The sequence below is a fragment of the Nomia melanderi genome, chromosome 11 (assembly GCF_051020985.1).
Source record: "Nomia melanderi isolate GNS246 chromosome 11, iyNomMela1, whole genome shotgun sequence".
Lineage (NCBI taxonomy): Eukaryota > Metazoa > Arthropoda > Insecta > Hymenoptera > Halictidae > Nomia > Nomia melanderi.
The window spans coordinates 7818736-8769130 of record NC_135009.1 but is presented as its reverse complement, the minus strand read 5'-3'; the positions used below and the strand labels follow the sequence as shown (position 1 = coordinate 8769130).

General features: G+C 40.4%; 24 protein-coding genes, 4 long non-coding RNA genes and 3 other non-coding genes across 86 annotated transcripts; 14 read left to right on the top strand and 17 right to left on the bottom strand.

Moving 5' to 3' along the window:
• Window positions 1-4857: 4857 nt before the first annotated feature.
• Window positions 4858-7927, bottom strand: LOC116430579 (uncharacterized). The gene is made up of 3 exons (XR_004235741.2): window positions 7447-7927; window positions 6079-6286; window positions 4858-5960 (listed from the first exon to the last, which is right to left on the bottom strand). It is a non-coding gene; the product is annotated as an uncharacterized LOC116430579 (long non-coding RNA).
• Window positions 7928-13853: 5926 nt separating this feature from the next.
• Window positions 13854-25264, top strand: LOC116430578 (nose resistant to fluoxetine protein 6). The gene is made up of 14 exons (XM_031984912.2): window positions 13854-14486; window positions 16994-17238; window positions 18382-18575; window positions 19218-19339; window positions 20122-20364; window positions 21413-21623; window positions 21704-21869; window positions 22122-22201; window positions 22295-22390; window positions 22493-22622; window positions 23396-23570; window positions 23724-23866; window positions 23952-24077; window positions 24191-25264. The coding sequence occupies exons 1-13, from the start codon at window positions 14270-14272 to the stop codon at window positions 24075-24077; spliced, it is 2148 nt and encodes a 715-aa protein (XP_031840772.1). The 5' UTR covers window positions 13854-14269; the 3' UTR covers window positions 24191-25264.
• Window positions 24280-28567, bottom strand: mtm (phosphatidylinositol-3-phosphate phosphatase). Of its 4 annotated transcripts, XM_076371808.1 has the most exons (11): window positions 28475-28567; window positions 27857-28295; window positions 27275-27477; window positions 27079-27186; window positions 26345-26797; window positions 25814-26261; window positions 25474-25649; window positions 25289-25396; window positions 25014-25198; window positions 24726-24930; window positions 24280-24602 (listed from the first exon to the last, which is right to left on the bottom strand). In XM_076371808.1, exons 3-11 carry the CDS (start codon window positions 27398-27400, stop codon window positions 24450-24452), a joined length of 1962 nt encoding a protein of 653 aa, XP_076227923.1. In that variant the 5' UTR covers window positions 27401-27477; window positions 27857-28295; window positions 28475-28567; the 3' UTR covers window positions 24280-24449. The 4 variants fall into 4 exon arrangements, with proteins under 4 accessions (XP_076227923.1, XP_076227922.1, XP_031840676.2 ...); XM_076371807.1 differs by lacking the exons at window positions 24280-24602; window positions 24726-24930 and having other exon boundaries at window positions 25010-25198; window positions 27275-27432; XM_031984816.2 differs by lacking the exons at window positions 24280-24602; window positions 24726-24930 and having other exon boundaries at window positions 25010-25198; window positions 27857-28042; window positions 28475-28549.
• Window positions 28568-31594: 3027 nt separating this feature from the next.
• On the top strand, window positions 31595-45837 carry IA-2 (tyrosine phosphatase IA-2). 2 transcript variants are annotated; one of them, XM_031984859.2, is made up of 17 exons: window positions 31596-31811; window positions 33209-33304; window positions 38529-38582; window positions 38677-38737; window positions 39248-39379; window positions 39456-39537; window positions 39614-40394; window positions 40456-40611; window positions 40735-40781; window positions 40839-40997; window positions 41073-41199; window positions 41265-41332; window positions 41477-41860; window positions 41970-42191; window positions 42911-43275; window positions 43340-43393; window positions 43541-45837. In XM_031984859.2, the coding sequence occupies exons 2-17, from the start codon at window positions 33217-33219 to the stop codon at window positions 43803-43805; spliced, it is 3045 nt and encodes a 1014-aa protein (XP_031840719.2). In that variant the 5' UTR covers window positions 31596-31811; window positions 33209-33216; the 3' UTR covers window positions 43806-45837. The 2 variants fall into 2 exon arrangements, with proteins under 2 accessions (XP_076228388.1, XP_031840719.2); XM_076372273.1 differs by lacking the exons at window positions 43340-43393; window positions 43541-45837 and having other exon boundaries at window positions 31595-31811; window positions 41970-42308; window positions 42911-43049.
• On the bottom strand, window positions 45652-48461 carry LOC116430556 (uncharacterized). 2 transcript variants are annotated; one of them, XM_031984862.2, is made up of 6 exons: window positions 48318-48461; window positions 48013-48109; window positions 46640-47926; window positions 46439-46532; window positions 46139-46241; window positions 45652-46070 (listed from the first exon to the last, which is right to left on the bottom strand). In XM_031984862.2, the coding sequence occupies exons 1-6, from the start codon at window positions 48427-48429 to the stop codon at window positions 46012-46014; spliced, it is 1752 nt and encodes a 583-aa protein (XP_031840722.2). In that variant the 5' UTR covers window positions 48430-48461; the 3' UTR covers window positions 45652-46011. The 2 variants fall into 2 exon arrangements, 1 of the variants encoding a protein (XP_031840722.2); XR_012999736.1 differs by lacking the exon at window positions 45652-46070 and having other exon boundaries at window positions 46335-46532.
• On the bottom strand, window positions 48454-60409 carry Cdk12 (Cyclin-dependent kinase 12). Of its 10 annotated transcripts, none has more exons than XR_012999735.1 (13): window positions 59651-59998; window positions 57988-59311; window positions 56771-57897; window positions 56260-56687; window positions 55987-56183; window positions 55712-55916; window positions 55378-55646; window positions 55029-55202; window positions 50441-50747; window positions 50172-50292; window positions 49920-50102; window positions 48959-49084; window positions 48454-48780 (listed from the first exon to the last, which is right to left on the bottom strand). XR_012999735.1 is itself a non-coding variant. In XM_076372270.1 (13 exons), the coding sequence occupies exons 1-12, from the start codon at window positions 59832-59834 to the stop codon at window positions 49719-49721; spliced, it is 4554 nt and encodes a 1517-aa protein (XP_076228385.1). In that variant the 5' UTR covers window positions 59835-59998; the 3' UTR covers window positions 48454-48780; window positions 49697-49718. The 10 variants fall into 10 exon arrangements, 7 of the variants coding, with proteins under 7 accessions (XP_076228385.1, XP_076228386.1, XP_076228387.1 ...); XM_076372270.1 differs by lacking the exon at window positions 48959-49084 and adding an exon at window positions 49697-49753; XR_012999734.1 differs by lacking the exon at window positions 48959-49084 and having other exon boundaries at window positions 49697-50102.
• A 537-nt stretch (window positions 60410-60946) lies between these two features.
• Window positions 60947-61769, top strand: Sf3b5 (splicing factor 3B subunit 5). The gene has a single exon (XM_031985027.2). It carries the CDS (start codon window positions 61106-61108, stop codon window positions 61361-61363), a length of 258 nt encoding a protein of 85 aa, XP_031840887.1. The 5' UTR covers window positions 60947-61105; the 3' UTR covers window positions 61364-61769.
• Ctu1 (Cytosolic thiouridylase subunit 1) lies at window positions 61618-63156 on the top strand. The gene is made up of 6 exons (XM_031985021.2): window positions 61618-61769; window positions 61848-62079; window positions 62154-62272; window positions 62344-62532; window positions 62611-62815; window positions 62894-63156. Exons 1-6 carry the CDS (start codon window positions 61722-61724, stop codon window positions 63154-63156), a joined length of 1056 nt encoding a protein of 351 aa, XP_031840881.1. The 5' UTR covers window positions 61618-61721.
• Window positions 63157-63204: 48 nt separating this feature from the next.
• Mul1 (mitochondrial E3 ubiquitin protein ligase 1) lies at window positions 63205-64986 on the bottom strand. Of its 2 annotated transcripts, none has more exons than XM_031985022.2 (5): window positions 64673-64986; window positions 64283-64499; window positions 64026-64210; window positions 63747-63945; window positions 63205-63682 (listed from the first exon to the last, which is right to left on the bottom strand). In XM_031985022.2, the coding sequence occupies exons 1-5, from the start codon at window positions 64719-64721 to the stop codon at window positions 63355-63357; spliced, it is 978 nt and encodes a 325-aa protein (XP_031840882.1). In that variant the 5' UTR covers window positions 64722-64986; the 3' UTR covers window positions 63205-63354. The 2 variants fall into 2 exon arrangements, with proteins under 2 accessions (XP_031840882.1, XP_031840883.1); XM_031985023.2 differs by having other exon boundaries at window positions 64283-64488; window positions 64673-64790.
• Window positions 64987-65130: 144 nt separating this feature from the next.
• Window positions 65131-89624, bottom strand: LOC116430613 (uncharacterized). Of its 3 annotated transcripts, none has more exons than XM_076372274.1 (4): window positions 88523-88611; window positions 71175-71538; window positions 70078-70293; window positions 65131-68732 (listed from the first exon to the last, which is right to left on the bottom strand). In XM_076372274.1, exons 2-4 carry the CDS (start codon window positions 71251-71253, stop codon window positions 68392-68394), a joined length of 636 nt encoding a protein of 211 aa, XP_076228389.1. In that variant the 5' UTR covers window positions 71254-71538; window positions 88523-88611; the 3' UTR covers window positions 65131-68391. The 3 variants fall into 3 exon arrangements, with proteins under 3 accessions (XP_076228389.1, XP_031840885.1, XP_031840884.1); XM_031985025.2 differs by having other exon boundaries at window positions 71175-71397; window positions 88523-88582; XM_031985024.2 differs by lacking the exons at window positions 71175-71538; window positions 88523-88611 and adding an exon at window positions 89010-89624 and having other exon boundaries at window positions 65132-68732.
• LOC116430615 (uncharacterized) lies at window positions 88017-89152 on the top strand. The gene is made up of 3 exons (XR_004235748.2): window positions 88017-88099; window positions 88576-88939; window positions 89007-89152. It is a non-coding gene; the product is annotated as an uncharacterized LOC116430615 (long non-coding RNA).
• Window positions 89625-105692: 16068 nt separating the features above from the next.
• Sf3b1 (splicing factor 3B subunit 1) lies at window positions 105693-113900 on the top strand. 3 transcript variants are annotated; one of them, XM_031984908.2, is made up of 18 exons: window positions 105693-106021; window positions 106226-106404; window positions 106487-106573; window positions 106655-106781; window positions 108796-108875; window positions 108952-109119; window positions 109193-109409; window positions 109697-110565; window positions 110666-111023; window positions 111096-111388; window positions 111460-111585; window positions 111656-111877; window positions 111954-112136; window positions 112239-112427; window positions 112516-112691; window positions 112757-113029; window positions 113116-113332; window positions 113450-113900. In XM_031984908.2, exons 1-18 carry the CDS (start codon window positions 105994-105996, stop codon window positions 113606-113608), a joined length of 3951 nt encoding a protein of 1316 aa, XP_031840768.1. In that variant the 5' UTR covers window positions 105693-105993; the 3' UTR covers window positions 113609-113900. The 3 variants fall into 3 exon arrangements, with proteins under 3 accessions (XP_031840768.1, XP_031840771.1, XP_031840769.1); XM_031984911.2 differs by lacking the exons at window positions 105693-106021; window positions 106226-106404; window positions 106487-106573 and adding an exon at window positions 108401-108469 and having other exon boundaries at window positions 106763-106781; XM_031984909.2 differs by lacking the exons at window positions 105693-106021; window positions 106226-106404; window positions 106487-106573; window positions 106655-106781 and adding an exon at window positions 106830-108469.
• A 248-nt stretch (window positions 113901-114148) lies between these two features.
• Window positions 114149-119987, bottom strand: LOC116430600 (actin-binding protein IPP). Of its 4 annotated transcripts, none has more exons than XM_031984986.2 (8): window positions 119673-119987; window positions 119404-119600; window positions 118583-119111; window positions 118351-118516; window positions 117903-118249; window positions 117177-117523; window positions 116872-117092; window positions 114149-116803 (listed from the first exon to the last, which is right to left on the bottom strand). In XM_031984986.2, exons 2-8 carry the CDS (start codon window positions 119471-119473, stop codon window positions 116567-116569), a joined length of 1917 nt encoding a protein of 638 aa, XP_031840846.1. In that variant the 5' UTR covers window positions 119474-119600; window positions 119673-119987; the 3' UTR covers window positions 114149-116566. The 4 variants fall into 4 exon arrangements, with proteins under 4 accessions (XP_031840846.1, XP_031840847.1, XP_031840845.1 ...); XM_031984987.2 differs by having other exon boundaries at window positions 119404-119581; XM_031984985.2 differs by having other exon boundaries at window positions 119404-119621; window positions 119742-119987.
• Window positions 119988-122085: 2098 nt separating this feature from the next.
• On the bottom strand, window positions 122086-134005 carry O-fut1 (O-fucosyltransferase 1). 5 transcript variants are annotated; one of them, XM_076372303.1, is made up of 6 exons: window positions 133788-134004; window positions 123415-123530; window positions 123214-123337; window positions 122790-123154; window positions 122464-122700; window positions 122086-122399 (listed from the first exon to the last, which is right to left on the bottom strand). In XM_076372303.1, the coding sequence occupies exons 1-6, from the start codon at window positions 133987-133989 to the stop codon at window positions 122199-122201; spliced, it is 1245 nt and encodes a 414-aa protein (XP_076228418.1). In that variant the 5' UTR covers window positions 133990-134004; the 3' UTR covers window positions 122086-122198. The 5 variants fall into 5 exon arrangements, with proteins under 5 accessions (XP_076228418.1, XP_076228419.1, XP_076228420.1 ...); XM_076372304.1 differs by having other exon boundaries at window positions 122087-122399; window positions 133848-134005; XM_076372305.1 differs by lacking the exon at window positions 133788-134004 and adding an exon at window positions 123607-124122 and having other exon boundaries at window positions 122088-122399; window positions 123415-123526.
• On the top strand, window positions 124100-128877 carry LOC116430598 (ATP-dependent DNA/RNA helicase DHX36). Of its 3 annotated transcripts, none has more exons than XM_076372299.1 (15): window positions 124100-124266; window positions 124343-124466; window positions 124775-125341; window positions 125471-125660; window positions 125725-125899; window positions 125977-126125; window positions 126198-126330; window positions 126403-126598; window positions 126672-126936; window positions 127009-127301; window positions 127393-127819; window positions 127896-128104; window positions 128175-128257; window positions 128333-128424; window positions 128503-128877. In XM_076372299.1, exons 1-15 carry the CDS (start codon window positions 124264-124266, stop codon window positions 128597-128599), a joined length of 3003 nt encoding a protein of 1000 aa, XP_076228414.1. In that variant the 5' UTR covers window positions 124100-124263; the 3' UTR covers window positions 128600-128877. The 3 variants fall into 3 exon arrangements, with proteins under 3 accessions (XP_076228414.1, XP_076228413.1, XP_076228415.1); XM_076372298.1 differs by having other exon boundaries at window positions 124772-125341; XM_076372300.1 differs by having other exon boundaries at window positions 124122-124266; window positions 124349-124466; window positions 124772-125341.
• On the top strand, window positions 129836-325375 carry E23 (ABC transporter G family member E23). 4 transcript variants are annotated; one of them, XM_031984980.2, is made up of 14 exons: window positions 129836-130194; window positions 130480-130961; window positions 136747-137378; window positions 297557-297717; window positions 299125-299294; window positions 304026-304131; window positions 305467-305567; window positions 306492-306747; window positions 307517-307687; window positions 308574-308695; window positions 313998-314205; window positions 317986-318200; window positions 320831-321039; window positions 323358-325375. In XM_031984980.2, the coding sequence occupies exons 3-14, from the start codon at window positions 137266-137268 to the stop codon at window positions 323548-323550; spliced, it is 2025 nt and encodes a 674-aa protein (XP_031840840.1). In that variant the 5' UTR covers window positions 129836-130194; window positions 130480-130961; window positions 136747-137265; the 3' UTR covers window positions 323551-325375. The 4 variants fall into 4 exon arrangements, with proteins under 4 accessions (XP_031840840.1, XP_031840844.1, XP_031840843.1 ...); XM_031984984.2 differs by lacking the exons at window positions 129836-130194; window positions 130480-130961 and adding an exon at window positions 132020-132329; XM_031984983.2 differs by lacking the exons at window positions 129836-130194; window positions 130480-130961 and adding an exon at window positions 133831-133963.
• Window positions 325376-339276: 13901 nt separating this feature from the next.
• Window positions 339277-341704, top strand: Elp3 (elongator complex protein 3). Its single transcript, XM_031984877.2, has 9 exons — window positions 339277-339449; window positions 339518-339759; window positions 339863-340066; window positions 340133-340386; window positions 340460-340649; window positions 340724-340941; window positions 341014-341274; window positions 341331-341512; window positions 341591-341704. Exons 1-9 carry the CDS (start codon window positions 339431-339433, stop codon window positions 341674-341676), a joined length of 1656 nt encoding a protein of 551 aa, XP_031840737.1. The 5' UTR covers window positions 339277-339430; the 3' UTR covers window positions 341677-341704.
• A 228-nt stretch (window positions 341705-341932) lies between these two features.
• plx (PTB_TBC1D1_like and TBC domain-containing protein plx) lies at window positions 341933-382327 on the top strand. Of its 4 annotated transcripts, XM_031984809.2 has the most exons (16): window positions 360822-361616; window positions 361695-362078; window positions 374430-374576; window positions 375483-375665; window positions 375753-376058; window positions 376178-376385; window positions 376500-376616; window positions 376705-376921; window positions 377080-377400; window positions 377491-377774; window positions 377851-378012; window positions 378089-378405; window positions 378498-378750; window positions 378826-378944; window positions 379017-379241; window positions 379327-382327. In XM_031984809.2, the coding sequence occupies exons 2-16, from the start codon at window positions 361992-361994 to the stop codon at window positions 380242-380244; spliced, it is 3864 nt and encodes a 1287-aa protein (XP_031840669.1). In that variant the 5' UTR covers window positions 360822-361616; window positions 361695-361991; the 3' UTR covers window positions 380245-382327. The 4 variants fall into 4 exon arrangements, with proteins under 4 accessions (XP_031840670.1, XP_031840671.1, XP_031840669.1 ...); XM_031984810.2 differs by lacking the exons at window positions 360822-361616; window positions 361695-362078 and adding an exon at window positions 341933-342221; XM_031984811.2 differs by lacking the exons at window positions 360822-361616; window positions 361695-362078 and adding an exon at window positions 343584-343729.
• Window positions 342879-344776, bottom strand: LOC143175114 (uncharacterized). Its single transcript, XR_012999762.1, has 3 exons — window positions 344629-344776; window positions 343240-344512; window positions 342879-343155 (listed from the first exon to the last, which is right to left on the bottom strand). It is a non-coding gene; the product is annotated as an uncharacterized LOC143175114 (long non-coding RNA).
• Window positions 364200-364272, bottom strand: TRNAV-AAC (transfer RNA valine (anticodon AAC)). The gene has a single exon. It is a non-coding gene; the product is annotated as a tRNA-Val (tRNA).
• Window positions 382140-386627, bottom strand: LOC116430536 (U4/U6.U5 tri-snRNP-associated protein 1). 2 transcript variants are annotated; one of them, XM_031984813.2, is made up of 11 exons: window positions 386319-386627; window positions 385530-385978; window positions 385318-385446; window positions 384829-385245; window positions 384618-384759; window positions 384257-384531; window positions 384059-384146; window positions 383741-383939; window positions 382672-382858; window positions 382427-382581; window positions 382140-382351 (listed from the first exon to the last, which is right to left on the bottom strand). In XM_031984813.2, the coding sequence occupies exons 1-11, from the start codon at window positions 386479-386481 to the stop codon at window positions 382324-382326; spliced, it is 2232 nt and encodes a 743-aa protein (XP_031840673.1). In that variant the 5' UTR covers window positions 386482-386627; the 3' UTR covers window positions 382140-382323. The 2 variants fall into 2 exon arrangements, 1 of the variants encoding a protein (XP_031840673.1); XR_004235732.2 differs by lacking the exons at window positions 382140-382351; window positions 382427-382581 and adding an exon at window positions 383464-383582 and having other exon boundaries at window positions 382713-382858.
• Window positions 386628-387416: 789 nt separating this feature from the next.
• On the top strand, window positions 387417-389854 carry LOC116430560 (tax1-binding protein 3 homolog). Its single transcript, XM_031984876.2, has 3 exons — window positions 387417-387754; window positions 388041-388169; window positions 388260-389854. Exons 1-3 carry the CDS (start codon window positions 387698-387700, stop codon window positions 388446-388448), a joined length of 375 nt encoding a protein of 124 aa, XP_031840736.1. The 5' UTR covers window positions 387417-387697; the 3' UTR covers window positions 388449-389854.
• Window positions 389855-390142: 288 nt separating this feature from the next.
• S6KL (ribosomal protein S6 kinase like) lies at window positions 390143-456599 on the top strand. Of its 8 annotated transcripts, XR_004235738.2 has the most exons (11): window positions 390935-391004; window positions 391376-391437; window positions 391568-391662; window positions 391731-391998; window positions 392075-392159; window positions 392229-392336; window positions 392408-392566; window positions 392636-392724; window positions 455278-455502; window positions 456104-456407; window positions 456487-456599. XR_004235738.2 is itself a non-coding variant. In XM_031984872.2 (10 exons), exons 2-10 carry the CDS (start codon window positions 391381-391383, stop codon window positions 456221-456223), a joined length of 1206 nt encoding a protein of 401 aa, XP_031840732.1. In that variant the 5' UTR covers window positions 390143-390483; window positions 391376-391380; the 3' UTR covers window positions 456224-456594. The 8 variants fall into 8 exon arrangements, 7 of the variants coding, with proteins under 7 accessions (XP_031840732.1, XP_031840733.1, XP_031840729.1 ...); XM_031984872.2 differs by lacking the exon at window positions 390935-391004 and adding an exon at window positions 390143-390483 and having other exon boundaries at window positions 456104-456594; XM_031984873.2 differs by lacking the exon at window positions 390935-391004 and adding an exon at window positions 390508-390692 and having other exon boundaries at window positions 456104-456594.
• Window positions 392974-393045, top strand: TRNAW-CCA (transfer RNA tryptophan (anticodon CCA)). Its single transcript has one exon. It is a non-coding gene; the product is annotated as a tRNA-Trp (tRNA).
• Window positions 393470-393543, bottom strand: TRNAN-GUU (transfer RNA asparagine (anticodon GUU)). The gene has a single exon. It is a non-coding gene; the product is annotated as a tRNA-Asn (tRNA).
• Window positions 394994-402086, bottom strand: bnb (bangles and beads). Its single transcript, XM_076372346.1, has 3 exons — window positions 401706-402086; window positions 397272-397768; window positions 394994-397174 (listed from the first exon to the last, which is right to left on the bottom strand). The coding sequence occupies exons 2-3, from the start codon at window positions 397758-397760 to the stop codon at window positions 396143-396145; spliced, it is 1521 nt and encodes a 506-aa protein (XP_076228461.1). The 5' UTR covers window positions 397761-397768; window positions 401706-402086; the 3' UTR covers window positions 394994-396142.
• On the bottom strand, window positions 420604-423612 carry LOC143175110 (uncharacterized). Of its 3 annotated transcripts, XR_012999753.1 has the most exons (4): window positions 422741-423612; window positions 422312-422601; window positions 420922-422237; window positions 420604-420852 (listed from the first exon to the last, which is right to left on the bottom strand). It is a non-coding gene; the product is annotated as an uncharacterized LOC143175110 (long non-coding RNA). The 3 variants fall into 3 exon arrangements; XR_012999752.1 differs by having other exon boundaries at window positions 422312-423612; XR_012999754.1 differs by having other exon boundaries at window positions 420604-420831; window positions 422312-423612.
• A 420-nt stretch (window positions 456600-457019) lies between the features above and the next one.
• LOC116430585 (phosphatase and actin regulator 2) lies at window positions 457020-790754 on the bottom strand. 11 transcript variants are annotated; one of them, XM_076372286.1, is made up of 16 exons: window positions 745509-746439; window positions 742922-743911; window positions 673609-673773; window positions 673412-673510; window positions 669228-669692; window positions 490311-490511; window positions 483139-483372; window positions 480056-480305; window positions 478553-478585; window positions 475208-475353; window positions 473422-473578; window positions 470696-470751; window positions 470200-470303; window positions 469552-469724; window positions 469056-469113; window positions 457020-466807 (listed from the first exon to the last, which is right to left on the bottom strand). In XM_076372286.1, the coding sequence occupies exons 2-15, from the start codon at window positions 743226-743228 to the stop codon at window positions 469104-469106; spliced, it is 2400 nt and encodes a 799-aa protein (XP_076228401.1). In that variant the 5' UTR covers window positions 743229-743911; window positions 745509-746439; the 3' UTR covers window positions 457020-466807; window positions 469056-469103. The 11 variants fall into 11 exon arrangements, with proteins under 11 accessions (XP_076228401.1, XP_076228399.1, XP_076228400.1 ...); XM_076372284.1 differs by lacking the exon at window positions 469056-469113 and having other exon boundaries at window positions 745509-745699; window positions 745826-746436; XM_076372285.1 differs by lacking the exon at window positions 469056-469113 and having other exon boundaries at window positions 745509-745699; window positions 745846-746436.
• On the top strand, window positions 771284-773300 carry LOC116430587 (uncharacterized). Its single transcript, XM_031984949.2, has 3 exons — window positions 771284-771591; window positions 772107-772263; window positions 772735-773300. Exons 1-3 carry the CDS (start codon window positions 771507-771509, stop codon window positions 772751-772753), a joined length of 261 nt encoding a protein of 86 aa, XP_031840809.1. The 5' UTR covers window positions 771284-771506; the 3' UTR covers window positions 772754-773300.
• Window positions 787356-788846, bottom strand: LOC116430586 (F-box only protein 7). 2 transcript variants are annotated; one of them, XR_004235742.2, is made up of 4 exons: window positions 788570-788846; window positions 788223-788489; window positions 787845-788151; window positions 787356-787753 (listed from the first exon to the last, which is right to left on the bottom strand). XR_004235742.2 is itself a non-coding variant. In XM_031984945.2 (3 exons), the coding sequence occupies exons 1-3, from the start codon at window positions 788815-788817 to the stop codon at window positions 787944-787946; spliced, it is 723 nt and encodes a 240-aa protein (XP_031840805.1). In that variant the 5' UTR covers window positions 788818-788846; the 3' UTR covers window positions 787356-787943. The 2 variants fall into 2 exon arrangements, 1 of the variants encoding a protein (XP_031840805.1); XM_031984945.2 differs by having other exon boundaries at window positions 787356-788151.
• Window positions 790755-791328: 574 nt separating the features above from the next.
• On the bottom strand, window positions 791329-808646 carry LOC116430545 (uncharacterized). The gene is made up of 29 exons (XM_076372225.1): window positions 808642-808646; window positions 808018-808163; window positions 807693-807781; window positions 807150-807226; window positions 807006-807064; window positions 805897-806065; window positions 804679-805053; window positions 804179-804192; window positions 803777-803970; window positions 803092-803277; window positions 802656-802810; window positions 802000-802101; window positions 801787-801904; window positions 799118-799250; window positions 797730-797961; window positions 797438-797647; window positions 797268-797379; window positions 797030-797201; window positions 796670-796859; window positions 796153-796210; window positions 795474-795611; window positions 795134-795379; window positions 794424-794630; window positions 793791-794143; window positions 793256-793518; window positions 792765-792951; window positions 792312-792503; window positions 791972-792183; window positions 791329-791667 (listed from the first exon to the last, which is right to left on the bottom strand). The coding sequence occupies exons 1-29, from the start codon at window positions 808644-808646 to the stop codon at window positions 791489-791491; spliced, it is 4773 nt and encodes a 1590-aa protein (XP_076228340.1). The 3' UTR covers window positions 791329-791488.
• Between the last annotated feature and the right edge of the window lie 141749 nt (window positions 808647-950395).

Genomic DNA, 950395 nt, shown 5'->3' with positions numbered 1-950395 from the left:
TGTTTAACGAGAAAAGATTCTACACGATACGTTTTGAAACGTTCGCCGTCTGCTTTGTTGTAAGTTCCAAAATTTTAACATTTAAAATTATCCAATTTTAAATTTTAACCCTTTGCACTCGAGAGGTGAATCTCACTCACCACTTGATTTCAGTAAAACTATAAAATTAAATATTCAATATTATACTACGTATAATGCATCAATTTGAGAAATGTTGAAATAAAATAGTTTTGTTGCTCGATGTACGTGTGATTTCTCTTCGAGTTAATTTCACAAAATATCGTTTTTATTTCATCATCAGATGTTAAAATATTTCTAGTGAAAAACTGCCGAGTGCAAAAGGTTAATTTCAACAATTTCAAATCTGCAGAACGATAAGTAAATGTCGCTTGACCCAACAAAATTACAAATCTCTTGGAATATTCTAATTTAACATTCTCAAGAAACCAAGGTGACTAGGAAAGTTTTATGCTCTTAATTTATGCATCGTGCCTAGGCTTGTGCTGACCCTCACCCCCTTGTTTACGTAACTCCAAATTCGTTAATTATTCGCGGTTGCTTTTATGAAATAAACGAACACGGCTAGATTGAATTATATTGTCGAAGATAACAATCACGAAGGTGTTGCGTGAATATCGTGAAGCTAGTTCGGTAAGATTTTACAGCCGTGAAGGTCTCGACGGGAATTAACTCCAATCAATTACAAGGGTCGTTAACATTTTTATAGAACATTCCTAGAACGATTCCACCCGATGACACTCGTGATTAGGATAAACGAAGGTTCATTGACTCTTCAGATAAATTCGATACACGAAGTTCTTCGGAAAGTTTCTAGCCGTGTTTGTGTTTATTCGCCCTTCCCTTGAAACACATGAAAGATGGGCGATCCCTGGATCATTGGATCATGTGGCAATTTGATCGTTGAAATAAGATACACGAGAAAATCATTTCAAAACAGAAACTCTCTTAATTTTGCTTATCTTTCTCATGGATCAAACAAAAATCAATTCGTCGTGTCAACTTATCAATGTCAGTGTCCAACTATTCAAACATTTCGATATTAATAAAATACTAAACATTTAGATATTCTTCCAAAATTTCCATCGCCCATATTCAAGTGATAGCAATCAAAGTTCTAATATCGTATACCGAATAGTTCTCTAAAATAAAATTTTAACACGTTGAGCGCCGCACGATTTTGCCGAGACAAATGTAGAAAATGAAAATAATGTAATGTCAACTTATGTAATTGAATTACGTTGTTATGATTGCAGGTTTGAATTGTTGAATATCAGTTCATTAAATGGTATTACTTATAATATAGAAAAGTTTTCAAGCAATCATCGTTTAATCGAATGAATTATAGTAATTCGATTCAGTTGAGATCACCGGTGACTCCCATGGCATCCAACGTATTAACATTGACCATCGAGGATGCTACTGTAAGAAATACTACAAGGTGAATACTCGGGGAACACCACTGAATGATGCTTTCAATAACGTATATTTCAATACTGTTTTATACAAGACTTCCTGTTTTACGTGTTCTATACGAGGACTCGCGCGAGTCCTCTTCGTCACCCTTTTTGAGGAGGATCGATCCTTCCCGTATCAAACCTCACCCTCGCAAAATCGCTAGCTTTTCCTAGGAACGTCGACAGGAAAAGCATCCTTGTCCTCATCTGCCTATCCCTTGATGCAACTCCAAGTCTGCACAGTGTCGGCCATAGTATTGTACATTCCCGGCCCTCAAAATGTTGTCTATTGCCCGGGATCTTGTCGACGCCTAGACAGATTTTCAACGTTTCGTACACTGCTTGATCGATCGACATTGACATGATTGATTCAGGTATGTATCTCACATCGTACTGCACGACCTCACACACCGCCGGAAACCATAGGACACGCGACACCGCGGCCGTTCTCTGATTCATCGGTGGATGTGTCGCGAGGAAAATCGATCTCCGAGAACCAGGAAGAGGAAACCGCTTACTTTCTCTGCCGCGGACGAGTCCGCTGCTCTCTGACTTAACATCCGTCTGTCCGTCCGTACGGGACCGATACCGATACACGCGTTTCACGAATGAGTGTTATGCGAGCGCTTTCACGGTTGCAATTCGCCGCCGTCACGTTCGAACGAAAACAAACGAACTCGTAACCAGAAATTAAAAGGGTCTAGAAAATATCTGTTTGAAATTTATTTATCGATACTGTATTGCGATTCTGCATTTCTTTCAAAATCGAAAAATAACAGTTACAGAATCGTTATAGTACTGGATCTAAAGGACTAGAATCGAAACCGATTTATCTGATAACAGTTGACTGTACTTCGGTTCTCCATAACTGTTTCAAGAACTGGAACCGATATCATAATTGTTTTCAACCCTTCCTAGTAACATTCTTATAACGCACCAGTAACGTAATACGAAGGATCTCGAGGAAACTAATTGTTCGCGAAAAGTCGCGACTGTGATAACGGTACTTTGTACCAATATATCAATAATATTGCTTTCTTTTATGTTAACTTCTAATGTAAAAAATGAATAGTTTCATTTCTTTTAATCACCGATGTAGCTTTTTTCAGTTACAGTTAACTTTTTAATGCCCTTTCCGGAAAACCATTACAAAATATATTATTAAGTAAAATGAAAAACGGTGTTACTTAAAGGATGACTTAATACTTTAACGTTAAGACTACTGGATTACATAAAAATGCACATGAAGAAGTCATTAAAGTTGGAATTATATATATATGAAATGTTATTCTAACGCTGACACAAAAAAACGTTTGAACTTTAGAATTAATCACTTACTTATTGACCGTAATCCATTAGACATAATCAATAATACAGATGATGGAATTTTTTGAAAATACATTAAAAAGATCCATTCGGTCAAAATTATTTTACTTGTTGTGTAACTCTAGCACTGCAACGTGCTAGTCTATCTTTTATCCGCCATTATCGTTTTTTCGATCGGCTCTAACTCAGCAATTATCCCTTTGCCTGCACCGGAAAAGATGTCCTTTTGCCATCGAACATAGTTGTCCAGACATTTCCAAAGCCTCGCCGGTGTACAGATTATTAACATTCAGCCATAAATCTCGTCGACCTCTGACATCATCGGATCAATTTAGATTCTGAGCCGACTGACAGTAAAACGATTTTAGTGCTGGATTTGCATGTCACCGGCGACACGAACGTATTCTCGCAAGAACATTAGAGAAACCATAAATCCGAATTGTTTTCCGTGGATACATCTCGATTGCGAAAATTCGGACGGCCGTGCGGCGTGCGGGTCAAAACAAAATGGCGGCCGCTGCGTACAGCCCGCTCGATCCACCGAGCGTTGAAAATTCGTCGCGGAGAAAAAAGTTTGCGATTTGTTTATACCAAAATAATTCATGTTAATTGCTACCCTCATAAATATGGTGATCGTTCGTCCATATCGAAATGTTATTGACTAAGAAACTTCTTTTTGTAGATCAAGCATTAGCGATCCTAATCTGATAATGTCACCAATTACACGATAAAACAGTCGTCGATCTTTTTTCTACGATTTTCTTCTTTTGTACTTTTTTCTTTCCTGTATGTTATTTTGTTCTTTCTGTATATATTCTTTCCTTGATTTTCCATGTCAATCTTCTTTCTATGAATGGTGGTATGCATAATCGAAGGAATCGAATTATGGAGATTGCACAATAAAAGAATGACATGAAGAAATGTCAACGAGGGCAAAAAAAGGAACTAACGTCACTTTAGCGGGGCATCAATAAACCATTATCCAGTATTAGCAATGGAAGCATATCAATTAGTGGCCGTGATAATATCAAAGCTCTAGCAAAGATGATGCTGAATTGTATGCGTCAATCGAATGTTCTTCTCCCGCTTTATTATTTATATAAGCGTTAAAATCGTAGTGATTCATACGGTAATGTTCGAATACAAAACGTACATATTTTTGCTAACGTCATCTCGGTATTATACCGCTTTTTTCATGCGGTAATGACTTGTAAATGGTCTATCATGTATTTCTCTCAACAGAAGAAACAAACTTGTATGCGTAGACTAATCATGACTGTTTTATTTCACGCATGAATCTTACGAACTAGTTTTCTAGAAAAAAATCCTACTCGGAATTCTAGTTCAGGAGGATAAAAGCGATGAAATCTTCCGAGAGACATTTACTCTTTTCGACGTTTCGTGAAACGATCTTCTATCCAGAATTCCGAAAACACCAGGAAATAATTTATTGCCCGTGCGTTTTCGATAAATACGCTCCCGAGACGGATCGAAAAAAACTCGACGCAAACGTCATTATGGGGCAGCAATTAACGTCACCCGCGAATTTGCGTAAATTTCGACGGAGTCGTCGGTTTCCTGACTGAAATCTCATTTGAGAGTCGCGTGTCTTTTATTATTATTCGAAGTATTGGTTAACGCTTTGCACTCGGAAGGCAACTAAGAATTGGCTCTCTGATACCGCAAAATTCTAATGTTTAGTATTCAATATTATAGTATTATAATATTAAATTTTGTGCGATGTAATAGATGATACATGAGATATTGAAAAAAGATGGTTCATAGTAAAATTATATTTTGAATTTGACTATTGAAAAACGTCACCGCTGTTTCGTCAGAAATTGAAGAATGCATATAGCAATAGAGCTTTCGAGTGTAAAGAGTTACTTTAAGATCGATGACGTAATGGAAGAAATAAATGTATCAATGAGTGTTACGTTAAATATGTAGATTGCATCAGCATTTTAACTATTTGCACTCGAAAATCTTTCACAACATTCTGTCATATTAACCAATCAAAAAGCATTTATAAATTAAGAAACAAAGCTATTTTATTTCAATACTTAATAATAGATTATACAAAGCTTAATATTACGTATAAGACTTTACAATCTTGCTACATCGAATCAAGTGGTAACCGAGTCACCTTTCGGGAGCAAACGATTAATGCAGCAGCTCCTGACAATTTTCCTTTACTTTTAGAGCAAGTAAAAGAAAAAGAAACCTCCCGAATGTTTCATAACCGGGTCCATCTTGGAATGACCTGTGTTCAGATGACTCGAGGTGTTCGGTGTATGTGCAATATCGCGATAGAAAGCTTTTGCCAAGAATTTCATTCTTCTAGGAGCGACTGTCGTGCATCGATCAGCAGCCGGCAGTGGAAAGAAGGGGAAAGCGAATAAAAAGACGAAGAGGTGAAAACCTCTTGCATAAGGGAGAGGCGCGGGACACGCCGGGCCATCTGGGAAAATGGGATTGTACGCGATGCCGTTGCGCGCGGGTTATCAGTGTACATCTTATCTCCGTTCGTCACACGCGATTGATCGTAATCTGTTTCGTCACACCGATTGATCAATGTTTTCGAACCATTTATCGCTCTTGGCATTGCATTCGGAAATGTTCCATCATTAACACTGAATCTACCGTGCAATTAGAATAACTTGTTTCAAATCTCTTATATAACACAATTTTATTTTGCTTACAACATTAATTCGTTACTATCACATTCGTGAATAAATTTCGAAGCCATGCAATTCTCAGTTGTGTTTTATTTGTAAAATATCTCCAGTGAACGGATTAACTTATCCGTTTCGTATCAGAAGTTCTCGGCAAACCTCACAACGCGCTGGAACCTTAAAGCAACCTTCGAGCAACCTTCAAACTTCAACTCGTTCTCCAAACCTCCTCGTTCTCTGTCTCTTTTCGTTCCTTTTCTTCTTTCGGTATCAAAGCGTCGAATAAGTTTAGCAACCAGTGACTACATAATTTCGTCAATGAAGAGAAGAAAAGGAAAAAAAAAACGTGGACACGTTGCATACACATCGCTCGCTTTCACGGTTTCCGCGAAACGATAAGTCAAAAATTGCCGAAGCAAAAACGACCGTGGCGCGGCGCGTCGGCTCGCCAGGGAATTTTCGCATGCCTTCTCTTAGGTGTTCGCTAGAAAAAGTGGTCCATAGAAAGTTCACGCGTCCATTGCTCGCGGTTCCGCGAGCGGGATCGTTACTCGCCGTTGAGACGGCAAACCTTTTCACTGATATCGTTTTTCTGTACTCACCGCGGCGTAGCTCGCTAGTGGGCCTTTGACGCACTTGGAACTGATGAAAACTAGTTCCCAATGTCATCGAGTCACAGTCTCTTACTATAGTTCTCTTCACTATAATTTGTAAAGCGATACTGTAGATTCCAAAGAGATATGATAGCTTCCAGAACAATATTGCAGTTTCCATGGCGATACTGTAGTTTCCGAAGCAATTCTGTAGATTCTAAAGCAACACGATAAATTCTAAAGCGATACTTCAGGTCTCTAAACGATACTATACTTGTCAAGGCAATATTTGAATTCCCAAAACAATATTCTAAATTTGAAAGCAATACTGTAGCTCCCAGAACGATATGATAGGTTTCAAAGTGATACTCCAGATTTCTAAAAGATTCTGTATCAATACGTCAGGTTCGAAGCTAATTCTTGTAATTTCTAAGACGATACTGCAATTTCTGAATTAACCACAGGATTCGCCCGTAGAAACTACACTTCCCATCCCTCTCAGACATATTAATTTAGAACGAACCATTGACGATCACGCGTGCCGTTTCGCCAGAAATTTCAAAGATAAAGGAGAGCCAGTCATTAAACGCAGCGCAAAAAAATGCTGGTTGATCCACGCCTAAAAACAGAGAGAGGCAATCCGCGGTGCAAACTCTTCGTCTAGTTTGTTATTCAACTGAAATTTTCGAGTGTATTTCTTTCTCCTTCTCGTTTTGCTTTTGAAACAAAAGTCCGTCCTTTCGTCTTTCGTTTTCCTACTCCTCCCAGGTCTCTCGGATTCGATATTTTCGCTGAATCTCGGCGCGCCCGTGCGCTGTGACCTCTCCTTTTCGCGTGTTTTGCGGAAACATACCATTTACGTAGCCGCGTGAGAAGGAGAACAGCGAGAGAGAGACGCGTCCGATTTAATTTGCATTTTTGCCGGCGACGAGACGGTACACGCTCAGCTCGCGTGTCTTTCCCGCCGCCGCCATTTTGTTCGCCGGGTTGGCCGGGCCGGCATCAGCCTCGAAATTCATCGTTGTTCCGCGTGCTTGTCGGCACAAACGTAATCGAAAGCTTCTTGCACAATGAGAGAGATACAGACCCATAACATCGATGAATCACAATCGCGGCGAAATCACGTTGTAATTCACCAATATTACGGGTCCGTAGTTTATTGTGCAAGACACTCCAAGCCGGCCGGTCGCTAGACCGCGGAAATGTTGCAATTATGCAAATTTACATTTCCGCGGGCAAGCCCGACGAAACTTGCGGAGATAAGGTGAAATTCTATTTTCGTCGGAGGTGATTTCGATGGATTAAACATAGAATCACGTCATAAAGAACTTGAGATTTTTTATTTTGCAATCACTGACATCTCGAAAGCGACCTTACCCAAAAACGTTGCAGAAATTCCTCTATTCGGGCCCATAGAGCGAGCAAAATCGCGCAACATTCAAACAAATACGCTCAACGTCTTGTTACAACAACTTAAGTACAGTTTACATCGTTGAAAGTTGTAATCTTACAGAGTAATTTCAGGATTTATCGATTATGTACCGCGAACGCGTGTACATACCACAATGTAACTGATAACTCAGTTACAAACTACCTCCGTGCGCGGACAGTGCCGATTTCAATTACAAATCCGTATAAGTTCATGATGGCCTAAAAAACCTCTCGTCGAATTACCTATTAAATTTTTTCCCGTGTCCGTTGCGTAATCACATTACGAACGTTCTCCAATCGGAACAGACACGTGAGGTAGCTGAAATTCGTTCGATTGGTGCGCAGGTCGTTACATTGTAAACAACCACGAAGCGAAGTTAGCCCGCATTCGAGTAATTACGTTATTTTATGCTCATTGTATACTTATTTCACCGCGGCCGGTGTTACGCGAACGAACAGATGAACCCGGAACGCGTTTCCAACCGTTTCGAGGTTAAGTTACGTTTACAACGGAGCCGTGATTACAGCTGAGAGAGTATGGGCGTCGGATAGAGCGGCGATAAAGTATCTATCTTCGATGCGTTTATGGTACTTAAATAGTATCGTGGTGTTCTATAAAAGTAACGATAAGCGCGGAGCGTAGAAGTAAATGCTTCTGTTTTATAGTGGAAACATTTGTGTTGAACCGACGCGTAAACCTACGTTTAGTAAATTGCTTATAGTTACGTTTAGTAGTTGAATTATTGCTACGATTCGTAATTGTGTACAGTTACGTTTATTAATCACTGTCACTTCTCGAATCTTGAAAATAATGACAATTCTGCTTCAGCTTCAGCAACTATCAGTAATTTCACTACTGTAACTCTGTTGTAAATGTATCTTTAAAAAACGCCACGTGCCGTGCTATTCCGTTTTTTGCATTGTCGGCCTTTCCGGGTCATTTTTTGGCTGTGTTTTTCTTTTCCTTTTAATCACAGGAAATTGAAATTAGAGTTCTGAGTATATTATTATTATCTAAGAAATGGAGCTTATAGTGATGGTATATACCATCAGACGTCGGTCAGTTGTTTTTCTTGGCAACAAGTCGCGGAATAAGTCATCAACCAGCGTAATAATTACGTTTGGACGACAACCGTAACTCTCGGCGCGAGCACGAGGCATCCTTCCATGTTTTTACACCTGAACAGGCGGAACGGTTCGCCTTTTTTGCGTTCCTTGAACCACCGTTAAGGAGCTGGCTCGTTCTGATCTAATTTTTAGTCTGTATAAATATGGAACAAAACAGTGCGCTAAATAATTCGAATCTAAATGCACGGTTGGATCTCTTGAGCGTTAACTCGTTGAACACCGCACGATCTCAGAACAAAATACACAAAATGGAAAAAACTATAATGCTAAATCCTTTGATTGAATTGTGTTATTCTTATTGCACGTTTGTGTAGCAGAATGTCAGCGCATTAGATAGCATTATTTGTAATATAGTAATGTTTCCAATTAATCATCGTTTAATTGAGTGAACTATAATAGTGCAATTTAGTTGGGGATCATCTGTAACCTCTATGATTTTACACATTATGAATGTAACACATTCAATGTGTTACAAAACTAGTTCGTGCTAATCTAATCTTTGACCTGTGTAGAGATGGCACGAAACAGTCTGCTAAATTGAATCTAAACGCATAGTTTTGAATGCTTGATACTTATTTAAAGTACTTATATTATAAAGTAGACGATTCAAGGGATTTAGAAAATCAACTTCAGCCTTAAAAAATTGATTACTTGGAAGTGAACTATATTTCAACGTTTCGAAGCTATTCACAATCAACTATTCAACCTCATATTTGAAGGCTGCTTCTACTACTTCTATTATTTCCTACGAGAGTAATAACATTCGTCCCATATGAGTTGTATAACGCGGTTCATGTATTTCTGCCCGATAACCCCAGATGATCCCTTGCCCATTCAGCCGCGAATCAAATCAAGAACAAGTCCCGCAACCCACGTGTTGAATCGTGATAAGCTTCCCGAAGGAGCAACTTTTAGGCTCCTCGCCTAGCGACGATTTCCCAACGTCACGTGTCCTCTAAGCGAACATTATGCAAAGGATTGCGAAACGGTCGCTCTCGTTTTCACCGGACCGGGCGGACGGCGCCAAAGAGGGCCCGTGCCAGATGATCAATAGACATGAATTCGAAAAATCGCGATTGAAATCTAGTAGCTCGCCTTGCGGTTCGTCCTTGCCCGGCCGCGGTAACATCTTCCATCCTCATCAAGAACTTTCACTGGCGGCGCGGTCACGCGCACGCGGGCGCGCTGTAATGCCTCTATTCGCGGCCAATTTTACCTTCTTTCTCGCGTTCCGCCGCTCGCGCAATTAGCGGTCTCATTTTATTGACGGGATATTAGGCCGAGCACAAGGCGCTCACTCACGGCTTTATGAAACTCCGCTAACACGTAATCGCTACGTAATACACGCTCCCGGAATAGAAGAAACGAAATTACTGGAGCGACAAGATGGCGGACCGATCTTCGGCGTCTATCGCTGGAGCTGTTGGTTCGGTCGAAGTGATTCGCTCTTGATTTCTTTCGGAATTGCTGCATCAAGCAAGGCTTTTTTTAGAAGTTAGTAAATTGTTTCTTTTTATTTCGAAACTGCATTTTGGAAATGCCATATGTAGATCTATTGCACGCATGTGAAAAAACACTGAATAGCGTACTCAACTGATTTCATTCTTTATTGTTTCCAAGTTAGTATTATTGAGTTTAGAATGATCTAGCTAAAATATCAATCGAAATAATGATAAGTGTATTCTTATAGTTTCTATAACGAAATGAGAAATCAGATCGACTGCTTGATAGTTTTAGGAATATATTTCATATGTATGATTTTGCTGTTGCTTGCATTGGAATTCTGCGAGACGAAAATAATGTGTCATGTCAATAATCAATAATGATAATATCGTTTTAGACTCGGTCTCTCTGTATGGAATTACTTTGTTCGTGGAAGATATTTTTGGAGACTAAAGCCGGTGTAGATAAATTAAATTGGCGTTAATAAATCGCAGCGCTCTGTTATCCGCTTTTTGCATTTGAACTAAAATTCAATAAATAACAAGCCCATTCAGCCACTTTGTAGAAGCTACACTCCGAGGCAAAAAGCTATCGCAGCTTTTAAAAATTTTTTCTCATCTGTTCGATCATCCCGTTGCATTATCATCGACATTTCCACTACAATTTTCCCAAACTTCTCTCAAATTCAGAAATACATCCTCCAAAAAAAACGACAATTCGACTGAATCAAAGAAGCCCGGACAAACGTGGCGGCGTTGAAAGAGCTGAACAACAGGGTTAACGCGTCGAACGTTATATACCAAATCTGACGAAACAATATTGTATAAATCGTATGGTATCAAAACATTTGTTGTCTTTTGCGATAAGTTTCATTGCACCATCGTAAACGAAGAAAGATTTTGTTTCATTTCAATTTTCTCACTTGCGCGCCGCTTGAACGGAAAGCAACCCGAAAAGAGCTTCGCCTTCAACGCGTAAAACAAAGAACAGCGTTCGTCTCGAAGGCTCTCGCTGTCCAAAAATTAGTATGCGGTACGGGAAACGGTTTCGAAATTGAACAACGTTGGATCCTTTTGCCGCGGAGTATACGACTCCGCGGTTGTGATTTAGGGTTGGTCCAGGGTCGCAGATTCGCAGAAGAAAGAGAATAGCCGTGCCTCGAGCCGCAAACCATTTCGAAGATTTGCATTTTTCGAGACTACTACAGGTTCAGAGGTCCTAGCTGAAAGTCGAAAACGTCGGAATTAGTCACGGGGCCACGTCTATTTGCTTAACAAACCGCATTGTCTCCGAAGGTGTCAAGTACGTTCGCCAACCGTTGCGCGAGTCATCCTCGCGCCTCATCTTATGTTTGCGTATCTACAGCGCTATCAGCGCGATTGTCTATTCATTGCCACATATTTGTGACCGCTCGGTGTCAACGATGATTTATAAATATTAGATCGTTCATCATTGAATCGTATAATTAAGATTAATTCTTTTTATATTTGTGTTTGTGGTAATTTATATTTTATTTTGTGATTTGTACACGAAGAAAGCTTTACAGAGAATGAAACTTTATTTTCTTTAACTCTGTAATACAAAAACTAGTTTTCCCATACTTCAAAATTAATCATGGAAAATATATTTCCGTGTGACGAAGGTTTTGTTCGTCTTATCTATGGATTATCTATGTATAGATTACAGTTGGATTAAGAAATCTTTTGTTTACCTGAATCTTTTAGTATGAAAGGAATACAAAAAACCGTATTATTTAACAGGTGATCAATATATGTCGACCTTGCGCTCGCGAACCTTCGTTTCCTTCTCTGGACAGGAATCCATCATATTCTGCGTCCATTTGTAGGATGAACGTTCTCGACAGTGACATTTGACTTGCCCGGCGTTTTCGCGATCGCAAGAGCAAAGCGTGCCGTAGGCTCGTTATGCTGCAACAATGACGTAATCAAAAAAATGACTGTATCGAGAACTCGGGGAAACGAGTTTCAAACGTTTCTGGATAGTTACAGCTTTACGAGAGTGTCGTAATGAAATATCGAATTCGTAACTAGACGTATAGAAAGTATCGTCGAACATCGTAATCCAGCTCTGTGGATCGAGCCATTCATTTGGCGAACTGATTAGCTGTGCAACATGAAAAGAGGAAAAAGAAGAGTTCGATAAGATTTTATGGGGAAAGGATTGATCTAAAGTTTTAGAGTTGGCGTTTAATATTAGATTTACGGATACTTAGCGTACAATTTGTTCTATTGCTCCTAGAAAAATTTATGTTCGTTCATTCAGCTCTCGGAAATTAGAAGTTTAGAAATAGACAATTGGGAGACACATTCTTGCAACTGCCTCAATCGGAATCGACGTAAACGTTTGCTAGATAATATTTACATTTTGGCTCGAGAAGGAGCTGAGATTCATTGACGTCTTGAAAACTGCTAATTCGAAGATGTGTCACGGTCGACAGCTTCTCATTGTTCGCGAAGGAAGCAATGAACGTGTATCGCAATCTGTTCATCCCTAAATATATTTCTCGATATATTGAAATAATCGTTGTTTTTCAATATAATCAGCTTGTTGGAAAGAACTGTGCTTAACTTATTGTAGCTTCAAATATCAGTTGCACAAAGGGCACGATTCTCTTGAAATTATCAAACTTTCCTAATATTCTTCTCGTTCGTCATTTTTATTCTTCTATTTCAGTTCTTCCAACGAAGAAAAAATTCAAATCCTATCCCTAGATTAACGAAACTGGTCCCAAAATCTTCCAAAAGAATCTAGACACCGCATCAGAAAAACTAAACTGCCTCTAGAATAAAAAAGTACAAAATATGGACGTATCACCTAACCTGTTCGCCAAAAGAACCAGTCCACACTCACCCTCGCAAGCGGAATCAAAAGACGCAAAAAACACGAAAGATTAACGGCGCCGGTTGACGTCAAAGTATTCCGTAAAATAAGAGAAAAAAGGGTGCAACGAAAGAACGCTTCGAAAAAATAGAAGATCAGTTCGGGGTACACCGTGCGACAATTTAAATGTGCAAAAAGTAAAGATTAACGGCGCTATTTATCATAAAAATATTACATAAAACGAATGAACAGACAAGTGATTCGGAATATAGTTGAGTACCAATTATCTGGTATCCTCAAGGCTAACTTCAACAAGAAAATGAACATAATTTAACAATTTCTAATGGGCAATGTAATGTACGAGCGATGAAGTGAGAAAATCAATTGCTACGTTTACAACAAAATATTCTTTACGACCTTGAGAACATTAACATTTCGTTATTAGTACTCAGCATATGAATATCATCTACCTTAGAAGTAACGAACACCTTTTCCCCATCACCATGTACAAGTTAACTTCTACCGTCCGTCATATCATGACAATCCGAACTTCATTGTAACAGAAGATTCCTCAACTACATCAAGACAATAGATCCACAGAATAGCACAGAACGATACAGAAAACTACAAGAAATACTGAAAATGTGATGCTTCTTATAACATTTCTTAAGAAACAAGCAATTTCCCATTCCAACTCTGTGGAACATTTGCAATCTAAAGTTCCGTAAACATCCATTATCTAACGGTCAGCATTGTATCGGAACGCAATGATAACTCAGCTAAAGTGTAACATCGTACCACTAAGATTAGCAATCCACCAATTGCAAGAGGTAGGGGCACGCGCCAGTGGTGGGGTCCAGCTGTCAGACATCAAAGCCGCGGTCCGGCGATGATGACGCGAGGCGTCTACGAGGACAGCTCGCTTTCCATTCGGATTCTATGATTACTTCTCCTGCACGGCAGTCCTTTCTCGGTCGTCGCGCCTCCTCGGTCGTCACGGTGCTCATGCAAATAAATCGCGGGCCGACCCCCTCCCCACCCGCGGCTCCACGGGCTACTGTCTCCTGGGGAATCGCGTCCGTCGAGTGCCGGGGGGCCGAACACCACCGTCACGTCGCGGTGCACGGTTTTCAACCCCGAGCGGGCACAGGGAACCGGCAGTATAGCTCGGCACGCGAAACCGTGAGCTCGTTCGCCGGAAAATCTCGACCGGTTTCACGCTTAGACCAAACGCGTGCGTCGCTAGACAGGTCCGCAGAGCCAACGACACATTTGTTGTTCGACGGTGAATCGGTTTACCATCGATGATCGTTGAGAACGGATCAGCTTTCAGCTGCTAAATCAGAGGAAGACAACGATGATGAAAATGGAACTGCAATGGAAGATACTGTTGTTGCTGGCTTCCTGCTTAGCACTGGCAAGCGGAGAGGCGCCGCATCACGAAACGATGCTGGAGACCCTGCCCCTGTACACCGTGATCAGCAACAACGACCTGCTGAACGAGACTCAGTGCAAAACGGAAATGCAGACTTTGCTCGAAGCTGTGGATACCAAGAAACTGTGGGGCATAAGAAGTTAGTACTGGACGATGAATTTGCTTCCTTTCTTTGGCCTTTTCGCAGGTGTCGTTTGATTTTATTACGTGGGGAACCGATGAGGCTAAGTCTTGGTTCACGTCGATGTACACGCTTCGATCGTGGAGTATAAATAGGAGAATGCGGCGGGGAAATTCGAAGGAAACGAAACGAAGCGCGCCGCTTGTTTCGTAACAAGCTCGTTTCCGCTCGCGTGTGCATACAAACAGTTACGCCGGCGAACGGATAATTCGGCTCGATAACGACTGCTCTAAAGAAGAACGTTTATCGCGAGTGCATACCGCGTTTAGAGTGGCTATCGGGAATTCATTTGCTCCGAGACTTCGCTTTTTATGAGATACTATTAACGACAGTTCATACTTAACACGTTGAATGCCGCACGATTTTAACCTGCGGAATATGCGAAATGAAAAAGATACGATATTAAATTATTTCATTGAATTGCGTTGTTATTATCGCAGGTTCGTTTTGCTGAATGTCACCGCATTAAGTAGCATTATTTACAATGTAGAAATGTTTCAAATAATCGTTGTTTAATTGAGGAAATTGCAGCAATTGAATTTGGCCGGGGGTCACCGGTGACTCCCATGGCATTCAACGTGTTAATGAAACATTTGCGAAACAGTAACACGCAATTACCGTCACGTGTCACAAACTTATCTTACGATACATTCAAGTTTTATATATTATTGTTCGTCTCTTTTCAAGCCGGTCGTATTGCCACGGATTCGTTGTAGAAGCTTACACGAAAACGACTTTCGTTGTTTGTTGTATGTCCCACTGTATGCATTTGCTACGCGACAATAATATTAATATTATGCGTAAGAAGTGCTTCTGACAGCAAATCGCCACAGTTTCATTCCGAAACGAACAACCGGCTGCAGTTCGCGCTTGCGCAACCCGGAATCTCTCTAAACGTACGATTACGCGACGATTGTCCCTGTACCGGGGCCGAGACTCCTCTCGCGACACGGGCAACCCCGACATCGACCATCGGAGACTTTCTTCCGTGTTACACAAGAAAGTATAGTTTCATCGGTGACCACGGAAAAGCGGGTACTCCGTTGATTCGGCTCTGATGTCGAACACGATACGGGTACCGCGGGATGCGCATCTTATCTACCCGTGAGATCGATTGGTCACGATCGAGTCCGTTCGAGCTTGGTGTATACGTTACAGTAAATTTAACTAATCCGGCAATTATACATAACTCCCTCGAAATTATGCATAATCACCGATAACGTTGGAGAATGATTATACATAATCACCGAGGGATTATGTATAATCTCTGCTTTATCATATTGCCCGGAACATATATATACCTGACCTTCGATTTTTCGCGATAATCCGTTCCACGTGGGTTTGTTTTACGCGAACGAAAATCGCGTAAAACGAACCTGTCGGTACAAGAGAAAACAAAGTATTGAAGAGAAAAGCTGGTATAAGTTTTAGAAATGTATATTTATTTCACATAGCTTAACAAAAGAAATAATAACAATGACATTCTAGAAAACAAAAGTATATTTTGTTCGCTGTTACTAAATTAAGATCGCGTAAATTGACATCGCGCGTAAAAACTACCGTGTAAAAAAGAGTCAGGTATACTCGCAAACCGGTTTAATTGAGCTACTAATTTGCTAAAGTGTTTAACAGTCTATACAATCAGAAGACTTGCGATAAAAAATGTTCGTCCTAATGAACACTGTAGAAACCACTACGCTTTGGATATTTCATATATTCTTCCCCATTGTACGCACCTCGGGCAATTCTGGACTTGCAAATTTCCCATACATTCATAAAGACTGAATAGAACCGCTCATTGGCTGAATGAGTTACATCCATTCTGTGAGATTCTGGAATTTTCGTCATCGAAGCGTCTATTTTCAACTGTTTACGTTTCAAATAAGATTCTCTACTATTTTTATTGTAAATAGTGCAATGTTCGTGAAGATTACTTCGAAGATATGCTGTTTCATGCATTTCTCGGGTTAGATAGTTCAAGCTACATCTGTGATGATTAACTTAACCACTTGCGCTGGAAATGAATTTAGAGATTCGACAAAGTCTCGCGCGGTGAATTTTGTTTTTACCTATTTTACGCAGATGTGGACATTAATTTCGTTTGTTAATCATTTTGTATAGAGTGATACATTTCGAAACAGTCTAATATGATTGATGCAACAAGATTATTAATGTGTAAAAGACATCGTTGATTATTTTGAAACAGAAACGTCTCGACGTGCGTGGCACATCTTTCCAGCGCAAGAGGTTGAAATAAATGTTGGGTTTAAATTGAACGGTTTTCCTCGTATCGATTGTTATGCTGCAAAGTAAACGTGGATACAGATGAACCGGGCATTCTTCCTTGCTTTGGGGTGAATTATTAACGGACTAGGTTATCTTAGCGAGTGCAATAATGAAAAAAATCATGAGACAAGTGATTAACCGATCCGACTAACGGTTGGCTCAATTGTTTCTTCCCGAAGTGTTGGACGTTAGCGGCCAACCCGGCCCCGGGTTCACCGTCGGAAACAACTTTTGGTCGGGTAGCCGTGTAGGTTGTACCTACATCAACGAGAAAAGGGAAATGCCGCTGTCGATGAGAGCGCTCCGGAACGCGTCGCAGTACCGCGACCCGAAATACGAGTACCCGCCGTACCAGGTGCAATACTACGTCGCACGGTTCATTCATAACAGCACGCAGCAGTATCACATGAGTGTGAAGGGTGAGGTAAGTGGTTGACATTCATGATCGTTCGTCACCGCATTCCGGGGATTCCCGTCAGAGTACTGGTAATTGCGTCGCTTTCCGCGTGGAATAATTGGAAAGACGGATTCGGGAGTCGAATGGTAGATAGTGCTAGGCGACTAGAGATAGAAAGTTCTGATAACCGTGTGTTCAAAGATAGAGGCTTTCAATGTTGTAGGGTTTTCCGGTTTAGACGAATGGATTAATCGGTACGGTCGACTTTTCTAGAGCACTTTTCCTTCGTTAGTTATCGAGTATTATTTATCATTGGAGTCTTGAATTAGTTTTTCACCTTTGTGGATGATCGACCGAAAATGGTTAATACGAAAGTGCTGCTAATAAGACTTTTGGAAAGTGGTTTTGTGAGCTGGGCTTGAATCCAGTTCCTCACCCAAAAATCATAATTTGCCTTCAGAAGTAATAGGAACTTCGAAAGACTAACTATATTCCTCGGAACGTTGACAAGATCTAAGCGCCTTGACAAGTCGTTGACATCGAAACCTCGATTGCGGTAACTTCAACCCTGTGCACTGTTAATACTTCGATAAACAGCGGATAAACGGCGATGAAACCGATGGCAAGAAGCTATCGTGCATGACTCGACAAAGTGGTTAACCTTTTCGCAGCTAATATTACCTCAAAACACTCAAACCGCGGTACTTTCTATTCGTAATTCATTCATTAATTCGCTGACAATGTTTTGGTTACTTTCATCTTTCGTTTATCGAGAAACACGTGTTCCTGTTGTTCGAGCGACCCTCTTTACTGCGAAACTGTTTAGCAACGTCGGCTATGGAGATTTCTCGATGGTTTTCATTCAGTTTCTAACGATGTTCGTACAGTAGGACCTCGATTATCCGAACTGACCGGGTCCGAGATAGTTGAGATGTATACACAGCTTAGATAATCGAACAATAAAACAAAAGGCGATCATCAAATAATCGATTTATATTCGAAATTTAAGGACAACGTGTCAAACGATCCAGAGTTCGGATAATTAAGGTTCTGTCAATCGAGGATCTACCGTAATATTTGTTCATCCATTGATGAACCCATCCGTTCTTTCAACCCATGCCGAAACGATTGATCGAAACGAGACTGATCGAGTCTCCCCGAATGTTTCAGGACCGAGTAATATTGGGACTTTGCCTGCCATCGTCTTGTACGGAGAACGAGATCAGCGTAATCATGGAGAAAATCTTCCACGATAGAACTCTGTTAAGCAACTATCTCTATTCGGCGGACTATAAGTTGTACGCCGTCTCCAATCTGACGGACGACTATAAGTGGCTGCTGGACGGGCCGAAGATTATAATCTTGTACGTAATTCGTACATAATTCGTCTACGAAATCTGGTATTCCAGTTTCCAAGTGATTCGCAGAAGAAGAAATAAAGAAACAATCAACTGCGTTGCCCATAAAATTTTCAATTAATGGAAAAGTCGAGTTAATCACTTTGACCTGTGAAGCAGCAACTGTTCAAGGTTCTTCAATGTTCTTAGCATGGATAACTCCTATACAAAGTCCATGTTTACATCTGCATGTTTTACGTATTCTAGTTTTTGCATTGTTAATATAAGTCAAAATGAAAAGTAATGGGCTTAAAGAACAGTTCGATGGAAATGAAATTTGGAAAATTTAGATGGTTGCGAATATATTACATATACCTATATACGTGTCCGCGTCGGTGCGATGATCATTTAGATTTTTCCGTATGTCGTCGATGAGGACGGTTATCTTAGAATCAATCTGTACTTTGATCCTCGTACTTTTTCGTGTGTTGATATTTATATGTTTTCCACTAAAAAAAAAAACTATATATTGCGTTGTGTTATTCGCGCGCGCGTCCGTGTGCACGGCATCGCCCGTGACGGATGCAAGAAAGGCATTTTCCTCCTGCATAATTGACCGAGACGCTCTTAAAATAATGACACTCGTTTCCCGATTTTGTTTATCTACAGGCTGATATTGTTCATAACGGTCAACCTGACGCTGATCGGCACGGTGTACGACGTGATGATCTTCCAAAGGCGGTTTAAGAAGAAGAGAGACTTCCTCGCATTCGAGAACAACAACACTGCCGGTGAGCGAAATACGTTGACCGCAGCTCAATTCGATGGAACGTGGAAAAACGAGAAATCTTCGAATATTTGCATTTCATTTGCGGAGAAGCATTTCAATGTGGGAATCTGTGGGCCCAACGAAGAGACAACATTCGTCGAGAAAATTCGATGGCATGGAGAACAAAAGGATTTGTACAAACGTGTCCTTAACCCATTTTGTTAATTCCCACAAGCAATTTGTCCCTGAAAAATTCGAAGAACATTGTCTTTTTCTTATCGAAAATATCAAAGGATAAACTACTCGAGTTCATTGGAAGTATTGCTAAATATTTATTTAATAAATATATGCACTTATACGAGTGTAACAAAAACACACGTTGAAGAAGGTACTACTAGTAAAATAGAGCAAAATGGGTTAATCTCGAATTTAAAACTCTGTCCCCAGTCTTCCATCAATTGATTTGCTTAAACGGTTGCATTGCGAACTCTTCGATTCGATGAACATAACTTCCATTTTCGTTTCTCATACCAGTCAATTGTCATTTCCCAACAATAGAACTATTCACTAATTAGCCTTTCGAAATTTTTCTATAGAAACTCCAGAAGTTTCGATTCAGTTTGCATATTATTAAATCAGTTTTTTCAGTATTTTCTTAAAGAAGCATCAGTTATCTTTTCAATAATTGGAAAAAGAAGACATAAGGAATGGGTCATTTTTGACTGGTCTGATAGTTCCACTGTCAACGTTCAATTATTTTTACCTTGTAACGGCGCAACTCGATCAACAATGACCTCTGTGCAGAAATGAAGAACGATGTGGAAGCAAAGCACGAGCCTGATCCAGAAACAACTCCGTTGGAGTCTTACAAGCCGAAAACTGCCACACAAAAAGTGCTATTATGCTTTTCCGCGTATACGAACGCCAAATCGATTTTCAATTTCGATAGTGGAGCGGAGACAGTGAGCGCGATTCATGGTATGAAGTTCCTCAGCATGGCGTGGATCATCGTTGGGCACAGCGCGTACTACAGCAACAATTACATAGGTAAGAGAATCGATCTCGTTCCGTGGACCACGCGTGTACGTATTGAAAGGATCCAGTACATTAACACGTTGACTGCCACGAGAATTTCGAGCGTTTTGTTTATAGTCAGATTTAACCATTTATAATAAAGACTGATAGTATTTGAAATAATTATTAACCCTTTGCACTCGAGAGGCGCCTTTCAGTCACCGCTCGATTCAACCCAACAAAATGATAAAATTTAAAGTTCAATATTAAATTTTATATAGTGTATCAACACATAGAACGTCGAAATAAAATAGTTCTGTCACTTAATTTATGCAAGGTATTCCTTTATGTCAGTTGGAAAAAGTATCATTGATATTTCATCAGAAAGAAATGAATATTTGTTGAGAAAAATGTTTTCGAGTGTAAAGGGTTATTGTTTTGGTACTACAGTACTCATATCACACTATTATCTAGCTTTTTGTGTCACTAAACATTTTGATTGAATATCCATTTTCTTATTGGAATTGTCTTCAAGCAATTCGGAAGCTCCGGTCACTGGTGACCACCGTGGCAATCAACGTGTTAACACCTTCATGACCAACGTTTCTTTCTTCGTGATTACGATATTTTATTAACGCGTTCACACAGCATCACATATTTCTGACAGTCGTAATCCTATATTTTACACAATGAAAACGAAATTAATCCTATGGATATTGTTATTAGAAATTATAAACTACGACGTTATACTTAGGAACTCAATGACTTGTTTCAGTTTCGTTTTTCTAATATTTTGTTTAGAAGATTTATTAGATTGAAGAAAATATTATAATTTAAGTGTTAACACGTTTACGACCGTTTCTTTCTTCGTGATTACAATATTTTATTAAACGAAAAGAAATTGTCTTCGTAAAATGCAAATGAAATTCAAAGAAAAACGAACCTCTCACGACTTACACTGTGCGGTTACGATTTTTCATACAAACATATGGAAATAATTTCATTTTTAGTGCAGAAAAAGAGATTTGTAGGCACAACGTTCGTGGAAACAATATAATAAAACGTTTTGTTTATTCCGCAGCCAACGTGGCGTTGGGCATCGCCTTTACGAACGCGAGTCTGGTCCAGATAATCAGCAACGCGACTTACTCCGTGGACACGTTCTTCTGCGTGAGCGGCTTCCTGTTAGGCTACTTGTACTTCAAACTGACGCGAAAGGAGAAGAAGCCGGTGTTCAATATGAGGCTGTGCGTCAAAACTATAATCTTGCCGATCATCAACCGATACATCAGGTACTTATCTGTTTCCTTTGAGGAAGAACTATCCGCGAAACAAAAAGGAAAGATAACTTCTAAACGATCGACATTTTAAGACTCACGCCTGCATACCTGATCGTGATACTGCTCGCGATACTGAACTTCACCTGGTACGACAAAGTCGCGATGCACACGGATCATGAGAATCCGAGCTACTACTGTTCGAAGTATTGGTGGAGAAATCTGCTCTACATCAACAACCTCTTCGAGTGGGAAGAATTGGTATTAAGATAACATTTAACATTAAAACTTAACACTAGAATTATTGGCAGACTCAAAATGACTCATTCGGAAATCTTTATTTCACAATTATTCAAATTCTAAAGATGCTTCTGTGAGGACTCCTCAGATCTCAGAAAGTCCACACTGCTAATTGTTTATAAGAAATTATGAATAACCGAAATGCTCGGTAGATCTAGTGTTAAACGATAAGAATTCACGAATCCAGTTGTTTGTACGGTGTTCTTGTTGCAGTGCCTCAGTTGGAGCTGGTACGTGTCCAACGACATGCAGTTCTTCCTGTTCGGCACCATTCTACTGTTGCTGTTCACCTGGTAAACAATCGTTGCTTTTAGTTCATGCTTAGTTGGCCGATTTAAGTACTTCAAACTATCCATTAGTCATTTATCCTCGGCGAATGATTTCAGGTGGGCTTACGTCGCCATTGGCGTGGCTTGTATCTCGCTGTTGTTGACATTTATAATAACCGGTTACACAGTGTACACCAACGAGTACGTTCCCGCGTGAGTATCGAAAAATATTCCTTCAACGGAACAATGACCCTCTTTTGACGCCCAATATGCAACTCGATTTTCTGTATCAATCTCTCTCCCTCGCTCTCTTAGGATAGACGACGCGCACAGGACACTATCGTTCCTATACATGCGACCGTGGATAAGATCCGGGCCATACCTGATAGGATTAGGTACGGCGGTCCTCCTTGAAAAATGGAACTACAATTTAAATTTATCGACGGTAAGAACTGGTTCACACCGCTCTAAATATTTCCTTAATAGTCGAATCGGCACGTAATCGGCGTGACTAATTCGTTATTTTTTCTAACGAGTTACGAGGGCACATTATTTCACTTTCATCGGAAAATGATCACGAGACTGCTTTCGTCGTCCTATCGGTTTTCGAGAATTTTCGAATTTAGTTTGAAAATTATTTTTACGTCAACTGCAAGAGGTACGCAAAAGTTCCTTAGAAAAGTGGTTCTACAAACTCTCCAAAATAATTTACGTAACACCGTAACATTGCTTCTCTTGGAAAGAATGCGGGGTGCTCAACGACGCGAAGGATCGCCAACGGTACCTCAGCTTGCGAAATCGCTTTGTATTCTGCATTGAACGTTCGACGATTCTTCTCCTTTTCTAAACAAAATTTCTCGCGAACTGAAAGTGTACTATTTTAACATGTAGGTCTACTATTGATAGCAGTCTAGAAAAAAGGATATAACTCATCAAGGTCAAATATCGCAAGGTTTAACCCTTTGCGGACGAAGATTCTTCGAAACATACAAAACCTTCAACATACGAAGCTAAATTACATATCAATTGCTTAATTAATAGAGGAAAAAGGAAACTACGTTCTAATCTCTTGCTGTTCGACTAATAAACATCATTTGTTCGCGAGTTAATCTTCCAAATACGAACGTTTCATCTTACCGAAACGCCGACATCCGTCCGCAAAAGGTTTATATTGGCATTGTTAAAAACATGTCTCTATTAATGTGATTTACGTTTCAGAAAGCCAAGATGGTTGGATGGGCGTTCGGTATCCTGTGCAACGGCTCGATTTTGTTCGGTGTCGTGGATAAAAACTTAACACCGGAATTTAGTATTCTTTACACCTCCTTAACCAGAACGTGTTGGGGTTTAGGCATATCGTGGGTAATACTCGCGTGTTCCACGAACAACGGAGGTAATTGAACATTTTTCGCTACTCTATGCAATACGTCGCATAGGACAAAGCGAACACTAACGCGTGCGTTCGAAGAAGAAAAAAAAAGAACGAGAAAACGTATCCAATACTTGCATGATTCATTTTTCACTTCCTCTTCTTTTTTACTTCTAGGTATCGTGAACAAAATCTTATCGTTCCCAATTTGGATACCCTTGAGCAGGCTAACTTTGGGCGCTTATCTCTTAAACCCGTTCCTCATTCATTCGCTCAACTTGTTCAACAATTATCCGCACTTCTTTGAAATCTTAAATACAGTAAGTTCTAACGGTGTCTTAACTTCGACGCTGAAAGTCCTCGTCGGAATAACACAGTCTACAAACGCTTCGTTTTCTTCCACAGGGTTGCCTGGCACTGGGAATGTTGGTGGTTACTTACATTTGCAGTATTGGACTCTCGTTGGTCGCGGAAGCGCCGGCGATACGACTTCTACGGCTAGTGTTCAACCGGCGCAAAGAAATGAAATGAGTATATACACATGCAGATCTTTACAATTTATCGATTGACGGGCCAGAAATGAAACGAACGCGACCGCCGTTGCTTCAGTCCGATTAACACGATCGATTTCTTTCTGTTTTCAGAAGTCGCTGCGTTTCCTAGATTCCATGTTGCGCAGAAATGAGAACAAACCTATAGAGTCAATTGTGCAATACTTCGTGAACATTTCACACGTTTCCTTTTCTTTTTTTTTTTTAATCAACGATGCATTTGTACATAGCGATTGCGAGTTTCTTTTTAGTCAATGGTGCCTGCTGTCCCCGACAAGAGGAGGACGCACGGAGAGGCACATTTTACAGTAACTACAGATCGTTAGAGGACGGGCGAAAAATCGTAGTCGGGCTATGAGTGTACCGGGGAATGTATCCTGGGCGGTGCCGGCGACGTTAAGGACCGATTAGCTCGGGAAGCTTGTTCGCGTCGACACTCTTCGAGTTGTTTCTCGAGTTGCTCGTTCAAGACTATAAGTTCTCTTATTCGTTGATAAACGGGATCCTGAAAAGAGGAAAAGAGACACCGGTGTAACGAAAAATTTAGAGAAGACTTCTAGATCCTAGAACAAAATTTGGCACAATCGCACGTTGTAAATAAACGAAGATTCTTTATAGTTTTACAAACCTGCCGGCGCATACTGGGATTCCATCTGCAGTAGAGACTTTTCCATGGCTTTATATACCTCATGCTAGCGACCGGCATCAATACGAGCTGACAGTTTGGTGCTGCCCAGTACAGGGGATTCTGATAAAGGGATAATTGACTGTTGGTGTACGACCACAGAGATACAGTTTTCTGTTTGACTTGTGCCTGTACCCTTTCGCGTTCACTGTAGAAATTAAGACAACGATCAGGACTGGTATCGATAGCCGTGTATACGATTTATAATGTGTAAGCAATATGCGGACCTACCTGTTATATAAAAATGTGCCAAATCTGCACGAGTACAGGTGATCTAGAATAGTAATAAGAAAGTGTTCGTTGAACTCAAATGCGTTGGGGAATTGACAACTGATCTGCCACACGCAGTTTATGAACTGCAAAAATACCGGAGACCTATCCGCGTCACTGTGATGTTCGTCGCCGTGTCCAATTCTCTGGAGACAAGAATGTCCTTGTGATTAGAATATATTCCGAGTTGAAATAAATATTTGTTAAACCAACTGATTGTTCATTTCATTTCACACCTGCTGGAATTTGTGGCCGAAACTGAGCCATTCCTTTTCAATGAGAACCTCAAAACCTTTGATCGTTCTGTAATACGGATCTAACATTAACATGGCAAGAGCTGTGAGCTGCAAACATTTTTACAAACATTAAAATGTACATTTTTTTACGCCCGTGAAATGTATTCAATGTGTGTCGTAACTACCTGTGCTGTTCTGTCCCAACCGTCTGAACAGTGCACCAATACCGATGTCTTATGATTCTCCACTTTATCCACAATTTTTAACGCTCCTGCGAGCACGTACTTTATATGTTTCAACCAGACGGTGGAATCTATTCCCGATAACCACCTTGGTTCGTCGATCTTTGGAAAGCATAATTCTGAAATATAATTAATATCGATGGTAGACATCGTTGTTACACGTATTTTAGCTGAGTAATATGTGGTTCATTAAAGTTCATACGGTTTAAAAATTTTGCACTATCTATACCGAACCATAATTTAGAACACAATCAAAAAAACCGGTCCACAATGATCTATATACCTTTCACTTTCCGAAGACTTTCCCTCATCACGTGTATATTAGGAATGTCTAAGAACACTAGCTCAGCGTTCTGGTAAGCGTCTTCGTTCTCGTAACCACCACCCTTCACTTTATTTGCCACTGCGTTTGGCATTGGCCGGGCGTCCATAATAAATAGTTTGTGACTTTGCGCGTTAGCATCCATGATCAATTGAACGTATCTTTCATCTTCGCGGCTCCGTTTACCACCAACACCTACTAACGGTTGGGCACAACGAGTAATCGTTGCTTGACTCTCCGGATGAATCCACGAAAGTACCGGAAGTCTTCCCTTGCTCCTAAAAGCTGCGGATGCTTGTAAATCTTCGTCGGTAGCCGCCGCGGGCACTGCCCATACTGCTGGGTAACTATCGCATACAGAATATGTATCGTTGATCTTTGATATTTTCCACATATCATTATTTACCCCCTAGAAATAATTACAGTTTTGATTAGCCACTAATATTCGCGAGTGAATCTCTAAATATTCATTTAATGATGAACAGTCAATACCATTCTCTTTAACTCCGCAATGGGCTCGTACACATTCCAACCGTTCTCAGGAAACGTTTCAGAGTATTCAAAGGCAAATAATGGTAATTTATGAGATAATGGAAATGAATACTGTTGCAGCTTCTCAAAAACATCCCGCCTAGAGTGATTTTCTTGTTTGTGGGCAAATCTAAGATTCCGCAAGTCTTTGCAGAATGCTTCAATTCCATAGGAATTTTCCCTTCTACTAGACGCTCCACCAACTTTCTCAATTCTGCTCACAACACCCAGAGGCACTTCAATAACATATGGTGTTTCGCGGTCAACACTTCGAAAATGAAGCTTGTAATTTGTAACACTAAGAATTCCCCTAGCTGGTCCTGAATAGGGGCACAGATAAGTTACATCATGGGCAATACCCTGCATCCTTTCTCCATTCAAAAGTGATGGACCTGATTCTCCACTGGACAGGTTCTGAAACGAAAGGTATACATGCTTATTTCCAATGATTCAATTTTAAAAACTATTCACAGATATATGAATATTCACCTATTACTTTAGTTAACTACATTTAGATTATATAATTGTCTATAAAGTAAAAGTGAAAAAATAGAATTATCCAAAAAAGGATAAAACATATGAAAAGAACAAAAGAAAAGCTATGAATACTATCTGATAAATTAAAATCTGGCAATAGATCACAATTGAAATAAAATGAAAACTACATTGACTCTACTCATTCGAGAATAACTCACTTTTACTTGATTCTCTTTTCTAGCCTCTAAAGCAGAAACAATATTGTTATCTGTTGAAGTAGAGCTTGAGGAAAAACTTTTGGAATGAGATGCTTTTTCCCAGCTTTCCTAAAGAAGTTAAATGCTTGCATACAATTAGATATATGCATGGGTATGTTAGTAAGAAACCTAGTTTGATTAAATCACTTTTTGTTACCGATTCTTGTCCCATTTTGGAATTGAGTGAGCTGCTCTTGCTGTCCGAGTTAAGAGAATCTGAGCTAGCATTTTTAGAATTGTTTTGTTCCACGCTCAGAAGTTCTGCGCTACCTCTTTTCTCCATAGTTGCAGTTCCAGTAGTTCCTTATTTACTTGCTTATAATGGAACAACACAATTGTACACAATTCTAATTGCTACATCTACAAACATAGAATACTCCTTAAAAACAAGATACTGCAAACTGTCAAACATTGAAACGACGCCATTTTTTGGCAGCACAAACTAAACATATAATGTAAATACTATACACTTTCGTTTAAGTCACTTAACCTCAAAGCTGTATAATTATTGTACGTTAAGCTTACTTTAAATAACAAACTTTTTGAGGCCGTTAACAGAAATATCATTAAGATGTTTAAAAGTTTCTATAAAACACATAATTTAGCATCTTGATTGTGTAAATAAAATCTTTTCAGAATACATTTTGCCACACCCAGTAATATTATAAGCAACACATTACTTTGTCAGAAAACAAATAAACTTTAATACTATTTACATATAATGACTCAATACACTAACCTCGCATATGTACGATTATATAAAATACCCGAGCATGTTAGACCTGTCAATGTAACTTTTGTTTGACAGCCATACTCTCCGGCATGAATGTATTTAGTGAAGGCTCAACAAACTCTTAAAAGTTCAAGTTTGAACTACGTTCACCTGTAGCGCTGATAAAGTGTAGAATAGATATTTAGACTGCACCTGTTGCCACAACGCAGTTTTTTTAATATTATGATTGAATTTTGTGTAAATTTATCTACTTATTTAAATAATATTACATTGCTGATCAAAATAATTGTTCAAACCCTCTATTAAGATTAGGGTTCTTAAACCGTATTAAGGAACACCACCAACCAAAATGAAACTCTCACTACCATCAAAATTCTAATATTATAACATTCAGTGTATTTAACATTTGTTAACCATCACTGTAAAAAAATTTATCAACGAATACCTGTAAACAGAAATATAGAAAACCGAAAGTTATAGTTTTATATAGCACAAACAAGAATGTAATCTATTCTACCATTCCGCTTATAAAGTTGCGATTGATATCAAAATGATAATGAAAATTGAACTTTAAAGATAATTTATTCTAAGTATAGGTCAATTGCACAGACTTAAGATACGTACAGACGTTGTAAATATATTATGAGAATTTCTGTCGAGGGCTTCAGGGGTCCTCAGGATCACCATACCATTTTAGTGTCACGCCCGATGTTATCGACAATCTAAGACCTTAGGCTTGTTAGTAGGAATCGAATTTACATATTTCATTTCTGCTACGAGTGTGGTATATGATTATGTAGTCTACAACAAATGAATAAGGCGCGTGCATTTAAACGATGGTAGTACAGTTTGCCACTTCACACTGGAAATCACTCAATCGGATATCAGGGTTGGGGGTCAAGGAGAAATCATATTCCTTTCCTAGTGTACTATAAATTTTAGCCTCGTTTTGATAAACTGAAAGCAAAACAAAGGTAAGTGTCACCGAGTGTCACGCTGTGACATGTTTCCTGATATCAAGTAGTATTTCTAGTATGGTTTTCCGTTAAGAAAATTTGCATAAATTTGAACCATTGACCATAGCATGCTGACCAATGTCATTGTCTTTAACTCCGCAATGGGCTCATACACATTGCGACTGTTTTCAGGATGTCTCACAGAATATAAAGGCAAATAATGGTAATTTATGAGATAATGGAAATTAATACTGGTGTAATTTCACAAAAATATCCCGTCTAGAGCGATCTTCCCTTTTGTGGGTGAATCTAAAATTCTGCAAGTCTTTGCAGAACGCTTCAATTCCATAGGAATTTTTCCTTCTACTAGACACTCCACCAACTTTCTCAATTCTGTTTACAGCGTCCAGTTTTTATTGATTCACGAACGTAAATATTTTTATAGATACATTTATTATATAAATTATAGCTATAAAATTTATATAAATAATTATATTGATTAATTATGCAGTTGCAGAAAATTCTTGAAGTTCAGATTGGAGATAGTGACAGCAACAGTCGGACTACAACCATTTCAGGTTTGCCTCCATAATTTCTCGCTTTTCTTTAGTGTGAAATTATGGAAGCTGAAAAATTAAATACAAAAGAGATATAAAAGAGGTAGACATGAAATGAAATAGAGGAGGCAGCAATGAAATGGAATAAAGAGGAAAGAATAGAATAAGCATAAATCAAGTGAAGAAGAAATGAAATAAAAATAGAAACTGCGATAACATGAAAAGCTGTTTTTTAGGGTTCAAAATTTGTTAATCTTCCCGCAAAGTCAGCGCCATCTTCAATAGAACTCGGAAACTGTTAGCACAGACTTAAGCTTAAGTCTAAGTTACCAGTAGAGATATTCTAAATTATTATTAAGATACACGATTATTAATAAACTTAAGTAATTAGATTATTATGCATTAAGAGTCTGTCAATTATCGATTTAATAAAGTATGTTTCAACCTGATTTCATAAGTATGTATATATAAAATGACCATTGCATTGTAAATAATTAGAACAATGTGCATGTAATCCGTTTAGTTTAGTTTACCATAAAATATTATAACGGATTTCTATAAAAATTAAAGTTCTGAAAACCATTAACGAAAGAACACCGTCTGTAGGAATCATGTAATCGTCTGACCCATTACTGACTATACTACTGCCGTCTGTTTGCTACAGTTGAAGGGAAGGGGAAGGCAGTATGACAATACTTCTTCGGATACTGTTCCCGCAACAAGTGTTCCTAATCGATACTTCAACAAAATTATGAGAAACCACTCCTGTTCTTTACAAATAGGGAAACGTGTCTCCACTAAACAGTACAACGTCTTTGCATAGTTGCATGAAGCTCGCATAGTCATTGCATTCTGGAATAGATTACTAATATTAAACTACAATTAATTACTTGAAAGAACATAATGTCAATGCAATAATTATATACATAATTTACTACATGCATACACTATATAATACTGTATAACATATAAACATTAAAATAATAAATTTCTGAATACAATTTGCATCCTTGCAACTGTTAAACAATAAATCCGAAATAGCGTTGACGACGAATCAGTATGATTTTAATTAGCGCATTCCTGTTCAAGTTTCAAGCATTATCAGATTATGTAACAGGCACCGTGATCCTTTCAAAAGGAAAGCGTAGTTCACGAACAACAGGTGCTTAACGCAGGAGACGCACCGACGCGAGGATGTGAAGAAGAACGCGCAGGCGCTTGCTGCCATACGAACCACCCGACATAAATAGCCGTTTATCTTAAAAATATCATCAGAAATCGGAACTCAGACATGGAACTTCTTAAATGTCCTCGAGACAAATGTACAGCAATAATACCGGCCTGTTGATCGCGAGGGCGGGAGCAGGCGGCTCCGGGTATTTCTCTATTATTCTAATCGGTATTATTCCTTTCCCTCTCCGTCTCTTTCACAAATCCGCTTCAGTGATGGGATCGATCCTATACCGGTGTACTTTGATACCACGAATTTTAGTGTTTGACTGTTCAAAAACTCTCTTCGATGAAGCATATCCTCATCGATGAATTCTACATAAATATTAACAATCATTTTATCGCTTCTTTCGAAATTAATGAGAACTATATTTGACTCAATAATGACAATTGATTACTGTACCATGTTATCCTTATACTCCAGGGAGACTATAATTACATATCATAAAATAGAGCGTCTGCATTACCATACTGGAACTGCAACCTTTGGTAGTAATTATAATCCATATTTGAAGACTACCGCCAGTTCTAGATAAAATATGATTTCGAATAGTAGATACCAAGAGTAGCTTTAGCCTCTATCTCGAAACTTTCCTCTTCAGCTCTGCTGAATTGGTATTGCATCCGCAAAGATAAACCTTATGCCAAAAATTAATTTTCTTTCCCGAATGCCATAATACCTCGTTGCAACGCCGTTCCTTGTCTCAATCCTCATTCAAATTACTGTCACGGGTAAAAAGTATATCGTTTTATACTTCAATTACTAAAGAAAATCTATTTCATTCGTCAAGATTTAATCTCAACCGTACTGGCACCGAATGTCAAACCTACACTGAAAGCGACTTGTCTAAATTCTATTTCTATCGGCGCCGTTCAAAACAGCCGTTTTCAAGGTCCTGATATCACGAGGGTATTGGTCCCATCACTATCCACGTCCCTCGTCGCCTGGCACCCGGCATGTGCGCGTTGCAATCGATTCCGCCCGAAGTCAACGCATGCTCTCCGCCTCGTTCGCCGCTGGAAGTGTATTCAGTCAGTGGCACTGCTGCGGCACAACAGGACGTGCACGCAGGGAAATGGTCTAAGGTGTTAACATACGTGGCGAACGGTAAACAACCCTGACGAAGAGACGCATCGCTGCCGCTCTCCCGAATCGGGCTACGCCGGGGCCAAGACATGTATTAAGATCAACGGGGATCGCGACCTGTCACGCCCAAGGTACGCCTCGAGAAGGTCCGCGTCATTCAGCGGCGCTGCGAAACCGTCACGCAGGTTTAGCGATAAAGAGAGGGGTGGGTGGTGGGTGACCGAGAGAGACGGGTAACGTGACTACAACCTGATGCTTCGGGACTGTACAACTAACCGTCCCATGCGTTTCTTCCCGGAATTACCGCGATTTGTTACAAACGCAATTATTGAGTATCTCAGTAAACTTCATATATCCATTGCCAAGAAGTCAGGTTCCGTGAAACTGATCGCAGAAGACGAGAAGGGGAAAACAGACAAAAATAATGAAGCAGTACTTTTCCGCTGTAGATGGTAGATCTGTTCAAGGTAGAAATGTTTCAGTAGACAGGCTGATGAAAGCGGAATCAGATCTTAGATTGTCACAGTAATTTTCCATGAAGTCGCGTGTTCCTGGAATATCCGTGAATATATCTGGCTTATGTAAATCACCGCGCCCTTTGGAGCACCGCTTTTGTTCCTTACACTCCACCTGCGAAGTTAATTGAATTACTATATTAGTCAATCCGGGTATATCGCTGGGCCTCGTTCCTCCACCGTGTGCCTGAGAATTTTGCGCACTGAGCTGATTTAATCATTGTTGCACGATGCTCAATAGAAAGGGGGGATGTCGGAAACAGATTGTGGATACTCGTGCATACCGATTTGCATCGGACAGTCTCGGGATCTTGATAAAACGTCAAGCGGAATACTTGAGACAGCTTGTGAACTTTTAATTGGAAAACAGTTTTATGGGAATAGTTGGACTTTTAAAGGGGGCTGACGAGAATATTTCTTTCTTGAGTTGAACCACTGATTTAAGAACAGCGGAATAATAGAACGTTATAGATTTCCGATGTCACTAGATTATTTGAGGAACATATTGAGACTTTTGTAGTAGCGAACTACTTTTAGTCCCCAAAGTTACTTGATTGGATACTTTGGCCGACTATATTCAACAAGTTATCTCAGTCCGTTTGAACGAAAGAAACAATATTCGACATCGCTTTAGTTAGCAATGTTTCAACTTTCAAATAGTGAAATATACGTTAGTCAGCGAAACAATTTTGATATACTTTCATCTAGACTTATCTCATTCGCGACCCGACTGAATTCTTGATAAGTGCACGCAAGTACTTATTAAATTTACAAACGAAGAATTATTACATACATTACAGAATTATTAACAATAAACTAAAAAATTTGCGGAAGCATCCACAGTCTAATTACAAGTTTAAACGCGACACTGTCGCGTGAAATTTACGTTACGACTTTTACTCCTCCGCGCTCCGAAATTCGCAGTGAAACAGGGAGTTAGCAGACCGAGGGGTAGATTGGCATTATCTTTTTTGCTTATCGACGTGAAACGTAAATTAGATGCACACTTCTAGGAACATCTATGGGCCGTAAACGGTGGTGGCGAGGGGGCTCGGAGCTGCTGGTGCTCTTTATCCTCCATCACGTTATTCTGGGCGATGGTGATGTCGGTGAGTACGATTCGCTATTATACCACTAACGGGAATAAAGAACCTCTCCGTTCGGATCGAGAAGCACCCTCGGAATCGTTTTACGGATCCTCGAACGTTCCCTGAATCAGCAGTAAAGCGACGAAAGATCTTACGGTTGTTTCCCTATCGAACAGCGAACATGCAAAGACTGAAAAAAAATATTTTTATTTCATTTCTGAGTAACCAAAGTAAAGATACATTTGCAGCAGAAATATCATTTATTTTCATAAACAAAGCAGAACTTTTTAAAGCCTAATATACCTCATTCCTGGCACAATTATTAAAATTATATTATTGAATATAATAGTGTTAGTTGGAGAGCAAGCAATGGTACCTATATTGTTCAAGTATTTTTATCCTGAAGAATTTGTAGGCAAAAACTCAAAAACCGTTCTGCAGTACGATTGTAATGCAAGATATGAAATGCCCGTTGCAAAGGTCAGTCAGTATTCGGGTGAGTAGGCAACGGGAACCGGATAAATGAAATTCCTCCCCATTCGTCGTTGATTCCATGCCTCTAGGATCCGTTTTATGGAGATGTGCTCTATCTGTGAGCGTTTCCTTCGTGAAGCTCCCTTTTTCCGGTCAATACGTGCTCCTCCTTAATCAACAGACGGTGAAAAAACGTTTCCGCTGATCGGAGTTCTCGCGGAACGACTGAACACCCCGAAAATAACGCATCAGGAACAGAATGATCGATATCGCCGGGGAATTGGTAAATACCATTGCCATGATCATTGCAAAAACTCCTATTTAAGAGACTTCGATAAAAATTGCACCGATTTCGTAGCTATTTCTTTTTTATTTCTCATTTTTACCGTTTTATCTTTTATGTATATCATTGTACATCATTTTTACCATTCCACGCAAAAACCACTCGTGCGAATCAATAAAAATCCAGTTAAAGAATTTGCAGTTGAAAGCTTTAGAACAGAGAACTTCGATTCGATTAATCTCGTTTCATAAAGTTCAACTCCGAGCAATGTTCTTCGCGGAACGATATTTTTAAGCGAATCAAAAGAAGCTCTTTCCATAGAGTGGCCATTAAAAGAATTCCCAGTTAAAAATGGATAGCATGTTCGACTTCGATGTAGCGTGGGCGTTCTGAACTTTACCATTTCCCGGTCCGCGGAGGATAACTATAAAAGTAAGCGGGTGCGTTTCCGTCGTTTCGCGGGAAACTGTCGTGAATTAGTCGCGAGTTCGCCGATCCGACGTGCGTGAGACACGTAATTATCGATTAACACATCCGAAAAAGGGGCAGGAGGCACGGTAAAAGGTAAACTCCGCCGGTTCTGGAGAGTTTTCTCGAAAAGGATCGATCTAACGCAATTAACTGAGGCGTACATACAATATTTATCTGATCCCTGATAATTTAAAAGGTTCTATGTTTTGCCTTGTTACACAGGAGAAGCGATTAAAATGGAAACCCTGTGCGAGCTTCGAACTTTCCCCAATACATAATAAGTTAGCATATAATAATTCTTGATCTAAGTAAAAAACAAAGTTGGTCGCAAAATATGAAAAGTTCTTTTACTTAAACAAAGAAAGTAATAGCAAATTTCTTTATTTCACAATCATCCGACTCAAACGTACACCCGCTACGTGTAAATAGGGTCTTCGAGTCTTTTCCGATCCAATTATATTTTCAGTTTTTCTAGCACTACTTCGTTCGTTTAATGTTTTCATGCTGTCATTTAGTTAAGAACATTTCAGATTTGAAAATGGTACGAGAAAACTGTTACCAGACTATGTGTCAATATTTGTTTTTTCATCGTATTTCAAATACATAGATAACTTGAGGAATAGAGTTGACCCTTCGGAGGCGTCTTTCAGTAGCCATTCGATTTGATTCATCAAAATTGTATAATATGAAATTCAATATTTAGTACAACGTATTAAGTGTAATGTGCCAACGTATGGAACATCGAAATGAAATAGTTATGTCCCTTAATTTATGCAGTATATTTCTTTACATTAGTTGCAAAAAAATATCATTGATATTTCATCAGAGAATGGTGCATATTTGTTGAGAAAAATATTCTCAAATGTAAAGAGTTAATAGAAATAGATCCCGGATATTCATGATCATTTTGATAAATGAATTTTACGCTTTGATAAGTTTCCTTGTATTTAATGTCTTTCCGTACGGAGACCGAGAGTTATATTTAATAAATGAGCAAAAGAAGTAAAGCGGATTCCGCGTTAAGCTCCATTAATCTTTCTATTTTATCGTACTTCGTTCGGACGCATCTGCTATAAATGAAATTGATGAATCGCAGCACACCTTTTGTACAGCTATGTATGTATGTGTGTGCGTGTTCCATGTTCGAAGATGAAAAAGATTACTACCGTGAACGCTCTTCGAAGAACAATTGCCGCGCCGATATCCGTTTTTTTCCACTGAAACCTCTCATTCAAAATTTAATAGTTGCTTTCGATTTACACTCAGTCTATTGTTTCCCAACGCACGCAATACAAAAACGCTTTTCCGTTTCACCGATCTTGTCTTCGTTATTCAGGATTTTCCAGATACGCTTTCCTCCGTCGTGGAAATTAACAATCTAAAAATTCGAAAATCCTATTACTTTTCAATGATCTCTATTTATTTATTTATGATTCTACGTTAACACTAAAACTACCTAGCAATAAAACTAACTATCTTGCATCTTCCTGTAAATGTTATAAAAATACATTTATTGAGATTTCAGTTTGCTTATGAGACAATTTACTTAGTAACTTCTAAGAAAATCATCTGTCCAATAATTGTGAAAGAAGAAATTCAAAATAAGTCGCTTCGACCCATTTGGTAGTTCTAGTGTCAAACAATCTCTCCATCTAAATTCTTGTATCTTATTAATAAAAATTCCATGTTGAAGTATCCGAGATCTTAGATTTCAAACGTCTTAACACTAGAACTACCGCACCCGTCAAAACAGTGGGTTACAGTTTTCTTATCACGCAAGCATTAATATCTAGGAAATATTGAATATCCGAAACGATTTTAAACTTGTATTGTAATGAACATACAAAGAAATCAAAGAAAATCTATTGTTACGATTTTTATAAGAATTGCACATTAATCGTATTAAACGCTCGGTAGTTCTAGTGTTAACCCCTTCAAACCTGATTTTTGTACAAAATTATCTTCACATATCTAACAACAATGGACCGCCATTCAACGCATCATCGGTAATTACATTATTTCGCATAAAATAGTGGTAGTATAGTACTTTTCTGATAGAAATAGACTCTAAGCAGAGGTGTACATATAGTTGCCTATCAGAGTTTTGATATTTCTTTCAGGTATTGAAGTAGTAAAACAGTGTATATTATAATGTGCACCTGGCCTGAAGGGGTTAAAGTGAAAATCAGAATCGTGTTCTTCGTTGTCCCAGCGGCACTCAAAATTTGTGGGTCCTCGGAGGAAAACGAGGCAGCACACAATTCGTTTGATCGCCACCCACGGGTTTCATCGAGCTGTGCATCCCACGCGACCGCCACCGCCTTTGCAAACCCGGGTTTCTCCCGTTCTGGCCTGGATCCCTGTATACACCTACCCGGTTTACCTTTTCGAAGCTCCCCTGTCGTCGATTCTCCCCTCAATCCCACTTTCCTTCAATCCAAGCTTTCACGTTCCAGCACTCCCGCGACTCTTAAAATCGTCTGTAAATCATGAATATACTGTAGGATCGTATTAGAACGTCATGATGCATTATACATGCTCATTCATAGTTAACGATGATAAACCACCACCTTCGACCGTTATTAATAATAGAAATAACTGTGTCACTTAACAGCTGTGTTCTACAGCAGAATCACTTTTCGTTAGAGAAGGTATTTTTTCCAATTGTGCACGTGTGTAAACTTATGTATCTTAAAAATTCTATTTGTTACAAATAGCAAACTTTTGAAGATGAAAAACGATAAAGGTCATGGAAGAAGAGGAGAAATATTCTCTTAGTGATTTCCTTTATTCGCTCCTCTCTCGAATATTACTTTATAAAGCGTCGGAGTCTTGCTCTTTGTCGAAATACAATCCTTTGAGGTCGATTTGGTGTGACATTGTACCTTTCCAAGTGTAAAAATCTCAAAAATTTAGAAGGATAAGAAAGCGGATATATCTGTGGAATGTATGGGAAAAATTGTGAATTATAACATGAATGAAGGCAGCAAACTTGAAAAAGAAAAGGAGTCTAATAGTTGCATTTCGTTTAAATATAAAAATGTCACACCAAGTTCGCATGACATTTTCAGAAATGTTCAATTCTGTAACGGAGATTAAGGAAATAGAACACCGTCTCCGCCTATTAAGTATCTCAAGGGTAATGAGATTTTATCAGAAAAGGAAATTACAAGTTCATTTCCTAGCAAACTGATTTGTGCAGTTCTGTGAAATATAAATATCAAGATAACGTTCAATATAAAACCAAAAATCTCTTCCAGACTAGTTTTAAAAATTATTATGTAAATTAAAAATAAAATTATTAAACTATTAAGAGCAACAAAAGTATTGTTCTAGCAGAACGTATAATGCAATAAAAAAATATTCTTAATACATGTTAGTATTCCTTGAATTATATTGCATGATACAGCATGCGATATGCTTCCAGTAGTATTGTCAGAGTTTCATCAGACAAGCGCGTTCTCATTTTTTATATACTAAAAAGGACGTTGTTAGTATGCGTATCTCTGATTTTTTAATAATATTTTAAATGTCTATATAAATCGGGGACCAGCGGGTTTAAAATTTTCCTTTTCCAGGATTTCTTTTTATTGTTAAACTCCTTGGCAAAGATGAAACATCACTGCGAAATAAAGGTAGCGAACACGAACCACTCTAATTAGCAAGATGTATCGCAGAGCCGCGCGGCAAGCGTTGTGCATCGTACCTGGCCGGATGATTATGACGCAAGAGTTTGCGTCAATCCGTTAAGAATAAAAGAAACGACCAGACGTCCTGATCAGAATTATTTCCTATCCAATCGAATAGGACAGCGCAAGGATTGATTTATAGTTCGCCTTGATTAAGCGCGTGCCGGGATCCCAGAAAATTCCAATATTCTCTTATTAAAGGGGTTCAGAATTATTTATTGCGTCCGGTGGGTCGATAATAGACTCTCAACGATCCAAAGAATTTCGAATTACCTCGGTCGGTGATATTCGATGAGCCCATTTATTTAATACAAGAAATATGTTTCAGGGTGCCTATTCAACAAAAGCCTCTGCAACCCCCGGACGGAAACTTGTTACAATGGTGACGTGTTCATTTGCTTTCTAATTAACGCAAGCTCTTGAAAATGGAAGAACCGTAATTGATTTTCCTCCCTTTTCTTTCCTTCTTGTTTCAGATTTGGCATTCGGAAAATGTTTATCGTTGTACACTGACTTGAGCGAGGAGGACTATTACCAGTAGGTATTCCTCTTCTGAAACAATGGTTTTAGAAAAATTGATTAATATGGTTTATAATGTACGAAAAGAAATTAATATAATTTTATTTTATTTATTTTATTGACTTCAACAGAGATTATAACTTCTTCAAATATTTCTCAAGGATTTCATTGAATTTCAAATGGACTTATTGAACTTTCTCTTATTTCTCGTGAAGTTCGCTACTTAACTGAAATTATTGTAATCTCATAATTATTCTTAATCTCGCTCACGCGATGAACGCGAAATGCACAACCTCACGCGCGTCAGTTCAAAAAAGTTCATAATAAACGTTATTCCTTACGGCTAGCACTCGGTTAGTTTTACGGCCTGACCATAAAGCGGTCTTACCACTGTGGCTTTTACGTTCAAAGAAAAATATAAAATTTCTTCGCTAGAAAGACGTCACTTTATACGTACTCCATTCTGAAATAGATCTACTCACACCGGCTGCTTCACCATTAGTACTGTTCATCCTTATTTTGAAACAGGTATGACTTCAATATCGACGAACTGGAACTGCTAAGGCTACAGCTGGAGAGGCTTCAAATCGACGGTTACAAATGGTCGCATCCCTACACGCAATGCATCATGCAAACATCTTTGTATAACTTGCGTCACGGGTACGATAAAATCCTAATACGTCAGAATAACGATAACAACATTAATATACTTACATATACGGATTACGTATTTCAGAGAAAATTATGATCTTCGACTGTGTCAACATCTGAAGCAACGCATGCGTTTCGAGGATGATGATATGCTCGATCAGACCAGAGTGAGTTACCCATAATTTTTAATTAAAAAGACAGTAATATCGACAGCAACGATAACAACTAAATTTTCTTTATAAGGTACCCACAATAGCCATAGTAAAATTCACGCCCAATAACGGTAATACCGTAACCCAGTACGCAAATGAGATATACTATCCCCCTGGAACACGGGAAGAGTATATTACAGGAACGTCCTACAATGACGAATTTCCGAGATCATCGTACAAAGAAGAAAATAGAGAATTCCCTCGCTTTTACGAGCCAAGATACGCTTCGAATCCTTACAAGAAATACGAGACCCCAAATAACGAGGAAAATTACGATGATCGTCAAGACACGATCGGCAACAAACCTTTGGTCTACGATGGGATCAACGAAAGATTGTACCGGACCAGGCGGCAACCGTACAATTTACGAGATTACAATGAAAACGCGATCGAATCAATAAAATATGCTTTGGACAGAGAGGTGAAGCCAAAATTCGATGAACAACCGGATCCGAGCACCGTGGACACTTTACCCGTCGCAGAACTAGAATTTTTGATAAACGACAAATCTCCTGACGACTACTTCAATAAGAAGCAAGCGAAAAACGATGCGGACGTTATGTATGAGAAAACGTTCTCTAGAAAATATAAGCATCCCAGGAAATTTTCACGGTTTTCGAATAATGATGAATTCTTCCTGGAAAATGTGAAACGTAACTCAAAAAACAATGACTATAACAGCGACGATTATGATGATATTAACGAAGAGATTGAGTTACCTCAGAAAGACACCGCTTCATTGGATAATGCTGTGTACACAGAGGGTGGCCCTATCCAAACTGCAAATGATAAATCGGATTCAGATACAAATGGTAAAATTTTGAATAATTTGATGAATATAATATTTAGGGTTGACTTTAAATTGTTTTGTAGAAAACGCTTATGATAATCTGTTGAACAACGATTTCAAGGAGTTCCTTTTAAGGCGGGAGTTAGCCGGCTTCAAAAGGCGAGAACGTTTGGACGTGAAGAAACCAGGACCACCCTTCTCGACGAATAATTATGCACTTAAAAATCAGTCGCCCTCAAGTAAATATTCTCAATAGTATTCGAATCTTACAAATCGTAAAAATATTTAAGTTCGCATGAAGTTCAAATTCATTAAGAAAACCTACAGGTAATTCTTAAATTTAACTTTGTACGTACTTACAGATGAGGTGAAAGAAAGTGACTTTGACTCGAGCGAAGCGGAAGAAAATGTAAGTAATTATTTAAGGTGACAGAACGGATAAGAATCTATGTATTCATTATTCTAGAATGATGTATTGCTTGCACCCTTTGTGAAAAAAGAAGTGGGGACTGAACACTTGGAAGGTTCTTCAAAATCTTATCATAATGTTGATCTAGATCACGTATACGTAGAAGTCCAACAACCCTTTCATAGATGGTCAGAAGGCGAACACGTTGTCAAGGAGGTACTACTCGTATTTTTCAACTTTGTAAATACCATTTACATGAAAATACAGGTGACACAATTGATTAATTTATAGGTAGGCAAACTGTTGGAATTGACACCGGGAACTTTAAAAGATATTCGAGTCGGTCGCGCAGAAGTCACATTCAGGGTAGTGAAGAACAATAAAAATTACAATGCTACAGATGTCGCTAACAAAATAGGTAATTTCTCTATAAACTAACGGAATAAATTCCGAAGAATTGAGTAAATTACATTTTACTTGCAGATGATATACGCGGCAAGTTAAAAGACACTCTGGGTGTTGAGGTGATACGTGCAGGCATAGGTGACAAGGTTCATCTTGAAAAAATATTTAAAACATAAGAATCTAAGGCATTGCTGGAGAATTATAATTTAAATTAATTAATCCTCCGACAATATGATCCTCTAACTGAGCCATCCATTTCGCTAGAAATAATAAACATGTTTTGTTTGCAGACCAAACTCCCTGCGACATTAGAAGTATCCCAGGTACCTGGAATGAACTCAAATGTCTTTGGTGCCCTAGTGGCTGCAGGAGTTGCAGCTGCCGGTGCGGCCGCAATAGTAACACTGCTAATTGCACGTCGGCATGCTAAATCTCGTGCTAAGTTAGCAGGATTAGCTACTCCTGATCCAGAAGCATCAAAGGACTATCAGGATTTGTGTAGAGCACGGATGCAGGCTAAGCAACCATCCGAAAAACCGGAGTCACCTCGTATAACTAACTTGAGTCGTGAGAGCGAATCAAATAATGTACCATCGAATCGCTCAAGTACATCTTCATGGGGTGACGAACCAGCACCTTCTAATATGGATATATCAACTGGACAGATGGTTCTTGTAAGCTGATACTCATGCTAACAGAAACTAGTAGTAAATTCCGGTTGCTAGTGTTCCTAAAAAAGTAACAGTAAAAAAAGAACGGCTTTTATTTAATGTACCTTTCCAGAGTTACATGGAAGACCATCTAAAAAATAAAGACCGTTTAGATCAAGAATGGACAGCGTTATGCGCGTACGAAGCTGATCCTTGCTCGACTGAAGTCGCTGAAAGCGAGGCAAATGCTAACCGCAATCGTCCCGGCGCGCCCCTGCCTTATGATCACTCCAGGGTGATATTAAATGATCTTGCTAACGCCAATAACTCTGACTATATAAACGCTTCCACCATTGTAAGTATCCTTCTTATTCTTTGTTTAGAACTTCTTCAAAAGACACTAACTTGGAATACAGTACATATAATATTTTATACGTCATGTTTACTATAACGGAACTGAAAATAGAAATCGGTAAGTCACGCGAGAAGCATGTAGTTTGATGATGCGGCAATGCTTCCCTTGAAAACGCTTTTGGTAGATTTTTCTGCATTGCTGCAACATTGGTAATAAACTTAGGCATGACGATTAAGGTGCACAACGCTTTGATGATTCTTGCTGGTCTATCAATAGACCACTTTAGTATGAAAGGCAAAAATCAATGTGTACTCACAGAAAATGTATAACAAAAAATATAGATTTAAATTTACTAGGTGTACAGTGTTTGTCAAGACAAGTTTCCTGGTATATTAATGAATGTCTATTATACAATTCGACAACAATTTCGGTACACTAAGGACACTCGTGAATTTAAATCTACATTTTATTCAAGACAATTTAACGTATATATGAAACATGGCACTATTGTATGCACTACAAAAGAGTTTCTCAATACAGAAGAGTTTTAATTCACTATGCAAATATTAGACTACCCGCATAATGAAAAGATTCCCAGGCAGTGCACAAGAGTTTCCAAGTTGGCGAATGTGCTTTCATATGAACCGTGTGACTTGCTTTCCAATAATTAATAATATTAAAAAATAACCATTTGAATGTAAGTGTCATTACATTTCCAGACGGATCATGATCCACGAAACCCAGCTTACATTGCCACCCAAGGTCCTCTGCCCCATACAACAGCCGACTTTTGGCAATTAATTTGGGAACAAGGCAGTGTGGTGATAGTAATGTTAACTAGGCTAACCGAAGAAGGTGTTGCTATGTGTCATCGCTATTGGCCCGAGGAAGGATCTGAACTGTATCACATATATGAAGTACACCTTGTATCCGAGCATTTCTGGTGCGATGATTACTTGGTGCGCTCTTTCTATTTAAAGAATTTACGCACCGGCGAGACTAGAACCGTAACCCAGTTCCATTTCTTGTCCTGGCCTGAAAATGGCGTCCCATACTCTACTAAGGCTCTCCTGGAATTTCGTCGGTAAGTATTTAAAATGTAGAAAATGTAACAATAGATGTCATTAATACTATTATGTACATTATAGAAAAATCAACAAATCGTACAAAGGCAGATCATGTCCCATAATTGTACACTGCAGGTAAGTGACCTCATTAAGTAGTATTTTCAGTACTTTAAATGCATTGCATTATATAGAATTCATCTACAGAGATATTAAAACGAAATTGATATTAAAGAAAAAACTATACATAAAAAGATATTTATATTATAAACTGTTTATTCACAGTGATGGTGTTGGTCGTACTGGTACATACTGTTTGATCGATATGGTTTTAAACCGCATGATGAAAGGAGCCAAAGAAATTGATATTGCAGCTACCCTAGAACATATTAGAGATCAAAGGGCCGACATGGTTGCAACGAAACCACAGTTTAAGTTTGTGCTCATGGCGGTGGCAGAAGAAGTACATGCTATTCTAAAGGCTTTACCGGCACTTCCTGCAGAGAAATCTCTTGCAGGAAACAACTCTTCTACAAAAGAGAGCCAGTGAGATTTGAACCCGATTCCACAATTGCAGTTCCGGCGAGCAAAGGCAAAGTATTAATTACAGTCTATATCAAAGAAAGAAAATGGCCAAATGTTTCTAGTCAATCATCTACAAGTCTAGAATCACTGTTAATCTTTCATTTCTGTAAGATACTTCTTAAAGATGCTCCTGACATTTTGCAGAACCACACTGATCTGACGATAAGTTCCCGAGAAAGATTTTTTTTTTAAATTATTAAGTGTTAGTAATTATACATTTAATTGAAAAGTTTTGCTGATCACAGAAGGCGATGAAAATAATGTGTACAAACCATATTGTCAAACGAATATTTCAGAGAGCAGTGTCAATCTGTAAAATTTATTATGAGTCTCATTTTACTACGGCCTACTTGAATACTTAGGTACAAGCATATGGATTCGAAAGACTGAGCTATGCAGCTGTTGGAATTCTAAATATTGGCTAATAATGGAATCATTTGTACTATGTATGCTTGTAAAATTCGTGTAATCAAGTTCTAAAACAAATTCTGAAATAACTTTCTTACGAAAATGAACGCTTATCATACATTATGTAGCTCAGTCTTTAGATAGTTTCTTTTATTTTTTTTCAATGAAATTTCAATGAGAGTACTGTTTAAGTGAAATTAAAGTTGTGTTGCTTCCTCTTATAGATAACTTCACTAACGTGCTTTACAGTAGCTTTAAACAGAGTATTAAAATATATTGCAAAACAATTAACATATCTAGTTCTATCTGCTGAGTCAATTCTATCCAGCATACAGGGCGTGAAAGTTCACATTTATTAAGTTGAATGTTTTACATTGAGCGTCTTTTTAAAGTTCGGTATTTTGTTTCTTGAAAAGCTTCATTCTTTATACGGGTCTTAACAACTTTGTTAAAAATATTGATCTACAATTTTTATGTTAAAAAAAGCGAATACTGAGATCAAAGTTTTAGAGATTGAAGTCAAAATTTTTATACTATTGTTAAATATTCTAATATTTACCGTTATAATACCGTTATATGTAAAGAAAAACAAACATTACATATGTAGAAGGTTTTACGAAACACTTCAATCTTTTTTCTATGCATACGGGAAAGAACGATCGAGCTGCACAATATTCACGGAAGTTTATAATTAAGCGCTTATCATGTCAAAAATTATAAGAATATTTTATGAGTGTAAAATATGAATAAATGTACGACCACATAAAATAACATTAATGTTCCAAATATCATATGGAAGTGTTGAACAGATTCATCGAATGAAATGTTTAATGATTACGTCGTGATGATAATATTTAAGTGGTATTTAAAACAAAATATAAGCATATGTGTTTGCACGAATTGTCGTGTCGATATGATGGGTTGTAAATGATAACGCTATACTTGCTTTAAAATTGTAGTCCTGTTAATCCTGTAACTCCAGCCTCCCGTAGGATGGACAGGCTACGTAGAAGGTTCCTTCCTTCGCATTGTGCAGTACGATTACTGTCAATTAATATTTTCTTCTTCATGTTTTATGTTATCTCATTATTCTCCTTTCTCATGTAACAAAGATTCATAAAATAGTAACGGTTTCATTTGAGTGATAAATATTGTATTCAATTAAAAAAAAAAGTACTCGGCTACAATAAAAAAAATCATTTCCAATGTTGCTTCCAATTTTAACAATTACGTATTCGAAACATTGAGTACAGGGAAATTTACAATAATAATTATCAATGTCTTTTTTACTTCGAAATGTTTCTTATTTTGTATACGTATTTATATATTTTTGATGAACTTCGAATTAACTCGATACACTGTGAACATAATGTGAAAGTTTGCTTGACCAAAAACGAAATAAGTTTTCATTAGCCTTTTTTAGCACAGATTCATATAACAGATTCTATATTTTTATGCAAAGGGATAAGTCTATATAAAACGAAATAATATAGTTATATAAATCTATACTATGTTACTCAATATGTAATACTATATGTGTTATAATATAATAAATCATTCTATGTTCAAATCAATTTAAAGCATAACAAGTGTATTCATTCCTTCAAGTTTATATTTCTTTATATGTACATCTTACACATCTATAACCTTCCATAGATCTATAACATTTAATACACTTTATGTAGTATAGAATAATATTAACAATTATGAAGTAAAAATATAAAAATACTGTATATACTTTAAATTATTTATGGTGTGGTAATTTAGAAGTCACCTTCAAAAGAGGATGAAAATGTATCGGGAAACAAAGGATCCCAAAACCCTGAAAGAAATTAATATTTATGAAAGCACACTATATTTAACGACATTAACAAAACTTAATGATATTACCATCAGGTGTACTTTGTTTTTCTTTATGTTTAATTCTGTGTCGAGAGCACTGGTTCTGTCTTGCTTTTATTTCTTTCTCTGAGAGGCCAAGATTTGCATAATACTAAAATTTAAACTTAAAAATATAAATTCAATGTTCTTAAGTATAATTTACACAATTACAATAAATAAAAGTTACAAAATCGCATTAACTTACTGTTCAATGCTTCAATGCAATATTAACAGAAAAATGATTACTTTCAGCATTATTTGCAATAATCATATATTATTTTTCCAATAAAAACTAAAGATAATTGTTACCTTCTTACATTCCCAACAAGAAATACCAGACATCTTTGCTCTTTCTGCTTTATTTTTTGTCTTCTCAATAAAGACATCTTCTTTCTCAGGTACCCTGTAGAAAATAACTGTGTTAATTACTTTTATTAATAAAGATTTATACATATTTAAATTGTATACTATTATTTTATGAAAATTTATATGAATACAAGAAACACTTACATATCAAAACTATGCATAAGACTCTTTTTCGCAGGTGGAGAATTATCTGATATACTTTCAGAAAGGTCATATTTACTACCTTTTATGTTACCTATACTAGTAGTAGATTTTTCTATAAGTCTTTCACCTAATAGACAAAATGTTTCGTCATCACATTCTGAAGAATTGTAATTACTTGATTCATTAAGTAATTTTGATAATTTTCTTTTCTGTAACTGATTTCCTTTTCCAATAATATCTACATTCTCAATCTCTTCTTCTGATATTTTACTGGACAATTTGTTCAAGTGATCATTATTAATGAATATTAAAGATAAAGGAGAAGATGAAGGACCACTTCCACTCCCAACATTTTCACTATCTGGTGTATTAAATGTTTCTAATCTTTTTATTGAACAAGACTCACTGTTTTGCGTAGATGTATGTACATTTGATAAAAACAATTTTGCAGCATCAGTTTTATTATTATTAAACTTACTAACCATATCACTACCTTTTTTATTACTTTTTTCTAGGAGTCTTGTGGGACTTTTTTTCTTTAACTTCAAATTCTTTATTTTCAATCTCGATTCTTTACGTTTAGTGGGACTATCTTCAATTATTTCTTCATCTAGTGGTTTAATGGAACCAAAATCTCTTGTATTTTGTTCTGTGTTTCTTTCAGATGCAGGCGATGTACATAGTTTTAATGGAGTTAACTTTACCTGTTTTTTATGATCTATATTTTCTTTATCCGGTTCAGTTGGAAAAAATACAAGCCTTGATTGTTTTAGTTTTTTGCCACTTTGCAGAAATGTGGTATCAACATTGTATAGTTTACTGATCCCCAACTTTTTTGGTAATTTACATAATGGTGTACATTCTACTTCATCATCATTTTTCTCAACATATGAACACTCGTTCTCTTTAAATTCCACAAGTGCTTCAGAAGTATCTTCTTGAGAACTATTTAACAAAATTGTAATATTTTCTTTTACTGGTACAAATGCATTGCTTTCCTTAGAATCATCTAAAATGGAATGACCAGGTGTAACAGCACTTTTTTTAAGCTTAACACGTTCTCTTATAAGGACTGGACTATGCAATAACTTATTTTTATCTATTTCCTTTTGAATAAACCTATCATCACTTAAAACAGTTTCATTTGGATTCAATGTGTTATCCGAACTATATACAGTTGGTATACTTTCATATACAGATGAAGATACTTTTGGATTTTCAGACGTTTGACTTATAAGCATGGTAGGGACTTCTTTACAATTTTTAGAGGCTTGTGACTGTGTCATACTAAAATATGAATTAATGAAATTATGTTATGTTACAAATATATAAATACATTTAACAATTTTTAAATAACAAAGATAAAAACTTACATATCATTGACACTTTCCGGTTCAAACAACTGAAATGGAAGTTTTACATTTGCACCTTCACAATAGTTTCGCAATTTTAAATACTCCATCCATAATTCTGGAAGTATATAAGAATAATTCATGATTCAAAATAAACAATTCACTACAGATTTCTTATATATTTTCATATATAACGAAACAGTAAATAAACAGAAACAAAATGTAACTGACCGTTAATTAATTTATGAAAATAATTCGTTATAATCGATAAAAAAGTATAGGTCAAATACATGTTAAAAAAAAGAAGAAAAGTTAAATATACTTACTTTTGTATTGCTCGAATGTTTCTCCCAGCATTCCAGCAAAATTCTTGAGGGCATTTTGTGCCACTTTATTTTCTATGCAATAATTAAATTGTAGAACATCCGAAGTAGCCATCGGTAAAGTAGACGAGGTTAGGTGTTTGTTTTTTTTTTCGAACAACTCAATACCCCGTCCGTATTTTCACTTGTCATTAATTAATATGCTGCATATTTTTATTGTGTATATCAGTATCACACTGAACATAGAAACGAACAAATTCAATAAAGGAAAAAATTTATTATTCATTCCCACAATGTCGTACTCTTGATCACTTCACCGAAGGAACCATGGTCGCGTTGCCTCCTTTTGAATCATACGGCAATCCGCCATAATACCGTCACAGATTGTATACATCTCGCCGGTAGAGAAGCACACGTCCTAACCTCACTTTCACAGTGTACACATTTTCTTGGGAACCACATCAATCTGCAATGTTTGTGAAAATCGTGTTAAGTTTTTCTTTTAACTGAATTTAATTTTCTTCGAGTGATTGTTATACGAATCATTTCTATGTAGTTTCTCTCAACATGTAAAAAGAGCTTCTAATATACGTAATTTTGTTAATACCTAACCAAAAAGATTCAATTCACATAATGTTACGAACATTTAGACCTCAGTGATTTAAAAAATTTCGTTTACTAAAAACGTTATCCCGATCTGAAAGAATTCTCCTATATTCTTGTACTTTTGTTTCTTTATTATATCTCGATCATGTTATGTACATTACATCCTGTAAATATTTGCATAATAAATAGACTTGTAACATCTTGTATTAAAAAAAAAAGATGAAGAAATCTTATGCAATAAATGAATGTTCAGAATGCATTCGACCTTTGAATTTCTATGAAGTATTTCCATTCCCTTTTTGTCTTTTAATCATGAACTCATTCAGTGCAAATTTATTGCATAACATAAATCTCTATGTGTAATAGCTAATCCATTAAAAGAAATTATATTTAAAAATGAAAAAAAAGAGATAAACATATCTGCACAGGCAAATATTTTAACTTTTTTTTTTCAAATGCACATACATTTTACATGTGCTTTCATGTATGTACATCAATATATTTATGTATATGTATGTATATATATATAATATTTATATATTTATAAATATATTATATAAATATATAAATATTAAATATTTCTTAATGGAAAAAAATAAATCTACATTTGAAAAAACAAGAAAGAATGATTAAAATTTTAAAGCTCTTATTTCATTTGTCGCATGAATGTGCACTATAAAGAGCATTTATATTATTAAAGATACAAGTACCGTATTAAGTAACTGGTTTGATAATATATCAATTATATACAAGTTATACACCGAATGTGCACTTACAGTTATGTATAGGTAGTAGAGTCTATAAACAACTTGGATGCAGTTGTACTTCCTTGCCTAGTCAATTTAAAAAATAGCAATTTAGACCTTTTCCAACTTTATACAAAACATAGTTTAAAACGCTGCAATGAGTCCATATATACAAATCATTATGAGCTGAATGCTGACTGAGAGGAAGTCGAGGGCAGGAAAAGGTTCTGCATCAGACTGGATGCCGGTTTACCTGGGGGTCGGGTGATAGCAGGGGAAGGATTGTATGTTTCCAAACCATAGCGCGACATAAGCGCCAATAATGCACTGCGAACACCAGCTGTAGCCAAATGTGACCACCTTCCAGAACTCATAGCATCGTCACCAGCATAAACTGCATGTGCATCAAAATTTCCTGACTGAGAAGTATTTGTATCTGAAAATTCATATTTGTAATTATAACATGTTATGAAAGCAGAAGTAAAATGAAGACAATGAAATTTACCTAAAGACGGTGGATTTAGTACAGGAAGATGAGATTCTAGTTGTCCACTTGGTCTTGAATTTGCTGCAAGTCGTAGTTCGGTATGCAATTCTCCTAATAATTGTACTACTTTAGGGTCACTCTGTAAACACAGTTTAGAACACTAATTACATTCTGAAATTAACAATTCTTCTTCCTTTTAATATTGTAAATTGAAACATAAGTATTTTTTTTATAAAAGATTGTAAGAGAGTAATAAAATAGGTATAAAAATGACAATAATTATTTACCTCATTGTCTGATCGAAGTGACATAAGATCATCAACACGAATTGGTTTTCCCTGATTTAAGGCATTTGTGAGAATACTTAATTTTCGAGCAAGACTATCTTCAGCACATAGTTCTGTTAAATGAGAACTAGCGTCTCCCTTAAGTCGAGGTTTAACAGGTGGAGGACTGGCATAATAATAGGATGAGGGTGAGACCATAAATGGCCCGCCTTGATTAAACAAATTATCTCCGCCGTAATGAGATTCCGCACCAAGTCGATTTGGATGGGAATTGTAGCCTGCTTCCATTTTTAAACGTTTGGAAGACCTGAAATCAAGTCGAAAAACATTACAGTATTTATTAAAATAAATCTGAATATATTAAAAAGTTTTATTATTATATTAAATAAAATTTATTGAAAACAGAACATATATCCTTTATGTTGAAACACGGATAGTTAATATTTATACTTTATAACAACTATAAACATGAATTTGTCATTGCAAAGGTTATAAACTTTTAACAAACATTTTTAAAATGTCATGAATTTTTACAATCACTGACTTATTCTATGTTAAAGTAGAATAAACATCTTCAAAAATACTAATATAAGATTAAACATACTTTGAAATCATGCTATTATATTTGAAATTAAAATAATAAACATGTAATATTGATTTAAATATTACAATTAATCGAGTATCACATGAAATACACTTAATACAAATGGTGATGCACAAATACCCCAATAATAACTATTATTTGATAATCAACGAAGGTCATGCAAATGATAATGTGTTTTGAAAATGTGCATGTTCAAAAAGCAAGACTAATAAACCAGTATTTTCACATGGATCTGCATGCAATTTAATGGTATATTAACTTTTATTTATAGTTTGTAATTTTATTTTTCACAATTTGTTGCATATACTTATCATTTATACCTCAACGAGCGAAACAGTATAACAAATAATTTCATAAGGGATCACAAATATTAAGGGCTCGATATAATTATTGAATTCAGTACATCTTCAACCCTTCCATACAAAATGGACAAGCACTTTATTTTAGTCAGAAAGCCCAAGCAAATGAATTTGTTATATGATACACAAAACCAACTCTGATGTAAATTATTAAACTGGATACCCTGGGTATAAACATGTATTAAACAGATTTTAAACATTCATTACCTATTTATATTCTTATAAGTGTTATAAAATTTGCCCTCTATCATTCAGCCACAATAACATTATTTCCTGAAACATAATGTTTTTTTAATTAGATATTTTCCCAATTTGTATTTACCTATAATTACTTTTGCCTTGCCTTTACAGCTTTATGTTATTTTCTTCAAATTCCACAATACAATTTATGAATATTTTTGTATCTAGTTGTGTACATAACCAACTACTGTTATAGTATTTACATACTAATTATAGACAGTATAAATGATATACATAAATAAAATAAATGGTTATGTATCATTACACTTTTTATGTTTATAATGCTAATTAAATTGATACATTTTCAATTACACATAAAAAATATAAAATACATTTGCACACTTGAAATTTACTAGGAAATTACATGATTTTATAAGACTCGTAATATGTTACATGGACAATGATATTTAAAATCTATGATGCGATTTCATCTTATCATTGTCATGAAGTACTACTTTTCTCTAACAATTAAAGCAACAAACAGTTATTATACATTACATTGTAATAATTTTTAAATTCCTTATACCTTTCTCATATTGAAACCAGAGAATACTTACTACCACTTTAATTTCTGTATAAATTATCAGACACATAAAATAAGTTTTACTATTAGTTTTAAAAATATGTCATAACAATGTACTGAAACGTGTAGAATTTTTATTTCATAATATCTGAAGTTTATATTGCTTGTAAATTGCACTCTTCATTTAATTTAACTTAGCATAAAACTTGTATTAAATACAGAAAAACGAAATTCATGTAACTTATAATCAAATTATATCTAAATGCACTAAGTAAATTTGTTCAATTGTCCTGTTATCATTATTTCATGTAACAGATTCAATTGAAAGGAGCAGTACACATTTCAACTTATCTATTTTACTGTGTGTGGAATAGAGCGATACTAAACATCAACATGTTATTTATTTCGACACATTCTTCACAAAAGTAACAAATATATATATACATATATACATATATGTATATATATTAAATATTCATTAAGCTTATCGTGGAATAAGCAGAAAAATAACATGTACTTCATTGCAAATTTTGGAAAAAACACACTATCGTGTGCCTGTTATTTTAATTAATTCCCCAAGGTCCCAGTGTTCATAGTCAGATATGATTCTCCTAAGGATTATCGGTACTTAATTCATAAATTAAAGTGTAAACACATTGACAGGGGCTAAACAAATTAAACGATAAAATATTTTAATAACATTGGAAATTCATTGTCCACAAAAATGTTTAGGCGGCTGCCTCTGGACATTTCGGTAAATATTTTATATTACAGTAATTCAATATTTTTTTTACATTAAAACGATAGTACATTATGTTTGTCTAAATTCCGAATTTCATTATAAGAATGGCGCTGATATAAAATACATGCAAAAAAACATGAAAAATATTAAACGGATATCAAAAACTGCCATTCGTATATTGAAATTTACGTTAAACTATCTACATACAGAAATAACGAGCTATAACACAGTTTGCGGAACCAATTAAACATACACCTAATCTAGAAATGTGAATGTTTAAATAAACTGAATTAACGTAAATAAAATTAATTATCGATGGTAAGATGGCCATGATGTTACTATTTGCGTAACACATTCACATTTTAGTCTTGGCTCCTTGTATTCCATGTCTTCATCCTCCAACAGCTTCTTCTTTGTATCCCATTCCGACCTATTTACACTCCAAGACTTTAAACATTATATAGATAGTCTAAATATTCACATTGTTTCCCTCAATCATTTTATCTATCATTTCATGCGCTTCAAGACAGCACTTTAATATGATAGCTTAATACAAAAATTTACAGTATGATATTCTAGTAACTCTGATCTCTTTTTACTTTCAACCGTACAACCTATTATTTCTTATTTCCTTCTTTTTTAATAACTCGTCATTCGAGAATATTCTAGATATATGTACACTACCGTTCGAAAGTTACTGGACATTTGCTTGATGGAAAGAAAAAGCAAATTGTAATAAAACTAAAATTATTTTTAAAAATCAGTAAAAACTTGAATAAGTTAATTAACTTTGATATTGGAATTGAGTTACTCTTTCCATCGTGAATAGAGCTTAACAGAGTTAAAGAGTAGTGCTACTAATCAAATAAGAAATTGTAAAGACATATCGAAAATTAAAGAAGATATCCTAGGGAAGATTATAATTTTAAGTAGAATTATAGCATTCAAAGAAAAATTTAGGACTGTTTTAATACACGATAAAATTTATATTTTCCTTTAACAGTGTAACAGATTAATGAATATTTAAAAATTGCATTATTTGGGCAATTTCCAGAGATCAATTTGATATTATTCCACATTCACTGACAGAAGTGTCCGATAACTTATCAACGGGAGCGTATACCATTCATACAGTTATGGAACATCGTTAACTGTGCATAATATGTGAATCACGTAAATGCATATATAATTTTAAAGTAAAATTGTACACATGTGCATTCTTGTCTTTATATACACAAATACATTTCAATATATGCATATGTATATTCATATACTCACGAAGTAATGAATATGAACATGCATATTTAGGATCAATATGTTTGGTCATGAAAATATCATGACGTAAAAAATATGTTATAATTTTTAAGCTCATACTATCAGTTTCTAAGGCAATTAATATTTGGATCGCAAGTGCATTTTACGTAAATGTCTACACACAGTACCCATCCAATCAAACAATCTTCAATATTAATTTAAAAAAAAACTGGTAATATAGTGTTGTGATGGTTAGTATCATATAACTTTTTTCAATCATTGATATAGATATATATATATGTATATATCTATATAAATATATATATATATATACATACATACATACATACATACATACATATACATATATCATTGTGTTTGAATATGTAATCACGTAAGATGTAAAGTGTCGTATAATATTTGTTGGTGTCACAAAACATATCGCCGTGAATTTTCTGTTTCACTAGTACATTCATAGCGTTTTCTTGTGTTTGAAAGATATGAATCATGACAAAACTTATTAAGAGAACGATGTTGTACATTTTTTCTGTATTTATAATAATCCACTGTTCTGCACTATTGCCATCGTCGTGTTTGAACGACTGCAAATCAAACTAAAATTAACTTAATTTTATCCATTATTGAAAGTCACATGCAAACGGACGATGGGAAATAAGATTACTACAACGGTTACGTTTCCATTCTTTTAAATAATATTCCAAAAACAACGCACTCTGCTAAGAAAAAAAAATAAATGCTAAGCACAACTGCAGTACACAGCCATCTACGTGTGTAAGCAATTAGTATCTGGTCAGTACTGGATCGCGTCCCAGTTTGTGCGAATATGTCTCTCTACGGCTACTCACCCCCCGACATCTGATAGATCTTCAATAGCCTTATGGGGACCTCCTTTATTTGGAAGAGGTAGCAAAGGTATCTTTCCTGCAGAGCTCTCTTGTTGTTCTCGCAACTGACGTCTTCGTTTTTTACTCCAAAGCTCATGACAATCTTGCCAAGTAGGTAGTTGTGGCGCCGGCATCCTAATTTGTTATATGATAAATGTATATTTTACAAACAGACGAATCGAAGACCTTAATAAACTATGACGAAAGTACAGTCTTATAAGTTAGAATTCTATCTCTGTACTTTAATTTGCAACCGAATAAATGAAATATTCTCTTCAGAAATATAGTGAAACGTAAAAAGAAAACATACTGCTCAGGTTGAACATTTTTTAGCCAAGCACTTTTAAGTGCATCAGCAGCCGTTATTCGCTTTTCAGGATCTAATTCTAACATTTTATCTAGTAGATCCAAAGCTGGAGCCGGCATGAACGAGAAATCTTCTCGTAAGCGTCTTCTATGTGATTTTTTTGGCTTGAGTGTGTGCCACAATGGCAATTTTATCACAGAAGGCCAAACGGCTGGAGTCGGTGTGCCGCAAACTCTGGAGATCATTTCCAATTGCATCATCTCTACGTTCGCCTGGCAAAAAAATGATCCCAAGGATAATTATTCTATACTTTTTGCTCAATATTTCATTTTCATACCTGGAATAGCGGCTTTTTAGAAAACAGTTCTCCTAAAATACAACCACAACTCCAAACATCTATCGCAGGTCCATAACGTTCTTCACCTAATAACAGTTCAGGTGGTCTATACCATAAAGTAATAACTTTATTTGTGTAAGGGCGCTGCCTATCTTCGGCATTATAAAGTCTTGCAAGTCCAAAGTCTGCTAACTTTACTTCTCCTCTATAAAAGTCAAACCGTAAAATAATAAAGGCAAAATTATGTATCATGTCCGTAATTACACGTTACGTACTTATTGTTCATCAATATGTTTGAACACTTTATATCCCTGTGTAAAAAGTTTTTACTGTGGCAGTAATTTAAACCGTCTAATAATTGCTTCATAATGCTTGCATTATTCATTTCATTGAAATCGACCATCCCAGATTCTAAAAGACCCATTAAATCGTGATCCATGTACTCGAACACAAGATAGAACGATCCTTTGTCCTATAAAAAGCAGATATACAAAGTGATTTATATTTAATGTGTCTGACCATAGTACATACGCATTTTAATGAAGTACCTTTCTGAAGTCTAAGGCATCTTGTTTGTCAGTGACTATTTCTCTTAAATTGACAATATTTTTGTGATTCAACTGTCGCAAAATTTTTATTTCACGTACTGCCGTAATCGGAAATCCTTCTTTCTCGTTTTCCAAACGGACTTTCTTCAGTGCAACAAGTACATTAGCCCGTTTATCTTGAGCTTTGTAAACTTGGCCGTAAGTACCTTCTCCTATCTGGGCGATAACTTCGAATACGTCAACGCAGCGTTCTCCCCAGTCTTTACCACCCGAAGCTGACATAGGTGTGTGACAATTTCTGGAGCTTCGGCGTTTAAGGATTTTTGGTCTCTTCAACTTCGGTTTCGGTGGAACACGTTCGACCTTTGTACGCGGCGGTGTTGCATTGGGATCATCTTCTCCACTTAAGTCTTCTGACCCTGGAACTACTATAGATTAACAATACACATTATTACAAACAGCCTCAAAATTATTCATAATCATATAGTACCATAAAAATATATCGATATACCTGGAGGCATAGGCAAATCTTTAATACTCTTCTTCTGCGGTGGTTTCGGAGTTGATGCAGGGAACTTCATTTGCGCCTTGCTAGGTGGGCTTGGAGATCTACTCGGCGGCGAGTCTATACTCTCCAAATCATTTTGATTAATTCCAGGTGGTAATGGTAACCGTGACAAACTTTTTGTCTTGAATGCCACGATAGGGGGTTTAGGGGGATCTACAGACTTAAGAGGAACTAAGTTATTAGGAGGATTGAATTTAGACATGGCCGTATTAGGTGCTGGAACTGGAATTGGTATTGGTGGCGGTGGAACAGATAAGTTGGGTAGAACAGGTACTGGTACAGGGATAGGCACTGGCATAGAGGCTTGTGATAAACATGACGCGTTCGCAGGATCAGATTGTGGCAATGGGGGTGCTTGTACATTGGTAACAGCTGGAAAACTTGGACTACTTGTAACAGTCACTGGACAATTATTAGACGTAGTGGTCGTAGGTGAAGTATATACAACAGATGGAGGCTGATTACCTCCAGGCATTAAGTTCGATGCACTGAAACATTGTGTCATGGGCAATGGAGGTGTCTTTCCCGCAATTCCATTATCGTCTGAGACTGGAACAGGAATATCCACAACATCAACAGATTTCATGTTTTCGCTTGTTCCCTTCACTTGGTCTTTATGATTTATGTATTTATCTTTATTATCAGTGGAAGCTTTATTTTCAGAGGATGTATTGCTGGCATCTTTATCGTCGGTGCCCTCTATGATTTGAACTTCGTCCTGATTAACAGCTTTTTCTTTAGCTGCCTGTAATTTCTTATATGCCAACTCTCTCATATTTCTGTCTTTTACTAACTCAGCAAATAAACTAGTTTCACTAATTTTTGCTTGTAAACTGAGATTTCTCGCTGTTGGACTCCTTGGTCTGGGTCTATGAGGAGAAGGGGAAGGTATTCTAGAAGGACGAGGGCTTTTTGACTTGTGTTTCCTGGTCGACTTGTGAGACTTGCTAGGAGAACGAGATTTCTTTGGAGTACGACTTCGTCTGCGCGAACGTGACCTTGAACGTGACTGAATCTTTCGCCATCTTCCAGGACTTCGAGATCGTGAACGAGAAAGAGGTAAATGTAACCTGGAAAATAATTTATCTTACTTATAATAAAAAGTAAATAATTTTTTAACTTTTAATATATAACTATTTTAACTTCTAAATATAACATACCTGCTTCCAGTAGGACTTCTAGTTGATCTAGATTTTCTTTTATCTCTTCTATCTTTTTCATGATGTCTGTGTCGTCGGTCGGATTCGTCTCGTCTTCGGCGTTTACTCGATGGTGGAGAGCTAACAGGATCTCCCCTACGTCGATGACTGACAGGACTCGGACTAAATTCTCGTCTCCTCGAAGGACTAGGGCTGTGCCTAAGTCTATGTACCATTGGACTTGGACTGAAATCTCTTCTTCTTGCTGGACTGTGGTCTCTTCGTCTTGATGGTGGGCTTGGGCTATGAGGTCTTCTACGACTAGAACTCATTGCTGGCCCCGGACTAATGCTGCTACGTCGAGTGTGAATACTAGGACTATGTTTCTGTCTTTCAGGAGTATGTTTTATTATAGATAAATTTACTTTATTACTTTCTGGCGTTGTTGTTCTTGGCGGTAACAAAGGGGTATGAGGGGATTCTGTTGGTCTTGGAGGAAGAGGTGGAGGTGTTACATTTCGGGGTTGCCTGGATATTTCAAGTTCAACATCACTTAAACATCTTTGCTCTTGGGGTGTTGCAGGTGAGATTGGTGAAGTACTATCTTTCAGTGGTAAAGGTGGAGACTCTGACCAATTTCCAACTGGTTTTTCATGCTCCGGACTTATGATAATTTCATCCGGAATACGATGAGGACTCATACTATGAGAATGTCTTTTAGACTTCCGTTTTTTCTTTTTTCCAGAGCTGGATGAAGGACTAAGACTTCTTTTCTTTTTCTTTTCTCGTTTATGTTTCTTCTCTTTTCTCCTTGCATAGCGTCTAGACTCTTCTTCATACTCAGGTGTACCTCCATGCATCGTTGAAGGCTGTTGTTCATTTGGTGAAAAATGTCTGCCAGAATGCCTATGCTGAACTGGTGGAGATGGTGAAAGACTAATGGGTGATGCTCCAAGAGCACGCACCGGACTCCCGCCATAATAACGTCTCTGTAAAACTGTTTCAGGTACTTCTCCGTCTGTATAACTATTACCCCTACTATCTTCTGACTGAATCTCCCCTGCTTCTGGTTCCGACAGATCTTCACTACTCACATCTGAGTATTCAACCAAAGGCTTAACAATGGAAGAAGCTACAGTTGGTACATTTTCTATAGATTTATCTCTAGATCTCTTTTTCTTCTTCTTTCCAGAACTCTTACTTTTTCCATGTCTCCTGTGTTTCTTATCAGTACTTTCAAAGTTATGTCTATTTATATCGCTACCTGTGCTGTCCCGTCTACGTGATCGAAATCTTCCATTACGTTCAGCTCGTTCGATATCACGACTGCTAGGCATGTCACCTACTAAAAATGAACAAATATTTTAATATTTAAAAATAACAGATATTACATATAGATTAATATCATATTATTTCATAAAATTATATAGAAACTCCAAATATTGTTAGTATCTTTCTCAAGTTTACAAATTTCACAAAATATATTCCTAACAGAACTAAAAAAGTATAATATTAAAAGTACATAAAAATAAGAATTATTATTATTATTATTATACATATTATTTACATAGATAATATGCAAAACTCCATAACTAATGAAATTACATCTTCAAATATTTCTAGTTGAAAAATAAGTACAGAAATATGTGACTGTTACTTAAAAACAATCAAGTATTTTTAATACCTAGTGTTATATTAAATAATGAAAAAAGTTTCGAAGCATTATAATTATTTCTGCACTCTTCAATACTTTGATACTGATCGTCATGGATAAAACACACATACATAACAATCACACATGAACATGCACATGTATAGTTTAGTCGACATAACAATACTTTCGAATAACATGATCCGTTAAAAAGCATAAAAGACAGCGTAAAATTTGAGTAAACCACAATATTTTAGAAGTAAATGTGAAAGAATTTATTCGATATAAATCTATGACTCGTTCCTTTAAGGAACATTTTGTCGAAAATAATTTTTTGGTCGACCTAGCACAGCCGCCATTATTAAAGACTGGGTGGCAAGGGAGTTGCCCAGTTTTTGCAAAAGAAAGTTATTTACCGTTTTCGAGAAATTTTTTAATCAATGACGAATATTACTACTTACGTGCAATATAAATCTTGTGAAATCACGCTGAATGTTGGGTTCCTTTGCATCGGACTGGGTCCAACGTAGCGATAAGTGTAATGGTTACGTTCGTTGCTCCGTTAAAGGTTTCAACACATATTTCGTAGGCCACGAGAAAAATTTAATAAAAATTAATAGGTATCGTAACAATTAAATGTTCAGGCAATCATATTTTTATAATTTTACTAGCCGATGCATCATATCTCATGAATTTTCTTTGGATTGTATTTGGCTTTCTCATAAAGGTAGCTCAGTAAGTAGAAGCCATTAACCATTAGCACGTCATTATTGTCTGACGTAACATGCGACATGTGCTGCACTCTTTCGATATGATGGAGAACAACCAAAATTGTGGATAATCCTAAATACTTGTTTCACTCAATACAATTGGCCACGTTAAATTTACACGTTATAACTATTTATAAATACAAATATATTTGTAATTATATATTTAAAAGTAAATGTTACAAGAATAAACCAGGCATTTTATACTTGCAGGTATAGACTTAAACTTTTGTTGTAGAAAGACAATCTTAAAATTTTATTTTTCGTATTACGTTTTAAACATATTTTAACAATATTTTAATATTGTAAAAGTAATATTTTACGTAATATTACGTATACAGTTACTATAAAAAAATGTATTGTTCCAAAATTTTACTACGTAACACAAGTTACACCATTCGAACGTTTGTGCGAATAAAATATTTATTTAGTTTGTATTCAATGTATTGTAAAAACTTGCTTTTTCACTCACGAAATACTTCGTATTACGCTTTTCAAATATTTTATTTTCCATTACATTTTGGGTACATGCGAATTCAGCATTATGCATTTGATGTGAAGCATTCTACTCTGATTATTTGATAAATTCAGGTCAAAACGTTACTGTTTGATCTGTGATTGACTTGGAGGGCAAAAAATAAGTCTGAAAATATTAAAGATATTAAAAGACTATATGGAATAAGTTCTTTGCGCAGTGTTTTCACGTTTGTTATAAAAAAATATGGGGGAACGTTATAACATTCACAGTCAGTTAGAACATTTACAGTCAAAGTATATTGGTACAGGCCATGCTGACACAACAAAGTTCGAATGGCTTGTAAATCAGCATCGTGATTCTTGCAGTTCTTACATGGGACATTATGATTTATTAAATTTCTTTGCCATTGCTGAAAACGAAGCAAAAGCACGCGTTCGATTTAATCTTATGGAAAAAATGTTACAACCTTGTGGTCCGCCTCCAGAAAAGCCAGAAGATTAAATTCTATAAAAGCTTATTACACATAAGCTACAAATACATTCAAATAATTAAAAATATCTTGTAGTTTTTTGTATAAATTAATTAAACTTTATGATTCTGATATGTGTCATAATATAAAAAGCGTATTTGATTTAAATAAAATTAAAACTTAATAGAGTACTAGCAATGAAATGGACTATTCTTATTATTAAAATTCATAACCTATGTGAGGATTTAGTCACGTGTTTAAACTGAAATATTAAAAGAATGTAAGAGTGTTTAAGTTACTAAATAAGGTATTATTATAAACATTTTGTCGTGTATGTGTGATATGGACAAAGTATAGAAAATACAGTGAAGTTATAAGTTTTTAATCAAAATGCCAATTCCATGTTCAAGAAAGTGTGGCAAAGATGCTGTTCTCAAAGTAAGATAAATAATTATTTCAAGTATTTGTAGGATTAATTAAAAATGTTTTAAATTCATATAATTCATTTAATTGCAGAGACCAAAAACTGGACATGCTCTATGTAAAGAATGTTTTTTCTTAGCTTTTGAATCTGAAATTCATTACACTATTACAGCGGGTAAATTGTTCAAACCTGGAGATAAAGTTGCTATTGGAGCGTCAGGAGGAAAAGACTCAACGGTACTTGCATATGTATTAAAAACCTTAAATGAGAAATATAAATATGGCATTGAATTATTTCTTTTGTCCATCGATGAAGGAATTACTGGTATGATGTAATAAAAACAATGTTATAATATCATAAAGTTGACACAATTTTGTAAAAGATTTGTCTCATTCCAGGATATAGGGATGATAGTTTAAAAACAGTTGAACAAAATAAAAATGACTATGGGTTACCATTAAAAATATTATCTTACAAAGAATTATATGGGTGGAGTATGGATGAAATTGTAGCAGAAGTACTTTCTTTTTTTTTATTATACTTATATATTATTATACTTATACTTGTCTAATATTCATTTTATTTTAGATAGGTAAAAAAAATAATTGTACTTTTTGTGGTGTTTTTCGAAGACAAGCATTGGATAGGGGAGCTGCTCTCTTAGGTGTGGACTGCATTGCAACAGGTCATAATGCTGATGATATAGCAGAAACAGTTCTCATGAATATTCTACGAGGGGATATTGCAAGGCTACAGAGATGTACTTCAATCATTACTGTAAAAGTCACTTTTAGAGAATGTAAATTTATGTAAGTATCTCATTCTAATAATAATAATGTATCTTTTACAATATAGGCAGGAGCAGATTGTATAAAACGATGTAAGCCACTTAAGTATGCCTATGAGAAAGAGATTGTAATGTATGCATATTTCAAACATTTGGTATATTTCTCAACTGAATGTGTATTTGCACCAAATGCATATAGAGGTCATGCAAGAACCTTCCTCAAAGATTTGGAAAGAATTAGACCTTCATCCATATTAGATATAATACATTCTGGTAAATGAAATTATAGCATAATTGTTATGTCAAAATTATTATTGGTAATTAATATGTAACCAATGTATTCTGTTTCAGGGGAAACATTACAAGTGAAAGATACCGTTAAAATGCCAGAACGAAGGAATTGCACTCGTTGTGGATTTGTTTCAAGTCAAGAGATATGTAAAGCTTGCATCATGTTAGAAGGTTTGAACAGGGGATTACCAAAACTTGGTATTGGGAAGAGCAATAAAGTTAAGCGGATGATGGACTCATTTAACTCGGTTGCAAGTAGTGCAAGTGAAAAGGATGAAAATGAAGATACTAAAAAAGATAAACTCAAAGCTTTAGAATTTTGACATTTTTATATATATTCAAATGAATAATAAATCAAAATATATCTTGTATATTCTAATTTTTCTTTATACTCCTCACATAATTAAATAAAAGCTTATTAAAAACATATAAGCTCTTAGATCCATTTTGATACTAATGATCATTCTTTATGACTTGTGGATCTACAAATAGAAGTTAAAAATTTTACTGTCACACTGATCTTAAATTATATAGGCGGCAGCTTTTTGTGTAATTCGCGTTCTACAAACAGGACAATCATTTGTAATGTCGTCCGAACAATCTTCGCATAAGCAAACATGTCCACAAGGAAGAAGAATAATTTCACGAGGATTTATGCGGCAAACAACGCATATCTGATCCTCCCTAAGATCAGTATCCCTTACTCTTTGCCTTCTTTCTCTTCGGGATTCAGACAGAGATTGTCTCAATTCTTCTGTTAATCTTTGTTCTGTTCTATCTTTCCAATAACGCCGAAGTACTATTCCACCGATTAATAATCCGATCGCACCAAACATCAAACTTAAAAATCTGAAATAAAATGTAATAACATAAGGAACACTAATACATTACAAAGGCTAAACACTGAGTTTACCTGTATGTTCTTTTACGATGATCTAATTTTTTAAGTAATGAACTAATTGACATGGTTGTTAAATAAAATGGCATTCCATTCTTTGGTGGTTGTAACGTAAGTGTTTTAGATGTACTTCTTGATAATTCACCTACACCTGTGATAAGGGCACCTTCACGGAGTAATTCTTCTGTGGATTGTAAACCACGTTGGCGTATACCTAAAATGAATAAAAAGTTCTAATGTCAAGAAATATTCAGTAAAACCATAATTTACAATAACACATTATATGTTTTTAACCTGTGACAAAACCCCACAAGTGATCTGCAAAAGATGGAACAGTAGGTTCAAAAGTATTGGACACTACATCCATATCTAAAATATCTGCTGATAATGGTTCTAATACTTCTACAGAGTGAGACCCATGTTGTAAAGCAAATGGTACAGTATTATATACTTTATGAACGGTATGTTCTTGATCTGACCTAGAAGTAAGAAAATCAATAATTTCTAATTTTAAAAGAATATGTTTTATCGTATTACATATTTAAACGCACCAGAAACCAGCAGTAGTCCTAGCTACTACATGTTCCTTAATTTTCAGCTTTTGAACAACGCCAGTTATCTTTTTATTGTTAATACTAGTTAATGGTTCTCCTAAAGGTTTAACAATACCTCTGATAGCTACATAATCTATTTTGTTATCAGGACATTTATTGAGAAGACTTTCCAGCTTTGAACCGACTTCGTGAAACTCTGCATCCTGTGGAGAAACTGACCGTTTTGAGGCACTTTTAAACATTACACGCATTATTCTATACACTGTTAAAATTCTGTACAACGATTATTGTATTGTATTAATCATGTAATAAGGTTAGGTTCCAAAAAGTAGTAAATTTATACAAGATTGCGTAAAGGACAACAACAATAACAAAAGTTGTGTTTACCTTGACTGCTAAGATTGTGTTTTTGCAATGGAAAAATTGCTTTAAACATATACCAAAAATGACACTGTCAATTCCGAGGGCTATTACCTCACCTATATAATCCATGATTAGGTTATATTTTTAAATGTCACAAAACAATTAACATTTAATATTATTTTCAATGATTCCTCCACAATTTAATTGATTCCACTTTCTCATATTAATTTGAAATTGAAAACACGTGATTTTTAATAAGTGGAGAAAAAGAAATGACAATTGTGACGGTTATACTGTGAAATCATAAGACCCAACTGTAAACGCGTTAGGTTGTCGAAACTGTTAAATTATATTGTAATTATTTTCGAAGGTATACTTACACATGTATTTTTGTTTTCTTAGTTGGTAACTTTACTTTTGTCATTTTTTGGGGAGATTTTCAAATATTTTTTCTAAGAGGTAGTAAATGATTATTCAAGAATCTCTACAAATTAAAATAGTCTTTGTGAGAAAAGAAATTTTATTGATAACGTAGAGACGATTTGAATACGTATAAACAGTATGTATAAAAGTATAAAAAATAAATAGCAACGACGCTGCGATTCTGCAAGTCTTAATGAGAGCGAATCCATCGTAACGTATCCCCATTATCGCCGGGAACGCGATCACGAATTCGATAATAATAACTTCACTAGTGACAAACGATGACAATAACAGTAATCATAATAAGAATAATTGACATTGTACTTAATCTTACAATAAATTTCTCTATCATTCGACATACAATTTATTCTCTCACCCATACGAATTCGTTTCTCTCGTTTATCTGAACACTAATCATTTATTAAAACTAAATGGTGGAGATCAATGCGATAATATAAATAAACTAGATTCGCAGGTATCTTTCATTCACGATCACGTAATACCGCAACTTGTCTTAAACATTTCTCACATTCTTTTCTTTTCTGTGGTTGTTAATATTCTTTACAAATATTTAAAGTATTTTGTTCAATCAAGTATTTTTAACCTTTTACATAAATAAAAGCGAACGCTGAAATATTTCAAGTTTCAGAATGAAGCATCGTTTCCTCCTTCCGTGAATTTTAATTTCTAACGTATCTCGATACAAATACGAAGTGTTCCAGAATTCAAGATAAAAATCGCGCAGTGATCATCGATTATTTGAAGATAGATAAAATAGAAAAATAAGACATAAATGTTTTTCGCTTGAGGCGTCGTTTCCGAAAACAATCGCGTTTAAAAATTCCGCGTCTGGTTAAATTGGGACTCGAGTTAAACGCGCGCGCATCCAACGAATCTTCGAATTCTCAAACATTATTGTCGCGATACTCGAAGCCTTGCGCGAAAAACAAATGCATTCATTGGTTTCCAATAAAGAATACGTCTTCGATCATATAATTTCGAATTACTACCGTACAGAAATGATTTTCTATTCCTAGAGTACACCGACGTATATTCAACCAATCTCCCGTTTACTTACATAACCCAGACAATTGCAATGCCGCATCTTAAATACGCTAGCGACATGATGTTCATGATTCGGTTAGGTCGCGTGGAACGTGCCCAGAATGCAAAACGCTATTTATGTAAAAATACTTTGCGTTTTATTTCCTTGCGCAAATCACTCAAAATACACGTTTCTTTGAAACATTCATGTTAACATTGTATTTAGAGATGCCGACAAAAACAGAATAATATCTTGTATGTTTTCCGCATATAACAATGACAAATAAAAGGTACAACCTCGCTTATTCTTCATCACAGAAATATTTCAAGTGCGAATATAAAACAAAACAACATTGCATCTCGTGACAAACATTTTTACGTCAGTCGATCTGTGGCATTCTTGGGACACGCGTTGATGATCCGGTTATTCTTGCAACCCGTTTTGGTTAAATTCCTTTTCACAGCGTTCGACTCGTGCCACTATGTATAGCCGCTAGCAATTGCCGGGCTGGGAACGGTCGTGATTGAGGTTAATCGCGTGCTGCAATATAGGCGATTATTCGAACTTCTCGCACACGTGCCCGGTCGAGTAAAACGAATTACGGAATCGTTAAACGAATACAGTATTCATTGCGGCAGTTCGAAGGATATGCCTGAATGACGCTGTTGCCGTCGCGGCCAGTGACTTATAGGAATTCGGTATTTTCTCGATGCTTTGATCTTCCGTTATGGTCAATTTGTACGTTGCTTTGTTGTTTCTTGTGTTAAATTAGAGGCTAGAGAAGAATGTATGAGAATATGATAGAATTATCGAAATCCACGTGGCAGGGCAGTGATAGGACGATTAATTCGTTAAAAAGAAATCCATGGCTTCTATATCTCGTGGATGATCCTAGTCTTCGAAGCTTCACGTTGGTACATGACAACGTGGAAAACGAATACGCCAGATCTTCCATGGTTCCGAAAGCTTGCTAGTCGAAAGCTCCCCTACTTGGTAACGTCTTTACGACAAAGTAGTACTCAGCCTGGCACGCACTAGATAACATTACTTCTTTACAACGTACTGCAATATCATGTCTACTTAATATCCCCGCCAAAATATATTCCGCGTGAACACATTGAGGCGCTAAATACAATATCCTCTGGTTATATGTTACCAACTCGTACCTGCCGAGGTATATATATATATATATACATACATATATATACATGCATATACATATACATATACATATACATATACATATACATGTATACATATATATACTTGTAACGAGGGAGACTTAAATTTTCGTTTCTGGAGAGAAAGACGAGGGACACGTGTCCATCTAACGTATAACGGGATCAATATTGATCTGTGCGACCGTTAACGAGGGAATACTGTGTAACGAATTTATACATACGCCTAGCAGCATATGTTTTTGGTTTTCATCGAAAAACGAAAAACATATAGTTACTTCGTACTGGTACCATTACTCGAAACATTTGAATTTTGAATTCATTTCATTTCGCAACGGTATCATATCATGTCTCCCTCGCTTTCTAACCGGAACCCTCGAAGTGCGTACCAGCCTTTTGAAATGCATGCTAATCGCTCGATCGATTCTCATACCCACGCAATCACAGACATCATGATTCCAGCTGAATTGATTAGAGTACAATGAGATTTCCTCACTATTCCTCGCCTCCACACTATCGTCAGCATTTGCGGAAAACGTTCTATCGTTTCCCATCGCTTTCCCGGGTACACCTTTCGTCTTTCGAATCACATGTTCCTGATCTCCCCGAAATCATCCCAAAATCTTCGAGATTCGAAGCTTTTTGTCGTTCTCCAAGCGCTCGGTCCGCGCCGGGGAAATATTAAACAGCTCCGTTTGCTTGTACCATCAAGAACCCCGTTCATTCTCTCGTTAAAACCCGCCTAAAATCGGTCAGGCACCGAAATCCGGCGTCTCCTCTGCGTTTAAAAAGAAAAACATCACGGTTGCTCGTCTTACGCTCTCCCGAATCCGTGATACAATGATGATCCTCATCCAGACCGGGACAGACGATTGTCAAAAACGGTGTCTCAACCTCGACCCAGTTTCCAGGGAACATCCGGGGAGGGATTCTCTTCGGGTCGGGGACAGTACGTATCGGTCACTCCCGTTCTCATTTTGAAGTCGTTCACCCGCGGATCAGTGAACGACCGTCAACGGATTCCGACACAGTCGGTGTCGTATTCGATAAGCGACTCGTCCGAGTCCTCATCTCGAGGACGTTTCCGTGGCGGTCTTCTAGGCTGGAACTTGAACGACCGGCCTGTGAATCGGCACCGAGATTACGTAGATGTCCAGCTTCTCACCGGAAGCCTTGTCAACGATCTCTCCGTAATTGACGGAGTCGTAGGGCGGCGGTGCGAACAAATGATACGGCGGCGGCGGTGTCTCGGTGACCACTTGGCTGCCGTTGATCGGGTCTGTCCGTTGGGCGTATGGCACCGTCAACGGACGTCCACCCCGACGGCAACACCACTCCGAGCAACTCACGATGAGGAAGAACGCTACCAGACCTCCGAACGAACCGATGTACCAAACAATTGACCATGGGTCCAGCGGGTTCTGATCATCATCGTTAACTAAAATAGACAGAAATCGGTTTATAAAGGATGAAACGTCGTCAATAAAGTTCAGAGGAATATATTGTATAAGAACTGAATTTCCATGTATAATGGTGTAAAGAAATTCAATCCTTTGATACCCAGCTCATAGAGATCAGCGTGAACGATAAATATAAATTGTTGTCTACGTTCACCGCAAGAAGCTGACTGTGGAGGATGACGTGTTTCATTAACTCCCGGTCATAAATTCCCCGTTAATTCGCACCGAATCAATGCCGGAATTGATTTAGCTCAATCAGGAGCCAGCTGTACGTGGGCTCTCATGTAAATTACACTCGGCGATGTATGATCGAAGACCGAATGCCGTTAATGAGCTCAATGAGAGTTAATCAACCACTCCGCTACTATAAATAACGAGCAATAAGCGATTGTCCGGGTATCGTGATGGGGGATGTTCCTCTTCGTTATCATATCTAACTTTTATTCTCAGTCTTGTAACTATATATAAATAAAACTTCATGGAAAAGTCACTGTTTAGCTTATGATCTTTTCCTTTATATGAACGCACGGTTGAACTTTTTTGGTCAAATGTATCTTCTTCTCAATTCCTTATTTCAGAGTCACTCTGTAGGTCTGATATGGTAATGGTTGCATAATGTTTAATATAATTGGAGGATTATTGAAGGATCATCTATCCGAGTAATTGCATTACGAAGGTATACGACAGAGTGATCGTTCAGCGACGGAAATTTTCCTGTTATATAGAGCGGTCTGTAATAAAGCATTTTAAAGTTTCATAACTCCATTACAGCGGAGTTCATCAAACTATCAACTAGACTCTAATTCGTGTATCTCAATTCAATAGCACGGTTTCTGTAATTATACTAATAGTAACTGTTAAGATTAACTCTTGATTGAAATCATTATCATATTGGTAATACCGACAAGAATATGCTCATTTTTTAATTAATCCTCCAGTGGGTTCAATGAAACCCACAACGAATTCCGAAAAGATAACCTAACATGCTGCGTATCATGGCTGGAAGCGTTTATCGAAACGTTAAAAAGAAACGCTAACGATTACACAAATTCGAATGTTCCCATGCGGAAAATTTCTGCGTTAACACAGTTGCCAATAACTCGAATCGTTTCAACCCTCGGATAGTGGCCGGATCCATTTTGACCCAGTTTTACAAACACTTCATCCCCATTTTTTCAGCTTCTGACGGTTAACTTAAGTCGGTGTTCATTCAGGTATAAGCGAGGATTTTAATGGACCTAGATATGTAACATAGTTTACTGAATCGACAAAAAAGTTATTTTACATGAGTTATTCGACGATGCAAAACGAATTTCTGCTTACCGGTATGTCCGTCCTTCCCTTTGTTTTGTAGGCTATTCTCTTTCTCGTTAGACTCCGACTCGAACTCGATCAAGTAAACGGTTCGCTCGTCCTCCGACTGATCGTCGGTCGTCGGTTCGTCTGGACGACGATTGCCGTTCTCAGCCTTATGAATCATCTCGTTGGTCTCCACTCGACGTCGAGCACCAGTCACGTCGTAACTCGACACATCGTGAACTGTAACGGGAGAACACACGGCATGAGTGTGACGAACAGGTGTGAGACGGAAGTGTAATTGGACAGTGAAACTGTTTCCACAGACACGGAGAGAGTCAATGACTTCGCTGACAATGAGTCAACTTTTCGTGACTTTGTACTCGGCTTGTAAACTGATATGAGTTGATTTATAATTAGCTTTTAATTGTTCCTGACGATTGTAATAAATAATACATAAATTTATAATTCTTATTATTTTTCATAATCGATTAAGTACTGAATAGTAAACAGTACATATGGGCCCGGCCTCTTTGCATCCGCCATTTTGATACACTGTATGAGATTCATATTATACAAAGAATATATTAAAAATGTTGTATCGAATACTATTATTTTTCGTAGATTTTTCTTGGCAAAGTACACCTTTTTGTATTGTAAATATTATTACTGATAAGTTTATAAATGCTACTGTTTGTTTGTCAAAACGATAGTCCACGTATAATAAATTTTCTAGGACGTGTAAAGAAATTAAAACTGTTTTGCAAGTCTTGAACGTATCAGATGAAAACAACAAAGATTTATTGCCTATGCTGTATCCGATTGATCGTGGAATGAACAAGAAAAAAAGAATAAGTACAATTAATCAAAATCGTTATCTTGAAGGAATGAAAAATTAACCTCCAAGGTTCTTTCGAACGAGAAATATGCTTGAGATTTAATCCGTGATAACGGAACATTGAAATTTTCTTGATGGAATGACACCGAATTCGCACTGGTGGATAAACAGAATTACACAACGTCACGAGTTAGAGGACCGATACGTGTTTCAGATTAAGACGCTTTGTACTTTGAAGAGCGAATCTATCACGCGGATCATAGATACTGATTGCCCGATATCTTACCACTAAAAGATTCATATGTTGTTTGCCGGCAACGTGGGAGGGTAATATATCGTTCACATTTAAAATCCGACTGTCTCATCGGCGCCAGTTCTGTCCTAATTTGCCAACGAATATGTTCCCATTATCTTGTCGTATGCAAACATTCAGAGCCTGACAACTTGAGCCACTGACAGCAACAAGTCTACGAGCTGTGTTTATGTTTCCAGTCTATTTACGTGCTTACCTAGTTTAAGCCACATTACTTTCTTTAATTAAAATTGTGGCTACTTCCGAAATTTTTTATTTAATAATTCCACACTCAATAATGCTTTCAATGAAGTACGATACTTGAGGTAATTGCGCAACATAAAGGTTTAGACACAGTCTTTTAAATAATATAATGAAAAGAAGTTACAAAATATTGATAAAATTGCTTTCTTTTACTACCACAATATTAATATATACTTAGACAAAATGTAAATCAGATCAATAAAGGTAGAATCGGTTCGTCGATCCATTTGCGCGGAAATTAATAGTCCAAAATATGCAAGAACCGACGGATAGTTAAAAATACGCAGAAACAAACAGACAGAAATGAAAAAGAAATTACGTTACACTGACAAAGGAAAAAGAGAAATCATTTCAATAGGAAATAACAGTATCAATAGTTCACGCGTGATTTTATTGACGCGTGAATCCAGCCTAAGAGATCTTTTACGTTTGATTACAGGTCGACCCCTGGGAATACGATTACATTGGAGATTGGAGATATTATGGAGAACGACAAATTGGCCTGGATTCCTGATATTACCCGATATCTTAGATGCTAATTGGAAGTTTCCATCCCGTTTCGTGATCTAATTACAGGGTTATCTTCGACGTTTCCCTTTTCTTTCAATAATTGATTAAGGTAAAGTAGATGGTGATCATCATGATCAGACATTTACGTGTCGCCACTAGTATACAGAATGTCTAAAACTTATAATAAGTTATAGCTTGCAAACATTATTCTTGATTCTTGACAGCATATTTGCGGACAAATGTGCGTCGATTATCAATGACCAATAATTTGCTGCAGCTGCATTACTGTTTATAGCGACCAAACCGCTAAAGGATGCAATTTGCTGTATCTGCGCGTGGAAATATGCGTTTCTACGACCGAACACCGTGTTTATAAGCACATTATGTTGCCACAAATAAGCATCCCGTTTATGGACAGATTATGATGTACATTGAATATTTTCGTAAGACATATTAACCGTAGGAGGCTCAATTTGTCCCGACTTCTGCGAGGATCGTTCCACTTGACGGTTGTGGTTTGCGACTCGAGTAGATGGTAACGAGCAATTTATCGTGGCACGGGTAACTTGTAATTTCATTATTGTTCGTCGGAATAATAATAACGGCACGCCGTGTTCGTTTGTTCCAGGGTACACACGGTGTCCTAATAATCGCGGCTCACACGAGAAAATCGAATTTCGCTGTAAAAGCGTACTGTTAATTGAATTTTGCCAACGTTAGGTTGTACTTTGCCATTTCTATTTACGACAGTCTCTACTATTGTATACATGCACTTACATTATCTTTTAATGTACACAAAAGCATCGACGACGTTTAAAGAAATTTGTCGTTTCCGTTTGAATCGGTTGAACATTTTTAACGATGAAAAACATTCTCCAAAGTAGTTCTATTTATTCGGAAGGAAACACCTTGCATTACGAGGCCGAGGGAGTTATTTACGCGGTATAACGATACGGTGTTTCCCTATAGCATTAAAAAACGCATAACCTACTTCTTAATGCATTTGTTTCACAGTTGTTAAGAAATACCGGGCGCCCCTTGTATTACCCGGCCTCTATCTCCTTGATAAACTTATTCCGCCTTCCGAAAGTTCGCAACTCTGCAACGGAAGTGTGTTTAAAAGTCTTCTCGTTCCGGCGTGCTCGGGAAATAGATAGCGGCGTCCGACTACGGTCCTTGTTTTCAAAGTTTTTCACCGACCCTCCGTCTACTTTTCTCCCCGGGAAATATTAAATACGCTCTTAACGGGCTGATCAAACTCTTCATGTGTCGGTATTCAATGAGAACACTGAGGGAAAAAATAACACGAGGCTGCGGCGATGTACAAGGCGCGTCAAAACTTGTGGCCACCATTTTCTATGGACCTTCGTTTTCTATAAATGATCGTTTGCCTTTTTCAGGTGTACCCCTGGACAGACGATTATAAAATGTCGCCAAAATGGGAACAGATGTTAGTAATATTAGTAGAAACCCAGCGTTGCTCCTCAAGTTGAGCGTGCCCAACAAGCAACTGCGCGTGCAACAAACAATTTCCATTCGACGTCGCTAACGAAACCATCAAATTGCCAATCAAGATTTCTTCGCAATCTCCTCCGTTCCCTCTCAATGGAAGTTCACACGATTGTTACAAAGATCATTACGCAAAACCGTCCGAACGAAGAAGACCTCTTATGTAAACCGTCCGAGGAGACAATAGATGACAGTGAGCAACAGTTCGACGTGTTTTCCATGCGCTTACTGGCTATGTTAATTGTCCCGATGAAGATGCCGGGCGTCGGCGGTCTTGCCGATGGCTCGATCCTCTATTCTTCTCCTTGCGGATGAATCGATCCTCGCAAATAACCAAACAGTTGCGCAACCAATCGTTGACTAATCGCGAGGCGTCCCGGACGATTCCGTTGAAAAATTGTTTTCCATCCTGACCATTCCTGGACGGCGCACGAATCATCCGTGCGCTCGCTACTCATCATCTTCGATCATCCTGGGTCTTAATGCACGGCTAACGAAGGAGGAAAAGATGAGCATGCCGATTGCCTCTCACGAATCGGTCATCGTCAATTATTTGTTTCATGCGCGGTCCTGTTGCAGCGATCGACTTTAACTCGTCGCATACCAAGGATGTTTTTTTAAAAAATAGTCTGCAGCAGACGAAAGCTTTTGTTCGATCTATATTGAATATTTAAAAGATCCTTGGAGTCTTAAATTAAAACTCATTTTGAGATCTTAGTTTAATACTAGCAGTACCGGGGACCGGTCAAATGATCAGATTGTATCAGTTGTTCAATTTTTGTCTTTCCTCTGTTTCTGTTTTCACTAAAAAAGATTATTATCTAACTTGTTTACTTTTATCTTGTAGTTAGTTATTTCACTGGTTACGGTAGGAAAAGTGTCGGTACGATTAGTCTTCAAACCAAGTTTGAATTTTCTACTTCATTCGTGTGCAATTGAACTCGAATGTACATAAGAAAGAGATTAACTACAATTATCTGGACGAACGTTATCAATGGCGCTTAGCGTAATGATATCTTGATATTGTTTCCTTTGTTAGACAAGTCACACCGCTGTTACAATGTAACACACGGTAACGTCGCGATCATTTATCATGGCGGGTAATAAAATCTTCGGCGTCCGGTATTTCCAAATCGAGGAAGAGAGAGAGAGAGAGAGAGTTCCTCGATAATGCGAAATCGTTTCGGAAGGGGCCGGAGGAAGATAATGGCGATGTATCTGTCTGATTTTATCGTGCAACGGTTTATCAGCTCGAAATTAAAGATAATACGTTCTCGACGGATGAATGCAGGAGTGAAGGATATCGGCCGGGAGCCCCGAATCTTCGATTAACAATGAAACTAAAGAAGGGAACTGAATATAACGTGAGATGAAATGCGATTAACACTAACCGTATCGGCATTTTTTCTATCGTAATCAGTGAAATAACCGGCTAGAAAATAAAGGTAAACAAGTTAGATGATATATGTCTTTTAATGGAAACAGTAACAAAAGGAAAGATGAATATTGAAAAACTGATGAATCGGAAAGTATAGAAATTGATGTAAAGTCAAATAAACGAAAGAAAATGTAACATTTCAAATCCTGCAATTTGACCGGTTCACGGTAAGGTTAGTGTGAAATACAACCAATTAATTATAATACAGTTATAGTACAATTGTAGTACAATTAATTATAGTATTCTGTTATTCAGCTTCGAATTGGTAACCGAAATCTTATTCGGTCGTCGATAACGGTATTCCTAGAAACCGGTAGAATGTGAAATTTGCTTTCCTGACTTTCTTACGTAAATATAAGGCGTTCTGTAACAAAATTCTCGGCAGCCAGCCAACGCGCCCTGGGGTCTCCCGCATTCAGCGTCGCGGATGCGATTAAAATTTCACGCTGGGACCGTGAATGATACCGCGTTCCGTCGAAGATAGTCAATCGAGTGCGTAACCAATGCAATTATACTCTATGTATGTTCCTATAGTGTGTTGTTTAAAACAGTCTGATCATCTGTTGCACGTTACATAACTGTTCTCGTGCGCTTTCGGCAATCGATGCAGATTCCTGCACGATACTCGGTACGTCAGCAAAATTACTGGAAACAGTAAACTATAAACTATAGAACGAAACCGTGTAGTAATATCCTCCGTTTCTGGGACAATCGAGTTTAAAGGTTCATCCAATGTGCCTGACGTTGAATAAGAATCTTCTATTTCTTGATTATCAGGAAAATAATATCTACACTTGTATTCTATTGTGCAAATCTCCAGCCACGTGAATTTCAATTTACTATCTCGTCTGAGTTTGCATTCTTTAGTTTTTTCGATTGACTCGAATATAATCAACGATATGCTCGTCAGATTATTTGCCTAGCAAGGATTGAGGAAATTTAACACTGGAACTACCGTCGAATTGACAAGCTTCAGTTTTATAATTTCGAATATTGATACCTAAAAAGCGTCAAGTATTCGAAATTATTTTCAAAATACATAGTTTCACTTGAATACTATAACGAATATACAGAGAAACCGAACAAAATCGTTACACATTTTGTAATTTAACATGTTAATTAATATTAAACGCTTGTCAGCTTCAGTGTCAATGGTAATACACAGCCAGCAACAAATGTATTCGAACGTTACGCAGGTTTACGCACAACGAATGTTCCATAATTTATTTACATATTACTAAATGCTCTTTAAATTCTTACGGTACGTATATGCGTACCATGAATGCAACTTGTTTCAATAGATAATAACATACGGCGTACAATTTGTTGAATGATACTCCGTTTCTTACCATGCTGTTCAAATACTGTCGTCGCTGACTGTAAATGTAAGGCCAGATAAGAATTAACGCGACATTAAGCTACAAAGAGAATTCGAAAGGTGTTCGTCGCTTTCGCCAGCGACGCGGCGCAACGACAAGACCTTCGAACAAACTCTTTTGTTCTTGAGGCCGAGTTCAGCCCGCGAAGAACTTGGCTGCGGCCCAACTCTCACGATCGTCGTGTATTATTATCGGAAGTATTGTTACCTGGCTCGAGAGTGCGCCGGCCATTGTTCGAGCGCGGACACGGGCGGACGAGTGTCTCGTTCGGGCCGCGGTTATCCGAAGAAGAAGAAGAAGGGCTTCCGTTTCTAAGTCAAGCGCGTGTCGGTAGCGGTTCGATTCACCGCATGCGACCACGTATCGAACCATACAATATCGTTTCTATTTTAAGAGAAACCGTTGACGTACTCCGAAATTACGCGCGCGTGTTGATACGAGCCGATTGCTTAACACTAACTGTACCGGCACTTTGTATATAGTTATTCATATCGTAATTATTAATCAATCGACTGACTACGAAAAAAAGGAGAATAAGTTAGACGATATATTTTTCTTATTGGAAATAGAAACAAAAGGAGAGACGATAATTGAAAAAGTGATTAATCGGATTATATAGGATTTGATATAGAGTTAAATGAACAAAAGATACAGTAGAATTTTTAATCGAATTTTAAAATCATTTGACCGGTCCGCGGTACGGTTGGTCTTAACTCATTCGCGTTATATTTCATTCTTTCAAGCTGAATATTTTCGTTTCGGAGATAGCAAACTTTTACATTTCGAATACAGAATTGTACGCGAATAATGTGATTATTCAAATAGCTAGAGATTTGTATATAGTTTCTTGTTATTTTTCCAGTATTTATTAACTCGATTCATAATTCAGCTCCTTCTGTTGAAAGTTTGAAATGTCTTAACACTAAAACTACCGGGAAGGTCAAACGTGACCCACTTTAAAATCGTTATTTTGCAAATATTTAAATTATCAAGGCGTTTTTGCGCCCGATTTTAAATGTGTTTTGTGTATTTATACAGATACGAGACTAGCAGATCCTTCGAATCTTAAAAACCGTATTTTATTTTTTTATAAAAAATTGCAAACAAGTCACTACAATTGCTCGGTAGTTAACACTTCGACGCAGATGTCATACGAATTTGGATGACGTAAAATTAAAGTATAGGAGCTTGTTGGATTTGTGAGGCGCAGAAAGATTCAGAGAGCGAGTTCTATAAAAAATCTGAACTTTCCAATTCCTAATTCGTTAGGAAAATTGTTTCGGTCGTAGAAGTATGTACCTTGATCACTGCTAATTAACGGTCAACGCGTTGCAAAATCTTCGTTCGCAAAGGGTTGAAACTGGACAGCCGGTTGCTAACGCAAGGATTAAGAGCGAACCGTCTTCGAATGTCTGAATAGCAGAAAGAGCCGATTTCGTATTCGTCGAGCCGATCGTCGCAGAAACGGGTGCCTTGCGAATTGTAACCGGTACGTCAACGATCGTAACGGTTTCTTTATACGGTTATATAGAAGCGGCCTGTGCGGCATATAAACCGTCCACACGTTCTCAGTGGTGCACACTAACCAGCCTATCCTATCCCATTTAACTATTTGTGTTTCACTCAATTCAAATAAATACTAATTAACATTTGCACTCCATTACTCAATATCCATTCTTTCTTTCATTCCTCCTGTAGATTAAATTCTTTTTTGAAAATTTTCTACTTCTTTGCTAATCTAAAATATTAACCCACTCGCCTCATTAGCATGTATAAACGTCGTTAAACTAAATTGTTAATGCATAGTGAATCAGTATCATCGTATTATTTATTCATTGGTTATTATCACTACTAATATTACTATTATCGTTATTGCTATTGTTACTATCTACTAATTACTAATAACAGTAATTCTATTATTACTATGTAGTAGTATATTAATATTAATAGTAATAATACCTTTATTATCAATCATTTAACTAATAACAGAATATTTTTAATTCTACCATACTAAGCACATTACTTAATTAACGACAAGTTCAGGCTGAATTAGTAAATTAGCCATGTCAACGGGCACTGCAGAAAGTAAGACAATAAACAGAAAAAAAATATAAATCGTCCATACGTTCTGTGCATCCGCTATGGAAAGTCAGAGAGACTGCCTCCCGGCCGGCCGGGTTACTGAACCGGTCGAGTAGAAATTTAGCGAACGGATTAGGATAACGGGCGGACCCGTTCCCGAACTGGGTCACCAATTAAATCTGCCGATTTGAAGGTGGACATGGAGGGAGGGGAAACGCAAATGGGCAATATCTTTTGAATAATTGCGCGCGACTTGAATTGCGCACCGTGAAAGCGCGTTGCTTCGTTACTTATGCATTCGTGATTATCAGACACTCTGGACACATGTTTATATTATATATAGAGTGTTGATTTTAACTCGAGCATCAAAATTATTTCCGCTATTATTGAAAGTAAGAAGAAAAAGACTAACTAGAATGACCTTTACAGGATGTTCTTTATCGCCATCAGATGCACGCCTTAAAACCATGTACATCCTATGTAGTCATTTTTTTCTTACTTTCAATAATACCGGAAATAATTTAGCTGCTCGAGTTAAAATTAACATCCTGTATATGTATTATATATTTATGGAGATTTGTATTTCTTTACAGGCTTGATTTGTAGGAGTCCCAGATATCCGGAAGTTCTGTTCCGCAAGATAAAGCGACTTTCTGTTCGTTGTTCATTGCGTCGGAAGGAAAATGTGTTTTGATTAAATCAAGGGAACGCTCGCGCGAATTTTGATCTTGATCCTTGATTTTCGCGTTAACGTGGGATGTAGCGGAGCGGAATTAATTTGAGACTATGTAGTTCGAGTGAACGATACCTGAATAATAATGATTTTTAAATGATTTCAGCGCAACAGAAGTACAATCGATAACTTTTCGCCTATTTCAAATGGTTTTGCATATCCGAGAACGCTATGGATTCATACATAAATCATTAGCCATCTCGTTAATATACATGGACTAATTATTCGGTCCGTTGACTGCCTTCTGTATAATTAAAAAATGTATTTTAACGGTGCCCCGTGCTCCGCGAATGTTTAATATACCGAAATAATGCGTTCCGTTCGTCGTGAACCGTTGCGCCGCGAAGGTGCGCCCGTTCCTCGTTACGAAGTATATTTTAAACAGCATTTTTTTATTTGTGTAATTACTTGCTCGCGGAATACAATTTTCGTTCCCCTTAATTATTTTGCGTTCCAAGCGGCGAGCTCGGGAAGAATGACCCCTTGTAAACGAGGCTTCGCGATTTTAAATGATATTCGATTTCTTCAATTTTACTTATTAAACGCATCCGCGTATTGTAATAAATAGATTGCAATAGTAAATATTCATATGCATTTATAAGAAATTTGAAATTGGAAAATTCTACAGAAGTATCACTACTTGAGAAAATATCTGACGTATATTTCTTATAATATTTGTTAGGAAAATCCATCTTCCATTATAATTTCATGCTTCTAATTATTATCATTAAGCAAACTTTAATTTGCACGGAGATCTATAGATTTAGTAAATAATAAGGGTCCCAGCGACGAGTTTCGCGGTGCAAATGGATCCGTCGGCGTTCCACGGCCGAGCAGTTCGGACGGACGTGAATGCGTCTCGCAATTTATCCAGCTGTTGCAGCTGTCTCTGAATCAGCGGAACAACAGCGATGCGCCGCGAACACGCGGAGAATTTCGCTGGAACGGTCAGCTAGCCGCGGTGAGACAGGAACGAGCGAAACGCAAGTGCGCTTTGCGCGGTCCTTTGTGCGGAAAACTTGTTACGCGGGGCAGGAATTGTCGATTCTATCAGCTCGTTGACGGTTTTCCAACTGAACGCCGGCTAGACAGTGGATTAAAAGTGTCCGGCAAGTTTGCCGACGACGCAAATTCGGTTATCGTCGGGATTCCTGTTTCGTTTAACACGTTGACTGCCAAATAAACACTCATTGAAACTTCTATGCAGTCGAAACAGTTTTGTTAATAAAGCAGAAATTAATAAGTCATTAAACGAATAAAAAATTTAAGGAAATTTAAAGAAATTTAAAATCAAGAGATTTATAAGAAATTAATAATAAATTAAGAAGTCAAGATTCTTTATAACGGTTGCTCTAGTGTCTTTCTTATATCTTATACATCCAACAATTCGGTTCGTTCGATAGGCTACCAAGAAAATTAATGTTTAAGTTTATTGGTCACACGAATTCGGGTCATGTGCCAGTTAAGGTGTTGACGTATTGTATGGTGAATCGTTCGAATGAACACCGTTGAAAAGCGTGCGAGTTGTTTGCAACGATAAATGTTTTAACGCTTTAGCTTCGATTCTTTAGTTTATGGAAGCTGATTACGAGTAATTCCAGTTGGAGATTAGGTTAGGTTGATCGAACGGTGAAAGGGAAAGCGAATAAAAAAGAGAACGCGTCGACAAGAGAAATGGGAAATCTCATCCGTCGCTTGGTAATGCGTCAACGTGAACGCGGTGATATTCGAATTTCACTTTCTGTAGATGTAACCCGATCTTTGATGTAATTTCTCGAACTTCTTCGAGCGACGATTCGAAATATTTGTCTACCTCGTGTTATTTTCCGTTACCGCACTCCATCGAATGGCTGAGCTTCGAAAATATTACTTCCTCCTATCCTCTTTCTATTCTTAGCATAGAAAAAGAAGGAAATCGTTCTTCAGTCAAGTTCACCAAAGCAGCGCTAATCTGTTCGACGAAGATTCCGCACGTTCTTTCAATAATTGAATAAAGTCTAGGTAAGAAATAAGAACGTGGCCGTAATTGGAAGCCGCGGCGACGAAGGATACGTGCGCAATCGCACACATTGTACCCCAGTTTTTCCGTCCCCCTTCTTTTTCCTTCGTTGGGACGGTTCATTACGCGTCGGTTTATGATCGATGATCCGGGATCAGTATCGGCGCCGATTATCGTCCGGCGTTTCTGGCTTAATTGACGTTTCCAGAATGCAGTGCGCGGCCGTCGAGACAAAAATACGGGAGAAAAAGACGGAGAAAGGGAAAGGAGAAAGCGAAAAGGAGAAAAAGAGATCGAGCGAACGGGAAGTTCTACCGGAAATTCTTTCGAAAACGAATCGTTACGCAAAACGATTTCCTTCCTCGATTCGCTCGTTTTTAGAAATCACGCCCTTGATGTCGCATCGAAATAATTTCAAAATTTCATCGGCTTATTTTCAATTTTCCTTTTTCAACGATAACAGTTCTTTCATTATCGCTTAGATAAGAATTAAGAATTCTTTTATTCTCTTCCTTTCGAACAGTTTCGAAGGGGAATGTTGAATCTCGAGAAATAAATGAAACTCGAGATCTCCGAATTTTCTCGAATCTCTAGAAAACAAACAGTTTAAGAGAACGTGATTACTATACCTATTTCATGCGAATTGTAGAGAACGTTTAAAAGAAAACGAATTTCAGGGTTCAACGTATCCCGAACGACGTTACACTCGATTACCCCCGAAAAACAAAGGAAGAATTAAAGAGGACGGGGCGGAAGAGGGGGAACTAAGAAAGAGAGGGAAAAAATGAAGAGAAGAAGCGGAAAAAAACGAGCCGAACGAGGGAAACAAAGAGAAAAATGAACGCGGCAGAAACGGAACGAGGACGCAATGAATTTGATTTCGCCCGTTAATTACACCAGCGCCACTTCGGCTTGACCGAAGTTAAATACCCGGGGCGCGATCGATTCGTTTGCCTTAATTGTCGCCGGTTATCCGTTAACGAGCCTGTCGTTTTCTGTCAGCCCTATTGGCAGGCTGCCAGTGGCCCTTTTTTTTGCCCACCGGGTAGGCCTCATCGACTCCGGTGATTCTGGGTGAGCGGCCGCCCGCCATTTGCCGCAGAAAATCGTTTGCATGTGCATCCCTGACCGTGCGCCGTCTACATCGGTAGAACAGAAACAATAAATATCCAAGTTTCCGAGCTAGCGCAGCCGAATACGAGGCCTCGGATTATTATCGGCTTGTCCTGGAAACTCTCGTTGCTTAGGAAGGGTATAAGGTGTATTATTTTGTGGCCGCCATATTTTTTCCGTTCCCGCCAACTCGGTGGTAATGTTCACTTCTGTTTTCATCCGTAGTGACACAACGGTCGAATTTAAAGGGAAACATTGAAAAGACAGGTGGTTAGAATGATCGAAGTTTGGATTAGTTTATTGAAAAGTTTCAAAACTCTTTATTGCGATGAAAAGAATCCTATCGATTGTCTTTGATAGATTGCTGTGGTGCCTTGTGGTTTCCCGCCATGTTGGTTTCATTTACGCTACCTCGGAGAAAATAGCAATAGTTGAATTTAAAGAGTAAAATTGAACTTTGGATTAGTTTCTTAAAAATTTTCGAAATTCTTTTTTACGAGAACTTTATAGATTGTCCTTGATAGATTGTGCGGTGCCTTGTGGCCGCCATATTGTTTCCACTGACGCCATCTCGTATGTGATATTAACAGTTGAATCAGAAAAAAAATCAAAGCAAAGGATCTGTTGTTTGAATAATTAAACTTTGAATCAATATATTTCGAAATTCTGTGTTGTCTCCGACGAAACGAAGACCGCTCTATCGGCTGCCTTTGATATGCCGTAGCGGCAAGGCAATAACTCAATTGAAAGATAAATCGGCATTATCTGTAGTATTTCGTCGATCGAAGGAGCAGAGATTCATGGCTCGATCGTTTTCGCCGCCGGAACACGGAACAAAGAGGCTCACCAAAAAAGTAATCGGCCATCTTAAATCTACCACGAGAAAACACTCGTAAAGCATGTGCACGCACTCGTAAGCGATCGTAATCGGATTTGAAGCGAAATCCACAAAATTAGCCCGTATTTTTCGTGACTCGTACAGGCCAATCGGATCGCGGACCAATCAAAATGATTCTCCGTTCCGTATCGAGCACGATCACGTATCGAAAGTACGATCACGTAATCTTGATCCGACCTACGTGGACGTGCGTTTCGCAGTGTTAGATTAAGATGATCATTTTTAACGGGATTCTCTATCCAGTTAGCTGTACCGTTTCCAGCGCGAATCTGAAGCGAGACGATCACCGGATTCGCTAGATCCTACGCTTCGCTCCGATCTTTGAAATCCAGTGAATGGAACCTACGTATTCTTGTATCCAAGTACAACACCATGTTTATCTTTTCATGGATGCTAATTGATTAATCTGCGAAACCACTTTATCGAGGTAAAAATATAATGAAATTATTATTACATTCTATTATCTTGCCGAATGATTACAGATTATGAAATCTATTTTCGTATTTGGTAATCCCTGTTTAAGGATATTTTTCTCTTTAACAATAAAACTGTCAGAAGGCTAAACAATTTGTATCTTCCACATCAGAATTTGATTTCGTAGTTATTAAAATTATGAAGATGCTTCGGTAGGAAATTGTAAAATTGTATTTATACCAACGAGTCACTTCAAATCTCAAGAAACTCGTTTAATTTTTATAAGCAATTGTTCCTTATACTTCATAACAATTTTTAGAACTGTACATAAGTTACTCCAGTTTTTTTTATGGTTCTAATGTTAACGAATCAAGTTAATTTTATAAATCCAATGAATCAATCCACGATAAACAGTTCATCGTGATCTTCGAAGGAGACGGTTTAGCGATGCTGGGGAGTTGAATTGACGTCCCAATAAGGGAGGAATAGCATTAAATCACGCGACCAGGGAGAATGTCCTATTCTATGTTCCATGGGAAAGGCCAAGGGACGACATTTCGGGTCTGGATCACCGAAAGATTTACGTGAATCGCCGACAGGCCGCGCTCGATCCAACGGGACACGTTGATTCGACGTAGCTCGAACCCCGTTGACTTATCGATTCCACACGAAAGAAAACCGAGTCCACGGTCAGAGCCATCCCGTTAATTAGTTTTTGATTGTGTCGGTTAAAAATAAATGGGAGAGGCGAAGGAAGCTTTCAAAACACGATAAAATCGTTCTGACGCTTATTCAAAGGAAAGGAAAAAGAGGAGAGAACCGAGTGCAAGGAGAATCTAATCTGTTCAATTTTTAAGACGTCTAATCCTTCGCAGATAAAACGTCGTGATTACCTGTAGGAACAGCGAGATACCATTCATTATCGCCGCGGTTAATTAAATCTCGATGTATTAATTCGAAAGTCGAGTATCGTGAGTAAATACGTGAGTACTGAGACGATTATTCTATTTGCTACAAATTCGTCCATAGCACTTGAGCACCCAGCAATTATGGATTATAGAATACTTCAATCATTTAAACTTTATTTTGTTTGACTTCGCAGAACGACAAGCACGAGTTAAATGTTAAAGGCGTTAATCGGTGAAACCATTTTTCGAAAGGACGAGAGAATCGTGTTTTCCGACTTAACGTGTTGAATGTCATAATAAATTACTATAATTCATTTAATTAAACAATAATTCTATAGTGTAAGCAATGCTATCCACTGTGTTCACACGTTCAGCAAGATAAATGAGCAATAAGAATAATGCGATTCGATGAAATAATTTGATACTGTATTTTGTTCATATTTCATATCTTCAATGAGGCAACTTTCGTTTGTTTTGAAGCCGATTTTTGCGTGTATCGCCGTTTGTCACAGCTTTCGTGGCAGCGAGTCAAGCAGAATTCATGGTCCACTGGTGGCCACTGGCAGCGCGCGCTGGCAGAAGTTAAATCTATCCGTGAAATGAGCCCGCACAAGCGGCGGTGAAGTGCCGTTTCAGAATGAACACGTTGCTTGATCCGTGCCTCGTCTCGTGCCACTCTATTTCTGTCTCAACTTTTATGAAAGAGCACACAGCAGCTTAAATCCGCCGGCAATGAAACGCTTTCTCACCTCCGAGGGGCCGATCGCAGATGTAAAACAAGCATGCCAAGCTTATTTTCCGAAAAGGATCGATCTATCGTTAAACAAGCATATAATTTAACATTGGAATCATTAGAGAGGGCCATTTTAAAATTTCTGATTTACAATTAGTTATAGTTTATTATAGAGCGAAGCTTATTTCCGTCAAAAAAGTCGATCCATCATCAAAGAAGCAAATCGATAGCAAAGAATAATCGGAAATCGCAAAATAAGTAATTCGAAAATGTCTAATTTCCAGTTATTGAAATTGTGACGATAATCTTATAAAAAGTTGTCAAATAAAAATTGGAGTATTTATAAAGCTACTACTCTTCTAATTTTTATAAGAAACCATAGGATCTTATAACTGTTCAAATTATAAAGATGATTTTGTACAAAGTTGCCAAATAATTGGTGTAGAAATAGATTTACGCACTTATATGATCACGATAACACAATGCCTTTAATATCTAAAGAAACGTGTTCCAATTCCCATAAGAAACTCCAGAACTCGGTTTCATAAAATTACAACTATTCATTCAAAAAATTTAATAGGTCACTCTAATTGTCAGCTAGTCCCAGCGTTAAACTGAATAATCGCCGTTAAACAGTTCACCGATCAAGTATTTCTGGTTAACCTTCACAGGCGAGGGTTTTATAAAATATTAGGAACCTGCAGCAGAGATAAGTAAATTACGTTATCGAACTCCTAAATACTAAAGGAAGCGAGAATCGTGTATTGATCTGTCATTTGAATAATTCAACCATATGTTGGTAACTTTCTCGGACATGAAAGTTTGAAGTCTCTAAAATGCCGACGTTCGTTCTAAAAGATTTAATTGTTGTTCAGTGAATTCTTCAACGTGCCCGGGCGCAATCATTTATGACTGGGCCGGGAACACGCGACCCGGAAAGTTTCAACTTCGACCCGTCGCTTTTATTCCCGTCGCCGATTTGATTTGCGGTCGAACGCGTTTTAACGTCAGTCCGGGGCGTGTAACGGCTATAGTAGTCAGCTACGATCGTATTTCACGTTCCCCGACAGTCCGTTAATGCCTTCTGCATAAGAAATTCCCCATCTTGTCATTGAAACGTTCACGGAAAAGCAGAAGTTCACGGCGAAGCTATTATAAGCTGGCGGCTCGACGACTGCGCTTTTCAAGTGGGTTGGCATGATTTCGCGGAGCACAATGCTCGGATCGAATCGAAGTTTTGCAATTACACGCCCGGAGCGTTAATTTTTGGTGCACAGCACCGGCGATACAATCTTCGGAACTTGTTTACCTTAACACTCGACCGACTCGCGTCGATCTTTTTCAACTTGATAAACACCGATTTCCAACGTAATAATCATAATTTATTTGCGTTGCAAAAGATCCTCGATAATCGTGAGTAGCTTGAGACAAGCGGTTCCTCGATAGAAACAACAAATTTACATACTTTGTTGCAAAAGAATAAGTGATACGAAATCAACGTATTATTTATGTTGTTAATCAATTTATCTTCACGTGTTGACTTCTACGAGAATCTCGATCGTTTTATGTATTAGTTATTTTTTTGCAACAAAGATGAATGGAAATCATTATTCCGTATCACAATTCTTACATTACACTGTTACCTCGCATGGAATATTAAATATTTGTGTTCGTCATTAATCTTATTACAATATTGTAATTGTTTCCAAGTAGTTGGAAATTGTCAGATGAATTTTGTTCGTCGTTTGTTGGGGAACATCGTCGATGAACGTGGTCGTACGTGCGAAAAACACACCACTAGTAATCGCTAAATATTTACCAGACTTTTTTCGAGTGGCACTACGCGGACAGTTTTTCGCGGGTCAATGACAAAGTCCTCGAAGCACTCGATCTTTCAATTATTCTAAGCGGCGGCGCGGCGCGTCGCCGATCAAATTGCCCGGCGCGATTACACGATCGCAGAGAGCAAAGTATAATTGCCCGTTTCGAGAGAGATGCGATCGTGGCTGGCGATTTGTCACCGTTTATGTCCATCAGGTTTCATTCAACGATAACGTCTCGATTTTTGGGAGCGCACCGCTCAAGCGTCTCGAAGGCCGCGACAATTCCGTCCGGCTGTTTCATTGCTCGAATAAAGCATGATGCTTTAAAAAGGAGCTGCCGAGCTATAAACCATTCCATTACGGTAACTGGGAGGTTACGACTTTTTAGATTTTCTTGGTAACGGGAATGTCGTCAGGATAAATGAAATATGCTGGTTGACAATTAGATATACTCCCGGTTAAAGTTTCCGTTCGCATGCACTTGGAAGATTTGGTTGTTTATGCAAATTCGAATTTTTGAGGATGTAATGGTATATAATATAGTTACATGTGATATACGATACGAATATATAATATAATATGTAATAGTAACCATTAGTAACGGCGAAAACCACTGCAGAAAACGCTGCACTTTGGATATGTTATTGTGTGGTTTCATATTGTGTGCAAATTCTGCACTTTCAAATTTCCTCTAAGAGCATAAAAATTCGTCTAATATGAACAGTCTAATCATAGGAAGATTGGAGTAAAAAGATATTAGAGGAGCCTAAATATCACTGAGAATTGAAAAGTTCAATGAAATTATAAGAGAAATGAGAGGTAATGATTTTTGTATTTACAAACTACTTATATTAGCGAGACTTAAGAATTAATAATGCATTGTTACTGTTTTTTCCTAGTGGATTTGATTTCTGTTCTTACAATCTGCCGTCTATTTTTACGCCGACGAATAGCAACTATTCATCTGTGCGTTCATCTGCGTTGCTAGACACTTAGGTAACTTCTTAATTAACTAGTCAAGCAAATTGCCAGTGTGCGTGTAATTGTCGTGCGCGCAACAACTTATCAAACCGACGACGATATTCTCGGGGGGAGGTTCGAGAGAAGGAAACGTGTGTACGTAAAACAGAAATAACCAAGAAATTCGAAGCTGCGTGCGCCGTCACGTGAAAGCACGCCGGCAATCCATCGACCCGCGATCGACTCCACGCCACTTTCGAAAACCTTCTCTAAATATTCGAGCGAGCCGACAGGAAAGTTTTACAATCGGCACTGTTGAATCGCAAGCAAATCTGTCCCGTTCGATTTTCATTTATGCGATGCCAAATGCTCGTGTTTATATCGCATAGCAACTATGCAACTACAAGCGAAAAGTTTCAATGTATACTATGTACTTAGTACTAAACGACAGGCAATTTCGTTGAGCAACGTCCACAATAAACACCAGACACGTTCGGTCTACTGTTAGGTGTTTATATTTAAATTCAAAATAATCCACGGGTCGATGATAATACGCTTCTTCGGATTTAGCTGGGTCACCTTCGATTTCTTAAATAGAATCTTGAAACTTTGTCTCGAATATTTCCCAACAGATTCAACATGATTGTTTGAATCCACTAGACACTGTGTATAAATCAACGTAAGTACGCCGTCATCGAGTTAAGACACTCCGATCAGTCAACACAGGGGAAGGACGAGTCAATATTATGGAATTACGTAAAATTGCTATTATCCGAACGTCGATCACACTCCGATTTTCAATATTCCTTTTCCCATTCGCATCCTCTATCACAATTCCTGTCTCGTCGATCCCACGAAAACCCTCGAAAAACACCGCACGGACCAGAAACAAGAACAACCATAGACTTCAAGCGCCAGCGTACGATCACCCGCGTCCGACCTTCTACGACTGACCCATTGATCGCGAACATTCCGGTCAACGGTTCCCGATCAACGGTATACAAACAAAATCTTCAAAGACCAATAGAAAAGAAAAAAAGAAGAAATAATCATTTTTTCAAAGTACCTGGTAGAGGAGCGGTGACGAACGCCTGGGCAGTAGTAACTAGCAACGACAGCACTATGAACAAGGACCACGCGAGGATGATCATCCTGGATCGTATCGATCACTCAGCGACAACGATACCGATTCGATCAGCTTGCTGGGGATTGCTTCGACGACTTCTACCACGATTCGGAGCACTTCTCCTCAAGTCCGCTTCGATTTTGACTATCGACCGTTCACGGTGTCTTCGCTGGGAACAGGTGCAACGAAGAAAATAGGGATACGTCACGGCGCGAGCACGTGTGTAACGTTTGACGTCGGTCGCAACTGAACTCTCCAGGTAAACCGAACTCCGGCACACTCGCGAACACGTTTCTCCCGATAGATCGCGGGTGGGGGATCGTTGGAGGGCCGCCAGGCTCAGGACTCGGCTTCGCCGACTTCTCCGACCAGTTAGCCAGCAGTGAACTGCTCGTGTTCCTGCCTTGGGCATCGTAATATACATAAAGTCGCCAGATAAGCCGTGGCTGACAACCCCACCATCGAGCCGACCGTCGCGGGACGGCCCGTTCTCTCGTGGCTCGATCGCCCCGCTCGCTCGCTCGCTCTTTCCCGCGACGGAAACGGTGCCGCGGGAGAGCGAGGAGCGTACCCCTCGTCTGGCGGCTCGAGGCCGACGCGCAACGACGATGCCGCGACGCAACGCGACGCGTCACGACGCATCACGCACGTGCTTACCGGAACGCAACGCTTTTGGAGCGATCTAGGATCGATCGCTGGTTGAAGCCCGGGGGATGATTGGGTTTCTGGCGTTAAAAAAGAAGTGCATAAATGAAATTTTAGTAATGCGTTTGACTTTTGGTTTTTTTATAGTGAAATTATTGGGTAGACTTTTTGGAGTCATTTAGGATCGATCGCCGGTTGAAGCTTGGGGGATGATTGGATTTTTGGCGTTAAAAAAAAGGGTGTATAAATGAAATTTTAGTAATGCATTTGACTTTTGGTTTTTTGACAGAGAAATTATTGAATAGACTTCTTGGAGCCATTTAGGATCGATCGCTGACTGAAGCGGAGGATGGTTTAATTTTTAGGGATGATTGGATCTTTGATGCTAGATAGAAGAGAGGTCATACATAAATTTTAGTATTAGTTATGGCTTAATACTATATAGTCATTAGTTTGATGTTTGGTTTCTTGGCAGTGAAATTATTGAACAGACATTTTGAAGCAATCTAGGATCGATTGTTGGTTCAACGTTGAAATAATGATATTTTGATTTTTTGGGGATGATTGAATACGTAATGTTAGGTTTATGCAGAAGGAGAAAAGGCAAATGAAATTGTAGTAACGTGCTTGATTTCTTAACACTAGTATCATCGAGCAGATATATCGAAGACAAAAACTGACACATTGGAAATAAGAAACCATGGTGATTTTGATTCATTTACTGGTTCCAGTGTTGATATTTTATTCATTGAATTCTTTACTTTATGATTTCCTCCTGTTTTGCATATATTTGCCACTTAACTTCTTCAGGTGTGCTACTTCAATGATTACTATGTCTATTTAAACTCACACATCTGTAAGTTATGTAATTCTTAATAAGAAATTCGTGTAATATTGTGTCTTTGTTCAATCCACTATCACCGAGAGTGACAGATTCCACGGAAACCTAATACCGCACTCGTGCAAGCGAAAAACACGGGAACTTCTCTTCACGAGAGTCTCCTTTTCGGCGCAAATTAAGTTTGAGGGTCGCTCGAGCCCGTGCTCGACCATGCCTCGACTAACTTCGCCACTCTATAATTCATTATCTCTGCGGTGCACTCGTGTTGGTAAACATTCACACTGACATAATTTACATTCCAGCGGTACCGCTATCTTATTTAATTCTCGCTTTCCATCGAGCCTGATACCGCGATCCCTCCGGCGATCATTACGCTGCGAGGATTAAAGATCCGATTCATCAAACGTGAACCAGTTTTATGCCGAAGGTCGGTCGACGATCGATCCCGCCGTAAAACATGGGCCAATTAAATCGTCAACGTTTTGCAATCCCATTGACTCAACACCACGGAATTATAATAATATAAACCACGTGTAATCTCTGTCAGGCATTACTGTATTACACGTTGTTCAAACTTCGATCCCATACATAAATTACATCCTGTCTTATTTTATAGTTTGACGTAAGAAAATCTGATTGGAAGAATAAGAATTACCAAGAAATTGCGAAGGGGAACCGCAGAATGTATAGATTATATTTCGAATTACGTTCTATCACCTACAACTTTGCTACCCTTTAACCCCTTGCCTTATCATATCGAGTCGGACATGCGATGAAGATTTCAAACAGAATTGAACAAACATAAATATTGCTCAATACTTTTGAATTCAAGTTAAACATTATTCTTCTGTAATCAGTTATACTTTAAATATAGAATATTCATAGAATTTTTTCTCCTTTTTCCAAGTAGTTGTATCGATCATTCAGGAATAAATCACAGTGCAAGGAGTTAAGCGTTTTTCAGTCACCTGTTCTGACGCAGAAACACAATTCCACGTTCCAAATACCAAGAACAATAAGTACGATTCCATTGACAAATACTTCGTCACTGTGACGAAAAGTCGGTTCATCTTAATCTACGTGATTCACTTCGTTAAGAAACCTTAAAATACAGTGACGCAATATTCGCGTCAACGTGGACGAGAGCCGCGTGTCATCTCGGATAATCGGGGTCCGATCAGCTCATGATAATTACCCGGGCGCCATTGATTACTTATTCGCGGAAATAACTTGCCCAGACAATACATGTATACACCTAACAATGTTAACTCGCCGTGCCAGTGACTCATCTAGCATAGACGTATCGCCAGCATGCGGTGTTGGTAACGGCAGAATACATCATACGAAATGTGAGATGCTCGTTAGTCTCGTTCCAGGTGGCTCGTTATCGCTGGTAGCAGTGTGTCAAGTGTCACATAAGTTAGCCCCAACGCGTGACGCTCGTGTAATGCCTAGTAAAGGAAGAATTATGAAAGAAGCGCATCATTCAGGAGGAGAAAGAGTCATCTAGATTGCGGCTCGAGACGGCGATGACGGCCAGTCCGCCAACCAATGGGGAATAATCGACGTTTTCGATCATTGTAGACTGTTTCTACTTTAGTAGTTTGACCCTAGTGTTATACTATAAAAACCTAGATGAAATAAATGATACTATAAAGATGTCATTTAAAAATTTAATAATTCAACCCTTTGCGCTCAGCAGGTGACTCACAGTTGCCATTTCATTTGATACAGGGAAATTATAAAATTCAATATCAAATTTCATGTAATATAATTACACATGGAATATTGACATTAAATTGTATCCCGTGATTCATATATTATTTATATTCGATACAGTTGAAAATTTCATCGATGTTTCATTAGAAAGTTATGAGAATGCTAACTTGGGTAAATCAGGGGACTATTGAGCCTTCTGTAAACACGGTGACCCTACTCCTTTGCGAAGTGAGACGTCGAGATCATAATTCAGAGATTTCTCGAGATCGCAATGAAGGGATAGGCCGACTTACCGAGTGACCGTTCCAGCACTTATGATATCACGAGTGACAGGTATCCAGGTAAGTAAATATATACCTATGTTTAGCAAAAAACTTTCGAGTGCAAAGGTTCAACTGCCTTGTCACCAACGAGCTAAGGATTGCTTGAAAAGATTGATGTCAAATAAAACTAGATGATTACTAATTAGTTATTATTTCTGACACCATTTGTCATTATTATGACAGAATGATATTGTATAAAACTTTGAAGATCCTCGTAACAGTGACCGTAATGAAAGAAGTTGGTAACGAAAGTCTTCGTGCAGGTTGCGAAGGTTGATATTTAACATTATCACAAACTAACAGTTGCCCAACGTTTCGCTGCGCTTCCTCGTGAAGCGACGATCGTCAGTTGATCAGAATGTCGGATCGCGCGTCTTCGTCGTATTAATTTGCAAACAGGTTCCCGACGGTTGCATTATATTTCGCGTCGTTGCCTTCCGCCGCCCGTTTCTCGATATTTTTCAAAACAACACGGGTTAAATATAGCGGCCGATGAAAAGAGAAGAGAATGCAAACATTTTGTTGCCGCGTTACAATGGCCGGCTTCATTAATTCGCTGCTCGGCCGCCTATCGGATATTCAACGCCAGCCTCCGCGCCGGCGAGCAAGAAACGCGTGTTTTGCTAAACAAGTGAAACCTCTTTGTTCCTGCTTCGCGGCCGAATCGACGAAATTTCCTTTTTAAAACTGCTAATAAGCGGCCGGCCCTTTTGTTTCCGTCCCGTCCATCGATCGGGCTATCGCTAGGCTCTGGAATCGAGGACGACCAGGGTTTTCTTCCGACTAATTTATTTCATTGAACCTATTAACACTAAGCGTACAAATGACGGTTTTAAAATTTGATTTAAAATTCTACATTTCCTTTCATCCATTTAGCTTTATATCAATTCCAATCATTTCATCAATTTCAATCCTTTTGTTTCAGCTTTCAATGAGAGAAATTGATCGCATAATTTGTTTATCTTTATTTTATGATTAATTATTTAGTAGGTTATGGGAGGAATATAGTTATGTACAAAGTATAAATATATTTAGTGTTAAATCTTTGTTATGACGTTTGTTTCCCGCCATTTCGCTCGCTCGTAGGTAAAGCAACTTCTTTTCGTGAATGCGCGTTTGCTCTAGAAATCTAAGATAAATAACGGCGAAATAGTGTTTTGTTTTGAGCACAGATTTTTCGTTTATCGTTAATGTAATTGTATAGTTTATAGAGATTGTTTCAACGTTTTGTGAAATCACGAAAGATTTCGAAGATCGCTTCGCTTGTCGCAATTTCTTTTAACCGTTTTCGTGAAAACAATATGGCGCCACGATTCTAGATGCTCGCGCGCCAAGCAAGATACGCAATCAGCGTGCGGATAGACTGCTAAATGTTTACCGCGCTTTTAAGACGCACCTTGTAAGCAAATATGCACCGAAGGCCGCATCTAACAGAGGCCTGATGAATCTATTTTTATTTCGCGTGTGCGGTGCATTTGTGCGTGCCGTGAAACGTAATAATAACATTAAAGAGACGTAATGGCGCGGAAGAGCCGCGGTGACTTCTGCTTCGAGGCAGCAATTACCCCCAACAAAATATTTGAATTTCCAATCAAAGAAACTCTCTACTGATTACTTTCTTTAAAATCCCATTTCGCTCATCCGCTTCACTTTGTCGTAATAGCAATAGTCATAAGTCAACAATACTTCAATTAACCCCTTAATCCTTTCGTTCCGAATGTCACACATAGGTACCATGAACATTTTAAATTATTGGAGAACTAGAAAACGCTTGGATAAAGAAAAATTGTACCACATGAGGTCTTTGCTTATGGCTAACAGCTTAAGTACTAATCAGCTGTCAGTTCTCACGTGTACTCACTATGTTTACAAAATTCATATTAAAAAGAATACATATTCAGAGACGAAAAGGTTAATCTACGATATCTTTCATAACTGCGCCCGCAATAATTACTTTGACATTAATCATTTACTAGAAACAATGGATTATTCCACATTCATCTATATCTACTTTGAAGTGCAACGATTCAGAACAGAAATATAATATTTCATTTGACCTCTAGAGAATTGAGATCCAATTATTTTCGTCAATTTCAGTTTGAGATCTTCACCACGAGTCTGATACGATATCGTATGGCAACGTGTTACTTGATTCGATATAACAAAATTACACAGTCTTATTATATAATATTAAGCTCGATATATACTTTTGTTTTTTCGTTTATCCATGTTTTGTCACTAGTTACAAAAAATGTCATTTATATCTCGCCGAAAAATGTTGAACATTTGCGACGAAAAACTTTCGAGTGCGTTCGGTTAATATTAGTTAACCTCAAGTTAAATCATAATAGGCCACTTTTTATCAGTAGCGAGTATATAATTGATATGCAGATGTGTGTTTAATCGGTAACAATGAAATGACAGATGCACCGGTTATTGTTGATAGCCGGAGGAAACGGAGATGGTTCGCGAGACGTACCGCAAACAACTGATTTAGACAGCGTACGTGAGCATTGTGCGCGATGAAAACGTGCAGGCTCGGAATTAGCATGATAAAACGTTCTGAAGCGGATTGAAGTGCACGGTTCAACGAGCATAAGTCACTGTGACAAGGAGGACCGGTGTTGAGGCTCCGGAGAGGCGTCTTCCTGTAGTAATTCTGTCGATGCTTGATAGTGAGCCTCATCGAAAGGTTTCGCTGCAAAAAAGAGGCCCGTAACCGAGTCATCACACCAATGCCGTTCAGTTCATCGAAATTAAAATAAGAACATAAGGATTCATAAGAAATATATTAAAAAATTAGAATTTATTTACAACCAACGATTGTAACATCCCACAATTAACATAATACTATGGAAAATTAAAGTTTGATAATCTCTTTATAAGTTTAATTTGGATTAATATTACAACACGTTATTAATGTTTTATTATTATTATTATTATTATTAATAATAATATTTTATTTCTTAACAACAAGGACAGTTCGTAAAATATGTAGGTACTACATATACACTTATATTTTTGCTTGAAACGAGGTTCAGTTGAATGGACGACCCGCCTAGAATCATTTTAGGACATCTAAGATCTCCATACGAAATGAGAACACGTGGACCGACTTAATGGCGTTTCTTGAATGGACATTAACGTCAAGGCACCTGAGGCGAGCAGATATCCCTGCAGCTATGTATTATATGATGCACCTCGCAAGTTGACGACTGGTAATGCATATTCGACGACCAGCTTGCAATCATTCTACTTTATTTAAAATACGTTTATGTCGATATTGTACAATATTATGGGAAATGATGATGAAGATGTTTTCGAACCGTTAGAAATCTTAAACTTCTTAGAAAATCGCGTGGAATTTCCCAAAAATACTTCGAATCATACAAATTCTTTAAACGGGTCTCGAAACTCCCTCGATCAAATCTCAAGAAGTCAGTTCCTGAAAGTTTATCAGAAAGTAAAATCTTTGGGAATACTTTAAAGGTCACGAATATGACGCAAATGTAACGGTGAACGTCTTGAAAGCCTTGAAATATTTGGAAGTCTTGAACGATGCGAAAGTCGTGAAAGTCTCCGGAACCTTGGCATCCCGAGGAAATCCGAAAAATCTCGATTGTCCTTGAAGTCCTCGAAACCCCAGGAAATCTTGAAATTCCCAGCTGTCGTCGGAGTTCCGACAGTCTTGGAACGCATCGCTAACAAGATTCTCGAGCGGTAACTGTTGGTCTGCGGTTTTTCCTGCGTCCATGGTAAACTCGAAAGTGTAACAGTGCACAAATTGCATGTTACACGAAAAAACATGTAAAATACCCAGAATGTAATTCTGTAGCACCTGTTGTGAAAGACTAAAATTGTACTTAAATTATTATGAAAACAACGTGATACAGAAACGTTTCTTCAGAATATTCCACGAAATGCATATTTCATAATTAATGTCTAAAATCGCTGTAACCGATTGAAACGCATTACAAATATTTTGCAAATGATTGAAAATGATTTTCCATTATACTTCCATTTGTCTAACTACATGTGTTCTCAAATGTCTGAATCTGCGCCAAGATCGGCGGTTTCTGCGATTATGGATCGAGCAACGCAATCGCCGCAGCGAAAATAATCGCGATACAGTGTATATCAGGTGCATGTCGCTGCCTGTCGCGGAAGAACAGTTTGATGCCACGTAATCGTACATTATGAGATACTGATTGCACACCTCGGGACACGAGTGTACGCGAGACCGGTTTCCTAAGAACTGTCGAACTGTTCTGGCTAACAGAACACACGCGAATCAATGATTCATATTAGGAAGAAGAATAAAAGAAAGAACAAAACGCTACGGCAGATTCGGGGAACGGACGACTGACGAAATCGGCGTCTTATTATATACTCGTCGCGAGGCAAATTGCACGCACCGCTCGGTCATCGTTAAATTCCTATCGTAAACAGACCCATTATCTGTCAATTAAAAGCCTCTGACCGGTGGTGCAATAAATCCAATACGCTTCTAGAACCCATGGTCTTGTCGAATGCTATTATTATTTGTTTAACGCTTTCGTCCCTGAATATGTATTGTTTCCCCAAAATCAAAGAGAGGGCCAAGAACAACTACATTCAAGTGAAACTGAAGCTTTTTTAGTGAAAGAAATAATCACTAACAATAATGTTAATCTCTTACCCTACAATATCAGACGCGTGATGAAGATTTCAAATAGAATTTAACAAATATAAATATCACTTAATTCTTCCAAATTCGAATTGAATATGATTTTTCTATTACTAATCAGAATGCTTCTGAGTTAACGTAGACATAGAATAAGTGTAGAATTTTTCTTTTTCTAATGAATTACGAATAATAAAATATTTTTATTGAGCACCATTAGAGAAGAAATCATAGGGCAAGGGGTTAATTAGCGCTTAAGTTATGAGCCATAAACAAAGATCTCCGTGTAGTACAGTTTTCTTTTACTTTTAAGGCATTTTCTAGCATTTTCGGTAATTTAAAATGTTTGGTACCTATGTGTACTATTCAGGACGAGAGGGTTAATGACAAATTATTTTCAGCAGGCGTGTATTAGCTGTTTCGTTTGCTTTACATTCTAAAAGGTTTGCCAATGTTCTATTGTGTATAAAGAAAATATGGAATAAAAAGGTTGGCGGAAAAAGGAGCGCCTTCTAATTTTTAATTGGTGCGTTAAGGGGTTAACCGCATAGTTGCCCGCGGTAGATGGAAACCGCAGAGAAATCTGCGCGCGTATAGCCAAGCGTACTTACTTATTGTTTCCCGGCTCTTTTACCTGTGTGGCGGGTAAATCTGACTGTCAGCGCACGTCGCCAGGCACGAGCGGGCCGTATTATCGTAATCTCGCCGGCCGGCGCAGATTATAGCCGCGTTATACGTTCCGCTAATTCCGCTTTAAATATTTCACGCCATTAAACGCGGCCTTCCTACCTTTTAATCCCACGTGCGCCCCGTGACACCTCGAATAACACGTTCCTTCCTATTTGCTTAGCCACCGACGAACTCCGCTTGCCGATCATTTCATCCGGTATTATAGAAGACATTGGAAATTCCTTATCTCAGCGCACATTCGCCGGAATTGTTTATACAGACCCATTATCTTCTATGGTCAGATGTTTGGTTTTGTTTGCCCTTTGTCTTTGCTTTCTCTCACCCTTCTTTATTCAATGCTTAGTTTCTGGCGAGTTGTGTCACGCTCGATGATTACCATTAACGTACGAATACTTACAAAAAATTACAGCACTCATTCATATGTTACTTAGTTCCCCACGTGTTATGTATATTTTACGCGCACGTTTATGTGTATTTGCCAACGCAAGATTTGGTTCCTTCGGTTAGGCGCAAGTAACTTATGAAAGTGCAAACAGTTTGGTTTGCAAATAATGTTAATTATTGACACTCTTATTGCGTGCGGCTCGAACGTGCATATATCAACATAGGTAAATACTTACGTCTTCCGCGTACTCCATCGAGTTAATAATGACGCAGAAAGAAGGATACTAAAAATAACAAACCGCTCAAAATAAATCCGGCGATCCATCAAAGTCTGACACGCGTGCTCTTATATTCGGCCAATTTATCATCTGCGGCTGTATAAAAAAAGATTAATACTTCTCGTCAAACTCGTGTCGATAACAATTACCTTCAAATCGATATAATGCCGCACGAAAATCGCTATACTGGCTTGTTTACCATATCTTTATTCGGTGAATCAATAATATACGATTTTCGACGACGATATAGATCGCGGATTTTACCCGCTCATTTTCAGTTTTTTTTATCGAAACGCGTGACAAAAACATTTTCAAACGTAACGGTACCGAAAAATCGAATCGATAATCTGACTGTTTTGTTTATTAACACAATTTTTTATGAATCGAAGCGGATTAACCATTATTGACGATATTCGCGAACGATCCTGTAATGCTGCGCAACGTTCGCCCTCGAGGACGCGGACGTGAGTCGAGCGTGCAACAAAATGGCGGTCGAAAACAATTTTACTCGAAGGTTTGCCTTGTTTCTAACACCCCGATGGTTTTTTTTATGAAACATTTTATAATCTATTTTTTTTCCACATAATGCGGACGTTTAAGTAGCAATATCAACGTATTAAACACATTTTATCTATAACTAACCTCAAGAGACCAACCTCGGTGCCATTATCACTATCTTGAATTTTTCTGTATTAATAGCTACCACATCGATGATCATTGTTAAATGACAATTCCATTGGAAACAAAAATTTGCTCACGCTATCCGGGGTATATTACGATACTTTTCCAGATAACATTACTATCGCAAACAGGAACTGATTAGACGAGATCTGTAGTTATGTATTGCCATCGGTGCGTGACGCAAGGATCATCTTCGATTTCATTTGCGTCAAAATTTCACCAAGTCGAATTTTCACGTTAACGAACGCTGGACGAGTAGTTTCGATCCACGAAAGTTAGATTAACAGTGATAACGATCTGACAAAAGTTATTTTTAGAGAAATATGGTGTATCGCATTATGTAACGTCGTCCGATATCACCGGCGAAAATTGTGCAGATCTTTTATCTCGACCTATTATTAGTCGTCGTGATTATAACACGTTATCGCTCCTTAATCCCTGTCCGAATTTTATTTTCGAGCGTTTCGAGGATCGGATAAACCCAGTCTTTCTTCCATCATGTAGACAGCAGTTTTAACGTTAATTCCAATTGTGCGATAAAAGCCGTATTGCCTGGCAAAGTAAAGTAATTTTTCTCTTCTACTGACCACTCCCTAAAGCCATCTATTCTGCTTCGTGCACACAGCGAATTCAGCAAAACCGTAAAGACACATTTAGATTTGATGGTTAACAAACAGACTGGTGTTGGTAGAAAACTGACTTCTTTCTCATTACCGTGCCAAGCAAACTCCTTTTCATCTGTGAAACGCGGAAGGTTATCCTGATTCCAAGGAATCTGACTTGCTCAGACTATTTTGCCTTCCAAATGCTATAGTTTTCTTAATCCTTCTTTTAACTTCCATTTATCCTAGCTTAGACGCCAGTTACACTCGCATGGATTAACAGTCTTCTCGGTTTTCATGTTTCAGGTAGCTACGACACCTGATCCATATCCTAATTTACAGCCCAGAAATGGACAAGTAAACCTCCAAAGCTCGAAACTGACATGTTCATTAACATTCAAAATTGATTGGAACTTTTGGAAGTCGCTTCTGTTTTTCTAACGCCAAGTTGTTGGTCGCATTACCCTCCTCCTCTTCCTTGCCCACCATACATATTTGCCAACTAATATCTGTCGATGATCTCGGTCTCGCTGAGTAGATGATATCGCGGCATCTACCCGAGGAAATCCATTGTATACGTTACGAGTAAACGTGTCTTCTATTTTTAACCCCGTCCAATGGTCTACTGATAAGCCGCTCCCACGGAAGTGGACAGTCGATAACAGGCTGAAGTTGATGCTCCCGCTCTCTGTATAGAGACCCGTAAAACGATCGTAAACGTGACCAGTTTAATGATCGACGGTGACAACGGAAATCTCTCGTCTGATCCGTTTCTAATTACACGCGTGAAGTCCGAGGCGAGGGAAACTGCGAGCAAAGAATTCCTAGAATTCTGGGAAGGTTTCGACGAATCGTGGAACCGAGAATCCCGTGACACGTTAACTCGTGGTCGCTATTCGCGTAGATGCGATCGCTTCGGACGAATCGTTGACATTCGTCTCACAAAAATATTTAATCGGTTGATTATCATCGGATAATTGATCCGCCTATCTATAGACCATGGATTTCACGTATGCGACACGCAAGTGCAAATGTAATAAAAACGTTTCCTACGAACGTGTAAGTATATATAGTGTATATACAGTCGGTTACAAAAATATTGTACCGCCAGTATATAATTTTAACTTGTAATGGTTGTACTTCGAGTGAATATGCAATTGTACATAAAAATAAGTTGCATTATGTTGAAGTACAATATAAAGAATGTATTCATAAAAAATGGCTGGTTTATTACTTGTGGTTACGTTAATATAGAAGAAATAAAAAAAAAAATGTCAAATATGTCACAAAAATACCTCACTCTTAGTTATGAAACAAAAATAATCTTTGATATAATCTTTTAATATTTTGTTGGATATGTTTTATTTTTAATGACATGTCTTAGTCGATTTGACATATTACAAATTATTTTTTGTAAATATTCTGTGCCTTTGTTCCATTCTTCTTTTATTCGACTGTTTAATTCTTCTTTATTATTAATTATCATTTTATGAACTCAATGGTAATTAATTATTAAAAAGGAGCCTGTGTGGTTGAACAACGTTATTTTTGCAGACGAAAGTAAGTTTAATATTCATACCAGTGACGGAAGAGTTTGAAAAAAAAAGAGAGGAGTATTGACACCAAAGTATTTGCAACCAACGATGAAACACGGTGGCTGATCAATAATAGTGTGAGGGTGTATATCCACTCATGGTGTGGCTGAAATTATATTCAGTGAAGAAATTTGAGATAAGAACAGGTATTTAAATATTCTGAAAGAGAATTTGAAAAAACAGTGCCACGGATATGGGGATTGGTCAGGGGTTGAAATTTTATCAAGACAATGGCCCCAAGCATAAAGCCCGAATTGTGCAAGATATTTTGTTATATAATTGTGCTGAAGTATTGCAGCCGCCTCCCCAATCCCCAGGCTTAAGCCCCATTGAAAATTTGTGGCATGAATTGGACCGCAGAGTTCATAAAACTACAATTAATAATAAAGAAGAATTAAACAACAGAATAAAATAAGAATGGCACAAATTTGGCACAGAATATTTACAAAAATTAATTCATAATGTGCCAAATGGATTAAGACATGTTACTAATAATAAAGTACATCCAACAAAATATTAAAAAATTATACCAAATGTATTATTTTTATTTTATGACTAACAGTGAGATAAAATGTCCCAATATTTTTGTGACGTGAAATTTGACATTTTTCAGGTTCCAGTTGTATACTAATACAACCATAGGTAAGACAGTAGTTGAATCTATTATGAATATATTCTTTATAATGTATTGTAACATATATCAATTCATTTTTGTATATATTTATTTATTTATTTGTTCCAATTCCAATTCAGAAGTCAAAATTGTACTGGTGTCCCAATATGTTTGTGACCGATTGTACCTGGATACGAAATTTTTTCAGTAACCGTGGAATCATAAAGCCGTCGGTCGTGAAATGTCACTCCAAAAATTTGAAAGTATTTATAAAGTCCACGGTTTAGTCATCCTTCCTTTGACGTCACCAGCGACCCGCCGTTTACCTTTAATATTAACAGGATCCGCGTCTCGTGTTGCTATTACAACGCGCATTGTTTGCCATTGCTTGCGAATCGACTAGTAGGTGGACACGGTGCAACGCCTTTGGGAAGGGAAGCAGTATAAACATACATATATAACTTTGACTAACGTTAAATGGAAATAGAATACTATAGAATACTATACAATGGAGTATTTGAAGTATCATGCGACAACGTGCAGCACATATCGTTACAAAGTAAAATAGTATAAATAGAGATAAGAATAAGATAGAAGAAGAAAGAAAGGATATAGATAAAGTACGATAGCACAGAGTGTAATAAGATAGAGTAAGAAATTATAAGATCACACAATAAAGTGAAATAAACTATAGCAGAATAAAATATATAGGTATCAGTATAGTGGATCAACACAATAATAAAGTACATAAAGTAAATGCATAACGTCAAAAAGATCCGAAAGTAAAGTACAATTAAAGAAACAGCAGATAAAAATGATGTAGAACTTTTTTTTCAAACCCATCATCACGCGGCTTCAGAGTTGGAATGAACGATTCTTTAACGACGCAACAGGGACTCGTTAATTTAATTATGCAACATGGTCCGCCGTGCTCGTAATCGGAAATAGGCACAATGGAGTATTTCATGTGGACGTCGTTGAAAGAAATCAAGCCCTATCGCGAACAAGAAGACTTATAAGCTTTTGTTATTATTGTTTCCTGCACGACGTTATCGTTACCATCGATCTTAACGCTGCGCGTTGTATTTGCAGATGTTAAATCAAGCGTTCATTCTTTTTCCTCGTTCTTTTTCCTTTCTTTGGTTTACGACCACCTAAAATTTATATAATGACTAATAAAAGATACACGAAGAATATATATTGATTGGTAGATAATTTATCAGTGACCCGATTGTGTGCGATGTAGACACCGCTTTTATTGATTGAGCGCCACACCTCTGAAAAAAGGATCAAAGTTCTTTGCCCGATGAATCTAAACATAACTGTGTCCTTTTTGTTAGTAACAATTAACATATAAAGTTGTTTATCTATAAATATAAGTATTATATTTGTTATTATAATACTAATTATTATTGTAATATTATAATACTAATTATTATTGTAATATTATAATAATGATCATTATTATAATTGTTGTTGTAGTTGTTATTTTTATATTTAATCGTTTTTATCGAAGGAAATACCATGTGTTTTCCTTGAAGAAACTCGTACTGCAAGTGTTCCCCGAATTTGAATGATTAACTCGAAATAATCAATGAAACTCCGGATAAAGGAACGGCTAACAGACAAACAAACGATAACCCTGAACGTGGCTGTTGGAAACAATAATCACTGTGATTAACAAGCCTCTTAATGACCAACGTAGTCTCCTGCTACGTTTGAACTTTCACGTAGGCCCCCGTTCCACGGAAACTGTATATCCAAGAACTTATTAAATAATCCAACAACTTGATTTTCCTAAGAATGGGAATAAATTAATTTTGAAATGTATATGAAATCGTCTCGTCGTGAACACCGTCGGAACACGTGGAATTAAATTTGTAGAAAAGCAGGTAATAAATTATTGAAATTATATTACATATAATTATGGAATTATAAGTAACTAATTACATCAGTTGTTGTGTCATACCGTTCGATGAGATACGAGAGTTAGATCGCAACCGGATTACAGGTACAACGAAATTAACAGAAAGTATTGAACTCGGGAGAATCGTCTCGTTTATTGTAAATTATAAAAATGTTTTTATAAAAGTACTTTCACGTTTTTATGAAAATATAAAAAAACGTTCTAGTATAGCCTCGGTTGCTCTTGGTGAAGTTAGTATTTAACTCCTTGCCGTATCATTTACTTTCGCTACTAAGTTCGTGCAAAATGTTTCTATCAGTAGTTTAGAAGAAACGCAAAGAAATTGTCCACTCTACTTTAAGTACAAATTTACTTTAAAAATAATATACATTGGTAATAGCAGAATAGTTTTTTGCTTTGACCCATGCGCATTGAACGACATTGATGTTTATTAAACTAAGTCCGAAATCTTTATCACGAGTCGTACTCGTCATTGTATGGCAAGGGGTTAATCGGATGTTGAAACGGTTCCATCTGTAATTTGTCGCGGAGATGCTTAAAGATAATTCGGTTGTAGGTGTAGTTTAAAAAAGTGGACTATTATTGGTTGTAAGGTGTGTCTGGAGAATGGTGGAAATAGAAAGAAAATTTTCTGGAGTGGGAATTGGGTGGATACGCATGGTTCGGAAGAAACAGAATTTACAATCCAACAGGAAGTAGCGGATTTAAAAGTTTCCAAAAATAAATCCATCAACGATGGATTTCGAAGATAAAAGATTAAAGCTTCTGTAGGCTTCCGTAGATACTGTACACGATCCGTCGTTTAATCCATAATAATCCATCACCTACCTGAAGTAGGTACTTAGGTAGCTATACCTTCTAACTTTAGGGTTTTAGGACGGAACATCAGTTAACATTTTTGTTTCATTTTATTCATTTGAAATATTTGAACTTTTATGAAAGTATTCCTATAAGCTGAAAATTCTGGTGAATTTCAATATTTTTAATATAAGAATTTTTGCATTAATTTTAGGAACGTTTTAATGTAACCTGTAGTAGAAGGTGGATAAAGATATTCTCATTTAAATTTTACCGCGTGTTAGTGATTGGCAACAGAGTTTGCGTACTTGTGACACTTTAAGTAACTAGTTCTAGTTATTTTTTCATGGTAACTAAGTTCTAGTAGCTGGCAACAGAGTTTGTGCATTCGTGACACTTTAATCCTTTGCACTCTAGAGGTGACTCTTACCTCTTGATTTCACGCGGTAAAACTATAAAATTTGATATTTAATATTATACCTCGTATAATGCATCAATTTGAGAAATATTGAAATAAAATAGAATTGTTCTCCAATATACGTGTGATTTCTCTTCGAGTTAGTTTCACGAAATCTCATTAGGAAGTGTTAAAATATTTCTAGTGAAAAACATCCGAATGCAAAGGGTTAAGTAATTAGTTTTAGGTACCTTTTCATGGTAACCAAGTATTTAGTACAGTGTGTTACTGACGTAAACTGCCGGCCTGCGGCCCAAAAGAGTCGAGGGAGGGGCAAGGAAAAATGTCCACTCACGGCGCTCGGCTCGATGGTAATGGCAGAATTAGTTTCGGCATATCTTTAGTATTGGTCGAGCTGCGAGCTGTGGTAGAGCGTGTACTCGAATCACTTTGCCTCTTTTCAGTTTCCAGGTTCAGTTTCAGTAACTAGAATTCTGTTCATTGTAACACATGTGAACGCACCTTTACATTTTAGAACTGTTTCGGAGTGTGCCATCTTATGGCATTATCAATGTAAGAATTGGTAGGAAACGAAATTCGGTCCTCTGCTATTATCTTTACATTTGATCGAAAGTCTGTGCATATATTATACTTATGTGATGATATAAAACCAAAGTTATTCATCAAATATTTTAAATAGTGCAACGTGAATATTCTGGTGGAGTTCTCGAGAATAACCTACTATTTGCTAGGTTTCAACGCTACACGATGGATTCCATTCCCAGAACTCACGAAGGTTTGTTTGTTGTGAATTAACAGTTTTCAGCAGTTGAACATTGCTGTTGTACATTCTCACCCATCATTACGTACAATAATAAATACTTGTACAACGCGTTTACCGTATTGTGTGACCTGTTACACGAATTTGTTGTTTTATTAGTCTTTAGTTATACACTTCTAATGTTATGATCATTTACTGATGTACATTAATAATCTGTAGATATCGAAGCACAAATAAGAGAAATACAATCGAAGAAGAAAGAAATACAAAATGCTGCAGCAGAGAAAGATCAAGTAGGTCTAGGGAAAACTGGTTTCTATGATCAGGATATTTATGATGGAAGCAATAATAAATATGAAGGCTATGTTACATCTATTGCAGCCAACGATGAAATTGAGGTAATTTAATTTTCTTCGTAATATTTATTTGATCGGAAATAGAAAGTTTGGATACTGAAGATGTTACTTTTAATTTGTTAAGGATGAAGACTATGAACCAACTACATTTAGCACGAATAAAAGACCAGGCTATAATGCTCCAGCAGCATTACTTAATGATGTTGCACAGGTAAGAAATTGAAGAAAAAATATGTTACTAATGTTAATGAAATTTTAATGGCATTGACAATGTTAATTAATTATTATACAGAGTGAGAAAGATTACGATCCATTTGCGGATAGACGACGACCCACCATAGCAGATAGAGAAGATGAATATAGACAAAAGCGGCGAAGAATGATTATATCTCCAGAACGTGTTGATCCTTTTGCAGAAGGTTGGTATCTTTTTTCCTTTTAAGTTACAAATTATAAAAATCAAACAGGTAATTAAATATTAAGTGTGTTTGCATATCATTATCTTTGTTGATATTTTGAAGCAATGTAATGTACTGCAATAATTATTTCTTGAAGTTTTTACACAAATACAAGAAAGTGCAATATTCTAGAAATTTTATATTAAAATTATCCAGTGTTGTATTTAATTGTATATTGATTACATTGCATCAAAATGTATGCACATTGAAGCTTATATCACTTCAGTTCATAAGTGAATAAATTCATATTATTCATAATGAATATACTCTAGTGTACTCAGAAAAAAGTCAACTTGAGTTTGAAACAACAAAACTTAATTTTGTTTATGTATAAATATAATATATTTTCTTAAGTAATCTACAGTATGAAAACAACATACTGTATCCAGAATAAATTAGGTTGACTTTTTCACGTTAAATCATAATATAACATACATAATTAAGAACAGAGTATTACATAAAAACTTCGTTACTCCAATATCAAATAATTTAGTTTCTCATAATGCATTATTCTTTTTAATCATTTGATCCTTACAACATAGAACTCAGTTTTACCAAAAAAAAGATGTAAGATTATAAATACTTACAAAAAGTATATTTAATTTTATTTGTTCGCTGAGATCATATTATTTTAGTTTCCCTTACAAATTTTTAAAACACTAATGATTTAATTTTAAATTATTACTAATATATTTCAATCCATATAGTATACATTTATTTCTTTGACATTTTTAATTATTTGAATGTTTTTATAACATTAAAGTCTATACACAAATCCACATAAAATTGTATGTTACTTAAGTAAGCTAGTGTATATATTAAACGAAGATATTAAATATGTTAATACTACAGCAAATACAAAATACATGTAATACAAGAAAATATTTTATTGAATAATCTATAAATTGTTTACATCAATATCTCATGTCCTTTTGAATACTTACTTCATTGGCACATTATATATTGCTGTAGTATTGTTAGCCATAATAACTGAGGAATAAGAAGAATAATTACATTACTTTATTAACCCTAATTCTAATCAGTCTTTATGATTTCTGAAAAGTGTTCTCTGTCAAAAGATAAGAAGAAAGAATTATCTCAAATGTTGCCTCAGTTGTTACTAGTTAACTATAGATTTAAGATTTCTTTGTACTCAGATTGTGGAAGCAATGTGAAGTAGAAAAAACTGGCGTGAGTGAAGAGAATGAATGTGATTCTTTCAAATACATACTAATGTATACATTTTTTTCCAATCTTAGTGACGGTCTGCACATTTGGAATCATCTGCTTACCGAGGATACTATGTCGAAGGTTAAGCGAGATTGAATTGTCACGACATTACAGTCATGTCCTATACATGATACAATGAGACTTTTCCCACTATCCTTTGATTCTTCTTTTTATATTTTCACCCATCTCTTTCATCACGGATTTCTTTTATTCGATACTTTGATTCAAACCAACATCTTTAAACTCTCATTGTATCATTAGTTTTTTTTTGCGAGAACGTAAATATTGAAAATTAGTATGAATGGTTGGTGTGCAAATATTATTAATAACGAGAATGAGTTGATTTTTAGATGGCTAAAGTATTTTTCGATGTGGAAGACTTGAGCAGGACAGTGCTCCCTATGGCACCAAAGTTTCACGTACGTATGCTATATGCCATCTACTGTTGCAGCTCTCTCAAACCCATTGTGTGGTTAATTGAAATTAATACCTAAAACTGATTCCTTCAATGAAATATTTATTAAAATACATTTATTACCATTTAATTTAATGATATGTGCAACATGGAAATGAGAGTGAATTCAGTAGTTTACTTAGAATATACCAAAATATTCTAAGGGCATTTTAATAATAAATATTACAATAAAATGACTAGGTATGTTCAGAAGTTTTTGAAAGCTTGAGCATTTTTTTGAACAATGATCTAATGGTTACGCTTTGCGTGACTTCTGATTCTTGATTACAGGTGGCAAAACTCCAGACATCGGTTCTCGAACATACACAGAAATTATGCGGGAACAGTTACTCAAAGGAGAGGAAACAGAGGTACATTTCAATAATAGTTATATTTTCTTGTTACTACTTATATCAACCATACTATTAATTTTACATATACTTTCAGTTAAGAAAGAAACTAGCTGAAAAAGCCAAAGAGGGAACTTTAAAAGCAAATGGTGAACCTAAGCCAGCACCTAAAAAAAGAGGTCGGTGGGATCAAACAGATGATGCTCCAACCCCTAAAAAGCCAAGTGGTACTACAGCAACACCAACATCTTGGGATAATGCAGATGTAAATAATTGAATAATTGTTAACGTTATTTTTGTATCATAAGAATTATTTATTTGTTTATGCTTGCTGTTAGGTAACACCAGCTGCTATCAGATGGGATGAAACACCTGGCCATGGTAAAGGTGGAGAAACTCCTGGTGCGACACCAGGTGTAAGTACAAGGATGTGGGATGCTACTCCCGGACATGCTACACCTGGTGCAGCTACTCCTGGCAGGGAAACTCCTTCACATGAAAAAACTGTTTCAAGTCGTAGAAATCGTTGGGATGAAACGCCAAAAACTGAACGCGGTGAGTGTGTATTACGATTTAGATATTAATGCATTCGTGACCAGCAAATTTTTTAATTTTCTAATACTTATTGCTGGCGAAAATGAAGAAAATCTTGAGCTAATTGCCGTAAATTTCTGACGTTAAAAGAGAGATAAAAATTAAAAAATGTGTTTTGAATTATTAATCTCGTAACGATCTGTTGTTTGAAAATTACATTTGAAAAGACGTGAATTCACGTCAGCGGTCGCGAATGAGTTAACAACAAATTGTAGTTCATACAAATAACTCTACATTATCAAATACAGAAACACCTGGACACAGTAGCGGTTGGGCTGAAACACCGAGGACTGATCGTGTCGCGGGAGATTTAATTCAAGAAACACCAACACCGTCTGCTAGTAAACGTCGTAGCCGATGGGATGAAACGCCTTCAAATCAAACACCTGGTTCTATGACACCGCAAACTCCAGCAACTCCGTTAACGACACCCCATCAAACTTCAATTTTAACTCCCAGTGGAGTGACACCAACAGGTCCTAAGGCTATGGGATTGGCTACTCCAACACCTGGACATTTAATGTCGATGACACCGGAACAACTTCAAGCATATCGTTGGGAACGAGAAATTGATGAAAGAAATAGACCTCTTTCTGATGATGAATTGGATGCTCTGTTTCCACCTGGGTACAAAGTTCTACAGCCACCAGCAGGATACATTCCAATTCGCACGCCAGCAAGGAAACTCACTGCTACGCCGACCCCGATTGCCGGTACTCCGCAAGGTTTCTTCATTCAAACCGAGGACAAAACTGCAAAATTTGTGGATAATCAACCGAAAGGAAATTTACCTTTCATGAAGCCGGAAGATGCTCAATACTTCGACAAATTATTGGTTGACGTTGACGAGGAAACGCTTAGCCCCGAAGAGCAGAAGGAAAGAAAGATCATGAAATTACTTTTAAAAATTAAGAATGGCACACCGCCAATGAGAAAAGCGGCTCTCAGACAAATTACTGATAAAGCAAGGGAATTTGGCGCTGGCCCGTTATTTAATCAAATACTTCCGCTCCTTATGTCGCCTACATTAGAGGATCAAGAACGGCATCTTCTTGTAAAGGTCATCGACCGTATTCTGTATAAACTGGATGATTTGGTCAGACCTTACGTACACAAAGTAAGTACATACAGATATTATCTAAGTTTTAGATACAGGTGTTCAGCCAATTATATGTATATCTATCATGATATTATTAAATGTAAAACTTGTATTTCAGATTTTGGTTGTCATTGAACCTTTACTAATTGACGAAGATTATTATGCTCGTGTAGAGGGTAGAGAAATTATATCTAATTTAGCAAAAGCAGCCGGATTGGCGACGATGATCTCTACGATGAGACCGGATATTGATAACATCGATGAATACGTGCGCAACACAACAGCGAGAGCGTTCGCTGTTGTAGCTTCAGCGTTAGGAATTCCTTCTTTACTTCCGTTTCTTAAAGCCGTGTGTCGCAGTAAAAAATCGTGGCAAGCTCGTCACACGGGTATTAAAATAGTACAACAAATCGCTATTCTTATGGGATGCGCTATATTACCACATCTGAAGAGCTTAGTAGAAATTATAGAACACGGTAAATTGATTTCTATGAATCCTTACATTGTTATTATGTACATGTATTAAACGTACATTAATGATTTGTCAGGTTTGGTCGATGAGCAACAGAAAGTCCGTACTATTACTGCTTTGGCTATTGCTGCCTTGGCTGAAGCGGCAACACCATATGGTATTGAAAGCTTCGATTCTGTTTTGAAGCCACTTTGGAAAGGTATTCGTACTCACCGAGGAAAAGGTTTAGCTGCTTTCTTAAAAGCTATTGGTTATTTAATTCCTCTTATGGACGCCGAATATGCCAACTATTACACGCGTGAAGTAATGTTGATTCTTATACGTGAGTTTCAATCTCCCGATGAAGAAATGAAGAAGATTGTTTTAAAAGTAAGTGATTTTTATTCTATTTACAAATCTAATAGGTAATTTATCACGTTTTAATTTCATTGATTTAACAGGTAGTAAAACAATGTTGTGGAACGGATGGTGTGGAAGCACAGTATATCAAGGATGAAATCCTTCCACATTTCTTCAAGCATTTTTGGAATCACCGTATGGCTCTAGATCGCAGAAATTATAGACAGGTTTGTATTGTACATATAAGTAAATTTTTACGAAAAATTAAGATTCTACGTTACAAATTTAATTTTATAGCTCGTAGACACAACAGTGGAAATCGCAAATAAAGTTGGTGCATCAGAAATCATAAACCGTGTAGTGGATGATCTAAAAGATGAAAATGAACAGTATAGAAAGATGGTTATGGAAACTATTGAAAAAATAATGGGTAATTTGGGAGCTGCAGATGTCGATTCACGTTTGGAAGAACAGCTCATAGATGGTATATTATACGCATTTCAAGAACAGACGACAGAGGTTTGTAATTTTCATCATAATCAAAATTTAGGGATTCAACACGTGAATATCGTGCAATGATTTTGTTTTATTACAGGACGTTGTCATGCTTAATGGTTTTGGTACCATTGTGAATACATTGGGAAAGAGAGTAAAGGCGTATCTTCCACAAATATGTGGTACAATATTATGGAGGTTGAATAACAAATCAGCCAAAGTAAGACAACAAGCTGCTGACTTGATTTCACGCATTGCTGTTGTTATGAAAACCTGTCAGGAGGTAAAACTTCTTCTAATTTCACCATACAGTACATCTTAGAAATCCTTAACCTTTTTAATTTAATATCCCATTAAAAATGTTGTATTTTAATTTTGTTTACAGGAGAAATTGATGGGTCACTTAGGCGTTGTTCTTTATGAATATCTAGGAGAAGAATATCCGGAAGTGTTAGGTAGCATTTTAGGCGCGTTGAAAGCTATTGTTAATGTTATAGGAATGACAAAAATGACACCACCAATTAAAGATTTGTTACCGCGACTTACTCCTATTTTGAAAAACAGACACGAGAAGGTTAATATTATTACTGTTATATGAAATTAATGATAATGGTCTTACGCGTTGTGTGCATAATTCTTTAATGGAATATTTTATTTTTCAGGTACAAGAAAATTGTATCGATCTCGTTGGTAGAATTGCGGATAGAGGACCCGAATATGTATCTGCTAGGGAATGGATGAGAATATGTTTTGAACTTTTAGAATTGCTTAAAGCTCACAAAAAAGCAATTAGAAGAGCTACGGTGAACACTTTTGGTTATATTGCAAAAGCGATAGGGTAAGTGCGTAATTCTCTAAAAACAATTTCACCTTGGAATAATACTTTATTCATTCTTTCTACAGACCACACGATGTGTTAGCAACTCTATTGAACAATTTGAAAGTTCAAGAACGACAAAATCGTGTATGTACTACAGTTGCCATAGCTATTGTTGCTGAAACCTGTAGTCCGTTCACGGTACTACCGGCATTAATGAACGAGTACAGAGTACCAGAACTGAATGTACAGAACGGTGTACTAAAATCGTTATCCTTCTTGTTTGAATATATCGGGGAAATGGGAAAGGATTATATTTATGCGGTTAGTCCACTGTTAGAAGATGCATTGATGGATAGGTAAAAAAATGTTACTAAGAAAAACTACTTTTTTAATGATTAATTGTAACTGATTAAGTATCCTTTTATTATCATTTTTATTATAGAGATTTAGTGCACAGACAAACAGCTTGTGCTGCAATCAAACACATGGCACTAGGTGTTTATGGGTTCGGTTGTGAAGACGCGTTGATACATTTATTGAATCACGTATGGCCCAATGTTTTTGAAACGTCGCCACATTTAGTTCAAGCATTCATGGATGCCGTGGATGGCTTACGTGTCGCTCTTGGACCAATTAAAATATTGCAATACACCTTACAGGTAGATAATTGACGAAATTGTTTGAGTTATGAATAATATTAAATTTGAATTTGTCTCAAAATGTTACTGAAAGGAGATCGAAGTATTATAATATTAATATTATTTTAAAAATTACAGGGATTGTTCCATCCGGCAAGAAAAGTACGTGATGTATATTGGAAAATTTATAATTCTCTTTACATAGGTGGACAGGATGCCCTCGTAGCTGGATATCCTCGAATTATGAATGATCCAAAGAATCAGTATATTAGATATGAATTGGACTATGTTTTGTAATAATTTAAGTATATGTAAAAGACGTGTATCATACATTTATATAATCTTCATAAAGGTTAACATAAATTAGCTTATTATCGTTTACGAGAATTAGCTGAATAGACGTATGTCATGTGACACATAAGGTAGACACTAAAATGGATATTTGAAAGTATTTATTTCCTGGACTTCTTTAATCAAGTTACGCATCGATCTTCATTAAAAAATTAATTCTAATTACAGACTTGCTTAAGGAGAAATATGTCTCAGTCCTTATATGAATAAACTATTTCATATCGTAAGCAATATAGAATTTATTTCGCAACATTAATTTCTACGACGTGCAATTACGTATTCCGTTAACTATTATTTGTATTTTAATAGAAGGAAGATGTAATGGATAATAAAAATATCAATTTTTTAAATATTTTATTTTTAAAACAAATATTAAATAACTAAATGAGACTAGGTGACAATATATATAAGTATATATATAAATATATATTTATATATATATATATATTTTCCAAAAATTTATTTTTTTAATTACTTAAGACAGAGTTCAATATTTAATAGCATATATTGTGTAAAACGTCTGAACTTATGCATGTATATTACAATGGTTAAGTATTATTGGAGAATACAGTCATATTTGTTTTACATAATTATATCTCGATTTTCTATGAAACATTAATATACTTATATTGATCGCAATAATTGGTTGTATAAAAATTGTATGTGAAATGTCTGTATCTCCAAATAGACTTTGTTTAAAAAAACTGGCATAAAGCACATACGCGTAAATAGTATCGATAACGTTTCTCAATTGTGTACGAGTTCAATGCAATTCCTTCGGTTTCGGTCCTGACAAGTGAATGATACTACCATTTACACATACATTCGAATGAAAAGAAGTTAAAAACAAAGCAAAATTTGTTGCTTAAGCTCTTGATATCATTAAGAATATTTTACTTGTATGTAGAGGCCATTTACCTAATAGCACTTTTGATAACGTATACATACATATCCGTAAAACATTACAATAATAAGAAATATATCTGTTGTAGGTGTAATGAATTTTAGTTGAGTTTTCTGTGTAAAATTAATGGAAAGGCAACTACAAAGTTACATGATAATATATCATTAAAATAAAATAAACTATTTGTATATTCGTAACAAAATATTCTATAAATGAACAATTTATATTCTTTTGATATTAAAGCTAACAATAATTAAATTTTATATTCAAATATAATTCATACCAAAATTATACATTGTCATATTTTCGCAAAGCATTTAAATAATATTTCATGTTTATTCAAAGGACAATGTCTTATCTGAGTAGCCAAATTCAAAATATTTTTACTATTCTTCTAAAACTTATTTAACGTTTACACATATCCTTATGCAAACGATTCGTTACAAAAAAAAGAAAGAAAAAGAAAAAACTTTGGTATAAGAAGTACATAGAATTGTTAATTAATATAATATGTTATTAATTACTATTAAAACGTAAAGGGTAGCTGATCATAGAATCACATTGATATAATATATACATTTTGTAAAAATGATGGTCAAGCTAAGTACTTGTTATGACTGCACATGAATTTGCAAGAGAAATTTATGTACTGTGAGATAGAACATTAATCTGTTGAAAAACGTATTTCTTGCGTGTTGAAATTTCGTGGTTCATAGTCTTTGACTTCTAAAAATGAAATTTGGTCTTGAGCTACATAGGACGGTAAAATAATTTTGTAACTCCTATTCTGACATTAGCACCAGGCACAATCGTTAGGAAATAATATTAACTGTAACGGAACTTTTCAATAAAATCTATCAATATACGATTAGGTAACTTACACGGATTAAATGTGATTCCATAAAATTTTATGATTTTAGAAACACTTTTACTAAGTTTTAATGGAAACAAATAAAACTAAAACATCATTATGGTATTAAGTATTTGTTACTCCTTACACCAATAAAATGAATAAGTAATGTAAATATACGTATACCATAGATTCAAAGAAAAAAAACAAGAATGATAAATATCACAAGCACGCGTAATTGCAATATACAATACAATTCCTGAAGAGAACTAGGTACATCTCACTTGCGTTCTCGGCGCTACGAAACCTTCTTTATACACAGGCTACATGGAAATATTCTCTCCTTTTATCTCTCGTTGTAGTGTGATCAAATTTACAATAGAACATTGCATTTTGTATTTTCAATAACTTTGGTAAATGACTATAGAATGTGAAGGCTGTCAGTCATTTCTACAGCTAATAAAATCTTTTTACGCTAAGAAGATTTCTTTTAAAATATTTAAATGTCTTCATAGGCTATTTTCATTTGAAATATACATAACGATCATTTTGTCGAAATCAGTGTACACAATTTATCATCAAGAGCACAGAAAATAGCACTTTTATAATGAAACGTTTCTTTTCCTTTCTTCAAATCCTATTGCATTTTATATCCATTAAAAAAAAATGAAAATAACAATGCTACTGATATCTAAATACTTTACAATATCGTGATCTATAAAAAAATACATTTTAGATTGTATACAGTACTGCTCAAAAGCTCGGGATAAGTAATACTTAAGATATACCTAAAATGAAAAAAGAAATAGTAGATAATACAAACATAGTATTTTATGTTTTTAGTATTGCTATATATTTTTTGTAATTATACGCATTCATTTAAAAGATACGAAAAGTTTTGTATTCTCATTAATTAAAAAATAATCCCGAACTTTTGAGCGTCCATGTATGTTGAATGATGTCTATATATACCACGTAAAAGAGGATAGTCAAAAAACGTGTATGTTTCTTGTTTCATATCGTGTTCACGACTAAGCAAATATAACAGACGTTCGAGTATCATTCTGGAATGCGAAAAGAAACGCACACGAGTATAATTTGATATAAAATCCGTTCAACACATTGTGTTAATATCGAAATGAAATTTCAATCAAAAGGGTGCAACAATTGCTGCTGCTTCACCCCTGCTTGTTGGCAACGAAGCACACTCGTGCCATTTATTTGAATGTGGATCATAACATTCCACGGTGGATATTGTGATCTGTGTTCGATAAAAATTGATTTCCTGAGATTGATCACCTCCTATCACATACAATCGACTATCAGCTGCTGCAACAGCCGGATATGATCTGCCTATATTCATGGGTGCCACGGTACTCCATTTATTCTGAAATGTTAGATTTACCCTTGTGATTCTGTAATTACAGGAAAATCAAGGCGTGCTATTTGTACTACCTTTTCGAAAGAATATCGTTCAACAGATGTTAAAACTTCCTGATTCTTATTAGTACCACCAACAACATAAATATATCCGTCCAATATAGTGATCCCCATTTGTGAACGTGGTGTGAGCATTGGTGCCAAATAAGTCCATTCTCTAGTTACTGGATTATAACTCATCATATCTTGCCTATGTCTGCGATTGAGTGTGCAACCACCCACTATGTATATTAATCCTGAACAAGATATTAATAGGTTTATGTTATCTATTATTATACTTTCTAGATAATACAAAGCTATGTTAAATTAAACCATTCTACCTTCAAAAGCAACTACTCCCATGCTAAATCGAGGTTCCGGAAGTTGTCCGTCGAGTGTCCAAGTGTTAGTTATTGGATCGTATATTTCTATTGATCCGCCAATGTCAGTGCCAACCCAACCACCAAATGCATATAAGTTATTATCCAAGGCACAGAGTCCAAATTCACATCTGGGTTCTTCCATACAGGCAATCGAAGTCCAAACATTATCGCGTGGATCATAGCATTCGCAGTTAGCAATAATACATGATTCCAGTTCTCCGCCAACAACATACACTTTACCATCCAGTAATGCCACTCCCGGTAGAATTCGTCCTATACCTATTGGTGCCACTTCACTCCACTTTCTATAAAATCAATTTTACTCAGAAACTGAAGAAAAGTATGATAATATTTAATTTATATTATAGCCAGGACCGCGTCCACCCGAGGATGCAAGGAGTGCACCGCACCCAGGCGGCAAAAAACAAATATCTAACATTTATTCTATACACCTAATATCTAATTTTAATTATGCAATGCAGTATAATTATTAATAGTGTGGAGAGTGAGACGGTGTACTGCTTTACGGCGGAGCAAGGTTTTTGAAAGATCATAATGATGTTTTCCAGTTTTCTTTAAGAAAAAAGCAATAAAAGTTTGCACCCGGGTGGCAAATACCTTTGACGCGCCCCTGATTATAGCTATGATTAATATAAAGTACAGTAAAAAAAATAGTAGTAATACCCAGTGAATATATCGTATTTCTCAATCGTTTCGTAAGTACTCTCAGTAGCCCTGCCCCAACTATTCACCGAATGCTCCCGTCGCGAACCACCGATCACTAAAATGTTTTTCTTAGCGCAAAGTCTAGGCTGTGCATGAAGAGGCACAAGACATCCTTTGTTCGACACTAAATCTTTTTGAATAGATCTTAACGCCACAATGAGACTCGCGTCTTTGCATTCCAAGATAACGCGTTCCAATCTTGCTAATGAACACAGCCGCAAACGTATATGACTTAATATTTCAAATACATAACACCTTCTTGTTGGTATATTGTGGACAATCCAATTATATGCAGCTTGGAAGACCTATCCACAATAATTATTTAAACCATTCATTTTATGTCATTTAATTAAAATTACTGATTTTACTTATATTATACAGATGCTAAAAGAATATAAATATGAACCTGGAATTCAGTATCAATATGAATATAATCGCTACTGAGAAAATGAACAAGATTTTCTTTCGGCAAATCCAAAAATTCTTCCTCCTGCGATACTTGAGGAAAATTGACTTGTATAAAGCGTAGGGCAGTCTCCAAAAGATCTAATCTGTTATGCGCTTCCGCAAATCTATTTAAAACCAAACGTTTCGTTAACATTTCAATAATTTCAATAATTTATTTTTATTGAACTCACCTATAAATCCCAAGAGCATTTGATGGATGAAGCTGTTGTTCTAAATACGAAATGCAACCTGATACCACTTCATCTAATTCTAACATGTCAGCAGCTGCAAATAATTCTTGAACATTGTCCTGGGTAACATCAACATTCCCAGTATAAATGAAATCCACCAATATGGAAAGAATATCGGCTGACACCGAATGAATTTCTACTAACTCCTGTTGTTCCTCCACAAGACCACCAGTAAACATAGCATTGAAATATGCACTTCCGGCAGCCAAAACTGACCTATGTGCTCTAATGATACTACCACCAGCGACCAAACCCACATCACTAAATTGATTTTTTAGTCTTTGGGCATTTAAATTCCTCAATACCTTTGGAGCATACTGCCCCACTGCATAAACAATATTTGAGACATCAGATGTCTGTTTCACCACTTGTGTTGCAAAACCCATATTGTTACAATTATGACTATTCTTCATTGGTGGCACTGCACCATCCGCCATGAAACCATCAAGTTGTCCTTTATCTGCAGTTCCTAGAATGTGAAAAATAATAAATAATTTCTAATAGTAAACTGTAATATAAGAATTTTATCCTGAATGTAATATATGCTTTGAAATTGGTTTAATACGTGTATTTTCGAAAGTTAGTTATTAACATTTTCACGCCCAATGACTAATGAGCAAGTGCCTACAAATAGGCACCGTCGAGAACATGTTAATGATTCGAAAATTTGTATAAAATATTATTTAGATTTTTGCTAATGTTGTGAACAGCTATGTTGCTTGAAAATAATAAATAGATAGGCTCATTAATTAAACACTTACGACATATACGAGAAAGCACCTTATAGACGCTATGGAACGATTTTGTGTTGTTTTTCCCTTTTAAACGCATCACTACCACCGCATTTTCACGTGATTTGTTAGTACTTGATACCGCTTTCCATTCGGTTCATCCCTTTCCCGAATCTGTCAATTACTCACTAATTCGGTAATGAGAAATCTGACATATGTCAAATAACCTGTTTAGTGTATGAAAGTAGCTACAAGACAATCACTAATAAATGCCAATGTATTATCGGTACCACACTTACAGGATAATTCGTAAATTTCACGTAAAGAGTTCCGTGTCGTTAAGTTCACCAACTTAATCGCAGACTTACGTGTTCGACTCGAAACTTTAAAAAAAAGAAATCTTTCCGTATTTTTATGTATTTCAATTAAAGTCTTCTGTTCACTCACTCCACTCGTTCGATTTTGGTAATTCAATTATGAGTTCATTGCCTCACAGTCATACCAACAAAATGTTTCAACGAATTGTTACCAGAATTGATGAGCAACTCACTAACTGATATACTATTGAATATTACAACGTAAGTAGAGATTCTTACTACGATTGGTAAGTCTCAAATTAAAGGAGTGGGGTGGAGAAGTATTTTGATAGTGGTATTCGACACCTAGCCAACTAGCGAGGAATTTCTGTACTTATTTTCTCCCTCCTAACACAATGACACATTTTTCGCCAATCACAAGTCAAACATTAGAAAACTACATTTATGAGCTATGTGGGATAAACATTTAATGCCCGGCTTGGATACAACATTTATTAATTTATGACATGACGATTGCTATTAAGAATGGAGAAAAAAGATTATACTCCAAAAGTACATGGTCCATTGAAGACTAAAAATTTTCTGATTTTTAATTCTTCAGTTTTTGATTTGTAGTTTAATAGCAAACTTAAAAGTGCTAATACTTAACAGGTATTTCTAAAAGATCCTAAGTGATTCTTACACAAATAGAAATTTTTATAGAAGTAGTGTTATCACTTTTATGCCAGTAGCTGTTTAGAACAATGGAAAGTAACAACAAATTAAGAAGAGCACCACTTTCAATGAAACAGCGGCTTGAAATCGTCCAGCATTTGGAAAATGGTGTACCTATTAGTGCATTGGCTACAGAATACAATGTTACTCCTGTAACAGTTCGTCGCATTAGACGAAATGCGGTGACAGTTAGCCAATTTACTGATCAAGGTGTTGACAAAGGACATCGACGTACTCTGAGGAGGCCAGAAAATGAGGAATTGGATAATCGTTTATACACATGGTTTGTAGAACGCAAGACACTTGGCGAGCCAATCACGGATGTACGGATGGTAGAAAGAGCAGCAGAAGTAAATAGAGAAATTGGAGGACCTTCAAATTTTAAAGCTAGCAGGGGCTGGTTGTGGAGATTTAAAAACCGTCATGGTATTAGATTATTTGGACAAAATGTTGATGCCAATACAGCAGCTGCACAGCAATTTGTAGAAACTTTTGCTAGACAACTAGAGGAAGAAGATATTGACAAGGAAAATGTATATAATATGAATGCAACCAGTCTTTCATGGAAAACACTTTCCAAGAAGGTTTTTGCACATAGCGGGGAGAAAAGAATTGAAGAAAAGAATATGAATAAAGATCGGGTGACTATAGGCTTATGTACTAATGTAACTGGAAGCCATAAATTGGCTCCTTTGTTCATTAACAGATTTGAAAATCCAAGAGTATTAAAACATTGGAAGCATCGGTTACCTGTGGTTTACAAAGCTCAACAACAAGCTTTCATGGATCAAAGTGTATTTGCGGATTGGTATCAAAATTACTTTAAACCAGATGTGATGAAATATCAATTACATAATGGTACCTGTGGGAAAGTTGTCCTTATTTTAGATAAATCTCGTGGATACAATTTGGAATTCCTTGAAGAATTGCAGAAAGATGAACGTTTCCAAATTATATTTCTTCCTCCAAATACTAACCACTTACTTCAGCCCATAGACCAAGTACTTGAGAAAACAAAAAAGTCTTATCGTCATAAGATGTTAAATAGAGCGATGAGTTATCCTGATGGAATTCAAGAATTCTATTCTAATTATGATCTTAAAGATTGTATTCATTTGTTGTATGAAGCGTGGTTAGAAATGAGTACCTCGGATATTCAAAGTTCATGGAAAAATTTGATCAAGCAAGTCCCAGAAGTGTCAGGGATAGAAGATCCAGAGGATCTATTTGAAACCAACCTAAAAATTATGGACAGTGAGGAGCAAGAAGAAGGATCTGCTGATTTCCTATCAAGATGCATCAAAGCTAAAGACAATTCTTTTGAGAGAACTAAAAGTTTTTCTAATGTTGATATTAAATCGTCATTAGGTACATTACCGGAAAAAGATGAAGTAATAAAAGCTATTAAAACCTTGTTGGTCTGGTCTAAAAAGGAACCAAATTTTATACAAATGAATGTAAAATATTTAAAAGATTATTATAAACTAAGGTGATGTAATATAGCCTTAGAATAAGCAATATGTGTGGCTCTAAAGAGTGATTATGAAATATGTGATATCTATATAAAATCTAAATTGCATACTTTAATTATAATAGTAACCGTAAATATTTTGTATTTAATTTCATCCAATCAGAATAATTTTCATTTATATATTCATTTATTATATTTTTAAATTATAATAAGAACACTTATATGTTTAACTCAGTATAAACTTTGCTTTATTAATTGCTGTTAAATATATTTCCACAGAAAAAGATGGGTACATATAGAAAAAATAATTATAAGTCTTTTTGTTACAATTCTTCATGGGTCATGGAAGATGATCTTTCTGTGGGAAAACCCCAAAAAAATGTAGGGTATCCTTTCACTTCTCTTTCTCTTGCAACAAACGCTGAGAAAGAAGAAATACAGTTCCCTATGAAATAATTTGCTCTTCCAAGAATTGCTAAATCCAAATGAGGAGAAGCAGGTGAAGTTTGTTTAAAAACTGAAACCTATGAACAAACAACAAAACATTCTTACATATACCCTTAAAAAACATATTAATAAATTTCTTACCTCCATGCGTGCCAAAGCTTTAGTAAGTTCCTCAATCATGTAATTGTTGTCAGATGCCACAAATACTGATTTGATGTCTTTCCCATTGCGAATGACACGTTTGAGATGACGTACTATTAAATCAAATGATGGTAAACACATAGCAGAAGTTGCTTTTCCTCTTTCATTTCTATAACCAAGACATTGAGGTGCAGCAAAAAGATTTGGTGTACTGGATATAAATTCACAAGCACGAACCTATAGACAATGAAGTATTTTATGTCTATTTTTGCTCATTCTTCATTTTAATATCATAATAATATTATGGAGGTGACAAAAGTATGTACCCAATCAATTCCATTGCGTAAATGAATTCCTATAAAAGCTCCCCTTGGTAAAGTTTCTTTTATAAAAGCTTTTGCTTTATTAAGCATTTCTGTGTTCCATTCAAGATATTTTTGAAACTTTTTATTCTCTAGCTGAACAGGAAAACTGGCAGGTGCGCCTGTAAATGCTAACACTGGCCAATTTATTGCTGGATATTGTTTCTTCCATTGTATTGCTATGTCTGTGTGATAAACATCATAGTGGAGTGGACCATAAAATTCTGATTTTGTAAAATCTATATTGTATGTGTCCCAAAATGGGCCAAATGGATTTCCCTCTTTAGCATTACATGAATCTCCTTTGCCACGTGTGGAATAACAGAAAGCTGAAAGTAATATACCTTAGAAGGACATCTAATTTTTATATTTAATATTAAAAACTTACATACTCTTTCCTTAGGTTGCCATATTTTTGGTGCAATATCTTCCATAAATGTTTTCATTAACATCGCTTTGTGACAACTTTGTACTTGTGAAACATTAAAATATGTGTTAAAAGGAACTTGTATCTGAAGAATTAATTGAAAATATGTAATTATGAAATGAGTACTTTTTTGTGAAGTATTAAAAATGATTATATACTAACCGATCTAGTTTCTCCTGTTCTATATTCAACCCATGGCGGTAGAATCAAGGTACGATTTAATGCTTTTGCAAATCCTAAGGCACCTAAAAAGTGATCTGCTTGGTTTCCAAACCTTCCTGAATAAACAACAAAATAAAGTGTTTGGAAAGATTACCTTCTGTTGTAAGAAACATGATTTAATTAAAATCTTACCCATACATGGACAATAAACAATGTACCCATTTGTATCAATATCAAAATTTTCGCAATATGTACTGTAAAACTTGGTTAAAAATAAAATAAAGAAAATAATACTGAACATTCTGGTCGCAATTTCTTGAATTACCGGTTTTTTTTAATATTAACGATTGAACGTATCATATGTCTTCGTCTAAGAACCCATTTAAAGTAATCTAAAATCTAAATTATATCAACATCACTTTACACATTCCCTTTGTTGCTATGGTTACGTCCATTGATTACTGAATGCATTCACCCTAGCTGAAATGTGATCACATTTTGTCAGATCATCAACACTAGAACCACCAACTAGTTGAATTAACTGCTTTTTAATTCCTTATAAAAATTATAAGAGTTCATTTATTAAGATCTCGGGTTTTTAAATATTTTAATTTATATATTATTTTAAATTAATTTGTTTAATGGTTTTTCAGAAAAAACATCTGTATCTTTCTAAACTCGTAAACGAAGATATCCAACAGGAGTCATTTTGATCCACTTGGTAGTTCAATGTTGAAGAAGCTAACCATTGAAAATTAATTTAGTATTTGGAATAGAATTGTACAAAGCATGATAAATAAGAAAAAAAGAATTGTGTAATATAATTTAATATAGAAGAAGTTAAGATTCATGGTACCAATTTAAATTGATACTAGTTACAGTAAAATAGCGGAATTTTCAGTGAGTATTTACTGCACTATGTTTCTAGACGCAGCGCCGAAGTTATCAATATTTAAGTGTCGGAAAGATTTCGACAAAGATCAGAAAAAGTATGTCGCATCCTTACGGATCATTTTCGGGTCACGGAAATCATCAACGACGAAATAAAAATGGTCTGTTTAGATAATTTTAAATAATGTAACCAATGAATTTATATGTTTAAATTCTTTCGAACTTTTTTATACTTATTCTATAAGATTCTGTTTTACATCTCTGTGACTTGATTAACAAGATAATATGAGAATATTGAAACATGAAATTATTGTCAATAAATTCAATAAGAAGTTCAAAATTTGGGTAGGTTAGATTTTTAAAGTTAGTGGTCATGAAGTAAAACAAATAGGCACAGTAATTTCTTTTAAGTTTTTCTATGATTTTGTGTTTATATCATTTATTTTCTTACATGGTATATCTTCAGAAGATAGAACTGATAATTCCCAATCTGGAAGCTCACACTTCGAGCATCAGGGTCGTGGAAGAGGTGGAGGACAAGGCCATCCTCCATGGTTAAAGGGTAAAGAAATAGGTCTATATTATAGAGACAGAGGAAAGGCGAGGCGTATGCAAAAAGAAGCTCAAGTCATTAAATTGCCAGAAAATATTCAACATAAAATTGAAAGAATATTAGAGAACTCTAAAGGATTTTATGAGAAATTATATAATAATGAAGTGCAAGTGGAAAATACAAATAGTAGAATGGAGAACAAATACACTCATATTCATGATTCACAATTTAAAAGAATGTTTTTAAACATAGTATCTGGAAACATACAAGAAAATATTGCTAAAGCTGTGCTTGTAAAATCAAGGATAGAAAGGGATAGCGATTTAGATGATAAGTTACTAAATGAACAGAGATCAAAAGAATTCTCAGAAGAATATGAAAATATGATGAAATTTCGATTAAAACTGCCTGCATATCAGAAAAGATTGGAAATTATAGAGTTAGTAAATAAAAATCAAGTTGTAGTAATAAGTGGAGAAACTGGTAAGTCTATTAGCACCTAAAATGCTGTTTAAATAATACTTGAATTTGAAAAAAATGAAGTACTTAATGTATATTTACTTGATTGATTGATTCTTTGTTAAGATGATTTCTTATATAGATGTATTTCAGGTTGTGGAAAAACAACGCAAGTTGCTCAGTTCATATTGGATGACCAAATAAAGAAAGGTAATGGCAGTACTACTCGTATCATGTGTACCCAACCCAGAAGGATATCAGCAATATCTGTAGCTGAAAGAGTTGCTGTTGAAAGAGTAGAAAGACTTGGGATATCTGTTGGTTTCCACATTAGACTTGAACGGTATGGTTTTACTTTTCCATCTGTTCATTGTTTAATGGTAAACAATGTTTTTGTTCATTTGCAGAACACTGCCTAGAGATAGAGGAAGCATAACATTTTGTACTACTGGAATGCTACTGAAATTTATGCAAAGTGACCCGGCTTTAAAAAATTTTTCTCATATTATATTAGATGAGATTCATGAACGTTCTACTGAAAGTGATTTTATCATTGCTTTATTAAAACTAATTATTCCCAAAGTAAGTCATATCAAATTATGTATAAACATGAATTCGATTGAAATGTTCTATTGTACGAAAAAAGATCAATGTTTTAGAGACCAGATTTGAAAGTTCTTCTCATGAGTGCAACACTTAATTCTGAACGTTTCTCAAAATACTACAATGATTGTCCAATGATTCATATCCCAGGTTTTACTTATCCAGTAGAAGAATTTTATTTAGAAGATGTGTTAGTAGCTACCCAGTAAGTTTATTTAATGCAATTTCTGCTTTAGGCTGGAGAAGAGAAGGAATTGTAATAGAAATTAATTTCCAGATTTAAATTTAATGAACCACCTCCACTACCTCAAAATTACAAGAAACATTTGAAAAAGTTCAAGGAAGTTCAATCAAAAAGAAATGAATTCTCTGATATCATAGATCCATATGTTCGACAACTTGTAGCTCAGGTACATTTTATTTCCATTCCTTCATGCAGCTATTCTTTTTTTGCATTGAATGAATTATATGTATTAATTTAGAGAAAATATCCAAGATATGTTACCGATCAATTGAGGAATCCTAACAGTGAGGATCTGTCTCTTGATCTCATAGAACAATTAATTAGACACATTTCTGAAACAAAACCACCAGGGGCTATTTTAGTTTTTCTGCCTGGTATGATGGACATTGTAAAACTGCATAGAATAATGGTAGACGCTGGGCGATATCCACAAAGTAAATATACTTAATGTAACATGGTAAACATTGTTTTTTGGACTTAGAGTTAATAAGATTTCTCTGTATGTAGGTCAGTATATTATTTATCCATTGCACTCTCGTATGCCAACGGTAGATCAAAAATTAATATTTAAGGAACCACCTCAAGGTGTTCGAAAAATAATAATCGCAACTTCTATTGCGGAAACGTCCATAACTATTGAAGACGTGGTATACGTCATTGACTCCGGTAAAATGAAATATTTGAAGTTTGATTTGAGTAGGAATGTTGAAACTTTGAATCCCGAGTGGGTAACTTTGGCTAATTCTAAGCAAAGAAAAGGTAGAGCTGGCAGGTGAGGTGAAAATAATTACCACATTAATTGTTTTATATCTTGTTTTATATGTATGTATGCCTTCTCTTTCAGAGTGAAACCTGGCATTTGTTATCACTTGTATTCTAAAGCCAGAGAAATGACATTCGATGAATATCCATTGCCTGAAATGCTTAGAACACGTTTAGAACAGGTAATCTTACAAATAAAAATCCTACAGTTAGGGAAAGCTAGATCTTTTCTAGCCAGTGTTATGGATCCTCCCAATATGAAAGCTATAGATTTGTCTCTGGAATTACTTGGAACTTTGAATGCATTGGACAACGAGGAAACCTTAACTCCTTTAGGATATCATTTGGCACAATTGCCTCTTGATCCGCGAACAGGTGACAGCTTTATTTCGTAATACAATAACTTTGCTAATAAATTTTTGAAATATTTCTTCAAGTAATAATAATAAAATTTTATTTACCATAGGGAAAATGATTATATGGGCAGCGTTATTTTCTTGTGTAGAACCGGTCTTTGCAATTGCTGCAAGCCTGACATTCAAGGATGCATTCTACTGTCCGTTGGGAAAAGAGGAACAAGCAAAGCAAAAGAAACTCGAACTCAGTATGAATCAGTACAGCGATCACATTGCACTAGCTGAAGCTTTAAGAAGATTTGAGACTTCCTATAAAAGAGGAAACGCTGGTTATTTTTGTAGGGAGTATTTTCTTTCTTTCAACACCTTGAAACTTCTTTCTGAAATGAAAACTCAATTCGGTCAATACTTGTACGAAATGAAATTTTTGGAAACTGAGAATCCAAACGACAGGCATGCCAATAGAAATTCTGATAATATTGCATTGATAAAAGCAGTAGTATGTGCTGCATTGTACCCAAATGTTGCTGTGATAAGGTATGCACGATATTTAATTCATCGATAATTATTTAATTTCATGTTTGTTCAAAAAAAAAAAAAATTGAAATTTTAGGAGAGTAACGAAAAGTGGAACACTCGCTTGGACTCCCGAAGATGGTTCCGTTTCCATACATCCATCCAGCATAAATGATAAAATTAAAAACTACCCTAGTCCTTATATTACATACTTTACAAAACAGCGGTCTTCATCAACCTATTTGCATGATACAACATGCGTTACCGCTCCGATTTTATTATTTGCTGCTTCAAATATGTGCATAAGTAAGATTCTTTAATTCCTTTGTCATTTAAATTAATTGAAGCTTATTTAATAATTGTAATAATTTTTCAGAAAGGGAAAAAGGAAATTATTTTATTACTTTAACAAGTACTCAAAATTTTGCATGTGATCTACGAACCGCGCAACTTATTCAGGTATGAATAAACTAAAAGCGTTTACAAAACAGTATTTATTCCAAAGATATTTATCTACGTTTCTTTTAATTACAGAAATTGCAAGAAGAATTTAATAATATGCTAGGGTATAAAATAACGCATCCAGGAACAGTGACATGGAACGGTCATGAAGGTGACCTTTTAAAGTAAGTTTCGCATCTTCTAAGTATTTTTCATGCTGTACAGTTTTATTATGATATATTAATATTGTTTGTTTATTACAGTGTTATTATAGATTTAATTTGCCAGAAGGATGCGGATATGGGATTTTCGGATGCTAACGTCGAAGAGGGTGAAGATCATTTTTACGACGGCAACTAAACATAATTTAGTAATTCCGACTAATGTGATTACCTCAGTTGCTTTAGAATTTAATGAAATAGGTTCAGCTAGTTAGATTTTCAAACCATTTTTAATCGATTCAATAGAACGAATCGCTAATTATATATAATTAATCCAATTCATTGATTAGTTTTGACTATGTAACGAAAATAATAATAATAGCTTAGCCTGAAAATCGATAGAAATATGATCTTTGTAATATAAATAGATAATAAATTTTTAAAGAAAATCAGCTCACCGTTAGTAGTGGTAAAGAAGTAACGGCAAACCTTATTTTAAATTCAACATTTAATCCTGTTGTATCACGTTTTGTTAAAAAGACTATGACAAATATTTATAGAACATTGCTCACTTTATGACATAAGTCACCGATGAGACATCGCTTTGTCATATTAATATGTAAATTGTGGTTTATCAAAGGTCAATGATCCCAGAGGAAACGTTGTAATCGATACTTCAGACATTCTGTATTAAGTCTTATTTGTTCGCTATTTAAATAAAACTACTTTCTTCCGTAAGTATTTATTTTCCACAATGCTCATAGGTAAAACTCGAAACCCATTGTCATTCGATTTCAAATTCAACCTAGTTCCAAAAATATTTCTTTCCATTATAAATTGAAAAAATAATCTCAATCCATTTCCACCGATTAATACTTCATCGTCTAGCTCATAAATTAATTTAACCATCGTTAAATCCCTCTAACAAAAATAATTAAAAAAGATCATTAATCCATTAACAGTATTACACAAGAAAATCCGAGTCGACAAATTTTACGCGTCGTTCCGGCCCGAAAGGTGTTTCCACCTGTTACGAAACATCCCGAACGGAAATAACGTTTAAAACTCCCATTAGGCCAAGGGAATAGCCTAGCCGGGTCCAATTAAATAGTTTCGGTGATTCCCATAAAATGTTCGCAGGCTTGAGATCGCGGGTAAGGAAAAGCCCGGCGAGTTTCTCGGTGCGAGGCGATCCTCGCCAAACCCAGGCCACGAAAGAGAAAAAGCTTCCCCTCCGTGGTGCCCGAGAGCGTTCGCGCGTCGTCAGTAAAAATGAGCCTGGGGTCTGGCACGAGCTGATAGCCACCACCGCGGATAGAAGTAAATAGGGGGAAGAGAAAGAAAGGAACGAGAGAGAAAGAAGGGAGGAGGGTGGACAGGAGGGACGTTCCGGCAATACAGGAGCGGGGCACGTAGCGTCCGATTCAGTCTGCATCCGACCGCCGCGAGTGTCGTGTCGCGAAGCTGTGGTCGATTCATTCCGGGGGGGACACGAGACTCCAGTGTAACGAGTCCAGTCGTGTGCGTGCGAGCGAGTGCGCGCGAGATACAACACACAGCGCGCGCGCTTCCCTTATCCCGTGTCTAGCGTGCCACCCCTATATCCTTTGGTTATCGTCTTCTTTCGAGCGGTTCGTCGCATACTCGGTCGCGAGAAAGAAAAGCCGGTGAAAAATCACACTCGGCCGGGGATATATCGGTGTTAGAAACAGAGACAGAGACAGAGAAAGAGGGAGGGAGACAGAGAAACAGAAAGAAGAGAAAGAGAGCGGGTCACTGAACGACCGTACGAAGGTAGGAAGAGAGAGAGAAAGAAAAATAAAAGACAGAGAGGGATTCTCGTCGCGACGACGTATATACACGTGCGAAAGCAGAGGAGAGACGTGAACACGCGCGTGCGCACCCGCGTATCACTCTCTCGTATACACATATATACACGTTCACGTACACACGCACGCGTATATAAGTATATATATATAATATATATATACATATAGGTACACACACACACGCACACACACACACGCACACAAACACATATATTTATATGTACATGTGTATATATATATCTGTATACAGAGGGCGAGAGAGTGAAAAAGGGTGAAAGAGAGAAAGAGGGACGATACGGCGCACGAAGAGGCGAGAGAGCCAGTGACACCGGGAGGGTCGGGTGTTCCCCGTGCAAAACCGCCACCGGAATATATGTCGTGAGTGTGCGGCCGAAGATCCGCGGATAGAGGCCGGGCAATAGTGCGTGCGGGGCTTTAAGCAGGGAGGACGAAAAGAAAAAAAAAAAGACGCGGAGAGACTCCGGGTGAAAAGCAATGCGGGTTCATTGACTGCGCGCCGCGCAATGGCCGCATGTTCGTGGCCGGTGCACAGTGCATGTGTGACAGGAGCTACGAGGAGGAGAACGGCGAGGCCGAAGATACCGGCTAACATCGAACCCGAGACCCACTGAAATTTTCTTTGGGTTCCCGGCCGCGATTGAGGACGCGCCTCGATCGAACACCGCGATAAGGAACGCTGGGATCGTTTGGTCGACTTTTTTCCCTTCTTAGGTAAGCGAGAGCATTGCGTACGTACCTTTAAGAACCGTGATACATTTTTTTCGTTGTTAACCTCTTCCTTTTGGGTCCGATCCGTTCAAGACGATTTCTCGATGACGTCTCGATCCCGATGCGATACGGGAGAGATCGGCTCGAGATCTCAAAGATATTTTCGAGACACGAGAAAATCGAAAGTCCCGGGGATGCGTTGATGATTATCGCGGCGCGTATATATGTATATATACGTGTCTCTTTAAGCGTTCCGGCGAAGATCGCCGCGACACGTTATGGCCGTAGCATCGGGCCGACCTAATTTTTCATTTCCACGGCGTTTAACGAACCGTGCCGCTTGCCGTGAACCGCGCGTTCGCGATTTAAGTTTCAAATCGAAGGAGTGTGGTTTGGAGGGTATCAAGGGCGTAGGGTCGTTCACTGCGACCGGTGTTTTCTCGTTCGAAGGTTGTCCGTACATCACTGTCTTATTCTAAGAAAATATCTTGATTGTGATTCGAGGAGTATCGGCGTTGTTAAAGACGTAAGTCCGCTTGGACGTGTTCTTCTTGTTGGCATTCACGCTACTCTCCGCGGCGCAATGTACTCCTCCGGTTATATTGCTCACCGAAAATCGTGAACTCGTTGGAAAGATTTTACGCGCACGCGTGCGATGTTTTCGACGATCTTATCGGAGCCAGATATTCGACCATTAAAAATTTATTCCTTTACGGTCGAGGACAAGTAACCGAAGGACAGGTACGCCGTTCTTGTAATGACCTTATCATCGATACGCTGACCTTACCTACCGTAGATATAATGAACCGCGTTCTTTCGTAATCATATTTAATTGCGTGGTCGTCTCGGCACGATCAAGTTTTATTTTCGAAAATCGCGTGATCTTTTTGTTTGGAATTCTTCGAAGTCCTGGTAATTATAAAATGAAAGTGCCGAATATATATTAGTTCAAGGAAGATGTTCCTAAGAGACGTAATCGCCATATTGGTAGCACTGGGTGACACAGATTGTTGGCATTACCACTCGAAAAATAGATCCACTTTGGTACTTTGTTCGTGAAGTTTCTAATTCCATATCTAATCAAGGAACGTCAGACTTTGCTACGAGTCGACGACGGTTTATCGTCGTGGTCTTTCTCTATTTCTATGCCACGTTTCTCGAAATTTGGACAAACCGAGTAAAAAAGAGAAACGGACTGATACGAGGAAATTCGGATAAGAATTGTGTAAACATGGCGTCAGAGACGACCGTTCTACTTCTAATCATCCTTTTTTTTCTTTTCTTTTTTCGTCTTAACGTTGGCAGAAGTGGACTTAGAGTCCGCCGAGGAAAAAAGGGTTGCCATTCAAATCAGCAAGAAAAGGGAGACAGGTGAGTTTACCGGAAGCTAAAAAATTAATGCATTAACATCGTTGGAAAAAAAATAGACGTAGCTCGCGCGACGTTAAATACACCCGGTGATCGTTAATCGTGCGTGCACAGCGATTGACGTAATTGCGCGGCGCGTCTATTGGGCGGCAGGTTATTTCAATTAGGTGTATATTTGATTTCTGACGCTTGAAAACACCGATTACGACGTACGATGGTGTAGCGTTGAATGGAACAACCTCGCTTTGGAACAAATCCAACCGGCTGACTTGTATATTCTAATCAAGTAAATCAGGATAAGTACGTGTTTTTGCTACGCTCGCGCAGCCGATCGCAAGGTAATTAGTCGGCGAGGAAGTAGGAAAAAAAAAATTAAGTCACACAGCCGCTGTGCAGCCACACTGTCAAACGGTCGTTTGCATTGTTTATGTAACGTTTCCTTTGTCCGTGCCAAATTAGTTTCCCCCTGTGCATTGTCATTCGCTCGCTATCTCCCTCTCTTTCCTTCTCTTTCCTCGCGCGTTCAATTGCATGACAATTAGTTTATTCAAGAGAACGAACGAGAATCATTTCATTCGAGCGAAAACAAATCTCGTCGTTTTAATCAACCGAAGTTAGAAGTAAACAAATAATTGTTATTCCACTTAAAATATTATGTACGAGTGAAAAGTGTGACCTTGAAATGTCCTTGACATTTCCGTCGACGGGGTTTCTTACGAAATGTCCTAGAGACTTTTTTTTTCGTTCTTATGGTTCTCATTTTTTGAAGGTCCCGTCTTTTTATGGGGAAAAGTATTTGAAATTTTCCGTTGGAAAAATAATTCGATATGGCGATCGATGTATGCGATATTCGATACACCGCTCGATATTCGATTAGGGCGTTTATATCGTTCGGTCTTTCCGGTCAATGTAAATAATGATGACGACACCTGTTGACAGCGACCCTTGGGCGGTTTAGAAATCTAAAAGTGTTATTAGGAACGTGTAGGTATGTTTTGTTTGGGATACTCGTTCGGCCGAGGTGTCGAGAGATTCGTCGAAGCGTATTTATAAATACCAGATGCAAGTGTCGGGTAATCGTCGAGTGGACGATCCATCGAAATTCGAACTCGTAATCTCGTTTGTGGTTATCGAGTGTTCATTGATCTGACGGTTTAATGGACGAGATCGTTGCTCCCGCGATACGAGACGCTACTACACTCGATGAGATAATTGCTCTTAATTATCGTATATTGTCATTGATAAAATATACGTTGCCGAAGATATTTTTAGTATTATTGCAAATACGAATTCTTTTTCGACTACGTATAGCAATTTCCGCGCCTTAGAAACAGCAATTTCAAATTGTTACGCATGCGTAGCTCTCACGGGATAACCGTTAGAGGAACCGGATTTATAAGATATTCTTTTGCTAATTAATTCAAAAGCATTTAGATAAATGTTTTCAAAGTAGATAGATACCTAAAGTAGAACTTGTCGTCAACTCATTTTTCAAATCGGTCGGCTTCGATGTAAACAAACCTTGAGCTGTATGTGGTGGCAAAACAAGAATCCGTGAAGTTCGAGACAGGCGTCTCGGTTCGTTCGGCCGTTTTTCGTGATTACGTCTTCGGCCGGCGAGACGAGCGGAATTAACGGTACTATTTTCACAACTGTGTACCATTACCTTCCCCAATGTTCTCGATTTCGATCACAGCGCTACGACGAGAGCCGATACGAACGAGCACCAGCGTCCATTGGTACTAATTTCACGTTCGAAGGTTGACACGTTTGGCGAAATCGTCGCCGAGCGGAAATGGAAGGAGGCAACTCCACGGTGGTCCGAAACGCTACAAGTAACTTTAATTCCTTCGCAAATATTCTCCTCAAAATCTCATGAAATTCTAATCGACTCTAGTTAGGCGCTATCTTCACAATCATTAGACATTAAAATTCACTAGCTTAACCCTTTGCATTCCAGAAGCGACTCCCAGGCGCCAGATGATTTGATACAGTAAAATTATAAACATTTGTATTTACCATTTAGCTTTGTATACTGCATCAATACGTGAAATATTGAAAGAAAATAGCTTTGTTCCCTAATTTATGTGTGATTTCTTGATAAATTAATTTTAAAGAATCTTGTCTACATCTAATTGGAAGGTATTGAATATTTCAAGTGAAAAACTTTCGAGTGCAAACGGTTAAGTCATTCAAATTTCTCCTAACGTTGACGACGTTTTGGTTGGGTCAACGCTCCCATTCGAAACAAAAATCGATCTCAGCGTTCATAACTGTCTTCACGCGAAGATGCATCGGCAAGTAACTTTTCCCGATAACGACTCGCAGAAGTGCTCGTACTTCCATTTTATTTTATTACTGTCACAACTGAACCGAACCTGTCGCCAGCAATCTTGCACGCGTTTACACGCGCCGTTACAGTCGCTATCGCAAAAGGATCGTCGCGAGTTTCCTGCTGGCGTATCCACGCCTTGCGACGTATCTAGTTCACCGTAAACATCGACGTTATTTTCCCGCGACCGTGAAATTCGAATCTCGCGCCCAGATCTAATACGAAAATCAGCTAATTAGGGGCGCGCCGTTCGAAATCCTGCGCGGTGATGACCGGTGTCGTATACATGCCACTCATCCGTGACTAATGCTTAACAGTTGGCGGGTGAAAATTGGCGCGATGTAAATATGGGACGAGTTCTCATGAGTGCGGCGTATATCCGCTCGATTTACTTCGTCAGCTTCAAACGCAACGTGCACGACCATTGCACTCGGCTCTCCCCTTCACCCGCTGACACCTCCTCCTCGTTCTTCCTCCTCCTCCACCTCCTCCCTGGTCGCCATGTTTGTCTTCGTTCCCGATGCGCGCGAACCACGGTTAAACGGCTAACAAATCTCGCCGATAAATAACGGCCGTTTCTAACGGCTGATAGGAGCCGGTGATTCTAGTTATGTGAAGAATTCGGAAGCCGCTTCGCGACCGGTGGGTGGCAGGCGTGCAGCCTGCGCGGAAGGTTGTCGGACGAAAATAGGTGACCTATATATATACGTATTTTTGTTTCGCGAAATCGAACCGGATCTTTCGCTTCTTTTTTTCCCCCTTCCGCTCCCCCGTTCGTTGTCGTTGGAAACGGAACAGTTACTTCGAACCGTTCCCGACGCTTTTTATTTTCCTCGCGGGAACATTTGTTTGGGATATCGTGTCGGGTACAATAGGATGTTCCGAACATGCCTCGGCTTGCAGCGAATCGCGTTTTCTATCGGCACGATAACAGGCGTCCCTTCTTTTCAGAATGACGCAAAGCGGGAGGCACGGTGAAAATCCTAACGACAGTTGTCGTCAGTATTTGACTTTGTTTATTGAATCGCTTTATGTGTATTCGTTCTATGGAACCGATGGGGGTTTTAGGCCCATGAACAAAACCTGCAGCTTTGGAAGGGTCGTGGCGGCGACGTTTGAAAACACGCGGTGGACTGGCCATGATGGTAGCAAAGGGACTCTGGCTCGAGAAAATTTCTGTTTCGCAATGCATACGGAGTACTCTATAGCGTTTCTCAACCTTTTCATCGCGGGTTCGAACGGATTTTGAATACAGTTGAACAACGAATGGTATCGGTTAGCGATCCACAGATTGAGAGACCCTGGTACACGCGATCTTCACGGTATCTATACTTCAATGACTATTTACTATGGAACTGGTTCCGTCGTTGTAACGAATTACGGCTAACCTGTGTCGTTGATTTGCAGTTTAAAGGGTACGGAAAAGGAAGAATGCGCGTACTACGTTAAAAATAACACGGTGTTCGACGAGCGTGCGCCGTTGTCGCGCGTGGACAACCCGCCACGGAGGGGAAAAGTTTCGTTCTGTTTTTGCTGGCCTCGTCAACGGTAACGGATTACCCTACCAGACACGATTACCTTCGCCGGTAGCAATAGACGATCATGAATGAACGGCAATGCCGCTGCGGCCGCAGCCGCGTGTCCGCGGCATTCGTTGCGGGCTTGCATTCTACGCGAATATCAGATGCGAACGGCAGCAGCGGCGGCGGCAGCGGTGGGAACGAACCGCTCGTAATTCTAAACTTATAACACCGTACGCCGGCATTAAAATCGTTTCGTCGCGTCGCGCCGGTGAAACGTGCCGCGCGTTTACTCTATCGTGCACTAGGCACCGACCGACCGTTTGAAAATAGAGCCACACACTTGACATTGCGCCTCGAGACGCGTTCTTTCCTTCGTCGCCAGGATTCCGATCCTTGGTAATGCCTCGATGCATTCACCCTTCGTGCACCGATGACACTGTATCCATGTTATCACCAAGCACTTATAAGACTGAAGATCCGTTATACCGTTCTGTATTCTCATTGACTGGAGTATAACAGGTTAGCTCAAACGACTAAAATCCTTTTTCTCGCTCTTCTTTTCCAGACACCGGACGACGACGTCTTTATCGTCGCCCCTGATCCAACCCGATCCACCAATCACAGTGTCGAACTTGATTCCGCGCGATAAATCATCTGTACCAAAGAGACGAGGCGAGAGAACGGAACCGTCAAGATAGCTAGCACAGTTGGATCCTCGCGTATTTCGGACTTAATGCTCGCGACCAGGTGCGATTGGTTTGAATTACTTGCGTGCAGCAGCAGGAGCACCGACAGCAGCAGCAGTAGTAACAAAGTCGATCGGCGAAAATGTACCGTTGCTGACGAGAGGCGACGACGACGACAACGACAACGACGGCAGCAGATTTTGCGTCGCGTTGCATCGTATTGCTCGGTCGGGATCGGCTTGGACGTATTTAGGCGGCGGGACAGTGTGAATATTCAGTCCGCGTTTCCCTTCCTGCTCTCGTCACCGTCGTGCGTTGTTCAGCCAGTGGTGTAAAGGCAGTGAGCGAGAGATAAGCGGGAGAGGCGGGCAGCTATAACCGGCAACCACACGGTGGACATGATTATTTCAAAGGATCTGTTCCTCTTTGGCGACCAAGATTACCTGCGCCTTCCCAGTAACGAGAAGCGCCAGCCACGGGCAATGGGCCGACCAATCATCAATGCTCCCAGGTAAGTCCCTTTCGCCCGGTCTTTCTGTGTTCCACGGTGTATCCCTGGGCCTCCGACTTTTTCTTCTTTCGAACGATGAACCGCGCGGACGTTTCTCCTGACAAGTTATACGCGGATTGGCGGGCCTTTAAGCGAATACAAATTTTTATGAATTGTCTCGCAAGAACCGGGCTCGAACAGGAATTTATTCCTTTTATCGCGGACTTTACGATCGCCCCGGCGATACAGAAACTGTATTCGAGAATTTCAAGGAATTCGTTGATTTTAATTGTGCTCCATGCTGTTCTCTCGGATGAAGATCCAAGGAGAATTTTATATTGACGATGAACGGTGTAATTCACTTTTTGTCGCGATAGAATTGACGAGAAGGAAAAGCGTGGCATCGCGTTTATTCGATAACAATACTGCGATTTGTACATTGCCCTTACACTTTGACTGGTTTTGCGTTCGACGAGACGTCAAAAACCTTTCTTCACGGTTCGAATCTCATCGCGGCGTCGATATTCATTGTGTATCTGCGGTATCGATTATTCAAGTCGGCGCTATAATTATACTCGGTATTTCATTAGACTTTACTCCGCATTTCTATTACCGTGATTCTTTTCCCTTTTTTTTCTCTTCGAAGCAACTTACGGCCGCGTGTTCTACTTTTATCCGCGGAGCGACGCGTTCCTTCGGTTTCGAGCAACAATGCAAACGGGAGAGGAAAAATCGGCCACCATTGTCCAGAAATTCATAAAGTCCGCGGTTTATGTTTGATGGAGAAAATAAGCGTCCGGCGACATCCATATTTCACGCGTGAAAATGCAAATTTGCCGAAATTTACGAGTTCTCCCGATTCCAAAAATACTTGTCAGGTTAAAATGAAACGCGAAATCGATATCCTCGTCACCTGCGATGCATTTATCGCTAGAAATCGTCAACGATAACTCGCAATAAGATTAGTCGTGTTCTTTCATTGATTCTCCATTAATTTTCATCGGCTCTTCCGAAAGTGTCGAGATATTTTGTTTTCAACGAGAAGCACGTCAATGGGTCTGCGCAGGTTTCGTTGGTTCTCGAGTAAAACGGGCAACGAAGCACGAATCGAAATGCGGGAATTAGTCATTGATCATTATAAAAGTGGAACGAGTTTACCAGACATAAATATTGCCAGCTTGAATCGTTCCACTGTACGCTGCTTGGAAATAATTGATGTTACCTTGTATCGGCACGCAAGAGATGTTAAAGAAATCAAAAAGATCATTAGTCGTGTGCACGGTAATTCATTTTTTTTAGAAAACGATGTTCGTTCTTCAAGTATCTCTGAAATTTCCCTCGCCAGGCTTATCGAAGATCGCCAAACGCGTAGTAAACGAAGCCAGCGTACTCGAAACCTGGTTCGTTTTTACAATCCGTCGCTCGAAATCGCGTCTCGACCAATCTCCCGAGTTAAGAATGCAAAATAAGCTCTACCTCTCGCACCGGAGCCAGGAAACTCATTATTTTATTCGCGGAATTCTAAAATTAAACGTTCGAGTTGAAACTGAAGTTTTCCTTCCGTCGCGAATTCTCGAGCCGAAACATCACGAAACGCGTTTCCGGTTTTCTCGGCGAATTCTCCGGATACTTCGCAACAGTTCGAAGCTGCGAATCGGATAGATCGGGTGTTTTGAGAACTATTTTCATCCGTTGTTTCGTTTATTCTGTGATCATTGACTAGGAGAAGGCAGAGGCAGCTAGCGTAATTAGCGAGGCCATTCCTGCGCGTGACTGTTAAATCCCTTATCGCGACTGATAGTCGATGATCTCTTTCGAAAGAACCCCGAGGCGACGCTTACTTGGTTCCCTTATCGTCACAGTCGTAAAAAAATATATCATTGGCGCGCGGCGTCGGAAGAACGTCGACGTAAAAAGACACCGAGCAACTCGGAGCGTTTTTTCATTTATTCCGCGACGGATTTCGTAACGCGATCGCTTTGCGTCGTTACCACGATCGACGGAAGTCTTCGTTGAAAATTTGTGAAGCTCCAAGGAGTAAATAATCAAGAGAGCTAATTAAAGAAAGCAGAACGTAAATTTTTCATTTATTTCCCAACGTATCTTGTAATATAATTGCTTTGCATCATTTCGACGATCATTAGAAATTTTCTTTGCAAATTTTTGGGGTTCCAAACAATGAATAATCAAAATAACTAATTAGAGAGCGAGGAAAGCAAATTGTACATTTATTTCTCGATGAATTTCACGACGCAATCGCTTCGCATCATTTCAACGTTCGCCAGAAATTTTTTTTGATAATTTTTAAATCTTCAAATAATAGGCACCCAACGCAACTAGTTAGAAAACGAAGTTTCGTAAACAGTTCTTTACTGTCTTTTTATATTCCTACAGAAAAATTTGAAACTAGTCGCTCGAAAATTTTGAAAATGGTAGCATAGAAGCTCATCGTTAATTGTCGTCCGCCTTGAGCGTTGAAATTATCGGCGTTGGTTGGCCGTTGCTCCGTGTCGCCGCTTTATCGTACGTTCCTGTTCGACAAATTTATTTATACGGTTGTTTATCCCGTGGGCGAGATTTAACGAACGTCGACGCGCGTTGCACTCTCCTAGCTGTTTGCGCGCGAGATCCGCTGTTTGAACATTCCCCGTATTCTTTGTTCTGTCTACCGATCGACGGCCAAACAATGACGAGCGTATTTATTAAGCCCCCGTCACGAGGATCGCGGTTCTTGAAAAATATACGACCTTGCGGACCATTCTTTTTTCCATTTTTTTCTCATGACGCAAATCTCATTTTCGCAGTTAATTTTTTCGATTACGTGCCCAGAGTTTTTCTAGACTCGCTTAACGTCTTTGAGTCCAATTCTAATCATCGAGTCTGTTATCAACACTACTACCGACCAGTCTAAGCAACATTTTTGAATTCTCAAAACTATAAGAGTGTATTTATGGAGACCGACTTATATTTTTGTTTGTTAAATCAACTTGTATAGTAAACTTGTAAACACCTTTGTTGTTTTTCAATAATTGCGAAAGGGGAAATTTAGAAACGAATCATTTTGATCTATCTGCTACTTCCAGTATTAAATCAAATCTCGTCGTTTCATGTGATAATTCAAATTAGAATTCAAGTGTACTGTATTTATTAAAGGAACCGAAGCTATCAGTGACACCGTGTATTTCTCCGACTCCAGCCACTCTCAATTTGGTACCGTAAGGTTCTATCGAAGAAACCGGGTTTCGAAACCTGGAGGTACGGTAATCGATACCGGGAAACGCTTTCGAAACGAAGATCCACGGGCAGGGGGCTACGCGCGACACGGAATGCGCTCTCATCGAAACGCGATTTATCATTTCCGCGAACCGATATCTTTTCGTTTCCCCCGGGAAACCCGCGGTGATCCGATTTAACAGTAGTCGAGTTATCGGATAGTTTCGCCGATCCTCGAATTAATTGAACGTTTCGATCCACGGGGACGTTCGATCCTCGGACCGTATAAAATAATGATTGCCCTGCGTTTGGTTCAACGTTTTCTCTTTTGCATGCTGGAAGGCTTATTGTCTGCCTGTACGAATGAATTAAATTAGCTTGAATTCAATGAAATTAGATTAAACTCAATCGAATTCGATCCGATTAAGTTCGATGTACAGTTACAGTTGCCACGGTCCACGAAAAATTTGAGGCGACGTTCTCCGCGGCCGGGAGTGCACGCGTGATTAGCAGCCGATTCTTTATCAATGCCCGATAATGGGCTGTCTCCTCGCGAACTGTAAACAGAAGAAAGAAAGCGCGACGTTATCGTTGCCAGTGCTCTCGCGTCGCGGCCGTTTCGAGATTTTTCGAGGAAGGAGTCCGTAAATCACGGCCGCTTTTGTTTCCCCATAAACTCCACCGCCTGATAACTTTCCCCTTTATCTGGCCGTGCATTATCAAGCCCACACCGCCACCAGCCAATCAATATTCAAACCCGCCCCGACACCGACTGCTTTATTATTATTTTTCATTGAAGAAGCCTCCGCGCGATTGGCCTCTTCCCCCGTCGCGTTCTTTTCTCTCCTTCCTTCGTTCATTTTTTCTTTTTCTCTTTCTTCTCCTTCCCTCGTTGTTCGCGGTGTAATAAAACGAATAATAATCGCGAACTTTATTGCACGCCAGTTTCGGTACGTAAATAACAGATAGAACAGAATTAAATCGGTAATGTATCGGTTGTGTGCGGTGGAATCTCTTCGGCAATTAACAACAGCGAAGATTGGTCTTCGGTTTACTCCTTCATTTCGACACGCGTCGGATGTTTTCGTGGTGCAAATGGTTTGAATTGTGATGAAGTAGCGGTAGGTGTAAAACGCGTTGGGAATAGATCGTTGGTGTTGAGTTTGTGGATAGAAGTATTGATGTTCGGACATATAGATCTTGGAAATTGGAGATTTAAACATTTACTAAAATATACACTATCAACAAATAATGAAATTGTGAAATTTAATATGGATCGTATCGACGTGTGAACCTAGTGTTAAACATTACAATATTAGACTAATAAATGATATATACCAGATGAATCTAATTGAAACAAAAAGAATGAATATTCTCTCACCCAAAGAACCAAGCAACAAGTTGCCACCTACTTCCCACTGAATTAGATCCTAGAAACCGCAATTTGCATGGAGACTCATCTTCGCTCTATTTATTCCGATCTTTCCGTCAATCCGTTCACCGCGTTCTTCAACCTGACGACCAAAGAAACTGTGGGAAAAGTACGAAGAAGCGTGTCCAGCTGGCCAGGTTTTCCTTCTTCTCGAAACACACCTCGTCCGTTCACCACGCCCGGTGGCAAGAACGCATGAGAGTCGTGGAGGAGACACGCGGGCGGGTCGGGAACTGGTCCCGGCGCGATCCCACAGTGGGTCACGCATGGGAAACTGGAACGGTCTCATCGAGACCGAGGCGGAAGACTCGATTTTTCACCGGAGGAGAAACCACCGATTTTTCTTTCGATAGGCAGCAGTCCTGGGTTTCTAGGTTAGAGGTGTATCGGTCGGGAGATGTTAGAGATGGCCGGCGTCGATCGTTTAGAAATCCTTTCGCGTCGCGCGTGTTCGTTTTGTCCGTGGCCATTCGGATCACGGGAAACCCGGACGAGCTCTCGATCCTACGCGCCGCGCCAGGTCGGGTTTCGTTCCTTTTTCCTGTGCCAGTATTCACCGGGAAATTGGAGCGAGTTCCGCCGCGGCGCGGCTGATCGAGAGCGGATCATTAGCTGATTGATAGGGAAAAGGGCGGAGAACGCCGCGGTTTAATAGATATCAGACGCCCCAATGTTTCCGGGTTCGATGGAAAGTAGTCTATTAGACGCTCCCATGGAACTGGCAGAGGATTTTCTAATCAGTTCTTCGGATTAAGGGGCTCTATCTCGATCACTGCTAACTTTAGCTACCCGCCTTTAGCTACTCCAACGGGCAGTTACTGAAACACGTGTTTATATTGTTATCCGATGGTTGGCATGTATCTATTTACATCAAAGATCGATACGAGAATTAAGATAAAGCGTACCGTTCGATGAATTTAATTATATTTTTAATTGGACCGGTTGGTACGACCGAATCGTCGCAGGAACATTTTTGTTTGACTTCGGTCTTTCTAGCTTACGCGAAAGAAACTTTATTCTGCATAAAGGTTCCTCAAGTCTAATTAATATTCTTGCCGTTGATCTTTGGATTCGATAATCCGATCGTCGACTCTCGACCGAGTTTGTTCGATACAGCAGCGCGTCGACGTGCGGCTCGCAGTTCGATCGAGTTCGTTCGACGCAATGATTCACTGGACGGAATTAGTCAGAGCCTCGATCGATGGAGAACGTTGGTCGATCATCTTGCCGCGGTGTTTTGGATCGTTGAATTGCCGTGTCGATCGATCGATCGAGGCGGCACGTAGGAAATCGGGCGTTTTTCATTGCGCGTTGTACGTACACGATCGTGGAATTCACGCAAGTCGGAGAGAAACGTGGCCGTTTCGCCGGGAGCAGCCGTTGCTCGTCGACCTCTCCATAAAAGTCTCTCGATAACTGGGTTTCTCTCGGCGTTACTTCTTGCGGCGTCGCATTCAAAACACGATCTCCTTTCTTTTTCGCACGCCTGGCACACTGTGCGCCCGCGTTTTATGCAATTTCTTTGAAGCCGCACACCCGGCGCTGAATTTTCGGCGATGGGAGCGTCGTTTGCCTTTACACTTCGATTATTCAGTGTATGGTCTTTGGTCGCCGATAAGGTGAATCATTTCCTTTTCATCTTGTTGTTATATAACTTATTTAAAATTTATTTTAGAAATTTTTTAATACAATTGTTATATTAAGAGCTAGTAGTAAGTTTAGCATCTTCGGTTATAGATACGACAAAACTTTTTCATTTCACCGTGTCCTTAAATAGCCTATCTTAAATTCCTCATAAATATTATCGATAGCTCTATTTCAGCACGCATCTAAAATAATTTCTTATTTCAGAAATGAACAATCGTTTATATTGATGAGATATTAGTGATCTAAAGTTAAACCAAATAAATGACCCAGTTATTTTACTCAGACACATTAATTCGAAAGCAGCGAATCTTTAAACTGCCCGAATCCGACCAACAGAATTTCATACGCGTGCAACTTGCTGCTACTCCCATTTCCGGACAGCTGCACTTTAATCCTTCGATCGTAGAAAGTTCCCATAACGCCGGCTTCAGGTTTAACGATCGAATTAGAATAAATTCGATGGGAACGACAGAAGTTTCTAAATTCCTGGCGGGCATGTAAAAGCCGCTTAAATAAAAATGGATCACGCTCGGCGCTGGTAACGGAGATAAAATCGTTCCTCTAACGCGACCGACGGTTGTTGCTCTCGCCCGTACATACGGTCGGCGTATAAGTGCGCGTATATATTTCGCTTAGGCGCAGAAGTGGAACGAAAAAAAGAGGCGCGAAGGCCCGGTGTTCCAGCGTCGCGGGCCGACGACGACGGTGAGATGAAATCGAGGACGGTGCACGCAGGCAACCGTGCCATTAAGTAGATTGAATATTACCCTATATTCGGTAGACGCAATCAATAGCCTAGAAAAATGCGCTATTCTCCTTCGCGGCTACTCGCCGCTGGCCTTGAATCTCTCCTATCAGCTCCTCGCGTCCAATTTACTCGCACCGAGCGTGAAGCACGCGTGCGTGCATCGTTCGTTGATGAAAGTCGGAACCCCACAGGGGCAAGAGTAATTTATTTTTGTGTGTTCTTTGTTTATCTCGCGACAAACATGAGTGCGTAGAATAGAAAGTAGAGGAATGATCGCGAAAATTTAGGTACGACGTTATCTTATTTGTAATCTTTTGCTCTCTAGTGGCGTTCCTCAGTCCCCAATAGATTTGACACAGCAAAATTGTAAAGTTTGATATTTAATATTAAACTTTGTATAATGCATGAATATACGCAATATTGAAATAAAATAGTTCTATTCCTTGTCAATTTAGTTTTAGAAAATGTCGTCCGTATCTCGTTAAAAAATGTTGAGTGTTTCCAGTGAAATACTTCTGGAATATTTAGGGTTAAAATTAACGTATTGATAATTTGTACGTGTATATTCCTACCGTAACCAATTGATTAATTTGTTATGAAATAAAGGTGAACAAGTTAGACGACAAATATTTGTTAGTAGAGACACAAATAGGAGAGATAAGAATTGAAAGATTGATTGATTGGACGATATGGGAGTCGATATGAAGTTAAATGAACGAAAGGAAAGAGTTCTAAATCAAACTTTAAAACTGGTCATTTGACTGGTCACGGTACATTTAGTATTAAAGTAGCAAGATTTGTTGCTTATTAACAGCTAATTGTCACTATTATTATGTAGAAATATTTAAATAAGTAGAAACAAATAAATACAAAAAACCTCTTTATTAGCTATTAGCTAGCATCGATTTTTACTTTGAAAATAAGACACTTTCGCAAAACGTATTGCAACATTGAGGTTTGAACGAACGCAGATATTTTGGTTGCTGCAGCAAGGGTTAATGCGCGTGTAAAAGGAGGTGTGCCTTCGCTCGAACTAATTAGACTCGTTTCTCTTTCGAATATCTTTTTCCTATGAACGCGTAACACGTTCTTCTCCGTTGGTTTCGATCGCGTCGCCTTCCCGGGCTGTCGATCCATCGATGATTCCGTTTTCCAGCGGCATTATTCCTGTCCGCCTACACTGCGCCGCGCGCGTACGTCACGTACACGCTTAAACTCTAATTCCGGTCCGCCGTGTTACTTATTCATCCCTTCTCGTCCTTTTCCTCTCGCCGATCCGAGCGAAAAGGAAATTGGAACGTACGAATGTGGGACGAACGACTTAACTGTAAACACGTTAAATAATACATCGACCTGTTCTAGTGTATCGACAGATTTTAACGTGTTTATTTTGAAATTTTCCTCTATGCAATTTTCTCGTGGTTTCATAATAATTTGATAGAATTCTTTTCAATTTTCTTTCGCCGAACATTTTCACAGGGATTTCTGCTTCGAAAAAAGAATTTATTCAAAAGTATCGTGATGCTAAAATTTCGTTGAATGAGAGTTCAGTTGGCAACATAAGCGTTAATGATCTCGTGTATCCACCACGTCTTTGTTTAATATTCCTATATTCTATCTCTACTTAATATTTGTAACGTTTTTAGAAAAGGTTTCTCAACAATACAATACTATTTCCATTCGTCTACTTTGTTTCATCCTTATTTGAACTACAACTCACTAGTACCTAAAATGATTTTCGTTTTTAAAGGCTTGATCCTTGAGGAAACACCACTGAAATATATTCGAATTCCTTATCCACAAGATAATAAGGAAGTCCATAAGATTTCATCTCACGAACATTTCACCGAACGAATCGTTCGATTGCGATCATCAGGACCCAGCGAGGACAGCAACCGGGAGCTCCAACACAATCCACACTCGCGAAGCGTATAATAAAGTCCGGCTCTGGTTAATCAAATAACTAATAAAATAATTACTCGCGCCGTTCCCGTTGTAGACACTCCGAAGGCAGCACAAAAAAAAGAAAAAGTGGGTGGGTATCTCGACAGATCTAAACGGCGAGCAACGGTAGCTCACCGGAGCAGCTGTTCTCTAAGCCGGCGCTGATCAAAGATGCAAAACAGCGATGTTAATCGGGCTCGAATGGCAATCGGAAATATAATTGAATGATTTATGAATAATAAATGACAGCCAGAGCCTGTAATTTCTCAAGTTATAAATATTCCGCGGAACGAGCCGCCGCCGATCGCTGTTTCAGCGTCAACGTGCTGGCACGATCTGCTACGATCTCCCCGAAAAACTCCGTTGCCCGCGCCAACGGTGAAATCGGCTGAACTGAAACTTGATTCGATTTTTTTCTTCTCCGTGTACCCTGCAAAAAGGAAATAATTAATAGATCGACGGTGTTTCTCTCTCGTTCGCTGTTTACGTTCGTCTCTCTCTGTTCCGCGGGTTATGAAATCGGCACAGAAGCCATTTCTTTGCGGGTTTCATGGTTAACAGCCTGTTTCCGGATACGCTTGAACGACAAGAATTATTACGAGCGTGTTTGTGCCGCGGACGTCGGTGAACACAGAAAATCGTCGCGGCGTGAAATCTGGTAGATTCACGGGCTGAAACGTTGCGACAAACACCTGCAGCGGAACGAGAAATAATTGCGACCGCCGGTTGTATATCATACCGCCTAGCCATAATAAGTCCGCCGATGTATCTGCCGTCCCATGGCCACGCGTACTTGCGTCTCCTTTGGAAAACTGGTGAAACACACGCGAGCGTAACTCGGTGAAACGCTCGTACTTACGAGGTGCCGCGGTATTATGATCGTAAAAGTTTTTAGTTGCGTTTGAATGGGCGTGATGAAAATTGGCGGGGAATGTTTGGGAAATAATGGGATTTCGGAAGATTGGATCTTTGAATTTGATTAGTTTCCAGTGTAAATTCTGAAATATTAGTTAGATGAGATCTTTTGTGTTTGTACAATTATTGGATATTTGAGTATGAGGTTGGAAATGTTTGGAAAGTATTCGGACAATGTTAGTTTAGGGGATGAAGGATTTCGTGGTCTGTTGTTTCATTTAATATTTAGACTACAGTGAAATTAATGAAAGGCAAATTGATAATATTTTTGGTGGTAGTGTATTTGCCAACTTTTGGATTAGGAATTTGTACAATTGTTTACCGCGATTTACTTATTAACTTCGAGATAGGTAAATGATTCCTTTAAAAAACTCGAAACTTCAAACTTGAACAGCTTATTTGCGAAAGATGCAATTACTAGAAAAGGGAGCTTTACAATTTTCAATTTTGATTTACTTATTAACTTCGAGGTTAAAGAAATGCTTTAATAATAATTCGAGCAGCTTGCACAACGAAGTCCAATGTTTCGTTGACGCCACTTCGAAGGAGCATCGAGAGGAATTATCTCGATCAAAACTGGATCTTCGATAATAGTTCGCATGGGCAAGGTAAAGCCGGGGGTCCTTGAAAATAACGCCGTCGAGCGCCGCACTCGGGTTACATTGTACGAACGCGACCGGACTTCTGATTATAAGACTGGAAACGCGCCGCGAGTAAATAGAAACGGAGCCGTCGATGCAGGTTCAAGAGCGGTCCCGATACTATTGAATTTATATGCGTCGACTGGGCACTTGGATAGAGAGGGGTGTGTAAACAAAGCATTTTCGATCCCGCATTCGCGATTCGACGCGAGTCGCGCGATAAATTCTCGCCTGATCCTCGATCTACTATTTTCACCTTCGCCAGATTTTCTTTGAGTCCTCGCGATTTCTGCTCGATTTCTCGATCGAACCACGGATTTTTGATTTCACAATAAACTAATAAAGTAATGAGTGAGTATACAATATAATTATCAATAATATTGGAAATATTAAATAGTTTACAATGATAAATACTAAATAAAATACGATAAATATTATAGCAAAGAATGTAAAGATAAATCGATAAGTATAGAGAAATAAGAAGAATAGGGACCAACGTGGATTTAATATTTTTGTATATTGGAAATTATCGATGTATTAACGTGCTTGAACAATGAAGAATACCAGAAATTGTATTATTCAATATAAGGAAACATGGTTTCAGGATGCACATGAATGATTGTTCAACGCACTTGAACAATGAAGAATACTAGACACTTTGAACAAAAATGCTGTTTTTGACACTATAAACTAATAACGCATCTGTAGAATTTATTACTAAATACAAGAAAACGCGATTTCACGATAGACATTCGATTATCCAATCTCCAATTGGAGCATACGCAGAAACTTCACGTTGGAACCGCGTCTGAACCGGTTAAGTGTCGTCAAAGTTCAATCGGCGGGAAAATTGCAAATCTCCCTCTGCCCCTTTCGTTGATGGAAAAGTTCGTTTCAACGATGAAGTATCGGCCGTGGAAATGTCGTAGAAGGCCGCACCTTGGATTCGTTTCTCCGATGGTCAGCAGCGCGGATGACACTCCGTGATTACGCGGAATTTTAATAGTTTTGTGAAGCGTGGCGCGTGAAGTGAAGGGTACGGGGAATGATTTCTCCCGTGAGAGTGACACTGACCCGCTTCCCCGGCTAATTCGTTCCGTTAGAGAACGATTTTCTTCGCTGAAAATACCTCGGCGACAGATTATTCTGTTTAGAGGAAATGGGGTGTCGCGGGTCGCGCGATAAGCATTGCTGTCTTCATCGTTCGAACGTACATCTCGGTCTTTTCATCTTTTTCCAATGATGATTCGATCGAGCATACTTGCCTCGATCCGACTTGAATTTTATATTTATTATTGTGTATCAATATGACACTAAATCCTCGTTATACGTCTTTGTTGAGTATTTAAAATTTGTTTGGAAGAATTGGAGTATAAATAATATTCGATTTTACTTTGTTTCTAGTTAACGATTAATGTCAAAGTAATTATGGTGGGCGAAGTTATGAAAGAAATTGTAGGTTAAGGGTCTAATATTATAATATTATATATAATGTATATGTGTATTGAATATAACATTTGATTTCGAGTGGAAAGCGAAAGAATACAATAATACCATTCACACTGATTAAGTTTCAAAGAAATCAAATCGTATTATTTGTTAATATAAAAATATATATTACAGTTTATTCGATTGTTAACTTTATTGAAAATGGTACTCCAAAGTATCTCCGGGACACGAAAATGTGGATACCAAGGATAATTGAATTGTATTTATTACAGATTTATGAAATATATCATTCTCCTAGTTCCACGCGCGAGCAGTATAAATCAATGAAGAAATTCTCAATGAATCAAAAAGTTTTCTTGACCCTCTTCCTTCCTCATTTTCCGACGAATAAGGAAAGACGACGGTGGGTAGAGGAGGGGGGACTGTGAAGTGCCGGGCTCCCTCGGACACAATTCGCATGCGAATGTCCCGACGAAGCCCATTCCGAAAATGAATCATTCCTGCCTCAGACCGAGGACGCCTGACCTACCCCACGCGACTCGATATCCTTCAGCTCTCTCCAGAACCATCTCTATTGGGTGTGTGCGAAAGTTTTGATGGTTTTCACGTTCGCTAATCAATAGGCTTTTCCTTTTGCTTTTTCGATTAACACTAAAACCATCGGACGGGTCAAAACGACCCATTCCCGATTTCTTTTTTTTGCGATTATTAAAAAGATAACAGATATTTCTCTGAGAGATTATTAAAGAAATTGATTCAGCAATACGCAAACTGGATTGTAAATCAATTAACGTCTCGATGGATGTGCTCTTGGAGTGTCTATAGAGAAATTTCAACAAGTCAATTTGATTGCTCGGTAGTTCCAGAATTAATCAGTAATCATAATCAAATTATTAAGCAATTACTTCGTCAATCTCTATTTGACGCTTATTCTAAGAAATTCGATTATTCAATATCCTTATGTTATTTCAATCCCTTCTGTTCATTAATCTTAGTTCTCTTCAAATTTAATTTAACACTATCTTTCAATAAAGTTTGTTGGTAGCTTTCGATTGCGACGAGACATAATATTCTTGAATGTTTAAATTATTTACTGCACCACGCGACGGAGTAATGTTGAATAATTTTATAGAATAATTTTCGAGAAGAACTTTAATCTCTTAGAATTCCACACAAAAATTTGAGGGAAATTTCACAGAATAGTTTCTAAATTAAATCTAATCTATTAACAAGTTTTCTTAACTATTCCCATTGGTAAATATTCTCTTCTCCGCTCACCCGTTATATTCGGGAAAGCTGTCCCCGCCATGGAAACAGGAAAGAGAAAAGAAAAAGTTCCTATTCTGCGAGGCATATTCTCTTCCTTAAATCAGACTAGCTCTCGGTCAGGGCTAGGAATGCAAATGGCTCGTTTAAGACGAATCACGTCGAGACTGGGAGTAGCAGGAACCGGAGACAGAGAGGAAAAGTGGAAGACAGAAAGAGATAGGGTCGCCTGAAAATCACAAGGTGCAGGCCGAACAATGCGCAGAGAAGTTGTCTTTTGTTCGAGACGCTTCTTATTCACAGGGTGAAAGACTAGAGAGAGAGGGGGGGGGGGGAGAGAGAGAGAGAGAGAGAGATTCTTCCTCTCTCGCGGACGTGGAACAAATTTATGGTTAATAACTCGTCCGGACGAGACACGTAGCATAGATGAGAGAGCGCACCGCGAGAGAGGAATTCCAGCGAAATTCGCCTAACCGGGAAACCGTTTCGCGGAGATGGCAGTCGGCTGATGGTGGTTGGACAGACGGTACAGGACGTTTCATTTATCTCGAGCCCGGGGAGGAAACGAGGGAGAATATTCTAGAGTTAACACCTTCATTCCACGAGCTTCTCGATTCGAGATATTTTCTCGTGATGATCGAGTTATCGTGCCGATCCGAGATGTTCAGGTTTCTCCTTTGCTTGCTCGGAGTGACTGAACGGGGTTGCTTTCACGGAAATTGCTGCGGCATTTTTTTTATGGTAATTGTAATTGGCTGTTCTTTGTGTTGTTGTTTATTTCGCTGTTGCTGTTCTTATGGTTCGTTGTAGTTGAAAGTTGGATTGTAGGGGAAGGGACCCTGTGTTCATTGTTTATGTTTGTTGAGGAGGTTGATGAAACCTTGCGTCAGAATTGCATACTTAGTTGTTCTTGTTGTTCATGATTTGTTATCGAAATGGCGGAAAGAATTCTGTGTTCGTTATTTATTCTATGTTCTATATTTTATATTATACATTCTTTATTCTTTATTCTTTATTCTATACTTTACATTCTATACTCTATATTCTATATTCTATATTCTATATCCTATATCCTATATTCCGTGCTCTGTTTTCCAAGATAATTTTCGAAACAAGAATCTACACGATAAAATAACAGACCTTATACGAACAATTTTAGTTAGACCATAAACAGAACGAATAAATGGTGACCGAGTGCCAGTCACCGATTAAATTCAACAGGGTTGCGATTCCAAATTCGGCAATGGCGTGTCACTTCCGTTTTCCTTGGCGTGGCCGGGCCGCGTCCTTGCCGCACCGCGCGATCCTCTGTGTCCAGCGCAACGGTCCTGTAACAACCGCCGATAGATAACTATAATAAACCTGCTTTGAGAGTGGCAACGCGTGGTCAGGCGTTTTCGCGTGTGAGGCAGGTCAGCGTGCCTCGCTCGGCCGGAGGAATCTCTGCTACTCTCTCCTATACTTCTTTTTCCGGAATACCGCGCGCCGATCCTCTGACCACTGCCGATCTATTCGTCGTCCATTTGTTAAATAGAAAAGTGAAGCTATGATTATGAACAAACAGGACTAGAATTTTTTTTATTCGACATTCTATCGCAAAAACAGGAATAAATTCTTAAGTATCGTGTTTGCTTGATTATAGACGCTGCCTTATCATTTGTTTAGTTAGTTACTGCTCATTAGAGATTATTCGAGAGATTATTAAACTATTGAGTTTTCCAAATACACTCCTAAATTTCTGTTCATTGACTGAAAATTTGAAGTCTCTTTCGTTGCTAGAAACAGAATCTTCAATTTTCAAGAACATTCAGGCAATAGAATTCATCTAGAAAAATTCATTTTTTGAATATTAAATAGAAGTTCCTTTTCTAAGAAAATCTTCGACGTGGAACGCGAAAATTTCATAAAATGGAAAACTTAGAACCCTCGAGCTGGCTGACATTTGATTTTTCTGCGGCAGCAACGCCGGAACGGCTCGTAACGTTTCGCGGATTATCGCTGGCGAACCATGATTATATTATATTATATATCCTTGCATAAAATATGGTTGCACGCGCGTGTTACACTCGCTTCTTTGTTATCGCTGTTGTTGCCGTCCCAGTTTCTTCGGTCCGATACACGCGGCGCGTTTTCAATACGAGAACCGCGCGCGCGCGAGCGCGCCTCGCACAATGCTCGTCGCCCGTTTGAAACAATGACACGATTTGTTCGCCGATACACGCCCGGCCCCCGTCGCCATCGTCGTTGACTTCGTCGTTTCGTCGTCGTGAAACCGAACCGATCGGTTCGAGACTCTTTTTGTCAGCCGGTTTCATAACCGCGCGACGGCTGCCGACCCATTGACTGTCCACACTTTCCTCGTTCTTTTTGTTCACCGTGACTGGTAACCTGTCGCTTAACTCTGCTGAGAAACCAACGGAAATCTTGAGTTACGCGAACTACTATTGCAATCGAATTAACCCTTTGCGCTCGACGATATTTTTCATTACAAATATTCATTGTTTTCTGTTAAAGTACTAACAATACTGTGTGGTATTGAAAATTTTATTCAAATTGAGGGTTAAAATTATTTTATTTTTATGGTTGATACCTAATAAAAATGGAATATTAAATTTTAAAATTCTGATTTCTTTAGTACCTCGAATGTCGAACGACCTCTTCAAGCGAAGTACGTAAAATGGAGAAAATGTAATATCGTGTGTTATCGAGTGTCAATGGGTAGCATTAATTATAATACAGAAGAATTCTATATTTTACAAATATAAGAGAATTGTTTAATTCAGTGAATTATTAGATTAGTCCTTGTTAATTGGAAGTAGACAACTGCTTTTAGGATTTAGTTTTCTTATTCTGCTATTATTGATATTATCAAAGTGTTCAATATCCGGGATGATTTTGAAAATAAGTAATCTCACTCAAATATTATAACGAATGTCTGAAGAAATCGAAAAAAATGTATTGTTACAATCTTTATAAGGATCACACATCAGCTCCAATAAATGCTCGGTAGTTTTAGCGTTAAAGAGAAATTGTTCCAAAGGGACATGTCCCGCGTTTCAGAGGCCGAACGCTGTACACTTCAGTACTAGTTCTCGGTACTAGCGCCCCCGAGCACAGGGCCGCGAAAGGGGGTAGAAAGGAGAAGGAGAAAGGGAGGAACGATTCGCGAAGCGAGTCCTAATCCGCGGGCAAAGTTACGAGGCATAAAAGTCACTGGGAATATCCGTGGCTCGTATCCTCGGGGAAACGAGGCGGCGCCCGTATCTCGACCGTTCCCCGAGAACCTCGATGTTTTAGGAGAAATTTGTTATTTCTCCCTCCTTTTTTTTCCTCGGACAAAAAACAAACCGAGAAATACCTCGCTTCTCGAAAAAAATATCGTTCTTTATTTCTTGAAAAAGTCCTTATGAGCTTAACGTCGCGCGAACTTCTGATCAGCTTACCCCTTTAGGCTTGGCCTTCTTTCTACTTTGAGGGTGGACGAAGAAACATTGCTCGGGGAGGGTTAAAACGATTTACGACGCTAGATTTGTCAGATTTTTCGAGATTTCTCGGGGAAATTCGGTATTTTTCCTTGTTCCTCAGAGGAATACGAGTTACTCTTTCTCTGGAGATTCTTCGGAGATTCTTTGGACTTGGGCTTTTGGGGTTGCTAAATTTGTCTGTGAGTCTTGAGTAATTCAGGACTTGAGAATGAATAAGGAAAAATTGTATGGAGGGTTAAAATGACCAAGGAATTCGAATATGTCAAAACTCCGAGGTGTCTATAGGACACGGTCATGTGGTATACAGGGTGATACATTAATACGCAACCTACGCACCTTTTTGTAAATTGAAATGTTTTTTTAAATCATTTTCAATTGGTTACCATTTTCCTAGATCTACAAACTATTTACCAAGGTAACTACTACAGGACTCACAAACTTGAAGGTCAAACAAACACAATAAAAAATCTCGAATACATTCAAACTTCCCAGCAGACACTTACGAAGCCCACAAAAATGTCCAACTAATGAATTATTAAAAAGAAAGATACTCTTCCGAACATTCAATTCCAAAATCTTCTAAAGGGGTTGAAAGAAAATCAAGAAAAAACCGCAACAATGCTCCTTACCAGCGTCGTCAACCTCAAACACCCCACTCCAACAAGAGTTCCAACAGGACAAGGTGCACATGTTCCAGTTGCGAGCTGGCCACCCTGTATATCACGAACGAGGGAGAAAGTTTCCATTGCTCGTTTCGAGTGCCCCTCGCCTCGGACCGACTGCCGGAGCGACGAAGAAGAACGAGGGAAAGAAAGAGAGGCAAGGAGTAAGCGAAGGAGTGAGAGAGAGGAGGACGTCGGGAGACGAGCACGCGAAGAGAGACGAAACGAACTGATTGAAGCGTGAAGGAGGTGGGAAGGAGGATAAGAGCGACGAAGAGAGACTGATTGGGTGGGGAGGATGATGGAAAGAGAGGAAGAGAGAGAGAGAGAGAGAGAGGGAGAGAGAGGGAGAGGGAGAAAGGGATACGGCGCCGGTCATTGGCCCGTTGACGCAGGTATATACACCAACGCCTAACGGAGTGTACACGTCCGTGTTATGTACTTGCATTCGCCGAGTCAAGGATGCGATTTGCATACGGTCATCGGATGTCTCTACATTCGCACCGGAGCCACCACTCTCTGACGTCTGGTATTCGGTCTCTGTCGTTGGCCCGTTCATACGAATACGCACCGGGAATAAAAGAGAGGACCCCTTCGTTTCGTCTCTCTCTTTCATTCTCTGTCCGTCTCTCTTGGTTCAATACTCACGTTCCATCTTCCTCTGGTCACTCTTTCAGCGATACCGATCGTAAAGCTTGCAGATCACTTGATGCTTAGCTTGAGGAATGTAGAGAATTGGGTCTGATCGGTTGATTTTTATCTATTCTGATTCGTCTCTGGTGGCAATTTGATGGCAATTTGGTGTTTGTCGATATGGTTACACGTGATTAAGCGAGACTATGAATTGAACTTTTGGCGAATGACTCCTTTTAGTCTGGTACCGTTCTATTAGACGATAAGTCTTCTAATGGTAGGTCTCTGTTTGCGTTTGATGTAATCGAGAGGAGTCTCGACTATGTTATCTTTCGCACATCTCTGCTTCAATTGTTCTTGGGGATTGCTAAAGGTTTCTTGTTTCTCGAGGATTCTTATTTTCTGTTGTTTTAGGGTGACGGATCTAGCGGCTGCGTTCTACTGTACCGCTATAAGTTATTTGGGAATGTTGTGGATGAAGTTTCGTGGATTTTGGGTTTCTTTGGTGGAAGATAAGAGATACCTACCGTTGGGTCGTAGGAAGCTACTCTAATCTATGCTCCATTTTATCATACTCCAATAGAATTGTTCATTTTCAGCCTCCGTAACGTTGCACTTGTAAATTGCTACCTTCTTTCTACTTTAATCCTCTTCTGCGTGTAAATGTTTACTATCATTATTTAACTAAACAGAATACAATATAAACACCAAGAAACAATTTCTAGTAACCGAATTTCTAAAACTCTGCATACTGCATACCAACTCTTCATTGATAATCTTTTAAAAGACACAAAATCTTATACTCATTCTTCATATCATCTTATTCACTTATGGAGCTACCACATGCAAGAATTTCGCGTTTAAAATGTTCCCAAGATCCAAAATGAACCCTCTAATCGACGGTCAATAAATGATTTGCTTACGATGATCTGCGAATTAGTGTTCACCGTTTTTTCATGTCGCCCCGAACGCGTGCACCACGGTTCTTTCGAGCAGTGTAGACACTTGGCTGTCGTGCAGCTCTCTCTCTTTCTCTTTCTGTACCCTGTTTATATACCTATACGGAGGCTCTTACATGCCGGAGACCGCCTCGCGCCCGTACAGAAATAGCCTTAGAGCTCTCGATGCCGAGACGCGTTACGCGCTTTGTATCACCGGTGCCCTAGCACGCACGCCGCCCCCGAGCGAACCTCGCTTTTCCTCCGATCCTGCATCCCTAATTCCGCGATCGACACGTAACCAACCACCCACAAGGTTCCGCGAGATTCATGATCTCCATGGTTTGATAGGGATTCTTTGGGAGAAATCGTACTTTGCGTCTTAGACATTCGGTGTCTATGTAAGATATTCGTTTCTTAGAAATGTGGTATCTACGCAGGATATTTGTTTCTTAGGTATTTGCTATCTACGTAACATATTTGTTTCTTAGACATCTAGTGTTTATACAGCGAGATATTTGTTTCTTAGATAGTTGCTATCCACGCAAGATACTTGTTCCTCAGATATTCGATACCTATATAAGGGGTACATATGATGGCAATGCGTTTATGGAGTAGGTTTGAAGATTAGCAAAGAGAAGATTAGCAACATGAGGATTAGATAGCCTTGCATTGGACAATGTTTTTTTCTTTATCAGGATTTCGATAAGTTCTAATTGCTAAAACCCACTAGCTTCACATGCCAGGGTAAGTCTGGTAGTAATGGCCTACTTTCCTCAAAAGAAATATTACATATCATTGATACCCAACAAATAGAAACATATTTATAAAGGTGAATACATATAAGAATAATAGTTCAATAGCTATTTATGCAAGATTCAGTACACTACTAAAAATAATTGAAAACATAGACATTTGACACTTTAAACGAGATCAGGTCATAACACCCGGAATCACTCTAAAAGGAACTTGCAGCGCGATGGGTAAAAATGGAAGAACGCGGTGCACTCATTATCGGATACGAATAGGCCGAACTATCGGGAATATCGAACGCCGATCGATTTATCCGACAGAAATAAATCGTTCGCCGGCGAACGAGCTCTAGCGGAGTCGGGGCCGGGGCCGGCGCGGCTCTATCCGGCCTAATGAGCCCGGGATCGCGGGAACATCGCATCTCCGGTCTCGTAAACAAACGTTTTACGATCTCGCCGGGCGTATGCATCATCGACGGAACTTTTAATAGTCGGCCGTCGGCGTCGTCGCAATAATCGTGTCAGCGGGAACGTTTATTGCCTCCAGCTGGGCAGCTTTTGGAAACTGGTCAGGAGGTTCCCGTGCCACATGGAGACGTCCGTCACCGATCGCCACGTTTACGAGCGGCTTCGCGCGTCGAAAAAGCTCGCGACTCTCGGGAAACTTGGTCCACAACAAGCGCTTTCCGCGCTTCGAAGCAAATTTTCCCCGCTTCAAAGACCGTCACCGCGATCCCGAGCTCGCTTCTCCGCTTTGAAACACAGTTTCTCTTATCGCATTTCGGAGACGGACACGTTTTCGCGCTTCGTAAAAGCGTTTCGACGATTCGAACTCCATTTCCTCGTGGTTGCTAATGCTCTTTGGTCTCAAACGGACCTCCGGCTCTAGGAATATGTTTTCGGGAAAGCGTTTTGTCGAATAGGGACCGGATTGATGTGCTTCCAAACGCGTTTGCTTTATTTAGGGTATACAAAGTCTTCTGGGTCACGCGGGACGCGTTGAGGAAGGAGAAATGGTTTTACAGTTTGTAACAAGTGTTTCTATGATCTTTTGGTTTTTTCAATTGATTTTGCAATATTTGTATATAGAACTGTGACTGAATGGATAATATTGGGTGCGATAATGTTAAAGTTGTACATTTCTCGGAGACTATAAAATCTTCACGTTTTGCAGCGTATTTTCACTATGACGCGTGTTTTACTCGTTTCGGTTAAAGTTTGTGTCCTTTGGAGTTGGTTTTTTTAGGTTTTAAGAATGTTTCCTTGACTCCTGATAGCGTTTACCTGGCGCGGCAAGGATTTTCCTGGTAGGAAAACCGCAATCCAAGTGTAGTCGAGCGATCGTTTACTAGTGGGATCGGAAAGGCCGGATGGTCAGGCGGTAAAGAGCTGCTCGCTGAATGGGCCGACGGTTTTCCGAAAGTTCTGCGGAAACGCGTGGTCCGGGGCGAACGGTTTCGTTGAAAATACGCCAGCCGAGCTGAATGGGAAAGCTCGTTGCGCAACTCGGCCCGGTTTCCCGAATGATTTACGGATCGCCGAAGTTTTTCGTCCGGTTGAATGGACTCCCAGCAGTTACCGCGCGCATCGAGTTATTGAAAAATGATCCTTCACTCAGGGATAAGAGGAAAACGCAAGTCCGGGTTCGAGAAGTAAATTTTCCGGGGCTTCCGCGGAGATCGGGGAATATTTTCAACATGTGAATCAGGTTTTAGATAGGATGACGCGGGGATAGGGTGACGTAGAACGCGGATGACGCGGATTATCATCGGGATGGGCCCGAAGCGGCCCGATTCGGTCTGATTCGAGTGTCGAATGAAGTGGCATGAGGTTTTAGTCAAATGAATTCGAAACTAGGATGTATTTTGAGAATTTTTTCCTTAGATTTGTTTAAGGGAAAATATTCTTTTTAGAAAAAGTATGCTTCTTAGAAAAATCGAATACAGAACTAATAAATGTTCGGTTGGCGTTCTATTGTTCGGTGTTTAAAAGTACCGAGTAATTGAATAACAAACCGGCAATTTGTAATTACTATTGATAAGTTATCAGTTCTTAATTACTTTAGCAACTTCATAATTTAATAATTCATAATTGCTTTCACTAATTCACTAGTTTACAATTACTGTTGCTCGTTTACTTACTTATAGTTACTTTCACTAATTCCTTCATTTACAGTTACTTTCACTAGCTTCTCTATTCTATACAGGAAGAAATCTCGACAGCTTGATTATACAAAAATCCAATTACATTACTGTAGTTCTAATTCTTAATTATCAAGTTATTACTACTATTACTACTACTGTAGTAATAATTATTACCATTACTGTTCTCGCGATCATCATTATTATTCCTCTCGTTGTCTCGATAAATCAACCAGACCACACGGTCGGCCACATAATTCCCGCGGCTGTTTTCAATGAAAAGAGTCCGCGGGATTTACGACGCAATCGCTGGGGCCGCGAGATTTAGGGGATCCCTCGGTGGAGGATCAACGATCGAGGGACAGGGGGAGGGGGCGAGGTTGATCCAGCAGGATTTTTCATTCGGTTATCGCAGCCCGACGAGGCTTATCGCCTTAAAATTCTGCACACACGGCCACACCTTCGCGCAGCTTTCGGCGCGAGAACTGTCTGCGAAATTAAGTTCGCACGATTTTATTGGCTCGCGACGATGTACTGGGTGTCCCCTGTGTAAGAGACCCCGTGGAACCTTCGGAGGAATCCATTTAGACAGATTCGCAACTGGAATGCGAATTTTCACAGATTTTCACGGATTTTTACGTACAACATAGGAAAACAACGCGGAATTCTTCTTTGTTCCGGCATTTATAAAATAATCTATGTAAATGGGACTCCGCTTAATGATCCGTCTACTTATCACTGCTTCTAGTTAACCTAGGGCACGACGTTGTCACCTGGAAAAGGAAATTTGCTTGTCGTAATTAGACCGTGGAATTTTATGTAAATCCACTTGAAAACGGAAAAATGAAGAACCAAGAGTTTTGTTAAATCATTATTTCCTTCGTTACTAGTTCCAGTCGCTGGAGAATGATGTAATTTCTATTGTGTCCGGATGAAACGAAATGAAATCAAACGAAGCACCGTTTTCTTCGGTACTCTGAAAAGATTCTTCAGACTGTGTAATGTGCGTAATAGGCTAATATCTTATGGTCCGCAGACTTTAGCGGAGGCGTTCGTAGGAAGGAAGTCGTCGTTGACCATCACGATTTGCATTTGTTTAGCAGGTTTCGTTTCTTTCGTGAGTACATCTCAGCTGTATTATTTTCGCTACAGTTTTCTGCATTTGCAGCGTCCATCAAAACGAGAACGTGTGTTAATCGCTGTGACCGATTAAGTGTGTTGGATCAGATGCAGCAGTTTATATGATTGACAACTTTTTGGCTAACCGAATGAGCAGGAGCAAATGACTTTGCGGTAGACCAGACTTTGATCATTTAGCGATCGCTGTACGTCACTAGCGATATTTAATCATTGCAATACAATATATAACATTTACGTACATGGCGTATTGCGTTCGTGACGTATTACTTTGCGGAGGTTGAAGACAATTGTAATTAGACTACGGATTTTTAAACGTTTATGGAACATTTGGAAACCTAGAATTGAACAGAACGCATACAATTTAAGAAACTACATAAACCTCTTAGAACGTAGTGATTTCTATAGTGATTTCATTGCATAAAACAATTTTCAGTAGTAAAAGATGTTTGAATTTGCGTAAAAATCCGCAGCCTAACGATAATTCTTCAGCGTCGTCAGCTTGCAGTAACTCCATTCTAAACGTAGCGAAGATACTTCTTCGTGGCCCTGATCAACGCACAGATCTTTTAGCTTCTCGAATTTCTCTAATCGAATTGGCAATTGGTCGACAGCCCTAATTCGTCCTGACGGACGATTGAAAAGCAAACGCACGGTTCGTTCGAGGAACTGTCTCCCGCAAGTATATCTCGAACTGCTTCCTCGATAAGGGCGAGAGGCGAGAAGGCGAAAGACGGCCGGCCAAGTGGCTCGAGGGGCGGGGAGGGAAGGGTCGCGATAAAAATCCGAGTTCTCGAATATTACAAAAATGTGTATTTCACTGTTGACCGTTCAATTAGGGAAGGCCGGGTCCCCTCCGGTGCATCGAACTCGTAAAACTCCGTGTCCCCGTGTCCCCGCGTCCGCGTTTCGATGGAGAAGCTCATTTTCGGGGGCCCAGCTTTCGCTTCGATCCCCATCTTTTTACGACACCGTACCTCGGAAATGGGATATAAAACGATTTTTCGGGGGAAATAAAATTGTCTACCCACCCTACCGCGGAACTCATCGCGACGTATCCTCCTTCCTTTTATTAATTACCCGATAAAAGGTAATCACCGGACGAAACTTTTCGGCGTTCGTGTACGAGATTTCGTTCCGCTGCGGAACACACCTCTGAAGATGAAAGGGGTTCGTCTGTGGAGCGCGCAGATGCGGTGTGTGTGGGATTCGAAAATGTTGGGAAAAGAGTTATATAGGTTTTTCGCTTGTGGGATACTGATAACATTATGCTGTCCGCACATATAATCGTGATTCTTTTGTTTTCCGCCGGCAGGGCTCGTGCAGATCTTTACGAATCTTTTAAAACTCAAACATGAAAAATACTAAATTTACTGATATAATCGTATTGCAGCCTGTCACTGATTGATGTCTTGTGCAGAATACAGGCGATACTGGCGTGTATGCGATAGGTTTGTACACGACACCAGTTACATAGGAAGTTTTGGAAATTTGGAAAGCCTTGAAAGTCTTGAAGATGTTAAAGGTTTTGAAGGTCTTGTAAGCCTTGAAAGTCTTAAAAATCTTGGGAACCTCAAAAACCTTGAAAGTCATAACAGTCTTGAAGATCTTAAAAGTTATCAAACTCTTGAAACTCCCGATGTCCAACAAGAGAAGGCCAGATCACTATCAACCGTTCGAGATCCACCAAGACTCCCAACACTGTTCAATCCTAATCACTAAACACTCGAAACACCCCGATTCGACTACCATTAAATCAAATCATACTCAAACCGCTTGGAACATTCCCAGTATCGACAATCTTCAAACACCGAGATTCGATGGCTTATCATTACGTATCATCTTCGCACGAATTTTTCGCTGTCGATCCTATTCAGCACCCACCCCCGTCGTCATCGGCAGTGTTGAAACAGCTGTCGCACGTGTTATGAGACAGCGTGTACACGTTCGGGCCGCGGTGACGCGAGAAAAAGGAAGAGCGAAAGAGAAAAGATCCCCCCGGAGTTGTTGGCAGCGTTAGTCCGCGCTCGGCGAGGAGGCGAAACAGGCTGGGCTAGGCCGGGCCGGGTCGGGCCGGCGGGGGGGAAAGTGATAGAATTTAATGCCCACGACGCGCCGTTTGATAAGATGGGCAATATATGTGCAATCATGGTGGTTATCGAGTCGTTACCACCGCCGTCGAGCTGACCTTTAAGCGCGGGGGTCAATTCTGGCTGTGTTCCTCCCCCTCTTCCTCGTGTCTCCGTGTCCCTCCGACCTCCGCCCCCTCCCTCTTTCCGCCGACAGGCTCACCGTACGAACATAGTTATTTTCTCATAACCACGAGCACTCGAGCTCGCGCGCGCGCGCGCGCACTCTCGCAGCAATTGACGCGTCTCCCTGAATTCCATCACACTTTCGGCTGTCGCCGATTTTTGTATTGCAGTCTTCCTGAGGACTTGGAATGATCGAAGGAACCGTTGGTTGGTTTTAAGGATTGGGAAAAGATGATTGGGAAGAAAGCTTTGCGATCGAAAAGTTTAGGAAGTATTGAGCTGAGGACATTGGTTGTGGCTGGTTTAGACATGGATTTTTCAAGACTTCGTACTGAATTTGGAACTACTCATTTTTTTGTGATTAATGAAGATACCGGTTGATCTGCTATATTGGTCAGTTTTTTCTGTACCTAAGAAAATCTATTGTAGATGTTGTCAGAAGAAAGAGTTTGTACTGAGCTAATTGGTTGAAAATATGACGAAGATCCGCCTGTTTCCAAGTGTACAGCAGCCATAGTAAGCGAAGATGATCTCCTGGTTGTATTTTCGAGAGAGATAAGGGCCAACCGCGACTTATCTGTCCAAACGTCCTCATTCCGTGACATCAGCCACGTTCCATAGACGCCGTTATGCTAATCGTTTTAACGGCCAGTGAAATATTATTCGACGGAGACGGAACACAGGGATCGAACATGACGAGGCTCACGTCTCCTCATGTATTCCCGTTTTATCAACACGGATGCCTTCAAGAAGTTCTCGGGTTCTAATTCGTTCCCCTTGTCTTTCCCTCTCTAAAATACAAAAAAAAAAAATAGAATTCTATTTCCAACGCAAAACAAGACAAGACAAGGTAACTTATTAGTGTTATTATACTTAGGTAACACTTCACGTACCCACACAATTCGATCAAATTTTCTACGTTTTAACCTTCGAAAGTGGTTCTACAAATACTGAAATAAACCTCCATAAACACTTCTACAAATTGTCAAACAAAGCTTCATAATCAACTCTACAAACTATCAAACAAAGCTCTACAAATACCTCCGCAAATAAATTTAACGTCTACAAATCACATCAACAGTTGAACGAAATATTGTCCATGGTTGCCAAATTCATCGTCACACAATATCAAAAATACGGATGCTCACGCATCCGTCGCAGAGGACCCGCGGTTCTTCGATCCGCACGCGACGCGCGCGCGGTAAGAGCGGCATTGTGCGCGTGTGGTCGCTTGGAACACCGTCGAAAGTGAGAGTCACGCACACGTTCGGCCGCGTGTCCGCTCACGTACCGGCACGCGGTTCGCACACGAAGGAAACCGGCGGCGCTGCGTCTTCATCTTCGTCTGCCGCCTATTAGCGCGGCTGTTCCGTGTGTTTGCTCTCGCGCGAGAGCAAACGCTCGCGAGCAAGAGGGGGAGAGAGACGGAAAGACAGAAAAGGAGAAGCACGAAGGGAGACGTTGTACGGGACATGTGGGTGCACGCGTACGCAATCGACCGAGAACCGCATCCGCGAGAAGGATGCGGCCGATGCATCGACGCATCGATGCAGTTTCGTTCTGCGAATGACTGGAATGTCCGGTGCGCGGTGAGCTTTATCGGGCCAGCCGATCGTGTGTCCGATCCCGAACGGCGTGGGTGTCGGTATGCTAAACGGGCAACGGTGTCCTAGTAACGCGGTGAGCATCGGTACACCGGTTAGCGTGGCTTAGGGCTGAACAGCGTGGCTGATCTTAGTCGATAAGGGCAGTTAACCCTGCGCAGTCGACAGCTTTTCAATAGTAATGTTCAATATTTTCTGATAAGATGTGGGCTAGATGTAGGCTACATGTAGGCTAGATGTAGGTAGATGTAATGGACTGATGAGAATATATACGTAAATTAACCTCTTGCGCTGGAAATTGATTCAGAGATTTGGCAAAGTCTTGTGCGAAGCATTTGTAGCATTTGTGTCGGACGTTACACTTGTCGAATGTCGTGGAGAATGAAGAACCAAAGAAGAAGAGGGAAAGGAAAGAATAGTGGGGAATGATGAACTCGTATGCAAGGGGTGAAAGAACGAAGGAGACGTTAGACGCTTACAGCTCTATTTCATATTATTCCCATGCAGTGGCCTGTTGTAAAATAAGAATATTTAACTCTGTAGTAACTAAATAATACTGTAACGTAAGCATTGCGATACTAAACAATTAATAGTTGCTTTGAGATATCTTCGCTACGAAAGACTAAGCGACGTACAGAACCTCAAGATTCTCGTAGCAATCAACGCGTTTTAATTCACTAAAATATGCTCGATCATTTAACTTTCTCCTTTTCCAACAACACAAGCGATCTCCAAGGTACACTGGATTGTACACGAGATGAGCTCCGAGACACAAGGACAAGGTGGGTCTCTCTATGCGTCTTGTTTATAGTTCCGATTACTTACGTGTAACCATATCGACGAACAGCAAATGAGTATCGAAAACGAGATGAGAAAAGCTGATAGCTGACCAATTAGACTCGCATTCCTTTCAGAGCTTTCCTCGCGAACAACACGGAGCACACGTCCCAATGAAAAGAAAACGGGGACCGAAAGCGTCGCGAAAAGTCATGCGAGAGATAGAGCCGTGCTCGCTTTAGACGTAGAAAGACTGCGAGAGGGGGTCGGTTTTGCGTCGGTGGGGTGGGACGAGAGAGGGACGAGCCGATGGATCGTTGAACTCCGGCAGTGATCGCGGTCTGTGCTCAATGCGCGGCCGCGTGAAAGTGCATTGGTGTGTGCATGCACGCGAGCCCATACCGCGTGTGCCTTGGTATGAGTGTGCGCGCCTGCGTGTGTGCGCGCGTGTGTGTGTGTGTGCATGCACGCCGCTGCGAGCGAAGAAGAGGAAAAGATAGAAAGAGAGAGCTGTAGTGAGGGTAGAGGGGAGAGGAGAGCGAGCGAGAGGGCAGCATAAGGCCAGGCCAGTCAGTAACGATGTCATTAGTTTAGTCAGTCAGCGAGTCAGTCAACAACTATACGGCTCGCTTCGCGGCCGTTTTCGTGCGGGCCCCACCGTCCGTGGGTCCCCGGGCTCCTTGCCCCCCACTCCACCACCACGGCAACACCGTTCCAAGCCCAGCCCCCACCGGGGATTGTCCCGGGGACCGCAAATCCCTCGAAAACCGTGACGGGCATTGTCGCTGCGCGCGGAGCCCCAGTTTCGACGGCCTCGCCGGACACTCTCGCTTCGGCCGCGTCGACCGACGTCCTGGGACCGACTACAGTGGAACCCCCTATAACGCGATTAAAATATTCCGTGTTACAGGGTTTCACATTTACGAGTTTCGCCTGGAATTCCCGTTTTTGGATACTGGTTCAATTTGTATTAACGCTAGACTTACGGAATGAGTCAGTTTGACTCGTATTGAATTTTATAAACGTTATTTGGTTAATGCTTGGGTCGATTTTCATTGATGTTGTGATGCGATTATGTATCATAATTATGTACTTTTTTGAACGATAAAAGGTACTGTATAATACATATCCGTAAATCTAGTGTTAGGTTGGTCCTCTGATTGTACTTATCGGTTTTTTATGGAAAACTCTCACTTTTATAGTTGTTTCTCGATGATTCTTTTAATTGCGTCATAAGAGGTCTTATATGGTTGTAGATACAGGATTTTTATGGAAATTCGAATGTTTGGGCATGTAGATTGGTTGGGGAATAGGTGTGGAATGTTAGTTGAATGTTAGTAGAACTCCGTTTGCATGAATCAGAAATCGATAATGGCCGATTACGTGAACTCTAGCTGAGTTTATAAGAACTTGTATGAACAATTTTGTTGTATGAAGCGGATTGACTTTTATTAGTAGGATTTTTCGGAAGTTTTTCAGATAGTAACGATATTTTTGAATTTTTAGGAATATTTATGTGTTTTGTAGTCTAATCGTATTTGGTATAAATCCAGAACGTTTGTGGTTTGTTTATTCTATGTGAAGATGAATGATCGAAACGGAATTTTTGTTTGATTCCCAGTTACTATATGTAATTGTTAATTGAATTGTTCAGGGACCAATGCGATTGCCTCCACTATCTGAATGTTCTAACGTTCTAGTGATAGGATACCTAATTAATCTTTAATTTATGTAGGTTCGCTAAGCTTTACTGTTTCCTGTTTTGAACGTGCTTGTACCTCTAGCTTCTGACTATTCAGATGCATCGATCACAGTACGGTTTGTCCTGCCAGGTAGCTCGTAACGCGTGAATCGTTTTACTTTGAATTAAAAGTAATACAAAGCAGTATACGATTGCATGAAAAGTTTCTATCTTGAAACTGGAATGTAGATAATTGAATTTGCAAGTAAATAAGCCTGTCATTTATCGTAAAAGTGAAGTTGAGACGCATTGTCCTGTCACTCGTGGAAAGATTAAGGCAGGAACGACTGGTCTGACTATCACTGTCCGTTTCTACTTGTAGAAAGTTTCCTAGAGGTTTGCTCGTTCACTGTAAACCTTCGACTGTTGTATCGATCTCGGATCATGTATTTTATCAACTGAATATTTCAAACAATATTCGATATATCAAATTCTTAAGAAGTTTAATTATTAACTGTACAATTGTTTCTCTGCTGTCATTTTATAGTTTTCAACCACAACATTTCGACAGAGAAAGAAAGATTATATTAATATTTCAAATGACATTTGAAACGCCAGCTTGCCAATAAGTTTAATTATTAATTACAGAATTATGTCTTTGCTGCTATTCGATGGTCTTCCACCGAAACGTTTGAACACAGAAAGAAAGATAAACTTCGATCAGTGAACGGAGAGTCGTAACGTTGTTGTTGTTATTGGAGTCGGTCCGGTGGGATTCTGGCGCGCGATAGATATTGAAATAATAGAGTTAGAGCGCCACAGAAGCGTTACGTTCACCACCAATTAAAGCTGAGTCGCGGCGGTTAACCCCGTGCCGCGCAATTCCTTAATCGGCCATGTTTTCGCAAATGGGACACACGGTTCTCGCCGCGAGAATTCACGCCGAGCGGAGACGCGATGTTGCACCCGTCAACGATTCTTCCTTATCAATTAATTCAAAATATTAATACACGAAAACATGAAATAAAATAGATTCTCTTACCATTGAAATCGAATTAATTAAAAAATTTAAACCAGCTTTTCACGAATACGATTTCATTACAGTTTTACGATATCTCCTTAACAACGTAACGTCAAATTAAAGACACTAAAGAACTCCATAGCTTATACGCGAATTAAATCAATTGATTACTTATAAAATACAAAATCGATTCAGTAAAGGGGAATACAAATAAATACAAGTAAATACAATCAAGTAGCAAAAAATGATAACATTTTCTAATAAAGTTCATGAAAATCATTATTTTCACCGATCGGTCTTCGTGTTTCCCCTGGTACGAAGAGATTCAGAGAATCCCGGTTCATAATCATCGACGGTGGTTACGGCGACACGTTAAAAATAATTGTTCCGGCACGTAGCAACGGTGGCCAAGCTCGCGCGCGCGCCGGAGAGGGAGAAAAGGAGAGAGCGAGAGAGATAGAGAGCTGGTCGTAGCCGAGCGGAGTCGGCCGAATGAAATAATTCGATTCGAAGGTTAAAATATCGATCGGGTGGGGAGGGCGAAGAGACAACGGAGCCTGAAGTCGAAGACGAAGTCGGGCGATGAAGATGAAGAGAGATCAGAAGCAGAAACAGCGGTACAAAGAAGAACAAGAGAACGAAGAAGAGGAAGCTGAAGACGAAGACAAAGAAGAAGAGAGTTTGCAGACGAAAGCAGAAGCTGCAAGCACCGCAGAAGGAAGAACAAGAAGAAGGCTATGAAGTCAAAGTCAAAAGACGAAGAAGAGGACGAAGACAGTCCACAAACAGAAGCAGCGGCAGCAATCACCCAAGAAATAAGTCTATGAAGAGGACCATGAAGTTGAACACGAAGAGAGTTCACAAACAGAAGCACGATTTTCAAGTGTCGAAGAGTGGAACAAGAAGAATAAGTCTATGAAGACGAAGAAAGAGATGAAGGGAGTCCACGAACAAGAACAGCAACTACCGAAGAAATAAGAAGATGAAGGGGATCATGAAGTCGAAGACGAAGAGACTTTTTGAGCAGAATCACAATGGTATCACTCAAAGAAAAGCAAAAAGTCAATGCAGGGAAGGAAGAAGATGATCAGGAAAAGGTTAGAGGACCCTGTCTCTGGTCTGAAGATTCATTTTCAACCGAAGAGGTTTTCCAAGCGATCAGTCGTGCTTTTCGTCGTCATCTCCTCTTCCTTCTCCCCCCACTCTCTCTCTCGTTTCACGTAATAATAATAACCAGCGGGGAACACAATCCCCGCGGTACACACGATCCCGCGTTGTGCAATGCTGCAACTGCAGTGCACTGCACCGCCACCAGTCAGCCGAGCTGAGCTTCGCCAGCCCGCCAGCCTGCTAGCTAGCTGGCTAGCTAGCTAGCTAGCCAGCCAGTCAGCCAGCCAGCCAGCCAGTCAGCCAGCCAGCCAGCCAGCCAGCCAGCCAGCCAGCCAGCCAGCCAGCCAGCCAGCCGGCCGGCGGGCCGGAGGAGCAAAGCGGGCTGGCTCTGCTCGCTTGCGCGCGTTTCGACGATCCTCGTGTGTAGGTGCTAACACGTACGTGTGAGTGTTTTATACGCGGGTCAATGACTCGTCGAGTGCATAGTTTGCGCATGCGCCTCTCGGCTGTGTGCGTGCCTCTGTTGCCTCTTGCCTCCGTCTCTGTGTGCATATCGCCCGGTGCACACGTGCACGCGCGCGATAGCGACACTGCCTAGCACAACCGTTGTCAAAGAGGAAGGGGCAAGGGGTGGAGGGTGCACGAGACGCTCAATTGGCGAAGTGATTGACTCTTGAAATTTCGTAAAATTGTATCCCATTGATTCGATTGATGCTTGGTCCTTACTGTTTGGGGACTTTTGGACGGAGGTGGTTAGGTTGACCTATGAACCAGGCATGTTCGCTTAGACTCTGACTCAAGTGCGACTACCTAGTATAATTATTAACAAAAAAAGAGTCAGGCCTGCCTGGCAGAACACTAATAAATGAACAATTATCAAAGTGATCTACTCTACAGAACGAAGAATTGAAATTAATAAAATTCTACAGATGAAGGATCGAGTCATTTTTCTTATTCAGATTCAGAAATATTCGTAAAATAACCTTGACATGAAATCCATCTTCGTTGTTTGATCCGTTGTTGTGCCAGTTCTCTTCGAATGCCATTAAAAATGTTAACGTATAGTGGTACTAACTCAATACCAGAACCAATGTTCCATTGACGTGTCGGGGCAGCCTTACACACGCATATTTTTCGACACCTATTGCCCCGCCCCCTTCGCCTCCTTCCTCCTACGCCCCCGTCGGTGCACCTGCGAGAAAGATTACCTGCAGCGAGACCTGCAACGAGGGGCTCACGGGAAATCGAGATCCTGGTGCCATTTAGGGCACCGGCTGCCTGGCGATGGGCGGTTCGGTGCTCGGTGACTTCGCGAAATGTTTATCTGTCTGGATTACTCGATAGAGTTTTGATCGGGAATGTGTGTCTCGGTACGGAAAAAGTGAGAGTAGTCAGGATTGGGGTTAATTGGAGTAGTGATGGCGTTTTTGTATGGTTGATTGATGTTTTTGGGGATAGAATAGACTGAGTTGTTAGTACTTCTTTTTAGTGTTGGTTTTAAGAGGTTTTAGAGTTAGAGTTTGAAAACAATTAGTACATACGATTGAAAGTTTAAAAATGTTTGAATGATTAAAGATTAAAGAAAGATTAAAAATGTGAAGAGAATTAATGTAGCGTGATTGAATGTAGGGTAAATTATAATTATGACTAGAACATTAATGGTACTTGAAAGAAGCATATAAGGGTTCGAATAGAAAGTGTTTTTATTATAAAGATAAAGTTTTAAAAAAACTGGAATGTTGTGATTAAAAGTAAAGTAAAATTGGTATGGTTACGGATCATGTTTTAGAACATGAAATTGTTTCCATTTTAAGGTAGAGGTAAAGTTTTAAAGGAAGTAGAACAGTGTGATTGGAAGTAAAACTGTCTAGAATATTGATAGTATTTTGTGGAATAATGTTCGAAATGAAATTGTCCTTATTTTATAATATCAGTAAAGTTTGTACAAAATTAGCACAATGTGATTGGAAATATTGAATTAAAGTTAATTAGAGCATTGATTGCATTTGGAGGAATGGTACACGGGTTTGAGATGATCGAAAGAGGTTTGATATAGTTCAGTGTACGCCAAAGAATGGTAAAATAACAAAATGCACAGGCCACAGGTAAACTGCAACGGGAGAACTTGACATAGATGACTCCGTACAGAAGAGACAGTATATTTTCACAATTTTTCGAGTGAAAAACGCGAGACGACACGGCGGTTAAGAGGACGGCCGAGTCGCCGGTAGTTAGCCTGCCTCGAAATCGTGGTCGAGAGTCGTCGAAAGAACGAGGATCGCAATTGTCTCTTATGCAAAACGAGCCAGGATGAATTGCATGCATTTTGTAACGTAATCTTTTCTTTTCCTAACGACGTTGCGCTGCCGCCAGAAACGGGAATGAGTACCGGCGAGCTGCTCTCAACGCATCGAGATGTTTTTCAAATGATAATTCATCGGTCTCCGATACGAAAAACAGGCTCCGAAGAAAAGAAGCTTGAGTCAACCGGAGTTTCGCGTATTAACCGACTAATTTTCATAAGAATTTACTACTGACGCTCCTCCGTTTGAAATAATTGCAAGAGTAGCTCGTTTCTCGCAATAAATAGCAAGCTGTCAATTCGTTTTTTAAATCAATAACCTAACACAAATAGATAATGACGATCCAGTATTCGATATATTTTTCATCCAATTTTCTCATTTTCCTAGCACCATTTCGTTTCTTTAATATTTTTCAAATTAACCACATTCTCAATTTATAAAGTTAACCAGACTTTCAGTCAGTTGATTTAACACAACAAAATTATGAAGTCTTATTGTATAATTATAATCATAACTCTAAGTTTATAGAATTTATCAATTTAACGTCTATCAATTTCACAAACATCCGTTATTAAATATTTACACCCATTCTAATACACGTTACAAAAACACGTCCCACTGATCTACTTTCACACCTCCAATGTCCAAGATCTAAATAAACATCAAGTTCTTTCGTAACAATGAAACAAACTTACAATAAGCCTTCATAAGCCAAGCGTTAAACTGAAATTCCACTGTTAAAGTGTTAAACATTCATCGTACTCCAACGTTCAACGCGTCCGTGATTTTACAACATGCGAATTAACACGTTGTTAATGACCTTTATCCTACCGGGCAGTTTTTCGTGTTCGGTTTTCGGTACGAACCGGCGGTTTTCGTGCAATTAGCGCGTAACGCGTTATCTTGCGAATGATACCGTTAGGCGTAATCGAGGGCGGCGCTCGTCTAAAAAATCCGGCCGGCAGGCTCGGCTGAGAAGAAGAATTTTCCATCCGTCCGTCCGTCCGTTTCTCCGACGCATTAACGATACACACACGGGGTACACACTGCACTCGCCCCTCGCGGGCACGTGATACGTATCGTGCGGCCGAGCGACTCGTTCTCCACGGCGTGTACACGCGTGCACGCCTCTTATATCACGGTTCATTAACGTGGTTAATTAGTTTACTGGAACAACCGTAACGCGGACTGTACAACTCGATTCACGTCGCGGCACGTTTCATTGGGAATTTATAGCAGACGCTTGTAAATAATGTTCCGAGACGGGATTCCGCGGGTTTCGTTCGGTACCGTTTTCCGATTTTTTGTCTAGTTGCGGCGAAAGATCTTTCGCTGGTGAAATTGTGTCGGTTAATTAATCCGCGAGCGTTTATCGCGATACGTAGCGAGATTTGATGTCAGTTTCACGTTCCGATAGTTTTGTTTGAGACTTCTGGAATGATACTTGATTCTCGGGTTTCTCCGATGCTGCGGAATTTTTGTTTGTTAAGTGTGTATGGTTTGTTAGGGATTTAAGGGTTTCTGGTATTTTTTTGTGCCTGTGTTTGAGCAGAGGTAGAAAGATTTGACGGGGCATTAGGGGATACTGGAATCTTTGGCTTCAGTTTGAAATGAGATTGCATCTCAATTTTGAGGTTAACAATTTAAAATGTCAAATCTCAAACGTCAAATGTCAAGTGTCGAGTATCAAATATTAAATACTAATGTTAAATGTCAAATGTCAAATGTCAAATATGAAATTTCAGGATGTCAGAATGTCAGATATTAAACACTGAACTTCAAACTTCAAACGTTAAATCTCAAACATGAAGCCCAAAACTTCAAGCTCCAAACCTTGAACATCAAGTTCCAAACCTTAAACCCCAAATTTCCAATGCGAAACATAAATTAAACATCGCCTAAAGTCAGACAGCCAGCGTTTTTACCGAGACCCACCAGGGAACGTCCATCACCGTAATTCGAGGCTAACGTTAAGCTCGCTGGATGCAGGACACAGATTTACGGTTTCGAGCGTGCCCGCTGGTTACGCAATTTGGACAATGTTCGAATTTGACGAGGTAACAGTAACCTCGGCGTGACTGTTAGACGGAAGAAACTGTCGTGTCGCGGTCGCTCAGCTCTGCGGTGTCCAAGTATTATGGAGGTCAATCACCTTCCTCCGGAATATTCGAGCAAAAGGGTTCATTAGACCGCGCGCAACACACTCGCTTGCTGGCTCGCTCGAGCCATCGTCGCGCCTTACAATCTTTAAGGGCCTCTACACATTACGACGCGTGTTTATACATCGACAGCAGGTTTCATGAAATCTGCAACTGTTCAATTTGTTTCCATGCTTTCGATACTCCGCAATAAACCTTCTGATATATGTTTCGAAATGCCTTCCATCTCTACTGATAGCTTCAGTAATAGACTTTAAGGCCATTGGAAAAAGTCAAGATTAAAAATAGTATAGCAACACAAATGGCAAAAAATCTATTAACTCCTTTCCCTACGATTTCCTTCGTAGTTGTACTCTTGATAAACCTACTTCTTCGTTAACAATTAATTCGATAAACAAAGTTTGATATTTATTCCATATCTACATGTTAAACAACATTTAGATTCGTCGAATTTAGTTTAAAATTTTCACCACGAGTCTGACACGATGCCATAGGGCAATAGGGTTATAACAGAAAAATGAAAGAAACGTAAATTACATTTCTCTGAAACTTTTCGCGTCTCCTTTTGCACTTGCCCGCGCCTCCCAGTTTGGGAATCGCTGGTCTAAGAGGTGAACCGTCTGCGAACAGCAACATCTGTCACCGTTCTCTTCGCGTAGCGAGCAAGTAAGTACTAGCTCTGATGATCCCTTCCGGAGAGAGAGCGAGTATTTCGTTCGCCGCGGATTCGAACGGTACTAGTCCGCATAATCAGCCCGCTGATATCTCGCTGAATGAGCCGGCCGGTTCTAATTGGCCGGCCGGCCGTTAAATGCGAGCAGAAACCCCCTAAGACCGGGTGACAAGCGATCCCGCGTGGCAATTACACGGCCGGACGAACGATCATAATGCGTTTACAGTAATTTCGAGTAGTTTCTCAAAATACGACCGCGAACTCGTTAAACGCTCGCCGATAGTCCCCGAATTACGAGCATTTAACGGGACCCCCCTCCTGCCCTGTCTCGCCCGATCGATCTACCCGGTGGACACGTGTAATCGCGCGTCGTCATTGTCGTTGTTGTCGTCGCTGTCGTCGCGATTCGAAGAAACGATAATTGCCCGGCCGCGTGACGAGAAAACCGGCGTCGAAACGGAAGCAGTAAATCGGATCGAAAGTAAACGGTCGGCTATCCCCTCGTGGATCGATACGTTTCGCTCGCGGCGAAAATCGAGATCGAAAAAACGTTTAAGAGAGCGAGCGAACGAGGCGTGCGTGCGTGCGTGCGAGAGCGAGATAGTGGGACGAGGAACGAGCGGACAGAAGCTTGTCGTAATCCTTGTCCGACTGGTGTACGAGAGTGTCCGCGCGTATCCGTACGGCTGTGCGCGTATACAGGGTGAGTCGTTTAACAGTGTCATCTGTATTTACTTCTAAAGTATTTGATTTGTGGGAAACTCGTGGGGTTGCGGTTTAGTGGTTTCTTCGGGGTTTAGGTCTCTGTGGGCCTAGTTTTTGGGGTTTTATTTTTGAAGGTTTAGTTTGTTGGTTAGGTGAGAGGTCAGACGAGGTTTGGGTCAGTTAATTAGTTAGATTTGGTTACTTAGTCGCTTGATTAGATAGTTAGTTGCTTATATAGTTAATTACTTAGTTATTTAGTTGCGTAAATAATTAGTTAGATAGTTGGTTACTTAGTTAATTGGATTACTGAGCAACTAATTACTTAATCAAATAAAAATTACTAAAATCCAAATAACAAATCTACTAAAAAGACGTTTCAAACAAAAGTCATTCGATACCAAGCAACGATAATTCCTTTTTTGACCAAGACACGAATGTAACCTTGAATTTCTGGCTCACATTGTCATTCGACTGCCATTCGAAAGATCACCGAATTCTCGTTAGAAATCAATAAATTATTCTTTTGTACAACACATAATTCAAAAAGTGAATCTGTGTGTCACTCTGAAATAACTCACCCTGTATTCGAATATGTGTGTGGTAAGCTGGTGTTGTGTGTCTATGTGTGTATGTGTGTACCTAACGATAGGAGGAACGCTACTAACAAAACCTGCCGCGGAAGGTCAGTGACCCCTTCAAATACTTCAAGGCACCGCCTAATGACTGGAATCATCGCGACGGGATCAATTACGGGCTCCGGGCAATTAAATCACGACGAAGGGAAGCAGTAAAACAATTACCTCCCGTCTATTCCGCGGCTGCTACCCCCTCCGACGATAACGCTGACGTGCCGCAGGAATTGAAAGAAAAAAGGGAACACGAGTAAACGGGAAAAGGAAAAAACGAAGCGAACGTTTTATCGAGCGATACGGTCTGCATGTGTGCACATACGTGCTGCGTGCGTGCTCACGTGCGTACGTGTATGTGTGTGACACACTCTCTCTTTTTCTCTTTCTTTTACAATGAGCGTGTATGCGTGTTTATGTTTTTTAAATTGTTCTTCAAGCTACGGACACTCGATTAACTATCGGCGTTCGCCGCGCATTATCATACAATGGGGATACACTCGTTGTTTGTCCTGAAGGAAAATTTTGCGCGTGCCCTCTTTTCGTTTCGGTCTTTTGGATATTAGGGGTTGAAGTTCTTGAATAAATTTATTGGTGAATCAGTATTGTAAATTCTCTTGGGGAAATGAAAATTGGAAGGTCAACGTTCGGTCTTTTAAATTTGTTGTGTTTTGGTAATCTAGTAGAATTTGGTTTCCTCCATATGTCGACGAGAAAATTAAATTTTTTTTTAACGTAGGAAATTATATTAATTGAATTTTGATGTAGTTAAAATGTTAAATGGGTTTTTTTATGATTTCTTGTTTTCTTCATTGAATGGGGATGGAATGATGGAATGTCTTGTAGGGGTTACTACGAGGAAATGAACTCTTTGAATGGTTCGGTGACGCCGGACGGGAACCGTGTTTCTTAGAAAATTTTCTAACGGCGATGGTGTACGGTGATTCAATATTTGTTCGTGTAATCTTGAGAAACCTTCTAATGGTCTAGCGGATATTTTTCGTACGAGTATTTACATACAGAACGTTTCATAATAGGAGGCTGCGAGTCCAGTGACACTAGGCTTAAAGTTATTATTCTACCTAGTGTTCAATGAAAGTAACGGAGTTCTACGTTTCTCATTATTATTAAATTTGCAACATAGAAATTTATCTTCTAGTTAACAGAAACAAACGTTCCTTGATCCTAATTTCTTCTGAACTAATCTGGGACACTGGAAATTCGCATACAAATTCATAAGTGAATCATTATTCTCGGCCCTCGAATACATCAGCAAATTTCTCTAATTTTCCTTCCTACAAAAATAATCAAACATTATTGAGAAAGCGAATGAAAAGAAAAATTGAAATTTTAAATTTGTATAAAAGCTCATTATCTAATGGTGATCCTTTTCATCCGAGACTCTAAACAGACCAATGGGTTTTCTAGGCAGCCCGCGATCCGCGGTTTTTCGCGGCGCGGCGCAAAGAGCTTTCTTTCCGGAAAGTGTTGGCCACAATGACTCGAGAGTGAGAGCGCCGGCCGTCTTGTTCGTTCGAGTGTTAATACTAATTTCACTAAGTATCCGGCGCCTAATGAAATGAACGTCGCGGCTCGAAGTTGGCCGCGGCCGGGTCACTGACCCGTTAGAGTTTAGACCATACAATCGTCGTAGTCGCCGTCGCCGCCGCGGGCTCTGCACGCCGGTTCAATAGTCATTGGTGTTGTTCGGACACGGCCGTGCAGTTAGCTACCTCATTGTTACCACCGGTCACGCCGAATCAATCGGAATTTTCAGAATCGGGACTTAGTAATTTACTTTGCTCATTTGTCGATAATGGAAACTTGTGACGCGTTTCAGTGTTTTTGTACTTTGCGCCGGCAAAAGGGTTACGTTTTTCTTGCTGCAAGTGTCATCTATGTGTTTAATTATTTCTGTATTTATTTCTATACTTGTTTCTATATTTCTATATTTTCACATTTCTAGAAGCATTAAATTGATTTTTTCTTCCTTCGTGATAATAGAGAACTACCCCCTTGTAAACCACCTTCTTTGAACATTTCCTTTTCCATAGAATACCGACAGATGAAAAAGACTGATAATTTCTTTCGGAACACAATACTCGCAGTTTCACCCTCAAATTGAAAGATTCACCCTTCGAGGAATCACTAATTTATCTCGACCACTCACTCTCGGTTACCCACCAGAAGAAGAGAATTTTACTATGCAAATCGTCATCGAATTCGCGCGTAGAATATGTCGAAAACAGACTCGAATTTTCGAACCAGGTCGACCGTGTAATTGGCTGCGTTCCGGGAGGAGAAAAAACGATTCCCCTCCATTTCTCTCCCTTATTCGAGGGGAAAAGAAATTGGACCGAGGGATATTTCGATGCGATGTTACAGTAGGTTGAATCAATTTGAATTTCAGAAGCGTAGTGAACGCGTAATTTATTCTATTCTCGAGACAGGGAGTGGGAGAGCATCGTTCACCCCCTGTCCACAATGAAAAAGGGCGCCGCTTTACGACGGAAATTTTGATAATCGTCGTCATTCCGTTTGTTATTACACCGGGGACGAATATGTTCAGATTTCGAGGGAGAAATTTCGCTACCCTTCTCATCAGTTTCAATTCTCCGCTTCTACCCTTAAAATTCGAATTGTTTACAACTTGATCGTTCATTCGAGGAATTCATTTCATTTTACATTATCCAAGAGTTCCGTTTTATAACAAGAGACCGCATTTGATTTTGAATATCTTGGGTCAAGTGATGAATTAGAGAATTGTAGAATTCGATCGTTTATTCACGAGATTAATTTCATTTTACCTTATTCATGTTCGATCGTTCTCTAATTTCAATTTTAAAGTTTCGATTCGGTGACATAGTCATACGAAATGGTTCTCTATTTATATTCATTTGTAATCTTAATATACGATGTTCAATAATAATGCGACACCATTTGAGAATTGCGTTTAAAGGTCCTTAATCTTTGAACCATATGCTCTGATTTTTTATAGTAGAATCTTAGGCTCTTAATTTACAAATTATATTTCCTGTTAATGATTTTATCCTTGTGTTATCGTTCTTAACGAGTTGATGATTATTTAGAATACTATTACGAGAAAATTAACCCGTTGAATCCCACCGGATTTCACCCACCAAAATACAGAAAATGAAACAAATGCTACGGTATTATCATTGGGTCGTATTATTTATAATATAGAAATGTTTCCAAATAACCATCGTTTAATCGAGCGAATTAGAATTCGATTTAGTCACCGGTAACCCCCACGGCACTCAACGTGTTAATTGCCTAGTGGAAAATTCGATGCGTTGTTTTCGTTCCATTAGTGTAACACCAGTGGTTACCCGCGAGATACAAGCTCTTTTCATCATCCGTTTATCGTATATTTATAGAACACGTTGATAATGAGTGGTATCGGAGACAGAAGGAATAAGATTCGATAACACGGAACGAGCGTTTAATGTACGAACTTATGGGGCAGGTCAGCGACCTCGTTGGGCACTCGGAAGCCTGTTCTCCTGTCTAATGGTGACACCGCAAGCACCAGAGACACGAGCGATTTCCATTTCGTTTCTTTCCTTCGTCCATTTCTGTCTTCTCCATCTTCAAATAGAATACTGCATCGAAGCTAGTGAATCTTACCAACAATTTCCTCAACCCTCAAATAATTCTCCTTAATTTTGAAAATGGTCTAAGTCATGTCTAGCATCAAAAACCATATTTCGATATAAGTTACACACTACATGACACAACCATAATAAATCCTTATTTTTCAATACTAAATATTTTCTGAAATATTTTGTTATATAGTATAAAAATATTTCTTAATCTGTTCCAACACGAACCTTTAAATATCTTGAAACTAAAACTACAGAACTTTTAGTCCAATTTCAAAATTAACGACACAGTTGTCGTAGGAAAAGTTTAATTAGTCCTTTGTACTCGACAAGGGCTTTATAAAACTAGGATAAATATATTTTAAATTAGAACATTACCGTGTAAGGTTTCTTTCGTTGGAACTGTTATTAATAATTTTATATAATCTCTACACAACTAAATAGGAAAAATCGAAGGAGAAATATATATAATCCAGAAAGCAAGAAGAAATAAAAATACGGGGATATAGGAAAACCAGTAAATTGAGAATAGAGAAAAAAATGATTTCAAGCAGGTATTTATATTCGCCGTACTGATAAGCTCGATTCCAGTTTCGCGGATGATGTTTCTCCGCAAAATCCGCGGAGACGTCCGCGACTCGGCTTAACCTTTTGCGGACGAAGATTTTTTAAAATATTAAGAACCTCTCCCATAAGAAGCTAAATTACTCGTCAAACTTCTAAATAATTCGAAAGAAGAAAACTATATTATTATAAACACATTATTTACACAATTATGATATAAATAATTTTATATGATAAAATCTGGCATCGCCAATACATACGACATTCGTCCTCAAACGATTAACCCTTTGTACTAAACAATTCACTAGAAATATTCGCCATTTTCATATATAAAAATAAAAAAACAAAACTATTTAATTTCAATATTACACATATCGATAAATTATACAAATCTCAATATTACACAGGGTGAATCGACTAATCCCATCACGAAAATTTATTGAATAAAAAGTTCGAGGCAGAAGTTTGGCATTAAGAGCAGAAGTTACAGTTAATGAAGACATCGTCGATTTGATTTGATATCTGATAACTTTCGTTTAGAATATTTTTTTTCGTGACACATAAATGATTTACAAGTAAACTCCGATGGCACGGTTGAATGACACATCCTGTATAACGAGACTTCAGAATTTCGCTGCATCGAATCAAGTGGTGACTGAGAGTCACCTCTCGAGTGCGAAGGGTTAAATCGTTACAGCGTGTTCGAATCGAGCGTTTCCGTATTAGCGTGCCGCGGAAAAATCGGCGCGCGTTCAATGACCGAGTTCGAGCGATTAAAGAGCAACAGGTTTCGCCGCCGCTCTAAGAGCTCGCGAATCAAGAGACCCGTGACGCGTTGCCTACTCTCTATTACGGCCCCGTATATCTTTCTCTGTTCTTGAACGGCCGCGAAGGCGGATAAAGGCGAGAATAAAGTCGAAAGGCATTCACCCTTGGTGAAAGTAGTTCTCCGATCGATGTCGCTGCCACGTCGCACGCCGCGTCGTGACGCGTCGCGTGTGTGCGCGCTCGCGAACCGGGCATCACGAAGCTTTCACGCGACTTCGATCGCATTTTTCCGCGATTTTCAGCCTTTGCTCTTTGACCTCTCTTTCCTTAACACATTCGGGACGAATTACACATTAGACATGTAATCTGGTAGATAGCCAAAAAGATCAATGATTCACGAACAAAGCAGATAGATCTTGTATTGGTCGCAAGCTAAGACCTCAAAATAGGTTTGATAAGACAAATTATATTTCTAAATTTTCGATGTAAAGGTATGGGCTTTGGTGACTGTTTTTTTAAAGAATTCGTTGATCGCGACTGGGTTAAGGTGAGTGATATAGATTAAATCGATTTAGTATAGTTCACGTGTAATTAATATCTGTATATAATATAAATTTATATTATATATAATAATCCATAACAGCCCCACTGAATGAAATAATTTGAAAAGGTTACTACACACTTGCGAGAAAACTGAAAGGACAAAATGATTGTTTCGTCACGCAAATTCTACTTGACAGGAACAAAATCTGCGAAGGGGATGAAGCTGTTTTAATCTTGATCAAATATCCAGTTCATTAAATTCAAACCAAATCACTTCCATTTCAATTTCTCCAGATACTTTGTCAAGTATAGCTAGTACCATAATCCGCAGTTGGATCTAAGAATATATACGATGCAGATTTTATTCAACGGATTCAAATATCCGTTCGTCACAGCTAGAGGAAACAGTTGTCTAAACAGCCGCCACGTAAAAGTGAATTAGCCGATGGTCCGGCGTGAATAACAAGGAATCGGGGATAAGGGTACGCGCTGGTGTACGCAGCGGCACATGCATACGTGAGTTAGTGGCTGGCAGAGGTAACGGATATTTCTTACGTCGGCCTTCGGCGTCGTGTAGTGGGCAGCCGGCGTAGTTGGCCGAAAGAGATTAGTCGGTATCCCGTTTTGCCTGGAGGCATCGTTTTCTTCAACCTTCGCCTAGGTCGTTTCAATGTAAACGCGCGGCTGTATTATTTCATCTCTGCCGTTCCGCGTGCATCCCACTTGTTCAATCGAATAAAAAATTTTATTTCGTCCGATTCAACCACGGACTCCGCGCGTTCCTTCGGTGCACAAGGTCAGCTTTCGACCTGGTAACCTCTGAACTACTAGACGGGTTAGAAGTATCCATTAGAAAATTTCTACGTTGCGATCATTGAAATTGTGTAATGCTTTTTCGAAGAAATGATAAAATAAAGTGTGTCTGTAAGAATTATAGTTTTCTGGATTTTAGAAGTAACTTTAATGCTGAAGTAAAAATAACTGGTTTTAGTTTCTTTATCTTCCAGGTATTGTTGTTTTAAAGGAATTAGATATTTGAAATATTTTTGAAAATAAATAGTTTTACTTAAATAAAAAGATATACTGTAACAATTTTTATAAAAATTACTGATTGAACTTCAAATGTATGAAACGTACTGTTATACTGCAACTGTGTCAAAAATGAAATAAACGCGCTTAAAATTCAAATTGAATTAAAATTAAACTTCACGCCAAGTCGTTAAGAGTTGGTATCTCGAAATTGAGAAACACTGTGTTGAACAATAGGGGAAAAAAGGAGAGACACAATCGGGGATTTCACAGACGAACCGTGACAATGCAGAATATCGAGAGGCAGCGATCCGATCTACCGGTCAACGGGAAACACTTTTTTCCAGAGCGCGTGTTACGTAAACCGATCGGAAAGAACGGTCTTCCGTGCGGCCGGTTTTTTTCACCGCAAAACTCGGCTGCATCCGGAGTTTCACTCGGCCACCGCGGAAACGTTGGTCACCGTTTGCCCGCGATGAGTCATAATAATCGTAACCGTGGCCAGACGTAACCTAGATCGGTCCCGGATCGCGTACAGTCCACATCCAGCACGGGTCAGTTTCATCCTATAACTCCGGTCGAGCAAGGAGTACGCTAACTTGGATTAGAATGTAGATTGGTTGACACTGACCCGGGTCAAACACGTTGGAACCAGTAGCGACCGAGTTTGTCACGGACTCATACTGGATTACTTCTGAATTAGATCCGAATGGAACCGCGTTAGAGGCTAGATTGGGTAAGACTTAGATGGTGGCAGCTGAAGTGGGCCTGGACCAATTGAAGTCTAACGCGATGAGGATCGAATTCAGGCTAAAATTAGCTCCAACGAGTTCAGATGTTAGGTCCGAACTACAGCGATAATTAAACCTAATCGAAACCTGGATCTCCGTAATTATAATACAGTTCATCCCTTAACTTCAGCGAAGAGTCCTACAATGTATACACAAATGGACACTCGATCCTCTAAAGTCTCACATTTTCCATGCACCTCGACTACGATTTCTACGAAAAGCCTCGTCAATCTTCCCTTCGTCCCAACTTCCTCGAACAATCGTCCCCTTCATCGGCAGGTCGAATCGAAGCTCTAGGAAGGGTCGAAGATACATAGGCTGGCCCTTCCCCGCGGGGGTAGAAGGATAATTAAGGCGGCGGTGGAGCAGGTGCGTTGCAGCGGAGAGTTACACACCAGAGGATGATCATGGGGTCCTTTTATCTCGGTTCGCGGACGAGGAATAACGGAGAGGAAGAGAAAGAGAGAGAGAGAGAGAGAGATGGAGACGGGTGTGTGTATGGGTCCGTTCCGTCAGCTTTGCGGACGACGAAACGGGAGGAGGCCCGGTGCGTGCACACAGAGAAATTCGGAGGCTACCTGGATGTACCTGGACCCCAGTGGTCCGCATTCCAAGAGTCAAGGACTCTCTCGGACTAATCCGAACGTCGGAGGCGCCTCTCTTTTCGCCACGTGCCTCCGTCGCCTCTCACCTCCCTGCATCTTTCGGGTCTAGACGATTCTCGCGGCGGCGTTCTTCCAGAAAACGCTCGTAGATCATCGGTCGCTTGCCTGGTTAACCGTACAATCCTACGGAGTTCAAGTAAAGCTGATGCTTTCGTAGCGTGATGCCTTGGAAACATGGTTTTGATAGGACATGGTGATAAATGTCCTGTAAGACAGTGCTTTCTTTCTAATCCTTCTATGAAACGATTAGCTATATTACAGGGAAGTTGCCTGTAGTTTGGAAATATGATTTTGATAGCACATAGTGCGAATATTGCAACAGACGTTCTACAAGATGCTTTGTTTCTGCGTTCCTTTTCTAATCGTTTTATGCAATGATTAACCGTTACTTTCGGTTACTTTGAATTAATCCCAGGTGAAACCTTGTTAGAAGATTCAATGTTAGCTATCCAGATTGGCCCAGTTTCTAGCTTCTGCGTGGTCCCCAAAACTTATCAGATTACTTTATCATCGTAAAGATCCAAACTAGGCCAAGTTTCAAATTTAACTCAAGATCAAATGCCCTAACTCGAATCAACTTAAACTTATCTTAGTTTCAAGCACAAGATTAACTTTGAACTGACTCGATATCGAATCTAATCAAAACCCAGACCACTCCAGCTTCAGTTCAACTTCCTTCAACAAAGACCAGCGACTCAACAGCCAATTCTTCTCGCCACGTGCCTCTATCGTCTTTCGCATCTCACCTCTTGGATTCTTTGACTCTCAACTCTCTTCCAGAGAACGCTCATAGATCATCGGTTCTATCGACCAGATCGACCAGACGATCGAAGGAAATCCCGCGCGAAAGGATCGTTGTGTCGGCGACCGAGAAAGAAGGTTCGGACGAAACGTGACCGAGATGGATCTCCCCCTGTCCCCCACGTTGCTGGCCAGTCCGTGCAACCTTGTTCGCGAGGTCCTTGCCACGGAGATTCTTCTCCAGCCCGGTCCGAACACCCGTAGCGAGACTTGCATGTGTGTTTCGACGATTCGGTGTACGGTATACCTATAACACAGCCGCTCGGTTGAGCGAGTCGACGGGCTTCCATCGATTCTGGCTGAGAAGATCGGCTCGAGGAAACGATTGATCCTTCGGTTGTATTAATCTCTCGCACTCGAACGTTTTTCATTAGAAATATTTACCACTTCCCGATGAGATATAAACGAACTTTTCTAAATTGATGAGAAAATATGCATTAAATAAAAAACAAAGCTACTACAACGGAATTTAATATCATAAGATTTTATAATTTTGATTGAGAGTCACCTCCAGAATGCAAAAGGTTATAGGTTTCTCACATATCATTGAGGTTCGTTAGTTTGCTTATCTTATCTTTTGGTACTTACTGTATTTTATCTATGTTTAAGGAAGTGTTTAGAGTAGTTTCTTCTGAACTACTATCGATATTGCTGTTAGTAAATATGAAAGTAGCAGATTTTTTAGGAAACAAAATAATAAGGCAATTTTGGTTGCTAAAGGACTATTTTATTAATAATAATTTACAAAGACAAAGAAATTTTCAATTGTAATTGCAATATAAAACTTACATAGGTCTTTGTTTCAGTCTTTATGCAATGAGTACTTTTTATTGTCTTAAAACAGAATTAGAGCTATATCGTACAAGTATCACTCGTTATTGAACGATAAGACGTTGAATGTCATAACACTAGGATTATGATTAATGCACAATGATCAACGAAGCATAAAAATGTATATAAATAAGGAATATAATAGCGCATTTGACAAACCTTTAACTCGCTTTCGAAGGCGACTGTACACGTTCGAAGATCCCAACAGGTGAAAATCCTTGTCCGAAATTCAGCTTGAATCCTTTCAGCAACCATCGTGGCATTGTAACGCGATTTTGTAAGGAACCGACTCGACGGTTACTCAAAAGTGCTCAGCTTTACATAACCCGCGCAAAAAAAGCAGACGGAAACACGCTGTTTGTTCTGGGCGCAAAAAAAAGTGTACACTCGCTTTTCAGCTTTGCGCATCTATGCTTTTTTTCTATAATTTCTTGAATCGTTTTTGGAGAGTCTCTTTAACGAGCTTCTTTCTGTTGCAGGTAAGATCCGGCAAGCATTCACTTACGCGTCCTCGTCGCTGCTAAATGAGTAAGTCAACGGAAACCGTTGTCCTTTTTTTTCGAAACAGCGAATCGAAAATTCGCGAGAACGCGAAAAAATCACGGCGTCGGTCCCTTGATTCGTAGGATTTTGATGTTTAACCAGTTAACCGTGTTTGACGAGTATACGCGTCATCTCGGAACCCAAAATAATACTAATTTCTTCGACAATTAATTACTTATTTTTTCAAGCAAACATGTATTCCTTCTTCATTTTGCTTCAGCTTTATATGTTAGGTGCACCTGTACTGAGTTCGAAGTGTATGCTCGTCGTCGGCTGGTTTTATTACTAACTTCATGAGAGATTTTTAAAAGTAAATTTCACGATTAACTGGTTAGTGAGAGGTTTGACGAATCTGTTATCGGCATCTAGATCGATTTGTAGATCCGTTTGTAAATAATGTTGATTCGACTGGGATTTATTTTTATCCTGGATAAGCGGATAAAAATTTGTGAACACGATTGCCGATTTGCTGATTGATTTCGTTAATTAGGTAGAAGACTCTGTTGACCTAGGATCTATGTGTATTTTAGATTCTAACGGTCGATACTCCTACTTCGTGAATCAGCGCGTTGAATAATGCGATTGAATAATGAAAGTAACTCGCTCGTGATTGGACTTGAATAGATTGCTATCGCAAATGCGAGGAAGTTTATGGTTGTGTACTCTTATAAATCTTCGGAACTTCTCAACTGGAAATTCCACGGATTTCTGATTATTTTGAAGTTCTTTAAAAACTTAGGAAACATCTGATGTTTTGAGACCATTCAATCTTGTTTTTCTCAGGCTCTCCAACTGTTCAAACGTTCACTGTATCTCAAAATCCTTGAACAATTCCAATTTGAAATTCTTTTCAATAATTTAAGACTTCATCATTGATCTTCAAGACTATTGAGTCTTCTTCTTAATATCACAACGATGCTTAAAGGTATCAGCCAAGCAAAAAGCTTGAAACGGAATCTAATCGCACATTTTAGTTTTTTATTTTGCAATTATTGACGCTTTAGAAATATTAAATATCCGAAATGGTTTTGGAAATACATAGTCTCACTTAAATATTGTAACGAATATCCGAAGAAATCGAAAACATTGTTCTGTTACAATCTTTATAAGGATTGCATGTCAACCCTAATAAATCCTCGGTAGTTCTAGTGTTAATCGCTTCATTCGTTAGTGTCCATGATCTGTCTAATAAAAGTACATTGATCCCTGAAACGCCCGAGGGAACGAATCGAAGAATCGAGTTCGCGAGATCCCGCGCGAACGATAAATGAATGAAAATGCCAGATCGCCGTTCATAATGAATCAGCTATTCGTGAATCTAGTATGCAGAACGGGTCAATAAATACCGTTCAAGGTCAAGCACTTACAGCCGCAACTGTCTCTCCCTCTTCTAGCATCAGGTGTTCGCGGAAAGCTCCAGGTTTGTCAGTGCTTTTTTCAAACTTGAAAGTACCTTTTCTAAATTCTCTTTCTTTCTTCCCGTTAGTGTAATACACGTTGAAAAAAAGAACTAGAAAAATTCTTTGGTTGCACTCTCACGTAGTTACTTAGGCTTTATCCTTTGCATTTGAAAGACTACTCAGTCGCCACTTACTTCGACATATAAAACTCATAAAGTTCAATACTTAATACGAAGCTTCGTTTATAGAAATATCCATACCTCGTCAGAAAGTGTCGAATATTTTCAATGAAACACTTTCAGGGTGCAAAGAGTTAAACATTATTGTCTTTTAGCATTAGGTGCTAGCAGAAATCTTTCTCCTCGGTGCTTTCTCGTAGCAAAGTCTCTTCTAAATTCTTTCTTTTGTTTTTTATTCTTTCCATTGGTGTAATATCCGTTGAAAAGAAGAACGAGACGCGAGAAAGAAGAAAAGGCAAGCGAATCGTGGCCGCAGCTCGCATAAAAAGATTCCTCGCGCGAGGCATCGCGGGAGAGACTCGTCTTCGGCAGCCGGTGGCGGCTGCGAAATAAATTTTGATTTACGCCGGCCTTCGGCCGCATTTCCAGGCTTCGCCCGCGAACCGATCGGAAGAAATCCATTTTTGTCCCAGGACACAAGAATCCCAGGGTTGCCGCGGAGCCCGGAGAGTCTTTGCGGGATTAATGGTTCAAACAACTGGTTACGCGGTTCACTCGCCTCGCTTTGAAGCACAGTCGTTCGCTTGAACGGTCGCGAAAAACAACTGATTCAAGGGTAACGCGTAAAAAATCTCTGGCAGCGGATCTGTGTATAGCACAAGTCGAAAAAGTTGATAGGAGTTTCGTGAAATCTGACCAATCGGATTTCGAACAGTTCCATTATCGGTCGACGCTTATATTGATCGATTCTGAATAATTCAGTATCTCCGAGAGATTAAACATTGACCATAAATTATTGGTATCTCATTTTGATCCCAGTAAAATGGACTAATTTAGATATATACCACGTCCTCCCTGATATATTCAAACTCTATCCCTTAGTAAGAGACTATCTGTGATTACAATGTCACCCAAAAGTAGCTCGATCGATGGCTCATCAAAGATACAAATTTTCCATTTTCTGTTAATCTTGAACATGTATCTACTCGAAAAGCCTCATTAGAAGCTAACATAATTTGAAAAGAAAAAATACTTCAGTTAATCAGTTTTCATAGTTCCATCAATCCGGGCTTCGTGTCCCACAAGAAGAAACATAATTTAAAAAGAAAAACCCTCCAATCGATCAATTTCCATAGCTCCACTAATCCAAGTTCAGATCCCACTGAAAACGCATAATTTAAAAAGAAAACCCCTCTAATCGATCATTTTCCATAGCCCCATCAGTCCAATCCCCAAGTGTCCAACAACCAAGGTAGCCCTGGTAACAAGTAGCGATGGAAGGCAGGCGGTCCGAAGATCAGGACGCGAGAAAATCGCACCGCGGCCGGATATACGACGATAAAACCGAAAGTGGCGTGACGTGGGCCCGTCGTCCCCCGTTGCCGGGCCTCCTCTTCTCTCTCTTTCTTTCTCTCTCCGTCTTCCCCTTCCTCCATCCTGGATTCGTTCTCTCGCGATGCGTTCGTCCGTTTATGTTCTCGCCAAGGTTGTGTTCCGTGTGACCATGCCCAAAGCCATGTCGTATATATGCAAAGCAAATGCAAGGTCGGCCGCGCGTGTCTCTGTCGTGTCTGTCTGGTGGGCTCTCCGTGGCCCGTGTGCACACAGGCCTCTCTCGTTGCACGCGGACACAGGCACCGGCACTGTCCCTGTAACCCAGGCAATGACGTGGCCCGAAACGGTGCCGGGAACGTAAAAATTTGCCTGGCCCGCGGACTCATCCGAGAACGGACTCCGGGGAAACGATGGAACTGGTCCTTGGAGTGTCTCATCAGTCCCAACTACTCCCCACTCGTTTCTTCTCGTCGATCTCGACGTAGAGGGACGTTTTTTAGGGGTTTTAGAATAGGTTAACACTTAACAGATAGAACACGTAGATATGCCGACTTAACGTTTTGAAAAATAAGTGATTTCCAAAAATTGTATTAATAATGATATTAATTCAATAAAGCGGCAATGATTTAAAGACGTGCTTATAGGTTTATATAATGCCTTTAAAAATTCTCGGGACTGGAGAAAGACGGATGAAAATCCATTCGTCTGTTAAGTGTTAAGAGAAAGTTCTGGTTGTATTAAATAGTTATTCGGTCAGATCGTGTTGTTAGTTAAGTTCCAAACTGGGTTGTGTTGGCAATTCAAACGTATCGATATATTGAGAAACTAAAGCAATAGTTATTCGCATTTGTCATTCCTCTCCAATTTTAATGATCTTCTGTTATGTTGCCAAGGTCAAACTGATATTTCCTTGCAAACTTTATTAATTGTAAGTATGAAACTATTTTATTTCAATATTTCGCATATCGATGGATTATACAAAGCTTAGTATTATATATAACACTTTATAAGTTTGATATATGAAATCAAGTGGTATCTAAGAGTCACCTATCCACTGCGAAGGGTTAATACGACTGCAAATCGAAAATGTTCGTAAAGTATTGTGTTCAGTACACCCAATATCCAGCATTCATATTACTTTTTTATGCAAACACGGTTTAACTTGTATAAATTGTCGGGTTCCGGCACACTTGCAACACTTTCCCTCGAGGTGGTTATTTTCTAGGCATTGCCTTCCTTTGGATTTCTGTAGTTTCACGTCGGTCTGCGTCCAGTTCTTTTTTTTCGATTGTTTTGCGGTCATATGACGGCGTAGGATTCGCACTACCGTGGGCTGTTTTCGATACGTTAACCCGGCCGGGACCCGTATTAAAAGAGCGGCACCTAATCCTCTTGCAGCTCTCAGGTCCTTTCTCGAGGTGATAGCGATAGCGTCGGATTATCTCGTCCTTTTTCGAGCAGGCCTCTCTTCCTATGGTCGTCCGGTTGCTTGAAATTCCTGTCTCAATTGGCCGTTTTTAACGCGTTAACCGGCCGGGACTATATTCAACGGTGAACCTAATCCTCTAATATCGGTCTTCATCCTTCAATCTCTCTATCGTTGAGCGCGTTTATAAATGACCCGGCCGATTGAAAATAAGGGACTCGGACGCGTGAATGATTTTCTATGTTCGTTCCTTCGTTCCTTCGTTCCTTCGTTCGCTGAATGTTCCTCGCGACTTCGTCGAATGGTAATTAATACAAGCGTCGATTTTGGAATCACTATTTTTTTTTTCTAAAGGCATCGCGAGTTTCCTGGTAATCTTCGGTCTCGTCTGCCTTCAGGAATTTCCGTCGAAGTCATTTCGACCGTCGATGAAATGTTTTCTCAGTTTCTCGCGCGCGGCTTTTACGACTTTCAGATAACGATATTTTTCGTCGATCGGCTGAGGTTGCGATCTCCGATCTTTTTATCGCACCGAACAATGTTTTCACCGTTTTTCCTTTAACTGAAAGGAAGAAGGTTTAAGATTCGTTTAAAGATTAATCGGTATAATTATCTTCTCTTTCTGTAAATTAATCTTAGTAAGTCAATGATCTCTTTAACACTAAGTTCACGAATTTTTCTAGTGTTAAAAATTGATTCACGAAGAAGAAGAAGAGTAGTTGCGTTCGCTGCAGGTGTCGAAAATATTTGAAATACATTCGTTCGAAAATCTCGTGGTGTACCCTTTAAAAATTGCTGGTCTAAGTTCTCCTGCGAAGGTTAGATAAAGAGTTGGGACAAGAAACTGCGTTCCGTACTTGTGCGCACCTGATACGCTATCGGCGACGCAAAGGACTAGATAGCTCAATGTGAAGGCTGACGGTCGCGGTGGAGCACCACTCGCGGATCCAATTATTCTCTCTCGTCATAAATCAGACGGATCGAATTAAAACATTTTTTTAATTCTATTTTCGGTTAGAACGAACGTCCTTGATCGCGTTTCTACAACTTTTCAGTATCTTTGGAAGATACGAAGATAATAATGACCATTTAAGCATCATACTTCTCAGATACTTCCACTGTTTCTCAAGTAATTAGATTAACGCCCGATCAAGAAACTTCTTTAACTAACTAAATACTTCGAAGTAACTAACTACTTCTTTATTTCTCCCTTTTCGACTACGATACAAAGTGACACAAATGAAGAAAAAACGCAGAATTTTCAATCAAATTGTATTAGGTACCAAAAGAATTCCTCCTGCTTTCCTTATTAGTAACGAACTATTTCACTAGTTTCATGAAATTAGTATCAGCAGCAAGTTATATTTATTTAAATCACATTATTTTACACAAACGTTCTTTGAGTTTAAATTTCGATTTAAGAACCTGCACGAACTTTTTCTAATATCTAATTCCAATTATTTGCTCCGTTTGTTAATCCAAGATCCACAAAATTTGCCAATCTCTGCTAAAAGCTGCTTGAGCACTCTCGCGACACCCAGTATGTAATTATCGTAAATGAGAACACGATCTGGCGAAGACATTAGCAGAATTGCCGCGGATTATCAATGACCAGCCCCTGTATTGCAGTCTCCGTGGAAGGTCCGATCGGATCGTTGTGTATAGAGGCTGATTACTGCTAACTTTTCCAACGATACGAGCGTCGCGACATGAAAACCGTCGCGGGAATCCCCGGAATCCCGTTTTCCCGTCCACGGGCAGCGCGAAGATATCGCGCGCGCACAATTACCCGGGACACGATCTTGAATTATACCACCCCCGTAACTCGCCGCTTTAAATAGCTGCTTTTACACCGATTACCGCCTAACATTTGCTACCAGTTTACTTCGCCGCCGCCGTCCCCCTGCCAGACAGTTTATACGATGCTTACCGATACCTGCACAACAGATCGCAGAAACGCCGACCATCCTGGACGGAAGCGAGCTACAGGGTGGCGAGACTATTACTGCCAGAAGATTTTACTGTTGCGAAGAATGGGGATCGATGGATAGGGAAATCGGGTGGAGGAAGTTTGTTTGGGATGTTTGATGGGGAATTGATTGGTCTTGCTTTGGAGTCCCTTTGTGGTTGTGTTGGTCATGTAGTAGTTGCTTTCTTGTTACTGTTTGTGTGACAATTGAATTGTTGATAGTTTCCTTGTAGCTGTGTTAGTTATATAACAGTCGCTTTGTTCATTATTTTGTGATGCACGATTGAACTGTTGATAGGAGAAGTAAGAAGGAAAGTATAATACTGTTGTCATTTGGAGAAATTAGCTTCGCTGAAGTGAACTGTGTATTCTAGTATAATCTAGTATAATATTGTAGTGACAATTGGAGTATCCAAAGTGCTACTAGATATCTTAAGATTCCTCAATTTCTCTAACATCAAAGTAACCTACTCACAACGACGTTTCACAACTAAATTCCTTTCGAAACAATCGTACATTCACCAAAATAAAATTTTCTCATTTCTCACCTGCATGGCTGATGCAACGATGAGTTCCTCGGCAAAGGACCTACACCAAGTTACCTGCAATCCCGTTTCACGGAAGCTGCGAGCGTAGAAAGAGAGGAGGAAGAAGGGACGCATGACTCGGGGATGAAATCAGCGTACCCGGGGACCGAAATTCGGTGAATCAGTGGCCGGAATTTCGGGCGGTCGGGCAGCGGCAGCTCCGATCTCTCAACGAGACCGAAAGTGAGAATTTTAGCGCCTGCCAAGGCTGCAGCCGAAACTCCGTTGCTTCGGATAAACACAGACCTCTGCGTCGGCTGGGGCCGCCTCGTCATTGACATTCGAACACGTAACACGCAACGGGCGCGCGGAACACGGCGGAAACACCGCGTCGCGGAATGGTGATACGCGGGGATCGATAGCGGAGGTGGAGAGGAACAAAGGGAACGGTGGAAAGAAAGAGGGAAGCAAAGGTCGATTCTTCGGCTTGGTCGAGATGCGTCAGGGAGAGAGATGGAGATCTAAGATAAATGGATAGGTTGGGAAGCTGAGAGAGTGGTGTGTTCACAGTAGTGGCTAATGAAATTTTGAATCTTTGAGCTTTTGAATTTTGGAATTCTTTAATCGTTGAATCTTTCAATGTTTGCATCTTTAAACCTTGGAAACATTGACTTTTTTGAATTTTCGAGTCTTCGAATCTCTGATTTTTTGAATCTCTGAAACTCTGAAATTTTACAAGTTTGACAGCTTAAAATTTGGATAGCTTAGAACTTCAAACTTTTGAAACTTTGAAATTGCTCTGCTGTTTATATTCGCAAGTTACACCATTTGAGACTTCAGACTACTTTATTTACAATTTAACGATTCACACGGATAATCGCTGTTCACGTGAGAATTAAGCCAAAAACACTGATGTTTTCGAGGCGGTATAATTTCCACAGCCACATTGCTGTACATGTCGGTTGATTTTCGACCTTGAGAGGAAAAAAGTGGCAAACGAAGGATTCCACAGCGGGATCTCGCGGATTTTTTTTCGCGGAATGGCGAAGCAGATAAGATTCCCCATCTCCCTTTCCTCTTCTTCCTCGTTCTTTTTTTCGCAGTGGTGCACACACCGCCGTTGCTCGAGAATAAGCATCGTAAAGATCGAAATTGCTTCTCGGAACGTACCGGCCCAGCCAGATGAATCTCTTAAAATATACCCGAAAATTCCACGTCCGTCCAATATTTGCGCGGACGGCCGCAGGATACGCGAGATGCAGCGCTGAGACACGGATCGGTCCACACCGGGCGAGCCGGGCCATGTGGACTCGGCTTTCTATTGTTGGACGCGGAGACCAGTTCGATCTTCTCGCATATTGAGAAAAAGAATCGACTGGTCTTCTTTTGTACCTGATTTTCTGGGAAGACAGTCTTTCCGAGACGTTGCGAAGGGGTTGTTTTCACCTTTATTGAACCGTATCAGAATACAGGATAGATTTATTGAATTTCCTCTATGTATCGAATAAACGTTGCCATCTGTAGGGTGCATTTTTCTGTATGCAGTTAGTCCTGTTTATGCTATGGTTGCCGAAGGACATATTTTCTTCTGCCTGTAAATTTTAATTTCAAGTTAGAATTTTCCACTTAAAAAAGTTGATTTACTTTTGAAAATTAATTTCTATCGATTGCAATTCTTAATGAAACGAATGCAATCACTGTTATTTAGTCATCATACATAATTTAATGAAATTATAATTATAACTGTAATTCGATATTGTGCATGTTTTGGTGGAACTACAATTTTTAGCTGTAATTAAATCATGTAAATTCAAGCCAATGGAACCCGAAAACCTTCAAGTTCGCTGCATCGTCGTCCAGTGGTTTCGCATGAAATAAATATTTTCGGGTGCCTGGTTCCGCGGGATCGGCTGGCAAAATAATAAATGCGCGCACGTTCGAGCGGCGGCCGCGGCGCAATCGGACGCGTATGGATAATTTGTAGATAATTAGTGAGTCGCCGGTAACTACTTTAACAAACGTGTCAAAGGAACGGTCGACTTGATATCGGGACAAAGACGAATGAACTGTTATTGATGGCACTTAACGCGTTGAGTGCCGCATGTGCTACCTATGGTGCACGCCAATTTTTTGAAGGAAATATTTTTACGTGACAACGGATATCGACGCACGTTACAGAACAGCGAAAACGTAAAGAAACGTGACCGAAGTATATAAAAATCACTAATAACTTAAATATAATATAATACTTTATCAATGAAAGTGGCACAATTTATAAGCGAAGCATAATCGAAATTTCTGGCGACGCAGACAAAAATGTAACGTCAAATTATTTCAATTGAAGAAGTTATTATTAAGGCGCGTTTATTTCGCAGAATTATTTACAGTATATATATTAATATTAATATATAAATATCATTGTTTATAAGATCGAAAAGTTTCCAAATAATCATTCTTTAACTGAGTGAATCGCAGTAATTTGATTCGGTTGAGGGTCACAGGTGATGGCATTCAACGTGTCAACGCGCCGTTCCTTCGCGTTTAAATACCCTATCCGTGTAAAATTATCAATGCGTCACCGATACTTCACGGAATTCGTGAGTATCGTGATTCGTGCTACGCTTCGTTTGCCTTGCGCGAAAAAAAGTCCTCCTTTTTTATTTCCCGTCGTCTGGTTCTTCATTTTTCGTGTGAATTTCGCGAGACCGATCGATTCTCGGATGGCGGCGAACGATCTTTAGCGGTAGACTTCGATTCCTAGCGAATTTTCTCGTGAAAATAACGAAATCCTTCCATCTTGAAAATTTGTTAAACTTACCAATGACAATTAAGACACTTAGAAGATTTACTGTGTTTTGGTTGGCATTAATAATTTCTCGGATTTTAGATCGATTTTCGCCGAAAATATCGATGCATACGCGTACCTCAGCTAACCTTTAACACGTTGACTGGTAATTTCTTAACAAACAAATTCGTTATTAGAGACAATTATATTAATGATTCGGTATCACAGTTCTTACGTTGCTATAGAGATATTTGCATTGCAGAAATATTCAATTTTAAATAGTGAAAGTCTTTCCCTTTCGATTATATATTGACAAAAGAAATTAAAACACAGATTTCCGTGAATATTTATAATCTCTCCTTCCTAAACCGAAATTTTCGGTTTTCGAAAGTGTCACTACAAAAATGAGCCATTAACCAGTTAGCTGTTTTTAACGAGTATACTCGCCATAACACAAAACTTTGTCATTTCTTCATGACGAGTATACTCGTTTTATCACAGTATTTTTACTTACTGTAATATTTTTATATCACAATAATATTTTCACAGCGAGATTACTTTTCGCGATACATTTTGGCTACACACTTTTGAAAGAGGTCGCAACAGCTAACTGGTTAAGATACCGAAGGTTGTATCGGAGAATGTTCGGAGTGCAAAGGGTTGAATATTACCTTCGAGTGGTGTTCGGCATGCGTATTGAAACAAATGACGCCTTAAGAATTTAATTTGCAATAAATATAGCCGCACGATGATTCGTCCGAGGGATCCTATGGGGCCCCAGAGACCCCAGCTGTGAGAGATCTCCGCTCGGAGCCATCCGAAGCCACGCCAATATCGCCGATACTATTCTATTTCTGAAGCTCGAACAACGCAGGCATTTTAAAATAACAATGCCGCCGGCCCCGGCAACGCTCGCGAGATTTCGCGTCGCGAACGCCGCCGCACGCGGATCGCTGGATATCGGGGAACAAAGAGGCATCGCTGTAACTTCTTATCAGAAATCCGAACGGATCGTGATACAATTTCTTTTTGGTCCGTTTTAACACGTCCGCGAATGGCGTCACGGATCTGTGACGCTTAAGATTTTGTATCCTGCGCAAAGAAAATGAAATTACCTGTGTTTCTATTTAAAATTGTTACGCATGGTGTCAGCTGTTGGAAGTTGACGTGATTCTTGAAATTTCTTTCGTGAAATTTATTAGTTTTTTTAGGAAGACGATGCGTTGCATTTAGGAAGACAGTGTAACTATGAACGCAAATGTGTTAAAGAATATTAACGCTAAAACGACCAAACTATCGAAATTTTGGACTTTAAATTTCTTGTTTTACATTGCAAACATCAAAATGCTTTTAATGGAGTTGGCATTGATTGTAATGGAAATAAAAGAATTAGTATGTGTGTTAATGTATTTCTGTCTACAGAATTGTTATAATATTTTATATATATATATAATCATTATTTTAATGTTAATGCATGTTCTGCAAGTATCTATTCGGTCGGTGCATACACTTCTAATGGTTTAGTCCATTATATAACACGTTAATCATCGAACTAATATCCATTGAGATCCTCGAATAGTGAAGCAGCATATTAGTCAAAAACTCTAGTCACTCAGAATACTACAGGACTGTCCAGTCAACTTAATATTCAGTAGTGTAGCCCATTCAACAATAGAAAATTATAGAATGCGATTTGGTTACGATGTCAATAAGTTAATGTAATGCTAAAAAGTCCACAATTAATCGGCGATCGTGTCTTTAAAATGCGAAGAATCGTGTTACCGGCTCGTTTCCCTCGTTCCCTTTTCCACTTATCGGGAGCATTGTGTAATCGACAGATTCGCTTTATCGAAATTCACGGTAGCCGGGGTCTCGAGAGAGTGTCGCGGTGGTTGAGCAACATACTGGTCGGCCGGTGCTCTTCGGGTTCTTGTTTTTGCATCGGTTGCACCGAGTCAGGGCCCCGATTCGTGCATCGATTTAAAAATAGGCCTGTTTATTGTTGGACTTCTCGCTGGCTACTTGTTTCACGTCGCAGCGTTCGCTGGAATTGTTCTCTCTCACCGATCGGAACGGCAGAGAAGTTTCAAGAATCCACGCAGAACACTAGAGTCTTCCCTTAAATCAGTTACTCACCGTAGAACATCGAGATCTTTTAATTTCTCTCCAATAAAACCGGGAAATTGAAACCTGTTGCAACGTAGAAAATGATTAAGTACGTAATTGGATTTCTAAGGATTCGTAAAGAGAATACGAATAGAATAAATTATCTAGAATATAATTCTCTACGAGATTCTATTCCAACGATCGAAAATGTTTCGCTCGCTCGATTCTTGTCAACGGAGAAAGTTGAATTTTCAGGTAAGAGAAGATTTCTTCGAAAAGATTTTCCTCGTTGCACCGTCACCGACGATAGAAAGTCCTCGTCAGCCGGCAGACTTACGTCGCCCCTTATGGCAACCGGGGACCGATTAAACCCGAGACAATCAGCCTTCGTCCGCATCGAAAGCGACTGCTTACTAGTAATTATTTGATGACGACTCGCCTGCCGCCTGCCTCATTCCGATATAGCTGCATAATCATCGACTCGTCCTTAATTGCCTAATTGTCCGCCTGGTTGGTACCCTACCGATCGGCGGAAAGCCGTTTCTTCGATGTGAAACGAGCCTAGGATGTTCTGATCGTGTCATGGAGAAACTTATCCATTCAGTTGTTATTGATGTGAAATTGGATTGGTCGACATGACTAAGACGTGTCCTTTGAGAGAAAAATAACAGAAGGCTTAGCGTACAATTCAATTGTAAATGTCTAAGCATTCAGATATTTAAATATTTGAGCATCTAAGCACTGAAATATCTGAAAATTCCAAGTATCAAAATGTCCCAATTTTTGAAGAGTTAAACATCTAAATATCTAAATATCTAAATATCTAAATATCTAAATATCTAAATATCTAAATATCTAAATATCTAAATATCTAAATATCTAAATATCTAAATATCTAAATATCTAAATATCTAAATATCTAAATATCTAAATATCTAAATATCTAAATATCTAAATACCTAAATATATAAATATATAAATATATAAATATATAAATATATAAATATATAAATATATAAATATATAAATATATAAATATATAAATATATAAATATATAAATATCTAAATATCTAAATATCTAAATATCTAAATATCTAAATATCTAAATATTTAAATATTTAAGCATCCAAATACTCAAATACACAAACATTCAAATTCCACAATATCTAAATACCAAAATACCCAAAGACCAAAATATCCAAATTTCAAAATACTCAAATACCGTGACCCCTCAATACCCCAATATCCCGACATCACAGTATCCCAATACCCATACACCTTGCAATCGTCTCCAATTTCTCCAGAGACACCCCGACATATCCACCAAAAGCCCACCAACCGTTCCCCAAGATTATGAAAGCGCAGGCGGAGCGGCACAAGAACAGCGAACCAGAAGAAGCTCGATCGCGTCACGCGTCACCACCGAAATAGAACACGCCGGTAGGACGACGCGCGTCGATCCTCCCTCGTCCTTCCTGCGGTCTCCTTCGGCTCGTCCCGCGGCGGAATCACGGGGCGTGGTGTGATCAGCGGGAGCAAGACGAGGAGAAACCTCTCGCCCCTCTCGCCCCTCTGTTCAACTCACTCACCGCCGTAGTCGTCCCGACGCAGCCTCCTCCTCTCTCCGGGAGGGCGAAATTAACTGCATGCAAGTGCCCTAAACGAGCTATTACCATTGCCAGGACGTTTTACATGGGAGGTGGTGATTACACGGCCGCGAGTCAACGACGCCGTAGTCTCCCCCGAGTCTGACCGCGGTCCATGAACGCTGCACTCGCACATACGTACTGTTACACTATCTCCGCGCAGTCCGGCATTTACATATACGCGCGTATATAGGCACGTATGGGTAACAGACACACGGAACGAGCACTCAATTATGCTCGACCAGTTGTTCGACGTGTGCATGCACGTTCATTCGTCTCCAGGGGTCCGGATGTTCCGCTCTTCTCCTCCTTCTCGTCCCGTGGCAGCTCCTCGTCGCTCATTCACTCTACCGGCTACTCGATTTCCCTCTCTCCTTCTTTCTTTTATTCTTTCTTACTTCGTTTATTTCGTTTTCTCCGTTTACCTATTGCTAGGGAGAGAAGGAGAGAGAATGGGAATGGGAATGGGAATGGGCGAGGAAGGGAGAGGGGGAGTCAGTGACGAAGAATTAATTGCGCCGGAGTCCTTGGCGCTCCTCACGGACGCAACGTGGGCCGATCCTCTTTGTTCGCCTGGACGTGTGCTTCCCGTATCAGCATGCGTGCTGCGTAGAGACGCGTGTGGGTTAGGTCCAACGGGTGCAGGAATGCAGCCGACGATCGCGCGTCCGTTATCGACGGGATCGGGGTTCGTCCTGGCGCCGAGTGCGGTTTTAAGGGTGGCTGTTGGTTGGTCTTTGATGAAGGGTTAGGGGGCTTTAGCACTTTGCTGTTGGGAGATGACTTTCTTCGCTTGGTTTGATGTAGCAGAATTGCAGACTTATATGTGATATTAAGCTCTGTACGATGCATCGATGCGTTAAATATTGAAATAATGTAGCTCTGTTTCTTGATTTATATGTTTTCTCGTTAGTGATATTTCTTTATTTTTTCGTTCTCAAAGAAAAGGCAATCCAATTCACTTCCCAAACCCATTACTAATACAACCTCCCACAGAAAACACACGTTACAAAGTAAATACTCTTCAAATTTAACCATCCGTAGCACAAAATTGCCAAGCATTCAATTTCGAACGGTCGAAGAGACGTGCAGTCTGGCGTCCGCGAAGTCCGCGCGCTTAACAGCTAGTAAGGGAACGAAAATAACTTTCGGGACAGCCTGAAGCTGCCCGAACTCGTCTAGCGTTCTCGGACTCCACGACACCCGGTCCAACCATCCCTGAGGAGACCGGCGAAGGGAGAGGCTCGCGAGCGTAGGCCGAAATGGGAAACAATTCTGCAGGTCATTGAAGGAATCGAGACCGGGTTTAAATTTAAACGGCGTTCCGCAAAAGGCGCCGCAGACGAGCGAGAGCCGCGGCCAATTTCCAGGCTTTCCTGGCCACCGGCGGCTTGTCGCGAGCCTTAATCACCATTCCCCGGGTTTAATCTCCAGAGGAAGGAAAATCCTGTCTGGCCCGCCCTCCCCCGACCTCTTCTTACCCCTTTGACTCGGCGCAAGGACACTCGACGAATCCGCTCTGGCCGTCGGACGAACGAGTTACGAAACTCTGCTTCCGGGCAGCCGCTAAGAATAGCTTGGACGCTAATGAAAAAGCACCCTGAAAACGCTGAAGATCGCTGAATAAAATTCCGCCGTTCCGTTACGAAGAGACGCGAAGTGGTTCTCCACTTTCGATTCTAATTTGCTGAAGTTGAGTTTTCGAACTCGGTTTCCTTGGTTTTCCATGCGTTTCGAATTCGGTTTGTGTTGCTTCTTCAGTGCTAAGCACTTTGCGCCTTGAACTTTTGGTCGTGCGTTAAATGCATTTCGGTGCTATAGTTTTTAGAAAAGATGATCGAATAATCATAACGCGTTTGCGCACTTTCTGATAGTTTCCAGAGCAACATTTAATTCTATAAACTAGAAAAATGTAATTATTAAATACTAAAGGCAATGATTAGGATGCTCAGAAACATCTAGAAGTTGGCATCCAGCGCCAGCATCGTCCCTGAAGGGTTAATCCCTCCTTCAGCTGTTGATATCGTTTACTGCGTGGCGCGGGCCACCTCGGCTCGCTCCCTGAAGCGAATTTAAGAGAAAGACCGGGCGAAGATCGAGAAAAAAGAAGGAACGGCGGAGGAGAAATTGAATAAAAGGGCGGCATTCTTCGGCGAACGTTGCACGATGCCGCACAATGGCGGCCGAGATAGTCTGATGAGGTTATTTGTTACATTGTTCGGGTATAATGGAGCGGGGCCAGCTCCTCCCCCGATACGACGATGCTCCCGAGGATCTTGTACGGGCCCGATCCTCCTCCGGGTCTTTGATGATCGTTCCCGGGGCCCCTCGCGTCGATTTTTCGCTTTCGTAACGGAGCGAACGGGCCGAGGCGAATTCGTTTCACTTCGGGGATATAAATCGTACCGGGGAAAGTTTTCGGGTAGATGCCGGCCGAGCAGCCGAGACAACGATGATGAGACCGCGACGCGCAGGTAGCCTCTCGAAGGATCACTCGGGCCCTGGCCACGGGTGTGGCACGCTTAAGGCCCACGTTCGCCACAGGGAACCGATGGGACACGCGATTTTTGCTACTTTCTGCCTGGTTTCAACTCAAGTTCCTGGCTGATGACGCGTTTACGGGGCTCGCTGGTTCTCTGATCGAAGTGGTACAGGCTGATTAATAAACATGGAGTGAGGATGGTAGATATTGCAGTGGTTAGAATGTTTGCGAAGTTATGGTAGATGTCTATGCTTTTAGTAGAAAATACATAGAGTTTTCGCTTGTACATCCAGCACGGATGGAATAGGGCTTCCGCCCATAAGAATCCAGCACAAAGTAGTTAGGGCTTTCGCCTATAAATCTGGTAAGAAATAAATAGGGCTTTCGCCGACAATTTCAACGGAAAATCCTCTTTCCCAACTTCCCTCAACTTATCAATGCCAATTATAAATGCATCAATCGAATCTTGAAACGATCTAGCCAGCATGTCCCAGTCTTTGTTGACATCGGTGAGTGTTTAGGTCGCCGGTCACTCGGACATCGAGCGTGTCCGTTGTGCGGCAGGGAAGGAAGAGGTAGCCCGGGGTCAGATTTTTGGCTGCGATCCACGGGAACCGCTGCGCGGGTACGGCTAGCCAAGCGGACTAGTCCGCGTGATTCCACGAACGCCCACGCTCTCGGCTTGTAACCCGGCGCAAACTGTTATCTGAGTTAGCCTCGTCCTCCTCGCAACCGGCCGCCCTTTTTGTCAGTCAGCGCGCGGATGCAGCACGCCACCTTTCGCGCAGCTAGCCCCTCGGATCTCGAGTTTATCGGCCGAATCGGAAGTGCGAGAGAGTTCTCGCGGGGTGGCACCCGCCAACGAATATTCGTTTCCCCTTCTCTCTCCCGCTCTCCGGCTCTCTCTCCTTCGCCTCCCCGTTTTTCGTGTTTTTACGACGCTCATTATGCGTCCTCGTCGCCTATCCGATCGACTAACAGCGTTTTACAACCGTGTCCTCCTCTTTTTATGCTCCACCGGGACACGACGTTTAAGGCTGGCCAGCCTATCGGCTATCGAATAAAAGTCACTCCGAGGCGACGCGAATCATAGATACCTTCTTCTCCTTCTTCTCCTTCTCCTCCTCCTTCTTCTTCTTCTTCTTCTTCTTCTTCTTCTTCTTCTTCTTCTTCTTCTTCTTCATCTTCTTCTGCTCCTCCTTCCTCTTCTTCTGCTGCTGCTTTTTTTCTGTTTTTCGTTTTGTTCCTCTTTTTCTGCTGTGTTCCTCGTTCTTGGATGCGAGAGATTCTCTTTCTACGCGCTACTCCCCCGCGTTTTCATCGTTTCCTCTGGCCTCCGGGATCGTGTTACGCTAGAGAAGAGACAAGAGAGGTTCTTGGTCGTTTTTGTGAGCCGGAACGATCGGAATTGTCGGGTTTCGCGTTCTTTCGCTGGTGGGCCGGCGGTCCTGCGATCGAAGCGATAATCAACCCCCTTGGCTGCTGAGTTCTGATGCTGTTGCACATCTTGAGGTTGGGCTTTGTGCGTCATTGATCATTAAAGGGAAATGGGATTTCGTATCTTCTTGAAGTTTACGTTTGCTATTGAAAGATAGTTGTTGGTATTCAAGGAAAATTAACGTTTAAAAGTATATCAAGTACAATTATTAAATTCTCAGTCTTTGCAAGGAGAAAAATCTTTAACTCCTAATTTAACATTTGTTACTACAATTAAAATCTACAGAAATTGAACGAGACGAAGTAAGATATAAACATTGTCCAACATATTAGAAAATAATACTGTCTCGCCCAATTAAATAGAAACAACAGAAAAGCAGTGAAAAAGGGTCAAAGCAATTGCAATGCATTAATGAAAACATTGTCCACGCGTTAAACGTTCAGCTTCGATTACTGTTCTAAAATTAAAGTCCACGTGTGTCGGTGTCCTCGAGGATGTTCCATGGCAGCGTTTCTGAATCAGAATCATGCGCAGCTGGGAAGTACAGCGAGGAATCGGGACGCGTTCGCGGTTTTTTCAATGTAACACCGCCGCGACCGGTTGATGACAGTTGACTGTCGGGCCAGCTAGTCGCACACCTCGTCGTTCGCGGTTATGCAAATCACGCGTCGGTGTTTACGATAGCTCGCGGATTGTTTCCCGGGTCCCGTCGTTACGTGAAACGAATAAATTACCGCCAGGATCGATCCTCAAACGCGACTCTAAAATTAGCCGGCCTGGACACTTGATGACTTTGGCTTAGTTGCATGCGCGTGACGGATTTTCGGAAGTTAGTCATTTGGCCATATTCTGCGAAGATGTTCTAACAAGAGCTCGGAATTGCCAGTTATCCTCTATCTATAGGGTGCGAAGACGGAAATTGGCCAATTAATCTGCGTCACAATGGGCTCTTCATAATTCTCAAGTACAGGTTTACGAAATTGTTAGTTTGTGTGAATAGGGCGTGCACAAAAAAATAAGGAACATAAAGTTATGTATGTTATATTATTATTATTATTATTATTATTATTAACTCAGTTATTCATTTACCTTTTAAGAAAAGGAACTCAAAGTTATCTCCTAATTTCAATGTTTGATTCCATTGCAATTGAATTACCTGTCTACCTTAATTTATATATTCAATCTTTTTTTGAAAAAGTAAAATATTCTACTTATTTTCTTTTCACATATCAAATGATCAAGTTATTCACTTCGAAAAACAGTATTTTATTATTTTATTACCTAGTATCGAATTTTCTTCTTCGAAGAAGTTGAAGTGAAATGATGCAGTTGTTTTCACTTTACGTTGGAAATTTTTTTACTATTCTATTACGTACTTTCTACTGTGTTTTGCTGCTTTGTAGAATTATCTATTGAATAAATTTCTAAATTTGATTTCCCCTTGTCGCGTGAATTTCGGTGCAGCTTGTAAGCTGCTGCGGCCAGCGCAATCCGCGTCCTTTCATCAGGCCAGTCGCAGGGGGAGAGACGAATCCCTCACGCGTTTCGCAACACGGCATTAAAACCGATCCCAGTCCCCGCCATTAACACTTATCTCATCGAATCGGCGCGAAACAATGACGAAAAGGAAAACGAGCAGCGAGCAGGCAGTCCTAGCCGCTGGAACGTCGCGTCGCGTATTTCCATCGATGACGACAGCCGGCGCGCGTCGGTGGAAAGAAACACTTCCGCAGAGGATACGTTTACATCGATCCTTCTCCGTTGCTCAGGCTTAAATTTAGTAGCATTGTTAAATTTAGCGCGCGATGCCCTAATAAATGAAGTATCAGTTTCTGTATCGTAGGCACTATATTTATGACATACTTTCGTTCAGACTCTGGTGACTAGATTGCACAATTTTTCGCATCTACAGCGTGTATATGAATGTTTGCGAACAGTTTTATGAAAGTATGAAATACAAAATCGAGTTCTTTAATGTTCCATTTTATTAAAATTCTTACTATAAGCAGCGTAAAATTTAAAGCTGCTTTGGGTGTCTTGAAATTTGTTTATAAAGGTGGAAATTTACGTGGATTTTAGTTTGCTAACAGAGTACAATAATATTGATCAAGAATATATGATACAACACATATTATGAATATTTAACGATAGAATACGAATCATCTATCGGTGAATATTATTTCGAGTAGAATTAAGAAGCAATAGACAGGCATTCAGTGGCTAGGTATCGTTTCTCTCTAATGATTTATTTTCTTCCTCTGAAATACTATAAAATACTGATCTATTTGCTTTAATTTGCATACGTTATCGTGGTATAATTACTTTTCGATTCAAATGGGAATTTAATTATAAAGCCAATTTGAATGCGAACGAGTGCACGGGGCGAGTCGCTTTTTTACCCGGTGAACAGGTTGAGAGAAATTTCTCTGGCAGGAGGTGTAGATCATCGTTTCCTGGAACCAGGACCGCGAATAGCAGACCGCTGCCAGACAGTTGTTACCTGAAGGGCAGCAGTTTCTAATTACCTGGCGGATTCTTCAGGGCGCGTCGGTAGCCCGGGTTCACGTTACCGTTACCAAGGTACTTTTTGAAGTACCGTTTTTCGGGATCTACCTGGATCGACCGCGATGAAGAATGGCCGAAATGGTGGATCGATAACCTCGATCCGAGTCCTGTTTTAGGGCTGACGAAAGTACATCTTCAATAATTAATTCTTTCACTTCCAATTCGTGCAGTTTTTAATGGTACATCTAATAAATTCTCAGAAGAAACATTTCTACGAGAATTCTTCAAATAAGTAAATAGAAGCATATTAAATAGAATTCAAATAAATAGAAACTTATGAAATAGAACTCAAACAAATACAAACTTATTAAATAGAACTCAAATGAATAGAAGATTATTGTACACAGTAGGTAAATATAAAGCCTTATGCAAACTATAGAAAACTATAAATGATTGATTACTAAAAATCTCAATGAAATTTCATTGCACATCGTTGGTAACAAAAAAAAATGCAATAAATCCAATAAATGCAACGTCAAATTTCCTAAAAGGCCACAAAGAATATTATTCATTCCGTTTAGCCACAAGACACACTATATTACAAAATAAAACATTCTTTATCAAGCGATCGATCTCGCAGACTGCAAACACGATTTCCGAGAACAGATCCTCATTAATTCGGTTTCGACAAATTTCGTAGACACCTGAATAACGAACGATGAAGCTAGACGAGCCGTGTCACGGTAGCGTCTGAGGTATCGGCGGCGACATAAATTTTCGGCTGGAACCAGCCGAACCTCGGATACTCGGCAGCGCCAGCGCCAGCGGGAAAAAGTGGGTCAGACGTGTCCGTCGTCGGTGGAATGTCAAAAATCAGCATTCGCGATTCGAACGCGACCGTTACACACCGCTTCGATTCGTTAGATTACGCGCGCATCGCGCGTCGGGTGTCGTTTTGCAACCCTCTCGGTGCTGCTTCCGCGTTTTCGTCACAGGAAGTGGAGAACTGGAACAGCCGAACGTCGTCCGCTGTTTCCGCGATCGCACGCAAATTCCTTCTGTTCCGTGTTTCGACAGGTGTCGACGGTATCGAGTTTCTGCAAGCGTTCGTCGTTGTAAACACCCGGTGTGTTGACACCGTTCCGTTTCCAAATATTTTGGAATTTTTGTTGCGAGAACGGTAACGTCGGAAATATGAAGATGACGCTCGAGCCTTTGGCTCGCGACACGTCCCTTCGAATTTTGAACTTTAACCTTTTTACTGGGTGTGTTGTGAATGATTCAAGACAAATTCGATTGATACAGTACATTGGAGAATTGTATCTATCAATATTGCGTGCTTCGAATTATTTATCGAATAAACGAAAACGTGGAGCTATTGAGAAATGAAGCTAGACTTGGATTACGTGTCAACTCATCCCCAGTTAAAAGGTTAAAGTATTCATTCATTGGTTTCCACATTATAGCAATTCTAAAGATAAAAACAAGTTTTTTTCTCTAAGGACACTCTTTCCAAATGACAAGCAATTCTTCGATCCCCAACTAATACCAGCATCACTTCAGCCTCCTTAGCTAAGAGACAACGAAATTCCTAATACCCAACAGCCGCTGATCAGTAGTTCCAACAAACCAGTCCCATGGAAACAACGCACCGTCCTCTAAACGAGGCATTCAATTGGCACCGCTACGAGGAAAAATCATCTCGCAGACCGCGGTCACGCGGGGGTCAAAAGCCGGCCCGTAAATATCGGTCGCGGACCGTTCTCGCGCGGTGTCAGCCAACTGTCGGCGTTGCCTATCTATCCTCGCGTGGCCGATGATGTTTCCTCAATACGCTCCGACAGATTCGAATGAAAATAAACGAGTTCCCGCTCGGATATGACTGATAGACCTATGAAAGATGAACAAGGTGAACCGATCTTGCCTGGAAGAGGAAGGAGGAGGAAAGAACAGAGGGTTCGTGTCACCGCTGGCATTGTACGCACGAGCAGAGGCCGGTACCGGCCGGTCTCTGCCTCGCGGACGACGTTAAAAGACAATTAATCTGAATAACTCAGCCTAGACCCGAGCCGGTGTCCCACATTTCGCGATGCAACCGAGCGAGAGAACGCCTCCGTCCCGGACACCGGGAGGATCGCCGCGAGCCACGAATAACTGGCCGCCACGAGACTCGGCCACAACGAGACCGCGAACCCTCGCTGATAGAGGATACGCTGACAGCCACGATCAATGAAGATGGATTCCGCTGGCCCGCGGAAGTGTTTTCTTTCGACGCGTGCCTCGAATCTCTTGTCATCGATGGAAATAGAGATACATTCAGTGTGGCGTAGTCTTTCATGGAGACGTGTGGGATGTTCAAGGTCCTTTGATAGGTGGCTGCGGTGTGTTCGGTGGTTCGTTAGATGGATTATCGTTAGGTGAGAGTTTTTTCAAGGTTTTCAGATGTTATGGTTTGAATTTTGTAGAAAATAATAGTTTTTGAAAATTAGGGAAAGAGATAGTAGAGATATGCTGATATGGAGTTTGTAGAATGTAGAGCATAGAATTGCGGATGAAAGAGAAGAGGGAAAATTGGTTTACGTGGAATTTGATCGAAGTCTGGAGAAAATAATAGAATAGAAATAAAGTGAAATGGAATGTAATAGGTTTTAGAGTTACTTGTTGCTCGCTGATATTTGTGTTGCAATTGGAATGTTACTTGGGTGCAATTTCTTGCAATTTTTAAAGTTGATCTATCAAAAGAAGGCGATGAGCTTGATTAAGAATAGATGTATAAGAGTGATTATATTATCTATGAATATCTTTGAGTGGAAACGGCTTGTAACAGACAGACAATACTAATAAAGAGAATCTCCCAAAAGTTGGTGGGTTTTTGTTTTTTCTTCTTTTCTGGGAATTTAGTCTCACGTCACGGTGTATAGGGCGAGGCGTCGGTAAATATCACCTTTAATCAGATAATCTATTCCGAAGACCGCGCGATATATCCGGTAAAATGTAACCTGTTAGCCAGGCTGGGGCGTGATTTCGAGAAGTTTGCGAGAAGCGGTTCCACTTGAGTCCAGGAAAGATCTTCCGAAGAAAATAAAAGAGATTTCTTTCAAAATCCTTTGGAGATGCTTGGTTTCAAGGTTTCCCAAATTCCTTGGGCGCACCCACGTCGGGCCAGTTACGGGTCAACGTGATCCTGCGATCCCAGGATCGATATAGTTTTTGTGTAACTTAACAACATCCAATCTACCTTATCACCAGATTCAGCTTGTATACATTGCACCTTGTTAGAACTGATAGATAAAGTCATTAGAACAGAAAGATAATACGTTGACTGCTGACTCAGCATTCGTCAAAGCTCCTCTTGAAAGAATTTCCTTAATGAAGCAGAAACTAAAGAAACCCGATTTGTCGTAGTGATTACTCTTTTGACCCCTAGCCACCTGGACGACTATCAACTTATTATCATCAAAGCACGGAACCCAGAGCAATATCTCAATGATCCCAAAACTCTCCACAAACTTCTAATCATCTTCAAAATTCTTATCTACCAGGAAGACACAAAGCATCTCCATTAGAGTATTCAGAAACCCAAAACACTATCGTCAATAATACCAAAACTCTCTATAAACTTCCAATCACTTTGAAAGCACTTAGCTACCAAGAAGACACTGTCACACCATCATCATGAAAGCATCCGAAAACTCAAAACACAGTCTTCAATACCTCCTAATCACCCTCAAAGTCCTCAGTTACCAAGCAGTCATCCACAAATCATTCAAAGACCCCGAACAACAATTTCCAATAATCCCACACTCATCGCAAACTCTCAGCCGTTAGCTACCAGGACGATAACACGGAATAACCCAAATCAGTCGAGCCCGCGTAGGAGTGAAGCGATCGAATCCTACGCGTAACCGAGTCGTCCTTCCCGGTCACTGTAATATCATAACGCCAGTCTGGTAGGACTAGGAAGAGAAGTCCGGTCTGATATATTGCGGACACCACCACCATCGTCCAATGGAACGCGACGAGGTGAGAGAGACCGAGACTCGGATACTAGGGACGGGATGAACAGAGAGAACCGGAGGAAGTTCCGAGGAAAGAGGGAAGGAGAGAAAGAGAGAGAAGGGTTGGGAAGGATGGTCACGGGCGGTAGCAGTTAGAAAGATTTGTAGGGACAGGTTCCTGGCTACCTACGAGCAGCTGTTGCGTCCTCTCCTCTCCTAGCTCCGAGAGGAAGAGCTTGCAGTAGATCTTCTTCTCCCGGCCCCGGTCCTCTTCCTCCTCGTCCTCGCGCGGGCGCGCGTACCATCTTACCCGGCCACGGCGTTCACCGGTACATACACCTACACCCACGGCCGCCGGTCCCGGCTCGTTCTGCCTACCCGGCAACCTCCTGCCCACGTGATCCTGCCCGGCTAACACACTGCCACACTAACAACCGCCATTCTGCCTCGTAACGGTACATCAAGTCCGCTCCTCTATGCTCCTTTCGGTCCTTTCGGTTCCTGTCCTCGCGTTTCCGTCTGCCTCGAGTTTCGTCTGGCGTGCTCTTCGCTTTTGTCTCGCGGTGGAGTGATGGGATAGGTGTGTCGGTTCGAGGAAAGAGCGGATTTGGGAAATGATTTCTGGGCGATTCGAATCGATTGGAATCGATTGAAATTGGAGGAATTGAGTTTATGGGTTGGTAAAGGAATGGTAACTGTTGGTTGATTTTCTTTACGTAAACTTCGTTGTTGTCTTGCAGTGGTGGGAAAGATTTGTTGGTTTGAACGATGAAAGAGGGGATTTAGGAATGATATGTGAATGATTGAAATTAGGAATTCGGAGATTTGGATCTTCGGTTTGGTAAAGGGATGATAATTGTTGGTTAATTTTGATTGTGATGATGGAAGGATTCTTGGTGCTATTGATTATTGTTGGAGTGGTTGTAAATGTCTTTAAGAATTGAATAGTACTTCCAAGCGTGTTGGTTGATAGATTTATTTCCGAGTAAATACGAATGTGATTTTCGCTTCTAATTTGAATCGAGGCTTTATCATACTGTTTCTAATATTCTACTTGCAAAGTGAACGTACACTTGCGAACGAATATAAAATCCTTTCTTTCTTCTTCCAATAAATTATTACCTTACAAAGCAGCTGGATTGACCTCGGTTGCAAAAGAAACTTTAAGACACGCGATTATAAAATCCATTAGATATTTTTCTAATGACCTATCAAAGATAATACAACTCTGGCAAGGACAGTTGTGACATAATCAGCAAAACTACTGTCTACCTTTAAATAATTTTATAATTTCAAACCATAGCCTAGTTCACGTTTACATGTTTCTATTGTCAATGTCTAATTCACATGTCTGATCACATTATGCACGCCGAACAAGGGATTGAAAAAGACAATTCTGAATATCTGAAAAGGTTCACCGATACATTGAGTAATTATTGCAATAAACTGCATAAGAGCATCAACAATACATTGTGCCATTAATACTAGAATTACCGCAGTCCTCAAAATGACGGTTTTCTTATTTCACGATTATTGATACCCTAGTACCGGTCAGTAAATAGTTTCATTTGAATACTATAATTAATATATAAAAAAACCGACCAAAAATCCACTGTTACAATTTTCATGAGGATCACCTATCAGTCACATTAAACACTTGGCTATTAACACACAACAAATGAAAAAATGTCCATTTTACAAATTTTACGTCCGAGTCCTACTATGATTTTTCCCTTTCCCCTTCAATTTCTCAATGCTACACATTACGTACACCAATCAAGAGGTTCGAGGAGACAATTCCAAATATCAGAGAGATCGGTCAGGTCCATTGAGTAATTGTTGTACCGCGGTCCATAGAAACGTCCATAAAACGTTGTACCATTAACATACAATCGGTCTTTCATCCGGGTTTCCATCGACCGCAGACTATTGCTCCTTTCATAGAGCTTCGGCTCCTTTCACTGTTTTCTTTTCCCCGCTTTCTCCGTGAGCTCGCAGACCTTCCGCAAGCTGTTCCTCGTCTCCGTCGGTCGGGTTCTTGCTCTCCGTCTTCTCCTTCTTCTAGAGCGGCGAATACTCTCCCCGTTTTTCCACGCGTCGTCGACGGACTGTTGGCAAGCGAGACGCTACGAGGATCAACGTCCGCGCTGTGTGGGCAGCCGAGCGTCGCGCGCGGCGCGCGTCATAACGTGACACGAACACGTGCGCACCGCCGCGCGTAAAAAGACTGTCGCGCGAACTGCCAGCGATACGGGGACGCCGAAGAAACGAGATTAGAAAGATAGCGGAATGCTCGCTGGCTTTCTTTCTCTTTGCCATGCGAGAGCTCGGTGCAATCCGTGTATGCATTCGTGTTTGCGCACTTGGGATTTCATTGGTAGACCTGATTCGCGCGATATTGGCTCCTGCAAACCTGAAATCTAGATGAATCTTTGGCCTGGAGGGGGTTTGATCATCGAGATTAGGGTGTCTTGCGATTAATCCCTTGTTCGAGGTTTTCGTTATATCTGTTTATTCGAAATTTACATGAATCTTTGGTTTAGTGGAGATTTGATTATTGGCTTTGGTATGTTTTGCGATTAATCTCCCGTATGAGGTTCTTGTTAAATCTATCTACTTAAAATTTAGATGAATCTTTGCTCTAATAGACATTTGATCATTGAACCTGATCATCATGTTCACCAATCTGGAATTTAGATGAATCTTTGGTTTAACGATAAACATAAGTTTCCTCTGTTTTTCAATTTCCTATACCTTCGGCTACCAATCTACTGATATCACTTCCTACAGATACCAAGAAGACTGCACATAAATTCCTCTTATATCCAATCATGAACGTGTCTAGACTAAAGACACACCAATAAAAGATAACTACGTCAAACATCCAAACAATCCGACTAATTTGAAAGAACCTGAAGCATCAAATCAACATTCTGTGAATACTGTTCAATAAACTTCACATCGCGACTGTTTAGACTATCTCTTTTAAGCGGCAACTTAGCGACCAGCTGCGTCAACCCTTGCACCAAGAATCGAGCCTTTATCTCTCCTTCGAAAGAAACCGAAAAACGAAAAGGGGCAACGATTTTCGGAATGTCGATCGTTAATCCCCAGTAGTCCAGTCAAAATACTGGCAGCCAGTGTACGTGCCGGTCGCGCGAAAACAATTCAGAAAATCTGTTAAACGGAGTTCCCGGTAAAGCGCCGGCGACGCGACGCGTAGGGGCCACTCCGTCGACCAAACACGCGGTCCACGGTCCGTGTCATCGAATCGTCGAACGTCCAAAAATATTCGAGGGCCAGACGCAACGTCTATGTCGCGGGACCGACGGGTTTCTACCAACGCGACGATTCGCGCTTCGAAAGGACAACGTTAGGTCTACCGTCGATTTCTGTCACGGTTAGGTTAAACTTTATTCTATTACATTGTGACGTTGGTGGGTAGAAATTTATAGTTAACATTAATTTTTAACTAATTCAGAAATTAGAGAAATAGAATTTAAATTAGAAAATGGTTTTGCTTATTTTACATGTGTTTTGTCGTGTCTTGTGCATTTTGTGCAATTTTGCACTTTCCCTTGAAAGTATAGTATAACTAACAGAAGCTTTTTCTTCATTCTTCACAGTTACGAAGTTGATAATAGACTGCGGATCTTTAATGTATTTATAAGAAACTAAAAACTCCGAAATTACATAGAATACACATATTGTGGAACATATAAAGTGATTTCTACAACATTCGTTAATAAGAACAATTTCCTACCATAATTCCATTGTTCTAATTACGAAAATTAAAAACTTTGAATTTGCGTAGAGACCTGCAGTATAATAATAAACTACTCCCTCTCCGTTCCGTTATACATAAAAAATAACGATCCCCAGAAAATTCATTAATTAATTAACGATCCAATAAACTCGAAATCTTCGCGCATTAACTCTCGCGCGTATTACCGATGGAAATTTAGAACGTGTCCGTTCCATTTCCACGAGAAAGAATCCTCCGCTCGTCAAACACGATTTCCCCTTTATACCGATCACCGATTAAACGATTTATGAAATCTATGAAAACAGGAATTCCCGGTGCAGAGCCGCGCTACCTAAAAACGATCGTTAAATCTGCATAGTCCTATCCCAGCGGCGAATTACTTTCTGTTATTTCCCGATCGAGGCGCAATTACCGAACGACCCGCCGGTTATAGAAAGTAATTCGCATCCCGCGAGAGTCAACGCGTGACTTACTAACTTTGCACTTGAAACCACGCTGACCCACATACGAAACGGTGAAGCTGTTAATGCGCGCGGCCCGATTTTACGAGTCTTTCAATATTATTAAATATAAAATCGTACGGTTCCGCGGCGTAACCTTAATTTTCCTATGAAGAAGAGGAGTATTCGCAGAATGCTTATCGCCGCCAGTATTTAACCGTTTCAGTGCCACGGGTCTTCGCAGAAGTTCACTCGAAAAGTATCAGCCGAGATCGCGATCCTCTCGTTGCCCCTTGAAGACAAAGAATCTTAAAAAATGCTAAAAGCGATCGTTACATTTTTCTTTTTCTAATCAGGTAATAAAGGAAATAAGAATAAACGCGATTTGTCTCTAGGAATCAATAAGCTAGCAGTTTTACACGGTGCGGTTAACGAATTAACGGTTAACAATCGGTTAACCGTTTCGCTCCGAGGAACATGTAAGTATACACGTGCTGAAATGATTGTCGTTTGCGTAGAGTGTACTCTAATACATGAACAATTGTGTTTTTAATAACACAATGCATTGTTTCATGCATCATTGTTAAGATGAGCAAAAAGTCTCGTTGCACTTTTAAATGACGTTTAAAGGAACATTTCGCTATGCCGACTTAACCCTCTATAGGCTGAATTTTTGTTCGTGACAATAAAAAGAAATGTATGTAGTATGAAATTAACAAACATCCACCTGACCAATTAACAGTGTACTCAATAGTTTTAATAATCGTATTAAAACGAGTATACCTTGTAATTTCGTAATTACATTGACGAACTTTCACTCCTGAACGTATGAAAGTTCATGTTAATTAATTACTTAATTTTATTCGTTAAATCGTTATGCAGAATGAAATGAATCAGTAAAATGCCAATATATTGAAACGTGACTTCAAAGTTAAATTTCATAAACCGTGCGCCGCGTCATTTGACACAGGAAAATCACAAAATTCGATGTTCAATTAATGTAATGTACTTAATTAAACGTGAAATATAGAAATCAAATATTTCTGTCCCTTGATTTTATTATTTCTATTCGATACAGTCAAAAATCCAATTGCCGTTTCACTCGAAATTGATGAATTTGCAGCAAATAAAACTTCCGAGCATAAGGGTTAATATTTCGCGAACGGCGAAAAAATGGCGCGTGGACCGTTCGCAGAACGAGCGATCCGAGGCTCGTGCAGCGTGCATTGGTGTCTCCGGGCGTCGCGAGTGTGCGTGCAGCGAGTACTTTCACATGGAGGTGAACAACACGCCGCGGTATCCAGGCCAGGGGTGGCCAACCACTCCTGTTCCACCGAAGATACCAACACACTGTCGCGAACTGCGTCTCTCCTCTCTCGCGACACCGGCTCCGCGCCGAGAGAGAGAGAGAGAGAGGGGGAGAGAGAGAGAGATCTGACCGTGCGTCGCGCGTGCCTCTTTCTCTTCTTTTTCCATTTTTCCAACGATTTCTTTCTCCGTCCTTCGTTTTTATTTTCATCGGACGGAACCGAAGTTCGGTGACATTTATTTATTATTAATTTAACTCGATCACTGGGCTGAGGATTCGATTGCGTGCAGTGCGAGCGAGGGAACGTTGAGAACTTGATGTTATTGAAGTTCTTAATACTTTCTATTGTTGCTTTGATTTAATGCTTGATGTAGAACATTTCTTTGATTCGCTATGAATGTATACGATTTGGTTATTAATATTCTTCAAGGCTAGAGATTGGAAATTAATTTCGTTTGGGAAATTAGTTTCTACGTTTTTTATGAATTATGAGAGGGCTTTCGAGTGGATACGTTTCGATACATCAGCTCATATTTTGATAGACACGAGAAGTAAATTTCGATTAGCTTATTAGGAAATTGTCTTTCTCTTCTTAGTAATTATACAAAAGAAGCATATAAATGGTTCCTCTCAACATTAGAACTACCGTGGATACATTGAAGTTGATATGTGATCCTCACAACGACTGTAACAACTTTTCTTCCATTTCTTTTGATGCTTTTATAATATCTAAGTAAAACTATTTATGTTTAAAATCATTTTATATATTCAATACTTTTAAAATACCGATAATAGCAAAATGTGAAAACTCGTTATTCTGACGAGTAGTTTTGATGTTTAAACGTTTGCTACGACCAGTGTCTAATTCAGTTTGAAACGATCACGTGTCATTCCTACGTTTCAAGGCAACAGGTTAAAGCAGTGACGTTTCGTTGAACCGACACCGACGAGAATGCAGTTAGCCGACGTCAGTCGCGAAGTTGACGAAACTGGACGGTGTGCATCTCGGGAGGGATCGCTTGTAATCCGGGTAATTCCTCGGCTACCCTATCGATCCGAAATCCCAGCGGCCAGGTCCGATGTCCGGCGAAGATGATCCCTGGACGTGACGTTCCATACGTGGAACGTCGAATAGGTGGGCAGTCGGTCGTTGCTAAGGAAGGAAGGTTATCGTGCTCGATCCGAAGGATCTCTTGGATCGACATTGATGATCCAGGCGCGTCCCGTTTCAACGATGTCGAGAAACGACGACTTAGAATTTTTTATGGAAATCGGTAAAAGGCATTTTTCGAGATTTCTTTACGATTTTCGTTGTATCGATGATGTTAATTTTTCGCGAAGAGAATAAACTGATTATTTTACGAATTATCAAAGCGAGCCCGCGGCGTTTTGATACGGTTTGAACGCAGAGTAATCAGAAGAAGTTTGAAATTTTTTATAGAAGACATGTCTTGGGATTTTTCACGAATTCTATATCATCAAACGAATGAATATGTAATATTAATCTGCAGCGGTAGAGATTAATTGATAGTCACACGTGACGAGATCTCATTAAAATCATTCATAGCGCATTGATAATCTTTTAACGACCAACAATCAAATTAACAAGTTTGGAATTTCGCATAAAATTTACTGAAAGGCACTTTCTGAGATTCTCAATGACTTTTATCACGATCATAGCGAAATACATGATTTTAATCTCTTGTAAAGGAGATTGATTAATGAACGTATACGTGGTAAACTCTATCGTAATGATTCACAGTGTCCTGACACGCTTCAAAGCCATTTGTATAAATTATATGGGTCCTTGCTCGTTAATAGTTTTCGATGAGATCACTTTTAACATTAGCATAACGGAGTGTTTAACATGATTAACTTATAAAAACTGTAACGATAGATTTCTGTTCGGTTTCTTCATCTATTAGTTATAGCATTGAAGTGAACCTCTTCATTTTCGCTTTCAAGATATCGATAATTACGAAATAAGAAAACTAAAACCCGTCATTTTGACGAATGCGGTTGTCGTAGTGTCGATAAGCAATTATTAGGTAGAAGAGTACGTTCATGGTGTTCTTCCGACGCAAAACTTTTATGATGTCTTTATATATTAAAAATAGAATTGGCAGTGGCAGCCATCTATAGAGTCAACTGGATAAAAATATAATCAATTAAAAAGAAAAACGGATCTGAATCTCCAGGATAATATTCATAAAACAAGTTAATGTAGTTGCTAATTACGTCTCGATCTATTGTATCGAAGAAACGTTGTGTTTACTTATTGTCTTAGTCAAATGAAACTGATTCATTATTTCATTATAAAACCAATACTATATGAAGGGAAGTTTAAATATGGTGATTTTGGGTGTGTCGGTGGTAGCAGCAAGGCGACGTCGACGCGATAACGAGAGCCCACCGGTCCAGGTGAAAAGAGAGTGGAGTGTCACGTTCTTTATCATTGCGAAAGGTCGAGGCAGAACCGCGTCGAATGGCACGCGGGGAATGCAGCTACGTAAATCGCGAACCCGATGGGCTTCTGACGAGAATGGGAAACGTCTCCTAAAATATTCATCGTCCGGCGAGAGGTGTACGCCTGACGAGCGTTAGCCGCTGTTTCCAACGAGCCCTCGCCGAGTCCTGGCGGTCACTGTGTAGTAAATCTCGCTCAACGACGAATAATTAACAATTGAAACGAAGTCAGAATTTAATGTTGCTACGTGGCTCTTTAAATTACGAAGTTCAGCTTTGTATGCCTAGGGTACAAGAAAATTCAGTTCGAGAAGATATGTGGTTTGGACAACTGTAAGCCAAATGTTTCATTCAAGTTGGCGGTCATGTAAGAATTCAGTTTTGAAGACAAATTCGAGTGTTAAATGAAAATATTTGAATTCAGAGGAATGCGGTGATCTATCATTCAGAATGAAACACAATACTTTGAATTTTCATTGAAATTAAAAGAACGATCGTTAATTGAATTTTAAAACCAACACAATGGTGTTTCGTTCGAATTGAAAAACAGTGGAATGATCTATACAAGTTCAAAAACAATACAACTATCAATTCAGATTCGAAAATGCCGCGGTGGTCGTAAATTCAAACACAACAGAATGGTTTTTCATTTAAATTCGAAAACAGCACAATGATCCTGCATTCAACTTCAAAACCAACCCAACGATCATTAATTCAGATCTAGAAACACTACAACGGTCGTTAATTCAAACTGAAAAACGCCACAATGATTTTCTACGCGAATTAAAGTTGATAGATATTATGGTTCTATAGATAATCGATTAAAGGAGAGAGAAGGAGACGTCTCTCGTTAGAGTTTTCATCGTCGCGTCGGGTCCTTGCAGGCCCCCACGGCGGAAAGCCGATTCCGATGGCGTTATCGCGCGAAACCGGCGAGAGAGTGACATAAAGGGGCGCGCGCGGGTGTGGGTGTAGACGATTCTATCTAAGTACCGTGGGGGCAATGCACCGCGCCGTGCGCGACGAACGAGGAGAGGAGACTTGCATCACTTAGCTCGCTCCTTAAGGCTACCCCGGTCTTGTTCGGTATGCTGACGCCGTGCGCGGCGTCGTTAAATTGACGTCCGCACCTGCGCCGATCCGCGAGCGAGCGAGCGAGCCGGCGAGGCCTCGCGTCGCGCTGCGTCGCGTCTCCTGTTGGGAACGACACGGATCCGTTCCCACACTTTCCGCGAATCGATCGCCGCGGCTCGATTCGCTTCGATCTCGCGTCGCGTTACGATTCGGTCATTTGAGATTGGTAATCGATGAGCATTCGATGACAGTAGTTATTTTGCTGCAAACTTTATGCGTTGAAATATTATTTGTGTCTATGGATTATGGTTTGTTTGTTGTGATTTTGGTTTAAAGAATTCTTGATTTGTGGATTTGTAGATATATGAATTCATAGATCAATGGATATGTAAATTCAAAGATTCATAGATTCGTAGATCCTTAGATCCATGGATTCGTAGATTCTCAGATTCATAGATTCATAGATCCATAGATCCATACATTTATAGATTTATAGATTTATAGATACACACATACATAGGTACATAGATTCGTAGACCCACAGACCCACAGACCCATAGGTTTGTAGATTCAACGATTGATTATTGTTGCTCAAAATTTCATCATTCACGATACATCTTTCATAAATATTTATGTAGTAAAATGCTGATTTTGGCTGATTGAACTGTACCGCGAAATCGCAGCTGGCGGACTCGCGCGATTGGGAGCAACTTCCGCGTGAGTGGGACAGGTTATGCACCGGGGCGACATAAACTCGTTGCACCGGCAACTTTTATGGCAGGCTTTATGGGACTGCAACGGCTGCCAAAAACTTCGGCGTCGTTAACAGAGGCAACCTCGAAGGAAGCTCTCTCGCTGATCGATAACCGGATATTAATATTTCAGTGTCGATGGAGGGACAGGGAGAGTATGTTCAAGAGAAACTAAATGGGTTTCGGGTCAGATTGACTTCAGCTATGCAGATCGTCGTAGTACCCACTGTCCTTGCTTCACCAATTAGTAAATTTTCGCAATTAATTATTAACCCTTGAAGAGTGGACGTCTCTAATGACTATAAAGATACTAGAGGTTGTTCAAATTTGTATTCATCACTTCTTTTAGATACTTTTCAGACCATACATTTAAAAAGTTATAATTGTTCTTTTCATTCAAGTTTGTGTAATATACTGGAAACGTAAGGTAGCTATAAAAAGGGGATAAATTGGATGAAATCTCAGAAAATCTAAGTCGAAATAGACTAAAGCACCGTTGCACAAAGGTTAAGGGGTTAAATATGATATTTTCATGGGTCGTTATTCCCGACAACACCCATTCCAGAGGTCTTGAAATTTTTATATGCACTGATACAGTTACCCGCGATACGGAAACATACCAGAAACTTCGCCGGTATTGTAATTTCCGTGAACGAGTCAACGTTCTCGCGAAAGTTTCACCGTGAAACTGTCCAACTCCACGTAAAAATATGGACAGATAACTAGCTGGGTAGTTTGTTGAATAGATTGCTAGATTGCTCGTTACTTAGTTGGAAAAATAAATTGATAAATGAGTGGATAGATTGGTGGTTCGTTAGATAAATAGATAGTTAATTTTCTAACTAGCTAATTAGCTCGATAGGACGATAGATTAATATATAGATTAATGAATAGATAGGTAGATAAATTAATGAATAGATAAATTAATAAATAAATTGATAGACACACAGATAGATAGATAAATAGATACATTAATAAAGAAATACATGAACACATAGATTAATGAATAGCTAGGTAGCTAATTTCATTGATACATAGACAACTAAATAGACAACTAGACGAATAAACAACACAACAGCGAACAAACTACAACAAAAAACACTTTTCCTGTTCAAAGACAAGTTCATCAACCCTGCAAGTGTAATTTCAATCCATCACTGCGGCGGAACGTTCAATTTCACGCTCCCGTTTGATCCGCGACAGATCCTTATCCACCAGGTAGTTTCCAAACGAGAGTCATGTCCACGCGACGACGGTTCCCAAACGCGCGATCACGAAGTCCCTCGTCACGAAGCCTAGATCCAGATAGCCGATCAAAGCACCGACTCTCACCGTGAAACCATAGCGTCCAGAGGAAAAAAGTAATCGGCGACGTTCTCGCATAGTTCGCGAACGTTTGCCTCTGGACGCTTGGCTCCGCAGTCTGCAAAAGTCCTTATCGGCGCGCGGCCGAGCTCCAATATTTGCCGGCCGGGGAATAAGCCGTTCATTGTATTCCACGATAAAACGTCTCGGTTCACGGCGCGATCGCGAAAAAACTCCGATCGATCGTGACGTTCTTGTACGATCGTTGCAGCTTTCTACGATCGTTTACCAGTATTCAACCTTATAGCTCATCGTCGTTCGAGTAGCTATTTTTTCTCCAACTTTTCAAACATTTCAATATCTTCTTATTTTATGGTTTCTTGCATCGATCCTTCAATGCATCCTTTGACTTTTACTACTTCGATCTTGAACTCGTTATCATTTGAGTAACTATTGCTCTGATATTTAAAAATATTTTAATATCTTACCTTTTGGTTCTTTGCATCGATCCTTTAATAGTTCTTTTCGTATCAAATTTTAATACTTCGATTTTAAATTTTCATCTGAATTTGACTTCGTACACTGAGAGTTTCGATTATTTTAAACGATAACTGATAGAACCTTGACTCAACAGCTACCTTGACACAATAATTACACGGGTATTCATTCCTTAATGTTCTCCATTGTAAACTCAATTCTCTAAAATGATAAAGTTCAATTAATTCATAACAATCTATTCCAAATTCTGTTTTAAAATAAAAGTAGACGGCAAAGAACAGATAAAGATAAAGCAGATTTGTAGATTCGTGGATTCCACGGACTGGAACGTTACACTGAATAGAGGCTTTGTGTAAACCGTGTCCTGTAGGAAGTTTATCCCAACGTTTCGCTGTCGTTGCAGTTCGCTTCACCAAGAGTAGAAAACTCACTGATAAACTTTATCATTAACTCTTTGCCTCACGGTTTACTGCAACTCAAATGTTCCTACTTACGCTACCTAGTTTTGTTGGAATTTCGTGGGCGCAGTTATTACAAAGGAGACTATATTATTACAGGTTCAATGAAATTTACTCATGAAAATAGGAAAATTACTGTACTTACAATACGACAGATTTATAAAATAATGTTCAATCTCTTTTTCGAGCTGATGCGAACGAGACTCGTCATTTCCACTCAAAGGGTTAACTCTTTGCACTCGACAATATTTTCCATTATAAATATTCGCTACTTTCTGCCAAAATATTGGCAATACTATTTGCAACCATCACAAAGAAAAATGTTACATAAATAAACACTGACAACTATATTATTCCTATACTTCATACGTTGATACCTAATACAACATTCAAAATCGAATTTCAAAGTTTATAAGTTAGCTGTATCGAATCGAATGGTAACTCAGAGTCGCCTCCCGAATGCAAAGGGTTAATAATTATCCCATAAATAAATTGACGATATATCAATTTCTACAGGACACTTGCACCCGAAACCTTCTGCATTCAGTACAAAAGGAGACCCGGTTCACAAGACAGTTCGTAGAATATCGTTCTCAGAACGCGAGCCTTACAGAGGACAATGATCTCCGATCAGGTAAAATCACGAAGCAGCCGCGGCTATTGCGTAGCGACATAATACTCTCGCGCAGCGAACGACGTGCACGCACGGTGACGCACGCGGTTATTGAAAGATGCAAATGTGCAGTTTCTGCGACCGTTCGCCGGCCAGCACGGTCGTCCTACTTTTCGTTCGCGGTCGGAATTTTATTCGCGGCCTTTTGCCGAGCGAGCTCGTTCGTTCGTTCGTTCGTTCGTTCGTTCGTTCGTTCGTTCGTTCGTTCGTTCGTTCGTTCGTTCGTTCGTTCGTTCGTTCGTTCGTTCGTTCGTTCGTTCGCTAGAGGTGAGACACACCGGCCGCGACTTGGAGACGGTATGTCGCGTCCCCTTGATACGGTAAACCAAGTGAACTTTGCCGCACGCCGACACTATTTGCGGTGAAACGCGACACGCGACACTCGACGCCGGACAACGACGAACGTCCAGTTCGTCTAGAGCAACGTACGTGACGAACTCCTTTCGACAATGGACCCGTTTGTTCGTTTCGAAAATACTATACGCCTCTCACGTTAGCTGCATCGACCAACAAGCTAAAAATGCACAGGAGCAAGAGGACTCTTCCACTTGCGATGCTCGAGTCATCTCAGCTTTCTACGCATGGTCATTATTGGTACATTACCAAACAGGGCAATAACAGAGGACGGAAGCGAGACCGAATGTGACGGAGTGAGACGGAACTATAGAGATTTTTGTTTTTTATCTCATGTGTCACTTCATCGCACTTGGCCTCACTTCCGTTCTTCGTTATTGCCGCGCGTTAATAATGACTATGCGTCAGAAGCCGAGGCGACTTAAGCATTGTGAGTGGAAGAGTCTCCTTGCTTCTGTGCACTTTTAGCTTGGTGGTCGATGGAGCTGACGTGAAAACTGTAGTACTGTTCCGTCCGTTGCAACGAACCTGGCACTTCTGACGCCATAGGGGCGGATATAGCCACTCCGAGAAATCCAATTGCGCGTCCGAAAAAGGCTTTTTGCGCTCTTTGTCGCGCGACCCCATTAGTGTGCGTCAGCGCCTTAGGTAATCATGTATCAGAACTAAAAATTCGTGTGGGCAAAGCGTGCGTCTTCGAATCTGACCACTCAGACGAGAGTGCCAGGTTCGCTGCGACGGAAGGTAGGTGTTTCGGACTATCTCGAGTTATTGAATCGCGAAGTTCGAATGATTGAAAGTAAGATTTGCGGATACACAATTTATTATCGGTTGACTGCCGAGCCAGATTGATTGTCTCGACGGTTGGAGACCAAATGGTGACGACATTTTCCGAATTGAGGAAAATTTCTGGTTAGTTGGTTACAACTGTGGCAGGGATTTCCCTGACTGGTGGTATTTGACAGATGTAGAATGGTCTGGTAGATACTAATTCGAAACCTATCATTTGGACGAGCGCGGTAGTTCTAGTGTAAAATAATTTGAATCCGGTATTTTCCTTTTACACTTTCATCCTTGCTGCGAGGTCAGTTTAGTAATTCGTTATAGAAGTGTCTGTATCTTGAGTAATTGATAAGAATGGGTATAGGAAAGGTTTGTTTTAACAGGTAGACCGTTTGAGAGTTGTAGCGTTAAGGGCAGCGTTATTTACTAGCGTTCTTTATTAATTTTTTCGTTTCTACTAACCAAGAAGTTTAATTAAACATTACGCTCAAGTATATTCAGTAACCAAACAATGCTCAAATTTATAAAAATCAAAATCAAATTACTATTCTATAGTTCCATTATTCGTTCCAAGATTATACGATACATTATGAATTGTAGTTACAGAAAATACTAAAGTAATACTAAAGTAATTTTTCAATTGTAGGAAGTAATTTCCAAATGCAACGCTGAAACGCGACAATCGAACTCGGAACGAGATGCACGACCGGGTGCATCGACCTGACCCGCGAATTCCCAGACTTTCCAAAGCTGGAAATGTCAGCAGGCTGCGGCAACCTTTGTCGTGAAACGCGCGAACGCGCCAGTGACAGAAGATAATTGGCGGTTCGATCGTGCCCCGCTGCCGGTCCCCTCGCATTCGTTATTCCGAACCACGGATCGAACTCGCGGGAAGATGGAATCGGTCGAGCACCACCTTGGGCAACGTAACAGTCGATCCGCGATGTTTATGCACGATTCCAGCCTCGCGTTTATCGTTAACGTAATAACAATACACGCGATAGCGCTCGAAACTCTTGTATCAAACAGATTCCTCGCTTTATCCTCGGGAAACATGACACAATACTCCATCATTCAATACACAATATTCCATTATTCCAAATAAAAGAAAAATAGAAAGCAATGATCGTATGTATAAAAGCAAAAACACGTAAGAAAACATTTCCACGATACAAACCCAACTATCCGTCCTGCCATAAACATCTCTCCATACATTTATCGCTGGATCTGCACATCGAGACTACCTCATTAGATCATTCGATTCATTAAAAAAATAACAATTTCTCATAGAAATTCCTAAACGAATTGATTCAGCGATACCCAAACGAAATAAGTCAAGATCTGAACGAACTCTCGGCGGTTCTCACAGAAATTCGAAAAAACTCGAACCACCGCGATAATTCTGGTGTCAAGAAACAGAAGAAAAACAGGTGTCCTTGGCGGAGCAAATAAACAACGCGCGGAAGTGTAAAAGAACTGGAATCCCCGGGGAACAATGAGCGGAATCGAATAAAAGGATGAAGTAATTGATACATATCGAGGGGTTTCGCGATAATTATACAGGATTCAGTGTTGGGGAGGGAGAGGATACGTAGAGAGGCCGCCTCGAATGCCAATCCGCGGATAATTAGAAGCGAGAGAGGCGAACAATTCGATGCAGCGGCAGCTCACGGATCAATTGAAACCGAAGACGCGACGGCTGGGATCCGAGAAGTGTAACAGCGTGCAACGGTCGGCGTGGCTAGGCGGGGTGCGGCGGGGTGGATGCTCGGGCCGGATAATTAAAAACGCCAACGCCCTCGAACGAATCGATAATCCAGCATCGCCATAATGGACGTCGGACCGTCTCATTATACTGTCAGATTGGAAAGAGGAGCAACGGGACGTGCTGTAAATCGTTCCCGCGCGCAGAAATCTAATACCGATACGACCCGTGTGAGAACCGACTCCTTCCCTCTGTCGCCACGAATAGAAAAACTTAATTAAATCGCGGCGCGGGAAACTTCTGCACCCGGAGATCCTCGGTTCCCGTCTTTCTCGCTGATCGTTCGCTGGATTTTAGCGCAGGATAGGGGTGTGCGGTGAACGCTCCCACCGAACGGTGACCAATTAACCCTTTGCACTCGACGATATCTTTTATTACGTATATTCGTTATTTTCTGTTGAAATATTGATAATACTGTTTGCCACGAACTTAACTTTTCGTCCTATGATTTATTTCACAACTGTCTTGGTAGAACTACTGTATCGTTAATAATTTAGTAGAAAAAGAAACGAATTTGATGCTTATTGTGTGTCTACGTTTACTCTAAAGGTTAGAGGTTGATAATAAACGATAATATTTCGTTTATGTGAAGAATGAATATATAACATTTAGATTTACCTAATTCGATTGTAAACTTTCATCGCGAGCCTGAGTCGGTATTATAGGAGAAGAGGTTAAAGAAAAATCTTACATGAATTAAGTGGGAACCATTTTTTATTTCTATGGTTGTTACTTAACACAAGATTTAATATCGAATTTTTATTAGTTTAATTTGACTGTATTGAATTCATTTGTGACTGAAAGTCGTCTTTCGAATGCAAATAGTTAACACGTTGGAAGTTATGAAAATTTTCAGCAATTTGTGTAATAATATTTATTTTGTTGTGATAAGGACAGAAACAGTTTTCTTATTATAAATGTTTCTGAGGAATTTAGAAGTTTATCGGTGACCACTGTGGCAGTCAACGCGTTAATCACAGTCGTTTTTATTGTCGTTCAATTGAAGGTCCTTGAGATCTGTTGAGTGTTATTGTGTAATGAGATGGAAGGGGTTGTTTGGTGTTAATGATGCGGATAAGTAGGAGTGGTAGAAAGAATTGGAATAATAATACTAGAAACTGGAAATGATAGATTACAAGGGAAATTTTTTGGAAAGTTCAAACGTGATAGGTTGATTTTGTTAATGCAGACATTGATCGCTCATGGTTCTTCTGTTTTTCGTTGTTGATAAATTTGAATTGATGTTGACGAATTTTCATCAGGTATTGTATAAGAATCGTCTTCATTCGTTCGACATATCTGGCCTGTCTCGTAGCTGGTAGCGGGGTCAGCATAGAATGAAGAGAAAAAGAAGAACGGAGAGACAGAAAAAGAGAGAGAGAGAGAGAAAAAGGGGGAGAAAAGGATCAGTCGGATGGCATTCCATTTCGATTACCTTGGCACAGATCCTTTCTTCGGAATCGGTGGCCGGGCCGAGTCGAGTCGCATTAAAATTTCCCTCGTGCGCGAACTCGGTTATGCATAAATAAAAGGCCCGTGATGCATTCCTTGAGGTCAGTAACTTAGTCGATTCCTGTCTAACGCGACAAATCCATGAATTTTCCTCTCTATCGAGAGTAGCGAGAAGTCAGATCAAATGGAATATCAAGTGAAATATCAAGTTGGATACCAAGTTAATTATTAAGTTAAATATCAAGTTAAATATCAAGTTGAATCAAGTTGAGTCGACTTGAACAGGGTTGAATGCTCTAAACTAAGTTAAATCCAATTGAATTCCACTCAAAGGACTAACACATAGACCGCAAAGAAGCCGCCACCCCTGAAAACCATAAGCACCCCATCGGCCCCTGCCCTCGATTATATCCAACCCCAAACGATCAATCGAATTCATTCCATCCCTCGATCGTTCAAACGTCCGTCATCCTATTAAGTCATCCCCCGAATAACTGTCTACTCGAAAAACCATATACAATCATCCCGAAAGATCATCATACGGTGACAATAGTTTAATTAACCTTCACAGGATCAACACGTGTTTCAACTCAACAGATTGCAGGAATATTTTCAACGAGAAAAAAATAATTCGAATCGAAAGAAACTATGGAACTGCTTGTCATCTCTGAACTGGTAACACGTTTGCACATCCTTCATCCTTCCTTAGCAAACAGTGAACTAAAACCACTTGTCAATTATTTAGTATCACGATCCATACGTTTCACCATTATCTATTTACATACTCCATTAAATAGTTTCATTTAATACCAATAATCTCATACATTGTCACGTAAGCAATTGCAAGTAGCGATCATCAATGATCACCATGGCAACGTGTTAAAGACTAGTAAAACAAGGGTGGCGAAGGAAATCCAGAAACATACAGGATGTCGGAAGAGGGTAGACGCGAAGGGCGAGGTGGGCGTCGATAATTGGAAAATGCATGGCATAAGTTGCCACAGGATGAGGGAGCCGCCGTCGTCGCCGCCGCCGCCGCCGCCGCCGCCGCCGCCATGCTCCAGATCTAAATTTCTGGCTGCGCTGGGGTCGTTGCACCCGCGGGTCGAACCGATGAGCGAATTCGAGAGATCGAGGGGGGTTTCTCCCGGCGCGGCGTCCAGCGAGGTTGCGGAGAAGGGTGATGGGTGGTAGGCAGAGGTTGATGCCCGGGTTTACTTCCTAGTCTGGTTGCCTGTATCGACCGGATAGCGTCCCGACGTCTATAGCATCGCGCGCGCCTCTTCTGTCCGAGCGGATCCTCCGCTCTAGCGTCCCTGTCTCTCTTTTCCGCGCGATGCACCGCGATTTTTTTCGTTCTCCTGGTGGCGTTCTTAGTGTTCTATAGTACCAACCCCTCTTGATTAGGAATTGATTGTAGTTAACGCATTTGATGAACGGTTTTAGCATTGTTCTGTTCTGTGCCGTCGATGGTTATTTTAGTTTAATGATTGTAGCTGGACTGTTAGAGGTATTGATAGAGCGAAGATGATTGTAATATGGGAGCAAAGGAGAAATTAATTTGAAGTAATTGCAATTTGAATTCTCGGTGTCTTGGTATAGTTGATATTGAGTTGCATTCTATTGCTTTTAGTTTGTCGAGGTTTGCACTTGATGAAGTTATTAAGCTATATCGCAGTGGAAAGAATTGATTCCTCTGTTCTGGGTAGAAATTGCAAAGTAAGGGCTGGAGGAATGTTATTACGAATACGTTGGGAGAAAATTCGCTTGTCCACCGAGTGAATAACACTTTGTCCGTTCAATGACAATAGCCATTCACCCATCCATCTTCAAAATGGAAACATGAAATGATACGTTGCGCAATGAGACACAAGAGAGAGAGCCGAATCTATTATTCCATCAGGGTCTGCGTCACGGAAATTGCTTCCCGTAAAAGTTGACCCAAAAATCCACCGAAAAAAAACAGTTAGCCATCTGTCAGCCGGGACGTTTTCGCGGCTCGTTCCACCGGAGACGCCGTTTCCTCGTTCCCCGTGTAATTTCGGCGTCGCTTAATTCGCGGTCCGAAACGGAAACCGTTCATTGTACTCGCCGCAACGAGAATAATAACAAACAAAAAAAAAGGGATGAAAGGGAAGACAAATGTGTACGGAAAGAAGAAAAAGGAAATCGCGAACGCGAAACCGTCAATTACTACGCAATGCGACGCGCGAGGGATCAACGGTACGAAACTTTTCAGGAACCTCTGGCCGCAAGCTTTTTCGTAGTCCGAAAAACTCGGACACGTTGCGCGTCTTTCGATCACGAACCTCTGGGAGAGGGAGGCCAAGGGAACACGGCAACGTGACCGTGCGAGTGGTGGCATTTTCAAATGGTACTACCAGTGGTTCTTATCCTTTTCGAAATTACTGAATACTTCGTTATCAGAGAAAGATTTAGATCACTGACGAAGCTAAGCATGCACGTATCTTTTATTCAGAGTTATAGCTTATGGAACACCTGTTTACGCGTTGATTGTCGAATCACCACTCATCAAAGTCTCCTAATAGTCAACATAATCTTCTTAATAGAATAGGATGTAAAAACTTCAAATTCTTCGCAGCGATCGCTCTTTCTTGCATCTTATGGATCTAACAAGGAGGAACTTAATTTTCAAATCTAAAGGATTCTAAAAATTGATAAATTGAATTTATTTTCCATCGTCTGGACAATCGGAGTGTCAGAAGCCTAAAATCTAAAATTCTACTAAGTTTCAAATCCAGAAGGTTCCGCAAATCAAAAAATTGTGCTATCCAAAACTGAAAATCGTAAAAAGTAAAAGTATTAAATATTCAAAGCCTGAAATTCTAGAAATCCTACAAATGTTCGAATCTCGGAAATTCGAAAAATCGACAGACTGTGGCATCGAAAATCGAAATTTTAAACCTATAATCTAAAGTCCCACAAATCTTTGAAACTAGAAGATTTCATAAATTGAAGAATCATATTACCCGAACTCCAGTGACACAATCGAAGCGTCAAAAATCGGTGCGTTAAACGGTCGGCGACCGGTACACCTCCGCTCGAACTGAGAAGTCTGCAGTGTTTCGGGGCAACTTCTTCGCCCGGCTAACCACATTGTTGCGGTTGTCCGGTGTGTGTGGGGGCACATCCCGCGTCTCGCTAAATTACCGTATTTGCTAGTAATGTTGCACGGTTGCAGCCGTATCATTACGCCCTGTGGTGGAATGGGGGAAAAGGGACCAACGGATCGCTTTCGGATGCCGGTTCTCACGCGAACGAACACACCGCGGTAGATTATCCTGGGATCGAACGTAACCGACTGTCCGAAACGATCGAAAACGCCTTCGATCGGTGCCCGATGAAGAAAAGACACACCTGTGGCCACTGATCTCGACTGGTACATGCGGTCCACTTTCTATTTTCTTTTCTTAGCACTTTCCTCTGTTTCTGTATCAATGTTGCGAAACTTTTGAAGCGACACAATGGGTGTTATTAATTTTCTCCTGGATAGCGGATGCTCTTTGATGGAGGGTAACTGTTTGGTCGGTTTCTCTTTGGATACGATGTACACTGTTAACTGAGAATATATATCTGTCGTGTTTATTCTTTTTTATAACTCTTATGAGGTTAATTTTTTTGTGACTTCACTGTTTGATAATTTTGAAATGGTCCTTGAGAGCTTCGTCATAAATCCAATCCTTATGATCCTTCTGTTAGCTCTTAGTAATTACTTTAATCACCATGGTATAGAAAAAGTGACAATATATTTATCATAGAATGGCACTGACTGCAAAGACTACGTATTCTCAAATAAAAAATCATATTTTTCTTTATTTGTCCAAACTTCGCTGTCTTCAATTTAAAGGGGTTGATAGATCCCATTGCGCGACGATAAGAGATTCGTTCCAATAAAAATCGGCAATAACTTTAAAATATCTTAACGTTTAATTATCCAAGCAAATTGAACAATAACAGGACTGCTTAAAAAATAATTGCGCGGTCGTATCGTCGGAGAAATAAAATGGAGGATACCGGGAGCCGCGAAAGGGGCGACCACGCGCGGTGGAAGAACGCAGAGACCGGCAACCGATTATATTCCATTCATGAGATACAGCTGCTTACCGACTACTTTTTCCTGAATCACTTACCGACCCAACTAATGACAAAAGAGTCGATCGGAGGTGGTGCCGTTAAATGGTGCACCCTACATATTACACATGTAAATGTATGTAAATATGGGAGGCCAGTCGTTTTAAAGGCAAGAAGACGGGGGTTTGGCGATTTACGCTCTTTCCGTTCAGAAGCATTCAGGACCGTGAACGAACGGCTAGGAAATCTTAGTGTTCGTTTCAGCAAACCGCTAATTTTGTTTCGTAAATAAGAGTAACAGTCTTTCTGCTTGTCTAGAATCCAATGAAACCGCTTATGTTTATGTAGGCTGTGCGCCTAGCTGTGGCTAGTCAAGTAAAATTACCGTTGAGTTCATAGCAAGTAGAAAGTCCATAATTTTTAAATTTCAGAATTCTTGAAATTTTCAAATTCTTAAATATTTCAGCTTCCAAACTTTCAAACATTCGAAATTTTAAACGTTCAAAGCTTTCAAGCTTTCATGCTTTCAAACTTTCAAACTTTCAAACTTTCGACCTTCCAAATCTTCAAGCATTTGAACATCCAAACTTCCAAATTCTTAAATCTTGAAATCTCCAAATCTTCAGTTTTTCCTTAAAAATTTTTCAAAGATTCTACATGATAAATTTTTACATCCTACGCATAATATAGTAAAAAAATCCATAGTTTCTTCAAGATCTCCTTTCCTTCCCGAACAACATCGAGGTCCTTCGACATCACCCTCGCGCAGGTGGTCCAAAAAACCGCTCGCGTACGTCGGTTCGCTGGCGTGTTACGTAACCGCCGGTTGCACCGCAGGCCACGGCAAACGTGAGAAACATCGAGGCGTTTCGTAACGGGCTTAACCTCTAATAAGCCGCGAATTTCGCGCTCGCGATCCCCTCCACCCCCCTGCGCCGACTACGAAATCGCGTCGTGTCCCGTTCTCCCGTTCCGGCCGCGGCACGAGACTATCTCGTGCTTCGTTGCGAGATATTTTAATCGGCCATAGCGAGCAGCGAGAGGCAGAAAAACGATTCACGGGAGAATGTTTCTCGCCGGTGCTGACAACGCGCCGCAATCGTTGAAAATTGGCGGACTCCGCGATTACGATATCCTGGCCGGGGGCGATTCACGTTCAATGAAGAATCGAGATTCCATGGAATTCGAGTGTTTCGCCGTTGATTGGCGGAACCGAGTACACGCATGTCTAAAAAAAGTGGCGGGAACGGAGACGAGAAAGGCGGATAATGGCAAGTTAATAGGGATAATAGCGTACGTAAGAGGATAGGCAAGGAGGTATGAATAAGAAAAAAAGTATATGAAATAGATGGAGGTACTTACACGAGTAAACAATGGAAAGCGGACGAGAGAGAAAGGTATCCGAGTAGAAGTTGCTAGAGTGTTTCTGGAAAGGAAAGTTTAGATGGAGGATTATGGACCAGAGTATAAGAGGGTAGGTAAGTAGAAAATGTATTTGATAATGAGTAGTGAATACATAGAGAAGTAAAGGAAGAATAGAGGGTGCATAAGTATCTCGGTAAAAGGATAGAAGAGTAGGAGCTGCTAAGAGGAGCAAAAGTATCTAAATAGAGGATCAAACAATAGAATACACAAAAATGTCGAAAAACACCGAGTATAAAATGCAATGCTACCTAAACAGAAGTTACGAGGCATTCGAATAAAAGAAGACACGTATTCGAGTAAACAAAAATTATAGTACACAAGTATGGAAACTCAAAAAATGCTAAAGGATAGAAAAACACCAGTGAGAAGTAAGACTATCCGAAACAAGATGTCCCAACGAACAAAACCCTGCCATTCGGCAAGATCAACGATACCCTATTCAGGCGGGCAAGCCCAAGCTACACCTCATTCATTACACGGTGCCATTAACCCGACACACGGTTTCGCAATTCCTCCGACCAGCGAGGAGGAAAAAAAGAGCGTAATCGATAGCCGATTTCTCATCGGGCAGGTGGCCGCGGTGGATCGTAGTACGGTAGCGGACGAGGTCCGTTGCCGAACAGGCGGCCGCTAGGAAATTTATGAAATTTTCGATCGGCGCGTCGCGTCGCTCGGCGATCCGTTGCGCAACCGGTGTATCGTATAATTGAATCGGGCTTAATGCAGCCGTAATGAGAATGCGTGCGCGTTCCGCGGACAGTATCGCTAACTGATATCGTGTTTCGATTTACATGCGCTCGATAATATTACCCGGGCCGCCGGTACCGCCGCGCCGTCCGTTGTTTTAATTACCTTTCGGTGTATTGGTAACCCGGTCGTTCCTCCTCTTCCTCCACCTCCTCCCCCTCCTCCTCGTTCTTCGTTCTCCGTTTGCCTCGACCCCGCCCGCCCCCCTACCGCGAGTATTAAAGAACAATCGACGCGTGATCATCGATTGACCGACGAATGCCTTCGCGTTTCATTAACGAGAAAACGAAAAAATGGAATCGAAACGGGAGAAAAATGGGAATAGAGAGACAGAGAAGGAGAGAGAGGGAAAGGGAGAGATAGGGAAGCTAAAAAGAAAATCGAAGAGGGAGAGAGAAGAGGAGAGGGCACACTATTCGAGGAATCCTCGCGCGATTACGCTCGCCGGCGATTTTTAATTAAATTAAATTAAACGTTATTCAGCGGTCGTTACTCGTCGGACGGTGCCTGCCTTTCGAAATGATAAAGCCCGATTACCCCCCCCCCCCCCCCTCCCCCACCTCCCCACCTCGCCATTCTCGTCTGATCGTCGCAGGTTTAATTAAAGCGGTGCTACGGGAGAATTTTTGCGTTCGGACGATGGGACGCGCGATTAATAATTCTAATCCGAAACGCGGCGGCCGAGCGCCGCGGAATTCCGCGGTAATTGCGATCGCGCGAAGATAAACGCGTGCGGGGACGGAACGTGGTCGGGAACGGGCTGGAAAATGCCGCGGAACAATGACCACCCCCTTGGGTTGGTTTTTATCGTGCGCGCGGTTGATTATTGTCGGGTTGCGCGGCGTTGGGGAGGAGAAACACCTTGCGTATTAGAGAAAGTTTGCCGAGAATGAAGTTGTACGAATTTTAAATGACTCGAGTCATAATGGAAAGGTTAATGAGGTATTGGGAAATTTGAATGCTGTGGGATTGTTCTGAGCTGAAATGGAGTAGTATCTTTCTGCTATTGACTATCAAGGACTATTTCAAAATTACTAGCAATCGTAGGTTGTAGTGGTTTCGTTTAATACTGAATTAGTAACGATATTGTAGTTGTAACGAGTGAAACTGCGAACGAAATGGTAGGCCAGGGATTATTTATTTATTCATTTGCGAACAGATGTCCTTCCTGTGCAGAAGAGGAAGAGATGTAAATGAAGTGTAAAGAGTTTATAGAGCAAGAGGTTTACAATATAATACAGTACATAATAAAATAAGCAAAAAAGAATTGCATTTGAAATTTCACCCAGCAATTAGTTTTTTAATAGAGCTTTTAAGCTATTTAAATATTCGGGGAAAACATTTATTTAGCTAAATCTGATAGCTTCTATAAGAGTCTGTTATATTATCGTAATAATTAAAGATGATCACTATGAGTACTTATTCAAAGTACACTGTTACTACATACCCTTTACCCTTAACATTTATCTATTGTTTTTCAAGTAATTCATTGTGTTTATTACTACCAGACATTTCAGTTCCAATTAAACAAATCATACTTTTTATTTCAAGAACACCGGAAAGTTGATTTTCGGCCGCAGGAAGCCCCGATGTTTTCCCATTGCGCGGCGTTTGGCAAGTGCCCGGCGCCTCGGCCTCGTAAAACTTGATTGCGCGCGGAGTTTAAAAGACTCGCAGGTACCCGGTAAACGAAAGACACGCCCCGTAACAATTTCGCTTTTACGTTACGTTTTAGAAACGGCCGCCGGTGCCAGGCCGGCTATTAGCGCTTAAACGCGAGCTACATCGCGCGCGAGCCAGGGCCCTCCACCACACACTCCGCGAGGAACCGCCCTATCCTCTACGCCGGAGTGGCGAAACGGCCCGACCGCCTCGGGATTACCCGTGAAACCGACTCTTTAACGAATTCGGGGCAACCTGACCCAGTCCGTTGACGTCGGTGTACAGGACGACTTAAAAGAATCGGTCGAGGACACGATCTTCGCGTTCGAAATCTCTGTAGATCAGCGAATCTCGATGAATGCTCATTGAAACATTGATAGGAAAAGTTTTTATATAGAAGTCAATTTTAATGGTGTATTTTGAATGATTTTGGATTTAGGAATGCTTAGGATTGAGTTTCTTTCGTTACTGTTCTATCGTTGGTCATTGGTTCGATGAGACTCTAATGAAAGTTGGATTTAGTTGCGATGGAGGGTTTATATATTCAATACTGTTAAATGATTAATGATTGTTAAGTACACTTTAATGGTGTAGTTGAGAGATCTGAGATCTAAGAATGTTTAGAATTGAGTTTCGTTTGGCACTATTGCATCGTTGGTCATTGGTTCGATGAGATTCTAGTAGAAGTTGAATTTAGCAACGATGAAGAGTTTATAAATTGAATATTGATAAGTGATTAACGATCATCATCTGGTCCACGCTACGAAGAATTGCTAACGGCACAATATCGAAGTGAATTTCAAGGAACGAATCGCAGAGAATGTCCATTTTGGCGGAAAAACCAATAGAAACAGAGAAAATCGAAACCGTGTGCGTTAGAGAACCGAAGGATACCATAGGTTACACGTGTTCTAAAATTAATGCTTCCATTCGGCGTGATTCTGGAGGCTAATTTATTCCGAAAGATAACCTAGATTGTTAAGAAAACGCGCGGCGAGCGACGACCGATTTATTTAATCGGGCAGTAACGATATTTTCCGTCGGCTTTTTTCGACCGATTTCCAGCAACAGGAATTCCGATATCTGAATACTATATCTAATGCGTGGATCAATGACCACGGGCATTGCCGATTCGATCGTGCTCGCGCGGGTTTCCACATACCGCCGATGCGGCAGACCGGCGTGTTTTGAAACCCGTAATTAAATGCCGATCGTAGTATCATTCTCGTGAATTCTGTCGGCCCGTTTCTAGAGCGGTCGAAACTACGTGCGCGTTTCCAATGGAGAAAGGATTCGGCTTGGATTATCGGTGTTTCCATTAACGCGGCGGGCCACTGGACGGCTAATCTTCGAGACGGTCTTCAATGGAGCCGCTGCACGATCCACGCTACTATTGTTAGATAGTCGGCCTAACTGGAAAATATCTGGACCAGTTCGTTAGAATATGGAGTCGTTTGTATTTGGAATTTAATTTAGCTTATGAATTATGTAATTCACGAATCTATTATTATAGTTTATTATAGTTTATGGAACACACATGTTTGGGAAATATGTCTGTTCGCCTGAATGATTCTGGTTAATAATATAATTATTTATTTCGAATGATAGAATTTGTAATTATTACGTTAGAACTGTAAAATCTGGACGAAGGTGTTAATCTAGACTAAACGCTGAAACATTCGTTGAGAGAATTTAACGTTTTTTGGTGGACATTTTTATCTAGCTCTCGTAGGATACTGGAGAAATATTAGAGCTATTACACGTGAAGAGAAATGGCAGCCAGATAAACTAGGGTGAACTATAGATCTTACAGCAGTGAAGTTCCCCGAATATCCTCCGTTTCCATTCTTTCGATCGTTGAACCCGTGGCCTGGCGTGCACCGAAAAATTTCGTGGAAAGCCGTTTTATCTCCTTGATTAATTGCCCGCCGACTCGGGACAAACTCGTTTCTATTAGCCGCGATAAATAAATGAACGAAACGTATTCGTTCGGAACCGGTACCCCCGCTACGCGGCTTCGTATTATTCGATCGTGCGAAGTTTCTGCGATCTTGTGCGTTTCGGGTGTCATTATCTCGAAATGGAAGATCGATACGACCACATTGTCCCCGATCTGTGTCAAATATTGATAGTCCATCGATAAAAGTGGACGAACGGGGGATGAATACCGCGCCCTCCCCATCGATCTAACCAATTCCGATGCGGTAATCCGACATGATTCTTGCGTAATCCCAATGTAGTTTCACTTTAGCTTATCTGTGTGCGCAATAATCCCAACGGTCCATTTATCTGAAGAAAGAAAGAAATGGTGTAGTATCATTTGTATGAGGGATGCAATTGTAGTTCGAAAATGCACTCTTACATTCGAGAATGCAATGGTATCTGTGATGTAGAGTTCTTTCATTTTTACCAAACTTTCGCGAGCATCCCACATCCGCAATCTTCTCGTCAGTCTCTCTTAAATTCTCCAAAGGCAAATGGTCGCTAATATCCATTCCTGCCATCTCGCAGCAAGCTTAAACTCCCATCTTCAAAACAGACGACCAGCAAACATCCCATGTCTCCGATTCCTCCGTTTTCACCATCCAAAAGTCGTGAATCCTCGCATCCGCGATAATAACGGACAACGAATCGATGAAGGGTGGCGGCGGGGTTGAGGACATCTGGCAGGGTTGAGAGCTGCTGGCAGCCAGGCAGCCAGCCCAGGGTGGCGGCGAGAGCGAAAGAAGAAGAGGGAGGGCAGGGAGGATCGTCGCCGGGGGCCGGATAGAGCGGACGGGCGAGGGAGAAACCTGGCGAGGGAGCGACAGAGACGGTGAGGAACGGGGTAGGGGGAGGGCTGGATGACGAGGGGATGGCGAAAGGTTCAGGTGGAGGGGTCGAACGGTGGCGGAGAAAGGTCGGTGAACCCGGGGTCGATATCCCCGCTGCGACCGACCAACCTAACATCCACCCCAGACTCCCTGCCTCCGCCAGCTGATCTACCTGATCTCCCCGATTAAATTGCGCGGAGGTATACGCTTTTTCTTTCCGGCTACCGTGCGAGCGCGAGCGAGACGACAGGCTGGCGAGCTCTGGGCCGCGTCCTTGTCCACGGCTAAATCGAGCCACGTGTCTTCGGCTGACGTTTCGTTCCGCCGCTTTTTATTCATTATTTTCTAAGGATCCTCTTTTTTCTGGGGATGAGGGGTTGCGCACTTCGCTGCTGTTGGAGGGTTAGGTCTGGGTTGAACTTTGGGGAGCAATAGGACTCAGGTGGACGTGGTTCTTTGGAATCGATGTTTCGGGGTTTCGTTAAGTGGAGTTGGGTTATTATCGGTGATTTTGTGCAATGCTAATAATTCACGTCGAAGAAGCAGAAGGACCCAGTCGGTTTCAAAGAATATCGTACCTTGTTATGAAACGTTGAATATGGTAAAAAGCTTGTGAGTGTGGTAATGAGGAAACGTGTAGATCAAGGAACGTTGTTTTATTTCAGTACCTCACACATTGATGCGAAGTTTAATATTAAACATAAAAGTTGCATCTCTCGAGGGCGAAGGGTTAATACTGTGTTGTGGAGGTTTGCTAGAAAAATTGAGACTTGATGACAAAGTAAGTGTCTTATTTTCATTTTAGACGGAATACAGAATGTTTGAATTTAAACGTCCCGTTAAGTTTGATAATTTCGATATCCCGAGACAAAAAAGGAGAGAGTAATGCTAAACGTCTCATTGAATAATAAATTCATTTGATTAACGACGCAAATTCTACGAGTAGCAAATATTGCACGAGAAACACAAGATCCGGCGATCTCTCCGCCCCAGAATCTTAACTTCTACGGTCAACGTTCCTCCCCGGATCTCCGAAAGATCCGGAAAGGACCTGCGCGGAACTTTCTCCACAGGAAACTAAATCGCTTAGACAAACCGTAGGCAGTCGCGTATCACGCCCACGCGATCCGCCTTCCAGACAACTTTCCCAATCCCTCCGGTAACCGAAACCCCGTCGCAGGAGAGGTTGCAGATCTGCGTCGAATCGTTCCGTGGAGCCTCTCCTATAATCGAAAGAATAAATGGTCGCCACACCCCTTGTGTCCCGGTTAATTTGCTACATAAAGCGGGTGTAACCGCAACCTCCCCCTCGTGTCGCGTCTCGAATTCAGACGTTCCGGAGCGCCGCTAAAAATATCGATACACGCAAGGATGCGTTTAGCTGCCGCCACTCGGCTGAGAACCGTCTATCGTTTTAACCCTTTGGTTTACAATATTGTCTGTACAAATTGGGTTATAACATTGTGCGGTCTGGCAAACTATTATATAGACTTCTCTAAACAATTTCAGGCAGAATTTATACATTCGAATACAAATACAAATGTTATTTAATTCTTTTGAATTCAAATTAAATAATAGTAAATGTAGGCGTAGAGTTAGTTTGAAATTCCTTCCTTCTGCAATGAATCATAGAAAATGAAATGATTCTGTTGAACGTTGGTTGTGAAAAAAAATCGTGGAACAAGAGGTTCGTTTGAGTGATATCGAAGGAACACGAGGAATGAACGGACTACATCTGCTCGCGAAGGAATTCCTGCGATGCGGCCTTCCGTGCCCTCGATTATTAGAGCCCTATGAATTCGAATATATGAGGGTTGGGATTGGCTGTTCATCGAGGAACGTGGATCACGCATTGTACGCGCAATGGGCAGCAGCATTTTGTCAGGTGTTAGGTGTAGATATGAATTTATTGGATGCCTTTAGTACGAAGTATATAGAATCCATAAAACTTGGAATTCCTCACATTCGAAACCCACGGAATTTAGAATCCACAGAATCTAGAACTCACGTAACTTGGAATCCACAGAATTTGGAACTTACGAAATTCGGAATCCTTGGAAATCTGTATCTATAGAACTCATAAGCTAAACAATTTGGTACTCATAAATTTCAGCACCTATGGAACTTAAAATTCATAAAACTAGTAACTCATGAATTTTGGAATCCACGGAAACTGAAACTCATGGAACTTGAAACCTATGGAACTTGGAACCTACAAAACCTGGAATCCATAAAATTTGAAACTTACGAAATTTCGAGTCTTCGGAACTTTGTGTCCACGAAACTTAGAACTCGTGAGACTTGGAACTCGTGAAATATAGAATTCATGGAATCTTGCATTCGTCGACCCGATTCTTCGCGATTTCTCGCAAGAACCTGTAAATCCTTGCACGCTTGATTATCGGGCGCCGGAAGGGTTAAATTTCCCCGTTCCAAGTCCCCGTGGTTATCAGCCCCAGAAGGCAATTATAATGAACGCATTGTGTGACACACACACGCGCGCAAGCACGCAAGCACACTCCCCCCCTCTCTTTCTCCAGTAATGCACAGGCAGCCAGCCGGCTGCTGGCCACGCTCGAACGATCGACATTATTGACTGGTGATATAACTCCGCGGTGCCCCGCGAGTCGTCCGCGTGCCAGCTTATCACTCTGTGAATGTATTATATGAAGCGGTGGCGCAAGAAGTCGCAACGGGGTCTCTGAACTCCCCAGATACAATCTCTCCGCGCGCTATCTATCTATCTGGTGGCTGGCGAGAGAGCCAGCCGCGGTCACATACCTCTCTGACCGTCGTATATACATAAAAACGCGCCTCTACACCCGTACAGAAAATACACGGCTCGCTGGCTAACTGGCTGACTGACTCGCTGACTGCCCGCCTGGCTGGCCTCTATTCTCGACTGCCTTCGGATATCGATACCGAACGGACTACCGGCTGTCTACTGCGTACCAATGGCTTCTCGCGGTTTTTCGGCGGGAGCGTTGATCGGCTAAGGATTGTAGCGGTTTCGTTGAACTTTTTAGCTACGTTTTCTTGCCTGGTGTCAGTTGAAACTGAGCTAGATTTAATATAGATCGATCGTCTATATTTTGGATCTACTTCTTTCATTCTTTTCTGTTGGGAGTAACTTATGGTTGAGGGATCTTCGAACGATGGAACTTGAATTAGATCAATTGCTTCTTCAGTGCTAGCTGCTTTGTATCCTTATCTTTTAGTCACCGATGCTCTTAACTAGCTTCATTTTTTACATAGCATTCGAGACTACGTATATCATCGTTAAAGATAAATCTAGGCTTAATGTATACAATGGACTACAACTTCGATTTGAAAAATTAACATGCTCTAGCTCTCCGATCTTTCAGATCAAAGTTCCGTCCCCGTCTATCACCCAAGTTTATTCTACTTTGCCAATTGCAGGTTGTACAGTTCCACGATCTGAACTTTAGTTCCAATGTTCCCAAGTTTTTAATAATCCCGTAGATTAAGAACGAGTCGATTGTTCGCGAGAGTGGTTGCGCCGATGAATCATCCCGGGGTGAAAGGAAATAATAAAAAGATGCTGTTCCGCGGCCGGCACGCGGGAAAAGGATCCGCCTGTCCCGGATAGGAAGAAGATGTAGTTGAATTAACTATAAATCAGAGCGAATTCAGGCGGCGGGATTTATGACGGGGCCCCGATCGGGCCGCGCGCAGCCTTCTTTGAACTGTATTTCTCTTACGGTGCACCATAAATACGATAGCCGTGAAGAATAGGGACGGCCGTAAAATTCAAACGGTCTACGCGGCCACGATTCCGCCTCGTTATAGCTATAATATAGTATCTATTAGCGCAGAAAATCTCAAAGGGGGCTTTTGAGTCATTGACACCGGATACTCGGACACCAACACATCTGCCGTTTCAGCTGGCCTCGACCGTTTCTCGCGATTTCGAGCGGAGGGAATTCATCCGAGGCGTTTTCTCCGATTGGACACTTCGATATCACTTACTCTTTCGTGACGGAGGAAAATTGTATTAGAATTAATTATTCATCATTCGGTATCGTAGCTCTAAACATTCGACATCAGATTTCTTCTTGTAATCGTTTCGAAGCAATTTGACAGCTCCGACCATTGTTGACTACCGTGGTCATGGTTAGGTTAACGTGTCGATGATTTGTTGGACAAAAGCGAGAATTTGATACTTATATCCTACGTACGTTCACGTTTGTTGAAGAGGTTTATGTTTAACGGACCTTATTGCTTCATTGCTGAACGTTTTCAGTTCTTCTTTCTATTTTCGTTGAGCGGGGGTGGACATTTGTTTTATTCGTATTCACATAGATTCATGTGCTCACGTCACGAATGGGAAATTTATTCTAGGCGTTGATAGCCTTTTGATGTTTATACGAATTTTCGAATGAACCAGTTCACAGGAACAGCCGAATGGAAATTTATTTCTTCTGTTATAGGTGCTATTGTCACGGCGGTGATATACAAGCCATTTCGAATTTCAGCGCAATCGTTTATTTTATCGCTCGTTCCGCGAACGAACTGCGAATGCGTGAAATCGGTAGTGTGCGATCGAGAATGCACGATAACTGTGCGAAATTCAACGAAACGCAGATCCTTTTTTTTCGATCCGTTGTGCAAGAGGAAATTAGGAAATACGAGTTCATATTAGAACTATCGAGCGATCGAATCGACTGTGCTGTATTTTGTTATAGAAATAATGAGAGTGTATTCATTAAGATATCGATTCACTTATATTCCAGTTCACACATGACTGAATTAACTCGGTTAATAATTCCTCAGACAACCATTTGTTGCTGTAACTAGACATTACTTTTCTTCTAATATTTCCAAATGAACGTTACTTTTCTCTCCATAATTCCAAATAAACGTTACTTCACTTCCAACATGTTAAAGTCCTCAACACAAACAATTCAGTTTCGACGTAACCTGACTTTATTACTTGAATTACATTAAGTAATGTTCGTTTTTACTAAAAATCCACTACCCAATTACTCAAAAATAAATCTCACAAATGAATGAATTTGAAACGAGAAAATCCTGTAGTTTCGATCCATCCGGTTCCATTGTCGATTCAATTGACGCGCTCGATCGTTACAATTTGCGCGGGCAATGATCTGTCGAGGGGCGCGGTCACGCGAGTCTCGAATCCCCCGCGGGATTTATGGTTGCACAAGGTAGGTAGATACCTACAACGCGATCGCTAGGAATTTCGGTGTTGCGAGCCGGAGCCGTGGTTACGTAAGTTTCGGTCGCACGCGTGTTGCGATCACGCGAGTCCGGCCGCGAAAGAATTCCTATCGCGCCCGCGCTCGCGCGCACGTGTGCCATTCACGAGACTCCCCGAACCCTCGGACTGTTACGCGAACAATCGGTGTCTAGCTTCGAACGTCGAACGTAATTGCTGTCCTTTTACCGGCTGGGAACGAGTCCCAAACGCAGCTTTGGGCCTGGACTCAAGTTAAAAATCGAAATCGTTGCAACAGTAAATTGCATTCTATTGGATGAACTAGGGTAACAGTGGGAAATTTTGTATTTTTTTATCGTGAAGAGTTATTGAAGTTTTTGAGTTTGTTTTATACATTTCAATGCTGATCGTTGAATCGATAATTATTAAGGTCTTATGAGATAAGTTCTTTAATGAAATCGAAACCGGAAAATTAAGGTTCTTTATGGTGACCACGCTCATCTTGTTGCACCTCATAAATCTAATAATAAGAGAATTCATCTTCGAGTAGATGCAAACAGTAAAGTGGAAATATTATAATAGCATAGTAGGAGAAACAAAATTGCAAATATAAAAATAAGAATACATGTAATAGTGTAGGAGTACAAATAGCAAAGTAAAAGTGAAAGAAAAGGAATTGTGAAGTAGAAATGAAGTTGCTACCTTTTATTTGGCACAAAGCGAATGAAACATGATTTTGGAGAAGCAAGGAAAGAGATTCGATAACAGGATTCTGTTTAAAAACGGCAGTAACGGAACGTGCCACCCGGTATATAGATTTCGAGCGATGCACGGGCCAGCGACGAAGCGAACCACGCGAATACCAAGGACGAATCGCAGCACTGCCCCACATTTTAACCGGCCAATGCACATCCGACCCCTTGGCAATGTTCAGCGAGCCTGCGAGGAGGAACACACGAACCACGCTTGAATCGCGACCCGGTGATCGCTCGACCCGGCAGGGTCGGCTCTCTCGAACCGGCCGGAATAACAATTTCCGTGGTCCCTCCCTGGGCAAAGATCGATCAGTGTTCCTGCCGGTCGATTCAAAACAATCTGGAAGAATTCAATTTTATCGTTCGCACCGCATTCCGCCCATTAGTATTCCAATAACGGTGAAGAAATTTTTGTGGTAACGTTATTTTTACATCTGCTTTAAAATATACTGGCGATAACGGCGAAATTGAAATTATTCGTTCTACATATCGAATACAGAGACATAGATACTTCGGGAATTGTATTAGGGGTTAATTGCAACAATGCCCAATGATAAACGAATGAACTCACGAGAATTCAAGATATAACGAAGAAAATAATGCTGACGTTCTCGATAACGGTTGAAACATTTCCCTTACTTTGCTAAACAAATATCTTCTTTCGGTCCCTTTTTTAAGAAAACACCCTCTTCATATTCTTCAACAAAAAAGAAACTAGTTTCGTCTTGCTCCTCTGAAAATAATATTTTCTTTCTGCCCCTTACTTCCCTCAAGTTTCTTCAGTAAAAGTCCTTCCTTTCTGCAGAAACTTTTACCCTCTCAGATATTCATCCCCTAACTTCCTCTGACAGCCAATATTCTAATCGTACAGTCAAGCACAAAACTGTTCTTTTCATCTCTCAAGGAAATGTAACTTCTCTCTTTTGCTACTAATTCCTTCATCAAAATTCCTTTCTCTCTCATAAAACATTTGCCACCCTTTCAAAAACAGTCATCATTTAATTTCCTCTACAAGCTAATACAATACCATAGTAGAAGATAACCACCTAATCCTACAAAATTCCTCCCTTTCCCCAAAAATCTTTCTTCCCACTCTTTCAAAGACATTCATCCCCTAACTTCCTCCAAAAGCCAATCCTCTAATCACACAGTCAGTCTGTTCTTTTCATTCCGCAATAAAATCTACTTCCTTTTATCTATTACTACTAATATTCCCCTTTAGTGTTACAATGTACTTTCTAACTATCTAATTCATCAAAACTCCTTTCTCCAAAAACTACTCTCTCGAAAACACTTATCCAGTCACCGAATCGTAAAATCAAAACACAAGACACCGTGTAAGCTCGTTCCTAAGCCAGGCAATAAACCACGTCTCCTCGACCGTAAAGATCGACAGTCGATAGAGATCAGTTCGCAACCAATTCCTCTCTTGCAAATCGTCGCCGGAACGGTCACGCGTTCGACACGAATTACCCTGTACCCCGGCAGCGGAACGGAAACCGCGTTAACGTGGGTCCCTCCCCCTCGATTTCCCAATCCTGACGCCTAGCCCCGGGCACGCGCGTGCACCAAAGGCTATCGAGAGGCATAAGCCGTGTGACTCATTGCCGGTTATCACGAAACCGGCGGCGAGTCGCGCCGCTGCTGCTGGCTCGCTGCTTTGCCGCGCCAATCATCCGTCGGACGGGTTCAACGCACTCGCTCGTTGTTTTCGCGAGCCGGTAAACAGCTCGCGCGGCGGCGGCGCGGTTTCCGTTCCTTTCTCCTTGGTGCTGCTCCTTGGGAAAACGACGGATTGATCGATATACGGGATTCGATGCGGGGAAAAGGAAACTGTGATCGTCACTTGATTGATCAGGGGAATTTATGATTCAGACTTTCTTTTGGGAGTGATCAAAGTTTTGTGTTGATGATCTGCTTCTGGTATTGGAAGACTGAGCTGTAAGAGACTTGCATGCACGATGGCTTGTAATTTTGGGATTGAGATCTTCGAGAGTGGAACAATTGAGTTCATACTAGTTCAAGCTTCGTTCCTGAGAAGGGTTAATGTCGAGGAGAGCAGTTAAGATAGATCACAATCGTCTTCTCCTTAACAGCAAAGAAGTAAAAATGCTCAAACATTATTGATAAAAAATACAAAAGAATTGTAACATCTTCATTTTGCAAACATAAAATGCAATGTACCAAATATAGGCCGAATTCTTATTTAAATTGGATTTCAATAAGTAATACAATTAAATATTAATAATGATTCAAATGTGGCAGTAGTGGCTTCGATAATAAATTGGAAGTATCCTTTACCATCTCCATTGTAAAGTTGTCGCTAATTTACAATTGAAATCATGGTGAATCCTGATTAATAATTACAAGCAGTAACTCACAGTTGAATAAAAGCTGCATTTAAATTGTTAGTCTCGGTATCTAATCAGATTACGATTTTTTCTAAGAATCTCGTTTTGGCATTCCGATCGGTCGCTACCATGCCCCGACAGTGCACGGTCGATCCGGATATCTCGGATCAAACGATGAGATAGCGCGCAGAGATTTTCGATCGGGCGAGCAGATAGCGTGCGAGCCTTTTGGAAAAAAGTGGAAGATCGACAGCCGCTTTGTTGATAAGATTCAAGATTCTTCGAGAGTCCGTTGAGGGGATCGTGAGAAGTGGAGGGAAAAAGCTTGAAATCTGGATTATTTAAGAGCAGCCTGCGGGGGTGGGTCGATTCTTATCGGGAAAGCATTATAATATTTATCGAAGCCCTTTTTTCCAACATGGTCGCCATGGATTTCAATAAATTTGCTTACAACAGCTGCCAGAAGATACAAAAATGCAAGAAACGCGATATCATTTAAAAAACACGTTGAAATAATGAACATTTTATATAATTATTGATACCACAGTCGTATAAGTACTCTTCAACTAAAGTACTAACCATCTTTTAATTTTCTGCTTTCAGGTAAGCTGTTGGACTATCACGATCTAAGGACGCCACGAACCAAGAGTACAGTGTTAAAAATATCTTTTGCTGACTGGTAACTTTCGATCATATTTTTCATTATACAAACATACATTAAGTGTAGCAAAAAGGTTCTTTTCCTTTTTCCATAGCAATACTCATTTTGTTAAATTACCGTTCTAATTACTGTAAACTTAAACATTAATTTGTTTTGTGACGTATCGAACGAACCGAATTTTCTTGATTACAAAAGACGCAAGGAAGTTAGTAGAGCAATTGTTATTTTTAAGAATCTCGACCTTCAGCTTCTGCTTTTTTAAGAAAGTTACTTCGTTTGCATATAAGTTTACGAGTGTCTATTTGCCAGTCGAAGCGTTAACCCTTAACAGTCGTCAATTTTCTTCAATTTTCTAACTCTTTGCTGACGAGACTGTCTTAAACTTCAAGCATTTCTTTCATAAAAATCAGAATGATGCGTCGAAGCGTTAAACACTAAAACAAAAAGCAATCACACGTCAGCTCTTGAACAATTGAATTATTCATCTACAGTTTGCGATTTTAGATATCGAAACTCGAAGTCGCCAATACGACGACATTCGTCCGCAGAGGGTTAATATCCTTGCTACCGTGAAAAGTATGTAGTAATGGAGGTTCACACGCGAACACGGCGATCCTAGCAGGTTCGATATCAATGGGTAATTCCTGGCTGCAATCCCGGTGCATCGGAGTTCGCCGAACTCCGCCGATGAGTCTGCAGCTTGCAGAACCGGGGTTGCACGCGCGGTCTATGTAAGCTGGTCGCCGGCGATTAGCAGCGTGTCGTACCGAGAGGTTTCCTCGTAACGATGTCAAGGCCGTGACCCAATGCGAGGTCGTTGCCCCCGTCGCGTCTTTCTATCCTATTCCTCCTCTCTCCCCTTGCGCCGCGCTTTTTTCTCTTTTTCTTTCCGCGTACACTGTCGAGGATAATCGCGAAGCTCGCCGCGGGAAAATCTTCTCCCGGTTCCTCAGAGTTGAAGTTTTTCACTCGAAAACCCCGACAGGTCGTTTTCTTCGAAACGACATCGGTGATTTCGATGATCGAATCGCAAGGGAGTCGGCGAGGTACTCGAGTTATAGAGGTTTCGTCTTATAGGGTCTTCGGGTAAAGGAGATTTAACAAAGGAAAATTCGATTTGCAAAGGTTTCTCAATGGTTTCGAGTTATAATTAAGGTGAACTTTAACGTGTAGAGGTTGACGTTCTTGGTAGTTGCCGCGAATTCTTGTGAATTCTTGTGAATGCTCGTTGTTTTTCGTAAATTCTTCTGAATAGTCTTCGTCAATCGAGTTGAAGTCCTCATATTTCGAATTCTAAAGCGGAAGGGAACAAGGAAATGTTACAGATCACAGTCACTTGCAAGTTACGAGCTCAAAATTGGTAAAATCCTAACTGTATCGTCGTCGATCTACCAGAAGTCACTCGATCGAGGAAAAAGATCAAGCACTCTCGCTGCCCGGCGTGAATGAACGATCCACCGATTCACATTAAGGTCTCGTAGAAACCCTCCCCCTCCCGGCCATTCCCGCAACACGGCCCCGATAAAATATGCGACGCGCATGTCCGTGGAATCGTAGGAAGTTCTCGTCGCTTTCTTTCGCCGGTTGCATTCCGCCGGTCGGCCACGCACCGGCCGATTAGGATCGGTGTCGGTGACCCGTGCGCGCCGGTACGCGATCGAACGACACGCCGCCATAATTAAGTCGCATCGGAATCGGACACCGTCACGCCGCGCGTCAATCTGCATGATAAAAGCCCGGCCGTTATTAAACACCGATAATCATCGGTCAACCGACCGCCCATTATGCTCCCGTGCCCGAGCGATCCTTATCGATCATTGTCACCGGCGCTGAACGGTATACGCTGGGCGGAATACATTTCAGCCGTTCATTTTGAAAGTGGCTCGAGTTCATTTTTCCGAACGTACCAACCCCTTGATCTACAATATCGTGTCAGACTCGTGACGAAAATTTTTAACTGAAATTGACACACATAAGGGTTATTCGTATTTTCAAATTAAATATTACTTTTCTACTATCGGTCGTTAACCTTCGGAAAAAACGTGCACAGGATAAGCATCAACATTGTTTGCTTTTGTCATCAATTATTAACAATAAAGTAGTTGCATTGATCGTAGTTGAAGAATAAATTGTAAGGTAAAGGGTGAAGTATGTTACCATGGTTAAAATTCTACATTGTCTTTTGACTTTTTAACGTTTCCTGTGGTTTCTTAAATGTACTTCGGCTACTTTCGAAAAGAACGGCTCAGTTTTCGGCGATTTCGTATTTCAGGTTACTGCTTATTTATTTGTGCATTTGCGTCAGACAATCATATGCGAAGAACGTGTCAGATGTTATCTTCCTGTTTTCCTGAAAATGAAAATTGATTGAAGGGGAGTAATTTAATTGAATTAGGAATGCGACGAATATTCTAACACAGAGTAAATACTCTTGCTCAAAATCCACCGAGAAATTAAACTTGATAGGGCCTAAAATATCAGAAAAATTTACAAATAAACGAACAAATATTTTGCATTGAAAACGCATCAAGCATCCAACTTTATTATCAATCCCCATAACTAAATGGGCTAGTATTTACTACATAGGAATTGCCAATGGCAACCACCTCGTGGGTACACAATAAATCACAATAAATCAATTAAAGTGAAAACGGATCTCGAGGGCCACGAAGGTATCAAGATCCAAACGCATGATCATCCCTGTTTACGTCCCGAGAAAGCTTTAAATAATACTAATTTATTATTCGCTAACAAAACCAACGAGTAATGCAAGGTGCATGCCTCATCCTGCGCGCAGCGTGCAGGATCCGTCAGTTTTCGACGCGGCGAGATCGATAATCCTGAATTCTTCCGCTATGATGCCTCCCGACGAGGCTGCGCGCGTGTGTCGTTGCACCAGCGGTGGCAGGAGTAACGGGTTGCATACAGAGTAGAGGATGAAGGGGGCTAGGCACCCTCGTGCACGCATGCACAATGCTCGAGGAGGGTGCAACAACCTCCTCCACCTTGGACTAGGAAGAGGAGAACGGGTAGAAGGAGGAGAAAGGACAGTGGCCAGATGGAAAGAGGGAGAAAAGAGAGAGAGAGAGAGAGAGAGATAGAGATAGAGGGGAGAAAGAGAAGAAGGGAGAATAAGTCTACAGTCACATTTTCAAGCATGCATCCATCTGCAAGCAGGAAACGCGGGGGAACGAAATATCACGGACAGATGAATTGTTTTTTCCTTTTTCTTTTCTCTCCTTTCCCTCCGCCTTTCTTTCAACCGACAATGAGGAGGCATTAACGTCTGAGGAAGGCGTAGACGAGCGTCTGCGAGGTCTTCTCGTATCTACCAGACGTACCGGGTGATCCAGAAGTGTGGGGATGAAGGCACTTGAGTTCAGAACAGGTGGAGCTCGGGATCTCTCGATGATAGGCTGTACGACATTGAGGTTTGAATTTTGGAAGCAGTGCTAGTTGAACAATATTTGAATTATCTGAACTTGGAGATTGAATAATTTCTTGGATACTAGATGTATTACCAAATCGATCATCGTAGACTAATTTTGAGAAATTGTAGCTATCCAAGATTCTGTTTCTCAAAGAACATTTCCACTAAGACAATATCACCCCAAATGCCATATTCATCGAATACAACAGATACAATGATCCCCTAAATCTTCCAAATTCCTCGAAGCACCAGTCAAACCTCCAGTATTATTACACAAACTCGCTTCAGCCTTCTCTCTAAAAACGCATTCAGCAAAACCCAAAGAATCCAAGAGAAAGAACCAACAGAAGCTCTACGTGGCAAGTCAGTCCAACGAAATCCTCTGTTACAACTCAAACCCAACTCAGCCACTTCCGGCTCTAGCCTGTCATCCTCCGACATCCCCAACGCCGAGGCAAGACTTAGAAGGATCCTCAACAGGATCCCATGGAGATCTCGCGCTTGGTAATTTTCTAACGAACCGCGAACGCGATTCATTCCTCGACAAACGGTCTGATTTATAGCGGCTTCCTCGCGTTTATGGACAGCAGGAGAGGAGGAGGAAGACCTGGCTAGATGGCTAGAGGTGAGGAGAGCGGCTGGAACAGCGAAAGGGGTGCGCGGACGGAGCGGCGCGGTGGGGAGGAGGGGAACGGCCGGCTAGGAGAGGCCGAGAGAGAGCAGCGCGCGCGTTTTGCTCTCAATCGAGCGGGGCTAGATGGGCGCAAGGACCCCGGAGCCGGAGTCCTGCCGGCGAACAGAGGTTCGAGGACTCTCCGGGGGCTAAAGGCCTTAACACGAGTCAGCTCGCACGCCAGACAGACCCATAAAACGCTTTATATTCCTGCTCGCAGCCTGTACGAGAGGAGCCCGCCCGGCCAGGCTATATACGCGGACTTTTCTAAGCGCGCGAGCGCGAGCGCGCGAATGGGAATAATAAAAGCGCGCGGCGAGCCCGCGGGAGCGACGGAGAGAGGATATAGGGGTTGTCAGCGCGCGTTATTGCGAGCATAAGGGAAACACTCTGGCCATTGGCGATCGCTTTCTTTCGCGCGCAATTGGAGGCGATCGGGGGATGCAGACGTTACGTGATTACAGTGCTAGTCGTTTTTGAGTTTGGTAATACTTGTAACTTTCACGAGGAAGTGAATATTTTCACGTAGGAAATAGTACTTACGAATATTATACTTCTGGAGGAATAATTAATAGCGAAGCAAGTTACCAAAAGCGGCAAAAGTCGGAGAAGCAAATTAAAATTCCTCATTTCAGAAGTAAAAATTCCTAAACGTGGAGGGGTCTAAGCTAGTAGATAGAGGTTGTTTGCTCTCACTCAAGAATTCTTCAAAAAGTCGGGTACCAGTTTCATCATCAAATTCCCGAAGGGTCAAGCTGTTTACCCGCGCTGTTTGTCGTGCTGATGGGATTGATTGGAAGGGTGAACTCGCCGCTGGAGAGTTTGTCGAACAGGGGGGCGGGATCCGCTTCGATTCGACGTGGTTGGAGAAGGTCAGGGTCCTCGGAGGGGTCGAAGTCGCCAAGAGTATCGTGGAAATCGTAAGGGTGTTTTCGAGATACCAAGGGTTGCCGCGCGAAGGGTGGTTCTCTTCAAGTATAATTGGAAAAGGTCAGGACTCTCGCTCGGTGTCCTTTGAAGGGGTCCTTTCGATGTTTGCTGTAACGGCATCATTGCGAGCCCGCTCGAGAGTTTGAAGAAGACGGATGACGAACAAACGTGGACCTCTTCGGGGTTGGACAGAGGGTGGGTAGGTCCTTTGGGGACGTCACACTTGTCCGAAGAATGTGTTCGTGTTGTCGTTGTCTTTGAGAAACTTCAAACGCTGAGATTAACCCTGGAACAAGGGGGTTCATTTAGATTGTGGGTGATAGACTGCGAAACGTGCCAGTGGTTCGCAAACTTTTATTATTGAACAGTGTTATTGAACCAAATAATATAACAATATACATATGATTCTTCACAATAATACAAATATTCTTAAACAGTCATTTCTTGCCACTCATTCAGTTACAAAACTTAATACAATCAGAACCTAACTGCGACAAACATAAGACAATTGCACAATCCACAGTTCAGAAACCTTTGATTTATTTCTACATTTCACAAAAGCTACTCCTAACACTTTTCACCTACAACACCTCAAAATCTCCAACCTCTGAGCTCAAGGTTAAAACAATTTAGCCACCGACGAAAACCGTTGATCTACATTATTCCTGTCTCAAAATACCCTCTTGCCTTACAGTAACGTGTGAGACTCGTGGTGAACAATTTAAATAAGATCCAACAAACATAAGCATTACTCGATTCTTTTGAATTAAAATGAAATATTATTGTTCCGTTATGAATTATTATATTGTAGAGCAAACGTAGATATAGAAAACTTAGACTACCATAGAGTAGTCCTCTTTTTCTAATAAATTGTTACTGGCGAAGCTGTTGTATCTATCACAGGTGAAAAATAAATCATAGGGCAAGAGGTTAACCAACCACAAGATCGAACTTTTTCATTCTACTCCTATCGTCAGCATTCGTACAAATGAAAGCACTCCGCCAACTATAATTAATAATCAACGATCCGACATCGCTTTCCAAGTATTCGAATAATTAAAGCAAACATCTGGGCGAACTCTCCGTTTCCGTTTCACCCGATCGACGCCGCGGAACGCTTAGTTTCGCTGTCGCTTCCGACAGCGGCGGTCCGACTCGATCATTTCATCGGGGTAGAACGAGACGCGTGCGTCTAACGATATATCCCGGGTCGTGTTCCCTGACGTCGAACACGTGTCGACCGTTGGGCACTGCTCGCTCGGGCCCGGCCCCGGGAGTACATGTGCAGCCGCCGCGCGCGCACACAGGTGCAACGGGATGCATTTTTCCGAGACGTGCAGCGTGATGCCGCATCACGTGTCTAGAATGTTACTTTCACTTCGCGCTGCGTGCACCGGGGGCCGAGCGAGGATCGTTTCTCAGCCGCAATCCGTTTTGCAACTGCGCGCGTTGTAAATCCGTAGATCCCGCCGCTGGATCGGACCGAGAGATATCTCGTTTTGACGCCTGTGATCGCTGCTTTCTGATGATCTCCTTGGTGCAAGACTTTAACACGTTTTTTTATATTTCCTCTTTGGAACGTTTCTTTATACCTTGACAGGTTTCGTTTGAGAATGTTTTAATAGTATCTGTGTGATTAACTGTTTTCAAATGTGAAGAGAATCATTGGAAACGCGATTCAAACTTCATTGCTGATAGCTTCAAGTTTTGTTGTTTTAAAAAGTATTAGTGGTACTGGTAGATGATGAACGTATAAGATAGATACGTAGCTTCTAGGTTTCTTAACTTTAGTTTCTAACGTTGGATGTCAATGCTAGCTCATACATAGCCCGATCAAAGCTCGCATTCAAAGTACCTAACTCTACTTTCCAAATATGTTCAAACTCTACTGCCAAAACACTGCGTACATTCTTTAAATATACACTTTCACATATTACACAGCACATCGTATACAAACGTCACACAACATCAAACCTTTCCACTCTTCCTCATTCAAACTGAACCACTTCGACATATGAATTACTGCCAAAGCTACCAATCCCCAAGAAATTTCGAAATACATCGGCGCACGGTATCTCCTCTAACTCGAGAGGATTGTTCCCTCGACTGAACCGCAACGAGCGTCTGGTATGTGCTCACGATACTCGAGCGTATCGAAGCGAGTAGCACGCGGGGAATCGATTCGCGCCGCGGGATCGCGCCACCATGGAAATCGACCGTAGCGGGCCGCCCCCTGTCTCAGTCTCAACCGTTTCCCGGCAAATCCTCCACACCCTTAGAGACGAAACGTCCTCGAGAGTCCCGGTGGTGCGTCGATTGCCGGCGGCGGTGCGCTCGTTGCGCTCGGTGCACTTAAATGGCCGCCCTGCCCGACGAGAGGGGTTGCTTCCCGGGGCGGAGAGGACGGGGGTGGGCGACGGGGCCGGTGAATGAGACGAAGGGCGTCGGAGTCTGAAACCGAGGGGGCGGGGGTGGCGGGAATGCGAAGCGCGTCGTCCCGGCGAGAAGAAAGAAGGAAAAAGGAGGAGGAAAACGAGCGGGGCCGGAGGAAAGTGGCGGAAGAGCGACGAGAGGGTGACGAGAGGCTCCGGGGTCGATGCACCCGTGATCTTAGCGGAACGACGCTTTCCTTTTTCCTATAGTTCTTTTTTCTGTGGTGAATTACTTGCTCAGAGAAGGAACGGAATTGGTGGATTTGTTGGGTAGAGTTTGTTGTTGAGAATATTATTGGCGAAGTCATTTCGTGAGTCCTGCGTTGGTACAAATAGGGCTAGCTATATGTATAACAACTGGTTGGAATTTTTTTAATATTGACGAGTGTAAAATTTGTTTTGTCGATTTTGTTAATGGTGTAGCTTTAGCGGTGTTCGGAGTCATTTTGTGAGCCCATGTTGCTAGAGATAGGGCTAGCAGCGAACGAATGCCGAATGTGTTGGGAAAATTGTTGATAATGCACGAAATTTGTACTGTTAGCTTGTTGATGGCGCAGTATATTAGTTCATTCTGTGATCATTTCGAGAGTCTCATTTTACCAGAGACATGGCAGGCCTCGAACAATAGCTCCTTAACATCCAAGTCTCCACAGAAGATGCATTGTTCGAAGGCACAAAGATTTCCTAAAAGATTGGAGACTAAAAATGTCTGGGACGTGAGAAGATACCATTGATACCATGCAAGTTTCTAGATTTATCTCGCTTCAACAGGGTATCAACGATTTCGAAAGACAGTTTATCTCACTTCAACTACGCATTACATATTTCAAAACATACTGGAAAGAGAAGAATCTAAAGAATCCTTACACAACAAAGAACACAAAGCCCAACTAAAGAAAAGAACACAAAACATAGAAACAAACCTTGTCCACAAATATTTCAGCCGAAGTAAGAATTCTATATTTCAATGCAACTAAGTTTATAAGTGTGTACCGCTAGAAGATTACTTAATGGCTAAGCCGATACAAGTTTGATCGATCAGTTTTCATTTCTTCCTACTCAATTCTCTATTTGTTTTAGTTCCTAATTCCTAATACGTTCGATCACCAATTTGCTATTCGTCTATACAGCTGCACGTAACAAATCAAAACTACAAAACTGTAAACTAGAAAGACACTTCATTACCCTTCTGCCGTTCCGCTATGCATCGAGTCATCTCGCAACTGTAGCCAGTTGCATTGAAGCGCACAGTTCATAGCTCAGCGAAGAACACGCGATTTGTAAAACATTCATGCAGTCCTGGCCTAAAGCGGATCAAGGATCAACTGGTTCGCTCGCCAAGAACGAGGTGACGACCGGGACGAGTCAAAGTCCTCCGCGGTGCAAAGATCCCCGTAGCCCCTTGATCCCGCGCGATCCTTGCTCAGGTTTGGCTCCGCTCGCAGCGAGCTTTTCCCCCGTGAAATTAGAAAGTTCGCCGGGCCCCGAGAAAGGGGGCGGGGAGAAGAGAGATAGAGAGAGAGGGATGGATGCCGGTTCCCCGATATTAGAACCGGCAATTACCGTTGATCCGCGATCGGGCCGCAAGATTCACGATCGGTATCTCAGCTTGGTCGCGCATAAATTCTCCTATCCCGGATAGGCCGGTCCGAGATTTCTCGTTTCCACGCTCCTCCGCAGGAAAGTAGCTGGTCGCGTGTGCGTCCCACTGTTTTGTAACCTCACGCGATCAACAAACGACTCGTCCGCCAAATCGGTTAACTCCAAAAACGAAACATAGAGAAAATTGATACAGCAGCATGAATTGCGCTTTAACACTTTGACTGGTAAACAAGCACTCGTCGGAACTGCTACACAGACGAAACAGTTTTCTTAAGCTTTTGCACTTGAAAGATTTTTACTGGAAATATTCATTTTCCGATGAGACAGATGACACTCTTCAAAACTAACTAATCAGGAAATATACATACATTAATAAAGAAAGTTATTTTATTTTATAAGACTTTATAATTTTGTTGTATCAAATTAAGTGAAAATTCAGAGTCACCTCTCGAGTGCAGAGGGTTATTAAAGTAGATACTAGAAAGTCAAGATTATCTATCTTTCTTATATCTCGTGCATGCAAGAAAATTCGGTTCTCGCGATACGTCACTAAAAAAATCGAAGTCGCGAATTCCGAAAGAACACAAGTCCACTTTTCAACGTCATCAATATGAGTTATAGATGTAACCGTTTTCATGTTACTCAGACCTGTTTAATAAGATTAAAAATCTACACGTAACGAAGATGTATGGAAATGCTTGCTGGAAGAATCAACAAAACAGTAACGAATGAATGAACGACGATGAAAAGGAAGATTGATTTTCTCGAAATGTTGATGGATTGACTTGTGCTGTTTTGGACTCATGGCTTCAATGAATGATTTAGATTATGTAAAGAACGTTGTCACCCGAAGGTTAAAAGATGATCGAAGACACCGATAGGCGACGTTGCCTCTATGATAACTAGCGTCCCGCTAGTCGCTAGATCGAGTGATCTCCCAACGACAACGTTCACGGCGCACGTCCGTTTCGAACAACGACGTCCGCGAGTCTCTTCGTGGTCGTCGACACTCCCACCTGCAACCTAGTTCGCGTCGATATTTATAACGATCTCCGAGAGGCGAGACACCGCGACCAACCGAGCTTGCCGCGCACCTTCGTCGCTTCTCGGGGGTTGATTCGTCGGAAGATTCGGGAAACTTCGATTGGAATGATAATAGGAATGCTTCATTCTTGGGAAACAGATGGAGAAAGTTGAAGAATTGCGGATAAGAATTATTCTAAGAACCGTTATTGGGAGGTATTGTCCGAGATATTCGACGTTGTTTCAACCGAAGCGGGGTTCGTTAACCTTTTGCCTTGAAGTTCGTTTCGTGACTAAAGGCTCTTTTATCATTAATCGTTTTCTAGCTGTACTTCCCTGGAGTCCAATGTTTGAGGTAGCAATTTGATGTTCAAAGTTGATGTTTGAGTTTATTAATTCTGCATCACGTTCTCATTTACTTCGTTCGGTTTGTTTAACGTTCCATAACATTACGTAGACAAAAATAGCATAATGTATCGGTAACAAAGTAAAAATGAAGCATCGTCAATAACAGCCTTGCAGATTATTTCGACCACAATCAACCAAAAATAAGATACAGCGATCTACCCACGACAGTCAGCTAAATCCGCACTCAGTCACATAGAGCATCTGGTAGCTATCCTCTAGAATCAACGATAGCACGAGAAGAGTGAAATGTTAACAATCCAAGTCTTTAAAACTACACATGCCTCCAACCATATATATTTAAAATCCCACGACCTTGAACCTTAAACAGTTCAAACGCTTCAAACATTTCAAACGCGTGGATCTTTTCACAGGATCGTCTTCCCAAGGTGTCACTAATAGAACCATAAATTCTCAAACGCAACAATGTAGTCTCGCAGGCTGCAGCAGCGAGTTCCAGCGACCGCCATTATACGCCCGCAAATCCAATTAATTGTCTAGCCACGCCTTCCACGTACGAAGGCGATCAACCGATCGGAAAAAAGGTGGAAAAAAAGGGTCGGTAGCAATCTTGCTTGGCTATAAATTAATGTTAACGACGAATTAATACTCTCAAAAGAAAAGGCGAAGGAGAAGGAAATCTGTTTTCCACTTTGTTAGTAGATCACCGGCCGATAAGGTTTGCGAACCGATACGCCCGGCCCGTAATTGGGGCCCTATTATACGCCGTATACCTTTCAGCGGTTTTAATTGATGGTAATGGCGAGTACGGGTAATAGCGCCGCTGCGTAACGTGGCATTACCCCGTAATAACAACGGGTCCACCGGTAGTTCCGTTTTCCGTAGTGACATCCCACGATGCACGCGCCTCCCGGCCGCTTATCTCTAGCTGTTATCTCCCCGGGAGGAACGAGCAAAAAATTTGTGAGTATGGAGAAGGTGGAAGGTTAGAGAAGGATAGAGAAATTGAACGAGAGAGAGGGAATGAAGGGAAGAAGGGGCTGAAACTCGACCGACAGGATGGCTGATCGAAAAAGACCAGTCGGTATTCAATAAAGCGATCTTGTACCGGTCGACGATTAATTGCTGCTGATAATTTCTTATGCTTGACGTGTTTCTAAACAGCTTTGATGAAAGTCGGATACGTTAGAGATTATGGGGATGAGTGCTTGGGCGTTGAAGGGTAGTACAGTGTTTGATTGTTTATTTGGGAATTTTTTGGATTTATGTAGTTTAATGGTGGAATCAATGGATAAGTAGATAATTAGGATGTTAGGCAAGTAAAAATGAGATATTTGGATTGATTGTGATGTTTGATAAGATATAGGTGAAAAATAAATGAGAAAGTTATTCCAAGCTTGATATAATATAAGTAAATATAATTAACCGATGAAATACAAATTTACGTAAACAGTTGTTGGTAATAGTACCCCAGTGTACCATAGAGACTTTATAAAAGAAAATCGTTTGATTCTGTGCCGGGTGGTCCAAATAAAACAATTTACAAGGCATTCTTTTCGAAACGAAGAAATTACCGAGTGTGTAAATACCTGTGTAAGCGCTTCGATTTTCTCGCAAAATGGCGCCCAAAATGGCGGTTGACGTAAGCCAAGAATGGGTGGTGGCTTCCCGGGATAGTGAAACAGACGGAAAGAAGAGGGGAAAAAAAGGAAAGAAAAATACCTGAAGCACCGGGAAAACAGGTTCCCCGGTTGCGCATTTTCGTGTTGCCACGAGTGCTCATTCCGGCGCACGTGAGCAGGAAAGTGGTAAAAGCCGCGGCGGAATGCGCGGCAACCTTGAATGCGGTTGCATTGCTGCATCGGCGCGGCGCGGCGCGTTCGTCCCGCATTGCTGCTCGCGATAACAGCCCTTCGACGGTGCCTGTCGATCGTTGAGTACCACGTGTCCTCCGTTTCTCGAAGAGATCTATACTTATCGATCCACGATACGATATTAGAAACAAACGATCGCCTTTTGGACAATAAGAGAAAATCACGGTAAGTCTCAAGGTATGTTAAAGCATCGAAGTTACCTGCGGCGATAGAAAAATTGATTAGAGTTGGAAAAAGTAATGGGCGATTTGAAGACGGCAATAGAAACATTGACTAATGTTGGAAATAGAGATAAACGATTCAAAGATGGCAGTAGAGTAATTGTCGAGTTAGAAAAAGAGATAAATGATCCGAAGGTGTGAATAGACACATTAAATATAATTAAAAAGGAAATTGATTTAATTGAGGATGGTGATAGAAAAAGTGATTATAGTTGGAGAGAGAAATAAATGATCTCTACACTGCAATAAAAAAATTGACTGAAACACACGGAAATGCACGATCCACAGTTCCAATTTCAACAAGAGAGGATAAAATATAGCATAAGGATCATCAGTTGCCATGCAATCTTTGCAATATACAAGAATAATAATTATTAGCGACAAGAAAGCGTAACGTATAACAGACGTTGTAAAATCAAACCAGTACTTCCACGCACGGAACGTGTAATTAAAGAAAACACGTATCGTTTCCCCTCGCACAGGGAATTACCGAAACTGTCCGAGCGTGAAATTCAACATGGCCGATCGGTTCACGCGACACATGGAGCTCGCTAATGTATTCCAGTCGCAGCGACGCGTCCCGTCGCGTCGAGCGCAAGATTTTCCCATAAATTGGGTTACCTCGCGGAAATTCTCGGAAACTCCTCTTTCCCTTCGCTCATGATGCATGTACAGCAGAGTTGGACGAATCTGATTACAAGACTGCGGTACAATGTGAATTCGAAATTTTCAGAATATAATTAGGCAACTGGAATTACGGTAGAAAAAGACCTTAACAGGTACCATGAAAAATTTTCTAATTTAAATATTTTACATCCATTCCGCCATAAGTTTGCATTACCGAATTAACTATAAACACAGCTGTCGATTCAATCGTAACCTACTTCCCACAATAAGGAACTAGAACTCGCCATAATTACCTAGATCACGGTTACAAAGAACCAACAATCAACATCTGCAAGAAACAACTTCTAATCAATTCAACGATTACAGTTTAATCACTCTCGATACATCATCTAATTACATTTCCTTCACCCTGATACATAACAATCACCTCAAAGCCCTTCTAATTCCCCAATAACAAATCAACAGCTTCATCCGACACCTAAACCGGAATCTCCCCATTATTCCGGAGTGCCGTCATCGCGCCAATCGCGGCGTAAAAATCGGCGAACTAGTTTCCTGAGGAACTAGTGCCCCCCCCCCCCCCCCCGACGGCGCGACGGGGACTGCGGTTCGCTTTTCAAATCGAGGATCCAGGGGAAGCTCGGAGCGGGATGGTAATTATCGTCGCAGCGAATCGGATCGCCGCGCGCGCCGCCCGGTGAAAATCGGCGTGTCACCGATCCGGGGCCCAAGTGGAGCACGCGGACTTTCAACGGAAGATGGAAACGGCCAGCCGCGAATGCGGCCCGTCCGCTAATGAAGCCTGATAGCTAGAAAGTGCTCGGCTTTATCGGCGCGTTTCACGGTCGACGCTCGAGGAACGCGAAAGAAAAGGGAAAAATGGGAGAAAAGAGACGAGGGATCGATTACCTCGATCGCATCGGTTACGTCGCTGGCCGCTTGAAAAATAGAATGAACGTTCTATGTCGTGGGACGGTCCTCTTCCGATTTCTTTCTTCTTTCTTCCGTTTATAGAAATCTCTTGCGAAATTTATAATTTTTTGAGAGTTTTTTGAGAACTTTTTAAACATTTTTTCTAGCTTCCAAAAATTGTTTGAGAATTCTTTTATATAATAATGGAACTTGGACATAACTATGTATATCTCAGTCAAACATAAAAATTGAAATAGTATTCAGAATACGATATATCTTTCTGTTTACGAATTTATTGAAATTTATAAACTTCTGCTACATCGAGGCGCCAAATTTAACAGTAAAGAAATTTATTTCAAATATAAAAACTTCAGAAGCAATAAAATTATCAATTAAATTTTATACAATTCAAGAATTGGAGGTTGACCAACCGATTTGGCGGATGATCGTTTCCTATAGCTATGCAGGGTTCAATGGGAAAACACCATGAGACTATTACGCGCGTGCGCACGATTTCCTTGGCGGCACAGTTTCTCGTGATATCCGCGCGCTGCCGCGAGAAGAGAGAGGAACAGGAGGGAAAGGAGAGAAAAAAGGAAATTCCCGGGGAAAGAGGAAAAGACAGCGTGTCCGCGGCCGGTCGTAACGGCGAAGAAAGTTTCACCGGTGCAATTTCAACGTCTCTAATTAAGCCTCTTAAAGATCGGGACTCGGCTTGCGATCTCATCCGCTTTGGATAGACGGTCGGTAGCCAGTTACTACCGAACTGTTTCGGCAAGTTCGTGGATAAACGGGAGAGCGTGCCGAGAGCGACGCGATCTCGTGTGTCGGGGAAATACTTTGGCGAACGGGGATGGTGAGCCAAGGGCTACTGGGCTATTCGAACAGGTATTTCGAATCGTTTGAGGGTCGACGTGATTAACATCGAGTTTTGAGTGTCGGAACGAAATGAAAGCAAAGTGAAGCGATGAAGTTCGATTTTAATTGAGTTTTCTAGTTCTTGTAGTTTTGTGGAGCTGATTGGTTTGCTGAGTGAATGGATCGTCTGATGATCGACGAAAGTTTTGAATGTATTTTTCAGACAATGTGATAATACGTGTTATTTCTTTGTGCATTTGTGATGATTGGAAGCGTATGAATGTAAAACTGTGATGATTTTTAAAGAATATATTAGATTATTTATTACATTTATTGTTTCTGTTGTATTTATGGTATTCATTACATTAGAATTTTGGATTGAATAAGATATCTTTAAATCGCCTTAAAAATTTCTGATCTTCCGCAAAGATACGCAGCCTGCTTGTAACATTTGTTCATTCTAGCATACTTTGATTCATAATTATTAATATCTTTCCGTAAGCATCGTAGCGTTCTGATTTAATCTTCAGAAACTTTTCTTCGTATAGCAGTTCACTGCACAAAACATAGTTTCTTGTATATCTCTCAATCTACATCACGAGAAATAATTTCCTACAATTTCAAAAAACCATTATTCATTTCCTAATAACTAGAGCGACCCACCATTCTTTAATCGCGACTGTTACAAAAGAAATCCTAAAAGCAAACATGTTTTTACTTCCATCTTTTCAAGCTTGTTCGCAAAATCCCTTTCTCCATCAAACTGCAACATCGCCCCGTCCAGAACAATCTTTACAAAACACCGAAGCAAGAAAGTGAAGAATCAAGCCGCTAGCAACATTCACAAGCCTGGGTCCAACGAACCCCAGCCGATTCCTCTAATTTTTCAACCTCGATATCGTCCACAATCCATTCTCCTCTCATCCAAGAAGCAAAAACAACTGAACCTCCACAACCTTATTCACGAAACCAAGAAAGTGAGGCACCAAATCCCCGGCAGCATCGATAAACCTACGTCCAACGAACCCGCAGCCCATTCTTCTAATTTTTCGACCTTGATATCGCCTATAGTCCATTCTCACCTCCCCACTCTCCGAAAAACAAGGACATAGGTCCGCGTCTGCATCACGCGGCACTAACAGTGCAACGTCCCAGATCTCCGGCGTAGAAACAATATCCACCTAAATCTGCCTATAGATCTGCAGGCAGCTACCTACCTAGCTAGCTAGTCAGTCGGTCGGTCGGTATCATTGCCCGATATCCAGCGAAGCCTCTCTCTCTCTCCGTTTCGCAGCCGGCTCCCTTTCTCCCTGTTCTCTTCCCTCGACCATCCGTCCGTGTACCGTAGCGAGAAAGCGCTCGTTCACGGGTTACGAGAGTGCATCTAACAATCTCTCCGCCTCCGTCTCCATCCCGCGTTCGATCCAATACAAACCTGGGATCCCTGTGCACCGACGAAACGGAACGGGGATATCTCATCGGTTTGCTGCAGCTGCACAGCGAACGGCTTAGTTTACCTGTTGACGTGCCGGCCGCGAGAAGGTGACCGTGCCTCAGCCGCGGGAGTGCATCGAACGAGGTATCCAGGCTGACACCCACGCCGGAACGTTTTCTGGGCCGAAAAATCGCCGGAGAGCGCCGTTCACTTCCGCGTGGCCTGCAGAGCTCGCCGCCACCGCCGCCGCCGCCGCAGCCGCGGCTGCTGTTGCACTCTTGCCACGATCGCTGCAGCAGCCGAGCAGCGAGCAGAGCCAGGCCAGACCCAGGCCTGTTCCGGGTCGGTTTTTCGCCCTGAAAACGTCGCGATTGTCGAGAGGCCTGGCCGGCTGGCTCTGGCCTGGGCGAGCCGGGCGTGACCAGTTCCGAGATCTTTTTTCTCTCTCCTTCTGCCTTTTTCTTCGCCCCGCTATCTGCCGCTCCGTTCCCTCTCCGTCGAGATATCTCCGCGTTTTTTTCTTTCTCACTCTCGCTGCCGGCTCCTGGAGACGGTTGCTTGCCGTTGGTGGGAACGATGATCGGGGATGGACGGCGATGGGGACGATGTTTTAGATGATTGGAAATTGGTTGGCGTTCTGTAGCGTTGGAGGTGAAGCATTGTTGGTTTTGTTTTATGGAGGGATTTGATTGGTTAGTGTTCTAGGTGTACGATGTTAGCTTGACGACGTCAGAGAAGTCGAGGAAGGTATTTTTGAGAGAGACGTTGGCGGAGTAGATCCAGAGAATTTGTACTTGGATGCGAGGCGGGAAAAGTAGAACTAATTTAATTATGAAAGTTTGAATATAGTAGTAAATCATGAATTAATATTAGGTAAAATGGTGTAGGTTTCGTAACACTATTCCGAAGTTTACGTTCTTAAAGAAAAAAGTAAAAGAACTCGACAATATAATGGATTAAATTAGATTAAAATATTGGTACCTCATGAGCTATGAGGTAGTAGTGAAACTTCGAAGTAGAGTCTGTTGCTTCTCTAAGCTCGAAGCTTCTTCAGCTAAATGCAATAATTTCGATAAGATCCACAATAAAATCATACAGCCAAATCACCAAACAAATCAATTCAAACCACACTGAGTCCAAGCAATAGATACTCAAGCGATCAATCCAAACGATCCATTCCCCAAATACCAAGTACCGAATTCAACCAGCCCCACTTTCCCACGATTTCCTACACCATCAAATCCTCCGCTTGGTCGTTCACAAACTCACATCCTCAAATCCTCGCTCCACTAATCTCCATCCTCAACAAACCTCAATAACATAAGATCCAAGAAACGGGGTCTAGGAGAAAGACAGAAAACAAAGCAATGAGAGCCAGGAATAGGGAACAGAGAAAGGAGTGTCGCGGTTGTCGCAAAGGAGGAAGAAGATAAAAAAGAAGTGTACCGATCAGTCCCCAGCTGGCAAGGCGCGCCAGCAATCTCCCTGGGATCGGACCCAAGGAAAAATCGATTTGACTGGCGCGCTGGAAATCGCATAACACGGGGAATGCGCGCACACGAGAGCGGTGCATCGATCGGTTCATGGTCGACGATCGGAGAGATGCACGTGCGGTAGCCCCGGCGAGCGAGCAAGCAAGCGAGCGAGCGAGCGAGTGCGCGAGTGCGCGCGAGATCCGTGGCTGCCGGGACGCCTACAGGTTTTCCCGGTCCGCCGTGTGCGGTGCGCGCGTTCTGTTCTGTTGTGTTGTGTGTCGCGTGGGCAGCCGTCCGCCGCGTCGCCGCTCGTATTTACATCAATTCGGATAGAACGGAGCGGTTCCATCGCGACGCGACGCGAATCGGCGAGGCTCGGGTCTTGGATCGAATCGAACCTGGATCGGGGATCCATCGTCGTCTTTCTCCGCTACGATTAACTAGTCGCGGTTGTTCAATCCGATCGTTCGCGAAAAGAGGATCGACGCTCGTGGACCAGAACACTACCGGACACCGAGGGACTCAGTCATGGTGGCTGCCTGCCTCGACGAGAACTCGTATAAGATCCTACTTTTGGTTCAGAGGTACTTGGCTTTTGCTCCTTTTCCGCGTGATTGTTGGGATTGGTGGGACCGTTGGGTTACGCCGGGTTCTTGGTTAATGATCATTTGATTTTTCTTGCCTCGACGGTGGTTCTTTGAATGGTTGACGCGCGCTGAAGTGGTCGAGTCGGAGTGGCTGAGATTTCGTAATGAGTGTCGGTAGGAGTGTATTTAGATTGAGTTCGAGTTACGTATGTTCCTTATGCTGTTTCTTTCTTGGTTGAATGTATGGATATTGCATAACAATGCGGTGATCGATCCATATGTTTCATTGTAATTGTAACTGTAGGATACATGGTTATTTTACAAAACAATTAGTGAAATTCAGGAAGATTCCTGTGTCTTACTCGGAACCTAGAAGTCTTCACACAGCAAAGAAATTTGGGTTGCTTTCAATTGACTGTTTCATCAAAACCTCTGGCCAGTTTCTCGCAGCATTTCCAATAATAAACATCGGTAATAAACAAACGAAGCACAACTCGCCGGAAAACTCGCCTCAGAATTTGCCCCAAAAAGTCAACCGCAGGAAGACTTTCCCAGCGCGCGTACCGCGAGAAACCAGCAACGGAATCCTCACTGCGCCGCGTCATCGCCGCAACCATGACGAATCGATCGTCTCGAACGATCTTTCACTGAACGATCAAATCCGACCCAATTACCCTCGATCGTCCGTGAAGGGAGTAGTTACGAGAGAGCCGCGAGAAACGATTTTACGATCGTCAAGATGTCGGTTTTACGACGAAAGGAGGCGCGACGGAAACGCGGCGCGCGCGGTCACGGGACCGACCGTTCCGTTTTCTGGACCGTTGGTCCACATTTTCCGTCCGCCCGCGTTTCCTTCCCATCGACGAACAATCTCTTAAGAAATCGAATTCTTGGACAGTTCTGGGACGAAAGATCGATCGGTCGGAAAGAAGAAAGAAAATATTGCTCCTTTGTTCGCGTCGGAGGATGCGGTTAATTATTGGTAAGACAGGAAGCTCGGTCTGATTGCATTGTTCTACGGCATTCTAATGAGAGACGCGGATCGTGGCGTATGAAAGGGCGGTGAACTTTGTTAACAGGGATTAATTTATGAGCCTTTTGTGTTTCCATTTAGATAGAAAGATACCGGTCGAACCAACACGTCCGCGGATCGAGAAAGAGTTTCCGTGGTAGTATCTGTTATCCTCGATCGTAAAATTTTCTTCTCGGTGTTTCCTTTCGCGATCTTTTTAGAAGGTGCATTGAGCAAGCCTGTTTTAAGACGACGATAAACATTGGCGATTTGTGTAATACCTATAGTAGATTCTTGAACCTTACGGCGTATTGGAACGTGTCCTCGTCTCTTTCCCGAGTAGGATTGACTGGTTTTCCAGTCAAATCATGCGCATAAATCATAACCAGTCATAGTTCTTATGGTCTATTTTTAACGTCGATAAATATCGCTAGTGACAAATGTCAAACCGTCACGGCGTTAGATTAATTATGATCCCTTGATCGGTGGTCGCGTGATTAATTATAGGCACGAACGGCTTGTCGCGTGAAAAATATTGCAAGTTGTATTTGATCGGGGAAAGTGGAAAAATACTTCGTTCGGTTGGTTTGTTGGTTAACACACCGGAAAGAGATACAATAATGTCAGCAGAAGTTACATCATTTGAGAGACATCGATGGTTTCGATTTAATTTTCATGTGGACATTAATGATTGAAAGCTTGTTTTGTATTAAAGAAAATGTTAACCACTACGATGATTCTCTGTTCAAAATAAACTGAAACATCAAATAATATTATTGGCATTAATATTGTGTTAGTATGTACAACACTCCGAAATTTCAAAATTTCAATATTTTGGTATGGCAAATTGCAATATTTCAAGATTTCGAAACGTTGAAACTTCAAACCTTCGAAATTTTAATATGTCAATAGACCCAAAGCATTTCAAAACAGAAGCAAAATGACAATTTCAAATCAGTGAACGATGCACCCTTCAGACAAATTTATTTTCGAACCATATGTGCAATTTCACTGGCCGCTACCGCAAGTAAAAAATCGCACGCGAAGGATAGAATTACCACGGGCGAAAAGCGTTCCACACTGAGCCTACCCGCTCGCAATTAAGTCTTCAACGGCGATGCACCGTCAGGTTGCAGGTTGCATCGAGATAAGCGAAGCCGGCGCCTAATAAAACGCAATCGAACAGGCGGCGGCCGGAGTCTCGTGCTAGCTTGGGTGCGTGCGCGCGCGCGCGCGCACGTCTACGATGAAGTCATTTCGCGTCAATCCGAAAAATAAAAAAAGGAACCGCGACAACCCTCCCCTGCCCCCTTCGCTCGTCGGGAACAATTAATCCACGTCAGTTGCCGGTACACCCCGGGCGTAGGGTTCAACGACTGTCTCCCTCCTGACTCGCGAGAGCGCCTGCCCCGACCAACGGCCGCTGGCAACCGTGTTTCCAAACGGACGTCACGCCTCTTTTCGCACTTGTTGATGTCGCTTCGTTTATTTGTGACAGGAGATTCGGGGATTAAGAAGTTTGAAGTCTGAGGATAGTAGGCCCTGAGACTTTTGGGATGTGGAGGTTTGGAGACTGAGGATATTCGTGTTTCAGAATCTCGGATGCTGAGGATTTAGGGATGAGGAGGTTCGCGGAACTGAGAGTTTGAAATGCGAAGGGTTGATGGTCTGAGAGAATTGGGAACTGAGGATTTTAGAATCTCAGAATCTCAGGCGCTGAGAGTCTGAGAGCTTGGGATTTGAAATTTGAAGGTTCGGCTGGCTAAGTATTTGTCAATTTGGGGAAGGAAGGGTTTAATAATTTGTGGATTTGAAGGTACGAAAGTCTACGAGTCTTAAAGTCTAAGAGCTTCAAGACCTGAGCAGTTTAAACACTGAGAGTCCAAGGATCCGCGAATCTTTCGATTCTGTGAAAATTTTGAAATTTTACATCCTTAATTTTAGAAGTCGATTAATTGAATAGCTCAAGTATTCAGAGCAGCGAACAGAAGTTCTAAAAGGCAGATGTCAATTTCCGTTAACATTGTTGAATCGCGTATCGAATAAAGTTTTTATATGTGTTTAACAGTGGGTCATTACATAAAGTTCGAGCGATTTCGGTTGCATTTCAACATTGTGAAAGTGCATTGTGAAAGGTTCTTTTTCTCCGGTCGGTGGATTGCGTGTCTTCTTTGAATCGTGCTGGGAAGTAGTTACCTTGATTCTTACAAGTACAACGTGACCGCAAGTTCGAACCTCGTAAAAGAATTTTCAATAAAAGAAGTCTCGTTTCATATTTTATCGCGTGATAAATCAATCGTGGTAGGGAAATAATGATTATGTATGTTTCATTGATTCGCGGCGGGGTATAGCAAACGTGTGAACAGCGTGCAACAGGTGCAAACGAAGCGGAGACTGAATTCCAGGATTGATCGGTGGAACACTGGAAGTGCAGGTGAAGTGCAAGCTGCTTCGTGCATCTCCGGTACCTTGTTCGACCGAGAGAAATCGGTAGGAAATTGGGCCAGTCGGTCAATTGGAAGTAACGAACCCTTTGCCGTCGTATTATTTTCAAAATGACTCGCGAATGATGGCTGGGACAAGCCGTCGATTATAAAAATAATTGCTGCGTTGCGGTGATATAATCTCATTAGAAACTTCATACATACTTGCACTGACGCTCATCGAAGGCAATGGTTGTTTTGCTTGCAATTGAGAAATCGCTGTTTGAGCAACTCAGTTGTCATTTTCTAATAGTGATCTTTTAACGGTTTAGAAGACTATAGTGTGATCATTCAAGTATTTAGAGGTCTGGGAATTTGAGAAGTTGAACATCTGGAAGTTTAAAAATTTGAAAATTTAGAAATTTAAAATTCCGGAGGTTTCAGAATTCAGAAATCTGAATGTTTAAAAGTTACATATCGATTAATTATAATTAGTTACACGAGTTCAGGATAATTCGAGCTACTGAAGTTTGAAGTTTTGAATGTTCGAAAGTTCTCGCATTCGACTACGACTCAGACATCAGTCACATCTCCGTCTGGTTCTCGTTCGACATTCTAGAACGCGAGATATCGTTATCAAGCAAACTTAGTCACGAATACAGATTTTTTTTCGACAAAATCTAGAATTCCATTTAAGTAATTACGCAAGTACTCACCAACGAAATTGATATATTAATCTATGTTACATAAGATTGAACGAAAATTGATACGAAAATACGTGAAATATTACATAATTACTATTTTTAAATCTCCGACAAGCGTAACGATCCTCATACAAATTACGGTTTCGCCATTCTTGTAAACGGAATTGTGTCGCCGGATAATGAAGTCGATCATTTACTAAAGTGATTCATTTCACAAAATAAAAATATTAGAAATTCACTGAAACGACAAAGACAACGAATCGATTAATGTTTTGGCACGGAAATTCGAGTATTAGAATTTGAAAACATTACAAGGACGTTCGAAAAATGAAGTTGATCACTTTGTCCGGTGAACGACTCAATGGTTCAGGGAAGGGGAAAGGTTAAAAGTCCGTGGGATTCCGTTTTCCATCGTGGATTCACAGAGGTCTAAAAGGAAAACGGTAGAAAGCGCGCGGTATCATGCTTAAAAACCGCATCTCTGCGAGTGTCCGCGATTAGAAACAAACTTTCACGCGTCCAGATATTTTCTCCGCATTTCGCGAACGGCTGGTTGCCGACCTATCGGCAATCTTCCTCGATCCTCCTCGATATCGACCTTTTGACCATTAGAAGTCATTTAAATCAAGTCCCATTCACGGCGAAACTCTTTCTTCCCAATTAAGCCTGTCTATTAAACGAAAATTTATTCCTTTAACATTATTCCGCCGATAAGTTGAATCTTTAATTAAAAAAATTCATTCCTTCCACTTCAATCAAACTTAAACTGTGCTCACCTCTTCCATCCTTCCCTCTTTTCCAATTAAACTTTTCAGTACACTCGCTTCTCTTAGTTCAACATCACACATTTACCAAACGAACACACTGAAAAATAAATTATCTTTCATATCAAACACTTGTCTTCGAATAAACCACTTTATATCAGAAAAACCGATAAAAGAGAGAAATGTTTCCGAAAGTACTGTTAATTCATCTTGTTACCACTACAACCAATGCAAAAAAACCAATTATCCTTGGAAACATATTTCTGAACGTTTCAATAGAAACCAGCTCTAATTTTTTCCACACCGAACTCGGAACAAAGAAAAAAAACAACGTTCCCAAAAGTTCCATTATTATTTCATTTTGTTTCCACTGAAACCAACACACTAAAAAAATAAATTATCGTCCAAAACCTTTTTTTAACGCTTCAATCGAAAGCGGTTCCAATTTTTTCCGCGCCGAAACGCCCGAAAAGAATAGGAGAAAAAAAGCGTTTCCGAAAGTTCCGTCGAGACCAATCGAGAAAATTTGTAGCCCGGCGTTTTTCTAGTCCCTTCGCTCGTTAATTGTTCAAGAGGTTCTCCCGTGGTTTTCCTCGTTTCCCCTTCGGCGGGGATCTCGAACGGTCGGCGAGCGTTGTCGACGACTGCGTGGAACCGGTTTCGGTATTCGAGCCGACCGGATAGTCGATTTCCACCGCCGTTACCGGCTCGCCCCTCGAAAAATGCGAATTTCCCCGTAATTTATGCATTTCCACGAACGCTCGGAACGCGAACACGCTCGATCTTCGAGGCTCGCTTATACACCTCCGATCAAAAGTATCGGATCGCTCGCACGTCCAACGACACATGTTAAACACTATTTATCTATATACAGGGTATATCCAGTAACTGGGACAAACTATAATTTCGTTTTTGTTGAAGTTAAGGAGAATCTTAAAGAAAAGCATTATTCGACGGACTCTAATATAGTGAAGTGCCAGTTTCTTGTAATTGCATTGATGCAGTTGCACTTCTTCTTGAACTGAATTGAATGAATAAAATGAATGTTTTTTCTTACGCAGAGAAGATTTAAGATATTATCACGGAAGACTTGATAGTTTTCGAGGTGTTTTGATTTGAATATTCACTGCAAGTTATCGGTAAATGAGATAATTATAAATGTATATAATTAGTAAATATGATAATATATTCGTAGAATATTGAGTACCTTTGTGATTTGTACGTTGTGTACAAAAATTTTTTAGTATAGTTGCTTTCAGCAAATAGACATTTTTTTCTTAGTCGTCCCACACTTTTGACCGGTAGTGTACTCCGTCTAATATTATTTATACGGTTATCGATTAGAATGCGGTTGTGCCGATACGATCGTTATTAAATTTCATTTAATTCCCATGATTTTTTCCCCTCTTTCTCCGTCCGCTTCGTTTCTATTTTATCGGGGTCCCCCCGGCCTCCCCTCCCAACGATACATAATTATACGTCATATTTTATGCATTTCATATGCGATTGCGATCGAACGCGCGGCCGGCTCTTGTAAAAACGGGGATCATAATGGACTGTTGCCACGGACGGATTGCGCAAACCGGAGAAATCGAACTGAATATTGTAATTATGCACAAAGTGTGCACGCTGGTTTGATTTTCCAATTAGAATCGAAAGAGTTTCGTGAACTCGTGATATTTGAGAGTCAAAGTCGAGACTCGAGATCTTCGTTTCGGTTCGCAGGGCAAACCGATCGACAGTCATTTCAATCTTAATCGACAAGAATTTTTATTTTAAATTCGTCTTAACATTTAATTGATAATTTAAATATACAATTTTATCGACTTCCTTAGCCTTTGGTTTGCAGAATTGATCATTTTGGCAAATGAATTGCTCAAATATCATTTTCAATTCAATTACTAAAAGAATGAACATATTCACTGCCATTTATTTCAATAATAACTTTCGCAATGACAATAGTTTTCTACTTAAACGTTTGTTCTTCGAGAAATATTGAAAAAATGCATCGAACAAAAGTTATCAATGTTCGGGGTGCGACAGCATGCATTACAGCTTCAAATAAAGATCTCCGGATCATTAACTCGACTATTCTCATGCAAAATATGAGATCACGGCCGTCGCGAACATCTAACGCTGCTAGCGAACGTGTTACTGTCTGTAATTGTTAATTATAGTCCGCTAAGATTACGTCGATGAGAATTGTAGGTCGGTTACTATTAACGACCGTTGGAAGTAACTCGCGACCGAGCCGGGCCATTACACTTTAATCGCCGACTGCAGGCTGCGCAGATATCGGTGCATTTATGACACTTGTTAACGTGTAAAATATAGAGAAAACGTTACTGTCTGTAGGTAAATAGTACACTCGCATTTCCACTGTACCCTGATACCAGGAAGAATCCTCTAATCTTCGAAATAAATTTCTTCTTATTTCGATTCCCATCGAATAACCTATGAAATTAAGAATGCACATGATCGTGCGCAGTTTAATCTCGATAGATTTTATGCTCTTACAGCGTCGCCTTTTAAAATCCCCGTTTTTATGTCTTTTAGAATATGACTGAATCTTCAATATTTCCTTTAATTCATTTAATTCCTATGGATTAGTGTACAAAAACAAATAAAGTAAGCTAATAAGGTGTCAATAATAATGTAATGAGATTGGATTTTGCTGATATTTGACGTGAATAAACGGAGAATTGAATGAAATGTACATATTGTTTGGTCATATACGGAGTGTTAAAGGATTGAGGTACGATTAAAAATTAAAAATTTTATGTTGTATTATATGAAATAAATTTTCATTCGATTCGGTGCTTTTGAATTTTGTCTTGGTGCTCGTTTGTCAACGGGTTACTCGATTGGGGAGCAAGTTTATCAGCAGCGCGACACTCGCGGCGCGGCTGCGCGGCGCACGATAAGCCAGCGTCCTTAATTTCCAATTATCCTGGTTATTAAGGCCGTGGAGAAACTTCGCGGATGCTTCCTTTCACATTGTAAACGTCCGCGGACTTGTTTATCGTCGCTCGAATCAAACCGACGCAACTGCTCCGCGCGAGAGGGATTCAATTCTGGCGCGGATCTTCGAGCGGCGTGATTTGAAGGATGCGTTCCAGATCGGATTTATACGTGTGTGGACTTATTTGTGTGTGTATTCTCTCGCACTGGCGTTTCGCTTAATTAGGCTTTGATGATGTTACTCTTATAATATTGATTGGAATTTGTCAAATTGATAATGAGATTTGATTCGATTGATTCACTGGCGGTCGTTTTGAATTAGTTCGAGGGCTTGTAGGTTCTGTAAATTTGAAGGTCTGGAATTGTGGAAATTTGTAACTTTGGAGATCTTGAATTTGGAACATTTGGAACTTTGGAACCTTGGGCGTTTAAAGTTTAGAACTTTGGATCTTTAGGACTTTAGAACTTTAAAACTTTAAAACCTTAGATCTTTAGATCTTTAAGACTTTAGATCTTTAGAATTGTAGAACTTTGAAATTTTGAAATGTTGAAAACTGATGTTTTCAAATTTTCAAATTTTCAAATTCTCAAATTTCCGAATTTCCAAACTATCAATGTCTCAAAGTCTCGAAGTTCTAAAACTCTCAAACCCAAACATTTGATATTTTTCTCTGCACTACAAAAATATCTCCGTACCTTCCCTACAACAATCAGAACATTCCCACGGGGTAAGGAAAAAAAATCACGATGCCCCGAATGTGTCTCGCATTTCCCCGGTTTCCCGTGACAGCAAATCGCGTTGCACGTCGAGATTGCTCCACTCTCGATTGGTGCTCTCCGCCATTCCGTTTTCCCGATCGAGGAAGTAACCGTCGTTGTTTGCAAGCGGCAAACGGAGCGCTGGTTCGCTCGCTCGCTCGCCCGCTTGCTCGCTTGCTCGCGTGCACACAGACGCGTGAACGGATGCACGCGCGTCGCGAGGTCAACGGCACGTTGGAAAACAAGCGCGCGCGCGACGCGGTGCGGTATGGCGTTGTTGCACACTCGCGCGAGTCGCATTCTGCGCGATCGTGTGTCACGCGCTCTCCCGTCCAATATTATCGGTCCGATTTCGATCGCTTTCTTTTTTCAACCACCATCCACCCCCTTGTCGTTCGTTGATCAGAAAATGCGACCAGATAACGACCACCCTGTCTTCCGTCGAGATTCAACGCTTCATAGTTACGATTTTCTTCGTTCCTCTTCGCTTTTCATATTTGTTTTTATTCTGAATAATTTGCAAACGAAATTTAATATAGATTCTTCGATATTCTACACCCTTAGGATTTATTGTCACTTCGAATAGTTCGTGGAAAAGAATTTTCTACTGAAACATATTTCTACTTATCACAAACGTAAGTTTGCTTAAAAAGTAAAACATATTCGCGAAAATATCACCTTAAAGTTATTATTGAACTTACTCTCCTTTAAACGGAAATGCAACTTTGATCCATGCAAATCTGTCATTAATATTAAATTCCCAATACAAAATCCATTCTACTCCGCAAAATTAACACTACAACTACCATACGCTTAATATGATTTACGTGTAACCCTTATAAAACTTGTAACAATAGGTTTTTTCGGTTTCTTCCTGTATCCAACACAGTATGCAACTAAAATTATTTATTTTTCAAATCATTTCGTATATTTAACCCCTCTCCCTATGATACATTTCTTAATTATAATCGATACAACTACCTGATCATTAATAATTTATTAAGAAAAGAAGAAATTTTTATCCTTATCGTATGTCCACATTTACTCAGAATGTTAACGATTCATAATAGAAAACCAATACTTAATTCATATTTAAACAAAATAAACAACGCTTAAAATTTTCGTCACGAGCCTAACACGATGTTGTAGGTCAAAGAGTTAACGTCGTTAAGGTATCAATAATCGTGAAACAATAAAACCGAGACCCGTCATCGTGACGGGTGCGATAGATCTAGTATTAACAAATCATCCGCCGCTAACGTATTCATAAACAGACCACGAGTCAGAGAGTTGCGTCACTCGCGAGGGGATGAAATCGCGCGTCGGCGAGTCGTCCGAACACCACGTAATCGTGCGCATAATTGTATTTAAATCGTCGTCTATATTTGGCTCGCTCGCGATTCGAACCGGTATCTGGAGCGAAGATACCCGGTAAAAAATAAGGCAGCCGCGATTCAGGACGTTAAAGGGTTAAAAGAGAGGGAGATATTGCGGCTAATGGTGAAGTCGGTTTTTATTTTGTCGCGGTGTTTGCCCCCGAGCGCCACTACGTTGGAACGTTTTATCGGACGGACGGCTCGCTTGTTTTCCGCCGGTTATTCCCCCCCCTCGACCCGAAGATCGTCGGTTACTCGGAGCAAATGTTATTCCGAGAGTAAATTATTCGATGTGTACATAACAGGGAGATTGGAAAAATGTGATTCGAAGAGTAAACACGTATTTCTACACGCCGCGATGATTGTTCGATTGGAAAGCTCTCTTCTCACCGGGACCTCTACGATGATTATCTAAGAACGCGTAAAAACCAGCTAACATTTTCAACACGCGAGAGGAAAGAAGTTTTCCGAGGCGAGATTCCCTGATACGTTCGCTTGAATGTCATCTCTCTTAATGGAACGTCGCGCGTATTTAACGTATCATTATTACCTTTCAACGAGAAATCCGGATTTTTCGCGTCTCACCGGTACATCGAAAAACCAGGTGCGCGTCTGGGATTAATTTATTCTTTGCGAAATTGATAAAGGCGAGGAGGCGCGACGTCTCAGTTGAGCGCCCGCGGAATTCGCTTTCGACACAGCAATCTTGAAAATTTTGACTGGCTCCTATTTAATTTATCGTAGGTATCCGGTTCTGTATTTCTTACGCGATTCGATAAGGTCTCGCGGAAATTCGAGATAATCGCGTTCGATATTTATTTTGTGAACTTCTACCTTCATCTGTGCTTTGACAGTTTGCACAAAAAAATGTTCTGCGTAGTAGAAGATCAATTTATTGACAGTTTCAATAATATCAACAAATTTATACCGGGTTAACCCTTTGCCGGAATTAAGGGTTAACGGATTGTCAGATATTCGGGTTCCTTTGTTCGATCGTTTCCTGTTCCCTCGTTCGTGTTAAGCCTAGTTCTTCCAACCTAACCTCGCGAAATGAGCGTTAGACGAGAATGCCGGCTGATGAAAGGGGAAACCGAAGGGGGGCGAGAAGAGAGAGATTTCCACGGGAGAGGAGAATTTTTCCTGGACGGTGAAACTGTCCTGCGATCGACTTTCCGTGCGACGACCCGCGGTGCCAGCGACAGAGACGAGCGTCGCGCGAAACGGTATCGATATCTTGTTCTTTATCAGTCGTACTATCGATCTTAATGCGAAATAAATTAAATCTGATACTTGTGTATTATACGGACTATCTTTATTTTGAAGAAATAAAATATTAATAATAATAGTAACAATAATGACAATAATAATAATAAGACGTTAATAATATGTTATAATATTAAATAAATAGTAAGGCAGATCTAACTCAAACGACTGACCAGCGTGATCTTCAATTAGGAAACAAAGGTGATCGCTAAAATACGAATTCCTTGCAGATTAACATGCCCGACACTATTTATTGAATTGTAATAATTACTTTAATCATTAATAAAAGTTACTTTAACATTTCCACTTTTTCGTTGTAGCTAATCATTTTGGCATATGAATGGCGCATACTCTCTCAAAGAAAAACCGAAGTTTAATAGAATAATAATATATACTATATAACGGAATATAATATAATAATAATAGAATAAATCCCAATACTTCGCATCGCGAGATAAAAGCATCATTAAATTTGATTGTACTATTTAAAGGATGTATTCAATTCATATGTGTCGATGGTGTGAATCGACAGTGACCGGTATCTATGGTACCGTCAACTCGTGACAGTATCGTGAAATGCCTGTAATTTTCCCGAAGAATACTTTCAGATTGTGCTTTCCAATATATCTCACCAACCGGTAATCCAAGTCAAGGGACAAGAATTAAGAAAATTAAAGGATCCCCTGATTGACTATTGACGGTTCGTTAGTTGAACAAACGGAATGGGATTCGAGAAAACGGAAAATTGGAAACTGGGGTGAACGTCTTCGCGGCGGAATGATAATTGAAAATGAATAACCGGGAGAGTTGTAATTATCGAATTAAATATCTCTGCTCCAAAGGAATAATTATTCGGTTTGAGATTTCTCGTTTCTATTTGAACTTTCCGTTTGAATTTTTATTTCAACGAAGTAAAATCGTGCATGGGTTAATAGCACAGACGCTGTCGAGTATTTTTCTACTGGGAAGCTAGTAGAAAAGGTGCACGAAAACCGCGACGGTAGTGGGAAACGATACTATCTCTTCTACAGAATATTCCAAAATTAACATTGAAAATATTTTCTCTATTCTTACATCAGTCTTTATACACACAGTATACAATATTATCTAATAATAATTACAATGAATCCATAAGATACATTATCTATACGTATGATTTGAATTAATTAGAAAGAATATAATTAGCAACTGAACAAGTGATGGAATTTTTAAATTCTACTAAATAATATGTTTCTCCTATTCGAAAAAAATATTTTTACTCTAATACTATAACCATAGACATTCTTTACACCTTCTACGTTTCATATCTTTTACAATTTTAATGTCTTTCATTCGATTTTTTCCTTTTTTAATCCAACTTCGTAACAATAATTTTATCGTGGTGATAACTTCTTTGAATCTATTTAAACTGGTCAGAATAACCAGTCAATTTTCACCGTGATCGGTGCTCCAACTGCTATCCAGGATCTATCAAGATGACGATGATGAAGCTGCACGGAACACACGGCGATTTTAATGGCAGCCCGTTGCCGGGAGTAACTAATGCCTTTCGATTCGTGTTTTTCCCTGTTATATTCCGCGTTATGAATGTCCGTAGCCTGGATCGCCGCTGCCTCGACTTTCCCTTTTAATTTTCTCGCGCCGCGCCTCATTTTCTTCTCGGCGGAGCTACCGAAACGAGCAAAACGAACGCGCCGCGTTTGAATATATAGAATCGCTGACAATACCAATGGAACCTGTGCCTCGTGCAAAGGAAAAAGAAAATTATCGTCGCTTTTATCGTTGACAGTTGCCTTATTTTTAGATTTTATTGCAAATCTCGGAGAAATATTTTCGATTTTATAACATTGTATTTTCGTGATACTTTATTCTCGCGATATTTGGTACATATCCTTTGAAACTTTCCTTTTGAACTGGCTGAAAAGTTAATCTAATTTCGTGTTTCGTTTCTATCTAATTACAGGTAAGAATGACTAGCGAGGAGGAAACAGAAGAGGTGAATAATTCACGCCTCTGTTTCGCGCCACGGGGTTTTCACTGTTTCGCGCCACTGTCAGCAGGTACGGCTTCTCTGACATTTACTTTCCTCGTAAAAAAAAACGCGAGACGACAGCCGGATACCCTCGTAAAGTACCGTTAAACGTGCGGTTAAAAAAAGGTAATTCTTTGACGTTTTAACTTTTTCGACCGGATTCAGGGGAAACACGAAAATTCTTGGAATAGTGGTCACCCCTTCGAGAACAATTATTTTTCGTAGAAACAGTATGCCGTTTTGTTGCAGTTTGAAATGATTTAAAAAGTACACGAAGTTCTCTGTTCTTTATTTAGTATTAGTTAAGAATGTAATTAGTAGTAATTATTAATGGAAATTTCATTCAAAATTTCAAAGTCTCAAGGTCTCAAGATCTCAAAGTTTTAAAATCACAGAATTTCAAAATCTCAGAGTCTCAAAGTCTCAAAGTCTCAAAATCTCAAAGTCCCAAAATCCCAAAATCTCTAAGGCCTCAAATCTCGGAATCTCAATCTCAAAATTGCTCAATAGCCAGAAGAAAGTAAATCGCATCTATACGCTAATAAACACCTTCAGCCAACACTCCCAGAATTTCCCCCAATAGCGTCAAAATTTCATCCGACCGCGCGCTTAAACTTTCCCCGCAACGTCGCCGAAGAAACCCCGTATCACGCGGCGTAACAAGCGTTGCAAGTCGTCAAGCTTAATTCGATTCGTAATGAGGGGTCGCGAGGGGTTATCCTGAACGTTCTATCCGACCCCTAGACTCGTTTTACCGTTGTACGGGGACGAACAGCGTGGAAAAGGTGGGGGACGCGAGGAGAAAGTACGAAAAAAAAACGGGAGAAGTTCGGGCCGCAGACGCAACAATGTGGCGATAAAACGTCCTGGGAGCATATTTGCCGTCGGCGAGCGGGGTACCGGTCCCGCGGAGCCTCAAGGTCGTCTGTCGAACGACGAAGAAGAGGTTCCACCCGGCTCTCGGGGCTTTATGGCGGGAAAAAGCAATTCAGTTTGATAGCCGGCGAACCAATGATCCGCGTCGTAATCGTAATTGCGCCGTGAAATATTTTCGCCTAATTGCCGTTTCGATGAATCGCCTCGGACGTCCTCGGTGTTGCCCTTTCCCTCGCCCTCCTCACTCTTACGGTCGTCCGATACCTTTCTTCTCTCTTTCCTCCTTCATCTTCCCCCTCCGCCCTTCCTTTTTGCTCTTGTTCCTCCTTTACCCTTTCTACCAGTCTGTTTTCTTGCGTTTCTCGTCGATGAGTCACGCGTTTGTTCATTGAGAAGGATCGGGTGCGCTCGTTCCTCGGGGGCACGGTTTGATGGATCCATAAATCGAGTCGGCGGGTAATCCTCGGAGGGGTGGTTTCATCCCTTAAATGAAATTTCCACGGGATCGGCGCGATTCGCGGGGACTACAAGTGAAATGGAGTTGTGCGGTGAACGGTGTCGCATCTGATTTTAGCTCGGTGTTTTTGGTTTCTCGTGTAGGGTTTCAACTTATTTCGATTTGTTTATATATCTTTAGTATTACTGAATATGTGAAAACGCGTATACACCGATAACTTTCTTGTATCTTTCTAGAATTCAGAGATATCCCCGTAAGAACTGTATTAAACCGAAAGAGACTAAACGAACGAGATAGTTCGAAACAAATGAAACTATGATTGTCATGAAAAACGCCTGAATATTTTATCGAAATTCATATAAACATATATCCTAATATCCTACCATCAATATTCTACCAAAAATTCTTTTACGATTTCTCTAGATTCATAAAAAGCCTATACCTCCTTTTCGTTCCATGAATCTCCTATCCTCGCCATCTCCACTTCTCCTCTAACATCTCTAAAACATTCTCCCCTACTTCCCATCCCCAGTTCGATCAAATAAATTTCCTTTCCCTTAAATTTCTCAGATTAGATGAATTGGTATCGCGTTGCATCGTGGACGATGCAACCACCAGCGCAAGTGTACTCTCGCGCGTGCAAGTCGGACGTTGAGTGATGATATCAAGTATATATACGACTGTGTCACGGGTCATCGGCCCTCGGATATTCTTGGCAATTCTCTCTCTCTCTCTCCCATCCTCTCTCTCTTTCTCTCTATCTCTTTCTCCCCTTTCTCCGTCGCCGCTCGTTCACTCCATTTCTCCGTCTGCCCTCTCGCCGCCCCTTTTTCCTTCTCCGCCGCTCTTTCGATCTCTCGCCGTCTCTCTTTGGACCACTCTACCGAGAGACTTGTTCGTTCTGTCTCGTTGGATCGAGACTTCTTCTCTTCCGCTGATCTTTCCCGCCCTTATCTATGGTGTTTCGGGTCCTCGCGTGAAGATGCTCCAATGGAAAGAGCAATTACTTGCTACACGTAATTAACGTTTGAAAGATGGATACGATTGCCATACGATTTTCCTAGTTCTTTTCGACTATGCCTGTTAGATTTATATTATTATTGATCATTTACGGAATCGAACAGTTATGTGATGTTTATTCTTCAGTACCAATCTACTTTGACGGTGAAACTGATAATAACAGAGCAATCTTTGATTTCGATCTACATGCAACGAAGTAGAATTGATTTTTCTTAAGTATTATTAAATACTATTATATACCATTATATACTCAAATATTATTGTATGCCAAATTGTTAATTGACAGCGATATTTTGGATCATATAAACTGTTACTTATCCGTTTCTTTATATGTTTTCTTAAATGTCACAGATGGATAAAAATAATACTCCTGCTACGACGAATCTCGCAATCGATGAGAATTTCTATTTTACTTTGATTTTTATAAAGTAACAGAAAATTTAATACGAAAATCGGTCTGTTAATAATAATTTTATAATAGATAAAGAGAACGAGTTTCGAGAAGAAGGTAATGGATGATTAACGTTAGGCAACGATAAAAAGACATATAATTTTGCCAACGATCCTGTCAATATTCAATAATCGAAACAGGAACGAGGTTAATGTTCATACAAAAACCTTTATCTACTGCTCGATTATAATACATTAATATTGATATCAGTGTGTTATCTATTTCTATCGCGGAAAATTACGATTGAAAACGAAGCATTTGCAAATTGACCTGAATGGTAAAGGAGGATCACGCGATCGTCACTGTAAAACGACGCCGCGTTTATTTCACGCGGCAGCGTGAAGCGCGAAGTGCATGTTCATTTCATAAAAAAATAGGCATTTCGGTATTTAAACAAAATTTTCACGAGAATAATGGAATCGCTCGGAGATATAGGTTTTAATTCGGTTCTTTTCAGCTCCGGTTGCTCGTCTCTTTTGTCCTCCGTTCTTTTATATCTAACATAAAACAATGCAGCGGCCCCGTATCTCGCGAGCGTGCGTGATTCCTCCTCGCGAGAAAAGAAATCACGACGCGTCGAAAAAATACCGCTCTCACCGTTGCGATTTATTCGCGATGAGTCTCGTAACTTTGCACTCGCTGCAGTTTCCCGTTCCCTCTCTTGTTTATCGTGGCCACCGAGGATACTCGGCGTGCCTCTTTGTTAGATACACTTTACACAATTGTAGCAACATCATCTATTATTGTTGTTACTATTAATCCTCATCTTGCGCAGGATAAATTCCAGGTATAAATGGAAAACAAGATATTAGTATCTTAGGTGCATGTAAAATCTAAGTTTTGTTAAACGAAATTTAAACCCAGATGCTTCAAATATTAATATATCCGGCTAGCTAATCGCCTGTTCCTTATTTCCCGGGTCTACTTTCAGCAGAATATACTCGCAACGATTTCCCGAGTTCCAGTAACGATTTATTTGAGACTTTCAACGCTTCATTTGGAAATTTCAACGATGCATTTGAGAATTTCAATTCATTCGAGAACTTCAGCGATCCACTTGAAAAGTTCAACTATCAACTTGCAGATTTCAACGACTCGTTTGAAACTCTCGACAGTTCGTTTAGAACCATCAATAATCCATTTGAAAATAAATACCTTATCCACCCAAACATTCCTTATTATCCACATTCCATCAAAAGGAACTCTAAAAGTCCATTTTACAGCATCCATTCATACTCTCCCTTATCCTTCATCATATACAGTTCACAATTTAACACCTGACAAACTTCGATTTCATTTCTCGAGCTTTGAACAATCAAAAAATCGATGCTTCGCGGATTCTCTCTGGCAATAAACATAGGAAAAGCCGAGTTTCCCGACCAAGTCCACAGAGCTGTGGAACGAAACGTACTCTCTCGAGCGGCGGTATGGTAATTCCGTGTTGCGACAGCCGGCGGCGGGCGGCTACGTCAACCACGTCGAATGGGGCACCTGATTTGTCCATGGAGAACGACCGTCGAGCGGCGCAACGCGGCGCGGTGCCTTTTTCACCACCGGGAAAATTCGATTTTTGCATAAACACGTGGGCAACCGGGTGGGCGTGCCGCGAGTGGGCAGCTCAGCGGCTGGGCCACGGTGCTCGATGATGCGTCATCATCTTTTACCCACGTCCCGGACGTTTAACCCTTAGTATCGTGATTATTTTTTTTATCGCGCCTACAAAAATTCCTATCGACGCAGTTTCATTCGTACGTTACCTCAACCCTGTGGGACCCAAATAAAAACTTTTAGTATACCCTATATTAGCTGTCCGACATAAACAATGGTCGTGGAATGACGATCCAAATCAACTTTGTCAAATTTTCGTGGAGACAGAACGAAATTACGTAAAAGAGGATTACATAATTTTATTGTTATTGCTGTTAACAGTAGTCTTTGCTTGCCATTTCTACTTACTCTGACAGACAAGTATCTCAAGTAGATTTTCTTTGGTAAGAATATTCTCTTTATTTATATAACATTTCCAACACCTTCATTATTTTTCCATAGTATAGTATTGATGCTTAAATCAATGAATAAATCGATGAATGATTAATTGATAAGTGATAAGCAATTTTCTTGTTAATAAGGTAGAATAATCTCTTAAGACTTAGTCGTCTCTATCGTCAACCATCAATTCCTTCTACGATAAAATGAAAATCCATATTTCTCTAATGCTTCTCAATTCGAAAAAAATTCAAGTTCCAACGGAAACACCGTGTATATTTATTTGTGCACCCCTGCCCCGTTGCGCGAGCGTATTTTCCCATTGTTCGCGGCAACTCGTTAGCGCCTTGCGGATCCAGTTCACGGCCCGTGAACGCAAATCCCGGTCAGCTGTATTATTGGGTCATTATTCCGGGGTAAACCGTGTGGGGAAGCGAAAAAAAAATGAGGAAGAAGAAAAGTGGGGAAGGTTGCCCCTCGGGGGTTGGAAAACGCACGAGAGGAGCCAATTCACGCGAGGCTGATCCGCGTGCGTGCGCTCCGGACAACGAGCGACAAAAAGCTGCTTGAACAAAGAACTTTTAATGCTCCTTGCCCTCTTCAAAGAATAAATTAACGTATCCAGGGAAACGAGTCTTGACGTTCCCCTCTTTTTGAAATTTTCACAGTAGAACCAACTGGGCACTTTAACATTAGAAAGTCGAATTAACTTTTGTATGTCTTTCTATAGAAACTAGAAGGGTTAGGTCTGGAATAAGTTGAGATTTCGATTGACTTGTATTTTAGTTTATTTTAGTATCAACTTATCTAGTAATTTAATCATTTCTGAGCTTTCGCGTCTTGTCAATATTTGTAGCAGACAGGAATTAATTGTTTTGGATTAGCTGGTAGTTATATTGTTGAACAAAGTAGAATCTTTAATCAACATCCACCTGGGAATTAGTCATTTTGACTTGTTAGATAGTTCTAGCGTTGACAAATTAGAATCTTCAATCAACTTCAACTTGGGAATTCGTCATTTCGACCTGTATAGTAGTTCTATTCTTGAACGAAATAGAATCTTTGATCAACTTCCATTCCATTCAGGGAAAAGCAATTTAATTTCATTGTTCACACACTAAACATCGTTCTTCGACAAAAATTCTTCATCGAATAAAGAAACTCCGATGTTCCCGATCTTCAGAGAGGCCATTCACATTAATTCCCCTCAATGTCAGAATGCACTCGCTCGACATTTGAAGGGAACCACCGGCAGAAATTTATTGGACAACTGATTTCCATCAATTAGGGAACGAGAGACGTTCTCTCTAAATAGCGTGTCTCTTTCGACGTCCTTTAAAAAATGAATTTTAATATTCTCGGTGGATCCTAAACCAGTTACCGAAGATCGCAATCAATTACTAAGATAATTCGTCGGGGCGAGAGGAATCTCGGTTCGAGAACTCGAACGTCGCGCGCCTGGATTCCTTTTTTCTCCTATTCGCAGCACGGAAATAGAAAGAGTGGGAAAAAAAAGGAACGTTTCCATCAGACGTCGAATCGAGTGATCCTGCTGGCCTCGACCGATCCACCGGTTTCTTTCGGGAGACGATCCAGGCCCAATCGTTCCGAGGTCGTATCCTTAGGTCACTGAATTCCTTGCCAATTCGGCGAGGAGATAGCGTTGCGAACCGTTTTCCATAAAATTTTGTCTACTTCTTGTCATGGGAAAAAGAAAGAATGCGGGAGCCTAACTTGTTAGAAGACACATTAAAAATTAGCAGTGATCGCAGGGAACGATCCATTAGATGACCCTAATGAGCCTTTAACGTTCCGACTACCACTTATTTAACAGAAGAAGCTAAATCGTATGTCAAAGTTTTAAGTAGATACCAGAGAAAGGGAGAAATATGTATTATTTTGTTGTTTGAGTAATTAAATCGTTTTTCCTTGCAATTTTGTATTCTGAATGTGAAAGCCGTATATCTCTAGAATGACATTCGTTTTCAAACGTTGAAGAATGATGCGATCATGCATTAAGAGAATGAAATTGCAGTTAAACATTACAAGATTTAAGAAGGTTACGGAAATAAACCTTAGAATGAAACTTTGAGTATTCAATATTCCAATATTCGTAATTTACAACATTTGATATTCCCAATATTCGATTTACAATATTTACTACATTCAATATTCTCAATATTCAATATTCAATATTTACAGGTTACAATACTTACAAAACATGCAATATTTACACTATTCAATGTTCCAATATTCAATGCTTACAACATTCGATATTTACAATATTCAATACACAGAGCATTCCATATTTCAACGTTCAATACTCCAATATTCAATACCACAATCAACACGCTAATCAAAAAACAATTTTTGTTTCACCCTATTTCCTCCGCAGGGTGGTTTTAGGCGTGCAAGCTCCTCGAAACTCGTAGAGAAGAGCGCGCGCGTTCTGCGCGGATGAAAAGCTTTTCTCTTTTGTTGGTCAAGCACGTACGATCGCCGGGTCCCTTTTCCGCTGGGCGTTGGGGCTCAGCGTGGCGGAAAACCAACGGGGAAAACGAAAGGGAAAGGGTGGCCGTTTCCTAGGGGTTGACAGCGGGGCGATGGGTTCTCTTGCGCGGCAAGAAGTGAAAGGGAAACGACGTGGCCAGGGACGCACACGCACGCAGCCACCGTCCGATTGTTTTCACTTTTCGAGATGCAAGGGTGGCCGAACTGGGGCGCGAACGATTATCGATCCCCCGCGAGGATCACCCGTGGAAAATGTTAACGTCCTGGGCTCCTGAACCTGTGAATAATTCGAATAATTTGCGGCCAATCGAAAGGGGACCGAACTGCGGATTATCGAATGGATAGGGTGGTCTCGTGATCTGTTTGCGCCCCTATAATATGTTCACTGGAATTATTGTACGTGTATATATAATTGTCGAACATGGAAACGCGTATTTCAATTTTGAACGTAGTTTGTTGGATTTCCAATCGAAATCAATACGAATAATTATACATTTGGGGAAATGATCGTGAATTGAGTTAGATACAGTTACTGGAAAATCTGGGCCGAAAGAGGACAGTTGGGATTAAATGAAAAGATGTGGAAGAAGTGAGAAAGGATAATTGATTAAATAATACTAAGAGCTTAGGAATCTTTGCTCTGAATACTTTGTTATTGAATAATTTTCTCTAGAATCAGTTTAAGTAGATTGAAATTTATTATCACTCGAAGCTAATAAGAATAGTGATTGATCAGCGAAACAACGTTCAACCCCTAGCTTCGCGCTGCGTCCAATTAGAAAACTTCAGAATCTGAAAAATCGAAGATCAAAATTATTATCGTGACACACATAAATGTATAATATTATGGGTCGAAAGACTGCATAAAGTCAAGAAAATCTACGATCAAAGTGATCGAGGGTGAAACGACAGTTCCAATGTGAAAAAAAGAACGAAAGAAAGATTAGATAAACGAATGAAGAAGAAAGAAAATCAGTGGTAGATCGAAACGATCGAAGTTCAGAGTCGAAGGAACTGCATCGCCGATGGTAGCTGAGCGGTTTTAAGGGGACACCGTGTATATACGGTGCGGCAAGAAGCTGAGAACAGTCGAGCGGAGCCTCGTAGTCGTGGAACAGTGACCCCCTGGACCAGAGATACAGTTATTGCGTTTACTCTCCTCCGTGCCGGTGCACCTACCAGCACACGTACACGCGGCCGACACCGGGGATACACGGACACGCGCGCGTGCATTCGTTGCACTCGGCCGTCCTCCGTGCAATGCACCGCTGCTGCCAGCGATGGCCACGATCCTCTCGATCCGATGAGTCGCCGAGCAAATCGAATTTTTCGGGACGCCGGTCGACACGAAATTGTAGGTACACTTTAAAATTCCGTTCATCGATTTTGAACACTAGAACTTCCAGAGAGATAAAAATTACTCATCCCTGAATTCTTCTTTCTGGAATTATTGGAAAAGATAACACACGATTCTCTGGGAGATAAACCAAAGAAATTGATTTAGCGATAGAAACTGAATAGAAATCTCTTTGAGTTGGCACTTGGAGTTTCTATAGAAGATTTCCGGAAAGATGATTTGACTACTCGATAGTTTCAGTCTTCAAGTGCACAGTACACGTAATGAAGTAGAAGTGATTATTAGTGTAAAAGATTCTGAGTCCTTGTTAGCGAACAGGTTGGAGATGTTAGAAAGTATTTGGTTTGTGTTGAGTTGAGTGGAGAATCGAAGTATGGAGTGTAAATGTTTGAATCGATTGGTTGATAGTGGAGGGTATTAAAATTTTAATTGTTTTTGGAGAATGATTTATATTCGTTGGTCATGGTGCGAGCTTCTTGGTGGGTTTTTGGAATTTTTTGTTCAGAATACGATACTTAATTATATTAATTAAGGAAATGAATAAGGGACGGGGAAAAAACAGAGAAACCGGGAACGGCGAAAAAAGAGTGCACCGTATGCTCGAATAAAAAGGGAAGAACGGTACAGGAAAAAATATAGCTTCTGGCGGGGAGTGTGTGTAAGGAACAGGCACGCGAAAACAAAGCGTCGTAATTTTTGGGCAACGACACGTGAATACGGTCGAGCCGGCACGGTTTTCCTCGCGACGTCGGCGACGAACACCGATCGATCGCGATCGAGACGAAGCTGGATCGGCGATGGGATCGAGTCGCGTTAAAATATATTTGTTCAAATATATATAGAGATGGTATTCAATAAAAATAGTTTTTAATCATTTTATGTTCGTAATATATACTGCTTTATGCCGATCACTGTAAGGCCGGGGGAACATGTTTTGGAAATAAACGCCTTTCATTTCAACTGTATCTAGATCACTCCGAGCATTTCAGATTAACTTTCGATAATACATGAATCACTAAAAAATGTAGTGTCTTTGTATTTTCGTGAACTATGCCGTCTTAATTAAAGGACTTTATTTGTTTTACTTCGTTGAGATGACATCGATCACTTCAAATCAACCTTCCACGACACGTCGATCATTGAAAAATTTAGTGTCTTTTTATTTCTCTAATCTGCTCTGCAGTAATTACAAAATTAAATGCTTGCTCTACTTTATCGAGATCACGAGAATTTAGATCACTTTTCACGTCACACCGACTGTTGTCTTTTTATAGTTTTGCTTCATTCGGTAGCATATTCGGCGACTTGTTTCATCGACTTGAATCGCGATAGAAACATCGCGACGCTTACGATAGGCAAAACAAGAACGAAATTCAATAGGCAATAAATTGATTAAACATCCGAACGTCCCGTGTCGTTGATCAAGCCCGACGGACACCGTCCGTTTCCCGGGCATTAAAGGATTAATTCCACCAAGAGCAAATCGACGCTATTAAGAAACTGGGTTAAGACTATTATTTCCTGTTTCCACGAGACTGCATAAAATCCCCAGATTAGTTTTACCTATCTAATCGCCGCCCGAAGAAAGATTAAACGTTGGTTTCTTGCCAACCTTGGCAGAGGCAGCGCCTATCTCGCGGGTATGGAGGGAAAAAACGGTGGCGAACAATCTCCGTCTGATTTACCGTTAAACATCGGCTCCGGTGATCTCCATTATACTCGCGTTTTCGTGTTTCCTCCTCGCCCCTTTCGCGTGCAGATTTTCGAACGCTGTACTTACGGGGTGTGCGAACACAGTGAGACCTCGATTGACCTGTTTGCAACGTGTAGAAGAATTAAGAATATCCCATTATCGTTAAATTTCGGATATTTATTACGTTTGGTAAGTTACAGCTTGGAAACAAGTGCATAAATCGTAATAATATAATAAATTATAAAATATAAGAAATAATATTGTGTATAACAATATAGTGAATAACAATATAACATTGAATAACAGGAATAACATTTTTATTTATCAACTTTGAATTGACTATTCATTAACCCGAGTGTCACGGGTCTTTGCAAAAGCCGGGTCGAAAAGTACCAAGCAGCGGAATCGCGAACCTTTTGTTTCAGTTGAGAAACTGAAGGACGCTTTTCTATTTTTACGTTAAAAAATTGTAAACAACGTTTTCCCCTTTCTAAGTACGCAGTAACAAAAATAAAAATAAATAATTAGGAGGAAAACAAATAAATAAACTTCATTCGATCCTACGAACCGATAAAGCGGCACTTTTAGACAGTGTAACGGAGAACCTTGATCGCTTGGTACTCAAACGGTTATCTACTCTAAACAGCTTCACCAACTCCTTATTTCCCACAACTTTGATCGTCCAAACTCCCAACGACAAAAATTCTCATATCACACCTCCAAGCGTCTACAGCCCAATCTTACAAACCCGCTTCGAAGAGTTTCTCATAGAGTCTCCAAGTAGGTAAAGATTAGTCGCCCAATTAAATCGAATAACAGAGGTTCCAACCAAGTCGGAAGAGCGGCGTTTAAAGAGGCCAAGAGCCCAGATACGCAACAACGCCAGCCGCAAAAATGGCCTCGACGAAATTTGCGGCGACGTCGGCGTCACCCGTGCTCGTGAAAAGTGGTAGGGGCAAGGAGGGGGTCAACGGTAGAGACGCAAAAGCACCATAAAATGGCCACGTACGCGTACACCGGCCCCCGCTATCTGATCGTGAAAGCTAAAATACAACCACCAAATGCTCGTACTTTCTACTACGCTGCTTATTGCGAGCTACGCGCGATAGCAAAGTGATAAAACGTCGCTAGAGGGAAAGAGAAAGAGACAGAAAGAGAGGACGATAGGGGGAGAGCAGTGAGAAAGGCGGAGAGGAAGAGAGAAAGAGAGAAAGAGAGGTGGACGCAGCGGCGTCCCACTTTCCAGGCAAAAGATACCCGCGAAGATAGCTTGCACGGTCCCCCGACGCTTTCCAGCTAGGCGAAAAAATCGAAATGTGCTCGATAGCTCGATTTACAGGCCGATACCACTCGGTGCCACTGTTTGCCTACGGCCTCGCGTCGAAATTACCCTCGTTCCCTGGCCGACATCGATTCTCCCGCCGCGCGCCTTCTTCTTCGTTTCCAAGATGGCGAACGGTGAATGGTAAACGCGTAAGATTTTCTGGGAAGAGATTTATTTTTTGTTGAACTTCCTTTTCTAATGGTATCAGGTTTGAGTTGGTTTTATTGTTATGGTTTGTGAAAGATGTATGCTGTAATTACGGGTGTCTAACATGACAGTGGCGATAACAATATACCGTTAGAATACATGAACCTTATATTAGATCTTCAATTTGTTGGACATTTGTTTGTAACGTTTAATATTGGTAATATGTAATACTAAATATAATATCTATAGCTTCAACGTCTGCAGTGTATAATGCAAAAGACAATTCTCCTTAATTTCCAAGATGGCCGCGCAGAATGAATTCAAACGAAGCTTCTCCCGAAATTCCCAAAATCTCCTCGAATAATCCCCATTCCCTTGTAATCCTTATTCCTTTACTTCAACTATTCAAATTTACAGAAAGCCATTCTCGCAACCATATGCAGCTACGAGCAAAATCCCGGATCACGGGACCGCGGCGAAGTTCAACGACCAGATCGGAGCGTAACGTTCGTTCCGGCGGTCGCCAAAATGTTAACAGGGTTCAATCGTTCGGCCAGGTTCGCCAAGCGTGGTGTGTGCGGCGCGTTTTTGCGGTTCGCAGAATTCGGGCCGATGCGTAAGCGCCGGCGTCGTCGAAACGCGCTCCTTATCCTCGTCTTCTTTTTTCTTTTTTCTCTTTTCTTTTTTCTCCTCCTCCCTTTCTCCAGCCGAACCATTTTCGTAATTCATTGGGTCGAGGTTTCTACACGGGCCGGGGTTAGGTCTCGTTGAAGGAAGTTCTACGGGCCCCGGTCCGAATTGACCCCGCTCGGCGAAGTTCATTGAACCGGCTCCCGCATGCAAATGGGGGAGCCGGGCAATTTCGAGATGAATTCGGCTGTTCCCGCGCAGTGAACGCCCAAACCGCATCGAATTATTGCTTCCTTCGCTCCTTCGTTCGCTCGGTGACTCCGCAGAGTCCATGCATTGGAACCGTTCGATCGGGTTTACCCGGATTTCTGTGGCCGTCGACGGTCCCCCATGACCGACACGCGAATTTTGGGACCGTTTCTTGGTTTTCTGCAGGCTTTGTTGAATAGGATTCTTTCTAAAATATAGCGAACCTGGACAAGTTCGTTTGAAGGGCAAAAGTCTTGGCTGTAGAGGAGATAGATAGCTAACTTTCTATAAGTATCTACGCTTGAAACTAACTTTGGAGAACGTTTCCAAGCGGAATTGATAGATAGAGACAGTGACAGATCGCCAAATAGCAAGTGTGTTATCGAATAAAATTCGAATGGTTGAACTTTTAACTCTACCTCTATACCTACGTCTAATCTATAGTAGTTATGCAGCAATGTAGTTTTATCGTATTAACTTTAAAAATGTCGTAATTATATGGTAAAAGTAGCCAGAGATGTGTATCGAACAGTCAATGATCCGTTAAATTTGTCATTTAGAAAGTTGCAGATTGCAGCTCAACTTTACAAAATTATTGCTTTCATCTTTGTATCGAGCCAATTAAATTTTCTTCCGAATCTTAACATAGAAACGTACACATTGCGATTGGCTTATTTATACTTTCTTTTTCTTACTTTTACTCCATTCTTATTAGTGATATTATACTGTTATTCTTACCGAGATTTATCTACCCTTTCTATTCCAATGCAAGAAGGATACAATAGTAATAACAATAATAAAATTGAATTCTAAAAGCCGGTGGCCGGTCGCGTGTCTATATTTATCCGTAGCAACGCGGCCTCTTATCAGGTGAACGGACCAAAACGGCCGGCTCATGTGCTGCTCGCTCGTTTCTCGGGGAATCGGTTCAACGAACCCTGGTCGCGAGTCATCCCGTATCACCGAGGTTAATTGGGGTTGTAACTTTCTCCGATCTGATTTATGCTCGCGAAACATTGTCGCCCGATGGCGGCTTTCTTCTCCGGGAACTGACCGCCGCGCGATTTCCAACAGAAATCGCGACGAATCGCGGCGTTCCGCGGAAATTGGGACTGTGCTCGAACCAACCGAGAGATACCTTCTCGAATCTGTTGACAGATTTTCAATAAAAACTGAAAATCCAATTAAAATCACCCGACTTTATATAATTCGAAGATTTCTCGAATTATATTACGTATTGTAACGTGAATTCCTTTCTCCGAGCATACGAAGATTCTAATTGAGGATCCTAATTGGATGATCTTTGAACTTTAATGTCAGCGACGAAAATGTTTGAGTTTCTTTAAACTTCAGTTTTACTATATTTTAATAGAAATTGTTGATTTTTCAAAGCAGAGATTGATCTGAGAGTGTTTGAAGCATGAAGATCTGAAAGGATTTTGTTAATTTTACATAAAAGAGTAACAAGTTTTGACAGAAGGAAATATAAAACTGGGTATCAGATTGCTAACACAAGAGCCAACACGCAATCGACTCAATTGTGCTTCAAGGACCATGACACGTTTTGAATTCAGACAAATGATTAGGTAGGTGTCAACGAACAATAGATTCTTCTGTTTTCGCTTGTGTTCTAATTATGAGCCGATATAAGGATCGTGCCGTTCCTCCCGCGAAGATAAATAGATCAATCGAAGTTTGAAGTTCCAATTGGACCAATTGGCCGTCAAGGTTCCTGATAGCCAATTTTGAATCAATCAGCAAATTCGTGTGTTTTTTCTCCCAGTGGACGTTGACCTGGACCATTCATGGCCGACAAGATGGCCGCCATTCATTTACGCCTAAGAAAATTACAACATTATGAATCTCAATCTTTTATTACAATTAATTCATTTAACAATTTCAGTTCTCATTATTTTCTTAAATATTCAATTAACAACCTTCTCCAAATGTCATTTCTCTTCTGAATATCCAATTTACTTTAAAAGACGATTAATATTCAAAACTTTTCTACATTCAAATATTCTAATTCCCTTCAATCAAAATCTCTAAAAAATCATTTCATCGTGGATCCAAGCACTGGATCCTTTTATCTTGTAATTTTTCAAAGATTCTTTAACGATGTGAGTGTCCGGAGTCTCATGATTCACTCATAATAATCAATTATTCGGCTCCTTCGTGGAACCGATCGAGAAATTCGGCGAGTGCAGCGACACGAGGAATCGATGACTCAATGCAGCCGTCAATTACACGATTGCGATAGGGTAAGCGCGCGCGGAAACGGATAAGCGTGCAACAAGCCCGTCGCGTCGCGTCGACGCAGCACGCGCCCCTGTTCCGCACGCGCGTAACATTTGCATATCGCCGGTGGAAATTTACGATCTCGAGCCTTTCCTACGAGACTTCTGTAACCGCGGGCACCGTTTTCAAACCTAGCGGTTGGCGACATAATTAAGTTTGTCATTTTAAAGAGGAACGAACGCTGCGAATACAATAGAAACAGTTTTCATTGGAAAGAAACTTGGAACAACATTGCTTTCTATGTTATTAGTACAATTTGTTCATTTATTTCTTAGGAAAATATTTGCATCTTGTTAATATTTGTGAAGGAAGAAGTCTGAAATCTAGTAGTTTCAGTGTTAATTGCTGTAGGTAGTAATGCATTGTTTTTAGGTCTCCTAATTTTTGTGAAACATTATATTGTGACATCATAATATTTTAATATAATACTGTAATGTTGTAATATTGTGATACTCTAATATCGTAATGTTATAACATTCTAATATTTTAATATTACAATATTCTAATATTCTAATAATCTATTTCCAAACACATTCGATCATCTCTGTTTTTCTCTTCTTCCCTTCACCCGTTCTGTATTCTCTCTCTCCCTTCCCCAAAGTAAATGTCCATTCCTCCACTACATTCTAGCAACTCGCGATATGCATATCATTCCAGTAGAAAATTTATGAACTCCCTCGATAAATTGATCATCCAACGGTGGCGACATTGTTGCTCGCAAGCCACGTTATCTCTGCTAGACGAGAGCAAGATTTATTGGGGAGCAGCAGCTGGAAGAGACACGGCCTTTACACGTCGACCGCCGAATATGAATTAATCACCGATCCATCGAGCACAATTTCACACGTTGAATCAACCGACACAGTCAGCGCATCCTTCATTACCTCCTTTACACCAAAAAAAAAAAATAAGCAGAAAGATCAACATACCGAAATCACATATAAAAATCAATCCATCAAAGTCAAATCTCTTTTCGTTCCTCCAACATCTTCAAACATGAAACCATCGCTTCCCAATCCGACATCACCAACATAAAATAAATACTCCCCTATAATTCTAATAATCAAAATCCTCGCAATCGCCATTAAAATCTCGAAAAATTCGTTTCATCAGAAAATTCTGAATGCATCTTGCAAACAAACTTCTTTATATTGGTTTTGAAAATATTAGTATAATATTAATATTTGAGTCACATATAAATTAATGAACAGAATTCTTCTATTTCAACGTTTCGTGTATTAAATGCGTTGTATACTATTCGACATTGAATACCCAACGTTATAATTTTATTGCGTTCGGACAAATGGCGACCGAAGCTCGCCTCTGGTGTGCAAGGGGTTAATAATTTAAGGATCCTGAGCGAATGGGACCTCACGGCTCGTAATCCCGAGTGACCTGTCGTGGCTCCTCGTGGAACGCGCGTGTTACGTGATCGATCCTCCTCCCCCTCGTCCTCCCCTCTACCCCTTGCGACCCAGCTGTCCCTCCTCACTCGACGAAATCGGAGAGGATCTTCGGAGCGGATCGGTCGGTCGGTAGGTCGGCCGTAGTCGCGTAGCGATACACAAAAAGCGGGGGTCGTCGGACAACGGAGTCAGATAATAAATTCCTGACATGGCAGTATCACGTCATCCCGGGGTTCGTTGAACTCGCGACGTTGCGCACGACAGATCCGCTGACGGGGGAGGAAAGACGTTCAGAGAATTGTGTTTGTAGAGAGACACGAAAAGGGAACTTTTTTTGGAATCTGTTGGAGTAATTTGGAAGGTTTATAGTTCGATCCATGGGAAGGAAAGATGAACAATTTGAACACTGATTTATATTGAAACAATGTTGCTAGATGGAATGTAATGGTATTGGGGGAGGATTTCGTTGAGAAGTTGGACTATTGCAACTGGAAACTAAAAGTCGCACGCTTTCGTCGTTAGACTGTAAACTTCTGAGAGTTTTCTTTTCACTTTGAAGATGAAGTATTGATCGAAGGAAGGTTGAATAGATTAATGCAAAGGAATTTGTATAGTGACATTGATTTTGATCAAGTTGAGTTGTAGCTTTGAAGAAGCAGAGAAGAAGTAGAAGTGACATTTTGTTGTCATAATAATACGAATGGAAGGATTAATTGGTATTTGACCACAGTTACTCGGAATGATTAAAATATCAATGTTCGTGTAGAGACTGGTAGTTCAACAGCGAAGTTAACATTATTTTCGCCCGCGAAAGGGCTTCACGGAACCATCGGATCAAGTCCTGGAAGTGTTTACGACCGCGCAGCGGCGTTATCTGAAAAATCCGCGGGCTGACAAGTAATAGCGCCCTGTTATTTACTAGGAACTCGTATCGAACGGTCGTATTACGCGCGTACAGGCTTTTCTTTATCGCGGGTAGCGTTGCGTTTCGCGCGGTTAATTAGATACCGGACATTCATCCGCGCCTCGACGGCTGTACGAAGTGTCACGTATCCGGCAGGAGGGCAGGAATCCGATGGACTCGCAGAAAACGACCATTACTACCGCAACATTATTTCGGTAGCTACGAAGAATGATTAATCATTTCAGAAATTAGTCATTCCTGCTGCTATCATGCTTACTTTTAACTCTTTCGATCGCATTTAGCGATTCGAGACCTTATTTCACCCTTCGAACATGAACATCGTCATTCTAGGGGCATCGAACTTTCATATTTACAATACAGAATTACAACCAAATAATTTAATTATTCAAACAGTTAACAATGAACGTGTGATTTCCTTTCTTTCAATATTCAAGTGTTCCATATTCAAAATTCTTCCTCCAGAGGTTTCGAATGTAGCAGAATCTTATTTAACTCAGCAAGTAACGGTCAACATAAATATAGACTAGAGCAGAAATGTTTCGAAATATATTTGCAACAGTCGCATATGTTTCAAATTTCTTTACAAAACTTCCATTGAATTCTAATTCAATTAGCCAAATCTAAAAGTGTTTAATTGTCATATCATTGAAATATTCCTTGTTTATTATCAATCTTTAATCGTTAGACCAAACGTAGACACAGAAGAAACAGAAATTCTTATCTGTTTCTACTAATTTATTAACTAGAAAGTAGTTGTGTCAAGCAAAGTTGTTGAAGAAATCTTATATCAAGGGGTTAACAAATCCTCAATCCTCGAAAGTCTTACTACGCGTTACTATAGTATTCTTATACTCTTAAAAAACTCCAAAAGATTCAATACCATCAGCAGGTACAACGAGTTCTCTGTGCAAGTCGACCTTCGTCGATCTCCATCGTTTTCGAAACGAGTTTCGGTGTCGTCCGATTCACTTCCCTCTTTGCGAGATACGCTTTGCGGCTTTTCTATTCCCCTTGCAAACCCGCTGGAAAGTTCGCGGTGATCGATTCCGCTGTATACGGGCTCGCGCGAGTGAAGATGTTCCACGGATATCGCCTTAATCGTCGGATCGGGTTGTCTCCCCCGCCCCGGAGCCGGCCCGGCCCCGGTCAGGCTTTCGAACGGCCTTGCAGAAACCGTTTCCCCGTCCCTGATCGGCTCGCAAAACATCCAGCCGCGCGAGGACGGGTTCGCGACGGAACTCGTTGTTGTTCACCGCGATTTCGATCGAACCCGACGCGACCGAAAGGTGACGCGGTCAATCTAATCGCTGACGTTCCTCTTTATCCATCCTTTCCCTCGGATTTTCTACCAAAAACACGACAAATCGACGTTTTGTCTCTTGAAATCGAATGTAGGGCAGTGATTTCCAGATAGCTTAACTGAAATTGAATTTTCATAACATAACGTATATAAAGTATATGTACATGTAAACAAGCTTTTTGTATATTCTGTTCTTCAAAGCATTAATACGCTACGATTAAAGTTTCTTTAAAAGGAGAATGGTAATATGAAGTTTGGGAAACACTGATGGATAAATCTTGACGAATCAGATGGTTTTCTGCAACAGTAACGAAATAAGAACAATTGGACCTTAATAATGAAAACTGGAAAAGGATGTGTTAATTTTCGTTTTGCAATTGAGAGACAATGATTTTGAGAGAATGGATTTTTATTTTGATCCGATTCGTATTGGTTTGTTCTACTTTATTCTAGGGCTTAACGTTCTTATCGTTTACAGTATTTGTGTTCATTTGGGAGCAATGGTTTATGCATTAGGGTTAATGAAAAGTTTAGAGGATTAGATATTTGAATAAATTTTGTTTTTCTCGTGACTTGAAGGAGTAGAGTGAGCTGTTCTGTGTAGATTAAAAACGCAATCTTTCATGTAGGGATTTTTAAATATTTTGCAATATTCTATGAAAATTTATGTTAATAGTGTGTAGCTGGTTTAGAAATTTCGTTTGGAATCGAGCTAGATTCTCTCTGTCGCGGTCTGATTGGGAGCGCAGCGCACATGTCCCTCTTAATTGCCGTCATCAAATAGTTCCGATGAGACGTCATTGTTATTATGAAGGTGACTGTTAGCCGCTGGAACGCGGGTTTGGTATTTTTCTAGGGAAAATGTCCGATAATGCAACGTCAATAAAAATTAAGATCACTGGTTGTCCCTGTTATAATCGCGCAACAAATTGTATGTCTTCAATTGTGACCAATACTCTCTAGAAGCTGCATTTTCCACGATAGAATATAATAGATTGTTAACCTAAAAATAATTATCCATAAGCGAATAATATTCTCATAAAAATTTCTCAATTCACAATAACAATTCTTTTCTTTCCATCGTGTAAAACGCACCAAAGAAACGAAATTATTAAATTATAATGAATTCACCGTTCTTTTTCCTTCCTATGTTACAGAGTGGAAAGCTCAGCGTTGCAGTTGGTGTACCCGCTGGATTCTCGTCCGGTGCAGCTAATTTTCCGAGGGTTGCAGGTGGTCAAGGAGAAACGAGCACTCCTACGGGATGTCTCGGGCGTGGTCAAACCCGGCGAACTTTTGGCCGTCATGGGGCCTTCAGGTACAGTCGCCATTATTCATTAACGCAGAACATTAAATACTAACGCTAGAACTACCAACCATTTAATACTATTAATATAAAATCCTTATGAAAATTGTAACGATAGATTATTTTTCGGTGTCTTCGTATATTTATTATAATATTCTAGTGCAACTATTTATCTTTAAAACCATTTCACTTTTAACATATCAATAATTGCGAAATAAGGTAACAAAAATCCGTCATTTGAAAAATCCATTTCAAAATGTCTACTTCGCGATCATCAAAACCACAAATACAAGAACATTTCTGTCTCCAGCCCCTCGTAGGAAAAATCTCAATGAATTATTCTAAAACAATGATTAATACAATAGTTTCAATATAACAATACTTCTTAATGAAAGTCAATGTTATTCTAGATATTTTGAAAATCATTTCTCGTGGAAATGAAATCAAAATCAGTTAAATCAAGAATAAAATCAAATCAACAAACAAACTTCCTTTGTTCCCTACAAATTATTGACGATAAAATAAATCCTTCGAGAAAATTGTGCGACAAGGGGTTGAACCCTAACGAGCAGTCGCACGGTGTGTCCCCGAGGGCGATATTTATCGCGAGCGATCCTCTGCTCGCTCGTTTAACAAGCCCAGCAACCCCCGCGAGCGCGCGTTGCTGTACAAATCATCGGGCAACGCGCTTTACCCGCGTTCCACGGTTTGTCGTTAATGTCGCGGCCTCTGCCTCTTATATCTTCGCGGCCGGTGCATTGGCAAACGAAACGATTTCCACGTAGAAAACGTGCTATTCCAGCCGCGCGTATCGTCGGCTTGAAACATGGTCGGGCGGTGAATCAGTCTCTAGAAATTCTAGTGATGTTGCTCGGCTGACTTAGACCTTGACTATCATCCCTTTGACGACAATATGATGTCGGCTGCTTCTTCTTTTCGAGGATAGAAGGTAGCAATTGATTATGCAATGATGATGTATTTGTGGAGTTTGATGATGTCGGTTAGACAGGGTTTATTCGAGGTCTTATTTTATTTTCGATGTGCACAGGGACAAGATGCTATAAATAGGTGAATGAATATATTGAAATTTTCCTAGGAAGGTGTCAAATAAAATCTTATCTTAGTGAAATGAAAGTTGATTTTAAATACTTTTGATAAAGGTGTGTTAGAGATCTTTCAAAGAGGGTTTGATTTAATATGTAATTATTTGAATGTTATTAGTTTTGCGGGATTGTATTTAAATAAGTAGAAGATAGGGATAGATTTAAAGTTGGTTATGTGAAATTTATGTGAAGTATGGAGTGTAGTATTAATTAATTAATGATAATATTGTATTATCGTTCTTGAGGTACTTTATTATAGAATGAAATGTTATGTTCCTTTTTTATTCACGGTTTTTTTTTATAATTTTCTGTGAAGGTTGCGGCAAAACCACATTGCTGAACTGCCTGACCGGCCGCGTGGGCGTGGATGGGGGTGAAATCTGGCTGAATCGAGAGAGGCTGACGAAAAGATGGCGCCGAAGGATCTGCTACGTGCAACAGCAAGACGTTTTCTTCCCAGATCTCACATTACGACAGACTCTCGAGGTGAGCGTCTTAAAATTACAAATTTATTCAACGCTATTTAATTACTGTAACAGTATTTTCCGTTTCGTAACGAACGATAGAAAGAGACAAGGGAAAATAATAAAAATAAGAAGGACAAGAGAAATTAGGATAAAAAATAATAAGAGAAATTACTATAAAATCTCAGTATCACTCGTTCTATCTGTAACAACACATTCAAAAAATTCCTCCGGCATCGAAAATAAGGGAAAGAGAGAAGATATTACAATATCCATAAACCGATGTAACAACAATCGAAATGTGTTCTCGTCTATAGAATTCTATGGACCAATAAATTCCTACGATCGTTTCGTCGAATCGAATTTGCATAAGTAATCTGGACGGGCTGTTAATAAAAAAACAATATCCATCCCGAGCGTATAGGATCGTTGTCCGAAAACGCCGATAGATAAGAGGAAGGTCCCGATTCATCGAGTATAGTCGAACCCAAAAAAATAATCGAACGAAATCCGAGTTGATCTCTATATTGCGGAGCCCAATAAAATCTTTTTCTTCCATTTCATCCGTCGAATGGACTCATAAAAATTCGTCGAAAACCTTCCTATCGGAGTAATTAACTTGTTAACCTCTTAAGCCGAGTTAAATCGTCGTACCTGCTCCTTGAGAGCATCCCTAAACGCTTTATTATTCAGTTCGTTCTTTTAGAAATTTCTAAATTCGAATTGTCTTCAAGAATATTCGTATTTGTACAACTCTTGCGGATTAACTTAATTCTCGTTGAATTAAGATTAACCCTTTATCTTATACAAAATCTCCTTTGCAATGAAAATTTCTCATTGAATTTAATAAATATTTATTTTAAAGAGGTGTTGTCTTTTGCTTATGAATATTTAACATTTGTTGAAATTCTCTTCTCTACAAAACGAATAAACAAACAATTGTAACATTTGCAAGTAAAATTAGAAAGATGGCCACAAAGCAAGGGTTAGTCGGATTATTTTAATTTTAGTTTTAACGTGTGCCTGTCCATACAGAAGTTTATAAAGTTACTCAATTAACAGATAAACTACAACGAGAAAACAACACAAAACCAGGAACGTTTAGTAGAAACTAGAATAGACAGTTGCGCTAGTCCTCCAGCAAGTAGAAATAGTCGGGCATGGTCAGACGGCGCTAGACAATATCCACGCACGCTAGAATCAGGATAAAAAGAAATTGAAACATACAACAACTGCTGTACCATTATTACCGTGAAACATACTGTAATCATTATTTTATCTTACAACATAACCCTTTAAAAACAACGTCGAACTGTTCATTTACCAAAGTAACCAACTCCATGGAACAAGAAGATACAAAAAATTAACAAAATTAGATAGAAATTACGAACCAATCGATTTTAAACAAAATCGAAGCTAGTCAAGTTTGCAAAATTTCACGAACACATCGAAATTTGACAAAATTCAACAAATGAAAATAACAGAAAATCGGCCGAAGATATGAATCTTAATGCTTGTAGACTCGTTTACTGCTCCCAAGTAACATAATCATGATCCACGGGGAATAGAATAGAAAGAGGACCGGATCGACTATACGATCTCGCGGATCATTTCTCGTTTTCCGGGAAAATCGACTCCGGCAACCGTGCCAAGTTTATCGGGCGCGATTTACGAGGGTGGCGCCGGGCCGAAAATTAGGAGGACACATCCCCGCGGTCCGGGCGCGCGAAGAATTCGGGCCGGGAGCCAACTTACGCCTCCTCGAAGATTTTAAATCGCGTCGATCGCGAGTGGGATCATCGTCCCGTTCAGCTAAAAATCGAAGATTCGCTGTGCACACGTTTTCTTTTATGGAGAATAGAAACTTCAGAAGTACGCAAACGAGATGATTTTCTATCCTACAAAAGAGAAATCTTAGATCCTCAAATCATGAACATTACTGAATACTCCATAGGCCATTTGAAATCTTATCAATTTTTCTAAAATACTTTTCGAACGTATCTACCTTTAGTGTTTGCATTGCTATATACAAATGAATACTATAAACGATTAAGTTCACCAGAAAATCAAAAAGTAGGTTAGATAAAATATCATTTAAACCCTTATGAACTTCTTTATTGAACTGGCTTCGTTGTTAACACATTGACTGCTATGAGAATTTAGAGCGTTTCGTATAACATTACTTATCGTGTCATAACAAAGGCAATTAGAATTAGTTACTAATGGTTTGGTGTCATAATTTGTAAGTTACATTATTATTTAATTACTCAAGTTACTAAACATTTTAATTCGATATCAGTTTTCTTCTTGTAATCATCTCCAAGTAATTTGAACGCTCCGGTCACTGGTAACCACCGTGATGGTCAACGTGTTAACAGTATCTTTAGAATGAGAAAGAATTGTACATTCATTGTAGACAAAAATGAATCCGACTGTAATTAACCTGAGGGTGAATTACGAATTTGTGTCCCTAGCGAAAGAGTCGATTTTATTGAGAAAAAATAGCGAGGCGCGTGCAATTGTGCACGTAGCTTTAAAGGATCGAAGGGGCCGTGGTCGGCGCACGGACGCGCCATTTTCTCGGCAGCCGGAGTCCGTTACACAAGAGGATCCGTTATGCGGAGAGAGAAAGTGGTGGCCGATGATATTTCGCCGCGCGCGTTGTATAGCGGTCATCTCGCGGCTAGGGGGAAACTGGACTACTCGTAACGAGCAGCGTTCACCGGAACTCGTCAAATTTTTGGCCAGTTTCTCGGAATCCGCGCCTCCGTTCCATAAACGACGGACGCGAGGCGTGTTCAACGGAATTATACAAGGTGTTCCGGGAAAGACTGTGACGAATTCCGTAAAGAGAATAATGTTTACAAGTTTATCGTATTTAAAACGATAAAAATGAACTTCCAGAAGACATTTTACTTTCGTTAATGTGCTTTTTAGAATATCAGAATGCATTGATTTTGCTGTATTAATTTTGGGAACGGAAGATTCCATTTCGAGTCAGATCTGAATTCCATTATCTCGTATTTCCAAATGTTTTTCATTACATTATTGAGGTATACTATCTATAAATTCGTCGTTTATTATTAGCGTCTTCGAACATAACGATCGAAACATTTATTTATATAGATTTTTAAGCTTTCTATGTATATCTTATTGGATGAAATAGGATATACTATATTATATGGGCATTTAATGATAAAGTGGAACTACATATAATACGAAATTGCAATTACATTTAATACTAAATTAAAACTACATTTAGTACTAAATTAGAACTACATTTAGTACTACATTAGAATTATAATCTATGAGAAGATAAGAAGTTTCCAAAAGTGCTAAGGTTAACATAACCAAGCTCAATGAATAAAGAGCAACGACACGCGAGAATGCTGAAAAATATGGATCACCGAATGAAAGGGGCCCGCGATCGCAGTTGCAATTGGGAGAGCCACACCTTTGTCGTTCGAGCGAGCCACCATCGGCCGCGCGCGATTCCGCACGTAGCGCACGGACTTTCCTCGCGGAACGTGTTCGCGCGCACTCGATAATTCGGAAGGAACGTGAGCTCGGGATCGAAGGAAAACACGGCCTGCCTCGGGCGGCTCTTTAGAATTCCGTCACGAGCTTTGTCTCCGTTCGGCTCACGGGGAAGCACGGCCGTCACTGCAATGCAGTCGAACGGCTGTCATCTCTAGAAAATGTACGAGGTGTCTTGATAAATCGTAAAAAAGAACTACATCTTCGAACCATAATCCCCTAAATCCTAACGTTGGGTGTATTATTCAGTCGAGATAATCCATAAAAATCAGTGCTAGATCACGATAGTGCCTATCAATATCTCATACCCTGCCAACCAAAGAGAAATCATAATTTCAATAAACCCTGCTGACACCAAGATATAAACCTCGATATTACCAAAACCAGAAACTGAAACTCCAGCATAAGAAACTAAAATAATTTCTTCGGAAATTAAACTACGAACCATGTAACCATCACAAACGCTCACTTAACCAGTTAACTGCGTTTGACGAGCATACGCGTCATCTTAAAATTCGAAATAATACTAATCTTTTCAACGACGAATTAGTTATTTTGTCAGACACACATGTAATTCTTCTTTATTTTGCTTTAGTTTTTCATTAGAATATATTATAGATAGGTTTGCATTTGACGAGTACACTTACTTATACTTCACTGCTTGACTTTATTGCGCGCGCAGTAAGAGATTTTTCAAACTAAATTCCACACTCAACTGGTTAAACCATCGAAAGAGTGGAACCGATGCAAGAATCATTTGTACCAACCAACGCAAAAAGAAATCGTGCTTGGCAAAGGGGTCAAGCCAGCCAAAAGCAGATCCGGTCCTGGGAAAAAGGGTGTAATCGTGCGAGTCGGCGTTCACCAGGCTCGCCGCGTTATCGTAATTGATTTAACGATCGCGATTACGAGCGGCGGCCGGTGCATCCCCGGGGATACGTGTCAGATGGTAATAATAGACGCAAAGTGGGCTTCGGATGTTACGAAACGGAAATGCGCGCCGAGCGCCGCCGGCCTTTGCTTACGTTACTGTTTAATGCGTAAACGGGGCCGGGCCGGTTTAATGGCGGCCCGGTGCCCCGAAACGATGGCGTTCCGCGGGCCGGGCGCCATGTTGTTTCACCCCTGATCCAACGGTTACCCCCCTCCCTCTCTCTCTCTCTCTTTTTCTTTTACTGTCCATCTCATCGTTGTTTTCGTTTCACGTTGATTTCAGTACCAGGCGAGGCTCAGGCTTCCGGACACGTTCTCGCACTCCCAGAAGATGCAGTGCGTGGACCATATCATCGAGGTCCTCGACCTCGTCGGCTGCCAAGACACCAGTGAGTATGGAAATCCAGTATAGACGTATTATGAACGATCGATGGCACTTTGTGTGCTCCCATTTTTCTTAGTAATGCGACTTTACGATGTTCAGATGGAAACATTGGAGGCAGACGTTCTTTTTTCCGGTTTACTTTAGGAAGACACTTTGGGGTTGGCTGGATTCTTTCTGTTTAACTGTTTTTCGTTTGATTTGTGTGCTAAGGGTAGATCGAAATTATTTTTGTATTCGATGTTCTTTTTGTTAATATTTTATATACATTAATTTTGTGGGATTTATGTTATCATTTCATTGATTTCGGATTTGTTTGGAAAAAGGAGGTATTCAGTGGTAGTATTTCTTGTAGACTTTTATTGAAATGAATTCTAAACGAGAGTGTCGAAGTTATGGTATAGAAGAAATTCCTTTTTTTTTAAAAGAGTTCTTGGAAATATTATTTATTTCTCTGCGAACCCAACCAAATAACTTCTTTATTCATCACGATTTTCTAATCCCGTTCCATCGAAGATCAAAGAAACAGCGATCGAGACCAGTACACAAAATTGTCCTAGTTTCGTCTCTGCAGTCTACCCGTAAATTCGCCTGTAATTTGTTTATGCACGGGCCCCGTAACAATTTACGACTTCCACTGGTAAGAAACGGTCGTTTCGGCTTTTAGTCGTCGTGCACCGTTGATGCCCGCCTGCCATTCTGATCGGCGATTTCCGCGATCGTAATTTGTTCACCTTTCGCCTGTAAACATGGCTCTGGACAGTATCATCAACTGTCTATTCTATTTTCAATTAAACAAGGAAAATTGTATCGACAACTACGAATTAACCTCTTGCCTTATGATCCTTTTTCAAAAACATTGATTCGACAGAATAAGAAATTACATATTCATTGGTAGAATCAAATCCAAAGGTTGCATGTTTCATTATTACTCCAATTTAATAACTACATTTAATTATCTGATATTATTCTATTAATATTTACTAAGTCCAAGAAACCTTCAATAAGGTAAAAAATTAACACTACCACATTCTTCAGAATTTTTGCAATCAGCAATTTCATTATTCCAGCCCTAAAAATATCGTGTTGTTCACTCTTCTTCGATCTAACAATACTCCCGTATTTTCCAAAATATTTTTTCACTCCATAAATATTTAATAAAACTGTTAGCATTATTTTCAAAATCCTTACAAGCGTATGACAGAATCCTCTCTCAAAAGAGTCACATCGTCGAACGTCCGAAATCACGGAGCGATTAGCTTTAATTAATTACAAATAAGGGATAACGAGGACGTATGCTAGTCTGCTTGCTACCTAGACCGCGGTGATGTTTTGTTTGCAGTTATCGGGGATTACACGAAACGGGGTCTCTCTGGCGGCGAGAAGAAGAGGACAAGCATAGCCTGCGAGCTGCTCACCAATCCGTCGCTGATGTTGCTCGACGTAAGCTCTTTAATTGCAATCACCTTCCGCATCTCAACGTCGCTTCCCTGTCTCTTTCCCCAGGCAGATCCGCTTGTCAACCTCGGCACCGAATTCCCCTGAATTTTAAGTGAACGCGCGAGTGTTCGGTGAAAGCGCAGTGACAACCGAAACGCGGAAAATTCCTTCAGTTCCGAATCAGTTAAAAATATTCCCTTGAATTCCAACCTTTCTCAATCTAAATTAAGTTTTTTCAACTTGCTTGATTCCAGACTGTCCAATTAATATTCGCATTAACCCGAAAACGCTTCGTTTGCGTCAACGTTTTCATGGTAACGATGCTTCAAAACATTCACACGAAGAGAAATGCAAAGAGTTAATTAAATATTCTGCTGAATAACAGAAGTAGATCGGGAATATGAATTGTATTATGTTCGAAATAGTTCGCGCAATTTCGGTGAACGTTACGACTTTGATAAAGGCTACATTATAATCAGGACGCACAGTGTTCCTCCTGTGACAATTGAGTTAAAATCATTTCCTCAGATTAGAACTGAACAATTGAATTCGTAGGAAACATATGAAGACAAACATTTTTTTTACTGAAATTCCCTCGTTAAAGGGTTATCAAAATTTCAATGTTTATAGGAGAAGATAATTAATATTTTCTGATTTTGCCACAACGCATCGGCTCGTGACAATTTTCGCATAAGGACCGCGGGCCGATAGATCGTCCCGCTGGCACTAAAAGGGTTAAATATAAACTAAATATTACTCATCTATTATCAGTTGTTAACCTTCAAAGAAAACGTACACACAACGAATATCGAGTTTTGTCTTTTTTTAATCAATTATTAACGACAAAGTAGTTTTGCCAAGCACAGTTGCTAAAGGAACCATAAGGCATGGGTTTAAAAGGTTAATCTGTATTCCGTTGTCCCCCAGGAGCCGACCAGCGGGCTGGACTCGCATTCAGCACAGGCGTTGATTTCACGACTGAAGAAATACGCGGAGCAGGAGGGCAAGAGCATCGTGGTGACAGTACATCAGCCTAGTTCCAGGATGTTCCACAGCTTCAACAAACTGCTCCTGCTGAGCCGCGGCCAAGTAGCGTACTACGGACCAACCACGAACATTGGCAGGTTTTTCTCGACGATAGGGCTGACGTTGTTGCCACACTACAACCCGGCTGACTTTATACGTAAGCGGTTTTGTAATTGGAATAATTGTCCTTTGGAATTTAATTCGTTGATCGCTGAACCAGTGTTCATTAAAATTTCACAAAATCGAGACTATTCTCACAGTGAGAAAGCAACTAAAATATTAAGAATTTCAATTAGTATCGCGGCGATTCAGTTGTTAAAGTTTTGCAGTATTGTTATTTGGGTCTGCTAAATATTTTACCTGAACAATGACAATCTAAATGATTTGCGGAGAACCAAAAGTGGAACACAATTGATTATTAATTCGAGAGTGTTCAACTTTTTGCTGTGATATGACGAAACACGTAACAGTTACATATTTCAGTAACCTTTTAATCCTATTCTAATCTCAAAAATAATTCACCTGAACATCAAATCGAATTAGAGCGAAACTAAATATAACAACGTAAGTTTGACAGAAACCCCGAGAACCAAGAACTTCAAAGCGCAAGTCGCGACATAAAATTCCCCAAAAATGGGTCACGAGCACGTGACACCGCCCGTTAAAAGCCTATCGCCGTAAATTGTTTTTATCGCGACAGTAAAAAAAACACAGGAATAATTCAATGAAACGACCGAAATGTTTATCGCATTGACGATCCGCGTGACACGAGAAATTACGCGATTCCACGGGAGTCGTCCGCGAAATAGCAATAGCCGTTGACGAGGGCGGGAATGGTTGATTAAAAGAACCTCGCCGGCAAAGTCAAACGTTATTCTTTCTTTATTTTCCATTTTTTTGCGATTTAACCCAGACTGTTGTTTCAGTGGAGCAAATAAAGGGGCCGGAGGAGGTTCGGGAACGGATCGTGGCTGCAGCGAGGAACGCGAGACAGGGACCCGACTGCCCGCCGGAACTTCGCCCGGAATATAATCCCAGCCAGCATCCGCTCTGCGACCATCTCATCCATTATCACGAGCACCACATCAGCCACAATGGTATTAACTTTGCGCATACCTTGTAACCGGTCCGCCGCGCTTCATAATTCACGGTCCCCCCGCGGAAACGAATGTCCGTTGATATTTCTTTTGCATGTTTTTTATCTTCCTTCCTCTCTCTTCTTCTTCTCCTTTTTTAATATCTTTGTTAACGCGACATAACGGAAGAAGTTTGGAAAAAGACGAGATGAAAAGAATGAATGGAAAATGGGAAGAGGTGTTAAGTATTTTTTGGTGAACTTTATGTTTCCTTTTAGGTAGAGATTTTTTGGTATTTTTATCTATGATGGTATAATAAGGTGTTATTGCTTAATACATCTTGTCATAATATTTAAACTAAAGAATTTATAAGTCATGACAGCTGAAATTGAAAACGTTTGATCGCTATCACAAGATATGCAGTCATGTTCGTAAGGATTTTAACCGCATCAACCGCAATCATAAGATTTTCAATCGCGTGAATCACAGTCATAATGTTTATTCATCACGTCAACCGTAATCATAGGGTATTTAATCGCGTTAATCGCAATCCTAAGATTTTCAACGGCACCGGTTACGATCGTAAGATTTTCGTAATTGTAACGTTTTCAATCGCGTTAACCACAGTCGTAAGATTGTTAACTGCGTCAATCGGGACCGTAAGATTTTCAGTCGCGTCAACCGTGATCGTAAGACCTTTAATCGCGTTTATCGCAATCAGAAAATTTTCCTTCGCGCCAACTGCAGTCGTAAGGTTTTCACTAGCGTCAACCGCAATCGTGAGATTTTCAATCGCGTCAACTGCAATCATAGGATTTTTCGTCCGTGTTGATCGCCTCATAAAATAGTTAATTGCGTTAATCGCGGTCGCAGGACTTTTATAGATCGTCGCGTCTATAATTTTCAGTGAAAGAAGACGAGGGTCGCACCCTTTGGTTGGACACGCAAAGCCATACCAGCAGCAGCGCCAGCTCCGCGGACGAAGATTACGCTTGGCAGTGGCCCACCAGCTTCTGGTCACAATTCAAAGTGAGTAAACATCAGTTCACGCATCATTTGTAAACGCCAGATTTTGCAACAGACCGTTGACTCTGTTGTACTAGAAATGTAATAATAGTAAACAGGCAGTTCGTCCGTCAATCAACCAATCAACACGGAAAAAGCGGTAACACCGCTTTTGCGGATCAGTGATTCCGCGTGTAATAATCGAACCACACTTTTCTCTTTCTTAAGGTTACGGCGCGGTAATTGTACGTTAATGCGGATAGATGAATTAATTATAAATATGGAGCGAACGGATGTTAATGAGCGTGAGTCGCCATTACTACGCTCCCCGTCGCGATCTTTCTTATCCGACTTCACGCGTTACACCTATTAGGTACAGAAATTAATTCAGCACCTTTTCATTCGATTCGCTTCCAGTCCGCTTTAGAATTACACATTTTTACTGCCCTTTGGTATTTTCTGTTCTTACCTCGAGGATGATACAAAATCATCAAGGCTGGAAATATTTTATAGATCGAACGTTGTATGATTTATTTGTAAACGGATAGTAATTTTGTTTTAAAAAGGTACTACATTCGTTTCTACGCCAAATCAAGTTAAATGGATAATGATTTATTAATTTTAAAGACTCGAACACTCGTCTGTGCAGAATAAAAAGTTTTCTTTAAGAAAATTTTTTATGCACCCTCTTGCACGGACTTTAGACTCGAGAATGATCTACCACTTCTAACATGACGAATGTTCCAATAATATTTATCGTATAAACACTCGGACCCAGTTTATACAGCGGTAGTAATGTTGTTAGGGTTTCTATCCGCTAGCTGTCTACTCTGAAAGCACTCGATCAATTGGAAAAATAACACGAAGGAAGATGGCCGCGACGTTTCAGAGGGGTCTAAGGTAAAGGTACGCGTTGAAACAGACCGGTCCCGGGTCCGTTATTTCCCGTGAACAGGTGATGTCTGTTCGCACATCGAAAAATAGAATCCACCTCGATAAACCTTCCGATTTCATCGAGTTGCTGCTCGGAAAACACATTTCACTAAACGTTTTCTTAATTGTTGGTCTGAAAAACAGATTAGAACTGGATCTAGAGAACTACACGTAGAGAAGTTTTCATCTATCATCAATCAATATTTTTTATTTCTGCAGGAAATACATGGTATTATGAAATGGTCATTTGATATGTTAATTTCAAGCATCGCTCGCGTAACAGCACAGAAGAAAGAAACTCAATCGTTTCATTTTACATTTGATTTTCAAGAAACTTTTGCTCAATTTTGGTTCGCTGCATTCACAAGTGTGGATCGCTTTGAGATTCAAAGTTCTCTTCTTCGAGAATTTGATCGGAATAGATTAACTTCTACCGCAAGTTGAACCGAACAAAATTCGAAGTGTAATTCCAGTTAGCCGCCATCTTGTCGCCGCGAGAAATGCGCCAGAAACCTAAAACATCAATAATATTACCTAAAATACGAGTTCTTAACCTTCTAACGGGTCATTCACGACGAATATAAATCGATAAGTACGATAAAAATCAATAAAACTGAGAATCTATTGTAAATTCAGATAACTGGAACATTCTCGCGCTGATCCGCCATCTTGTCGGTCGCGAGAAGCGCGCGAAAAAACTTGCAGTCCTATAAGATCGGTTAAAATCATAATTTCGTGCTCTCTAATGGGCTATTCGCCTGGAATATTAATCGTTGAATATACAATAACAATGAAAATCAATGAAAATGAAGGTTTATCATAAATTCATTTGAAAATCTCATGTCTGCCATGTTAAATTTCCGTGGCGTGGCGGCAGTGGCCGCAGTCAAGGAACATTGGAAGCCGGCCGAAGGCGAGATCGAAAAGTTCGATTGCATACGCGATTAATAGAGCATGCAAACGGTAATATGCAAAATTTAGATGAGTGGTCTGGTATGCGAGCAGATAATACCGGGGAAAATGGAAATGACATCAGGATTCAAGTTTAATGCTCGCATTAAATTCGTATTAATGCTCGACGTTTATCTGACACACGGTAATGCATTCCAGATAAGTTTCAAGGCGGCGGCAGTCTCGCACCGGCACTCTCGTTCCGTCTGAGGTACTGCGGCTCTGTTTCGTGGCTCTCTTTGTAATAACGTAATTTCCGTACGGCCGCGGACAATCGGCCCTGGTGAGCAATCTCCGACGCGTTTGAAAATTTGATCAAGCAATCTCCTCCTCGCAAGCCCCGCTATAACGGCTTCTCCGTTAAGTATCAAGTCGAATCAAAAAATCGTAAAGGGAAGTCGAGTTTGCACGTTGAATTATTAACATTAACCGCATCGATCGGTAAAAATTTCCATTACCTTGCCTACATTTGCACTACGCCTTTATTTTATGCGAATTCTGTTATTACAAAATTCAAAACTTCTGTTTCTTTCCTTCCGATGAGATTAAAAGATTAAACTTAGAACACCTATTTTTGTTATTCTTTGAATCCTTTTTATTTCTATAGGAACATAGTACATTCAAGTTAATTTCATACATCTTCCATCTTTAATATAAACACTTTTAAAATTAGAAGTATTTACACTATTTCTTTCTTATTGAATTATTGCATATCGTATCTACACATTGAACCATGGCAACAATCATTTTTCGTATGAATCACAGAAGTGTACGGAAAACAATGAAACGCTTCCCTTGTTGACGGAGTTCAACCGCGATCGTACGAAAAACGGTTCCGTCGTGGAAAGGTGACGCAAGTGGTGTGGCTTATTCGTATTTCCAACGAACGGGCATAAAGGTGTCGCAGTAATTATCCGGATATGGCGAATCGTGTAAATGCGACCTAGTTCTCCTGTTTGCGCGATCGCGGCCCTCCTTCTCGGTGTGTTCGCGCCTGCGATTTTCTTTCTTCGATTTTGGGAGCCCTTCCTCGAGCAATCGACGCCCTGCTAGCCATTCACCTTGCATCATTGGAAACCAAGATGGTGCCAATGGAACACTTCAACGAGAAACGACTCTAAACATACAAATCTGAAATTTCTTCATAAATTCACTAAATATTCATTAGAAATATACATATGTACAATCAATGATTAAAAGTCAGTTGATTATACCGAAAGATCAAGAATTCAGGGACCACAAAGGAAATCAAAATGACGACAATGTAAATTCCTGTTAAACCGTTCAAAACTACATTAAATCAATTACAATTACCACAGTAGAAACGTGAAAGATTTTTGATTAAGAATAGGTTTCTCATAGAAAGATCATTTCTCTATGTGAAGTTCTTAAAAATCCAACGTAGCAATGAATGGAACCAAGTATCGCATGCTCCACTATCCTAAACAAAGTGAAGTTAATTTCAATGAAAATCGTTAAAGCACAACGGGATCTATCTCTTGTAAGACGTTTCTTGATTCTAATCGGAGATCAGTGGTACGGTGTCCCAAAGAAATCAATCAACCATCAATAGGCACGTCCGAGAGGCTCCCAAGCCCACAGATCGATGGATCCATCGGATCGTCGCCGGTAATTGAGTAATTAACGATGTCAAGTTCTTCCTCTCCGTTCTTCGCGGTTAAATGGCGGTGCGTATATAGTTGTAATTTAAAGAGGCCTTCGAAAGCCAGCATTGTGAAACTTTGCGTTCTATTTCCTCACGGCCGCCTGATATAATTGAGCTGCACCAAAGAGGTGTAGCGGACAACCTTGCAATTGTGACATTGTCGCGCGAGCACGGGGGCAGCATTTCTATCATTGTGCGACCGGCGTAATTAACGACACGCGCGAGCACGCGTTATGTGTCGCGGTGGATTCAGCTGCTTCTTAATATAGGCTCGTTTAATGGGATTAACACGTTCACCGTTATGGTGCTCGCTGATGACCGGATCTTCCGAATTGCTTGGAAATTATTCACCCCTTGCACTCGAACATTCTTCCGTTCGACGTGTTTAGCATTTTCCAATGAAACACTGACTGAATAATTGATTGTGCTAAACAAAATACTACAGGACTCGGTGGACAAAACTACATTATTTCAATATTTCAGTTGGATCAAGTTTGATATTAAATATCGTAATTTATAATTTTGCTAGATCGAAATGTGCGACGACTATGAGTTCCTTTGTAAACAGTTAAAACGAGACGATTCGTGTTGGAATGATATGTTTAATAAATGCTATGAATGAGTAATATGTGGTATAATTAAAAAAAATGGGTCAAATTAATTTCTGAATTCTTCTTTTAAAGTTGTCAAAAAGGTAATACATGCCTCTCTGAGAAATTAGTTGAGAAATTGGTTTAGCAGTACGTAAATTGAATCATAAGTCATTCGAAGTCTCAATAACTATACTCTAGAAACATTTGGAAATGTCAATTTGATTGCGCTGTAGTTCTAATAGTAAAATTCTTGTGACAATTAACTTATTAATTAATCGAAGTATCGATATTGTGTATCTCAGCAGCATTTGCTGTGCACCAATTCGTTCTTCTAATCCTAGAATCCATTGCAATTCGAAATATAAACTGATCATCAGTCTCTCCAATAGCAGTCTTCAGTAGATTTTAATAGTAGGTCGATTAATAATCGCGATTACAGTGAGATTATTCGCATATATTCCAGCTAAACAACAGCTCGACTCACGTACAGCTAATATTCCGTTCATCTGCGAATACGAAATCGCGCAGCGTTACGTCAGCGATAAACAGACGCGCAGCGCTGAGTTATAAAAAGTCGCATAATGTTACGTCACCGACAGCGAACGAGTTAATTGACTCTGGGCAGAGTATAATTAAATCTTTGTTTCGAACTTGAACAGAAATTGGATCTCGAACGATTCTGAATGTTGATATATTTCCATTCAAAAATTCAAATCTCTGATGAAACGTTCGCACGTACACTTTTTTAGAATCTACATTTTTATCTTTTCGACAGAGCCGATCACAGTTGCCAATCTTATGTTTAACCCCTGAACCGCGGAATTTTTTCACGCGAGTCAACACTGCAACGCGCAATTAATCTCCGAGATTTTTTGTAATTTAATGCGTTTTAATGGAATTCTTTTTTCCCTTTGAGTTTTTTGCTTTTTTTACAACGTGATTAGTTTTCTAACAGAAAAGGATGTTTATAATAATAAAGGAAATGATAAACAAATACTTAGATAGAAATTCTTGGGGTTAAGCGGTTAAGAATCGAGTGAACATTCGAAAATTCAAGTTTCTAATGAAACCTTCATTTATATTTTTCCTTTCTTTCGAACACGGGAAAATTTGTTTCGATGTTGTTTTCTGTGCAAGAAAATTGTCGAGCATTGTGTCAAGGTTTGTTGCATCGTGATTGCAGGTATTATCAGAACGAAACTTTCAAGAGGCCCGGCCACGGATGCTGTCTCGTCTGAATTGGCTGCAAACGATAGCTCTCGGTCTGCTCGCTGGCCTGCTCTGGCTGAGGCTTCCCAGAACCGAAGCGGCTCTCCACGACATCCAGGGCTGGATGTTCTTCAGCACCACGTACTGGATGCTGTTCGCGCACTTCGGTACACTCTCCAGTTGTAAGTTCCCATTTAATCATCACCAAGTTACGATACGATATAGCAATCCTAAACCATCATGAAGATCTAATCTAATATATAGAATATAATCTGAAAAATGCATACCTTTCGTTCATTGTAACAATTTTATTATTTATTTTCCTTTATTTTACAATGAAAATGGTAGCACTAATAGATGGTACATTTATTCTTCCTTCACTACGAAACTGACGGTGCTAATAGCTAATGAAATAGGTGGACTATAAGATTCACAGAATTCCTAAAGGTGTTTGACTTAACTTTGAAACTCCCACGTGTAGCTTAATATGGCTCTTTAATTGCTCATTTAAGAATATTTGGAAATCACTGAAACGGTACCTTTATATGAAACATTCAAATAAAATTGAATGTCGACTGTGACTCGACACAGGGCCACAAAGTTGTACGCTGTCGAAGCATCAGGTTACCATACTCCACAAACATCGTTCACTGAATTGCGAAAAAATGTCACGGAGATTCCCGCAATATCTATAATTAACGATATACGAATTAGAAGCCGGTGGTTAGCTGGCAGAGGTTCTCGTCCATCAGGTGGTGGCGGTGGCGACGCGCGTTGCGCAACAACCGAGAACCAGATGAAAGTAGATTGGTTGATTGAGCCACAAACGGCGTGACGCGCTGAATCGGCCCATTCAGCGATGCCCGTTTTTTTTTATTGCAAAGATTTGCAAAGGACCAAGGAGAGGAACGGTCAATCAAGAATGTTAGTATGTAGGTCGCGCCGTGACCCACTGCGACGACGATCGCGCTCGCGTCCCCAGTAATTGGGGGCCCTTTTGTCGACGACGGCCGTGCAAAACGAGCGTGACGGATTTTCTGACAGGGAATCAGACTGTGAAAACGACTTGGACGCGCCACGATGGATCAGGGACTGCGGGAATCTCGTCGACTTCCAGCGGAATCGCGCGGACTCAGCGATTCGAAGAAATTGGGTTGCAGTCTTTAACCCTTTTGTCTGGGTTCTTTGGACATTTTAATCGGTTTTTTATCTGTTTCCCTTTGCATATTGCGTTATATTGAATATGGGGATAATAGGAGATAATTGTTATTAGGTAGCTATTGTTTAGGGTTGGTAATGTTTTAATTGTAGTAGTTGCTTGCGTGGTTATAAATTGTAACAATGTTAATGTGAAGCAAATGGTTTTAGGTGATAATTCAGTCTATAGATTGGATAATGGTTTAGATAATAGTTTAGGTGATGATCTAGAATTGAGATTCTAATGATGGTTTAGATAATAGTTCGGGCGATGATCTAGATGATAATGCAGGTGGCGGTTTAGAGGATGGTTCAGATGGTACTTTAATGGTAGATTACGTGATAGTTTAAATGACAGAATTTCTAGTATGAAACGAATTCGAAAAGGTTGAGGTTAAAAGAAGTTTCTTTTCCCTTTGAAATGAAGCTATCAAATCCCGCATTAAATTCTACTTAGTCCCGCGTACTTAAGAGAAAACACATATAACGACGTTTATACGCTATAAACGCCTAAAGTTGCGCAGTCTGCTCGTCAAATTCTCAACGCTAGCCGGTGTTACGTTCGGTAAAACTCACTGCGGAACGAAAGATTTCTGGAATTAAAGTCGTAAATCCTAGGGAACGTTTTAACGCGTAGAAAATGGATGTAATAAAAGTTACATTTTATTCCCGTACTCATTCTAATGAAGCAATATCACGCGCGAGACACACCAATGCTACCTACAGTCTACTCTACGACTTCCTCCTTTTCACATAACCAAAGTACTCCTTTCCTTCTACTCTGCCTTCAAAATTGACAAAACTAAATGTCCCACGATCCCTTTAAATTCAAACAAAACATTATCTTCCTGTCATCGCTTGTTATACCTTAAAACACACATAAACAAGCCATTCTCTTCAACTTCTACCAAATTATTAAGGACAAAGTAATAATCCAGTTAATGCAGCTATTAACACTGAATTTACAAAAATCGATCTCCCACTTTATCATATCGTTCCTACAAAACCAGGTTCTCTCGCATAGACCTAGTAAGTTAATCCTTCGAAATCACAGAACCACCAAGCGACATTCTCAAAACGAAATACCCCTCAATTTAATAAGTTCCCTCAGTATCTACTTAACACTGCAACACATTATTAATATTTTATTATCATCATTACCATTATCATTTATATTACCATCGCATTAACATTAATATTTTATTCCTTAAAAAGAAGATAGTCCCCAGAACTCGCGAGCACCTTGAAAACTCACAAGGCAAGGAGCCATCGGCTCAGTTTCACCTAAAACTCAACACAAAACCCTTCGAGTTTCCATTCACTTGTCGATAGTCCGTGCGCAGAGTCGAAGGCAACAAAGAAAAAACAAGAGAGATAGAAGAAAAAGAAAAATCAGAAGGGGAAGAGAAAGGCTCTCGGAAGGGAGGACGCTAAAACTCTGTTTTACAACTGGACAAGAACTGGCCGGGTCTATTCGAGCTCTCTGGAGCCTGTTGTACCGTCGCGTCGTGTCTCGTTTTCTACGCGGATAAGTGACGGCCACTGTAAAACGTCGAAGGTAGCGCACACGGGGCGCACGGCTAGTCCGCCTAGTGGCGAACTTCTATGCCTAAGTTATGCGACTCCTAAAATAGTCGGGGTGGGGAACGGCCATTAACTTTTCCTGTTTTATCGTTTACTGCCCTTTGTTCGAGGCGATCTGTCACCTTTATCCGGCCCCGGGGCTCCCCGGCCGTATCTCTGCGTTCGGCTCGTCCGTAACCGCTCGCTCCCACCGCCGATACCGATCTTTATTGCGCCCCCTTACTCTCATTGTTCATATTATTACTTATTTATTGTACCGGATCCCCTTTCCTTCTCGCGAGGGGGATCGTTTTACCCCTTTTTTCCGTGTGTTTTGACTTCCCCCAGTCTTACGAAGATCGATATCTGGGTGACGACTGGGGAGGAATTCGAATATATGTTTGCGTCGAGGCGTGATTGAATTGACGCGAGTTGTGGAATTTGATGGGGATCGTTCGTAGGGGTAGAATATGGAGTGGCAGGGAAAGGGATCGTGTTGTTTGGAAGACTTTCAATTTGAGTATCGAGTATTATTGCTAGTAATAATAGAGATATTAGTAATACTATATAAGTCGTATTATACTTCGATTGTAGAAGCAATTAATGTTTGTTATAATTAAAGTATGTTTGATTGAATATAAAACCGGCTTGAGTTTTGTGCAAAAGTTGACGAGCACAAGATACTGTTTGATTCTTCAATTCCCGATGCTATCGCCTTGAAACCGCAGATTTCAGTATCAATAAAATAAAATCGATATAGTAATAACCACCTGTTTCTTCGACAGTTAGAATAGCATGTTTTTCAAAATTATCATTGTCGTTAAAAATGGTAAATTAGTTAACGTATATTGTGAAAATGAATGTATTTTTCTTAAAAGTTTCTATTTGGAACTGAAGGAACATAGAGTCTAGTGCTAAGGCTTAGTAAACCTTAAAGATTAATGCTAGATCTTCGAAATACAATTTTACAAAAGATTAATATCAATGAAAATTCCAGAATAATAATTTCAATTTTCAATAATTTTATTATCAGTAATTGAATCAGAGAAACAGGAACAAAAGTCAAATGAAATTAATCAAATGGAACAAGATAAAGCTAGGCGAAAGGATAGAAATTAAGGGTATCAACGAGGGATGTTATAAAACCTGACCAGGGTTGTGTTTCCATTTTAAAGTGACACGAGCTGACTTCTGGGTTTCAGTTCCTCCTGAACGCGAGGTAATCAACAAGGAGCGGCTGTCGGGATCGTATCGGCTCTCGGCCTATTACCTGGCGAAAATGGTCGGCGAGCTACCTCTTACGATCACCCTGCCCGCGGTCTACCATGTCATTAGTTACCCGATGTTGGGCTTCCACAGTCCGGCAGTTTTCGTCACCCTGCTGGCGTTCCTCTTGCTGAACACCGTTGTCGCGCAGGTAAGTCGCTACCATCGAGAAAAATTCGATATTCGATGTGACAAGGGTGGAAAAATACGTAACATTCAACGGTGAGAATTAAAACGTCTTCATCATTGTTAGGATTTTGATCGCAATATTATATTAACTATTTACGAAAGAAGTGACCAATTTTAATGGGTAGCATATAATTAACAGTATACATCTTTAGGGGTTGAAAAATCTGTAACATCCTGCGACGAGAATTTTGAAATATTTTCTTTCGCTATCAAGATTTTTATCGCAATATTATATTAATCATTTAAAAAGAATGATACTATAAATCAGATGTCCAATTTGAAAGAGTATATATTTAACGTAAAATATATTTAATTGTAATGGATGTCACTGGTTATCATCGATAGACCGCGAATCTTTTCCAAAGTTTACAATTTACGAAGATCCACCAAAGGAGAGTGAAATCCAGTTGTGAATGTAGAAAATAACATTCCATTGTATTCCTGTTCCTTACTAACCGATCCCAATCATTCTTTTGCTGGCAGTGGCAGAAAAAAGACCTTCGCAATCATCGAAATTAATAATTAGTCCGCGAGTCGAATAAAGAATAATGTTGATTCGATAGAGCGAATGGTTGATAAGATAAAAAAAAAGGAAAAACTTTCACTTCCGCCGCATCGGTCGAAAGCAGAGAAACCAGAGATATAAAACCGGGGTCTGTGTTCTCGCAGTGTGGCGCGTCGATTAACACGCACGGTCGTAAACCCCGGCCGGCCATGCTCACGCGAATCCATCTTATCCGAAACAAAGACGTTAGAAGACTATTATTGGCTGCGTTTCACCGACTAGAAGCGGTTTTACTTAATTTTATTGCGAGAGGAAGTCGTAAAGACAGCCAGCGTGCAGTTCCGCGCGAATAATCAGTGTTCTGGATCCGCGGGGAACGTTGACTCCCGTGGAACGGTCGTCGCCGATGCACTCACGCGGAAACGAAACACTTGTGCATAATTTTCGGATTTCACGCTGTTACTGAAGCCTTTGCGTTACAGTGCGTTAACCCTTTGGGAATGAATGTCGTTTGATCGACGACATCAAAGTTTCGTAGTTGAAACGCAAGGTTGCAGACGAATGATATTTGTTCAATTAGAAATAATTTATATTTCTATGATTTCTACGATTTCTTGATCATTAATTGTCTCTTACTCTGTCTTACTCTGTGGTAATTAATCTTTAAATTTTTATGATAGCTAATTTCCAAATTTCTACGATTTCTATGACAATTAAATTCCTAAGATTTTTATGACAATCAATTTCTAAATTTCTACGACAATTTATCTCCGTGATTTCCATAGTGATTAATTTTCAAATCTCTATGGTAACCAGTTTTCAAATTTTCATGATTAAAGTAAACGCTTAGATAATATTTCTATGACTGACACACGGTGAAAGAAAGAAAAATAAATTACCGGTAAGAGTCATTGAGAAATAAAATACCTAACCGACACACGGTGTATGAGTAAGGATCAAGAATTGCACGGTTTCCTTCTTTCTCTTTTCCTTTTTTCCAATCTTTCACCATTTTTCCCCTTCACCTTCTCTCTTCCGTTTCCAGCCCTCGACACTGTCCACCTACAGTCAACGCTAAGTCATTCCTGCATGAAAGGCGGTTGCGATTTACTTTCAAAACCACCTACCTGCCTATTGACGGGAATGAGTAACTCTCGCGTTTCACAAGACAACGCCGTCCGCTGTCGCCAAACGCGGCGGATACGCGTCGGGGTCCGAGATCAGATGTTGACGAACTCCGGCGATCACCGATGAACTTGTTAGCAGATCCTTATGAACGTTGGAACTCCGTAGAACTTCTCTATTAGCATCGTTTAACGCACGTGCTTCAATCCTGTGTTTGCAACTTTGGTATCATTAGCAGAACGATTGTAGAATCTTTCAATATCTTTTACACGCGAAGTATCTTTGAAAAGTGTAGCACTTCGTACAAGTATTTTGAGACAAAGGAATGCAAAAGATAGCAAAATGTAGTTTCCAACTGTAGAGTAATCAAAAGAAACATTGGTTCAAATACAACTTTAACAATGAATATCCCTGAAAACACAAAAACTTCAGTGCTTGTAGACAATTACTATCGCAAACCGAATAACAGCTCAAACATTCAAATCCCTATACCAATATCTATTTATTGTTCTAAATCCTAGGATAATAAAACGAAATTTATGGCCATTGGAAAATTCTAAAAATGAGAATTTGCGAAAAGATTCGCAGTCCAACCATCCATCTCGTAACGATCGAACATGAACAGGCATTAACATGTTGATGAAGATTTTAAGCGTTCCGTATAATGTTACTTATTCTCTCATAACAAAAGTAAATCGTGTTTGAACAGATTATTAACGATTTAGTATCGCAACACTTAAGTTACACTGTTATTTATTTACTTGTTTAAATATTTCGATTCGACATCAGTTTTCTTCTTATCAACGCGTTAACGCTCGATCGTTGGCTAGAGAGCTCACCAGCGAATGTTCCGTTCGTACAGGTAATTTATCGCGGAGGTCACGTGACGGGTCGCGGATCTCAGTTGACAAACACCTCGTCGTAATTGAGCACACGGCGAAATTCGAACCTTCTGTTCGCAGAGCGTGGGATTCTTCGTCGGCGCCTGCTGCCTGGACCTCCAGGTGAGCATTACGGCGTCAGCGCTGTACACGCTCGCCACGCAGCTGCTCGGCGGGTATTTGGCGACCGCGGTACCGCCGTGGCTCGCGTGGGCCAAATACGCGAGCATGGTGCACTACGCCTATCAGAACATGCAAATCCTGGAATTCGGCGTCGGCGAGCCGATCACGTAAGTAGACGAAAGAACCGGCGACGCGCGACGCGTCGATTCCAATCTCCTCGCATGCCGATTAGCCAGGAACGGTCTCGTTTGTAGACGAGCTTGGAATATAATCTGATTACGCATTAAGACTCGATTTACGGTGGTCTGTAATTGAATCTGAAGGTGATTGCAGTCAATTCCTCGTTAACTGTGGCTGAGTTTTCGACTTTTCGGTATGAAATGTGATGGCTAGTTTTATTCGTTGCGCAGGCGCGTTTTAAGAATTAGATAGAAACTAACTAATTAACGGGACTAATAAAATGAAGAGTCGATAACTGATAGTATGATGAAATACTCGAGAGAAGTTAACCTCTTGCTTTACGATTTATTTCTCAGCTATGATCGATACAACTGTTTTATTGTTAATAATTGATTAGAAAAGGGAGAAATGTTGATGCTTATTCTATGTATATGTTTACTCCATAACTATTGATAATAGAAAAATAAAATTTAATTTATGTTTGAGAAAAATGAATAACGCTTTATCAAATTTAATTTAAAGTTTACGCCACAAGACTGATACGATATTCTGGTAAAGGTGTTAAAGCTCAATTCAGCGGGAATATTTTAGAAAATACTTAGAAAGCCAATTCCACGTTGCCCACGATTAGAGGTTAATATCGAAGGAATTTGAAATTGAATCGGAAGACGACGCATAGTTCTTAATTTCTTTCGACTTTTCACAATTTTCATTGTATCTTACGATTGTTAGCGTAATGAGTTGTTTTTTTAGACTCTTTGGTACTTGTTGTAACTGATTTTAATATTAGAAGAAACAATAATGATTAATCCGATAAAAAGAAATATACCAGCAATAGTTGCTATGGGTATTTCTGAGCCAGTGTTTCCCAACGTGGGGTCGTCGCCCCATAGGGAGGCAATTTGATCTTTAAGGTGGGCAATTTGAAATTTGAAATGTTACTTCATATATATGTCACAATATTTACGCACGTAAACAAAATAGCAAAAATATTATAGAAATATTATAATATAATATTAAAAATTATATATATGTTACATAGAGGGGAATAAGAATTTTAGAAAGGCTTAGGTAGGACATGGCACAAGAAAGGTTGGGAAACACTGCTCTAAGCCATCACCGCAATTTCAATTGTAAATCGGTAGTAACGATTACAAAAAGTAGTTCCTAGCCGAAGCAACCATTTGAATGATCATCGGTAATGTGTAATCAGATTCGCTCGTTTAATTGAAATATCACAGGAAAATACGATTCATAATTATGGACCATATTCGAAATCCGTTTTCCCTTCCGTCCCGCATTTTTCTATGACGAACGAGAATTTAAACGCGACTTCGCACATAAACCATGCGGGACACACAGGTCAATCGGGATTCAATTCTCGAAGCCGATCGCGGTAATTGAATGAAAATGGCGGGTGGGAAATCCGCAAGCGTCCTCGACGTATCTACCGCTCGCGTCGCTAATTGCGCGAGAGGAGAACGACCCGTTTAAATACTGGATGAACCTGAACCGCGACGGGCACGATGCATTATTCAATTCCCGGCCTCTCGAAACCGTCCGACCGGAGATCGCGGGATTGACGAACCTCGTCTAATCACCCGCGACGACCGCGCGCTTATCGGGTTAGCCAAGGTTGATGCGTTTAATCGGACAAGCGACCGAGTCGAAAAAGAGGGGCACTTGCATTTTAACACGTTTCATACCACGGGAGATTTCGATTATCTCTTACTTATAAAACGTACGAATTGTATAAATGAATTATAAAATTATATTCGAATTACTGGTGATCTATATATATTTTGATATTGCTTATTTACTAACCGCGGCCACTCACAAAGAACATTTTAGAAAAATCGACGTGTACCGAAAATGGTACACGCGGCACTCAAGGTGTTAGTCAACGGTAACAGAAATAAATAAGTACCCTTAGAAAGATTCATATGTATTTTCGTGAAATCAACGGAAATTGGATGTAATGCGATAACTAATTCAGTGATCGCTTTTACTCAAAACGTCAGTCTTGATCCCTGCACGCGGTGACTGAATTAGAACACTAGGTTTTCCTTGGTTAAGAGGATAATCAGGAATATTAATTACTTAGAAGTTGGCTTCGAGAATCCTGAATTCAGTGATCTTGAATGGAGAAATTCTGTAGTCTGTTGGAGAATTCAATAGAAAATTTACCACGATTTTAGTGTCCATTTCAAGTTTCCAAATTAAATCGGTCGTTAGAATGTATAAGTCGGAAGAAATGAACGAAAGATCGTGTAACATTGATCGATTGTCCTTTTCCAAACGACAGATGCTCGCAGCCAAGCAAGTTCCCGGAGTGCAGGAACGCCACCACGATACCAGTGTCGGCCATCTTGGAGAACCAAGGGAGCAGGGGCTCCGGTCTTCCACTCTGGGCGAACACGGCCGTTCTGCTCGCGTTCCTGGTGATATTCCGCACCCTCGGCTACCTGGTCCTCCGCTACTACCGCGTGCCGAAGTGAGCCGGCGTGTCTGGGGAACCATGAAGACTACTCGCCACACCGTTCCACGATCGTTGACGGATCGACGGACGTCGCAGCGACGGTCCCCGCCGCGCCAACGGGAACAACGAATGAAACCGACGGCCATCACCCCTCGTTTCGCGTTGCGGGAAAATAAAAACGTAGCTCGCAGTATCCGAAGAGAACAGACACAGACAGCGAAAGTTTATTTTTACAGGAGAATAGGGTGTTGACTGTACGGGGAGCGTTGCTGATTGCCTCTGAGAAAACGATTCTCGCTTTGAAAGGGTCTTGTAGGTGTAAAATAGAGTACGTTGATCTGAAGCTGACGTAGAGGATTTGGAATGATTTTGTTCCATGATGGTACCTTTAGGTTGTTCGATTGTCTCGGAACATTCTGGAAGGTAGCTCGATTAATATCCATTTAGCAATTTTGATGGATGGTTGCTCTAAGAGCTATAGAAAATGTTGGGAAAAGATGCTATCGAGGATCTACTCTCGCCAGAAACGCGTGTCCATTGGTAATTCAAAATACTTTGAGTCGTTTCCTTGGGAGTAGAAGCTAGAATAGCTACTGAGCCCAGGTAATATTCTCATGAACGAAGCAGGAAGAGAATATTCTTGTTAGAGGATTCAAATAGTCTAATAATAGAGTATGCATCATCCATTGAATGCTGCTTTCGAAATCGAATGTTCTCGAGATCAAAGCCCATCGATTCTTCCGATCCCAGAGAAGGATCAGCTTCCAGAGGCAGACCAGCAAGTTCGTCGTAGCACTATTTTAATTACCGATTAGCGACTATTTTTCTTAACCGGTCACACACACCGCCAGAAAACAGTGAATACCTCTCGCCAGGCCATGTGATAGACGAAACGAGAAACGACGGGTGAAATGGAGTCAAATTTAGGGGACGAACCGTAGAAGGAATCGGAGGACGACGACGCGCGCGGGATCCTCGCAGCGGAGATGTCCGCGTTTCCGGTGGCGCGGCGGCCGAGACGCGCATATCGTCGAACGGATATACGAAATCGCACGCGTAGAGACTCTTTATATATCACGCTGAACGGAGAGGTTGGACGACTTTGGAGTGAATGGACGCGAGTGAACGGGGAGGCGGAGTGAATGGGTGACGCGCGACTGGTCGACTCAATTTCTTTCTACATTTTGTTTTCGTTTAATTTTCTTGCGGCAAGAAGGGTATAATAGATAGGGAACAGCGGGACAGGACCCGGGGAAACGAGATACGTGAGAGAAGTGTGTTTAAACAGAGAACGAAACCAGTGAGAACGTTACTGGAGAGGAGTGAGGGGGGCTGGCTGCGTTTCTGTTTTCTTTTTTTCTTTTTTTTGGGGGAAGAAAAATCGACGCGGCGTCGGGTCGCCGCATCACCGACTGAAAAATATGAAAAAGAAATCGCGTTTGTATACATAACATATATTACGAAGTACCATTTCTTACATTTGCGAACGGAATATAGAAATGCATATATACACGTATACACGCAAAGGGAGAATGGGTGGGAGAGAATGAGAAAATGTGTGCGAGGGAAGGAGAACACAATACACACACACGTAGAGGACCGATCAATTTTTAGGCTTAGCGGATACAAGGCAAGGGGTTGGACGTCCAACCCACCCCTAACCCTCGTTTTTTAGCGACTATCTAGATGTACACGCGTATACACAGAGAGGGAACGAGACAATACGTACCTACACACACGCGCGCGCGCGAAAATTACACAGAGTACACATTTCTTTTTACTTTTATTACTGCAGAAGAGTTGCTACATTTTAAAGATATTCGCCGTAGATGGTAAGATAAACTGCTACTATTCATTGCTGCTACTACTACTACCACTACTACTACTACTACTATCACTACTACTACTACTACTACTACTACTACTACTACTACTACTACTACTACTACTACTACTACTACTACTACTACTACTACTACTACTGCTACTACTACTACTACTACTACTACTACTACTACTACTACTACTACTATTACTACTGCAACTACTACTACTACTACTACTACTACTACTACTACTACTACTACTACTACTACTACTACTACTACTACTACTACTACTACTACTACTACTGCTACTACCACTACTACTACTACTACTACTACTATTATTATTACTACTACTACTACTACTACTACTACTACTACTACTACTACTACTACTACTACCACTACTACTACTACTACTACTACTACTACTACTACTACTACTACTACTACTACTACTACTACTACTACTACTACTACTACTACTACTACTACTACTACTACTATTATTACTACTACTACTATTACTATTACTATTACTATTACTCTTACTATTACTACCACTATTACTACTACTACTACTACTACTACTACTACTACTACTACTACTACTACTACTACTACTACTACTATTACTACGACTATGACTACGACTACTACTACTACTACTGTACAGCTCTCGCGCCCTGAGTGAATCTTAAGAGCTAAAAGTGCACAGGAGCAAAGAGAAGCGGCCGCACACTTCACCTCAGTCTTTTCAGGAAATATAGTAGCCGCACCTCGACGAAACGATCTGTTCCATCTATTTTGTTCGTCACGCGGATCGGCCAATAACATTAACTGTTCTTCTACAGCTATTGACACGAGCATCCTGAATGGAAAATTCCCCTTGCCGCTGTGTCTTCTTCACTTTTCGGATTGACTCGGAACGTGAGACTACTACTACTTCTACTACCACTACTACTATTACTACTGCTAATACTACTAGCACTACTACTACCACTACTACTACCACTACTACTATTACTACTGCTAATACTACTACCACTACTACTACTACTATTACTACTGCTAATAGTACTACCACTACTACTACTACTACTACCACTACTACTACTACTACTACTACCACTACTACTACTACTACTACCACTACTACTACTACTACTACTACCACTACTACTACTACTATTACTACTGCTAATAGTACTACCACTACTACTACTACTACTACTACCACTACTACTACTACTACTACCACTACTACTACTACTACTACTACTACTACTACTACTACTACTACTACTACTACTACTACTACTACTACTACTACTACTACTACTACTACTACTACTACTGCTACTACCACTTATAGTACTTTCTTATTATCGACGTATCGTCGCTGTAAAATAAGCAAGCGAGCGAAAGGGAGAGAAAAGTAGAATGTGTGCGCGAACGAGAGCGATTCTTCATTTCTCTTCTTTCTTTCTGTTCTTTTTTTATGGGCTGCCAATTTTCCTCGGAAGAGGAGCGTGTAATAGATCGATCTTAACGAGAACGGAGAGTGAATGGGAATGAATGCGAGAAAAATCGAATATTGCGGGTAAGACTCGGAGGATCGAGATAAAGTTGAAAGTGTCGCACACACATACACACACACACACACACACATACACACAATACACTCGAGTATCGACGGAACGAAACGTTTGTTCTAGGTAAAATCGTTTAGGCGTCGCCGCGAGCATGTAATTATTAATCGCCAATTGATTTAGCTCGCGGGACACGGGCAGGAAATGGAGGAATGAGGTCCAGGACCCACGAATCGACATTTTTAGGACATTTGTTGGTCTCTGGCGTATCTATGTGATGTTTTTTCTATGAGCTCGACACGTTATGAACGGGGATCCAAAAAAAAAGAAGAAAAAACGAGCCATTTGAAACTAGCAGTGTAATAATTCATTGGCTACCTTGTGTAAATAGAAATTATATATATATAAACAAATATATATATATAAACAAAATATTATATATATATAAAGTTACAATAATTATTATTATTATCATTATTATTTTTATTTTTATTTTTATTATACTATCGCATGTACATGTGAATCTACGGACTGAACGAGGAGGCACGCAACCGTTTCTTTCTTTTCTTTTTCTTTTCTCTTTCTTTTCTCTTTTTTCGTTCTTTTGCAATCTCGTGCCGAGATGATTTCAATAGCACACGTGTGATGCCATGTAATCGAGATTCGTTTGACCCGTCGCTCGAATTATACAAAAAGAGAGAGCAAGAACAAGAGAAGAATTGAGAGAGTAGCGCGGAAAGTGGGATGGGGAACAAAAGGGATGAGTTTGGGGGTAAACGGGGAGAGGATTGTGCGATTATTTTTCCTCTCCTGAGTCACGGGACTGTATATTCGTACAAGCAACACACGTACACGTGATACTACAGGAGATATCGTTACACGTGTATACACGCGCGCACACGCGTCGATATTTACCAAGAACGAAGAGCGGCGTCCTTGTTTGCGACAGAAAAATCGAGATTGGGAGGTATCGGTGAAAACGGATCGCTGTGCGTTGTCCGTTGTCCGTTTTCTGTTTTCTTTTTTTTCCTTTTTTTCCAAAAGCTGCGTGTACACTAAGCACGCGTGAGATACGCGTTAGATAACGGTGAAGCTTCTCCGATTCTGCGGACCACAAGATGGCGGATGGGGAGCGCTGACAAGATGGCGATTCAAAGGCCGCGCGCCGTCGTCGACCGTCCGCGAGTCGCTGGACGCGCTCGGACATTTTATTCTTAGAGAAAGAAGAAAAAGTAAGAAAACGATGCAATTGTGATAGAATTCTGAACGTTGTAAATAAGATAGGAAACGAAGATTATTGTAATATTCTTAAACGAAGCGGCTGATCGCCGCTTTGGCTTTGTTTTTACGCGAATTACGTAAGTAAGCGTCTTCTTCCTCTTTTCTTTCTTTTTTCTTTTTCCTTTCTTCTTTTTTTTTATTCGATGTACACCAAAACACGTTTCAGAAAGTATTTCGCAAAAGGCTAGAACGTGATAATCAGCTGCGAAGTTTACGCAATAATTTGATTAATCGACTGTAGAGGTACGCGTCGAGAGAACAGAAGCGAAAGTTTAACGACGAGAACGCGCTGAGTGCAATTAGTCGAAAACTATTTAAACGATTCACCGTCGGACAGCCATGATTAATTCTAGTAATAAATACCCTTAATTCTAGTAGTTACGTTTAGCAATAATGTCGTATTATTATTATTATTATTTTATTATTGTTTTATTATTATTTTAATATTATTACTATTATTATTTTAATATTATTACTACTACTATTATTATTATTATTATTATTATTATTATTATTATTATTATTATTATTATTATTAATATTATTATTATTATTATTATTATCAATTCGAATGATCATTTCCAAGCGAAGCGAAGAGAGAAATAAAAAGAATATTTATGATTGTTTGCAACACGCAATCTGGATTATATTTTCTCCGCGACACGATGAATTAACAAGAACTCGCTTTATCTCTTAATTTTAAGTGTGTTATACTAATTCCACACTAATTCATCTATAAGCTTCCAATGGCTTATGGACGTGATTGTAGCTCGGTGAAACAAACCGCTTTTCTGCAGCTGCGAATAGAACTAACCATATCTTCTAGATCACGAACGATTATTAACTGCATATATGATTTCTCAAGTCTGAATCTCACGAGAGGGGACAGATCTAACACTACCGACAATCCGCGCTAAATATTCCACGAAAATTTGTTCCTAGTGTACACGCAGCTTTAGTCAGCCAACGGGCAACAAGTTACGGTTCTGTGCGGCGAACCGGATGAACCGCGGAGCTCCACGCATTCGCGAAGCGTTCCGGGACGCTTTCGAAAATGAAAGCGTCGTCGCGCCGTTGGGAATCCCCTGCATATTCTCGTAAAGTCAATTCCTCTGTCGTGTCGCGTTCGAAATCGACCGACACATCTCAACAAAGTTGGATGGCAACGAGGAGCTGGGAAAAAGTTAGTCACCAACAAAATGGCGGCAATCAGGCGGCCAACAAGATGGCGCATACCGAGTTGCCAATTTTCGGAAACAATGGCGCGCAACGGGACTCGTCCGGTACACGCACAGAGCAAATTTTATCCACCAAGTGTTCAGTCAGGTTCGACGGGGAGAATGAAGGCGTGGACGGCGATTTAGTCGAATTATGTAAGCTACAGGCTCGTGAAAATGACGAATAGAAAATTCAACGTCTCGCCGCGAGAAAACTTGAGAGAATCGTTTAACGCTTTGATCGAAAGAAAACCTTTTTTATCGATGTTTTTAATTCAGATAAAAGAACAGATTTTTTGTGATACATTTTTTACGCCAGCTAGGTGTCAGTTTGATTCTGTAACAATTATTGAAAGTACCTTTATCAAAGACGATCAGAATCTACAAAAACTAATAAAAGTCTTAAGCTACTGTTTGAATTTTGCCCCCACGACCATTCGTTTTCTATCATAGTCCAAATTGCTTTCCACAACGGTAGGAAGTAACAATGAGATCGGTTCGATCGATGGACAAATGGGACGTGCGCGAAAATGGAAAACACGGGCCGAGGAGGACGTTTTAGAACAAAGATTTGGCTGTGTCGATGTCTGTATTTATTTGATCAATTTCTTTCTATTTTATTATTTTCCATTATGCGTTCGAGTCTCGAGGTGGATAGAAATAGTCAGAGAGAGAGGGGGGGTGGGGAAGGAATGAGAGAGATCGAGGGAAAGAGAAAACGAAGAAGAGGAGAGTGTCGGACGAGAGAGAATGAGAATGAAAAGGGAAAGAATGACAGAGAGGGAGAGAATGCAGGAAAGAAGTCGAGGACTGGGTTTCAGCGGAAAAGAGAGAGTGTGAGGCTGGAGAGGGAAAGGAGAGCAGCGGCACACCGGTTAGGAAGAGAGGAGAAGGAGAGGAATCCGCGATTGAAAGTCGTTCACCGTCGCCGTTCACCGAACGACCGTCTCCTTTTTCCACTGTCGCGAGTTTTCTTCTTTCCTGTCGGTCGCATACGGGGAAACTCCCTTGGCCGATCACGTGCGCCGATCAGCGACACGCCGACAGCAGCCTGAAAGAAGAAAACCCTGCGAAACTACCCCTATATCGGGCGGCGAAATTCTTAGAAAGGATGGTTTACAAAGTTTTCTTCTTCACGCTCGGAAAAGATTCTTCTAGGCAATTAACACGATTTTTCCGAGTTCGATAGATTAAGTAACGAATTCAACAATCCCTGAAGCAAGGGAACTGTGTAAACACGACGCTTTGTATCTCGAGATACGAATTCTCCGCGAGTTTTCTTCTTTCCTGTTGCATTCTCAAGTGATAACAAGATGTAGAGTAAACGAGGAAACATGTATCCGTTAGATAGAATAGGTAGATGAAAATGTGTATCTACTAGTAGGTAAGGAAACGTGAACGATTTTGTGACACGGAGGGAAGGAAACTCTGTACGTTGCCGCCGTGTCGCGGAACGGGAAGAATTTCAAGCATTCTGCGGCTAGAATACTCTGACCGATCTAGCGGTGGCGCGCAAGGACGGCTGCTACCGTTGGTTCCCCGTTTTCCCCGCGATTTTTCACCTCGGATCAAGAAGGGTGAACCCTCGAATTTCGTGTCCCACCCTTCTTTGTCCTCAATCGATCGATCGACCGTGGGACGACACCGTTTTCTCCGGCCGTCGGTTAGCGAAGCCACTCGAACAAATCTGCGTCGAAGGTGCCGATCGCGAGAGACCACTTTTCCGCTTCTGTTTTTCCATCACCTTCGACGCTAATCCTCGCGCGGGCTACCCCGCGATAGGTGTACTCCTACGATAACTGTCACTCGGACCGCAGCGACTTAACGTAGATGTCTTTTCAAAATTTTGATACTCGTATTTGTATACACCTGTACACCAGCGTTCCGACATTTGTATACCGTTTACAACGTACCATTTCCTTGCTGTAGCGAACGGCGAACATTGTCAATCGATTGGAAGCGAATCAAAAGCAACCCTTCACTGGTACAGTGTTTCTACGAATTCTCTTCTAGACGATGGAACTTTGGTACTTCATTTGCGTCAGAGTATCTTGATTAAATCGGTAACTAAGTAATAATTAAAACTAGTGTATCAGTACAACAGCGTTGTTCGTAAACAATGTTGATTCGAAGATTTTATAAAGAGTCATATCAGTTAAGGGTGAAATTGAATTTGATTTAAATAAAAGTAAACAAGACGATGCCAAGTTTTATTCAGGTCTAGAATTATTATTCTTTTGAAAAGTATTTGTGTAAAACTCGGGCCATTCGTTAATACGAATTCAATATGGCAGATCTTACGATTAAAAGGAAACGTGAGATTTCGAGTTTCTATAAATTGAATGTAATGCTGTAATATAATTGGGATTTTGAATTGAATCACGTAAAAAGGACTTTCAATCGATGATCAGCGTTCGCTATTCCTCAACGCGTCGAGTTCGTAACGAAATAATCGTGAATCTCGGTCGCGAATCCATCGCCCGGGAGCGCATTCGACCTCTACACACGCTTTTTGCACTAAAGATACAATAAGACTGACGATTTTTTATACATGTTCACGTTGTTTGTCAACGACCACGTGGGTGGCGACGTTGACCACGTCGTGATGGCTCGCGGCGCGATTCGCACAGCCAGACTCTCTCCACCGGCGTTGGTTTCCACGTTTTTCCAGCTCCGGCTTCTTCGCGGCCACGAGAGCAACGATCGTGTCACTTTCGAGAATTTTCGAGGAAGGAGAACGGTACCGACTTTCAGTTCGACGTGTACTGTCTTTCCTTTCGTGCAGGTCCGGCAGCTTGGAAAGGAAAGAAACGATTGGAAAGGAAAAGCGGAATGTTCAAGATCTGTGCTAAATCAACGATGATCGTTAGTCTGCGGATTCTTGTGAAAAATTCGATTTTCTGGTTAGATGAAATGAAAATACAATTTCATCGACTCACTGGATAGTCTCAGTTATGGTGAAAAGCATAAAGATTCGCAGAAAACCTTTGTCTAATTCGTCCCCAAGGACTTTGATAAGCTATAAACGCGTAAAAATTCGCAGTCTAACGGATCGTTGTTTCCAGTTTACATATAGAACATTCTAGGAAAGGGACAAAACGGTAGATTTGAATTATAGAATGTAAACATAATATAGATGGAAGTTTCTTCAGGAACTCGGAAGGGGAAAATTGCTAGATGGATCGTTAGACGATCCTTGATCTGCAGATCAACTCTTCTTCTGGCTACGTTCGACGAGCAAATAATAAAATCCATTAGTGCATTGTATCGTTCTTCTACACGTTCCAATAGAAAAAAGAAAGAACTCCAGTTGTCTGAAAGTTTGATCATCGATCCTCGGATCACTGAATTATCAAGATCGTCCCCTGCGATGCGCTCCACGGGAGAAGCATGCGAGATTCGAAGGATGAAACGTTAGTTTCCTGTTAAAAGAGGATGCAACTCATCTGAAAAATGTTCTTGCGAGGTAACTGGATCACTGATCCTTGGATGGATCACTAATCCTCCGAACGGCGATAGCACCAGGGATGATGAGACGTAATATAACGCGTGACTGTTTCGCTTTACAAAAATAGTGCCTTTTTTACAAAGACTCTGTTGTTTGTGCCAAGTCGAATTCACACGTATACACACGTACCACACGTACAAGACACACGAGTAGACTCGAAGGTGTATAAATACAGGGTGGCGAATGGGGAGCGACGCGGGGGAGGGAGAAATAGATTTAAAGAGAGCGCGAGTGTGAAATCAAGCTGAAGAGAATGGACCGAGTAAGAACGATACGAAATTGATCCTTCTTATTCGGGAAAAAAGTGGTCCAATGGGAGAACTTCTGTTTCGAAATGCGAAGCTTAACTGAAAATTGCTTCCCCGCTGTTCGTGTTACACGGGAAGAAAGAAAAATTAGGAGAACGTAATTAGAAACGTCGCGAAATGACGCTACAAGTGTGAAAATAATCAATAATTAAAACATATATGAAACTATATTGAATCCGATCTGTACAGGGTGATTTAGAAAATGGTATGTTGGATGATGGAGAGATTAGTCTGTAATTTCTATCTCTATTATCTCTGTTATCTCTATCTATTATCTCTATTAGAATAATAGAGATAAAATTCGAACTTCGAATTTTTCAATGGGATTTCCCTGTTTTTTTGAGTCACCCAGTAGCGATCGCGACGTTTTAGATTTCGGAGGGTTTCCCATTGTCCCTTCGGCGGCCGGAAAATGAGGGGGGGTGGAAGACAAAAAGAAACATTCGCGAGTGAATGATGTCGCGAGGGTGGGAATGAAACGCACGCACAAATACACGGCCATGCACGGTGTAAGGCCACGATATAAGGGTAGCGAGGAAAAGAGAGAGAGAGAGAGTGAGAGAGAGAGAGAGGGAGAGAGAGAGAGAGAGAGGGAGAGAGAGAGAGGAATAGGAAAAATAAAGGAGAGATAAGTGTCAAGGGTAGAAGGGAAGAACGACAAAATTTTGACGAAGAAACGGTAAATCTCGAGATCGAGGAAACGAATGTGCAATTGGAAGAGTGAGAATGAGAGTGAGAGAAAGGAAATGAAAGAGAAAAAGGAAGAAAGAGAGAGAAAGATAGTGAATATCGCGGGACTAACAAAAAAAAATGCCAAAAAGTGTTCCACTAATCAATGCCGCCGTGGATCCCCAATTAGTACCTACCATAAACCGAATGAAATTAACAAATAATAATCGACTTGTAGAATGCGCTAATGGAGATGAAGAAAAATAAAATGAAGAAGTTAATATATAACTCTAATTATGGTTATATATATAAATATATATATACATATATGTATGTATATGTATATTCACCTACAGTGAGCAACAAGAAGTTTCGTACCGGTAGAACATGGAGATAAACGACGCTCGTTTCTATATTGTTAACTAGATTCAAATGTGTATATTCGGGTTTTACCAGTTAACAATACCGAATATAACAAGTAATTCTTATCTCCATGTTCTTTCTATAACAATACTTTTCTTCCCTCGCTGTGTATATGTGTATATATATTTACATATATATACATTTATATATATACGTATGTGTGTAAGTATATGTATATTTGAGTGTATGTATGCGTGTATATGTACACACATACGTATGTATACACGTGTGTGATGTACGGGATAAAGTATGTACGCGCACATAGGGAAACGCGAGGTTGGAGAGCACACCGGATACGCAGCACGATCTATCATTTCCTTCATCGATCGCGATCGCACGCCACTCCTCCTATCGTCCAACGTTTTTTCTATCGATCGACAACCTCAGAATTCTCTACACCCTATCGCTGGACCGCCGATGTTCGTGCAGATCGGTGATTTCGTTAATTTAATAGTTTGTACAGGTTAACTTGGCGGTCTTGAAATCTTCTATGCGCATGCGCGAACAGAAAGTGGGCGGATCCGTGACGCCCCCCGCAATTTATAGCTCCGCCCATTCAGCCATGAAATTACGGTTCCAGTCTATTTTACGATTTTATATTTGTTGGAAGACCATGAACATCGGCGGTCCACTCATCACCATTGTACATATGAATCATACGACGTATATACACATACATACATATGCATATATAGGTATATATACATAAATATATATATACATATATTAAAACGGATAATAATACACTTAGCACTAACAGAATTACCCTATTATTACATGAGATGATATTAATTAACTCGATAGTATTATACCTGTTGCCCAGTAGCGTACTATTACCTACTACCCTCCTCCTTCCTCTCCCCCTTTTCCCACACCTTTAGGAAAAAACAGAAAATTTCGAAAAAGGAAAAAAATAAGTAATGAGAGATGGATCGTTATCTACCGTTATCGCACTTTGAGTTTAAATGGTTGAAGTAATATCGTCGTCGGTGTATCGATAAGGATTATTATGATGATTAACTATTATTAATTATTATTATTAATTATTCTATTCTATTATATTGTATTATTATTAATATTATTACCGTCAAGCATCGTCGTTGTCATCGTCGTTGTCATTGTCGACCTACATCGTTCATCAGTCGCGATACAACCCGCATTGTCTCAATACCCAATACTCTCTTCTGTTTGCCCCGCCCCTTTTACCGCTCCATCGTCATCCCTTTTTCGTTTCGCGGCTGTAGCAGCCGATTTCGCCTTCCATGATCGTCGCCATTTCTCTTCCTTCGATCGCTGCTTCTTCGTCGACGATTTCTTCTCGTCGCTGGATCGATCTCTGTTCAAACGGGATTCAAAAATTTTCTAACGTTCCCACCCAACCCGAGAATTCTTCTACGTGATCGCGGGACCTCGCACGCCAGAAACATTTGGTTCCTCAAGGTCGTCCTCCCACCACAATTCCTACTTTCACTTCAGGCCTAGGCTATCTCTTCTTCAGCCAAGTAGGCGGAGCATAGGGACTAGAAGGCGTGGTACATAGATACGCGAGGGGAGCTATAGGTGTGGCTATACGTCACAGTGGATGTAATCCTTCACTGACCTTGAGCAACCAAAGTTTCTCGGGTCAATCGAACCTCGAAGGTTGTAACCTTTGAACTTCCTAGCAGAAAAGTCGAAAGATTCGAGTGAGCTGGCTTTGTTTTGTATTGGACTATCCTGAAAATGGATCACCAATCGTACCGCGCGAATCGAGAACGTATATCGGTTCCTTCTACGCATTTTTCATTTTTCTAGAGACATTATACGAACCATACTGTCGTCGAAGGAACCCTTATACCAAGTCTGCTTCGAAAGAGGATGCAGAACCATTTCTTTTCGATTCGACCCGCGCTTCTTTTCCCTCGCGCGATTCGAAGGGGACGAGAACTCGTCTGTCGTGAAGTCGTCGAAGAATTCCTTCCATTAGACTGATTAGGAATACGAAGTATTGCAGGGAACGTTTTTCATGGCGATCGCTCCGAAACGAAGGGGAATCGATCGATCCGACCGACGCGGGAAGAAGCACGCGGGATCCTCTTCTCCACGTTGCATCGTCTCTCACGACCCGATTCCCGTTACCCTCGAAACGTGCACGTGCGTGTGTGCTTGACGAAAGAGGACTGCGTTTGAACCGAATCGAATCACCGATCTGATTTCCGCGCGCGACTTACGAGCGACGGGGGATCACCATCGGACGTGGCCGCATATCACGCGAAATGACGCTGCGCGAGCTGTTGCGAACCCCTGCCACCGGCTCACGGACGCCTTAGACTCACGGCCCCCTCGGTTTATTTAATTTGTAAATAAATCACGATTCACCCGAGACCACCAATGGAGTTTTGATTTTCGAGCGTCACGGCGTTTCTCGCAATATGCGCGCCCAACGGCGAGCGAAACTGCGTTGAGAACTTAGCCTCGATTATTACTGGTAGGAACGGACGCAATTGACTGGTTAAAGTTGCCTCCCTCGCTGCGGCTTCTTAATTATTCTTGCTGTAAATCTGTGTTAAAAAAAATAGAGACAGCGAAAACGCCAGAAATTACAAAGCAATTCCGATAGTGCTTCTTTGTAAGTAATTACGGATCACGTTTGTAACAATTTACTGCGTTGAAGATTTTTTTGGACTGAAATTATAATTAAGCACTGTCGAATATAATGAGAATAATATGGCAGAGCTGTTACGAGGGATTGCAGCATGGCCAGAACAATTGGGTTTCGAGTCGACATGGTCGAACGTGTCTTGCGATGAGACCGTTTCAGCTTGTGTAAGTCGGGACAATCGACTCTCCGATCTTGTCTGTAATCACTGCCATTTTACCGATACAGGGTCGATGAGCGACAACGATTCGGAATAGGAAGATTTGTTAAATGTTACCGTGAAGCGACGCGCTTCGTGACAGCGTTTAGGGCGAGCTAACTTCCGGGAGGACTGCCGCGGACCTCGTGCCGTGGACAACGTGTTTCGGTGCCGATGTTAAAAAAACAAAAAAGAAAAGAGTTGCTGGCAACTTAGGGAACCGACGAAGCCGCTGATATTCCCTTTTTTCGGTTTTTGTGAGTACGTCGCGCGGCGGGATGAGCACACCGGACTCTTGTCCACGGGACCGGTCCACTTGTTTTTCGTCTGTAGCCGATTTATACGGTGCATATCAAATTTGAGCGATTCGGGGGCATAAGGAACAGCTTTGTATTGAGGATGGTTCGCAGTCCGTTGATTTACAGTAAATCGAACTGACAAATTCTAGGGGTAACCATATGACTGTATACACAATACGACTAGATCTCCTTCGATTCGTCGGGAACAGTTACATTTGACGATCATGTTCCATATACACATGAAATGCTCGAATTTGGTGTGAGCGATCAGGACGTCATCGAAAGAAACAGACAGGCGTGTTCTGCGTTCGCGTTAAGCGAGATAACAAGAGCCTTATCGCGAGTAATCGCGAGACAGAGAAAAAAGTTTCGACCGATGGCGTTTACCCTTCACCAACTATACGCAATATGAAATTGAGTATACTGAGCAGAGCAGCGAGAACCATTTGTCCTAGTCCTAGTATTCAAAATCATCACCATAATTTATAACCGATTTCAATTTAAATCTAATAAAATGATGTTATAATACCAACGTGCAGTTTTGTTGTTATTTCAATGCTTAAAAATGATATAATTATAAGAGAAATTGAGAAATAACTTATGTATTAATTCTTTATTGAATTTTCGTTGGTTCCCGCCAATTTAAAGTTCATGGTGGCGACATCTTTCAGTAAATCCATGAAATTATTGAATGTCTGTGTAATCGGTAGATAAAAATGGCGTAGATAGGATTGTTAGCACAGTTAACGTCTTCCTTTTTCGTCTCAGCGTCTTCCTTTCGCGGCTCAGTTTCGGTACATCTTTGTTACTGGCAGAGCCGCGGGACGAAAAAGACAGACAGCCAATAACAAGAACGTGGCCAAACTGAACCGACATAAGGATCAGACCGAATGCGGCGAATGGACGTCTCCCCTTACCCCTGTGCACATTTAAACCAATAGTCAACGGCACTAACGTGAAACGCGAATAATAGATATATAGGAATCAGAACAAAGATAGTTGTAGCCAATATATCGGTAATATCGGTTTCTACTTGTAGATAAAGTCAATTTCTGTTTGTTATTAGAAATCGTTTAACTATACATTTTAAATTCTTTTGTTAATATCCGTGATATTCTTTTTGTAAATAGTTAGTTAGATACAAGACGTCATAGTTGGTTGATAAAATGTTTCGACATTATAATTTAGTGAACATTGTAAATAAATAATATACTGAATAAAGAAACACGCCACATAGTAGGTTTGGTAGCGTCATCCAACGGAAACAAACTTGTACTATTTGACTAGAAGCTTGAGCGGTCTTGCACTATGCGACGAAACTAATTCTACAAAAGGAAAGACAAGGATAGATACATGGTATTAAGTAGGATAGACATAGTTAATTTAATCGTACCACCTAGCGGAGATACTCTGGTACTATTTGGCTAGAAATTTGAGCAGTCTCGCAATATGTAGCGTCACCAATCCGGGATAAACAAATAGGATTTTTAAAAATTATTATTTTAACGGCTTCTTAATAGATTAGACACAACTATTCTATGTTATTAATGAAATGTTTATTCAATATCTGACAATGAAGAATTAATTATAACACTTAGATTTATTATACAAAGTAGTATAACTACAAAGTATAATAAATCATACATTACCATCAAGGTGGTTTCCAAATAGAAAAAAGCGAACTGTAACTTGAACTCGAATTAACTGATGATATAGTCGATAAAATAATCAGCTACATTTCTTATCGACTGTTGCTTCGTTTATATAGTTTACAAATTTAGTCGCTAGTGGATGTTATATATTTTATAAATGGATGCGTACATGTGACACTTAAGTTAACCTAAACTACTCTATTTGCGCATTTCTGTTTAAAGTTATATAAAATTAGATATATCTTAAAATACTATTGCTTGTGAAATTATTCCTGTAATACGTTACCATGGTTAGAAAAAAGAAAGGTAATTCATATCTATTATAATATTTATTTAAATCATTGTGCATTCAAATACAACAATCTTTTGTTTAGAATTCGATCAGAGTAAAGAGGAACGAATGATGATAACAATAGGTGAAATTATACAGGAATTGTTGAAAGCACATGAGGAAAATAGGGATGTGGATTTAAACAAATTAAAAACTCGAATATCCTCTAAATATGGTCTGGACTCTTCACCCAGATTAGTTGATATAATTGCTGCTGTACCCGTAGATGCAAGAAACATATTAGTGCCAAAGTTGAAGGCTAAACCAATTAGAACTGCTAGTGGAGTTAGTATCACAATATCTAATAATTTATATAGGGAATAAGAATTAAAATTATAAAGATATTATGAAACATTAAAACATGTATTTAATCATTTGGACTTTATAGATAGCTGTTGTGGCTGTAATGTGTAAACCACACAGATGTCCTCATATTAATATGACAGGAAACATTTGTGTATATTGTCCTGGTGGTCCTGATTCTGATTTTGAATACTCAACTCAATCATATACCGGTTATGAACCTACATCCATGAGAGCCATTAGGGCAAGATATAATCCATTCTTGCAAACAAGGCATCGCGTTGAACAGGTGAACATAAAATTCTACAAAATATTTCAACATTCCCAGAAATAGTAATGTGCAATGTTATTATAGCTAAAACAATTGGGACATAGTGTAGATAAAATTGAGTTCATTGTCATGGGAGGCACCTTTATGTCTCTACCAGAAGATTATAGAGATTACTTCATTCGAAATTTGCATGATGCATTGTCTGGGCATGTTAGCAGCAATGTTGATGAAGCAGTGAAATACTCTGAAAGAAGTAAAACAAAGTGCATTGGTATTACTATAGAAACGCGACCAGATTATTGCCTTAAGAAACATCTTTCTGATATGTTACATTACGGGTATGTGATACTTTGAACTGATCTGTACAAAGAATTAATTAAAAAACGCATTTTTTAAATATAACTATTACAGGTGTACTCGCTTAGAAATAGGTGTACAGTCAGTCTATGAAGATGTAGCCAGAGATACTAACAGAGGTCATACTGTACGTGCAGTGTGTGAGAGCTTTCACATGTCAAAAGATGCTGGTTTTAAAGTAATAGCACATATGATGCCAGATTTACCAAATGTGGATATCGAGAGAGATGTTGATCAGTTTATTGTTGGTCATAGTTTTTATTAATCACAAATTCTCTTCTCGTTAAAATTTCTTTCTAAGATATGTTATGTTTTTAGGAATTTTTTGAAAACCCAGCATTCAGAGCAGACGGTCTAAAAATTTATCCAACGTTAGTTATTCGTGGTACAGGCTTATACGAGCTGTGGAAAACGGGAAGGTACAAAAGCTACCCTCCTAGTGTGTTAGTCGATCTTATAGCTCGTATATTGGCTCTTATACCACCTTGGACTCGTGTTTACCGTGTGCAAAGAGATATACCTATGCCTTTAGTTAGGTATGCATCTATTAATTGCGATATTAATATTTTATTTCGTACAGTCATTTAACATGATTATTTAATACACAGTTCAGGAGTAGAACACGGAAATCTACGTGAATTGGCATTGGCAAGAATGAAAGATCTAGGAGTCGACTGTCGAGACGTAAGAACTCGAGAAGTAGGTATCCAAGAAATCCATCACAAAGTGCAACCGTATGAAGTAGAACTTATACGTCGTGATTATGTTGCTAATGGAGGTTGGGAAACATTCCTTTCGTATGAAGACCCGACGCAGGATATTTTAGTCGGTTTGCTAAGACTAAGGAAATGTTCCAGTGAAACTTTTAGGTAATACGCCAGTTCAAAACCGTTTAACAATCACACTAATCCTTCACACTTTACAGGCCAGAACTTAAAGACAAGTGTTCAATAGTAAGGGAACTACACGTATATGGCAGTGTAGTACCCGTAAACGCTCGAGACCCTACAAAATTCCAGCATCAAGGTTTCGGTATGTTACTAATGGAGGAAGCTGAGCGTATAGCAAAAGAAGAACACCAATCTCATAAAATTTCCGTTATATCAGGTATTAAAAAACATATTTTTGCAACGAAAATGATTTACTCTAACTAGGTACCAAATTAAGAAATATCGCACGTTTTAGGCGTTGGGACACGAAACTATTATAGAAAAATGGGTTACGAACTCGACGGCCCATACATGTCAAAAATGTTAATAGAGTGCAAATAAATTATGATTTATTTTCATACAGTAGAAACTCGCATATTTATTCAACCTTCGCACGTTCGTTTAATAATATTTTAAAAAATTACACTTGAAATGTCCTTTTATTTCAATAGAAAAAAAATTCAAAATCCAATGGTAACAGTTGCGATTTCTCGCACAGAGCGTTTCGATTCCTCGATCAGACAATGGAATAACCATGGGTTCCCCCACCTTTTCTTGCGCCACCTGCTGTCACGAGTCGGAGAGAGTAAACAAAAGCCACTCGCATTCGTGACGCTGCTGTCGATCGGTGAACGTTGTTGCTCGCGCTCGAACTCGTGTTTGTGATGTGTGTTGTATCAAATACGGCTCGATCACTACGGACGAGCAATTCGCGAAGAACGAATTATCGCGTGTGTGCTCCTGTATCTGGCCTCACCTCTACAACCGGAACGAGGATGTCGAACAAGGAATGGATCGGTGAACGCTAGAAGACATTTCGGACAAAATCAAGGCGGTTCCTTGACAGACAAAAGCAACGAAGTATCCTGGCGCCAAACCGTGTCAAGGTATGTGCATTTTTTCATTCATCACTGAATGCCGATTGAAATTTAAGGTTAGGTCCCTCGGACTGCGTTTCCCTACGCTCGAAATTGTATCATTGCGATATATATCGTTCCTCGATTGGGAACTCCTTGACCGGTGATTTTGAAGTTTGCTGTTGTTCATGTTGGACGAACGGTACGTTAGAGAACAGTTGAAATGCGATTTAAAAAAATCCTTTGTTTGCCGGTAATTGCATCCTGTATGATTTTCAAATTTACGCAGTGCACCAAGTTACTGTGTTATGTAAACAAAAAGAGAAACTCTTCCGACATTTACGATTGCGATACACGTAATCCTGCGCTGTAACTGGTTCTGGCGTGCTCCTTACAACGCCTTCTTATTCAAGTATTTCGAGTTGTAAACTTCAAAATTCGAAGTATTCGTCTAAACCGTTGAAAACAAAAATTAATTGAAGTGTAAAAATACAGTCAACCCATACGTTCAAAAACTTTAAGCGGAATGGATAAATCACTTGTGTGTAAACACGATTATGTTTCGTTGAGCCAGCGAAATTCTGTACTCGAGATTGTTTTTATCTCGTTGCACTTCGTCAGGTAGAAGTATTATATGAGATCATTGAAATCTGACATGGTGCAGATATAACAATGAAAGATTCGAAATAGCTCATGAAATTTTATTAAGCTTCTCGTTCATATCAACATCCTTTGTTATAAAAATAATAAAATAATTTATCAAACAATTACAAATAAACAATACATAAAATTCGAAAACATCTTTCACTAAACAACAGTAGTCCGGGATAAAAATCTATAGCTAAATCGTTGGTACGTTAAACTCATAACCTCCAAGGATCTCGTCCCCAATTCCGCCATGAAAATCACCTTCTGCACAATCTTCCGTGATCCTGCGTCGGTCGCGTGAAGAAATTAATCATGTCTAAGGGAAATCATGTTACATCACCGTTTAATTGAATCAAATTCAGAACAACAAATTATCGCCGAGTTATATAATTCTAATTACCGATCGAAAATTGCGATAAACCGTGCCCGTAGCGCACGATATTCATCGCCGAGTGTACACGTCACGTTTTCCCCCGTGTGTATTGGGTTAGCGGGTTTCGTGAGTCGCGCGCGGGTGCACGGACAAACTGTTTCGCGATGATGATTTTGGCTCGGCGCTCGCAATATATTCGCGAAGTGGCCGCGAATCATGAATTCGCCTCCGACCGGCCAATTGGATGACTCGCGATCTATAGTAAATATCCGGCTACTATTATTAAGTTTGTCCTTAACGATCGTTACGGGTATCGTCTCGCAACCATTAGCTGCCGTCGTACGAATGGCACCGGAGCCGTTCGCGGACTTCGCGAAGTTATCGGGTCGTGATCTCGTGACGGGTTGTGTGTGTTTGCGTCACTCGTGTTAAGTGCCCTCAGGACTCACGTGAAACCTCGTAGGAGATAACCGACATCGGCTATCCTGAATTAAATCCTGCATTAGAAACTGTCCTGGTAAGCTGCCATTCGACTTTATGAAGCATCAAAATATCAGACCATAATGAAGTTACTATCATATCAGTTATCTATCACTGTAAATAAGAAATTTTTGAAAAAAATCAGCGTCGGTCACTGGTGACCGGCAGTGATTCCGGTCATACCGAACTGCCGATTACTACACGGCAGATGAATTGAGCCGTTGATTTTGAAAGTGGCTTAAGTCCATTTTTCGAATAAATCAAGATAACCCTCTATGATCCGAATTTTTTTTCATGATTATAACAAAATCTATACAGTACAAAATTAATAAATATCTACATATGTAGTTAATAGTTTCAATAATTTCATCAAACGAATATATTTTATAACTGATTACTTTATTTTTGTTAACAGATAACTGATTACTTTATTTTATTCACCACTTTGAATGCAAAATGAAATAAATCAACAAGATGTCAATATACTGATGTATATGTGACTTCAATGTAACATGGCCCTATAGAGGATTAAACCTTACAATAGTTACAATTCTCCTTTATCCTTTAATAGTTTTCTCTTTTCCAAGTGGACTTAAGCCACTTCCAAAGTGAACAACGTGAAGCAACATTGTCACGATTTTGAACACGTTCAAGTAACAATGATAGCCATGTGTAGTTAGTGAATAGAGTAGTACGGCGTGTTTGTAGGCTTAGAGCTGCTTGGCTAAAGGTACAGCTGTATCTCTCCGTTTTCTGAATATCCTGCCAAATGAATCATCTTAAAGCGGTGTTGAGCATCTTGTATTCCTGAAAAGCAGACCTGTCACAAGCCCGCGGCGATTTGTTAGAACTTCGAATTATTATTAATTATACTTCTCGCGTTAGCACAGCTCGTGTATCGTTTTCATAAATAAGCAGCGGACCCTCGATATTTACATACGTGCCGCCGCGAACGTTCGCACTCGCATTTCCGCGCTGCTGTTTATCCAACTGACACGTTAGACCGCACGACGACCCGTACCGGGAACTCCCGATATCGGATTGTGCGCATACGTTCAGCTGGATAAAGGGATCGGTACATGCACCCGTACGGCGCTTTAAAAAGTGGAACATATCGTCGTAAGGTGATCAGGCTCGAACGTGTTTTGCATGCCTTCCCAAATAGTGACACTGTATTAGCTAATTGTATTGACACAAACGCGGGTGAAGAGGGAGGGAGATCGCTTTTCGTAATGTCCCAGAAAACCGAAAGATGGCGGTTACTTGGGTAACCGTCGTTTCGTGTATCCTTTCATAGCCGACATTAAACAAGGAAAACAACTCCTTTTCTTATGGCTCGTTTCTGTCTTATTTATTACAAGGGGTTCGAATACAAACCTATGTATACATTATCATAGAAATCACTGATAATACTTGAAATATTTAATTCATTAACACTAGAATTACCGTACCAGTCAAAATGACTGATTTCGATTTTCTTGTTTTGCAATTATCGATATCTTAAAAGCATTCAATATTTTAAATGATCTTGTAAATAAATAGTTTCATTTGAATACTATAATGAATGTCTGGAGAAACTGAAAATAATTGTTACAATTTTTATAGGGATTACATATTAATCATATTAAATACTCGGTAGTTCTAGTGTTAACATTAGAACAGTGAAATAGACTTTTTGAAATTTTTCTATGGGAACTCCAATAGTGCTACTATTGAGATTTCTATTGCTTTATAATTCAGTTTGCCTATTGCTGAATCAGTTGCTATAATAATTTCTCAGAGAATTATTTGTTATGTTTTTAATAATTATTAACGAAGCAATCAGGAATGGGCCATTTTGACCTCTGTGGTAGCTTTAGTATTAAGTAGGAGCAAACTTTTGTATCGTATTGTTGTAAGTTGTACTGGTTCTGTGCAAACAGTGTTTGGGTCTACTGAAGTAGCAGATGTAGTTTATTGTAAAATTATAATTAATAATATTGTCTGTCTTCTCGTGGTTTCGAAGTCGAGTAGGCTAGTTAGCCGCATCCATCTCGTTTTACCCCTCTTTTGGGTCGTCTCGTTGTTACATGCGACGCACTGGAATTTGCATCTTTGTTCAGCGAAGTAGCGCGTTACCGGGAATGCACGGTGCCATGCTTGTACGCCTACACACCGACCAGATAAGTCGTCGACATGTGCAACGAACATTGCCGGAAAGTGGGACACTCCTGGTTGACCATGAATTTCTTGCTAAGCTTCGCGAATTTATGCTTGAGCGTGGTATCGTGTTGCGCGGGATCTAGATGGAATTAATCTGATATTAATCCGAACTGACTCGCACGAGGCCCTGCAGCCGCCATTTTCAGTTCGTTTCGTGATTGATTAATCGACCGCCACCGATAATAATAGACTTTTAGATTCATTTCAACCGTAAAAAAGATATTAAATTGCACGGTTTCAAATTGAATGATTGAAAAAAAATATATTTTCTGGCTCGCATAAGAAACGGTTTGAGAACCCCTGTGCTAAGTAAATCCAAAGATCGATGGACGCTGTCCAATTGTTCGACACAGATCGATACGCATCGATACATCGGTGAAACTCAATTCCGTGATGAAATTGGAACGTCATGTTGATTGTTCGTTGTGCAAAGTTACCGGGACTTTGTCGTGTATATTGCGCATAGCGTCGTTGATGGGCGACAAAACTGATGTATTATCGTTACTTGACATTGGAATTCCTCGGGCTCATTTGCTATGCTTTGTTTTTGTGATCGACAAACTTCCCATTGCGTGTCACGGAACCAGAAAGCATGCATTTTGTCCGTCCGTTCATAAAATTCAAATGTACGGTATGAGTCAATTGTATTTTAAAATGTTTAAGACTTGAACTACCGAGCATTTAATACGATTCATATGTTCGCTACCAGCGTCACATATTTGTAACGGTCGTAATCCTATATTTTACATAATGAAAATGAAAGTAATCCTATAGATATTGTTATTAGAAATTATAAGCTATGACATTATACTTAAGAACTCAATGATTCGTTTCAGTTTCATTTTTCTAATATTTTGTTTAGAAGATTTATTCGATTGATATAAAAATTGTAACAGTAGATTATTTTCAGTTTCTTCAGAAATTCATTATAATATTCAAATGAAACTATTTATTTTTAAGATCATTTCAAATATTGAATGCTTTTAAAATATCAATAATTGCTGAACAAAAAACTCGGAACCAATAGTTTTCACTGGTTCGGTAGTTCTAGTGTTAATCTCAGCGGGAGGAAATTTAACCTATATAATGTTCGCCGGTAATGAGGTGTCACGTGACTTTCGGATTTATCGAAGCTTGAATCGTTGAATTTTTCATAAAATCTGCACTAAAAATATTACACGGGAAAGGAAAACTCATTACCCCTAAAAACGATTTAAGATGAACGTGACAAGACAAGAATATTTTCTGAGGGTGAGAATGCAGTGCAGACGGGGCACATAGCAGCATGTAATCTCGCGTGACACATTTTAATCGTTCTAAGTTACGTGTCGGGTGGTTGTGTACACTCCGGAAATAAATTGCGTTGCCCGTTGCGTTCCAGTATCACGTAAAAAATTATTTAATTAAAGTGAAACACGCTCCAGTATTTTTTCGAAATTTTGTATTTTAAAATTCACAAGAGAGGATAAAAGTATTTGTTACCTCCCCGGGCTGCTGCAAAGTCGCTTTTTTATGCTGACAAAGAGTTTATCGAGATATTTCAGGAAAAAACATTCGAAATATGTTCCACGAAACATATTTTTGTACTATGTTCAAGGTAAAATTTTAGGCATAGAATCGTTACTAAACATAAGCTGTAACTTAAGGGTATGCAATTCACTAGAAGTATCGTTCGCAGAAGGTCAGCTTTCTAAGATCTTTAGGTAACCAATGCACATAGTATATTTAGTAGAAACGTATACATATATTTCACGTTTGCAGAATGGAAAACCTAATCTCCCAATTATACGCTGTACTGGTTTCGTACGACTGCAAGGAAAATTTTAACAAGCTATTCCTATTCTTCGGCCGTGTTATGTTTTCCGTGACAAAGGACGCGTCAGATCATCTTGACCACATGTTGACATCACGGGCCGGCGAAATGTGGACATTCTCGGTGTTCCGAGAAATCGTTTTTAAGCGCGCTGTGCCAAAACGTTCCACGTGTGATTCGCCGCGCCGGAGCACACGATTGCTTCCTCGACCGATGAAATTTCTCCCGTATCGACATCCGCTGTACACGTGCACCGGTTACATAACGCGCACGATGCACTCACCTATGCGGGTACGTGATGCTATTTTCGCTGGGGGATGCGTCTCGTTGTCGAAAAGCTGACAGACGGGCGGCGCGTAAACCCTCCATTGGAGGGGAGCAATATTTATTCCCGCCTGAAACGCAGCCAATCGATCTATAAGCCTGGCGTGCTCTCGTCCTGTGTAGCAGGCGTCGCACGACGACTAGGGCACTCTTGCGTCTTGTCGTTGAACCTGGACGCTGCATACGAATCGCAGGCGTATTTTAACCCTTTGCATTCGTCAGTTTCTCACTAGAAATATTTTAACATTTTCTGATTAGATAAAGACGATATTTTGTAAAACTAACACGAAGAGAAATCACATGTACATTGAGGAACAAAGCTATGTTATTCCAATATTTCTCAAATTGATGCATTATACGAAGTATAATATTAAATATCAAATTTTATAGTCTTACTGTATGAAATCAAATGGTGAGTGGCAGTCACCTGTCGAGTGCAAACGGTTAATGTAGTTAGCAATAGAATTATTAATTAGGGCAAAATAACCCATTTCCGATATTTTCTTTATGAATTATTGAAAAGATGACAGATGCTTCTCTGGGGGATCACCAAAGTTGATTTAGCGAAACGTAACCTAAATTATGAGTCAAGGTTCCAATACACAAAGAAAGTCGGTTTGATTAATTGGTAACTTTAGTGTTGACTTTCGAGACGTTCTGTTAGATATTTTAGTAGAAATGGTCGAAGTCCAAGTATAAGAGACAAAATATTAGATGAGTAGCAACGTTAACTCGTAATCATCGGGAAGTCCTACCAATCCAAGAGTGATTAAAATAAACGCATGTTATTGTGGAGAATTATTTTCATAAAATTTCTACGTCGTTGTGTTTACACATCTTTTGTTTATCGGTGTAACATAAGGATTCCATTGGGCGAGGATTGGTAAACAACAATGGCGGCTTGGCTAAGAATTCCTGTAAACAACGACAAGCGCGTCGCTTGCTGAGACAGTCCATTTCAATCTGAGAACGTACCGCTGACATTTGTTCCATAACTCGAAGGACATTTCTCGGAAACGCACGTCTGCCTGGTCAATTGCACAGTTGACTCTTGGCCCTTGGCGTATTCTGTGCGACGCACGACCGGTTCGGAGAAGCGAGGCTAATAAGAGCAGGAGGAAGAGGAGGCAGCTGGAATTACCGATTACGTGGATGCGTCCTCGGTATCCGTTGTATTTCGAGATCGCGTTCAATCGGACTTCCGCTACCTCCGAACCCAGCCATCGATAAAGCTAAGGATCAGTCCACACTATTGGTCTGCTGACACTTCGCTAAGTACTCTTTCACTGTTTACTGTCTTCAATGGAGGAAAATAGGACTACATGGAATTGGCATTTATAATACGTCCATTTTAGGCAACTGAATAACATTCGTTACATATTGTTAACACTAGGTTTACGGACGTTCATCGTACAGATTATTCTAATGCTGATAAGGAAAGTTGATGTTCCTTAAGTTAGATCTTCGAAATTAGCGATTTTAAAATTGATAACACTGCGGAACACGTTTTTTGTTTTTGAATAGCCACTAGGTGGTCCTTATAGAGTTCCTTACCCTAAATACGAATCCGAAAACCAAATTGCTGGCTCACGTCCAGTTTTCGAAAAAATTGGGTTTTTGTAAAAACGGTCGAATTTTTCAGAAAACAAAGTGTTACGTGAAAACTAAAAACGATAGGCAGTTAAAATTTATCGCAGAAAATAAAGGAGACTTGCTCGAAGACGTAGCTATAAAAATTTTGAATTTTGCGTATCATTAAATGTTCGTAAATGATGATTAAAGTTTAAAAAAGGGTACATGCGCGTACTTTGTATGCACTTCTGTTACATTTCTACGAAAAGTGGGTTGGCTAGCACGACTTTGCTATGCGCCATTGGATTCTGCAGACACTTCTGAAGAGGAATCCCCCCGCGGGAAGCGTGAGATCGGTTTTTCTTTGGGACAGGGTAAGAAAACGTCCGCGAAGAGCGCGTGCACGGAACTTTTGCGCCACACGGCCATCGCTCGCCGGCCGCAGCTATGCAGGGCCGTGACTACGCGCTGTACAAACCTGGACCCCGGTCACTTCTTGTATGTATATATAATGTTTAATTGTTTTATAAATTTTTATAATACTTATGAGAAAGCTTTTGACGATATTCCTGTTTTAAATAATTTGATGTTTAGCTACAGATGATGTACAGCTACGTGTCCCGGCAAGTCTCCTTTATTTTTTGCGACAAACTTTAACTGCCTGTCGTTTTTAGTTTTCACGTAACATTTGGTTTTCTGAAAAATTCGACCGTTTTCAAAAAAACCCAGTTTTTTTTCGAAAACGACGTGATCCAGCAGTTTGGTTTTCGGATTCGTATTTAGGGTAAGGAACTCTATAAAAATCACCTAGTGGTTATTGTAAAAAGCACAAAAAGTTCATATTTGTTCCACAGTGTAATTAGGGTACATATTCGTACGTGGATCGATCCTAATGCAATTTGAGTGCAGGCTGGTACTCTGTCAGCTTGTCTTGCATTATAGACGATTGAATAATATTTATAGAGTATTGTTAATATTTGTTAACATCAGATCCAAAAGCTAATCAAGAGCTAACCGATATTGCGGATCGACCTTAACGCGATTCGAATGCAAGCCGGTACTCCGTTCGGTACTCTTGCACCCGAGGACATCGCGCAATCAGCGGTCCGCGGATTTTATGCGTTCTCGTGCTAATGCAAATGAGCAGAACGCGGCCAGCCGACGCTGTAATGACGGGTACGTGTTCCTAGATTCTTTCTTTTTCGTTCCTTTCTTCTCTTGTTTTTTTTCGTTAGGACTTGTCCCCGGGTGTTATGATACGCGAGTCCTCGAGTGCACGCCATTAGAAGACAGCACTCAACGGTACTTGGTCGGCTTCGAACGAGGACGCGGGAAAAAAGAGGGTTTCGCGGGCGGAGAAACGTAGCTCGCTGACTGGAGGAACCGCGATAAGGAGATTCAGGAAACAGAAAATTGTGGCTAACCGAAAACTCGTTGGTAACACGATCGAACTCCTGACTTCCTGTATATCTGACATACTCAAATTGTCTTCCTTTTATTATTTCATTTATTATTTATCTTTGAATCAGATCGTATTGGAAATTTAGCGCCACTGTACAGTCACGTTAATACGGGAAACGAATTTTCGTTTAACCGCTACTCCAGCGACTTCGGTCTATGAAATTTTCCATTCACACGAGCATTAGCGGATCCTGCGATAACCAATGAACAGACCGGACGTTCTTTCGTTTCATGAGAATCGGTTTTTCCCTGGATAACTAGATAATGTTTTCTTTCTGTTCGCGTCGTGTGGCAAACGAAAAAACAGAATAGGGTGATCTCGAAGCGAGGAACTGGGGACCCGTAGGACTGTGAGAAGCGTGAATTCTTCGTTATGGTTCAGCGCGAAGAAAATATGGCGGGCACCGCAGAAGGGAGCTAATTAGCGTACAAGGGCCGGCGATGTAGTGCGAAACAAGAAAACACGGCTGGCTCTTTATTTCGTATCCGCGGGCCGAGAAATTTAATGGGGGATGATTACCATAAAACTCGGTGGATTTGTACGGGATCCCACGGTCGGCTTATAATACACGCTGCTTAGGTTAACATGAGTTTTATAAGAATTCAATTAACACTGGATTCACGGGACCTGGCAATTTGCCGGAAATTCCATTTCATAAGCATTATTTAGTAAAAGTTTAACATTTTAACATTGGTACTACCGCACCCGTCAAAGTGACGGGATTCAGATTTCTTATTTCGCAATTATTGATATTTCGAATGTGTTGAATATTTAAAGTGATTTGGAAAATGTATAGTTTCTCGAATACTATAGTGAATATGCGAAGAAATCGACAAAGATCGGTTGTTACAATTCTTATAAGGATTGCATATTAATCATGTTAAATGCTCGGTTGTTCTAGTGTTATTAACCCTTTCTCTTACGATCTCTTTCACAACTGTGCTTGATAAAACTACTTTATCCGCAATAATTTAGTGGGAAAAGAACCGAATGTAATATGCATTCTCTCTATGTTTACTCTAAAGATTAAAGTTTGATTATAGACAAGCGATAATTAATTTATGTTAATCACAAATAAATAACATTCAGATTTACCGAATTAGGTTTAAAACTTTCATTCGAAGTCTGACACGATATCAGAAGAGAAGGGGTCAACGAACATCTATTTTTCTAAGAAGGATATAATAAGATATAATAAACGTCCATAAATCTAGCATTAAAGCGTGTGTCCGCTTTTCACTCGCCAGCGCAATTTTTTCTTGACCGGTTGCCTGTTCTTTGTCGGTTTCTTGCATGTCAGCGCGATGATTTGTAAGTAACCCGTCATAACTTGTAACATGGTGATTATTATTCGTGCCACTTTTTCTGCTGATAATTGCTAGACTTTGTGCGACACTGCGTAGTTCACAGTGAAGCAACTTGATCATTGGAACGCATAAAGATTCACCTTCGACTGCATATTCTCCGGTCAGAGAAAAAGAAGAAGAAAAAGACACAAGTTTGCATTTGATCGTCGTTTCCATAAATTAATCCGCGGGTGTTTAACTTCACATAAACACCTGTTTCGTTGATAATTGCATGTCTGTGGTCGGATTATTTAATGACGTCAGCGAAGGAAAAAGTGTAAAGGTTCGTAAGGGAAGATCGCTGCTATTAATGGCTCGAAGTGATGTAACGATGACGCTAATCGTGCCGACGCTTTATATATATATATACCTATTCCCATCATAACCAGTCAAATAAGTGGTTGCAGAATAAACGTGGAAGAGTTAAATGATAAATTGTTCGTAGTGAAAACTGAAGGAAAGGCAGAAATTGAGAAAATAAAGAAAACAATAAAATAATAAAAATTCAATTAATTTTCATGCCTAGAATAACAAGTTGTGAATAAACGATTGAGTTACTCGAACAACGAGAGATCAGTATATAGCTGCTTTCTTTTCGAATATTTTAAAGTTCAACATATAATTTAACGTTCTCTGACATGGTTGAATACTTCGAAAAATCTTCGTGCATAAAGAGTTACATCGACGAAAGGAAATGCAGAATTTTCAATCAAATTTTGGGACCGGTTATTTGACTGGTCGCGTTGCAATTAACGTTAACCCCTTGTCTTGCAACAACGTATCATACTCATGAAGATTTTAAACAAATTGTAATAAACATAAATACTACTTGACCCTTTTGGATTTAAATTAAATGTTATTCTTCTATTATCAATAAATTATACTTTAGAGCAAACGTAGAGTGAGAGAACATACATAAGTTAACAAAGTTATCATTTCAGTGCTTCACATAATTGTGGATGATACGAAGCTTAACATTGTGTGTAAGACTTTATAATTTTCATATATCAAATAAAATGATGACTAAGAGTGATCTCCATAGTGCAAAGGGTTATTATATAATAAATAATATATTACTTAATATCGTTAAATAACAATGTCAATACTGTCATTCAAAATTACATACAGCATTCTATTTAGGAACTCAATGACTCGTTCGGTTAGTAAAATAATAACACGATTGAACGAGCTATAGGAGGAGTGAAAAGTAAAGCGAAGGTAAATAACGAGCCTGAGTTTTGCACGCGCCTCGTCCCCAGGCCCTTATCAATCGAGCGACGGTTATTGCATTATTTAAGACTCCACGCCTCGTTAAAGCAGAAGGGATCGTCGAGATTATCAGCCGGCCGAAGCGGTGTCCTTGACTGATGCATTCCCGGGAGTGCAGAATTTTCATAGCCGAGATATAGCGGCAACAGTTTAATCACGTTCCTTTCATCGATTTCGCGCTACGTGACGCCGATAACAGTTGCCCGCCACTTTCTACCTTTATTCTGCGCACATCTCATTCTATACGCGGTAGAAGCTGCGGGTATAGAGGCCGACCGCTGATCGGTCATCAAATATGACGAACCACGAGAAATTTTAACCCTTTGCGGTCGAATGCCGTCATAATGGAGACTTCGAGCTTCTATATCTAAATTCAAAAGCGGCAAATGAATAATTTAACACTAAAACTACCGGACGGGTCAAAGTAACACATTCCTGATTTCTTCTTTTTACAATTATGAAGAAAATAATACATGTTTTTCGGAGAAATTATTAAAGAAATTGATTTAGCAATACACAAACTGAATTATAAACCAATTAAAGTCACACTAGATGCACTATTGGAGTTTCTATAGAGGAATTTCAAAAAGTCAATTTAACTGCTCGGTAGGTTTAGTGTTAATTATTCAAATAACGGGAGATTTATATGTACTTTTCTTTTTCTTAGTATTTAAGACTTCGGCGTGAAACTCAGTTTTTTATGGAAAACATTTACAAACAGCGAACCCTTTGATTTTATGCAGAAAAATGATGAATTCCGGTATTTAATATTAAGCTCTGTCTAGTGCATCGATACGTGAAATGTTGGAATAAAATCGTGTTGTTTCGTTTACTTGTGGTTCCTCGATAAGTCGGTTTTAAGAGATGTTGACTATATCTCATCGTAGCGTTATTGAATGTTTCTGATGAAAGAGGTTCGGGTTAATGTTCGTCGCGAAGGGTTAATGTTCTTCCGGGTAGAGAAACGTCGATCCTTCTTCCTGGCGAACTAATAGATAAAAGTGCACGTTCGATTGTGCAGGGGGAGGACGGATGCAATTTTGTGTCATTGTCTTCGAAAAACAAGATCCTGGTTGATGCAATTACGCGGGTTACGCAATCGCAATAGGGAAATCGAAATGAAAGGACCTTTCATGGTTCATTGGCACGCGCCGGTATTCTTGTTGCATTCCATGGCGGACTCCGGATATTGTTACTGCGGTGGCCACAGGCTAAACTATTCTACCTCGGTGTTGGTAAACCTTACACAATCCGGTATCTGATACCATTACGTTTTTCTTGTTACGTTCGCTATTACGCTAACCACGTTCGACTCGTTTGTATCCTCGAACATCTCTATCTTCGCTAAAAAGACGATAGAAATTGACCACTTGATTTAATAAAAGTCATATAATTTTATATTTAATATTAAGCTTTATCTGATGCATCGATGCGTGAAATATTGAAACAAGGAAGACTTTACTCCTTTATATAGATAAAGGAGCGTAGGTTAGTTTGCATAGGCACAATTTCTCGTTAAGTTGTTTTAAAAAAGTATCCTCTGAGTTTGACCAGAAAATGTTGAATACTTCTAATGATATACTTTTGAAGTGCACAGGGTTATACTGTATGGCTGTATATTGCTATTTCAACTGTTTATTTCGAAAGTGGCTAAAATCCATTTCTCAAAAAAATCAAGCTATCGGTTATAATAGTTACAATTCAACGTTATCTTTTTACTTTCAAACTATTTCTTCCTCTTTTTTAAAAAATCTTAAGTCACTTTAAAAATAAACGGTTCATATACGCATACGTTTTCCTGAAAAAGTTCGCGTGTTCAACACTCTACTTACAAATCATCGTGTTTATGCAAATGCGCATTTATCTCGATGGCATTATCAAAATCAGCATGAAATGCTTATAGAACATCAACTTCAGAGTTTCGGGCATGATTACGTACGAATTTAAATCAGCAGGAAAGAGGTCTCTTATGCAAATCGGGATTGTTGAAACGTTCCTTTGGGACGCCGGTGTTAATGAAAAATAATGGATTGTCCGTTTGGGAACCGGTTCGTGACGTTGCGTCACCCTTCGTGTCGCCCGGCGTAAGAGCGATTTTCATTCCGGATAATCGCGAACGGTAATTATCGCCGGTGCACCGTTGTACTTGCGCCAAGGTCCTCCTTCACATCTCCTGGCGGCATGGATGCAGCCGGAGACGTTTTTCACGGCCAACGGGGCCGCCCATTAAACTCCAATTAAGTGGAACTAAATGGAGAGAGCCACTGAGATCGTTTCCTGAATTGCCCTTAAAAAAAATGAAACGAACTCGTTTGTGCCTTTAATTCTCCTTGCCCTTACTCTTCGAAATTTTGCGTTTCAGGGCGTTCGGACTATACCAGTAGCTCATTCCATTCAGAATGGCGGGTTTTATGGGCTACAAGGGAATTGCAAAAGAAATATCACTTTAGTAACCTTTCTTCTTCGATCGTCCACTGTATAAGGTAACGAAAATTCAGGAGGAACTTAGGATTCTCTCATCCGCCATCTTGGAGGAGCTACTATTGCCTATGCAAATTTCTTTCATGATCGTCCAGGAAACATGATTATTGTTTCCGAGATGAAAGCTAAATTAAGGTTGACGATTGAAAATATCAATATTGAATTCTAGAACTAATACATTTATCGAGATTACATTTCGGTTATGTTCCACTTTGGATTTATCTGAATCAATTTATTTGGTAATTTCTAAGGAAATTGTCTATACCTTTTTATTAATTGTAAAAGAGACCTGAAACGGGTTATTTTCACTCGTATGATAGTTTACGATTAATATTGCGCATAATGTTCGTTTAATTGGGTTTCCAAGACATACTTTAATTAGTCACGTTGTGTTGTTACGAATTTTCGAATCTTCGAATTTCCGTTCTCCATAACGTCACACGAATCGCAAGAGAAATTGTCATTTTCTCTTTCATTTTGGAGTTTCTCCATAATTCTCCGCCCGCTTGGGATTCGAAGCCGGATAGGCTGCGGTGTTGCGCAAACGAGTTCGAAAGCGGGCGAGTGCATCGCGAAAATTTTCGCCTCGGGTCACTTAACGGTGCCGCGGATTTCGAATCGACGAGGAAGAAACGCTAGCCGTTACGTAAAAACGCGACCGGCACCAGTGCTCGTGAATATTTTCGATCATTCAAGGCTCCTGTCAATATATTCTCGCGGATCAGTTGATCTAGCCGGCTGCCATCTTGAAGAACGCCGTTCCGGCTCGGTGTCGGGATTGTTTGACGCCCGTTTCAACGAGAATTGATAAGCGCAGGGGGATATAAATAAGTCTAAACGGATCGGTTCGATCCTTGACACCCGCAGAGTCGCGGAATGCAACGGAACTCTATATTTGTCTCGATTGAATTGATGCGGCGCGGCACCTCTTACATCAATTCGTCGATAAAATCCAAGGCGTCGGAATTGTTCGTCGGGCAAACATGTCTAAAAATACGGGACGAGATCCATTCATCGACGTGTGGTGCCGTGTTTTTGCCAAATCCCACGTTCCCGTTGGTCAGGGAACGCAGCGAAATGATTTACAGGTGTCCCCCGCACACCTTGCCGCGTAAATCTTGTAATATTCAGCCCGAACGGTTTCGTCGAAGGTTCAGTTTAGAGGATGTTCATCTTTTTAACACTTCAACAGCCGACGCGTGGTTAACGCATTTGTTTTGTAAAGTCCAGCGATGTAAAGATTCCTGTTTCTGCAAGATTTCCTTAATTTACCTATGATATAAACTATATTTAATGTAGTCGCCGCAATATTGTACGTACTGTTTAAATCGACTTATTTTTAGCGTATCCGAACAGAATTTTTGCTGAATGATTCCGTAAAACGTTCGGCGTTTGGTTGGGTGCTTAAGTGTTTATCACTGATGCCCGTTCACATTGGCGGTTTGATCGATTCGAAAACGCATTTAACAGAGTTAGTTTATAAATCTTAAGGAATAGTGTTTGTATATTCGAGTAATTAATTGAAACTTATCGTTTTAGTACTTGGATAATAAACAAGATAGATGAACATCTATTAGAGCTAGTCCCTAGGAATTTAACTATTAGACCGGCGAAGAAAATCGAGAAAAATGGGGACTCTCCCTCGAGCACTTAACATCTGATCAAGTCAAATGGCTCTCTTGTGTCTATATAATCTTGCCCTTGAGTTTAACTTCAAACATTTCCCTGAGCCAGCTTGTACAAACAGTGTTCACTTGCAATAACAATCTCCTTCCGTCATCATCGGTCCTCAACCGACAGCCACTTTAATCAGCCTAAGATTCGCGATCGTTCGAGGGTTAATAATACTCGGGCGAGGCCAAACAATCGGAGACGAACGAAACTCGAAACAATATCGTCGTTGACGAAATGGTGGAAGAGTTTTGAGGATGAGCGGTGGGGCAGAAGGATTTTCCGGTTTCTTGGCACGACCGGTACCAAAAACGATTTTACGACACGTAATTTTCAATGTTTACGAAAACATACGGTAAACGATAAATCCGTACACCAAAGCCGACTTTGTTGTTCCACGCGATAAGTTGCGCAAGTTTTATTCGGGGAGGACCAGCGCAACGGATTTTCCGACGCCACCTAAGGCCTGGCGCCATTTGTGATCTATTCGTCGAATGATCGGAGTTTCCACAGAGAAAATAATCAGTACTTTATGCTGGACTTCTCGAATTCAGTTTTTAAATGTAGATACCTACGATGAAGATAGAACGACTTATGCAATTGAAATATGTTAAAATCCCATCGGTAGTTCTCTATAAATTTGACAGGAGTTGTCAAAGAGTGAAGGTAACTTAGAACTTGAAGAATCTTGATTTAAAGAAGACCTAGGGAAACTATTTATACGATCGAAACACACTGAAGCCCCATTGGTTGTGCCCATAAATTCAATAGAAGAAGTTGTCCAAGGTTCAAAGGTACCCAGAATTTAAAGAAAACTAGTATATCAGTTTCACAGACAGTGCAACCGAAAGCTGTCAGATCGAAAGACCTAATTTTACTTGCAGATGCCGGCGAGGTAGCAGTGCTGTAAAATGGGGAGTGTGTGCAGGCACGCGAGCTGTCCGTTTGACAATTGCCGGCGAAAACCGGCGGAGTCACGTATATGAGTTGCCCGCGTGTCAGAGTACGCGTTATCGTATGATAGTCGGGATCGGAATTGCCTCGCAGGAATGTTTATAATCATTCGACCGGCCTGTGATTGTTTATTGCGCTACGTGACCGAGATATTCGACGCATTTTATCGACGACTCCGCGAACACCGGTCGAGGTGCGCGAAAACAAACGGTCGGAGTTTTCTGATGGCCGTAAACCAAATATTATTGTTTTTCATTTTCCTTTCATTTTTATTTGGGTTTCATCTTATTGCAACTTTAGGTATCCATGGAAAAAGAAACTAAAAGATTCATGAATGATCAATCTATTACAACATGTAAATATTACAGTATTTCGATAATTGCCATGTTGTACACATGCGGAATTTAATTTTGAAACATGTTTGTTAGTTTGTAAATTCTGTATAAATGGTTGCTGCCGCTCAGTCTACTTCGATCGACAAACGGCAAGAACTAAATGATCAGCGTTTCGACTGCGGACGTTTATGCAGATTCGTGTTTTTATGGTCTGGTGTACAACGTTCCCCTCTGTTAGGAGTTTTATTAGTCATTAAAATAAAATAGAGATTTCATCGAAACTTATTGCTGTTTTTATTTTTGGGTGTACTGTAAATGATTAAGCATCCGTAGCCGGGAGATAACGGTCGGCAACTCGGACGTGTGTTTGGCTTGGCATTGGTTGCCGCGTGACCATTTATCGTGGAAATAGAAATATTATTTCCTGCGTGTAAAAATTTAACGGAGGAATTCCTCGGGGACCGAAAATAATAAATGAATCATTTCATTCAAGGATACATGCGATTGTATAAATACACTGATGACAATTTGAAATAATGAAGTGCCCGTAACTATTTAGCAACTACTTTGGAAATTATCTTTAAATTGGCGAATACTTCCTAGGACCATGAGCGCTATGGAAATGGATAAAGGAAACGCTTGCATAAATTTCTCGAGACGAAACCAGAAGCGAAAAGTTTTACCGCGACTTATTGTATGAAAATCGTGCTTATGCATATTTATTGCGTTGTACGAAATCGTAATTGTACCGTCGTTACTCACTGAATGAATAATTTTCACCACTCAAAGCGGATACGCCCATTGTTCGGCAAACAGAATTGTGTTTGTTTCACAAATCGTTAAACCACTGCCAGTATAAATTATTAAACAACTTTCGTATTCCGACTGCCTTCTCCGCTGCTTAACCTTCAGCTGGTATCGTTAATCCTTAAGCTGATGTTACGCATCGCCTTTTATTCAATTAGATTAAATCTCAAGATTAAAACTAATGCTCGAGTTATTCTTAAATTATCGCGCGTTGGATGGCTGCATAATAATCTACAATTAAATAAATGCTGCACGTTGTATTAAGTTTCGCGTTGGAATTGAAAATGAGGTTAGGTAATTGGCCTTTCAAAAATACCAACATGGCCGCCTTGTAAGAAAACCGTATCGTCTTTCGCGATTACGTGTTAAACGAAAGCGACTCTTCGAAGCGATCTTCCCGCCTAATTCGCCGTAACAATGGCTGTAACCTAATATTTGACTTCACGTGTTTTTGATGGCATAGAGATAATTGCGCGGTTCTCCATAAGCTCCCGGTAATTGACTCATCGATAATAAAAGAGGGATAAGAAATTAGTGTTGACGTCAATAGGTTAGCAAACGAACTCAGCCGTTAGTTCGATCAAATTATTTTAAGTATCCAGATAAAAAACCCTGTGCCTGTCTATCACCGCGGTATTGGAATTTTCAAATAGACTTTCAATTATTTTATATTCAAAACCGAATTACATATAGATCGGTGAGAAAAACAATGGAACGGGCAATAATCGGTGTTAGGCCGATACATCGATAAGAATACAGAATGTCTGGCGACAGAAGTCGCAGTTCGATAACACTTGGTTCGCCCTTCTACCGCAATTCCGATGCGAATAATCCGGCCGGACTAGCGTTACCTGGAAGCACGCGACAGCCAATCGAGAGAGGTCCATTCGTCTCCTCGACCGTCGAGGCGCACCACACGCTCGTCAGTCGATGTTTGTTCGTCCGTCGGTAAAGGTGTTGCGTTGCGGGCCTACGCCGCGTTGAAAACAACGCTTCTTTCCCAACTCCCGAAACAACGCACGTCTTGTACGGTGTATGCACATTATCGTTGTATTTCTCTGACAGAACAGATTGAAACTTTTGGTTAACGACAAGTGACATTCATAAAAGGCGTTCCATCGAGTGAAGGAATTGAAAATAATCGCTCTCATACGGAGACGATTATTCCCGTGAAATCGAAGCACGATTTTGAATCGTGGGAATGGACATACCGCGCGCCATTGGCTACGCAGCAGCAGTTTTGAAACCGAACCGTGATCAACGGTAAAAGAATCGATTTATGAAGAGTCAATCAGGAAAGTTGTCTGGATCATCGATACATAAGTCAGCCGAGCAATCGATGCTCTTGTATCTTCGTTGAATACTGAAGAGATTCGTTCTTGCTGCATAAGCGGAATAGGGTCAACTATTGTGGACAGCCTTGAAGGTAGTCCCAAGTTCGCTCGAAAATAAATTATTTCTGACTTGCTGTCAGGGTGTTGAGTAGCTCGCGGGACGTTTTCGTCCGTTACTCGGTACGACCTCGTCTGTGAAAGTTACTCGGTTTCCGGGTGTTGTTCTCGACAGAAATATATTTGACCAAGTCTTATCGTGATCTCGATAAAATTTGTTTGTATACCTTTTACGAGTACAATACATTATCATAGATACATACGAACAATGATAATTTCGAAACTGGATAGTAAAAGGTATAAACAATTATAGATAAATATTTCTTCGACTTGTTTGTATAATTTACAAGCACATATAAAGTTTCCGTTTACCAGATGTCAAACATTAGCTGGAAGCAATAGGGATCATTAAATAAGAAATCGAACATCGCGAGTGCATCTGGTGCATAGTGACGGTTAATTGTGAAACTTGAGAACTTGTCATTGAAGTGGCTTTCTCGTCATCTCGGAGGCCCATCTTCCTAGAAAAGTCGCGGCGACGGATGTGTCCATGAAAACTTGCCAGATCCCGATTGGCCGAGAGCAGAAGACCCCGCGAGAATCGTGTAGAGGTTGTGCATCCGATTTTCCTGGTGCCGATGGGAGAGAGAGGAAAATTCGAAGGGTGGAAAAATGATCACCGTGCCGATATCCGCTTCAAGTCCTTACATGAAGGTTACGTCCTACAGCGATGCGAGCGCCATTGGCAAAAAGCCTGCAGTAAGTAGATCGAGAAGTCGTTGGCATTATTTAGCGGTGGGCTAGCAGTCACTCCGGACACGAACGCATATAGGACACGGCGTAACAAACCGCATCAAATTTTAAATATGGTTTCAGTACTACATTTTTAAATTGTACAATCATCCAGCATAGAGAATTAAATAAATTATGATTCAAATTTAACACGTCACATTCAGCTAGATGAACACGCAATAATAATATTACAATTCAATCAAATGATTTAATATTATATTTTTTCCGTTTTAAGTAGTTTGCTCTATGAAATTGTACGGCATTCAACGTGTTAACCCTTTGCACTCAGGAGGTGACTCTCAGTCACCACTTGATTTGACGCAGTAAAACTATAAAATCTGATATTTAATGTTGAACTTTCTATAATGCCTCGATACGTGAAATATTGGAATAAATATCTTTGTCCCTCAATATACTTCTAATTTCCCTTCGAGTTAGCTTCAAAGAATGTCATTGTTATCTCGTCAAAAAATGTTAAATATTTCTAGTGAGAAACTTCCGAGTGCAAAGGATTAAACAATAACTTTGCAGTTTAGCAGCTTTCTCAGTTTCTGATATTCATCCGATCCAGACCTAATCTTGACCTACTCAAAACTTAACCCTGATTTTTGCGATAAACCGAGGCTTCACAAACGGAACTGTAAATAAATAATCAAAACTGGGAACAACCGGTAAACTACACGTATACCGAAACTACTTTCACTGTTGCCGCCGTTAAATCCGTCTGTAATTCCCATTCGAACGACGCAAATAAACTGTAAATAATGAACATCTTTCCCGCGCAGTTCCACGTGACGCGTAGTAAGCAATTTATTCCTCACGCAACGATTTCTTGCTATCATAGCCTGAAATGTAGAAAAAGTATTTCGCCACAAAACGATTTCGTTGATAATCGATCACGATTTTATCAGACCGTAGTGTGTATCAATCCTCGATGATATTTCATAACGAAAACTCGGTTCTATTGTCAACGATGGTCTCGGGCTTCATTATTCATCCTTATCTGTTTATCCGGGATTACATGTTTACTTTCCTCGTGCGACTGCTCTACCGGTCGTCAGGCAGCAGTTCGCTAGCCCCGGACTCGATTTTTCCCTTTCTTTTCCATTTCTGTCGCCGGAGGAGCATACTTTCGTGAAACCAGGCGTAATGGTAGCTAAATTTACTGCGACGGACGTGGAGTGTCCGACCGTCCCTCTGTCAGCGGCTGTTGATTGACCGTGTTCCGACCATTCCGTGAAAAATACTGACTTTGCCATGGGCACCTCGCTTGTCTGTGACATTTCTTGGACCGCGCTCGGTTTCCGAACGTCTAAGAATACTCGGCGCATTCTCACCTCTACCTTGCAGCCGGTGAAAGTTACGTAAAATACGAAACTCGTCTAAATCAAGTTCCAACGTGATCGCTAGAGATCCGGTCATATTGGTACGCCCCGTCAGCGTCGCGATGCGACATTTTCCCAGGTGCGAGGTACTTTCGAGTTGTTGTGATTCACTGAAGTATTTGTGTCGCGGGGATTATTTACTTCAAATGTTTAATGCCTTTTTACCAGGCGGGTTCTTTAACACGTTGAATGCTATGAGGGTCACCGATGACCACCAACCAAATCGAATTACTATAGTTCATTCAATTAAACAATGATTATTTAAAAATATTTCTATATTATAAATAATACTGCCTAATGCGGTGACATTCAGCTAGATGAACATGCAACAATAATAGTGCAATTCAATGAAATGATTTAATATTGTATTTTTTCCATTTTGTGTATTTTGTTCTATGAAATCGTGCGGCGTTCAACCTGTTAAATTCATTGAACATGAAATTGAAATTGCTTTTTATAGTATTTATAGTGGATGTAAAGTGTGATTAAATGAATCTGTTGTGAACAAACGAGAACTTTCCTTTAGAATCGTAAAGAAAGTAGAGATTCTAGAGTGAATACTTCAAGGTAATCGCGTATTTTTCTTGATAAATATATTTTTTTTTTTTTAGAATTATTTGATAATTTTAAATAAATGTAATGGAAGTAAAATATTATTGATGAAGGGAAAAATATTGTTTAATTATAAAGTGAATGCAAAAACTGTTTCCGCCCGGGATCGAACCGGGGGCCTTCCGCGTGTTAGGCGGATGTGATAACCACTACACTACGGAAACATTGTGTTGTACCACTTTCTTAAATAAGTAATTCCAATACAAATATCATATTATTATTTTAATATTCATTAATAAAGTTTTATCATAAATTCGTGATTGCGACATAATTTTTCCTGTATTACGTAACTTTATCTTCAATTATATAATTTTAATAATCCGAATTTGTATTGTATTTAATTCTCTAGCATTCTCTTATTAATTAATTTAGTATTTTCGTTTCAGCAGTTAAAACATATTGACATAAAAAATACGAATGCTATCGAGAATATTGGCAAAACATTTTACATTGTATAACATGCATATGCCATTACATTTGAAATTTAAAAAATGTATACAGTAAGACGAATTAAATTCATAATGTTTTTCCAATTTTGGAAATGTCTTACGACGTGGTAAACATTGATAATAAAAAATGCATTAAAACCTTTATATAATGCAAAATTAATTTATCTCGAAATATTCTTTAGGACATTCAACAGGAGAAATTCATTCTGAGGGTGCAATGAATAATGTCAACGGTTAAATTATTATTGAAAATATATTATGTAAATATTGTATTCCAATGAATTCATTAACAAGTTGAATGCCGTGGGTGTCACCGGTGACCCATAACCAAATCGAATCACTATAGTTCATTCAATTAAACGCTGATTATTTAGAAACATTTCTATATTACAAATAATGCAACTTAATGTGATGACATTCAGCTCAATGAATATGTAATAGTAAGAATGCAATTCAATCAAACGATTTAATATTACGTTTTTCTCATTTTGTATATTTTGCCCTATCAAATCGTGTGGCATTCAACGTGTTAATTAACCCCTTGCCGTACTTTAACGAGCTTGGCTCCTGATAAAAATTTTGGACCAGACATAAATATCACGAGTGTGACTCGAGGTGACAACACGAGTGAAATATCGGTCGCTATAATTATGGCACGGATTTTGCCCGGTTAAATGGTATGGCAAGGGGTTAACGGATATGATGTATTTTTAATACATACGTGTGACAAGTGATAGATCCACCAGTCTGCCTATTAGGTGTTCATTGATCGCAATGGCAAATTGTTTTGAACCGTTTTTTTTTCGTTACTAAAAATAATAACAGTCGACTCGTCAGCGACGTCTTTCGAGGATATGCGTTTCGCAGGAAAAGCGATTGAGATGGCTCATTCGACCCGGTAGATGTAAAATTATCGTTGATACAAAAAGAAAGGGGGCCATTACAAATCAAAGATTCTTGAGTGGAAAGCCAGTTGGTACGATTGACTTCGATGTATACTTAATCGGTTTCTGGGTGACAGTATTTCCGTTTGCCAGTAATATATTAACTTAAACTCGTTTAAAACACTTTTCTGCGAGCAGCAATACTAGTTTGGCTCGCGTGCACACGTAGCACGTATCTAAGGTATGTTTGTGTATATCAAAATAACATAATGCGAGCAAAAGAACGTGCTCTCTGAATGTCGAGGAAAACAGTTATTATGAACATGTTGTTGGAGAACTGCACAGCAAATATACTTATATTTACATTGGGGAGGAACTTTTCAAAGTTACTTGATAAATGTTTAAATATATTTCTAGATTTTTACTCGTAAAGCCAGTTTTCTACTTTCTCAACGTTCCATCGCTCAAGACCATCGTTCATGTTTTTTTTCCTTTTACTTTTGCTTTTTTTTTTTTTTTTAAATAGTGGCCATAAGAACGCAACTTGCGGAAAATTCTGCGATTGCGTAATAAACAGGAAGATAAATGTTATTTAGCGTTGTTAGTTGCGCGAAGGCTACGTTCCGAGCATCCACTCCTTCACATTCCACGTTCACGTATTACACTTCGTATTCTTCGATCCGCATTTCACGTTTCTAATTTCACGTTCTCCGTTTACGATCCAGACGTTGTTATCGCTCATTCCATATTCCCTATTTGACACTAGAACTACCAAGCATGTAACCCTAGTAGCACAAAAATATTGGTTTAAGATTTTTTTTAAATATTTGAAAAATATTTTTTGACACTAGAACTATCAAATGGATCAAATTCATTCATTCGTAAATTCTTCCTCCCCAGTTATTAAAAAGATAACAGATGCTTCTCTGCGAAATTACTAAAGAAATTGATTTCTTAATACGCAAATTGAATCGTAAGTCAATTGAAATGTCAATAGCTGCGTTCTTAGGGTGCCTATATAAAAATTTAAAAATATCAATTTGATTGTTCGGTAGTTCTAGTGTTAAACCACACTTTTTAATATAAAGAAAATATTAGATCTAAATATTGTACGTATGTACAAGAAATGGAAAGTGAATGTTCGGAAAATATCAACTAAATATTCGGAGAATATAAAATAGACATTTAAAAAATACAAAGTAGTATTTGAAAAATATGTATTTAATATTTAAATAATATTGAATAGTGTTTAATTTTAAAAAAGAATGTAAGAAAAATTAAAATGACCGAATTTTGTTATGCGCTATTTGAGAGGAGAGTATATTTATTTTCTTTCTCTCTTGTATTTAAACGGGCTATATTACACAATTGAAAATTTTTATGATGTGGCGGGATTCGAACTCAGGACGTGCGATTATTGGATAATACGTGCTTCCCCACTGATCTGTGTGAACCTGTTGTTACGAATACCATTTTTCAAGCTCATACAAGTTCAAATCATTACAAACATACATAATAAGAACAGATGATAAACTGAAGTACTTGAATCGTACGTATAGAGTATAAAAACACATGCGATATATTTTCTAAATAAACAAGAACATTTTATTGTTATAAATTTATGTAAATTATTTTAAACAAGTAAACAAGTAATCATTTGAAAGAAGTTTTAAGTTTTGATGGTGCTGCTGCTAAAAATAATGACACAGTTTGTTTCATTTTGATGTCAGTAATGGACACTTATCTTTTTCTTGTTGCTACCGTAAAATAATCAATTTTATATATAATGTAAAACAGAACGTAAAAATGATGAATATTTACCAGTTACAGCATCATAGAATTTTAAATTCATAAATGATTATTTACGTTTTCTCCCCTGTCCCAAATAAAATAGAGCTGCTAGAATAGAGAGCGAGCATCACGTCGAATTTTGTATTCTGGATAAATTTCCTTCAAACCATTTAATAAATTACCTAGTTGAATATGATTAACATTATTTTTTAAGAACCGTACTTTTAAAAGGTTGAGCAATTTTAAATTTGCAAGAGCAGTACGTTTGTTATCTGTAACAGCATTATATTCTTCTGTACTTCGTTTATCTCTAGTTTCAAAATTAAATGATTGATTAATGTTGAGATCGGGAACAGGATAAATTTTTTTTTGTTGTGAAATAATTAGCGTAATTCTCGATGCCTCAATTATGTCGACATGCCAATTCTGAATAGGCGAAACCATCTGTTTCTTTATAAATTTATACTTTTTGTAACGCTTGTCGGACATTTTTCAGTATAAATTTCGCTCAACATGTTTTCTGAGACTAAGCGTACTATCCTTTAATCAACTGTTCCGTGTCGCGACCATGTACGTTCATTTATTTGTTATCGACTCTTACTTTTTTGGTAACCATGCAGGTCAATGCCTCAAAGAGAAGAATAGGCCAGCTTTTGTCTCAATATGATGCAAGCTTCAGACGACATGACTCATAAAAAAAAACAAAAACAAAAATAATTTAAAAGTTGAAAAGAATATTTTATTTCCAATATTAAACTAATATCTATTTTATATCTTGGAAAATATATTTCTCCGGTATATAAAATAAATAGTTGATAAATATTTGAAAAAAGTATTTCATTCAAAATCTAAAATAAATATTTGATGTATATTTAAATATTAAAAAGAGATTCAATGCCTTTTTAATGTTAATATAATTATTGCCTTTTAAATTCAATATAATTCCTATTAATATTGTAACAATAGATTATTTTCAGTTTCTTGAAACATTCATTATAGTATTCAAGTGAAACTATTTATTTTCAAGATCATTTCGAACATTCAATTCTCTGAAACAAACAAATCGAAACTAGTCATTTTGACTGACACGGTAGTTCTAGTATTAAAATCGCTTGCCTGGAATTTTCATTTTATATTTGCCGCGCCGCGATTTGCGAATATTCGAAAATTCTAATACAGCTGAATACACTTCGATATTAACATTGCAAATGAACAATAAATGAAAGCTCAAGTGTATTCAAGCTCCATTGCGAATATTGCCGGGATCTGCGACTCTCACGGTCACGGATATAACATTTCGATCACGTACGGTGGCCGATGCATTCGCGATTCACGGTATTTCCACGAATTCTGGGACTGTATCGAGAATCGATAGAGAAAAAATTTCCGCGTCACTCCAGTGCCAGGCAAAAATTAATTACATCGACGATTAGCATTTCAACTGACGATTTTATCTCAAGTTGTAATCCAATCAGCAATTATTTTAATCACTAATTGTTAACTGTGGTTTAGCTATAACAGCTAACTGTTAATTGTTAATGCAATTGGTCTTACCTAATATTGTTGGATAGATTCGCGGAATTAACGATTACATTTTTACAGATTGACTGCAATTAACGATAGAAATTAGTCGCAACTGAATTTAAGTGCAATTAATTGGGACAGTTAATTTTATTTAATTTATCGTTCAATTGCCGCATGATTGGACCACGGTTGCCAACAGACGAACGAGTTCCATGCCCCTGCGTGATTGCCGCAAATAAGGTGGTCGGTAAACGCGTAATCGTATTACCAAGATTATAGAGTTTCAGCAACAAAGTGTCTTGTAATAAGGCGCTACGGTTTTTTGCTCGGGCGTCGTATTCTCTTCTACCGCGCTGCTATTTGTTTTGTGTTCGATTCTATTTCGGTCACGCGTAGATGTTTCGGATTCGACGACGCCGTTCCCCTTTTCTTTTCACGTCGTACGGACACGACTGTGTATCGCCCCGGTATTTTTCGCGATGTTTTGCTTCGAAATTTTTAGACGGCGCTCGCCTTAAATATAACGTATTTGCATGTAAATAAAATGCATCGGTTACTGCCAATAACACGGCCGGTGAACGTTGCGAGATCGTGATCTTCCAACGACGCAAGTGAAAGCTTAGGTATTCGGAGAAGGATTAGGAGCGACAAGCTGTCTGCATATAATTAGATGAGTTGGCTGCTGTGTACGTCCCCAGACGAATTCATCTAGAATGTTCGTACAGTGTTGCCACTACGATGTAAACTACCAATTGAAACTTCTACAGTGCGGTATACTATAAGGAATTAATTAATTCTAAAATCTTGTTTATATAGGATACATATGTACATAGTACATACCTACAAGCCTATGCATTTAACACTGCAACTGCCGCACCAGTCAAAATGACTGGTTTCGATTGTTTTGTTCCACAATTATTGATATTTTAAATTGATATTTGAAATGATCTTGAAACTAAATATTTTTACTTAACACGTTCCAGCGGTTATTTCGGTGTCGGTGTCCTCAATAATAATATTTTCTTCAATCGAATAAATCTTCTAAACAAAATATTAGAAAACTGAAACTGAAACGAGTCATTGAGTTCCTAAATATAATGTCGTAGTTTATAATTTCTAATAACAATATCTATAGGATTCATTTCATTTTCATTATGTAAAATATAGGATTACGACCGTCGCAAATATGTGACGCTGGTAACGAACGTGTTAAATACTATAATAAATGTCTGAAGAAATTGAAAATAGTCTATTGTCACAATTTTTATAGGGATTGCATATAAATACTTGGTAGTTCTACTTGGTAGTTAAGGATAGTGCAAATATTATCTTAGTAGCAAGTATACACAGCGAAAACATGCGAGCAAAGTATGTAAATTTTCGACACAACAGTCGGTCATATTTGCTCTGCGTTCGTTATTATAGGATACTCCATCGTATTTCTTTTATTTTGTTCCTGAATCGTTCACGATAAACGTAGAAACCGGTCACGCGAAGGCGCTGGAATAAATTTTACGTTGAAAGCAAATAAAATTCGTAGGAACTTATTTGTGGCATTCGTCGCCGGGGATCAATTATGCTAATCGGTAGAGGCGGCCGTAGGCACGCGCGACGCATTCCTGGAGATTTCAATGGAAACTGTGTCAGTCGGTATGAAAGACCTTATACGCATGGCAATCCGTTGGAGATCCGTGTGTTCTTTTTCTAGTGTGAAATGAAATCAAACGGCGCGCAGAAAGCCACCGCAGCCTGAGCAATTAGGGTTTAATTATGCTCGACACCTGGCTCGCATGGCAACGAGGTTCTCGTTTTTCATACAGAAGCTTCGCAAACGAACCTGGTGTCAAACACAGACGACATTTTTTCTCTGTAAATAGAACACCTCCGCTTAAAACGTCGACATTGGATTATTTACATGAACAGAAATTGTTTCAACGTTGATTATAATCAACAAGTGTTCTTACTTCACCGATGACCCTTATGTACTCATATGTGTTAACGTACGTGACGGTATTGAATGGCACAAGTGCATAAGTTATAAATTCAAAGTAACGTATTGTAATCTAGTTGTGCAGTACATTTGCTTGCGCTGTTCATTGGAAAGCGTATGCCGCAGAACTCTTGCAACTCTTAAAATACTTGCTCAATACTTTTTGCGCCGATCGTCGTCGGTTAACAATTGCAAGAAGAAAATGAATGGGCACGCGTCAATTGTTATGAAAGAATGCAACGTCGGTCACAACTGACACAGTTTCCATTAAATCTTCGTTCATCAATAATTAATACGTCGTTACCTGTCACGCGGTACATTTATGTGATTATACGTTCAGTCTGTGTTTACTAATGAAACATTGTAATTAAGCAGGGTGGAGCGGGCAGAGAAACAATTATCCCCACTCGCGTGTCCCACAATATTCTTTAAAATTCAGTCACGAAACATGACCTAAAAATAATTCCCAGCGCCTAACCGTCAACGAATAATTACATAAATTTTTTTTTAATCATTTTCAAACCTCAATGAACATTGAACACGAAATTCCACGATGAAACAAGGAAAAGATTGACGATACCGAACGAATTTTCATTTTCTTTTTATATACAAAATAATAATAAATCTTCTTATTATCGCGTGGATGATTTTGATTGAATACATTTTATAGTGACGTGATTTTCAGTGACGTGACAGGAATTTCATTGACGAAGCAGTGCGGCTTCACACCTTCAACGGTTCTCATTAATTCTTGGCCGTGAGGCGCGACGGAAAAGCAGACGGAAACGATTTCTCCGGATCCCGGCTTTTCTCACGATCGTCGATCACGCGAGCGTCCTTGGTTCTAGAACAGCAGTCGCTGCCGCTTGCGAAACGCCCGCCGCGGACCGTCCGTTTCCACTTAACGGTAGCCCGATGGAAACGGATCACGAGGTCGCCCCTAGAAGACGTTTAATTTAATTTCCCACGTGAATTCAATCTGATGATCACGCGTACCTTGGATCGTCAACGATCAATCGGGCGTGTGCGCTCGGCGCATCAACAAACTAAACGGGGAAACGCGAAGGAGACGAGGCGGCACGCGAACCAAGTATAATGGCTCCTGCGTTGGAAGACCTCGCGCGGATTTCGCGATTTCCTCCGGCCGATATTTATAGCCCGTGAACGGATACTATGTTCGCCGAAGATGAAAATTATTATTGTATCCGCTTTACGATGCATCGCCGTGATTTATAAACTAAACTGGTACGTGAAAAACGAACCTGACATCTGTTGGCAGTGATTGCCGCAGTTGACTAAATTATTCGGGTGATCATAATTTAGATCGTTAAGTATACCGACTGGTGGCTCACTAGATATTAAATTTAATATTTACTCAATAAAAATGCGGTTGCCACTAGGTTGAAGAGAATGGCTGGATGTTGATGAATTCATCAAGCGTAATTATGCACTGATGTAATATGTAATATTAACATATGCAATATATAAATTGAACAGTCAAACACGTTTCACGTTCGACGAATTGTTTTTCAGTACGGTGCAGCAATTGTATAAATTACTTAGCAATTTACTGAAGTGTAACAGTTATTAGGTGACAAAAAAGATATTGGCCTCTTTGAAATATGTAAAGTTGTAGTTTGCAATTCAAACGAGGCTCATTATCTGAAGCTATCGTGTCCAACAGTTTCTCCGTGTCTTCCTATTTTTTTGTTTTGTGAGGTCACCGAATGCTAAAAGGATATAGCAGACGTAACCTCTTTTGCGCGTACGTGACTGAGCTTTCATCGATTCGACACGTTAAAACACACGTATCGATGCCGCTGTGTTTGCGTATCAAGTGTCAGTTGTACATATTTTTCAGGGAAGTAGAAGGGCCGACCGGATAATAAAAGGAAAGCTCGTCTGGTAATTGGATAAGGTGAAGCCCCGCCGCTTTGTGCCGATCTGCTTTCTGTGTCAGCAGCTACCGGCGAGATTCCGTCCCAGCTGAAGACCTTACGGTCGTTGAGATCACTGGCGCGTCAAGATAACCCTTTTTCTCCGCGCTTTCATCGATATTAATCGTTTCCGGATCGATCACGTCAAACCATATCCGCCGCGATCATTCTCGATCGCAACAGATACCGCGTAATCGAGCTTCGCCGTGATTTGCATAATGAATTGTTTGATGTTATCGCTACTCCGGCGGCAGGAACGTTCGCGCGAAGATCGATCGCCCAGTTTTTCCCCTGTGCTACGAACTCGAATGTCCGTAAACCTCCTTAGAGGTGCCCTTCAACTGTCTTTCCAATTGTTTTCGTTTCCCACGTAATTTTTTGTTCAACCAGATGCCATACGCTAAGACGCGCGGTACCGTTAGGCGACGCGTAACTGATGTTCCCTGGGTGACATGATTTGTATTAAAATCAGCGTAACCCGATCTGTTGCTGGTCTCACGGTTTATGTTTAGCAAGACCTAACATAGAATTCACGTGGCAGCTGGTTTTAGCTTAAACTGTTCGCTGGGAACAGTAAAACCGTTATCCTCCCTTGTCTTAGCGCCGATGGTTCTGCACCTTACAATAACGATGCTCTACAACTTCCGGGAACCAAAGGATTCTTAATAGCTGACGAGTGTTTTCCGTTACGTTAACGTTCAAAATACTAATTTATTGTATCTCCATGAAACAACAATAAATTATGAATTTATACCAGTAAACTATTATTACAAGTCATTATTATTATTATTATTATTATATTCTTTTGTATATCGATTTATATACAACAAAGTATAAATTCGTTAGAGTTGATACTATAAGTCATCCATCTGAATGATACAGACGTTTATCTACGTTTGATGTAATGATTTTCGTAGGAAAAATATAACTCGCCGAAAGTAATAGTAACAATTATACTATGCATACTATTATGCAAATATGGAAATGGAAAGGGTCAAGAACCAGGAAAGTGTCTCCATTCGGAGGAATGAAAGTGAAGGCTGCAAACGACTCCGCGGGATAGATGGCGCCACTTGTCGGGATCGTCTGAACGAAACATTGTAAATCGCGAGGAGTAGACCGTTCGTGGATATTGAAAGTTGAAACATTTAAAATAATCCAGGTTGACGAAAAGGGAACGAGGAAGCGAAATGCGGTGGAAATGGGGGGGGAGGGAGCATGCGATCGCCGAGTGCTCCCGAAATCAGTTTATTTTGGTCCACGGCCATCGGCCACGTTAGGTGCACGTTTCCTTGCGAAATCGGTTTTGTATATTAATGGTACACTTACTGCTCAAGATGCCTGCCCGCTGGATTATTTCTGGGATTAGTTATTATCCTGAAAATATCGACTCCGTGTAACACATAGGTGGCGCCCTCCACGCACACCATGCGTTGAATAGCACCGCGCATTACATAAATGGAAAAACCGAAAGTTAATGATTTTCGTGAGGTTGTTGGACCAACAAGAATTAATAAACATTTTCATTCTACGATTACATATTCGTCATTCCAGTCAGAATCCACTATGTCATTAAACGAATTGCGCACAGTGACGAGCTGCAACGATTGCAATCACGAACGCGAAAATTGCACGCGTAATTATTGTTTCTCGTCGCGTGACAAGTAATAATTCTTTGCCACGTTAATGTCACGATGACCTGTTTTACACTGGCTTGCGGTTCAATGATCCTACGACTGTTTACAGGTTCAGCAGTACCTAAGAGACATGAAGGAACATTCAGCCTCGTCCCGATTTGAAGGCAGAGATGTACCCCAACGGTCGCAGAGCAGCGCGGCCAGCCTGATGTCCTTAGGTGCTGACATATCTCCTAGTTCTTCCCATTTCTTTGAGGTAATCCCTGTTTCCCTGTTCAGGCTGAATGAAAGCATAGGATACTCCATGTGTAGTTTTCTTGTAGTTCGTTATATTAAACATGGACAACCCTTATGTAGCACGAACAGTTTCATCGTACGTTTTGGTTGAAGTAAACGGTGAATCCGCGTGACCGATAATTGACGGTAGCCTGACAATACAATCCGATTGATTGCATTAACACTATTTCTACCGAAACTGTTAAAGGACACCTTTCGAATTTTGAACTTAAAATTATTTTCCGAGTTTAGGTGTATATTCTGAATTAACTTTCCGACTTCTTCAGTAACAATTATAAAATTAACTACAGGAAATGTCCAAAATTCAATTGAGGAAAAATGATTAAACTAAGAAAATCATTTTAAGTTAAACTTTCAAAAGGTGTCTATGGACACCTTCGGTAGAGATAGTGTTAACACGTTCGCTACCAGTGTTTATTTCGGTGAGGACCTCCTCAATTGTAATATTTTATTCAATCCAATAAATCTAAACAAAATATCGAAGAAATGAAACTAGAACAAGTTATTGAGTTCCTAAATATATTGCCGTAGCTTATAACTTTAAATAACAATATCTGTAAGATTAATTTCATTCGCTTTATGTGTTAATATTATCATTGACTTTGGGAAAATGAGTTATATTCGTTTTCGTGAAAATGGCGGGTAAAAGCTTGCCAAGTACGCTCGTACTCGATACTGTCGCGCTAGTACAAGTTGACTGGTCAAGGTCATCCTGCGTTTCCCCCACGAAAACTCTTCGCGCGCCATTTATCTCGTGTTGAAACTGTGATTAACATAAGATCTGTTTGATTATGTAACATCGGTTAAGATAAGATTATTTATGATTAAAATGTTGTGCTTTATACTAATCAACGTTCGTTTTCAGGTACTTTATCTTGGAAAAATTAAAGTGGCTGATGTGAAGGTATCGGAGACCTTTACCGACGACGCGATCGTACGGCTTCATGTTCACGGTCTCGAGAAATCGAGATCGACGGCGAGTAATCTTCTCGTCGAGTATCAGCGTCAATCAATTCTCACGTCTTCCAATAACAGGAGGAACAGCGTGGTGAGTTAATTGTCGGTTAACACTGGTCAAACGCGACTGTTAAACCGTTTCTACGTATGCAAATTGATTTTGAACGTTTGGCTACAGGAATCCAGCGCCAGCGAAACAGGAAGCATAGAGAATGTCTCAGGAAGCGGCATCATATCACAGGTTAATTCGCTGGGAGTACCGTCAACGCTCACCGGCTCCGTGGAGACCTTTCTAAAGCCGCAAAATGCGAGTCTCGCGGAGAAAGACGAATCCGAGGAAAATCGGGACGTTGTGAACAACAATTCCATGCAAGTGCCAGAAGTTATGCGCAACCGGGCGTCATCTACTGGCAGCGTGTTGAATTCTAGGAGAGGTTCCCTGGCGAAAGCCACTGACGAGCACAACCGTACAATGCTCTTTCAGGTGGAGAAATTGTTTAATGTAAAAGGGCAAAGAGTGTGAAGTTAGATGAAATAAATATTTTGCTTTGCACCCTGAAAAAATGTTTAAGAAGTTTCCTGATTGGGCTCGTTGAATTGTAGGTTGGTCGACATGATTTAAGATTGATCAGTCCAGACAGGAAGCAGGTGATTCTGTATAAACAATTGAGAGATGTGCAGGAGGCACGTTGCGTGAAGGGTATTAAGAATCCGGAACACTTTGGTTTTATTTGCAAGGAGAATAATATATACTTTACCGGCTATGTGTTCAAGTGCCAGTCGGAGTCAATTGCGGATGACCTTGTAGCTGGTACGTCAACCGCTGTAACATTCCATTAAAAAAAGAATATCTGGAAAAAATTAGGGGAATTTAAAAAGAAATATTTTTAACGAATATTATTAAAATTTTCATTCCCTTTTCCAGCCATTTCGCAAGCAATTGTTAGTACATGCGATGTTCCAAGAAAAAAAGGATACCCCGTGGTTTCGTGCGAACACTGCCCCATGTATTGGTACAACAAGTTGTGCCAGGAAATCGAAGGTAATTTACCGGCGCGCATTTTTACTTCCAAGGAAACTGCCAGTCGACCGGATCTAATGAGTTCGCGTGTCTCGTTCGGGTTTTCTAGGACAGAATGATAAAAGCACTCAGAGCATAATTTTCTCACGAATTGTACTGCTGCCTGAAGACGAACAGGAGATCGTAGTCAACGAGTATAAAAGTGCCGAGTCCGCTGGCGGCACCGGGACGACTTTGCGCGAGCAAAATCAGTTTTTAATGAGGCTGTTACGCGGTCACTGTCAGGCGAAACAAGCCAGACATGTTCACGATACGGCTGAGAACAGGTAAGATTCTTTTTTTGTTTATAAGACATTTTGTTTGTGGCATTTTCACTCTTCAGAAGTTTGAATAAAAAGTGAGATTATTCAGAGGATAAGATGTATAATGAAAAAGTAGGTTACATACAAATTAATAACTATATTCAATGTGGTGGGTGTTATAGGAGCGAGTTTCTAAGTCAGCACTTAAGTGTAGGCGTCGGAAGCACAATATTCATGAAAGCAAAGCGATCGCTTACTAATAGTTTTGATAATCTAATGAAGAGGAAGGGTTCGCGGGACGACCTTGGTCTTATTTCACATTTAAAGGACACAGGTCATCTTAACACTGTAATAAAAAGCGGTAGCCAAAGCCCAGATATATCGCGTCATCCATCCATAGTGGACATATCTCCGGACTCCTCCAGTAGACCAAGGTCATTGAGAGTTTCCCCTGAACAACAACTGACTGTGAATACTGGACCAAAGAGTTCGATGATGGACATGTATGTAAATTCCTCTAGAAGAATTTTAAATCCATAAAAAGAGTTTCTTTTTGAAACGTGAATAATATCATATTCTCTCTTTTTTTGTAGTTTCCTAAAGGTAGGTAATTCACCAAAAATGTCACCAACGGAAGCAGATGGTAACAACTCTGTAGCAAACAATTCTTGGAGGCAAGTGATATTGAACCGTATTGTAACTCCTAATAAAGAACACGAGAAAGAGAACGATAAGATAGTAAATATTAATATCACGAAGACACCTCAAGCACCTGCGAAACGTAGAACGAAACAAGAATTAAGAGATCTCTGGAAAAAAGCGATAAATGAACAATTGATACTGATTAGAATGGAAAAGGAGAACGCGAGGCTCAGGGGTACTTTTCACTACTATTTCCGTTGAAAGTAAATTGTTTCTTGTAGTCAAATATATAATTCGGTTATATATTTCAGTGCGTCAAGAAGAAACAATAGTTAAAAGAATTAAATTGGAATACGACGAACTCAGTAGTTGTGCTCGTGAATCAGTGGAAGTATGGGATCTTCTTGTTAGTAAAGAGTCCAGAATCTCTACGAAATGTGATAATCAAATGCTGTTACAAGCTATAAAACAAGGTACATAATCATGATCATGTGTTTAATGGAATGATTTTATTGATTCAGTTTATGATAAACATTTATTTTGGTGTAGGTGTACCAAAAGGAAAACGAGGAGACGTGTGGCAATTCCTAGCTGAACAATTTTGCTTGAAGCAGTCTCCAATAGATACGCGCGGTTTCCCTAATTACAATACTCCATACGATCGACTTCTCAAACAACTCACGTCTCAGCAGCATGCTATTCTTATTGATCTGGGTCGAACATTTCCAAATCACACGTATTTCAGTTCTGCCTTAGGACCTGGACAATTAGCATTGTTCAATTTGTTAAAGGCGTACTCTTTACTAGATCATGAAGTTGGCTATTGTCAAGGGCTCTCTTTTGTTGCTGGCGTTCTTTTACTACATGTAAGTAGTACTATAGAAAACAAACCAAATACACGTGCTAAAATTAAAATATAATTTTTGCTTATTTACGACTTGATATTATCTTTAAACAGATGTCCGAAGATCAAGCGTTTTTCTTATTACGCCATTTAATGTTCCGAAGGGGTCTAAGGAAATTATACCTGCCAGACATGGCGGCATTACAGTTATACCTGTACCAATTGTCTAGATTATTACACGATAAATTACCAGCGATTTATGATCATTTTGATAAGCACGAAGTCTCGCCTACATTGTATGCGGCACCGTGGTTGATGACTTTATTCGCAAGCCGATTTCCATTGGGTTTTGTGACCAGAGTTTTCGGTAATTAAAATTGTCATTTCATTATATATTTGTAGCAACTTAAATGCATTATATTTCATATATTTATGTTCACAGATTTACTTTTCCTCGAAAACATAGATGTACTTTTCCGAGTATCAATGGCATTGTTGGAGGAGCATCAAGATCAGTTATTGCAGTGTGAAAATTTCGAAGAAATTATGGAATACTTGAAAGTGAGAGACAATTTTAGCGAATAACGGACATACAAACAAAAAGGATAGTTTTTAATTATTTCGTAATTGTAGACGCAGGTACCAGCTGTAGATAAAGAAATTCTGGATCGCGTGATGAAACGTGTGTTTCAACCTGATCATGAGATCACGAAGCAACTGAACGAGTACAGAGTAGAGTATCAAGTATTACAGGAAGAAATGGTGTCGGTCAAGTCGCAAATTGAGAATATGGAGAAAATGGAGCATGTGAACAAACAATTGACACAAGAAATCACGCATCTGAATGAACAACTCGAAGTGGGTTATAAGAAATTATACTGGCTGCTCTTTAGTTTTATTTCGATTAAGGTCCCTTTGGAAACTAACGAAAGTATGTTTTCAGATGACAGTGAGCAATCTCCATCGCTTGGAAACAGCGCGCTCGATGCAACAATCAACTCTCCATAAATTGGAGGCTCAAAACCGCAGACTCGAAGTAACCGTCACGACACTGGGCGACTTTGTCCAGCAATTATCTGATACCCGTCCAGACATCGAATTTCCGGGTGAGATTCGTCGAATAATAGCACAGTTGAGTCTCGCAGAGAAACGAAGGAATGTACCAGGAAGGTCATACCCGCTGAAAGTAATCGAAGATAATAATAGATTTGGGATGATTAAGAGTAATTCAACAGGGAGAGAATCTCACAATTACTTGAAGAATAACAACGTAGTAGAAGCACCGTATCCTCTGAAGTCCACATTAAGCCAACCGAATTTAGCTACCAAGCTCGAAAAGGTATCTTCGTTCTTCTACAACTCGCACAATCACATACAAAAGCAACGAGCACAATTGGCCGCCCTAAGAAGCGAGTACCCAATCGAGCAACCAGTTCGAAACGACGAGAACGATCCAAAGACGGTTAATATAGATATCCAAATCACTGACACAGTGAACTCGAGCAATGAGCAAATTGCGCAGAACGATAACAATCTAAAGATTGAGGAAGCTAATCTCGAGAAGTCGATCTCGCTACCATTGAATTCTAAAATGAAGTTGAAATCGTCGAAGTCTGCATACGAATTAGGATCAGTTAAAAAAGTACCAACCACCAAGCTAGAAGATACAACAGACGTCGATGTGGTGAATTTAGCGGGAACGATGCATCCGTTGGACACGTGTAGCGACGTGAACTTTAAATATGGTGGAACGACCAAGCTGAAGTCCATTAAATCTACCAGACTTCCGAGTCCTAGCGGACAGGAAGACAGCGTTAACAAGAACGCTCAAAACCAAAATGTAGAAACATTGAACAGATAACAATTACTGATGATGTTTCGTTCAAGGAAGATACCTTGGAAGGTAACTACCTTGAGGAAAGTATACCCCACAAACTAATAATAAACTGTACAGTGTGTTTCGTCCTGTTATTCTATCATACAGAATGTTCCATTTATCTTCGTATGCGAGTATTTTGTGCTATTACATATAACACAGATATTTCAAATAATCAAGACAAATGAAACATTCTGTACGCATACATACACTTTTGATACAATGATCGATTTTCATTTTTTAACAAACGTTGCCTGGGTGGATTGTCGATCGAACTGCCTGGGATCCATATTTCCCCTTTTACGATACTTATACCAATGATTTTAATACCTTATTGCGAGTGGAAGATTAGAGAGAATGAGAGAAACAGAGTCAATTTATAATATATTAAAATACGACTAGATGAGGATATTAGTATATAAATATATATATAAAGAAATTAGGATGAAGCTGTGAGATAAGTTAATGTCTACTAAAAATATTTATGTATTTCACATAGCGAGTATTAATTCTGACTAGTAGGAGAGAATATAGGGAACATTTACATGAATATATAATATATATACGAATTTGCCGATTATAAGAAATTTGTTTAAAATGACAGTAACACAAAAAGTTCAATACAACTGCGTAGTACGATAGAATTTTTAGTGAGCTATAAACTATAACATGTGCCGGTATTTGTCCATGTGTTACTGGTGCAAATCAAATTTCTTAGAGTCTAGCAAACCAAATCGTATTCGTGAGCATCAAAGTGTACTGTAGGTTATTGCAAAAATAATAGGAATTCGTTTAATATTCATAATGGATCTTTCGTTGGTAGCGCTAAATTATTCAATATTTTCATGGTTGAATGTTTACACTGTTTTAACGGTAAAACATGAGTCAAACTTCTAACGCTAGAATAACTATAGAAATTATATTATTGTCTCGAAAAAGAAAGTTCCTATTACTTTTGCGTAAACCATCGCGAAAAGTGCCAAACTCAAAAAAAAAGTATCAAGTATTGTGAATAGCTGATAGAGAAAAGAAGTTGTTTTATTAAACATCGGAGAACGTGTAACTATACCGTGTATAATTGGGAGACGCATATTTATAAAATATAATTTATAGACTTATTGTGCACTGATTCGAGGAATCAAGTATTACTATTTTTGCACAAAGTGAAGCCTTGTGATATCAGGGATATAACTAATGCCATTCAGCATTAATAACAGATCGTGTTACCATTTTTTCGATTATAAAAGAAATGCACAGTCGATGACTGTAATAAGAACGTAAAATTGTAATAATACTTAGTAACGTTCGCGGCGAGTGTTATTAAACGTTTGATTGTCATGATACTTATTCATTTGACTCGAAGTAAAAATATATTCTCAATCTCAACACCATTTCATATTGAAGAAAAATATGAGATTGAGAAGTACGTTCAGCAAACATTTATATAATAATCGTTAGGAACAATAAAATATTTTGTAGCGTTCAAATTTGTATCTTCCAATTAGTGATTTGTACGAATAGATTTTAGATATTAATTATGCATTGTGATTGAAAATACAGAGGTAAAAATATAACCCCACTTTTCGAACATTTGTAGACTCAATGGACATGTTGTTATTATTAATGTAGATATAGTCACAGATATTGTAAGTTCCTCCACCTGTATATTTCACCCTTTTTGAGGAGTAGTATTGTAAATGACAGAAAAAAAATCAAATACGAATTTATATGCATTAAAAAAATTCATACAATTTTTTTGAGTGATAGTGTCGAAAGTTTTCTCCTTTGTCACCATATACAACTTAAAAATTGAATTAAGGTTACTTAAATTTCTATTGAAAACCCAAAAATATGGAACAGAAAAGCGTAAAAAGGTAAACTTCTGTAATAAATCCGCAAATTTTATTTTATTTCATTATACTGTAAGTGAATTAACAAATCAAAAAATGTGCAATTCACTTTTTGACAAGTAATGTTCTATTTTGTTTGCAAAATGTGCTGATAAGACATTCCTTTTTGTCTGTATATTATATACAATCCTCATAAAAGTTCACGTTAAAATTCTTAATGCTTTGACTTTGATATGCTAGTCCTGAAAAAAACAATCACATTTAAACGACAATAATTTGAAGTTGATATTTGATGCAAGAATGCGAAAGGTACTTACGTTTGCATTTGTTTACTGCCACTGAGAACTATATAGGGCGACTGAGTCTCTTTTTGTTTTGCTTGCAACAAATTGAGAGTACCCAGCGGCGTGTCTGTTGAGGACATCCGTTTCATTAGAACTTCTTGTTCTGCTTTCTTCATTCGTTTTTCAACCTAATAATTAAACAATTAAATTATTAATAAGCAACGCAGGTGAACTGTATATGTATACAGGTTAAAATTTTAACTTTTTTTCCATCTAACCTTATTCTTCCCTGGACCTTTTCCATGGAATTTATGAGAAAGATATCTGAATGCTTCCTTCGCGCTGAGGACATGTCCATCGTCATCGATATACTCCAGTTTAACATTCGGTTTGAAACCATCTTTCTCTTTAAATTCAGAGGTGGGACCGTTGAAACGATCTCTTCTGCCAAATTTTTCGTCATCTCTAAAATGACAAAGATAAAATGGATAAAATTATTTGAACATACAAGCACAGGATATAATAATAATATTTTTTAACAGTTTCCAATAGCCCAAACAATTCGGTGTTCGAAAATCTAGATTACGGCGAATATCGTTTAAACAATCTATATTATTTCAAGGCGAACTATTACCGTTTGAAGATACATTACATTATGCGATTAGGTCAACGTAAATCTAAACAAGTCAACGTAAATATAATTACTACAACCTTACTTACTAAACTGCTTTATTCTTTTTCTGAGAAATAAATATGTAAATAGTAATGTGAAAAATCCTTATCCTAATAGACTTTTCATAAAATACTCCACATGTTAAGACATGCAATATATAGGTTCATTAAAGACTGAGTATTTGTAAAAATTGTTCTTTAACTATATATAAACTCATAAGGATAATTTACATGTTCACATGTAATGTGATTACTGAAAGACACATTTTTTAATTTGTTCGATTATATTTTAATTCATTAATAATAATCGAATAAATGCGATTTCCACGCTGGACTTGTCTAGAACGTGAAGTGCAGGTTTTGCTCGACGACAGTAGAATCGCATAATATAAACATACCTCAATAAATCCTCTTTCTCGGGCCTTTGATCGTCTCCGACAAAGTAGTTAACTCTTGTAGCGGTAGCGGATCATCCATTTCCGAGCACCGAAATCCGGGCTCTATTTAAAACTGTTAACTAACAGTTTGAAATTCACTAGAGACTTGTCTAACAAGATTGTCGAATGTATTCAATAGAAGAATATTTCTTACGTCCCCGTATGAAAGGCTCGACTCTTGTCAACGTGTTTGTAAGAAAGCTTCTTATATTGAACAATAGTGATGTTTCATACATACCCGTAAGTTTTATCCTCTATGGAATAATTCTGTGCTTGCAAGTGAGCAAAACGAGATGCGGATGGTCGACTACTGTCTTCCTTTTGCAAATAACCTTTACTCATTGCAAGTTTTAAAGCTCCGCCGACGCCATGCCCAAGAGATGGTTCGGCATCCAAAATGGCGGCTTCCATTGCTACCGGTTCAGATGTACTTTCATCTATTCAGAAAAAATTGCAAGTTAAAATCGTATTAAAAAAAATAAATAAATTGCAAATTTAGATTCTGTAAAATATATGACATGTTTCAGAATTCTGTAATTGAAGCTGATACAAATACCTAGTTGTACAGTATTCCAAGCGCCACGACCATCATCTTCTTCTTCATTCATAGGCGGCTCTTCCTTGATTCCGTCCATTTCAAAGTCCTGACATTTTAATAAAATATGAATGCGTAAAACATAATTTAAATCACATTTACAATACAAAAGAATAGGCAAAAGACTTCTAATTTTAAAAACTGATGCATTTCTAATACCATAAGTTCTTGACCATTTTCTTCTCTGTTTCCAGCGAGACCATAAGTAGGAATATCTCCTAAGGTACGGCAAAACTCTGCGGTAGCATTCAGTACAATATTTCCGGATTGACTTTCTTCTGAATTTGTGGGTTCTTGTTTCATAGTTTCAACAACCTTTTCTATACTTGACAAATGCATTTCCTTCGAGAGCTGTGCTTTTTTTAATGTCAATTGTAGTTCAAGATCCTTATCATCGTCTTCCAGTTTTACTCCACTGAGATCTTCGGCAGGAGCTTAATTAAAGGATTAATACATTTTTATTTATAAAGTTAGTAGTAGCACGGTAAATAAAATTGTACGAGATACACGTTAACCGTACCTCCTAAATCATCTACATCTAAAGTGTCATTATCTTTTACTTCTTCTGGTCGTTTACTTCTTCTGCTTCCCAAGTCTCGAAGATAATCATTATCTTCAGGAATAAGGTCATCTGCTTTCAATTTTTTTCTCATTTTACGAATCTACAAAAGGATAATATATACAAATTATTTGTAATTTTTTCTCTTGGGTACCTAATTGTAAAGATTTACCTTTTTCTTTGGTTTCTTGAACTTTGCAAGTTCTTCATCATTGTAGTACTCACTAGCTAACTTTGGTTCTATTAATTGTAACGATTCTAATCGTTTGTTTGCCAAACGTTGCTTCACATAATCAAGCTTTGATTTGTTGATATCTTTGTGCTTCAGTCCCAGTACGAAATTATCTTTTTTTTCACCCTCAATCTCTTCGTCATATTTTTCCAAAATAGTCTTTTTTGGAAAACCATATTCATCAAAATTGTCATCATCATATGCATCATATCCGGGTTTCTTGGTCTTATTCAATATATTACGTTGGTAACGCTCTTCGTCAGTTATGTTGACATTGACAAGTACATCTTCTCCATCATTCAATACTTCTTGATCTTTTAAAGTTAAGATTATTGTTTTACCCTCTTCAAATTTTTCCTAGATGATTAAAAATTGTATTACATTCAATTATTATGTATAATAAAACAATATACATATGTAAATACTTACTATATTATGCTCTACTTTAAGACCCTTTAAATTTTTTTCAGTATAGGCTGTGTTACGTGCAGTGTGTATTTCCTCCTTCACTAGATTTCCAATTCCAAACTCTTCATCTAATTGATCCAACATTTTTGCCTTAAATGAAAAAATGGAACATTTAATATCTAAGCTGCTATCACTTTATCAAACATCAAACAATTCTCACAAAGGATACACACCCTTTCTTCAGCTTTTTTCTTTTCTTCCTCCAAACGTCTAGTCTTATCAATCCAAGCTTTAGTGTCATCATCAGACTCACATTCACCTAAACTTTTTACCTTAGATAAATTGGCTTCAATTTGTCTTTTCTGTTTCTGAGTACCAATTTTCTCCTTCAACTTCTGTGTCCTCAACTTTTCATTGACATCAGGAGCAGGTTTATGATAAAACTCTCCCAAATCATCTTTAATCTTATTTGGATCATCTTTAGGAGTGCTATCAACTTCTAATGGTTTTAAACCTAATTTTGCGCGTAACTTATTTGTCTCTTCAATAGACAAAGAAGTCTGTGTTGCACCTCCTTTAGTTGGTGAAGGACTGCGTTGTTTAGAAATTTCTGGTGGTGGAGGTGTGGATGGATGTGATGACTTAGAAATTTTTGGTGGGGGTGGAGCATTAACTATCTCGACTGAAACGAAACAAACGAAGCATTAACTGATACTAAATACGATATGCTCACCATAAAAAATGCTTATGTACCTATGGTAAGATATAAATATTATTCGCTTCAGTTCCCTCCGAATTATTTAATCTTCAGACTGCAAAATGCGTTTTTGTCGATGTGATACGAGATATTTTCGAAACCAGAGAGGACCGAGACGAACCGAATTGAAAGCGTATAGCTTAATGAAACTGCTCGTAAACAATTACATTAGGGGAATATATGTTGTACGATAGATTTGCAAGAACCGCGCGTCACCGTACAATGTATTTCTAATACTTTAAAAAGGAAAGAATCAGATAATAACCATCGCTATCATAATCCTTCCGCTCTTTCCTCCTATGCTTTTTGTGATGCCTGTGCTTTTCCGATTTCTCGCGTTCAGGCGTGTAACTTCGTGAGCGGCTACGGTGACGCTTCTTCTTCGCGTCCCGACTCTTCTCAGTTTTGTGCCGTTTATTCGAACCCATTTCTCAGTCTCCAATTCACAACTGGGAATATATAACCTCCTTTAATCTTAATTCTTTTTAAACACAAAATATCGAACAATTTCACTGAATCGGTTAATCCTGTTCCAGTCAGCCATATTATGCATCGTATAAGTAGCGGTCAAAAGTAAGTGCCAACTTTCTTTAATAATATCAAAATCCCTATAAAAGAAACCACCATTCACATTGTGACCATTTGAACTTGAAGATATTTGCATGATGTAAAATTAATTATTAGTATACTAATTTTTCAATTAATACGACTTAGTCATTAATCACTTTCAGTTTTAGTGATTTTAATAATTATTTAACTTCTTTAACGAATAAAGCTACCAGTTAAAGTTACCAGTTATTACCTACTTTAGAGGTGTCTACACTTACCATGTTGCAATCTTATACAGTTCAGTAGTTGATTGTTCAATTCAGGTAGAGTCCGCTAGTGCATTGGAGCATTTTTGACGGTGTCGGTATTTCAAAACAGTATACAGAAAAGTACATTGTATGCGCAGTCTGTACATATTTTAAATTTGGTATTGTATACTGGTTTATCATATTTATTGGTCAACTTCGATCATTTTCATATTCACCGTTTTTTAGGTGTAGAGATGAGAGCAAAACTTGTGATTTTTTACACAGTCGATAATTTAGAACATGTGCACTGAGTCCCATAAGCTTGCAATGTCTATCCTATACCTCGTCTGCGATAGCAACATCGCTCTTTAGCCATTTAAGATATTTTAGATTCTTTTTAGCGATGGAATTGATGAAGTTTTTGTTGGAATTAATTAAGTTCTAGAAATTCTTTGGTCTGGTTGTTAGCAATGACGAAAGTAAGTGCTATTCAAATTTTCGCGGTATTTTAACCCCTTAAGGGCTACTACATTTTCGCAGGTTAAGATAGGAACGGGAGTTTCTCATCTATGTTGATCAGTATGTATGGCTGTCAACGTGAAAATAAAATTGTCTTAACTGATTTCAACAACGCTGAGCTTGACCGTCGTTAATCAACTAATCGTGTATTCAAAAACAGAATAATCTTTTAAACATACTATAATTTGTTCCCTGTTACATTTTCGAAGTCACTTTGATTTTGTCATTGTTATTTCGAAGGATACAGTGTGTGAACGACTGGTGATTACACTGAGTTATTGAAAGCAATTGTCAATTTGAACATATCAGAAGCACAAGATTCGGCATTATGTGTGCGAAAATGGCTTTTCAGCACCAAGCTGGTACTGCTATGAAGTGCTTGAGCGTATGTATCATATTATTTAACTGCAATTTTTCGTATGCACGATAAGTGTTAATTCTTCATTTGTCATGTTTCTTTTGGGCGTTGTATTTCCCGTTGACTTAGTCATTACTTATATCTGTTAATAACAAGTAATCTGAAAATAATCTGTATTACAGATTACAGAATAATCTGTGTTATAGAAGGATATGATTCAGATAATTTGTTTTCAACTGATTTAGATATAACAATTGACATTGATATTGAATATTGTTTATTTAATACTTGATATAATATTTATTTTTTTCAGATACCAATAACATTACAGAAGGAGATGGAAGTGAATGAAAATGGAGAAAAAGTAATGAAATGTGGTTTTAAGATTGGTGGCGGAATTGATCAAGATTTTAGGAAAAGTCCGCAGGGTTACACAGATAATGTATGTAATACTATTAAATTATATAGTGTTATAACCTTGTTATATATTCTTAGTAAATAAATCTATATACTTGACATTACATTATTATAGGGCATATACGTAACTGAAGTACACGAAGGATCTCCAGCAGCAAAAAGTGGTCTTAGAATGCATGACAAAATATTACAATGCAATGGGTACGATTTTACCATGGTCACTCATAAAAAAGCAGTATCTTATATCAGGAAGCATCCAGTATTAAATTTATTAGTAGCTCGCAAGGGTGTGACCAGTACTTAAATACCAAATGAATTATTTACATGATATAAGAGAAGTATTTATTTCACTTAATACACATTAACAAAGTCAATTTATTTGAGCTACATGTCTGCCAAATATCAGATTAGTTTGTAGCCAATAGTAAGATTATTTTAATTATTGAAAATTAAAAGAATTAAATATTGGATATTTTATCATCATCAGAAATAAGTGTCTAATATTCTAATTAAAAATAAGAGAACAAAGTTAATTCAATCACATTAGGTGGTTATTAAAATGTTTAATTTGCAGGCATAATATCCATCTTTCATTGCAGTAGAATTAGAGTATTAGAACAATAGATTGATATATATGTATAAAAATCCTGTTATGGTTCGTTATTGTTGTTAAAAAGAATAATCTTATGGAAGTGTTTTCCTTATAACATCACATGACAGTTAGTGCTATTTATCATGTACAATTATGCTTGAAGAAAACATAATTTACATGTGCCTGCTTAAAAATTATACTGTATAATGTTTATTGTATATCAAAATTTACAATAATATTTCGTGTGCCAAACAGTAATTGCTATCACGGAATCCATATGAATATTTCTTAACGCCATGTATATATTTATACATAAAACGAGTTTCATAGGAGAAAGTTCAGTTGAACAAAAATATCTCTTGTTTGATTCAAACAAAAGAAATAATAGTATGGATAAGAGTCATAATATTTTAATTCTTTAAGTATTTCTATATTGTAAAATATAACAAAAATGCCAAAGCATAATGAAGTTACACTAGTTTAAATACACAGCAATACTTTTTACAAAATTTATATGTCAGTATATTATTGTAAGACAAGTACAGAATAACTTCGAATTTAATGCATTTAAAACGTTGCATTTAATAACTAAAACAATCATACAATAAACATTGTTTTTAATACTTTCAATAAGTACCACATTTACTGTACAAGTTATTTACGTGAATGAGTGAGGATACATACAGCTTCTGTATTTGTAAGCATTTGTAAAACATTTTCGTTACTTATTGGAATAATACAGAAAGTAATTGAGAGTGTACACCTTAAGATTAATAGAAGAATTAAATTTTCTATTTTGTACATCTTTTACTTTGACCGATACTGAATATTATGAATGCATTTTCGGGTGCGCTTTTTACACATAAGAGAAACAACATTGTATTTCACGTTTTTTAAATTGGCTTCAAATGTACAATAAGTGAAACAAAAGGAAAAGTTCCTGTGACACGTATGACTTTCTTTTGTATCCTGATATTTTTAATATAATTACAGTGCAAATGTCGGATCGTTTTATAAGAGATAATATAGTATGTTATCACGTTTTTATAACTAGTCTGCTAATATGAATGTTAAAAAGGAACAAGAAATCGTAGAATATAAATTATTATGTGTGCGACCACTATGCATGTATGTAGTCATTTAAGATTCTTTGTATAGAGCTCCAATTCGAAAAATTACATGCATTAGTTTAACCAATATACAGATCTACATTTATATGAAAAGTATATGTTATTTATTACCAAAAACATGATTAATATAGAAAAATGCGAAACGAATGTGTGTGTTATTTAATTTAAATATTTTATCTGCTCGAATAACATTGTATTACAGTGCATTATATATCATATGATTTAAATAGACTTTTTATCTGAATTAATATCATGGTTCATAAAAACGAAAAGTAAGGCTTATAAGTAAATTCGATAAATTTCTAATGAAGCATAAAATCGCTTCTCTCTCGACTTTTTATTCTCACTTCTATTCGTTAAGTTCGTAAATTAGAAACACGCAAATGTTACTTAATTTCTCAGTAGATGTCGCTCGTATGCCATTTCCCGCGGTGTTCGATATAAGCCTAGTTGATAATACCGTGATTGTCAGTTGGTACACTAAGTATTCACTGACAAATTTAAAAGTTTCGGCTTAGTGTTTTATTAATATAATTAAAAATAAACATTAAATTTACAAAATTGCGACAATTAAACAATCAGTATACAAAATTTGAAAGCAAGAAGAAATTTGGAAGGTAGTTCTAAATTTACTCGAAATTTATATTCGCTTACGACTGAAAGAAAAATCGATTGGTCTCGTCTCACCACGAAAACCTTCCAGAGCGTAAATCTGTAGAAATCACACTTTGAATTTTGTTGTTATTGAGCAGATTTATTGCGTGATACATTGTATTTTATTGTAATTTAAATATTTCACTTTCTTATATAACATAATTATCAATCGGTAAATTTTTTGTAAGCTTATTTACGTTGGTATGTTAGTTTTACGATGAAGAACATTTATCAATGAATAAGTTGATCCTTGGGCGTCATCTATGGTACACTGACGCACGTGACACCACATCCGTCATTTTAATTTGTAATAATTCAAATTGTGAGATACGATGTTTGAGTTAGTTTCTCCTTTGAGTATACGCAGAAAAACTACTTAGATACTATAGTATGTTTTCTTATCTTAAACCATATTGCAAAGGAGTATAGTGATGTTTGTATTTTGTTTTTTTAATGTTTTCTATTGTTTGGGAACAAGTTTATTGTATGATCTATACTCTATTTAATAATATCTAAAAACGATTTAAAAAAAACATTAATTTGCAATTATACAATTTAACATTTGAAAATGTATTAACTTATAATCATTTTGCATTACAAATACAATATTTTTCTTATGAATTCATATTGTACATTAAGAATGTAAATCTAATATATGTATTTAATAATTGACTTTTGTAATAAATCATTTTATTTATCATGCATTACTTGTAAATTATTGTAACAAAGTTTATGGATAAAATTACTGTAAAAAAGTATATTGAATCCATAATTAAATAAAAATGTGAATAAAAAGAATATTATGTATTATTATATGAAAATATCATAACATAAAGAATAATATAATTTTTACAGCTCGAATGGGTAATAATACCTCCAAAAACAAATACTACAATAATCAGAAGTATACCAGTCAGGTATATATATTTTAAAATTATTATAACCTCTGTAGCTTTAAACAGTATTGTCAATTTAATAAATATATAATATCTTATTATATACCTCTTAATGAAGAATAATAAATGTTTCAATTTTTTTTTTATATAGTATAGTCTTAGTGATCTAATTGGTGGAAGTTGTGTTGGAACAACACATTCCACAAGTAAAGAATCTAAGTCATGGTCCCGTACTTCGAATAAAAGGTAGTCTTATTAGGTTCCTAAATGCTGCATATCTTGTATTATCAATACATTGACTTTGTAATTTTTAGTTGGAGTGAAGGTACATTGTATGAATCATTTGGTACTTCAAAAACACATTGGCCAGTATCACGTTCTCAGGCCATGTTCCTTCCAGAATTTGAAATAAGACATGTACCTTTACAAAGTACTTATAAGCTTATATGTGTAATAGCAAAAGGAGCATATGGAAAAGTATATAAAATTCTGAAACAAGATACTGGGCAGATTTATGCTTTGAAAGTAATTAATAAAGCGAAAGTTGTTACAGAAAATGGCATAATACAGGCAAAACAAGAAGTACGTATGAAATTACTTATTAACTATATGCTTATTAAAAAATAACAGTATAATTTGAATGAACAAGTTCTTTTAGGTTGCCATTCAGAAGCTTGTTGGTCACCATCCATTTATATTAAGTTGCACGCATAAATGGCAAGGAAAGAAGACATTATATATATGTATGCTTACAGTTAATACATTACTATTAATTATTATCAAATATTATCTATAACACTCGTTTATTACAGTAACTGATTATGTTGGTGGAGGAGAATTATATTCACTAATTGAAGAATGTGGCTCTCTGCCTGAAAATGTAGTTAGAATATATGTAGCAGAAATTGCTCTAGCTATTGGTACGTGTATTTTATATGCAACTCATTTTATATAAAAAAATCTCTTAATTGTCTCTACATTTTATAAACAGATTTTTTGCATAATGCTGGTGTAGTACATAGAGATATAAAAGCAACAAATGTTCTTTTGGATGAAGAAGGTCATGCTGTAATTATTGATTTTGGTCTCGCTAAATGGCTAAATCATGCTGAAAGAACAAATACACTTTGTGGGACTCCTGAATATATGGGTAAACATTGAAATACTGTTTGAATGTTAAAATAATATTACAAACTATATATATTTTTATTAAATGCAGCACCAGAAATATTGAAGAGACAATATTATGGACAGGAGGTAGATTGGTGGTCACTAGGAGTCTTGACTTGTTTCATGCTGACAAATCAGGTATGTGATATGCTTGAATTTTTCTCTTAAAATAATTTAATGTAGGTATGGCTATAGCTATACTTCTTGAACTTATTATTTTACCAAAAAATATTGAAAAGATAAATATACAATTATTTGCAAAATATATATATATATAAGTGCAAATTTCAGTTGACTTTATTATAAATCAATCCTGTATACGTTTGATTATATCGAAATAGTGTTATTTTCTGTTCATGAACCTTTCGAAGAAGACGTACATCAACTGACTCCGTGGCGCAACGGTAGCGCGTCTGACTCCAGATCAGAAGGTTGCGTGTTCAAATCACGTCGGGGTCAATTTATCTTTTTTTCTTTGTGTAAATTTTTATTTTTCCGCGATTAAATTATTTCTAATTATTACATTTATTTCTTAATAATTGTAAATTATGTATACCTAAATATATATATATAATTATCAGCGGTAGAATTATGTTTAATAAAGACATATTAAGTTCATTAATTTATTAGTACAATTTTTTATTTGCAAAACTATAACTGTTTATTATAGCATGTCCTAAAATGTTATTTATTTGGGAATGCATTAGACATTATTAAATATAAAAAATTTTAAATAATTATTTTTAGTGTCCTTCAGATGAATGAGTATATAGTTAATAGAATTTTGTTTTATTTACATCTATGGAAATTCTTAAATTGTTATATTATTGAGAAAAGTTATGTTCATATATTAAAATATTGTTATCAATGTGAAAAAAAAATTCGCCCCCGGGTGGGCTCGAACCACCAACCTTTCGGTTAACAGCCGAACGCGCTAGCCGATTGCGCCACGGAGGCAATTGGTTCTGAGTTTTATTTTAGCCTTTCTTAAATTGATCTATTTTCTTCTAATACTTTATATTATTTATTATCACGATGTTACAATTTTTATGTCATGTATGTCATGTCAGTTTGACCAGTTATTAACAGCAAATGGTTTTTAATGCTTTGTATTAATCGAAATTTGAAATAAAGACCAGGTAAGTACTAACACAAATATGCAATGAAACGAAACAAATTAATAGAAATAATGACTCGTACCGATCATATTGCATAACTGTAGTATTCAACACATATGAATTATTTATATTTCTGCTCTTCTTCCTTTTTTGAATGGATATTACTTTTATTTGAAAATAAAATTTTTTTTTGCTTAATTAACAAAAACAATTTTTCGAGATAATTGACGATCTAAATAATCCTTCTTTCTTATTTGTTCTTCCGAAGTCATAGAATTTATAAACGTATGACTTCTAAATTATACTGAGATTATTAGAAAACTTAGAGTCTTTGTGTACAAAATCGCGTAAACCAGAAGACCAACGTATTGACTGTAAAAATATTCATTATTCGCCCTATTGCTACGAGTATTATTCTCATGTTTCTTCGTTAAAATGCTAAGTATTATTTTTATGTAGAAATCAAACATTTTTCTGTGTTTTTCGTCGCCGACCAACCGTGACCAAAATGGCGATCACGGTTTCATAGTAAATAGCGAACGTCCGAAAATGTACGTCACGTGACCATTCCACCGCGAACTTTCGTCGGTCGCGATATCGCGGCATGTCTCGTTCACCTCGATCTTGCGTAAAACTATGCGGAGACATGAATCGAAGAAACCAAAGAGCGTATCCCGTCCGTTGCAAAACCCTTCACGCCTTGACATTTCGCCGGGTCCACTCACCTCTGCTATACCCGACTGTTTACAAAAGCGTGTGCCCGAGACACGATAACTTTTCATTCGGCCTTTGATGGAATCGATGCATCGCGATGCATCGCGGAGAAATGTCGTGGTCGGCCAATCGCGCGAATCTTCTCGTGCATTGTGCAACCGCATTCCCCCCGTGGACAGGACGGTTCGTAACCATTTTCGCGATGCAAATGTTCACGTCAGGAAGAACGCCGTCTTAGAATCATGATCCGTTTTGTTAAAAGGAAAGAAAAACCGTTTCATCGAAGCTATGCGATTCGCGCTGTGTTTTCAACGAACTTCGACGCATACGAGAACGAATTTAAATTGCGAGACGCGTGTCGTCGCCGATTGTTATTTCTTTTTCGCGTTGCTGTGACGGTCACGACTGCGACGATCGGAATGCGCGCGGAATCGATATTAACGCCGCGCGTCGTGTTCCACCTCGATCTTCGGCTGTCCATCATGTTTCGTGCGACGAGTTACGATCGCGTGGAATTTTTGTTCCCATCGGCGAAGCGCGTAATTCTGGTGGAGATGTTAGATTGAACACCGGTCTTGACAGTAATAATAATGATTATTATTATAACGATGATAGCAATAATACAAATAATAATAATAATAATAGCGGTACTGGTACTAAATCGTAATAATAATAATATTAATAATAATAATGACACGTATCTCTAAAAAAAAAAGACAGGGTCGAGCTACACACTAATTTATTGGGATGAGGTGGTGGTTGTGGTCGTGTGTGGATTCAAGAAACAAAAAAAAAAATAAAAAGAGGTTGGGTGTATGGGGAGTCGGAAGGGAGGAGAAAAAGAAATTTAACGGATTTCGGGATGAGGATATTAATCAGGAAAAAAGGGGATTAGGGGCTGCGTTCGTCCCCGCGGACAAGTCGCGGTGTCCACCGGGACGAATTCTCGGACGATCCATGACGTTGCGGGCCATCGATCGTCTCCTGTAGGGTGGCCACGTGTTCCCGACGTGCGAGGTGTTTCGCTCGCGCGCGAGCGTTGTCATCTTGGTCGCCGTCGTAGCAGGGATCTTCGTCAACGACGCCTGTAAAGTCTATATCCCCCAGTCACAGCCAGGTAGCCACGTGGTCATCCCGCCCCGAATCGATTGAACAATCTTGTTGTTTGTTGTTGCTGCTGCTGTTGTTGTTGTTGTTGTTGTTGTTGTTTGTTGTTGTTGTTGTTGTTGCTGCTGCTGCTTTTTTTTTCTTGTGTTTTCCTTTTCAATCCTTTCAATCTCGGAATTTGTAGCGCGCCGGGGATGCTTGGACCCTGCTCGCGAGTGATCGAACAATCTCTCCCTCTCATTCACACCGATGGCTTTCACTCCGTGTCCCCTTTCTCTCCCGTTTGAACCGTTCACACGCTTCTTCGCGTGCACGCTAGAGGCTCGCCGCCTCTGACCGAGGGGAAGGATCCGCGCGCGCGTCCTGTCGCTGCTGATGGTGTGTCGACGCGTTGATAATATTTTTCATCGATATACTTCGAGCGGTCGCTCTTTCTCCCTCTCACTCACACGCATGCACACACACACACACACACACACATTCTCTCTCCCTTTCTCTTTTTCACTCGGCCTCTCTCTCACTCTCTCTCCCTTTCTCTCTTTCTCTCTCTTTCTCTCGTTGATGTTTGCTGCTTCCGGGGCTACCGTTGTGCGTCGTCCCGCCTCCCAACGCCCGCTTTACTCGGATTCCTGCCTAAGCTCCTGGGGCTTCGGCAAAAGCTCGGGCTTGGCTTCGGCAGATTTGGACTCGTTGTCCTCAGAGGACTTGTCTTCGTAGACGAGTCTCTTCTCCCATTTCTCTTCCGAGGATTTGTCCGACTTCTCATCTGCGGACTTCTCCGACTCCTGGGGCTTCGGCAAAAGCTCGGATTTAGCTTTGGCAGACTTAGCCTCGTTCTCCTCGGAGGACTTATCTGCAGACTCCGCGGTGGTCTCGGTCGACGCCTTCTCCGATTTCTCATTCGAGGACTTTTCCGACTTCACATCCGCGGACTTGTCCGACTTGTCATCCGAAGATTTTTCAGATTTCTCTTCCGCCGATTTGTCCGTCTCCTCCTCTGAGCATTCTTCCGATTTCCCCTCCTTCGCGGCGTCCTGCTTCAGGGGTTCCTCTTTCTTCTCTTCAGCCGGCGCAACTTTTGCTTGCAAATTAGATTCGGCTGTGACCTGCGACTCCTGGTTAGCTTCTTCGGGTTTATCTTGAACAGCGACCTGAGCACTCTTCGCCTCCTTCGCTGGTGGAGCAGCGGCTGCGGGCGCCTCCTCAGCGGATTTTTCGGAGCTGGCCGCGGGTTGTTGCGCAGCTGGTTCGTCCTTCTCGTTCTTTAGCGCGGGTTTCGCTTCCTCGACCGCCGGTTTCGCCTGTGGCTCACTCTTCTTGGTTTCAGCGGCCGCTGGGGACTGCTCGGCCGGTTCGTCGAGCTTCTTTACTGCTGGAACTGCCTCCTCGGCGTCGCGGGTCACGCGGTCCGGTTTCTCCTCGGCTTTCTTCTCCTCTTGCTCTTCGGGTTTGTCCAGGAGCTTCTTCTCTTCAGGCGCGAGGGCATACTTCTCTTCGGAGGATTCGGACGATTGGGCTTCGTCCTCCTTCAATTCGCTGGATTTCGCTTTCTCAGGTTTCTTCTCTTCTTTAGACTCCTCCTTTGACTCTGCGGACTTCTCAGCGGAGTCGGCCTGCTCGGAGCTCTTGCCTTCGAGAGGCACGACTTTCTGGAATGTTGAAGTGGAAACGCGGTCCCGTTAGAACTCTACTTTTCCCTGCGGTTGACAGTGCCCGGTTTTAGAGATCGATCGATCAAATACTCACGGTTTGCTCGGCGGAAGCTTCGGCGGGTTCCTGCTTGGGCTCTTGCGGCGCAGCTTGCACCGTCTCGTGGGTTTCGGACGCGGCCGGTTTCAAGCCCTCCTCCTCTTGAGGCTGTTCCAGTTTCGGCTCCTGAGCTGGTTGAGATTGCGCCTCCTGGCTCGGTTGCGGCTGCTCGGGCAGCTTCTTCTCTGGGATGATCAGGTCATCCTTCTTCTCTTCGGGTTTCGCAGCTGGTTCCTCCTTCTTCTCCTCGGGCTTCTCAGGCAGCGGGTCCGGTATCGGGTCGCTCTTCAGGTTGCGCTTGTCGGCGGACTCGGCCGACTGCGCCGGGGCCGGTTCCACTTTCACGGCTTTCTGTTTCGGATCGGGTGCGGTGCCCGGCATCGGCAAGACGTCCACGTGGGCCAGCCCGACCGATGCAGGCAACGGCAACGCGAACGACGCCTTTAACACTGCCAGGCACATCATCGTTGTCACGATCAGCTTCATCTTCGTACCTGTGGAACGAGAAGGAAGATTTTTGAGTCTCGTCTAGAATTTTATATACTTGTCCGTGCTCTCCTCTCTCTCTATCTTTCTCGCGACGACAGACAGTGTTCCGCAACGTTGTTTCATAATTTTAATTCAAGAGTAACCCGACAACGCGTACAACTGCGCGTATATCCACGGAAGAAGCTTCAGTTTCCTATGATTCTCGTTCGACGAGGTTAAAATTCGAATGTCCTCAGCGAAACAAAAGAATTGAAGCGGGACCGCGGCGGAAAAGAGCGAAACAACGCCAGAGGGAGAGGAAACGAGCTACCAGGGGACGTTTCCTCGCAATCTTCCAGTTAAGAGAGCGGACGTGAGCCACGCGGGACTCTCTGGCACTCGGCATGAATGGAGAACACGGCCGTATGAATGGGTCGCGAGACGAAAAGCTGCTCGTCGGTCGGAGAGAGACAGGGGAATCGGTCGAGGGAGAGGGCAAGGGGAGAAGAGAGAGAGAGGATGGACAAGGGGCTGCTTGGAGATCCGGCAGGAAGGAGAGGGACAGGTGACATTGAACCGAATGCATTGAATAAGGCGAGCGTTATGGAACTAATGACAGGATGCGTGCCCCTCGCGCTTGTTACGCGCCGCGTTCGCGCGGCGACTTCTCCGAAGTGACATCTTTCTTCGTCGCCCGTCTGCCCGCCGGAAGACGAAGATGATTAAACTCACGCGTACATCAATAGACGCTGGAGATATCTCGAGACGGATTTAATCGAACGGTGTCCCGGTGTCGTATGTTTAAACGAATTACTCGCGAACAAAGACGTCCGTTACGATTCCGAAGAGATTTTTCGTAACGGCGACTCGCGAGATCGTTGAGCGGCTGTATCAGAATTTCAATCGTTTTCCTTTTTTTTTTATTTATACGAACGAATATACAGAGTCGCGGGTCGTGGTCAATCGGAGCACGGTGGTTGCGTGATCCGCGAACGGAAAGTGATACATGGGTGGGTCTTCCGGTGCCCGTGGAAACGGAAGGAGAGACTGTCCGGTCCGCTTCGATGGTATCATCAGTGTCTATTGAGATTATAGAGATTCTATTTTGGAGAATCCTCTCGATGACACGGACTGTTGCCGAAAGGAATACGCTGTATCCGCTATTTATCAAGGAGGCAATGGAAAATTTCTATAAAACTGATATTACAAATCTATTAACAGAATATTTCTCGTTATGTCCAACAGAAGCTACAGACATCGAATTACACGTTTAATCGAATCCCCGTTGCCGATTCTCCGCTTCCAACAGGTATCGTCGAAGCGTAAATCGATTCCACCGCGCAAATCGCGCGCGATATTACATGCCCGTGGAAGCTTCGAGGGTCTGTCAGCGTACAGACGAAACCGGAGACAATCGGCGTCCACGCGACACCGCGAAGTGGCATCGAGCACGTCCAGGCGAGAGTGTTCGACGAGCGAAACGTTGCGCTGACGAAATCCGCTCGCGAGTTTAGACCGGCTCCACGGCTGGATAAAACCCCAGCGCTCCGATAGCATTCTCCCGTGCGCTTGGCGAGAGTACACCGTTGAACGACCTTCCGTTCTAGAGGTCCGAGTCCGCGGCCAATCAAGCGAGTAATTTATATCGAGAGGAAGCTTGTGGGTACTACGCTGTCTCCGAGAGTAAAGACGGCGCGCGTTCCCGAACGTTCCGCGCGGGCGCGGGGCTGCCCAACGAGATGACAGGGACGACCGCCTTATTTGTATATCTCTGGTGCCGAAAAATTGCGCAAAAGTGTCGCGACGGGGAGCGGGCGCCCGTGTATTCCGTTGTGCGTCCCAGGGACACGCCTTCTGCCCGGAGAACGCAACCGTGGCGGAATGCGCGGCGAACGGAGAGGGCAAATGCGGCGATAAAGAAAAACTGGCCGAGAGAGATCACCAGAGCTATTGGCGCACCAGCCAATACGACCAGTTTCAGTACTCGCAGGGGCCACGCGTGTTTCGGGATTAGAAACACCCCCGCTGAGACGACGATAGGCGATGGACGCGGCGCAAGGGATGGCCGCAGCTAGGATTTCGAAAACGAAAAGTACGAAGAGTCTATGATTTGATACGAAAATAGTCTGAACCATTGAAGTCTCAGATAAAGTTGATAGATATGCAACGTATATGCAAATTCGAGTAGATTAATTAATTAGAAATCGAGTAGATTAATCTTGAAAATTAGAAGGTCAAAGTCAAGTCCGGTGCTAATGGTAAAATAAGTTTTCTATGAAATAGAATTATTGTACCTTGCATAGAATCGATCGTTCGACGAACAAAATGATTTGCTTCTATCTGCGGACGAAGGGACTTCAGGTATTGAGAAACTAGTATTCGCCTATCGACCGTGTTGTGAACGGAGGCAACCGATAATTGCCGCCTCGCGCGGTGGTGACGTATCGAATGGACGTTTACATGACATTTTCCACGGACGTTTAATAGACGACCTCCGTCCGCGGAGTGCCGTTTGGAAGCCGAATAATTGGACCGGGAAGAAAAACAATGCGGCGATATCTCGCGACGCAGGGCGACGACGAGGAGAGAGGAGGGGGAATACGAGAAGGCGGCAGGCACGACTTGATGGGGAGGATACGCCTGTGAAAGATGATGGCCACCCATTACCTTATCAAGATCATCAGAGATACAATAATGACAGGCACGGTTACAAAGAAGTCGCGGTCCATCAAGTGGCTCGCCGCTTCACAATGCTTTCTGCTTCCCTTCTCTTTATCTCTCTCTTTCTTTGCCCCGTCCGCCTCCCCATTCTTCGCGAGCCCGCGGTCCATTGTACGCGCGCGTCTATACATTGCCGGTCTCTGTCCTTTTCGAAGCGATCGCGATTGTCGATCCAATCTGCGCACATTGAATCAATTGGTCAGGGAATGCGGCGCAGTTCGACGCGAACATGCTAGAACACCGGTCGCGTTCCAGCGATTATCAGTGGATCGATGACGATTCGAGCCCCGCCGATCGATCCCGCGCCGACACTCGATCGCGCTTTTTACTCCGCGCGATACCTCGACGCGTACACTTTCGATCTAAAAGAAACGCGGCTCGAGCATTGAAAAGTGGAATGTTCGAATGATTTTCACGATTACAATAAGCATGATCGTTGAGGCGTGTTTGACAACGGTTCGGTTTTAGCAGGGAATGTTCGCGAGAGTTATGAAACCTGTTAACATTCCTGAGAAATTGGAGCACTTCGATTCGGCGCGGTATACGAAAGAAAATTCCGTGGCACTTCGAGCGTTAAGTCGCGGGGGGAGCTCGCTTCGGATAGATCACGGGCTTCGTGCTATCACGTCGATACGCGCGTCCAATCGATTCATCCGATGGGGATGAGCGATTTCGTTCGGTCCCACGAGAAACAGACACCGTATCGGCGAGGATCCGAGAGCTGCTACTCGCGGCTGACTCTCAGATTAAGCTGATTAGACGGGGGCTAATTAACCGTGAGGAAACTCTCGCGACCCGCTATGGCGAGAGGGTTTTAGGGGGGGGGGGGGGGGAGTGGAAAAAGAGTTCGCGCGTTGCGAGAGGAAGCGAAGAATTACGCAAACGCGGGGTCGCCGCGAGTTGCGAAATCCACGCGAATTATATGTTCCGACCATTATTCCACTCGCCCGCACGTTTTTCTCCCTTCGTAATCACGGAGCCCGTGGAGAGAGCCATTCCACGGGACGCGAACGATGACATCCCGTTTGTCGATTGCGAAAAACATCCGAGGATCGACGGATCCGTCAAACGAATCGAAAGGTTAGAAAGCACGACAAAAAAAATCTCGCGACATTCTCACCAATCCTTCACGATAAGACTCTCCCCCGACCCTTAATGAAACTCCCTTACTGGCAAAAAACCACCGGTAGCTCGCGGCGAGAAGGGAAAAACCGAATCCGGCGTGTTCGAATTGGTACTCACGTCTTTCTCTCTCCTCTCCGTAAACCGAAACAGCAGCCGCTTACTCGTCGACACCAGTTGTAGCCTTCTCTTCCTGTTGCTCCTCGATGAGAGATAGTCTGTCCCTCTCTCCGCTCACCGATCAGTAAAACCGTGTGTGCCGGTCAAATAGAAGAAAAACCTTGGCGAACCGTGTTCTCCGACCGATCGAGCCCAGGGAACAAAAGAGGGTTGAAGAGATGGACGCGAGCTTTTACCCTTGTATTGCTACTCTTTCTTCTCTTTTTTTCGTCGCGCGCGTGCGATTACGCTCGTTTTACGAAGGAGGCAACCGTGCGATATGCCGGGTTGGTGTGCGGGATGAAGGTTGGGTCGTGTGTCGAGATGGAATCGGCCGGGCCCCGCTTATATACCCATCTACCCACCAGCGGCCGCTCGGCTCGGATCGCACAGGGGGCCCCGACACCTCCTCGCCCCTCCGACCCAGGGGCCCCTCTTTTACTCTTCTCTCTTCTCTTCTCTGTTCCGTTGCCCTTCCTTCGCTCTATCGCTGTCCTCCTTCTCCCCCCCGTCCTCCCTCTACCTGCTTCGCGGTCGGTACCAACACACACCCTCCCCTCCCACTCCTCTCTTTCTTCTAACCGCGGTCCTCCCTCTCGCACGCAGGTCTCTCGCCGCTTCCCTGAGTGTTTCGCTTTTTCCTTCTTCCTCCCTGGAGCCGCGAGATCTCCAACCGCCTGTCCGCCGGCTCGCGATTCCACTCTACCGCGGCCCACGCCGATCCAGGAGCAAAACGAGCCACCTCGGCCCAGCCGAAGATCCTTCGGGATTCAACCGTCGAGCCCGCGAACGCGGACCATGGCCTCGTGAATCGAACGGTTTCAGACTGTTAGATCTTAGGACCACTTGGTCACCCGAGCTAAGGGACCTGATGGAATTGCCGGTCGTATGTTCTTTGTCCCGATCGCGTTCGATTTCTGTTCTCGTCGGCCGGGTGTCAACGCAGTACCTGTTCACTCGGAGTGGCGGCCGGCTGGTTAGGACCCGCAATTCGCGAGAGATGGTCCAAGGTGTTGCTTTCAATGGAGCGGGATACGTCGATGTCAGTTCGTATGTGACGATTCCGTTTGTGAGAAACGCGCAGTGATACTGTTGCAGACATAGTGGAGTTTGGACACTCTGCCGGCTTCCTGCGGCGCCTTTGGTTTTGCTTTTGCTTCTGCTTCGTTGCGAGAATGTACGGGGTGTTTGAAGTCATTGTGATGAAGGTTTAGAATGTACTGGTCGGGAGGAATGAAGAGGTTTCGATGAGTGTGGATTGAGGGTTTTGATTTTGGAGGTGAGGGAAGCTTGGAGCGACTGGACTATGGATGTTGATGCAAGTGTGGGCTCTTTTTGTAGACGTTTGCGTAAGGAAATTCGTATCGAATGAATGTGTGGTTGGATGTGTTGTTAGGGTTTCTTCAAGGTCTGAATAAAATTAAAGTCTTATCGCATTTTATATTTGTTTATTTGCAATTTTGTGTTACTAGAGTCAGACGTATGGAATAATTACGGAGCCACTTCGCGCTTCGAGATTATTTCAGGCGCACCTGGAGATTGATTAATCTTCGACGATTTTATCAGATCAAGTGATCCGTGATTCAAACGTTCGGTTTCCATCAGGCGGACGTGTTTTAAAAACATTCGCTCGATGCGATTCAGTATCGACCGGAAGTGCAGCCGCAGTACGACGCGAGCTCGATAAACGTGAAAAGGACCTTGATGTTTGACCGCGATCTGAGTGGCGATGGTAGTATTAGGACACGCTGATTGGCTCGTAGAGCGGCGCTGTCATTTTTCGTGTCTATTCAGATCTTCCAAACCGTAAAGCTTCCTTTTCTATTTCATCTTTCCCTTTCGAGTTGTCAGAATGAAAAATTCCAAAATATTAGTTATTACAATGACACTCTCACAGAATATTTATAAAATTCAAAACAAATAAGTAATCATTAGTGAACAATAAATTTCAACATCTAAGTATAAAACACATTTCATGAAACACTTAATTTTCTGAATTATCTAAATCCACGGACATTTATTGTACGGTTTACACTGTTCCCAGAAAAATTGATGTTCGCTTAGATCTTGGAAATTAGGGATTTAAAAATAGACTATTGGGGCAGATATTCGTGTGATCACATCGTTCAAGACCGATGTAAGATGTTCGCCAAGTAATATTCATAAAATTTAATATGCATCAAATTGATGCGTTCCGTAAGGCTAGTGTCAGTTAACTTTCTTTCGTTACCATGATGGAAGATCAAGTTCTCCATTGTTCTCCAGAGAGAAAGAGAATTATACAACTCGATTGAAAGAATAGTATGACGGATTCACGTTTCCACGATCCATCGAAATGGAGGACGCAAGCACAAAACCTCTTCCCTTTTCCGGCGACCGGGTCGAGACGAGCGAACCACTCTCGTCATCGTGCACGGCCGTCTCTGATAGAATTATCACGTTCGTTACGTAAAGCAATTCTTCTTATTGTGTTGTCTTCATCCGACGAATTATCGTTGATGTGACCTCTTAACGCGTAAGGGCAGACACCGGCGTTACATCGACCGGCGAAATTTCGTCGGCCGGTACCGCTTACGTGTCTTTCTTTTCTTCACGGGGCGGATCATCCTCTCAATGAGCGTAAACGAATCGTCTGGCACGTGTTCGGCGTGTATAAGTAGCCCCGAGAGACTCGGCTTTTCTAAACTTTGGGCGGAAGCGTGAATCTTCCTACCGGCCTCGAATCATTGTAATTTCTCACTCTCGAGTGTAGTACGGAATTGTTAAGGGTTGTTGGAAATATTTAACGGGATAGTTACAGATTTTGTAAAATTAACGAAACTTTCGAAAGATTGTTTGGTTGACAGACGCGATGTTTTGGGAATGTTTTGTAATCGAATATTTAATAGTTTAGAGATATTCAGAGACTCCGAATAGGTTAGTAATTTTTTGTTTAACGTTTGACACAAGTATCTTAGGTGAAAGGTGAAAATCCTTTTATAAGGATATGGTAAGAGTTTATAAGAATAAGATTATTCCGTGAATACAGTGTGCGGGACAGACTTCCCAAAGCCGATCTCAGATACACAAAAGAAAAAATAAAAATTCTTCGAACATAGCAAAAAGTTGCACTGCTTCGAAACGCGAACATTTTTTCGTTAACACTAAACATACTGCAACCGGTAGAACGATTGGTCTCAAAATTTGATTGAAAATCCTAGATTTTATTTCGTCCATTTAACTTTGTATCAATTCCAGTATTATCCTATTAATCAGTTTCTCAATTTTTGTCTTCTAACTTATCTCCTATTACGTTGTAATCAGTTATTCGGCTCGTTAGTTTAGAAATAGATCTGCACAAAGTGTCGGTACGTTTAGTGTCAAACATGTACGGAAAACGTCAAAATTGTTGTATCAACCCAACAAACAAATAAATGAATGCATTAACCCCTTGCCCTATGATTTCTTTGTAAACTGTGATCGATCTAACTACCTTGTTCTTAATAAGTTATTGAAAATGGGAGAAAATTTCAGTCTTTCTCTATGTCAACGTGTCCTCTAAGGTATAATCATTGATAATGGAGGAATAATATATAATTTGCATTCAAACAAATAAAATAATACTTATGTTTGTTCAATGCCACTTGAAATCTTCACCACGAGTCTGACACGATGTTGTAGGACAAGGGGTTAAAAACTAAATAAAAGACCAGGGCATCGATCATTCGCGCCCGATTGCCGTGGATTTCCATAATGTTCGAGCCGATCGTGAGTCACCGTGGGCCGGAGCGTGTGCACGCGCGTATGACACGCGTGTCCGGGCGTTATGTAAACCGGTGGACGTATGGAAGACGAACGGGGACGCCGGTGTCTCGGCCCAGAATGATTTTCCCTCGCGGATCGGTTCGGATCGATCGCCCGCTCGCTCGCTCGTGGGCAGAGAGCGACGACGCGGCGCGACGCATCTCGACGCTCCGGGACCGGTTCTCTCTTCAGGGCGAAGGTCGTCGGCTGATGCGAGGTCGTCGATACCAGACGTGCTCCTCTCGGGCTGTTTGCTTGATTTTTATTGGCCTATGCTGCGCCTGAAGATGGATCGGCCCCATGGAACACAGGAAGGGGACGGTTCCAGCTAGATAATGGGATGCAGATGTATGCAGGGCCCTCTTTCCTCCTGGACCCATGTTTTCGGTGCTCCTCGTCGTTATTCGGCTGTTCACTTGTTCGTGATCGTGGCCGAGATTGTTCACCTCTTGATGGATGTAAACTTCGAGTCCGTTTTGCTCGTTTGTTACGGGTGTCAAGATGAAATTGGTGTCCTGTTTTGAGATTCTTGTTAGCGAACGTATAAGTAGAGAATAGTTTTATTTGAAAAATCTGTGACAATCTTATGTTGAAGGGGTTTTAACACTAGAACTACCAGGTAGTTCAAAATTACCGATTCTTAATTTCTCTCTTTGCAATTATTGAGAAGGTACAGATGCTTTTCTGAGAAATCATTGAAGCTGACTTGGTAAAACCTACACTGAAATATAAGCCAATTGAAATCTTAATAAATTCACGCTTATAGCTTTTATAAAGAAATGTTAAAAAGACGGTTTAAGTGCTCGGTAGTTCTAGTGTTAATATTGAAATGTTAGCAGTATTAGGACTTGTTATTTAAGTTTCGATAATTACAGTCGTGGTCAATGTGAGATACGGAACTAGGGAAATTCAATCAAACATGATCGAGAGTACATTAGGAAGATGATTATAGTAGGATCTCGATCAATCGAATTTTCATCGATCTCAATTGTTCGGGGTATTGTTTAAATGTATAATGTTATCTATTAATGTCTTCGCTAAATTTTAGCTAATGGAACTTGAAAACAGGAAGCTCTTCTAGTTTGAATCCCTTGCATTTAATTACACTTGATAAGTTCTATCAAAATACGTTTACATTGAACTAAGACAGAGAAATTTAAATTAGATGTGGCAATTTAAGAAATTGCTTAAAAGTTATTGGAATTTTTAGTACGAGTGACACATGATTTATTGAATATTTAGTGTCTGCGTTTCGGCATGGGATGGGCGTTACCAAAGTCTTCCATGTATTTACATATGACTAGTGAGTATCTACGCGTGTGCAAAATTTTAGTCAAATCAAGGTGTGTCAGACTTCAAGGTTCCCTTTGCAAAAGAAACGTCTACTACACCACGCTTTTGTGCACAAGTTTCCTCAACAGAAAGCATTCAATGTAAATGTTGAACGGTTTTAATGTCATGGTTAAAGAGACCGATATATTTTAGCAATAGTACAAGAGATAAACAGAAACAAACGTACTTGGATTACATTAAAATCGAGCCAGAGACACCGTGTTCTGAAAATCTGTCCTCGTTCGTATCGCCGGCCACCGAATTTACCGAGGACGCCGCATAATCGTAACGACAACGGTGATTTATCACGACGCGGACACCGTTCCAGCCGAGATCCACCTAAAGAGATTTTTATCCGCAGCCACCGAACCGTTCCGTCGCGTCTTGTTGTCGAAATCCTTGTGTTTCGTAAGAATAATCGTGCACAGGACTCTTAATTGGCTTTGCGAAATTTCGTGAACTGCACCGATTGGCCGTCGCATACCGTGCAATGTAATTATAATTAGATTCTGAATAGATTTCTACGATGTTGACTAACATATTATTGACCAAATATTATCACGAGATCGAAATCGAATAACGCTGATTATCACCCAATAAATCATTATCTAACAGATTATCCTTAATTAGCAATTAATATTAAATAACATACATATTTATTAATCTCTTGTCATATGATTTTCTTTGCTAAGCTCTACTAATTAATTGTATCACCAATAATTTACAAGTAGCGCGAAGAAATGTTTATTGTGAGTACACGTTAACCTCGAATGTGAACTATCGAAAACAGCAAAATAGTCTTTCTCTTCGATCCATGCTCAATGAACAACACTGAGGTTTGTTCGAAAATTTAGTTAACATCTAACTTCAGTACCGATGAAAGATTAGTGAACACCTGATCTCATCATCGAATCCCTCAGTATTTTATAAGTCCACATGTATCATATCAACAATCGATCAAGTCCCCACTCAAATTGCCTCCACGGATCCCTGAGCATCCTGAACGCATTAATTTTACTCGGACATCTGAAGTTATCACGCAGTGGTGTTGATTCGATAGAAGTTTATTAGGAAGCGACCACATGGTACGTAGACCATTAATCACACCGCGAGGAACACGGTAATGGCAACAATCGCTATCAGCGGCCTAGGAATTCGATTATCCCCCAAGAATAGCGGAGGCTCGGGAAAAACGGATAATGGGGTTCAATGTTGTACAACAGTCTTCTCGCCGACGGCGGTGTCTTCTATCCGCGGCTCTTCCTGGATCCCCGTGGCAGTTGCCGGGGAAACGACTGCTTTACAACCGGCGATTCCCGACCGTTACGTACCGTTAGGAGGCCGATCGTCTATATTGCTCCTGGCGAAAAAGAAGGATTTCGCGTGCATCGCGGAGCACCTGAAACGGTCCGGTAATTGTAGAGATCCGCGGCTCTTTAAAATAGACACGATTCCGCCCGGTGGAAAACCGTCGATTTTTTATTTTCCTCGGGTCGAGGACTCTTCCCGGTAACACGGCTTGGTTGCTACCTGATCGGGAATCCTGATTTAGCTGTTAGCCTCGCGATTCGCTTCTTTTGACAGTTTTCTGTCAGTTTATTCTGACAGTCTCTTCTATTTTCCTTGAATTAAGTTTCAAAAGATCGGCTGTCTTTGTTAACGGATGTAAGAAAAGAACAGAAAAAGTGTCTGGTTCTGAAGTATTTATTAAAATTCTAAGGATACTTTGTTGATCTTTCGTTTATTTCGTAACTTTTTGTCGAAGCGCGTTTGTGATTTCAGTAAATGGTAAAAGAAAGGCTGAAATAGGCCAGTTCGACGCGTCTAGGTTTATTTCAGGGTCTAGTGTTAAATGTACTAATTGAAAGCCCAATTATTGAGTTTGATTTGGTTGAAAATGACGCACGAACTTGGCAGAGAATAACAGGATCGAGTTCAGAAGTTCTTCAGCCTGTTTTCTTTCTATTAAACCTTAGCTTCTTTCCAAGGGTATGCGAATCAAGTTTCTAGGCTAGAAGGATCGCGAAGTAGATCGTGCTAGTTGTAAATAATTTCGTGCTCCGTAAAGGACGGGTGATTTCATCCATCAGTTTCCTTATTTCGTGCCATTAAAAACGAGAATCATGCTCTTCCCGCAAAAACGGCTATTGTTATTCAGATCAGCTCGCACATGCACAGCTCTTTAATATTACGATCCTAGGTGATATTTCTCTTCAGCGATATCCTTCCTCTGAACTGGAAGAAGGACAAAACCAATCTCGCGGCCACAGGAATACCTGATCCTGATTAAGGAGAATACGATTAACCTCGTTTCTTATTACTTTCCCGGGCATTCATTCGAACACGAAGAAACTGAAACGTTCCGCGACTAAACAATTTTCCTCTTAATCGATCGAAACTCTCGACGGAAGGTTCAAGTTCACGCATTATTTTCATTGTTCGAAGTCAGTCGCACGGGAATCTAAAATTGCACAAATATTTCCAAGGAAAAGGAGAAATCTGCCGGATAATGAATCTACTTATTAATGCAATCTACTTTACAGATATAAAACTACGCGTATTATAAGAAATTCAGACAATTTTCTTGCCCTGTCTATAAACAATTTTATCGACACGATTCTTCAATACAGTATTAGAAACCATTACTCGCTTCACGGTGCTCGTATATGTAATATATTTTCAATGAAGCTTCTTATGTATTTCGATGAATTATTTATGTTCGCTGGCTAGTGATTCATCATTTTTCCTGGCGAAACGAATATAGATGGACGTCAGAAAAATCCGCAGAAAATGTTCTAATTCTATCTATCAATTTTATTATAAAATACATGTATTCTTCAATACAAAGTATCCGTAACCTTTACTCGTTTCATGGTGCCATTGTATTTAATATATTTGAAGATATAATTGATATAATGAAGCTTCCTATTTATTTCCGCGAATTATTTACGCCTGCCAGTTAGTGATTCATTATTTTTCCTACCCAGTCAAATATAGACGTCCTCCGAGCAGCGATTCTGGTTATCAATAATACATGGAACATTTTAATTCTTTTCTTGCGGAGCTCTGTCGCGTGATGGGCTAACGTCCCGTTCTACTCCCTCCTCCCACTGGAATTCCGGTCGCGTCCCGAGATTTGAAATTCACCGTTCGTGCGCCGAAATCGCGAATTATCGCGTTCGAACGAGCGTCGTCCTTTGCCTGGACGTCCGTGCCACCAGCTTCCTGATGATAATAAGGAACGTGAGTCACAGCTCGCGGACAGCCTTTAAAAATCGGGCGTGCGCATTCTATTTTTCCTGCTTTTTTTCTTATCGTTACGCAACCTCGTGATGAGCCGAGAGCTCCGGTTCTCCGACGTTGCATCGTAGCTGCGTTTGTCTTTCCGTTATCGGGACCGGGATCGAGATTTTTTGCGCTCCCGCTCATTCATTTTTCAAACTTCGTTTATGAATGCGCCGAGAGATCGTTTCTATAGATCTTTTAATTCACAATTGGACTCAACAATGAAATACAGTATTGAAAGAATATCGAGAGAATACGCAAAGTAAAGAAAAATATAAAGTACTAGCATTTATCAAAGAAAATTTTGATACTTTAACACTGCTAATAATTACTATGTATTGGATGTGAAGTTCAATTAGCGAATAGAAAAAGGTGATGTGAAGAATAAATTGATATAGTTATTTTTCCTTTGATTCATCTCTTTTCACTGTTGATTTTATTTCGATCGTTGTTTCCGTGGATATACGGTTTGTATCAACAGTCAGATGTTTAAAAAATTTACTTGTAATTTTGCTTCTGAATTCGAAAGCATACATCGGTACCACATTTTCGTGCCAGAGATTGGAATTCCGTTATTATTTTTGGCGTCGGGGTCACGAATCCGAAGCGATACGACACGCAGACACTTTTATCGCGGAGGATATCCATCCTCGATTACTCTTTCAGTATAGTCGCGATTTTTCACAGTCGAGTACGTGCGCCAAGGACGTTGTCAGAGGCGCACTTAAATCTGGAGACATCGTTAGGCGGTCGGCAGCAGGAAAAAAAGTCGCGTCGCAGTTACTCGCAAATTCTTGGAAAATTATAGGTTCGTTAGTTTATGGAGGCCCGTAAAACTTCTGTCGAGCAAATAGCACCTGATTTATGCCCGTTGGATTTTATTTTTCGACTGGCGAACGACGAACTCTCGCCGATCCTCGATTTAAGGATCAGGATCCAGCGATCGGATCGACGGAGACCTTGCCGAACAATTTTCATTCGGAAATTAATCCGGGTATACGTAAGTTTCGACGATTTTTTCCGTCTCCCGCATAAAGCGCAGCACACGTCCTTCCTTTCTTAACAGTCATCGGTCGTGATAGATAATTACTTTAAAAAAGTGCACTGTTTCTGGAAAAATACGGCCATTTTCATCGTAACGAACGACTCATTTTCTCTCGCGTCGATTCCATTGTCAGTTCAATTTTTCTTCGAGAACCATCCACAACGAAACATCGAAGAATATATCTGCAATTTCTAATTCCGCTTTAGTTCATATATTTACGACTAAGTTTTTGAAAAATTCAAGTAAGAACTATATGGGAATTCATACTTTTCATCTTTTCAGGCAAATTCGATATAAACTTTCTTTTGGGGCAATAATAATTTTCGTAAATGAAAGCCTGCAATCTTACTGTTTTTAAAGAATATTTGTAAATTAATGAATAATTTAGACGAGTAACTCTACAGTATTTCATTTTACATCAGCACAGCTATTCAAGGAACATTCAAGAGTCGTATATGTGAGAGTCCTTTGATCTTTCGCAGAACTAAACGAGATGCTTTTTATTCAGTAGCTCGCGTCTCTAACAAAATTTGTCCGGCATCGCAGGCATGTGCAGACATTCATTGCCTCTGTTGCGAGATCTAGAGTTAACAATCTGTTTCTTGCCTGTGTTTCGTCTTCACGCGTCGTTAACTCTCATTACAATTTCGTCGATACAAGCTGATTATATGGTTTCGTCGTCCTAAAGAACACACGAGACCGATTAGTCGATTCACCGATTAATTGTTACGATGCGGTGTAATCGCGCGACGCTCGTTAACGCGAGTATCATTGATCCTGAATGTCATTCACGTATGCAACGTCGCGTAAAATGCAACGGACGAGCGTTCCAGCACCTCGTTTAGGGGTGATATTTATTTAAAATATCTTGCAGACTAATCAGTCCTCGACAATGAAAGTATTCACTTATAATTGAAAGAGAATTTCACGATAAAGCGAAATGGTGTAATTAATAAATGCACTTGTTTCATTGTACTTGCAAGAAACTTAATGTCCTACTAATGTAGTATTCCCTCGATCTATTTATTTTTCCCTTTAAAGCTTCGTTCCAATTGCTTCGATGAAAGAATCTTATATTAATTAAACACCATCCTGTGTATAAGGTGTTTCATAAGTTTCCATGACAAGTAGAAATTATAAAATTTCATTGAGCTTTCATATCAATCTTATCTTATATTTATTGTGAAATGAAACTGCATTATTGGTAAACGGTAACAAATTTCATTTGACATTTATAATCACGCATTATGATACTGCTGTCTATTCCATGAAAATTAGCCGCAATGTATGGATAGAATAATCGTTCATCAAAAATCGAGTATAATATTGAAAAACAATATTCATTGATCACAAAGCCTACGATTCATGATACACATAGCGCAGACCGAGGCGAATTAAATGAAAATAAGAATCCACTTTACATTTATTGAACCACAAGTTATGTGTTTCATTTATTGTTTCTTATTTGCAAAAGAGAAGTTCAAAAATTCTTTACTAATTTTTATTAGTACTGTTTCAATGTCTTTACACTTTGATTCGCCTCGATTTATACACATTATAGCATATATTTCTAGCATACATAATAATATTAAAGTCCATCGAACGGACATTTGCGTTATTTCCATATATTTTCCATAACCCGCTTCGTCCATCTTCGTATTGTTCACTTCGTGAATCAACACGAACGAAATAAACTACAGTCAAACGGAAACTAAAATCATCCTTGTTCTAAAACAAAAACATTCGGAGGAACTTAACCCTTTGCACTCGATTTATCTTCAATGTTATTTGCTGTAAACTTGCATTTATTAGTAATTTACCGCGTTAAAATTCAACGTTTCATATTTATCTTATTTATTATTACTATAACAAGATTCAATTTTTGTAATCTTCTAAAGTACTTCTTAAAGTGCCACATACAAAGTATAACAAATTTGTATTTTCATCTCCAGCGTGACATACGAGCGCAAAGGGTTAAGAAACAAAGATGGCCCGTATAATATGCAAGTACCGAAAATCATTCGTCGCGTTCAACGTTCGCCAATCCAAGGGGTAAATCTCCTCGGGACAATCTCGCGAGGAGTCATCGTTGCCGCGGCGAACGAAAGAATAGTCGCCGGCGTGTGGCGTTAAACGAAAGAACAATTACACCGGCGCGGGAGAGGCCGGGAAGAGACAGACCTTGGGCTCCTTGCGGGATAATCATAACGTTACACGATCCGCGCTATAATATCGTGTAATGCCTGGCGACACGGCTGCCGTGCATTGCACGGGCAGAGCCCGCGACGCCATTTACGCGGTCGCCGCTAAAACCGGGAGTCGCGCGCCCGATTTCTATTTCCCACGTGCCCTTCCCCCCTTTTCCTCCCCTGATAGGAAATTGGAGCGATACGGACAGCTCACGAGCAAATTGCCAACCCGACGGAGAGAAAGATCGAGGCGAGGAGCTAGTGGAGAAGGAAAGCCAGCCACCGGCCGTCAGGATGCGTCACGAAATCTGTCATTTACTGCGCATTCGTCACCGTAGTTTCGTAATTACGCTTCGCGCTCAACCGAACGCGAAGCTGGGGAAAGACATGGGTGGCCCGATTGCTTAATATATTTTTACTAATTTTCTGAATTTTTCTAATCCAGATTTAAAAAATTTTCAGTTGCGATGAATTTCATTTTCGAATTTAGTTTACGTTATTAAGCTTCATGTTTTAAGCTTCTGCGAAGGGTTGGTTTAGGAGTGGAATGTTTTATTTGAGATTTGGATTGTTAAATGATGTAACGTGATTAATAGTATTACCGGATTACCGGATTGTATCATCGTAGTATTATAGTATCAGGTCGTTACTTTAGCGTTACACAATATTGCAATTTGCGGACTCAGTTTTCAATGTCCACTGTTCTCCGGTTATTTGAAGATCAACTGTATATTTATTAAGAGGAAGATAAAAACGATTGTTCAAGTTTTATAATATAATTTCAATTATTGTCCTAACGAAAAATATCGTTGCCACGTCGGATATTCGTCAGCAGAACGAACACGCCTCTACCAGGTAGCAGCCGTCAAATTGTCAATTTACTATCTCCGTTAGATATATTTACGAGGTAAAGCTATCGGTACACTGGGAACAGAATCGTGACAGCGAACGGGATAGATGAAATTATTACCCCAGAAGCTGGCGCGTCGGTTTCCTATTAATTTCCCAGTGTTCTATTTTCGCGAGTGTATTCGGCGTTGCAATTTGCCTCCGCGAGCGTTTAGAACCGTACTCGCGCGTGCTGTTTTATTTAATCGCGTGACGAACGCCTGGGAGTGAATAAAAAGTCCCGAGTGTCATAAAGATTCCTCTCGTAAAAGGCATTCTATCCTTTCGTCATGGCGCGCTCTGTCTCTTTATACTGCGAATCCGAAGAACCCTTTCGGGTGGGGAGAAGCAGAAGTGGAGAAGGGAGGAAGGGAGGGAGATATAAATCGCGGACCGCCGTTCTCTTTGTTCATATTTCATTTTAAGTTACTATTAAGAAAAAGCGGCGAGAAAAACGAAGACGCGTCCGCCAGCGTCGACCGCCGCCTCGCGTTTATCCCTGCGATTAAAGCGCACTCTCTTCTTCGGTTTCGCCATTTCAATTTACAATTCCAGCCGCGTCGCTCCTGTCCCCTTATTAAACACGGCGAGTCGCCTTAATGTGAAAGAAACGCAAACCGTAGCTGCCATCGAAATCCTAAATCCGAAGAATAATTCCGATCCCTTGCTTCGGAGTCGAAGGCGCGATTCTCTGTGCAAAATTAGTAGACATTGCTTCCCATTCTCAGCGTACCAAGCGACAACTAACGATCCTCCAGTTGCCTATTCGCAACCGAGATTCAATATTTCAAGCTTTCCATTATGATTTCGCGAGAACGTAACAAATCATCAAAGGCAGCTTCTTTTTCTGTTTCCGTTCGACCGAACCCAAGCCGAAAAAACCCTCGAGGAAACGCGTAAATCATCGTCGGCCGCCCACGCAAGGATTAAAATCCGAAAGAAAAAAAGCGATGTTCGACTTAGGCGTGCATCAAAAATATAGTCGAGCGTTCGAGGCGATTAGAGTATTCGCATGATCTACGAATCCCTGGTACGCGGACAAGGTGCCTCCTCGGTGGAGAAGGTAAAAGGGACAGGGAAGGAGGGAGCTACGGGGTAAACACAGAGTGGCAGGTAAATAAAAGAGGACGGGAGAAGGGTGAGGAGGAAGAGGACGAAGTCAGCCGAGGGTGGGCTTCGAAAGTGGAGGGGCGCGGAAGGGTGTCGTGGCCGAGCCGAAGATGCATCGGCTAAGGCTAAGTTAGGATGAGGATAGCGACGATTATCTTAACGATCCCCTGCGGCAGAACCTGAATGGCAACTCCGCTCCGTCTCCTCACCCCGCCGGCGAGTTGTATCGGACTCGTACCACCATTGCTTTCCTGTTGCCGATGATGTTGCTGCCGGTGCGGCTGTTTCTGGCTCCCGCCGGCCGCTCGTTGCTGGTACCCAAAGAAATATGGCAGGGAGCCCGCGAAGGAGAGACACGCGGAGGGACGCTGAAAATAGCTCGGCGTTGCCTTTAATGACGCGACTGCCTGGAGGAATCCGTTGGAAAGCTTCTTCTTTCCTCATGATAAGGGGATCTCGGGGAACTCTGATAATGAAATCGGAATGCCTTCGGTGAGCAACAGGTGCGGAAGATAATGGAACAATGGTAGGAGCAGTTTAGTGTATAGGATCATTCCGGAGACTCTGGCGGGGATAGCCTCCGCTTATCGAATCTGAACATCGTTCAGTAACTCGGAAGCTAGTCGAACCTCCTTGCTTCCCCTCCCCCTAGGCGAAGTCAAGAGTAACCTTCGATTCGTTCACTGACTCCGAGACACGTTCGACCTGCACCGTCAGTCACCGTGATTCTCTCCCTCTTCGACGGAATCGCCGTGCTTATGCAACCTGTCACGTCGTACGGTCCTTTTGTCTCTGATTCTTTTTTAGTCTGTGGCAACACGTGACACTTGTTAAAAAATTTGGATCATTTCAATGTCGAAAACTCTCTTCTACTTCTCTCTTTCTAACATATTTCACGAAATCAATTCTCCACTTCAAACGTCTGGAGATGCTTCTACCCCATATAAACCCAAAGATAATCAGCTACAAATACTCATTTATCAGCTTTATCTCGAATATTTCTCGACGTATTCCGCATACATCTACCAACCTGCTTCAACAAAACAGCACGACTTTCCCCTTTTCACAGTCCCGCAAGATTTGCCCATCCATCCCTCAACTCATCTCCTCACAATCAACCAATCGAACTTGCTCCTAATTTCTTATTTCCAAAAATTCTCAACAGTTCTCACTTTCGAATAACAATACCTCCTGAGAGCAGCCAAACGACTCGTAATTCAACGCACCAGCAAGGCTGCGCCGCACCGTTCTACAAATCCATTAATCCCGGGAGCAGGGCCCACCCGTCCCATAGGCGTAGAACCAGCGCGGCGACAAGTTCCGAGGCATTCATAGCTCGCGCGCGTCGTCTATTCACGAAAGAAAGTCACCGGCCCGCAAGGACGAGAAGTTGAAGCACGACGGGTGGGGCAGAGGGAGGGAGTAGTAGTAGCAGAAGGAGGAGGAGGTAGAGGTGGCGACCGGTCGACGGGCCGCGGCGAGCCGGTCTACGCTGGTGTGTAATGCGTTACACAGGTATTACAGGTATTATCCGTATTACACGTATTACGAGTATTATACGGACGTACGTGCGACCTCGAGAGAGCAGAGGCCCTCGCTGAACGGCTTCTTCTTCTTCTTTCTCTGTGTCCCTGTCTTCCCTTGCCCCTCGCCACGCCTCTCTATCTCATCCCTCGCGTCCCTATCTCGTTCTCTTTTCCCCGCGTTCTCCTACCTTCGATCTGGGCCCCCTACCCTTCACCTATTCGCCTCGTTCTTATCTTTTTACCCTGCGGGCCCCTCTAGCGGGCGGTTTAACGTCCGCGACTTTTTCTTTCCACTCCTTCTCTACCTCTCTTTCTCTGTTTATTTCTCCGCAGCTCCGTCGTGGTCTTCTTCGTTGGCTTCTTCGTCTTCGCCGTTGTCCCCTTCCTTCGTCTTATCCTGGGCTAGCCTCTACCGCGGCCCCCAATCCCCTCTGCAGCTCCGCTGAACGTTTCGCTGCTGCCAAGCGTGCCCGGCCAGCAGGACTCTCGCGAGAACCTTTATCTCTCTCCGTCTCTCTATCTTCGGTCTTATCCATTTTGCCCGCAGCCAGATTCAGGGTTTTAGCCTCGATTTACAACTGGGATTCTTCTCTTTTGGACTTGGGGATGCGAGCTGCTCCTACTGGTGCAGGACGGTTTGGGAATGGTGAAGGAGGTCTTTGGACTTTTTTTTTGGCCGGTTGGGGGACAAGAGAAGAGCTTGGAGGATTCCTTGCGGGGGACGTAGCGATTTCGGTTACTTTTTAGGCTTTTCTGGAGGTTGTGTTACTTGTTAGATGAGAATTATGAGTATACTCGATGTATGAAAGAATGGAAAGTTTTTGTGTAATGATGAGCATTGTTGATTTAAAAATTAAAGAAGTATTATTTCTTTATAATTGAATTGATGAGTATAATCGCCGCGTCGTTCTAGCGGCACAATGTGGATGCACACGTTTAAAACAGTATTGCTGTAAAGAGGGTAAAGTTTGGGTTACTTGTGTTCGAGTTGTGAGTGTTAGATGTTTGACGGATCGAACGGTTTTCGATTAAGTGCAAACATTTCACTGCTAATTGAATGTTTCTTGTTGATCAATATCTGATTGCGAAGCTCTGTCGTCTTTTTTTACCAAAGGAGCTATTACTTCATGTAATTCATTAATTTCTGTATCCACGTTAGAAAATGTCTTATGCGACTGAGTATACAAGTGTTTCATTCATATAACTGTAGAAGTTGTAAGTGGATTCAGTCTTTCATAGCCAGACCGTTAACGCCTGAGAATGCCGAATATTTTAGACAGTTTGAATCACGTTGGTTAACACTGATATCATCTCGTGAATGAAGTTAATTATCAATTTTCAACGGACACAGAGCTTCAAAGAGGAAAAAGAAGACACGGCTTGAGTTCGTAGAATTTCTTGTTTACGTATTATCAAAATTATTGATCTGAATGGTAAGAACGTAATTAATTTTCCGCGCAGGCAATAATTATAGGTTTGCTCGATCCGCGACGCATAATCGCGTGTTTATTTCTCTACTCGCCGTCGATGCACAGTCCTGGAACTCGTCGCTTTATGGAAAACATGAATAACTTTGTAATGGAAACGGTTGTTCTTCACAGAATTCACGTGATTCAACGGTGTAATAAATTAAACGACTCTGCGATTATCGGGCGAGAATTCTGCGTTTTAGGATAGCTTTATATCTCCATTAACCTTTGCGATTTACACCCGCGCTGGCTCTGTACGCGCGCGTCCCGATGCGACGCGGCGATCAATCTTCTTCAATTTTATTGTTATTCATTACGTTACCGGACGACGATATCACGCTATCATATTTTATTGCTTCGAGTTACTATATTTACCGATGCTGTCAGAGGCACACGTATCTCATTCTGAAGAAAATGAACGCGAAGTAATAAGGATCCTTGTTATTCAAGAGGATACCTAATGCTCAACGTTTGGAAATATACTTCGCTGACAAGTCTGCGGCTATAAATTATCTCCAGTAAATAAACAGTTTCGATTGTAAGAAGAAAACCTTTCTATCTCTTCGTAAATTCATTTTTTATTATCGACAAGTGGGACGAATAAAAATAGAAGACATCGCTCACTGTTGAAATTAATATCTCTTCGGTTTGATTCAATTTTCAAATGAACATCGATTTTCACTTTGTCCTGCAATGTTTGTGATTTCTAATGAAATTAATTTCCTTGTTTGTCCTGTTTGAGAGTAATCCCACGCAGAAGTAAAATGTAGTGTAAATTCTATCGAAAGTTCTGCACCTTCTCGCGCAACAACTTTACAGTTTGTCATTCTTCTATCATAGAGCATCGTGGATCGAACCGTGTGTCTTGGATCGGAGAAAACGACCTCGGTATAATGTCCGACCTTTACGAACCGGTCCCCATCGGTGCATTTGCATCTCGGTACAGGTGCACATACGGTGCACGCTAATCCTGTGGTAGTAGAGTCACGCTAGAAACCCTCTTGGCGGTCGTAGAAACTGTTTCTACGTAAGTTCATAATGTTTGTGGCAAATGATAGACAATGGGATTGATCCTGTACCTATTCAAAATAATGCAGAGAATGAAAGAAACATATTTTTAAAAAGCAATTATCATTAAACATTACTATCATAGATGCTTTGTTTTTTCTCTATATTTTCTAAATTGTGAAAGTGTGATCGTTGAAATATTTTTAAATGATTTTCCTGATCTATTTCGAAGACAAAAATGGCAGACTATTTCTAAAGAATTCATATCACCGTTGAAAAGCATTCAATTACTTTTGCTATAGTCACAGTCGAGGAAGAATTCAATGATTCATGTATCACTGTTGTTCTGTGATTGTTTACAATTTTCTTTGGTTATGTGTAGTTATTTATTTCACGACTGTGCTCTTTCAAATTTGTTATGCTTAATAATTAATTACTATAAGGATTAAAAGCTCACAAGAGAAATACAGTATCTAAATTCATCTTGAATGGAAAAGATAATACTTATATTTGTTATTCTGTTTCGAAACATAATCACTATCGATATCACGTAGCATAATATATGACAGCATATTATGATATTATAAAGCAAGGGGTTAACTTGATCCACGTGAAAACTGTAGCTCCTTGTTGAAGGTAAGGGAAAATGTAATTGTTTGTCGGACAAACGATATGGAAACTGTCAGTTGAAAGACACAAAGTCGTGCACGGGTGCCGTGGTACCAGCAGCTACGGAATGGTCTCGTTACATAGAGCACGACCTTAACGAAACCGGTCGCAGAAATCGATTTGCATGGTCGACTCGTTTCGATGAATTACGTCGCGCAATTCGTTCGCTTCCTACGTCGCGACGGAATCGAGGAAATGCTCCCGGAGAAGCAAACACGCGCTGTTTGTTCCTGTTATTCTTCTGTACCAGACGAATCTGCCTTCAATGATTTCGCGTTTAAATTTTCAATTTAATCATTGAAATTATTCGCGTAAGTGCCTAATATGAATAGAAATAGCAGAGAAATCAGAGAATAACTTCCAAAGCGTGTATAAAAATCTTCTAATTATAAAAATTGTATTATAATTTATTGAAAATACACAGAACTATGATGAATTATAATCAATTTCTGGTTGATGTAAACTTGTTATTTCACTGCTACATGAAACTAATAACACAAAAATTTGTTCTACACATCTGAACGAACGTATGTTACAACCAACTACATTCGTCATTCGTTTTTTATATTATTTTCATTGTAGGTCAAAATGGAAACTTGAAAAATATTTTACATTGCAATGAATTAACAAACACAAATGATGAGGAGTAAGTGTTATAAAATATTACGGTCAGACAGTTTCATTTCTGCAACACTTAGGTAATCTCCAATCCGAATTTTTCTGTTTTACCCATTTTATTAGAATCACTGATGTAGATCAACGTCAGGGGAACAAGCGTTCCTGCTGGAACAGTTGATGTACCATCTAATTAAAACAATTAATAAAACTCCTTTCTTGTTATTAGAGAAACACTTTTACTTTCACGATAAATACCTTATCCATTTCTGTTTCGACCAGTGATCGATATTTCTTTGGATATCCATACAATACGGTTCGTAAGTGTTCAGTTTATAATGAGTATAATTCGATCGACCATTTTGTCTGGTTCACTCGCTACACTCGGTTATTCTAGCTTATAATCTATACCTTACACTAGTTCTATAGAATAAATTGCCTCTGTCTGTGTATTATCCGTATCTCGTACAAGATTCATCGACTCTCAATCCCACGCAAATAATTATAATACCAAATCTTTTGCAATTGTATACTGTAATTACACAGTGACTCAGGGATTCAGTCAATTAAACCTCTGCAGACTTGATTACTTCAATACCTGTCGGCGAATACTATTTTACACGATACTTTCACAACGTATCGTTCGGACAAATATATATGACAAATAAGTGTCAGTCAACTTAGGAATTACCGTAGATATCGCATACAAAGGTATTCATACCACAATAAATAGAATTACAATTTAATTTACATTCTTTATACATAATATAGTTTAATGCAAGAATCTCCGGGCGAATTTATTGAAAAATTAGAAACCAGTTGATATACGTCGGCTATGGTTAAGGGATTGATAAATTCAAACAACGATTGAGAAAAGTAATTAACACGTTGACTGCCACAGTGGTCACCGATGACCGGAGTTTCCGAATTGCTGAAGAACAATTACAATAAAAAACTTGATTTTAAATCAAAATATTTAGTAACACAAGTAGCTAGACCATAGCGTAATATGACTACTGTTATACTAAATCATTAATATTTTCAATATCATTTACCTTTGTTATTAAAGAATGAGTATTACTATTCAAAGCGCTAGAAATTCTCGTGGCAGTCAACGTGTTAAAGAATTATGAAGGAGGGGATCGATCTTATGAGAGGATTATCCAATTCGAGAAGGATTACCAAGCTCCGAGATAAAAAGTATACTCCAGCTGAAATTTGAGTCTAAAGCTGTACGAACTGATTCACTGAATGAAAGGAGGATCTCTCTCTGCTTAGAGCACACACTCCTTTCACTAATTCTTAACACAATACTGCCCTTTTCCACGCTGCGACAGCCACTATCCATTCGCTTTTCAGTGGCCCCACTCTCGTTGTCTTCCTCTCTCGTGTCTTTCTTGCCAGCAACCACCTGTTGAAATTTCCCAGAGCTGGATCAACCCATTCATCAAAGACTCTCTCTTGCCTAACTTAGTTGCCCCAAAGTACGCGTCGTCTGGCTAAAATTCTTGAGGCTGGAAAGTCGTTCCATGGATCATCGACTGCTACGAAAGTTTCTCATTTGCGTTGAGTTTCTATGTTATTAGAATAGTTTTTTTAGAATGTGTATTTCTATAAAATAATCTTAAAAGTGTATCAAATCTTTTACCCTTGTGTCAATTTGACATGTGAAGAACTTATTAATACTGCCAAAATGACTCTTATTTATTCAAACAGGGTCCATTTTTGTATTTTTCTTGTATATGTGTCGAATGCAATAATGAATTTTAATCTCATTTTCTAAAGCTAATGAAATATATTTAACTCTTTGACAAACAATCGTACAACATTCTGTCTTGATTCATTATCAGGTGCTGAGCTCCACATTTTTGTCTGGGTACGAAAATAATCACAAATTTTAATTTCTAGAGTCTTCTACTCGGTACTCAAAGTGCCAAGCTGCGAAAATGAGAGATGAGCGTTAAAATCGGAAACAATTGAAAATACAGAAAAACCTCGATTAACCGAGTGGCTAAATTAAAAAAGTTCTCAAACTGTAAATCAAAGTTAACCGAGAATAAATTGCGAAAGCACTTACAGTAGTATCTCAATTAGACAAACCATTATTTCCCATGATCTAAATTACACTAATCTACCTCCAATTACAGTAGAACCTCCGATTATCCGATTAGATTCGGTTTACCCAATGCTCCAAATAAATGGAACTCGAAAAGGAACATTGTAGAATATATAAATAAAGCTCGATAGCACATATCCCAAAGTATAATTTAAAAATCTTATTATGTTCCCACTTAACCAAGACGATGTACAGTTTATATCATAGGAAATAGCAACTCTATTAACACGTTCGCAACCAGCGCCTATTTCAGTGACGGTCTCCTCAATTATAATATTTCTTCAATCCAATAAATCTTCTACACAAAATATTAGAGAAATGAATCTGAAACGAGTCATTGAGTTCCTAAGTATAATGTCGTATTTTATAATTTCTAATAACAATATCTATAGGATTAATTTCATTTTTATTATGTAAAATATGGGGTTACGGTCGTCATAAATATGCGATGCCGGTAGCGAACGCGTTAATCGAGGTCCTACTACAATTATCCACAATATGTCCCCAATCAACCTCGACTTAATCTTTCTCGCTTTGATGATTCACACTTATATCGTTACTGAAAATTCAATCATTTTCTGCGGTGACAAAAAAAGTGGTAACAAACGGAGCCCGATGCTCGTCACGCGCGGACGGTACACGCGAGAAGCCGGCGCGACGGTGGCCCGATATGCTCATTCATACTCGCCGTCAGCTGACGTCCACCGATCGCCGATGAATTACAATGCGCGCATGTGCGTAATGGCCGGCGAACACCGTCCCGGTTCCTCTCTCGTTGCACACGCGCTCCGCGGGCCGCCACGGTCCATGAACGGGGCTGTTTGCCCGGCCGCGACACGGGTTTCGATTAACATTTGACGGCGGAGAGGCACAGGCGCGATGATCGTGTCGTAATCGGTGTCGTTCTCTTGCGCGATCACGAAATCCGAGCCGACCGCGAACTTGGCTGTCTCGTTTTGCATTCAGGGTCACGCGGATTCAATGACGTGGATAACACGCGATCGTTCTCACGGTTGCATCCTAATTTTCTGCTCCTGCGATCGTTAATCTCGCCAAACAACTAATAACGACTAGGAAATGCTTTCGTAGTGATATGTGGAATTGATTTGGAGAATAAACCATAAGATACGAATATATGATAGTTTGATGATTGCTACGTATCCGGGTACCATTCTTCTGTTACCGGTAATTCATTGCTTCCGGGGTAATTGATGATTTGCAAGGAAACTAGAATACTATTCTTCTTTAGTAGTGATTATTCTGGTGAACTGATTATTTCTGAAAGAGATTCGTAAGAGATCTGTTTATCTCAGAAGGAACTTACAAGTTCTCTAGCGAAAGTATATCTAAAGAACGTCTGAATGAGCATGAACGACGTTAAGTTCTAGCTTATTCGAATTCGAACACTAAATAGAATAGAGTCTATTGAACAGAACATTTAGAACTTACAATCGAGCGTCTAAATTGCATAGTTAATTCAGGACACCGTTGAAATCTATTCATCTTTTGGTTAGCAACCCTCTTCAGTTGATCAGGTACCTGAACAAGTGGTTTCGAGGATAAGTGTGCTTTGTTTGCTGGAGAAGAAAGCGGATCCTAGTATTTTTCCATCTTTCGTTTCCTAGCATTCCCCTGTTTCCTCTACGTGACGCAAGCTTCCTGAGCCCCATTGCCAGCCGAGTATTATTCTATTGATGGCATCATGGAACCTTAACGAAGTTAGGGTCTTCGACGATGATCTTCGCGCGGCTAATCAGCCCTGACACTCTCGGCATCCCATTCGCCGCTGAAGGACGACTGAGGAATCCTTTTAAAATTCTAATTGTAAGGGATGGCGATGAGGGTCGCGTTTAATTGGTGACCTCGGATCCAATTCGCGATTGATGCCGCGGTGAAGTTGAAAGGAAAAGAAAGCAGTCATCTAACAAATATGTATCTCCAAATTTTTTTCGTTATGGTTAATGACCAATTTGATAATTAATCGAATTTTCGTAGATCAAACTTTTGCACCCGAGAAGTGACTCAGTCACCAATTGATTTGGTATAGCAAAATTAGAAAGTCTTATATATAACATTAAATTTTTTGTAATGTATCAATAAATGAAATATTGAAATAGCTTTGTTTCTTAGTTTATGTATATTTTCTCATTAGTTACTTTCAACGAATGTTGTCTATATTTTATCGAAAAGTGTTGAATACTTCTATTGAAAAAGTTTCAAGTGCAAAGGGTTGATTGTATCTTTGTGCGAATTTTATTAGAATTATTTGTTCATTAGTAACGATTGAATTGATTAACTCGTGACGAGACTCGAGAAATGGGATTTTAAACATTTCTTTAAATAATCATAAATCTCAGTTGTTTGGATTATTGAAATCAACGAAAAGAGAATTCATCGAGAAAAATCGATCTACGTGTTTCACTTTTGTTCAGCCTTGAGCAGTGTCAATTAGAAACGGCACACTAATTGCGTAACGCGTTTGCAATACACCAGAGAAACTTAGCTTTAATAATATTCTCTGTTGGGAATAGCGAGGCGTTAATTTTGAGCCAAGGAAAGGCCAAATAATACGCCGAACGTGTGCCTCGTCAAAACAGACGTCGCTAGATAATGTTAGGAAACGTTGGGTACGTCTGTTTGCGGATGATGTTAGCAGGCATCGATCATCCGCGCTGAATTTTAATGCGGTAATACGCCTATCAACGCTGAACCTGTGTATGTCAAGATGAAACATTTGAATAACTGTAGAATAATCGAAGTCGTGAATTCTAAAATAGTGCAAGTTCACTTTCTAAAAATTGCTTCTCTCTTTAAGCACGGAAAATATGATAAAATTCAATTCGCCATTTTCATTCTAATAAAACTGATATTTGATTGATAATTCCAATGCTTATAATAACAACTTGTTTATCGTTGTGCAATGTTGTTAATAACCGTTCGAATAAAAAAACTCGCCTCCCATAAATATACGTAGGATCTAAAAAAGAGCAGTATTACAAATTCACTTTTTACTGTTAGCTGATATCTTTATAGTGTGTATAATTGCAAACTAACTAAATAGATTCATTTCCTCTGTTGAATATTCTCTCAAAACATGAATCTCCATTAGACCATGTTTAAAATTGTACTTTTTGTGCTTTGCCGACTTGCATATTTTAGATGTGCATAAATTACTCGAATCATTAATACATCGCGTTCAAGTTGGTTTGAACAACAATTTTTTCCACGCTTCCAGTTATAAAAACTGTAATCAATTTAAAAATAACAATCGTATCGTTAATTTGATGCAATAAATATGCCACTCTTATGCACTTTTTTATTCAATTACCATTGTTTTAAAGGGAAACGAAAAAACGCGGGAAGCATTTACTCAGAACACGAATTAAAGGTAATTTAGTAAAAAATGCAGGTTTCCGGAAAATATTTTTCCCCTGCACTCGTTCAGGAAGCGAATATTCACGGCGGTCAATTAGTGCAGTTTTTATTGCATCCTTTCCTGCATTCTCGGCCGACGTTGTTCTTCCAACGAAGCAAACGGCCTTTCAACTTGCATCACTCGTAACAACGCCGTTAGTCAATGCGTTCAAATTCAACCGATTCGCGGCCACTTAGGCGTGAAGCAATTCGCGAAGCGATTCGATCAGTATTTAATTCACTCGGCACTTCCTCGTCGCCTAATAAAATCGGCGCATTACTGTCATACCCCTTTCACCATTTTTATAACATTTCACGGAATAATTTTTCGCGAGATTGTCACTTAACCGATCAATGTTTCTTTCGAGTCGCTGTTATTATACATACAAATAATTTCATACATAGGAATGCTTTATTAGAATATTCGAATTCCTGTTAATTTCATTTCAACCTCTCTTGTCATTACCTATCATTTTGAACCATTGAATTAAAATGTTATATATATTATATATTTGAGTGATTATCTAGAAAAGAAAATTAACTTAATAAAATCTTCGAGCAATTAGTAAAATCTTGACGTCCTCTAAAAGCTATACTTGTGAAATCCACATTGATATACAACTTGCAAAGACTTTGTACTCGGAGCAAATAATTCTACAAACTTTCAAGAATCAATTTCTAAAAATTCCAAAGGTGCAACCGCAAGTGATTATACTCTACAAAAAAACATAGTTTCTCATCACCGGTCGTGGATACGTTAATAAATAGACGGTTAATAAAGAATCACGCGGTGTCGAGATCATCAACATCGCCGAACCTGTTCACGAATGTGCTTCCGCGTGGATACGTCGTGATCGGCCGACAACATTTCGCTAATACCGATACCGAGTGGTGTCCGGGGCTTGATCGATGGGCTTGACGATAAATCACCGCGCGGAGGAACGGTAGTTGTTTTTTCTTCGGCTGGCTTTGGATCATCCCGAATCACATTTGTCCCGTGGCCGGCCGTTATCCATCCGTGGTAACTGTAAATTCGATCTTTCTCTTTCGCCGCGGACTGATCTGTCGATCATCTTATTTCGGTCCTGTCTCTTCTTCTTTTTTCCTTTTTGCGCCGTTGGCTTCGCGCGCGTCCTCCTCGTTTTTACGCGTTGGCCCGGCCCCGAGCGTCGATCCCGATCCATCATTCCCCAAGGTGGATCGTAACGGCAGGAAGTTAACGATCAGTTGCCCGGCGTTCATCACTCTCGCCTACGACGCGTCCTTTGATCGACGATCCGTTCGAGTTTTCTGCGGAAATCGTGTACTGTTCCTCTGGATCATCATTGCGGTACCGAACCATGCGTGAAAATGGCGGTTAAGTCGGATCGCTATAAAGCCTTTAAAATTTTCAGCTTTCATCTTGTTTTCTTCGATTCTTTGTTGAATTTTATATGGTCGATCGAATGGATTTTTGTTTGTAATATTGATTATCTTCTTTTTACTGTGTGCTGGATATGGAAGAATGACGTGTCTCAATTGTACAAATGGGGGAAGAATAATCGATTATAATTACAGAATTCATTACATTCGGAGAAATTAAATCATTTAGGAATTTTTATGAAGGATAATTTTATTAGTGGAATACATTAAAATCGTGTTCTGGTTTATAGTTTTGACTGAATATTCGTATCTTCGTAAACGTATCAAATTTCACACTTAAAAGTTTGTCCTCTTCTGAGGCGAACCCGTACGAGAACGGTCATTTTACGATTAAATTCTTAAGACATCGTAAAGTAATCTACCTTACATCATATTAACTCCGTAACCGTGAGCAAGTTTTTAATTTTTCGTTTTTTTTTACGTAATCTAGTTTTATTTGTTACGCAGATGCGTCTTAAGAATTACATAAAAACTAACTAACGGAGCAGACGATAACTAACTAATCAAAACAATAACCACCAAGAACCTAATAAAATATTCAACGGAGGTTAACACTCAATTAAGCGTGAATATTTTACAAAATATTTACGAATTACACGCTGTCCTCATGTGGAGGGTTGAACATCTTACCACACGTGTTTCATCATTTCCATTATCTCCAAATAAAATCCACTTGCACCAAGTGTTTCGCTCTTTTGATAGCCAAATCGTGAACCTTCAATTTTGATCGAATCCGATACAACAAGGAAAAGCAAAGAGAGAAAAACAAGCTAGCGTATTACATAGCGCCGGGGAGTTCCAGTCTTAATTGTCTTGTTAATATGTATCGCGTTATTATTCCGACTGGACTCGTCATTGAACGCTGCCGGTCGGTGTTGTGATTCGCGGCGGCGGGCGGCGGATTCACGCGGCGTCGTTAATCCACGACGGCGTAATCGCGTCACGTACCATCGGCACGAAAGGCGGGAGGAAGGGGAGAGTGTATCAGCCGACCGGCGTCGATTCTTCTCCTTTTTTTCCCTTTTCCGGCCGGTGTGCTAGCTCGCGCTGACTACCGACATTCAGATCGTCGTGAAAACCAAGCATTGTGTCTTGCGCTTCGCACCCGGACTGCTAATACGATGCCGCCTAGACCGAGACGCCGATCCCCGTGGCCGTGATCACCTGCCCTCACCTGATGCGCGATTATTTTTCGCCGTTCGGGAATCGTACGCCGGCTTTCTTCAACGGCGACGATTAGATAGAGGATCCTCACGCGAGAACAAATTTTTAAGAATATTTTTGAAATCGAAGTAATCGGATTGCGACGGAAAAAGGTTTTATTTGGACAATTTCGTAAACAGTTTTACCATTTTGAATATTTGGTTTTATATACTTGTTTGTGTAGGATGTACTTCGTGGAATCTTTTAGTTTTACATGTTGAAGGTAATGATTTTAATCCTTTGCATCCCTTTTCTTTGATTTTGGTAAATTGTTAATGGCGAAGCAATTTCGACGTGTTAATAGATTGTCATTTTTTAATGAATTTGAGGGACCAATGGAATGATTACGGTTTTATATGGGAATGTATGATTTGTTCGGGTTATAAGGCGGACGGGGTTTCTGTTTTACTAGACAAGTTAGAGAAATATTTCAGGAAGTAGAATTCAAGTGAAAATCTGGAATTGGCCCTCTCATTTAATTGACTCATTTAATTGACATATCAATTCATCGTTATATGAATTCAAATTGTTAAGAACATAATCAGAAAAACAAAATTACGATAGGAAAATGTTTTTTCCAATAAATATTATAAAAAGCACTGCACTTTCGATATTTTGTATACCTTTTCGTGCATTTTGTACAACTACGTACTCTCAAATTTCCTAGAAATGCATAAAAATCCGCATTTCACTGATCAATTTTGAGATATTCAATCGTAGACATTGATTGATAGAGAGTGACCTCTTGTTATGAGAACATTCTAATCTTTTTGACACGCTATTGCGTGTTACGTACTAATACGCGTTCGTTGTGTATACTCGCGCCGCTGAAACAATAGGACGATTTAGCGCGTTATGGATCTCACTGGTTAGAGAAATGATTCACTGCGTAAGGTATAACGTGGCTAGGATGACTAACTCGCATGGCCATCAAAGCAGTCTTTTTTTCTGAACCGTTTAATAGCTGAAATCCTTCCTTCTCGTTGATCGATGTATTTTTTCGCGTAACATTTTTATCGAACGTTTCAACAGTTGCTACGGTATTATCCTTGAATCGCAAATTACTACGATTAAAATTTCCACACGGGTTTTAAGTGTTTCCATGAAAAAATGGGAAAAAACCTTTACATCTAATAAAGTCAAGATAAAAAGTAATCCTCGGAATATTTCTGTCGATACTGTTGCATATCTGTAACACACTGAATTATGGTCCCGTGTAGCATTGAGCTTCATTAAAATTGAAGGACGAAGAACTTCGCGTTCTATGCGCTAAAATAGATCCGAACTAGATCTTTTTCAATGTTGAAACAGAGATTTCAAAGCGCGGGACAGAAAACATGATCATAAATGTATTAAAAACATTGATATTTAAATAATGTCCAAGCAGTGCATTGAATCTTCCATATAATAGAAAAATTATAAATTATTCTTCTTAGTAAAAACTACTTTTCAAACACTACACAAGTATCTAATCGAATTATAAATTATTACCGTTTCCATTATCTTCCCAAACAACCAAAAATATGCGTTTCACTTCCTATATTTAATGTACGAGAATAATATTTAATTTAAAAGAATCGAATAATATTGACGTTTGTTAAATTCTGTTCAAAATGTTCATCACGAGTCTGACACGTTATAAGGCAAGGGGTTAAGTATGGATTTGATTTGATTTTTACATTACCATAATTTTTCTCATATACTCAAAAAAAATCTTCTGTACTGAAACTCAAACTAAAGTTAACACTAAAACTGCTGAGCAGTTGAATTGACTTTTCAAAATTCCCCTATAGAAAGTTCAAGGGTGCATCTATTGGGACTTTAACCCTTTGCACTCCGAACCATTCTGGACGTTGGCTCCCAGCTACTCAGCGCGCCTTTGCGGCAGAAACGTGCATTTACGAACCCGCATATTATTTAGTATAGTTTTGGAACCAAGTAACGTATTATAATGATATTGGACTTATATGAATTGGTTGACATCAAGGAATGTATATTTGCAAAAAAATCAATATTTTATTTTTTATAATTTTGTACAGTGTGATAAACCGTTCTTCCGTATCACTTTCATCGCTATCGCTATCTATCACTGCTATCGTTTGCTTCTACATTTAGTCTTTCTAACATATCTGCATAAACGTCTATCTGGAGCTCATCTTCACTACTACTTGTGTCATGAGACTCATTCGTGTTTGAACGCTTAGCCATTGTTCTAATAAAAAAAAATGAATAAATACATGGGTTTAAAACTTCTAATTGTTATTACTAACTCACAAAATGATATTTACCAAAAGAACTTTTACCAAAAGAACTTATTTACAAAGAGAAGAATCACTTTTCCGATTTTCTCACTCGTTAGATCTATCTATGCCGCTTGACGCTTCAAACCAGACTGAGCTCAGCTTTAAAAATCTTTTCCTCCAGTTTTAAATTTGTTTATTTATATTTACAAATATAAATATTCTACAAACTCTCCTTATCGCCCTTTTCAAGTGGCGCCGAGAAGTGCTCGGACCGTCGTGAACACGCTTCTCACGTTCTCTTCTGACACAAAACCCGCTGACATTTTTTTTATCTATCTCAGTAATTTTACTATATTTTGGTTTAATTTCTTGTGCCATTTCAAGAGAAAACTTCAGGGAAACATGCATGTCTCAAAAAGTTGCGCTGAAATAACTTAATTCCCCGTAATCACTAATAAACTTTAATGTCCCCTGAGAGGGGACATCCGAGTGGTATGCTAGAATTACGATGTCCCCTGAGAGGGGACAACGGAGTGCAAAGGGTTAATTAACTTACAAGTCAGTTTGCGTATCGCTAAGTCGATTTCATCTATAATTTCTCGGAGGAACGTCTGTTATCTTTTTAATCATTGCAAAAACAAGACATCAGGAACGGGTCATTTTAATCTGTCTAGTAGTTTTAGCGTTAATGCTATCAAGTTAATCGATTAACTATTTACGGAGCGGCGATGCGCAAGCGGCGACCAAGGATTTACCATAAGGATGGACGGCTCGGTTCCCTCTATGGAATCATCCTCGCTTAAATTGAAATTGTGACAACGAACGCGTCACTTTTCATTCAACCCTCGGGGAATGGCTGACACAGGTCGGTTCTCGTAGGGCTCACTGGACGACGGAAGTAAGCGTCTGTCCGACGAGACGGATGCCCGAAAGAAAGTTCTCGAAGTCAATTCCGTAATGGTCGGCGTAGCATTGAATTCAATTGAATAATGGGGCCCGACGTCGGTGGGGAGGGGGGAACGGGCGCGAAAGGCAGCCGCCCCGATCATTATCCATCATTCGGCCGATTATCGTGATATTCCCGCGGCATTCGCCTTTATCGCCGTTATTCAACGCGTCGGCCGGGAGTGTCGAGAGCGCAAAACACACACACACACACACTTTCGCGCGCGCGAAAGAAACTTCGAGACGACGAACTCGGGATCCACCTTCACCGTCATCGTCAACGGCGTCATCCTTTCTTTCTCCTTTTTTTCATTTTTATCCTTTAACCCCTTGTCCTACGATTTACTTCTCAACTATGATCAATATAACTACTTTGTCGTTAATATATATATATTAATATAATCTATATTAATCTATGCTCCAAAGTATGACAATTAATGATAGAAGAATAAAATTTAATTCTCAAAGAATCGAATAAGATTGACGTTTGTTAAATTCTGTTTAAAATGTTCATCACGAGTTTGACACGTTATAAGGCAAGGGGTTAAGTATGGATTTGATTTTATTTTTACATTACCATAAACGTGTAGTTTCACGGATCGCTATGTGAAATACCGTGAATTTTGAAACCAGTGAAATTTGATGTAGTTCATACTGTCGCTATGTAGAGATATTTAACACAGATATTAGAGTCGTTTATTTTGAAAGTGGCTTAAGACCATTTTCCAAAGAAATCAACTTAATGCTTATAACAATTCCAATTCTATATTATCCTCTTATTTTTTAACAGTTTATTGTCTTTTTTTTAATGGGATTACGTCACCTTCAAACTAAACGGCTCATTACACCATCGTTAACATCGCTAAAACTAGCTACAGAGAACGACAGCCTCGACAGAGGCGCGGGGGAGAGAGAAAACAGAGGCCGATACAATAGTACGGTCTGTCAGACCGCTATTGTCCGTTTATTACACGTTTCGCTGAAACGAACGTTGACGTGATTAGCTACGGAGACGAAAAATGTATGTTTGCGCTTGAACCTTACTACGCTCCTTCACTTATTTATACAGTTTGAAATATTATTTTAAGGAATTGGAGTATGTAGATTAATAGCAAATTTCGTATAATAGTTTTGAATTGATATTATCCTGGATAAAATGAGTTTGTGACCAACTCGGAAAGTATTGGCGAACGAAATGGTGTTAAAAATGAGAAAGTGAGATGGGGTCAATAAAACCCGAGCAGTACAACAGGATTAATTGCAAACGAAATGGTTAGTAACATTACAGTTTTAGTAGTAATCGTTAATTAAATTTTACCGAATGTTCTGTTCTGATGAGGGCAGTTGATGTTCCGAAATCCTTCGAGGAGGAAAATTGTATCAGTTATAAAAATTGTAACTGATATTCGTCCTTACACTTGAATATACATGCGTGAAGTGTGTTGATGTAAATTTCTAGATTTTTCCATGTAGAAGATACTCGTTACGGACATATTCAGCTAGTATAGTGGCAAAATGATTAATAGCGGAACAACACTATATAAGTTAACGTAATAAACGACATAATGCAGATTTAAGAGCTCGAGGCGCAACGATAGAGCACGAGAGAGGCAGAATATGGAATAATGACGTTGTAAAATAGCCTACGTATGTGTTCCATTCGAGCACCGGAGGGAAATAAATGGCGCGTGTGCGACGGTGTTAATAAATTCGATCTAGAAGAAAGGAACGATACTCTGCGATTATTATTAGGGTATCTATAGACTGATGCTTCTCTGTCTCTTGCTTAACAGGAAGTCGGTCATCTCTTACGGCCGCAGTTAACATCCCGGTATACGTTGTTACCGTTTTGTTTGATTGCGGGCGTTTCGATCACGCCGGCAACATACAATTACGATAAACCTACCTGCATAATAATAGATACGCAATACTGTTACTCAATAATACTATTCTACATTAAATTCAGTAAACGTACATATATATTTAGAAAATTACCATAGAAATGATTTTTCAGTATCAATTAATCACTGAATATCAACAAACTCCTTCTTAACTCATAGTAAAAATTACTAAATTATTATTTAAATTCTCATTTACAAATCACTTTCCTATTTTATTCACAATCCATTCCCCTTCTTTCCACTTCGATGCACTCAAGAAACAAAAATCCTCGTAGATTACAATGATCAGAAATCATCAACCATTTCGTCACTCCATTATTTAATCAATCAACTGTTTCGGCAAGTATACTCGTCATAAAGGAACGACAGGGTTTTGTATTATAACGAGTATACTCGACGAAACAACTATAACTTACCAGCGACACATTTTGGTACATATTTTTTGAAGCGGTCGCAGCAGCTACTTGGTTAATCAAGAATGATCTTACATTATAGACCGTGTAATAAGAAATATACCACTGTATACACGTCGAAAGATAAAAGGAAGTACACCCGAACCGAATAAGACAGTGTGAACAATCCCTCGGTCAGCGAAGTGCACACAATCTCAGCGTTCGTTCCACGATCTCCGATTCGCTCGAACGAGATCTCGGTGATCTCATCCGTGGAAAAATTCTCGAAGAAGGACAATCGGGGATCGAGATCGGGGGCTCCAGTATCTTGAGCGTCGATCGCCGGCCAGATCTACCGTTAACGATCGCCACGCTCCATTAAATACGCGGCTCAGCTAATTACCGATTCCCCGTGCCCGCTCCGTTTCGCGTGTAGCATTGGCTGCGCGAGCGCGCGTGCAATGCCTTCGCACCCCGGACACCGCCCCGATCCACCACGGTGTATCGATCTACCGGGGATCTAAATATAACCGGTGCGACATCAGTGGCCTGGATCCGATCGAAAGCAAACACGGAAGATTCGCGGCGTTCCGACCGCTTCTTGCGGGGTAATTGCACGGATCCATGGATCGGAGGCGGTTGCCCGGCAGCCACTGGCAGCCACCAGCCACGATCGATCGACTGGAATCGATTTACGAGTTGCTCTCGGCACGTCTTCCGATAACATCGGGTATTTTATTTGTTTATTTAGATGTTACGGGAAGCAGTACTCGTTAGAATACAAATCAGAAACAAAAATAGTTGATGGACGTAAATGCAAGTGAAGACAGGATAAAATAAGGTGTGAGATAGTTATTTCGATGCATTGTACATTTGTGTTATCAAAGAGTCGGTTTAATTATAGAAAACGTTCGACTTGTTACAATCCATGTTTCTAGACTGATTTGAATTTCTGTGAAATATATGGATGGAATACTCTATTTACTTTATTAATAGCGGTTCCCACGAGCCAAACATTTCTTTCAGTTTACGTTGAACATTTAATAATGATTTTTAAAAGTAACCGAGATATTAGCTTGAAACCGGTACAAGTTTTAATCCTTACACCCCTTTAACCCTTCGTACTCGAAAATTTTTCATTAGAAATATTCAACATTTTCTCATATTACATAGACGACATTCTTTGAAACTAACTAACGAGAAACCATAGGTAAACTAAAAAACAAAGCTATTTTATTTGAATATTTCACATATCGATGCATTACACGAAACTCAATATTACATAGAAACCTGTCTAATTTTTCCGTATGAAATCAAGCAGCGAGAGTCGTCTCTCGAATCTAAAGGGTTCATTTTTACTTTATTCGTGATTGATCTTTCGTCGAAGTACTATATTAATGTGTAATTGGTCCTGAATGGGTTAATGAAAGTTCGAGGAAGTTTTGAAGAGCTAAGCGTCTTCGCGAAGCAGTATAGTGCGAAGTGTATCGAGCCTTCCTTCTAAGATCGATCGGCCGCGGTGGAGAATGTTCTCCAGTCGAACTCGCAGGAATTGCGAGCAAACAGGAGGGAACTGGGCGTGCCGGCGCGTTTGCTTGATCGACAGAGGACACGGTAGTAAAAATAAGCAGTCGTGGGATTAACGGGTGTTCCCGCAGACGAGGAACCTGGCGCCAGCCACTAAATTAGCTACTTGGACGACGTGCCGCGATGTTTCATTCCTGACTCGTACTCCTACTCCTCCTTTTCCTTCTTCCACTTCTTCTTCTGCTTTCCGCTCCTCGGTCTCCAATCACGGTCTGTACGATCGTCGCTGAAAGCATGCAATGAGGGAGGTTAAGAGAGGAGCTGGACGAACAACTGGATACAGAAATCCTGTTACCCGGTGGATACGGTGGTGTATTCAATCTGCAGTTGCGCTACGTTTTTGATGAAAATGCGGCGAACAGTTTTCTCGAGCCTGGATTAAAGGATAAAGGCTTTTTATTGGACTCTGACTTCGATGTCAGTTGGCACCGATGCTCCTCGGGTCATCAAACTTTGCGTCTCGTTTAGATTCAGGTCATCAAACTTTTGACGTTCGACGTCAGATCCTAGCCGGTTTAAATCCGATCTCAATTCTGTTCTATCCTGATTTAAACACGAAGTTAGATTAGATCTTGAAAGGTTATGCCTGAAACTATTCCTAATCCCAATTTAGATTGTTTCTTCGGCTTGTTCGGGATTAAATCGGACCTGGCGATGTTTTGAGGATTAGGAACTGATTTTAATGCAGGAAGATGGAAGTTTCGCGAATGAATCTGTAAGTAATTAGTTTTATTAGATGATTTTTATTGAATATTCTTGTTTGATATTTTTCTTTGAAATTTTCCGTAGGATAAGGAAGTAGATATTGCGATATTAATAATTCTATAGTCCTTTTAATTGAATGGTTCAGGGTGTGACTTTCGAGTGTACAAGAACTTCGGTAATTATTCTCCCTTCGAGTTTCTTGCGATTATTAGCCGAGTGGTGGAAGAAACGCCTGCGGGTGCCAGTTGAAGAGAGATATGGCGTACGCGACGGAAATGATATAACCGATGAAAGTAAAATCGGACAATTTGGTCAGTTGGTCGGTGTCCCAGCGGTGTCTTGACCTGCGGCAACGTTGCGTAAGCGGAAACCTTCTTCCTCTGTGAGGCACACGACTGGAATTTTCAATTTCCCGATTCAAATTTTCACCGCTCTCCTGTAACCGTATTCTATTCAACCGTGAAAAGTTTACACACTTGGCAGTACCTAAACTCTGTCGTCTATCCGAAGAAGAATTCAAATTTAGATCACAACTGAACCGACCAAACCTCAATTTCCAAATTACAAAGAAACTCGTTACAAACAAACCAATCGAATCTCCATTCAATTCTCATCGCAAAGAGTCACCCGATAAAAGTGTTTACCTAGCCTCGATTCTCAAAAAACAACACACGAGAATAGAAACTAACACCATCAACAAGATCAATCTCCATTGAATAATCAATCCGTAGTTCCATTTCAATCATAACCTGCACTCGGCACTCATGTATACCAACATTCGTAAACACTAACAACCGCAAGATGGACGCGACTTCTACGGCGAAACGAGAAGGAAACGAAGAAAACGAAGGGGCATCGGTGATCGAATCACCGGTGTCGTCGGGGAAACGAGAGCAACGCATGAGCCGTTCGTCGCGGTTCCAAGATGGCGGGGGTAAGAAGAGGAACGGAGAGGGTGGAAAGCGGAGGGGAAAGCGAGCGAGAAACGCGCTCGCCGGAAAAAAGAGGAAAGGATGCGCGCGGAGTGGAGCAGGTTTAGCTTTTTGCTCGGCGTTCAGCAAACCGTATCGATGCTAAGCGAGTCCCCCGTATACGGCCGCTCGGACGGAGGAACCAGATGGAATGGGACTCGGCCAGCAGAGAAGAGAAGAGAAGAACCGTGGAACGAAGGGACAGGGGGGCGAAAAAGAGAGAATAAAAGGGACAGAAAGAAAAAAAGTCACCCTCCGTGGCGCCTGAAGGCGATGAGCAACCGGCGACCGGTCGCTAAGGGAGAGACTTCGGCCTTCGAGGTTTTGCTGAGCGTTCGCCAGGTTCACCAACCTTTTCACGGATCGTTCTGTCCATCATTCAGCAAATATCTCGCCACCGGCGCTCCCTTTCGGGGCTCTAATCAGCCCCCGTTTTATCTTCGCGGGTATAGTTCGCGCATCATCTGACGGCTAGGTTGAGGAACGTGGGTCCAGTTGGTTTGTTTTCGTCTCTTCTCATCTCATTTTCGATACTAAGTTGCCATTCGTCAGTATGGTTGCGTGTAATAAATTAAAACTATAAACAGAACTGCGAGTGATCTCTGCTGCACCCGTGTTACCTTGCTGCCTGTGAACTGTTACGTGGAAGGTATCATTATTGCACTTGTGATATGAAATTGGAGTTTGTGAGGAATAGATTGAGAATTTAGTTAATCTTGCGGTCCACTGTTGCAAGTTTCTAGCCTTCGGCTAAATTTGATGAAATAAATTGTTTATGAATGAATAGGGCGAATTAATGAGTTGTCTCCAAAGCAACTCGACGTTTCTTTGTTTGGTCAAGAAACGTAGTATACTGTAAAGTATATTTTATTCGAGATGGCTTAAAGAGTGGGTGCAGTGTGCATAAAAAATACTGCTTCTAAAATTCTGAGGTTGAATTTATTTGATAGTAGAATCAACTATAAAACGCAGCGTGGCTCGGTGATCGATGCGTCAGCTTAAACTTCTGAAAACGATTCGCCCGGGATTATTGAGCACGCGGTCGTACAAAAAAGTTCTCCAGCCATGTTAGGTGCATCCAGGCGCAGGAACAGGTTCCCAGCCATTCAGCAAAGTTTCCTGTTTTTCAGTGCCACTTTTTCGTTTTACTATGATATAAAAGTTGCGCCGCGATTAACGAGTTTTTCGGGCCCGGAATGGTCCGCGACCAACTCTAAAACCAGCAATAACTTCTAGCTGTCCGGTGGCCCCGTGATATATACCGACTAGGGCCCCGGGTTGCTGTCCGGCCCACGAAAAATACGATGCTGCACGCTCCGTCATGAGATCCTCTATGCAAGATTAAGCGTCCGCTCCGCGGCACCGGACCCCGGGCATGTAGATCTTAGATCCCGATCCACGATAGTTTTAATCGAATGGGACTCGAAACGGATTGCTGCGACGATAAGGTCCTGCGGCGCTAATAATCGTGTACGTTGAGAACGTTCCTGCCTTCCTACGGATTTTACGCGTCTGCAACGTTCAGGATGAAGTCAACGACTTTTACTCAGATTTTCGAGCGGTTTTTGTATTGCTGTTTTGATAACGAGACTCGTAACGGGGAGTACATGTTTCATTTGGTTGTTCTCATTATGTAGATTGTACGAATTTATAAAAATAAGCCTTCCCGATGTATCTCGAAATTTTTCAGAATTCAAAGTGATCTGTGAACTATTCTTTGTGATTTTCTTCGATAGTGTGTCCATTATGGAATGTTTTTGTTTGATATATAATAATTCTAATATTTATTCTAATATAAATAGTAATTATTATGTTTCGAGGTTAATTATATACTACGAACTTATTACAAGAGGCCAGAAGAGAAAGAAAGAAGCACGAGGAGGACGTACGTAAAGATACAATAATAAATGATCTTGAATTATAACGATTAGTACGTTCGCGAGTATTCATCGATTTGGCTCGGTTGATTTAAATAATCCCAATTGAATGGAAACCGCGTTGTGGATATTCCCGAGAGAGATTATTTATATCACACATCTTGCGATAATGGGATTACGATCTGTCTCTGTGTAACGTGTACCGAAGAGACCATTATGGTATCACGTTCGCAATCGTTATTCCACCATGTTTCCGCCATTAAACTCACCGAGGGGTGTCCTTACAGAGTACAAGGAAGGATGGAACGCTTTATTGCCATTGTATACTATCCTTACGATCCTGGCGTGTCCCCAGTGATCCTGTTATCCTTTAATAGTCACTCCTTACTCGAAACATTCGGAATTGATTCGCGCGCATCTACGGGAAGAGGACTGGCAGACACGCGTCGAAATGGACTGTTCCTGAATATTACTAGAATCTTATGAAATTTACAATATCTTATTTGATTCTGCAAAATTTGATGTAAATTACATTTCTACATGTAAAATAACGTTCATAAAATAAAATATGCTATAATGGCATGAACATCTATTATGGCAAACAGCCAAAACATTTTCCAATAATTTTACACTAATTATACAATAATTGGAAAACAGATTGAAATTTGAGAAACAATCATGATCATAACATACCTCGCTTCCTCTTTAGGAAAGGTAAAAATAGTAAGCAGAGCGAGAAAACTAAAAACAATAAAGCAATAAAATAAGAAGACTGAAAATCAATAATTACTGAACCCCAGATATATACCGATTACGATTAAACTTAGCACAAGTGTACGTTAGATCTAAGAGTATATCATTAACGAGTTCCCTTGTTGCCTAACAAAGCCCAAATTACCTATCACACATTGTTGTTTACATTTTACTGCCTCGTTTTACATTTTACTGCTGGAGAAGACTATAGCGCGACTCTACGGCACAGTTTCTTAAATTTTTAAATTCGTCCGACACGGACGTCCTCGCGTCCCGTGCAAAAACCGAACGGCTATACTCCTCGTCGAGCCGAGGGGTGTAGCGTCTTCTCCGGAACGTAAGAAAACCTTCGCAAGGTAAACCGGATTCGGTCTTGCCTTAATCACGGTTCTCGGGGCTCTGCAGGAGGCAAGCCCGCGGAAAAATTGCGGCCCGCGATTACCCGGCGCCCGCGGTACGTTCTTGGAGAACAATGTGCTCGACGGGGCAGCGTCTTTTATCCTCCACTTCGTTTCGCCGAGTTTTACGACACGATTTATGGCGGCGGGACCCGATTATGTTCCCTCTCTCTGTAGAAAGAGAGGGAGAGCCGCGGGACGATCTTCGGGATACGCGATACGCGATACGCGGGGATTAATGCCGCCGTGCTGTTCGTATTGAAGAGTCGAAGCCTTCAGCGGATGCAGAGCAATTCGCGGTCGGTTTACAAGGAGACTGCGTCGGAGTGATGTCTCACTTTCGGCCCGGGCATGCCTTGGTTAACCCATTTGCATCATTAGCGCGTATGTGCTCCCCATTTACTTGGCCGTTATCACGGGGACGAGTGTATTGGTAGGGACGTATCGGCGTTACGATTTCTGTTGGGCATATATTGTTGTTGCGTTTATCATATTGTTGCCTTATTGTGTTACGATGTTATAATATCGAGTAATAATATGATACTATGATATAATTATTGGTGTAATTCGGGCCGTATTATTTAGGAATTATTAGTAGGAGGCAGAGGAAGCTGATATGGAACTTTTACGTTGAAGTTTTACGTATCTGTTTAAACTAGATAATTTAAAGTATGAAGTTAGAATATTTCGGTTATCTTCGCTGATTTTTAAAAGGCTATTAAACGGTCGCCGGCAGGCAAACTCTTGCTCTTGTTCACCTGGTGCACCACCTAGTCGGCAAACCATGATACCTAACAGTGTAAATAAACGTCCAGCCTTGAGGTAGTTAAACGATCTGTTTATCCCGAAGCTTCTTAAGCCGAGCATACATAAAAATTGAAGAAGCAAGCGGTCGCAAACTATTTGCTTTAAACGGCGGGGCGAACGAAACTGAAATGTAATAGTCTAATTACTCTTGCATACCTGTAGGCAGCGCCAAGAATAATTGAATTCTGAATAAGTGTCTCAAGAAAGTAACTAAAGTTGAACTGCTGAACAAAATGCATTCGCGTTTCCTCTCATCGATTGAACACAATGATTCGAATTATAAACTAATACTTTACTTTTCATAACACAATCAGAGAATCATTTTTATCTTTATCAAATTCACGTTTCTTTAGTAAAATTTGAAACCAAGATCAATCGAAATTCCATTTCCTTCGCGACAAAGGTCTCAGTAAGTCACAAGTAAACAACTACAAGTATCTACATAATTCCATTAAATTTCAGTTTACCAAGTTTCCCACAACTTTCTCATTAAATTCGTCAAATCAACCAAGATCGAACGAAATCCCATTTCCTTTGCGACAAAGGTTCCAGTAAATCAGGAGTAAACGATTGCGCGTGTCTACATAATTTCCTTAAATCTTATTTTATTAGAGTTCCCATTTAATTTTATATAACGTGACGCATGAAACCTGATGAACGATCTATTTATTACTCCATTATATTCATGCGTCCCGCGATCGCCAAAGACGTGTTCCCGTGTGCGCTCTGCTTCAAGTAGAATGACAGCGCCGCTGACAGGACGAGCGTCGCGAGGGTAGCCGCAGGTCCAGGATCAGCGCACCCGTCGCAGGACGTAAGAAAACCTTCGCAAGGCAAACCAGATCTGTCCTGTCTTCATCCCCCTTCCCCAGCCCGCCCTTTTTCCTTTCCATGTCCCCCTTTTGCGGACAAAAATCGGCCGCGGTTACCAATCCAGGGATACCGGAGCGCATCAAAGATGCACCGCGGCCGGTGCATCTCGGCGCGATGCCGGGAACGCCATCTCGTTACGCTACTTCCTTTTTGGAGGCCGAGCGAACAGAAGCTAGCCTACCTGCATCGGAAGAGGGGCTCCCATGCATTGGCGTAACACCGGAGGTCGCGTTTCGACGCGTCAATTTCTTTTTTTTCAAGCCATTCGAGATAAGAATTGTTAAAAATGATACTTTAGAGTTGAGACTTTTTTTTAGGTTTTCATTATGGATTTGGAAAAAATATTTGTCGTCTTGTCAACTCGTTTTGAGTTCTTAGTTTGAAACTAACACAAGTTTCAATCTTTCATTTACAAGTCTGTTTTTTATTTTATTCATTTGTAATTGGACTTTTTCGAGTTTGAAACTAATGCAAGTTTTGATCTTTGATTTACTAGTATATTTTTTATTTCATTCGTTTGTAATTTGTCTTTTTGGATAAGTACTGGATACAGACTTGGTGTATAATTGGTTTTTGCGATGAGAATCCGTTGCTTTAACATTTTTACTACAATTATTTACCTAGTTGTTTCCGAATTTGATATGTTACAAAGAAATTGCTTGCAGTTATTTGAAGTTTGGATTTCTATCAGGAAAGCGATTGTTCACAATGTCATAAATAGTGTCACTCTAGAAATGACCTCATAGTGCAAGGGGTTAATAGTGGAAATTAGAAACAATTGTTTCACTGTTCAGTACTTCCGGCGTTAAAAAGTTTACGATTCGTGTTGTTGCTTAAGAGGACCACTGTGTCTTATTCATTGTTGCATTATTCTATTCGATTAGCCCATAACTCCGCGTAGACTGTCACGCGAAAGCGAGAAGGGTTTCATTTCTAACAAAAACAAATTTTGACAGCTAATATATTCGCTATCATTGCAATAAAAAATTTGTTAAATATTAAATTTATAATTGAAAGTTATATAGATAACTGTGATATCTTCAATATTTCATCAAGTTCCTTTAAAGAAATGCTGACATTTAAAATCCATTGAAATCAACTCCACAAAGGGTCTTCAAACTCCAAGTCCAACCATCAACTAAAACATTCTCCTGAACCAAACAAAGAGAAGCCAAACTATACACAAGAAAATCGTTTCGATGCAGTTTCTTCTTCAATGAGAAACGATTTTCCTATTTTCATCATCTAAAAACGATCGCTAAACTACCCCGTCGTTCCCGAACAAACGGGGGCTTCGTTTATTCCGTGATTACGTAGGAAATGAAGTTGTCCGTTGATCGGCTCGCGGTTGGCTGAGCATGTCTCCTTGCGCGCGCGCGACCAAAAAACCGCGGCTGATTCCAGGTTTACAATGTTCTGGCGCCTATGCCGCGCGGCGAAGGCATCCGAGCTGAACCAGTCGATCCTTTCCTCTCTTTTTACACCGGCCGGTCTCGGGAGGAAAAGACACCTCGCGTGCAGCGCGTGCACCTCCCCTTTCGAGATGCCTCCTGCACCCTCCGACGGGTCTATTTATAGATCTTGGGCATTACTCGAGGGGGCCTACGTGAGTCCCGGGGCCGCGTGCGTGCTGGTTCGCGCGATTGTAACGCCGGCCACGATGCACGCCTCGTTTCCCTGGCGAACGCGATGATACCTGGCCTCGCCGTCCTGGCTACGGGATTCTAAGTTCACCTCCATTTCCCACTTGCTCGATCAGATTATTCGAATTCTGCCTACTCGCTGTTTTTCTTGCCTCCTTTTAACTTTTTATTTTCACTTTGCCTCTCTACGTGCTCTTCGCTCGGCACCTTTTGGATGCAAATAGAGAGGTAGGCGATGAAGAATCTCTACGTTTCTAGTGAACAAACATGTTAATTCGTTCTGTTATCGAAGAAGTAGAGGTAACTGAGCTTTTAAGAATACATATCGATGGAAACGATCGCGAAGAAATTAAAAATCGCGAGTTGCTTTACGATATGCTACATGCTAACGATTGAGCAATGAAATATGGGTTCCAGTGAAACAATGAACAGTCCTGATTCAAGGTAAAATATTCTCAGAAGTCGTCATTTCTTTATCCGTTATCTTTTAATCGTCATAAAGTATCTAATACAAATCGAAGAACCCAACGCTATGAAAATCTAATTAAAACCAAACACAGGATCTCCTATCCTCTAACTCCAGCAACCTCCACCCAATGTATCCTTCACTCGTCAATCAAACAGAGAAAAGAAAAAAAATCAGGATCCTCCGATCATCGCCAGAGATATGGAAAATTAAACAGTCTTTGTCAGTGGCAACGATCGCGAGGATCGTCGCGTACGCCGTAGGAGGCTCGGTTAACCTTCAGCGAAGCGTCCGCGGAGTCCCTAATCGCGGCTCGGCTGACGGCGTCCTCCTCCTCCGAGGAAAGCCGGGGAGGCAAGGTGCATCCTTTCGGCTCGAGGCCGTCGAGGACAGTAATTTCGATGAAAATCGATAAGTCAAGGGGAGAGCGGTGAGGGGGAGGCGGGTGGCAATCAACTCGCGGATAGCCGCGATAATCCCCCCTCGGCTCGTTGGTGGCCAACATTCGCGTCGGCGATACCAGGACTCGCGTGTACCCGCGGATAACGATCTAAGATCTATAAATAGTGGCCGCCGGCGCTCGGGACCACTTTGTAGCCGAAGAGAACCTACCCGCGGGAACTGCCCGGGCAATTACGGTGAGAACGGACGAGGATAGGCGCACCCGGCCAGCATGGCACCGACTAGAAGAAATGGTAACGAATACCAGTCCACCAACACAGCTAAGCCTTAGCTAATATTTAGGTTCTATAAATAGCGGACGGGTGCCTAGGAGAAGAGGAATACTCCGAGTCGCTCCCACCGGACTGGTATACGCGGCAAACGCATCTCGCGGGACTGTCTCCGCGTTTCTTTTTCTTTTCTTTCCCCCGACGCGAATTATGCAATTATTCGAGCCGCGCTTCTTTCGCTGACACTTGGCTAGACGCTTCGTCTTTCTGCTGCGAGGGGATAGAAGGATGACGATGTTTGTATTGGGAGGATGCTTCTGGGCAAGTTCGAACCCTTGAATTATTCTTGGCTCTGCCGGTGCCTTTGTTTTCTGGAACACTTAGAGACTTCTTAAGTGATTGGGATGCTGTTTGTAGTCACGATTTTATATTGGACTTACTAGATACGAATGTTTTGTATTTTTATTTTCAGTCGAAACCTACGTTTGATCTTTAGACGAAACGTGGAGTTACCGATATTCCTTTTGTTACCAAGGAAGTGCTAACTTAAGGGGTTAACGGTGAAAATTTTTGAGTTTGCTGAAATAGATCTGCGAGTTGACCCTGAACAGATTGAATTCAAAAGGACAGGGGTTTCCATTGTCTTAGGGATGTTCTCTTTGTCAATTCTTGTATCCCTCAATGAAACAATAACTAATGGAGTTCTGTGTACCAAGAAGGAATCGAAGGGGGAGCAACCCGCACCCTTTATCGCGTCCACTGCTGAAAGGGGATTTTATTGCGGGTATAATCGCGCGAATTCCGCCTACAGCAGCGGAGCAAGGTTTATAAATAGCCCTTGGTGGAGTTTGCACGCGGATTGCAGCACGGGGCGCCTAGTGTCCGATGCAGATTACTCCTGGCGCCAGCGCAGCAGGCTTCTCCTTGCTCCTTTAATGGCCGCCGGTTAATGGGAAGTTAATGTCCGCCGTGTGCTAACTACCCGACCGGTCCTTCTTCCTCTTTCTGTGCTTCCCCCTCTCGCTGGCCAGCCCGTTTCCGTTCCTCATTTTTTTGTTCTTCATCCCGATGTTTGCACCCTTGCCTGCAGCTCTTTGTCTCCCCTGCCTTCGCGCACAAGAACCGCTCGGTGTTTAAACGAATTCTTGCTCGCCAAGGACAGTATTAAGTTTATCCTCTTAATAATAGAACTGCCAGATGCGTCAAAATTATCCATTCCTGGTTTTTCCTTTGCAGTTACTGAAAAGGTGCAGGTGTTTGTTTGAGAAATTATTAAAGAAGCTGAAATATGAATCGAATAAAATCTTAATGGGTAGACGTTTATACAATAGTTTCTATAAAGGAATTTTGAAAAATTTCAGTGCTCGGTAAAACTAGTGCTAAGCCTGGAAACAATACTTTAACATATTGTTAACCGGCCATGAGTATGCTAGAGTTTGTTTATGCGTCGGTTTAAATAATTGTTGTAGTATAAAATTGTGTAAATTTGTGATTACAGAATTATTTACTTATTATTTATGTTCGATAATTTATGTTCAAGTTGTTATATTAATAGCTTTTCTGTTACAATTTAATCATTGGAATTTCAGTCAAATGTTAATAGTTTAACAAAGACATTCAATACTTGGCAAACAATGTGTTAAGTTACTGTCCAAGTTTTTTTATAGGTCTTCTTAGTAAAACTTCTTGCTAAAATCACGCTTCGTTCATATTCTTCTTATTACTAACTCTTTATACGATTTTTTTTCATGACTAAGCAGAGGTTTCTTTATCGCTAATAAAATTTCTCATTAAATCTCATTTAATTCATTAATTTCAGTTGTGTTCATTACGATGCACATGTAAGTACGTCATTTATTCGTATTATTCACTTTTTGTTAGAAAAAGATAACTTAGTTAGCAATGATTTTATGTGCAATTATAGGAACGTTATTAGAGACCTTGAGCATGAGTCATAAATGATTTATAAAAAGTTCAATGATCGATCTATCACGCCGCAGCAGATGAATATGAGATGATATAATATACTTTTGTATGATTAATGAACGTCTACGCGAATGCTAAGTTTCATCTAAATCGAGATGAACCAGTTATGAGCCTCTCAGAAGTAGCTGTCGCGAGGACTCTGACACCGATGCTGATGATGGACACGTGATTACAGGTTTCTGTCGTGGGAACGTCGTTATCGTGGCATCGGGAATTGAAGTCTGGTCGTTGCACTTCTAGATGTTAGAAACGAGTTTGCACCGTAATGTTGATCGTATTTCGTGCTGGACTTTAACCTGTTCTAGCTTCCGATTCGCAAATTTTCTTGTTCCCTTGACCATTTCATCCGTGATCATTCTTCCCGTGATCATTTCATCAAAACTGATCTACGCGATTGGCCGTCATTGCATTCTATTCTTTTTTAAATAGAACAAATCTTCTCAAGTCCAAATTTTAAGGGAAGAATTTATTGTACCGACGACAAAAGTTTTTACTAATAAAACGATCACCTTTGCTGACAGTTAATTTAATTGGTTTAAATCAAATTTAATGTGAACATTGACGGTTTTAATGTACACCGATCCTATATCATTTCGGCCGCTAAATTACACAAATTAACAGCGGGTCTGGGTTAGGTTCTCATCTGAGTCTTGTAATTAAGGTTTTTTTAAAACCAATCGCGGGATGCAATTGTGCGTGTTCTTGACATCATTTGACCAAACCGGTTTTGCAATATTCATTTGCGAAGAAGTTCTATCACGGATTGGAATATCTTGAGACCTTTTCGCGAAGTGATTACCGATTAAATCAACTAAAAGATCCGTATTTCCATTATTCCTTTTACACACGGGAATTAGGCGTGATTGTGGGCTTGAAGGATGCACATTCTGGTCCTCGTAATCCTTTAGTTCTTTCGCGAACTTGAACGTTCCGTTTACGATTCGTTTCATAAAGAAACCTTTTATTTCCTCATCGTGGCACCGCTATAACAGTTTTTAATTATTTAATTAAAGTCGAAATACTTTTATATAGCTTACGAATGGCAAAAAGTTTAAATTAAATTACTACAGGAACTCAAGACATTGCTTTTTCATTGAATCAAGAGAAAGGATCTGGATTGTTTTATAAAACTATATACAACATGTTTATCTAGAAATATGGAAGAAAAGCAACAATGTATTAAGCTTTTCTAATTGTTTAGAAGAGAGTATAAATATCCTTATAAAATGATAATTTATTTATTCATAAGTTGTCTACCAAAATACTAGAAATTTAATAATTTACTTAATATTGTGGAAAACACGCAGCGATTTTGGTTAATTTTAGATGAAGAAGATTCGTTGTCGGATAGCATTGTCTCTTTGACGTCCTTCTTGCGCGCCGAACATCCACCAGCAGCCGGCTGATGGCTAATGGTAATGGAAATAAATGAGGAGAACAACACGCACGCGAAAATACGGCACCATCACGATTGCAGGCATACGACACGCGCTCAGTCTATCTTCGGGTTTCCTCTTCGTTCCGTGACATCCGCTCGTCGCGGATTCGATGCATCGTTACGCATCGCAAAATGGCCAATGCCGCAAATCGACGTTTATCAATTTAGATTTCATTGCGGCTGTCGCTATCCACCCTTCTTCAAAGCCAAACTTTCATTGAAATACAAGTATACGAGTAGACTTTTCCATTCGACGAAATTCCACCGTGAAATTCCGAATACACGCTACAACCATTTATACCTTACACAAATTCTATTTTTATAAATTATTCTATAAGAATCAGTATAACTAGGCTAAAAAGTTCCTTGCAGTAAGAATAAAGTGAAAACATTAATCTCTCTTGATTTAAGAGTACTTTATTTTACACAGTTATAAACATAAAGTACACGAAGATCCGCAAATCTAACACATATTTATCGAACAGTTTAAAAAATACTTAATACTAACTTCGAACCGGTCAAATGGTTTCAAAATTTCATTTAAAATGCGTTTTCTTTCGTTTATTTAACTTCGTATCAGTTCCTATATTGCCCGATTAATCAGTTTTACAATTTGTCTCTTTCCCCTTGTTTCTATTTCCACTAAGAAAAATTTCTCATCGAACTTGTGCGTCTTTATTCTGTAGCCAGTTATTTAACTGGTTACTGCAGGAATATGTATACACCGATACGATTACTGCTAATCATTCTTGCTCTAGTGGAAACGCTTCCCCACGTTATCTCCTACACAATCATTAACAACAACAATAATCGTGTACAACTTCGAAAACATTCATTCCCTGACCTTTAAGTCGGAACCCTTCTGCGTTATCACTCGACAGATTCCGAGACAACATTCTCCAGCCCTATAATTGCAGGAAAGACAAAAGAGGGAACATTCCGTATCAGCGGGAAGCGTTTCGTAATCGCGTTCGCCCCTCGCAGTTTCCAAGCGTTTCGCAGTCGCGAAAATTCTCACGGGAAATCAGCGTAGGTCTGCGAAAATGGCTGAGCGTTCGCCACAGTTTACTCGTTGCGAGAGCAGCCGCGTGGAAAATGGCCGGTGCTCCGTAAAGGACACCACTGTTTCACGCGAGACCCCGGGAAACGTTGTCGGGGAGGAGGCGCGTATATGGCAACCGACGAACTTGACTGGCGTCCGCGCAGGAAACGGCGTCATAGTTTCGCGCTCTCGGAGTCCAGAAATCGCGCGTTTCCTCCGCGCGCTGGAACGCGTTTCTCACCATTGTTTCGTCGGCTGTTGAACCACTCGTGACCGCAATACTCTTGTTTTCTATTTATATTAAGTAAATAAAAAGTGGCGATCGGTATCTTAACCCGTTTGCATTCCAAAGCGGATAAAACCGCAACAAAAGCCTGCCCCGTATGATCGAGCGCAGAATAATTTGCGGGCTGCGACTTGTATTGTTTCGAGTTTCATGAATATGTGGTATACTTTGCGTTTTGGAGTTCTATAATTAGTGATGAAGGGGAATAGCTAATAGTTGAAGCAGGGTAAGTTATAAATAACTCGGTGAATTAAATGTCTGTGTGTAATTGGTCGTAGATGTTCTGTTCCTTGTGATATGGGATTGGTGGAAGAATTAGAGCGCGGATGCAAATGCGTTCATCCTTTGTATTGTGAGGTTATATTTAGCGTGGAGGTACTGTTTCTTTTTTAAAATTCTTGGGTCACTTCTGATGTGGCATTCTATGCAGTTAGTAAATAAATTAGTAGGAAATTGTTTTATTCAAAACATGTGTAAAAGTCTTATATTTAACACCTTCCACTATTGAAATATTAATGAAAGTCTAAATTTTAAATGATTGCGAGCAATTCCTTCACATCCAACATGAGATATCAGAAAATTTAAATTCAAGACTATGAACGAACTAGGAAAACAATTATAGTGCAGTGGATTAATAATTTTTTACATCGTTTATTTATTACAATCACTGCAGTATGACAATATTCGTTCAGTTGTTCAAGAGTCGAGCGCAGTGGATCACTGAAGACACACCACGCATTGAAGTCTCCATTGTGAGACAGGTTTCCATATCCTAAGCGAAGCTTATGATACAATACAGTGCTCTCAGAAATATTTCGAATTTCTCATCAACAACTACTTTTTAATGAATCAGTCTTAAATTATAGTTACGAACATTACGAATTACTGAAAAATAATTATAATCGTTTGGTTTTATACTTATGGGTTGAACGACTGTTACAATCGATGCATCTCAGCCATTTACGTCGTAATACATGTTCAACAGACTTCAGTTGAACAAATCCAAGCAAAAGTGCAAGAGACACGAGAGCACGGTGCTAACGAACGCAACAGCGACGTCGAATTCATCCGGTGCTTCGGTTTGCTCAGCAATTAGCTGGCCTAGCCGTGAAGGATTCACGTGTTGCCGCGGCTCGCGCGTTAGACGCGGCCGGCCATCTTTTTCTTATTCGCGTTTTCGTGGCCAACCGGACACGGAAAAATTCCCCGTTTTGAGTAAACGGCGTCCGCGGGTTCAACGGCCAGGATTTTTCCCGTCTCGAGACGCCGTCGAAGATGAAGAGTGAAGTGGCCGTGACGACAGGCTTCGCGGAAACGGCGATCACCGTCGTGAATTTTCTTTATTTGCATGGCAGTCGGCGCCGGCTTTTCTCCCTTCGCTTCGACATTTTTCTTCATTTTTCATGGATCAAAAGATTTATTCATCATTTCATGATTTTTTGTAGTATTTCAAATATTTTTATTAGCTAGTAGTCGTTCGACAGCGGATGATCTTCGACGTACGAGGATTTGAATTGAATATTCGAAGCACGTGGGAAGTTTCAAAACCATTCGATCGATGTTTTTTTTTTATTGTTTGCCTGCTAGTATGATAAGATTGATAAACCATTCAGCGTAATTATACGATGATTATGGAATAAGTAATTGAACAACGAGAGCACTGGAGGTTTCCATTTTCTCCGCAAGTTATTTAGAATTTGCTGCACGAGTTTCAAAATGTTTATATCAGCAATGTCCGTGTGACTCTTCCGATTATACGGATTTCAGTTAAGTGGAACGGATCATTTCTGAATTATAATTTCCGTTCTAGGCTTTTGAGAAAAGTTTCTTGATTACAACTAATCGACCACGATCTCAGTCGATAATTTAATTCCCTCCGCTCGAGAAAGGTTAATCTCATGAAATATAGACAATTGCTGAGCAGACAAGGTTCGTTAAGGAGATCCTCGATCGCCTTGATTAACGCGTAACGTCGAAATCCGCAGGCAATAAATTAGCATCGCGATCCCCGATCTTTTATTCTCGGAGGCAGAGTGCCGCAATTAACATCCACGAGAGCCTCGCTCGATAATCACGACGCGGAGAGTTCCTAAATCATTGTTTACTGGCGCCGATCCAGAGAAAGAGATCGACGACGTTCCGACGTCTCGCACGAACGAGGAAGATATACTGAGTGTCTTAAAACTGTTGGTATAAACCGAAACAACTTGAATCCACTCAAAAAGATAAATTGAGGAAGATGAATCATATTTGTTTGCAAATCGTATTAAAAAATTGATAAATTTTATATTTTAGACAGATGCACGTGTTATTGAATATTAATCAATCTGCCTATTATTTATTTATTGCGTCTGTTTCGAACATGATTTTTTATTAATCGATTTATTTGGAAATACTGAGTAAGAAAAAAAATGTTATTCTGTACTTTTCAATTGGTTTTTTGATAGACTCTCCTGGTTCCAGATTTTACTGAGGGACACCCTGTATAATAGATGATCGAACGTCGCGGCAAACGAGATATTCCAATTCGATCTCGCCGGGAACCTTGACCGAGAATAACGGTACAGAACGATCATTACGAGATCGTAGATAAACGATCTTTTCAGCTTCTTAGGCAGCTGTTCTGCATAGCTGATCGAACGATTTGGAAGATGAAACGGTTGCACCAGAATCGGTTTGTTCCGCGGTCGTGATCTACGGGCCGATGATCTTACAATCTTTTGCTAACACATTATTCTTGAATATTAAATTACATAAAAAAACACCAGTATCAGTCTTCCAAGAACAAGGAAACAAGATAACGATCCATATTCTAAAGAATCCAACGCGTGGCAAGGAAATATTTATAAACCACTTAATAAATGTTTTCAACGGTAGAACTACAAAATAGACTAAGAAAGGAAGTAAGAATAAAATGAAATCAATCTACGTTGACAAATATACAAACCCAGGTAGTGTTACTCTTGTTTCATTTTGCTTCAAGTATTAAATAAAATAGTGATGGCTGACCCTTGTCTTTCTCATATCTAAACGCTTTTATTCGTCAGATTCTATAACGGAAGTTTTACTATAGAGTCAAACAAAAAATAGCAACCGATCGACTGGAAAATATCATTCGAGCAGAATTACAACGTTTGGAAGGAAGAATCGGCTAAAGTGTTTTTCAATCGGTTCCGAAAAAACTTTGCGCAAGCTGTAGCCATCATTCTGCGTCTTTGACGAGGATGCCAGTAAAAGAAACACAGGTCTAATTGATTGGTTTTCATCTGTCCTCATCTCATTTTCAACACCAGCGTACTGTTCGTCGATTAGGTTGAACATCAACCAAAACTATAAACAAAACACTCAGTGAGAAACTCACATTATCCCTGTGGCGTCTCGCATTTTCATCGGAGTTGCACAGTGGGTACACGATTCGAGCGTTACATTGTTGCCAGGCGAGTGGAACGCAAATTTTCTGGCAAAGAAACAGTAGCAAACGTCGCATTAACTAATTGTAATTTTATAAACTTAGGTTCAGTACACAACATACTATAGTCCGTGTACCACTTGATGGCTAAAGAAGGTTCAAGTGGTCGGTTTCATCTTGTCTCGTCTCATTTCCGATACTGATTTGCTATTTCAATACAGTTACACGAAACCAATCAAAACTATAAACAGAGCACATAGTCAGAGACCCTTCCAGTTTCTGTGCCGTCTCAGTGGCCATCAAGTGGTAGACCATGTCCACATTTGTCTTTATTTCTGTCTTAGCCGTCAGCTGATCAGTGAAATATTTCTCCTATTTTCGTTGGTCCGCGGAATATTTCTCCCAGTCTCGCCGGTGCGCAGGTGTAAAAAGATTTCAGAACGCTGTGCTAGACGAGGACAAAGAAATCCGCGCCTCGGCAGAAACGATCGCGCGCGAGGTCGCGGCACACGCTCGGGGGATACGAACGAGCGAATAGGTTGAGGGTCGCGAGTGGCCGTTGACCCTGGGTATATACCTGCGCGCGTACCGGAGTGGCGAGTGCCGGGCTGCACGACCACCTAGGACAGACTAGAATCCACATTGGTAATAGCTTCTCTAGTCCGCCGATCTTCCCACTCGTAAAAACAAATATTTATGGATGGAATACGTCGAGGAGACGCGACCTGTGAAGGGACCGAGTGGCGAGTTCGCGGATGAGCCCTTCGAGCCCTCTCCTGTTGGCCCCTCCTGCGTCCGCGGGTTGTTAACACATTATCAGCTAATAGGGGAGAACTCCTATTCCCCTTAGCAACCGGTTGTCTTTTGAGTTCTTTCATTTTTGTTCTACTTTACTGTTAGATTTTTTGTAAACAAGCTGTGGAAAATAAAGGATCATTGGTATTAAATCATTGTTGATTAAATGGGGTGATCTTCTATTTATCTTCAAAACGGGTTGTCTTTTAAGTTTCTTAATTTCTTTTCTATTTTATTGTTAGTTTCATGGACAAATTATGGAAAGCGGGGAATCATTGGTGTTAAATCATTGCTAATTAAATGGGGAGATCTTCTGTTTACCTTGGCAACGGGTTGTCTTTTGAGTTCTTTGATTTTTTTTTCTATTTTATTGTTAGTGTTTTTATAAGTATGTTATGGAAAATGAAGATTCACTAGTATTAAATAATTATTTATTGTTTATCACTTTGATTGCTATGTCATATGAATTCGGGTAACGAATAGTTTTTTATGTAGATCTAGACACGTATGTGTAAGATAATATATTGATTAATGAAAAATTTGATAGTATCTAGGAAATGCAAAAATATTACGAGGAGGATTTGCATAAAAAATCTTGAATTTTCAGTGTTCCGTTAAAAAGGTTGTTCCAACTGTATATGATTTAAATAAATTGTGTTTCAGCAGTCAGTGTGTTGAAACGTATACAGATACGTCTACAGATTATAAGGCATCATAGGCTTACTCCATAGTTCTTGCATTACCACTAAATTATTCGAACAAAGATTCACATTCTCCCATAAAACGAAGAATTAATTAATTAGTATTATCTCAAAGCACCTGTTTAGCTGTTAATAACCGCCAATAAATGCCATTTCGAATCCCCGAGATTTAAAACACGCCCGAGCCTCGTGGATTCAGGTTACTCACCTGCGCGCTTCGACCGATAAAGTAATAAACATTTCTCTTGTTACGCTCGATAACAGAAATTTCTCGGAAATCCGATAGAATTAACGATCACCACCGGCGGTAATTGTCGTTTAGCCGCCGGCGACATTGAGGCAGTCGGATAATTTAATCGGCGTTATAAAATTACCTAGGATCGCATGAAGAAGCGCGTTGGTAAGGAATCCTTGAGAGTCAGTCCTCATTCCCGGAGCGTAACGCTTTTTCTCGCCGGTCGATCGTCGAGAGACACGCGTTCTCGCGCGATCGAAACGCGGCCCGATGATCGATGGGCCGATCGAAGCCAGCCATTTCTCATGGGTTACGTCACTCGCGACTCGTTGCAGTACCCGGCCGGACCGAGCAGCGAACTTTTGCCGGAGGACAGAGGAAACGATTACGCACCCGCCGGGACACTTCCGGTGAACGCGGAAAAGATCTCCGCGCCGGCGAAGGACCTGCTCAAACGGTTACTGCGACCGGACCCCTGTCTCAGGCTGAGATCCATTCTGAGTCTCCAGAGGATCGCTTTCTTCATGGGCTATGATCTACAGAGTTACATGGCGAAAAAGGTAACTTTTTCTTTGTTGCATTATTATAAAATTTATAGAGTAATTTCATAGTGGGGTGCCGACATTTTACATATATTTTTACATTCATAGTTATAAATCATCGATTATGAAATATAGATGAACAAGTTAGATGTTTAACTTTTCTCAGTGGAAAAAGAATTAAATAGGAAAACAAAAATTGAGAAGCTGATTAATCAGGCAATGTTGGAATTGACATTAAGTTCAATTGAAGAAAGGAGAAGGCAATATTTTTAATTGAATTTTAAAACATTTATAGTATATGAGTTAGTATATGAGTTGAGTTTAATGATGTGAATTTTATAACTGTCTTGATTAGTAGAGTGAGTCATATATTGTTAGTGATTGTAAGAATGATATCAAACTAATATCAGACCTATTAAATTTCAATACTATTTCATTTCTTTTATAATAAAATACTTAACTAATACTGTTTTAAAGTAAATATAGACTCGTAATTGAGAAAATAGTTTATACATATCGTAATTGATTCACGAAAAATTTCCCTTTTTAATTGGATACTCATCTTTCACTTAATTTCAAATTTTCATTGATTCTAATAGTAGTCTTACCTTTCATATAGGATTCGCCCTTTCGACTACTAGGACGCAAGGTCCAGACTCACCAGGAAAAAATAACCAAGGAGTTTTCGAGTTTCGATACTTCGTTTGGCGACAGCATTTCTCGCGCTGACGATCGATGATGATATTCCGCGCAACTAGTCGTTCCATTTAACTATATGTCAGCTGCTGCGAGAACAATCTCAATTAAAGCAAAGAACGATTCGTTTTGAAACGTTCGCCAGACGTTGTTTGTAACTTTGTTGCCTACATCGAGCAACGCCGATGCCATCCGTTAGTTTTGTACGAAGATTCCTCATATTTTGCGTAAGATTTAGAGTTCTAATTTTGATAAGCCTCTAAACTTTTCATTAAGCCGCTCGAACTGTTTTTTTACTTCGATCAGGTGTACAGCGAATTTCAGCGGCTTTCGGTGTGCAAGACAAACTGTCCAGCTTATGTGTCGCAAGATGTGAGTCTGTAAAATGTATTCTATTATAGATAAAAATATATTCTGAGCATCATAAAGTATTATTAGTTTCGTGTTCTGTTGATCGTTTTCCCTTTTCATATTCAACTAAGGTTACGGTGAAAATTCTATCATAGAACGACTTTTTATGTTTTTCTATACTTTACATAAAGACAATGAAGTTAATCTTATAGATATTGTTATTAGAAATTGTAAACTACGACATTATATTTAGGAATACAACGACTCGTTTCAGTTCCGTTTTTCTAATATTTTGTTTAGAAGATTTATTGGATTAAAGAAAATATTATAATTGAACAGACCGTCACCGAAATAAGCGCTAATGTAAGCAAATGTGTTAATATCTAAGAATTCCTCATACACCCTAACAATCTGTGGGAAAACCGAATCACCTAGCAGTCACGTCAAGGACCAACAGGTAAAGGAACGTTCATAAACGACAACAGTGGTTTCTCAGTTTACAAAAGTTTTAATTTCTTTAAGAATAGTTAACAGTATTTTTGTTACAGTATTTCATCGATAATACAATAAATTGCGGTAAATCGTAGTGCGTACAAACTAACAACAAAAAAGAAAAATAGGAGAAAAGAAAAACAGAACGGATCTGTGGATCGAATAAACGCAGCGTATTTTTCGATTTTTTGTCTCACCATCTTTCTCTCCTTTCTATCTTTCTTCCTTTCTATCACACACACTCTCTTTCTCTCTCTCTCTCTCTCTCTCTCTCTCTCTCTCTCTCTCTCTCTCTCTCTCTCTCTCTCTCTCTCTCTCTCTCTCTCTCCCCCTCTCTCTCACTCACGTTCTCACTCCGTTTCTCTCTCTCGGTATCACCCTCGACAAACCCCGAACGCGATCCGCGCCGTTTTACCCGCGGATTTCCTCCCCGTAACCTCGCTCCCTTCCGTTCGAATCCCGCGCGCGTCTCCCTGATTCCCCCCTTTCTCTTTTCTCGCAATTTTCGAAATCACCGTCGCTCGCGCGCGAGGGTTGAGCTTGCCAGCCGGCCGCTCGCGCGAATTAATCGAAAGTTTTTATTTTCATCTCGTGGTATAATAATAATAATTATATATATATACATTATCATTCTTACACTTAAAGAGGGTTCCTCGATCTCTCGATAATATAATACAACGCATACACCTCCGAGTTCACGTAACCGAGCGACGCGTCCGCGATCGATCGCTGCTCGATCCCACCCACCCCCGCCCGCCCCTACGGAACCAATCAACGACGAAGAGTTTCTTCGAATGTCACTTCGTGAAAGCGAAACGAAAATTGTCAACGTTAAATCGAATCCGCGCGAACATCCCCTAACGAAGTGATACAATAAATACGGTGTCTCGTCGGGCCTCGAGGCTCGTCGATCGCGGCCGCGGCGTTATCCCCGGCGAGCAACATATGGCCACGAAATCGGACGCTAAAAAACGTGTTTCCTCGAGAAATATACACAACAGAGTCAGCTAGATAAATACAAGAACCGTGATCCGGGGTGAAATACGAGAAACGATCAAAGAAACACGTTCGATGCCAGCGATCGTCCGCGAAAACGCGTGCGCGTCCCCTAAATTCGCCATTTTATCCGTTCCCGGGCCGCGCTCGGCGAGCCAGCGAGCGAGCATGTCGGGTTTTTCGCCGGGCCCGGGCCTGCTTCGATTTCGTTTACAAAACAGAACGAAATTTTCGTTTTTATTTATTTACGTCTAATTTTTCACTGTGTCCGCCCCGCAGTCCGCGGGGCTGTTTTGGTAAAAATCGGTCGGGCTGGCCGCGGTCGTCGGTCTCGCGAGATTTTTCCTGTTTCCTGTCGCGTTTCCCTTCGATTTCTTTCATTCGTACTTAGCTTTCATCGGAAGGATTGAAGATACTTCGAGGAACCGTTGGCACCTTTGTAAAGAACGCGCGTCGAGTCTGAAAAATCGCGAGACCGACCGCCGAAAATCTCGACCAGCCGTTTTTAGTGACAAATAGATCACTAACTCGCGAGTTTCTCGCGTTTTATTCATCGTACACATCCTCTCGCTCGCTCTTTCTCTCTCTCCCTTTCGCTCTTTCGCTAGCATTCTCTCTCTCTCTCTCTCTCTCTCTCGCTCTCTCTCTTTCATGACTCTCATCCCTTAAATTACGTGTTTTTTTACCTTATTGTTTGTTACTGTCGTTATTGTTTATAATAGCGCTATCGTAAGATTATTATGATACAAGTAGAATCGTCCGTCCGCACGGCCAGCGACAATTTTCTTTTTACAGACTGACTTTTTTGTTTGCTTGGATACATGCCGCTTGGGTCCGCGCGTTCCGCGGAGTATTCGTTAATACGCGACTTATTAATTCCCCCGCCGGTAAATGTACTATGAATCTCGTGAACTTGTTCGTTTAGATTCGTACTTTGTAAACATATACAAATATTTGATACAGAGTCCTCCTTTACGTTCCACCGCGAAACTTTCTACAACTGAGGAAGCGGTTTTCGTTTGGGTTCTTTTCAAATTACTGTATAAAAATTCTCTATTTGCGTAAATGTTCGTTCTAGTTACGTGAATCTCCCAAGAGTACATTAAAATTCATCAAGGTTAGTACTGAATTACCCCCTTGCCTCGTAACTGTTTCATAATCAATGTACAATAGGAAAAGAAATTTTATGTTCAAGGTAGATGTACGTTTAATAATCGTGAAATGATACTTATCATCGGTCAATGTAAACTAAATCATTTAATTTAGAATTTAATTTTAAAGTCTCTTTAATTTTAGAAGCCATTACAAGGCAAGGGATTAATAATTCCACTTTACTTTTCGATAATAATTGTGTGACCCGTCCTGAATCAACAGAGAAATAAAAATGATACTATAACATTTATCAACAACGATACAATATTGGATACAAGGTCGATTGTAAATTGTCGCACAAGAAAATCAATTTTGACAAACGACAATAAATTTGAAAGAAAGAGAACGTGTCAGATGGATTACATTTGGTTAATTAATCCGGATACGTTTCTTCGTTTATTTAAATTACTAATGAATTTCCATTGCATCGATATACAAAACGTCAATATAGAAAACGGAGCGGAATAAATAATAAAATTGGCTAAATAAGTTTCCTTGCGAGTTAATTTCCAGTTAAACGCTGCGAATCCGACGACGCGCCCTCGCCGGGCATTGAAATCACTGGAGCGGCGCTGACACCAACGTTCCCTTCGCAATTTCGTTTCCCTGTATAACCAACTCCACGATTCGTCAAACCCTGTGCGCAAGACAATTCATCATATATTCACTCGCGAACGCTCGAATTTCCGGCTTTCCTTTCGAAATTGGCAGAAATACAAGTTTTCCTTCGAACCCTGATGCATTTCTCGCCACGTGACAGAACGCGTTGGACGTCGCCAGGCTCACGGAATCGATAAACGTTCGCTAATATTTTACCACGATCGGACACTGTTTTACCATAATTAAATCCTGGATGTTTTAAAAATGAATGTTACATGAAACAGGAATAACAATTTTGGAAGGTCCTAATAAAGTTCTTATTTTAATCAGTGAAAACTTTATCTCAGACGTTAAACTTTTATTACACAAGATAGTATGGAACCTTTTATTACCGTTACTTTAAAAAGATGTCAACTGAAATAAAAACTTTATTTAAAATGTTAATGAGCATCAATCTTGATGCTACCCTTCAAAGGTACAATACCTTTAATAAAAGAAGTTACATCGTACCCGGTTTAAAATCCTCAAATTTCAGTTCAATTTGAATCTTTGTAATATAAAATCAAATTGGAAACATAAACAGTATAATTATAACACTTCCGACGATAATCGGAAAATCTGTCCGACATGAAACTTCACGTAACGTCCATCGAGCCAGCACGACGCGAAACGGTTCAAACTCCGAGCGAATCGAAATTGCGTCAAATTAAAATCATTCAATTAGACCTAGCAACAAATTAAATCTTTTTCCTAAATCTTCGTAGACTGACTTGGAAACACTGAACTAACATAAACTTTCATTTCTTTGATCAATCATCCCAGTAGAAAATAAATGTTGCATTCAATTCTATCAAATTCTTTTTTCACTGAACACAATTCACAGTTTTCGTCGTGATAACATCTCAACAACAGAAATTTCGATTTGTTCGAAGAACGCGAGCGCGTGCACGTATCAGTGCTGCCAGTAATTTCATCGAGCCCGAGTCGCACGCGATCAGATAATGCGGGCTGTGCTCGGCGCGTCGAAAAAATCCAACAAATGGTTCTCTGGTTCGCGTGTCTCCACCTCCTCCACTCGTCTTCTTCAATTTGTACACAAAATACCAACTATCTGCGCTGGAAAACGCACATACTGCTTGTATGCCTCGATATAATAATAATAATAATATACATATACATATACATACACACATACAATGTGTGTATGTGTATATATACACGTATCTATGTATATATGTATAATATTATATATATACGATGTGTCGTTTGTTTCTTCCTTTTACTCTTGCGTTTGGGCGCCAGTATTTTTTTTTTTATTTCTTAATCTTCTTGTTACCTAGAGTTCAATATTTATAAGCAACCCTTCGTTCCGCCATGCGTAATATCGTGTAGCGTGTAGCGTGGATCGCGATTTCAGTGTCCTATAAATTACGCCTGGCCTCCAGAAATATTCCGTTTCCTCATTCGGTTTCAAGTTCCCCCATTTTCGAATCGCGCACGTGTCGCGATAAACCGCGAGACTAAAAATGGCGACTCGACATACGGGGTGAGTCGTCCAGCTTTACCATATTAAATTCGATTACTAGAAACTTTTCAGTTGTTTCATGGAGAAACGTTGTAGACCAAAATTGTACGGTATCGAGGGAAGTGTACAATTTAGTAATTAGTTTCTTTTTATTATTTGACTTTTTTACCAGAGCATGTACGGTAGCTTGAATTGTTTAAATGTAAATTTTGAGTATAACATTTGATACGTACTAAGCACTTTCGTACCCGATAAAGTATCAACATGAAAGAATACTAATTATTGCATCGCAAGTACCCTTGATATCGTACAAATTTACAAAGTAATTTAAGATGATAGGATTGGACAAGTCACCCTGTATAAAGTGATAAACGGAAAAACGATGGAAAAGGGAAACCGTTTTTTATCATTCCGTTTCTCTTGCTCTCCCTCTCTCTTTTCGTTTCGCGCTCTATTTCATCTTCGCCACCCTTAAAATATTTCTTCTTCGATCCACCGCTCTCACGCAATTTTTCTTCCCCAGAAAAAAGAAGAGAACAACACTCGCGTCACACTCGCACTCTCACACAGCGCACAGAGCACACAGTCCCGGAGAAAATGGATTACAAGTTCGTTCGACTACACGGTAGCCACGGCGCTCGACCAATGGAACGAGAGAGACGCTTCAACCCTCTACCACCACTGGATTGCGCAACTTTACACATCTGTGGAATACAAATATTCCCAAAAGTTTCGGAGTTACAAAAACAATTAAAACTTATTGTTACTTAATTCTTCACTTATCGTATTCATTAGTGAAGAGAATAATAATTTACAAGAAATGTTTATTTCACCGAAGAATACGAATCTTTGTTCACTGAATATTATTGAAACGTTCGTTTCGTTCGAATCGAACGCAAAAATGTAGAAATTCGACTGTATAATAATATTCGATGAATATTACTGAAATGTTCGTTTCGTTAAATTCGAACGGAAAAATGTGGAAATTCGAAATGTAGTCTCGCAGTCCAAGTGTGAAGCACTTCCGTAATTATTCGCGCCTCTCCGCTCGAAGGTCGTCGACTGCCTGCCTGCTTCGGCACCACCGACCAAACTGACGAATAAAGTTTAACACGGGCTTTCTGTATTTACAGTGTACACAATTGCTGCCTAGAACTCGGCGGAGTAAAAAGTTTAATAACGTTTAACGGGCAGACCGCAGATCCTTGTGAAATGTCACAGTTTTCTCAAGGGGTGATTTACGAGAACGAATGTCAGAAAGAAGTTTATTGCTCTCATTTTTCCAGGACTGACGTAACAGCACGCCGTAAAGATTTCACAAAAGCTGATAGGATCGTTGCTTCTAAAGAGAACCGTTAATTTACAGTCTCGTATTTTTGCAATACTTATTTCTCTTTTCAACGATGCCGAGACTTATTGGAATGTGTGCATTCGATATAAAGGATTACCGTGACAATATATCCCCTATTCACTGTGCGTGTTTTTAAAAGAAATCCATTCTATAAGGGTTCAGATTTTATTGCGTTTTTGTTGCAGATTTTGTTTCAATATATTTTATAAATCCATACAGTGACACACACATTCGCGACAATCTAATGTTTCTCTGTCGATTATACATAACACAGCTGAGTTTTGTATTAAAAAAAGACATGTACTAGAAAATAATAGTAAAAATATAAGTAAGGAGGACAAATAATTAAGAATTGTGTAACAATTTTTCTGTAAAGTTCCTATATTCTGAAAACAGGTGAACAATGGGCGTGTGTCACTACATGCGTGATAAATGCACAAAAAACGCTGTTCATTGAGAAGAATTTTTTATTTACAGATGAAACTGTTAATCGAATAAATGGATGTTCGTTTTGTTCTTATAAGTTAATGTACAGAAATCCGTGCTTGTACAAAGATCCACGGTCTACCGAGGAATCTTAAGTGTATGTTTCTTCTTTTCTGGTTGGCTTTTAGATATCGAACAGCTGAGTTCGCCGGCGAGTTGCGAGGGAGATCGACCGTACCGATTCTCTCGCAGCATTGGACGATCGTTAAAACTAGACACTATTTAGAAGGAGAACCGAAGGAGTTTTCTTTAAGGAAACCGGCTGCTTTCAGGTTTCCCGATAGAAAACTCGTCTCTGTTTCGGTTCCCAGTAATATTTCTCGCTTTTCTTTTGGTTCCGCTCGAAACGGAAGAGGTCAGCGAAGAAATTTTCCCTCTACATTTTTGTTATTTCCACGCGAAATCTCCGCGATCAATGATCTGGCGACCAAAACAGAAAGTATCGAGGCATGTTACGAAATTTCTCTTTATACACTTTAGAAATTGAAATCCGTCAAGATCGTCGTATCGAGGTTTCTTCATTTTTATAATTAATTTTTACTCGAAAACGTTAGTCGTTAATTGTTAAAAATCACCAAAAAGTATTGCACAAGTATTTCAAACGAGAACATTAATTAAACGAATTCTTTCTGAGAACAAGAAACTTTACACGATAATATAATTCAAAATGAAACAGGTAAAAAGAATGTGTTCGAAGCTAATAGTACCTTATTTAAGAAAATCACCGTTACGTAACAACCAAAAACAATCTCTTTCCTCAAATTGCATTTATCTAACTGCCTCTTGTAAATGATTCTTCATTGATTGGATTAATTATCGGATGATCGTTCGATGACTCCTCCCCGAAGCGAACAAGGGTCGCATACCGCCGCCATGGATTCATGATAACAATAATAATGTAATAATAATAATAATAATAATAATAATAATAATAATAATAATAATAATAATATAATAATAATCAATAATAATAATAATTAATAATAATAATAATAATGATGATCACTAAACGTACGCGCTATGTATACTCCTGTACAAAGTTGCGTGCAACTAGACGACGAGGTCGCGTTTTTCACCTCGTCACTTTCATCGTTCGCCGGTCAATCGAGCGTCTATTTCTCGTTAAATTTCACTCGCTTCCGTTTCCTTTTTTTCTCCTTCTTTTTACAATAGTCGGTGAGCGTCCGCTCCACAAGGCAGCTCCGCAAACGAGAGAGCGAGAGGGAGAGAAAGAGCGGTATACAGAGCGATCACCTGGCAGTAAAGGAAAAAACAAACTAATACCGTATATATTCTTGTCGAATCGAACAAGATTGTCATTGGATCCGCGCGCGGTGCACCCCAGTCAGCTTCCGGTCATCGTGAACAAATCGCGTACGTAACGCGTTAACGCGTTCACCGAACTGCGTCGGTTGATTCTTCAAAAGAAAGGACACGCTAGGCGAAAAATCACGAGGAAGCGTTTGCTTATCGCGCAAATCTCATGTATCTTTTATTTTTAATAAATTATTGAAACGAGGTATTCGTCGAAACGTCAACATATAAAAACATTCGATGATTCATCAATAATATTCTCAACCGTCACTGTTTTCACTCGTCGAGGAGAAGCAAAGGAATTCATTTGAAATGAAATTAGGAACCACGACTGGTACTACTTTTTAGGCAACCCTTAACAACGCCGTGCGTGCCCCGTGTGAATTTTAATACCTGCTACCCTCGGCTCGCTCTCTCTGTCCCTCTCTGAGTATTTCGCGAGATAATTTATTCACAAGACGTGTCACACGAACGGTAAAGGGTTAAAAGTTCGCGATAATCGTTTGACTTGTACACACGATGATGCCGGATGATACTGATGATGAGCTAGCTTCGATGGCGAAAACGAGACGGTGTTGTTTTTTCTTTCTTTTTTTTTTCTTATCTTTACATCTAGGGAAAGGCTCGTTCGCAGGCGTGCGCGCGCGCACGTCACGCGCCCGGGATTGCTCGTGATTCTCGTCTTTTCTCGATCTAATGCCACTATCGATCTAACTAACGTCCACCCCGCGCGAAGATATTTTCGGGTGAAGACGCGCAACAAGCTACTTTCGTTCTTAATTTTAACAAGAGTGAGCAGAACGCACCGAACGGAGTCCAAATCTTTTCTTCTACTTCCCTATCTTTTCTTTCTTGGTTTTTTTGATTCTTTCAGTCGTGACCCGTGGAATCAGACCCTAACGATCTGCGAGTCGCTCTGAGAATTGTTTGCGATTTTAAACTTTCGATTTGACGATCAAACGGGATCATTTTGCTACTGTTCAACCCCTTGCCTTGAAGTGTAGACTCGTGATAATGATTTTACATTAAATTCCGTTAATACGATTATTATTATGCTTACATTAATTAATTGGAAAAACTGTTTCATGTCTGTGGAAATCTAATCTTTATAGTAAATTTATTTTGTCAGCATACAGTTTCTTTATCATAGAGAATAATTCATAACAAAGTAACTGCGAGTCCGAATAGAAAGAAATCCTAAGGCGAAAGGTTAAACAACCCCATATTTTCGGGGTAATTCATCAAGCACTTCAATATCTCGCGATTACCAATGCCATGATGAAAATGAAAATCGCGACGCAACTCTCAGTTCCTCCAATCTGCTCGCAACACTCGCGCCGAGTAAATGCAACAACACTGAGAAACGAGTTCAGATGATCTCCCGTTTGGGAGGTCGGAACGTTGCCTCAATAAACTATTCACATAATAGTTATCTCAAAGCATAAAATACACAACAATTTACAATTGAACCGAGAGAATTGCCGAAACAAATTTAAGAACGACCAGTCCACCGATTCGCCCGGTGAGTCAATAAATTAATTCCAAAGTAGGAAGTAGTCACACAAATATTCGAGTTCATCGGACGAATCCCGAAATCCTCGTCCCTCGTTCCGAATTCCCAGCAAACTCCTCCGAAGAATCTCCGCTCGATTATTCCCAGACAATTTGGTGAGCCCGTGTTCTCCGGACAATTACCTACCCCTTTGGAAAGATTCGCTATCGAGCGGCGCGAGAGGCGGGAATGAAACGCCGCGACGCAGCGGTCAGCGTTTTTCGCCCGGTCGCCTCGCGACGCCTCTTGCATCGGGGAAATGCAACGGCTTAGAAAATATCCTAGAGTGTCGGCGGTGAGCGACGTGCACGCGCGAACGAACGAGCATCCGCGGTGGCGAAATCGTCGGGTGACCCGTGGGACGCGATCCAATCCGGCGCGGGTTCACCCTTATCACAATCTTGAAGCGCGACGTTCGTCGTCGGCGTGGTATTAAGAGGGTCGGATGACGGCCGCGCGACGGTGAATCGGCATGTGTGTTAAACGGTGAAACGATGGCGACGACGACGGCGTCGATGACAGCGACGTGAGAAGAAGGCGGAAAAGAAAGAAAGAAAAGAGGACGAACGAAAAGTAAAGGAAAAAAGCCACCGTGAATGTCGGTCCGAGTATGTACCGCGCGCCGTTCCTCAGCAGGCGTATGTCATCCCCCGGAAGCCACGTGATACCCGATTGCAAATTTTTAATTTATTTCCTTTCTTTCTCTTTTTATCCGGCCTCGACGCGAGGCCAACACACTGCACCTTCACCTATACCCGCACCACACTGTAGCACCTCAACACATTGCGATTGTCATGGCCTATGGAACCTGGAACCGACGAATCAACGGATATTAGTGGTCCCGTCCGCAGCGGGGGTTGGTTTTGGTTAACCCTCGGTCAGCGATCGCTCGATCATTTTTACCCGGTTAAGGATTATGCGTGATTTTCGTTTGATAGTTTGGAACTTTTGCGGAATGATTGTCAGAATTTATTTAATTTCTGGAGTACTCTGAGTTTTGCTTTGTTTTCTTTTCGATTGTAGTTCGAGGTTTTCTTTTTTCTCTCTGAGAGTGGTTTGTGTTTTTGCTTTATTTTCTTTTTGAGAATTATTCGAGCTTTTTAGTTTGTTTTCTTATTCTTTTTCCAGAATAATTTAATGATGCTACGAATTTTATTGGGCTGGTAGAAATAATAATATTACTGTTTTATAGAATATGAAGTAACGTACTGTTCAGCTGAACATGGGAATTATATTTAAAAAGTCCTTTTGATATTAATATTTTGGATACTGTTGCGTTTGTTTAATTTCTGTGGCTTGGTAACTTGTTCTGTTTAATCAAATGTTTTTTGTCAGATATGGTAAACGAACAAATGTTTTGTATGAAATTTCATTTGATTAATACGGATGCAGGTGGAAGTAAAAACGTTTGTACCGCAGGACTGGAAGCAAATATACGTAGCTGCGAAATATGAGGCATCCCTTGGAAATACAGATTTTTGTATTATACTATTTTCCGTAAAAATGTGTGCAATTTTCCTTGTTGATTGCGATGAAGTACACTTTCATTACTGTCGCACAGAAATGTTTTGAATGAAATATGTGCGTTATATTTCCTTCCAGCAGCAATACATTTTGCAAATAATTATTTTATCGTGAGTTTTATATATAATTACAAATGTTTAATACAAAGAGGCCAGCTACTGAATTCATCGGAATTTTAAAAATCTTTTGACAAATAACATCTCAGGTTTTCTAATTCTGATTTCCAAACATTAAAATTATTATACAAATTTGAACGATAATAGTCTAGTAATAATATAATATAATAATTTCATATATCTTACACGAAGAGGTCAAACATTGAATTGATTTAGAATTCAAAAAATCTTCTCACAGATTACATCTCACTTTTTCCTAATTCTAAGTTCCAAAGATTGGAATTTTTATATGAACTCTAATGATAATAGTTTAGTAATAACAGTTTGTATATCAATGGACGTATAAAGTTACATTAAGGAACCACCGAGCAGTTGTAATTAAATTATCACCGGTGTAATTTGCGGGCGGGTTAAAATGGCCACAGCGGTCGCTGATCCTAATACGCTGCCTGAGCATTCGACGATCGAGGGTTGAGGGTGCATGGGTGAACAGATTAGCTAGTCTTCGTGGGACGTGTGACATTCATCGAGCGGAACAGATTTAACCCTTTGGGGACGGTTCACAGACACTTTCATCGACACTGTTCCCGTTTGATTCTTTCAACGATTCGTTGTAATAAAAAAAGAAAAAGAAGAACACTGTCCCGGGAGTAGGGAAATTTACGAGATATAATTCGTCAGAGTGTACAAAACAGGTAAAGAGTGGAGTAAAACGTACAAAGAGGTAAGAAAAAATATAGAAGAAAAGATACAAATATATAGAGAAAAATAGAAGAAGAAGAATAGAATAATAGAAAGAGAAGAATAGAAAGAGAAAGGAATGTAGAAGCTGCAAATCCACAAAGAAACCACCAAATTAATTGAAGAATGTTCAGGATTAAAAACTATCGGAACAGAGAAACGTATATTTTGATTGACTTCGTTATCAAAAAGAAAATTTACTCTTATATCTAATGGAACACACGTTCACGCCAACTTGTTCCATTCTTCTCTTTAACATTTCGTAACAGTGTGCATTTCCACATACCGTTTCGTGCACGAATCTTCAAAAGAATGGTGTAGAAGAATAGTTCAGAGTTCAACAGTTTTGGACATAAGAAAGGGAGGTATGTACAATGAATATTTTGTAGGTACGTTAGAAAGAAGAAAACGATCGCAAACCAATATAAGATTTACGTTACATTTAAAGTCTGTGCACCGGTGAGCCAGCTAATCGGCTACTTTCGTGGTGTCTATCGTCTACTTCCGGTGGGTGGAGATAGGGGGTGGGTGGATTAGATGGTTCGACGTAAAATTACGTGTAACTCGGCAGAGGAAAGCAAAAAAAAAAAAGGAAGGACGAACGAGAAAGAAGAAACGTTCTTCTAATCGAAAAATTCTGCCGTGAAGACTGGCATCTAGTTGTCATTGCGATACCTGCAGACGGTAACCATGTCTTCGCATCGGTGTTCGAATGACACCGATTCATAGAAAACTGTAACATGGAATTTATTCGATAAAGTCACAGATCGTATCGATATTATTTACGAAAAAAAAAGAAAAGTAATTCAAACGAACTCTCTTCGACAAAATCGACCCTTCTGTGCAAACTAATCGAATTTCGAAGCGCTCCGTCCGCAGAGGGTTAATGAATGTTAATCAACATCCTTTCAAAATTGTATTGCGTCTTCGTTAACGGGCAAAGAAATTGTCTTACTAATTAATACGTTTAATAATTCTGTTTCGTTTGTCGTTGGCTTTATTGCAAGATTTTTTCCACGTTTTCAAGAATATTATTCAACCCCAATGTTTCGACAACTGTCGAAGATAGGAGACTTCGGTGTTAATTGAAGATTGTTGTCAATTGAATATCAGTTCGATCAGAATCAACGTGTACTTTAGAGATAAGAATTTCGAGAAATGGGACACATACCTGGTGAGGTGTCGGCTGTCTTCATGAACGGCCATCTCCGAACTCTTGAACTCGTTCAGCTCCTTCCTAATGGCTGCCTTGTCCTTGGGGGTCAACCTTGTCCACGGTTTGTCTGCCCTTCGGTCGTAGTCGTGGGCCTGCGTGACTTCGATATAGTCGTTGAACCTGATGATCTGTCGTCAACGAAACAAATATTCTATCTTCCATCTTTTAAACACGTTCCAAGTTGACGTCACCTGGACGAGGAATACGCTAACGAGCCCAGTTACTTTTTTTTAAACACTAGATCTACGAACATTCATTGTACAGTTTATTCTATTGTTTCTAGGAAAATTTATGTTCGTTCATTTAAATCTTGAAAATAAGATATTTAAAGATAAATAGTTGGGATTATATATCCATGCAATTACATGAATCAAAATCAATGACTAAATAACATTTATAAAATTCGGTATGTGTTAAATTAAGATGTTCTGTAAACCTAGCGTTAAGAACCAAGAAATTTGAAAAGTGAAACGTGGGCAATTTTGTTTAAAAAATCCCATAACGAACTTTATTGTATTCGTTTAATTTGCGCTCAATTTATTAATGTATATTGCAAGACGAAAGGTTACTCGAAGATCTGAATCTGTTGTCGCTCGAAATTACCTTCTTTTCCTTAAGTTCTTCGACAGTCGGTCGAAAGCTGAGCTTCCGCAGCAGGTATCGCTTCTTCTCTTCCTTCTGTTTCTTCTCTTCGGCGGGGCTTTGCTCTGAAAACATGCCGCGGATTCGTTTCACTCGTTCTCATTTTCATTCTACGATGGGATTGTCGTTTCTCGGAAGCCAGACTGATTCGCTTTTCTTATATCTTCGATAAAAGGGGTAGTCAATTTGAAAAGAACATCGGTGAATTCGAGTTATGCTTCAATGAGTGTTCCATATTCCAACAGTGAGGTTTCACGTGAGTTACGCTTCAATGAAATATTGAAAATACTGCACTTACAGAGAACCAATTGGAAACAAATTGAAAACCAATTAAAAGTCAATTCAATTTGTGAACCGTGACCTTTGTCCTTTCCCCAGTTTTTATTTAGCGATCAATCAGTTTGTATTTCGAGAGAGGTACGCGCGGAGAACGAATCCGATTCGACTGAGGGCTTACTTTTCAAGATATTCCGCTCCTCGAGTTCCTCTTGGGTTGGCCGCATGCTCAGCCGCCTGCAATGACAATGCCACAGGAGTCAGTGCAAGTCTACCAGTGTTAATCCGCTTTTCTCGAGAGTTTTCGAACGATCAAGAAGTTCACTGATACTTGTGAAAACAAACTAGCCGCTTCACGGTGGTCAACTGTTCTCGGGAATAATTGTAGTCTTCGAAGAAATTGGTTAGGACAATCGAGAACAAATATCTTCCGGATAAATAGCGATAGACGCGAACAGATCGACGAATAAGTAAACTAGAGTTATATTTTGAAAGATTAAAGAAAGGGTATTTTACAAGGAAATATTGTTTTATAAGGAAGGAAAGATTCTAACGAGATGAATCTAGTTACGCATAAATCAAAACTAGATCGATCAAAATGTAAATCGACCAGAAATAAATGCATCAAGGAGGTGGATAGATTAAAACCAGATGCATCGAGATATAGATAGACTAGACTCGAGTCTGTCTGGAAATAATTAATGTGAGTTTGGGAAAACCGATAAGTTAGATTATATTTTAATAGACAGGGGATTAGATAAATTCGGTTTAAAGAAATGAAAAGGAAAATAGATTAGATGTGTACGGGTAAGAAGAATTCGTTTATCGATGAACAGGTAGGTTACGCTTCGATTGAAGATTTCGGAAAGATATTAGTACGGAAATACTAGGAAATGCATAGATAAGAACCAGATAGTTCGAGATATAAATTACGAGGGTAGATGAAAATATGCCTGAGTTTCGTTCGACCTTCAAAGCAAATAAATCCGATCACAGGGTATAAAATGAGTGCATCTCCTTTTAATAATTTAAACAACGAATAGACTAAACGTCCGTCTTGGGTCGACCGTGAAACTAAATAAATCCGATCACAAGGTACAATTATAACAGTAAAGGAACCACAATCGACACGCTATAAGAGTATTACCTCAAATAACTTTAATCTATTTAACAAACAGAATCGACAGAATGAAACTCGATACATTCAACAATTCACAGGAAATTTTTTAAAATAAACAAATCGGCAAAATTGGAAATTGTTTCAAATGAATAAGTGATAGATTACATTTTAAATAACACGTTTACCGGTCAGTACAAAGTTGGAAATTATTTATAACGAATTAACAATTATAACAAAAATGTAAAATTATATCTCGACAAATTACCGGATAACTGAAAATTATTTATAATGAAAAATCGATAGGTCATATCTCGATGCGTTATCGATGACTACAAAACTAAAGGTCGTCTAAAATGAAACATCGATAGGCTACATCTCAAATAATACGTTCAACGACCAATAGAAAATTGAAAACTGTTTAAAATGAATAAATTCATTACATTTCAAACGATAATTTAGCAACCAGAGGAAAACCAAAAATCATTCCCAACAAAAAATCGGTAGATTACATCTCCAAACGTCGGCGATCAAAACTAAAAATCGTTCAGACTGAAGAATCGATAGGTCATATCCATCCATTATCGATTAGTATACAAAACTAAGAAACTTTTAAAACGAAAGACAGATAGACATCTCAAACCACACGTTCAACGTCTAGTAGAAAATAAAAAATTGATTTAAAACAAAAAAATCTCATAAAAGATGCGTCATTTTTAAACAACCAAACGATCGAAGGCGAGACAGATCAGGTTGTCTGGGACGTTTCGGGGTAAGATGTCGATTCGCAAACAGCTATTCGCGATCGCGTCGGAATTCGCAGATGCCTTGGGCCCCGTTTTCACCGCGGAAACAAATTCCCGTGTTCCCGGTAGATTCCTAAATTTAGGAATCGCGCTGCGCCCCGCGGTGTCGAGCCGATCCGCGTGAAATGGTAATTCCGGCGGCCGGCAATCGATATCTCGAGCGCTCGGACTGGCTCCGTTTTCTATGGGCAGCGCAGCGCCTATTCAGGGCCGCGCGAGATACACGCGGCGCGTTTCAATGGCCGCGATCAATAGCTACCGTTTGAATAATACCGCCACGATTTCCTCTTTACCCGCCATTTTTCCCCGATTTCATTTCGGGGCTGAGGACGGCCCGATTCAATAATACATGAACCACTTTTCCCATTCTTTCTCGGCGCGGGATGGGTTTCGCTTTTCCGGGTAGAATAAACCAAACCTTCGCTTTCTTTTTTGCCCGTTCCTATTTCGAGAGGCTTCAAATGTTTTGTTATTTAGCCGACGATGGATGTTGATTGGAACAAAGAGGATTATAGACTGTTCGAATAGTGGACAACGAATGGGGGCAACGAATAAATTCGATGAACAGAAGTGAGATGTCTGCTTTCTTTGGAACTATTCAGATTGTTTAGTTTATATCGTTGGAAGAAGCAAGATTAGACAAGTTGAGGGTAGATTGAAAATTTGAGCGAGTGAAGATATGGAAGAATTGTTTTTGTTAGGCAAACGTGAAGTTTTAAAGAGAAGAATGAATATGTTGTAAAGAAAAGGAGTTATATTCAAAGGTGTGATCGGTAATTAATTTTCAACTAGTTTTGGGAAAATTCTCGAATGAATTTTGGAAATGCTTTTCGAAACGAGCTTCGAAACCTTTCACTGGTAGGAATCAGTGCTTTCGAAAACTCTTCCTATCCCTTTTGTTCGATCGAAGAAACGCGGTCTCCGTCTTTCCAACGCGAAGGGGAAAAGAAGGAAACCCAAAGAAAGGACGAAGAATCTTTTCACCTGATGAGCTTGGCACCAATTGCCTCCTTCGTTTCCTGCCTCTCATTGTCCGTCTGCAGCTGAAGGATGTTTCTGTTGATGAGCTCCTGCCTGTCCGGCCTGAGGGCGAGTTTCAGCGACAGCGACTCCTTGCGCGCAATCTTTGCTGCCAGCCGGCCTGCAATTTGAAAAATGGTCAGCCATCTACATAATTACGACGACAACCTTGCACGAACCGCGTGCGAATAGAAATTTTTCTGTTTCTGACAGATCTGTAATCTGTTATTTCGCCAGGGATCCAGAGTCAGAATTAAACAAATAAAATAGACAGAATTTCTTAAACGGGGAATAGTTCTTTGATGAAACTCGAGGATGAATCGGGAGTTTCATCTCATTAATTTCACTTTACTAATTATGACATATTTTCGTTTGATTAAAACTGATAAAACTTTTTTAATTGAAAAAACACATTTTTCTATAATCATCACTACGAGTCAAATAGCACAAACATTTAGATAAGTTTAATTAAATTAAATTTCATTTTTCCTTTAAAAATCTCAAATCGATCACAATAGCCACAGAATCTTTCACTCCTCGATTCTCCATCAGATCTGGACTTGTCCAGACGATAAGTGAACAAGCCCCAAAGAGTTTCACGAAAAGCAACATTATCGTTGCAGTATTAACTGAATAACGACTTATTTCAAGGTGAAAATGAAGTAACAAACAAAGATTATAAACGTCCTCGCAGGTGGACATGCTTTCCTGGATCCACGCTCGATCGCAGCGGAACTGTGCGCGCCACCGGTGTGGAGCGACGTATACGCGTCGAACCATCGACTGGTCGAATACTAGAGGCTATTATCGATGCGGTGGCCACGCAATAATCTTTCGTCGAAACGTTTTATTCTATTTCGAGCGCGATTTACCGTCGCCGACTGAGGAGCGGCTGAGGCTGCGGTGCAATGGCGGCTCGAGTTTACGCGGCTCGATCGTGGCGCAGGCGATCGACAAAGTCGACGCGGTCCAGATCGACAGCATAGTGGCATCTCTCTGTGTTTTTTTCACTTAATCTTCACTCTTTCCAACTTCTCCTCCACACGCGAACTAACGACTTTCTCGTGAGCACACTTGGTAACTTCAAAAGTATCTTATCGCAGACTCAATCCTCTCGAACGAAGGAAGATAAACACTGAAGGGAGATCGTGGATTCATCGATTCGATTAAAAGGACACGGCGAATCAACCACTCCGAAAATAATTATAATGGAACCTATTGTTGTTTTACCGAATAGATAGATTATTGATCGGAAATTCGAATCGTTGATCCCATGGCGGATCGAGACGCGGTTCGCGGAAAACCGTGGCAAAACAACGGCCAGAAACACACTGAGCTACGCGCCAGCTATCTTCGAGGATTAATATAACCTTCGAGATGTTTGCGCGATCAGCCGTCTGTGTGCGCGGAGAACGATGTATCGCGGCGCGATTATAATTAGTACCCGCGAAAGCCGGGACTAAGGTCTTTGGCAAATCGGCCGGTGATTTGCCAAAGTTTCTTCGATGATCCCTTCCAATTGAGATTGCGGAGGGACTGCTCGATGATTCTTGCGTTCATCGATGCATTTGAACCGGAAGAACGATTATTAAACATCTATAGGCGATATCTTGTTCGGATTAAAGATTCCGTGAGCGATCGTTGAATTCAAATGAATTATTTTCTTCGTTTGGAAGTTTTAACAGAATTACAGTTCGTTCGATGACGATAAGAAAGCCAGGTAATACAGATACGAAAATCGAATACTCACTTTTCTCGTCGTCGTACTCTTCCCTATAAAGTACCTGTCCATCGCCAGGATCCCCGTCAACATCCTCCCGTATGACATACGGTCTCGCGTTCTCTTTGTTCTCCAGAGTGCAGGGCAGGGCGAGGCCGAACCTGACCGGTCGACTACTGAAATGATCGTCGAAGAAAAATGTTAGTACGTCCCCTCGCGTAAAATTGGATCGGTGAGAGAATCGACTCGGAGGACCACTCCGTCATCTTTCATAGAGAAATTCTTTGGCCATAAGAATTTTCACAAAAAGGTTCTTCGAATTTTCTTTCAACAAATTTGAGTTTATGAAGTATCAAGTATTACTTATTAATCAGTATGTACATTGTTAATACTTTTTCATCGTGACTGTAAAAGTGATCGACAAATCTACGATGTATAGAATCACTCTAATAAAAATGATTCAAATGCATTTTCTACAAATTTACAGAGCTACATATGGAGATTCCTTTAAACTTTCCATAAACTCGAGTGAAAAGTATTTGTCGAAAGGATTGCAAGTTCCAAACATCAAATTTTTCGAGTAGGAGGAAGGAAGTTAATTAACATTACGTTCAACGTGATATAATTTCGTCATTTTTCGATACTATCGGTATTACGAATAACTGCTATCATTAATGATTACTTAGAAAGGTGAATTAAATCGTATACTATAGAATAATAAATACAAAAAGGACATTTTTCAGTTTTGAAATTCAATGTTTTCCATAAAAATTCTTCAATTATTACATTGTCCTATTAACATTCTCCTACGCATTATTTACAGCAAGTTCAACGTTTGCGACGTAACAAGGGTGATATTCACCCTCGGAATCGATTCTCCCGGTCGATCCAACCGTCGACTCTACACGAATCAATGTTCTACTCTACGACGTTTCAAGTACGAGATGCATATGGAGGGGATGAAACAACGCCAGTAATAAAAGGTGGGGTGTGAGGCGTAGGGGGCCGGGCAGAATGGAGAATGCACGGTGTGACGTTGATGAAGATAACAGAAGCAACTTGCGGTGCTCTGAAACGGAGTCCGACGTCGTCCCGAATTGGGTTATCAACGACGTCGACGCAGATAACTGTTCCCTTCGCGACGCGAATCCTCTTCAACTCGTTTTTTCCTCGTTCCTCTGTTTCACCCCCGTGTTCACAGTTTGTCGGGAAATCGTTGGGACAATGCGCGGACAGAGAGAGAGAGAGAAAGAGAGAAAAACTGTTCCCGTTCCCCTTATTTGTTCCAATTTCCGTTTCTTCGTATGGAAATTAAAACCAACGTTTCACTGTTGCCATCCTCGGGATCCAAGATTTCAAAGACACAGTCAAGGGGGTGAATCAATGTACAGAGAGGGTACTCTTAGCTAAATCGGTTCGAACAGGAAACTTTGTACCGGGTGTTTTATAATTAAACGAGCGACCATTGTTGTTGTTACGTTTCTAAGAGCGAGAACTGTGAGATAGAAAAGAGTAGGAAATTGAAGAATAATTATTGAATATGACATGATGGAATATAGTATAATGGAACATTGAATGATTGCAATGAATATATGTATCGCGTGGAATGTTTAAAGTTTTGTTTAATTGTGAAACACCCTGTACTGTTGGAATCTCTTTTACAAATACGATGGCTCAAGGGGTGGAGAAGTATCGAGGGTAGGAGACACTTTCGATCAACTTCCCGTTCCTCGTATTGTCTCTACGATATATACGTAAATACTTAAGGGTGGTAACACACATAAGCGGATATTGAAAAAGAAATTGTAAAATATCAAGACACAATAATAGACACTTACGAAATACGTTACTATTATAAAAGTACGATAATAATGTACAAAAGGGCTTGTCGATGTTGCATTAATTAAAATGTTCAAAAACATCTCGTGCACAAGTGTAAGAAAAAAGAGAGAAGGATCATTGGAAGTATCGAGTATTTCGCAGTCTCGCGTTCCGGACAAAAGTATTTCAAATGGAAAATAAGTTTTTCAGTGTTTCAAGTTTTGCTGTTTCGATTCGGTTTCGGTTTGAACACGATCTCGCAGCGTTGAAACCGCTTTAGTCGAAATACAGGCTAAATGATCAAGAAAAAGGTATGTCGATCGGGAGAAAAACGATATAAATCGGGAGAGTGTGATTGTTCTTCGGTTCTGAGAGGCTCGAGACTTCCAGCTTCACCTCGGAAGCTCGTTTCGTCGTCGCGCCTCAACGTGTACCTGAGAATCCTCGTTTTCGTCGATCGATGGTTCGAGGTTCTCGCGCGTGAAAGATCAATGGCACGTGTGAAGCGTAGGCGACAGTATACAATGGGTTTCCCTACGGTTTTCTCATGCTTAAGGGCGCAACTTTACCATGCTCACGGCGCTCGTCACGCTGACACACAGAGAAAAAATAGTAACAAAGTGGAGAGACGGGTTTGGAGGGAGTGAGGATAGAGCAGCGGTCAAATCCAATATTTTCGAACAATTGATGCATCTCCTGACAGAACTTGCTATGTTTTTAATTAAACAGTATCTACTGTATTGAATAAAATGATCAGATAAGTGTTGGACACGTGTTAAGCATAAAGTTTCAATTAAAAATGTACTACATCGTCGAATAAAAGAATGAAGTTTGATTCAGGATATTCTTAATTCCCTCGATTAGAGGCATTTTTTTATCTAAACCAAAGAAATATTCATTATTTTAGGACAATATTTATCATACTTGCAACTAATGCGAAGAAAAATCTTGCATAAGTTAAGGAACAGAGTTATTTTATTTCAACGTTCCGCGCGTTGGTACGTTATACAAAATTTAATATTGAATTTTAAATGATATAATTCTGTTGTGTTATTTTACAATATTAAAAGACTATTAATTAATATTCAGTTCGTAGAAGCAAGTACTTCTGTTCAAATGAACAAATTCCACTGAATATTCGCAAATGAATAGTTTCTTTCTTTTTCTTCAACGAAACAGGCCAATTCTCGCGCTTTTAGCAGATAATGTAAGAGAGTAGCAAATGAGGTACAAATTCCCGTGAAACTTCGAACTTCTCGCGAGAGCTGGCAAGCTTTTACGAGTTCGAGCGTTTCTCGAAGTGATTCGAACTTTTCTTCGTGGAACTTCGAATATGTCCGGAGCTGATTGCCCGCTGAACTATCGGTGTAGCAGTGATGGTAATAAGGTAAAGAACGGATAGGAGGACAGAGAAGAGTAGAAAACGTGGTCTCGTTCTCTGCGATCAACCGCCGTGGATATAAGACAAATATTTATTGTATGCACGTATATTTATATACGTTTATATATACCGTGTCGGTTCGCGCATGCTTAGTTAGACCAATGCCCAATTACCATATTCTCATCCTAGGCCTCAACGCTGGCCTTCTGGTTAAGCATAAGAAAAATACGACACTTTACTCGTGACTGATATATGGCGATGATAATGTGCGCGGTTTACGTGGAGCATCGTTCTCGATCCCTTCGATGTACACGATCCGGATCGACAAATCTTGTCTTCGCGCCTCTGTTTCGGTTCGAGCGTGTGCAGTGTTTATTAATGAACTATAAATCAAACTTGAAGATACCAGGTGCCCCATACTGTTTGTGTAACAAAAAGTCTCGGTGTATTTCACGAATAAATGTTTTTTAACATTCTCATGTAAATATTGATTCGTTTATGTTTGACTATTTGTGCAGTATTTAGCAAATATATTTTATCTAACCCCATCTCTTTATCAATATCCTTGATACTATTTCCCCAATACTGTTCCCTATATTAAAATTATAAAGAAAATGCGAATATTTCTCAAAAGCGAGTCAAAATTGAACAGAATTTGATCCACCGCACTGTCAATTGCGACAAATAGAAAACACCACGATAGAACTGTATAAAATTCAACTGAATCTCATATTTCAAACATCCTCGAAAATCTCTGTTAGCTATTAATTCGTGAACATCCGCAGTCTGGTTATCACTTTCGAATAAACCATTCGCGATTCTACTTACACCTCCCTCTCCAATTTTTATTCATAAAAAGCCACATTCATAAATCCCACTTATTCTCTCGTGCGCATAATTCGTCTAAAAATCATTTCAATAAAATACACTGACTTCTATCCAGACAAAAGGAAAAGAATATTGATGGGGCAGCCTGTATTCCTTCGAATCCGATTCGTAACAAGGAGATCCGCTCGTCGAAGCGGGCTGCGTCGTACAAAGGACGCTCATCGAGACGAGAATCCCGAAACAAGCGCTGCGCCTCGGTTCCGTGGTGAACAAAAATGATCGGCGGAACTTGATAGAAGCGAGACAGAAAGAGAATGAGAGAGAGATAATGCGGTAGAGCACGGTGCATGCGCGCGTGAAAGAAAATGACGTGGCCAGAAGGTGGAAGAACGATGTTCCAGACGAGCCGAGTCGGCCTCTTCAGGACGGAGACGTTTCGAGACGTTTTCATTAAACTCCCGGCGGTAATTAAAGCCGGCTGCCGCCCGGGACTTCCCTTTTTATCGCGGCGCCATTTAAAAAACCGTCTAAGAGAGGGACGTTTAAATTGGAAACAGAATCGAATCGAGAATGGCGATTGTTTCGTTGCTCGAACGTCTTCGGATCTTGAAGAAGACGTGCAATCTTCGCGACGTATCTTTGTCGTTCGACGAATGGAAAGACTCGACGACTAATTGGTTGTAAGTTAATGATCTCTAGGAGAGGGGAGTTCAATCGACGATTCAAGGTTCGATATCGTCGGGTATTTCAAATTGGGATTGTTCTGCGAACGATCGTCGTCGAATCTTTCGATAATGAAGGAAATCTGTGGGGCCAAGGTTCGAGGAGTTGGTTGTGGTTCCACTAACTTGAAGGAGGCGTGCAGTTCCTGGCGGAGTGTCAACGTCCTGTTCTCTTGCGTCGGAGTGTTCTGCGGTGTGCCGGGCCCGCTGCCCGAGCCCCTCTTCTTTAGCACGCTCTTCAGGGGCACCGCGTGAAACTTAGGCTCCTTCGCCGGGATCTGTTCGACCCTCGACGTGTCGATGCCGGGATCCGGTTGGGTCATCCTGAACACGAACATGTTGTCCTCCTCCTCCACGTCGAAGTCCTCTTCGTCCTCTGCGAACGATACAAAGAATGTGATCGTTGAATACATGAAATAGTTAACTCTACTATTGTAACAGGATTAATTGAAAACTTTTTAAGAAAGATTGTAAATGACATCACATTCAGGAGAAAGAAAGTTTGAAAGTTTTAAAGGAATACTTAACATTACGTTGAATGTTATAATGATGTTATCTTTCGATATTATCAGTATTATAATTGCTATTATTGATAGCTGTTATAGGAAGTGAATGAGCACTGGAGTTGTATACTATACGGTAGGAATAGGAAAAAAGAATTTTTCAGTTTTGGACCTAGAGTGTTTTTTACAAGAATTCATTCGTTTATGTGACGTTATATCAAAACCGTGTTATAATATATGTTTTACATATTACTGCCAGAATGCAGTAAGGAGTTGTCTTTTGACTTCTTTACTTCCTTTTTTTGCTTTTAGTCTTATTCTTTTTATAGTCACATAGAAAATACAGAATCATTGCTATTAAATCATTATTTATTGTACAAAACATCTTCTATGCTTTATGAAAGTTTTAGTTAACTGTAGAAAAATGCACGGTTGACAGTGATAAGAGTACCGACAACTAAGCTGGTCACTGGAAACATTTTCAGTGTATGAGCTGTTGACTAAGTTTATTACATTGTATCATATGGAAAACGTTTTGTGAGGATATCGTGTTACAGAAACGCTGCCGCAATTTTTGTAAAAGTGTATGTGTTACAACGCTGTATGTGTTGTAAGAGGATTAACTGAATACATCGTGAAACGTATAGTAAGCCCGGTTTAACCACAGGACCCATACTGATATTTTGAAATATATTAAAATGTGAGAGGATTCTGCACCGCATTGCCAATAAAAGAAATTAATTAGTATGTTATACATCTCTCGTGAACCACTATTCGAAAAACGTAATTAAGTTATAAAGCTAATTTTAATCCAACTATCAAAAACTTACGCTAACAACGATTTCGAATTTTTCTTTCTATATTTCAAAATTCAATAATCGATTCTTGTAAATTCTATTATTTCATCGAGTAGTTCTTAAAAAATTCAATGTTAAAAGGAAACAATAAAGTCTTTCAGTTGAACATTAAAACTACCGAACAGTTACAGTAGCTAATTTATAATTTTCTATAAAAATTAGAACAATAATTTTCTCGAGATTCGAAGGGTTTATTTAATAAACAATTTTTTGCAAACGTGTCTTCATAATTTGAATATTTACAAAATAAAAACTTTGAAATGAGTCAATTTGACCCGTCCGGTAGTTTCAGTGTTAAAATTTCATTTTTCTCTGGCAAAGAAATTTCTTGAAAACAGTGCACGACGAAGAAATTTTAGTATTGTGTATATGTGGAGATACTGCAGGAATTTCCGATTGGTTATTGAAATACAAAGTATGTGTTGGACAGTGTAAATGGTTGGAATACAAAGAATATGTGTTGGACAGTGTAAATGGTTGGAATACGAAGAATATGTGTTGGGCAGTGTAAATGGTTGGAATACAAAGAATATATATCGTGGAATGGTAATGCAGAACGCGAGGATTATTTTAAAATAAGAGGAACATTTTGCAGGATTACGAGTGCGGAATACGAAAGAGCATGCTGCATAGTAGAATTGTAGAACATGGCGGGAATGCACGTATGGTATACTACTAGTAGTAAGTGTGGAACACGAAGATTACACGTAGTCTGCGAATATAGAATAAGGAGATTATTATTGCAATCTACGTTCGTGGAAACATGGAGATTACATGTTACAAGACTGTGAGAGACTATACGTGGGAGGAATATCCAATATTGTCGTTGAAAATGTGAATATTATATTGGTTTATGAATATTATCTTTTGAAGTTTCTTTATTTGTTAATGACTCTATTCTGAATTTGAATTGTAACATTTATAACTAATATTCTTCCCTTCAGTAACAATAACTATTTAAATTCATATTAAATTTAAGGGAATAATAATTTCAATTAATTTCGAATTACTCCCTTTGTGTCATGTAATTTCATTAATGACTGAATCATTTGAGTACTCCACGAATAAATGAAATTAATTAGGAATAAATTCAACAATTGAAGGGGAAAACTTTTAATTAAATGAGTTATATCAGATAAACACTGACAAGAGAATACGTAACCAAGAGATTAAACTTATGCATAAAGTCAGACAAGATTGCTGAATACTGATGAAAGGTATTAAAATGAGCGGTTAACTCATCTCTGCATAAAACCCTAACCAATGCTGTTTAACCCGCTTGATCGACGGGAACTGGTATCCCTTGATGTGGCTATGATACCTAACTCCATATGAATTATTAAGAATAGCATTTCTACTCAAGAGATAACATACATATACTTCAATTAATACTTAAAAAAAATAGAAAATTATCTCATAAACAAGAATTCGTTTTACTAAACAAGGAAGAAAATATAGTCAATATTATTTTTTATCTAGTAAAAGGAAAAAGGAACAAATTGTTCTAATATATTGAGAGTATTAAATATTACCGAACGCCGCACGATTTCACAAAGCAAAATCCACAAAACGGAAAGAATTTAATATTCAATCATTAGATTGAATTCCATTATTATTACTGCATATTCATCGAGCTGAATGTCACCGGGTTATATAGCATTATTTGTAATGTACAAATGTTTCCAGATAATCATCGTTTAATTCAATGAACTATAGTAATTCGATTTGGTTGAGGGTCACCGGTGACCACCATGGCATTCGTGTTAATACTTTGTCAGACGTAAAAAGTTATTTGCGGCATGTTTGGGAATTAAAATTATTTAAAGAATGAATAAGTATGTTCGCATACCTTCGTCCTCGTAATCCGACGACAAAGTGTTACGTATCTGTCGTTGCTTGGCCAACAATAGAGTAGGACTCGAAGAACTGAACATCGGCGGGGGCGGGATTGGCCCGATCTCGCTCAACGGTATCGGCGGTTCCGGCAGCTCCGACAGCATCAATGGGTTCTGAGGTGGCAGAGGGTAACACCTCTCGATCACCTGCTGGCTCTCGTTGCTTTGGTCTAGGACCCCCTTCTCCACTGCAAACAGATAGAAAATAACATGTTACTATCATCATAATTTGCGAAAACCCGATAATATTTTCAAAATACATCTCTTTTTGAAATAAAATATTAGTTTTAATAGAACTGGAGGCTTCTCTTCTGGATCCTATGTTCCTCAATATCTCGTTCCAAGAAATTCGTCTTTAATTATTTAAAACTTCTGACTAAGGCTTATAAGCGTAGCAAAAAGAAATAAATGCATCCCGATGCTTCTTAGAATGTACAGTTTATAGGTATACAATTACTACCCACACGAGAAAAATTGCTAGAAAATATAGTTCCACGAGTTGGACGTTCCGATGCCAATGCTTGTTGGCAAGTAGCCTGTTAAATCTTCCTTGAATGAAAATTAAAGAGACGCTGTCTCGCTACATAATTCTTCAGAGGCAAACAGATAATATAATACTAAACCAAAAGTCAATAAAATACAAACATCAAAACAGCACGAAAGAATCTTTATTTTATTCGAATTCCAATGGAATTCTTTATGGAACCATATTTCTCAATTTCAACTGTTTGAAGTTTTCTCCTTGAAATGTGCAATACACAAAATACAAATTCGAAAGAATCGATCAAAATTATTTCGCGCGAAATCCTGTAGTCCCTTACACTACAATTCCTTTCTCAACTGTAAACAACTACTTTTTCATTAACAATTTATTGAAAAAAGAGAACAATTCCAGGCACTTTCTACGTCTTCGTTTGTTCTAAAGTATAACAGTTAACAATAAGAGAATAATATTCAATATCAATTCCAAAGAATTTACCAACATTTATATTTCTCAAATTCTGTTCGAAACCTTCACCACGAGCCTGACACGATATTAACCCATTCCAAACCTGTAATGCAGTACTTCGTCGAAAAGACTCATCGCACACAAATAAATAAAAAATTAACGGCTTGTAAAGATTAAAACTTTAAGCTAAAACCTCGCAATATTTTCCCAAGACAACAAATATTCTTTCTAAACTGTCAATATAAACCGAAAAGAAGTTTCGACTCTTAGGGACCGTCTTCTAACCAGTTAGCTGTGTTTCACGAGTATACTCGTCATAAAGAAATATCAAGATTTCGTGTTACGACGAGTGTATTCGTCAAAAACAGCTACAACTTACTTGTCCCGGCACATGTTAGGTACACAATTTTCAAAGAAGTCGCAACAGTTACCTGGTTAAAAACAGTTTGATCCCGAATAGGTTAAGCTACGAAACAAGAAGTAACAGCAAACATTCCGAAATCTCAACTATCCTCCCTTAGCACTAAAACTACGCAACTGTCAAATTCACCCACTTCAGAACGTTTCTTTTGGACGTATTTAAACGACAAAGCGTTTTTGCGAAAGATTTTCAATTAAATTCGTACATTTGCATAGATACAAAACTAGGAGACCGATCGAATCTCAAGAAACATGTTCTAATTTGTAGAAAAACTTGGCAACAAGTCATTCTAATTGCTCGATAGGTTTTAGTGTTAGGATCGGCCCGAGCTTCTAGATCCTCCAGACGCGATTCCTGGAGGGTTATCTCTCGTGTCCACGCGTGAATGTCGTCGGCACGCTGTCAGAATCGGCGGACAGCGTTATTCATAGACACGCGCCGTCAGAGAAGAAGCGCGTGCCAATCCTTTCGCGAGACATGATTCACCGAGGACCATAGCCGGCCGGATGGCTTGGCAGCCGTGAGCCGGCATATCGTTTCCTCCCGACCGAGTCCGCGGTGACGAATCGCCGAAATTCCGTTCGGGAAGTTTCGCGCCCCGGCACGTCGTACATTTCCACTGAACGCGTATATTTCTTCTTCCCTTTTCTTCCGCGCCGCTCTGTATTGTTCCCGCCGCGGTTCATTTGTCACGTGACGAGCCGTGGCCTGTGTAAAGCATAATAAATGGAGGGCAACCGTGTCACCGTTACGCGCGAGATTCCCCCGGAAATTCGGGAGTTCGCTTTTAAATTGGAATTCTTGCTCGCCAGAGTTTAAAGGGTCGTTCTGGTTAAAGGTCGATTTATTTTATCTGTTTCGGTCCTCGGAGGCATGAACTTTTCAGAAGGCGTTGCGCAACTTTTACAATGAAATTCGACAAAGTTCGCCCGATGGGAACTACCGAAGGAGCGAGGGGCTGGTACTGGTTTCTCGTTTTGCTTGGCATGCGTTGCCACGAATGGCGTTATTGAAAACGGGGAGACTACTTGTTCGACGAATCTGACATTTTCTGAATTCTCCTGTGTAAGCAGTAAGTGGATGAAAAGAATTGAAACTATAATTTGTATTATTATATGTATTATTATATGTATCAATGTTGATAATTAATATGACGAAAAAAAAGAGATCTTTCTGTATATTCATTTGTTTCTGTATTCATTCTTTTTCTATATATTCGGAATATCTTTATATTCATCGCCAACGCAGTCGCTCGAGGAACACGTATCGCTAAATTCAAATTACATTTCATTTCCAGTCGACGAATTCATTTCCTTCGCCAAAGAAAATTGCGAATATCGCTTATTTTGCGGTCCGTGGGATCAGAATAATCCTCTCACTTTTTCGACTCCAATGAGTGACTCGTTCTGCGCGGTATACAATGATCTCCAGGTGTCACGTGCATCAACAAACAAGCCTTTAGGCGCCGCACGCAATCAAAGAGTTAATTAGAGAACCTGTCGTTTGAAGTCAGACAAGATACGTTGCATTCTCTCATCATCGTAATTGAATTTCCCGGTGGGGAACGGCAAGATACATAAAGTTTTATGCTGTCAACATCGAAACATCGGATCAGCGTTCATAAATCAGCGCTCGAGATTGCGAGAATCCTTTTCTGGCGATTGCGTATGAAGCATTCTCCTCTCTTGAATAATAAATTTTGGGAAACTTGTGATCCCGGGGGAAAGATATATTTTGATTTACAGATCGGAGAGAATAACAGCTCGTTTCAATGAAGCGTCAGTTAACGATAAGTGGCTCCGCGTTTGATATTGTTATTACTCAAAATAAACGGCTTCTAGGAAACACTGACTCCTAAGAGTTATAACAAATTCCCTACTGTCCCATTCTAAGTTGCAGATTATTCAGAAGTGTAACAACCTCTCTATTGTTCCTCTGCTACGCAAAACTAGTACAGTTTCCTTATTGTTCGACCGTAAACCACTGATTACGAAGCACTCTATCAATTCATATATACAGGTTGTATATGTGAATCTAAATATATAATAATTAAGGAAGGCTACAATTTTGTTCCTTAAAGTTAGAAGAAAAACGAAGAAGAACTTTGCACTATTTGATAGGTTTTATCATACTACAATACCAGTTTTTTCAGAAATGCAGTGATGCAGTTTTAAAGTGCAGCTGGACTTGTTTTACATAAAACTCTACGCTTTCTTTCATATATCCTTTCTTTGCGTCATGTTACGTAAAAAAAGTTTAAGATATTATCATTGAAAATGAAATATTCTTCGAGGTATTTTGCTATAAAAATTCAGTGTTTTACAAATACTTTGTCATATTGGACTTACTACCCTGCCATTTTCCTTGCTAACAGCGTTTTAGTGAACATTTTCATTTATTGTCATCAGTTACTGTTGACTCGTACGTCTAGTGTAAAACGCTAAACAACGTTAAATCGTGAAAACCAACAATTTCCGACCATTTAAAATGATCTTCTCCTACGCCGTAACAATATCAATGACCGCGATGAGTTACAAAATTCGTTCACAGGCCGAGTGGTGACCGTTCTACGCTGGAAACTCGCGGAATTCCAGCACGATCCTTCGAAACTATTCGCGGACCGGCGAAATTTCGTACGACGGATCTGCGGTCAGGTATTGTATCCTCTGCGCCAACTTCCTCGGAATTCCGCGGTGTTTGCGTTTCGTTTCGCTGTGGACACAGCACACCTTTAAAAACGGGAATGCCAGTGGATACAGAGAATTTGTTTAAATTTTGGCTACATCTTTCAAACGAAATTATTATTTGTTGGTACCTGATTAAAAGGAAGCGAGGTAAATTTCTAATTAAATGAGCGAAATTATTCTAACGTACTATCAATTATATCTTTGAAGTTAATTAGAAAATTCTGATTCCCCACAAAGGTCCAGATTATTAATTAAACTGCGAGAACATAACAAAGGTCCAGATTATTAATTAAATTGTAAAAACATAACAAATCTGACGCGTATCTTGTTGCAATATAATTATTTCCTCGCGTTAATAAACTAGATTTCATAATCCATGAAATTTCTGCAGCGTTCTATATTCTCATGAATGCCTCGAAGAAGGAATAGAAATAAATTAACACTACAATTACCGAGCATTTAAATCAACGTTTACAATTTTTTTCATAGAAATTATAATAATGCCATTAGTAAAATGTCTTTCAATATCTTGATCAAGCATCAATTTCTTCAGTAATCCTTCAAAGAAGCATCTACATCTTTCCAGTTATTGTAAAAGTACAAATCAGGAATGTAATTTCATCTATCCAGTTGTTCCAGTGTTCAAACTCGCCAGGAAGAAGGAAAAACCTCGGGAATCTTTTTATCCAGCCATCGGACGAAACGTTTTACAGCGTTTGGCAAGCGGTTAACGCATAAAATGTACAGTAGAATGTTTCCAGGGGTCGCGTAATGGCGGTGGGCGTATACGAGGGGAGAGGATTTCGTTGGTAAGTAAATTCGAGAGTCCCGCAGGAGAGGCAGGGACAAGTCGAAGATAAAAGGGAACTTTGAAGTTCGGAAGGCAAACGGGAGTTTTAAAGGCGATTCAAGATGGAACCGGCGGTACGTAAAAGTTTATCGTTCCGTTGCGAGCTTCGCGGGCAGCGTTTCACCAGCCCCGGAATCGATGCGAAACTTCTAGTTCCAGTTGAAGACGCGGACGTTGAACGTTTTTATCCCTAGCTTGTTCCGTTTGCGAACGGCTCTTTGAAGAGCCGACAGGCACGCCACGTTTGGCGAGCTACCATGATTTCGGATTTTCGATGAAAGCCACGCGCCGCGACAACTTTCCCGAGATTTCCTTTGACACTCGGCTAAAATTCGAACGCTTTATTGTACGTTTCTTATAGATCAACGTTTGATTGTCCCTTCCGTCAATTAAGGAACTCGGATTTTATCGAGGAAAAATGCTGGTGACTACGAGTCGATTTAATCGTTTCGTTAACACTAAACGTACCGACAATTTGTATATATCTATATCGTTTATAAAATAAAAGTAAACAAGTTAAACGATAATTAATTTTGATTGAAAACAGAAACAGAAATAATAAGGGGTTTGATTGAATGTTAAACGAATGAAGAAAGCGGAGAATTTTTAATGAAATTTTGAAACCGGTCATTTGACCGTTCGCGGTGCGTTTAGAGTTAAGTTTGGTTCTCGAGTGGAATAGAGGCTTTACTGAAATTTATAGAATTCTTCAATGAATTTTGAATAATATTAAATATAAGTGAATAGTTTATGAAGAAAGAATATATTTATTTAAATATCCGACCGCGAGGAGAGTGAGAGAAGGGGAAACTCGAGAATTACGAATACAAACGATGAAAATACGAAATTAACTTTTTAATGTATTGTGGAAAATCAATATCCATTGAAGGAAAACGGACTGCGGAATAATTTGGGTTTTAAAGAGACCGTTCAGTGGACGATTATTTTTATTTGGATTTTCGTTTCGTTGAAACGAGTACAGCGCGCGGTGCAACAAATTCCGAATATCGCAGACCGATACAAGGTACGGTGGCTGGAATTTAATAGCTCACAGGGAAAAAAGAAGTGAGCTATATTAAATTGGCTCAAAGTTTCCCGGGTTATAGTAATATCCCAGCTTCACCGTGGGTGCAATATCGACACGTACCTCCATATAATGTCCAGGTTATTCGGTTCGACTTCATTCCCTTCCGTTCTGGCTCGGCCAGTTTTTCCCGTTAATTCAAAAACCTATTATTTCAATCGCGAAACGGCCAACATAAGCAGGAAAGTCGATAATCCGTGCGAGCCGATCGAACTATTTTTATTTGTTTCGCGCGGCGACGTTCGAGGTATTACGAGCAGCCCGTTGTAATCCGGCACAGGAACAATATTAGAAAATACAGTTGATTAATCTTTGATTTTCGCTTTTATTAAACCTTCGCGACCCTATGTCCGAACGTCACGCGCTGTTCAATTTCATTTTGACGACCGATGGCGGAACCCTTGGACGTTTAATATTTCTTGAAGAATTATTTCCTACGAAAGTTGGACACCAGCGCTACAGACTAAGAACCTCCGAAGGTGTTTTCAGCGAGGAAACAACGAGATTTCTATTTTCAAGAATTCCTGAAAGTCTTCAAATCTTGTTGTACCTAATAGAAAAAGATCGACAACAAATATCTTTTCATCCTCTATAAACGAAAGATTACTGACGGAGCAGCCAGATGTCCAATGCTTACAATGATAAATACCATTTTCATAGAAAAGCTCAACAATCTTAAGCCTTGTTTTTCAGCCTCCAAGAAGAAACAACTGCCAACAAATCCGAACATCCGCTTTTCCTAGAATTTCCCAAAAGAACGAAGCCTACCATTAAAACCCAGAAACATCCAAGAACCTCCTCACCCCCGACAAAGGAAACATCGCAGAAGCAACCAGGTGTCCACTAAATTACCAACAAATCTCGCTTGCTCTGAAAATATCTTGGTACAAAAGCGTGGTAAGATTTCGTGCAGTTGGCCGTTCTCTAAAGAACGAGCCGCCGTGACCAACGAAGCGAGATACGTGTTTAGTAACGCGTCGAGATCTAAAGTTTCTACAAAGCCCATCCGTGACCGGTGCAATCAGGCGAACGAGTCGAGATCGTGAAAGCGTTAAGGCCCACCACCCCGTGTTTTGTTCTACGTGAAGGTGTTAAAGTGTAACACGTTTTCGTCTACAGAGCAAACAGTACTCACTGTCGAACAAGATCAGTCTCCTGGTTACCACCCTGGCTTCCAGGGTGTTTGGCCTACACGGCTTTTGCTGGTCCCCCGAATTCGGGGCCGCGGCCGTGACCGGCACGCTGCCGGTCGTGGCCGTGCCCTGATTCGATTGCGGCTCACCGCTCGGCGATACCGCGCCATTTGCACTCTGTTCAGTCTTTTCCTTCTTCGGCTCTGCAACAGAAAAAAAAAAAATGTTCCAGACCAAACCGTCAGACCGATCGGGACGCGGTTCCGTCGAACGAACGCGCTGCGAACCGTGTCCAATTAATCCTAAACCTCCGTCCGATTAATTCGTTGTTCTTCCCTTTTCGTCTCTCCGTTTTGTCTTGCCATTTTTTTCCGATTTTTCCGTGTGTATTTCGAAGAGGTGATCACTCGAGCGGGAAGCCGCAGACGTTTCATCCGTTATCGAAACGAGTCAGAGCGGATCGGTGGATCTCTGTCCATTCGTTTCTAATCGATTCGCGATGATCTCTTCTGAATCGATAATACAAACGTTTCGTGTGGAAGAAGATTGTGTGCGGAATATTTAAATTTTGGGAATGAATTTTTATCGTTGTATTCTTATTGTTTTACTGGGAAAGATTGCGAGAAGCCTGGCGCCGACAACATGGCGGCTTCACTCAGTTCGCCAAGGAACAGTTACTTCGAAGTATAAAGTCGATATTTAATTCATTGTTAACGTTCAATCAAAAGTCTTTGGGATACACCCTTTGTATATTGAAAGTATGTTCTTTTTTAATTACCCACTATGCTCGAAACTTTCTTAATTTAGTTCTTGATTGCAATCACTGCCACTCCTTATTTTACGCGGGACTGGGACAAAGAAAACAATTGCAATTTCGTTTAAAAGTTACTTTTGCATTCGTCCATTTGCTTCAATAAATATCCTTGCTTTAATTAGTTAATTAACAATTGTAACAATTGGTTAGTTAATCGCACTGTCAGCTGCGGCAAAAGTTCTATTTAATGGAAGAACGAACCTAGCGGAGCTCTCTGTTCATTTTCAACCGCGCGTGTATCCTACTTGTCAACGGGAAATTACATTGGTTAAACAACACCGCCCGAGGTCTTTCGGAACCGTTAAAAAAGTTGAACGTTTCTTCCAGCATGTTATTTCCCCCGTCGTTTCATTCATAACTGGGTTTTCACTGCGTGTCCACGGGTCACGTTCGCGAAACTGTTCTGCGGAATTGCGATCTCTCTCTCCACGAGGGGGCGGGATGGATAATAAACTCCTCGCGTTCAGGACTTTCGCGTAAATCATGATTTACGCTCGTTCGCGTCCTCGCGGCAAATTTTATTGGCCAGAGAAAAAAAGAAAGAAACACGCCGCGAATCGTGTTCACTGCGTTTGTTCTAATCAGCCTTGTCCTCGCTCCATTTGTCATCGTTTCCGGTTAAAAAATGTCCACAGGTCTTTCGTTCGTATTTTATACGTCGCAATTTGAAGTTATATTTATACGGCGTGAATACCGTAATTACGAGAAACCTTTCTATTACTTTTGTCCATCGTTTGCAGGTATACACATATTCAACAATAATGTATAAACGAGGTTATAAATCTTTTTTCTTTCTCACTATTTTAAATATTGAGTAATTTTCTTTTGTATAAACTGAGGAGTCTTTTCTAATAAATCTGCAATGTAACTTAATTATCTATCGTAACTTCCATATACAAATAATCAAACTATAGATCTTTATGCAAAATTATTAAGAACACAGTTAGAAGAACAGAATTACGGTGGGAAACAGATATTCCTACAAAAATTCTTTCGATATCTTATATGTTTCTTCGCATCGCGTACTTTGATTATTTCACTGGTTAAGCTGATTTTTGTGTTATTTATTATTTATGCACTGCGAATATTTATGCATTTATGGGAGATTTGGAAATGCACAATTGTAAGCAAAGATTCGCATTGTATAAGTAATAAGTAACAGAAAAATAAGCTTGATCGATGAAACAATCAAGGAAACAACAAAGGAGGACATCCTACGAGAAGTGTATTAGTTTTACCATTTCAGGAAACAGTGAACTGGTCCGAAAGCGTCCTAAAATAAAAAAGTGCAAGCGTGTTGCGGCAGCGAAGACGGATTCGTCACACAGCGACGAAATCGTCCGGATAGAAATAAATCGGTGGATCACGGTGCCAGAATCAGGGGTTCAGATCGTTGACCATGCCGCCCCCGGGCTCTGTTACGCGACGCCCGCGCGTGGAACGTCACTAGCTCCGCTGACTAACTCTTCTGTTTTCGCGCTCGGGGAAATTTTTGCGACGAGCGTAAACACGCGCCGCGGCCGCGCGTTCCTCTCGAACTGTTGAATTCCGTCGGTCGACGCGGGAATAAAAACATCCTCCATCCTTCTCCATCGCCCAATAAGCGGTTCAAGGATCGACCTTGGCTTTCGAAACGATTTTCGGGATGGACAGAGGGAAATTTACGGGTTTCGGACTACCTCCACCAGAGTTATTCCGTGATAACATTTTCATTAATCTGAACACTGATTATATTTGCGATTTAATTGCATCGTGATAAAAGAAGTATGGTACTTAGAATTTATTCGACGATCGGCGATTATACACGGGATTAATAAATTGCCGCTGGAATTAACGAACTAGTAAAATTGCAAAGGTATTTTTCTTGAGAAATTGTTAAGTAAATCAATTTCTTTATACAAATAGAATAATAATAGTTACGTAAAATCTTGAAAAATTATTCTCGTAATTTATACAATATAATGGAAGTAATTTATATGTTTGGTAGTTTCAGTGTTAGTGAATACATTCTTTGCTACGAACGCGATGTTATTAAGATATTATGAAAGTAACGGGTTAAAGAATGGTTTCTAGGAGAAGAATGAATAATAGACATTTGAATAATGATGATACCGCGAGAAATGTCACGTGAAATTCTGTCGCATGTCCGGTTAAAGTATTCTCGAAAGTTGACTTCTGTCAAGTTGGCCCGACCTTCGGCCTCTCCACAATGTTGACGTTATTAGTAACGTCGACGCGGATACCGACATTCGGAATTCCATTGGCACTATTCCAAATCGTCGCCGAGGAACCCCGAGCAAAAGCCAGCTGCATGTATCACGCTACCCACGAGCCGACGAAAATCTGATTTCGCGTGGTGATCTGTCAGCTGACGGATTTCCTCGCGCGGGACTCGTCCCACGGGGCGAGAAAAAAATTACAGCGTCGCGTCCGTCCATGGAATTCGCTCGTCTTTCTTGGTAATTCTTAAATGTTTCGTAGACATCCCGAATAAACAAGTCACTGAATCATTACACTGCGGATCTTTACAGAAACCCTGAACAGCTTGTAAAACATAAAATTCCCAAATTCCCGTCCAAATGCTTTATGATTCTTTTTTTCTTAATACGTTCGCGACTAGTGTCACATATTTGTGCGATGTGTCTTACGTGTGTATGTATTTAAAATCCTAACACGTGATTTAAGGTATAGAAAGGTGACACCATATTTTTCCTTAATTTTATTTGCATTTTACGAAGACGGTTTCTTTCATTTAATGAAATATTGTAAACTCCTCAATAACAATGTCATCTTTTACGAAACTCTGCAGCGTAATTAGAATTCTCAAAAGCGAAACGTTCTAATCGATACAACCTTCAATGCAATCGCAGCGCAAGGGGTCAAAGAAGGGCGAGAATTTGGATGAACAAGTAGAAAATACAAATCAACAAACAGAAAACGTGAGAACTCCTCTAATCCTCTTTTCAAACATGCTAAGAAACAAGTAACCTAATTAATCCATTACCTCAATAACATCACACGAGACCCATGACGAACATTTCAAAATTAACGAACATAAATGTCATTCAATTCCCCTGACTTCGAACAGGACATTACTTTTCTTTCCATTAATCTGCACGATTCACAGTAAACCTACAGACAGAACATGAATCTTTTTTCTAATAAATTCCCAACGATAACCAGCTCCAACAACCACAACTGCGCTAGTAAATCGTCGAGGAAGGGGTTAAATAATTCCTCCGTAATAACGAAACCACTCTGCAAGATTAAGCTACCAACTCCGACACAGGAAGGTGACATACAAGCCAATATATATGTTAAGCTCGCGTTTCAAAGATCACGGCCGATGAATAATTCTCACCTCGTAGAGCGCGCCGCTATTTATAAGAGGAAGCCCACCTATCCGACGCGTCCGTTGGATTTATGTATCAACCGGCGCGAATCGATTCGCCGATCGCCGCCAAGGCTCGAAACCCTTCGGATCGCGTCTCGATCAGATAAGCCACGTCGGTGATCGAGATCGACGGTTTCCCGTGAACCGCGAGTCGTTCCGCGTGGACGGGACGCGCGGGCCAGACTGTTAGAAGCTAGAAACGCGACCCTGCTTAAAATAGCATGGACAGAGAAACGTCGGGCGGATTGCGCGACGAACACCGACGCCGACCTTCTCGACGCGCGTCCCTCGTTACCCCAGATTCTTCGTTGTCATTAGCCGCGGAGAGACAACGGACTCTCGCGCCGCGATTTTATCGCGCGTTCACTCGATTTTCGGCAAGGACGCCCGAAGGGAGCTCTCTTCGGTGATTGCCCCGAACCACGGGTCCACTTAAATGATGCTAATAGGAATGTTAGGTTGCGAAAGTAATTCTCACGGCGTTCGTATAATAGTCTTCTATAGATCGTGTTTATGGTTTTGTTTCTGTTCGTAGCTGGATTTAATCTAGATCTAGAGATAATTCAATGCATTCGGATCGTCGTATTTCGGACGATGTACATAAAAGGTTAACAGAAAGTTTCTCGATATTTTCTTGTTTATGAGTTTTATTTAAAGATTGCCCGAAGCAAACAGTAATTGTTATTTTACAATTGCTGAAATAATTTTCTATTCGTATATAGGTAATTGATACTAATGGGAATAATAGTCTCCTATCGATTGTGTTTATGGTTTTGTTTATATTCTGAATGTAACTGAAGCTAATACAAATTTAGAGATAACTCTAAAGAGTCATCGAAGAGCAATAAAATGGTCGTGCTTCATTCTACGTGTATGAGAACTTAATAGAACGTTTTGCAATATTTCCGTGTTTATAACTTTTTTTCTAAGGTTTGTTTTAGGCAAACAATAATTGTTATGTTACAAGATTGATCAGAGTTACTAAAATAATTCGCGGCCTATTCGGAAATAATTTATATTCCTGCGAATATTAGGTTGAGAGAATAAATCTCACAACGCTCGTGATTTGTCACCGCTCATGTTTATGTTTTTGCCATTGTGCAAAGTGATAATGCAATAGAACCTAACCCAGACCTATACATAACTCAGAACACTCGAACCTTCGTATTCTGTTCTACGTCCATCCAAGATCAACAAAATGTTTCTCAACGTTTCCTTCACTATAACTTTTTTCTTTCAACCCTTATATTAACAACAAAACTCTTTGGGTTTATTCAAAGACCAATGTTAAAATATTTTTGCATAAATTTTTATTTTTGAAACATAAATTGACGTACAAGTGATCAAAATATAGCCGGTGGTATTTTGTAAAATTTTCACTCAATCTAATACTAATTGTTATGTTACAAGACTGATAAGGGTTATTAAAATAATTTAGAGCTTATTTATAGCTGGAGTAATTCGGAACAATTGCCCTGTCTTTCTACCACTCTTCTTTTAATTTATTTTTGCTTCGCATCAGATAAAATTTAATTTGGACCGTACACTCTTGTATAATTGACATTTTTCTATTTACTTTCGCCGAATGATTAACGGAATTCAGTTCGGATCATGTACTGTTGCGGAAATAACTTTTTTCCATTTACTTTTAGTCGATGGTCGAAGAAGTTCGTTGAACTTGAACTATATTTCTGCAGAATTCATTTCTTTTCCTATTCAGCCTTCCTTGGGGGTTGATAAAGTTAAGCTTCGACTAAGCATCGATGATAATTGATTGGTACTCAATTAAAATGAATGGAAGAGATGAAAGAAAGAAAGGAATTGTAATACGATAAAGTCGGAGCGCCACTGTCAAGCGAAACAATAATAAATGAATATAATTAGAAGCCGAACAACTTTATTTTTGCGTGTAGCTACATCTACGAGAAGTGTTGCGAGAAATCATTCGCGGTTATGTAAGCGATCACGAATGAATTATGTCATCATGTAATAATACAATACAAGGGTTTCGAAATCTGGCGTTAATAACAATACAAAGACAAACGAGAGCAAAAGAGAATCTTCCAATACTCTTTTTCACAAAATAAATCCGATTAAAATCCAACTGAAACGTTCCGAAATGTTACCATTTAACATGTTCACGGCCATGAAAAACGTCAGCGTTTCATTTATTCTTTTGTGGCAAAGAGAAAGATGGACAACTATTAATTATTTGATATTACAATTCTCACGTTACATTATTATCTACTTATTTACGCTATTGAACATTTAACTCTGACATTAGACATCTTACAAATTCTGATTGTTTTCAAGTAATTTGAATGCCTTCTTAATCAGGGTAACGTGTTAATGCCCAATATCCCGAAGATAAATTCTATCGAACAAGTACGACGTCCGTCAACACCAATTATCGTACAAATTATAATTGTTTGCAAGTCAGTTGGAAATCCTCGTCATTGTTGGCGTGTTAAATTCCTGTCAACACCAGTTATTTCACAAATTATATTTGTTTCCAAGTAATTTGGAAATCCCCATCATCTGTGACGTGTTAAATTTCTGCCAACACCAGTGATCCTACGAATTACAATTGTTTTCTAGTAATTTGGAAGCTTCCGTCACCGATGACACATTAATACTCAATATCCCGAAGACAAATTCTGTCGAACAACCACGATCTCTGTCAACACCAATTGTCCCACAAATTATAATTGTTTTCAAGCAATCTAAAAGCTCCCGTCACCGATGGCGTGTTAATATTCAATATCCCGAAGATAAATTCTGTCGACCAGCCACGATCTCCGTTATTCCCTTTCTTCAGTTCGTTTCGAATGATTCCCTCCGCGATACGCAGCTTCCTGAATCTTAACGCGAACCGTGTATTTTCACCGAGATCATTTCTCTGCGCTCGATTAGTCTCAAGCCAATTTCTTCAGCGCGGTGTTTAAGTGACCCAAGAATTTATGGTAATTGATTTATCGACCGGGCCGGGTGCAATGTCCCCGTAGCTGCAGTTCGAATAATCCAGCCCCGCGTAAATCTGTCGGCCGCCGCGAGAAAACACGCTCGAAATAATTCAGGAACGGCAGAGCGGGCTGTACGCGCGACAACTTTCTTGCCGTAGTCGTTCGAGAGGCTTTCGAGAGTCAGCCGTGTCCAATAGGAAAGTTTTCCGAACGTTTCGCCATCGGTGCAGCTGGGCTTTCGTTAGGGGGTCGAAGACGCGGCGATAGAGTAAGGATACTTTCACAGCAGAGCTGAGATGAAAGTTAATAAGAACGTCGATCAGGTCGCAATGGGTGACACGACGAGCGATTATGCAGGAGAATTATTATTATCTTGGAGCTCTGTGATATAGAGAAATTTTCAATTAATACTAGAACCCGTACCGGTCAAAATAGCAGATTTTAGTCTCCTTGTTTTGCAATTATTAATAATTTGAAAGTATTCGACGTCTGAAATGATTTTGAAAATAAATAGTTTCACTTAAATACTGTAACGAATGTCTGAAGAGATCGGAAACAAATGTATTGTTATAATCTTCATAAGATTACAAGCGTTATGAATTATTATAGCTTTGCATGGCGGAAATTTATTTAGAAAATACATTTACCTCGAATCGCAATAAATGTAGTGATCAGGTCAAGCTAATTATACTGAGTTTTATAAGCGAATCAGTCGCGAAAATGATTTTTCGATGTAGGCGAAAATGATGGTGAAATATGAGAAAAACTTTCTATTGGACGTGTCTTATTACAGAAAAGTTGAAATGACAACTTTTTAGATTGTGAACGCTTCGAATTAACTTTCTTCTCGGACAAATAAGAAAAGAGCCGAAATTTGCTCACTGTTGCCGCTCGAGAAATTCCGCGGTCGCGTTTTCTATGCCAAGTGCAAAGATGCACCTGTGGAAGGCTCGGCGAATGCATCAACGCGCGCGCACGCACGCCCGCACGCATCTCGACATGCAACTCGCTGCGTCGCGTGCACGGTCTCACATCCCGTGAGTTACGTGCCAAAACCGGTGGTCCTCATTTGTTAACCAGTTGCTATTCGATCGTTTGCTTCCTAATTAGATTGAGAGGTAATCCGTGAATATTTAGATTGAGATTAATGGAATGAGGTGGCTAAAAATAAGAATGGGCTGGTAGATCTCTCGAAATAATTTGTACGCTCGATTTACTCGATGATGAACAGGCGGAGTATACATAGGTATACGCGTTTATGAGAACTACATTATTATTGCATTTTCATATTACTGCAATTATTGCAACTTCATTACAATCTATCGCTCACTTCTATCACCCACAAATATCATATCATATAATTTTCTATATATTTCAAAACATTTACACTTAGATGCAATAAAAGAAAATAAAGATCGCAAAAAGCTGAAAATTAATAGAATGAACGATCTCCAAAGGAAGCAACAAACTGTACAAAACGTACGCTAAGAAAGTTGACAAAATTTACAATTACATAGACAATTAAACTGTGTGACTACGATTAGAAAGTTAATATATGTGCCTTAATTGTCAAACGACGAGAAATTAATTAGCAGACACAAAGGAGACAGTGATAAATTTTTTACCAGCTTGTTCCATAATTTATCAAGCTGCCTAGTGGAAGCAGACAGTATTGGTCAGACGTTCGGTGAAAAATTCATCCGATCAACGTCGCGTGTTCACCGCAGTGAACCATTATAACGAAGCTGGTGTGGCATCGTCGCGCATAAATAAAACCGGGCGTTCCTCTGACATGCCATCGACGTCTCGTTGGACTCTTTTCTCGCGCACAGGGAAATTCGGCAGTGTGAGCGGGCTGTCACGGTGCATTATATCGCGTTGCCGTAATATTCAGTTATCGTGGTTTATAATAAATGACACCATCCCGGAAGAAAGGCGGAGCATTCAAAATTATTTCTTCATCGGCGCCCGACAGCTGAGGCATTCGAAATTAATTATTCTCGGGAACTGCATTATCACAGCATTATTCCATGGCTTTGGAAAATTAAGAGCTTGTTTTCCCGTCAGCTATTTACTCGGATATTGATTGATTCGAAGCGGTTTCAGAAAAAAGGTAACTAAATTTATAAATCATGCATTCCTTGTTCATTTATTCTCATTAAAATGAAAACGATCAATTATTGTAGACGAGCTTTTATTGAACATTTGGAGTGTCCTGCATTGCGAGGATATTAAAACTTTATTTCCTTTTTTCGATATTTGTACCAGCTATTTCAATTTCGCACAGTTTTGTTAAAAAATTTTTGGCGACTGTACTTTTCGATTTTATATATCATTCTAGAGTTAGTAATGCCGTTTTCCTTCTTTTTTGAACACCCGCAACAGCTCCGTTCGACGCGAAATCGACTTTTATCGCTTTGAAATGATCGTGACGCGTTCACGAAGGCATTCGCGCGTGTCTTTATCCGCTCGCATTAAGAGACCGTGACATCACCGTTCGAAACGGCAACTTAAAATCCGCTTAAGCGTATTTTCAACCATAAGACATTTGTTATCACGAAATCAGATTATTATCGAGAATGCTATAAACTTATATCCCGTAAATATCCCATAAACAAAAGAAAATCCACAGTTTACTTATTATAGTCTTTAATTTAACACTTAGCCAACCGAATGGTGAGATCTCCCACTTTCCTCTTAGTAATACATTGCCATAGATTTTTTGTAAATTTTTTTTTATTGTTATTTAGTGAGACTTGAACTGGGAATATCTACAATTCAATGAATACCTTCCTTGCTGTTGTGAAACACAATTTTCAATAAAATCTGTTGAATGACTTCAATCAAAGTTTATGAAAAAAGTTGTAGTTATAGCATTTTTTAAATGATTGCCTAAGTGTTAATATCTAAATGACAGTTCAGTGAAATTTTCCTGCAATTTTGCAACGAAAATGAAAAATCCCGGTGAAGTCGTATAGAAATGAGATTTCCGACGTGCTTTTAATGTCCCACATTGCCGGCGGAGTGTTAATTGGAATTCCGTTCTGAAATATCAAACGTACGGAGTGTCCTTTAACGAAAATATCAAGAATTCCCGCGGCGTCGGTTGTTTCTTTTCCCGAGGATGTTAAAACATCGTGTACAAGATGCTCGCGACACGTGTCCGCCCGTGTTACGGATTGAAAACACGTACCACCCGGTACACAATAGCGTGTTCTGTCTTTCGGCGGCCGCGGGAGGGAAATTGAAATCACCAGGAGCGCTGACGCTCGTTTATTTTGAGCGGAAGCGACGGGCGTGCATGACAAAGACGTCTCTGTTGAATCGCGGCTGGAGCAGATCGCATTCAGACCAGTGGAAATGTTTTACGGATTGTGCGTGGTTTATGAAAAATTTTGGGGAACGTCGTGCACGCGAATGCGGTTCATATAGTCGAGGAATTCTAGCCAATAACCGAGAAACAAGCTGACAGTGCAAATTGACATCATAAACACGCAAATAATATTTAGAAAACAGACGGCGTGAATGAATCTGTGGAAAATTGAACGTAGAAATGAGTATCTATTTGTTGTAGGTTTCTAATGTGCGAAAAGGATAATTTTAATTAGTATTAATTTAAAGATTCATCAACTTCTTTTAAATACGCATTTAAAATATATATTTGTACCCGTGCTTGATAAAGTTTGTAGCTGTGAGTTCATAATATTTTATATTCAATGAAGATTGAGAATTCGTTTTACTCTATTTCCAGGTTATTCCTGCAATAAACTTCTATAATTCTGTTATATAATATTTCACCTATTTTCCCTTACAAAGAAGGTTTGTTGAAACGTCCTTTTACTCAATTTGTATTTAAAGAAACAAGAATCATTTATTTTCTGCAAGACCTACACGACAAAAATCTGTAACTTCGCCACACTGCTTGAAAAATGATGAAGTTTTGTGGCCCTATCGAGTATGTGCTGAGTTTTAATCATGTGAACCAACATTCGAGAAAATAGGATTCATAATTGGAGTGTCTTTGAAGAGAATGATTTATGAATACTGAATGCGATAGGGCCTGCGTAAATTGAAGCTTAAGGTTCACGTGGCACGTAACCAAAGTGGAGCAGTGTTTAATTAGTATTAGTAGATGGTACACGCGAGATGCAGATGTATTCGTTGTTTATCCGAGAAATTCGTTCTCGCGTCAGACCGCTGGACAGAATTACTAAATTTGTTACGGCCGTTGTTACGGCGTGCAAGCTGATAACCCGACGTCTGCTAAAACTTAACTCTCGTTGCGGGAATACCGGGCGAATTAGCTGAGCGCGAACATCACTGGAACTTCTACGGAACGATTCAATTTATCCGGCAAGTTGCAGCCGTGTACGTTTCCCTTGTTACACCTCCCGATTATGTTGTCGGTTTTATTGCAAGCAAGACTCTACTCTTCTCGTCTCATGTGCATGCAATTATCTCGAAATGCGAGTCAACTGTTCCCGCGAATTCATTCCCGAGAATGAAAAAGGGACGATTACAGTTCCTCCGTGGCTTGTAATCGTAAATTAAATTTCGAAGTGTTTCAAATGATATTTTTAGTATGCACTATTCGGAAGAACTTGAAACCAGAAACAATACAGTATTCGATATAATCAATACTATCGTTTAATGAGATATAATCGTAATGAGAAGAGGTTTGTAGTTGTAGAATCTGCATGGATTAGATAACTTGCTTTATATTAAATTTATAATATACGTAAATTCAAAATTTTGGGAATGTAACTGGAAAGATAGTATTACGACGGAGAATAGCTTTTTCGAAAAGATATTATAAGAAGTACTGTATTTTGGATATTTTATATATTTCTCTGTGTCCCATGCATTCATGCACTTCGAAATTTCCATAAACGCACACGAGTCTGCAGTTTAACACGTTGAATGCCGTGGGGGTCACTGGTGACCCCCAACTAAATTGAATCACTATAGTTCACTCAATTAAACGATGGTTATTTGAAAACATTTCTATATTACGAATAATGCTACCTAATACGGTGACATTCAGATAGATCACCGTGCAATAAGAATAATGCAATTCAATCAAATTATTTAATATCATATTTTTTTCATTTTGTGTATTTTACAGTATGAAATCGTGCGGCATTCAACGTGTTAATGACAAAAGAATATCAAGCTATTATCAGTAAGATTCCAAACGACCGCGAAATCACTGAAACCCCAAAAACAAAGAGAAACAACTCCAGCTCATCGATGTTATAATTGATTTTTTAATGGAACCGCATACCGTGCGTTTAATACGAAGAAAATTCTCCGCGCTATTATCTCGCAACCGTTTCTCCCGCCGAACAATTCCGCCGAAAGCGATTTTCCCATCCATCTTTACATTTTCTCGTTGCACTGTTCGCCGTGAAAACGGTTTCACGATCGATCTATCCGATCGTAGGACGTAACAGGTCTGCCCGGTGATTTCGGAAAAATGAAAACGCCCCGGTTATAAATCGATTATACCCTTTTCAGCGAACGGGATTGCCGTTGGCCACCGTTTCTTTCGTCTTCAAAGGGCGGTCCGCGAACGAGGTCGATGAAAATGAAAAAAAAAGAAAGAATAAAGAAGAGAACTGGGCCGCGCGTGAATTGTTTTGTGAAATTTGTTCGAATGGACCGCCATTTCGCCTGACTGCGCGCGGAATAATTTCGTTGGGATAATGGGAGTTTTCACAAAAACCGGGGAGTTTTTGTCTCCGCTCCAATGCGACTTCGAAATTCGGTCTATATTTTATATGAATCGTCCTGAATCGAATCAAGTTAATCGTCTGGTAATCCCTCGCCTATTGTATTCTAATTCTTGATTATCTGAATGACAATTTTTTGAAAAATCTGTTTATTTTTTTATTCCAGTCAAGGACTTCGCGATTTATGTCACAGTTAGCCTTTATATTTTTGTTTACCAGATAGCTAATAAGAGATATATATCAACCCTTTGCAGACGAAGATTCTTTGAAGCATACAAAACCCACAGCAGACGAATCTAAATTATATATCAATTGCTCAAACGACAGAAAAAAAAGAAACTATGTGCTGATCTCTTGCTGTTTGAGTAATTAAATCGTTTGTTTGTGACTTACTTTTTCAAATACAAAAATTTCGTCTCGCCGAAATGTCGACGTTCATCCGCAAAGGCTTAAAGCCAGAGGGTTGATTTTCAAGTAGAAAGGTTCTTCAGTGATCAGAAAAGTAGATTAAATGTTATACGCTGTGTCCCTTTGTGAAAATTTAACTTTGATTTTCTTGTAAAGGAGACATATAAACGTGCATTCTGTTTTACCTTCTTGATTTATCTTACGAACAATTGTTTTTACATTTATTTTGCCAGCAACGATGACTCACTCGATAGTATTCCGAATGCAAAGTAATCGAAACAATTGATTTAATTATCGTCAGAGTTGTTTACAATCGTTCTAAAAGTGAAACAGTAGGTGTACGATCGTTAATAAAAAGCGTTCTTGGCTATTTATCAGATGTTGCATAACGTAACATTTATTAGGACCCGAGAATGAAGAACTGTGCGAACTGAATAACGATGTGTTGAACCATTCTTTATTTTTCGAACGGACGAAGCAAATACAGCTTACAATCATTATCTGATATTCTTGTTTCATTTTACAAACAAGCAAGTATATTTATAGTCACCTTAAACATTCGAAACAAAAATTACTGCTGTATTATTTCCTACGCTCCCCGTGAATACATGTTTCACGTCCAACGCGTGAGTAATATTCACAACATACGTTTCACTTTGTTCGATTTTTGATTTTCTGCCAGTGTACACGTTTACTCGGAATTGTTTTCGCCACGTATAATACTCAGAATTTTGCAAGGGGAATAAAAATGTAGGTAATCTATGTTTCCTAATTGCACCCTGCTGATGAAACATACACGTGATGTGTTCACACACAGTGTTAAAACAATTTAGCAAATGTATCTTTTGGACAGATTATAATGTACATTGCAGATATTAAAGAAGAAAAGGTTTTAATTTTGAAGTTTCAATTATTACATCAACATTTATATTTTGTTACAGGTAGATCACCAAAAATTTATTAAATCCTCTAATTCTTATTGAAAAATATCCTGTTTTCAACTTGCGAAATCACCATAAAAAGATACTACATAATCTTCACATAGTTCATCATCCTCATCTTCCCTTGAATCTCTACCCAAAAGCTCCCACTCCAAAAATTAAACAGTATCAAAGTCAATTTACAAACAAAGAGCTTGAAAGTTCAACAAAATAATTTCTCACAGTTCCAAACAGATATCCTATTAATACTGCAACTATCGGACAGATCAAAATGACCCATTCCTGATTTCCTCTTTCTGCAATTATTAAAAAGATAACAGATGCATCCCTGAGACATTATCAAAGACATTGATTTACCAATACGTAAACTGAATGGTAAACCAATTAAAGTCTCAATAGATGCACTCTTGAAGTTTCTACAGAGGAATTCCAAAAAGTTAATTTAACTGCTCGATAGTTTCAGTGTGAAATACTCTGAGATTCGCGTTCATTGTTCACCGGACAAGCGATAAAACATTAGCTGGTGATTCCTCCGTATCTAGATCCGACGGGACGATTGAATTTAGATTCTGTTCCACTTGCGGGGAACTGTTATATAATGAAAGGAATCGAGATTAAGTCAGAGGCTGGGCCACCGGGTTATTCCGTTCGCTGGAGGCAATTATGAGAACTTCCGGTTTTTTTCGGGGAAAGAACGGGGACGAGGGGAAAACCGCCGTTAAACGGTCCCGTAGTTTCAGCTCGCAACTGTTCCTCCGCTCGGCGAGCGCGGAGCAGGATAAAAATCGACGAAGCACCCTCGAAACTCGAGCGGCCCGTAAACAATGCTGCCATCGGATAACGTTGGCCTTTATTGCATGCGTTGCTGGCCCAATGATGCGAATCTGCAGTTTAGTATTATCGTTCTGATACAGCCTCAGAGACGGGAACGGGTTGAGGAAGGGACTGGCACGGCGATCGATACCGTTTTCACCTATTATTGTCGTGTTTTCGTGCGAATGACATGTTGCGACTTCTCCTACCGATCGCCGCTGTTCCAGGGACAAGGGAATCATCGGCGCGGGGGTTTTCCGATAGGGGATGGGAAATGCGATGGGGTACGAGACGTTTCGTTGAACTCCGTTCTTGTGTGAATTTCTGGTATCGATCGGAGTCTAATCCTCTTAGTCATATATTGATTATTTTATTGTGTTATTGTATTATTGTATTATGGTGTTGCGATGTAATTGCATTATGTCGTCCGTGTTGTGACATTATCGTATTATCGTGTTGTCGATGAATCTGTGATTACGTCAACGTGTCATCGGGTATCAATGGATCTTAGTATCGTTGTGCCACTGTAGCATTGTGTATTAATGAATTTCTGTATTGTTGGGTCACTGTATCGTCGTATATTTAATGAATTCCAATATCACTATATGAGTCGCTCATAGTTCAACGCGGTTAAGTACAGAAAATGAGAAAATTAATATTATGGCTACTGAAATTATTATACGACATGTTCAGAAGCTATAAAAACAAGGGTTTTTCGATCTAGGGAAAACGAAGAAACGAGCAAACCCTTGAATAACTAAAAGGAATATTATTTATTCCATTAAAATCGACAAAAATCAGAAAATAGAAAACGACTGACTTAACAGCATTGACTTCTGGGCGACTCGTATTATTTGTATTGTCGTCCCATCGTGTCGTTGCGTTATTGTTCTGTAATGCTACAAAATATCAGTTCAGTTTCACAATAAATTTCGTCGCTCATAAATCGATGAAACGTTCTTTTCCCTACTTCCTGAAATCCTTAAAGCCTAAAAATATCAAACAAAATGAAATTCAGGAATATTATGCACACTTCCGTCCGATGCAAATGAGTCAAGAGCAAACTCCGCGCACCCTTCGAGCATGAAAACCGTTTCTCGCGGGCGTGGGAAGGAAGAGAAGGTCGGACAGGATAAGGCGGAACGTTAATGAGAGGGAAAGGGGGAGGAACAATCAAGCGCCAGGGAAGCGAGCGATAACATTCTTCATCACGGTCTAGCGAGAACGGTAGCGCGTGGATCTCCGACGGGATGATTCAGCGGCCATCACTTCCGGTCGCCGCCGCGGGTTTTCGCTGATACGAGAGACGGGTCGGACAGAGGCGCGAGACCCGAGTAATCTCGTCGTACAGACTGTCTCACAACAGCGTACTGGCCATATCTTTATAAAAATTAATATATTAGGAGGATCGAAAGGAATTAAAAAAGAAACCTTCAATAATATTAATTGAAACATAATAATAAAAGAGAAAGCTTCATTATTCCAAATAGATTTTTCAATATTGATCTTAAATATAATTCCCTTTTTATTTTAGGTCAGTTCCTCATTTAATCATGCATTATTCAAATGCACCTTTTAAAAGAAACATTAAGTTTAAGTATGAAAAATAGATTTTTTTAGAATACTACAATATTAATTATAAATTAATAATGCTTCACCACGATTTCTACTAGCTCAACGTATGACAAACCGTTCAGCACATTTTTCTGTTAGAATTTCTATATTTACCATGCTATTAACATAATATTACAATGTTATTAATAATATCATTATTTATTATTAATATTAATATTCAATAATACTACTATTCGTTATTAATATTAATATTCAAACGATCCAAGGATATCTCATGCAAGTATCTCTCTTTCCAGAACTCGGAAATAGGAGTCATCATTTCAGCTACTCATATGTTTTAATGTCGTCTGCATTCCGTGCAATTCTGCACTTTCAAATTTCTGTGTACGTTTAGATTATCACAATCTCTTCCTCGTATTAAGCACGAAGTATCGTAGATAACGCCAGTACGCTATTGTGAGAGAGACCGTAGCTTCAAGATGGAGCCCGGGGCGCCACTCATTTCGCGTCGCGCGCGGCCGTGAATCGCACACCCACGCGTTCCCGTGTAACGGCCGATGTGCGGGACCAATAAAAATTTTCCCCGTTGCTTCGGCTACTCCTACGAATTTCCGTGCTCCCGTGGAGCACGGATGACAATGGTAATTTTGGTACTCCTCTTAGCGCCATGGGAGGATCCCATTCCGTTCACGCTTTCCCAACGATGCTCTAAGGAAGGCTTGTGCTACAAATGATGTTGCCGAGAACTTCGCAGTAACCTTTGTTCCCTGGATTAAAGGAAATTAATTTCGGTTATTCAGACTGAAAGGAATTAATTTCTATTCTCTAGGTTCAATGAAAAGTTGCTTCCACTCTTTAAATCCACAAGAAATTAATGTTTATTCTCTACAGTGAAAATGATAACCTCCCATTTTTTGTAACTGACGTGTATTAAATGTCGTTCTTCAGAATAGATATTAATTTTTCTAATTTCGTCACAGGAAAGTTTAGCTCTTGTTCCCCACATCGAATAAAAGGAAACTTTGGTCTTCAAGTTAAGACCGATTTAATATTAGAACGACAGTATCTGTTAAGATGACAGGTTTCAGTTTTCTTATTTCGCAAGTATTGATAGCTTGAAAGCCTCGAATACACGAAATGACTTGAAAAGGAAATAGTTTTATTTTAATATTGTAATCGATACATGAAGAAACCGAGAAGAAAATCTATTCTTACAATGTTTATGATGGTATCACATTGATCATATTAAACTTGAGACTTGACTCGTAAATTCTTTAAAAAGCATCTATAAGTAGAGTTTGCGTTAATTCGACAGTATATTTATGAACCAATTAAAACATCAGCATTTTAGGGACACGGAAGTCTCCGGTTACGTGAGAACCGGTAATTCCACGTTAAGCTGCCCCTGATCTATTCTCAATCCTAGGATTTGTTGATTCAACGTCGGCTGACGTAGGCTCGATCGATTCGTCGAATCGCTCGATTCCCACGGCCGGCCGCGGCGAGTCCGCATACACGCTGCTGGTGGCAGCGAAAGATCGATAGAGCAGCTGAGGTATCCGCCGGCTGCCACACCGGAATTACCGAGCCTGTGCCGGTGCACTGACAGGCCGGGCGCAATGTTATCGTTCGGTTACCGGTACGGGAGAGGCCGGAGATGCCGCGGCATGCGGCTGCGGCGCATCGTGTTTCGCACTGCGATCGATTTTACACGTTTAACCTGTTTAACCGGGGAAGACGAGTTAACACGTCGACTGCAGCGAAAATCTTGAGCGTTTTACGTGACCCTTATTTATTCGTAGCAAAGATAAATGGGAACAGTTATTAACCCTTTGCACTCGAGAGAGGACTCTCACTCACCACTTGATTTCATATAGTAAAACTAAAAAACTTGATATTTCATATTATACTTTGTATAATGCATCAATTTGAGAAATACCGAAATAAAATAGCTTTATTCTTCAATGTACGTGTGATTTCTCTTCGAGTTAGTTCCAAAAAATATCGTTTTTATCTTATCACGCAATGTTCAAATATTTCTAATGGATAAATTCCCGAGTGCAAAGGGTTGATGATTTGGTACCGGAATTCTTACGATGACTGAAACAGTCGTTTATATGTTGTTAATACTCTATTATCCTTTTGAAGGGAACAGATGCAACTTTTATCTTAGGAATATAAAATTTATATAGGTATAGAGAATGAAAGTTTTATTTTAATGACATTGTAATTTCTTTTTAATACGATACATTTTATTTAAGGAGATTGTATTATTATCGTGGCACTTGTGTTATTAAGTATTTTTATTTAATATTCATCTTGTTGCATGTTATTATTTTCTTTAAGCAGTGATTAATTGGTTATCGGTGATTATTGTGATAACGTGTTTACTCGTAATTCATCTCCATCTAGGTACATCTGTCGATAACTGTTTCTCTCCTGAATTATTCAACTATCAAATTTCACACTTTATTGAATTGTAATAGTCGTATTAGTATGAATGATATATCGATGCTCGCGACTGTAAGTTACGATAATTTTCTATCGTATAATAGTATTCTCATGTAGACACAATAGTAAGGTAAATGTACAGAGATACCTTCTTTAAATAATCAAACTATTTTATTATTAATAATTTATTGAAAATAAAAATTTAGGCATATTCAATGGCTGTGTTCGCTTCAAAATGTAATAATTGATAACAGAAGAATAGTATTCAATTTGAATGCAAAACGATCGAATAATAGTTATGCTTGTTAAATTTTATATAAAATCTTTACCAAGAGTATGACACAGTATTTAAAAATAAAGCCATGGAATTAAGGAAACGAAACGAAGGTAACGAAGATTCAGTATTACATTTTGCACCCATAAAACTAGAAATTCATATATTCATAAATGTAAATGAAGTCGAAGTTGCTTGTATAATTCAATGAAAATTTTGATGAGAATTACGGTCAGATGTATAGGCCGGAAAATAAATTCGCAGGAATTATCTGACTACGGGTTTCGTTTAATTGTCCGTGGTTCCTGTCAGTTTCGAAAACTTTCAATCGCGCCGGACAGAAATGTTTGACTCGGCCAGTAGTTTCAGTCGGCGTGAGCTCAGACACGATGTAATGCGGCTTCCAGCGGTTCTGGTGCGCGAACAGACAGATGAAAGGCAAACGTTGGCCGTGTTTCTGCGACTCTGATCACACGACCGCATTGGTCGGATCAGAATTAACTAACCACTGTTCCCTCGCACCGTTGGAATCGCCGATAATTTCGGGACGACGAACGTAATTGAAGATCTGATTTCAAGCAACTCGAATAGAAATTACTTTCCACCTATTTTTCACCGAATTCAAAATAGATTGAAACTGTGAAATACCGAAGAATTTTTCGCTAACCATAAATTCCTTTTCCTAAATTTTTGTTTCTCAAAATTTCAGCATGGCCTGTTTTTTTTAGAAAACCTAAATACAAGAAAGGAAAACAAGGAATTCAAGAAATGAAACGAGAAAGTATGAAATACATAACGAAGGTCTACGAGAGACCAAACTATCTGTTCGCTAACAATATTATTTCAAACACCAAATGTGAATCCTTAAAGAATTCATGGTACTCTTAAACGAAACTAATTGTTGGGATCCTTAGAACTATACAAGCCTCCTTAAGTGCGAAATTGTATCAACTGTCGTCGCACAAAGAGATTCACTTGATTCCGTAATGATCATTCCAGTTACAATTAAGAAACTACTTAAACAGAATAAAAGATCGCAGTTCAAAAACCGTTTTAATTATCGTCGAAGGAAGACAGGCGATCGATAAAGAGCAGGGAGGGCAATGAACGCGGAGAATCGGGGCGAAATCACCGGCAAACAGTGGTCGAAACGCCGCAGAGCGATTCTGCGGCACGAACCGGCCGGATTTCGAGCGGTGGGGTCGCACATCGGTGTGCGTCACGACGGGGTCGTCGACACCGGCGCGTTTTCCTCCTGGCATCGATCGCTCTCTTCCTTTTCGCGAAGGGGTGAGAGGCGAGAGGTGCACGGCCGACTACACAGTCGGACGGAATTCGCAGTACAATCGATAACGAATCGAGAAAACGAAATACAAGGGGCGATCGAAATGTTCAAGGAAAATGGTGATCATTCGTAAATGAAATACTGAATTTATGATTAAATGGAGCGTGCGTAAATTTCTTGAGATTTATCTTACGAGCGGAATATATTTATATTTATATAATATATTTCAACATGTCATATTGAAAAATAAAGCGCTTCGTTTAATTTGCTGTCTATTTATTTATATTTTTGAGGGACTCTGAATGTTCTCGGTATAATTTCTGGATTACTATTGTTATGAGATCAAGAAAATATTTTTACTTCTGAATATAATTCAGAAGTGTTTTATCACTGATTGTTTCTATTAATCTTTGCGAGTGTAGTTACGCGGAGGTTCTGATGTGCTTTTAATAACAAGTTTAGTAAAAATCGAGGTGCAAAAAAAACCGATCTAGTACAAGTTTTGGTTATGATTGTAAGTGAAAGTAGTAACGGGCAGACAATCTAAAGGCGATTCGTGACAAGTGGAATAAGTTAATAATCATCGGACGAGGCAGAGGAGAGTTTGTTGTAAGAACTTCTAAGAAATTGAAACATATTGAGTAGAATCCCACTAACAAGTAGATACAGCCAGGAATGGACAGACATATGGAGTGGAAGAATTCAAGGATATAGTCGCGTTAATCAATATTCGTTCCAAACAGAAATACTCGATATTGTACAGACACAAATACATAGCAGTTGATTATCTATCTAGATTTATTACAAGCAGAAACAATCAGTCACTGGACAGTCAGTCCAATAAAAATATCCTACAAATAGAAACAATAAATCGAAGACGTTAGCTGGCATTATCACCTATATTAAATTGTCAAGGTAATAGTGGGCAGACGTATTAATCAATCTTAGTAAAAGCAGTCGTCAACAGCCAGACATATTAATGGCGTCAGAAGTGAATCAATAATAGTCAGACATTTCAATGGTAGTTAATTACAAATGAGGACATTATAAAAGAGGACAGAGTTTCTCAAGCTTATTTTTCATCCTGCACCGTATAATATTGCCTAAAAAGAGTTTTAAATAATTTTTTTTTAGAAATGTAACATATTCTTTTTTATATTATAGCACGTAGACAAGCCAATGTTCATTCAACAGAAACATTTTCTTAACGAATTAATATCATCCATCCTTTGCAACAGAGAACGATGAGTCTCCCCGGTGCTATGAAATTTTGAAAAGGAACTCTACCCACGCCGCTCGGTCCCAATTAATTAATTAGTATCCTCCGTCTAGTGTCCAACGTGCGAAATTACGGATACGGAGACCGATACAGGTGGATCCTAAAGTGGAGTCACCAGTCCCATCAAATTCCATCTCACCGTTGCAAATTTGTTTAACGAGTTTCTTAATATCCGTTGGTATATTTCGGCGTTGTAACCGTGACACAGTTCAATGGGGAAGGTTTGACAATGGACGGGGCCACATTGAAACTATAAAGGTCATTTAAAACTAACCTACAATTATGCAACTATTACGTCAACAGCAATTCCTTGTATGATGGTTTATAAACACCTTTCGACTCCACAAACTGGAATCAAATGTTGTACAACCTCTACGCTGTTACGAACTTATTAAAACCCTTTATAGAAAAAATAACATACTATTGAAATTCTATTTCATATTCTTCCTTATGCGTTATAGTCATGATCCCATTGAAAAATAGTGAAAACCCACTGATTCTCTTTCTCAGGAAACTCCTTATCAAAAGATCGCAAAATGAAACGTCCACTGTAAAATTCTTCGTAGATAGGTTCTACTCGCTGAAGTGTTAATAAAACGTTATTAACGGTTTATAAGTGAATTTAATGAGTCCGCGGCTACTTTGCGCAGCCGCTAAACACAATGAAACGAAGATTGTAATAAATGCCGGTAATATCGTTTCGGGATATTTAATTTAATATAGGTTTTTGTTCGCTGCGAACGCTCGTGTTTCGTTCTTTATTAGCTAAAAAAAAACGTGTATACGAAATTAAGTTCCCCTTATTATAGAGCGTCTAAATCCCAACGGCGACGCGTTGAACTTAGTTAGCATTCTGTTTCCGTGGAGAGCCGCACGTTGTTTTATTAAATGAACTCCTTTTCTTTGTCCGCGGCGGCGAGCAAACGAACACCATCCGCGCTAATTTTGCGTCCGACGTTTTCAAGCAACGCGGAAAACCCTGTCAGAAGCAAGTCCGGGCTGCCTCGCCTCGCTTACAGTTTCGTTTTCGGCCCGACCTCGCCATCCACCCCGGCGAATAGAGTTAATTACGAACAATTTCTTTCCGACGTGCGTAAGGCTGTTCGTCATGCATTTTGATAACCTCCATTAAGAATTTTAATCCTTTCGCGTCTCGTTGAAAGTCTCATCTCGTGCAGTGTCTCCAAGTTTCCATCCTATCCCACTCTTCTTTGCAACATTGACTGTCCCGCAGCGAGTTCTTGTAAGGTAATTTAGAAAAATTGAAAATTAATCTCCACCGAATATTCGATTTCTTGAAATTCAGTATTTTATAACCGATTTTTCGCAAGGTGATTTATAGAAATTGGAAAATTAATCTTTACCGATTACCTGATTCTTTGAAATTGACTGCTTCGTAATTTTTATAGAATAATGTAGAAGAATTGGAACTTTAATATCTACGGATTATTGTCTTCTTTAAAAGTAACTGTTTCAGATCGAATTTTCACCGGATGATTCAGGGAAATTGGAAAATTAATCCCTACTGAATGTTCTTTACAAATCCGTGGCAGGTCGTGCAGTTAGAAAAATTGTATATTTAATCAAATAATATTTTATATGATAGAAAAGTAAACGGCACGAATTTATGAGACGACCTAATATATAACTATTATTTTTATTCTTTCAACGCAATATATATTAGGTTTATTAGGTTCCGTTTTAAAACTTCATTGACTGTTACATTCGATGTTATAAGGTGATTTGTCGGAATCTGGTCATTCGAGTGTTGGATTCAGCAGTCTCACTCTGGATTAGATTGCGTAAATTTTCATTTATTTCTCATGATACGGAAAAAGGTTCGACGTATTCATTTATAGTATTTGCCCGTGCAAAGGCCACACTGAAAAGAAAAAGCGATAAGACTTGTTGGCAAGCCAATAATTTCGGGACAAACGAGCGTGCGTAACAACACGTTCTTGTCGTTCCGCGGCGATCGGTGGTTACAGTAATGTTGTCGGAGGACGCAGTTGTTCGAAATAAATTCCACTTCGTGCGGGTGGCTTATAAAATACGGTGCCATTCCAATCTGTTCAATTCCACCGAGCATGCACGCCTCGTCGGTTTTACATTTTGTTTTCGTTGACCGTCATTTCCATATTTTCCTTTTTTACGTGGAAAGCTGCAAATAAAAATATCCTCGGAACGCCGGCCCACTTGTCATCGACACAATGGATTAAATGAATCCGAGATCATCAAATAACTACCGGGTATTCATCCTGCTGATTAGACCGGTTATTAATCGCGAGAATACTGTATATAGTTTTTTCTTATTGTTAATAAATACAGCCATTTGTTAGTTCCTTACATGCCTGTCTATATTATTCCCGATCCACATGTTTCACACTACAATGCTAACCCGTAAAAACGTTAACTGGCGGGAACGACTGTAATCCACTGGCAACCGACGATCCGCAGTCGTTTAAGGTTAAGTTACTCGAGCGGATGTGTGCCTCGAGATTCCAGAGATCCGGGACGCGATATTCATTTTTCGCATCGACATACTACGAGGCCGGGCGCGTCTCTCTTTCATAAAAATTCCAAGTTCATTTCGCGTCTCTTCCGGTGCTCCAATTCCCGGTTATCGATCCCGGGAGAGAGGAAGCAGGTCCGCGGGAAGGATCCAGCGCGGCGGAAGGATTCTATTTCCGCGGGGTGAGCAGGTCCTTCTCAGTTCCCGCATTTATGAATTTTTATCCCGGCGAGAGGAAAAGCCGGGGCCGACGTCCTCTCGCGAGTCGTCGTCTCGAGATCCTCGCGAGATGCTCCGCGCGCTTCAATTAAGGAACGCTGTTACGTGTTCTTTTATCGGTAGCCGAGTCTCTTCGTCTCCCTTCCTCCTTCGGAAAGCAGCGCGCCGTCGAGGAACTCAAAGAGCGTTCATTGAGAAGTTGTTCGGGTAATGGAAATATTTAAATTGACTGCCGCCGCGGCCCAGGGAACATTCAAATTGACCCGAATCGAGTTCATTGTTGAACGAGCTGGTTAGGCTCGAGAGCCGCGGAAACGTTCTGGAATTTTTAAACGAACGATAAAATGACTTTTCGCGTGTGCATAGGATGACGTGTATTCTGGTGTATAATCCGTTAGAGTTTCAATCTGACGTGCTTCTGAATATCAATAATAATTGTTATTAGTATTTTCTCTTCGCTTCAGTATTAGCGCGAAGACGGTTCCATTATTCTCTAAAATTTCAAATATAATCCCGCTTTTTTACATATTTCATTCAGTACAACGATCAAACTTCGTTCCAACTGAAATTTTGTCCCAGTTATCAATGAACTCCGAGATTCGCTGAATTCGGAGCCCGTAAGTCAAGAAGAAACTTACTAAATTAAGTTTAATTCCCAGAATTAAACGGCGTTCCGTTTTACACGACCATTCGTTCACAGGTCGAACGAATTCTCGTTGATTCCAGTCTCTTTAAGTTTGGCCACGAAATTTTCTGTGAATCTCCTAAAAGGCTGGACCTTCCGCAGCAGCGGAAACCGATCGGCGGAGCTAACCGAGGGAGGAAAGTCGATCTCCGGATAAAACCGAGGTCCATAGGAACTGGGTCAACAGCTGCGAGTAAGTTCTGTCCTCGGAAATCTGCGCACACGCGGAAAAAGGCAAAGAGAAAGGCTCGTGGGGGAGTTAGAAAGGGGAACGAGAAAAAAAAACATCACCGGTCGCGATCAAACCAAGGCTGGAAGCTTCTGGGCCTCTGTCTTCCTGACTGGTTTAACGTCTGATTAATGGCCCGTGGGGGTTTTCGCGATCTGTTCCCTGCTCGTAACCTCGCCCTCTATCCCCCGAGCCCGGGATCGCACGGATTATGGACACGGGTACCAAAAGAACGCGCCCCCTTTGAACCCGAGGCGTCCGGTTCGCCTCTGCGAAGCTCTCTCGGCTTGCGGGCGCAACAGAGCAAGCAAAAAGGCACTTTGTTACCGTGCTCCTGGGACTGAAAAATTAGTTTGTTTCGTTTATGCTTCTGTTTTGCGTGTTTTCCGCGTTGCTCTCCGTTCAACCTCCGTATCCCAGGCGATTTAACTCGCGAGCAGACTAGCGAGCGCCGCTTTATCGGTCATTTACGACAGAAAGGGAATTACGTCTTTGTTCGTAAGTTTAATGATATTTATTGGCGCAACATGGTACTTTGCTTTGACCAGCGGAGCGAAGGGTTAATGGGGTTTCGTGGTTCAGAGAGTTAGGAGAATTTATCTCTCGCTACATTTTCGAAAGTTCTGGGTGTATTCTTGAAACGGTTCCGTGCAATTTGCGAAATCGCGAAAGTTGGTGTTTAAAGAGTTTTTAGAAAGTCCGTTTTTTTTTATTGTTGTGTTTATTGGCGAGTGGGTGTTTAGCAATTGTGTTCGAAATTTTGTGGTTTGATCTTGTGAATTTCAATGTGCTTGAAGGAGAATTTAATATAATTGCAGGACTTGTAACAAGGAAGATAATTATCTAGAAATTCTTGCATCGAGTGGTATCGTCGCATTCATAGGAATGTAAATCAGATCGTAATTGTATTCATCGTGATTGAAACTGTTCTGTATCGTCATCGATATCATTATATTAATTCTGTGGCCATTGGTGGCCGAGAAATCAACCGGTTAACAGGCTAATAGAAACATACCGAGCATCGTTATCGATTATAATATTTCTGCATTGAAACGTGTTCGCAATTCAGCACGATCAACGAACATTTGACCAATTAAAAATAGTAAAATGTCTTCAACAAAATCGTCAATCCAGAAATATTCCAGATTTGAATATAGAAAATAAACGATTATATCTCACTCGCAACGTTATTGCTGTCCGACCGAAACAAATAAATAGCGATTTCCGTCGTTGTTTGCTTTAATCAAACAAACACCAATTCAATGTCAATGATTCTTTATTTCCCATAACGTGATTATAAACGAAACGAGAAAAAAAACCGGGGAAAAAAGCAAAGAAGTCAAAAGGCAACGAACAAACGCGTAACACGACGGCGATCATTATTCCGAATGCGACAATCGAATAATCAATACGCGCAGCTCGAATATCCCCGTGTTCCATTATCTTCGGGCATTATCAAGAAACAATCGGAGGCACGGTTCCGAACTTAAAATTGAATTGTTAACAGCGTTCACGCATTTACGGGTCGACTGTGACCGTCTATAATCCGGTTAAAACGGAAAGTATAACAAAGTTTAACGAGCTTTCGTGTTTCATCCATCGAATAAAACTCCGGGCAGAGTAAACAAATTTCCGTTCGACTCCCAACATCGACAAACTAACTCGCAAGTGTATTTATACAAACATCTGCAACCGGAATTATTAATAACTCGAATAATCGTGTACACGTTCCATTGGACTCAACGCAGGGCTATTATTAATCGATAATTACTCTGTATTCCTCCGTTGCGGACGCACGATCGGTTCTCGCTGTCTCTCTCTCTCTCCCCCCCTCTCCGTCTTTCCATATATGCATTGCATGTGCACAACGTATGTATACATGCAATTCCAAAAACGTTTTCAATTAAACCCTCTCGGTTTTCGGCGCAGGCGAAGGCAAACCGAGGCCGCCGGAAAATATTATACAATAACCAGCCCGTCGATACGTAATTGGAATCGTTGTTGGAAACGTGCACACAATGGCTCCGCGGTCCGCCGTTATTTTATAAATAATCCGCGCCGGAACGAAACATCGCTGCCGACCCGGTGATCGCCAGCTGCGCGTCCCTTTGGCCGAGCGACGCTCGTGTTTGAATTACGCGCGCTGTGTTCCACGACGATCTCGATTCAATTAACCTTCTTGTTGGCGAGTCGATCGACTGTTCGTAATTAAATAGTTGGGTATGCTTCGGCATAAAAGCCCGGCGGATGCGGCGTGGGCGGATTTATTCCGCGGAGACAAAGAAAATCCGGATAAGTTCTCTCTCGTTTAATGGCGCAGCGGCGTACGGAAGTTCACGGGCGGATTCGACTTGTATTTCGAGAATGATGTTTAAAGGAACGACGGAAATGGCGGCGTTCTTTTATACGTCGTTTCTGGAACACAGAAGTTTTATACTGATGTTTGAATGTCAGATGTAATTTAGTTTTCTCGTAAAACATCGATCGCCATGTCAAAATTCGGTTGACGTAAGTTGTACAAATTTAACTCTCTGCACTTCGTACTCGCCGCTGTGGCGACATTCTAGGATAGGTTGATAACTTTAATTTTAATGAAATGTATCTTTAAAATGTGTACATGTTCTTTTAATGATAAAGCAGGATCTTTAATTTTTCACAAACACGCTCGCGCCATTGTGAATACTCCTGGAATAGTTGGTTGCTGATAGCAAAAGTGAATCGGAGTTGCTGAAAGGTGATATTACAAACTGCTCGGCGTGCAAAGGGTTAAACATGAATTTTCTCGGTGATATGTTGAACAATACGAGTTTTCCTGGAGCTATAAGATGTAAGAAGAAAAGAATAGTCATCATGAGAAATCTTGACTTTTTTGTTCCGTTAGGAATATTGTTTTGATTGTATGAGTACTCGATGAGTGATTTGGCTGTCAACGTATTAAATGTGCCTTCATATGCGTCGGTTTATACAGTCTAAACGAGAAGAGAAATTTCCAACTTACACCAGATTTAGGTTTTCGTTATCCTTTGTTCCCAATTTTTAATTATTATTACCGTTACCAATTCAAATGAACATCCAACTAAAATTCATCGGACTTCCATGCGCACCGAATGATTAAAAGAATCGTGTGTGCCGATAAACAGAAAAAGGTCCGCGGTTTATTTTTAATCCGTGCCGTGCACGCGGCGCAAATAATCGGCAGCTTGCACTTTTATACACGAAAATACCCCGAAAACTCATGATAAATCTCCCACGGCGAAAATTTTAATAAATCCCGTTTAGTTTCCCCGCGAGCGAATATACATATACAAGTGCGCATTTATAAAAAAAAATAACGGATTTTCCGGTTCGTCGGTGGCGCGAAGCGATCGCGCTCCGACACGGCGCGGCGTCGAATCGAATTATCATCCGCGAGTTTTCGCGAGTTCGCGACACGATGGAATTCGGCGACGCGCTCGCGATATTCCGGTTTAATATGGCAGCGAGCGTGCGGCGACGCTTTTTATCGGCCCGTTGGACGCAGCTGCGGGAGCTGGGGCACGGATGCAGCTGCGACTGCAACCGGAAAAACGTTTAATGCGATTCGCCGGCGTGAGCCGGGGGAAAAACAAACCCGGGGGGTCCGCGGGATTCTTCATTTTCTTATCGGGATCGCTTCCCTTGCAATCTCCTCGCTGTTATACATAGGGCGGAGGCAGCTAATATGGAATACTTGATTTGAAAAGCTCGCCAGAACGAGGGACATGCATTTTTATTAACGAAACCTACATCAAAACACGAAGAAATAAATGAACATTCATACACTGATCGATAACAGTGTAATTTGAATGTCCTCGAACCATGGTGAAAAATTTAAATGAAGTCGAAAACAGCGAGCTGTAAAAATGGCTGCTAATATGGAACGCCTAGATAATTTGTGAACAACATTCATTTTTATTACGAGAATTATTTACAGAATTAATAAGGATATATCAAACGAATTTTCTACTTTATTCAACTTATACTATGTTAATTTTTTTTACACACTGGATATACGAACCTAATATCTCGAATCTCAAACGAAGATTCCAATAGTTATTAGTATGCGTTTAACGGTAAAGTTAAAAACGGCTATAGCTTTTAATACCTTGTAAAAATTGCAAGAACCCGTTTACAGCGGGATATCGGGGCTTTTATCGCAACGCGTGCATGAATAAATTGACTTTATGATCTTACGGTGTTGTATTTTATGCACAATGTCGCTATATATTAAAAATTTTAATGCCGGCAAGTCGGTTTACGCGTGTATTAACCTGGTTAATGCGTTAAATATTGTTAAACCTAACGCGATTGTTTCGTATCGTAAGTGAAGTTTGATGTTAGGTATTTTACGACATCCTTCGGTTACGAAATTCGATCTCGAGCGAACCGTTCCGCGTGCTGGGAATTCATTTTATCGCGAAATCACGGCGAGCCCGCGAAAACGCGACACTAATTAGCCGTCAACATCGCGGCGAATGATCCCGGCTCGCTGTCGCCCGCTGCCCGATAATTATCCACAATTTCAATTTCGCGAAACGATTCCCCGCATCGGAGAGTATTGGCATCCACGTCGATAACCGGCGAGTCGAGCCGTGCCGTGACATTGCACGAAAAGCTAATTACAGGCCGATACTTTAATATTGGTTTGTCAATATTATCATAATCTGGCTCCTACAACGTAAATTTCCAACGGAGCGATTCAACTTTTAAATTGCGCCGTATTATAATTAGTCAATTAATTAAAAATATTCCATTATTCATCTCGCGTTTCATTTATATCGATTCAAATCACTGAAACACGTCAACCCACTTATCTAAACTCTGTATTAATATGTCTATAACAATAACGGTTTAATTGAAACGATTTTAATATATCCAATATCAGTATAGAGTCTACATGCAAAAATAAAAAAATAATGTAAAAAAGTATCGTGTTAAAATAACTAATAAAATTAAATTGAATTACAATATTTTCCTACGTCACTTGTATTTTTGCATTTAGGTTCACGCGACAAATCGTCCGACGATCGACCGATCCGACCGCCATTTTGGGTACGCCGCGGCGCGATGGCAGGCATAAAATGGGCGGAGATTTTTCCGCTCGATGGACAAAGCCGTGGCTGAAAGTAATGACGCGAAATGGCAAATGACCACGGCGGTCAAGATTATTACCAGCGAGAACAAGGCAAAAGAAAAGGCGCCCACGCGTGTTGCGCCGCGGCTGCCGTCACGACGCTCTCGACGATACTTGCGGGCCTCGTTAACGTGCGTCATAAAGCACCGCTAAGGGAAAATCCTTTTTTTTTCCTTGCCGCGGAAAATTTCTCCTCCGTCTATTTCTGCGTCGAGATATTCACATTTCCAAGGCCGGTGTCACGTATGCGCGACGTCGACGAGCCGACCGTTAATGCATTGGGTATCGGTAACGCAGCTCTGCGTCATTTGCAAGTTTTTCAGAGGAATCCTAGCAACGTGGTTTTACGTTGGTTTTAATTTTTTTGAAAGAATTCTGGTCACTTCAAAATACGAAGTTAAGCATTGACAATATAGTATTTACTTTCTTATGTTTCATATTCATACATTGACTGTTTTGTATACAATGTAACTAATTATAAATACAGAATACCAAATAATAATTATTAAAAATAATCACGATATCACAGCAACTCTAATATATTGCTGTGAAGGAAATTTCTTTCTTAATGAACAAAAAGAACAGGTTGAAGACCTGTTTTATTCTTCCATATTTTCAATCTAAATTACATGAAATTATCTGTCTCTTATAAATTATGCATACAATTCTTTCTATTTATTTTAAAGCAAATCCACGCAATTTGAATATTTGAGACTGTTTAGTTCTTATCTTTTAATAAGAAAAACGAGCTACCACTTTCGTCGGAATGTAATTTCGACCCATTTAATCACCGTTGAATTAGTATAATTCGTGAAAATCGTCATTAACATCAACACAATAAAATTACATAGTAATTCAACTAATTATGCATCCGCCGACGTATTGAAAGGAATCTACTACCCGAAGATTCAACGATATAATTCAACCTGATCATTCGAGGAAAAGTAAAGCGCGATTTTCAGCGGTGTCTGTGCATTCAATTTCTAAGAGATTCCGCCATATTTTGTACGCGGCCGCGTCCCCGTTCTCCGGTTACGTGAATGGCGGGGCCGCGTTTCGTTTATTACAAACGGAGTCCCGCGTAATAACGCGTCTCGTCGTGGCGAGGCGCGCTCTCGTTAATGCCCATTGAAAAGAATACAGGACTGGTTTCGTGTTTCCGCGTGCGTGTATCGCCCGAACCGTAATTGGCGCCGAGCATTTTCATCCGGAGTGCAACGACATCGACGACAGCCATTGTCGCGTGTCCTGTGCGCGCGGTTTTTCCCCCGTTTATTCGTTTCTCATCAACATCAGATTCTTTGGCTCGCGATTCTCCAAATATACGCAAAGAAGACATTATATTCGTTATAATTACACGTCGAAAATACGAGGACATGGATAGTTCGCTATCGAACTTTGTTATTCATATATAATTGTAATGATTACTATCATCGCAAGTTTCAGTTATTTGTGAAAATTCAGAAAATTCAGAAAATTCGTGAATACTGAAAATAGTAACAAAAGTTTGGATTATTTACTAATGTTCTCGCTAATTTCGACTTTTATCTAGTAGTCTATAGATCTATCGTTTAACAGAAAATAATTACGATGCGATTCGGCATTGTAAAAATTGGGAGAACGATTCTGCCCCATTTGCACCGGAAGCGTTTCTTGTTTTACGATTCCGGATTCTCTTTCCCCTCCTACCGCTATCGGTGTATAACTGTATTATTTTGTGAGTAATAAACTGATCACGCGATAAATACATCAGTACGGCAATTAAAAGTCTTATTAAACGTCGAACGATCGACGAAAACAATTCCGTTCGAGGCGAAATAAAAAGAAAACGAATAGAAAAATAAAGGAAAATAGGAAAACGAGTAAACACACCGATTCGTTCGATTATTTCGATTTTCTGATTCCCCGACTCGATTCTACGATAATGAATCACTAATTGCCCTTAATCATCGCACTCGAGAGATTCGCGGCTATTGCTCGCACTTGTGCGCTCCCGCGATGCTCCTATGTATTTCAACTTGGCGGAACTCCGACATTTTCGATCGACAGGGATCCATGATACTTATGAAGATTATAATCAAGTTCACGCGAAACTCGATGCTTAGAATAATCAAAGTAGAAACGTGATACACATGAAATCACATTAGAAGATTTTGAATAATTCAAAACAGAACAGGCGATATACGAATGAAAATGATTCAAAATATAATATAAAATGTACAGTAAGATAAAAATATTTAAATATTAATATAGTAATGAGGAATAGTAAATATTGTGATAAAGAGTGAACAAGAATTTTTAAGCCTTCTCTCCGCAAATAACAAACAAGAAACGAGAAATATACTTTACGATATAACAAATGTTGAGTGGATTCTCATTTCGATCTCATTTGCCTCGGTCTGCTCTATGTAAGCATCAATTAATCAGTTCACTCTATATCACGAGTATACACTCTATATTGAAAGCCAAAACAATGAAAACCTTTCAACAATTAATTATTTAATTTTTGTAACAAACAAATACTTCTTTCTCATTTTGATTTACTTTTTCATTTTAATATATGTCAGACGCGTCTGGCCAGAGTTCGAGATGTATACTTGTTATTGGATGAATTTGTGACATATTTAATGAGAGATGTTTGAAACTGAATTCCACAGTTAACTAGTTAGGGAATAGATGTGTGTATTCATTTCACGAGAATCCCGGTGCACAGGCTAGAACGATGACAGAGACGCAGAATCATTCTGTATTCGAACTGCCGCGGAAAGTTGAACGTTGCCACGAGAATATCGGGCTTATCGGGAACGCTGCCAGTCACCAGCACGATTTTTCCGCAGCTTTGTAATTACTCGACCTCCGCGATGGGCCGAGGCTCCTCCGCGACGACGCGGCACCCGTTTAAATAACATTTAGCGCAAAGAAAACCTGGACCACGGTGAAAAGCGAAATCGTGGCATTGATCGGACGGGGTCGGTGTTCAAACGAACCCGAAACCCATTAGCGGCAATAAAATTGAAACACGATAAATAAGTGAATCCCCAATGACGTCGGCGCTAAGTCGGACCGAAGAAAATTGAACATCGATTTGAAATGGAATTTCCTTCGAAATTGACATTAATTGCGTAAGAAACTCGTGTTCCTTTTCTATAGATTTCACTTATTTATGTTTAAAAATGTCCTGTTCATTGAAGATAATGAGTAAGTCAAGTAAAAAGGTCAACACTGATAACGTCTCAATGATCTTTCACTTGTATAAGTGTATACTCGTCTAACGCAGGCCAAATGCACCTATATTACATTCTAACGAAAAGCTAAAGCAGAACGAAGAAGAATCACACGTTTATCTGAGAAAATAAATAATTTATCGTTGGAAGAACTAGGACCATTTTGATTTTAACACGACGTATACGCTCGTCGAGCGCAGTTCACTGGTTAATAGCCTGAAAATGTCTATCCACATTCCAACTCTCGCGTAACTATCTAATAACACGGCTAATCGATTAATCAACGCCACAACCTAAAAGAAAAACGGTTTCCCAAAAAACCTCAAGCATATTGGTGCGCGCGACACGATCCGCGCGTCGGAATCTCATAAAATTCGCGAAATTTCTTGCAAAGAATTCTGCCGAGCGACGGCGCAAGACACACTGCTCGAAGACGAAGACGCGGTGTGTCGCAGGAATTTATCGCCGGCGATGCGGTTGCAGTATTTCAGCGGCGTCGGTGTCGGGAACGGGCGAAGGAGCGAAGAAGAAGAAGAAGAAGAACGCGCGGGACAGAACTGGGCCACGACCGGGCGAGCCCCGAAAATTTCGCGCGAATCGCGGCGCCTCCATGATTCATCAATGAACAATTCGACCCAGTTGTTAGGCCAGCATTAATAAGCTGTTCGCGGGTCCGGCTCGCAACTCGACCTCGACCCGATCGCTCAGTCGCGACAGCCAAATCGACTCTCGGTTTCGTTCGCGAAACGAAAAGAGGGAGACGAGAGTAGGACTGTCCGGCGATTTGGAATTCTCTACACTCGTCAGAACGGAGAACAATAAAATCCTGTTTTTATCACTGAAAATTGGACATCAGCTGCGTGTGCCAACTGTTTTGGACAACCGACGATTTGCGTCGTTTTTTTGGGGGACAAGAACCATCGTTCTGCAAGTTTTTCGTTAATTTGATAGTGAAACAAGTACTGTGGACTGCTTCAAACATTTTATATGGGTAAAGTATTATTTAATAGAACGATTATAATAGTAGTGATTTGATATGTAATCTTCGTGTTATTGGTTGTGAAGAATAAATTATTACGAAATTATTATTATTGTTTTATTAAATGGAATTTAAGCAGAGGAGGATTCAAAGAGAAAAATATTTCTATGTCAATATGCTATTTCGATTAAAAGGCTATAAGTTGATTCAAGATGGAGGTAAAAGCGAAAGAAGGCCATAAGGGTCGGACACAGAGAGAGAAATACCGTGAACGAAAGCGGAATTTCTCGAAAATCATGAACGTGTTCCGTGGTAAACGGTGAAGTTAAAATATCTACGGAAAACTCTGACCTTTTCAAAACTTTTTTCAGCAATGGCTGAAGCGAGGGAGTGGTGGCTCGAGGGTCGGACGATGTGTTTGCGATCAAGATTTCCGACCCAGCCACCCTTTGCCACCGTGGAAATACGATTGGAAATTTTCTGGACCAGTGAACGATCGGCCGAAAACGATTCGGATGTACGACGGGGGGTTGGAAATGCTGTTGATCTTGCGGAAAGGGTAGAGAGGTTCAAGTTCAAGAGATTCAAGATCTTCCAGGCCGACTTCGAACCGACCGCGAATTCTTAATTCGACAAATCACCGAAATTCATTGCTCGCACACAGCAACGCAAAGTTGTAGCAGCAATACTGTGTTTATTGAACTCCGAAAATCGAAAACACTCCATTCACAAGCAAACATTTGCAATGCGCTTACAATTTAATACGCACTACATACAATCGCGAACGAAAATAAAACCGCCCGCTGAATTTCATTGCAACGTTTATTCAGTGACATTTTAGCTAACTGCAGTCTCCGCTATAAATGTATGAACTTTACGTCACTAGGAATTTTAATCGTTGGCTGTACGAATGACGTAAAAATATACGTTGCAAATAATAATAATAATAATAATAATAATAATAATAATAATAATAATAATAATAACAATATAATAACAGTAACAACAATATTAATAATAATAATATGTATTACATTTAAATATATAATTTATTATATATAAGAAAGTAATCTAAATTAATCATTCAGCATTGGATTTTAATGATATTTCATTTCGTCCGCGGAAGATGAAAAAATAATTTCGTGTAAAAATAAATTGATACCCGCAGGCATATTACAATATTTCGCGTTTCGTATCGCCGAGGGAACAATATATTTCGTTTAACTTAATTTCATTTTTACGCGTAGGAACGAGATTGACAATCCAACGCAGGATCCCCTAATTGACAATTTCGCGGTGACTCCGAGAAAACATTTCCAATTTTGGCGATAATTACACGACAATTTACAGGTAGCATTCGAAATGATTCCGTCGAAAGGAAATCGCGGCGATCGGAATTTCCGATGAGAGTCCGTCGCGGAATTCAGGCAGCGCGCGTATTTGTTTGTTTTAATCGAGTCCGAGGCAATCCGGACTGGTCCTGAGATTTCAAGCGTCGACGAGCACACAGTATCAAAGTCGCGTTTCAATTTTTCACGTTCAATGACGGAAACGAGATCTATGGAGCACGATAAACAAACCGCCACTGTTCGTTAAGTAATGAAAAAACCCGGAGAGATATCAATATTTGCCCGGCACACGCCCAGAACGATCCGTTTTATTTCCTTCGGTTAATCGTCACCGTGTTCGTCCGACCCCCAGCAACTGAAAAATGACCATTACCTTTTTTTTATTCTATTTCTCACGTACGCTGTCGATGAACCATTTCCAGGGAGCAATGGTTGCGCTATGAGCGTACCGTGAACCATTAACGTATCGCGAGGACAAACAAAAAGTACCGTAAACGCACATGATCGCGTTTTATTCGATGCGATAAAAACGAAACACGCTCGGTGTGTAAAGCAAATAATGCCGCGGGAGGATCTCACGAAATTTCTGTTTACGCATTAAAAATTCTGTTTCGCGAACGTTAAAAACTTTCCCGTTACGAGTGAGTTAACAGAATCATAACGCGGACTGCGTTGAACTCTTGATTCACCGAGTAAATGATCCTCAGGCGAGGTCTAAGTTTCATGAAGATCAAATAGGATTCTATCTTCAGTTAAATCTACAGCCAGTTTACAATAACTAAGATTCATTGTTAATTCGTAATTTGATCAGGATTATGTCTGAGCTACGGTCAGCTACATCCCAGACAAATCTGTGTGAACTTTAAGCTAAGTTTAAATTAATCCTGGACCAGGTATGCTTAAAGGTCTGCATAAAGTCTGAGTTAGGTTCGACTTAGTTCTAGATCTAGCTAAGATCTCATTCAAATCTGAATCACTCCTATACAAGATGCCCTCAAAACTCAATTAAATCTTATTTCAACGCTAGCATACTACACCTGATTCAGACCTGGTTGAACAGGTTGAACCCAAGTGAAAAAGACCAAGCTAGGTCCTCTAAAGTCACAAATCCTCAATCAGGAAGCGCAACTCGTGTCCTCTTCGAGGTAACGATCAGACATGAAGAAATTCATCTCACCTGGGAACCCTTTCTTATATCCAGGCGGCAGGAATGCTGCGGGGGGCGTGATAGGCGGCGCGGCGTCCCAGCAAGGTACGACATCCGGCTGCATCGCGTAATTAGCCGGCAGCTCCAGCACTTTCTGCTGCTTGTCGCAGCGCCGGCGTCGTCGGCCGCCGGGCGCGAACGTTTTCACGGCCGCGAGAAAACCGACGCCGCTCATCTCTTCCTCCTTTTTCTTCTCGGATCTAGCGTCGCGCGCCCGCCGCCCGAGGCAAGACACCGTATTCAAGATGGCGATCGGGCCCGTGGAACCCTTATTACCCGCGAGATTCCCTGGATCAGGAGTCGGTATTTTGCGCACGCGATCAATCTAGGCGATCGGATCGATTCAGACGTGACTCGAGAAACCCCCCCACCGGCTGGACGGGATCTCGACTCAACGTCGGATGATTTCGATGATGGCTGCGCGATTCATGGCAGATGAATGGGCGCCCGGCTGTTGAAACCAGGCGAAAAAACGAGTTACGAGGGATCCCTGGGAGGCATTTAACCCGTTACGCTCGACTCGGGTTTCTTGGTGAACTGTGCTTTTGCTTTAATTCTTGTGTTAGCGTTCGGAATGCTCGCGTTTGTTAAAATTGTAGGGTGGCAGTTGTTTTGCATTGAGTTTCTTATTTTCGAAAGAGAAATTGATCGAGAGAGGAAGAACGCGACCAATTGTGAAGAGGGGAATTAGAAACTAGATAAACGGATAAGAAAAGACTCTATTGTGTAGTTTTTATTCATTGAAAAAGCGATGATGATTTTCTATGGGTTTTATTAGGTTGATAGTAATTATTAATTATATTATAAGTTTGTTGTGTCAGGAAGTAAAAGGTTTCGCTCACTATAATCTTCTGATTGCCAATGATTTATCGCAGTCATTTTGAAGAGGTTTCTGGGGAATTTTCTGATCGCTGAATATGAAGAAGCTCTAAGAACTTGAAGTTGGTTTTACGATGACACTCCGAGAACTGATAAATTTTATTTACAGTAGTAAAATGTTTTATGCGCGTGTTCGCCGTGTTTTAATGAACTTTCTGATACACTTGAAATCTACTTTGGAGATTCTGTTAAAACGTTGTTATTCGCGGTTAAAACATGTTAAAACCGTGATACTCTCGGCGACGAGCAAGGGAAAGGAACACTCGCACTGAATTCTTGATCATTTCACTTCCCTATCTTCAGAACTTCATCACTGAACCAATGGAGAATGAAATTGCTCGACTAATCAAACTCGAATTGTACGACGTGTAATTTATTAATAAGCGCCCGAAGAGCGGAATTATTAATAACACGAAGACAATTAAGGGGCGGTATCGAGCGCAAGGGGTTACACAAGGGGTTAATTAGCGCATGATTTGTGAAACGAACGTTGCGACGATAACTGATCGTATGAATGTTGCATGAATTCGCGAGTAAAATATGCGATAATCGCGCGACGTGAAGCTCAAAGGGAAAAGTGAACGAAATTCTCGGTGTAATTCTTGAATAATTAATTAATTACGTTCCATTTACCGCAGTCCTTCAACTAATCGACGAAATATGAACAGAATTACAGGACAGATGAAAACAGAAATATTCACATTTAAAACGTCAGGGCTGTCACTGATACATAAAAAATTTAATTAACGCTAAACCTTTAATATAACACTTCGTAAATCGATCACCTTCAACTTCTCTCTTTCATCGTGAATTTCTTTTGAAAATTTATTTGAAAATTCTACTGGAAATATCAAAAGAGCGATGCTACTCGTTTTATTCACAAAATCGTTCACTTTTACCCAATCGACGGCGATTAAAAGGTAACCCGCGCGATGTTTTAAAGCTGATCGTCGATTAAGGCGACGATTCGAGATCGGAAAGTGTCCATTGATACGATCAACCACGAAACGTTTTGATGGTAATATTGTTCCGCAAAGTGACTGGGTGTCTGTCGCGAGTCAAACAATCGAAGTTTATGATTTTAACACCAGTTGCGTCTGAACGAGAACCCGGTACGGATCAGTGACGAAACTTTTAATTAGCAGCCGTTAATCCGTCGCTTCTACGGTCCCCACGGATCGTTTAAAAGTACTAAAAAGAGCACTTGATTTGTGACGCTGAACCAGGCTACGAGAAATAAACTCAAAAAATCCCTAGAGAATGATCCGTTTTCATATTCGTAATTTTGCGTCTCTTTATTATTATTTTTTTCTTTTTTGCTTTAAAGCGAAACTGAATAACAGAGAACAGATATTTCAGCTTCTCAGATAATATAGTAACGAGTGAATGAATCAATTCGAACAATTAATTACTAATTCTGTGTAGCAGTACATTTTCAAACGGAACGGTTTACGTTAGATCAAATTTGAATGATTCTCAATAATTTAGATAGTTCGAAGGACACTGCCAGAATTTTTCTAACCTGACAGGACGAGGTTTCAGTTTATAAGAAAGGTACAGAAATGAAATAAGAACTGCAAGTTTTAAGTCTAATTCGATTTTCAAATGTTTCTGCTACACACAAGATTTTTATTTCTAACGAAGAAAAAGTTCGTCCCTTCAACACAGAAATATAAAACATAAAATCCATTCAGTTTCTACCTTCGAGTAAAACAGTTTCACAATGAACAGATATTAATCTAATAATCTTTAACAATATATAATTATATCCCTCAACATTAATTCACAAAAATAAAAAACAATTCTACTTTTCATTTTCAAAGCGCCCACGCCAATTTCGCGAGTAAATCAAAAATCCAGCCAACCCAATACACACGAAACTAATATCCCTCTCCAAACAAATTCCGATCACCTATAGCTCTAAAACTTGTCAACTCCAAGCTCAATCAAGAATTCAAACATCAAAAAACAAAAAAATATTCCACCCACGGACTATCCCCAAAAATCCAAATCCCACTTCAAAGAGAAAAACAGCCAACTCAATAAACACGAAATTTTATTCCAAAAAAGTGTCAATCATCCGTATCCCCATATTAATCAACCTTTATCTCACTAAAAAACAACAACAACAATAATAACAACAACAACAACAACAAAAAAAAGAAAAACATTCCCAAAAACCGTCCAAAAATGATGAAATCCTGTATAAATCGATGTACAAAAGAAACCTCGAAATACGGACTCCGAATCGAGCAGCGAGAACGATCAAATCCCGTTGGATCGAGAGACGAGTATTCCGTGAAACGAGCACGCGGACACCCAGCCAGCGTATGCGTGCACCTGGTGCGAGGGTATCGAGTTGTCAACGAGTGACCTTGACAGAATCCTGGACCAAGTCCGGAGGTGGCGACCGGCGGCGGAAACGGGCGAATCGATCACCAGTTGCGCGCGCGAACAGGCGGTCGCCGGAATGTGTATATATATACGTGCGCGTGTATATGTATATATATATGTATGTACATATACATATATATATATACAAAAACGAACAACACACTCTTAGCTCGTGGTGCGCTCCGCTGAAGAGCGTCCACCGTACTGACGACCGGTTCGCGTTCTCCGTCTTTCTTTGCCGCGGCTCGCACGAGCCCGGCCGAGGGGTGACGGACGCAGCCGATCCACGGGGGTTGAGTTGCGCGCGCAACTCGGGAAACCCACTCGGGGCGCAGCGCGCGCGATCCGCCAGCTTACAAGACGCGTGGGCGTCCGGCTCTGCTCGCGAGGGCTGCGTGGCGCCGGGGGCTGGAAGCAGGGACGGACGGATCGCTCGAGGAACGATTACCTTGATGCTACCCGTCCCCCTGCCCCGTCATTATTCATCGGCCGCTGCGGAATTCTCGGACGGAAGAGGGACGATCGGGACCGGTATCAGTTCACGGTGATATAACATGGAAATGGAACCCTATTTGGGGAATTTGTTATTCGGAATGGAGTTTCCTGGTTGGTTTCATCTTTTTCGGGGTATGCTTGTATTAACCGAGGAGATTTGTAGGGTGCGATTTCGTTTTGGGAGGGTCGGTTTTTAGTGGGAAGAGACTTTTTTTCGAGATTTAATGCTGCCACTGCGGAGGGGTTTCGCGAGGTTTATGTTTTGAAGGGTTGTTTCGGGAAGTCTGGTTTTTAATGGAAGTTGGTCGTTTTATTGTGGAGTTTAACGGTGGTACTGAGGGTTTTTTGGGGAAGTGAATGTTTTGGGGATTTGGTTTGATGTGGAAGGTTTGAAATGGTGAATATTAGAAAATGTAATCTGAGGCATGTAGTGTTTACTTTTGGCTTGAAAGGGGAATATTTGTGGATTTAGGGATGTTTATATTTATTTCATTCAGTTTGAAATCTTTGTTGAGAGTCTAACTCGAGTCGAGGTATAAATATTATACGCAGTGAAAGTGAGTGGCTTCGGTGAGCTAACTGTGAAAACATTTAAAACGAAATGAAAGTTTTATTAAACGAATATAGAAAAACGTTTTTTGTTGGAGTTTGTGTAGCATCGTGCGCCATGTAGGTGCAAAATTTATAGTCTATATATTAATGCGTATGAATAACTTGAAGCGTTTCCTGCTTTCTGTTCTGCATTATTAACTGAATTAGGTTTTCCATAAGAGTGTCCCTGAGGTTTCTTCCCGGAAGTACATGGTATATACAATGGTACTTGATATTTGCGTTGCACAAGCATTCAGAAGCATCCACCTTGCATAACAGATGTAGAGAGAGAGAGAGAGAGATACCACTGGGCACTTTTGTATTCTGTCGCACACCGTTTGCCTTTTTCATTTTCTGTTCTTTAAGAAACAAGGAGTGAAAAGCGAGAGAACTTGTTCTCGCATTGAATACTCGCTGTGAAACTAAATCTATTAAAAGTAGTTGAAACATAATTATCTACACTTCAAATTTTACTATTTCTTTTAGCATGTCGCTTTTTCAGGTTGTATAAAGACGCTTTAGATATTTATTAAAATGCCTCAGAGGATTTTACACTATAAATTTGTACCATAATCTTATTTTAAGTACATAAATTAGCATTTTTAATATTTGAGTTATTTATTTTTGTACTACGGTGCGTAGGTAGATATATTGCAGTTTAGTGTTACACTTCGTTCGTTGAAATTTAAATCGAAATTACAATTGCAACTGTAATAAGTAACTGTTAAACGAGAAGGGTGGTAGAAGAATTTTCATTAAGTTGAAGTGCGACGGGCGAGGATCGGTAAAAGGAGTTCCCTCGTATTTCCTATCGAAAAATGTACACCGTTACGTGTTCCGCGAATGTTTACGATCCAATCGATTTTCATGATCGCACGTAGATCGGTGATATTTATTTCATAGAAGTTCACCGTCACGTGTGAAGCGGCTCCCCAAAAAAGAAATTGCAAAGATTTAGGGAAACGTTCGAAATTTCCATGCAGGTCTTGTTTACGACGCCAGCAATCATATATCGTAATGCGGAATTCTATGAAACTATATTCTCGGACTGTCATCCGCATATTTTGATCGTTACTCCGTAGTACTGAGCTATTTTGGATCGTTAACCGTAATTTGTGGTTCTGGGTAGTTGCATCAAATGCGAACCTATTTCCACAACATTCTCAAACGATTAATCAATCCTGTGGAATGTAAAAAGACATGCCTTTATAATTTTAAAAAGATACAAATCTACTCAGACATTTACATTCGAGTGCTATGCATTAAACCCTCATTACTCAGTTGTAGAACCCGTTCGTTTGTCAGTCGGACAGCTACAGATTCTCGGCGTCTTCTCGTATTTCAATCCATTGATTAATTCTCCGTAGTGTAATTTATACAATTCGCAGAATCCTTGAATTATTTTGGAAACGATATATTCTAACTTAAATTACAGACAATCGACTGCTTTTCGTTGCCACAAATAAACAAATAAACCCTTTTCAAGATTTCCATAATTTTTGCGAAAACATAAATAATCCAGTAGCATCAACAAATGATTGAGTGTCTAAAAGAAGGACCTATGTTAAAGTTGCAGGAAAATCTATAAACGATCTATTGTTCACTGCAACTCGAGAAATGGAAAAATAAATATTTATTCGCCAACAAAGGAGCTATTTACAATAAACATAAAATTGGGTATAAAAATGAATGCTTTAACAACTTTTAGAACCTCTTCTTAAAAATCTCTTGAAAAATTTGTAACACACCTTATTCTAGATAACTATTCAATTTTCAAAACAAAAACTTGCGAAACCTCTATCGTCCCAAAAACCAACTTCAAATTAAAAACTACATACAAAAAAATATAGTTTTCAGAATGAATGCGAAACTGACAACGTTTGTTCCTTCATTATTATCCTCTATACACAATCTAAGTAGTAATTTCCGTTTCCTAAGTAGAAATCGCTAAGACCATTCTCTCTGAATCCTCAATACTGAGAGAAACCATCATTAAGCCATAAAGCTTAACGTAATGCTAGTTAACGCGCTTCCTCCTCAAGAAAAATCCGATGGCCGCTATTTGCTATATTTTCAATGAACATTCCCAAATTCCCCTCGCCAGTTCGAAAATTCGGCACTGCGCGTGAACGGTGCGTTTCCCATCGCTAGGGCGCCGCGCGAGGCGTTTCCGCGCCTGAGAGGACGGGAAGGTAGGGCGGCCGACAGGAGTGAACGAGGAGGGCAGGCAGAGGGGACGACAGGCGGTTGTGTGCCGCGCTACTCCGTACCCCGGGCAAGGGAACCGATCGTTACTGGAAAACTCGAGCGGAGTAGTGGAGGGGCCTTTTCATTTTCCAAGGGGGCGCGCAGTCGACGCGGGAGAGCGCGCGGCTGGCTGTCTGGCCGGCAGAATGGAAGGAGTATGTAACGCGAGATCGGAGTCGGGCAGAATGTAATCCGATTACACGTGACTGACGATAATACAAACGTAATAGTTGATTCGATGACATATTATGCAGCATAATCTTCGACTGCCGCTAATTTGCAATTGAAATTGCGCTGCTCATGAGTCCTAATTGGCTCTCGATCCACCCAGCGAAGTTTCATCCGACCTGTCGAATTAATACCCTCCTATGCACTTTTTTTATAGGAAATATAAATCCATTTATTAAAATTTCGAGTCACTTATATGTTAGTTTGCGTGTTACTAACTCTGTATCTTTTAGTTACAAACAAGGTTCTAGTGTTTAATAATTTACTAAAAACAAAGAACTCGACGATTCATCCACGTTTCCTTTGACGAATAAAAATAGATAAAAATATTTCATTTGAACTCAGGAGGACTGACATTTGGTAATTTTCGTTTCAGATCTTCCTCCTGATATTGTGCAGCAGGTGTTAATGATTGCAGATGATACTTTGGAGTCGAGTAAAAGTTACGGTTTAATGGTTAACGTTATTAACTCGACTCTGCCCGAAATTTGTCACTCGACGTTGACACACGCGTCCAACCCCCGTTGAAGAGGAGAGGAGCGCGGCCGATTGGGATCCCACATCAGTAGCAGTATCGATCATTACTCCGCCTCCTCTTTCTCTCCTTCCTCTGTCTTTCTCTGTCCTAGGGAACGCGGGGCGTGGGCTGCAACCCTCTCCGCGGACACGCTGGCATCGACTTCAACCAAGGCCCTCGTTGACCTTGACGATCTTCCGCGGAAAAAGGAAGACGAGACGGTGACGAGACGAACCGCCGGGGATGGGACGGCTCTGCGCGGAACAGCGCTGATCTTAACTTCGTCATCCCCACCCGAGGCCCTTCAACGTTGAGGGGATAATTTGGTGACGGGAGGGAACCGAGGATCGAGCGCCGGACGAATTTCGTTGGGACTGCTGCGTGTATATCGTGGGAGTATTTGTTAGTAAGGGATGGATGCCTTGTTTAGCCAACTGTGTTTGTGGTGGATAAATATCGGCTTGGAATCGAACGGTTGAAACTGCGGTGCCGAGAGTGGTTTTCGAATAGTTTTCTCTCTCCTTCTTTTAATTCTATTTTAGTAGATAGTGTTGAATTGTTCGGAAATAATTCTTGTACCATGGAGCGTTGATAATGGATTTTCTTTTATTAGTGTAATGAGGCTGATATTGTGTCTAGCTTTAATGATTGATTTGCTGGTTTGGTAAAATGTGAGTGTGAAGATTGAAATTAGCATATCGAGAAGATTAATAAAATTTAAGTATTTAATTTCTTTGTATTAAAAGTCGACCTTAAAAGTGCACTTTTGATATATATTCGCATTAAAATGTGAATAAAAATCGATAGCCAGAAAATTGCATATGTTCAATATTGTATTTGTTGCACTAAGACAAATACGTATAAACGTTTTCTCAAGCGATTAAATAAATTCACTGATTCACCGTAACCTTCGAAACATTCACCCTATCATCGAATGTTCATGCGAATTCCAATCATGATAAAATCGTATTCTACACCCGGATCGGTTCGAAGATGGGAAAACAATTTTACTGAAACACGCGTTCCCATGCATTATTCCCAAAATAGTACGTGAACGATAGTAACATTTATAGATCGATCGAGTGGGACCATAAATTTTCATTCATGTCACGTTTCGAACGCAGCTAACAGAGAATCTAAAGGGAGAAAGGTTGGAAGGAACCGGAAATTTGTCAGCAACGCATCGATCGCGAAGGAATAATCATCGGTGCAGGATAATGGGAAGGTATTTTCAAAATGTTTATTCGCGCGGGGATAATCTCCCTATTTATCCGCCTGCAGCTTGTTACGCGCAGCGGTAGCGGGAGGATGAATTTTTATGCAGACGTCAACGTGGTTTTCCCGCAATTTTTCAGAATTCCCAGCGCCGATCAATTTTTCACTCTGAACACAACGCATCTTTCGCTCGTCGGAGCTGTTTGAAATTCGTCAATTGAAGAGATACTGTAAAATACAGAGTACGCGCTAAAAATAAAAAAATTTGCTTTTTACATTCTTACCTGGTTTTATACAATTTAAGGGCAATTTCCCTATTGTAAATAGTCATCAATAACATCAATCATCCAGAATACTGATATTGAAAAATGAGATCGTTACATGTCGTTTTTCTTCTGAAGAATTTGATGGTATTTATAACTTTTCATACAAATTCTTTTCCATTCCGTTATTTTCTTGGCAAGATTACGAGCGATCGATACGATTGGACAGAGTTTTCAAGAACTCGCGCATCTCAGAATATCGTCGCCAGAAGAACGTCGGGCATAATTGAAAATTAATTTTTAGTTATACGAGTTTCCGTTAATGACGCAAGGCCCCGTTAACAAAGAGAGTAATGTTATAACATTTCACAATGAACTGCAATCTCTGGGTTCCGAGTAGAAATTAGTATCTGCCGCGTGCAATTAAAATGACAGAGAACGCATCGATGAACCGAATAAACGAAGTCATTACCGGCACAGAGGAGCCTGTCCGCGACGAAGATGAACACATCGCTGCCGAGCCAACATCCATAAAAATTCCATATAATTAACGTGATCTTATTAATGAACTGTGGATATTCGCGGCTTTCTATTCTTGATGAACCGACGAACATACAGGTGCTTTCTTTCACCGAATGAAGAACGAAACGAAACGAAACGAAACTGTAATAGGTCCGAAATTCAGAAATACGTCGTTAATTCCCGCAGTCCGTTAATTAACGAAACAGAAGTTGAAAAATCAAGACTCATCGTAACGAGGACTTTTTCAGTATCTTAGTTTCTCGGACATTCCAACGAAATATTTATATTCGGTAATACATACTCCCACATATGAATTTCGGATAATTAAAATCAAATACAATTCTCTACCATCCGTAAATACCATTCGATAATTCATAGAAAAAGCATAATATAATTCCACCGAATATCAATATTCTCCCACGATACAGAAGACTGCATCTCCGAGATGTCAACAAAACAGACAACTTCACTCGATGTGTCACCAGAAAAATTCATCCCTAAATCCACGCGTGCAAAGGACTGCGTCACCTATTGGCTCAACGCTCGCCGCGTTAAACGATTCGTCAGCGTCCGTTATCGATGACCATCGTGGCAATCAAAGAGCTAATCTCTGTCTGGATTAAAAAAAAAAAAGAGGGAAGAAAAAAAGATTCCAGAGAGAAGAATTTCGTGGAACTCGACACGGGCACAATGGGACCGAAGGGTGAAAAGCGCGGGAAGAAGAGGGAATGGTTGACGAAAAAAAAGCGGGGGCTAAGTAGGCATCCGCGGGAGCACCCTTCAATTAGAATGCGAGTGGCATTGGACGCCGCCTTCGCTGAATGACCCATTCACGGATCACTTACGCGCACGGTGTCGCTCCGGTTTTCCGCGCGAACACGAATCCCAGGCCCGGCGTCGGCGCGCGCCGGCAGGCCTCGCTCTTTTCACACCCCCTGCGACCCCGGCCCGGCCGCAGGGACATTTTCTACACCCGCGAACGACCGTCGAAAGAGGCTTTCGTCTCGGCTGCCAGCCGCGCCAGACAAAAGTGGCATTGTTATTGAAAATTGTGGCCGCTTTTACGGCGGCCATTTCTTGCTGATACGCGACGTGTCGCGATTTTTTAACGCGTTTCTCGTGTAGCGAATTTTTCCGTCTGTTTCGCACGGTGGTTATTACTGCGGTAATTATTAGTTCAATTGTCGCGGTAATTAACAGGCTACGCGCGGGATAGTTATTAATACTTTTTCCGCAGACTGACGCCGAATTACTGACGGTTTCATTTTGTATATTAGAAAAAATAGTGTAATCCTGAAAATCTGCATTATATACTTGTTGTGTAGAATTTATTTGAATCTTGCTAGTTTTGGAAATATTAAATATTTTTTATAAAATGGATCTTTTTCGAAGTTCATTGTTCGTCGAAGGTGCGATCTGTGACTCGCACAAAATGTGCTAATACTGTGTAATTATTAGACTGTGAATTTTTAACCGAATTTTTATTCTCATTGTTTGTTTTGTGGAAAAATTGTTCCCGGTGATTAGTGCCTTGTCTGCGATAAATGTAAAGTAGAGTTTATTGTTGTTAGTATTATAGTTAGAACTATGAATGTGTAAAGATAGGCAGTTTAATTATTGTCAGTAAGAATACTTAGTGTACGGTGAATTCGAGGTTTGGGAATATTTTCAGATATGCAACTAGTTTGAGGGACCAAGAGAGTTAAAAAATTGTGACAAATAACTGTGAAAGTCTTAATAATCGAAATCGATGAAAACCAGTGTCCGAGCAGATGTCAAAGCAATTAGAATACAGCTGACCTATCATACTCCTACTCGTGAACTGGTTCACGTTTCCACATTGAAATTTCATTTGTTCCATGACACATAACAAAATTGCGTTTCCCGTCCAATAAATAGCCACAAATGTTCTAATATCTATTTCCAATAATAAAAAACCACTAAAAACTATCACCAAAACTAATATCATATCAACCAGAAACCCTGACTCAATATGGTTGACTTATCTGGCTTTCCCTCGCAACTAGTTTCACATTTCAACATAGAAAATTACCTTTTCTGCTCAATCAACCACACACGTTCTAATTCTAATAATAAAAAATCACTAAAAATCAGCTCTCAAACTAATATCACGTTAATTGGAAAGCTTGATCCGATGCGGTTGACCTATCAGCCTCCTCCGCAATTTGTATTTCCACGTTGAAGTTTCACTTTCGTCAACCCTTGTTCGCGATATCAGAGCAATTCGAATGGCGGGCGGTTGATGGACAGTTCCAACCATTAATCGGTGTAACATCAGGCACGTGGCGGCTGCCGGGAATCGCATCGCAACGAATGCGACATGATCGCGGTGGGTCGAAGGTCCGCGCGTTCCATGGCCGCGTTTATTTCACCGCTTTTTACGAGCGGGGGTAAAACCGACTGTTTTACGGCGACGCCTACTTTTACGAGGTTTTGCTCCACGGAAGGGAAAATTGGTTACACGGCCCAACCGCGATAAGATACAGGCATCACACCCGGCGGCAACACAACGCACCGCAGCGGCGATTAATAGTGGGCGTTTGTTTTAATTAGACACGGAAATTACAGTTTTTTCCTCATCCATCCGCCCACTTAACAGGCAATGAGTAACTCGTAGACTTTCCAACTTTCTGCACGGCACGGCGTCGCCCACGCGCTTCGAACCTCTTTCTCCCATTCTGATTGCCGTGAACATTCTCGTCAACAATTCGCTTTGACGAAGTCGTACAGCTGTGCGCGTCCCAGATTTTTATTCGAATTTCACCAAGTTTCAAATATATTTTTAATACATTTTTCTAGCAGGCGCACGGTGTTATTCGTGGAGGGTAGAACTTTAATTGGCGTGTATAAAATTGGCTTTATATTTGACCCGCGATGGGACGAGTTTATTTTAATATCCCGCGCGGAACGTAATGGTTGCTACAGTCGTCCCTTTTTATAGCTTGGGACCGGGGTCGTGACTATAAAGGGAGGGAGATAGGACTTCGGCGTTATCCTATTGGCTAACCATACGTTGCCATCTTGTTTGTTGTTTCTTTATCATTGATTGAGATAATGAACACAAACCTCTGTTTTTAATAAATTTTATATTATACTATTATATTGTTATACTATATTGTTATATTATTGATCATTAAAAACAAATACATTGAGAGATTACAAAAAGCTGTGAAATATAATAAGTTATCCACAGCGCAACACTTAATTATACGGAATAAAATTTGTCTTTAATCTTCCTCGAGAAATGTGACAAGACTTCTTATTCGACTAGCAGCTATTATAAGTTTCATCTAATTAAAGAACCATTAAATTTACAAACATTAAAAACCAACGTTCACTTCTATCCCAACAGATTTATCGAGAAGGAGAAAAAATTCGTTTAAACGAACCGTCGGTATGGAAAATCGATCACACGAAACCTCGAATCACCGATAAATATACGCTGTCTCGTTAAAGTCACATTTTGAGGTGCATACCACGAGATGCTTTCTATTTCTTTTCGATTTTCCGAAGGACCGCGGTTATATATCGAGTTCGATCCTCGACTATAGGCGGTAACGACTCCGCATGAATGGCAGAGAAGGAAGTTCGATCGGCGGCCTTATTCAGTCGGCGTGCGCTGAGATTTTTACTGAAACGAAAGAACTTTTATTAGTTTCCCGAGGCAGGGGCGCTCGGAACCTTGAAGATATTGTAAACCGCGGAGTCGGAATACCAATAACACCGGTCGCAAACAATCCGAACGAGGAACGTTATTCGCGGCGACCTTTTTAAAGCCGGCATTCAAAAAGGATTCATACCGGCGCACCTTTTTTTCCCTCTTCATAACCTATCGGAACTTGGTAACATCGGAATCAGTAGTTTCCATTGAAATTATTCCGCGAGCGGAAAATATTTTGTACTCGAGAACATTCTTGGAGTTTATAATTCGAATTTATACGCTTCGTCTATAAAAGTTGCATAATTCTATACCGAATGTTTTCTTTTTTGCACAATATTTAAGCAACAGTGGAAAACGTGATTTAAAACAAATGAACGGTGTTCTTCGTGTATTTATTACAAAAAATTTGTAAGTATTTCTTTCTGCTTAGTTAAAATTTATGCGAAATGAATACGTTTGTACAGATTTCTGTGCCATTGAAATTTGTAAATATATTTTACACGATTTTTACATATTTCGGTGCAATTATAAAGTATCGTCGAGCGAACCGAAAGTTGAAGCTTTCACATTTCATACGAGAGACGTAGGAATATCCTGTTCCTGCGTTTCCGACACGCAATCATTTCCACCGAAGACAGCGATTTATAAATAGTCGTCAGAGAAATGACTCGTTCCCGAAAGTGACAAACGACGCGCGGCCGGATAGAATTCAATTCATCGAAAAAGCGTATCCGCCGCCGCGTGACGCGCCGATTGACGAATATTCCTGTATACGTCGTAATCGAGAGAGAACTCTCGACCGTCGATACAATAAAGATATTACGCGACGGGCCGTTTCGTTACAGCGTGTGTAGTATTCGTCGCGGACGTTTCGCTATCGATCAAAAAATACGGTATCAATCCATAAACGTTCCTCGGCGGAAGAGAAATTTGTCAAGATAAACGCAGAGAGAAACGAATGAGAATATCACTGAAATAATTGGACAGCCAAAGTAAAATACGATATTATTATAAATATAATAAATTCGAAAGGCACTTGACCAAATTGTATTGTCTATGCGTCAATTTAAAGAAATTGAAATCAATGGAAAAAGAACAGAATTAAAAGAATTTTTATTGTTACCAGCAGCCGAAATTATTTTAACAAAGAGAAAAAGATTTTTTTAAGGAAGAACGTAATTTTTTGATCTTGATTCTTTCGTTTTACAATTCTACCCTTTTCTTATATGACTCACACGAATATTTACATTATGAAAATTTAGATTGAAAAAAATGCTATAGAGGTCTTGCAGCAGTTAATACAATAATTTCCAATTCAACGAGATCTTCAACGAGAAATTGAAATTCTACTTTAAGTCATAAGTTTAACGACTTATCTTCTAAAGCATTGCTATCCGAAGTTCCGACGCGTCAATTAAAGTTGGAACCGCAGGGTGTCGTTCCGTCGATTTCGAAGTTCCCGGGGGGGGGGGGGGGTAACATATGGCGTCGCCGTCAACCGCATCACTGCTGGTTTTTCAATCATGTAAATTAATACACTGCAGAGGGGGATGGGCAGGATCGTCATGCGCGCCGCGCGAAAGGCGACAAGTCGTGACTTCGTTCATAAACGTCACTCAAGCGCACGTGTCACTGCCGAATAATTCGGCGAGCCCTGCCGTCGGTACTTTTGTGAAGCGAATTTCCGCGTGACGGGTGAAGATACGGGTTGACGTTCGAACGCAACGATTATCAATGAAGCGAAGTGGCTCTGTCGATAATTTTACAGGTGATACTAATGTTTCGAGGGAAGTGACAAATTAGTTAAATAGCTGAAACTATAATATAGAAATGTATACGATGATATTGAAATTTAATTCGTTTATTTATCGAAGTAAACACTAGAAAGGTAAATTGAAATTGAATCGTGCTATTCGAGAAATCTTTAGAACCTCAATGAAATATTACAGCAGTGTTTACTTAAAAAGAACTGAACTATTAATTTACGAACTGGACAAAGATACTGAAATGCTAAATTGAATAAAATGTGATCATCGAGTTGTTCTTATTTAATGAAGTGTAAACAGTTGAGTGCGAATTTGATAAAGTAAATATTGGACCGGTCACTGATTGACTGAACTAAAGTGTGAATACTAACTTTACTAATGTACTCTGCTACTATAAAGTAAAGTATGAACTGTTCGTTAATATTTAATTAAGAATGAATAGTTCAGTGATGAATAGGAAAAACAGTTATCAAGTGCACAATGTAGTTTCAACTATTTGTTTTCTTCTTGTTCAAGGAGTCTCCGCGACACCTGTCTCCTGAGCATGGTCAAGGTTAATCGCATTGCGTATCAGTTCTTTGCCGCAACGTTTTACGAGCCACGTTACGAGTAATGATAAGGTTTCAACCGTTTCTAGCGACTACTTGGTCAAAACTCGGTCAGGGTTGCTTCCTGGTTCCGTGGTTGAAAGCTACGTTTATCGGCCCTTCAAACTTTAACAGCATTCGGTACTCTGTCCTTTGCTTAAGTTCGCTGAACATTTCCCTTTAACACGTCCACCGGAATAACAGCGTTCGCAAACATTTCCGGCTGAACCTGAACCCTCACTCGACGAAATGGAAATCATGGAAACTCGAGCTAGCACCTTCGTTACCGTCGTCCTTCATTTTCCAAACTAATCATGTAAATTGTGTCGTGGGTATATACTAACGTTTCAAAACATTCGTTCGAGGTTAACTTCTACGAGGGAGAAAAGTTTCAGATAACAGTTTCTGGGGTCGAATATATTAGGTCAGCCTATAAGTACTGTTTTAGTATAAAAAGTTAATGCTCACTTTCTCATTTGCCGGCCTATAGACCATTGTTTTGTATCACCTTTTCCGTTTTGTCGAATAATTCTTTAATGCTATTTTAGAAATGGTATTAAATGACTGACCAAAAATTCTTTTTCTATTTAATAGTGGAACTAAGAGAAGCCGAATTAATTACTTTGTATTTCCTTATAAAAATTGCACGCATACATTCGTCAAAATTGTTATCAGTGTATATTTTTTTACGATTTGAGTAAATATATTTTTTTAATAACTTTTTAGAGAAGTATCTTTTTAATAATTTTGTTGCAGTCGAATGTGAAATAGGTTATTTTGACTCGTATGTCAGTTTTAGCTTCGAAAGGATCACTGATTTCCTCCAGATGCACTAGCTTCAGATTTCCATCTCAACGCTCAATCTCCCGCGAAACGTCAACGATGAAGATCTCCACTGTGCATAATAAAGACAGGTACAATTTCCTCAAATAAAATATTCACCAAAGCGTGGGATTACGGAATCCACGTAAAAATGATTCAAAGCGGTGCCGATAAATTATTCTTTTTCATAACGCAAGCACTGGAAGCCCTCATTCATTTTGAATCAGACGATTTCACTTCGAACGCAGAAATTAATCCGCAACTGTAATTCACTCCATATGTTCATCGAATAATGAAGATAAGCTCTTGTAAGTTGATTACGACATTAAACGCAGTGTCGAAATATCAAACGCTGATGCTAAATAAACGAATCGTTGCATACGTGATCCACATTCGATTTTCCATTCCCGAGAACGATAAGTTGTTGCGCACATACTACAAAATAGCAGAACAACAAACTAACAAATTTGATAGTCTTTTATAGAAGTTATTGAAAAAACTGTTTGAAAATTTGCAAGAAAAGGTACAAGACGTTTGGTAGCCCTAAAAATTGGAACTGAAGAAATTTGGCAGTCCCAAAAAACAAAACTACAGAAATTTGGTAACCCCAAGAAATAAATCTAAAGAAATTTGGTAGCCCTGAGAAATTAAATTACAGAAATTCGGTAGCCCCAAGAAATAAATCTAAAGAAACTTCATAACTTCAAGAAGTAAAGCTAAAGAAATTTAATAACCACAAAAAGTAAGATTAAAGAAATTTGGTAGCCAAGAAATAAAATTAATGAAATTCGATAACCACAAAAAGTAGCATTCAAAAAATATGGTAGCCAAGAAATAAAATTTATGAAATTTAGTAACGCCGGGAAATAAAATTCAAGAAATTTAACTCGAGATCAAAGATCTTGACTGTTTCGATAGTGCCAATGAGAAACTTGATCCTCCACGGACAAAGGAACTCTGTTTCATAACAATCATGCTTCTTCCGAAGTTCTTCCGGTCGAACCTTGACCGAGTCCGACATTTTTGGTCGCGTCGATCGTCGACTCTGCCACGAAACTTCTAGCGAGTTAAAACCCGTCGAGCATCTTTATTGGGCGGCTGGTTCCGTCGAAATAAACGGACGCGTCGTCTGTTTCGTCTGACGGGGCGTTCCTTTCTCGCGGAAACCTAAGACGCGGCTGGTGGCGCAGAAATATCGTGTTGTATCCTTACAAGAACGGCCATTAAAATCTGTCTGGGAGGAGCTTGTTGGACCGTATGAAATGTGGACAGAACCGACTTCGTTCGTTCTTCACGCCCTCGGCACGGATTGACAGTAACACAAAATCATTTTAGAAAAGTGTCGTTACGAATGGAATCATGTTTTCCGTTTGGAATTGTAATAATTAATTCTTCGATCATAAGATTAATTATAAGACATTACAACGCACTCCTGTTTAGCAAAGAATTTAACTACAGAATATTGTAAAATAATAAATGTACCATTAAAGAATTTACAATCATTATCAGCAACATTAACCCCTATCGCAACAAAATAAAAAGTTTTTAATACAATCTGTAAACTACGTACACCCAATTCTGTTTTTGCACGACAGGTACGAGCCCTCTAAATAAATATACTGTACCTATTAGAAAAAATAGAGATTCAGATCTAGGTGAACCATATAAAAGTTAGAATATAGGTGACTCTGCTAAATCAAACAAATCGTGCAAAACCAGAGGCGGGCGTACAAGACGATCAAATAGCAATAAAAAGTGTTACAGAAAATTTTTTCCTGAGAATTTCCTTTAATTCTAAAGCAAGAGCCACGTTTAAACACCGCGTAAAAAAGCTATTCCACCTTAGAAGTGTCTGCCAGAAAGGTCCACGTAGCCAGTTCCGTTTTTTGTCGGTTTCAATTCCCCTGCCGGTGGCATAAATAAAATTTCTTTCAGCCGGCGGGAGAAAGAAGGGCACGGTAAAAAGGTTCGAAGGGAGAAGTGCTGGCGAAGGGAAAGAAAAGTCTGGCAGCGGTCCTTCAGCTGGCCGTGCGACGAGTAGTGCAAACATTCCTCGAGGGAAGATCGAGTTCGTAGGTCCCGAAGGTTCCCACGAGGCCTTGACCCGGTTTTTGAACACGGGCGTTGCTTTTCGGGGGCGTTTCGCGATAGTCCTTGCATCGATTTCGCTGGATGGTAACCCACACCCTTCCCTCGACACAGTCCCGCTGGAAACGAGCTGCCGAAAGGAGGCAGGATATCCACTGGCAGCACGAAACGGGCTTTCGTTATTCACTGAATGTCCGGCGATGACAAGCCACGCTTCTTCGTGCCATTGTCAAGGAGCCGTATTACCATTCTGTTGATAATGCTATATATGTGGAAACCAGTCAATCTGACAGATATGAAATTGTATAAACGTTATTTGGTGAAAGTTTGAATTGATTTTTATTGATGCAGCTATCTGAATACCTAATTTTCTGTGTTTATATTGGTTAAGGTTTATACTGTTTATTACCATGTTTATATAAATATTGTTCATAGTATTGGTTGTTAAAGTTTGTAGTTTATATTGTTTTGTTAGTTAAGATTACTGGAGTGATAATTTGGCAAGGAATGTAGAAGTCGTTTAAATAGCCACGTCAAAGGAATTTAAGTATAGAAGAATATAAGAATTCTAGTCTAAGGAGAAAAAGGACGCTTTGATCAGACACGTAATGTGTTATCTAGAAAAGTCATATGGCAAAGAATATTTTACGAAGATCTTATTGAAAGCTTCTTTTTGAAGATCAGCGATGAAGAAAATTCATTGGAATAATGTATCACAGAGAGAAATCACTGTACTTTATATGGAATTTATTGCATCCATTCGTTAAAAGTATTTGATCTTTAGAAAACTCTGGATTTTTCTTTAGAGAGCGACAATAAAATATTCTTTAATACTAATATTAACTCGTTTACTTTTAAAAATATCTATTGTTAAGAATCTTTCACAAGTAATGATCGACTATCACATAATATATGAAACACATAGTATAGAAGATCTCGTAATACGCCAGAAGTATCGACGATACTGACACAGGGATTCGTTTCGCTTAGAACTCAGGCTCCAGTTCACGGTGCCTATTGTCAGGGAAACAAGACGGTAATTCGCTTGGCAAGCTTTAAAAACGACCATTCTAAAATCTGATGAAATTTTTTGTGATTATATCAAATGGTATTTTTTCTATCGCAAGCTTCATTTTCTTCAAATAAAAATTCGAAGCATCGTAAAGATTGATCGAGGGTGGAGGAACAACCTGAACAAGAGCAGAGGTGCTCTCGAGAGGCGACTGTCAATTACGATTCGATTGCACATTCGATAACACAGCAAAATTGTAAAATATAATATTCAATATTAAATTATGGATTATATATCAAAACATGAAACATTGAAATTAAATAGTTCTATCCTATAATTTCTTAAAGTTTCCTCTTCGTGTTATTTGCGGGAAATATCACGGTATTCCAACAGAAAATAATGAGTATTGCCACGGGAAAATATTATCGAGTACAAAGTATTAAGCTTGCAGTATTTAGTCTGGCAATAATGCAGGGAAAATGGTACTATAAGACTCCGAGAAAAATGAAACGAAAGGTAATACACCAATATGAATTGCACGTAATTCAATGACATGAGATAAAACAAAAAATATTGTATTAATAGAACGAAAGAAGCTTCTGGGACAACGTAATATTTCTAACGATTCTGTCCAGGGATAGGTCTTTTATGAAATCGGGACAAATGAATAGTTTATTATTGGAATCAGTCTCATAGAAATAAAGGTATCGATTGCCAGCCTCTCCAGTTCCGCATTTTCCATGTATTTTTCTTCCCTTCGTCATCCTTCTACGCGGAGCAGACATAGTCACGCAATAATGGGAATTTGCGGGACGTTCATCCCAAAATCCCTTCGATATTGATGCGATGAATATATTTATCATGATTGAGTGAACCCAGGGCTCAGGTGATATTGCTCTTCGTTTAATACGCAAGTATCAATTATCGATCGAATTCGCAACGATACAATATTTAACAAAACGCGCACACGAATAAATGAATTCGTACAAGAACTCCTTATGGATACATCTTTAACACTAACCGTACCGGAAACCGGTCAAATGACCGGATTGAAAATTCTGCATTTTCTTTCGTTCATTTAATTTTATATCAATTCCTATATTATCCGATTAATTGGACTTTCAATTATCATCCTTCCTTTTGTTCCTGTTTCCAAAAAATTTATCATCTAATTTGTTTATCTCTATTTTGTAGCCAGTTATTTGATTAGTTATGGTAGCAGAAGTGCCGTTATAGTTAGTGTTAATACTTTCGTAACTGTATCAAAATCAAATCAAAATACCTTCTCCAACACAGTAAACACGCCAAACCAAAAACTACGAAGCAGTAAAATCGATTAAGTTCCCCTAAAATCCACAAAAGTAAATGCATTCATCAAAATCCCGCAGCTTTCACGCATTAACAGATTCCACAAATATATTAAAATATAACTTTCACAGAAGTTTCACAACAGAATTTCACAAATCCCCACTACAAAACGACGAACCTGAAATAACTCAACGTTGACTCGATTACAGCAGTTAGCGTCGAGAGCGCGATAAAATAAAAACAATGAGCACAGGCTGCATAGCTCGCCGAAATGTTCCTCGCGTTGTCTCTCGCATTGTCTCCCGCGTTGCACGCGGTTCGCTGAAGACGTCCCCCATGAACATTTTAAAAACGGTTCCGCAATCCACGCGAGTACACGCCTTATCTCCATCAGAGCCGAAACGACTCGTGTCAGGAAACGCTTTAACACGCTCCCATGGAAACCAGCCAGAGGCGGCGAGACTCGGGACGGTGCGAGGCGATACGCTTGCTCTTTATTCCGAATCATTTCCCGGGAGTGAGCCCCGGGTGCGCTTCTTCCAGACGCTGAGAATTATTCACACCCACGGACACGGCGAAGCCGCGCTCACGGTGTCCTGTTTAACATACATAAGGCGGCACCGGGCCAGGATTCACCGCGAAGACGAATATTCGTATGCAACCGTCGATTCCCGCCTCGAGATTGCACTGGGGAGGTCCGCGGTCCCTAGTTCTCAGGCTTCGTTCGAACACGCGTCCTTATTGGCGGCTGAACGATCTGGTCAACGCTGCCGATGCAAACACACCGGTTCAGCGTGTCGACACGCTCGTGCTTTGACCGTTGGAACATGAAACGAACGTAGAAACTGCCAATTTTGGGACTGGGAACAGTTTTACGGATTGTAGAATCGACTCTGCCCTTTGCGGTTCGTTTGTATATGGTAGTACCGGCAATGTTTTGGGTTGGTGATTTCATTTTGTTGGTAAAAATGAGAATTAATCGTTGCTGGTGATTTCAGTAGTTGATGAGTACATTGTGAATCATTATCCAAATTGAAATTTTTATGAATATAATTGGAAAAATGTAATCACGATATAAAAAGGTTTTTCCCAATAAATACAGTGAAGACTGTTGCGCTTCGAATATTTACATATTTCTTCGTGTCGTGTGCATTCCGTGCAATTCTGCACTATCAAATTTCACGCAGATGCCAAAAAATCATATAGCGAAGTTTCTTTAATTATTAATTCACAGAAATTGATACCAGGAAATAAACTATTCGTTAAGTTCTTCAAACACCTTAGAAGCAATTTATCTTTACAAAAGATTAATATTCCGAAATTGTTCTCCACGTTAGAGTTTATTTGTAGAGATTATTTATTTCTCAGGTTTATTACTTTGATTTCAAACGACAAATGTAACGTTTTATTGAAACACGTCTACGATTACTAAACGCGAAGCAGTCACCGCCGCAAAGACGGTCCGCGACTATTGATACAGATAGTGTTCGACCGTTAGGACACGAACCGACACGATGGCCGCGCCTTTCGCAATTCGAGAGGGCGAACAACGCATCGCGGACTGTCGAAACGATTTAATGAAATCTTGTGCTCCGGGTTTCCGACGAGGGAAGGCTCCCTGAATCGATTCGGTTGCGATAAAGCGCAGGTACTTTCGAATGGAACACGTGGAACAAGTTCAAAGTAGTTAATTGAAAATCGCTCGGGTAATTTAACGGTTTCCGTTCCAGGTCGCTGGTTTCAGATGAACGCGCCCCTCACTGATATTGAATTCTGATTAGAATAATTGATTAACCTCTAGTCTTATGATTTACTCAACACGATTCTATTCGTTACAATCTTCCTTTCAAAATTAATCTCACGTTGGGAAAAGCACAACGAGTTGTAATACTGAACATGTTCATCGTATTTATTCATTTATCGTATCATATCTGTTAAATACTGGTAGCAATAAAAAATGATTTCATTCCAGTGAGCGTAAAGGTAATATTTCAATTTATTAAACTCAATCCGAAAATCTTTAGAACGAATGAAATATGTTAATAGAAGGCAAGAGGTTAGTATGGTAAAATTATGTAAAAATATGCAAACGAGTAAACGAATATAAACCCTATACCGCGAAGATGTGATTTTTAATTAATTTTCGAAAGAGCTGCGGCACAGAATTTTACAAATAGCTATAATGTCTCCTGACTCTGTGATTATGTATCAGTTTACTGCTGTAATCGTAACGACCAATCGAGATGATGTGACTGACCATTTTCACTGTACTCGATTATATTTCTCTATTATATTTAAATTACGAATATATAAGTAATTCACCGGTTGAGACATAAGGGTAAAATGGCAGCGGCAGTTCCAAGAAGAAATTGAATTCCTCCGACAACCGAGTTTAAATCGCGGAAGGTAGCAGCTGTTTAATTGCGACTCGCAGTAGAAGAGGAACGCTTTGGTCAGACCGTGGAGACGTTCCTAATGAAACTGGCGCAGAAACAATTATTATTCCCCGTACTCCGTGTTCTTTTACACTCGTACCTTTCTGGGCACACACCCTGAACACGACAGCGTGGAATATTGCATTCAAAAGTCACTTAATCGTATTCTCATCCCTTCTCTGTATTCTGATCCGTGAAAATTGGACAATTCTCGTAATTCCCGTATTAGAACTCGCACCACGAAAAACTTCAAATCAAGCAGATCTAATGAAATCAGTAAACAACTGTTAAAATCTTTCTATCTTTATCTATAAATGAACATTCCAACTTCCACTCCGAAGATTTTAAAATTTTACAACCATCAGTCAACGCTATCTTCACTTCTATCCAGTCACTTCGAAATCCTGCGATATCAAACGATCAACAACGATAAGAATAACGTGTTATTAAATCCAATCTATCGGCGCATTGCGATTCCACTGACCCTGCTACAGCTCTCTCCGACCTAATATTGAATTTCCATCGGAATAAAATACTTTTATTTCGCGACCGTCGAAATTAAACCGAAATCCTATTTCCCTCGCAACGCCCCATCCGTCCGGCAATTACCTCGCCATTACCGCCCCTCTCCGGAGCAAAGGGGGAAAAAAGCATTTTCTAATTAGTTACGGTGTCAAAGCAAGCGCCGGCCGGATCGATGTTAATTCGCAGCCAGACGTCGGAAAGCTATTTAAAACAGTCCTTCTGTGTCATTGATTCTATCCTTACCTCCTCCACCCCCGCCCCGACTGCCCTATCGGTATCTTCATGCAGGTTCCGAGTCTTTTCGAATCAAGCGAGCGCACAGTGCGGCCAAAGGTCAGTTTTCTGGACAAGACTCAATAACTTAAAAAGTATAAGTGATAGAAAGAAATGCTTCAAACAAAAGTTGTAAGGTATAGAGTTAAGCATATGGCGATCACATTTTTTTTACGTTATAGGGATATTCTGCAGTTTTTTCAATGACGATAAACATTTTCCGATTCGATTTAAACTTTATATGAATAGAGAAACGGAATAGATTTGCACAACATTTTTATTTTTCAAATGATAATTGTTTTGCGTAGCAGGGACCGCTTAGCAACACATTGGTAATCTACAATTTTCATTGTGCGAATAGTCGAATTTTGGAGTTTTGTTCACAGGCGGCCGCGCCGCGGAGGAGCTGGAACGGCTCGAACCTGCTGAAACGGGAATTACAAGGGCAAAAACATTCCGCACGGGGTCGACGTCGGCCGGGAATAGGTTCAAAGCACCCGTAACCGCGTAACTATAGCAACCTGTTTTACGGGAACGGACGTGGCGAGTCCCACGGGCTCGCGGGACGGATCGAGAAATAAATTTCGAATAGGTGTACAGGGTGTGTCGCGTGAGAATCGTTGATAATATACCGGAAACGTGAAGACCGAATTAATAATTCATGGCTCGCTCGTGGGGATTAACCCTTAACGGCCGATCATTTTTTGGTAACACTTGGCTTACCCGAAGAATAGAATGTTGGTTAAGTATAATAATTAGAAATGAGAATGAAATTTATTTATGTTTTCGAATAGATTTTTTCGACTGTTAAGGGTTAAGAATCGAAATTTCTTTATTTTCTAATGGGCTTACAACAGTTTTAATTGAAATGTTGGTTGATGAATATAATGAGTGCCAATTGATGGCAATTGGTGAATATAATAAAATGTTTGTTTTGTTGATTTTGACGCGGAGAATGTTATGTATAATATAATATTTTGATTTTGATTTAAGTAGTTAATATTGCTAGATTATGTTTGATTTTTCATTGGTCCGTTCGAATTTGAATTGAATTTTAGCGTCGATTTAAATTTAGTGTTATTAAGATTCTTTTATTTTGTTCGAATTTTATGATCTTTTCTTTGAGTGTATCGCTAATTCCGGGACACCTAGTGTATCTATAACGCGGGAAGAACGCGATTCGATACAGTTCACGGACGGACATTTACGAGCGAGTCGGACAGTTATTTTTCCACGTGGCCGGCTGATTCACGATCATCGCCTGTAGAGCCGAGGGTAAACAGTATCGATCCTCGCGGCTAGAAATAAGAAGTCGAAGGGGATGTTTCGTCTCGAGGATTCTTCCTTTTCCGTCGACATTTTCGCTGCGGGATCGTTTCTCGAAAAACTTCCGTGCCGTTAAAAGTCTTTTTGGGAGAATTGATTTCAGAAACTACGTTTCCTTCGATATTTTAGACAGAAGAAACGTAAGAAGAAAAATATGTGCTATAAATATAGAAGGAGCATGAATTTCGAAAATAGTGCAAGAGAAATATTAGAAATTGAAATAAAATCGAAAATAGGAAAAACAGTTTTAAAAAATTCCAAACGATTAACGACTAATTACATTTACATACATGTTCGAGACGAAATAATCACGAAAATGGACTTCTAATTTAAACGTATACCTGGCTATTGCTCGATAAATCTAGTCTTCGTTGTGAATTCTTTCCACACTCTCCACACATTCCTACTTACGAAATACAGGTGTGTCTGGGTTCGACTGCTGGGACTCAACATTGAACAACAATTTTTGTAGATGTTTGTGTTCTTACCTGAAACAGAAATATACACGAAACATTAGGAACTCCGTTTATACCGCACAATCTTACGAAACACAAAGAAATCAAAGACATAAATTAAATATTGTACAGTAAACGATCATACTGTGATATTTTCATTCAGAAGAAGTAGATTTAAGAGAATCGTATATATTTAATGCATTGCGCTATCGATTTATGAAAAATTATCGTTAAAAGTAATAGAATTTCATTCAACATTACTTTTCCTTTTCCATCCATAAAGATCGGAAATTGAATAAAACAGCGTCAGTCTATTTATTACGAACAGATCGTGAAATATTCCGATGTTGTTCCGCGTGGGAGAAATACCAGGATTCACAGCATGAGCTGAGGAAAACAGAGGTATAAAAAGAAAATATTATGTAGTGAACATAAATACGCCTGTATGCCAGAATGAACTGGTTCTACCTCTAAGAACTTAATTATGACTTGTTGCGAGTGTGCATTATTGTGACGAACGAGAAGCTACTTCTGGGCAACACCGATCTAGTACTGTTACTGAACCAAATAAATAGTACTCGCAAAACTTGAAAAGAAATTCTACAAATCATGTCTGCAAAATTGGATCGTATATATCATGATAATTGGAGAATCCGAAATATTGTGTTGTGAATAACTGTAACTCGGAACGATTTAGATTGTAAAAAACAGTAACTCAGTTAACACTCATAAAAAATCCTATACAATCGAAACAATTTCTTATCAAACCAGAAACTAAGAAATCAAGATTCTTCATAGCAATTGCTCTAATATCTAATATATTCAATAAAATTCGATTCTTTCCATACGCCACAAAGAAAATTAATTTTTAAATTTATGTAAAACACAATAGCAGTCAAAGTGTTAACCTCGCAGTATACTATTCCAACGACCGTGCAGATAACTACGCCTGGGTCCACGCAGACCCATAATCAAACCTCCTGCTATAAACATTTTGAACATACAGTGAACCGCATTAATATTCGGACGGCACGGTGCTAAATGATTTCATTTAATACCGACTAACAAGAAAATTGTATTAATTATATAAATAAAAATTATATTCGTAGCATCTAAATTAAGTGGTCTGAATGATTAAAAAACAACGAATTTATTAATTCCACACACAGCAAAAATATACAGCAAACACTCCTGAACACTGAAACTATCGAACAATTAGAGCGACTAATTTTCAATCTTCTATCAAAATTAAAACAATACGTTTCTTCAGATTCGATGAATCTCCTAGCCTTGTATCTACACAGATACACAAATATAATTGAAAATCTTTCGCAGAAATGCCTGCATAATTTAAATACTTGCAAAATAAAAATTCTGTAGTGGGTCGAGTCGACTTGTCCGGTAGTTTCAGTGTCAAGTACCGTGCTGTTCGAATATTAATACGGCCCACTATATTCTATTATTTCATTATTCTCTCTTTATTCCCAAGAAATGTTAACCAAACATTTGAACAATAAAAATATCGAACAAAAACATGGTAGTCATCAATTTAGGGTCCAAATAAACATAAACGCGGTATGACGAGGGTCTGCCGTATTTATATTACGAGTTTTACGGGAGATCGATTAGTGACGTCAGAGTGCGAGGAAAAAAACTCGGAAGAAGAGGGGTGTCCGTTTCTGTATCAAATTAACCCGGAGCCGAACCGAGAGAAGAAAAAGCTTTCGACATCCGGATACGTGAGGAAGAATTTCCCGGTTGGCGTGTTCCTCTCCACCGTCATCGTTCTTCGCCGATTCAGAAATAGCCCGCCGGGGCGAACTTTCACGAGTGAATGCTTTCAGGGAACGGTACGTGACGACGCGGACCGCCGCGGGACAATGTTTTCCTCCCCAGTCGGTTGCGCAAGGATCATCCGACCGCCGTATCTACGCTGTCATGGCGGAAGAAGCTCCGGGCGCGCCGCTCGGACGATTTATGGCGCGAATACGCGTTCTCCAGACGTGTGACAGGATATTTTTTTCATTCTTCCGAACACTTAACAGCATCTCGCGGAAGTAATCAAGATTTATTGGGAGTTGTTTGTTCTAACCTTGTACACACGATCTCTTTTTGACTATAAATTTTCTTAGTTTTCTGACCGAATGTCGACGATACTGTTTGTAACTGGTGTGAAAGGAAATCATACGTGAATCAGGGAGTAGAAATATTTTATTTTAATGTTTCATATACTTATATATTACTGAATATCAAATTTTAAGGATTTGCTGTATTTGCTTTAAGGTTTGTTAGTTGACTGATTGCTTAGATTGTGATTTGAGTATGTGTTTGTTTAATCTTCGAATTGTAAAAAAGACTGAATGAGTTCGAAATATTTTAGCTTACACTCAATTTGTTTAGGTAATTAGAACATTTGTGTGTTTTGAAATGATTTTAGTTCCGAGTACTATTTTTGTAGAATTCCATATATTCGTAATTATATTCAGGAGACCTGCAATAAGGGAATTTATCTCGTAGAAGCCTGAAGATAGAAATTTGCTAATTATTTTACTAAGTCTCTTTATAATTGTCTTCTCGAAATGAACGAGTTCAGTGGATCGAAAAGTGCCTCAAAGATCGCAGAATCCAGCAGAGTTTTCTCGTTTCAAATAATATTAAGCGAAAGCTTGTTTTGATCCCTCCAAATCCAATTTTCCGATACGGCTCTGTGTTTTATTATTCACTCGACAAATACGTAACACAGATTAATGCGGAAGCTTGAGCTTTAATGCTTTTGTGTACTAGAGATATAAAGATGGAAAGGGGATTAATTTTAATATCGAAAAGGGACTGAAATATTTCTGAAACAAGATCAAAGGTAAAAAGACGAGGATTAAGTTTAAAAATGTTTGGTCTCGTATGCTTCCATTTCTACAATTCGAATGGATCGTTCTCCGCGGATTCGACAATATTCTGCTGTTAACACGATGACGATAATGACGACCGAATATGCGGGCGCGTTTCGATTTAGTAATCCCATCGGGGGCAAACAGCCCGTGAATCACCGGGTGCATGCGGGCGATCTCCGCAACGAGCCGCGACAACGCATTCCGAAAATCTCGTGGAACGATAATTCCAAGTTTTTTGCAATGATTGGTGATCACCGGGGCCATAAATACTGGCGAAAAATGAAAGTGGGAGAGAAATTGCCAGAACAAATGAAATATAATGCAAACTAATTGAACAAACTAATAAATTGATTAAACTCATTCAAAATAAATTCGCAAAACAAATAACAGCGACTAAAACAAATTTCTACTTCGTTCTATAAAAAAACACCAGCATTGCATTAAATGAATATTTTTCAACGTTGACGATGTTCCTTAGATGGTAATAATAGTTACAAAACAGATCGAAGTGACCAAAATATAAAATTCGTTCTGTTTAAAAGAGAATTGAATTAATTTACATCGAATCATGTATTTGTACTATAGTTTCTTTCAGATAACAATTCAAGGAATAATAGTATACAACATTTAATTCTCGTGAAGTGTATGATTTTTATAAGACGTACCCTGCGATTAAAATCGTTTTATATTGGAAAATGTATATCTTTTAACAATGGATATATAGAGATATACCTGTATCCGAAAAGCTATTGAAAGTGCTTGAAACATTCAGACCGAAAGACAGCCTCATTGACTTTCTAAAGAAGCTCTAGCTGAGAGTGCGCGGCGCAAAACAGTCGGTCGACTTTATGCTCCATCTTTAATTCGAAATTACGAACAAAGGCGGCCCGGGAAGAAATTCACTTAAACCGCTCCTTTGTATTAACTATTCCGTTCCCAGATTAAAGTTACGAACCTGCGAAGTCTGGGAGGAGCGGAACCGCGTAGGTTCGAACAATCTCTCTATAGCGCTCGAATCCAATTCTACAGGGTGTACACAATTAAATATACCAACGGAAAACAAGTGTATCCACGTGACAAATTAAATTCAAGAGATTCAAAGCGACAATGGAAAGTTCGTTTTGTGCACGTCTGTATCGGTGGTATTTAACACACGCTTTTGGCTCTGACTCGAATTATCTATATCTTTTTACATTGTATTTCATATTTTTCATTTTATTATATTTCTTTATTATATTTATATCATTATATATCTACTTTTGTTCGCATTTCGTTTTAAACGTAGAATTCAATAAATATGAATTACACAAGAATGATATACAATAGAATTTCCTTTTTAAATATACTCTCTATACTCAGTGCATGATTTCACAATGACACCGTGTTAATCGTATTTTCTGTTCTACGAGTATTCTATTATCATTTTATCTAATTGTTTACGATTGAGGAAATACAGACCTCTCGAGCTTCGACTGGAATTTAAAATTACCTAGTACTACCTTTTCCATTAACGATATTGACGCACCAGCGTCCTCTTCGATAGAAATCGGAGAAGCAATCCAATCATATCGAAATTGAATTGTTCTTCGAAAAATATACATTCCAGTTAGAATATATCACGTTCCCGGGAACTACATCGCGCGAATGAATTTTCCGGCAACATTCCCGGATTAATTACAAAGAGAATTAATTACTAAATGAAAAATTGCTAAAGGCGGGAATGTCGGGAAATGCCACGCCGAGATGGTAAAGATGGTAGAGCAAAGCCACTCGAATAGAGTGCTAACGAGACCCGCGCGGCAGATACATCGACGCGACAATCATTTATGCGAGCGTGACTGGCTCGCGTAATTAAACAAAACACGCGACCTACATTATTCAGCGGCGTCCCACGGCGAATTCCAATTAACCACGTCCAGCCGGCGAACAAGCGGCCCGTGTAATCCCATTAAAATTTAAGGGCGACAAATGTAAATGTTTCGCGCGCGCACGGAGATGTCTGCCATGACACCGGATACCGTGTTACGTAAATCACCGAACACGATCGTTCGGATTCGACAATTAATCCTGTGCCGACCAGAATCTTTTAAACTTTCATAAATTCTTCCCGCAAACAACTGAATTACGCATCGAAGTCCTAAGTGCTGGGGAAGAAAAATAATATTTTTCCGCCTCTCGTTATACGAATAAACAAACTATCCATTAGTAGCTTTCGATTTTAAACGTCATAACTCGCAGCCGCCATTATGACGAGTTTCCGATGTACCGGATGGGTAAATATTCTTTTTCTGCTAAAAACTACGTTTATTTGCGGTGAATCTTCTGTTATATGAGATTTCAATGTGAAAACATGGCGGATTAAAAATGAACACTGAATTTGAAGAATATTTGTTGTCCTTTAAAAAAACTGTTGCATTTGGGAGTATTACAAATTTAGATTTTATTAATTAATACTGTCAACGGTGAATAGTAGAGGAACATTGTTCGGCGAAGACAATTTCAATGATGACATTTCGATAGTGCAACACCGACTAAAATAACGTGACTTCGAATCTGTTTACATGTAATTATAACTTGTAATGTAATTCAAGCGAACTTTAATTGAAAGTTCAGAGGGAACGACAATACAAACACAAGACAGAATATAATTAATATCAGGCCACTGCGTATCCCGTTTCATCGATCAAGTGAATTTCAGTTTTCTCCGAACTTCCTTTTCTAAATACTAAAATTAAATCCAATCCCACCTTCTCCTGTCATAAACTTGAATAAAACGATACATCATGCAAATATACAGAAACGACGCATTCGTCGCGAAGATTTTCAATTATCAAGTGCCACGGAGAAATCCACGTGTGGGTAGCTTACGTACCGCCGATCTAATTCAATGGTTAAATGGATCAACTGAAAAAAAGGAACACTTTAATCGGTTCGTTGAAGTTTTCATTTCATTGCGGTTTAAACGCTCGTCGCGTTGACACTAAACGTGCCGGCACTCTGTACCCATCTATTTCTAAAGCAAGCAGTCGAATAAATGATTACAAAATAAAAGTAAAACAGTTAGATGATCGATCTTTTTTCCAAGAAGTTATCGAACCCGGAAATTCAAAAAATTATGAAACTGTTTGTAAATAGAGTAAGTCAAGCCTAATACATTCCAATTCTTTTTCATATCAAACTTCACTTTGAAGGAGTGAAACCACTCTTTGAAAAAATACATTTTTTCTTTCCTGTGAACAAAAACTTAAACAAAAGATACATTGTTCTTTCATGTTTATAAAATTTCAAAATACAATTTTATACTAGTGAAAGAACGAGGTATTTCTTCTTTAAACTGTTTTCGCTATATTTTGCTCATTTATCTCAAGACAATATACGTAAAACAGAACTTCGCTCGTTAGTGGAAATGGAAACAGAAGGAAAGATAGAAATTGAAAAGCCGATTAATCGGATAATACAGGAATCGATATACAGTCAAATATTAAATCAAATTTTGAAACCAATCATTTGACTGGTCGCGGTGCATTCAATGTTAAACGAAACACACGTCGGGGCTGTGGCTCGTTTATTCAAACTCGAACGGAACTCTGCGGTTGAATTAAACATCGGCCGAGCTGCGACCTCGTTTGTTATATTACATTTTAACTCAAGATTCGTCGGTCGCGTCAGTCGGTGAATCGCGCGGAAGAAAATACTCGAATTCCGAACATTACACGATGTTTATGTCGCTTCGCGTGCAGCCGGACGCGCGGAAGGTGCGAACGCAGGAAACTTTTGGCACGAATGGGACCGCAAATGACCTAGGGACACAGTTCTCGCGTTGATATAATTGCACCGAATAAATCAAACACGCCGTTAAGCTTCGCTCCGGGTGGCGCGTGCTGCTTCACGCTCAATTTTTCGAACAAATGTGCGAGCTGCTCCATCGATATTAGCAGCATTAATATCTCTGACACTTGACGAGGGAATACGAAAAAAATATTTAACGAGCCATCCGAGAGACCTTGATGTCGAAGTTATTAAATCCCTGTACAGGCAGCTTTATTTGCTTCGTACGTCATTGCAGTGCATTTGAAGAAGAGACGTTTAATAGAGATTTATTGCGTAACATCAAAAGATTGTATCGAGGAATACAGTTTTATTTATTTGATTTCACGAAAAGATCAGTTCAGAAAGGAACTAGTGCATAAATATATGTGACATTATTACGGTTTACTTTTAAACGATATAGTACGTAGAATGATAATAGAAAAATAAGATGGAAGAAGTTGAATAAGGTTGGCGTTAAAGAATAGGCAGCGAAGGTTCTACGAGTCGAAGGAATTACGTTGATCGTTTTAAAATTGGGGGAAGAACGTTTCAAGTTCCTGGTCGGAATAATTGATGGAGGTGTTCGTTCAAGAACTTTTTGAGAAAGGAAAGGAAAGGGTTCCGAATAGGTTCGAATCTTTTACGCGCACAGAAGGAACAGGACGCTAGGAAACTGAACTGCGATGAGACGGAACGTTTCGCAGTGTCTCATCTAACTCGAGCGAACTTGTAATAGACCTAAGTAGTTTAGCTCCACTATCTAACTCCTCGACTAACTCCGTTAACCATGGCGTCTGGCCCGGGATGCTTGGAATCCTCCTGGCGAAATATTGCATTTTCTTGATTCTCGAATTATGCCTGACTATCTGACGTACAACGTAATCACGGGTTCTCCAGAAGCGATCAGATCAATATAACGTTAACTTTTTTGCACTCGAAAATATTTTTTATTGTAAATATTCAGAATCTTTCCTATGCAATGTCGATAATATTAGTTGGAGGTAACGTAGAAAAATCTGGCGTAAATTAAAAGACAGAACTGTATCATCAAAAATGTAATATACTGTCCGTATATTATATATACTATCCTGTTATATATAATATAGTATACTATCCGTTTCATCATCATTCATCAATCATCCGCGAAAGAAAGTAAAAGAAATATACAACGAAGAAAACTCATTGATTTCCGCAGCACCGCATCACCCTCCGCGAACTTTAAATAACCTAAACCTGCATAAAATTAACTTCACGTTCCTCGTGCAAATTAAATCATGGTACGTGACGCCAGCAGCGACCGCGTTGACTATAAAAAAGAAATCTTATTAGAAAAACCTGTTCCCGAAGTTCTTTCAACCGAAACGAAGGAAGAAGGAAAAAGGGAGAAGAAAATCACCGGCTCTTCGGGGGATAAAAAAAGAAGTTTCCGATTAGAGGCGCGATCGTGCGTGCTCGCGGCTCGTGATCGGAAAATCACGGGGTTTCTTCAAAGGAGCACGCTGGAAAAAATGGAGTTCCCGTTCCGCCCACGTGGTATTCCTTCAGTCCCCTTTTAACAAGTAATTAATATAACAAATATAAACGTCACTTAATTCTTTCAAGTCTAAATTAAATATGATTTTCTTTTTATCAATTTTGTAGTATCAGAAATTTCTCTAATGTATTTTAAGTTTAAAGCTTAATTGTAACTGTAGCGTGGTACAACTGGAAAACGAAATTTTTGAAAAAATTCGCGAGTTTACCGTCGAGGTAGAAAGTTGTATCGAGTCGTTTAAGCTGAATCCAGTTTTACATATTCCATTGCATTTAGTTTTAATAAACACTGTTTCTTTTCCTATTACTTGGTTTCTTCAGCTGGTGATCTAAATATTTTATTGGTGTTAGTTCCTTTTATATTGTCGTATGATCGCACCGTTTCAGAGTAAACATAAACATACTAGGAGAATAAAGTTTGTTCTTTTCCTAATCAACTAAGGAAAAAGTAATTTTGTTGATCATAGTTGTGGTAGAAATCATACTGCAAAGAGTTAAACGGTGTATTCATTCGTCGGAATGCAAAGGTCGCGTTTAGGGCGGGGTGAAAGGGAAAAATGAGGCGACCACCATCTTCTAGGGGCGGGTTGTATTTCTTTGGAATGGAAATCTCTGGTATGCATCGGGAATGACTGCCACTGACATTGCGGCCGCAGTAGAAAGGCCTGTCGCCATTCCCTTTCGCGATCAACTCCCGCCCTTCTCCTTTCTCTCGTTCTCTCCCTCTTTCACTCGCAACCCCTTCGTGCGGCTATCATCCTTTGCGACCCTGCGTACCGCTCGTTCTCTACGGTGAGATAAAATAATTTTTTATCCTTTCACCGCACTGAGGTCCACTCTTGCTCTCAAAGGAACGCTGCTCGTGTTTTTGACAGTGCTCTAGCGGAAGCGATGAGCGGTGGTTTCATACTGGGATTAATTTGAATTTCGCGGAGGGAATTGGGTTTGAATGTGGAATGATAGATTAATAATTGTTTTTTGGTTAGGTCGGCATATTGTCGGCACATTCGGCATATCGTCTGGTCCTGTCGTTGGTTGTTATTTAAGTGGGTTTATTTTCACTGATTTTCGGATGTGAAATTTAAATCGTGAGATTTCATTCGGCAGAAAAAACGAAGAAGAAAAAGAAAGCAACAAAATGAAGCTTATAATATATCAAATTTAGGATATTAGTAATTTAACATACAAGCAGTATTAAACAAGAGTACTACCAGAAACTATCGATATGTAATAAATTGATTTTACGAACATCCCGAAAAAAGTAGAATTAAGCCGCTCGTTTTATTCGATTCCAGTCATTAATTTTTAACCAACTACGTCATTAAATTGACGTTCGATGTTATCAAGGGCTTGGAATATTCATCAATGTAAAACAATCAATCCCTCCCGTTCGGCGGCGAGCTTGTCAAAGCCGGGTTATGCAATCGGCTCGCCTAGGCCTTGACCTCTGCTCCTTTGCTAGGCTAAATATACACAGCGTTTCCGAAATAGAGGCGCAATCGGGAACAGGCGCAATCTACATAAAAAACTCAATTAAAAATACAGAGCAATATTTTTTCCTAGGGGACTTCGTTGCCGAGATAACCAACTCGGAAAGTTTACGTGACACGCAACAGTGTTTGCTAGTAGAAAGAGTGACCCATGGACAGACAGAGCAACTGATTCAACAGAACACGTAACAACAAGCATTCAAACGCGATTATCTCGGAAACGGAATGTCACATGAAAAAGCTTCATTTCACATTTTATACGTGTTTTTCCTTCTAGAATACATTTTTCTTGGTGTCAGCTTGACGCCGTAAGCGTTTTGCACTCAATGATGAAAATTACCGAACGCTGTCCCCTATTCGCGTTCTTCTCCCAACGCGCAGCGGCGTTCTTCCATTCTTCCATCGGGCAGAGGACCAGTAATGAAAAATTCATTGGCAAATATTTACCGGGCCACATTTACCCGGCCAGCCGTTTGAAATACCTGCAGCGTTCGATATATTAGGTTGCTGCATACGTTCGTATAGATGCTCTATCATCGAGCTATTCGATTTGTATGTGACCGTCAGTCTCGGCGAGTTTTGCAGTTTGCTTTCCAGTAGGAATAAGATACAATGAAAGATACATTTTCGATTAGAAATAGGCTTATTTTTCAATTGAGGCGTGTCTGAAGATATTTATACTCAAATAAGAGTAAAATATGCTTCAATAGAAGAAACACTGAATTAATATTGTAATAATGAGTTCTGATCATCGAGCTTTGAAAGGTGCAGTTGCGACTCAAACTTTAGAAGCGCGAGTTCTCAGGATTCAAGCCTAGGGCTGTAAAAGTTGAAGTCTTCAACGCTCCGACTGAAGACAAGCATCAAGATCTGTGCGTTGGAAACACTTATGACTCGGATCGACCTTTCGAAGCTTCAAGACTGAATATTGAAGCTCTAAAGATTTAATTTCTAAGGTTGAGCTTTCAACCTCCAAAGACTCCGGCTTTAAGATTGATCCTTGAAGCTTCGTGGACTCAAGCTTCATACAGCTCCAAGCTTTCAATACTCAGCATTTACGATTCAACTTTGAATCTTGGAAGATTCGAGCTTTATTGAACTCTAAACTATCAAAATTCAGTCTTCAAGATTGAACCCCGAGGCTCCAAGGATTTTCCACAATAACACCGCTGAATCGAACAAATAAAAAATGAAATCCTACAAAAATCTGAAAGCTAACCACGGCGAAATGAACAAACACCAGAACCATATTATCCATCGCATAATTTTCCTTCGTAAAACCGTGAAACTCAGCAGTAATCCCGATCCTTCGAGCGTCGTTTCACTCAAGATCGCTTTCAGTCCCGCTTCTAGTCCTTATTCTCGCGGATCGTACATCCGTCGCGCGTTTCTAAAGCCGCTCGGCTCGAGCAGGGAAACGAAAAGCCGGCTGCGGCCGGTCCATTATAATTGTTTTCTTTCAAACGATTATTTAACCCGCGATTCAAAGCGTTAACGAGCACACGCGCGGCTCGCGGAAATATGCATACGCGGCTGGTCGGTCGGTTTATCGCGCTATTTCACGGAATCCTTTTACCCCGGTGAATTAGACCGCCGCGCCGCGGCGACGTCCGTTCATTAAGCATTAATTTTCGCTCTTCCCCCTTCCTCGCCGCGCTTTTCATTCCGATTGCGGGGTGCGGCGAGAAGACTCCGCACGTGTCGCGGGGCGGTGCACGCGCGGTGCAACCGAAACGAGCCACGGGTGGCCCGCGTCCTTGGACCGGGAGTGTCCCTGACACCCTCCGGTACTCCGTTCCAAAGCGATTTTCCTCGAGCCCCATCGGAAACCCCGGGAATTAAGTTTCCTCGGCCGGCGAAACGCTGAAGATGTTGTATTTACACCGATTAAACGGATCTGAGCGCTCGTGAGAAATCCGCCGTTCTCGGAGCACCGACACGACGCCATCTTGCCCCTGATCGATGGATGTTTTATTCAACAGAGGATTTCATTATCCTGCCGGGGAACCGGGTTCGTTTCCGGGAAAGGCGGCGGATTTCCGGGACGACATCTTTCTTGGCGATTCGACGGAGGAAATTAGTGTATCGCGTTGAGAGGAACGATGAGGATGTTTCTGTTGGTACATAGCGTGCGATGATGTGGGAGGAATGACTCTTTTTCCTTGTTCCTGGATTGCTTCTTTAGAGGGTGAAATCAACTCTTAATGGTTTGCATTTGGAATTCATATTCGCGGAACTCTCTTGTTGTGTAAATTCATATCGGCGATGGGAATATAGTATCGTGTTGGGTGAGGTATTTGAAGCGTGAAGGTCATGTGGTATGATAGAATGAGTGAAAGTTTTTTGAAGTAAAGAATGTGATAATTGTGGAATATGGTAATACGTATTAGTGTTTAATTGAGGAAACCGTTTAATTTTGAATTTCGAATATTAAATATTATCTGTAATAATAACTGAAAGGATCCAACAGATGACTCGTGATTCGTAGTCTCCTAGACCAACATCGATTTAAGGAATTAAATATAAGTAATATAAATAATTGAATATAGCTGAACCTAACAGAATTCCATATATCCCAAGTTTTAAAGCAAGTGCTTTTCAAATGTGCAATCCTTAATATTTCAACTCTCCGCACTATAATTGTTTTCCAAGTCTATGTTCAACTAAACTATAATTTAACTTTTCTAGTTTCAATATCACACATTGAATATAAAAAACGTGCTGGCGATTATTCAACGTTTATAAACAGTATTACAAAAAGAGTCGTTACGGAATAGCGAAAAGGGTTAAGACAAAAAACCAAACAGAAAATTTCGAAAACTCCTATCACATTCTTAACGCGAACTCGTTCCGAGCAAGGGAAAATTTTCAGCCAACAAAGGGGAACGTCGCATCGTGGCGAGACTTCGTTCAGAAAGAAACGTAGGAAAACATGAAGCGACCTCCGCGAAATAAGATGTCCCATCAGAATCAGACGAGCCGTGAAAAGGTCTCACCGAGACGAGCCGCGAAAGCGTGGAACGACAGCGCCCGATTTAATTTCCATTCTTTCGAGGCGGATCGATCGATCGACCGGGGAACAGTTCCGATTAATCGGGGACGGGATCGATCAATTACAGTTCCGGCCGTTACTTCTCGGCTCATTCAATTTCTATCCTACTTTTTCGCGGCGACAGATTCTCTCCTCCTCCGGAATTTCTTCGATTAGATTCCACGTTTCCATTCAATCTTTCCGAGCAGCTGCCAGTTTCCCGCCCAAACGAGGGAGGAGGGACGATGATTTTTGTTCGGCCAGGAAATTAAAGATCCGGCTTCCGGGTTCGCGCGGCTGTGTTCTAAAGCGATGAAAGATCGCTTCGTGTTATTGTAGAATTGCTGCTCGTTCTCCGTTCCTTAATAATCGTGCGCGTATTCGATGTTTCGTGATATGGCGTGATTCGTGTATTTACGAGTTTAATCTCAAAAATGAAAGAACTTTTCCTAGATCAGTGCTCATCCAGTTGATATTACCCCGTTGCACTTGATAGGTTCCGTTAAAATTTATAGTATTAAATATCTTAACAAATAAAGTTGAAGAAACTATTCTAAGATTATTGCATTTGCTATACATGCAAAATTTGTCTAAAAAAAGGAAAGTTAACGATCTAAGTGTGGAGGGTTCGGCGGAGTTAAACCGAAGACGATTGGTGAAGTACGGCCCTCAACACAGTTTGCCAGAGGTCGGTGTCGCGGAGGTTCCTCGTGACGTCGAACGCGGGTGAAGAAAAAGTGAGACCTCCTAAACTCTCCCCGGAAAATATATATTCCTCTAAAGAAGGACAGAAAGATAGGAGAGTAGGAGAAAAACGAGAAAGAGAGAAACGATTCAAAAGACAGAGAAGAAAAACGAGGAAGAGAGAAAAGATCCAAAAGACAGAGAAGAAGAAGAAGGGTGATGGTGAACAGACAAGTAAACAAGAGTGTCGTAAGAACGGTGAAAGTTTCCAGACCTGCAAGGGCCTGCCCCTCGAACTGGGCAGTTCCGTGCGAGGCCTGGGAAACCTTCGGAAAATTCGAGGGCCCGCGCGGGTCTGGTCGCCAAATGTGCGATGACACGAAACAGACTCGCGCGGAAGGACAGCGTTAACGGGAAAAGAATAGCGAGGAAATCCAGTGGCGTAAGGCAGCTTTTCGGCCGCCACATTACCCCCCTGCCAGTAATTGACTTAATTACGAAAACAAAAAAAAGGAATATGGAACGCACGCAGTGTGGTACTTATTGCTAAATGCGATTACCCATGGTTAGGGTGTTATCGCGATCGCTGGTACACTACAATTAAACATAATTTGCTCTAGGTACCCGTTTCGCACTACGCCCGGTACAATATGGCGTTCGTAGAGCGTCACTCGCTTGTGACTTATCGGAGGCCCGCCTGGAAACGTTCCGGAAAACGCACACGCCTGCCAGAACGGGTAACGCGCTGTGTGTGCGGTATAATGAGGGGCACGCTTGCTGTAGTCGCTGGTGGATCGGAAGGTTGTGTATCTTCTTGGCCAGAACCGTTTTCTGCCAAAACGTACGCGGGCTTTAACCTGTCTATGGTTACTGTGATGTGTTTGTCTTTAATGTTAAGCACGAAGGTTTTCGGGCCTCGATGTACTACCGCATACGGGCCTTCGTATGACGGCTGTAAAATTAGTTTAGTTGCATCGGTCCGCACGAAAACATGTGAACTTGTGTTTAAATCTTTGAAAACGAAGGTGCGTTTCGCGGTATGGTGCGTACCATCTCTCGGGCCCATTTTGGCAAAATGACTGCGGAGGTTGTTTACAAAATCCCTGTCATTTTCTCCCCTCTCTAATGGGCACGTGGTCAAAAATTCGCCGGGCAATCGTACCGTTTCGCCGTATACTAATTCGGCCGACGTTGCCCGCAAATCGTCTTTCCACGCGGCTCGGATCCCGAGCAAGACCGACGGAAGAATTTCTGTCCATCGATTTGTCTCGTGGCAACGGATAGCGGCTTTGAGTTGCCTGTGGAACCTTTCTACCATTCCGTTGGCCGAAGGGTGGTATGCTGTTGTGCGCAAATGTTTTGTGCCGGTTAGTTGATTAAGTGCGGCAAATATTTTAGCTTCGAATTGTCTTCCCTGATCTGTAGTAATCCGTAGCGGAACACCGAAGCGTGCTATCCAACCGTCATAAAACGTTCGAGCTACGGTTGAGGCCTCCTGATCTGCCATGGGAAACGCCTCAGGCCAACGCGTGAATCTGTCTACGCACGTGAGGCAATACCTGAACCCTTCGGAAATTGGTAGAATCACAATGTCTATATGGATGTGTTCGAACCTCGCAGTAGGTGGAACAAAAGGGCTCAGCTCGGATGCTACGTGCCGTGTGACTTTTGTTTTCTGACATTGAATGCAACACCGCGTCCACCGGCGTACATCCTTTTTAATCGACGGCCAAACATAACGTTGAGTCATGAGGTTGACCGTCGCATTGATGCCTGGATGGGCTAATCCGTGCGTAACGGTGAACGCGGTGTGCCTAAACGGAGGAGTGAGGAAGGGCCTTGCTGCGTTTGTCGAAACGTCGCAAAACACTTCCGTAGTCGAGCCAGGTAATCTGATTTTGCGTAATTGTAGACCCGATTCCGCGTACAGAAACCGCTGGATTTCGGGATCGTGGGCCTGTGACTGCGCTAATTCTTCGTAATCCAGCGGTGTCTGTACGGTCTCAATCCTCGACAACGCATCGGCAACGACATTATCTTTTCCGGATACATGCCGGATATCTGTTGTGAATTGTGCTATGAAATCGAGGTGCCTGAATTGTCTTGGGGAACATTTATCTAGCTTTTGTTTAAACGCAAATGTGATTGGTTTATGGTCGGTAAAAATGGCAAAGGTTCTACCCTCGACCATGTGTCTAAAATGTTTTATGCTCAGGTATATGGCAAGTAGCTCGCGGTCGTATGCGCCGTATTTATGCTCTGCTGAAGTTAACTTTTTTGAAAAAAACGCTAATGGTTGCCAGTCGTTGCCGATGCGCTGTTGCAGGACGGCCCCGACCGTGTAATCGGAGGCGTCGCAGGTAAGCGCTAACGGTGCGTTGGGTTTGGGATGTGATAATAATGTAGCCGCCGCTAAATCGTTTTTGCAGGTGTCAAATGCCTGCCGCGCTTCTTCCGTCCAGGGTACCGGTGTTTTACCCTTTATATTACCCGCGAGCAGGTCGTTTAAAGGGGCCTGGCTCTGCGCAGCGTTAGGGATGAATCGACGGTAAAAATTCAACATCCCCAAAAACTGCCGCAGATCCTTGGCCGTCTTTGGAAGTGGGAACGCTCTGATTGCCTCCACCTTACCGGGTAGAGGTTGTGTCCCGTCTTCCGAAACCCGATACCCTAGGAATTCTACCGCGTCCTTACCAAAATTGCATTTCGCGGGGTTTATAACGATACTGTGATCTCTAAGCCGCTCAAACAACATTTGTAAATGCTGGAGGTGTTGTTCCCGTGATTCTGATGCGACGAGAATGTCGTCGATATACGCGTAGCAAAAGTCGTATCCGCGAAGAACCTCGTCTATAAACCGCTGAAACGATTGAGCGGCGTTACGTAATCCGAAGGCCATGAACGGGAATTCGAATAGGCCGAACGGCGTTGTGATTGCCGTTTTCGCAATGTCTTCGGGGGCGACCGGGATCTGATGGTACGCACGCATTAAATCGATGGTCGAAAACACGCTCTTACCCTGGAGATTTTGCGCAAAATCTTCGATATGCCGCACAGGGTAACGGTCCGGAATGGATCTCGCATTTAGTGCCCTGTAATCGCCGCAGGGCCTCCATGCGTCTTCTCCTTTCTTCGGGACCATGTGTAGCGGGGAGGACCAGCAACTCCTGGACGGACGCGCGATGCCCATCCTCATCATGAGCTCGAACTCCTTTTTAGCTGCTTCAAGCCTGTCCGGAGCCAGCCTACGTGGTCGACTGGAAACAGGTGGTCCGGGAGTCGTCCTGATGTGGTGTACCGTCGTGTGCTTGACGACGGCCGGCATTCCCCCAGGTCGAGTGATCTCCGGGAACCTGACGAGGAGCTCGTGGTAGACCGATCCTCCCGCCACCGTCTTGACGGAAGGTGCTTCGCTGCTGACTGGCCGGCCTCGCGTAGACAGAGAGGTCGTGGGGTCGATCAGTCGATGGTTGCGGATGTCTACCATCAGATTGAAGTGGGCCAAAAAATCCACTCCAATGATGGGTTTTGTGACCTCCGCTACCACGAACCTCCACGTGAATTCTCGACGCAAGCCGAGGTTCAGGGTGAGCGTTACCATGCCGTATGTAGCAATGGTCGTTCCGTTCGCCGCGGTCAGCTCGTATGTCGACTTTTCTCGCGGTCCGCGCAAGAATCGCCGCGGAAAAACGCAAAGGTCGGCTCCCGTGTCGACCAGGAATCGCGTCTTGGTCCTGACATCCGTGACAAACAGACGGCGTGACGCTGTTTTGGAATCGTTGGCCGTCATCAACGATTTCCCTGGTCGTTTCCCTGGGTCGACCAGTTGCAGGGCAGCTCGCATCGCCGCGCGTTCGTGCCGAACCGCCAGTGGTACCAGCATTTTCCCTGGTAATCTCGTCCCTCGTCGCTCCGCTCCACGGATCGTGAGGACGAACGCCATCGCCGACGAGAGACGGATCTGGGGCGCCGTTTCCACCCTCGGCGTGGGGGCCGCTCCTCCGCTCTGAATTCATGCCGGATAGCCGATATTTCCTGCCGGAGCGATAGCGCAAGTTGGGCCATCTTTACGTTGAGCAACGACTCAAGGCTCTGGTCGGTTGGTGTGGGACCGGCGCCGTATGCGGGGGGTACGCTGTGAGTTGCGGCCTCGGCTACGTGGGACCGCGGGGCCAGCGTCTCTGCTACCGCGTCCGCCAGTTCGGCCACCTTGTCCAGCTCGGTGTCCCGTTGCGTCGCCAGGATGCCTTGCAGGTTGATCGGTAACCGACCTAGCCACAGCGTCCGCAATATGTTATCCGCTATGGAATTTCCTGCTAACTCTCGCAGGTGCCGCAGGAACTGCGACGGCTTACGGTCCCCGATTTCTTCCAGTTCCAGTAAGCGTCGCGTCTTTTGCTCTTGCGACGAGCTTAACCGCCGGATAAGTTCAGCTTTCAATTTTTGATACGGTTCTGCCGCCGGTGGATTCATTATAATATCGCGCACTTCCGCGGCATAACGCGAGTTTAATGCGCCTAGGACGTACCCGAACTTCGTCCTCTCCGTCGTTACCCCGGAGGCCTCGAAACTGCGCTCGGTCATCGCGAACCACATCTCCGGGTCTGACGGACAGAATTCCGGTACCCGAACCGCGACGCGGTCCACGGTCGCTGAAACACCCGTGGACATATTTGGTCCGTTTGTATTTGGATCCGTCATCCTTAAAGTACGATGATCGCTTTGGTTCATACGCGTGATAAAGCGGGAAATCGAACGTCAATTACTTCACGAACTCGAGTTGAATATCGCGCACACCGAATCACGTCGGGGTCACCAATTTGTGGAGGGTTCGGCGGAGTTAAACCGAAGACGATTGGTGAAGTACGGCCCTCAACACAGTTTGCCAGAGGTCGGTGTCGCGGAGGTTCCTGGTGACGACGAACGCGGGTGAAGAAAAAGTGAGACCTCCTAAACTCTCCCCGGAAAATATATATTCCTCTAAAGAAGGACAGAAAGATAGGAGAGTAGGAGAAAAACGAGAAAGAGAGAAACGATTCAAAAGACAGAGAAGAAAAACGAGGAAGAGAGAAAAGATCCAAAAGACAGAGAAGAAGAAGAAGGGTGATGGTGAACAGACAAGTAAACAAGAGTGTCGTAAGAACGGTGAAAGTTTCCAGACCTGCAAGGGCCTGCCCCTCGAACTGGGCAGTTCCGTGCGAGGCCTGGGAAACCTTCGGAAAATTCGAGGGCCCGCGCGGGTCTGGTCGCCAAATGTGCGATGACACGAAACAGACTCGCGCGGAAGGACAGCGTTAACGGGAAAAGAATAGCGAGGAAATCCAGTGGCGTAAGGCAGCTTTTCGGCCGCCACATAAGAAATATTATGACGTGTGTTAGCTTTCACTAGGGAGATTATAAAAATAATTGCAGTTAGTGGAGTGCTAAGGCATAAAACAAGAAATAAATTAATTATTTCGAAAACAGGGTAGTGCCAATTTTGATTAGAAAACAAAGAAACTATTTGCTACCTTGTTAGTGTCTTATTAATATTTTCTTCGAATATCATCGACTCTTCAGTTTTATTCCTTTAATATAGGTACATTATCGTTTACGAATAAATGAATAATTTCTTTGACAGAAAATAAACTCCGCTTTTACAACAAGAGCTGATAAGTGAATCAACTGAAAATAAGTAGTTCCCATTAGATTTACTTCTTCATTTGCCTTTTTCTTTTTAACTTCGAGTACCGTAATCGATGAAGCAATTACCAGAAGCAGCAAGCATGCAAGACCAGTTTCTGTTTCCAGGACGTGTACAAATGATTCCCATCGGTATTCAGATAAACAATTTCGAATGGGAACGCTATCTACTGTCGAATAATGGAAAATCTAACAGGGTAAGAGGCAGTGATTTCGTTTCTCCTTTCTTTAACACGGGTCCCGCGGAATTTCCAGCCGCATAGCGAGCCAACACCGAACAAATATCGCAAATGAAATACATCCGGGCGACGAGATTCTATTGTAGGTTCACAGACACCGCATCCGTGCACTCTCTGCAGCGGCACGTTAATCGAAGCCACTCCGCCGCGAGGGAGAACCTGCCGAAGAAATAACTTCTACCCTGTGACTCGTTAAAAACAAATTCTCCGAAAATTCCACAGATCCCTGGAAATTTCCTCCTCATTCTACTATATCTATTAATAAATTATATTCACCATTCTCGATCCACTTTCTCCTATAATGAATATCTTAAATGTTTGACGTTTAAAGCTTCAATATTATCCATTTCATAAAACAACAGAGACTTTTGATTTTCATAAAAAATATTAATCTTGAAAAAGATTATTTAGCGATTAACTATTACTCGAGTATTATGGAAATTTAACTAAATTCGATTTTTCAAATAGATTTCCCGATAACTAGAATCATCAGAAAAATGTAGTGTTTCTATTGGAGATTTTGTTTCAGTTAACGCAATATCGAACTGAAATCCTTCGATTTCGTTCATGTTCACGTTTTGGATGATTATGTATTACTCGATGGTTGTATATTGATGTTTCTCTTATAGCTTACTGGTAGGCAAATTACTTTGGATAGTATTCAAGCAGAACCTCGTGGATCAAAGGGGCCTCATTTTCATAGGACACCCAGTATACAAACTTCCTATTCCCCGGGAACCGTTATAGGACTCGGTGCACGTCTCCCGAATAGATAATGCTTAACAGGAATATACGTCGACGACCTGGATCCCGCGGGCACGCGTGAAAAGCGCCACCATATTTTCACTTCGGAACAGGATCACGAAATCGGCCCGCGGACTCGCGTCGACTGATTGTTGGATCCGCGATAATTAACGTGTTGATCTTTGAATTAACACTCATCGATAATTTAACATTTTTATTTAAAACTTCACTCTTTAATTTAAAATCAATAGTTCAAATTTTAATATAAGTTTAATCGTTTTCCCTCAATCGAATTTTCGGCGTTTCCTATAACGATTATAAAATCCATTTAGCGATATGCGTTTTTATTCGATCATATGAAGTAATTTAATACTATGGCTATTAAATTACCTCCCGGCGTTAAAGTCGATTTTATCGGATTACCTGTTTCTCATGGTAGAGGAAGTTAATGAAAATATACTCTTCGTGAAATGCTGAAGAAATATAATCGAGAAGATTCGTCGATTTTTCGAATAACACACGTTGCGACTTGCAATAGCACGCATGAAGTTAATTGAATCTTTATTACCCAAAATGCACGATTAACTCGATTCTGGTTTTTCCGCTCTGAGAAAGTCATTTCATTCGAATTCTCCGTTACATTGAATCTCCACTGCATTAAGTATTGATGAAGAGAGTGCTTAAGCGGAAGATAAACTGGAAATTCTGCCTTATTAGGAACATTTCCTTCGACCTCATTGCCAACAGAAAATTTTAATGAAACGATCCGCAATAATATACCATTTACTCCTTTAATCCTTTATTAACCCTTCGTAACGAAGAACTATAAAAAGGAACCCTTAATATCCTGGAGCGTACATATATTTCAACTCGATAAAATATTGTACACTCATTTCAATTTTAAAACATCGAATACTGTAACAAATGAAATATTTTATTTTACTTTCCGCGAACAGCGACTGTTATGTACAACAATCTCGTTCGGAATGCTGGAATTTCAAGTAAGATGCATTACGTGTTTTCAGATCATCTTCTAGGCCACCGCAAATGCGCCAACTGAATGGATGGGAATAATCTTGGTAGATCCGGGATTTCGAAAAATCGCAGAGAATCGGGGGCCGTTTGTCGTTTCAGGAATAAGAGCGTTTTTCTCGCAGTACCACGTTCTTCGGCTCGCTTTTAATTTTAAAGCATGGTTCGAGCTTCTCCCTCGGCGGAAAAGGTGAAGGTTAACGCGGAGGGATCGAGGGTGGTGAAGATTTTTTTTTTGTTTCCGCCGCGCAGCGCCGTGGAGAAAAAGTCATTGCAGAAGAGTTCTTTCTCGCATTACGAACGGAATAAATGAAATTTGTATCGGATGAGAAAAGGCGTGTTTCTTCGAACAATTCCACATTCCTTTTGGAGAAAATGAACAATGGAAAAGGAAGATTACAACAGTCGGAAAAAATGTTACTCCATCATTATGATGAATAATTTCCTGATAAGGAAAGGAACGTTTAATATTGTAGAAATAAATTTCTTTCAACTATTTATTATAGTAATGTCAACTCTTTATTATTTGTTATATCATATAAATGAGGACTCGATAAATAAATGAAAGAACGATGAGTTAATGCTACAGTAACATAAAATATACATTTTCTCATACGTACATATGTAAGGAGCTAAAAGAAACTATCGACCTGAATTCTGAATTCTATCAGCATCCCTTTCATTATCCACTCAGGAAGGAAGCCGGCGCAAAGGATCTTCCGCGAGGATACACATGGATCTCGGGGTTATCTCGATCGACTCGCGTAATATACACTTTCGGCCGACTTTTGGTCCGGCTGAAACTAGCTCGCGCCGTGTCCAGCTAGTGCCAGCTGCCGAAATGCCTTCGATTATCGTGGTTCTGCAGAATGCGCCGTGCAACGTGCAGCCGCAGCGGCCCACCGCCATCTTGCCACATTCGCCGACCAGCCAATCCCATCACATCGTTCCTCATACGCGAAAACCGACAACGAGTTCCAATGATCCATTCAACAAAGAAATTTCTAAGAGAAAAATCCCATGCAGCTGAAATAGTCACCATTTCAGTTCCGATCTTAATTCTTAACCCCTGACAGCGATAGAAATGAACCATACATTTCAAATCTAACCAGGAAAATGTAAGAAACATCGATGAACATAAGGAATGATTAATTTTCCATTGCATCTTCTTGGAAGTCTTTCTTTTATTAAACTCGAAAAAGAATTTTCAGCTGTGTTAGCTTTAGTAAGTTACCACATCGATTGCGCGTTAATAAGCTTTCGGTTCGACTGAAAAGGAATGAAGTATCTGAAGGTAGAAACGAAGGAAATAAAGTCTACGCTTCTATTAACTCGAAATTCCTTAAAGAAACTGGTGGAAGCTGAAAAATGCCAGGAAGAATTCATCTTGAAATATCCGTCGCTGGATTTTTCCGACCTCGTTCAACCCTTACGCAACATTCTGCAAGTGCATACCGCATGATCGAGCGGCTGTTGGTCGCGATTCCGCAGCGTCGTAACTCTGACCGGCCTAATAGCAGCCTCGATCCTGTGTTCCCGTGTCGGACAAGCGCAAGACACTGGGCAACGTGCCCCGACGTTAATTCGAGGGCCAACGTCGACGATCCTCGGCGGCCGCGCGCAGAGAATGGTCGAGGCCTTAATGAACTATTTAGTGTTTTCCGTCGGGACACAGATTCGCGTTATCTGCCTGTCTCTGGACTCCGGAATAATCCACAGTCCGCAAATCCAGTCAGTTATCTCGTACCGTCGCTAGCGACGACCACAGTTGTTTAACAAGCAAACACTGTACCTGGATAAAATACAGTAGAGTAAATCGAAGCGAATCGGATCGAAACAAGAATCTAGTCCGTGTTCGATATGTTCGCAAATTGTACTTTTCATTTGTTATTCCTTATTTGCAGAAGAAAGGTTTAAAAGTTGTTTCAATCATTAATGTTTTAAATGGTTCAAACAGTTAAGCATTTTCGTTTGTTTATTGTCAAGAGAAGGCGATCCAATTTGCCTCGGTCTACATTTCTTTTAATTCTTGTGCATAGTGTTTGTGATCGTTTTGTTCAATGATTTAAAATTTTATAGTTTCTCAACGTGTAAACAATTCTGCTTCAAATTTATACTATGTTTGAATATTTTATAACTGAATGCACAGGAAATTGAAATTGAGAGTATGGAATATTCGTGAACGTCACTAAGTGAAAGCTGTGAGCAATAGTCAGACGTAATACCGTCTATATTAGATTACACGCATCCGTGAAAGTTCAGTTTATAACATTCGCCAGTTTGAACACTTAATACGATTAAAACGACAATATCCAACGTTGCGTTCATGCAAACGAGATAAACCACTGAGCGCGAAAAATATGAAATTCCGTTTCATTATCTTTTCAACGAGCGAACATCGGAAGCTAAAGATTTGCGCAAACTCTGGTCTAGTTACAATAAACTTTCATCCGCTTCGTTCACGCGGATCCAACCTCCGTCGCCCGCGAGCACACATAATTCTCTAAATATAATTACCTCAGGGGATCGTGTTAACAGCGATGTAATTGGCTTTTAATTATAAAGAGGATATCGAACGGGCGCCGGGCGACAGAATTTCACGCTGCGCCGTCGCGTAAGTTCGCGAGGGCCCGAATAATCAGATTTTTAAGACAACGCTAACCGTACCGGCGTCACGGTGAACGAGATTAAACCCGGGGGATTTCCATACATTAAAATTCGCCAAGTGGCTGAATAATTACTCCGTCCACGGGACATAAATTCAAGCGGGTTACGCGGAAGCTTGGACCGAGAGATTCTCGGCAGCGTATCGCGAACAGACACGGCTATCCATCGGGATCCCTAAATACCCCGACACGTAATGGAATTCGAGCCGATTAGCGACTAACAATTAACCTTGACATCGAACCCTGCGATCGGCCAGGTCTGATACATGTAACGTCGACGTGCATCGACACGTTCCTTTCGGTACGTCGACGAATACACCGACGCCGATCGCTTCGAATAAATCCTCTCGAATCCCTGTAGAGTAAGCTATCGATCTATGCTGTCGATGAATGGGAGCTATTTTAATGGTCACCGGAGAGTAAAGGTAAAGTAATTTTGGTGAAAGAAATATGTACCATCGTTAGCAATGCACTGGTTCAAGTGGCATAATGTTTGGTGAAATCAAGTGAACGGGATGCGTCATTTAATCATTCTTATATGTTATTGTGTCAATATATAAATGCAAGAAAGTGTTGTAATACGGTTTGCTTGTTTTAAAATGTCCCGGGAGTTCAGGTTTTCAAGTTTTATGTAAAATGAAGTGACGCAGCGTGTTAAGAGCATGGAATACCTACTCGTAGAAAATTAAATTATATGTCAAATTTAAATTAATTTCATACGAGTTTTGGATTCTATATTCGAAAGTTTCTTGTCGTTATTACGATAAAGTTCGTCCCGAGGGTTATCCCGTAACTATCTTTTTGCACAGTAACTGACCAGCACTGTTCAACAGATAAATCACTGAAAATCTTCAGTATTAAACTAAATTAGATAATAGTAAATCATCATATTACAGAAGTCGTAAACATTATTGTTCACTTATGAAAATAATGTACACAACTAAATAAATTTGAAGATATCTCTGTAGAACACTACTAAGTCAATCCTTCATGGGCAGCACTAATTTCTCTGTATCTTTCAGTACTCCCACATTGCTCTTCTACCGTATATATCACCATTATCTCCAGATAACCTAGATGCTCCAATATTCCCATAACTATCCTTAATTCTACGGAGTAAAGCAAATGACAATTAAATACCAGAAAACACACTAAGGACAGTGCGAACGGTATCGGAGTCGGTGCACTGTGCCAAAGCCGTCTCTGAGGGGTTAAGGTTTAACTCCGCGTTGAAATTTGTTCGCTGAACCATATTCGGTCTTCTCTGAAATGCATACGAAACTCCGCAGCGTAGTTATAACTGCTGTTACCAGACGAATCAACGATTCGGCGTGCAGGAGAATCGAACATCGCACAAAGGGCCGGTCGAAGGAAATAGGTCGGCAAGAGAGAGAGAGAGAGAGAGAGACGACGCGCGACAGTTATAATCCATCTCGGAATTATCCGTATCGAAGATCTTCCCGCGCGGAAGCTGAGGGACAGGTGGATGTATCGAACGGTGGAGGGGCGGGCGGGTCAAGCGCGACGACGGAATCGCACAAAGGAATGTAAATCACGGCCGCATCTCCCTCGGCCTCGCGGTTCCCGCCGCGAAAATTTCGCATTTATATTCAGCTCGGTGAAACGGGAGAGCCGGGCGTCTACAAGCATTCTGGAAATTGTCTTCGATCCGCAAGGTCACGAGGAATAATTTTTCTCGCGCGCCCCGCGTACCTCTCTTCCGGGCCAACAGCGAGCGGTGAAAGCGAGCGAACGCACGGATGTGAAATAATGAGGAAATGCTCGCGTAAGACTGGCCGCCCCGCTGGCGGACTATTTGTTACTTTACGAAGGTTTCCATTTTACGAAGTAATTGAGGAGTATTTGTAGAAACGGTTGTCTTTAATAGAATCATTTTACTGCTGCATTATTGTACGCTTTGTTGTGTTATTATTAGGAAAACGGATATCCCCATCATGTATTAGTTATTTTTAGTTTTATTTTGATTTAACACGTTGACTGCCACGGGTTCACCGATGACCGAAGCATTCAAATTACAATACAATAATTATATTTTATAAGACAACTATTGTTGAATACAAATGTTCAGTGACAATTTAATCTTTGCTACAGAAAGAATAAGAGATACATAAAACGCTGATGTTTTTCGTGGCAATCAACGTGTTAATTGAGGTGAATTGGTTGCTATTTTATGGATCGCTCGATTTTATGAATCGACTGATACTATTGATGACTAGCTGCAAAAGGAGAATTGCATTTAGATTGTATACTGTAGGGGAAGAACAAGGAAGGACAATTTTTCGGTTTCAGCATTAAATTGGAAATATTCGTTCCCATTTTTGAAGAGGATTGCTTTCTCTCAGAGCGGAATTTTGCGTGAACTGAGATATAAAAAGCTTAAGCGTTTTATCGAAGTTTGATGAATTTGTTTGAAGAAACATAGAAGAGATATTAAAAAACGATCTGTCGCATTGATCGTCACCTCTCGAAATTTTTTAGATTCGCGAACGTCGTTCTCGAGAGCTACTCTCGCAAAGAATTTCCGGCACGTCGATGAAATTTTATATTCACCATTTTTGCGGTAACACTTTGATCTTGTGCGAAGGATATCGCACGATAGGTTGCAGAGTTCAAGGACAACGCGTCTACACGGAAATGAAGAGGAAAGGTGATGTGGAAGATGACGGAGGATCAAGAGAATGCTATTCAAGAAAAAGTTACGTGAACGAGTATTCTACTACCTCTTTATTCTTGTTTCCTGTTGCATTCTCGCTTGTCCTTTGTCTCGTACCATTACATTTCAAGTGTACTACTAGTGACTGGTAGCCTCGTTGCATCGCGTTCTTCAAACGACAGATCTCTTATGGACGAAATTCAATTTTCCTTTTGATTCGTCGCAACGGCGGAAACATGGAACCCAGTAGCAACGGGCACATCCTCTGTTTTCCAGGCAACGTGAAAGCGATTTAACTTCGCCGGGGAAATGGATACTAGCTGTAATTATATACTTTGTTCTTACGAACGTGGAATATTTGTCATAGTTTCTCTTTTTATTTCCTCGTTTCAAAAGCATTTTTTTATCAGTGGTATTCTCGTATTAGTAGTGCATTTTTTACACAGGAATATCTCTTCGTATCACTGGATTATTACGAGGTGTTTTTCATTTTACTCTGGTATTTTTTAATAACTATTACTAATTACGTTTATTATGAGCGACGAAAACAATTTTCTTTTGTATTAAAGTTGATAGTTTCCTTTATTGCAGTTACTAATTCTCTTTAAGTATTTTACAATTTTCTCATAATATTTCTTTTATGTTACGATACTTATGTTAATATGGATTTAATTATTTTACTTTCTTTACAAAGCTTGTCGTTCATTTTCTAGTGAAATATTTTTCGTAAATTACATTTGTCATTCATTAATTTAGCAGTGTTTAGTAAAGTTTACTAGTATTTGTTACACAATACTGCTATAAAATTGCAGGAAGAAAGCCATCGACAAAATTTTCCGGGAATCAAACCTCAGCTCTAAGATTGAAAATTTACACACTATTCTCTAAGCTAAGGTGTCCTAATACAAGTTTTCCCACAATTTACGCATATTACTATACAACATTGCACACCCTCCTTATGTTCTCCACATTTTCCTATTTCACACTCACAAGACAGTACTCTTACAAACAGTACAATTAACTATAAATTCCTCTCAACATTTCAATCCACAAAAACATCAGCCACGTGCAAACAAACCTCCAACAATAAAAACAACATCGAAACATATTGGAGAAACATCATTCGAGCATCACCTAAACAAGTTCCTCGGTGAATTTATTTTCCATTGAATCCGTCGAACAGCGAACGCTGCATAAAACTACTGTCATCCGCGTTTATCAAGCCGAGTTTTCGCCGAACAATGCCTCCCTATCAACCAACCAGGCGGAACGGGAATTGTTTCCCGCCGCGTTATTTCTCATTCCGCGGAACTTTGCCGCGATAAGCATTTTTCCTAACGTACAATGCGAGAACCTTGACAGTCCCAGGGTCGGCTCGGAGCGCGCGGGCGACTGGGACGAGCCTCGAATCCTGTAATCGCGTGAACGTCGTCCCGTGTTAATGCGATTGCAGGCGAACGGCGACGAGGCAACGTCGAATCCAGTAATTCGTTCCCGGCGACGAAACAATTTCCCCCGCGGGCGGGACTCGAGACGAAATTAGTGCCGGCGACTCCGTCGGTCCGAGCTGGTGCGACGGGGCCGCGTCAAAGCCCGCTTTGAGCACCGCGAACGAGCGAACGGACCAAAGCGACTCCAACGCGGATTATTGATAAATCGGATTATTAGAGCGTGAACTGATAAATCCGAGAGCGCACGATTTTTCCACTGCCACCGTCGGACACCCCGCGCCCCGGCTCGTTCCCATGCACCGATCTCTCGGCCAATGGGCATCCGTAATTCTGCGCCCGAAGGGATTATCGATGTTTTACCGTCGCTGTCCCTTCGAAAAACTGTCCAACGGACATTTTTTTATTCGCGAATATTTCGAATGAAGAAAGGAATAATGTTCTCACCGGTGAATTGTATACTTCGATAGTGATTGTTTCGTTTTATGTGGACGACTGCGTTAGAGGCAGTTAATTTTGATGGACGGTTTGAAGGAGAGAAAGTGTTTGATTCGGAGTTATTATAAATATGAACGAATACATTTAGTATTCGATATTCGTGCTTGATATTAAGATACTATTATAAACGTATTATAAGGGTTGATATATAAACGAAGGATATCAAAGGAACGCTATTCTCGGGTTCAAGGAAATGGACAACATGCGCGTTCAGTGAATTGAGTTTCAAATTTTCAGCGAGGATTTGAAATTACGAGGGAAGGGGATAATTAATTATCCGCCGCTGAATACTGGATCTACAGATGCCAGATAGCTTGCTTGTCCTCAATACTTATTCACTGTACCATTATCTTCAATTCCAGTTTAATAAACGAAATTTCTCTGGAGCGAAAGAACAAGGGAAAATAAATCCTAACAATTCGGATTAAATACTCAGCCAATGGGAAACAATGAACAATCCTTCGATGAACAGAGCTATCCGTCACTGTGTCTACAACAAAGGCCCTAAAACCCCAGAAACACAGAATAGCCGATTCTAAAGCGGGTAGCGAGTGCCCATTCACTCGGAATATCGCTGGAATTCACCGGCGTCGACAATTAATACAACGAAGAACGAGAGTCCTGGATCGTTGGGTGGCATTCCCGCGGTCAAGGCCGCGAGATCGGGCTCGGTAAAAAGCTGAGCAAAAAGCGGCGCGATGGATCTGGTCGCGCAGAACCTGGCCATTCCTGCCGCGAGTTACAGCTATAATTTATGGAATACCCGGTAGATACCAGGATAGAGTGAAATTACTGGTGCATCTCGTGAGATAACCAAGTTCCCGGGTACCCGAAAATCTCGTAATATCTAATTACTGACTACTAGAACTATTATTACTCAACCTGAGAAGTTTTATTTTCTAATAATTGTCTCGTTTCTATTATTCCGTAACGGAGATATAAATTAACGAAATAGATTCGGGGGTTTCTTGCATAGCTGAGTAAATATCCTTATGAGTATTTGAGTATTCGTCAGCTCGGGTAGTAATAACTCTAGTAGCCCAGTTTTACGAGATCTCACGAGATAACCGAGTACCAAGATACCCGAGAATTTCATATCTTATTACGGGCTACCAAAGCTATTATTACTCTACCCGAGAAGTTTTATTTTCTAATCATTGTCCCGTTTTTATTATTTCGTAACGGAAATATAAATTAACGAAATAGATTCAGGAGTTTCTTGCATAACCGAATAAATTGATCCGAGCAGCCGGCAGCTCGAGTAGTAACAGCTCTGATAGCCCAGTTATGAGATCTTATGAGATTCACGGGTACTTGAGGTGTTCAGGTAATCTTTTGCTCTATCCGAGCATCACATGGATTTAATAAGATACCTGGGTGATTTTTCTCTTCTCTGAGGTACCTGAATGATCTTGCTCTATCCTGAGACTCCCTGGTATCCCATACGATCAGGTAAAAGTAGCTTTAACCGCGGATGCACTTCTGAGTCCCGGAAAACTGTGTCACGGGAATCGGTCAACGGTAATGTAATATCCTGTGCAATTTCGATCATTAATATTCAGTGTTCGGTTCGAGTGTAGGCGGCGTGCAGCAGGGATAAAGCGGCCCGGCCGAACGGAGGCTGCTTAAAATCCAACCGGACCGCCGCGAAATCAATATGGCGATGCTGCAGCCCCCGACCGCGGCCTTTGTGCTCATTATTAAACCCGCCGCAGAGACGGGACGAGCCTGACGCCGATGCGAAGCCTCCTGCACGGGACGGCAGGAAACATTTCTGCGATCTTTGTTTCGTGGTTGTGGCGGGGACGTGGATGTTAACACATTACTGACGGATGACGAGGTATCTCATGTTTCGTTCGTGGTTTTGCATATGAAACCTAAGTAATATATGCTTCAAAAATGTTATGTTGCGTTATATTACGAGGATACATTTCGAAGTATCACATTACAATGAATCTTGACTTTACACAAACCGAATGCAAATTGAAAACATTTGAAGCAACCTAATTATGCTAGGTATAATTAGCAACAACATATCTGGTTTGTAATGTTAATTTAAAGTGCTCGGGGAAAATCGAATCGTTAATATTTAATTTTCATATTTGGAAATACTTGAGTTACTGCAATTGGAATATTTGTTATTCTGATTTTACAATGAGGAAAGGTTTTAATTGAACGTGTACGGGAAAATGAAGTAGAATATGATCGTTTACATTGGACCAGACGAGAATACTCGCGTCGATGTTTATGCTGTAGGGTTGATTGGAAACCATTATTGTTTCTCTTTTCATTAAAGCACTTGCATCGCGTTTCGCGAATGAATATTATAAACGAGTACGGTGAAAGATGGCGGGAACTTGTTGAACGGGCAATAGTTTAATGAGGTTTCATTTAGCGAAATGAAATTCGCCTTCCAACTTCCCCGAGAAGCGCAATACTTTCTGGCTAAGATATAGAACGTCTGATGAGGGAATTTCATAACGAAGAATAAACTCAACGTAAGAAATACGGAGATTGAATTCTTAAAGTAGAATGGGACAGTATTATCCGGACTATTCAAGTGTCCATCTTAGTTTACAAAACATGCAATTTACAGGAAGAAATGCCGAGTCCTAGGGAGAATTGATTTTCTCCAATTTTCGAAGCTTCTCCCTTGACGTTTGCCTCGATTGTTAAAATACAACCAGCAAAAATGCACGTAAAACTGGAATCCCCTAAACGGGCGCAGTTGCAGATTAATTCAGTTTCTCGTGCGTTTCGATCCACTGACGAGTGGATGTACAGCGTTCCCCGGCCATCGAAATTATTTAACAATTTGCCGCGTCACGCTCCAACGAGCGCACGTTCTTCTTCGCTCGAAATCTCGTTTTTTTTTATTTTCCCCTCTGTCTCTCTCGCCTATCCACTCTCTTTTCGCTTTTGAAACTCTTCGGAATGAAGCACGTCGCACATTCAATTCCGAATTCCGCGACTGTTGCCCGACCATTAAGCGCGGTGATTTGCTACAATTTCGCGAGGTCCTTTCGGCAATCGGCGAGCGGGTTTGTTTACGGGAATGAAAATTCTCGGCGATTCATCGTTAATGGCTCGACCGCTGGTTACGTTTTAGCCTAATGGGTTTTTTGGCCCCGGCGGTCAAGCTTCTCGCGGACTAGCATTGGAAATCATCGATGTATAGCGGTAACCGGTTCTCACGTTGGATTTCGAAAGTAAACGATCCTTTTATCTGCACGACGAAAGGTGAACGATTCGAGAAACTAATCGACTGAACTGAAGATCTGTACTTCAATTGAAAGTGAATTACCGCCGCGCTCCAGGTGAATTTAAAAATTCAATATTTCAGTTTAAGTTTAGCTGCTAGTCTCGAGTTCTCGAGGAAAGAAAATTTTCGCGAGATGTTTATGGATGAATTAAATACCAATATTAATAAGTAATATCAACTAATGTTATTAATAACAGTGCAACATTAGCATTTAATTATTCTCAGCCATTAATCTGTAAGATGAAGGAACATTAATGTTCTACGAATAAATACTAATATTAACAATTAATATAAACTAATAATTAATAACTAATATTCTAAGATTCAATTTTCATATTTATCTTTTCGTTACCTCTATCTTGAAGTATTACTAATTTCTTATTTCTAGTGTCATTTACAGTGAAATCAATGTGTATATAGTACTCAAAGGATCACCTTTAATATTTGTTTGCAAGATAATTGAATTGAGCGCAACGAATAATGTTTCATAACGCGAAGAAGAGAATACTAACTTCAAATACGTTTCGAGTGGCACGAGGAACGTGACGCTTCGAGCAAAGTTGTCGGAGCTGAGCGAAACAAGTTCGGTTAATTCGATCCGACGAAAAATGGCTTTCCGACGGCAACGCGGGTTATTAAATCGCGGATGCTCGGCATCAGAGTTCTCACAACAAAATAAAACGGAGAAGAATAAACAGGGAGAAAAGAGAGAGGGGAAATACAAGTGATAGAGGTGCCATATTAGTCAGCCGAAAGCTTGAACTAGCACCGGGTATCGCGCCATTAAAAATTCTTCGAACTCAAAAAGTTGCCGCGCAGGGGTTTTCTAAATTAGAAAACTTCGCTCGTTAATATTGTCGGCAGACCGGTCGGAATGAATTTCCGTTCGAAACGATAAATATTTATCTACAAATAAAAGAAGAATCCCATTGCCCGCTGCTTTCACGCGAATGACTACCGAACAAGTAACAGGAACAAAGTTTCAGTCGTACTGTAGGCATTGTTTCGAAGTATCTTCAGCATTTCTCCTTTATTAAAAATTGTTCATCCTTGAACGTTGGCGGTGAAAATGTATGGAAAGTTTATTCTCGTTCGAAAGAAATAGTAAATATTCATTCCGGGAAACAGAGAAACAAAGAAATGAAATGCAATTATAACATTGGTCGCTAGAATTGCTGCAGCGACGAAGCACTATAAGCGAGATTTTGGCCAGACAGCAAATAATTGTGATAAAACATTAACAATTCATTGAGAGAAGGTTCATAGTGAATATTCGTAGCAAATGTGTTCGAATCGATTCGTACTTTAAAAATACTTTCCTTCCGTAGAGAAGAAGTGGTACAAATTCGAGTTTAGTCGGACGGTAGCTACCAGCGAACAGTCCACGAGAGATACTCCACGGAAAGTTATCGGAATTTCAAAATTCTTGGCGAAAGACGTTCTCGCGTTACCGAACTTCGTTCGTCGTTAGCGTCACCGTTAACTTCCTCGCGAAAGAATACCCGGTTTAAACGATAAATATTTATAACGCCGCTACTTTGTTCCTCCTCGATCCTCGAATTACTCGACGCGACCGGTACTAGATGGAAAACGGAACTTTCCTCTCCAAGCTCTCTCGTAGTTCCCCTTACTTTCCTTCTCGACGAAACTTCTCCGACACTCGAACCGGCGAAGGGAAACACTGGAAATCTCTCGACTCGCCGTTTTCCGTGACCCGTTTCGGTCGACGCGATATGGCGCAGATGCTCGCTTCGAAATAAATTCGTTACAATTAACGAGAAACCTTCGATGCCCCGCAGAACCCATGGTTTCCAGGGAAACAGAAAATATTGGGAAATTAATAGCGTTTATTGCTTCATGGACTTTGTTTGACTGGGTTACATTAAGTAAATAAATCGGTTGAACGACAAGATTTATAACATAAATATTTTTTAGCAATATTTGTGGAAGCTGCTTTTATACAAAAATGATATAAATTTCGAGTGATCGCGTATATTTCGTGTATTTTTTCCATGGAAATATCTGTTCGGAAAAACTTTCATTATAGTTCATTTAAATTGGAACAAGAATCAATTATTCATTCATTGCAAGACCCAAATAACAATCAATTAACACACTGATCATTAATCGTCGCTCATCAAATTATACATACAACCAAACAATTTTCCTAATGAAAAGAAAAGTTAAGATCTTCCACAGCGATCGTTCTCTTAACCCATTACAACTCATCGATCCAACAAAATTCGGTTTATTCGATGTGTCATCCAGAAACTGAATTTCTAATTCTATACAACCAGTCATAACTAAACAGCAAACTTTTATGCAAATTCAAACATGCAGACGAGATACTTGAATTTCCCTACGCATGGCAATATAACCTAATCCCATTGAAAATCACACAGATGAGTTCTCTAAAAATGAGCTAGTAAGTAATATGTTAACACTACATAGAACTACCGAGCAGTGAAATTGATTTCCTTTTATTCTTCTGAAGATATTACAAGAGTCTATCGCGATTGTCATTGGTTTATATTTTAGTTCATACACTAGCAAATCAGATTATTTAGTCAGTTCTCTGAGAAATGCTTATATCTTCTCAACGATTGTAAAAGAAAGAATCAGGTATAGGTAATTTTCAGCTGTCTGATAGCTTTAGTGTTAAGCCAGTCGATGCAATTTCCAGGGGAAAAACCTAAAAACGCTTCAAGGGATCAAAGTTGACCGTGATGTCAATTTGCGCGAAACAAGAAGATTCCCTTCTCCCATTAACCCAGTTCCAGCACGGATCCTTGGTCCGCGGGGAGAAGATTCGGCCAGCAGAACGCAACTATACGCGATCTGTCGGCGTTGCTGTATTTTGCTGCTTTCAACGGACTAGGTCCTCGATTTCCGGTGGCGAATCGTCCTCAAAGGAGCACCCGGTACCGATACAAAACGCAAGGTGCCCCGGCAGGTGGTGCGCGGAATTGGATCGAGTGGAAAGAGACCTTGGATCCTCGGGGATCGAGAACGTACGAGGTATGAACGCGAACCCGGGCTCGGAAATTGTCGGTCAGCCGGAACTGTGTGTCGCGGTCGCACCGATGACGAACGACCCTTGTCCTGGCGTGATCAACTATGGCGACGGCCACCGCAATTTAAGAAATTTTCGGAGCTGCGGCCGCCAGGCGGGATCAAAGTGTCCTTGATTGGGTCTCGATGCAGACGGGAACGTGTCCTTTGGTCGGCGCTTTGATCGAAGAATGCGTGGAATATTGCGATTTTGCAATTTAAAATGATTTTTGAAGCCTCGAAGTTTTCAGTTGGATGAGTAGCTTAGTAGTTTAGTAATATAGTCGTTTAATCATTTACTAACTTAGTAGTTTAGTAGTTTCGTAATTTGGTAGTTTGGTAGTTCGTTAATTTAATAGTTGAGTAATTCAGTATTTTAGTAGTTTGGTAGTTTAATGATTTAGTAGTTCGATCATTTGGTAATTTGGTGGCACGGTAGTTTAGTAATTTAATATTTTAGTAGTGTGACAGTTTAATAATTTAGTTTTCAGTTCAGTCGTCAAGCTTGTTCTGAGTTAATGAAGTGAAATTTTTGTTCAGAGAGAAGATGAAAGTAAAACATGATTCTTATATTTTGAAGAATTTTTATAATTTGGGGCGCAACCTAATTCTTCTCGAGGGGTGCGAAGTTTATTCTTTAATAGGTAATTAATTAGTAGACTGAGATCTTCGTATATAAAGAAGATGAAAGTGGTTTGGTCAGAAAACATAAGGTAACATTGTGGTTTTGAAGTTTGAAACGACTTAGGTCTTGGAGAATTTTTTTATTTGCTTAGTAATTTAATTTTCTATTTGGGGTTATGAAGTTTGTTCTTTAATAAGTAATTACTTAATAAAATAGAATCTTTGATCATTGGAAAAATGAAGACCGCTTCAAATTTTCCATGAAAGATATCAAAATAAGATAGAGAATCGACGAGGAAAACAAAATTTACAGATACAAGAAACGAAAATGGAATTAAAACTAAAGCAAGTCAGTAATTTCTGATCAGCAATTTTGAAGTTTTTTTTATGTTACATTTATCCACTCGTTCGCTGGGTAAACATCCGATCATTGCCTTCAGTTTCTACTTACATTGTAGACGTTCAAACCTGTTTCTCGAAAAGATAAACCTTCCCCGTGAAAAGAACGTTTTCCGCAGTTTCAGAAGAATCTTCCTCGCACAATAATCCAACCGAATTTTCTTCGCGAGCGAAGCGTGGTTCGTTCCTCGTCAAACGGGGAATCCAATACTGCAGCGAGTAGCACAGCGCGCGTGAAGTCAGACTAAAGATATTTAGAGGCATTTCTACCTTTAGCGATACTACCCACTTCGAAGGGATAAGTTGCGCAGCAGCGTTCGCGAGAATTTAGAACCTCCGGCGTTTTAACCGCGAGCCAATCCCATTTGTACGATTCGATTTCTTCGAGCAGAACGGCTGGATTCGCTTAGTCGAACCGAACTTCTCCAAGTAACGTGAACGATGAACGTTCTAAGATTAAATGAATCGCAACAAATCAATGTTTATGGTTTTCTTAAAGGACCGAACTTTGGTAAAACAATCAGCCAACTGTGAAACGCGATAGAGAAGAGGCACACCGATGAACGTGAACATGTTATGAAAATAGAAGTATCTTTTGATAATGAAGGTTCCTTTTCTTTATAAATGATTAGAGTTCACAAAAATATTTTCTAAGATAATAGGTATCATTTAGCTGTAACCGTTAAAACAATTAATTCATCTACTCGTAGATATCAAATGCAAGATCGAGGGAACTGTTAAGTCAGTTTTTTGATATTTAAGAATAAATAATATTCTTTTCAGTTATTCAAGGATTTACTCGTTTCTTTGTTTTTTATAGGCCACGAAGCCCTTTTTTTTATAGCTTTTGAATATATAGCATAGTAATTTCAAGGCCAAAACATTAATTTTCTCAATTTTTGTTTTCTAGACTTAACCACATTTTCTTCTGAGCGACTCGTATTTTGTAAATAGAAGTTATGTTCCTTTATAAATTGTGAAAGTTCCCAAAAAGTATTGTTTAAAATAATATGTATCATTCAGTTCTTAGCATTAAAACAATTAATGTACCTACTCCTACATACCAAATGCATCCCTTAAATAATGTCGTTTCTTGTTTTACTTCGTAAGATACTTCTTAATGCCACTTATAAAGTGGCATTAAAAATTAACCGAGAAATAGTAAAGGGTCATACCAAATATTGTTCAATACATCGACAATTAACCCCTTGACATACAAATAAAACGCGCGTCGACGCGTCCGAAGAATACCATTTAATTTGGCTCAACTGGACACTCATGTGCAAGCTTAGAAACAGAACGTTTTATTTTCAAATTTACATTGCAACAACATATTTACATGTTAAACAATCTAATCAAAACAGCATCGACGCACGACTGAAACAGTTAAAGAATCTAATAATATACGGCGTTCGCCGAAGACAGTTCTTGACGTCCCGGAGACGTCAAAATCTAGAATGGCACATGAAATGAATCTCCCAGACGTCATTGTATGTCAAGGGATTAAAGAAATGCAAGTATTAATTTCTTACACTAGAAGTGAAGCATACGAAACATTATTCATAGAATGACCTAATATCCTCAGAATACAAGTTGTTTTCCTCCGAAAATTGTCAGGAATTGATAAAATAAATGAACGACGGATACGATCGAGGGTAATAGAGGTTCCCGCTTGTCAAATGGTCAAACAGCTGCGCTGAAAGCGATTGGGAACTACATATCGCGCTATCCGGAATAACGAGGGATCTCGGTGTTCAGCGTGGTGCATTAGCGTGGCATTATTAGGATTTACGGTACATTCAGAGCGGATCAGCTCCATCGAAACGCGGTTGAGATCGATAACCAAAGTTTGCCGGGATAACAGAAGCAGTCAAGAGCCCCATCGTGTGCTATTTAACGCGGCTATTATGCAAGAACCACGTGCACGCTGAGCCCGCGACTCATCGAACGCGACTCGCCTTCCGAAGTAGTGTTCCAATGCTCGCGGAAGAAACGATGATAGAATAGCTGATACTTCACCAATACTGAATACATACACACTGTTACACAATCAGTAAATTCTGCGGATCCAAAAAATCACACTGAGAAATCCTCCTTAGAAATTCTCAAATTTCATCCCTTAAGAGCTTTCAATAAAACGAAATAAACATTTCAGAAATCTCTCAAATACTTCAAATTAACAGTGCAACAATTGTGATATCAACAATGTACAGTAGGAGGTTAATATCAGACGTACCAGTAATATACATAATTATTCCTACCGTAACCAGGCAGATAATTGGTTATGAAATAATGGTGAACAAGGTAGACGATAAATTTTTTTTAGCGGAAACAGAGACAAACGACGAATATTGAGAAACCGATTATCAAACGATATAGCAATAGATATAAAGATAAATGGATAGAAGAAAATGTAGAATTTTAAATCAAATTTTGAAACCGGTCGTTGTTTTATATATAACATTATTATACTGTATAAGACATAGATTATACTATATAAGATTATGTTAATATATAAGATAATATATAAGATTCGAGAGGAAAAGGGAGAGTTACTATAAGGAAATGCAAACTCGATGAATTGGATTAAGCACAAAGAAGAGTTTAATCATTCGCGAGACGCTAAAGTGCGGCAAATAACATTTCAATGAATCCGCCGATCCACCTAAATCACACAGAAATAATTTGCCGCGAGCATATCGAACACACCCGTGCTCGTTATGTCCTCGCCCACTCGAGCGGTCGCGAAAGGACCATCGATTTTCCGGAACGAGAGGTCGAAATCCGATTAACTGACCGCCTCCGACGATAATCTCGCGGTCGTACGCGGGGCTAAAACGTCGCGCGATAAATCAATAGCCGATGTCTCGGGCCCGCAAGGCGAACGCTGTGCCGCGGGGGTGTGGCCGGCGCGCACTTGTATCAACTATGAACCGTGTGTCGTTTGTTTACGTCAGCTCCGGCTAATCTCCCTTGTCCAAACATTATGAATTTATGCCGTTCGCGGAACACCATGTTACTACCCCTCGGTTCGCCATTTTCCTGTCGGTGCGGCCCACGAACGCGTCACCCGGCGATTTACGATTCAATCGAGATTACGTGAAGCCTCGATCATTCGAATCATTGTGACCAAAGTGTTTCGAATAATCCGATAGTAACATAATTAATCTAATTGGAGAAAAAATGATACATCGATGATACAGATAACTGAAGTTTTATTCGATTTCTTTCTAGCAAGTAGAAATAGAAAAGGAGGTGAAGTGTTTTATTACTTAAAGAGATCCGAAAGCAGTGATTTATTGGTAATTGGTATTTTGTGAGGGATAGATCTCGTTTTATAGTTTTAAATTAGTAAAACACAATATTATATTCTTTTAGTATTATGGTTAATATTATATTTATATTAATATTAATATTAATATTAATATTTTGATTATTATTCTATATTTATTTTGTAATGTTACAGTACACTTTATGGACGCTTTTCAATTGAAAATGTTACCCTAAAGCCGTAATCTCCCCTGGAAACCACCCTATAAATCGCATTAAAATTACGTGAACTTTGACCGCTCTTTACTCGAAATCCGTTCACGATATTCGCGGACAGTTCACTCGGTTAGAAACGTAACGGCCTGAGCTTTAAATGCGTCTTTGTGTCACGTCGATGCGACACGCCCCCATTGGAATATCGTCGATCAAAGCGAAAACCGACTTTTTCACTATTTCATTGTATGGGACTGCCCGTCTCGCTTGCACAGCCGGACTTCTCGCTTGTGTTCATTCAACGCCTGAGCCCCTTTACTCACCGGTTACCGGTGTGATTTAGTGATTTTTCTTTTTCCTACTGCTCGCTATCGCTGTACGCGTGTCGTACGTATTTCACGCGCCAGCAACAGATATGCGGGTCATTTATGAAGCGTGTCCAGTTCTATCGTGGCTCAGTCGCTTCGAGCTGGTTGAGAGGAATAAAGCTTGTTATACTTGGAGGAATTAAATTTACATACCAAAAAGTTAGTAAATGCATAAGAAAACCGTATAAACCTTTGAAACTTAACATATTCGTATTGCGTTTAGTGTAAGAAATTTCCAAAGGAAACAGGTATTTTTTAAAATTGATTTTAAGGGGATAAACGTGGTGATTGAAGAAATTAATAGAAAATCAGAAAATAGGAAAAATAGAAGAAATAAATGTCTATTTATGAAGAACGTAATATCAAAAAGAGATGTTTGCTTTTATCTCAAATTATAGTGGCAACATTTATATACACACATTCACGTGATCTGACATACAAATTATGTTAAACGATCTAGAATAAATTTCCATTTCTATACCAAAGAAATATTCGAAACAAGAGCTCGCTTTTAACTTGGACAAACCCGAATATTAACGTTAAACGAAAACCAATCGCGGAGAAGAGGAGAAGAGCAAAGCGACGAAAGGGAATAATGTAAAACATAAACGACGCCATAAAGATCAAGTATGATACACGGCGGCAAAAAAAATTCGTGGATAAAAGGAGCGCGCGATGCGGAGAATCAACGGAAAAACAGAAGAAATGGTAGTGAAACACAGTTGTTCATTGTTAAACATTCACTGACACCTGTTCATTACAAAAAATAATACTGTAACAACTAATATAGTATTATTTAGTTTTTATTTATTATTTATTATTATAGTATTATTATAGCAACATTATTTATAAGTAAGCCATCTTCAACAAGAGCAAAAGATAATCAACGCTTTCGCAAAAACTTGTTACACACAGTGCAAGATAACTTTTTCTTCTCTAAATGGAGCCCAGACAAGCCGAAAGGTTGAACACCTGTAATCTACACCATAGTACAGTATCGTCGCTACAGCGAAAGATTTTCTACTCGTGATCTCGTCGCGAGCAACGGAGAAACGGCAATGAACGGTATAAACGCGCCTCCGGAATGGGATAATAATATGCAAAGTAAGGGGTTTGGGAGAGAGCCGGTGTGAGAAACGGGCACCGGTTGCCGAATCACGAGAGAACGCCCGGAAACTTTGCGAAATCTCTTTCGGCAAGCTGATGAGTTTTGGAAAACTGCCACGGGTCGACGCTGCGCGACCCGCCCCGGATGGAAATATATAAGGCGTAAAGACAATCGAACCGCCGCAAAAACGAGACGGCTAATTTCCGAAACGTTCCCGGACAATGGTCGACGTTGACTTTCGGCAATCCCGTGATCTTCGAGATCGAGAGCTCTTCCGGCTTGGAAAATTGTCTCCGAGCTGATTCTGAGAATTGTTTCTTGAAAGTCCTCTCTGTCGCGAGGCGAACTCTGCGCGAACTGACGATCCTTTTAACCGAGGAGAGCTCTGAAAATTCGATCTTTATCCTTCTGCGAGAGCACTGAAAGCCTTGTTTGATACTCTGGTGCATGGAGCGAACCTTCAAACGTTTTTGGTGTACGCAGAAATATTCGAATAAGGTTTTTTGAACGATTACAATGAAATTCAGAAACATTCTGGTGTAAGTTAATATAAGAAAATTCTATCTCGTGGCGAATACTTATACATGAACTGTCTTAGGAAACAAAGTTGTTACCGACCCGAATATTCTTCATTCTACGATCAATCATTTACTATCTCCGATTCATAACGTAACCTGACTCTGTATCCTACGATTTCTTTTAAAACTGTGCTCGTTAAAGTAATTTAATCGTCAACAGTTTCTTACAAAAATAACCTGATTCTTATTCTATATCCACGTTCACTCCAGAAACTACCAATTAACAATAGAAAAGTAACATCGAATTTACATGAAGAAAAAAGGTAAACGTTCAGACCCGTCAAATTCAGTTCAAAATTTTGATCACGTTTGAAACCTCTGGCCCTCGATACGAATATTTTGTTATATGCTATTACACGAAAAAATCGAGGCTCGCTTCAATGAAAGCAATTCTTTGACCTAACCGGTTGGAGACCGGCCGTCAGACACATGTCGACGGAATATACGAAACAGAATTCGTATCGGCAGGCACACGGTGGCTCGGAGATCGGTGAAAAACGTCGAGCGAAGGTCAGCCAGTAAATTGAAATCGATTTCGCGTCGGTGGTCGGCCGAATACCGTTTTTTGATCGCCACGAAATAGTTGTTAGCTCTTTATTCCGGCGGTCTCCTCGTTTTTTCCCATCGTTCCATCACGTTTCCCGTCGTCGCAATTTTCCCAGGGGCAAGGCCACTCTCTCCCTCTCCGTTATCATGCCGTCCCTTTCTCTTTCCCATTGTCCGTGTATTTGCACGAGTCACGCGCCCGCGCGAAAAACCAGCGGTGAAAAAAGAGGTGGGCAGGATTACGGGACCAGGCGGCGAAGAAAGAATCGTTAATTCGAGCGAGACGGCGCCCGTCGGACCGCCGAGTGCCTCGTAATCTCATTGTTACGAACCCGGAAACAAGAGGGCGGAATTAAACCCTGGCTAGATATTCGAATTACTAGGAAATCGCGGAACATCCTGCGGAAACCATACCGCGCCACCGGTAATTGACGTCTGCGATAATTATGCCCGTCCTCATCTTGATTTTCGAAAGTACAGCTGGGGTACGTTTCGATTTCCAATCCGTTTCACTGGAATTTGATTCGTTGAATGTTGTCAACTCCTGTCGTACAATAATAGGGAATCCGCGGTGAAGATTTTTGGAATAGTTTAATGAAAATCAATGTTATTTATTGTACATAGAGAGGTGTGAATGATTATATTGATATTCTCAATAGTCTTATCTTGGAAGTTACATTGAATTTGTAATGAACAAAAAATTTCTTTCTTTTCCCTTGAGTTATTGATAGCGAAGTAATTTGATTTAGTTAGTGAGAGATCATTTCTGTGATTGAAGATGACGTCCACTTTAAGTTTACATTTGAATATTAGGTATTGAAGAATCTTTCTGCTTTCGTGATTTTAATACTAAATAACTGATCTCTCGTTAGAATAACTATAGATTGTATTATCAATGTAGTTTTATTTATTATATTATTATCTAATCTACTTGATTTGAAATTTATTTGTATCATTAGTTTCGTAAAGAAACGACAAAGTTCGTTTGCCTTGTCATTTTTGTGTGATATTCTAAAATATTATTAAAAAGAGCGTAATTTAGTGATCCACGGATTGTCACGCGAAATATTCTGCTCCAAACGTAGGATTATAAAGGTGTCAGTGTATTTCCGAATAAATAAACCCGCAGCACTTCCTGCTCATATTTTATTTAAATTTATTCGCACGACGCGCCCGAATCCTCGCGGATAAAAGCAGTTTTTAGTTTAAATCGCGCATAGAAATTTCTAAAACGCCCGAACCGCGAAGAATTATTACCTATCACGAACTCCGACTATTTTAACCGTCGCACACCGATAACTGCGGCAATTTATCGAGAATCGAGGGCTAGGGGGGCGGCGCATTTCTATCGAAAGTTTCGTCTAATGCACGTCAAATTCAGGATTGGCGCGCACTATCGGCGACGTTGACCAATGAACTTCTTCTTTGTGGAGAACGTTGGAGCTCATATTTTAGAGCTTTTTCTCGCGGCGGCGATCGACTTGGCGATCTCTTCTGGCTACGTCGGAGCCCGAAAAAATTATCCGCAGGATGCAATCCCTTTAAGCGATCAGCTTCGTTGCGCGTCACAGAAATTTTACAAAATCAAACATCTCCAGAGAAAAGTGTTGGAGTTTCAGAAAGTCAATTTGCTCTGAATTGTTATACGATATTTATTTAACCCTTTGAACTGGAGTGACAACTAAGGGTCGCCACATTTTGATGCAGCAGGATTATAAAGTTTGTGTAATATATTAATACATGAAATACTGGAATAACATAATGATATTCCTTCATGCGTAATTTCTATTCAAATTGATTGTAAATAAATTTCACTGCCATTTCAGCAGGCAATTATGAATATTTACAGTGACAAATTTTCGGATGCAAACGATTCATTTTGAAAATATTCATAATATTCTGAGTTGTAATAAATTCTGGAATAAATTCTCGTTAAGTTTCCATGACGAAACGTTTCGGACCCCGTTGAAATTTTGTGTGTGCAGGCGAGCGACGTGTTAAACTGTTCCGGTGAACTTTCAGTGCAAACTGTGCAGGAAGTTCAGCGCAATCCACTTTGCGAGAGCCCCCTGTCCTCGTTTCGTTCAGTTTGCCCTCCAAACCAAAAAACCGTGCGATTTTGTTTCTCATTAGCCCTTTACGGTCGTATATCAAAGCAGATCCAACATTCGATTACATTCCAATTTTTATATATTTTACTCATTTTTCTTACTAACGTTTCAATCTCTAGGTACTTGATCCATTTTTGCTGTTAATGTTCCAATCTCTATAAACGTTGATATTTCATATTTCAATCGTTACGTATTTTAACAATTCTCTCTGCATTTATTCTTAATATAACCACACTATACAAATACGTATGATTTTAATGATTCTTAAATGTTTTAAAATAAATGTAAAAAATGTTACATTCCGAAATAAAATAAAATAAAATAAAATTTACTCCTTCATTATCGCACAGTTTGTTTTGATTACTATAGTCGTTGATGTTCAGGTCATCGTTTTGTGACTTCTAGTAAAAATTGATGCAAAATTAATGTTATTTTTTCATACAAAATACGACATTGTAACCGTTATAAAATATAGGGCAGATGAAATAAAAAAGGTTAGCTAGCAGTGAATCTTTTGATTGAAGCATTTGGAACAAATCTTTATATTGTGTTCTGCATTTAGGAGTGTGACACTTATTGCAAACTTGTTTAGTCATTCTTCGGGAAGCAGTGCGTCGTAATTTTGTCGAATAATTAGATACCAAGAGTTAAGGGACACTGATGCAAATTCCAGAGTGAGAAATCGAGAACATTTCGAATCGTAAAGGGTTCGAGGAACACGTTAGCAGAACTGAAACTTCTGCAGACCCGTGACAAATCGTCGACAAAGACACCCGGCAAGTTGAAGCACGAAGGCGGAACACATCTGCCAAGATCTTTGTTTTCCTTGGCACGAGGACGAAGTCATGTCTCCCGGGAAGGATCCACGAGGGACCAACCCTCAGGACCTTGAAACGAAGTATTACCTCAAACGCGCGTGGAAAGTTTAATTTGACTTCAGATCTGACTGTTAAATAGTACAAATTATATGAATATACGTGTACACGAATACCATAAAAGAATTAGCTGTATGAAAAGGATATGAGACGAAACGATAAAATAAACGAAAATCATACAAGTATTATATACCCCATTTGTTCACGTTAAAAAATATTTTTCACCTATATTCTGCCATTCTGCTTTAACACTAGGTTTACGGATGTTTATTGTGTAACTTGTTCTATTGTTCCTAGAAAACCTGATGTTCGTTCACTCGTGTCTTCGAAATCGACGATTGAAAGGTAGACAATTAAGATATACAATTATTTAATTGCGTCAATCGAAGGTGACTTAATTTGCCATTATAAAATACATAAAATTCAATATGTATCAGTCAGTTGAGAAAAATCTCCCTTTCTCGTGGAAAAATTCGATGAAGCAAAGAACGTACGAACAGTGAAGTTACAAACAGAACGTGTCGCGGCAAGAACTGGCGAAAGCCTGACAAGAGACACATGCAATTCGCATCATTTCGAAAGAAGCAATGATTTATCAGTGAACTAAAACACAGTTCGGCCGAGCGATTAATACGTCGGTATCCATTTAACGAATGTTTCGTTTCGCGCAATTACAAATTACTCGACCCCTATCGGGACGCTCTGTCGTTAATCAAACATTGCCCATCGATTCGATAAATTTTCCTTTACCGGGGAACAATTAGGAAGCAGCAATGCAACCACCACGAAACAGTTCGAACAGTGGTTTCTGGTCGAGTTGCCGAACAACGGACATCGAATTTTATTCGATCGCTGGACCGGGCACGTTCCGCCGACAACTATAAGGAACGCAGAGGCGCAGCATTATTGGGAAAGCGTAGCCGGTTACGCGGGTCTGATATAATAACGGCGGCGTAATGGGAAATAAGAGAACGGCCGAGAAATGCGTCGGCGCTGCGAGCAGCGAGGTTATTTTATTGGAAAACAGTTAATGCGCGGGGCAACGGTCGCGAGACCCCGACAGGTGCAAATAAAGCGAGATGGTTGACACGTTGACTGTTCGAGAACTTCGAGCGTGTTGTGCATTTTACGTGTAATATTATTCACTCGTTCGTAACCAAGACAAATGGTAGTGGAATTATTCGTTAATCGTTTGGTATCACATTGTTGCGTCATGTTACTGTGTGGTTACTTATGTTACTGAATACTTTTACTTCATACGAATTTTATTATTGCAATTGTTTGCAAGCAATCTGGGAACTTTAAAGATTGACCACAATTCGTTAACCTTGCTGAGTTTTTGGCTAAATACAGTTTTCATTTTTGAGTTTTATTTATTCATTTTTTATTTCTATATAATTTAGATTTTGTTTTATTTGTTTTATTATATATGTATTATGTATTATGTTAATAGTTTAATGAAACGATGTTAAATGAATTTTTCCTCGATAAAACAGAGCTTTTACTGGCGGAAAAGGTAAACGAAAAATATACGGACGATTTATAGACAGAGAAATGGAGAAGAATGCTCAAGGCATAACTAAAAATTAACGATGACGTTGATGGAGTCTTGAACGGTTTCCAAGCCGTGAGTAAAACGAATTTCGTCCCCGACATCAGGAACGGGCAACATAAATGGCTTTTATCGTTTCATAAAAGTCGATTGGAATTAACGGGCTATTTAGCAGTGTCTTATCAAGACTGCACTTCAGAAATAAAATCATTCCCGTGTATTTCTCCTTGCTCAAAGGTTAGTTTAGATAATTATTAAAATACCAAATTGAACCTTACATCGCACAAGCAGAAAGAACACAATAGGCAAAAAAACTTCAAGGCAATTTTTTAAGTAAGAAGCGACCCATGCATACTGCATACGTGTACTGTCGAAATTCGACGAAATGTAAAACGTGACCCAGTATTATCTCAATGAGTTACATTCAACAAAATATCGCAACCATGAAGATTATACTGGAACGAATGTTCGTAGCGAACGTAGCAATAAAAAATAAAATTTCAGAAGTGACCCATGCATAATGTTACACGCGTAGAGTTTACATTCAAGCAACCGCAAAACATGACCCAGTTAGTTGCATTCAATAAAATATTCTAACTATGAAGATTGCCATTAAAACAAAATATTCGCATCGATCGTGAAAATAAACATTAAAACTTTGAGACAACTTTCTGGGTCAACAATGACCCAGGCATAGTGTCGCGCGTGCACCGTTGAAATTCGAAGTATAAAACGTCACCCAGTAAGTTTACATTCAACAGAACATCGTAACCCCGCGGAATAAACCGAAACAAACAACCACAGATAAACACACTCCGACTCTCGGGCTATTTTCCGGGTCAAAAATGACCCGGGCATAGTGTAGCGCGTGCACCGTTGAAATTCAAAGAAGTATAAAACGTGACCCAGTAAGTTCACATTCAATAAAACATCGTGAACGAATGATCATAGCCGAACGTAACGACAAACACGCTCCAACTGTCGGGCTATTTTCCGGGTCAAAAATGACCCGGGCATAGTGTCGCGCGTGCACCGTTGAGATTCCAAGAAGTGTAAAACGTGACCCAGTATCGAGGGTTAAGGATTGCACGCGAATAAGGGGGGAACGGATCGCGTGGCCAATCGCGCAGCTTCCGAATATTCTCCCCGGTGGAAACGAGCCGACCTGCACCCAAGAACGAATGGCACAGGGCCAGGGTCGAGCTCGCGGGAACGTGCCAGCGATATACACGGGCGGAGAGAGCTATCGCGTTTCTTGCCGCCTCTCTCGCCTTTCCACGTGCCAATCCCGGCATCGAGCTATCGATCCGCTCGCCGTCGCGGCGGCGGCACCTTCTCGCTCCAGTTTCGGCGCTCGTGGCCGCTTCCGGTTGCCGCGCGCCTAAAACTAAAAACTTTCGACGCACTCGACCCAGACCGCGGCAAATTAACGTGTTTCTCGGCGAAATTGCAGCTCGACCCGCGAGCTTTCTTATCGCGATTCGTAACCGGCATTCTCTATGCGATATCACCGTCGACAACGGTGTACCGGATATCACGGAGGAACCAGGCAACTTTTCGAGAATGTTCGCTGAAGATTAATTAAACAGATCGTGGGCATTCGTAGTTTTATTATCGTATTGGATTCTGTGAATTCTTGAATAGTATTAATGGAAGAAAGTGAATTATTGAAAGGTTCGAAGTCGAAATTGAATCATTGAAAGGTATGAATTAGAGAATGAATTATTGAAAGATTTGAATTTGAAATTGAATTATTTAAGGGTTGTTATATGAAGGAGATTGAATTATTTAGTGTCTTTTGATTGGCCATTTACGCGTACAGTGAAGCTTGATTATCTATGAATATATTAATAGAGAAATATTAGAATTTGAAAAATCGATCTATCTTGATACATTCTGTTATCTTTAAACATAGAACTAACGATCCAACGAAATTCCATTTTTGTATTCTGTAAACTAGTTTCGTCCAGCGAAAATTCTCCGTTGAACCATTTCCTTTACAAACTATTTTGCAAGTATCCCAAAAAAGCTTTCCGGAATTCACAGATACGTCACATGTTAACTGTATTAGAGACCGTAACCGACAGTTGTAACGGCATCGGATCCGACACTGGACAGAGCACAAAGAACGCGAACGTTAAAGAGGTCCGAAAGAATTCCGTATCGGTCCAATTTTCGGAATAGCGTGCGCCGTAGTCGTGACAGGAGCGTTAAAAATGCAGCGCACGTGCCAAAACGATCAAAAGCGCAAGGCCGTCGCGTCGTTTCGAGTCCTCGGGAACAACGTAAATCCGGTAAACAACGGGTGACGTTTAACTGAAATTACAGCCGGCCGATTGGACACGGCGGCCTGGATTCGTTGGTCGACTGGAAAATCGGGGAATACGGCGGAAATGTAGAAAAGTCAGCGCCGTGTGTCAGGAACGCGCCGGAAAATAGTATCGGCAAATATTTAGAAAGACCGCGGAACGGGACACGTTTTCCCCGCGTTGCGAGCGTTGATTTCGCTTAAGGTCGAGCGGAAGGCAAACTCGACACTCGTTGAATATAAAGGAAGGCGGAATCAAAATGTCTAGAGGAATCGCTTCTAACACGAAGAAACTTGTGTTCTTTCGAAACGACAGTTTGAAACTGCATAGCTTGTATACGCTCGGTTATCATTGCAACGAAGTTCAGCTGCAACAGGAGAGGCCCCTTACAAGGATCAAACAGTAAATTTGTGTTTGAAATTGTTTGGAATAACTAAAATAAAATAATGATTTGATCGAGTTATTTAACACGTTGAATGCCGGACAATTTCGCGGAGAAACGAACACAAAATGCAAAAAATATAGTATCAAGTTATTTAATTGAATTTCATTACCTTTATTGCACATTTATCTTGCTAAATTTTAGTATTTTATGTTGCATTATTTATAATATAAAGCAATTGTCAAATAACCGTCGTTTAGTTGAGCTAATTAAAGTAATTCGATTTAATTGGGAGTCACCGGTGAACCCCATGGCAGTCGACGTGTTAAATGGAATGAAAACTTAAAGGAAAATCGAAGTTACATCAATTATTGCTGCACTATTATTATTTGTTGCGCTGGAATTTCTTGAATTTTTAAGTGATACAGTGGCAAAGGGGTTGATTTTCTGAATGGAGGAAGATTTTTAAAATGATGAATCTTTGCTCTGAAAAATGAACGCGGACGATTCCATTGTGAACGAGACGCCACATATAATTTTGATTTGCATGAAAAATGAGCGGTTACAAAATGAGGGGTTGCCGTTGCGAAGATCGAGGAAATATGCGGTACCGAGTAAACCGTGGACTTTATCCGAGACGGCCGGTCTAGATGAAGTTTCTGGGAGCTAGGAAGGGCTGGCGTGCCGGAAAAGCATTCGTTTACCTAAGCCCCGGAAAATCCGGAAGAGCTTGCAAGATTCGACCTTGACATTTTATTCCTGCGCTACTCTCCTTAGGCGTCGAGAGCATCGATTCAACCCCTGCGACACTTGAAATCCTTCCCACGTGCTCTGTCCGTCGCCATTATTATTTATTTATTTAATAACAATAATACTAAAAATAATAACAACAACAGCATCTTCGTTGTACATATTAATATCATTAATAATACTAAACGTGGTAAGAAAACGAGTACAAAGATAACGTAACATAAAATATGCCGAAGTATCTACATACTTACAAGATGCAAATTAATGGACAATAGATAATTAATAGCGTAGTTACGATTTCATTAAACCCAATTACATATAACTGTGGCTACTATACGCAATTAAAATTAAATTTCTTATTAGCTCAAAATGCTCGACATTGTTCAAGCTAAACAAACGAAGGGGACGAGATTAAGGGAAAGAGTTCAATATATATATAATTATTATTATTATAACACAATAAAGCTGAATTGTCGTTGAGGGATGAAATCTGGGCGTAGAACGCACAATATTCGAAGAGAAATAATTACAGACTAATAATTACCAAGGATGAAATTAAAGAGGAATGTTCGTTACATTAACAAAAAATATTAAATTATCAAATATTCATTTTGTCTTTCCCCTCCCTAATTCCGCTATAATTTATTTATTTAAAATCCTCTCAGTTGTTTTAATACAATTTTTCTTATACGCTTTCCTCAACGAAATTTGTTTCTTCTTCGCTAGAAATTGTCCTTTTCCTTTAACACTAACCGTACTGAGAACCGGTCAAATGACCGGATTTAAAATTCTAGGTTTCTTTTCGTATATGTAACTTTAATATCAGTTTCTATATTGTCCGATTACTCAGTTTTGCAATCCTTGCCTTTCCTTTCCTTTCTGTCTTCGCTAAAAAACATTTATCATCTAACTGGTTTATCTTTATTTTACAGCTAGTTATTTGTCTGGTTACGGCATGAAAGGTGACAGTACAGTTAGTGGTATAATTCAATTGAAAAGCTACCCTCAAATTAACCAATGCCACGTTCAAACAATAACGTCGGTTATTTATTTGCCAACGACAGAATTCCAATTGGAAACAAACGAGAAATTGAAAACTAATAGACCACGTATTCGACCTTTCAAGGAATCGATGTAATTCAATTTCAAACGTAGTAGCACAGTATTCATAAACCACCCCCGCACGCCGTTTCTAACCAGACGAGCACGCGCTATTAACATGTTCAACGCCGGAGCGTTAGTGGACAAACGTTCGTTCGGTAATATCGACGACGGTAGTGTACGGGGTGCAAATAAGCTGCGCGCGGATGCAACCCGGCTGCACACGGTGCACCGAGGAGGAGCCTGGGCTGCATCCGTTCCCGAGTGGTTCCCGGGGATCGTAGAGCGACCGCGGTGTACGAGTTGCCCCGGCGTAGTTAGACAAATTGCGTCGAGGTTCCCTAACAACCTCCATTTTCCGCGATTCACGTGCACGGCCTTGGCAGCCGGGCTGAGCAAAAATTCATTTCGCTGAACTTCCCTCTCGCTTCGATCCGCACCGATTAATTCTCGAGCGTTTCCGGAACCAGCGGCCGACCTCTTCCACTCGACCGTTTCGCTTATAATTTTCTAACTGTTATTGTTTGATTCCTAAGGAAATTCAAGAAGAGAAGCATTCAAGGAGAACTGCGTGACTTGAAAAGGAAAAGGTTTTTTGAAAGTTAATTTTCCGACGATCTCTGGAACGAGCGAGTGACCTTTCTCACTCGACCGTTTCGTTTACAGTAGCTATTATTGTTTATCTACTAAAGAAATTCAAGACGAGAAGCATTCGAGGAGAATTCTTTCACTTGAAAGGGAAAAGGTTTCTTGAAAGTTCATTTTCTGACGGTTTCTGGAACGAGCAGCTCACCTTTCTCACTCGACAGTTTCGTTTACAGTTTTCTGGCATTACTGTTTATCTACTAAGGAAATTCATGAAGAGAAGCATTCGAGGAGAATTGTTTGACTTGAAGGCGAAGAGATTTCTCGAAAGTTAATATACGAAGTAACGAAAAGAAAGTATTCGTAACTTATAGGGAAGACACTGCTACTAGAAAGATAATTCTACTTAATCCGCCCGCGATAAAGCAATTACGGTCCAGTTACTGCGTGAAACGACACATGCACCGATACCGAACTCTTATTTTGCCCGACTGGTTGGTAAGAGGATCACGGAAGTGTTTCGTCGGTGTCGGTCGTTTCGTTGGAAACGGGTGGTATTATCTTTAAGTATTCAATAGTTGACGGACTTAGTTGTTCACAGCCGCCGCCATTATTTACAATCAACAGCGTCGGCGTTGCTGCGTTCGCGTTTAAACCGGATATCCGGGGATTCTCAAAGGGATCGAGCAACATCGGGACGTTAAGAATTTATTGCTTGCACGCTGACTGTTATTCCACCAAAGGCAACGTGGCAAATTGCATGGGCTTACTTATTAACTTCAATTCCTTCTGTGAAATATTTTCTCCGCCAAAACTAGAAATATCCTTTGTTAAACTACTGTCATTTCTGTAACGACATTATTAACCCTAATCGGACCACGATGTGACTTTGAGTCACATTTGAACTTTTAACTTAAATTTTTTGACTATTTCGTATTGCATTTCCAAAAATTTCTTCGGGCTTTTAAAATTTGGTCTCTATAAACAAAAACAATAACATTTTGATCATTTCTTTTACTCTCATAAGTGACTGAGAGTCACATCGTGGTATGATTCATTATAAAAACACGTACGATTAGGGTTAAATATCCTCATTCCATTTATAAATTCTATCAAATCCATAGTAATTTCGTAAGTTCCTTCTAATAGATACTAACATGTGTATCATGTTGATACACGAGGGACAAGTTTTAAACTGTAATTAAACCCATGAACACTAAAGAATTCCTGTATAAGCTGACATTTGAATTTAACGACTCCACGATAAGCAAGGAAAGCTAACATTGAAACGTCCGCGGCATTCGCAACCGATAATTTCTCCGTGGCAGTCGTAAAGAAGCGAGTGCTGCTTCGTTTCGCCGTTAACAGTCCAGGTCCTAGGGCGAACGACAAAAACTATGGCTCGTTTGCCGGCGAATTAACGTTGATTTACAATTCGTTTCGGGAATCTCGCATTCGCGCGGCGTCCCCGCGGCCGGCCGTGAAATTGGCAGCGAAACATTCGCGTACTAATAAGCCTGGCACAAACCCGCGCGCGGCTAATTATTTCGCGGCCGTCCAATAATTTTCAACCGACGCGAGCGTGTTCCAAATGCACAATCCTCTAATCGTGGAACGTAAACTAGCCGAAACAACGTTTCAAACTCTCCGGGACTCGTCTCTATTTTGATTTCACTGATTCTATTATTTCGTTCACGCTCGACCTCCCCTACAGCTCTAGCTTCGCTTGGATTTCGCGAAATTAACGTGCGACGAATAACACCGTTAATGGCTATCTAGAAATCGCAAGAAACGGGATTCACACAATCACATGTCAACCATTTGCACTAGACAATTTTCCACTAGAACTATACAACATTTTCTAACGAGATTTCTTTAAAACTAATGTGAAAATGTACGTTAAGGAATAAAGTTACTTTATTTGAATATTTCACATATCAATGCATTATACAAAGCATAATATCATATATATACCTTAAAATTTTGTTACATCGAACCAAGTGTCTAACAGTTACTCAAAGTATCGTAGTTCAACTCTGGAATCTATCTTGATCCTCAACGTTCCTACCTTTAATCATACACCGATTAACCCTTTAATCTCCATTTCGGTTTCGATACATTCCACATTCCTTTAAGAAAGCAATCGTACTAAAACACAATTTGTCGTGTTTCGTGTCGCCGAAATCCTCCGGGACGAGCATTTCACATTGATACCCAGAATTATCATCGACGCGTCGAATGGATCTGAATCTCGGTGTAAAACGCGTATGCCATAAATCGTAGGTCGATTCGCCGAGATTTGAATTCCGATAAGTCCGCGGAGACGAAGGTGTAGCGGCAATCGTCGAGAAACGTCGTGCGCGGCTTAGCGAGGCCGGTCGAGCAGCAATTTTCGGAACGTTCAACGTCGACGGTGAAACGTCCGACTCGCCCGTGGAATTCCGTCGGAAGGTAATCGTTCAAGGTCCCACGCGATCGTTCGCCAGTCGATACACCCACTCGTGCATCGATTTCAGCCCCCGTGGCCGGAGACAACGGCAGAGCGACCGTTCGCGTCCGCGCGACCCGGTTCCTTTATGCCGGCGGAGATGGGGTGTAACCCGGTAACCGGGCGAAATTAGATCCCCGCGCGTTACAACCGAAGCCATCCTCTAAACCACCCTTACGTTGCTGGATCATCGTGTTACAGGATCGGAAATAACTTTCATTTCAAACACAGAAACGATTTCTTTGAACCAGGAATTTTCTTTGCGATTAAACTTGAAAGGGGAACTATATCATTAACAATTCTGCTGTAAACGAAGATTCTTTTCAATTATAACATGAAAATCGTTTCCTTTCGATTGGTGTCGAGTGAATTATTTATACTTATTGAGCGTTGGGAAACAAATTTGATGAAAGAAGGTCACTGATTTCTTGGATGCTATCAGTTAGTAATGGTTAGACTATGGATTCTGATTATGCATTTATGAGAAGTTTGGTGTACAGATTTGAACAGAATGCATGCAATAAAAAGAGATATATGAAATGTCCGAAGTATAATACTTTTTGTAGCATTCTGTTTGTCTAACTATAGCTTTGAAATGTTGGATTTGTACAAAGATTCTAGTAATGAATACAATAATACATAACCTAATGAATTTAGAATTATAGTTTAAACGATCTATTTCACAGAAACTCTATTTTACACAAATTTCACAGTCCGCTCGGTCGTTGCAAAGGGAAGTAACGATCCGAGAAATGCTGAGAGACACTGTTTCAAGTGACCGACGCGTTCTCGCGTACAAAAGAGTGTCTGTCCGCGAGTTTTTCCAGGATCCGAAGGATCTTTGAGGGCTCGGAGTTGTCCAAGGGCTCGGCAGGCAGCCTCGTCCCGATTACGGCTACGATTACACGTCACCCGGTTGCATTTCCCGTCTATCTCGCCGGTGGACGGATGCTTCAAAAGCAGCGGTATCGTAATTTTCTGAAATGCCTCGCGGCAGCCAGATATCCTGCCAGCTTGTCCTTAACCCATATCACGGTGACGTATGAATCGGCCTCCCGGCCCGAGAATCTAACCTCTGAATTGAACGCGTTATAATAGGCTCCAAAGGGGCGAGACTAGGCTTTGTGTCCGCGGATCGCGACTGCCGGAAGTCCCGGAGACGTTCGAGCGTCCTCCGCGCGTCACTTTCGCGCCACGAAGTTTTTTGCGACGTACTCGCTATCACACTCCTTTTTCTTACCACAGAAAGAACTAAGCTATTTCCGAATACTCTAAAAATGGACACAAAGAAGATTGTCACACGTCGCGTGTTCAGAATTTGGATTCTTTCGTTAAATACATCGTCTCGAAGGAAACGGATGACGATAACATCTTTCGATATTACAATCGTCTGTATCAGTGAGTCAAAAAGGATGAACTCTATAAGGAAGAGAATATTTGAAACATTTCAAATTCCTTCTCAGAAAGAACTGGATTATACATTCGAGTCTTAAATACCATAAAACCATGTGTCTATTATTATTCGAATACTTAAATTATACGTTTGTAGCTGTCAATTTTAAAAACTTCTTCAGGTATCGTCGATTCAGATAGATTTTAAATGCATCTAACCTCGAAATCGCTATTACGGCGGCATTAATCCGCGGAGGGCTGAGTTGTCGTCAAAATCGAAATACTCAAAATACCATCCTCCCGAGTCGACAGAAATTTTCTAATCAGCGAATATGAATGGTGAATGACCTGAGGAAAATGCGGATGAGCCTGGAGGCGTCCACGAGAGGTGAGGCCGCGGCGACCGGAACAAAGAGACGACGCGACTGAGACGCAAGTCCTAAGGATCCCCTTTGCGGTCCCCTGGCCGAGATCACCGGCGATGAATGGATCGGGGTCACGAGTAACACGGACCCTGTCCATCGCAGATGTCGCGCCGCTGAATCGTATTCGGGCCGAGAACCCGCCTAGAGCCAAGAGAACGGGAAAAAGCGACCAGAAGTCAAAGGAACAGTCTTTGTCTCGGAGGGAAGAGCCTCGTGGAGGAAACGAACGGATCTTTCCATTATAATACATCTTTTTCCACCTTCCATCGTCGCCGATTGTCAATTATCACGTGGACCGATGCTCGCGTAAATGGAAATTCTCCTCGAGAACGGTGGACATTGCGAAGACGTTTCCTCAAACTTCTATACCGAAAGTTTGAACTTTCAAGCGCGAAGACGTCTTTTTAAAGTTTAATGAAACTAGTTCGATATAAAGTCTTTAAAGTATTCTATTATGAATAGACATAATAGATATATAGATATAACTTTAGCATCTTATGGAAATCTGAAGGAATCGATACGTAATGTCTTGCAATATCGTGTCAGATTCGCGGAATCTCAGATAGAAGTTAGCAAATGTAAATATAATTTTATTCCTTTTACTTAAAATGGAATATTATTTTTATATTATCAGTTTGTTAAATTTTGTTTTATTTCTGATAGTGAATCACTAATCTCTCGTCAAAATAGAAATCATATCTATTATTTACGTATAATTAATTAATTTTGAAAAGAAGTATCGAAGTTTATGAATCTATCGTGATTTTAATATGACACAAAATATTACTGAAAAGAATACAGCTCAATCGTCAACTTAAATGAATTTTAGCAGTCGATATTAGGTAGCACTTATCTCAACCGTAAAAGTGGAAGGAATTTCACTGTAACCATTTTCGTGGCCCATCCAGTGCGTATTCGATGTCGCCCGGTCGGAAATTTGCTAGATACCAAGCCATTTTTGATTTTATCCTGCCTGCGGCCAGAAGGAAACTAACCGAAGTAACTCGGGAGTCTTGTCCGCGTGGTATCAGCAGCTCGCTAAACCGATTGCGCCAGCCGTTCGCTGATAAATAATTCGAAGCCGAAAAAGTCGTCGGAGAGCCGAAGGGAATCCGCAGGGAATTGGGTCAGCGTGGATGCAAGTCGATACAGAAAGTCGCCAGCGGATCTCACGCGCGAGGCGAACTTCTCAAAGTGGATTTCTTCCCGTCGAAATCACGGGACCCGACGAGAGTGTAGGTACGCGTGACGAGCAAACGAGTTTCACGTTCTCCTCGAAAGAATCGTGGAAATTTATGGAACGGAAGTTTATGCCGTTCTTCAAGCAATTCTTCTGGTTTACCTTTCAGCAGAACCCTCCTCTTTCGACTCCGGAATTTCGTATTCATGGCAAATGTAAATATCGAAATTTTTAGAAACTTTTAAGCCTGCGTACTCATCTGTGTGCCTAAGAGAGTAAAGAAATCAATGCATCTTCAAGATCTTTATTTGTGGAAACCAACCGGTGGCTTCACTCGGCGAATGTTTCTTTTTACTTTGAAAAATGCCGGAGCTAAATGATCTTTTAAGATTCGGAATTTCAAAAAGGTTATGTACAATTTCTAGCGACAGTTAATGAACTTCTACATTCAAATGTAGATAAAACAATCGAAAATTTGTATGCACTTAGGGGTAAATTACGAATTTGCACGAATAATCGCAGACGAATTGTACAGGTATGATGAGGGAAATTAGGTGACTAATTAAAATTGTACTTTCTATAGAAAATTCACTTCGAATATGTCACTCCAGTTTCTGTAGAAGCTTCCGGAAACCTAAAGAAAATCAGATAGTAATTGCGCGACAGAAATTCCAGACTCCCTGATGAGATTCTAAAGCGATACGGAGTTAAGGATCTGTCCTGAAGAGCCATTAGATTAATTGCCGAAACGTTGCGCCTCGCCTAGAGAGCTTATCGCCGAAGACAAAATGTATTAACAGTTGTCTGAAAGCTTGGCCGAAAGTTTGTCGGGAAACCGCTGAAGCTCGACCTCTATTCGACGCAACATTCCCGACTCACGGTACATTTGTTTAATTTAACACCAGCTTTCGGCTCGAGGAATTAAAGCTACCTAGGGCATGGCTGCTCCCGTTGAACAAACTCCGACTTAATTGCAATCTGTCGCGTAAAGCGACCGGGTTCGTTTGTCTCGTCACATTTCCACGGATTTCGGGGACGAGACTAGCACGTGTCGGCAGCTGATTTTCAATGTAACCCGAACCTTGTACTGTCGTTCCTGGCGACAATAACGGAAGAATAATGAGACTTAGTTAGACGACAGAATGATGGGCAAAAAGACCGGTAAATTATCGAAGCTGCTCGACGGTAACAGGATCGTTACGAAGAATAAATTCTTAAGAAATCGAAGAACTGGAGTATTCAGTTTAATTTCAGTACAGAAAATTCATCGTGGACCATGGGAAAAGTCATATTTTTCACGAATAATGACCTGACATGTTATTTATAAAATCTGAAGTATAAATTATAGAACTGTCAGTGATTTTTAAAATCTACTTAATTCATTCGTACCAAAAGCTATTGTAATGTAAATATTGATATTATTCTGAATTTTATATGTTCTATTCGTTTGCTGGAATGTCTTTGGTCGCATAGAAACCAACAGATTCTATAAAAGACATTAGACAATTTTTGCGCAACAAAACGAAATAGAAACAGTTTATTATTTTGGGGTAAACCAGGGTGGGCAGAGTGTTTTTCAGGAGAAGAGGACGCTGCAACCAGCCCTAAATGTTTAGGTCGGTAAAGCAGTATCAATGAACATAAGAGTAAACGTTGTTCTTCTATTCTTATACATCGTCCGTGGTCTTAATCCATTCTAGGAATTTTTTCGGTCTAGTGAAACTACCTGACCACCTCATGGTAATAAAGTTTCCTTCCATGTCTTGTTGAATCAACCGAGAAACCGTTACTCTCGAGTCAATTTCTTCGCTCCCTGCACAGAGAGAATTATCCACAAATTGCGGCGACAATGTAACGTGCTCCAGCATACGATGGCGCCAGCGTTCAGTGAGGCAACGCACGAGGATTTTCTTGTCTAGGGGAAAATGCTTTACCGACTATCGGTATGGGATTACCGATTAAGTTAAAATTTAAAGGTACTAAGTAGCAAAGTGGTATCACATTCTTTAAAAACTTACTTTTTATAACAATCATCACATATTTTATGCTTTTGCGGTAGAAACCAAACTCTTTTGTGCCGAAAATTAAGTCTCTTGCTTCAAAATTTTATATCCCCCTTCAGATCAAATAAAATCGCATCAACTCGTGTTATATTGCTTCCACCAATTAAAAATCTCTAACGCCCATTAGGTACTATTCGGAGGATTGATAATTTACGAGAATGGAACATTTTATAGTTTAATTATTGTAAATATAAGGCTTGAAAATGTTCATAGCTAGTAATGAAATAGTTTTGAATGGTCTAGAAAAAGTAGTAACGACGTTTTAGAGTTATAGTACCATTAGTACACGAAATAGAAGGTTCTAATCAAATTATTCTTTTTTTCTCTAAGTTTTTTGAAGTTTAAAAAAAAAATTATTATTTATCATCGATCGCAAAACAGGTAGCGCAATAACATCCGAAGGGGAACCCGCCAGATGGCTACAGTGCAGGCTGACAAAACGAACGAGGAGAAAAAACACTAGATAGCGAGATCGATATCGCGAGATGGACTTTCTTACGACAACCTCCGAATAAATGGCCGCGTGATTTTTACGTCGAATACACAAGACCGTGTATAGTTCATTTGTTGGGGAAACCATAAAAATAAAAACTGTTCGAGGAAATCGAGGGTTGGCTACGTAGAAAATTCACGACCCTCGTAAAACTGTTTCGTGGCGGGACGCCTTATGATTAGATACTCTTAGGGTAGTTACCATCTTGGTTTCATTCAGGTGAATGAAATTCCCATAAAAAGGCACAGAACGAACAACATAAAGTATCTCTAATAGAAAATAATTCCACTGAAGTAATTATTGAAAGCTTTGCAACGTTTGGTCAACGTAGCGACAGAAATTTAAACTTATTACACGCAAAGAAATTAGAAATATGCAAAAAAATTTGAGCAAATATTAGAATATTTTAGAAAATTTCGAATATTATAATAATATTCTAGATAGTTTTTCTTACAGGAGAAATCATTTCTAGTGATAGTTCTATGGACAAGTAATTCTTCTCACCCTCTATGTTTCAAACGCGAAGGAAGAGAACGGCGGCGACGTTGGTTGGAATTAGCAAAGGTTAAACGCGCAATTAACAATTGTTCCGCTTAATCAGCCGTTTCTAGAACATTGTCCCTCCTTCCCTCACTGTCTCTGTCTGTCTATAATGGAATCGGCACAGCAGCCGCAAGATCTAAACTTTCTCCGGGAGTGAGGACAACAGAGAATCTTATCTCCCATCGTGATAATTAATTGCGACACCGTTCGGCCCTGCTGATACGAGCAGTCGTAAACGCGCCGTTTGAAAGACGGAGAAGTATAAACGATGGCAATTACCGTGTCGGTAACGATACCGATATTTTGATAGCGGAACTTCTGGCCTCTTGTTCCGGTCTATGTCGGGAATCGCGCGACTAATTCGAAATTAACATGCCGGTGACATCAGCATTTCAACACGACCGCCTTGGAACTTTAATTGCTACTTTCGAGCGGATGGTAAATGTTTCGGAAATGGGAATGTTCATGCCAGTTATACCGTGTACTATTGTCGAACGAAGAAAACTGTTTAACCTCTTGCGCTGGCTAACGATTCAGAGCTTGTTTTAGTTCTTACCTATTTTACACAGGCATGTGATCTAGTTTCGTTTATTCATTATTTTGGACAAAGTAATACATTTCAAAACAATCTAGTATGTGTAATACAACAAGATTATCGATGTGTATAAGACATTATCAATTTTAAAACAAAAATATCTCGACGTGCGTGGTAGGTCTTTCCAGGGAAAGAGGTTAACAAAGCTTTCATTCCATTTCAGGTTTAATAGGATTCTTTGTGCGGTGAAAAATATGCTTAAAATTCTTGAATATAAATCGAATAATTAGCAAACACTGCGACTGTCTATCCAAACACACGTTTCGTCAAAGTAATTCGAGTCAATGTGAGTTGAACAGAAAAATTACTCGAAAATTATACAAAATCATACGAGATGCTTTGTAAGAACATAGTTAAGCAGAAATTTTATGTTTTAAACGTACGAAAACGTTAACTACTTTTTTCATAACCAATCTTTGAATATGAAATAATCTCAGTTTTTAGTTTCCTTGGTAGTAGAATTAACACAAATCTTCACAAATTGCTCGCAAATAATCAATTAAATCTACTCACAGTCACATAATCGACGCATCAAGCACCCATTGTAACGTAATCTTCGATGCCAATGTAAAACTGTTACATACCTGAAACAGAAAAAGTAAATAGGATCGTTAGAAAACGAAATTCTGTTAAAATGATCACAACTAAGAAGATTCTCTCGGATTATTCGACTGACGCGAGAAAACTCGGCGATTCTTCCCACTTTTATTGCCATGGAAACAAGCCTTGCTTGAAGTAATCGTAAGTTCTCTCTTCAGTATCATTTCATGGACGAGAAAAGAAGAAAAAAACAAGGAAAATAGCGAGAAAAAGAATTTCAACATGTGCAGAAAAATGTGGATACTTAATGTGAATTTATTAAAAGTTTCTATTAAACAGTCTTTAATTACGATATTATTAATTTTAAAAGCACCATCTGAATAATTAATATCATTATAAAAACAGTAGTTTATTTAAAAAGTGATTTTATTTTCACACGTGCTGAACAATGCGAAAGTGTCCAAATACTTATGCAGGTTTAAACGCTTAAAGGCTATGCCCGTGTATACACGATTTCAACTCTGTTTCAGATTTCCTTCGTCCCGTATTAACACGAGCCTACTTTATCAATCGAACTCGTGCAAAACCAAATATACTCATATCCACGAGATGCATTAACAGACAAATGTATTGATACACCAGATTATTGCTTATTACAGCTACTCATCAATTAATTGGGGTTTATTTTATAAAATAAACCGCTTATTTGATTCAGAAATGTGGATTACATTATCATTTAACCATTCTGTTACAATTTATGCTTAATTATTCATTTTAACCCCTATGTTTGCAACCAGATACCCAAGTACCTACTTTAAAACCTTCTAGATAATTTATTACTGTTCCCCATAAAATTTGATAAAACTGCATTGTATCTCCATTTACCCAACACTTTCAAGTCGGTTTTTGCTTTGAAAATAAACAATTTACCCAAAAATATTGTATTTCTAAAATTTCGATAAATATAGACATTTTGATTGCCAACGTAACGATCAATCCAATTATATTCCCAAGTAAAACAAAAAGAGGTCGGACAGTTCAAGAGTTAAACGGTTAAAGATTTCGACGCTGTGAGCCAAGGGAAAAATGAATGGCGGAGGGAGGTCGTACGTGTCCCCTTTAAAATTTCAATTAAAGACGCTCGGCTTTATCCGGCGGCGATTGTAATCGACGAGCCGTTGGCGGGAGGAGAATTAATTATCGTCCGCGAATATTCCGTTAATGAGTGTCGGACTAGGGTTAGGTCTGGGTTACACGGATGCGACGGAGCGGGAAGCAGGGGGTGCAACAAACAGGCCTTTGTCGGAGTCCCGGGTAACGAGCCGGATTGTTCCCTTTCGAGGAAAAGGATGCGGCGAAGAACGGCCGAGTTACACGATTACCAGCCCGCGAATTTGAGAATTATTGTAACCTCTTTCTGCGTTCGGCACGCCCTCAAATTAGACTCATCTTTGACTTCGCCTTCCGCATGAGCGTGTAATTACTAGACTGCGAAACTTCACTCGAATTTATTGGGTCACCGCATAGAAATAATGCGGTCTTTACACTTGTATTTTTAGAAGTTAAAATGAAACTTTTCTTAATACAAAATATGTTCTTCAGTATTTACGAATGAAGTTATTGGATCATTATTTTGGATTTAAGGAAGCTTTATTCGTCTTAGTTTCTTAAGATAAAAAACGAATTAGGAACCGCATTATTTGCGAGACATTGTTTACTCGAAAAAGTAAGATCTGATCTGTTTCGCTATTGGTCTTTTCGTGTGATTTGCAAAATGAAGCGAAACAGAGTACTGAATTTCGTTTGAGCTTTGAATCTTGTAAGTTACCGAGTATTTTTGTATTTTATGAAATATATAAAGACCTGCAGCTATTCGAACATAACTTGAAGATCTTTGAAAAACTGAAAATTTATAAAGATTTATAGTGCAACAATAAAAAAAGAACACTTTGCTGTATATTTTTTGTGACAAGATACATCTGAACGAGAAATGTTTGATTTTTAGGTCTGCTTGGAAGATTACGTTCGTTTGATAATCAGAAAAGTCCTCGTTGAAAGTACATTCGATTTCCCTTTGTGCCCTAGTATTAACATAGATCCATCGACGAGTATGAAATCAAGCGAGCAGATTTCATTGGCTGAGTGTTTCGTCTCGCAATAAGCAGATAGTTGGAACAGATACGAGTGTACTTTCTGTGTGCGCATGTGTGCGCGCGTCGCTGTGTTCGAGCGTGGTTACCATGTCGTGCATGGCAAACAGTCACGGATTAGCCTAACCGCGATGCTTTTCTTTGTAAGCAAATTAGGCGCGACTGCGTCTCTTGAATAATGATCCTCCTCGCGTGGTCTTAGCCGTCGACGAGATAAGAAGTTTAATAACGAGATAAGGCGGTCAGATAAGTGTATTTTATATCGGAATACTATCTTCTGTTTGCACATAGAAGCCTGCTAACCAATTGTACTTATTCCTAACAATACACTGATGTCTGAAAAATTTACAATAAATTCCCAGATAATTCCATGGAGTGAAGAAGAATCTTTACAAAAGATTCGAACGAACAATTAGAAATAGGGTATTTTTGAGTTGGTCTCGTTTGAAAATATTCAATGTGAATTTCAACATCCAGACCAGCTCAAAAATATCCTATTTCTAATTGTTTGTTCGAATCTATTGTAAAGATTCTTCTTTACTCCATGGAATTATTTGGGAATGATTAGCACGAGAATAGTAGCTTCTATTTAAAGTCCGTGACGTACACTACCAGCCGAAAGCATTTGATCGCCTGCTGGACGATCAATGAACTTGAACCTTTTTCCAGTGAAACGCGAACGAATTATTGAAATTTTATGCAGCCAAATTGAATAAATACGAGCGTAGATAAATGGTCGAGCCGGAATTGTAATGCAATGAACTGCAGAGACATAAAACGTTACATTATTGAGTTAAATGAATATCGATGGGAACAAACGCGAAACGAATATTTTAGCGGAATTCGGGAAAAGGTGCGCAATAAAGTACAAATTACTCGAGTGATTTCAGATAAAACATAATGAGGCGATACTGAAAAGTATATGCACTCCGCGACAGCTCTAAATACGAATGCAATAAAATGCACTGAAATACGGTGCAAAAGCATCTCAAACATTTTTAAAAGAAATAAAATCTCTACAAGCATCAACTGCAAACACGTGAAACGTTAAACATTAAACATCACAGTAAGACAAAGATAAAGCAGCATAACGTTAAACAACAAATGAAAACAGTACAATCCCAGTTACATAAGCTGGTCGCATAAGAGTACATCGATTTAAATGCATCGTATACGTGAATCACGATCGCTAACTCTTGCCAGAAGCCACTGAACAAAAACAAACGAAAAAGGTGCATCGGGTGATTAGATGCAAATTTTCGTGATAACGGTTCCATCCAGATACCGTAAATTTCCCGTTGACGTATGCTGGTTGCGGAATGACGAACGTTTCGACAGCGAACACTTCCACGAACCGCGAGACCAAGAAAAGGAATAGAACGGGTTCGCAAGAAAAGAGTTGCAAGGTATCCTAAGGAGACCTTGCGGCCGCGTTTTCTTGGCCGCCACTAGGGAACTGGCGAGCATAAATTAACGTGAAACTCTAATTACCTACTTCGTGACTAAGGGAGCCGGCACGAGAGGCCACGTGGAGTAGGCTCGTGGCGATCCGCGACAAGAAAGCGGTGTTTTCCAGTGGGTGTTGCGCGTTTCCAGCGTGAAACGGCACGCAACCACCTTGGCCGGACCGCGCGCCGGATACGGAACGGGACGGAAAGAGACGAATCGACCGACGGAATTCCGAGGAACACGCGATCAACGACTTCTGACTAATACATTACACCGGGATAATTCTGGCCCCTTCACAGACACGCTAATGGCAACGGGAATTTATTGAATCGCGCTTGAAAACCGTAAGTAATGCGATTGTACCCCGTGCTCGCGTAGGCATGGTATAATCTGAGTTGACACTAGCACTATCGATCATCTATTGGAGTTGGTATGTGACCATTGAAAGATCGTAACAATGCATTTATGTTCAATTTCTTCAGATGTTGGTTATAGCGTTTAAGTGATGCTATTTATTTTGGAAATCATCTCGGGTATTGGATACTTTTGAAATGTTAATGATAATTGTGAAATAGGAAAATCAGAAGCCGTCATTTTGACGGGTACAGTGGTTCTAGTGTTAACCGAGTCACTGTTTTCCCGCGATATTGATCATTCAGAGTCTTATTTATCAGCAAACTCAATAATTCGGATAAACACATTACTGGAATGCGGATTCTTGTGCATTTGCAAGAACTTTGCGAGTACGAAAATATATACAACGCACACGTCGTAATGGATTGTGCAAAATACTTCAAGTGTGGTGCTTTTTATAACGTGAGCTCTCTCGTGACTGTTTGCGAAGGTACGCGAATGTTTGCGAAGTGGTTCGACACAGTTTGATGTGGTTTGATCACGACTGCATACGAGTTCTTTTAGAAAAGAACTTCAGGGGAATTCAAAAATGATTTTGTCTATGACCTGTGGAACACATATTCATAAATATTTGACCGCAATATCGTTATAGATAATGATTCACGTGTACGCATGAAAAACTGTGATCGGAAGAAATTCAAAAGAACTTTTAGGAGATTTCTGTGATCGATTTGTTATGCGAACAGCAGGTAACCTTGCGAAAGCGGGAGAGAATGGGAAGCGCAATAATGAATCCCATCGCGAGGGTTGTTAAATCGGCTGGGCAACGTGGGCCGAGTGTACTCGAGAAATTGATATATGGCGATATCGATCCTAGTTATTCGCAAGGAAATGAACTTGCAGGTTCGAAAGAGCGCGCGCGGAGAAAACTTTTACGAGAGCCGTGTAGCTCGAACCGCTTGCTGCTTTAAAATTCAAATCGACCCCGTAAAATAATGTTCGCCGCGCAAACTTTTCGAATAAACTGCGCGCGCAGATTAATCCCAGCCGTGGCTAGGACCGTTAATTACCATTTCCGATAGGGACGGATCGCGTTATAATGGAAACCCGGTGGAAATTACGAGGCGGCCCGTGACCCAAGGATATCGCTGGCTAATTCTTCGATGTGACCGCTAATTTCTGGCTGGCCGGCGAAACGGAGATGCAATGTTCAGAATTGCGCGCCGGGAATCGATTTATCGGTGACTCAGGCGACGGAATGCACACGTGACCACTCTCGATTTCATGGAAATACGATTTAGAGGCGTGAAAAGTTGATCAGTCGCTGGTAATGGATCTTACACGTTCGCCGGACATGAAATTGTGGGAAAATTTGCTAACACGTCACCGTGTAAACTTTGTTTTCATAAATTAGCTAAAACGAAGTATACTTCTGGAACTATGCTTTCAATTAAACTGTACATCTTCAATCTCCTCGCTTTTGAAGTCATCCATGCATTATTCATGAATGACTGCTGGACTAAGAATAGCATCAGTCCAAGAAGTACTGCGCCTTCAAGAAATTTTCCTAATAAAAAGATCAGTATAGTCACTAATGGTAACGTTTCTAAACGGATCATTAAAAAATTCTTATTCCCACGTACATTCCATGTAGATGATATTTGGCTATAACTGAAACGTGCTACTCTTCGATGTAACGTTTAAAACGGGCTACCGGTCGTACCGAAATGTGAGTCGTTCTTTATTTCGCGGTACATTTGAAACATGTTTATCAACGGAAACGTTAAAATGTGCTTCTTGTCAAAGTACCAGTAGGATTTCCTATAACAGGAGAGATACGTTCCCCGTTACAGAGATTTCAGATTAAGTTCCGCAGACGTTATCCTTTAGATACTGCTGTAACTTCTTCCTCAGCTTGTATTACTTTCTTATCAAGAATCTCACTTTCACGGTTATTTTTCAGAAAGTTTTTAATCACGTTGCACGAGGTTCTTCTGTACTCTGCACAAGAAATGAGCTCCAGGACAGCTCAGGAGCAAGAGTGATTTCCCGCTTGTATTGTTTATAAATGTCTCGTTTGTAGTACTGACTGGTTACGTGTAACAGTATTGATTAGCAAATTAATATAAAAAAGTGAGATGACAAAAATGAAAACTGAACAATTAGACCCGCATTCCTTCCAGAGCTCATTTCTTAAGCAATGGAGACCATACAGTGGAACTCCGTTTAACCAGATCCTGTTAACCGGGACATCTAGTTTATCCGGATTATAACGCATCGCTCTTTTTGTTTGTTCTACTAATTAGTTAGTACGGTAAGTATATACGTCAATTCGTTCGAATCCTTCAGTATCCTTTTCTATAATACCCTAATTGAAATCGAATTAATTCTGTACTTAGATACCTATTTTGCTCTATACCGTTAATATTTTTACAGAAGTATAGAAAATGTACAAGAAACATTGAAATAAATCCATATTATTCATGTTCTCCATGAATGTTCCGGATTATCCGGATTTTTGGTCAACCGAATTGGACGCAGTCCCGTTTCAATCCGATAAAAGTCGATTCGTATTATCCGTTCGAAATATTCTTATGGGCTATTAGATATAGACGTTCATATGACGCGTTCCAAACAGTTCCGACCCGTTACGTTCCGAACGTATGACGACCGACATTCCTGGGAAAAATAATTTGACTGAAGCGATTGGCGACTGACACGAAACACGCCTGAACGGATAATACGTAGGTTGCTGCAAAAGTTTCGAGAAAGTATGAGACAATAATATAATGGCTTTATTGTTTTTCAAAATATTCTTCTATAACATTAACACATTTTCGACTGTATCAACAATCTCTAACCTGAAAAATGTGAAGCTTCGCGAAAATGAGAAACAACTGAATGGCAGCGCCAGAAATGGCAGATCCCCGAAATTTTTGCAGTGTCCTACGTAAATCGACCTTCGCGCGTTCTCTATCAGCGTTGGTTTCAGTAGCAATCTCCATAATTACAGATTCAAGGAAAAAGTCTCGTCTATTTCCTACACATTACGTGATGCGTTACGAGTTTAGATAAAACCACGCGTGAAATCAATTGAATTTTCCACGCGCAAGATAGAAAATGTTGAGCGTGACAAACATGTGACTCTGGTTGCGAAGGTGTTAACCAATTTGCACTATTGGCGTATATATGTATATGTATCATACTAGATTGTCAATGAACAGTTAATCAATATTAACACATTATCGTTATACTATTACTATTAAAGATTTTAAACTGAATTTGAGAAACCTAAACGTTACTTATTCTTATAAAATACTAGTTAAACATTATTTCCCTATTATCAATCGTTATCGTTTGGAGTAAATATAAAACAAGCATCAAAATTGTATTTTTCGCCAATAAATTATCAACGATAAACTAGCTGTATAGTTAAGAAACAAATCGTAGGGAAAGGGGTCAACCCTTTCGTCCCTGAATACATATTTCTCCCCTAAATCAAAGACAGGGCCAAGAACAGCTGCTTCCATGTGAAATTGAAGCTTTCCAGTGAAGGAAATAACATAAACACTAACAACAATAATAATAACTAGCAGTTAAGCTGTCGGCCATTAGCAAAGATTCCCGTGTGGCACAATTTTCCTTTACGTTCAAGGCGATTCCAGCTTCCCGGTAACTTCAAACGTTCACGGTACCCGTGTGTACCATTCGGGACGAAAGGGTTGAACGGGATTCCACTGTGCCGAATCGCGGTGATCACCGGCAGACACATGAAACGCGTCGCTTTTCGCAACTCGCGCGGCTGTGTTGTCTACGAACCTTGGAACAGGTGAGTCAGGAGGGTACCTTTGAAACACGTGCAGCCCATAATATATCCCATCATCGGTGCAGGCGAGGAAACAGCGGACGAGCGGAGGGTAGTGGCGTCACGCGGCGCCGGGGCACGATCCCTGCGGTCGCCTAGGCCGGAAACGGGCCAGCATCGCGCGGAATCCGCGCGGGACACCGGCCTCTCTCACTTGTCCACAACGCGCGCCGATTCCCGATCGGCGACCGGTTCTCGATTCGGTGTCACGCGCGATACTGAACGCGCTGCGCGCGCCTATTCGACTGTCACACGGCACAGGCTAACGGTAAGCGACGCGCCGTCAGCCGATCGTCGATCGGCCGCGACCGCCGGAACTCGTCGTCCAATCGACGCCCCGTCTCATATCGTATCGTGTGCCGCCTTCCTCGCTTTTCCTGCGCGCTCGCGCCTGCCCGTTCACGGTCCGACGTCCAGCGTCGCTCCAGGTGAGTCGATTGTTCTCGCGTCGTCCCTGGACAGCGGGGGTGAGGGGCAAGGTTTTCTTTTTTAATCGTCGAGTGGTCAAGGTCCTCGCCGCGAACGCAGGGCGAAGAGAGTCGGGGCTGGCTCGGGGCGAAGGTCCCTCGTCTTTCAACGGTTCAGGACTGGGGCGGGTGGTTTCTTCCTCTTGGGGGGGGGGGGGGGTGATTTCGAGAGATTCGTTTCTCTTTTAGGGATTTCCGGAGATTTCTCTTTCTCTTTCGGGAATTTCGAGAGACGAGAGAGAGAGCGGAGATTTTGGTGAAATGAGTGTGAATACTGTGATTATCGTGGATCTTTCGGCGAGTGGACGTTTGAAGATTAGTTTGTCGGAATTGAAATCGTATTGAATGCTTGGTTCGTTGAATGTGTATTTTGCTTGGAATTAGAATGTTCGACTTTCTGCTTGGTAACGGTGAATCGAATTCGCAGTGAAAGCTGTTCGATGAATTTAATAAATGTAAGTGTTGCTGATATTAGCTGAAGTTATTAGTCGGAGGACATTCATTTCGTCGAACGTCTATGGGAATCACGATTAAAGACGTCTAATTTCACTTCAATCGAAAGCGTTAATCGAACGAACGGATGAAAAATTCTGATCGATAGGCGCGCAGCACTGGTTCGCATGAATGGACGGATCCCCTAATCCAAACCGAGCGGATTAATCCGTTCACTCATTCTGAAACGAAGTAACGGAGTGCAACGAACACGTGAAATGTGTTGCGACAGAGATTTTCGATCCGCGCAGTATGAATAATTAAACGCGTGACGATTAGGGAAGCGAATAAAGAGATCCGGAACGGTTGAAACGGATCGCGGACGTGCCGCTGCACTCCCACGTGAAAGTGCAACGGGGGTATCATTATTCACCGACGCGAATCGATCGCAATAAAACTGTTACCACATTTAATAATCGTCTCGCGTCTTGAAGCCTAGCGCGCGTTCCGCACCGTTACGTCCCTGTAGAAATTATTGAGAGACAGCTTCAACGCGTCTGACGTCCGGATGGTTTAATACTAATCTCGAATTGCCAATGAGAAATAATTTGAATAAAAGAAATCGCCCTACAGTTACCCATTACCAAGAACAAATTAGCTGGAACTTCCATTATTTTCTAGTACAGAGAAAAAGAAATTGTTAATCACTTGGTATAACAATTCTTACACAATAAAATTTACTAAATATATGTACTAAAAGTGACGATTATCTAGTGACATACAGATGTAAGAACATTCGAACGCTCTTGAATGTTCTGCCTTCGAGAATGTTCGAGGCGTTGGCGAGCGTTGTTTCGCGTTGCTAAAGCAATGGAAAATTGGGTGGGAAACCGTTCGATCCTTATATAATCAAACGATGATACTTCTGTCCATATAAGGAAATATAGCTGACCTCTTTAAAAAAAAAAAAATTAGCGATCGAAATCAAGAGGAGAATAGTAACTCGTTGACGTAAATGCCGTCTATAGCTGCCCTCGTGAATATAGGTGCAACTGATGGCAATGACCGTCCTATATTCTTAGTATTATAAATAAAAAAGTACAATAATTTTATTCTGAAAGTATGAAATCTTGATCGAATTACCGAAGAATCAACTAATTAACGACAATAAAAAGAATTGCTTTTGTTGTCCATCACCGATTTCAAAGTAAGCGTCAACGTGTTAATCGAAGGTCTAATAAACTCCTGTTTCATTTCCGGACAAACGTCTGTTTTCATTTGTATCTACCACACGAAGAACAAATTGAAAAATTCGTCAATTTACACGAACAATTCTACAAAACAATCTAGAGAAACTAATTTCAGATAACAAATAGATAACAAATTTAAAGTACATGTGACACGTGGAGTTTCTCGAATTTTATTTAGCCGACTACTAGGAAACAGATACGAAACGCGAAAATAAAATTTCTAAAATAAAATATCCAGCCGTAAACTGCGCTATCGCGATCGTATCGCGATCTGATAAGGAAGCTCGATGACAGGGACACCGCGTCCCATCAGTACATTGATACGCGTTACGTGTCAGCGAACAAGAAAAACAGAAATGTTACGTCATCATTGTAGAAGCGACTTTCGCCCGAACACTTTCGATTCGAGCGATCGCGGGAGTCATTTTAATCGATACCCGTGCCCGGCGAACGAGATAAGCATCGGATCGCGTGGCGATCACGCGAGGACAGAAAAAGTTGCAGTTTCATGGAATGAATCGCACTGCAAACGATGCCGACGTGTGTATTACATATTCCATAGTCTTGTTAACGTGTTCACCGCACGTGACGGTCACCGGTGACCGTCGCCTGACATCGATCACAGGCAGTAAATAATAAGCGTAGAATAATGGCGGCCTCAGGTTCACTTCAAGCCAAGTTCTCAGGAGAACAAGTTTTTGTAAAATGTTTTTGTATTAATTGAATAGTAATATTACGATTATTAATTAATATTATTTAATATCATTAATAACATTGTAATAGCATTAGTAGTCTAGCACTTGTTTCTGAGTTCTTGAGGGAAAAAGCTTTTGTGATGTGTTCTTGGATGAATTAAATACTAGTATCACAATTATTAACATTAATAATTAATAGTATTGAATATTATTAATAGTATTGTAATATTACCATTTAATTAAACTATTTTACAAATGACTATTCATTTATTACTCAACGATTGTTCCACTTCTGCGATTCGATATTATAATCGAATAGTATGTTTACATGATATTTAATATGATCACATTCTAGTTTAATTAATCGATGTGTCGTGCACGAAAGGTCTGTCAAAACAGAGTTGGCAGTGAACGTGTCAATTTTGTCGGGAGCGGGAACCTACGACCGGTATATCCTCGGCCTAATTTGTTCGGCATTGAACAACTTGAATCAGTTAAGGAAAAAATAGAAAGCGACTTCGATTTAAACATTTGATTGCCATAACTGCCTACCGGTGCTTCTCTACGCATACACGATGTCCTAGATCTTCATCATGTCATAATGTAGGTAAACACATTTTACAAAGCGGTCTGAGATGGCAAAGACGATAACGATATATAAAGAAAACTGTTCCTAGTTCCTTATTCCAAAACATTAATGTTACTTTATTCAGTAATAACTCAACCCAATGTTTCACCACTTAATTTTAAACATCCAAGGATCACTAGAAACGAACACACGATCATAATATTAGAAACAATCACGACAACAATCGTAAAAGTACCTAACCACTGAAAAGGAGGTCGAACATCAAGTCTCCCAACGCAGAATCACAAAATCTTACAATCGTTAACACTAGAACTACCGAGCTTTTAATACGAATCACACGTAGTCCTTATAAAAATTCTAATAACAGATTTTCTTCAGAGTCTTCGTGAATACATTACAGTATTCAAATGAAACCATTAATTTCTAAAATCACTTCAAACACTTAACACGCTTGAGAAAACCGTCATTTTGACGGATGTATTACTCCTAGTGTCAAAAAGTAATCGAGCTGAATTTGACTTGAGAAGTCCGACCGGTCCGACGCAGAATCCAATTTCCCGTGAGCACGCTCCGATTGTACCAATTCAATACTGAAACCGTTCCGAACGTCCGATAGAAATGACAAAAATAAGAAGGAAAGGAAAACAGAACTAGGAACGAGGCTACAGACGATTAAAGTTTCGCCGATGTCTGCCGGGAGATTAAACGGCGCGGGTTCGTGCTTGTGGAGCTGGTGCACGCGGAACCAGAAATTCCGTCGATTAGAGACGCGCCGGGCAAACAAGATATCAACGAGTGTACACGAGGCTGGGATTAACCGTCGGCCGGCTCGTGTTTTACGCTGTCCCACGGTCCGTACGAGGCGGCGGTTAATTATCTTGATTACCGGCAGCCATTTCTGCTTAGAATTATTCGTCACGGTGCATTCGGCGCGACGAGCTGCGGCAGAAGGACGGGTCAATGGGGGACACCGAGTGTATGGATCGAACAGCCGGCAGTACACGCCGTGTACATGTGCACAGGCGAGAGACCAACGGAAAATACGTGACCGTTACGGCCGGACGGGCTACGTTTGCGCGATGTTAATTAATCTCGCGTAATTTATACGGCTAGCAGGAGAGGACCGCGACACGACAGCGTCCCGAAAATTGCCTCGGATACGAAGCTATCTCCGTGAAAAACACTTGACCCGGCCGTAAGCAATTTCCAGGGAAAAGCTGCGCTTCCAGCGCAAACTCGTGCGGCTAACGGCAATCCGATGAGTTAGAGCGCGAACGTTTTAGACGCGAGTAATATGGATCGGAGAGAAATTTTAAATATATCGCTCGATAGACTGCGGATTTTTACTATAACTGGAAATTAGGATGGAAACAGAATTACGATAGAAAATGGTTTTTGTTTAATAATATTGTGGGGGAGGGCTTGTATTTTGGAGATTTTGTATATCTTTGGAAGTCAAGTGCATTCTGGGTAACTTTGCGCCAATTTGCAAGTGCATAAATATTTGATATCTGTTGATTAATATTGCTTAATAGTGTTTGTAATTAATATTGTACAAATTTAATATTACTACGGTTTTCAATTTGTTTTCAAGTTCGAAATATTATTGAAAATGTAGAAATGTACACGTTGATGGTGATTATTCTATATCTTTCGCGAATTTGAAAGTGTTCTTAAAAAAATAAAATTGCGACTGAATTGAAGGAGACTGAAATATGACAGGATTAAAACAGATTTGAAACGATTAGAAAATTTCCTGTAATATATAATATATCCGAGTATTTCTTATTTCAAATATGAAAACCATTCTACTCTTTCATACAGGGTAATATAATTTCACGGCATTAATTGCTAAACCACTGTTAGCAGACTTATTAACCTTCAACGATCCAAAGACGACACATAGTATCTACCAAACCATTGATGCATTATAAAAATAATAGCGTCGATAGTTAACGCGTTAACCGCTGTAGTAATCATGGAATTGCTTGGAAACAATTACAAAGAGGCGACTGATGTCGAATCAAAATATTTAGCAACATATGAGTCGCTCAGAAGCCAATGCGGTTAAGCCCAGAAAGTAAAAATTCAGAAAATTAATGTTTTGGCTTCTGACATTATTATACAACATACTCGGAAGCTATAAAAAGAAATGCTGTTTGACCTAGAAAAGATCAAAGAAACGAGTAAATCTTTTAATAACTGAGCACAATATTATTCGTTACATTAAAACGTAGAAAAATCAGAAAATATTAAGAAATGGACTGAACCGCATTAACTTCTAAATGACTTATATGTAACCAAATAACCGTACAAATTAAGAATTATGTTACCACACCACCAATAACCAATTCTAATGTCATTTACTGCTATTACGAAAGAGTACGTAATATTATACAAAACGCTGAAAATTCTCGTGGCAGTGAACGCATTAAAGATTAATATTCAGTGGAACATGTCAGCCACGGGCAGACATCAGCCGGCGATAATTCTCGTCAAATCACGCGTCGCGTTAAATCGCGGCAGAAAAAAAATGGGGAAAAATGGAAGAAAATCATTCCCATTCGAGAGTGAAGAGTGACGGGTCGAGTGGCGGTCGTTGAATCGTTGCATCGGTTGATGATCGCATACTTCGGGATCGTTTTCGAGCCACGCTCGTACGTCTGGCATGGCACGGACCTATTCCACTAGCCCTGGCGCTGCTGAGTTACGTTTCACTACTGGGACCGAGCGCGAAGCTTGGAATTATGGCCCCGGCCGGAAGTTTCACGCCATGAATCCTACCCTTTCGCTGGACCCGCCCTCCCTACGACCCTTCATCCCGTTCGCCGACGAGATTTACGAAAGGTCTGCTGGATATTATTTTCATTCTTCCGTGACAATGAGACATCGCCGTGAAAATTTGCCGAAATCCTGGAGAATGTATACGTTTTAGTATTTTTATTTACGATGGATTTTTTCGATAGGTACCCTGTGATCTGTTCGTGTTACGGGGTTGGTATTAGTGAAGATTTATGTGGAAGTATTTAAGGAATTTGATTCCATCTGAGTTTTATGTAAAAAGGTTTTGGTGGTTTGGTTATATTGGATTTATTTAAATGAGTATCAGGAATCAGTGAATCTGAATGTACAAGGAAGATTTTAGATGTTAACACGTTGACTGCCACGGTGATCACCGATGACCGGAGCTTCAAAATTGCTTAAATACAATTACAGTAAGAAAACTGATGTCGATTAAAAATACTCAGAAACACAAACAGCTAGATGACAGTGTAACACGTGTACTGCGATACCAGGTCATTAATAATTATTTCTAATACCATTTGCCATTGTTATGAAAGGATATGTATTGTTACACAAAACGTTCGAAATACTCGTGGCAGTCAACGTGTTAATGGAAGATAAATGGAAATTTGATGGAGAAATTAATTTAGACGTATAAGGAAGATTGGAAATGGACGTGGAAGTTAAATGTATTATGTGATTGCATGTTAAGAATAAAGAAATGCGCAAGAATTTTAACTACGAATGGAAAGTAAATGAAACGGCTCAATGTATGTGAAGGGTGAATGAATATAAAGTTAAGGCAATGAATTGCAAGTGAAAAACTGAAATAAAATATTCACATGGTCAGTTGATTTCATTTTCAAGAAAATCAGGTTCGAGTTTCGATGTAGTACATACGCTGCTGAATGGAATATGGCCAGAGGGTCAGATCATTAATTAGCATTTCTACTACCTATAAACACGAATAAATGCGCGCCAGAGGAATTTTCATTATCGATTCATTCGAAAAGGAGTTTTCGTATAAAACGAACGGTGATATACATTTTCTAATTATCTTTCCGCGTAGATTCATTACTGCGAGCAGTGTGCGAATTCTATGCATTTATGGAACGTGGAAGAATTTTCAAATAATAAGGAAATGAATATCGCACAATGAACATTTAATTGATTCCCAGAGAAAAAATTAGTATTCGAGTTTCTCGGATCTTTCAGAGTAAAAATAATTGTTTGTCAAAGGTTCATTATCATAAAATAATTATGAGAACTTTGTATTTGAATAAGGATATGCAACCCAATGGAAAAATGAAGCTAGTCAGACGAATTTACTGAGAATGGGGAGTGAGAAGAATTGGATGAAAAAACTGCGTACAAAGAAGGGGAAAAGGGAAAACGAGGGACGGAGAGAAATGGGAAATGAATAAATAAAGATAGAATGGAAGTACGAGAAAAAGTAGATTACGAGTGAAATAAGGTCAGGTACGAAAGAGAGAAATGATAATGGCGGATGTAAAGACGAACAAAAATGAGAACTGGAAGGGGGAGATAAAAGAGTAATAGGGAAGAGTTAAAAACAATGGTACAAGCAGGTGCAGGGAAAAAATGTAAAAAAGAAAAGTGTTGTGTAATAAATGTTTATCATAGGAGTGGCATAAATATCAGCAGCAAAAATGTATACAACACAGAGAACATTAAAAGAAATAGAAACACTGTCAATGTTTAAATTATAACAGTTCAAATATCGACAAATCTGTCATGAGTGTTTCAGTAATTGTTCAATCTATATCTACTAATTATTTCTAATTATTTCATTCTTAATGGACATAAAGAAAATTACAAGTTTCTTTCACACAAAGCTACAATATTGTTCACTCAAAAAAATACGAATTGTATTTATACTTGTACTGACTCTGATTCCAACGGCCGCATCTTTATTTCTCTTATTGTGACTCAATTATGATTCTTCCAATTTTCTAGACTTAAAGATATCAATATGAAATTTCAAACACCCTAAATTACCAATAAATTATAATAATATTCGTAACAGAGGGACCAGGAGAAATTGAAAGAAGCCCGAAATTGGACATCGCGAATGAATATTTAACCGAACGTATTCTTAGCAGTTCCATAAAGGAACAAAACGAAATTAATTGCATTTAGCGGGCTCCAAGAAGAATTTCAATAAGGAAGTCACGAATAATTCCATCCCATCACGGAACATTTCGCTCGTGACGTTACAAGCTACGTGATCGAATCACGAGACACCGGAAGAACTTACATCCGGCGTGCAACGCGGATCAAGGAGGTTCGACCGGTAATCGATAATCGATGGGAGACCCGGATCGTCGGGAAACGAGGAGGAACGTCCAACGGAGGAGTGATGAATGGCCTCGTCCCACAGATAAATCGGCGAAACTTTTCTCCACCGTCCCATGAAAATTCACCCGCATCCCCCGTAAAATCGTACATCGTGCACGTGCGAATAAACAGAGGATTCCCTCGGCCACATCGCGGTGTTCCGCCATTTCTATCGGATTCTCCGGCGGTACCGGGTTCTAACGAAATCCATTTTTCGACCGTGGATAATGAATCGCCATTGGAAACCGATGACATCAGCTCGCAGTTTTCCTGTTAGAAACTTGTCGTTCATTTCGCTGATTATCGAATCGAAAATTATCGCTTTAAAAGGTCGTTACGTTTTTGGGAATAATGAAATCTTTGCGATAGATATTTGGTTACTTGATCGATAACTGAGACCGTAAAATGTAATGAAGTATTAATAAATATTCGATAAAGAAATAGAATTTTCCACTATAATTTTAACTCGAAAATACTCACGAGTGATCGAGGGACTTCCGTAATTAACCGTTCACGATTTCGTTATTTAACTCGAACGAACTGACCCTAACGGTTTGCCCGGGTAATTGAGAATGAAATGAAGAAAAAAACAGAATGTTATATTTTTTAATTGGCAACAAGAAATCAATATGAACAAGATCAAAGGATTTTCTTGATTTTCCAGCGAGAAGCCCGTGCTCCACGACACGCGGCAGCAAATAAATTTCGTTTTAACGCCGCGGAATAAATGCATCAACGTCTGCGAGCCGATGAAAGCGGGTGTGGCGGGCGGGAGGGTTGAAAAACCGTGTCGCGATGTTTATTAACGCTTAGCACCTCGCGGAAACCGGGTCAGAATGGAAGCTCGTTCGCCGAGGCACATTTTTCTTTCCACTTGTTGGAATCCAATAATTCTTAATTGGGTCGTAACACTAACACGCCCCCGGGCCGGGGAGGGGAAGGGAGGGGAGCTGTCATCGAGCACGTAGGGATCCTATTATTCTGCCAATTGGCTTTTGTCATGGGCGCAGTGGTCGGCGATCAATTCGGGAATTACGGAAGTTATGAGACCTCGATTGATGAACTGGCAACGTTGCGGTTCAATTTACACACGTACCCCGCCCGGAAATTCATCCGTCACCCCTTTTTATTCGTTCCTCCCTTTTCCTTTTACTATCCTCTAGAGGGTGGTTCATCGTGGAATTGTGATCAAGGAAATTTTCCTGTAGCTTGTGAGCACGTGAAATAATTCATTATTTGGTTGGTCGAGAAATGTCACCTTTTCTGTTTAGCCATTTTGTGTAATCTAATATCTAAGCTAGAACTCAATTCCAACTAATCTTCCAATTTACTGGATATTGCTCACAGACTTCATCTATTTAACCCATTCCTTTATAATAACGTGTTAGGCTCGTGATAAAGATTTTTAAGAGAATTTAACGAGGATAAACAGCATTGAATTCGAAAGAATTATTTATTTATTCTTCTGTTACCAATAATTAAACTTTGGAGAAAACATAAACGTAGAGTATGCCTAGAATCTTTCTCTTTCCTGGATAAATTATATCAATAATGAAATAACTTGTATCGATCATAAGTGAGCAGCAAATCATAAGGCAAGGTTAATGATATAATTATAAATAATATATAGAACACTCTACCGCGTTTACAATTTTTCACGTTTTCCGCTCCATTTATCTACACGTGGTAAATATTAAAAATATAAAACACAGGCAGTAAACGTAGAATTTCCGTCTAATAGATATAACAGAAGAATAGTAAATAATAGAGGAACAGAAAAATCGGCCGCGGAGCGGACTAAATATTCGCTCGATATTCAATCGGCGCCTTCATTTAAATTTCCTTTTCTTCCTCGCGAGTTTCTAAACGAGCACGTTAAACGAACCCCCCACCCCCCAATTAGACGGCCCGAAATCAAAGTTCGGAACGAGCGCCAATTAATCGGCGAATAAAACTCGGGTCCGGCTATTTTTCTCCGTGCGCGCGTGATTCTCGTTTTTCCATCGGACTGAACCGTCAACGGCTGGACGACGGACGTCTCGCAACGTCGGCGTTTCATGGTAACTGGCAAATTGCCATCATCGCGGCCCTTCGACGAACACGGAACGCGAAGTCCCTCGTCGGGCCGTGTTTCTCTTCCACTTCGCTCGCCGCCTACCCCATTTTTCTTTCCGCAAACAGACATTTTCCTTTTTCCCGTCGCGATACGACGTTCGAATTAATTGTCAGCGATCCGTTGATTCCCCCGCGACGTCAGAGATTCCCGCTCGAATTGGTTTCGTTTATGAAATTCAATTCCCTCGGTGGGACAATAAATTCTAATTAAGTTTTCGAATACCCCTCGTCCTCGTCGCGCGCTGACTTCTTTCCCTTGTTTTCTCTTTTCTTCCCCCTTTTCCCTCGTCTCGATAACGGCTCGATTGAAAGAGCAATTCTCCGCGCGAATCGAAATCGATCCTTTCTCTTTCATGGGACAATGAACTTTTTTATTCCATTGTCGGATACGATCGGTTGGCAATAGGCGATAAGCTCCGATTACCGGCGGAGGTGTTTAAAGGGATTAATGCGTCGATAGATTTATTCGTGGAAATACGAGCATCGACGGCCGTTTTGATATGCATTGAACAGTTTCAATGGTATTCATAATGCAGCGAATGTTCTCGTTGTTTATCGGAGTCGCCGATGTACTGTAGTTTTCGTCGGGCAAATGTAACCTTGATAACATCGAATATTTCGAGCATCGCGGATCCGCGTACACGTAATTCCTCGATTTTCGAGGATGACGAATAATATTTATTTATATTTTTCATGTGTTGCATTAAGTAGTGATACGAATAAAGGCGATAGGAAGAATTTCCCATTGTCCCATTCGTTGTATATCATGCGTACCAAGCATAATGTAAAATGAAGCGGATGCGTTTACTTCATAACTCGCGGAACTCGTATTCTGTCGTGATTCCGCGTTACAAAAATTACGAGGAATTTATTGGCCCGATATCCGAGGAATATCCACGAGCGAGCGGCTGATCGATCGCTGCGAAATACGCACAGAGGCGTTCGTGGGTCGCAATTTACGCGACCAGCGCCGCGCAACCCTGAAAACCGGTCTACGGCACGCAATTTCGAAACCCTCGCATGCCTCCTCGAGACTCATCCACCATTGCGACGTAATATCCAGCGGCATCTCGACGCGTTTTATCAACTCGATGTACGTTATACGCGGGAACGGCGTGGATCGCGACCGGTTACGTAACGATCCCCCTGCGCCTCGCTCCGGAGTCGATCAGCCGTACGCGATGCAATATGTGCAATAGGCGGGCGTTTCGGTTTGCATCCTTGGTATATTCGAACGTCATGTCGCGTGCAGACTAACATCGATCACCGTATCAGAGTAACAACTCAAAAAACGCGATTTCCGAGCTGCTGCTATAAATAGACTGCGGGTTTTTATGCGTTTATGGGAAATTTTCAAATACAATGGAGATGCACATTGTGTGGGAAGATGTGTAGAATATCCGAAGTATAATGGCTTAATGCTTATTAAGGATAATTATTTTGTAAAACAGTGATTTTATTCTTCTCATTATACTCGTGGAATTTGAAATAACGGTTAAATGAATAATATTTTTAACAAGCTTTTTAAGAATTTCGTTTTTTAATTATATCAAATTTGTGCGAGGTGCACAATTTTTATGAAACTATAGTTAATTATTCAATTTTACGATGAGCATTCATTTGAATTCGTTCTGAAATGTAGAAAGTATAAAAAACTTAAGTGATAATATGTTTAATAGTCGAAGCACGCAATGTAATTATTTAGTTATTTATTTATTTCAAAGTGGTCGCATTAATGAGCGTTGATAAACAGTGTCCAATCATCAATTGAATAATTGATAAATGTAATGAAATAATATTCATCAGTCAATTAAGAGTATTAAATGGACTAAATGATTACGAAATAATATCAAACAGATTTTACGAATACCTCCGAGCAACGGTTCCTACTTCGACATTCTAATAATCAACTGAGTGCACAAAAACACAAAATAAGCAAAGCTGCATATTTCCTTAATCTGATTTTCGCGACACAGACGGCGGGCACGCGAAATTTGCATAAGTAGCCACGAATCCAGGTATAAATCGATCTTTTCTTTTTAACACCGTTGTCACGAAAAATCGTGTGAACCTTGTTAAAATAAGCGACACGTGATTCAACGATCAAACAGTGAAATGCTTCACGAACGTGTATTTATTACAATCGACGAATATGATGGAGGAACCTCGCAATGGCGGACTGTTACATTCGGTTCCTGCGAAACGCCGAGTTTCATCAGCACCGTGGAGAAAGACAAAGGCCAAAAACGGAAGGAGAGTGCCTTCCTCGCAGCGCAGACTGTTCCGCCTAATGCATAAACGAGATTAAACCGCATCGAGATTGCATCTTGACGAGAACGGGCCGGCACCCGGCTCGAAAGGGTTGAAATTTTGAGTCTGCTAATGGATAGTCCGAGGAAATTGCATTAACGTCGGAAGTAACGTTAAAACCCTTATAAACTGTCTGCCGGATAACGGAGGTGGGCACGGCAGAGGGAAAAAGTGAAACCAAGCTGGCGATGGGAAAAGAATTGTTTCATATTCTCTGTTATTGACTGTAAACCGAAGGAAAAAGTGCTTAATGATTGTCGTTGTTTATAGACATTAACAATGTATCAAAAGGTTAGTTAATACATTGGGATCAGATATTATTATGCCACTGAATAACCATTTATTTCTCTGTTAAATGTTTTTAAATTACTTGCAATATATCTAGAGTTATTGTTATCAGTTTAAATACTTAACATCCAGGCACATTTCAAATTATATGTATTTTTCAAATACATTGCACTTAGTAATTTTACTTATTAACCCTTTGCGGACGAATGTCGATATTTTGCCGAGATCAAATTTTCATGTTCGGAATTCTAAGTTGCAAACAAATGATTTAACTATTGAAACAGCGAGTGAGCGGTGCGTGGTTTCCTTATTCTCTATTATTTAAGCATTTTATATCTACTCTGACAGAATCTGCAGAAGGTTTTGTATAGTTTAAACAATCTTCGTCCGCAAAGGGTTAATACTACACACAAAATTCGAAATATTTCGTCGACTATTCATGATCTGTTGACAGCTATCACTTCGGAGTGTTATATAGTATGTATAAATTCTCCACATGTTTAACAAAATAAACTTTTTCACGTCAAGTGTATTGATGCAATTAAAATATTTTCGCAAGCCATGTGTGAGTTACACTGGTTGAATTTGAATATTAATATTAATCATCCCGTAATACCATATCAAATATTACTTTTTAACAAAAAATATTGCTTATAACTATTAATTTAAAGTGTCCAATATGTGAAAAATCTAACACAAAATTCTCACTCATAAAGGAGGAAGAAGCAAGATGTTGTGAACAGACAGACCAGAAGTTCAAAGAATTTCTGTTCTCTCAGTAGTACGAGTCAAGGATTCACGACTATCTCGTTAGCAGACAGCGAATCTTTAAAGAAATTTTACAATAAATTCAATCAAAATAGAGTAAAACAAATGCTTAACTCAATTACGTGTTCAATATTCATCTTTGCTAATCAAAAGCATTCATACAATGTAAATAACTTCCATTGAATTCTTTGAAAATGTTTACGACGTTACGGAACATCGAGATTCTATTCTTCACAAATAACAGAAGTGTTGCTTAAAAGGTTAAAAAAGGGGCTATGAATTCTTAAAAAACCAAGTCGGGCGTCATCAGTTCACGAACTCATTCGATATGCAACGTGGAGGCGTCCGGTTCATTCCTTGCGTAGGACTTTAGGGAAGAGAAGTCGGAGTCGGGGTGATTTACATCGTGGGAACTCGGTTCACCTTGCGACTGGTACGATCTGCGTGGCTAAGGTCAGAGGTCTCTTTCAAGATACCGCCCCGGAATTTCCGTAATTCCTTGCCTCGCGATTTCTTTCGTGCGCCACGTTCGTTGAGGCCACTCCATCGTTAATAATTGAGCGGAAAGAAAAGGGAATTCCATGGAAAAAACTCTAACAGCAATAATTTGATAAATCCTCCGAAAGCAGAAAGTTTATTATAAGTCAACTTTTACTTAAAAGTTTGGACAGAAGGCAGGAAAGGTTGATAATTCCAGGGAATTTATTTTGAAAGGAAGAGAAACGGCGAGTATCCGTGTTTGTTAAATATTCCGTTTGAAATATTTATCGAGGAACGTGGCTGGATATTATATAAGAGAGGGAACGGAGGATAAAGTTCCTTCCGAAAAAAAGAACAAACATCGTCGAACCGACTTTGAATCTTGATTGAGCCCCGCCGCATAAGGATCCGACCTCTTTACATTTATTCCCGAGTGCCGAGAGAAGTTCTCGTAAATTGATCGAACGCGTTCGCGCTCCATTAAAACAAGCTCCTGGCGCGAGGAACGTCTGATAATATTAAAAACCCGACGATGTATGGCTGCAACGGAGTTGCGAGATGATTAAAACTGTTCGCCCATTTTGGAAATGATAGAGCGTAAACATTTTTAATCTGACTTCCGTTCGTTTATCTGTATTATTTTGGCACATTCGTTCCTGATGAATTTTCAATAGAAAATTCGAGGTCTCTTGCGCGTAATTGCAACAAAATGAATACGAATGTGCGATGCGGACAAATCCGCTAGTCATTACGCCCGCTCGACCGCCCACTCGCTGGATTAATTAACGTGATTCGAACGAGGATTAACGTAACGAACTTTTATTCGAGGGGAAACGAAACAAAATTGTGCGTTAAATAGAATACCGTGACACCGTGTTAAATATAAAACGTATCTCGCATTCTGAAAATATTTTCAGCGAGAAAGGATTTAACTCTTTGCACTCCGAATTCCTTTTGCATTTTCTTTTCGATAACTGTGCCGTTTTACATGTTTTATTTGAAATGCACTTTGAAAGATAGTTACCTGTAGAAAGCACTGTACATAATTCTTTTCACTAATAACACTGAAAACGGTAATATAATATATAATGCAATAATATAATATATTTTTAAAATATCTTGGCAAAAAAGCACAAAGGGTTAATAATTAATTCCCGAAGCACCGACGATTTCTATCGCATCTGAGTCCACGTAGACCCATAGTCAAACCTTGCTGACACGAACATTCTGAGCTTATGTCTTATTATTTTATTATTCTTTTTCTATTTCTAAAGAACACCAAGTTAACTAAACAGTTGAAGAGTGCAAAGATTGTAACAAGCTAATAATCATCAGCTTAACATGGCGAGGATTACTATGTAATGTTCAGAAAATATTATCCAGTATCTCTTGATACCCAACATCAAACGCGACAATGATACTTAACTGCCGACAAATCGTAAGTGAGTTAAGCGCCGGGCACGATGACTAATAAAACGTCCAATTTACGATGTGTTCTCGAGTTTAAAGGCGATTGGAAGGTTTAATTGTACGCGGAACAAGACATTCACGAGATTCGAAGTAGATCGTGGCCGCGGATCGAATCCGTCGAGGCCAATAAAACGCGCAGCGCTCGCGAGGATTTAATATCCCCGTGATACGGTGAAAAATTCGCGGCTGAGAGCAGTGATTCGTCGTTCGGCGTCTCGTAAAGCACAATTTACGAGCGGTCGATACCAGTCGACTTATCATTCCGTGATCAAAGGCGCCATTCGCGACTACAGGAACCCCATAACTCAATCTCGCAACAAGATTAGCTTCATTCATCTCGCTCGGCCACTTTACATCAAAGACGGCGCGCGCGGGCACGCTGATACGGCCGGTCCGCCATCATCGCCCAACAGACGCTCCACCGAATCAATTGATCCGACGGATCAATTCTAGCGGACAAAAAGCCAGGCACATTAAGACTAAAGAGATTTAAAGCAATTCTGTCAAATTTCCACGAGAACGGAACAAAATTACGTAGAAGCTTTCGAAACGAGTACCCGGATACGTGGTCGCCAACGAAACTGTTAAAACACCCTAATGATCTAATAATTTGTTTTTCAATTTCAATGAACCAGAGCGAGAAATGAATATAAAGGGAATTCGATATTTGTTTCGACGATTGTGACATTTTGTTTGGAAATAAAGACACTTGTGTTAGTTTAGACTTGAATATGCGTACGAAATCACTCAACCGAGTAATGTCGCAATTTTCGAAATAACATTAAAAGATATCTGACGAAGTGAAATAAGAGACGACATTATTTATGAAGTGACCCAATATTTGAAAATAATGTCCGAATATTTCCAGATAACCACGATCCAGACGGAATTGGAAACCGCGTCAGGACCCGCATGATCTACATTCGCGTCGACAGGTCGCACCGGAGAAGTTTCTATTCATCGACGAGTTACGTACGACCGACTCGTCGAGTCCCATTGAAAGGAGGCAAAAACCTCTGGGAACGGAAGCACGCCGGATCGGAGGAGGAAAATAGCTTTTTCTCTCAACGTCTGTGGACACGGGCACTCTTCAAACATGGACGCGGCCGGAGGACCGGAGGTCCACAGTCAAATCAGTGTTTCTTTTCGGTCGATCGAGCCATTCGAGTGGAACTTCATTTCGAAATGTACACAAAATGTCGAGAACATTTAGCACCGATCAATATAGGAATGTAACAATAGCATTTCCCCATCGCTCGCAAATTGATCGAAGCAAAAAGAATGGATATAGACAAGTTGCTTCGCGATGCGATCGAGAATGGGGAGCTTATTCCGCTCGAGGTAACGAAACTACGAAAGATACTTCTGTTTACATAAGATAATCCGAAGAAAATTTAGTTTGAATATTCAATTATTATTTATCAATTCTGTTTCGCGAAATGGTGTACGCAGTGAAAGAAGATTTAACTTTGTATCAATAGTTGGCAGAAATAACAGCTTGCCAACTGGAAGAATTATATATAATTCCCCAATCAAGTACACAAATTTCTATTGTTCGTATATCACTGCATAGCGAAACGATTACAGGGACAAGAAAGGTCTCTTGTTATGTATTTTGTTTGTGGTCTTGAGTGATCACGTATTGACGTATTCCTCATAAGAAGTGGGTTGCAGAGTGGAAATCAATCATCCCCAGATAAGGTGTCATTCAAAAACCGATTTCCTCTATACACTCCTCACCAATCTAACAATCAAGTAGTACACGAAAACTATACCAAACCTTAGCAAACATAGCGTACACTCTTAACCCTTGTCAGACGTATACTGCAGATGAAAATGTTGAGACTATGTGTAACATCGCAAATTAAAAATTATATATCTCACAAATATATAAAACAAGATAACAAAAACGATATATCTTTATATATAACTAGTACACACATATCCATATTCCTTTATCACACACAAAAATTCTCTAATAAAAGTTGCTTCCAAAAATGGAACTTTTTCTTTTAACCGATATTGGTCGCAAACTTCCGACCGACAGTGTGTCACCTCTCATGCAAGATAACAATATACCATAACAAACTTCACATTCCAAATCTGTCTCATTCGACAATGTAGCGGCAACTCAGCCTTAAAATTCCGACGTCCACTAAGGGTTAAATTTTATATGAAACCAAATAATTCGCGACTTCACGAACAACCCCCGCCAAGTTCTCAAATCGAGCCTTCAAATATCCGCAGCTCTCGAAAGGAAAAACAGCCCGGTATTGCACCCGAGTCTACGTAGCTTCGAAATCGGGTCAGCTCCACTCAAACAATTTCCAAATAACGTTCCCAGGAAGCGAGCAAGAGAGCGGGCGCTCGCGACGGTCGGCGCGAGTAAATACCGACGTAACAGTCTGCAAAGGGGAGGAAATTCTCGCGGAGCAGGTGGTCCGGTGAACATGTCCGGTCAGATGGAAACCGCGGCGCCTCGAGAACCGGCCGCCCCGGCTGCGCCCGTGCACGGTCCCACTCGAGAGAAGAAAAGGTGGGAGTCATTACGGCCGCGCGGCGTTTAGTGTCCGCGCTCCTGGCGTTCCAGAAACGCGTACTTTCCCGTTCTTCGGCTCGATAGCGTAGCCAGTGGCGTGCAACCGTCGACCTGTTGTCGAAGGCCAAACACAAAGCGCACCCGGCCCCGGTGTTTCCGGGTCGGAGTTCAACGTACGCGATGCCAGGGAGAAGAGTAGGGTGCACGGGGAGGAAGAGACGGGCAGCGAGCTTGCGCAAGCCAGCTCGCTCGTTCTCGCGGATCTCGGCCAGGGGAAAAGTTACGCGTTTGTCAGGCATCGCGCGTTGATCTCAGAATAGATCAAAGAACCCGTTGCACCGGGCGCAGGAGGGCGGAGGCAGAAGGAAAAGCGAGGGGAAAACGCGTTGCGAACCAGCAGCACGAGCGCAGCCGGCTTTTCCACGCGTGTCGCGTCGCGTCGCCGCGAATAAATGGACGCGAGCCTCCGCGTTTTCTTTCTTTTCCACCTTTTGTTCCTGGTCGTAGCCTTTCTTTGTCCCGCGCCCGTGATTTTTCTCGACCGACGCCCACCCTCTACCCTGGAAAGGCAGAAACGAGTCTCGAAAGTGTTTTTCGGCCGTTCGACGCGCTGAATCGAGCGGAGTTTCGAGGCGCGCGGAAGTTTTCGTGGATTTCGCTGCTTCAGCGGCGTGCAGCGTGAGTTATTGCGGTGAACGCGATCGTGGTTTTGAGTTATGCGCGTGGGGAGGGTGGTACGGGGGATTCCAGATTTTCGGGGAAATTTGGAATGTGGAAGAGTGGAAGTTATTTATGGAAAGTCTGTTCGTTGAACATTCGCGCGACGTTTGGTTCGTCAAATACTGGTCGTTGGTATGGTGGTGATCAGTTTGTAAAAGTAGCTTCTGATAATAATAATAACCACTCTTAAGATGAAATACTGTTTTATAGATTTCGAAGAAGTGATTAATGATCTAATGTGAAAATGTGCAGAAATAAAAGAAATATATTATTCTTGATTGTAATTGTTATGAACCTTTCCAGAAGTTTTGTCTTCGAGAAAAATGGATGTATTGGGAAGGTACCTGTGAGTAAAGGAGTAAAGTACTGGAAATCTTGTATTTTTCGAACCGCTGAAAGGTTCTCGCAAGTTTCCATTTTCTGTTTCGTTGTACGGGTGGTTCACTATTCCGAGGGTAAGAAGGGGGACGACAGACAACGGGGTGGCGTCGGTTTACATTCCGACGTTCCGAGACTGTTCCCGAGAGCGTGGAAGCCGAATGAAGGGTCGGGCGATGCGCACGCGGAGACGGAAAAACTATGGCGGCGCGGGAAGAGCAGGACTTGCGATTCAAGGGTTGGAACCACGTTCCCAGTGGCGTGTTAACGTAATTAACACTCGCTCATCCATCGGTGAAAAAGATATAGAGACAGTCATAGGTGGGTCTTTTTAGACGCTGTTCCTATGTTAAGCTTTCTTAAAACTCCTTATTTCTCGTTAGTCTCCGAATAGTTAATTAGGGTATACCTTTGGGGATGTGTTTCGTATACAAATGATATGTAAGTGCAAATTAATAAACCAATTTCGTTTTTCAACTTGTAAATATTGTACAAAGTAATATTTCCTGGACATACATTTTCACATCTACTAATTTTAAATTCTCATTATTTTCACCGTTGCAAATCGTACGTTGCACGAGTTAGATGCTAACTTCAGAGAATCTTGATTGGATGATTCTCGAATGTAGGATAAAATCTGAAATAGGTTTCGGGAAATGTGAATGAAGTTGAGAAACAATGTTTAATCGATGGTTAGAAGTAAGGTAGGGACTAAAGGGTGCAACTGAATTTTCAGGAAATATTTCATCAATGTGGAATGCGGAAGATTTACAACGAATTGGAATTTTCAATTTACGTTCTTGGTGGTTCTTTATCGACTTACTTGGTTTTATGGTTTCTCTTCAAGATAGATGTACGGAGCAAGTTAAAGTGTTTCACCCTCGCTTGATCCCCAAGTTTAATCCTAATACCTTACACGAGCAATTGATGCGCTAATATTGTGTGAACGGTAGTGAAGGTAGCTTGAAGGCGGATTATCGATACATAAACAATTACGAGTAGCCCATAATACATATAATCGATTGACCTTAAATCAACTTATATGAAACGTGTGTTCTAAATTACCGGACTGTTATCTGAAAATTTCATGGCTTTTCAAACGACACGAATAAACACTTTTAACGAAAATTATAATATCGACGCACATAATGGCACATTAAATACAATTGAATTAAACTCTATGGGACTCTATATAGACACGTTTCGTTTATACCATCATTCTAATGATAATGGTGCCTGAAAATGATACTTTCAGAATATACGTGTTATCAATAATCGATATATCGACGGCGCACATTCAGTTATGCGAGCATAAATTCAATCGAACCCCGAGATATAATATAGAATTTATAGACCGTCAAATATGTATAGGAGCGATGGGATTCTCGATCAATAACCGATGCGAGTAACGAATGAAAGACGCGGTCTCTGGATCAGAGAAAAATCTTGAAACTCTGCCAACAGTTAAATAATTCAATGCAGCCCGAAATGCCATTGACGGTATCCAATAATCAGGTTTAATCGATTCATCATGTAAAATTGGTAATTCAATTTGAGACCAATTGGGGCAAGAATATTAATTTACTCTCAATAGTTTATGAACAATGGGGGTGTTTTCCAAACGAACGAAGATTTGACGAATCTCGTCGATGCAACGAAGATTAAGGAATCGAAACAATGCGCACACCTTTGTTAATATAGAGCACGAAAGCCTTGAGGGTTTTATATATCCACTATTTTTAAATTGTTACGCTACACTATTATGTAATTAATTACGCTATTAGAGACTTTTATTCGACATCAATAATTTTACATGTTGTAGTTGTTTTGAAACAATTGTTAATACCCGCAAATCGTCTACTCTTTCGTTCTTCCACTAAAGAAGTATTTTAACCTTAATCAACATAAAATTATAATATCCATCTACTAAACTATTAATAATGTGAAGAAAATTTCACTTTCAAAATGTCCCTTTAAAATTCGTTTTACAGTATAACCAACTAATAAGAGAAGTTAAGGAGACAGTTATAGTATATGAAGTAAAGAGATAGTATTACTAGAATATTTATATAATATTAAAAATATAATTTCTTTTTATTTCAGTGAAACATTCTCCCATACTTGAAAGATTAAAATGTCACGAACGCGACGAACATGTATGTGAATATAAGCGAAGCAGAGCAGAGTGTTGCAGCTAGTTTTAAATATGAATAAGACTGAAACATGAAGTAAGATGTTTACGAAAACAAGGAACGGTCAAGTCAGCTCGAACGACGGAAGTGTCGTTGAACAACGTCAACGACAAACACTTTCGCTGGCATTGTACTTCTTTGCGGCCGCCTCCTGCAACCCTTACGACACTAGCACCGAGCTACTCCATCCCGGCACTCGAGAGTAATGCATACCTTTTCGAGGGTTGAGGTCTGGAAGTCATAAAAGGACCCACCCTTCGGATCTCAGACAGTCTCGAAAGTCTCCTCCGTGGAGGATCGCGGAGTACTACGGTGTTCCGGGGAAACGCACGAGACTCGATTACGTTCGTCTCCCATTTGAGAAATATTTCAGCTATTGCCTCCCTAAGAAACCACGTTTCAACGTTGAGAAAAATGCTTCTTAAGGAATTTTCGGGCTAAAAATCGAGATAAACTGTCTTCTTTTTGTGTTGTTCATTGAATTTTCTCCTGGAGGAACTGCCCGACCTTTTTTGAAAGTTAAAGAGAAAATATTTAGACAAAATGAATTGATTCAGCTAATTTTAGTTGTAATTTTCTAGGAGATTCTATAAAATTTGTTATTGTAACTGAATGAACTTAATTAGTAAAAGACATTGACGAATTCGTCGCAATATTTGAAACAGGAGACAACTTTTAAAATACTAATCAAGAAAATACTTTTTAAAGATATTTTATGATACAAGTTTTCCGTGTCCAACTTGATAGATCATTTTCATTGGCAAACATGAATATCCTGTTATGAAAGAAATACATATCAGACACTCTTTGAAGCTCCATACGTGTGTCAAGTACCGCTTACATGTCGATTAATTTCAAACAAGTTTTGTTTTCTTAATAATTGTAGTCCACAATGTCTAAAAATGTATCTTCCAAAAGAAACATCACTCGATGCGATCAAACAAGAGTTTCATTAAATTTTCAACACGGTAACATCGAACAATGTCGTCCTACGAATCCCATAATGCAAACCCATGTTGCACAAACATTTGCACAATAAAACGTCATGCACGGAAATTGAATTAAATTCGGTCGTCGATGGCAAAGGGAATAACCGATCCCAAGAGTTCTCTGTTTTTTTAAATCAAAGGAGACGGCACGACGGGGAAGCGAGCGGAAAACCAGAGGGAAACGTTCGCGTTCGTAGTCGTGGGACTTAAAAGAGAAATGCAATGGAGGGACGCGGTTTGCGCTGTGGAAATTGGGTCGCTCGAGGGTGCGATAAAAGTTAGCGACGCCGAGGATGCCTCCGGCCGGCCCTCTAATTACTCGAAATTAAGTTAACGGGCAAAGGATGTCGGCCGACGTGAGTGGCACCGTCCGCAGGACGTCTTACTCAACCGACTTTGTCGTTCCTGCGCCACTTGTCGACCGCTTTGTGTGTAATCCGCGCGGCTACGATTTCAATGGCATTGGCAAACACCGGTTAACCTTTCACCTAATCTTCGACTCCGAGGCAGAGCGAGTTGTTAAGTGGACGCTGTTCTAGAAAATCGATGGAGAACACATCCGGAATGTACCGGGTGTACCGTAACAGGCTTCATCAAGCGAATAATGATGACTACAAATGAAAATATAAATGGTTCCTTAAAATGGCATTAAATAATTGAACTAGCGAGCATTTTGAATTTTCTTTTAAGGTAATTCTGTAGAAATTTTGAAATATTCTATATATCGTGTTTTAAAACATTCTGTATTAGAGAAATAATATATTTATAACCACTTAATTTCCCAATCTTCCGCGAGCTAATAATTTCACTAAACAAACGCTTCGTTTTATATTTCTCTATGGTTCACTGAATTCTCAACAAAAAATTCTTTTACAATTTATATTCAAACTTCCCATTCTTCTTTCCAGCGTGTTCCCAGCAGTCACCACGAAAACTCTAATCACAATCAATATTCTTCGAAAAAGAGAAAAGAAAAAGCGTGCCATTAATACGTAACGGAAGGGGTGAACTCGGTACACCAGAAAATTAAGCGATCAAGAACTAAAGGGGGTTGGCGTGGCAATTACAAAGCTCGTCCGCAAACCGTCCCCCGCGGAAGGGACGGCCGAAACGATTCGCAATCGAATCGACATCGTCGGGCGTGGGCGGCCGCCGGGCCGTTTAATATTAATTGACGCGACACGCGTCAACGTAGGCGGCTGCCAGACCCGTTGGTGTTTCGAGGGTGACCCGCCGGCCTAAGTGGTCTCGTTCAGGACCATTGGCTGCATCGGTTTCCCGTGCCGCACTCGATGCTGACACTTCACCGGCGGAGACGTCGGCAAACGGGGGGCCGGAAGGGGTAAGTGAAGGAGGCGGAGAGGACGAAGCGGCCCATTCCGCACCCTCCCTTCGATAAGCTCTCGAGATGGGAATCGATCGAGCCTTCCCGGCCGGTCGTGCCCGTCTCCCGACGCCGATTAAACCGGTCGTCGATTTATTCAATTCGAGTCACGCTAATTAATGCAACCCGTTAACCCGTTTACCAGCCCCTACAGAATATATTCGAGGGTTCCGCACACAAGCGCACAGAACACCGTCTCCCCGACTTTAACTTAATCCCGTTCGGAATACCATTCCGAGGAGCATCGATGATCGCAGGAATTTAATTAATCGGTTTCCCGGTTAGGGTTCATTCCTTGGACGCTGACGACGCGATCTGGTTACTGTTGCCGGACGGATTCATGAGTATGTAATAGGGAACTCGATTTTGTTATTAGTTATTATGGATTTATGCGGTTCGTTACCTGTTGCGGCGCGAAGCGACACGTGTGATATGTATCTGTTCTCCTGTATTCTGTATGTTTGTTGTCGTTTTATTGAATTGGTTGGGAAGTCAGAAACGTCTCGTTTCTTTCCAACTTGTGTACTTCAGATAAGTGTTTGAATATTCTTTGGTATTTAGATATTCTGGACGAGTTCTTTGTTTCCAGGCATTCGCAAAAATAACTAGGTTCAATTATTCTCGCTTAATGTAGCTTCTTACGTCTCACCAAAAGCAGCAATGTCAAACATCGACGTCAGCGAAAACCAGAAACAAAAACACAAGCCTGCCGACATCTCTAACTTCTCAAAAGCGGCTCGCAGCACAATCCGAAAAAGAAGGGAAAACAAAGGAAGAAAAAACAACGCTCCCCGAAAAACACGAGAAACGAGCACAAACATCCCCTAACTGAAGCACGAGCCAGCAAGCATCAATACACAATCCAACAAACGCGAACAAAGCGTCCCAATTAGACCGACCCGGTAATCCGCAACAAGTGCAGTTCCCGCTGTATTATCAAGAGCCGAAACCGTAACAATTTTCCGTGGCCGTGGCGTTGAACGGGCCACTAGTATCTGGAACACCGGAGACGGGAACCGGCGTTCCTGACTCTGTCGCGGGTGACCCGTTTCGCGGTGGCCGGGAGCGTCTCTCGCTGCCAAATCGCGACGGTTCCGGAGAATATCGCGTAGCCGGGGCTGAATGAAGCTGGAAAACCGGGAGGGAAAAGGCGGCGGATGGGCGGGGATGCTGCGACTGCGACTGCAGTCCGCTCTAGCGGCGAGGAAAATTAGGTTACTGGGCCGGGAGACAGTGTCCGCGTAATACAGGTGTATACAGGGTGTAGCAGAACATGTGACACACCACGAATAAACAAGAGACGCAGAGGCAACGAAAAAGATTCGCATAAACGCGTCTCATATTTGACCATCTTTAAAAATTACAGCTACCTCCCTGTACTAATAATCCGCAATTGCCCACCATCACTCTATTCTCTGATCTAACCTGAACTATACCCTCTATCCTGTGCAACCTACCCTCGATCTGCATGGCTGCAACTGCTCAGCTCGCGGTTTTCCAAAATTCTATTCACATATCGGGTCTACTACCAACCATGACGCATAACGTTATGCTTCTGCGAAGGCGAGCAATCGCAAATTATTGGGTACAAAAGTGGTTGTAATCTTGCAAGATGATGTAAGACGCATGTTCGAATGAACTTGTTTCGTTGCTGTCGCCTATTTCCGCAGTGGGTCCGATGTTTTGCTACACCCTGTACACGAGCGTTAGAGAGCCGCGAGGTGCACACCTTTTCGACGTCGCCGCATAAAACACCACTGCAGCATCAAACATCACACTTTGGACTGTGATTGGGTGAGAGGTCAGTGACTCTCTGTACAGCTGCGTCGTCCGCTGGTCCCTCGCCCCGTCGTCGTCGTCGCTCCCGGCTGCATCCGGCCGCCCCGCATGCGGCCCGATTCCTCCTAGAGTTTTCTTCCTCCCCCGGCGAAAGTGCTTGTACACCCGCCGATCAAACCGCCACCCGATAAGAACGCTCTTTGATCCCCGCGAATCCCCCACACTTCCAGAGCTACGTTAACAGGTAGCGTGTTCTCGGTTTCGGGTTCTTCAACGGCTCGAGAGTCCGGGACGATATCGGGCAACTGCAGCCGCTGAGATCTCGTGTGGTTATTCTTGGGCGATAGGGTTCTTTGATCCTCGAGGATTTGGCAAGCGGATGACTCCTTGTAGATGATTCCGGGAGATTCGGGAAGTTCAATGGAATTGTTCTAGATCGAGACTCTTGGGGATGTATCACTTTCACCGATTAGCATTTTGGTATCAGTATTCAAGGTTTCGCATGATTTTGAATGGATACTCAGTGAGCTTTGATTAGATTCTCTATCATCGAAAAGTTTATTATATTATATTATTCGGGTTGTTACAATGACCAGGATCCCTTCCTTCATCTACTGATAAAGGAAGCTTGAAAGTATCTTGCAAGTCGCTTTCACTGTTTCAACAGGTCCAACGCGGTACCTTGATGAATCTTCCCAACTCCAATCGTCTTCCTCTCTATTTACTCCAGGACGGTCCCGTCCGACGAAACTTCGGTGCCCGGTATTTTTATCGCTACTGCCTTCGCCCCAATCTCTTCCGGAACAGTTACAAAACTTGGAACTGCTGTGCCGGTTCTCAGAAATCACAGAAATCTCGACTCCAGCAAAGATCTCGACGCTGTTTTCTCGGCTAGTAACCCAGCACGTTTCCTTCCCAGTCGAGGAGGATCCTCGAGGAGCGTTCAACGTTTCCGCACACCTGATTTTCACTTCCGTTCGAATTACAATGTTCGCGGTGCACTGGTTTCCCTTATGAACACCGTTGCTTCTGTCGTTCGCAGCTCTTCCCGAGATTCGAGGGGGATCGATCGCGAGGGATCAGCCGGAGATACGGTGTATCAGTCGCGCGCGGGAAATCGAATTTCCTTCGGAGCCGGTCGGATCCTGCGGAGAGGAAAAGTTGACGTGGGTCGGTGACGTTCGATCGGGCCAGCACGCGTCCGCCGTGAGTCCTTGCCGGCCGCGGTTCCAGAGCACCGGCCGTGTAAACAATGGCTTATCGGCAGGCTGCAGTGGCGGCCATCGCTCGATAAGGCTCTCGCGGACCTATCGGAAACGGCTCTCTCCGCCTACTCTGCGAGCTAGCCGATAAACCATTATTGTCGAGGCCCGGTTAATTGTCGGATTAAACGACGAAGAGCAGTTTCTGCGACTATCAGAGGGATACGAGTCTAGAGATGAGGGTTGAGGAAGAGGAAGATCGATGTATTTCGCCAAATATCTGGGGAATAGGCATAGAATCGTGTACAGTTTTAGCGACTCCGAAGAAATGGCTAGGAAAAAGACGATGATGTTTTAGGGACAGAGACTAAAGAAGACGAAGAAGCTGGCGAGTTTCTTATGAAGAATCCGAGAAGAATGAAGAAGTTAGCACTGGAAGATATGCTGAGAGAAAGGAAGACGCTAATGATCCTGGAATAGCAGCTGAGAAAAGGAAAACCACTAATAGCTTTAGGAAATGGCTAAGGAAAAAGAAATTACTAATGTTTTATGAGCGATACTTGAGAAATAGAAAGAGTTTGACGTTCCTTCAAAGGATCTCGGGAAAAGAAAGATGTTGATGGCTGTAAAAAACTAGCTGAGAGAAAAAAGACACTAATGACCCTGGGAAAATAGCTGAGAGGAAGAAAGAGAAGAAGAAACTCTGATCTTCCTGAAAGGAGCTGACAAAGAGGCTGTGTCTTACGTTCTGCGATCAGTGATGAAGTAGTTCCGAGTAACAAAAAGACTATCGAAGCAACTGAGGGAGAAGAAGAAATCTTTGGTAATCCAAAAAAAGGGAGTCATAATGAGAAGCAGAGAAGACACCAACGTCCCGAGAAAATTCATCGAATATATAGCTTCTTTTCTCCTCAACCCCCCGCGAATTGTTCCGCGGACGGTAGCCTGACTCGTGTTTTACAATCCTACGGAACGCCGCTTGGGGATTCATTTTGTAAATTGAAACCTTGCCGCGCACGGCTGCGTCGGCCAACCGCGATTCGCGTGATGAATAAATCGTGACTAGTTTCGGAGTCACGATTATCGGAGGAGAGAGCTGTTTTGGATGAATGTTTCGAATTTCGATGTTACGTGCTTCGACCGGAATTGATTCAATAACTTGACGTACAATGAAAATTCGGTTGTTACCGATTTGCCGAGAGACTGGTGCAACGATTCAGGCTTCGATGCACCAATTCATTACTCGGGGAAGGTTTTGAATAAGGTGGTATAGCAAATAAGTTTCTGTGGAATATAATTTAGAAGAGACATTGCATTACCTTTTCAAAAGAACATCTGTGTTTCATATTCGATTATTTATACAGAATAAAAATGAGTTACATATACGATAAAATTGAAATACAAATGTTAACAATCTGTGAAACCCGACCATCGATAAAATATTAAGACAAAAAATAATTCAATAGCATATTTAACAAAAACATTGGGTATCTTGCAAGTTCCTTTACACGATAATGTTAGACGCAAGCCTTACACTTTAACAAAGGAAAGTGATCCCTGAATTTTTTAGTTTCTATCAATACTAAAGAAAGTACAAAAGTTTCTAAAACCGATCCGACATTACCGAGCACGCCGAAGGATACATTAAAATCCGATTCCGAAACGAAGACGCCTTCACAGAAGTGCGGAACAAAGAAAGAAAAATTGGGCGATAAGGAGTATCATTTAACGTTCCGGTCGTGGCAGGGCAAACGATTTTGGACCGTTTCCAGCGTAGGTACGTACGTCGATAAGACGTCGTTCAAATATCGGAGCCCAGAAGTTTGAACGGGGCTCGCGGGACGATCTTCGATCGTCACGAGCATCCCCGCCGAACACCATCGCGATGCATCCTTTATGCATCTGGCTCGTGACCATGGCGGAATGGGGGCGGGCCGGAAAACTGCCGTGCGCGGCGGAACTTGCGTTTCAAGCGCCGGAAAGAGTATCTCTGTTCACGGCCGAGCGGTCTCGTCCGCGAAACTTTTCCGTCAAATCGGATCAATCCTACAAGAACTTTTCTTTTTCATCCGGTCTCGAGGATCCCAGACGAAAACGTCCCGTGACGGCGGCTGTCGATTACGATCCTCGGCGAAACATTACAGGAAAGTGCATTCGAGGAAGAATCAAGAGTCGAGCCGAGCGGAGTCTCGAAACAACGTAGTGCCGGATCGATTCGGTTTAGCGACGTATGTTGCTTAGACTGGGGAAGGTCAATAGACTATACACTCCAGGCTACCACGCAAAATATCAAAGGGAATTGTGTTCAATGAAGCTTCGATAAAGACTGGGAGTTGCTTTTTATTTTTTAAGATTGGAGAGATACGTTTTGAGTCTCGTAAGAATGAAAGATTAATTAGCGATTTCTTTTTTATCTTCTTTTAACGTGATTTTTCATGATTTTGTTGACTAATGCTCCGTTGTTTTATTAAAAAGTAATCGATTTAGGTAATGAACATTTATAGTAGGAGATTTTTTAACGAGTTTTTAATATAAATTATGTGTATGAAGTGCAGAGTCTCCTTGACCTGTTATCTAGGTGATTCGTTCACCACGAATCCTTATACGGATCTAATTAGTGGTTAATGCGATTCAATCAGGCAACAATTCTACATACGAAAAATATACGTTCGAACGTAAATAACGAGACAATTCCTCAGTAAATAAGGTAAATAATGTAACAATGCAATTTCTTTGGGTACTACTATTCGAAGGAAGATAATTAAGTTCCTCTTCAATACTGTTCAGACATTGAGAACCCAATTAACAGACTTTCATCTATAATATCCGCTTTAGTGCACTGTTAGGAGGTCTCCGATGATTCTCCTTCCCTTCTTTGTTTGAAAGATACTGTTTAATATAACAACGGGAGGAAAATAATTATTTCAGTAACTTCGAATACGAATGCTGAAATTTGTGAGATTAACAGGCTCCATAACCCGCCATTGAATATCAAAATCCGTGAAAATTTAACGCTTGATTCTCCCTAATCCTGGAATCGATGAAACGGTAAAAATTCTCGGAAACGTTCCATCTAAATTGTAAGGCGTCTCCAAAAGGCCACTCTCCTCGCGAACAATTGTTCCTTCGACCCCATAAACCAACAAAGAACCACTCGCTGAAACTATACCGGGCCACGGGTCGCGGAACGAGCATACACCGTGTCGAAGAGAAGCGAAAAGAGAAGAAAAAGGCAGAAGAAGAAGAAGATGAAGAATTGTTGATAGCATCCGGGCGGGGTACCCAGTGACCCCAGCTCCGCTACGTGGGTCGCCGGGTCACGCGGATACCCGGGTCGACGCATGCCGCTCGGTCAAGGGACTCTGCCGGAAAACATTGCCGTGAAAAGCGGTTATCGAGCGGCGCCGAAATATCCGCGATTGGATCGCACGCGGAACGAAGAGAACCGGATGACCTAATTTCACTCGCTGAAAAAGATTCAGCGAAGATGCCTCTCTCCAGCAGGTACTTGTGTAAATGCTGAGTGAATAGCTGCAAAGATCGGAAGCCAAGGAAAGGAATACCTTTAAGCAACCTGAGTAACCAACTAACTAATAAACCAATTAATTCAAGTAAGTTAAAGCATGCTTTCGCAAAGAGAAATTCGATATTTCAATTCTGTACAACGTAGAGGATAGATTAGAAACCTAGCTACTCCAAGTCTTCGTATCCAAAAGTCTCTACTATTACATCCCCAGCACTTCCAACCGACAGAATACACAATTAATATTCTAAAAATATCAAAGACCACGACAGGAATATAACAACCACTGACCACGTAAACCGAGAATCAAACAACAACACGAAGATACACAACAACGAATACGGACGAACTGCACGTGAAGGGGAAGCTAAAAGGACGAAAGCAGCACTTTAGCGTCTCGATGCCGATGAAAGCAGCCTATATATCTCGAGCACAGGGTGTACGCGGGGTGGTCGGTGGTAATCGTCTCCTTATTCACCGTGGAAGCACTCTCGATTCTTTGCCCTCCTCCCTTCTCCCTTCTCCACCCTGCAACGTACGTACGCGTCAACCCCCACGAGGGACGGCGTCTCGGCGAAGGATTCGTTTGGCACGGACGCGCTGCTCGATCGAATACGTCGCGCGCGAGGACACGCTGTTTCGTTCCGTTGGTCCTCGGTACCTGGACTCAAGTTACGTCGATGGTGTCGGTCGTTTTCCGCTTTTCCCCGCGGTTCCGGGGCGAGCGAGCGAGGGTTGCGCGGCGCGTCGAGGTGTCCGCTGGTGACTGACTCTCTCCGGGCGTCGCGACGCCGACGCCACCTTTCCGCGTTCGCCGCCACCCCCCTTTTCGACCGACCGCGACCCCCTCGACAGACCGACTCTCTCTGCCACCCTGCTAAAACCCCACCGCCCCGTTTCCTCCTACTCTTCCTCGTGTTCCCCTTCCTACTCCTGCAACCAAGCCACCCTGTACACGGCAACGAACCTCTTCCTCTCTCTCTCTCCCGCGGCTCCCGAGCATCGTGGTTTATACCTGGCCGAGCGAGGCTGTACACCACCCCCAGCCCTTCCGCCCCGTCCTGCGTCTGCCGACGTGCACCTGGTACGACGAAGGTTGCTGACCGAGTGCTTTGCCATCATCCCACCGCCCCCCTCTACGGAGACATTCGATATTCCTTGCAGAATCCGAATGGGTGTCGGAATTAGCGAGAACGCTCGGGGTGAAACGGACATGACTCTCGGTAGGAGGAGTTTGGAGGATTAGGACAGGTTTTTTGGGGTAGTCTTTTTGGCTTACGGGTGGAGGATATTTGATATTCTTCCTGGGATTGGTTTGAGCGGATGAGCGTTGGAGTAAATGAGAATGTTCGGGATAAAGGGGATACGGTTTCGTGAATTTGGGGGCGGCTTTTTGGAGTTAGATTTTCGGCTCATAAATGGGGGATATTTGATACCTTTTACAGAGTTGGTTTGGCTAGGATGAATACTGGAGTAAGCGAGAATGTTCAGGATAAAGGGGATACGGTTTCGAGAATTTAGGGGTGGTTCTTTGGGATTGAATTTTTCGTTCACAAGTGGAAGGTATTTAAGTTCATTTAATTCTTCTGTATATTGGAATCAACGAAAATATTTATGATCAAGTACATATTATTATTTTATTTCTTTTTGGTCGGAATGGTTACCGTAATTAGCGTGGGCGTGAAAAGTATAGTTTATGATATACTGAACGATTGCGAGACTGGATTTGACAAATGTAAAGTGAGATTTCTTTGAATTATACAGATGAATCTGTAACGGTCACAGTTTTTTAACTATGGAAATAGATTTGGTTTACAAGAAATGACATCTTCAGTTTGTTCTCAGCGATCCCTTTTCAGGTTGATTTTTGTTGTTTACGCTTCATCTGCACTTCTGTAGCATACACTAGAAACAGAGTATTGTCGAATATGTTTCCAAGAGAAATGTTCAGTTCTTGTCGAGTTATTGAATGAAAACGAGCGAGGAGAAGAAAAGTCAACAAGCACGTGAATTTCAGTGACCGTACTTGGTAACAGACGGGATGTATGGCGACCAGGCAGTCAAGCAATAGATCCTAGCTTGTTTGTAGAGCAAATAGAGAGAATCTCTAATGCGTGATCGCCAATCGTTCCGGTGTTTGCTGTTCGGTTACAGAGAGCATTTTATTCTCTCTTGTCTAAACAATTTTGTACCACTGAATATCGGTCTACTTTATTTTCAAGATTATTAACGAATGAAATGATACATTACTTAAGGTTAATCCGTTGGAATATTTAACAGAATAATTCTTACGGACAATTTTTCTTAAAAACTTCTCGTTGTATCAAATGCATTACCTTGTTCACGAAAAATAAAATTGTTTACCATGCGCTTCGCTCGAGACGCAAATGTACCCACGCGGAACGCGTTCCAGGGATGCGAAAAGGCGGAAGCTGACGAAACGCGTCCCCGTGAAACACCATATCCGACCGTGTAAGCGGAATCACAGAAACGTCCGAAGAAGAAGAAAAGGGCGAACAACGGGTGGGGAGGAAGCGACATCAAAGAATCTCGCGGGGGAGAGGGATAACCTCGCGGCGTCATTAAACTCTCAATTAGGAAAGCTGCAATTAACTGCGACAAAGCCTGTGCAGTAGACAGCGAAATCTTCCCAGACACCGAAGAAGGGTGAGAACCTGCACACGAACCCTTTGGTCGGCTGCAGAAATCCTTTAAAATTTCATAAAACGGGCATAAAATAAATCCAGCGAACCCTTTCATCCCTTAATCTCTCTTGCTAAATCCAATGTGTTCATTTTTCTTTTCAACGCGTAAGAATACGCTGTATCTTATCGGAAAAGAAAAAAAGATTATTCATTCGTTAAATAATAAAATTTCGAAGGAAAAGGATACAACTTCGTATTTTTATAAATACGAATGCATATTCACAGATAACTGGAACATTCTAAAAATTTCAGAATGTATGCATACGGAAACATTCAGCCGAGTCCAACCCCTAATCCTTTACGCTGAATTTGGTTAAGAAATTTCCATTTGAAAACAAATAAATTCTCGGTTTATCCTCCATGTATATTCGCTGGAAAATTCAGAAGAATAAAATTCATCTCTGGATTTCTATAAACGTAGATTCCATATAACCTCGCAATTGAAAGTACTCCATTGATTCAGTTGCTCGTAAGAATTTCTAATGAGTTAGCTTCAAACATTTGAATATATCGAACTGATTTATTTAATAAATGGTATTCCAGGAATATCGAACCCGTGTTCGAGTTCCCAAGGATCGCAAAGCCGGACGTGTGCCGTCGTATCCGTGTCACTTCCGTTTTTAATTGCGCCGGGTCGCGGCGAACGGCGCGGGAAACGCGAAGCCGTTAATTGTTTCGGCGTGTAATACCGAAGCGAATTTTAATTGCTGTTGGCAACGCGGTTTCCACCGGCCGCCGCGGTCCAGGTGAGCGATCGTTAAAAAAAGCTGCCGCGAACTGTATAATTGTCGCGGACCCTGTTGTGTCCGTGACAATTGAAACGCGGCCGGCGACGCCGGTTCGAGTGAAATTATTTTCCACGGGTTAGCCTCGCTCCGATTTAGACGAGGGCGAACGTTGTTTCACGGCGACGAGCAAAACCGACGGACGATTGGGAGCCAGTGATTCGATAAAACAATTTTTCTGTTTTTCTCGAAGTCCTTCCGCTACCACTGTTCAAGTTGGCACTGCTTCCTATCGATATAAAACTCACCAATGTACTGAATTGTTTATCTTTACAGTATAAATATATTAGGGGACTGGAAGAGATTTTAATTTTCAAAAATTCTTTCGCTATCCCTGTCAAAGTTGACATTTCCTCTTATCGGTATAAAACTCACCAATTCTCTGAATTGTTTATCTTTAAAGTTTTGATACATTAAACAACGAGGAGAGATCTGAATTTTCTAAAATTCTGCGACTACTATCAAAATTAGTGTTTCTTCGTATCGTAGTAAAACTGATAAGCTCCTTTAATTTTAAGTTTCATGTGCATTAAAAAACAAGTACAAATTTTCTATTCATTGTTCTCGCGTTTTTTGGTTTTTTCCAAATTCTTTCGATTTTCATAACTATGAGTGTCATTATTATACGTTTAAGCAATATATTTTCATTAACGAAGCGTTGATGAATATTCAATTAAATATTCTTGTCTAATTTTACCGATGATTCGCATGTATTCAATGTTTTACACTGTGGATAAGTGCGACAAATCACGATGCAGTTTTGCGATGGATTGTTCAACGTCGCTGTATAATACTGATCCGAACCGTGTCGTTGAGGTTTACGATCGCCAAGAACTGCTGCTACATGCTGGCACTAGGTAGGAAGATGGCAACAACGTCGCGAACGAGGGAAAAGTTCGTCCACGATACTCGACGGATAGTCTGAGAACTTCTGCAATGATTTGCTGGTATAAAATGTTGAGGATTTTCAACCCTTTTACAGCGAAGGGTGAAGTATCGATTACGCGAATTACGAATTTAAATAAAATTGCAGGGTATTTCAGGCGATCGGTTATTTTCGTTCACGATGACGTGAATGAGGATCGATTCCTATTGAACCGCGAAATAAAAGTTCATTTGTGCGATTTATAAAAACTGAAATAAATTAGAACTCCCTGATAATTATTTGAATATATTCACATCAAGGTACAAATCGTATTGAATTTAAGAGTATTTCATAACCAATATTACTGTTTTCAATATAGGCATTTGAATATCCGCAGTCTAATTATCATTTCCTAATACACAACGTAAAATTACAAATCCATCAATCCTTCTAATACATGTTTTTATTATAAAGAGCGAAAGATCCATTTCACGAATTATGAATTTAAGTAAACTTTTTAAATATTCGTCTAGTCGTTTATTAACGTCGAAAAACGTAATTAGCGCAGTTTTCTAGTGGCAGTTAAATTATTATATTTCTCCAGGAGATCTCTATCCGTGGACTTTTAATAATACCATTTGTATAATTTATATGTTATGACAGTGAAATTATAAAATGGACTATTCGAATTTCATGAGTACAAATAAAACACAAATAACTCCACTATTTTCTTAATATTGTAATAACATAAAGAGGTCTTGAAATTTTACTAATTTCTTCAGTACCGGAGATTAGATAATAAATTATGATTTAGAAATATTTACATACGGTTCACCATCTAGTCTCCAATGTATTAAATGATTCAGTAAAATTTCAATACCTTTTCATTTCACATAGTATCAACTAAATGTTGGGAGTAATTTGTAATTAATACGCACTAATAGAAATTAAACAGTTTATTATCATACATCAGCGATTGTGATGGTCAGCTCGTTCAATAGTGAATTCCAGTGGGTCATGTATCCCGTGTATATTTCTAGTTCCACATCAAGACCCAGTTGCTGAGTAAGAAAATTTAGGTCGTCTTTAAAGTAGACACAAATATCCCTGTTTCCGCGATAAAGTACTTAAATGGTCTGAATCGTGGCGACTTAATCAATAAATAATGCGGGCTCGCACCTTTCCGCTGTCGTTAACCGTAAGTTTCCCGAATAACGAAGCCCGCTCCACATTTCACCTAATTACGCCCGCTCTGAACCGCGTCATCGTATATATATATTTCACAAGACCGGACAAAAAACGTATTAATTAAATATTTAATTACCTTCCAGACACACCGAGAATATCCAGTGCTCCGCACACATTAATTCCAGCCAATCGATGGTGTATTCTTGAATAATTTGCCCTTTACCGCGCCACGGTATTCGCGTCAACGTAATTGAAATTGTTCCCGAGAATCATTAATTGATTACCCGTAAGACGCGTGAGAATTCATTTATTTTGCCCTCGTAAATACCGGTCCGGTTATTCGGTATCGAGTATTGAAGATAATCAGTTACTACACGAACGGAATTACCAAACAGAATTTTCACTCGAACGTTAATAAATAATTCTCTCCAACTCGCCGCGTGTAAATTCATTGTCATGTAAATTTTGTAACAAACTAATGCGTTAGAGATAAATGAACCATGCGTACGTGTAACCATGCGCGCGATAGAATATATCGCTCCAGCAACCCCATGAGAATCGAAATATCCAAAATAAATAACATTAAAAATCGGAGTAAAAAATAAAAGGAAATGAAATTGAAAATCAAATTGAAAATCAAATTGAAAACAAAAGCAAATGGAACTAAAAATCCGAGTAAACGATAAAAAAGTAAAAACAAAATAACTGTTCTCAGTTACATCATCGATAATAGCTATATTATTTCACACCTCTGTTTCCCCTTTTTTGTCACCACTTTTTTTATTCCCCTTTTTCCACGAAAGCACAAACCTTGGAAAAGTTAAACTTCACGTTGAACCACTAAGCTCCGACAAAAATACCTACTTGGCAACAAGGAGAAATAAACTTTATGACGTCGCGAAGTTTCCGTGGCGAAACTTTTTTCTCGAAGCCTGTCGGGAAAACTTTGACGAACAGCGTTCTTTAACACCGTCTTCCGCGGGTGTCATAGGCTCCTTCGACGTCGACGTCGAAGAATCCGACAGCGGAGGCTCCCCTGGCCACGGAATTCGGTCGCCCAGCGTCACGAAATCCTTCGAGGATAAAACTTCATCGATTCGCGAAGAAGATCGTATGAGATCGACAGTATAGAAGCAGAGAAGCGAATAATTTTATTCCGGTTGGCCCTAGGGACAACGCACAAAGTGTGATAAAACGGTTTGGCAACACTGAGACGCCGGTGATCCTCGGGGAATAAAGTTCCTGGAAATCGCGTAAAGAAATTTCGCTCGGCGGGGCTCCGTTTTTCAGAAAATTGAGTTTGAATGGAAATTCGATTGATACGTAATAATGCAATATGTCCCAGAAAAGAAGAATTACAGAAGACAGTTGAAGAGTCTTCGTAGAGAAGGTTGTAAATGGCAATATCAAACTTGTTAGGAGGAAGAAAATTACGTTACGGTGAAAATTGTGTCATAATGAAGTCATCTAATAATAGTCAGTATCACGGGTGACTGTTTTTACTGAGAATTAATGAAGAAAAGGAAAATTACACTTAAACTGTATATTAGAATAAGAATGGAAGAAGAAAGTTTTCAATTTTGGCGTTTACTACGAAAACTCTTCAATGTAGCATATTATTTTATTTTATAATGTATGTATATTAAATTAATTGTATGTATATTTAATTATTGTATATTAAATTTGTATGAAGTGTCTGTTCATATCAGTTTTAATTAAAAAGTTCAGTTCAGTTCGTTGTTAAATAAAGGAACGAATGGTTTCAACAGCATTCTATTTGAGGTTTAAATAAAGGAATGAAATATTTGTAATCCAACGGAGAAATGTTTAATTATTCTAACCAATGAAGACATTTACCTAAAAGCATCTTAAGAATTAACAGTTTAAAGGATCGGGTAGAGGGTTCTCGTTGAAAATAGGAACTGTTCCAGCAGGCTCGTTTCAAGAAGTACACTTCATACGCGACCCAAATGGAAACTTAATGCGCCTCCTCGAAAGCATATTCGATTCCCAAATCTCTTAGCTGTCATTCTCAATACAAGTGCCGTTCCTGACAGACAGCATCCCGTGGAAAGCTTCGGAATAATTGTCGGAACCACGTATAAAAATTCACCAGATCAGAACTCCATCGATATCTCGCGAAGTAAACTATTTTTCCGTTCTATCCGTACGAACGGAACTCGAATAATCGGTGAAATGTTCGACAGTGACGCACGATCTGCGTTATTCGCGCTCGACTCAATTATTGGGTGTAATTACCTCGATAATTGAAGTGTTCGTTGCACGGCGCGCGTTACCGCGTTGCTTTGCGAGACTGTTATCCCCTCGGGTTTTAATTGCGAGATTCGAGAGAGCTTTGTAACGACGGATAGTATTGCTCCGATAACAAATATCGCGCAATTTATTACCGTGACACGTAACGCGAGCTTCGGTGGATCTATTGGGCCTCCGAACAATCACGCAACTTCACGAATCTCTTAATATCTGATTCATTCCAATAGCGTATGCATATTCATCCTGCGCTTCAGTTCGATTTTAACTTGTTCACCCGTTAATCTCTCCATCGCATACTGAAACCACTGTAAATAACGAAGAATAATAACACTGCGGCAAACCACATTCCGCAATGACTACAATTGTAATCGAATTATGACAAAATCCCATGCGAGAAACTACAGAAATGTACGAGAAAACTCAGTCGAACATAAGAAGATACAAAACTGACGAATAATCCTCATCATCCTCGAAATTAACAGCTTTGCCAATTACTCCAAGATGATCAAACTAACAAAAGGAAGTAATAAAAGTGATACAAATGAAGAAAGACCAAAGTAAAACTGCATTCGTTCGGTTCTGCACCCGTTACTGCGCGCGAAGAAACGTTCACTTCCCTTTTGTCGAAAATTCCGCGCGTTTTCAGCTCGGAAAATTTTCCTCGCGGAAGCGAGACCAGCCGGGAACCCATTAGCGGAGCGTGTCCGCAGGTCCGGACCGGAAGCTAAGATCCGTCGGTGCATAGGAGCCGGCGCGAGTGCATCGGATTTCTTTTCGCCGGGGATCGATCCGCCGCCGGAGCCCTTTTCGGCTCCGTTTCCTGGCTAAACAGCAGGAAGACGGCTGGCAGCGGTAGGCTGGGGTGAATTAAGCGGCCGCAATGGAAGCTGCGGCACGGAAAGGGTGCAAACAGAGGATAAAACGTCGTACAGACGCGGGGCTGGGTTACCGTATGCTCGTCGTCTGTCTCGCGGCATGAACCACGGGAGCCAACGACGATCGATACGCTTCTCCGCGTGCATCGCCGCTTCAACAGCCTGCCAGCCATCTCTTTCTGTCCTTTCGCTGCGATACTTTCCCTTCGTTTCCCTATTTTCATATTTCCGTTCGTTCCACCGCCGTTATTGTCGCGCTCAGATGTATTCGGCCGGCTGTGAAGTCGTTTTTCTATCCAACACTACGCCCGCATTACGACACACCGATAAATGTAGTAACAAATACAATTGAAGATGCAGAATTGCTAGGTGCATCGACGTCTATAGTTCGGTGGATTTTTATTTAAGAATTTAATTTTAATTTAGGATAGTTAAGTTTCTTTTTAATTTATTGGAACACGAACTAACGGGTTGTACGAATTTAGGGTAATATTCTTTGTTTCAAGGTCTAGGGTGTGTAAGAAGGTAAAGGAATGATTTTTGGTGTCTAAATTATTTTGAGAGTATCAGGAGATGTGTTTCTATTTTCATTTTATTTTCATTGTAGACTTCTTCAAGCCAGTCTCTTAATTTCGATCGTCAACGCCCAATTTATCCAACGAAAGATCACGTACGGAGTCCCCGGAGAAATCGGTGAACTACGGTTTCGCGTCTGAGCGGATAACGGAGACAGAAACTTCGGCGTCGGGGTATATCAGGGTCAGCATTAATTCAACACGATGCGGCCGTGTAGCTTATAAGTCTTGGAGTTAAAGAGATTGTTCGGATCCGGCGCAGGGAATACGCGTTTCGTGCAGGATGGCGCTCGCTTAGCCGACTCGAAATGCTCCGGAAACGTGTTTATTAGGTACGTGGTTCGAAGACATCATTTGTCGCCTCGACCAATCGAGCGTTTGGTCTATTGAGGAACTGCTGGAACTCGCGCCGCTGGCAACGAAATAATTCACGAGACTTCCACCTACGAGTGTTCTCACTTGGCCGCTTTCAGCGTGAGCAGTGCTCTATCGAACTAGAGTATCTACGTCATTATACTGCACGATTTTCGATTTCAGATCGATGAAGATGAAATGACCGAGTAAATCGGAACGTTGAAATAGATGAAATAAAATTTAACGAGATAATTATTCATTGTAGTGCAGATACACTAGAAGATCGAAATACAGCGAAACAGAAAAATTGATGAAATTTATTGGTACCCTTTATCTGAGAAAGATACTACTAATCAATGAATATGTTCTTCTATGTTATGTCGATTTTTATAAATGGATGTTTCAGAACTCATAGATATGTAGTTTATAATGTACAGAATATTATGGCGAGAAAGGGACCTTTTAAATTTATATACAACTCTAAAGAAGAAAGTGCATTCACCGAAGATTCCATAGCTATTTCATGGATGTGAGTAGATAACTTTAACCTAGAAGTGGACGCCTTCTCACTGATTAATGGCCTCAGTCGCTAACACGGTTAAAATTGCGTCATTACCGGTGCAAGGAGAGCAAGAGATGATTCCAGAGGCATGAAGTTACGGGACTGGAGAATCTGAGAACACTTCGTACGGCCTCAATAATGGGAATGTCAATATACACCCCGTGTGTATGTTTGTTTCCTAATCCCACGGACCAATGCGTTCACCTGTTTGGTATCGATCAGTGTTAGTTTACTTTGGAAACGGGAAACAGGTTGTCCCGTAATTCACGGTCAGAAAAGAAATCAGTGTACGAATAATATGAAACTACAATAAAGATCAAATGAATAATTAAAAAACATGTAAGGTTTATACAGCAATATTATCTTTATATTCTAAGAACAATTATAACTCTGTAAAATTAATACACGATTTATAATGCTTTACTACAACACATATCCAAAACTCAAGACGAATCATGATCAACATTTTAGAAAATCAAAATCAATCTCTTACCGCCCTTTATCGAATAATTTCTACCCTCCACAACGACAGTTAAATCATCGTGCTCACTGATTAATGAAACGATAACGGACGAAAAAATGGCAAATAAGAAACAAAGAAATGAAATCATCGTGCTCACTGATTAATGAAGCAGTACCTAATGAAAGAATGGCAAATAACAGACAAATGAATTAAATCATCGTGCTTATTGATTAATGGGAAAGTAACTCACGAAAAAATAACAAACAAGAAACAAAGAAATGGAATCAGCATGCTCACTGATCGATGTATAAATAACTGACAAAAAAACAGCAAATGCAAGATAACGAATTTTAACCAGCGTATTCCACCCTTGAGCGAAGCAACGGTGCCGAAATTCAGTGAATCGTTGAAGACGGTCAGAGGACGGACGAAGCGTTTCCGCGTCACGTTTCCGTGCATATTTCAGCGTGGCAGCACGTTGTTTTCTCTAGTGCGCGTACACGCCGCTGCAAGGGTGCAGCGGTGGGTGAGGACGAAAAGGGTGCGCGACGGAAAACCCGGGTCGATATTGACGCAGGCCCGCCGGTGAAACCTTACGCCTTTCGTCGTTGTCGACGAAATTCCGACGATCCAGAAATTCGTGTGATCGGACGCGCGAGCAGAAGCCGCCGTTTCATCCTCGTACGCCGACGCGAATAATTTGAATAATTAACCTTCGCTAAACCACCCCCGACGCCAACACGAATTTCTGGTCAATTAACTGAACTCGTATTCCGCAATTCCAGAAATTGCTCTAGCTTTTTCTGCGGTGCTTCGCGTACGTCTATAAATTCTCTAAGTGTCTCCTCCTATTATCTCTGTGAAGCCTTGATAATTAATGTAATTGAATTTGTATATTTCTATTGTTTTATACTATATTTTTGTACGCGTTATTTTGTATGTTAAAGAAATCTGCAATTACAACCTGTCACATTTTGTTACGAGTTTTAATCAAAAAATGAAAAGTGAATAAATTAATGAAGAAATTAACTATAATGGAAGAGGATTGAAATAATGATAAATGTGTGTAATAATTATTGGTACTGTTATTGCTGTTTTCGTTTACGTGTACTTCAGGACGTTCAACTTTCTCGTACCCATGGGAAGAGGCGGCTAGAGCCTCAGGGGGTGGCAATGTGTAATCATTTAGATGTAATCTTGCGATGGTTGGAGCTTTCGGGTCGTCGCTGCTTGTTACTCGGAACAGTTCTCAAGCTTTCGGTAATTTCATTAGACTGCGAATGCAAGATGAAAAATTGTACGTTTCACGTGCACGCAATTAATAGAGCGATAATCTTTATACATTTATATAGAAATAGAATAATTCTTAATTCTATTTCTATGTGAAACTTTCAATAACAGCGTGGGTAAATACTATACCCCTCATTTTTAAATAAAACGTGTAACTGAATAATTTATTCTTCCAAAACATTTTCACTCAAGTTCGCGGCTTATGTACCCTTCGAGAAATAAAATAAATTTCCATTCGATTCGTGCACATTGAAATCATTTTCTAAGGAGGGCAACTCGTAAAATCGCTTTTAAGTAAAATATTATATAACAGGCTTCGAATTTTCAATTTTCTACTTTTATGGACACTCGACGGTATTGAATTGAATTCAATACAGGACAAGAAAAGCTGTGCAGAAATTCTTTATCGTAGACCAGCGTGCACGAACTCGAACAAAGTAAGCAAACATTTTTCGTTTCGGTTATCGATAAACACGGAGGCGGATTCGATACACCGGTCGTATCAATAACGCGATATTCGACGGATGAAGCAAATCCACCGAACACATGGTTTCAGCCGTATTTTCTGGCTCGTGGCTGATTTTATGAGGACGAGACAACGCGATGAATTACTAAAAAACACGTTCGTGGAATATTGTGGAGAAATTGAAGCCCGCGGAAAAATCGGGACGAATTCGAGCTGCGCGTTGAACGGGTGAACGCGATTGGCGACTGCCGATATAAATAACGAGGGCCGGCCGCTGGGAAATGAAGAGCGGATTTAATTGAATTTCAACATTTGTAAATGGTGCGGCCGGTGTTTGATTTTCGAGAATAATTTGACGACGAGTCCGGATAATCATTTAAGTTGCAACATGGCATTCGCATCAACATAATCCTCATAATCGATTTAAATGGAATATTCTGTTCGACAAAAGACAATTTCCGTGGTTTTCATTCTTGAATTATGAAACAGTAAACTGTCGACGAAAAATTTTTAAAGGAACATATCATTATAATAAATTATGTAATTAGTAGATATGCAAACGAGTAAAATCATTTAATAGAATTAATGATGTAATAGTCACTAAGAAACTTTGTCTTCTTATTGTAATTCATAAGAATTCTAAGTGAACCTATTGTTTAATTATATACAAATTTAAAAAAGGATTTTAACCAGAAGTAAATTAGAAAATGTTCATTTAAATAACACTCGTGCAGTTTAAGAATATTTTTCTCTCCGTATATAGATACGTATCTCCATGATCGAACGAATAACATTTTCATTATCAATGTACAAAAGCTATAGTAAACCAAGGGCTTATCACCTGAATTAATGATTGCAGAAAATAAACGTCGGCATTAAACTTGGATAAAGTCGCGTTACGTTATTCTCGATCAGTGAATCGCGTCCAAGAATAAAATCCGTAGTCTAATCGCGAGAGAGCACCAAGCATGCAAGCGGGCCGCGTATTCAGCCGGCGAACCAAAAATAAAAATACAAGTGAATCGTAAAGTTCAAAGGACAGACATGCAAATTTCCAGGCTTGCGAGCTCTCACGGCGAATTAACGATCTAACGGTGAGTTGGCGAATCTCTATCGGCATTATTCGACGACGACACGTTCTCGCGTTGCTTAATCCGCCGGCTGGCCGCCATTACGTCGCTCGGAGCGATTTCTTCGCGTGCAAATTGGCCGGTCATGCCAAGACAATGATTCCGGAATGGAGCGAAGCAGACGACGCTGTTCCTCAGTATTCACGAATAACGCAGCGAATGAATATTCGCGGTCAGCAACAGGTTGTTCGGAACAATGTGATTCAAGCTCGAATTCCTCGGAAGTCGAAAAACGAATTCGACCGCGATCCTTCTAATCGTTTCTAGGGTAGAATGACAGAAACAATATTTATGTCCATGTTGAATTTCTTATTTTTGATTTATGAATATCGAGTCCCTTATATTCTTCGGAATATCGTTTAAATTTTCCTTCGTTTCCGGTTAACAAACATAACTATTCTTCTTTCATGTTAAGAATACTTCGAAATTCGAGTTTGCGATAGAAACGGTTCAAGTATTACTAAATAATAAAAATGTTACTCAGAGGCAAAGATTCTTTATCCTGGTATTTCAATTATATTCATTCCATTAAAGTTCACCTAAGTTTATATCTAATTAAAATTAACCTGTGTATGGGTGAACTGTTTGTAAAGAAACTTCTTCCAAAAATTGCGTAAAAGAAGATGGTACAAGAAGATAGTCGAGTGTATCAGTCGGGGCTGTCCGTGAACAACGAGGGGGTTGAAAACCAGGAAACAGAGGGGTTGTTGCTTGTCGAATCCGTCTTGGGGTATTGCGTTACGAGTCCGGATGATATATGCGGTTTTATGGCTTCGCTTTGAACCGCGGAAGAAACCCGATAATCCTGCGTGGACGATGGTCGAGATAGTGGGCTTAGAGAAAGGGGTGAGAAGGGGCGAGAAAGGGTCGAAAGGTCGAGGGTTACGCCGGAGGATTTGCGAACCCGACACCGAGCCGGGATATCAAATGACGTTGCCGAAGAATTTTGACTTCGTGGCAGTAAGCTAATGGGCGGAGAATGAATTAGGGTGAAAGTGTATGGCGCAGCTTCCTTTCTTAGATGAGGATTACGAGTATTGCCTGTTCAAGAGAAGAAAGGAAACTTCTTTAAGAAGAGAAGGTTTCCTTAAGAAGAGTTAATGCTTGTAGAAAAGGTAGGTTGTTAAGGGGAAGTACTCTACAATTTGAAGAGGTTAAATCAACGTAATAATATCAGGAGCAGTAGAACAGTGATATAATTCTCTGTAACCGTAATTGCGAATTGCCAGAGACTTTTGAACGGGGAAGTTTGTAACGTTTGTGAACACTTGTTGATGTGGTCGTTAACGTTAAAATCAATATTATTTTTATAGATAATTTAAACAAGAAATTAAAGAAGATGTACATAGAACTTCAAGGAAAATAGACTTACATCATGATTTCAACAGATTTTAATTCTGAATTAAAATCCTGAGCTTGTCTTTAAAAATTTTTATTTGTTTCAAGTCCTACGCGAGTTCATCGAGTTCTTCTTGTTTCGCGAACGCGGGGAGTCCATAAAGCACTCCTCTCCCCAGTAAAAAAATCGAATATGGCGAGCGCTGCGACAGTGAACTGCTTCCATTGTCGAGGGAGAGGAGCGTGACTGAAATTAGTTATTAATTGCACGAGAATGATTCAACGTTGACGGAATGGCGCAGCGCGATCCGAATAGTCGAGACGGAGATGCCATGTGAAATTTAATCGTTCGCCGCATAGGCACGACATACCGCTGTCATACTCGGTAGCCCGTTAATGCTGCCCCCCGACACGTGATTTCCGGTAATTAGGTCAACGCCTGTGCTTCGCGGCCATTGTACGAGACGCTGTTAGACGCTTCGTCGACGGAGCTATAATTTCCTCGTAAGTCTTCCCCCGCCTCTTTCGTAACAACGTTACAACGTGCTCATGATCACAAAATCGAACGATGTTCATCGATCAGGAGATGGGGTTAGAAGGAGACTTCTACATAGAAGTTCCATGTATTCAATTTCAAATAACCACGCTACATTTCTTACCAATTACATTCCAATCACCGGCATTACTTTCACTTGCCCTATTTCTTCATTCAAGGGTAACCACCCTTTTAACAGCTACTTAGTTAAATTTCAATCAATTTCCTACTCAGAAAATCGTTCATTTTCCTGCGTTCGACGAAGACTACGTATCTACCTTCAAAATTCCGAACCACTTTCTGATCACCTTGAAGAACAAGCTTCCGAAGAATACCCCAGCACTTCAAACATACCTAAAATCCTACCTTCAAACATAATCTAGAATCTGAACTGCACAATCCGACGAGCTTCCAATTGAATCCAAGACACACCAGCTAAAACTCTGATCCATCCAAAGCCTAGAACCCTACAAATCGTCTCAGAGAAGTCCCCTAACTATTCGGCAATCCTCCCAGATTCCAAACCAAGAATTCAGCAACGTGGGATCGATCTCAGTAGCCCAATCACGGGTGAACCGACCCGTCGTAGAGCGGAGCCCGCTTATCGTCGCGCATACCCTGTTATCGTATCGATGTTAGCGTCTTACCTTGCGTGCTGCCGTTGGGTTGGCCGGATTGCGGGATCCCAGGATAAAGGGGCGATAGATGCGGCGAGGGCTGATTGTTGCTCGGTCCCGTAGAATGCGGATTGGCTGTCGTTGGTGTCGGCGTGGAGGACGGTACTTGCTGGGATTGTTGGGATTGCTGTACCGAGCCGGCGGACGTCGGCGTCGCTGCCGGAGTGTTGCTACCACCGCCGACACCAACTCCGCCGCCGGCCGGTTGTTGTTGTTGCTGTTGCTGCTGCTGCTGCTGCTGTTGTTGTTGTTGTTGTTGTTGCTGTTGCTGCTGCTGTTGCTGCTGCTGTTGTTGTTGTTGTTGCTGTTGTTGTTGCTGTTGCTGCTGTTGCTGCTGCTGCGGCTGCTGCGGCTGCTGCTGCTGTTGGTGGTGTTGGGTGGCCGGCTGTTGCGGCGTCGGCGGTTTTTGGCCGTCCGTCGAGTCGCCGGGTGTCTCTGAAACCGGCCAACGCGGGTCAGCTCGGGTATTAATCCACGTAGACAGATGTCCGGGACTGTTCTACTTGTCGGCGAAGTAGTGTCTCTACATTGTTTTGCGAGCACCGGGGGCCAGCGAGCCGCCGCCGGACTATAATCGCCTGCTGATGTGCTCTCTCTGCTCGCCGGCCGGCATCCCCTTAAATCCCTTTTCGTCCCGCGGATCCCGTTCCGGGAACGGGATCGTCTCATCTGTACCACCGTTCATTTTCTACGGCTCGAACGGAGAGCGAACGTCAACGTCGCCATCCGACCCGACACGGAACGGATAGACGGGTCGCCTTTTCACCTCGCGAGAACGAGGCTGTGCGCTTACCACCCGGAGACGATTAATCAGAGGCGTCCGAGCTCGCATGTAACCCGGACCCCTAACCCCTCGAGCAACGGATGTATGAATAATGGTGGAAGCTGCCGAAGAGCCACGGGACTGGACGCAACGGAGTTTCCTCGAAGAATAACGCTCTCCGCGTGGCGCAAGGCCGTGAACCGACCGGGATCTATTAATCAACGGGTGGGGGCTGCGTTCCACGGGCCCCCGGCGGAGAAACATTTTCGGCGGCCGGTAATTGCGTTCCACGGTTAATCCGCGAGCTTCGGGAAGTGTTTTTGCCGGGCCACAATGGAGCTTTAACGCGATGATTAATGAAGAACGATCGGTGATAACTCGTGACTCGTTTAATTAGGCTGGTTGTTATTAAATCGGGGGATTTATTGGAGAGTTTAGCTCGCTGAACCTGCGAAGAGAATTGTTATTTTGTTGCTGGCTGAGCTCTGTTGATCTTTGGAAGTTGTGTTAGACAGAAGATAGTAGTATACGAAGTAGCTTTGAGAGTTTGAAGTAGTGTTTATAGAAGTACAACCCCATTAGAAATTCTTCTACCAGGATCGGATTAGAGAGAGTAGTTTCTGACGTCCTATATTCTTTGTATTAAGGTACAGCGTGTATGCGATTAATTTAAATATATCGATCGTTATGTAGAGGATATCGATTTGGAACGAGAGAAGTTGCAGCTTCTTTTTATTAATCCCTTGCCCTATAATAGGAACATTCAATCTTTTATAACCAAATAAAGTTCTATTATTTTATTCTAGTATGAACATAATTCGTTTTTATAACCGACTATTAATTTTAAGATAGTTTGGTGTGTAATATTTTGAATGAATATATAAGGCAAGGAGATTAGTAGTCAGAATAGAAAATTTTACTAATTTAGCATTAATATTCAACCCCCACCACAAAGAATTCAAGTTTTTCCTCATGCTTCACCACTAGACTGCGGATTTCATGCACTTATAGCAGAAATAAAATTGAGAAAATGAAATACGTCGCTCTATAGACTTCAGATTGATCTGAGTTTAATTAATCAATTTCTTTTTAACCTCCATTGGAGAAACTCCACCCCCGAGGATCGGAATACGCATAAATATCCGCAGTCTACTCCTTAGTTCCGTCGGTAAAAGCTACGGTCGCGTTATCATCTCACGATAAAAGAATTATTTTACAAAAGTAAGCGATCTAAACTCTGAAGAGTAATTGTCGAATTACGAATGTTTGTGTAGATGCGAATTTCCATGAATCAATCCATTGAAGCCAAAGTTGAATCCTTTTGCAAGGGACGAAAATCTCCTTTAATTTTCTCGAACTACTTTTCAATTTACATCCCACGAAGCTAGCTCTGCTATAATGCACAAACACCCCTATACACCACTGAAAATTCAGAGATTTTGACGATTGATTTTCCTAAAGTTATCTTTGCTACAAATTCACTAAGATTCCTATTATGTTAATACCATTTCCTTTAGTAAGTACTATTAAATATTTTTTAGTAGATAGTACAGGTACATTTATAGTGAGTTTCCAGTAATCAGTGAAAGTTCCATTCCGATTGAATTTTGCAAAGTTGTCTCTGCTACAAATGCACAAAGATTTCTCTTCTGTTAATATCATTTCTTTTAGTAGAAATAATTGAACGATTTTTTAGTAAATAATATAGGAATATTTATAACAATTTTCGAGACCATTCCGTTTGTTATTCCAGTTAGTAAGGATCGCCGATATCAATCGCGATACTCGCGAGATACACAGGCCTCGCGGTTCCGGAAATCGAGCTGACGTCTGCGGGCTAACGACCATGAAACCCAATTACATTCTTCGACGTTCAAAGCGTCGCGGTGTCCTTTGGTCCTTGCCCTTCGCGCCTCGTTTCAATCCGGAGACCGTGGTCCCTTATTTCCTGATTAGCCGTGGGGAGTGGACACAATTTCCACGCGTGCACGGAAATTCGCGAATCCGAGGACCGGTCTACAGTAAATTCCTCAATTGAGCGGAAAACTGATGGATGTTGCGCTCCTCGTCGCGGACGCGTCGCTTCTGGCGATTTTTTGAGCGACGGTCGTCCACTTAACACGTTGACTGGTAAAATAACTTGTGCAGCGGACGTAAACAGAAAAACAACCCTTAAAAATTACCCCGTAAATTAATAATATATAATCTTGGATCTTAAAGAAAATATAGGATCTTTTAGAAAATAATATTTAGTTCTATTTTATTTATATTTTACATTCGTTCTATAAAATAATAAAGTAAATCATTTTGTTTAGAATCGAATATGCCGTTATGAAAATGAAACAACTCATGAACTAAATTAAATATATTATAAAAGTACTTGAAATTTGAATGGTAAAAGCTAATAATGAGAATTTAGCAGTCAACGTGTTAATAACGATTGAATAAGAAGTGATGACTATTGCTGTTTTTTTTTTAAGGTTTAAGTAGTTTTAAATTGCATAGTGATTAAGTTTGAATTAGGTGTATAAATGTTTGGTTAGTGGGAGTTTGCATATCATTAACTAGACTGCGGATATTTGTGTACCATCTATTAATTAGTATTAGTTAGGGTTGATTGTGACCATCCCATTAGTACGTGCGTGTAACAGACAAACATATACAATACAAAGAAAAGTTATTACTTAAAATCTTGGGATCAAATATTTAATTTTAAATATTTGTTATAAGAATAAAACCGTGGAAAAAGGCGGTGAAATAATTTGTATTCTTACAGTTCATTATTTATCTAAAATTATACCGCACCCATTAATGTATTCAGAAGTAAAAACATCCCCGAATATTTTTCGCAATTAAAAATAATGATCCCAATTTTTCAAGCCATTATACATAAAGAACCAAGACAAACCAAACAACTAATCGTCTTCAAACAGCCAGAAGATTTTCTCTTTCAATCTATTCAACTAAAAATAAGAAAGCTCTGCCAGTAGAAGACAGGTTATTTTAAGTACCGAAAGTTCACTCTAGTTACTATTCCCAACTGAACAGAAAAAGCATTCTAACCTTTTCAAATTTAGAAAGCACTCTTAACTGTCGTCAGCATATTCTCAGAGCAAATTAACTCAGCATCATCAAACATTAAACCCGGACATCTATGCAATGTGAACATCTACTAGTAAAGTAAAATCGTAAATGATTCACAACTGTAATTAAAACATATTATTAACTCTAAAATAAAATATCTGTTCTCGATGCAACGAAACGTTTTATCTCGCGTTTTATTTGCTAAACAGAAAATCCGTAGAGTACCTACGACTCTACTTAGCAGTATTATTATCATAGCAGGATCACAAGGGGTGGCACCATCTGATAAAAGGGTCGAAGAACTCACCATTCTCCGGAAACGACGTGGACCTTATCACTGGCAGCAGGATACCTTTCTGTACCAACTCGTCCCTGCTGGCTCGTACCGAGATTTTCCTCTCGAGCGCTGCAATCGTCAGAGAACAACCCCCGTTTAATCGGTAAAACAAAGTACACAACGCCGATACACAATCATGGCAAAATCAACTCATTTAAAATACTCACACAAGGAGGCGGCCTCGAACTTGTCCGATTTCTTTTTCCGTTTCCATTTCCACGGTTTGAAGAGTCTACCGAGGGCCGAAAATTTGCTTTTCCTTTCAAGGGGTGGTGTTCTCGCCCCCGAGCCCAAACTGTTCGTTCGTAAAGCCGCCCCATTTTGTTTCTTCGCTGTAACAAACAAGCAAACAGAAAACATAAATCACTTGGTCTCGAACAATTTTGTATTAAACATGTTATCGTCAATTGGTTTCACCTCCTCGCGAAATTACCATTGCAATTTACCCGATGATAAAACAGTTGATAAAATAAACGACACGGTTATCGACTTGGGATACGCTTCCAGGGAAGCAGGAACGAATATAGCTGCCTACTGTATCGACGAGGGATGAAACTACCCTCGGCACTCGCGTTTACCACCGCCAGACTAAATCGATCGCCCGTTTTAACAGAGTGAGACCAATGGCACTAGAAACATCGTTTATGGTTGCCTCTTGTTGGTTCGTTTACCAGGACCCTTTGTAAACACAAAATTCCATTAAAAAAATAATTTCGGATATAGAACAACGTTTATAGAACTAGATGCGTTGAAAATTTATTCCAATTGAATTATTTGACAAAAAAAAGTAGGAAAACGCCCTCGTAGTGTTTTCAATGGAAATTCGGTCTATTCCGGAAGCTTCTGAAATAACGTTTGGTTGGTCACTGCAGATTTCACGGTGATTCCCCGTGGGCCGTGCAAGAAAAATCCGCCGGTCGCTCTGACGGTGTTTATGTTAACTTTATTGAGTTCCTTCGACATTGTCGGAGCGAATCCTGCGGGAATACGCAACAGGGATAGGAGGACACGACGACAAAACACAACGACTTCCATTCTATCCGAAAGTGGAATTTATGCACTAGCGTTTTTCTATTCGCGTCCCGAGAGAAATATTCGTCGGTCAAACGTTCACGGGAAATGCTATCGAACGCAACCGGCGAGCTTCCAACAGTCCCGTACCTCCTCTTAACTCATTGTTAGACGGCCACGTCGATGTCACCATAAAATCAATACCCGACACCGTGGCCCCATAGATATTTAATGGCTCTCGTGTTTCGCCGAACGGATTCACCTTGGTAACTCGAGACTCGTGGCGAGACTCGACTCTCGACGATCCATTTGGATTATCCGCTCGAGCAATAGTTATCTTGATAAACTCGGATAGTTTAAATAAAACTACGTATGCACGATGAGTTATGGTACACAACGATGTTTCAAATGAACGTTCTCGTGGAAAATGGAAGAAAACATTTTCGTAACTCGAAACAATTTTTAAACAATGATCAATCTAACCTTTCCAAATCTCCAAATCAAAGAAAGAATTTTCTGTTCCACGAACATGAAGTAATAAGATTTTAAAAAGAAAATAAACCTACCCTATAAACACGACAATTTATGAAGTTACGGACGATCCGAACAGATTCAGAGTTTCAGCAGAACATTCTGTATGACTCCGCTGTACCGTTAGACAGAATTTCACACCCCCGAAATGTTAAATAACGCGTTCACCCTCAGCGAGATAAACGAAGCTTATGAACGCCCCTCAAAGTACGGTTTCAGACATAATTCAACATAAACCCACCCCGTCCCGATAAAAGAACCAACCCCTGATGTCCTGTCGTCGGCAGACGCATTTTGACAAACATCGAACGCACCCCCGTACGGGGGCGATTGAAACATCCGGCATCCGTCGCCGCAGTACGGCAAAGTAAGTCGTGTATCAGCCACGTTAGGAATCGTCGCGTCGAGGGAAGAAAGGGCAACGGGGAGGGCATTGTCAAACGGCAATTTCGGGCCAGCCCCTAGCGGAGAATAACGGATGATAACGTGCGGTAGGGCAGTTTCGCCGGGAACGACGATTATCGGCCCCCGAACATCCCTCCGGGACACTTTTCGAGGATCTTCCAGCCGGAATTCTTGGCACACGCTTTGGGGGTGGATTCAACCTAACTACTGCAGTAGCTATTCGCGTTGGGCCCGTAAAGGTCTAATTCGGAATGATTAAATACGGGGTTATAAAAGACAATTGCCTCTTATATTAATTAATAATGAATTTTACGACTGCTGTTGGCCCGTGTTACGTCTGTTTCCTGTTGGAATGACGTTGGGGATGTCACTAGGGAGGCTGCTCCCAGAGAATATATCCTTTGTATTTCATGGACAAGTGAAGGGATAGATGAACGAGTAAAGAAAAACGAACTTGGAAGTACCATTCAACCGTTTCTGTACAAATTGCTTCATGTTTTAATCATATAAGAGACTATGTAGCTGAACTGTATAAATCGCACATGTTTATCAATATCTTTAAATGATAAATGATAATGACATAGAAATTTTCAGTAGAAGATAATAATCTGAGCGCCAATTTCTTGGATGACAAAGAATATACATTCTTGTAGCTAAAGGTTCCGTTGACCCAGCAAACGTTACGTTTATACATATTCCTCCGACGAAATATTTATGGAAATAAAAGAATGACATAGATAACGATTATAAGGCTCATCGATGAGAAGCATGGCTACGAAGTAATCGTACCTACCCGAATCAATCGAAGTTAATCGTTGCATCGACGTCCGAGCCCGACGCGTGGCAAACGCGAAAGACTATTCATTGCTACGCGATAGCATGGTTCTAGAACGATAAAAGGCTGAGGGAACGCGGTGCCAGTATTGCACGCGGTGTCTCGAAAGCGTGCTTCTTCGATCCCCGTGCGTCGAGAGTTTTCTCGGGACTCAATGCCATCGGAGATGGCTCAGCGGGCGTGCTGTTGGCACGGGATTCGAGGGGACGGCATTCCTTGGCAAGCGACGCCAAGATCGCGGGTCAAAATTACTTGAAGAACGCTCGATCGATCGCGATATATCCATCTCGAAGCGTTCAGATAGCTGAAAGTAGAAACGTCTCTATCGACGATCGCTGCTTCCGAGGAATCCTGTTACTATAGTTCCGTCTTACAGTGAAAATCGCGTCACGTTCTGTATTGAGAGCTCGAGACGTTTCAGCGTTGACTGTATCGAAAAATTCTGCACAAAATGATGATGTGTCTGTTTCTTCGAATAAGCAAACGTAGTAACAGTCATTACTATTTGTATTACTGTTAAACCTTTGCACTTGAGAGGTAACTCTTACTCACCACCTGATTCCACACAGTAAAACCATAAAATTTGATATTTAATATTATACCTTGTATAACTCATCAATTTAAAAAGTATTGAAATAAAATAGCTTTGTTCCTCCATATACGTATAACTTCTCTTCGAGTTAGTTGCACAAAATATCGTCTTTATCTCATCGGAAAATGTTAAAATATTTCTAGTGAAAAACTTTCGAGTGCAAGGGGTTAATATATGAATACCAAAGAAGAGTTAAGTTGGCTGTTTAAGTGAGTACATTAAGTGCCATTATAGAAGAACATTTCTTTCTTGGGATAAATAGAAATTAGAAGAAAGTAATGTCTGTTTTAGGTGATCACCATCATGAACATTGAACTAGTTAAATTTTTTAATGTCCCGGTGTCTCCGATCGGCCAGGTGTTAGATTGTAGACGATTTATCGATACCGCTCGCCAAGATTCGAGAAAATGGAAGGAAACCGATCGGTGACTCGATGCCGTGGCGGAATAATTGACGCGACAAAGAGCTTCCGGTACCTCGGAGGCCTATTCACGCGCGTCAAAGCCCGTCGAGAGCCGCTGCACCGATGTGCATCGTCTACCGGTACGCGGACAATAGCAATATTAACGCGACGATGGAGTGCAGTTCCCATTGTTCTACATGGCGATGCATCTTAACGTGACCCGACCATTATCGCGTCAAGATGCTGAAAAAACGGGAGACAAATCGTTGTTAGCAGAACCACGAAACGCTCGACCCTGTGCATTTATTTTTAATATTTTCTTCTTTATGGCATTTCAGTGGCCGCGTGCGCAATGACGATAAACTATTAATATTGTTGTTGTCTTCGTTACGATTATTTCGATAAATTGACATTTAACCCAGATCTTCAGATATCCAGTGTCCTGGGAACCGACGCTAGATACTCCGTTTAAGAATCAATATCAAAGATACGAGAACTTCCACCATCCTCCAATTTTTAGTCGTGTATTTTCCAAATATTTTTCACAGCATTCCCTTTAAAAATCAAATAGGACCGTGGTCATATTAAACGCGTCAGCAAGGGAGTAATGCTTGTTATCTCAGTCATGAAATGAATCAAAAGGCAAGGGGTGAAATCGAACCGACGCGTTGGTATCTCCGTCGGGCGATCGCCTAAGTGAGTCGTCCCGCTTAAGAACGGGACAAAGGCTTTCGCGTATTAAGCCGGCCAGCAGCGTTATCGATCCCGCAGCTCGAGAGTTCTTGAACGAGTTATCGAATCACACGGCAATTTAATCCTCGGGACGGTACGCGTGTCGCATGGCAGCGGACTGTCGATCGATCGATAACGAACTCCGCCGGTGGGTACTTGTTACGCAGCAAGGTGTGCAACCGCACCGGCGCGCGAGACCGGCCACTTCGTGAATTCCTAGTTGCAGCGGTTAATATGCAAATCGGGGCCACGCGCAGCGTCCGATCGTTTAATCCACGAACCAATGCTGGCGTGGGTCCTGCGGATCCAATGTAGCCCGGCATTCATGATCGCTGGACCCAAGGATTCTGTTCGATGTGTCAACAAACCCGAACCGCATTAGGACCTGATCCTGGAGATAAATATTCCCTATTAGGGATGATGCTTCAAGAGGATGGATGAGCGTCAAAGGATTAATGAATTCTATCAATAGACTTTTTCGGGGAATTAGAGAATGTCGGTGGGATGTTATAGGTGATTAACAGTGGATAACCAGCACATTGATAGACCATACCCTGGGTTTTAGTGTATTGAAGTATATATAAGACTTTGAGAGTGATTGATTGGAAAATGAATTGGTATGAGTCATTCCTTTACTTTGACAATATAAATTCCAATAAAACCGCTATAATAGTATTTGTAATATAAAATAAGAAATTTGAAATGCGCCATTTTGAGAAGACGATTGTTCTAGTGATAAGGAATATTTGATAATTAATACGGTGACGCTAGTGGTCGCTTAATTGAACACTTAATTGAAGTAGTTAATTTAAACTAGTTGCAATATTTATCAAATTATTGTTACTAATACTGTTAACAAAGCGGAGCTAAACTAAAGAACTCCTTCAATTAGGATACTTCAAGGCTCATTGAAATGAATGAGCTGCGTTAATGTAATGCTACACTCATGTAACTTGCTAAATGCCAAATAGCTTTTGCTAAGAGGGTCTAATTCCAAACAATCCATTTTTCGGTGAATAAAAGACTGTTTATGGGGAACAGGGGTGACTAGGGCGGTCACGGTTTACTTGTATCCGTCAATAAATTTCGTTCCACCCTCGTGTAGTATTCGAGTAACCATTCAGTCAGTGTTTCGTGTATTAGGCTAAGCTTCCGGGGGGTTGGTGCTAGTTAAAGAGGGTAGCGAATCTGTGGGGAGTTGATTTAGTCAAACCATTTTTTCGATGGGTAAAGAGATGCTTGCGGTAAATGGGTGATGGGGTGCGTTGAGCCAAATAAGTTCTAAAGTTAAATTCTCAATCTTCCCGGAATCTTTCTCATACTAAATTTCGAACAGTCGCTAATGATTAAAGATTTTCAGTTTCGCGAATCACTCAGTTACGTTTATTAAGAACAAAAACATTTAAACCAAACAAAGAATTAAAACAAGCATTCAGTTCAATCATTTACAGTTTACGAGTCTCGATTAAAAATCGATTAAAAAGTATTGAATACAATTAAAGTCTAAACAGAGGTGGAACGAGAAATACCACGAGCATTGATTGAACAGAAAAAAAGTAGGAAAAAGGTAAAACGAGAATTCCACAATCAAAATTCCATGCAATCAACCAAAGAACTCAATCAGACGACACTCGAGAGACGAGCGTGGCTGCAGCTCGAAAATTTTCGTCGTCATCAGGATAACGAGGCCGCGATGCGACGATTTCCTCTTGGAAATCGGTAGATCTCGGAGCTTTGTCGTCGGGTTCCGCGTGGGTAGGGATTAATTATTGTTGTTAGAACGATAGGGGGGGGCACGACCGGGCGGTGACGCGACGCTTAACCAAGCTGCGGCTTCGATATTACCGGCCCGACAGAGCATATGGACTTGAATGTCACTCGAACCACGGGCAATATGTCGCCGTCCGGCGAGGCATAAGAGCTGTTCGGCCATTGGCAACGCTTTGACGCAACAGGCATTCCCTGGCCCAACAACGGACAAACATTATTGTTCCGGGGATCTTGAACCGCGCCGAGTGCTTCCATAATCAGTCGTTAACCAGACAGAGATAACCGCCCGGTTCGATGGATTGGACGGAATATATTTATAGCACTGAGCAATGGCTATTTATACACATTTAAAAATTGTTATTCGCGTCCTTAGGTGACTGAAGTTTTAACAATTTGAACTGCTTCAAAGTAGATTGAAAATAAGTCGATTTTATAAGTCCTCTTGATAGTTACACCAGCGGACAGGTATAGAGGCGTGTCTACGATTTACCGAAAAACTGGTAAGATCCATAAAAGGTAACGTTTATATCAGTAACCTTTCATAATTTACGCCACACGTAGATGATTACTAAATATTTCCTCGATTTTCAACACTTAAATGTCCACTGAAACTGACAAAAACGCAGCCAGCTACGAAAGGCCAGGACAGATACATGAAATTCCACCGAAGACGAGCGAGTAATCAAATACTTGTTCCTGAGTCGCAATTGCGAACAAGGGGCGACGCGAATTGAAACGGCGCGAGACAATCTCAGCCTGTCCCAAGGATAATCTCGACGGTCGAGGAGGGATCCCCGGGCTCGGCACAAGACGTCTAATGAAATAACGACATTCAGACGTTTTCGGGCAGGCGGCCGGAGCTTCGGGAACGAGCGAAAAAGTGCAAAGATAACGGCGAGGGTTGCTGGCGGTTTAGGGCAACGTTGCCCTGGACATTGCTCCGGCAACCCTCGGCTAGGGCTCGCCGCGCAAGGGATGCTGGGGTGTTGCTATGGAGACGCCACACTGTTTTCCGTTCCCCAATTACCTGGCCGCGGGTTGTCAACTTGAACCCCTAAACACATTCCCGCGGCGGCCGGGCTAGGTGACGCACAGGTGAACTAGCTTCCGGCGTACCTCAAGATACCCTTCCCGTCTGGAGTGGTGGGCCTCCCTCAAACAAAAGCGTCGACCGAGCAATCGTTTACTTTAGCCGCGCGACGATCCGGCCGATGGAAGCCGGCCTCGACGAAGCACCACCGTTTCAGGTGAAATCGAGCGCAGGCGGAATGGAAATGAATCATCGAAACGCCGGCTCCGGGAAGGATGTCTCTGTTACCCGCCACGGGCATTTTAATCGCGTTTGGAACACTGACCGCTGTCCGGATTCAGATTGCTCGTCGCTGTTTGCGGAGTACGGATTCTTCCCGAAATCCTGGTAAAATATTCTGATCTGATCTTTGAAAAGTTTGGAATGCCAAGGTTGAACGGAAACTTCCGTAGAATGGGAACTTGCGAGGAGAGTCAACTTCACGTATAAATTCCTGTGTAATGCTATCTTGAGAGGATTCCTACGTTGCTCGAAAGTATTTCACGCAACTTTATAGAGACGCATAACGATTTATCACGGAAACTTGCGACGTCGACACATCGGGATCCCTGGTTTCATACGTAACTAGGAATAGAACGCGTCCACGTTTCCCTTCTATAATTCACTATCGTTTACGCGAGGTACAGTTACAGATCCTTCGATGGAGTGCACAGAGTCCCAACGCACTTGAATCAATTCTTGATCAATAGCACTCTGAGGTGATTCGCCGACGGTAGACGGTACAAGCGAGCAGGGATGGATCGATCACGTATAATTTCCTCCGACGGCTGGAAACAAATACGCGGACGGTAAACAGAACTGACAGACGGCCGGGCCAAGCCGACCCGGGAATGCGCTCGGCGGCAGACAGCGTTTCGCGGTACAAAGCACGAGAAACCATAAAGCCACCCCTTGGTACAGCCTTTCCGGCCGGCTCGTTGCAACGGGGGATCGAATCTCCATTATTCGCCTTTCCAGCGGGGCTAAATGCTCGTTAATCCCTAATTGCATCCCCCCGCGCGCGGATGTCCTTGCAGGGCACGGTCGGGGGAGCCAGCCAGCGAGCGGCTCCTTTTTTTTCCTCTATTTTCCAGAGGCGTCCGACGAGCTTGTTTCATGTATACGGCTCCCAGTACAAACGTTACGGAAAAATATGCTCCAGCCGTGGAACGCGGTCGTGTATCAGGGGATTTATGAACGCCCGGATTCTTTATTCCTGCAATATTTTCACGGGCGTGGATACAGCTCGACGCGGAGCTCACGCGGGGCAAGAAGCATCCTCGCGGACGATGCTAATTAATGATATTAATTAACGTGGCGATCGAACCGAACGCGAGTGCGATTCTTCGTCGGCGTATATTCGACTAATTATGTCGCTTGTAATTTGATTCTCGATGCACGAACCATCGGGCTTGCAAATCAACGCGAACAAGGATTCACAGGGAGATTTTAGCTGTAGTTTGATTTGTTTCTTTGCTCGGCGAAAAATCGAGGAATTTTTTCATGGATGCTGCGAGGAAGATTTGGACGTTGCGATTCTTGGGCAAGATATTCTGCAAGTGAATCGGATCCCGGTAATTGCCGTAATCTAGTTTCGTGAATATTGAATTTGAAATTGATTCGGAAGGAGACTGACTTCTTGCAGCATGAAATCTTACTGATACAAGACATTAGTAAGTCGGGTTACAGTTATGGACTGTAGTGAAATAAAAGTTATTATTTATAATAGAATACTGAAATAGAAAATAGGTATGTATAAAAGGTATCAGTAAATACGAATGTATAAAAGGTATTAGTAAATACCAATGTATAAAAAGTATTAGTAAATACGAATGTATAAAAAGTATTAGTAAATACGAATATATGAAAATATTGGTACATTGTTGCATTATAGAGAAACCGAAACATTGTCGAACGTTTGTTTGACCATTAGCAAATTTTTCAAAACTTTACAAACTCTTTCTATAAAAAGTTTAATTATGCATCGAAATCTTAAATGTCAGAAAAAAGAAAACCACGTATCAATCTCACATTGTTTGAACAATTAGACTATCCATTCACATTTATTGATTTTAAATATGACAGCTCGAGTTAGTTGTCATTACGACAACGTTCGACGGTAAAAGGTTAAAATGACTCTCTACAAGTTTCTGTGACGGTTAGTGGACGAAAAATTATCAAAACAGAACCACATTCAATTCCAGAAACGAACGTCGTTCGGTACACCGCTTCGATAAGACAAAAAGCAACGTCCACCTGATAAAATATGAAGAAAAGAATTTTTGTTAGACCATGCTCGATCGCGTTGCTCAAAGAAGATTCTGCAACAGCAAAGAGTTTCAAGCTCGATCGCCTCCGTTCCCGATATTGTCTGGATGACACGCGAGGCGACACCCGCGAAACTTAATGAAACGCCACGCTCGAGTGGCTCTCAAAGAGCTCAACGAAAAAGTCTCGAAGCTGAAACACATTTCATCCGCGGACGACGTCGCCGCCAACGGCGACGGCGACGATGCAATAAGAGAATGAGCCAGCGGCGCTCAACCGGGCGAATTGGAGAAAGCCATGAACTAGATTCACCTCGAGGTGAGAAAAGAGTCCTCTGTACGCTACAATGGCACCGGGGATGAGTAACTCGGGACGATCATTCTTTTCGGAGGAAATTGACCTCTGCTGGTATATTTGAATTACGAGATGCAATAATAACCTGTCTCCAAATAAATATTTGTGTCCGCTCATTTTATTCGTTTTCATTTTATCGGATCTCTTAATTAGATGTATTTCTTATTTCATAATAAAGTGACAAAGCCGTTTCAATTATCCTCCAATAAAAGTATCATCCAGCCTGTCCATTAAAAATGAACATTATTAAATCAACGCAGGCTTTCGATATCCTTCAAAGCGAGTATCATTTCAAATACACCCCCACGTGCTGATACGTAAAACCGTATGAACTAAAATGTGGAGAACGTAAATATAAGTAATATGTGTATTTTATAACCGTGTAACAGCGAAAACGTGCAAAATAAAGTACCGAGGGTAGTCGTGTAAATCGGGGAAGAGCTGTATGCATTTTCACGATAAGAGGCAACGCAACTGTATAAAACACGTATACAAAGTTTCTATCAATGTGTCCTTCATCTTTATTCGAATTTACTCAACGCGACAACCCGCATCTTCAAAGTCAGAGTTGATATCCCGCGATGAAAGAGCATCTTATGAATCTCAAAACTGACCTGAAGTTGTTGAAATCGAGTGGCAACCGATAGAAAAACCCGTAGCGACCTATCGATCGGGCATATATGGAAGACGACCCGTTCCCCAAATCGGAAACTGATATTTTCCGTGTGTTTCGGATCGCGGGCCGACGGGACACTTCAATATCGCGGGTTTAAACGGTCGCGTGGGTTAGGTCTCGATAAATATGCAAATAATCGCGTTTGACCGAACGAAAGCCGGATGCTTTCGGAGTCATCGATACCGGCAGCGGTTCTCGATCTGGGCGGAGGCCGCGAGTTTAACGTTCGAGCGGTGACAAGCACTGGCATTATGAATCTGGCGAGCGTGAGTCAGCGGTGACCATTAAGCATGCTTGTTGACCCGATCCACTGGGCGAGAGAGGCGGCTGACGATACGAAACGAACGGTCCGCCGCCGGCGGGCTCCATTCTTTGCTCCCTCGATCCTGTTCCGCCGCTTTTTGCTTTTAGACCACTCGGTCAGTCTGGCTCGGCCTACAGGTGCAAACGACGCTGCTCGTCTCCGTGAATGCCACGCCGAGGCGGATCACAAGCTGGCTGAAACGCCGCCACGGTTCTCTTAGCGCGGTGAACCCGTTGCGCCACCGCGAATGGTCTTTTCGATCGTTCTCCTCTCACTCGCGCGTACGGTGGACCATCGATTACTCAATTATCACTTTGCACTTTTATGTCGAATGTGACTCGACGTCAGATTCGTTCAAACGCGTTCTTCTTTGTCGAGAGATCTTTGAATTGTATTGTATTATTATATTACTTGTAATAGGATTAGAAGAAATATATTTCAAGTAAAATACTTGAGATAGGGCAAAGTTATCGAAAAAAATGTAAAAGGAACTGGGAGTGTAAAGAGTTAACGCTAATAGTATCGAGCAGTGAAATTGACTTTTTTCTATAGAAACTGTAAGTACATTATATTTTAATTGATCTACTACTTCTATTTAGTATTTCAGTACTATTGAAATTTTAATTAATCCACAATGCAACTTGCGTATTATTAAATGAATTTCTTCGGTAATTTCTCGTAGAAGCATCTGTTATCTTTTCATTCTTTATTTTGTATTTACTTTAACAGCTGTTTTCTATGTCAGGTAGAGTAATATAGAGTTTCGGTTGGACAGAGAGTCGATCGCAGGATTTATTGTCTTAGCGTTGGAATTTTTAGTTTCAGGGAGTTAAGATCGTTGATGATGGAAATTACGTTGAATATTTTCCGAAAAATCTTTGACGCGTCGAGTAACAAGTTCGAATTTCGTAGCAAAGCTTTTGATAGTCAAAAGGTAGATTTTAAAACGAGAAGATTCAAAATATTCATGAATTCATTTATTTTCATTTGCATTGCAGATAGCAGCGATGCACTGTATTCGGTTGCACAGTAAATTACGTGCATTCCAATAAGAGCGACAATGATCTTACTGAGCATCTTATGAACGTCCCCATAGCGGAGGCAACGGAGTGCAAAGGGTTAATTAACCCTCTGCCTTACGATTTACTCCACGGCGAGGTTCGCTGGCGTTACTTCTCGCTGCTAACGACTTCTAACAGGAAAGAAATTACGCGTACATCGTGGGTGTGTATTTATAGCAAAAATTTCATATTCATGAATACAAAGCAGCATGTCCCTGTAATTCACCCGAATCAAGGAACATTTTCCTTGAAACGCACAGTGAATACTTCGAATTAAGTAAATTTAGTCCATAATCGCGTAAACTGAAAATATATAATACAATATAAGTTTCTTATTTATATAAACCTAAATTACCATTAATCATTCAATTTAAAATCCTTCCTACACGTCTAACTCGCACTACGACAGATCAACCAGGAAAACTTCTGAAAATCCCCGTTCCCACGAAATACAAGAACCAAAACGAATAAGAAATTCATCTCTTGAACTCAACAGTTGCTCGCAAATTATATATTACATATAACATTTATAAATACAAATTAACCGACATTCAAAATCCAGACTTCAATATTGCATTTAAAATATCCTCTCGGAGGGGACAATCGAGCGCAAAGGGCTAAAAATGTCATACAACATATCTCAACGTGAATGTTCTTTATACCTCATGAAATTCTGGAACGTCGCAAACCCAGAAAAATCTACGATCTAATTGAAAAGTGAAGTCACCGTTAAATGATTCCGCTATGAAAATCATTTTCTTCCTTTCCAAAAAAAAGGAGGAAGGAAGAAAGCGCGACAAATCGTCCCGTATCACCGAAGAGCGGCAATGGCGGCGCATCGCAGCGCGCGTTGTGAACGCAGCCGTACAACGAGCACCGTTATTCCCCACCACCGCGGCCCTAACTCGGTGTAAACGTACTCGAACGGGCGCGTACTACGCGTAGTATATTACGCGGCGAGCAATGCGTTTACCTTGGAACACGAACACCCGCTCGCTCGCCCGCTCGCTAGCTGTGTTACCTGGCTGCCCGGCAGTCACGCAACCGCGCCGCCGGGAAACGTGTGACCGAATCGGTTGTACGCAACCGATGTTCCCTTTCGACGGGATCGCGGCCACCGATTCCGCTGCCCAGGAAATTTCATTCTACTTGCGCTGTACGGTGATCTAGATTCTAGATCATGGCTTTCCAACAGGGTGGGCTTTATTTTGCTACTACCACATTTTTCCCGAGACACCACCTAGAATTGTGACACTGGCGAAGGATCTACGCAAAATTTGAAGACGGCCAAACAATGGAAAGTCGTGGTGTATCACGTTTGAAAATATTTTATTTCTTTTACTTCATTTCCTTTTCATTGGGTGTGGATTCTAGAAGAGCTATACGAGAACTACATATTGGTTATTTTTGGGTTCGGATTGCGTTCCTGAAAATATAACTTTGGGTTTACCGAAGGAATCGGGTTTTCCAAGAAAACATTATAGAGGGTAGAATATGCAGTAAAATTATAATTTCAGAAATCTCGAGAAATTTTCGTATTCTTGGACAGCTCCAGTGTCCAACATTTTGGCTTGCCTAGGCTACATTGAGAGAAGAAAAAAATGATCTTAGGTCACATACAAGGACCTGGAAAAGTTTTCATAATTGCTTGTTTTTGTTAATCGAATCTACGAGAACTGTATATAGGTCTACGAGCAAGAAAGTCTAAGATATGTTCGTAGAAGACAAAGACAGAAGAAACAGCGTTAAATGAAGTTATTCTAGCATACAGTGAATATAGATGAAGGAACACGCGGCAAAGAAGTTCTACTAGAGTTTTAGATTTTTATATGAACTGGATAGCCTTCCAATGTCAAGAACCACGTGGTCAAGAGAAGAAAAAAATGATTTTAGAGCCTCATCTTTCTAATCTGACAACCTAGAGCGCGGTGCGCTGCTTCCCACGCGTGGAATTCGAAGAATTCACTGGAGACCGGATCGTTCGAATAATTTAATATCGGAAGCATGAAACCCGGCCATCCATGGCGTCGCGAATGAAATTCGACTCACGAAATATTTGATCCTGGATCCTTCGGATTCGGTCGATTACTGCACACAGAACGGTACAAATCGAACGTTCTGAGCGTAAGCGCTGCGGTCGGCTACGGTATGCCAAGCCGTCGGCCATTACTTGAATATTCTTTTGTGCGAATGCGGTGTGCCAGAATGTGTGGCAAGTTCCACAGATTGGTTTCGGAAGAAGAAAATGATAAGGGAAGATTAAAAGTGCAAAATGACTTTATTTTTGGCCTACAAACTAACCCTTAGCACGTTGAATGTCAATCGAATTTAAAACCAAGAGTCAAATAGAATTCAATAGGACTATTTCAGTTGTAAGTTGTGCGTCACTAAATTTCATGATTTTTCATAACGTTATGAGTCTAATCATTAAACATCGAGGTTTTTACTTGAGAAACTGTAGTATCAATGCATTATTTTTAACATTTTATATCGTTAGCCATCGATCATGTTAGTTACTATAAAATACAGTTAATTCTATTATATTAATTACGATAGAAAATCTATGAGACTGCTTTGGATTGTTAAGTTTACAAAATTGAAGCTTAATATTTCATTACTAAAGGAAATAAGTAACTTAATGATATTTAATAATTAGAATGGAATTTATCATGCATTTACTACAAAAATATGGATATGAATAGTAAAAAGTGTATTTCATGATGCATAAAAGGATGAAATTTAAAAATTATGCAGTGTATTATATGTGCTTACAGTTCATATAATAATGAACAACGAACGAAGTAGTGCACAGTGTTATAAACGGTTTTCCCATACTGTCATTAGCACCGGAAATATTTCATGCGTTCCCATTCACTCGTTCCACTCCTCGCGATTTATATACCAATGATTTCTAAATAAAAGAGTTTACAATGTTTTCAACATTTCTTTATACGCTCATTACTACCGATTGTATTTGCGTTATCCAACCTGCACATTTGTACAGTTAATAAATTATAAATAAAACATTTCACAACATATCTGCAACAGTTTCTTCGTGAACTCATTAGTACCTACCGAAGACATTTAATACAATCCCATTCACGTAGCGATCCCGCAATCCTACCAGTGAAACGATTTAAAAAAATGCTATTGGCACATTAATCTTATTACGCATAATCACCACAGTTCAATACGACAAACGCATAAACATCTGCACCCCACTTATCATCGACAACTTAAAAATCTATTAGAACGGAAAATGTTCAATTCGTTCTATGTATAAAATCAAAAATTGCTCAAATAATCGAATTAATTATTTAACAAAATATTCTACAGTTTTATTATCTCTAGTTTCAATTTATCTAGTATTCAAGAATTCGATATACGAATTACGCTTTTCACAAAGATGTTCAATTGTTCAAAAAATCGTTGTTCAGGTTAACGAAGGTAATTGGGAAATGAATCATGCGGCATATTTGATAAGATTGGAGGCGGAACATCTTGATTATGCTACTAGAGTAATATAGCCGGTACAGTGTAAACAGGGGAGAAACTGCGCTCCGTTGTTGTATACGGCGAAGTACGCAACGTTCCAAGTATTACCTTCGGATAACACGGTTACAGGCATGTAAAGATAAAATTTTTATATAACCGGCCGCGTTAGCGGAGGAAGGATCGGAACGTGACTCGGATTAAAAGCTAGCTAGGCGAAACGGACTGGCTCATGAAAGGGTTGCGGATATTGTGCTCGAAGAAATGTTAAAAGGAAGAACAAGGATTGACCTCTCTCTTGAGCGCTCTCGCGTTCGTCGGCAGCAACGCTCTTGAAAGAACCGCCGGAATTTCAATGTATAATTGTAATCAGTGAAATAGCGAAGTAAAATTTTTAATCCTTCATCTCCCTTCGGCCACTCATAATTAAATCTGCCGCGTACGAACTTTACCGATCCGCGGCGGCGAATCCCCGCGACCGACGCGCAATTTCTGCAAACTGCAATTAACTGAAATATTTTAAAACATGTGCAATTATCCATCGTATTAGATTCATTTTCATTTTCTTCGAAACGAACGATTCACTTTTCAGGATCGAATGTCTAGAGTTTGTTCTTGTAGAACAGCTCGAACGAGATATTGCGATACTAAGGGTAATTAATTACAATTAATTCACCATATGAATTTGAAGTAGGCACAGGGTTTCTGGATTGCTAGAAAGGTTTGCTTCTTTTTCAGAGATTCAGTAGAATTCCCAGAGTTTATGATGTAAAGTGTTCACTGGCGAGAAGAAACGAGACAGAGTGAACCATGTTTCACAGAAAAGTCGGATGCGGGGCATTTTGCAACGCTGCAACGTTATGTCCGCTACACGAGGCATTAAAAGGTTCCGTGTGAGCCGTAAATAAGCGACGGTTTCCGGTTCGCGGTACGCAACAGGGGAACACACGCGGAACAAGCTTTTTTAGTCGCGGTTAACGTGCACGCCTATAATAAAATACCGAGTCGACCGGAAAAAGTTCGCCTTTCAGCGACAACTTCCATTGGTAAACATCTTAATTTAACACCGGCCTCCTACATTATTTTCTGCGACGCCTAGGACAAACATATCCATCGCCTCCATTGTCTGACAGCAGTATAAAGAGAAATTTTTAATATCTTCACGATGTACAACGATTTATTGCGTCAAACCAATATTATATGCCATTACAAGTTACGTGACTAATGTTTCGAAGTACTGAAACATTTACGTGTTCAATGAGAAGCCGATTTCGTTTTACTTTCCAATTAGATGACGGAATGTTATGAAACGATACAACATGTCGGTACGTGTAGTGTTAAGAAAAGTATTATCTTTGTTTAATATGCTACGAACAAATTTCTATTTTAAAATCTATAATACATCGAGACGCAGGATTTAATGCGCTAATAATGTTTAAACAGAAAAATCGTTACTAAATTCGGAGAAACAACCGTGATTACACAACGGGCAAGAAAATAGGAAATCGAAACATAATGACCGCATTTCCATCGGAAATTACACCGAGATCCAGCGACTCATATCGATACGAGAATTTTTCGTTCGCCGACTTTCGAAGAATTTCAATCGACCAGGCCCGTTCGGAAATTAGATGTCCTCCGCCAAACCATCGCCGAGAATCGGAAAAGACTGGCGAAAACTCGAGGTGTGCGAGAACTCGAATATATTGAGTGAATCGAGTATTTTTTTCGAGTTTCATGTTGGGTGCCCGAAATTTCTAAAATTACAAAGAATAAAATACGGCGTAGAAATAGTAACTAAATAATATTTTAATATATTTTATTCTATTTATTATTATCTCCTTTTTGCTCGAACCTATTTTCATTTGACACGTTGACTGCCAAATGTACTCATCAAAACTATCATCCAGTCGAAACAGTTTTTTTAATACAGCAGAAACACTGTACTCCTTATATCTAATGCAATCAGCCAAATTCGGTTATTTTGATAAATTAAAAGAAAATTAATGTTAATTCACTTTTTTCCCGCCTGACAACGAAATTCTTAAAATTGTTGAAAATATTAAAAATAATCAATAAGTAAATTAATTTTCAACTATGTAGCAACTTTTCCTATTCACCAAAACCAGTTTAACGAACTATATATTTGATGGTACACACCGTCTGATGTGACATCAAAATGTGAGCCATCAACGGTACATAATCTAATATGATACCCAATATGAAAAAATCACATAAATGCCACAACATTCAAATTTATAAACCACATTATCATGCATTTAATTCTACAAGGCCTTAATTTTTTGAAATTATTATCCACTTCAATCCCCGAAGTACTAAAAAATCCCCTATCTATTTTTGCAGCTCATTAAAATTTTTACTGCCCGTGAGCGAGTTAAGTTTATGTAAAAAATGGTGTCACCCGAATTCGGCTGACATAGCAATCAAACTGATAAATTCCATTTTTCCTGGAACCCGGCCCGATCGCCGTGTTCCCGACATTTTCGGATTCTCGCAGACCTCTAGCGCAGACGTTTTCCTCGCGGATCGTCGGAGCTCCGAGAGTTCGAGTTATTAGAAACCCAGGGCCCCCGACGGCTGTTATTACGACGGCCGTTCAGGCTCTCCTCGACCTTTTCTCTTATTCATGATAATCGTACACTCGCGCGCGGCCATTATTCTCACACAGAGGCGTATACCTGGCCGCCTCGGCGAGCTATCGGCGAGAGGAGCGTGATTGCGCCGCGCGGAACCAATTTTTTGCGTCGCAACCGTCGCGCCCACACGTGGCCTAGCTAATCCGTCGCGTGGCGCAATCGCGGGAATATGGGAAAAGCGACGAAACGAATCGTCGAAATGGGCCCGCGCGAAAAGGACGAATTAGCCGATTGCTGCGCGGCGGGATTAGCAGGTTTCGGGAAACTGGAGCGGCCGCTTTGGTAATTATTCCTTTGCCGCGTTTTGCGGGGAAACTGGGACAAAGTGTGCATGGATTAATGGTAAAATAGATTGGAAAGAGAGAAATTGGAATCGAAGCATTTTATTTCTTGTGGATGCTGTAGAGATATTGATAGATTTAGAGGTTAGTATGTCTGACCGTTATATGGATTGTCTGATTTTTGATGAGATTTAAAATAGATTTTATATAATCGATTCATGAAACGATTATCGTGCGTTTCTTTTTATTAGTGGAGAAGAAGTAGGAGCGCATTGAATGTCATTGTTTATTAATATTTGAAGCCTTGGTACGCTTTCGTGAAGTAATATTTGAGCGAGTTGGTTCAGAGGGGACGTAAGATGGTGACGTGCGAGAAGACGAGATTCGATTTCTACGCGGGTCCCCGTTAATAACACGAAAGGATTTCAATGGAACACTTTCTACTCTCCCACGGTGGGTTCGTGACCGTTGTTGCAGCAAGTCGTCGCAGCAGTTCGCAGACTTCATGCACCTGACGAGATGAATGATTATCTAGCTGATGGAAGAGGAAGTCTGAAGTCGTGTCATTACCATTGTTTCTATTACGATCTGCGCGTTCTACGAATTAAAACTAAACACAAGATGGGAGAATACACCAGCTAGAATTTTGTTGAGATCGAAAATAATAACTTGTGAATATAACTTTATTGAATATGCAGTATTATATTTTTCAGAATATATTCATAATCTTTCGATATCGTCATTTTTTTTCAATATCCACGAGGCTATTGGAAAATGACATTGTATATCAACTGAATAACCAATCTCGATTACATGAAGCACAGCGAATCATTGGCGCATAAAAGGGACACTTGAATCCTCGGAACCTCATCGATAATATTCAAAGACCGACTCTGTTCAGAACAGAATACCTACGGAGGTCTCAAGAGTCACTGAAGCGGCTTCAATGAGAATCGTTCAAAAATTCAATGGCATGAGTCACAATCATCCAAACATAAAGTGCCTTAAAAGAGTATCAGGAAATGATATATATTGAATTTCATTCAACAAAGACCAAGATCTTAGAAGACCATACATCTAGTATCATTCAGAACCAAGCACCCTATAAGTAGCAACATTCAAAAGACTACTTTCTCAATGCACAATCAATTAGAAACCAAGTGCATCCCTACTAGAGGATACTTAGTAACCAACATAGCCGTCTATCCAGGATCAGAGGATCCTCGATCTAAAATAATCTTCCGAATCTAAACTCATTCAAAACCCAACTATATCAAAGACCACTCAGCAACCAAAATCCTCTACTTTAGTCCTCAATCTAAGATCATTCAGAGACTAGACAGCATCATTCAAACATAACGTTCTACCATTCTCCGCGAGTTTCCATCATCGCAGAGACTTTACAGAGACTAGCTACAAAGTGCAAAGGGCAGTTGCGAATCTCTAAACAAGATACACACGAAACAACTCGGCGTAGAATCGTGCTTAAAGCCTAACTCCTGGGAGCGCAGCGACAAAGTCCCAGCACGGCGCTCAAGATCACGTTGGACCGCAAACGTTCGAAGCGTTTGGAGTCGACTAATCTCGAAAGGAAATCCGGCGTCAGCGCAGGAACGCACGTACGTGGTGTTTACTTGCTAGGTTGACCGACGAACGGACGTACAAATAACGATTAATTCCCAATGTTGACGGAAACCCGCGCTCCACCGGCCGGCCCGCGTTAGAGTGTCATCAAACGTTACGAGGATGGCGCGCTCGATTGCCCGACAAAACGCGTCCTGATTTTTCGCGCGTTGCGTAAGGGAGTCGAACGCGACGCAGCTCCGGTCACGCGACGCTCGTCAATGGAAATTACATCCGAAACGGAGCGCATCCGCGACGAACGAGGTTTTTAGAGCGTCGGAGGCCGGAGTGGCTGCCTAGCTACTGGAATCCCATGTACACCTAGGAAAATATTATACTTGGTTTATGAGTAATTCGTCGATTTCTTCGTAAGAAGCTAATTGAGATTCAATCGAAAGTGTCTGGTTCATTCTGCTTGACGAAAGTCCTGTTAGATATTGAGTTTTTGTTGAATGCTGCGATTCTTGCTTAGAAGTTTTTCAACTGAGAGGATAGTTAATGAACATGCATATTATATTTATAATTAAAGTAACTACTTCAGAGCATTTAAATGACTGCACCGAATTGCAGTTCACTTGTTCATTGCAAACATAATGTACGAGGTTAATTTTTAGCTACTAAGACAACAGGGGGCTAAAGGTTGAAGAATTAATCCTTTGAGCTACAAGAAATTTCTCTGTCGAGCAGTTTCCGGACTAATATGGGTTATCCTCGCGGAACTAACACGTGATATGACGAATATGAGCCGGCGCGTTCTACGTGGAACACGAGGAATGAATTATCTGCGGGCGAAGGGACGCTAACTTCGGGTTTTAAGTGGCCAGCAGCTTGCGCGAAAACCGCTTCTCCCTTTCAAGTGGATTCACAATCTGAGAGGAGAAGAAAACAAAGTTTTCTTTGAAAACTCACGGGGACACAACTGCCTGGGGGCGAATTTCGAGTCCTGGGCTCGAGATGGAGACTAAATATTGCAGAATGGCACCGCAGACTGATGAAGTTTCTTCAAACATTCGTCACGCTCCTTTTTCAACCTCTCGGTGAATACTTCCATTTGGACACTCTCTTGTGTTCAGATTTGTTTCCTAATCTCGTATCTAATCTTGTTACGCCGGAGTTTCTTTCATTAAGCTACTGACATTATTTTTCTTATTACTCTTAGAAAGATATGGCAATTTATTGTTCAGAAACATTAAATGGAACTCTGTATTCTTTGACACTAAACGAGAGACAGCTTACAAAATTCTCATAGAAATTTCTATTCTATTATTTCTTAAGTTAAATTTCAAAAACGATTGAAATGTATATTTTCTTTACAAGAAGAATAACTACAATAATTCGACGTATAGAAAGGTGAATTCTGAATTGTTGATAACTTATAATAACGAATACGAATACCGAATCCATTTTGAACAACGAGTGTCATCGCGGTACACACGTCGCGTCCTTCGATAAATCGGAAAATCGCGGTCGAACGTTCGACGCGGCAACTCGGTTTCGCGTATAATATAATAACGACGCCGATGTCGAATTCAATCTCGTCGGAAATACAATTTCCAGCGCGTCGACGATACGCTGTTTTTGCCAGACGTACCTCTTCCTCTTTCGTTTTTGCTCGTGTCTCCTGGTTCAGTATCATTCGATTAAAACTCGGCCCGTGGTAATTGTTCGACAGCGTTCATTGGTAAATACAGAACAAACGGGTGGCGAGGGGGGCAGGTAGGGGGTCAGAAACGTCGATGGCGTGGCAGATCGCCAAATCAGCGCACGCCCGTTACGTTTATCGCCAGGTTTTATGTAACTATTGTTTGTTGTAACTGGGACGACTTCAATGGGAATATCTGTCAATGGGATTTCTCATTGCGTAAACGACGCTTGTTAATGATGATCTGAACCGACGAGACGCGATGCGACGCTTTGAACCGACGCTTCAAAGCGCCGTCATTCGGGTTATCCGAATGTCAAAAGTTCGAATCGCTCGTCTGAAAGAAACGACTTGTCAATACGATATCTTCTGCTATCGCGAAATTTACTTGTTCCACTTTTCAACGGAAAAACGTAAAAACATTTCGAAGGATGGAATATCTAGACTACTCGACGCGAGAATGGTAAACGCTGTGCGTTTGCTTAAAAATCAATGCACTGGATTCCCTTGTTACAGTAAAGGAAATCCAGATGATTACTTGCGATTCTGGACAATAACCGAACCGAGGAATAATGTAATATTCCGTGCATATATGTTAAGTGTAATAATTAATGACAGTAGAAACAGCAAATTGTATGCCCGGTTATTTAACTTTCATAAAGATCAATTAACTTCGGAAACAATACAATGTTTCTTCCTAGAATACATATACGCTGAAAAAAAAAACGAAAGAATTCTCGATCCATCTGGGAATATCATTGTTAGCTCGCGTGATGAGTCACGATCGTTTTCCGCGAGTTATTCATGAGAATTATCCCGACTTACGCAATCGAAGAGGCATTAAGTAGTTAGCGGGCAGCCGGTTAGCAGAACCGCGCGCGTGATCCTCGTTCCCAGAGAATTTTTCTGCGGTCGAAAAGGAATCGTCGGTGTCGTGGACACATGCGCGCGGAGTTTGAAGCTTGTCGTAACCGCTAACCGCTGGTATTTCGCTCGAGGGACGCGTAAATACACGCCGAGCAGCACCGTATTCATGCGTGATGCTCGTTCGCAATCGTACTCAAGTTTTCATTTTATTTGGATCCTGGCATAACCGTAATCAGTGAAAGGTATTTCTGTCTGGTTCCAGTTACTTTGAATGATCCATAAAAATCTATAATTACGAGAAGACCCGCAGTCTGTTAATGCCCCTGTAAATGTTTCCTTATCGAAAATTTCAAATTCAATTTCAATTTATTACATTTCATTGAATATTACTAAAAGAGCAAATGTGGTGTTCTAATTTCTCGCTATTCGAATAATTAAATTAAGACCTCACGAACTTCAATTCTAGAAGACGATACAGCTGTAGCTGAGACGGATATTCATTTTTAGGGTTAAAATCGAATCACATGTAACGATAGATTTAATCATACTCCAAAGCTATTCAATCTACGATAAGAACACAGAGAAATTCAATGTCTTTATAGTTTTCCAATATTTCTTGATGCCACGAAAAAACTCCAATTCGTCCAAGCATTTTCAATTCAATAACTTATTTCTCTTTCAGGGGTTTTTTCCCCGGTCGTTCATCTTCCGAACATCCTGTACGAGTCTCTCTCGCACAAATAGTGTCTGTTTCATATCCTCGGCGTTATCCCGTCCTGCCTAATCGTCCCCCGAGCTGAAATAGTAAATGAGATCCGTTGGGAACCGGAGGTCTGCGAGAAGACCCGAAAGAACGCGCCTCGACGGCCGCAAAAATATTCGCGTTCGGCCGGTTCGCCCGCGCTTTCGCGGATTCTATTTTCAGCAGGCCGGACATACTTTATCTTGTTCCGTGCACAGTTCGGTATTTTTGTTTCGTCACGCATTCCCCGGTACCCGAAGGAATCCCCCGTGCTAACAGTGCGGGGGAAGGGAAGAATTAATAACGTCGTCGTTTACGTTCCATTCTTTAACCTCTTGCCTTATAATGTCGAGTAGGACGCGTGATGAAGTTTTGAAACTGGATCTGACAAATATAAGTAGGGTGGAGGCCAATCGTATCACAAGGTGAATCAGATCGAAATAAAAATCTAGTCCACGTTTGTCGTATGGCAAATTATGTTTCTCATTTCTTATTTCCTATTTGCAAGGGAAAGATTACAAAATTTTTCTTCACTTTTTATTATTAATGGTTATTGTTTTTATCTCTTTATTATTGAAGAAAAGATGATCCAATACGCCTTGACCCAACCTATTATTATATTTCATTAAACTCGAAATTAAATTGGTCTTTCTACTGTGAATACTTAACCTTTATAGTAACCATAAACTTGCACTGAACGTAAAATTCTTTTATTCCTGATTATTCGTTAAGGATAATAGAGATTTAAGGGCAAGGGGTTGAGACGACCGATATAAAACAAAACCGTTGTTCCCGTTCGAACATTCCTTTGTCTCGTCGCTGACAAATCGACTGGATTACCGGAACCACGATATACTCGAAGGCCGTTTAAAAATGAAAATTGGGAAAGCGGTCCACGCGTCATGAAATCCCACGCGAAGAAAGATGTGGAAAGTATGAAAGAAAATGTTCGCATTGTCGACCCCGTTTTCGAGCAAATCGTGAGAAAATATTTGGCGAGCCCCACACGTGCCTACATTTCACGTGTCAAATAAAGTAAAAAATGTAGACTGCAACGCGTTGAAGAAATACGGAGTTTGAATGTAGTCTCTGTCGGTAGGTAAACGAATAAAAGTACGCTCGATGAACTTTTTTAGTAAATTCCCTAGAAGTTTTAAATGAAAAAATTTGATTCACATGCACAGCTTATTTGCTCTTATATGAGAATTGGTTTTTGGTAGACTCTAGTGAATTACCTATATTTGATCAGCTGAGAGTACGTGTACTGTATAAATTTTCACAGCTACAGATATTTGATAAAATAATTAAATTTCGTATACTTAACACTGAAATTTGTGAAACTTATTGCTTATTAAATTAGGCAGTTTTCGAAAATATGATTCCAGTCGAAAGAAATCATTTCGTTAAGTGAAGAGCTCAGTTTCTGTCTTACGAAACATGATCGTTCATTCGTCTTATGAAAAGGTTCTACAATACTCGACAAAGCAGGATTTTCGTGTTGATCGCGATTTTATTCGGCACATTTGTCGGCAATTTATGCGGGCGTGTCGCGAAACAACCAGTCACCAATTAATCTTTAGATGGCAAGACGAATTATCCCGGCTTTTGTCGAAAATATTCGTGGCGTGGCATTTTCACGCTCGTCGGAATCACATTTCCCGCGGCAACGCTCGGCGAACCCGTCCGATTAATGGATTTATAATTAATGCGTTCGCTAAGGGTCGAATTTTCGATAAAAATGATAAATAATCTTCTGCAAGAATTCGTGAAATTGTAGAGATTTCCGTGAATCCCGAATGCAGTCTGCGAAAAAATATTCTGTGATTCTCTTACTAAATATTCGGTGTTTACTATCCGGCAAAACAGAATTACGATTTGATTTTATTAACGATACTAGTGAAAATATCGTACGTTTCAGTGAATTTGAGAGTGATGCAATCAATATTTTTTGAGCCAGGTATGTTTATTCAAGTGATTTGCGAAAAAAATACAGCATTGCGAATTTCGCTGCCATCGATATAACAAATTTCAACGTTAATATGGCGTTTCACACCACACATGAGAGATTACGCGAATTAAAATATATTAGCACACGACCGGCGATATTTACGTAACATTCGTTTTCATATCTCCATTCGTAGAACACTCTGACAGTGTTCAACGCGAAAAATTGGACGATCTGTTATTGGAATAATTCAAAGATCGTTCAAAAAATCATGCAATGTCTTCTCCACAGAGTTAATATCGAATCGATGATTACTAAAACAAAAAGTTTATGTATTGTATCATATTTCTAAATGAATTTTATAACCACTGAATAATTTCTCAAACATTTGATATCATTTATGAACATTGTAAAAAAATGTTACAAATATCAATATCAGATTTTCCAAGAGGAAGAAGAAAGTTACCTAACGTTACGTTGAACGTAATGTCATAATGATATCATCTTCCAATATTATCAGCATTACAAATGACTATGAATACTGATAACTATGTAGTAGTCAGAACGAAAATTGTACTTAAATTGTATACCACAGGATAAAAAAATAAAATTTGTGAGTTTTGCCACTGTGTTTACAGTGTTTTCTACAAGACCTCTTCAGTTAGGGAAAATTTATATACAAGTCGTCCCAGATTTGTCCAGCTAAACGGTGTCACAACAACCGACGACCAAAGCTGCGAAAAAGTGGCACGGATCATTCTAAAAAAAAGTCCTCGAGTTTTCAACATTGTTTTATGCCAGGCGAACGGACGAGCCCCGTTTCTTCGTTCACGTTCTGTTGACATGTGAGTCAACCTTAAGCCCGTCCCGTTTACATAGCATCACGATCCACGCCTCCGCCCGGCCGCGACACGCGCGCAGACCGGACGCGGCCCGTCGAAGCCCGAGAAAACGAACGAGCCCGCACGTTCCGGTGCAATTGCAGTTGCACGGGCACTTCGCAGTTCGCGGCCGGCTGCGAAACGCCACGCGAGACACGGCCGATTAGCAGAGGATTAAACGCGAACGCGTCGGAAGTGCTAACCCTTTGACACACAAACAAAACTAAACTTCATTCCAATAATATTAGGTCATCTAGTAAGTAATGTCTAGACCGTGAGTCTTTATGCACTTTTGGGAAATTTGATTGTTCAAAATTACATAGAGTGCACGCTATAAGGGAAAATATATAATATATTTAGTATACAACGATTTTTATGTTTAGTAGGATATCGTTCCCTACTGTAATTATGTGCATTTAATTGTATTCTTAAAAACTTGAGTTTATAAAGATGCATGGTCTAGTACTGTCGTTTCTTATCTTATATTGTAAGGTATTTATTAGTATCATTTTCAAAAATGGGAGAAGGTCTTATATGAACAATGGTGAATACGTCAACGTCAACAACAAACGAAAGTTAGAATAAAAAGCGGCATTATCTATTAGAACTATATGATATTCCTTATTGATAGTATATTAACGTCAGCTCTTTGATCATTTTAAATGAAACAACATTATTCAGACTCGGCATCGGCTTAAATATATATTCCCATACAAATTCTCGTAGGAGATTTACCATCAACACGGATTAAATTGGTTCCACATTTCGTACTGAATTATATACCGCAGTATATTATTTATAATACCGAATGGAATATCGAATTTTACCATATGTCTTTAAAAAAACTAAATTAAAACAGACATTTTGACGATTCAGCATCGAGGCTCCATTACATTGAATAAATTACATGTTTGCGATACAGATATTTTTAACTGCATTTTCAGTAAAATGGACAGAGTTTTACAGAAGAGCCAGGATGCCTGGAAATGAGTTTCATAAGGAACAAGTTATCGACCGTCCAACGGAGATACGTTTGTTCGATTGTGGAGCGATTTTTCAAAGGGCGCTTTCCTTAGCATTAATGGAAATGCGCTCTCAGCTCTCGCCGAGATCCGCTCGAGAAGTCTCCGCTCGTTTTGATGGATCCTAGCATTTGGGAGGCATCGATCGTTCGCCGAGTCGGTTTGAGCATTAAGGGAAATGCACCGTTGATGGATAATTTGATTGACTCGATTGGGGATGGGTGCGTGTGTGCACGCGCGAATGTAATTGAAATAAGGGAATGGGTTTCTGTGAAGTATTCGGTGGATTGACTCGGTTGGAAATCGGCTGAACGAGACTCACGTTAATGCGTCGAATGAAGTCGATCGATTTTAATCAATACCCATTCAGCAAGACTACGATCATGCAATTTTCAAGCGAGAAAGAGCGATCTGACATGAATAGGACAAACGCGTTGCCCCTTCTGAGATTCAATTACTAAAAGAAGAATGAGGTATAGTATATTTACCTTATCAGTTATCAATGAGAATTATATACATATATATTACATTTTCTAACTATTTATAATATTGTATTATATCTTATAGATAATAAATTTTCCATTACTTCCTATGCTACAGAAATATTAAAAGGTTCAAAACTTTTCAAGATTTTCGTAACTTTTTTCTAGAAACGTTTCTCAAAACTCTATTTCCCAATAATAAACATTAAATATATCCAAACAAAAATCTGCATCACTCATCGTTACACAAAGTGTATTCCATGAATCAGTCAATTTCGGACGCTTCGCGAACGAGGGAAAAAAGCCATGAATAACTTCATCAAAGTCTCGCTTGAACACCGGAAGCCTCTGGATGGTTCCTCTTCGCACCCTCCGAACCCGCTTGCAGTTCCTCTCGAACGCGAGGAAAGAAAGCGCTGTCCGAAAACTTCATCCTAACGACCCCACTTCGCGGCTGTTTGTCATTCATCGTTGTCCCCGACAGTGCCAAGGTCTCTCCGCTCGTACCTCATCTTTTTCTTCCCCCGTGGCAACTTCTTGTCCGGCGCCCGCCCCTCTCCCCCCTCCCAACGCCAGGTCCACAAATCCCTCTTTCTGTACGCTGCACGGGCGGCTCGAGTTGTTCTCCGTCTTGGCACGTTTTCAGGGTTAAAAAAGAAACAACGAAGAAGAGATCAGGGGGGGGGGGGGAGAGAGCCAGGCTGCGTCCCGGCGACGCCACCGCAAACGCGGCCGCGAGCTTCGAGGACGCTGAAAAAGGCCTCGACTTCCGGCGGAAGTCGAAACTCAGCCCGCGATCTCTTTCCAATAGGACGCAGCGAACGACCAGCTGATAAAACGATCGGGGAGTCATCGATTAACGCATCAAGGACTAATCATTACATACAACCGAATTTTCCGGTTTATACCAAAGTATAGCGTTCATTTTAAATAAAACTTGTATCATGATAACATTTCAACATTCTATGCAATGATTTTCTTATTTTATTTTTCTTTAATAAGAAGACTGAGGGAACCGAATGCTAAAGGACTCGTGGAATTTTTAATATGTTGAATAGCTTGAGAATTTTGAGCGTTTTGTATAGTATTATTCTTTCATAGTAAGAATAAATGATGTTAGAAAATATTATTAATGATTTCGCAGTTCACACGTGACATTATTGTCTAATTACTAAATAGTTTTATTTGATACTGATTTTCTTGTTGTAATTGTTTTCAAGCAATTTAGAAGCTCAGATTATCGCTGACCACCAGTCAACGTGTTAAAGAAAACGGGAGTTGAATTATCAAAGAAAATGTGTTCGGATAAATCTTTTAGAAAACGGATAAATTGAATGAATTTATGAACGAATTGTTACAAGAAACGCCATGAAAATAACTGATTTCTCCAAAAAACCTTCGAAGGGAATAAGACTTGACAAATTCCTGAGCAAACGTAGCTCTATAAATTCTTGAAGAAGAAGAGTTAAGAAAGAAGAAGATTTAAGAGAACCATGAAAGAAATAAAGAATGATGAACGCCGGAAAAAGTCGAAGCTCGATGAATCCCCGAAGAGGACGAGGATTACCAAATTCTTGTTGAAAAGAGGGATCGATAAATTCTTAAACGAGACAAGAATTCGAAATCCTCCGAGGAAGCTAGGTTCGATAAATCCTTAAAGCAAACGAGGATCGATAAATTCTTGGGGAGACCAAGAAGAAACAAGTATCCCAAGTATCCATGAAACGAAGGAGTCTTCGAAGACGTTAAAAAGCGCATTAAAATGGAAGTAGATTACACGACGGATTCATTACAAAGAATCATACTTCAACGGTACGCTTCAATCCTGAGTAAATTTCAAATATTTTAACAGACTTGCTTCACCAAGATTGCTCTCCAGAGACTTGGTAGTAATTCCGTGGAATTCCGCGTGACTGTAAACGTCGCAAAGCCACGATGATCGATTCATTCTGAAGATTTAGACGCAAGTGCCGCGAAAATATCAATTACAGCGAAAGACGTCGATCCTCGAGGTAATGCGACCGGGACAATGCACATCGAGTCGCATAGAACCGGGGAATTTTGCGGGAGTACAATACACGGGTGACACGGTGGCTCGCTGAATAACGAGGTCTGCAGATCTCGGTGTAAATGCTTCATTGTCTAAATGGAACGACGCGATACGCCGTTTCCCATTGGCGAAGCTACCTTTCCGTTTCAACTCGACTGGCGAACAGTGGGAACGTAATCTTCTTATCGGGTTCGATACGATCGAGACGCTTCCGAGGACCGCGCAACCGTGTCGTTGATGACGGGATAGTAAACTGGGAATAATTTATTTCGAGATTATCGTATTGAAATCGAGTGCACGGATAAAAATGATAACTGGAAATGAAGTGAACTGTTCGTATATGAGAAACGCTCAATGGAATGATCAAATATTAAAAAAGCACATTTCTATGGGACTGATTATCGTAAAGCGTTCCGAAACGTTTTGAATCGTGATTCTTTTATTGGAGGAGTATATAGATTAATTTGGTATGCGTAGTTTTAAAATATTAGATGATTATTGAAAAGGGTACTGTTATTTGATAAGGATAGGATAAAGTTTGTGAAGTGGATAATTGTATGAATTAATCGTGTCTGAAATTGGTGAATGAAATTCATCAACCCTTGTTAACATATGTTCCTCGTTTGGTTTTTGGATGGAATCCAATTCGCGAAGTATCAACGTAATAATTACTTGAACAGTTCACGAGGGACAAGAAACATCGGGTCCCGCTAGAAAAACATTTTCCCGGGCAAGAGGCGCCGTTAATCTCAATAAGGGTGTGAAGGGATGGTGCGAAGCAAAGGTTTTCAAGGGGCACGGGACAAGAATGCGCGGAAAAACGTGAAATTCCGAGTCGAACTAAGAAAGAACGAATTAACGCGCCCCGTGATTCAGTACAGAAACGAAGTTGGCGCCAAGAATTAGCTGTAAATCAACGTCGGCAGCATCTCAAGACCGAGCGATGCGAGTACAATCGGTAACTGAAAGAAACTCCCTAGTTAAACGATAAATCATCAAACGAATATGGCCCAGAAGTCTTGTACTTTTTAAGAAAAACTAAGTATAAATTTCACTTCAATGTCAACCTAAAAACAAAAAAAATTCGTATCGGCCAATCCAATGTTTTAAGACGCTGATTTAATCGACGGACTCGAGGAACGAAAATGTAGGGGTGGAAGGGCTGGACAGCGTCGCGATGGAAACGGGATCGCGGAAAAGTCACGTCGTGAGGCCTCCTCGGCGCGTGCAACAGCAGAAACGGTTCGTTTCGAGTGCGGCTGCATTTAGAGGCGATGCGAACGCAAACACAAAGGGTCTGTTGCATGCGGAGAACGAGGCGTTTCCAGGTTCTCGGCGTTCCGCGTTCAACGACGCTCTGGAGAGTGTTTTGCGCGAAAGTAGGTGCGAAAAGGAGGCTGCGCCGAGTGAATCGCAACACGGCCGCCTCGATTTCCTTCCGTCGAAACGGTTTAACTGAAGCAAGTACTGCCGCACATGCACCGCGCACGCTCCCTTTTATCAATTCCGCCCGCGTATAACCAACACCTCTGATCACAGTCACAGGAGACTGAAGTCATCTCTCTGACGGATGATACAAGATAGACTTTGTGTTCGACGATCAAAAGTGCATCTCGCTCTTCCGCTTTGAGAGAGAAACGCGAGCGATAGTAAACCGATAACACGTTGCTCTTTTTTCAGGTTTAATGGCCATTTGAAACCGTTTCAAACAAAAATATTTATTAACCTTGTGTGCTGAAATATTCTAGAAACTTTCCTCCATCGTTTAAATCAAAATTTATCTTTCTCGCGATTTCGATCCCGCGTGAGATGTTTTTTCGATTGTAATATTGTATTTATATTCGTGTATCTTTCATAAAACACAAGTTTCAATTTTGCTTCTGTATGATAATCATTCCGTAGAGACCGCACAATGGTTAACAATGTTATCACAAGTAATAAAACATCAAGTAAATTTGTTTTTAGTAACGCAATTTTTCTTTAGTAAGTAACTACTGAAAATCGTTTGCTGCGTAAATTTAATCGTGCAGGAAAGTCTTGCATCTCTTAAGAAGTTTAAGAAATGCCTCTGCGTTGTAACAACAGCAGTCACCCGGCAGCAAAGAATCTTCATCAATCAAGAAAAGTTATAGTTCCCGCACTTCTTCGTTTCCCCTTCGTCGCGCTATCTCCCCGGCCGTTACGACACGCATCGCTACGTGTCTCGAAAGCAGATCTTCCCACGAGAAGCCTTGTTGTGGAACGAATCCCGAAAAAATGAGGGAAACGAGTCGGAAATGCCCGACGCGGAAAAATGAAAAACCTCGATGAAGAGCGTGTCGCCCGGAGACAGTCTATCAGGAGCGATATTTCATTGCCAGGTTCCCCAATATTCGCCGTCCTCCACTTTCTGCCTAATGAAATCCCTTCGCGGTATCGACACGACTGAACATCGATTTTACAATCTGTCCTGCAACTTCGGCAGAGTCTTCCGACCCATTTTTCATACCCAAGACCGAGATTTACTAGAACTCCATGTTACATACAGATCCCGCATATTTCCACCATTTTTTCTTTTTTGACAATTTCAGTTTATTTACTTTATTAACTTTATTATTATTTACTTTATTAACGCTTTGACAGCCAAGTAAATAACCATCAAAACTCCCATGCAATCGAAACAGTTTTCTTAATAAAACAAAAACTAAAGAGGCAAGATTCTTCGTAACGATTGCTTTACTACTTTCCTTATATCTCACACATTCAATAAAACTAGTTCGTTCGATACGTAACCAAGAAAATGAATGTTCAAGACTAGGTTTAAAATGATGTCACCCGTATTTGGGTAACGTGGCAGTTAAAGTGTTAATTATAGTAAGATTTTCACTGATCATTCCTTACTCTCTTATCTTCTCGCGTAGACAAGATATACTCAACTTCCTAATTCGGGATTAAACATCATCGTTATCGTCATTCAAATTAATCAGAAAATAGTCTACAGGGAAATCCTCTCGTTTAGGAGAGTGGCAGAAAATCCGGGACCCGATAACGGGATTGAAATTTCAAGGGCTCCGCAGAGACTCCGGCGTCATAATTTCGAGATAAAGATGTCGAGTGTTCCTGAAGCAGCCACTTTTTGCTCGTTAACGGGCGCGTTGTTAACTGAATAAATGATACTAGGCTTAAGTTGATCGTCGCCATATGGCTTCGGCTATCGTCGCGGACCTCTGAAAGATTAACCAGACTTTCTCGCCCGTGAAACGGGACCTCGGAAGACGGCAGAGGGTTGAGCGGGATGAAGAGTCGTAAAAGAATTATCGCGGGGTCGTCAGGAGTCTCGCTGTAACACGGTCCTGCCGCGTCACCCCGTGTAATTCTGAAACGGCCTCGCGAGAAAGCGGAAGAAGGTCAACGAGACTCAGCTCCGGTGTCGAGAGATCTTTTGTATAAATTTTTGATGACACACATTCAACGCCTCGCGGGCCGCTCGTACGATATTCTACACGGTGTTTACAAAGTTCTCGATCGATCGCGATACGAATTATCTTTGCGACGGGCTATTATTGGCTGGTGAATGAATCGACGAAAGTCTCAATGACGACGCGTTTGTTAATCGAACAGGATGAGTTGGGCGTCGCGTGCCACGAATGGGGACATCGAGGATTTCTTTCTTATTTCGCAACGATTGAATTTTTTATCGTGGAAGAGAGTAGATGTAGAAATGACTTTGGTGCTACTTCGAAATAGATTTATTGTCTCGAAAGAAATTAGGCGTTTTTCGACGTTTGATGCATCCGCTAAGGAGGAAACGAAGAATCCTGGAATGTTAGGGAAATAATTGGAATTAATGTGGATCTTGTTTAGTTTCAAATAATATGTTTCCGCCATCGAGCCGATTTCCATTACGTGTTTTCGTAATTACGTGACTACTGAACCACGGCCGTATAATTTTCTTGCCAACTTTCCTCGCGATTTCCACTGGACCTCAATTGAGGATAGTTTCTACGCAGAAGAGCTGGAACTGTCGGTTAAAATCGGTTGGTCAATTTTCGCGGCTGCTGTCGAGCCAATGGAGAAGTCAAATGGAACGCGAAATCTCTACGGAAGTCTCTCGTTTCCTCGAAATACGTCATAAATAATACTAATCGAGGTAAATCGTGGTATTACAGTTTGAACGCATGGTCGAATCCAGTATCATTCAGTTCATTTTCTATTTACTAAAGCCATGGGCAAACAACCTTACATCTTTCAATTTGCATTTCCTCAAATTTAGTAAAAATTGCAAATTAGGGGAACTTCGAGGAAGCTACTCCAAAAATAGCGCGATTTACAGGAAATTAATGCTCATAGCCACGAAGGGTATGACCTCGCGTGAAATTCAAAATCAACGTCACACGAATTTATCGTAACAAATTAATTAGAGATAAGGTTTATCACGGCGCAGGAATATCCCCGGACTGTTTCACTCTCTCCAGCGGCGTCTGTTTTATCTTGTTTCTGCACGCTGATCCTCCTTCGGCCGGATGAACCGTTACCTTACTCAAACCAGACAGGAGAAAGGCAGGTGCCCGGCCCGCGGACGGCAGGTGAGTGGGCAGGCTGACAAGATATACGGGTAACCTTCCGATAAACGCGAACGTCTGATCCCTTGGACACCGTGGGCAGCGATCATGTTGACATTGTAGCGCCGCGATCTTGCCCGAACCGAGGAAACGCAGCAGTGCTTGTCGTCAAAGACCTCTGACCGATCCGATAAAACGCATGTTAGATGCTCCGCTATCGGACCAGTTGGACGATTTCTCGTCAACGCGGAAAACAAATTATACAAACTTGACATAGGATATCGAAGAAGAAACTTAGTCTCAAATGCTCATCAAACAAATTCTCCACATAGTCACGTTTTAACTTGCTTAAATTAAAGAATGATTGTTAGACCCAATGCACAAGAAATTCAACATTATTTTAATATCTTTACAGTGAAGTTCTAAAATTTAATGTGTTTTATTCAATAATTATTCATAATGTTTTTCCGAACATTAATGGGTAACTCTTAAACTCAAGTAACAATCATCCAGAAAAATATCCCATGTTCCGACGTTTGCACAAAGTTTTATTAAAGACATGCAAATGGAATCGAAAACAGGAATCCTCGGAACAAAACATGTGCAGCAAGTTGTCAAGTGCAGCGGTGGAAGCGTTCAACAAGAGCTGGAGGAGGAGGTTGTTCTCCAATTTTCGAGTTTCATTTCGAAACGTTCTTCTACTCGGTGATCAATCGGGACACGGCACGGGACAGGACAGACAAATGTACAATGAACGAGGGAAGCGCAATCTTCGTCGGCTCTCTCTTTCCGCACGTCCATTACCTCGGAGCCGCGGATGGAACCGGATGTCTGCGGACGACGCTCGCGCGAGAACCAAGCTCATCCGCGCGCGGCAGCCAGCCCGGCGAGCCAGGCGACCATCCATCACGAAGTGGCTTTCATTCGGGCCGGAAAGATACAAAAGCGGCGGCGGAACGATCTATCAAGTTATCAACTTATCGCCTGACGGCCAGCTGCTCGCGCACGCGCTCATCGTGGAAGAACACCGTGGAAGAAAACGCGACTCTCAGACAGGTAAAAAATGGATGCTTTCAGGAAGGTGACCGAAGAAAAACTTGCGTCGCTTCTTCCGCGGGATAACTGCGGATCGCAAATTAAACACTGTGCTTTAATAAGCAAAAATGTTCGACATTTTCGTTAAGACTTCTTCGAGGCTGTTTCTTACAGTTACTCGGAAGATGAAGAAACGAGAAGGAAAGAAATAATTAACGGATATTGATCGGAATGCTTGACTGTATTCTGTGCCAAACAGCGGAAAGCATCTAAGCTGTAAATAAGAGTTACTTCTGAAGCATTACTGTACTTTTCTATAGAACAAATACAAACGCTACGATTGAGATATTAATGCTGCAAACGTAAGGTTTCGACGTGAATATTCTACTCGTATGAACTGATATTGAAGCACTACTGTACTTTGTTCTCAGGTAATTAACTTTTCTTTTCAAAACCGAGTGTCTTTGCTGCGCAATCTCGTTTGAACACCTGTTCAGTCATCAGTTATGACCTAATATCGGTGTATGAAAACAATTCGATTTCAGTAGGACCTAATTCACTTCAGCTGAAGCTGCAAGCTTTCCTCTCGGACGAACTCGTCGTCTCAAGAATATGTTCCAAAAAACGAAACACTGTAACGACCAATCGCGAGACCCGGCCAAAGCTCTTTTTCCCTTCCGGATGCGATTATATCCAGCTGCCGGTGGGGGGAAGGGGAAGGAAAACGAATTCTCGATGACCCAGAGTAACCAGGCCCCCCAAATTGCGATACTAGTGCCATGGAACGAATTGTTCCTGGCAGTGATTCGGGGTACCGAGGCGCCCTGTGCCTATTTTCCCGGTGGAAGAACGCCAAAAACGACTCGGCACACTTCGCCGGACCGCATTTGCGCGCAGGAATTCAACGAGGCGGGAGAGAGAGAGGGCGTAGGAGAGGACGATCGAGGTGACATCATCGGACACGTTCATCCAAGCGGATACGAGACTCGAAAACAGTTCTGCTTAACTCCTCGACTGTATATGTCGGCTCGATCGACGAACCATTCGTCGTTTAATGCTCTTTCCGAAAATCATTTCTTTGTATTTGCCATCGACGCAGAACGTTCGTCGAAAGAAGAATGATTTCACCGTGACGAATTCCCACACGAATGATGGCATGATTTATTAAATCGTGACAGTTTAGACGATAAATAATTCTAGGTATTCTTATTTGAAGACTTGAGTATGTATTCTTTGTTTCTCAGAGGATACAGTATGATTTAGAAATTTCATTTGGAACACAATGTTTATTTTCTAAATTGCTAATATCACATAGTATTAAATTCATGGGATGATAATGAAAGTTATTTTTCGATTGAATGTTGTCAATTAGATCAAAGAAGAATAAAGATAACTTTCAATCCGTAAGACGAATCTTCCTTTTTCTGTTGTTCACAAGTTCTGAATGTCTTCAATAATGAAGATTAATAGCGATAAAGATTCATCGTTTTTTTATGTACAAAATCGAAGTGTTAATTTAAAAATGAAAAACTGATCGCTGCTGTAAAAATTCTTGCAGCTGCAGCATCATCGGATAACTCACGTATCGGCAGAATTCCGAAGAAGATGTATCCAGAAGACTGTCAATATTTAATTTCAAAAATCCAGGCTCAGTCGTCAACAGAGTCTTCGTCTCAACAACAATTTTATAGTCGTTTTTCAGGCAACTCGGACGACAGAACGCGCGTGTAATTTCGTTCGGAGTTCCGAGAACCACCGGTTCTAGTAAAGGCACAGTGCCGAAGAAAATCATGAAGCTAATTGGCATTCGCGGAACCAAGTGTACGCGTCGATTCGATTCCATTGAAAGGACCGCTGCCAAAAATTCGCGGGTGGCTCGCGTGCGGCGCGTGGGACACGCGTCGAACATCTATTTGCGGCGATTGCATTTTCATCGGCGGTTTATCATCGCATCAACCGAATGAACACTCGGCTCCGAAATTGCCCACGGGCAACGGGATTCCCCCACATCCGTGTCATGGCGCCGCAACCTTGCAATTTTGAAAAATTCAATCGAACAAAACGTGCACATCGATTTTCAATATTTCACATACAATTCAATATGCCAACTACAATAATTATCGTCTCTTTTCTATCGAGAGAAAATTAGCAGGACGCATGTAACTGAAAGTGAAAGTTTCAAGAGAACGCAAAAAATAAATGAACGATATCGAAGTAAATACGCTATGCAATAATACGCGTGCGAAAGGTGAAAGAAACGGGGCATAAATAATTCAGTAAATAAGTGAGGCAAAGTGAAATACTGAAGCGCGAGTTTCAGCGTGTAAACGCTCTTGTTAAATATTTAATTTGCCATAACTAAAACGGGAAGAAAAGAGTGGAAAAACCGTAAAAGTGAATGTATAATGAAAAAAAGTGGAGAACGTTTTATGAAACTGTAGCGGACACGGCCACCTTTCTCGAATTAATCTCGACAGCTCGTTTACCATCACAATACTGAAGCATCCTTCAAATTTGAAATATTAATGTGAATCAAGTTCTTGGTTACGCCAACGAAAAACGAAATCGGTAGATGTGCAATTGCTCGCGACATCGAAATCGCGCGACCTTTTGATTCATTCCCATTAGTCCCACGCGAACGCGACTTCGCTCCTCTGTTTGGATGCTTTTTGTCCGGCGCAGCACTTTCACTTAACTAACTCCGGCAGTTAGACAGCTTGGGAACAATGCTGAGTTCCGCGGAACTCCGCCACGTGTGTGTGTTCTGCAATTAAACGCGAAGCGTACATTTGTTCCGCGCCGAAAGGAAATTCACGAGTTGCGTTTTCATTAATCGCGGATTCGGACACGTACGGATATTAGACACGATTCGTCGAAACGCAGTGGCATTTTTGTAACTTGATCCGGTATTAATCGCAGCTACAAAGATCACAGATAACGCGCCACAATATGCTTAATCCGTAAACTGACTCAGCGATAATCTAATCTAATCTAAGTATGCATTAGATAACATCTTACAGAAAAAACGTGAGCAAAATAATTTGAGCCTGATAGACTCCGTCTGTGTTAGGTCTGGCGTAGATAGAACTTTGTAGGGAAAACAGTCGAAAAAGATTTAAGCCCTTCGCATTATAATATCGAGTAATATACCCATTCATTTTTCCGCATCAGTGAACAGAAAAGACTATTTTCTATTTGGAAATACTTAATCTTTGGAGCACATTTGCTTCTATGATGAATGTATAATTTTACTTTTCGCTAGGAAATTATTAGTAATTGTCTAAATTAAGAAAAAAGTCATAATAGAAAGGATTATTAATTATAATAGAGTCGTCGTTAACGTAGTTACTACACAATTCATAAATGAATGAATTAACAGTCAAGTATGTGGATCTAGGTTAAACAAGATTACCAAAATGTAAGAAAGAATGAATTTGGCCGTTGACAAGTCAACGACGTTCCACGGATAATTGACCAAATCGGTAACTCCGACAGTGTCCGGCGTCGCTATTGACTGCGGAACTCAGTAAGTCCCAGCGATTCCTGTGCATAATGTTTCGGAGTCCTCGGAGGTATCGTCGCGCGCACAATGGAAGGCGTTAAGCGCCGGAACTGAAAGGTTCCACGACCGCAAGATTACATCCAGTTCGCTGACCCTATACAACGAGCGTATCGATCACGGACAAGCCACTCCTAGCCGCGCGCTAAAGCGTGTTTATCTCCGGTTGCGGAACCGACACCGCGGCATCGACAGTTCAATTATGTTCACCGGGCCTCGTGTCTCGAACACGAACGCAGGCTAGCCGTTCAAGAGAAAAATCGCGATTTCGAAATGGAACGCGGGAACGGCCTTAGCAGTGATCGACTTCGTTGCGGCGGAACTGCTCTTAGCATTAGTTCAGCGAGTGACTAGAAAATATAATAACACTGCGTAGCATAATACACACTATTTGTTAATAAACAATTACATATTTACGTAATGCACAATAAAGATGTATATATATTTAAGTAGACTATGGTATCCATGTATTATGAGAGCAGGAATACAGATTAGTCAGCCTGGAAGATCGCCAGGGCCTTGTAGATTCATCAGTCTATTACTAAGGGGATCTTAGGGTCAAGGTCTCATCAGAATAAAGCTTTCAATTATGGAACCAATGACTATAGGTAACCACTTTTGGTCTACGTCAGGACTAGACTATAGTATCCAGGTATCGTAGATGAAAAACCAAAATGACACAAATTTTTACCTAAAAATTTAAAATAAGGATCTTAATTGGTTAAATACATTTAGAACGAGCAAGATACTATGAAGAATAACCAGAATTCAAGCGGCAAATTTTCAAGACAGCGAATCAAGGAATTGTTCGCAGATAAGACGCCCAAAGTCAATAACTCCAATCACTGATATCGCGAGAGCATCAATAGAAATTTAATCGATCCGAACCTCGTGTGATCAATAAAACACCTTCGGCTGAGGCGATATGTCGGTTAATCGAGCACGGAAACTAGGACTGATGCGGCTATTTGCCGAATTTCTGGAGAATTAATGAACGACCGTCCCGGTTTATTACTCTTCGTTAACGTCCTAACGATATTTTCGGGCGTCGCGCCCGGCAAATAGGGCCATTTCGCGAAGTGAAAAATGAACAAACGACGGACAATCCGATAGCCATTCCGCTCGATATATCATCAAATGACTGGAGAGTTGGTAGCACAAACTATTTCACCGTATGAAGAATGGTGATTTTAATTCGGTTGAATTATTGTTCCCCATTCAGCTAGGCGACCTATAGTTGACCGAGTTTATCCGGAAAAACCTCAATAATTAAGTCCCTGTCAAATCTTCCAGTTTAATAATCATTTTCAAAAATCTTTCTCCATCATATTACATACCCACCTTTAAATAGTGCCACTTTGCCTGAAGTAATACTTTGGCAATTCCATTATTCGAGTGTTCTCAAATTTTAATGCCAAAAAGTTGCTTGTCCGTTCACGTCAATAATTTTATCAAATATTTCCACTTTCCGTTTTGTGAAGTTGAATCTTTCTAGCGAGCAAATAATTCATTTAAGTATTTCTAACTGCATTCCACCCGTATTTCCCTACAAGAAAGTATATAAAAATCGTTTGTCGCGAGGATTGCCTCACGGTCGCGACGCCTCGAATGGTAAAGAGCTTTAGAGGAACCTTGGAACAGATAGATAACGGTCAGATCCTCCTCTTGTGAAGAGGGACACCTGGAAACAGGCCTCTTAGCCTTGCAGCGCAACGTCATCGGGATGAGGAAATCGCGAATCGGTCGCAGCCACACGTGGTTTATCGTCCGGGAGGGTTGGTCGATCGCCGATACTCGATCCAATGACATCGGTCGCTTAATCCCGCGGACCATTCGAGTCACGAAACCCTGGAATGCGCGGTCAGCCTTCTCTGGACGCCCACCAGAGTCGCGGAGATCAGATTCTCACTTCTGATGTCGCATTGGTGACCCTGACACACCGTTCTAAGTACAGCGTCATTCTATAAAACGATCTCTCGATGAGGGGCTTAACTGTTTGATCGTTAGATTGCTACTTCCATCAGTTCGAGATATCCGGCAGGCTCGATGCTCGTGGGGAGTCCAAATATTTATGAACCTCTACCGTTGTAGAAACGGTTTCATGATTTATGCACAGAACGAGACTTGGAAATGCAGTATCTTTTTACAAGAGATAAAGTAGCTTCTCTTCGTTTTCAAATCTCGATTGAAACATTGATCGATTCTTTTCTTTTATTAATTATTTTAAGGCAAGGAAGTGAGAGTAGTGAAAGTAAAACGATTTTTCTTGGATTTGGTTACTTGTCATTTGATTTTACTGTACGTTATTTGTATGAAAAATATATTTATACAGAAAGATGTAATGCATTTATATCGTTGTCCTAATTTATTTGGTTATAATAAGAGTTTCAAGTTGAAATTTCTATGTTTTTTTAAGAAAAATCGCAAGAGATTTTTCGGGAATATTTAAGTTTGATGCGTGTACGCGCCAGCCGCGTACACTTACGCATTGTTGCTGGCTGCTCGGCAACAAGATCTCTCGCAGCAATCGAGACTGGCCTGGTTCTATTCTGGTGCATGGCTGACAGGATAAACACTCGCGGTACCAACGACCCTGTCGCAACATGGCGCGGTCAAGGTTTGCCCAGACCTTTCCAAGGCTCTTTCGTCTGTTTCGAGACGCGGATCCAGCTGCTGCGTGCGGATTCTTCGGATACTTCGTGCTGTCCGATGTATATTAATATTTTGTTCACCGTATTTATTATTGCAATATCTGCCGCCTGTCTGTCGACTCATTTACTATACAGAAAAGAACGTATTTGTTACTTGGAAACTACGAAAGCCTTTGAAACGCAAAGTTCGAACAACCGTTTGGTTTTACTGTTAAGAAATATTGAGGTCAAACTCTGCGTTAGAGTGGAGCAATGTAATTCGGTATGGTAAGCCTTGAAGATAGCGAAATCACAAGATACAGGTACGAGTCATTATCGGCTCGTTATTGTCACAATGTATGACCAGAAGATTGAAATATTTCGATCTCGTCGTTTCGACGCCAAGATGGTTCACCGTTCCAAGGTGAATATAAAAAAAGAAGCGTCAACGTTCGAGTGGGACTTTACGAGAAACGTTTGTAACTCGATCATACTTCCAAGGTAACTTTGTCCGTGCAGTCTCGCTAATGGAATGCGGAATGCACATTCCAGATTCGGTTACGTCAGCGAGGACGAACACAATACCTCGCTGCGACTCGTTGATCTTTCTCAGGAGCTCTTTTTCACGATACCTATTTTTCGAGACTGTAGATATTAGTTGTCTTCACAATTGCCTAATCATTGACAGCTACAATCGTTATTACAATTGGTGTCTTCCCAAGTTGTTTCAAATTTGTACTGTTTCCTATATGTGTAATATGGGGATATCAACCCTTAATGTTATACACATTTCTTTCAATTGCTACATAAGATATCTGAATGAATGAAAAATCAAATGGTACATATTAGGTTTACTTCATTCAGGTCAATCATCAGGAGTAAGAAGAAAAAATTTATGTCTTTAACTAAAAAGAAATTTAAAAACATCTCTCTATTACCTAATTTTTCTTTGCAAAGGTTTCCAAAATGCTAAGCCGAAGCAATGCAGACCCAAAGCTCGTCTATGAATCTCATAAATACGGTTCCTTCTTCGACATAATAAACCATCCACCTTTGAACGGAAGTCAAAGCAATAACTCAAAGCTTGTCTTATGGATCTCCCAACTAAGGTCTCTTTCTCGGAATAATAAACCACCTAACTCTGAAAGTAACTATATTAAGTTGAACTATTATAACGAATGATGCATGACAAATGTCTCGTTTTCGAAGAACAAGCAGCAATGAACCGATATTGTACACCTTGCCGCATCCGTGGATCAGTCACAAACCTCTCAAAAGCCAGATTACTGTGTCAGTACAGTTTCCCAGCATTTCAGGGACAAAAAGTGCAGCGGACAGCGGCACAAAAGCTAGGAGGAGAAGGTAACGGAGAAATTGACCATGCGCGGTTATTAAGCGGCCGACAATAGACGCGGAAAGGGAAGGAGCAGCTATTACCGAAGAAGATGAGCAGCGGACCTCGCAGGAACAGGAACGGCACACCAACCGAGCGACCAGCAACATCAACGACCCGCTCTAAATTACCCTCCGGCCGACCGGGAACAATGCCCTGGAATGCGCCGCGAACAGTCTTCCGGCTGCGGGGAAACGATCGCTGCGTGCGAGCCTTTAGCCGCGTGAACCTTGCATTCGAGAGTGTTGCTCAGTGTAGCAGCCGTGACCAAGTCGATCCTCTTCGCGAGTTAGCCTCGGTGAACAGAATAAAGTGATCAAGAAAGCAACTGGCCTGATCTTTATGACCCTGGAAACTACGTAGCGAACCCTATTCAGCTGGACCACCCCTATGAGCTTCGAATAAGTCCCCACATTTTTATGACGTTGGTAGAATGGTAGTATTGGAGCCAAGCTTCTGCTCCCATCACTAATATCATGTGGCAAACTAAAGTATATAGATGAGTTTATTGTGGAGCCAGGTATGTGTGATGATTTCACTTGTACACATGAAGCCTTTTTTGTTATACATCTATGGTACATTTTCTAGTTGCGTATCTTCTTTTACAAATATGAATTTTTTCTGTATCTATGCATTCCTCCTGATATAGTTTGTTATAATGTGTGCACTCTCCATCTATTTATTTTTCCATTATTCGTATATTCTCATCTTTCTACTCAACTACTCTATACCTTCTTTGCGAAAATACTACGCTCTATTTTTATCGTTTCTATTTGTATACAGTTCTTTTACAGTATCGGTCATACAGTTCTTTCCTACTCGCACAAACCCCATTCCGTGTCCATATATAATACCAATAAAAACGATAAAAAAAAAGAAGCAAAAGCAAAGCCCATGCGAAAGGACTGAGCGTACATATCAGCACCAGCTTCAGCAATAGCACAATCGTCGGGGAGCATTGTACGCAGCAAAAGGTATCATATATTCTCGATGTTTCATTCCAGAAGTTTGCGCGCACGGTATCGATCGTTATTGTCTCGAAACGTGGAGAACGTGACCGCAGGACAATTTTATCACTTTATTTAATTCATATCGATCGAACCGAGTTCTGTTCGGTCTATGAGACGTAGAAACGTTACGAGTACCATTAAAAATCTTATTTAGTTTTTGTTCTATTAAGAAAGTTATTCCAATCATGGAATTCTAGTCTTTCCACTTTATCATATACTGATGCAGCATTCGACACTATAATCACGAAATAAATCTCTTCGACTTCCGTTAAAACATACACAAACGTGATGTGCTAGAAAATATACGACAAACAACTGTTTATTCAAAAAAACATAAGAGTTTAAAAATATAAGGATCAGAGTTTTCCTGTTTTCCAAAAAAGAGAACAATCTGGGAATCTCTGGAAACACAGAAACTCTACAGAGTTCATATTACTACAGTAATACAAACTGAAACGGAGACCATTCTGCGATACTACAGCGCGTTTAGGCGAACAGGATGATCCCCGTCCTCAACAGTGATCACAGTATACCGACTCCAAAGAGCATGGCAATCCCGTGTGCTCGGAATTTCGAATCAAACGTGTCGACTGTTCGAGTTCGCCGCGTTCGTCGAGATTCGTGAATCATCTCTGAAGAGTTTACGCGCGTTTCTTCCGAGCAGGAATCGGTAATATCTGTAGCGCTGTAAAGCGTCTTATTGCGCCGATCCGGGCGTCTCGGTTGGTTAACTGTCCGCTTCGCTATGAATCGTTGCGCCCGCGAAATCGTCGGGGCAGACGCATTATCGCCGGGAAACTCGATGAAACTGCTCGAACCCAACGGAAAGGTGGACTGGAATTGCCGCGTTAGTACTCGGAATCACCGATAAATCCACCGCGAACGGTAATGAATTGCCACGCAAAGGAGTATCAATTTTTGCCATGAATTGGATTTAAGGTGCCTACAGCAGTGTATAATATTCGTCGTTTCCTAAATGTAAAATACTTATTTCTGATTTATCTGTTTGTTTGCGGCTGTAAGGATACGTAACAATTAGTCAACCGAATGCGGAGATCTACTCTTCCCTCAGCAACGCATTGTTATTTATTTTTTTCTTTTGCTATTTAGTGAGCCTTAAACTGGGGGTATTTGCAATTCAATAAATGCCTTTCTTACTTTTGTAAAACACGAGTTTTTATCAAATCTGTTGAATAAGTTCAATTAAAGCTAATAGAAAAGGTTATAATTGTAGTTTTTTTTAGGCGATCGGCTAAGTGTTAAGCGACCGAAACAGTGGAATTATTTGAATCCGAAATCGATTATTGTTCGCGTATTTTAAAATTGTATAAATTGTACAGTTGTCAGGTTTCAATACAAAAGGTTGATTAAATGTGTCATATTTCGAAGAAGCTGTGACATAAATACGAGGAAACACGATGATTCTTGCGCGAGAGAATCCTCTAACCGTGATTCTTTCCTTTCCTTAAAAAATGCGGACAGTTACGTGAAGCGAAATAACGGCGCCACGGCCGACCAAATAACGCTCTGGGTCCGTTACCTTTGCAACGGGCGACCGACGATCAGTATAAAATCGGTGTTCGACAGCCAACGAATTCGAGAGTTCATGGAAACAATGTTGTTTGCTGTTTGGATACGACAAGTGCGGAATGATAATGATGACTGACTTATCGCAGGCGTTTTAAGTTCTCCTAACCAATTAGTATTCTCTTGTCTCGTGCATGTTTGAAACTTTGCAATGACCAGCTTGGTTCTAGGAACTCATCTTACTGCGTACATGAAAAATAAAGAAAAGCTATGAATAATGTAGTTGCGTAAACCAGTGGGCATAATTTGCTCCAATTAAATCAGGTAAAAAGTGACTCATCACTGTAGTCTAGTAACACAAAGTCACTATCATTTTACTGCGCATGAGAAAGGTTTCTGTGATTTTCTAAACATACAGATACAATTTTTAACAATTTTAAAGATTCGAATGAGTGTTGAGACTCGAAATAAACAATACGATATTAGAATGGTCGCGAAGAAAGGCTCCAGTAATACTTCATCGACCAGCGAAGAGAACGTACCTTGATGTTTCCGGCAGCACTCGTGCATTCGATTTTCTAGACCAGCCATTTGTACGAGATCGCGGCTCATAACTGTTCCCGCGTAAAGAAAACGCGACGGGTGAAGGGGGAAGGAGAGAAAAAGGACGCGTCGAACATTCACAGCCTAGAAACGCGATTTTTTTGACCTGCCCGTTGCTCTTACCGCAACGGCGAGCAAGGAACCCGTGTTTCCAGGCTAATCGTCCGGGATCATATTTTTACGACTAGGAAAGAATCGATCCGGTAGCTACAGCAACTGGAAACAGACGATGCACGGGGATCGAGCGTAGTACAAAGAAAAGAACAAACTCGCACCAAGAAATAGAAACTCCATGTATTCTTTCTATATACATCAAGCTCGATGATCTTTACATACAAGTAATTTGAGTAACCTTATTAACGAAACTCGAGTTCATTTAATCCTCTAAATGAAAAGCAGATTAAGTAGGTGAAAACATAAATTCTACTTATATACTATTAATAAAATTAATCAATTCAATAATAAACTGTTAGATACTTAACCAATCAACTGCTTTTGACGAGTATATACATCATCTTAAAGCTTGAAATGATACTAATTCTTTCACCTATAAATTCTTTATTTTTTCAGATACACATGTAATTCCTCTTTGGTTTTTCATTAAAATATACCCTAGATGCATTCGTCCTCCGTTTGACGAGGATACACTTCATTTTTTATCTTACTGCGCGTAAAACGAGAGATTTTTGAAACTAAATTTCCCAGTTAACAGGTTGAATACTGATTGTAAACAGGGTAAATTTTCGAAACAGTCTAGCCAATTCCTTGCAGAAAGAAACTTCAGAGCTGGAACTAGTTGTTCAACAGTGTTATTGTCTCAGCTCATAAATTTCGGCTGCAATCTCTTAGATATGAAGGATCTAAGGTCAATATCAGGAATAATTTCACATGCGATTCAGGAGCCGCGGACTGAATATTAGCAGCCCCGACAAGGGATTCCGGCTCCATTAGTTTCCTCTTCCGGAATTTCAAGGCAACCATAAATAAACCCCCGGTCACGGGAATCGCGATGCCGAATGAAAATGCGAGAAGAGACTCGCACAAGTATTCACCACCGGCCCGGTTTCAGCTTGCCAGCGCACGTACCGAGCGAACTGGCAGGGAATCCGGGTTCGCGAGATGGCACCGACTAATTAGTCATTACGACACGCGCCGCCATTCCGCGTCCCAGCTATCTGTCCGATACGAAATTCCACCCCGGATCGAGACAAACTACCCAGGCATTATTAACGCCAGATTTACGAATGTCGAGGGTATACTTTGTTGCATTGTCTCCTAGGAAATAAATAGTGGACGCAGGTACATTGTGCGCTTAACAGGTGACAAATGAACATCTCTTAATGTTTTAAAGGTATTTAAAGAAAGATAGAGTTGATTTCCTTTTCACGTTACTATGAGGAGAGTAGGCACAATCGAGTTTCCCTTTTCAAGTGAAACTATTTAAATCATGTTAGCGCGTTTGTACGCGAATTCACAAACAAGCATCAGAATTATAATGAAATATTGAAATGCGAAATACTGAAATAGCAACTGAAACTTCTCTTATATTTCCTTTCGCTTTGTAAGTCGGAACTTTGTTAAAATTCCAGGAGATTTAAAAGAAAGGAAACTTAAAAGATGAAGTCAGACAAACGAGAAAAAGAAAAGCTATCGAATTCCAGAAGTACAGACATACTAATGTAATCTTTCTTCTATAAAATATAAAATTATTAACCAGTTAGCTGTTGCGACCTTTTTGAAAAATGTGTACCTTACCCTGGTATATGTAGGCGTTCATATCTGCAAATAATTTTTCAAAAATGTTCATTCAAGTAATGTATACCTATAAAATTGGTTATTTCGAAAATTAATGTTTCCCTAACCAGTTACCTGTTCTTGGACTAGTACAATCGTCATAAAACAGAACCTTGCCATTTCTTCGTAACGAGTATACGTCAGAAACAACTAACTATGCGATTAAGTATCAATCGTAGGAGTTTGAGTTTCAAAAGCAACGCGTTGAAAAGTAAAAAAAATGAGCACCGTGCTGGTTCCGGTGGTTGAGAACGAAATTTTAATGCGTGTTATTCGAGCAGGTCTTGGGGGACGCTAGCTACCCCCGCGGGTCGTACGCAGATCGATCTGCGCCGCGGTGAAATCTCCCAGAAGCTGCAGCCGGGAGGTACGTCGCCGCCTCCGGGTTCCGCGTTTCTATGGGGAACGCTGTCGATAAACCGGTGACGCCGTTCTTCCTTTCCCCGTAACACGTGGAACCGGTGCAATTTTCTACCGTGTAGCGTCACGCGACGACCATTAACGGGATACGTGTGCAACAGCGACGCGACGCCCTGTTTCATCACCGATGCTGCGCGTCCAATATTTCAGCAAACCATAATAATTATTAATAAATTCAGTGAATATTGACATATTCGGTAAATAATTAGTTCTTCGTATTTACTGATAAATTCTTGAACATCCTTGAAAAGAAGTTTAATCATTCTGCTTCAAGTAGACTGAATTCCAAAAAATGAAGTCGTCATGTAATTTCTGAGAATTCGTTGCTTCGCGAGTATGAATGGCTACGACTTCAGAAAAATTCATAAAGAGATCCATAATGTGAATTGAATTTGTTCAGAACTCATTTCTGAATAAAAAAAAGCTATTGTAGTAGTTCGACTCGTTCTCGAAGCTGGCACACATTTGTCGGTGTTCAACGGAAGAATGAACCTCGGCTACTACCGTGGAACGTTCAAATACGACAAAAATTAGGAAAATCACGAGGCACGAATACCGGAAAGTTACGCTAGAAATATTTCTCCGCGGGCGGAATGATTACCGAAGGAGCCGGCTTCTGCAGTGCTCAGCTCTGAAAATACTGTTCCCTCGTAATTAAGAGGTGCATTATTAGCGTAATGGAACCGTGGACGAAATCCACGCACACGTTCCTGAGGATATGGCGCAATCTTAAGCTGATATCTCCTCGCACGATCGATTCACGTGTCACAAACCGTTTTGAGAAAGCAATCGAACTTAATCATCTTTGGATCACTGAAACCAATCATAATGGCAATCCGAATGATACGAATCAGCTGCTAGATATTCACATCTTCCAGTACGCAAGGTTTATTACAGTAGAAATCTAAGATTAAATCTAAGATATACTTAATCTTGAAAAACTGAGATCATGGGGCATAGTTAATAACTTCTTTAAAAGACCAACATTTGCTCCTATTTCCTAAAAATGTAATTCTAAAATTTCAAATAGTCTTTACCAAGAACATTGTAAAAGAAACTTTTCCATCGTAAGTTACATTTTTGTTGTGTTTCAAATCTTATTGGTAAATTTTCTATTGTATATCATTTGGGAACAAAAAAATAAACAAAACTCGAGATGATACTTTCTAATTTAAATATATATTGACCATCATTAATACTGCAAATTTCTTCACCGGCTACAAAATGGCGGCTCGTGCGCCCCGAAACACCTTAAATAAGTTTCCTAGAGAGGCGTATCCTATTTACGGTATCGGAAGAATTCTAAACTTCATTTCGCAAGTACGATAGGCATCCCGTGGACCGTGCCGCTCGAACGGATCGAAAGATATCGAATGGCGAGGGACGGAATATTGAATTTCCCGAGGAAGCGAGAGACAATCCGAGACGGCCCCTTGATTTGCCGGCTTCTCCGCCATTTTTTCCTCGCAGCCGCTGCACCGGCACGTCTCCCGCTCTCACCGGTATCGCTACAAATTGATTCGATCTACTTTGTTTCTTTAAAAATAATTATCTTTTTCCAATACGTTTTATATCGTTGAACATCTCTATACTAATCGCTTGAATATTCAACGTTGCTTTTAAATTGGATATGCAGAACAAGAATCCTTCTTTTGCGTGTTCCAACTACTTATCCATTCAAATTCGCTTCTATTAAAGGTATTTTTAGAATAATTATTCAAGGAGCCCGTTTTTTCAGCGATGTAAAATTGTTAAAACTACCAGTAAAATGTCAATTTTTCCTCGCCTGGTAATTTTCTGGGAAAGTACATTTTTCGATTAGAGAATAGAAGGTAGGAAAAGCTATTGGAGAGGAACGAAAACGTGAGGCAAAAGCGGGAAGCCCTCCTCGCCGAAGCACGAGTATGTTAATTAAACAGGGTCAGGTCTCAAACTCTCTCGATACTCATTACGTGGTCGAGTAGCATAATCGCATAATTATCGCGTAGTTGGGCGAAATGAGGCGAGCGAAAGTCAAGCCTCGGGAGAAAATCCCACGGAATATTTGCGAGGCGACGAGCACAACTAACGTGTCCAATGGTTTCGAAATGAGTAAACAAACGAACGAATACATTCGAACAAAGAAGTCAGCAAAATCTTTTCTTTTTTATTCTTCAAATTTGTATTATTTCTATATTATTCTTATTCCTCTTCGTTTTTTGGCATCAGAATGTTATTTTAACATAATTCTCAACTGAGATGAATGTCGCACCATTTTATTTTATCGATGATATCGCAGTCACATCGCGAATACCGCATAAATTCGAGAGTGATGCAACAAACATTCCCAGTGTATACAGTCCACCCTAGCTCAATTGTCCCAACTGGCATTCTCAAACGCTCGAACGTAAACCACGCGAGCCATGCGAAGAACTCTTAAGACAAATAAATTAAACTATTTCCGGAGACCCAGAAGGCACTCGGAACATTCTGATTTTAATTAAAAGGCGAAGAACGAATGTACTTCGGAATAACTTACATATCTCTCAAATCCTGAAAATTTTTTTAAACAAGCATTTGTGAAATGAAATGTTTTAAGTAAGAATTGAAAAGTTGCCTAAAATGAATTCATGTACATCATTATGGACGTAAAATAAATAATAATTCATAGACATAACACGTTGTCCACCCCTGCATTGGCAATCAAAATGTTAATATTCATCAAAATTTCATTATTACAATAATTTTAAATAAATTCCTTATTTCCTAAGCAAGAAATCAAGGTGAGTACGTTTGAAAAATGGAAATCCAATAGAAATTTCGTAAAATTTTCACGAGAACAAAACATAGAACTACATAAGAGAAGGCATCAAAATGGGTGCCCGGTTGCCAGCATAAAGATAGAAAGAAAAAAGCACGGTCGATGCCTTCGTGGTCAGGCAATTTAGACCCGAGGCGTGCGAAGATGAAAAATCGAGGCGAGCATCAACGGTCGGCTCGTCCGTCGAATACAGAGGCCGCGAAAAAACGGGGGAGGAAAGAAGTCGGAGAGGGTGGAAACGAAACCTGGCGCAATTAGGACGCTCCCGTTCGTGCGGCGAGAGGTCTCTCGAGGGAAGAAGAACAGATCTTCATCGCGGACGATCGTATGGAAGAATTCACACCGATAGCCGCGCTCCCGGTTCCTCCGTAATTGCGCTACGAGAAAAACGAGCTGCCGACCGAATCCCGGCTAATTTCTCCGTGAATACGCAAAGATCCAGCAAACTAGAGAGGATCGATAAGAAAAGAGCTGCCTCGCTTTCCATTCGCCTGAAAGCGAAATTCTTTCATCTCGGAATAATTTTAATCTCGAGCATGTCTATCCAGTTCTTTAATTTTACTTTTTCAAACCCCTTTCTTTTCAGCACGCGAAAAACCACTCGTGAAATGTATTACTTTCATTTTCGTTCCGCGAGAGAAATGTTTTGAAATATAAAAGGGAATTTGGTAAATTGATTCGTCTAAATATCATTGATGAGAAGTATTCGTAGATTTAGTACGGTTCAGAATGTTATTTTATATTATGTACTTTACTTTGTTTCATAATGTCTTCAAAAAAATATCATGAAACAATTAATAAATGTTTATACCATTACAGAGACATATTTCATTGGTGGAAAATTCAAATCGCTAAAGGAGAACGAAGTTCTGGAAGAACAGACGGGTATATCTTGTTAAACGAACGTCTTCATATTTCTTTCAGTGATCCAAGACAAAAAATCACGCAAAGCTACGGTCTTCTTCGAAGTGGGCTATCCAGTAATAACTTTTGTCTTTTCCTCGTGTTTTCCGGTAAGAAAATATGCAGAGAACGACCGGAAGGAGGGAGAATGGTCCGCCGTAAAGAAGATTTTGTTCTTTTGTGGGGTTACGCGAAAATTTTCCTTCTCAGTCACGAAAAAAGAACGGTCCCTCGTATAAATGAAAATGGACAAAAACGAAAAAAAAAATGCGACTAGGAATGTAGTAAAAATAGCCGACGGAAGAACCCTCTTCCCCGAGGCGGATATTGGAAAATTTGTATCCGCAATTGTTAAACCGGGGCATTCTGGCGTCCGACACGGAGAAATGCGACTTTTTCTTATCTCCGACGAACGAAACTCGGAAAAGCTTTCCAGAACGAACGGAACCGCCTAATGCACACTTAATGAGCGCAATTACCGAGAATAGGACGGAACGCAAGATAAGCCAAGGGAGAGGGGCCGCGAAACGCTCCAACTTTCCTCCCTTCCCCGACCGGCATAATTCAATTCGTTCGAATTGTTTGCCGCTGTGAATGTCTCGCGGCCTGCGCGCCTACCGGGCCGTTTTTATCGTACCGAGTTTTAATTTGTTAAAAGCGTTTACCTTCGGTTCGAGCACTCTCCCGCTACGCTGATGTTTTTAACGGGCGGAAATGAAATAATGAATTATAACTGTAGCATTCATAATCTAAGGCAACTGGTAATAAATTCTGGGAACTTGGCGCTGTAACATCTCACTGGCAATGTATCTGACGCAAAAGTGATTAAATCCAGAAATTATATCAGATAGAAATGTGTAATACAACGTTATAGAATATTGAATACAGAAGATACGAAATTTGCAAAATATTTTGCATAAGAATATATTACATAATATATTAAATTTAGTCATTCTACCCTGACTATTACGAGACGGATGAATATTGTTATAAGAAAGACACAGTAATTCTTTGAATGTTACATTTTCTTCGTGAGTAACAAAAATTCATCGGTTAACTGCGTCTGACGAGTATACACGTCATTTTAAAGCTTAAGATAATACTAATTCCTTTCGACGATAAATTCATTATTTTTTTACCAAAACATGTAAGTCTCCTTTGTTTTGATTTGGCGTTTCGTTAGAATATACCCTAGGTGCATTCATCCTCCGTTTGACGAGGACATAATTCATTTTTTGATTTTATTGCGCGCAAAACGAGAGAGATTTCTGAAACTAAATTCCACAGTTAACAGGTAAAGATGCGTTATCGATGACTCCAGTCATCAATCTTCGCTATTTCACTTTTCCAAGGAGCCTACGACCCCCGAAGGAATAGAAACGCTTTAATGGAATACCGATCGACGCGTTGTACACTAGCGAAATAAATCCTCCCGCAGACGTATACGACTGACGAACGACCCGCGAAAGAATAATCACACGAATTTATGGATTCCTCGCCGCCCGGCAGCAACACGGAGCAAGTTGGCTGTTCCGGAAACCTGTTCCTCGTTGAATTTATATTCCTTCCCGTGATATCGCGATCCGCCTTCCCAGTAATTGCGACACGCTCGCGTCGATTTTCGCGGGGGATGACGCGAACAATGACTCCTCCGACCGCAGTGAGGATGACTAACGTCATCAGCCGGACGTTAATAGACGGAATGAACCGTGACAGGCTTTTTCGTGTGCAACTATTGTGCAACGATGCGTTGACTATTCGGAGAACTGTCGTTTCACGGTTTGAATAATAAAGAGGTAATTCAGGAGAATAATACTTATTGGAAGGTTATTAGAAAAACTCTGTACACGGTTTTAACCCCTTAGTACTGGTAAATATTGAATTAAAAAATCAACTGCTTTTTTAATTAAGTTTAATAATAGAATATTATGCAATTTAAAAATTAATTAAAAGGTGGAAACCATGCGCGGTGCTTAATAGTAGAATATTTATACATGCTTCTTACTTGTATATATTAATAAAAAAATATAGGCAATATGCGATGAAAATTATTATGTAAGATACAATAAAAATTGCCACAACCTAGTAGCTTCAAGAATAGAAACAGGAATAAAGTTTTCCTCTGTTCATATTTTTCACTTCTTAACACCAAAACTACAGAGCGTTTAATAGAATTAATATGTAATCCTTATAAATATTGTAACAATAGATTCTTTACGATTTCTTTATGTATTCATTATAGTATTCAAGTGAAATTTTCTATTTTTGAAGTCATCTAGAACATTTAACGCTTTTGAGATATCAATAATCGCGAAATAAGAAAACTGAAATCCGTTATCTTGACGGGTGCGATAGTTCTCGTGTTAAAGTTTTCCCATTTGCTTACCGAGTGTCAATATACACAAGCAAGATAATACTTCCCTCCAAATATTATTATTCCATGCACAATGCACGGACTCCTCCATTTCATTCGAAGTTCCCTTTGTCCGTGATCGAGGTTCCGAGACGGAAGTCAGCCACTTCGGGACACCTGCCCGGAACAGCTTGCCATCGCCGCGGATCCGGCGCCGCCGTTGCACGAGAGGATAAACGGGCATGCTGCCTCGGGGAAGGAAAGGGACGATGATCGATATCGAACGCCGTTGAAAATAGTAGCGCGAAGATATTCACCCCGCGGGCCGCTCGCTCGACGCCCCAGAAAATATCTGTGGGCTACGGTCACCCGAAAACCAGTCCTAAATAAATTCCTTTGGTCATGAATTTCACGGCACCCGGTCCGCAGACTATGGGGTCTGTTTGAAATATTAACTCGGCGAGACCCGCCTCGCCCTCTCGGAATTCAATCACGATCATGAATCAAAATCGAACCAAGACGTTCTAACCAGAACCTCGATTATCCGATGTAATTGGGCGACTGACAGTCCAGATATATCAAAGATAAGGAGAAATCTTTTAAGGTAGTTTTGCAAAACTCGGTCGAATGTGTATTGAGGCATAAAGTAGAAAAACAAATAATTGAATTAGCGAATAATCAAGACTCATCGTGAAGAACAGTGACTAGGTTAGATGATACCCTACTTTTTAATTTTGCTACTGTTTTATAAGTTTAAAAATTGTTATTGTAAAAAATGAACAAGTATTAGAGGCAGATTTATAAGAGAAATATCAGAATTTTTAATATTCGAGGAAAATTAAATTACAATGAAAGTCATTAGGACTTTTGTGTTATTAGACTTCGTTCAGAAATATTTTCTATAGGTGAATACACGAATATTCATTTTGTGGTTAAAAGATTAACAATGTGCTACAGATGATAATCAATCATCTTTCAAATATTTTATGCAATTGTGTTCTACGATTTTCTAAATACATGTATCAATTTCTAGAAATACGTGGAGTGAAGTGAAATGATTGCAAGAGAAACTTGGAAACGACCAGAATAAAACGCGATCGATGATCGGAGTTCACGCGCGACGAATATGATCTCGAGATTGATGATCTCATGCGTCTATAAATGTGTCTCCACCATTGATATACCACAATAGACGCTGTATATGTTTATCGTTCCGCGTACGAATTTATGTTTGCTTCGAGAAACAGCCTTGACATTCCACGGTAAAGACGTGGCTTCGTCGTGTCAGCAGTGCCGCGAAGATTAATCGGTTTCACGCAGGATTCGAACAAACTTTCGCGTCGTTCCAGCACACGTTCTTCAGTGAAAACGACGCTACTGCGCGTCTAACCACCTCGTCGAATCACACGAACGACATTATCAACTCCTAACATTTTCCACGTCTTATAACGCGAATTTATCACCATGTCTCGTACAACAACCAGTCAGTAGCGAATCTGTGCGAAGATCTACAGTTTAATTGTTATATATAGATATATAAAATTTAATGTACTTTATTGTCATTATATAATAGTGTATATGTAGATTATATGAATATTTATTAAGATCTGAAATAGTCTAGATACACCGTTCACCGAAAGAGAAATAAAAGAGGAAGTAAGAAAAATTGAAAACAACCGAAGAATCTGATTCATCATTATCATCACAGGACGAAAAATTTAATCCCTCATTATGGAACATATACGAACAAATTAACAACAATTATTTAAGCTAAATAAGACACTAACAAATCAAAATGACAGTTTCGCTGAAATTCCTCTACTCAAATCGGCAATTTTAAATTCACGAACCAAATAGAAGATTACACATTAATATCCCGTAGAACAGGGAGTCGGAAGAATACTATCAGAACCGAGCAATAAATTCTTGAATAAATTATAAGGTGCACGAGTGTGTACGGAAGAGGGTCAGTCAGATTGGTACCGACATCGACTATAACTCGATTTGGTGGATACGGTGGCCCAGGTTTCTGGTCAGTTCGCGTCGATCTCGCGCAACCATAAACCTCGCTCGCCGATTGGTCAGTCGGCATCTTGGGTTCCTTTCAAATGGCGTTCCACGAGGAATGGGGAGAATTTCCACGATGTTTCCGGTGCAAGGCGCAGACTAAACGAAGCCCGGGGCAACGTGAAAAGCTGACGATCGCGAGGATCTCGAATGCGGAGACGGTTTTCCTCTATACGAGCACGTTGAGCCACGGCTCTCCGCGATTCCCCGGGCACACAAGCCCCGCGAAATTAACCAATGAATCTTCTATGAGCCTCCGTTTTCTCCGTTCAGGCTCGGCGGTCGTTGGTTCACAGTTACCCGGGCGGCGGCCATCTTTCACGCGAAACCGGAAGAGAGGAAAGATGATGGACCGTCCCCGATTACGGCCACGCATGCAGATCAGACGACGAGATACATCTCCGCATGGACGGAGGGCAAGAAAGATCGAGATGATGCTGAGATTGCGTTTTTTTCTTAACGCTTCGTTCGTTTGTTAATTGTGTCTTTTTATGTTTGGACGAGCGAGTATTATTTTCGCCAGCCTTGCTAGCGGCTAATGAACCTTTTAGTCTGAGAATATGTGATAAATAAAAGTAGCAAGACATTTATGACCTCGAGTGAGTTTATTTATGATACTGTCTACTAAAATGGAATCAAAGACTTGAGTCGAGCGTTGAGTCTCGAACGATCTTGTTTCAGAAATAATTTGTAAATTATTCAAATTACACATTATTATAGGTTATTATACCTATCAATAGATTAATTACACGCAGATGAGGGTTCAATCCGTAAAAAATTCCAAGACAATTTTCATTCGATCTCCAATGAATTCATAAAATCCATATCCCAGAGAGAGGCCGTATAAAGGATCAATAATGAAAGAAACAAGCGACTGAGTAAATCAGTCCGAGTGCAACAGGTAATTCGCTAAGTAGGACTCAAGAAATTCATAATTTGAACGCAGAGGACCGAAAAGGCAAGCGGAGTACAGTGTTCGAGTGTACTCCAGGAATCGCTGCGCATAAATTTCATGAGCAACACCCGAAGATCCTCGGGACCGCGTAGAAGAGCTGTAAGAAGCGTATTTTCAACGAGGATGCAGGATACGATGATCATCGCACGCCGGTTGATTCATCACGGCCGATTAACGCGTTACGCAATAACGAGGCAGCCCGCCGATTGCACGAGCGTTTTAATTAGTCTCCGATCGCGACGCGAAGGTGTTACCGAGACACGGGAACAATGCAGCTCGTCAGGTGTTAGCATGTATTGGCGCGAAATGCAAATCCGCGCTCCTTTCCATGGAATTTCACTCGTCGTTCATTGTCCGTGGGTATGCGCCCGACTCGATTAACTCTTCTTTCGTGCACGGATTCGTTATCACGTTCCGTAGCATCGGAAATTTCGATTATACTTTGCTTATAAAGTGTACTGATTTTTTTAACGAAGCATCAAGTTACATACCGGAAAAAGTTCATGCGGGTTCTTAAATCGGAATTTAAATGTTTTTGTAAAATAATTTAATTTGGTACCAACAGCGTATAACTTGCTGCTAATACTAGTTTTATTTATTAAACTAGTAAAACACTAATTGAAATCGAACCTCTATTCATGGCTAACAAGAAAATTGCACGAAGTTCTTCCAGTACCTAATATTTAAGTTTTTGGTGACTTTTACATACTTTGATATCATTTTTTTACGTTTTAGCTGCTTTGCAACGTGTAGAACTATTGATGTTCCAGAAAAATATTCTTTTTACACAAATTGGCACGTACCAAAACTGCTACGAATGGCACGCAACGTATTAACTGGACGTTGGCTTCGCTACTTCGAAAATATACAGCTGATGAACAACTTATTTAACATGTAAAATTTAAGAAATACAACATTACATCACGAGTCCATATTGTTATAACTTTCTATATTTTCGAGATGATGAAAATTTGTTGGAGAAAAGACAGAATTTTCTTTGAACTGTAACGTTCTTTAGGAGACAATCATAAGAATGATATGAGATTTATGCGACAATTAAGATACACTGCCGTCGTTAATTAGAACACCTGTTGGTTTCGCGAGGAAGCATGTGACTAATCAACTTCACATAACCTGCATTAGAATTGTTAATGCTACATTAAGATATATTCAAATACAGGTGACAGCTATTTACATAATTTTATCCTAGCTGTTCATTACATACCTTACCAGAAAGTATATAGCGTTTGTGGTATTATATAACGTTTAAGTCTCGAATGCATCTTCATTATTCTGGTAGCACCGGCGGTCCTGCTTAAAGTAACGATTCTATGAAAAAGTCGGCGCATATTCGAGAAGGAAATTTATACGTTTTCCCCCAACACGCGAAGTCTTCATTGTTCCAGTATGAATCTCCGGCGGCGTTATACCTAAGCCGCCTAAACCCATAATTTTACGACACACATATATAACTACACATATATAAGTGGATATATTTTTACCGCGTGCAATCGGCGAGATTGATATCGTAACGTCGAACATAAATTTCATTTCATCTTCCGTAAATGTGTAGAAACGGCTAAAGCAGAGTTCATGGCGGAGATTGAAAATAATTACAATATCGGTTCGGTTCCTGAAATAGTTCAGCCACTAATTGGATAAATCGATTAACTCTACAAAACAAAAAGTAGAGAAAAGTGATACTATAGTTATGTATTGATTTTGCAAATTTCCCTTTAGATGCAACATCAAATAACCATTGTAGAATGTATTTCACTTTATCATTAGAGGTGTAATTTAAATCTAACATATAAAATGTATAAAATAATATATCCTAGAAGTCATTTATATTACTATTGCAATTTTTACATTGCCAGAAGTCATTTTATTTCGTGGCACCAAACCCAGTCCTAATGAAATTTATTCAAAATATCAGGAGTTCAGAACCGATGGAACGTTTTACTGGTAAAATATTAAAAAATTCGGAAAACGGGATTAATCGATTTGCCGAATGAGCGGCTCAGTTATAGAGAACCGAAATAAATCATAACTGTTTCAGTCGGAACCCATATATAACAATTTCAAACAGTTATTTTCGGAACCTTCTCAATCTCTGATTCGCGACCGCCATTCAGAGTGAACTATGACACACGAAACTTTCTTCAGTGCGAGTGTATTTCCACGGCACGAGTCCGAAGATTTTTGTCCGTTAATTGCCCTGCTCACGAGCCACGTAATTACGCGTTCGCGAATTCATATAGCCGCGGCCGGATTAAGTTTCTCTCCCGGCAGCGCCGTCTGCCCGCTCACCTTATCTTTTCTCCGGGGAAATTACGCCGGGTTCGAGTAAAGAAAGTTCCTAGCTCTTCCATTTCGGGGCAAGTGCCTCTTGATGCTACGTTCAGCGGCCTACCCACCCCATCGCCGGTTCTCCGAGGATCTTTGAATGCGACTGCGTTACAATGAACAGGTTGTTTATCGCGTTCCGTCTCCTCTCCGCTCCTCAGCTCGCATTTTGCGCCGGTCGGGTGGCATAGAAACGGTTTACGAGTGTCTGACTGTTCGCCGGAAGAGACAGAGTAAAAAACGTTACGGGGGACTTCTATGATGAAACTTCGCTAGTACCCCTCGTCTTTCAGTAATTCATTCGAATCGGGTTTTTATCATCTCGTTCGCGGCGTAGAACGAACGTGGACGTCCTTATCTCGTCGTGCTTTTTCTTCGTTTCAGCTAAAGATAGTTCTCGTTTTTCTTTGTTCGAAAAATAAGGAATTCATTCGGCGATTTAATTGTCGATACTCAACACCGATTACCGATACAATGCACTAAATATTCGTCAAGCTAGCTCTTCAAACTTAATCTTCCAATCTACGCTCCTCTTTCATCTCTGTTCTCTCCATTTTGTATTTATTAGAGAAATCATTATCACTGTTTGCTAATTTATAAGAGCAATGATTATTATTATAATCTACCAACAATGTGTTCAATCTTCACTGGGAGAGAATAAAGCTCAGATGGCCCCGATTAATCGGACGCATCCTCGCGCACGCCGGGCGGTGTAATATCAATAAATCCCCGTTTTAAATAACACCGTGCTCCGATAGGCCTATTAAAATATTTTTCCCCTGCGTCCTCGGCCAGCGACTGACGTCAGAAGCGATTACCGGGCCGTGACGTTTCCTGCTCGACGACGAGCGGCGACAATAAAATCCAGGTAAGTATAGGTATCAAGTTCAAGGCCGCATGGCAAGATAGAGCCCAGCCTTAAGATCAATTCGGTAGATTTACGGCGGTCGGTAGCCGCCACTAAATTGCCCCCGGCCCGAAAACGCCCCTACCCTTTTGCGCCGTGCCCTTCCGCAAGGGATCTAGCCAGCGTTCCCTGCACGCAGCTCCTTCGTAGCGCCATAATTTCAATGACCCAGTTCGCCGAGCAACAGACTCAAAGAGCGGAGTTCGGCCTTCACTGTCTACAAGAGGTTCTCCTAGGCGAGACACCTTCGTTTTCATATTTATTTCGTTCCATTTTTCTACCACAATTTTTTTCTGAGTAGAAACTTAATGATTTTCTTAGAAACTTCTTTTTGTTCTCGGTATCTTTGAATGCTTGTGATTATTAATGCACGTATTTGACAGTAGAAGTAGTGCACCAGTCACAAAAACGGGTTTCAGTTTTCTTTTACCGCAATTACTGATGTCTTAACACGTTGACGATCACTTGGAAATCGTTGATGGATAACAAAAATAATCCTTTTTTTATTTTTGGTTAATTAGTCGATTCTTGGGGAGTTCAATCTAGGTTTCATATTTTCAGAATAAGTATATTTTTATATTTATTATAATAAGAACATAAGACGGCCGTTGCCGTTATTTGCACCTTCGATTCACGAATATTGGGCGACTATAGACGGCATTTACGTCAACGTGTTAACAGTGGTAAACATTCGAAATAATTTAAAAAATAAACAATTTCACTCGAATGCTATTGTAGTATATATACCAAGAAACTGAAATATGTATATTTAAAAACTTCTACTTCATTTGCGTATATAAACCATTAAGTAATAATATCTACACGTAATCACGCAGATATATAATACTTTAAACAACAGCAGCTAGACATACCGATGAGAAAAAGGTATTTACATCCCCCAAAATTCTGACTTTTCCAATGGACAACTCCACCCAGAAAGCAACGACAAACGTTCTCATCGTCGTAATTTATTCGAAAATCTCCGCGAAGGACGGGTGGGAACCAGCGTTGCGAGGCAAGGGGTTAACGAGACCGGTCGTCGCCGGGCATCGAGAGGCAGCACGAATGCACAAAACGTCAGGCGATCCTATTAATTCTCCGTCAGCCGCGGCGTTCGCTCCCGAAGAAGCATCGCAGACGTCGAATTACGAACCCGTCTGCCCCACCCTGGTCAATCCTCGGCGGCGCGAAGAACCCTCGACTCCAAGTTCCCGGACGATGTTATCCAAGCCGGCCGGCCGGCCGGCCAGCCGGGAGGAACCGTGATCATCATCATCATCAGCGGCAGCAACAGCCGACAAGCTGCCGGGCTCAATGAATGATTTCCGCGCGCTGTTGCCACATTACGTCTGCATTCTGCACCCATTACTCGGTCCTACTGGCCGGCGCACGTTTTATCGTTTCCTGCGGCTTACTATTAAAACATTGCGCAATTATGCCTTCGCCGGTGATCTAACGCGGCCGGGACTCGTCGCCAGAGTCGGGGACCTACGTCATCGTTCCTGCTCGGACGCGTCGCGACGAACTCGCGTTCCTCGACGGCTGGGTAACAGCGGAATTGAAGACGATAGGGGAGAACGCTGAGATACCCGGGGCGGGGTCTTATCTCGCGCAGACGTGGACGCAATCGTGCGGACGTCTTCTTTTGTACCGTGTGACGTTAGACGGTTGATCAACGTGTTGCTTAACCTGTTAACTGTGGAATTTAGTTTTAAAAACGTCGTACTGCACGCACTATGAAATCAAACAATGAAGTGTATATTCGTTAAACGCAGGGCAAATGCACCCGTAACATATTCTAACGAAAAACTAAAGCAAAACGAAGAAGAATTAAGTACATGTGTATTTGAAAAGATAAATAATTGATTGTTACAAGAATTGGTACCATTTTGCGGATTAAGACCACGTGTCGGCTCGTCGAACGTAGTTAATTGATTGACGCGTGCGGCCAACGACGATGTTGGGGTAAATTGAGAATTGTTTGGGATCGTCATTTATGGCGTTGGATAGACATATTTATGAAAATATATTTGGATAAAGATGTATATTCATTTGAGTGGTTGATAGTGATATTGAAGAGTTTACGTTTGTTAGAATGTTTTTGTAAGATATGCTTATCTAAGGGTTGGAATTATGTCCAAGAAAGGCATAGAAATATCTTGTGTAAACTTACAATTACAAATTATAAGTAATCTATGCTGTTTGACAGAGTTTGTTTTAAAATGCTAAATACCATCTATAAATACTGGAGCTATTTATGTGAGCTCGTTTATATAAATCAGTTTGCGTAAACGAGAAATACAAAATGAACTTCAGAAACAAAGCAACGTCGCGAGGATGGTCGTCAAAGGTTTAATTCGCGAAGCTATTAATATTATCTGCTATGCGACATTTTCTATTTGCACGATCATAAAGGGTAATTAGAGGTGAATAAAAATGGCTCGACTAATTTTACCAGTCGACGAATGACGTAACGCGACTCGTAGTAATGGTAAGTATCACCGTGGAATTAGACGTGAAAATGTATTTCGTCGGAAACAAGTGGAAAAAAAAATAATAAAAACGCAATAATCCGGAAACGATGCGGTGGAGATAACGAGCTCTTGTTCCCTCGTGAATGAGATAATGTGTCACACAGCACATGTTTTGCTCGTTCGCGGCGTTTAACGCTTTATTTCAGTCGTTTAGAAAAGCTGATCCGACGAAATGGTGTATTTGCTTCATCGTTTGTCTCGCATCGTATGTTTTTTCATGGAAACTCGGTAACGGATAATTATAAATAACACCTGCATTTATGAAAATTTATTATTTTGTAACAAAAGTGAACATAGAAAGCCAGTAAGCGAGAGTAATTTATTTCCATGAAGAGCGTTCCAATTAAAGCTCGAGCCGAACGCTCACCGCGCCGCGTTTTCCATATTTCTGTACACAAGAAACTTATAAAACCCGTCGTCTGCTCATCGATGCTACTCCAATAAAAATTATCCCTCGTCGTCCAGGATTGAAACTAATACTCCAAAACTTTGAACGTTAATCACTTAGTACTTGATTTATAGGAAATCGATCATTCACGCCCACTTGGTTGAACGAAAAGTTCGTGCGCACCCATTATTTTTATGACAATCGACGCGTTTATTCAATAATTCCATTCCCATTATCTTCTCCCAAGTTTCAATGAACTATTTAATCCCATCTTTTATTGCGAAGTTAAACGTAAAATAATTTCGAAGTGCATTACCAACTTCCTCGTAAACGTCAAACATTTCACTGTTCAAGTATTTTTGTAATAATCTGAATAAACTAAGTAAACTTCGTTGAAACATAAAATCCGCCACTCTCTCGATGAAACACATACTGTTTTTCGCTCGCAAAATAACCGCAAATAAATTCCTTAACACGAGATTCGCAGGACGAGTCAATTTGACTCACACGGTCTTCTATAAATATTATTTCGTAAATATTCGGGTTGATTTTCATTGATGCAGATACGCAATGTATATCCCAATCGTCTACTTTTGAACCTGCAATTTCCAAAATCTAAATGAACGAACGTCAATTTCTCTGAAAACGATAGAGTAAACTGCACAGCGAATGTCCGTAAATCTAGTATTGACAGAGCATTGTTATTTTATGAAAAAACACAAGAACATTCTGTTGAAACGTAGTTTACAGAGTAGACACAGTCAATCGGCGATGTTAGTTTGTAGAACGAGCGCGTACAGGACTCCGTTTTCTACAGTACATCTGTTGCACAATTCGACTAGCAAGTGCTAATGACGAATCGCATGTTCGAGATGATTGATCGTCGGACCGCGACGGCCGGGAACGAACGATTGGACGGCAACGCCGCGAAGGCGCGGCCGCACTGTCGGGTTTTCAAGACTGCGGACGGAGGAGAGTTTCCCCCCGCAGGAATTCGCGTTCCCGCGAACGTGAAAAAGGAGCACGCGTTCCGGAGAGACACTGGCCACGTGGCCAAACAGCGTGTTCGCTGGACGAAAGAGGAATTCCTGCTTGAAACGCGAAACAGGAGTCGCGACACGCCCTCGTTTAGTTTCTTCCGCTACCGACGATGCACACTGGGTGGTCCACGCAATTGCAACGAGATCCTTCACCGAATGTGATCATTAACTCATTCGACACCAGGGTTTCTTTGAAAGACTCGAAATCATTACTTTCATCATTGTTTTTAATTCCGAGGATCGTGATTGTGGTTTACTCTTTTTGGATTTTAGCTTAAATAAAAAAAATACAAGTTTTAATGTTTAGTATTAGCCAATAAAGTGAACTAGTATTTCACTACTAATTGAGAGTGGAAATTCATGACTATTACACGTACGACGTATAATTGGTCTTTTCATATAATTGGGTTAATACATTAGAAACTAAGGGTGGAGAGTCTTATTGCTCTTGGCAACGTGTTGTTCTTTCAGTTCTTTACTTTCTTTCTTTTTCTTTTCTTATTTTTCTCCGTGAAGTAATAGAAGGTAAAATACAATTCTTATTATATTACTGTTATTGTTTCAAGCGTCCTACATGTTTTGTGAGTATTTTAATCTGAAAAGGGTACTACACGCTTGCGAAAAATACTCTGTCAACAATGTTTCAACAACAATGTGTCATCGAAAGGAAGAGTCGCTTATTCATGAAAATATTTCTGTGAAGAAGCTGACACAACGATAAGATGTTTCTCTTAAATTTCTTTTAAATCGTGCTTCTCGAACCAATAATATTACCAGTAATCTACGGAACGGATTCGTTTATTATATAAATATACATTACGTGAAACAGCAAATTTCTATGTCGACGAAACGAATGCCGCTGTACTAATTGTTAACAAAAACATAAATGATTTCGAGGATAGATATTCATGTAACTTACTTCCAGAGTGAGTTGCCATTTTTCTAGGATTCAATAAATTATCGTTGATCGGCACGCGATTGTCAGTGCGCAGCGAAGGGGTTCACCCGACGTAGGGAATATTCGAGGGGCCTGGTGATCCGTGGGATCGATGAATCGCGCGAGTGATTGATCATGAAACGCGATGATTGCGCGAACGCCGATATTCGAATTGGCCAGCGTTTCCTATCTGCCCGGGTGGGACTGGAGTGCCTTTCATTGGGGCTATCGGCGTTTGATACATTCCGACGGGACCATTATCGCGGCGGTGTTTGCGCGGCCATTGTACCGATGATCTTTGATCGATTTTGACTGGTAGTGTTTCCGAACACCGCTAAAAATTCAGAATCAACGATACACACGTTTTCTATCAGACGACCTTTGAAACTTGTTCTTGCGTATTCAAACCGACGTGGGAAATTATATTAATTAATGCCCTTTACACGGACGCAGAGCGCCGGCAGCTGTAACTGTTCGGCATTTAATCGAGCGTCAAGAACGCCTGCAAGTTATTCTATTCAAACGAGTGATCGCGTTATCGAGCATCAAGATAATGCGCAGAAGGAAAACTGAATTTGAGCCCCAGACGCAACCACGATGATTACTTGTTTGCATCTTCGCAATACGTTCCGGTTATTAAACATTAATTAATTCAAATTGATACGAGTATGCATATGCATGTACACTGGTTCATTAATCAAATGCCTAATGAATATTCAATCCGTGAAGGGAATTTCATGTGTTCATTCAAAGCAAATTTCGGTTCACAGAATACGGGAGCATTCTGATAGAGGTTATAAAACAATCGTGTAATGAAATTTATGAAGTACAACGCCGATTAACGTTCTCTTTTTTTTTGTGGTGTTCTATTGATGTATTCTGGTACTCAAGTAGGAAACAGACCGAGAGGACGAGGAAAATCATAAGTTTCTCCTCGCACGTATCCCATATTTCTGTTACAAGAAATTAGATTCAGTCTCCGTCCGACGTTGCAATAAGAACGAAATACGAATGGCGGACAAGGCAGGAGTGGTTACGCAAACCAGTTACGCTAGAAGATAGTGTGTGATCAAACACGTGAAATCTTCGCGTTGACAAGGAAAGTAAAACGGAAGATTCAGTGGGATTGTGTTTACCATTGTAGTTTTAATACTGACACTATTAAAGATCGTGTTGTTAAATTCAAACTATCACAATTTCTCAAAGAATCCATACTTTCAGAACTGGCTATATCAAATCCACCAATTTCACTCGTATGCTTTAAAAAATTATTTCGTTTTTTCGATTCGTATTAAAATTGCAAGGTTTACCGACATAGCAAACATTGTTTGCGTTGAAAAATATGTTACACGGATTCTCGTTGTAGGTTCGTTATCTCTAAGAGTTTGCAGTAAAATCATTAGTGTTTATTGATAAAACGATATAATTTCAAGTGACATCTAATAATAATTCCTCTATCTGTACAACTGTACTCAAGAGACACATTCTCAAGTATAATCCTGTTTTCATTCTACCTAAACGCATGCATACTTCAAACATTAACCTAATATCGAAGCTGGACAGTGCCGCATATAAATGCGTCCCGCGACGTACTACGTACCGCGTTGTTACGTCTCGCTCGCGATGCACGTGCAGTAAACTGCCTAGATTTACACGTACCTGCAACGACGCACCGCGAAACACGTAGGACATACGTGCCTTCAGCGCGATTCACCGTCCAGCCTGTTGGTTACTTTCAAACTAACACGTGTTGCATGGACAAACCGCGCGATGGAAAGTATCCAACGACTAAGATACTAGAGACAAGGAAAACCGAAAGTATTAAGCTAAATCGCAAATCAGTTTCCAACAAAATCAGAAATATCTAATCAAAATAGATTCCACGAACGAAAAACATCAATAGAATTCTAAATAGGCTGCAGAAGTTACAGCTTTTTGGAGTTTGAAGATTTTCGTCAGCTATAAATGCGCAAAGATTAGTAAAGTAACTCTAAAATTTTGGATGATGAAAACATATTCCGGGGCTAATATTTAGGATACCCAAAATCTCAGAAACTACAAGACACTTCTTACGATGTAAAATGAGTTCGAGATTATAACTTCGTGAAGACTTTTTGAACAAGGAAATTTTAGAGCGGAACAGTAATTCATTTGTTCAGCCCTGAGTCCTTTATTCGAGAATTTCTGAGAACAAGAGCGGACTGTTCTCGGAAACCACTCCTAGGTGGCCTAGTCATACATAACAGTGTTAAGCTGAACCTTTGAAGTCTTGAGTATTCTGGAGTACTTCGAGTGTGATATAAACGTCGCAACTCTTTGAGAGTGATATAAAAACATACTTATACATTGATAAAAATTTCTTCCTCAATGTTAAGCAATTATCATGAACCCTTAACGTTCCGAACCTTCATTTCTCACTCTACAGATTTATGTAGATTTCCCAAAAAATTCGTCAAGACTGTCGCAAGATAATACAATAAAAAAAACCAACCTCGGATTAGCAATTAAAGAGTTCACCGATCACTCCTAAAGCAGACAGGACAACAAGAAACACCATAATCGAACGAAGCGAGCACTCATCCAGTGTCCCGACAGCGAAAGCGTGAATAAAGGAAGAAGCAGTCTGATGGTAGGCCCGCTAAGAAGCTACAACCGTCGGAAGGTAAGCCACGAGCGAGCGATCAAAGGCAACGAGGCCTAACGATCTATCAGAGGGCCGGAGGCGTTTCACGGAGACAAAAAGCCGGCCGCGACAATGGCGCAAACTTTTTCGTGGGAGCGCGATAACAAAGCGCCCTTCGCGCGAGCCGTACCGTTAAAAGGGAACAGAAAGGAAGAAAAACCCCTCCGGTTCCCTGCTTGTCCGACCCCTCTTTCCCCGCCTTTCTGACTCTTTCCCAGTGTTTCTCCGTTTCTTTCGGCTCCTTTTGTCCCTTCCTAGCGCGTGACGGACCGATGACCCGGCGAGATAACGGCATCCCGTAGGAAGCGAACGGAAGAGCGCAAAGGAAAAAGGGGAAAAAGGAAACCGAGAAGAAAAAGCACGTGTAGAGTAGTCGGTGCGCCGCACTCGCGGGGTTTGTTTACAATCCGCGGAGGAAGAACTCGCCGGGGTTCCTTGACTTCGCGATCGAACCAACCCGATTCCCTTTTTCTCCTGCGTCTCCCTACCCGCACGGATTCCCTCGTATTTCCCCTTCCATTCTCCTGTACCCCCACTATTGCTGCCACTGGCTCTCCGTCGTTCACTCTTCCTGTTCTTCTATCCCCCTTCGACCAGCCGAACAGCAGCCGTGGCTACTGCTCTCGCTCGCACACGCATCGAGCACCGCGATTCACGCAGCCCGGACCGGCCCGCCGACGATCGTGCGCAGCTGCCACAGAGCTTCCGAGGAACCCGCTCGGCTGCGACACGCTGATAATGGACGGCAATTGATATCGATTATTGTAACGGCTGTCGAAACTCTACGTCCCGAGTGACACGCCGCGATCCGCCGATTCAGAAGATCGGGAACTTCGGGGAATTCCCTGAATGTTGTGGTCGGCGTAGGTCGAGAGACTTATGAGTAGAGGGTGGAAAAGTGCTAGTGAACAACAATGTTTCATGTAAATGAAATACTGGGGTGCCTTGAGTAACGAGGTGGCAAAACTTTTAACTTTTAGCTGAGGTAACAATTTGATAAAGTTCGCGTTTGGAGCAAACGGTAAGCACTGCACTTAATTTTAGTCCATGTTTTATCAAAATACGTTTCTTGTGATGCAAAACGATCTTGTATTTTACGAAAGTAAAGAGAAGTTGATAGTGTATGTTGCTAACGCTTTCTTGCTCCAAAAATGTAGCTCTCTCTCGTGTAAAACCGGTTTAATCAATTCCTATCTTACTTCATCAGTTAAGAGCTCCAAAAGTACTTTCCCCACCCAAAATCGCCCATTACACGATTCCTCGGGCCTCACCCAGCACCCAAAACCGGGTGCAAAATCAGTCAAAGACGAAAATAATCCTCGACGAAGAATCTCCGGGAAAGATAATCTTCTAAACTCACCTATGACGGTGTTAGCCGCAACTTCCTTCGCAGCAGCCGCAGCAGCGGCGGGTCCATGAGCCAAGAAGTCGCTGAGGGACAACGAGGAGGCGATAATCTGTCGCTTCTCCTCGAAATTCAGATAATCCAGGCTGTTGCTCCTCTGCGGCCCTGCCACGATAGTCACGGTTTTGGTCGCATGGTGATGATGATGGTGATGCTGCTGATGGAGATTGTTCTCCTGTGAGAGGCTGTTGGTCTTCTCGTTGCTGGCCTCGTTGGCGCCTGGACTCGGCACCAGATAGACGCCGCTGACCCGTATGGACATCGTCGATGCGCGATCCTTGAAACGTCCGCGTTTCTTCCTCCTCCAGGGGCTGAGGATCGCGACGAGACCCGGCAACGAAGCTACCGGGTGCTGGTCGACTGGAACATCCTGACGACTGCCCGGTCGAGTGGTCGGCTCGCGTCGCTTGTTACCGCGAAGCAGCTCCACGGCTTAGGGTTTGCTGCTTCCAGGCTCTCCGTGGAAATTAGTCGGTTCCCCTCGAAATCCTTCGGGGAACTTCGCTACCGCATACGTAGTCCTATCCCCTGGACACTTAGATTTAGAGACTAGGATCGGTCGTCTTCGTGGACAGTGAACTTCCCCGGCATTAATCACTTTGGCGTCTATCTCCAGAGTTATTGTCTTCCAGAATGATACAAACTGTTCCCTCGTAGCAAAAGGTACAAGTATACAAGTATAAGATGGCAGGATATTGCGTGGAGCGGATTCTTGTTATCACTTTGACGGATTATTCGCTGCGACCAGGATCTTCAACTGGCCGTTCAACGTTGGCACGTTCCTCGTTGGCGAAGCTGATCCTTTCGTTCCCCTTTTTATGGCACTGCGTGTATGATGAAAGAAGAATCGATGGATCCTGATGGCGGTTTATTTACAGCTACGGTTAACCGTGACTCTTTGTCATGGGAAGAGGTCGCGGCAAGGTCGACGGTCGGCGAATCGTCCTGCGCAATAGGAACCGGATGAAGATCGGCAAAAGAGAGTCGGAATCTCGTAAGTATTGTTGAGTTTGGGAAGAGGCCGCAAATGATCACGCCCTCTTGTCTAAATGTCTCTCTACCGGCTTCATGGTTCACCGTTGTGCTAATCACCTGCTGCTTAATTGCAGCAAGGCTACTGTGATATATGCATCCACAGTACGATTGAAATTACGACATAGTTTAGTTAATTATGATATGTACGCATTGACGAAAGTTTGCACAACATTTGCAGATCAAAATATAATGTTTACGACATTACAAAGAGTAGGACATTTTCCAATGATCATTATTAATCTTCTGAGCAACTCAGGTATATTGATTACCGCAGAATTGAATTTTAATTGAAAATATATAAATTTAAAACTTGTTATTTTATGTTACTAGATTTGCAAAGTAGAGTTAATGAAGCGAACCTTTTAGAGGTCTTATCATTTCCTATTCTTATCTAGAGATTGGTTCTCTAAATACAAGATATTAAAGTACGGTAATATGATGTACCCTGCGCGGAACTTTTCATTAAATACAGTACAATATAGAATCAATTCACAATAAAATGAATCAGGAGTTTCTGAACGTGTTAATTAAATTCTTGTGATATATTTGACTTACAGAAAATTTATATAAAGTTTGAAATTTTATAGAACGATATACGTGATGTATAATAATTGCATATATTTTTATCGATATGATAATCAGTTGTAAACAATGAATATAAAGAAGATACTGCGACTCGGAGAAACGTAAACATTGGCACGCGATAATTTTGAAGTTTCACTGACAATAATAAACGATGCTAACTATATGTACCTGAGAAATTAATAAATTCTAATGAATGAATAAATAATTCAATCGAAATAAATACCTCATTCAAACCAGCCGGAAGTGAGGTTATGGGGCGCGTAATAATAACGATACTTCCCTCGAATGTCCCTAACCTAACCTGTATTCCGCACGAAATGTTGAAGACGCCGAACACACGACGCGAGAACGTTTCTCCTTGCAGGCAGAGAAAAAGAAATATCACGGTGCGAAAAAGGCGCTCGATTACGTAAAATATAATAGTCGTCGGTTGGTATGCGGACAAGAGGCGTCAAACGCGGAGCCGGTTAATTCTTGTATATGTAACCTCAAACATCCGGTTGCGGTGTGTATAATGGCCGAACGGAAAAGTTCCGTGATCGTCTGACACTCATTAATGTCACTCATTAATGTGTTCACTTTTCGAAACAGATCCCATTACGAAAAACCGTTAATGAACAAATTTCCATTTTTGTAGGTTATCTCGGTCTTCCCGCGAAATGCAAAAAGTTTGTTCATGTTATTTCAACGAAACATCACAGAACAATATCAATCGATTATTTCTTGACACGAACCGGTATAAAGACCGACTGATCACTTCAAATTACATGACAGAGAAACACGAGTCACGGAGCAGAAGGCGCACAATTTTACCCACGAAACGGGTTAATGCATCGGAGCGAGCATGGTGGCCACGAGCCGGCAGAGATGCATTTCCCTAGTGTACATGTATGTGTGTGCGCGAAAGGATATCATGACGTACTTGACGATTCCTCGGAGGGCAGTGGATGGCTCCGTTTTTTTTTTCGTTCTTTTGGCAGGACTCGGCGTACAATGTATACCGAGAGGTTGTATCCGTTATCGTCTCGTCGACGTTGTTGTATCGCACCGGGTGACGATATACGGCTGGCGACGCCACTCCTTCACGGGACACCTGTGTGCCTCTCGTAGCTGCTGCAGGTGAGAGGAGAGCGAGACGGAGAGAGAAAGGACGCAACGATTATAAACACAGAAGCACATACTACTCCGCCGCGGTACGCACAGAAAGAGAAAGACGGAGATATATATATGAATACATACATATATATGTATACATATACATATATATATAGAGACAGACACACTGGTGGGATCAGAGAAGGCTATCTTTTCCAGCCAGGCATAACTGTGGGAAGGCACGGTGCCGAACAAAAAAGAAATGGGGGAAAAACTCCGGGAACTGAACACGACGTCGAAGACGATGACGAGGACGTCGACGACGATGATCACGACACACGGCAGCACCGCGACGCCGCCGCATCGACGACGAGAACCACGCGCGCACGAAACTTGACACACACGCTCGGTCCTCTGCGAGAGAGACACTGAGAGAAAACGCGAGGCCGACGTCCCGCCGCTGCTCGCCGAGCAGACCGTGAAACAAAACGGAAAACGGCTCGCGTTTAAGAGACACGGGCGCGCATGGTGCGGGCCGGACCAGGCCGGTTCGACCGGGGACGGATTCGCGACGGAATTAATTACGACTGTGCCCGATGCAACACGTAAAAAATGTGAAAACGAAGTCGAGCGAAAACGGGCGACGAACGGGAACGACGACCGCGCCACGAAACACACACCGAGCGAGGCTCGTGAACACTGAGGGCGGCCATGCGACCGTCACGCCGCCACGCGCCGCTAGGAAGCACTAGTCCCGAGACCACGAGATCACACACAACGCGCCTCTTGGCCTGCCACGGTCGTATGGGGGAAAGTGAACCTGCTATACTGGCTTCGTCGTAATTTTTCATCAATGAATTCACGGACCCGAGTCGGAGTACATCCCGCGTACAGTATAATGTTGTTTTTTTATATATATATATATGAATGATTTCTTCGAAAATAAAGCAGAAGATACTTTAGGGTGATTCTATGGCAACGCTGAGCTCTGCCTTTGCACACCCTTTGTTTTTTTATTTTGATGTTGATTTTAGTTTGATCTTTAATAATAGTTTGTAGTTGTATACTTAACTCGTGTCATTTTGTGTTATGTTATTTTAATGTATGTTTACATTTTTCTTTGAGCTAGCAATGAAAACGTGAAAAAATGAGGTGTCGGCTGAACGTGAAATGATGATAATTAATCTTCCATTTATTTTCGCGTTCCATTTTATTATCGCGGATGTAGCGAACTGCGGAAACGATGACATAACAGACACTTTGTTCCCGTCACACTCCCCCCAAGCGTAATACGCCACTACACTCGAAACATATCGTTTGCTGCTGTATACACATCCGTACGCGTTCTTTTGTCCTTCTAATTGAAGAAAATTATAGATATCGTTGGAATGCTTGTTCCCTGCGCATATTACGCTCCAAAAGTGCCGACCGTGAGTCACACTCGCGATCTTTGAACGCATGCGACGACGATTGTGACCAACAAGTCACGCAAACACGCGGCATACCAGCACACATTTTCAAGAATGATACCTCGTTAACTCGCTTCGTTGGTTTTTCTTCGAGCATCAGTTTAAAGTCATTCATTACCCCCTCTTATGTCTACAAACAAACTTTGATAACGATTTTCAATTTATTCCTAGGAAGATGAAAACAATATACTCCGACAGAACATGAAATTCGAGGTTGCGCTTGAACTTCGAAGCGCCCAATTTTAATTAGACGCGTTCCATGCTTTCAGCTAATGAAATTCCAATATGGGGGTTAATTAAAAGTTCAGCCGGACAACTAAAGAAACCACTATTCCCGGACTACGATGGTCCGACTTAAATCTTCATTATCATTGGAAATGTATCGGAAAATTTAATTAGAGAACCAACGTCCGCTGCGAACCTTGTTTTAGTCGGTGTCCGGAAACTGGAAAATGGATTCAGGGAAAACTTGGAGCGCACCGCTCGGTCCAATGGCGATCAAGCCCCGTCACAAAGGGCTTGGACTGTCTGCCCGAACCCTCGCCACGCCGATGGACGTGATCGGCTGTAGGGGCGCAGCGAGGCGCGAATATTTGAACCGGGATCCGCAGGATGGAGCATGACGCCGGGCCACGTGGTATTTCCGAGGCGTCTAGACTCCCTAATTTAAACCGACTCGCGGATCTACCGGGCGTTTCGGCCCCGTCTAGCCGCTGTCACAACGAACGACTGAAATATGAGAAACACTTTAGCCCGGCCTGCTAACGGCCAGGAGGGGCTGCCGTGAATTTTTACGCGGTGAACGTCCTTCGCTTCCGATCGAAAAACAAAGAGAATACCAAACACATCCGTTGTTCGAGAAAATGTTAAAAAGAACTTTAGAACAATAAATAAAAAATTATGAATAGTTCAGTTGGAGAATCAATTGAAACTGATATTAATGCGTTAACGTGTCGCCATGTAGGATTGCAAATCTTCAAGCCTTACAAACTGTTGAAACAGTTCAAGTAGTTGACATTTTCCGTATAATACTTTGAAAGGGATAAAAATATATGGCTCCCACGTATTGGTATTGATTTTTACTACCCATACTTCATTGAAAATATACGCACACCTTGGGATAACATTTTCATACAGTTTCCTGTCTAAAAAGGTCACAATGAATGTGGACAGACGTTAGAACAATGGTGATTAAACGTGCATCTTTTTGCGAGCTGCGTCGACGGGTAGGTGTAGCGGAGATCCGAATCGAATCGTCGGATTCGAAAATAGAACGGAAACGGCATTATGCTGTACGGTTTGCTAACCGGAGCTTCCATCCTTTACGCTCGATCGCGGCTTAACTAACGCGCGTCTGCGTCGCGGAAAGTAGCGGAAACTACCGCCAAGAGATGCATTTATTGGCACCGGCCCAGTGGAGTCCTCTTCTCCAGCGCGCGCGCCCGCCGAATCGCGATCGTGCATTGTTTCGCATGTGCACGGGAAAACAACAACGGCGGCTTTAAATATGGCGAACACGCTGATGCGGTCCGGGAGTCTTGTGCCGACCGTACGATACACGGGGCCGACGTTACGCTTCAGTTCAATGGTCAAAGTACTTCCGTCTATTGGCGGAACGCAAAGGTTCGTTCGTAATATTAAGTCAGGTATAAACTGTCCTCTGACCCGATCCATCGATCGAGGCGAATTAAGGCCAATCCGCTGGATAAGATACTCCGGCTCGGCTGAACAGTGCTGCGACGTTCCGCACTTGAGACTACGCTAAGTTTCGTTTTGCAAATATGGCTGCTCAAAAGATACTGAATGCTTCCGAATTTTAAAATACTTTTGAGATAATAGATTTCCAGAATACTATTAGAATGTTCGTTTCAATACATCAATGATGAGGCTGTTGAATTGCAAATTTATGTCCAGCACTAGATACACCAGCGACATGATTTATCTTCACTTCAAATCTCTGGAGCAGTTAAATAGCCTATTCTTCTTATTTTAACAATTACCAAAGTCTGTTTATCGATTTTGAAATACGAAATACGTATAGTACTTATACTACGTCAATTTCAAATTGCCCTGTAGTTCATAATTCAATCAACGGTGGTTGATGATCTCTTCTCAGTTTTCATCAGTTTATGGTTTAGAAGGCGTGAATGTCGCCGCGTAGGAAGTAACCGTCCAAGCTTTATAAATGCCGTCATTCATGGTGCGAACCGCCGGTTCTTATGGGAACGTGCACAAGATTAGTACTTAAGGCGGAATCGCGTGATTTATTTTAATAGAAATATTTGAATGTGTCCGAAGTCGGCACAGTTCGCGCGGATGGTCTATAATTATCTGGTATGTTGTGACCGATTCCAGGAAGCACTCGTGCCAAGCGAATGCCGCCCACTTAACAGTATTATTAATTGCAATAAGGAGCGAGGGGCTATTTGTCTTTTTGCTGACCCGAATTACGAGGACAATTTCTAATTAAGCGGCGGGGACGGTGCAATTAAGGCGAAGTGGCGGTACATTGGTACAGCGGGGAACCGCGAAGCGTCTAGAGCGGCGCCTTACTTGTTTCAATTTACACATTTTCCCCCTCTCCCACCCTTCTTTCACGATTTCCCAAATCCAATTCCGCCAGCGACAAACCCTTACCCGCGGAAATCTAAAACTGTGATATCACCGTTGAGGGAAATTGTTCAATTTTCATGAACCACATATAGAAGGTCAACGCACAATATCTAGAACAATTTTATGTTTCTTCCACGTTCTTGTTTGCGAAAAAAATGAAAAAAAAAAGTTTTTGTATGACGAGAGAAAGTCCGGAAACGCTTCATATGCGATGGAACTTCCGGGTGGAGCGTAAATCCCAGTCATATACTTTTATCTTCCCTCTGCAGCGAATGCCACTTTTCACATGAAGGTGTAAAGAGCACGTGCAACTTGCAAAGGGTACCACAAGAGAAGAAACAGATGATTGATTTCCACCATAGTGAAAGAGAGATTTTAGAAGTCAGAAAGGAGAGGTGGAAGAAGAAGAACGTAATATAATAATAATGGAGGAAACGATGAAACCGTGGGGGGAAATGCTTGTGAAAAAGCGTCACTGATAGAGAGAGGATTAGAAAAACCACTAAGGGAGAGAATGAAAGAGAGAGAGAAGGAGGAGGGGATAATAACGACACGATGGGGGCTGCTGGTGGGCGCTGCGCACAAACACAACACAGACCCGCCGCCGGCCGCGGCCGCAACAGACGGTCACCCATCCTTCTAACGCACGTGCCGGCGGCAGCTTTACGTGGAAAACACACTAGGCTTGACGCTAACCAACACGGCGAACTTCACTACGTTACCATTTCTACGTTCTCTGCATTTTATATTATAATCAACAATATAATTGAACTTTCATATTTTTACTTGTTATTGAATACACCAATCTACAATGTTTAGTAAATCACATTATAAAATCACATTATAGAATCACATTATCTTTCATAATATTTTACATTATAAACTTCAGTTCAACATAAATTCTATTTAACTACCGATGGATACAAAATCGATCACTAAAAATTATCGATAATATACGTATATGCATTACATATTAATGATAACCACTGAATGTCATTATTCATGAAATACATTCAATATAAAATATAATTAAAACTACATTTTCACCATAGAGTGTGTTACAATTTTATTTTATAATTATAGCGTTACTTCTAATGTAATATATTACAAAGTGCACATAGTAGAAGCTACTATGTACTGCGGCCATCATTAAAAATGACTTACAATATGTTCAAAGCGGACTATAAAGTCATCTCCGTGGTAGTAAAACGTAACTGTTCACCGCGTTAATACAAAAGTAGGTAACGGGCTCGTAACTAACTTTGTTGAGTTGCATTGCGTATCGACGGAAGAATCAACGATTAAGTTTAAGGCGAGCGAAACGCGGTTATAGCGATATCGCACGATATCGAGGCGCGCAGCGCGCTACGTCCGTCGAATCGTTGGCCAACCGAAGTGTATAAGACGTTGTTCGACGCGATAATGGCAGGAAATTAGTGGCGGAGAATCCGATGGGAGGGGATGGGAGGGAATAGCGGACGATGTAATGAAGAGATTGCTTTCCTTATTGCCGTGTAAACTCATCCTACCTCGACACGCCGATACTCGCCGGTGAAAGTAAAAGTATTTCGCCTTGAGGATCGCGGAACGTCAAACAATCCTTAAATGATAAAACAAAATAGAAATACGTAACATTCATTCCGCTGAGAGCTTAATAAATAATCAAACATTTTCAATTGAAAAATTGAATCAAAAGCACTACTTATTAATATTTAACGACGTATGATACATCCTAACAAAATCGAAGAACACTGAGACTTTAATTATCGTATATAAAAATGTGATGCAAAGGATAATTCGAGAGAATAATACTATATAAAAGTAATATACAATAAAACTATAAAATAGAACTCTGTGAATAACACTCTATAAGAAAGAAACATATGAATTTTCTGAAGTTTGAAAAATTAGGAAACTCGATTCAAGTAACACGTGAATTAAACGTCAGTAATGAAGCGATAATTGATCCATACACATGTTCCTTCGCGGAAATACTTCGCGGAATAATACGTTTGTCATCCTCTAATTGCACAAAGAAAAATAAATTCAGTGTCTCTCTCGTTACGCAGATGAATTTAATAAAATCGTTGCTGAAAATTGAATTTCCTTTCTCGTTATTGGTTGCCCGCGGACAACGGGGGTTGGAAAGGGTGGCTGGTATAAAGTTTAATCCCTTTATTGTCGCGGTATTATCGACGTACTTACTCGTAATCCCGATACAAAGCGGTCGCAATGTAATCTTGAGGGGAGGAAAGGAGGGAAAAGGAAACGGTGGAGGGTCTCGACGGGACATTAGTAACGGATAAAAGAGTATTCTAACATCCGTCGCACAATATCGTCGCCGCTCGACGACTTCATAAATGTAAGTGGCAGTCACCTCGGATTAACGTAATGGAATAAATTACTCCGGGAGCGGTCGGCTCCGGGACTTTTCTCGCCGGCCGAAGATATCGCGAGGCGTGCTTGAATCTCATTATCTTCCGCTTTTTCACAGACAGACTCTGTCTCTTAGCTAACGAACAATCCGAATCGAGGCAGTAGCGTCGCGCCGATTCCCTAGGGTCCGTCGAGCGGAAGCCCGAAAAGGCGAATTAAAGTTTCATCATCCGGATCAGGAAGCTCTCTCGCGGAGATGATTCCGCCAGGACAACGCGTCCCCCGAGCATTCTTTCCGATATATTTCGGATATTGGTCTGAATGTGATACATTGTACGTCTCGCCCAAACAGGGTGGGTTTCATTAATCCCTGATAACATTTATTATGTATTACTTAGTAACATATATTTCTGGATAATTTGATAATCGTTTTTTAATAAATTAATAGCTTGAGCTACTTCAACAGAACTCGTTCGTTTTTTTTTTCAAATGAATTAATTGAAAGTAAATCTGAAAATATATAATCTTTAAACAAACGGTTTGTTGTATGTTATTAATGTAAGCATGCAATAATTTAATAGGTTACTAACATTGGTGAGCTTAGATTTGAAGTAACGATGAAATGATATATGACTGAAATAAATAATATACAAACCTTTCTCAGTTACGTACGTCAAAATCAAGTCCTGTAAGAAAAGAATTCGCCCCTTTTCTAGTAATCTCTTGAATATCATCAATAAGTCTATCATACGGCGAAAATCGGCAAGCCGAGGAAACGCGATTCGAAAGTTTCGACACACAAGGAACAGTTGTATACAAAACGGCGACCTGACGACGCAATACTCGCGGTGGAACTCGTTACGGTCGCGTTTCCTTTTATTAACCCGCTCGGCCGGGTATCGGCGTCCGATATTTTCTTGTAACGACCCGATCCGTCTTGTCGCTCGTCCACGGTAACCGCTGTGTTTCATTGACATGCAAAAGGAATTCGTGGTTTCTTTATTTCAGGCCGGCCTAGAGTTGCGCGGAGTTATTTCAAACCGGTTGCCACATAACACGCTGTCGCGCTTCTTGTACCGCATTCCACGATCGTTATGCACTCGTAACCTTCTGCATGGTCAGACCCGGTTGCAACCGAGCGCCGGGACCGAACGGGCGTCCCGTCGACTCCGAATTTTTTGTGCTTCGCGAGACACAATCGCGTCGACAAATTAATGGGCGTGCCTTGAATCAAAATATATACAATTTTGTGGAAAGTTTTGATATACGTAAACGAATTTTGAAATTTGTTTCTTATTTCTTCATACTTAATTTCAGTTGTGTTCTTTTTACAGTTAATCGATTTTGTGGGTTGAAGATCAATCGCATTGTGATCATTGAAATTTTAAGCTATTAAATCTAGAGCACAGAATTGAGTCAGAGTTCCGCTATTTGTTTATGAATTACCTAATAAACAAACCAAATGTTCAACGAATCTGGATTTGGCTTTTTAATTGTTTATATAAGAATCTTAGTGTTTGTTATACTTTGTTATTGCCATTATTAGAGTGTTGAATAATTGGCAAAAAATGATGTACGTGAAATGAGACTCTTATTCCCACGTTGCTTTTAATCACGATTTCCTTTTATCAAAGCTAGCGAGGCAAATCCTAAAGGAAGATCAATTATATATCAGAATGTTTAAGCCTCTCTTTTATGATACGTTTGAGTGAAATAAACTAGCACGCACTGGCAGGAACATCACTGAAAGATTCAAGAGGAACTCTTTGCTCTGATCCGCAATTATTCAACGATCTAGTGGAAACGGCTGTTTCATCGTCGGGTAGCATGTTCCAATAAAACCTGTTCATGAGATCGTTGTCGTGGACATAGCGCAAATCTTTGGCGAAACGTTCACTAATAGAATCATCATCAGTAGCTGTCATTCGTAGCATTCTGTTTGAATTAACGGTATTGCGGAAAAGAATACCTTGTTAATAACATAAAAATCTTTTTCTTCAGAAACATTAAACAGCAAGTTATTTTTTGTAGTTCTCATCGAATTATCTTTTAATCTTTTGTATTTATAAATATCATATGATTTTACTTAGCACAGAAGATATTAACAGAAACAATCTCTAATTGCACAAGAAGTCTTATCATTTTGTTTACGACAAGTGTCCGACCAGAGGTGGTTTCTCCTTGATCTCCAATTAATCTATGTTCTTAGCTCTACATCGTTATGCTTTATCACATCATTCAATGACAATTAAACTACTTAATGCTACACTTATATAAACAGTCTCTATTTTGGCGACTTAGTGAATTTTCGTAACTTTAATAGCAGAAGTTCCTTCGAATTTATTAGAGATATGAACAATTTTTTATACAGCTATGATTGCTACATTTGCTACAATTGTACAAGAAGACACTGAAATTAGAAAGTTCACTCTGCAAATTAACAACTTTAATTTTAGTTATTGTTACGTACCATCTGCAAAGTTCTATTTACAAGATGGCATCAAAAAAAAAAAACCCCTTCTATACACTAAAACTAAACGTACCACGACCGATCGAATGATCGGTTTTAAAATTTGGTTAAAAATAAGTCATTCTGTTTCGTTCACTTAACTTTGTATCAATTTTTACATTGTCCGGTTAATTAGTTTTTCAATTTTTGTCTTTTCTTTTGTTTCTGTTTTCACTAAGAAAAGTTGATCGTTTAATTTGGTTATCTTTATTTTATAACCAGTTATTTGATCAGTCACTGTCGGGATAGGTGTACATAAAGTGCCGGTATGTTTAGCATTAAAGTTTTTGAAATTAGTAAATAACATATTTTCAGTTCACCTTTACTCGGGTCACCAATTTCTTCTTGCAACAGGAAAAAGAAAACTGTTCGCTCGCCGTCGAACCGGGGGAACGGTCGATCAAGTTACTAAATAAAGAGCCATCGTAATTACCAGAATAAATGTCCCTTAATTAACAATTTCCCGCAGCGGCAGCGAGGGGGGAGAAACTAAAACACGGTTTCACGGGTGAAGAGCAACGCGAGCACACAAGAATGGGCAGGGTCGATACGCGTACCCTCTTAGATGCGCAACGAACGGTTGCAGCGTACACGAAACTTTAACCTCTAACCCGCAACTACTACAGGCGTTCAAACTTATACACCACTATCGCAAAAAATCTCATAAACTGCAAATGTTTGTTACGATTATTTATTACCTTTAATAAACGTTTCAGCACATTTATGTAAATAGTAAAATTTGTATAGACATTTTCCGTAAACTAAGCATTTCTTGGTAAAATTGCAGGGCAATTTTCGAGAGAATTTTAGCAATTACAAATGGCACTCAAAGAGTTAATCGAACTCTAATTAAAAGATACAGTCGAACCTCGATTATCCAATTTAATTGGTCCCCCAATAGTCTACCCCAATGGAGATTCGGAAACAAATTTTTCATAGTATGTTTAAAAAATTCGAATGTATATATTTTGAAGTATAATAAAAGAAATTACTGAGTTTGTGAGTAACCAAGACTCTGAACGACCTACCTTATAATGGGTCAGTTAATCTCGGTCCTACCGTGTGTATCAGAAACTATGCAACGAAGAAAATAAGAACGAATGAAAATTTGGAACGGCCTCAGACGTTCTACAGTTAAGACTTAATAACGTCCCGAGTCCGCTATTCTTTCCGGTTAACAAATCCCTGCCGACGTTGGGATTTTTCGCGGTTTGAGAATTTTCGACCGGTCTCGCCGCGATGCAAAACAGAGCATGTAATTCGCGACGATGCGATGCCGCCGAGGCCCGTGAAATTCATCTTGTGGGCTCGTTTCTCGTCGTTATTGGTGCCAAACGCTGACTTAGAGTAGCTTCTCGCGATGCTGCTTATTGCCGGCCTTATTACCGGCGACGATCAAATCGAGCGTGAAGACTCGTCGCTTTCTAACGAACGATTATGGGCAACGATTGACCACTAGTTTCTCTTTGACATCATTTCTACCGTTGCGTGTCGATAAAAATACGACGAGCGCTCGATTCATTAAGTTTACCAAATTTTCGTAGTTGTTGGGTTGTGCTCAACGTTTGAAGATTACTGTGATTTATTTTAGGGATTGATTTGGTCATTTCGAAATTGTATTGGCTACCGTGTGCTTCTTGTGAAACGTTAGAACGTAAACTTATATTATATTTGTTTGAATAGAATATTATATATTAATTGCTGTTATAAACTACTAGACCGCAATTTTCTATTCCAAGCAGCGATATACTAAATAAGAGTTTATTGTTATATATTTACAGTAAACAGACTAGATATGGTCGGAACGGAGTTCTTTCTTACTGGTTAAAATTTTAAGAGACCAATGACGACGTTCGAATTCTCACCACCCAAATATTCAAGGCAACGATATTCTCCTTGAGCACCTACTGTTTCGTTCGAGTCCACTGGATCGGAAATACGGAGGGTCCGTATAAATCGGCGAATAAAAAGTGTAGGACCAATAAAAGGAGCGGAGTCGTAAAGAGTCAGAGCAGCTTCTTCATAAATTCTATACCCATAGGTAATAAAATAACCTTGAATGGAACGGCAAGATTCTAGTGCCGCATCTGATTGCTCACGGCGGCCGTAAATCTCGAACTTCGTATATTTTGTCTGAAATCAATCATCGAGGCTTTACTGAACTTCCAAAATAGTGTAAAAAAAGACACGAAATTACGCTAGAATTTTGGTATAATAAGGGCCAGGTTCGACGGACAGGCGGTCGCGGACGTCATTTTCGGCGAAGGTGAACTACCGGCCGTTATTGAAATAGTTTTCTGGGCGATATTATAGCGCGCGCCGAACTAGTCTCGTTCTCGACAAAAGGTAAATACTACCCGGCGAGTCCAAAGAACGGCTATTCTGTGGACCCACGGGTTCATAATGGCCGACCGGAAAACTTCGTTTGTGGAATGAATTCTGCGGCGGACCATTAAATAGAATTCTCTCCCCTCGGAAATTGCATTGGACTAATGCCCGCCGTAATTTGCCGTGGAATTGTTCGGTGAACTCTGCAACATTAATCCGAACGTTTGCATTTTGAAGCACGGCAGCCCTTAAAAGCCTGAAATGTTCCAGGAACGTTGTAGATACTTCAGAAAGAAGACGACGACGTTGCGGGACGACGCGATCGATGGGCATGATGACTTTCTCACGAAGAGGGAGGGTATCACGATCACTTGAACCAGATAGGGGACATTTGATTATGCAACCTCGCTCTCGGCCAGTGTCAATGACAGATGACTCCGCCCTTGGCGAGCCGGATCGCAGTCGCTAAAGGCACACTTTCAGACACGACACATCGATCTTCGACACGAGAAACGTTGCGGCTTTTCTGTGATACTGTTTGTTGATATTGTTCTAACACTGAATCTACCGAACTTATCGACTTGAAGGATATTAAATTTTATGGACATTGTTTTGGAAAAGTTTAAATTGCTTTTGATCAATTCAACAATGGGAATACGTATTTTAATTCTCTGCTTTAGAAGCTCTAATTTCCGGAATTTATATGACAAAATCTAGTGTCATACTGAACTTAAAGAGATCAGGATTTTTTCTGATGAAATTTATTTTTAACAGTCAATTAGAACAATATCTGTCACTGCAAGTAATTGATACTCGAATTAATTAAGAACTAGTAACTAACCTTGGTCATTAAACGACGAAGCTTTAGTTAAATAAAACGTACTCAATGTAAAATTATTCACTCTTCTCATGATTCATAGATGGAACATTCGAATAATTCCAAATTCGAAAAACTTCGATTGTTTCCTTTCAAACTTAAACTCCATTCACAATTTTCCCAAGATATCATTACTTTCTCCTCAATATCCGGACGACTATAATTTTTGCAGGAATTTCGCATGACGAAACCAGCCACCAAATGAAAGTTATTTTTTCTACGAGTTCTAAGTCTCTTACATCATCGATGCAGTCAACGATAATGGTGCCAATGAACGCACAACAAGCATGCAATGCGAAAAATTTCATATTAGAAGGTGGAATTTATAAAACGAAACTCAATTACCAACTCATTTTCTCCGTTTGCTTTATAAAAACAGGAGCGTTCTGCTCGGACCTAATAATTCTGTGTGACACAATTTCTAAACCCGGATAAATTTTGAACCGATTCCAACGAGCCGAATCAGGGTCATCATTTCCCCTCCACCGACAAAAGTGAAATTCAATAAAGAAATTTCCACGAGAGGGAAGCCGAACGCCGTCGACTTTTGCTCGTCCCGTAAAAGCCTCCAACTTTTCCATCAGAATCCAATATGAACGCGCCCCGATTCTCTGCCCTCTGCCACCTTAGCGTTTTTTACAACTTTATCCCTCGATATCGCGTCCGTTCGATGCGGGTGACACACGGCTCCGTCGGTGGCAAAAGGAAACTTCCGCGATAACGGGAAGAACGAAAGTCGAGGAATCCGAAAAGTGAACGTGACCGGGTGAATCCATGCGTTGCCATTCGATTTACGAATGGGAGCATAATGAAAACGAATCCGGAACACCTCGGAAGCCGCGTTCAGTCACCAGAAACGAAAGACGAAGATGGTATCGGGGGACGCAAATATCTTCGAACATCAATATTCTCTTCCCAATCGAACCGACTGTCGTTCGATTATCCTGAAATCGGAAAGCTATTCGCAGACGATTGGATTAAATGCGTTCCGGATGAATGGACAGTCGTCTGGATGTCGACCGTTTCGGCGAACTATTGGAAACTTGGGAATGTTCACAGTATCACGCGTGTTTCGGTCCAAAGTATGTTACAATTGATATTTATCAGTAAACTATGGATCTTTATAAAAACTTCACCTTATGATCTGACTTGGAGTGTCTGAATAAAAGTAAAATGATAAGTTCCTATAGTAATATTTTCAATATAAAATTTCATTGAAATGTGCATGAAATCGCGTCCCAAATGTTCGTAACTCGCAAGTGAACAGAGAACGAACAAGTACCATCCTTTTATCGTGAATTTTCATCACCAACGGCAATATATGAAAAAAGGAATTTCAAAATATCAATGAAATCCTTTAGTTTATTACGTTTGATCCATTCGCGAGTGTAACGAACGTACAAAATCTTGAATTTATGGGTCGCAAATACTGTAACGTTAACAATATCTGTCTATGTTACACGCAATCCCTAAAAACTCATTGAAAACACGCCGGTTGTTGTAGCTTCCACCTCGAAAGTCTACTTCAGACCAACGCAAAGTTAGATGGTTGTCGGTGGGCACCGACGACGCCGCGACGCCTCATTGTTACGTAACCGAGCGTCGGTGACGCTCCATGGAGGATCGTAGTCTCATCCAGCCAGTCACTCTCGTTTTCCTTTTCAGTCGAACCCGGGCGGACTGGCATTCACAACGGAAGTGCTTCTCGCCTGTCGATGAGCGCACCCTGCGCCGAGTAAAAAGAAAAACTACCGTTGGAAACGAGCCGACGTACAGTGCTCCAGATTGTCGGATCAAAAGGCAAAAGATCTAAAAATATTTTTTTTATTGGTTCCAATACTGTTTATTTCATGCATTCGTATATTGTAAATCGAACGTCACCAAACTCGAATCCACGAGATTAATAGTTTTTGGAATATGAGGGAATTTAAATGTAGAAAATTCCTAACTCACTGGTATGTTCTATATATTTTACTTTCGATATTTTAATCTTTTGCACTCAGAGATTTCAATATTTCTCTCGAAATGTTGCTTGAAGGAGGACTTTCCAATGCAAAGGATTAATATTTTTAATTTGTTTCCATTTTACTTCTTACATGATATAGTTTCATTTTAGTCATATATTGAAGTGTTTTATATATTTTTACTATTCTTTTGCTTTCAATTTTGAATCTGTTTTCCCCTGATTTTACGATATGGAATCTACGTGACAGACAGATGGAGGCGACACTTCTTGGCGTCGCGACGCCAGAACGCCGCGAGAGAGCGCCTGCAATGTTTGTCCTTTAAAGTGCCTCTTCTTCCACGCCGAGGTAAATATAAAGCCGCAGTATTACCCATTCCCATTCGTGGAAGTTTGCTTTTGTCCGCGAACTTCAAGCCCCAGGACAACGAGGAACCGTGACCCGCTGGTTCTCACCATAATAGGGATTCGATGTAATCCTTTAAAATGCTCGGGACACTGGCGAACCGCTTCCGCTCGGATATTTTGGGTCGCGCGAGTTTGCAGCGATTAAATCTGGTGATCGCGGGCGGCTGCGAGTTTGGTAACTTTTTAGTGGTAATATCTGAACGTACGATAATGGTAGTTGTGTTTTGCAAACTGGTATAGCGGGTAGAGGTCTTTAGGACGAGAGGAATTAGGTTTCGCAAATAACAAATGCTATTACATACCGCAAACCGTGTCGAAATATAAATTACAATTTGTAAGTTCGGTAGAAATGAATTCCAATGTTATTCGAAAATTGGCACAGAGACAAATACGGTCTCATGGAAATAAATTGGACGGGAAACTTCCGAATAAAATAACATTAATTCTCGATCACGGCAGCTCGGAATATAGAGATACGCTCTATCCGTAGGTACGATAATCCTTGGACCATTCTGGAAGTAGAGGAAGGCAGACACAGTCGAATAAGACGTCAGAATGAAAAGTTTCGTTTCGACAACTTCGATGGAAGTTGTATCGAAAAGTTTTATGGACTATTAAGACTGCTCGCGGTTCCGTTGCTCTCGTTTTTTCTCGCGTTGCGAACTCGTGGGCAGTTCGCCGCGCGAATACTGATCGCAAGCTGCTCGGAAGAAAAGTTCCATAACAGGATATCTCGGGGGCGCCAGCCGCGACCCTTTCCATGGATTTTTGAAGGTTACGGAAAGCAATACTCCGCTTCCCTACGGTCCAATCGATGACCTAAAATGCTTGACGTAGGTCGCTGTCGAATCGATACAAGGGAAACGTGTGTTCCGTCGTCAAATAAAGTCGCTCCAGGATCGTCTCGCCCGTCCGAAAACTTCACAAAACCGAATACATATTGTCTGGCATGCAAAACTTGTTCGTTCGAGTGTGCTCCGTCCCGAAATTCGATTTGAACACCACCAGTACTTGAAAAGCTCGTTGAACTAACAATCAGTGGAATGTAAATGTAGGCTGAACGAGTGCATTTCTTGGATTCTTTCACAGTACATTGCCTCGACCGAAATCAGTATTCATTTGACTATACTGATATTGAGAATAACAACATTAGGAAGCACGCAAATAAGAAGTTTGAGCTTGAATGAATGTTTGACTGTATTCATTGAGATTTTTTTCTTCGCTACTTAGTACAAGCAACTGTCAACATCCAAGTTTAATTTCCACCAATTACAAAATTATTTACATATTGAATCTTCGTGTTGCATTTTAATTGCTTTAACGATTCTAGCATTAACGAATACTGTATTTATAGCGCCTACATTCAATTTTCTAAGAACATCACGTACTTTAAGTAGTAACCTAAACTAAATGAAGGTGTAGATGACAAAAGACAACAGAAATCACCGGACAAGGATTTCCCGCGCGTAGTATCTCAACGATTCCATGACTCGGGACATTCCTTTTCGAGAAAAGATGATGGCAAAGCGGTGAACAATGAAGAATGGTGTTATACTCAAGGGACAAACGTACCGTCCTTGAAGGGTCCGAACCGCAGCAGGCTCATGTCGGAGGTGCGAGTCTGTCTGGTCGAAGCAACAGGAGAGACACGAGCCGAGTTAAATTTGCATCGAGTCCTCGCGCGAGATCCCGAGTGAAAATCCGTTGTCCTTGGGGCTATCCTCGCCGGGACGAGCGGTTCTAGGCGAGAACGGTCGCGTGATCGGACGCCGCGCGGTACCGCGCGGAATATTAAATTCCCGACGAACGGTTCCGCGTTAAGCCATGCCTCATCGTTTCGCGATCGCGCGCCACATTCAATACGGAAGTCGTGCTTTGTCCAATCAGCGACCGCTTCGCGAATTCCCCCGCTGAATATTCACAAGGCGACCGTGTCCGACCCGCCACGGATTTCCATGGAGCGATTTTATTGCTCTAGTCCGACGCTGTCCCACAGCCAGCCCGTTCCGAATTAGCCGGGTCTATCTAGCTCAAGGATGGAGGATGAAGACTTTCGTCGAAGGTTACGGCTGATCGATCCCGTCCCTTTTATCCTGCGTACCGCTTGACACAGACACTAAAGAGTTCGCGGGACCAAGTCGAGGTTGTCTCGGCTTTCGCCGAGATAGAAGAGTCACGTGTCCATATGAGCTTTTAATCACAGAACGGTATCAGTATATATTATTTAAAGTCGGCCTCATTTGAAACTTTTAGATCCTGCTAAACAGTGTCTGCAATCCGCGACTATTGTCTCTGGGGATCGATGAGAACCACTGGTCCGCGGAGGTACACCACAATAGTAATCACCGAGGATCACAGAAGCGCAACTAGGACGGAACAGAACTCCTGTCGACCGGAGACGCTCGCGATCGGCTGGGGATCAATTCGCGGAGTCAATCGATGTCTCTCACCCCGGGCTGCGGCACGGACTCTGCTCGAGTGGTAGCTAATGACTGGCCGGCGCGCGTGAAAGACACACCCTGCTAGGTGGGCGCGACCAGTATTTATGCGAGCGTCCCGACGTTTCTTTAATTGCCCCGTGCCCACAGGTGTCTGTCTTTGGCGATGATCGATCAACCTGCCGGACTCTTGCTTCACTTTTGCTACCGTCTCTTTATAGGTGTGTTCAGCTTAGAGTACCGGGTTAACAATGTTCTCGGGGTATCCCGGTGAACGTTGATCCACGTGAAAATACGGAACCGGCTGTTTGTTTTCCTTCGACGATGCACTTGAACCGTGTCGCACGACGCTGCACACGGACAGTCAGCTGCGAGGCTTCCATCGATCTACGGCGTATCGACTAATCCAATGTGTTCCGGCGACGCAACTGATACCCGGTGCCGTCTGGAATTGTAATCGCGCTCGGCTGATCGCTGACGTTATTACGTATCTCTGATCGATTGTCCGCCGCGCGATTATTTAAAAGTGTCGCGGACTGCGCGGCGCCACGCCTTTCAGACGATTACGACCGGCGAAATGACAGAAAACCACTGGTTGTCGGCCCGCGACCACCTTGTCCCACAATGCTCCCTCGTTATTTACCAACCGGCTCTACGATCCACGCGTTACGCTTCTGGGAACTATTAGGCTGGTGCTGGTGGAATTCATTGGGAAGGTACATGTTCCTTTTTCCAAGTTCTTGTACCCTTGAAATTGCTGGTTTCAGCTGCTTCTCGTGGGATCGTTTCAACAGTAATATTCATAGATATTCTTTCAAGTTGGAGGTCATTCATTTAAGGAACCAATGTAGTAAATAACTGAACCAAATTAAGCACTGTAACAAAGCTAAACAGGCATCAAAGAACCTTTATTCTCACATCTTCCAAACATTCAAGCTAACAATAAAATCTCATTAGACATTCAAGAGACTCTCCAAACACAACAATCCAAATCTTCAAAATAAACCCCACAGCGAAACATCTATGAACCCGATCACATATTCCTATCTTCATTCCAACTCAACCACAGGGACATATACCATGCACCAACCCAATACTCTCAAGAATCCAGAGTACTCCAGTATTCAGCATATATTCCGAAGAGCGACTGTAGAAAACGGGGCCGGGTCTCGTTACAAGCTGCTCGGACCCAAGTGAGTGCACAGTAACGAGGGATCGACACGGAGCTTCCCGTGATTCAGCTCGTGTCTAGTGTTCTCGGATCTACGGGTATCGGGTTCGATAAACGGGAACGAGCGAAGCAAAGTTTCGCGCGTGACAAGGGAAAAACCGTGGACGGTCGCGAGTCATGGAAACCCGCGCGCGCCGGCCCGTCTTCGTCAACGGTATCGGGTGCACTGGAGCTCGACCTGGCTGGCCTGTTTACATCGCGCGGGAACGTGCCGTGGCCGCACACCACACCTTGCTGGGCTTCCGTCGCCTCGCACCAACACCGGCCCGCCACACGCCGGTGAACTATCTCTCCTTCGCAACGGAAAGAGAACACGCTTTGTGACCAGTCGACCGGCGGTTGATCGGACTCGTGTGTGCGCGAGGCCTGTGTTCGCCTAGCGCGCGCCTCCAAGAATAGAGATCGATGCACACAACGTATAAGGACCGACGCAAATAGGCTGCGGGATTTTTAGCCCGTGCGGGAAGGTCACGAGGATCTCACCGCGCGACGATCGATTCAGAGATCAGTTTTATACGCGCGTTCTTCCGCACGAATCGCCTGGCGAGGTGAGGGTTGCGCGATCCCATCAAGGCTGCAATTATGATACACTACACTTGCGAGGTGTCTGCCGGATGCTTGCGGTGATTTTTTGGGAAATTGTAGATAAGTGTTAAGACATGTGTTTGGTGATTCTAGGTTGATCGCTTTTTAACGGCTATGGTGTACTCTTTTTTGACAGTTTGAGAGCCGTTGCATTCGATGTTAGAGTCTAGTGAGCATAACTCCAATTGCTGTTGACTTATTTATCAATGGTGTCCAGCAGGCAATAGAATTCTGCTTTGACGATTGGGTCTCTGTGTCGTGTGAAATAAAGGAACTGAAGACTTTTTACCAGGTAATGAAAAACGTTCGGTTGTCAGTTTCATTAGCAATGTATTAATGTAAATTTTTTATGAAGTTCTGTTTTCATAAAGGCACTTTAATAATATGTTTCGGTAGCCTTGGCATTGTATTCCTCGGAAGTTACCTCGGAAGCAAACCTTCTACTTTAGAAAGCCGTGTTTTCAACGGACATTCGTTTATTAAAAATCCCTGTAAACTTCAGTTTAAAGATCGACAAGAATTCACGCGGCTCCGCGTCAGCCTCCACGCGGTGTTCCCGTGTCCATGGTGTGCGCGCGATCGATCGGTCTATTAATAATCTCGATTATGTCGGTGTATAAAAGGTAGTTAAGGACGTGGCCGGTTTTAAATCGAATCATGAGCAAATCGCACGGAAAAGTGAACCGCGACGAAACCGATCGCGGCCTCGGCGGAATTTATTTACCATCAAGGATGAGAGAAGAACACACCTACCCTGGGGAGAAAGAACGGTCGTCGCGCGAGAACAAATTGTTCCCTGGAACGAGGGATCCCGGTAGACACGAAAAACTCGTGTTCGATTCCAGGATGAGTTATTTCCCGTGACGGGAAACCGGTTTCGCCTGGAATTCTTAGACCAGACCGTGACGCACCGCCTCGGTACCCGCATTCGCGCAATGCGACGCTATCGGGACAGACGTTCCGTGAGTCACCGCGCCAGCCGAAACACGAAATTCGCATGTTCACGCGTTTAGACGTACGAAATGTTCTTTTTTAAAAATAATACGGACGAAAATAGTCGGCGATTATTAGGGGGCTGCGTGGCTGAGCGGCCGGTTAGAGGCCTTCGCACGGTCGCGGACAAATATGACGTTTTAGTTAGGAGATTGCGTTCTGTTTATGTACACGTGTCGCGTGCACCGCGCCGGCTAAGCAAACATGTCCGGCGTTAATGAAGGTGCGTTAGCTTCTGACTAACTGCGCGTACCGGGAACGGGTGTACACGCTCGAAGCGTTTCGGTAAATCGAGCTGGAAACGCGAGCCTGGACGACGCGAGTCGTCCTTCGGGGTAATTACGCCGGTGGGGAACAAACAGATTCTTCTCGACTCGTGGAGAGGCCAGCGGGATAATGACGATGGAAACGAGGAAGTCGCTGAGCGAAAAAAGCACTTTGCTTCGTTTGATAGAGTAAATTGGAATCAAACTTTGCGCACCTTTGGGTAGCTCTAATTTAATCAACTCCTATTAACTTCATCCCTTATAATATTATTTCAGACACTTAGCAAGATCTTTCTAATATTATTTCAGACATTTAGCAAAATAAACCAAATTTATTAACTTTAAATGTCCCTAAGTTCGATCTAACATTACGAACTCTCATTTTAAAATGTACAATTTTGTGCACTTTCGGTAGTTATCGAAACAGTTTGATAACATCCGCGCGCTCGGTCACAAAATAAATCACAAGCGTTCAAAAATTCACATCACAATCGAACCACACAGCAATCTTCGTTCAATTCTCCCAGCCAAGCCAGAGCCAAACATCCCCGAATCCACAGTATCGAAAGAATTCAGAGACCATTCCCGGAGCCAATCACAGTGGATGTTTGCGCACGGTCACGTCCTGCGGACGTCGATCCTCCGATCAAAAGATCCCGCGGGGGACTCCAATCTCCAACATCCGGTACTTCCTCATTACGTTCCGGCCGGGCGGAGTGCGACGGGTCCGATTCCGCCAAAGAAATCCACTTGGCCGATATAAGAGCTGAAGAGGTTCGGAGGAAAGAGTATTACGAGCTGAACCACTCAGGGACATCCTCGGCTCCCGGAAACGCTGCAGAAAGTTGAAAAAGGACACGCGCGGGTTGCGCGAACGAACGGAAAGAGATTGGCGACGCTGGAAAACAGATTGAAAGGGCTGCTGGGACCCCCGTGCGCGTGGAATTACCAGAAGGGCCGACAATGGTCGGGTATTCGCCAAGGATCAGCACTGGAATCAATGGCTCCCGGACACGCGAACGACGCCCGGGGGTGGGAGATTTATCGTGGGACGCAACCCCTTTCGCGCCGTGTCCTCCTAAACCCCGTCCTCTTCTCCCGTACCAGGGCTAGTAATACCTCTCGTCGATCGGTGTTCTTTGATAACGGTCTCTCGAAGATGAATCGGTCGATCGGCCGATGGAATTTCTAGCGCCCCACGCGGAGGCTAACAGCGGGCTAAGTATGGCGGGGCAGCAGCGAGCCAGAGACCTTCGGAGAGTACGTTTCAGCGTATCGATCCACGGTTTATTGTTGACATTATGGATGCCGCGAACCGTGTTCCATTTCACAATGCAGACAATTGCGTTCCACTTTGTGTGTAATGGACAAGCCCGTACGCTGGACTTCGGGATTGACATAGCGGATTGTTTCGGTAAATGGTAGTATTGCGAGCTTTGGGAATGTAAGGAATGATTGTGAATCGTGGAACTGTAGGAAATCGTATTAATGAGGTGAACGAATGAAAAAATAGGTTTTTTGGATGTTTAATCTAAGTAATTTATGAAGTAATAGTAATTGTTAATTCCTGAAAGGTTATTGAAGATACTGTTGTTTCGTGGTAGTAATTTATGTCGATGAATGGACATTCGTGGAAATATGTGTATTATATTTTAGATTATCTTAGATTAATTTTTTAAACGTGTTAAACCTTGGAGTTCATTTCAGGCCGGGTTTTATCTAAACGTATTTCCCAGCGACATGGTTAAAATTAGTGTTGCTGTCATTAACGGTTCCGAATTAGTGTCGTTTATACCTAGACGCACGCACTGTATTATCATCTCTGCTCGTCCAACCGATAACCGAGCACGACACTTGGCGTGCCTTCCTGATAACGAGAACCGGCAATTAGTTTTGCAAATTACCCGGCCGGTACCTGTACTCGCTGTTGGCGTTAACGAATCCTAGCGTTGGCGTGGTTAATAGCGTTGTTGATGAGGAATTTCTAATTACGCTGGTAAAAAGAACACACGATTAATCTTCTTGACACTTGGAAATATTAAATTATCAGCGACAACGAACTGCCACTTTCCACAACAGATAAATTAATCGTGGATTTTAATTCTTGGAGAATATACGTAATAATTTTCTTACACTTGGAAAATGATTTGTATCTTCATCTTTTTACACCTCCTATAATTTTTTATTTTTAAAATTTCCGTCGATTACGTTTGAATCAACTTGACCAAGACTTCCGTTTTATCGTTTTTCATCGAGCGACGAGGATGTTAATTTCTAAACAGGGAAGTAAACTTACTCGTCAACTAAACACGCAACGGAACCTTATGTCAATAACCCCATAGAAACTTGCGAGGCACTCGTCTCATGAAGTCCGCCACGGTTGTTGTTGTTAAGTCGCACATCCGATTAGAATTCCAGTACGGCTCTCCAGGGTTCGCGGTCCCGGTACTTTAAACTATCGAGACGTAGTTCCGCGAGAAGAACAAGGGGATCCAGTTGAAACTTCCATATCCGATTGGTGAGACGCCATTGTTGTTTCGAATAATAGATGCAACGCTGTATTTCGAATCAATACCTTGCGAGTAAACTGTGGGTATCATTTGCGAAATTTGTACTCTCTTCAATTACGAACAATCCTTGGTAAACAATTCACTAATAACAGAAGTAAACGTTAGTCTAGAACATTATGTAATAATTTAAAACAGAAGACAAATAAGTCTGTAAGGGTCATATATTTAACCTTCCTATCGTAAAAATAACGATATAATATTTTTATTTATTCATTGCATCAAATCTTTTCAGCAGATGGTAAATATTTCAATGATATTTTGTTAGGAAATCATTTTTCGACGCCAACCAAATTATTTTCTAGAAGCTTTCATTTTTTTAACTCGACGGAGTTCCCCTTCCTAATCCAGCGAAAAGACACAGGGAATAGCGCCATCATCAAAGTATATGAACAAAATCAAGTTGCTATCGACTTGATAACGCTATCAATCAAGCACTTTGACAAACATCTCAGTGCAAACCGCGCAGTGTAGACGCTTCATAAATCGATTAACATTATCAGATTAACTGGGGCTGGAGCTCGGCGCTACTCGAACTGTTTCGAATAAATGTTTGTTTAAAATAATTAACCGAACGAAATCTCGTTAGTTGAATTCTTCGCTCTCAACAGATCATTTCATCTACTGTTTCGAATAGTTCAACTTTATATAGACGAACAATTTATTCAAATAATTCAGTTTGATTTGCCTGTGTATCCAATTCAAGCAATCCACCTTTACGCATTCGAATAATTTACACGAGCAATTCGAACAATTTATCTCTATTTATTCTAACCATTTAAATAATTCATCCTTATTTATTCGAATAATTAGAATAAATGACCGTCATTTATTTAAATAATTCCTTCTTGTTTACTCGAATATTTAGACTCATTCGTCTTTATTTATTTAAATAATTCATGCTTATTTATTCGAGTAATCTATGCGAAAAACTTATTCAAATTGCAACGCAAATAGTTTTAAGCGAGCATTGTACACATCGCAGTCAATATAAATTCCTCAAATGACAGAACAAATAATTATTCAAACAAATCCTTTCCCTATTGATTATTGATTTCTTATTTAGGATAAAATTTCAATTCAGTAAAATTTTCTTCGTTGTTCAAACGCTTTGCGCGTTATCTGAATGAAACGGCGGCTAATATTCTAGCTTTCAGTGTGGTTCAAGGGCCCATTAAATCTCGGACGGGGCCTGTTGGTCGCTGATTCTGTTCGAAAACCGATGAGACGCGCTTTTCACGCGAGGCGCGCGATTGTTCGAGCGTGTCCCGGCCGAGCGGAAAACGCGACGTCACGTGCCGGGAGCGTCGTGAATGGACAAACGTTCATTGAATAGTTAAGATCTGCCGGCGCGCTTCCGCTGGAAAGAGCGAAGCGCGTTTTGTGTAGGCTTTGTTGTTTCACCAGGTTTTCTCCGTCGGGAGCCGCCGGTTTCAGAAACAAACGTCCGCGTCTAGTTTATTAACGCTTCGAACGATGACTCACTCGCCGCGAAACACCGCCGCGCCTCGAAATGAATCGTAATTGTCCGCGGCAAGGATAATTCCGAATTTACTGCACATTTTTTTTTAATTATTCTCGCTTGTTTGTAACCAGCTCAGTTGAATAATGGAAACGTAACACGGGCAAGCGACCGTGCGTGTAATTTCGCAGCCTGTTTATGCGATGATCGTGTTACAGAACAGTAAAATCTGTATTTCGTATCTGATAATTCAAATCGTTGGAGCATGCACGCTATTCTGATGTTTATTAGGACGCCGAAGTAATTTTTGTGAATAGATTATGTCTATTGTGAACAGATGATAAGTCTCCAGTGAAGTTTTATTGAATCATTGATTCGAATTGAAAATTTATTTCAGTTTTATTTATTCGCTTGTACAACATATTTCTACAATTCTAGGACTCCTTTCTACGATGGACTAGCAGAGTAATTTGAAAATGTAACAGTAGCTTTCCTGCAAACGAAAATGGTCGACATTTTTTATATATTTCAAAGTTTTAGGAAATATTTTCTCGCTTGCGTTTATTCAAACAAAAGCCGGAATGATGTTTCGCTTTTGTATTATAAATTCTCGTGTATATTCAACGAATAATGGACGACCTTTCATCAGCATTTCTAATTTCCCCGTCGAAACGTTTTTTCGTCAAAGTCTGTTCCCGCGCCGCGACGGGAAAACCAAATTCAATCAAAACTCTGAATATTCATGATTGAAATCGGAAGTCGCGATGTGCCTACTACGTTTCGTCTCGCATTAACAATCCCCATATAAACAATCGCGTTTATAAAACCTAATGGCGTTGCCTCTGTAACTCCCGCTAATAAACTGCAAATAAAGCATGGACTCTGTGAAATATCAATAATATTAAACAAACTGGAGAAAATTGTTTGCCCGAACACATTTGTTCAGTAGATTAAACGCCGCTGTGCCGAAGTAACAAATACAGTTACAGCACGTTTGTAACTGACCGCTTGTAATAATATTTAAAACGATCTGAGCAGCAAATGTACCTGTTCGACGTAATATACAATCCACAGCAACAATGATTATTATTCGTTTCAATAACTGTCATAAACAGAAATATGCAAAATATACTTCATCCTTTACTAATTACTCACGGTGCACCAATAAATTTAATTTCCAATTTTCATATAACGATACTTATAAAACTTATTCCTAAAATAATTCTTTAATTGAACCTCTAATTTCTACGAAACTATAATTTTTCTCAATGAGACATCGGCATCGAGCCAATAAAGATTTTCGGGTCAAGTATTATCTTTTATATTATTCTATTCTACTTAATTTACAATTCTCCATCGTTTAACGTTTGTAATCGATACTCAAAGAAAAGAAACTGTGAGAACTATATTAGTGACACGTTAGTCAAAGCGTTAAAAGAATAAAGTGTTTCAAGCGCTCCAGATGATTGACGCAGTCGAGGTTTTTCTATGTAAATGCGGGAGAAGCGCGGAGTCAACAGCTTCCCGGAGATTGTCTTCCTCATTAGCGTAGTTCGTCATGCCCGCGTTTTTAAACGCGAGATAACAGGTACTTTGTTGACGTGTCTCGGCCAAGAAAATCGACCAGTCACAGTGGACATCGCTTCCCGTACTATATAAGTCCGGCAGCCAGATCGCATTGATCCAGACGAAAACTGAATCCCGTGATTCCATCCGACGTCAGCTCGAAAATCTTTAAACATGCACAAAAGTATCGCCGTTACTTACGCCGTTCTGTTCGCGTTGGTTCTCGTCGGTGCCAAACCAATTCCTCAGTGGCAAAACAGTGAGTTCTGATTCCAAACAATAGTCGCTAGATTGCGGATTCCATGAATTCATAGCGTGATTTACATTTTTCAAATATTATACCTGCCAAATAGTGAAAGTAACTTCTACAAAATTTGATATAAAAATGAATTTTAAGATTTCTTGAAAATGTTATTTTTTAGGAGATAAAAAGATCTCGTTTTCTAATATTTTATACGATTTTTCTTACTATCGCCTATAAAAACATTTTCTTTACTTTTTTTATTTCGATAATTACTAAATAAAAAGTTTGAAATTGAAGGGAACCCCCTGTAAAGCTTTATTAGGAAATTGAAGAAAATTGAATGAACTGTTTATTTATTTGCAATGAAACTTTATCATTATTATAGGAAATGAATTGCAGTTTCATTCCACTTCCTCATTCGATAAAAACCTATGTTTATAACACAAATTCGCGGTACAATGATCGCTGAAACGATAATCGGTTCGAATGTGTGCGTGTGGTATTTTTCAATTGTGAATTTTGTTATGCAGACGATTTGGACGTACTCGCGCCCGCGGATGCCTATCGTTACAGTAACGCGTTCTGGTTCGGCAGACCTTATTACGAAATGGACGACGCCGGGGATAATGCCTACTCTAATTCGCTGCTGAAACAACGGACATCCACCTTGTCCTACGCCAGTGTTGGGTAAGAGTATAATAAATAAGAATAATCGTCGCTGCCGTGCCAATAACTGCATGGAAACTTTGGAAACGGCACGGGGCGGACCGTTCTTTCGAACCATTAACGTTGAAAGTCAATGGAATCCAGGAGCAATAATAATTACAATAGTGGAACGATAAAATTCTGATAAAATTGTTTTCCATTAAATCGATCCTGCGTTATTCAAAAATCTTCTTGGTTAAAAAGTTTCGTTGTGTATAGTGTTTTATTATGCGTGTCGGTTTAGCAGTGTCACTGAATGAAATTCTCCTCCCAGATGCATAGTTCGCGTAACATATATTGTATTAAAGAAACTCGTTAACAATGTAATAACACGAATTTCTCAATTGTTCGTTATAGTAGAATATTGATTAATTATTAAAAATAATTTCTATCATACTTTCTTGTTCCAATAAGCCGAGAACACTATTAACATTAAATTTTTTCTTCTCGCAGAGCCGGGTGGGGTCGTTGAACAGGCAACCAATGAAATTCACCGATAAAGCTCACCATTCTTTCAGCTTTTAGCGTACACTAGTTACCTAGCACACAAGCGGCGCGTCATCAATTTGTATTTATAGTCATTAACTTCCATCAATTAACGGCATTCATTGTCACGAAATTTAGTTCGGTCGGGAATTAATTCTTTGACATCGCGTCCAGCGATCTTTATACTTTCGCTTGTCACTCTACGAAATTAATCGAATCGATAGTCAATCGCGTTAATGGATACTGCGCGCGATCCTATATAATGCGTGACCTCTGTTTCGAAAACGTCAGCAAGTTTCACGGCTCGTGGAGCGTGGCCTCTGGAAATTTACGCGTAAGTACTACGTTGTCTGCGAGATACGTTAAAAAATTAGTCACACGCGACCTCTGCCAACCGAAGCGGAGATCGCCGACCGCTAAACAACCGGCAAGTGTTCACGGATTTTCGGGATACTGACAGCGAGTATATAAGCGACAGCGCGATAAACTGGACGATAGTGTACTCTATCAGTTTTAAAACAGTGGTTCGAGAGATGAGGAATTCGATCGCGGTCTTTTTATCTTGCTTCTGGCTGTACTGCGCGCAGTCTGCGCTGCCGGAGGATGGCGCAACGGGCAAGTCCATATTCAAATCTTTAAATTTAATGCGAAGATTTAGTAACGATTAATAATTCGGACGAATTAATGTTAGCTCTAATGTAAGATCTAGTGTAGCATGTTCATTTTAGCCTAATTTTAATGTTATCGAAGTCGAAACTTTGCACTTCTGTAGAAGGCGAATGTGATAAAAATTGTAACGTTATTATTTTACTTAAAACTATTTTTATTTCATAGATAATGTAACTTTATACGATTGTATTTATACCTACATCAAATATATTGTTACTTTTATGTAAATATGCATTTGTATAAAATAATATCATATATCGAATTGATATTGAACAACAGTCTGTATACCCTACTGCCAATTTTCTTGAGTTACGAATAGAATAAAGAGCTGATTAAACTTCATCGAACTTTCACCTGTGTTCTGCTTATACCGTAAACGTACGAAATTCAGGGTAGTCAGAATAAAATCAAATTAAGGAATATCCCCGACAGTTTAAAAAGTTGAACTTTCGCTGAGAAAGGCCAGGAAAGGTCGAGTCTCGTCGGAAAAGGTCGAATTTACCGGGAAATTCATCTTGATCGTTCCAGAGCGTCTTAAACCGTACTACGGTTCCGTGATGCATCGCTTCTACGGGCCATGGAGCACCCTGCATAAAAGAAATGGCGATTACGTTGACTACAACGATTATGGCGGCCATATCTCGGACTTTTTCCCAAGTTCGCTGGATCTCCCGCATGATGGCAGTCCCGTATTCGAAGGGAATCTCTACGAAGTACCGATGAATTACGACGATCGTCTCATGGCGTTGAACTCGGATTACAAATGGAAACCGGTGGGACTAGCCGATTTTCGAACGGGGATCGGCCCAATCGAGACTTTAACTGGTGTTAAAATAATCCAGTATTCCACCGGAGATACGAGGACAATTAACTATTCGAGATTCTAATTCAAAATAGGTTGAATGAACATCCAATGTGATTTCAGTAGTTACCTGCTTTACCAATGTCTATTGTACATAATTATTCATAATTAGACTGCGCATCTTATGCAAATTCATAATTTTAAGAGTCTGATTATAAAAATAGAATTACGATACAAAATAGTTTTTTCTAACAACTGTTGTAAAATGCTCTATGCTTTAGATGTTTCATTTACTCGTTCGTACTTAATGTATTCTATGCAATTTTGCACTTTCCCATAAATGCATAAAGATCCGCCGTTTGTTCATAATAACGTCATTATAGCATGTATAAGTACAATCTTAAAGCTTTTCAAATGCATTTAAATAAATGATTAAAGTGACGTACTAAGCTACAAATGAATTTAGCAGCATCAGTGTAAGTTTAAAGCAAGCAACTTATTATTAGAATATTTTGGACTGTAAAGGATTAATTGGTGTCTAAAGCAATTCTTGCTGCATTCTTTTAATACCAGCGCCAATATTTTGATGTAGTAATTCATGTACAATATTCATAAAAACGTGTAGCTGTTGAAATAAAATTAAATATCAATACAGAGTCGCAAAGATTAAATGGACTGTCAATAGTTGTACAAACATTCAACATTGGAATATGGAAAAAAAAGGAATAAATATTGTGTGACAGTTTTAACGTTCGTTTCGTTGAACTCAAAGTAAACTTTAGCAAATAAAGTAAACAAAGTAGCGTTCTGTGGAATAAAATATAATTCAGACCGACAGGAACAGATCGAAGAGGAAACGAACCCAGTTCGAGTAAGTTTGCTCGTTATAAAAGTGTTTGACCTGTCTGTATGAATGACTGCGTTGAGAATAGTTGAATGACTAATAAATTATTAGTTTCTTAGGTTAACCCTTTTAATCCACAAGATGTTTAGAAAAATCAACTTGTATAACCAAAGAATGTGATTGCAAATAAACGTAATAACACGTTTTTACCATTTAACAATTCTTCTTAAAAAAGCGAAGAAAATAAAATATTCTACAGTTAACACTAAAACTACCAGGCGGCTCAAAATTACTCATTCCTGATTTCTTCTTTTTGCTATTATCAAAAAGATAATAGATTATCCAGAGAATTGTTAAAAACATTAATTTACCAATACAAAAATTGGATTGTAAATCAATTAGTCTCAGTAGACGGACTGTTGGAGTTTCTATAGAGGAATTTCAAAAAGTCAATTTAACTGTTCGGTAGTTTTAGTGTTAACACAGCACCGTATTTCCAATGAACTGGCGACAAAAGAATTCGCGAGTTCATAGGTCGAAACACGCGGGAAATCACACGAACGGTCCATTCATGCGTTCGCCACCTGAATCCTGAATGCGGCGTCGAATTCGTATCGGTGGACGCGTAAACAAGCGAACGGACTTTAATGAAACTGAGTGGGACGTTTAATCGGTCGCGTACTAATTCCCGTAGGAGCAGAAATCTTAACGAGCCTTTTGTCCGCGGTGGTTGAAGAAGGAAAACCCGGCCGGTTCCTCAGGGGCTCGTAACGCGCGGTGCGGAAGGGGTGAGTCTCCGGGCCTCGGTGGTCCCGCAAGCTCATTGGCTCGGTAACGCACGCGGAAACGGGGTTTCTCGTGAATATTTAACAGGCAACTAAGAGGACGGGCTTCTTCCTTGATGCCGAGCAACCCCTTGTCTCTCTTTCTCCGATCTTCAAAGTTCCTCTTTCTCTCTTTCCGTCGTGAACGGTCGGAACGAACGACCGGTCCCTGCTTTTCCCTTTTAGAACCTCGCTGCGAAATTATAACTCCGCCCGGCCTCGGCGACCAGTTTTTCACCCGGCCGCGGCGTCACACTTTTCACTGTTCCGCACTCTCGTTCTCGTTTCGACGGAAATAACGGAGATGTGGACCACGTGTATACCAGGTGCTCCCGTGTGACAGTACAGCGGGGAATGCGTGAATCAAATGGCAACCTAGATTGCAGATTGGATGTGTTTATTGTAGTCTTGATGGTTGGGAATAGTATAAAATGTAATATAGTTTGATGGGGTTTTTGTTTTAGTTCAGAGGTCGTAAATGTTCTTTCAGGCAAGTGCTAAATTGTTGTACAAGGGTAATTTGAGGAAATCTTTATGTAAAATTGTGTAGAAATTCGCGATCCATTTTTCAATGGTTTGTTACTGTCGCTGATATTGTCCTCCAATTTTCTAGGAATTAAAATCATGCAGATACAAGGAGACTTTTAAGGGAGGAAGAGAGAAAAGTGGACTCATTTATATTCCAAGGACGCAACGTCTCGGATTTGCATTCTCTTCGTAGCCGATCTCTTCCTCCATTTTTCTTCTAGTGCCGCATGGGAAATCAATGTTGCAAACTCTTCGGCCCTGCTAATTAATCTAGCCGGTTCGATTTTGTACACAGGTTTCTGTAACAATTCCAGACGAGACCAACCTGATATCGGTAGTCCTTCTGAAAATAGCTCGCAGGGATTCGCAAATGAAAATGCGAATGTGAACTGCTTTTCTTTCCCTCGCGGTCGACCGCGATTCGTGGAGCCAGTCGAACAGAACGTTGCAACTTTTCGCACGCTCGCCTCGATAAATCAACCCCTCTGAGCTGATTTTTCTTTGCCGGAGACAGGAAGCAATAGCAAAGCTTCGAATATCTCGCGAGAATATTTCTCGAGACGATGTTGACGTCACTGAAAATATCTCGCGTGCCTTGACGCCGCGCATTGTTGTAACGCGTTCGTATGACCCACGAATGGGACAATTTATTACTGACCATGTCCTATAGCTTAACTATGTTTACACCGCAAATATTTTTAAATTTCCTGCGCTTTCTCAATCCTTAAATATCGTTCACGTATTGAATTCTGAAGAAATATTTTGAAATTATATACTCCATACTTTCAAAACATATCAAATACTTCATGCTTCAAATTTTTGGTACAGTTGTCTTCATTTTCTCATTAGTTTTCTAGTTAATATACATATTTATGTTTCGCCTAGAAATTTCAAAGAGTGAAAATTGCTTCACAAGTTATTTACAAATGATATCTAATACTTGTTACCACTTTTCTTTGAGTACTTGCAAGCATCACGCCGCATAGGAAATTCCCAATATCGACTTCGAAAACAGGCCAATCTTCGCTTCGCACTTTTCCAACTTAAATTCACCTGTTCCTTGACGGTGCCACCCACGGCGTGCCACCCTGTGTCCCGGAGCACGATCAAATCCACTTTACCCGACAGATCGTTCATCCAGATCGCGATTCACGGTTGCCCCGTCTTTTCGGTTCAATAATTCTGGGATTCGATCCGGATCGAAATTAGGCCAGCCGATGACCCGCAAACACGCCCGGCATTAATGCAGATAAACTCATTAGGATCGGTATGACTGGCTGACCCGACACGCTAATGATGGAAATCCGAGGCTCGCCTCCGACCCGCCGCGGAGCGACACAGCGCGGATTCTCGAAAATTAATTGAAAAGCGAGGGCAAGGATAAATAAGAAAAAAAATGAAGCTTGGAAAAAGGTCGAGATAACGGGTTGAGAGACTTTGAAGACCAGGGACACCGCCGAATTCGCTCCGCTCCAAATGCGTGCATCCGCGGCGCAACGCTAGGTAAAAATCTGGGTCCCGGCGAATATTTACGTCACCGCGGGGCGTACGCAACGAAGCGGTTACCGCAATCGTTTCCTGCGTCCTATGCCATCTATTCAACGACCGTGAGGGGACGCGCGGAGGATGTAACTGCGTAATCAACTTTTTCCAGAGAGGTCTCGATCGAATCTTTTGCGCAACGGAAAACTGCTTGTTGATCTTCGGATCGATGTAATCGGCGTTATCACTGTGTAACGCGAGTTGATTTTCTGTAAGATATTTGTACAGGTTTCTTCTTCTTAACGCTAATCCGGAAACAGAACTGCTGTATCATTTGTAGTTTATAAGACTCTGGAGGGACGATCGAATTTTGCATTTTGAAAACTATTTGAGCAGGAACTATCAGAACTATAGGAAAATTGTTTAAAGAAGATGATTTTATAGATTCTTCGAAGTAGGATATACTTTTGTGGTGTTATAAAGGTTTAGACGTGTTCAGACAATTTTAATGCGAACGGGAACATGGTATCGTTAGTAGAGATCGGACTACTTCGAGGTTTTGCCTTTCGGCAGGGAAAAAAGCGTGACGGATGGTGCAAGATGAAAGACTCGATTGGACGATTCGCTGATTCCTGATAGTTCCAGGGGCAAGACCCGCCGATGGGCTCGGATAATCCATTTAGCTAAGAAATTGAAGAGAAAAATTCCGTGCCGCCGGAGGAGTCGCACCTTTGATGTTAAACCCTTGGTCGGCGATGACTTGGTTTATTTTGGCACGACTTTTCAAAGGCTTCGTCTAACTTCTCAGCTTTTGCTGGCTGACTCAAGTCGTCGAGTATTCGAGCCGTGGGAAACCAAAGCGATCTAAGTCACAGAATTACCTTCCCCTTGAAAATCGAAAAATCCCTTTGTCGTCTCTTTGATGTTTAACGCGTGGTTACATTAAAAAGAAAATGAATAATTTCGACACTGTCACAATTCATTTAACCAATAATACAAAGTCCCTTCATTATTCACAATTCATCTATTCATTCATCCCCAAATTCAGATTTACCAAAACCCCCGTCAATTTTATACAAACAACGAAGCAAAGTGATTTCTTTACCAACACTATACACTATTTACACCTACAGTCCGTTGTCTATTATTCCGAACTCCCCTTGTGTTTCTCATTTTCTCTTGTTAACCCCATCAGTTTCTCGTTTCATGTCTTTTTTTATTTACCCCTCGCATTTTCCGCTACACGTAGAACCTTCCCCTATAAAAATAGAACCGCTGCAGGGGATAGTGACGCGGACTGCAACGTATCCTGTTAACACGGCACTCACCCTGAGAATAGATGGGAAACTCGCCGTCGCTGTGGCTGTGTGTCAGCATCCCCGTGGAGTAGAACTGCCACAGGGCTCTCTTCCGGTTCTCCTCGGACGTGCCGGCGAGAAGCTCGTTTTCGTCGGCGAGGACCTCGTCTTCGTCGGCGAGGCCCAGCAAACTCACCACCTCGGACAGCGACAGGGTGGCCCGGTTGTCGGCCGCTAGACGGTGAGCACCACCACGACCGATGAGTGTCTGTTTCGCGAACGGAGCAACACGTCTGCTATTCCAAATTAGCGATCAACGCAGCGGTCACGTTACACTATTCAGCCGTAGCATCGACCTGGTACCGTGCACAATTATCGACTCACAAATTCACTGGGAACTAGTCGTCGAACGTATCACTTAAACTCTTCTATTCGCGTCTATCTGATGTCCTGGATGAACATCCCTCGTCTCAGCGCACGGGGGTGGAACGTCGAGACATCGATCCTGTTCGAACAATCGCTTTACAAGCTTTCTAGTCTCAATGGTTATATTCTTTTTGTTATACTTCGTTTCGCGTATGGAAAATCTAGCGTCTTTTCGTGTGTTTTCTTTGTGAGATCTTAATTCCCTGGGATCTGCAACGAATTTTGTATAGTTTCATTTTTAAGGTCTTGTGGAGAATATAAGGTAGTGTAAATTCTAGATAATCCATCCTTGTTTTCATCCCCCTGCTCTATGCTGCGACATTATTCTATATTCGCGTTTCTAACTTATAATGGGCTTTTCTTCGTACATTTTACGTGATAAATATGAACCTGTGGCTTTTCTTTACCTCCAACGTGTAATTTCAAAAAAAGTAATGTTAGGAGATATTTAAAATATCTATATTCGATTGTTATAATGAAGTAGTATTAACCATCATATTGTTTGAATAATAAAAAGAAACTGATATAAGATTATAAATGAACACGGAACAACAGAACAGAATAATTTTGTGGTCCCGATCTCGATCACCTGAAGTTGTTTCACGGATGATTTACAGGGATGGTTTTCTAAGGGGCGGAAACTAATTAAGCTTATCTCAAATCATTTTCCGATTGTTTCTCGGAGGAGGGTACTCTGCCGCGGGCTAATAATTCTGCGAGATTTCACGTTCCCATGTAGTTAGCGAGTCGCATCGAGCCACAGCGCGCGAAGCTTTCGCTTGAAACAACGCCGTTCGGGCACCGCAATCTCTGTAATTCGATAATCACCGATTTATGTAAGCTGTTTTAATCAGCTGCCGGAACAAGCATGATCCAGGTTTGGGAGTTTTGCTCCTGCGTCATCGCGATTATTATGATTTATTGAAACGAGATAAAAGTTCCTGTTAATTGGTAAATTAGTTTGAATCGCAATCGATCGCTAGAAATTGGAACAAAATCGAGGTTTTGGTATCCTTGGTACTAACGATATATTAACTTCAATATTTTTTTTGTATACAATGTACATCAGTTTTCAAAAACAAAAATCATTAGTTGTAGCACGATATGTATTAATATTCTTATATTATCTCTATTATCTATAAGGATTATCAAATGAATCTTTTTTTTCATTAAAACAAATAAAAACTACTGCTTCGATGTCAGTTAGTAAACATAGAATCATTACGTATTTACAGCTCTCAAAAATCTCAGAAACACCAATACTAGAAATTTTACTATAACTACATTCTTTTTCGGTAATTTTGGAATAGTTTATAAAAAAATATTTAATTTCATTTTCCTTTCCCCTAGATGCTCGATCAAGAAAATGTACATTCGCATGAACATCCACAATCTACGAATCACTGACCTGCGATTGTAACCCCGATTCATCGATCGCGGTCGAGTCGATTTCAATTGTCCCGCCGAGTAACGAGAACACAGGATTGCGGGCCGCAATCGCGACCACCGATCGGGAAACGAATCTAAGAGCTAGCGAAAGCAAAAAAAGTATCGCGAATTAAAATCAGATGATAACAAACTCCTGATTCGAAAAGATTGAAGATACAGCGAAATTTTCAGACTTCCGCATCTAAGTGATGAGTCCTCCCCCTTTACGAAAGAAACGCAGCCTGACCTCTCTCTTTCTTCTTCTTTTTTCTCCCGATTTTACTCGCAGTTCTATTATTTCTCCTCAGCGATCGATCAACCCGTGATGTTCAATCTATTAATAGTCGTATAAATTTATACGCTCGCGGGAAACGGTGGAGCGTCGCGACACGGAGATGGTCCCACCGTTCCAGAGTTGTCCCACCGCGGAACTTTCCGAGGAATCGTCGCGACGCAGCGTATTCGACGCTTCCATTTTATTCGACAACCGATCTCGCAGTCTACACCGGCGTCCGTCCTTAGATGGAAGTAAAACGAATGTTCTATAAATTTTTATTGAATATCGTAACGCATAACAACATCGACAGGTCGTTTTTCTTACATTTTTTTAAAATACTTCTTAAAGAACAAGTGTTACATTCATGAAAATACTGTCACTATGAAAGTCCATTGTTGAATCAAGTGGTAGCAGCGGACATTTTAAGGCGTTAACCACGTACATTCAAATTTAATCGATGCCTTTCAATCTTCGGAGTGGTCGAATCACGAATAAAACGATCGAAAATTGTAATCGGCCGTCCATGAGAGGTAAATCGAAAATTACGTAGGGTGGGCCAATAGTAAGAGACTTTCGGCTTGACACGGCCGTCACTCATGATAGACGTTATTCTAACTTAAATGGTTTGGTCCTTCCGCAGCGAGGAAAGTAGCCAGGAAGCGCCGTCGCTGCGTGTCAATCAGAAAATTTAATTGCCTGCTCTTGAAGGATTTTATTAAAAGAGGCTACTTTTAGTGTTCCCTTTAAATAAAACATGAACGTGATAAATTTAAACGCGACTTCACATTCGATTGCTGTTGCCCGCAGAAACAGCTAAATCGCAAAGGATAACTTCGGAAAACTGACAGCTAACTTCGGGGAATATTTATTTACAAACATGCCAGGTAACATATTATCGAACAAGCATTTCTGTTTGCTAAAAATAAAATGTACCTCCCCTGGCTATAAAAATCCGCAACCCATAGATTGATACACGCAACAACTCACGAGCATTCCCGTTACATAACAACAGAACATTTTAAACTGAAAACTGGCACGGTCCACTGCAACACCCCCTCACGCACAAAGCTAAATCCACAAACGGCCATTACATCGCCTTATCGTATCCAAGAGAAACGAAATAAGATCATAGGCATACATTCCCGGGCTTAATTCAAGTACACTTACGCCTTCAATAAAACCAACCCCTCCGGTGACCATAAAACAAAGCCACGAGCCAACGTCTCCCATAAAAATCACAGAACCCCAAAAACGAGGGACTTAGAATCCTCGCGAAGCTTCGACCGTCGTTCTCCAAATCCGCACCGAGGACCAGAGGATCTTTCGCAGAGTCCTTCCCGCAAGTCCAAGAGCGGGCCGATCGATGACTCGACGTTCGCCAAACGGGAAAAGGGGGCCGATGAAAAAAGAAGAACTGGGAGGGCCGGGAAGAGCACGATCCACGCACCGAATACGTTCACCCTCTCACCACTCGGGAACCAACGACGAACCGGTTCACCGTGATCGAATGGGTCCACGGGTTCGATCGATCTGATAGATCTCTCGCGGCACACACCGAGATCCACGCACGTCGGCTGGTTCACGCACAAAACACACAATTGTCGTCAAGGGTGTCACTCGCGTGAGATGTACGGGTGGGTGTGTGCGTTGTGTGCGTGAGTGTATTGTGTCACGGTGTCACGGGGATCATCCCGTGCGAGGGATGGATGGATCTCGGGGAAAGAAAAACGTGCGTCCTACGTGGCGGCGGAGCGGGAAGGACTTTCGTCCAGGACGGGTTCGATGCGCGCACTGGGGATGAGAGAGAACCAGGGAGAGCAACCCGGAGGACGGAGAACGCTGACACGCCGCGCGCGGCCCGAGTGAGAGAGAGGAAGGGCGGGAAGGGATAGGCGGGAGCGAGGCGGACGCGCGGCTCGGAGAAAGAGAGAAAGAGGAAGGCCAAACGGCGCAAGCTTAAGCCCGCTACCGGGCTTCGAAATACGCATACGACACAGTGGCCCGCACACCAGCTAACCGTGAAACCAGTCCCGATCCAACGAACACACGAATTGCCCCAGTGGCGCGACGACAACGCACGGGTCGTAGGACTTAGTTATCTTGCACTGGGCAAGGGTGTGTTATGCTATCTGTGCAGATGCGTAGCGTTTCATTTAGACAAAAGATTACATCAGTCTTGGAACATTTTGGTGCAGATTTTCGAGGGTTCACAAAGGCTGGTAGTAATGATTTATAACTATGTTTAAGGGTAGTAGGACGTCCATTAACCGAGTCACTAGTTTGCACGATGTAAGTCAGTTAGGGTCCTGGATATTCGGGAACTCAACAATTCAAATTCTTAGATTGTATTTTAGGCTTTGTACAACATGATATGGTACGCTTTGTATAAATACTACTATTTTATTAGCTACAGGAAGGTTAGTTTGGGTGGAAACATTACGTTTTTGAAAGGGCAGTATTAAGCACCATCACTCGACGGGATTGCTTGTGGGTACCGTTCAGTTTTTAACTTTTCAGAATTCTATGCGAAGGGAGGAAATGATATTGGTTCATGAGTTTGAAAATAGGCTTATAACACATGTATGGTACTATTGGTAAATTGGTGGTTTAAGGGAAGTAAGATCAGCATTCTATGATGTATTATTAGTAAAGGTTAAGTAGATCCAGTGGGTCATATACGCAGATACATTTAATATTCGACACGTGTTTGAATATAACGAATAGTTTTTAATACGATTTTATGAAGGGAGTAACTTGGGATAAGCAGCTCACTTTCCACAGAATAATTAAAAACGAAGTATTTTACTTATTATTTGATAGGTATACTTTTACTGTATATTTATAGATATTATCAGTGACTTGCGAAATTAAACTTTCAGTCTCATGTAAATTGATAGCTTAAGGTTAATGAAACCGGTAAACAATAAAGTATTACCGTCAGAGCTTAAGTAGAATTAGTAAGTCGTGTACAGACACCGTTGAATATTCAATGCACGTTAGGACTTGATGAATTTTCTAAAACAAGAAAAAGAGAAAACTAATTTTAATTGGCGGAAATCGAAATTTTTATGATCTCAAAGTTATGAGCAGCTTTGCGATGATATTAAAAAGGAGTACGTGCATACTCAACCGTGCCACGGCTTAGTACATCTTATAGTAAACTACTAGGTATCTCCGTTCACGTTTGTGTTTATTGAACTAGGTAATGGAGAATGCGCATGGGAACGGGACGTTCACGCACGATGGATTTGATTACTTTGCGATTTGTTGAGGCCGTTGCCCAATCTATTGGATATGACATTACCTGCTTTAATTTGGATCATTATTCCAACCGTTTGAATTTCATTAAATACCGGTTCGATAGGAAAGTTATACGATAAAATTAAACAATCGACTTCATATAACTGGTCGAATAAAATAATAATACGCGTTGAATCTTTCAGCGTTTATAACGTATAAAAACCTTCTACAAATTATAAAATAAAAATTTTAATCGAATTCAACGCTGCCATAATTACTTTCACTTTACTGAAACTTTTTCTGAAGACTGAGTCTCATTCAGTATGAGTTCCTTCAAATAACTCCACAAAAGTTGTATAGCCGCATAAAATTCTGCGATCTAGCTAAGAGAACACCTCACCCCCGATGACGCTCACTGTCTTTCACTCCTTGCACGATCAGAGTTCCTGAGTTAGTCGAACGAGAAAAAACGCGCGGGAGTATTTTAACCTCTTATCTAAGTGATAAATTCGTTCCTCTCTATCACCGAGGCAAAAAGGATACAAGAGGGGGATGGAGCGGAACGAAAGATAGGAGGTAAAAGCGCGTGAAAGATGCACGTTAGGCCGGATGAATGTTCCGCTATCGTGGCTCTAGAGATCTCGGGGAGGGAACATCAACGGCGCGTAACGAGTGTTTAGCGGTCGATTTTGAAAAGTGCCCTCTTCTCTCTCGCTGCTAGAGTCGCCACCTGTCGCGACCCAGTTTCCCGAACGACCTTACAACAGTTCGTCCTAATTTCGCACGTTAACCGTTTCCTTGGCGTTCCTAATCATTATTTTGAGGAACACGCGCGCTAATACCTCCATCAACGCTTCTACAAAGACAAAAATAAAAAAATAGACGAAATAAAATACGATTTCGAACGAAGGAAGACGAAGTCTGGATTCTAAATTAGAAATTTAAGTGTCGCTGTTAAGCATTTAGAAGTAGAAGACTATTTTTATTAATACTCCTGGTTATTTATATTATCTTAATATTATTAATGTTACTTTTTATTATGTTCAAAATACAATTGGCTTAGATTGTTTCGACGCTCCCTCGAAAGTTTCAAACATCGCTCGTGAGAGATCATCGAGGTATATGCTGAATAACTTTCCATTACCTACATTGTAACTTCTGTAACGATTACATGAGACTAATAATTAACACTCATTGTTAATGAAAAATAATTATCTCATTACGCATGATACTTTTCGAAGTTTTTATTAACATCGACGAGACGTTTCGGAGCACAATGAGATTAGATCATAGTGATTCACGCATAATTTACGTGTATACACTTTGAACAATACACGCCTAGTTCCTTAATTATATGTACAGTATCGTAATTAAGCTCCGCGTGAGACATAATTACCGATTAATTAATCGTTCGTGAACGGCTGTAAGTAGAAGGTGATCCGTGTTCGGATATTCTACACGCGAAAATTTTAGTTTACAAAAGTTCAAAGATAGGAGTATCACTCCTGACTACGCTTATTCAACTTTACTTGATGGTTTCGCGCGAAAGCTTCACAGTTCGTTAAATCTTAGCAAGATTTGGGAAGAGTATTAAAAGCCGCATTATTCATCACGGGAGCTTTAAGGAAAAAGCAAAGATAACGAAACAACAACAAGAAAAACTGAACAAACTTCCACATAATGTAACAATAAAAATATTTATTCGCGTATTTGCGAAAGATAAGTATACAGAAAAGTTTATTCTCACGGGAGAGAATAAGTTTTTATAAATAATACGAATACAAACTTCTTTGATACATCGATAACATGACGATAATATTTAATATCAAATTCATAGAGGAAAAAATGATATTGACATTTATCGAATTCAGTTTGAAATCCTCATCACAAATGCGACTCAATATCGCAAAGCAAAATGTTACTACCAGCTCGACTTTATTTTTCGTTTTTATACGCGAACCGAATGGTATTCCCGTTTTTCCGCGCAGCGCAATAAAAAGGTTTTATTATTATTATCAAAGTTTGTGCCCTTTTCGTGGTCCGCGAACGACCCGAAGGAGGAGGGTCCACGTTTGGTTTCCCATTGAGACGGGGAAAAGGGATGAGACGGTAATCAATGTTTCGCGCACCGTTGCACCGTGCAGTTCTACGATCCTCTAGAACTCCTTTGGAAGTGTTCACCGATGCTCAGTCTCTCAATGTTGATAAAGTCGTCGCGTGCGACGCGAGCGCGCACGCACGCATGGAGCATCGGAATTAATTATTCATCCGCCACGTATAACGAGGAATTGACGGTTGCATGGACTATGATCACCCGTTGCACGGTTAAATGCCGCGCAAGTCGTCGAGTTATGCGGCGATATGCAAGGAATGTTTATCCTAGTGTGTACGATTTGCATGCGACATGACGAAAGCGGATTCCGATGGGTATATCTGTTCGTCTCATCAGTAACGTCTCTTTCTGAAATTACTTATAAACAAAAAAGCTGATGACCCGCGAGTAATTTCAATCTGCAATTTGTAGATCATTTCTTTTTATGAACTATTTCATTATTTTTTCTATGTACTCGTTCACTCTAAAAACATGTCATTGTCACAAACTAGTGGCTGTGATTGTTTTCACGATGCGGACGGTACATCGGTACAGATTTCCACCTATGTTTCATCTCGGGTCAAATCGATAGACGCGTCTGACGTGCTTCCATCTGACGTGCGTGCCATAAGTGAAAGCCTGCGAAACGTTTATCTGAAATCCTCGTTTATCACTCACCGGTATCGCCGTTGCTCTGCGTACTGGTCTCCTCGGTTTCTACCTTTTCACCGGTCTCTGCCGTCTGCGTGACATCGTCCGCTAAAAAGGAAATTCGCAGAGATTACAGATGGATTCGATGCGTGACGGTGTTCCCTCGGTTAAATGTTATCAACTCAAACCCGTGAAGTAACATGTAACGAGGGTGGATAGCTGAGAATAGCTGATTGGGCGAAATGATACTATTGGTATCATTGGAATTTAATGTCTTAATATTTTATGATGAAAGAAATGTCCAAGTAAATATTCATCACAATCGTGTAATTATTGATTTTGATAACGATCTTTTCCGTTAATCTTGCATCTGTGGATCTTGAGGATTGTATCGAGAATCCCTAATGGAAGAGGCAACACTAAGTCTAGGGAAAATATTTGGAATATTGAAAACCACGAGTATATACTTTTTTAATAAAACTCTCCTGATTTAAAAAAAAAATCTGTAATATTTACATGTTATAATACATGTATTTTATGTACAGTATTTTGTATTTTTCATTTTGCAAAACTGCTTGTTGGCTTATTCATCTTAACAGATTGATTTGGTCCCATTCATTCAATATGTTCCTTCAGTTCAGGATCTGAACACAGCTGGTAAAATTCTGATGAGCACTGGGCCAATTGTTTCAGATCCCTTACATTTAACAGTCTCAAGATTTTGAACTTTAACTCTAGTGGTAAGCCCTGCAAGCCAGGACACATTATTCCTGCGTTCATTGATACATCTAAACGCACTGGAGTGGCTATACAATCTTTAAACCTATTAAATAATTCATTGACAGTCTACATCATCCTTATAAACAGGCAAATATACATCTGGGCTTAACATACCTGTGAGATATTTCTTTTAGGTTTCTATAACGACCACTGAGATCGCTAGAAAAAGGATTAACATATTTCAAAGTCTGTACACTAATGCAGTAAGTTCTTCTATCTTCTATTACAGGATAAAAGTTAACAATCAACGTATCCCCTGATGGAACAGCAATGAACTTGCATTTAACATCAGGTACAGCTGGAAGTGTGAAACTTATGTCATAAACATTAGACTCCTTCAACTTCCAATCCTTTGGTATGCGTAAGGATCTAAGATTACGACTGCAATAAATGTGGCACAATGCATAAGCAGTGAAAAACACCATAAGAAGAACAAAAACCTGTTGAACACCACTGCATACCGTCGCGAATTAGATTTATCATTTGTTGATATATGAAACCCAGCCTCTGCCAAAAATACTATAAGTAATGCCACTAGATAATCATGGTGCGTGGAACTTTCGTTTAAATCCTTTATTATGCCCTCCAACGAGGGCACTAAGTTTGTAATTGTGCTCTCCTCTGCCAATATAGGCTCTAACATGACTGTCAACGTTTTCAAAACAAACTTAACCTTTATACTCCGCGATTCTGTAGAACATATGATCATGAAAATAAGTAAGCTTCTCAGGCAAATCCTTAGAGGCGCTGATGTCGTCAGCGACACTAACGCACTCATCTACAAAGGACCTTAGACGTAGTTGCGTAGCGACAGCTGTCGCGTGGTGGCGCATACTTTATAAACATGCACACAAAGTTCGTTTAATTTGTATTTTTTTGTGTACACAAATAGATATGCAAGAAAAGCTTCTGACTATAATACATAGGAAAGAATAAGAGCATTTCTATGTCAACATTGTTTTCCCTTAAAATTTCATCGAAAGTTCCAACCAATTCAATTTTGTTTACCTCTGGTGGCGACCTCTCTAGAGAAACATACACACTACTCTGGAAGTGACAGTGCGTACAAAAAAATGCAATATGTCATGAGTAATAAATAAATCAGTTTTACATCATAAAAGATAAGTGTACAGCTTTTTTTGCAAACGTTATGAGCCTTTTGATAAAATTTTTTATTATATTATTTGACCTAAATAGTATACCAAAGTGTAATGTACCAATGCACGGTAAAGACAAATTGCAACAAGTTTATCACAGCTGTGTAGTTGATTAATAAACTCTGTCACATTTAACAGGAAACAACAATCAAGTAACGCGGGTAGAGATTTCGCGTATCGGACGTGCGATTTTAAACTTATCACAGTTAAAGCTTTATCGGTGAGTAATATTTTTTATCGCTAACCGAGCTTATCCGTGAAGCTTCTTCGATCGTTAAGTCGATGATAAATGAATCTATGAAATGTCATGCATCTCCGTGTATCGAGTAGGTACATTCGCATGCTTTTCAGAAAAATGTGACTTGATAAATATGATTGTTGTGAGACAGAGCATATCGTCTTCCCGTTTCACAACGAATATTAAGAAAGAAAAAAAAACAAAAATTCGAGGCGAGTGAAACGATGATAAAATAAATAAAATAAAACCGGTATAGGAGCTTGTCATGTGTTTCTTTCGTGAGAACTGTTCCGTTGAGTTCATCGGTAACTGGAATCGCGTACAATGATTGCTTCTAAAGATCTGAAATTCTGGGAGTACGCACGAACCATTCCGCGTATATATTTTCAATCTATTCCAACGTATGTATAATTACTACGATCCAGAAAGCCGTTCCCTGATCCCTTATCCACCTGCCTAGTAATAATCCTTCCGCCAGGAACGTAATATCGAATTCATCAACCGGAACGACTCACATAAAACCACTTAACGGTTAGAACAAGATTTTCCACGTATCTGATCCAGATTGTAAACGAACAAACATGACAAATCAGTGTAAACGAAACTGTATGCCCGGTTAAACGTTCACCGAGTGATATTAAAGAATCCAAAGGACATCGAAAATCAGATCAAGTATTTTATCATCAATCGCCAATTGAATCCACAATAAGATTCGACCGTTATCTAACGCAAATATTTCTTTCGTTCGAGGGAGCCGTCTTGAACAGGGATCGTTGGAGTTTCTCTCGCGCGGAAATTAAGTCCCGTCGTCGGGACGACACGTCACGTGACCGACGACGACATATTAGAAAATAAACCCGGTGGGACGGACGGAAGGAGTCGCGTGGGGCCCGCGGTTCGCTGCGTTACGACCCTGTTCGGCATGCAAGAGCGCTCCGTGCCACTTGTTGCATGGCCGCGCTCGGCCACTCGCGTTTGAATAAACTGGTTTGCAACAGCCATGGGGATATTTCAGGTGGGCCCACGTACCGGGGGATCCCGGTGTCTCTGTGTTGTTCTCCTGGCACGTCGCGTCCGCCGATTTTGCCTGTCCATGGGGCACAACACTGGTCACTGCACTTGACACAGACGACTCGCACGATTCGGCCATTTTCAGGTTAACTCGCGTTTATCCGCACCGCGGCTATATAGTTGCCCCGCCGCATTCGAATCCGAATCCCTTTTTCGAAACTTCCACGCACGCTTCGCGGTTCATAACGCGCGACTCCCATGACAGATGGCGGCTCCCGGATGTCGAGACTGCTGCCGCCACCTGCCGACCAATTCACGAAGCTAATTTAATCTTTGGCTGACCTAGGATACGCGCAGACCTTGCATTTTATGGGACTTGGGCCCACTGTATCGTTTTAGTATCATTCTTGAAGTTACCGTTTATACATGAATTTAGGGTAATTATTTTAAATCGGATTTTTCATAGGTATTGATTCTACCATGGGTATTTAATATAGTAGGGTTTAGCGACAATAAATGCATACGGCGGGTACATTTAAACGATGGAAATAGCAATTATAGTATTAGAGAAATACTATGTTAAGTTTGTGGACATCTAATGGCGTCCATTGACTTTGACTGATCTTCATTGACACGCATTGGTATTGACTTTGTTTCATTATTGGTTACTGACCTTCATTCATATTCAACATCTATGGACATCCATTGACTTTTATTGATATTTAATGGTGTCGAACGTCTTCACGATTGTATTAGTTTAGGAAATATTGTGGCTACGTTTGCGGTTTACATTTTATTTGTAGACAACGTTGCAGTAAAAATTATTATAAAATCGTATGTATAATTCGTACAGATGTGAGATTTATATTTTATATTTCTTTCATGAAAAAACACGCAGGTATAAATATCAGAAAATAAATGTTTAATGCGTCAACGGTTGAACGTGAAAGAGTTACGTTTCTTTTCCACAATTATCAGTGATCTATTAAGAGGTTTGCCGGAGGTAATGTTACGGTTCCGTGACCGGAAATGGATTGTGGTAGGGCAGAAACTCCCTTCATCCATTTCCTGATGTCACAGCAGTAGCACTCTACGCTGTTCAGTGTTTTCATAAACGTCGTGGTAACGCCACCGATTATTAACAGTTGCTCGCCTGAAAATAAAACGTTCACTAATAAACGCTCGACTTTTCTGTCACTGCTAAAAATAAGCAACATTTAAAGTTTAGGAGATCAGAATCCATGTATCAGTTTTTTACAACAATACCTCTGCGATTTTAGTAATCATCGGACAAGAAACGATGATTAACTTTGATTCATTTGATACTCCTAGCGTTGAATTTTCAATCGATCGTTCAACGGCTACTTTAGGAGAAGCAGTAGGAAAGGTATTGATTTCAAATGGAATAAATATCACGGATTCCGTAGTTGAACTAATTCCTCAATTGGGAACCGAACCTATCGATCCGGCGGTATGTCCGTGTCTCGGGATCGACATTTTCGCCAGTTCCCTCCAGTCGGACTCGTCCGCGTCCCACACGTCGACGCTGTCGATACTATGCGCGGCGATCTCGTTGGTCGACGCTCCGCCGATCACGTAAAGACAGTCGGATACGACGTAGAACGAGGCGAAGCATCTCGGTGATCTCAAAGAGACCGCTCTCAGCCATCTGAAACATCACGCATGCGCCGATATAACGTTGCCTTCCGGGCGTTTATTCCGCGCAAGCGAGTAAATCAAGCGTTTAATCTAGGTAATGGCATGATGCCGTTAGGGGATAGAGAATATCGAGCTAACAAATTTTTGATCGGGTCGTAGCACTCGACGTCCTTTAAGAACAGCTCTTTCTTCGTTTTTGTCATGCCGCCAGCGACCCAGATAAGGCCTCGATATTTCACGGTAGCGGGTCCCACCCTCGCGGTTTGCATCGGTTGCACCTCCCTCCACGTTGAATCCGCCGGATCGAAAGCCTCCATGCTCTTTAGAGTCCTGCAACAAAAACATAAAAAGTGTCTCTGTCTCCTTTTTCACGCGTTATCGGGTCCCGTTGTCCGCGATAAACACACAATTACTCGACTAATTAAAGTTTGAACTGCCGGTCGCCTTAAGGATAATTAATACACAAAAAACGGAAACGAGAAGATTGGACGTAATTAGCCGACAACGGTGTGAAAATAAATAGCTGGAAAAGAAAAACGAATGGAAAAAAACTGGCCGGCGGACGCAATTACGCTCTCTTTAACAACTCACATCCCGTTCCTGCCTTGCCCACCCATGGCGTACATTTTCCCGTGACTGACCACCAATCCAAAGTCCTTTCTGGCTGTCAGCATGCCAGGTTCATTGAACCAAGTCCTGGTGGCCGGGTCGTAGCTCCAGACGCTCCCGACCGCAGTGCTCTTTCTGTGCAGTTTGTCTTCCAGGGGATCTGCTCCACCTAACAATACGGTTTCTCCTTTATTCTTTTCATTCTTTTTGTTTTCGCTCTAACGAGAAACGTTCTTCCCTCTTGTCGCACAGGAGAAGTGAAGTATCGGGGGATATTGCGCAACCGACTACCATGATTAGCTACCTACTCCTATCGTTTTCAACTCGAATTGAATGCTCGCTAAATGTAGTTACCGTGTCGTGAGTCATTGTTGCCTTTCGAAATACAAGGTGTTAGCGTTGATACCAGTTTGTCAGGTATTAATACCGACGATTACGTCGCGCGATATTCGATTGGTCACTGGCCGACTCACCCACTACGTAAATACGACCTCTTAGGTAAGCGACCGCATGATGATGTCGTGGCTGCGGAATCTCGCCGACGAACTCCCAAATGTTTTCATCCGGTTTAAATCTGTACATGGCTTTGCCGGTGTTTCCGGCACGGCCGTATTCTTCGTGAGGATCGGTGCCCCCAAACACTAGAATCGATTCCCGATCAGGAAAGTATAAAGACTTGTCTAGGAAATAGCTGTCGGCTGTAGGATTCAGCATACTGTTACTGATTCTTTGTGGCCTGCAGATTAATATTTTTAAAAAATATTATTTAAAATATTATTTTTGAATTTTGCATTTTTTCTTTCCTTATGCAGAGTGTTCACTAATAGCTGGGAGGAAAAGGTATATGCTAAATAGAGAATAAAAAAACTTCGGTTCTGATTTCTTTCATTTTTGATTTTCATTTTATTTTGTCGTGAAGGGTAATTTTTTAAACTTGTTCCGCATCTTCTTGAACACCCTGTATAATTCCGCGAGATAATAGAAGAATATGATAACCACAACACTCACAGCGGTCGTGTGTAATTTGGACTTCGTATCTGAACAGTTTTCACGACGTTTTTCGCTCGCTGAACATTGTCACCGTCCTGATGATTCGCAGCCCTTTGTCCCTCGGGTTTCACATTGTTCTGAGCATTGTCATCGGCATCGGCCCTAGTCGATTTCGCGGACAGCAGTTCTTCTGTGTCGGTGTTATCCGACGGGGAACTGGTTATCTCGCCGTGATTCGAGAAAAATCTCGGGGACTTTATGGTCCTGATAGTGTTCATTGTATTTCGTTGATGTGACACGTTCCGCGGCGTGGGCTGTGGTCTTTGTTCCCCGGATACGTAAGAAGGGACACGCTCGCCATAATACTGCAACTTAAAACGTAAAATTAATGAAACTAACGTTTTCTTAAATTAATTAAGGAGGTACCTAAATTCTAACATATTTAGTTCATCTAATTACGAATTATAGAAGTATTTTTCGTTACAATGAGTCAATCACTTTTTATAGTTGCTCGTATCTTCCAAACTTTTAACGAAGAATAATGTACATTTCAGTACAGATATTACTCATACAAAATGTTGAAAGCAAATGGAACTGCGTATGAAATAAATTGCGAAGTATCTTCCACGATGGAGATATGAGCATTTTTACTTGACTCGTCTTATTTCCAGCGGGGCGTTGGTTTTCAGCTCTTACAGGCTGCTCTCTCTTTTTCCCACTTTTGATTTGGTTTGCCGAACTGTTTGAGATTCCGACCGGCTTCAGCGAGGACTCGCGGGATGTTTCGTCCATCGGAATGGCCAGTAGTTCCGCCACCTTCTTGATATTCCGCTTCTCCTCCGACGTTGATGTCTTTATCTACCGTTTAGGGAAACAACGCGCATCATGCGAGATCTCACTGTGTTCCATTCGAAAATGAACTCTTTTCTCATAAACTTGTGTTACATAAAACACAAAGTAAAGAATATATCTTTAGACACAACAGAAATCAAATAGCCCTAAACTTTATTCAAGTTTCTACACATTCTCAATGATCCTATTAATTCATCTCATAACTCTTCACTTGCATTTATCTACAGTATATTCAAACGTTATGTATTTAAAATTCATGTCCCGTAATATCAATGTAATTTACTGAACATAATGTTTAATCTCTAATATTTTACAAATTCACTATCAATCGCGTAATAACTTAGAATCCGTTTCCATAGCCAACACAGCACGGATCCACAGTCAGCGTTTATCAAAAAAACTACCCGAAATGTTTTGTTCGTCGTTCCCGAATCCCACCCGGATAGTCGTTTCGGTCCGACACCGATATATCGGATTGAGAGGTAAACTTTCGCGGCGCGTCCACTAACTTCGTGAAATTTCCTTCTAGCCTTGTATCCTCTGTAGATGGCCTGTATCGTGGTGGCTGCCTCCTCTTCGGATTTGCCGGAGTCCGCGGCCTCCTCCAAGTCCCTCGGCATCTTGGATCTCGTCTGTCCCATCCTCGCAGAAAATATCAGATTCGAGTCGTGCCGCTGGCACCGGCAAACATCCGGCGCGTTCTTCTCGTGATCCAATTTGCCGGCGTTCTGGAAAAAAGGCAGACGACTCGCCGACTACGGGGACCAAAAGTTTTCTCACCATCGCTATCTTTATTCTTTTCTTTCATTCCTCTCTTTGTCTCCTCGAGTTCCCTTGCAGTTCTATTACCGGTGAATTCGCGACACGGCGAGCCTGTTCCTGCTCGTGTTTCTCGATAGCCGATGATTTATGGGGAGCTTTGGGCGATTCCCCGCCGCCGTTGAATCTGGCGTCAAAGGCGGCCGTGTTCGCAGCTCTCACCTCGTTCTGCGCAATAATTCATATTGATGCTTGTACCGCACCACATACACCATGACGGAATTATTCCAACTATCTGCGGATGCGATGCAAATCGTCTTGAGCTGCATGTTTTCCAGTTTCAGATACACGCGATTTTAGTGAATAAATACAGAAACATTGTAGAAAACTATGATTTGAAATTCCTTTCGGAGGCAGAATAAAAAAATTCGTTTTATCGAAGATCTCAAAAACTACTCTTCAGATTTGCGAGCAAATCATTCGTTTAAGGAATAGAATTCGTAGATTTATTTCTGAAGATACGATTCAAGTCGATTTACCTTAGCATCACGGATATACAGATTTATAAAGCATGGTGTTTAATTTACTATGGGATCGTTGTAATCTCAAGGTAAGAGCTTATACGCCGTAAGTGCGTTCTCGACGAGTCGTTCGCGCCATCACAAAATGGCGGCGTAACGCGCACGGGATTTTTCGAGCTGCATAAACTCTGACCTTTTGACTACAGCTCCGTGACATTTCTTAGGCGAGATTTATTGTTTCCACTTACGAGCACGCCGCCGCTTACCTCGAGATTTCTTTGGCGATAAACCCCCTCGCAATAATCCCTGAAAGCAGGCAAGCGAGACTTAGTGAATACGATAGCGGTCGCGGCCATTTTCCTCACGGAGTTTTCGATCGCAAAATGACTCACCGTTAATTTAGCCAAGTTGAATCCATCGGTGCGGTGCGTGTCAAGTTCAAACACGCTTTCCTGAATCGCTTCCAATTATTTTCAATGTCTTCCATGACAGTACAACGTAGTAACATACTAATACGTGCATTTTCGTGTTTGTATCGCGAAATGAAAAAATAGACGTGAGCATGGAATGGTTTTCCGACATTAGTTTTCACGTTTAATAGATACATACGATATATACGAGCTAAATGTGATATACAAATTGTCTAAAGATTCGCGAGTTGTCTTGCGAGTACGCGACATGGGAAGGGAAACCGCTTCGTTCGTGTAATAGAAAATATTAATAAGGTAGGGAATTGATGACGATTAATGGATCCGTCTGTTTTGCGGCTTTTGGGACGCTCTTCGAGTGGAGATTGAGCCAGGGTTACTCACCCCTCTGCTTCGCTCCAAGTTGCTCAGATAGTCGTTCATTAATTTCGGTTGCATCATCATTGCCGGCATCTCGGTTGGCGAATAATTGGGAATTGGATGCGCCAAGTGCATCGTCACTTCGTTTTGAACTGCACCGTTATCACCTGTCGTAGTCATTACAGTCTATCTTACAAATAGATTGCGAATATTCATATCATTGCGAATGTAATATTCAACATTTTATTTTATAAGCTTATTCTTGTTAATCGGGATAGAATAGAGATTTATTGTTTTCAATTTTCTATGGAAATTTTTAGAAACTCTAAGAACCTACCCGAACTCTGGGGATAAGTATTAGCTACTCCAGGAGCCACAAAGAGATAATCATCGGGTGGCGAGCTAGGTGGAGTAGGCTTCGAACGAGGTTTTCGTCCTTTTAGCTCTGATATCTTCGTCCTTTGGTACTCCTCGAGATACAACAAAAATTCTCTGTATGTCACGTAATTCTAAAAAAGAATAGAGAAGTATCTTATTCTTCAAGTACGAAATAATCGTTTAAAAATAGTTAGTACCTTATCCTCGCCAGCCCAATTTCGATTGGTAGGTTCGGTAAGTCCTAATAAATCGATCCAATGATAATAGTCTTCGGTTTGATTACCATACCAATACTTGATGATGACGAAACTGGAAGGAAAGTGTGTGGTAATAAATTCGAAATCGAGTGTGTTCGTTCGAAGCTTACGCTAGACCGTCGTCGACCATTTTCTGCACCTCCGGATAGGACATCAGTTCCATGAACTCCGGGTTCTCGGGGTTTCTTTTCACGTCTACCAATTGCCAGGGAGCGATCAGTCCGAACCGAACGCATCTCATCACCTCTAACAGATGCTGTTTTCTATTCTCCCAGTCGTGCATCAGCCATCGAACCGCGGACATCAAGACCTCCATTTCGCTGATGAACAGTCGGGGTTGGATGGGAGGAGAGGGAACGAAACCAGAGGGAGGCAGGATTGAAGAACACGGACGAACGATACCTGTTCACAGAGATGTAGTTTGATTTCAGCAGCAGGCACAGCTCCTCGACGCTCAGCTCAAGGAAGTCTCTGGTGCTGACGAGCATTAGGAAGAATTTCATGATTCTGGGAACCATCAGCTCCATCACCGCTGTGTTCTTACTCTTCCTCGCTTCCAAGTACAATAAAAACGCTGTGTCCTCGGAGAACAGCTCGTCGTTGTCTATGAAGGCCCAGCACTGCTCTTCCAATTCTAACGAAGGAACAAGAGAAGCTTGAAATTTTCGCAAGATGACTTTTGACAATTTAACGCGTTTGGATTTACACTTTGGCTAGTATAGTGTGAAAATTACAGCTGGAAGTTTACTATGCTAAAATAAAATACTCAGAACTGACAAGAAATTTCTTAATAATGAAAGGAAATATTGTATATTACATTTCAATTGATAGTAGATTCATTACTATCCCAGGAACGAATATTATTTATAGTGTATTCATTTTATAAATGTGTAAATTATTCGGAAGATAGTTTAAGTATATAGTTTCAGAAACTCTTTTAACAGCTATGAAACATTTTCATTTATTTTTAATGAAAGCGGAAGTTGAATTCTATTTGCAATTTCATTTCTTGAGTACTGGTCATTTATTACACGCTTCGAAGCAGCGAAAAGGACGTAAATATCGCGGATGGAGTGTCTCGAAGACCTCAGTTTGTGTTGGATACGATACACCCCTTATTTTCTTCGGATCTCATATGGTTTATTGAAGTTTCGAGTTAGACAGTGACGTATTCAGCGGACACTAGAACGTCGGTGGCATCGCGAAAGAGCTCCCCGGCGGAAGCTTATCGCGCCGCGAAACTTTTCATTCTTTCCCTCCTGTAAACGCGGCCAAACTTCTGAAGTGTGTTGCGGGGGAAGGCGTGCGCTATATATTATGCAAGACAGTGCCGTTTCAGAAGATGGATGGGAATGGGAAGCGGTGGCGGAGGCGCAATGTAAACAGGATCATCGGGCGTAAATCCTTCACATAAATAAAGACAAAGGAGAAGCCAGGCCCGTGGGGTGTACCGACGTCCTTGTTCGCCATCAATCCTTTCATCATTTCCGGGAACGGTTGGTACTGATACGAACGTTCACCAGTGTTCGTGTGAATATATTGGTTCGACAAAATTAATTGATACTATTATATTGTAATATTATTATAATACTAAATAATAATCATGTTCAATTCTAAGCATTAAAAAGACGATACGAAGAAAAGTTGAAATATAGCAAAGTAATTTTTTAACGGAAAAAATGGAAAGGACATTTAAATAAACAATCGAATTTTCAGAAGTCAAAGATTGTAAGATCGAAGAATTGAACATTGTTTCGATTACTTTTCTAGCAGTTGCATTTATGACGTACCTTTGATACTAAGATACTGTGCAGCAATGAAAACGTCCAAAATGTTGTCTCTCTGTAGAAGACGATAGCTGTCACTGATCGGGCTGATCATCCAATCGTAGATGATAGAGAACGCCCTCGAGGACACGTCGCTCTGAATCACACGTTCGAGTTATCTCGAAAGTAGTAGCATAAATCAGAAATATTGACGCGAGGCTATACCGTCCGCGGAATGCTGGTTTCTATTTTTAATTAGTCAGTTTCCTTGACACGCGGCGAGCAAGCGAAGCGTCATTGAACGCAAGGAACGAGCGCAGTCCGACAAAATGGCCGGCACGTTACTCGCGGGGTAACTTTTTTAAAAGGCGACACGAGCGGGGCGTCGTTATTTGAGAGAGAGTCGCTATTCACCCTTAAGCAAAAAGTGAGTCAAATATAGCCACGAGCGGAGAGGGTGGTAAGGAGTTCAAGGTCGCTTGGCTGCGAGCCCACCGAGTCACTAGTGGAGGACGGGAACAGAGAGAACCAGAAGAACAGGATGCTGACACAAGACATTGGGGTTGCCTGCAACCCCAGCTACCGCCTACTCGGCGATTTCGAAGCTTTACCAGTGATTTATCAGTTTCTCCTCTTTTTCCGAATCGAAATGTCCAATCTGTATTCACATATCTAATCCAACATTTTATTCCTTAAGTTATCTTTTATTCTTCGTTATCACGTTATGAATGCGTGAAAAATGTTTTAGCACTTAAACAAAATGTGCGATCATAGTAGTACATAGTCAATGTATCTATAGAATTAATATAGAATTTTCTGTATAATTTTCATTTCCGATTTCATTTTCCAATTAAATTTATTTCTTGTCCATACAATCCAAATTCGAGAAATTTTAGGTATACACAACGACAGTCACAAGAAATTCTGCGTGACTGAAAGTATCGCGGGACATCTTCAATCTTCAAGGACCATAAGGGTGACACAATGGTCGGGAGATTCCGTCAGAGATCAAACGCGGGACCCGCAGAATCTGATCAGATCGCCGCCCACTCTATCAGACAAATGGCCCGACGGGGGGAAGAAGAATCGAGCGGAAGAACGCGTGGAAATAAGGGGTCCGGATGGTGGAGGGGTGGATGCGAGGATGAACGCCGATGTCAGTTGATCGAACACGGACGGCGTTGGAGACATGTTCTCAAGGAAGGAAAGCGGCGGGCAGAAAATCGGATCGCGCGAACAAAAGAGACTTTATTCGGCGAACTGCAGGTTTTTCGTACACCGATAACGTCGTAATAGATCTTGCGCGACAGCGATCCACGGAGTCGCTTCCCTCCCTGGGGAATATCTGAAGCTCGAAGCATCGTTTCCCGCTTTCCTATGTTTGTAGTAAATCGTTCGATGGAATCTGCACGTACAATGACGCGATTAATCTTCGCATAGCGAATGTTGGGTCGTTTTGATATATAATAACAGGGACTATTGTATTTATATATTCTCCTACTTATTGATTCATTTAGGTGATTCTATACACCTGTAATCTTAATATATGAAATTCACATTATGCATAAAATTGAAGGTATAATACCTTCTTAAAACTTGCGTACAATGAAAAATTTAATTACAGGTTAAAATGGTCATTTCTGTGCGAGAGTAAACACATTGGCTACTGACTCAGTACCGATTCAGCGCTCATCAAAATTCCGTACAGCTGACATAACTTTGCTACTGAAATAGAAACCACAAAGTCAAGATTTTAAATCAACGACTACTTTCTTAAGCTTCTTATACTTTATATTACATTATTATGTACTAGAAAACCAATTTTTGAAACTATATGAAAGAATTGTGCGACACGGTGGTCAAAGTGACGAAGTTATTGAAGAAAAAAGAACCTTGTGGTGGCCACACGATTCATTTAACGCGATACTTTAAGGGACGAAGATCGATGGCGGACGAGTGCCGTTGAAAGGAAATCCGTTAATGCTACCCCGAGTTTTCCGCATAAACGATACGACTGAAGAAATATCACTCGTCGCGAAACGGATCTCCCTTCGGGTCAGATGGAAGATGGAAATGCCAAATGATCGGAGTAATTACGCTATTTTTGTTACCCTGATGGATGTTCTTCGACACGGCTCCCCGGAGTAATCAAGGAAAAAGGGGTCGGTTTTTGGGGGACCTTCGGAAGATTAATTTCTTTTGACCGCTTCTACGTTTTACGGAACAATTACCCTCCTTTTCAGGAAATTTTAGGTCGCTTTTTATCGGGTTTTCTTGTGAATTTTTGGATGAATTATTAGGGAAACGGAATTACGATGTTCGAAGGGAAATGAGGTACAGCTTAAAGGCAGAAGTATTCTTAAATATAAAACATACAACAATGAAAGAGAGAATTTATCTCCAATGTTCCAAACAACTGTTCATCCTTAACACTAGAAGCACCAGTACGTCAAAACGTAGTGTTCAATTCACATTTACTAAAACGGTATAAATTCTTTCATAGGAAATTATTAAGGAAATGTACTTATGTATATGACACAATAAAAGTCACGTAAAATTTTAATGTACACAACATTTACCGGACATCGTAAACCAGTCTCTTTTAATCCTCGATACTTCTAACGTTAAGAAAAGTGTATCTGACGCTGCTTTGCACACTGGTGTCAACGCATCGTTAAAGATCGATAACTTACCCCGGTCAGGTCGATCTCCTTGCGATTCTTCTCGTCGAAGAAGCCGCTGTAGCTCTGCAGCACGAGCAGGTGGCAATGGAACTCGTCCTGATCGATTCGCACAATACAATCGGCGTTCCTCGAAAGATCGACAGAGGAAAATTTAGCCCGTAATCCTATCTTGTCGCGTCGTCCCTGCATTGTTTCATCGAGCGGACATGACTATAAGCTTACTTGTAATTTGTGATACGCCTGGCCAGCTCCTGATACAAGTCGGTCTTCTCCGGGAGAATTATGTTATCCCAATCGATTGGCTGCTCACCCGTAAATCCGAGTCTGCTCGAAATTACGCCGATCAAACGTTATTGGGGGAAACACCACTGGAAATCGCTCAGTCAAGCTTTTCCTTTTATTGAACTGACGCGGGTCGATGCGGTTTCATGAAAATTTACGTTGGTAAACGATTTGCACCACTTCCCCCTCTTCTACTCGTTTATTATTTTTATATTCGACTAGTCGTAGCTATCTTTGACCAGAATCATAGCTGAAAGTAAGGTTCCAGCGACCTGTTTTATATTTTTCCTTCGATCATTTGCAACGCGCGGAGTATGCTACACGTAGTCTTATCATAAAATGTGTTCTCTGCTGAGTGTAAATGTTTTAAACAGTAGGTAAAATCGTGATTCAGTTATTTATAAGTGGCAAAACGAAAAAGTGGGTACAATATTATATACTTAGAGACAACTGAGATGTTCTTAAAATTTTGCAGACCCTACAAGTAACGTTTAGTGGTGCTTATCCGATAAAACGGTTCCGTTTCATTCGATATTGCATCGACCCAGTTTTCGATGTTTTTCTCGACAGAATGTAATCGGCAGTTGAGAACTCACGCGGACAGCGGCACCTCCTGCAGCAATGGCGCTTCGTAAGACGTCGACGGTGTCGTTTGTTGTTTTTGCTCCATCTCTGCTGGAGCCAGTTTCACTTTGAACGGATGCATCGTGTGTCTCTGTGTGTCCTCGATCGCCGAGAGACCTTTTTGCGCCTGGAAGCAATTATCATCGACATTCCACGGACGTTTTTAACAAATAACATTTAATAACCTCAATAACATCGAGACTAAAATTCCATCGACACAAGACCGACTATTTCGAGCAAGCTATAAGCTATACGCTACGTACGAAGTTGTACACCTACAAACCGTCATTTCATCTAAAAAAAGAACCATTCGATCTTTTCAAATTGTCACGCTATTTCCCCTTAAGTACACGATCAATCGAGGAACCATTAGAGCACCCGAACCGTTAGCCACGACATTGTAGTTACCTGGGATTGATTGATCATCGACGACGAGACTCCGACCGGCAGATCGACGAGCCTGGCCCGCGTCGAGGACTCGGAAACGTGTCCGACAGCCTCGTTTCCGGGCCTGTTCAGCTCGGCCTTGACGTTCACCTTGGTGTGACGGGGATCAGCGACCAGCACACTAACTTTCTTCGACTCGAATACCACCTAGAAGGACTACGCGTTTGCCTTGAGGCCAACATTCCGAAGATTCAACGTTCTAAGCTAGTGCTGAGCAACCTGGATGTGATCTCCTAGATGCATAGGTACGCGCGTGTCGCTAACTATTATCTGAAAGTGATCTGTGAACGTCCTCTTTCCTTATTTCATTCTTTCTGGTTTGTATCAAGCTTAAGCTTTGAATATTGTATCCGTTCCGTTTTGGGGAGTATGTTAGGTTTTTGATGGTGGTCCTAGGAAAATATTAGATTTACGATCTTCATCCGCAAAATATATTAGGTTTCCAAGTTCTGGTTCATATAGTATACTAAGTTCTCGATCCTAGCTCGCAAAAAATATTCAATTCTCGATTCTAGTTCACATAGAAAGCTAGGTTTTTGATTTGAGGTAGCAGAGAATACTGGATTTTCAATTTTAACTCATAGCAAGACAAAGGTTGCTCAGCACTATCCTAAACTGACCCACTGGATCGATGCAATCAGTTTACCTGATTCGGGACAATCTTCAGGTTACCACTCGGCGTCGCCTGGAACGGGAACACTCGCTGCGAGTCGCCGCCGTCGTTCACACTGATGAATGCGCGGTCGTCGCCTCGTTCGCGCGGACGCGAGTGCATCTGCTGCATCAGGTAGGCGAGATTCGGGTAAACGGCGTTTTTTCGTTGTTTGTTATCGCCTTTTTCTAAACTATAAATAAATGTATCATGGCCGAACCTCCGCGTTGATCTTTTTTCATGATTGATTTTATGTTAATCGATTTATTTCACATTTGCCTCAGTGACGTGTTTCCTGGTTCAATTATTATCTGATTTATGCGATCGAATGTCTCGTTTGGTGGAACGATCAATCGACGCGAAGCAGATTCGAGCAGTATTTAGAGCTCGTTACACGCCCCGGGCAATAACTGATTAATGCCACTGTCGCCGGGGCTGATTACTATCAAGCGGTACAATTAACAGCTATCAAGCAACCTAATTGGAGATCGTCAAATTTTATAGCAGTACCTGGAATTGGGGCAGTAAATACTGTACGTATCGCGATTAAATTTTTTCTCCGTAATTAATGACTATTTCGTAACGACTGAGGGATGACGTGACGAGGGCTTCGTAGTTCCCGCATTGAATTTCTAATAATCGTACAAAAACGGTTGAACATAATCAATATTAATCATAGATATCTCGCGAATAATGAATCCACTTAATGTTTTCCATCGTCGCGAATATAGACACAAACTTTTCTCGATCAAACTCTTGCACGTCAAGATCAATAAAAACAATTGTTTCATACATAAACAGCATCGAATTAACAGAAAAAGTAATGAAAATCAATAATAGCTTGCCCTTCTCTGAACATTAAAGCGAATTAAAGTAGAGTTCCCAGTCACCTGAACCGAGCCATTAGCTTCGAAACAGCATCATTCGAGGGACTGCATCGTTCCCCGAAGGTTCTACCGATCGTCCGATGCTTTTCCGATCCTCCGATCTGATCAGGATCATCCGAGTCGTCCTCCTGACAAGAAGCGGACCCTTCGCTCGACCTAATCAAATTTTTCGCAGAGTTGGCCGAATATCTCGCCGGATCGGATCTACGTCTCGCTCGCTGCTCCTCTATGCCAGCGACGCGATGATCCACGACTTGGGAACCGCCGACCTCCCGATAAGCGTGCCCGAGCGGTCCTCGTTGCCTCGATAAACGTCGACGACGTCTCAAAGTAGCTTTCCCTCGGTCAATCGAATCTACGTGGTCTCTCGCCGTCCAATTCGTCCTACGAGACACAAAATTCCAAGATTTCTATCGGAAATTTCGAACGCGGGATTCTTCACGCGACGCACGAAAATTGCCATTTCCATTCCGATCGAATGATTAATTCACATTCAACTCTGGGAAAGCGTCGACGAATTTAATTGCTTTTCGGAATATAGATTCTCGGGGGTGGCGAAGGGGGACTCAAAAGCGTTTCACGCTTCCGGTCCGACTGACAGAAACTTCCGAATCGGAAATGTTGATTTCACTCGAAGAAAAGTGCGAGCACCCGGAAACTAGAGCTACCAATCAAAGAGTCGAGGAAATATCAATATCTCTGGACTTTCCTCTAATAAGAGTTTGCATCTATTTACTTCTAATAAATGCAAAACGAAGCACGGTAATTGGTAGCCGTATTAGCCGGTTATTAGTGTCAGCCTTGAGAAACGAGTTAACTTGTCTACCTCATTGTGATAGACGTGAGGTACTATATTGTAATTGAACTAAAACAGACTTTTATGGACTTAAATACAAATTAGTTCTCGTAAAAATTCTGATCGACAGTTAACAATTCACGTTTCGACAATATAGTAACTAATCGATTGCACCTGACCTATACTTTACTTCATTCAATCCCAATTCGTACACAACTCTATTTTAAAATTTCCATTAAAACTAATTTTAATTACAACAAGAAATATCCAGAAATTCAAAGCAATCAAAATTCAATGAAGAAAAGGGATGAATACTTGTCAAAGACCCTTATTCACTAACACGAGGGTTTAAACGTTAAAACAAATATACAGAAAATGCACCGTTATTTTTCATAATTACTGAATGCAAGTGGTAATCAATCGTAATTCACCTATCCACGATCAATGGTAGCGTCTGTCTGCCGACGTCCCGTTCCGATTGACAGGGTCTGAGAGCTGCTGGCTCGGGGGAGGGTTTCCCGTGGTACAATACTACTACGCTGCTCTTGCTGTTTCCGGGTCGCGGACGTTCCGGCGATTGTGATCGATCCTCCGTCCCGACTGCGAACGGTCCTCGGATTAGATCGCCGTTCCTCAGGAGGATGACGGTGTCGCGGCCGTCCCTCGAGCTTTCCACCCCCGTTCCCGCGCGTATTATTACACTTCTTGCCGAGGAACAGATAGGCGAACAGGAATACCGCGAAAAGGAGCAAGTACATGGGATTGCTGGGCGCGGAAGGCGATTGCGACCAAAACTAAGGAGGTTTCCAAGCCGCGGAATTACGGGTTCGCTATAAACAGAGATGGGCAATAGTTTTATAACGAATCAACTTCATTTCGTAGCGGAATTGTTTAACTGGGTTTCTCTGTTCTATAATTTAGCTTCTTAACACGTTCGCTATCAGCGTCAAATTTTGCGCAGAGAAGAGTACATTACATTTACGTGTGTTTTCATCTTATATTGCAACGCATGGTATAATGTGCAGAATATCGCGGAGATTTCTTTCTTTATCATTACTTGTATTTTGTAAAGACGGTATGTTTCATATAATAAAATATTACAACCGCAGAGACTGTTATTGGAAGAAGTGCTGGTAGCGAATGGGTTTAGTAATGGTCATTATATTTCATTTGTTACTTCGAAAAACACGCGTTGCCCATCTCTGGCCAAGAATAATGAGATTGCTTCTAACGAGGAAAAATATACAAACGAATGATATGCCGATTCTGATGAATTTTTGTTATTAAGCAAAATAATCATTTTTTATAGGGGTAAAGTTATTGTTACAGGGGTGTAAGGATTGACATTAGTTGTAATCGATTAAGTTTGAAAATTGCTATTATAAGATTTTCCTAAATAAGACTTTTAGAATCCTCGTAAGAGTATTCCTAACCATGATTTCTATAACTTTCATTTGACTCTAATTTCGCGTGTTCCAGCGGCCTATAAAAACCGAGTAGATAAGGACAAAAAGGGGGGGATCTTCCCATAGGAACTTACTCTTCTTGCTGTTCCGACGGATCGCCCGGATAATTCTCAGCGTGCTGTTCCTATCGGCACTGTCAAAGAAGAGCATTAACTGCCGTTAGAATGATAGCCGGCAAAGAGAGCGCGCGTGACCCGACAAACTTCCCGGGTAATTACCAAAGTTTCGGGCCGGGTTTGCTGCTGGTATTCTCGCCACCGCTCAAACTGTTCTGTGCGGCGAAAGTTACCTGAGGCTGCAAGAAAAAGAACAGAGGTGTGAAGATCGGATCGATCTGCCCCCGCTATTGTCCGGTGTTTTTCTCTCTCTTTTTTTCTGTTTTGTTCATTCATTCCCGTTTTGAGCTCCGATAGAACTGTTTGAAAGCTAGCGCCTCGGAAAACGAGTTCCCGCTGTTAAACAATTTCGATGTCCGGGGTCGCTCGGCTTTTTCATTCGGGCCACTTTCGTCGCAAAAATGGTAACCGTGTAACGCGGAGTGACGTAAATAGCGGCTTACGAGCACCGCCACAGTACTATTGCGTTGCCGCTGCCAATTGCTGATGACAGGTCGCGTTATTTCCTACAAAAGACTGGCCCTTTGAAATCCTCGCGCTTTGTCGCTTTGACGCTTGCGGACTACCACCATGATCGTTCCGTAAAACTGGTTCACCATGCCACGCGTATCGTCTATTGTTTATCTCATCGAATCATCGCGTTACCTCATATTTCTTTTTGCAACTGCAGCCAGGGAAATGTTGTAAGCTCAACGGCCGACGTTTCTCGGAGTACTTGACTGCTTTTTCAGATACTGAAACGTGGTGTACAGAAAACTATCGGGCAAACCGTTAAATCAATTTTTAATATAGAATTTATATTTTGAAAGTATATCGTAAAGAAATGAATATTTTTTTTTAATTAATATTTCTGAAGATGTAAATATAACTGTGAAATTGTATAGTAATATTTAAGGTGTTAGAGATTCGAAGAACTACTTGGTAAATGAGCTATGTATATCTGGATACCGCCAACACTTACATCACTTACGTAATTTTGTTTCGACGTGGTCGCAGCTCGCGAAACAGCGACGGTGATTACAGCTCCTCTCAGACGCCTCGAGAAAATTCCGCAGATTGCTTCCGGTGCACTTTACAGTAGGCTGGTGTCGTGCTCTTAGATTTGTCCTCGTATCTCTGGAAACGGTGATACGTGAACAGATAAAATCGTTGAAAGTTTCAGAAAATTCTTTTAAATATTATATTAATTTTCTAAGGATCGGCTTCTTGTTTTAAGGTGTACAAGCATCTTCGTTCCGATACCTTGGTTTTAGCAAATCGAATTCTGAGGAGAGATAAGATTCGTCGTCAGTGGATGCAGGCGTTTTACATTTCCCCTGGAAATGTAACAATAATCGTTTACGACTTAAATTTTCATGGGTTTACATTGAATTCTAGATAGACGATCAAATGTGTCAGAATAAAATCTTTTAGTCGAATGGTTCACAATTGATCTTTTAAGTTATAGTCGCAAATACTTTGATGTATCCAAAGTGATAAAAGGATTTTCCTTGACCAATAATACTTGTAAGATAAAATGTTGAAATACACGAGAAAATGAAATTCAGTAAAAGGTCTCTCAAAAATATACATATTTCTTCACAACCATACTCACGTCATACCGCGAGAAGCTTTTTCGCATGGTACGAGTCACATTCGCTCATTAAAGATCCACTCGGAGCACCAGGGTCATACCAGAACGTCACTGTTTCACTTCCGTCGCGTGGTCACGAGCAAAAAACCGCTAAAAATATACGATGTAGAAACGGGTGGTTTGACGTTTAAAAGGACCGGGCGTTTACAATTAAACAGAAAAAAGAAACAGAAGAAATACAGGGTCGGCGGAATATTGCGGGTATTTGAGGTGGCCCTTAGAAACCGAACATATGACAGACGGACCATTGAACGGCGGCGTTCGCGTGTTAACCTGTAAACCGTGGAAAACAAGTTGACTTTTATTTCTAAGTTATCGAATAATTTATTTATAGTTTTTTATACGATTAATTTTCTTCAAATATTCATAGGGCCATTATTATAATATACTTAATACCGTAGAAAATATGTCTCTTTTTGGTACCATATTTTCATTGGCTGAGTACTTCCAACGGAAAAATATATAGAATAGTATTAAAAAAAATGTATTACATCGAATGATTTACTGCATTGAAAATAACATGAGGATTCATTGATTGACAAAGTGTCCAACAAAGCTTACAAAAATTGAGCTAGTGAATAGTGGCGCCATCTGAGTACTATACGCATAACTTTCTTCTTTAAGAAACAATTTTTGAAAAACAGAATAATCGTCATCTTTGGGTGACTTGGTTGGTGCAATGAAAAGAATTTCTCGAAGTATATTTATAAAGCAAATACACATTTATTTATTTTTTCGCTTCACTAAAGTATGATATAATTTAAAGAAAATTATTACCTAAGAAACAGATCAAATTCTCACTCTAACTTTCCATTTATTCTGAACATCGGACACCTATCCCAAAAAACAGCTACCCAATTCAATCGCAAGTTACCGAAAAACCCCTATATACTCTAAATTCTTTGTAAAACATTGGCCAAGGAAACAGTCTCAATCTTTAGTAGTCCTATGTCAAATCAAATTCAACATTCAATTTTATTTTAATATTTTTATTTGAATAACTTTCACTATAGTCATTTGTAATACCATCATTATATAATACGATACTACCATTGCATTTCTTAAGTAAGTAACTACAATACCACGTTAAACTAAAATTGAATTAAATAACGCAAGCTCCGCAGAGAAAAACCAAGAACACATACACTAATCTGTCAACATCCTAAGACAAAGTAGCTGAAAACGCTGCGCGCACGTCCCTCATATCAATCGAGGCCAATCGACGCGCGTTTCGGGAATGAAACGCGCAGCGATGTTCCGGGAACGTGTCCCGGGGAAACAGCTGATCGAAGCTGGGCCGCCGAATGTGGAGTATCCACGTGTTGAGCCTGGCCGGGCTTTAGCCGGCAACGAGCTCCGGCTTTTTGTTAAATGCGACCGTACATAAATAGAGGTTCGGTAACGAGCCGTTCGGATCCGGGGATCGGAAGACATCGTCGGTCTTTCGGGTTCCTCGGCTGCCGAGGGGAGAAGGTCGCGGAAGATGGGTCGCACGGGCGTGCGACCGCCAGAGGGGGTTGAAGCGAGGCTGCCAGTGGCTGGCGGGCTGAATCGATCGGGCTTTGGCGTCCTGGTGACCTCGACCTAATGCCACCCTCTTCTGCTCTTGAGCGGAACCCGCCTCTCCCAATCCCGCCGCCGCTTCCCTGAAAGCCACGGGGTCAGTTAGCACCCCCGTCAAAACACACAAAGCCCCGGGAACCGAGGAGGATGGCGGCGCGGCGAGCGGAAGAGGACACAACCGGGCTCTTCTAGGTAAATACATTCGGTTACAAAACCGTTGACCATGCTTTTGATACATTGAATTAAATCCGTCGTTTGTTCCGGTCAACGGACCGACCAGTCCTCCGCGAATCGAATTCCGCGTAACCTAATGCTCGCGCTTTGCTTTCATTACGCCACGGTCTGTGAACTGGCGTCAAAGGACATTCGACTCCTGCTTCCCACCAATTAAGAGTTGACACTTTTCATGTTTTGTAGGCGCTGGTGTTCGTATTTAATTAGAGTTGTCATGTATTTTTGATGTGAAATTCTTGGTTTGAAATACTGTTATTAAACTAGCGTTGAAGGTGAAATTGGAAGCTTTAAATGTCAAAATTGTTGATTTTATTATAATTAAAATGATGAATACTACGCACTGTTTCTCTATTATCGATATTTCATGTTTGAAACAAAGAAGATCTGCTGGAAACACAAGCAGCTTTTGTATGTTATTAATATACTAACAGGACTACATCAAAAAGGATATTCCCTGAGTATAATAATCATATTATTGCTTACTGAATCGAGAAAGGGTATCCAAATGAATCATCCTCATTCTCTAATATCGAAACAACGAGCGGCCAATTGGTATTTTCGTCGGGTACCACAAATTTCGACTGCGACGGAATAAAGGGACATTCGGGATGGGCTGGTTAGGCGGAATATCGATAGCCACTAATTTTTCCGATCGAGTTTCAGCGGGGACGGTAACGAGTCCCAGGCTCGTTGGCGGTTCCCGTTCGTTACCACCGCGCACGATTCCGTGCTGTGCCGGTTTGAGTATCGACCGGAGTAGCGCTCGATTGTTCGCGGCACGAATTCCTGGTCAGTGCGTTCGGGCCTGGTGGCAGACAAATATCTCTGCGGAGGAATGCACGGCCGCGCGGCATGCACGCGATTCACGTCGTGTCAGCGGGCACGGGGAATTACCGGGCGGAAACGAAACACGAGAAACGAGCCCAATATTGCGGGCCGACTTACACGCGGCCTGCGATATTAAGTGCCGTGCAAACCGCCGCCAGTCCCGGGCCCGGGCGCAATAAGCCCGCGGGAACTGACGACATTATTGCGGCCGTGCTCATTTGCCCCCGTCATCTTGCGGGCTCGTATCAGGAATCTTTATGCAGATGAAGCTCGTGTTGCCGAAGGGCGCTGAACGCTCGTGCCATTTTCAGCCGGGCATCCCCGTCGACCCCTGTGATTAATCGTCGACAATGTTGTGCGTGATTTCATCTGCCGTGATTTCTCTGGCGGAAGTTTAATACTTTGGTAGTTCTTGAAATGAGCTAGAAGATGAATGTGGAAAATGTGTATGCATAGAATAGGATTTTTGAATAGAATATTAGAGTTACTTTGGTTTTCTTGTGTTTCGTTTGTCGTTTGAAGAGCAGGAGAGGGTAAGATTACAATGAAATATTCGAATAGTTCGTAAGGTTTTACTCTGGTTCGATAATTAGTTTGAATCGAGGACAAAATATCCTGTCTCGTTATTGAAAAACTATTTTGAATATTTCTATGCACTAACCACAGTTGTCTTCTCCGTTTTTATCCGATAGAATCATTGTCAGCCTATTCACGCTACTTGTAAATCTTGTCACCGGGTTATTAATTACTACAAAAGCATTTCTGTGTAAGCTTATATTATTCACCCGCACGGATTCTCTCCATCCCGACCCATTCTTTCTTCCCCAAAGCACAACTGTCCAATTCTGCTACGTTCCGTTCAGCGGGGTACCCTACGGAAGATTGAACGTCTATTTCGTAATGGATCGAGTCCCCCGGTAAATATTGTAGAACATCGCGGGACACCGTTTACACTTTTTCCCCGCCACCAAGGGAGAATCGAGCGTGCCCGGGGGCTCATGAATATGGAGGTCGTCGGTAAATATGTAACCACGTCCTTAATCAGCAGCGAGCGGACGCGATTGATGCTGTTAACGTGCAAGAGTTGCGCCGGATAAAAGGCACGGTTTTCATTGTACGGCCGATCGAACGCGGCGCGGCTGATCACGCGGCAAAATTCTCTGTTCTGTTCGTGGCCTGCCGTACCCGGAGCTGCCGTTATTGGATCGACATGAATATGAATGCGGGTCCGATCTGTCTGTCAATAATGATACCGTGTAATGGTAATAATAGTATCTATGAACAATGGTGTACCATCATTTCGCGCGGCCGACGGCGATCGGGTCGGACCCACGTAACCGGAACGCGCCGCGGAATATGGAAGGTGTCGTCTTCCACCGCAATAATTCCCCGTGCAGATATCGATTTTCCGTTGATGACGTCCGCATGCGCTCGCTGCCACGCACCGATGACCCCGTAATCGTTTGATTGTTGACTGTTTAACCCTTTTAGAGCGGAGCCCGCCTGCACAGTACACGCGAGAGCGCCACATGCTGATATTCTCCGCGTAAACGAACGAGGCCGATTGCACCGTGACTGTATTCGTAAGGGCATCGAGGACAATAGATCGACCTACTGTTAACCAAAGGGTTAAACGCGGAGAGAGTTCACGCCACTGGGGACTATTCTCGGGTTCTTCGGGTTCAATGCAATCTTGGAGATTTACGACTTGTGGGACCTTCTCGGAAGGATTAAAGATTTTTTGGATGATTTTGGAACGTTGCAATAGAAATTAAGGGATTATCAGCAGGTGTATATTTGTATTCTTTGCTATATTTGTCTAGGCTTTGACACAGAGTCATTATGATGTATTAAATGCAGCTGTAAACCTTCATATACTTCTGTGAGAGGCTTGAGACGGACAACTTGCTAGGTTGTTTTACAAATTTTCAGCAATGGTTATCAACAAGTAAAGATCCAAACGGTTCAAATTGCGTTTCCGCGATAAGCCAAACTCGTACTTATGCTACTTATGGAAAGCAGAAGAACCCACGGTTCACATTCTTATAAAATAAAGATCGCAGCTGTGTCCTCTGGAATTCTCTGCCTCAATCGCAACCTGTAGCGACCACCAGACAAAACGGGTTGGCTTCGAAGCTCCTTTCGACGAATGAGAGGGTGCAGCGGCTGTCAGGGAGAATAAAGATGAGCGAGGAAGGTTGGTAGGCCGTGAACGAAGAAAGACAAACGAGCTATGGAAGACACAGGCTAGATGGCCGGGAATCGTAGCGCTGCGCGGGGTTGTCGAGGGGCGACGGGCGATAGACGGGCGTGCATTTGAACAAGAACACGCTCCACTTTTCCTCCGTTTGTAGGCGTCGGACAGACGGGGAAGGGGTTGCGTCGACGGGGAAGAGAATCGGGGCTCCTTCATCGATGTGCGCGTCCCGGAGAAAGAACGGGCTGAGACTCGCCGAGTCGAGTAGGCGAATCGAGGAAGCTGAATGAGACGGAGACGGGAAACTGGAGTGAAGCTATTAAAGGGGTGAGAAAATGGTGGAGGAAGACGGGGCTGGGGTGGAAGACACTGGTTTCTCGAGGATGAGCAGAGGAAGAAGTTGAGCGAGGGAAATATTGTGCGGAGAAAGGAGGAAAAGGATGGACAGAGAGGAGATATGAGGGAAAAGGGGTAACGAGAGGAAAGAGAGGGAAAGGGCGACGAGAGGACGGTGTCGGCCGCGAGAAAGGGGGATGCAGAGTTGCCAAGGTTACACCCGCGTCATAACCACCCTACAGCCCCCTCCCCGGTATCCACCCTTCCTACTGGACCATTTTCTGTCTCTGTCACCTGGATTTCTCCCTCCCCTCGCAGCCACGATTCCCACCACCGCATCGTATCGCCGGGATCACCGTTGCACCCTTATCCACGCGTGTCCGTTTAAGCTTTCTTTAAAAGTTCCACGATAAATCCCTTCCGCGAGCCGCCCGTTCTGATTTATGGGGATCTCGTTAAAAAATATGATAGTCGGCCGACGTGGAACCCTTCGGCTCGATTTTAATCCTTGGAGTGTATCGTTAAGTCGCTACGGAAAGAATCCTTGTAACTTTGGTTCGTAGACGGGGCACTTGGCGAAGTCAATTTTTATTGAATATCTTGTTCCAGAGCTCTTTTAATGGTCCACCGATGTTTTGTGTAACAATTTTGTTCTCGGGATGAGCGTATGTATGTTTCTTATATGGTACTCGATTTGAACCACATTTTTGCGTTTTTGTTTTACTTTTATTGTCTATTCTTTTTGTTTTAGTTCTTGTGGATATAAGAATATTGTAGTTCTTTTTTAATCATAATTAGTAATTAGTGGAATTTGCCAGTACTGTAGATTACTTTCAATGCTAAAGTAATTAATATTGTCCTCGAGATCGATGATAAGTTTCGACATTATCCAAAGGAATCTCTCCGTGATTAAACGCATCCGTCTTCGTTTATCTTCAAAAAAGCCTTACTCTTCTTCGGAGCATTATCTTAGATAAGACTCCGATTAATTAAACAGAGGCTACCGCTGAAATACAAGTGCGTCGTGTAAAGTTAAACAGCGTTCACGTTGTTGGAGAGTAAGGTAAAGTTTCAACAGTAGTCAAATACTGACGGTACTCGAGTTTGTCCGACTCGTTATCATATCTAATTGTAATGCTCTATATAGTATTCTTGAACCAGCAGTTACATGTCGTAATATGAAGATGTTAGAAAGTTATTATCTGTTCGGTTGACAATATTCTAAAGAAAAACATCAAACTTTTCCTTTAAAGATGTCTACAACAGACTTCCATTTAATATCACCACAAACGCCATCTTGAAAACCATAGTTCTAAAAGAACGAGGTTATGTTTTCTTATTTCAGTTTCTAGTGGAACACAGTTTTACTTTATTGCTATGAACTATTATTTCTTGCTGTTAATCCTCAAGCAAAACCATTCGAAAAATGCATTTAGAATAATAAAATACATTTAATTTTTCTTTGATATAAAAGTGCTTCAAGCCTTAAATATTTTGTTCAATAGTGTCTAAACCATAAATGTTTATACAATTTCATACCCTTGCAGTTTGCGACTCCCTTATTAAATCCTCATCATTATGATATAAGGAAAGAAGTATAATTAAAATTTACCGAAGTCATCATTGCACCAAATTTCGCACACTCATATTCGACAGATGAACGATTCTTGTTTTCCCGGTTCACCTTTTGATGTTTATGACAGTCGCATTTCACGTTAAAGCTTCAATAATGAAGATACAGGTTTCCTTTACGGTTCCTGAGCAAGAAGATCTATCTTCGTCGCATCTCGACATCGCGGTCCCCGCTTCACAGTGCATATCTTCGCGCAATTGCGAGTTTAATTGCAGGAGGATGCGTTGGCAAGCCTGAATCGGCAATTAATTAAACGGCTCTCCGAGCGGACGAAGAGAAAGGCAGGCTTAATTAATTGATAATCGGGAAGAGATCGGTCTACTCAAGATACGGTAATCCGGGATTATCCGTTCGTCGTGTCTCAATGGATCCAGCCGGACCAGCCAATAGCGTTCTCCTTGCGAGACAATTCTGAGTGCAAATATTTGGTTTAATTGCTGAGATTGCGTCCAGTCCCCACACAGATCGCATCGAGCGATGGGATTAACCCTTTGCCGACGAAGATTTTTGAAAGCATTAAGATTCTTTTCTACAGAAAGCTAAACTAAATATTGAACTCTTCAATATTAAAAAAGTAGAAAACTACGTGTCGTTCTTTCATCGTTTGAATAATTAAATTCTTCGTCTGCAATTTTCTATTCTAAAAAGTAATTTCTGATGGGGCCAATATGACGACATTCGTTTTTAAAGGGTTAAATGCGCGTGCTCCCTCTCTGTCTAGCGACGCAAACATTCACCGCGAAAATTTGCCTGCGAAACGCGTATCTCGCGAAAAAATTCGAACTTCCTCGCAAAATTTAAATTATTCGCGTCCCTTCACGCCCGTCGCCCTCAAAGAACTTTTCCCGACGGTCCATTACGCGGCGCGTCGCGCGTGAATGACACTCGTACGGCGCAAATAAAAGTAACGTTTGTCAATTCGTCGCTCGATGGTCGTTGAAAACGGTTTTTTGGAGAAAAAGCTTCGAAATGCAGCAACTGAAGCGCGGGCGACCGCTTTGGCTCGTTTTTTTCGTTGCGCGGAAATGTGCATCGAGATAGGGACAGGCGATATTTTATTTTAATAATAGATCGGTAGAATTGAAGTCTACGCATTTCACGGAAATTTTGGGAGATTTTTTATTCGCACCAAGTGAAATATTTATTTTGTTCATTGTATAATAAAATATTCAAAATGGCTGTGTACTGTAAAATATTTCGCTATGATTTATTCGCTACAGCTTGTTCGCGAATAACTACTATGGTACAATAAAATCAATGAAAATCAATTATCGGCACTACTATTATAGTTATTCCCTAGATAATTACGCCACAGTGCAAACCATTTCGAAACAAGCATCATTTTCCTCGGATAACAGCACCAGGAAAGAAAACCGCAGAAACGTTACTGGCCACGCAGTTTCGCCAATTCCATGTCGCCGGGCGGATCGCTAATGAAAACAAATGATAACCGAGAAATTCGACGCAACTTCCCCAATAAATAAGATCTAACGAGGCCCGAGGATGAGACCAAATTAATGAAGACGAATTCGATCGGAAGAGGATTCGCCGATACGGTCGCAACGGATTTTTCTCGAGCTCGTTGCGATTTTCGCGCAGTGACAAGGGACCGGCTCTCGTTCCGCGTTTTCCACGGGAACCAGGGTGTTTTTCATCGGGTTTGATGGACGAGTAGCGGAACGCGATGCATTTATCACGCGTCTGTGCGCCGCCTCCCGGAAAACTTGAGGTAAATATTTATCGTTCGCGAGTCCGGGATATCCGGGTTTCCCTTGGAAAAGAGGTAAAACGCGGAAAAGGGGTGGTATCGACGGGTGGGGGCTGCAGCGAGAGGGAGAAGGCGCACCGGAGCGAAATACTAAGAGGATGGCATCCATATTTTCCTCCAAAGCAAACAACCGTTCTCATTCTTCTTCGGCCCGCTCGTATTGTTCACTATTGTGGCTCGTCACAAAAGGTAACGACGCAAAAAGAGAGGAACGGCGAGGGTGGGGAGTGAGTTGTCGCGAGCCGGCGAATTTCGTGCTTCTCACTTTCGAGAATCGGAGCTCGAAGGGAAGGTCCTGACCTACTTTCCCCGGAACGTACGGACCGACCGGAGCGGAGTCCTCGAGGGAAGGGATGAAACCACCCCCTCCTTGCTCGCCTGGAAAATTGCTACCGTCGATCGTTCCCGTGGAAAAGCCGTGCGAATATATATGCGTCTGTAACGATCTGTAAGAGAAACGCCTGGCAACGTGATTAATTATTTGTTTTTGTCGAATTTTTATTGTTATTTCGTATTTGGTGCACCGTGATCAGATTGTAATTAAATTGCATTTATATTATCAGGTGAATTTGAAGGTAGTTAGGGGTTAATTCTGGAAAAAATGAACAATTTATCTATGAATATTATATATTCATTTTTATTGTATATTCCTTCTAGATAGTTTTCTATGCATAACTCGTACTTTATTTTCCTCTAGTATGAACTATCCCAAAATCCCTATTCCAGTTATTATATTTCGCTGCTTGCATCCGCCGGAACCATCTCCCGCCGATATTTCCCAGAGTTGAACGTATTCGAAGACACTCGAGATTTTCCTTCCAATTACTCGCCGGCTTTTATTTCCTTCCCGTTCAGGCTCTAGTGGAGCTCTCCGAACTCTTTCTTCGAGAGTTTGTATCGTATTACAGCCAGTTCTGAGAGCATTCCTAGAAGGAGAATCGATATACAAGGGGTGGAAAGAGTATCTCGCGCTCGAATTTACGAAAGGGAGAGTCGGGGTTAGGGCTAGATGGTTTTTATCTGTATGGAGAGTTCCGCGTGGACCATCGACGAGTCGGGTTCCGGACAATCCAGTGACGAATTACGTACGACCACGCGGAAAGAGAGCAATATCCCCTAAAGTGGTCCAAGAATGTCCCTTGAATGACATGTTTCGTGCAGCTCGTGTTTCCACTTCCCTTTCGGGGGAGTAATGTCCATTTTTCCTTGCTCTCACGCGTCACTTTGATGTGAATGGTAAAATTTCTTTTCCACTCGATAAAATATAACATTTAATTAATTTGTATTATTTTTCTACAAGCACTTTTGGTATATACTATACAAATAAAATCCTTTAATCCGAATATACAATAATAAATACAGTAATAAAATTGCGAAGACAAGTGCTTTCAAAATAAATTTGTTGGGTAAAGTGGTGGATGAGAAAAGACGAGCCTTGAGATTTCGGTGCTATAAATTCTACGGGGAAAATTTAGGCGTGCCGGGCCGACCCACTTTCGGCAAGCATAAAAAGCTCGTCACCGTTGAAGTTACGGGGTAAATTTCATTTTTCTGATCCCGATGAGACGCGCTTGCTTCGCCCCGGGAGAAGTTACAAAGATGGATTACTGTCGGAGATAACGGAGTCCACGAGCTACGTTAACCGTGGAAAAACGCTGTCGCAGGCGTTACAGAAATTGAATGGAAACAGTAACAGGAAAGCGTGTAATCCGCCGTTCCCTTGCAAATCGCCTTAAAGCTATCGTATAACGCCCGATGAGACGAGGAAAACCGAAGGTACTTAAATTGACAGTGATACTTTCCCGGGAAGCTTCCAATTGAATAATGAAATATTCGCTGTTCCTCGTCAATAAAACTATATTTTTACCAAGTCTGCCTCTCTTTGAAACAAAAATTATATTACAACAATAATATAATTTTCTCCAATTACAAAAGCAATGAAGAATTAACTTCCATTCCCTCCTTAATACAAATCAATCCCCAAAACAAAAATCGAATTTAACAAATGAAAATATTCTTCAATTCCTCATTCATACTGACTATTTTAAATTACCAATACCTCAACCCTTGCAAACACCCCGTGGCCAATGTACAAAATTCTAAATGGTAAAACAATAAATGTCACGCCGAGCGACAACGAAAGTTCACAAGTCAAGGGTTAGGGAAGCCTATTTATTCCGAGACACCCTGTACAACGCCCACCCCAATTTCGCTTTCCTGAGCGAGCAGTATCTGTACAAAAAAAAAGAGAAGAAGACAATGAAACGCGACGTACTTTCGTCTCCCATCAACCGAGGGGTGGCCCGGCCCTTAACCTGACCGGCGCGGCGCGCAAAGAGAGCGAAAGGAGAAAAAAAGGGGGAAGGGAAAAATTAATCGCCATAGCGGATCGTAAAGGGGCGATTCGCGGAGATTGGTCTGTACGGGAGCACGAGACTGTTTTCTAGTCTCCGATTATTTTCATTCGGCCGAGGGCGATGCCGGCTTTACGAGTCCCGCGATGGCCGGTTCCTAAGTCTCCACCGCGGGTTCCCGTTGATACGCGTCGGCGAGACGACGCACGGTGGAGGGTGAGATCGAATAATCCTGAAATTTGTGGCGGGAGGAGGACGATTCCTGACGGGAGGGCACGCAATCCCGATACCGAGGGCCAACCCCGTAAAACGAGATGAGGAGAACAAAGCGGGGGTCGCCGGCCGCCGCCGAGTTGTCGTTGACGGTCGTGCAATATTCGAAGAACGCGGGCTTCAAAGGCGGCCGGCCGAACAACGACGACACCGACGGTGCCCAGGAAATTGCATATTCCGTCTGATGCAACACCCACGTACAACGCCTCCGTTTTGTCGTACCTCATCCCCTAATCCCTACGGATTTCATCAACCACTCCTCTGCCGGATTCTTCGCCGTCTATTCGACGGTGAACCCGAGCGACCTGTGCGCAGTGACATTTAACAATTACGTGGATGAAACTATAGCTCCATTGTGAATTGAGCCGCTCATTGGCTAAATCAGGTAACTCCATTTTTGGCACTTTTTAAGATTTTATCATTAACGCGTCTGGTTGGATCTTAATCTTTTATGTTTATAGTACATTTCATTATAATTGGGTTTCGTACCACGAAATAAGAAAAAATCTTTTGGCCATGTAAAAGTAGCGATAATAAAGATTACTTCAAGGATATAGGTAATATTTTATGAATTTTACACATTCGGTAGATTGAAGCTGTACTTGTAATAATAGAGTAAAATACATTCTACAATGTTTATCACTTTCCATTTCGCTGCTTTTTGTTTTGTAGAGTTAATCGATTTGTCCAGTGAGTGACTCAATTCAGAACATTTTTCATCGGTTTCGGAGGAATTATCTTTAGTTCGTTCGAATCAATCGGTTACGATAAAAGTTAAATTCTTTAGAAGGTTAGATGATGAAGAGTTTGGACTAAATGGTTTTGTGTTAAGGTTTCACTTGCAAGTTTGGTATGTACAAAGATTTTACTTGATAAGTACAACGTCGGTTTGCAAATTAGATTAACTATCTTGAGAATTTAATCAGAAATTATATGTCGTTGATACTACATTCATCTCTATAACACACCGCTGTCTAAATATCGGTGATTGATAGTAACGCGAATTTAGTTTTCATCAGAATAACGTTGTTTATGTTTTTAAGTGAATTGATTCGCGAACAATATACGTGTTCCCATCAGACCGCGTCAACCGCGTTCCCACACACCGGGGAACTACACCGCGCGCAGCACACAGGGCCGATCGAGTATGGAAAATACCGGTGACAGGAAATCAAACTGATTTCGCATGCGTGAAAATGTTTGTCCCCGTTCCATAGGCGGCGGTTTGCCTCCGCGGATAATATTTGCAAGTACAACAAGAACGAAGCTGACGTTATTAATCAAACAATCCGCCAGATGAAGGATCGCGGTGAACGTCTGTTGTAAAAGTCACGTGATAGCTTGTAACACGCGATTTACCGTTAGTCCGGGTAAATATTTAGTTACATCGATGTGTAATTATATCACCTACGTTATTAGTAAAGCTATAGAACAAGTCAAAAGACAGATTATTTATTTAAACCTCACGAAAACCTTTAAAAACAGAAACAGGAAGAGTGTCATTTCCACAGAGATAGGTACATATCAATTTCAAAGTATAAACAAAGTATATAATTTCTTTCAATAACCATTCAATCGTATAACTTACGCGAAGTAAATCTCGTTCCAATTTACGAGCAATAAATCATCTCAATTCTCAACCGAAAACCAGTATAACGTTAAGAATATTAAAATATGCATATTCAAGATCAGCGCGCCCACAGCGTCACACGAAAAAAGATTCAGAAGCGTAATGGGCAAAGTACGTCGCGATGCTTTCAGATACAATGAAATCCGTTGTGCGGGGTTGGTCGGCGCGAGACAAAGAGCGTACCGGGCGAGGGTGGCGTTTTACGCGACGTAATAAATTAAAAAGAATGTAAAACAGACCAGCGGGATTATTATTCCCCGTCGTGTCTAAGATTTATACGAATTCCGTTTTTCATTTCCAGCTTCTTGTCGTGACCCCGCGGGTCGCAATTGCCGGCCGGCCGACTAGCGAACGATTTTTATCGTGTCGATCGCGCCAATCGTTAACATTAATGATCGCTGAATTTGTCAGAAACAAACGCCCCTAATCAGTGATTTTTATATTTCTTAATATACTTTTTACGTCCTGTTAAAGTTATGCTTTCCTTTATTGTATTTCTTTATTAAACGTCTGAGTGCCATGGGTTTTTGCGAAAATCCGATCGAAAAGTGCCAAGTGGCACGATCGCTTTTTTTTTCGTTTCAATTGCGAAACTGAATTACGCTTTCTATTTTTATATGAAAAAATTGTAAGGCGTACGAACGTTTCGTTTTTTCATTTCCAAGCTGGTAATAACAGAAATGAGAATGAATAATTGAAAGGAAAATAAATAAATAAACTTAATTTGATTCTACGAACCGATAGGTTGACACTTTTAGGCAGTATAACAGAGAAGCGCGATCGCGCCACTTGACATTCAAGCGGTTATTATTTCTTTAAAGTATGGTACGTTGTATTCTTGATTTGTAACATAAATACGTTCAGATATGTAGAATTTTCCCTTTATTTTCTAAACACATATTTGACTGATTTCGGTAGGCTAGGTATATACAAAATGCCGGTACGTTTAGTGTTAATGCGTTAATAAAACCATACGCTAATGATCCGAATGTTCGCGGCTGATCGATGCCAATTTACAGAAAATACGGTTTGCGTGCTGTCTTTCGGCGCGCAACTTGCGACGCAGTCGGCGCTACGAGATTTCGACCGAAAGCAATTTCGAATCCGGCGCTGTTAGCGTTTCAGCTCTGAAAAGCGTGACGTTTAAAGTTTAAATTACTTTCCCGTCATATTTTCGGCAGGAGCGGACCAGTTGAAACGTCACCTGCCACGGGAAACAGGAATTCGCTGGAAAACGCTTTCTATTGTCTTTCGGAGCTCGCCCTCGCAGATTTGCGTTTCTTTCAACTCAATAACATTGAATTACACATCTAACAGCTTCGTTGTGTTTATTGTTACCGATATTCCGCGGAACAGTCGTAACGAAATCATTTATCCAACGTACTGCGCGGAAACCGCGCGCCGTAATCTCAATATTTTATTTTCACGCGCATGCCCGCCGCTTCTGTTTCAATTATTCCCTTGAATTTTTCCCATTCTCCTCTGATTCCGAATTTTGCATTCCGCGACTGACTAATTTGAAACGCTTCCAGTGTGTTATGTATTTGCATTTTGTTTGCCAGCTGTAACGAGTGAATATTCTATATAAAAATTGATGAACGTTCTTGCTGTTTAGCTGTGAGCGGCTTAAATATTGAAACTGATAAATATTAATCCGCCAGTGTTAGCGGAATTACTTTTTCTATTTTGTATTCGGATCGTTGGGTTTAGATTTCATAAATAATTTCAAAATACGCTTCTCTACTTTTTCTAAAAAATCAAAAGGTCATTAATGAATGAGAGACCTTTATGTTAAATATAATTTGCTGAAAGTGATCTAAAGAAACTAGGGACGGGTGAAAACGAATTTCTTCTCTGAAGAATGTTAATAAGTTGAAAATGGAGCAATAACATTCGTAAGTCTTTACGAACATTTATTTATTTAATAATCCATGCACCTGTATTTGTTATGAATGCATAAAATTCACTGTTTAAACGTTAACTCCGTAGTTTAGCGGTCGATGGTTCACATTTTCAGCGATGTTCGCCGACTTTCCTCGAACTTCCGACATTTCGCTGGAACACGCGACACAGCCCTGTTACGCTGCACCCTTTGTACTCGGTTAAATAAAAATTTTCCCGGGTGTCCGCGCGAGATTCCCTTCGCCCGGAAATTTCGCGGGTGGCAAAGCTGACCTTTCGCTTTTGACATTCCACCGCGAAATATTGCGCGACCGTTTCACCTATGGAAATTTACGTTGGCGGAAAGGTTTCCGCCTTCTCCGTTTTAGGTATCCATTTTCCGAAACGTCGTGAAACATACACGGGACCCGAAAAACACATTAAACCAATTCGGAACTCTGTGACATTCCGAAAATGTTAATTTCGTTTATTAGACGAAAATCATAGCGTCTCGCTCGAGATTGGTTCATTTATTCGCACGAATTACGACATTATAAGTATCACGTTTCTGAACACTCTGATCAATTTTACACGACACGCTGTACAGTTCGAGGGAAGAGAAATCGCTCGGGAAGATCGATGGTTCAGATTAATAGTTTTTGTTTGTAAGATAGACACGAAGTAGCTTGTGGAATTGCACGTTTAACCTGCTCGTAATTGTCGACGAAATTGCGAACACGGACTTTTCGTAGATTTATTGACGTGAGTTAAGCGAGTAATAGGGCGATGTCGTGTACCTTTATGGAAATTCGTTACATCGATTATAGCCGGTTGGCTTAAGCCTCTGTCGCGACCTGACATTTGGATCATGGGGTTCGACGTTTCCTATACCCTCGAATTTTCGTTATTCCAGCTAATCATTTAATTAATATGATTGTCCGCATCACGAAACTGCATCATCAAGAAAAAGTAGTGTTTCAATAAAGAATGAATAATCAGAATTCACTTAAAGTATAATTATAGCAGCCAAATGAAATACATCGAGTCTGGCCGCCATGTTGGCTAGTAGTAATCAAGACTAAGCTCTTCATTTACATCATAATTGGAATACTCACTCCACTGTGCGGTTCCCAGGTTATACTATTATTATTATTATACCTCTGTGCTTATATTATACCATTATTATAATGCCTCTGTGTTTATATTATACAATTATTATTATAGCTATGTGATTATATTATACTATTATTATTATATCTCCGCGTTGAATCACGATCACGTCTATTCCACAAAAATCTAACAAGACTCACACTACCACCTGTGCTATAAATGACTAAAATCATATTTCAGAGTTACCACATTCTAAAACTACATATCTCCTGTTCAGGATATTATCTTCGAAGGATCGATACCGAGCAACTCTACCTTTAGTAAAACCATTATTCCCCCAAAAATCATCAAAAGCAGCTCAGTATACAATTGCACCACGCAATTTCAATCATTAATCTCTATATTACCATTCCACAAATGCCCACCATCATATCAATTTCACTTCCACACTAAAAAGAGAAGAATATTCCCCAGAATCGTCCTAACCAAAATAAAAATCACCGGCATGGACATAAAACGTGCGTAAGGAGTCGCATCTGGCGCGCGTGCAGTGAAACTCGTTCCGGGACAGTTTTAATTCGGACGTCGAGTTTGCAAACTCGTCGAATAGGTTTAAAGGCTAGTTCGAGTCGCGCAGCGGTCGATCGTGCATCCTATTTACGATCAGGGTACAGAGGGAGAGGAGAGAACGCGGCGCGATAGGCGAGATGTTGGGCCAGGAGAGAGGGCGAAATAGAAGATCGCAGCGTTCCGGCGTAACTGGATCACCGCGTACCCCATTTTCGTTCGAGCTGCGCCCTAACCGCGGCTTAACCCGATTTATGCGCCGCAGCTTCCGCGTTCGTGCGCTATTAGCATAGAGCTACGGTCGGGAATACGTAAAGTCCCCGACGCAGAAGTCGATGAATTTAGGTATGAAATTGCATTTTAAACCGCCCGCCTGCTCGCTCGCTCGCTCGCTTGCTCGCCCGCCCCGCCCGTCCGTCCGTCACCGTCCACCTTCGACGCGAATGTCCCCGATTCTATTATCATCGATTCCGGGGGCCGGAACGAACGCGGACTGATCGCCGCGCGCGTCGCGTCGCGCCGACCGGAAACTACCGGTGACGTTCACGGTACGCTGTGTCATTTTCCGTTTCGCGTGCGGCAAATTGCCGGGAACAACGATTGCTCCCGATTTTTCTCGTGACTGTGGCTCTTCCTTGTTCTATCTCTTTTGTCCTTTTTTTATTCTTTCTTTCGTGGACAGAGGAGAAAATGGGATAATTTGGGAAGGGAATTTTCATATTTCGTGGTCTGAATCTTTGGTTGGGGTCACTGGTTGTGTTTTTTACTGTGCTGTGGATAGGTTTCTGGTTAATTGTTTTTATAAAGCATTGTGGAGGGGTTTATTTTTGTGTATGGAACGGTAGTCTAATTATTAGATTTTGTGTTTTCTAATCTTTATGTTATTGTCGTCGGAAGTAAGATAATTAGTTGTAGATGATAAGTATGATTATTTTAGAAGCCATTTTGCAATTACTGGAGCGTATTTTATTGCTCGTATAGAATTTATGTACTTATTATTGCTCATTAAAATTAAACTTCATTGTTACGACCGTAAGTTAGCTAACACGTTGAACGCCACAAAAACGAAGTACTCCAAGAAAAATCCTAGCAATGATTAATCAAGTTTCTGTCCTATACTTAAGGGAACATACCATATATTACTCAATTCTTTATTCTTCAGTTTCTCGTATAGATTCAAATATGATCGTGCAATTACAGCAAGCACTATCTATAGCGAAAGCCAACGACAAGAAGAGACATCGGATGTTCGATATCAGTTCGCGGGATCGTTCCAAAAGTCTTCCCGGGCTCTTATAGAAACAATTTCTCATTAAAAGTTTGCACGGTGGCCGAGGCCAGTCCCCATTGTCACCTCGTCGCACTTTTCTTTTGAGACAAAATAATAGACGACGACACTTTCGCAGCACGCCGTGCCCTAACGAGTTCTTAATTTCAGATTCCTTTTACGTTCAACCCGGCGAACAATAAGTCGGCTCAATTATCGCAATTAAAATATTCATTACGGCATTTCTTGTCACAGGGTTCTCCGAAGGATCCGGAGCTACCCCTTCAATCGTCGCGAGACGGGATTTAAAAATGATCACGGAATAATGAACTCGGAAGAATACGCTAAATGATTTCGAATTTTCTTTCAATATGATTATTCAGATTCCGCGGATATAAAAATCCAAAAATCCATCATAAACGAGAAACATGCATCCCCGAACAAATGTTACACATATCACTCTTTGCCGTCATTTTTTCTGAGTGGAATTAACTCCAAAAAGCTGGTACAATATCTTTAAAAGCTTCACGTTTTGTACTACATTCTCGATTTTTACAAAAATGGTACACAGGATCATTGGAAAAGTGCAACACCCGGGGGTGGCCAGTTTTACACGGTACAGGATCGCGTATATTCCGAAGAAAAAAAATACTTTTTCTATAGCAGCAAACCCTGTTAACCTCGCAGCAAAACACCTATGAATTTAAAAAATGTACACACGTTGTACAAAGGAAAAAGACATAAAACCAGATAATACAATCTATCTTAATTGACAATATAGATTACCAATCTCCAATCGCGACCGTAAACTAAAATATATTATAACTCACTCTATTTATTATTCAAAGCCATTACACGCTTTTCATTTGATTCTTATTGAAAGAAACAAACCTCTGAAGTCAACGATCCCAAAACACTAGCTACATATAGCAGGAGCGCAAAATAATATACAAATTAAACCCAATTCGCTTTTGACCCTCTCCCTCAAGTTACCAATTTTGTCACGAATAATCGAAGCGTCGAGGTTCCTCCCAGCCAATTCGCAAAATCATCCGCCGACGGAAAAAAAAGCTGTACACGCATGAACACAGCGAAGGATTGCTCGCGTGGGGGAGGGTGGTGGTTCGTCGTACAGAACAGGCCGAACGGTGAGGCTGAAAATTTAATTATCCAATTCGACTGCAATCCGTGGCTGCAATAATTTTCTATCCGCTCCCGGCTTGTCCACGTCCACCCTCCTCGGTCCTTCTCACCCCTTTCGACTCCTTTCCGCGCGCCGCCATGTACCTACCCCCTTGCCCACCCTTCCGCGCTTGAAAATTGGATTGAACGAGGACCCGTTTCATTTCTGGACCGATTCGTTCGTCTCGCCCCGCTGTCGCCCGTCTTTGCCCATTGGCGATGGCCGAGGGGGCGATTTGTCCGGGAACCCTCCTTCCGCAGCTATCTGGCCTGCGCTCGACCGATCCGTCGCCCGGTTCGCTATGCTAATGGTAATTATCTTCATTAGTGTCCCGTTAATTAACCGCCGCAAAACCCCGATTGGTCGACGGGTCTATCGTTGTTGCGGATCGCGGATGGGATCGACGTTAAACCGTGGTCGATCGGTGCTTCGGGGTAGCTAAATAGTGTTAATCGCTGTAGCGTCTGCTTCCCAGGGAAATTTAATTGAATCTTTAGTTTCGCTGATAGAAATACTAATTCCTTTCTATTGGTCAGATGGTTATTAGTTCTGTATCTATGCAAAACATAAGTTGAAGGATTTCATAAAGGATTTTACCCTACGAATATTTAGCGTCTTCAAATGCTAAAAAGTAAATAAGCTTGACCAAAATATCTTCGTTTCTGACGAAAATGAATCAATATTGATAATATCTTCGAATGAGCTTATGTTTCAGGATGTTTTTCAATGATAAACGGAAAATCTTTAAGATGCTGCATTAAGGTAACTCGATAGAAGGATACGTCCCGGTGCGTAGGCTCGGCCAAGCGGAAATACGAGCGGAATGGATGTGGCGTAATAACGGCGCCTAGGCTGCACCGTTCATCTTCCGCGTTGACTAGGCGGCGCAGCGCACGCCGGTGAATGTGCAACTGCGATAATGGCCGGCAGTAAATTAATCGACGCGTGTGTGCGCCGCTCGGTGCGTGAACGAGCGACGGATCGGTGACGTCGCCTCGCGGTGCCGTCCCTGTTGTCGTTGCCTGTTGTCACGCCGCCGCTCGGCGGCCGACTAATTAGCTCCCCAGCTGAATTAACGATTAGCCACCGCGTCGTGGAATTCCACCGCTCGCCGAGGGAAGTTTCGGCGCTGCGTTCACGCGCGGCCAACAGCTTGACGATTTCACTCTCCGTTGGGCGCGCGCCGCGACCCGTTCCTGCGATAACGGTGCCTGTCAGGACCTCTTCGCGAACTAGATTCGTTTGTACAATAACCGTCGCGGAATTGCTGCCGATTTCATCGCAGCCCTACTGCTGCATTCCTGTTGTCTCTGCTTTCGATGAATTTCCATGGTTAATTACCGAATCTGTGGGAAGGCTTTTCATTTATTTCCTATATAGTAGTAGGTTGGTCGCTGCGAAAATTGAATTCGTTAATCCTTTGTGAACGAGTGTGATATTATTGGCTATATTAGGTTTATGTACCTAGAAGTAAAAGTTGATTTCGAAGAATTTAATTATGTGAAAACGTCAGTATGTAGTTTTCTAATTTCATAGTGTTTAAGAGTTCGAGATCTGATTTAGTTCCTCTGGGGAAGAGATTTCTAATGTTGCTGAATATCCATGCTAGATAAGTGATATTATCTTTAAGGCGATAACACTTCTAATTCTCAGAGTGATCGATTAAACACAAATCTTAAACCGAAAATGATGCTTCTTCGAATGCAAGTAATAAGAATTTTGTGCAGTTGTTGTCCATATAAAAAATGTGTTATTTTCATCATTCATTTTTGTTCTTCAAATGTCCGTGTTTACGTGTACATTGTTATAATACGAGTGACCGATAATCAGGATTTCATTCCGCATAGAATGTTCCGTTGCTTACAGAAAGTCTGCAAATAGGAACGGCGAGGACAATAAAATATTTTCACTTCGGGGATAACGCGACCAATAGGGGATTACAAATTGAAACTTCAATTACCGGAATCTGATTTCGTTGACGATGCTCATTTATCAACCAGCCGTTCATTATAGATTTCCGATAATTTGCCGCGGCGAAAAATTGTATTTTTATTCACTGTTCGATCGGCACCCTATACCATGCTGCGCGTAACGACAAATCGCGCATATGAATTTCAAACAGTGCTGGATACGGTATCAAATCCTGCAGTTGCACTTACGTCCAATACATATATACTCTATTAATATTCAACGAATTTCTTCTAAATATTACTTCTAAAAGTTTCAAGATGATGTCGGAAATATTTAAAATATCTTTGTTCTAAATGTAGAAATTATTCAAGATGGTTAAACTATTAGCTTTCATAAAAATTGACCAATAATGTAACAACGATAGCTACTCATACTCAACTATAGCTACTCAACCCTTATCTTTCATCCCTCCAGTGTTTACATTTCTCAATCCATGAATAATCGCTTTCAGCCTTCAACTCTTCACCCATATAAAAGTACATATTGCTTACATTATTATCTTCGACATAAATTGCGTTTATCAAGACCAGCCGACAAAATTTGCGGGTCCTACACTACTTTGAAATGAAATAAACGCTTTGCGGTTGAAGATTTTTGTAAGAAATCACAACCTCTACCATACAAAGTCACATTATGCTTCTAATTTCTAAATACCAGAAAAACAGAAATCTGCGTATTGATATTACTGTTTAAATAATATAATTACTCGTGTGCAACCTTCTGCTTTCACTATAAAAGCCGGATATTCCCAACATGGCTGTCCTCTTCAAGAAGCCAGCACTGAGCTTAAACACCAACGAAGAAATCAACACTAGAACAACCGCACCTGTCAAAATGACGTGTTTTACTCCTCCAATTTCGCAACTATTGACACCGTAAAAACGTCAAATACCCAAAACGGTTTAAAAAATAAATAGTTTTAATTCAATGCTATAATCAACATATGAAGAACCCCAATAAAATGTGTTACAATCTTTATCAGGATTACATATTAATCACGTTGAACGATCGGTTGTTCCAGTGATAATACTCGTGTCGTGTTCGTAGTACATATATCGCAAGGGGGGAAGATCAGGGGTTGAAAATCGTCGGTAACCCAATTAACCCCGAGCTAATTCGGTCTACGTGTTCCAGGCAGCGCTGTTTCGCGCTAGACACAGTCATCTTGATTATCCTGGAGCGTCCTTTTTTCTCCGCCTTCCGTCTGGTTGTCGGAGAAGCAGAAGGGAAAAAGGAACACCGGAAGACGGGTCGACACGCGTAGAGAGAAACTGTAAAGAGGGTGGGTAGCGGAGAAAAAAGGACTGAAGTAAAAGAGGAATTAAAAAGTGTCAGGGGCAGGGTATTCGCAATTTGCGCGGCTTATCTCGCGTCGCAGAAGCGCAGCCATCGGTGTCGGCCGATTCGGGTTATCGGGTGACATCGTTTGCTCGCCAGATTTATTTCATGCCGTGCGAGATTACTTTGCCGGATACCCCGCCCTGCATCCCGCCGCCGCTTCTATTTAATTTTGTTTCCCTCTGCCCTAAATCTCTACAGTTTTATCTAACGGATATACCTACCAGGCGTTCTATGCTTGCACCGCGCCGCCGCCGACCGAAACATTCCGAGCGCCGTTTTTGGTTCGAGATGAGCCAGATTTTTATGATTACCATGCCCGTAGAAGCGTTTCACTGAATACTTATTCGCCAAAGCTTCTATTTATTTGCACTGAAATGTTCATTTCAGTGTTCAACGTTTCTGCTGCTGCTAGTCTGAAGCTCGTTCTTCGAGCTGCCCACCGAATTTTATTTAACGGAACTTTCGACTCGCCGTGTGGTTGGAATGATTAGAAGAAAGCAATGAAGGGGAAAGAAAATTTGTATAGTGATAATTTTTAAAGCTCTAGTTTCAGTCGACTTTATATACAACTATTATCGTAACCAGTCAAATAATTGGTTAAAAAACAGAGGTAAACTTATAAAATGATAAGTTTTTCTTAGTGAAAACAGAAAAAAATTAAAGACAAATGTTGGAGAACTAATTAATTGTACAGTATAAGAATTGATATAAAGTTAAACGGGCGAAAGGGAACGCAGAATTTTTTAGCAAATTTCAAGCCGGTTATTTGACTGGCCGTGGTGCGTTTAGTGTTAATACAACCGAGAAGAAAATATCGATTTATAAAATGAATCGTTCTTATTAGATTGGTAGAACCATTTCGAATCTTTTCACACTCGATGACACGGTGATTCGGCTTAACCAAGCAAGTCGTGGGGCGAGCAGTTTTGGCTTGGCACGAGGAAAATATAAAACGATTCGCGGATCGAGAGTATATACGATGTTTTCACGGGTGCGGATATCATCGCGGGCATCCATCGCTTTCATATGCAAATGTAAGTGCCTGCGGCCAGCACAATTGAGCGCATTGAATTTACTGGCGTTTACCGTAATTTACTTTCGGCCCGGCCGGGGGACACGATTTAAACGTTCCGACTGGCCCGCGGCCGCATTAAATCGCCATAAAGTTGTCGTTCCCTGTTCTTCCCGCGCTATCGTTGCGTCGCGTGATATGCAATAACTGTTTTCGCGAATTTAGTACGTGAATTGTGCCATCGGTGCTGGGGGGACCTTTCGTGGGGCGATTCATCGAAGTCACGCTATGAAAATTGATATCGATGATTTTGATATTTACAGATACTCATAAATCCATTGCATTTCAGCATCGTTTCATTTTTTGGAAGAACTGGAGATCAATAACGATTTGAAATTTAAAATGGAAATCTTAATAACTTCAATTAGAGAAATTCCTTTCTTGTAGTGATGCTAAGTCGACGTTTGATTTGCCAATGGTAAAATCAATATTCTTAGAGTATTTTATAGATTCGATTTTGATTTACTTTAGTAATAGTTGTATGAGCGATAATTACGGTAACTGGTGAACAAGGTTTATTGAATTAGAAGCCGATTTCAAGGGATCGCGATTTTTAGAAAGTTTCCGCTCTCGACGGGAATAAAGTGCTGATGTAAAAGGCACACGCGACAAAGACGTAATGGCGTCCGATTTCGTGCCGAAGATGACCCACATTCAGCGGGAGCACAAGAAAACGCCTGAGCAAAGCTGCCCTTTAATTCACAAGCTCGTAAAAAGAGCCTGTGTCGCTCGAGAGCATAGTGATTACGTCGTGCGCGGGGTAACTTTGTTAATTGAAATTCATTGTTTGACGACACGTTAGTAGCTGCCTGATAATCGACCGTTTCTTCGTTCTAACTTTTGCTGTCACGATTCTTCCTTTTACTAACTGTACTCTACTTCCGCGCGCATTAATTACAATTTTTTCACGAGGATTTATTAATTTGGAGTTTTAACGAAGATTAAATCTCACGATATATTTTTTCCTTTCGTTTATTTCTTTTTTAACACTATACGATCACATTTGAATCCTCGATTAAGACGTTCAAATAATCCTGGTAATCATTATTTCATTATTATTTACGATGTTTTGCAAATTTTACGATATAACAAATTATGATTTGAGAATCCTCTCAAGTATAATAAATTCAAAATTGATATTGCGTTACTAACTTTAATAGCAGCCTCCATTAATCTGTTTAAAATGCCATTATTCTATCCTGCAGCGCGGAAATTAAGTACAAAGATTTTCCCGGTGAAGGTTTCGTAGAATAAACGTAATATCCCGCTGATTAATTAATGCAAAAAAGGAGCGGCGCAATCCTCGACTCGCGATGATAGCAGTTTGTCGGCAGATGACACGGTTCTGACATTAATCTCACGATCCCGTATAAATATTTCAGTCTGGCGGAACAACGGTGCCCTGTTTTATTAAATTTTAATATTCCGACGACTCGGTGGTTCCATGAATGAGCCGCGCGGCAATCCGCTTCCCACTGTCCTGCGGAAATGCAATTTTCTTGGCGGGAACAAAGAGCGCGCGCGGCGACTTGTTATTTCAAAATTGCTACCCACTTCATTGTGACGCGAGCAGTCGTCGCTCCCTCCGTCTGTCCGCGAACACCCCGAAGAAAAGGAATTGTTCTTTCGGGATGGCGCGTCGGCCATCGTCGTTTCTGTAATCGGATCATGAGGGTGGATTAAAAAGGAAGAAATAATCGTAGTTACTTAATTAAAGGATACTTAATATTTAATATTCACGGTTACTCTATGAATTTAACACATTTCTTTAGAATAGATGCATTCCAAAGAAATGTGTACTAATGATTGTAAGTGCCAGATTTCAAATTTTTTAAGAGGGAAGTTACCTAACGTTACTCTGCTTGTATTCTATCATTATGCCATAATGATGTCACTTTTCAAAATTATCAGTATTATTAACTACTGCTTACAAAATTTTTCAATTTTAGCATTCTCAGTGTTGTCCACAAAAACTTTCTATTGTCTTCCAATCAAGCCATAAGAACAAATCACAATAGCTTTTTTCTCCTTCGTTCCTTTCCTTGACACTGTCTTTCAAAAAACTACGCTAATCAAAATCCATAATCTCAATTTCTACAAAACTAAATGTCTACAGGAGACGCCAATATCTCTGCCCACTTTCAGAACAACGCGAAGATTACCAAAGAATTCTCGACGCCTCCGTTGTATCCGCTTCAACCCTTCACCGAACAACGTCACTCGCAGTCGTTTATCAAGCACAACAGAATCCCCGAGCTGAATTCGACCGTTTAACGCACGCAGGACGCTATCTAATGATACCTACCGTTGCCCGATAAATTAATCTTGGAGCGAACAGTCGATTATCATCCTGTTCCTCCGAGGATTCCGCACGCGCGGGCGCGCGTAACGGTAGAGAAATCCCATCCCTCGTCTTTCGGTGTTCTCGGCTCGGGATTGATTAATTAACAACAAAGGCCGAGTGCGCGGGACCAGTCAGACCGATGAACGACAGTCCGTGGACGTGTTTCATCTGGATCGCCGTGCGGGATCTCGAGATATCCCTCTTCGCGCTGTCGTGCGCAAAACTCGAGCCCGGCTGGTCTCACTGAATTTTTTTATTTCCTCTCCCTTCGCAGTCCTCTTGATTAACGAGCCTTTTAGGGGAGCCGGTGCCAGCAAAGTGGCCGACAGCGTCGATTCGCGATTGATCGATGAGAATTTTAATAATCGCCGGCGATCGGAAGCTCGAAGGAGGCCTGTTAATGGCGGAAATATCGTTTCCACGGGTAAATCCATAGGAGAACGGTCGATGGTCGATTCGGTTTGAAAAGAGAGGGAGCAAAAGGGGAACGGCGAGAATATTCTGACCCAATGATAGCCGCGCCGCCCCGTGGGATATTTGTTTCGGCCGCGTTTATACGAAAATACCGGAGCGATGCCGTGGGATCATTTTATTTTCGGTTCCGGACCGAGCGTTCGGTTTTCGAAACTTCGTAATTCCGCGCTTCGTGCTCCGCGAGGGAGCGTCGAATATTCAGCCCTCGGGAAAATAAAATTTGTATATGTATATGTATATATATATATATATATATATGTATATGTATATATGTGTATATACATATATATTTTTTTCGTTTTTCCCCGGCATGTGCGTGCCGGTTGGCGTAAAATGGAACACGGGAAAATTGGGATTATTTGCGATTCGGGTCGAGTAATGAGTGCACTGCGGATTTTACAGGTACATGGTGCGGCTCGAACGTATAAAATGCAATCAAACACGATAGTGCCCGCGCGTGAATGTATAATGAGGATTTTCATTTGTTAGGCCTATTATTTTCGTGTAATTGCTGTTCCCGTTAATCCGCACGGGTAGGCTGCCCCGCGGACTTGACAGAGTCCGCGAGTTCAAGGAAATTCGATGAAAAGGAATATTTATATAAATTTCAAGTTTTATGCGTAAATTTGGAGGAAGCTAAATTGAGTAATATTCAATTTATTATTATAAATAAACATGACCTGAAATTCTGTTACTTTTCATTGAATTTCGGATATTTACTCGTCGATTGGGAATTTTCATGAAAACAAAGGTAACTTAATTTTATTTAATTGTAAATTAAACAATCACTCATTTTTCAATTATTATATTTTAGAATTTCTTTGTTTCAGCAGTTTCGATCACAAATCCTGGTTCATTGGCCCTTAACTACCGAGGTGAAAAAAACTTACACTACAAGTGTTGATGCGTGAAAGCAACATGTACTTTAAGATGCAATAAGAGCATTGTGTTAAGAAAATTAAAAAAAGGTTTATTAATTTGTTTTTCTACTACAATTAGCAAAGAAGATACATAAAAAAAAACTATTCAAGTATTGTCCTAATCAAACGTATTTATTAAATTCTTTCAAGTACATTTCTTCGCTAAATATTTTTTTTCTCTAGGTCTCGCGAATTTTCTCGCTGAAATCGCAGATTCTGACGATTGGCTGCGAATCCCGCGAGTCCTCAAAGGAGTCAGTCCACAGGAGCGTTCCCATCGCGGCAACACAACAATTTCCGAAACCGCAAGGTTGTCCCATCCCGACCGGATCACGTCGACTTCCGGCACCCTCTTCAGAGGGAAATCATCGGCCAGGCGTTCTACTCTCGGCTCTTTCAGTCGCGCGCAATTCCTCCACTTTGAGAACCAACGGAACTCACCGAAGCATTTGTCGGACCGGCCATTCATCCGTCCGTCTCATGTTGCGAACGTAGTTGAAGCGAGAAGCAAGCGAAAGGGAAGAAAAGGGAAAGCGGGAAACCTAGCAGAAACTAGAAAACTGACAGAGAAAGAAAGAGAGAGAGAGGGAGGGGGGTAGAGAAAAAGGGAAGGAAAATGAAAACAGGGAATGAAAAGAGGATATCGTGAAAAGGGAGAGAGAGAGAGGGGGAGAGGGTGAGGGAGAGGGTGAGGGTGATGGAGCGGGTGAGGGTGCGGGAGAGGGAGAGGGAGAGAGAGAGAGAGAGAATGAGAAGAGAGACAGTAAGGCAGCGAAAAGAGAGAAAGAGGAGAAGAATCAGAATGAATGAGAAAAAGTGAAATAAAAGGAAAGAGAGGAACAACGTGGGAAAGGAAGAAGAGGGTGAATGGGACAGGGAGAAGGACAACGCGAAAAAGAGGGAGAATAGGAAAAGGAGAGAGTTAAAGAAAGAGGAAAATAAGGAGGAAGGAGAAAGAGAGAAAGGTAGAATCGCGTTGGATCCGCGAGAGGGAAATGGAAGAGAGTGAAACGAGGAGCGAGAGAGGAACAAAGTGAAAGAGATGGAGAAAGGGAAACCCGGGAGCTCTATCGACCGACTTCTCTCATCCAGTGTCCCAGCTACGGAGCCGTAGGTTGTAGTTGCAGCTGAAATCTCCTCCTCCAACCACCGCTACCCTGATTGTCCGTCTCTCTCATCCTTCCTGTAGTCCGCTCTCTATGTCACGTTCACCCTCTTTCTCTCTCTCTCTCTCTCACACACACGCGCGCGCACTCTCTCTTTCTCTCTCTCTCTCACTCTGTTCCTTCCTCGCTCTCTTCGCCTATCCTCTGTACTCGCGATCCTCTCGCTTTCTCCCTGGTCATGGTGAACTCTTGACATTTCGCCGTGGTGCTGCGTCAGTTCCACGTCCCGGCGGAAGCCCAGATGTCCTCCGATCCTTGTTAATCGGTGCCGATTGCCAACGATATTCTTTCACCGATCACCGAGGAATTGAATTTCGGGAAAAGCAGAAACAATTTGGATAAAACGAACGCTAAAGGCTAATGCATTCCGTACCCGTTAATTTTCACGGGAATTCCCTCTCTGCGATTTTTACGTGTATCTAACGGTTATATTGCAACGTAACATACCGCGGATGCACGGAAATATTTTTCAGGAAAATTGTTCGTTGAATTGATGATTTTGCCTTAAGTTATTTGTACACTGGGATTTCTTGCTGAGGCTTTACTACATAATTATAGAAAAACTAGATTTTCTTAGTTAAGAAGGACGAAGCAGCGGACGGAGAAAGTGTGCAAGGGTGAAATTGATGGAGATCGCGGAGAGGAGACGTGAAACACGGAGAGGGGAACACCGGAACGGGGTGGCGAGTGCAACGAGGAATGAAAGGATGGTTAATTGAGGTACGAGGGCATAAAACGGGAGACAGAGATGCGAGTAAGTTTTTCTTAAGAAGAAATTCATTTTCTTCCGTTGTAAGTCAAACACGGAGATTGGAACTGAAAAAGAACTTTGCTGATAGATGCAGAATCTTATTAGCAACGTACACGGGATATTCGAAGTTAATTACTTGAACTCAGCACCAGTTCTCACATCGTAAAGAGAAAAGTAATGTCGAATAGCTTTGATTAAAGCGTTCTTCATTAATTTTATAAATTATAGGTTTTTTAATAATATTCCTAGATCATCAATCTCTCAAAATATATAAATCAATCTTGTAGATTATATCAAAATGATCAATGTACTACGTTCATTTCACAACTACAGTGAGGTTTAAAAGTTCCTGGCCAGATTTTTAGTTAATTGAGCCCATACTACATCGATGTGCCGCTGTCATTAATGCAAAGAGTATGGCCACAAAATACTAAGTGTAATATGTTAAATGTAATACATTAAATTATTATCATAATAGAAAACAAGCATTATTTTCTTTTCTAAACACTCTGGCCAGGAACTTTTGAACGTCACTGTCCATCATTTCTAGATACAAATATAAAACACCATTTCTACGAAACAAATCAGCGCATCAGCTGCGAAGTTTTCCCCATTTCAAACGTATCTTGATCCCCCAAATTTACCTCCCACGACCCTTACTATATTCCTTATCGCTGAAATCTTTTTACACGAAGGTCAACTGAGCACGCACGTGCGTCAGGCTGCGGCCAGCCCAAAGGACACACTGAAGAAGGGGAAGAAATCGACGGAGGGCTGAAAAAACAGAGAAATCGTCGACAGCTGACAGGCAGCGGGGGTGAAAAAGTCGCACGAGCACAGATCAGCTACGCCCGAGCCAGGAGATGAGGTTCTACGCAGCGTTGATTGCTTCTCTCCTCTCGAATCACGCCGCGTACCGTGTGATTGGTGCCGCCAGGCGTTTTTGCACCGGGAAATGACCGAAAACGGGACGCAAAGAAAGGAAAAAAACTGGGATCAGCATGTAGGCATATTTAGCGGCGACCGCGCACGCACGTGGTCCTGGCACTTGTCCTTCGGAAATGAAAGAGTTCCGGGCCGATGAAGCGCACGAGCGTGACACACGCGTGGACGCGGAAGTTGGCTTAGCACGCCAGGGGTTGGGAATACGGAAAATGCAAAATTACTTCGACCGTCCGGGACGGACTGGCGACCTTCTTATCTTCGTTTCGGTCTGATTATAGCCGGTCGAAGGTCGTGATTGATCGTGGTTCCAAGAGGAAGCGAGATGGAATGATCCTATGGGAATGGAGTGAGTTTGAAAGTGTGACGACGTTGATGCCGCCTTCGAGTTGCACCGGGCTGGGCAGCGAGCTTTATCGTGAAATTGAAATGTCTCTTAAACTAATGGTTTTTCGATATACGAGTTAAGTCTTTCTCGCAGCAATTCAGAATATCGATTAAGCCATCAAACATTCTTATTATTGTACCTTACACTTATCAAAATTATTATATAGATACCGGACAAAATTCGTGTGGTTTTCTTGTTAGTAATGAATTGAGGACCGATTTTAATCAGTATTTAATTATTTTAATGAATGAAATTGGTATTAGCAGCAAGTTATGTTTATATCGCTGGTACCTAATAGGAGAATCATTGGTCTCAAAACAGAATTCTCATTTTCCTTCTATCTCTTTCCCCTTCATCTTCATATTCTCAAAATTGCCGCGAATATGAGATTCGCTACGTGACTCGACCCAGTGGTAATGAATTCAGGTGCCATCCCGTAATCGTCGCACCGAGCGCGATGCCCCGATACAAAACTATTCCAATAAACCAGCGACAGAGAGAGAGGGGAACAGAGAAGTCATGATTCCGTGCGGTCGTTGTAATGACAATTTAAATATACAGTCCCCAGCTTAACTCTTCTCCCGGCGGAGCGCGAGCACCTAGGAATGGATGCCGCGAGAGCGCGCGGCCCCGCGGAATCAGTAACTTCCCGCAATTTAGATGATAATTGCATTTACATGCGCGGCCGTTTCGCCGACTTACCGTAAACTTGTCGGGCGACAGGATGTCGCGAAGATCTCGGGTCTCGAAATTTCAACTCCCTGCCTTCGATCGGTGGAGGGGGTTGGTCCGAGAATCGCGGGCACGCGGTTCGACGTCGGACTGGGGACGTTTTGCATATGGAAATGGATCGTGTTCCTCTCGTCTCGACGTGACTCCGCATGAATAAAATAACGCAACTTCCGGCAAAGCCGGCACGCGAAACACCAGCGCCGCCCTTGTAACTTCGTTTTCCTCCCCGGGGGAAGCGTGTTCGCGGTCCGCCGCTGTGTTCATCCCCCAGCGTCACATTCTCCGCGCCCTAAGTGGCGAGTGAACTGGCGAACTTAATGAAACGCCGGCTGGAAAAGTATGTGCGTCCATAAAGTTGTTTTCGTTTGATCCGTCCAGCAGTGTTTACGATTTTTCATAACTGGACACGTTCCTTTTTATTCGGCCACGCGACTCCGTCACGCGAGCTGATCCGATCGCGGTTCCGTTGCGTGCAGTGTGTTCACGTCAAGATTCTTGAACTATGAGTGAGACGTACTGCACGGAGAGTTATCGAGCGGTTAAACGCTTTTTAATAGTTCGACTGCGGTTCTGCTGGGGGTATTGGAGAAATTTGTAGAGTGTAACGGGTACCAATGAATTTGAATTTTGAACTGGGTGATAATTGATATGTGTTTTCGATTTTTGCAAATATTCAGTACTTCGGTAGACACAATTGTGATTACAAACGTAATATTTTTAATTTCCTATTCTAAAAGAAACTTGGTAAGAAAACCGTGCCAAGAGCCGAGCTCCCAGCCCAGCGTTCTCGAACACGACGTGGGATAAGTTTTCCACCGCAATTCTATGGGTTTTCCGCGGAATTCCTTCGTCGCGTGTAATTCCCATTGCATATTCAACGGCCTAAACGTCCTGTCGTTGCCAGCAGTCGCAAAGTTATTGTAACGACTTTTCGTTGGAGGAACGGAGACTCGAACTAGCGGGTAGGGAAAAATGGCGACCGTGGCGCGGACGCAGGAACACGGAGCGGAGGACAGGACTCCGAAGGATTAATTTTCTCTCACTTTTCCAGCGCGACGGCGTAAAATTTTACGGAACTAGATCAATTATTCCCCTTAATATTACGCGAAATTGTATTCCGCAGTAAGAGCCAGTTAAAGCGCAGTAATTGCGTTTCGGATTGCAATCAACGCGAACTCAGCGGGTTTAGATCGACATGCAATTTTTAGTCCTTTAGTCCCGATCCGTTGCGCGATTTGAATGCGCATTTGCTGGCAATGTCTGAAAACGTCGCGCGACACGAACGTGTTCTAATATCGAATATCGAGTACTATGTAATTTTCTCACGTTATTCTATTTCCGATTCCAAAAGAAATTATTCATTAAAATTTTTTTCTCTTAGTTCATTTTCCCGTGCCGTTGCAAGCTATATCTACACTAAAAATGATATTAGCAGCACATTAATAGATAAATATTATTTGTATCACAAATATTATCACATACAAAACAGTATACATTATAATACACAATATTCAGTTTTTACCACATATATCACTATTTATTGACACGTATACAAGAAACTATATTAATAAACCTATATTAGTATTACACTAATATATAAATACCATTTATATCACAAACATTATAATATACCAACCGTCATACAGTATAATATCCAATATTCATTTCGTTTATCACATATATCACAATTTATTCATCATGCGTACAACTGAATCTGTGATAAAAATTAGTGAATCCCGCATCTCCAATCCCAAGAAACGGCGACATCTGTACTCGTCAAGAAGGTGCGAGGTCGGCGCAAGCGATCCGTCATCGCAGCGCCATTTTTCTCACTTCGCCCGGACGTTGCGTCGCATCCAGCCGGTTCCGGGCCATAAATGCAGTTTCTCTTGCAGAAACCGCGGCATTGTTTTTGTCGTCGTTCAACTGGGCACGGCGAAAAAGGGTGGTAAGGGGTGGACGCGAGGGGTGGGAGAGACAAAATGCGCGGAAACTCGCGGCCAGATGAAAAATGCTGGCGAGTGCATCCTCGCGGCGCGCAGCGAACGCCGAGGGAAACGCGGATTTACGGCGAGACCGCTATTATTCCCCGCTTATATTTTTATTCGCCGCGGTCTTCGCGACGATAACAAGGATATCGGTGCTCATCGCGGGCTCGGATTACGGAGCGAGTCGGTGAGCAGGGACTTGGTTTCACGACACCGTGAAAAAAGGGATGAATAAATGGCGGACTTCGTTATACGCCGGCGGAGGCACGCTTTCCGCGTAGATTGCGTTATTTGGAGCTGTCCTCCGCCGTTCGACCATTAGGAAAATTAGCGGACCCGTTAAGAACATTTCCTTCCGTCTTCTTCGGCTTCGGACGCCCCGACTCTATGGTTGAATATTCATAGTCTTGTCTGCAGTTTCCTCGAGACGGTTCGGCGTGATTGACAGCTGGCTGAATTAATAGGGATCTTTCGGAGTGCTTGACTTCTCTTCGATTAATCCTTCCTGGACGTGAATCTTTGAGGGCATTGAGAATTTTTTCTGTGGAAAACTGAATTAGATATGGAAATTTTAGGTACTTGGAGATAAGGACATTGTGTGCTGATTTTTTATTAGTTAGGTGTTTAAATGTTAAGATTGCAACTTTTGATTGTAGTTATGTAAAGCTAATGCATGCATCAGAGCCAGGCTTGTCTTCGAAGCGTTAAATTAGGTAAAGTTACATTATGCTATGAGGAATTCATTATTATCCACATAGGTAGATATTTACATTTGAAACTCATTCAATATTCGTTCTTATTCTCTCTACTGGGTTATACAATTCACCAAGAAACGTAGTGAAAGAAGCATACTAGAAATGTTCTCAAACTTCCGCACTATACAATTGAATCCTAGTTCATTCAATGTCTAGAACTCCAATTTTACGAACACGTGATATACAGTAGAATCCGTAGTATTGAAGGAAACGGAACACGCTGTAATTCTCCGCGGAGTGCTGTAACAGATGTGCGACGATCCGCGATACAATTTCCGAACAGAAAATTCTCTGAAGAGTTTTCCCGTGCGATTAAATAATCTGATACGGCGGGCGAAGCATAACTGCGGGCTTGATAATAAAGACGGTAAACGACGTTTAAAATATTGCGGACGCCATTTGCCCGAGGAAATTGCGACGCGGAGCGTGCCGCGCCGTTGCAATCTCGCGGCACACGGGAATTCGAAATTTCGTGCCGGTCGAGGAAGCATTGAACGACGCTGCCGTTATTAATTCGACCGGCACGAATTGGGAATTGCTGTTAGCTACCCGGCTGTTCCCGTTTTGCCGGCGACGCGTTTCGTTCGTTCAATTTCCACGTTGTTCCCGAAGACATCCGCGCGGTCGGCGTGACAGTGTTGCGATCGTGAGCCGGGCCAGGTGTCACTGACGCCTGTCGGACAACGTAACGCGAATCCCCATAGCATAATTGAAATTATTCCTCTGGACTCGCGTGTCCGAGAGAGACTCCCACACAGTCGATGCGAGACTCGTTTTACCGAGCTCGGAATAATATAAACGGAGGCTGTACAGGTTTTTATAGCAGCGAGTTAATAGCTTTCGTCGATGGAAACGCACGAAACTTAACTTCGGCGATTGAAACTTCAGTGATTGACATTCAATTTGGACCTCTAAAACAAAACGATTTATAAACAAGGGATTAGGCAAGTAATTTTCGTAATAAATAAAGGAACGCTCAAACTCAAAATCGCACGGCAACAGGAGAGTAGGTTTCAAATGTTCAATAGTTTGATCAAGTAATAATAATAGAATAATCATCTTTCAAGTGTTTTATACCAAAAGTTTTTAGAGAATCCACCGAAAAATAAGGAAAAATAACAGACTAATGAAAAACAAATCTCTCGCGAACGGTTCACTGTCGATTTTACTTTGTCGCAGTTCATCCTGCGATAAATGTGAAACGTTACAAATAGTTCCGAATTGGAAACGTTGTAAATTGAGCGCCGATAAAATGAAATAGGACGCGCGTTCCGCGGAAACGCGAGGCGTAATGCGTATCGCTCTGTATATTTTGCTGGAAATGAATATGTTACTTGCGCGCCAGGGAATTTTCGTTAAATTCGCCGCTCACAATGGTGAGATCGGGACGAGTGGGACACGCGAGAGGGGAAACGGTAACTGGGATGTGCCAGTTCGGCGCGCGTCCAGCAGATAATATTTGTTTAAATCTATTTCGACGGGCGAGAAAGAGGTTCGCCGCGTTAGAGCGAGTAACTGTGTTACCGTAGCCTGCTGGGGCCGATAACACTGGGAACAATGGAGCAATAATGAAGCGACGGGGGCGGCTGTCGATTCGGTCGCGTTCCACCGTCGAACGGCACCGAACGGAACCCCCGTCGCGTTCTGTGCTGCTGAAACGAAATAAACACTAACGACGCGTTTAATGCCGCGGATAATGAAACACGTCATAGAGCGCGATTCGACGATCGCTGGTTTTCTCGGACGAGCGAATGTAAACACGATCGCCGCTGCGTTATTGTTCCTTTGAACGCATTGCCGGATGAACTCGGGGGAATCGAGAATTTCGAGGTCGGAGGGGAATTTCCGATGAAATTGCGCAAACGATACCTTCTTTTTTATTTTATTTCAGTTTAAAGAGCTCTTGATAGAAAGTTATAGGGTTGTACAATGGGTTTGCGTCAGGTTTTATAAAGTTAGTTGGATTGTGATTTGTAATATACATGCAATAAGGTTTTATGTTTTAATCCTTTGCACTTGGATGTTTTTCACTAGAAATGTTGTAATACTTTCTGATCAAAGACGATATTTTTTTTAACTAACTCGAAGAGACATTAGATTGAGCAAAGCTATTTTATTTCAGTGTTTATTATACAGAGTATTATACGAAGTATAATATTAAATATCGAATTTTGTAATTTAACTGTGTGAAATTAAGTCGCGAATCAGAGTCATCTCTGGACTGTTAAGGATTAGGATTATATTTTTTTAGAAAAGTGTACCGGTTAGATCTGGAGAATGTTCTATTTATTGTAGAGAACAAAGTGTATATTTGATTTTTCAATGAAGTTAGTTCTCCGATTATTTAATAAAAGCGATTTTTTCCAATTTTCGAATGTTCGACTCTTCACCGGAAATATTTTACAACATCCTTTATCATTCGAGGATAATTAATTCTTCCTTTATTCTCTTTTATGATCTATAATGTTTCTTGTTGGTCGCGTTTTATTTTCGAGGGAGTAAAACTACTGTACCATTTTATTTTACGGTGTCGTAATAATTTTTCTGCTGATTGGAAATTTTCCTGATCATTTTCTATCATAGAATTATGCAAAAATTGATTGTTTATTTGTAAACTTTGGGTAGGTATAGACATAATGGGAATCTCGTTAAATCATTATTAATGTATGCACTTTGTTGCACGCTATCGAGTCGTATTGTTTATAAATACATACAGTCCGCAGTTCCGTTTGCGACAAAGCTGCACAAATTTAATACATGTATGAACTATGCATATACATGTTTGTTATAATTTTGCACGGTAGAAAGTTCACTCGGTATTTTTCAATAATTTCGAATATGGTTGAGCTTTTAACAAAGCAAACAAATGTTTGTTTGATTCCGATCCCGGTAAATAAATCTGCACACAATGAATCATATTGCAAATAACCAAGAAACCGACAAAAAGAGGAAATTATGAATATTTTACATAGGTACAAAGGAAAGAATTGCAGTGGAACATAGCTTCAGATTAATCGTTGATGGAACCACCTAGATGGTAATGGATGGCTATTCAGTTTACACTGAAATCGTTCCAACAATATCCTAAAATACAGTTTACACAGCACTGTCTCTAATACTGTTCTAGATCAATGAATTCAACAATTATATATCATTTATAATATATTATTATGTATTGTATATTATATTATTGTATATTACATCATGTAATACATGATATATAAATATATATTTTTTATACAATTTATATTAATAAATTTATTATTACACGTTATATAATTGCATATTATTATATATTATAATATTAAATTCTCATATTTTCTTGTAAAAAGTCGATATAAACCTGTCTTTAATTTTGACCGCTCAGATCGAGCAAATACCCCACTGTGCACCGGCCGACTCATTAGCATACTCGGCTTAACCGGGGCGAGGCGGGGCTGGAATAATTTCTCTGGCGAGGCAGTTCGATCCCACCCCTTTTGTTCGACCGAGGGGGTTGGAAACAGGAACAACGAAAGTCGTTCGACGTATCCTCCGCGCCGGGCGAATTAAAGGCCCGTATTTCCGCGTGAATAGTTTGTCTACGAACGGCGCAACTTCCCTCCCGGCAGCCAATTATAACGAGAATCCTGTTATCGAGGCTTTTTCGCGACCCGCGCGCATGTTAATTAACGGGCCGCGCGACGGATACGGACGGCGCGAGGGGGGGACACCGGCGACTGATGCTGTTCTGACCGTCAACCGGAAAGAACGAAGTTATTAATTGAGAGGCGACGGTGTCCCGCGCGGCGAAAAATGCAAAAATCAAAACAGCCCCGGCTCTACGACGCTAATTTTATTTATACTAATAGGTAGCCCCAACAGAAACTACTTTTAGCGTTTCGCAATTGGTGATTCGATATCGTCGGAATATTTGACGAATTGATGCGATTGAATTGTCGCCTGAAAATTGCAGTTGTGGACGAGATACAGGAAACAGGATTTTAATATTGCGAGAGGATGTTTATTCACGCAATTGTGTATTTGTCTACTGGATTTTTCATCGATTAATTAGTCATACTGTTACAATAGTGTTAGAAGATATAGTTGGATTAATAACTTCGTTCAGAATATACCAGAATTATATACATTACACTATTGTATTAAATTCTCGATAGAACCATGGAAAAACGAGGTCCGAAATTAACATTCTCCTCCAATTATTCTCATCTTGCCCAGTAAACAGCTAAATCAGCTCGCCGGCACGACCCGGTGTTTCTTTTCGTCCGACGCGTTTCCGACGAATGTGTGTCGACGATAATTGAAAACAATTTCAGATGTCACGCGGGACTTGGTGTGTTCGAACAAAGTGCCGGTCCATCACAAAGGGGGTGGCTCTCTGAAAGTTCACGCGAACGGTAATTGTCGCGTCTCCGTGATTCCTGGGAACAATGAAACGCGCGTACCAGCCGGCCGCGAATTTACCACGAAATTTCCGTGTACCGCGGGAATGGAGAAATGAAAAAGGTAAAAATGATGGCCGAGTTTCTGACCGATGCAATTACACCTTTTGTCGCGTCGTAGGGAGACGCGCGCCGTTAACGAGCACGGCTGTATAGTTTTTAATTGAAACAGTAAATCCTCTTAAATCGCCGGGAACAAATTAGATCCCCCTTTTGTCCCGATCAGAAACAATGTTGGTCCCGGGGTGATTCCAATCGATCGGCGGCGCTGTTGCGTAACGAGGCGGCGTTTCGGATTTCCGGTCGCCGCGCGCTCCTGAAGCCCCAGCCCGGTCGGCCGCCTCGCATTTTTCATTCGAGCAAATTAAATTCTTTTGTCTGTGTCGCGAGCACCGGCGGCGATCGATTAGAGACTCGCTTATTAGCGGCGAAACGCGCGAGCGCGACCGGGGGAGGATTCGGATTACGGGATCCGTTAAATCGCGCGAATAAATTTTTATGCGACGTTCGAATGGTAAACGATCGAGCGGCTATATCCGTGACTCGCTCGGCGAAGTGTTGATTGAACCATTAGACGCGGTGAATGTGGACTCGTCAAAGATTGGACGTCGAGAAATCTTCTTTCTTGTCACTTAGGAAAGAGAGAGAAGCGGTTGAAGAACCAAATATTTTTTCTAAGTATATAAATATTAATGAAAGAAAATTTTCTTTGGAAATTTTGTTTCAAAAATCGAAGATTTTCTTTTCGCCACTGTAATATGAATGTTAATGAAACATGGATTTTTTTAGCCTTTCATTTTTGAACTGATTTGCGATCAGTTAGAACTCGAATAAGTTATCTCCCAATTAAAATTGATTTTTAGGGTAAATTCCTTTGAGAGGTGGGGGGGGGGGCTAGAACTTCTGGATTCAGGAAGCCGGAAACGAGCATCGTTTTCACGAGCGGACAGAAAAATCCCCGCTATTATAAATTTTCGTGGGCGGGTCGATCGTACATTAGAACTGCTCCGAAAATCCGAGCTGGTCGGCGGTAGTACCGGAACCATCCATGCGAAATCACGAAGCGGTAATTCACCTGCATTGCTCTTAACAATACGAAAAGGGGGTACATCTCTGAGTCGTGTGCGAAACAATTTAATATTATTCAGGCTTTGTACCTTCGTTTTCTCATTATTAGATGCTGCAATGAAACCAAATATTAATGCAAGGGACAACTGGAAAATATTAGTCTAATAAGTTCATTGCCTCATAGCCACATATTGAAAATTTGCGTATTTTCTTCAGATTCCATAAAATAATAAAAAGATCGTAGTTTAATGATGAATTTTATGCATTGACAACTATCAAATAGTTGTAATTCGGCAGAGAGAAATGTTTTATTATATTGATTAGCGTGTACGACTATAGAAACTTTAAGTTTCAGTCGGTTCTGTTTTTCAGTTTTTATTCTAAATATGTATTTTCGTGGAAGATTGATTTTCTCATTTAAATTGTTTCGCTTTAACGCGAGGCCACTCAAAGCGAGCGATATTGTTCGAACAGAACTTCAGCCAGCCCGAGTTTTGATCCTCTTTGTGAATCTTGATCCTCTTTATGGAAGAAGATCAGGGACAGCCCCCGCAGTCCCCGAATATCTCGTTCGTTCGAAATGTTTTCGAACCCCTCGTTCCATAAAAATGACATTTCAACCAGGGTCGCGGAAACTCGCGTGAATTCCTGTCGGAAAACACACCGGTCGCTTCCAACGTAATAACTTAATAGCAATATCGCGGGTACTTCGTGCGTGTAAACAATTTCATAAGCTCTCTCAGATGAAAAACGTGCTCCAGCGTCGCTTCGCACTCGCCCTCCGGAAATTTATTAACGTAATGCGCGTATCAAGCGGCGCAACATTTTATTAAAACACCGTCCCACCGTCGCGAACATTCCATAACTGTTATGATTCAATTTACGACACATCGAGCAAAGATTCTTTCATATACATGCCACTTCTATCCGTTACGACATTATTTCTCGCATTACTCGCAGAATTACGGAAATCTGTTTTCGTCACTTCTGTTTTCACACTGTCAGCATAATTTTATTCGATACATTTGTTACTTCTTTAATCTATCGTAACTACAATCTCCGTTCAGTCCAAACAAAAATAAACAAAGCGCGACAAAAAGCATTTTAAAACACAATATTTAACATGTCCATTAGATTATCAGATACTTTGTTTCAAAGCTTGTATTATTCTTCCCCCCGGTTAATTAAGAATTCACAATTGGATAACCGCGAAGTTAACAATTCAATCGTCAAAGGCCGGTTACAATTTCAGCCTCTACGTTTCAGCAGAAGTGCGCAGAAAGGGGAGAGATTGAATAAAAATGATCTACATTTTAAAGAGGTTGAAGTGGTCGCAGCCCTTAACCAGATGCAAGGCAAGGGTTTCCCGGCACCATTCTCGGGCGTAGAAACACGGCCGGCTGCCGGCGTGAGATAGGGTCAACAAGGATGCTATAGGGCAGCAGGGCGTAGAGGGAAAAACGGGGCGTGGGGGTCCGCCACGAGTACTACGGGAGTAGTATCCCACTCTGGTGGGGATGAAAGCCAGCCGAGCTGTTACCTTCCGGTTCGGAATGGGGACCCAGAGAGCTAGGTCAGGGCAAAACAACGTTAAATCCGCGCTACCAACCCCCAAGCGCAATTTCCGCTTACCAGCTACAACCCTCCACCCGCGCTGCCCGCGACTGCCTTCCGCTGCACCCCGTTCTCACGAAAACCCGGCAACCGCCGGTGTGTTTCGGCGATTTTCTTTGAAGTGTCCATCTTCGGTCCGGACTAACGCGGCCGCTTAAATGATACCGCGAGACGCGCGCTGACTGGGATTATTGATTTTCCGATCGAAGCCGCTCGCGAATTCGGCCGGTCGATTGAAACGAATCCGAGAAAGATGGCCGATTCCGGGGAAACGAGGTGGCCTGTGAACGTTTCACCGCGATGAAATATCTTCGTCGGAATGAATTTTTAATCATTCTAACGGATCGACGCATTTGTTTCATTAAAGTGACAATACCGGCGCGTTTTCGGGTCTATCTTGTATTATTGTCTCTTTGGCATTCTATATTTCTTTATACGCCTGTTAACCCTTAGGTTGATCTCTTCGACCGCTAGTGAATTATAAATCAATACTGAAATATAAATCGAAACGTAAACTATTAATAGTTTCAATGACGGAACAGTGTAGCGTAATTGGTAAATGGAATTTCAAGATTATAAGTTCCGCATGAACGAAACTGCAGGTAAATACTTCGAGCAATCTAATGAACCTACTGTGGTAAATACTTAAGGGTTATTGAAATAAATTCTGCGATGAACGGACCGAGTTAGAACTCATAGCCTCAAAACTTTCATCAATGAGAGATGAATTACCGAGAAAGAAGAAAGCTTGCGAAATTCGGAACCCGGCAGACTGACGGGTTCCCTCAATTAATTATTAACAGCCCCTCAGACCATTGCGTTTCGGTGAAAACGACTCGATTTGCGTAAACAGTCGATTAAACGGGGCGTGGGTCTCAGCAGGATCGCGCGTGTTAAACGCGGTGTGCGCTCTCGCGAGAGGAAGCAAAGGACGAATGGCGGCTCGTTACACGATAATTGACAATGGCGTTTGCTTGGCCACCGGTTTGTGCAGCGACGTTCGCCGGGCTGGATTTCTATGGCACGATGGGATAGCGACGTGTCGCCGCGGACCGATGTGCATCGCCGGCCAATTTCGCGAGCCTCGTGGGTGGGATCGATATCGTGGGGCTTGGGCTGCGAGCTCGGAGGTTGAAAAGGGCCGGGAAAGTGGCGGGAGGGAAGGTTTTCGAAGTAAGACGGCTGGGAACGTGGGAGAGGCGCGTGGAATTGCCTCGATGGAAAGGAACGGAGAAATGGCGGTGCCGATGGATGCCGGGTCTCGATGATCAGCGCATTGTCTTTCTTTAGCTCAGTACACCTTCCTCCTAGCAACAGGATTCTTCGAATAATCGGTCGAGTGTTTGAGGTTTTAGTGTTTTTTTTTTTTTGGTAAAACGACTTTTATCGATATTCTTATAGAGGGAAATATTATTTTTGAGTTAAGGAATGAATATTCGTTTGCTTGTTGATTTTTCATACAATTATTTTCTTCACACGATATTTTTATAGAGAGGGAACACCATTTTTGAGTAATGAGAGAGATATTTGCTTTTTCATTGCTTTTTCACTGCTTTTTCACAAAACGATTCGCATCTTGCGTTATTATGAACAAGCAGTTAATATTCGCACTGTCAAAGTTATTGGAACGAATACGTTATCACCAGTGTGTTTTTGGTATGTTATTTGTTATTAATGTTATACGAAGCGGAAGGAGCGCAAAGCGACGAATAAAGGAACTGGTTCTGATTTGCACATGTCTGAATTACAGTCGCGTTCAAGGGGGAATAGTAACTGGGTTGCTTGTAAATTGAGGCGCCAGTGTCATCCCCCTCGAATAAAATTCCAATTTTCACGAGCGACTGACAATGGAGGACGAACGCATTAACCACGCGCCACGAGTGTATTTAACGCTGTCGTATTCATTCGCTTCGTCCGAACGAGTGGTAAATATAATTTTAATCAATTCCTTAAAGCAAACCAACCTTTCATCGCCGACCCTAAATCACCAACCCTAACCATTAAAATTACTATTCCCAAATCACCGAAGAAACCATCCGAACGAAATTCGATTGCGAACAGGATAATTTCGCGACTACGAACACAGCCTTCAATTAAAAATAAATCCCGCACCGTCGGAAAAACACGCGCAAAACCCGCAATCCATGAATCTAAACAAACATAAAGGCAATCCAAACATAAAATTCATCGACAGTTCGAACGTGCATCGTTCGAATAACAAGTCCCGAAAGTTAGTTGCGCAAACGATAATCCCGTTGTAGGAACACGATTGGAATTTTTTAATAGTTTCGATCCTCTCGTTCGAACGAGAACTGCAGGGGTAGCTGGTAGACGGTAGAAGGGTGTAAGCGATTCGACGAGCCAGCCGGCGATCGAATCGATTCCGGGGACAGGAAAAACAGCGGCACGCCGCGCTGGGGTCCCGATCCCAACGTCACCTGCTCGGTTCCCTCCCGCAACAATTGCTGACGCGGATCGGTAATTGAGACCATCGGCATAATTGCATTTACCGCGGTGCCGCGGTGTCGGGCACGTACAACGGGGAGGGTGTCCTACGTCCTGGAATACCAATGAACGTGTCCTCGTTACCGGCGCGGGAAAGGAATATACGCGAACCAGCCGGCGGAATGTAAGTAAAGAGAACCGGCTGAAACGTATTACGCGACGCAGCACTTTTATCCTCCGCAAATGGTATTACGGGAATCTCCTTCTCCGCGGAGAGGATAAAATTCAGCGAGCTGCGGCCGCGGCTGAATTTCATTCGGGACAGGAATGAATATCTCGTTTGCTTTCCCGTAAATGGGATATTAAAATGTACGGTTTATTCGGTCCACCGAGTTCGAACGTCAATTTTCTGCCGCCTCCTCTCTTCCCACTTCGCCGAGTTTCAGTGCTGTCGTGACGTAATGATTTTAGACTTTCACTCGTCCGCTGATACGTACATATTCCGTTGATGGTCTCGTTCCGTTAAAAAGTTGCCGAATTTAATGCGATTCATGTGTAGTCCGTATAAAAATTGCGACAATGTATTTTTTCTTCGTTTCATCATATATTCATTATAGCATTCAAGCGAAACTATTCATTTTTAAAATCATTTCGGACGTTTAACACTTTGAAAGTATCAATAGTTGCGAAATAAGAAAGGTGTAACCTGTTATTTTGATGGATGAAGTAGTTCTAGAGTAAATAAAAATGCAAATACGGTTTTAATGATGTTGGTTTCAGATTTTATTACGAGTAGTGTATCGATTTGTAATAGTAATCGAGTTTAATAGTAATCGAGTGATAGGTTAAAAACAAAATTCTTCGCGGTACGCAATCGTTGAACGTTAGAAACCGTCGAAAACGATAATTTAAATGGTGTCTAAACGAGTAACGGCCAGTTACCGGAAATAATTAGGGAAGTTTATCGGGAAAAGCGGGGAAAAGGGAGTCGCGCATTACCAGCGTGGGGATGGTAGGCGCGAAAGGAATTTTAATTGATCCCCAGTTGGGTAACGTGCGCGTGGAAACGAGTGTCCGACATTTTTATGCTGGAGCAAAGTGTTTTATTTAAAAATATTTTCGATCAACGAGCCGTGGCAGTGGCCGATGAAACGGGAATTTTCGATTTGCGCGTTACGGTGACGCGCGTCGCGAACGTGAGACGCGTATACAAGCCAGCGCAAACATGGCGGAGGGTGGGAGGACGCCCCTACGAATATTATGATTCGACGTGAGTGTTTACCTCCTCGATTCAATACTCTCAATCGCTTTTCGCGTTCCCGTTTCCACCCTGGGAATATTTTTTGATACGCGGATTTCCGGTGGAAATGATTTTTCAAGAGTGATACCCGTTGAGGTAATATCTCTTCAAGGGTAGAAAATTGTATACAATTTCTTTCGATTTTTATTTTTCATATTCAGTAGCTTGCAAATAAATTGTAATAAACAATTTGTGCATGCCCTATATATTTCAGTGGTTCTGATTTTTCGCATTGCAACAAGAATTTCTTGTAATCATTTTATAATGTTAAGTAACCTTTTATTTTCTAATCTCGAGTCTAATTTCTTTAGATGATTTTATGCAGAATTTCATAGATTATACGTATTCCTTAGTTGACAGAAATCATGAAGAAATATTATTTTGGGTTTTTAAATATTGAAGTGTCATAGTAACAATGCAGTTCCTTTTTCCATTAGTGATTAATAACGGTAGAAAAACTCCTGCGAATTTAGTCACAAAGTAAATTGCTATGTATATTATCAATATTACCCCACCACTAATTAGAAGGATGAAATTTGGGTAAGTTTCACGGACCTCGCAGCTCGCGGTTTTTCCAAATTCTCGGACAATTGATTCTTCGAGTTCATAACTCGATTGGGAACGCAAGAAACTCTGTAATCCGGCCTTTCTACTCGTATCCCGGTCTTAATACAACCTCGGCGAGCCGAGTTTGCCGTACCGATACTTTTTCCTCGTTCTTCTTGCCCTAACTTCACGTGAATCTTATTAGCAAGTCGCAAGGTGGTTGCCGCGCTTTCGCGCAATGAAGTTTCGGGGCCGGTCGTGCTGGGCGAAGTTTACTGTGAAAACCCCGTGTGCAATTCGCCCCCTTTGTCCGTAGACGTACGAAGGTCGGCGAAAGAGAACGGGACGTGACGATGGAATTCTGATCAGCGGCATCGGTGGGTAATGAGCTCGAGTTTCTGCTTCTGGGAAACGGAATTACTTCGTGCGAGTTCGATAGGGAAGTTTAGTGGAAGTTAGAAACACGCGGTTACTCGCAAAATTGGCACAGATTTTGATTTTTCACCTCGTTAACTCCATTCCTGTATACCTCAACTTTCTCAACGTTATATGCAGCTATTAGCTGCCTTCCAAAAGGTCAAAAATTAATTTAATACGTTCACTGCCACGAAAGACATGAGCGTTTTATACATATATCACTTATCCTTTCTGTAGCAAAAGATAAAGAGGAAGAATTATGAATTATTCGCTATCACAATTTTTACGTTACACTATCATCTAGCTATTTACTGAACATTTCTATTCAATATCAGTTATCTAGTTATAATTATTTTCTTGTAACTCGGAAGCTCTGGTCATCGGTGACCGTGGCAGTCAACGCGTTAAAAGCTCTTAACTTCTCTCTTTATTTTTGTTCAAGTTCCTTTCTACAATTCTGACAAACTGTAGTTCCAACTCTTTACTTTCAACAAGTTTCTCCATTGTCAACGAGAAAGCCTTTGTCAGTCCAATACAAAGAAAATAATACAGTAACTACGGCAATCGCAGTAACCGAGGCAACTGTAATAGCAGAGTTTCATAAAACCTTTGCCACCATCTTGCGCAGTGCCTCCGTTTAATGTACGGTTCCAAGAAGTTCCATCCGATTCTATCAAATGATCGAAAAGTCGTTTCGAAAGTATTACGGGACGTCTGCAGCAATTAAAGGAATGTTAAACATAATGGACCGGTGGGCGGGCCGCGACAATGGGCTTCCACGGCTGCACTTGATTACAGCGGTTAAAGTTCACAGCTGCATTTACATTCGCCATTAATCGGGCCGCGTCGCGGGCCCGCAGTTTCTCCTCGGGCACGACGGGAGATGAAGTGGCTTGTCACCGCTGGAATAACAACCGCGTCGCCCAAGACACGGAATGTTTGATCTGCTCCCGCGAGTTGTTTGACAAATACAAGAAATGGCTGGGACCGAGTTTAAAGCGACGACGGCTGTGCTCGTTCGCTAGCCCGCCGGTTCTTAATTAAGTTCGCGGCAAATTGAAGGACATATCTCGGCGCGGGCCCTCGGTACACGACTTTCCATTGGCAAAAAACGAATGATTTACATTGCCTCAGGGCGAGGATCGATCTATCGGCGGATCGTGAGTGCTCAGCAAAACACGTAAAGTTACGATGTAATTAGACTGCTGGTGTTTATGCAGCCTCGGGTTTCCACGGATGGAATTACAACGACGATGCTTGGATTGGAATTCGTGTCTTCCCCGTTTCGTTCGAGTAAAAGGTAGAACAAGAAACATACTTCATTATTTATAGTACTTGGACGATTCTTGGTTTCGTCGCTTTCGATGTGTTAACCAATGATTTTCTTTGATTTACTTTGGTTTAATGGTTTTGTTTTTGGAGATGTAAAGGGGAATGATGCATTTGTAATGTGTTTCCGTGTTTTAGAATATATATGGAGACTACGCTGTTTCTACATTGCTTGTTCTTCTTTTACGATATTTTCTGTTATTTTTGAAAATACGGAGACCAGAAGTTTGACATTTCAACTGTCTAGGCAATATTGTGAAGCAAAGTACTTTATTGCTACGTTTGACATTTACTGCCACATTTTTTTGTCTGAATTGTCAGTTTAAATTATGATTGTCCAGAATAGAGTTATAAAATATGGATCTTCTATTGAAATACATGTGCATAAACTCTGCGTTTCGCGAGAATCATTCGGAGCTGACCCTGTCTCCTTCGAAATAATGTAATCAATTTGCTTTTCTTAAATTTGTCGATATCATCAATTTTCGGCTACCAATCCGAGTTCCTAAAATGACCTATTATCGTTCTTCATCGCACAGGTAATTTCTGATAACAATACCTGACAATACTGTCGGAACTGTCAATCGCGTCGTTGTATTTATTTATTATTTACCTCAGACATGTATAAGTTACTTAACAATACTTAATAAAGAAAACGATAATTAATTTAATATTCGTCGTCATGAAATAGTATAATAAAATCTATATTTGCGCAGGCAATCGGTTACCGAATGAAGATAAAGAAAAAGGCCAGGGAAAGAATCGTCGAACTAATTCTCTTTTCCCGTCGTGTTCAATTTGTTTTTGTGCACAGCGTCTCGTTAGCCAGCAACGAGACTCGCTATCGTGTTCCATCGACGGTAAATATTGTTATTTCACGACGAAATACGATTATTATCGTCGCAGCAGTCGATGAACCAACGGCGAATAGATTCACGCGAAAAGAAACGATTTTCCGTTCGACCAGACCCGTTCCTTTGACTGCAGGCGCAGCTCGGCAACGGCTGGCCGCGCTTCTGTTTCCGGTATAATGAGAAATGTAATAATTCAATCTCGAGATCTGTCGACGCCCCGCAATAATGAATTTCAGTCGAATGGAAAGAACAACGAACGTCCCGATTCCGCGCGAGCAATGCAACCTTCTGAATATCGCGTGACTGAAACTGGAAAATCTCTGGTCTTCGGGGTTCTAAATGAAAAATCAGGTAATATCGAATAAATGGAAAGCCCCTTATTTCATACGTATACCGAGCAACCATCACTGAAATATAGACGCCAAGTCGATTTCAGATTTTTCAGAAACAATTCAAATAAAAACAATGAATTCGTACTTACCGATATTTATTAAATTACAATACATACATTATACAAATTTCACTTAAACTCTTAACGAGATTCTCTAATTTCTTCAGACGAAACTGAAATGATTTATATTTTACATTCATTATATTCGACAGCCATTTAAATTATTACTAAACATTCTTTAATTGTATACTGTTCACATATATTCCAAAACCTTCGAGTTTTCCTATCAAACGTTTACAGTCAACAGATATCTTCCCATCTCCATAGAATATTACAACATAGAATAAAACGAATCACGGATAATACGAAAAAAATTGCGAGAAAATTAAACCACGACGCCAGTGGAATTTTTTACCCGTCGTTGCAAAAAGAATGTCGAAAGGCAACGGAATACTGGATCCAGAGAGGGATCGATCGATCGTTCGCCAGCGGCCTGGCAACGAGGCTAAGTGTCGCCGACACAATTCCAAGTAGCTGAGAACGGCGAATTATTGGGCTACTCGGCCACTTGCCGCGTCGTTACATCATTATTGTCTTGTATCGGTGAACTGGTCTAGTTACGAGAGCCTGGAACCAGGTGACGGGGGTTGGCTGTTGAAGGGGTGGGTACGGGGCTTGTAAAGCACCGGTAATCGCGGCGGCGCTTGAGCAAATTGTGGCGCTACCGGCGGCGACAACCAATAGAGAAGTAAAGGGGTGTCCGCTTTGAGTGGAGTCGTCAACGTCAGATGGCCTCCTCGACGAACAGACACCGGCAGCATCTTGAGCTACCCCCAATTGTTCCGCGTTCTTTGAACTCTCGTCGGAAATATCGAGCGTTAGTTCTGAAGTACATGCACGAAAACTATGTTGTTTCTTTTTAACCCCTAAATTATCAGTCGATTGTTTATGAGATGCATTTCATGTATGAACATACAATAGTATACACAGGTATGTTATTCTTAATGTACAACAGGAAACAGAATGTTTGATTTAGAAATCACTGTGTTAACGTAGAGGTAGTCCAAATTTCGACAACTGAATTGAATACATGTACTTGTTACAAAAATAATGTAACGAACTATTTTAATGCTTTCATTGATTCTTCTGCCTCCGCAGGGCGAGTAAATCTAAGCAAGGAATTAATATAAGAAGAAGGGGTGCATACAGATATAATAAAAATACCGCTCAGCTATTCTCGAATCAATCGATGAAGCTTTGAAAACCTAAGAAACAAAAAAAAAAGAAGAGGAAGAAGAAGAATAGATTCAGAATGATTGGAGGTTGCCGTTTGAGCGCGCAGCAAACGGTAAATTTCAATTTACTCGGGTCGGTACGAAGATCGATTGCATTCGCTTCGGGTGGAATCGTCAAAGGACATCTCGAGAGGAACCGATTGCGCTGTCTTGGATGGTGAGCGCGGCGTACGCGCGGCCAGCTAAAGGGAAGACGCGGATCAAGACGTGTCTCAGAAGGGACCGGGGCTATTGTCTCGTTAATCGTCGTGAGACGACACCGTTTACTGATGTGCACTAACAAGGTGAGCTAGCCGGGCGACGAGGGGCGAAAGCGGAAGGAAGGTTACCCCTCGAGCGGTAATTACGAAGACCCAATTAAAGCGGACGGACCGGGAACAAGCGCGGCGGAATCAAACGGACGTTTAACCGGCCGCAGACGATTGTTTATCGAGCGTGTCGAATTGTCGCATTGCGGCTCACGTGTCCCGTCGAACCGGTGACGGCTGCCCCGTGACTCTTACGTGAATAACCCTTGCCTCTTGCATTGTTGATCGCTCGTGACTTGATCGAAGAAATCGACCCTTTACGCGCGCAGCCTCAAAACCGCGTGCAACGCTCTTACGTGTGCGCTGCTATTGAACTTTGATGTCCTTTCTGTGTGGATAAACCTTTTACTTGGTAGAATCTGGGTTATTACTAATTTATTAAGAATAACAGGTTGCCGAAACCGTTGCAATAAGAGAGTTTTGTTAGATGGTGAGATTAGAAGAGCTAAGTTTGTTAAAATACTATGGAATGATTAACCCTTAACGAACCGGAAGTATTTCAAGTTTATTTACCGCTAAAAAATACTGTAACATAGATAAAAAACTGAAACAAATTGACAGAAGTGACATAGCACAATACTTGACGTGTTAATTGTAAATATCACAACAGTAACAGTTTCGCCGCCATATATAAGGCATTGGACCCAGTAAGTAAAAGTCGCATTACAACTCTTACATGACGACATTCGTCCGTTACGGGTTAAAAATACATCAATTTCCAAATTACGAATATTTATTATGTGAAAATTACATTACAATCGTACGAAATATATAAAAGTAAATTGTTCTTTGGTATTAACAAATATTGAATTCTTTCCTGGATAAATCCTAGAGTAGTGTTTGTTTCTTTGCGTTATCTTCGTTCACTCTTTCATGTTTACTCGTGTTCGGTGATACGAAAGAAGCAACACTTTCTCAAAGTTCTTTAGCTCGAAACAGCCAGTATTATTGGCACAGTTCAAACCGGCGAAATGGTAGCGCAGCGAAATTCTCCTGTACGATTGTCTTTTGCGGGAGCCCCGGTATGAAAGACAACATTGAACAAGAGATTACACGCGCGCTCAAGCTTCGCGGAAGTATTCTCCGGCCGAACGATTCGAAGTTCGTTTTCGCAAGCCACAAACAGCCTGCCTCTTCCTTAATGAAGATCTCGAAGTTGCCGGCGCATCACGAATCCGTAATTAGCAGGAACGTTACCGGCCGTGGCAGCAATGGCGGCGGGAGCAGCCGTGTCTCTTATTACGGCTGGTTCACCCTCGCTTCCGGAAAAGCCACGAAACTCGGGCCCATCTTTCGAGGAACTCTCGTCGAACCGGACGAAAGGGGGCAGAAAGAAGCACACCGGCTTTCTTAATTAGCTCGCCGCTGAAACAGCTGCGTGTTCGAGGCACGCTCGCGCTCGATAACGCTGTCCTATACAAATTCTGATACTGTAATATTCGCTGGACAATTTGGAGACAGGATTACTATGACGCTTCCAGTTTTCCAGAAAATGCACTTTGAACAAATAATTAAGGTTCCAAAGTTTAGGAATTATTTTCTTTTCTATAAGAGAATATTGATTTATAAATAGAAATAATAATAGTTACGATAATATTTATAAAATAGTTTTCATTAGCATATATAACTATAATAATTAATTGTATTTAAATGTTTAATCGACATCGAATTTTTAATAACATTTACTACAGTGGAGCATTCAACTTAAGAAAAAGAGTATTGCAAATAAACTTCGATCCTTAATTCTAACAACTGGTAGAAACCTCCTTTCCTGTATTCCAACTCGAGGAAATCGAATCTTTCATCGTTAACTATATTCCTGAAAAGTAACCAACTCGAGAAACTTACGCTCACGGAATTATTTTCCATTATTCGCTGAACGGATCGGGGCATGGTGGGAGCGGTTACGAGCGGAGTTTTGCTTCGGAACTGATACACCGGCCACGAAGAACGCGAACCGGCAACAACGGGATAAAGTTTCAGACAATGATTCGACCGAGTGAACCCGCCTTTATTTTTTTCCTGGCGACATTACCCGGCCGACGACGGTCCGCGGCTCGCTCGATGAACGTATATCGCCGACGCGGAATGGTGAGCGGAAAAGAGGGTTGCGCGGAGCACGCAAGAGAGCGAGCTTAATTCAGTTAGTTCGTGCTTACGTTTCCCGAGTTAACTACGTTTCGTATACTTCCCCCGAAGAAAGTTAGCGTCTTGGAGCCCCGGTAAGCTGCCGATTGCAGTTCCCCGTGTTGCCTCGAGTTTAAGTGCACGTCGATCCGAAGCAATCCGGCCGATGGACTTAACAAACTAATAGAAGCATCGAATGAGCCAGAACTTTGGATGGTTCGTCTGTTTTATCCATGGATGCGCGGACATCGGTCCCCTCGGGGCACCGGTAAATAACGTTCGCGTCGATGCAGGGATAGACTTATTAGTTTATACGCGACCGATGAGTTAGGGTGTTGGCTAAGAAATATATAAATCGATGTGACTCATGGATCGAGTTAACGAGGTTATTTATTTATTTAGGTGAATAATGTATTCTTAGTTTCCCTTTCGAATGATTTTTGGTATAAAGAAGAGCGTTAGTTGGTAAAAAGTAAATTAAGGATTTGTTAAGGACATTTCATCGCTACGTCTTCTGCTAAGTAGAACATAAAGACTGAATAATTTTATGCCATCGTTTAATATTTAATCTTTTAGTATTCGAATGATACGATCAAAGTAGAATAATCAAATAGTAAAGTAGGATACACATCAAAATACAAGATGGAGCTAACTAATGAACATTCCCATTGTCATTCACGTACGAAGAAAAATAACGTTACACGACTGTTTAACATGGACCGCCCTGTACTCGCCAAAGAAGCGTAATCGAAAACAAGGAAAAAGCTGTTCGATCGCCTACGTATTTCCCCGTAGTCGTTCCGATATGTCGATACCGTACGCCGAATGTTCATGCAGCCCGCCCGTCCGCCCCCGTCCGAAAATAAATCTCACCGATTTGTAACTGCCGCCAACTCAACCGAGTTAGCGAAACTAGATGCAGAAGGCGGGTGCGTGATTTAGACGGTATTAGAAATAGATGTTCCGTTTGCATCTCAGCCCCGCGGCAGCGTTGAGGCGAGGGTAATTTAGTTAGCGGCAACATCTCATGAATGTAAGAGGTATCGCCTGGTAGAGTACACACGTCGGAATGCTTTCAGGTGTAATGAAGACAGAGCTGATATTCTATTGGCCGATTTATCGCGGCCACAGTGTAAATATTTCGCGAATGACCCAGCCGCGTCCATTAAAATCCACGAATCCGCGAACGCCGGGAAACTGGTACTAAATTTACCATCGGGAACCATGAAACTCTGCCATCGCTTTAGGATTCATTTCGAGATCTTGTTACAAGCGAATCGCAAATAATTAACGACAACTGTTAAACATTTTAGCGGAACAGGCATTATCAAAATAAATATCGCAGAATTGAATTACGTACAATTATACTATTCTCATCACAATTCTCCAGAGGCTAGACCATTAAAAGACTGCATTCGTAAAGATACAGGAAACTACGAAGCTAATGCTATCGTTCTCATTAACAGCCCTCTCGAATTAAACCTATAATTACGCCACCAATTTCTGCTAGACATTTTCGCGATATAATTACACCACCAATCTCTGCTAGACGTTTTCGCAATAGTGATCCATTTTCACTGATACTCCAACATTAACCCAATTGCACCCTTCCACGATAAGAATCGAAAAAGACCAACTAGGAAACAAGCGAAACGTCAATATCCAATGGACAGGTACCATTATCCAAGTATATTACCAAGCCTTCAATCAGATTTAAAGTTCAAACAATTAGGATCTCCATGGCTGCAACGAAATGCAGCGATCCGCTGGAAAACCTGCCAGTGTTCCCGCGTCATCGCCATCGCGCGGCTGCTTCAATCGTTTCAGCGGCTGCCCCGAGCGAAAATGAACGGGGAGGTGTTGCCCACGGGTGTTCTGCGCGCGGAAGATGGCGGACGGAAGGGAGAAAATTTCCGGGTGTCCTCCGCGATCCCGCGCCGGATCGATAATCCAGGATTCGGATGCGGTTTATGAGGGAAAATGGCGAGATAAACATTGTTCCCGAGCGTTCTCGAAACAGGACCATGACCATCCCTTCCATCCAGCGTGACGTCATGGTCGGTTCCCGGGGAGTTTCCTTGCAGCGAGGCGGAACAGCGGATTAAGGGAGGGACGAAGACGAACCGATTCGCAAACTGGGCCGAGCGGAGCGCGAGAGAGATGCGTGAAAAGGGAGAGAACGATGCCAAGTTACAGGAAAGTAGGGGTAGTTTAGCTCGAACGGCCCGGGCATGCATCTCCACACCCTCTCGTATGCCCGGTGTTCGCTCACGCACACGCGGCCGCTCGTGTCCGGATTCGCGATCCCGTTGCCACGCGACGGCGCAGTGACGTCATCGACTGACGTCACCGCTGTGCCCCACCACCGGGATCAATCATCGGGCTGCAAGCGAGACGGTATATAAGCAGATGGATCACTTGGACCGCGCGTAGTACGCGTTTACACGCGGCATGGAGCGAGTATCTATTATGAGTATGGGGTTTTTTTGGGTCTTTGGATAGATAAAAAGAGATGTTTATGATATTTGTTAGGAGTTGATGGTTTTTTAGGTTTATATTGTTGGAGCTATGGGAGTTTGGAGAGTAAATATGTTTTAAGTACGAAGATGTTAAGGTAAGAAGCAATTGAAATTGGTATTTCAATTGTAGTAGAAAGGAAATGGGCGTTGCAACAGAAGCTGAGGGAGAATGAGGTTTCTAAATATCATTGCAAAGATGATGAACTAGTTGGACTACCCTGTTATAAATATGTAAATATACTTCCATTGTATCTATTCAATTTCTACAATTTTTCTACCATTTATCCTTTATATAAAGCACATTTCGTGGTCTACATATAAAATAAACTAAGAGAATCAAAGCATTCATTCTTTATTTCATTCTATCTATAGTACATCAAAGTGATTTGAATATTCTAAATTGGTCTAGAAGAAACACGTGATTTTGATAAAGAAAGAACGTATAATACAAGCGAACGTAATATAAGCAGCGATATTAGCGGCGATAAGATGGCTGAGAGTTTCCGGAACGCTTCGAGGATCGGATGCAGGGAGCGCATTTAAATTTATACCGCCCTCGTGGGAATCCGCGGTATCAGTGTTATCGGATTACACGCTAGCATAAACAGCGAATAAGGCACTCCTGTATTTTTAAACGGTCCCGGGTCGTAGCTGGGAAGGCTGGTGGCGCGGGTGAATTTAACGTGCGGCGAGAAAGCGTGCACGACCCGTGACCTTTGCGCAAGGGCGGCTGCCGTTCATGCGCCCTGCCGCGCAGTGACATCTATCATTAACGAGCACTCGATTTCTTTTCCTCCGCGCATTGTTACGCTGGAAACAATGCCTTGTATTGACTTCGATTTACCCGGGGAATGTTTACGGACCCGTTGTTCCCGCTCAAGGCTAAATCGGGCCAAGGTTGTGCTCTTTGTGTCATATTTACGACGATAATATAATAATACGACGATGCTCAATCGTTAAATCTATACGGTGTACATATCGGTATTTTCAAAAAAATTGTGCAGCTAAAATTGTACGAATAAGAGTTTATAACTGCGATATAAATTAAAATCTAATATTACTGTTAATATATTTAAACTATATTTACAGATGCTATCATGAACACGAGAGAATTAGAAAAGACAAATGGTGAATATTTAATGTTAAACGTTTTGGTTACCAAAACTCCGTTTATCCATTATTTACTATTTATTTCGTTATTCGTTAATTGATGAATATTGTTAATATTAAAATATAAGAATTTCTATTTGGCATACAAGGTGTATTAAAAAGATAGATTAAGTTCGTAATTAATGTACAGAGTTGTACGAGTACAGAGTCGATATTCATTTGCGAATGTATATAGTGTATTCCAACCCCCTTTACAGATTGATTTATATTGGAATCCTTAATCGAGGCATCGAGGTCTCGTAATGCCGGATGAAATTGCTATTATAGGTCTGGTTCCAAGGAAGAACCCATAAAGACCCTCGTTTCCTGACATTAGGTCTTAATACATCGTCCAATTCCACCACATAATTCCATCACGTGCGCCGTGGAGCATTAACGTCGGAGCATCCCGGGTCCGTCCTTAAGCCGAAACCTAAACCGACCACCTTAATGGACAGATCAAGTCATTCAAAAGATCGGTCCGGTTTCGGGAGGGTGGAAACGTTTACGGGGCACCCCGTGTGAACGAGTATATCGCGGTTAATCTCTGCGCCGCTAACCCTTGCCCTTCAACCCTCGCCAAATCTGTTTAAACCCCTTTCGTCAATAATTTTCACTGGTTCCCTGATGAAATACAGGGACACGCGATTAATGTAGCTATAAGGACGGCTTGGGAAAGTTTAGCAGTAATAATCAAGTTATCCCCAAAGTTCCAACTATGTAAGAGCAGACTCTAAAGTTATAATATACTTTTATTACTTTAGTCACGTACTCTGCGTGTTTGTAATTTCACACGTAGTCGCAGTAATAAAGAAATAAAACGATAAGTAAATTATCCTATCAAAACTCCGATCAAACTTTCATATGAAGTCAAAATTGCAGGAAAAATTACGAAACCTACGAACATTGGAAAACGTCGTTTCAGTAAATAATCAAAGGAAGAATCTTTAATTAATGGAGAGAATTTCACATTAAATAACTTTTTAGTAGCATCTATTATGTTACATTTATCACATTCAAATGTGAATGACGCTAAGTTGGCAAAAAGTACTGGAAACGCATAATTCCTACAAATTATATTCAAAAACGTGCTCGTGTAATCAAACTGTAATAGATAGAAAAAAGTGAGTTGACCTTAGGACTTAATATTCTTTACACAATAGTGGCACTCAATGTAATAAGCTTCAAAAGCAATGATTGCGAAAGAAATCGTAAGGCAAGGGGTTAAATAATTATACAATAACCGGGCAATATATCGAGAATCTCTCCGCACGAACCGGCTAGCGCACGTGTGTTGCCGCGTCACGGCAATTCCCGATCTAGGTTATTGCCGTTGCAATCGGCACGGATGTTGCGGCTTGCCAATTGTCGGCTCCCTCGTTATTTCCGTCCCTGTTCGACGGGGCTGTCCGCACCCCGTGCGCACGGCGCGCCGTCGGAGATTTTCTCGTTCGCGGCCGACTTGAAAACGCGTCGCGAAGTTCGCTACCGCGAGCTCGATTTTCCTGGCTAAAGCAACGTCCAGAACGAGACCGCGTACAGGCCACATCCGTTTGAAATTACGGGGCTGACGTTGTATTTAGTTAACAGTGTACGACTGCCCTGGCCACGGAAACTGGGAAACGAACGGCGCAACTGCGAGCCGGCTCTCCGCAGCACCGTTCGCCCTTTGTTCTCGACTGGATTCGATTTATTAATTGTATCACGACTCGCTTCGTGAGTCTTGCACTGCGAATCGTGTAACGACGGCAGGAATTATTCACTATTCACCTCTCGATGTATGATCCATCAAACTTGAGGACTTCGTAATTGCCTTCAATTATCTCTAAACTTCAAATCTTCTATATTTCTTACTTATTTCACTTATTCGTTGAATTTCCTAAGTTTGTTGTTATCTTTAAGTAATTGCCTAAGCTGTGATATTAGACAATTCCTGTTTTAGCGGATTTTTCTTACTGAATCTTTGTGTTTGATAATGTATATAATTATATAATTTGTTTGATAATTGTATACGCCCCACGCGGCGTGGTAGTCATTTTTTTTACTGCGATTTGTTTTAACGTTAAAAACTGCGGTTCCCAATCGGCAAGAAACTGTACTGTAAAAGTTGCAACATTCTATAATAATTGTTTGGATAAACCACGTTTATGTATGTTAACATACCTTCCTGATTATATACAAACTTGTCACATAAATATAATATTAAATATATTTCAACTAAAATGTTTTATTTTAAATTGATATAGACATCATAAAAAAATATTATGTGATGCGACTCGCTCGGTAGAGTAATGTTCAGCCAGATATTTGTTAAAATAATTCCTAAAAAAATTAATTTATTGCTGAGTTGTGTTATGCGTCTTAAACTATACACTCTTTTCTTGACAGTTATGAGTTTTGCATTATTTTAATCATTGTAAGGCATACTCCAGAAATAAAACAATACAGTTGTAAAGCGTGGGGCGTGTACGTCCCACGCGGCCTGGACGGCATGTCTTCAAAAAACGGTCTGGCACGGAACGTGTTAAGATTCCAGCAGAAAAAGAATTATAGGCAACACATGGTAACAGTTTTACGACAGCTACGCTCATTCGCGGATCCATTCTCAATCGTGATATGCGTGAAACTGAATACTCGCATCACGTCTAACGAGTTTATCCATTACTCAAAGTTTCTGTTTCTCGTAAACACTGACGATGACATACGTATTGCTATCCACTTATCGTCAATCTTACCACAGACTACTATCAATTTCCGTCAAGCGTTTAATGCGACTGGGAGTCTCCAAATAAATTCTCTAAAATCTTTCGGAAATGTCAACGGTACGTTAACAAACAGCCTGCCGCGGGATGTTCGGTAAACAGTCAGCGGCAAACTTCAACAGTCCTTTCGAAGTAAAATCGAATCGTCGCGAAGTGGACGCTGTGGAACAGCTTCCGGACACGCGTACATTATTCATCGAGAATCAATAAAACCGTAGAATGAATTATGGCGAGCAAGACTGATGAAGGAGCCGACAATTTGAATTTGAAATATGTCGTATAATTGACCAGCTCGCGAGAACTCGGCGTGAACCGTCATCGTTTAGGTCCGAGACACGCACGGCTCGCGATATTTCAACTTAAATCCAGTTTCCATGAGAGATAGATGGACAAGGAGAAAGATAAAGGGGCAGAGAGGAAGCGGGAGGAGAGGTCAGGGTGCCCCGAACCCGTTGTTTAAGTTACATAGCGCTTCCCATAGGATCGTGTAATTGGATCCTCGAGCAGCGTACCTGCCGAGACACCTGCCGGCATTAATCTCTAAGATCCTCGCCCCGGAAGGATCGCGTTAAACTGGCGGGAGAATAATCACCTTAAGAGCTTATAAGTATTTCAACTTAATTACAGATATTTTTCAGTTGCCATGCAGCCGTCTTCCACGGGATAATGCTACTTCCGTCCAGGAAACCCCCGGCAACGCGATTTCTTCGTCAAAATTGATCGACGATTCGCTGGAACGCTTAATATTTCCGAATGTTAATTGTTTACGTTAGAAACGAACGATTGAGTGTTTTTTCAGTAATCGAAGAGTATTTTAAAATATTCTAGGTGGAAAATAGGGAATTCTTTAGATAAAAACAGAAGTTTGGTTGACGTACTGACGGTCTTATTTTCTACCGATAACTACTTATAAAATGAAAATCGTATTTCAATAGCATACTAAATATTCTTTCTGACATGCAAATCGTTTCCTACAAAAGAAAACGAACTATTCCAATCTTGCTGCTTACTATACCTCTTATAAGAACTCATCAGTTACACAATCCTACGTCCCGATTCAACTATGCGAACTCTTATAATATTAAAGAACAAAAACTTTGAAAAATCCTTGATGGTACAAACGTCAGCGACAAAAATGACGCGCATTGAAATATCTAATCGAGCGATCGCCCGTTCAAAGCGCGACAGCTAATCGATCAGGAATCAGGTATCCCGAGTATATCAGTGTTTGTCCGACGAAACTGCACCGTCCGCGGGATCCGGTCGCCCGGGGCATGCAAATTAGATCCGAAACTGCCCGATGCTCGTCCGGTGACGGGGGCGCATCTTGCATCTGCGGCGGACACGTTCGCTGTACGGGAAAAGAGAAAATGATTTATATCGCGGCCAGCCGGCCGCGCGAGCCTTATTTATCGCGTCAGGCCGCTGATGAATTTACGGTGCGCGGCCTCTCGAATGCTGCCGCAATCGCCGTTTAAGCAATTACCCCGACGCGGTTAATTCCAGCTCGATCATTCTTCAGTGCGTCCAGCTGCCTTGCGGTTCGTAACATAATAACTCATCGCGCGCGCATGTCCCGCGGAAGAATTACTTATCCTGACACCGAAGTTTCGTCACTTCTCGTAACTAACACATTTGCAACATATTTGACACCTATGCCAAAGGTAATCGTCCAGTAATGAGCACACGACGATTAGTTTCCGAGTCTGACCAGTCGCCGACTCGCACCACTGGAACCGTTCGCGAGGCCATTTCGACGATTCTCGAGGATGGCGAGTCATTTCCAGGATTAATTAATAACTCGCTCCATCGATCGACGAATAACAGGTCCGACCCGTTTCTTGAAAATTCCCGTCGTGATATTTCCGATAAATTCTTCGCCGTTTATTATAAGAGCCCAGAAACTTCGCGCACTCGTGCCGTTGAAGATTTTTCACTGGGGATTAATAAAGAACGAAACACGACGAAACGTGAAACTTTTAATTTAGCAGAACGGCCGGCAAATAAAATTGTTAATTTGCATGCAATTTTTTTTGTCTCATTCGTAACGGGCACGCCGAAGGGAAAACGGGTTTCGATTCTCGTTAATTAAACGGGTGAAGTGGAATTTAAAGTTAAGCGAGCAGCGACACTTAGCGAGAACGCGCCGTTCCGTGCCGCGCCGCGGCGGTTCGCGGAGAAGTATTTACGTAAACAAGGAAGAAACTGTTTCTTCCATCTAACAAGCGTCCATTTGCATTGATGTAGTCTGCAACCGGAGCTGAGTGCACTTTGGAACGCTTGGATTTCATTTGCATATCCTTCGCGACGGGCCGCGCGAAGACGGGGCTTGTCTCTGTCTGCGCAGCCCGGGAACAACAGTTACGAATGTTTATTATGTTAAACAACCTCGGCGAACCCGTGCTCGCGCACCCTGAAACAATACTGTCCGCGCAAAGCAGCGCCGTTGGATCACCTAAACGCGCTCCCAGCTACATAGATGTCGTTGTTGCGCCCTCGTTATTTGCACACAAGCTACCATGACCGTTTCGTAGTACTCAACGTTTCTCGCTTAAAAGATGCGAAAAATACCTGGCTCATTTTAACCATTACAATTTTTTGTTTGTCTCAGTTAGGGCTCTGGAAGCCTCGATCGAGGTTCATTTTAGCTGCGTCGAGTTTAGCGAAAGATACAGTATTTAATTGACAGAGGAAACATGAAGCAGACAGATGGATTTATGATGGTAGAAAGTATACAACTTTTGTTATATTTACCCTGTGTTAAAACTGTTTTCAACTAAAAGCTTTATCTTCTGAAAACTATTTGAAATCTCAGTAAGGTCGTTTATTTAATTATACACTATAATGTCTTTCAAGGATAATACAAGAAATTCATCGAATTTATTGAGAGTTTATTAAAAATGATAATTTTGCAGGGACTGAAGTGCAAAGTTCCGAATGAAAAGAGAAGCTTTAGCCAGTTCTTATTCGCTTGTTAATTCAGCAGGCTCATTAGCGCTGAATATTTTCCGCGCATTCCTGCAGTCTGCGATTTAATTAAATAAAATATGTAATTTATGTAAACGGCCGGACGATTTAGGAATAATTATTTCCGGATAACGCGTCAGCATTTCATTATTTATCGCGGGCGTGATGGTCGTTATTGGTTCACTATTACTCTTATTAATGCGAAATATGAAACGCAATCCGGCGCTGGGGATGCATTCTGAATCAAATCTTTAGCGCATTTCCATTCGTGGCATAAATGCGACCTCACGCCGTCTGAGCGTGTTTAATCTAATTTGCATGTTTTAGGCGCCGTGCAGAATGGAAATGCAGCCGACGACGCATCCACTCGGCAATGGTAACGCGGAAAGACACGTGCCTAAATTATTAATTAATGTTCCTTCGAAATATCCTCGTTTCGGTCTACTTAGAAACTTCAAGACACGGAAGCCGCAATAATAACCAATAATCGAAGAACTCGTCGTTCATCCCCTACAATCGCAATCCACTCGCAATCCCCATTCCAATACTTTCTTCAATATCTTCTTTTTTCCATACAACTACCGACCAAACGAAATTAGAAACGAGAAATCCCTTTAGCAATATTTTACTATTAACAATATATTTCTGTCCTCCTAGAATAATTAACACATTATTAAACTTACATATAGTACAGCTTATATATATATATATATATATATATATATATATATATATATAAATATACGTACCACTATAATATTCATATTTTAATAATCAATAATTAATTACTTTCGTATGCTTCCAAAACTATCGCAGCCAAGAATACTACTCAACTCATCAAACACGTTATTCCTCGAGAAAACGATTCCGAGATTAATACCTCCGTCATTCCTATTCCCAGAAACTTGATCATTTCATCCCCTTCATTCACTGACAAAGTAGAATTACCCGACCGTTCTATGTCATTCAATCCCCGTAATCCCAACACACGAACGGCCGATCTCATCAGGCGAGCCCTAAAAACAAGCCAGGATTCGCCCCTCGGAAACAGGACTCACCCCCGCATGTTTTCGGTCAAACGTGAAACTAATTAACGTGCGTTTTAACGTCGCCGCCGCGACGGCGGCGTCGGGACGTACGAGCGTAGGGTTCCTCCGGACGCTGAAACGTCGGTCGGGTCGCCACGCGGCCAAACGAGATTATCGCGCAAAGTGCAGCCACGTGCAGCCCCTCCGGGTCGTTTATCGACGGCGCGGCTTCTCTTTTCTTGGCCGCACTTTAACCTTTTAACCGTAAACGGGCCGCGCGTTGCCTATTTTCGCTCGTTATATTTAGGCGCGTCCCGAGCCTGGGAGCGGACGGTAACGTTATTTGGTATTTAAGTACACGCCGGACGACGTGTTTACGCGACGCGACGCGAGACTCGCCGCGGCGGTTTTCGTTGCCGGGGAGAATTAATTACTGGCCCGGCTCAGCTCGGCTCGGCTCTGCTTGGGCGAGGAATCGATCGCCCTTTCGAGAACGACGGTTTTATGTGGGTCGAGATTCCGGGGACAATTAATTCCCCGTGGTTGTTTACCGGAATTTATTAAAATTCACTCGACCGCCGAGCGCTGGTAGTAATTATCGGCACTGGAGCGGCTCGGACTCGATGAAGATATTAATTGATGTTGTAAATGATTCGTGGGAAGTCGCAGAAATCATCTGCACGATGATATACGCCGGTAATTGAATAGTGATACTGTTGTAATTAATCTGATTTAAATTGAAGCTCGAGTTGCGAGACTCTTTTGTGCGGGAAGATTTCGTGTGTTCCGAGCTGTGAATAAATTCATGGTTTTCTCGTTTGATTGATAGCTTATTTTTGTTTAGAATGTGGAAAGTGTTTTTCTTATTAAAATTTTATAGAAACGGATTTTATATTATTAATGTGGTAATAATATGGTGCTAGTATGCTTTCCTTTGGTATATTTTTTTATACGAATAATTATGAAGTTTTCTGTAAATAATGGAGGAACATGATATATTCCGTGATTGTCTGCAGCGCACGCAATGTCTGTACTTAACGTCCGCATTCGCGGAACCCGTTCAACCCCGGCGTAAATGATATACTTCACGAGCATCGGACGAGGGATTGGCGGTTCTGCAATAACGTTTCGAAGGTTGCGAAGAGGAGGAACGATTTCCATGGCTATCAATCGAAGGTGTTTCCTCCATTCTCAAGCTGTCACGTGCAGATGGAGTTGCTTCATATTAATCCGTAGGTAGAAGGGGCCGCAAATGATCGATGAGGACAAATATTGGGCCACTCGCTGCCGAAAACTTCAGTTCATCGAACTCCATTGCTTTCCTCCTCACCCTCGAAATAGTCACTCGCTCATCATCATTCGGTCGGTAGTCTTTGCTCGAGAAACTCAGAAACATTGCTGGAAATGAAGAGAAAGGCTAGAATAAAATTGTCTACAACAAGAAACATCTTACCTATAATTCCATGTTTAACCCACAAATAAACAAAATCGAAAATTCCTCCTTTAACCTCAAACGACTCAATATCCTTATATTCCGAAGATCATCGTAACACAAGAGGATTAGAACAAAAGAAGAAACAAAATATCATCTAAAAGTAAGTCTAAACAAAAGTTACCTACTTACCTCTCAAACAGTTACCTCTGAAAGTAACCCACGTCTTTCGTCGTTCTCAAGATATCAAGCGCAGAATCCTCTGAATCCTGCTGAATTATTGCGATGCCATGAGCGGTCGGGTTGTTTCCCATATTTTCGCTCAATCACGGCTCCGACCCCTGTGCCGTGGTTCCGCGTCTCATCCGGCGTCCATTTTCGCAGGTCCTTCCGTCCGCGTGTCTCGGGGATGATCCCGTGACTCGCCGAATAGACGGACGGTCCGCCGGATCGGTCAGGAACTAAGGCGACTTATCGTCCCGTTCGGATCGTTCCACGGATGGCTCAGCTTTTTTTTCTATTTCCCTTGGAAATCTCTCGTGGGAACGGGACCATCGAGGAGGAAAACGAACAGGGAACACGGCTACCCCGGTTACACGTGCTTATCGCTCGCCGGTCTCCTTCTTATTCCGTTTTATTCGCCGCTCGCCCCCGCCGCGTGCCTAAGGACGACTTGATGGGGCAGTTTACGTCCTGCGAGTCGCATAAATCCAGCTCCGGCTTCGATACCCGTGCCAGCGCGGAGCGCGTCCTGCTCGTGCGCGGATATTCTCGTAAACGTGTCATGATCTACCGCGCTGCTCTTTCTTAAATAACTATTTATTATCGGGACAGTGTCCCGTTGGCATTCTCTCGCTTAGGACTCACTCATGCCCGGATTTCCCCTAACCGGTTCGTGTTATACGCGGAAAGAGACAGAAAGCAAATAACACCAGAACTACGTTAGAAGACATTTTGATTGGTTTCGGCTTCTGTTTCGCAATTATTGATACCTGAAAAGCATTGAATATTCGAAATGATTTTGAAAATGAATAGTTTGACTGGAATGCTATAATGAATGTTTGAAGAAACTGAAAAATCTGTTGTTACAATTTTTATCGGGATTATATAGCAATCGTATTAAATGCTCGGTGGTTCTAATGTTTAGGGAGAACAGTGTGACCGAATAAAATCTCGATTATTTGATTTAATTCGGCGAGTAACACATAAATGAAGACTCGAGAAGATATTTTTTGGAGCTTACAAAATTTGATTGTATATACTTTTAAATATATTGTACGAATATGAATTATTGTATATAAGGATAATAAAACTCTGAATAATCTAGTGAATAATATTGACTACGTTTATTACAGTATTACTGTGTATTTTTCTCTTATTAGCGAAGGATTGTTCTGTTTTTCCTTGATATTTGAAATTACTTGAATTCTATGGATTGCTGACCATTTATTTTTCGCTAAACATTTTTATTATTCAATTCTACACCATCGATCTTCGTAATTCCATAATTCATATAGGCATCAACGAAGCAGAAGTTGTTACACGGACAATGCAATTCGATTTCACTTAAACCTCAACGTAAACAATGCAAATCCTCGTGAACATTCTTAAGATATCGATCCTGTGTATCGGCCGGGTCCTCAGTCCGTGTCCCGGAGTCTCCCGGAAGGAACAAGTCGAGACAGATGGCCGACGTGTGCCGTCTGCGAGAACAAGTCGGCCAATAACGCACGCCCAGAAACTACAGGGCTGCCCGGTACTCCACCACCTGGCCCGTGTTTTCCGTTTCCACGCTTGTTCCCCGGGACACGACCGTTTCATTTCGCCGGCGACTGGAAAAAAGGTTCACGCGGTCAACTCGCACACCCGTCCGCCGCTGCCGTCATGGACACCGTGATGTTAAACGGCAGGGAATATTTATTTTAACGAAATAAAATAGAGCCGAAAACAAAAACAAAAAAAATACAAGAGGAGAGAGGAAGGAAAAATCGTGTACATATCGCGGGGGCCGTATAAAAAATGTTTCGACGGTGAATCGCGCAGTTTACCCGGCGGCCGTTCTGCGATACGACCGGAAATTGTTATTTCTTTCTTTTTTTAACGCGTGTGTCGGATAAAAAAAAACGCGCCGTGGTTCCCGATCGAAGCGGGGTGTATCGCGGCGGCGAAACTTTAGACACCCGTGTTGTCCCGTTTGTTTCCTGCGGGACGGGCCGCGCCGATTGGACGGCCGGCTAGCTGAATGTCGGTCGACAAAATTGGCCGGAATTGATGGCTATAAAAATTCAATCGGCCGCCGCGGGTTCCCGCGGATCGACAACCACGGCCTCCGGTAATTTGGGTGTCCAGTGTTCCGCGGTTTCATTGACGCGCCATTTTGTTGAGATCCTCGCGTCACGAAGCAGACCGCGTGTCTTCGATTCTTCCCGAGAAAATCAGGAGAATGATCGGAATTAAAACTCTCCTTTATGACTTTCGTGGATCTTATGAATACTTGTTGTCGTTTGCCTATAGGAAATTTGAGAATTGTATAGTGTTCTAGAGTATAAAATGTGGATTTTTGTGTTTAGATAAATTTCTGAAATCGTTCTCGTTTATCCTAGGCTTTATTCTTGAGATGATGACGTGAAAACTATTATCAATTTTAACAGAATAGTTTATTGAGATCAAGTACAACTAAATCAATTTACTGATAGTATTTTTCGTGAGAGAAATTTGAAATTGACATCCTAGTGATTTCTATATATAAATATGTACGCACACGTATTTCAGGTCCGTTTATTGTAGGAAGCTGATAAGGGAGAATTATTATTGAAAACAATTAATATGTCCATTAAAAAGAGTTACACGTTTAATAAAATATTATTTCCGGCGTGTAGGATGTATCGTAAAATTCGTATTAGAAAATATGAGCATCTATTTTGGAAATGTCGAAGCGGTACTTTGTATTCAGCTGAAACGTTTCGTTTTCGAAGATTGGCCTTGGAGGGAGACATCCACGATCGATAAATAATTTTTAGCATCGTGAATCCGCAAGCGCAGCTCGCATTCGTACCAGTGTTACGTCTCCTGGTTATGCAATGGCGGCTCCGAATCAAGGCCCATCTTGTTACGTATGTATGCGGAGTTTGTGCTCGGTTCAACGTGAATATTTACATTGCTAATTCCGACCCAACGTCGCGGCGATTCGCGGTCGTTGACATCCTCAAAAATCTACGTGGACGCATTCGCCTTTTCCCTTTATTCGAAACTGATACTCGATTTTTTCAACGGTCTTTTTATTCCATTGTATAAAAAAATGTTGGATAACCATTCACTGTCGACATTTAATACTCATTTCGATAAAGAAATAAATAATTCTTTTAAATTTCTGTAACATATGTGTATCGACCATTTGTTATTACATACAAAATAAATAATTTGAATATTTCACTGAAGGAATTCACTAGCTTTATTATTTGATTTATTAATAAACTCAATTTAATTGGGTTGCAAGGAAATTGAGTTTACATCGAAATTCGTTGCAGTCAGTTATCGTAGTCTTTCTTCTTCTTTATGTAGAATCAAAGCAAATTAAATTATTTCTTCCTGATATACAATGGAATGTTACATGTGTTAATATACATGTGGTTCCATGTGTAACCAAAGGCTGTTTCACGTCCATTAATCCGTGTGTTCTCGTCGCAATTTTAATCGCCATCATTGTATTTTAATTACCTAGCAGCTCGTTCGATTTTATTTACAAATGCATGGAATTTCCAAAGGAATTCCGATTCGGGTGATCCATCTTGGCTGATCAGGGGTGACGAGACCTAGATTCAGCTCACTGCGCGACCCCGAAATTAACTGTCAAAGTCGGAAACGGAAGGAGTGAGAAACAAAAGGACAAGGATGTCGAGGACCGGAATCAAATCGAAATCTCGTTTTCGTCCATTGTCCTGGAGCCGTCCATCGGGAAATTCCGCAGCCGGCGCGGCACCGAGGAACGACAAAAACTCCATTGAAGTTTGAAAACGATTGCGGGAGGGAAAGTCGGCCGGAATTGTGGCGACAAAACTCTTTCTTTTGCACTCTTTCTCCTCACCTATAATTTGACACTGTCTAAAAATTTGTTGAAAAGGGTTATACTTAACAATGGTAATTTTAATTATTATGTAACTGGCCTATTTGAGGTGCAAAAACTTATTTTTACTTCATAAAATTAGCTTTACATGTCTTTCAAAATTTATACAATTAAGATATCTAACAATCCGTACGCTATACCTTAGACAATATATTACTATTTATAATTCTATTTCAGTCCTTTGCAATCGAGTCGACCAATAATGGACGTTACGAAAAGGGGTTCTGAAGCTACTGAATAACTACTCTGGTTTGTAACGCTTTGGCTTACAAAAAATATAAACATAACACAGAAGTTACAGTCGTACACCTAGAAAAAATCAGACGTTTCCATTTAATAGTTATTCACAACAAAATTCCTAAAGTTCATCTGTATTTGGGACGTCTCTAGGTGGTGTCCTCACTTAAAGGACTTTCGACTAGGTATAAGACATTAATGACACTCTTTAAAAATTCAATTTGGTAAGAAGTAATTTTGGTGTAAGTCTCGCCAAGGGAAATCCAATTTCTGGCTCGATATTGCGACACTCGGCCGCGCTTGTCAAGTGTTCGCGAGAACGCCAAACAACGCTGAAACCTAATAGCCACTAAGATCGTGCCCATGGAGGAGGACCGAACAAGTTCCTCCCGGACTTCCCGGGTCGGCATTGAATCATTTTTACGTTTAAAAGTTTCAGAAAGAGTTTCAGTGGCACGGCCGCGATCCGCGAGCATCACGGCCCGCGTAACGACGCCATCGCGGAACTTCGTAACAACATTAATTTTCATACGAGTCTGTGAGACATTGCGTCGCGGACTTATCGAGCGATCGTCGGGTTTCCGCTGGTATCGAGCCGCCATTCCCGAAGAGAACGGCCCGTATCTCCGTTAGAATCTCCAGGAAGTGACGAACCACGCGAGAAAATTGCGGCTCAGGAAATAAGTGTGGTCACACACGTAATGCTGGAGACTGAAGAAAATTCGAATAACATTGAATTCCTTAGCCGTTTGAGTGCTACGAGTTTTTGTGAAAACTCGGTCGAAAAGTTCTAAACGATAGGATCGCGCTTTTTTCGTTTCACTTCAAAAACTGAATTACAGTTTTGTATTTTTAAACAAAACGTTTACGTCCGTTTGTTAAACGAACGTTTTGCTTTTTATTTCTAGGCTGGTAATAACAGAAATGAAAGTAAATAATCGGAAGGAAAATAGGTAAATAAATTTAATTTAATTCTTCGAACCTACCAGTATTTGATTCGATTCGAAGAATTGATAAATCTGGCACTTTTAGGCAGTATAACTGAGAATCGCGCTGCATAGCGCTATTCTACATTATTTTTTCATTTTTAAGGATCCTCTTTTTAAATAGAATTAAGCCACTTATTTGTTCAGCTTGAAATATTAATTTTTAATGGCAGTTGCATTGAAAATTTTATGTATCGATTTGTGAATAATAAAATTATTTAAATTGTGTTTGGCAGATTTACAATTAAAACTTTTAAAATTGTAATTTTGATTTTATTGTGCTTTGTTTATTAAACTCATTATATTTGAACCTTTCATTTTATGTTTGACGTGTGTCTTTCTATCAGGAAATTCATTTATGTTTATTTAATACTTCGATCAATTCTTCTCAGAAATAGGATGACGCACTTTGAGTCTGGAAATTTCTTTAATCCGTCGTCGCCGTCGTTGACGTCACGGAACCTTGACCCCGCTGTCTCGATTCACGTATCTGGAAGGTGCCATCAATTTTTGACATCAGGAGCCGGAACTTCCAAGTCGATTCTTCTTCCATACGATCGGCGCATGCATAGGAATGTGTTGCTTCCAGAATGAGATTGCTCGATTGTCAGAATACGAGGGGTTACCGACCATACAGGAAACTGAATATTTAATATGAAATTTTCCAACAATTCCTACCCAGCGCTATGGAAATTCTGGCGAAAATTTCGAACACCGATGGAAACTGATAACTCGCGAGATATTAACGGTCCCACGACGTTCCAAACTGCACAGAAAATTACGGTAGCTCTGCATTGAATATTTCATAGGTATTTAACATGGATATTAATTGATCCAATTAATCCAATACGAAGCATCCCTTTTACTTTTTATCTCCGAGCTATCTTTCCATCGATCGCAATGCTCGAATTATCGAATATAAACATGCCACACAATCCACTAAATTATTTCTTAATTCAAACCATTTATTCCTCAGGAAACCAATAACTTATTTATTCTATTCCAATTACTAAATATTTATTACATAAAATGAATCTAATCTAATAGAATCAAATTAGCAGTAATGAAATATTTTTAGCATCTCTGCTGCATAAAGGAAATCGCAGAACTGGGGGTTGATAATCAACAAGAAATTATTAAAATATCATCCTGTCGCATAAGAAAAATAATTTTCATCGGGTGCATTAGAAAATGCACGCTTCCATAAATGCAAAACGACTCTACAAGAATCTCAATCGTAAAATTAATAAGTTCTCTTCCCTACAAAATTTCTCTCGCCCCGGAATTCAGGTGGGAACAGAGGCACGAAGGTGGCGCGGGACCCGCGCCTATTTTCAAACGAACGAAAAGCATCCGCAGGAAGAAAGAGAGCGGCTCTTGCCATTCCCGAAATAGAGTCGTAGGTTGATCGCCGCCGCTTCGAGCAAGGTCGTTCTTAAAAGAAAAGCCTCGCGTTTTTCCAACCCTCGCTTTTCTCCGCGCGGAGAGGCAAAGCGATGGTTGAAGAGAACAATGGGCACTCGAGTTTCGACGAGGTGTACGACGTTTTGCGGTTCCGCTCGTTCGAGGGCCATTATTCGCCTCCCCCGCGCCCCCCACTGACGTCTCTTAACCCCTCTTCCAATCCCCCTTTCACCCTTCTGTTTTTCTTGCGACTACAGTTCACTCGGGGATCCTGGAGCGATGAAACTTATTTCGACGATTATTACCAGAACCGTGAATGTTTATGAATTTATGACTGGAGTGATGCGTTTAGTTGTTTATTAGGTACTTTTTTTCTATTTGTCAATATGATTGAAAATTGGAAAATGACGTGTTAACATTTCGAGTGTCGAGGCTGTTAGAAATAGGGAGCGCACTTTACGCGAGTTTCGCGTCTCTTAAAAATGGCACTTGCTTACTTAAATAGGAACCATTTTTGTATGTTTTTGTATACATGTTAGATAGAATAATGAAACACCATTTTTAAAAATAATGAATATGTAGCACTACGAGGAAAGTAAGGAATTATTATACTGTAATCGAAAAATTGGTGATCTTCAAACTCGTGTAATTTCGTAAGAAAAAGTCGTACAACATTCTTCTCAATTCATTATAAAGTCCGAAGTTTCCACTTCTTCAATATCCCACATTCTATCTTTACTGTAACATAATCTTAGTGAAGGGAAAGTCGAACGCTATTTGCCTACGTTTCGTCAATCGGTGCTCTCTTAAGGGAAAACGCCCTCGAGTCTCGGGGCACAATAAACAAAGCGAGAGACATCAAATTAAAATAAGTAACATTCAAACCAAGTTTGTACCATTTCATTATTCAGCTTCTAAAATCCTATCTTACATAACTATCTCAATGTATCTCAATTCTTTCCCGAATGTTCAAAATTTAGTAATTCAGCAGTAATAAGAAAAATCCATCGAAACCCGATAACCCGAATTTCTTTTATAACTGCCCCTTGCGTCAAGCAAGAAAGTTGAAATTTGGCTGAAAACATTTTTTACTCGTAGTGATCTAAGCATCTTCAGTATAATTCGATTTGAAGGTACTTCAACCCCTGTAGCACTCGGAAAGTAAAATTCAAATTCGAGGAACTGTTTTACTAAGCAGCCGTCAAGATGATCGCCTCAAAACAATTAATACAAATAGCGGAATTACGCAGTGGAGACGATGCTCGAGCCATAATCCAGGATCCAAGAGGACGAAAGGATCCCGCGACGTCATCCGGAGCTCTTCAGCCCCGTGCAATCTTATCGACGTCGAATTATTCTTCTCCCTCGCTCGTGCTCGCCGATAACGCGCGGAACGGGTTCCCCCGGAGGTGAAAAGGCCGAAAGGGGCTTTTATAACCTTACGACGAGTTGTTTCGTCAGGGGTAATTTCGTGGATACCGTAGAGCCGCCCTCTCCACCCTCCTGCGTGTGATAAAATACGATCGGCGATATCAAGACGCGCTGCGTCCTCGGGGCTACGCCAGTTCTCTGCTTGCATTTCAAGCTGACGAAGACTTTCCACGGAGAACGGGGAACCGAGTGGCTGTACGAGTCTCAGGGTACCTATCCGAAGGGTAGGGCTACGAATAAAAGACGATGGGGTAACGAGATTTTGGGCTTCGACGATCTCGTATTAAATGAAGAAAATTTTGAAAAGGTTGTAATTGGCAACATTACATTTTTCAGTAGGAACAAAGTTACCTATACTTTGTTTCGTGAAAGAAGAGCCCTTGGAGATTAGTTATTAGGTTAAGCATATGGTGGTTGTATTTTGTGTACATTGTTGAGGCGGGAGCAAAGAGTTTATTTAAAAATGTGAAAGAAACTTTCTTTGTATGCCCCGCTCCACTCGCTGACTTAACGGCCAGTGGATAGTGAGATGTATGCTTTAAGAATTGCTACTTTAACCAATACTTTAATTTATTATAAAAATGTGAAACAGTATGTCTGGTGTGTGGCGTGTGTGTAAGGAACGACGTCCTGTTGAATATAACTTTACTGACTGGATGAACCGTGAGAAGTGACGAAGTCTCGTCTCGTCACCGACGTCGACACCTCGTGTTGGTCTCAGTATATGTTGTCTTTCTTGTTTTAAGTCAATCGGCGCATCTTTTCCATTTTCTCGCTAACGACCTTTGCTCAATCCCTTTTCGAGCGGGGGTGATAGCAATGTGTGTATGTGGGTGTATGTGTGTCGGGGGGAGGGGGGTTCTCGAGGGTTCGCTGGCTTGCGGAGATTTCCTGCAGATCGAAACTTGTCTGTCAGTACTGGTGTCCATATGTTTGGACGACCCTTAGGAAATCCCGAATTTATGACCTGGTCGGTTAGTAAGACGACCGAGACAGAATTTCTATGCCTATTGTATGCACTGCACGTTAACTAAAATAAATGTTTTCTGTCGCGACGATAAATATGTCGGCTAGAGTAAATACGACTCAAGAATAGTGAAAAAAGGATGAACACTAAACTGAATTGTCTGTCTCGTCCATGTCATAACGAACCTTCGAGAATATTTGTCAGGGTCTTCCGTATCGGACGGAACATATATTATAGGGATATTCTGCAATTCTTTAAAATGACAATTTGCAATTTAATTCGAACGATATATAAATAAAGAAACGGAATATATTTGCACATTTTTATTTTTGGAATGAAAATCATTTCGTATAGCAGGGACTACTTAGTAACACATTGGTAACCTTTAGTTATCTTTATGTGAATAGTGGAATTTGGGGGTTTGTCCCGACAGAGCTTCAGAACTTACCGTGCAACGTCGTCACATTCTAACATTCTCCCTTCTCTAGATGGAGAATTACCCTCTCAGTGGCATGATAAAGCAGAAAACAACATGTATTGAAGATATTTTACGCCCCGACGCTTGGAATTTTTAACAATATTAAGCAGGACCGAAGGGCGCCGAATATCGCCGACAAGAAACTGTAGCGGTTAACTATGCGCCGGAAAAGAAATATTCGGTGTACACAAGATCAGCGAGATTTATAGGATGCTCAATGTAAGACGCTGTTTTTGAGAGTGCGTCCTCATCGTATTTGGAAATTTGGCGGACAGATAGGTCCCCGTAGCTTATCTACAACAGTTTCCATAGCGCAGGCGAACGCAATACATTTTGGGCCGTCGAAAGGGCTGCATCTCGAGGTGCTCGAATGAAGCTTGCGCCTGAGTTTCGTCAACCGACGAAAGTCGGAGTCCGGTTACGCGGCCCCAAGGCTGTGCGCCGCATTTAGGCTGGGCCCGGAAGACGCCTCGTAGCAACATTACCAATAATTTAGAAAAGCGTTTTAAGCAACTACCCAAAGAGTAGGTGGGTAATTGTTAAACTATCGATTGTAGAAGCGTCTTTTTAGGACTTCCATCAGTCGGCGAAAAGCCAATCGAGGTCCTCCTTAGAAGGCGGAAGTTTCCGTATAAGATGGAGACCGTGACAGTCGCAGTTCAGACCGTGGCAGTTCAGGAAAGCACTGATAGAATTCGGATAGAAACTTCCTTCGACTAAAATGTCGTCTGAGGGTTTTTATTTAAATTAAAGGGCAAGGAGTTAAATTTGAACGCATCAGCGTCCCCTCACAGAAACCTCCACGTAGTAGACCTGGAAACTAGCAACACTGCCGATAGAGTAGTTCCTATCGAGGATGGAGCTAGGCTAAACGGCTGCGATATTGTATAAAATATGTCGAGTAGTTATTTTTTAGATTCATTCACTGATTTCGCCTGTTTCTGTAGTTACTCCGGTTCACCTGACCATATTTGCAAGTGCATCGGGCCGTGTGTCGTCAGTCAGTTCTGCAGTTCGCGTACCGCAGTGTACCAACTCGAAAGATCATGATGATCGCACCGTGGGGCGGCGGTGCTCGCGCCATCGACTTACGGCTGCTCTTCCTAGCATCCTACTTCTCAGTAATTCTCCCCCAGTTCCTCTGGCTGGACCGCGGGACACGACGTTGGGAAGTAAACGGGAGCCTAAGACATCGTAACTCGGGACTGTGGTCTCACTGGTTTGATCACGGTTTGCTCCGCGTCGCCCTCCTTTTTAATCGGAGACCTCTTCTGTAATTTTCCCAGTTGTCGAATCAAGAACTTCTTTCTTGATTCGCTCATCCTTTGCTTCTTAGTCCGATAATTGCTTGGCATATCTGAGACCAATGCGTAGTTTTATAAGACAAAACTATGTTAGAATTAAGATTGTATCCCCTGATTTTGCGCTTATTGAATCAGGGACTTCTTCCTTGATTCACTCCTCATACTGCGATGCTTGTATAAGTAATGCGTTAAGCGTAAACTAAGTTAGAATTAAGGGCGCAAAAGAAGACGTCGATCGTCCGCCGTGGGATACATCGTTTCATTTACTAATCATGCTATGTTAATCCCATATTACTAATTATTGCTATGTATTCCTTCATTTCAGTACAGACTCAAGAAAGAAGACAGCCGCTGTGGGATTATTTTTAAATGCGAAACCGACAAATGCGTTTAAAATAAGATGTAGAGTTAGGAACGGAGGTCGATGGAATTGAATTTCCATCCACTTCCCAGGGTCTCATCGCAGCAACCTCCACGTGGTGGACCTGGAAACTAGAACCATCGCTGTCAGAGTAGTCCCTGTCGAGGATGGTGCTAGGCCAATAACTGCGAATAGTGTAAAATATGCCGAGTAGTTATTCTTTAGCTTCATTCTCTGATTCCGCCTGTGTCTCCATTTATCCGGTTCACTTGACCATGCTTGCAAGTGCATCGGGCCGTGTGATGCCAGTCAGTCTGCAGTACACGTATCTTGGTGTTCGGATTCGCGAGGAAGATCATGACGGCCACACCGTGAGCCGGGTGGTGCTCGCGCCGACGACTCACGGTACTGCTTTTCCTAGGATCCTACTTCTTCGTAATCCGCCCCTAGTCCTGAGGTCTGACCGCAAGGCCGAGCGTTGGGAAATTAACGGGAGCCTACTAAGGGCACGTCGCCGTCCGCTGATCCGAAAGAGGAAGAGCATCGTAACTCGGGACTGTTGTTTGGCTGGTCTGATCACGGTTTGCTCGCGTCACCCTCCTTTTTAATCGGAGACTTCTTCTTCGACTTTCCCAGTTGTCGAATCAAGGACTTCTTTCTTGATTCGCTCCCTTTGCTTCTTGATCCGATAATTGCTGGGCATATCTGCGACCAATGTGTAGTCTTATAAGGCGAAACTATGTTGGAATCGAGATTGTATCCCCTCATTTTGCGCCTGATGAATCAGAGACTTCTTCTCTGATTCGCCTTATTCTGGAATCAAGGACTTCTTCCTTGCTTCACTCCCCACACTGCGATGATTGTGATGATGTTGCGGCTCACCTTGCGACTGACCTGCGTTAGTATTAAGCGTGCGAAAGGAGACGTCGATCGTCCGCGGTGGGATACTCCATCCTTTCAGACTCAAGAAAGAAGACAGCCGCCGAGGGATTATTATTAAGTGCGATACCGATAAATGCGTTTAAAGTAAGATTTAGAATTAGGAACGGAGGTCAATGGAACTGAATTTCCATCCACCTCTCAGGGTCTCCTCGCAGTAACCTCCACGTGGTGGGACCTGGGCAACTAATATTATCCTGGGTAGAATGTTTTCTGTGAAGGATTATGTTAGGCTAATTGGCTGCGGAAATTTTGTCATTTAAATGTGATACATGCAATTATCGACAATTAAGTATTTATATAGACAACGATCAAATTCTGTCGCAAGTCTTCCGCGTTTCCTAATAAGCATCGGCACATCGTTTCGTAGCCAGTGAGTGAGTGATCGAAGTAGGTTGACCACGAAAAGGAAAGCATCATGTGTACGATAAGGATAGATTGTTCGTAAAGACTTAAGCGCAAGGAGTCGAAAGGCATTGGTCAAAAGACGGACAATGGGATCGAGTTCACGCAAGTAAACCGGCGCCGATTGGTCAACGACGTTTGAGTACCTGGAAACTCCGCAAAATGTCGGGTCTATCTTCACTGACTCTTCTGTTATACATCAGAGTATAACGTTTCGTTGATCGTTATGTCATAATGATTAAATTTTTCAATATTATTGGATTGAGGATTTTTATACAGTGATGGGGGAGTTTGGAAGTACAATAAAGCAGATTGCACATATGGAGGAATATATGAAGTATTCAAAGTACAGTAGTTATTGCAGTGTTAATATCTGTTTATATTATAGAAGTAACTGTATATTGATGGGTCGTTTTTTTGATTTTGGGAAGCACATCTCTATATATAGAATTTTGTTATGACGAAAACATAAATTTCGTAGCAGATGTAAGTAATGAGATTGAGACGTGTACTTAAATATTTACAAATTACACACACTACAAGAGAGAGCCTTGATAGCTCGAGCATTCGCGTAAAATTGTAACAACCGACTGACTAAGCTAGAGTGTCGCCTGGAATCACGAGATGTATTTTTTTTTAAAGCAAACGACGTAAAAGGCGCGAATATAAACTTGTATAGTGACGTCCTTTTAAAATTCATATGTCAGTCCTTTTTCGTGGAATGGCCTGTAGCTTCAATTTAGTGCACCACATAAGCGTATAATAGTGTACTTAACATTACTACGTTATATCACATCGCTGCGAGGAGATAGCGTTGGAAATAGGTCAAAAAAGTAACGAATTGTCTACCATTAAGACAAATTGTTACTTGAATGGCACAGTGAGATGAGAAGCATATTCAAAAACTAGAGATTTAATCTTTTATCGTGTGATGACTAATTCTTGATTCTCCTGTTCATTCATCAAAACCATTTAATATTAAGGCGTAACATTATAATATAATAAAAATATAAATTTAATTCACCTCGATTAACACTTTTATAAATGTTCACCTTTCGAAACACTCAGTTAGGATGTATTATGTTTTTCCACTCTGGTTCGTCGAGAGACTGCCGTTACGTCGACGGAAACGTTTACATGTTTAAGAAACGATTCGTTCGTTCTATCCGGTCTTCTTACACGGCCGATTATGTGCAGCTATATGCGCGTTGCTGATAACGCCGGATCTAGGACGCCTTGTTCTGGTTTCAGTCGGTTCCCTAAATCCGCTTAGAACCCAGCTTCAGCCGGCGCGATGCTAATACGTCAATTACCGGTATCCCTATTTCGAATCAGCTCGCTAATATTACGCGATAACAGCGCTGGTTTGCGTCTAGCGATCGATACCGCATAAACCGTTCCTACTTCCTCGTTTTCATTTAACATTCCTCGAAAAATATTCCTTCAACAAATTCTCAAATCCCTAATCGATCAAGAAGGCACATTTAAATATATTATTTCTCATAACACAACACCTCCGTATCTAAAAAATATTATCAAATTTGATTACTCTTTCACAAATAACTCTATACCTTATAAATTCACAGAAATCGAAAATTCAATTGAACCTGAAAGAGTCATAAGGAGAAAATTATATTTCACGAGAGTTCCGTGATAAATATTAAAAACGAAATAGCAGCTCGAAAACTGATATCACATTCAGTCCAGAATCCAAGGAACATTTTCAAAACTGTCACGAGCTTTCCGAGAGATCTATCTGCTCCAAGAATTTCTTCCGTCCCGCTCGCGCGACACGTGGACCAACCGTCCGAGCCTAATAAATCCCCGGACCCATGTTTCTTCTCGATAACAATCGATGCTTGAGCAATTTTCCTCGGCGATGCCCGACCCCGTCGCCCACGCAGACCCGGCGTCTTAAGGGGATTCCTCAGTTGATCCATTAACCATTAGACGTGTCACGGTAGAAAGGAAGTGTTCAGTGACCACCAACGGACAAGCCCTCGAGGAACCGAAGTAGCCGGGAGGTGTCCTACGCGCGGATCCTCGGCGCCGGCGAGAACGGCTCTCCGTTTCCAGCCCTCTTTTTCTCCGCGGATAAAATACTGCCGGCTCGGGGGGTGGGTGGTTGAATTCAATTCGACACGATCGTTTGCATCGACCGGTCGATGTTCCCTGGATCCAGCGACACGCCGCGCATGACGACCCCGTCAACCGTGGATCACCTCCAGGGATGCGTTCACGAAAATAAAGAGGAGAACAGAACTCTTGTTCTCCGGCACGGTCCCTCGGGGGATCAGGCGGACGATCCGACGGGGAAACGGTTTCCGTGCGACCATTTTACGGGACGAAAATCTACTGTCTTCGCGTCCACTGCGCGGCGTGCACGGCACACGCAGGACCGTTCCGGTAAATCAGAATTTTCCGGAAAAACAGAAATACTGGAATTAAAACAGGCATTACCTTTTCTTATGGCGGTTAGCTGGAAATTGTTCTCTTTATGAGTTTCGGCAAGTTGAATATTGATGTTCCCAGAACATTTATGATTAGGTTAGGGTTACTTGCGGAACATTTTTCCTATTTCTGCGAATTTCCTGGAAGAGTAGTTATTATATTTAACTTTGTTCTTTATATTAATTATGAATAATTGTTTATAGGTGCGAATCATTGTTTCAGCACTTGAAGAACAGTGGAAAGTTGTATTAACACATTTTGTACATGTCACTTTATTGACATGCGTAGGGGGTGAAACTCGGGGAAGTTTAAAAAAATCCGCTTTTTAGAAAACATATAATATCTTCAAAACTAATAATAATATGTTGACAAGCATATAATCAGATTTTCTTCGAATATATGGCAAAATAAAATCGCCAGTCAGTAAAGGTATTAATTTTCTTTGCCGCGCATAGTGTATTAAATTTCGTTATTGTAATCAGACAAAGAAAGTAGACGCAGAAGAGGCGGTAAAAGAACCAACGCAGCAAAGGATCCAACTGGTCCAGAACAAGAAAAAACGCGCGTGTCGGCCCGAGTCCAAAAAAACGCGAGACTGGGGTGGTGGGTTGCAGAGTTATGAATCCTATCGCGCCGACCTTCCGCGACCATGCAGTTTAATTATAATTGCGGAACTTGGGGAAGTTCCGTCCGATGGTAAGGCATTCATCAGCCCCTTTATCTTCCGCGAAACTCGTGCCAGGCTGTTAGGCGAACGAAGAATACCCGAAACTTTCGAATATCTCCCGGCAACTTTCCCCGAGACCCATCCTCCGCGGCCGCCGCAGCCACCCCTGGGTGAGGATTCTCATTGAAATCGACAAAGAAGGATCCAACGGGCGTCGTTCGGGCGTCTGTAAAAGGGAGAATGGCACACGGGAAGCTGGCGAGAGGAATCTTAAAGATCGCGAGGTGACTTCGAAAGTGAGTAATAAAAGTTGCAGAGGAGTGCGCTGGAATAAGCTGTGCAGGGGGAGGGTGCGTCACGGTGATAAATCATACATGACGCGGCCTTGTTTTTCCATCCCTCTCCGCGATTGAAATTTTTCTTCGACGTGTCGACGAAAGTTAGCGACGCTCGTCGCGAATCTACCAGATGATGAGGGGGCGAGGTTGGAGAAAGTTTGAGGATGGAAGGTGCTCGATAAACGAAGGGAGAAAGTTCTGAGAAACGTGGATCGATAAATTATTAAATTTTATAATTATTGAATGTTTAGATTACTTTATGAACCATATGAAGCAATATTGATCTTTTCGCTTCTGATGGTAGCTCTACAAAATAATGAGAAGGAGATTTGTTTTTACGGGAGTGACAGCCAAATATTGTATATTAGTATTAGTGTATTGTGATAGTCCGGCTTTTGATTTTCTTTCCTATAAACAGTGTATTTAAAAATAAGGTATTACTATGTAATTAGTGTGGATAATAGATCCCTGGGGAAATTACAGTCTGGATATTATCGATCGGTACATTCACGTATTTTCTTGGAATAATTCTTCCGAAGGGGCTTACGCCTGGAGCGCTGAATATTAATGACAACCCGGAGGATATAATATAATATTTCATAGATACACGACAAATCAACGATATGGTGAGTAAATGGTAAGCTGTCGAGGGTCGGAAGCTGGTGATCGTGAAATAGGGCGGGATTAAAAACAACCCACTCAGGGAAACGTGCCTGGGATGCGTGAAAGTTTGCACGTGTCGTCCGGCTGAGGAAAATAGACCTCTTTCTTCGTTAGATTTAGGTTCACTGTGTTATTTACCGCGACAACTACACATCAGCTGTGTGAATGGACCGTGCACACGCACGGAGTAACTATATAATCACCATCCGTGTTAAGTAAGATGGATGCATTAGGAAGTTGGTGAAATTTCATGTTACGAGGAGGGTGCACGGGGAAAATAAACTAAACTAAGAAATTGCAAGAAATTCCAGAAAAACTAATTTTTCAATACATGACACTGGACTAGAAATTTCTTTGTAAACATCAATTTCCTAAAAGTCCCGAATCACATGAAAATTTGATTAAGCCTCAGGTCGAGGTTTGCATTTCACTGCATTTTCAGCGCATATGTAATATTTTCCAACGAAACAGAGAGGAAAAAAAGAAAACGACAGGTTGAACCGTCGTGGAAAAAGGATATGCCTTTTTCAAACCTGTTCAAATTGCAAGTACGTATTCAGGATTAGTATTTTAATGAGTTCAGTTCCAGTTTCCGCGGAGTCTTCCTAATTAGATTCTCTATTTCGTGTCGCTTGTTCGGCGAACGTTCACCAGCCATCCGAATCTCGGTGAAATTCGGAGTTTCCCGTGTATGCGATTTTCCGTCACGAACCAAGAACTCGATCGTTTCCAGCGACGGTGGGGCGTAACGAAGCGGAAACGAGACGTGTGTCGGGATCGTCTCGCGCATCGAAATTCAAGAGAAACGTATCACGATTATTGTTCGAATCGTGATAACATCGACGCGGATGGCACACGGTATCGCAACGAATTTCCATTCGGACGGGGAGGAAGTTTTCTCGCGCGAAGACATCGGCAAGATTATGGGAAAAAGACATTCGAGATGATTGCGCGATATTGCAGCTGTAGCGACTATAGTTGACGGCGTATCGAGGAAACTTTTTATTTGAATAAGCATGGAATCCGAATAAATAGACAAGACAGGAAATTTTCCTTTTGATACATCTTCTTTAAATTTGTATTGCAGATTAAGTGCTTCACGATTTAAAAACTAATTCATTGGAATTAGTCAGTAGATCATGATGAACTATAATGGACTTTCGTCGACTTTGACGAATCCTTATAGACTTTGATGGACTTTCACAGATGTTGATGGATCTTCGTTAACATTGATGAACTTTAATAGTCTCTGATGGACTTTGCCGAACGTTCATAGAATTTGAAAAATTGGGATGTATCTTTTTGGATTTTGATGAATGGAATCATTGTATAGAACTTCCGAGATTTCCTTAAAAGATTTGAATAATTATTCAAAGTCCATGAAGATCCTTAAGGTACCTTAACTGACCCTCTGTAAAATTCTTGAAGACCTTGCGGTACTTAGACCGATCCTTTGAAGTATTCCATCTTGGAAGGTCTTGAGCGACCCTTAGAACTTTCTTTGAAAATCCTTTTGAGGATCCTTTCTAGGAGGTTGGCAGTCCTTGGGACATCTCGAGGAACTGCGAACTTTACAAAATTCCGTAAAAATGTGTCCAAGCGAGCTTGAGGTCCTCTGCTGGCTCTAGACATCCTTCACAATTTAATTGCTTAAGAGCAAGCATATTATAGTAGAACCTCGTTTATCCGAACACGTCGAGGGACAGGTTTGTTCAGATAACTGACGATTTCGGGAAATAGAGGGTCATCAACTATCCCCATTTTCTGATCCTGTTTGTTCCGACAAATGTGCTCGACCGTTGGTGACATCCAGATAACAGAATTTACATATTCCCATACATATTTCATTTTTCTTCATTTTTAACATATAGAGCCACACTAATACTCACTTATACATGTAAATACATACCTAGAATATGTACAGTAATTCGCATAGTAGAGGTTCAATCAGAAGATCGTACATTAATTATTAAAGGTTCAGCAGTTATTGGTTGAGATAAGAGAGGTTCCACTACACAGTAGTTTCTACTACAACGCGATTAAAGTTCATCGAAAAGTAATTATAAAACCGTGATTTTCGATAAGAAACTAATACAAGCAGGAGACAAACTTAATACAAGTTGTACCAGTATCAAAAAGAGGAATTTCATACGAAATTCATAAACGTGAAGCCCTGTAACCCAGAATATTGTCATCACGTTATAGTGGATTCTATTGTAGTACTCATTTTTCTTCTTAAGTACACATTCTAGAAAATTTGTTCTCGAAGTTCGCGTAACCTCGAAGGGAATCGGAAGAAAGATGTCTCGAGACGTTCGCGTACCTGAAGAGTGTGCCCGCGTGTTCACGAGGGTGAATCTCACCCCGGAAGAGTGGCACGGTTGCGTTTCGAAGACGCGCTAAATCCCGACCCAAATAGCAGGGACGCCACGCTCCACGCAGAACGTTAAGCATTCATTTATGCTCTTTTTATGCACGGCTTACCGGTTTACGAGGGTTGGAATGCAAACCGCGCGACCCTCTCGCCCATATACCCGGTGTCCTCCTAACGAAAGTAATGGGATCGCGGCTCTGTTCGACGCAAACGAACCGCGATAAAAGTGAATATCGTCCCCGGCCCCGTCGAATGCAAATCCTCCCGATTTAAATCTCGCTACGCTCGCTTCCCTGAATCCCCTTTATTTCTTGTCGGTGACGCATGGCATCAATTAAGAGTTCATGGGGAAGATTGCGACTCTCGGCTCTCTTTCCTAATTCCTCGCCTAATGCTATGATTATACGCGAATTATACGACACATCTTTCCGCGATTAGACAATAGGTCTTACGTGTTTGCGAAACGACGCTTTGAAACTGAATAAAACGGCCGAATAAATGAGAATTGGTTAGATAACGTTTTAGGCGAGGTTCGTTAGTATTTTAAGTTGTGTTTAGCTTGAAGATATCTTGTGATCTCGGTGAAATAATATTTTAGTTGATTTTAATTGTAGTGAAATGATGTTTGAAAAGTAAAAATGTAAGAGGATATTGAAAATTTGAGCTGTTTTATTTACAAATTGAGAATCGCTTCGCAACGTGTTATCGCGAGGATAATTGTTCCGAAATGATCATCCTTCGAACAATATTCCAGATTGCGGAGAATTTAGTGTATTATGTATAAATGCCACTAGATTTAATACTTCCTCATCGAAGGTTATATAATTCATAACTAATGGAACGATTTTAATCCTGCAAGAGCGCAGTAACGTTGTAACTTTTTAATAAACCGCTGTAAAAAGTAATGCCGCACAATATTCGGAGGAAATATATTTGATCGTTCATTCCTCAATTGGTTATAAAATATCTCGATAATATGACGCAGTGAAATTTATCAAGTTCTCTTGTCAATTTCCTTCGAATAATTTCATTGAAATTTCAGAAAAGTACATTTCCGACAGCAATTACATTTAAAAACTAAATAATCGAGGATATTGTTTGAAAATTTTTCTTTGTTCTCCTGGCCTGAATTGAATGGATAGTTTCGAGGACTGGGAAAACTCGGTCCCTCTACGCCTGTTTTCCACAGAGCCAGAGATTTTTCACGGGTGGCTCGTAAACCTTCTTTGAAAGGTTTGCTCGATTTGGCATGGCGGATGACGGAAGAGGGGCTGAGGGGATCCCCGGTCCCAGAAGAGCCCGCAGCGGGTAGTTGCAATTTATCTCGCGCCGTTACGATTCCTTATGAAAATTGCGGTTGCCTGTGGACGGGAGTGGGTCATCAGGTGGGCGTGAGGATCGCGAAGAACTTCGAATGAAAAAAGAGGACTGCCCCACTTTAAATCCGTAAAACCGTAATGATTAGACTGCGGATTTTCATGGAAATTCCAATTTCTCGGAATATGATTAGAGAAATAAGTTTACCAAGTAATAGTTTTTACTAACGAATACTATACTTTGGGCACTTTATACATTTTTTCTCATTGGGAAACGATATAATACTGATGATAAAACTCCCACAACTGCATAAAAATTCATAATCTAATGATGATCACGATTTCATAACCGGTGACTAGCGCTACGAATAATTTGTAAAAGGATCTTCGGACTTGAATATTCGGATATGTGACCGGCATACTGAGAACGCTTAAGGAAGTTCCGAAAAGTTCTGACAAGCTTCTTGTCTCGTTCTTGGCCTGGTTAATCTTTAATTGAACAAAGTAGTCTCGTAGCTTTGTTCGAGTTTCTCTTTCGCTATGCTTAATGCGATTCAACGCGGTTCAACTTATTAAGAACCTTACGTGACTTGATAGCTAAGCTTGTTGGTGTTCGATGGCCCAGCGTGGACTTCAATGGACCTCTACAATTAGAGGAATCCTGTGAATTTTGAAGACTTTAATACACTGGATTTGTTAAGAGATCTAAGTTCATATCGTGAAAACTCGTGGAGTCTAAATGAATCGTGACAATTCTATATGAATCTTATGGGATGTTGGTAGATCTTGATAGATTTAAATAGACTACGATGCACCTTGGTGAGGCTAACTGATTTCCGTTGAACTCCTCTGCGGGCCTTGTTCAACTGGAAGTTCCTTACGGACCTTGTTAGACAAAGCTGTTCCCTTGTGAATCTTCTTGGACTGAAATTTCGTTCCCATTGAACAATTTCATTCCAATGAAAACAATAAAAATTCTAATTAACCCTCTCCTATCAACAGCAATTCCAACAAAAACCTACATTATCAGATAACATTCTAACCATACTAAACATAACAGTAAAAGGATCTAATAAAAAGAATCCGAATGTACCACTGCATTTCCAAAATCTTTCAATTTAGCATATACTAAATTCCATAAGCATTATTTCCAAAAAGTGTACATCGACTTTGACCCATTTGTATATACACATATTCCAATTCTCTAATTCCCAAGATATTCTGTGAACGCCTATTTTTCTAGGCATCATAAAACAAGGTGTTCAATAAACGTCCATAAACCTATTGTCAATTATGCCTTTGATATTTCGATGGCTAAAGCATCAAGCCTGCTCCTGCGGCCGAAGGGCTTGATTACACATCGCCAGGCACGACGTTCCTCGTGCCGTGCTTTACGGGGTTGTTTTCATAAGCGGCAGACGACGATATAATTTTCGTGTCCGTTCCCGCAGGAGCACGGGGGAGAGAGAGCTTGCGTTGATATCGACCGGGACTCCGCCCTGTTCCCTGCACGCCCTTCTCCCAACGACGCCCTGCTTCTCTCCTCGTACTCCGCCTTTTCCGCCTGCCCGGCGCTGAGTCCCGTTCATGAAAAACATCCTCGAGGACACCGGAAGCGTTCCCTTTTTTCCCCGGAGGAGCCGTTCCAGCCTCTTGACCGTCAGCGTTTCGGAAGGGAGGGAAAAGGCGGGTCGACCCGGCGAGTTTCTGGCTCGAATCGCGTTATTGTCTCGACAGTTATATCCTTGACTGACTAATGCTCGTCGGGCGGACCCGCTGATGAGCCGAACGCCAGCGCGGAAGTATTACTTACCGGGGAACGCGGTGCTCGACCGTTGGTAACGAAGTTTACTCGGATCCGCGCTTTGTAGTTCGTAGCTCGTAACCCCGCGGTTACTTGTTCAATAACTGTTTCGGAATTGCGGCGTTCGGAATTATGGATTAACTCGATATCGATCCTTTGTATCCGGAATTATGGGAGGTCTTCGTGGTTTAATTGCTACCTTTGTTTTGGATACTTCGGTACTGATCAAATGATGCGTGACACACGAGCGGCTTTTTATGGAATTGATTAATGTTTCTTTTTTTAAAGTGATACTGTCGTTAAAGCGCTAAGTTTAATCAAGTTGGTTTCATTTAAAGCACAACTATGTGTATTTGCATGGTAATGATTGTAATGTAAAAGGCGAGGATAGTGATTTTGGGTATGAAAGATTAGGAGAATAAATATATGCAATGACAGTTAGAATGAATTGAATTAAGCTCAAGAAATGAAGCTAAATATATGTTTGTAGTGAGTTTTTAATAAAAATGGTACTACAAGGTACCTTCAAGATATGAAGAATTAAATAAGGTCTTGAAGAATACAATAGCTGTACAGTCATCGTAGTAATAAAAAGAATTATGCAATGGTATACCTTAAAACGTCAGTTACAAATTGTCTTTAAACCTTCGCTGGTATTTCACATGCCACGAAGATACTACGTTGAATTTCACGACGTCGAATCTTCCACGAGAACCAGCGTGGTTACCGGATGGTTAAATTAGAATTCCAAGTTTCCTTCGCGAAGTTAAATAAGCCACGGCTGTATCATAAGGGCGGAACCACTTTGAATTCTCAGAAAGTCGGAACATACCGGGCCCATAATGCAGGAATAATAATCATTAAAGGAAAACCGAAAGAGTATGTCGACAGTGGATTTACATTTACTGGGTTACTATGAAGACTACTTCCGGTTCTGAAGAAATACTTCTGGTTTCCCTTAACGCATTAATCACTGAATCAGTCAAAGTGTGTGACAATCTTTTCACCAGATTCAGAAATTAATTTTCCTCGTGATTAATTGAACGAACCAAATGTAGTTAATAGACTGTGGACCTTTATACAAATTCAAATTTTTAATAACTTAATTTAAAAAATTGAATTATGACGGGTAACGGTTTTTACTGGCAAACATTACAAAAAGCCGTACAAGATTTCTGTTGCTTCTAATTTGGTGGTTAATTTAAAACGAAACTTAAAAAGAGCAGCATCGTTGTAATTCGAGCCACGACGCCATCGTCGACTACTCGCCACCGAGGAACGTATTTTTAAATTTTCCAAAGGAACTCGATTATCGGCCGCAGCTGTCTCGTTCGTTGACACTCGAGTCGTACATCTGTGCTCACGTGTGGAGACAAATGAATCTCGTCAAAGTATAAATAACATGTTCATATGAATAAAGTATTATTACAGCGGTACCCACATTTATTTCATGAGATGTATCCTGCTTTCGTACAACTATTGGAATTATTAATCGACATTACTAAATATTTCATTATTATATCCAGTGAGCAAATCCAATTACTATGTAATTAAATTTATGAGTTACACGAAATCTGTAATAATCTATAGTATCTATAGTATAAATCTATATAGTGCATACAAAAGCATTGAAAAAAATTACAAAACACTGCAAATTTTTAACAGAATCATTGGAATGTTACATGATATCAATGAATAATTTTTCAATATTAAAATACTTTCGCAGGATTATGCTTCCATTAGCTTTGTTTGAATCTAGAATGCCCAGGGACTAGTAAAAGAGTAATTTTCTTTCTAGAGTCTTTGTTCTTTTCGTTTCCTCCGGCTCAATGGCGACGCAGAGGAAGGGTGAGGGGCTAGAATAAATAAAATTATCGATTCCTCGTGAAGTCGATTGAATCTGCACCAAGGAAGACGAAGGTTCGATCGGTGGTTGGTTCAGGGAGGACCAAAGTGCCGTGAGGAATGCAATTTTTTGAGGCAAAGGACGGATCAACAGGCTCCGACGCGGATCATCCTTTAACTGGCTACCTCCCCCCATTCCCCAGGAATGATACGCCCGCACTCGGACCGGCAATGGGGAATTCAATCGGCGAAATTATCTCGACTCGATTCCTCAGAATAATTCCGGTGGAAATGGAATCGACGGATAATTCACCGCGGTGACGGTGTCTTCCGGGCCGACAGAGTCTTTCCTTCTATAAAACGCATCGCTCGATTTCCGGATTATTCCTTTCCCGAGGAATTTTATTCGATTCCTTTGTTTCTCCGATCACAAAGGAAATATTCGTTTGGCAATTTCAAATTTCAATTCTGCGTGAAAAAAATTGTAGAGAATAAAAGATTCCTCTTCTATTGAAACCTTTTTTTATTTTGAGGGTTAATGGTTGAACATGGGTAACATCAGTTTCATGAGTATAAAAAGACGATATTGTAAGATTAAGGGTAATCGTTGTTCAAAAGGAAATAATACAATGCTTTACATTTTTCTCGTGTATTTTTTTATGAAAACATAATAACAAATAAAAGAAAGATTAATAGTGTTTCTGTACTTTTTAGAATATGTAGAATACTCGAGACGCTATTAAAGTCGTTTCCACTTCTATCGCTGAAAGGAATTGCACCGTGCGCTTGTTCCGTTGAAAATTATACGATTTATGTCGAGAATAGGAACATCAAGGGAAGTCGAACATTCCTTTGGCCCATTTTCTTCTTTCGCCGGGGAAAGAATCGCGGAATCTCGAGTGTCAGCGTTGAAAAGCGGGGCAACTTAATAAATTACGGTTTCTTGGCGGTGTTGCCTTACCAGTGCGTTTCCTGCCCTAAATCGTGGACGTGGTTACTTTGCAACGCGAGAAAAACGCCAGCAAAGAAATCTTCAACTTTGAGTCTACTTTAAAGTCTCTTTTAACTCGAAAAATTAACTTCATTTTATCATCACTTCGTATTCGCTGTTTCAACTCTTAGAACTTCATTCCAAGTGAATTTTCTTTCGCCAGCATCAAAAAACATAAAGATTAATAACACTAATTTCGTTGGTACTCAATCAGACTACCTGTAGCCACAATGTCGTCATAGAGTACATCAGTTTCCTATCTTAACGTTTCATTAACCACATCGTGGATATTCGCACGAAGTAAAATTTATCGAGCCTCTTCTAAAGAAATTGGAATTAATAGATTTCTTACGCATTTTGTCTCGAAATCCATTGCAAATAAAACGAGAAATTAGTCCCTCCTTCATTAATGTTTATATTCCATCGTATTACGCGAAGCGAATGAAACCTTGACGACAGCTCCCAAGGGTTAACAAAACAAATTTGGCGCGACGCGTCGCTCCGAAGCGGCGCTTTCATTTCTAAAGACCGATCCAATTAGAACCGGGAGTGTGCTCAATTGTCAAACGAAGCGAAACGCGGGTGTATCAGATTAATAAAAGCCGGGGGTCACAGTTCCCCAGGGCGATTCCAACTTTTATTACGAGGTTAATTCTGTGTATCGGTCAGACTAGACTCCATTATATCGCTCCGCGGCGTTATTATTTCGCGATACGGTCAGACATTGAAAAATAAACTCCCCGGGAAAACGTCTCTCGCAGCTGCACGGCTCTCGGCCCAGAATCCCCGACGCCATGCTCTTCTCCCCCTCCGCAACCCCTCTCCACTTTTATCGCGCCCGTAAATTTCATGGCGGTAATTGTGCACCAGCGAAATGAAAAAGAAACTCGCCCGCCTCGTTATTGTTATACTTCTATCCGGGGCCAGGGCGAAGTATTGTTTTACGATCGTGCGGGAGACGTTCAATCATCGAAATCTCGTTTCCAACTTACCACGTCCCCGGCGACCGATCCCGTTGTTCACTCGAAACAAATTCTTTCGATTGTCGGACGCGTAATTTGCGGATTTCGCGCGTCCACACCGGGAACCAAATTGAATGAAACGGTTTATGCGACGAACCCCATTCAATTGTGCTTTGAATGAATATGCATAGCTAGAGTGACGCCATCTTGCACGAACGTCGGGGCTCTCGAATGCTTTGGATAATCTGTTCGTTAATTATTCATTGGGCGTAAATAAAGGAAACGTAAGTTTTATTCATTTGTAAAGAAGGATGGACACTTAAAGTTGCTTCGGAATTTTTGTTTATTTAATCTTGGTAGTTGTAGCATTTTCGCGCATTCATCTAAATTTTGATAGGAAATTCAAGGTTCGTTGAATTTCATGTAAATGAATATGTATTATACTTTGTTCGGTGTGCTTTTATTTGATAACAATGAAATAAACGTAATGTAAATATTTCCGGCGGTATTGCAGTACTATTAATCGCATTACGCGGTACCTCCAAATGAAATTCCATCCCCGGTAAACCAATTCCACCTCAAAGACCACGGTAGAAACCAAAAATCCTCTGCCAAACAGAATTTCAGATAAACCAACCACCGTAGAATCGAACGAGGTTGAACGGTAGACCGGGCAAATCCCAGCACAAACAAAATTCAGTCCTCGAAGCTTCAGAAAACAAGCCCAGAAATTCAAACACTCGGACCAAAGAAACCATCCACTCTTCGTTCTTTCCATCAACGGTTCGGACTGTCGCAATAACGGCAATTCCTGGACAAAAAAAGAAACTCCTGAAAAGTCTATACAATAGGAGACGGATCGAAGCTCGGAAGTTAACTAGGTTAAATCGTGATCGGGAGTCGGCGGCATGGAACGGCAAGTAATTTGTCTTTGGTCAATGGAATCGATACGCTGGATACGATGGATAGTGGGCAAGCATTAAGCCTCCCAAACTTGTGAAGCGAAAGCTGCTCATATGGAAATTTTGAGAAAAGAAAGACGGAGGGAAAAACCGAAAACGAGAGTGGCAAGCAACAGAAAGTAATTTGTCTTTGGTTATTCGAATTGATAACTTAAAATATGTTAGAAGTTAGCCAAAATGAAACTTCTGAAAAGGAATAAAAGCTGTTCATATAAAAATGCCGGGAAAGGGAAAGAGAAAGGAGAAGATCGACAAAAAGAAAGTGACGGAAACAAACGAAATTTATCTTCGGTTATTCGAATTGATACCCTAAAGTACGTTAGACGTTAGACAAAGACAAAGCTTCCGAAAAGGAGTAACAGCTTCCCCTATGGAAATGCCAGAAAAGGGAAAGAGAAAGGACGAACTCGAAAACGAAAGCGACGGGAAAAAAAGTAATTTGTCTTCGGATATTCGAATCGATATCCTAGAATATATTAGACGTTAGACAAAGGTACAGCTTTCGAAAAGAAGCAAAAGCTTTTCATATGGAAATGCCAGAGAAGGGAAAAAGAAAGGATAAGGTCGAAAAAGGAAGTGACGAGAAAAGAAATAAATTTATCTTTGGTTATTAGAACTGTTACCCCAGAACACGTTATATGTTAGACAAAGACGAAGCGAAAAGAATCAAAAGCTGTTCATATGGAAATGCCGGAAAAGAAAAACAGGGAGGGCAAGGCCGAGAATGAGAGCTGCAAGAAAAACAGTCTCCAGGGGTTGGCGAGGGAGCTGCGTAAGGCGCCTGGCAAGCGTATCGGCAGGGGTGTCGGCGGAGCGGACCGGTCCGCCGGTGAAAGGGTGAGGTCGGATTGAATGCGAGTGAGCGAGTGAGCGAGTGAGCGAGCAACCGAGCGCAGGGGCCGTTCTCCGTGGCTCGTGTTGTCGGATGTCCCGCTGATCGATAACCTAACCTATTAACCCAGTGCAGAGGCGCGCGTGCGTCGCCGCCACGTAGGCGTCACGGGAGTACCCGTGACGTCACGGGACTCGTCGCAATATCGATTGAAAAATCCGGGAAATGTCCCAGGACACAGCCGAGACGCGCGGCTGTTCTGGGATTCTGGGCCGGCCTGAGCGAGCAACCGGAATCCAGCCAGCGCTGCCGCGGCCTCCATTGCTCGCCGCTTTTCCCGCGCCGCGCCGCGCCGACCCGAAACTCTTTTCCGTCTTTCTGCGTGCGCGTCCCGGCTAGACCGACTACGCTTCGCCGGGAATTCGCCGGTTAAAGTGGATGTCGCGCAAGAATCTCTCATCGTGCACGCTACCTGGAAGCTGTTTGAATTTTTGGATAGGACTTTTGGACGCTTTAGGAAGAGGATTTGATTGATGATTTTTAGGGGATGAGTATGGATGAGGGGAGTTTTGGTTCTTTAATTCGTATCAGTGATGTTGCTATTATTTTGGGACGATTTAATAGTTCGTCAATAGTTCGTTAGCTGTAGATTGTGGAATTGATGCGTTTACTGTGCGACAAGTGGGATGAATGCAAACCTTAATCTCGTGCTTCGTTTCTTGCCAGTTTTCTGTAATGAGTTTAAATCGAGTTTAGTAAAGACGAATATTACTTGATGAATTAAAGAAATGTATTACTTCGTGCAAAAGAATATCTGATGTCTACGCTTTTGCGTCTACGATAAATACAGAATTGCCCTTCTTGCTAGGTGACAACCACCAACAAATTTTCACGGGTCTAATCACGATAACGACATTGATACCAACGTGGGATGCGAAGGTATCGGACTGGCAGTCAGCATATTAAAGACGACATCACCGTAGAATGTGACCCAATAAAGGGAGAACGTCTTTCCAGAAGATTCTTGGTTCGGCGAAACGGTTTCAGCCCTCGTAACGAATGATACATTTGGATATTCGGGCGTTAACCATCCGGAAAGTTTCCGTAACGCGCGCCATATCGGTATCGGTTCTGATTGCCTTTCCACTATCTCGTGCAATCGACGCCGGGCTACGGGTTCAAATCCTGATCGAGCCCGCGATTTCGCTGCAATTTCTTCGGGATCCTCGGCAATTTCCCACGAATACCGTCGCGAACCTCTCGATATATCCGTTACTATATTGTTTACCACCCCCACACTCCGCTAGATTCCGCCATTTGTGTACAACGCGAGCAGCAGCTTCGATTTAGAGATAGATGCACCGCTTCGCGCGGTTTTATGCATCGCGTGACCCCGCCCTGCGTTCCTTGATTATTCGCACAATCGTACCGTGAATTATGGATCAATTCCCGCCGTCTGTGCGCATTTACACGCACCCAAGCATCGAGAATCCCCCGTGTTCCTCTCACTCCCCACCCTTAACCTTTCATTCTCTTCCATTTATTCTTTTCGCGACGACCTCAATAAATACGTTTCTTTCATTATCTGGATTAAACGTATAGTAATAACATTAATATCCGATGATTCTCTTTTTCGTTACTTCTTTTTGTCCCTTTTGTTACTGCCAACTTATAACTTTTGTTGTTACTTCAATTTCCTGAAAACTCTACAAAAGAGAAGCTTCCTTGGAAACTACGAAGATTTCATTCAAAAGGAATTTCTTGTATCCGCAAAAGTACAAGTTTCCACGATCTTTCTGGCTTTAATAATAACACACCATCTTTTATTCCTTCCAATATTCCGTCCAATTAATTATCATGTTCGATACTTCGATTCCCCCAAGAAAACCGCAAGAGTACTTCCGCAACGATTAACGAGGCAACTGGGTTATCCAAAGATAACAACCGGCGATCCTCAAGTTCCCCCGATTTTTCTACTTTTTAATCCGATTTCGATCAACTTACGCTGCTCGAACTCCCTGTAACGTTCGCAGCAAATTCCCCCGCACTTTTCCATCCACTTTCTTCTCCATCATCAGCTGCCTACCCCCTGTGCCAGCGACCCTCGGCCTTCCACCGCAGCATCCCCAAGGATGTAATCGAATCAATCCCGGGCTGCGTTAGGCGGAATATCCACGGGCTGATTTTATTAGCCGCGGGTGCGTATTTCGCCTCACGCAGCGCCGGCTGCGGATCGATTTTCATAGTCCATTAACTAATTACGCGGACCCCCCGGATCGGCCGATCCGGGGATCCGGAGACAGCGGACGCTCTCCGGCGTGATTTCCGCCCCGTCCACGATAATGTTTGCTCTCTCGATTAATCGGGGCACCGGCCAACTAATCGATACCAACGCTCGACGAATTAAACGGGTTGCGCGATAACGCCGCGAATCGACGGCGAAATCGATTTCAATCGTGTTCCAAAAATCACCGATCGCAGCGTCGGTGTCCTCGGTTAAAACGAAACAATCGACTTTTTTATATTTCGCCTGTGGAATAACCATGGAAAACCCTCGTTCGGGCAGAATTTTGGTAAATTGCTTTGATTTTTATCTTTTGATCTTGCGATTGAAAGTTTGGAGGTTTTGGGTGGATATTTTGATTCATTGGTATTTGGTTTGATCGCGGCGGAGCTGGGAAACGGTTGAAGAGTAGAGAGTTTGCGAAAAAGTCGTATGTTATCTTTGATCTTTATTTTTGGGTTGGAAACTTGAAGGATTTATTATTATCTATGCTTCGATTTCAGATTGTAGTTGATTTCTGAAACGCTGGTATTGAATAGGACTCTTGTTCCTAAAAGACGTATAGGTTGTCTTGATTCATACTTTCAATTTCGCGATAACAGTGGCTAAGCAAACTCAAGACTCCTGACTAAATATTTTATTCGGATACTTCGCTACATTCAACGAGGGACGAAGAACGGATTAAAATGAAGCACAACGCACAAAATATAATACCATGAAAAATCTCTCTTCGTTAACAGTCCTACCCGTTTATTCCTCGATCTTCTCCAACGGAGTTCTCAGTATCGAAGTTCAATAATCCGTCAAGAAGAATTGACTTCCACTCTGGGCCGAGCTTATGCAGCGGAAAAATTAACGACAGCACCGCGGAGATCCGTGAAAGGCTCAAAGTTCGTAGCCCCGTGGCACACGGATCGCCATTGACAAACGAAACTCTCCCGGAGATCGTGTCCAAGTGGGCATCTCGTGACACTTTTACCGAACGAAGCGTGCGCAGCCGTTCCACGCCGGGCCCGCCGCAGCAATTTTCTATCATTCCGAGTCATCTCTGTGTCTCGCTTTCCCTCGTCGCCTTTCTTCGGCCACCCGGACGGGGATTCATAAGCGAACGGCTCGCGAAGATTTCCGATAATGTTCCGCCGCTTGGTCACCGAATGACCTCTGACTCCCGGCCGGAAACGGTGATTATTGTTCCGGCATTGTCGGCTTTATCTAGACCAGAATAATGGGGACGAGTTTCTTCGGAGCTCGCAGCTCTCACTGGTCCGGATAGTCAACGGTGGCGTCATTATTGCCTTTGCACGCATTATCTTATCACCGTCGAACTGGGCTGCTTGTTCGGCCCCGATAGCGATGCACGATAATTCCCGGTTCGAATGTTGCGGAATGCTGGACTCAACCGTCATTTTCCTCTAAGTATACAGTGGATAGTCTTATACGATTACTGGATTCGGAACGTTCAGAATGCTGCTGGGAATCCTGCGAATTAAATGATTAATACTATATAATATGTCAGAGTAACTTACATCGATGTTGATTGAACGATAGTTTAACCTAACACGTTACTAATTCATTTAAGAATATTAAAAAGCAAGATGGTATCTATATAATTAGACACGAATAAAACACGTATTTATCGAAAATAATTTGCAAAGGGTAAAGCAAATATCAAGCAAGTTACGCTGAAGCTAATCTAAAACCTATATATAATCACCTATAGAATCTGTCTGCAACAAACAAACGAAACAAATAATGATCCGAGTAACACAGATGGCTCTAAGTATTCTCGTCGCGATAAACATACACAATTCGTTCATTAAATTGATAGAAAGGTATCAGCCGGTGCCAAGTAGGTTATAAAACACCGTCGGAGTCATGTGTAAATGACAGCGATTGCCAACCGTCCACGTGAACATGATGCCGGCCGTCAAAGAGTTAACATCAACTTCGCCTGAATAATATTCCAGCGAGAACCGCGCTGAACTTACACAAACGAAGTAACATATGTAAGTGGATGCAAAACACGCGCGGCCCTCGGCAATGCAGGACTGGCCGCAGGCCAGAATTGTTTCTAACCGGTCACCGGAACGGTTTGCGTTAACTTCGCGGCTTTCCGAAATTTTCGGGCGCCCTCCCCCCTCGCATCGCAGCCGAACGATTAATTCGATAATGTTGCGCGAGCAAGCTAAGCTCCTTACGACAGAGGGAAGGCTTGTACACAGCTTCGGATATGCCGGGCAACCGATCGACACAATTACCAAAGTCATTCTATCGATTGGCCACCGCGACCAAGCCGCGAGTAGTTGTAAATCGCGCTTTAATACGAAACGTATCTACCGCGTCCGGTCAAATGACCGGTTTTAAAATTTGATTTAAAATTCTGCGTTATCCTTCCTCCAACTACTTCGTTAACTTTATATGAATTCCTATATTGCCCGATTAATCGGCTTTTCAATGTTTTGTCTTTCGTTCCATTTCTGTTTCCAATGAGGAACATTTATCGTCCAACTTCTTTACCTTTATTTTATAATCAATTGTTTGACTGGTTACGGTAGGAATATGTGTATGTAATGTGCCGGTGCGTTTAGTGTTAACCTTTGGTATCATGATTTATTTGTTACCTATAAGAATTCCCGTGTTTCGTTCGTACGTTATCTTAAAAGTAAGTAAAGGGTTGCTAGTGTAGCAGTTTTTTATTGAAATGGAAACATTTGGAGGTAACATCAGTATTATCCCGTGTATAATGTGTTACAACGTTGAGCTATTACAGATTTGTACGGAATTTTACTATTATTTATTATATGTGTAGCCATGAGAAATTTTCTGAAAGTAAAACAGTAAGTAACAGGGAAAAGGTCACTTATCTGTTGCTTTCAGTAGTTCCAGCGAAACAGCGTGTTGCATTCAGAAATGTGACACATTCTATTAGAAGGAGCTTTATATTTGTGTATTAAATAGGGGTCGACTTGTAGAACATGACAATAATATAATTTTTTATATTTTATGTAAAAAAGGGAAGATATCTGTGTTTCATGTAAGTAAATAAACGTGTAAAAATCAATTGCCAAGATTGTAGATTTGATATTTTGACTCTTAGGTACTAAGGGGGTTAATTCTGGAGTAAATACACCGCGTGCGCTGAATTACGACGATGTTACGTTTTACAAGGGGTCGATCGATGACTTACCCGTGCCTCCGCGTCCTAGGTGACTTCCAACGTTCGCTTTTAACACGCTAACCCTCGGATCAATACCCCATAAACGGTCCTGTTTCACTCGGATCTTACTTCCACCCCTTTTTTCAATCTTTTACAATTGTTTCTTACTTCACTCGTAAAAATCAGTTGATCCTAAGACATCTGCTTTCGCTGCGTGCAGCTATTACGAACGATCTTCTATATTAAATATGTAAATTTAAGAGAAAGTAATTGTTTCACGGTTGCTGCCTCGCCATTTACTTCCACCGAGGTCTATTAACTTCAATTATACAAACCCACTGGCATCCAAGCATACAGTATTATTCAAACATACCTTATGAACTCTAGAATTATCGTTAAAGATACTATTATATAATTTCTGTTCAGTTAAGTGGCTAATAGAACACCTAATATTTCCAAACGATTATTATAGGATCAACACCTTATGTAATATCATAAACTCTCCTTAATCCCTTACTTTACAATATCGCGTGACTCACGGGAAAGATTTCAAACAGAATTTAACAAATACAAATTAATAGTTCTTGTGAATTTCAATTAGGTATCCTGCCATAAACTGTCGTAAATTAAGTATAGGGTGAGCGTGGAGTGCTTTCCTTCTTCTAGCGAATTATAAATTAAAAAAGAGTTCTAACGAGGTTATGAAGGAACAATAAAACAAAAAATTAAAACCCAAGTCCAAAATTCAAAGACAATAGTCACAGAATTGCTAGATTCGCCTAGCTTAGAATATCCACAGAAAATCTCTTTTGCGTCGACTCAGTTCACATCAGTAGAATTTCTGTGATGAAAATTGCGACTCGTCGAGCCCTCGCGTCGAAATACGGTGCTCCGCTGCAACAAGAAACGAGCGGGATGGTCATTAAGCACGTACAATTGTCGAATCCGCGAAATCCCGATCTCGTTCGTCGTTATAATAATTATTGCTGGGCGTGCGCCCATTCTCGCGGCGGTGCTCGGCCACGTCCGAGCATGCAAAATTGCCGGTCTAAAGCCGCGCTGTGGTCACCGGTCGCCGGCGTGCATCTCCGTGACCGTTTAATTGAATTAATCCTACGGAACCCGGTCGCGGAATACGGTTCGTGTCTTCACCCTTCGCGTCGGTTACTCGACGTCCTGCTTCGCCTTCCTGCGATTTGCCGCTGAGTTAACGGGTCGATTAGATTTCGGCGAACATTCACCTTAATATTTTACCCGCCAGAAAATCCGGAAAATTGAATTCTCAATGCCTATTATCGAGCGAAATTTTTTGAAGCTAATGATTACCAAGACAATTAAGACCAGAACAACTGCACCCGTCAAATTGCCTGGTTTCAGTTTTCTTAACTCAGAACTCATAACATGAAATATTTCTAATGTTATAAGCATAATATTGTGTATATTTTATAAATAAAGTTATTTTCAGTTTTCAGCTCCTACGACAAGAGGTTCTATTATTTTACAAGTTAAATAAAACTTGATTAATCTAAAATTAGGTTATGGGACGGAGAATTTCCTAAACTAGGATCGGAATATTAATGAATATTAATGATCATTTAATACAGTTTCTGACGAATGAAATTATAGTGACGGTAATTACTTTAATGCAGTTATTACGTTGGCTTGTATAATTGATTGCGAAGGAAATTATTCGATTGCGGTAAGAAGATTAGAACACGTTGAAGTTTGGGGTACTTATAAGTTAAACTTTATTACAGATCTGCTTGCACTTTGATCCATGTGTTCATTGATTAATATATTACGTAGATTAATTATATAAACGTCGGAATTTACGAAACCCAAAAAAGCAACACCGTTGACAATGTCTTCTCGTGTCTTTCGAAATTTAATTTTCTCCGAGCAATCACTCGCAGGAATCTTAATAGTTCAGTTTCCGTTTCATGAAATAGCGTTGCTACGATTTTATGGGATTTTTACGGGTCGCGCTGGCGCGCCGGTAAACGCATTAACGCGTCGACAACCATTTTATCGATTCACCAACGAATAACGCGACAATCGGCGAAGTCTCACGGTATCTCCAAATTTACTCGCGGGCGATAATAAATAGTGCAATGCGCGCATGTTTCCACGGCTATTCTCAGTAACGAGAAGCGAAAAGGCAAGGGCGCGTTGCCGAACGGCCTTGCCAAAAACTCTGCTGCCGATCGACAGGGGAGGAATTGCCGCGGCAGCGTACCGCTGCCAAAGCTCAGTTCAGTGATGCACAACCCGCGGTTTACAAATGTTTCAATTTGAAGTTTCCTTTAATAACAATAATAATTTAATAATAGTCGAAGTTTTGTGTAATAATAATTAAACAAAATTTGAAATGGCCCGCAGATGCTTTGTGGCTTATTTAAATATTTTGCGTTTACGAAACATTTAAAATCACTGAATTAAAAATATGTATATGTATATTTGTACATTTCTCTTTTCTTTATTCTTTTCCTTAACAAATTACATATTCAAATTTAAGTGCAATAAAGAAATGGTCAACATCAAACGTTCACGTTCCTTTACAAAATTGACACAAGTCACATCTGTGATAATTAGTGAAATACAATTTATGCAACTAGTTTCACGTAAAATAAATTAGCACTACCAGTTGAGCTCGTGAAATGATTTATATGCCATAAGAAGTTTAAATTAATAATACTCATCGCATAATATGAACAAAAAACATACTATTAAAAGCTATTAGTTCTCCAATTAAATTGGATAATCAAGATTCTACTGTAATTACTGGACTGTAGATCTGTATTGTTCAAGAGAAGCTATTTTCCATGGGGATTCTATTTTTCTGATTTATGTTCTCAGACATTTGAATTTGTTCAAAGGTCTTTAGTCTAGTAATTACCGTATCTTATTCTCTGTACAAATGTTCTGTCTGAACGAATGATATAAATCAATCTAAAGGTTGTGCATCACTGGCGTAGTCGGAAGCCACCGGACCCCTGCTCAGCGGAGATATTCCGGAACGAGGTCTCGCGAATCGCGATAAACGTCCCTTGGCATCGGCAATCGTGACCGGCCGCGGCTCCTTCGGGTTTACAATGATTACCTTCGCCGCGGATACGCCGACTCGAACGCGCTGCTCATGCCTAGCATATTGACAAAGGTCCAGGTCCATTGTTTAGAGCAATTGGCAGCGTCCAGTTGGCACTGATTTTCTATGCAGCAACGATGCTGGGTACTTAACACAGTCTCGTGACTCATCTACAGGATGAGCTGATTACAATTGGGATCGGAAACATCATCACTGCCTTTAACCCCTTGAGTGGAAATGATGAGTCTCGCCCGCACGTGCTCTTCGCGCGAAAATTGATTTTGTACATTATTTTACAAATCTGTCTTATCGTAACCAAAATAATTGTCTTATATAATTGTCTTACATAATAAGTAAATTTAATTGAACTTATAATACTACAATTTCCTTTACAATTTCCTTTACGATAACTGTTTCTATAAAATTGCAACGAAACTAGGTATCGTAAGCAGGAACATCTGAGTCGAAGTAAATCGTAAGGCAAGGGGTTAATAATGTAAGGGCAAATTTATTGGATAATTTGGTCGGTTTAAATATATAAATCCTATTCTCCTGAAGTTTATTTGACGAACCGAATTTTTCTTGTAAAAAAATATGTAGTGTGGTTTTTTTAGTATAACTTAAAAGGACTAATAATTGCTTCTTAACATTTTTCAAATTGTTCGGGTAATTACACTGTTAAAATTAATTAAGGAAACAAAGAATCTCGTGTACACGTTCAATACAATAGAGAACTGTTTACTTTCTAAACATACTGAATAATATTCTACAGTCAAATCTAAAAATTGCTAATTTCCGAACTCCAGCAACTTAATAATAAAAAGTCATGCAACAAGACTGTTTACCTAACCTCATTCTAAAGGGTGCAACTTCTGTTCTCAACTCCCATAAGCCATTTTTTCGTTCGATACTTCTGCCTTATGTAACGGGTGGGGGAGTAAATATACTTGTACGTTTCCAAAATATTACGATTGGAGTTCAAAGTGTTAAGGCAACGACGAATTTCGGGTGTTCATAAAGAGGGAACCCGAATGAAACCGTTCGCGGCGTGTAATTAGCGTGAACCGCATCTGCCCGCAAATCGGTATACCTGGCCGTGATACGGAATATTAATGAGCGGGATGGACGAGGCGAATCCAATGGTCGTTCGTGCGCGAATTATAATGCGGCGATGCGGGCCGGTGTTTGCGCGTGCATTTCGCCGCACGAATAGCAAGTAGCCGGGGAACGGTTCGCGGATTGCGAAAACCTCGCGCGCGACGATTTTGACCGGTTTGCATAACACGCAGGCGATAAACTTGCGCCGAGCAACGAAACTTCGATGCACGCGGCCTTCGATCTTCACTCGAGCGGCCATTCTATATTCGTTTCTAACCAGCCACGAGAATTTTGTAATCTGAAGCACAGTTCAACGAAATTCAATATCATTAATCCCTTACCCTGTGATTTCTTTGATAATTGCGCTAGAATTACCTTGGCATTAATAATGTATTAGGAACAAAGAAGAATTCCGTGTACGTCTATATTCTTTGGTTTATTTTAACAAATTCGTTGCCAATGTTGCATATTTGTGGCGGTTATAATTCTATTTTTTATACGAAGAAAATGGACTTAATGCTGTAGATATTATTAATTTAAGTTATGAGATATGGAATTATATTTAAGAAGTCAACGACTGGTTTTGCTTTCTCTTCTTCTATAGTTTGTTTATAAGATTTGTTGGACTCAATAGAATGTTGAAATTAAGCAGACTGATTAAGTGATAACAAAAGATAATATTTTATTTCAAAACAAAAGAATTGGGTTGTATTTATTTTCGTTCACCTCCGTTTGAGATCTTTCTCGCGAGACTAACAGAATATTCTGTCACAAAGGGTTAAATTGAAATTTTTGGTAGAAATAATTCTATGTTAACACATTGACTATCGAATCAGTTTTCATCGAAATCTAATACAGTTGAAATAATGTTCTTAGTCAAACAGAAAACGGAAAATCAACACTTTTCACTCGATATAATACCAAGAAAATTACTTCTTGAATTTGTATGAAAATTCGTATTTCAGGTAACGTGATAGTCAACGTGTCAATACCTTCAAGAGGAGAGTTTTCGATTAGTCTCGCATCGGAACAACGGTGCGCAACCAATATCCGCGTCCATGAGATACCGTCGGCGCTGGAAAACATTGTCAAACAGTGTTTCACATTGTCCCGATCGCAATACTGGAATCGCTGTAACGCTATTTGCATCAACAACAGCGGGAAACAGCGTCCGCGTGTTCCGTGGACTTAGCGTGGCATTATTGATGGCGGCCAACGTTGGCAAATAACGCCAGTATTGACGCGGGATCGATAGAATATTATTAATACGATAATGTATACAACAGCATACTTGATTGCAGAATTCGATGGTCGAATAATTCTGATTAATAAATAATTACAGAAAGGTTAGAAAAAGGTCATTTTGAATGTCATATCAAAGTCACCGTGACTTATTCCGCACCAACGTCTAAGTACTTTCTCGAAATCATTAATTAATTCCTTCCCTTATAATAATGTATCAGACTTTTGAAGAAAATTTCAATTATAATTTAACAAACGCAAATGTTATTCAGTTTCTTTCAATTTAAATGGAACGTTATATTTCTTGTTATTGATTTCAATGGTTAAATGTAAATTTTAACACAGAGGGGTTATAGATGTTTTTGTTTTTATAGTGAATCATTAATGATAAATAGTTTTAACGAGTGCTGTTATGAAAATAGTCGTAGAGCAAAAAGTTAACACCGAAAAGAGTTCGACGTCTTCAGCATAATTAGGTTGAAACATCCGCAAATAACAACATATCATTGCAATCAACCGTCAAGTAAAATTTCTTGATCTCATTGTCACTTACTTTTTCGTATATCCAACAACAGCAGGGATAATTTAAACGTCCAACTCAATCGGAACACCTTGTGCACTTATTTACCAACAAAAATATATGAATCCTGCACAAACATTCTACTAGACGGCCTGACGTTTGACCCGAAATGAAAATAAAACCAAACGAAATGCGAGCGGACCCACGCGAATCATCGGTTCGAATCGCGACGCTAATGGACGCAACGATGCAACACGCGGCACGTCGGTCATAAATATACAGCGGGCTTTATGCATTTATAGCAAATACGACTGCGCGGAACACCAAATAGAAGAACGTTTGTAAGTATTAAAGCGCCTGGAAAGAAATCCATTAATTCTAGTCTCAAGAGAAAGCTTTATTACTTCATATAAATTTTTGAATATTAACACGTTGAATGCAATGGGGGTTACCGGTGACCCCCAATTAAATCGAAATACTATAGCTCACTGAATTAAACGATGATTATTTGAAAATTTTTCTATATTATAAATAATGCTATCTAATGCGTTTACCTTTATTTTATAACTAATTATTTAGGGTGGAAATAGTTATATACGAAGTGCTGATACGTTTAGTGTTAATATTTCCAGCGCTGTTTTTATCATTTAACAAGCTCGCTACCAGCATTTATTTCGGTGAGGACCTCCTCAATTCTAATATTTTATTCAATCCAATAAATCGTCTAAATAAAATATCGAAAAAATGAAACTAGAACGAGTTATTGACTTCCTAAATATAATGCCGTAGCTTATAACTTTACATAACAATACCTATAAGAGTAATTTCATTTGCTTTATGTAAAATATAAGATGGCGCCCGTCACAAATATGTGACATTGGTAGCGAAAGTGTTAAAGATCCTCTGTCTAGCCATAAAGAATTCCGTTTTTGTCGAAGCGAAGCGTTTTCGTTTGCGCGGTTCCTCAATCCACAAAAGACCAAGCGATTTTACGAGGCGTGCGTCACACGGATCAAGCTGCTCGAGTTAATTCGTCGGCGATTATGCAAACCGGCGATTTCGTATCCCCGCGGCGCGACCGAAAAACGTGACATCGTAAATCCCGATTGTGCGGCCCGGTAATAACTTTATCGCGTTGCGACACCGGCATGGGCCCTATCCTACCACGATATAAAACCACGGGACCCCGTTCAATTTAATTGCAGTTTCGGGGGTGGGTAGCTTAATCGATCCGTAATTCGGCCCCGAGAACTTCGGACGCCTTCGTTATCGATTCCGACAGCCGACCGCTTTGAAGTTCGACTGGAATTATTCGAACGGAAAATTTATTGCCGTGCTCGCCGCTCGAACGTATTTCCTGAATATCGGTCCGAGAGTTCCTCGCCCACGGGATGGGAACCGGAATTTTAATAATTCCCGTGGCCGTGTTTACGCTGGGAAATATCTTTATACAGGGTGTACCGCGTAAGATTGTGGGGTATAATGTCTATTTTATTTTTCACCTCTTACGATTTAACTGTAACAATAGGTTTATGGAGATTTGTTGTACAGATCATATTGTTGTTCATAAAGAAGTAGATATCTGTTTAGTTAGATCTTAGAAATGATGTTTATTGGGAGCTTTAAAAATAGATGATTAAGGTACACATTCGTGTAATCGTATTAATTGGAATTAATATAAGCACTTACTACATAATCTTTATGAAATTCGTAATAAATTGAGTGTTGATTATGATCGATGCAATTTCTTTGTCATTAATCTATAATATTGAGTAAGAAGACGAATTTTAGGCGTATTCTGTGTTTATGTTTCCTTAAAGTATAATAATTGATAACAGGAGAATAATAATTTAATTTGAATCCAAAGGAATTGAATGATATTTATGTTTGTTAAATTCTGTTTTATACCTTCACCAGGGTATTGATCCGATATTATAATGCAAGTGGTTCATGACAACAGAATTATTTTCGATAATAAAATTTGAATAGTTTTAAGGACAATAGTTAGATATAAAGTATTTCCTTCGCGGACGTTCGTCTGAATTTTTCGTTGGTCACTGGTATTTTGCCAGGGATCATATAGTTTCTATTTATTGCTATCGTAATATTCTTCCAGAATTTCATTATTTTCTCGATGTTCAAGATTGCTGCAAGGTCGCAAGTTAGATATTTTTAGACGTTGTTTACACGCAAGAAGATATGATAAAAGAAGTTATTAATTTCCAGGCAGAAATATATCAGTAATAAAATAAAAAATTCAGAAAATAATTACAAAACGAATGTCCCATTCACAATATTCTTTCTTTGGAATTATTCAGTTCACACGTGTCTGAGAAATCCTGATATCGTTGAAAATGAAAGAAACATTCAGATGTTCATTATTAACACTAAAACTACCAAACGGGTCAAAATGACCCATTCCTGATTTCTTTTTTTGCAATTATGAAAAACATAACAAATGTTTCTTTGCGAAATTATTAAAGAAATTGATTTAGCAATACCCAAACTTGTGAACCAATTAAAGTCTCAATAGATGCACTTTTGGAGTTTCTATAGAGGAATTTCACGAAGTCAATTTAATTGCTCGCTAGTTTTATTGTTAAATAGGACACCCTGTATAGTCTTCCCGGAATTCCTCGAGTTATCGAACACTTTTGAAAGCTTTTGTCGTGGTTAGAATTTAATATCTGTCGACTCTGTCGTTGTTTAGCGTCGTGGCAAAATGAATCTTGCGCGAAACTGCGGTCAGACCGAGCGCCGAGTCTGACCAGGGACCGGCGTGATTCGACTGTTGGAGACCTGACTCGAGAGGTCGACTCTCGAGGAGAAAAGGAATTATCGTCGCAGTCGTAACTGATGCATTGTCTTGTTTATTCGTCGTATAACCCTATGTTTAATTACCCGGAAGTCAGCCGGAGCTTTTAAAATCCGCATTTAAGATGACCAGACAAAGCACGAGCTTCTTACTAACCCTCATACTACCCAGTCATTGTAAATTACATTGCGATTCATTCAAAACGATTCTGTTCAAGTATACTTCAAAGTATTCTTCTAAAGTATATTGACAATTATTTTATGTCGAGAACAATAGCAATACATACCTTTACACAAAATCTTTCTTTATTTACTCAATTGCAAAACTTGTTGCAGTACTTCTTTTTTGTGGTTCTTAAGAACTTTTCAATTTTAAAGGGAACTCATTCAAGGTTAATTTTATTCTATGCTAATAGCTATGTCCATCGTTATTTAAAAATGCAATCGTGATTAGCTTACTAAGTAGAGATTATTAACAGTCGGCAATTGTTTAGTAATACTTTTCTAGTAAAAGAACAGAATGTAGGGGAAATTGATAGAAGACAACAGAATAGAAACATTTAAACTATAAAAATTCTAATAAACAGAAGATCCTTCTGACTCTTAAGGGTTAATATTAATGTGGCCAAAAAGTCTCACTTTTCAATGTGGCGTTGGTATTATAATGTACTCATAAATATTGCAAGTACGCAAACCAAAAGACAATAAATTTTTGAATAAAATACACCATACATAATTTAATAAAAAATAATTTAATGTAGTGAAGTTTCTGTTTAAACTTCATTTAAAAATGTAACGGAACTGTTTGGCTAACCTAATATCTTATAAATTCAAGGGCCCATGTAATGTATTTGAAATGTAAACCCCTTTTCAAAGGTTCATGATAAACGTTTTGAATAATATTTTATACATACACCATGGGTTCTGAAAGGTTCAAGACAGAAGCGCAGCCGAGTTTACCCACCAATTTTGCGCCGTGTCCGCTTGGCGACGCTATTAATCGCTAATAACTGTAATTTTCCGAAAGCTGTTCCCCGGGCGTTCTTCGACCGTCACGATCGAACCGCTAACAGAAGCATTCCACGCTGCTATCCGGAAGAGCGCAGTCGACCATCTAATCCCGTTGCTCTTTTGCGTTTCCTCCTCCCAGTCTTCATGGCAAATTATCAATGTCACGTAGCGCGTCGGGGCTTCCCCGGTAAATCCATTTACCACGCGCTGTTTGTTGCAACCACGCGCCGCAGCTCCTTTCGTCCTTTGTCCGTTAGTCCCTTGCACGAATCTGCGAGATAAATCCCTCTCCTGGTTCCTCTGTGTCGCGTACGTATACATAATATTTCTTAAGTGCGTTCCCGTAGTATTCCAGGATTTAATTAAATATTAAATTTATTAGTTTATCTGCTACTTCACTGTAGTGATAGTGTAATTTACATTTCAAACATCATTTTCACTTCTATGTTAACCTGATGTAATTCAATGAAAGCGTAGTCTGGAGGATCACTCGAGTATCTCCTTAGACGCATGTGAAATGAATACTGCACTTAACTGATAAATATTCAGCTTTCTAGAGCTTTGATTTACTGATAATACAACGATTATAACACAAATAAGCTTGTAATAAACAATTTAATTACTAAGATATCTTAACACTTAGAATTATCTTCGTGTAAAACTCGATTCTCTAACAGTGGGGAATATCTAATTTTCAACTTTCAAATACTTTCAGACAATACGAACAGCTTGAATTTCCATCGAAACGGTGTCACTAAAAACAGTCACTCCTGTCAAAATAAACATAGTATTTATTATTTATATAATATAATTTATAATATTGTTATGTAGTCCAATTTATTTACTCCTTTTTGTATCATGCATTGAAAGAAGAAGTGCCAAAGTTGATGTTTCCTTTGCAATTTTTATATGACATTAAAGAATAGCGAAAACAATATAGTTTAGTGGTCTACGGTTAATGAACACCGTAAAATCAGCGGTTTTTCGTCGGTGTCGCCACGCCCGCCACCTTGTTGCCGCACCCGTCGGCGACGCTCAGCCTCTTTTTTCCTCTCCGGTACGCGCTAACTACGAGAATCGATGTCAACACGTTGTCACGGGCCCGCGGATTTTATCCATTCCGGCGATTACGCGTTACAAAACTCACGTCCCGATGAATCCGCTCGTAACCGTCGGGGAAAGTTGGCCGAGCTGTCTCTCTGATTGCGAGCTGTACAAAGGGAAACGACACTCGAGAATGTTCAGTTTTATTGGTCTTGTGAATTCTGTTTTTAACTTCATTAAAATATCATAAAAAGTATTGTTATATAATTGTATGAAGGATAACTGTTGTCATTAGATCAATTTTCTTATAAAACACTTATTCGAAAATATGCAGTTCACTTTACTGCGTTGTACAGATTGCTTCATTATTCCTAGAAAAACAGGCAACATTCGCGTAGATCTTGGAAATCGCAGAAATCGAAGGAAAATTTCGATAATTGAAATTTAATCACATATTTTGTTATATTCTCGTGAAAATTTGACAAAATCGCGTTGGATCTTCATTTGTCGAGCACGTGTGCGTAAACTTGTGTTTTGGAATTAAGAAATTTACGCAAAAATATTGTAACACTGGAGTTTGAATAAACACGAACACCTTGGTTGTCGATATAAGTGTTAAATTTAATACTAATTAATAAAGAAAACCGTCCAAAACGTAATAAACGAAAATCAAAGTTTTAATTGCCGTTCGCGAAGGGTTTCGTGGTTCGCGCGTTTTCCGCGAGCGTTCTTGTCGCGGTCTCGCCCCGGTCGACGAGCAGAAACAGAAACGTCACCGTAATTAAGCGTGCTGCGGCGATAAAACGTTGGCAAAAAGGAAAAAAGAAAAAAGCAGAAAAAAAAGGAAAGAACGCTTGTAACTTCTTGCTGATACGGGCGCGAATAAAGAGCGAGTCGCGGGGACGAGAAACGGACGCGGAAGTTTATCAGCGGAAGAATTGTTTGCTTTGCGAGTTCCGAATGAAACAAACATGCGGTATAATAATATACGCCCGGTGCATGCGAGCTTTATCAACGTTTTGTCACGGCCTCTGTGCCTTCGCATAGAGAATTATAGCGTCCGTGTGTTTCGCGGCGTGGAATATTATTAAAAATTAATGAATGACGTTACACGAATACAACGGTCTAATATATGTAATCGAATTCTTTTTCACTTTAAAGAGGGAATATATAATTACCTGTGGAGCGAGTATTCAAATGATAAAATTGTAAAGGAATCGCGGCCACTGCTCTCTATAATCGCGTTACCGGTCCCAAACCGTGCACTGTAGATAATATGTATTACGTTAACGTTACACTAACTATGCATTATTAAAAAGCGGTTACGTAATTGCCTTTCTCTCAAGATTAACGACGTTCTCATTCGGAAATGAAAAATGAATAAAGATAACCGGGAATCCATGAATTTACCGTTGAAAGCATTACTAGCGATAACCATTCATGACGTAGTTACGTATGCGCGCATAACTAAGTAAAATAGTATAATATTATTTTTCCAGTTAGATCCTGGTACATGTTCCCCGTTAAGCCAACGATTTTCAACGTGTCGGCACACCTGCGTTTCATTTCTCGATTTCCATGGCGCGTAGACCGTCGAGCTACTACTTACCCCGATATCAAGCTGATCAATTTTCAATTTCCCGCCGGTCGTTGCATCCGCGTCGAAGCCCCGCGGCTAAAATCACGTCACATTGTTTCGTCGAGCGCCTAGGACGCCGCGAAACGACGAACGGGGAATAAAAATACAGCCGCGGAGGAAGGAACAGGATCTCGTCGATGGCGTCTAAGGGAAGGGGCGAGGAAAGAGAGGGAACACCGCAAAACACCGACGTTGCATAATATCCACTCAGGGCCGAGTCTTTTATTTATGCACGGCACCGACGTAATTTCAGAGAAACGTCGCGCGAGATTATTCGCAGGATCTCGCGGTTCCCGGGGTTGTACACGGTGTAAAAAATATAATTTGTCGTGGTCCTCGGGCTTCAAACGGCGTCTTTTATTGAACACTTGACGGAGAAGAATGTTTTCGACTTCAATTTGCCTTAATATGTCGATGTTCTCGATTCTTGCTGACGACCAAAGTTGGAAGAAATTGAATACGAATTGTATAACACTTAATTTAAGAGAGAAAAGATGAGTATTATTATAACGTATGTGTAATTATAATTAATATAAAGTGTTTGGAAAGTTATACGCTTAATTTAAAGCATACTGGACTATTCAATGCTGATTCTTTGAAATAATTCTTTATTTGACACGTCTTGCTCCTGTAATTGTCTTTTAAAGATAGTGTTAGGTGCTTGAAAAATAATTAACCGTTTTGAAGTCGAGAGATCGTAAAAAGAAAATGGTAAATTTAATTCAAATGTTTTCTTCAGTTCGAAAGTAAAATTGAATTCTTCAAGATTCTTAAATTTTTAACTAGTGCTTTCCAATTCACAGCAGTTTCGGAACTGTTGCATATAATTCCCGCACACCCTGTATAGATCCTGAAGTTTCAGTGTTCTCCTGGCTTCATTGTAACACCGAAATACCGCGTGCCATGGAAAAACCGTCTCGACGCTCGGAACACTGGGGACTTCGATTAATTTAATTAATTCAACTGTTTAGCGGCGGAACGTTGCGCAACGAGTCCTCGAATTTTTAATTCGAATCGCCGTTTACTTTCCACGAAGCACGCCGGCGTTGTTAACAAGTTTATTTACGATCGTGTGGATAATTGAACGCTACAGGAATGCATCGCGAAGCCGTTAAACCTTACTCCTCACGAAATTATGCTTATATCAGTGGGCCTTTGGTAATCGTTGTTGTCTTTTATGGTAACATTGAGTGGACTCATTACACTTTTCAATTCGGTTTCCTTTCTCTGCGAGGAGAACGATTCGCTCATCATTGGTTCAGATATAATAACTTCATCCGTGTACGGTTGCAGTGGAAAGAGACAACTTTCGCTTACGGGAGTCAATATTGAAAATATAACTCGATTCGTGTGCGAGATGCGTCAAACGATCGGTATAACTGGGCATAAGGTATTTTAGATTTAAAAAATAAGCAGAGAGTAAAAAATGAAATTCTTTCTTTAAGAGGTTCATTTTTAAGAAAATTGAACATGAATTTGTTGGATACTGACGGAATTTGTTAGAAGTTCGTGACGTACCATTCCCATTTCCTATAAATACTACTACTTGCGTGCCACGCGGATGTTTGAAACCGATTGTTTCGAAACTCGGTCGTCAAACGAACAAATTTGATCGTCTCTTTTCGATTCTGTTTTATATGGTTTACTATTTGTTCTGAAACACTCTGTATATTATAAAACTGTAAATATTAACGTGTGGTTTATACTCTCGATTATTAAATTCTCTACAAATCGTAAGGTATGCGACAGATTTTACTTAACATATTAAGTCACTCTTGATAGTGCGAAAGAAAATAATTCCTTAATTTTACTAATTTATACACTCATGTATATTTATATCGATTACCATAACAGTTTATAAATACTCGGTAATAAATAATACTTATTGGGTTAATCGGAGAATAATTTATGTATTTTTATAAACTGATCGTTCAATGTTTCTTGATCAATATCGTGGCGTTTATTTGTGGCGGAAGACACAGTCGCTATGGAGTGAATAATAGAAATTTCAGCAGCCGAGAGGAGAGGTCGGACGCGACCGTAATAAATCACGGGATCCACGCGATCTTCGAGGATCATTATCGCGTAACATCGCATTATGCATCGAGGAGCAACAGTGGTTCTAATGAGACGACGAATACGATCCTGCGATCCATTATATCGCTTGCATTCAGCTCCCGATACATAATGTATAAACATTACGAAACGCTTGTCTGATTATATATTCACCGCTTCCTTTGGCTCCGGTTACCTTTTAGGAAATAAGCTCCGCCGCCAAGAAGATCACTGAGACATCTGCTTACGCTCCCAACCACAAACGGTCTGAGAGAATGACGAAACACGGTATCACGATCCGCGGATATTTATTAAAGCGTAACACATCGCCATTCCACTATTCTGACATTTTCCGATGTACGATGAATTATAGTTCTATTGGAACTTAAATGTTGGGTAGTAACATAAGTCTGTTGGGATGCAAGCGTGGAGATTCTTGATTATAAGAAATTTACTGACTTATTGCAAATTCTAAGAACTGTTGTGAACACGATGACACTCTTCGACAGTTTCAATTCAGCACCGTTATTTGCATGGAATTCAAAATGAAAAAAGATATTGAATCATATCCGAATAGATTTGTGGTGCAATTTAATAATAAGATGGGCAGTGACGAAGGAAACCGTTTCCAAATAAGTTTAAAATGTAGAGAAAGTATTAGTTATAAGTGTATATATAGTTTCAGATTCAGATTTTGGGCCTGGTTTATTTTACTTTGTGAGTATTGCATATTAAAATGATACGATAATAATGGTAATAATAATAATAATAATATAACGTGTAATAGTCAGAATATGGTGATAATACGAATTTTCGAGTATTGGTTACGACTCAATCGACATTATAACATAGTTCTCGATGTCCTCGAGTTAATACAAGGGATTCACATAATTGTTTCTGAATTTCACGGTATTACTCACGTAGCGTAATGCGTGTGCCCCAATTAGACCACCCCAGCCTCAATTTTTATTATCGGCCGACTGTTGTCTGGAGTCTGGGACGTGCATGACTATGTTACAAATCGGTACAGCAGTGTGTCAAGGTGAGTACACACGTACTGACGTCGCGTACACACGCGCGTGACAATCGTAGCGAGTAATATTTGCTCAATCTGTATGAGAAGTCGATCACTCGAACCTCGAGCAATAGTGAAAATATCAAAGAGACCAGACCCGACAGATTGTGTAATGAAACCTGCGAAAAGAAAATGAAACAATTTCCAATATTTGTAATAGTTTAAAATAGTTATAGGAACAATTAATTGAAGCAACAGCAGAAAAAACAGACATAAAACTCGGAAAAGCTAGTTTCTATATTTGAAACTAACTTCCAAAATATATCAAGTGTAGAAGGAAATTCATTTGAACTCATGTCATATTATCTTTTACACATTAGTAAAAATGTCAGGTAGATATTTAAATTGAAAACAAATGTATAATTAATTAAAAATAAAAAGGGACTAAATTAATTTCTAAACCTATTACATTCTGAACACCCAAACCTTCTCTAGTACGGAAATTCACCAAACATCTCCGCAACCGGAAGAATAAGAAAGCACCCACGTTCCAAATCAGAAACAAACACACTAAATCAGAAATCAAGCGATCCTTCCGCGTAGCACGGTCGAAATTAACCTGTTCGTGTCGTGATTTCCCAGCGTATAAATCAAAGGAGCCGCAACAAAACCAAGCCTGCCGCTCCCATCACCGGGGGCGTGGGGTCACGAAGCCAGAGCTCGAAGAACCCGCTCCGAAAATCTCTCCCCCGCAGGTGCGATCGCAATTAACCAAAGACGCCTTGGAAATTGAATTCGCGCGAAAGGTAAAGAAACAAGCGCCACCCCTTCGCCACTCTCCATCCTTTCCTCTCTTGTTTTCTCTTCCGGCGTCTTCCATATCCAGTCTTCGCGGGGAGCAACGAACGCTCTATCCTTCAGGAAGCAATTTAGCGAATGTAATGGAAGCTTGTGCGAGCGGTATTGGGAAGAGGAAAGGAACTGGAGTTTGGTGAGGGGGTTGTAGGAAAAGGAGAAAATAGAAAAAGAGGAAGAAAGGGAAAAAGGAAGAAAGAAAGGAAAGAAAAAAGGAGAAGAGAGGAAAAAGGGGGAGAGGAAACGAGAGAAAGCAATAGACAGAAAAAGAGAAACAGGGGAAGAAAGACCAAAAATGAGGAAGAGGGAAAAGAGAAAAAAGCAGATGAGAGTAAACGATAAAAAGGGAGGAAAAGAGGATTGGAGTTGTACTCCCGTGTCGTTTGAAAACGTGATATTAATAGGGTTGGGAGGAGCGGTCCAAGGATGTCTTGAGAATGGAAAGAAAGAGATGGGGGGATGGAAAACCAGGCAGACCCTCTTCCGCGCATCAAACTCCGTGCACCAACTGAGATTTCAATTCAATTTCTACCTGAGAATGTAAACAGCGTCGGAAACGGTGCGCGCGATCCGCGAACGTTCTCCTTTCTGAAATTTTTAGAGGATCACCAGGCATCCCGAGTGGATTTAAGTGGTCGAGAGAGGGATGCTCCGGTCGGGCTGCCCCCGGGAGTCCCGATGCTCTTCAAATATTTGTTTCTTACTCCTCGGGGGCGGGAATGTGCGTATGGAGAATCGAGCCGGCGCTCGATTATTCCCGCGGGAACGATTCACCCATTGTTTGATCGGAATTCCGTTTTCGACGGACGTTTGCGGCTTGGACAGCGAGTTGTATTCGGAGGCGCATACGAAATCCTGTTTTCGTTGCAGGATCCAAAATTCGCAGGTTCATGAGCCCCGAAGGATTTGTATCCGAATCATTCATTGTCTACTCTTCCATTTGACGCTAAATTTTCCCAGTAGACTTGTTTTATTGTTAGATCATTTCTTTAATAAGTAGAAGATGCGAGAGGAATTACTTATTATTCATTTGATTTGAATCATTTTTTACTTCGAATGTTCTCGTTGATAAAACACGAAAATAATGTTTCATTTGGGAATTCTTTTAATATGATAAAGATAATATAACATAGGCACGATCTTTTATTAATAATAATTCTATCGAAATAACTAGGAAATAACGTTTTATTTGGATTCTTTTTTGCAAAGTTATTGGGAAGTAGCTTTTTATTCGGAATGTTTCCATCCGAATGAATTGAAAATTATTTTTTACTGAGAATGTTTCTGCTTTATTCGAGGGATATTATTAAAATTTACGCGTTCCAGTTTCTTTCAGAGGAACGAAGGGAAACATCAAATATTTCCAACGGTGTTAATGAGACGCGCCAACAAAGGGCGTAATAATTCTACCCGAACGCAATTCGCGACCGTGCGAACAAGAGCGCAAGCAGACGAGCAAGATCGCGAGGTAGCGCCACGTATCCGTGAATTAGCACACGAGCATCGGCTTAATTTTTCAGCTGTCGTTGTCGACGCGCAAATATTTGCGGGAGCAACGGAGCTGCCCCGTTTCGCCTCTTCTTTTCGGACTCGCTCACCTACTTCTTCTTCATTCTGTTTTGCGCATAATCTGCTTTCCTTCCTTTAATCATCCTTCCATCTGTGCTCTTTTTAAAATCAACATTTGTTTATGAATATTAAATTATATTGAAGTATTACAATTTTTGTGTGTTTTAATTGAATAATTTGGTATATTAAGATTCACTGAAATTCGGTGATTATATATATATATTATTCTATTGTCCTTCAATTCTGTGTTTTTTTAACTAAAATTCATTTAAATCACCAAAGTTATATTGATATATTATAATTTTACATCTTTTAATTCAGCGAGTTTCTAAATTAATTGCTGTAAATAAAATCGTTTTTTCTATCGTTCGAATGCGTGACAAATTCTTTAATCTAAATAAAGAATTTTAATATCAGTAGTGTCAGTACGTCTGTTAAAACAATAATTACAAGAGAAGATAGAATTTATCTCGTGATACGATGTAATTGAGAATCAACTCTTTTAATTAATAACCATGATTTCTCGTAGAAGAGAGATCCGCTTATCTGAAGTGCCTTCTCCGCGCTGACATCGCGCCAGCGTCTCCTTGAGATGTAGCTGAATGAAAAGTTGTCCCGGTTTAATTCCTATTGACACACTGATTGCATGATAGATAACACGCTATCGCAGTTTCCACCGAGGCACACACATGCACACCGCAATTTAATCGCTCCTATTTTAAGAACTTTTCTGTTACGCTCACATTGTTCGGCCCGCGCGTAAAACCCAGCCGAACTTTATCACGATGTTTCAGCTTTAAACCGTGTCAACGCTCATTTTGCCGCGATTGAAGCGACAACGATGTTCTGAAAATATTCCCACGTAGCTGGAGAAATTGAGCAAAACTCGTGCTTTCATCCTCCATTCCCTTCATCTTCTCTTTTCAAACTCACCTTAAGATTCACGAGCGTTTCTTGAAAAAAACTTCTCGTAAAATATACAATTTATATACAATACACTTTAATTACGACGCAGCATAACATCGACAGATTAAAACTAATCTACTCAATTAACCGACTATTACAATCAAACAAACCCTACAATTTACTGAATCACGAAACCTATCCCAGCATGAACCATATAATATTAACATATAAATGTCACTGCAAATATGTTCACCGTGTTAATTTAATTCGTCTTTAGTTATATCTTCGCGAATGTTCACACTCGAAAGATCCTCTAATTAACAGGTTACTGAAAAAGAGACAAAAAGGAGAATCAAAAAATCGTCTCAAAAACTTTCTACATCCGGCGTCGGGTCGGCTCGAACTCGCCCTTCGAACGAGTTCCCCGGTTGGATCCTTACATAAATCTCGCGTCACACGGTCACGTAATTGCGCGGCGATAACGAGCGTTAACGAGGAGCGGAATTTTCGCGGCGACCGTTTCAATTCGGATCGGCACGCTAATCGCGAGCGTCTCGCCGCGCCGCCGCGCGCCTCCCTTTCAATTACTTGGCCCCGTGTGTCCCGCTACGGCACGACAAGCAGCGCGAAAGTCCTCCTACCGTGTGCTGATCGCGACGATCGGCGATGCGTCGCGCCGTGTCTCTAATTATCCACGGTAATTAATGTCCCACGTCGATCGGGAATTATTGCGAGCCGTCGAGACGGTTCCGTCGTTAATTCACCATCTCGGTCTTCGCTGCAATAGTCAACGGTAAAAGCGAAGGAACGAAGCGATCGGGATGGTTTGATATACGATATACAGGTTGAAACGTAGGAAATTGGTATTTCAAACGCTCGCGATGCGCTGGTTAATTGTTTGCATTCATATGTCGAATATGACTCGACATCAGATTTATTCAGAAGTGTACTTCTCTCTATTGACATATTTTAAAATTATATTATTATACAATTTTCAATAATACTAGTAAAAAGAATAGGCATATTTCCTATCATCTACCTTAACTAATTTCTGTCGAAATACATTCCAAACGAAACACTGAAAACAATACAAAATTATCGATACGGAAATGTAGGAGACACTCGGAGTGCAAAGGGTTAAACCGTTTGTATGTTATGCTGCAGATGACAATACGAATTGTTATACTTTATTTGTTGTATTTTAAGAAGTTTATATCCAACAACATTAAAAATAAATCAAGTGGAATGGGTTAACAGAGTGGTTTTGGAAGAGTGAATATTATAATGATAAAGATTTGATTTTTAGGATTGAAATTTTCAAGATCTTGAGATTTTCAACCATATAGAATACTTATTTTTTAGATGACCTTCAGAGGATTCTAGATCGTTACTAAATAACAAGGTTTTGCTAAATTATCTATGAATTATCTCAATTTTTTGAAGAATCAGGATTACAAACAATTTTCATAAGAAATAGCTGGTATAATATTATTACAGTACATCACAATATTCCATACCTATAATTACTAACCATACAACCTTATTCCTGTATCTCAAACAGCCAATGACAGTAACAAAAGTAGTTTAAACATCCAAAGTAACAGTCCAAAGTTTAAAACAGTTTAAACATCCAATATAAGAGTCTAAATTCTAAACACCCAAAATAATAGTTCAAAATAAAGAGTTTAAAGATCCAAAATATGTTGCGGAACATCCCAAGACAACGACTAACGTTCAATCCGAATCCACGAGTCTCATCCAGCCCCTTCTTTCCATTTCACATTCAAATCAGTTCGAGCGATCATCGATCATTGCGCGTCACGAATATCGGAATACTTAATCACAGACAGATGGTCGATCCTTTGGTAAACGGCTCACTCCCGATTCTTGAATAGAACGCCAGGGATCCCCGTGGTTGTGTGCACAGATTAACGAACCGTGACCGACCGGCTTCCGCATCGCGAAATCGTTTAAGAAACTGTTTGCGTGTGCTCGGGCCTACCGGGCTTCTTTCAGGAACCGGAGGGCGGGGGAGACAGAGTATTAATTCAAGCCAAACATAATTAACCGTGCAAACGATCGGAGAAACCGTAACCACCATAAACACACCCACCGGCTGTAAATATGTCGAATGCCGACTTCGAGTTGCGAGACTCTCTGATGTCTCATTCTACTCGTCGTTTGCCGCGGCCCCATCTTCGTTGGAAGATCTACCATCTTGGAAAAAGCAAATTAACCCCTTGCCTCATAACATCAGACTCGTCATGAAGACTTCAAACATGGTTCCTGTTGGTTTTATATTAGAATAATAAATCAGTTTTATTGAAATTATAGTATACAATACAGTACAAAATTTGGGGAAGTAATAATAATACATTTGCTTGTTTTATTTGTGTCGTGGTCTATGGAGATCCTTTTTTCTTTTTAATTGATCGATCTATTGTAGTTTTATCCATAGAATCGAAAGATGGGTAGTATTGTTAATTCTTAAGAGGTTAGTAAATGAAGATGTCGTTTCTTTGAGTTCAAATGGAACATTATTTTTCTTGTTATTAATTTCAGCGTGTAATTTTTTGTTTTTCTAATCAGTTGCTTATGATGAATAGCTGTAACAAGTGAAACTGCGAAAATAGAAAGTTTTGTTAATGTGATCGTTCATTTCTATATATATATATTACTATATATATTCTGGCAACGAAGATCATGAATTTATGTTGCCTCAGAGTGGAATCGAAGAAACATTTGTATATTCCATAAAGAATCAGGTTGCGATTTGAACACAGTACTAGTTAAGATATATTAAATTCATTACATTTCATAAAATCGTACACGTTGAGTTAGCGGTGAATGTTCAAACTGTCCAAGACAAAAGTGTTACCTTCTTTGTTTACCAAACCATTTTCTACCAAACAATCTTCCATTTTTAAAGACGATCTCCGTCGAAGCGAATTCATATAAAAATCCATAATTCATTTATAACTCCGCCATCTACGAGTTAATAGCCGCGGTTCTAAAGAAAAGTTTCTGCAAAGATTAAAACGAGTTTCGTCGAGTTTCACGACGAGTTTTCCGTGTGATACGGCGCGGTGGACAGGTTCCACGAATTTCCCGAGACAATGCTCGAAGTCTGATTGAAAGCTTCTAATAAATTTCTGAGGCGCGCAAAAACGGGATGCACCGGAACAGATGGTTCCCGGACGAAGAAAGAAGACGGGCGTCCCGATTGTGCGCCTCGGAATAATTGTTGAAGCGGGTTGCGTCGGGCTTTTTAACCGTCGATCAGAGGCAACAATGCCGAGCACAACCGGAGGAGGCAACAACGACGACGCGACGCCGCGGGCAATTATCGTGGCTGGTGCAAACTCGTTAGTGCGCTTTGAAGGTGGCCGTTATGCTTTCGCGAAACCGGAGACGTAAATATGCCGCGATAACGATTCCATCCGCACGGAATTTCCCGGTCGAAAAGAAGGAACTCTTCGCGGCTGATGAATCCCCCCGGCCGATTCATTGTCAAGCGGAATAAATCCGCCGTGCAAGGAAATGGAACATCTGTTAAACAAATAATTATTCGTGCCGTTGAATTTCTTTTGCGACATAATTATGCGACATCTTTATTTTTTAAAGTTTGTAATATTATTCTCTAGTTTCTTTTTCCAATAATTACATTCGGACGTGTTTCCTGAGTGAAATTTAAACTAACATACCAAATGTAAGGGAAGAAATGGTATTCCCGTAATTTGATTATTTATTAATCTACTTTTGTGTTTGTTGATGAATTATTCATTTGATTTATCACCCGAGAGTGATATTTTTCAGTTTTTCTCTTCATTATCGTTTTTAAACATTGCGGAAGGCATTGGAGCGAGAGGATTTTAATATAGACGAGCGTTCAATGCGACGATGTTGCAATTTTCGTTAATTTGTTACTAGCTTCTTCCCCGGATGTCGAAGATTTCTTTCGCGGAATTCATAAGCGCGAGAATTTATGAAGGTTGCATCGATTATTACGCAACGCGTTGGTAATAATAATAATTCTGAGAGCTTTTGGCAAGCGTCCGTGTACACTTTACGCGTGAATTTATGCGACGCGAGCGACGAAGAACGCTTTGTCGTGGACATTAGAATCTTCAGAATTCTGTAAGATTATCGCCGTTGGGGTCTTCGAAATTTATATTACGCTTAGCACTATCGAAACACCATTCACTCTGATCGAGAATTGATAAACTTGGCCGCGGAAAAATGAATTCTACAGTAATTCATAGTATTTGTCTTCTGCAATTGCACTTTTTTCAGAGTGAATGGAAAGCAATCTCCCCGCTCGAAAACAGTTCCGCCGTTTCCTCGCTCAGCCCTAAAAAATCCGAACGAATTAAACGCGCTACGAAAAAAACCCGTTCTCCCTTAAGAGAGAAATTCCAATTTAGAAGGGAAATAGAGGGTTCCGAGTTTCGCAAATTCTACTTACGGAGAACTGAAGAGGAATTCGGTTCGCGTCTAAATGAAAGCAAACTGAATCTAAATAATTCCATGATTACTTTGAACCCAAAAAACTGTATTTGTATCACGTGAAGATCACCTTTACAAAACTGTGAAAATTAACAATGATTAAACGATTACAACCCCATTAAATTAAATAAAGTTTGAAAAGCTTAGTATCAAAGTATCTTCTATAACAATACAATAAAAGTTAGCAAATGTTTAAAGTATTACCATTTTAAAAATAAATATAAGGCACTTATATTTTGTCTTTTAGAACAAATATATTTCGACGCAGAATTTATATAAAAATATTGAAGTTAATTAAACCCGTATCGCTGGCTAAAAATTACCGTCAAGTGAACTGATTCTATCGTTCTACGGCTTCAAAAGTACAAAGCGGACACGCGAGAACGAAGGGCTGGCGGAGGGGGGCAGGAGGCCGCGAGCAAAACAGAGCATCATCCGTGTTCTAATGAGGGTCGACGCGGTAGCGGCAGCAGGGGTAGCATTTGTTACTTTTATCGTCAGACTTCCGACACGGCCCCGAAATAATTAGCATTTTAATGTATGTATCTGCTTATCTAGGCGACGGCCGGTTACTCGGTGTAGTTTTGCATGTTAATGTCTATGGGAAATTACATGCGCCATTGCACTATCCGGGAACAGACCCGAAACAACTTCGACGACGTCCCGTTTCGTTCGCCGGAATTAAACGACATCCCGATCCGCTGTGTCGGAAATACCGCAAGTCGACTTATCTCTCAAAGGAATCGTTGATTCGACGATCTTTCAGCTTGAAAAACGTGCACATTGATTTTAAATTAAGAAATACACACATTCGAAGCTAAGATAAAGGAAGAATATATTAAAAGTAAACGCATATGATTAATTCTTCGTTGAATATAGCTTAAATAATCAATACTTTATCTTCAAAATAAACGTGCATTTGCGATAAACAGAAAATCGAATAACGTTCTCGCGAATTATAATTATTTTACGGGCATAGTCGTGAAGAGGTTCGCATAGAAGATATTAAAAAGTATAGTTTTCTTGTTCATTAGTTCTTCATAAATCATACGAAAGAAATTTCATTCCCCATAATTCAAACGATAATCGACATCATCGATACTTAACTCAAGACACCGAGCTTCTTCCATTCGCGACGAAAAAACATCCAACTCACCCTTGGCGAGTCCACAATTCGTCCCACTACCCAGTGCGCTCGTTGAACGTATTCGAAACATGGGTTCAAAAATCGAGGAACAACTGGCCGTGATCCGGACCGTCGTTTCCGGTGTTCCCGGCTCGATGATCGTTGAAAAAAGGATCTGTGAGGGCTACAGGGGGGAGTGGTAAGTAGTTGTCGGACGACAATGAAATATCGCTGATACACCGCGACCAATAATCGCTGGGACATGAAGTTCTATAGCCGTTTCGACGTTGATTTATCGGCCTCACGGAGGGGTATATGTATATAGAAAAATTTATATACCGATAGTATTTCTTTCTCAATCGCGTTTCAACAAATTCTTTCTGATTTTTCGCGACTGGGAAAGACAGTGATGTCTTGGCTGGCTAGTCTAACCTCCTGATTAGCTGGATCGCGTGTGATCCAGGTAAGACAAACGCCGCAGGGAGCGTTTTAGCGAACGAACGCGGCAACATTTACGTAACCCCGTTTTCTTTATGATGATTTATCCCTCGGGCGATGGGCCTGTCGATGCTAGATGCTTGTTGATTTATCGCGCGGCCATGCAGCGTCGAACGAGACCAACGAGGCGATATTACATGGGTGGTTGATGTTTTGGAATGGTATTTTCGTCACTTTCATTTATTATTTATTGTTCATTGGTGTCATTTTTCTGATTGTTCGTTCCCTAGGAGTTAAGATTGGTATTTAAAGGAAAGCTGTAGAAGAAACGGTAAACCAGAATAGAAAATCAACTAAATGTTGATTCTTTACTATTGTTGTGGAGATTTTAAAATTGAAGAGTTAAAACCAAAAACTACAAATGAATAGTTTAATTATTGAAATAACAAGACACTGATACGTGGATTTCTTATTTCTTAGTATTTAAGGATTCGGCGTATAATTCAGTTTTTTATCGAAAGAACTTTTAAAAGTTTAAAACATTTTCCTACGTAGAGGGTTATGACAAAGGAGGTCAGTTTCTAAAGATTATGTTCCTCATAAAAGAGTTGACAATGAAACTTGTGCTATATGATGTCCTGTAAAAACTGTTTAAAAAATCTGTCGCTTAGTAGATAATTTATCGAACGCAATAAATATTCTTTAAAAAGGTAGTAAAAGGTAAAAAGGTAAAAAGTACTGGGATTACTCAAAGAATGTGTACACTTGTGCGTTAATGAGCAGTCAGTTACAATCGCGTATGGAGTTCGTCTAAACATTTCCGAGAAGAACACCGCAGATAATCCATGTTCGATTCTGCGTCCGCGGTACACGGCTTCCCGAGATCGTATCAGCTTACAATGACTAGTACAAGACAAGAGGAACGATCGTCATTAGTATTCGCGTTATTATCGCGTCGCCACATCGGGCTGCCCCTCTAATCAACCCCGTAGCAAGTTAGTTACTCCGTTACTTCGTCAGAGTCTGTAATCAACGTCACTATCCGCGGCTATCATTAGGCGGCCATCGTCCAAAACTAATAATTACAGGATTCCTCGATGGTCGACCCATCGAAGAACCCACGGAAACTATCGAATAACTGTTTTATTCGCCGTTCGAACGCAGAATAATCAATTCCTTCGGACATTGCGTCGAATGCGACTTACAACTTCGAATTGATCAATCATACTTATCACACTGCTTCTTACTTTCTATCTTTAAGATATCAATATAATGATCTAATTGAAACGTTTCTTTAAAAGAACTTAAGAATGTCTGTGTTTGAGTGTTCAGATATTCATAATTTAAATGTCCAAATATCAAAATATCCAAATATCCAATTATTCAGACACTTAAATACTTCTTTAAGACAAAAAAAAGAAAATAGATATTCTACTACAACTGAATCTAGAGTTTCTTCCCCTTCCGCGTGTAAGTGTAGCAAATAAATGTCACATTTGGCCGACGAAATTACACGACACACCAGGCCAGTCAGGAACGATCTAGTTTACCGTACGACATCATTGCGTTACTCGCAGTTATACGGACGCGGTGACGCGATCATTCCCGGTTGAATGTTTTCGCGCAACGAGCTGACGGCACACCATGCGCCGAACTGCCGCTAATTACGTTGAACGACATAATACGATATTTCGCTGAATGACTTTTGTAATGGCGATGTAACTGCAGGCAACGCTTCGAGAACTCTGGATCAAAAGGAGTACGTTTGCACAGGCAAACGTGGTGCATATTGGCTGCCCAAGGTCGCTCCACTCGCCATAAATCACTCTAAAACAGGTACACTAATGAAATTAAATGAATCGCTTGTCCAGGTGTAATCTGTAAAATCAATGAATTATTAACTTCAGCAGATTTAAACACTTTATAATATATGGACACCGTTCAAAACTATACGACTGTGATGAATACCTAAAATTAATATCACTATCGTATTACTACTAATTAGAAAGTAAGAAGCTTACAAATGCAATGATTTAAATATATCAGTGATACCCTCCCGAACTCTTCAAAAGAACGTTTTCCTAAAGCAAACTTCATTTCCCTGTTTCATCAACATAGTTTCTTGCAAACACATAATAATTATTCTACATAACTAAACCAGAGCAGAAGCAAATTATATTAATCATTTCCCTTTCTTCAATATCATCATCAACATTTCATATTCCATCATTAGTAATCATAAGAAGTTAACAAATTATCGTTTAGTTGAACTACAGTTTAACTTGGTTACGAGTCATCAATGACCCCCATAGTGCTACTGAAAGATCGAGTACCAGCTGCCGTTAATGCGTCCAACACATTAATTTCGAAGTTCGATGAAAGATACAATATTTAGAAACCGTGATTCGTGATTCGTAGATGATCCAGGATAAACCGAGAGGTCAGACGTGGTCCGCGAGTAGATCAGCCAGGCCTGGAAGGTCCACCGCAGCGAAATTGGGTTATGGCGGTCTCGGTTCCGCGTGTCCTCGCGCGAATACTCATTAACCAACGAGGGCGAGCAGGCCTGTCGTCGACCGCGTGCACACCTACGCACGCGAGCCCGACGCCCGGCGCACCGCAGCCAGCGTGAAAACGTCCTGCGACTGACACAATGACAGATTATGCAGCTGGCCAACTGTCTCTCCCACGAACCGGACCCGCGAGACTCTGTAATTTATTTAATCGCGCGCGTGCCACGCGGCCCGGCCATCGAATTTCAGCTGATTGAAACGTAGTGCAGCGGGCTCCACCGACGGCCAGTCCCATGGACTGCGGACCTGTCCACCTTTCCATCAGAAATCAATTTTGCCTCCCCGCTGCACACCTGGCGAACCACCTTTTCATTGTAACCGTGCACTCATTTCGCCTGGAACGATCGTGAGAGTTATCGTTGTTAAGGTAATTAGAAGAATGCCTCGAAGGGATGTACCTCGTGAAGTGGTAGTTATGGACCGTCGATTTTTGTATGCTAATTTTGAGGAGACAACTGGTAATACTTGTAATCGTGTAGAAATTTAGGTTGTTTTATTTATGTGTGCTGTTTGATGCAATTAACGTTCGAATTTAGTAAGTAAGTTTAGTGAGTTTTACAAGCGACGACGTGGTGATTAAATGTTAGGGATGTTAGAAGAGTCGATCGTAGATGTTTCGAGAGGATATTGAATCTGTAAATAAATTGAAATCATATAAGTAGAATATTTCAATGATTTTTATAGTAATGGCTTATCGTTTCGTACAGCAAACTTGAAGATACATAGGATAAATAGTTATAGGATAAATAAGGAGCAGGGAGAAATCAAACTATTATGAATGAAAAATTCGGTTTCTTTGGAAAGAGGAGTTAACTCCAAGACTACGACAGAATGCACGACAATTCTATCTTTGATCATTCATCCCACGCTGATACGTAACTGGGTTAACTAAACAAGTAATTCACGATTTGGCCGGCAAATTGGAAGGCACCGCTTTTGATGTCTCGGCAACTCCATTGTGGTCGTTTGTGGCCAGGCAACCGGAGATCCATGAGTCATAAAGTTATCAAACAAACTGTGTATTCGGCTGCGTAGTTGCTCTCTATGCAAGAACTCGCAGTGGATACGCGCTGAAAGAGCCGCAACCAAAGAGGCTAGCAAACGGGTCTGCCATTCTGGAAGTAGTTACGAGCGAATGGGAGAGAATTCTCTGCTCATAATCATAACACAATACAATAACATTTATATCCTTGTTAATCTGCGTAGAGAGTAATAAGGAAAGATAACGTTCGGCAATATCTCTAGTTTATTAATACTGAAACTACGTAGACATAACTAATAATAACGATCCATTTCAGATCTTGTAATCTACTATTGTAGAAACCATGCATGAAACTATAAAACTAACTTATTTGCTCGTCTGCTACGTTGAAAGTCACACTAATTTTCGACAAATATGTTTATAATTCTTATAGTTATAATAAAAAGCTGAATATAATACAGTCCCGTTTAATAGTTCTAACTCGTTTCTTTGTATTTGCTTTTCTGTTTCTAAATCAACTTTCTAAGTGGCAAAATAAAATCTGTCGTACAAAATCATACTTCTTTTAGTCGCAAAATTAACATGTCACATTAGGTTTAAGGACTTATTCTATTTTTTCTATTTTTATTTTATTTTTATTCTATTTTTTTCTCGAAAAATTGACATCTATTTAGATCTTGTAAAGTAGACGTTTAAAAATAGACAATTAGGTTACGTATACATGTAATTATCTATTAAAATCCAGGTCTTTATTAAATGATGCTTATCAAATTCGATATGCATAAAATTGAAGACACAGTGTTAGAGTCTTTCACAGAACTGCTCAGTTCCGCAAGAAAACAGCGTAACAGGAATTCGGTTCGATGTTAATGTACCTTTGGTCGCAGTTCTTTTCTCGTTTGGTAAATAACTGCGATACCGTGCAAGGTTCGCAGGTCCGCAAACTGCGGCCCGTGCTTCCGCCATTGGCCTGGTTCCAGCTTCCGGGTCAGCGACTTCCGGTATACCAGCCAGCCATCCTGACACATTCGACCCTCTCGCGCAGCTCGTGAACCACATCACCGACGTGGTTCAACTGGACACTTCGCGTACCCATTTTCGGCCAACCTTCTTCGCTTTATACTCCAGTCCACATTTTCACAGGATTTCCCGAGTCCTTAAAAAGGATTGCGGAGGCGCAAGGAATTATAGTAAGCTTCTATCGCGTCACTCGGCGTTCTAAAATAAATATTCTTCGAATTTTTATGCATTTACTTATTGCTTCTAGAAATCTCCGTGAAAGAGTAAAATAGAAATTTGAATGAAATTCTTTTCATACTTTTTCGTGTTTAATATATTGCAATTGTTAATATAAGATAAATATTGTTCTATATTTTAAAACAATGTTTGTTATTGCTAGATAATTGTTACTTTATGAAAAGGATCATACGAGATGAAACTCTTCAATCATGTCTACTGCCACTAACCCCTTTACTCTATGATTTATTTCACAATTATGACCATTGCATCTACCGTGTCACTAATAATTTAATTTAATTAATAAATAATAATTTAATTTACGCAAAAAGAATACAATAAATTCTGTTTCACATCATCACCATGACTCCGACACGATATTATCAAGTAAAGGGTTGATACAACTCATTTCCAAACATATCCAGATATCAAAAATATACGCGAGTAACTTCAATAGAAAAATCTTCCTTGTTTTATGCTGTTCAAACATTGAATGTAGAACATGGGTTTAAAATAATTATTAACTCGCAAGTCATTTTCGATGAGAGTCAATTTTATTGTAGCAAGGGTGTGCGGGAGGAGCGCACCGGAAATTCGAGAAATCCGCGCAATATCGTGCAACAGCCGAGGCGCGCGAGCCTGAATTTTTCTCCCTGGCGTATTCGAAATCTCAAAATCCTATCTAACTGGATCATCTCCCCCGCGGAGCGTTCGAATTGCAGCCGACCGTATCAGCCGGCGATAAGCCAACGTAGAGGCGTCCCTGATTACCATAATTCCAGAAATACCGGCGTCATTTCACGGCACGTAATATCATTCCACACTGCTGGGCTTCTGACCGAAAACGTTTCAAACGTTGATTCCTGTACACCTTTTCACGGTTCGCGGCCCATTCCGCGAAGATGGAAATTCTGAATATGATCGGGAATACCGTGCCACGGCTGACGATCCGGTTTTTCAAATATTTTCTACGAAAATTTCGTCGTTGCGTGCCTACGTGCGCCTTCATCAAGATTGTGTGCAATTGAGATTTGAAGCCTTTAAAGCGATGAACAAATATTATAGAAGATATTTTATCAGTATGTTCCCTTTTGTGGCTACTAGACTTGTGCCTTTAGAAAAAATTTTATTATACGCTCCGTCTCCATGTTTCTTCTGTAAATATAGAATTTTGTTTCAAAAGGAAGTTTCTAACTTTATTTCACATTACTCGAATATATATTTCAAACATCAAGTGTCAAAAGAATCTAATGTTCATTCAAATATGAAATATTTAATTTCCAAAGAAAATAAATAAAACTTATATGAGCTGAAATGTCACCCGCGTCTTTTAAAAATCGATTGACTTAGTCAATATTAACCTAATTATCCAAAGAATCCCAAGAAAATCAACATCTCCAGTCACTCATTCCTCAAAAATACTACGAAACAAAATTCGCGCGAATAGAAAACCTGTCACGACCCTTGGTGATTAATCAATTTTTCCGTTAAACGTATTCAACTGTTCATAATAATATGTAACCACATTACTAATCATCATACAACATCTCCGTTAATGAGTCGTATCAGTTTCTCTAATCTCCGCGTAATACGATCGTTAGCCGATATTTTCCGCGATAGGGGTGGATAATGAATTCCAGTCCATGCGGCTGAAGACATCACCTAGAGGGTGTGCAGCTCGAGACTTGGTTTATTAGAAATCTCCTAGCCGTGGGCGGCTATGTCGGTGCATCCGCGAGATGGAATCCATTCATCGATACCCAGAATAGCGCACCGACAAGAATGGATATTCCATCGTAACCCATGGCATATCTTATCTCAGCTGGGGGAAAAAGACGAGTCGCGAGGCGAGGTGGGGCGGGGGAGAGGAGGAAAAAGAAAGATAGGATCGCATTTTAGGAGGAAAAGTCCCTCCCATTGGCGTCGCGTGCAATGTTACGTCACGCCGGGAACGTGACGCTCTACGCGACCAAATATAAATCAACCGTCGGCGCAGACATTATTATCCTCCCTACTTTTTCACCCTCCTCCCCGCGCCACGCGTCTGCTCTCGACATAGACGGAGAGAAACGTGTTTCAGCCATGCGTGAATTCGACTTCGTCTTCCTCCCGAGAATCGGCGGTACACTTCGGCTGATAAAAGTGTGAGCTGCGGAGAATAACTTTTACCCCTTAGGCATACGATTTGCTTTCGCACTTGTTAGAACTACTTACCGTTGAGAATTTATTGGCAAGATACAGAAATTCTCTGCTCTTTCTATATATGGATATACTATGAATCATATAAATTCATAAAAAGTAATGTTCCGTCTGAATAAAAAAGAAGTGAATGGTATGTATACTTGTCAAGCTGTATTTGAAATAGTCGCCATGAGTATTAAACTTCGACTTTCTTAAAGTTAACTTATTAAGCTTTTTAAATTGAATTGATTGTTGTCTGTTTCTTTCAACATTTTCTGGAAAATTGTTGAAGATGAAATAACTCTGGTGAGTTGACGACTTTAACCCATTACTCGGGGATGACAAGTATACTAGTCGTTTTTATTTCTCCTTATCTTCGATTGATTTGTAGTTTCCTTATTTATCTATCTAGGTATCGTCGTGTTAAATTATTTCATAATACTAGTGGAAATGTAAATGTAAATTATAATTGTATGTGAAAGCGTTATTATTTAGTACTATTTGTACCCATTTGGACATCATAGTCGAAAGTTCATTTTATTAGTGGGTTAATTAACTTCGGCGGATGTTTAGACTGTTCGACGACAAGAGCCGGTGTCGTAAGTTTCAGCAAATAGTAAATTAAGAATAAGAAAAAGGAGCTGGATCAAGCAGCGTGCACTGGCAACGATTCATTCTTTCCGGGGAATAAAACGACAAACGAGAAACGGACCGTTCCAGCAATTGGCCGCGCCACGGAATGCAATTGTCATCACTTTCGCTGTCCGCTTTGAACCGTGGCCCCCCATCGAAAGCCCTGACTTTCCACAACTGCGGATCATCGTGTTCCCTCGGTAATTAGTTTCTAAATCGTTTCCCCGTTTCGGCCAGCCCGGCCTGATCACTGTTATTCCTCGCGATACCGAGCGCCGCCATTATTCCGTCTCCTCGTTCACTCGACTCGGCTGCGATCGAAAGTCAACAAGCCGAGGAAAAAGTTTCCTTTAAGGAAACTTCGGACGGATGCGTTATCTAACAGATATTTGGACAGTTATATTGGAACTAATGAAATATACATTGACTTTTATATATCTTCCGTCTTCTATAAAGGGTTATCGCTAATAAATATTGATAGAATTGAGGGGCTCTTGAACATGAATGAACAATGATCGAATTTATATTGGAACGATCACATTTCACTTAGATTTTATGATTGGAAGATTGGGAAATGGATCTCGGTGCTATACTGTATTTATAATTTTTTTCTGTATTTTTTTAATTATAATATACATCTTAAATATCATTAGATATTTCGGAAAGACAACATTGAATCATAATTGAGGTTACTTCAAGCAACGTAAATAAAATGTCATTCACTTCTAAAGAGTGAAACGTCGGAGTTTCTTGACTCTTTAAAGTCACGAAGATTTCACCGAGCAAAAGATGATTCTGCATCGGGATCTTTATTTCTTAAGGATAACCGAGGAAGACCAACGGACAAAAGAAGTCCAAAGGCAATTCAACAACAATCTAATGGCGGCCGTTTCTCATGGACGGGACAGATACGAGCACCTTTCACCCATCGGTCAGCCAACTGTCCGCCAATGGCGTCGGATTGCGTCAGTCAGCGCCACCGTACGCCTTCATCCGAGTCTCATTTGCATTTCTTTTTCTGCCGACCTCGTCATTGTTCTTCCCCATTAATTTCGAGTTGATTGATGCCTTTACTCGGTACTAAAACGGACTTGTTACGTCTTTCGCTGTATAATTTTGGACGGCATTTGCACTCTTGGCAACTAAGTGAATCATTTTAGAGTTTCTTTCCTGTTGCGCGACAATTTAAAAACATTCGTGATTTCTCCATTACATTAGTGTAATTATAAAGTATTAAAGTAGCAAGTTATTTTATTAATCTAAGAAAATATCGAATTTTCAATTTTAATTTCTAATTTTTTAATTTCTTAATTTTTGAGCAATCACAATTGTCTCTAGAAAAGAAAGATGTTACTTCTGTCTCCGATAAAGATTTTATAGTTAAGAGAAAGTGAATTGGAAGTATGTTGAGTTCTAAACCTATTTGTAATTTTTCATTCTCGTTCTCAGTGACAATTCACGTGAAAAACGTTCAACAAGGAAAAAGCTAGCGTGTCACGTGAGGCCGTTGCGTTTGCATTAACGATGTGCGATACGGGACGTGGAGCAAGCGTGCGGCCGCGTTGTAAATTTTCCGGCGAGACCCGTACACCTGGCGAATCAAAGCCGCGGTGCATGGTATCGACATTAAAAGAAATTTTCAAAATTGGAGCATGTGGTGAAAATGTAGAAATAAAGTTCGGAGATTATCGTTTTTTGTTGTCAATTCTTACAAACTTGTTCGTAGACATGTAAGCTTGTGCAAACTTTCGGAGACTATTTATAAGTATCCACTTATTTACTACGATCTTTTTGTTCTATTTTTTATTCTGTTTATTTGTAATATTTATTTATTTATCGCACTACCAAAGAAACCATTAAAAACAAAAACGACAAAACTTCATTAATCAACTTAGTATCTGAACAAGAAGAACGTCATATTTGTAACACGACATTTTCGATGTCAAAAATCAAAAATTATTCTAATAACAAAAAATCAATTCATAATTTTCTTCTAATATTTTCGAATTTGACAAACAATACAACTCTCTGTACGAAATAATTTCCACTTTTCCAAGAACCTTCCTGCCTCAAGATTTAACTACACATAATCCAATGAAAAATCATACATATCACTACTGCTTCCTATTCATTTATAGAAAATCTGAAAGAATTGTACACAACGCAATTCGAAAAAACACAAAATACCCGAACCTTAGTACTTTATATAGTATTATTAGAAAACATCATTTTATATCATAATTTCATCTTTCTCACTGTATTCTTAAAAACTGTTACCAACCTACATCACCATTTCAAACCGAAAGCACATCGAAATCTCCAATTCAGATTCAATCTATTCGATAGTAAAATCTCGTCCGTAACGTGACGGGGTCATCGATCATCGGTCGCCTATTAACAAATAAGACGGGGGTCGCGCGACAAAAGGAAGATTGATTAACCGGTGTCAGTCGCAGGCGGGTTCCGCGTGTTCGTGGCGATCGTCCGCTAGCTTTGTTTCGGGCCGGGCTTTTGTTCGCCCCGTTTTCCCGTCGCGAAACAGGAACTCGCATCTCGCAGAAAGACGCTTTCATCGGAGGCGAGGATTAATTTGCGCAAAAGGATCGATCCTTTTCACGTCTTCGGAGAGTCTCTGTCTCGGGCTTTTTTTCTATAGGAGACGATGGACGATGGAGCGCCGCTAATTCAGAAGAATAAACACCGTGATAGAACGTGTCTCTCTCAGAGGAAAATCGTTTGCTTGAAACTTGCGTTTGTTCGAACCCCGCGGCGAAAGACATTAATTAATTACAGATACTCTGACGTCCCGATGCGACTAACTTTCTTCAGCTGATGACGAACGCCACGAGCTGATTCGATTTGTTCTCCGTTGACAGCTGTTCGAAGATTCGAACGAGGAAATCGTGGGTATCGTCGGTGGATTGTCGGGATTGAATGGATCTATAGGGTGAGCTGGTTAAGTTATTAAATGGGACAAGTATCTGTTTTAAATATTGTCTTTGACAATTATTAGTAGAACGCGTAAATATTCTTTCATGAGAAATTTGTGGAAGAACTCTATCGTTGATATAGATGTATATAATAAGATAGAGAACTGTTGAATGTGGAAAATATATTTTTGTATGTCTATAAAAAATGAGAAGAATGGAAGTTAACCATAGATAACTGAACATTCGTCTAAACAGTTTACTAAACTTTGTCACTTTCGTGAATTTTAATTGAAGAGCACACCTTTAACATATTCTAAGACTGCAAACGTTACTTTTGAACGCTTTCAACTTTTTAATAAAATACTAATAACATACATTTTATGTTTTGTTACTTTGTTTGAAATAAATAGAATAGATATAAAAATATATATGTCCTTAATTTGTAGTCTATGAACCGAATGTTTAGTTGCAAAATGATATTGATTTAAGTTTAGTTACCTAAGGTTAAATATCTTTGTAGTTTTTAAAAGCATCTCAGGAAAATATTTAAAATCTTTGTTATTTGAAAACGGAAATATTGGCGACACTCTGTGTATTAGGAACGGTGGAGATGAGCTTTAAGTTCTATTCTTAAGTGGCTCACCTTGTATAGAATACACTACAGAATATACGTGCGTGCATCCAGTCGACTTATCTTGTTTGGTAACGGGTCGGTGCGAATTCAACAGCCAGCCGAGGCAAATGACAGGCAGGTTGTCTGTCACTCAAGCGGATAAATGAGAGAAACGGAGAAAGCAATTTATAAATGTTCTTTTATTTTTCATTTTTGTCGAATATAGAAAGAAAATGACGAGGGCGAACGGTAATTCCTAGCGTAACCTGATTTATTAAGTAACAGTTCCTCGGGTTATGCAGCGATCTCAATTGCTAATATTCCTTCCGGAAATTTCCGTTTCTTACGGATCATTAGAGTTTCGATCGCGATTTCCCGCGGAGCGCCTAGGGTAAGTTTCCCAAGTGTACTTATTATTAATCGGTCGACGCCCCCTGAAATTAAGCGGGCCCTCGAGATGTCGAAATAAAAACTTCTATTAAGTAGCATTAAAATTGCATCTTAAGTGCCGGTACTAAATGAGCTCGAACGGCATTATATCTGGTTTACATAGTAGCTGCGACACTTTCGACTGAAATTCTTCGACGATCTTTCAGTGGAGCCCCGAAGACATGTCCGCCAAGGAATAATTAACTAGATTCAACGATTAAAGTTATTCCGGAATGAATAAAAATCGAACCCGATGGGACACGTCGAGACTTTCAAACTTTCTTCGTTCCCCAACGGGGGACGCGAGTTTCCGACAAACTGTTTTTGAATTAATTATCTATTTAAGAACTGAACTTCTGTATAATTGATAAAATGTAATATTGCTAATCAGTGCTACGACAAAGGGGTTTTTATCGAATTACTTTGAAACTGCAAAATTGTTTTAGATGAAGGCTGAATGTTAAGAAATTCGTTTACATTCGTTGATTCTTCGAGATAGAAGTAGATTTTGAGTTAATCTCTTATTTAGATTTCTACCCCGATTTTGTTTGAAAATGCTGTCGTTGGTGTTACTGCTTTCGAAGTAAAGATAATATTAATTTCAGTGTATAAGATTATATTGGATCGAATCTAAAAATCGAACACGAAGGAATTTAATTTAAAAGTTCTTCAGCTCCCCAAGACAGGAAACCAAGTTCGTGCCAAACAGTTTTTCAACCTTCCGGAAGCAAGTTAATTTCCTGCGATAACTTCTTCCTCGATCTTCTCGCAAACATTATCGGTGTTATTGCTTGTGAGCTGAGATAACATTAATTCCAGCGAACATTATATTATGGCCTGAAGGAATTCTTCAAAAATTTGTACCTTGTGTTCTCAAGACGAGAAGCGAGTTCCTTGCCAAACAACTTTTTAATCCTTCAAAGTTAACTCCCTATTTACTCCTCCCCTTCGTGTTTGCTCAAGCATTTCTTTGCCGAACGAACGCAATTTCGAACTTTTCCAAAATCTTCCACAATCTTTGAATTTATTTTCCATTCGCACTTCGCGCACAAATTTTTCACTATTTTATTATCACTGCAACCAAGATACTTCAATTCGTTTCAAAATGAAAAGTCATTTCCAACGAAACAAAAATTGAACTCGAAAGTATTCAACTCTAAGGTTGTCATTTCTAAAAGGAAAGTAGTAATTAGTAACAAAAGAAGTTTCTTTTGATAACTAAGATAATTTGTAATCAATCCACTATTTTACTGGGTTATCAGCAAATGAGTTGATTGTAGAGGCTTTAGTGAGAACAAGCTTTATGTTCTACTGCACTTTGGCTTTAGTTGTAAGTGACGTTAACGATTTGCGAAGCAAAACTTTGAGGTAAATCTAGAATATGATGTCCCTTGAAAGAAAAGAAGTGATTAATTAAATTAATTAAGAAGCGTACCTCGTCAAACAATTTTCCACTGTTTCGGAAGTCAGTTAATATCTTATATTCCTTCACTTTCTTCGCTCAAACGCGCTCCATTGTCGGAGTTATCGTTCGCGGGTTGAAATGGGACTATTCCCTTGCACGGGAAAATGAAAAGCGTCTCGTGACGCGGCTCGTTCAGCGGATCCTCGCGGATCGCGGGTGCCCCGCAGCGTCTTCGTGCTCGAAGCTCATTAAACCGTCACGAAAGGAAGCCGGGCACCTGGAAAACGTGCAAAAATGAAGCCCTGCACAATGGGGAAAAGATCGCGGCGCACGCGCGACTCCTTTGTGCTCGGATTTCCGCGATCGGTTGTTCCAGGTTCGAGAAATAATTCAGACACCGATTGTTGGACAACAATGCCGGGAACACTTCCGGTTCCCTCTGTTCTTATGAAAATGGTTTTCCTATCCTCTCGGTTGATAATCTCATCCCCGCGACGATGCTCCGATATTTCTAGCTTTAAACGAGTCTCGCTTGGAAATTCAATTTTCAACTGGTTTTACTTCTATCGATTCTCTGCTCGCTTTTAACGATTATGAAGAATATTTTAGAGAATTTTATTTATGAATTTTATTAGAGGATCTAGGTCTGTTCGTTTTCTTCATTTTCGAAATTTACGGAACATTTCTGTAGTGGTTTAAAATAATTCAAGTGATACATGATGAACGTTTGTATTGTCTGACAAGAAAAACTCAAAATATTGAGAAGGGGAAACTAGTCCATTGGTTTTTAGAAATTTAGAAGAACTGTGAAATTCTTGTTGCAGAAAACTGAACATGAATATTAACGAATATTTTCCCGCTTCTATTTCAATTTGAAATCAAAGACAAACGTCTCACAAGGGTAACAATATGAGATACAATTAATCCGAAAGAAAATCACGAACGAGTCCGCCAGACTGAAAGAAATATCGGAATATTCAAATCCGTCGGCGTTTTAGCTCGCCCCGGCCCACTTCGAATATGCTGATCGCAGCAAGCAGACCAATTAAACTTCGCCGAAATTCACGCGTCGCGATCGAAATTCATCCGAGTCGAGCGACGCTAGGGGAGGAGACAAAAAGAAGGAGGAGCCATTGATTTCCGGTCCCGGGGTAAGACTTGAGGCTTGATTCACATTAAAGGTCAACGGTACGGTCAGATGATCAGTCTCAATCCAGGATCTTGCTCCAAGATTAAAAACAAATCCCCGAAAAAAGGAATAATGTGTTTTAAACGTAAGGTAAATTAAGATGAAAAGGATATTGTGTCATGATTAAGAAAATGAATTTTTTACTTTATACTCTCATTTAGTTAACGATTTTTAAATTCAGTTCTGATTTCCACTTATATTTCCATTTGACACATTGAGTTAATATCTTGTGTGACTAAAATTGTACAATTCGCTGTTTTACGTAAATGTTTCATTTAATTCAATTTCTGTTCTCAGAAGTCTAGATCGCCCAAAATCTTAGTTAAATTAGAACTTAATAATTTCAATATGTTCCGAAAAATTTCGTCTCGTCTATCCACTTATCTAGACTGTTAGCAACCCAATTATCCCTTCCCACTATGACTTTTTCAAATGAAATCGACAGTATGATTACATTCTTCATAATTCCTTAAAAAAAGATCAAATTCCACCCTTATTCCACGTGTACCCTAAAGTCCCATAATTAATAACAAAAAAATAACATTTGATCTGGATTTAAAAGAGTGAAGTAATATTCATATTTTTTAAATATTATTTAAAATCTTCGCCACGACTCCGACACGATATTGCAGAGTAAGTAGTTTAATTGGATAATAGAGGATCTACTGTATCAAGGGGATACGATTGTTTTTGACGGTTGAATGTGAATGCCTCTGTATAATCCTTGATTGTGTCTGATCGCGATCCGACCGCACCGTTGGTCGTTAGTGTGAATCAAGCCTAAGAGCTTTCCGCAGGACGAAAGGAGACCGACAATGCGCCGCGTCGGCCGGAGTAATTTCGCCAATATTCGATCGGCCACGGCAAACATCAATTCGCGGCGGAGAGTCTCTCCATCCTGATGGAGTATCCTGGTAGCAATCTCTGCTGTCGCAGTTCCGAACTCCCGTTTCGTCGGATAACCGGTATTCCGGCCGACGTTGCGGACTTGTGCGCTCGAGTGTGGCCACCTTAGAGGAAAGCCGTGTACCACGCGAGACAGTTCCAACGGATTCTAACTGGCGATCCGATCGTCTCGCGGTTTCGGGATTCGCTCGTCGATCTGTGACTCCGTTGACGCTTGGAAACAGAGTGCAACACAGTGTGAGTCCAAGCAGACAATATCCTTTTTTTACTTTTTACTATACACGAGTTGCTGCAAAAGTTTCGGGGATTAATGAGAAAAGTCACAAATAAGTTTGAACTAATTTTTTCACTGTTTTTAAAAATATTCTACTTTAATACTAATATATTTTCCATTTTGCTGCGTTGGCACTTTTTAAACTTAAGAATGTGAAACTTTAAAATAACAAATAATTGAGTGACAGCAGATTCCTGAAACTTTCGCAGTAGCCTATGTAGTTTTGAAAGCTACGATTGAAACTTCAGTTGTTGTTTTCTGGACGTAAATGGTTTTTGGTATTTTCCTTTTGGGAATTAAGTCTTTTCATTATTTCGATATTATAAATTAAAACTAGGCTCGAATCAAAGGACTGGAGAGTATTCTATGATGTATTGAGTACAACTTGTACTTTTAGGATTGAAAACAGAGGCACAACTTTTTAATTTCCCCGTCTCGTCGAGAGATTATGGTTATGAGAATCTTCGAGTTAGAATATATGTTGACTGTAATACGATTCAGTAATGCAGATAGTGATACACGAATCCAGAATAATTTAGAGGAATTATAAAGAAATTATTCCTTTTAACACTATTGTTTTAACCCTCCTTCGTCACAAGTATCTTATAAGAAACAGTGTAAACTATTTGTAACTAATTCATCAGAGACAAGGGGAAACTAAGTTTCTTCGGGAGTTATGGAAGCATTAATTAATTTTCCTCGGACAATAACGAACAAGGTTGAAGAAATGAAATTTCCCGTCCGTTCCAAGAAATTGAAATTTCCTGGCCCGAAGATTGCGAACTATGAAATTTCGTATTCATCTAGGATTAGCCTGGAACTCGGCGGCAGCCGGATCGCGTGAAATTCGGTCGAGTGTCAGAGGAGTTTCAGTTCGCAGGCAGGTCGTCGATCCCTAGGATAGATGCAGCTGCAACCCGGCGTCGTCGCAGTTGCCACTCTCAGTCGAAGATGCACCGACGCGCTTCCGTGATCCGATTAGGATTTATTATTCGAGCGGGCGCGTGCACACCTGTGCCTTTCCAACGATTGGCCGGGCTAGATAAAACGCGAATCCCACGCGACTAGGCACGCCACCGTTAGCTTCCATCGATCCCCCGTCGATCTGCCTGTCTTTTTCATCAATGTACTTTCAAGTAACCCATCTTCGCTTTCTATTGGGTTATCCCGTAAATAATGCGGCTTTTTAAAGCTCTGCTGATGAGAATTTGTTAAACCTTTGGATATCTTTGCCGTAAAAAGCTGAATTCTGCATCGAAGGCTTAAATACTACAAAAAGCTACATATCAATCTCTAATTATTTGAATAATTAAATTATTCATTTGCAGCTTTCGAATTTAGACATTAACGTTCTAAGACTCCATTATAGCGGAATTCAACTGCAAAGGGTTAATACATTCATTTTCAAATATTGAAGTAAACAAAACTTTTTTTTATATAAAATGTGTCTTCTTCACTATCTACAATGCTTCGCCTTTTTGATAGAATTTCAATGTCTCTCTTCCAAGATTCGAAGGAAATAAAAATCAAGGAAAATAGTGCATGCAATTGAAAAAAATGAAAAAATTTTCCTAATTTACTATTTACTAATTACTGTGTCTAAACGTAGAGTTCAATGAAATTACTTCCAGCACTGCTAATATCAATTCAGTAAATCCCTTCTAAAACATTTGAACAACGATTCGATCACAATAAAATTTATATCAAGAAGTTGTTACCATTATGATTTCTCTTGGAAGCCTGAACAATAAGAATTCTACAGCGCCAGGCCCGTGAAAGTCTAAAACCTCCATCGAGCCTTATGAGAATAGGACAAACGGTTGCTTAACCAAGCCGCGATCCCCGCGATTGTCAACACAGTTGTCAAACGAATGGGTCTCCGGCATCGTGACCGATCGAACGGTATCATTTCCGTGCGATTGTCGTCGATCGTCAATCCCATGTTTTATTCCACAATTATTGTCGTGTGCGCAAACTTCGTTGCGAACCAAACCGCGCACCACGCTGGCCGCAATCGTAAATTTATGTGGACAGGTCCGATATTATTGGCGATTTACGATCTCGTCGGTGAATATTGTTGCGCGTTAGCGTGATTACATGGAACTACGATGGAACCGCGAAGCTGTGTAGCTGCCTTCATGTCGATTAAACCTAACCCAAACCGTAATTACGTCCCTTCCAAGAAATCTTTCATTTTATTCAGTAATAATAGTATTGTCCTGGGTTTTCTGGATGGCGAAACACAGTTCCGCGTTCACGGCGCTCGGCGAGAAAAATAAATTCGACGGAGGATCGGCGTTTGCTCGCTACGAGACGGCGCAGAAATTCCTTGGCAAGTAGTCTGACAATCGGTGACGCCGCGTCACGAAAAATTGACTGACTGTTCGTTCGCCAAGCGCGTGGCGGGCGAACGAACACACGAACGAACACGTAACACCGACGGAAACGCGTGTCGAGTCGAGAAAAGGAAAGCTATTTCGAGAGGAGCGTGGAGGCTTCAATCACGTCTGGACACTTGCGAGGATAAAATTAGTTTGTTATTCACGTAATAAACTAACTTACGTGGCCGGCCGATGGAGAATCCTGTTCGATCTCGGGTTGACAGAGATAAATTATACGCATCACTATTATACTTCGTGATTTGTGTAATTTTATTATTCATTTTTCTAGTATGTTCAAATATGAGACTGTTGAAGTGTAAAACAAAAGTTGTTTTCTATTTTCTTATGGTAACTTGGCAAATTACAGTCATCATTTAATTTTGTTCTTGTTGGTGTGACTCTAAATTCGAGAACAAGGAAGAGAGAAGGAGATTAAATATATTGCCACACGACGCGTGATGTCGTAATTGTAAAGTTGTAATCGTCAAAATTGTGAAGAGAAGGAGTGTGATCTGGCAGGTTAGGGTGTGTTTTCAGTGGAGCTGTGAAGGGATCTAAGATCTATATGTCGAACAGTGCAGCGATAAAATATCTTTCTTTGGCTTGTATCATTTTTGTATCGTTGGTCAATTACTAAACGCACACTGGATCAGAAAATTATTTAAAATTAATATATTTATAATAGAAATATTATCAGCGTACAGTAGATGTTTTAAAACTTCATTACGTACAATGCTTGACGAACATATGAGAATAATGTATATACATTTCATTGAAATCTAATAATAGACGTCTGAAATGTCCATTGCTTTTATACATATATTGATTTCAAATACTTTTGTATATCAGTGTACATCTATTTATCGCTTAAACGTAAACATTTTCATTATAAAACAAAAGCATGTATTTCTACTACAGTTGTCGAGAACCCAAAAATATTGACACTGACTCCCAAAAGAATCGAATTTGAGTAAAAAGAATAATAAATAGAACAAAATACAATAAAATGTTATTTACTAATTATTCTTACTCCACATCCTATCCTCCACAATTTCAAACATTCTGGGAACCCAGTACGATCCCGAAAAAATACATCCAACCGAATGTTTCCGAGTTCTCGCACACTAATTTATACGCTTCGTTCTCACCGTCATCGAAAATCGGAGCTCCGCTGCAAACGAACCCTTAGCCTCGTTAAAGGATCGTTTGTGGAACGACGCGTCCCTCTCACGGCCAATCATAACTTTCAATTATCCTGGAACCACGCCGAAGTCTTTCGTCATCCTGATAACATCGTTCGTTCCCCTCGTTTTCCCGGTACCGTTCGCCGTCCTCCGTTTCTTCGGCAAGCCACCCCTTCTCCTCCCAGAAGACGCTTGAACGTGACCGGCCCCCCTCGTTCACCGATTTTTCATCTCGTCTCTCGTGCCGTGTGTTGCGTGCGTCCCGCAGATTTTTTCCCCGTCGTTTGAATTTATACGAAGGACGTGACGCGGGAGAAACTCGACGATCAGCGGCCAACAAAGCCGGGGTTCGTGGATGGATCGCGGAAGCACGCGGAACTCGTGAAATTTTGAACGAAATGTCTTCTGTCTCACGACCCCCGCTACGCGAGATAGTGTTCTTCGCCAGTGGCGTGATCTTTGGGCACTTTACTCGTGATCCAGGGATTTTTAACTCGTTGAATGCCATTAGGGTCACCGGTGACCCCCGAGTAAATGGAATTACCGTAACTCACTCGATTAAACGATGATTACTTGAAAACTTTTCTGTAATATAAATGATCTTTGGACACTTTGCTCGTGATCCAGTGGTTTTTAACTCGTTCAATGCCATCAGAATCACCGGTGACCCCTGACTACTATAACTCACTTGGTTAAACGACCATTACTTGAAAACTTTTCTGTATTATGAATAATCTTTGGAAACTTTGCTTGTGATGCAGGGATTTTTGAAGCGTTGAATGCGATCAGGGTCACCGGTGACCTCCAACTAAATGGAATCGCTATAATACGTTCTATTAAACGATGATTATATGAAAACTTTTGTATGTTATTAACAATGATACCTAATGTGGTGACATTCCGCAAGATAAATGGGCAATAATAATATCATAGG

Bases quoted from the DNA above. Each gene is read 5' to 3' on its own strand.
- LOC116430578 (XM_031984912.2), top strand. From the start codon at position 14,270: ATGATGAAAATGGAACTGCAATGGAAGATACTGTTGTTGCTGGCTTCC. The intron at 22,391-22,492 runs GTGAGTATCGAA...TCGCTCTCTTAG, and splicing joins ACCAACGAGTACGTTCCCGC to GATAGACGACGCGCACAGGA. The intron at 23,571-23,723 runs GTAATTGAACAT...TTTTACTTCTAG, and splicing joins GTGTTCCACGAACAACGGAG to GTATCGTGAACAAAATCTTA.
- Elp3 (XM_031984877.2), top strand. The intron at 340,067-340,132 runs GTGAACATAAAA...ATGTTATTATAG, and splicing joins CAAGGCATCGCGTTGAACAG to CTAAAACAATTGGGACATAG. The intron at 341,275-341,330 runs GTAATACGCCAG...CACACTTTACAG, and splicing joins TGTTCCAGTGAAACTTTTAG to GCCAGAACTTAAAGACAAGT.
- Sf3b1 (XM_031984908.2), top strand. From the start codon at position 105,994: ATGGATTCCATTCCCAGAACTCACGAAG. The intron at 106,022-106,225 runs GTTTGTTTGTTG...AATAATCTGTAG, and splicing joins CATTCCCAGAACTCACGAAG to ATATCGAAGCACAAATAAGA. The intron at 108,876-108,951 runs GTACATTTCAAT...ATATACTTTCAG, and splicing joins TCAAAGGAGAGGAAACAGAG to TTAAGAAAGAAACTAGCTGA.
- LOC116430586 (XM_031984945.2), bottom strand. From the start codon at position 788,817: ATGATCATATGTTCTACAGAATCGCGGAGTATAAAGGTTAAGTTTGTT. The intron at 788,490-788,569 runs GTATGCAGTGGT...CATTTATTGCAG, and splicing joins GATAAATCTAATTCGCGACG to TCGTAATCTTAGATCCTTAC. The intron at 788,152-788,222 runs GTATGTTAAGCC...ATTATTTAATAG, and splicing joins CTAAAAGAAATATCTCACAG to GTTTAAAGATTGTATAGCCA.
- LOC116430613 (XM_031985024.2), bottom strand. From the start codon at position 89,094: ATGATCATCCTCGCGTGGTCCTTGTTCATAGTGCTGTCGTTGCTAGTT. The intron at 70,294-89,009 runs GTACTTTGAAAA...CTCCCGTTACAG, and splicing joins CGTCACCGCTCCTCTACCAG to TTCACGATGTGTCGAGTTAC. The intron at 68,733-70,077 runs GTAAGCAGAAAT...TGTCTATTTTAG, and splicing joins AGGGAAGGACGGACATACCG to TTAACGATGATGATCAGAAC.
- plx (XM_031984809.2), top strand. From the start codon at position 361,992: ATGATCACCGTGCCGATATCCGCTTCAAGTCCTTACATGAAGGTTACG. The intron at 377,401-377,490 runs GTATGTAAATTC...CTTTTTTTGTAG, and splicing joins AAGAGTTCGATGATGGACAT to TTTCCTAAAGGTAGGTAATT. The intron at 377,775-377,850 runs GTACTTTTCACT...TATATATTTCAG, and splicing joins GGAGAACGCGAGGCTCAGGG to TGCGTCAAGAAGAAACAATA.
- mtm (XM_076371808.1), bottom strand. From the start codon at position 27,400: ATGGAGAAAAGAGGTAGCGCAGAACTTCTGAGCGTGGAACAAAACAAT. The intron at 25,650-25,813 runs GTATATAGATCA...ATTATATTTCAG, and splicing joins AAGTCTTCGGAAAGTGAAAG to AATTATGCTTTCCAAAGATC. The intron at 24,931-25,013 runs GTAGGTCCGCAT...TAATTTCTACAG, and splicing joins GGCACATTTTTATATAACAG to TGAACGCGAAAGGGTACAGG.
- S6KL (XM_031984867.2), top strand. From the start codon at position 390,974: ATGTTTTCTATTGTTTGGGAACAAGTTTATT. The intron at 392,567-392,635 runs GTAAACATTGAA...TATTAAATGCAG, and splicing joins TGGGACTCCTGAATATATGG to CACCAGAAATATTGAAGAGA. The intron at 392,725-455,277 runs GTATGTGATATG...GACTCGTTGCAG, and splicing joins GTTTCATGCTGACAAATCAG to TACCCGGCCGGACCGAGCAG.
- LOC116430600 (XM_031984986.2), bottom strand. From the start codon at position 119,473: ATGCGTTTAAAAGGGAAAAACAACACAAAATCGTTCCATAGCGTCTAT. The intron at 118,517-118,582 runs GTGAGTTCAATA...GGTTTTAAATAG, and splicing joins AATGCTCTTGGGATTTATAG to ATTTGCGGAAGCGCATAACA. The intron at 117,524-117,902 runs GTATTACTACTA...TTGATTTTATAG, and splicing joins AAATACGATATATTCACTGG to AAAGTGGAGTGAAGTGGCAC.
- LOC116430587 (XM_031984949.2), top strand. From the start codon at position 771,507: ATGCACAAAAGTATCGCCGTTACTTACGCCGTTCTGTTCGCGTTGGTT. The intron at 771,592-772,106 runs GTGAGTTCTGAT...TTTGTTATGCAG, and splicing joins AATTCCTCAGTGGCAAAACA to ACGATTTGGACGTACTCGCG.
- Cdk12 (XM_031985017.2), bottom strand. From the start codon at position 59,834: ATGCTTTTTAACGGATCATGTTATTCGAAAGTATTGTTATGTCGACTA. The intron at 56,184-56,259 runs GTACTTCATTAA...TGCTTTTTATAG, and splicing joins ATGCCTTAGACTTCAGAAAG to GACAAAGGATCGTTCTATCT. The intron at 50,293-50,440 runs GTAAATAATTAT...CTGTGTTTACAG, and splicing joins CACTTCGATCAGACAATGAG to AGTGACCCTAAAGTAGTACA.
- LOC116430556 (XM_031984862.2), bottom strand. From the start codon at position 48,429: ATGGCTACTTCGGATGTTCTACAATTTAATTATTGCATAGAAAATAAA. The intron at 46,533-46,639 runs GTAAGTGTTTCT...TATTTTCTACAG, and splicing joins CTTATGCATAGTTTTGATAT to GGTACCTGAGAAAGAAGATG. The intron at 46,071-46,138 runs GTAATATCATTA...AATTTCTTTCAG, and splicing joins AAAACAAAGTACACCTGATG to GGTTTTGGGATCCTTTGTTT.
- bnb (XM_076372346.1), bottom strand. From the start codon at position 397,760: ATGAAGCTGATCGTGACAACGATGATGTGCCTGGCAGTGTTAAAGGCG. The intron at 397,175-397,271 runs GTGAGTATTTGA...TCAACATTCCAG, and splicing joins AAGCTTCCGCCGAGCAAACC to AAAGTCGTGCCTCTCGAAGG.
- IA-2 (XM_031984859.2), top strand. From the start codon at position 33,217: ATGGGCCGTAAACGGTGGTGGCGAGGGGGCTCGGAGCTGCTGGTGCTC. The intron at 38,738-39,247 runs GTAGGTATTCCT...ATTTTGAAACAG, and splicing joins AGCGAGGAGGACTATTACCA to GTATGACTTCAATATCGACG. The intron at 40,782-40,838 runs GTAAGTAATTAT...TCATTATTCTAG, and splicing joins CGAGCGAAGCGGAAGAAAAT to AATGATGTATTGCTTGCACC.
- LOC116430536 (XM_031984813.2), bottom strand. From the start codon at position 386,481: ATGGGTTCGAATAAACGGCACAAAACTGAGAAGAGTCGGGACGCGAAG. The intron at 384,147-384,256 runs GTATTAGAAATG...TTAAAATGTCAG, and splicing joins AAAATGGTCAAGAACTTATG to GACTTTGAAATGGACGGAAT. The intron at 382,859-383,740 runs GTATGTATGAAA...TTGTCATTTTAG, and splicing joins ATAGAGGATAAAACTTACGG to AGATGACGAAAAATTTGGCA.
- LOC116430598 (XM_076372298.1), top strand. The intron at 127,820-127,895 runs GTATGCACGATA...TTGAAATTTTAG, and splicing joins CCAAATGTTGCTGTGATAAG to GAGAGTAACGAAAAGTGGAA. The intron at 128,258-128,332 runs GTATGAATAAAC...TTTTAATTACAG, and splicing joins GAACCGCGCAACTTATTCAG to AAATTGCAAGAAGAATTTAA.
- LOC116430545 (XM_076372225.1), bottom strand. The intron at 794,144-794,423 runs GTAAAAATGCTC...TTACGTTTTAAG, and splicing joins CTGGAAATAAGACGAGTCAA to TTGCAGTATTATGGCGAGCG. The intron at 792,952-793,255 runs GTGAGTCGGCCA...CCGTATTGTTAG, and splicing joins AGGTCGTATTTACGTAGTGG to GTGGAGCAGATCCCCTGGAA.
- Sf3b5 (XM_031985027.2), top strand. From the start codon at position 61,106: ATGGGGGAACGTTATAACATTCACAGTCAGTTAGAACATTTACAGTCA.
- O-fut1 (XM_076372303.1), bottom strand. From the start codon at position 133,989: ATGGTACACAGTTGTGAAAATAGTACCGTTAATTCCGCTCGTCTCGCC. The intron at 123,155-123,213 runs GTAAGTTTTTAA...TATTACTTTCAG, and splicing joins GCAACCTAAGGAAAGAGTAT to CTTTCTGTTATTCCACACGT. The intron at 122,701-122,789 runs GTACATACTTTT...CATTGTCTATAG, and splicing joins TACGCAATGGAATTGATTGG to GTTCGTGCTTGTGAATTTAT.
- LOC116430585 (XM_076372283.1), bottom strand. From the start codon at position 743,228: ATGTCCATACGGGTCAGCGGCGTCTATCTGGTGCCGAGTCCAGGCGCC. The intron at 480,306-483,138 runs GTATGCGAACAT...TATCGTTCGCAG, and splicing joins GTCGGATTACGAGGACGAAG to AGGACGAAGAGGACTTCGAC. The intron at 470,304-470,695 runs GTAAGCCCTCAG...GCATGTTTTCAG, and splicing joins GGAGCGGAATATCTTGAAAA to AGCAAAGCCCCGCCGAAGAG.
- LOC116430560 (XM_031984876.2), top strand. From the start codon at position 387,698: ATGTGTGCGAAAATGGCTTTTCAGCACCAAGCTGGTACTGCTATGAAG. The intron at 387,755-388,040 runs GTATGTATCATA...TATTTTTTTCAG, and splicing joins CTGCTATGAAGTGCTTGAGC to ATACCAATAACATTACAGAA. The intron at 388,170-388,259 runs GTATGTAATACT...ACATTATTATAG, and splicing joins CGCAGGGTTACACAGATAAT to GGCATATACGTAACTGAAGT.
- E23 (XM_031984980.2), top strand. From the start codon at position 137,266: ATGATTATTTCAAAGGATCTGTTCCTCTTTGGCGACCAAGATTACCTG. The intron at 306,748-307,516 runs GTAAGCGGTTTT...CTGTTGTTTCAG, and splicing joins CAACCCGGCTGACTTTATAC to TGGAGCAAATAAAGGGGCCG. The intron at 318,201-320,830 runs GTAAGTCGCTAC...TTCTGTTCGCAG, and splicing joins TGAACACCGTTGTCGCGCAG to AGCGTGGGATTCTTCGTCGG.
- Ctu1 (XM_031985021.2), top strand. From the start codon at position 61,722: ATGCCAATTCCATGTTCAAGAAAGTGTGGCAAAGATGCTGTTCTCAAA. The intron at 62,533-62,610 runs GTAAAAGTCACT...TTTACAATATAG, and splicing joins GATGTACTTCAATCATTACT to GCAGGAGCAGATTGTATAAA. The intron at 62,816-62,893 runs GTAAATGAAATT...ATTCTGTTTCAG, and splicing joins ATTAGATATAATACATTCTG to GGGAAACATTACAAGTGAAA.
- Mul1 (XM_031985023.2), bottom strand. From the start codon at position 64,777: ATGGATTATATAGGTGAGGTAATAGCCCTCGGAATTGACAGTGTCATT. The intron at 64,489-64,672 runs GTAAACACAACT...GTTTCTCCACAG, and splicing joins ACACAATCTTAGCAGTCAAG to GATGCAGAGTTTCACGAAGT. The intron at 63,946-64,025 runs GTTAAAAACATA...TATTCATTTTAG, and splicing joins CTTGTGGGGTTTTGTCACAG to GTATACGCCAACGTGGTTTA.